General features: G+C 49.1%; 1 protein-coding gene across 5 annotated transcripts; it reads right to left on the bottom strand.

The window, feature by feature from the left end:
* Nucleotides 1-156823: 156823 nt before the first annotated feature.
* UPF2 (UPF2 regulator of nonsense mediated mRNA decay) lies at nucleotides 156824-923043 on the bottom strand. 5 transcript variants are annotated; one of them, XM_069627785.1, is made up of 22 exons: nucleotides 922973-923043; nucleotides 893016-893386; nucleotides 875790-876569; nucleotides 811570-811730; nucleotides 811145-811342; nucleotides 777889-778029; nucleotides 716718-716821; nucleotides 640283-640368; nucleotides 609300-609408; nucleotides 539588-539701; nucleotides 519532-519648; nucleotides 508268-508453; nucleotides 493660-493863; nucleotides 493046-493321; nucleotides 457277-457460; nucleotides 370998-371143; nucleotides 287111-287215; nucleotides 251703-251801; nucleotides 222823-222990; nucleotides 200819-200960; nucleotides 178002-178122; nucleotides 156824-158082 (listed from the first exon to the last, which is right to left on the bottom strand). In XM_069627785.1, the coding sequence occupies exons 2-22, from the start codon at nucleotides 893369-893371 to the stop codon at nucleotides 158073-158075; spliced, it is 3807 nt and encodes a 1268-aa protein (XP_069483886.1). In that variant the 5' UTR covers nucleotides 893372-893386; nucleotides 922973-923043; the 3' UTR covers nucleotides 156824-158072. The 5 variants fall into 5 exon arrangements, with proteins under 5 accessions (XP_069483886.1, XP_069483885.1, XP_069483889.1 ...); XM_069627784.1 differs by having other exon boundaries at nucleotides 922874-923007; XM_069627786.1 differs by having other exon boundaries at nucleotides 157940-158082; nucleotides 222823-222987; nucleotides 922874-923007.
* Nucleotides 923044-1108313: the final 185270 nt, after the last annotated feature.

Consider the following 1108313-nt stretch of genomic DNA (forward strand, 5'->3'; position numbering starts at 1 on the left):
CTGGAGGTGGTTCGCTGGGCCATCCTGCCCTTTCGTAGAGAGGCATGGCTGCGTACAGAAGCACAGTCAAAGGCCCCTACCAGCATCCTGGAGCCACGCCACGAGATGCTGGTGACGACCATGCAGCGTTTATTGGAGAAAGACTTTCAGATCTCGCAGTCCTGTATTACGCGATGCAGGTGAAGACTGTAGAGAAAGTCAGACAGTAGAGAAAGACGGTGTGGTAGTCATCAATGTAGATATTTTTCAGTACACAGTGGGCACAAGCCCTGAACACGAAGATTGCCGACATGGGAGGATTTAAGGGAGATTTTCCTACTGGCTGTGGGCAGTATGACCAAATATGATGGTACTAGAGCACAAAAGTGACTGAACATTTCAGTTTAAGTTTAAACTGCTCTATGTTAACAAGAATTCCCAGCCTGATGACGAGGAATATTCACAGCATGTGAATCCATGAAAGATCCAATGTTAGAGAATCATTGTTAACCAAGACATGTGTTCATTAACATTCTAGAAGTTGTATTTCCTTTTGAACTGTATCAAGTCTTCTTGGATAATGGAAGTGGCAAAAGGGCATCGTGACTGAGAAAACCATTGATGCAATTCTGAGGAAGTGGAAGGTCTTTATTTCAGCAGAAGAACTTTTGTTGTTGTTGTTGGAACAGTGGTTGACAAATCTTTACCTTGATATTGACTTTACAAGAACTGATCTCAGGCGTAACTACCTATGTGGTATGTTTTATATTCTTTTGATGAACATTGAAGAGGAACATACTTTGAGTCCTGGGGAAGGGAGTTCACCCAGGTTGCCAAAGGGTTACCAATATATTATGAGTGTCATTGTTGATGTCAATTGAATTGCCATATATTTTCTTTTGTATTCGATGTTTAGTGTGAGGGCCAGCATTCCTGTGTTAGAATGGTTTGCCCTTAGTTTTGTTAAGTAAGGAAACCCACAGTAGAATAGGGCAAGTGAGCATTGTATTATTTCTTTTCTCATAAAATGACATATTTGGATCAAATATCAAACAGTTGTCTGCCTCTCATTGCTCACCCCTCACAGTGTTCAGGAACGTGTTTACACATATGGTGGTGAGGTCCTAAACTAACTCAATGTTGGGAACAGGTCATTGAAGAAATCAGTAAGATTCCCAAAATACCCAGATATGCCTGTTAAGCGCCCGTCTAAAGGGAATTTCCCCCTTGCAAAGAGATCCAGCGAAGTGATTTCGAAAGGCTTACTCGCGGCCAGTCTAGAGATTGGAAGGAGGTGAAAGACCAAACTGATTCCAACCTTTGGTGATCGGTACTGTAAAATGTGACAAATTCTGATAGATAAAAGCTGGCATATGAGATCAAGTGTAATTGGGACTTCCTTCAAATATCGGGGAGCATTCTCTGACATGTAAAGGAGCACAATAAAGACCCTACTTGCCCCACTTGATTACAGGCAATATACTACCCAATGCAGGGCAATGGCAGAGACCAATCAAAGGAAGAAGTGGTTTCTTTTTCTTCTAGAGACTTATCTAAACGGCACCGTTGGTTCTATTTAGCCAAGACTCCGAAGATTGAGGGATGCCAAATTCAGGGGGAGGGTAGCAGTGTTTTTATTGGGATTAGGAATTCAATTTTGCTTTAAGTAAACTGCATTATTCTGAAGATAATGGTGAAGGAGAAGTCTATATGATTTTGTAGATGTACCTGAGATGCCAAATACCAACGCTTGTTAACTTGCAAAACAATAAAAAACATTTCAAACAACAACAGAAAAGGTATTCACAGAGGCGCAATCAAACAACGTGTGGGAAAATGTGCCATGATAGTTATGGCAAGACCTGCATTTATTTTGAAGCAATAATTGATCTTTAAAAAGTTTAACCAGAGTGAGAAAGGATTTGAGTTGAGTAAATCTTTAGGTGTAAGTTATAGTAGTGGACTTGGAAGCGGAGCCTATTTTCTTCCAACATTTTACTCCATAAATGCCCCTCCCAGCTAACACACACGCCTCCTTCCCCCTAAGAACCTGAAAGCCATTTGATAATAAACCCCAGTTCACCTGAAAGAACAATATGCAAACAGGAGACGTGAATCCTAGAGAAGAATTCACAATTCAATTTCATAAGTGGTTTTATTGTTCAGTGGCGCCTCAAGAATCAGGAACTTAGGAAAATCAGATTTAAATAAATTTACATTTCTTAAAAAGGCAGGAAAGGAATTATGTACTTCCCATACAAGTAATTTATGTGCACCAAATACCATTAACAAACCATTCCTTCCATAAAAAGGATTTGCTCTCGATTTCGTTAAATGTGACATATCTCTTAGTTATAGAGTGTAGATTTATAGTGTCAACATCGTTAATAGTAGGTAATATATATATAATTGTAATTTTATTGTTAATGTGCTACAACTTAACAAGTTTTTCACATTTCGTAAATTGCATAGAATAAATATTCTTATAACATCGTATAAAAAACAGAAGAAACATGTAATAAGATAAATTTGGAAAACAGAAGGAAATTATTAATATAAAATTTTAATATAACTAGAATAGAATAATACAGAGACTTATTGGTTCATGGGCGGAACTCGAGTAATGTTTAGCAAATTAGAACAGCAGGGTGACTATATAGTTATATCCAATAACTTTTCTATTGTCAACCACACATTGTACATTGCAATGTAAAGTTTCAGTCCAGTAGCATTAACCGCCCTTAGCCAGAACTCATTACTGCTGATGTGATCGATTATATGGACAAAGTCCACATAGCATGTTGAATAGGTTTTTAGCATTGCTGTACATCTGGTAAGGACACGTTTGCCAGTTTCAGTCACAGATCTGTCCATGCACAGTCTCAGCTCGTTTGTGAGGGAGAGAAGCGCCATCATGTCTATATATAATTGTATTTCACACATAGCTTGCTTCACTTAGCTTTCTTATGGTCTTTTATTCAAGACTGAAATTCAGTTAATTGCGTTCTTTCGGCCACAGTGGCCTTTGAGTAATTGCGTGCAACAAAAATGTTCCTCCCTTCAAACAGCAACGGAGACATCATTTGGGCGTCAAGGAGAATCTGACGATCGTGCCTCACGAGACCCATTATAAAAGGGTGGAAACTATTCTTAGTGAAAGGAAACCTAGGATGAATTTGAGGTCATCGCTGGAGATCCAGTGGATGGTTGGAAGTTATTCCAAGCAATTTAGGAATCGATTGTCCTATAAGGGCAATCTGGTTGTTCCCCTCAATGTTTTCTGCATGATATGATATGGCATTTATAACATGCCTATACACAAGTGTTTCTAGGCGCAACGAGGCAAGGGGGTGAACAGAGGGAAGATAGAGACAACGATCCTACTAGGCCAGGTGTCATTCAGATTGCGCAAGTGCATGGGAAGGGGGAAGGGGAAAGTGCAGGGGGGGGTAAGGGGAGGCGACAGTGCAGTACATGGGATAAATAGAATAAATAACAATAAGTAAAAGTACGGCCAGCTGGTGGCAAGTGCAAGGGTAAGTGCAGACATCAGGTGTCAAGTGCTGATAGTGGGACTGTAGGGATACAGAAAAACAGTCCCCAAGTGCAGGGTTTGGCACGAAGGCAGTTCAGGTGATCCGACTGGCGGAGGAGGGGACCTGGGCCCGAGATCACAGGGTGGCTGCAGGGGTGTCCCCCGCAGCCCCTGCTCACTATACCACACAGTATAGTGAGCGGGGTGTTGCGGGGGACACCCCAGCAGCCCCTGTTTTTTTTTCTTTTTCGGGTGTGCTGCGTGGGTGTCCCCTGCAACACCCCGCTCACTAAACCACACAGTGCTAGGGTAAGTGCAGACATCAGGCATCAAGTGCTGGTAGTGGGACTGCTGGGATACAGAAAAAACAGTCCCCAAGTGCGGGGTTTGGCACGAAGGCAGTGCAGGTGTGTGACTGGTGAGGGAGTGGACCTGGGCCCGAAATCCGAGGGTGGCCAGGTAACCAGTGCAGTTTCAGTTTCAGCCAGAAAATTCAGCAGGGGAGAGGAGGAGAGAAAGCAGAAGCAAAGAGAAAGGTTTTGAGGTGCTTCTGGAACCAGAGATGATTCTCCTCAAGTTTCAGGGAGGCTGATCCAGAGGGAGGCCCCAGCCAAAGAAAGAGATCTACCCCCAACTTGTTGCTTGGAGAAGCGACTGACCCTGAGGGAGTTGGAGGCGGATGAGCAAAGAGCTTGAGAAGGAAGATATTTAGGAAGAGGCAGTTGAAGGTATTGCGGCCCCAGGCCCCAGAAGGCCTTGTGGACAATGCAGAGGGTTTTGAACTTAATCCTTGCAGCCACTGGGAGCCAGTGCAGAGATTTCAGAGAGATACGATCCCTGGGCTTGAGGCCAAGGACAGGTCTCGCAGTCCTGTTCTGGATAAATTGCAGAGGGCAGAGAGTAGAAGCAGGCGGATTTAGAAAGAGGCTGTTGCAATAGTCCAGCCTAGAGAGAACCAGAGCTCTGGAGACAGTGAGCTTCTGGGGTCAGGAAAGGAAGAGTACCTTTGAGGAGGTGCAGCTGGTAGTGTGACTTCTTAGAGATGTCAGAGATGTGAAGAGAGAAGGAGAGTGTGGAGTCGAAGATGACCCCAAGGTTTTTAGCCTCACAGGTGGGAGCAGGAAAAAGGCCAAGAGAGGCCTGCCAGAGAGTGACCGGAAAGGAGGGAGCAGGTGTGCCGATGAGAAGAATATCAGCATTACTGGCATTGAGGCAGAGATCATTGGCGGCACACCACTCCTGGATAGCAGACAGACAGTCAGAGATGAGAGAAGTAGAAGAAATGGCGGAAGGGAGCCTGAAAATGAGTTGTGTCATCCGCATAGCACTGAAAGTTGGGGCAGAGAGCGGCAATGCAGTGGGCAAGAAGTGGCAGGTATTGGTTGAACAGCCAGGGAGAGAGGTTAGACTCCTGGGGAACACCACAGGTAGAGATAGAGATAGGGATGGAGGAGAGGAAGTACCCGAGTTGAACCTGGGAGGGTCGGTCAGAGAGGAAAGAAGTCAGCCAAGCCAGGGCCTGACCAGTGATACCCAGGTTATCACGGAGACGGTTGAGCAGGATGGCATGGTTAAGCGTGTCAAAGACAGAGGAGAGATCAAGTAAGATGAGGACACAGGGGGTGTTGGAATCAAGGTTGGAGAGCGTGCCAAAGAAGCAGGTGTTAGCTTCCTGCTGCGATGTTCGGGCTGTGAATTGTTCGCCTCTAATAAGAGATGTCTGGTCTGTATCTGCTCAGGGCCCCCAAACTGTCTTCCAATTAGGAGAGTCTACATTCCGCGTCAGAGCCTTCCTGGTAACATTCCATTTCCTTTTGCATGCTACCAACTTCATATTGGACACCTTGGGCCTCATTACGACCTCGGCGGTAGCCATGCTGCTATTGGCGGCATGGCTGCCGCCGAAATCGCATCCGGGCCCGGGTTCCAGTCCTCAGAATGAGGAATTACTGGGCCATTCCGAGTTCGGAAAGGCCCGATAATTCCTCCCTCCAAGGACCCGGACCCGGTCCTTCCCCATTCCTATTTCAGTCCCCATAGGGCTGAATGGGAATGGGAGAGGGAGCAAACAACGGGCCATTACGAGTTGGCCCGTTGTTTTCTCCCTCTTCCCCTCGCGGGACCCGGTAAGCACGCCTGGTTTGACCAGGCGTTGCTTCCTGGGTCCCGCGAGGGGACCTCGTAATGAGGCGGTACGGGGTAAACGGCGCCGGCACCTTTTACGGCGCCGTTTACCCCGTACCGCCAGGGTCGTAATGAGGCCTCTTGTGTGCTTTTTCGCAAAGGGAATAAATGGAAAGTTAATAGATGAGAGTTCAGGGAGAATAATACCAATCATTTGTTGAAAATTGTGCATAAAGTCATTATCAGCCTCCTAAGCAAAAATATTCTCCTGCTGAAAAGGCATTTTTGGAAGAATTTACCCCAGAGAGAGTAAACGCAACAATAAATAGTTGAAAAATAACCAGTGCCATGCGATGGTCAACAGCAGCAAGTATAGCGAGACTTCTTTCAGCACTAACGAATCAAACGGCAAGGAAAAAAGTATCCTTCCGGCAGTGCCCTTCAGAAGATTCAGTGGAACAGTTTGCACCGTAGAAAGTTAAACAGGGATGATAATGGGACAAATTCCCTAGCTGACGGTAAGGGTGCACACAGTCCCTCAAATGCCAGCGAGACAGAATGGGCCTCATTACTAGCCAAACTCGCTAGCGGCACCGCCACCCACGATTGGGCAATAAGCGGCCCATTACGAGTTGAATGGGGCGTAATTGGCCATTCGCGGTGGCGGTATTTCCGGGCTCCCGATCCCCATTCTGCCCCATAGGGCAGAACGGGGGTGGAGAGCATGGTTCTAGCGGCACCGTTCATAACGGCGCCGGTGCAATCACGAGTTCTGCTCGCGGGTGCCGCACAGCTTGCCAGGTCAGACATGGTGGGCTGTCAGGCACCTGCGAGCAGAACTCGTAATTCGGCGGCACGGTATGAATGGTGCCGATACCTTACCGGCACCGTTCATACCGTGACCGCCAACATTAAAATGAGGCCCAATGTTATTTAAAAGGAAGCCTGTACATATGAAATAACGATCTAGCACCGCCATTATAGTTCACTGGGTACCGCTATTATAAGAATACAATGCTGCTACGTTCTTCGAAGAGACCATTGGGGCTTTCATTGTTCTGCTCCGTGTGAGGCTTGTGGTCAGAGGTGAAGAACAAACGGTCCAGTACCTCCGAAGAAAGAGGGCCTCATTACACGGAAGGCGGTGAGCCATGGCGCTATTAGCGCCATGGCTCATGCCGGTAAAATACCGGCACCGCCTTGGCGCAAAGGGGATTTACCGCCCCATTCCAAGGTTGGTGGGGCGGTAAATCCCCCTTCCGCCATTGCCCTTCCCCATTCCCATTCCTGCCCCATAGGGCTCTATGGGAATGGGGAAGGCGCTAATTACGGCACCGCCATTTAGCGGTGCCGTAATTAGCTCCGAGGTCCCTTAGCGGGTTGGTTTTTAACGCCTGCAAAAAGCAGGCGTTAAAGCACCAACCCGCTAAGGGACCTTGTAGTAAGGCGGTAATGGTTAACGGCCACCGTTACCATTAACGGTGGCCGTTAACCATTACCGCCTTCCGTGTAATGAGGCCCAGAGGCTTCATGAAAGACAAAATGGCGGCACTGCACAGGAACACTTTCCATGTCCTGACTATGTATTTCCCATGTCTGTATGAAAAAGACCACACAAGTTATGGATTACAAATGTTGGTTTGTGTAAATGCCTTCAGTTCACCCGTGAACCATATGCGCAGTGAGCAATGCTTGTCCCTGCTCTTGTCTAAAGGTTATAAAACTTCCCAAAGCCTTATTTGGAGTTTAGTAATTGAGAAGGGAGGTACTGAGTCACTGGATTAAGCAGCCGCCATGTCAGCTGTAAGCCACGCCCCCAGCCACGGGGGTGTTGGGTCCTTTTCTTAAGGGGGCCACCTACCCAATTATGGGTAGGTTGCGATTACCTTGAGTGCACAAATGCCAACACCAGATGGAAGACCTTGGTTAAGGACATGTCCAGAATGTCAGTACGGGAGGTTGACAGATTCGTGTAGTCTTGTGGCTAGGTTTGCTGGGTTCGAATCCTGGCCGTGGCTTTATTTATGAAGGGAAGGGGGATTTGGGGGGGAGGGGGCGCGCATTTTTATTTTTGTGCTCATTTAGGACACACAGGGGGGACGTGTCTGCCCCATGAATTAAAGTGGCCAGACGCCATCACCTGCGGGTTCCCTAAACCTGTGCCCTACCAGGCCTTAGACTGGAAGAGAGAAGCCACAGGTGTGGGGTACCTGTGATGAGCCTTGTAGGGTCAATGCCTGGCCCGACCAAGAAGTGAGTCTGGAACATTATACATCCCAAGCACCACGCAACAGTGGTATTTTGTGGAGATCTTAACCCCATCCCATGGACTAAAACAATAACAGGCCTTCTATTGCTGATAGTAAATAAAAGGACTATTGCAGTCAGGTTCCATCTCTGCTTGAGAGACCCCGAATTTCCAGCCCTAGCCAGTTCCTTACTGCAGTGAATGCCCAGTAGATAAACGCGGACGCCATTTTCCCGGCATGCACTTCAGGTGAATATATTGAGGTGCTTATTTCACTTCCCTGCAGCCTCCTTATACATAAAAGGCCTAATTCACAAAAGCGTTTTCTAATGGGAAAACCCCATTGGAAAACGCTCCGTGAATTAGCCCCAAAGCGTCCTGTTTATTAGTGGTGACAGTCCAGATATTTGAAGACACAATTCCCTGCTCCCATTCCAAGTATTGCGGCACGGTAACAACGGTGGCGGTAGTACCGGCACCGTTGCTACCGTACCGCCATAGAACGAGTTGTGCTCGCGGGTGCCGCATTGGCTGGCTGTGCGGCACCCGCGAGCCAACTCATCGGGCTCAAATTGGGCTCAAAAGGGAATGGGGACTGACAGGCACCGGCGCCCGCGAATGGGCAATTATCGGGTCCGCCAAAGTCGGCATGACCCGTTGCCCATTCGCGGGTGCCGGTCCCGAATGTAATTCCGGCGGCAGCCGTGCCGGTGTTACCGGCTCGGCTACTGCCGGAATTGTTTTACATTCTTGTCTGGAGTGTAAAGAGTGACGCTGTGAGTGACCTTGCAGTGTTTAAATCCCAGAACGCTTTGCTAATCTTGATATCCCCACCTATACCAGGCGTACGTACATCCCAGCAATCAGCCAGCATTTGGAGTGAAACATGAATGGAAGCAGTGATGGACAATATTCAGAGCCGGTTGGAACAGCTCAGGCCTGGAATCAGGGGAGGAGTGTTGGTGTTTTCGGCGTGTTTACCTGCAGGGGACATGTGCACCCAGTCTGTAGTGGCAGCTCTGCCCATCGGCTGCCGCCAGGAAAGGGCGTGTGCAGGGCCACGCCGGAGAGAAACCTCCCCGCCGGCCTCGGCCCTTCTCCAGGGCCTCTCAGGAAATGTGAAACTGGAGTTTTTTTCCCGACTTTTCATTAAAATGAAGTGGATGTTGAGCTGTAACTTAACAGAGCGCCCTTGTGCTCGGGTATAAACGCGCGCACTGTGCCCATGGCGCCCCACGCCCAAACTCTGCCCACTAAACACGCGGCTTCCTTTAAACAAGCCAAGAGGATCTGCAGCGTGCACGGGTTCAGAGGGCAGTGCCAGGCCTAGCACACGTGTGTCATGTCAAACACCAAAAGGGTGTCGCTCCGTAGCATGGGCAGCGCTGCCTCAAGTGGAGGCGGCATGCAGGATAACAGCGCTGTACACGCACGGGTGCCACCCTGCTATACCATTCCTCGTCTACTTGCCTGAAAACAGTCAGGAATTCACTCTCCAGACCTTCATTACGGCTCTGGCGGAAGCCGTGCCTGTAACACAGGCACGGCTGCCGCCAAACCCGTGATTTTACCGGCACCCGCGAATTTGCAATTACCGGGTCATGCCGAGGTCGGCGGATCCGGTAATTGCCCATTCGTGGGTGCCGGCAATAAGGGACTCCCCATCGCCACTCGGCCCCATAGGGCTGAATGGGAATGGGGAGCTCGGATGCACCGGCACCGTTCAGAACGGTGCCGCACAGCCCGCCAGTATGGTACCCGCGAGCACAACTCGTAGTATGGCGGTACGGTAGCAACGGTGCCGCTACTACCGGCACCGTTGTTACTGTACCGACATACACTTATAAAGAGGCTGCAAAAGTCAGAGATCCGGTCAGACTGTGCAAGGGGCAGTATTGAGGCTTTCTGGACCACCACTGTCTGTCACTCCTTTGGCTCCACCTAGAAGTGTTCAAGAAACACGAACAGTCAGAGGTCAAGAGTCAGACTTTGGGGTTTTTAGTGCCCCAAACCTTCTCTCTCGGTGCTTGCAGAAGGTCAAGTACCTTTCAATGCGCTGTCGGGAAGGCACTTGCTCGCCACTTTTATTGCCCGCAGCTGTCAGGAGTTGGGGTAGGTCTTGGATAGCCTTGCCCACGACTTTGGCAGTGGGAAGCGCAGTTGGGCGGGTGCGGGTCTTCGATTCTGCCAGTCTTCCCCCAGCATTGGGATCTGAACCCCCCGGATAGACCCCGGCTTTCTCACCTAGGCACCCGCTCCCCATGTTTAAGGTATTCCATGCACTGCCTTTCTTTACCCTCCACTCGAGTTCCCTTTTGTCCTCAATGGAAGATTAAGCTCTTCTGCGGTCCCCCTTCGCCCCTCGTTACTGGCCTTTGCCCACCTGCACTGTCACTCCTCCCTCACTCTTTACCACCTCTTGCCAGCTCCGCCAATGTAGGTTTCACCATCTCCTCCATCCCTTCACCTTCTCCTCCATCCCTTCCTCTGCCTCCTTTGTGGTTATTCCCACCACTTCCTTCTCTTTTACTTCCCCCTATTCTGTCTCCCCTCCTCTGTAATTCACTCACTACTCGGGGGGATAGCTCAGTGGCAACGTGCTCGCCTTGGAAGCAAGACGACACGAAGCAACACAGGTTCGACTCCTGGGTCCGCGCTTAGAAACCTCTATTAAGCGCGATATAAATGACCTATCATATCACATCATAGCTCCTATCTCGATGTCACCCTACATCTCCCCTCCCCCTCCCTTGCTGCTTCGCCATGCATCGTACTGCTCACCCGGCCCCGATACCAAACTCCCTAAGTCTTCTCAATTCTCAGTCATTTTGCAGCTGAACAGGTCACTGCCGCATCTAAATTACTTCGAACAAATAACTAACCTAGGTTGTGCACACATGTGACTGATCAGCAGACACCCCATTGCATGTGAATAAGTAAGGTGCCAGGCAGGGGCACCATTTGCCAATCTGCAGACGCACCTTGAGGCCCTTAACAGAGAACAATTTTCAAAGAGAGCAACTATCGAATGAAGCATTTTCTAAGAATGAGGCTACCTTCACAGCCTCCCTCATGGGGCAGACTGGGGCCAGCTACCCTGCTGCTGCAACAGGTATCTCTCTTCACAACCTCCCTCATGAGGCAGACTGAGGCAAGCTAGCCTGCTGCTCCAACAGGCATCTTTCGTCACAGCCTCCCTCATGAGGCAGACTGGGGCCAGCTACCCCGCTGCTCCAACAGGTATCTTACTTCACAGCCTCCCTCATGAGGCAGACTGGGGGCAGCTACCCCGCTGCTCCAACAGGTATCTTTCTTCACAGCCTCCCTCATGAAGCAGACTGGGGCAAGCTACCCTGCTGCTCCAACAGGTATCTTTCTTCACAGCCACCCTCATGAAGCAGACTGGGGCCAGCTACCCCGCTGCTCCAACAGGTATCTTTCTTCACAGCCTCCCTCATGAAGCAGACTGGGGCCAGCTACCCTGCTTCTCCAACAGGTATCTTTCTTCACAGCCTCCCTCATGAAGCAGAGTGGGGCCAGCTACCCCGCTTCTCCAACAGGTATCTTACTTCACAGCCTCCCTCATGAAGCAGAGTGGGGCCAGCTACCCCGCTTCTCCAACAGGTATCTTACTTCACAGCCTCCCTCATGAAGCAGACTGGGGCCAGCTACCCCGCTTCTCCAACAGGTATCTTTCTTCACAGCCTCCCTCATGAAGCAGACTGGGGCCAGCTAGCCTGCTGCTCCAACAGGTATCTTACTTCACAGCCTCCCTCATGAAGCAGACTGGGGCCAGCTACCCTGCTTCTCCAACAGGTATCTTTCTTCACAGCCTCCCTCATGAAGCAGACTGGGGCCAGCTACCCTGCTTCTCCAACAGGTATCTTTCTTCACAGCCTCCCTCATGAAGCAGAGTGGGGCCAGCCAGCCTGCTGCTCCAACAGGTATCTTACTTCACAGCCTCCCTCATGAGGCAGACTGAGGCCAGCTACCCTGCTGCTCCAACAGGTATCTTTCTTCACAGCCTCCCTCATGGGGCAGACTGGGGCCAGCTACCCTGCTGCTCCAACAGGTATCTTTCTTCACAGCCTCCCTCATGGGGCAGACTGGGGCCAGTTACCCTGCTTCTCCAACAGGTATCTTTCTTCACAGCCTTCCTCATGGGGCAGACTGGGGGCAGCTACCCTGCTTCTCCAACAGGTATCTTTCTTCACAGCCTCCCTCATGAAGCAGAGTGGGGCCAGCTAGCCTGCTGCTCCAACAGGTATCTTTCTTCTTGCTTAATGCATCCATTGCTTGTATGTTTGTGAACAATAAAAACAAGCACTGGCAATGCCAACAGTTTGGGCATTTGTTTAGCCATGGGAAAGGCACTTGCCAGGCATAGCCCTAGTGGTATTAACTACCCATTGTTGGTAGAAGGTGCAAAATGGCGCAAGTACCTGGACATCTAGTAAGAGTGCCTGGCAAAAGCTTAAAACGTATGCACAAGCCAAACATTGTTAAACAGGACTTTATTGGTTTTGTTTTTAACAGGAGTTCAAGGAAGAACACGAAGAGTGCTTAGAAATCAAGTGGCTGAAGGCAGGCTTGGTAAGTAGTTTGTATTACACCAGCAGCAGGTTTACAAGTCCAATTAAGTTATTAACCCTCAGAAGACTGCTACAAACAAACCCTGGCAGGCACTCTGATGGTAAGGCTTGATTAAAGCGAGTTCCAAGAGTTCCCACGAGGAGGTGTTTTGGGAGGGCAGAGGCAGGGATGGGTGGGAATGGCCATAGGGATTAGTCTGGTCATGGGCAGGCAATGGGTGGGCACATACCAACACACACTCTGTCGCTCCTCGTATGGCAATCCTCCCTCTCGGTACTCCAATGCAGGCTTATAAGTGCTTCGGAGATCTGCCTGCAATCTACAGTGACACGTCTGAATCCCCACCAAGATCAATACGAGCATGGTGGTAGTCATACCGTTATTGGCTCCGATTTCCCTTAGCGGGTCCCGTACTTAACACCTGGTAAAACCAGGCGTTAAGGAAGGGACCCGCTAAGGGAACTCGTAGTAGGGCGTAAAGGGATTACTGGCACCAATGTCCTTAACGGTGCCCGGTATCCCTTTGCGCCCTACTCGGAATGAGGCCCTTGTGTACCATTAAATTGGGTAAAAATGCCCATTACCGTGCTTAAAAGCATCTATTGCAGTATTAAAACTATTCACAAAAGAAGGGTGAGTTTAGAAGCGTACATCAAGCCCTCTTCCTGTGGCCAGACTCAAGCTACAATGTTGCTATTGCAGCAAATGTGTGGTGTGTGTGTGGTGTGTTTGAGAAGAGCCTTTCACCTGCAATGTGAAAGCAGAATGATCCGGTACACCCCTTTTTGGCGCGGCCGGTTTGGTGCGACCACTTTGGTACGGCAGCCAGTTCGGCGTGCCCATTTTGGCGCAAAATACGTTTGGACATGGCTGACATTACAGCCAAACCCTCACGCCAAATGGAAATGGATTACTTGGAACACAGCATTCTTCGCACGCACGTTTCCTTCACAAACGGTATATTGTAACATGTACATCCAGCGATTAGATATATCATGTATGTTTTTATCAACATATTGAATGATAGTGGTGAAATAGGTAACTTGTGCACATTGAACTCACAGGAGCAGTTTGGCCTTGTGGTTTTCTCCGCTGCAGTCCTCCAGACCATGGTTTGTGGCTCAGCTATACCTTTAATATTTTACTAATTAGCAAAAGATACCATTATTTTTATTTAAATGGTCAAATAAAATAAAGGTTAAAAAAATAAATAAAAGCTGTATATCAGCCACGAACCGTAGCTTGTAAACTGGGGGCCGAAGAAAGTAACCACAAGGCCAAACTCGCCGCCCTGTGTGAATGTGCACAAGTGACATATTTTACCAACATAATTCGATATCATGCTAAGAACATGCATGTTATATATCATGTTTTTTTTTACTACAGCATCATATTGGGGGAGGGCAATGCGAGTGAAAGCACTATAAATGTGTGCGTCTATGTCTATATGACAAGAAAAAAATGAAAGCTGTCGCTCAGCCGCAAACCACTGCCTGTAAACATCTGAGGTGGAGAACGTAACCGTTAGACCAAACGGGTAGTGCTCCTGTACTGTCCACAAGTCACATATTTCAGCACCATAATGCAATACCGTACATTAAAAAAAAACGAATCCGTTGCGCCAAAAGAGCCCTGCGGCGAAATGTCCCAGCGCCGAATAGGGCACGCCAAAATGTCTCCTGCGCCGAAGCGGCGAATTGCCCCACGCCGAACTGGTGGCGCCAAATCGTCCTGCCCCGGAAAAATCAATTTCAGCCAAGTCACACATGCCACATCGCCACTTTGTAACTATCATTGGGCTTTCATCTCCAGTTCAGAGTCACATTTGCAAGGCATTGTGGGTATACAACTTAGCTCTCAAATGCAACCCCTTTGCTCCAGAAAATTGCCCTTTGCCTTACAGGGCAGTGCTACTTTATACAAAGCTTAATCAACCCAAGTCAGACATTTCTCAAGAATGTAGATAACTGCATATCTGGTTTCCACAATATTAGGGCTCATCAGCCTAGTACAGTCTGTCATTTTTTCGTTGGGGCATTGCCCACATTACAAAAATGAAGCAAACATGAAGTAGGCCACTATGACCTTTGGTCATTGTCCGCGTGTCTATGGACCCTGTTGCGCTGAATAGGCTAAAAACCTGTGGGCGTGGCCAGTGGGCCAGCCTACAGCTGAGCCACTTATCCTCATGACAATTAGATTATGAGATCCCATTGGACATGGCGCTGGCCCTGCTGTACCAGGGGCGCTGGCCCTCCTGTACGATGGGCGTGGGCCCTCCTGTACGATGGGCGCGGGCCCTCCTGTACGATGGGCGCGGGCCCTCCTGTACCATGGCTGTTGGCCTTGCGGTCCCAGGGGCGCTGGCCTTGCTGTACAAGGCTGCTGGCCCTGCTGTACCATGGCCGCGGGCCCTCCTGTACCATTGCCGCTGGCCCTCCTGTACCATGGCCGCTGGCCTTGCTGTACCAGGGGCACTGGCCGTGCTGTTCCATGGTCGCTGGCTCTCCTGTACCATGGCAGCTGGCCCTGCTGTACCAGTGGCGCTGGTCCTGCTGTACCATGGGCACTGGCCCTGCTGTGCTTTAGGCGCTGACCCTGCTGTGCTTTGGGCGCTGACCCTGCTGTACCATGGGCGCTGACCCTGCTGTACCATGGGCGCTGACCCTGCTGTACCAAGGGCGCTGGTCCTCCTGTACCATGGGTGCTGGTCCTCCTGTACCATGGCCGCTGGCCCTCCTGTACCTGGGGCGCTGGCCGTGCTGTTCCATGGCCGCTGGCCAAGCTATTCCATGGCTGCTGGCCCTCCTCTACCATGGGCGCTGACCCTGCTGTACCAAGGGCGCTGACCGTGCTGTACCAAGGGCGCTGGTCCTCCTGTACCATGGCCGCTGTACCTGGGGCGCTGGCCGTGCTGTTCCATGGCTGCTGGCCCTCCTCTACCATGGGCGCTGAACCCTGCTGTGCTTTGGGCGCTGACCCTGCTGTACCAAGGGCGCTGGTCCTCCTGTACCATGGCCGCTGGCCCTGCTGTACCATGGGCGCTGGCTGGACGTTTGCCTGCTTTTACTCTTTTACTACACTTTTAAACTCTCTTTTGTGAATGGTTACAATTGCAAGCAGGGAACGAAACAACGAAACACTTAAACACTAATGTTCGCGGTCCACTGTATGCAATTAACATTTTTGCGAATGTGCGTGGCAAAGTAAAGTTAGCTAATGCATTTAAATCAATCCGTGGCCGCTGTCAGGCACAGCGGCCCCGGCAGGCAGGCCCAGAGTTTGCTGATCCGGAAATAAAAGTGCTGCTGATGATACTATTTGTTTCCAAAAGTTCTATAAATTCATGATTTCAGTTCCTGAAGCAAAACACATAAAAGGGTTTCTACTATCAGTGTCATTACGCTGGGTCAATCTTGACAATCTCATCTTTAAGCCAATTATCAATTTAAGAGTTGCAACTCTAATAATTATAAACATAATACTCAAAGTACCTCTTTTATAGTGCCCATAGCACCTTTATCTTTGGTCTTTGGACACACCCTGTAGGTAGGATGGATTGTGCGTAGCTCGCTGTGTGTGTAGTCAGTTTTACCTCAAGAAGACTCTCACAAGAAGAACTTCTGGAGAAAAAACAGAGTAGAATGTCTGTTCAGTGCATGTTTCTAGAGGGATTATAACTCTTCACTAATGAATGCCATACTGGAAAGCATGAAATGGCTGAGGCACAAGGAACAGAAGGCTATGCAATTACCCACTGATGCTGTTGGCGCACAAAATACGGTTGAGGTGCAATCTATTCAAGTTCCAACTACTCAACTTGATATTCACTTGGTGGAGTCTCAACAGCCTAATGTGTTGACGACGCCACCAAAAAGCTTAACAGAGATCGAACATTCAACCACCAAGACCTATGATTAGGGGCCAAATGAGCCGACCTCGATTCCAAATGGTCAAACTGAGGCCAGGAGAATGCAACCACCATCGACGATACAAAATGATCCCAATATAGTGGAACAGATGTCTAAGGACCCCGCACCGAACAAAGCTGAAAACTGCTCTAAACAAACGACTTTTGGAATCTTCTCTGGCACTGCTAAAACATTAACGGTAATGAAAACAGTTAAAACAGTGTCTAAGCCAAAAGCAGCGACTTTAGCCCCAAGTAAGAATGACAAAAAGGCTACAAAAAAAATATGGGCTCTGTCAAGAGATTTGTCAGAAATCTATCTACACCACAAAAACTAGGCCTGTTTGAACGTAAGCAGGAGAGAAATAAAACAACGACAAAAGAAACAGAAAATGCAGACACACTTGTCCCAAAATGCAGAGACTATGTCTGTGTCGCAAAAACTAAATCCCAATAAGCGGGCTCGCTTAGATTCAGAAGACCACACAAGTGACATACAGGATAACTCACTGGAATTATGCGAATATTCTACATATTCCATTGACTCAGAAGATTCGAAGAACTCGGAAGAATCAGTAAAAATCCAACGAAAAATAGTCAACAAACACGATTCAAATCTGAGTCTAGAACCGATTAATTTGGTTCATCCATCCAAAGTTTCGTTTTCTAGCAAGAAGATCGCCGGTGCCCTGGAAATAGGTCATAGAAGCGCAGCCGTTTTGACAAACAAGTCTCTTGCTCCAATTCCTCTAGCTCCGGGAGATCATTTGTCAAAAAATTCTACAACAAATGTTAATCCAAAAATGACACAAGCTCAATTGAAAAATCTACAGCACACTCAACCTAGAGCCTCACAAAGGCGAATAGAAGATCCAAATCGCTCGACCTGGAGGATCCGGATAGAAAACTTGTTTCCAGACGAGAATGAAGTGAATCTCAATCGAAGAAATGTGATGAGGCTATTGCATAATATACCATCATTACATACAATAACTTCAGATGATATAGGAATTGTGGAATATATATCAGAAGATGCAGCTGACAAGGTGTTTCTACATATAAGATCAACAGCAGTGGAAAAAACACTGTTAGCTGCTAAAGAGGAAATTTTAACATTTGGTTTTGACATTGAACTTGAAAAAGATCAGCCTAAATTACAAAATGATACATGTGTACAGACCATTGAAGTACTCTCACCCTCTGAATTACGTCATTAGTTATTGAGACAACAATTCAATGTAAAATCTCCACGGTCAACTACTGAAATTCGACGTGGAGACAAAAATCCAATAGCTAAATAATGCGATCTTTACAGAGACACTCGCCCATAACTAAAGACATTATATGTAGAACAACCATGTGGGATCATATCTTGGAACACCAGGGGATTTCATCATCTTTTTCAAGATTTCCATTTGTCCTTGGAGAATAACTTTGCCCTCTGTTTACAGGAGACTTGGCTGCGGGAAACTCCAATCAAAGATGGTTATACTGTCCTGCTAAATAAGGCAGGGAAAAATCTCTGAGGTCGTCCCTATTCTGGTCTTATTACTATGGTGAACAACTCTTATGGGTGGACCGTTGAGAACATTTTTAACCCAAAAATTTTAATCCAGGGGACACTCTTATATCTTCCTACTCAGAATATGGATCAAAGGAAACATCTACTTATGATAAATACGTATTGGAACCCCGCAATGATTTCGACATCTGACTTTATAAGAGCAGTCACCTCGATAATTGATCCATGTCTGATATCGTACTCAGATTTTATCATAATAATCTGCGGTGATCTGAGCTTATCCTGGTTTGAGGTACAACAAACAGGTTCATGCGTTAACAATACCTGTAGAGGAGATCTATGGAGACAGGCATTACAAATCAGAAATTGTGAGATGCTAAATGGCTCAATTAAAGGCGATATACCAGCAGGTCCTACATGGCAAAGAGACAAAAGCAAGAAAACGTTGGATTACATTTGGCTGTCTTTATCTGAGTGGTCAAAAATTGACAACTTGAAAATTCATAAGACATCCAGTAGTGATCATTACTTATTGGACCTAACTTGGTCACTCCTACGGGCAGTAAACCCAGAAGTGTACACTTTGCCGGTGGAAGGGAATCAGGCCGGAAACAGACTTAGAATTAATGTAAGCCATATAAGCTTACTGAGACAAAACCTTAAGCTCCACATTTTTGAGAATGAATTATGCCCTTCTTCTGGCACAATACTGTACAAAAAAATCCTCATCGAAGCTCCAGACACAGGTAAAAAAATATACCTATAGTGCTCAAGTCAGTTATGAGAAAAAGAAAATGAACACGAAGATCAGATCTATAAAAAGGACAAGTCAAGATCCTAACATCTCACGTGCGATAAAGGAATGCAAACAGAAATATCGTAATTGGCTCAAATCCTTTAAGATCATAAGAGACCAAGAACGAGGAGAATCTATCTTGTCTCTAATCTTTCAAAACAACTCCAAGGAAATACGGAAAATCTTAAATGGAAATGCAAACCAAGAAGTAAGAACGTCAAATGGGATCTCTATGTCATCCTGGGAAAAACATTTTAAAAGTGTTTTCAATAGAGATCACGATTGTCATGATTCCTGGTCTCAGATTGACACAGACCACTGGGATGTTTGTGAATCTTATGAAACATTGTAAAAATGATTCAACAACTGAAAAATTCCCGTGCTGCAGGTCCTGATGGACGGACTCATTTGATGCTAAAAGAAAAAAAAGAAGCATGGGCAGAATTCATTGTGGAGTTATTTTCCCTCATAGCAAAATCTAAGGAAATTCCAGTTTCCTGGAAGACTGCAGTCATTATCCCAATATTTAAAAAAGGCAACAGGGATGACCCAGCAAATTATCGGCCTATTGCTTTAATGGACATAATAGGCAAGATTTTCGCCACATGTCTTCAACTTAAGATCACTGTTTGGGCCACTAACATCGGCCTGTTTGACCGCCGGCAAACTGGCTTCTCTAAAGAAGTTGGCACGGAAATAAATCTATTAATTGTCAATCTTCTAAAACTTGAAGCATTGAAGTCCCGTAAAAAACTGTTTATGGCCTTCATTGATATGAAACAAGCCTTTGATACTATCAATCGCTCTAAACTTTGTAATAAATGATCAACATGGGCTTGCCCGTCATCTCTACTTCACCCGCTAATCGCCTTACACAATGAAACGTCTATTAGAGTTCGAATTGATAAGAGCGGACATCTAACTAACAAAGTGCAAACAACAAGTGGCGTAAAACAAGGCTTCCCTTTGGCAGCGCTTCTGTTCAAATTATACATATCAGATATCTCTGAAGATTTGAACAATGTGCGCTGTTTTCCACCCAAAGTGAATGGCCAACAAATTAGTTGGGCTCTCTATGCAGATGACATTGTGCTGTTTGATCAAACTGAAATTGGTCTACAAAGGCTTTTGACACAACAAGTATTCTATCTAACAGCCAATGAGCTTGCTATCAATGCCAGCAAATCAAAAATTATAGCTTTTGGATCAAAACACCTCACTAGCAAATCCTTCAAATGGACTGTTGCTGGAGAACCAATAGAATCAGTCTCAGTTGTTCGCTATCTGGGAGTGCAGATTAATAAATCAATCAGAGAATGGGACTGGATATTAGATCTAAAACATTGCATGGCAATGTTCACCATGCAAGGTCAAAGGCTGCACGCTGAGTATGGCAAATTTACACTCTCCCCAATAAGATCTTTTTATATGCAGAAAGTTATCCCAGCGCTAACTCATGGAGCGGAGGCCGGACTGAATATAGACCAAAAAATCTGGTCATCACTTGAAGGCCTTTTTTGGAGAAAGATACTGAACTTACCTCCAGGCACTGCTATCGTGGCAATTAGACATGAATTAGGCCTAGAGCCTCAGTATGGAATCATACAATGGAAATCAATTGCCATGTTAAGAAAAATGTGTCAAAAAAAGGTTGCACCTCCATATGAAATATTCAAATCAACAGATGAACATCCGCACACTGGGATTCTACTGATGTGGGTCAATAAAATCATGAAGATCATTGAAGTGGCCGATGGATATGGTGGTAATGGTAATGGATATACCTCAAGTTGCCAAAAAGAAGCTTAGAAAGTGGAATTGGATAAAGAATACTGAGATCCGTGACTCTTTACCAACCTCTCTTTTTATAGGTGTAACTTGTAACACTTTGGACAAACTACCGAAATATCTGGAAAGATTCCCTTCAAGGTACCATCGCAACAAGTTTTTAAGAATCCGTTTGAACGCTTACAATACAAAAGAAATGATGTGGATGAAACATCATAGAGATTCAACAGATAATCTGTAGATTCTGCATGAAATCGACAGAATCACTAAAACATCTAATAACAGAATGTGTTGAACTTGCATCTGATCGCATGTCCTTTCTTGGTAGATTCTTTTCTCCCGGGATAAACATTGAGGACTGGTGGTTTAATTTACTCTCTGGAAATAGGCCTCTACTAATTTGTGCAGTTATTGATTATATGGAGAAGATCCTAAATTACGATTAATCTCTAACTAAATGAATTGAATGAAGGAAAGTAAAATGTTGACAGAATCTTATATGTAATTAAAGTTTTGTAATAAAACTAATTGTTACAAATAAAAAATAAATAAATAAATACATTTGTATGCCATCATTTATAAAATTGGTTCCTATGAAGAGACAGTTAATATTAATGGAGTGAACTAAATCATCCCTCACACCCTCCTTAGTTAGCAAGCTAGGCAAGGGTAATTCTAACCTTAACAGTGTTCAGAGTAACTCGATAGCTCCGTGGCAAAGAAGGAGCTGGTTTGCTGGTTGGGTAGTGACCTATCCCTCACCCCTCTACGCAAGGTGCGTGTGTGCCCAGAGTCGTCAGGTGTCCGGATCTCGAGGTGCTTCCTCCGGTCCGTGAACTTGCGAATGTAGACTGTGTTAGGTGTTGTTTAAGTACTTTTACGCATGCGTTTCGGCAGCCCAGGCCGCTTCCCAATCGCGCATGCGCATGTGAGGTGTTTATAACAGAACCCACTGCGCATGCGCAGGTGATCAGCGCGACGCCCATGTCCTGATCACATTTCGTTCTGCGTGTGCGCAGAGTGTGCAGCGCGCCACCCTGAGGCTCGCACACTACCGACCTGCGCATGCGTGCGTGCGTGCGTGCTTCTTCCTCGTTCCTGCCAGGCAAACGAGAATGTGTTGCGTGTTTCCATGCTGATGGTGTCTAAGAGGTCCTAATAGTATGTCAATTACTGGACTATTGGGGGCTCCCACTGTTCTTACTGATGTAACCATATGATCATGGACAATTCTACTAACTCTGTGTCTCCCTTCCATATCCCACTACCTGGAGACCGATGTGCCAGATAGCAATGCCTGTTAAGCCTGATTTTTTAGAAATGCCTGTTAATCCTGTTGATCCTGATTTTTGAGATTCAGGGCCACGACGTCTCGTTAATTCTGGGTTATTAATAGGTGTAGGAGATTCTGAGTGCTAAATGGGGATCGTGTCATAGGGCCACAGCTCAGGTGAGTGGGGAGTAGCGCAGATAGTTAGTCTGCTCGGGTCCCCGTCTATCCTATGCTGTAGCCAAGGTGGCACAATTCTCTGTCCCTCCAATTCTGGCTTTTGAAGAGGGTACATTGTTGACTGTATACCTAATGTTTTACATGGCCATGGGGTTTACTAGCACCAATGTGGTATCATGCTCTCATCTGGTAGGGGCTTTTCCCGTCACACTCATTACGACAAAACTTAGTCTTACTTTATGTACATTCCACAATTGTCCCTGCTGACCTGCCGGCTCACACTCTACAGCGATTCCTCCTGTACCTCCAAAACCGGGTCCGGGTTCCCTGAATGGGGAATTACCGGGCCATTCCGAGTTCGGAGGGCCTGGTAATTCCTCCCTCAGGGAACCCGGTCCCAGACCTTCCCCATTCCCATTTGAGCCCCCATATGGACAAGGCCCAATTTTGAAATTTGAAGTTATTTAACGGATAACACATTTCTCACTTTACTAACACACACATATTGAATTAATTCAAAGATTACAAATGTAGGGTTTCTTATGTGTTTTTTTTTCTTTAAGAATTTGAATTAAAATAAGCAAGCACTTCAGTTCGGCTTTGCAAATTGCAATTTAAATTTATGGAGGTGCCCATGTGTTGGGGAAATTCACAGAATATGATATTTTATATTTCTATTTACTATATTATATTTTTCTTTATTTTATTAACAATATTTTTAAATTGCATTACATACACAGATACAAACGTAACAACATAAAAAATTAAATATATTTCTAGTGAAACCAATGTGTTACAGGAGAGTTAAGTTGAAACAGTTCAAGGCAACAAAACCCTTGAAACTGAGCATGTGTTGGAAGCTAAGCCAACGTATCTCTGAGCCGCCCCTATATCACTTATTACATCATCAATGTTCAGTTTAAAAGGAAAAGATGGACGGGCTGAGGAAAGATTCAGCAATCAGCCCTTCCTGTGGAACCACTAGTGGATGCCGATATAAAGTGCGTTGATCTTGTTCCCATTTCTGAATAGTGTTTGAACACTCTTCTTATCTCTTCTCTTTCTTCCTTGGGCATTTCTGGGTCTGTTCTTGAATTGTTCTGTGTTACATTACTCAAGCCCAGGGACCGTATCTCTCCAGGACTGAAATCACTGCACTGGCTCCCAGTGACTGCGAGGATCAAGTTCAAAACCCTCTGCATTGTCCACAAGGCCGTCTGGGGCCTTGGGCCAAAATACCTTCAACTCTCTCTTCCTAAATATCTTCCTTCTCGAGCTCTTCGCTCATCCGCCTCCAACTCCCTCAGGGTCAAGCTGCTTCTCCAAACAACGAGTTGGGGGCAGATCTCTCTCTGCTGCAGGGGCCTCCCTCTGGAACAGCCTTCCTGCCTCCCTGAAACTTGAGGAGAACCATCTCCGGTTCCGGAAGCACCTCAAAACCTTCCTCTTTGCCTCCGCTTTCTCTCCCCTGCTAATACTACTGAAACTGCACTGAATCTGCAACTGGGCCACTCACCGTTCTCGGTCCTTGGCCCAGCCACTCTCCCCTGCACTGCCTCCATGGCAACCCCTGCACTACGAGACTGTGTCTGTATCCCTACAGCCCCCCTTCCCAGCACTTATCTGTGCTTACTTCGCACTTGCCACCAGCTGGCCCTTGTTATTTATCCAGTTTGCTGTATGCTATTAACCATGTACTGCACTTTCCCCTCTCCATTTCCCCCTTGCACTTTTCCCTTTCCCTCTACCTTTGCACTTGCGCGATCTGAATGACACCTGGCCTAGTAGGATCGTTGTCTGTCTCCCCTTGTTTCCCCCCCTGCCTCGTTGCGCCTTGAAACACTTGTGTATAGGCGCGTTACAAATGCCATATCATTTAAGAAGTATGAGTCGTACAGATTACTCAGGACTCTTAAATGACATAAGTAGTCTTTACTGGGTTCTTTCAGAGAGAGGTAAGTACACAGGTGTAAGTAAGGCAAACATAAGACAAGTTCATGGGAGAGAAACATCCACAGGTCCCCCTGTGCCAAGCTTAAGTTCCCAACTGACTTTTCTGGAACACAGCACCTACAACATAAGATTCTAGTCAGCCAACACTCCATACTCAACATTCCAGGCTCAGACACACACACAAGGAAATAACCAGAATAGGCAAAACCCAACATTCCTCTCCTATCTTTCTCAGCGGTCCTACTCTCTAACTTGTGACACTCCTCCTTTTCCTCTTCTCTATGGTATCCCTCAAGGGTCTGTACTTGGTCCTCTCCTTATTTCTCCTTTTCTTCTTTTGGTTCTGCTTTGCACGCCACTTTATCAAATTGTCTTTCTGCTGTTCCAAAACTGGATGTCTTCCCATTTTCTTCACCTCAACCCTTCTAAGACGGAGGTTCTGTTCTTTCCTGCTTCAACTATTCCTTCTCTCCCTTTATCTTCATCTGCGCGTAATTTGGGCATCATTTTTGATCCCTCACTCTATTTTTCACTCCACGTTTCTTCTATTGCTTGTTCCTGTTGTTATGCACTATTCAACACCAGCCGTGATCACCCCTACCTCTCCTTTCATGCTACTAAACTTCTTCTCTTCTCTCTAGTTTTCTCTCACATTGCTTACTGCTCATCTCTCCTGCTCGGTCACCCTGCCTCACATCTTCTTCAACTTCGTTCCGTTTATAACTGCTTGATTTTTTTTTCTATATCCTCTCGCTTTCCTATTGCATCTTCCTTACTCCCCATGTCGTTGCTTCCCTTTGAATCATGTCTCCTTTTTCATTTTCTTTCAATTGTCTTTAATTGTACCATGGACTGGCTCCTCCGCATCTTTCTTCGTTAGTTTCGCTCTATGTTCTGTCTCGCTCTCTCAGATCCCAGAACCTATTTCTTACTGTTCCTAAACACCCTCCCTGACTCTTCCGATTTCCGTTCATTTGCTCTTCTAGCTCCTAAACATTGGAACTCTCTTCCTCTTCACTCCTCTACATCTCTTCGTATTTTTCAATTAAATCTAAAGGCTCATCTTCTATCGTGCCTTTCCACGTAACTTGCTTGCCTTTCCACTCTTCTGTTTTAACTCATGTTCCATCATCATGTAATTGAACCGCTTTTTTATATTTTTTTTGTTCAGTGGTTTTGGCGAAAAGCGCATTATAAATTTAATAAAATTAAATGAAAATAAACAATAAAGGACATATGAGAACACTGTTACCTTGGCTCATACATATGCACGACCACTTGATGAACAAGCAGTTATTTCAGCGTGTCGCTTGGAAGACAGCAATACACTCAGTGGACGGATTCTGTCGGCCTTGCTTGCCGAAGTGCATTCCAAACTGTCAAACATGAATCAACAAACCCGATGGCTGACTGACATTGTGTGCTGAGAATATGTCTTGTGCGTTTTTATGTCTGCTGTGCTCCTTTTGTGGTAATCATGTATCATGCAATCCTGCTGGTCAAAATGGATAAATATGAAGATTGCTGTAACAAGAAGACAGCAGTCCGGATGAAGCCATTACTCTTGTTCACTCTCTGCTCAAGCGCATTCTGTATGAATAAAACTTTGATTATCATGCTAGCTCTGTGCCTTATCTCATTCTTGTTGTTTGTGTCCACAAGCGGGCATTATGAATGGGTAGTTTCGCCCAAAAATGGCACCCCTGGTGGGACCTCATCTCGGATAGGATCCAGTTGGACTGTATGCCACAGTCGGGGAACAAGCATTGGACAGCAGAGGACGTGGAGCACACTGCACGAGGTGGACTGAGGATTCCTGAATCCATGGCTTTCGCCCACCAGCCGATTTCCTCTATACGCTGATCCTCCGCAACCAAGGTCACTGCTTGTCGGACAGAGGTAAGCTGACAGACAACTGAATTGGGTGAGGCCATTCTGGGTACAGTATATTTGTGATGTATTGTGAATAAACATGTAACGCTTTATTATACTTGAGAGCATTGAGTTAAATGACCACACACAGATACACCTTGTGATCACAGGTTGAGACCATGGGTAGTTCATGCACTAAAGTGATGTGTTGTGGGGTGAGATGTTGTAAGGCTCGTACCAGTGTTCTGGAGCAGCGTGTTCCAACTCCCCCGGAAAGTACGCCGGGGTGGGAATTGATTAAAAAAAGGGCCTGGGGTGGTGTTATTCTTGCAAAAATGGCATAACACCACCACCAACCCCGAGTTACAGTTTCCTGTGCATGGATCTTTTGACTTAGAGAAAATAGAATACCTAAGAGAAGTATTAAAGGTTAAAGGGGCATAAGGCAGTTAGACCCTGATTGCACTAGATACAAGTCTATGAAAAGGCTCAAATTAAAAAGAAGAAACCCTAGTCAGAGAGAGAGATTAGGCTCGTTTCTTATGAGCACAAGCAAATAAAGGAGGAATGGAACCAAGGGGAGCAAGAAGATATCATGCGTATAAAAGGAGTTTATGTGGCGAGAACACCCTCTGCCCAGACTACCATAGTGTCCCCTGAAGAGGATTCGGATCCGTTGTTAGAATGCTTAATGGTTAAAAGGCCTCCCTAACCCCCTTATCGGGTACCTGGTGATAAGGCGCTCTCTTCGTCACCTCGTGCCCACACGATTACTGCCCAGTACACGGAAACCTCAGAAAGGGTAGTGTTAGCATGGATCAAAAAAGTGATAGAAGGAATAGAACAAGTCAAAGCATACGTGCCCCAGCAACGAGATATGCTTATATTCACAATAGTGCTAGAACTAACTAGCCACTGTGGCTGTTACATAAAAGGGTGAATGAGGAGGACCAACTGTACCCCCTCCCAAGCGATTTTAAGGACATAGAGCAAGCAATCGGGGAGTGTAAGCTTGATTCAGACTTATGTCCAACAATTGGGTAAAAAATTCCTATTTTGGATCATAAATGCCCCAACTAAATCCATGGTAACTTAAAGGTTTCCCATGAGAAAAGTGTCTGGGTTTAATGCCAATAACCCCCACAGACTAGGTCCACGTACCCTGGAACAGAATGGAGGTACAGTCTTTCACTAAAGATTACCCAGCTATCAGGCAAAACCCTGAGCAGTGATATATCCAGACTAACTGCGTCTTAAAGACAGGTCCGCAAACGCTTGGTGATATAGATTAACTGTTCTCACGTATACTCCCGGCAGACATATGGCGCCAATGCAAAATGCAAGACAGTTTAAATCCTGTCATAAAGTGGGATGAGCAAAACTTGGCAGCGAGCGAAAGGGGGAGGACTGGGGAATAGTTCATAGAAATAATAGCTCTTCAAGCACTTCTGATAACGCGTATACAGCAAGTGGTTCGGTGTAAGCAAATGAATTGGGATAAACTGACCGCTTGCAGGCAGGAAGAAGCGGAGTCAGTTGAAAAATAATTTGCCCGAAAGGAAGAAGCTTTTACCTCGTTTAGTGCGATGGATATGACCACCCCGGAGGGGCAAAATGCATTCTGTTCCCATTTGTTGAAGGGTTGTTACATCCCTTAAAAAAAGACATTCAGACATATGAGTCCACCAGGCCAACTCAAAGCGCTACTCAAATATTGACTGCCTAGGTGCTATGCAAAACGTCATGCTAAAGACAAGGGGGAAAATGAAAAAAAGATGAGTTAAAAACCAGAGCATTAACCACTTAACTGCCATGGGTTTTCCCCCCAGTGCCAAGGCCTTTTTTGGTGATTTTGGTATATCGCCATATAATGCACTCTAACGTTGTCTCTTTCATTAACCCCTTAAGTGCCATGGCACTTGGCAACAGGGAAGTATTCCCAAGGACGAGATACTTCGTACTTTTCCCAAAAGAGGCAGGGGAAACATATGCATGCAGAGGGGGAGAGGCATGTACATAAAACGGGGAGGCAGCACACCACCAGGTGATGGAATGCAAGTGGATATGGGTTGTCACTACTATTGTAAGGCTGAGGACTATTGGATTCAGGAATGTACACTAAGGAGCAGAGGTCGCGGCCGATCATAGTGTCACGGCATGTTTAGGGGAGCATTTATAAAAGCCGGCAGCGACATTCAAACAAATAGTGGGGCACCTGTAAAGAATAACAAGCAGCAGCACAATTATTTTGACCCTAGGCAAGGCCAGCAGTGGTCAACTGGAGATTATTCTGAGTACGATTACAATACAACAGACTACATAGCATAGGGCTGCCCTGGAAAGGTAAAAGGGTGCATAAGTATTCCTGTAGATCCAAAAGGGCCATTTGTAGAAGCAACAGCGGAAGGCAAACAGGTGAAATTCCTCCTTGACACAGGTGCGTCCAATACATTGATGTCCCACAAACAAGTGCCCAGTATTCCCCTCTCCAGCAAAGTAAATACATGAGTGGGATTCTTGAATGATCCGGTCCAAAGTCCAATATCTGATGCTGTACAATTTATTATAGGTCCTCTATCTTGTATGGCTCCGCTCGTTGTCATTGATAAATGCTCTTTAAATCTGTTGAGTATTTGTTGACGCGTTTACATGCAAATATATATTGCTCGCAAGAAGACAGACGTCCGGACGAAGCCGTTGCTCTCGTTTGCTCTCCGCTCAAGCACATTCTGTATGAATAAAACTTTGATTGTCCTACTAGCTCTGTGCCATTATCTCATTCTTGGTGTTTGTGTCCACAAGCAGGCATTACGAATGGGTAGTGTCCCACAACACCCTGCCAAAACTGCATAACTTGTTACATAGAAAATCGCAGGCCCCGAGTCCCTCACAAGATTCTTTCCCTAAAGATGAATCATGGTACGAAAAAATTCAAGAATCAATGTCTAATAAGCTTATTAAAATCAGAGATGGAATAGAGGTAAAAAAGCTTGCTATGACAGAACAAGCTCCATCTACTAACATACCTACTGCTAATCAGAACGCTGACAACCAACCTATCTTTTGTTTCCAGCCTGTAACGGAACAAGAACTATCTAAGGTCATTTCGCAACTAAAAAGCACTAGTTGCAAAGGAGATCCTTGTTCTTCAGTCATAATCAAAGAATGCTCGCCAACTGTTATCCCAGCCTTGACGAAATTTGTTAACTCTTCCTTTGCCACGAATAGCGTGCCAGATAACATTAAGAATGCCTGGATCACCCCCTTACTGAAGAAACCTAATCTCTGCCCTCTGACTGCCTCGAACTATCATCCTATTACCAATACCACCTTCTTACTTAAGATTCTGGATAGAGTGGCTTATAACCAGATCTCCTCCTTCGTGGAGCAAAATCAAATCTACCATGACTTTCAGTCAGGCCTCCGTACAAATCACGGAACCGAGGCAGCCCTCTAGGCCCTCAAGTCCCATCATATTTCGCTCCTTTTTTGCAAATTATGCAGATGACACACAATGTGTTATCCTCCACGTGGACGCCTGTCATCCGAATGAGTTGTTGATTAACTCTATCAAAAAATTCAGGATTGGATGGTGTCTAATGGCCTTGCAATTAATTGTGCTAAAACCGAGCTTCTCTTAGTGGGGTCAGAAAATAAACTTGCGAAGCTGGGTCCCTGCTATAAGAACTTCATCATCGACAATTGCACAATAGAAATTTTGAGTAAAGTAAAAACGTTGGGGATCTATCGGGACAAAAATCTTAGCATGAAGGCTCAGGTTAATAGCTTAGACTCCTCGGCCTCGTATTATATTAAGCTCTTGCGCTGTCTCAGACCATTTGTGTCGGAAAAGAATTCCGAAACCAGGCTATTATCAGTGCTAAGATTGACTACTGTTGTAGTCTCCTGGTAGGTCTACCCTTATCCGATTTCCATCGTCTCCAGGTTATCCAAAATGTTGCCGTTCGAGGGGTTAAACGCCTTGCTAAACGAGATCATGTCTCAGAGGCACGTAGAAGCCTGCATAGGCTCCATGTTCAGGCCAGGGTTTCTTGCAGACTGCTTCTTATCAGACATAAATGTGGGCACGGCACCATGCCGGCCTACCTGAAAGAACTCATTATCCCCAAGCAAAACATCAGAAATCGTAGATATGATGAATCTTATACTCTCCTGGTTCCCCGTTTTAAGCTGAAGAAATCAAGAGATGCTGCATTTGTGTCTGCATCACCCAGTCCTGGAACTCTCTCACTCCCATGTTACGAGCCACAACTTCGATGGAAGTTTTCAAGAAGGGACTAAAAACAGTCCTGTTCTCTTAACCTTTCATTGCCACCTTCTGTTTTTTTCTGAATACTATTTCCTCCTGTTCTATGCCATTATTCTCTCTGTCGTGTCCATAAATGGTTTGTCTCTTTGTTTGTTTCAGCACCCTTAAGCGCTAGGGTACCTGGTGCGCTTTACAAATTAAATAACATAACGACCGGGGGTCTCTGTACACAGGGAGACTTTCCTTGCGAGAGCGCAGCCTGCAGAGAGTGATAAGGCAACTGTCAGGCTAGGGGCTCAGGTTAAAAGGCAGTAGCAGCAGCAGAGCTAAAAGGAGAGTAAAGACACATACATTACATTAATGTATCCATTCAACGGTCGTATGCTTATAAGTAATCCCTCAGACAGTACCTAAATCCTACCTGTTTCGGTGAAGATGAAGATGATTAACCTACTTGGTGAGCTCCTGCCAGGAAGTCCAGAGAGTAAAGGGGTCCCAAAGGAAAGCGCCAAGAAGAACTCCAACAAGGTTTTTGCACCACAAGGATACCTGACATGTACAGCACAAGGGCACAATCTAGGGAGAAGGATGGTAGTCCAGAATCCACAGGAGAAGATCCAAAAAGAGTCTCTGAGCCAAGGACAAAAAAAGCAAAAAGAAAACCCAGAGAATCCAAGTACAATTAAACAAGCTCAGGCACAAAATCTAGAAAACAAAGGCAATCCAGAGCAAAAGAGAAATTCAGAATCCTTAGGGCAGATGAGTGAAGAATCCTAGAGGGACGAGCCAGAGCAGTCCGAGCCAACCAGGAAGAGAGAAAGCAGTCCAAGGAGAAAGGCTGAGTTCAGGGGGAGACGGGTTATCCGTCAAGGGAAATGATGCGCCAGAAGCAGACAAGGGCAGAGCAGAAGCAAAGTCCAGGAAAGCGGTCAAGTCAAGGAAGTCAGGAAACCGGAAAAAAACAATCGTAGAGCAAAACCACAGAAGGCTGCTTGCTGGGCGAAACACAATGGTTAAGGAGCACCACCCGGCAAGTTCCCATTGTTTATGTACAGGCATCTTCCGGGTCGCTCTGCGAACCGAACACGTGACATCACGTGAGTGAAGTCCTGCGATTCCTGGGACATGTAGTTCGTGGCCAACGGCATACCGAGCGTTGCCCTAAACGCCAAGGCAGACGCCACTGTTGGGGTAGTTTGGCACGATGGAAACGAGAGGTTGTGGGGACGAGCGGACCATGACATAGATTTCTTGGTTCCACTGAATGAGAGGTGCCCACGGGCCTCAGTCTTTTGCCACCCCCAGGTACCTATATTGGACTAGACTTTGTGAGAAACCTGACAGTGTTCTTCCACAACTCAACGCAATCTTACTTTCTGTAATTCGGCGGCGAGTCTGCAAACCGCAGCCAGTCTGCTTGTCACTATAATTATCTCTGAGACACGACTCGGATCGAAGAAACAGGGGCTGGAACCGCAGGAGACCCACGTTGGATGCTGCAGAAGCCCGGCAAGGCACAATGAAAATCCCAAAACTTTGCTTATCGATCCAGGAGGGCGCGGGACAATGGCGGAAAGCAAGAGGGGGATTCCTGGGCCAGACACACTTATATAGATGGTCCCCCCATCGGATGCAGGTAAGTGTTACCCTGCATTGCAGTGCCCCCCCCCATATTCCCCGGAAGTCCAACTGAGAGACTGAGGCCCCCACCGAGGCCTGCGAGGCAGCTACTATTATTATTATTTTTTTTTTTTTATGATTTACACATTTCCATAAGTTAATAAAACAAATTCAAGTTGATACGAGGAAACGAAAAAAAAAACAGAAGTCATTCCTAGCTAAAGTCCTTGCCCAGAAATCAAATGATCAGGTCAAATGTCTCCTTTAAAAATGTCAACAAACTAATCGTCGCAGAGGGGTTATCACCTCTCAGGAGGAAGGACCAAATTTCCACTATCTCCAGGGTCTTGCGGCCTTCAATCAGTTCGCTCATATGTTTAGTTCTTAGCTCTGTCAATCCTTGGCAAAGCAACGTCAGATGCTTAAGTAATTCTGTATGATTGGTAGCCAGGCAAAATCTATATCCCTTCTTTGAAGACTTTCCATATGTTTGAAGTAGTTGATTCGTAGGAAATAAATCAAATCAGAGTCGAAGAAACTGGCTTTTATACCAGCCATTAAAGGCCTTGGCGAGTTACTTGGGAAGCGTTCCCTTGAGTTAAGTCACTATTCTTAGAGCATTTATAAGGCAATGAGAATTCCTTTCCTCTTGAGTTCTAATCCAATCCATCCGCCAAAGTTTCGTTTTCAACTTTTGTGGAAAGGTGGTCAGATCTTCTAAGTCCGATTGTACATTTTCAAGAATACCATGACAGCCGCCTGACTACTGTTTCATTACGGTACTAGCCGGTCTACGGTGCTCAAGCTTTAAGATTTTGTATGGCACAGCCGAAGAAGGCATCATGGTTTTCCGATAGAGTAGCAGTGTCTTCCAAATAACTTGCGCTTGTAAAGAAACCAGTCCTGATTCAGATCTAATCAAAGCTGTCGAGGCTGAGTTAGGAAGCCTCAGGATTTTTATCCAGTAGGCACCTTCCAAAGTGGGCCATATTTTTGTGTTAGAGATGGGACTACTTTCAAGTTGTAAAATTACAGTACGGGCAAGATGGAGAACTTTCGGAATTCTTTGCGGATTCTTCTACCTTGACCTGCAAAAAATGTTAATCTGGATTTCAATTACCGCTGTTGAGGTTGGCCATATATGCTGCTGTTCACAAGTGCCCCCAGATAAGTCATGTCAGGGATCTTTCTCAGCCGCTTGTGCCCTATGTACCAGTTGAATCCCAATCCAGGTTTATCCCTCCCTGAGACCAATGTCATAATGCTAGTCTTAGCTAAGTCCATGGATAGGCTGTTTAGTTTCAATTATTGATTGCAGGCCGATAGGGACCTCTGTAAGCCTATTGGAGTTTTGTCTATCATGATGGTGTCGTCTGCATAGAGGTGGCATGGCACTTTCTCAGTTAGGGGGAAATTATCTTACTATTTCTAAAAATGTGCTAACATCCGACAAGAAAAGATTGAATAGAGTAGGTGCAAGAAAGCATCCCTGTTTTAGGCCCCTGAAAGTAGGAATCAGGTTTGTTAAGGGGCCTCCAGTGTTTAATCGGATTTGGATGGTGGAAGATTCATAGAGAGACTTAATGGCAGACAATAGGGGCACCGGGCACTTCCACTCTTCCATTTTCTTCCAGAGGAGTTGACGATCAACACTGTCAAAGACTTTGCTCAGTTCAACGAATGCTAAATATACCTTTGTGCTGCTGTTCTAAGCCTTTCCTTTGAGTAAGTTAAGGAAGAAAAGATTCAGCTCGGTGCCGGTCCCCTTCACAAATCCTGTTTGTCTAGGGTGAGATCTCTTTGTAGATTGGATCCAGGTTTGCAGTTGTTGAAGCAAGAAGGCAGAAAATAGTTTGCCCAATGCATCAAGTAACGCAAACGTAAAATTCAGTCCATGATTCCTTGGGAACAACATTTGCCAGGAAAGTGGATCGAAAGACACCTGCCTCGTTAAGCAGCTGCCACGTAGATCTAACATCTCTTTTAACTGAGCTCGGCATCATCTGTTCTGCTTCAGCTTGTAGTAATGAGGCCTTTTCACATTTCAGTCAGTTCTTATACTTCTGTTTTCTTTTTTTAACCAGAAGAGAATATTGTTCAAACACCAGATGGGATATCATTTTAAGGTCTTTGCGTACTAGATTTTTTTGTTTCTGCACTGCTACATTAAAGACATATCTGTGAGATGGTACAATTGGCAAGGTCTTGTTTGGTAGTGAGGAATTCTTCCAGTAGAGAAAAATAGTTGATGTCGCCCCCTCGGATTAAATGATCCACATACCGTTTGCCAAGGGAGATATCATCTTGATTCTTTAGTCACAATCGATTATACCCCTGGGTTACTTCTAAGTCCATGGCTAGATTTTCTCTTGTAGAGTGGAACTTCCTGTCCCAGGAGAGTTGCAATAGAGCATGGTGAATTATGTTTTGGGTGATCACTACAAATCCTAAAATTTCCAGAATAATTGAGCTGGAAACAAATACGTAGTCCAGTATTCTCGCTTTACCGTTGTTTGACCATGTACATTTCACCGGAACATCTCCTTGGGTTTGGCCATTCAGCATATGCAGGTCTTCATCGTTCATCAGGCCAAGCCACTTCTCTGCTCTCAGTAATCCGGGATATAATCGAGTGGGGCCAGCCAGGCAAGATACGTTGCTTGGTTCAATACATCGACAGTTTAAGTCCCCACCAATAATAATGAAGTGGAGGTTATGACGAAGGGAAAAAGTCATCGATTGTATCCAAGACCTTGTGCAAGAAAGCCTCAGTATTAATTCTCAGCGGATTCCAGTAGATGTTACATATCAGGCCTCGTTGAGTCACCTGACCCGCTTCTTTCTCATTGGTTATTACTACGGTCTGTAGAAATGGGATTGGGTCAGCTACCTCCACAACACTAATCCCAACCCCTAGTTTCACAAAAGTAAGTAGTCCTGCAGAGGGATGTCCTCTCAAGCCTTTTTGGGCTCGATTGAGGTATGCTACATAACCATCAAGGGTCGGAGCATAGTTAGCCAAGTTTCCTGTAGGTAGAAAACGTCAAACGATCCAGAAAGGATCAAGGCATCAGATCGCAAGTGTAGGAAGCCCCTGGTGTTCCATAAAGCAATCAGCAGTTGGGAGTCTCATTGTTAATTATCATTCATCAGCTGGTAGTTACTGAGCCCTGGAACCCTGCCTACGGGGGCCTTACGTTGCTACTGGTTTCTCAGATATAGAACTGCACATTTAAGCTGGTCATTGCGAGTAACCATAATCAACATTTCTCCTCTGTGTGGGTCTATATGATTGGTTAGGTCCTTGTCACAGAGTTTGGGGGTTAAAGTAGCTTGAGATGGGGCCGCACTGGTGGTTATTTTCTCTTTGGCCTCTCTCATAGTCAGAGGGGTGGACTGGATCTGTGCGGAAAGAGCAGGATCAGCCGAGCTGTGAGGTTTGTCCTGATCACCATTAGTGTCATCTGTAAGATCATATCCCATTGCTAGTAAGAGGTGGGCTACTTCTAGGAGTGAGATGTTCACCCCATTTGTTCTTGGATGGCGACAACTTGTCTATTGTGACAACTTTCCACCGGGAACTCTACTATGCAGATATCATCTGAGCGAGGGAAACAAAACAGGGGTGTTTGGTGCATAAATCAGATCACATTGGCATGATTCAGAATAAAACTGTCATCCGTTGACAAGAGTCCATCCATGAGCAATCTGCAGTGGCCCTCTTTTTTTTTGCTGGATCCTCCTGGTTCCGTTGAATATGAGAAGAGTGGTTGTTAATAGAACCCCTACCCCCATTCGCTGCCTCTCTATCCAGCCTTTTTTCGAAGCGTGGAGCCTCCTCAAGGGAGCAAGAGAGCCGGGAGCCTTTGCTTTATTTTTGGAGATCAACCTTTCACGTTTTTCTTCTAGAGTCAGAGTGTTTGTCTCCTTGGGCTTTACGCTCCAGTTCTGGGGGATGGCAATATTGTTGGAGTTGTCCGCCTTCTCTGAATAGTGGAAGTTAATCACAGGGCGAGTACACTTACTCTGGACCTTCTCTGTGTCCCTTCGATAGGGAGGTTTGCGAGGCAGGCATTCAATTTTATCCTCATACTCTTCTTCATCAAGCGAGTAGGTAAAGAAGTTTAGGCAGTCCGTCGCTGAATGATCAAAGGGGGAGGCCGATTCAGGAGCACTGACAGCACAAGGAGCATCCTGCATAACTGTCTGGGAGTCCTTGGCTGTTACTCTCGGCAGAACAGCCTTTTCCCCACTGAGTTCGAAGAAGGTGGACTAGGAAACTGAAGATTTCTCAAAAATGCACGTCTGTTTCTCCCGTTTCGATTGGTTGCCGTTGTAAGGTTTTTAGGTTTCTTAGGTTTAGGGGCAGTTCTTCCTTTGTTTCTCGTTCTGAACGATCCGAAAGGGGATTGGAACTTTTCCAGTCTGACTGTATCTGGACACATAGGCTGCTTTGACGACAGGAAGCCACCCTTCTTAGCATTTCTGGCGGGTCAAACCAACAATGTTATCTCCACTTTTGTTAGATTCTCTCGATGCCGGGAGAACCGGCAAGTTCACAAGAGGTGCATCTTTGGTAATCACGGCAGGAACTTGTTTGACTAGAACGCCTCTGTTAATTTTAGACGGCTGACTTTCTATGCCGTCTGTGTTGTTTAAGGTAGGGTCCACTCTGCTATGAGAGGACGGAGCACCTGCTTTCTTGCTATTCACCAAAGATTACAAGTTGAGTAGCTCCAATACTGAGTTTAACAAGCACTTTTTGTCTGCTCTTATAGGGTCCAGGGCATCTCGCAGTTTCTTCTGAATGACGTTAGAACATTCAGCCCCATGTTCCACTCTAGATTGTAGCGACATGATAAAGGAATCGATAAAGATGATTTTTGAATGAATCATGGCCGGAAGGGTAGTCTGGTCTTTCATGTTCTCATTCAGCGCTTCAGGGCGTTTCATGTAAGGGGCCACCGAGATGCAAATAGCTGACATTATGTAACGTTGTGTGTTGAAAGGCACAGGCGAAGGGCCTTGTCTGACCTCATCCATGACTTGGGAACAATTAATCACGTTGTCCGAGAAATGGGTTTCTGGTTGATTCAGAGCTGATTGCGGAGACCAGGGAAGGCCGGTATCTGATGAGAAGGAAATCAAGGGCCGCAATGATTTGGTGGAGGGATTTTAGAGCTAGGCAGTAAAAGTTGCGGGGACTGTGAATTGAATTCTACTTAAGAACAGACCAGTGACAATTTTCCTTCTCAACCACTTTGTCTAGTTTAACTGACCTTGTTGCTTCCCCAGAGATCTCCATCTCCCTCTTTCGTGTATTCAAAAGAAAGGGAATCTCCTCTCCGTCAGCCATTGATAGGGTCCTAAGTGAACCGTGGTTGGCCGAAGGAGGCTTCTTTACAAAGAGGCAGATTGGGCCTGTAGAGGCAAGGAGGCGTTAGGGTGCAATTCAGAGAGATCCACAATTATTTCAGAGTCAATGCGATCAAAGTGAGCAGTCAAGCTCCTCAGAGCAGTTTGTTGCACACACGGGACCCTTTGATGAATCGATGAGGAACCAGCGGTATCTTGAGAAACCTCTGTTGGAATCAAGGAAGGGGTTCCCTCCTTCTCTGCCTCATCCTCTCTTTGTGGGAGGATGTTCAGGTTTTCTCCCAGCAAGATTTCCACGTTGGTCAATCAGAGGCACTCCCTATCAAGGGGAGAGAAGACCGAGGGAGATCCATCGTGGTTCCTTGAGGATGTAGGTTTGAATTAAGATTTGTGGTAGACTTTTGCGAGGCAGAGCCACAAGGTGTCATAACAGGTGGATAGATGAGGATTGAATGCACTAATGGTGTCTTCTGCCTCGTCAAGGCATAAACCAATCCCTGCACTCCGCCCCACCCTTGGAATCCTGAAGCCATGTCTTTGCATGTTTCATAGTAGGTACCACAATAGGAGCTGGGCTGGATAACTAGGTTGACACAGGGAGTGAATGCTGTGGATGCTTAACTCTACCGTGAGACGAGGAAGGGGCTGGCTCACCTGCGAATTTGCTTGCGGATGAGTCTGGGACATCGGAAAGAATCTCTGGCTATCCGATTTGTCCATCATTGAGGGACTCTGAGGTCTTTCAAAGCACGGTCTTCGGTTCCCAGGGCCTCCCCGGCAACACTGCCAACACTGGTAACACTCTGCGTCACTCCATGACCGGAATGGATATTTGTACTGTCCCTCCTCCAAAGACAACCGAGGTAGCAGAAAGACTCCGTAGGGTCTGTAACAGCAGCAAGCAAAAGAGAGTCTTCAACACTGGTAACTCACCCTAATGGCGCCGCTTCTTTCCTGAATCCATCTCCTCTTTGAACTATCCCCTCGCGATTCTGTTCTTCCTGCTGTGGGCTGTCTTTGAGTTTTGCTTGGTTAGTCTTGCTCCTGATCTATCATCACAGTTTCTGTAGGATCCCTCGCACTGCCCCTGCCTCCTTGTTACCACTCGTGTTCTCGTTCTCCTTGCTGGTAAACAGTAGAACTCATTTCCTTTAGCTATTAGGGGCCTCTCGTCCTTTTCTGCCTTTTGCCTCATTCTAAAAGATCATCTGCTGGTTGTTTGTCTTCCTTTTGATTTTCCACGTGAATTGCATCATTCCTTATATTTTGTAACACTCCTTTGAGTTTAGCGCTTTGGCGAAAGCACTAGCAAAGCCCAGTACATATTGACTGTCAATAGTGTGCCTGCGTTCCTAGCATTGCCAGGCAGGCAGGGTGCGGGTGGGGGCCAATGACGGGTGCCACTGGAAACACTGCTGTGAAAGTTCCGGAACTTAGGTCACTTCAAAGAAAATCCTCAAACCGTTTTGACTCATAGCGCTGAAACAAAAATAAATGGAGCATAGTACCCTGTAGTAAGATATGCTATGATATGATACGGCATTTATAACGCGCCTATACACAAGTCTTTCAAGGCGCGATTCAAGGTGATGCTCTCCGCTTGCATCAGGGGGAGGGGGCTTTAGTGCTTTGCCCAGGTCCACCAGGCCTTTGTTAAGTCCATTGCTTGTCACATTATGTAGCTTTGCTGTAAAGAGGCGCTTCTGTGCTGCCTCTGCTATCGCCAGACCTTTACAATGGCCGGCAATGGACCTCCTTTCATTCGGATCGCCACGCGTTGTTCGGAGAATGGCAGCACTGCCTTGGGCACATATCTGCTGCCTAAGCAGCCTTCCAGGATAGTCTATGTGGGGTCATTTGCATCTCGTGTCTGCCTGCTGAGAAAGGGCGAATGCAAGCTATACTGATATATGCCTGTCAGAATTATCCCTTCAGAGAGAATGGTTGAGGGGTGATCAGAATAACATTTGGGTAAGACAGGAGAGGGAAGTTGCGGAAACTCCCCTTCAGGTACTCCTGTGCATCGACATCCAAACACTAGGATTAGGTAGATAATGGGGGTAGGACTGGAGAGTTGGGACAGGGCAATGGAAAGGGGAGCACTTTCGATGAAGCAATCCCAATTTTGTCCCTTGTTCGAAAATCCAGAATTCCGACTGAGAAGGGAAATAGAGGCATTTCAGAAATGGGAAAGAGTAGGATGTCAGAAAATAAGGGACATGTATGAGGGAGAGTCCCTCAAGACATTTGAGGAATGTTTTCAAGGTTTGACAAAAGAGGATAGATTTAAGTATACTCAACTGCAACACTGGCTTAGCTCCCCAACACTTAAAGAGACAGCAACGAGACAATTAACGCCATTTGAACAGTTTGTTATAACGAACATAGGAACAAAAAGCTTGGTATCAAATATATATAAATATCTGAATGATCAGGAAGAGTGGATACAATGGAATTACATGTGGAAATGGGGGAAAACACTGGGCGCAACCATATCAAGGAACCAGTGGGAATATCTGTGGGGAATAATCCCCAAACTAACGCGTTCTATTCAGCTAAGGGAAATGTGGACGAAGGTACTTCTGCAATGGCATTACACACCAGAGAGGATCATGGCGATGTTCCCCCTAACATCAGATCAGTGCTGGAGGGGGGGGAGGTCAGGTGGTGGGAGACTGGCGACACATATGGAAAACATGCCCTATAATACAACCATTCTGGGTAGAGGTCCAGAAACAGGTGAAAGAAATACACCAGGGAATGGAACATATGGGGGATAAGATATGGATGTGCGCAATGGGAGAACCGGGATCAATAAATCCCGCCAAATCGCAGAAAAGAGGACTAACGACAATGCTGATCGCGGCATGGTTGGCGATCGCACAAAAATGGAAACAACAGACAGCCCCCACGATACCGGACTGTCTACAAAATGTATGGAACTTCGTAGCCCTGGAATGGGTAACACACAACATCCAAGGGGACCGGGGCACATTTAAACAAGAATGGGGCCCTGCGCTGACACATCAGCAGAGCGACTGTATGATCCAATGGTGGCCGCACAAGATTAGAATCTTGGACATATTATATAATCTACCACGACAAGGCAAAGGGGGGAAGAGACTGAACCCACTTCAGAGGGGAAGGGGGGGGGGGGACGGTTGAGAAGTTAAATGAAAAAGTTGAAGAGCAATGATGCTCTGGATAATAAATTAAAATATATATTTTTTGTATATTACCCCTTCAAGGAGCCGCCTTTCATTAATAAGTGCGGGGGCTGGGACAGAAGAAACCAGATTAAAGCAAATCAGACCTATTTTCCTAGCACCCTGACGACTGAAGAATACATTGCTGGAGAGCCTCCAGGACGTCTTCTCACAAAGGAACAGGTCACGGGGCCCAGTGGGTGTAAGCGGGGAACCTTGATTTATGGGTAGACAAAAATCCGGTAGTGGGCTCAAAAATCCTAACTACAAACTCACAATTCTGCGGAGGTCCTTAATTAAGAGGCAGAAAATCAGCATCGGAGATATAATAGCAGGGCTGGAAAACAGCCTCCTCCCCCCTGCACGATAGTCTCTGTGAAAGGTTTTAAATGCAGTGCTTTTAGCAAATGTCTATGCCAGCAGAGTGCACACCTGGGCCTTGCACTTGCGTGGTGTAGCCGCCCCTGTAGACAGGTATTTAGGGCAAAGCCATACACGACAAGGCGGTGCAGCCCTCTACCCGTGTGTGTGGCGAGTGACTGTACTCTCAGGGCACTCGTAGTTCTATTCCTGTCCATCCTAAAGCAATTCAGAAGTATACATTCCATATGCTTCGCTTCCATTAAGCTCTAGCACTGCCTGTCTAGCTCAGTTGGTTAATGCATCTACTGCAGAAAGTCACAGAAAGGTTATGGATGTTCATTTTCAGAGTAATCAATGTATTGATCCGAATCAGCCGTTTCGGGCACTGCGTGCTTTAAAGTGTACAAGGAATCTAGGGGGGGCCCAAGCGAAGAACGAAATAATATTGGGGTGTGGAGCCTGCACATGTAACCCCACTCTTCTGGAAAGAGCGCGCAAGCTGCACCAACGGGGCCTTTTATGCTGAGTTCTGGAAGCTAAGCACTCAACTCACTGAGCTATATGAGCTAAAATAGGCGCAGCATGAGGTCCCAAATTAATTGTACGCATGTACGACATTATTTTGAGGTGGATAAAAAAAGCCGAGTCTGCCCAGTGGCCATGTCCATGTTGCCAGTGTCTGCCCACGGGGAATGTCCATGCTGCCAGTATCTGCCCAGGTGGCATGTCCATGCTGCTAGTGTCTGCCCAGGTGGCATGTCCATGCTGCCAGTGTCTGCCCGGGGGCATGTCCATGCTGCCAGTGTCTGCCCGGGGGCCATGTCCATGCTGCTAATGTCTGCCCAGGTGGCATGTCCATGCTGCCAGTGTCTGCCCAGGGGCCATGTCCATGCTGCTAGAATCTGCCCAAGGGGCATGTCCATGCTAGTGCGTCTGCCCAGGGGCCATGTCCATGCTGCTAATGTGTGCCCAGGGGCCATGTCCATGCTGCTAGTGTCTGCCCAGGGGTCATGTCCATGCAGCTCGTGTCTGCCCAGGGGCCATGTCCATGCTGCCAGTGTCTGCCCAGGGGGCATGTCCATGCTGCCAGTGTCTGCCCAGGGGGCATGTCCATGCTGCCAGTGTCTGCCCAGGGGCCATGTCCATGCTGCTAGTGCCTGCCTTGGGAGCCATGTCCATGCTGCTAGTGCCTGCACTGGGAGCCATGTCCATGCAGCTAGTGCCTGCCCTGGGAGCCGTGTCCATGCAGCTAGTGTCTGCCCAGGGGCCACGTCCATGCTGCTAGTGTCTTCCCAGGGGCCACGTCCATGCTGCTAGTGTCTGCCCAGGGGCCATGTCCATGCTAGTGCGTCTGCCAGGGGTCATGTCCATGCAGCTAGTGTCTGCATAGGGGCCATGTCCATGCTGCTAGGGCCTGCTCAGGGAGCCATGTCCATGCTGCTAGTGTCTGCTCAGGGAGCCATGTCCATGCTGCTAGTGTCTGCCCAGGGGCCATGTCCATGCTGCTAGTGCCGGCTCTGGGAGCCATGTCCATGCTGCTAGTGCCGGCTCTGGGAGCCATGTCCATGCTGCTAGTGTCTGCCCAGGGGCCATGTCCATGCTGCTAGTGTCTGCCCAGGGGCCATGTCCATGCTGCCAGTGTCTGCCCAGGGGCCATGTCCATGCTGGCAGTGTCTGCCCAGGGGCCATGTCCATGCTGCCAGTGTCTGCCCAGGGGCCATGTCCATGCTGCCAGTGTCTGCCCAGGGGCCATGTCCATGCTGCTAGTGTCTGCCCAGGGGCAATGTCCATGCTGCTAGTGCCTGCTCTGGGAGCCATGTCCATGCTGCTAGTGTCTGCCCAGGGGCCATGTCCATGCTGCCAGTGTCTGCCCAGGGGTCATGTCCATGCTGGCAGTGTCTGCCCAGGGGCCATGTCCATGCTGCCAGTGTCTGCCCAGGGGGCATGTCCATGCTGCTAGTGTCTGCCCAGGGGGCATGCCCATGCTGCAAGTGTCTACCCAGGGGCCATGTCCATGCTGCAAGTGTCTGCTCAGGGGGCATGTCCATGCAGCTAGTGCCTGCCCAGGGGCCATGTCCATGCTGCCAGTGTCTGCCCGGGGGCCATGTTCATGCTGCTAGAATCTGCCCAAGGGGCATGTCCATGCTAGTGCGTCTGCCCAGGGGGCATGTCCATGCAGCTCGTGTCTGCCTAGGGGCCATGTCCATGCTGCTAGTGTCTGCCCAGGGGCAATGTCCATGCTGCTAGTGCCTGCCCAGTCCATGCAGCTAGTGTCTGCCCAGGGATCATGTCCATGCTGCTAGTGCCTGCCCTGGGAGCCATGTCCATGCTGCTAGTGTCTGCCCAGGGGCCATGTCCATGCTGCTAGTGTCTGCCCAGGGGCAATGTCCATGCTGCTAGTGCCTGCCCTGGGAGCCATGTCCATGCTGCTAGTGTCTGCCCACGGGGCATGTCCATGCTGCCAGTGTCTGCCCACGGGGCATGTCCATGCTGCCAGTGTCTGCCCACGGGGCATGTCCATGCTGCTAGTGTCTGCCCAGGGGCCATGTCCATGCTGCCAGTGTCTGCCCGGGGGCCATGTCCATGCTGCTAGAATCTGCCCAAGGGGCATGTCCATGCTAGTGCGTCTGCCCAGGGGGCATGTCCATGCAGCTCGTGTCTGCCCAGGGGGGCATGTCCATGCTGCTAGTGTCTGCCCAGGGGCCATGTCCATGCTGCCAGTGTCTGCCCAGGGGGCATGTCCATGCTGCCAGTGTCTGCCCACGGGGCGTGTCCATGCTGCCAGTGTCTGCCCAGGGGGCATGTCCATGCTGCTAGTGTCTGCCCAGGGGCCATGTCCATGCTAGTGCGTCTGCCTAGGGGCCATGTCCATGCTGCTAGTGTCTGCCCAGGGGCCATGTCCATGCTGCTAGTGTCTGCCCAGGGGCCATGTCCATGCTGCCAGTGTCTGCCCATGGGGCATGTCCATGCTGCCAGTGTCTGCCCACGGGGCATGTCCATGCTGCCAGTGTCTGCCCGTGTGGCATGTCCATGCTGCTAGTGTCTGCCCAGGGGCCATGTCCATGCTGCCAGTGTCTGCCCGGGGGCCATGTCCATGCTGCTAATGTCTGCCCAGGGGCCATGTCCATGCTGCTAGAATCTGCCCAAGGGGCATGTCCATGCTAGTGCGTCTGCCCAGGGGGCATGTCCATGCAGCTCGTGTCTGCCTAGGGGCCATGTCCATGCTGCTAGTGTCTGCCCAGGGGACATGTCCATGCTGCCAGTGTCTGCCCAGGGGGCATGTCCATGCTGCCAGTGTCTGCCCAGGGGGCATGTCCATGCTGCCAGTGTCTGCCCAGGGGCCATGTCCATGCTAGTGCGTCTGCCCAGGGGCCATGTCCATGCAGCTCGTGTCTGCCCAGGGGCCATGTCCATGCTGCCAGTGTCTGCCCAGGGGCCATGTCCATGCTGCCAGTGTCTGCCCAGGGGCCATGTCCATGCTGCCAGTGTCTGCCCAGGGGGCATGTCCATGCTGCCAGTGTCTGCCCAGGGGCCATGTCCATGCTGCAAGTGTCTGCCCAGGGGGCATGTCCATGCAGCTAGTGCCTGCCCTGGGAGCTGTGTCCATGCAGCTAGTGTCTGCCCAGGGGCCGTGTCCATGCTGCTAGTGTCTTCCCAGGGGCCACGTCCATGCTGCTAGTGTCTGCCCAGGGGCCATGTCCATGCTAGTGCGTCTGCCAGGGGTCATGTCCATGCAGCTAGTGTCTGCATAGGGGCCATGTCCATGCTGCTAGTGCCTGCTCAGGGAGCCATGTCCATGCTGCTAGTGTCTGCCCAGGGGCCATGTCCATGCTGCTAGTGTCTGCCCAGGGGCAATGTCCATGCTGCTAGTGCCGGCTCTGGGAGCCATGTCCATGCTGCTAGTGTCTGCCCAGGGGCCATGTCCATGCTGCCAGTGTCTGCCCAGGGGCCATGTCCATGCTGCCAGTGTCTGCCCAGGGGCCATGTCCATGCTGGCAGTGTCTGCCCAGGGGCCATGTCCATGCTGCCAGTGTCTGCCCAGGGGCCATGTCCATGCTGCTAGTGTCTGCCCAGGGGCAATGTCCATGCTGCTAGTGCCTGCTCTGGGAGCCATGTCCATGCTGCTAGTGTCTGCCCAGGGGCCATGTCCATGCTGCCAGTGTCTGCCCAGGGGTCATGTCCATGCTGGCAGTGTCTGCCCAGGGGCCATGTCCATGCTGCCAGTGTCTGCCCAGGGGGCATGTCCATGCTGCTAGTGTCTGCCCAGGGGGCATGCCCATGCTGCAAGTGTCTACCCAGGGGCCATGTCCATGCTGCAAGTGTCTGCTCAGGGGGCATGTCCATGCAGCTAGTGCCTGCTTTGGGAGCCATGTCCATGCTTCTAGTGCCTGCTTTGGGAGCCATGTCCATGCTGCTAGTATCTGCCCAGGGGCCATGTCCATGCTGCTAGTGTCTGCCCAGGGGGCATGTCCATGCTGCCAGTGTCTGCCCAGGGGCCATGTCCATGCTTCCAGTGTCTGCCCAGGGGGCATGTCCATGCTGCCAGTGCCTGCTCTGGGAGCCATGTCCATGCTGCTAGTGTCTGCCCAGGGGCCATGTCTAGGCTGCTAGTGTCTGCCCAGGGGCCATGTCCATGCTGCCAGTGTCTGCCCAGTCCATGCAGCTAGTGTCTGCCCAGGGGTCATGTCCATGATAGTGCGTCTGCCAAGGGGTCATGTCCATGCTGCTAGTGTCTGCCCAGTCCATGCAGCTAGTGTCTGCCCAGGGGTCATGTCCATGCTGCTAGTGTCTGCCCAGGGGCCATGTCCATGCTGCCAGTGTCTGCCCAGGGGCCATGTCCATGCTGCCAGTGTCTGCCCAGGGGGCATGTCCATGCTGCCAGTGCCTGCTCTGGGAGCCATGTCCATGCTGCTAGTGTCTGCACAGGGGCCATGTCTAGGCTGCTAGTGTCTGCCCAGGGGCCATGTCCATGCTGCCAGTGTCTGCTCAGTCCATGCAGCTAGTGTCTGCCCAGGGGTCATGTCCATGATAGTGCGTCTGCCAAGGGGTCATGTCCATGCTGCTAGTGTCTGCCCAGTCCATGCAGCTAGTGTCTGCCCAGGGGTCATGTCCATGCTGCTAGTGTCTGCCCAGGGGCCATGTCCATGCAGCTAGTGTCTGCCCAGGGGTCATGTCCATGATAGTGCGTCTGCCCAGGGGTCATGTCCATGCTGCTAGTGTCTGCCCAGGGGCCATGTCCATGCTGCTAGTGTCTGCCCAGGGGCCATGTCTAGGCTGCTAGTGTCTGCCCAGGGGCCATGTCCATGCTGCCAGTGTCTGCCCAGTCCATGCAGCTAGTGTCTGCCCTGGGGTCATGTCCATGATAGTGCGTCTGCCCAGGGGCCATGTCCATGCTGCTAGTGTCTGCCCAGGGGGCATGTCCATGCTGCTAGTGTCTGCCCAGGGGCCATGTCCATGCTGCTAGTGTCTGCCCAGGGGGCATGTCCATGCTGCCAGTGTCTGCCCAGGGGGCCATGTCCATGCTGCTAGTGTCTGCCCTGGAGCCATGTCCATGCTAGTGCGTCTGCCCAGTCTAGTGCCCGCTAAAGGGGCAGAGACACCCCCATCATGCTGGCTTCTGCCCCTATTCCCTGGGTACGCGTTGCAGAGTTTGCCTTGGAAGTCCACGCCTCGGTGCAGGGTGTCAGCCTGTGGTGGTGTGAGGCCGCATCGGAGCCACCGCCCTTCCAGGATTACGTAAAGCAGGCAGCCATGCCAGGTGACGTGCCAGGGTGTGCCTCCTCCTCCCCCTGTCACGTTCTATCCGTGGAGACCTGTGCGTGATCGCTCCGCTCGCGAGCAATGTTAGCAGGGAGGCAGGGGTTCCTCGCTCCCCCCATAAGCAGGGCGAGCGCACGTGCCGTCAGCATGCAGCGCTGGGACCGGCACAAGGACAGTTCTGCGCTGCATCTGCACGGGTGCAAAAGGGGCACGCAGCGAACATGTATAGTTGGAATGCATTTTGCCCATTTCGCAAATAGTGTGCAAAATAGCGCCAATGTAAAGGTTATGTGTAATAACGTGATCCAGGCTCTGCAGCCTGGCACGCACAGCCCTTGGGGTGAGAGGCCGCAGAGCTGGAAGGTCAGGCGGGTGCAGCCACTGAGGCCTGTTTCCATGCTTTGCATTTTGGTGCTCGTAGTTTTGTCTTTTCTCTTAGAAATGCAACATTACTCTTTCGATGGACATTCGATGGTTGCCATCAACTGTAGCCGGCAATGAGGGTACATCAGGAGAAACCTCTGCCAGATCTATGATGTAAATATAGATTAAAGCGCGTTATATTATTATTACTCTGAGGCCTGCGTCTAGAGGCGGTTCTAGGAGGAGGCTTGAAACCCAAGTGCCACTTGGGATGCTTGCCTGATGGTGTCAGGTAGGGGGGGCCCTGGAGGTCACTGGGCCCTCTCATCAGGCAGGCGATGCTGTGTGGTGGGGGAGTATTCTGGCCGCAGGGCTAGCTATGGGCAGGTAGACAGAAGAGAGGTTAGGTGAGGTAGACTTCCTATTCACATTTTATGTTCCATTTCTGGTGGTTACATAGAGTATCGCTGCACTGCATCTTTCTGCTGCTTCCGCGAGTCCTGAGTGTGATGCCGTGAGGGGTGCCTCGGGCCGCCTTACATAACACACGCACGCGCACAGAGAGAGAGATCTGGAGACACGTCTAGTATCTGCAAGGTCCCGGCGGCAACTGCCGTTCAGGACGCCTTTATTTCCACCGCGCATGCGTGAGCCCGAACGAGGCTCATGCATGCGTAACAACGTATTACTTCGTAACATCCCTCCTTTTCTTTAAACAGAAACCAAACAATACATAACATAACTGTGACTCAACGTGAGTCGCCCAACCTTATCTGTTAATGGCTCAGTTGTCCGAGTCCATGACATAGTCTCTGAATCGAGCAGGGGGTTGTCAGTCCTGTCTGCTCGGGTCCTGATGCTCCTCCCGAAGGTCGGCAGTGGTGCCTCCTCGTCAGGTCCATTTTCTCCGGGGTCAGTCGCCTCATGCTGAATTTACTCTGTCCCTGGTCGAATTGTCCCTTCAGGTGGTTCATCTGTTGAACTCGAGTCGATCTTCTTGAAGAACGATTTGTTCCTGGTTACGGTCCCTCGCCCATTGGCCGCTGTAACCATTGAACTTCTTACATGTGTTATACCAAAGGGTTGCGGCTCATAGGTGAGCGACATCTTCCCCTCCGGATGACGGTTCTTGACCAGCACAGTGTCACCCACTGCAATGTCCTTCTCTTGTAGATGCCTCCTCTCACTCTCCTTCTCATTCCTGGCCATTCTTTCCTGTTTGATGCGCACATCAATCACTCCAGGTGCTCTGCCTTCCAATTCTGGGATGAGACCCCTCGGACATCGTCTGAACAATGCTTCTGCTGGGGGAACCCAGTGGATTGGTGCAGGGTCGTCCGGTACACTCGTAGGAACTCGAATAAGTTTTGCCGTAGTTCTCCACCATCATTTGCAGAGATCCGAAACGTCTTGTTTAAAGTCGTCATAAATCTCTCAGCTTCTCCGTTGGCCCGGGGCCAGAGTGGTGTCACCTTTCTGTGCTGGATTCCCTTTTCCTCCATGTATTTTGCAAATGGACTGCCTTGGAATGGTGGTCCATTATCTGAGCAAAGGATCCGCGGAAACCCGTGGGTCGTGAAAATCTTTTCTAGCGCCAGGATGGTGTGGTCACATGCTGTGGACTACACCAGTTCTACTTCCGAGTATCTCGATCCCTGATCTATGACCACTAAAAAGTACATTCCTCTTCCGGTCGATCCAAAATCCGCATGGACCGTCCCCCACGGTTGTTCGCTCCTCTCCATGGTCTTGATTGGGGGTGCTGAAAAAAAGGGGGGTTCAGTAGGTGCACTACCAAGTATTTGAATTGTAAGGTAAACTATCTACATGTGTAGTAATATAGATATTATTTTCAGGTGCTGGGGAGGAAAAGTGATCCTGGCACAGAATCACTATAACGTGTAAGTAGAGAGAGAAACGAGGATCCAAAGGTCGGAGCCCTCCCGTCCCCTGCACTCTTTTCAAAATCCATCAACTGATGGTTCAACAATGTAAAGAAAATTTCAGCTTAATCATTACATTATCTTTAAATTGCATGAATAATGAGAGAAATCACTTATATTTTTTAGTAAGAAAAAACCAAAGAGGTTTTAATTTGTAGTAAAACATAAGTTCACACTTAGATTTTGAACCGAAAGAGAGCCAAGATAGCTGTCAACAAAATGATAAGAAAATGGTGGTCCGTGTATACAATTAAGTAATGGGTGACGCGTTTCGGGAAGAATATCCCTTCTTCTTGAGCCAAGCAGGTTTTAACTGTGGAAAATAAATGAATAGAGAGTATTTCAGTCCTTTCAACTACAATCCCTTTGACTTCACGTACATATAATCATTATTATCTAAGTATGTTAGGTTCTTACATAACATAGATAAATAGATAAACAAAAGACAATCAAACATTTTGGTGTCAAGTCACAAAGATTCTAAAGGCTGCTAATATAGTGTACCCTGCTCGTAGGAGCCGCCACCGCGGTCAATGTGCATCGGGATGCTCAATATACGTCCCAAGAATGGAAAACTCAAATTTAAAGTGTGCTTATAACACACATAGCATCCATATTTCCTAATAGGAATACCTTGAGTCTGAGGTGGATGAAAACTGTGTCATCCCCGAGACAGGTTGAAAGAGATGTGTTCCATATCTTCACACACCAGTATAAATGAAAAGCTCTAATCCTGAGTGCGCAGCTCCTAAAATACAAAAATGAGAAGTATGGCAATGACCCGTGTAGTCAAAGTACCAGTAATGTGATACACAATTAGCAGCTTGTGAGAAAACACTTAATGGGTCTAGAAGCTAATCATGAGATATTACATAAAGTTATAATAAATATGTATTCATACCAAGGTATACGAGGTACATAGACAGAGTCAAAATGTACTTATACTCAAGATGGCTAAAAAATGACAAGAGGTGGCGGCTTACCTCCCAGCTCAGAGGATCTGGAGGTCTGAAACAGGTATATCCTACGTCCTTAACGGATGTCCTGGAGTGCCAGGCACTGTAAGTACAGAGAGAGATTCGGTGTTCTGTGAAGGGGACAAATGGAGAAAATTACGAGTGAGCCGAGTTGCTGCCAAGTGAGCTCTGAAGTTAGCGATGACTCTAGAATAATGCTCCTAACCCATTCGAGAGTGTTTAAAAGCTCCTGCTTACCTATATGATGTGAATTAGACGATCCACATTAGGAAGCAGAGAGGAGCTTGTCACTTCAATGTGTGAGTATCCAATGCCACGCATCTAGTGAACAGAAAAGAGCGTTCCTTCGCTCGCCCGGCGGTGGGTTCACACGTCTCCCTAGCAACCCTCTCCGTGTTCGGCAAGCCTTCTGTGGCTCGTTACACGGTGACTGACATAGTAAATGGACTACTTTAAGTCCTTCAAAGTGAAAAGCCAAGCTAAGTGGTAGATATGTGGGCGCCATCTTAGAGTGTACATGATGCTGATTGTAGGTGCAGCATCTGATTGCCAATGTGAGTCAACAATATCATCAGGCATCGATTAATGTTTAAAAAAAAAGGGAGGCATGAGCCAATTATACTGTTGGGCTGTGGTGAGTAATCAGACTAAACAAGTCGGAATTGGATTATTAAGTGGCACGAACATGAGCAATGCACATCGGGCACAGTGGGGATCCCCACAGCAGGGTAACAACCATATTGTATGTTCACACAAAATACGATAATTGAAAAATGCAGAATAATCATAGGTACACAGTTATAGACAGTGGGCTGGTTAACAAATCCCAGACTGTTGATGACTTAACAATTGTTCCACTGTAAGAATTATTTTGTTACTTAAACTAAGTACCATGAGGGACCTAGTTCTATTTATAGGAGTTAGATTAACCCCCATTGTGGAAAAGGAAAGAAGAATGTGGATGGAGGAAAAGAATATGTCAACTAATAAGGGATCAGATAAAACACCCCAGAGAGAACTCCTCATTCAGACCATGTGGGTTTAGTGTATCAAGTTGGTGTATCCAGAACTTTTCCCTGCGGGAGAGAATAGATTGATAGTTTCCCCCTCTATATGGTTTCTTGACTACCTCCAAAATCTGGAATTTAAACTGGGCTATTGTATGTTGATGTTCAATGAAGTGTCTTGCCAGTGGGGACTTTGTATTCTTGCATCGGATGTTTGATTTGTGTTCAGTAAGTCTTTCTTTCACTGTTCTTGTAGTCTGCCCCACATGTAATTTACCACAAGGGCACTTAATTGCATAAATAGCCCCTGTTGACATGCAGCTAGCGTAATCACTTAGTTTATACTTCTTGCCAGATTGAGGATGTGTTACATTTTCGCCTTTGATTACATTGTTGCAATGGGAACATCCCAAGCACGGGAATGTGCCTTTCTTTCTAGTCTGTAAAAACTGCTGTTTCTCTCTAGGCGGTTTTTCGGCTCTCACCAATTTGTCTCTCAAGTTTTGGCCTCTTTTCAAGGCCATCATTGGAGATTTTGGGAATCATTTTGCAAGACAAGGGTCATTTTGGAGAATTCCCCAGTGTTTTTTGATTGATCTCCCCACTTGAAAACTCTGGCTCGAGTACTTAGTAATGTAGAGTAATGGTGTTTCTTTGTTTTTGATCTTAGGTGTAAGTAGTTGTTCTCTGCTTACACTTGATGATCTCTCCATTGCTTCCTCTAGAATGGATTGTGGATAGCCTCTCTTTGAAAATGTATCCAATAATTTAATGCATTCAACATCCAGTCCCGCTGGATCAGAGACAATCCTTTTCAATCTCAAGATTTGGCTGTAGGGTAGACTACCCAACATGGATTTAGGATGAAAGCTGGAAAAATGTAATAAATTGTTAACATCGGTAGGTTTGTGATAGACATTGGTGGTGATTTGGTGGTTTCTAATCTCCAAGCAAACGTCTAGGAAATGCAGAGATGGTGTTCCTACTTCCATTGTGAACTTAATGGTCTGATGTACTGAGTTCAAAAAGTTGAAAAAGGCAGTCAGATCCTCCATGGTGCCACACCAGATACCAAAGATATCATCGATATATTGTTTCCAAATTAATATCTTGTTCGACCAGTCCGCATTTTCCAATACATATGTATGTTTGAATTTATACATAAAAGGTATTAGCGTACACTGTGGCCATGGCTAACCCCATAGAGGTTCCCGTGATTTGGAGATAGTCATTTCCTTGGAATCTGAAATAGTTATTATTCAGTATCAAACTAAAAAGTTTCATTATCAGTTGGGGGGTCTCCTCGCGTTACTTGTGAGTTCAACAACAGACAATCAACTGTTTGGATGCCTTCCTCATGTGGGATGGATGTGTACAGACTACACACATTCATACTGAACAATATGCAGTCTGAACTCAATGCTCGAATCTCCTGAATGCAGTTTAAAAAGTCTGTAGTATCCTTAAGGTAAGTTGGAATGTCCTGGATGAGAGGTTGGAGTAAGCAGTCAATATATATGGACAATCGATCGAAAATTCTGTCGGTGCCAGCTACAATAGGTCTGAGTGAGGATCACTGTGATTTTTATGGATCTTTGGCAGTCCATAGAATACCGGTGTGATGGGGTGCTGGTTGATTAGGAATTCACTTGTTTTGTTACTTATCCATTCATTGTCCAATGCTTCCTCCACTATTTCTTCAATGAGCGATCTTATTTTCATGATTGGATCCCCATGTAATGTTGTGTATGTATTAGTGTCATCAAGTAACAGCAGGCATTTCTTTGTGTAGTCATCAGTGTCTATAACAACAATTGCACCTCCTTTGTCAGCAGGTTTTATGGTCAAGGCCTCGTCCTTTAACAATGCTTCCACGTGATCTAATTGGCTTTTCTTTACGTTAATGGGTGTAGAGATTTGATAATTTATCCGTTTCAAGTCTGAAATGACATTGTTCTCAAAGAGATTCAAGATTGAATTTTGTATATGTGGATCAAAATTACTCTTTGGACGTATTTCAAGTGTGTCACCCTCCAAATGCCAAATGTCCAAATTGTCTTCTGACTCAAAGAATATTTTGAGTCTAAGTTTTCTTAGTAGCCTATGCAGGCAGATTTTCTCCTCAAATAGGGTGGTGGTGTCTGTCGGAATGAAAGACAGTCCACGGTTCAGCATCTCCAGTTGGCCACTTGTGAGTGTTTTCTTAGAGATGTTCACTACCAGGTTTTCACTCATTTGTTTTGCTTTTTTTGTTTTACCTTTCCATCTCCGCGTTTTTCCCTTGATTTGTCGCGTAGGCCTAAAAAAGCCCCAGAGTCGTCTGGTCTGGGTGAACCTGGAGTCGGTAATGTTGATATGGGTATTGTGGGTAGCAGTGCTCTGTCCGGTAGTGATGTTGGAATCCTTCCTGTTTCAACAACTGCAATATTGGTCCCTTGTTGTGTTGGTTCGCTATGCTACTTGAGCTGCTCTCGTTGCCAGAGTTTGATGAATCTGGATTCCTTGGTTTTGTTCTATTGAGGTTCCGATGGTAATACTCTTGCCAGTTGTATACAATGTCATTCATATAATCAAAGGTATCCCTTTTGAATTTCCTTAATTTTCTTTGTTCAATGTCAGACTTGTACGTGGCTAATTTTTCATTAATGTCTAATAATAATTGTGCTAGTTCTTGCAGAGATCCGAACGTCTTGTTTAAAGTCGTCATAAATCTCTCAGCTTCTCCGTTGGCCCGGGGCCAGAGTGGTGTCACCTTTCTGTGCTGGATTCCACTTTCCTCCATGTATTTTGCAAATTGACTGCCTTGGAATGGTGGTCCATTATCTGAGCATAGGATCCGCGGAAACCCGTGGGTCGTGAAAATCTTTTCTAGCGCCTGGATGGTGTGGTCACATGCTGTGGACTACACTAGTTCTACTTCCGAGTATCTCGACCACTGATCTATGACCACTAAAAAGTACATTCCTCTTCCGGTCGATCCAAAATCCGCCTGGACCGTCCCCCATGGTTGTTCGCTCCTCTCCATGGTCTTGATTTGGGGTGCTCTCTCCGCTGGACTTGCGGCCTGACACGGTACGCATCTCCACACATGTTCATCCACTCTCTCCTCCAGGTTAGGAAACCACACTTTCGGCCTCAGCTGAGCTTTTGTTTTGGCGGACCCTTGGTGTCCTGTGTGTGCCAGATCAAGCACCTGTGACACCAACGACCTCGGGATCAATGTTTGTCGGCCTCGTAGGAGCAGGCCTTTCTCCGATACTGATAGCTCATGTCTCACCTTCCATAATGCTTGCATGTCCCGTTAAGCTCTTGTTTCTCGCCTTGCGTTGTTACCGAGCACCTCCTTCCATTCCCCGTTTCCTATGGCTGCCCTAATGACCTGGAACACTTCATCTTCATTGGACGCTCTGACAATGTCTTGACGAGCCAACCCCACAGGCATGGCCACTTCCACTACGTTGTGAACTATTTCTTGGTACGCTATGACCTCCCCTTGGTCCTGCGCCCGTCCCTGATTAGGATGGCTGGACAGGTAATCTGCAGGGTTGTTGGTGCCTGGCCTATACTGCAGCTTCCCCCCGTACTCTATGAGTGACAGCATCCAGCGTTCAATGCACGGGGGAGGCTTCGAGGATGCTCCGGCCATAATGGGGATGAGGGGTTTGTGATCTGTGATCATTACCACTGGTTTCCCAAGAATGTAGAGGCGGAAGTGCCAACAACCCCATAGTATTGCAAGTGCTTCTCGTTCTATTTGAGAGTACCGTTTCTCCGTCTCAGATAGCGCTTTGCTTGCATAGGCGATGGGGTGCATGTTACCTTGTGAGCTTGTCTGTAGCAGTACAGCACCCAGGCCCACGGGACTGGCATCTACCACAATCTCCGACTCCCTCGATGGATCAAAGTAGACCATGGTGTCCTGATCCGACAGAGCTGATTTAATGTCTTGGAATGCGTTCTGTTCTTTCTTGTCCCACGTCCAGGCCACGTCATTCTTCATTAGTGCGCGGAGAGTGACGCTAGTCCCTGGATAAATCGGCCACAGTAATTTACCATGCTGAGGAAACTGCGTACTTCCGCTGGCGACTCTGGGGCTGTTGCATCGTGAATGTCTCGGACCTTCTCCGGGTCGGGAGAGATTCCCCCTGCATGAAAGACAAATCCTAAGAATTCTATACCGTCTGTAGTGAAAAGAGGAATGCACACTTCCCTGTGGCCAGCCCTTAGTGCAATAAAATCACTCCTAATCACCCTCCCACACAAGTAAGAATCTATGCGAAGCACAGTGAACTCTGTCTGGAAGAAAGCCAATCACACAGAAAATGTGATACTTGCATTTATTACTACAGTGTCTAATGAGAACTAAGCAGCACTTTACAATAATATGGGAATGAAAGTGCAAGCTGAATAATACCAATTATCCGTCACAGATGAATATGCAATTATGGATCTTACGCTCCTAGGAATCGTGGATGGAGATACGATTGAATCACACCCAGGACCCTCGCCACTCAGTGTGCATGGCACCCCTCGGGAGGGGGGGACCGGCCTAGCCCCCAAAGGCCTGCACCAGAGCGGGGATGTGATGCTAGGGGTCTCGGCCCTCTAGTGCACGGCTGGTAGTCCAGGCGCTGTTTCTCTCCGTGCGCGCGTCTCACGTACAGCCCAGGAAGAGTCCCTCCCTTACTGGCCCAGGTAAAGTTCCCTTATTAGGGGCTGCACATCAATTACTATGATGTACCAGCTCTTTGAGAATCTTCTGGGCCCAACCTTTATGTGGCAAAACATGTTTTCGCCTGGAAAGTTACAATTAGAAACAGCCAGTCTTGGCTCCCAGGCTCTGTGTATGTTGTTTTGGGAAGGCCTTACATTCCTGTGTTATCAGTGCACCTGACTCGCAGAGCGAAAAAGAGTAAGGCTGTACCTGGCTCCTAAAGGCTGCGCAGAGCCTCTTGCAAACTAGATGTTTATGTCTTCAAGAAGGGCCTTTGCAGTTAACCCCTTACAAGCATGCCGGCTCACCCAGTTCGAGAGGCCTGGCTGGTTCGGCATTTTCCTCCACGCTTCGAATAAGCTCTAAATACACGCAAGATAGCCCAGTAGGTTAATGCAAGTGCAGGTTACTGCAAGCGCCTAGAGGCTTTTCATGACAATGGTCCTTGAAGAATTTGTATTTACTTCGGTGCAGGGTCAGGCCTAGTTTGCTCAGCCTTTGCAGGGTAAGTTCTAACCTCTTCATGTGCTCAGTTTCAGACAACGCGAAGATGAGAATATCGTCGCTTATGTTGAGGACACCTTTTAAACCAGCCAGCGATCCCCTGATAGTGTTTTGAAATACTTCTGCGGCGGACGATACGCCAAAACTCAGTCTCTTAAATTGATACAACCCTTCGTGGGTGGTGAAGGTTGTGATGTATCTTGATTCCGGGTGTAGTTAAAGTTGGTGGTACCCGGAGCGAAGGTCCAACTTTGAGAATATCTTGGCTCCTTGTAGCTCACTGATAATGTCATTCAACGTTGGGGTAATGTGACATTCCCTTTTTATAGCAGCATTGGGCATCTGCATATCCACACAGATGCGGACTGCACCTGGCTGTTTGGGTTTTGGTGCCACTATAATCGGTGACACCCATGGCGTGGGCCCTTGTACCCTTTCTATGATGTCCATGTCTATCAGTGTCTGTAGATCTTTCTCCACCTGTGCTCTTAAATGGAATGGTATCCTCCTATGTTTGAGAGCGGTGGGCCTTACAGTATCATCAATGTGTAGGTGTATCGGTTCAGCTTTTAGCTTACCTACTCCCTGAAAGAGGCTTTCAAACTTTTCCAGGAGTTGATCTATGTCCGACTGGTACACAGCCAAAGTGAAGGGAATGATATTTAGACCCTCCGACGCAACGCAGCTCAAGAGGGAATGAGAGCTGACATCAGTTACAAAAAAATCGGGCTTTGATCGCATTGGGGCCATGGGTAACTGGTGCGACGAAGACATCTTGTATCGGTAACAGAGTGTTGCCTCCGAACGTGTAAATTCTTGCTTGCGAATTTTCGAGCTCAGGTGGGCCAGGGAGTGCCTTGTAATGTTCTGTGGCCAGGACACACACCGACGCGCCGTGTCGATTAAGACTGGTGTGGGGGTGCCTTTAATGTCCACAACACAAGTAGGCTGCCTCCTCTTTCTGGCCCCTGTGGCTATATTGGAGATTATGAATATCTCCTCGTCATCTTCTTCTTCTTCAGCCAGATAGAGCCTCCGTATGTCTTGTTGCACGGTGGTCACATTCCGTGGTCTACTGAAGTTACCATTACTTGCCCTTGCCGGGCCCCTGTGGGCCGTCACTGGCGCTGCTGCTCTGCACATCCAGGCATTTTGGCCTGGTGTGTTGCACCTGCCAAACACTCTTGACTTCGCTGGGCAGTATTGGTGTGTGCAGCAGATCATATTCGCAGTATTGATATGATGCCGGAGTGCCATGGGTGGGAGATGCGTCTTGTCGCTTTTGGCTCCACCGAGACTTTGATGGGATGGATTTCCCTAGAGCATAAGCCTCTTCACTTTTGCTTGGCTGAACTGCAGCGTCCATATTTGCCCCTCTGCGTTCTGCAAGTTCATACACTCTCCCCAGTGTCAAGAATTTGTGATAACGTCATTCCTGGTTCACGCAGGATCTGCCTCCGCAATTCGCTTGAGTTGCACCCCTGTATCAACTGGTTTCTCACCATCCCTTCTTCATTTTCCCATCTACACGTGCTCGATAGTTGGCGCAATAGCGCACAGAATTGATCCAGTGACTCATCATCATGCTATTTTTCACCACACATTACGAACCTGTCATAGTCCATATTCGACAGCGGTATGAAGTGATTCTGAAGAGCAGTCTTGACTGCGGCATATGTGACAGCTTGAATATTCAAAGACTCATAGATGCGGTGCACATCCATACCTGCTGAGTACAGCAGCGTTGCAACATTTGCATCATCGTCGTCCCCCTCAGTTGCCCTGAAGAACATGTCAAGTTTCATGATCCAGATTAACCATTTGGGTCCTAGCTTGAAGGGAGGACCTGATGTGTCGATTTCTGGCATTGGTGCCAGAGTACCTTGCTGTCTACGTGACATTTGTGTTGGGGCCGCTGGCGCTCTGTCTTGATCACTCATCGTCACAGGTCGCACAGGCACCTCATCCACTTGAATGAGGCCGCAAACCTTCCCAAGACAGACAGCACTTCACCACAGGGCAACATTGTGGGCAGATGTGGGCTCCTTGTCTTGTACACAGTGACCACTGACCTTCCTTGCAGCATGCAGTAGCATGTGGCAGTTGTTCCTGCTTGTCTGTTCCCCCGCCTTGGATGATCAAACTTGGCCACAAAGGCCTGTGTTCACGGCTTCCCAACGTGGGAAACCATGGAAGTTCCAAAAATTGTTTATGTGCATTCACGTGGACAGCGCACGAGCACCCTCGCCTGCTGCTACTGTCGCACGCGAAAATACAAAATGGCAGACCGTTGCCACGTCGGATTCGAGCTGCGTAGTGAGATGGAATGCCATGATTTGCAGGTCTGAGTTACCGCGGCTCGCCCACTCCCACTACGTGCTTCCTCCTCGTCGCCAATGTGATACCGCGAGGGGTGCCTCGGGCCGCCTTACATAACACACGAACAGAGAGAGAGAGATCTGGAGACGCGTCTAGTATCTGCAAGATCCCGGCGGCAACTGCCGTTCGGTACGCCTTTATTTCCACCGCGCATGCGTGAGCCCAAACGAGGCTCGCGCATGCGTAACATATTACTTTGTAACACTGAGGTCAGAGGGGTACAGAATGTGCCCAGGAAAATATGGAACAGCTTCTAAAGCACTGCCACGCCTAGTTCATCCACACGGTCACAATCCACACAAAGCTGCCTGACAAAGGTGTGCAGGAAGCCCAGACAGCACTTCTGCAGATCTCTGATAAGGGCAACCAGTCTGACAGTGCCAAATACGGGACCTTGCCAGGGGAGTGGGTAAGCTTCTCCCCCAGGAGAGACAAAGCAGGTCCAGAACTAACCGATAGCAAAGCAGGCCCCAATCTTTGCATATGCTTACATGTATGTATGTGTTCAAAACCATACCTTGCAAATCAGAGGCCTCTCCCCAAGGGGGAGCCCCCCCTTTGGGACTAGGGAGGTGAGCCCATTATGCTTGACCTAAGGTAAGTAGTATCTCTCTGGAGTGGACTCCCCAGAAAGGAGTACAAGTTACCATCCTGCTCGCTCAGATGATAACCTTTGGGGATTATATAAGAGTTAGGTGGTATGAAAACTCCACACACCCTTTTATCATGGCTGACTCGGCTTCTGGCCCAAACTCTGCCCAGGAAAGGCGGCAAAGGGACGAATGGACCAGCACCCCCCACCTCACCTGGTGGAGTGGTCAGAGAAGAACCAACCAGGAGACAGTCTCTGCATGTCTCGCAGAGTTTAACTGTGTTGAGGAAATCAAAGATGTGTCAGGAGAGAGAGAGAGCGAGAATGCCAATCTCTGTGAGCGGCGCCGCAACGTGCACTGGAAGAGTGTAGCAAGGCAAAGTGGGTGAACGGCCAGAAGAGCCCGTAGAGGAAACGAGAACAAGGACCAAGCACCCCGGAGGACCAAACTCCAAGGCAGCGGAGAAACCGCCTACATGACACCGCAATGAGCGAGCGGGAGAAAGGATTCGCCTTAGGCAGACACGGAGCACGGTTAAAGAGTCGCATTAGCAGCTCTGCAGCAACAGAAAACACAGTCTGGCTCAAGTCCCCTCCCGAGGAGCCCTGCTCTCAGCAACCAGAGTGGCTCTCATGCAGAGGGAGGCCGGCGAGAGAGGAAGAGAAGGAAGAGCCCCCAGAGAGTGGAAATAATCTCAGAGTGTGGTTTGAGAATGAGTAAAACCCCGGAGCAGGGAGAGCCAGAAGAAACTCCAGACTGGGGAGTGAAAACGAGAAAAGCCCCAGAGTGGGTAGTGAGAATGAGGAAAGAATCAGTGTGGGGAAAGCCAGAAAGATTCCGAGTAGAGAATCTGACCTTAAAAAATATCCTCAAGATATTAGTGGAGACTGATGGGCAGACCTGGGACCCAATGATCCCATGGGCCATGTTCACTGTAAAGAAAACTCCTCAGTCATCTCTAGGTTACTACCCCCGTTTGAGTTGTTATACGATACGTAACGTCAGGACATACTAGATGTGATACAGAAAATGTGGGAAGAAAGAGAGGATACTTCTTTGCCCGGCTGCCAAACTAAAATCCCACATGAAAGCAGTGAGAGAGAAGGCACACAACCACCAAAAAGAGCATTTTGACAAAAAGGCAATTGCTAGAACTTTTTCTGTTGTTGACCAGGTTTTAGTGCTACTGCCCAACTCTGAAAATAAGATGGTCTCTAAATGGTATGGAAGCTATAAGATGCTAGAATGCAAGGGTCCCCTTAACTACTTAATTTCACAGCCAGCCAAAGACAAAAAGACTCATAATTATCACATCAACTTGTGGAAACAATGCAAAAACGACCCAGTAAGGCAGAGTACTGTAACCATGGCGCTCCTGGTTGAGGGAGAGAAAACCCATATCAACTCCTGAAATCTTTAGTAGGGAAGAACAGGTTGACTTCCAGGACCTACTGGTCTAGTTCCCTGAGGTCTTTTCAGAGGCTTCATGGAGAATTAGGAATTTCTCTGATTCCATTAAAACACCTCCGGATCAACTAGTCAAGTTGAAACCCTTTCGGATCCCCGAGATAAGAAGGAAAATCATAGCAAAAGAAATGGAGAGAAAATGCTAGAGCTTGGGGTGATCAAACCTTCAGAATGTTACTGGTCTTCCCCTATCGTTCTAGTAGCAAAACCAGATGGCTCATGGAGATTTTGCATAGACTTTTGAAGACTAAATCTCATCTCAGTTTTCAATCGTTATCCTATGGCCAAAATCGATGAATTGATAGAACACCTAGGGAACGCCCCCGGTCATGACAATCTTGGACTTAACAAAAGACTATTGACAAGTTCCCCTGAACTCAGGTGACCGAGAGAAAATAGCGGTTAGCACCGCCAGGGTCTTTATCATTATATTGGTTCTCCCGTTTGGACTACAAGTGACCCCTGCTACATTCCAAAGCTGAGGAATAGAGTTTTAAGACCTTACTCTCCCTTTGCTAGGGCTTACCTGGACGATATAGTGATTCATAGTTCAAGTTGGTAGGAGCAGGGATCGAAATTTCGATTGATTGACCAGGAGAAAATATCAACTCCTGGGTATCAGACATGACCAGTTAGGCAAGAGCTACCGCTTAGGAACCAGGAGCTAGAAGGTATCTAACTTTTCGCAAGATGTAAAGTCTATCTTTATGTCCATTTGATATTATACAATATGCTCTAAATGTCCCTTAAGTGTTCTTTATTCTTCTTTATTTTCAAAAGCTTTATTCAGTTACAAAACCATGAAGGCATCAAAACAATTAAAACATGTAAGACACATTAAAATACCTGCCATACATAAAATTTAGCACTCATACATAAAAATGCACCATTAAAAAGATAATTCATATAAAATGCAATTGCATAACCTCGTAAAATCAAGTTCATTCTGGTTAACCAAGCCCTGTGAAGACATTTTATGTAGTAGACTTCATTCACATCAGTGGTACTTTTACAATAGAGTAGGGCCGCTTCTATGTGCAGAATGTTTTTCAATCTAAAAAGAGGGACTAAACACATCCTAAAGCTCTGATATCCCAGGCAAAGGAGTAAGAAATGTTCTGTTTCCTCGAGTGTGCAGGGAGTTAGTCCATCTCGCAGTGACAGCAGCTACCTTGAGTGTATTAGTCCGGAGCTGAAAATACAGTGCTCTTGCATACCCTGGGGTCACACAATCTAGATAGGGTTTAAAACCCTCTGTTTGCTTCAGCAATAAGTATGGACACCCGTCTTTAGGGCAGCGCATGCCCTTTTCATATTCCTTGTTATTGCATCATTACAGCTTATTTTGCCACTTGTTTTGAGTCTAATGCAAGACCTTCAGGGTTCAACCAGAAGTTTAATCCGCAAATCCTGTGCGGATATGCTTTAACCATGTTAAAGCTCCCGCCCAGGCACATTTCGTAAGTTGATAATAGTTTCCATATATTTTGCCAGTTCAGGAGTAGACCACAGTCTGGGCCAAAATAGTAGGGGATTGACCCCTGCAATTTCACAAAGGGGCTTTAAATAACACTCACAACGTAAATAAGCCATTGAGGCTCCGTAAGCCTTCAAAAGCAAAGACTTCAGGAACTGGTTGTCAACCATCTTAATCCGAGGGAACGTACAGTGACCCCATAACTCAGCCCCATAAAAGGTTGATGACCATCCCTGGGCTTCATACAATTTTAACGCGGGAGAAATAGCACCTCTGTCATGTGTACCAAAGAAGTGACAAATTCTGCCACTATGTTTTTCTAGAATAGTTACAGCCTTTGTGCAATGCGCGGACCATGTTAAGTCTTCTGAGAATCGTACCCCAAGGTAATCGTAAAAACAGACCTGCTCTAATACACAGTCATCGATTACAAGCCGCAAGCTGATATATATATTTTTTTTTTTACAACGCTTGCGGCCAAACACCATTACCTTGATTTTTGATGTGTTAAGCTCCATTGACAGTTCAATACATTTTTTAACAAAGATGTTCAGATTACGTCTTAAACCCATGGGGATTGTTATCGGTTCCAAGTTTCGGGGGGGGGTCAAGACCATATTTTAACAGATGTTCTATTATTGCATTGATACATAAACAGAATAAAAGGGGGCCAGCACGCATTCCTTGATGGACCCTCCTTTCTACTGAGAATATTTCAGTGGTCTCCCCACCCAATCCCCACCTTACAGATGCTCCATTCTTTGAGTACAGTGCTTGTATACTGGATAACACTAACTCAGGGATACCCTTGCTTCTTAGCACTGACCACAGCTTACTTCTTGAAACGCTGTCAAATGCTGTACGTAGATCCACAAATACAACACAGATCTTGTTGCTTTGGAGGGTAATACATACAGGACTACATCCAATCCAAAACATTGGTCCACAGTGCCTATTCCCGCCTGGAAACTAGCCTGTAGTTGTTTCAGGTGATTGCCCTCATAGACCCATTGCTGAAAGCGCGCCAGTAACAACTTTGCATAGACCTTTCCCACTGTGTCAAGCAGAGAGATTGGTCTATAGTTTCCCGGGTCTGTGTTATCACCATTGTTATACAATGGGATTATGATTGCTTCGCGCCAAGACTGAGGGACAACCCCCGTTCTTACAACATAATCAAACACTCGTACAAGCATAGGGGCCCAAATTGTAAACTCATTTTTTAGTAAGTCAATCGAATACTATCCTGCCCATTTCCCAACCCAGATACAGCTTCCTCCACTTCACCAATTGGAAACAACAGTTGGGGGTCATCATAAATCACTCCAGCTACTCGTTGAAGCTCTTCAGATGGTTCTTTTAGTTATTTCTTATATAAATTGCCGAAGTGCCCGAGGCAGTCCCCTGGTGGGATGTGGCTTGCAACAGGGCCCACCGACTTCACTTCGGTTCCACCAACCATCCTCCAGAAATGAAGCTGGTCGCCCTTCCTACTGCAGCACAACAGCTCCTCCCATTCACTTGCATGACACTGTGACTTCGTATTTCTACATTCCCAACGGATCCACGTGTTTTCACCGCCAGAGTTTTAAGCGCCTGCACTTTGAACGCGTCATTTTTGCCTCTGGTATTTTCATTGATTTTTCTTTTTTTTAATGGGGGGGAATACACCTTCCCCTGCCACCCACGACACCCCAAACTCCTACCACAAACACACAAAACATTTGTTTTTCAAAAGAAAAACGTTGCCAAAAACGACACGTTTAAAGTGCTGATGTGTAAAACACTGGTGGTGAAAACACGGCCAACAATTCCCAACACATACACATTTATTATCACACAGCTAGAATGATATGGCAGCACTTCCCATAGGAGCCAAAAGCAGCTCCTGGTAGCGGTTGGTTTTGTAGCTAACCATGCCGTCTTTGCTATATGCAGGAGCTAAATAGCTCCCAGCAATTTCTAACCCTGCAGGAGCATGGGTTAGTACGCCCCCAAAGCGGGAAAGTAGCCTTCTTTGGGCTAGCTGGTTATTACCAGCGATTTATCGTGACCCTTTCCACCCTGGCTGCCTGCGTAACAGTCAAACTTTAAAACTTGCAGCCAAACGAAGTGATGTGACTCGGGGAAAACCAGAATAGCCTGGACGCTCTAAAACAGGTCCTTCATAATGAAGCCATTCTCAAAATGCCAGACTTCAATAAGGGGTTCACATCGCAAACAGACGTCTTCAAGGTGGGGTTTGTTATTACTATGGTATTTATTGAGTGCGGACCGAGCTTCGAGAAGCAACGGAGCACTTTACAGAGATATAAAACAATGCAGATACACAACAAAGTGCTCTACAGAGGTATCTAGCAGTTCAGATGCACAACAAAGTGCTTTACAGAGGTATCTAGCAGTTCAGATGCACAACAAAGTGCTTTACAGAGGTATCTAGCAGTTCAGATGCACAACAAAGTGCTTTACAGAGGTATAAAACAATGCAGATACACAACAAAGTGCTCTACAGAGGTATAAACAATACAGATACACAACAAAGTGCTTTACAGAGGAATAAAACAATACAGATACACAACAAAGTGCTCTACAGAGGTATAAAACAATACAGATACACAACAAAGTGCTCTACAGAGGTATCTAGCAGTTCAGATACACAACAAAGTGCTCTACAGAGGTATAAACAATACAGATACACAACAAAGTGCTCTACAGAGGTATCTAGCAGTTCAGATGCACAACAAAGTGCTTTACAGAGGTATAAAACAATGCAGATACACAACAAAGTGCTCTACAGAGGTATAAACAATACAGATACACAACAAAGTGCTCTACAGAGGTATCTAGCAGTTCAGATACACAACAAAGTGCTCTACAGAGGTATAAAACAATACAGATACACAACAAAGTGCTCTACAGAGGTATCTAGCAGTTCAGATGCACAACAAAGTGCTCTACAGAGGTATAAAACAATACAGATACACAACAAAGTGCTCTACAGAGGTATCTAGCAGTTCAGATGCACAACAAAGTGCTCTACAGAGGTATCTAGCAGTTCAGATGCACAACAAAGTGCTCTACAGAGGTATAAAACAATACAGATACACAACAAAGTGCTCTACAGAGGTATCTAGCAGTTCAGATGCACAACAAAGTGCTCTACAGAGGTATAAACAATGCAGATACACAACAAAGTGCTCTACAGAGGTATCTAGCAGTTCAGATGCACAACAAAGTGCTCTACAGAGGTACATAGCAGTTCAGATGCACAACAAAGTGCTCTACAGAGGTACATAGCAGTTCAGATGCACAACAAAGTGCTCTACAGAGGTACATAGCAGTTCAGATGCACAACAAAGTGCTCTACAGAGGTACATAGCAGTTCAGATGCACAACAAAGTGCTCTACAGAGGTATCTAGCAGTTCAGATGCACAACAAAGTGCTTTACAGAGGTATAAAACAATGCAGATACACAACAAAGTGCTCTACAGAGGTATAAAACAATACAGATACACAACAAAGTGCTCTACAGAGGTATCTAGCAGTTCAGATACACAACAAAGTGCTCTACAGAGGTATAAAACAATACAGATACACAACAAAGTGCTCTACAGAGGTATCTAGCAGTTCAGATGCACAACAAAGTGCTCTACAGAGGTATAAAACAATACAGATACACAACAAAGTGCTCTACAGAGGTATCTAGCAGTTCAGATGCACAACAAAGTGCTCTACAGAGGTATCTAGCAGTTCAGATGCACAACAAAGTGCTCTACAGAGGTATAAACAATGCAGATACACAACAAAGTGCTCTACAGAGGTATCTAGGAGTTCAGATGCACAACAAAGTGCTCTACAGAGGTATCTAGCAGTTCAGATGCACAACAAAGTGCTCTACAGAGGTACATAGCAGTTCAGATGCACAACAAAGTGCTCTACAGAGGTACATAGCAGTTCAGATGCACAACAAAGTGCTCTACAGAGGTACATAGCAGTTCAGATGCACAACAAAGTGCTCTACAGAGGTACATAGCAGTTCAGATGCACAACAAAGTGCTCTACAGAGGTATCTAGCAGTTCAGATGCACAACAAAGTGCTTTACAGAGGTATAAAACAATGCAGATACACAACAAAGTGCTCTACAGAGGTATAAAACAATACAGATACACAACAAAGTGCTCTACAGAGGTATCTAGCAGTTCAGATGCACAACAAAGTGCTCTACAGAGGTATAAACAATGCAGATACACAACAAAGTGCTCTACAGAGGTATCTAGCAGTTCAGATGCACAACAAAGTGCTCTACAGAGGTATCTAGCAGTTCAGATGCACAACAAAGTGCTCTACAGAGGTACATAGCAGTTCAGATGCACAACAAAGTGCTCTACAGAGGTACATAGCAGTTCAGATGCACAACAAAGTGCTCTACAGAGGTATATAGCAGTTCAGATGCACAACAAAGTGCTCTACAGAGGTATCTAGCAGTTCAGATGCACAACAAAGTGCTCTACAGAGGTACATAGCAGTTCAGATGCACAACGGAGTGCTCTACAGAGGTATATAGCAGTTCAGATGCACAACAAAGTGCTCTACAGAGGTATCTAGCAGTTCAGATGCACAACAAAGTGCTCTACAGAGGTACATAGCAGTTCAGATGCACAACGGAGTGCTCTACAGAGGTATATAGCAGTTCAGATGCACAACGGAGTGCTTTTCAGAAATAACAACAGAACAGATGTATAGCGGGGGTAGGATACACAGGGGCATAGGGAAGGGGTACAGCTATACAGGGTGGCAAGGGAGAGAGGGGCAGACAGTGCCTAGTGAGTTAGGTGCCGCAGCACCAACATGATGGCCTAGGTGTTGCAGAAGTTGGGGACTGTCCTATCCCAGTGGCATGAGAATCAAGAACGCCCTATATTTCATACCAACTGGAAAGTATTTCCCTGGGAGCAAAAGTATGGAACTGCAGATTTAGAGGCCCTTGCCATCAAATGGTCCATAACCAGTTTCAGATGCTATCTAACTGGCAGGGAATTCATGCTCACACAGACAATTCTCCTCTCACCTGGATGTACCTACGTAAGAACATGAACACCCAGGTAATGAGATGGTTTCTACACCTCTATCCATTTTATTTTATGGTCAACTAAAGATCAACAGAATGTAGACTATCTGAGCCTCTACCCTATAGATCAGCTGGGGGAGGGTCTAAGTCCAATGGAAAGGGGTATGTGACAATTCCAGGGAGATCGTCACTTCTCCCCAAGGGGGGGAAGCACCTCCGTTCAGATGAGGCAGGTGAGCCTGCTACGCTCAACACCTAGGAGCCAGGGTAAATGGGAGCCCTCTGGAGAGGACCCCCTCTTAGGGTACAAGAATACGCAGAGAGGAGTACAAGCCTCACCCTCGGATGATGACTTTATGGGATATATAGGAGCTAGTTCATATGAAAATTGAGCACCGACTATGCCCAATCACCCCAAAAGACAGCGAAGAGACGAATGGACCAGCATCCTGGAGCGTTCAGAGAAGAACACATTAGAGGATAACCAATCAGCAGACAGTCTATGCAGGGCCCGCATTTTTTACCGCATCTACGAGACTATAGGAGGAGTGGCAGTCGAGAGAGCAAGAACTCCAGTCTTGGTGTGCGGAACCGCAATGCACATGAAGAATGCAGCAACGCGCCAGAGCACCCAGGAGAGGCGGTAAGAACAAGGACCAAGCACCTAGGAGGGCCGAACCGCAAGGCAGCTGGGAAACCTAAACAACCGCGCACCAAGCAAGCGGGAGGAAGGATTCTCCAGAGAGGGACGTGGAGCTCAGTTGAAGAGTCACGTAAGTGGCACCGCATCGCCAGGAAACCCAAGAACGGGAAAAGCCTCAGAGTGGGGAGTGAGAATGACTAAAGCCCCAGAGTGGGGAGTGAGAATGAGTAAAGCCCCAGAGTGGGGAGTGAGAACGAGTAAAGACCCAGAGTGGGGAAAATCTTGAGTGGGCTGATGTGGCCTGCATTGGAAAAGGATCCTGTTCGTGTCAGAGAGCCACCACACGGCTGAGTCCAAGGTAAGTGCTCTGCAGCAGATTTGAAACTTTCCGTGTTAGGGAGTTCTTCCGCAGAAGCTGTATCGAAGCGGGAGCTGGTGACAGTTAGTGGCGCAGCACATTTCTTGCAGACGCATTTGAGCTGTGCTGCTCTGCATCACTGTTCCCCGCCCCCATGTTTGGGAAGATTTGGTGGCTGTAGCGACACACCTGGAGGCTCTGGTGGGCTGTCATGTTGCCGGTGGTCCACCCAGATCTTTGATGGATGTTGTGACCTCTACTGAAAAGACAGAAACTGGGCAACATTTTTATGTAGAGGTATGTGGTGATTCACAGTGGTACTGCCCAAGCACATTCAGGCACTTCCTCGAGGGGACAGGTAGCACTGGCTCTGGCTTCCACCCCGATAGGCCTCCCACCCCAGGCAGAGAGGGCTCCCCCATCCCCTCCTGACAGGGTCAGCTTACTGACTTTTTCACAATGCCTAGAGAACCCTGCCTTGAGCTAGAGTCCCCTTGGTCATCGCACTGTCTTGTACGTACAGCAAAAAAGAAGGACATGCTCTGGTGTTTCTGGAGATACACCCATCATGTAGGGACTTAGACCACCTACTACTAGCCTTTAAAAAAGGAGCCTTGCCTTTGTGAGAATGGTGTGCGTTCTAGGGCACAGAATACTTGCCAGCTACTGATCTGGCGCTTTGAGACTCTGCTTGCCAAGTGCTGTGTTCAGCCACCACCCTTCGTAATGGGGCATAAGATGCCAGTATCTGGCATATAAAAGATATAGCTGCCAATACCTGCCAACACAGACACATTCTATTTGCACAAAAGCAAAACTGATTGGCTTTGGCAATGTTGATCTTCAACGTCGCTGTACGCAGATGTCACACAGAAGGGGGTTGCAAAATCATAGCTTTTAGTATATATCGGACCCATGTGTCAATAGTGAACATTATTTCAAATGTTTAACGTAGTAATACATGGAAACCCCTAAATGGCTTATTATCCTGAGCACAGTATTGTTAGTTTTGTGTGCTCGAGGGCTTGGGATGGGAAACAGTCCATATGGAGAAAACTAGCTGCAGTTTTATGGTGTTTCATGCTTCCAGTAGCAGAGTAGCTGTCAGGTGGCACCCTGTACCAGTCATGGCTCTTGTGAAACTTGTAGGCCTGTGTGTACAATGGGAAATTTACTACAATCCACGGAACTGTTGGATGGCCGCCATGTTGGCTGCAGCATCTGCTGGATGGCCGCCATGTTGGCTGCAGTTGGCACACGTGCAGTGGGGCCTCGGAGTTATTCTGTGTCTGGGATCTGGCTTCTGATACTCAAAAGCATGAAAGAATCAGATGTTCCAGGGTGTGCTGGGGGTTACGCTGCACAACCACTAAGCCCTTAGAGTGGATATTGCCGCATATCAAATATTAACACTTTTGCAATAGGTTCCCTGAGAACCGCAGCGCTTCTGTCCACATAATCAGACCGAAAGCTCCCTCCTGACCTACCAAAGCTGATTAGTGTAATACAAGTATTACTCAGCCCCTGTAATCTCACTCACCCCATTGTTCTGATCCTCGCAGACTCCCTGATATGGGCCGCAAGGAATCCGAGCAAACATTGCCCAACAGCGAGGCCCCTGCTTCGGGGATTTCTGGTGTACTTTGTTCCTGGTTTGAGTTCATGTTTTCCTTTCCAGGCAGAACACGCTGTATCCCAGTGGGTATTGTACAGGGGTATAGACACTATGGCAGGTTATTTGCATATTCTTATGGGACACACGTTTTTGGAGCTCTTGGAGGTAATGGATTCTCCACGAGAAACAAAAAGAGTGAGATTTCTCGTTGCTGGCTCTGAAGTCATTAGCAACTAATCGAATGCGTTTGCTGAGTTTATTACCAACTCTCAACCTCCCTCCTCCAAGTTCGGGGGACACACCCCACCTCCCCGTAGGAACCCTATGTAAAAAAAAGGTTGCAAGTCCTGTCCCTTCCAGGAATAAAGCAGCACCATAATCCTCAATAAGTCTCTCTCCAGATGGGAAGCCATTCTCCTCCAATGTAACTTACTTCCTCCAGTCTCCCACACACTCCCCCCAGCGCTCCTCCCGAAGGATGTCTGGATCACCAACAGACTGCAGACCCCACACGCTTTCACTAAAGTCGATGGCTTTAACCCTTTGGGTGGTGCTCAGGGGTATGAATTACACTGGCGTGGCATAGGCTGGACTAGAAAGGAATTGGGCCAGGTGTCTGTTGTTGGGTGAGATTGAATGGGGTTGGCCTAAGCTTATATCAAGGCCTACCAATAGCTAAGATTTTAAAACTGCCCAAGACATGTGTGAGGTTATCTTCCCGCCCCTTGTGATTCCTGCGGCCATTGTATTGCCAGTGTGTGAATCGAGAGACAGAAGAGCCTTTGATAATTGAGAGGTGCAGTCAGTGTATTTCCTTTGTGAGCAAGTGGTAATTTTGCAATATCTGCCACCAGCGGAAGAACAGTGAGGGTTTGTTTTATCCCCCATGCCTACAAGGCATGCCACTTCCCTTTCATTCTGTTGGCATTTGGAGTGGCCTAACTAGTGCTTTCAAATGTTTTCTTTGGCAGCAGTTTTGAAGCAAGAAATATCTTTTCCTACTTCCAGGTGAATTCAGAATGTTGCTGGCAATCATTTCTAAACTGGGTCTTTGGGTCTGGCTAGAGAGTTAGAAGGGCTCAAGGCGTTAGGATTAGCGGTATCTAAGGGGCTCCACGGTGGTCATTGGTTTTGGGCACTGTGCTCTCCTGTGACTGTCCCCCACCTTATAGCAAGGACTTAGTGCGGTTGATCTAGGGATCTTTGTATACCAACTCTGGGTCCAGCATCTGCTAACTCTGGGCAGCCCCCTGCCTTTGGACCACCCCGCTGTCAGTCCCAAAGGTTATGCAGAGGAATTTGTTACAACTTTCATAGAGGCCTTGGGGGTGGGGGGGTGTTTGTAGATGCACTGAATATAACCTTGCGGCTACACTTCATCTCAGGGTCTAACAATCGGAAAAAAGCCCTAAACAGTATCTGACTAAACGGTCATGGTGGCTGCCAGTCAGGCGTACGCTACGGACCAATAGCACAGGACTTTGGGAAGTACCTGCAGCCAAGCTATCCCATGTTCAAGATGGCTGCTTCTCTGCAGCAGCCCCTCGGTTGTGGAATGTCCTTCCCCCCTGATCTAAGACTATGAGGGGCATTATCAGCCTTTAAGGGTAAGCTCAAGACCCTTCTGTTTGAATAACTTCTGTAAAGAACCCTAATGATTCTCTATCCATTGCAACTCTCTTCTTTTGTTTCATGGTGTCTGTCTTGTCCTCGCGCTTCTATGCCCACCGGCGATGTTCCAGCACGCTACAAATTAAATAAATAAATCAAGAGCATGCAGAAGTCCCCTATTTATTTATCTATTGTGTTATATAATACAACTGTATTTTTAACAGAATAAAAAAATTATCAATTTTCACAAACATTTCACTACATTTTCATTGACATCAGAATTAAAATTTGAGTCTAAATCAGTTCAAATCACATATATACACAGTACACTCATTGCCCTACTAAAAAGATACATCAATTATCCTTAAAAATTCTAAAAGATGTATAGTCAAGGTCAACTCATTACAATTTAAAATTTGCTTCCCTAAATCATCTTTAGTGATGTAAACATTTACTGATAAAATGTGTGACCTCGCATTTTCCATTTTTGGGCACTCAACACAAAAATGCTTCAATGTTTGGATCTGCACATTGCAATTGCGACACAATCTTTGGTCCCGTGCAATCTTCTGTCGTCGCCCCAATATTTCATTTGTTAGTACTAGGTTCAAACGGAACCTTTGAATTTGTGATCTATAGACTCTTGACAGATGTTATCTCAAGTAAGGGGCCGGGGCGTTAAAGCTTTTACAAATACACATAAAATGGTCACCGAAACACTTATGGTCCACCAACATTTCCCTCATCTTGACCCAAGCACTTCGGCACCATTTTAACTTCGCCACTTTCGGTGTAAGACTTGAACTGAGTTAACAGGTGGGTGTAGGATACAATTAAATAGCTGAAGTTTCCCCCAGTCTACCAACACCTGAATGGGGAGCAGACCTAATTTTAAAAAATCCCCAATACTGGTACTGAATGCAGCAGCTGCAAAACAAACGCACCATAGTAAGACCCTATGAAAGGCTAAGGGATACGGATTGGAAGAACTTTAGAGCCAGGGGGCGCTAGTTTTGGGGGCCCACTCAGGTTCTTAAAGCTTTGCCCATGTTTTGCTTTACTGACCTTGTGGCATCTTCCTCCCTGTAGAGGGAAATATGGTCATTCCTCTTCGTGGGCTCTGAGCAGAGCTCAGGAAGTAGGCCCTTAATGCGCCTGGAACAGGTCTGGTCTTGGTGAGGAGCTGCAGAAAACGCCCAATAAGTAAAAACCAAAGATTGTGTGAATCATGGCTGTACCTGAGCACTCGGAGTTAGAAAGCTTCAGACACTGCAATTAGTGGGTTGGGGTCTCCACAGCCAGGATTTGTATATCTTGTGTGAATCAGGAGCCATTCTGCAAACGACTACTGGAGCCTAGAATCCAAAAAAAGAAGCCACAGATGGGTATCGGAAGACTGTTGCTGGACCCACCATTGATCGAGTCAAGCCATCCACCACATGGTGAAGGTCTGCTATTCACAGGACAAGGGAGACCTTTAAAGGGATGGTCTAGTAAAAATTTTTATTTAAAAAATAGATAGGCCACATAAAAAAAAAAATACTAGCATCCTCCGTTTTAAAACTTCCTATGTAAAATGTTGAGCTATTCAAGCTCAAAATTCGAAAAAGCAAGCACAGGGGCGCAGCCATTTTGTGAAATGGAGGCCCTCCTGTGCTGGCTTTTGCTTTTGCGGCACTAATGAAGGAAAAGCCAGCCAGCTGTAGTAAAAAAATTCTACCGCTGGGTGGCTTTCCCTTCATTAGTGCCGGGACTCGGAGGACGCGGACCGGAGACCAGAGCAGGAAAGCTGCAGCTGAATCTCGGTAAGTGCTATTTATTTTTTTTACAAAAAATAAGCACTAGCTGCGGTTTTTTTTCTAAGTTTTCCGGGCTGGAGGAGCCCGGAAAACTTAGAAATAAAACCGCAGCTTTCAAAACGTTGTATTTATGTTTGCGGTCGCTTTTGAAGTGACCGCAAACATAAATACAACGTTATTGTGTTGGAAAACTATGCGGTTTTAAAACCGCAGCGTTTTCCAACACAACCGCGTTGTGTCTGCCTGAATGTGCTTTACCATTTGGGGCACTCGGGCTCCCCACGGGGAGCCCGAGAGCCCCAAATGGGAAATCAGCTGCAGGCAGAAACACTACGCGGCATGTAAACATAACCGCGTGTGTTTCTGCCTGCTGTGGCTTTCACTTTGGGTCTCCGGTGCTGGAGCACCGGAGACCCAAAGTGATAGCCACAGCAGGCAGAAACACACGCGGTTGTGTTGGAAAACGTTTTCCAACACAATAACGTTGTATTTATGTTTGCGGTCGCTTCAAAAGCGACCGCAAACATAAATACAACGTTTTTAAAGCTGCGGTTTTATTTCTACGTTTTCCGGGCTCCTCCAGCCCGGAAAACTTAGAAAAAAAAACGCAGCTAGTGCTTATTTTTTGTAAAAAAAATAAATAGCACTTACCGAGATTCAGCTGCAGCTTTCCTGCTCTGGTCTCCGGTCCGCGTCCTCCGAGTCCCGGCACTAATGAAGGGAAAGCCACCCAGCGGTAGACTTTTTTTACTACAGCTGGCTGGCTTTTCCTTCATTAGTGCCGCAAAAGCCAGCACAGGAGGGCCTCCATTTCACAAAATGACTGCGCCCCTGTGCTTGCTTTTTCGAATTTTGAGCTTGAATAGCTCAAAATTTTACATAGGAAGTTTTAAAACGGAGGATGCTGTTATCCGGGGTTCAAGGGGTTAATGCTCATGAGCCCCCTCCGTTGTAAAGGCGGAGTTTAGAGTGGGCAAGGGAGTTATGGGGCACGTGCGCAGCCAGCGCCAGTTCCTGCTTGGTTGTAGAAGAATAAAGAAGTTCCTCCTATCTCTCCGTGTGTGCGTCCTTCATTGGGCCTAGATCCCTAGGCAACATTTGGCGACGAGGATTTCTCCCGCACACTGGAGTCCTCCTCCTGCAGCAGCCCGCTCGTGGTGGGCAACCCAGCGAACCTCCTCCTCCTGCTCCACCTCCGCTCAACACGGCACTCCGCCGGTTCCGCCTCGCTGGACCTCCTCCACCGAAGCTCCGCGGAAGCGATACCGCCCACGCCTCCGTCCTGTACCCTGCCTGTCGACACCTGGCCGTTGAAGAGGCCTGAATCGGCAAAAGCGGCGGACTCCCTTTGCCGGGCGCCGGGTGCACGTAGGCTCGGCCTAGGCCCGACTACCTCGCCCCACGCGTCGCCTACGCACGTGCGGGCCTCGTCTCCCAGGCGCCATGAGCACCTCCAACCCTGGGTCCAGCCAGGGCTCTCCTCAACTGCCACGGGCGGCGAAGTCGATTCAACTACGTCTGCCCCCGCCGTTCACCATGACTCCTCAAGCCACCAAAGGCCCCAGGTGGACCGACTGGATGGATGATTTTCGTCATTTCGTGAGAGGATCCGGCGACGGGGACTCCCCCAACATGAGAGACATTTTCCTCAACCTGGTAGGGGGGGAAATCAAAACGGTTGTCAAGGCCATTCCGGCCGCAGACCAAGATACATTTCCCAAGTTGATTGGTGCGTTGGACAGACTGCTGATTATTGAGGTCAACCGGGACTATGAAAGATATTTGTTCAACCAGTGCACCCAACTCCCGCAAGAGACTGTCGACGAATTCATCACACGTCTACGAGTGAAAGGGGCGAACTGCCAATTTGATGCGTTCTCGCTAGAGGAAGCCATTCGACTGAGGGTAATCGAAGGGTGCCTCTCCCCCGCACTCAAGAAACAGCTACTCAAAAAACCGCTCACCATGCCCGAGGTCAGCGAACTTGCCCGCATTCACGAGAGAGTGGATGCGCAGGCCTCAGCCACGGGACACTCCAGCAACCCTAAAGCAGATACGGGGGAACTTGTGGCCGCCATACTGCCCCCCCGTCAAGGCGACAGGGGCCCTCAGCCATACAGGCCGCCGACACCCTCTTCGACGTCCACCCCACGTCTACAAAGACAGTGCTACCGCTGCGGGATGTCCTTCCCCCATTCGGGGTCCTGCCCAGCCCTGTCCCAGCGATGCACCAACTGCGGGAGAGAAGGACACTTTCACTCCGTCTGCAGGGAGGGCGTACCTTTTCCGATGCGACCCCAGGCGGCCCCCAGAATGCTTTTCCGGCCGCAGCCCCTGCAGTACAGTCAGCCTAGACCATACCAACAGGGTTTCGGGCAGAGGCGCTACGTTCGAGCGATGGATGAATACCAAGCGGCAGGATACGCCCCACCGTACGATCAGGCTGATCAGCCTAGACACTTCACAGACGAATATGACAACCCTCCTGCAGATTACAGGCCTGAGACCCTCTACCAAGAAGATCAGGCGATGGCCTACTACGCACCGCAGGACCAATACGACCACGACGAGTTTGTGAACCTCATACTCGATAACAAAGAGGCCAGGGAGGCCCCGCAAATCCCGCTCAAGATGGGGAACTGCCAATTTCAATTTATGATTGACTCCGGGGCCACAGTGAACATCATGGGTGAACAAGACTATGATCGTATACCATGCCCACCACAGCTCAATCCGTCCCGTTCCAGAATTTTCCAGTGGGGAGCTGCCACCCCGTTACAGACGGTGGGCCAATTCACCCAATGCCTTCTCCTGAATGGGCGGCAAGTGGATGCGACCATTCACGTGATACGGTCTCTCGCCAGGAGTCGATGCCTCCTCAGCTACCACACGGCGTCGCTTCTGGGGCTGATCGAGATCCACGTGAATGTGGGAGACGTAATCACCGCCGCAGCGGCCTACCCCAGCCTGGGGAACGCTGTAGGATCGATAGCTTCTCATCAGACTCAATCGCTCGTCTCACAAGAAGACATCGTGGGTGCTTTCCCCAAGCTATGCGAGGGGCTAGGAAAGCTCCGGGGACCCCCCATCAGGCTCCACATCGACCCCGACGTACGGCCAGTGCCGCAACATCCCAGAAGGGTTGGTTTCCACCTCCAGGAGACTGTTTCGGAGGCACTCCAGCAACTGCTCCACGACGGCATCATCGAACCGGCGACGGGGCCGACGCCGTGGGTGTCCCCCCTCGTGGTAGTACCCAAGGAAGGGGGAAAGATCCGGTTGTGTGTGGACATGAGGGTGGCCAACACGGCGATTCAACGGGAGAGACACCCGGGACCATGTATCGAGGACATGATTGTGCTGCTGAACAGTGCCCAAATGTTCTCCAAACTGGACCTAAATCAGGGATACCATCAGTTGGAGCTCCACCCTGATTCCCGGCCCATAACCACGTTTGCGACCCACGATGGGCTTTTCAGATACCGGAGACTGAACTTTGGAATCTCATCGGCCGCTGAGATTTTCCAGGAGGCAATACGCCAGATCATCCGACCTATAAAAGGGGCGCTTAATTACAGCGACGACATTCTCGTCGTTGGATCGTCCAAGGAAGCCCATGACAGGGCACTACACGACACTTGCGAAGCCCTTCAGAGAGCCGGCCTCACGCTTAACATCTTGAAGTGCCGGTTCAGTAAAACGAAACTCAAATTCTTTGGACACATCTTTTCCAAGGATGGCATGATGCCTGACCCCGAGAAGGTCGAGACGATCTCCAACCTCGGCGAGCCCCGGCAGGTGGCGGACGTCCGCTCGTTCCTCGGCATGGCAGGATACTGTGCGAGGTACATCCCCCACTACGCCTCCATCACAGACCCGCTGAGGAAACTGCTGCAGAAGGAGTCGTCGTTCGAATGGACACCGGCCTGCCAACAGGCCTTTGCGGACATCAAGCAAGCCCTTGCGGAGGCTCACCGTCTAGCATACTTCAACCCGCTGTGGCACACCGAGGTGGTAGTGGATGCCAGCCCCGTAGGCCTCGGTGCCATCCTGGCCCAGACCAGTGGTGCGGATGTTAACCCCAGACACGTGGTTGCATACGCGAGCCGAGCGCTGTCGACGCCTGAACTAGCCTACTCCCAGGCCGAGAAGGAGAGCTTGGCAGCGGTCTGGGCGTGTGAGCACTTCCACAACTTCATAATCGGCAAAAGGTTCACGCTGGTCACCGACCACCAGGCACTTCTATCACTGTTCGGGAACCCGCACACCAAGATGCCACCGAGGATTGAGAGGTGGGGCATCCGCCTCCAGGAATATGATTATGACATTGTACACCGCCCGGGGGGCGACCTCATTCCCGCAGACTACCTCTCCCGACACCCCGTAGGGGCCCCGCTTGCACGGAAGGGCGACGTCGCGTATGTGCAGTACGTGGCGGCCCAGGCGCTGCCTCCGGCGCTGTCCCTTGAAAGGGTAGCGGCCGCATCGGCAGCAGACCCAACGACAGCCCTGGCGATTAGCCTCACGACGGCCAGCAAGTGGAAAGATCACCACAGAGCCATCCTAGCTCACCCGGGGGTGAACAAACAAGAAATTGAACGGCTAGCCCGTGTACATGGTGAACTTGCGGTGAAGGACAATAATATCCTGCTCAGAGGATGCAGGATCGTCATCCCCGCCACACTCAGGAGCGAGGTGGTCAGCATAGCGCACGAAGGTCACAGAGGAGCCGAGAACACGAAGAAGCAGCTCAGGTGCCACGTGTGGTTCCCCCTCCTGGATGTGGCCGTTGACGAGTGGGTAAGGAACTGCCATGCCTGTCAGTGCACAGCCCCTGCAGAACGTCCACCCCCACTCCAACATACTCAAATACCTGATCACCCATGGGAACGAGTAGCCATGGACTTCTACGGGCCGACTGAAGCGGGTGACTACATTTTACTCTTCATAGATGAGCACTCAAGGTTCCCGAGTGCCAAGGTGGTCAATTCCACGGCGTTCACTCAAGTGGCGGCGACGATAGAAGAGGTCTTCAGTGAGTGGGGGATCCCCAAGTGGGTCAAGTCCGACAACGGACCACCATTCTGTGGACACGAGTTTGGAACACTGGCAGAGCACCTGGGGTTCAGGCACATGAAGATCACACCACGCCACCCCCAGGCAAATGGAATGGCGGAGCGCTTCATGGCGTCGATCAAGAAGACCCTACAGAGGGCACGGCTTGACGCAGTCGATACACACCAAGCGCTATGCCGCCTGTTAAGAGACTACAGGAACACTCCCCATGAGGTCACAAATAAGACGCCTGCCGAGCTCATGTTCCGATATGAGGTGCGAACCCGCATCCCGAGAAGTACGGCGCAGGCAGAGCCGGCCGACCATGATCTACTCCAGAGAGACGCGGCGGCAAAGGAAAATGCAAGGCTCCGTACCGATGCACGGAGAGGAGCGGTGCCGCCGGAGCTCCAGGTAGGAGATGAAGTTCTGGTGCAACAGCCGGTGAATAGAAAGACAGATTCGCGGTTTGCTCCAAGCCCCATGAGGATCGTTGCAGTGAAAGGTACAATGGTGACGGCTGAAGACCAGAATAGGACCATCACCAGAAACTGTCAGCAGTTCAAGCAATATGCAAGAAGAGAAAACACAGAAGGACCTCAGAGGGCACTCTCACCAGAACCATGGAGGCAGAGGGATGATGAGTGGTTTCCCCCGGAAGGAGATCCCGGGGACATGGGCCAGAGTGGGGCGACTGAAGAGGAGCCAGATCTTGGGACTCGAGGTGAGAGGCCGAGACGACTCATAAAGAAGCCGATGAGACTTGTTGAAGAGTGCTGAGTTATTGTTTGGACACAGAGTGTCAAGTTGATGTTTGGACATATTGTCCGGGGGTAGTGTTACCCGGGGTTCAAGGGGTTAATGCTCATGAGCCCCCTCCGTTGTAAAGGCGGAGTTTAGAGTGGGCAAGGGAGTTATGGGGCACGTGCGCAGCCAGCGCCAGTTCCTGCTTGGTTGTAGAAGAATAAAGAAGTTCCTCCTATCTCTCCGTGTGTGCGTCCTTCATTGGGCCTAGATCCCTAGGCAACAGATGCTAGTATATTTTTTTTATGTGGCCTATCTATTTTTTAAATAAAAATTTTTACTAGACCATCCCTTTAATGTTGCCTCTGTCCCTTGAACAGGTGGTCCTTACCAATACTGAATCTTGCACCACAAAGGCCATTCTCCTGAAGTGTGGTGGGTCTGTATATGGAGCATGCCATCCGAAGTGGGGACTGGGAAATCGCACAGAGTCACATGGTGCAGCCTTTAGTTCATGCACCTCTTTCAGAGAGAGCCAGGTTGAGGGAGAAAGCAGACAGAGATTTAAATACCCTCCTTATCCTCCCACACATAAGGTTTGTGTTCTGTGTAGCACTTTTACAAAGTGCAGTAAGGCTGCTTGAAAGCACTGAGGAGTGGGAGGTCATCTTTCCGAGTGCAAGCAGGCGGTGGACTGAGACCTAAAGAACCCTGGAAATAATGCTCAAAGTGGCCCCATATCACACATTTTTAGCAAGTTCTACCCTATTCCTATGCGAACATGTGGAAATAAAATAGGTTACCAAACAAGAGTCCCAGTGTGCAGCGGCCTGCCGGGAAATCTCCAGAGTTCCCTATAGGCCAGTCCACCCCTGAGTGCAAGACAATGTAAGCAACAGAGGGCCCAAAGAACTGCACTGAAGGGCCCCTCAACCATGAATGACCACACGCGGCTAGTCCTATTACAGACATAAGTGGGTGGTCGTGAAGACACTGTCAGCGAAGGGTGGCTCTCCGTGTTCAGATTCCATACTGAGAATTCAGGGAGGATGCTGCTGTCCGAGAAGCAAGCCGTAGACGATTCCTGGGGCGTTGCAAGACTGGCCCCTTTTAATCTGCATATAAACCAACCCGTTGGGGAAACAGCTCAGTTTACACGACAGCTTGTTCTTTCAGTAGCAATGCACATTCTAAAGGCCCAGAGTCCCAGGGTTGTCCTCTGGCTCAGAATCCAGAGAAACGACTTGAAACACAAATGAATATGCTCCAAAATCAGACCCAGAGGCAAGAGAAATCAAATAGTAAATTGGGGAGCTTATACACTTGGAAATCCCTTAAAAGGGACAGGAGGGATTGCATACAAACTCCTGTCGCAACAGAAATGAATTTCCTGCAGGGCTGACTCCCATACCTAGGGCCTTTAACAGCAGCAGGTTAGATTGGGATTTGGGCAGTAGGATAAGCTGGGAAAACCTTCAAAATCCTTCAAAAATTCAGACAGAATTTGGCATCAATTTCCACCAACAATGACCCACCCCTAGAACAAATATTTTCCGACAGTCAGAAGAAGTGTATCCTTGGTGAAATACGTGTACAACCTTCACAGATCCACTAAGGTTGGCTTCTATGACGAATCCAAGGAGTTAGCCCCCTCTCCCCAAAGGGGAGCCACCCCCTTTGAGCACACTAAGCGTAAGTGGCATCCCTCGGGGGTGCCCACCAACCCCCGAGGGGGCAGGAAATCCCCAGAAAGGGGATTTTCTTCCCCCCTAATACCTTTGTTGGTTATGTGGGAGCTGAGGTGCATCAGTATCTAAATCTTCCGGTTAAAACAACGGATTTGGTTTCTGACCCCAAGTATCCACCATCTTCGCTTGAAAGAGTAAGACAGTAGATGGCCCCGCCCCGTGGAGGAGCATCAGATAACAAGCCAATCAGAAGTGGCAAGAGAGAGAGGAAAGCCTGCAGGTTCAAGAGCCGAGCTCCTCTTGGGAGGCGTGGCAAAGGAGCAAGAGTGTACACTAGGTGTGGCATTTGGGAAGACATTTAGCACCACAGAAAGGTTGTAGCGCCCACATAGCAAGGAGCCAGAATAGCTCTGCACAGAGAAGAGGAGGAGAGCAGGAGCCTCAGAAGAGCAGAGAGGCCTGCCCAAAGTGAACTGCCACCAGGGTCCTGCGCAAAGCCAACGGGAAACAAGAACAAGCAGCGTCGGACGAAGAACTCAGTTGGCGAGTTGTGAAAGCGGCTCCGCATCAGATGGATTCACAGACCCTCCCTAGGAGCACCACCCAGAAAACGAAGGTACATGGTGGCTGAGTAGAAGCGGGAGGAGGGCAGAGAAGCCAAGGCAGGGAGAATACTGAGAAACCCCAAGACAGGAAGAAGCCTGAGAAGCCCAAAAGGCAGAGGGAACATAGAGACCCCAAGGTGTCAAGTGCAAGGAAAAGCCCTAGAGTGCGTTATATGATCGAGAGCTCCCGAGTGGGAAAAGAAAAAGAGAACTCCTCCACAGTGGGGAATGAGAGTGAGACAGTGGGTCACAGTCAACACTATGATAGTAAGTCCTTGTCCCAGTATTGGGGGCTACTTTCTTCAATCTTACATTCAAGAGTCTCTTAGCCCTTCCTGAGGTCGTGTGGCTTTCACCCTGCTACGAGTGCTTAGGTTTCCCACCCCATTGTGGGGTCGTCTGGAGTTTACCCTGCCAAGGGCTTTTAGGTTTCTCACCCCGCAGCTGGGTTTTGTGGCTTTCACCCCTTCGCAGGGCCGTCTGGTGTTTAGCCTGGCAGGGATTTTCATGTTTCTCACCCCAGCTTGTAGTTTTGTGGCTTCTGTCCCTTTGTGGGGTTGGCTGGCATTTGCTCCACCAAGGGCTTTCAGGTTTCTCACCCCACTCATTATGGGGCTTTGTGGCTTTCACCCCTTTGTGAGGTGGTCTGGTGTTGGTTCCCTGCTTTCTGGTCAGGCAGTGGTTTACCGTCCCCTCAGTTGAGCCCACCTGGCTCCAGACGTGCCTCTTTCAGGAGTATTCTGCAGGCCTCTCTCCTAATCCACATCTGCTGCAAGCCGGATCTGCTACTGGCAAATCTCCGCCCTCCAGGTAGATGTTCTCTCTTGCGGGTTACTCCGTTGGGCATTCTCTGCATCTCTCCACCACCGATTCCATTGCTTTTATAACTACAGCTGCAAAGAGATAGAATGTTCCATTGATTCTGTATTCCTCGTAGTGGGTGTTGACGGAAGGATCAGAAACTTGGCCAGCTACTTCGAAAGTGTTACAAGGGTTATTATTCATACTGCTCAATTCACATAGCGCCAACTAACACATGGGACCTCTCACAGAAGGAAGGTTGAATACAATTCCATTTTGGGAACTCCTTGTTCACCAAGGGGGAGTCAACTCCAGTGGAATCCCGCTTGCCCTGTCTCCTACGGGGTGTCAAGCTTAGCAGGCTTACCTCCCTTGTCCCAAAGGGGTGGTTCTCCCTTGGCAAGCAGTAACAAATTCCCTGGAATTGTCAAGATGACACTCTGAAGCCTAGTTTTCTGGACCCGCTACTCGAGAGGGAACTACAGTTGACCTACCAACCCGTCAACGCCAATAGGACAGACCCTTTTCATGACATTAAGAGGACCCTCTTGAGTAAGGTAGTTCAGACACAGCCCTTTTTCCAGTGTAAATTGTGAGGCTCCCCAACAAAACCATGATGGAATTAGCTAGAAGGATTCAGAGTGTTATACGCGGTTGTATACTGACCTTTTCACAATTGAAAATCAAAGGAAATCCATTCCACCTATCCAACTCACCCGTTTGTCATGCAGCCAAAAAAGGACATTTTGCCTGCGTTTGTCCCAGAAATCAACAGAAAGAGCCCTTGGAAATAGGGTGCTTTGACACAGAGGGGTAGAGCAAATGGGAGGGGAATGGATTAGAACGCTCAGAGAAACCAGATCATCATCACATGGCCAATGAACTCCTACAAAATGTGGTAGGTCAGAAGGAGGATACAGACCCACGGGTGCCGTATTCAACAAGATGTATTAGAGAATAACTTTCCCTGGCCAAAGGGTTTCCCAACCTAACACAACTAAACTAGGGCGCTTGTCGTCAGTAGTAAAGTAGTAAAGTCTGTAATCAAATGTCTGTCCTGCATCCCAAAACTAACCTAGGCTGACCCTACAACTATAACTACACAACAGAAAGTCCCTTCTCCTGGAATGACTCCCTTCTCCTAGAATGCTTTTCGCACAGTTCTCCTCAATACGGGATCTTCAGATAGTCCTTTGCTATCTCTTGTAACAAGTCCTCCAGTTCTTTCAAGGGTCTCTTCCAGACGCTTGCGTATTGGTTCCTTTGTTCTTAAATGTACAATCCTTCTCTCTTCTTTCAGACAAAGACACATATTCTGATAACTTTCACTCCTTATTCATCTTCTTAGTAAACCAGGCAGGCTGAGCTCTTGTTGGACTCTTACTCTTCTTATGATCTTGACATTCACCGGAGCTAATATGATTAATCAGCATTTACGTCTCACTCTTCTTATGACTTTGCCATTCACTGGGACGAGTCTGAATAGTCCCTGTATGATTCTTACTCTTCTTATGACTTTGGCATTCAGTGGGACGAGTATGATTAGTCACTGTATGATTCTCACTCTTCTTATGACTTTGCCATTCACTGGGACGAGTATGAATAGTCCCTGTATGATTCTTACTGTTCTTATGACTTTGCCATTCACTAGGACGAGTATGATTGGGCCCTGTATGATTCTTACTCTTCTTATGACTGCCATTCACTGGGACGAGTATGATTAGTCACTGTATGATTCTCACTCTTCTTATGACTGCCATTCACTGGGACGAGTATTATTAGTCCAATCTTTATATTCGGGTTTCCAACATTCTTGGATATAACTGTCCCATTTAGCTCTCACACCCCTTTCCCCAGGTCTCCCACTTTCCCCTTAACGTTTGTTGTAGTGGGGGACACATCAATGGGTTGGCATGCTGTGAGGGAATCTTGGAGTAAGACACAGACAACAGATTCAAAGTTCAAAGAAAACACTTTTATCAACTTAAATGTCAGGATAGAAAAAAGGCTATTTTGTCCTATACTATGCTGGGATTTCCCTACCAAACCAAAACTAGGAAAGTCAATGTCCACCAGTTCAAATTAGGAATCTGTCTGTGTCCAAAACCTATACTTGCATCACAACTAATCTTATACAATGTGTAGGGATGTCAGCAACAAACCAGTTTGAATCTGACCGGTCTCTCTTCCTGGTTCTCTTGGCCCGCCCACTTTTATGCCACAATGCTGGGGCTTCTCCGGGTTCTCAGTATAGTCCCTCCTTTGTGTTGGAGTTGTGTTCTTTATAACACCTGTAGGTTTCTTTGTCTCAGTGCCTGACAGACCGGTATCTTATCACTCCTATGCTCTTACTCTTCACAGTACCAGGCTGATATTTTTCTCCTGGTATTACATCACAATAACATAGGTAAGAGGAGTCTGATTATCAACTGATAAAATGGCATTAGGTGTATGAGAATAGTGAAAAGGGGGCCCCTCATTGGGAAAGGGAGTACTTATCAAGAGGGGAGTCTCTCCCTGTGATAATCCGTTTACTACCACCCTTAGGGGAAATGTTGCATAGCAGGCTTACCTCCCTAACCTCACAGGAGGGGGCTCCCACTTGTGGAACATGACTGAATCCCTTGATTCGTCACACACGCCATAGAACAGGTTAAAATCTTTCAGACCTGTGCCAATGCCTTAATCAATTCAGTCTGTAAAGAGACAGCTGTCCGGTCAGACCTGGTCTACGTAACCCCTCGAAATACCACCGACCTTGGAAGTCTGGGGAGATCCAACTCCACTAAAAGTAGAAATAGTCCACAGACTGCCGGAGGAAGTGATCATAGGTACAGACTTCCCCAAATTTCAAGACCTACTTTAGCCCCCTCCCAAAGTAGAAACCCGGGAAGTCTACACCCCCTTATTATCCTGGGAGGAATTCCCAGAAGAACACTTGGCTTCAGACACAACAGAGTAACACCTTGCTTACTTCACCACATGCCGAAGAAACATTTATCATATTTGAGGATTTAATAATTGATATCAAACTAGGGCTTAAGGTGAGGTGGGTTTAAGTGCACATTGCATAACATACCAATGTTTATCTTGGATAGACATGTCAAAGGCATGTAATAGACATACCAAGTTTACTTCATTCCATTTAACCAATTGATGGGGATTTCTTGGTATAGCATACACTAAATCATATTTTTTGGTTGGTGTTAAAGATTGTGTGTGAGATATGATAAGTGTCTCTGTGGTTACATACAATTGATTTCTTGAAGTGCAGTGTTGAAAATGGTAGAAATCATTTTTAGGTTATTATATATATATATATATATATATATATATATATATATATATATATATATATATATATATATATATATATATATATATATATATATATATATATATATATATATAATTTGAATGTTTTAGTTTATCAACAAACTTTCACTCAAAATTCAACTTTCAGATTCGTATATAAAAAGAAAGTAAGCAAAACTAAAATATAAAATATGCAAAAATTACAACAAAAAAAGCAAAGAAAAGAAAAGCCCCCCTTCCTAGCTGTTTTCAATGAGTAACAAGCTATATGACAAATGGAACACCCTAAACAGTTGCTCCAATGTCTATGGCAGCTTCTATTGTCTCTTTTCAATTCCCACTTTTAATTTCTAACATTCATAATTAACAGTTTTTTCCTAGGGGATCAGACTTCTACGTACCTTCTTGACAGACTCTCCCCGCAGCAGTGCAGTCCCAACTGCCGCTCTGCTACTAAGGTGTGGTTTCTGGTGGAGGTGACTGCGGCTCTGCTACTAAGGTGCAGTATTCCATCTGGTTTCTGGTGGAGGTGACTGCGGCTCTGCTGCTAAGGTGCAGTATTCCATCTGGTTTCTGGTGGAGGGGACTGCGGCTCTGCTGCTAAGGTGCAGTATTCCATCTGGTTTCTGGTGGAGGGGACTGCGGCTCTGCTGCTAAGGTGCAGTATTCCATCTGGTTTCTGGTGGAGGGGACTGCGGCTCTGCTGCTAAGGTGCAGTATTCCATCTGGTTTCTGGTGGAGGTGACTGCGGCTCTGCTGCTAAGGTGCAGTATTCCATCTGGTTTCTGGTGGAGGCGACTGCGGCTCTGCTGCTAAGGTGCAGTATTCCATCTGGTTTCTGGTGGAGGCGACTGCGGCTCTGCTGCTAAGGTGCAGTATTCCATCTGGTTTCTGGTGGAGGCGACTGCGGCTCTGCTGCTAAGGTGAAGTATGCCACCTGGTTTCTGGTGGAGGCGACTGCGGCTCTGCTGCTAAGGTGCAGTATTCCATCTGGTTTCTGGTGGAGGCGACTGCGGCTCTGCTGCTAAGGTGCAGTATTCCATCTGGTTTCTGGTGGAGGCGACTGCGGCTCTGCTGCTAAGGTGCAGTATTCCATCTGGTTTCTGGTGGAGGCGACTGCGGCTCTGCTGCTAAGGTGCAGTATTCCATCTGGTTTCTGGTGGAGGCGACTGCGGCTCTGCTGCTAAGGTGCAGTATTCCATCTGGTTTCTGGTGGAGGCGACTGCGGCTCTGCTGCTAAGGTGCAGTATGCCATCTGGTTTCTGGTGGAGGCGACTGCGGCTCTGCTGCTAAGGTGAAGTATGCCATCTGGTTTCTGGTGGAGGCGACTGCGTCTCTGCTACTAAGGTGCAGTATTCCATCTGGTTTCTGGTGGAGGCGACTGCGGCTCTGCTACTAAGGTGCAGTATTCCATCTGGTTTCTGGTGGAGGCGACTGCGGCTCTGCTACTAAGGTGCAGTATTCCATCTGGTTTCTGGTGGAGGCGACTGCGGCTCTGCTACTAAGGTGCAGTATTCCATCTGGTTTCTGGTTGAGGCGACTGCGGCTCTGCTACTAAGGTGCAGTATTCCATCTGGTTTCTGGTGGAGGCGACTGCGGCTCTGCTACTAAGGGGCAGTATTCCATCTGGTTTCTGGTGGAGGCGACTGCGGCTCTGCTACTAAGGTGCAGTATTCCATCTGGTTTCTGGTGGAGGCGACTGCGGCTCTGCTACTAAGGTGCAGTATTCCATCTGGTTTCTGGTGGAGGCGACTGCGGCTCTGCTACTAAGGTGCAGTATTCCATCTGGTTTCTGGTGGAGGCGACTGCGGCTCTGCTACTAAGGGGCAGTATTCCATCTGGTTTCTGGTGGAGGCGACTGCGGCTCTGCTACTAAGGTGCAGTATTCCATCTGGTTTCTGGTGGAGGCGACTGCGGCTCTGCTACTAAGGTGCAGTATTCCATCTGGTTTCTGGTGGAGGCGACTGCGGCTCTGCTACTAAGGTGCAGTATTCCATCTGGTTTCTGGTGGAGGTGACTGCGGCTCTGCTACTAAGGTGCAGTATTCCATCTGGTTTCTGGTGGAGGTGGCATGCAGGAGGAACACCGAGCTGTCGACATCCTGTTCACAGTGGTTTGTTTAGAGGGCTTATGCACCTATTTTTCCTTAACTCCTTGTGTTATTTGCCAGTGGTTGAAGTGGATTCCTGTGCCATGGACTTATTTAAAGGTTTGCCCAGAGGTTACGTAATGGCACATACCATGTACCAAGTCCCACATTTGGATATATAAATGCATCCAAAGTGTAACGGAACCCTCTCCACTCCCCCCGCCCCAAATAAGCAAATATAAGTGGAAGTCAAAAGAGTGGTTTCCCCCAGTTTTGCTTAATGTATGAATGTCACGGGGCGTAGAATAAAGAGCTAAGCTTGCAGGACCTTTTTGTGCACGTTTCTTTTGTTTGACTCTCTATTCTGTCTCAGATAAGTGTTACATTCTTTTGTGTGCCTGCTTAATTCCCACTGCCCAAACGTTTCCAAACACATTCTTCAAAAGTTACTTCACTAACATTTTCTTTTGTTCATTTGTTCCATTCTTGGAATTGTAACCTGAATTTGTACTCTCTGCACCATAACCCTTTTGAGGCCTTGCCCATATGTTCACTGTGTACTTATGTGAAGTGTTATTTTGCGATCTTGCCTCATGATAAAACATTGTTTTAAAATAATGCAAAATGCCAGATAAAGTTTGCAAATACCATACAAATGATCCCTTTGTCCGTGTACCTAACTTCACTTGCAAATCTGCCCAGTTTATGCACATGCTGAAGCAAGTATTTAATGATTACATACTGGTACTGTACATCCTCAGGGCCCCATAGCGATTAGCAGGTCTTGGGGGCCTAAATTAATGCTATACTGATCTCCTTGTCTTTTCTCTTCTCTTTGATATGGTGTATTGTTAAATTAAAGTAATTATTTTATTGTGTTAGGATGTACTTTGAGGGCCTGACGGCCGAATTAAGCTTGTTTCAGTTCACAATACAGCCAGGGGGAATGACCCCCTTCCCCTGGTATTGCTTGGCACAGTTCTTTCTCACTGCTGAGGGTCCCAGACCTTTCTCTGGTGGCCAGTGGTTTCTTCGTTGCCGCTGCACTGAGGAAGATTTCCTCTGATGCTCTCTTTCTCACTGTTGGGCAGGGTTCGAAAATGAGGGGAGCTGGGAGCTATTTAGCTCCTGCTTATGGCATAGTGCAGCCTGGTTAGCTTGACCAAGAGCTACCAGGAGCGACTTTGGCTCCCCAGGCCAACTTATGCCAAACAAGCCCATCCATGCGAATGTAACTGAGTTTGTGACAGTATATAAATAAACATTGGGACACATCTATGCTACACTTAAAACATAATTATTATGGAATTTATTAAGCACAGACCTAGCTTGGAGAAGCTACAGAGCGCTTTATGACAATACAACAATACAGATACACAACACAGTGCTTTACAGATGTATACTACAGATGCATAATGAAGTGCATTTCAGAGGTCAGAACAGATATACAGTGGTGGGTAGGATACAGAGGGGCACATAGGAGGGGTACAGCTGAGTAGGCGAGAAGAGGGGCGGATGGCGCATAGCGAGTTAGTTGGCGCAGGGGGCGACATGAGGGGCTAGGTGTTGTGGAGGAGAGTCTCCTTGGTGGGTTGTGAATTGGAGGAGCGTCGGAGTGAGTTTGAAGGGGAGGAGGTTCGCTAGTCTTGGGGCGTACGAGAAGGCTTGTTTTCTAGTCCTTTCCTTTTTGCAGCAGCAGATTTCAAGTATAACGTGTCCTGGCTTCTGGTGGTGCACTGTCTGCCGGAGATGCCGAGAATCTCTGTGAGGTAGCTGGGTGACTGCCTTATAGATAATACAGCAAGACTTGAGGGTGATTTGTGCGTGCAGTGTGAGCCAGAGAAGGTTGATGAGGAACGGGGTGATGTGGTCGTATTTGCGTAGACCCTGGGTTAGGCATGTGGCCGCGTGTAGGTCACTTCTCAGGGGCAAAAGTGCAGACGACGGGGGCCTTCAAGGAGGACAATGCCCTCATCCAGGTGGGATAGGACCAGTGGATATAAAGCTTTCCGGAATGAGAAAGGGCTGGACTTTCCACAGGAGGGAGAGCTGATACCAGGCTGTCCGGGTTTTCTTAGCTATGTGTGTCTTCAACAAGAGGTGTTTGTCAATGTGGAACCCGAGGGACTTGGCACAAGAGGTGAACTCGGCTGTGAAGCCTTCAAGGTTCATGGTTGATAGCCAGGTCTATAGGTCTGGGTGTTCGGTGTTGGCGAGGAGTAAGAATTCGGTCTTGGAGGGGTTGAGCTTCAAGTAAGTACTAGACAGACTTCCAAGACAGGATCAGCGAGAGGCAGGTTTTGAGCCTGTGGATGTTCCTTGATGGAATCAATTTTGAAGTATAGGTGTGTGTCATTGGCGTATTGGTGGATGTGGATGTTGTGTGTGGCTAGGAGGGCTCCCAGTGGCTCCATGTATAGATTAAAGATCACTGGGGATAGGATGGAACCCTGCAGGTCTCCACAGCAAATGGGGAGCATCAGCGATCTACAGAAGTTCATCTGAACAAACTGCTGGTGGTTGGCGAGCTAGGACTTGAACCAGCGTAGGACAAGGTCACTGATCCCCATGCACTGATATACAGTGTTCGTGAGTGCCTGGTGGTCCACTGTGTCGAAAGTGGCTGAGAGATCGAGTAGAACGGGGCGGCAAGAGTGGCTGTTGTCAAGGATGTTATCCTAAATACATGTCATAAATGGGTTATAATTAATGGACAAAGTGATATGTCTGCATTTTATGTGGAAATAAGATTTGCAGAACGCTAGGTTACTAGCTCCTGGTTCGCCTGCAGTAGCTCCAGGTCACTGGTTAATGCTGTATACCCAGGAGCTGCTTTTTGCTCCCGCTTATCAAATCTTAATTGGATTCCTTTGGATCCTAGACCCTTCTCTGGTGGCCAGTGGTTTCCTCATTACCACTGCGCCAAGGAAGATTCCCTCAGATGCTAGCTTTCGCACGGTTGGGGGTCCCAGACCCTTCTCTCCTTATGCCCATTAACATCCTAGCTAATACTGGGCAAGGGAAAAGCCACCTTAGCCTCTGTGCCAATGCCTGGGTTCCCTCTTGTTCTCTGGTACCTCCCCTTACCTCTTATGGGGCTCTGGTACGTTGGCAGGACTTCCTGGGACCGGGGCACATTTCTCCGGCTCTTTCGGCTTCTCGCCTCTGCACCCATGGCTTTGCAGCGTCTTCCTGGCTTTGAATTCCGATTGCCTCGCCTACAATCGGTGGGCAGAGAACTTCTTTGCCGTCCTCTTGCTGCTCTCCCCTTTCTCCCAGCTGCCGGTCGGCTTTTGAATCTGCCACGCTGGAGAACTCGGACGCCGGCTGCTTTCCCCCACAGGACTGGATACTGCTGTAGCTGCCAACACTGTGCTTCTCGTTACGGCTACATTCGGCTCTGCAGCCCGGCTTGACACATCTGCTAGTCCTTTGTTCCTTTTTGTACATTGTATTCAGTTCCTGCCATGCGGATGGCACAAGTACTTCTTCTTTGGTCCTGACTTAATCCTCATGCCACTTTGGGGCTACCTCGTACCAGTGTTATCACAGTCCATGATTTTTAGGTCTCCTATGTTCTTTTTCTGTCCTAGTACTTTTGCTTTAGGCCCTATTTTACAATAATACATAGGTTTGCTTTCAATGTAGTGGCTCTGGACATTAGGCAGGGCTAAGGAATGTCGGGGAGTGACAACATTCATTGTGCTGCTCCCCAGGTGACCGTCCATATCCCAAGAGGGGGAGTTTTTTAAAAAGGTTTTCTTGTTCGCTTGTTACGCGCTTATACTGTAAATAAATTCTATTTCAAAGCGCCCACAAGGAGGGGACATGGGGATGACAAAAATTAAAATGCATACAAAATATTAAATACATCGTGGGTGGGGAGGTGGACAAACCTACTATGCCTTGTGAGTGTTCAGAATGTGCAAGTGCAGAAGGGAGAGGGGATGGGGGTAGGTGCTGGGGGACTTGTGGGTGTGCAACGGGTGAAGTGCAAGTTATGGTAGGTGCCAGCCTCCAGGATGGAGAGTGTGCCAAGGCACGTGCAGAGGATAGACAGAAGCTGGAGGCATTTCAGTGTGGGGGGTCAGGGCCTGAGGATCCATAAGGGCCGTGGACACGAATCAAGGAACTGAGATTAGCAGAGGAGAGACGGGGGAAGGCGAAGGTAAAGAGGAAAGTCTTGAGGAGCTACCAGAATCTAGTCCTGCTAAAGGGGAAGAGAGAGGGCGAGGCTGTTCCAAAGAGGGAGCCAGCTGAGGAAAGCGATCAACCTCCTGCCCTCTGCTTAGCAAAACACTACACACAGGTGCCAGAGGAGCACAGAGGTCTAGAGGGGGAATATTTAGTAAGAGAAAGTTGAAAATAGTGTGGTCCCCTGGCCCCAGAGAGCCTTGTGAACGATACAGAGGGATTTGAATTTAATCAGTGAAGCAACTGGTAGCCAAAAGAGATGCAGTCTCTGGGCTTGAGGCCAAGGATAGGTCTTGCTGCCCTATTCTGGATTAGCTGGAGGAGTCTCAGGGTCGAAGAAGGTAGATCCAGGAGGAGACTATTGCAATAGTCAAGCCTGAGAGAACCAGAGCTTGGTTGACATTGAGCTTCTGGGGGAAGGTGAGAAAAGTTAGAATTCCTTTGAGGAGGAAGACCTGAAAGTGGGACTTCTTGACAATGTCCTGAGTGTCAAAGAGTAAGGAGAGAGAGGAGTTGAAGATGACTCAAAGGTTTCTGGCTCCAGAAGAAGGAGCAGGGGGAGAGGTGATGGAGGAAGGCCAGAGTGAAGGGAAGAAGTCGAGAGCAGGGGTCCCAATGGGAAGGATCAACGTTTTGCTGGCATTGAGGTAGAGAACATTGGAAGTGCACCAGGCCTGGATGGCAGATAAGCAGTCAGGGAAGATGGAAGGTGCAGGAGGGTCAGCAGGAAGTTTGAAAAAGAAGCATGAGATGAGTGCCAGCTGAGCAAGGTAGATGTTAAAGAGCGAAGGGGAGATGTTGGACCCCTGGGGGACACCACAGGTGGATAAGGAAGTAGGAGATGACAGCTGCTCAGGATGATTTGGGAGGAGCGGTAAGTTAGGAAGGAGGTCAACCAGTCCCGTGCTCGCTCCGAGATACCAAGGGTGTCGTGGAGCCTTTGTATAAGGATGGAGTGGTTGACCGTGTCAAAGGCAGAGGAGAGATCAAGAAGGATGAGCCCAACCGGGGAGTTGGAGCCAAGGGAAGCAAGCAGTTCTTCACGGGTGTTCAGAAGAGCAGTTTCTGTGCCTCTGGATGCTCGAAAACCAGAATGATGGTCGTGGAGACCACCAAAATGTTCAGTGTGAGAGTTGATTTGGGGCAGGGCCAACTTCTCCAGCAGTTTCCCCAGGTTTCCCCAGGAAGGGGGTGATGGAAATAGCACAGTAGTTGGCTTGGCAGATAAGAGTCTGCTGATGGTTTCTTAAGGGGGGGCGCACAAGGGAGTGCTTGAGGGAGGAGGGAAAAGAACCAGTAGCAAAGGAGTGGTTGCAGAGATTAGCGAGTGCAGGGGCATAAGAGCCAATGTTGTCCTTGATGGTTCTGGATGAGCATGGGGAAACCTGTTTAGAAGAGGCTTACTCGAGCGGACAACTCTGGCGATTTCTTCAGGTGTGACAAGGGCAAAGGAATAGAAGGAGGAGGAAGGAGGAGGGTGAGTGGCCAAGAGAGGCAAGGGGGTGAGGGATGGGTTGGAAGGGTGAGTAACAAGGCTGTTCGGGATTGTCCTGAGTTTTGGTGGTAAAGTGAGTGGCCAGTGCATTGCAAAGGGTCTGAGAAGGAATAGGGGAGGAGTTGTCTGTGGAAGGGTTGGCTAGTTCCCTGCAGATTTGGAAAAGTTCAGCCGTGCTATTGGATGCTGCAGGTACCCGTGCTTGAATGTGGGCCCTTTTCTTGGCACGGATAGAGAGTTTGAATTGCCTTTGGAGCAGGCGTAAGGCCAGTTCATCAGTGGGTGAGCCTAAAGTTTGCCACTTCCATTCCGCCGCTCTGCACTTTCATTTCAGGGATGCACGTTCGGAGTCATACAAGGTGTTGCGCTTAGAGGCGGGTTTCAGGCAGATCCGCATGACTGGTGCAAGAATGTCAAGGGTTGGTGATGGGTAGGTGGAAGTTGCTGAGAGCAGTGTCGTGGTAGAGTCTGAGTGGGGGGATAAAAGTGGAAGTGAAGGCAGCAGCCGACACTCGTTTCATCGGGTGTATGTTTGTGAACAAGGTTGGCAGGGCTTTTGGGGGTGCGGTCAGAGGGCAAACAGGACCCAGGTGGGAGGAGAGAAGAGAGTGGTCTGACCAAGAGAGAGGGTTGACCAGAGGAGATGAGGGAGTTTGGAGTGGATGAGCGTGTCCAGAGTGTGTCCAGCAGAGTGGGTTGGACCAGAAGGGAGAATGGAAAGTGATGGAGAGGTGAAGAGGTCAATGCAAAGAGTGGATGCTGTGCCACCAATTGGATGTTAAAGTCACCCAAGAGGAGCAGGTTGGAGGAGGGTGAAAGTAAGGAACAACAGAAATCCGCTTATTCAGAGGAACAGGGGGGTAGCGCCTGGAGGCTGGTAAACGGTAGCAATGGTCAGTGTAGAGGTGGGAGAGATTACTAACTTGCATACTAGGCTCTCAAAGGAAGAGTAGAGCTGGATGGCTAAGAAGAAAGAAGGAACCCACTCAGGGTAGATTAAGGCAACCTCCCCAACCCACCTTCAGTACGGTGAGGTCATGGCTTGGAAATGATCTTGAAGCGGTCAGGGAGGAGGGAGTGAAAGGCAGTGACTGAGCCAGCATTGAACTATGTCTCGGTAAGAGCAAGAATGTCAAGGTCAGTGTCTTCAAAAAGGAGGCAGATGTCAGCAGTGTGTTGGCAGAGCGGGCATTAAGAGTGGCCTGGTGGAGACAGTCTAAGACCTCATGGGGAGTCCGTCCCCAAGTGGTCCTCCTGCATTAAATCACCCCTAGGGGTACTATTGGGTAGCGGCTGCACCTCCCTAGCCTCCTGGCGAGAAGTGATGACATGTTGTGAATCTTCGCATAAACCACTTACACTTCCTGTTTGCACTGGAAGCAAAAGGGATCCACCTGAGGGCTCCCCCAACAGGTGAAAACCTCCTACAGAACTTCCTGACAGAGCTCTCACTTGTCAGAGGCCAAATTCTGTCTGCTCAAAGCATTCACAAAGATGTTTGCCATCCCCACAAGATGAGATGTCGTCTGAGATACGCCGTTCACCAGCGCCCACAACCACAGTCACATTGCTTCTCTGCACAGAGACAAGGACCTCACACGCAGCCCCCCAAGGGCCCGCCATCTCCCCAGTCATATTCAACATCTACGCTCAGCCTCTGACCAAACTGATATTGTCTCACGGCTTCCTCAGTTATTCCTATGCTGACGACACGCAGATCCTGGTTCTTCTGGATCTTTCCAGTCCCGAGTCAGCTGCCAGATTCCATGCCTGCCTGGAGGCCGTGGGAGAGTGGACAAATTCCAACTGGCTCAAGCTGAACAGTGATAAAACGGAGGTTCTGGTGGTGGCCCCTCTCGCTGCTGCCTCTCTTTGGACACCAGCCTTCTGGCCAACCTCTCTGAACCCCTTTCCTCAGCCAGTCTCAATGGTTAAGGGCCTTGGTGTTAAGCTCACTGCATCCGTGTCCATGGGGTCACAAGTCCACTCTGTGTGGCAGCGGGGCTATTTTCAGCTGAGGCGTTTGCGCCAGGTTATCCCCTATATTCCGGAACATCTCTGGGCCTCTCATTTCTGCTCTGGTTACATCCTCTCTGGAATATTGTAATTCCTTGTATCCAGGCCAACCTGCATATATACTTGGTCACCTGCAAACCCTCCAGAATGCTGCTGCGTGGCTTGCGACCTCCACCCCTCGTGGCTGTCACAATTCTCCCCTGCCTTAGCTTTGCTCGGGCCTGCCTTAGCTCAGGCCGGCAGCCTTGCTTTGCTCAGGCCTGCCTTAGCTCAGGCCGGTGGGCTGTTAAAGGCCAGGTCTACCCTCCTGGCAGGGCAGGAAAGCTATATAAAAAGACCGGGTAGAAAAATATCCACAGCCACCATCCCATCGCGGACATATCATGCAAACTTCATTCATTGGCTGCCAGCTGCTAAACATATTCAGTTGAAGATCCTTTGCTTGGTCCATCAAGCCTTCTATGGCCAGGGGCTGGAATACCTCATGGCGAAGTTTTCACCTTACATCCCAAGCCATGCATTGCGGTCAGCTAACACTTGTTGGCTGACTGTTCCATCGGTCAGATACAGCCGCATTGGTGGCCGCTCTTTCTCAGTGGCTGCGACAGTTCTCTCGAATTCTTTACCTCTGTCTCTTAGAGCCACCCCCATTCATTTGGCTTTTCTTAAAGCTTTAAAAAATGTTTGTTTTCTAGGCTATTTCTTCACTGCTCTGTAGGGAACGCCAAGATGTCCTCTGGCCAATGTTGCGGTATACAAAAACCATTCCATCAGAACCAGGACCGTTTGTATCATTACAGAAGCAGGTAAAGTGACCAGGGCCAGCCTGATCGCCCTAAATTCCAGCAAATGTATGTGTTCTCTGCATTCTGATGGAGACAACAGGTTGCTCTCCAACAGTTCTTGCAGGCGAGCACCCTAGCCTTTCAAGGACGCGTTCATGACGAGTGTCAACTTGGAACATGGATGTTGAAACCGAGACCACTTCAACAAGTTGTCTTGAGGGACCACCACTACAGGTCGTGGGATAACTTCCCTGAGACCTCAAGAAGATCTTAGGTGTGTCCTTAAAACTGAGACCACTGAAAACTGAGAAGACACTGAAGTGACCTCAGGCAGAGCCAACTCTTTGGCACCACAAGTATTGTTATGAGTCCTTGGATCTTGTCCCTGCTCTCATGGGACCCCTCCCATGGGGCCAAGGCGGTGCAACCACAGTCTAATAGTCCCCCTGAGGGGGGTGCACCATGGAAGGCTTCCCATCAGTGTGGAAATCCCTTATGAAAAAGGTGATGCAAAGAGAACACAGTATTTAAAACCCCATTATCCACTCCCTTGCCCCCTAACCCTATTCTAGGCAACCCAGTCCGCCCTCCTCTATGTATTATTGTGAGGTAGAAAATACCAATTCCTTACCTTACACTGAGACGAGGGAGAACACAGACTAGCTATATGAACACTGACTGGGAAACTGAGACAGAGATGAGGCATGGAATAATAAGGAATACCGCACAAGTCCAAATAGCGTAGTCTATTCAATTCGGACAATCTGAAGTACAACAGAGTATAACAAAAGAGGAAGGACTGGGAATGGTGCTGAGCCCTGTCTGGAGTAGCTGCGAGAGCAAGCAGAGACCCGAGAGAAGGAAACACGCTGACCAAGATGCCGAAGTGAAGGAAAGCAGAAGCGGTGCGGGTCCAGAGCGGAAGAACCATTCCACAAACTTGGGAGGAGAAGGTCGGGGAAGCCCCACAGCAGACCCCAGGTGCCCAGGAAGACCTGAGACCATCGCGGATTGGGAAAAAAGGTTTGCTTGTTTTATTCACTTATAATGGCCACCAGACCTGGGGCTAAGAGGGCACAGCAGTACAGGATATGTGGGGCTTAGTATACATAGTTCCATAATTACACATAGTACATAGATACCCAATTACACACAATGCTTGTAGGATATACAGGTTGTAGCAATAGTACAGTAAATTATCTACAGGATATTTATACAGGTGATGTGTCATCAGGGTGGTGGGGGAAGGAGGTTACGTAGTTACATAATTGCATATACTGCTAATAAAGTATATAGGTTATACCAGTAGTGCAGTGATTTATATACAGAATATTATACAGGTTACAGCTATGAAATAAGCAAGGTGGAGGAGGCACTGGCTAGTTGATTGATTGCTTCAGGTGATTGATGTAATTGAATCTAAATTTGAGGTAAGATTTCTCTTCACGTATAGTGTGGGGCAGTGAGTTCCATAGTTGGGCTGCCCGGACGGGTAAACTGGCGCCTCCGGACTTGGTCAATTTGAATCTTGGAAAGAAGAGTGTGTTGGCGTTGGAGATTCTTGAGGGTCTGGTGGATCTTCTTTCTACTAGTCTGTCAGTAAGATAGGGAGGGGCCGCATTGTTCAGGGCTTTGTGAGTGAGGGAGTCAACTTTCAGTAAGATTTTCCCTTGGGTTGACAACCAATTGTTATAATGCCTTATCTGAGAAATATGTGATCGTCTGGAAATACCAAGAGCTGCTCTCAAGGCATTATTTTGTAGGGTTTGTAATCTATGTAGTTTATATTTGTTGGACCCAATATATAGTGCATTGCAGTAATGGAGTCTAGATAAAACGAGAGCTCTTGCTAAGATCAAGCAGTTGTCATTAGAGATAAAGTGTTTACCAGCTCTGATAAGCTTACATGTGTAAACTGTGGCTGAGGCCAGTGAGTTCACCTGTTTGTTAAGGGAGAGGTTGGCATCTAGATGAAAACCTAGAGTCTTCACTTCCTTCGCTACCTTGATAGTATTACCATCGATCTCAAAAGCAGAGTAATCCTGGCCTAGTTTGGTGAGATTGGAGTGTGTTCCCAGGATGATTAGTTCTGTTTTATCATCATTCAGGCATCGACCGTGCGTTGCCATCCATGCATGGATATTGAGATACACCCTATTTATGAAGGCCAAATCCTTGTTGTAATCCCCTGAAAATGGGAGGAGTATCGGAGTATCATCTGCATAGTTGGTGTAGGTGATACCAAGACGGTCCAGATCGTCAAAAAGGGGCTTAGTAAATATGTTGTATAGTGTCGTAGATACACAGGAGCCCTGCGGGGACACCGCACAGGATAGGGATTGGGTCCGCTGCATCTGAAGGCGAGAACACTCATAGTCCTTTCACTGAGGAAGGATTCAATCCAGATTATGGCTTCTTTGGAGAAATGCGCCGCGGAGTTAAGGTGGTTACAGAGGACTTTGTGATCTACAAGGTCGAATGCGGCCGAGAGATCCAAGAGTAAAAGGAGGGCTGTTTGACCTTTGTCTCTTAGCTCATCAATTTGAGCTTGTAAATCGATGAGAGCGGTCTCAGTCCCATGCTCTGGGCAGAAGCTACGATGCGCTGGTTGTCCAGGAGGCACAGGGCCCCAATAAGTTGGTGGAGAACTGGGAAGGGTGAGAAAAATCCAGAAAACAGGGCCTGGGACCCTGACAGAGGCGAGAGAACTTTAATATAACCTAAAATGCCCTATGATACTTGGCAGGAGAGCATACCAAGTATTGCAGAAAACAGAAAATACGTCTGAAATGCGAGTCTGGGACTCGCACCCATATGAAGATTAAATCACTGGATATCTTCATAGTCGCATGACATGGCAGGTCAGTGAAGCACGTTGACAGTGGGAAAAGATGGAACCAGGGGAAGGAATGCAGACGATGAAGAGAAATCAGGGGAAGGGTGTCAGTCCCCCAGGTGTTTGGGAATGTTGTGGTAAGACAAGAGAAGGGAGAGGACCTCTTGGCCTTGTGAGAACCAGGCAACCTTTTTGGCACAATGTTGCACATCCTTTGGAAGGTTTTTTTGCACCATTTGAACTTTGTTTTATGAGCTGGAAAGGAACTTTTAAAACCCAGGTGCAGAAGAAGAAAGACATTCTTTTGGGCCAAAGAAGATCACGTTGCACCTTAGTTTAAGTTCGTAGTGTAAGGGCTGGAAATAGGCTTGACACGATGGTGGACTGTTTTCTTTGGACATCCTGACAGAATCCTTAGATTATTCTTTGAGGCAGGGGAAACCCCCTCTTATTATTAGGGATAGTTAGGTTTCCCCCCAACCCTAATGTCATTAATAAACATTTATAGCAATAAACACGCCACCTTTGTGTTGATCTCTTACTTCTACACCCTTACAAAATACAGGAGGGCATCAGACCCAGCAGGCACAGGAAAACAGAAGTGGGACACCTCTACTGAGATTGTAGGACATGGACCATCTTGGATTGTGTCCAAGACCACCCCAATAAATAGGATTAACTGGGAGGATGAAACCTGAGACTTCTTGAAGTTTAGTGAGAAGCCCAAGCCATGCAAAAGGCTGCAAGTGCTGAAGCCTGGTCTCGGGAGAGACTTCGTCCAGATAGGGAAAGACATTAATTCCTTGCTTTCCGAGGCAGACACTACCAGCAGCTTGGTGAAGACCCTGAGTGCCGAAAATAGGCCAAACAGCAAGACTTTGAATTGGTAGTGGCAGTGCTCCACTGAATCTCTGGTACTTTCTTGTGCCTTTTGTGGATGGGCTCATGGAAGTAGGCATCCTGGAGATCTAGAGATACTAGCCAGTCCCTACAGTGACAGGCTTGAAGGATTTATAACGCGCTTAATACCCAGAGGTTTCTAAGCGCGGACCCGGGGATCGAACCTGTGTTGCTCTGCGTCGTCTTGCTTCCAAGGCGAGCACGTTGCCCCGGGCTATCCTCCTGAGACAAGTACAGATTCAAGTGCCACAGATCCAGGATGGGACGTAAGCCCCTGCCTTTCTTTGTTACCAGAAAATAAGTTGCGTACCCGCACGTGCCTTGTTCTGAGCGGGGTCCTGGATCTATGGCCCCTTTCGCTAGAAGCTGACGAATCGCCTCGAGAAGGAGGGGACCGGAGGCAAGCACTTGTTGGCCAGTAGATGGTCTGGAGGACACTGAGCAAAGGGGGACCCATAACCCTGGTAAACGTTCTGTAGGGCACAGGCGTTGTATCTGGGAAATATCAACTCCTGGACGAACCGGGAAATACTCCCTCCACACCCACAGGGGAAGAGTGGTGGAAGTCCGATTCACATCTGCAGCTGCTGAGGGCAAAGCAGAGGCTGACAAGCCTTCTCTAGGAGTACCTCTGCCCCAGGCACTTTTCAGACATCACTGCACCTGCCAGAGAGAGCTTGCGCCCCTGCCCCCTTGTGCTTAGGGTCAAAATGTCATACCCCTCCATGTGAGGGTTGTGGGCAGTTGCTGCTGAACCGCTAGGTCCAGAGACTTTGCAGCCTGAAACCTATGGAGGGATTGATGGATGTTTGTCCCAAACAGACTGTTGCCAGTGAATGGCATGTGCAGGGGTTTTGGTTGGACAGCCAGCGCAAAACCTGAGGACCTTAGCCACAAGTCCCTTTTTAATGTCATACCGGTGGCCATCGTCACAGCTACACATTCTGCAGTATCCAGACATGATTGGATGATCTAACACGAAGCTTCCTTGACATCCTTTACCCTCACTCATGTAACTTCCATGGAGGTGCTCTGCAGCCTCAGGTATTGTGGACCAAAGACCAAAGGAAAATGCAGCCAAAGCATAGGAGGCATTGATGGATCTCAGGTCCCGTCTGCCCGAACCAAAAGCATTCCTTCCCCAGGCAGTCTCTTGCTCTCCCGATCCAGGGGAAAAGACGCCGTCTTCAAACGTGCTGTTGCTGCCTGGACAAGAAGTTCCTCTTGGGAGGCATCAGCAGACAGGAAAAGCTGGTCTGAAGGGCCCACCCTGTGCTTCTACAGTACCAGTCTACAGTAGCAGGGTTCAACATTGCTGGCAGCTTGGAGCTTTTTAGCTCCTACATGTAGCTCAGAAGCTGCAGGAGATACTTTTGGTTCTCCAGGCCAACTTGTGCCTTACATTCATGCATATGTGACATTAATTTGGAGTATCTGAGAATGTTAGTAAAGAAGAATAGGACACATCTAGCACACATTTAAACATAATTGATAAATAATGGGCAAAAAGTTAAAGTGTGCCTATCCGGTGGTGGTTATCACTTCCAATTCTCCAGTGGTGCTGGGCGATACCGGACACCCAAGGGGTGGTTTTAGCTCCTGCTCAGGAAACTTATTTTGGAACCCAGTGTAGGAACGTAGGATGATTTGGACCATGACCAAAACTGGTGCCTCAACTGCCAGATTAAAGGGCAGTAGGGTTTCTCTCTCTGGACCTTCATCCAGAATATCCGTCAGCTCGTAGTGCACCTTGGGTCACCCTCTTCATCATAAACATCCTCCATTCAGGACATAAAAGCACCCATGAAGACAGGGGCATATTCCCAAGGAACCCCTGCTCCAAGAAGAGAGGAGTCGGGGCTGGAAGACTGACGCTGGGAGACGAAGCAGTGCAGCTCAAGAATAAGCCTTGTACTTTTTAGTAGTGGGCTAGGCCAAGACCGTACAGTCCCGGGTTACTTTGAATTCCCTGCCAACTCGTGCGCGGTGGAATCAGATATCATTTGCCTGGGGTTGCTGATGGTACTCTTGTTCGGAGAAGAATTGCCTAGCATTTCGGTTCTGGACTGCCCATGTGGGTGGGACAAAGACATAAGCAAATGGATATTTCTCCTCTGTGGTGGGTGCAGTGAGTGGTCTTTCATCAAATTCCTATCCATCAAATGTTTATCCATCGAAATGTATTAATTGAATTGCTTTTCCATCGAAACAAAGCATATTCATTGAATGAATTTCGATGGATAATTTAAAATGGATAATTAGGGTTAGGGCAAGGGTTAGTTTTAGGGTTAGATTTAGGGTTAGATATAGGGTTAGATTTAGGGTTAGACTAAAAGTTAGATTTAGGGTTAGAGCTAGGGTTTGGTTTAGGGGGGTGTCCTTGAGGGTTGGGGCGGGAACCCCCCCCAAATAAACGGTATCAGGTTGTTGGATTGACCGATTTAAAATAAATGGAAACAATAATTTTTTCAACATTAGTTAATTTTTATTTTAAGTATTTCATATTTGCAACTTTTAAAGATTAACTGTAATTCTTGTAATAAGTGTTGTCATTTCAAGTTTTCTTGCAATCGTTATATTTTTCGTCCACTAGATGGCGATGTTTGTTTACTTTTCATCGAACGTATTCTTATATTCGATGGACAAGTTTCAATCGTTATGTACTTTCAAATGTTAAAGATAGCATTTCGATGGATTTATTTTCGGTGCTATTTTTTCCATGGCTTTCATTTTACTTGGCCTCTACCTCTTTAGGCATAACTGGCAAAATCCACCCCACAACCCCTCAGGGCTTGCTGTCCGTGGTTAATGGATTGCTTATCCCAGCAATTTAGCTGGTGCTTTGGAGGCTTGAAACCTCTGGAAGGACGCGTCAGCCTTAGTGCCTTATAAATTCATGCCATTGAAGGGAACGTCCAAAGGTTTCTCTTGAGTATCTGGAGCAAACCCAGACGTCCTGAGCCACGAGAATCTGCACGTGGGCCATTGTTCTTGGCTCACAGTCGGCCATATCCAGACATGGCTTTAGGATGCGCCAGCTAGTTGCAAGGAGGATAAGCCCGTTTCAGTCCATGCTGATTCGGATTGCTCCAGACTAGTCCCAGATAACGAGGTACCTGGAGTTGCTGGAGATGTCCATCTGCCCCTCCCCAATGCTTTTCACAGAGAATGGAACTACTCTCCCATATGGAGGTGCAGGTCCTCCACTCGAACCTCAACAGCCTGAACCTTTATACTTGGCATCTGGGATTCTGAGGCAGAAGGAGTGAGATTCTCAGGATAATGTCCTGGGAGCGTTCCTTTTGGTTGGGAGGCCTACCAGCAAGTCCATTTAAGAGTGCAGATGATATAAAGCCTCAACTTGTTGGCAGGAGAGGGATCTGGGTAAGTTTACCTGCCCTGTATCCTCTGTACTGGAGTTTGTGCTTTCCTTGGCTCGGACAGGCGGCAGATTGGCAACCCCTCAACAATTTTTAAAGAGCTTATGCAAACATTTCTCCCACCCACCAGTTTGTTCTGAAGTGGGATTTACATTTGGTGTCCCCATTTCCTATGGGTGGCCGTTTGGTCCCCTGCACTCTAATGCTTTAAAGTTGCTCAACCTTAAGGTGATTTTCCTGGTTGCTATCGGTTCTGCTAGATGAATGAGAGCGTGCCAGGTGTTCTCTGGTAAAGCTTTGCATTTTTCTTTTTTGTTTTTAAATAGAAGGGTGACGTTGAGAGTGAGGTTCTCCTTCCCCACAAAGTAGTCTCGGATTTTCATCTTTCTCAAAAGATTCATCTTCTGTTTTTTCTTCCTCTATCTCAACCCGCTAAGGCAGAGGAATGATTCCATCGGCTGGACACAGTGCGTGCTCTGAGCTAGCATGTTTCTTGGATGATCAGCATGTTGTGGGTTATGCTGCTGCCCCTGCTGTGAACAGACCCCATCAGCCCTTGCATTTCTGAATTCTACAATTTGGCTGGACAGGAAGTACCTGTAGGTATCGGAGCTCATTTGACCAGAATGCTTGCTGTCACATCTGCCTTGCATAGAGAAGTCCCTGTTCTGTAACTTTGCCAGGCACCCATGTGTGCCTAGCTGCACATGTTTGCCAATCATTACTGCTTGGATTCCCAATCAGGGCACATCTCTCATTTTGGTGGAGCATTCCTCCCTAACATTTTGGTATAGGTGGGGTCTCCTTGCTCCCCTCCAGATCCACATACTGGTATAAGATTCTATCATAGATGTGGGAGGCAAAAATCCATTCGATGGACATTCCTCCACCACAGATTTCTCATCAGCCTCCAAACCTGCCACGCTTGGCAGTTAGCTTGTGTGCCTTTTGGTTTTGTGGTCGCTCAGCGTAAGAGTGCTGAGGGGGCAATGGGGAACTGAGGTCAGAAGGTGCAGCGCCTCAATATATACTGGCTCATTGACATGCCCGGCAAGTAGAAGCGTTGAGCAAGGGGACCATGCAGTATGTGTTGCGCCCACTGGTAGTGGAAATATTTCCAAAGAGCAGCTGCGCAGGGAGATATAATTGAGGAATCCGTGAGAGGATCATCCATCAGAAAACATTACTGAGAGCTAAGTAATTTGTTCTTTTTGAGCAACTGACCGTATGTCAGGAGATATCAGTTGACATTACTGTGTAATTTAATTTTGCGAATTACCGCGACACAATTAGTGTTCCTATATCAACAGCCTTCCAACCAACAAACAACTTACTAGCCCTGGTTCTAAGACTGAACGAGTCAACGGTTCACCTTATTACCATTCTCATGGAATGTCCATTTCAATCTTAGGAGAGAACCATCCACTTTATTTAAAGCTAGTGTTCAGTTGACGCCTAGTAGAGATTACGTTCTATATAGTGTTTCAATAGATCTCCATTAGCAGCGTCTCAAATTCTCTTGTTTCTTTTCCTTACGTCTCATTCATTTGAGCCCCCAATTTCACCAGCAACAAAACCAATGTAAATCCATTTTCACAATTGTATACAGTGAAAATAAATAATTAGCACAAAAGGCACCAGAGATCTCACTCAAAACAATTGAGGTATATTCTAACAGTGCTAAATAAAATGAAATGAACTATAACAAATGACTTTCAGAAAATGACCAAGCATATTGTTGTCACAAAATCACAATCTTTGTTTCATAAATATAAAGGGCAGTATAGAAAAGTTGATTGTTAATTGCAATTTTATTTTGTAAACTGACTAACTAGATATTTCAAAAAATGGAAAACATTGAGCAAATTAAAATTAAATTGAATATGAAAGTTGAATTGAATTAGAACAGCTATCAGAAGGATCAGGTTCCTCATATTCAGTAAGCACCACAGACGGCAATAAGGACATTTTACTGTTGTCAACATTGACATCCTCATCACGTGGATTATTCCTACAAAACATACACAAAGCGACCACATAGCCACTCTCCAGGATGATAATTATTTTAATTTGGACAAACGCTGCAAACTGAATTGTCCAAAGGCCCAAATAATGGGAGATGAAAGGGCGGCGAATCAGAGGCAGAAAAAAAGGATAACGAAAACGGGAAAAGTCTTAACCCAGGGGATTCAAATAGCCAAATTACATAGACTAAGAGGCACACAGGTCCACAGCTGAGAAAGTACCGCAAGACTGTCTGTTCCCCGTGTTTGAGGGACCACTAGCAAATGTTTCCCAGCACACTTCAAGTTGCAGGAGTTTATAAGATACAAGCAGCCCTTCCCCAATGAAGTCATTTACAATCTAGAGAAGATCTGCAATAGATATACTGGAGCCTTCTGGTGCAACAGGTAAGGATCACATTTCATTTTTCTGAAGGAGTAGGTGTCAGGCTCACCAGGTGAATACTCTCCTTTCCCAACCTCCTCCTCACCTGAGCCTTCTGAAGGGTTGTCCTTGGTTTCTGTGGTGGGTCTTCTCTTAGCTTTCTTGTCTTCGACAGGCGACTGCCTTTTGGATGTTTTCTTTTTCTTATCGCGTAAATAAGGCCTGGCTCCCTCAGAGGCCACCTTGACAGGGAAGGAACACCTGTCCAGGGGAACCCCGAGGAGCCAGACCTCCAGTGGCAGGGAAAAAGCCGAAAAGGCACAAAAAAACCCTGGTAGGATGTATTTCTTCTTTGAGATGGATAGTCAAGACTGTAGATAAATTGGAGTCTTTACTGAGCAACCTCCGGTTATGTAGCAGAGAACGGTATAAGGAAGCTTGGACTTCGATAGGAGTCTGAAGAGGGGAATACTAGGATCTTGGAAGAAAGAAAGGATATATATACAGAAACAGTTCCCACTTACCGGGAGCTCTGGCAGAACCCAGGGAGTGAAGGCACCCAAGTCGAGATCGCGGATGCCTAAAATAAACAGCCCCGCAACCGCAAACAAGATGGGAGTGCCGCGGCGCTGTGAAGTGAAAGGAAAAATAGTGCCGCGGTCAGGGAAAGAAACTAGAAACAATACCGCTGAAACAACACCAAGTAAGTGCGAAATACAGGACAGAAAGAATGTAACGAAGGAAGGCAGAAACTAGAACACAGGCAAGATGTTAGTCGAACATTATAATGCAGCCATGTCCTCAGCCCTGGATCACATAGCCCCGCTCAAACTAAGAAATAGCAAACCTAAAAAACACCTCAATTCTTGGTTCACGCCCCACCTAAAAAATCTTAGGCTGGCCAAAAGAAAACTTGAAACTATTTGGAGACTTTCCCCATCAGTCAAAAATAAACTCAACCTCTCCAAAGCCTCCTCCCAATACAAGAAAGAAATATTATTAGCCAAACAAGAAACCTACAATACTAGAATATCCAACTCAAAATCTAGTGTCAAAGAACTGTTCAGCATTCTGAAAGAATTGGAAACACCCATTGTACCCCAAGAAAACTGCACCAAGGATAAAAAATGGTGCTCTAGCATACAACTTGCTTTAACAAACAAGGTAGCAAACCTACAAACCAAAATTGCCATCAAGAAGGCATCACTAACACCACACATCCCTCAGAGCTCAGCGCCACCGCCACAGCCCAAGTTGGGAGCCCGTTTCTGCTTCTCTAAGGTATCGCCCATAGAGGTAGAAAAGGTCATCCTGGGACTCAAACCGTCTAACTGCAAAGGCGACCAATGCCCAGCACAACTCATCAAGGATGCTGCGAGAGAACTGTCGCCATTTATAACCAAACTAATCAACTCTTCCTTCACCTCAGGTTCAGTACCGATCAACCTAAAAGAGTCCTGGGTACTGCCACTACTAAAGAAGCAAACCCTTGACCCTACCATTCCGACTAACTTCAGGCCCATCACGACTGTGCCCTTTCTCCTAAAAATTTTAGATAAAGTGGCTTACTTGCAAATTCAAAGCTTCCTAGAGTCTAACCACCTACTTGGAATCCGTCAATCAGGATTCCGCCCGCAACATGGGACCGAGACAGCGTTAATAGATCTTAAGGCCCAAATAGACGATTGCAGAGACAATGGCCAAGCGGCCCTACTTCTCCTCCTGGACCTATCAGCGGCATTCGACTTAGTGGACCACACAGTCCTCTGTAGTCACCTCGACTCGGCAGCCCACTTCTCAAAAGAGGCCATAATTTGGATCAAGTCATTCCTGAGTAATCGGACCATGAGAGTCTTCGCTCCATCAGCCTCAGCAGATCCAATCCCTATAACATGCAGTGTTCCACAAGGGTCTTGTGTGTCACCCACCCTCTACAATGTCTTCACGAAGCCTCTCTTTGATGAAATGGATCATCTGGGTATCGCCTACACTAACTACGCAGACGATACCCAGATCCTCCTCCCGCTCTCAGGAGACTACGCCAAGGACCTGGCCCTAGTGAACAGGATCTATAGCATCGTTCAGGCATGGATGGCCACACACGGCCTATGCCTGAACGATGATAAAACTGAGCTTATCATCCTGGGCACCACTACCTATATATCCAAACTCAGCCCCGATTACGACAACTTCATTATTGATGGGAACAACATAAAAGTAGCTCATGAAGTAAAAACCTTAGGATTCTACCTAGACGCCACCATGAACTTTACCAAACAAGTTAACTCTCTAGCTTCTGCCACCGCATATACATGCAAACTTATCAGGGCGAGCAAACAATTCCTCTCCACAGATAGCTGCATTACACTTGCCAGAGCCTTGATACTGTCCAAATTAGACTATTGTAATGGACTTTACATTGGAGCTAATAAACAGACCATCCACAAAATTCAAGTGCTCCAGAACAATGCCTTGAGAGCAGCACTCAAGATTAATAGAAACGAGCATATATCCTCGACAAGAAGAGAATACAAATGGCTCGCCACCATAGACAAAATTCATCTCAAAATCGCTTCCCTCACCCACAAATGTATCAACAACAAAGCTCCACCTTACCTCATGGATAGATTACGCAAAAGGACTTCTTCCAGACCTACCAGAATAGCCAACGCAAACTGCCTCCAAGTCCCGCGTTTCAAACTTGCCACTATAGGAGGAAATAGCTTCCCGGTCAAGGCTGCGCAGTTATGGAACTCCCTCCCGCATGATGTCAGAGAACCTCAGCCTTTCGCAAAATTTAGACAAAACCTCACTAGGCGGCTGAGAGCCAATGACAGCTAACTAGTCCACTTGTCACATTGTACATCACTGTATATAACTATATATTACGTGAACAGGAGCATGCTCCTCGCTCCCCTGTCCTGATCTCTCCTTGCTCCCCTGTCCTTGATCTCTCCCCAACGACAGCTAACTAGTCCACTTGTCACATTGTACATTACTGTATATAACTTTATATTACGCGAACAGGAGCATGCTCCTTGCTCCCCTGTCCTTGATCTCTCCTTGTTCATATCTGCTTGCTGTAATATTGCTGATGTCTATGTCTACACTTCCTGCCTTTTCCTGTACTTGCAATTAGCCGAGCATATCTGTAACCAAGCTCAGCGCATCTCTGCACCTTCATCTGATTTCTATGTACCTGTAACCAAGTTGAGCATATCCTTGTCTGTTTGCGCCCTGATACTCCAGGGTATGGCGCGCTATACAAATAATAAACTAAACTAAACTAAAAAGGGTGAGAAAAGAGGAAATGAAGGGCAGACCGAACGGAGGCAGGGGAACACACTCGGCAGAAAAATGAAGCAAGGATAGCCAAAGGCTAAGCGGGAAACTCTGGGAAGAACTGTGGAAGGACGGTCCGTAGCTCGCAGCGTTGAAGAGTCTGAAGGAATACACAGATACAATGCGCCGGGAAAGGGGCGTGGTTGTGTCTTATAGTCCGGAGACGCCATGTTGGGTGAGGACTAGACCAACAGTATACCAGTATCAGAGACGCCATGAGCTCCACAGCTTCCATGGGCGAATCCTGACAGTATACCCCTTTCTCTTCGGGGGCCCTCCGGGCTTCCCTGGGTGGAGGCGGTGGAAACGTTGAATGAGCCTAGGGGCATGGAGATGACCTCTAGGTTCCCACGTTCTCTCCTCCGGAGAATAACCCTTCCAGTGTACCAGATATTGAAGTCTTCCCTTACGGTAGCGTGAGTCCACCAGATAAGCTACCTCATACTCCTCCTGAACAGGTGGGTGTAAAGGGTTTTTGTTAGACAGCCTTCGTGCATACGGGTCCGTCTGGTATTCTTTGAGCAAAGAGGTATGGAAGACTGGATGCACCCTTTGGAGTCTGTCCGGTAGTTTAAGTCTGTAAGCAACCGGGTTGATCTGTGAGAGAACAGGGAAAGGCCCTATATATCGTGGTGCAAATTTCCCAGCAAGGACCCATTTTGGCAAAAACTTTGTAGACAACCAGACTAAATGGTTGGGCTTCCAGGTCGGACTACTAGTTCTCCTCCGGTCTGCCCACTTCTTGTGCATCTGTCTGCTGGACTCCAGTGCCCTTTTGGGTCTTCTGAACTTCTAGGAGTTCCACCAACAGGCTATCAATAGCAGGAGTCCTGGTGGAAGGCATACCTAACCATGGCAAGGGGTTTGGATGGTACCCGTAAGTACAGAGGAATGGGCTCATTCGGATGGATGTATGAAGAGCATTGTTATAGGCGAATTCCGCCTGAGGGAGAAAGGATACCCATTCTTCTTGCTTATTAGAGCAAAAACATCTAAGGTACTGTTCAAGGGTGGAGTTTAGTCTCTCGGTCTGACCATTGCTCTGCGGATGGTAACCCGATGACAATGCTCCGTCGATGCCTAGCTGTTGGCATAAGGTGGTCCAGAATCTAGAGGTGTATTGGGATCCTCTGTCCGAGACTATAGTCCTAAGCAGGCCATGTAGTCTGACAATGTCCCTTAGGAATACCGCTGCCATCTCTGGAGCCGATGGTAGATGGGTTAAGGCTGAAAAATGCGCCAGTTTGCTCAAGGAATCGATAGTTACCATGATGGTATTCATTCCCTTTGAGAGGGGCAGCTCCACGATAAAGTCTGTGGAGATATGTTCCCAAGCCATTCCTGGTAGCTTTGGCTGTTGTAGCAAGCCAATCGGTCTCCCTGTAGGATTCTTGCTACGGGCACACACCGGACACGAAGAGACGTATCTGTCTACGTCCTTGCGGAGAGTGGGCCACCAAAATTGTCGACATGGGAAGAACTGTGGAAGGACGGTCTGTAGCTCGCAGCGTTGAAGAGTCTGAAGGAATACACAGATACAACGCGCCGGGAAAGGGGCGTGGTTGTGTCTTATAGTCCAGAGACGCCATGTTGGGTGAGGACTAGACCAACAGTATACTAGTATCAGAGACGCCATGTGCTCCACAGTTTCCATGGGCGAATCCTGACAGTAGGCTCTACCAACGAGTGGTTTCAAAAAACTTGGTCGCCATTTTTATTCTAAATATCCGGCAGACTGAGCAATTCTAGGAACCGTAAGGTCACAGTTCAGTAAGACTTACATTGCTTACAGACCGTCCAGCCATATAGAATGTATATAATCTCCCTGCTGTATGTCAATGTATGATTGTGATGTGTCCATGTTTGTTATCTGTATCACCCTGTAACCTCTGTACACCAGCTTTGCTTATTCCTGTAACTGCTGCGCCCGGATACCCCTGGCTCTGGAGCGCATTACAAATGATTAAACAAACAAGGTTGGTTTAAATGACATAAAAAGAGACCATTATAAAGCACATTTGCAAAATCCACTGGAGAATTGATCATGGACCACTCAGCAGTACAAAGCTCTCCTGTCGGGGCTCAAATGCAGAGCCTAGAGCGGTGGCACATTCCGTTAAGACAGGTTTCTTCATACTAAAGTACACATTGAAGAAAGCGATGTTGATGCCAATGGATCCCCGGTCGGGGCTGGAGTGCGGTTAGGACTTTATCTAATGGTTCGGCCCAAGCAGGAGCACCTGGTCTCACAGGCTGCTTCTTCTCTCTTTGGTACAGTATTAGTTTCTACTCAACACAGAGTTTCACAATGCCCCGCACTCAACTCACCCATGACTATGTGAGAGCAGGTGCGATTCCTATTGGAACGCACGGTCGGTCTCAATGTGCAACTCAACTCATTCTAAAATCCTTGGCACCCCTTCCAAATAAACGCAACCACCGCCAAACGTAGATGCTCCTCCCTGTCGGAATTAAGTTATTGTGGAATTGAAACCAGAGACGGCAGGGTTTCAATAGAGGGAGCTGCTGGCACACACCCATGTTATAGGCTAGAGGCGAAGACAAGGGCAAAGGCCATTAAAACCCCTTACAGCTACCCCAGCCCAAGTTGTACCAGCACTCTATCGTCATGACAACCTCTCGGTTCACAGAGCAAGGCAGATATGCCAAACTGTGTCTGGTCAGCATCACCTGAGTAAAGGCAGTCAGAGACTACCTGGAACATTCGAGAGCATTCTGAAGACAGGAAGGAGGCGTTTCAGGTGTTGGCCTGCTCCCAACTAAATGGCCCATGGTGAAGCCAAGGGGGTTATTGAGGGAGAAGAGCCGATAACACAAGTTATATCATGGTCAACATGGATTGTACCCCCAATATAAGGTAAGGAAGAAGGCAAAATGAAATGTAAATCTCAATTTACAAATGAAAATGAAAGCAGAGGATTGTGCCTTGACAGCTGGGGTCTAATTCCATGATGTGGTCTGGAGAAGCAGAAAAACTAAGCAAGGACAGGGCACTGCACGTCACAACTGACATTGAGAAAGAAAGTGGGGTCAGTTGGGTAAATAACCCAAGGAATAGATGCGCAGCCAGTGAACAAAGGAAGGTGAAAGGCCTTCTGCAAATGAAAAGGAGGCATGTTGGCCATGAGGGATAAGCATGCTTTTTATAGGCGCTTAAGGCACACCCCTGACCCATTGATGACAATAGAATAGCCACTGTTCAATTATTGAAATGTAGCATGGAGCACCCATTTGTGGGCAGACTTGGATGGTAACGGCCTACCCGCCCAAGCTTTTGCTAAACAAAACACAGCCAGGGTCTATGCGAGGGTTCAGCAAGTCACAACTAAGCCTACCCCGCGAGCACAAGGCTTAAGGCTATTTACCACAGCCTGAATCACAGGGTAAGGATAATATGTTTTATGCCCCGCAAATCTGTTCCCTTTAAGTAAAGGGCATGGGTGTCTATGTGCCCCTTCATCGGAAAGGAAGCGCACACCAAAGTCACCCAGGATGTCTCCCATGGTTACGTGAGAGGGGAGCTTCATTCCATTGAAGCGTGTGAGCAGGACAACTGGCATTGCAACTTCCTGGCGGAGGGGCAGATATGTTCAGGAGCGGGTAAAGTGGGACAGCGAGAGCAGATTGCAGAGCGGGGCACATGGAGGAGCAGCCCCCAGCTCCACCCGCTCCAAATTAGGTCTTATAACAGGCAGTTTCAGTCAGGCTTGGAGGGAGCGGGTTGATTGACTCCACTGCGTCGGGTACTAGCGGTGGATAAGCAAGATTAAGAGTAGTCAAAGGATTTTGGGAGGGAAGGAATAATCCTCATTAACAGTGCTACAACCCCCCTCAAACCCATATTCTGTTTACAGTGATCCTCCAAAGTTCTAATTAAGCACTAATAAAAACAAATATCATTTTAACCTGCAAGCACGATTTGCACGCCGGATATGATGCTCAGCCAGCAGTGGTCTGAAGGGATAGGCCCAAGTGAAGAGTGGGCCTTTACCAAAGGCTGACAAAGACAGGCCTGGCACATTCTTAAAAATCGCACTAGACCTGCAGGGCGAATTCCTTATTTATTTATTTTTTCATTTGTAAAGCGCCTAAGGCATCAGGGCGCTATTGCGATCCAATTGCATGATACATACGATTCCTCAGGCGGTATATTACCCTCCTGCAGACATGCACAGCAAAACACATCAAAGGCGGTTATTACAACAGATCATTGAAACTTGAATTTGCCCTTTACTGTAAAGTGTGTTTGCAATAAATGGAAAGTATATTTCTAACATTTCCATACTCGCCAGCAAGGTCGAGTATCATGCAAATGGTACTCGCTCTTCCTGATAACTTCTTGCCAATGCTATTGGGCTAGTAGATTTTGTTAGCCCTGAGAGACCACATGAGCCCCTCGACTGACCCGAGCTTATCCGTCACTCTCGGCAGGCAGCTGCTGCTATCGCTATACCAAGTGATGTAGAGTATGTTCTAAAGGGCTATGTGACGATCTGGAGATACATACCGCACCACTCCAGTCATTTATAATTGCTGGTTCATTTAAGTAACCATTGTTTGGCCAAGACACTCTTAAAATGTCTGCAATAACAATGGCAAACGGGCCATTTTTTACTCTGAAATTAGGGTGCAAAAATTAAAGTTGCAATCTACTAGCCAGCCATAAAAAGGCACCCACAGCCTCAACTCTATACATACACACAGCCCACCATTTCTTACTCATCAATGGCCTAATATCACCAGCTACTGACTAGTGGTAGGTGCACATTTTGCACCCTGCTGAAAGCACACACAAAAACACCAGCTGGCTGCTCAAAACTACACCTTCTTCCAAGACAACTACAATGTGTCTCCCAAAAAGGTTAACATCATCTCCTGTATTGTCATGCCTTCGTGACACAACCAAAAACTTTTTTTGTAGGGTGCTATATTTTCCTGAAATCTTATATGAAGCGTGCTTTAACAAACCAGGAGACATTCTTTAGGTGTGGAGGCGCCTTCATATTTTAAAAAATAATGAAAGCATTGTTTGGAGATTCACTTCTTTTCGATAGTGAAACTTTTCCTCCTCTGTAAAACCGACCCTGAAACTGCGCAAAACAATTTGTCAAAATACAATGGCAATTGTGTTGCACCGCATTCCACAATCATGTGGTGCTTTAAAGCAATGCTGCAAAGGATGTTTCTCAGAGCAGAGTTGCAGAGCAGCCGGAAATGCGAGCTCTGCCACTTGGCGGGAAATCAGGAGATCCTACTGAGGCCTCACTGAGGGGACTGAGACCACCCATGATACTGCCAGATGTGCAGCAGCAGCAGCACCACTCCTATGCCTGGGGGAGGGCACTACGCCACGTTTACTCGTCTCTTCTTATGGCGTCACTTCTCACGACTCTGTGACGTCACTACGTGTGCAAATGAAGGGCCCCTGCGCATCTCAAGTCCCCCAGGGGCCCGTAAGTCCCAGGGCCAGTCCTATGCATGGGGGAGGGGGCGGGGGTATCACCATGTAGAGCACTTCATGAACACTAGGAATGCTGTTGAGATGCTGTTATTTATGCTATGTTATGCAGGATTGCCGTGTATTGATGAGGGTTGACTCGTGGCTGGAAACGCGCCGAACATTACCTGCGCTGCACGCAGCAGGGAATTCACACTCCGCTTTCTTCTGAAGCGTCGAATTCTATAAAAGCCCAGAATGACTGTCACGCGCCCCTGAGGTGGGAGTGCGGCGCCACCACGCATGCGCACAAGCGAGCATGCGCAGAGGCGCCACCACGCATGCGCACACGCGAGAACGCGCGGAGGTGCCTCCACGCATGCGCACAAGCGAGCAGGGCACGTGCCGAGGAGCCAGCCTGGCAGCCGCGGAGAGGCGAGCAAGGGAAGAGGGGGGGCTACCCGGACCAGGGGCGCTCCTGCGTGCCAGTGGGCACCGTAGTGCAGGGGCCCCGTAGGCGAGCCCCCTGAGTCACTGCAGGGGCCATCTTAGGGCTTGGACACAAAAGAAGGACTAGCGCCGTCTTCGGCTCCGCGGCGCCATTTTGGGGCCTGTAGCACATGGTGTCCCTCGAGTGATGTACACACACCTCAGGGCGGTGGTCACGCGGGCCCCGGGGAACTAAGAGGGGGGGCGGGAGGGGGGGCAAAGATGATTACAACAGGTGAACAAAGTCATACAATTAAACAGGCATTCATTCTTACAGTTTATAGTTAATATTTTCTATATAGAGTTCGGAGGGATTTTTTCAGTTTGGAAAATGGAACACCCTAAATCAAAGAAAAGAAATTGTGCAGATTTCTTCACTTCGTGAATTGGATATCAAAACAGTTATATCTGGTACACAGGCCCATTTAGGATGTGACCAGTGTTTGGTGGTTGGGGGGTGCACAAAAGGGAGCAGGGAAGCGGACTTATGAATTTCCCGGGGGGTGCCCAAATATAGGAATTGACATCACCAACAGTTATGACCGCATTTGCACATAATCGCCAACTTGGTGCAAGGGGGCCGGGAGGGGTGGAAACATTGGCTAGCATGTACTGAAAAAATGTACACATGGTAGTGTTTATTCAACGGATTCAATCCATTTGCCGAACAAGCAAAGTGCAACTACTGAGATAAAATACACTCCAATACCTTCACATGCAGTGGAAAGCCCTCCTGAGGGGTGTAGGTTCAAGCATGGCCGGAGGACCGCAACGCTCCTTAGACCTCAGCGATTCAGCCCTTAGGTTTTGGCACCTGCAAACAGCATGTGGAACACTGAGCAGAGCCCTCTAGCCTTAGTTCAAAAATGGCCATCTGTGTATCTACCTTCGGAATGGAGTGGGGGAGGGGCAGGTAAACAACCAAACTACTGGGCTCAAACGTCCAACGCCATCACCAGGCGGAACGTACCACAGCTCTTTCTAAATATATTCCGCAAGAGCACTGCAGCAGTTTTTAAAGGTAACCTGAACCATACAGGATATCTGTTGCCACGACACCGTGAACTCATGTATAGAGCAGCATAAACACTGCAAACCTTAAAGGCTTCTTTCTGCAGACCATAAAAGAAATGCAGCTAACGCATTCACTAAAGCAGACGTCCTTAAACGCTTAATTTAAATAAACATTGCAGTCTGGTCACAGCATTGAACTCGGGTCGTCAGCTCCGGAAGCACAGAACATGCCAGTTTGCTACTGTAGCACTCAAAAGAAATAAATACCACACAGAACTATAACTGTATTTGCACAAAGCAGCACCTGTAAAACACAAAAAGAAATATGAATGCACAGCAATGCGGGAACACAAAGTGCAAGCACTTAACTGCTGTGACGAGCAGCAAAGAAGAGGAAGGAGGACTCATGACAAGGACCTCTGTGTGCTGGGGCCATTCTTCCTCCGTTATGGTGACCCCCAGATCTTGGTCCCATTTAGACACGCATGGCAGAATGTTCCCAGGTGTAGAACCGCCCAACAAGCGATACAGTCTCGCCAGTCTATTTTCTACACCCCCCTCTCTCTGTTAGTTCCAATCCTAAGGGCTCTCTAGTGGCCGCCTACCTGACCAGCCTATTCGTGATCCAATGTCTAATCTGGACATATTGGAATCATCCCTGTTCCGTCACCAGAAATGTCACTTAAGTCCTCCAACTGCACCAGAACCCCTGCCTCGTAAAAGTTCATTAAAGTTAACATTGCTTGCGAACCCAATTGGCTCCAAAATTAAGAGATCTGCCTGGTGCAAAGTCCATATTATACCTCAACGGTGTGAATGGGCCCAACACCAAGTTTAGTTGCTTCTCCCACCAGGCTTCTACCCAGTAGGTGAGGGAACCCTTTGTGGTTTCGAGCAATGGGCTCCCCACCCCACTTGCCAATTGCCCGAAGAATCCCAGACACCCTAGAGGAGTCTCTGTGGCACCCTGTTCCAATGTGTTCCAACTCATTTGATGCTCTGTGGAGAACCATTGTAACATAGGGGCTAATTGCGCTGCCAGGAGATAGCATGCAATCTCTGGACCCCCAATACCCCCAACCCCGGAAGCCAGAAAAGAACCCTCCTAGGCACTCAGAGTTTTCTCCAGCCCAGATGAAGCACAGGATCTCCCTCTGTAGATTCTTGATCATCTGGATGGGGATCCGGATTGGAAGAGAGCTCACTGTATACAGAAACCACGGGAGTAGGGTCATATTAATGGCTGATATACGGGCAACCAAGGACAGTTCTTGCATATCCCACCTCTGAAGGTCATTATCAGGGCTTTCCAGAAGCCCAGAATATTTATTTATTTAATGTATTTATTTACATTTGTATAGCGCTCTACAGCCCAAAGGCATTGAGGCGCTTTTTGGCAAGTGTACATAGTAAAACTACTGTTACAGTCTGTATTAGCTTAGGTGCAAGGAAAAAATACATGGTGAAAGGATTACGGTTACAATAGGTGGTTACTTGGTTACAAAGTGGAGGATCAGAGATGCTTGATTACAAGATACACACTACATTTTGGTGCGGAACTGCACTGATGTTAACGGGTCAAACAAATAGCCTAGTTTTAATGGCTTTGCAGAAGGCTAGGTGAGAATCAATTCCCCTAAGGTGCGAAGGTAGGGCGTTCCAGTGAGTGGCAGCCATAGTTGGGAAGCTGGAGCCACCTGCACGGACTCTACGGGAATTGGGCATAGAGATCAGGTCAGTGTAGGGCAGTCTGGACGGCCTGGAAGATGTAGGCATAGATATGTGTTGAGCCAAGTAGGGGGGTGCAAGATCGTGGAGGCATTTGTGCGTGAGGGAGAGGATTTTGAAGATGATTCTCTCCTTAACGGGTAGCCAGTGGACCTGTCTTCTCAGGTCGGAGATGTGCTCCTTTCTAGAGAATCCTGTGGCAGCCCTGAGGGGGTTGTTCTGAACTAGTTGGAGTTTGGCAATATTTTTGTCAGAGGTACCACAGAGGAGAGCGTTGCAGTAATCCAGTCTTGAACCAATCGTAGCCCTAGCAATGGTAAGGCAGTGCTGTGAGGTTAAGAAAGGTCTTGCTGCATTGAGCAGTTTGGAATAGTATGCCGAGGAGGAGGCAATGGCATTGACCTGTTTATTCATAGTGAGATTAGAGTCGAGGTACACTCCCAAGGTCTTGACTGTTTGGGATACTGTGATGGATATATTATCAATAATGAAGTAGCAGTAGTTTTTGTCCATGTTACCCAAGACGGTTGGTGAACCAATGAGTAAGAGCTCGGTTTTCTCACTGTTAAGGCAGAGCCAATTTTCTGCCATCCAGGCTTGGATGGTACAGTAAATGGAGTTAAGGGTGGTCGTGTCTGCCTTATAGTCACCTGTAAGAGGGATGAGCACCTGGGTGTCATCCGCATAATTTGTGTATGAGATGCCTAGAGTATCGAGCAAGTTGAAGAGAGGCCTTGTGAAGAGGTTATATAGAGTAGGCACGATGCAGGAGCCCTGGGGCACCCCACATTTGATGTGACTGGGAGTGGCGCACGCTGAGTCCGAGAAGACTTTCATAGCCCTTTCCTGAAAAAAATAAGTTGATCCATGCACAGGCTTTGGGGGAGAAGTTAGCTGCAATGGAGAGGTGATGGCAAAGCGTGTTGTGGTCAACGAGGTCAAATGCGGCAGATAGATCGAGGAGCAGAAGGAGCGCAGGTTTTCCAGCGTCTCCGATGTCATCCATTTGATTTTTTAGGTCAAGGAGGGCCGTTTCGGTCCCATGTCGTGGTCTGAAGCCAGACTGCCGGTGGCCCAAAAGACGGTGAATTTTTGGACTTGCAGGTAGGCTGCTTTGTCCAGTATTTTCAGCAGGAAGGGGACGGTGGTGATGGGCCTGTAATTCCCCGGTACCGTTGGGTCGAGGGAGGGTTTTTTGAGGAGCGGACGTACCCAAGCTTCCTTGAGGTCCGACGGGACATGTCCAGACTGGAAAGAGGCATTGATGAATGCTGTTAGGAAGGGTGCAAGTGTCTGGCCGCAGTCTTTAATGAGCTGAGCAGGACAAACGTCCCCCTTGCAGTTAGATGGTTTAATGGTTTTTAGGAGAGAGAGGACTTCGGATTCTGTCATATCCTTGAAGTTGAATACTGGGGAGGGGTTTGTTTTAGGTTCCTTGTTGTGGATACTATTCTGATTTGCAATGTGGAGGGTCAAGGCTTTTTGGTGAGCTAGGATCTTAGTTTGCAGGGTGTTTAGTTTGTCAAGCATAGCCGATTGGATGTTGTTGCACCAGTTTTCATCTTTGAGGAGAGTTGGTGGAGGGAGTTTCCAGTTCCCTGAGGATGGTGAACATTTCTTTGGTAACTGATTTTGCATTGGCTATCCTGGTGTTGAAGGAGTTAGCTTCGGCTTGGATAATGCTTGATTTATAGTCTTTGGAAATAGCCTTGAAGGCTAGTTTGGTTGCGTCATTAGGTTTGGATTTCCAAACTGCAAGGGAAGCTCGCTTTTTTGCACGTAGTTGGCAGAGTTCCTGAGTGACCCATGCATTAGTATGCCTGGTTTTCTTGGCTTTCTTGAGAGTGAGGGGCACAATGGTGTCAACAGCAAGGGTGATGACCTGTTTAAAGGCGCTAGCTAAGGTTTCAGGGTCCTTAGAGAAGAGGGCCTGGAGTGCAGGCACATTGAGGAGGGGAGTAAGTTTTTCCGCCGTGAGTTGACGTGAACTTCTCGAGAGAGCTGGAGGGAGCGGGATAGTGGGCTTGGGTGGCCCTTGGGATGTGTCTAGGTCAAATTGAATGTAATGGTGATCTGACCATGGGATGGGTGAGTTCTCTGTAATATGCACAGGACAATTATGTTGGGAGACCCAGTCAAGTGAGCGGCCTTTAGAATGAGTCGGATTACAAATGGTTTGCGAGAACCCTAGGGTAGATAGGGCTTTGTTCATGGTGGCTGCGTGAGCACCATTAGGATCGTTGAGTCCTAAGTTGAGGTCACCTGTTGAGGTCACCTTTTATATAGCCTCATAACCCTCAGGAGTGAACCTGCGGTGTCTGTGAGGAACAGAAGAACATGGTCTGCATATAATGCAACCTTATGCAAATCCCCTTTGATCGAGATCCCCTAGATTTCTACATCTGCCCTTACCCCCGCGCTAGTGGCTCCATGGCCATGGCAAATATCAATGGTGACAGCAGGCATCCCTGCCCGGTACCTTTCCTTACCGGAATCAAGAGCTGCCCCATTGACCTGTAGTCTCAGGGGGAAACTGGAAGTTGGCCAGAACCATACGTATTAAAAAAAATAATAGACCCACATCCAAAATGCTCCAATGTTAGCTATAGGAAATTCCAATGTAAGCTATTGAATGCCCCGGTTGCATCAAAGGCTATCATGGACATCTTTTGTGTTGTTCTGCGTCCCCATATTGCCACATTCACAGCCCTACAGATGTTGTCCTGGGTATGCCCCCCCCATTATGAAGCCTGCCTGATCAGGATGTACAATTTTCGGTAGCACCCCAGCTAATTGTTGAGCCAGTACTTTTGCATAAAGCTTGGCATTTCCATTCAGTAGGGAGATCGCAATAGCTAGCACATTCGGTAGGGTCTTTCCCAGGTTTTAGTATTAAGGTGGTAGTGATGGTCCCATATCTCCCCCCCTCCCCCCGAGACTATACCCCTCTACCCTTTATCAAGTTGAACAATTTTGTCAGGGGGGGGGGCGTCAGTATGCTCCGGAAAGTTATGTAACAAGCGTTCCAAACCCATCTGGCCCCCGGGGCCTTATTCCCAGGGAAGGACAGACCCAATAGCTCTGCCCACCTCTTCCTCCTCCATAAACGGCGCTTCCACAAGATCATCTTGTTATTCAGGGTATTTTTCCCAGGCAGGCTTGCTGTGCTTTGCCTTTTAGGGCACTTAATAGGGCCTGGGCATAAAATGTCTGCATAATTTCCATTTTCTCCATATCTCCCCATACCAGATTCCCTGTGTGACTTTTCAATTGGGTGATGTCATGTCTGGCTGTTTGCTTCCTTAATTATGCTGTGAGAAAGCGGTTAGCTTTGTTCGCTCCCAGATTGTACGTTTCTTTGGCTTTGATTAGGAGTTGTGCTGACCTGTCTGCCAGGTGTGCCTCCAGCCTTGTCCTTATCGAGGCCCACCAAGCTTTCTTTGAACCCCGGGCCTTATGCAGGTCTTCTGCGTCTTGCACCTCCTTTTCCAGCCCCACCCTTAAAAGCTCATTTTCCCTCAGGAAGGGGTGAGCCCTGAGCGATGAATTCCCCCGTTTAGAACTGCACTGCCGGCAGCCCAGACCGTACCCCAGTCCACGTCCACCTCCCCATTGTCGTTTTCCCGAAAATCATTTCTCATAAATGTTTCCAAATATGCTCTCAGGGAGAGGTCCCTCAGCAGCAGGTCATTTAGCCTCCAGGGTTTACAGGCCCTCAAGGGGGTGCCAAGGGCTCCGCACAGAGAATGACTGGAGCATGGATGACAGGTATCTCACCCCAACCTGCAGATCATTGACCTGCGGTATGAAGACATCTGACACTAAGACCATGTCGATTTGTGAGAAACCTCTGCGCAGCAGAATAGTGGGTGTATGTCCTGACTTGGGGATATGATATGATAGTTTATTTATATAGCGCCTATACACAATGAGTTTCAAAGCGCTTCAAGGCAAGGAAGGGAAAATACGACGACATTCTTACAGGCTATGAACAGTAAGGATGTGAAATTAACTATTGTACTCGGCCTGATGACATTTCAGATAGTGCAAGAGCTAAGACAGATAAGGAAGGGAGGGGGAGAGTAGGAAGGAAATCGAAACAGACAGGCGACTACCGTACTAGGCCTGCCGACATTTCTGGTAGAGCCGGGGGGGGGGGGGGGCAACAGTAAGGGGATAGGGGAGCAACAAGTGAGGTTGCTATCATACTAGGTCCAGGGACAATTCTGATAGAGTAAGTGCATAGAAGAAAGTAAGGGATGCAAGATGCAAAGGAAGTCCAGCACGAGAGTTGAGAAAGGGTGATGCAAAATATTGCAGTGTTTCTATGAGATGCAACCCCCTAAGAAAACATGCCAGTGCTTGCCTGTTCCTACCATCAATGGGGGTTGGCGGAAGCGATTTATCCAAGGAGGCATCCATGACACAATTAAACACTCCACCAAACCCCCCCATCTACACCTAGACCAAACACTGCCATGTTAGTTTGCACAACGGAACTGGTCCTGCCTTTCATTTGGCATATACACTGCAATCAAGGTGACCAGCTGGCCCAGTAAGTGCCCCCATCCTCCTGCCCCCCAAGACCAAGTAAGGACCCTCTGGATCTTTATACCGAAACTGCTTGCTAAAGATTGCAACCCCCCCTCTTTTTGGTGCCACTAGATGCAAATGATTCTTTGGGGAACTCTCTCATACAGGCCTCATCTTTGGGGAGCAAATGTGTCTCTTGCAGCCACACCACAGAGGCATGCAACTCCATTAAGCGCCTCAGGAGTGATCGTGTCTTGATCGAGTTAAGGCCCTGAACATTCAGGGAAACCAGTTGCATCTCAGCCGCAACAACCTGCACTCACATGTACCACCCTCCTAACAAACAGAGCAGGCAAAACAACCCCCTGCCTATCCATCCACCCACTTCAAACATTTATAATTCAACATAATGAACATAGTTCCTTTACCGAGCTATACCTCCCCACCCGGGTAAATGCAGGACTATATTATTATTCTTTTTTATTGTGCATTCAGCTTTAAAACAAGTTTAAACCTTACACAAATTCATCATAGAACTTCATAAACATTTAAAATATATTTCCTTAAAATTATACAATCAGATTTTTTTTTAATCATTCATCTAATACCATTTTAACAATACGATCCAAAATGCCAAGAAATTAAACAATGTCTTACTCTATTGATAAGGCATCTTGGACCAACACAAATTCCATATTACCGTTCCCCTATTACACCCATAGAAATTCGTATATTTTCGAAAACAGGTTTGAGGTGGCACCCCGAGGGCATCACAATACACAAAAGTAAATGTTGTAGAGTCTCACTATCCTCTTAACAATATCTACATCTGTGTAAAGACCGGTAGGGGGTGTCTGAACTTCTGCTCTCTATATGGTAGAGGAGAGGCACAGAGGACCCCAGCCAAGATTCTCTATTACGGTAGCAATGGACAAGCAATCAAGGCCTAGCTTCTCAGGAGGTGATGCGGGCTGGTTCTTAAGTACAGTGTAGTCCCCGCACCCCCACAAAGGAATGTCCACACACTGTATTACTGAAAACACAGTCTTTATATAATTAATATTCAAAGGTATGTACACCATCACAATAACGCACTTTGTACTTGGAAGTCAATGATAAATATATACACGTCTAGAGTGGTACCACTAATGTTATCAAATCTCATTAAAGTGCATTAACTGTACGGTTAAAATGTCACACAGATCAATAACGAGTAAACCAGCAATAGAGATAGGCAGGAACGTAAGATGGTTGAAACAATAGGCAGAATACTGGCCACGTTACCTAGACAGTTCTGTGTGGAGATTCCCCCACCTGAGCAACCTGTAAATAAAGATATATAGCACAAGCCCAGTCCATATGTTCAATAGTCTTACTTCTTCCTATTAAGGTTTTACCCCCCCAATGTACCTGGTGGAGTAGAGTTCTCCGACGATGCACCGACCGATCCTTCTTGAGTGCCTCCCTTTCAGGCGGGAGCCACGGATCGTCGAGGTGTCGGGGAACTTGGCGTTCGGTGTCGGGGAATCGACAGCCCTTCTTGAGTGCCCTCCCTTTAAGGCAGGAGTCAAGGGTCGTCGAACGTCCGACGGTGAACAGGGTGAACTATGGCAGGGAAGTGGCAGCTTCGTTCCTAGCGGTGCTCGTCGACGACAGAGCGTTGGCATCCTGCAAGGAAGAGGCGTGCGGGGCACCTCGGTGACAATAGTTCTGGACCGCAAAGAGATGAAGAACTGTGGCCCAGCAAGGGCGTAGAGTCATCGGCGTCTCTGCGGTCTGTAGGTGGCGGGAAACCCACCGGTGGATGCTCCTCGGCGCGTCGACGGTCAGGCCTTCTCAAGCAGGAGACAAGTGGATGCCGATGCAGATGAGAGCGTCCGATGATCAATGAAGTTCTTAGGCAAACGGGAGCACGGCGGCTCCGGTCGTCGACAGCGGTCGTCGACAGTGGCGGACAACAGTCCGGTTGCTTCTCCTTGGAGTTCTGCAGCAGTCCCCGTATCGTATCAGGTCGGCAGCCTGTCGTAGGTCTGTCTACCAGGGAGCGTTGGCAAAGATCAGCTGTGCACGATGGTCCCTCGTAGCTCGGGAAGAGGGCGCCTTACCAGGTCCTCTCTGGGTCAGTCCTTGGGGGCACATCAGCTTTCAGATTGTGAAGTAGAGCAACAGCAATTCTTCTCGTCCAGCAGGGCTTCAAGGTCACGCGTCAGTTAATCCAGTTACTCGTCGTAGTGGACTTCAGCTTCTGAACACGATTCCTAGCAGTGAGAGGTCCCCAGATATACTGTTGATCTCCCATTCATTCCGCTGGGTCGCAACTCAAGCATCCAATCACGACTACGGGCATTCATGCAGGCAGGCAGCCAATCAGGCACACAAGGTATTCAGGCCATTCACTTCTCTCCAGACACTCACAATAAGTTGTGTATTGGGACAAGTACCGAGCCATTCAACACTCCAAGCTGCATTCATACCGGTTTCGGGCAGGGTTGTCTCAGTCATTGTGTCAACCACCAGATACTAGACACCCACAACACAGAATGCATATTCGTCACACATTCTATTCACCCAGGTCCCACCCACAGGAGGTACCCACAACATACATCACCGGGAAGGCTCCAGCTAGTCTGACTGGGCCTTCACAACAACACCATATATGGCACTTCCATCCACCAGCCAGTCAGGGGGAAGGGACAGAGACAGGGCTTCCCAGGACTTTGGGAAAACAAGGTAATGGGTAATAGAAAGCAAGAGGCCACCGGGGCCATCTTGTTTTCCATCAGGAATCAACTGATCCCAATGGCAGGGCCGGGGTATCCCAAAATGGAGGATACTCTGTGCACCTGTCAAATTCAGCATGGAGCTGCCACCAGCCCATACCCTGCTCTGTGGGCCACCCACAGGTGCCCAAAAACATACACTAGGGGCACAGGGTTGTACCCCCACCCATGGGTGCCATAAGGGTATCCCACGGGTCCGTTCACCAAACCAAAAGAAAGAGCTGCACCGCCAGGAGTCCCACATGAACTCCTGCGCGGAAAACATGACAGAACACACGATGAAAAGCAGTAAAGGACAAGGATACGGAGGCCCTGTCCCTCCGATGCATTTCCAGCATCACAATCTGTCAGACAGACAATCCAACTTCTTCCATCTAACACAGTTTACCCTGGTAGGCAACATGTCAAGCCTGAACCTCAATAGTGTATATACAACTTTCGAATTGAGGTATTTACATAGATATTGCGCACATACTCCCAATTTGTTGTGCCCAAGTGTTGTGTTCTGGTATCACTCATAGCCACACACAGAATCACGTGTTCTACATCAGTCTGTGAGCCGCAATCTTTGCTTGTATACTCCCGGAATCTCGTTCAGAAGCTCTTCCTCCAAACCCCACTCTCTCAGTTTTTCCACTGTTTTATTTACAGGAATATTATCCATTTAGACATCTCTTTCATTAAAGTCCGCAAACAGCGTATTTACTGGCGAAGTTCTGAATTTGTAGTGTAAGGAAGGTATGGTATCAAACAGTGAAGACTGATAAGTGATCACAGTTCAAGGGTTTTATTGAATTTCAATGGGTTGGTATAACACCCATCTAAACCTAAATCTAAGGATGGGAGCACGCTATGACCATCAAATAATAATAACACAGTCCTAGAGGAGTCTGTCAAAATAAAAGTGCCTATACTAATAAACCTATTGCCAATCCTTACTTATAAATACAAAATGGTGTGGGATAATGTATGCAAAAGAAAAGTGTTCCAAGAAATGATATGTCAGGATAGTTGAGCAGTTGGCTTCCCTTCCCCAGGTTTTTAGCACAGGGCAAGTTGGCACGTGCAGGCTTTACACAAACTCTGGCGTCTTGGCCACGAGGTAACAGATCAACACATAGGCATCAGGGTCTTCTGCCAAAGTCTCTCTTGCAATGACGGTCTCTTATTGCAGAGGGCTTGATCCAACAAACAAAAACCCCAAGTGCGTTTCCTTTGTAAGGGTTTCAAACTCACAAGTTCAAGACTGGTCTCCCTCCTTTGGGTCCGGACCACAGGTCACACTCCTCCGGGCTCAGATCCCTTTTTCACAATGTTTACAACTTGGTCTCTGCCTCATCCAGGCTGGGCCCATGGATCTCCCCCTCTGGGCTCAGATCCCTTTTTCACACCCAAATCGAAGACTTTAAAATGTGCGAGGGGTTTTGCTTGAACCATCGCAGGACCACTTCAATTCACTGCTAACAATTATATTTCACAACAGTCTCTTCTCAGCATACCGTACATAGATCTTCGATTAAGGACATTCACGGTGTCGGACCAATGTCAATGGTATCCTGTCTTTCTTCTTAAATTCAAACATTCACCAGCAATTTAGCATTACTCGTGTCTTTCGTCACAGGCGTTTAACAATGGTCGCTCCAGTGCTCGTTTTACAATGTTGCCGCTTGCATACTTGAACTCGTGTGCTTCTCCCCGCCTTGATCAGCTACGAGAGAGGGCCTTCAATATCTCAGATTCATAATGCAGGATTCTTCAGCTTTGTTTCCTGGTCTTACACTTTCTGCCTAACGGCTTCCTGCCGAAAAAGTCAACAGCGTTGCCCTTCTCAAAAACCTCTCGTGCCTGACCGTCTTCCCCCTCTCGTTCAGCCGTCGACTCGAAACTGCTGTACCTTTGTGTGCTTTGTCTCGCTCAGAGTGTGCTCTCAAGCTCTGCCTTTTATCCATGTGGGAAGTGTAATGGAAGTCAGGTGTGAGTGATTGCCAATAATTGCCTGACCATAGTATTGGGAAGTGTCAGGTACACGGCTCAGGTGTGAGTGTTTTCTCCCAGAGCGGCTGTCATGATTCCTGCCCCTCATGTCCCCAGCCCTCCAAGATGTCAGGCTGGAGCCAGGCCACAATCACCTACAAGGCCCTCAAGGGCCTCTCTATCCCTCCAAAGACCCACTTGGAGTCAGATTTGACGCTAGTGGAACCAGACTCACTCACTCCCGTAGGATAACATTGGGGATTGGACTTGTAGTGCATTGATGGGGACAAGATGGATGCCCCCACATATTTCGGTTCCCAGAACTGCATGTGCGGTCTAGTCTTTTGGGTGTGGTTCAGCCCAGAGGCACCTGGGATACCCAGAGACTATTTAAGCCACACCCAGGCTGAGAAACATGCTTTGCGTTTTCTGTACCTGCAGCGTGACACTCACCACGTTCGGATCGGTCTCCAGTAGGCCTGCATCTTTCTTCTGAGTTCAGCTCCTGCAAGAACAAGAACACCGTTAGGAACAGCCATACCTTGCGGCGCTTCTGCCCATCAGTCATCGCTCCTTCTGTTCTGCGGGCATCTTCGGCTGAGTCATTCCCATCCCGGCACGCCGCTTCCTAAGGAAAAGGGAAAAGAACAGAAAAAAGGCATTAGTAAGCATTTGCAAACCTTTGCTTATTTTTAAATACTGTACGAGCTTCAAACGCTTACCAGAATCCCAGCCGCTCTGGGGGAACTCTGTCGCCGGAACTTCTCATCCATCTGCAAGAGGGAAAAGACACTCCATGTTAGCGTGGAAACATCTAGAGGCGCCGCATAACGCGCTTACCCACCGCATTTGTTCTTCATAACCGGCATCCACGCTGAAAACGCCGCGGCACCTAAAAGAGACAGAAAACGAACTTGGTTCAATGCAAGTACGAAAGGGGTGCATCGCGCTCTCACTCACCTTCAGCGCTACTCATCTCAGCAGCACGCTGCCATCCCCGGACGCCGGCCATCATCTAAGGAAGGAAAAGAACGAAGTTAGAGAACTGTTCAAAAGACTCATTATACTTACAGCAATGAGCCTGCATCAATCAACGCGCCCCTGCGCTGAAGGCAGGACGGAGAGCACACTATCCAAGAAAACAAGGTGAGCTTTGGATCAAAGGGAAGGGTTGGACCCCGGGGAAGAAGGGGTTCAAGCACACAGACAATAGGGAGTTAAACTCTACCAATCCTGTGTTTCAGGCCCAGTCTCCAGTCGAATAGCCTGCAGGGAAGGGTTCGAGGTCGTAAGAGGTCAGAACAGGCTGAGTGACGTCCCCGTGGATACCAGGTGAACGTTACAGCGGGCTGTCTGTGTAAAAGCGTTTGTACAAGAAAAGACAGGGGGTGCGGAGGGGGGGGGGAAGAGGGGTTTGAGTTTCTAAATATCCCATCGGGTAGGATATGGTAAAGGTGTTACTGGGAAGAGAGGGGTACCGCGTCCCACCATCCGGTGTCCCACTCTGTGAAGGCCCCTCACCCAGGTGATCCTCCCGCACTGGTCCACCCCCAGAAACTGGATCCAAAAGCGATGGCCATGTCCTGGCCACCTGGATGACTGATCTCTGGGGACTAGTAGGTGAGAAACCTTCTGGTTTCTCACAGTAGCACAGGAGGACTCTCCTCCAGAAAATGTGTGCTCCCAATGATAACAGGCAGAGTTCTAATCTAATAACACCAATGGGTATAGCCTGATGTAATCTTAAAACCTTTTTACATACAAAACCTTCAAGGTGATACAAAATCCTCATTTCAACAAACTGTGGTGGATCTCTGCCCCATAAATCAACATAGAAACTATTTTCAATTTGTAAAATTTTAAAAGGGAATGACAGAACATTTTCCATACTTAAAATTGAAGTTTTCCATCTGCGCTACTGCCTTTAAGTCTTTTGCATAAACACCCTCCATTACCCAAGTCTTTACAGGATTGCTAAATATGTCAAACCCAAGATGTTTCATACTGTCAACCTGCATAATTCTTTCTCCATCCAACCATGAGGAATTTTTCCCTATTCTTTTTCCTGCTGTTAAGGTGAACAAATGGGATTTCCGGATATTTATATTCAGATTGTTCTTCATGCAAAATAAATGCAAACTGTCCAACATTCTTTGGAATCCTACCTCAGTGCAATCTGACTAATATCTGCATATGTTAACCAGAAAATGTTTGTTCCTAAAACCTTTGGAGCTATGAATGACGCAGACTTCCGCCGTATATACATTAAACAGAAACGGCGCTAGTATGCAGCCCTGTCGAAATCCACTATGTGGCCGCATATTTGAAGCCAACATTGCCTCTAAATTTAATCTAATTTTAAGTGCAGAATTTTCCAGATGAAAGAGCAATGCCAACAGACCCTTAGGCAGCCCCCAGTCCTCTAATTACATCCACAATTAGTTACATGATCAAAGGCACGGGATAAGTCATTGCCCTGCGGGTCCCTGATGTAGAGCACCATATCTTATCCATAGAGTGAGACAATGAGCTTGTGTTTGCATAGTTGTAGCCCTCTATCCAAGTGATTATCCCTGATCAGTTCCGCCAGGTGTTTTATCGCCAGGGCGAAATGTAGCGGGGACAGAGGGCACCCGTCTCATGCCTCTCTCCAATGGCATTACAGATGTGAACGAGAGGTTCACTCTGATCTTGGCCCTGAGTTGTGTGTATAGCAGAGAGAGCAAAGAGTCCCATTCTCCATAGAATTGTGAACAGGAAGGTCAATTCAATTGAGTGAAATGCTTTTGTCTTTACTGCAGACATTAACCCAAATATACTGTGTAACCCATATGAGGTGGAGCACCCCAGGATGATGCCAGGCTGGTCTGCCTTCACCATACTGTGCAATAATGGTGCCAGTCTAGACGCCAATATCTTGGCGAGAATTGTATTATCTTGGTTTATCAGAGATGTGGGCCTGTATGATGAAGAATCATTCAGTTCTTTGTCCGGCTTAAGCAGGAGCACCTCTGTTGCCTGAGAGTCTCTGGAAGTCTGTCGTCTCTCAACCAATGGTGATACATCTCCAACAGGTGGGGGGGCCAGGCTCCCAGCAAACTGTTTATAAAACTCTGCTGTATACCCGTCGGGGCCTCAAGCCTTCCCAGATGACAGATTTTATCGCTGATATGACCTCCAGCGATGTAGGGCGTCCCAGGGACTCCCTCTCCATGCCTGTACACCGATATAATGCCACCTGATTTAAGTAGTTATCAACCTCCTGTTGCAGACGTGTATTTGGGTAGTATACAGTTGTTTATAGAATGCGCAGAACTTCTTGACTAGATCAGAGTCCCCAAATGTCTCTATACTGTGCTCGGTTTTGACTGATGTGACTCAGCCAGACCAGTCCCCCCTCGCCACTTTGGCTAACCACCTCCCCCCCCCGGGCGCTGTCCCTCCCCATATCGTCTCACAGCCGCCTCTACCTGCAGAAAGTTCACTTCCCCATTTTCTTGTTGGCTACATTTTTAACTGTTCTTTAATCTCAGCCTCTTCGGTGTGGGAGTCCGTGTTTGCAGCTGTTGGATATATGTCTCTAGGTCGGCTATTTGTGGATTTAAATACATTTCCCCGCCCCCCCCCCCGATAACACTTGAAACTCTCACATAGTGTTGCATGGGATTCCACTGTTCCCATGTTAAGCTGAAAAAAGGTATCTATATCTTTGGTTAGGTCTCCTCGGAATACCCCATCCGATAGCACTTTGCTTTTGAACACCTATAGTGGTCTCTTGATCTCTCGGCCAGGGACCTCTACCGTCGGCATTAACGGGGCATGGTCCGATGACATGCATGTCAACACGAACACCTCAGAAACCCTTCGAGCTGCTGCATTAGAGCAAGAAAGTAATCTAACCGGGAGGCTGAATTGTGGATTAATTGAAATGTGTATCCTGGGTGCCTCGCCCTCCAGATGTCTCCCACTTCCCACGTCCAGCACATATCTCTCAGTTTCTTGGTTGCCTTAGGCGATGAGGTGCAGTTCTATCCTGGGTCCATGACGGTATTAAAGTCCCCACCCCAAAGGATCTCCCCATGAGGTGCACTCTAGTTGTTAATCTATAGTAGTTGATCTATCCACCCAAATAAGTCCAACGTGTCCTAGTTTGGCCCATCCCCTCTCCCCTCCCGATCCTGGACTATTGTGTTCAGGCAGAACCCCACAGAGGCACGCAGTAGAATGCATACCCCCCCCCCCCCCGACCCCCGCAAATATGATGAATACGAAGAGAAATACCGATGACAACCCCCAGGATCTCCTAAATGTTGATTCCCCTCCTGAGGTAGGATGAGTCTCCTGGAGAAACGCCACATTGATTTGGTGACACTGTATCTAAAGCAAAACTTTACGGCCCTTGGATGGCCAGTTCAGGCCCCCGACATTCCAGGTCAGATATCCAAGTGACTGAGTCATGCTGCTCCTGTAATGACACTATGCCCCATAACGATATCCAACCCACAGTTCGTGCTGTAGTCCCAGCCCACAATGTACCACCAAGGTTTAACCTCTTTGTCCACCAGGAAACCCCCCAAACCACTGCATAAACCATCCCTGCCCCCATCCCCACCAGCAACCCCAACCTGCCAGCCCATCGCCACCATTTTAACCAACTTGTGCTCCCGCTTGAGGGCTCACCATGGCCCAGTCATCCGGGCTACCTGTAACTGTGCTTGGCCCCCAGCCTGTCTATCACATTCTAGTACCCATGGTTCCATGTCCTGTCCGACCTTTGGTGCACTTGCCAAGGTGTAGTACATCTCAGCTAATCAATCATTCAGCAGCGAGGCACTCTAGGTAAGGTTTCTGGGGTAAAGCTCTTTTCCATCGTGTTCCACCCGAAGTTTGGCCGGAAATAGCATTGCATATTTCAAATTACTTTCCCTGAGCCTTCTCTTAACATCTATATTGGTTTTCCTGAAAGTCTGGACTTTATTCGAGAAGTCTGGAAATGGACAAATCGGGAGTTCTGGTATGACAAGGGGCACTTTTCTCTGGCCCTGCGCAGCACCAGGTATCGGTTCTGGTAGTTCAGAAGTCGGGCAATTAGAGACCGAGCTGGGCCACCCGGTACTGGCTTCTTGCCACTCGGTATGCGGAGTGCTCGCACACTATGAACACTGCAGAGAACCCCTCGCCTCCCAGAACCTCTTTCAACAGGGATTCCACCATTCCCTCTATGTCGCCCAACTCGGGCAACCCTACGATGAGAATGCATTACTTACCGTAAAAGCATTTCTGATGGTTGTATCTGCTTAGATTCACATGCTGTGCATAGGTCCGACATCCAGTGGTCACTGCGGAGTATTGCATTTTGTTTTTTGTAGTCGAAAAGGGGACGTCGACCAGGCGTGTCTGAAACACTATCCCTATAGTGACGTGCTTTGTACCCACAATCCCTCACGCGTCGAGGTCCCTCTGTTTGTATTTTTTCTGCCCTGAGGGAGCCTTCTAGACGTGAGTGAGTACAGAAAGAAAGAGAGATATATAAAGGAAGTCTATGTTCCTTCCATCCGAGCGGGGAGGAAGGGTGGGCGCATGTGAATCTAAGCAGATACAACCATCAGAAATGCTTTTACGGTAAGTAATGCATTCTCTTCTGATGTTTGTTAATCTGCTTAGAATCACATGCTGTGCATAGACTAGCGAGCAGTACCCGGAGTTGGCGGTGGGTTATGAGAAGGAACAGTAGAGAAAAGGTGTCGTAATACTGCCTGTCCCACCTGGGAGTCAGATCTAGAGTGTGTATCTAGACAGTAGTGTTTTGTAAAGGTGTGCACAGAACTCCAGGTAGCCGCTTTGCAGATGGACTCAAGGGGAACATTTGCAATGAATGCTATGGATGCCCCCGTGCCTCGAGTAGAGTGTGCTCTTGGCTTAAAGGGTAGTTCTCTCTTAGCAAGAGTATAGCAGAGAGTGATGCATTGAACAATCCATCTAGAAATAGTGGATTTTGAAACCGCATCTCCTTCTCTTCCTGCTGCCACCGAGACGAAGAACTGATTAGTCTTCCTCAATGGTCTGGTTCTTTCCATGTAGAACATGACCGCCCTGCGTACATCAAGTGTGTGCAGAGTCCTTTCTCCCAAATTGGAAGGATTTTGAAAGAACGTTGGTAGTTCTATAGACTGGTTTACGTGGAATTTAGAAATACATTTCGGAGCAAACCTAGGGTGAGTGCGTAGAACCACTTTATCTTTGTGAACTGTAACAAAGGGGTCTAGAATAGAAAGAGCCTGAAGTTCACTTACTCTCCTGATGGAGGTGATAGCTATTAAAAAAGCAGTCTTAAGAGTAAGATGTTTAAGGGATGCTTTGTGCATGGGTTCGAATGGAGAGCCCATGAGTCTGGTAAGTACCACATTAAGGTCCCATCCGGGAGCAGGGTCAGCTATCGGGGGGTGTATTCTTTTTACTCCCTCCATGAATGCCTTTATAACTGGGATCCTCCACCACGACACTTTGAGTTGGGAGGTGGTGTATGCAGAAAGTGCCGCTAGGTGGACTTTAATGGAGTTAAACACTAGGCCTGAATCCAAGAGATGGGTCAGGTATAGTACCACATGTGTGGGAGAGCAGTCAATAGGGTTGATGCTTTTACTCCTGAACCAGATGACAAATCTCTTCCACTTGCTAGAATAGCAGTGGCGAGTGTTCGGTTTTCTGGCTTCCCTGAGGATGTCCATGCATCTTTGCGGGAGTTGTAGATGTCCGAACTCTATGACCTCAGGAGCCAAGCTGCTAAATTCATGTTCTGGGGGCATGGGTGCAGAGTCCTGCCCTTGTTCTGAGATAGCATGTTGTACGGGCAGGGGAGTTTTACTGGGGGAGATAGAGACATCTCCATCAAGTGAGCGAACCATGGCTGTCGGGCCCACATTGGGGCCACCAGATCATGGTCACTTGTTCCTGGTGCATCTTGTGCACCACCTTGTTGAGAAGGGGAGTCGGGGGAAAAGCGTAAACAAATTTCCCTGACCATTGCATCGATAGACCGTTCCCCTTGGATTGGTTCTGGGGGTACCTGGAGGCGTAACTTAGGCATTGAGAGTTCTCCAGGGTTGCGAACAGGTCTATTTCTGGGAATCCCCATTGTGTGAAGACGTCGAAGACGATGTCTTCGTGCAGACGCCATTCGTACTCTTCGGGCAGGGGGAAATCTCTGCTGAGTCTGTCTGCCAGCAGATTGAGTTCCCCGGGTACATGTAGTGATAGTAGGAACATGTCCTGTTTGAGAGCCCACTTCCATATATTCTGGGCCAGTTTGGACAAGCCTGGAGAGTGGGTGCCCCCCTGCTTGTTGATGTAGTACATGGCTGTAGTGCTGTCCGTAAGGACCATTACTGTCTTGCCTTGTAGGTGAACTTGGAAGGCTTTTAGCGCCTTGAATACCGCTAGTAGCTCCAGTAGATTGATGTGTTTGGATGCTACGTTCGGAGTCCACACTCCGTGAGCAGTCTGATGGGATAGGTGAGCACCCCATCCTGTGAGGGATGCGTCTGTGGTTAGAGTGGCTTCCGCCGCGGGTGTGGCAAAGGGTTTTCCTTTTTCCATGTTCCCCTTTGTCCACCACTGTAGCGAGAGAACCAAGGCCTGCGAGACCACCACTAGATCGTCCCATTGTCCGCTGGCCTGACACCACTGGCTGTTGAGCCACTCTTGCATTGGGCGCATGCGCAGGCGCGCGTGAGGTACCAAATAAATACACGACGCCATCATTCCTAGCAAGCGCATTGCTTTGCGTACCGTCACCTCTCGGCCGGTCACATATTGGGGGATCTGAAACAGTATGTTTTGGACCCTCTCTTTGGAGGGGAAGACGAGGCCGTCCCTTGTTTGAATTAGAGCCCCTAGAAATTGTTTGATTTGACTGGGGTCTAGACTGGACTTCTTTTCGTTGATGGAGAAGCCCAGTTGGAACAAAAGGTCTACCGTCTTTTGGGTATTGGAGAAACATGTTTCGTAGGAGTCCCCTGTTATGAGCCAGTCGTCGAGGTAAGGGTAAACTGGGATGGACAACCTGCGCAGGTGGGCCGCAGCCACTGCCAGTACCTTTGTGAATACCCTTGGTGCTGAAGCTATACCGAAGGGTAGCACCTTGAACTGGTAGTGTTTGCCCTCTATCATGAACCTTAGGTATTTTCTGTGCGCTGGCAACATTGAAATATGAAAGTATGCATCTTTCATGTCCAATGTTGTCATGTAATCTCCCTGTGAAAGCAGCGGGATCACCTCCTGTAAGGTCACCATACGAAACTTTTGGGGTTTGATAAACTTGTTCGCTGGGCGCAGATCTAATACAGGGCGCATGGTTAGATCCTTTTTGGGTACAAGGAAGTACACTGAATAAATACCTTCCGTTACCTGAGATAGAGGCACGACCTCTATGGCTCCTTTTTCCAGCAGTTGTTGTACTTCTTGAAGAAGGATGGCAAGATGTTCCGGCGTCAACCGCCGTCCCCTCGGGGGTCTGTAGGATGGGGAACTGTTGAATTCGATACAGTATCCGTGGGCTACGGTGGAAAGTACCCAACGGTCTGACGTTATCTCCTCCCATGCAGGAAGAAAGGATGTTATCCGGCCCCCGACCGGTGTTGCATGGGAGGGGACGCGAATCTTCGCGTCACTTGGAGTTGTTGGGGGCTTGGGAGCCTCTGGGGGTGGATCCCCGACCTCTCCCTTTGCCCCGGCGTTGGCCTCTTTGGCTGTACTGCCCACTATTGGCTTGGTAATTGGTGGCAGGGTATTGCTGATGGTGACCTTGTTGTTGTTGCCGTTGGCCACGAAAAAAGCGCTTGTTGCCATAGCCGCGTCTGGTAGTGGGCTTAGAGATCTGGTCAAGAGTCTTGATAGTGTCGAACTCTTTTTTGGCCATCTCTAGGGCTTCATCTACCGCTTTTCCGAAGAGGTTGGCGTCCTCGACAGGTTTATTTATTAAAGACGCCTGTGTCTCCGGTTTAAAGCCTGAGTTGCGCAGCCATACATGGCGCTTTAGGAGTATTCCTTGTACCAGGGAACGTCCTGCTGTTTCTGCCGCGTCCAGAGAGTTTTTTACAATGCTCTGGTTCACTTGTGTTCCTTCGCCAATAGTCGACAGTAGGCGTGTACGTAAAGGCTCCGGTGCTTCCTCTGCGTCTTTGCGCAGTTTGTCCCACTGCGCGTCTGCGTAGCTCGCAAGCAAGGAATTGTTGTTGGCAATTCTTGCTGAGAAGGCAGCCGAGGAAGTAACTCTTTTTGCAAGGGCATATAGCCTCTTGCCCTCCTTGTCAGGGGGTGCCTCACTGGTGGAAAGTGGTACCCCTGCCCTCTTTCTAGTATTAGATACAACTAGGGAGTCCGGTATGGAATGTCCCCTAATGTAGAGCGGGTCTGAGGGTGAAGGAGCGAAAAGTTTCTCAATCCGTGGATTGACCCCTCTGATCAATGCGGGAGTGGACAGCGACGGGGTGATCCTCCTTTTAACTGAGGCGAGGAGTGGAATGGTCTGGCTGACCGGGGGTTTTTCTTTAATGACTCTTTCTACAAAGTCTAATTCTGGAGAGAGTTCTCCCGTGTCCAGTTCGAAATGCGCTGCTGCTCTGCGCAACAGTGCATTGAAAGTAGGCTGATCGTCAATTGGAGACGTGTTCCTAACTGGAGAATTATCCGGAGGAGTTAGATTTAGGGCATCAGTGTCGGAACACACTGATGGTGATTGCCAGGGGTGCGAAGGTCCTTCTCCTGGGCTAATCCCGAAGCCTTCTTCTATAATGTCTGTTCTGTCTTCTAGACATTCCTCCTGGTTCTGTCCTTCGTTGTCCATGAAATCATCTTCTTCCTCGAAGTATTGTTCCTCCCCAGTGAGGTCATATACATCTTGGAAGTCTGAGGCTGTGTCCAGCAGGGGATCGACCAGCCTCGGTTTTTTGGCTCTGGGGTCGTCTTGAGGCCCTTCTCTAGTTCTTCTGAGAGTTAGAGGGGCTTGGGTACTCAAACTTTTCCATCCTCTCCATACAGAGGTGGAGTCTCTCCATAGTTTCATGGGGTACCCCAGAGCGGTCTAGCGGGGGAAAACTCGAGTTGTCTACCTCGAAATGGCTCGACCTCTCCCAAAGCGTCGAGGAAAGTGTCCCGTCGCCCTCCTCAAAACCCTCAGGTGTGTCGGGAGACTCCCTGACTGAAGGGGGTAGTCCCTGCTTTCCTTCGGGTGTTTTCGGCGTATCCTTTGATCTATGCGTAACGCTCGACGAAATCTTCGGCGTACGCTTTTGGGCGTCGGCTACAACGATCCTGGCTAAGCTATCGGCGACATTCTTGTCGGCGGAAGCTTGAGTTTTCGACGCTATGGGTATCGAGCGCTGTACGGCGGTCTGCGCCTTCTGTTGATGCGCACCGGCCGATGGTTTGGTGGTGGCGCCCTTGTTTGCCGAAAGCCCAGTCGCAGGTCGCGGCTGCGGTTGCGAGAGGGGCTTCGAACCCGAACGGTCCGAGGAGGCCGCCGGTGGAACCTGCGTCTCCTTGGGCGCCGAAGCTCTCTTCGACTTAGACGAAGAAGAGCCATGGGTTGTGTGCTTATCTTTATGTGAATCTTTGTGTGCGTCAGTGTCGCCGGGGTGTTCATCCCCATAAGCAGGGCGTGAGCCGAGCCCGTCGGGGCCGGGGACAGACGACGAAGCGCGTAAGCGCTCCTTAGAGGGGGTTTCGACTTCCGTGGCGGAGGTCGTGTCATCGCGTTCCTCGTCACTGTCGGTGGTAGCAGCGGCGGGTGAACCTTCGGCCTTCGACATCGCGTAGGCCGCCCACCTTTTAACCCTACGGTCTTTTAGAGTTTTAGGCTTCAGAAGCCGACAAGCCGCGCACCCTTCCTCTTTGTGATCGAGGGGCAAGCAGCGGTTACACCGTGAGTGCTTGTCCTTCCAAGTGAATTTGCCTTTACAAAGTGGGCAAAACCTAAATGGTGTCCTCTCCATAGCAGAGGCAATAAATCGCGATAAACACCCCCAGGGAAAGGAAGGGGAAAGGGAAAGGCATTCTCAGAAAGACCCAGAGATGTCCCACGACCCCACTCTCCCTACTGTATGTGGCCAGCGAGGCCAGGCCACGTGTTCGGCAGCGCCGAAGATTTCCTCCGCTCGACCCTCCGTCGACGATTTTGCTCGGCGGAGAACAGCTACACTGCGTCGAGGGAGTGCTGTATTAATCTTCGTAGAAGAAACGACCAAAGGTCGAGGGTTGCAATGTCTCTCGAGGAGCTCCGCGTGAAGGCGACCAGAAGCTGGGCGGAAAAAAACAATCTGAGGGACCTCGACGCGTGAGGGATTGTGGGTACAACGCACGTCACTATAGGGATAGTGTTTCAGACACGCCTGGTCGACGTCCCCTTTTCGACTACGAAAAACAAAATGCAATACTCCGCAGTGACCACTGGATGTCGGACCTATGCACAGCATGTGATTCTAAGCAGATTAACAAACATCAGAAATGTAGGTTATTCCGGCAAGATCGTGATTCAAGGTCGTCCTGCTCATCGGTCAGGTCTTTGATTGCTCTTTTGATGGTGGCCAGGTCTCTTGTGGCGGCTGTGGTTTCATCTTTGACTGTGGATGTATGGCCCTCCACCTCGTCCAGGCGTTCCCCACGTTTGTCCAGGCAGACTTGCATATGGCCCACTTTGCACGTAAGAGTGTCCATCTTACCATTCAATGATAGGATGCTTGCCTGTACTTGGTCCAAAATGTCCCCTATTGGTCCCCCAGGGTCCAATATGCCAGCGTGCGGCCTCCTGCGCAGGGTTCTCTCGAATTGTTGGTGTTTGAGCCGAGGTTGAGGCTTCAAAGTGCAGCTTCGATTGTTGCTTCCCAGATTTTTGAGACTTGGACATGCTGCTGTTTCATATACACAACCAATTCTGTGGGGTCCACCGGGAAGCGCAGTGGGTGAGTATACCAAGGAGCATGGTGGGGGAGTCTGGCGTTATCAGTATCCTCCATGGTTAGCACTCTTTTCGCTGTTATGAGGGGTCCTAGGTTACTGTGGTCTTCTGCCCCCGTCTCCGGGGTCTGATCGTTTACACTCAGACCTCCCTAATTTGGTTTGGCCCCGATAGGACCCCGACTCTCCCCAAGTTGGGTTGTTGCCTCCTCCTTATTCTATCCGGTGGGGATAGCTGTCCTCCTGGCTGATTGCCTTCCTCCTCTCACCTTCCGATTTTACTCATCCAGTGTTTGCGGTCTCCTCTAAAGGCCCCTCCACCACCAGCTCACCAGGTCTAAGTTATTAGCCGGGTGCCCACTCCGGGAGTGTTATGGTGATTCTCGCTCTCTCTGGGGCGTAGGGACTGCAATGTCAGAGCCCAGTCCTCTCTACCACTCTGATCTTCCTTGCATTGGAGCCATAGCCTTCCCGGCTCTCCAGGTGCGGGCCTTCCGCAGGGTATTTCCACCCTTCCCTCACTCCCCTCAGCGGGACCAGTGACCGCACTGGGCCGGGCTCCTTTCCATTGTTCCTCTGCCTCTCCCCCCCCCTCTACAGTTTGGCTGTGACTGGGGGCAGTCAGGGGGAAGGGGTGCGTGACGGGGGTAGGAGGGTTTAAGCACAGCACCCACCTTCCAGGCACTGCGCCTGGGTCGTCCGCTTCTCTCCGGCTCCCTCACCTCCGCAGGAGTCTGCGTCGTCCTGCTCCATGTGGCTTCTCTTCAGCAGAGCACTTTGGATAGGAGCTCCCGCAGTGTAGCCCCTCGGATTTCAGACACCTGTGAATCACTAAGCCTTTGGTTCACAGCTCGGCCGACATCCCGGCTGGATCCAGTTCTTGCTGACGTACTTCAATGGTGTTCCACTTCGGACTCCGCCACTGTTAACGCTAGCGTTCTTTTCTTACAATGCAAGGCACCCACGTCCTCAAACCTTTCTTGTGGTTCCATTAGGGTATCCTTTATATTCTTTACCAAATTGGGGCCGCGGCAGCTTGATTTAGACAGGATACTGGCCGGATATTAAGTCGCCCTGGAGCCATTTTGACCTGGCTCTCAAGCGCCCCTCCCTGGTTTAGATGACGGAGTTGATCAACTTTGTTGGTACTGCCTAATGGAACTTTGCTGCTGCCTTAGACGACTTCAATTTCTCAAGGCTTTCATCTGCTTTTGTTCCAAACAAATGAGAACCTTCAAACAGCTAATCCAACAGTCTGGATTGCACGTCAGAAGCCAGGAAAAATTGTTTAAGCACTGTGCCAGCAGCCATAGAGTGGCTAATACAATCCACAGTGGCCAGACTAAGGATTGACAAAGATCATCTTTTCCCATCCTGAATAATGCTCATAAAACCATCTTTTTCTTCACCCTCTGGGATGTGATCAGATGCCATGGCAATCACCTCCCACGACGTGTAGGAGAACTTTGCTTGCTAGGGAACAGGTTGCATTGGCTTTCAGCGCCATACTCAGCAGGAAAACCCCTTTTTTCCCCATAGCATTGAGCCTTTTATCCTCCCTGTCCGGAGGAACCGTGGAGACGGTTGCTTGAAAAACAAGGCTTTCTGGACTTGGATGTTTCTAAAGAAACTCCAGATCAATTGATAAAGGTCTGTATTTCTTTGTGAAGTCCTTATGTACTGCAGGAGTGGTATCCGTTATTTTCCAATTCTCCAAGAACCTATTCTTGACCGCTATATGAAAAGGAAGGATTGGGTCCTTAGACGGACCCCTAGCCAAATTACTAGTCAAGTCATCCTGTTCATATTCAACAGATGACCTGTCCCAGCCCAGCTATTTCATTACCTTTGCCATCACTGATCTATAAGAAGCATCAGCGTGTCCTGTGCCTTCAGGAGTGCCAAAATCAACTTCCAGAGAAGTATCGAGACCACTGGTATCCTTTAGGGTGTCCACAAGGTCCTTCATTCTTGACTCCTGGGTTATTAGCTACTCTGGAACACCAGGATTGCCGTTTTCCAAACCAAAACCATAATTAGAGCTTTCCTCCTCCAACAACTCCTCATAAATAGAGGCCATAGATTTTTTTAAAAAGTCCCTCTTGCCTTGCGGTTTGTAGACGGTTCCAAAAAGAACATTGAGGGCCTCTACTCCAACAACTTTGATCCCGAGGAACTCGACTTCGATATCTACGACAGTGTTGAGTGGGTCGGAGGAGGAGGAGGAGGAGCATCCCTTCAAGGCCATGAGTGGCGCATGAGATGCCTTTGAGGACTTTGAATCCTTCAGTCTTCAACGACCTGCTGTTCAGGATCTTGGGTGTGTGGTCAGCGGTTTTTAATCGACTCCCTGTCGGCCTTTAGCACACTGGGGTCAGGAGTCTCCAACGACTTCTTCAATGAGGCTGATGTCACCGACTACTCAAAGACCTCCAACATCTGCAGACAATTTCTACAGCTCTGCCTTACTAGCCCCCTTCCTTGGAAATCTTATCCGTTTCCCTTCGGGCGAGGAATCCGTAGAGCACGATCTGGAGCGATGGCACCTTTTCTTAGATCTCCTCGAAGACAAAAAGAGGAATGACGAGACCTTGAACGCTTAGCGCGCTTGCTGTGCCTCTTGGTCCGGTGTGGAGATCTCTCCCTTGGGCTCTTATCTTCGGCAGAATTATTTGTGGGGATTACTGAAGACTATTTCGGGGAGGGTTTGCGGAAAGCAAGTTTCCCCCTTCCTCTCTTTGAAAGCTTTTCCAGTCATAGACTCGCACGAGCCACAGTCTTCGACGATGTCGCCCGACCCCAGATCCAGAGACATACCCGATGAGGATCGGTTAGCCGAACATCCTGCACATCTCTTGAAACACGTTTTCGGGCTATGGGTCGACATTTTCAGATAAAACTTGCAAACTACGCAGTTCTCGAACAAGCTGAGGCGAAGAACCGTTTCGAGCAGCTGTGTTAAAAACGGAACTGAGGCACTGGGTGCGGTGCGTGCCTTATATACAAGCGTCAACATCATACTCTAGGAGGACGGAGGCCCTCAAAGGACAAGGTCAATGATGCACAGCACCCTCTGCTGAGAAAAGTGTCTGAGCTGCAAGCAGGACATCAGAGTAGATCCAAGATGAGGAATACGTGGGAAGATAATCCATTTGAATCCTATATTGAGGACACCCACATTATTTGACACCTAGCTCCTCCCCTCTGTCCCGCCGACACCACAGATAATCTGCCCTCCCTTACGAACCCCATTCCATCAAGGAGAGGTGCCCCAGTTTATTTTGTCCATTTCCAGCACTGCCGAGAATTACAAACTATCAGGAACAGAAGAGCGGAGTGGAGCAGGAGGAGGTCGGAGGTGAAGGAAGTGGTTAAGAAACATCAGGCGGAAGAGGAAGTTGGAAGTCTTTCACAGGAGGTGGTTGGAGTGAGAGGTTGGCTGGTTAGCCAGCAATAGCAGGAAGGTTCGAGAGGACAGTTCTGGCCCAATGGACAGGGGGGGTAGGGAGGAGATCCGCATCTGAAGGGTTACAGCCCACAGAGGGAGGAGGAACATGCATGTGATGTGGAGAAGGAGCAGTACAGAGGCTGTAAAAAAGGGTAGAGCTCAGGATCCATGGACATCAATGTGAGGGTTCTATGTTCATTCATCGCAGTTTTTTTTTTTCGTGGCACTTTTTGCTGTACAAAAACAAACTTTTTTTTATTTGGCATGGGGAGGGAGGTTCCCCCTATTATTTATTCCCTATACACCACTCCACCCTACCCTACCCCTTAAATGCCCACTCTATCCCCATATGTTTAGATTTTTTTTTTAATCAGCAAAACTTTTTGTCAAAAAATGCAGCGGAAACCAAAAAGGGCGATTAATGAACATTGTACTGATGTGAGACGGCCTGTCCAGAATTCCCAAGGGGACCATGCAAGGCCACCAGTATACCCGGAGGTGATCGAGAAAAGGGCTATGAATGAACATTGTACTGATGAGAGGGCCTGTGCAGAATTCCCAAGGGGACCATGCAAGGCCACCAGTATACCCGGAGATTATCGAGAAAAGGGCGATGAATGAACATTGTACTGATGTGAGACGGCCTGTGCAGAATTCCCAAGGGGACCATGCAAGGCCACCAGTATAGCCGGTGGTGATTGAGAAAAGGGCAAATGATGGAAGACAGCCAAGTCCTAACAAACATACTCCAGAAGGAATTATAGAGTGAATATATTATTGTTTCAAATACCAGTTGATCCGAGAAACTAACTCATGAGAAGAAAAACGTGGTATATGAAAGGAAAACCCAGCTTAATTTGATGTGGTCTGGTCAGGTTTTCATCCTGACAAGACCGAAATAATTCTTTAACAGTACTAATCGGAAGGTCCCCGGGGGCCAAAGAAAGAAATCCAGGGCAGAAGAGGTTGCACAAGCCAAAGGATCTAGACATCTGATGGCACTAAGCAGAGAACATATGCCACCTGCTGGCATAGACTGACTTTGTAGCAGGTCTCCAGGCCAAAAAGCTTTGTAGCCAGTTCTCCATCCAAGCCAGGTAGCTGCTGGTGAGGGTTGGGAGGAGGGGAGGGGTCTTTCTCCAGAGCCCAGAATCACAGTCACACTACTTCCCTGCACACAGGCAGCAACCCCAAACAACTTTTCCTATTGAGGTAATGCATGGCCAGGGTGTGTCCATTACAATATGGACATTTTCCTCTTAAGGATTGGCTGCAGCACCAGATGGTTGATGTGCTCCTTTGTCTCTGTGGGGGACCATAGGCTGCTCACCATTAGATCATCAGGTGGGAGCGCAAGCCTTTCAGAGATGAACAAGTTACTTTCTTACCTGGTAACGTTCTTTCGATGGGATGGTCCGACGACATATTCCATATCTATGACATGTAATCACCATAGCTGTGCTGCTTCGGAAACTTTTTTCGGCATCTGCGTCGATGACGTCGATGCGCCGTCGAGGACCTCCTCCGACGTCATCCGATGTGATTAAGTAGGACGCACGACGCCCGTAGCCTCAGTTGTAGTTTTTTCCCCCAGAACGTGAGACATTAGTCAACTGCCAGTCAGACACAAAGCCTTGCGGAACGTAAGCTGCAATCGCAAAAGAAATTCTGCAGCGGGGAAGGCAGGGCGGGAGCGATATGGAATACGTCGTCGGACCATCCCATCGAAAGAACGTTACCAGGTAAGAAAGTAACTTGTTCTTCGAGGGGATTGGGTCCTCCGACGTATTCCATATCTATGACAGACTCCCAAAGCAGTACCAGAGCAAGGAGGAGGGGAAGAATTTAGAATCAAAATTTAGAATAGCCAATCAATTAGCAGAGCAAAGGACCGCCTTGCCAAAGGCCAGATCCTGTGCTCGGATGGAATCGAGGGAATAGTGATGTACAAATGTATGTACTGAAGCCCAGGTGGCTGCATCACAGATGTTGCGAATAGGAACACCCCTCTGCAGGGCAGTAGATGCAGCCATACCCCTGGTAGAATGGGCCCGCAAGCCAGCCGGTGGGTCCTTACCCGCCAAGCGGCAACACTCTGAGATGGCCAAAATAATCCAGCGAGACAGTCTGTTTCGTCACAGCTTGCCCCAAACGCTTCCAGGCGTAACCAATAAAGAGTTGATCGTCTACTCTGACCCAGGACATGCGTGAAACATAAAAGCTTAAAGCTCTCCTAGGATCAAGCCTATGGAGCCTCTCCTCTTCCTTACCAGGATGCGGAGGAGGATAGAATGCCGGAAGAACAACCTTCTGGGCCAAATGAAATTCCGTCACTACCTTCGGAAGAAAAGAAGGACAAACTCTAAGGACAACCCTGTCCTTGTGAAATACAGTGAAGGGTGGCTGAACTGAAAGTGCCTGTAACTCACTCACTCTGCGAGCGGAAGTAACCGCAACTAAAAACACAGTTTTCAGAGTTAACAGCCTCAAAGGGCAAGAATGTAAAGGCTCAAACGGAGCACCCATAAGAAACTTGGGAACAAGGTTTAAATCCCAACCGGGCACCAGGAAAGGTGACGGAGGGAACACATTAGTGAGCCCCTTCAGAAACTGTGAAATTAAAGGGATTTTAAAGTAAGAACACTCTTCAGACGAGCGCTTAAAGATGGACAGCGCCGCCAGGTAACCTTTAATGGTACCACTTGCAAGCCCCTGTGGGCCAAAGAAAGTAAAAAGGACAGAACCATGGGGATGTCACATGAAAAAGGATCCACATTCTGAACTCTGCACCAGTCGCAGAACTTACGGCAACGGTACATAGACTTTGTTGCTGGCCTTCGGGCCGAAAGCAACACCTCCATCACGTCTTCAGGGCGGTCCCAATCCTTATACCTCAACCTTTCAGAAGCCAAGCGTGAAGGTTGATGGCTCTGACCTCTGGATGGAGAACCTGACCCCCCTCCCGTGAGAGCAGATCGTCTCGGTAGGGAAGACGACGTGGAGGGCAGATGGACAAGTCGAGACGGTCCGGGTACCACGTCCTCCGAGCCCACGCCGGAGCAATGAGGATCATCCGGGAACCGAACTTCCGTAACCTCCGCAGCACTTGCGGGATGACGGGGACTGGAGGAAACGCGTACAGCAGCGGGAATGACCACTCCACCACGAACGCGTCTCCTAAGGCTCCTTTTGGAGGAAATTCCCGCGAGCAAAACCTTTCGCACTTCCGGTTGACACTGGAGGCGAAGAGATCAACTTGAGGGGTCCCCCAAAGGGCGAAGATCTCCAGGAGAATCTCCTGAGCCAACTCCCACTCGTGAGAGATCGCGCTCTGCCTGCTCAGAGCGTCCGCCGTCACGTTTTCGTCTCTGGCCAGATGAACTGCCAAGATCGAAACTTCCTGCTGGATGGCCCAGAACTCGAGCTGCATCGCCTCCCTGCACAGAGGAAGTGACCCTGCCCCCCTCTTTTTGTTGAGGTAGTGCATAGCCACCGTGTTGTCCGTCAGGATCAGGACACTCTTTCCTCGCACAGTCGGCAGAAAAGCCTTCAGGGCGAGCCTGACGGCCCTCAGCTCCAACAGATTGATATGGAGTCTGGACTCTGACGGAGACCAACGACTGCTGACTGTCAGCCCGTTAGCATGAGCTCCCCATCCCGTGAGGGATGCATCCGTCACGATAGTCACCTCCGGCCAGGGAAGCCAAAATGGAGCCCCCTTCATCAAGTTGCCTTCGACGGCCCACCAAAGAAGGTCCCGGGCGACAGAGGGCGGCACCTGAACCGGGTCCGACATCCTGCCAGAGGACTGCGACCATTGCGTCTTGAGTGCCCACTGCAAAGATCTCATCCGCAGGCGAGCCTCTGGCACCAGAAGAATGCAGGATGCCATGAGGCCGAGCAACCTCAAGAACTCGAACGCTGGGAGCGTCTGGGCATGCTGAAACTTGTGCACCATCTGCTGAATGTGAAGAGCCCTCACCTGGGGAGGAAAACACTGCCCCAGGAAAGTGTTGAGCACTGCTCCGATGTACTGGAGCCGCTGTGTTGGCGTCAAATGGGACTTCTTTAAATTGAGGGAGAAGCCCAGCCTGTGAAGGGAGTGGCAGGTGACGGACAGATGATCCAGGACTTGCTCGGGAGAGCTCCCTCGGATCAACCAATCGTCCAGGTAGGGGTAGACGTGAATCCCCCCTTGACTGAGATGCGCTGCCACCACCACCATGAGCTTGGTGAAAAGCCTTGGGGCGGAGGTCAATCCGAACGGCAGGACCCGAAACTGAAAGTGCGAGTCGCCAACCGCAAACCTCAGGTACTTCTTGTGCTTGGGATGGATCGGCACATGGAAGTAAGCATCCTTGAGGTCGAGTGACACCAACCAGTCCTGAAGCTGAAGGGCCTGGAGGACTTGAGAGAGAGTAACCATCTTGAACTTGTGCTTCCTGAGGAGTTTGTTCAAACCGTGCAAGTCCATGATGGGTCTCAATCCCCCGTCTTTCTTCGAAATCAAAAAATAAGGGGAATACCATCCCTTGTTCCTCTCCGCTACAGGCACCAGTTCTATGGCGCCTTTCTCCAGCAGGGCTTGAATTTCCTGCGCAAGGAGCGGATCCGGACTCTGCAAAGAGGTTCCCCGGTGGATTGTCGCGAGGCCTGTGCCAAAAGGGAAGACCGTAGCCGTGGGTTATGATCTCCAGAACCCACACATCTGAAGTAATGGCTTGCCACTCTACAAGATGCTGCGCCAGCCTTCCCCCAACCGGCGAACCATGGGACATGGCCTCATGACTGAGTGGGAGCGGCTGCGGCGTTACCTGAGGGCAAAGAGGCAACTGCCCGAGCGGCCTTGGCACCACGGGTACCCTGTCATCCACCTCTGGTACCCCTGCGTTGGCCTCTTTGACTGCCAGCTCCTCTCGCTTTACCGAAGGACGAGTAATAGCGAAAGGAACCACCCCTCCACTGCTGTCCCCTAGGACGAAAAGGCGGAGGTTGGCGAACTGCAGCGCCCAACAACTTCGCTGCAGCTTTTGAGGTCTGCAACCTCTCAAGGCTCTCGTCAGCCTTGCTGCCAAAAAGGTGTTCACCATCAAAGGGCATGTTGAGGAGCCGGGACTGCACATCAGGAGCAAACCCCGACTTCCGCAACCACGCAAATCTGCGTATCATGGTGCTCGCCGCCATGGACCTACTGACGCATTCAGCTAAGTCCAAACCCGACTGAACGGACTCACACATGGCATCCTTACCATCATGGACAATAGCAAGGAAACCATCCCGTTCGTCCCCTTCGGGAATATGTTCAGCCGCTAACGCAACACAGTTCCACAGAGTGTGTGTGAAACGCGACAAGGCACAAATGGAGTTGGCCGCCTGAAGCGCCATACCACCAGAAGAAAACACTTTCTTCGCCCAGCCAACAAAACGTTTGTCGTCCCTATCAGGAGGGATGGTAGGGTACGACGCCTGCTTCGCCGGGGCCGTGGCCGCCTGCACCACCAAACTCTCCGGAGTGGGGTGCCTGGTCAAGTAGCAGGGGTCGCTACTGGCTGGACGGTATTTTCGCGACAAGGATCTGCCCACCGCCGGGAGACTCTCCAGAGCAGTCCAAGCCGCTGCCACCCTTCTCTGTAAAGCCATATGGAACGGCAGTACCGGGTCAGTTGGGGGACCAACATCAAGGATGTCCGTTAGATCATCCTGCACAAACTCCCCTGGGGGAGCAGACCATCCCAAGTACTCAGAAACCCTAGCCATAAGGCGCCGGTACGAGGAATCGGCATGAGAGCCAGGCTCAGGCCTACAAAACTCCACCTCCGGAGAGGTGTCCAGTCCACTGGCATCATGCAGCGACTGCCTCAAATCGTCAAACTGACTATGGCCCGAGACAATTTCATCTGGAACCTGACTAGGAACCAGGCCATCAGAATCCTCATCCGCCTCTGAAATATATTCCAGGTGGCGAAAAGAAGGCACCCGAGAGTGCTTGCTCTTAACCAGAGCCTTCCTAGGGGGTTCTCCCGTGCCACGGGGTACCTCCGACATGAAAGGCGTCAAGCGAATCGGCGCCGGCGTCGAGAGAACAGGCATCGGTGCCGAGAGGATCGGCGTCGACGTCAGATGCAGCGCCGCCAGCATCGGTGGCGTCGACACAGCCCTCGAAGCCGGAGCCCCGAGCGTGTCCTTCGACGACCTGAGCGTTGACGGCTTCGACAACTTCCTCAGAGCCTCGAGAAAGCCTGTCGACACCCTCGACGCCTCAGACGTCGATGTCTTCCTCGAAGACCTCACAGGTGCACACGGTCTCGAACGCGTCGAGGACCGGGGCCTGGAACGGGTACGTCGAGAACGAGTCTCCTTGTCCGAACGGGACCTCTCCCGTGATTCGTGCCGACCACTCTTGCGAGCGGTGTCTCTCGACCTCTCACGACCGACCCCACTCGGGGGCGCAGACGGCTTAGTACCCTGCGACTCAAGAATTGCCAGCATTTTCTTCCCGAAGGAAGCCCATTCCTCCGGCGTCGCACGGCTGGTGGGGTAAGCGACGTGCCGGGCAGAGTCCTCCGAAGAGGACCTGGAAGACTACCGGTGTCGGCGCTTCCGAGAATGCCTCGAAGAGGCTGAGGAGTGGCGAGACCGACTCCTAGAAGGAGACCCACGAGACTTCCGACGATGACGCGGAGAGTCACCCCTCGAATCATCCGTCGAAAGCCCCGCAGACTTCGACTTCCAGGGCTTGGACACCCGACCTACCGACAACTTCTTCTTACGTTCGCGTAAGGCTTTGGACGTGAGCGACTGGCAGTCGATAGTCATCCGTGTCGTGGGCCTCCCTGAGGCACCAGAGGCAGGCGTCGTGCGAGTCCGTCACCGTCATCTTGGACCCACACTCCCAGCACTTCTTGAAGCCCAGACGCGGGGTCGAAGAGGAAGTAGAAGACATATTCACACGAAGGATTTTCACAAAAACGAACAGGTTCGAAGAACCGAGAAGAACAGAACTCCAAAGAGTCGAGGCGTTAACCGAGATTCACGAAGCAACACGTTCGCGGAAAAAACGGAACTGAGGCTACGGGCGTCGTGCGTCCTACTTATCACATCAGATGACGTCGGAGGAGGTCCTCGACGACGGCGCATCGACATCATCGACGCAGGACGCAGACGCCGAAAAAAGTTTCCGAAGCAGCACAGCTGTGGTGATTACATGTCATAGATATGGAATACGTCGGAGGACCCAATCCCCTCGAAATGTCTATTACGAACAACTACGGCAACGTTTGCCAAAACTGCCTCCGCTTAGCAAGTTGTCTGTGAGAGACCCCCAGAGGAGATCCTCCGATACCTGCAAAGGCTCTGTATTGTTGGCCTGAAATTAACACCACTGACAGAGTAGCAATTAATGGGGTCATCTCATGGAACAATGCCTATGGCACCAGAAAGATGTAGGAGGCAGTGAAATCCAGAAGAAGGGGAAAGGCATGGGTGAGGACCCGGCTTTGGGATTAGAAAAGCTGCAGTATCTGAATGATGTTGGCAAGTGCCTTGTAAGTAAGGCCCTGTCAGAGTGTGTCCATCATACTACACTAATCAACAAGTGCATCTGCGAGCATGTGATCTAGGACTTTTTGAAGGTGATGGAATAGGCCAAGCTTGGCAGGAGATGTAAGCGTGCTACCAGCCCCAGAAAGTGGGCTTGAATGAGCCAGTTCAGGTAGGGAAAGGCCTAAATTCGAGTGGTGGCCACAAGCTGAGTGAAAACCCTAGCGGCTGAAGACCCGTCAAAGGTCAGGACCATAAACCGGTAGTGGACATTGGCAACCACGAACTTCAGGCACTGTCTATGCTTGGGATGCATTGGTCCATGAAAGCAGGTGCACTGAAGTTCCAGGGACTGAAAGATCTGGGCCAAGATGACCATCTCGAAATTATCTTTAAACGGGTACAATTTCAGAAGCTTCAGACAAAAGGATGGGATGTCAACCCGCCCTATCCACAAAATAATTTGAATAGCATGAGCTCTCACTCTAAGGCGGCCACAAGGTGCATCGCAACCTTCAGCAGGAGTGGAGATATCCATCTGAAAAGCACGAGAGAGGGTATAGTATGGAGGAGCTTGTCTGGTTGATGGTGGGGAAAGGGAGGCAAAAGCCCTGTTAAACCCTTAAGGCCCAGGCATCAGAAGTGGTGCTTGGCCACACTGACATATCAGGACCGATTTCTCCATCAATGACTGTTGGGTAAGATTTTCATAAATGTGAATAATCTTCCGGACGTGTCAACCCCAGAACCTTTTGCTTGGACTTGGTAATTATTTGTACTTGTCTCTAGGTGAATGGGCATCATTTCCCCTGTCATCTCGTCTTTTACTCCTTTTATGGGTGACCTTTTTATGTCTCTAGATAGTGGGTATTTGGATTTATAGTGCCCTAAAACTTTTGGGCTTAGGCTGGGTTGCCCCTTTGGGCTTCCCATTGTAATTTCTGTTTACATTTTATATAGGGAGCCAGCACACCCCACTTTATGAGGAGTGCTTTGGAGATTCTCTGTATCCCCTTTTTTACTTACCTGGTAACATTTATGTTACAATTGCAAGATAACAAATGGCTGGTGGCAGTGAAACTAATTTTAGGACTTAGTCATTCTTACTCGCAGAATGTCAAATCAGCCACTGTAATACACAGGAGGGCCACTATTCTGTTGGAATGGTGGGCTCCTTTTTTCACCATTTCTCATTTGCTTGTTTCTTAGGTCTTCTGCCATTCTAGTCGGAAAGCCCTTGGATGACGTTTTGTCTTCAACAGGAATCCTTTGTATTCCCCGCCGAGGCTTCAGAGTGTCTGAGAAGGCGGAAAGGAAAGAGTCTAAGGGCCTCATTACGAGTTTGGAGGCAGCCATGCCCTTAACAAGGGCATGGCTGCCTCCAAACTCAGGTCCGGGTTCCCTGAATGGGGAAATACCGGGCCATTCCGACTTTGGAGGGCCCGGTATTTCCTCCTTCAGGGAACCCGGACCCAGACTTTTCCCATGCCCATTGGAGCCCCCATAGAACTCAATGTGAATGGGGAGGGAGCTAACAACGGGCCCGTTAATAACAGGCCTGTTATTAGCTCCCTTGTCCCCCCTCGCAGGACCCGCAATGGATGTCTGGTCTGACTAGAGGTCCAGAGCGGGTCCCGAGAGTGGACCTTGTAAGAGGGCGGAATGGGATTAACGGCGCTGGCACCATTACCGGCGCTGTTAAACCCATTCCGCCCGCCTCGTAATTAGGCCCTAAATCTCTGCAGCCCTTTGTCTTTCACCTTGCCTGAAAGGAACCGTTCCTACTGGGGTCTGGCTGTCCTGATTGCACAGCCAGCCGCCCCTTTCTGTAAACTGCAGGGAGAGTTTGCAGAAGTGCTGCTCTAGTGCCCAATAAATACTCTGAAGCTGCTGACAATTCGACCACTGGAACCATATCTGAAGAGGAAGATGAAGAAACGACAGCTGTAACCATTTCCAGCAACCCGAGATCCCGTTGTGTAACCAGAGCCTGAAGCAACCCTTCCAATCGAACTGGCGGTCCTGAAACGATAACTCCTACCAAGAGGCTGGTGAGACCCACTAGTCATGAGGAGACCTTCATTTTGACCCATCTCTCACTGCGCTGCAACCTTCCTGGGTAGCCAACAGCCAATACCCAAGGACCTCGAGCCTGAGTGCAGTGCAACGACTTGCAGAGTCCAATTTTGTCTGAAACTTTGGTGGACTTGTTAGGATGATTTATCATTTTCATGCTTCATCCCTCTCCTACTGAGGCCCCCAGCACTTTTTGCCGTCCTTCTGGAACTTTTTCTTTCAATCCTGAATGTGCGGAGCCTTTTTTCTCTCATTCATTCTTGTGGACTCTGTCTTTTGGAACTCTATTCTTTGTATTCTACCAATCCTATGGAGTGTGACTGCTCCATAGCTCTTAAAGGCATCTGTGTTTTTTACAACTGCAGCACACATCTCCTTATGGGCAGGGTTGATGGGGACCCTTAGGGCCCTCCTTTAAGACTACTTCTGTATCCTCAAGTAACTACAGTTCTTAAGGATAGAGAGATACCTAAAACTCTAGTCTGACAGATACCTTGTATCCCCCCTTCTCTCTGCTCCTGTGACTTTTTAGTCACCTAGAAAATCACCTAGTTATGGCTAGTGGCAGTGGACGCGTTCAACCAACTGTTGTGTATTTTTTATACCATCCATAGCCTCGGTAGGGCACAATAGGGGCACCCCAGTACCAACTTGGGTCCTCCCTTTTTTCGCCATTACTAGCGCGGTTGTTCTTTGTTAGCCCTTCTTCTACCATTCTGGGAAGGGGAGTTCAGTGTGTGTTATGCCTTTGGAGGGTACCAGTAGGTAGCCATGCCTAGGCTCCAGAGTGTCTGGGCAGGCAGGAAGTAGGGGAGGAGTCCCCCCCCCCACCCCCTGTCCTTTATCTGCCAGAGTGTATGAATAGGTCCAGCTCCCACAGGGGGTCTGGGCTGTCCTAATTGGACAGCCAAACGATCTTTCTGTAAAATGCTGAGAGAGATTGCAGAGGAGTGTGTGCTGGAACTTTATAAAAGGTGAGGCTTCTGGAGTGAAAAGCAAGTCGACCAATGGAAGCTGAAGTAACCAAAGAAGAAGATGACCAGAGACACCTGCAGACCATTAGCAACACCGTGAAGCGACCACTGCTGTCCAGAACCCGTTTTCTATGCGACAGAGGAGCTCCAAAGAGGACATCTTCCCTTTGGCTGGTGGGAACAACCAGTCTCAAGATGACCTTTGAAAGAAGCCATCTCTCGAGGTCCTAGGAGTTTTCAGAGCTGCAGAACCCCATTACCAGGAGACCTCCTGCCCATTTCGAGTCCATCGTTGTGGAAAGGCCGAATCTGTCCAAATCTTTGCTGAACTCGTAAAGACACTCCAGAGATCCCATTCAACTCACCCAGACACCCTCAACAGTGTGTTGTACTGCCGAAAGCGAAGATTGACCGGGCAATTCATGTGCTTTGTTGGTGCTGCAGAAAAGGCGCCAAAACCGCAGAGTGAACCAAGAAGTTGCTTAAAGTAGTGCCACAGGTCCTCCCTCGAGATTGCTGAGAGACCCTGCTCATTGTCCTGCCTTCAGTCATCAGACCAAGGAATCCGGAGATCGGTTCTAGAGCTGCAACATCGTGGCGCATCCAGCACAAACATTTTCTTCTAACCTAAGGTACTGTGGAGACAAAGGTATTGCTTACCTGATCCCAAGAAGTCACTCCAGAGCGTTGGAGTGCATATAGAGGTGTCGAGGGCAACCCCCTCATACTTCAGACCCAAGCCGCTGCTTGCGTCTCTTTCTCGAGTCCATTGGAAGGTCTCCTTTGTTCGTTGTTAACTTACTGCTTCAATAACTAGATACTGGAAGAAACCCACTGGAACGGTTCATAATTCGCTGTTTGGCAAGCCTTCAAGCCCTCTCCAAACTAGCTTTAGCCAGGGCTGTGTTTTTCGACTTAAAGGACTTACTAGACAAAGAAATGTTCTCTAGAACTCTGAACTAAGCTTATGTTACTCTAACCATTTCCTACCTTTAAGTGACTTTACTATACGTGTTTGCATAGTAAATGCATTACCGTATAAACTGTTGAAAACCGCATGAGCGCGCAATAACCGATAATACGATAACCTTGTCTTTTCCCTTTCTAACGTTGCTACAAATGTAACCGCGAACAAACACAAAAGTGAAAGTGCCCTTTGAAGTGTATTATCAAGTAATACAAGTGTTTTAGTATAAATGTCTGAATTATTTAAGGTGATTCTGGTGAAAATTTAATAAATATATACTTTGTATACAACTATATGTGTAAGTGCTTCTGTGTTGTGCCTGTCTAGCTAAGATTCAGTGTACTTACCTGCAGCTCAAATCTTCCTCTTAAGATAAGTCTGACTGCTCTGCCACTCTACCAAGGTCCCATGAGTAGTACAGACTGATACTAAGAGTTGGGGGATCTACAAACCACTGGGATAGATTACTAAAGTCTTACTGCCTGTAGGACTTTAGGAAAACTCCCCTAACGGGACTCCTAGAAGCCTTCAAATAGGATTTACCCACCTTGACTAGCTGTGTGCTCTTCTTAAAGTGCGTTATTGGGTTTTGCTGTCCCGGATCTGCCTTAGTGCATTTCTAAAACAGTCTTGGAGTTGATACTTGTCTAGAACTGCTTGTAGCGCCTCTTACAAGTGTAACGGGTTCCTTGCCATTCTAAGTGTATAATTGGGTTATGCTTTCTCTGAACTGCTTTAGAGCCCTTCTAAAACAGTCCTAAAGTTCCTACTTACCTAGAACTGTGTCCCACACTTCTGACCGGTAACACTGGTTAAACTATTTCTATAAAAGAAAGGGTATATTAAGTTTATATGCCAATAGGTTATACTTGAAGAGCTGCTGCCTTATTCAATAAGTGCTCTTACTTACCAGACTGAAGTCACTCCGTGTGTGGTCTGAAGAGTACATGGTAAATTACTCGCCTGTTCAATTGTGCTTTCCCTAAATTGATTCTGGGCACTTCTAAAATAGTTTCATTAGGTTCTTACTTGTCCATGAGTAAATTATACTCTCTAGAAATTATACAAGTTAGGTTACTTCCATTTAACGGTTTTCTTAAAATTAACATTGGTGTGTAACTGTAGCCATTCTTGAAAGAAAAAGTTACATAAGTTGCAAGAGATACTTGTAACAGTGTTGGTCTAATTAAGTGAGTCTATAACTGAATAACTCTGTATATTGGGACCTATATGGTCTACTGCCCTTGAACTACTTATTGTATTCTGAAAGTATTGCTAACCTGGTTTTACCCGCCAGGAATAGCTTAATGCCATTCTGAATGTGTTAAAGGCTTGACTCACCTTGACTGTGGATTGTAATCCAAATAAGATTATACTTTGGTTTGTATACCATACGTATTGAGTTGGTTTTTATAATTGAGTTTATATGATAAGTGATAGTACTTGCCTTGCCCAATATTTATCTTAGCCTACTTGTATTTAAATAAACCCTTTATTTTTGCAACACATACTGTTTCAGTCTTTCATTGGACCATAATTATTCTTTTATTTCTTTGTACCAAGCTACAGCCCTCTCTCCCTCCTAAAATAAGCCTGGCTGCTCGGTCTACGCTACCAAATGTTCTTAGGTGGTACAGCCTTATAAGAGTGGAGTTTTGTACTGCCTCAGATACCAGATATGGTTTAATGAAGCTCTTAGTTGGACTTTAGAATAATACTGTCCTAACAATGACAAATTAATACAATCCAAAAAAATGAGTTTTGCAACAAGGTTGGGGCAGGGGACAGTGTAGACAAACACTGCCTTTTTGCGCACCTCTATCTTGACAGGGGAAATGCCTTTGTTGCTGTTTGACAGAGGGCATCTGACCTCTACTCCTCCCTAGTGACTCGGCTGACCTAGACCAAAAAGATTGACCCCAAACGGCATTTCTAGGAATTTTGCCTCCTGCACCTTCTGAGAAGAGTTCCATGATATTTCTTAGCCAGTCATGTATAAATCTGCTCGCAATACGAGTTTGTTGGCCTCGTTGCAGTCTTTACTCAAGTGTGTGAGTTTGACCACCATAGCAGGGCCTAGATTGTCCGCAGCACACACCAGTAGTCTGAACATAATCGGCAAAAACCTTGCATGCAAGGGTGTTCACATTTTGAGACTCCCATTCAGGTGGTAAATGTATGTAACCTATACCCCCAGCCCTGGAGGCCTGACCCACCTGACTTCTAGTAGTAGGATAGTTGAAAAGGAAACCCAGGTCAGATGGGGCTGGGTTGTGCTATATAGCCATGTCCTTCACTAAGGCCGGAACCTAGGCAGGCTTGAGCCACACTGCCATGACAGTTAGCCACTGCAGCACTGAAAGGGAGGAGCTCCTTTGGACGGCCCTGTTCCAAGGAATCAGCGAGGTCATTCTGAACTTTAGGAAGCGACAGTGCAGCTATTCCCAGGCATTATGTCATGGCAATGGTTTTCCATAAGAGTAAAAACACAAAGCTTGTTATGAACTTCAACTTTGGAGAGGTATCTAAACCGCTGACATCCTGCACACAGTGTTGTCCCGGGAAGTCACCTGCCTCTCCTTACCTTGTGACCACCCAAAAAGGGCCAGGTACAGCCTCCTTGTCGAATATCTACCCAAATTTTGACAGAAACTCCGATCTAGATGTCAGGGCAAAACGTAAGCTCTCAAGAGCCACTTCAAAATTACCAACATTTGGGCTATCATGCTCGAAGATGGCGCCTTGTGGATCTGGACCAGAGCATTCCCCTGCTCTAAGGCCTGGAGCTATCTCACATGCATGCAGTGATGGTCTGAACAGGTGTCTCTCCTGGCCTGCCGGTACCTTAACCAGAGTAGGCGATAAGTGTCTGAAATGGACTCCCTGCAGAAGGAGTGGCAATGGGCCTCTTAAAGGATGAAAAATGGGGGTGGTCTGGAAGAAGTCTTACTAGGTGAACAGGATCGCTGGCATTTTCTTGCTTCTTCTCCCTTTTCTCTCCTTTGTGAAGGCCCCCCGCCAGCCCCTTCCCACTTTTAGCCGAAAGACTTCTGCTTTCTAGCAGAAGGTCCCGATGAAGTAATAGCATAAAAAGGGCCTTCAGCATAAGTTCATGGTAGACAATTCAAAAGGGTTAAGATGTTATGGGTCTGTTCACTCTATTTGGGATTTTTTAAATCAAACAGATGGGAGTGCTGGATAACCCAAGGTTGTCCAGCTGACTCAAATGTAGATCACAAGGGTATCTTTTGGGAAAGACACTTGCAATAGATATGTACTCTGTGGAACACTAGAACCTTTAAGTTGTTGCACAACAGTTTTTTCTGATCTTATCCCTAGTTCGCAAATTGAGGTTCAAAAGAAAGACTGGAAGAACAGAATTTACAACACTTTATTGCAGCATTGGCAAAGGTCAGATTTCTGAAGCTGGTGAAGATCGTGCAGCATTTCTGTGTGAAATGTTACATATATGTTTATTTTACATGCAGAAACTGAAAGAATTGGTAAAAAAATTGAATTGCCTGAAAAAAAAAATGGAATCCCATTGCAGCATAAAGTTGTGGTCTTTAAACTAGATTATCTAGATTTACATGAAAGCAAAGAAAACTGTAGCTACACTAATAAATAACAGATTGTCAGAAACAGGTGTCTTAATTTCTACTTGTAAAATGGAAACAAAAATATAAGCTCTAATGTTTATTATGATGTTGACATCAAGGCTATACACCCATGAAGTTCAACAAGACATTCCGATCTGGTTCCTGATCTATTCGGATTAGTCCATGACAAGCTGACTGGCACATTTTGGTTTTCAATGTAACTTGCGCTCATTTACTCCTGGTTTTAGGCTGGTATCAGACTGGTAGAAACACTCACTGTTTATTAATAAATACGCTTTCACATGTTTCTATCTTCTTGGCTCGATAAAACATTTCCTGAACTGTCCCTGCCCCTCCTCACTTTATCCATTTGTCTTTTATACTTGTATAAAAACACACGGATGAAAGGCAAGCCTTCCTATCTTTTGGTGAACTCCCCAAGATATGCGGTTTGGAATGCGCATTCTGGTAGGTTGTAGAATGCGACTACCTCCGCTGCCTGCCGTCTTCTCTGCGCTTTGCATTCACTGCTGCTGTACCTCTGGAGCGAAGGAACATTCCTTTTCTCTTCTGCAATTTCCGACGCTCCATTAAGTTTATCATTTGAAAACTTAAAATGGCTCCCTTTCCAAGTCATTAACACTTTTTCAATAGAAAAGCATCTCCTTTCCATATCAAAAGGTTTACTTTCTTTTTTCAAACTCAAGTGCTTGTCATAAAGTTCACCATCTCGCTGCTTTACTTCCATTCTCAAGAGACGATTAACCCTCAATTTGTTCCTCAAAAATGCTTGCTCGTTTGCATTTTCTGTGTCAAGCTGGAAGCGTCGTCTTTTTCGTTTTGGGCTGAGGCTGGATCTCTTGCAGCCCGGCCCCTTGCTGTCCTCCCATGTCTCTGCTCTCAACTCTTTAGGCTGACTGACATGCTGAGTGAGATATGTCCACTGTCCTCATTCGACTCCTGAAGGATGCCACTATCCACAATGCCAGAGATACAGGGCCGATGAAATGACATGATTTTTGATCAGCGTCTCCTGTGAATAAAAATCAGAGAAACAACCTCTTAAATATCAAGAATGGACATTACTGAGAAACAAGTACAATACTACACCAAGCATATGGATACATAACACCACAGAAACAGGTAAGCACAGTCAATTCCAAATACAAACATGTGGAGAGCAGGTGTGCATGTGTCAGAGAGAGCTGGGGAGTGCAGGGGTGCAAGGTTTGGTGCGGAGGAGCGAATGGGGGACTTTGAGGCAGTAAAAGCTACAGATGAAAAAAAAATCCCACCAGCGTGGGAGAAGTGGCAGGGGGTTGGGGGGGGGGAGTGGGAGCTGTTTCAAGACTGGTTCAGGCGCAAAACCTCTGAATTATGAATAATCCTGCATATTGAAGGCTGCTCCAAAATAGAGCTAAAAAGCAGTCTGTTTTGGGTGTGGTCTTCAAAGGGCAGATTTTAGACATCGATCTGAATCCTCGTTTTCTTTCCCCTCCAGTTGCGACTGAAAGGTCTGCAGCGCGAGGCGTAATCTGAACACCAACATGTTTATATGGAGCTTCCCTGCAGCACTCCAACGTCTAGATGGGCGAGAAGGGCACAATGCCTGTCGTGGACACATCTGGGATGACCTCCTCTGGAGTAATGGGAAAGCCAGGTGCTCGCCCACCACCACTTTCTGCTCCCTCCTCCAGAATTCCAAATCCTCCATTAATGCCACAGTCACCAGCAGCCTGTCCACAAAAGAATCAACCAGCCAACTGGTTCCACTAACACTGAGCTCTCATTGGAGCGGAGCATCCGTGTTCAAATCCTCACCTCAGGGACAAGCAGAATATGGCAGGCCATCAGAACCAGCAGCTTCAAAAAGGTCCAAGGTACCAGCAAGGCCCTGGCCTGAAGTAGTCTATTCTCTGTTAATCACCAAAAACCTCTATAAATTGCAGCCGCATAGAAAGGACCAAATTCAATATTTTGAGTTTCAAGAAGAAACCAAACTCATGCAACAATCCAATGTTCTATTGAAAGAATTATAATTTTTTTTTTTTTTTTTTTTTTAAACAGACTGGATAATATCACTAGCCAATCGTCCAGTAAGGCACCTTCACACCTATAAGACAAAGTGGGATGCCATGACTGCCTCAACTATATGACGTTTCTTGGGGAACAACGTTCGGCCAAAGGGCAACACCCTGAACTGCCAGTGCTGACCTGCAGCCACAATACAGGAATGTCCTATATGCCGGCAGGATTGGCACAGGAAAACACCACCCACACGTCCTGAACAAGAGCACCCTGAATCTAGGACTAAGTCACTATCTTCAATTTGTCCTTTTGAATTTATTTGTTCAGTCCCCAAAGGTCTAGAATGGGCTTTAACGTTCCTGTCTCTCTTTTCAGAACAATAAAATTGCTATCTCTTTTGGATGACAAAAGCCTGGTTAGGTGTTCTTCCCTGGCCACCGCGGTAAAAAACCCTGCGAAAAAACATTACGCGATGAAATGACATGGAACCGCAGGCAGTCCCGACAAACTACGTCTTCAGCAGCCACCTAAATAGAAAATGATCCAGTGTACCACAGAGGAGAAGGGTGAGTGTTAGGCAAGAATTTATGTAGTAAGCCTGTGAGAGACTACACCACCCTTGTCCTCTTGGTATTTGGGAACCCACCTATTGGTATAGGCCTGTACTACACAAGTTGGTAGTGTGACTGAGCAGCCAGGCCCATCTCAAGAGGGGTAAATGTGAGCTGTAGAGCTGTAGCAATGAAATCCACCAATACAAGTAGTCAAGTAACACTTATACTCCAGGTTTTTGTTATAAATAATTATTTAACAATAGTTTTTCAATAAGCATTCTTTAAAAAGGGCAATATATGCAAAAATCAAATACACTTTAAAATATTTTCTCAGAATCAACACAAAGCGACTATATACACTTTCGAGATGCTTCAAACACACGTCCTTCACCCTGAGGTGACTTCAGTAACTAGGACAGTAATGGTATTTATATATCCCTTGTATACTTTGTAAATTCTGAGGTTGGCAGAAATTTAAGAGGAAAGAAAAAGGTCAAACAGGTTCTCAGAGCATGCGAGTATTTTACATCTTCCAATGAAGTCTAGATAAAAACCTTCCCCAGCAACATTAGTTTAAAACCAGTGCATCACCTATGAGGGATAGTAAGAATCAATGTCAAATGGAATAGAAGAGTCTGCAGGAGCCAGGACAGCCAAAGCCCATTGGAGCAAAGTCTATGGAGCTGAGGCACTTCTTAGATAGCAACAGTCTTGCACAAAATTAGAGTTTGTTGAAGGAAAATCCCTGTAGGGTCACAAGCAGTTACACTCGTGAGGGGTAGAGCTGAAATCAACTCTAGCAAAGAAGCTACTGCAAGTCTGACTGAAGAGCAAAGCTACAGACAATGAGGCAAGTAACCGAAGTCCGAACAGTACCTTAGGTTAGAAGAAGAGTAGTCCAGCTGGCTTCTGTCGGGTTGCAGTGATGCAGCTCATGTGTTTCTGGGACTCAGTCGTGGAGACAAAAGGGAGGACGCCTGGAGGACTCCTGCACAGCAATTCGAAGGCCAGCGGCAGCGACGGGCTCTATTCGGATCAGCAGCACTTTTGCGGTTTCATCGCTTGGTAAACAGCACCACCGCGGATATTGGACACCAGTTGGGCTTCCTTCACTCTTTGAGTCCTGCACTCTGGTGAGGGTACTCAAGCTTTGGTCGTCCTGCTTCTGGAGGGTCCTCTGGAGACTCCTGGAGCTTCAGTTTGGATCACAGAAGTTGCACTCGACTATGGATTTCTCAACCCCTGGCACTCGGTTCCTGCAGCAGCAAATAAGTACAGCCAGTTAGGGATGACGGTCCTGTGGAGTTCGTCTCAGGTTTAGTTGGTCCCACTTAACCAAGGGAAGAAGTTGTCCCTTTGATTCTCTCGTCGATTAGAAAAAGGAGTTTCAGCACAGCAGCAGGGCTTCACCGGGCAATTCAAAAGTCCAGGAGGATGCAGCAAGCTTCGTTCAGTTTCTTCGTCAGGTTGTTCTTACCAGTGGTCGTCGCCTGTCTTCAGTCCCAAAACCCTTGCCTTTTAAGCAGGTTTCTCCCATTTGTAGACAGCCTAGCTGTCACTCAAACTGCAGGGTGGCTGTAACGAAAGGACAGCCAGCCAGCCAATCAGGACTGGGTGCATTCAGGCATTCCTAAAGACAAAGGACAGGGGAGTTTCAGGAACCTCCCTCGCTTCCTGCCCTTGCAGACACATTTCAGCATTGAAGCCCCCCAAAGGCAAAATGAACAAAAGGGTTAAACCGGGTTTGGCACGCAGAGTAAAACCCAAGAAAGACCTCACAAGCAAGAAATGGCCAAAAAAGACCACCAAGGCCATTACAGCAGCTGAGGATTCAGTCTGCGGTAAAAACGCACAATGGTAGAAAAATTAAACCACTGCCACCAGCCATTAAAAGTCGTGAGGGTAACATAAAAAATGTTACATGAGAAAGTAGGAAAAGGGGCTAAGTAACCCCTCCAGTACTTCCACATAAGATGGGGTGTACTGGACCTACATAGTAAAAACAGGTAAGTAAGTAAATTTCACTTTACTGCTCTTGGGAACAGTAGTTCACCCAAGAGAAGGTATTTAATCCTTATGAGAAGCACTGAAGGTGCTGTGTGTCACAATGATATATGATATGATATGGCATTTGTAACGCGCCTATACACAAGTGTTTCAAGGCGCGACGAGGCAGGGAGGGGGGAACAAGGGGAAGACAGACAACGATCCTAATAGGCCAGGTGTCATTCAGATTGCGCAAGTGCAGGGGTAGGGGGAAGGGAGAAAGTGCATGGGGAAGGGGAGGGGGCGGAAGTGCAGTACAAGGTAAGTAGAATAAAATAAATAAAGAGGGCCAGCTGGTGGCAAGTGCAAGGTAAGTGCAGACAAGTGCTGGGAAGGGGGGGCTGTAGGGATACAGAGACAGTCCCGCAGTGCAGGGGTTGCCAGGGAGGCAGTGCAAGTGGAGAGTGGCTGGGCCCAGGACCGGGGTCGGTGAGAGTGGCCCAGTTGCAGATTCAGTGCAGTTTCAGCGAAGAATTAGCAGGGGAGAGGGAGAGAGAAAGCAGAAGCAAAGAGGAAGGTTTTGAGGTGCTTCCGGAACCGGAGATGGTTCTCCTCAAGTTTCAGGGAGGCAGGGAGGCTGTTCCAGAGGGAGGCCCCTGCCGCGGAGAGAGATCTACCCCCAGCTCGTAGCTTCGAGAAGCGGCTGACCCTGAGGGAGTTGGAGACGGATGAACGAAGGGCTCGGGAAGGAAGATATTTAGGAAGAGAGAGTTGAAGGTATTTAGGCCCCAGGCCCCAGAAGGCCTTGTGGACAATGCAGAGGGTTTTGAACTTTATCCTCGCAGCCACTGGGAGCCAGTGTAGAGATTTCAGTCCTGGAGAGATACGGTCCCTGGGCTTGAGGCCAAGGACAAGTCTCGCAGTTCCGTTCAGGCAGATTAAGATAGAGGCTGTTACAGTAGTCCAGCTTGGAGAGAACCAGGGCTCGGGAGACAGTGAGCTTCTGGGGGAAGGAGAGGAAGGGAAGAATACCTCTGAGGAGGTGCAGCTGGTAGTGTGACTTCTTAGAGACATCAGATATATGAGGAGAGAAGGAGAGTGTGGAGTCGAAGATAACCCCGAGGTTTTTTTGCCTTGCAGGTAGGAGCAGGAAGAGGGCCAAGAGAGGCCGGCCAGAGAGCTGCAGGGAAGGAGGGGGTGGGTGTGCCGATGAGTAGAATCTCAGTCTTACTGGCATTAAGGCAGAGGTAATTGGCGGCACACCAATCCTGGATAGCAGACAGTCATAGATGAGGGAAGGAGAGGAGGAGGCCGAGGGTAGCCTGAAAATGAGCTGGGTATCGTCCGCATAGCACTGAAAGTTGGGGCAGAGAGCGGCGATGCGGTGGGCAAGGAGTGCCAGATACTGGTTGAACAGCCAGGGGGAAAGATTAGATCCCTGGGGGACACCACAGGTGGAGAAAAAGATGTCAGAGCGGAAGGACCCCAGTTGGACCTGGGAGGGTCGATTGGAGAGGAAAGAGGTCAGCCACGCCAGAGCCTGACCAGTGATGCCCAGGTTATCACGGAGACGGTTTTCCGAATTCCGAGACACAAAGAGCCTGCTTTCCCTTAAGCCCTGGGCCCTTGAGGACAGCCCCATGCAAGCCTCAGTTTTTAGTATGGAACAAGTTACTTACCTGTAACTGTTGTTCTCCAGCATGGGTCTGGCATGGATTCACATGCTCATGAATATTCCCCGTCGTCAGGCTGGGAATCCTCGGTAAAGAAAAAACCAGTATCAGTTTCGTTTCTGATCTGTCTTTCGTAGTAATAACCAATCACTGGTCTCTGCGTCATACTGACCACAGCCAATGACTGCCCTCTACCTAAGCACCGCCTCTGGCAGCCATCTTCAGATTTGGAAGCACGTAAAGTGGCAGTATGACCAAGTGAAGAGCCGCAGAGGGGTAGGCGGGAGGGTTCGCATGTGAATCCATGCCAGACCCATGCTGGAGAACAACAGTTACAGGTAAGTAACTTGTTCCTTCTCCAGCATGGGGTCTGGCATGGATTCACATGCTCATGAATAAAGAATACATAGCAGTACACACATGCACGACCACGGGAGGTAGCAAAGGCTCAACATTAAGCATTACATCAAACTCAACATTAAGCATCTTACCTCCTCACCAGGCTCACCTCAGGCGAACAGGTTGCGCAGCACTGCTTGGCCGACCCTGGACTCCTCCCTGGAATCCCGGTCGACGCAGTAGAATTTCGTGAAGGTGTGCGTCGACCTCCACGTAGCAGCCCTGCATATGTCCAGCAGGGACACACCAGAAAGGAACGCCGTGGTAGCTGCGATCGCTCTGGTGGAATGGGCTCTCGGACGGCCAGGCAGCGGTCGGTTTGCCAACCGATGACAGTACATGATACAGCCGGAGAGCCATCTGGAAATGGAAGCCTTCGAGAGAGCCTTCCCCTGATTGACAGGTCCAAAGTTCACAAAGAGTTGTGACGTCTTCCGAAAACACTTCGTGCGGTCCACATAGAACTTCAGCGCTCTAGCCACATCCAGCGAGTGCAAAGTCCTCTCAGCCGGCGACGAAGGCGACGGGAAGAACACAGGCAACACCAAGGGTTCGTTGAGATGGAAGTCCGACGGTACCTTGGGCATGAAGGAGGGGTGCGTCCTGAGCACTACCCTCGTGTCGTGGAAAGTCAAGTACGGGGCCTTGCAGGAAAGGGCCTGGATCTCTCCCACTCGTCGTGCGGAGGTGATGGCCACAAGAAAAGCTGTTTTCCACGATAGAAACTTCAACGGGGCCGAGTGCAGAGGCTCGAACGGAGGTCCCATGAGCTTGGTTAGCACCACGTTGAGCTCCCACGCCGGGGCCGGAGCCTTCACCGGCGGGAACGATCTGAACAGTCCCTTCATGAACTCTTTCACCAGACGATGAGACCACAAGGACGTCCGCCCCGTGGTTCTGGTGTATCGGGAGATCGCAGCAAGATGAATCTTGATGGACGCGTGTGCCAGACCAGCTTTGGCCAGCGTCAGCAGGTACGGCAGTACTTGGGGAGCCGTAATCCGTAGAGGGTTAATCTTCTGTGCGTGGCACCAGACAGAGAACCTCTTCCATTTGTGTCCGTAGCATTTAAGAGTCGAGGACGCCCTGGCCTTTGCAAGAACCTCTCTGCAATCGGCCGGTATGTCGTATCCTCCAAACTCTAGCGCTGCAGGAGCCAGGCCTGCAAGTTCAGCGACTTCGGGTCGTGGTGGAGGATGGCGCCTCCTTCCCTGGAGAGTAGATCCGCGTCCGCCGGCAGCTTGATCGGCGGGGACGCTGACAAGTCCAGCAAGTCCGGGAACCATATCTGCCTCGGCCACGCAGGTGCGACGAGGATCATCCTGCACCGTGACCACTTGAGCTGGTTGACGAGCCGGATTAGCAGAGGCAAGGGAGGGAACGCGTAGAGGAACAGGCCCTCCCAGGGGAACGAGAAAGCATCGCCCATGCTCCTCGTCTGGGGAAACCTGCTGGCGAACCTCCGGCACTTGGTGTTCGTCGCCGTCGCAAACAGGTCGATCTGGGGTGTGCCCCACCGTCGGAAGAGGCGATCCACCAGATCCTGCCGTAGTTCCCACTCGTGGCACGAGCGCAGCTCCCTGCTGAGTGAGTCGGCGATGGTGTTTTTTTATCCCTGCCAGATGAAACGGCACCAGAAAAATCCCTTGGGCGACGGCCCAATGCCACAGGTCCTGCGCCTCCTTGGACAGCGCTGGGGACCTGGTTCCGCCCTGTTTCCTGATGTAAAACATGGTGGTGGTGTTGTCGGTGAAGATCCTCACCACCTTGCCCTTGAGGGACGGAAGGAAGGACCTGAGGGCCCAAAACACTGCACGGAGCTCCAGGACGTTGATATGCAGGGACTTCTCCGTCGGGAGCCAGAGTCCCCTTGCGTGCAGATTTTCGGTGTGCGCTCCCCACCCTTCCAGGGAGGCATCCGTGGTCACAGTCTCCTGGTGGGCTGGGGTCTGGAAGTCCATGCCCGCCGTCAGATGCGCGCGGGTGCCCCACCACCGTATCGCTCGTCGGAAACTCTCGTCGAGCTTGATCCTTTCCTCGAAGCTGCCCGTCGTCTGGATCCAGCGCGCATCCAGGAATTCTTGCAACGGACGCATCCGGAGCCTGCACATGGGAATGAGGTAGATGCAGGAAGACATCATCCCGAGGAGGGACTTGATGGACCTCACTTTGGCCACGTCGGCCACCAACATCCGTTGCACCTTGCCCAAGATGGTCCTGGTCCTCTCCTCCGACGGGGAGGCCAGAAGGGACACTGTGTCGAGCCTCGCTCCCAGAAACAGTGCGACTTGCGCGGGCACCAGGTGGGATTTGGCGTAGTTCACGGAGAATCCCAGGTCCGTGAGGAGTTGGACGGTCCTTGCCGTGTGGACCACGGCGAGCTCCCTCGTCTTGGCGCGGATGAGCCAGTCGTCCAGGTAGGGGTAGACGTGAATCCCCTCGCGGCGCAGCTGCGCCGCCACCGGTGCGAGGCACTTGGTGAATACCCTGGGTGCCGACCGTAGTCCGAAGGGAAGGGCTTTGAACTGGTAATGACGCCCCTGGACCACGAACCTGAGGAATTTTCGGTGCCCCTTTAGGATGGGAATGTGGAAGTAGGCATCCTCCAAATCCAACGACGATAGGAAGTCTCCTTCCTCCAGCTGACCCAGGACGTGCTGGAGGGTGACCATCCGGAACTTCTGCGCCTTGATGAACTTGTTCAGACGTCGCAGGTCTAGGATGGGGCGCCATCCTCCCGTCTTCTTCTTCACGAGGAAGTATCTCGAGTAGACTCCGGAGCCCCGAAGCCTCTTTGGGACGAGTTCGATGGCGCCCTTTCTGAGCATCGCCTTTACCTCCAGGAGAAGTTGAGGGACGTGAAGTTCTTTCCTGGCCACGGGGGGGACGCGCGGGCACCTTCTTTGAAACTCGAGCGCGTGGCCCCGGGCCAGGGCGTCCAGCACCCAACGGTCGGTGGAGATGGACTCCCACACGCTGACGAAGCCCGCCAGCCGGCCTCCCACCGGGGTGCTTCGACGGGGGCCCGACCCCACGGCGGGTTCAATCCTGCTTGGACGCGGCCTTGCCGCCTTGACCTCCTTGGCGACGACGGCGGGGTCCGCTAGACTTGCCTCGTCCTCTGTAGGCCTCTTGCGACGACGAGCGGGCCGCTTGACGGTAGGAAGCGAAACCGCCGCCGGAACCTTTGGAGGCGCCCTTGCCTCCGCCGCTCCGAAAGGGCGTCCGTCGTTGCTGCAGAACTCCAAGGGCCCGGGCCGTCTCAGTATCCGCCTTGATGGCCTGAAGGGAATCGTCCACTGTCTTCCCAAACAGGTTGTTCCCGTCGAAGGGCATGTCCAGGACTCTGGTCTGGACGTCCTGCCGGAAGTCCGTAGCTTTGAGCCATCCACGACGTCGAAGGCAAACGCCGTTGCCCAGCTGGCGGAACCCAGTGTCGGCGATGTCCGTCGCCACGGTGATGGCGTGGTCCGAGGCCACCTCACCTTCCTGCAGGATCTCCAGGGCCTCCGCCCTCTTGTCGTCCGGCAGAAAATCCAGCAGGGGAGCTATCTTGTACCACAGCTCCCTGTCGTAGCGAGCCACGATAGCCAAGGCGTTGGCCGCTTTAATCGTCGTCGCTGCCGACGAGATGACTCTACGTCCCACAGCATCCAATTTCTTTCCCTCGCCGTCCGGCGGGGAAGTCGATGTGGAGGCCGCACCCCCCCCGCTTTCTTCCTGGCTGCTGCGGAGACGACGGAATCCGGGGTAGTGTAGGGGAGGACTTTTTTTCCCTTAGCAGAAGAGAGCAGGTACTTGACAGCATTTACATTGGGAGGAAGGAGGTTCGAACACTGCAGACTACCACAAGGATATTGCGAGAGCCCAAGCATATTTAACAGGGTACTACATGAAGATCTGGGGAATTTGTCTGTAGAAAGCACAGTGATTCAGTATGTTGATGATTTATTGGTTTGTGCACAGGCGGAGGAAGAGTGCCGACAGGACTCAATAACACTTTTGACTTTATTGGCCAATAAAGGATACAAGGTGGACAAGGGGAAGTTACAGTACTGTCTGACAGAGGTCCTATACTTGGGTCAGCTGATATCGAAGGATGGCAAGCGAATTATACCAGACAGGGCACAGGCGATTAGAACAATTGGAGAGCCCAAAACAGTAAAAGAGATGCAGAAATTTCTGGGTATGTGTAACTATTGCCGAGCATGGATATTGGACTATGCGGCGTACACAAGGCCCTTGTTACAGGCACTGAAAGAAGCACAACAAGAACACAAACACATAGAATGGACAGAGGTGATGAAAACAGCATTTAACTCACTAAAAGAGCTGATATCAAGCGCTCCAGTACTGGCAAACCCAGATTATGGGCGCGAATTCTTCTTATTTTCACACTGCAAAGGAACACTGATGACAGCGGTACTGACACAGAAAACATCTTTAGGGCACAAGCCACTCGCTTACTATAGCGGCACCCTAGACGCAGTAATGCAAGGTCATTTCGCGTGCGAGCAATCCCTAGCTGCAGCCGCGTTCGCAATTGAAAAAAGTGCCACGATAGTGATGGGCTGCCCGGTGACACTGTTTGTGGAACACTCCCTTTTTGCAATATTAGAGCGAACAAAGAGCACATTGACAACACAACGCGCCACAGCATATGAGATAATACTGTCCAGCGCTAACATCCATATAGTAAGATGTAAAACAGTGAACCCAGCCACATTCATCACAGAGGCATGCACCGTAGAGGACATGCAAAACCATAACTGCGCCACGTGCACAGGTGACGAAAGTAAGGATGCAGTGATTTTTGAAAATGCCCTGACCGAGGGTGAGGTGTATTTTGTGGACGGGTCAGCATCAATCGACATGGAGACAGGAGAAAAGCATGTGGGTATGGCAGTGGTACGATTAGAGGAAGATGAATATGAGATACTAGTACAACACCGCCTCCCATCACACTATTCAGCGCAAGCAGCAGAACTAATAGCGCTAATAGAAGCATTGCATGCCGCCAAGGGGTGCGCAGTGACCATATATACAGATTCAGCATACATGACAACAACAGTTCACGGTGGGTTGGCCCGGTGGGGGCGGAGAGGGTTCCGACGAGCAGACGGAACGCCAGTCCAGCATGCAGAATTATTGAAAGAACTGATTGAGGCCCTGCAAGACCCCACGGCAGTGGCCATCGTAAAATGTCAAGCTCATACCACCAATACAGATTTTGTATCTTTGGGGAACGCGGCAGCAGACGCCGCTGCCAAAGCAGCTTCATATCTACAAAAAGGCGAAATAGGAGAATACATGTTGCACCACACAGCAAGCCAAGAGGTCCCCACAGGATACAACATGATGTCCACACAGGAGATAATAGAGCTGCAAGAGGGAGCTAGTGCAGAGGAAAAATTGCTGTGGACTAAGAGAGGATGCAGCAAATCACCGACTGATTTATTGTGGCGACAAGAGAGTTCAGGAAAAGTGGTAATGCCAATTACGCTGTTAGAAATAGCATTTCAACAACTACACTTTCCCGCACACAACACGAAGAAACACATAATGGCAGAGATACAAGAAGATTGGTTTGCACCATGCCTCCAGGAACACATCACAAGGTTAGCGCTAGAATGCACGACATGTCAAATTTACAACTCAGGTATGACCTTGCGTACACTAAGGGGTACGATACCAAAACCAAGTGGCCCATTCAGAGAGCTCCACATTGATTATGTAGACATGGGAGAAAGGTGTAATGGGGCTCGATACATGATTGTGGTTGTATGTCCATTTTCGAGGTGGGTGGAGGCAGGCCCATGTGCCCGCCCTGACGCGAAGGGCGCCGCGAAGTTCCTAGTGCGGGAAGTGTTTCCGCGCTGGGGAATTTGCGACGTTATTCGCTCAGATAACGGGACGCATTTTGTTAATGAATTATTTAAAGAAGTGACTACATTATTGGGAATAAAGCACAAATTATGTTCGATTTATCATCCTCAAAGTAATGGCGTCGTGGAAAAGATAAATGGCCTGTTAAAAAGCAGATTATCAAAACTTTGTTTTTCCCTTAAAAAGACTTGGATGTACTGCCTGCCTTTGGCCTTGTTTGAACTACGGAACCAGCCCAGTAAGGATCACCATTTGTCCCCGCACGAGATCGTCACGGGAAGAAGAATGCATACAGCGCATTCGCCTCTCCGTGAACGTTCTGATGCACACAGAAGCGCAGCTATATTGGGGGAGGAGTTCACAGAATATCTGCGAAAACTGACACGGGCAGCGCGCGTAATTGCAAAGCAACTAGCCCCCCCCTCGACAAGAGAGGAGGGGAACGCGACTGAACCAAACAGGTTGCCTGAAAAACCACTACAGCTAATGCCTGGTGACCTTATATATGTTAGAAGTTTTGTGCGGAGGTGGAACGCACCACGTTTCCATGGCCCCTATGAGGTAGTGTTTTGCACGCCTACAGCAGTAAAGGTTAAGGGCCTGCGATATTGGGTGCATTTGACAGATGTACGTAAAGCTTACAGCACTGCGGAGAGTGAGGTGCAGGATGAGGCACAGGCAACAGCGGACGATGAAGTTGTGCAGAATGAATGATTGGAATTTTGTGTGCTTTATGAGATGAACAGTGAGCACAATTAGCGCGCAACAAATGTCCTGGACTAAAACATGTACATATGTATATGTAAATTTTCTTTTTATTACAATTTTTGAAAGTTTTGCGTGGGGTTCTTTTTTCCCCTCCTGTGCTCTTTAAGATGTTTTTATTATTGTTGTTTTAAAATGTCATGTTTTTTATTATTTATATATATATAGTAAGGTACGAATAATGATGATTGAAAGGCTACCTTGTCTGTCAACACACTCCCTCCCTCACCCAACCCTATATTTGATCACCGAAACGTTACAACGTGGAAATGCTTACATGTTTGTATTTAATGAACTCTTGTGTCTCAAACAGGATTTATCATGGCATCGAATGGGCAGCCTGCAACTAATAGATATGTTAGATTTAGAGAAATGTTAGTGGCTAGATTAACATATTCATTTGAATGTGGTTTATCAATGTGTGCTATCGTGTTCTTTATCTCAATGTTTTGTCTGGTATTACACTGGATTATAGCGTTCATCTCTACCGAGATGAACGAGGGGGGAGGGGGGAACAACACCACCCTTGCCCCTGGAACGAAAACAATTCCGACTGTAGGTATCAAAGAAGGTGATTTCTTGATCTGGGATGGATCACACTTTGTGTGGGGATACTATACTACACCACCCACTGCTGTCCTCTCACAATCGAGAACCAAAAATGTAAATAATGACACAATGTCCCAACCTGGAACATACAACAACCACACGATCCCTCCCGCCCCAATTTCAAACAACGATCTCTTGTTTATTAAGGAGGACGGAAAAGTGATGATGATGACAGAACACAAGACCCTATATGAAGAATTAGAAAAGGGGGGTGGGAGGGAGGAAGGGGGGCCTGGTTCTTCACCTACTATAACGAGAAGGTACAGAAGAAGGGAGAAAAGTAGGCGGAGAAGAGAGACTGGTGGGAAAGGGTATGATGAGTATTATGGACTAGGGTTAGACAAAATGGAAGACCCACGACACCCACACCAAGCAAATAAATGGTATGCAGATATGAGCACAACAGCCAAACAAACAACCAATGAGAGCTGTTATGTCTGCTCACTTATCCCCCATGCATCAGGCACACCTAAAGTATTGTTGCCACGAGAATTGCCCATTGTGGATGCCCAATGTCTCCTTCATCTCACGCTGTGTAGAATAAAGAACACTTTCCAAGCACACGATGTCTCTTTCAGAATGCTACAGAACAATAAAACGTGCTATTCGCAGGCGTCTGGAGTGATCTGTCTTAAAGAACCTTTCTTTGCAATACAAGGGACACTGTTCTCCGAAAACAAATGGAAAGACGAAGAAGTGCTGTGCAAGGCAGAAGCACTGAAAGGTGTCCAACCGGACAAGTTGCGGTGGATGGAAAGAACGTGCTTGCCAATATGGAAAGAACACATCCCTAAATTAACATGGGTAACAGCGATGGAGAAACCCTTCAAGCTACAAAGTGAAATACAAAACGAACTATGTTTCAAGGGAGAAGGAAAAATGGCAATAGGAACGAACAAGAACTGTAACAAAACTCTCACCATCCCAGATATGAAAAAAGGAACAGCAGCACTAATGGACACCTACTGGGTATGCGGAAACAAGGCGTACCTGCACCTTCCCCAATCATGGAGTGGTAGCTGCTCAATGGCCACTTTGCACTCAACACTAATGGTGATTCCAGAAAGCCATATTGACAGAAGTAACATGATGAAAGGAGGCTTGAACCAGAATGCAGCTTCTCCAACTACACAAGCGCACCTTTATGTCCTGTCCTCCGGAGGGAAGGAAGAAGAGCTCTCAAGGAACAAGCGAGCCTCGAACTACATATCACAAGCATCATCTGACTTATTGGCACAGATCCCAGACAAGTATCGCCTGTTCAGCTCCGTGGAAACATTCTTTGCTTCGCTAGTATCAAGTGTCCAAGCAAGAGCAAATGCAAAATGGCTCCAGATCACACGGTGGGAACTAATCCAGCTGGCCAATGACACCGAAGAAGGGTTCAACATAATAAAGGTGGAACTACGAGCTCTGCGATTAATGACCATGCAGAACAGGTATGTTCTAGACCTGTTAACAGCAATCGATGGAGGTGTTTGCCGAAAAATAGGAAGTGCGTGCTGCACGTTCGTACCTTCCGAAGATGCAGAAAATGGGTCCCTGTCCCACGTTATTGAAGCAGTACATAACCTGGGCGAGAAGATGAAAATGGAAGGTGGAGCTGAGGATAGCTCGTGGTTCGACAATATCTTCTCCTGGGTTCCCTCATGGCTTGGAGTGACAATGAAATTCTTGATACCAATAGTGGTGATCATCCTTGTGATGTTCTGCCTGTGCCAGGTGGGCCTCCGATGTTGTGCTAATGCAGTTCCTAACGGTGCAATGATGATGGTGACAATGGGCAACTCCGGTGGTACAATTAAAGCAACACAAGAAGTACATGTGCAGACAGGAGCAGACAACACCCCCAGGTACCAGTTAGTGCCTATGTGCCGTGATAAGTACATAGTAGATAAACTATGGCACACCACTATCAAAGAACCACGAGACGTAGAACTGGAATGGTATGAGGAGGTCTGGGTAGATCTGGAAGAAACTGGCGACTGTATATATTTAACATGTACACCAGATGAGTATGCTAGGAGAGGTGAGAGTTTAAGGGGGGTGTGCAGAGCATGGATGCCTATAAAAGGAACCCCTGCATGGGATGGTGCAGTGTTAGAGGAACAAGAATGTAGAAGATTGGAAGAGCTAAAGAAATTCGTTACTTTAAGTAACGAAAGGGGGGAAATGTAGGGGAGGACTGGCCGCGAGGCCCTCCTCACCTACAGCTTTCTCCCCAGGTGAGGACCATGACTCGGTGGGCACCCCCTCATGCCACCCGGGCCCAGGTGGAGGAGGATTCGCCCGCCGACGACATTGCCCACACGCACCCCGTCTTTGCATTTACCAAAAATTGAGTCAGGCCTAGACGCCATCTTGCCCAGCAAACATGGTGTGAGTTCAGCACACTGTAACGAGGCCCCCACCTTTGGAGGGCCTTTCATGCATCTCTGTCGCCTCAGCAGCCCTGACAGATCCGCTGCGAGCGCGTTCCCATGAGAAAGTCGGAGATGAGCTAAACCCGAGACGCCAACACGGCAACATTATATTAGTAACAATGTGATATTGCACCCCGTATGACCCGGACCGCAAGGCCGGGGTAGCGAGGAAAAAAGCTGAAGCATCACTATCTGAAGAAGGTAGAAAACAATTCAAGTATTGGTATTAATGAACTACCTCTGTTTAAAATGTGAATAAGCCATAAAAATGTAACGTTATATGATATCCCTCCAGGTCTGGACTAATGCTGCTATAACCACGGAGAAAGATGTTGACCAAACGTGTAACCTCTATCTGTAAAAGTGTTTTTTCAATAGTATGTAGAAACTTGAACTCATATATGTTTTCTGAATCACCCAAAGCGGCGAGCATCAATCTCTGTAGGCCATAACCTAGATATCCCTCGTATAACGTCTAATGTACATACAATACGCACACAATGTAGTGAATGTAATGTTAGGTAATGAAAAGGTACTGGAACCGACTGTCTTAAAGAAATGTGTAACGAAATTGAAATATATATGTGTGTCTAAATAACGTCAAAATAAGGCAGAACAGTATAGAACTTCTGCATCCACTGATCAGCAACGCACGAGGAAAATACCTTTGTGGATATGCAAGGCCATTCCCTCTCCCACCCTACCAAGCCTGCCAGATAAAAAAGCTAAGACTTGTGCCGCGCTCCCTCACCTCCCCCAACCAAGCTGGCGTTACTTCAGAGAGTCAGAGGCCCCGGCGCCGCAACCAAGGCCACAGCCCGCCACCTGTGTTATTTACAGCACGGTAATAAACCCACGGATGAACCCACTGATCTACCAGCACCCTCTCATAAATCCCACGAACCCCCCAAGAATCCTGACCCCGTGTAAGGACGACCCCCATCATTGAGACAAGACACAGAGACCCATCTATGTAATAACTTCTAACGCAGCAGACAGACATGTATCATTCGGCCCAGGCCCCAGAGCCCCGTCCCGCGACCTAAAATACCGGTCAATAGGACACAGGTAAATCTCACCCCAACCGACGACCACCAGACCTCTCACAAGGTGCATTCCTCATGTGTTGTGTTTATTTTTATAAGATAAGATGCTGAAGCAATTTATCAATGAACTTAAATGTCATTTTCTGAATAACTGCAGTGTGCATGGCCTAGGGCAAATGAGACAGGAAAGGTATTCGTCATTGTCACAGGCTGCCCCAGCGCATCAACACCGCACGGATGACCTCAAGCCGGCCTGCCAGGCCCAACCCAACCCACGAGGCTGACCAGTGACGTCGTCCCGCCAGGACCAACCCCGCTGCAGCAACACCTATAGTTAGTCGATGCCACCCAATCCCGATTGACCTGTGCCCCCTATAGTGTTTAGGTGCTGATGACGTTTCTTGTATTAGAAATACGCCTGTCTTTGCTATTGTCAGGCAGAGCGCTCTCGTAGGTTGCAGAGTTCTTTGCATGCCTTATCCTTGGATAAAATCCCACTTACGCTCACCCGCACTCTGTCTTGGTCTTATTCCCACTACGGGAGAGTCCCTTATTGTCTCTCATTGCGGGGAGGATCGTGCTGAATTGGGGGCGCTTCCCTTCAGTAGGCTGCGCCCGGAGGCATAGGGGGGCCGTGTCCGGGACCCGGTACTTTTTCTCGTACCGGTCTCTTCTAGCTGGCGTCGTGGAAGGGTTCTTGAGGAGGGAAAGGCCCTCATCCCAAATGTCGTCCAACAGAGGCACTGCGAGGACCGTCTTCCTCTTGGCCTCGCGCCGCTGATAAAGGAAGCCTTCCTTTTTCTTCTCCTCAGGGCAGAGTTGGAAAAGCTCGGAAGCCCTGGAGATCATGGAGTGGAAAGATCCGATCTCGTCGGGCGGAGAAGCCCTGGTGGGAGGCGACGACGGAATATCCTCGTCGTATGCCTCGTCGTCCGTACCCGTCGCTGCCGTGTCAGTCCCCGTATCATCCCCTCGGGTGGACGGGGAGGAGGGCTGGACGGGGCGCGACGGTTGAAAAGGAGGTGGTGGATGGATCCTTCTTTTCTTGGTAGGGGGAACACCAGAAGGTCCTGGTTCTGGATCCCCCGACGGGAGAGGTTCCTCTGTCGGTAACGGTAGCCTCGTCCTTATCTCGGAGCATAAGGACTGTATGGCCAACAAAATGGCCGCCGAGTTGTCTTGCGGCGCTGGCAGAGGGGAATCCGACGGGCGAGCAGGGGCCCCGTCGGTATCCTCGACGATGTCGTCGTCGTCACCTGCGTCGGGGTCCATTCCGACGGGCTGGCCTTCTTCCACGCCTAGGCCGTGGCTTAAGACCTCGATCAGCTCCTCTTCTGAGGTTGAGGCCGAATCTACGACGACGCCCTGCCCCCCCCTTCTTCCCCACGGAGGGTTTCACGGGGGTCCTATCGATGGGCACAAAAGAAGACTCCCTCCGAGGAGGCAGGGAGATTCTGGGCCCTGAGGTCGCCACCACTGGTGCAGCCTCCACAGGCTGAGCCAGGGCCGCCGTGACCGTTTCGATAGAGGGCTTGGTCGGATGGATCAAGGCCTTCACCACCTTAGGTGCGCTCACCGCCTTATCTTTGAGGGAGGGGGCACTGCCACGCTCCTCCTCTGCCTTAGAGCTCGACCGGGGCCTCTCCAGGAGCTTCGCCGGGTGCTCGGCCTTCCTCTTACCCGACCCAGAGCGTTGGCTCGTGGTTGATGGTGCCGGGGAGGGTGCGCCCTGCCTGGCGCCCGTAGAGCCCGACCGTTCGGCGCTCCCGGTGCCAGCGGACTCGCGGTGCTTGGCCTTATGTTGGGCCCCCGTCGCCGGGGCGCCCTCAAAGGTCTTAGAAGACCGCTCGGATTTCTTCTTCTTCTCGCCAGACGGGCTCTTACCCTCCAGCCAGTTGGCGAGACGTTGATGGCGGTCCTTCATGGTCCGTTCCGACATGTTGCCGCAAAACGCACAGTCCTTCTCCACGTGCGTCTTGTCCTCATGAAGGCAGTAAAGGCAGAAAGAGTGTTCGTCCTCCTTAAAGACGTTCTGCAGCTGGCATCCAGGGCAGACCCTGAACAGCTTTCCGGGCGTCGAGCTTCCCTTCTCCTGGGCCATCTCCGAGACCGGGCCTGAGAAGCTTCTGGAGTCCTCCGAAGTGTAGCTCGACGAAATCTTCACCCTTGAGGGGTGCAGACGAATCCAACACGGGTCCCCGTTGATCGGATGTAGGATCGGTGGAGCTTGAGGCTCTTTTGACCGAAAGAATCGAAGTTTTTGTGAAAAAAGCGCGAAAAATAGCACTAACGCTCGAGAGCAATAGCACGAGGATCCCAACACATGAACGTGCGGTAAAAATCTGAAGATGGCTGCCAGAGGCGGTGCTTAGGTAGAGGGCAGTCATTGGCTGTGGTCAGTATGACGCAGAGACCAGTGATTGGTTATTACTACGAAAGACAGATCAGAAACGAAACTGATACTGGTTTTTTCTTTACCGAGGATTCCCAGCCTGACGACGGGGAATATTCATGAGCATGTGAATCCATGCCAGACCCCATGCTGGAGAATATGACACGTCTCCAGAGACTGCATGCAACTGTCACGAGAATACAATGATATTTGCCACTATCCTTGAAATTGGAAACATTCTTGCTCATTTTGACTAAAAGTTTTTGAAAAACCCTAACAAATTTTAAAATGTTTAAAAAATCTAAGCTTGCTTGGCCGTTGTAGCCTCCATACTTTGAGTGCGTTCCCAAGTCCTGCAACCGGTGGCATCACAATAGTTGGGTTTGAGGCATGAGGGGGACACCACTTACATCTTAGGCACCATCATTTGTCATGGAGACTGAATAAAACCTTTGCGGCACAACAGGCATATGTGGCACAGTGCAACCCTTCTTGAAAATCGTTTGAGCTCCCAGCCTAGATATTGCAAAGCGAAGGAATTTGCAGAAGATCTAGTAACCATAAGAAATCTACTTTTCTACTCACTCCCCAACGTTTAAGGAGGCACACGGTTTTCTGGCAGGCATATAAATGAGAAGCCATTGTATACTGTCAAACATGGCATCCTGAAATGTGTATACACCGTTGGAAAAGACTTTACACCCTGTGGCCGTTTCTTACATTTCTTCTGAAATATATGATGTAAAATTGACCAGTTCAAGCATCTTTTAAAAAAGAAAATTTTTCTTGGGTCATCACCATCACTGATCAGTTTTTTGAGGACTTACAAACTACCTGAAAGGGACTCAAATACCTTTGTGACTAGTGGCTGAGATGGAGCAAAAAGAAATTCTCTGATGAATTGCACCCCCAAATGTCCCTCCAGCCTGTTTTAGCAGCACACATTCTATTCCAAGGGTGCACATCTGAGAAAGGTTGTGACGATGCAAACAAAACTACTGTTACAAGCAAGTGACTCTTTAAAGTTCTGAGAAGAAGTGAGAGGTGGAGGTTTAAGGATTTAGTTCTAAGGCGTTGGAAGGAAAAATAGTGCTGGATATAAGAACAAGTCAAGAGTGGACCATTGATGTGCTGTGGGAAATTACTGCACATACACCCCCTTCCAAACAGAGAAATGAAGTAAAGTGTTACCTGCCACCTGTTTTAAAGATTAGATCAGCGTTTGGAGCTCCCTTTGGATGCTGGTAACGAGGTCGCCGCTCACGGTTAGTGTTTGCAGGAGCTGGTCGCTGGGCCAGAGACTGTAACATTTCTGAAATCAATAATAATTACTTTATTTGCTGTATTGCTCATTCCATTTATCCGTTGCTTGGGTGCAATAATGCAGTCCACATTACAGTCCTTTAAGAAAAAACATTTTAAATTTCGAAAACCTTTTTCTTCCCCAAAAATCCAAAACATTCAATGATTTTTATCTTCAAAAACAGCATCTAATAATTGAACACAGGCACTTGGCCACAATTTGAGTGCCCAGTTTATGTTCCAGTCGGCCCCTTTCAGTTCATTATAACCAGTACCACCAGTCTCTGGGTGGTCATCCTGACAAACTCATACCATCCTATTTCAGAGTATACGGCTAGTCTCCCTAAATCCTTGTGATCAGAAGGAAATTGCTTTCTCCTTTGGACGAGTCACTGTCTACCACATATGGGACTCAATATACTTCCAAAATGCACTTGTGCAATGTGTGGAACACCTTTTGCCACAATAGCTACTCCCAAGCATCATAGCCTCCTTTCTCATCAGATGGAAACACACTTCCAACAACAATACATGGCGTTAGGGAGATGTATCCTTTGTATGCTTCATCCCCTCCCCTAGTGAGACCCCCTGCACTTTTTGATGGACTTCTGGACCTTTTTCCCCTTTCTCTCCTGATTGAGGGGAACCTTTATTGCCTCATTCATTCTCATGATCTTTCTGTTTTCCCTTATACCGCTGGGTTTTACTTTCTTCCATATCTCTTAAAAGCATCTGTGTTACACGTTTGCAGCACACAGCACCCTATATGCAGTGTTCTGGGACGGTGACAGCGCTTCCATGATTGCCGCGAAGAAGAAGAATAAGAATGGCGGGAGCCACTCTGGGACTGACAACCCCGGTCCTCCACCGACGCAGAGAGTCGCCCCTCGAGTCGTCGGTGGACACCCCTTTGGACTTGGATTTTCCTGACTTACTGGGCTTAGAACCCCTACCTACCTGGAGCTTCCCCTTCCGCAAGGCCTTGGCAGTCAGCAACTGGCATTTCGAACAGTAGTCTGTGTCGTGCGACTCGCCCAAGCACCAAAAACAAATGCGATGCGGGGCGGTGATCGCATTTTCGACTTGCAGTCCCGGCAGTTCTTGAAGCCAGACCGCGAAGGCGGAGGGGTCGAAGAAAGAGACATCTCAACGATGCACACGATGCGCGCCGAGTTTCACGAAGCAACACGTTTGCGTAAAAAACGGAACTGAGGCTACGGGCACTGTGCATCCTATTTATAACATCCAGTGACGTTGCCCTCGACGGAGGCCTTCGAGGGACATCGACCCGACGTCGACGACGCAGGACGCCCTCTGCTGAAAAAGTTTCCAAAGTGCACAGCTGTGGACATTACATGTCAAAGATGTGGAATGCGTTGGAGGAAACAATTCATTCAAAACAAGCGTATAGGTGTAAGTGTGCACACTGAAGAAAAGGATGCAAGTGTGTGCAGTGAAATGAAAGAAATAAAGGAGAGCAAGAAGGGTTGCAGGAAGCACCTGAAGGAGAAAGGTTTAAAAGGAAGAGCAAGGAATAAAGAGAGGGGTTAGAGGTCAGAGTGGTTGTGCTTGGGAGGAGCAAAGAGGCCAGTGTTCTCGAAAGTCTCTGATACTATCCCATGTAAGAACTATACAGTGAAAAGTACATCCTGAATAGAGAACTTTGTTTGATTTAAAGGCTAAACAGGCCTAAGCTTGGGGAAGGGATTCCCTGAGAGGCCTGACTATAACTGTATTTTCTTTTTTTAATTGAAGGGTCCTGAGCTTGGGGAAGGGAACCCAGAGAAGTTGAAAGAGGAACGGTTATATTTCTTTTGTGGTGTTTGAACTTGGACAAGTTGAAGCTTGGGGAAGGGAACCCCACGGAACCCAAAGACACAAGGTATTTGAGAACATTGCAAGGGCTCTGTGGATAAGGTCTTACAAACAGCCCTTTTTTTATTGAACTTATTTTTGTGACGTTGACCAAACTACACCTGGTGAGAAGACCACCTGAAACCAACCTTTGTTTCCTATTTTCTGTTGAATCACTATCTTTCCTGCGTAGGGATCCTCTGTAGAGGAGAGGCACAGAGGACCCCTGCCAAGATTCTCTATTATTGGTATCGTGGTCGAGCAATCAAGGCCTAGCTTCTCAGGAGGTGATGCAGGCTGGTTCTTAAGTACAGTGTAGTCCCCAAGCACCCACAAAGGAATGTCCGCACACTGGATGGGTTAAAACACAGTCTTTATATAATCAATATTCAAAGTTATGTACAGTATCACGATAACTCACTATGTACTAGGAAAAATCGGCAATGGTAAATATACACAGTTCTAAAGTGGTACCACAAACGTTATCAGATCTCATTAAAGAGCATATGGTCAGAATGTCACACAGATCAAATAAAGGGAACCAACGATAGAAAACGGGAGGAAAGCAGTGGGTTGTAACAATCGGCAGATTACTGGTCCCGCTACCTAGACAGTTCTGTGTGGAGATCCCCGCCCCCAACCTGGGTAACCTGTAAAGCAAAGATGTATCACAAGCCCAGTCCATATTTTGTTCCCCCTAGACTTTCCAATAGTTCTGCAACCCCAAAGTACCTGGCGTTGTAGCGTTCCTCGTCGGGGAATCAACAACCCTTCTTGAGTGCCCTCCCTTTAAGGCAGGAATCACGGGTGGTCGAAGTCTGACGGAGAACAGGTGGAGCTACGACGGTGAAGTGGCCGCGTCGTTCCTAGCGGTGCTCGTTGGCGGGGAAGCGCAAACGTCCTGCGAGGAAGAGGCGTGCGGGGCACCTCGGTGTCGGCAGTTCTGGACCACAAAGAGTTGAACTGTGGCCCAGCAAGGCCGTCGAGTCGTCGGCGTCCCTGTGGTCTTTGGGTGGGGGGAAACCCACCGGTGGATGCTCCTCGGCGCATCGAAGGTCAGGCCTTCTCCAGCAGGATACAGCGGCGACGATGCGGACGAGAGCGTCCTTGGATCAATGAAGTTCTTAGGCAACGGGAGCACGGCGGCTCCAGTCGGCGACGGTGGTCGTCGACAGTGGACAACAGCCCGGGCACTTCTCCTTGGAGTTCCACAGCAATCCCCGTATCCGGTCGGCAGCCTTTCAAAGGTCTGTCTACCAGGGAGTTTATGCAACGATCAGCTGTGCACGATGGTCCCTCACCAGGTCCTCTCTGGGTCAGTCCTTGAAGGCACAGCAGCTTTCAGATTGCAAAGGAGAGCAACAGCAATTCTTCTCGTCCAGCATGGCTTCAAGATCAAGCTTCAGTTACTCCAGTTACTCGTCGTAGTGGACTTGGGCTTCTGAACACGATTCCTAGCAGTGAGAGGTCCCCAGATACACTGTTGATCTCCCATCCAATCCGATGGATCACACACAAGCATCCAATCACGACTAAGGCCATTCATGCAGGCAGGCAGCCAATCAGGCACACGGGGCATTCAGGCTATTCATTTCTCTCCAGACACTCACAACAAGTTATGTGCATTGGGACAAGTACCGAGCCATTCAACACCCCAAGCTGCATTCATACCGGTTTCGGGCAGGGCTGTCTCAACCATTGTGTCAAACACCACATACTAGACAGTCATAACACAGAATGCATATTCGTTGCACACTCCATTCACCCGGGTCCCACCCACAGGCGTACCCACAACATACGGTCGTTGAGAAGGCTCCAGCCAGTCTGGTCAGCACTTCCCCACACTACCATATAAGGAACTTCCACCCGACAGCCAGTCAGGGGGAAGGGACAGAGTCAGGGCTTCTCGGGACTTCGGGAAGATCAAGGTAACAGGCGATGGAAGACAAGAGGCCATGGGGGCCATTTTGTCTCCATCAGGAATCTACCGATTCCAACGACAGGGCCTGGGCATCCCAAAATGGAGGACGCCAGGGCACCCGTCAATTCAGCACGGAGCTGCCACCAGCCCGTACCCTGCTCTGTGGGTCACACACAGGTGCCCAAAAACCTACACTAGGGGCACAGGGTTGCACCCCTACCCATGGGTGTCATAAGGGTATCCCACGGGTCTGTTCACCAAACCAAAAGAGCTGCACCGCCAGGAGTCCCACATGAACTCCTGCGCGTAAAACACGACAGAACACACAATAAAAAGCAATAAAGGACAAGGATAGCAGTAAAGGACAAGGATACGGAGGCCCTGTCCCTCCGATGCATTTCCAGCATCACACAAACATCGACAGCATCTAGAACGATCAGTTAAGGGAACCATCCTTTTAGAGTTCGAGCCAGTTAGGCATTACGCAAACCCAGGAACCTTACTAAATAAAGGTTTTGAAACGAACATCTTTGAGTCTTTGTCTCTTTTGATGCCATGCCTGTCTCACATAAGGTAGAAGGCAAGGCGACCACTGGAACAGAAGATATGATGCTGAAGATTACCAGAGACGCCAGCAGACCCTTCCAGTAACCGTGAAGTGGCCACTGCTGTCCTGACCCCATTTTCTTATCGCCATAGGAGCTCCGAAGAGGATGACTCATTCCCTTTGGCTGGTTGGAACAACTAGCCCAAAGACAAAATGCAGATCGAACCATCCCGCACGGTGCTGTGATCTTCCTGGGCTGAAAACGTGAATATCAGGGGACCTCCGACCCCTTTGCAGTGCAACGTCTGAGTGAACAAATCTTTCCAGAACTTTGGTGAGCTCCAGTTGCACCTCCAGAGGCACGATCCCACTCATCCAAGTCCCCTCACCAGAGTGCAGGACTCCAGAATCAAGGAAGATCGACGGGTGGTAACCGTTCTCTGTTGGAGCTGATAAAAAGACACCAAAAGCGCAAACCACCAATGCCTGAGACCGAAGAACGCCTTGCTGAGGGTCCTTTCTTGCGACTGCTGCTGTGACATCCCAGTCAGAGTCCTTCCTTTCATCACCAGGCAGTTGGTGAGCAGGTGCAAGTGGATCTAGGTCACCGGCCTAAGCAACACCCACCTTCATAGCCCTGCCTCTTCCTTTCTGCTTTTAACTCATAGGTCAAGGGCATCCGAAGCAAAGGGCAGAAAAAGAAGAGGGCAATTCCTGTTTGGGCCTGTTCAGACCAGGAGGACCCAGGACCCAAAACCCTGCTCAGACAACAGGTAAGCATGCACCGACATGTGTTTTCTCCCTCTGTTCCCACAGGCCATCTCCACCATCATCTGGCAACATCAACATCTCTGGTGCTGGGGTGAGGACAGGTGCACTGTGGCACAGTAAGTTGAGCATTTGTAAAAGTTTTACTCTCGAGCTGTAGCGCGCGTATGTGTGCCCGCTCCGCCCTCTCTGTCCCGGTTGCTTCCTTGCTTGTTGGCCCTCCCACTGCGCTCCCATTGGTTGGCGGGCCCTTTAAAAATGGCAACCCAAGGCACTCCCAGATGCGGCAGCCCAGTCGGCCAAGTACCAGAGTCTAAGGACAGCTCCATTGGTGTCTGCCAGTGTCCGCCGTGGTCATAGTCTGCAGCCGTTGACCTGCTGCGACTGATCAGCGAAGTCAAATCTGGGTGTGTTGTATTGTGCTGTGCTCAAAAGAGGTAGCCTTTTCCCCTTCTGGGAAAGTCGAAGCTCAGTGTTTTTGCATTCCGGTAACGCTGGCATTGCTGCTGGTTCCCTCTAGGCTCCCACCTAGATCCGCCCCTCGCAAGGCTTGCCGTTCATTGTTGCGAGTTACTTGTTCCCCTCCTGTGTCTTCCTTTGTTGTGACCCCAGCCCCACTCCTCCTCCTGCCCCTGCGCATTCTGAGTTGTGTGCCACATGGCTGTGCATCTCTTCTCTCATCCCCTTCTCCACCTACCTCCTTCGCACTCCCTATTGTGCTCTCTGTCTCTCCCTTCTTCTCTAACTGCAACTCTATTTCCTACCCAATCCCTCTCATCAAGTCTGGAAGGAAGTTCAAGAGGGACATCCTGGCTTCCAACCAAGGCCTCCCTATCGCCAATACCTACACCAGTGCTTCCTCCAGACACACTCTCAGTGACATCCTCTTTGGTGTCCCCTCTCCATATGGTCTCTATTCTCTCTCCTTTCTCCTCCTCTCCCATTAACAGTGGCACTAGGTGGGAGGTCCTCTTGGTCCCCTTCCGACCCTCCAAAATCATCATTAATGTCTATCTGAACAGTACTGTCTTGGTTCAGGGCCCTCCACCCAATATCCTCATTTTTGATAGGCGTTTCCTGCGTTTTATCAACTTCTTCCCTTCTCCTGCTACTCCTTCCGCCACCTCTCTGGGACACTCATCTTCCTCCTCTGCCCACCCTCGGGCCCTCTACCACCTCTGCAGTGTGTACCTCAAGCCTGTACCCCTCCACAGAAGTGTTTCAAATGTGGCAACCTGCTCCACGTCGCTACTCTCAACTCTTGTTCTGCTGTCAAACATTCCTGACATCTGTCACCTCCTTGAAGATCTCTACCTAGATGCCCTTGCTCTCACTGAGACATGGCTTATGGCCAGTTCGGTCACAAGCTTTGACACTCTCCTCCCTGTGGGCTACAAGATGCTCTCCGAACCCAGAACCAACCGTCTAGGGGGTGGAGTAGCCCTGATCTTTCTGGAGTGGGTCCCGGCCTCTGTCATCCCTACGCAGGCCTACTCCTCCATTGAATGCCTGGTCTGCAGACTCCATCTCTCCTGGCCTCTCCAACTGTGGCCACCATCTACAGGCCACCTCGCCCTCTTCCTCTCTGAATGGGCCGACCTCTCCTCTTCTCTCCTTGCCTCCTCTTCTCAACTTCTCATCAGAGATCTCACAATCCACCTGGATGCTTCTAATCCATCCTCTGGGCTTTTCTGCAACCTCTGCGACACACTCTCTTTCTATTCTGCCCTCTGGCCAGTCACACTCTGCCAGACATACGTTCAATGTTCTCATCACCTTAGGCATCCCCCCTCTCTAACCCTCTCACCACTCCTCTCTTGGTCTGACCACTTTCTACTCTCCTCTCATCTGAAACTCTCTATCCCTCATTCAAAGCGCCCCCAGCACTGCCACCTACTTTTGCGGTCATTCGGCCCATGAAGCTTGTTGTCAGTGGATGCCTTTGCCTCTACTTTCTCTGCTCCTCCTACTCCTGTGGCTGACTCGCACCCTGACAGAGCCCTTTCTAATCTGCATCTTTTTTATGTCGAACACCCTGGACATCCTTGCCCCGGTAATGAGAATGCGGCTGAAGCATACCTCCAAGTGCAACTCTTGGTATGATTCCGACCTCTCTGTCCTAAAACCCAAGTGCAGGGTGGCTGAGAGGAAGTGGAGGGCTTCGGGCGCATCCTCTGAAAAACTGGCCTGCCGCCTGCTCCAAAGGCAATGCAGACTCTGTCCTGTCCAAGAAGAGAGCACACATTCAAGCCTGCGTCTCTGTGGCCTCTAACACCAAAGCCAAACTCTTTAAAATCTGCAAGGAACTGGCCAAATCTGTTGCAGTCTCTACCTCTCCTGTCCCTCCCAGGGCCTCTGTACGGCTCTGGCCTCTCTCTTCTCTGCTAAAACTTAGGACATTCTGTCCTCCATCTCCTCGTACTCTCCCTCTCTCGGCACCCCTTGGGCCATCACCACCTCCTTTCGCCTCTCTCTCTCTCTGACAACACCCGACCAGGTTTCTAGACAAGTCCAATCTATTAAAGTGTCATCCAAACAGGTGCTCCCCCATACTCCTCCAGAACCATCAAGGACCATATTGACAACGTTGCTCCAGCCTTGCCCGAATTCTGTAATCACTGTCACCACTGGAACTTTCCCATCTCCTATTTTGCACTCCCTTGTGCACCCCCTCCTCAAGGAGTCTGCCGAACCTACCTGCCCGGCAAACTATCGCCCAATCTCCATCACGCCTTTCCTGGGCAAACTCTTGGAAAAGCTGGCCATCTCCAAGCTCACTATCCACACTGAATCTGTTGGTTGTCTCTGTTATCAGTCTGGCTTCAGAGGTGCCAGAGGCACGGAAACTACTCTCCTGAACACCCGTGAAGATCTGCTCTCTAACCTTGATTCCAGCATTTCTTCTGTCCTCATCCTTCTTGATCTTTCCTCTGCTTTCGACAAAGTCAACCATGCCATCCTGATCGACACCATGAGAACCTGGGTATCACGGATCAGGCCCTCGAGTGGCGGACCTCCTTCTACTTGGACCGCCTCTCCCAGGTCCAACTTGGTCCCTTTCTCTCTGCCACCTCTCTCTCTACCTGTGGCATTCCCACATGGCTCTATCCTCTCAACTTGGTTTTTCAACCTCTACATGGCCCCTGATCTCTAGTTTCGCCTTTAACTTTCAGTGTTATGCGGATGACACCTAGCTCTCTTTCACGCTCCCCTGAGCCTCATCGTCTCCATTGCTCATTCCGGACTATCCGCGATTCAGGATTGGTCTGCCTCCAACGATTTCCGCCTTAATGCCAGTAAGACAGAGATCCTTCTCATTGGGACCCCCAACCCCTGCTTTCCCTCTATCACTCTGGCAGCCCACATTGGGCTCTCTTCCTTCACCTTCCTGCGAGGCAAAAAACCTTGGTGTCATCTTTGACTCCACTCTCTTTCTCTCCACACATCGCAGACGTCACCAAGTCGTCCCACTACCAGCTAGACCGCCTCAAAAGGATTCTTCCCTTTCTCAATTTCCCCAAGAAGCTCACGGTCTCCAAAGCCCTGGTTCTCTCTAGGCTGGACAACTGGAACAGCCTTTAAGGAAAAAGGGCTGCAAAATGACCAAAGGACTACATTTCCCATGATTCTATGGGATTGAATGACCCAGCGCATGCGCAGGCTCGCGCATGCTATTGCTCTTCCTCTGCCTGTGCTGCCTGTTGGTGATTGTTGGCGTGGCAGGCACGGGCCGGAAGAGAGCAGGTATTCAGCATTGAATGGACCCAGACAGGCGCTGAGGAGAAGCGTGGTCTGGGACTCTATGGACCTGGGCCCATGCGGTGAGGTGGCATGTTCCAGGAAGACTGTCCCTCATTGAGGGAACGGAGCACATCACGGCGGTGTGACCGTCCAAAGCGGGGGAATCATTTCCAGGTGAGGTGCTGGCGAACCCCCCCATGCCTCAGTTAAATGCAAGCGGGGAGTGTGGGAGTGTTTGGAGGGTGTTACCAGCCATTTCCTGATGCAGCTCGCACAGTGCGTTTGTTTTCACATGCGCTACTTACCAGCACGCAGCAAAGAGTTATTACACGTGCGATTGAGTGTCGTGCGATTGAGCGTCGCACGTGTGTACCATGGCAACACTTCTCAGGAACTCAGGATGGGCAAACCGTGGAAAGCAGAATCTTACCATTCTGAACATTGGAACGTTTCTTTGTGTTCAGAATAAACACGAGGGACGCGGAACAAGTTACTTACCTGTAACTGTTGTTCTCCAGCATGGGTCTGGCATGGATTCACATGCTCATGAATATTCCCCGTCAGGCTGGGAATCCTCGGTAAAGAAAAAACCAGTATCAGTTTAGTTTCTGATCTGACTTTCGTAGTAATAACCAATCACTGGTCTCTGCGTCATACTGACCACAGCCAATGACTGCCCTCTACCTAAGCCCCACCTATGGCAGCCATCTTCAGATTTGGAAGCACGTGAAGTGGCAGTATGACCAAGTGAAGAGCCGCAGAGGGGTAGGCGGGAGGGTTCGCATGTGAATCCATGCCAGACCCATGCTGGAGAACAACAGTTACAGGTAAGTAACTTGTTCCTTCTCCAGCATGGGGTCTGGCATGGATTCACATGCTCATGAATAAAGAATACATAGCAGTACACACATGCACAACCACGGGAGGTGGCAAAGGCTCAATATTAAGCATCACATCAAACTCAACATTAAGCATCTTACCTCCTCACCAGGCTCACCTCAGGCGAACAGGTTGCGCAGCACTGCTTGGCCGACCCTGGACTCCTCCCTGGAATCCCGGTCGACGCAGTAGAATTTCGTGAAGGTGTGCGTCGACCTCCACGTAGCAGCCCTGCATATGTCCAGCAGGGGCACACCAGATAGGAACGCCGTGGTAGCTGCGATCGCTCTGGTGGAATGGGCTCTCGGACGGCCAGGCAGCGGTCGGTTTGCCAACCGATGACAGTACATGATACAGCCGGAGAGCCATCTGGAAATGGAAGCCTTCGAGAGAGCCTTCCCCTGATTGACAGGTCCAAAGTTCACAAAGAGTTGTGACGTCTTCCGAAAACACTTCGTGCGGTCCACGTAGAACTTCAGCGCTCTAGCCACATCCAGCGAGTGCAAAGTCCTCTCAGCCGGCGACGAAGGCGACGGGAAGAACACAGGCAACACCAAGGGTTCGTTGAGATGGAAGTCCGACGGTACCTTGGGCATGAAGGAGGGGTGCGTCCTGAGCACTACCCTCGTGTCGTGAAAAGTCAAGTACGGGGCCTTGCAGGAAAGGGCCTGGATCTCTCCCACTCGTCGTGCGGAGGTGATGGCCACAAGAAACGCTGTTTTCCACGACAGAAATTTCAACGGAGCTGAGTGCAGAGGCTCGAACGGAGGTCCCATGAGCTTGGTCAGCACCACGTTGAGCTCCCACGCCGGGGCCGGAGCCTTCACCGGCGGGAACGATCTGAACAGTCCCTTCATGAACTCTTTCACCAGACGATGAGACCACAAGGACGTCCGCCCCGTGGTTCTGGTGTATCGGGAGATCGCAGCAAGATGAATCTTGATGGACGCGTGTGCCAGTCCAGCTTTGGCCAGCGTCAGCAGGTACGGCAGTACTTGGGGGGCCGTAATCCGTAGAGGGTTAATCTTCTGTGCGTGGCACCAGACAGAGAACCTCTTCCATTTGTGTCCGTAGCATTTAAGAGTCGAGGACGCCCTGGCCTTTGCAAGAACCTCTCTGCAGTCGGCCGGTATGTCGTATCCTCCAAACTCTAGCGCTGCAGGAGCCAGGCCTGCAGGTTCAGCGATTTCGGGTCGTGGTGGAGGATGGCGCCTCCTTCTCTGGAGAGTAGATCCGCGTCCACCGGCAGCTTGATTGGCGGGGACGCCGACAAGTCCAGAAGGTCCGGGAACCATATCTGCCTCGGCCACGCAGGTGCGACGAGGATCATCCTGCACCGTGACCTCTTGAGCTGGTTGACGAGCCGGATTAGCAGTGGCAAAGGAGGGAACGCGTAGAGGAACAGGCCCTCCCAGGGGAACGAGAAAGCATCGCCCATGCTCCTTGCCTGGGGAAACCTGCTGGCGAACCTCCGGCACTTGGAGTTCGTCGCCGTCGCGAACAGGTCGATCTGGGGTGTGCCCCACCGTCGGAAGAGGCGATCCACTAGATCCTGCCGTAGCTCCCACTCGTGGCACGAGCGCAGCTCCCTGCTGAGTGAGTCGGCGATGGTATTTTTTATCCCTGCCAGATGAAACGGCACCAGAAATATCCTTTGGGCGATGGCCCAATGCCACAGGTCCTGCGCCTCCTTGGACAGTGCTGGGGGACCTGGTTCCGCCCTGTTTCCTGATGTAAAACATGGTGGTGGTGTTGTCGGTGAAGATCCTCACCACCTTGCCCTTGAGGGACGGAAGGAAGGACCTGAGGGCCCAAAACACTGCACGGAGCTCCAGGACGTTGATATGTAGGGATTTCTCCGTCGGGAGCCAAAGGCCTCTTGCGTGCAGATTTTCGGTGTGCGCTCCCCACCCTTCCAGGGAGGCATCCGTGGTCACTGTCTCCTGGTGGGCTGGGGTCTGGAAGTCCAAGCCCGCCGTCAGATGCACGCGGGTGCCCCACCACCGGATCGCTCGTCGGAAACTCTCGTCGAGTGTGATCCTTTCCTCGAAGCTGCCCGTCGTTTGGATCCAGCGCGCGTCCAGGAACTCCTGCAACGGGCGCATCCGGAGCCTGCACATGGGAATGAGGTAGATGCAGGAAGACATCATTCCGAGGAGGGACTTGATGGACCTCACCTTGGCCGCGTCGGCCACCAACATCCGCTGCACCTTGCCCAGGATGGTCCTGGTCCTCTCCTCCGACGGGGAGGCCAGAAGGGACACTGTGTTGAGCCTCGCTCCCAGAAACAGAGCGTCTTGCGCGGGTACCAGGTGGGATTTGGCGTAGTTCATGGAGAATCCCAGGTCCGTGAGAAGTTGGACCGTCCTTGCCGTGTGAACCACGGCGAGCTCCCTCGTCTTGGCTCGGATGAGCCAGTCGTCCAGGTAGGGGTAGACGTGGACCCCCTCGCGGCGCAGCTGCGCCGCCACCGGTGCGAGGCACTTGGTGAATACTCTGGGTGCCGACCGTAGTCCGAAGGGGAGGGCTTTGAACTGGTAATGACGCCCTTGGACCACAAACCTGAGGAATTTTCGGTGCCCCTTTAGGATGGGAATATGGAAGTAGGCATCCTCCAAATCCAACGACGACAGGAAGTCTCCTTCCTCCAGCTGACCCAGGACGTGCTGGAGGGTGACCATCCGGAACTTCTGCGTCTTGATGAACTTGTTCAGACGTCGCAGGTCCAGGATGGGGCGCCATCCCCCCGTCTTCTTCTTCACGAGGAAGTATCTCGAGTAGACTCCGGAGCCCCGAAGCCTCTTTGGGACGAGTTCGATGGCGCCCTTCCTGAGCATTGCTTTTACCTCCAGGAGAAGTTGAGGGACGTGAAGTTCTTTCCTGGCCACGGGGGGGGACGCGCGGGCACCTTCTCTGGAACTCGAGCGCGTGGCCCCGGGCCAAGGCGTCCAGCACCCAACGGTCGGTGGAGATGGACTCCCACACGCTGACGAAGCTCGCCAGCCGGCCTCCCACCGGGGTGCTTCGGTGGGGGCCCGACCCCACGGCCAGTTCAATCCTGCTTCGACGAGGCTTTGCCGCCTTGACCTCCTTGGCGACGGCGGTGGGGTCCGCCAGACTTGCCTCGTCCTCTGTAGGCCTCCTGAGACGACGAGCGGGCCGCTTGACGGTAGGTGGAGAAACCGCCGCCGGAACCTTTGGAGGCGCCCTTGCCTCCGCTGCTCCGAAAGGGCGTCCGTCGTTGTTGCAGAACTCCCAGGGCCCGGGCCGTCTCAGTGTCCGCTTTAATGGCCTGAAGGGAATCGTCCACTGTTTTGCCAAACAGGTCGTTCCCATCGAAGGGCATGTCCAGGACTCTGGTCTGAACGTCTTTACGGAAGTCCGTAGCCTTGAGCCATCCACGCCGCCTAAGGCAAACGCCGTTGCCCAACTGGCGGAACCCAGTGTCGGCGATGTCCGTCGCAACGGTAATGGCGTGGTAAAGCCACCTCACCTTCCTGCAGGATCTCCAGGGCCTCTGTCCTCTTGTCGTCCGGCAGGAAGTCCAGCAGGGGAGCCAATTTGTACCAGAGCTCCCTGTCGTAGCGGGCCACGATAGCCAAGGCGTTGGCCGCTTTAATCGTCGTCGCTGCCGACGAGATGACTCTGCGTCCCATAGCGTCCAATTTCTTTCCCTCACCGTCCGGTGGGGAAGTCGATGTGGACGCCGCACCCCCCCCCGCTTTCTTCCTGGCAGCCGCGGAGACGACGGAGTCCGGGGTAGGCTGCGCCCGGAGGCACAGGGGGGCCGTGTCCGGGACCCGGTACTTCTTCTCGTACCGGTCTCTTCTAGCTGGCGTCGTGGAAGGGTTCTTGAGGAGGGTGAGGCCCTCATCCCAAATGTCGTCCAATAGAGGCACTGAGAGGACCGTCTTCCTCTTGGCCTCGCGCCGCTGATAAAGGAAACCTTCCTTCTTCTTCTCCTCAGGGCAGAGTTGAAAAAGCTCGGATGCCCTGGTGATCATGGAGTGGAACGATCCAATCTCGTCGGGCGGAGAAGCCCTGGTGGGAGGCGACGACGGTACATCCTCGTCGTATACCTCGTCGTCCGTACCCGTCGCTGCCGTGTCAGTCCCCGTCTCATCCCCTCGGGTGGACGGGGAGGAGGGCTGGACGGGGCGCGACGGCTGAAAAGGAGGTGGAGGGTGGATCCTTCTTTTCTTAGTAGGGGGAACACCAGAAGGTCCCGGTTCTGGGTCCCCCGACGGGAGAGGTTCCTCCGTCGGCAGCGGTAGTCTCGTCCTTATCTCTGAGCATAAGGACTGTATAGCCAACAAAATGGCCGCCGAGTTGTCTTGCGGTGCTGGCAGAGGGGAATCCGACGGGCGATCAGGGGCCCCGTCGGTACCCTCGACGATGTCGTCGTCACCTGCGTCGGGATCCATCCCGACGGGCCGGTCTTCTTCCACGCCGAGGCCGTGGCTTAAGACCTCGACCAGTTCCTCCTCCGAGGTTGAAGCCGAATCTACGACAACGCCCTGCCCCCCCTTTCTCTTCCCCTCGGGGGATTTCACGGGGGTCCTATCTATGGGCACAAAAGAGGACTCCCTCCGAGGTGGCAGGGAGACTCTGAGCCCCGAGGTCGCCACCACTGGTGTAGCCTGCACAGGCTGAGCCAGGGCCGCCGCGACAGTTTCGATAGAGGGCTTGGCCGGATGGATTAAGGCCTTCACCACCTTAGGTGCGCTCACCGCCTTATCCTTGAGGGGGGGGACACCGCCTCGCTCCCCCTCCGATGGGGCCTTCGAGCTCGACCGGGGCCTCTCCAGGAGCTTCGCCGGGTGCTCGGCCTTCCTCTTACCCGACCCAGAGCGTTGGCTCGTGGTTGATGGTGCCGGGGAGGGTGCGCCCTGCCTGGCGCCCGTAGAGCCCGACCGTTCGGCGCTCCCGGTGCCAGCGGACTCGCGGTGCTTGGCCTTATGTTGGACCCCCGTCGCCGGGGCGTCCTCAAAGGTCTTAGAAGACCGCTCAGATTTCTTCTTCTTCTTCTCGCCGGACGGGCTCTTCCCTTCTAGCCAGTTGGCGAGACGTTGATGGCGGTCCTTCATGGTCCGCTCCGACATGTTGCCGCAAAACGCACAGTCCTTCTCCACGTGCATCTTGTCCTCATGTAGGCAGTAGAGACAAAAAGAGTGTTCGTCCTCCTTGAAGACGTTCTGCAGCTGGCATCCAGGGCAGACCCTGAACAGCTTTCCGGGCGTCGAGCTTCCCTTCTCCTGGGCCATGACCGGGCCTGAGAAACTTCTGGAGTCCTCCAAAAGCGTAGCTCGACGAAATCTTCACCCTTGAGGGGCGCAGACGAATCCGACACGGGTCCCCGTTGATCGGATAGAGAGTCGGTGGAGCTTGAGGCTCTTTTGACCGAAAAAACGACGTTTTTGAGAAAAAACGTGAAAAAATAGCACTAACGCTCGAGAGCAATAGCACGAGGATCCCAACACATGAACGTGCGGTAAAAATCTGAAGATGGCTGCCATAGGTGGGGCTTAGGTAGAGGGCAGTCATTGGCTGTGGTCAGTATGACGCAGAGACCAGTGATTGGTTATTACTACGAAAGTCAGATCAGAAACGAAACTGATATTGGTTTTTTCTTTACCGAGGATTCCCAGCTTGACGACGGGGAATATTCATGAGCATGTGAATCCATGCCAGACCCCATGCTGGAGAATTATGTTTGTGGCTGCTTGCTCTTGTCCCATTCCATGTGTTGCTGCACGTTGCTCGCTTAAAAAGCATTCCTATGAAAGTAGCCTCTTCTAGGTGATACGGCAGGAGGTTTTCATTGACCAATGGGGTACTATGCTGTTGCACGATACATGTCTGCTGTTTTTGTGCTTTTGTCATTTCCATGTTGTATGCTACTGCAGTCATCAAGAGACCCTTGATAACCCTTTATGTGCTTATGTTAGTTGCTGGCTTAGGTGTGAGAGACAGGGGTTTGGGGGCAATATCCTAATCAAGAAGTGCGTTTGCCTAGCGTTGGGAGTAGGGTTAGGAGGTTTTTACACTGTTCAAGATCATGTGTGATTTAGCAGGTTTCTTCCCCTATGTTCCCCGTACCCATCCAATTTAAGAACCCTAAACCTCTTTCCGTTGATCCTAACACCCCTACCTATCCATAACCTCTCCCTAACCCTCTTCCCCCATTGGCTGCCTCGAGGTTACCTGTGTATGCTAAAATCAGGAGCCCGTGCCAACCAAGGTCGGAGGGGTCAACTACATTTGACTTCCGTGGCTAGAAAGAAGTTGTGTGATACTCCAGGGGTGTGACGCAGCCTCTTAATCTGCATTCCTCTACTCTCTGCCCTGTACAACTAATCTAGAACAGGACTGCAAGACTTATCCTTGGCCTCAAGCCCAGGGACACCGTATCTCTCCAGCCCTGAAATCTCTCCACTGGCTCCCGGTGGCTGCAAGGACTAAGTTCAAGATCCTGTGCATTGTCCACAAGGCTTTCTGGGGGCGGGGCTGGGGCCTGCACTACATCCAACACTTTCTTCCAAGATGCCTTCCTTCTCGAGCCCTTCGCTCAGCTACCTCAAACTCTGAGGCTCAGAAGCTTTTCCAGGCAGAGAGTGGTAGTGGGGGGAGGTAGTAGATCTCTCTCCTCTACAGGTGCCTCCCTCTGGAATGGCCTCCCAGCTCCTCTCAAACTTGAGCCGAACCACCCGAAGTTGGGGAAACCGCTCAAAACCTTACTCTTCTCCTCTGCTTTCGCTCTCTCCCTCCCCTGCTGACCTACCTGTCTGCTGTACTGACTGGTTGCTTGGCTATCCTCAGTCTTACTGGGTACCAGGCTCTTTCTTGATCAGTTACCCTTGCACTGCCTCCGGGCAGCATGACCTGAAGGACAGTGATTGGTTATAGAGGAGACAAGCAGTTTTCAGTCTAAAGCAAAACTGCTTTCTTTTTTTATGCAGACTCCCAGCCTGACAACAGGGAATATTCATAAGCATCTGAATCCATGCCAGACCCCATGATGGAGAAATGAGTAATCAAATATTCTTTCAAACCTAGCCAAAGACTGTACTCTAAGTGGGGATCATTTTGCCAAGGCACTCAACGCCTAGATGTTGGCACCCAGTGCTGTATTGGGTAGCAGGGGAGTGCAGTTTTCTGGCCATGAGACAATGGGTGTGCAGTGGCAGGATGTTGGAGGCTCTCTACCAGCTATGGAAGGTGCAGTCGGTCAAAGGTCTTTCACCAGTATCAAAGTCACTATGGCATTAGTGAAAATTTCCCATCTTCAGTCCGAATTCCTACCACTGTTCCAGAAAAGGTTCTAGAGAATGGCATCAGAGAGTGGACAAGAGTACATGATTAGTCCTCTGACAACTAAGCTCGGGAACTGCAACATTTTTGCCAAGATGAGGATGAGCAATGGTTATTGGAGGATAAGGAGCTCTAAGAGTGACAACATACTCACTGGTAACATTTGATTTATTTGCATATGGTTAACAAAAGCAACCTTTTCAAAAAAGAAACAAATAAAAAATGAATAGTTACTCACCGTATTGACTAACGCTAACGTACTCTTAGAACATAGTCCCCTTTCCTCCATACTGTATGGGTGTCCCTCGCGAAGGAAGGAGGACAACCTTTTTCACCAGAAAAAAATCTTCCCCCCCTTAAAATTTAGAGGCACGGCCCTTGGAGCATGCGCTCGCCTGACTCCACCCACCGGCGCCATTCAGTCCCCCTTGACGCGTCGACAATGATCAGTATTGCCTAATGACACCACTATTACTACGGGGGAGGATGGTGGGACGTATGAAGGAAAGGGGACTAAGAGTATGTTAGTCACTATGGTGAGTAACTATTAATACTCTTACGTCCCGTCCCCTTTCCTCCATACTGTTTTGGCGATTACAACTTAATGTAGCCCGAGGGTGGAGAGGAGCCCCTCCTTAAGAAAACAGGTTTCTCAAAACCGCATGCCCGAATGCCGCATCTGACCTAGAGACGGCATCCAAACAGTAGTGTTTACAGAAAGCCGGAGGGGTGACCCAGATAGCTGCCCTACTGATGACCTGCCGCGGCACATGCCATTGGAACACGATGGCCGTGGCCTTGGCTCTGATCGTATGGGCATGCAAGTTTGCTGACACTGGTTTGTGCGGCCCCTAAAAGGCCTCCTTAACGGCAGCAACCATCCACCTTGCTATGGAGGCCTTGGATGCCTGATAACCGGTCCTCGAGACACCAAAAGTGACAAACAAGGTGTTCCACTTGCGGAAGTCCTTGGTTCTGTCCAGGTAGTATTTCAGCGCGCGTCTTGACATCCACACTGTGAAAGACCCTGTGAGGCTCGTCGTTGGGGCTGGCGAAGAAAGTGGGTAAGACTATTTCCTCGTTGAGATGGAAGGAGGAGGTCACCTTGGGTAGGAAAGCAGGGCGTGTCTTGTCTCTGAAAAGTGGTGTAGGGTTCAGATGCCACCTGAGCCTGGATCTCGCTGACTCTGCGAGCTGAGGCGAGGCCCACGAGCAGAGCTGTCTTTATGTGACCAGCCTGATGTCCGCAGACGCCATAGGCTCAAAAGATTTGTGCACCAAGGCGCCCAATACTACATTGAGGCAAACTGTTCGCATTTCCAGTTGTCCTGGGAGGCAAATAAAGCCACCTGGAGATGCCCGCCCTGAGGAAGAAATTCTTCAGTACCAGGTCATTCAATTGCCACTCTTAATTGTCCGCCCCCAGTCTGCTGAGCATGTCCGCCTCCAGGTTGGATTCCCCCGGGAGGTGGACAGCCATGAGGTAGATATTTTCCAGAGCCCATTCTCACATTTCCACTGCTAGGTTGCACAACGGAGGGGATCTGGTGCCCCCTTGCTTGTTGACATAGTACATGCTGGTGGAGTTGTCTGTCTGGATAAGAACTGTCTTGCCCTCGAAAAGAGGGAGCAAGGCCTTGATGGCTAACCATATGGCCTTCAATTCTAGCCAATTGATGTGGGACTCCTGCCGAGTCTAGACTCCATGGATGTTGTGGCTGTCCAGCCCTCTAGGGAAGAGTCCGTAGTAACTGTGACCTGAGGGGCGGGCTGTCGGAAGGGCTTGCCATGTCGCAGGTTGAAGTCAGCGGACAACCATTGGAGGTCCGAGAGGAGAAAGGGGGGAATGCAGACTGGCTCCTCTTGGGAGCCCTTCTCCGGATTACATGAGGCTGCAAAGTGCAGCTGTAATCTCTGCATCCCTAGTTGTGTGGGGTACGGCCAAGAGGACCGCTGACAGAAGACCCAGTAGGTGCTGGTACCACCAGGCCGAGGTCACGGGCCTGGAGGGGAAGTGAGCTGTAGCTCTCTTGATGGCCGCAATCTTGTCCTCAGAGGGAAAGACTCTCACGGAACTCGTGCCCCAGATGAGGCCCAAGAAGGTCAGGCTCTGCGTGGGCTGCAGCTGAGACTTCCTGCGATTGATTGTGAACCCCAGGTCGAGGAGTGTGTTTATCAGTGCGGAGGCCGTATGCTGAATTACTTCCGGAGAGGTGGCCCAGACGAGCCTGTCGTCCAGGTATGGGTAGACGTGGTGGCCCCGAGCCCTGAGGAGGGCTGCCACTGCATTCATCAAACTGGTAAATACCCTGGGCACCGAGTTGAGGCCGAAGGGTAGCACCTTGTATTGGAAATGTAAGCCCATGATCCTGAAGCGCAGTAAGGAACAATGTGGCTGCCAAATCGGGACGTGTAGATTAGTGTCCTTCAGATCCAGGGAGCACATCCAGTCTCCCCTGTCCAGCGTTTCCACAATAAAAGCTTGCGTAACCATCTTGAATTTTTGCAGAGGGAGGGAGAGAGATTGAGGGTGGAAAGGTACAACACAAATCTCAGGCCAGCCTGGTTCTTCTGTATGGCGAAAAAACGGGAATAGAAGCCCAAGCCTCACTGGGAGGTTGGGACTTGTTCCACAGCCTGGTTCTCGACGAGCGACTGGATTTCTGCAAGCAGAGTTGCTGTACCAATCTGTGGGAGGCGAGGAGGGAGGAGAGGAAGGTACTGGTAGGCGGTACCCTGTGGAGACTATGGAGAGGATCCAGGGGTCCGAAAAATTGCGCGTGAAAGGCAAGCTTGCCCCCACCGGAGACACGTGGATCCGAATGGGCGTGTCATGCCTTTTTTCCCTTTGAGGCTGTTGCAGAGGAGGGGGATTGGAAAAACCCCTTACCCCCACACCCCTTTTGTTGTTTTCTCCGATGCAGCCTTGGAGAGAACAGTCAGGTTGTCTGGACCTCCATTCTTGGAAGCCTCGGAACCCGCCAAACGGCCACCCTTGTCGGAGCGTTGCTGCGACTGGGTGTAGGGTGGCCTTTGTAAGAATAGATAAAGACTTCGCGGTTTGCGAGCTGTTCTTTTTATCTAATTCCTCATCTGTGGTGGAGTGGAAGAAGCCACTGCCCTCGAAGGTAAGGTCCAATATGCGTTCCTGGACATGGGGATTAAACTTAGTAGCCCGGTGCCAGGCCGTCGGCCTCACGTCTGTGGCAATGCAGATGGCCCGGGCAGAAGAATCAATGTGGGCCACGGTGGACTCCATAATGTCCTGCGCTACCAACCTGGATTATCTTAGTCCCGCGTTGAAGCGTGCTCGGCTCTGTGCCGGAAGTTCTGGGAGGAAGTCTGCAATTTCCCGCCAGAGCCTTTGGTTAGCGGCTGCTAGCATGGCATCTGCGTTGGCCTGCTGCAGGTGCAAGGAGGCAGAGTATAGCTTCTTCCCGTAGGCCTCCCAAGATCTTCTCCTCCTTGCCTAGCAGCGCCGAGGACGACTGAGTCTTGGAAAAGAGCGATGCTGCAGCTATCACAGAAGAGTGCGGTTGAGGATGCGCTGAAAGCAAGAGCGTGTCCCCCTCCAACTGCCCGTACTTGGCGTTGGGGCACTGATTGACAGGCTGGGCAGAGTGCGGCTTGAGCCACCCATTCGTGGCCATGGCAACTATGTCTTTATGCACCGGGATCCCCGTTTTGGTAGGGAGTTTTAGGGTGAGGACACCTGCTAAGACCCCCTCCTCGGGCTGCTCTACCTCGGGCTGAGGAAGGCCCAAATACTCTGCCAAACCTACAAGGCATTCGTGGAAGGCCCTGGCTGAAGATAGCGTGTCGGGGTCCTCCTCCTCGTCCGCGTCTGCCAGGCTCGGAGGGGCGGGGGGGGGGGGTCTGGAGCTGGTGGAGGAGTGGGGGGCGCTGTGGGCTGCGGAGTGGAGACCGGAGCCGGTGGCTGCTGCAGAGGCTGGTGTGGAACCACCTGTACTGTGGGAGGCAGGGAAGCCAGAATCAGAGGAGCCGGCTGGGGCAGCGCCATCTGTGCTGGGGCCAGTGGCACCAGAGCCATCAAAGGAATTACTATGGGTGTCGGTGGGGTGACCTGAGGGAGCATGTACCTGATGGCAACCCGGAGAATGGCCCCCATCTGGGGAGTTCGCATCACTCCTAGGAACCTTTCGAAGAACGAGTCATCGGAGGCTGTAGAGGTGGCACGTGATATTGACGCAGTGGCCAAGGGCAGCTGGCACCGGGGCACGCTCTGCCTAGTGTAAAGGGGAAACCTGCCCTGCGCTGCGCTGCTGATGGATAAACTAAGCCACGCACCTGGTTGACACCAGTCCCAACATGTGACTCTTTCCTCCACCCGCTCTGCAAGAGCGGGTATCGGATGAGCGGCCATCTTGTCTGGCGCTGCAGCCATTTGTCGAGCTGCATGCCACAGGCCGAAGTCGTGGTGGCTGGCTCGCTGGAACCAGCCCCGTCCAAGACGCATGGTGTTGGAACAAAAGGCCTATCCTGCGCTATAGGCTGTGACCTGGAAGGCTTATTGCCCTCGCCAGAGCTGCCAGTAGTGCTGCATGAATTCGCCTCCTTGGAGATGATCAGGTACTAGGGCGTTGCCCTTCGGGAGTAACCCCGGTAGAAGAACCTTGCGGTCCCTCAGCACTGACACCGTAAGGATCCGGAGACTCCTCGGCCGGTAGCTGGACTAGCCTCAGTACATGTGCTGGTACTAGAACCCAACAAGTTCCTCCCGGCTGGGACCTTCCTTGGGAAGGAGTCACCCTTACGGGGTGCGATGGTGAATAGAGGCCTTTCCTTCGGGCTCGAGCGATGTTTGACAAAGTCCTTTAGGTCCTCCGGAGTGGACTTCTGGAAGAGCTCCCTCCACCTAGCTAGCCTGTTCTTCAGTGCCCGTGAAGTCAAGGCGTCACACGCAGAACAACCTTCCCAGCCGTGGTCGGGCCAAGGCAGCGGAGGCAAAGGGCATGGGGGTCGGTTGTAGGGAAGAGCCCCTCGCAGGCTGGACACCTGCTGAAGCCCGCTGAAGTCGACATGCGCCAGGGAGGAGTGTGGCATCGGAGGACCAAGTACCTATTAAAAAGACAAAGATAGAAGAATATCCAGGGAAGAGCATGTGGTATTACATGGCCGAAGCCAAACCCAGGAGCGCTGGTGAATTGTTCCCGTCGACGCAGAAAATGGGGCTGGGGAGTGGTGTCGGTGGGCGGAGTCAGGCGAGCGCATGCTCCCAGGGCCGCGCCTCGCGCACCTCTAAATTTAAAGTGGAAGAAAAGTTTTTTCTGGAGAAAAAGGTTCCGTCTCCTGTCCCTCGCGAGGTTCACCCATACAGTATAGAGGAAAGGGGACGGGACGTAAGAGTAAATGCAATACAGTACAATTCAGTTCAATACAGAACAAATAACACTCAATCAGCTAAAACCCATCTTACCATGTAAGACGATCTAAGACAATATAAACCATGGCAATATTTGGGTTGCATGGACTGGCAGGAGCCTCATTTGTCTGTCATGATCTGGTCCCAGGCACCGTCTAAACCCAAGGAGGCATTGGGGTACAGCCAGCTCCATGGGTAACAGGTGCTGAGCAGAGCCACTCAATATCCCAGGCCCCCCAGGCCCGCAGTGTCAGACCTGCTCTTGGGAGATGTTACGATGTGACAGAGTTGCAGTGGCTTACCCTGATAATCCTCCTGTTCCTGGCGCTCATTGATATCGAGCGTGAGCTTTTTCATTTTCATGCGCTCCTCTTGCTCGGCTTGCTGCTGGCTCCAGTGGTTTGCAGCAAGGTGGGAAGACATTGGCACATTCAGGATCTTAAACTGAGAAGGAAATAGTGCAGCTTTATATTCTGCAAAGTAAACATTAACATCCCACTTGCTGTAAAGTAGAAAGCATTACATTGTTAACTGAGGATTTTGTAAAAATTAGGCATCTTTTCCAAAGTGAGAATCCTCAGTGATGTTTCATGCAACTGAGCCCACATTTTTCATGTAACGATTCCATTGTTTTCAAAAATAGTGAATTTGTAAGGGCATCATGCACCCGCTTCCCTTAGGCACCCATTCATCTGTGTTTATGCATGGTGTTTTATGCGCAAATACCTGCCAAAAAGTGGACACAGTGAGTGAATGCCTGAGGCCAGTTAGGGCCGTTCTCTCTCCTAAATCTCCAAAGAGAAATTGGCAAACAACTGGGCCAATCTTGAATAACACTGTACAATTGTCAGAGGAAACTCTCTAAAAAGTTCTGGTATGCACAAGCAGTTCTGAAATGAACACATGGGCTAGTTCCCTACTTTCAAGGACAGGTCTTCCACACCCCCCACAAACACACACACACTTGACAAAACACAAACAATTCAAAATGCAGTGAAGTTGGTCACAATCTTCAAACAGTTTATAACATTTAAAATACCAAAAATATGAAGATATAGGGGCTTACATCATTCATTCAAAAACCTTATTTTGGTTATTTCTTTTTTTACATAAAAGTACGTAAATTCCAACAGCATCAATAAGTCAATTTTAATAAATAATGTAGGCACATAGACCCCTCCTAATCACCATCTATACAGATTTCCATGTTTCTTCTGAGATTAAGTACAGAATATAAAAATTGCCGGACAGCCCAGCCATGACCGGGAGTCATTAGGGATGTTAAAACATTAATGTGGGGCGACATTGGTTAAAATGAATTTCACGCAACTTCGGAAATAAACATCTTTTCGTTGTGGCTTTATACAAGGGGACAAACATGGTTAAAATGTAGATCTGATTCAGTTTATTACACAAAAAGGACCAAGGTCCAAAGAAATAGAATCATCATACCATTTGACAAATAGTCACTTCCACTAAGTCGACAAGGCAATGAAAAGATGGCCAATCAAAGTCCTGCTAGACACTTTGTACAGAGACCACAAATACATTGTCCAAGGCCATTCCGGACTCAAACCTTTTGGAGATAGCGGTTGATGAGTGGCTAGGTCAGTGCAAACTGGCCTCTGGCTTAGAGCGACAGCTTTGTAGCAGTCGCCAATAGAGTAATGGCAAAACCCCTTATGTAGCTTGGTTGAAGAAGATTCCTACATTATTGTTAAGGTTGCTTCAATGCTTGCTTTCAGTTAGACAATGTCCTTTTGGCATTTTCTAAAACAAGGATTACTTGTTTAGCGAGCCTTGGGTGTTGTGTGTGTTCAGCATCATCCACTCCTGCAGGAATTAAGAGCTGGTACTCGACAATGAAGACTCCAGATCCGTCACAGGAGGCTTAAATGTCTGGAAGGTGCAAATGCTTACGTTACACATTACATTGAGTAACAGAGCAGGAAGCACCTAGATTGTCCCCAGAGGAAAACTTGGCTGGAAAGGATTTTTATCGGCATGTTTTTTGATAGTAGGGGTTACCGATCTGTAGTGACAATTCCGGGGTTAGTGCCTTCTGGATTAGGGAGGGAATGCCGGTCACTAAACCAGAGAAAAGGATGGCCCTTGGCTCATCTTTGTACTATACAAAATAATAAAAAAACCCTGACCTTTCTTCAAGAGTTGGTGTGTTGTGTGGCCATCGGTAACACCCATCACCATATGGAAATAAAGTTACATTCAGGAATTTGTATTTGTACTTCAATAAATTGCACAGACAAGTTCTCAAAAGGCAGTGAAGAAATTATAAATTACTCAGTCCTTGGTCCCCTTTCCTCCATACTGCATGGGCGTCCCTTCCTAGGGACGGGAGGCGGAACCTTTACCAGAAAAGGAACAAGTTACTTACCTGTAACTGTTGTTCTCCAGCATGGGTCTGGCATGGATTCACATGCTCATGAATATTCCCCGTCGTCAGGCTGGGAATCCTCGGTAAAGAAAAAACCAGTATCAGTTTCGTTTCTGATCTGTCTTTCGTAGTAATAACCAATCACTGGTCTCTGCGTCATACTGACCACAGCCAATGACTGCCCTCTACCTAAGCACCGCCTCTGGCAGCCATCTTCAGATTTGGAAGCACGTGAAGTGGCAGTATGACCAAGTGAAGAGCCGCAGAGGGGTAGGCGGGAGGGTTCGCATGTGAATCCATGCCAGACCCATGCTGGAGAACAACAGTTACAGGTAAGTAACTTGTTCCTTCTCCAGCATGGGGTCTGGCATGGATTCACATGCTCATGAATAAAGAATACATAGCAGTACACACATGCACAACCACGGGAGGTGGCAAAGGCTCAACATTAAGCATCACATCAACTCAACATTAAGCATCTTACCTCCTCACCAGGCTCACCTCAGGCGAACAGGTTGCGCAGCACTGCTTGGCCGACCCTGGACTCCTCCCTGGAATCCCGGTCGACGCAGTAGAATTTCGTGAAGGTGTGCGTCGACCTCCACGTAGCAGCCCTGCATATGTCCAGCAGGGGCACACCAGATAGGAACGCCGTGGTAGCTGCGATCGCTCTGGTGGAATGGGCTCTCGGACGGCCAGGCAGCGGTCGGTTTGCCAACCGGTGACAGTACATGATACAGCCGGAGAGCCATCTGGAGATGGAAGCCTTCGAGAGAGCCTTCCCCTGATTGACAGGTCCAAAGTTCACAAAGAGTTGTGACGTCTTCCGAAAACCTTTCGTGCGGTCCACGTAGAACTTCAGCGCTCTAGCTACATCCAGCGAGTGCAAAGTCCTCTCAGCCGGCGACGAAGGCGACGGGAAGAACACAGGTAACACCAAGGGTTCGTTGAGATGAAAGTCCGACGGTACCTTGGGCATGAAGGAGGGGTGCGTCCTGAGCACTACCCTCGTGTCGTGGAAAGTCAAGTACGGGGCCTTGCAGGAAAGGGCCTGGATCTCTCCCACTCGTCGTGCGGAGGTGATGGCCACGAGAAAAGCTGTTTTCCACGATAGAAACTTCAACGGGGCCGAGTGCAGAGGCTCGACCGGAGGTCCCATGAGCTTGGTCAGCACCACGTTGAGCTCCCACGCCGGGGCCGGAGCCTTCACCGGCGGGAACGATCTGAACAGTCCCTTCATGAACTCTTTCACCAGACGATGAGACCACAAGGACGTCCGGCCCGTGGTTCTGGTGTATCGGGAGATCGCAGCAAGATGAATCTTGATGGACGCGTGTGCCAGACCAGCTTTGGCCAGCGTCAGCAGGTACGGCAGCACTTGGGGAGCCGTAATCCGTAGAGGGATAATCTTCTGTGCGTGGCACCAGACAGAGAACCTCTTCCATTTGTGTCCGTAGCATTTAAGAGTCGAGGACGCCCTGGCCTTTGCAAGAACCTCTCTGCAATCGGCCGGTATGTCGTATCCTCCAAACTCTAGCGCTGCAGGAGCCAGGCCTGCAAGTTCAGCGACTTCGGGTCGTGGTGGAGGATGGCGCCTCCTTCCCTGGAGAGTAGATCCGCGTCCGCCGGCAGCTTGATTGGCGGGGACGCCGACAAGTCCAGAAGGTCCGGGAACCATATCTGCCTCGGCCACGCAGGTGCGACGAGGATCATCCTGCACCGTGACCTCTTGAGCTGGTTGACGAGCCGGATTAGCAGAGGCAAGGGAGGGAACGCGTAGAGGAACAGGCCCTCCCAGGGGAACGAGAAAGCATCGCCCATGCTCCTCGTCTGGGGAAACCTGCTGGCGAACCTCCGGCACTTGGTGTTCGTCGCCGTCGCGAACAGGTTGATCTGGGGTGTGCCCCACCGTCGGAAAAGGCGATCCACCAGATCCTGCCGTAGTTCCCACTCGTGGCACGAGCGCAGCTCCCTGCTGAGTGAGTCGGCGATGGTGTTTTTTATCCCTGCCAGATGAAACGGCACCAGAAGAATCCCTTGGGCGACGGCCCAATGCCACAGGTCCTGCGCCTCCTTGGACAGCGCTGGGGACCTGGTTCCGCCCTGTTTCCTGATGTAAAACATGGTGGTGGTGTTGTCGGTGAAGATCCTCACCACCTTGCCCTTGAGGGACGGAAGGAAGGACCTGAGGGCCCAAAACACTGCACGGAGCTCCAGGACGTTGATATGCAGGGACTTCTCCGTCGGGAGCCAGAGTCCCCTTGCGTGCAGATTTTCGGTGTGCGCTCCCCACCCTTCTAGGGAGGCATCCGTGGTCACAGTCACCTGGTGGGCTGGGGTCTGGAAGTCCATGCCCGCCGTCAGATGCGCGCGGGTGCCCCACCACCGTATCGCTCGTCGGACACTCTCGTCGAGCTTGATCCTTTCCTCGAAGCTGCCCGTCGTCTGGATCCAGCGCGCATCCAGGAACTCTTGCAACGGGCGCATCCGGAGCCTGCACATGGGAATGAGGTAGATGCAGGAAGACATCATCCCGAGGAGGGACTTGATGGACCTCACCTTGGCCGCGTCGGCCACCAACATCCGTTGCACCTTGCCCAAGATGGTCCTGGTCCTCTCCTCCGACGGGGAGGCCAGAAGGGACACTGTGTCGAGCCTCGCTCCCAGAAACAGTGCGACTTGCGCGGGCACCAGGTGGGATTTGGCGTAGTTCACGGAGAATCCCAGGTCCGTGAGGAGTTGGACGGTCCTTGCCGTGTGGACCACGGCGAGCTCCCTCGTCTTGGCGCGGATGAGCCAGTCGTCCAGGTAGGGGTAGACGTGAATCCCCTCGCGGCGCAGCTGCGCCGCCACCGGTGCGAGGCACTTGGTGAAAACCCTGGGTGCCGACCGTAGTCCGAAGGGAAGGGCTTTGAACTGGTAATGACGCCCTTGGACCACGAATCTGAGGAATTTTCGGTGCCCCTTTAGGATGGGAATGTGGAAGTAGGCATCCTCCAAATCCAACGACGGTAGGAAGTCTCCTTCCTCCAGCTGACCCAGGACGTGCTGGAGGGTGACCATCCGGAACTTCTGCGCCTTGATGAACTTGTTCAGGCGTCGCAGGTCCAGGATGGGGCGCCATCCTCCCGTCTTCTTCTTCACGAGGAAGTAACGCGAGTAGACTCCGGAGCCCCGAAGCCTCTTTGGGACGAGTTCGATGGCGCCCTTTCTGAGCATCGCCTTTACCTCCAGGAGAAGTTGAGGGACGTGAAGTTCTTTCCTGGCCACGGGGGGGGACGCGCGGGCACCTTCTTTGAAACTCGAGCGCGTGGCCCCGGGCCAGGGCGTCCAGCACCCAACGGTCGGTGGAGATGGACTCCCACACGCTGACGAAGCCCGCCAGCCGGCCTCCCACCGGGGTGCTTCGGTGGGGGCCCGACCCCACGGCCGGTTCAATCCTGCTTGGACGCGGCCTTGCCGCCTTGGCTTCCTTGGCGACGACGGCGGGGTCCGCCAGACTTGCCTCGTCCTCTGTAGGCCTCTTGCGACGACGAGCGGGCCGCTTGACGATAGGAAGCGAAACCGCCGCCGGAACCTTTGGAGGCGCCCTTGCCTCCGCCGCTCCGAAAGGGCGTCCGCCGTTGCTGCAGTACTCCAAGGGCCCGGGCCGTCTCAGTATCCGCCTTGATGGCCTGAAGGGAATCGTCCACTGTCTTCCCAAACAGGTTGTTCCCGTCGAAGGGCATGTCCAGGACCCTGGTCTGGACGTCCTGCCGAAAGTCCGTAGCCTTGAGCCATCCACGACGTCGAAGGCAAACGCCGTTGCCCATCTGGCGGAACCCAGTGTCGGCGATGTCCGTCGCCACGGTGATGGCGTGGTCCGAGGCCACCTCACCTTCCTGCAGGATCTCAAGGGCCTCCGCCCTCTTGTCGTCCGGCAGAAAATCCAGCAGGGGAGCTATCTTGTACCAGAGTTCCCTGTCGTAGCGGGCCACGATAGCCAAGGCGTTGGCCGCTTTAATCGTCGTCGCCGCCGACGAGATGACTCTACGTCCCATGGCATCCAATTTCTTTCCCTCGCCGTCCGGCGGGGAAGTCGACGTGGAGGCCGCACCCCCCCCCCGCTTTCTTCCTGGCTGCCGCGGAGACGACGGAGTCCGGGGTAGGCTGCGCCCGGAGGCATAGGGGGGCCGAGTCCGGGACCCGGTACTTTTTCTCGTACCGGTCTCTTTTCGCTGGCGTCGTGGAAGGGTTCTTGAGGAGGGAAAGGCCCTCATCCCAAATGTCGTCCAACAGAGGCACTGCGAGGACCGTCTTCCTCTTGGCCTCGCGCCGTTGGTAAAGGAAGCCTTCCTTTTTCTTCTCCTCAGGGCAGAGTTGGAAAAGCTCGGATGCCCTGTCGATCATTGAGTGGAACGATCCAATCTCGTCGGGCGGAGAAGCCCTGGTGGGAGGCGACGACGGAAAATCCTCGTCGTATGCCTCGTCGTCCGTACCCGTCGCTGCCGTGTCAGTCCCCGTATCATCCCCTCGGGTGGACGGGGAGGAGGGCTGGACGGGGCGCGACGGTTGAAAAGGAGGCGGTGGATGGATCCTTCTTTTCTTGGTAGGGGGAACACCAGAAGGTCCCGGTTCTGGATCCCCCGACGGGAGAGGTTCCTCCGTCGGTAACGGTAGTCTCGTCCTTATCTCGGAGCATAAGGACTGTATAGCCAACAAAATGGCCGCTGAGTTGTCTTGCGGCGCTGGCAGAGGGGAATCCGACGGGCGAGCAGGGGCCCCGTCGGTATCCTCGACGATGTCGTCGTCGTCACCTGCGTCGGGGCCCATTCCGACGGGCTGGTCTTGTTCCACGCCTAGGCCGTGGCTTAAGACCTCGATCAGCTCCTCTTCTGAGGTTGAGGCCGAATCTACGACGACGCCCTGCCCCCCCTTCTTCTTCCCCACGGAGGGTTTCACGGGGGTCCTATCGATGGGCACGAAAGAAGACTCCCTCCGAGGAGGCAGGGAGATTCTGGGCCCCGAGGCCGCCACCACTGGTGCAGCCTCCACAGGCTGGGCCAGGGCCGCCGCGACCGTTTCGATAGAGGGCTTGGTCGAATGGATCAAGGCCTTCACCACCTTAGGTGCGCTCACCGCCTTATCCTTGAGGGAGGGGGCACTGCCACGCTCCTCCTCTGCCTTAGAGCTCGACCGGGGCCTCTCCAGGAGCTTCGCCGGGTGCTCGGCCTTCCTCTTACCCGACCCAGAGCGTTGGCTCGTGGTTGATGGTGCCGGGGAGGGTGCGCCCTGCCTGGCGCCCGTAGAGCCCGACCGTTCGGCGCTCCCGGTGCCAGCGGACTCGCGGTGCTTGGCCTTATGTTGGGCCCCCGTCGCCGGGGCGCCCTCAAAGGTCTTAGAAGACCGCTCAGATTTCTTCTTCTTCTCGCCAGACGGGCTCTTACCCTCCAGCCAGCTGGCGAGACGTTGATGGCGGTCCTTCATGGTCCGTTCCGACATGTTGCCGCAAAACGCACAGTCCTTCTCCACGTGCGTCTTGTCCCCATGAAGGCAGTAAAGGCAGAAAGAGTGTTCGTCCTCCTTGAAGACGTTCTGCAGCTGGCATCCAGGGCAGGCCCTGAACAGCTTTCCGGGCGTCGAGCTTCCCTTCTCCTGGGCCATCTCCGAGACCGGGCCCGAGAAGCTTCTGGAGTCCTCCGAAGTGTAGCTCGACGAAATCTTCACCCTTGAGGGGGAAAGATGAATCCGACACGGGTCCCCGTTGATCGGATGTAGGATCGGTGGAGCTTGAGGCTCTTTTGACCGAAAGAATCGAAGTTTTTGTGAAAAAGCGCGAAAAAATAGCACTAACGCTCGAGAGCAATAGCACGAGGATCCCAACACATGAACGTGCGGTAAAAATCTGAAGATGGCTGCCAGAGGCGGTGCTTAGGTAGAGGGCAGTCATTGGCTGTGGTCAGTATGACGCAGAGACCAGTGATTGGTTATTACTACGAAAGACAGATCAGAAACGAAACTGATACTGGTTTTTTCTTTACCGAGGATTCCCAGCCTGACGACGGGGAATATTCATGAGCATGTGAATCCATGCCAGACCCCATGCTGGAGAAAAACCTTTGCCTTTAAATTTAGAGGCGCAGCCCTGGGAGCATGCGCTACCCTGACTCCGGCCACCGGCGCCACACCTCAGTCCACATTGATGCGTCGACAATATTTACCATTGCCTAAGGACACCAGTATTAGTGGGGAGGATGGTGGGACGCATGGAACAAGGGGACTAAGAATATGTTAGTCACTACGGAGAGTAACTTATAATTAATCTTACCTCCTATCCCCTTTCCTCCAACCTGCATGGGCGATTACAACTGAATGTAGCCCCAGGGTGGAGATGAGACCCTCCTTAAGCAAATAGGTTCCTAAGAACCGCCTGTCCAAAGGCCGCGTCTGACTTAGAGCCGGCGTCCAAACAATAATGCTTACAGAAAGCTGGGCCGGCGTCCAAACAATAATGCTTACAGAAAGCTGACGGGGTAGCCCGGGTGGTCGCCCTGCTGATGACCTGCCACGGTACCCGCCGTTGGAATGCAATGGCTGTGGCCTTGGCACTGACAGAGTGGGTGTGCATGTTGGCCGACAATGCCCTGTGCTGTCCCTCGTAGGCCTCCTTGATGGCAGAGACCATCCACTGTGCAATAGAGGCCTTGGATGCCCGATACCCGGGCCTTGACTCCCCCAAAGGTAACAAACAGTGCGTCCGACCTGCGGAAGCCCTTGGTCCTGTCCAGATAGCATTTCAGAGCGCATCTGACATATCCAACAGTGCAAGACTCTGTGTGACTCGTCCTAGGGTCGGCCAAAAACATAGGTAAGACTATTTCCTCATTTAAATGGAAAGCAGAGGGTACCTTAGGTAGGAACGTGGGGTGAGTCCGCAGGACCACCTTCTCTCTATGAAAAGTGGTATAGAGTTCTGAGGCGACCAGAGCCTGGATCTCGCTGGTTCTGCAAGCAGAGGTGAGGCCCACTCAAAGCTGTCTTAATAGTGACCAGCCTCCGTGGACGCCATTGGCTCAAAGGGATGTGCGCCAAGGCGCCATGCACTACATTGATGACCCACACGGGGTGTGATTTCTTGAGGGGTGGGCAGAGTCTGGAGAGGCCTGCCAAATGTCTTCTGACTATCGGGTTAGAGGAGGAGACGGTCTCCTCCTCGGAATTTCTCCAAACCCCTATGGCTGCCGAATAGGTGCGGCATGTGTCCACCTGCACACCCGAGTGCACAAGAGCGCAAAGAAGGGGAGCACATCCTCCAGTGTGCACGTAAGGAGGTCGATCTCTTTAGAGTCCGCCCAATGATAGAACCTAGTCCATTTACATTAGTACTGGCTCCTGGTAGCTTTGCTCCTGGCCCCCTGAATGAACTCTAGATTAACCTGCGAGAGACTCAGGTGCCAGAGCAGGACCTGTTCAGGAACCACGCTGCGAGGGCTAACTCCTGTGGAGTGGGTTGGAAGACCCTGCCCCCTTGCTGCACCAGAAAAGGAACTGGCCCCTTCGGAAGGTGAATGGGTGGTCTGTCCGTGAGGCTGAGGAGTTCGGAGAACCACGGTCTCGCCGGCCACCATGGAGCTATCAGGATGATGCTGAGGTGACAAGATCCCTTTATCTTGCAGATCACCCTGCGGACCAGGGGTGTGGGAGGGAAGACATAAGCTGTCAGCCGTCCCCCTGTATCAGGGATGCATTGCCCTGGGACACGGAGCCCTGCCGTTGGCAGGGCGCCAACTGCCGGCACCTCCGCTTGCTGAAAATCTCCAGCAGTACCTGGTCGTTCAATTGCCACTCCTAATTGTCCTATCCAAGTCTGCTGAGCCTGTCCGCCTCCAGGTTGGGACTAGCCCGGGAGGTGGACGGCCGTAAGGTAGATATCGTTCTCCAAGGGAAAGGCTCTGAGCTTGTGTCCCAGAGGAAGCCCAGGAAGGTCAGGTTCTGCATAGGTTGCAGGTGAGACTTCCTGAGGTTGATAGTAAACCCCAAGTCGAAGAGCTTGTTCATAAGTGCGGAGGATGTGTGGTCTACTGCCTCCGGAGATCTCGCCCTGACGAGCCAGTCGTCCAGGTATGTCTAGACGTGTTGGCCCTGGGCCCGGAGAAGGGCTGCCACTGCATTCATGATCCTGGTAAATACCCTGGGGGCTGAGTTGAGGCCAAAGGGTAGCACCTTGTATTGGAAATGGCAGTCCCTGAGCCTGAAGCACCGGAAGGAGCAATGTGGTTGCCAAATTGGGGCATGTAGATAAGCGCCCTTGTGATCCAGGGAGCACATCCAGCCTCCTTTGTCTAGTGTCTCCGCAATGAGTGCTGGCGTAACCATCTTGAACTTTTGAAGAGGGAGGGAGATGTTGAGGGTGGCTAAGTCCAATGTAACACTCAGGCCAGCCTGGTACTTTTTTTCTATTGCGAAAATCCTGCAATAGAAGCCCAATCCTCTCTGGGAGGCTGGGAGTTCTTCCACTGCCTGGCTCTCGATGAATGACTAAATTTCCGCCAACAGATTAGCCGTCCCAATCTGTGGGAGCAGAGGGGAGGAGGGAGGAGAGGGAGGGACCGGTAGGTGGTACCTCGAGGATATTACAGAGAGGATCCAGCTGTCCGAAAAGTTCTGGCATCAAAATGACAAGTGAAAAGCAAGCCTGCCCCCCACCGGAGACATGTGGACCCGAAGGGACGCGTCATGCTTTCTTTCCCTGCAAGGCTGCTGCAGAGGGCGGGGGACTGGAACAAGCCCTTGCCCCCCTTGCCCTTTTGTTGTGTGCACCAGTGCTGACTCAGAGTAGTCAGGCTGCCTCGACCTCCATTCCTGGAAGCCACGGAACCTGCCAAACGCCCACCCCTTGTCGGAGCGTTGATGAAACTGGGTGTACACCTTGGGCGTGGCCTTCGTTGCGATAAATAAAGACTTTGCAGTTTGCGAGCGGTTCTTCCTTTTATCTAATTCCTTGTCTGTGGTAGAGTCAAAGAGGTCACTACCCTCGAATGGAAGGTCCAATATGCGCTGCTGGACCTACCTCAGGGTTCAACTTAGTAGCCCGAAGCCAGGCAGTCCTCATGTCAGTGGCGATGCATATGGCCCGGCCAGAGGTATCGATGTGGGCCACGGTGTTCTCCATGATGTCCTGCGCTACCAGCTTGGCTTCTCCTAGCCCCCCCTTGAAGTGTGCTTGTCTCTGCACTGGAAGTTCTGGATGAAGTGTGCCATTTCCTGCCAAAGCCTCTAGTTAACGGCTGCCAGCATGGCATGCGCGATGGATTGACGCAGGTGCAGTGAGGCGTTGGAGTACAGCTTCTTCCTGACGTCTCCAAGATCTTCTCCTCCTTGCCTAGCAGTGCCAAGGACGAGGTGGCATAGGACAAATGAGGCTTAGATTAGAGTGACGCTTCAGCGATCACCGAAGAGTGCGGTTGAGGGTGGGCTGACAGCAAGAGTGGATCCCCCTCCATCTGTCTATACTTGGCGTTGAGGCGCTGTTGGGGAGAATTCTCATAAATGTGCTCATTCCCTCTACCATAGAGACCCCCAGCAGCTTTGCTGGATTTTGAGTACTTGAATGTTTAACCTGGAGAGCGTGAGACCCTTTTTCCCCACTCGCTCATGTATTTTAATGTGATTTTGAACACTGTTTCTTTTGGTTGTGGAGTCTGACAAACTCCATAGGTATCATCTGTTACATTGTGTCACACAGCACCTTCAATGCAGTGGGCACAGGGAAGTCTTTCAGATTTCCCCAGGGTTAATACATTCTCTTGGATAAACTACTGTTTCCAAGAGCAGTAAAGTGAAATTGACTTTACTTACATTTGTAACTTTCTAGACCAAGCACACACTTATCTTACAATAGGGTGCTGGAGGGGTTACTTAGTATCCCTTTTGTCTAGTTTCTCATGGAACATTTTTATGTTACCCTTTCCTCATGGAATGGCTGGTGGCAGTGGTTTACTTTTAACTACCGTGGTATGCATTTACCGTGGGCTGCGTTCGCAGCTGCAGTAAAGCACCCATGGGTGCAATTTTTGTCAAAATAGGTCAGTGGTCTTTTTTCGCCATTTCTTTGCGGAAAGGTCCTGCTTGAGCTTTACTCTGCGTGCCAAACCAGGTTTGGTCCCTTTGTTCGTTTTGTCTTTGGCGGTATTCACGAGTGAAGCCTGCCTCTGGCTTCAGGGTGTCTGTTGGGGGCAGGTAGCGAGAGAGGTGCCCGAAAACTCTGTGATTAATCTCCTAGGAGACAGGTATGCACTCAAGTGATTGGCCGGCTGGCTGTCCAACAAGGACAGCCACCCTGCTGGGTGACTGACAGCTAGGCTGGAATGAATGGGAGAAACCTGCTTAAAAGGCAAGGCTTTTTGGCTTGGAAGGCAGAGTCGACCACTGGACAAAGGAATCCGAAGAAGAACTTGAAGAGGACGCCTGCTGCAATCGACAGAGAAGCCCCTGCAAGGAAGACTTCTGCCTTTGAGTTGGTGGGACCAATCAACTCCAAAGTAAGCCACCTGGACATCCTCTCTGAGCTGGTTGAATTTCCACTGCAGTCGCTGCTGGAACCGAATAACCAGGGAGAGAAACACTAGATTGTGTGCATTGCTTTTAAGCTGGCCAAGAGCTACAGGAAGATCCTCCGGACTCCCAGGAAGCAGGACTGACCGAGCCTGAGCCAACCCTCAAAAGAGTGCGGGACCCCAGAAGCAAGGAAAGCCCATCTCCACAGCCAAGAACCGCAGTGTTGCTATATGCGGTAGATGCGAGGAGCTGAAACACCGAAGTGCCACTTGTTTGAAGATTGTCGGTTGCGGTCGGTGACCGCCCCATTGCAGTGCAGGAGTTCCCAGAAGTCCTCCCTCTTGTCCCCACGACTGAGGCCCAGGAACACCAGGATCTCCAGAGCTTAACAGGAACCGTAGCCATCTGCTGCATTTTTATTTAACCTAAAAGGTACTGTAAAGTCAGAACTTACCTCTTGTTGTGTACCTTGCTTGTCCTTGTTGAGACTTGTCTTGGTTGCATCTGTGGAGTTGCTGACAGCTTCTTTACCTCACAAGCCTCATCAGCTTGTGGCCCTACTTTGATTTCTTCTATTCTACAAAGACAGTTTAAACTTATTATTATTATTATTATTAATATAAACATTGTGAAAGACTTTCTACTTACCTGCAAGAACTGCTTCAGCTCAGTGTGACTTTTGCTAACTTAACAGTGGCTGGCCTGGCTCCTCTGCGTAGGTGTTGTATCTTCCCTTCCAGGAAGGGCGTAACTGACTTTGCATTAGGGGGGTTAATTTGAAAGTACTTACCTGCTTAAGAATAATTGTGCGAATACTTGCTCTTTTCTGAAACCTCTTTTCTTTGACATATCTATAGAATTTCTAAATGCAACAGTGATATATTAAAGTCCCCAGCACCCTAACTATTGAAGTCACGTGAGGGTGTAGGTAGTGTCTGTGGGCCATCCCCAAAAGGGTACTTACTGATTTAGAAGGAACAAGTTACTTACCTGTAACTGTTGTTCTCCAGCATGGGTCTGGCATGGATTCACATGCTCATGAATATTCCCCGTCGTCAGGCTGGGAATCCTCGGTAAAGAAAAAACCAGTATCAGTTTCGTTTCTGATCTGTCTTTCGTAGTAATAACCAATCACTGGTCTCTGCGTCATACTGACCACAGCCAATGACTGCCCTCTACCTAAGCACCGCCTCTGGCAGCCATCTTCAGATTTGGAAGCACGTAAAGTGGCAGTATGACCAAGTGAAGAGCCGCAGAGGGGTAGGCGGGAGGGTTCGCATGTGAATCCATGCCAGACCCATGCTGGAGAACAACAGTTACAGGTAAGTAACTTGTTCCTTCTCCAGCATGGGGTCTGGCATGGATTCACATGCTCATGAATAAAGAATACATAGCAGTACACACATGCACAACCACGGGAGGTGGCAAAGGCTCAACATTAAGCATTACATTAAACTCAACATTAAGCATCTTACCTCCTCACCAGGCTCACCTCAGGCGAACAGGTTGCGCAGCACTGCTTGGCCGACCCTGGACTCCTCCCTGGAATCCCGGTCGACGCAGTAGAATTTCGTGAAGGTGTGCGTCGACCTCCACGTAGCAGCCCTGCATATGTCCAGCAGGGGCACACCAGAAAGGAACGCCGTGGTAGCTGCGATCGCTCTGGTGGAATGGGCTCTCGGACGGCCAGGCAGCGGTCGGTTTGCCAACCGATGACAGTACATGATACAGCCGGAGAGACATCTGGAAATGGAAGCCTTCGAGAGAGCCTTCCCCTGATTGACAGGTCCAAAGTTCACAAAGAGTTGTGACGTCTTCCGAAAACACTTCGTGCGGTCCACGTAGAACTTCAGCGCTCTAGCCACATCCAGCGAGTGCAAAGTCCTCTCAGCCGGCGACGAAGGCGACGGGAAGAACACAGGCAACACCAAGGGTTCGTTGAGATGGAAGTCCGACGGTACCTTGGGCATGAAGGAGGGGTGCGTCCTGAGCACTACCCTCGTGTCGTGGAAAGTCAAGTACGGGGCCTTGCAGGAAAGGGCCTGGATCTCTCCCACTTGTCGTGCGGAGGTGATGGCCACAAGAAAAGCTGTTTTCCACGATAGATAGGGGCCGAGTGCAGAGGCTCGAACGGAGGTCCCATGAGCTTGGTCAGCACCACGTTGAGCTCCCACGCCGGGGCCGGAGCCTTCACCGGCGGGAACGATCTGAACAGTCCCTTCATGAACTCTTTCACCAGACGATGAGACCACAAGGACGTCCGCCCCGTGGTTCTGGTGTATCGGGAGATCGCAGCAAGATGAATCTTGATGGACGCGTGTGCCAGACCAGCTTTGGCCAGCGTCAGCAGGTACGGCAGTACTTGGGGAGCCGTAATCCGTAGAGGGTTAATCTTCTGTGCGTGGCACCAGACAGAGAACCTCTTCCATTTGTGTCCGTAGCATTTAAGAGTCGAGGACGCCCTGGCCTTTGCAAGAACCTCTCTGCAATCGGCCGGTATGTCGTATCCTCCAAACTCTAGCGCTGCAGGAGCCAGGCCTGCAAGTTCAGCGACTTCGGGTCGTGGTGGAGGATGGCGCCTCCTTCCCTGGAGAGTAGATCCGCGTCCGCCGGCAGCTGGATCGGCGGGGACGCTGACAAGTCCAGCAAGTCCGGGAACCATATCTGCCTCGGCCACGCAGGTGCGACGAGGATCATCCTGCACCGTGACCTCTTGAGCTGGTTGACGAGCCGGATTAGCAGAGGCAAGGGAGGGAACGCGTAGAGGAACAGGCCCTCCCAGGGGAACGAGAAAGCATCGCCCATGCTCCTTGTCTGGGGAAACCTGCTGGCGAACCTCCGGCACTTGGTGTTCGTCGCCGTCGCAAACAGGTCGATCTGGGGTGTGCCCCACCGTCGGAAGAGGCGATCCACCAGATCCTGCCGTAGTTCCCACTCGTGGCACGAGCGCAGCTCCCTGCTGAGTGAGTCGGCGATGGTGTTTTTTATCCCTGCCAGATGAAACGGCACCAGAAAAATCCCTTGGGCGACGGCCCAATGCCACAGGTCCTGCGCCTCCTTGGACAGCGCTGGGGACCTGGTTCCGCCCTGTTTCCTGATGTAAAACATGGTGGTGGTGTTGTCGGTGAAGATCCTCACCACCTTGCCCTTGAGGGACGGAAGGAAGGACCTGAGGGCCCAAAACACTGCACGGAGCTCCAGGACGTTGATATGCAGGGACTTCTCCGTCGGGAGCCAGAGTCCCCTTGCGTGCAGATTTTCGGTGTGCGCTCCCCACCCTTCCAGGGAGGCATCCGTGGTCACAGTCTCCTGGTGGGCTGGGGTCTGGAAGTCCATGCCCGCCGTCAGATGCGCGCGGGTGCCCCACCACCGTATCGCTCGTCGGAAACTCTCGTCGAGCTTGATCCTTTCCTCGAAGCTGCCCGTCGTCTGGATCCAGCGCGCATCCAGGAATTCTTGCAACGGACGCATCCGGAGCCTGCACATGGGAATGAGGTAGATGCAGGAAGACATCATCCCGAGGAGGGACTTGATGGACCTCACTTTGGCCGCGTCGGCCACCAACATCCGTTGCACCTTGCCCAAGATGGTCCTGGTCCTCTCCTCCGACGGGGAGGCCAGAAGGGACACTGTGTCGAGCCTCGCTCCCAGAAACAGTGCGACTTGCGCGGGCACCAGGTGGGATTTGGCGTAGTTCACGGAGAATCCCAGGTAGGGGTAGACGTGAATCCCCTCGCGGCGCAGCTGCGCCGCCACCGGTGCGAGGCACTTGGTGAATACCCTGGGTGCCGACCGTAGTCCGAAGGGAAGGGCTTTGAACTGGTAATGACGCCCCTGGACCACGAACCTGAGGAATTTTCGGTGCCCCTTTAGGATGGGAATGTGGAAGTAGGCATCCTCCAAATCCAACGACGATAGGAAGTCTCCTTCCTCCAGCTGACCCAGGACGTGCTGGAGGGTGACCATCCGGAACTTCTGCGCCTTGATGAACTTGTTCAGACGTCGCAGGTCTAGGATGGGGCGCCATCCTCCCGTCTTCTTCTTCACGAGGAAGTATCTCGAGTAGACTCCGGAGCCCCGAAGCCTCTTTGGGACGAGTTCGATGGCGCCCTTTCTGAGCATCGCCTTTACCTCCAGGAGAAGTTGAGGGACGTGAAGTTCTTTCCTGGCCACGGGGGGGACGCGCGGGCACCTTCTTTGAAACTCGAGCGCGTGGCCCCGGGCCAGGGCGTCCAGCACCCAACGGTCGGTGGAGATGGACTCCCACACGCTGACGAAGCCCGCCAGCCGGCCTCCCACCGGGGTGCTTCGGTGGGGGCCCGACCCCACGGCCGGTTCAATCCTGCTTGGACGCGGCCTTGCCGCCTTGACCTCCTTGGCGACGACGGCGGGGTCCGCTAGACTTGCCTCGTCCTCTGTAGGCCTCTTGCGACGACGAGCGGGCCGCTTGACGGTAGGAAGCGAAACCGCCGCCGGAACCTTTGGAGGCGCCCTTGCCTCCGCCGCTCCAAAAGGGCGTCCGTCGTTGCTGCAGAACTCCAAGGGCCCGGGCCGTCTCAGTATCCGCCTTGATGGCCTGAAGGGAATCGTCCACTGTCTTCCCAAACAGGTTGTTCCCGTCGAAGGGCATGTCCAGGACTCTGGTCTGGACGTCCTGCCGGAAGTCCGTAGCTTTGAGCCATCCACGACGTCGAAGGCAAACGCCGTTGCCCAGCTGGCGGAACTAAGTGTCGGCGATGTCCGTCGCCACGGTGATGGCGTGGTCCGAGGCCACCTCACCTTCCTGCAGGATCTCCAGGGCCTCCGCCCTCTTGTCGTCCGGCAGAAAATCCAGCAGGGGAGCTATCTTGTACCACAGCTCCCTGTCGTAGCGAGCCACGATAGCCAAGGCGTTGGCCGCTTTAATCGTCGTCGCTGCCGACGAGATGACTCTACGTCCCATAGCATCCAATTTCTTTCCCTCGCCGTCCGGCGGGGAAGTCGATGTGGAGGCCGCACCCCCCCCGCTTTCTTCCTGGCTGCCGCGGAGACGACGGAATCCGGGGTAGGCTGCGCCCGGAGGCATAGGGGGGCCGTGTCCGGGACCCGGTACTTTTTCTCGTACCGGTCTCTTCTAGCTGGCGTCGTGGAAGGGTTCTTGAGGAGGGAAAGGCCCTCATCCCAAATGTCGTCCAACAGAGGCACTGCGAGGACCGTCTTCCTCTTGGCCTCGCGCCGCTGATAAAGGAAGCCTTCCTTTTTCTTCTCCTCAGGGCAGAGTTGGAAAAGCTCGGAAGCCCTGGAGATCATGGAGTGGAAAGATCCGATCTCGTCGGGCGGAGAAGCCCTGGCGGGAGGCGACGACGGAATATCCTCGTCGTATGCCTCGTCGTCCGTACCCGTCGCTGCCGTGTCAGTCCCCGTATCATCCCCTCGGGTGGACGGGGAGGAGGGCTGGACGGGGCGCGACGGTTGAAAAGGAGGTGGTGGATGGATCCTTCTTTTCTTGGTAGGGGGAACACCAGAAGGTCCTGGTTCTGGATCCCCCGACGGGAGAGGTTCCTCCGTCGGTAACGGTAGCCTCGTCCTTATCTCGGAGCATAAGGACTGTATGGCCAACAAAATGGCCGCCGAGTTGTCTTGCGGCGCTGGCAGAGGGGAATCCGACGGGCGAGCAGGGGCCCCGTCGGTATCCTCGACGATGTCGTCGTCACCTGCGTCGGGGTCCATTCCGACGGGCTGGCCTTCTTCCACGTCTAGGCCGTGGCTTAAGACCTCGATCAGCTCCTCTTCTGAGGTTGAGGCCGAATCTACGACGACGCCCTGCCCCCCCTTCTTCTTCCCCACGGAGGGTTTCACGGGGGTCCTATCGATGGGCACAAAAGAAGACTCCCTCCGAGGAGGCAGGGAGATTCTGGGCCCTGAGGTCGCCACCACTGGTGCAGCCTCCACAGGCTGAGCCAGGGCCGCCGCGACCGTTTCGATAGAGGGCTTGGTCGGATGGATCAAGGCCTTCACCACCTTAGGTGCGCTCACCGCCTTATCCTTGAGGGAGGGGGCACTGCCACGCTCCTCCTCTGCCTTAGAGCTCGACCGGGGCCTCTCCAGGAGCTTCGCCGGGTGCTCGGCCTTCCTCTTACCCGACCCAGAGCGTTGGCTCGTGGTTGATGGTGCCGGGGAGGGTGCGCCCTGCCTGGCGCCCGTAGAGCCCGACCGTTCGGCGCTCCCGGTGCCAGCGGACTCGCGGTGCTTGGCCTTATGTTGGGCCCCCGTCGCCGGGGCGCCCTCAAAGGTCTTAGAAGACCGCTCGGATTTCTTCTTCTTCTCGCCAGACGGGCTCTTACCCTCCAGCCAGTTGGCGAGACGTTGATGGCGGTCCTTCATGGTCCGTTCCGACATGTTGCCGCAAAACGCACAGTCCTTCTCCACGTGCGTCTTGTCCTCATGAAGGCAGTAAAGGCAGAAAGAGTGTTCGTCCTCCTTAAAGACGTTCTGCAGCTGGCATCCAGGGCAGACCCTGAACAGCTTTCCGGGCGTCGAGCTTCCCTTCTCCTGGGCCATCTCCGAGACCGGGCCTGAGAAGCTTCTGGAGTCCTCCGAAGTGTAGCTCGACGAAATCTTCACCCTTGAGGGGCGCAGACGAATCCGACACGGGTCCCCGTTGATCGGATGTAGGATCGGTGGAGCTTGAGGCTCTTTTGACCGAAAGAATCGAAGTTTTTGTGAAAAAAGCGCGAAAAATAGCACTAACGCTCAAGAGCAATAGCACGAGGATCCCAACACATGAACGTGCGGTAAAAATCTGAAGATGGCTGCCAGAGGCGGTGCTTAGGTAGAGGGCAGTCATTGGCTGTGGTCAGTATGACGCAGAGACCAGTGATTGGTTATTACTACGAAAGACAGATCAGAAACGAAACTGATACTGGTTTTTTCTTTACCGAGGATTCCCAGCCTGACGACGGGGAATATTCATGAGCATGTGAATCCATGCCAGACCCCATGCTGGAGAAATATTAAGAGTGTGTAACTATTATATTGCCCCTTCTGAAGAAGGCTTACTCTAACTGACCGTTAAATTAATAATTTTTTAATCAAGAAACCTTGTGTGTAAGAGTTTATTTGAACACTTGTCACTGTGAATCTCTGTGTAACTCCCCTACAGCTCACATTAACCCCTCTTGAGATAAGCCTGGCTACTCGACCAGACTACCAAGCTGTGTAGTACAGACTTATACCAAAGGTTGGGTTACTATTGCCAGGAGGCCAGGGTTGTTGTAGTGCACCCAAAGGGAACTGCATACAATCTTGCCTAACAGGTGCCGATTGACAGGTTGGGCCGAGTGTGGCTTGAGCCACCTCTTCTTGACCAAAGTACCAACCTCTTTCTGCATCAGGATACCCGTTCTGGTAGGGGGTGTAGGGCAGGGACTTCTGCCAAGAGCCCCTCCTCGGGTTGCCTGACCTCTGGTTGAGGAAGGCCCAAATATTCCACCAAACCTGCAAGCTGTTCGTGGAAGGCTTTTACTGACAGCGTGTCAGGGTCCTCCCCCTCGTCTGTGTCCACAATAGTGTCCGGCTGGTCGGGAGAGGGTGGAGGAGTGCTGTACGCCGTGGGCTGCGGTGTGGAGACCGGAGACTGGTGTGGAACCGCCTGTACTGTGGGAGGCGGGGGAGCCAGACTCGAAGGAGCCGGCAGGGGCAGCAGGGGCTGCACTGGGGCCTCTGGCACCAGAAGCACAGGAGGAATGACTATGGGCACTGGAGGAGTGACCGGAGGGAGCAAGTCCCTGACTGCCTCCCGCAGGAGGGCCCCCTCATCTGAGGGGTTCGCCTTAGCGATAGGAACCTTCCAAGGCTGAAGAGGTGGCAGGTGATATTGACTGAGTGGCTGGAGGCTGCTGGGGCCAGAGCGCACTGTCTCTGTTGCAGGAGGAACCTGCGCTGTGCTGCTGATGGAAAATCTGTAGGCCACATATGTGGTTGACACCAGTCGAAATTCCTTCTCCCGCCTGTTCTGTTCCTAGGAGTGGCATTGGACGAGCGGCCATGTTGTCTGGCGTGGCGGCCATTTTGTCGAGCTGTGTGCCAAAGTCATGGTGCTTGGCTTCCTGGGCCCGGCCTCCTCCAAGACTCTTGGCAGTGGAGCAGGAGACCTACCCCGAACCTCAGGCCAGGAAGGAGCATTTCTCTCGGCAGTGTCACCTGTAGTGCTGCGTGCAGGCAACCCTACGGACCCTAGGGCGGCACAAGGGCGTTGCCCCTCGGGTGTACACCCGATAAAAGAACCTTGCAGTCCCTCAGCACTGCGTCCAGAAGGATCTATTGATCCCTTGGCAGGAAGGCCGGTAGCCGGACTAGCTTTGGTGCGTGCGCTGGTGCGAGAACCAGAGAGGTTCCTCCCGATCAGGTGCTTCCTTGGGAAGGAGTCGCCCTTACGGGGTGCGATGGAAATCAGCGGCCCTCCCTTAGGCCTCGATCTCTGTCTGACAAAGTGCTTTAAGTCCTTTGGAGGCGACCTTTCAAAGAGTCGCCTCCATCTAGCTAGCCTGTTCTTCAGTGCGCGTGGAGTCAGTGCGTCGGACGTAGTACAATCTTCCCGGTCGGGTCCATGGCAGCAGAGGCAAAGAGCGTGGGGTCCGCCGTAGGAAAGAGCCCCTCGCATGCTGGACACCTGCTAAAGCCTGCTGAAGTCGACATGCGCCAGGGAGGAGCATGGCGCCGTAGGACCAAGCACCTGATTGACAAAAAGATAGAAGTATCCGGGGAACAGCCTGTAGCATTACATGGCCGAAGCCAAACCCAGGAGCACTGGTGAAATCAGCACGTTCCTGTCAATGCAAAAAAGGGGACGGAGGTGTGGCGCCGGTGGGTGGAGTGAGGGTAGCGCATGCGCCCATGCTGCACCCCCGCACGCCTCTAAATTTAAAAGCGAAGAAGGTTTTTTACTGGTGAAAAAGGTTCTGACTCCCGTCCCTAGGAAGGGACACCTATGCAGTATGCAGGAAAAGGGACGGGACGCAAGGGACCCTTGGTCAAGCCACTTGTGAAAAGCGCACATTGTGCACTCAAATGCTGTAAAATAGTTGCATTAGTTTAACAACCAATGTTGCTCTTTTTGTTTTTTTTCCATTTTACTGCACCAAATCACGTAACATGACTTAACTGAAATAAACGGTTGACTAACACGGCAGTTAACACAGGATTTCTATCTATCTCGGGAGGTTAGCTCAGCGGCAACGTGCACGCCTTGGAAGCAAGACGGCAGGGAGCACCGTAGGTTCGATCCCCAGGTCCACGCTTAGAATCCTCTGGGTATAAAGCGCGTTATAAAAACCTATCATATCATACCATACAGTAGAATAAAGTACACAGAACAAAGTGCATAAAACCTCTTACCTGCTGCTTGTTGCCTCTTCTAGTTAGCATTACAAACGGCATTGTGTCCGCACACTCTGGGTCTCCTTCTCCACTGCCCAGTGGGGTTCCTTTCTTTAACTGGCTTTTGAGATGCAGAGGAACAGCAACATCCAACTGGTGCACTTTAACAGACTCCCCACTGCGCTGCTAAAGAAAAAGGAAAAACCAAGTAAGTCCATTACCCACTGAAAAATAAATAAAAGGACCAAGATTCAAACTTAAAAAGAAATACATCACTTGCCTAGAACTATTACAGTACCGCAATTGTTTAACTGCACTAAAAGGAAATCTACGGTTTGTTGCAAGGATAAGAGGAAAGTTAAAGGCCTCAATTTACACAAATAATTTTACTATTAAAGTCCCATGATAACATTATTTGGGTATATGAAAGGAAAAAAAATGTTAAAACCCAATTTCATCCTAGCAAAAGATGCCAGGGCAGTATTAAGGTTTCCTTGAGAAGAAGGGGGCAGGGTGATTAAGCCAGCACTGACCGTCTTCAAAGAAAAAGCAAAGCAAGCTTGCATTTATGGCATAGAAATCGGATGCTGGTGGTAAATCGCTGACGCAGAGAGAGAGAATACATTTTGAAAGAAACTTTTAGGACTTCTTTTGTCTGCTCCAAATGTCCCCATTCAATAGTATCTAGGGTGGCTAACCAATAGTTGCAATAAGGCCGGTTTAATACTGCCTTAAACTGCATACTAAACCAGAACTATCAGTTTATAGAAGTGCATTGTCTGACTAACTTAATCAAAGAGTACTACAAGTTCCACGGTTCAGACAGGTCAGGGTTCAAAATGAAGATTCAATTAGTAGGGGGTAAAACAAGCTCCTGGGTGTTCGGCATCTCCCAGTGGGCAGAAACTACCACTGGTGAAGCAGGAGCCAGAACCGGGCACAAGGCAAATCGAACTTCCACATGAGATGCACCCTAACTACTCCCTCAGTTGTTAGGAGAGTTTGTCTAAAGTCCACTTGAGGTAAGACTTCATGCAACTATCCCTTGGCATACAGGTCCCCAACTCTTAGGATAAGTTGTGAGGAACCTGAGGGCGCCCTCACTTCTTTTTCCCCCCACAACATCCTCTGCTCGGGTGGCCAGGCAAAGGCCATCGCTCTTGGATTCTGATCCTGGGGGTGGATATGCGAGGGAGAATTTCCTAGGTGGAGGAGACTTGGGGCGTGGGGGCTGTCCTTGAGTGAGACATGGTATCCCCCGATCCCTTTACAAAAGGAACCTTCAGTCCCAGTAGCCTTTGCAGGTTACGGTCAACCCTTCCCCTTTTCTTCCTTTCAAAATGACCCTCAGAAAATGCCCTCATCATACTGGGAAAAGGAAGAGATCAACTAGGAGGACACCTCCTCATTTAAGCAGAATAAACCCACATCAGCCTCCCCTTGTTAATACAGAGAAATATCCGATCAATACCAAAACGAGAAAGAAACAACTGGGAGTTATGCACACGTCCCTTCATTCACACCACTTCGGTACTGAGACGAGGAAGAGGGTTTTGGAGGAGGCCCATTGTAATAAACAGGCATGTCAAGCTAATCGGCTTAACCAAGGTCAGGCAACTGAAGTGAAGGACTTACACCTGGAACCCATTAACAAGTCACAGGTGTATAAAATGGGTGACTGACAAGCTGTAAGGGAGAGAAGGCTGAGAGAGACGGGCTGGAGAAAGACGTGGCTTGCAGAAGCAGAGCATGCTGGAGAGGAACCCGCTGGAGGGAAGCTGTGCTGAGCACAAGTGCGAGAGAGGCAGAGGGGCCAAAGCGGGCCGTGAGAGGGTTGAGAAGCCGGTGTTGACAGCAGGAGCTGTTGGACACCAACGCCTCCCGATTGCTGCCGACCGCTAAGAGGGCGAGAGGTGCTCTCAGTAGCATCCACTAAGGGAACGCACAGCTACACGCTGCAAGATTCCAGGGCAGCAAGTGCTGCTCAATGGGGTTTGTGTCGGAAAAATGGAGAGCGGAAAAAGCAAAAAAGCCAAACCGAAATGCCCAGAGGAGCGATCGCATACCGCTGAGTGAAAAGAAGGGAATACTCATACCGGGGCACTGTGTGGGCTGGAAACAAACAAACGACAATACCGAACTAACTGAAAACTATTACAATTGCTGTGAAAGTTCAATCCAAGGGGTTTTGAATAATGAACAAGCTGCAAATACTTTTGAGAAATGAAACATTATTGGCTACCAAACTGACTGAAAGACATGAGCATATTTGAATACAGTACGAGATGAAGAGAGAGAGAGAGAGAGACTGAAGAGAACAGAAGCATAACAAAGTACCCCAGGGTGACCGTGATGGGTGGACCGCGTGGTCCGACAACTGTGCCTACACTGAGTCACCCCTGCTTGCAAAGAGGAAAGGAAAGCAAATGTAAAGAAGCTTGTATTGTGCAATGGTTGCTGAAGTGCACAAGAAAAAGACAGAGCAACCCATATAAACTACTGAAAAGCCTGCATGACTAAAGAGTTGAACTCCAACTGTTTGAAAGTCAAGAGAGTTGAACAGATTATAGATTTGGAAGCTGGAAGAGCTGAACTCTTAGGGAAAGGAACCCGGAGACCTTAACTTGAGAAAAGCCTGAATATCCATGGAGGTTTTTGTATTGGTCACGTTTTTTTTCCAGGTTGGCAGGTGCTCTTGGGGACGGGAACCCCAAGTCCTTTTGAACTGTCTGGACCTTTTGGGGAAGGGAACCCAGAGGCCTTTTGGAACTGTTCTGAACTTGGGAAAAGGGAAGCTGAATATAAGCCAGGAGCTGGAAGAAGCTTGGAACTTTGTTCTGAACACCATTTCTTTTGCTACTGACATCCCTGCAAATTGTATATATTTAGTTGTGAGGGTAAGCATAGGATTTGGACACGGACTGTTATTGGATTTAGACATTCTGACTCAGACTTTCCTTAGTTTTGGTTAGGTGGGGAAAACCCACCTTAGCATAGGGCAAGATCGGCCTTACTCCATCCTGACATTTAATGAACATAAAATCTTTTATTTAAAAAAATGGAATTTGTTGCCTGTCTTACTTCATGATGCCTTCACAAAGTCTGTACTACCCAAATGTTCTTGGTAGAGTGGATTAGCAGCCAGCCTTATATGAGGAAGATGTGAGCTCTAGGTAAGTACACTGAGCCCAGTAATTACAATAGTAACTTACACAGTAAATGTTTTATTAAAAATATACATTATTTACACAAGGAAGGTAAATACTTATTTCACTAACCGATACGTATAGGAATTCTTAATAATTTTCAGAAGTGATGCCTTCAATAGTGGTTACTTTACAGATAAAAGGTAATTGTATTTAGTTAGCAAAACACATCAGATAAAGTCTTTAGGAAGGAAAAAGGTTTGTTATACACACAGCAGTAGAGCTTAATGTTCTGGAGGCACTTTTCCTAGCTTCTAATGCTTACAAAGTCCAATCACTCAGGGTCAGTCGCTTCTCCAAGCAACGAGTTACATGTAGATCTCCTCTTTCCTCGGCTGGGGCCTCCCTCTGGAACAGCCTCCCTGCCACTCTGAAACTTGAGAACCATCTCCGGTTCCTGAAGCACCTCAACACCTTCCTCTTTGCTTCTGCCTTCGCTCTTCCTCTACCCTGCTGATCTGTCTGCTTCGTCACTGGGCACCTGGTTACCCCCTGATTTCGGGCCCAGGTCCCTGCACACCCAGCCACACACCGCACTGCACTGCCTCCTGGCTTGCACTTGGGTCTGTATCTGTAACCATAGAGTCCCCCCTAACTGCACTTATTAGACACCCCTTGCCTGCGCCTTATACCTTGCACTTGCCACCCAGCTGGCTGCACTACCACTTGTTTTTATCACTTGCTCAGCACTTTCCACTTCTCCCCTCTCCCCTGCACTTGCGCGATCTCAATGTTAGTGGGCCTAGTAAGATCGTTGTTTTGTCCTCCCTTGTTCCCCCTCCCTTGCCTCGTCGCGCTCTGAAAGAGTGTATGAGCGTGATACAAATAAAATATAGATCATACGAAAATGTCAGTGTAGGAGTGGAACCAACGTCTTATGAAGAAGCAGAATAGCAAAGTTTCAGAGAATACTTTCAGTCTCCAGGATAAGACACTTAGTAATATAACACAAGTTAGGGGCACCCTGAAAAACGGACCCCCTAGGGGACACAAGCAGGCAAGCCTGGGTCAGAGGTATGGTGGACACCCGGACACCTCTTCATGCACTCCAGTCACACTGGAGCGACTCTTCGGTTCAAGGTAAGTTCTACCTTTAGCCCCACAGTACCTTAGGTTGGAAGAAGTAAACGCAGCTAGATTCTCCACTGTGAAGCAGCAACAATACCAGGTCTCCTGATTCCTCAGTCTGGTGACGAAAGGAAGGACTCTGGATGGGATGTCTCAGCAGCAGTCTAGAGACAGGATGGCATAGATTTCTTTTGTCTCCTTGGCCAGTCTGCGGTTTAAGCACCTTTTTATCAGCTCCAACCAAGGACAGTATTTGCTTGGTCGATGATCTTCGATTCTAAAGTCCTGCACTCTGGTGAAGGGACTTCGATAAGTGGCATTGTGCCTCTGGAGGTTCCACTGGAGATCCCCAAAGTTCTGGATGGATTCAGCCTTGCAAAGATGTTGCACTGCAAATGGGTCAGAGGCCTCCTGGTATTCGCAGTCTGCAGCTCTGGAGAGGCCCAATTTGTAGTTTGTCTCAGGGCTGGTTGGTCCCACTAGACAAATGGAAGGAGTCATCCTCGTCGGTGCTCCTCTGTCAATTAGAAAACAGGGTCAGGACAGCAGTGGTCGCTTCAAAGTAACTGGAAGGGTCTGCAGGCATCTCTGGTTGTCTTCAGCTTCGTTTGTTTTTACCGGTGGCTGTCCGATTGGGACAGCCAGTCACCCCAGTGCGAACTGGTTCCATTCAGGCCCTCCGGCAGACAAAGGGCAGGGGAGCGAATAACTCTGCCCCACTTCCTGCCTGCCCAAACACACTGGAGCCTAGGTGGAGACACCCAAGGATTCCTGCTAAAGGTAAAACACAGACAGACCTTCCCCTGCCCAGAATGGTAGAACGGCGGCTAACAAAGAAATGGCGAAAAAAGAAAGGAGCCACCATGTTGGAACATAGGTGACCCCATTTTGCATGACAGAGATTGAATACAGTCTGCGCTAAACAAAATAGCACAATAGTTGGTAGAACATGTCCACTGCCACCAGCCATAACTAGAAGATTGTCTATGTGACTAAAAAGTCACAGGAGCAGAGAGAAGGGCGATACTAGGCATCCCCTTTTCACTTCACTTAAGGTGGTGTGTGCTAATCTCTCATAGGATAAAGTTTTAGGAAGGATACAAAGTATCCCTCTATCCTTAACAGTAGTCAAGTATAATGAAAGAATCTCAAAGGAGAACGCAAAGGGTTCCCAGCAACACTGCACCTAAGGTGCTGTGTGCTGCAAAAGCTAAACACAGATGCCTTTAGAGAGATATGGAGGAAAGCAGATTCCATAGTATAGATAAACCACAGAGAACAGAGTTCCAAAAGTCAGAGCAAATAAGAATGAGGGGGGAAAAAGGCTCCCCTCATTCATGATAGAAAGAAAAAGGTCCAGAAGTCCAGCGGAAAGTGCGGGGGGTCTCACTGAGAGGGGATGAAGCATAAAAATGATAAATCTCCCTAACACTTATGTATGATTTATCATTTTAAATGTGTACTAGATGTGCTGTGAGAAACCCAAGGGTATTCTCACTTCTACTCCCCCTGGGATCATCTGCACAGGTGGTGAGGGAAAGCCCATCGCTTTTGGACCCTGACCCTGGGGGTGGACAAGCGAGGGAGGATCACCTGGGTGGAGGGTCCTTTGGAATTGAGAGTGAAATACCTTCAAGCGAGATATGGTATCCCCCTTAACCTAATGTCAACCAACCTAGCCCTCCCGCAACCTTTATGGATTGTTGTAGATCAACTCCCCTTCTTTCCTCTCTTGCGACACCCAACAGTACTGAGACGAGAAAGACAGCTGAGAGTAATGAATATCACTCACTCTCACCACTTAGGTACTGGGACGAATAAGATGCATTCAAGGTATGAAGGTCAGGCATGTCCTCCTAATCAGAGTCAGACAGAATTGAATGATGGACTGCACCTGCAGCCCATTGAAGGACAACCGGTGTATAAAAGGCAAAGACACGAAGGCGTGAGGGAGAGAGACCTGGGGCACTTGGACAGAGATCAGCATAACACCCAGGAAATCCAGAGGCAGCTGTGGTGGGGCCCGTGAACAAGATGGGAAGCCGACCGACATTCCGAAACCAAGGGATGCCTGCCGTGTGCAGAGCGAAGTCTCCCATTTGAAGTTGGGGCAAAAGGAGCTTCGGCCAGGCACGAACGCCAAGGATGCTGTGTCCGGCCTTGTCAATCAAGCTCCTGCCCCCATGCAAGAAGGGCTCACGGAATCCAGAGGGAAGAAGGAAAGCAGCAAGAATCTGTAGAAGGAAGATGCCTAGAACCGGTGAGTGTTAGGGGAGTTACCAGAGACTGGGGCGCTTCGGGCAGGCTGCGAAGGTAGTAAACAGCGCAGAGGAAGTAGATCCTTCAATTACAAATTAATTAAATGAATGAACAAAAGGCAAGTGGCGCGCTAAGCAGCAAACCTGCTCATATTGAATACCAAACTGGAAGAAAACAGCAAACCTGTTTATATTGAATACCAAACTGAATGAAAGCAGTAAATCTGCTAACATTGAATACCGAACTGAATGAAAATAGCAACTCTCCTAATCTTGAATAACGAATTGAATGAAAGAGCAAATCTGCTAATCTTGAATAACGAACATAATGAAATAGCAAAACTGCTAATCTTGAATAAGGGAGTAGTTTCTTTTTTTAATATATATTTATTTTGATTTTAACAATTACAAATAGATTGTGAATACAAAGAAATGAATATAGTAATAGAGTTAACATTTTCCTCAACAATATTACACTTCAACCATATTTACATAGTATTATGTACAAGACTCATCTAGTTCCCTCAACATTTAGACAAAAGGACGAGACAAAAGACAGAAAAAAAAAATCATTCATCTTGACCATCATTATGCATATCACTACCATATAAATCAATGAAAGATTTCCATAAAGGCCAATAGCTTTCCTCTTTGTCCTGTTTACGAAACATAACCAATTCAAATTCAAATAATACAATCACATCATTTATCCACTCTTCTACCATTGTTTTTTTCCTGGATTTCAACACTTTCAAGATCTGTTTTATTGCGATCACTAAAACCTTATCTATCCAGACCCCATATAAACGAGTCTTCAAGCATCGGCCACTTTTCGCCAACAACAAAACTTTTAACGGTTTTCTTGGGAATGAGATTGACTGTGTAATGTCTAATCTATCCAATACCTCTCGACATATGGACTAACGTCCCCCTACCACCCCCAGCAAATATCTTCAGTTATTAAATTCAAAGCTGACATCAGTACCGGCGTCCAGTATAATCTCCCCAAAACCTTCTGATGTATAAGCCGCAATTTAAGATCCATCTTGCTGCTGTATCCAACCCTCCATACATATTTCCAGGCCTCGTCATCAATTACACAATCCAAGTCTAATTCCCACTTCTCTTTCAATCTTCCCCAAGACTCCATCACTGAAACACCTTCTCTCATCAGTTTCAAATATGTAGACACTTGACGTATCGATAAGCTAAACATGTTCCAACCCGCCGGTTCTTTCTCCAATGGCATAGACAACATATTGAATACCTGAATCAACACGTTTTCTAGTTCCTTAGATCTATTCGCTTCTCTTCCACCTAAATTAAACATTACTTGAAGCTCCTCAAAAGTCAGCAAACGCCCATCCTGCAGTAAATCATCCAGTGGCAATATACCTTTTGAGATCCAGCTCCGCCAGTATAGAAATGTGTTCCCTATTTGCAAAGCCGGATTATACCAAATAGACTATTTAAGATTCATAAAAACATTTTCATTGAAATTAAGTATCCACCATGACATTATGTCTTTAGTCACCTTATGATATGATATATGATATTTTATTTATATCGCGCTCTTACACAGGTGTTTCAGAGCGCGACCAGGCAAAGGGAGGGGAACAGGGGAGAAACAAAAACAACGATCTTACTAGGCCCAGTGACATTGAAAACGCGCAAGTGCATGGGGAAGGGAAAAAGGGGGAAGTGCATGGGGAAGGGAAAAAGGGGGAAAGTACAGAGCATAGGAGAGAAACAAAATAAATAATTAAATAGAGTGTTAGCAGTGGTAGTGCAGCCTGTAAGAGGCAAAGGTGCTAGGTTAGTCAGATAGGGAGTATCTGATAAGTGCAGAAGAGGGGGTGGGTGGGGAACTGTATGGGTACAGACACAGGCCCCAGTGCAAGGGGTAGCCCGGAGGCAGTGCAGGAGGATGGCAGGGTGAGCAGGTACCTGGGCCCGAAGGGCAGAAGGTGGCCAGGTGCAGAGTGCCAAGGGAAAAAGGCAGATCAGCAGGGGAGAAGCGGGGCGAAGGCAGAAGCGAAGAGGAAGGTCTTGAGGAGCTTCCGGAACCACCTTAATAGTTGGCAATTTAGTAGACCCCTTAGGCAATCTCCCCATTGAAAACAAAATTCCCTAACCGAAACGGCAATAAACCTTCCCTTTCTATGGAGAAGGGAGTAGTTTCTTAACTGTAACTCAATTTCTCCAGCATTGGTATCTTTCATGGATTCACATGCTGTGAATATTTCCCCATCGTCAGGCTGGGAAACCTTGGTAACTTTAACTTAGCGTTTTCCTATGGAAAACTTCGACACTTTAGTGTTCCATCGATGTGCTTTTTGGGTGCTTTAGGCCCCACCAATAGGACGTCTGGTATAAATAGCCCCACCCGCCACAGCTTCCCTTCAGATTTTAACCTCCAAAGTAGAGTGAACCCGAACGCAGGTTTGCCTGCAGGGGCGGCAGGCGGGCGCATGTGAATCTGTGAAAGATACCAACGCTGGACAAGAACAAGTTAATTCTTACCGGGTAATGTTCTTTCGAAGGGATGTTCATCTCCAGCTTGCTGGCCTCGGAATTTTTTTTTCAGTGGAGGGCGCTGCACGTCGACGTCCCTCGAACCGATGTCCCTCGACAGTCTCCGTATCGGCGCCGACGACATCATGCGTATAAATAGACTTGCGCAGCGTCCGTTGCTCAGTTCCGTTTTGACGTTTAACAGTTGCTTACATGAATTGGTCATTGACCCTGAAGGAGCGTAAGCTGTAACCACAAGGGAAGTTTTACTGAGGGGATGGATGAGAGGGGCGATAAGGAATACGTCGGAGGAACATCCCATCGAAAGAACGTTACCAGGTAAGAAGTAACTTGTTCTTCGAAGGGATTGTGTCCTCCGACGTATTCCTTATCTTGATAGACTCCCATAGCAGTGGTGTGTAACTGGAGGTGGGAGTAAAATTGCCATGTTTCCCTTCAAGAATGAACAGAGTGTAACAACAGCTTTGCCAAATCTAGTCTCTTGGCTAGAGGAGGAATCCAGGTTGTAAAATTTTGTGAAGGTATGTGCAGACGACCATGTGGCAGCCGCACATATGTCTCGAATCGGTGGCCCTCTTTGGAGGGACGAAGAGGCTGCGATACCCCTGGTTGAATGAGCCCTAAGATTTTGAGGAGGCTCTTTCCCTGCCAGTTTGCAACATTCCAGAATGGCCAAAATAATCCATCTGGAAATGGTCTGTTTTGTTATCGGTAATCCCAATTTGTGCCCTGAGTAACCTATGAACAGTTGGTCTGCTTGCCTAATCCTAGCAAGTCTGCTGATGTAAAAGCTCAAAGCCCGCCTTGGGTCCAGCCTATGTAGCCTTTCTTCCTCTTTCCCCAGATGGAGAGGGGGATAGAATGAAGGTAAGGTAATCTTCTGAGTGATGTGGAATTCAGAAACCACCTTTGGGAGGAAATTAGGCTTCACTTGTAGGACAACTTTGTCTTTATGAAAAATTGTATGAGGGGGTCTACAAGATAGAGCTTGTAATTCGCTCACCCTCCTAGCAGATGTCAATGCCACTAATAAGGCAATTTTAAGGGTGAGAAATCTTAGTGAACAAGAGTGGAGTGGTTCAAAATGAGTATCCATCAGGAAATATCAAACTAAATTTAAGTCCCATAAGGGAACTTGGAATGGTCTTGGAGGATAGACATTGGTTACTCCCTTCAGAAATTGGATTACTAAGGGTAACTTGAAATACGATGGTTCCTCTGCAGTGCGCTTGAAGATCGATAGCGCTGCGAGATAGCCCTTGATAGTGCCAACCTGAAGGCCCGAATTTGCCAAATAGAGTAGAAAAGATAACACCGTTGGTGTACCACATGAAAAGGGATCGATATTCTTTTCTCTACACCAGCTGCAAAATTTGTTCCAATGGCAGCGGTATAAAGTCTTTGTTGCTGGCCTTCTGGCCGAAAGCAACACCTCCATGACGTCATCTGGGAGGTCCCAATCCTTGTATCTCAACCTTTCAGATACCATGCGTGAAGATTGAGGGTTCTGATGTCTGGATGGAGAACCTGACCTCCCTCTGCGAGAGAAGATTCTCCTTGAGTGGAAGACGAATTGGAGGGCAGATGGACATGTCCAGAAGGTCTGGGTACCACGTTCTCCTGGCACAGTCCGGGGAAATTAGGATCATGGCTTTCCGGAACCTTCTCAACCTCCTGATCATTTGAGGAATGACAGGGAGTGGAGGAAACGCGTACAGAAGTGGAAACTCCCGGTCCACTACGAACGCGTCCCCTAGAGCTCCTCTCGGGGAAAATTCCCTTAACTGATCGCACTTCCTGTTGATGCTGGTGGCAAACAGATCCACTTGAGGGGTTCCCCAAAGGGTGAAGATCTGTTGAAGGACTTCCTGAGCTAGTTCCCACTCGTGGGAGACTGTGCTCTGCCTGCTCAGAGCATCCGTCGTCAAGTTTTTCTCTCCGGCAAAGTGAACTGCCGATAGAGAGATTCCTTCTTGGATTGCCCAAAACCAGAGCTGCATCGCCTCTCTGCACAGAGGCAGTGATCCTACGCCTCCTCTTTTGTTGAGGTAGTGCATGGCCACTGTGTTGTCCATCATTATCAGGACATTTTTCCCCTGTACAGATGGCAGAAAAGCCTTCATCGCTAGTCTGATTGCTCTCAGCTCTAACAGGTTGATGTGTAGTCTGGACTCCGATGGAGACCAACGACCGCTGATGGTCAAGTCGTTGGCATGGGCTCCCCACCCCGTGAGTGAGGCATCTGTGACTACTGTTATCTCCGGCCATGGTTGCCAAAACAGTTCTCTTTTCAAAATGTACTCCTGACAGGCCCACCACTGAAGGTCTCGAGCCACCTTGTCCAGAACCTGAAGGAGATCTGTCATTCTCCCTGAGAATTGCGACCACTGAGTTCTTAGTGCCCACTGAAGAGGTCTCATTCTCAGGCGAGCCTCTAGCACAAGGAAGATGCAGGATGCCATGAGGACTAGCAACCTCAAAAAGTTGAAGGCTGGGAGACGTTGGCCATTTTGAAACTTGGTGACCATCTGCAGAATATCTTGAGCCCACACCTCTGGTGGCGAGGCTTTTCCCAGGGAAGTGTCCAGGACTGCTTCAATGAACTGGAGTCTCTGTGATGGTATCTGTCACTCCTTTAAATTTAGGGAGAAGCCCAGTTTGTGAAGGAAGTGGCAGACATAATCTAGCTGGATCTGAGCTTGTTCCGGAGATACAGCTCTGATCAGCCAATCGTCCAGGTAGGGGTAGACGTGAATCCCTTCCCTCCTTAGACTTGCAGCCACTGCCGACATTAGCTTGGTGAAGACCCTCGGGGCAGAGGTCAGCCCAAAAGGCAGAACTCGAAATTGATAATGAGAGCCGCCAATTGCGAACCTCAGGTATTTCCTGTGTTTGAGATGGATTGGCACATGGAAATAAGCATCCTGAAGGTCCAGAGATACCAGCCAGTCCTGGAGCTGGAGGGCCTGAAGGATCTGAGAGAGAGTTACCATCTTGAACTTGTCCTTCCTGAGGAACTTGTTCAATTCTCATAAGTCCAAGATGGGTCTCAGTCCTCCGTCCTTCGGTATTAGGAAGTAGGAGGAGTACCAGCCCTTGCTCCTCTCGGCTACAGGTACCGGTCCTATGGCACCTTTCTCCAGCAGGTCTACAATTTCCTGCAAGAGGAGCGGATCTGGAACTTTCAGAGAGCTGTTCCTCGGTGGATGACTGAGGAATGCGTAGAAAAAGCAGGCAGTAACCTTGGGCAACTGTCTCCAATGCCCAAGCATCTGACGTAATAGCCTGCCATTCCGTCAGATGTTGAGTTAGCCTGCCCCCTACTGGTGTCTTGTGAGGAGAGTCCTCAGTGTGATTTAGAGGCGGCTGATGCAGATGCCGAGGGTAAAGAGGCACCTGCTGCTGCGGCTTTTGTATTTTTACCCCGTCCACCTCGGGTGAATCTTTTTTGACCTCTTTGAACCGACTGTCCTCTGCCTTTTCCGAATGCGGAATAAAAGCGAAAGGACTTACCTCTCCAAGAGGTTCCTGAGGGACGATATGGTGTTTGACGGATTGCAGCTCCCAGGGATTTTGCTGCTGCTTTGGATGGCTAACTTTTCTAGGCTGTCATCCGCCTTCTTACCAAACAAAGAAGAGCCGTCAAAGGGCATATTTAAAAGTCTGGCTTGTACATCTGAAGCAAACCCAGACTTTCGCAACCACGCAAATCTGCGGGTTGTAGTACTTGCCGCCATGGCCCTACTGATACGGTCAGCAGAATCAATGCCAGTTTGAAGGGATTCGCACATTGCGTCTTTATCATCCTTAATGATGTTTAGAAATGCTTCCCTTTCTCCTCCCTCTGGGAGGCAGTCAGCCGCTGATTAAGCACACTCTCAAAGTGTATGGCTGAACCTTGCGAGCGTACAAGTAGCGTTAATAGATTTCAACGACATGCTACATGCAGAAAAGAATTTCTTAGCCATAGAGTCGTATCTTTCGTCATCCCTGTCCTGTGGAACAGTAGGGTACGCCTATCTACTGCCTGATGCAGTTGCTGCTTGAACAACCAGACTCTCTGGAGTTGGATGTTTAGACAAAAATTTAGGGTCAGTAGCAAATACCCTATATTTGGCTGATAACTTCTTGTTAACTGCCGGGATAAGCTCAGGAGTTTCCCCAGTTAGCCAATATTTTTCTTTGTAAAGCAGCGTGAAATGGAACCACAGGATCCTCCTGTGGGCCTTTAACTAAAATGTCAGTAAGGTCATCCTGTCGGAATGCAGGTGAAGGTGTAGACCAACCCATGAATTCTATAATCCTTGCCATTAAAATTCTGTAAGGGGTCTCGGCATGTTCTCCTGGGTCTGGTGTTAGGGAGAATTCTCTGTTTAGGCTGAATTTCCTAACCTAGCGAGTCCCCAGCAGCTTTGCTGGATTTCTGGAGTTTGTTTTTTTCTCCTGCCAAGAGTGAGACTCTTTTTCTCCCACTCTTGGACACGATTTATGGTGTTCCTTTGACTGTTAATGTGTTTTATGAGCTATGGGGTCCTTTACTCCATAGGGTCTCATGTGTTTTTACTATGTGCGTTACACAGCACCCTCCGTGCAGTGACAAAGGGTTGTCATAGTGACACGTCACCATAGATTCCATACCCTGGGACTGACTACTGTCTCCCAGGGCATGTAAAGTCACCATTGGCTTTACTAGTCCCAAATTATTAACAGAAACCATTACAAACCATCATATTGTGGACATACTGGTTGGGGCAATTCGATTGCCCCGGGGTCTGTTAGTCGAGGGGGCACGTCTCTGTCCCCCCCGATTGAGTTTTGGCTGGTGGCAGTGGATACTACTTTTTATATTCGACCACGAATATATCCCTATGGGATTTTCCCATTGTTCGAGGCTACCAACTTTAATTATTTAATTCTCATAGCCTCAAACATACAGCCGGTTTATTGAATTAATATTAATTCGCTGGTTGGTATTTTTTGCCAGGACTCGATTCTAAAATGGCGTTTGTGTTCTCTTCTGTGACTCCAACCCAAGTCGAGCCCTTTGTTCCACCTTTTGGCGGGCTTCTCCACAGAAGCCTCCAAAAGTGGTGCCACTCTGTCTGGGTACCACAGGGGGTGTGGGAGGGGGTTTAGGCACCCTGGACTGAGTTACCTTGGTAACTCAAGTCGCACTCTTGTGTGATTGGCCCAAGTGGTGAGCCGGCCGAATCAACACTTAGCATGTTTGAGTGACAGCTAGGCTGAGTGAATGGGGGTATGCTGCATAAAAGCAGGGCTTTGGGGACTGGAACTTCAGAAGTCGCCACAGGACCTGAGAATCCGACGAGGGAGAAGCTGAGCCGACCTACCACGACGACACCACCGGTGGAGCCCTGCGGAACCGACTCACCACTTCCCGACGACAGAGAAGATCTCCCGACTGGAGAGGCTTCTTCCCCTGACTGGTGGGCACAACCAGTTTACCTTCTTCTCTTCGCACCCCAGACCGGATTGTGGTCGAATTGCCTGTGCCAAGCACCCCGGCAACCGGATAGCCACTTACCACTGGACCGCAAACTAAAGGACCGCTCCTTTTACCTGAGAAACTCTGCGGCTGGTTTCTTCCCTGGCAGTGCAACGGACTCCTGTCTTCCTCCCCGACGAGATCTTCTCTTCCCCCAGACGAAGCACCGACTTGCATCAGCTGCCAGGAACAACTGCCCCCGCTGGAGTATTCTCACCACTTTAAGGTATCTCCCTTTCTAAAGATTGCTACAAGGTAATAATAATCCCTTAACCTTCTGGACTGGGCTGGCCGCCTTGACCCTCCAACTGGTCCCTTTCTTTGGTCCAACTCCTTTTTGAACCGTTACAAGACTTTTGTGCACTGCAACCGTGTGACCTTGGACACATTTAGTTTTGATCCTCTTAAAGCGGATCCGGCCTACTGAATCTAAACTCACAGTGTTACTTTGCCTTCCTCTCTTGTTGTGTTTGTGAAAAAGTGTTGGGATCTGTTTCAATTTATTCTCTGCTTTTCTCTCCCTTTTTAAAACAAATTATTAGAGTGCCATCTAAGTTAAGCGCTCACCGCTGTCTGACAATAAGTGGGGCTTTACTTAAGACTTGTCTAATATTCTTTTAAGGGGGTGTATATCTTTTAGTGACCGTGTTTTTGGATTGCTTACTATTAGTGCCTGTGTGTTTTTCTAGATGTGGTTTTAAATAAATAATTATATCTCTTTTACACCAAGCTCTGGTCAGTGTTTACTTGTTCTATTGTGTTCTTTTGACCTACTGTGAATACTCTGTATACTGCCTAACTCTTCTTGAGGGAAGTCTGACTGCTCAGCCACAGCTACCAAGTGAATCTGTGTGGTACAGACTACTACCAAGTGGGTTTACTGCCAAACACCTGTAGTCCTAAATCTTTTGCAGTGGTCCCAGAGGGAACTGCACAGGTTTCTGCTTAACATCTGGTTTGGCAAATTCTATTTCTGGGGAAGTATCTAACACACTTGCCTCATGTAAGGATTCTTGAAGGTCCTTTAACCTATTTTCCTCAGAGGTAAATTCCTCTGGTTCAGGTGTTGTAGTTCTCTGCAACCCAAAGGGTCTTTCTTGATCCGAATCCTCCCCTTCTTCATAAATTGAAGATAAAGGTCCGAAATAATCAGACCTTGGAAATGGCTTAAATCCCATTTCCAGAGCAGAAGGGGCCAAATTTGTCGTAATTGGTTGAGAAAACGTCGACATCGTCGACGCGGACGTTAAAGGCTTCGGAGACACCGAAAAAGGCGTCGAGGAGATCGGAAGAGGCCTCGAAGAGCTCGAGAGGATTGGAATCCTACTCAAGGTTGTCGATGACATTCTCGAAGTCGTGTTAGAGGCCCTGGGTATGACCACTGGCTGTGAGGTAGTGACGGCCGTGGGTTTGTTCTTTTTCGGCGTCAAAGACGGCGTCAATTCGATCGACCTATGCGTCGATGAGCCCTTCGATAATGGCGTCGATGACGCAGATTTGTGCCTTTGCTCGAGGGTTCGTGACGCTCTAGAGTAGTTTCTTTCGCCGGGTGAAACGACTCGCAGCGTTTCGATTTTTCGGGTCTTTCACCCAGGGTATCAGCCTCAGCTGTCTTCGAGGGGGTCGAGGCAGCTTTCATCGAAGACGCTAAGCATCCTTTTACGGAATTCCTCCCACTCAGCCTGTGAGCTATGTTTTGTGGGGCAGGTGACTCTTTCCGGGGAAACAGAAGACGAGGAAAGGGATCTCCGACGTCTCTTACTCGAATGCTTGGATCTCGAAGAGTGGTGGGAACTGCTTCGAGACCTAGAACGAGAATGTTTCCTGTGTCGGCAAGGAGACGAATGTCTCGACTCTGCCGAGGAAGCTTTCGAAGGAGTTTTAACTGTCTTACCTCTCTCAAGCTTCCCCCCTTACGCTCCTTCAAGGCTTTCGCCATCATGCACATGCAGTCCTCGCACTCCGAACATTGGTGCTCCGATCCCAGGCACCACAAACAGATCCGTCAACAACATTTTCTTTCCACAGTCTCAACATTTTTTGAAGCCGGACCGTGGAGTCGTCGTTTCGGATGAGGAAGCCATCGAGTAAGAGTTGGTATTCGAGGAATAATGAAGAATATATCGGACTAACGAACTGAGCAACCCGATTCCGAGGCCCACGAAGCGTGGAAAAACGGAACTGAGCAACGGACGCTGCGCAAGTCTATTTATACGCATGATGACGTTGGCGCCGATACGGAGGCTGTCGAGGGACATCAAAGCGCAGCGCCCTCTACTGAAAAAAAAATTCCGAGGCCAGCAAGCTGGAGATGATCTATCAAGATAAGGAATATGTCGGTGGACAATCCATTTCGAAATGGAGTTACAGGTAAGAAACTACTCCCTTCTCCAGCATTGAATCTTTCATGGATTCACAAGCTGTGAATAGATTACATAACAGTACAAACAATGTGTGGCCGTGTGTCACAGGCAAACCAACAAATAGCATTTTATCACATACATGAGACAACAAACCCAGCAAGTGATATAGCCAAATAGAAAAAACCCTGAAGCTGCAGGGCCTACTGAAACAGGTGTTGGAGGACCGCACGCCCTGAAGCTGCAGGGCCTACTGAAACAGGTGTTGGAGGACCGCACGCCCCACCTGCACATCTTCCACATGTTGCTGCCCCAGACAGTAATGCCTGGTGAAGTTATGCGGCACCGGCCAGGATGCTGCCTGGCAAATGTCCATCAGCGGTATCCCAGACCACAGCGCCGCAGACGACGCTGTGGACCGCGTAGTATGAGTCTTTGGCGCACCCCTCAAAGGCATACCAGGTTTTGTGTGACAATACGAAATTGTAGAGGAAACCCAGCGGGAAAGTCCTCGTCTGGAAATGGACTACCACTTGTTGGAGGGCCCAAACGCCACAAACGGCTGCTTTGACTTCCTGAAGTCCTGTGTACGATTCAGATAAAACGTTAGTGCCCTCATAACGTCCAGAGAATGTAGGGCCTTTTCCGCTTGCGTGGATGCATTAGCAAAGAACGAGGGTAATGCAATAGAGGCAAGTTTGTGAATTGCTGACTGCACTTTCAGGATAAAGTGCGGGTTAGTAGCCAAGAGAACCTTGTCCTTCACAAACCTTAGATAAGGCGGGTAAATGACCAGTGCCTGCAATTCTGACACTCGCCTGGCCGAGTTAATCACCACTAGAAAAGCCACCTTCCATGAGAGAAACTTCAAGGAAGCCGTCAACATATGTTCAAAAGGAGGTTTCATCAAAGTCGAAAAGACTACATTGAGGGTCCACCCCAGTGCAAACCTCTTCACGGGAGGAAATGTCCGAAATAACCCTTTCAGAAAATGTTTCACCAAGCTATCACTAAACAGAGGAGCAGTATTGCGCTTTCTCGTGAACCTAGAAATCGCCGTCAAATGCACCTTAATGGATGACAACCCCCAGGCTCCCTTCTGCAAGGTGTAACAAGTACGGGAGAACGTGAGCCAGGGAAACGTCCAAAGGCTCAATCGCAGGATGACCCTCATACCAGGTACAGAATCTCACCCATTTATGACCATACAAGATATTTGTGGAAGGAGCCCTTGCTGCCTCCAAGATCCGTCGACACTCCCTGGATATTCCTAGATGACCGAACTCCGAGTGACCAGGAGCCACGCTGCTAGGCTGAGAGACGGCGGAATGTAATGCCACACTGCCATCATCCTGAGACAGGAGATCCGGATACGGTCCCAACCAAACCAGCTCCTCCGCCGCAAGATGAAAGATCTGAAAACCACGTCTGCATGGGCCAGAACGGGGCAACCAGAATCACCCTGCACTGGTACTTCTGAATCCACTGGATGGTCCTCCGAATGAGTGGAAACGCATACGCAAAGAGCCCCGTCAATGGGAACGAAAGCACGTCCCCCCCAATGACTCCGGATGAGCCCCTCTGCTGGCAAACTCCAGACACTGCTGGTTTTCCCTTGTAGCAAACAGATCTACCGGAGGATGTCCCCATCGCCAGAAGATTGTCACCTGCTGCGCCTTCAGCCTCCACTCGTGCAGCTGACTGGCATCCCTGCTGAGCACGTCCGCTTGAACATTCAGCACCCTGGGCAAATGGAACGCGACAATACTGATCCCCTGAGCTAGAGACCAATGCCAAACGTCCTGCGCCTCCTTTGACAGGACTCTGGAATGCGTGCCCCACTTCCTTAAATAGAACATTGTGGTGGTATTGTCTGTTAACACCCTTACCACTGATCCGCGGATGCGCAGAAGAAACTACTTCAGGGCCTAGGGCACCGCCCTCAACTCGAGCACATTGATATGCAACGCAGTCTCCACCTGAGAGCATAGGCCCCGTACCTGGGATCTGTTGAGGTGCACCCCCCACCCTATCTGGGAAGCGTCTGCCAAGATTGTGAACTGGGCTCTCCGGCTCAAGCAAGGGCATGCCCTTCACAAGATTGGTCGTGTACGTCCACCATTGAACAGCGTCCACCAAGCCCTCGCAGACCACTGGCTTGTCCGATCAGAATCCTCGACTTTGCGACCACCTGTCTGCGAGGAACTCCTGCACCGGCTTCATGAACAGGCGGCAATTGGGAAGAAGAGGGATACACAACGCAATGGCCCCAAACAGTGACATGTAACCTCAGACCGAGACCACTGTGCCCCCTTTCCACTCACTTGCCTTGGACTGCAACTTTTCCACTCGCTCGCTGGAAGGTTTTACCAGATTGTCCGGAGTAAGAAACTGCACCCTGAGAGACACCAACTCTGGACGGCGTCAAATATGATTTGTCGAAGTTGACTGCGAATCCCAGCCTTTTCAAATGCTGCATGGTTGCCATGAGAGACTCTCGTGCCCTTTCCTGCGACTAACCCCTCATCCAACCAATCGTCCAAGAAGGAGTATACATGGTGACCCTTTCTCCGGAGGAAGGCCACCACCGGGGCCAGACACTTTGTGAACGTCCTGGGGGAAGACTTCAGGCCAAACGGGAGGACCCGAAACTGATAGTGAACCTCTCCGACAACAAAACGCAGGAACTTTCATGTTTCAGCCTCATAGGGATGTGAAAATAGGCATCCTGCAGATCTAATGATGCCAGGAACTCACCTGGTTGCACCGAGCAGATGACATCTTGAAGGGTGAGCATCTTGAACTTCAGGCATTGCAGATTCTTGTTCAACGCCCGAAGATCTAGAATAGGCCTCCACTTGCTGTTGGGTTTTTTCACAACGAAGTACCGGGAGTAGACCCCCTGGCCCTGTTTTGCAACCGGAACCGGTTCTATCGCCCCTTTTTCTAGCATGAGAACCACCTCCTGACGCAGGATTGGAAGATGCAGCTTTACCACATGCACTGGTGGAATAGGGACCGTAGGACGCCAGAACTTCCAACGAGTGGCCGAGACGCACCGTGTCTAGCACCCAGCGATCTAATGTTATCCGATGCCACTCGTCAACATGGATTGCCACCCTGCCCCCAGCAGATTGTGCATATGGCAGTCATTGTTGAGCTTTTGATTGCCTTCCCTTAGCCGCCGAAGACTGCAAACCTTTCTTTCGTTGAGCTTGAAAGTCCCTGCCCTTCTGGGCTGACTGGACTGATCGCCGATAACCCTGAGACAAGTAGCTGGAGCACCCGTAACTTCGATCTCTGAGAGTCAAACCGGGCATTCCCCGAGGCTCCATGAAAAGCTTGAAAGGAGCGAAAAGAGCAACCACTTTGCAAGGAACCCAAGGATTTAGCTGCCTCTGTATACTCTTTCATTCCATTCAGGGGCTCATCAATTTTCTCGCTGAACAAGTGTTAACCCTCACAGGGCATATCGATAACCTTATATTGGACCTCAGGACGAAAGTCTGTCCACTTCAGCCAGGCCTGCCGTTGGAGCACCACCCCATTATTAATTTGCTTGAAACCTGACTCCGCCAGGTCCACAGCAATATTGATGCCGTGGTTAGAGGCCTCAACCCCCTCTCGAACCAACAGCATTGGCTCCTTTCGGTGTTGCTCCAGAAGATGTTCAAGAATCGGGCCCAGCCGATGCCACATTTCTCAATCATATCTTGCCAGTCGTAGCCCCTACCGTCAAGCCCTTCTTTCCAAAGGCATCCTGTTTCCTGGCCTCACTGTCCGGAGGTATAACACATTTGTGTTGGCTTCTGGCCTGACAGCTGGCAGCCACCGAAACCACAAACTCGGGCGCGGGCTGCGACACCAGACATCTAGGGGTAGACTTAGGAGCCTTAAATTTCTTTTCAAAGCGACCCTTCGCCGCCGGTTCTGAAAACGGGTGGCGCATCTTGCGCAGGCCCTCCTGCCACACGTGGTCGTCAATCGGCACCGAGAAGACTGCTTTTCTTCGCTTTCCCATATGGTCGAAGAGAAAGCAGTCCTTACGTTCCTCTTCAGGCACCATCCCAAACTCCAGACACGCTGCCTGGTGACACTTTCTTCCCTTAAGTGTAATGTCTTGGTGCACTCACCCTAAATAAGCATCTTGTCTTGCCTCTGGCTGAGTGTTTGAGTTGTCGACCCCACTCTACAGGCCTACATTAACTATGAGGTGCACATTTGTATTTTCAAAATACTATGCCCTAGAAGTTTCGGGTCACAGCAAGTGCTTTATGGTTGGCATCTGAGGTATTGTAAGGAACAAGTTACTTACCTGTAACTGTTGTTCTCCAGCATGGGTCTGGCATGGATTCACATGCTCATGAATATTCCCTGTCGTCAGGCTGGGAATCCTCAGTAAAGAAAAAATCAGTTTCAGTTTAGTTTCTGAACTCCTAATAACCAATCACTGGTCTCTGGGTCATACTGCCCCAGCCAATGACTGCCCTCTACCTAAGCCCCTCCTCTGGCAGCCATATTCAGATTTGGTAGCACGTAAAGTGGCAGTAGGACCAAGAGAAGAGCCGCAGAGGAGTAGGAAGGAGGGTTCGCATGTGAATCCATGCCAGACTCATGCTGGAGAACAACAGTTACAGGTAAGTAACTTGATCCTTTTCCAGCATGGGGTCTGGCATGGATTCACATGCTCATGAATACAAGAATACATAGCAGTACACACATGCACAACCACAGGAGCTGGCAAGGGTCAACATTAAGCATTACATCAACTCAACATTAAGCATCTCTTACCTCCTCACCAGGCCCACCTTCAGGCGAACAGGTTGCGCAGCACTGCCTGCCCGACTCTGGACTCCTCCCTGGAATCCTGGTCGACGCAGTAGAATCTCGTGAAGGTGTGCGTCGACCTCACATAGCAGCCCTGCAGATGTCCAGCAAGGGCACACCAGACAAGAACGCCGTGGTAGCAGCGATCGCTCTGGTTGAATGGGCTCTCGGACGGCTGGGCAACGGTCGGTTTGCCAACCGGTGACAGTGCATGATGCAGCCGGAGAGCCATCTGGAAATGGAAGCCTTCGAGAGGGCCTTCCCTTGGTTCACAGGTCCAAAGTTCACAAACAGCTGTGAGGTCTTCCAAAGGGTCTTCATGCGGTCCACGTAGAACTTCAGCGCTCTACCCACATCCAGCGAGTGCAAAGTGTTCTCGGCCGGCGACGAAGGTGACGGAAAGAAAACAGATAACACCAAGGGCTCATTGAGATGGAAGTCCGACGGCAGCTTGGGCAGGAAGGAGGGGTGCGTCCTCAGCACTAGCCTCGTCTCGTGGAACGTCAGGTATGGAGGTTTACAGGAGAGGGCCTAGATCTCTCCCACTCGTCGTGCGGAGGTGATGGCCACAAGAAACGCTGTCTTCCACGATAGGAACTTCAAAGGTGACGAGTGTAGAGGCGCGAATGGTGACCCCATGAGCCTGCTCAGCACCACGTTGAGCTCCCACGCCAGGGCCTGAGCCTTCACCAGCAGGAATGACCGGAACAGTCCTTTCATGAACTCCTTCACCAGGCGATGGGACCACAGAGATGATCGCCCCGGAGTTCTGGTGTAGCGGGAAATGGATCTTAATGGAGGCATGAGCTAGCCCCGCCTTGGCCAGCAACAATAGGTACGGCAGCACTTGAGGGGGCGTAATCCGCAGAGGGTTAATCTTCTGTGCACGGCACCAGACAGAGAACCTCTTCCATTTGCATCCATAGCACTTGAGAGTCGAGGACGCCCTGGTCTTTGCAAGCACCTCCTTGCAATCTGCCGGGATATCGTACCCTCCAAACTCTAGCGCTGCAGGAGCCAGGCCTGCAAGTTCAGCGACTCTGGTTCATGGTGGAGGATGGCGCCCCCTTCTCTGGCGAGAAGATCCGTGTCCGTCGGCAGTTTGACTGGCGGGGACGCTGTCATATCCAGAAGGTCCGGGAACCAGATCTGCCTCGGCCACGCCGGTGCGACTACGATCATCCTGCACCGGACCGTCTGAGTTGATTGATGAGTCGCAGCAGCAACGGCAACGGTGGGAACGCATACAGGAACAGGCCATCCCAGGGGAATGAGAAGGCATCGCGCCCATGCTCCCCGGCTGGGGAAACCTGCTGGCGAACCTCCAGCACTTGGTGTTCATCGCCGTCGCAAATAGGTCGATCTGGGGATTGCTCCACCATTGGAATAGGGGATCCACTTGATCCTGCCGTAGTTCCCACTCGTGCCACGAGCACAGCTCCCTGCTGAGTGAGTCAGCAATGGTGTTCTTTATTCCTGCCAGATGGAAGGGTACCAGAAACATCCCCTGGGTGACGGCCCAGTGCCACAGATCCTGGGCCTCCTTGGATAGGGCTGGGGATCTAGTGCCCCCCTGCTTCCGGATGTAGAACATCGTGGAGATGTTGTCAGTGAAGATCCTTACCACCTTGCCTTTGAGGGACGGAAGGAACGACCTGAGGGCCCAGAACATGGCTCGGAGCTCCATGACATTGATGTGTAGTGACCTCTCCTCCTGGAGCCAAAGGCCTCTTGCGTGGAGATCTCCGGTGTGCGCTCCCCATCCCTCCAGGGAGGCGTCCGTCGCCACCTTCTCCTGATGTGCCGGGGTCTGGAAGTCCATGCCCGCCGCCAGATGTGCGGGTGCTCCACAACCAGATCGATTGGCAGAAGGTCTCGTTGAGCGAGATCCTGTCTTCGAAGTTGCCCGCCGTTTGCATCCAACGGGCGTCGAACTCTTGCAGTGGACGCATCAGCAGCCTGCACAGGCGCACGAGTTAGATGCACGAGGACATCATGCCGAGCAGGGACTTGATGGACCTCACCCTGGCCGCGTCCATGGTCGACAGCCATTGCACCTTGCCCAGGATGGCCTTCGTCCTTTCCTCCGACGGAGAAGCCAATCGCGCCACTGTGTCGAGCCTGGCTCCCAGGAACAGGGCGACTTGCGACGGTACCAATTGGGATTTCGCGAAGTTGATTGAGAATCTCAGATCTGTGAGCAGTTGGACGGTCTTTGCTGTGTGCATGACGGCGAGTTCTCTTTCCTTTGCTCAGATGAGCCAATCGTCCAGGTAGGCGTAGACGAGGATCCCCTGCAGGCGCAGCCGCGCCGCCACTGGTGCCAGTCACTTGGTGAACACCCTGGGCGCCGACTTCAATCCGAAGGGAAGGGCCTAGAACTGATAGTGTCGCCCTTGGACCACGAATCACAGGAACTTTCAATGTCCTTTTAGAATGGGGATGTAAAAGTAGGAATCTTCCAAGTCCAGCGACGATAGGAAGTCGCCTTCCTCCAGCTGTCCCAAGCTTGTGCTGGAGCGTGACCATCTGGAACTTCTGGGACTTGATGTACTTGTTTTTACGAAGGTCCAGGATGGGTCGCCATCCGCTGGTCTTTTTCCTTACAAGGAAGTATCGTGAGTACACTCCGGAGCCCTGGAGCCTCTTTGGGACGAGTTTGATGGCTTTTATTTTTTTTTAGCATCGCTCGTACCTCCATTAGCAGTTGAGGGATGTGGTTTTCCTTCCTGGCCACAGGTGGAATACAGGGACACTTGCTTAGAAATTCCAGAGTGTGCCCACGGGCCAGGGCATCCAGCACCCAACGGCCGGTGGAGATGGACTCCCACACGCTGATGAATCTCACCAGCTGGCCTCCCACTGGGGTGCTCAGATGGGGGCCCGACGCTACGGCCGGCTCAGTCCTGCTTGGCCGCGGACTTGCCGCCTTGGCCTCCTTGACGACGAGATCCTCCTGTCTTGCCGTGTCCTTTGTAGGCCTCCTGCGAAGAGGAGTGGGCCGCCTGGCGGTACGAGGACCCGCTGCCGAATCCTTTGGCGGAACCTTGCTTGCCTCTGGTGTTCCGAAAGGACGGCCGTCGCTGTTGAACACCCAAGGCCCGAGCCGTGTCAGTGTCTGCCTTTATGGCCTGCAGGGAATCGTCCACTTTCTTGCCAAACAGGTTGTTCCGGTCGAAGGGCATGTCCAGAACCCTGGTCTGAACGTCCTGGTGGAAATCGGTCGCCTTGAGCCAGCCACGCCGACGAAGGCAAACGCTGTTGCCCATCTGGCGAAAACCGGTGTCAGCAATGTCTGTGGCCACCGTAATGGCGTGGTCCGAGGCCACTTCGCCTTCCTGTAGGATCTCCAGGGCCTCAGCCCTCTTGTAATCCAGTAGTAAGTCCAGCAGGGGAGCGATCTTAAACCACAGCTCCCTGTCGTAGCGTGCCACAATCGCGAGGGCGTTGGCCACTTTAAACGTCGTCGTCGCAGACGAAATGACCCGCCGTCCCATGCCGTCCAGTTTCTTTCCCTCGCCGTCCGGCTGGGAAGTCGAAGTTGAAGCAGTCGCCCCCACCGCTTTCTTCTTGGCTGCCGCCGAGACGACCGCATCCGGGGACGGCTGAGCCCTAAGGCACATGGGGGCAGAGTCCGGGACCCGGTACTTATTCTCGTACCGGTCTCTCTTAGCAGGAGCCGTGGACGGGTTCTTCAGGAGCGTCAGCCCCTTGTCCCAGATGTCGTCCAGTAATGGAACAGAGAGGACCGTCTTCCTCTTGGCCTCACGCTGTTGATAGAGGAACCCTTCCTTCTGCTCTTCGGGGCAGAGCTGGAAAAGCTTGGATGCCCTGGAGATCATGGCGTGGAAGGAGCCGTTTTCGTCAGGCAGGGAGGTCCGAGGGGGTGGTGAAGGAAGATCCATTCCGTCGTCACCTCCGTCGTCATCCATCCCCCGTCGTATCCCTCGGACCAGGGGAAGGAGATGAAGGCTGTGAAGGCCATGAAGACTGGAAGGGAGGAGGGGTGAATTCTCCTCCGCTCGTTTGGTGGACTTTCCGACGGTCCAGGCTCTGCTGGATCGTCCGTCGGGAGTAAGGGCAACCTTGCCCTTCCTTATCTCCGTACACAAGGCAGGAATCGCCATCAAGATCGCCCCCGAGTGGTCTTGTGGCATAGGCACCGGCTGCGACGGGAGCGACGGTTGGGGGGGCAGACTCCGTCCCCTCCATGGCTCTCGGTTCTTTGTCGGCACCGCCGTCGGTTTCTTAGCCCGCCTCGTCGGGATCCCTCCCGTATGACCGGGCCTCCTCGAACTTCTTGTTCAGGATCTTTGCAACACCTGCCAGCTCCTCTTCAGAGACTGAATCTGTGTCCGTAATGGCCACCGGGCCGCCCCCATCTTTTTGCACCTGGGGTTTCACGAGGGTCTTATCGATAGGCTGAAAAGAGGATTCTGTCCGCGGTGGCAGGGAAGCTCTAGGCCCCGAGGTCGCCTCCACTGGGGTAGCCTCCACAGGCTTTGGCAGGGCTGCCACGACTCCCTCTATTGAGGCCTTAACCGGGTGAATCAGAGCCTTCACGACCTTGGACGCGCCTGAGGCCTTCACCGTGGGGGGGAGGGTCACTGCCTCGCCCCCCCTCGGTTGTCTCCGTCGGGATCGACTGGGACTTCTCCCGAAGCTTACCCGGGTTCTCCGACTTTCTCTTCCCCGAGCCAGAGCGTTGGCTCGTGGTAGATGCGAGGACTCCCAACACTTGAACGTGCGGTAAAAATCTGAAGATGGCTGCGAGAGGAGGGGCTTAGGTAGAGGGCAGTATGACCCAGAGACCAGTGATTGGTTATTAGGAGAAAGACAGTTCAGAAACGAAACAAACTGATTTTATCTTTACCGAGGCTTCCCAGCCCGACGACGGGGAATATTCATGAGCATGTGAATCCATGCCAGATCCCATGCTGGAGAATTACTATCAATACTGTGGGTCTTAATATCTGGTTCCCCTTTCTTCCCACCCCCTATCTCAATATGTAATTTACCTACCGCTAGATCCTGGATCAACACTGAGTAGGAGTACGTGGAGTCTTTCCATCACTCTGCCCAATTTCTATCACTCCTTTCCTGGGGAAATTCATGAAAAAGCTGGCCATCTCCCAGCTTACTCTACACACTGAATCTGTTGGAAGTCTCCATGACCACCAGCCTGGCTTCAGAGCTGCCAGAGGCACGAAAACTGCTCTTCTGAAAACCTGTGAACATCTATTCTCTAATCTCGACTCCAACTCTCCCTCGGGCCTCATCTTCCTTGACCTTTCCTCCACTTTCAATACAGTCAATCACGCCACCCTGATCACTCGACTCTGTTAACCTGGGCATCACGGATCAGGACCTGATGTGGCCGACTTTTTTTTTCCCCTCCTCCCCTCCTCCTCACCCCCCTCCCCCCCCCCCACCAGGGCTCTATATTCTCACCCTGCCTGGCCCTTCAATGCCTATCTGGTGCCAATGGCCCACCTGATCTCCACTTTCTAGTCTAACTTTCAGTGTTATGCGGCTGACACGGAGCTCTCTTTCAGGCTTCCCTCAGCTGCCTTATCACCCTCGCTCATTCCGGATGGTGGATCCGCGATTCAGGATTGGAGTGCCTCCAACAATCTCTGCCTTAATGCCAGTAAAACTGGGATCCTTCTCATTGGGACCCCTGCTCCCGCGTTCCTTCTCTCCCTCTGGCCACCCTCCTTGGGCCCCCTACCCCTGTCTTCCTGTGAGGCAAAAAACCTTGGTGTCGTCGAGACTCCACTTTCTCCTTGCATCACGGACCTTGCCAAGAAGTCCCACTTCCAGCTGCACCTCTTCAGAGGTATTCTAGCTTTTCTCACCTTCCCCCAGAAGCTCACAGTCTACAGAGCCCTGGTTCTCTCCAGGCTCGACTATTGCAACAGCCTCTTTCTCAATCTTACTAACTCTACTCTTTGCCCCCTGCAACTAATCCAAAACAGGACTGCAAGACTTATCCTTGCCCACAAGGCCAGGGACCGCATCTCTCCTGCCCTGAAATCTCTCCACTGGCTCCATCAAGTTCAACATTCAACACTGCCTGCATCATCCACAAAGCCTTCTGGGGCCGGGCCCTCGCTATATCCAACTCCCTCTGCCTAAATATCTTCCTTCTAGAGCCATTCACTCAACTACCTCCATCTCCGAGGGTCAGACTTTTCTCCAGGCATAGAGTGGGGGGGTTCTTCTCAAACTTGAGCGGGACCACCAAAAGTTCCAGAAGTGGCTCAAGACCTTCCTTTTCTCCTTTACCTTCCCTCCCTTGCTAACGTACCGGTCTGCGACACCGACGGGTTGCTTGGTACTCCCAGTCTCTCACTGGGTGCCAAGTTCCTCCATGACCAGTCTTCCTTGCACTGCTTCCGGGTCTTCCACGCACTTAGGAGCTGTAATCTGTAACCCCTTACAGCCCCCCTCCTGCCTCCTTGCACTTACCCAGAGCCACGCTGACGTGGCTGCACTTACTCAGAGCCATGCTGCCCTGATTGTACTTTCCCCTGCAGTTCCCTTTGTTACACTTGCATCATCCCAACTTCACAAGGCCTAGTAGGATCGTTTGTCCCGTCTTCCCTCAATCTCCCCTCCTTTGTGGTGCCTAGAAACAATTGTGTAACCTTTGAGTCTGGCTACTTCCCCTACCTGAAGTTAAGCCTAAGTGCTCAGGCACACTACCTTTGCATAAGAGAAGTGTGGCTTCCCTTTTTGAGTTGGGTGCACAGCCCCACCATAAGGTCAGAAGCATGGTACGATTTCATACAGCAAACAGGCTACCATTCTCTGCAGTGAATATATATTGCTGTAGACTTCACAAGGTACTCGACTGTGGGCTCCATGTTCATTCTTCCACCGCTTATTTTTTCGCTGCATATTTTGCCTAAAAAAAAAAATAATTGAATTTCTTTTTTATTGGGGGCGGGGGGGGGCACAATCCCCCTACTCTATTATTTATCCCTATACATCACCCCACGCTACCCCTATATGCCCACCTCCCCTGACCCCCATATTTTTTTGTTTTTTCACCAAAACATTTTCGGCAAAAAGTGCTGTGAAAAAGAAACTGTAGATTAATTAACATGGTACATTGACTGTGGTAGTCACATACCTGAAGGTTTTCCAACATCATCTTGTCCAAAGCCTGAATAAAATCTTCATCCTCTGCACAAGGCACATGTTTAATCCCTCCGCCTTTTATCATCACTTCCTAGAAAAAAAGTGGACATTTGTTAGAGAATGGTTAACATGGACGTGACCGGCTTCAAGTAGTCGAAGCAGCATTTTACGTGTTAGGGGAGTTTTCCTAAAGTCCTACTGGTAGTAAGATTTGAGTAAGCTATCCCAGTGGATTGGAGATTCCCAACTCCTAGTATCAGTCTGTACTAGCTCGGGAACTTTGTAGAGTGGCAGAGCAGTCAGGCTTATCTTAAGAGGAAGATTTGAGCTGCAGGTAAGTACACTGAATCTTAGCTAGACAGGCATAACCAAAGAAGCACTTACAATTATATAAAAAAGTATATATTTATTATATTTATACCAGAATCACTTTAAATACTTCAGACGTTCACGGCAGAACACTTAGGAATACTTGATAATACACTTAAAAAGGGCACTTTCACTTTTGTGTTTGTTTGCAGGTTACATTTGTAGCAACGTTACAAAGGGGAAATACGATGTTATCGTATTATCAGTTAATGCGCACTCATGCGGTTTTCAACCATTTATATGTTAGTACATTTACTCTGCAAACACATAGTAAAGCCCCTAAAAGGGAGGACAATGGTTAGTGTAACATGAGCTTAGTTCAAGGTTGGAACAAGTTACTTACCTGTAACTGTTGTTCTCCAGCATGGGTCTGGCATGGATTCACATGCTCATTCCCCGTCGTCAGGCTGGGAATCCTCGGTAAAGAAAAAAATCAGTATCAGTTTTGTTTCTGATCTGTCTTTCTCAGTAGTAACCAATCACTGGTCTCTGGGTAATACTGCCACCAGCCAATGACTGCCCTCTCCCTAAGCCCCGCCTCTGGCAGCCATCTTCAGATTTGGTAGCACGTAAAGTGGCAGTATGACCAAGTGAAGAGCCGTAGAGGGGCAGGAGGGAGGGTTCGCATGTGAATCCATGCCAGACCCATGCTGGAGAACAACAGTTACAGGTAAGTAACTTGTTCCTTCTCCAGCATGGGGTCTGGCATGGATTCACATGCTCATGAATATAAGAATACATAGCAGTACACATACACAACCACGGGAGGTGGCAAGGCTCAACATTAAGCATTACATAAAACTCAACATTAAGCATCTCTTACCACCTCACCAGGCTCAACTTGAGCGAACAGGTTGCGCAGCACTGCCTGGCCGACTCTGGACTCCTCCCTGGAATCCCGGTCGACGCAGTAGAATCTCGTGAAGGTGTACGTCGATCTCCACGTAGCAGCCCTGCAGATGTCCAGCAGGGGCACACCAGACAAGAAAGCCGTGGTAGCAGCGATCGCTCTGGTCAAGTGGGCTCTCGGACGGCCGGGCAACGGTCGGTTTGCCAACCGATGACAATGCAAGATGCAGCCGTAGAGCCATCTGGAAATGGAAGCTTTCGAGAGAGCCTTCCCTTGGTTCGCAGGTCCAAAGTTCACAAACAGCTGTGATGTCTTCCGAAAACTCTTTGTTCGGTCCAAGTAGAACTTCACCGCTCTAGCCACATCCAGCGAGTGCAAAGTCCTCTCGGCCGGAGACGAAGGAGACGGGAAGAAAACAGGTAACACCAAGGGCTCGTTGAGGTGGACGTCCGACGGCACCTTGGGCATAAACGAGGGGTGCGTCCTCAGCACCACCCTCGTGTCGTGAAAAGTTAAGTATGGAGGCTTGCAGGATAGGGCCCTGGATCTCTCCCACTCGCCGTGCGGAGGTGATGGCCACAAGAAACAGTCTTCCACGACAGGAATTTCAGCTGCGCCGAATGCAGGGGCTCGAATGGCGCCCCCATGAGCCTGGTCAGCACCACGTTGAGTTCCCACGCCGGGGCAGGGGCCTTCACCGGCAGGAACGATCGGAACAGTCCCTTCATAAATTCCTTCACCAGGCGATGGGACCACAAGGACGCCCGTCCTGGGGTTCTGGTGTATCGGGAGATCGCAGCTAGATGTATCTTGATGGAGGCGTGAGCCAGTCCAGCCTTGGCCAGCAACAGTAGGTACGGCAGCACTTGAGGGGCCGTAATCCGTAGAGGGTTAATCTTCTGTGCACGGCACCAGACAGAGAACCTCTTCCACTTATGTCCGTAGCACGAGAGTTGAGGACGCCCTGGCTTTTGCAAGGACCGCTCTGCAGTCAGCCGGGATAACGTGCCCTCCAAACTCCAGCGCTGCAGGAGCCAGGCCTGCAAGTTCAGAGACTCCGGGTCGTGATGAAGTATGGCGCCTCCTTCTCTGGTGAGAAGATCTGCGTCAGTCGGCAGCTTGACTGGTGGGGACGCTGACAAATCCAGAAGGTCCGGGAACCAGATCTGCCTCGGCGACGCCGGTGCTACCAGGATCATCCTTTACTGGGACCTCTTGAGCTGGTTGACGAGTCGGAGCAGCAACGGCAACGGAGGGAACGCATAAAGGAACAGGCCTTCCCAGGGGAACGAGAAAGCATCGCCCATGCTCCTCGGCTGGGGAAACCTGCTTGCGAACCTCTGGCACTTGGAGTTCGTTGCCGTCGTGAACAGGTCGATCTGGGGTTTTCCCCCCATCGTCTGAAGAGTCGATCCACTTGATCCTGACGTAGTTCCCACTCGTGGCCCCAGCGGAGCTCCCTTCCGAGTGAGTCGGCGATGGTGTTTTTTTATCCCTGCCAGATGAAAGGGCACCAGAAACATCCCTTGGGCGACTGCCCAATGCCACAGATCCAGGGCTTCCTTGGAGAGGGCTGAGGGATCTGGTTCCTCCCTGCTTCCGAATGTAGATCATCGTGGTGGTGTTGTCGGTGAGAAATTCTCACCACCTTGCCCTTGAGGGACGGGAGAAAGGACCCGAGGGCCCAGAACACTGCACAGAGCTCCAGGATGTTGATGTGGAGCTTCTTCTTCTCCGGGAGCCAAAGACCTCTTGCGTGAAGATCTCCGGTGTGTGCTCCCCACCCTAACAGGGAGGCATCCGTCGTCACCGTTATCTGGTGGGATGGGGTCTGAAAGTCTGTGCCCGCCGTCAGATGAGCGCGGGTGCACAACCACCGGATCGCTCGTCTGAAGGTCTTGTCGAGCGGAATCCCGTCCTCGAAGCTGCCCGTCGCTTGGATCCAGCAGGAGTCGAGGAACTCTTGCAGAGGGCACATCCGAAGCCTGCACAGGCGCACAAGATATATGCAGGAGGACATCATCCCGATGAGGGACTTGATGGACCTAACCCTGGCCATGTCCGTGGCCAGCAGGTGCTGCACCTTGCCCAGGATGGCCTTCGTCCTTTCTTCCGACGGTGAGGCCAGGCGCGCCACTGTGTCGAGCTTTGCTCCCAGAAACAGTGCGACTTGCGACGGGATCAGGTGGGATTTGGGAAAGTTGATGGAGAATCCCAGGTCCCAGAGCAGCTGGACGGTCTTTGCTGTGTGATCCACGGCGAGCTCCCTTGTCCCTGCTCAGATGAGCCAGTCGTCCAGGTAGGGGTAGACGTGGATCCCCTGCAGGCGCAGCCGCGCCACCACCGGTGCGAGGCACTTGGTGAACACCCTGGGTGCCGACTTCAATCCAAACGGGGGGGGCCTTGAACTGGTAGTGCCATTCTTGGACCACGAACCTGAGGAACTTTTGGTGACCTTTCAGAATGGGGATGTGGAAATACGCATCCTCCAAATCCAACGACGACAGGAAATCGCCCTCCTCCAGTTGTCCCAGCACGTGCTGGAGGGTGACCATCTGGAATTTCTGTGCCTTGATGTATTTGTTCAGCCGTCGCAGGTCCAGGATGGGGCGCCATCCTCCTGTCTTTTTTACTAGGAAGTACCTTGAGTATACTCCGGAGCCCCGGATCCTCTTCGGGACGAGCTCGATGGCACCTTTTCTGAGTAACGCCCTCACCTCCAAGAGTAGTTGAGGGATGTGATTTTCCTTCCTGACCACGGGTGGAATGCGGGGGCACTTTTTTAGAAATTCGAGGGCGTGCCCCTGGGCCAGGGCGTCCAGCACCCAACGGTCGGTGGAGATGGACTCCCACACACTGACGAACTTCGCCAGCCGGCCTCCCACCGGGGTGCTTCGGTGGGGGCCCGACCCCGCTGTCGGTTCAATCTTGCTTGGCGGATGCCTTGCCGCCTTGGCCTCCCTGGCAACGGCGGCGGGCCCCCCCCCCCCCCGACTTGCCTCGTCCTCTATAGGCTTCCTGCGACGAGGAGCAGGCCGCTTGGCGGTACGTAGAGGAGCCACCGCCGAATCCCTTGGAGGCCCCCTGCTTGCCTCCGGCGCTCCGAAAGGACGGCCTCTGTTGCCGGAGAACGCCTAGGGCCCTAGCAGTCTGTGTCCGCCTTGATGGCTTGGAGGGACAGCACCTTGGCTTGCACATCCTGGTGGAAATCCGTCGCCTTGAACCAACCTCGTTGTCTAAGGCAAACGCCGTTGCCTAGCTGGCAGAAACCGGTGTCGGCAATGTCCGTTGCCACCGTAATGGCGTGGTCCGATGCCACTTTGCCTTCTTGCAAGATCTCCAAGGCCTCGGCCCTCTTGTCATCCGGTAGGAAGTCCAACAGGGGGGCGATCTTGTACCATAACTCCCTGTCGTAGCGGGCCATGATCGCAGGGCGTTGGCCACCTTAATCGTTGTTGCCGCCGACGAGCTAACTCGTCGTCCTATTGCGTCCAGCTTCTTCCCTTCGCCATCCGGCGGGGAAGTTGATGTTGAGACCGATGCGCCCCCCCCCCCGCTTTCTTCTTGGCCGCCGCTGAGAAGACCGAGTCCGGGGTAGGTTGTGCCCCAAGGCACAAAGGGGCCGCGTCGGGGACCCGGTACTTCTTCTCGTACCGATCCTTCTCGGCAGGCGTCGTAGACGGGTTCTTGAGAAGGGTGAGACCCTCGTCCCAGATGTCGTCCAGCAGAGGCACAGCAAGGACTGACTTCCACCCGGCCTCACGGCGTTGGTAAAGGAAACCTTCCTTCTTCTCTTCGGGGCAGAGCTGAAAAAGCTTGGATGCCCTGGCGATCATTGCATGGAAAGATCCGATCTCATCGGACGGGGAGGTGATGGGAGCTCCGTCCGGTCGTCACCGCCGTTGGTACATGTCGTGGCCGTGTCTGTTCCCGTGTCATCCCCTGGGACGGGGGACGTGGGTAAAGGCCGAGCAGGCTGCGAGGGCTGAGAAGGCGGGGCTGGGTGGATCTGTCTTCTCTTGTTCGGGGGGCTTCCCGCCAGGACCGGCTCTGGTTCCTCCATCGGACCAGGAACCGGGTCCTCTGTCGGTGGTAAGGGCAATCGCGTCCTTATCTCTGAACATAATGATTGTATTGCCAACAAATTGGCCGCTGAGTTATCCTGCGGCTCCGGAAGCGACGGCTGACTAGGACCCTCGCCAGTGCCGCCGTCACTCTCATTGTCAACCTCGTTGGGATCCCTCCCGTGGGGACGGGCCTCCTCGACGCCCTAGTCGAGGCCCTCTAGGACTTCTGTCAGCTCCTCCTCGGATGTTGTGTCCGTGTCCACAATGGGCACTGGCGCCCCCCCCCCCTCTTTTTCCGCTGGGGTCTTCACAGGGGTCTTTTCGATGTGTCTGAAAGAGGCTTCCCTCCACAGAGGCAGCGAGACTCCGGGCCCCGAGGTCGCCTCCACTGGTGCAGCCAGGGCCGTTGCGACTCCCTTGATAGAGGCCTTGGCCGGGTGAATCAAGGCATTCACTGCCTTAGGCGCAACTGAGGCCTTCACCTTGGTGGGAGGGTCACCCCCTCGCTCCCCTCGGCCAAATCCTTAGAGATTGACCGGGCCTCTCCCGAGGCTTACCCGGGTTCTCGGATTTCCTCTTCCCCGAACAAGAGCGTTGGCTCGTGGTTGATGGTGCCGGGGAAGGCACGCCCTGCCTGGCAGCCGAAGAGCCCGACCGTTCGGCGCTCCCAGTGCCCGCGGACTCGCGGTGCTTTGCCTTCTGTTGGGCCCCCGTCGCCGAGGCGCCCTCACAGGACTTAGAAGACCGCTCGGACTTCTTCTTCTTCTCACCTGACGGACTCCTTCCTTCCAGCCAGTTGGAGAGACGAAGGTGTTGGTCCCTGATGGTCCATTCCGACATGTTCCTGCAAAACGCACAGTCCTTCTCCACGTGCGTTTTGTCCTCATGAAGGCAGAGACATTTCGAATGCTCGTCCTCCTTGAACACATTCTGTAGCTGGCATCCAGGGCAGACCCTGAACAGCTTTCCGGGCGTCGAGCTTCCTTTCTCCTGGGCCATGTTCGGGTAGGCCGCAGAAACTTCTGGAATCCTCCAAGAAGCGCAACTCAACAAAATCTTCACCCTTGAGTGGCGTAGAAAAATCCGACACAGATCCCCATTAATCGGATGTAGAGACGGTGGAGCTTGAGGCTCTATTTGACCGAAAAATGAGAAATTCTCTTTGAAAAAGCGCGAAAACGCAGCAAAAGCTCGAGAGCTAAACACGAGGACTCCCAACACTTGAGCATGCGGTAAACATCTGAAGATGGCTGCCAGAGGCGGGGCTTAGGGAGAGGGCAGTCATTGGCTGGGGGCAGTATTACCCAGAGACCAGTGATTGGTTACTACTGAGAAAGACAGATCAGAAACGAAACGGATACTGATTTTTTCTTTACAGAGGATTCCCAGCCTAACGACGAGGAATATTCATGAGCATGTGAATCCATGCCAGACCCCATGCTGGAGAACTAGAGACTTTTTCTTCGCCTAGTAAGTCTTTTTAAAGTACAAAAACGCAACCCTAGCTAAATCCAGTTCCTAGAGGGCTTGAAGTCTTGACATTCAGTGAATAGAGTTCCTGTGGATTTCTTCCAGTATCTAGTTATTGAAGCAGTAAGTTAACAACTAACAAGGGAGACCTTAAAACGGACTCGAAAATTGGACACAAACAGTGGCTTGGGTCAGAGGTAAGAAGGGATTGTCCTGGGCACCTCTACATGCAAAGTCAAAAACACAGTAGAAAAATATCCACTGCCACCAAATTATGCTTGACACAAAGTTACAAATGAAAAAGTGAATAAGATACAAATAATTCCAGCAGCACTTCACTTTAAGGTGAAGCATGCAGTTGCAAAAATACAAGGAATTCATAAAAGAAGACATAGGGCCTCATTACAACCTGGCAGCTTCGGATCGCGGTGATTCCGTGACGGCGGTAATAAAGTTTCCGTGTCCGCAAGGTTGCGGAAAGACCGTCCGATTACGTGCTGTCGGTCGCGCGCACCTCATGGACGCGGAAACGTTGTTACCGCCGTCACGGAAAAGGACATAGCGCTGCCACAAGTAACGTGGAAACGGAACCAGAAATACCATGATCGCCAAAAACCAGAAACAGAGAGGCGGCCATCATATAAAGCACAATCCATTGCCATCCAGAGTCTGCACAAGCACAATCCATACTGTGAGAAGGCAAAAGGGACCACCAGTATGTCTGCCAGGATTCCAGCGCAGAGGCAGCGCAAACAGTGCTTCAGTGAGGCGGAGCTAACTGCTCGTGGAGCACATATTGGAGCATGCAGAGATGCTGTTCAGTGCCGATCAACGGCGTGCCACACAGCAGCGGAGGAAGGAAGTGTGGGCAGAAGCAGCATCGCGTGACAGTGAGGAGCGTCAAGGACTGCCACAAGCGGTGGGACGACCTCAGGCTGAGGGATCGTAACCTCATCTCCACACACCGCCAAGGCAGCAGTGGGTCAGGTGGAGGACCCCCTTCCCCACTGAGGCTGCAAGCATGGGAGGAGCGTTGCAGCAGTGTCCTCCACCTTGAGGGCATTCATGGGATCGGGGAGGCTGAGGCAGGAGTGAGCCCACCTGCAGATGCTGGTAAGTGGTCAAACATGAATGCCATAAAAGAATATGATGATGGCATTACAGTGCCAAAGGACCCATTAATAACCCCCCCCATCCCCCCAGGCAGTGCATGACTCGACAAAGGACCCATTAATAACCCCCCACCCCCAGGCAGTGCATGACTGGCCCAAAGGACCCATTAATAACCCCCCCCCCCTCCCCAGGCAGTGCATGACTGGCCCAAACGACCCATCAAGATCCGTATGGCACCCAATATCACAACAATGCATACCCCAAGCAATCAGATGCATGTAACGAACACTATACAATGGCCAACCTGTATGATGCATGTGATGCACCCATCAGCCACCACCACAACACTAATTGCATGTCCTCTGTGTCCCCACAGCCGTATCCAGTGACAGTGACACTGCACAACAGGCCAGGCAATCCGCACCGGCACGTGCCCAAGCCACCGCCCCCACACAAGAGGATGCTGCCAGCAGTTCGGCATCTCAGCCCCCACTACCAACTGCAACAGATGTGCCGGCCACCACCACCGACATCCCCACCATCTCCAAGCTGCCTGAGGCAAGACGGGTGCCACGGGAACCCACCATGCCCACCCAAACCAACACAGAAGGCAGCTGCACTGCAGAGGAGACGGCCTGTAGTGACAACAGTGCCCCGGTAGAGCACTCTGATACTGGGCCAGGCAACCCTCACCCAGCCGGTGGAGAGGCAGCTTGAAGAATCTAGGCTGCAGAGGGAGTGCTATAGCACGTCAGTGCGTCGCCTCTCAAGATCTATTGGACGCTTTACAACCACAATAGTCACCCTGGCACACCATGTGCGGGAGGGTAACGACAACACCTCCAGGCTCATTGAGGCCATGTTGATTGGGCAACAGGCAAATCTTGCACGGATGCCATCCATACCAGATTCTGTGCCATCAAATACCACCACCCCATCAAGCTCCACTACTGCCAGTCCAAGGAGGCGCTCAAGTCGGCTAACGGGGCTCTCGGGCAAGGATGCACAGGCACAGAAGCGCACACGGAAGTGATGATGTGTGTGGGGCACTGCAGGACACACGTGGACTTGAAGGGTGTGAGGGATGGGTATGTTTGGGTGGTGGGGGAGGTTGTTTTGGGTGTTTGAACATTGGGGCCTGGGTGGGGGGTGAGTAAGTTTGGATGTTGGGGGAGGTTGTTTTGGGTGTTTGAACATTGGGGCCTGGGTATGTTTGGGTGGTGGGTGGGCTCGGGTGTACAGCTTCCCTAACCATTTCACCTCCTTTCCTGTTGTGAATTCATCAATATATCATCATTTGAAAGCAAAACATACATGTGTGGACATTTATCATTTCATTTGCAGTACAACAAATCATTTATTGTCATCACCATGTCCATGCATTGCTGTGAATGTGCTGTGTCTCGAAAGTAAATGCGAATCAGCTCATCCCGTGCTCTTTGGCCATCTAGTGGACCCCAAGGGGGAGGTGGTGCCATCCCATCCCCAACCCCATCTCCATCCCCATCTTCTTCATCTGCGTCTGGGGGCATTGGGATGTTCCTGCGCAGGCACAGATTGTGCAGCATGGCACATACGAGCGTGATTTTACCCGTCTTCACTGGGCTGTACAGCAGTGATCCCCCCCCAGATCTGCTCAGACAGCGGAAACGGGCCTTCAGCAGTCCGAATGTCCTCTCAATCATTCCACGTGTGCGGACATGTGCCCTATTGTATGCCTCTTCATGCCTGCTCCTTGGTCTCCGTACAGGTGTCATCATCCATGGCGTGAGTGCATATCCAGCATCACCTACATGGGATGAAGATGGGGGGACATGTCAGTGTTTGTGGTATCATGTCTTAATCTGATGCTGTGCTATCTTGTATCATTGTTCATTCATGCATATGTGCCATGCAGTGGTTTGAAGTGTTCATTGGGCATCACAGTGGATGTCCCCAACTGGATATTGGCCTACACATTTATGTGAATGTGTACTGTGCCCTGCGGGTGACATTGGATTGTGAGTATGTCATAGTGCAGTGATGTGCACACATGGCAGAGTGACTCCACTGTACTGAAGTAGTCAATGCACGACGTCTCATTTACAGGCATCTCGTCCATTGGGAGGGCAGTGTTCCATTTGTGGGTGGGTGTCTGCAGTGGCACAAGGTGTATGGGACAGTGACAGGATGGGCTGTGGCAGGGTGTGTACAGGCACACTGTGGTGACCTGTCATGTCTTCCTTTGTGATGTTTGGTATCCGCTGTCTATTTGGTAGATGGGAAGGGGGGTAATGCATGTACTAGAGCTGCTGCCTGCATGGTTCTGTGTTGTGTTGGGCTGGGTGTGGCCCTTTTGTGGGCTCCCAGTGTGCTGCTGGGGCCGGCTGGGCTGATTTGGTGCACCTGTGCCCTGATTCTGTTCAGCTGGCACTGTTTAACGTCATGTTCGTGGTGGCGGCGGTACCGCCACCTTGATCGCGGTTTTAACGCCATTTTTCTGGCGGTGTTTCCATGTCCGCGCTAATTGTGATGCTTGCGGTGTTTTGTGTTGCTGGTAACGGAGGGGTTTCCGTGCAGGTGGACTTTACGGGACCCTTAACTCCGTGGTGGCGGTTTCAGGAGGTGCCATTTCCGGGGCCGCGGGTCATGATTGGGCGGACGTGGAAACGGTGCCGGTATGGTTTTACCGCCGGCGTTAACTACGGACCGGTGTACTTGTAATGAGGCCCATAGTCTCTCCACAGTATTTATAGTCTTATGGACCGATCAGTTTCCTCATTAAAATGAGCCCAAACCAAGGAACGTAAATCAGAAGGCTTTACTTGCCCCATGTTAGGACAGTTTTTCTGAAGCCCACGGCTTAGTAAAACCGTGCAACTGAGACCGTACAACACTCCACTCTTAGCATAAGGCTGTACCACCTGAGTATTTGGTAGCTTAGACAGAGCAGCCAGTCTTATCTTAGGAGGGAGAGAGGGCTGTAGGAAAGTACAAAGAACGTGTAGTATACCAAGGGTTCAAAAGAAACACAACCAGAAGTATTATAAAAAAATAAAAGGTTTATTATAAAGACAATTAGGCCAAGTTAAGTCTTGCTGGTAAGTACTTTGTCATAGAGTCATAACCACATTATAAAAACACAACACAATGCTTTAAATACACAAACCAAAGCATAGACCCTGTTCAGAAAACAAACAGTATTTCTAGGGAAGTCAGACCTCATCAAACACATTTAGTTTAGGATTAATATTCATTTAGTTTTTATAAAGCGCTTTACAGCAAAGCGATGTACATAAGAACAGAACGGTACATTAAAATGAAGGAAAAGCAGAAAACCCAGCAGAATTCTGTGTTTACATTAAACGTCTTGACCAGTAGAAAGATAAGATCTCAGAAAGACCCAGAAAGTAGGATAGAGAGAAATGGAGCAAAGAGAGTGGAAGAGCATTTCAGGGAAAAGGTGCAAGAAGAGAAAAAGAATGAAAACTAGACTGAGAGCAGGGAGGGCGGGGAACAACAAGAAGGGAATGGGAAGAAGAGCGGAGTGAGCGAGAAGGAGTATACAATGAGATAAGAGGAGAGCTATGGGGGTGCAAGGCCATGGAGAGATTTAAAAACTAAACACAGAAAATGTAATTTTAAACGGTGATGAAACAAAGCCATCCCAGGTCAGCCAGAGAGGACGAAAGAGTGTCCCAAGGAACAAGCAGACTTAGAACCTGGATATAGGCATTGAATACAGATTTCAGAGAAGCCAGACAAAATAAAGCAAGTCCAAAGAGGGTAGAAGAACAGTAGAAGAGCTGCAAAAAGATTAAGGCTGACACCCGGAGTTGAGTGGCCTTAAAAGGCATGAAAGGACAAGCTTTCTGAATATTGGGCAAGTGGAATCGACAGGAAAGGCAGCTAGAGAGATCTAAAGGAGAGATCTGAGTCTAAATAAAGACCCAAATTACTGCCTGTATAAGAAGTTGGTAACTGAGCTGGGGGAAATGATTTGAATGAGGGGAAGGGAGGTGAAATGGTGGTGAAGGAAAGAAAATAACCTCATTTATAGCAGCATTGAGAACCAAGAAGTGGTTCGGCATCCAAGATTTAATACCAAGGAGGCAGGCGCTGAGCTGAAGGTGAAGATCATCGGTTAAGTACAGGAAAGATGCAAAGAGTTGAGTGTTAACAGTGTAGAAATGGTGGGATAGCCCAAAAGAGGAAATTACACCAGCAAGTGAGGAGGTATAGAGAGAAAAGAGGAAATGACCAAAGACAGAGCCTTGAGGAACACCATAGATAAGCGGAAATGTTTTGGAGGAAGCTGGGGCCCAAGAAACTGAGAAAGCCTGCTGGGATAGGTATGACTAACGAAGATCGAATAGAGCCAGAAAAAACAAACGAAGAAAGGGCAGACAATAGAAGCGTGTGTTCAACAGTGTCGAAAACTGCAGAAAGATCCAGAAGAATTAAAAGAGGAGTGTTTAGAGTGACCAGAATGAAAACATGGAGGAATGGAGTTACGAGAGACAAAAGTAGAAACCTGAGAATAAACAATGCGTTCAAGAGTTTTAGAAAGTTAAGGTAATAGCGAAATGGGATGGAAATTAGGAGCAGAGGTTTCTTCAGAATCAGAATGATATTGGCGTGCTCAAATGAGGATGGAAAGATAGAAGTGGATAGACAGGAGTTAAACAGAACTGTAAGGTAAGGAACAAGTAAAGGGTAGACTTTAGAGATACGTGTGTCTGTTGGGGAGGAGGTGGGGTGAGCTCATGCAAGGAGGAGAGCGGTCTCCTTATTAATAATAGGGGTCAACTCAGCAAAAATCTCCCTGTGAAATACTAAAGAAGCGATTGCATGATGGAAGATTCAATCGCAGATCAAAACGAAGAGACCTTAGAGGTGAAATAAAGGGCAAGGTAGAAGCAGAAAGGGTGGAGTTGATCGAGTGAACAAGGGTAGGGGGAGAAAGGAGATGGGAAAAGGTTTGAAAAAGTCATCTAGGATGAGAAGATAGAGTAACCGGTCAGAAAAATAAGTTTGTTTAGCAAAGTGGAGACAGTTGTCGTACAGAGCATGGTAAGAAGCATAGGAACTGTAATTTCATACAATTTTTTGCTTCAACCAACATCTTTCTAGTCACTGGAGAACGTGTCGCATGGCACAGATGTGAGGAGAAAGCCATGGATGAGGGGGGTTTTGTGTGGGATAAAAGGTAGAGGAGGGATAGAGTGAGTCAAGAGACGAAGAGTGAGGAAGAAACAGATGCAGCCTCATCATCTGTCTGAGTGGAAATAGATAGGGTAAGAGTGCAGGTAGAAATAAAGAGTAGTATTGAAGTTGCTTAGATCGCGCTGAGAGTAAGAAGTGCAAGGAGGAGACGTTAGAATGAGAGAAACCGAGAGAAGATGGTGGTCTGACAAATAGACCAGAAGTGAAGATACAGGAGATGTAACAATAGAAGTAGTAAATAGGACACACCTATTCATGGGGAGTAAAACCATCAGGTACGTTTAGATTACTTTACAGTAAGCAAGGGTAGTAGACCCTGTCAGTCATGTAGTGACACTCAGTTAAGGAATCACCTAGTAAACCAACCCTGTTACCAGGACACGTTTCTGAATAGTGGAACACAGATTTAAGGACCAGTGTAAGCCTATAACTACATTCAGGATAACACTCCGTTCTATCGGGTCAGTAAGACCTTAAGGTGCAATATACAATTACAGTTCCTTTTGAGATCAGTGGAACACAGACTATGGTAACCAACAACTAACTTATTTTAGGATGGCACACAGCTATTCAAGGTAAGTAAAGCCTAAGGCAGGCTTATTCTAGACAGGCTAAACACCAGGTTGGGGGAAGCAATACCCAGTTGGTATACTTCTACATGTATAAGCATTACTTTTGGGAAGAGGTACAACCAATTCAAAGGTGAGTATGATAACCTTATATGTACTTTTCAGAATGGCAAAACACATTCAAGGCAAGTAAGAACATGCGTATCTGCTCACTCTCAGAGCAACAGTTACCAACCAACTGTTTTACAAATAATCTTTTAAACACTTGTTCTCTTTTCTAGGCAAAAGGCCCAATCTTTAGAAGTCTTTCCCTATTCTTGGAGCTTGATTATTCTCAGTGGCTAATGTGCCAGTGGGGGGGGGGGGGGGGTTGGTCATTAGGTGTCTGCAAAGGTAAGCATTGCCACGTTTCAGCGCAACTGACTGCAGTTGAACATACTGATTGGCGTTACCTTTACGCTCAATCAAAACCTTCACTAACACAAGACAGAAGAACAAGTTTTAGTGAATTTTGATTGCAAACTTCTATACCATGTATATATATATTGCACTCTACCTACAAAAAAATACATAATGTATTAAACAGATGTACTAGTGCCTTGAAAAAGCCCAAGAAAGGGCGAAACAAACGTGTGTGCCTCCTAGCGGAGTTATGCTGGCAGAAATTGTTATAAATTGACACACTATTGTTATGAATTACGTGCATAAACATACTGACAAGATTGAATTAAAAACAAGTTTTCTGTCGCTAGTGTCCATTCGTAAATTATTGATAAGCTATATTCAACAGAACTATATACTCTTAATGCGCATGGGTTAACATATAAATTCAAACCCCCTTTCCTAAAATGACAGACCGGTTGGTGGATACCAGTCCCTAAGTAGCCATGCAGCCACAAACCACCATATAGCCCCAATTGATCAGAAATCCAGTTAAACCAATAAGAAACCTATAAGGAAAAGGATTAGAGCGCACCGACCGATATTCGCCAACCTCAAAGATAATTTATTCGACAGGCAGTTCAGGAAAGTCACAGAAGTAGCAAAAGTAAAAGTTCCTAAGGAAGACTGGTTAAACAAGTAAGTATTTCAATTTACAGTAGTTCAAAGGATTCAGAGACATCTGTGAACACCCTAGGAGGATTCCAGCAGTGGGCCTAGGTGTACTGGACTAGAGGACTTCCAATCACAAGAAAAACCCCAATGCTATACAGAATTACACAGGCTTAACGTTAGCAAATACCCCAGCCAACAAAGTAACTCAGCACACAAGAGGAGATTGCAGCGGGGGAGACCTAAGTATCTGCAGCCAAAAACCCGGTCCATGGATTACTTTGTCATGAAGCCGGAAGACAGGACTTTGGAAGAAATTTTACAGCAGGGATCAACAGGAAAGGCTCCAGGCAAGAGTTTCATTGTGGCTGGATGCAGCCCAGTGGTTTTGGCACCCTTTTCACGAGCCAGAACAAGACTGAATATCGCTCATTGGATTCTCATCGTTCATCTTGTCCAGCACTCTGGTGAGGGCACTTCAAGGAGTGGAATCACGTCTCTGGTGGTCCAGTAGGATGCCACCAAAGTTTCAGCTCGATTTGGAATTCGGAAGACCGTGCACCGCACACTGACTCGAGGTTCCAGGGAGGAAGTTCCAGGGTACTGGGGTATGTAAGGAAGGCATGGCATCAAAATAAGACATGTTATCCTTTTTTGACGCTGACACACTGCTTTTTACACAAACTAACACTGTAACAAGCAGATATTCAGTATAAAATATATTTTTGTATTTTATTTCATTCAATACATAATAGAAAAATTGATAGCGGGTGATTACAGTGCTTCACCCCGACTTCTTCCGCCCTCCTGGGCCTTGATCAGGTACCGTGACCTGTATTTGTTCTGTTTCTACTTTTGTTTTTTGTTGCTTGAGCCCGCCCATGTTCCTTTCTTCCCGGCCTCCCTTCCTCCCTGTGTCCCTCCTTGCCGCCCGGCTCGCAACCTGCCCACCCCCCTTGATTGCCCCGCCCCCTTCCCCATTCCCGAGGCTAAGGGCCCCCAGGCAAAGGGTGGCTCCTACTTGGTGGCTCCCTGTTAGTGTCTGCAGGGGACGCCAGCAGCCAGTCACCTTCCTTCCCACTTGCTGGTGATCCACTCCCGGCTGTTTTATAGTGTGACTGCACTGCTGAGTACTATAAAATTGCATCGTATGAACTAGGCCTTTTCTCCCCCTTTCAGGAATCTCAAAACTCGTTGTGTTTTTTCTCCTTGTATTGCTATAACATGCACTGTACCAGTATTTAAAATTTAATATTTGTGTTTTGAAAACTAGGCCTTTTCTGCTCCTTACAGAAATCTCAAACCTAGGTATGTCTTACCTGTCTTAACAATGTGCTTTTTGTTAGCTCCTTAATCCCGAGTGTCGTCATCTTGGCCTTGTCAAACTTGCCTGCCTCTCGGTGTCCTGCCTGCCTATTCATCCTCGCCAGTGTCTCCCCCTTTCCCTTTCAACACTCTCCTCTCACGCCCACCGTATGGTGCTCTCTGTCTCTCCTATCTTTCCTAACTGCTTCTCTATTGACTATCCTGCTCTCCTTACTAAATCTGGAAGGAAGAAGTTTAAAAAGGACATTCTGGTCTCCAAACCAGGCCTCCCCATCGCCGACACCTACACCAGTGCCTCCTCCAAGGAAACTTTCACCGACATCCTTTTAGTCGTGCCTTCGCCAGACCTATGGACCCTTCATATGGTCTCTGTGCTCTCTCCTTTCGCCTCTTCTCCCATTAATGGTGGCACCCGTTGGGACGCCCTCCTGGCCTCCTTCTGGCCTCCTTCCTCTCCTCCAAGGTCATCATTAATGTTTACTCTAATGGGACCGTCCTGGTCCAAGGCCCTCAGGCCAACCTGCACCTTTTTGATAGACGCTTCCCGCGCCTCATCAACTTCCTCTCTTCTCCTGTTGTTCTCCCCCCCCTCCCCTTTCCTTGGCTACCTTGCCTTCCCCCTCCCTCTCTGCCCCTCTCGGGCGCTCTCTACACTTCCGCAGGGTGTACCTCTGATCTGTGCCCCTCCCAGGAGGTCCTTCAAGGAGGGAAACCTTCTCCACACTGCCACTCTTAACTCTCGCTCTGCTGTCGAGCATTCCTCTGACATCTGGCGTCTTCTCAAAGAACTTGACTTCGATGTCCTCGGTCTCACTGAGACATGGTTCACGGCCAGCTCTGTCACGAGCTTTGACACGCTCCTACCAGACGGTTACAAGATTCTTTCCGCGCCCAAGCCCAACCGCTCCGGTGGGGGTGTAGCCATCATCTTCCCCGAGTGGATTCCTGCCTCTGTCACTCCTACACAGTTCTACTCCTCTTTTGAATGCCTCGTCTGCAGGCTCTCTCCCCCCTAGCCATTCCCTTACTGTGGCTACCATCTATCGGCCACCTGGTCAGATTTCTTCCTTACTCTGAGTGGGCGGACCTCTCCTCCTGACTCCTTGCCTCAACCACTCAACTCCTCCTTCTTGGAGACTTCAACATCCACCTGGATGCCCCCTGTCCCCCGTCTGGACACTTTTGGACCTCTGCGAATCTTTCTCACTCACCATTCTCCCGTCTGGACACTTTTGGACCTCGGCGAATCTTTCTCACTCACCATTCTCCCCTCTGGCCCGACTCATTCTGCAGGGAACACTCTTGATGCTCTGATCTCCTCAGACCTTCCCCTCTCTGCCCCCCCCTCCACTCCTCTCTCCTGGAGTGATCACTTTCTCCTATCCTCCCACCTCACCCTCCCTACCCCTCAGGCCAAGCCGACTCCATCACTGCCACCCACCGTCTCGGTCATCCGACCCATGAAGCGCATGTCAGTTGAGGCTTTCGCCGCCTTTTCACCCCCTCCTCTCCCTTTGGCTGACTCTCACCCTGACACAGCCCTCTCCACGCTCCACTCTTCTATATCGGATACTCTTGATATCCTTGCCCCTGGCATGAGAATCCGCCTGAAGCCCAAAGCCCAGAGTAATTTCTGGTATGACTCGTACCTCATCTCCCTAAAACGCAAGTGTAGGGTGGCCGAGAGGAAATGGCATGCTTCAAGTTCATCCTCTGACAAACTGGCCTGCCGCCTGCTGCAAAGACAAGAAGAGAGCTCACATCCAAGCCTGCATCTCTGCGGCATCTAACAACTTGGCTGAACTCTTTAAAATATGCAAGGAACTGGTCAATCCTGCCGCAGTCTCTACCTCTCCTGTCCCTTCCCAGGCCCTCTGCATGGCACTGGCTTCTCACTTCATTTGAAAAACAGGACATCCTGTCCTCACTCTCCTCCTATCACCTCCCTCCCCCTATTCCCTGCTCTTCCACTGGCCCTTCTGCAGCCATCCCCCCTCCCTCCTTTTCTCTGCTGACGAGGTTTCTAGACAAGTCTGATCTATGAAAGTCTCGTAGAAACAGGTTCACCCCTGTTCCTCCAAAACTATTAAGGACCACATCGACTCCCTGGCTCCTGCCCCGGCTGACTTCTGCAATCAATCCTTCGACACTGGAGTCTTCCCATCCCCCCCCCTTAAGCACTCCCTTGTGCACCCTCTTCTTAAACCATCTGCCGACTCCTCCTGCCCGGCTAACCATCGCCCAATCTCCATCGCTCCCTTCCTGGGCAAGCTCCTGGAGAAACTGCCCATCCCCCAGCTGAATCTCCACACTGAAGCTCTTGGTTGTCTTCATGACCATCAGTCTGGCTTCAGAGCTGGCAGAAGCATGGAAACTGCTCCCCTGAACATCTGTGAAGACCTGCTCTCCAACCTTGACCAGCACTCTCTGCGTTCTCATCTTGCTTGATCTCTCTTCTGCCTTTGACACCGTCAACCATGCCATCCTGCTCAACCGTCTACATGATAACCTGGGTATCACTGGTCAGGCTCTGGCGTGGCAGACTTCTTTCCTCTCCAATCGACCCTCCCAGGTCCAACTTGGGTCCTTCCTCTCTGACATCTATTTCTCTACCTGTGGTGTCCCCCAGGGATCTAACCTCTCTCCCTGGCTGTTCAATCAGTATCTGGCACTCCTTGCCCACCGCATCGCCGCTCTCTGCCCCAACTTTCAGTGCTGGATGATACCCAGCTCATTTTTTTCAGGATACCCTCCGCCTCCTCCTCTCCTTCCCTCATCTCTGACTGTAGGTCTGCTATACAGGAGTGGTGTACCGTCAATGACCTCTGCCTTAATGCTAGTAAGACTGAGATTCTACTCATCGGCACACTCACTCCCTCCTTCCCTGCAGCTATCTGGCCGGCCTCTCTTGACCCTCTTCCTGCTCCCACCTACAAGGCAAAAAAAACTCAGTCATCTTCGACTCCACTCTCCTCACATTTCTGACGTCTCTAAGAAGTCACACTAACAGCTGCACCTCCTCAGATGTATTCTTCCTTTTCTCTCCTTCCCCCAGAAGCTCACTGTCTCCAGAGCCCTGGTTCTCTCTAGGCTGGACTATTGTAACAGCCTCTATCTCTCCACCCCCTGCAATTTATCCAGAATAGGACTGCAAGACTTGTCCTTGGCCTCAAGCCCAGGGACCATATCTCTCCAGGACTGAAAATCTCTGCACTGGCTCCCAGTGGCTGCGAGGATTAAGTTCAAAACCCTCTGCATTGTCCACAAGGGCTTCTGGGGCGTGGGGCCGAAATACCTTCAACTCTCTTTTCCTAAATATCTTCCTTCTCGAGCTCTTCGCTCATCCGCCTCCAACTCCCTCAGGGTCAGTCGCTTCTCCAAGCAACGAGTTGGCGGTAGATCTCTCTCCGCGGCAGGGGCCCCCCTCTTGAACAGCCTTCCCGCCTCCCTGAAACTTGAGGAGAACCATCTCCGGTTCCGGAAGCACCTCAAAACCTTCCTCTTTGCTTCTGCTTTCTCTCCCCATCTCGTCTGCTGAATTCCTAGGCTGAATCTGCACTGGTTACCTGGCCACTCTCACTGATCTCAGGTCCAGGCCGTGCCAATTGCCCACCGGCACTGCCTCCCTGGCAACACTTGCACCTCAGGACTGTGTCTGTATCCCTACAGTCCCCCTCCCAGCACTTATGTCTGAGCTTAGCATGCACTTGCCACCAGCTGGCCCTTTATTTATCTTATTTATTCTACTATCCCATGTACTGCACTTTCCCCTCTCCCTTGCCCCTCGCACTTCCCCTCCCCCTTCCCATGCACTTGCGTGATCTGAATGACACCTGGCCTAGTAAGATCGTTGTCTGTCTTCCCTTTGTTCCCCCTCCCTTGCCTCGTCGCACCTTGAAACACTTGTGTATAGGGGCGTTATAAATGCCATATCATATAGTTATTTAAAAGACTTTCTTTTTTGATCAAAACCTTATAGCCAGGTACACATACAAACACATCACAAACAATGCATATAAAAAAAACCTTTTAACAGTTGACTTAAACAACAACGCCAACATATAAAATCACATGTGTCTGTTTGTTATATTTACACCAAACCCAACATGTTTCTGTCAAAAGACCATTTAGGTCAGACATTCATCAGGGGAAATTCCTGTTGCGGCTTATATTCTGTATCCGACACTAGGTATCCTGGGAGAGGGTTACTTTTTTTGAGCACTATTAAAAAACAAACACCCACTAAGTCACCTAAACCAATTTTCACCAAACAGTTCATCCACAGATCAATTATTAAGAACAACCTCCATTAATGAAGCGAAGTATGCATGGATAAGCATACCAGCAACCAGTATTACTGCAAAGTACCTGCTATAGTAGCATTATGTGGTTCCATTCAATGGGGAGCACATCTTCCAACAATCCTTCTTAGTAGGAGATTCTAATTTCTACAACATCCCCCCTTGACTAGGTCCGAGATGGGTACACTGTGCAAAACACAAGATACAACCCCGAATATATATATATTTTGCCATATGAGTTCAAACAGATGATTACTCTTCTACACCTTTGTGCTTCATACTACTTTATTTCATACCTCTTTAACCATGACACTGCATGATTCACAATCAGGGCAGCAACTCAGACTTCAAGTCCCGACATCCCTTTTGATACGTCTGCATTCACTTCCTTGCCAACCTACACCAAGGTGACCAAAAACCAATCTTTCAGGGTCATGTTACAAAACATTCATCTCATGCAAACCAAAGTTAACGCTAAATGTAAATTTACAACTTTCGACTTTATACAAATATACAAACACTCACTAGCTAGAATGAGACTCTCACCGACTTACCTCTTAATGGCGACCGACACCACCATCACTCTGCCAAAGTTTCATGATGCCTACCCCCCCGGGGATCCAGACCAGGTCCAGCAACCCCGGAAGCAGGCATCAAGTTATTTTGGGCAAGCCCAAAAACCCCTGCTAGGGGCTGTTTGGGTGCGGTCCTGGCGCCTATGGCGCCAGGCTCATATGGAGAGTCAGTCCTGGCGCCATAGGCGCGAGGCTCAGAGTAGAATTTACCTGATGCAGACCATGCTGCAAGAGCTCCAAGCCAAATGAGGCTTGGGACTATTTTACCTAGGGACTATTTTTTACTCTGGCGGGGCTGGGGAGGAATACTTACCTGGGACTACTTTGGAGGCTATTTATGCTTCGTGTTATTCTGCATCCAGCAGCGTAACGCTCACTGTGCCTGCAAGTATGCATCCAGCCTTCTGCCACGCCCGCCTCGAGTTTGGAGCTCCTAGAAAAACGGAGAAAGAAGGAGAAAAGGTTAGAACAAGAGCAATACCTTTGATCCTTACCTGAATTCCCGATCCATCGCACCTTCGAGCTGGAAGAAAGAAGTTATTTTATGCGCGTCGCCTCGCCTGCTGCAGCGCCGTGCTGAACTCACCGGCCTTCGCAGCATCTTCACATTCCACCGCATCCTCCTGCATGTTCCTGCCGCATACCGGCACCTAAGGAGTAGACAAGAACAGCAAGGTGAGCCAAGTGAATACACAGAGGAATATTAGTAACCCCCCCATAGACTTACCCGATTTTACCACCGGGGGTACTATTCCTCTTCACGGGTCAGCGCAGCTTCCACTGCATCTTTGCCGAACCCTGGCCCGTAAGGGGAAACAAAAGGACAGCAAGGTGAAACAAAGGGACTATCAAGGGGAACCCTCCTCACCACATTAGACTTACCTGATTTTACCACCGGAGGTATTATTCCCCGAGACTTCATACTTTCTCTCAGTGCCTGAATAAGGGAGAAAGCAACAGGTTACATATTGACATTATTTATCGAACTGTGTTGGAAATACAAATCCTTACCAGAATATTACCGGTTGCCACGAGGAACTCTTCGCTAGGGTCAAGCTGCAATCTGCAAGGAATCGGACAAGAGTGAAAGTCAGGCATTTGAACTCTTACGAACTACATACTTTTAGGAGTCAATATTGTTCTGGAACTCACCAATTCCTTCGAGCCAGTGAAGCAACTGGTTATCAACGCGTCCCTGCGCTCAATGCAGGATGGAGAGCTCATCTTTTCAAACCATCAGGCCAAGCAAACGAAGCTAGGTGGGCCAGTCCAGTCCGTCATCTCGGCCCTACGCGTCACATTGGTGGAGACCGCAGCTGTCCAGTTCAGATCGACGGCTCTGTGGGAGCCAGGTGAGCGTAACAGAAAGCACGTCTGTTCTAAAAGCACACAATTTATATTTCCGGTAAAAAACGCAACTCTCCCGCGGCTGCATTAGTCATACAAAGAGGACTGCTTAGGTCAGCAACAACTAACCAGGCACACACACTATCTCAAACATCATGTCCAAGAGTGACAAAGTTGCATTGCGAACACTAACTTAGATAACGCTCACCCATTTCGGAACTCAAAACGAAAATTAAAAAGAAAATCAAGTCCGTCCGACATCCCACTAGATGGTATACAGTACCCTTAAACATCGCTCCTGGTTCGACATCTCTTAAGAGGGCATGGAAATCTCCATCTCGTGCAGGGCGTAAATACTACATGAAAGTCTTTCACTTCAAAGGGCCTGACACGCCAAAACAATAAAATAAAAGTTATTTCTGTTAACCCGTACATCGGGTGATTACCCTTCACCCTTGGATCTCCCTCAGCCGGGCTCCGATCCTTTCTCTCAATCGTCAGACTCCCTCAGTCGGGTTCAGACCAACCACTCACGGTGGACATCCCTCAAAGGGGTTCACACTTGTCATCACAATGCTCACAGGTGTTTTAACACCATGTAGCTTTCACTTCCCTTGGCTTTCTCTGAAGCCCCCAGACAGGCTTTACATAGTTCCATCATCACTATTAGTTTGCAGGCATCCCTCAGTCAGGTTCACATTTGCCCCAGTAACAGTTTATTTTGCTTCGCTTTTCTCCTCTTCTATAATATTCACAAGTCTTAATGTATTTTTAAACAATCACACAATGTTCACATTAGGTCCCCTCTCGTTCGGGCTCGGACCTCTATAATACTTTGCCAACTTTAAACAGACTTCCAAAGGGCGATCTTCTCCCACTGGGTCACTCAGTTAGCCTACGGCAAGCGCAGGCTTTATACCATCACAGTTCGCAAAGCATTCCCCTCAGCTGGGCGAAAAACACCAGTTTTACAATAACGAAATTTCTGCAAGGTGCCAAGGACTTTTGATTGTACTAGGTATTTGACTTGACCCTTGTATGACCACCTTGCCACCTTATACTGGCCTTCCCTATGACCTCTTGGTACTTGTATTTTCTTTTACTCACAATGTTCGACACAGTCTCTTTGGTCAGGAGAGGGGTACCAGTCCGAGACCTTCGACAGAGCCCATATGGCACCGGACCACTGTGACTGTGTTGGGTAAGAATTGGTGCAGTCACACTATGTGAGACTACACAACCCTTGTCTGCTTGGTATTCGGTATAGGTCTGCACTACACAAGTTGGTAATGTGTCTGAGCAGCCAAGCCCATCATCTCAAGAGGGGTAAATGTGAGCTGTAGAGCTTTACAATTGAAATTCGTAAATACAAGTAGCCAAGTAACACTTACACTCAAGGTTTCAGTTATAAATCGTTATTCATTTAACGTCAGTTTTAAATAAGCATTCATTAAAAAGGCAATTCGTTTTAACAATTCAAATACACTTTAAAATTACTTTTCAGAGTCAAATAAAGCCAGTGGATAAGCCTTTCCCAGCAGTACCAGTATACCACAAGCTACCACCAACGAGGAACAAACAGTATCAAAGTCAACGGATTTAGAAGAGTGCGTTTAGGGAGTCAGGACAGACAAAGCCATTTGGACACAGTCTACAGATGTGATGCACTTCTTGGACATAAGTTTTGCACAAAGTTAAAGTTCAGAAAAATCACCTGTGGGGTCACAAGCTGTTGGACTTGTGAGAAGGGAATTGAAATCAACTCAAAAAAGGTAGCCAATGCAATTCCCCAGGGAGAAAAGTGTGGCTAAAGGCAACTAAGTAAGTACCCCCAGCTAAACAGTACCTCTGGTTAGAAGAGTGGTCTAGCTGGATTCCATCTTGCTACAGCGGTGCAGACCCTGGTTCCTGAGCCTCAGTTGTGGGGACAAGAGGGAGGACGCCTGGAGGGCTCCTGTGGCAGTACTCGGGAGGTCGTCTGCAGCTACGGGCTCTTTTTGGTTCAGCTGCGCTTTGGGGTTTCAGTGCTTAGCAAACAGCACTGATGCAGATCTCGGACTTCCTTCACTCCCTCGGTCCTGCACTCTGGTAAGGGGACTCTGGATCTGGAGGTCCTATTTCTGGAGGGTCTGTAGGAGGCTCCTGGAGCTTCTAGCCAGATTTGTTCTGCGGCACACATTGCACTCTACTACAGATACTCGACCCTTGGCATTGGGCTCATGCAGCAACCGAGAGGCACAGCAAGTCGGGATGGTGGTTCAGTGGAGTTCGTCTCGGGGTTAGTTGGTCCCACTAACCAAAGGGGAAAAGTGATTCCATCCAGAGCTTCTTTGTCTGTCAAGGTCCCATACACTGTCAGGGTCCCATACTATTCACGCTTAAGACATTCGCGATTCAGACACTCTTTCTGCCGGGGTGGTTTGTATAGGTAGTAGGTTTGAACTAAAGGGAGTGATTGCTGGTGGAAATGGCTTGAGTCAGAGATTGTGATTTATTCCTTAATGTATTTCTTCAGGGAGCCTTTGTTTGCCCAGGGGAAGATGGAGCCTCAGAACAGGAGCATTGATTGGCTGAGGCAGGAAGTGAGGTAATTTGGAATTCTTGAAGGAGTTCGAAACTGCCTTTCATCCAAGCAACCATCAGAGCAGGTCGCAGCTTTAGTAGTTCCTGAAACCAGAGATTTGAGAAAAGAATCGTAGTATCAGAAGAAGAGAGACCAATAGGCTCAGTACCTCTTAAGCTAGTGGGTCTGGAGTAATTTCTCTAAGAACTGAAGAGTTGAGGAAGTGAAGATAACACTGAGAAGAAGAAAGCCAAGTGATTTCAACCTTTCTATTGCTAGCACTGAAGAAACGTTTAATGAGTATTTAAACTGTCAACTAAAAACAGCAAGTTTAGGTAGCATTGTTAAAGCGCAAGTGTGTACATAGTTCAAAATACTTAGATAAAGAAAACTGTTTGAAGAATCTCGTTAATGTAAACATCAATATTAGCTTGCGGGAATCAGGAGCGTCGCTTACTTCAAAATTAATGTACTAACTGAGTCTTGCAGCACTAGCGTGTAAAAAGTAAACTAACAAGTCTTTTGTTGCACCCCGTCTTACGCAAAGAGTTTCCGTCGGGCCTGAAGAGGAAAGGATCTATTGAGTCGGCGAGCGCACGTGCACAGAGCATCATGGTCCGTGTCAGTTACACAGTCTGTGTGCGTGAACTGCGGTACGCAGCAGTGACGGGAGAGTTTGCCTTCTGAACTATAAACAAGGTAAACAGGACATTTGCCTGCGTGCGAGCGTCGTGAGCAGTGTCACGGTAAGCGCAGTTGCGTTCATCTTCAGCAGCTGTTTATCTGCGAGTGAGAGAACAAATCTAATGAATTATATTAGTCAAAGGAAAGAGCTCCAGTTTACTGTTCAGTGCAGCACATTAGGTTCTGACTAACGCTAGAGGAGTGAGGACGAATGACAAGTAATCAGAAGACAGGGTGTAGTCCTCGGGTGTCTCTTGAAAAGGTCTGAACCAAAGCTGGGAACATTGTATTTATACTAAGTGTAGAAGAAAACAAAGGATCCAAAAAGACAAACTTTTCAGTGTTTTGGAAAAGACAAGAAAATTCCATTTGAAGGCTGGAAGTGACTTAGCTCAAGAACCAAGCAGAAACACTTAAAGGGTATTACACGCCGACATTCCTTCAAATATAAGAGCTAAGCAGCATAGGCAGCAGGTATGGAGTGAGGGTTTGGGAGGTGAGTTAGAGGAAAGTTAGTCACAGGAGATGAGGGAAGTACAAGGTTAAAGTCATGTTTGTGCAATTGCTTCCTAGGTATCATCTGAGCTATCCAGTCCAGAGGTGAGTCTAGACCTGGAAGAAACCTGCTTTTTTCTTTTCTCCACTTCCCCTTGAGTATGCCAGTTCGTTAGTTGTAATTCAAAGACTGTCGGATTGGCAGGCTGGGGGGGGGGGAGGGGGTGGATCTGGGTGGCTATCGTCACTCCTGCAGGAATTCAGAGGCTGGGCCTAACACTGTTGAGGTGAAAAAGGAGGACAGCAGAGCTTTACCAGGCAATTCAAAGGTCCAGGAGGTTGAAGCAAGTTTTGTTTACGGTTTCTTCGTCAGGTGTTTCTCTCAGTGGTTGACTCGGCCTGTAGTCCCAAAACCCTGGCCTGTTAAGCAAGTTTCTCCCATTCATGCACAGCCTAGGCTGTCAAGCACACACAAGGATGGCTGTCCTAAAAGGACAGCCAGCCAATCAGGACTAGTTGCATTCAAGCATTCCTAGAGACAAAGGACAGAGGAGGTTCGGGACCCTCCCTCACATCCTGTCCTTCCAGACACACTGGAGCCAGGGAAGGGCTTCGAGGCTGAAGGCCGCCAAAGGCAAGACAAAAAAAGGGCTCAAATCAGTCAATGCACAAAGAAAAACCCAAGAAAGAGCTCACAAACAGAAAATGGTGAAAAAAGAAGACAGGGGCCATTTTGACAAAATTGTCACCCATAGGTGCTGTATCGTACCGGAGGGTTCAGCCTGCGGTTAAAAAAAAGCACAATGGTAGGGAGAAGTAAACCACTGCCACCAGCCATTTAAAGTAATGAGGGTAACAAAAAATGTTACATGAGAAAGTAGGGTAAGGGGATACTAAGTAACCCCCCGCCCCCAGCACTCCCCATAAAATGGGGTGTGCTGGACCTACAAAGAGAAAAAGGTAAGTCAATTTCACTTTACTCTTCTTGGGAACTGTAGTTCAGCCAAGAAAAGGTATTTAAATCTTAAGAGAACCCTAAAGGATTTCTCAGTGACACTGCACTCAAGGTTCTGTGTGTCACCATCCAAAAAGCAGATGCCTATGGAGTTTGTCAGACTCCAAAAACAGTGAAAAAATGAAATCTAAATCAGGTAAAAACACGAGAGTCTGAAAAAGGTCTCACTCACTGCATGGTTAACATTAAAACGTCTTAAGTCCAGCAAAAGAGCTGGGGGGTCTCTAATGTTGAAGGGAATTAGCACAGAGAACATGTTTCTTACCAAACTGGTAATGTTCTTTCGAATGGATGTTCCTCCAAACTATTCCACATCTTTGACATGTAAAGTCCACAGCTGTGCACTTCGGAAACTTTTTCGGCAGAGGGCGTCCTGCGTCGAGTCGATGTCCCTCAAAGGCCTCTGTCGAGGGCAACGTCACCGGATGTTATAAATAGGACGACCAGCTCCTGTAGCCTCAGTTTAAGTGTTTTTCCCTCAGAACGTGTGGCACCAGTCTCATGCCTGCTTGAATGCACTTAGCCTTGCGGAAACTGAAGCTGCAATCGCATAGGTAATTCTCCAGAGGGGCAGGCTGGGAGGGCGATGTGGAATACATTGGAGGAACATCCAGACAAAAGAACGTTACCAGTTTGGTAAATAACTTGTTCTCCGAATGAATTGTGTCCTCCAACATATTCCACATCTTTGACAGACTCCCAAAGCAGTACCAGTAAATGGAGGAGGTAAAAGAATTTAGAGTACCCAATTAGATTGCAGAATAAAGAACCGCCTTCCCAAAGGCCATATCCTGACCATGGATTGTATCCAGGGAATAATGGTTAACATAGTTATGTATTGAAGCCCATGTAGCGGCATCAAAAATATTTCTAATAGGAGCACCTCGCTGGAGGGCGGTGGAAGTGGCCACGCCCCTAGTGGAATGAGCTTGCAACCCTTCAGAAGTGTCCTTACCAGCCAATCGCTAACAATCCGTAATGGTGAGGATAATGCACCTGGACAAGAGCCCAATCCGTGTCCAGCATATCCTACAAAGAGTTGATCGTCCACTCTGACCCTGGACATCCTAGATATGTAAACGCTCAGAACTCTCCTAGGATCCAACCGATGGAGTTGCTCCTCTTCCTTTCCAGGATGAGGAGGGTAAAAAGATGGAAGAACAACCTTTTGACTCAAATGATATTCAGAAACTATCTTAGGGAGAAAAGAGACATACTCGCAGTACAACCCTGTCCTTGTGAAACACAGTAAAGGTAAAGTGCCTGCAATTCACTCACTCTGCGAGCGGAAGTAACCGGAACCAAGAAAACAGTCTTGAAGGACAGTAATCTCAAAGTACAAGAGTGCAAAGCTTCAAACGGAGCACCCATGAGAAATTTCAAAACCAAATTCAAATCCCAAACCGGCACCTGGAAAGGGCCGGCGGGAACACATTAGTCAGTCGTTTAAGAAACTGAGAAATCAAAGGAATCTTAAAGTAAGAACATTCTTCAGACGAGCGCTTAAAGATAGACAGCGCCGCCAGGTAACCTTTAATGGTACCCACTTGAAGGCCCCTTTGGGCCAAAGAAAGCAAGAAAGAAAACCATAGGAAGGGAGCACTGAAAAGGATCAATATTGTGATTTCTGCACCAGTCAAAGAACTTACGCCAACGGCACAAGGCTTTTGTTGCAGACATCCTGGCCAAAAGCAACACCTCCATCACGTCATCCGGGAGGTCCCAATCCTTATACCTCAACCTTTCAGATACCAAGCATGAAGGTTGAGTCTTGACCTCTGGATGGAGAACCTGAACCCCCCCCCCCCTCGCACGAGAGCCCATCCTCTCGGAAGGGAAAACAGAGTGGAGGGCAGATGGACATTTCTAGAAGGTCTGGGTACCACGATCTTCTGGCCCAATCTGGAGCAATGAGGATCGTGTGGGAACCGAACCTCCGTAACACTTGAGGAATGACGGGGACTGGAGGAAACGCGTACAACAGTGGGAATGACCAATCCACCACGAACACGTCTCTTAAGGCTCCTCTTGGAGGAAATTTCCTTGAGCAGAATCTCTCGCACTTCCGGTTGACACTGGTGGCGAAGAGATCCACTTGCAAAGATCTCCTGAAGGACTTCCCGAACCAACTCCCACTCTTGAGAGATCGTGCTCTGCCTGCTCAGAGCGTCCGCCGCCGCATTTTCGTCTCTGGCCAGATGAACTGCCGAGATCGAAATTTCCTGCTGGATGGCCCAGAACCAGAGCTGCATTGCCTCTACGCACAAAGGGAGTGACCCTACCACCCCCTTTTTTGTTGAGGCAATGCATGGCCACTGTGTTGTCTGTCATGATCAGGACACTCTTCTCAGGTACAGAAGGCAGAAAAACCTTCAGGGATAGCCTGATGACCCTCAGCTCTAACAGACTGATGTGGAGTTTGGACTCTGACAGAGACCAACGACTGCTGACTTTCAAATCGTTGGCATGGGCCCGGGCCCCCCATCCTTTGAGGGAAGCATCCATCAATACAGTCACCACCTGGCACGGTTGCCAAAACGGTTCCCCCCTCATCAGGTTCCCTTCGTTGGCCCACCACAGAAGATCCTGGCAGACCGAGAGTGGAATCTGAACAGGATCTGACATCCTGCCGGAGAACTGCGACCACTGCATCTTGAGGACCCACTGCAGGGACCTCATCCGCAGCCTGGCCTCTGGCACCAGAAAAATGCAGGATGCCATGAGGTTGAGCAACCTTAAGAATTCGAAAGCCGGGAGCCTCTGGGCATGTTGAAACTTGTCCACCATCTGCACAATGTGATGAGCCCTGACCTTGGGAGGCGAACACTTCCCCAAAGACGTGTCTAACACAGCCCCGATGTACTGGAGCTGTTGGGAAGGTGTCAGATGCGACTTCTTGAAATTCAGGGAGAAGCCCAGCCTGTGGAGGGTGGGGCAGGTGACACCGAGATGATCCAACGCTAGCTCGGGAGAGCGCGCCCGGATTAGCCAGTCCAGGTAGGGGTAGACGTGAATCCCCCCCCTCGCCTGAGGTACCGCTGCCACCACCACCATGAGCTTGGTGAAGACACTTGGGGCGGAGGGCAATCCGAACGGCAGGACCCGAAACTGAAAATGCGAGTCACCAGCCGCAAACCTCAGGTACTTTGTGTGCGTGGGATGGATCGGCACATGAAAGAAACCATCCTTGAGGTCCAGAGACACCGACCAATACTGAAGTTGAAGGGCCTGGAGGACTTGAAAAAAGAGTGACCATCTTGAACTTGTTCTTCTGGAGAAGTTTGGTCAATCAACGCAAGTCCATGATGGGTCTCAATCCCAAGTCTTTCTTTGGGATAAAAAAATAACAGGAATAACATCCCTTGTTCCTCTCAGCTACAGGCACTAGTTCTATAGTGCCTTTCTCCAGCAGGGACAAGATTTCCTGCGCAAGGAGCAGATCCGGAAGCTTCAAAGAGAGTTTCCCCAGTGGATTGTCGTGAGGCCGCTGAAGGAAGGGAAGGCAGTAGCCGTGGGCTATGGTATCCAGAACCCATGCATCTGAAGTAATGGCTCGCCATTCTTAGAGATGTTGAGACAGTCCCCAACCGGCGAACCATGGGACATGGCCTCATGACTGTTTGGAAGCGGCTGCGGCAGTGCCTGAAGACAAAGAGGCAGCTGCCCGAGTGGCTTTTGAAACACGATTTCCGCGACCACTACGGGTACTTTTTCGCTGGCCCCTTTGCCCGACGGCCCCTCTCGTTCTACCAAAGGAGGAGTCGTAACGAAAAGAACCTCCCCTCCACTGCTGTTCCCTAGGACGAAAAGGCTGAGGTTGACGCACTGCAGCGCTTACAAATTTCGCCGCAGCTTTTGAGGTCAGCAACCTCTCAAGGCTCTCGTCAGCCTTGCTGCCAAACAGATGTGCACCATCAAAGGGCATGTTCAGAAGACTGGCCCGTGCATCCTGAGCAAACCCTGACTTCCGCAACCACGCAAATCTGCGTATAACGGTGCTCGCAGCCATGGATCGGCTAACACTGTCGGCCGTATCCAAACACGACTGAAGGGATTCGCACATGGCAACCTTTCCCTTTTGCAAGAGAGCAAGGAACCCATCCCCTTCTTCCCCCTCGGGAATATGCTCAGCCTCCAGAGAAACAATTCCACAGTGTGTGTGAAAACCTTGCCAAGGCACACGTGGAGTTTGCCGATTTCAAGGCCATGCTCCCAGCAGAAAATACATTCTGGGCCCAAACTTCGAAGCGTTTGTCGTCCCTATCCGCAGGGATGGTAGGGTACGCCGCCTGCCTCGAGGTGGCCGTAGACACCTAAACCACCAAACTCTCGGGAGTGGGGTGAGTAGATAAATAGCCAGGGTCGCTAATGGAAGGGTAGTATTTCATGGTCAAAGACTTAACAGCCGGAAGAGATTCCGGGCCAGCCAAGCAGCTGCCACCCTTTTCTGCAAGGTAAGATGAAATGGGAAAACGGGGTCAGAGGACGGACCCTGATCTGAAATATTTGTTAGATCATCCTGCACAAAGTCTTCAGGAGGACTGGACCAGCCCAGATACTCTGAGACCCTCACCATGAGCCTCCTATACGAAGACTCTGCATGAACCCCAGACTCAGGCCTACCGAATTCCACTTCCGGAGACCATGGTGGGTCTGCCTCAACTCCAACTGACTGTCTCCAGAAAAAAGTGGAGCCTCATCAAGCTCCTCAAACTCAGACCTTTCGTCCTCTTCATAAATGTCATCCAGAGGGGGCTTAAACCCAGACCGGGTGACAGAAGAGGGCCTGGAGGCCAAATCTGGCCGCACAGACTTCCCAGTAGCTTTCCTTGGAGTATCCATGATATCGAGGTACTCCAAAGGCAAATTTCGAGGAAAAATCCCCAAAGGCTCCGACAGCGCCGAAGGCTTCGACGCCGAGAGCGTCGGCAACCTCGACATTGTGAGCGCCTAAGGCTTCGGCGTCGACACCGGCGCCATGGGCTGGTACGATGGTAAAGCGTCAACATCCGAGTCGAACGGACACGGCGCCGACCTAGTCGACGCTGGCATCGAGCCCTTCATAGGTAGCTGCGGTCTCGCTGGGGACGAGGACCAAGACCTAGAGACACGTCTCTTGCTACTTTTTTTTCGAATCCTTGTCGGTACGGGACCTCGAAGGCTCCCGATGCGAGTCGCAGCGTGGACCCGAGACCGATCCTGGCTGGCTTCGTCAGAAGGCGCGACCAGACCCGTGCCCTTCAATTGAAAAATCGCTAACAGATTCTTTAAACGGCGCCCATTCCTCTGGAGTCGAGGACTTTGTTGGGCACATAACCTTCCTCGAGGCACCATCCTCCGAGGACGACGGGGAAGGCAACCGGTGACTGTGCTTCCTAGAGTGCCGGTACGAGGAAGACGAGTGGCAGGAACCACTGCGGGACCGAGATCCCTGGGACTCCTTCCGACGCGAAGAGTCGCCCCTCGAGTGTTTGGTGGAAACCCCCTTGGATTTGGAAGTACGGGACTCAACAGGCTTAGAGCCTCTACCTACCTGGAGCTTCCCCTTCTGCTCCCACAAGGCCTTGGCAGTCAGCAACTGGCCTTTTGAGCAGTCGTCTGTCTTACGACTCGCCCAGGCACCACAAACAAATGCAGTGCGGGTCGGCGAGCGACATTTTCGAGTCCTGGCAGGTCTTGAAGCCAGACCACGGAGTCGGAGTGGTCGAAGAGAAAGCTATTGTAACGATGAACACACGAGGCACGCCACGTCTCACGAAGTTAACATGTTCGCGGAAAAAACAGAACTGAGGCTACAGGCGCCCTGCGTCCTATTTAGAACATCCGGTGACATCGCCCTCGACAGAGGCCTTCAAGGGACATCGACCCAATGCCATCGACGGAGGACGCCCTCTGCCGAAAAAGTTTCCCCATGTGCACAGCTGTGGACATTACATGTCAAAGATGTGGAATATGTTGGACACGATCCATTCAAAATTAATATTTTCCCTAACACTCTGGTACCGAGTTTGTTCATAAAAGACCTTTTGTATATTTATCTTCTTACTGTTCCTACTGCAAACTTGAGTCTGACACAAGCCGGTTGACTATCAGGTTCTTCCAACTCACCGGCCGTGCTGAAATCGTTGGCGGTTCCTTCTTCCGCTGGAGTCAAGGACGGTACCTCAATGGCAACCACGTCTCCCCGCCCTGGCTATCAGTGCAGGAGGGTGCCATGTACCGCTGACATCTCTCACGCCACCTGCCAGCTGTGATTCCCGATCTTAGGTATTTTTCCTCTGAGGCTTTGTGGGTCTGGGTTGAAAAGGGCATGGGCAACTCCCTCCTCGACGTCCTTTCAGGTCTCGCCACCTTTCTCCTCCGTTTGAACTGCCGTTCAGGAATGGCTGCTTCCTCGTGCATTCGGCCTGGCTAGGAGTGTGCTCTTGTGCTCTGCCTTTTATCCCTATGGGGAAGGGCAAGGGTAGTCAGGTGTGTGTAGTCAGTAATTGCCTGACCCTTGTGTTGGGACATGTCAGGTCAATGGCTCTGGTATTAGTCTGTTGTCGTTCACGCTGGGAGAGTGTTCGAATTGAAAAAGGGGGCTGGAGGGTAGTGTTTCTAAGAATCCTGTTGGGCTGGATGGGGAAAAGGTGTCAAAGAAGAGGATACCGCATCTCAACCTTCAGTTTTCCACTTCCACTCCCTGAGGGCCCCTCCTCCAGGTGATCCTTCCTCACTAGTCCACCCCCAGGAACTGGATACAATAGCGATGGCCGTGTCGTGACCATCTGGATGACAGATCCCCGGGGACTAACAAGTGAAACACCTTCAGGTTTCTTATAGGTATTGCAGCACCGCAAGGTCACAGCACGAAATACGATGGTTCAATCTGCAGGTCTTCTTAAGTCTAGTGGCTCTCACCAGGCTGTGGGTCGGGTTGTCGTTTTCGGAGTCCCAGGTCTCTTGGAAGGAAGAGTAACAGCAGGATGCAGCTACACAGCAGGCTCTCTTGTCGCTGGAAATCATCCCAGTCCAATTTCTTCCTCTTCCTCTTGGGATCAAGGTCCAGTTGTCAACTACCACTTCAGCTTCCAAGATCTAACTTTTATGCAGGAACTCAGCCAATCAAACTGGCGTGCAACATTTAAACCTGGTGGGTTGGCAGTCCTTTTAGGACAGCCAGCCTCCCAGTTGGCACTGGATTCTCACAGTCAGGCTGGAAGACAAAGGGGTGCAGAGTTTTGGACTCCTACCTCGTTCCTGCCTTCACAGACACTCCGGAGCCCGGGTGGGACTTGACCAGGTCTCCCGCTGAAGATATAGTTAATACAAAGGAATTTCCCACCCTGGAGGGCAGGGGAAGGATCCACAAAGGACAAGAAACACTAAGATGGCAAAAAAGAAGACAGGGGCCATTTTGGTAAAATGAGCACCCATGGGTGCATTTACCACAGCTGTGAAAAGGTGCACCACATTTGTAAAAAGGTTCACTGCCACCAGCCATTAAAGGTAAGCTTGTACCTGTATAGATTTGTTACAGTGTTAGTGAGAAAGGGGATACATTGCATCTCCCAGGACTCCACTCAGTGAGGTATAGGAAACAATAGTTCACAAGTCCATCAAAAAGTTCTGGGGTTCTCACAAGTGAGGTAGATTTAGCACTAGAGTTAAAATATTACCCAAAACCCCAAAATGGCAGGTCAGGAGTCAAAACAAAGCAAAAAGAAAAAAAGTATCTCAGAAGTGGATGGGAGGAAAGCCACAAAAAGAAAATCGTTTGTAGCACTGACCAATCCCTGGACTACTGAAGCCTGTGTCCAAGTAGCTGCACCAAACTGATTGGATAGGAAACATGTTCCTAGGTACTCCGAGGAAACAGATTACATAATGTAGCGCTGCTTCTTCTGTATGAACTGCTCACAGGCAAGGCTTACTCCTGTGGGTATCTGATAGAAGACTTGTTAATGGTCTTTTTTTCATAGTCCCAAAAGCTCCTGACTAGACTGACACCAACCCAATGCCCAATGTCCACCTTGCCCAATTTTATTCATCAACAATATATTTTGCATATTATTGCTCGTATAATCTGTTCCTGGACATGCTGTGGACGATTCCACAAATCGATGCAAGTACAGCCCAGAGTTCGAACTTCATGAATGCCTCTTAACCAAGGCGGGTATCCATGGCCACCAAATTGTGACATATGCCATCAGTTCATAGCATGAGAGATCTAGGAGTTCTATGGTTTATAATTATCAAAATGTAAATCTATATATATTGAAATCTTCGTTGTGCAACCTGATTTACAGAAGGAACAGCAGCACAAGTCTTTGTTTTATGTGGTCAACTTGTCTGTTATTATCATCGGTAACAATTTAAAGACTCCTAAAGACAGGCTTATACGTAGGATATGTACCGTATTTTCTTCATCAGTTTCATTTTCTTTGTTGGAATCTGTCAGGTAATCTGTATTTTCCTCCTCCTCCTCTTCTCCATCCTCCTCCTCATTTTCTGAACCATCCTGAAACAAAACAAATGTAAGTACAAACAAATCTGGGATGACATGGCAAGTTTCTGTAAAAAAATAACAAGTACATGTTTCCAGCGCACCTCATTGCATCTGCTTCCGCTGTTAGGGCAGGTTTTGAACAACACTCTGTTGTGGGTTCTACAACTAAATACCTTAACTAGGGGCCAACACCTGGCAAGAAATGGAAGACAAACATCTCGTAAAGGTATGAAATGCCCAAACCACGCCCACAGGAATTGGGAGGGACTGCCAAGGGACCTACACTTGTCTAAACAGGTAGAACCCATATGGAGGCTGTCATGTGGACACACAAAGAGTCCCGGTGGCCAGAACGGCCATTTTGAGCCTACCTCCTGGTTGCCCTGAACAAAGGAAGGCCTAAAATACAAGGTAGCTGAAAGCAGGATTGAAAAAAAAAATGCAATGCAGCCCCAAAGGCTAGTAAAAAGGTAAATTGGGCTAGCAATGCGGTGAAATTGCATGCACCCTTGGTGGAGCCCAAAATGAAGTATAGCTGCCACCAAAATACTACCTACAACTAACGTAGATGAATGAAACCACCCTTTGGCAATAACAGTGTTAGGGGAGTTTTCCTAAAGTCTTACTTCTAGTAAGACTTTATTAAGCTATTGCAGTGGTTTGTAGATCCCCAACTCTTAGTACCAATCTGTACTAGCTCAGGACCTTCGTAGTGTGGCAGAGCAGTCAGGCTTATCTTAAGAAGATGTGAGCTGTAGGTAAGTACTGTGAATCTTAGTTAGACAGGAACAACAAAGAAGCACTTACACTTATATAAAAGATTAATACTTACCCCTGTTAATGTTCTTTCAATTGGATGTTCTTCCCACGTATTCCTCATCTTATGATAATTATCTCTCCATCTTCAGCTGCTTCGGAAATCTTTTTTTCGACAAAGGGCACGGTGTGCAGTGTCGTCAAATCGATGTCCCTCGAGGCCCTCCATTCGACGGTCAACCTCATCATCAGCAGAAGTAGCGCACGCAGCTCCCGTTGGCTTCATTTGTTTTTTCCTTCCTCCTGAAGAGGAATTACTAGGCGTACCCTAGACCGCAGGCTCACAGAAAGCGTAAAGTGTAATAACACGTAAATTGTTCGGCGGCTTAGATTGGGAGGGGTGATAAGGAATACGTGGGAGGAACATCCAATCAAAAGAACATTACCAGGCGTAAGTAAATTGTTCTTCAAATGGATTGTGTCCTCCCACGTATTCCTCATCTTATGATAGACTCCGAAAGCAGTAATCATTTTGAGGTGGGAGTACCAATTAAATTGAGATCTAATCATGGACTGAATGAAGGACCGCTTTGGCAAATTGTCCTCTCTGACTGGAAGTTGAATCCAGGCCGTAATGTCCTACGAAGGGAATGGATAGACTACCAAGTGGCTGCTGAACAAATATCATTGAATGGGACACCCTCTGAAGCGCAGCAGAGGTTGCCGTGCCCCTTGTGGAACGTGCCCTTAAGCCTTCCGGCGGGTCCTTACCCGCTAACCTTTAGCAGTCGCCAATAGCCAGGACGATCCATCTGGATATGGTTTGTTTAGTAACCGCAAGACCCAATTTGAGACCAGTATAGCCAATGAATAATTGGTAATCTTGGCGAAATGAAACCATTTTGGATATATAAAAACAGAGCCCTTTTTGGGTACAATCTATGCAACCTCTCCTTTCCTGGATGAGGAGGCGGATAGAAGAACAAGTTACTTTCTTACCTGGTAAAGTTCTTTCGATGGGATGGTCCGACGACGTATTCCATATCTATGACATGTAATCACCACAGCTGTGCTGCTTCGGAAACTTTTTCGGCGTCTGCGTCCTGCGTCGATGACGTCGATGCGCCGTCGTCGGGGACCTCCTCCGACGTCCGACGTCATCCGATGTGATAAGTAGGACGCACGACGCCCATAGCCTCAGTTATAGTTTTTTCCCCCAGAACGTGTGACATAAGTCAACTGCCAGTCAGACACAAAGCCTTGCGGAACGTAAGCTGCAATCGCAAAAGAAATTCTGCAGCGGGGAAGGCAGGGCGGGAGCGATATGGAATACGTCGTCGGGCCATCCCATCGAAAGAACGTTACCAGGTAAGAAAGTAACTTGTTCTTCGAGGGGATTGGGTCCTCCGACGTATTCCATATCTATGACAGACTCCCAAAGCAGTACCAAAGCAAGGAGGAGGGAAAGAATTTAGAATCAAAATGTAGAATAGCCAATCAAATAGCAGAGCAAAGGACCGCCTTGCCAAAGGCCAGATCCTGTGCTCGGATGGAATCAAGGGAATAGTGACGTACAAATGTATGTACTGAAGCCCAGGTGGCTGCATCACAGATGTTGCGAATAGGAACACCCCTATGCAGGGCAGTAGACGCAGCCATACCCCTGGTAGAATGGGCCCGCAAGCCAGCCGGTGGGTCCTTACCCGCCAAACGGTAGCACTCCGAGATGGCCAAAATAATCCAGCGAGACAAAGTCTGTTTCGTCACAGCTTGCCCCAAACGCTTTCCAGCGTAACCAATAAAGAGTTGATCATCCACTCTGACCCGGGACATGCGTGAAACATAAAAGCTTAAAGCTCTCCTAGGATCAAGCCTATGGAGCCTCTCCTCTTCCTTACCAGGATGCGGAGGAGGATAGAATGCCGGAAGAACAACCTTCTGGGCCAAATGAAATTCCGTCACTACCTTCGGAAGAAAAGAAGGACGAACTCTAAGGACAACCCTGTCCTTGTGAAATACAGTGAAGGGAGGCTTAACTGAAAGTGCCTGTAACTCACTCACTCTGCGAGCGGAAGTAACCGCAACTAAAAACACAGTTTTCAGAGTTAACAGCCTCAAAGGGCAAGAATGTAAAGGCTCAAACGGAGCACCCATAAGAAACTTAAGAACCAGGTTTAAATCCCAACCGGGCACCAGGAAAGGTGACGGAGGGAACACATTAGTGAGCCCTTTCAGGAACTGTGAAATCAAAGGGATTTTAAAGTAAGAACACTCTTCAGACGAGCGCTTAAAGATGGACAGCGCCGCCAGGTAACCCTTAACGGTACCCACTTGCAAGCCCCTGTGGGCCAAAGAAAGCAAAAAGGACAGAACCATGGGGATGTCACATGCAAAAGGATCCACATTCTGAACTCTGCACCAGTCGCAGAACTTACGCCAACGGCAACGGTACAGAGACTTTGTTGCCGGCCTTCGGGCCGAAAGCAACACCTCCATCACGTCCTCAGGGAGGTCCCAATCCTTATACCTCAACCTTTCAGAAGCCAAGCGTGAAGGTTGAGGGACCTGACCTCTGGATGGAGAACCTGACCCCCCCCTCCCCTGAGAGCAGATCGTCTCGGTAGGGAAGACGACGTGGAGGGCAGATAGATAAGTCGAGAAGGTCCGGGTACCACGTCCTCCGAGCCCACGCCGGGGCAATGAGGATCATCCGGAAACCGAACTTCCGTAACCTCCGCAGCACTTTCGGGATGACGGGGACTGGAGGAAACGCGTACAGCAGCGGGAATGACCACTCCACCACGAACGCGTCTCCTAAGGCTCCTTCTGGAGGAAATTCCCGCGAGCAAAACCTATCGCACTTCCGGTTGACACTGGAGGCGAAGAGATCCACTTGAGGGGTCCCCCAAAGGGCGAAGATCTCCAGGAGAATCTCCTGAGCCAACTCCCACTCGTGAGAGATCGCGCTCTGCCTGCTCAGAGCGTCCGCCGTCACGTTTTCGGCTCCGGCCAGATGAACTGCCGAGATCGAAACTTCCTGCTGGATGGCCCAGAACTCGAGCTGCATCGCCTCTCTGCACAGAGGAAGTGACCCAGTGCATGGCCACTGTGTTGTCCGTCAGGATCAGGACATTCTTCCCTCGCACAGACGGCAGAAAAGCCTTCAGGGCTAGCCTGACGGCCCTCAGCTCCAACAGATTGATATGGAGTCTGGACTCCGACGGAGACCAACGACCGCTGACTGTCAGCCCGTTGGCATGAGCTCCCCATCCCGTGAGGGATGCATCCGTCACGATCGTCACCTCCGGCCAGGGAAGCCAAAATGGAGCCCCCCTTCATCAAATTGCCTTCGACGGCCCACCACAGAAGGTCCCGGGCGACCGAGGACGGCACCTGAATCAAGTCCGACATCCTGCCGGAGGACTGCGACCATTGCGTCTTGAGTGCCCACTGCAAAGATCTCATCCGCAGGCGAGCCTCTGGCACCAGAAGAATGCAGGATGCCATGAGGCCGAGCAACCTCAGGAACTCGAACGCTGGGAGCGTCTGGGCATGCTGAAACTTGTGCACCATCTGCTGAATGTGAAGAGCCCTCACCTGGGGAGGAAAACACTGCCCCAGGGAAGTGTCGAGCACTGCTCCGATGTACTGGAGCCGCTGTGTTGGCGTCAAATGGGACTTCTTTAAATTGAGGGAGAAGCCCAGCCTGTGAAGGGAGCGACAGGTGATCGATAGATGATCCAGGACTTGCTCGGGAGAGCTCCCCCTGATCAACCAATCGTCCAGGTAGGGGTAGACGTGAATCCCCCCTTGCCTGAGATGCGCTGCCACCACCACCATGAGCTTGGTGAAAACCCTCGGGGCGGAGGTCAATCCGAACGGCAGGACCCGAAACTGAAAGTGCGAGTCGCCAACCGCGAACCTCAGGTACTTCTTGTGCTTGGGATGGATCGGCACATGGAAGTAAGCATCCTTGAGGTCGAGTGACACCAACCAGTCCTGAAGCTGAAGGGCCTGGAGGACTTGAGAGAGAGTAACCATCTTGAACTTGTCCTTCCTGAGGAGTTTGTTCAAACCGCGCAAGTCCATGATGGGTCTCAATCCCCCGTCTTTCTTCGAAACCAAAAAATAAGGGGAATACCATCCCTTGTTCCTCTCCGCTACAGGCACCAGTTCTATGGCGCCTTTCTCCAGCAGGGCTTGAATTTCCTGCGCAAGGAGCGGATCCGGACTCTGCAAAGAGAGGTTCCCCGGTGGATTGTCGCGAGGCCTGTGCCGAAAAGGAAGACAGTAGCCGTGGGTTATGATCTCCAGAACCCACACATCTGAAGTAATGGCTTGCCACTCTACAAGATGCTGCGCCAGCCTTCCCCCAACCGGCGAACCATGGGACATGGCCTCACGACTGAGCGGGAGCGGCTGCGGCGTTACCTGAGGGCAAAGAGGCAACTGCCCGAGCGGCCTTGGCACCACGGGTACCCTGTCGTCCACCTCTGGTACCCCTGCGTTGGCCTCTTTGACTGCCAGCTCCTCTCGCTTTACTGAAGGATGAGTAATAGCGAAAGGAACCACCCCTCCACTGCTGTCCCCTGGGACGAAAAGGCGGAGGTTGGCGAACTGCAGCGCCCAACGACTTCGCTGCAGCTTTTGAGGTCTGCAACCTCTCAAGGCTCTCGTCAGCCTTGCTGCCAAAAAGGTGTTCACCATCAAAGGGCATGTTGAGGAGCCGGGACTGCACATCAGGCGCAAACCCCGACTTCCGCAACCACGCAAACCTGCGTATCACGGTGCTCGCCGCCATTGACCTACTGACGCATTCAGCTAAGTCCAAACCCGACTGAACAGACTCACACATGGCATCCTTACCATCCTGGACCATAGCAAGGAAACCATCCCGTTCATCCCCTTCGGGAACATGTTCAGCCGCTAACGCAACAGTTCCACAGAGTGTGCGTGAAACGTGACAAGGCACAAATGGAGTTGGCCGCCTGAAGCGCCATACCACCAGAAGAAAACACTTTCTTCGCCCAGCCATCAAAACGTTTGTCGTCCCTATCAGGAGGGATGGTAGGGTACGACGCCTGCTTCGCCGGGGCCGTGGCCGCCTGCACCACCAAACTCTCCGGAGTGGGGTGCCTGGTCAAGTAGCAGGGGTCGCCACTGGCTGGACGGTATTTTCGCGACAAGGATCTGCCCACCGCCGGGAGACTCTCCGGAGCAGTCCAAGCCGCTGCCACCCTTCTCTGTAAAGCCATATGGAACGGCAGAACCGGGTCAGTTGGGGGACCAACATCAAGGATGTCCGTCAGATCATCCTGCACAAACTCCCCTGGGGGAGCAGACCAACCCAAGTACTCAGAAACCCTAGCCATAAGGCGCTGGTACGAGGAATCAGCATGAGAGCCAGGCTCAGGCCTACAAAACTCCACCTCCGGAGAGGTGTCCAGTCCACTGGCATCATGCAGTGACTGTCTCAACTCGTCAAACTGACTATGGCCCGAGACAATGTCATCCGGAACCTGACTAGGAACCAGGCCATCAGAATCCTCATCCGCCTCTGAAATATAATCCAGGTGGCGAAAAGAAGGCCCTCGAGAGTGCTTGCTCTTAACCAGAGCCTTCCTAGGGGGTCCACCCGTGCCCTGGGGTACCTCCGACACGAAAGGCGTCGAGCGAATCGGCGCCAGCGTCGAGAGAACCGGCATCGGCACCGAGAGGATCGGCGTCGACGTCGAGGAAATCGGCGTAGACGTCAGATGCAGCGCCTCCAGAATCAGCGGCGTCGACACAGCCCTCGAGGCCGGAGCCCCGAGCGTGTCCCTCGACGACCTGAGCGTCGACGGCATCGACGACTTCCTCGGAGCCAGAGCCTCGAGAAAACCTGTCGACGCCCTCGACGCCACAGACGTCGAAGCCTTCTTCGAAGACCTCACAGGTGCACACGGTCTCGAACGCGTCGAGGACCGGGACCTGGAACGGGTACGTCGAGAACGAGTCCCCTTGTCCGAACGGGACCTTTCCCGGGACTCGTGCCGACCACTCTTGCGAGCGGTGTCTCTCGACCTCACACGACCGACCCCACTCGGGGGCGCGGACGGCTGAGTACCCTGCGACTCAAGAATCGCCAACATCTTCCCGAAGGAAGCCCATTCTTCCGGCGTCGCACGGCCCGAGGGGTAAGCGACATGCCGGGCAGAGCCCTCCGAAGAGGACCTGGAAGACGACCGATGTCGGCGCTTCCGAGAATGCCTCGAAGAGGCAGAGGAGTGGCGAGACCGACTCCTAGAAGGAGACCCACGAGACTTCCGACGATGACACGGAGAGTCACCCCTCGAATCATCCGTCGAAAGCCCCGCAGACTTCGACTTCCGGGGCTTGGACACCCGACCTACCGACAACTTCTTCTTACGTTCGCGTAAGGCTTTGGACGTGAGCGACTGGCAGTCGATACAGTCATCCGTGTCGTGGGCCTCCCCGAGGCACCAGAGGCAGGCGTCGTGCGAGTCCGTCACCGACATCTTGGACCCACACTCCCCGCACTTCTTGAAACCCGGACGCGGGGTCGAAGACGAAGTAGAAGACATCTTCAGAAGGATTTACACAAACGAACAGTTTCGAAGAACAGAACTCCAAAGAGTCGAGGCGTTCAAACCGAGAAACACGAAGCAACACGTTCGCGGAAAAAACGGAACTGAGGCTATGGGCGTCGTGCGTCCTACTTATCACATCGGATGACGTCGGAGGAGGTCCTCGACGACGGCGCATCGACGTCATCGACGCAGGACGCAGACGCCGAAAAAGTTTCCGAAGCAGCACAGCTGTGGTGATTACATGTCATAGATATGGAATACGTCGGAGGACCCAATCCCCTCGAAATGTGGTAATGTACTTTTTTGTGACAAGTAGCAGTCGGAGACTACCTTCGGTAAATAAGAAGACTTTACCTTGAGAATGACCTCGTCTTTATGGAAAACTGTATGAGGAGGCTTACAGAACAAGGCCTGCAACTTGCTTACCCTCCGGGCTGACGTTATTGCAATAAGCAAAACAGTTTTTAATGTCAAAAGTCTTACTGTGCATGAGTGTACAGGCTCAAAGGAAATGCATGTTACAAACTTGACACTAGATTGAGGTCCCATACAGGGACATTGAATGGGACCGGTGGACATACATTAGTAAGGCCTTTCATAAATTGAACCATCAGAGGGATCTTAAAATATGAATTTTCCTCTGAAGAGTGCTTGAAAATGGAAAGCGTCGCTAGGTAACCCTTAATTGTTCCAATCTGGAGCCCCAAATTTGCAAAATGTAACAAAAAGGAAAGCACCATAGGTGTGTCGCCTAGAAAGGGATCCACATTATCATCCCTGCACCAGTTGCTGAACTTGTTCCAATGGCACAAAAGAACAAGTTACTTAACAACGTTAACGTTATTTCGATTGGATGTTCCTCCCACGTATTCCTCATCTTAGATATCCGTATCGTCAGCGTTGCTGCTTTGGAAAAATAAGAATTCCACACCAGAGGGTGCTGTGCTCATGTCGTGGCATCGACGTCCCTCGAGGGCTGCCGTTGAGTGTCAATGTCATCTGTAGTATAAAAGGTTCGAGCCTCGCACGTTGGCTTCAGTTCTGTTTTTTCGATATCTCCAACTGATGAGTTGACAAGGCGTCCCCTTAGATGGTAAGCTCTCAAGGAACATTGTTGAGTGTAAAATACGTAAACTGTACAGAGGGGTAGGCTGGGAGGGTCTAGGAGGAATACGTGGGAGGAACATCCAATCAAAAGAACGTTACAGTTGGTAAGTAACTTGTTCTTCGAATGGATTGTGTCCTCCCACTGTCACAAGTCTCTCCCCTTCTCACCTGTTTTTCCTGTTTGCTTGCGACCTTCTTTTGTGACTTCTTCTGCACGGTCAGGGATTTATATAAGCCCGTGCGCGGGTCTTCAGATTCCAGAGTGCTTCATTCAGATTGTCCAGGACGGAAGCAGGAAGGAACAATGTCTGCACGTGGAGGCACGGAAGCTGTGACTCGAGCGCGGCTAAAATCCAGGAAAGTTCGGTAAGTTTGAGGGAAGAAAGGAAAGGAGGAGGAATCAACGAACCGGGAATAGGGAATTCAGGAAAATAGCCCAGAGCGAACTCCGGCAGCACACGTTCAGCTACGGCGAGCAGTAGCGTCGAGACGCGCAGAGACTCGCAGAGCCGCGGGGGTGTGTGTTTAGTAGTGCGCCTAGCGTGGAACGTAAAGGCTGGCAAGCTGTGTTTCGTATTAGACGGCCATGTTGGGAGGGTTACTGCATTCAGTGCTCTGTGGGTTAGGGACCACGAGGTCCAAAAGGGACATAGGCGACGGTTCATAACACCCACCTATTCCTCACCTTGGATAGACTGCCAAAGCAGTGAACATTTGGAGGAGGGAGTACTCATTAATTTTACTCATGGACCGTATGTAGAACGGCTTTAGCAAAAAGATCCCCCTGGGATGAGGTGGAATCTAAACAATCGTGTTTTACAAAAGTGTGCATTGACGACCAGGTGGCCGTTGCACAAATATCTTGCACCGGGACACCCCGCTGAAGAGCTGTTGAAGTCGCCATGCCCCTAGTAGAATGATCCCTAAGCCCATCTGGAGGTTCTTTACCTGCCAGCCTGTAACATTCTCCAATTGCTTATCCATCTGGATAAGGACCATTTTGTTACTGCCAGGCCCAATTTGTGGCCGGTGTATCCAATGAAATGTTGGTCACTTTGCCTATATTTTGCCAGTCTAGAAATGTACAAGCCGAGAGCCCTCTTTGGGTCCGGCCTGTGAATTCTTTCTTCCTCCTTACTTGCATGAGGGGGAGGATAGAAGGATGGCAAAGTGATCTTCTGACACAAGTGAAATTCAAACTATTTTCGGTAGAAATTAAGGTTTGACCAAGTATAACTTTGTCTTAATGAAAGATGGTGTGAGGAGGCTTACAAAAGAGGGCCTGTAATTCACTCACCCTGCGGGCTGACATAATAACCACTAGTAGAATCGTCTTCAAAGTGAGAAGCCTTAGCAGACAAGAATGCAAAGACTTGAAAGGAATGCATGTAAAAGGTTTTAGTACTAAATTTAGATCCCAAACAGGGACTTGAAAAGGGACTGGAGGGAACACATTAGTGTGACCCTTTAAGAATTGAACAATCAGTGGAATTTTAAGTAAGATGCCTCTTCTGAGGCGTGCTTAAAAATAGAAAGCGCAGCCAAGTATCCTTTTATTGAACCAATATGGAGGCCTCGATTGGCCAATTATAACAGGAAAGACAGTACCATAGGTGTACCACAAAGAAAAGGATCCACATTCTCATCTTTGCACCAGTTACTGAACTTGTTGCAACGACACCTGAAAGATTTTGTTGCTGGCCTTCTGGTCAAAAGCAAAAACTCCATTATGTCGTCTGGGAGGTCCCAATCCTTATATCTCAACCTCTCAGAAACCTGAAGGCTGAGTGTCTTGACCTCTGGATGGAGAACCCGACCTTCCTCTTGCAAGAGAAGATCCTCTCTTAGTGGAAGACGTATTGGAGGGCAGATGGACATGTCCAGAAGATCCGGGTACCACATCCTCCTGGCCTAGTCAGGGGCAATTAGGATCATGTTTTCCTGAACTTTCTCAACCTCCTGATTATATGAGGAATCACGGGGACTGAAGGGAAATGTGTATAGGAGTGGTAATTCCCAGTCCACTACGAACGCGTCCCCTAGAGCACTTCTTGGAGGAAATTCCCTTGAGCAGTACAGTTCGCACTTCCTGTTGACACTGGTCGCGAACAGATCCACTTGTGTGGTTGCCCAAAGGGTGAAGATCTCTTAAAGGACTTCTTGAGCTAGTTCCCACTCGTGGGACACTGTGCTCTACCTGCTCAGAGCATCCGCTGCTGTGTTGTGCTCTCCGGCTAGGTGAACTGCCAACAGAGATTCCTTCTTGTATTCCCCAGAACCAGAGCTACACTGCCTCTCTGCACAGTGGTAGTGACTCTACGCCCCCTCTCTTGTTGAGGTTGTACATGGCCACTGTATTGTCCGTCATTATCAGAACATTCTTTCCCCGTACAGAGGGCAGAAAGGCCTTCAGCGCCAGTCTGATTGCCCTCAGCTCCAAATGTTGATGTGTAGTTTGGACTCCGATGTAGACCAATGACCGCTGATAGTCAGATCTTTGGTGTGGGCTCCCCACCCCATGAGTGAGACATCCGTCACTACTGTTCTCTCCGGCCATGGTTGCCAAAAAGATTCTCCCTGGAGGATATTGTCCTTGCAAGCCCACCATAGCAGATCTTGAGCCACTCTGGCCGGAACTTGCAAAAGATCTGACATATTCCCCGAAAATTGGGACCATTGATTCCTGAGGGCCCATTGAAAGGATCTCATTCTCAATCTGACCTCTGGCACCAGAAAAATGCAGCATGCCATGAGACCGAGCAACCTCAGAAAATTGAAGGCCGGGAGATGTTGGGCGTTCTGGAACTTTGTTACCATCTGAAGAATGTGGTGAGCTCTTACCTCGGGAGGAGAGGCTTTGCCCGAGGAAGTATCCAGGACGGCTCGGATGAATTGGAGTCTTTGGAATGGTATCATATTTGACTTCTTGTAATTGAGGGAGAAGCCCAGTCTGTGTAAGAAGTGGCAGGTCATGCTCAGATGTTCCTGGGCCTGTTCGGGTGAACGTGCCCTGATTAACCAATCGTCCAGGTAAGGGTAGACGTGAATCCCACCTCTCCTGAGACTCGCTGCCACTACCGCCATCAGCTTGGTGAAAACCCTCGGGTGGCAGTCAACCCGAATGGCAGAACTCGAAACTGATAATGAGAACTGCCAATCGCGAACCTCAGGTACTTTCTGTGCTTGGGATGGATTGGCACATGAAAGTAAGCATCCTGAAGGTCCAATGATGCCAACCAGTCCTGGATCTGGAGAGCCTGAAGGATCTGAGAAAGCATTACCATCTTGAACTTGTTGTTCCTGAGGAACTTGTTCAAGTTTCTTAAGTACAAGATGGGTCTCAATCCTCCGTCCTTTTTGGGAATCAGAAAGGATGGGGAATACCAACCCTTGTTCCTTCCGCTACAGGTACATGTTCGATTGCACCTTTCTCTAGCAGGGTCAAAATATCCTGCACAAGCAGCGGATCCAGAATTTTGAAAGAGTTGTTCCCTGGTGGATGATCCGGAGGCTTTTTTTTTTAAAAAGGAAGGCAATATCCTTAGTTACAGTTTCCAGTGCCCAAGCAACTGAAGTAATGTCTCGCCATTCGTTCAGATGCTGAGTAAGTCTGCCTCCCACCGGGGTCTTGTGGGTCAAGGCCTCAGAGAGGTTTAGAGGCGGCTGAAGGTAAGGCTGCCACTGCTTGGCCTGACTTCGCAACTCTCCCTCGTCCACCACGAGGGAATCTTCTCTGACCGGCATGTCCTCTTCCTCTTCCAAATAAGGAGTAGAATCGAAAGGACTTACCACTCCAGGAAGCTGAGCCTGAATAAGGTTGTTGGGGCTGTCTAATGGCGGCGCTAAGGGATTTAGCCGTCGCCTTCGAGGTCTGCAGCTTTTCCAAACTCTCATCCGCCTTGCTGCCAAACAGCCTCGAGCCGTCAAAGGGCACGTTGAGTAGTCTAGCTTGCATATCTGGTGCAAACCCAGAATTCTGCAACCACGCACATCTGCGTAACACTGTGCTAGCCGGCATGGATCTGCTGATGCAGTCTACAGTATCCAAGCCGGACTGGAGCCATTCACCCAAAGCCTCCTTACCATCTTTGATGATTGCCAGGAAGCCGTCTCCTTCCGGGATGTGGTCAGCCGCTACAGCAACACAGTCCCACGGGGTAAACTTAAATCTACACTATGTTAATGTTAAAGGACATTTGTACCGTGCACTATCACCACCGGAGTGGTCCCCTGTGCAAGTCACATTTGTCGACTTCAATGCCATTCTACCCGCAGTGAAAACTTTTCTCGCTCAGGTATCCACTCTTATCCCGGTCAGGAGGGATGAATGGGTAAGCTGACAGCTTCGCAGATGTAGCAGCCTGAACTACCAAGCTTTCTGGTGTGGGGTGCTTAGTGAGATACTCCGGTTCACTCCTGGATGGTCTGTACTTCCTTGCAAAGTTTTTATTTACTGCAGCCGCAGTTTCTGGAGACCTCCCAATTTGTGGAGACCCTTTCCTACAATGCCATGTGAAAAGGCAAAATTGGATCTTTCCGAGGAGCCTGGCCCAAGATGTCCGTCATGTCATCTTGCTCAGTGGGCCTACTCCATCCTATGAAATTCGATAACCATTCTCATAGGTTTTCTGTGTGTCTCAGCATGCTCAGTAGGGTCTGGTTTGCCAAACTTAACTCTGGCGAGGTATCCAACCCATTGGCTGACTGAAGGCCATCATATTAATCTTTTAGCCTGGACTCAGATATTAGTTTCTCTGGCACATTATGGGTGCCAAACTGTAATCCAAAAGGTGGTGTATTGTCAGAGGGAGGTTACGGCTCATATATGGCTGACAAAGACTTAAAATAGTATTTTTTAGGTAAAGGTTTGTAAACCTTTTCCTGTACCACTACAGGCTTCGACAATGTCGAAGTAGTCGTCAACGATGGCTTCGAAATCGGTGTCAAAGTTTTCAACGTCTTGTGCTTCTTCGACGGAACCCTCAATGGGCTAGGTTCCTTACTCGTTGAAGCCTTGGGGAACTTTCTAGTTGCAAAACCGGCTTCAAGTTAGGTTTCGAAGATTTAGTCTTTGACTTCCCTTTGTTGTCCTTATGCAGAGTGTTAGGGAGAATTCTCATAAATGTGCTAATTCCCTTCACCTTAGAGACCCCCAGCAACTTTGCTGGATTTTGACGACTTTATTTATTTTTACCTGGTGCGAGTGTAAGCCTTTCCCCCCCCCAGTCTCTCATGTACTTTGATGTGTGTTTTACTCTTGTGTTCTTTGATTATGGAGTTTTAGACAACTCCATAGGCATCATCTTTTCATGTGTGTTGCACAGCACCCTCAGTGCAGTGACACAGGGAAGCCTTTTTGGCTGTCCCAAGGTTTAAATACCTTCTCTGGGATGAACTACTGTTTCCCAGAGAATGTAAAGTTAAACTGACTTTACTACTCTTTAAATTCCTAGACCCAGCACACACTCTCTTACAATAAAGTGCTGGAGGTGTCTAGAAACTCATTTAGCAGTCAAATGCTACCCTTTCCTATCGAAATGGATGGTGGCAGTGGTTTTACAAATAACTACCATGATTTTTCCCGACCGCGAACACCGGTAGTGTTAAATTACAGGAGCCATGTTTTTCAAGATGGCGTCTGAGCCTCCTTTGTTTAAACGGGTCCCGGTCTTTCCTCACCATTTCTTTTTGGAAAGGTCCTTCTAGAGTTTGTCTCTGCACGCCAAACCAGGTTTGGTCCCTTTGTTTCTATGCCTTTGGCAAGCTTCAGGACTGAAGACTGCTTCTGACGCCTGAGTGTCTGTGGTGGGCAGGAAGTGAGGGAGGTGCCCGAAACTACCTGTGCTTAGTCTCCTAGCAGACCCAAATGCACTCTGGTGTGATTGGCTGGCTGGCTGACTGACTGTCCAGCAAGGACAGCCACCCTGCTGGGTGAGTGACAGCTAGGCTGGAATGAATGGGAGAAAACTGTTTAAAAGGCGAGTCTCTTGGCTTGGAAGGCAGAGTCGACCACTGGAACGAAAGAACCAAAGACGAGCTGGAAGAGGACGGCTGCTGCAACTACTGGACCGTTGGTTTACCCGGTGGAGCCCTGTTGCAGGTCTGAATCGCCAAGCTCATCTCGACAGAGAAGCCCTTCAAGGACGACTTCTTTCTTTGAGTTGGTGGGCCCAATCAACTCGTAAGCCACCTGGACACCATTCTCGGAGCTGGTTCCATTTTCCTCAGATTGCTCCAGGAAACCAAATAGCGAAGGAGAAGGACACCGGTTTGTGTGCTTGAACACAGCTACCGGAATTGAAGAATTGCCAGCTTTGTGACCAGTCCTCGTGCAGTGCAGGAGTCCCCCGACGTCATCCCTCTTGTATCCACGACTGAGGCTCAGGAATAGCGAGATCTGCAGGAACTGCAGGACCAGAAGTCTTCAGCTGCATCTTTTTCTTCAAAATAAGGTACTGTGAAAACCCGACCGAGAGAACTTACCTCTCACTGTGAAAGTTCGTGAAACTTTGGCAACTTGCAGGCCTAGTCAGTTTGTGACCAGACCTAACTCTTTCTACTGAGAACTACTTCCGAGAACCATGGCAAAGACTTTTCCTTTTATCTACCAGAACTGTTTTTACCTATACAAGACACTAGCCCATTGACTTTGGCCTACCTATTGCATTGGACCAACTCTTCTGGTGAACTCAAACTATTTGCACTGTTTTAAAGTAACCCTACGACTCATTTTATTAACTTATGCCTTTTTGCTCCTACTTCAAATGCTCTGAATGCCATTTTGCTCCTACTTCAAAGTAGTTTAAATGTTTCTGGTTAGTGTGAAGTATTGTACGATATTTTTGTGCGATATTGATTGCCTCCTTTTAGTGAATGTTTTCTAAATGACTGTGTAATAAATGAATAAGTGTTTTACAAAGAAACCTTGAGTGCAAGTGTCTATTTGAATACTTGTAATTGTAGACCTCTGTGTAACCTCATTACAAGCTCACATTCCTCTTGAGATAAGCCTGGCTGCTCAGCTCGCTACCAAAAACTGTGGTACAGACTTATACCAAAGATTGGTTTTGCTTACACCTGTAGTCCTCCTGTGTAGTGGTCCCAAAGGGTATTGCATTCAAACTTTGCCTAACACAGAGCGACTGGGGCATGGCTCTTCTGCTTGTCCTTCGAGAGGGGTAGTCGAGGCCACATTCTCGAAGATTTGCAGCATTTCACTACGAAACGCATCCCATTTTGCAGGGGAATCTGATTTCATACGACACCCGATTACCTGCGTTGAGGAATCACTGGAGGTCGAAGGTGACCTATGACGCCTCTTCTTGGCCTTCTTTGAAAAACGAAGAATGGCACGATTGACTTCTCGATCGAGACAGTTTTGATTTTTTGCGTCGGGAAGAATCCCTCGACTCAGTCTTTTTTTTACCTCTTCGAAGGTGACTTCGAAGCTAACCTCCCCACTGCCAGATTACCTTTACGCTCCCAGAGAGCCTTCTCAGTCATCGCCTGACAGGAGCCACAGTTGTAGATACAGTGCCTGGAACCAAACACCACAGACGTACGCAGCGGGGGTCGGTGATCGACATCTTCGACCCGCAGCCTTGACACTTGTTAAAGCCCCACTTGGGCGTCGATGGAGTCGAAGAAGACATTTTTCAAACGAAAATCACCATTTTCACTGAAGCGCATCGTAATTCTCTTGAAGCGTTAGCTCGAAAAAACAGAACTGAAGGCAACGGGCGCTGTGTGATACTGATGATGTCGACCGTAGGCGAGAGAGAGAGAGAGAGAGAGAGAGAGAGAGAGAGAGAGAGAGAGAGAGAGAGAGAGAGAGAGAGAGAGAGAGAGACACACACATTGGCTCGAAGACACTGCACACAGCGTCCTCTGTCGAAAAAATTCAGAAGCAGCTGATGGAGAGAGAATTATCATAAGATGAGGAATACGGGGGACACAATCCATTCGAAATATATCTATGACATACATTACTTACCGTAACCGTATTTCTGATGATTGTATCTGCTTAGATTCACATGCTGTGCATATAGTCTGACATCCAGTAGTAATCGCAGAGTAATGCATTTTTTTCGAAGATCGAAAGGGACGTTGACATGGAAGTGACTTTAACACTATCCCTAAAGGGACGTGTAGTGTACCCAAAATCCCTCACGCGTCGAGGTGCCACCAGTTATTTTCGGACGTGAGGGAGCCTTACAAGACTGCGTGAGCGAGTACAGAAGAGAGAAGGTGCAAGAAGTCTATGTTCATTCTACTCCAAGAGAGAAGGAAGGGTGGGCTGGGCACATGTGAATCTAAGCAGATACAATCATCAGAAAAACGATTTCGGTGAGTAATGTATCTTCTGTGGATCTGCTTAGAATCACATGCATTGCATAGGCTAGCAAGCAGTATCCAGAGATGGTGGTGGGATGTGTTAAGGAACAGTAGCAAAGAGATGTCTTAGCACTGCTTGTCCCACCTGAGAATCAGACCTAGAGTGTATATCTAGGCAGCCTTGTGTAAAGGTGTGTACAAAACTCCAGGTTGCAGCTTTGCAAATGGAATCTAGAGGAACATTTGCAACGAATGCTATGATAGCCCCTGTGCCCCAAGTCGAATGAGCTCTAGGTGTGAAGGGTAGATCTCTCTTGGAAAGAGTGTAACAGTGTGATGCAGTTAACGATCCACTTGGAAATAGCGGATTTAGAGACAGGGTCCCCTTCTCTACCAGATGCCACTGATACGAAGAACTGGTTTGTCTTTCTTAGTGGCTTTGTCTTGTCCAGATAGTAAATAACTGCTCTCATCACATCTAGTGCGTGGAGGCTCCTTTCTGACACGTTAGTGGGGTTCTGGAAAAAGGTTGGTAGTGCTATGGACTGGTTTACATGGAACTTTGAGATAAATGTGGGCGCAAAGCGTGGGTGTGTGCGCAAAACCAACAGGTCTGTGAATCGTGACAAAGGGGTCCTGAACTCAAAGGGCCTGCAGTTCAGCAACTCTCCTTGTAGAGTTGATCGACACTAGGAAGGTGGTCTTGTAGGCGAGTGCCTTAAGGCTAGCCTTTTGCAATGGTTCAAAGGGAGGTCCCCTTTGTCTGGTAAGAACATCTTTCAGGTCCCATCCGGGAGCTGGGTTGGAGATAGGGGGATGAAGTTAGTTTACCCCCTCCATAAAGGCTTTAATCACAGGAATCTTCCACCACATAACCCTGCTCTGGGACATGGTGTACGCCAAAAGAGAGGCTAAGTGTGCCTTTAGAGAATTAAGAACCAGTCCTAAATCTAACAGGTGAGTTAGGTACAGGACAATATCTTTAGGGGAGCAATCAATAGCATTGATGCCCTTGGTATTACACCAGGTAACAACGCGCTTCCACTTACTGGAGTAGCAACGTCTGGTGGTAGGTTCCCATGCCTCTCCGAGTATGTCCATGCATCTCTGAGGGAGTTGAAGGTTTCCGAACTCTATGACTTCGGGAGCCAGGCTGTTAAGTTGAGTGTTTGGGGGCCTGGATGTAGTGTCCCTCCCTGATCTTGAGACATGTTGCATGTACATGGCAGCCTCCTGGGAGGGGAGACAGATATTGCCACGAGATTTGAGAACCATGGGTTGGCATAGGGGCCACCAGGATCATCGGGACTGGTTCTTGGTGCATCCGTGGCACTATTTTTTTGAGAAGGGGAATCGGGGGCATGGGGAGGGCGACGGGGGTCTGGGCATTGGGCATTTCCCAGCATGGCGAATAAGTTGATCTCGAGGAAGCCCCATTCTGCAAAGCTGTTGAGTAAAATGTCCTCTTGTAGCCGCCTCACATGCTCTACGGGTAGGGAGCAGTCTCTGCTGAGTACGTCTGCCAGAAGATGGATTTCCCCTGGAACATGTTGTGAGAGGAGGAACATCTGTTTTGAGTGCCCACTTCCAGATGTTCTGGGACAGTCTGGCTAGCCCTAGAGAGCGAGTGCCCCTCGTTTGTTCAAGTAGTACATAGCTGTGGTACCGTCCATGAGGACTAGAACTGTCTTCCCCTTGAGGTGTGTCTGGAAAGCCTGCAGGGCCATGAACACTGCTAGCAGAGAGGAAAAGTAAAAGGAGCGGTAGCTATTGCTATTAGAGCTGGACTGATAAATGCCTGCTCAATGGTAGCCCATGCAGTGGAAGTGGGGGAGCTAATATTAGAACATGATCTGGAACTCAGGCTGGTGACGGAGACTTGGTTATAAGAGGGGGCCCATACTATTTTCCATAAATTGGTTCCTGAGAACTACCTTATCCAACACATTGATCGGATGCATAGAGGGGGCGGCACAGCTATAATTTATAAGTCGACACTCTCCCTCTCCCACATGGATGAGTTGGATTGGGGGGGTGCACAGATGGGAGAATTCACCATTTCACTATCTTATTCAAGTTCAATAAAGGTGATTCTAGGATATAGACCACCAGGTCCTATAGGGCACGTTCTAGAATCCCTAGACTTGTACAGGAAGTAAATATAAGGAACTGTTGTGTGTAGGCGACTGGAATTTCTGGTTAGAGAGTACCACTAACCCTGATGTAGGGGCCCTAGCAGAAATACTGGATAACCATGAGATAAAAATACTGACCAAAGCTATATCTCATGACAGATGTTTGCATCTGGTAGCAGCTAGGGGAAAAGCTACCCGCTTTTCAGAAACATTGCCAATATTCTGGTCAGATCATCAAGTCCAGCTGTACGCAGGGGTGCTGACCTGGTGAATATCCCGGGAGCAGAGGTGCAGGCAAAGTGAGCAGATGTTGATACTGCACTCCCCTGTGAAGAGTTCTTTACTAAAGTGATGAATATTCTATAGGATATCTGCACAACCTATGCTCCAGTAACACTTAAGAATGTGAGGAAACAACTGCGTCAGGCCAATAAAGGCTGGAGGCTAACTAAGAACATTAATGATGCAGTGAGCGCTAAGGCTGTATTAAACTCTTATAAGGCAGCTCTTTTTGAGGCAAAAGGGGAGTTTTTGCATAAAGAGATCAAACAGGCAGGGGACCAAGCAAAAGCAGTGTTTGAGGCGGTTTCCAGATTTGGAAGCCCAGCCTGCATTTATACTACAATGACGCCCACACAAGAACAAGCAAATGGGATTAGGGTAAGACTGAGAATGGAGAAGAGGAAGTTATGAGGAATAAGGAAGGCCATTATGTCCAACCGCCCTTCTTCAAGAAATTGGAGGCCATCATCAAGGACTTCCTATGGGGCCCTCACAGGCATAAGTTGTCGCTATCCGTTCTTTCCATGCCACATAAAGAGGGTGGAATAAAGCTACCGGATCTCCAGTTATACTACCTGGCTGCCCAGTTAAGTCACATAACGACATGGCTCTCGGACGAACCTTAGGCTGAGTCGGAGCTACTGAGGCAATCCTCGAACAACGTGATCCCCAAGGAAACCCTATGGCACCCCACACGGCAATCCCCGATCACCTTACAAGTGATTGACCTGGGTAGGAGGATATGGGCCAGGTCCTGCTACATCAGGCGAGTGCAACACCCATACTCTCCGGATAACCCCATCTTAGCAGATACCTGCCGAACGGATGCAGACCTCTCCACAGCAAGGAGGTGGGAAGAAGCCGGCATTTACACATGGGGTGACATGTTCGAGGAAGGGGAATTCAGGGACTTTGAATCTCTTAAGGCCACCGAAGGAATACCCCCGGGCCAGTTCCTCTGGCACCACCGCCTCAAGCAGACTGCCAAGAAACAATGGAACGGCTGGCCGGAGGAACCCTCCCCTGACCCTCTACTTCAAGAAATGCACGACCTCTCGGATGGCTGGAGACCAGTCTCCAGGCTCTATAGCAGACTATGCGATAAACCCAACCCTAAAGGCGAAGCTCTGAGGGCGAGATGGGAAGCGGACCTCGAGACCCCGATTACGGATAAAGAATGGGTGAGAGTGTTGATATTTCCCAAAAAAGTGTCTAGGAATGCTAGATTCGGCCAGATTCAGTTGAACGTCCTGTATAGGACATACATGACCCCCACATAGGGTCGCCTCCTTCAACAAGACATCCTCCCCTGCATGCCCATGGTGTGGGAACGATAAAGCGGACATGATCCACATGTTTTGGACTTGCACTAGGGCGATGACACTATGGTCCAAAGCCAAACAGACTTGCATGGACGCCGGAATGACGAGGTTCGAATGGACTCCCGGCGAGTGCCTTCTGGGAAAGTACCCCAGACCTAGCAAGTTTAAGCATGCTGTCAGGTTAATGGATATCTCATGCATCCTGGCTAAGAGAACAATCGCGATGGCTTGGAAGACGCCGTCGGGCCCCAGGCACGAACGATGGCTCAAAGAACTCGAGAGATGGACGGTAGCCGAAACCAGGGCCTGGCAAGAAGGAATCACGTCAAGCGGCGAAACTGAGAGCGGCTCCTTAGAATCATGGAAGGCCCTCCTCAGAGACATACGCTTCAGCGCCGACTACAAGCCCCCCTGAATTCTCGTAGCATTACACTGACACTAATCCCCTGCTCCTAGCCCGAAAGGACAGCCCCTGTATGCGACCCCTCGAGCTTCCTGAAACTCTGGGTCGCTGGCCTTGACCCATCCATCCACTGAAAAGTTTGCTGCAACATGAAGACTGTTGTTTTGTTTGTTCCTTCCCTCTTCCCTGTTCCCCCCCTTCACCATTCCCTCCCTTGTTTGAATCACTGCTTAATTTCTCGTTGTATTGCACGTTTTTTCTCACCAGAAATCAATAAAATACGTTTAAAAAAAAATGAGGAATATGGAAGGAGAGAGTTTCCATTTTCAACCTGTAGATGATGAAAATATGTATTCACTCCTCTCTCAACTGAGACCACAAATGACCTGTCATGTGCCATGCCAGCATGCACAGCTAAATGGTTGGCAGTGAATTTTACAGCATTTATCACTTCATTTGTGAATAAGTAATTGCAGGAGGGTCAGGTTCCTAAGGCCCTAAAAAAGGCGCGAGTGAAAACTCGGCTAAAATAATCCAATCTGGATCTGAAAACCTTGAAGAATTATCGGCCAGTTGCTAATTTGACCTGGCCAACAAAGATATATTAGAAAAGCTTGTATGCGCACAGTTCCAGGAATTTGTGGACAAAGAGAACTAAGACAAACTGCAATTTGGATTCCGTCCCAATCAAGGGACGGAGTCAGCTCTCTTGGCTGTACATGAGGATCTGCTGGAGGCTGCGGAAAATGGAGGGTCCATGCTTTTATTAACTTTGGAGGCATCAGAACTAGCAGTAAAATGGTTTGGATCCTTCCTAAAGGATAGAATGCAAAGAGTGTTGCTTGAAGGCTGTGTTTCAGAGTGGATATGTTCGGACTGTGGGGTACCTCAAGGTTCATCTCTGTCCCCTTTGATTTTATATTTATATTTTTGCCCAGTGTGTTTGACATATTTCAGAAACACGGCCTACGGTTCCATTCCTATGCCGATGATACACAGGTTTACATTGAGATAAAGAATATGGAGGAAGTATTGGAAAATGTTATTGGAGACAGAGGTTACCTCCGTTGATCCTGGGGGAACAACTTCAATACGTCAACAAGATCAGGAATTTGAGCTGCATTTGGCACATGGTGAAGCCCAGGTGGGGGCTAAAGTCAAGGCAGTTTTCTATGCACTTCGGATGTTGAGAAATGGGATTCCTTTTATCCCTGCGGAAGACCATGCAGTAGTGGTGGGACCCATGACCAACCAACCTGGACTACTGCAATAGTTTGCTGGCAGGAGCTCCAGCTAAACAGATTGCCAGACTGCAAAGAGCTCAAAACGCTGCAGTCAGACTAATTGGACACCGTGGTTATAGGGACCATGTCTCTGCTTTACGAAGATTCCTACACTGGCTTAAGGGAGAGGACAGAATAAAATTCAAAATAGAGTATCTGATCTACAAGTGTTTGAACGGACTTGACCCTGAATATCTGGCAGATAAAATCACCCGATATTGTCCATGTAAACTACTCCGCTCAAGAGATCCCCTCCCAATTCGTGTGCCAAAGTCCAATTTGGTCTCCGGGGAGACAGAAGATTTGGAGTGTTTGGCCTGAAATTATGGAACCAACTCCCAATAGAAATTAGGTCCTGCAACTCTTTAATATGGTTTAGAAAGAGTCTGAAAACTTTCCTATTTAAATAGTGGTTTCCTTGCAGAATACTTATGGAATGTATACTCCTAAAGCCCATCTGTTAGTTGACATCTGCACCCGAATATAGTTTACTCTGTTTGGTGCGCATAAGGAAAAAATCAAGCAGTTCCAACAGGTTGACTAGATTGGACGCTACTGCTGGAGACCACACACCGTGCGCTGTCGAAGGAGGTGAGCCCCCCACCCCGACAGATGCGAGTGGGAGGACAGTGGCTTCTACTGCAGGGGTGGTGAATGATTTCCCCTGCAGAAGGTTTTCCCTTGACCACCACTGCAGAGACTGAACAAGGGCTGCTGAGACAACCGCTAGATCGTCTCACTGGCCTGACAACCATTGGCTTGAGAGCCACTCTTGCATGGGGCGCATGCGCAGACTAACATGAGGAACTAGGAAGACGCAGGAAGCCATCATCTCCATCAGTCGCATGGCTTTGCGAACGGTCACCTGGTGACTGGCTGCACAGTGGGGATCTGGAACAGCATGTTTTGGACCCTCTCGTTGGACGGGAAGACTAGCAAGTCTTCTGTCCGAATTAGAGCCCCAAGGAATGGTCTGACCTGGCTGGGGGTTAGACTGGATTTATTTTCGTTGATCGAGAATACTAGGTTGAAGAGGAGATCTACCGTCTTCTGGGTATTTGTCCGACATGTTCCGTACAAATCCCCTGTTATGAGCCAGTCGTCGAGGTAGGGATAGACTGGGATGGACTGCTCGCGCAGGTGAGCCGGCAGTACCTTTGCGAACACCCTTGGGGCTGAGGCAAAACCGAAGGGGGGAACCTTGAACTGATAGTGGGTGTCCTCTATCAAGAACCTGAGGTACTTTGTGCGCTGGCAACATTGAAATATGAAAGTATGCATCTTTCATGTCTAATGTGGCCATGTCATACCCCTGCTGCAGCAGTGGGATTACATCAAAGTGCTGTCATCCTGAACTTTTGAGGTTTTACATACTAAAACAGGGTGCATAGTGAGATCCTTTTTGGGTACAAGGAAGTAAACTGAATAAATACCCTTGTTTACCTCGAGAAGGGGGACAACTTCGATGGCGCCCTTTTCCAACAGGACCTGAACTACTTCCAGCAGATGCGCATGTGTTCTGACGACAGGAGTATGCTTCTTGGGGGGTGACAAGGTGGTCAGAGAAACTCGATACAATACCTGTGGGCAACAGTCTAGTACCCACTGATCTGAAGTGATTCCCCTCCCAGGCGTGGATAAATGAAGACAGGCGACCACCGAAGCGTGGGAGGGGACCCGTACCGGCGAGTCACTTGAGGTGGAGGCCGGGGAGCCTCTGCGAGTAGAGTTTCTGCCTCTACCATTGCCCCTACGAGAGCCTCTTTGCTGGTACTGAAAGTTGCCAGAGGAGCCCTGACCGCAGGAACAGGGGGAACCCCCCCACAGGCCGTATTGATCTTGGGGCGAGCGGGAGAAGGATTGGCCATGAAAGGACCAGCGGGTGTTAGGGCCGACGCACTGGCGAAAGGATTTAGCCGTAATCTGTCTTTAAAGTGACTTTAAAGTCTCGTGCTCCTTCTGCGCCGTTTCCAAGGCGTCGTCAAGCACCTTTACAAATAGGTTGGATTCCTCCACAGGCTTGTTAATTAAGGAGGCCTGTGTCTCAGGTTTGAAACCAGAGTTCTTTAACCAGGCATGCCTCTTGGGTAGAGTTCCCGAGCAAGGGCGCATGCAGCGGTTTCAGCCGAGTCCAGAGTGTTCTTCAAGATATTCTGGGTCACTTGTCTGCCTTCTGTGACGACCGCCAGCAAACCATCCTGTACTAGGCCCCACTGAACATCACTGTAGCTCGCAAAGAGCCTGGTGCTGTTGGCGATCCTTGTGGAGTAGGCCGCAGAGGTGGTGACCTGCTTACCACGAGCGCAAAGTTCTTCACAGTCCGTGTCCTGAGGGGATTCTGCTGAGGATAGTGGTACCCCTGCCCTTTTGCGAGTGGTCGTTACAACCAAGGAGTCTGGTGTGGCGTGACCCCTTATGTAGAGAGGGTAAGAGGGGGCTGGGCGAAACACTTTTTCCACCCGGGGATTGACTGCCCATGTAAGAGACGGGGACAGTAAAGAAGGGGCCATGCACCTTTTAATAGAAAGTAATAAGGGGATAGCTTGGCTAACCAGTCTCTTTTCTGTGTGGATGTCCGCCACCAAGTCGGAGTCGGAGGCGGGTTCGTGCGTAGCAATTTTGAAATTGTCGGCTGCTCCCTTTAAGAGGGAGTTGAACAACATTTGGTCGTTAACTGGTCGAATCGCTCTGCAGACAAGTAGTAGGGCGATCCAGAGAGATGAGGTATGGGTCAGTGGTATGTGGCGGTGTGTGCCACGAGCCCCGGTCCTCCGCCTGATCCTAGTCTGGGTCTTGATAGTCTGGTTTTTGATCATAAAGGTTAAACCCTTCATAAGAAACCTCCTGGGTCGGGTCATCAGGGTCATCCCCAAAGATGAAATCGTGATAAAGGGTGAGGAAATGCATTTGCAGAGAGAAGAAAGAAACAGGGCCCCACTCTCCATACTATAAAGGCCAGGCCTGAGGGCAGAGGCCACGCGCTCAACAGTAGTCGAGCAGCTGTAGATGTAGTCGTCGGCGGCAGGAACCCCACGATACAGCAGTCAAGAAGGTTGTCGAAGTTGACTAAGCGACCATAGGCCGTGAAAATAGATATAGCAATATAAACACTTATGAGCTCCGCATAAGCGACCAACTAAGTTGGCAGAAAAAAACAATCTGGTGGGACCTCGACGCACGAGGGATTTTGGAAACACTACACGTCACGTTAGGTATAGGGACACAGTCACGCCCATGTCGACCCCCCTTTCGATCTTTGAAAAAAAACAATGTAATACTCAGCGATTACCGCTAGATGTAGGACTATATGCACAGCATGCGATTCTAAGCAGATCACAAGCATCAGAATATATATGACAATGCATTACTTACCGTAAAAGCATTTCTGATGGTTGTATCTGCTTAGATTCACATGCTGTGCATAGGTCCGACATCCAGTGGTCACTGCAGAGTATTGGATTTTGTTTTTCGTAGTCGAAAAGGGGACGTCGACAAGGCGTGTCTGTAACACTATCCCTATAGTGACGTGCGTTGTACCCATAATCCCTCACGCGTCGAGGTCCCTCTGTTTGTATTTTTCTGCCCTGAGGGAGCCTTCTAGACGTGAGTGAGTACAGAAAAGAGAGATATAGAAAAGGATGTCTATGTTCCTTCCATCCGAGCGGGGAGGAAGGGTGGGCGCATGTGAATCTAAGCAGATACAACCATCAGAAATGCTTTTACGGTAAGTAATGCATTGTCTTCTGATGTTTGTTAATCTGCTTAGAATCACATGCTGTGCATAGACTAGCGAGCAGTACCCGGAGTTGGCGGTGGGTTATGAGAAGGAACAGTAGAGAAAAGATGTCGTAATACTGCCTGTCCCACCTGGGAGTCAGATCTCGAGTGTGCATCTAGACAGTAGTGTTTTGTAAAGGTGTGTACAGAACTCCAGGTTGCCGCTTTGCAGATGGACTCAAGGGGAACATTTGCAATGAATGCCATGGATGCCCCAGTGCCTCGAGTAGAGTGTGCTCTTGGCTTGAAGGGTAGTTCTCTCTTAGCAAGAGTGTAACAGAGAGTGATGCATTGTACAATCCATCTAGATATAGTGGATTTTGAAACTGCATCTCCTTCTCTTCCTGCTGCCACCGAGACAAAGAACTGATTAGTCTTTCTCAGTGGACTAGTTCTTTCCATGTAAAACATGACAGCTCTGCGCACATCAAGTGTATGCAGGCTTTTTTCTCCTAGATTTGAAGGATTTTGAAAGAACGTTGGTAGTTCTATAGACTGGTTGACATGAAATTTGGAGATGAATTTCGGTGCGAACCTTGGGTGTGTGCGTAGAACTACTTTATCCTTGTGAACTGTTACAAAGGGGTCTAAAACCGAAAGGGCCTGTAGTTCACTTACTCTCCTAATGGAGGTAATAGCTATTAGGAAAGCAGTCTTAAGAATGAGATCTTTAAGAGTTGCCTTGTGCATGGGTTCAAAGGGTGACCCCATGAGCCTGGTGAGTACCACATTTAGATCCCAGCCGGGAGCTGGGTTTGCTATTGGAGGGTGTATTCTCTTTACCCCTTCCATGAAGGCTTTGATTACTGGGATCTTCCACCACGATACTTTGAGTTGTGAAGTGGTGTAAGCAGAAAGCGCTGCCAGGTGTACTTTAATAGAATTGAATACTAGACCCGAGTCCAGTAAATGGGTCAGGTACAGAATAATTTGTGTGGGAGAGCAGTCAACGGGGTTGATACTCTTCCCTCTACACCAGATGACAAATCTTTTCCATTTGCTAGAATAGCAGTGACAAGTGTTAGGCTTTCTGGCCTCTCTGAGGATGTCCATGCACCTCTGTGGAAGTTGTAAATGTCCAAATTCTATGACCTCAGGAGCCAGGCTGCTAAGTTCATGGTCTGAGGGCATGGGTGCAGTGTCCTGCCCCTGTCTTGTGACAGCATGTTGTACGGGCAGGGCAGTTTCACTGGAGGAGATAGAGACATCTTCAACAAGTGAGCGAACCATGGCTGTCGGGCCCACATAGGGGCCACCAGTATCATGGTAACTTGTTCCTGGTGCATCTTGTGCACTATCTTGTTGAGAAGGGGAGTCGGGGGAAAAGCGTAAACAAATTTCCCTGACCATGGAATCGATAGACCGTTCCCCTTGGACTGGTTCTGGGGGTACCTGGAGGCGTAATCTTGGCATTGAGAGTTTTCCAGAGTTGCAAACAGGTCTATTTCTGGGAAACCCCACTGTGTGAAGACGTCGAAGACGATGTCTTCTTGTAACCGCCATTCGTACTCTAAGGGCAGGGGGAAGTCTCTGCTGAGTTCGTCTGCTAGCAGATTGAGTTCCCCTGGTACATGTTGTGATAGTAGGAACATGTTGTGTTTGAGAGCCCACTTCCAGATGTTCTGGGACAGCTTGGACAGTCCTGGAGAGTGAGTGCCCCCTTGCTTGTTGAGGTAGTACATGGCTGTGGTGCTGTCTGTGAGGACTATCACTGTCTTTCCTTGTAGGTGTTCCTGAAAGGCTTTCAGTGCTTTGAACACCGCTAGTAGTTCCAGCAGGTTTATATGCTTGGATGCTAAGCTCGGAGTCCACGCTCTGTGAGCAGTCTGATGGGATAGGTGAGCCCCCCATCCTGTAAGGGATGCGTCTGTGGTTAGAGTGGCTTCCACTGCGGGTGTGGCAAACGTTTTCCCTAATAACAGGTTGTCTTTTGTCCACCACCGTAGCGAGAGAACCAAGGCCTGCGAGACCACCACTAGATCGTCCCAATGTCCGCTGGCCTGACACCACTGGCTGTTGAGCCACTCTTGCATTGGGCGCATGTGCAGACGCGCGTGAGGTACCAAATAAATACATGACGCCATCATTCCTAGCAAGCGCATTGCTTTGCGTACCGTCACCTCTCGACCTGCCACATAATGGGGGATCTGAAACAGCATGTTTTGGACCCTCTCGTTGGAGGGGAAGACGAGGCCGTCCTTTGTTCGAATTAGAGCCCCTAGGAATTGTTGATTTGGCTGGGGTCTAAGCTGGACTTCTTTTCGTTGATGGAGAAGCCCAGTTGGAACAAAAGGTCTACGGTCTTTTGGGTATTGGAGAAGCATGTTTCGTAAGAATCCCCCGTTATGAGCCAGTCGTCGAGGTAAGGGTATACCGGGATGGATAACCTGCGCAGGTGGGCCGCTGCCACTGCCAGTATCTTCGTGAATACCCTTGGTGCAGATGCTATCCCGAAGGGTAGTACTCTGAACTGGTAGTGTTTGTTCTCTATCTTGAACCCGAGGTATTTTCTGTGCGCTGGCAACATTAAAATATGAAAGTATGCATCTTTCATGTCCAGTGTTGTCATGTAATCCCCCTGTGATAACAGTGGGATTACTTCCTGCAAGGTCACCATACGAAACTTTTGGGGTTTGACAAACTTGTTCGCTGGGCGCAGATCTAATACAGGGCGCATGGTTGGGTCCTTTTTGGGTACAAGGAAGTACACTGAATAAATACCTTCTGTTACCTGAGATAGGGGGACAGCCTCTATAGCTTCTTTTTTCAGTAGCTCTTCTACTTCTTGTAGAAGAATGGTGAGGTGTTCCGGTGTCATGCGTCGGTTCCGTGGGGGTCTGTACTTCGGGGAACCGTTGAATTCGATGCAGTATCCGTGGGCTATGGTGGATAATACCCAGCGGTCTGACGATATTCCCTCCCATGCTGAAAGGAACAATGTTAGCCGGCCCCCGACCGGTGATGCATGGGAGGGGACCCGAATCTTCGGGTCATTTGTTGGTATTGGGCGTGGAACCTTTGGGGCTGGAGCCGCGACCTCTTCCCCTGCCACGGCGTTGGCCTCTTTGACTGAACGGGGTGTTGTTACCCTGGTTAGAGGGCCAGCTGGTAGCAGAGTAAAATTGCTGTTGGTTTTGCTGCTGGCGTTGGCCACGAAAGGAGCGTCTATTGCCATAGCCGCGTCTGTTAGGGGGCCTAGAAATTTGGTCAAGAGTTTTGATGGTATCAAACTCTTTCTTCGCATGTTCTAGGGCCTCATCAACTGCTTTCCCAAACAGATGTGTTTCTTCTATGGGCTTATTTATCAGGGAAGCCTGGGTTTCCGGCTTAAATCCCGAATTGCACAGCCAGACATGGCGTTTGAGAAGTGTTCCCTGAACCAGGGAACGGCCAGCCGTCTCTGCGGCATCTAAGGAGTTCTTTACGATGCCCTGGTTTACAAGAGTTCCCTCTGAGATTGTAGCTAACAGGCGTGAACGCAGGGGTTCTGGTGTGTCCTCTGCTTCGCTGCGCAGCTTGCTCCACTGTGCATCTGCGTAGCTAGCTAGTAGGGAATTGTTATTTGCAATCCTAGTTGAAAAGGCGGCGGACGTCGTGATTCTCTTCCCAAGTGCGTAGAGCTTTTTGCCCTCTTTGTCAGGTGGTGCCTCACTAGTGGATAGTGGTACCCCTGCTCTTTTCCTTGTATTAGTAACTACGAGGGAGTCCGGAATAGAATGGCCTCTGATGTACAACGGGTCAGAGGGCGAAGGGCTGAAGAGCTTTTCTATCCGAGGGTTGACCCCTCTGACTAAGGCAGGATTGGAAAGGGAAGGAGTTATTCTTCTCTTTATAGAAGCCAGGAGCGGAATAGACTAACAGGGGCTTTTTCTTTAATAACTTTCTCTACAAAGTCTATGTCAGGAAGAGTCTCCCCTGTGTCTATTTCAAAATGCGCTGCTGCCTTGCGCAATAGTGCATTAAGTGAAGGTTGGTCATCTATGGGAGAGGTGTTTTCAGTAGGTGAATCCTTGGGAGGAGAAGGGTGAAAGACAGCAGGATCTGAGTGCACTGATGGGGATTGCCAAGGCTGCGAGGTAGCTGAATCTTCTTCGAAAGCTCCTGCACTAGTGTAAGGATCTTCTTCAAACCCCTCTTCCTCATGTTCTTCCTCTCCACCCAAACACTCATCATCCTCCTGGAGGTATTGCTCCTCTTCCGTGAGGTCATATACGTCTGTAGAAGGGGGAAACAGCCTAGGAATTTTGACCCTAGGGTCATCCTGGGGTCATTCTCTTAGTGTTTTGGGTGTGGGTGGGTTTTGGTTTCCCAAAAACCTTTCCATTTTCTCCATACAAGAATGGAGTCTTTCAAGGGTCTCATGGGGGACCCCTGAATAGTCTAGAGGGGGGAAATCAGTGTTTTCACCTTCAAAACGCTTAGAACGCTCCCACAACGAAGAAAGGTTTCCGTCGCCATCAGAAAAGCCCTCCGGTAGGTTCCGAAGTGCCCTTAGATGAAAGGGGCACTTCCTGGCTACTCTTATGCTTTTTCCGCGTTTCTATAGCTTTTTGTGAGGTATTCGACGTTTGTTTCGTCGTCCGCTTACGTGTGTCTTCGGAAACAATTCTCGCCAGGCTCTCGACAACGAGTTTGTCAGTAGAGGACTCTGGTGTCGACGTTGCCTGCGTTACGCGTTGTTCCTCGACGGCCGCTCTATGGAGCGTTACGTCGGATGATTTTGGGGTAGCGCCCGTGTTTGATGAAAGCCCAATCGCTGGTCGCGGCTGCGTTTGCGGGTGGTGCTTGAGACCCTTACGGTCTGAGGTAGACGCCGGAGTGCCCTGCGTCCCCTTCAGCGCTGATGGATCCTTCGTCTTCGACGAAGAAGAGCCGTGGGTTGTGTGCTTAGGCCTATGGGGTCTGTGTGCGTCCTTGTCGCCGGGGTGTTCATCCCCATGAGCAGGGCGTGAGCCGAGCCCGTCGGGGCCGGGGACGGACGTCGAGGAGCGCGAGCGCTCCTTCTGGGGGTTAATGACTTCCGTAACGGACGTCGAGTTATCACCCTCCTCGTCACTTTCTGTAACAGCGGCGGCGGGTGAGGAAACTGACTTCGACATAGCGTAGTCCGCCCACCTCTTAACTTTGCGTTCTTTAAGAGTTCTTGGTTTCAAGAGCTTACAGGCCGCGCAGCTGTCCTCCTTATGATCGAGGGGCAAGCAACGATTACAGAGCTTGTGTTTGTCCTTCCAAGTGTATTTGCCCCTACAGCGTGGGCAAAACTTAAAAGGTGTCCTCTCCATAGCTGAGGCAATAATAACTGGTGATAACAACCCCAAGGGAAAGATAGGGGAGAAAGAAAGACATTCTCAAAGAGAACATAAAAGTTCGAACCCCCACTCTCCCTACTGTATGTTGGCCGGCGAGGCCAGGCCACGTGTTCGGCAGCGCCGAAGGATCTCCTCCGTCTTTCCCCCTCCGTCGAAAACTTACTCGGCGGAGAAACAGCTTCACAGCTAACGTCGAGGGGAGGGATCTTTAACAATATAATAAGTATAATTAAGGACCGAGGTCCGTAGTAAGTATTTGCAATGTCTCTCTAGGAGCTCCGCGTAAGGCGACCAGAAGCTGGGCGGAAAAAAACAATCTGAGGGACCTCGACGCGTGAGGGATTATGGGTACAACGCACGTCACTATAGGGATAGTGTTACAGACACGCCTTGTCGACGTCCCCTTTTCGACTACGAAAAACAAAATGCAATACTCCGCAGTGACCACTAGATGTCGGACCTATGCACAGCATGTGATTCTAAGCAGATTAACAAACATCAGAAATATATATATATGATACATTACTCACCGTAATCATATTTCTGATGCTTGTATCTGCTTAGATTCACATGCTGTGCATAGGCCGACATCTAGTGGAAGCTGCAGAGCATTACAGTTTGTTTTTCGAAACTCGAAAATGGGCGTCGACACAGGGCGTGCCAGTAATACTATCCCTAGTGTGACGTCCACTGTACCCAAGATCCCTCACGCGTCTAGGATCCTCAGATTGTATTTTTTCTGACATGAGGTAGCATGAGGAGTAGCATGAGTACAGATAATCCAAGCAGATAGATAGAAAGGTAAGACTACAAGCAACCATGCGCCTTCTCTCAGAGGGGAGGAAGGGTGGGTCGCATGTGAATCTAAGCAGATACAAGCATCAGAAATACAATTACGGTGAGTAATGTATCCCTTCTGAGGCTTGTGGAATCTGCTTAGATCACATGCTGTGCATAGATTAGCGAGCAGTACCTGAAGAAGGAGGTGGGATGTGAGAAGGTTCATGAGCAAATAAGTGTCTTAGAACCGCTTGTACCACTTGTGTATCTGCCTTGGAATGGGTGTCAATGCAGTAGTGCTGAGTAAAAGTGTGAATAGAGCTCCAAGTAGCTGCTTTGCAAATGGTGTCAAGGGGTACATTTGCAATGAAAGCCAGAGTGGCCCCAATGCCTCTAGTAGAGTGGGCTCTTGGCGTGAAAGGCAGAGTTCTTTCAGAGAGTGAGTAACACAGCTGAATACAGTTAATAATCCACTTCGAGATGGCACCTTTAGAGACGCGATCCCCATCTCTGCCTGTAGCTACGGAGACAAACAGTTGATCTGTTTTTCTTAGCGGTCTGGTTTTATTTACATAGTAGAGGACCGCCCTACGCACATCTAGGGTGTGTAGTTTCACCTCAGCTGAGCTTTGAGGGTCCTGGAAGAAAGCCGGAAGCTCGATGGACTGGTTTACATGGAATTTTGATATAAACTTAGGTGAGAACCTAGGGTGTGTGCGTAAAACCAGTTTGTCTTTATGGACAGCAAAGAAGGGATCCTGCACTGACAGAGCCTGAATTTCACTAACCCTTCTTATAGAAGTAATAGCTACTAAGAAGGTTGTTTTATAAGTCAGGTGTTTGAGACTGCTTTTATGCATGGGCTCGAAAGGGGGTCCCATGAGCTTGGCTAGCACCACATTAAGGTCCCACCCTGGTGGTGGGTTAGAAATAGGAGGGTGAAGTCTCTTTACTCCTTCCATGAAGGCTTTAACTACTGGTACTTTCCACCACAAGACCTTGCTATGGGAAGTGGTGTATGCAGACAGGGCTGCCAGGTGTACTTTAAGTGAGTTAAAAACCAATCCTGCATCTAGCAGGTGGAGCATGTATGTAACAAAAGTGGAAGGAGTGCAATCAACAGGGTTGATTTGTCTATTCTGGCACCAGATAACAAACCTCTTCCACTTGTCAAAGTAACAGTGCCTTGTGTTTGGTTTCCTAGATTCCTTTAGGATGTCCATGCACCTCTGTGGTAAATTGAGATGTCCAAACTCTATGACCTCAGGAGCCATGCTGCCAGGTTCATCGAGTTGGGTTGCTGGTGCACTGTTTGACCTTGGTGCTGGGACAGTAGGTTGTACCAGGCTGGAAGTTTGATGGGCTCGCACACCGCCATCCTGCGTAGGTGTGGGAACCACGGTTGTCTTGCCCACATGGGAGCAACTAGGACGAGCGTCATCGATTCTCTGTTCATCTTGTTCACCACTTTCCTGATGAGAGGAGTTGGTGGAAAAGCGTACGCAAACATCCCTGACCAGTTCGTCCACAGGGCGTTCCCCTGGGAGTCTGGTTGGGGGGGAACCTGGATGCAAATCCTGGGCATTGTCTGTTTTCGCTTGTGGCGAATAAGTCTACAGTGGGGAAACCCCACTGAGAGAAGATATCTTCTACGACCTCTCTGTGTAGAACCCATTCGTGTTCCTCTAGGAGGGAGTCTCTGCTCAGAGCATCCGCTAGGGAATTGAGCTCCCCTGGAACATGTTGTGATGACAGGAAGATGTTCCGCCTGAGTGCCCATATCCAGATTTTCTGGGCAAGCTTGGACAGATTTGGCGAACGAGTCCCTCCTTGCTTTTTCAGGTAGAACATGGCTGTTGTGCTGTCCGTCCGGATTTGCACTGACAGGTTTAGTAGGTGGGGCTCGAACGCTTGAAGCGCTCTGAATACTGCCAGAATCTCTAGCAGGTTGATGTGGTTTTTGGCCACTGAGGGAGACCAGAGACCCTGAGCTGTGTGGTGGAGATGGTGAGCTCCCCACCCCGTCAGACATGCATCGGTAGTGACTACTGCCTGTACTTCGGGATCGTAAAAGGGTTTCCCCTGTGCGAGATTCTCCCTTGTCCACCAGTGAAGGCTTTGTACCAGTGTTGGCGAAACGACCACTAGATCGTCCCACTGACCACTTGCCTGAGACCACTGTTTCGCCAACCATTCCTGCATGGGACGCATGCGCAGGCGCGCGTGGGGGACCAGGTAAATATATGACGCCATCATGCCCAGTAAACGCATTGCTTTGCGTACCGTTATTTGGCGACCGGACTGATAATGCGGAATTTGCAGTAGTATATTCCGAATTCTTTCCTCTGAAGGAAAGGTCAACCCCTCTTGAGTATCTAGGATTGCTCCTAGGAACTGTTAGGAGGTGCTTGGCACCAGGCTTGACTTTTTCTCGTTGATTGAGAAGCCTAACTCGTGGAGGAGGTCGATAGTCCTTTGAATGTTTGTCCTGCAAATTACTGGGGTTTCCCCCGTTATGAGCCAGTCGTCCAGATAAGGGTACACCGGGATTGCCTCCCTGCGTAGGTGTGCAGCCGCCACCGCCAGTACCTTGGTGAATACCCTTGGTGCAGAAGCTATCCCGAAGGGCAGTACCTTGAATTGGTAGTGTCGACTGTCCACCTTGAAGCACAAGTACCTTCTGTGCGCTGGGAACATGGAAATATGAAAATAGGCATCTTTCATATCCAAGGTTGCCATGTAATCCCCCTTTTTTAGGAGGGGGATTACCTCTTGTAGCGTAGTCATACAAAACTTTTGGGGCTTGACATACTTGTTGGCAGGCCGTAAGTCCAATACTGGGCGCATTGTCAAAACTTTCTTTGGCACAAGGAAGTAAGTTGAATAAATACCCTTGTTTACCTGGTGTCCCGGGACGAGTTCTATCGCGTCCTTTTCTAGCAGAATGGCGATCTCCTCGAGGAGAATCTTCTGATGTTCTAAAGAGTGTACTCTTTGTCGTGGAGGATGGTTCCCTTGACGCTGCAGTAGTTCTATACAGTACCCTGTGGATACTGTTGACAGCACCCATCTGTCTGATGTGATCCCTTCCCAAGCCTGGGTGAAGTTGGAAATGCGTCCCCCTACTGGGGTTGCGTGAGAAGGGACCCTGAACTGAGCGTCACTGCTTTGGTGGGGGCGTGCCGCCTCCCTTGCTGGGGCTGCCTCTGCCTTTACCACGACCTCTCCTATTACCCCTGCCGTAACCCTGGGTAGACTGTTGGCTGTTGTTCCACTGTGTACTGTAGGGGAGGATTGGTCCGAAAGACTCCCCTCGCCTGCATCCCCTCCCCCGGTGAGGGCCATGGCTCGTCAGGGGTCCCCTCCTTACCACCAGGGCCCAGGTGGTGGACGGCTCACCTGCCGAAGACATTGACAAAACCGCTGAATTTAGCTAGGCCTCGGAAACCATTTTGTCTAACGAAGATGGTGTGAGCCCGGCGCACCACAGCACGGCCCCCACCTTTGGAGTTTCAATTATCCCTGTGGCCGCAGCTCCCTGGCAGATCCGCTGTGAGCACGTTCCCACGAACAAGACGGACATGAGCTAGTGTAAGATGCCAACACTAACATTTCACCTTCCGCATTGTGTCACTGCTCCCAGCATGACCCGGCCAGCAGAGCCTGGGTGGAAAAAGAACTGTAAAATGGTCCTTTGATAAAAGCAAAAGTTCTCAAACACTAATGACAAAACTACCTGCGATGGAAGCATTCTCTCCACAACCTCTTTGACTAAAAAACCTGTAAAATGTATAGATATGGCAGAATGCGTGCTCATATGGCATTAGGAATGAAGCACCCACATCACTGCAGTTATGTACAAATAGTAAAAAGCGTCCCGGGGGGTTATTTGTTATGCGTATCATTGAAAAGATTACACCCCACGGTCCCGCGCCATAACCGAACTAATGCTGCTAGAGTGCAAAGAAAGACAAATGCAACCATATTGAGGGCTCATGTAAAGGGTGCATGAAAATGCACCATTCATGTGTGTATGTCCAAGCCCCTTATGTGCCACTTCCGACTGTTGAGCGTACGGCAACACTGCCTGGACGGACCCAGTTTCGGAGACTCTCGGTTCAAGACGGGCATGTGAGTATTGAGTGCGAGCGATCATAAAGGGAGTAGAGGAGGAAATTTAGGACAGGGAACGAGGCGGGGTAAAAAGGGGCATGTTGGGTCTACTAAGGACCATCTTAAACTTTCTTTGCTTTTTGTTTGCATATGGCTATTAGGATTAATAGGTGAATAAGAGATAAAAGTGACGGGAACCTAGCTCCGCGAGGGGGTGGAAGGCGGCGCCGCATAGTGCTATCTTGACTAGTACTGGGAATATATGAAGAAGTGGATATTAAAAGATAAAGGTGTCTGGTAAAGGAAGACACAGAATATATTAGTGACTACTATTCTTTTCTTTAGGTTCACGGGAAAAATAAAAGAGGGTTAGTACAAAACCAAAGAGATAAACAAAAGAGAATGAGAGTTTTCCTCTAAAATTGGGGAACAAACACATATATATACATATATCAGAATAAGACGGACAGGGACAGCCGGCTAGGGAGGAAAGGGAGGACAAATTGAACTGTGAATAGAGTGCTACATATGGGTGTGTGAACATCGTATGTGTCAGGACATAATTTGGTATAATAGTTGTGTAAAAGTGGTCAGAAATGTATAGCTATTGAGTGGTCATGGTAAGTGTGACCAGACGAAGTATCACAAAGACAAGAGTAATGTGGTGAAGTGAGTGTGTACCCTTTTGATTTGTGGGGTAACATTGTCGAGATTACTGACGGTTTGCTCTTGTAGGTGCCCCCAAAGAGGATAAGATAGAGGCTGCGCACAGCTGTTCTTATGGTGTGCAGGTGGAGGGAGAAACACAAAGGTCCCCACGATTCAGTAAGACATAAAATACGCGATCTCACATGGTGATACGTTTATATAGAGATATAGAGATACATAAGTACCAGGTGGGCACGAAGTATGGGGGCAGAAACACCCTTATCACATTTGCAAGAACCTACCTGGGTACGCGGAACGGATTAAGAAATATCATGACCAATGGATCACAGTGTTGAAGGGGGAGGGGTTGCCTCAGATATGGCCCGAAGGGGGTTCATTTGACAAGAGTGTCCTAGATATGGTAGCCACATGCATTTGTTTGAAATACAAGGGGAAGCAGTTGCATAATAGGAGAGAAATATTAGACCTTTGGAGGCTGTTTGAAGAGATACCGCCGCCTAAGGCAAGGGAATTAGATCCTGATCTACCATCTACCACTGACAATCCACTAATGATACAAAAAGATGATAAAGTATTGCCAGAAGAAGAGCCACCGATAGAGGTAACTAGGTTGTACCCAATACTAAACAAGCCAGTGCCCGCAGAGGGATACAGTGACCCAACTTATGTGCCCCCACTGACAACTATCACAACCCAAGGGCCAACAGCACCCCCTCCATACAAGAGTCATAGGGAGCGCGCTCAGGTGAGCACACCAAGGGTGGACATAGAAAAATTAACAGACAATCTAGAATCAAGGCTCTCTATAGCCAAAGATGAGCTCTCAAGGATAAAAAGCATATGTGAGCGGACAGCAATCAATGCAGCTAGATCAGAGCAAGCATCCAGAGCGCAGAGCGAGAGTAGAACATTTGAAGAAGGGTGGAAAAAAGGCGAGATACTATTTAGAATACAGGAGGAACCAACACGAATAATTAACTAGAGGAAAGGGAGCGATGCACTGACAACGAAGAGAGGCCCATAGGAGGCAGGGAGGAGCTACTATGTGATATAAGGGATGATTTGGAAGAAAGCGAAAGGCTAAGTATGGCAATGGGAGGGGGAAGCGAAGGGTTGGATGGCGCATGCTCAATGAGAACACTGGATGAGTGGACGGGGCGATTAAGGAACAGGTTGGGAAAAATGGCATCGTTAGGAAAACCTGGAATGAAGGCGAGTACAGATACGACGACGAAGGGAAAGTTGCAGCTCCCGCTAATACATAGGGGAGGAGGGAGGCCGAATTACATACCATGGGCTCAGATGGATAAGGCCAATTTACTAAAGTTATTGCCCCCGCTATCGGGAGGGGCGAGCAAGTGGATATATGCCTTTGAGAAACACACAGCCGCGGTACCTCTAGCGATAGGGGACGTGAAAAGTCTGCTAGTATCAGCAGTTGGGGATCAGGCTGACAGAGTATGGGTCAAAGCTGGCTTCCCGGGAGTAACGTTAAACTGCGACCGCCATGATGGTGCCTCTTTCAACACAGTGCGTGCAAGGGTGTGGGATGCCTTGCGGGAAACGTTTCCAGATACCTCAGATTTGCAGTCAGTAATGCAATGTACAATGAATGACGGGGAAGATGCTATGGATTACATTTTTCGGGTCCAAGAGATGTGGAGAGCAGAAACGGGCACGACCTGGTATCAATCGACATCGTTATTTTACTTCATTATAAAGAGGGGGCTCCCAAAAGAGGTGCAAAAGGCGCTCGACAAAATAGCAGGTATTGAGGCGAAAGATGGCCTGAAATTCAGAGCATAATAGTGCACCACTGAAAGCGAATAAAAGAGAGGGAGAAGGAGGTGGCGCAGAGGAGATTGGCAGACGAAGCGAAACTAGTACAAACAAAGTTGGTGAAGGTCGCAGCAGCAGTAGCCGCGCTCCCACACAGCAGGGAGGGAGATGAGGAAAAGGAGGGGCTGGTAGCAATACAAGGTAGGATGGCAACTAATTGGGCAAGAGCAGGACAGCTGCAGTGGAACGAGCCGGAGCAGGGTGGAGGTCTGCAGTGGCAAGAGTGGGCCCCTCGAGGAGGACGAGGTGGGTACAGGGGCCGAAGAGAAGGTGGACAAGGGTACGGGGGATTGGGAGGAAATGGATGGCAGGGTCCCAGAGGCGCGCAAGGGAGTTGCTGGAACTGCGGGAGGTGGGGACACTACTCTAGGGAGTGCAGAAGCAGACCAAACAGCGGATTTCCAGAGGCAGAACACTATGGCCATCCCCATCCGGGGAGCCCATATGGTCTCCCAATGGGACAACAACAAAGGAACCCAGGGCAAGGGCACCATGAGCAACAGCAGGGACACCAATACAGAACACAGTATCACCCACAAAACAATGACACTATGCACTACACGCCAGGCAACCCTTTCGCGACAACAGCAAACGGAGCCCCAGCACCAGCCCCCTCTAGTGGCGTGTCAGTGGTTTCAGGGAGTGTGTTTAACCAAGGGGGGGCAATGAGACACCCCGCATAGGACAGCCCACAGAGAACACTTGCGTGTCCTGTTCTATCTACCACCTACGATGCAGCAGAGGAACCATTGGTAGGGGCGCAGATAGGAGACAAGCAGTTCATATTCATGGTGGATTCGGGAGCGGAGAAATCATGTATTAGGGAGGGCCGGTTCCCGTTGTCTAACCGGAAGTTAGAGACGCAGGGGTTCTCTGGGGCTGTAATTGAAGTTCCTTACACAGAAGCTTTGGATGTGACAGTAGGGGGTAAAACTGTAAAAACACCCTTACTGTGTTATGAACATTCGCCAATAAATTTACTAGGGAGGGACCTTCTTAGCAAACTCAACATGACAATATCATTCACTGAGAGGGGTATAGTGTGCTCAACACCAGGAATATGCCCATTACGTGTAATGCTGGTAGTACAGGCTCACACAACTGCACCGGAAATACGTGGCTTGCCAGTGGACGAGAGAATGTTTATTGAAGGATTAAAAACGCTGGCCCACATAGTTCCTGAGCTGAAAAGAATGGATTGGAGAATACCGGCGGAGTTCCTCTTCCGCCCAATAGTGCACCCTGACATAGCACCAGGATCAGTGGTATCATTAGACTTGCATGCTGTACAGGTATCTGCAAAAAGGATCTCTGTGATTGGAATGGACATAGACGGATGTGAGTGGCGCACAGTACTGTGTACCAATGCCAATATTGCCCTGCGAGAATTAACTGATGAAGATCTCTTTTCGGATTTAGAAAGCGATGGCGAAATAATGGAAATCACAATGCCCTGTGACATTTTGATTCAGGCTAGAGAGATTCCTGTCCAGTTGATGGCAGTGGTGGGAGCACCACCGTCATTTTTCGATGATGACATGAGACTAGTACCAAACAATTTGTCGACAACAGGCCCCCATGACATAGGGTTGTTGCATGGAGTACAACCAGTGATAAAGCTCAAACAAGGGGCGATTCTACCCCGAGTAAAACAATATCCATTGTCCCGCGAAGCTGAAGAAGGGATAAAAGAGACAATAAATGCACTACTAGCACAAGGGATAATAGTGCCTTCAAACTCCCCATGTAACACATGTATTTACCCGATTAAAAAAGCAAAGGGAGGGGCTTGGAGGATGATCCAGGATTTACGCCCCCTAAATGATGTAATACAGAAAGAGTTCCCTTTGGTCCCGAACCCTGCATCAATATTATGCAGTATCCCAAAAACGGCATCACATTTCACAGTGGTCGATTTGAAAAACGCATTCTTCTCCATCCCCTTGGCAGAAGAAAGCAGATACCTGACAGCATTTACACTAGAGGGAAAGAGATATGAACATTGCAGATTACCACAGGGATACTGTGAGAGCCCAAGCATATTCAACCGTATACTACATGAAGACTTAGGAAACTTATCAGTTGAAAGCACCATCATTCAGTACGTAGACGATTTACTCGTCTGCGCACAGAATGAAGAGACATGCAGAAAAGATTCGATAACACTCCTGACCCTGTTGGCAAATAAGGGGTACAAAGTAGACAAGGAAAAGCTACAATATTGTCTAACAGAAGTCCTATACTTGGGACAGCTAATATCAAAAGACGGAAAAAGAATAATCCCCGACAGGGTAGAAGCAATAAGATCAGTAAGAGAGCCCACAACAGTGAAGGAGATGCTGAAATTCTTGGGAATGTGCAACTATTGTAGAGCATGGATATTAGATTATGCAGCATACACCAGACCCTTACTGCAAGCACTGAAAGAGGCCCAACAAGAGAACAAAAATGGTCAGAAGAAATGAGCGCCTCATTCAAATCGTTAAAAAAGAGTTGATTTCTAGTGCTCCAGTACTCGCCAATCCTGATTATGAACGCAAATTTTACCTGTTCTCACTCTGCAAGGGGACACTCATGACAGCTGTACTGACACAAAAGACGTCCCTAGGACACAATCCATTGGCTTACTATAGTGGCACTTTGGATGCTGTGATGAAAGGACATTTCGCGTGCGAGCAATCACTCGCTGCAGCCGCGTTCGCAATTGAGAAAAGCGCCACAATAGTAATGGGATGCCCTGTCACATTGTTTGTGGAGCATTCATTATTCGCAATACTTGAGAGTTCAAAAAGTACACTGACTACACAGCGAGCAACTGCCTATGAAATAATATTGTCCAGCGCCAATATTAATTAGTATTGTATATTATTTGAATGTTGATGATACTTTCACCTAAAATCGGCAACACACGAGGAAGATACCTTTGTGAGCATATGCAAGGCCATTCCCCCTCCCTCCCAGCGAAGCCTGCCAGACGAGAAAGCAGAGGCCCGTGCCGCGCGGCTCCACCTCCCCCAACTCGGCTGGAGCCGCTTCAAAGTTTTGTAGTTCCCTCTGCAGCACCCAAGGTCACGGCCCGCCACCTGTATTATTTACAACCCAGCAGTAAACCTCAGCCTGGAAACACAAATCAGTGGTGACCCCGAAAGCGTGATTATTATTTTTCTCCCAACATATCCCTACCGTCCCCTTTCTCCGTGCCCCTGGGAATAGTTAGATCCTCTCTGGGAATTTTGGCCGCGTGGGCGACGAAAATTACTATTCCCTCTCTAGTTAGGGGGTTTATTGGTTAACTGGCCAAGGGATTTGGGTGTCTCGTATTCGTCCTTGGCATTCTTCAGTGCGTCTTCGACCGCCTTACCAAACAACAGATCGGCTTCCACCGGTTTGTCCAACAATGATGCCTGGGTTTCTGCCTTAAAACCAGACTGCCGTAACCATGCATGTCTCTTGATAACAGTGCCTTCTGCTATCAATCTGCCTGCGTTGTCCGCGGCGTCAAAGGTTGCTTTCAAAATGCAACCAGACACGGCTCCCCTCTGCGGAAATCAGAGCTAACTGGCCCTTTAAAGGTTCAGGAGCAGAGGCTACGAGTGCCGCAACTTCTTCCCACTGATGGCAGTTGTAGCTGGCCAACAGGGTGGTGGAGTTTGCAATCCTTGCTTGATAGGCGGACGTTGAGGCTACTTTCCTGCCGAAACCATTTAGTTTTTTGCTCTCCTTGTCGGGAGGAGCTTCGGAAGATGACAAGGGTGTTCCAGCCCTCTTACGAGTGTTAGTGACAACTAGGGAGTCTGGCTTCAGATGTCCTCTTATATAGAGAGGGTCAGACTGGGCTGCCCTGAAAAGTTTTTCAACCCTGGGATGGACTGCTCTGGTGAGGTTCGGGTTCACCAGGGACGGGTCTATTCTTCGCTGAATGGACTTAAGGATCGAGATGGTATGGGCAACAGGCCTCCTTTCTCCCACTAACTCCTCTGCAAAGTCCCTCTCCTCCTGGACACCGTGGGTGTCAATATGGAAATGTTCTGCTGCACGTGGGAGAACGTCGTTTAGGAGGGGTTGGTTATCGACAGGGGAGTAGGTAACCGGGGATTCGTTTTCTACCGGGGAATCTACTCTGTAGGTTTCAGGATCGTCCTCTTCCTAGTCCTCATCATCCCCATAGTATCCCGTCCCGGTTTGTTCTTCTACCATGCCAAATTCTTGGTCCTCACCAAAGGAAGCTTCTCCTTGATACAGTGAGTATGGTTGTACCTCGAAGGGGTCTGTAGACCTCATCAGTGTTTCAAACCGGGGCTTCTTACTCGGGGAGATAGGATCATTAGATCCTGAGGGTGCCGCCCCTTGTGGATCATGCGAAAGGAAATGGTCTGGATTTTTATCGTAAAAATCAGCCAAAGACGACATCCTTGACATGACCCTATCTATGTCTTCACTGGACCATTTTTTGGAACTGGGAATGACTCTCAGCAAGTCTCGGGGATTTATCTTGAGTAGATTTGGTTTTAGACATATCAGTAGACCTGGTCTTGTCTGTCTGTTTAGGGGGAGTGGTGTGTTTCACAGGTGTGGAAGAGTGCAAAGGCTGCTTTTTCTTTTGTTTTCCCCCCTCCCCGTGAGTGGAAAAATCTTTTCCCTGTCCTTTTGTGGCTCCGGAGGTTTTCGACGCCTGGCATCGGGGGTAAGGTCCCTGTCCTTCGAGCGTGGGGCCTCGCTGATTTTGACTGCGGGCTCCGACTCCTGGAGCGCGGCCTGGGGGTGGAAGTCGTCTTCGTCCTCCGACGATCGAACTTCTGTTAGCCTAGGGAGCGAGGCACTCTTGGCAAGAGTGGATGATTGCCTGGAGTCATGCGGCGATCTCGATCGAGAGCGCCCAGAGGACACCGAATCGGACCATTCTGTTTGTGCCTCTTTCCGAGCACTCGACGTCGTCGAGTCTCGGTTGGACTTTGTGTGTTTAGTGTGTGTGTGGTGTGTGAAGCGCTTGTGTCGCCGGGGGTCTTCACCATAGCCGCCCTGCCGGACGACCTTCCGAGGTCGGGGACTTGTGCTCGGCTGTCTTTCGTCGCCGTAATGCCCTCGCCGTCCGAAAGTACGGCGTTGCTGCCGTCGCTGAAGGTGCCCTCCGCTGCCATGGCCGCTTGCCTGGCATGGTGGGCCCAACGCTTCGTCGAACGGTCCTTAAGTGTCTTAGGTTTAAACCTACTACACGCTCTGCAGTTCGCTTCGGGGTGGTCCCTCGGCAAGCAGAGATTGCACGTGGGGCAGAATTGAAAAGGGGTACCCTCCATACGCACCTTGAGGCAGCGGGCTGTTAAGTGTAGGAAATGTATAAGGTGTACCTATATACCAAGAGTGCAGAGTATGTACAACCCCCCACTCTCCCTACTTGTAGGGCCGAGGCCAGCGGCCTTCCAAGGCCCGGGCCGAGGCCAGAGGCCTGCCGAGGCCAGAGGCCTTCCGAGGCCCAAATCCGTCGTGCAGCAGCCGACGGTCGATTTCTTCTCCAGCCGGCGTCGAGTGTCGAAGTTCGACGTTGGGATGGGGAAGGATGTAAATAAATTAATATTTTAGGAAAAGTATGGCTAAGGCCAGGGGACTCCGCAAAATGCTTCCGACCAGTATGGCAGAAAAAAACAATCTGAGGATCCTAGACGCGTGAGGGATCTTGGGTACAGTGGACGTCACACTAGGGATAGTATTACTGGCACGCCCTGTGTCGACGCCCATTTTCGAGTTTCGAAAAACAAACTAATACTCCGCAGCTTCCACTAGATGTCGGCCTATACACAGCATGTGATCTAAGCAGATTCCACAAGCCTCAGAAATATATATAATACATTACTCGCCGTAATCGTATTTCTGATGCTTGTATCTGCTTAGATTCACATGCTGTGCATAGGCCAACATCTATTTTTTCTGACATGAGGTAGCATGAGGAGTAGCATGAGTACAGATAATCCAAGCAGATAGATGGATAAGACTACAAGCATCCATGCGCCTTCTCTCAGAGGGGAGGAAGGGTGGGTCGCATGTGAATCTAAGCAGATACAAGCATCAGAAATACGATTACGGTGAGTAATGTATCTCTTCTGTGGCTTGTTGAATCCGCTTCGATCACATGCTGTGCATAGATTAGCGAGCAGTGTTAGAAGGAGGTAGGTTGTGAGAAGGGTCATGAGCAAATAAATGTCTTAAAACCGCTTGTCCCACTCGAGTATATGTCTTGGAATGGGTGTCAATGTAGTAGTGCAGAGTAAAAGTGAATAGAGCTCCAAGCAGCTGCTTTCCAAATGGTGTCAAGGGGTACATTTGCAATGAAAGCCAGAGTGGCCCCAATGCCTCTAGTAGAGTGGGCTCTTGGCGTGAAAGGCAGAGTTTTAACAGCTGGATACAGTTAACAATCCACTTAGAAATGGCACCTTTAGAGACGCGATCTCCCTCTCTGCCTGTAGCTACGGAGACAAACAACTGATCTGTTTTCCTTAGCGGTCTGGTCTTGTTTACATAGTAGAGGACCGCCCTACGCACATCTAGGGTGTGTAGTTTCACTTCAGCCGAGCTTTGTGGGTCTTGGAAGAAAGCCGGAAACTCGATGGACTGGTTCACGAGGAATTTAGAAATAACCTTAGTTGAGAACCTAGGGTGTGTACGTAAAACCAGTTTATCTTTATGAACTGTAAAGAATGGATCCTGCACTGACAGAGCCTGAATTTCACTGACCCTTCTTATAGATGTTATTGCTACTAAGAAGGCCGTCTTATAAATCAGGTGTTTGAGACTGCTTTTATGCATGGGTTCGAATGGGGGGCCCATGAGTTTAGGAAGCACCACGTTAAGGTCCCATCCTGGTGGTGGGTTTGAAATAGGAGGGTGAAGTCTCTTTACTCCTTCCATGAAAGCTTTAACCACTGGTATCTTCCACCACAACACCTTGTTATGGGATGTGGTGTATGCTGACAGCGCTGCCAGGTGTACCTTCAGTGAGTTAAATACCAGTCCTGCATCCAGCAGGTGGAGCATGTATGTGACAATTGTGGAAGGAGTGCAATCAACTGGGTTGACTTGCTTATTCTGGTACCAGATAACAAAACGTTTCCATTTGTCAAAGTAGCAGTGCCTCGTGTTTGGCTTCCTAGATTCCTTTAGGATGTCCATACACCGCTGTGGTAATTTGAGATGTCCGAAATCTATGACCTCAGGAGCCATGCTGCTAGGTTTATTGAGTTGGGTTTGGCCTTGGTGCTGGGACAGTAGGTTGTACCAGCCCGGGAGTTTGATAGGTTCGCACACCGCTAGACTGCGTAGGTGTGGGAACCACGGTTGTCTCGCCCACATGGGAGCAACTAGGACGAGCGTCATACTCTCTCTGTTCATCTTGTTGACCACCTTCCTGATGAGGTGTTGGTGGAAAAGCATACGCAAACATCCCTGACCAGTTCATCCACAGGGCGTTCCCCTGGGAGTCTGGCTGGTGGACCTGGATGCAAATCCTGGGCACTGTTTTTGCTTGTGGCGAATAGGTCTATAGTGGGGAAACCCCACTGAGAGAAGATATCTTCTACGATTTCTCTGTGTAGACACCATTCGTGTTCCTCTGGGAGGGGATCTCTGTTCAAAGCATCCGCCAGAGAATTGAGATCCCCTGGAACATGTTGAGATGACAGGAAGATCTTCCGTCTGAGTGCCCATATCCAAATTTTCTGGGCAAGCTTGGACAGATTTGGCGAACGAGTCCCTCCCTGCTTGTTTAGGTAAAACACAGCTGTAGTGCTGTCCGTCCGGATCTGCACTGACAGATTCAGCAGGTAGGGCTCAAACGCTTGAAGTGCTCTGAATACTGCCAGAAGCTCTAGCAGGTTGATGTGATTCTTGGCCACTGAGTGAGACCAGAGACCCTGAGCTGTGTGGTGGAGGTGGTGAGCTCCCCACCCTGTCAGGCATGCATCAGTTGTGACTACCGCCTGTATCTCGGGATCGTAAAAGGGTTTCCCCGTGGACAGATTTTCTCTCGTCCACCAGTGAAGGCTTTGTACCAGTGTTGGCGAAACGACCACTAGATCGTCCCACTGACAACTTGGCTGAGACCACTGTTTCGCCAACCATTCCTGCATGGGACGCATGCGCAGGCGTGAGCGGGGGACCAGGTAAATACATGACGCCGTCATGCCTAGCAAACGCATTGCTTTGCGTACCGTTCTCTGGCGACCGGCCCAATATTGCGGAATTTGCCATAGTATATTCCGAATTCTTTCCTCTGATGGAAAGGAAAACCCCTCTTGCGTGTCTAGGATAGCTCCTAGGAACTGTATGGAGGTGCTTGGCACCAGACTTGACTCTTCTCGTTTATTGAGAAACCTAATTCGAAGAGGAGGTCGATCGTCCTTTGAATATTTGTTCTGCAAATTACTGGGGTTTCCCCCGTGATGAGCTAGTCGTCCAGGTAAGGGTACACCGGGATTGCCTCCCTGCCTAGGTGTGCCGCTGCCACCGCCAGTACCTTGGTGAATACCCTTGGAGCCGAGGCTATCCCGAAGGGCAGTACCTTGAACTGGTAGTGCCGACTGTCCACCTGGAAGCGCAAGTACTTTCTGTGTGCTGGGAACATGGAAATATAAAAATAGGCATCTTTCATGTCCAATGTTGCCATGTAATCCTCCTTTTATAGGAGGGGATTACCTCTTGGAGAGTAGTCATGCGAAAAGTTTGGGGCTTGACATACTTGTTTGCAGGCCGTAAGTCCACTACTGGGCGCATTGTTAAATTTTTTTTGGCACAAGGAAGTAAGTTGAATAAATACCCTTGTTTACCTGTTGTCCCGGGACGAGTTCTATCGCGTCCTTTGCGAGAAGATTGACGATCTCCTCGAGGAGGATCTTCTGATGGTCCAAAGAATGTATTCTTTGTCGTGGAGGGTGGTTTTGGGGAGGCTCTAACAGTTCTATGCAGTATCCTGCAGACACTGTGGACAACACCCATCTGTCTGATGTGATCCCTTCCCAAGCTTGGGTGAAGTTGGAAATGCGTCCCCCTACTGGGGATGCGCGAGTAGGGACCCTGAACGGAGCGTCACTGTTTTGGTGGAGGCGTGCCGCCGCCTCTACTGGGGCTGCCTCTACCTTTACCACATCCTCTCTTATTACCCCTGCAATAACCCTGGGTAGACTGTCAGCTGTTGTTCCATTGTGTACCCTGCCCCTGGGAATAGTTAGACCCTCTCTGGGAATTTTGTCCACGTGGGCAACGAAAATTGCCATTCCCTCTCTGGTTTGGGGGTTTATTGGTTAGTTGGCCTAGGGATTTGAGTGTCTCATACTCATCCTTGGCATTTTTCAGCACGTCCTCGACCGCCTTTCCAAACAATAGATTCGGCTCCACCGGTTTATCTATCAATGATGCCTGGGTTTCGGCTTTGAACCCAGACTGTACCAACCAAGCATTTTGATAACGGTACCTTCTGCCATCAATCTGCCGGCGTTATCCGCGGCATCAAAGATTGCTTTTAATATGCAACCGGACACGGTTCTTCCTTCCGCTGAAACGCGTGCCAAATGGCTTTTTAAGGGTTCTGGTGTGGAATCTATGAGTGCCTGGACTTCTTCCCACTGGTGGCAGTTGTAACTCGCCAGCAGGGTGGTGGAGTTGGCAATCCTTGCCTGGTAGGCGGAAGTGGAGGCTACTTTCCTGCCTGTCGGGAGGAGCTTCCGACGATGACGAGGATGTTCCCACCCTCTTACGGGTGTTTGTCACTATCAGGGAGATGCCCTCTTATGTACAGTGGGTCTGTTTGGGCTGCCCTGAAAAGCTTCTCAACTCTGTGTTATAGACTGCGTCACGAGGACGTTGCGTACCTGTTCGTTTGGTTGAAGACCTTGATGATGATGCCAGGCTGTCAGGAGTCCTGCGTTGATGTGGTTGATGACGCGAGAAGCCAGCCCAGCTCCCGCCCGAATGGAACCGGGTTGGAGATGAACCAGCTCCTAACGCCACGAGTCTGCTCACCCCTGATTAACGTGGCGTCAGGACAGTGCAAGCACTGACAGGGGGAGTCTTTCCAGATGACGATACTGAGTCCCAAGGAAGACTGGATCCGGAAGATGGAAGTCCCAAGGAAAACTGGATCCGGAAGATGGAAGTCCCAAGGAAAAGTACACTGTGGGAGTTGGTAGGTGGCAGGATCCGGGAAGGAAGGTAGAAGTATGGCTCACAAGGTAGACACAAGGCAGAGGAAGGCTGAATGGGCAGGCAGACAAGGTACAAGAGCAAGGGCCAACTAGGGGACACAGGGGAACCACCCAACTCAGAAAAGGGGAACAGGAACCACCCAACCACAGGACAAGGGAAGGGAGAACAAGGCAACTACGGATGTACCCGAGGGTACCAGGAACGGGGAGGACAAGGATCAGGTAACAGGAAAGGTAGGCACAAGGAACCGGCGAGGAAACACGATCCTAAACAAACCGCGTTGAGACGCAGTGTGAATGGAAGACCGGGCTCCTTAAATAGGACTGCCGACCCCAAGGAGGCTTGGAACGCAAGCCGTGCCGTCTCCCAAGCGTGGGTTGGCTCGGAGAGAGGCGTGGACCGCAAGATCCTCCGAAGCGAGTACTCCGTGCAGCGCGCATGCGCGAAGAGCGCGGAACGGCCGCCCGCGCATGCGCTGACCAACCTGCCCAGGAAACCCGGAAGCGCCCGATGACCAGGACAACCCAGGAACCCCTAAGCGAAAGCGCGGGTACAGCCTCCAGGACGGTGCACGCCGCTTCAAGTAAGTGGACCCCAATGTGGGCGGCGTGACACTATGCCCCCTCCCAGAAAGACCTGGAGCCCCTGGCTTCCAGGGACAATGAAGGAAAAAGTCACGAACCAGACGGGGCGCATGCACATGACAGCGTGGTTCCCAAGTGCGATCACAAGCAGGGTAACCCTTCCAACCAACAAGGAATTGGAGCATGCCCCGACGAATCCGTGAGTCACATATTTCCTGTACCTCAAATTCAGGGACCCCCCGTACTTGAATGGAGGAAGGCCGTGGACTGGAACGTCCAAAGACATCCTTCACAAAGGGTTTCAAAAGGGAGATATGAAACACTGGATGCACTCGCCAAGATTGGGGTAACACCAGTCGAAAAGCAACTGAGGACAAACGTTTAGAAATCTTGAAAGGCCCATAGAATCGGGGTGCCAATTTGGTGGGCAGATTGCGTACTGGCAAGTTCTTAGAAGACAACCAAACCAAATCGCCCACCTGGAGATCCGGCTCTGTAGTCCGATTCCTGTCTGCCTGTTTTTTCATGCGCTTCCGTGTCTCAACCAGGGTACCCCGTGCCAGGTCGTGCTGCTTTTGGATGTCAGAAATCAATCGATCCGCCGAAGGAACAGCACTGGGTAGTACTGGAGTAAAAGGAACCAACTTGGGATGTAGTCCAGTAGAGCAAAAGAAAGGGCCGATACCAGTAGCAGTATGCGTTGCGTTGTTATAGGACACCTCAGCCAAATCAAGATTCTTCGCCCAGTTGGATTGAGTAGCATTGGCATAACAGCGTAGGTACTGCTCAAGAGTTTGGTTAGTTCTCTCCGTCTGTCCATTTGTGTGTGGATGATAACCAGAACTCAAGGCTCTGCGGATACCAAGATGATTGCACAATTGATGCCAAAACGAAGAGAGAAACTGCGAGCCACGATCAGAGATGATCTTTTCCGGTAATCCATGAAGCCGGTAAATGTTGTGTAGAAATGCCAGAGCCATCTGAGAGGAGGTAGGTATCTTAGAAAAAGGTATAAAGTGAGCATACTTCGTGAAACAGTCCACTACTACCATAATGCAAGTATTGCCCTCTGAAGTTGGAAGCTCGACAATAAAGTCAGTGGCGATGGTGTGCCATGGGTAAGGCGGTGTTTCAGTAGGCTGAAGTAATCCCAAAGGTTTTCTCCTTAGCGTCTTAGTTTGAGCGCAAACTGGACAACTCTCCACATACCTTTTGACCTCCGTAGCCCAACCCGGCCACCAGAATTGTCTGGAAACCAGCTCCTGAGTGGCCTTGACGCCACGATGACCACCAACATGTGAATCGTGTAATCCTTGAAGGATGTCTAACCGGAGTGAACATGTCGGTAAGTACAGACGTTTCAAAAAGAACAAAAGACCGTTGTGTTCAGTGATCTGTGGCCGCTTCAGGATGTTGACTCGATCAGGGTCCACCAATGTTTCTTGTACTATTCTCTGCAGATGAGGAGAAATCGTCAAAAGAAAATGCTTAGGAGAAATCAATGGAGTGTTCTGACTGCAATCCTTCTCTTCCTTCTCCAGAGAGCGCGATAAGGCGTCAGCCTTCAGGTTCTGAGAGCTGGGGATGTAAGTAATGTTGAAGTCGTAGTGAGAAAAGAAAAAGGCCCACCTGGCCTGGCGAGCGGTGCGACACTGCAAGGATCGTAAAAATTGCAGGTTACGATGATCAGTGCGGACTTCTACAGAAAAACGACCTCCCAGCAAGTGGTGCCTCCACTCCTCAAACGCAGTCTTAATGGCCAAGAGTTCCTTCTCGATGACAGCGTAGTTCTGTTCACTCGGAGCGAGCTTTCGTGAGAAATAGGCCACCGGGTGTTCTTCGTCAGATACTGGATGCTTCTGTAGGAGAACAGCGCCAACAGCGAAGTTGGAGGCATCAGCCTCAACGATGTAAGGCATCTCGTCGTTGGGATGACGTAAAACTGGAGCTGTACTGAACGCCGTCTTCAAACGGTTGAAGGCTGCTAACGCCTCTGAATCCCAAAGGAACGGAGTCTTAACGCTGGTCAAACGAGTCAACGAGGCCGTGATACGAGAAAACTGAGGAATGAAGCGCCGATAGAAATTGGCGAATCCCAGGAATCTTTGGAGGGACTTCAAACCATGAGGTTGTTTCCAGTCTCGGATTGCTCGTACTTTATCAGAATCCATGTGGATTCCAGCCTCGCTGATTACATACCCCAGAAACTCCATCTTGTTCCGATGAAATGAACATTTTTCAGCTTTGGCGAACAATTGATTCTGTGATAAACGTAGAAGGACCTCTCGTACATGTGAAACGTGTTCCTCTGGATTTTCTGAGAAGACCAGTATATCATCTAAATAAACCCAAACCGAGATGCCAATCAAGTCACTGAAGATGTGATCCATAAACCGCTGGAAGACGGCCGGGGCATTACACAACCCGAAGGGCATTACCCTGTATTCGTAATGCCCAAAAGGAGTCTTAAAGGCCGTCTTCCACTCGTCGCCCTCCTTGATTCTGACTAAATGGTAGGCTCCGCGAAGGTCTAGTTTGGTGAACTCTCTGGCTGACCGTAATGACTCCATGATGTTTTGAATCAAAGGTAACGGGTACCTGTCCTTAAGGGTGATGTCATTCAATTGACGATAATCGATACATGGCCGTAGAGTGCCCTCCTTCTTCTTCACGAAAAACAGCGGGAATCCCGCGGGGGATTTGGAAGGTACGATGTATCCTTTCTTGACACATTCATCCAAGTAGTTCCGAAGTACCAGTCTTTCGGTCTGAGTCAAGGAATAAACCTTCCCATGTGGGATCACCGCACCCGGAATCAGGTCAATGGAGCAATCAAAAGTTCTGTGAGGTGGAAGGGGTATGTCTCCAGGCTCAGAAAACACTGTCCTCAAGTCAGCATACGCATGTGGAATCTGGGACAAGGAGCACAAACCAAGTGGGTTCTTTCCAGTGGTAAGAGAGGTTGAGGTTGGTGACTTCAATGACGTGCTGGAAACACAACATTCCTGAATACAAAGAGTAGAAGTAAACACTAGAATACGAGACTCCCAATTGATCGAGGGATTGTGTCGCTGAAGCCAAGGTAATCCCAACACCACTTGATATGAAGGCGATTTGATGACATCGAGAGCAATTCTTTCCTCATGAGTCTCGATTCGCAATAGCATGCCAACGGTATGCATTCGTATAGGTCCGGAAGATAAAGGTGTACCATCAATGACCTCCACAGGTATCACATTTCTTCTGGTAAGCAATGGTATGCCGTTGTTGATGGCGAATTCCTTATCAATATAATTACCGGCCACCAGGGCGAAGACCCCCACTCAATCCATGGCCAGCTCCTCTGAAGTTGCCCAGTCGAGCGAAGAGGTGGCGGCCGATAACCACTCTCAGATACTTGATGCTATAGCCTCGCTAAAGACGCATATAGACTCCAAGATCGACGAATTCAAAGTCGATATTCAACTGATCCGCCAGGACGCTCGCAACTTAACGGAGAGGGTCGCGACCGTTGAACAGTCGGCAGAGGAAGCCTCCACGGCCATCACAGCCATAAAGTCCGAAGTTGTCCTCCTGAAGAAGAAAGTCACCTTTTTGGAGGAAAAGGCGGAGGAGGCCGAAGGTCGGGCCAGACGGAGCAATATCAGGATCCTGGGGGTCCCGGAGGGGAACGAGGGAGTAAATACCACATCCTTCGTCGAAACCCTTCTGCTACAAGAAATAGGGGCCGGCAAATTGACCCAGGGATTCTCTGTCGAAAGGGCCCACAGATCCCTTCAGAGGCGCCCTCCCCCCGGATCGCACCCCAGACCCATAATCGCTAAGATACTGAACTTTCAGGACAGAGAAACTATCTTACGGCGATCCAGGGAGGGGGGCCCCATCGAGCGAGGAGACTCCAAAATCTCCATTTATCCGGACTACACGCAGAAGGTACAAAGAGAGCGGAACTCATTTGTCCCGATAAAAGCCCGGCTCCGACAACTGAACCTAAAATATAGACTACTTTATCCATCGCGCCTAAGGGTTGTCTACAAGGAGAGAGTGGTATTTCTCGAGAACCCAGATGCGGCCAACATGTGGCTTGAGGATAATAACCTGGCGGATGGCAAGGACAACTCACAGACTGAGACCTAACCCCCCAGCGACCCCCATGTAAGAAACATCGCACGTGAGACCGGAATACAGAAGGTAATCCAACTACAGTTTTTTCATTTGGAAACGGCCTCGTTCGGCTCTGCCGCCAGGCCCTTGCCCCACCCCCAGCGTAGTATTTACCCGGTCTGGGCACCCGCCTGACCCAGCTCGCGCCCGACTCCCGGATGGGCTCCGACGGCTCGAGAGCGCCTGAGCACCGCGACAATGTTGTAGTTGCTGGGCGCACCAGTTTAAGTTTTGTTGTTAGTTTTATTAGTTGTACAGTCTTCATGCCTCTTTTGCCAACGCAGACCGAGATGGGTCTGGGACATGACACCGATGAACGAAATGCAGTGGTATCCCCCCTGCAGCCCACCCGAACAAGACTAAAGTGGAGTCGGACCCCAGAGTCCCACACCAAATCTGAAACTCGAACCGGATGGCGGCACAGCTTACTGTAATGACCTGGAATGTGCGGGGCATGGGCTCATACCTCAGGCGCAATCGTATACAGTCCTACCTCAGGAGGAAGAAAATCTCCATTGCACTCCTTCAAGAGACTCACCTCACGACGGAGGCCATGTCTAAAATTGCAGACCGATGGGCTGGGACTGTTAGAGGGTCCCCCTACTCTAAATACGCCAGAGGGGTGCTAATATGGATAAGCCCGGACGTCCCCTTCCAGATGGAGGGAAGTGAACAAGATAAAGAAGGGAGATTCACAGCGATTTGGGGCACATTGGAACAAACCCCAGTCTGCTTCATCAACTCTTACTTCCCTCATCACGGGATATCGGCGTACCTCGCCACATTGATAACGAAGCTGACTCGGTACCGGGACCGCACCTTCATATGGGGAGGGGACTTCAACTGTGTTGCTGACACGAGTGCAGACAGATCGCTGCCCCCCCCACGCCCGAGCAGCCTCACATCCGGTGCCTTGAGGGAAACTCTGGAGCAACTCAACTTAGTGGACATCTGGAGGGAACACCATCCGACCGACAGGTCCTACTCCCACTACTCAGCTCCACACGGAGTTCACACAAGAATTGACTATCTGTTCATCAATAAGGAACTTACCCCACACATAGCAACCACAGAATACCTGGGGCGGACGATCTCCGACCACTCCCCACTGACCATGTTATGGCAAATGAGAGGCCCCAGACCCCCGATCCCCATGTGGAGGATGCCGACCGCGGCACTTGCGGACCTCGAGTTCAGGGAAACCCTTGCCGAAAAATTGGAAGAATACTTGGAGAACAACATCGGTTCGGTCCCCTCCTGGGGCACATTATGGGAAGCAATGAAGGTGGTGACCAGAGGCGAAATCATATCGAGAGCCGGCGGAACTCGCAGGCAGTTGCGGAGAACCCTGGAAGCACAGGAAGCTGAGATCTCCCGACTGGAGTCCACATGCGACAACTCTATGGAGACAGAGACCAAGCTGAAGGAAGCCCGCACAGAATGTCAGCAGGCATGGGAAAGACTGGAAAAATTTGATTTCGCCACGCACACCGCCAGATCTCATAAAGAATCGGACAAACCGGGAAGACTACTAGCATGGCTCTGCAAACGGGAACACCCCAAACATCTCCCAGTGGAGATACGGGACGCTAATGGGTCATCCCACTCGACTCAGCTAGGGATCAATGAAGCCTTTGCTAAATTCTACACAGAACTGTATACCCACAAGACCCAGATTCCTGCTGCAGACATCATAGACACACTCGAGGAGATAGAACTTCCCCACATTTCGCTCGAGCAGAGAGAGGAGCTGGAAACCGAGATCACTCTTGAGGACGTTCAAGGGGCAATCAGGTCCCTCTCCAACAACAAAGCCCCTGGCAGTGACGGCCTCCCACCTGAGTTCTATAAAGCGTATGAGTCCATCCTTGCCCCAGTTCTCCACGAGGTCTACCAGGAGGCACACACGGATGGGATTCTCCCCAACACCATGAAGGAAACCACAATAGTCCCCATGCTCAAGCCACACAAATCGCCCACCGACTGTGAGTCCTATCGCCCTCTGGCTATGCTAAACTACGATGCCAAGATCCTCACATCCATATTGGCCCGCAAGCTAGCCAGGGTGGTGGGTTCCATCGTTCACGAAGATCAGAACGGATTCGTTCCTGGGCGCAACACCACTGCTAACCTCCGGAGGTTGCAGCATGTAATGGCCGAAACATATGACAGGGACGAGGACCTGGCGGTGTTGTCGCTCGACGCCATCAAGGCCTTCGACTCCATATACTGGGAGTGGATCAGGGAGGTCCTGAGAAGATTTGGCTTTGGAGGGGGCTTCATCAGGTGGGTTGAGGTCCTCTACAATTCCCCGACGGCGAGAGTAAGAACGGGAAGAGTGGTTTCAGCGGCTTGGGATATACAAAGGGGAACAGGGCAGGGCTGCCCGTTATCACCCATGCTGTACATACTGGGCCTGGAACCGATTGCATTATACTTCAGGCAGCAGCTTTTCGATGCTGGCATTAAGGTGGGCAATGCACACCACATAATATCCTTGTATGCAGACGACGTCCTTCTTTACCTAAGCTCCCCCGAAGTTAACGCGCCAACCGCGTTGGAGATACTGGACAACTATGCGAAGTACTCAGGGATCCGCTTTAGTAGGAATAAGTCCTCTGCCTTCCCCTTGGCGGGCTTACGCAACATTCCGGAAAACAATCTCCCAGAGATAGGAATAAGCTGGCAACTGGTCCAGTTCCGTTATTTGGGGATCAACATAAGCCACACCCCGCTACTCATGCATGAACACAACACCGAGGCCGCCATCACGAGTCTCCGAAGTTCTATAAAGTTTTGGTCCAAGCTCCCATTGGCCATGGTGGGCAGGGCAGCGATTGTCAAGATGATCGTACTCCCCCGATTCCTGTATTTCTTCGTAAACATTTGCCATTACATTAGACCGTCCTTCTTCAAGAAGCTGGAGGCCATCATCAGGGACTTCCTTTGGGGCCCACACAGGCATAAACTGTCGCTGTCCGTCCTCTCTCTTCCACACAAAGAAGGCGGAATAAAGTTACCGGATCTCCAGTTGTACTACCTGGCTGCCCAGCTGAGTCACATAACGAGATGGCTCTCGGATGAGCCTTCAGCAGAGACCGAACTGCTGAGGCAACCCTCGGACAATGTGATCCCCAAGGAGATCCTATGGCACCCTACATGGCAACCCCCGGTCCCCTCCATGGTGATTGACCTGGGAAGAAAGATATGGGCCAGGTCCTGCTGCATCAGGCGAATACGACACCCATACTCTCCGGACAATCCCATCCTAGCAGACACCTGTCGAACGGCTGCAGACATCTCTACGGCAAGGAGGTGGGAAGAGGCCGGCATTTACACATGGAGCGACATGTATGAGGAGGGAGAATTCAGGGATTTCGAATCTCTTAAGGCTGCCGATGGAATTCCCCCGGGCCAGTTCCTCTGGTACCATCGCCTCAAACAAACTGCTAAGAAACAATGGACCGGATGGCCGGAGGAGCCCTCCCCTGACCCTCTGCTACAAGAGATGCATGACCTCTCGGACGGCTGGAGACCTGTCTCCAGGCTTTACAGCAGACTATGTGATAAAACCAACCCTAAATGCGAAGATCTGAGGACAAAATGGGAGGCGGACCTTGAGACCCCGATTTCAGATAAAGAATGGGAAAGAGCGCTGATATTTCCCAAAAAAGTATCCAGGAACACCAGGTTTGGCCAGATCCAATTGAACGTTCTTTACAGGACATACATGACCCCACATAGGGTTGCCTCCTTCAATAAGACATCCTCCCCTGCATGCCCCTGGTGCGGGAATGATAAAGCAGATGTGATTCACATGTTCTGGACCTGCACCAAGGCGATGGCACTGTGGTCCAAGGCCAAACAGACCTGCATGGACGCCGGAATGACAAGATACGAATGGACTCCTGGCGAGTGCCTCCTGGGGACCTACCCCAGACCTAGCAAATCCAAGCACGCTGTTAAATTAATGGACATCTCATGTATCCTGGCTAAAAGAACAATAGCGATGGCCTGGAAGACGCCGTCGGGCCCCAGGCAAGAGAGATGGCTCAAAGAACTCGAGAGATGGACAACAGCTGAAACCAGGGCCTGGCAGGAAGGAATCACGAACAGTGGCGAAACCGAAGGTGGCACTTTGGAATCATGGAAGGCCCTCCTCAGAGACATACGCTTCAGCGCTGACTACAAACCCCCCTGAAGTCCCACACCACTGCATTGACACTGCTCGGATGCCGGCATTGGTGGAACCACCCCTGTGTTTGACCCCTCTTGCTTCCTGAAACTTTGGGTCATTGCCCCTAACCCACCCGTCCACTGTAAGTTTGCTACAACATGAAGACTGTTGTTGATTTGTTTGTTCCCCCCCCCTTGTTTCCCCCTCACCGTCTCCTCCCCAGCTCAAACCAATGTTGATTTCTTGTTGTATTGCACGTTTTCTTTTTCTTTTTTCTATCAAAACCAATAAAATACGTTTTTAAAAAAAAATCAATATAATTACCGGAAGCCCCACAATCCAATAATCCATGAACATCAATAGTCTTATCCTGCCACTTCAGACTGATCTTCAAATTCATCAAGACGGCTGGCTGCATAGGCGGAAACGCAGTACTGGCACAAGAAAGGACTTGTAGCAAAGAGGGACCTGTCGTAGCCTTTCCAATAGACGACATGTCTTCTAGTTTCCCCCTTTCTTGATAGGACGCAAAGGACAGGTGCTCAGATAGTGACCGGCAGCACCACAGTATAGACACAATCGTAGTCTTCTTCTGCGCTTCTTCTCCTCTTCTGATAAGGGACCCCTTACTGCACCTAATTGCATCGGTTCAGTAGAGGAATCCGAAGGTACTGGCAATCCAGACGGTAGGGTTGAAGGCCTGGGGAATACCTTCTCAAACCGACGTCTCTCACCCTTTCTCTCGGCCAATCTCTGATCTATCCTTAAAACTTGTTCAATAAGTTTCTGTAGATCTTCGGGTTCAGGAATGTGCAACAACTCGTCCTTGTATTCCTCTCTTAATCCCCGGCGAAACAAGGTCTTCTGTGTTATCTCTGGCCATAGGGAATCAGTCGCCAGTTGACGAAAACGGCTGATATAAGTTATTATATCGGAATTTGCCTGTTGAATATCCATCAATAGATTCTGTGCTGTGGAAGCCAGATTAGGAGACTGGAAAACATCCAAGAACGCTTTTTCAAAGGCCAAGAAATCGCTAAGAATGGGGCTATTAGTAACAACCAGGGGTGTAGCCCAAGCAAGAGCGTTCCCAGATAAATTACCCAAAATGTAGCCGATCTTGGCTTTATCATTGTTGAAATGAGTCGAACGGTAGAGGAAATGTATCCGACAATGATGGCAAAATTCACCCACACGTCTGGGATCTCCATCGAATTTGATGGGTGCGGTGTGAGCCATGGTGTTTTCCGACTGGGGAGATGCCCCTATGTTCTGTGTCACCATTTGACGTAAAGCCACGTTCTCCTGACGGAGTGCCGTCATCTCAGCACGAAGAGCTTGTACTTCAATACGAAGACCTGGATCCTCTTCCATCTCAGAATCTGAAGTATCCGAAGGCAGGCGTCTCAATCTGTTATAGACTGCGTCACGAGGACGTTGCGTACCTGTTCGTTTGGTTGAAGACCTTGATGATGATGCTAGGCTGTCAGGAGTCCTGCGTTGATGTGGTTGATGACGCGAGAAGCCAGCCCAGCTCCCGCCCGAATGGAACCGGGTTGGAGATGAACCAGCTCCTAACGCCACGAGTCTGCTCACCCCTGATTAACGTGGCGTCAGGACAGTGCAAGCACTGACAGGGGGAGTCTTTCCAGATGACGATACTGAGTCCCAAGGAAGACTGGATCCGGAAGATGGAAGTCCCAAGGAAAACTGGATCCGGAAGATGGAAGTCCCAAGGAAAAGTACACTGTGGGAGTTGGTAGGTGGCAGGATCCGGGAAGGAAGGTAGAAGTATGGCTCACAAGGTAGACACAAGGCAGAGGAAGGCTGAATGGGCAGGCAGACAAGGTACAAGAGCAAGGCCAAATGACACAAGGCAGAGAGTGGTAGAATGGACAGGCAGACAAGGTACAAGAGCAAGGGCCAACTAGGGGACACAGGGGAACCACCCAACTCAGAAAAGGGGAACAGGAACCACCCAACCACAGGACAAGGGAAGGGAGAACAAGGCAACTACGGATGTACCCGAGGGTACCAGGAACAGGGAGGACAAGGATCAGGTAACAGGAAAGGTAGGCACAAGGAACCGGCGAGGAAACACGATCCTAAACAAACCGCGTTGAGACGCAGTGTGAATGGAAGACCGGGCTCCTTAAATAGGACTGCCGACCCCAAGGAGGCTTGGAACGCAAGCCGTGCCGTCTCCCAAGCGTGGGTTGGCTCGGAGAGAGGCGTGGACCGCAAGATCCTCCGAAGCGAGTACTCCGTGCAGCGCGCATGCGCGAAGAGCGCGGAACGGCCGCCCGCGCATGCGCTGACCAACCTGCCCAGGAAACCCGGAAGCGCCCGATGACCAGGACAACCCAGGAACCCCTAAGCGAAAGCGCGGGTACAGCCTCCAGGACGGTGCACGCCGCTTCAAGTAAGTGGACCCCAATGTGGGCGGCGTGACACTCTGGGGTTTACAGCCCTAGTGATATAGGGATTAACAAGGGAAGGGTCTATCCTTCTTGGAATTGATTTAAGGATCGGGATGGCCTGGGCAACAGGTCTCCTTTCTCCCACTAACTCCTCGGCAAAGTCCCTCTCTTCCCAAGCACCCTGGGTGTCAATGTGGAAGTGTTCTGCCGCTCTGGATAGCACTTGATTCAAGAGAGGCTGGTTATATCTACTGGGAAATCTAGCCTGTAGGCTCCTCCTCCTCCTCCTCCTCCTCCTCTCCCTCCTCCCTCCCAGTTTGTTCTTCCAACATGCCCAAATCTGGATCCTCACAAAAGGGTGGATCTCCCAGATATTGATAATAGGGCTGTATATTGAAGGGGTCTGAAGTAGGAGCTTCAACCCGGGACTTCTTACTTGGGGGTATAGGATCCCTAGAGCCTGAGGGAGTTGACCCGTCAGGGGTAAAAGAGAGAAAGTGTTCAGGGTTTTTGGCGTAGAAATCTGTCAATGATGACATCCTTGACATGACTGTCATCACTAGACCATTCTCTTGAACTAGGAATGACTCTTTCTTGAAGGCCTTACCCTGTATTAACTTGACTAGACCTACTGGTTTGAACAGGGGTCTTTGGGATAACAGAAGACCGAGACTTGTCCATCTGTTTATGTGGGGTAGAATGTTTTTGAGGTGTGGAAGGAGGCAAAGACTGCTTCCTCTGTTGTTTTTCCCTTTCCCCGTGGGTGGAAGAGTGTTTACCCTGTTTTTTCGCCCCTTCAGAGCCTTTCGACGCCTGGCGCCGAGGTTCGGGGGTAGTGTCCCTATCTCTGGAGTGTGGAGGTTGGGACTCGGGAACAGCCGTTGCGCGGCCTGTTGACGCCGACTCCTGGAGTGCAGTCTGGGGATAGAGGTCGGCTTCGTCTTCTGACGATCGAACCTAGGTTACCTTGGGGAGCGAGGCACTTCTGGCAACAGTGGATGGTTGCCTGGAGTCATGCGGCGATCTAGATCGAGAACGCCCAGAGGACACTGATTCGGACCGTTCTGTATGTGCCTCTTTCCGAGTACTCGGCGTGCGCGTCGAGTCTTGGTTGGACTTCATGTGTTTTGTGGAAGTGCTGTGGGTAGCGCTTGTGTCGCCGGGGGTCTTCCCCATAGCCGCCCTGCCGGACGACCTTCCGAGGTCGGGGACTTGCGCTTGGCTGTCAATTGACACCACGTTGTCCTCGCTGTCCGAAAGCACAGCGTCGCTGCGATCGTTGAAGGCGCCCTCCACCGCCATGGCCTCTTGACGCCTGGCGTGGTGGGCCCAACGCTTGATCGAACGGTCCTTGAGTGTTTTTTCAGTTTGAACCTACTACACGCTCTGCAGTTAGCCTCGGGGTGGTCCCTCGGTAAGCAGAGATTGCACGTGGCGTGCCCGTCAACCCCAGGGTACTTGCGGTTGCACTTGGGGCAGAATTGGAAAGGGGTACCCTCCATACGCACCTTGTGGCAGCGGGCTAATAAGTGTAGGAATATATAAGAATGTACCTATATACCAAAAGAGTGTAGAGTATGTCCACCCCCCACTCTCCCTACTTGCAGGGCCAAGGCCAGAGGCCTTCCTAGGCCCGGGCCGAGGCCAGAGGCCTTCCGAGGCCCAAATCCGTCGTGCAGCTCTCGACGGTCGATTCTTTCTCTGTGCCGGCGTCGAGTGTGGAAGTTCGGTGACTCGACGTTGGGGTGGAGAAATGGGGAAATATAACAATATTTTAGCAAAAGTATGGCTAAGGCCAAGGAACTCCGCAGAATGCTTCCGACCAGTATGGCGGAAAAAAACAATCTGAAGGTCCTAGACGCGTGAGGGATCATGGGTACAGTGGATGTCACACTAGGGATAGTATTACAGGCACGCCCTGTGTCGACGCCCATTTTCGAGTTTCAAAAAAAAAAAAAAACGAATACTCCGCAGCTTCCACTAGATGTCGGCCTATGCACAGCATGTGATCTAAGCAGATTCAACAAGCCTCAGAAATATATATATTCTGATGCTGATATATATATGATCATGACCATACCCAAGATTCTCCCAATTCTAAACACAAAAAATGGACTGAATTTTAAATCTCGATTAACACGGTTGCGATTTTTGAGGGGGCAAAATTCATACTTTTCATCAGGTATATGATATGATAGGTCATTTAGAACGCGCTTAATACCCAGAGGTTTCTAAGCGCGGGCCCGGGTATCTAACCTCTGTTGCTCCATGTCGTTTTGCTTCCAAGGCGAGCATGTTGCCCTTGAGCTATCTTCCCGTATCCTTTGCTTACTTTTATGCACCTCCAACCACCACCTCCTAGGTGATTTCAACATCCAACTGGACTCCCCTGGCTCTGGATGCACTCTCTTAACTGACCTCTGCACCTCTCTTTCCCTCTCCTTTCTCCCTTTTGGGCCAACCCACTCAGCTGGACACACTCTGGACGCCCTCATTCACTCTGACCCCTCTCTCTGTCACCCCCCCTAGTAACCCCTCTCTCCTGGTCAGACCATTCTCTCCTGTCCTCCCACCTGGGTCCCTTAGGCCCTCTGAAAGTCCCCCAAAAGCCCTGCCAACCTCGTTCAATAACACCCACCCAATGAAACTAGTGTCAGCTGCTGCCTTCGCTTCCACCTTCATCCCCCTCCCCCTGACTCTGCTCTCAGCAACCTCCACCTGTCCATCACCAATACTCTTGACATCATTGCTCCAGTCATGAGGCTCTGCCTAAAATCCACCTCCAAGCATAACTCCTAGTACAAATCCGAACTTGCGGCCCTGAAACAAAAGTGCGGAGCGAAGTGGCATACCTCAGGCTCATCCTCTGACAAACTGGCCTGCCGCCTGCTACAAAGGCAATACAGACTCTCCAAACGTGCCAAGAAAAGAGCCCACATACAGGTTTGGGTTTCCCTTGCATCCAACAACACGGCTGAACTCTTAAAGATCGGCAAGGAACTAGCCAACCCTTCAGCAGTCTCCTCTTCCCCTTCTCGTTCCCAGGTCCTCTGCAGCGCACTGGCTACACACTTCACCCGCAAAACCCAGGAAATCCTAAACACACTTGCATCCCACCCCCCCACCCCACAACCCCATGCTTCCTTTGCCCCTCACCCTTCTCCTCCTTCCCTGTCACACCTGAAGAAGTTACCAGTGTTGTCCTCTCCCTGAAGGTCTCTTCTAAACAGGTTTCCCATTGTTCGTACAGGACCATCAAGCATAAGCTCTTTTGCCCCTGCACTCAGATTTCTGCAATCACTATTGTCACTAGATCTTTTCTCTCCTCCCTTAAGCACTTCCTTGTGCGCCCACCCCTGAAAAAGCCTTCAGCAGACCCTACCAGCCCTGCCAACTACTGCCCTATTTCCATCACCCCCTTCCTGGGGAAGCTGCTGGAGAAGCTGGCATTGCCCCAACTCAACTCACATACTGAACTTGTAGGTGGTCTTATCGACCATCAATCTGGATTCCGAGCATCCAGTGGCACCAAAACTGCTCTTCTGAAAAACCGTGCAGAACTGCTTGCATCTCTGGACTCCAACTCTCCTCGTCCTTCTAGATCTTTCCTCAGCATTTGATACAGTCAACCATTCCATCCTCATAAAAGGCTCTGGAATACCCTTGGTATCTTGGAATGGGCACTGGACCGGCTGACGTCCTTTCTAACTGACCGTTCTTCCCCGGCCATCCTGGGCACCTTCTCCTCTCCTACTTCCTTCTCCAACTGTGTTATTCCCCCGGGCTCTAGCCTCTCCCCTTGGCTCGTTTACATCTACCTAGCTCTGCTTACAAGCCTCATCTCCTCCTCCAACTTCCAGTGTTACGCTGATGACACAGCTCCACTTCCAGCTTCCTGCTGATCCTCTTGCACCCTCCATCATCCCCGACTGCCAGTCTGCCATCCAGTCCTGGTGCACCTACAACGATCTCTGCCTCAAAGCCTGTAAAACTGAGTTCCTTCCCATCGGGACCCCTGCTCCCTCCTCCTTCCCTTCACTCTGGCCATACTCCTAGGGCACTCCCCCGGCTCCCAATTATGAAGCCAGAAACCTTGGAGTCATCTTTGACTCCTCTCTCTCCTTCATCCCTCACACTCAGGACATTGAAAAGAAGTCCCACTTTCAGCTCTTCCTTCTCAAAGGTATTCTCCCCTTTTTCACTTTCCCCCAGAGGCTCAATGTTACCCAAGCCCTGGTTCTCCCCAGACTGGACTACTGCAATAGCCTCCTTCTGAATCTACCTTCTTCCACTCTGCAACTCTTCCAGCTAATCCAGAATAGGGCTGCAAGACTTGTCCTTGGCCTTAAGCCCAGGGACCGCATCTCTCCCACTCTTAAAAGTCTTCGCTGACTCCTGGTTGCTGTAAGGATTAAATTAAAATCACTCCGCATTATCCCCAAGGCTGTCTGGGCCCTGGGAACCACACCATCTTCAACCTTATCTTACTAAATATTCTCACTCTAGACCACTACGTTCCTCTACCACCAACTCTGAGTGTAAAGTGTTTTTCTAACCAGAGGGCAGGTGGTTGATCGCTTTCATCAGCTGGCTCCCTCCTATGGAACAGTCTCCCGCTGACTCTGCACCTTGAGCAGGACTTCCTTAAATTCCGGAAGCTCCTCAAGACTTTGCTCTTTACCTCCTCCTTCCCTCCTTTGCTAATCCCACAGTTGCTGCGATTGGTGTGAGAGCCCTTGTGTATCCTCAGGCCCCTGACCTCCCTCACCCAATCAGCCCAGAATCGGTCTATCCTCAGCACTTGCCTTGGCACTCCCTCCGCACTGGAGGTTTTGTACTTACTCCTAAAGTGGCTTATGGCCGTGTAGCACTAGCGCTTCATCTGTGGCTCACCCTTTAGCTCGGACTCCCCAGCACTTAACCCCATACCCTCTTTCTTGTGGCACTTGCACGTTCTGAATACTTACAAGGCATAGTAGGTGTGTCCTTTCTCCCCCCAACTTTTCTTATTAAATACTGTGTTTGTATTTTATTTCAACTGGTTCCCTCCCCTTGCCCGTTGGGCCTAAGAAACAGTATTTTACTTGCTGTACAAGCACCTAACAAGCAAACAAAAATAAATAAATAGCCCATCAAGTGCTGTGGCACAATACTTAGTGGATACCTGCAGGGCGATGTGTCAGGCCAAGAACCATGCCGGCATGGTGTGTCCATTCCATGAGCTTGTAGAGTGGAGTCTGCAGAGAGATTAAGACGCATCAGTCTCTCGTAGGCCCTGTTCGCAATATGCTGGCTTTGCCTGTTGCACTGCTGCCATCTAGTGAAGTCAGTAGACCATTGCATGGGGAAACATGCCAGGCACTCATTGCATTGCCTGCAAAGTATTGGGCAACACGTTACCAGGCGAGATGCAGTTGAAAGCAGGAGCTAATTGGCGCCAAGCGCCCCTGAAATTCGATCCCTGCACATAGACAACCTCCTAGTTATGGCTGTTGCAGTGGACGTGTTCTACCAACTATTGTGCTATGTTTTATCGCAGACTGTATTCACAGTCCTGGTTGTGTACAATAGGGTCACCTAATTACTAACTTGGTGGCTCCTTTCTTTTTTGCCATTTCTAGCGTGGTTGGTTCTTTATTAGCCCTTCTACCATTCTGGGAGAAGGCGTCTGTGTGTGTTTTGCCTTTGGCAGGAATCCTTTGGTGTCCCTGCCTAGGCTCAAGTGTGTCTGAGCACGCAGGAAGTGGGGGAGGAGTTTTTCATTCCCCCGCCCATTGTCTGCCTGAGTGCATGAATGGAACCAGTGCCCACTGGGGAGCTGGATGTCCTGATTGGACAGCCACCCGCCATATTCTGTTAACTCCTGAGAGATTGCAGAGAAGTGTGTGCTGAAACGCAATAAAAGGTGAGGTTCCTGAGGTGGAAGGCAATTCGACCACTGGAAATAGTATGTTACTCACCGTAGTGACTAACGTACTCCTAGTCCATAGTCCCCGTTCCTCAATACTGCATGGGCAATCCTCGCCAGGGACGGGTGACAGAATCTTTTTCACCAGAAACAAATCATCTTCCCTTTTAAAAATGTAGAGGTGTGGGGGCCACGGCCCTGGGAGCATGCGCTCCCCGGACTCCGCCCACTGGCGCCACTCCTCAGTCCCCTTTGACGCGTAGACAATATTAGCATTGCCTAATGACACCAGTTTTATTAAGGGGGAGGCCAATGGGACGTATGGAAAAAAGGGGACTATGGATTGGGAGTATGTCAGTCACTACGGTGAGTAACTTCTAATTACTCCTACGTCTTGTCCCCTTTCCTCCATACTGCATGGGCGATTACAACTGAAGGTAATCAGAGGGTCACCTCTCCAGCCCCAGGGTGGACAGGTGACGCACCTAAGAAACAAGTTCCTTAACACTGCCTTCCCAAATGCCACGTCCGACCTGGAGCTGGCATCCAAACAGTAGTGCTTGCAGAAGGCCGAAGGCGTAGCCGCTCTGCTGATGACCTGCCATGGAGTGTGCCTCTGAAAAGCCACAGAAGTAGCTTTGGCTCCGATAGCGTGGGCATGATTGGAAGCTTGATAGCCTGGCCTTGACCCACCCAAGGTGACAAAGAGCTTCCTATTTGCAGAAGCTTTTAGTCCTGTCCAGGTAAAATTTCGCAGTGAACCTGACATCTAGACAGTGCAGAACCCTCCGAGTATCGTCCATAGGGTGAGCAAAGAAAGTGGGTAACAATATCTCCTCATTCAGGTGGAAAGAGGAGACTACATTTGGTAAGAATGCGGGGTTCTAAGCACCACCTTGTCCTTATGGACAGTAGTATAAGGCTTTGAAGCCACCAGTGCCTGGATTTCACTGACCCTGCGTGCAGATGTAAGTCGCACCAGTAGGGCAATCTTAAAATTGACTAGCTTGATGTCTGCGGATGCCATAGGTTCGAATGGTTTATGAGCCAGGGCACCCAAGACCAGGTTAAGGTTCCACACCGAGTGTGGCTTCTTGATAGGCGGGTAGAGCCTGGTGAGGCCTGCCAGATGTCTTATCCACTGGATGAGAAAATACCCCCTCCTCCGAGTTCCAGTAGGCTCTGATCGCCGTCAAATGGTTGCGACATGTGTCCACCTACACCCCTGAGTGTGCGAGATGTGCAGAGAAGGATAGGACATCGTCTAGAGTGCAGATCAATGGATCAAGCTTCTTTGATGAAGACCAGTGGCAGAACCTAGTCCACTTGCTTTTGTACTGACTCCTGGTAGCATCTCTCCTAGCGCCCTGTATAAATTAATAGTTACTCACTGTACTGACTAACGTACTCTTAGTCCATAGTCCCCTTTCCTCCTTACTGCATGGGGGCGTCCATCGCTAGGGACGGGAGATGGAACCCTTTTCAACAGAAAAACCTTCTTCCCCTTTAAATTTAGAGGCGTGGGAGCATGCGCTCCTCTGACTCCACCCACCGGCACCACCCCTTAGTCCCCATTGATGCATCGACAATATTAACACTGCCTAATGACAACAGTATTATCAGGGGGGAGGATTGTGGTATGTATGATACATGGCATTTATAACATGCGTATACACAAGTGTTTCAAGGCGCAATGAGGCAAGGGAGGGGAACAGAGGGAAGACAGACAACGATCCTACTAGGCCAGGTGACATGGAGATCACGCACATGCAAAGGAAGGGGGAAGGGGAAGGAGCAGGGGGAAAGGGGAGGGGGCAGTGCAGTACAAAGGGTAACAGTAAAAGAGAGACCAAAAATAATAAATGAAAGTGCGGCCAGCTGGTGGCAGTGCACGGGTAAGGAACAAGTTACTTACCTGTAACTGTTGTTCTCCAGCATGGGTCTGGCATGGATTCACATGCTCATGAATATTCCCCGTCGTCAGGCTGGGAATCCTCGGTAAAGAAAAAACCAGTATCAGTTTCGTTTCTGATCTGTCTTTCGTAGTAACAACCAATCACTGGTCTCTGCGTCATACTGACCACAGCCAATGACTGCCCTCTACCTAAGCACCGCCTCTGGCAGCCATCTTCAGATTTGGAAGCACGTGAAGTGGCAGTATGACCAAGTGAAGAGCCGCAGAGGGGTAGGCGGGAGGGTTCGCATGTGAATCCATGCCAGACCCATGCTGGAGAACAACAGTTACAGGTAAGTAACTTGTTCCTTCTCCAGCATGGGGTCTGGCATGGATTCACATGCTCATGAATAAAGAATACATAGCAGTACACACATGCACAACCACGGGAGGTGGCAAAGGCTCAACATTAAGCATTGCATCAAACTCAACATTAAGCATCTTACCTCCTCACCAGGCTCACCTCAGGCGAACAGGTTGCGCAGCACTGCTTGGCCGACCCTGGACTCCTCCCTGGAATCCCGATCGACGCAGTAGAACTTCGTGAAGGTGTGCGTCGACCTCCACGTAGCAGCCCTGCATATGTCCAGCAGGGGCACACCAGAAAGGAACGCCGTGGTAGCTGCGATCGCTCTGGTGGAATGGGCTCTCGGACGGCCGGGCAGCGGTCGGTTTGCCAACCGATGACAGTACATGATACAGCCGGAGAGCCATCTGGAAATGGAAGCCTTCGAGAGAGCCTTCCCCTGATTGACAGGTCCAAAGTTCACAAAGAGTTGTGACGTCTTCCGAAAACACTTTGTGCGGTCCACGTAGAACTTCAGCGCTCTAGCCACATCCAGCGAGTGCAAAGTCCTCTCAGCCGGCGACGAAGGCGACGGGAAGAATACAGGCAACACCAAGGGTTCGTTGAGATGGAAGTCCGACGGTACCTTGGGCATGAAAGGAGGGGTGCGTCCTGAGCACCACCCTCGTGTCGTGAAAAGTCAAGTACGGGGCCTTGCAGGAAAGGGCCTGGATCTCTCCCACCCGTCGTGCGGAGGTGATGGCCACAAGAAACGCTGTCTTCCACAACAGAAACTTCAACGGGGCCGAGTGCAGAGGCTCGAACGGAGGTCCCATGAGCTTGGTCAGCACCACGTTGAGCTCCCACGCCGGGGCCGGAGCCTTCACCGGCGGGAACGATCTGAACAGTCCCTTCATGAACTCTTTCACCAGACGATGAGACCACAAGGACGTCCGTCCCGTGGTCCTGGTGTATCGGGAGATCGCTACCAGAGCTCCCTGTCGTAGCGGGCCACGATAGCCAAGGCGTTGGCCGCTTTAATCGTCGTCGCTGCCGACGAGATGACTCTGCGTCCCATAGCGTCCAATTTCTTTCCCTCACCGTCCGGTGGGGAAGTCGATGTGGAGGCCGCACCCCCCCCCCCCCGCTTTCTTCCTGGCCGCCGCGGAGACGACGGAGTCCGGGGTAGGCTGCGCCCGGAGGCACAGGGGGGCCGTGTCCGGGACCCGGTACTTCTTCTCGTACCGGTCTCTTCTAGCTGGCGTCGTGGAAGGGTTCTTGAGGAGGGTGAGGCCCTCATCCCAAATGTCGTCCAATAGAGGCACTGAGAGGACCGTCTTCCTCTTGGCCTCGCGCCGCTGATAAAGGAAACCTTCCTTCTTCTCCTCAGGGCAGAGTTGAAAAAGCTCGGATGCCCTGGAGATCATGGAGTGGAACGATCCAATCTCGTCGGGCGGAGAAGCCCTGGTGGGAGGCGACGACGGTACATCCTCGTCGTATACCTCGTCGTCCGTACCCGTCGCTGCCGTGTCAGTCCCCGTATCATCCCCTCGGGTGGACGGGGAGGAGGGCTGGAAGGGGCGCGACGGCTGAAAAGGAGGCGGAGGGTGGATCCTTCTTTTCTTGGTAGGGGGAACACCAGAAGGTCCCGGTTCTGGGTCCCCCGACGGGAGAGGTTCCGTCGGCAACGGTAGTCTCGTCCTTATCTCTGAGCATAAGGACTGTATAGCCAACAAAATGGCCGCCAAGTTGTCTCGCGGCGCTGGCAGAGGGGAATCAGACGGGCGATCAGGGACCCCGTCGGTACCCTCGACGATGTCGTCGTCACCTGCGTCGGGATCCATCCCGACGGGTCGGTCTTCTTCCACGCCGAGGCCGTGGCTTAAGACTTCGACCAACTCCTCCTCCGAGGTTGAGGCCGAATCTACGACGACGCCCTGCCCCCCCTTTTTCTTCCCCACGGGGGATTTCACGGGGGTCCTATCGATGGGCACAAAAGATGACTCCCTCCGAGGTGGCAGGGAGACTGAGCCCCGAGGTCGCCACCACTGGTGTAGCCTGCACAGGCTGTGCCAGGGCCGCCGTGACAGTTTCGATAGAGGGCTTGGCCGGATGGATTAAGGCCTTCACCACCTTAGGTGCGCTCACCGCCTTATCCTTGAGGGGGGGGACACCGCCTCGCTCCCCCTCCGATGGGGCCTTCGAGCTCGACCGGGGCCTCTCCAGGAGCTTCGCCGGGTGCTCGGCCTTCCTCTTACCCGACCCAGAGCGTTGGCTCGTGGTTGATGGTGCCGGGGAGGGTGCGCCCTGCCTGGCGACCGTAGAGCCCGACCGTTCGGCGCTCCCGGTGCCAGCGGACTCGCGGTGCTTGGCCTTATGTTGGACCCCCGTCGCCGGGGCGTCCTCAAAGGGCTTAGAAGACCGCTCAGATTTCTTCTTCTTCTTCTCGCCGGACGGGCTCTTCCCTTCTAGCCAGTTGGCGAGACGTTGATGGCGGTCCTTCATGGTCCGCTCCGACATGTTGCCGCAAAACGCACAGTCCTTCTCCACGTGCGTCTTGTCCTCAGGTAGGCAGTAGAGACAAAAGGAGTGTTCGTCCTCCTTGAAGACGTTCTGCAGCTGGCATCCAGGGCAGACCCTGAACAGCTTTCCGGGCGTCGAGCTTCCCTTCTCCTGGGCCATGACCGGGCCTGAGAAACTTCTGGAGTCCTCCAAAAGCGTAGCTCGACGAATCTTCACCCTTGAGGGGCGCAGACGAATCCGACACGGGTCCCCGTTGATCGGATAGTGAGTCGGTGGAGCTTGAGGCTCTTTTGACCGAAAAAACGAAGTTTTTGAGAAAAAACGTGAAAAAATAGCACTAACGCTCGAGAGCAATAGCACGAGGATCCCAACACATGAACGTGCGGTAAAAATCTGAAGATGGCTGCCAGAGGCGGTGCTTAGGTAGAGGGCAGTCATTGGCTGTGGTCAGTATGACGCAGAGACCAGTGATTGGTTGTTACTACGAAAGACAGATCAGAAACGAAACTGATACTGGTTTTTTCTTTACCGAGGATTCCCAGCCTGACGACGGGGAATATTCATGAGCATGTGAATCCATGCCAGACCCCATGCTGGAGAAGTGCAAATATCGGGTATCAAGTGCTTGTAGGGGCTGTAGGGATACAGAAACAGTCCCTGAGTGCAAGAATTGCCAGGGGGGCAGTGCAGGTGTAAAACTGGTGGGGAGGGGAACTGGGTCCGAGATAAGAGGGTAGCCAGGTAAGCAGTTTCAGATTCAGCCAGGAGATCAGCAGGGGAGAGGAGGAGAGAAAGTAGAAGCAAAGACTAATGTCTTGAGGTGCTTCCGGAACCAGAGATGGTTCTCCTCAAGTTTCAGAGAGGCTGTTCCAGAGGGAGGCCCCAGCAGAAGAAAGATCTACCACCAACTCGCTGCTTGGAGATTCGACTAACCATGACCAAAGAGCTCAAGAAGGAAGATATTTAGGAAGAGAGTTGAAGGTATTGAGGCCCTAGGAGTCCTTGTGGACAATGCAGAGGGTTTTGAACTTAATCCTCGCCGCCACGGGGGAGGAAAGGGGAGTATGGACTAAGAATGTGTTACTCACTACTCTTCCCGTCCCCTTTCTTGCATACTGCATGGGCGATTACAACTGAATGTAGCCCCAGGGAGGAGAGGTGACCCTCCCCAAGAAAACAAATTCCTTAGAACGGCCTGTCCGAAAGCCGCGTCTGACTTAGAGCCGGAGTCCAAACAGTAGTGCTTTCAGAAAGCCGACGGGGTGGCCCAGGTGGCGGCTCTGTTGATGACCTGTCAATGGACCCGTCTCAGGAATGCAATGGCCGTGGCCTTGGCTCTGACAGCGTGGGCATGCGTGTTAGAAGGAAGTGGTTTGTGCTGCCCCTCATAAGCCTCCTTCATCGCCAAAACCATTCACCTTGCTATAGAGGCATTGAATGCCCGATACCCGGGCCTTAACCGGTTTGGAAGATGAGAAGACTTCCTCCTCTGAATTTCTGTACGCCCCTATGGCTGGCAAATAGGTGTGGCATGTGTCCACTTGCACCCCTGAGCGAGCGGGTGTGCACAGAAGGAGAGCACATTGTCCAATGCGCATGTAAGGCGTGTCCAGTCAAAGGATCGAAAAAAAAGGATTGAATGCTTTAATATTTATTTATATGTTTTTTGGTTTAGTGTGCATAAAAAAATGTTTTTACAAAGGAAAATGGGAGTTTGGGGGGGGGGGAACCCCCCCAGCCCCCATAAGAAAAAAAAAGCACTTTTGGTGTTGAAAAAAAGGCATTCGATCCTTTTGTTTTCGATGCTTTCACCTATAACCCACGTAAGGGGGGGGGGGTCGATCTCCTTCAAGTCCGCCCAATGACAGACCCTAGTCCATTGACTCTTGTACTGGCTCCTAGTAGCCTTGCTCCTAGCGCACAGAATGATGTCTAGGTTGGCCTGAGAGAGGCTCAGGTGCTTCAGCGTGACCTGTTCAGGAACCACGCTGCAAGGGCTAACTTCTGTGGAGTGGGGTGGATGACGCTGCCCCCCTGCTGTGAAAGGAGATGAGCTGGGCCCAGCGGCAGGCGAATGGGTGGCCTGTCCGAGAGGCTGAGGAGCTCTGAGAACCACAGCTTGCCGGCCACCACGGAGCTATCAGAATGATGCTGAGATGCCATGATTCTCTCATCTTGCTGATCACCCTGTGGACCAGGGGTGTGGGAGGGAAGCAGTCAGGTAGATGTTGTTCTCCAGGGCCCATTCCCACATGTTGACCGCCAGGCTGCACAGCAGAGGGGACCTGGTGCCACCCTGCTTGTTGACCTAATACATGCTGGAGTTGTCCGCCTGGATGAGGACGACCTTGCACCCAATGAGCGGAAGGAAAGCTTTGAGAGCTAGCCATATAGCTTTCAGATCAAGCCAGTTGATACAAGACTCCTGTTCCTGTAGGGATAAGACTCCATGGACACTGGTTTATTTATTTATATAGCACACAATCAGCTCAGGGGCATTGAGGCACTGTTATTTGCAAGAGCTTAGTTATAGAGGTACAGGCGTGGTAGCAGTCGTTGGCACATTATAAATAACTACAAACATAATTCTAATCATTACATCTTATGCAATTGGTCATTAAAGCTTATGCAGTGGGTCATATATAGTATTCATGCTGATACGAGGGACCTTATGTGAAGAGGATGGTTTTCATAGCTTTACGGAAAGCAATGAGGGAGGCCTCACCTCGGATTGTGGGACGTAGGGCATTCCAGCGTGTGGGTGCGAGATATGGGAAGCTGGATCCGCCTGCTCTGGCTTTTTTTTACTAGTGGCACACAGAGCATGTTGGTATAGGGTGATCTGGTTGGTCTTGAAGAGGAGACGGGGTGGATCCTTTGTAATCAGGAGCGGTGAGGTGAATGCACTTGTGGGTCAGTTTCAGAGCTTTGGAGACCATTCTTTCCTTTATTGGGAGCCAGTGGGCTAGTTTTCTGGCCTCCGAGATGTGTTCTCTTTTAGCAAGGCCTTGGGCTGCACGGAGAGCACTATTCTGTATGACTTGTAGCCTCTCCAGGTTTTTATTGGATGTCCCTAGAAAGAGTACATTGCAGTAGTCTAGCCTGGAGCCAGTGATGACTCTGGCTATGTTTGTGCAGTTCTCTTTGGAGAGAAAGGGCCTGACTGCGTTGATTAGTTTAGCATGAGGAGGCTATTGCGTTGACTTGTCTGTCCATGGATAGGTTGGAATCCAAATACACTCCAAGAGTTTTGTCTGAGTCTGAGACAGGTATTTTGATGGTGTCGATGGTGAAGTGACTAAATTGGGAGTCTAGATTTTTTTAGCATGGCGGGGGAGCCTATCAGGAGGAGTTTGGTCTTGTCAGAGTTGAGGCATAGTCCATTGTCTGCCATCCAGGCTTGTTTCGTGTTAAAGAGGTTAAGGGTCAAGGAGTCCGTGTCATAGTTGCCAGTGAGGGTGAGGAGGATCTGGGTATCGTCAGTGTAGTTGGTGTAGGAAATACCCATAGTGTCGAGGAAGAGGGGTCGCGTGAAGATGTTGTAGAGGGCGGGAGATAGGCAAGAGCCTTGGGGCACACCAGAGTATGATGGTGGGTGAGGCAGAGGCTAAGTCAGAGAATACTTGCATGGTTCTGTCTTGTAGGAAGGAGGTGATCCATGCTGTGGCGTCAGGGGAGAACTTGGCAGTGGAGGAGAGGTGATGGCATAGGGCGTCATGATCTACGAGATCGAAAGCTGCGGATAGGTCAAGAAGTAGGAGAAGTGATAGTTTGCCCATGTCTCTGGCATCGTCCATCTGATTTTTCAGGTCTAGTAGGGCGGTTTCAGTCCTGTGTCTGGGGCGGAAACCAGATTGGTGGAGTCCCAGGAGTTTGGTCTCTTCAATGAAGTGCTGAACCTGCAGGTAGGCCACTTTGTCCAGTATTTTGAGGAGGAATGGGACAGTGGTGATGGGTCTATAGTTGTTAGGGGAGGTGGGATCGAGAGTTTTATTTTTAAAGAGAGGGCGGACCCAGGCCTCCTTGAGGGAGGCAGGGACTTTCCCTGTGGCAAAGGAGGCATTGACAAAGGCAGTCAGGAAAGGAGCTAGCGCTTCAGTACAGTCCTTGATGATAGTGGCAGGGCATGCATCACCTTTACAGTTAGAGGGTTTGATATTCCTCATTATGCTGATGTCTTTTTCCTGTATGGATTTGAAGGAGAAAGGTTGGGGGGAGGGAGGGGTCAGAGGCTGGTGGTGGGACAGGGATGTGCGCATTAGGCAGGGCTTGTTTAATAACTAGTATTTTGTTTTGGAGAAGGCTCAATTTGGTTTGCATGGCCGTTTGTATTTCATCGCATCAGGCTTTGTCTTTAGTGAAATTCTGAGGGGCGGGAGTGGGAGTCTCTAGCTCCCTGAAGATGGTGAAGATTTCTTTTGTGCTAGATTGGGCTTCCAAGATTCTGGATTCAAAAGAGTTGGCCTTTGCTTGGGTGATTGCCTTTTTGTATTTGGAAGAGCGGGCTTTAAAGATCATCATATTGTTGTCCAGAGTAGACCCCCAGCCTTCCAGGGAGGAATCCGTGGTGATGGTGAATTGAGGGTCTGCCTGCCGGAAGGGCTTGCCTGTCCACAGGTTGCAGTCCTTGGACCACCAGGTGAGGTCCGGGTGGAGAGAAGGAGGAATGCTGACCAGCTCCGCTTGGGAGCCCCGGTCCAGATTCCATGAGGCTGCGAAGTGCAGCTGTAATCTCATCTTGAGTTTTGTGTGGGGTACTGCCAGTAGGACTGCTGCCATGATACCCAAAAAAATTCTGGTACCACCAGGCCAAGGTCATCTCTCGGCTGATGAAGTGACCTGCGGCCCTCTTGACGGCCATGATCTTATATGAGGCCCAGATAGGTCAGGCTCTGTGTAGGCTGCAGCTGAGACTTCTAAGTAGATAGAAAATCCCAGTTTGTGGAGTGTGATCATAAGGGCGGAGGAAGTGTGGTGAACCGCCTCTGGAGATCTCACCCTGATGGGCCATTCGTCCAGGTACGGGTAGACATGGTGGTCCTGAGGAGGGCCGCCACTGCATTCATCAATCTGGTAAATACCATGGGGCCCGAGGTATTACCACCAAAGCCTCTGGTTAACGGCTGCCAGCATGGCATCTGCGATGGATGGACGAAGGTACAGCGAGGCGTTGGAATAAACCACCTTTCCATCAGCCTACAAGATCTTCTCCTCTTTGCCTAGAAGTGCCGAGGACGACTGAGGCTTGGAATAGAGTGGCGCCGCAGCTATCACCGAGGAGTGCGGTTGAGGGTGTGCCTACAGCAAGAGTCGATCCCCCTCCAATTACCTATACTTGGCGTCGACGAGCCGAATGACAGGCTGGGACGAATAGGGTTTAAGCCATCCTTTTTTGGCCATGGCGACAACGTCCTTCTGCTTCGGGATCCACGCTCTACCCACGGGGCGTAAAGTGAGGACCTCGGCCAGAACCCCTGCCTCCGATTGTTCAACCTCGAGTTTAGGAAGCCCCAAATATTCTGCCAAACCTGCGAGCAGCTCATGGAAGGCTTTAGCCGACGACGGCGTGTCAGGGTCCTCTTCCTCATCAGTGTTCACCAGGGGGTCAGGTTGGTCTGGAGCGGGTGAAGGAGTGCTGGGCGCCGAGGGCTGCACCGTGGAGACCGGAAGAGGTGGCTGCTGCAGACGCAGGTGTGGAACTGCCTGAACTGTGGGAGGCAGGGGAGCCAGAATCGAAGGAGCCGGCAAGGGCAGCAGGGGCTGCACGAGGGGCCTGCAGCCCTGGAGCCATAGGAGGAATGCTGATGGGCGCAGGCAGCGGGAGCATGTCCCTGATCACATCCCGAAGGATGGCCCCCAATTTTTGGAGATCTCATAAGAATGAGGAACTTTTCAACGCAGTAGTGGGCGGCTACTGGGGCTGGTGCGTACGGTCTATCCAGTTGTGCGGTAATCTGCCCTGCGATGCTGATGGATAAGCTGTAGGCCACGTACCTGTTTGACACCAGTCCCACCTCGTAACTCGTTCTCCCACCTGCTCCGCACCAAGGGGCAGTATCAGACGAGCTGCCATTTTGTCTGGCAAGGATCCATCTTGTCGAGCTGCATGCCACGTGCTAAAGTCGTGGTGCTTGGCTCACTGGGCACAGCCTCCTTCAGGACTTTTGGCAGTGGAGCATGAGACCTACCCTGCACCTCAGGTCGGGGCCTGGTAGGCGTAGTGCCCTCGACAGTAGCGCTAGTAGTGCTGCTTGCAGGTGCCGCCTCAGACATCTGGCCGGTACTAGGTCTTAGCCCTTTGGGTGTAGACCCGATAAAAAGCTTGCAGTCCCTCAGCACTGTCCCCGGAAGGATCGAATGATCCCTCGGCCTGGCGGCCGGTAGCTGAAACAGTCTCGGGTGGGGTGCGATGAAAAAAAAAGCAGCCCTACCTTGGGCTTTGACTTGTGCCTGACGAAGTCCTTCAAGTCCTCTGCAAGAGACTTCTTGAAGAGCTCCCTCCACCGAGCCAACCTGTTCTTCATAGCACGCTGTGTAAGCGCGTTGCACATGGAACAACCCTCCCAGCCATGATCGGGGCCAAGGCAGCGGAGGCAAAGAGCATGGGGGTCGGACGTTAGGGAAGAGCCCTTCGCAGGCTGGACACCTGCTGAAGTCCGCTGACATCGACATGCGCCAGGGAGGAGCGTGGCGCCAGAGGACAGAGTACCTGATCGATAAAGAGAAGACAGAAGAAAGTATCTGGGAAGAGCGTGTGGTATTACAAGGCCGAAGCCAAACCCAGTAGGTCTGGTGAAATTGGCCCGTTCATGTCGATGTGGAAAAGGCGACTGGGGAGTGGCACCGGTGGGCAAAGTCAGGGGAGCGCATGCTCCAAGGACCGCGCCCCTGCCCACCTCTAAATTTACTGGGGAAGGTTTTTCTGGTGAAAAAGGTTCCATCTCCCGTCACTAGCGAGGGACGCCCATGAAGTATGGAAGAAAGGGGGTGGGGCGTAGGAGTAGGTGGATCTACCATCAGACAAGGGGTGTACTACCATATTAGTTGTTGTGGAGGTTTTGACTAAAACAGATCATTTTATTCCTATTAAGGGCGCTGCCACAGCTTCTTCACTGGCACAAGCTTTCTTGCAAAATATAGTGAAACTGCATGGTTTACCGAATCAGGTTATTTCTGACAGAGGGACTCAATTTGTTTCCAAATTCTGGCAAGCCTTTTGTAATGAATTGAAGATTGAGATTAACCCAACTACAAGTTATTATCCCGAAGCAAATGGTCAGACAGAGTTAACCAATAATTAGAGAAGTACCTACGCTACTATTTGAAGTCGGGCAAGGGCTGGCTGGAATTATTGTGACTGAGTTTTGTTACAATAGCACGGCTAAGGATTCCATTAATGTGTCAGTTTTATGCAAACCAGGGATTCCACTTACAATTTAAGGGAGCGACTTTGGAGGAGGTTGAAGTTCCCAATGTTGAGTGCAGAATATAGGCTATGGGACAATCTAGTGCAGTGGAGGCTTTACAAAGAAGCAAGTTAAGTTATAAGACATTAGCTGACCGGAGGCGAAGATCAGCACCAGCGTATCAAGTGGGAGAGTTTGTGTGGCTGTCCACTAAAAACATTGCTCTGAAAGGGAAAAAAGGGAAAAAACAAGTTCAGTACACGTTTCAGCAGTCAGTTTGAAATCAAGCAAGTTGTCTCTCCAGTTTCAGTGAAATTGAAGCTACCGGAGGGTCTAAAGGTGCATCCATGTAAACCTCTTGAAACCGTGTAGGGAAGGTACTCAGTTGCAGGAGGTGCCAGGGCCAGTGGTTTCTGAGAGCACTGAGAACGAATATGAGGTGCAAGCTATCTTAGATTTGAGGGTTGTGCGCGTAAGGTTACAGTATTTGGTGGATTGGAAGGGGTATGGGGTCTGGAGGAGATATCTTGGAAAAAAGTTGCGGATGTGCAAGCCCCAAGGTTGGTCAAGCTATTTCATCGTCTCTGGCCTGAGAAACCAGGACCTGCGACAGGGCTTTACGGGGGAGGGGGGGGGGTAGAACAGGGGTACCATCGGGGTACCTCTTAGCATGAAAGCTAGAAGACAGGTCAGGGCTTTCAAGGCATGTGTGAAACACAGGAGGGGTGCAAGAGACTTGGGCATTTGTTGACTTTTAGGTATTTTAAAAGAACCTTTCCTTAACTGGGTACGTAGGCGGCTGGGGTAGTCCCAATCAAAGATGGTGGTGATGAATGTTAGAACTGACTGAGCGGTGCCTTTTTCATTTCTCTTATACCTTGGGTGAACTACTGTTCCCAAGGGATAAAGAGGGATTTCAATTCCCCTTTATCATTTTATATGCGTGACTAGCACACTACACCCTAAGTGGAGTGCTAAGGAGATGCATGGTATCCCCTTTTCTCAATGGCCTGGAATAATTTTTGTTACAAAGGGAAGCTAACTCTAATGGCTGTTGGCAATGGTTATACCTTAATGACTTTTAGTCAATATTACTCACAGGCTATCAAATCAGCTGCAGTAATGCACAGTAGGGTCACCATTCTGCTAGAATTGTGAGCTCCTTTTTCCGGCATATAGAGAATCTCGCCTGGGTTCATGATCGTCTGATTCTGGAAGCTGCTGACAAGTCGACCACTGGAGCTGAACCCGAAGAGCAAGATTACAAAACAACAGCTGTAACTGATTCCGGACACGTGAGAGCCTCCTGTGTAACCAGAGCTTGATTTAAAACTTCCTTCTAAGCGGCTTGGGGGAGGGGGGAACCCAAAGAGGACACCTCCTACCCAGAGTCTGGTGAGACTCGCTAGTCTAACGAAGACCTGCAAAACAAGCCCCCCCTCGGGTTGCTGTGACCTTCCATGGCTGCAAAACGCCAATACCAGGGGACCTCGAGCCTGAGTGCTGCGCAACGTCTTCCCATGTCAGATTCCTGCAAAAACATTGGTGGACTCGTGCTGGACCTCCAGAGACATGATTAGAATCCCTGAAGTCCCCTCACTAGAGTGCTGGGCCGAGAGAGTGAAGAGAATCAGACCGGCAAGCCTTTTTGGTCAACTGCTGCTGCAAGTTCCCATTCAGCATCCATTTCTTTCGTCACCAGACCGAGATTCCAGGGACCGGGTCCTGTGCTGCTGCATCGTGAAGATGACCATCCAGAAGCTCTTCTTAGCTGAGGTACTGTGTTGGCTTGGGTAATACTTCCCTTAAGTCTTGCGCAGTGAGCTTAGAGTACTAAACATTTTCCAAGCACTAGTCTGCCTTGGGGACAAAAAGATGCTACCCATCAAAGGGCATGTCGAGCAATTTTGCTTGAACATTCAGGGAAAACCCTGAGCCCCTCAGATATACCGACTTGCGCAGGACCGTGGAGGTACCAATGGCACAACCCATGCAGTTAGCCTTATCCAACCCTGCTTGGAGAGCTTGGCAGGCCAATTCCTTACCATCGGCCACAATACCCAGGAAACTAGCTTTAACTTTGCACTCTGGGAGGTGGTCCGCTGCTTCAGAGATAGTACTCCGGAGAATGTGAGAAAACTTGGAGAAGGCACAAAAGGTATTTGCTGCCTTAAGGGCCATACTACCGGAGGTGAATATTATTTTTGCCAAGGTGTCGACCTACTACAACTCCCGATGGGAAGGTTCAACATTGACACCCTGGACATAACAGTCGTTGTCTTTACCACTAACCCCTCAGGGTTTGGGTGGGACATCAAGAATGGCAGGTCACTTCCTGCCGGCTTAGGCTTTCTCGCAAGTTCTGTGTCGACTTCAGGTGTCGAGCACAGACGCTGCCACAAGGCTATGATCGGATCGGGTATAGCTACTTCTAATGGTAAAGCCTGCTCTCTTGGAGGCCCTCAGTCGAGAATGTTGGTCAGGTCGTACTGCGACATTGGCTTTGATAGAGCGTCGAGCTCTAAGGCCACAACAACCTTCTCAACTGCCTTGCGGTATTGCAAGTTCGGATGAGCATATGAGTTAAGCTGTTGAAATTCCCTGCACGGTCCGCCATAAAATCAGGCAATGTATCGAAGGCCAGCCCCCATCAGCTGCAAACCAAATGGAATTGGGTTGCCCTCCTCATTGAAGATCGACTACATCAAGTTGAAGAATAAAGAACGTCTGGTGCAAAGCTTCAAACTTGCGGGGCTGCTTGAGAAGCCTCTTGGCCCGAGGGGACAGCAGACTGTTTTAACGCCGGTCGTGCTTGTGGGCATTCAACGCTTTTCTACTTTCTTTGTGCCGGATGGACAGGGTGCAGTTGGAACCAAATAGACCTACGGCAATGAGGCGGAAGTCATACCAGTAGAGGCCCTCTGTAGAGCATTTGAGTCTTAAAAATATTCCCACAACTCACTAGACGCATCCTTCACAGGGTACGACTTACCCTTACCATCCAACGTGTCAGAATCGCACCTGTTTTTTTGTGTGCGACCCTGATGAGGAGTGGTGCATTTCACTGCGAGAGTGTGAACGCTTCAATTTTTTATAGCGACGTCCCTCTCGATTTTCGGGCATCGGAGCCTCGGGATCATGCTCCGATGAGCACGAAAGTGATTCCGCAAGGGTTTAGCCTGCAGTCTGCCGACCAGCAGCTTGCCTGAGCACTCCCTCACTGCTTTTGGGTTCAAAGAAATGCAGGAAACCACACTGCTCCGTGTCATGACCTTCTCAAAGACACTGCACACAGTGTGTAGGTCCAGGAGGGACATCTTGGAGTTGCATTCCTTGCAACATTTGAACCTGGACGCTTTAGGCCCCTAAATACAGACGCAGTTATTCAATGGATCTCATTGTGCTGAAAGAAGTAACTGCAGTGTGGGGCGTAGTGCATCCTTTTATAGTTTCACGTTTTTATTAGATATACTTACAGCCAACTTGGGCTTTGTATAATACATGACAAACAACAATTAAACATTTTCCAAGTTAAAAAGGAAGTCCAAAACACTGCACTGTAAAACATGTCACAAACATCTCAGTAAATTATTCAATACATCTTAATATTTCTACTATCTTCATATAAAATAACAATAAAATATATCAGATTAATATCATTCCCTCTCATAAAAATCATTCATAGGTTAGGGACTTCCATAGTGTCAATAGCATTATTATAGGATATAAAATGCTTATTTTGCAGATACATTAAAACTTTCACATTTCATGGTCAGATGGTGTGATGATTCCATTACCTGATTGCCAGATAATCAGCATTTTCTGGACTCATCGATAATCCTAATCTGTCTCCTTTAGTCTCCAACGCCTCAGACACGTTGAATCTTAGGAGTAGATATGTACCGAACGTGCTTATGCTTGGATAGGCTAAAGTGTACATTGGTGGCTTAATTCTAGTGAGTCGCTCTTCACAATACGCACCACTATGTGCATGTGATGCTATCTTTATCATGTTTTGCTCATATGCAAAGTCATTCAGTCTCCTATTTAGCCACCTTTTCGGGACAAGTATTGTATGTCCAGAGTCACTACCCAGGGTCCATTTCTTGTGTGTTTTATATACGGATACCATGTGACACATTGCCTTCCAACCGCAAGAACGCTTTCACATATGGCACAATTATCGCGTCTATTTGCAGGGTACACACCTTTTCCTAAGACATCACACATTGCCTAAGGTAAGCATACCAGATTCCTTTTACATTGAACTCTAGGTACAAATATTCGACACTCACACATTGGGGAAATCGAAGTAGTTTTCTCAGTAGTTTTGCTTCAAAGGCCACAAGACGCTTTTCATATTTATGGCCCCAGATCTTTACAGCATACAGAAGAGTGGCCCTTTCTTTTATAGGATTCCCAAAGGCACATCTGATCAAGGAATGCAGCGGCTGCATACTAGAGGGGAGTCGACAATATCGAGCGGCACTACACCCCCTGAAGAAAAGATATGAGCAGCTGACGGTGGATAGCCATCTATCAAGATGAGGAATCTGTGGGAGAACGCAATCCATTGAAGGGTGTCTCTACCTCCCACTTCGTGGAATACACATTCTTTGGAGGAGAAGGCTGCCTCAAGCTCCCACTTGGTGGAGTACTGATTTTCAGATGAATCAGCAGCTTGTAGCGGCCCAGGGTGCAGATGCTTGAATTCAAGTGTGAGCTTCAATTGCATTCAGGCAGACTTCCTTTGGAGTTAAACTTCAGACAGCTGTACATAAGAGGACCGTGTTATACAGCTTTATCAACCAGACTTCAAGTGGAGCAAGTGTGTCACATGTGTGCAACAAGCAGGTGATGAGCCTCACTATCAGTTAAATGTTATAAATCTGGGTGAGACAGTACCTAGCGGTTGTGGGATAGCTACATAAGCATCTTTCTATGTGCGCATCTGCCGTTCTGGGAGACATTAGGTGGATATTCGTTAGACAAGTTGATCTAACAAGGATCATTAAAGTCACCAGGCCAAAGCTGAAAGATGATCGGTAATCTGTGAACAGTATCTCTGCAAATTAAGATTTGCCTCAAGATTGAAGAAAAACATTGCCAACTCCAAAATGTTCTGGATCGAAAAGAGCTCTGCAGGCAAAGAGCTAATCTTCATTTCCCTCCAAAATGATTCTGTATCCCCAAAATTAGCATTACAAAGTCAGGAGCAAAACCCCACGTTTTACAAACATTTTAAATGCCATTTATTCTGATGCGCATCCAGGCCAGGTGGCAAGAAAAATAATTTCCCAATCATTTATAAGCCCCAGCAGGAATGGCAACATTGTGGACATTTGCTGAAGCAGCAACCTTGAAACCCATGACTTGGATTTACAATAAAAGCTAAACAGATCATGAAACTTGAAAGAAATTATAAAAAGGAGGGGATAAAAGTTCATCAACCAGTGCAAATGTCCGCTAATAAACATTCATTCACCTCTTCCTCCTGTTCATTCATTTCACTTTCATTGCCAGACTGTTCCTCAGTCTCTGCACCACCTTCTTCATCTTCCTCATCATCATCATCTTCCAGGTTTTCCCCTTCCGACATGGAATGTTTGGAATCTTTATCATTCATAAGACCTAGGAAATAAAAAACACACCCACACTATTAACATGGTGGTTTGGCAGAGGGAGCCAATCCAGCATAAATTTGGCCAGAATAAGAATACCGATTTGCCACAAGACAGTAAACCTAGATTACTTACTCCACATCAGAAAAGCAAGTTCCACGATTTCTGCCATTCCATAGTGGTGCCCTTTACATGGCTGGCCCCTTACATTGGCCTACTCCTACTTTGGCTAGTAGTGTTGTGCTTGTCCCTCCTCCTTCCTGTCTCTTTTCGCAGCAGGGCCCTACCTCCACCCCAGAGTGCTCCCCACCTGCTGTCTTATCTCCCCCATAATGTTGGATCCACTGCCATCCTTTCTGTTTGTTTTTTGGGAAGCCAAACCACGCCCACTCCTGCCCATCCACTCCTGTAGTCGCCATCAACTTTGTCCCCTTGGTGCTCCTCATTTCTCTCGTTAATCCTCCTTAAATTCCTCACTGTGCCATATCCCTGATCCAACCCATATTTTGTATTTCTCTGCCGTTCTTTTGGTAACGACTTAGCATGCCATCTCTTGGAAGAGTGGTTTCTCCCTTCACCCTATAGTCTTTTGCGGACCTCTCCCTGCTGCAAGCCACTTCCTACTCTTGCCCCGCTGAATGCGATCCAGTTCCCAAACTTCCTCTAAGGCTTCAAGGAAGGGGTGCTTTTTAAGCCCCATTTTGGCTATCGGGTGATTTTATCACCAACATTTGGTTTTCGTGAGCAGGCTTGTGACAGTTGTATTTAGTTTTGACTTCACTGAGGGATGCAAGCCAATGTATCCCAATTGGTAAACTAATGTATCTTATTGACAGCCATTAGGCTACTAACCTATACAATGCTCTTTCGTTTTGGGCAATCTCTTGTCTTGGGAAACGACGAAGCAGGCCTAAAATGGCAGTTGTGCACACATGGGATCACTAGAGCCCTACACCATCTACAGGGGCTTGCACTGGTTTAGACCAGTCCCTAGAATCAGTCAAGACATCACACATCCTGTGTGAGGGGAATCTGAGTGTGTGGTGGTTTTTGGGAACAATTTGATTTTTCTGTAGGTGCTGTGGTGTGTGATTGAAGGGCTGGCTTAAGCCAGCCCATGAGTCCCAGGGCATAACTAGGTGAAACCAAAACAATCGAGTTCTTCTGGGATCCAGCAGGTTTACTTGTTACATTTTCAGAGGTATGGCCATTATAGTAGGGTCCTAGGTCTTTCCCTGTGCGCTGTTTTTCTGGCCAGTCCTCATCACCTGTGGTCCGCAGTTTGGATGGGCTTGGATCTCCATGCTGGAACCATCACTAGGCCATTATGCTGCCGCTTTTCAATAATTTGACCCTATTGGTTGTGCTCCGTGGGCTAGGAAGCTGCCTCCATCCACTTTGTTTGGGCCTTTGTAAGGCATCCTCACCATTCACTGTTAGAAAGTTTTCTACTGGTTGGCTGCCTTGTCTTATCCATCGAGGAGCCGGAATCTGCTTGGGCAGGTCTACATCAGTCTTCCGGAAGCAATCATCACACTTTTCACTTCTGGCTGGTGGGTTGCCCTTCCACAAAGTATAATGGTTCACAGGATTATGTCACTTCTCCCCGGGGGGGAGCCCTTCCCTGTGAGGCTAGGGGAGGGTGAGGCCAATACCCAAAAGTCCCCCTAGGGGTGGTGAAAAGCATGACTTCACAGGGAGAGACTCCCCTCATGGGGATAAGGACTCCCGTTCTGTGACGGAACGCCCTTAACCCCTTTTCCCTTGGGACCAAGTCCCTGTCAGAAATCCCTGATTAACACCATCTGTTATGGTAATGTCTCTTCATTTTTTGATCCACAATTAATATGACCCAGATGAAGAAGAGCTAATGTAACCTGCGGAGTAATAACAGGTTGCCTTAGCATAGTACCAAGAAGAGTTGGGCCCAAGGAGGCATATAGATTATCTCAACAACAGTAAAGAAGGACTTTGACTTTAGGCTGGAGATGATTCAGCCACAGAAAAAAAGAGCAAGAAAGGACTGTGAAATCGAGAGCAGTCGGCGTGAAGCCAGCCCAGCACGGGAAGTTCAACTCTTGTAACACAAAGGTGCAAGAACGCAGATTCCCAGTGGAGGGGACATTCAAGAACCGTCAGCAGAGCACTACGGTGGAAACCAAACTCCTTATCAGAGGAAGAGTGGGAAAGAAGCCAGCGGTGGTGCGACGTCAGGGAGGTGGAGCATGTGGTGCTGCAACTGCAACGGAGCTGTGTGGCCCAAGTCTCTGTGGAGCCGCTTAGACGAAGCAGGGAGCTGGGTGAAGGAGATGGGAAGTGCTGAAGTAACACAAGCCAGCCTATCACCACAGGAAGAACCAGTGACGCAGTCCCGACACGCAACAGGTAACGGGAGTAGCAGGAGACCCGGTGTTAGGACAGTTTTCCAGAAGTCCAACTAAGGGCCTAGTAAAACCATACAACAGACAGTACAAAGCCCCACTCTTAGTATAAGGCTGTAACACTGAGTATTTAGTAGCATAGACAGAGCAGCCAGGCTTATTTTAGGAAAGAGAGAGGGCTGTAGCTTGGTACAATTAAATGTTAGCACACTTATGGTCCAAAGAAACCCTGAAATACTGTATTGTAAAAATAAAGGGTTTATTTAAGTACAAGTAGGCCAAGAGGAATCTTGGGGAAATTAGTACTATCACATTAAATATAAACTATACAAACGCAAATGCTTTAAATTACACAAACCAAAGCACAGACCCTGCTCATAAAACTAACAGTATTTCTAGGGAAGTCAGACCATATCAAACAAATTTAGTATAGGACAAACCTATTCATGGGGAGTAAAACCATCAGTTACTTTACTGTAAGTCAAGGGTCTTAGACCCTGTCAAATATGTAGTAACACTCAGTAAAGGAATCACTTAGTAAACCAACCCCGTTACCAGGATACTTTTCTGAAAAGTGGAAATTCATGCACAGGTATCAGTGGAACAAACTAAGGTAAGCAATCACTTTCTATACTAATTTAGGATTGCACAAGGCAGACCAAGGTCAGCTACACCAACAGGGCACTTTTTAAGAATGGCACACAGCTTTTCTAGGCAGGTAAAACCTAAGGGTGTAATATACTATTACAGTTGCTTTTCAGTTCAGTGGAACACAGACCAAGATAAGCAAAACTCTTACACATGGTTGAGGATTGCACAAGGCAGATCAAGGTATGTAAAACCTAAGGCAAACTTATTATAGACAGCCTCAACAGCAGGTTAGGGGAAGCAAGACCCAGTTGGTGAACTTATACATTTATATCCTAAAAGAAATAGTAAAGTGAATCCAACAGTATTTTTGGGAAAAGGTACAGCAAATTCACAGGGGGAGTAAAATAACCTTACATATACTTTTCAGAATGGCAAAAGACATTCAAGGTAACCGAGCCATTTTGTAACTGCTCACTCTCAGAGGGGCAGTTACCAACCAACTTATTCACAAGTAAGTAACTTGTGCACACTGGTTGTACTTTTCAAGGCAGGATCCTTTTCTTATCCAGTCCTTATTCTATTGCACAAGTACTCTCACAGGCAGAAGAGTGACCCGAGTGGTCTAGGTGCCAGCCTCCGGCAGGGCGAGAGGGTTCAGTTGCAGGGAAAGTCAGAGTTCCAGAGGAAGTCTCTTCAGACAAGTTAGTATTTCATTTTAGAGTTAGTTAGGGTCCAAGGACTTCAGAGAAGACACCCTAGAAGGATTCCAGCAACAGGCCTGGGTGAACCTCGATGGGAGGCCTCCCAATCACAGAAAACACCCCAAAAGCTATACAGAAATCACACCGGCTTAAGGTAAGTACATACCCCAGCCAACACAGTACCTCAGCACAGAAGAACAGTTTGCGGCAGGAAGACTTCAGGATCTGCAGCCAAAAACCTGGTCGATGGATTCCTTTGTCATGAAGACAGGACTTTGGAAGGGATTTTGCAGCAGAGATCAACGGGGAAGGCTCCAGGTAAGAGTTTCTTCATGGCTGAATGTGGCTCTGAGGTTTTGGAGCCCTTTTCAGGAGCCAGCAGAAAACAGAATATTGCTGGTCGGATTCTCGTCTCTAATCTGGGTCCAGCACTCTGGTGAGGGGACTTAAAGGACAAAGTGTGTCTCTGGCGAGCAAGAAGGTTGTCACCAAAGTTTCAGCACAATTCGAAAGACCGTGCACCGCACACAGGCTCGAGGTCCCAGGGTATTGCAGCCCGCAAGGTCGCACCACAACATGGGATGGCTCACAAGAACAAGTTACTTCTTACCTTGTAACGTTCTTTCGATGGGATGTTCCTCCGACGTATTCCTTATCTTTGATAACTCGTCTCCAGTTTGCTGGCCTCGGAAATTTTTTCTCTGTAGATGGCGCTGCGCGTCGACGTCTGCCGAGTCGATGTCCCTCGACAGCCACTGTATCGGCGCCGACGTCACCATGCCCATAAATAGCCATGCGCAGCGTCCGTTGATGAGTTCCGTTTTGTAGCATAAGATAGGTCATGCCTGAATTGATTATTGACCTTGAAGGAGAGTAAGCTGCAACCACAAGGGAAGTATTACTGCGGGGATGGATGGAAGGGGCGATAAGGAATACATCGGAGGAACATCCCATCAAAAGAACGTTACAAGGTAAGAAGTAACTTGTTCTTCGAAGGGATTGTGTCCTCCGACGTATTCCTTATCTTTGATAGACTCCCATAGCAGTGGTATGTAATTGGAGGTGGGAGTAATAATGTCATGTATCCCTTTTAGGAATGAACCGAATGTAATACGGCTTTGCCAATTCTGGTCTCTTGACTAGTGGAGGAATCCAGGTTGTAAAATCTTGTGAATGTATGTGCGGACGACCATGTGGCAGCCGCACATATGTCTCGGACCGGTACCCCTCTTTGGAGGGCCGAAGAGGCTGCAATACCCCTGGTTGAATGAGCCCTAAGATTCTGGGGTGGCTCTTTCCCTGCCAGTTTGTAACATTCCAGAATGGCCAAAATAATCCACCTGGAAATGGTCTGTTTTGTTATGGGTAGTCCAAACTTGGGACCCGAGTATCCTATAAACAGTTGGTCTGCTTGCCTAATCCTAGCCAGTCTGCTGATGTAAAAGCTTAGAGCTCGCCTTGGGTCCAGCCTTTGCAGCCTTTCTTCCTCTTTCCCCGGATGGGGAGGATGGTAGAACGAAGGTAAGGTAATTTTCTGAGTGATGTGAAATTCAGAAACCACCTTTGGGAGGAAATTAGGCTTCACCTGTAGGACAACTTTGTCCTTATGGAAAATTGTATGGGGGGGTTTACAAGATAGAGCTTGTAATTCACTCACCCTCCTAGCAGATGTTAGTGCTACTAATAGGACAGTTTTAAGAGTTAGAAATCTCAGCGAACAAGAGTGGAGTGGTTCGAAGGGAGTACCCATTAGGAAATTTAAGACTAAATTTAAGTCCCATAAGGGAACTTGGAATGGTCTTGGAGGATAAACATTAGTTAATCCCTTGAGAAATTGTATTACATGGGGTAGTGTGAAATACGATGGTTCCTCCGCAGTGCGCTTGAAGATTGATAGCGCTGCGAGATAGCCTTTTACAGTGCCAAATTGAAGGCCTGAGTTTGCCAAGTAGAGCAGAAACGATAACACCGTTGGTGCACCACATTCTCTACACCAGCTGCAAAATATGTTCCAACGGCAGCGGTATAAAGACTTTGTTGCTGGCCTTCTGGCCGAAAGCAACACCTCCATGACATCATCAGGGAGGTACCAATCCTTGTACCTCACCCTTTCAGAAGCCAAGCATGAAGGTTGAGGGTTCTGATGTCTGGATGGAGAACCTGACCTCCCTTCTGCGAGTGAAGATTCTCTTTGAGTGGAAGACGGATTGGAGGGCAGATGGACATATCTAGAAGGTCTGGGTACCACGTTCTCCTGGCCCAGTCCGTGGCAATTAGGATCATGGTTTTCCGGAATCTTCTCAACCTCCTGACCATTTGAGGAATAACAGGGACTGGTGGAAATGCGTAAAGGAATGGAAACTCCCAGTCCACTACGAATGCGTCCCCTAGAACTCCTCTCGGGGGAAATTCCCTTGAACAGAACAGATCGCACTTCCTGTTGGTGCTGGTGGCGAACAGATCCACCTGAGGGGTTCCCCAAAGGGCGAAGATCTCTTGAAGGACTTCCTGAGCTAGCGCCCACTCGTGGGAGACTGCTCTGCCTGCTCAGAGCTTCCGCTGTCAAATTCTTCTCTCCGGCTACGTGGACTGCCGATAGAGAGATTCCTTCCTGAATTGCCCAAAACCAGAGCTGCATTGCCTATCTGCACAGTGGCAGTGACCCTACGCCTCCTCTTTTGTTGAGGTAGTGCATGGCCACCGTGTTGTCCGTCATTATCAGGACATTTCTCCCCTGTACTGATGGCAGGAAAGCTTTCAGTGCTAGTCTGATCGCTCTCAGCTCTAATAGGTTGATGTGTAGTCTGGACTCCGATGGAGACCAACGACCGCTGATGGTCAAGTCGTTGGCATGGGCTTCCCACCCCGTGAGTGAGGCATCTGTGACTACCGTTATCTCCGGCCATGGTTGCCAAAACAGTTCTCCTTTCAAGATGTTCTCTGGATAGGCCCACCATTGAAGGTCGTGGGCTACCTTGTCCGGAATCCGGAGGAGATCTGTCATTCTTCCTGAGTATTGTGACCACTGGGTCCTTAATGCCCACTGGAGAGATCTCATTCTCAGGCGAGCCTCTGGCACAAGGAAGATGCAAGATGCCATGAGGCCTAGCAATCTCAAAAAGTCGAAGGCTGGGATATGTTGGCCATTTTGAAACTTGTTGACCATCTGCAGAATATCTTGAGCCCTCACCTCTGGTGGCGAGGCTTTTCCCCAGGGAAGTGTCCAAGACCGCTCCGATGAACTGGAGCCTCTGTGATGGTATCATCTGTGACTTCTTTAAATTGAGGGAGAAGCCCAGTTTGTGAAGGAAGTGGTAGACCTAATCTAGCTGGATCTGAGCTTGTTCCGAAGATACAGCTCTGATCAGCCAATCGTCCAGGTAGGGGTAGACGTGGATCCCTTCCCTCCTTAGACTTGCAGCCACTACCGACATTAGCTTGGTGAAGACCCTCGGGGGGGGGGGGGGGTGTCAGCCCAAATGGCAGAACTCGAAATTGATAATGAGAGCCGCCAATTGCGAACCTCAGGTATTTCCTGTGTTTGCGATGGTTTGGCACATGGAAATAAGCATCCTGGAGGTCCAGAGATACCAGCCAGTCCTGGATCTGGAGGGCCTGAAGGATCTGAGAGAGAGTTACCATCTTGAACTTGTCCTTCCTGAGGAACTTGTTCAATTCTCGTAAGTCCAAGATGGGTCTCAGTCCTCCTTCCTTCTTCGGTATGAGAAAGTAGGGGGGGGGAGTACCAGCCCTTGTTCCTCTCCGCTACAGGAACCGGTTCTATGGCACCTTTCTCTAGCAGGTCTACAATTTCCTGCAAGAGGATCGGATCTGGAACATTTAGAGACCTGTGCCCCGGTGGATGACTCTGAGGGATGCGTAGAAAGGGTAGGCAGTAACCCTGGGCAACTGTCTCCAATGCCCAAGCATCTGACGTAATAGCCTGCCATTCCGTCAGATGGTGAGTTAACCTGCCTCCTACAGGTGTTGTGTGGAAAGACCTCAAAGTGGTTTTGGGGCGGCTAATGCAGATGCCGAGGGTAAAGAGGCACCTGCTGCTGCTGCGGCCTTAGTACCTTTGACCCGTCCACATCGGGTGGATCTCCTTTGGCCTCTTTGAGCCGGCTGTCCTCTGCCTTTCCCGAATGCGGAATAATAGCGAAAAGACTTTCCTCTCCCAGAGGTTCCTGAGGGGCGAAAAGGAGTTTGACGGATTGCAGCTCCTAAAGATTTTGCTGCTGCTTTAGATGTTTGCAACTTTTCCAGACTGTCATCAGCCTTTTTACTGAATAAAGAAGAGCCGTCAAAGGGCATATTCAAAAGTCTGGCCTGTACATCAGGAGCAAAGCCAGATTTTCGAACCACGCATGCCTGCGGATTGTAGTACTTGCCGCCATGGCCCTGCTGATACTGCCAGCGGAATCAATGCCAGTTTGAAGAGATTCGCACATGGCATCTTTGATGATGTTAAGGAAGGCTTCCCTTTCCTCTCCTTCCGGTATGCAGTCATCCGCTGATGAAGCACACTCCCACAGTGTGTGACAACCTGGCGAGCGTACAAGTGGCGTTGATGGACTTCAACGCCATACTACAAGCATAAAATACTTTTTGCCATAGAATCGTACCTTTTGTCATCTCTGTCCTGTGGGACAGTAGGGTAAGCGGATCTGCTGCTTGATGAAGTTGCGGCTTGAACCACCAGGCTCTCTGGAGTCGGGTGTTTTGATAAATATTCAGGGTCAGCCGCAGCTACCCTATACTTGGCTGACAATCTTTTATGGACTGCAGGGATAACCTCAGGAGTTTCCCAATTTGATTAAATCTTCCTTTGTAAGGATGTATGGAAGGGGACCACAGGATCCTCCTGTGGACCTTTGTCTAGTATGTCTGTAAGGTCATCCTGTTGAAAAACAGGTGAAGGCACAGACCAACTCATGAATTCAATAATTCTTGCCATTAGGGTTCTATAGGGGGTTTCGGCATGATCCCCTGGGTTTGGTTTGACAAATTCCACTTCTGGGGAAGCGTCCAGCCCACTTGTCTCATGTAATTATTCCTGTAGGTCTTTCAACCTTCTTTCCTCAGAGGTAAAATCCTCTGAAACAGGTGGTGTGGTCCTCTGCAGCCCAAAGGGTCTTTCTTGGTCAGAATCCTCCCCTTCTTCATAGATTGAAGATAATCTGGGGTACTCTGACCTCAGAAATGGTGTAAAACCCATTTATAAGGCAGAAGGAGCCAAACTCGTCATTATTGGGCGAGAAAACGTCGATGTCGTCAACGCCGATGTGAAAGGCTTCGAAGGCGCAGAGAAAGGTGTTGAGAAAACTGGAAGAGGCCTTGAAGAACTCGAGAGGATCGGGATCCTACTCGAGGATGTCGACGATGTTCTCAGCGTCATGCTGGAGGCTCTGGGTATAACCGTTGGCTGTGAAGTAGCCGTGGTTTTCTCTTATCTGCGTCGATGTCGGCGTCGATTCGATCGACCGATGCGTCGAAGAACCCTTCGACAACGGCGTTGATGGTGCCGATCCATGCGTCGAAGGGATCTTCAACGACGGCGTCGAAGATGGTGCCTTCCTAACCGATGGCCTGTGGCACTCTCGGGTGGACTCTTGCGCCGGGTGCAACGACTCGTGGCGTTTTGATTTTTTGGGTTTTTCACCCAGGGTATCACCCTCAGCTGTCTTCGAGGGGGTCGAGGCCGCTTTCTCGAAGATGCTTAGCATTTTCTTCCTGAATTCCTCCCACTCAGCCTGAGAGCTGTGTTTTGTGGGGCAGGAGACCCTTTCTGGGGAAACAGAAGATGACGAGGAAGGGGGATCTTCGACGTCTCTTCTTTGAGTGTCTAGATCTCGACAAGTGGTGGGAGCTACTTCGAGACCTAGAATGGGAATGCTTTCGACGGCGAGACGACGAATGCCTCGACCGAAGAAACTTTCGAGGATGTTTTGACTGACTTACCTCTCTCGAGCTCCCCTTTGCGCTCCTTCAAGGCTTTCGCCGTCATGGACATGCAGTCCTCACACTCCGAACAATGGTGCTCGACTCCCAAGCACCACAAACAGATCCTGTGAGGATCCGTTATCGACATTTTCTTTCCGCAGTCTCGACATTTTTTGAAGCCGGACCGCGGAGTCGTCGGTTCGGATGAAGAAGCCATCGAAAACGAGTTGGTTTTATCGAGGAAATATAAGAGGTTTATCTGACTGAACTGAGCAACGATATTCCGAGGCCCCACGAAGCGTGGAAAAACGGAACTGAGCAATGGACGCCGCGCGTGGCTATTTATGAGCATGGTGACGTCGGCACCGATACGGTGGCTGTCGAGGGACATCGACTCGGCAGACGTCGACGCGCAGCGCCCTCTACAGAGAAAACATTTCCGAGGCCAGCAAGCTGGAGACAAATTATCAAAGATAAGGAATACGCCGGAGGATACAATCCCTTCGAATTCAGGTTTTGAGTCTAGTGGTTCTCACCAGGCTCTGGGTCGGGGTAATTGTTTGGGAACCCCCACATTCCTGGTCAATTGGAAGGAAGGGTAACAGCAGGTTCCAGTTACACAGCAGGCTCTCTGGTCGCTGGAAATCGCTGAGACCGCAGTTTCCTAATCTTCCTCTTTGGTTTCAACTCCAGTGATCGACTTGTCAGCAGCTTTCAGGTTCAAAGTATTTAACAGCAACTACAGCACAACTTCTGTATTCTCTCCCTGCATTTTACAGCAAGGGGCAGTCTGGCTGTTCAAGCCATTGAGACTCTGCTCCTTTAGGGCAAGGTGAAAGACAAAGGGCTGCAGAGTTGTGGACTCCTCCCTCGCTTCCTGCCTTCTCAGACACTCTGGAGCCTTGGCAGGGAATGCAAAGGATTCCCGCCAAAGACAAAATGCCCACTAAGGTCGTTCCCGTCTAGAATGGCAGGGGAATACCTCAAACTACAAGCAAACAAGAAATGGCATAAAAAGGAGACCAACATTTTAGAAAAATGGTGTCCCTTCTGTGCATTACTGAGGCTGATTTAACAGCCTGCAAGTAATAATGACAAAGTAATAAAGGTAAAACCACTGCCACCAGCCATTCAAGCAAACTTGCAAGTGTAACAAAAATGTATACACTGTATTCCCAAAGCACTCCACATAAGGTGGGGTGTGCTGGCTCAATATATAAAATGTAAAGGGTGAGGAAAATCCCTCTTTACTACTTTGGAACTTTAGTTCACCCAAGCACATGAAAGAGAAAATAACAGGGGAGACCAAAGCGGCAACCCAGCCTAAGCCCCAAAGTTGTAGGAAACTATAACTTACACCAGATACTATGGAGAGACCTAAATAAAAAGAGTAAAAGACTAGGCGAGAGGGGAAAAAGATTACCCTTCACCTAGGGACAAGGAAAAATGGTCACAAAAAGTTATGGATTTTATACAGGTCAGAAAGATTTAGCATACATATAAAAATCTTACCCAAGACCCGGTGGTAGGGGCTTGGGGCAGCTCAAGAGTCAAGAGAATCTCAGTTGTCACATTAGTGGCATTCAGTGGATCAAGAGTCAAGCGAGCCTCAGGAGTAATCTCCCTCATCACAACAATGATATCCAGAGAACCAAGAGTGCATCACGAGTAATCTCCCTCGTCCCAGTAGTGATATTCAAAGATCCAAGAGTCAAGAGAACCCCAGGAGTAATCTCCCTCATCCCAGTAGTGATATCCAAAGATCCAAGAGTCAAGAGCGCCTCAGGAGTAATCGCCCTCGTCCCAGTAGTGATATTCAAAGATCCAAGAGTCAAGAGAACCCCAGGAGTAATCTCCCTCATCCCAGTAGTGATATCCAAAGATCCAAGAGTGCACCAGGAGGAATCTACCTTGTCACAGTGGTAATCCAAGTAAGAGTAAAGAGGATACTAGACAACAAGAGCTGCCTGGAAGTAATCTTCGGAACGTAATAAGACAGGGACGAATTTCAGGAACTGCAAAACAAGCTTTCAGTAACCCTTGGGAAGAAGTGAAGAGATTTTTTAAGACTACTGCAAATGACTATCACAAGACAGCCCTCAAACCTGTGCAAGGTGGGTCAGGAGAAGGGAGTCATTCTTCTGACTATGCTCTCTTTGTGGAATCAAAAACTAGTGCAAAGGATTGTTACAAAAGAAATGAAAAGGGAGTCATTCTCCTGGTATGATTGGATGCTGAACCCTTTTGCAGATCAGCAGTAGGGTTAGAGTAGGTTTATGGACAGAGGACAGGCACTTTTCGTTTGGACAAACATCCAGACGAGGAGCACCCGAGTTGATATTTGTTTAGGTAGCGATAACCCTTTAGAGACGGGGAGAGATAGTTTTATTTAAGAAATAAAGAAAATAACCTATGTTGAAAAATGCTACCCCTTTGTCCAACCCCTTACTCCACCATACCACAGAAGGCAGACTGTTCTTCCTTTTGGTTGTCATTGGTCTAGGGTTGAAGTCCATAACTGACAGGCGCCTGTAATTTACCCTACAAGAGAAGACATTTTTCTCAGAAGGTTTTTCTGCCATTCTTAAACTGTGTTTTTACGGCAACTGTCACTGAGTACGTACTTCTTGGCCCTGGATTTGTGGGTCAATCAATATACTTACCTTTAGGGGTTGCCATGGTCTATAGTTTAAGGTATCTGCACGTCCCATTTGTTAGCAAAGATTTTGTATTTGCTGCTTTTCTCCCGTAGACTTCTATGGTTTTTGCTCTTTTTGCTTTGTTTTGAACAATGTCCTGAATTTTTGGAGGCAAATGTCACCTCCCTGTGACAATTCAATAGGTATCGAAAACCCCTTCTCATGAGGCTAGGGAGGTGAGGCCGCTACCCAATATTCCCCCTAGGGGTGGTTTACTGTGCGAGGACCTCATGGGGAGGGACTACCCTCCTGGGGAGACGATCACCTGGGTAAAAGTCGGCACAACACCCCAAACCCAACCCTCTCAAGCCAGTTTCCACCTTTCCAGCAACCCACCCTTGATAGTACTTATTTTAACATTATACCAGTTATTTCTACGGAGATGAAGAAGATTGCCAACAATACAGATAGTATGTCTAACTCCAGTACTGGCACGCAAACGATCACCCATAGCATGAAGATTACCAGCAATGCCAGTACTGAGACGAGGTGGCCACCAGGAGCCATGAAGAATGAACAGAGAAGATACAGGAACAGTATATACATCAGGAGTCGCCGCCGGAGAAATGCATTAAAGAAAAACAGAAAGAGGACTTTGAGTAAGGGAGCCACAGACCAGCACGAATGACAGTCCAGCCCGGGAAGTTCAAAGGAGACGCAGAGAATGCGGTGGGAAAGCAGAGAGCAGTCCGCTCCCAAAGGCAAGAGGCCGACAACAGTAGTCCTTTGCTCGGTGTTGTGAAGCAGGTCAAGGCCATGACTGGAGCCTGAAAGACGGTGGCGCAACCTCTGGGAGGTAGAGCGAGCGGTTCAAAAATGGCACCTAAACCGTCGGTAACAAGACTAGGAAGAAGGTACGTGGAGCGAGAGTTGCAGAAGGCAGAGATGCCCACACAGGCTGGCGAGAAGACACAAGCAAAAAAAGCAAAAGACCAAGTACACAACTAGGTCACTCAACTGCTCTCCAGAAAACCCAACCGGGTACATTGATAATGCAAATTCATCAAAAGTTTAATGTATTTCCGAAATTATATGTTCACATATAATAACCACGTTAGTCCATTGATTTTTCAAAAAAAGAGAGTTTTTATCAACAAATAGTTGCGTGAAGGCATAGTAATCTGCCTCGTGGTGTGAGGCGTTACCAATACTTCCTTAGCGAGGAAGGAAAAGCCACTTAACATCTCATGTCAGACAAAAACATTTGCCAATGCATTTCGGATTCATATATCCTTCTTCAGGGCAAGTCTGCAAATTGTACATGTGTCATATCATAATATTCCAAAATTAATGTATCGACAATAATTAAATGAATAAAGTAAATAACATACCAATAATTGTTGTGGTGGAAAAGGTCAAAATTGATAGATGCGGATAACAGGAAACAGAAGGAGAAGAAGAAAACAGCAGTGAGAGGGCTGATGCATATAAAATTGGCAAGAAATAAAAATTCGAATAGCATTTACCTGACTGAGTAGTAAAGTGTGGTGGCTTGGTGTGCGAAAACATGTGGACGGCAGTGAGCCGCCCGGGAAAATGTCAGCGCCGTAGCGCAGCCTTCGGAATAGGCTGAAATGTAATGAAAGTACCATAAGCTATGGAAGCAGACAGGTACGTTCAGTATAGATAAATCTTTAAGAAGGCTTACCGTGTGACCAGCGAGCGATAGAACTGTTCCTCTCGCTAGCTCACTTGAAACTGCGATGCACGCATCGGCGCGTTGTCAGGACAACGCCTCTTGAATCTACCACGTGACCGCGTTCCCGAAGGACTCGCGGGTAGGGATAACAGACTGTGTGTGGATCTCCGGAAGGGAGTGCAAAGTCAAAAAATAATTTACATTCTACCAAAAGGTAATCACGGAATAATGGTGACTCAAAATTATCAATAATGAAAAACATGGAAATGGAAGAAATACTGCCAAAGTAAAGAAGAGTAAAGACAAGCAGTAGCCAAAGGTATGAAAGTGAGATGGCAATTAAAATGGTGTCCAACCCAGAGGCGGGCTGCTAAATATGTTAAGCACAGTATACATAATATTAGTAACACATGGTTGTGGAATTACATTCTGAAATTACAATCAACATACAAAATGCAGTGTCGAACAGTGGCGACACCAAAGGGAGTAACACTGATGGTGCAAGCCTCCCCACTGCTATGGTGGCGCAAAACAACGCCACCTTGGGTCCCAGACAATTGTCCAGGAGACGTAGCGGGGAGGACACAAATAGATCAGTCATATGGAAATTCACAGTATATAATAGCTAGAAACATGTCTATAAAGCAATTCGCAGTATATAATAGCTAGAAACATGTCCATAGAATCAAAGAAAAAGTAAAATTATAAAAAACAGTGATAATTGATCTCCTCGTTCATTCCATGGGGAACCAAACTCCCAAGTTTGTCGATCCAAAATGTCTCTCTTCGGTTCAACCGCTGGTTCAAATCTTCGTGAGGATTATTCTTAGTCAGTACCTCCAAGATCACAAATCTGATTTGGGTCAAATTATGACCATTCTCCATCCAGTGGCGGGCTACAGCAGAGTTGGTGTTAGCAGTCCGGATGCATGAGCGATGCTCATTCCACCTCACTTTAGCCATTCTTGTGGATTGTCCCACATAGAATTTTCCACACGGGCATTTGATGCCGTAGATTATATTGGTGCTATCACAAGTACCATAGTTCTTGAGCGGAATCTTTTTCCCTGTTCTGGGATGGTTGATAGAGTCTCCTTTAATTACTGAATTACAATTGGTACAGTGGAGGCAAGGGTATGTCCCAGTGCGTTGGGTTGCAGATTCTTTCAAGGGGGGTCTAGTATATACCAGTTCATCCCTCAAGTTCCTGCTACGTTGATAGGCAAATACCGGTAATTCAGTGAATAAACTTTGTACTCGGACATCATTCTTCAAAATCCCCCAGTGCTTACTAATAGTTTTCTTAATCCTGTTACTCTGAGTTGAAAATTTAGAAACAAATACCGGTGTTTTTAATTCTTTCTTATTTCTGGGATTTTGGGTAGATAACAAAGTTTCTCGTGTCAGGGTACTGACCCTATTTGATGCTATGTCGAGTTCTGTTTGTTTGTAGCCCCGGGCTAGAAATTTCTCTTTCATAATCTGTTGTTGGACTGCACAATCCTCGGGGTCGCTAACAATCTTCTTAACCCTAAGCAGTTGACTGTATGGAAGGTTCTTGAGTAAACTGGGTTGGTGAAAACTTAAGCGATGTAACAAGACCCCAGGAAGAACCAGCCCAGAGTCCCAGAGGTAACAACGGTAACTGGCAGGTGCAGGAGAGAGATAAACCGCACAGGGATAACAGTAAGAAGCATCTTCCTCATGGCAGTACTTGGCAGGGAAGAGAACCAAGTGGGCCTAATGAAAGAAGAATAGAAATCAGGGTATGGGACCCAAACCAAAGGAACCAATATAAGTCATCATCCTTGTGGCAGTACTTGGCAGGAGAGTGAACCAAGCAGGCCTCAGAAAAAAGGCGGAGCGAACAGGGTCTATGACCCAAATAAGGTCAAAGTAAATATTGGAGGGACGAACCCTCCAAACAGCAGTAAAGAAAAGACCACTGATGGGCTAAGGAGATCCAGGAACTGTAGGAAAAGTTACGCAAGAAGACAGGAGAAGGGAGCCATTCCCCCTGGACACACTTGGAACTTTGGTGCAACCAATATCCAGGGGGAAGGGAGTCATTTCTCCTGGCCATATATCTAGAGCTGTGATTAAACCAAGACCAGGGGAAGGAAGCCATTCGCCCTGGTATCGATTGGAGTACTGAAGAGACTCTTCTGATACCAGGAGAAGGGAGTAATTCTCCTGGTGAAAGAACTTTACTTTGATTAAGACTCTTTAGTTGTAGTATAAGGGAAAGTGGTAAGGTTTTGACTTAGGGCAGTGCTTTTCATTTACGGAAGGACGGCAAAGGACAGTCCCTGGGAGTGTTGAGGAAGAGGGGACGAGCTCCCACACCAGCGTTTCGCTTTCCATTTAAACCCCCACACGGTGAAGGTTGGCTAAGGACAGTCCTTGCAGTCCCTGGTAGTGTTGAGGAAGAGGAGGGGCTGAGTTCTCACAACAGCACCAGTGTTTCACTTTCCATTTAACACCCCCCCCCCCCCAAAGCGGCGAAGCCGCGGCAAAAGACGCAAAGAACAGCGCCTGTAGTCCGTGTAGACTGTGACTGGAGTGACCAGACCGTCTCATTTCAGGAAATCAGGAAGGTAATCTTTACCCTGTCATCACTTTCTGCCCTTGGTGTGCTGTCGGCGCCCCATCTTGCCGCTGTTCCCGCAGACCTTCTGGTATTTTGCTCTGCCGGGCCCCATGCTGAGAATTTTACACTCTGCGGCAGTTGTTCCACCAGTCACTAATGCCCGGGCTGCGAGCGTTGCTCTCCCGAGGCTCGCTCTGCATCTATTGATAGTTGCATTCAAACCTTGACTGTCAGAGAATAACGAACTCTCTACCTCGTGTGGTGGTGCTACGCTGAGCCACCAGACAGCTTCTACTTCTATTGATTAAATCCTGGTTCGCAGTGTGCCCTGGGGTCTTTCTGTGGGCTCCATGGGCCCCAGTGGGCTTCTGACTTTGTGGCCTGTGTCAGAAAAAGGGTGTCTGGTCTGGGTGATAGGTGGTAGAAAGTGGAGTGCTCCGGAAGCCCCTGGATACATATTTTTTTGTGCATATTATGACTGTCTGGCTAACGCTACCAGCCAATGTGAGCCTGCGCGAGTCCTGGCGAGCCCCCGTTATAGTGTACTTGTGTTACTAGAGTCGGCAATCGGCTGGCGGCACAGCACAGTAAAGCTCACTGGTTGACAAACTTGACAGTTACGGGCTCACCAACTGTCTAAAGAGCTCTTAGCCCAGAGCTTTGCAGGAGAGGGTGGGGGGTGAAGGGGGGCTGAGGGAGGAGTCGGACTCTGGCAGCTCCGTAAGCTGTTGAGGCGTTCCCTGCCAAAATCAAAGTAAAGTTCTCTCACCAGGAGAATTACTCCCTTTCACCTGGGGAGGGGGGACCAGTAAAAGGGCATATAAATTGCTCAAATCCTTGGATGATTTCAATGTGTTGATAAAGGAAATTAAGGGTCTTCTGAATGATATTGGAGGCCCCGTGATAGGATTATAAAAGACCAAACGCAAAGGAAATCTGCGTTAGCTCCAAATTGTTTATCAGCCATGGAGAATATTGAAATAAGGCCAGAAAGTGTAGCCCCAATATTACAAGCCATAAAGCAAGACCAATCTCATTTGTCCAGACAGCGGGGGAAATTGAAAGATCATAAGGGTGCCTATGAAATAGGTCCCTATGAGAGGCGGGAGGGTGGAGAAACAATGCCAATCCCGATTTTTGTGCAAGGGGAAGGGGGTGCCCAAATAATTGAATTACACACGATTAAGAAGGATCTCTAGCCCCACAGCCCCAAGAGAAACAGGCGGCAACCCTGAACACCAATATGGAAAGGGGGGGGGGGAAATACCGACAACCTGTTAGAAAGTGAAGTGGAGATAGAAGTCATAATCCCCACCTCAAATCGATGCCAGGTTTTGGAGATCAAGCAACCCACGAAAGGGAAGAATAACAGCAGCCCAGGTGTTACTGAAAAAACCCACAAAGGTGTTCAGGATAAGATGCATGGCATGATGACCCAACCGAATACGAGAACAGATGCAAGCACGCAAACAGAGGGATCCTTCCCCATTACCCCTTGGAAACGCTGCAGGTACCTGTTGGACCCCTCCGGGGAAGTCTGCGGCCATGGCGAACATAGGTGCTTTAATCTCGATAAATTCTGCAAGTAACAGTTTAAATTGCTTGCAGCTGATATATCAAAGAAAGGCTGACATCATCCCCCTCCCTTTACTTGCACAAACCTCAAAAATGATACAGCCAAGTAGTCGATAAAACAACCCGCAGCACTACTACTACTCTTAATCATAAGGGAGATTATAGTAACCAGAGGGGGATGTTAGGTGACAAAAGGGGTATGGGCTCTGTTTTCCGAATGGCCCCTTGAATGTGGCCAGTGGCACACCACAAGGATCGAGGCAGGTGAGGGGAGGGACCATGGCCCTGGGTTGGGCAACACACCGCCCCAGAAACGCACACCTCAGGATCACAGAACCCAACACCATTCCAATGTGACTTAAGTTTGGGGTGCGGGAAGTACAGTGATAAGGGTGGGGAACCACTCATTTACCCATCAATGTCACATGGCGCCACCTGATATACCCATCAATTACCCTGCACAACGTGAGGAAAACAGCTGGGTCTGAGGAATCACAAGAAACGCTCATTAAAAAGGTGAACCATACAACGGCCGGCTGTCAGAAGAATTTGTATTACAGCAGGGGACTCGTCAAGGATGTCCACTTACCCGTTGTTGTTTGTGATCTCAATAGAACCCTTGAAACTATGATGGAAACAGCCAGAAGCTCTGGTTGTAAGAAGATGATTTATTGGTGGTGGTGCAAGATCTATCAAACTCAATTGCAGAACTAATGAGGGTTTCGAATGACTTTGGCGCAATTTCGAACTATAAGATCAATTGGCAGAAATCCGAGGTTCTACCATGTACAAATAGTACCAATTGTGATGTGGTGAAAAGTTTTGGATTTCGATGGTGTGCAAATAATTTGAAGTACTTAGGGATTTGGATGACTAAGGATATGAGTGAACTCATGAAAGTCAACACGTGCCAATGCATACAGAAGATGAAGCAGGAAATTGATCGTTGGACTTCGCTTCAGCTCTCTTTAGGGGGCAGGGTTAATGCAATAAAAATGACTTTGGCACCAAACATTACTTACTTTTTAGGTATGGCCCCGCTGCAGGTACGGAAATCAGACTGGTGTACAGACAGATTGTATGTTACAGTCCTTTATTTGGAATGGGAAATCTCCAAGATTTAAACTATGGAAACTGCAGCTCAAAAAAATAGAAAGGCGCCTCAAACATTACAAATTTTGAAAGATACCATCAGGCGTTCACTTTGAGGTACATCATTCAATGTTTTACATCCGAGGATGACTGGGCTCGTGCAGAAGCGGAAAGGGCAGGGCCGTTGCATGCGTGGGCCATTCCTTCGAACACCAATTACAGGAGTACATCTAGCTTGGCTTTGACAGATTTTTTTAGATCACCTTGGACGAAATAGGAGATCGCGGCTGGAGTGGAACCTGGTAAGAGTGCAGATTCTTCAATATGGTTGAATCCCAAAATAAAAGTGGGAAAAAATGTGATATTTTGGAGAGACTGGTTTTTAGCAGGAATTAAGAAAGTTGGAGACTTGTTTAAGGGCCAAAACTGGAAAACATTCAGGGAACTAAAGATGGAATTCAATCTTGCAGATAATTTGTATGGTGACTACAGGAAACTGAGAAAGGCGGTGTGTTTGCCATCTACGGGGGATTCTTAATTGTTATCCAGTATTAAGAATCTCAATGGGAAAGATCATATAGCATCCATGATGTACAATATGTTAAGTGATTTCTCAGAGCCAGACCATGGACTTCTGTTAGCTTGGTCAAATATTTAGAAAGAGGAAATGAGCCCCCAGAGATGGTGAATGTGTGCGCCAACATTAATAAAGTATCTGTGAACACTGGTGATAAGGACCGTCAAGTGAAGATATACTTAACCAATCATTCTGGACTCTGGTCCGCCTTTTTAAGCATCGTCTCCTAGACTCAGATGCTTGCTGGAGGTGTGCTCAAGGACAGGGAACGTTGGAACACATGTCGTTGGACACTATTAAATTGAAGAATTTCTGGAGCGGGATCGTGAAGGTGAATACCACCATAGGTAAGGAACTGGAATATGACTTTGCCACTCATCTTGGGTGAATCCGTTCTCCTGGAAGACTTGAACAAAAGTCTAATCACCTGGATTTTGCAAGGAGCAGCAGTAGCAAAGAAATTAATATTAAAGGCTTGGAAAACATCTGACTTTTTGAATTGGCGCAACTGTTTAGAGGAAATGTACATGGTTTGTAATATTGAACAAGTCAATTATATGGTGCAAAAGAAGGCTTCAGTTTTCAGAAGATTTGGGGGTCATTTTTGGAAGTAAACCCGTGTTAGAGGGAGTTTGTTTTACGGGCTGCAAGACAGATAAGTGCATTTTTCATTACTTAATGTAATTCAGATGTGAAAATCGTTTCTTTGTTAAATTAATTTACAGTATTTATAGTCCTAGTTTTTGGATAGATTGTGGGGGTAGGAGGTGTTTTTACTTAGCTATTGGGGGGGTTAAAGTTTTTGAATTGATGTTTGTAGTGTTATTTGATAATGTATTGTGTATCACAGTTTTGAATTTTTTATTACTTGTTTAAGAAATCAATACATTTGTTCCCAAAAAAAAAAAAAAACAAGGTGAACCATTATTTTAGATCAACGAAAAGCTGCAAAACAGTCATACGAAGTTACATAATGAAGTGCGTTAGGCAATGATCCCCCAATAATGGCGATGACAAGATTGTGGTCTTCCTAAAAACAAATGGCTGGTGAATCGTCTTTTATCCATAGAAGCCAGAACATATCCACCCATGGGTTCAAGAATATCAATTAGGCAATTGGATTGATAGCCAGATGGACAGTGATTGATATACTAACCACCCGTCCATTACCTGTCCACCCACCCGAATGAACTTCACGAATATAAGGAGGATGAATATGCTCCACAGTGGAGCCAGTATGGACCTCGAAGCAGTCCCCGCACAAATGGATCAGGCCATTAAGAGAGAAATTAATTTGATCTCCTGGAACATAGCTGGTCTCAGGAAACAACTGATAGACACCGACTGATGTTGTTTGGGGACATATCCGCTTCCATGTTAGGCTCACCTGAAATCCACAGGGACGCCACCCAGCCGGGTTACTCGGTGGTATGCTTCTCAACTTGTTCTGATGTGGTCTGCGGAGAAGGTTCTGCCTGAAAATACGGGAGGACTGTGTTCAAGACTGACCGACTGGGGTAAGTATCCTCCCTCCACCCCGTATGATTTCAGTCCCTCTGGCGCCCTCTACTCACCTTATAGTAGAATTGGGCGTGCTCTCTCCGTCCTGCCTTCTTTGCAGGGGCGTGTTGTCTTTCATGGGCGAGTGCGGTCCAGTTACTTCACTGACGCCGGCCCGTTTGATATTGTTCAGGTAGGTCCTATTGCTATTCTTTAGTTTTGTTGCTATCCTGCATGCCTTTCTTTGTTTAAAATGTCTTTTTTCTCCCTCAGGTATGCAGAGCTTCAGCGCGGCGAACTGGCTTGGTTGAGCCCCGCTGGTAAATGTTGGCGCATTAAGAGCGCTATGATGCGGTAAGCAAGCGCTATGCGTAGCGCTGCGAAGTCTTCCTGTGTTTTCCTTCCTTGTAGGTCACAGTGTTCTTCAGCGCGAGTGGAATGTCCGGAGTGGTGCCAGCCGAGAGGCGACCAGCCAGGTAAGCCTTTTTGAGCAGTTCGTAATTTGTAAATGTCTCTACTGCTTTCTTTAATGTTGCCTCTATCTTCCTCTTTCAGGTCGTTCTGTCCGGGAGGCGTGCAGATTCGAGGAAGCTGTTCTCAGTAGCTGCAAGTGTTTAAAGATGAAGACTGCAGGTAAGATGCTGCTGCTAATGATGTTCGTTTTGTCTCCTTGCAGGTTCTGCTTCTCCGAGGTTCTCGCGAATAGCTGGACACGGTGAGCGTCACGTTGCAAGCTGCAAAGTAACACGAAGCGTGTTGTCTTGCTCGGTGTGGTTTAAAAAGCCCCAACAAAATAGTCCAGGAAAAGTAGTCCCTAGGCTACCACACCCAAAACAATAGACCGCATAGCTTGGTTCTTGGGAACCAAGCTATGTGGATGCCTCCATGTTGGCTGACAATACAATAAAGTAGTTCCCAAGCACATTGTTTTTTCATGGTGTATGAGCCTGGCGCCGTAGGCGCCAGGACTGGCCCCATGAGGGCTTTTGAAGAGGATGCCAGGCTCTAGAGGCCCGAGTCCTGACTCCAACTGGCCAATGGGTTTGCCAGAGGGGGTTTTGGGTGAAGGTCATGACATTCCAGGAAACCTGGGATCAACCACATTCTAGGGTTATGATGTCTTTGGGTCCTTTTATAGCTGGTACCCAAAAGATAGGCCCTCTGGCAGTCTTGCCCTACGGATTAGCACAGTCTCGATTACCAAATCACCAATATAGAATCTGGTTCTCGTGATGTACAGTATTTGGTATTGAGCTCTTCTGGCATCCCACCAATATCTATCTGTAATGTGTTCAACCAAGCCATCAATAAGGACTCTGCTAAGGCTACTGAATTAATGTTGGACCTATTGGAGTCAAGATTGTTCCAGGACAAACTGGAGCACCAGATAATACTTGTGGGCGAATTAAACCTCCAAACAGAACCCCTCGCAGATCTCAAGGGGGCCTGGGATGACCTGGATGAGTTAGAGCTCACCCGATGGCTCTTGGTCATGCCACTATGCTTTTAGGCCTAGGGCATGTAATGGCTGCTTTAAAGAAGACCAGACGCCAAAACCAACCTTTGATGGCCCTAATGGTACCTCCTACATTGACTATCATATTATCAATGAGATTGTGGGGCAGAATAAAAGTCTTCGAAGTCTTGGGCATGTATGGGAGCGATCATAAAACGGGCTCCCTGAAACTATCTAATATGGGAGGCCACGAGAAAGATTACTAGAGTACCCCAAGCCAGGTTCTTCATATCCAGGGCCAATCCAAACAGTGCATAAAACGGGCAGATCTTGACCTGGATTCTGTAAAACCATATATCTATGATGCCATCATGCCCCAGTCAGAACACCTTTCATTGAGGGCACCTGGGGAGTTGGAGTTTTTTCAATTTATAATAGAATTGCCAGATTATCCAACCCCACATCACCAAACCAAGTAAAAGAATAAGAAAATGTGCAATCAACTCCCATGCATGGTTTGATCAGGGCTGTAAAATAGCGAAATCCGATGAACTGTCAAAAAAGAAAACACCAATGCCCAGACAAAACTGAGCTGAGAGCTCATAGGGCATATTATAAAAAAACTGGTCAAAGTAAAAAAAAAAGAGGCCCATCTACGGGAAGAATGGGACAAAATGCAGGAAGCCTCCCAATATGGAGATTCCGGCACATTTTAGAGGATAGTGAGTGGGAATTCACCAGGGCACCAAATTGGAGTGATCACAGCGATAACCCCCAGTTCCTAGAAAAAAACATTTTCAAGAGCTCTATGGAATGAGAGATTGCCACACAAACAGGTTACCCTCGTCCAATAAACTCAGGATGGTGGGAACATTGGTGGCAGTACCTGACTGATTTGCATATGGCTGGACCCCTTTTGCTATGGCGCAGATGGGCTAAAAAACTGTGGTGTGGAAGGTTGCCTAGAGCAATGCCAGTGGTTCAGATTAATTCAAAACCTTCCACCAATCACTTTTTTGGTTTCAGTTTGTCTCCCTATGTGAGAGGGTACGTCCATACGTGGGTCCCTTGCTCGCTGCGCCATAGGGAAGCAAGCTGCACCTGACTGAGGAGGCCCAACAAGGCCGAAACATGTCTGGGGTTGCTTGTGTTTCCGTGCATAGGGGACCTGGCCTAGAAATTCGGGCAGGGCTGCACCCATTGGTGGCAGTACCTGACTGATTTGCATATGGCTGAAAAACGGTGGTGTGGAAGGTTGCCCAGAGCAATGCCTGTGGCGCAGATGAATTCAAAACCTTCCACCCATCATTTTTTTGCTTTTGGGAACATTATTGAACCAATACAATTAGAGCTATGTGAGATATATAATGCCGTATCTTCCCAGAAGTGGGGGAAGACTCCGGGCCCCGACTTAATGCCCATTGACCTAATCAAAGACAAATTACTGGTATGGGTGCCTATATTGTGGCTCCTTTTCAATACTACCCTCAAATTGAACAGGGTCCCTCCCTCCTGGCAAAAAATTATCCCGATTTACAAGAAGGGATGGAGGGAAGACCCAGCTAACTACAGGCCAATTTCCCTACTTGGAGTGGGAAATTTCTTTGTAAAAGCTATATGTACATTTGCAAACGTGGGTCTCTGAGGGCAAGGTGATTCACCATTTGCAAGCTGGATTTTTGCCAAAGATAGGCACCCTAGAGCGGTTTTTCGTCTCCACCTAATTACCCAGAAATACACGAGTGTTAGGGAGAATAGACAGAAAAGTGCCAATTCACTTCTACCTTAGAGACCCCCAGCACTTTTGCTGGACTTTAGGACTTTTAATTTCTAACCTGGAGAGCGCAAGATCTTTTTTTCCCCACTCTCCTGTATTTTTCTGTGATTTGGACTAGGTTTCTTTTTGACTTTGGATCTGACAAACTCCATAGGCATCATCTTTACATTGTGACACACAGCACCTTCAGTGCAGTGGCACAGGGACATTTCTTAGTTTACCCAAAGGTTTAGATACCTTCTCTTGGTTAAACGACCATTTCCAAGAGCAGTGAAGTGAAATTGACTTTACTTACATTTTTGTAACTTTGTAGATCCAGCACATCCTATCTTACAATATGGTGCTGGAGGGGTTGCTTAGTATCCCCTTTGTCTAGTTTCTCATGTAACATTTTTTTGGTTACCCTTTCTACAATTAATGACTGGCGGCAGTGGTTTACTTTTTCCTACCATTGTGTGTTTCTACCACGGGCTGCAATTGCAGCTGCAGAAAAGCACCCAGTCTTCTTTTTTCGCCATTTCTTGTTGGAAAGGTCCTTCTTGAGATTTACTCAACACTCCAAACCAGTATTGGTCCCTTTGTTCGTTTTGTCTTTGGCGGGATTCACTAGTGAAGTCCGAGTCTGGCAGGGCAGGAAGCAAGGGAGGTGCCCAAAACTCCCTGTGCATAGTCTCCTTGGTTACAGGAATGCACCCAAATGTGATTGGCTGGAGAGCTGTCCTTGGAGGACAGCCACCCTGCCGTGTGATTGACAGCTAGGCTGCAAATGAATGGGAGAAAATGGAGAGGCTTTTTGCTTGGAAGGCAGAGTCGCCCACTGGACTAAGGAATCAGAAGAACTTTAAGGTCGCCCCGGAAGTGATCAGCGTAGGAGTGCTTCAGAGGAGTCTTCGCTCTGAAAGAAGTGATATGATATGATATGATATGGTATTTGTAACGCGCCTATACACAAGTGTTTCAAGGCGCGACGAGGCAGGGAGGGAGGGAAACAAGGGGAAGACAGACAAACGATCCTACTAGGCCAGGTGTCATTCAGATCGTGCAAGTGCAGAGGTAAGGGGAAAAAGGAGAAAGTGCAGGGGGAGGAGGTGGGAAAGTGCAGTACAAGGTAAGTAGCGTAATAAAATAATAAATAATAAATTTATTTACCTGCTAAACTCCCCACTTCAGTGGGGAGTTTAGCAGGTTTAGCAAGGGAGAGGGAGAGAGAAGGCAGAAGCGAAGAGGAAGGTTTTGAGGTGCTTCCGGAACCGGAGATGGTTCTCCTCAAGTTTCAGGGAGGCAGGAAGGCTGTTCCAGAGGGAGGCCCCTGCTGCGGAGAGAGATCTACCCCCAGCTCGTTGCTTCGAGAAGCGGCTGACCATGAGGGAGTTGGAGACGGATGAGCGAAGGGCTCGTGAAGGCAGATATTTAGGAAGAGAGAGTTGAAGGTATTTAGGCCCCAGGCCCCAGAAGGCCTTGTGGACAATGCAGAGGGTTTTGAACTTAATCCTCGCAGCCACTGGGAGCCAGTGAAGAGATTTCAGTCCTGGAGAGATACGGTCCCTGGGCTTGAGGCCAAGGACAAGTCTCGCAGTTCTGTTCTGGATAAGTTGTAGAGGGCGGAGAGTGGAGGCAGGCAGATTAAGATAGAGGCTGTTACAGTAGTCCAGCCTTGAGAGAACCAGGGCTCGGGAGACAGTGAGCTTCTGGGGGAAGGAGAGGAAGGGAAGAATACCTCTGAGGAGAAGAACTCGGATACCGATTCGAACAAGACCCTTTCGGTCAGTGAGAATAGCCCGGGAATAAATGTCTGGGGAACGATAGTACAGGAAGATATTTGACCTCTGCTCCCGAGACAGCCTCACTAAAAGAGAAAGGAGAAAATACAAATAACCGCACAATGGTTCCCTGTGAGGGTAGAAACAATTCCATAAGAGCACATGGGGAAGGAAGCCCAAATCAACAGAAAATGATGCCATGCAAACAGTATCTAAGATAAAGGAACGTTAATTGACAAGGGACCTCTTCTTGAACATGCCGGGAGATGGTTTCTAGGATTTTTCGGTTGAACACCACACAGCTTAAAGAATCTGCCTTTACGATCAAGTCGCTACCCTCCGCATTGATGGTGGAGATTACCTTCTGGGTCAATGGACCAATAAGGGGAATTATACCCCATGGAGCCAGAATAACACTGCAACTCCAACAAGAACGTTACAAAGGAATCTTTCTTAATTGAACTTTAGCTTTGTTTTTTGTAATGAGTTTTATTGTAATTTGTTGCATGTCCAATTAACCCCGCATACAAGCCCCTGAAGAATTTCCCGGTATTTAATATGAGACACCTTGTACGGAAAGAAACATGTCGGGCACTTTTTTATGAGGGCACTTTATGAGTGTGGAATGAAATTTTGAAATTGAATGAAGGTACAATGAATGGAATGAGTTTGAGTGATTTGTGAGGAATGAGGTATGGCCGAGTGCAACCAATAGCACAGCACAAAACACTTTAACGGCTAAGTATTTTTACTAATATACTTACCGCTCTAAGAGGGTCAACACATGCAAAGACAATAACGCACAGGTTTTCCTCAAAAAAACTGTGTGGTAGAAAACCACATAGGTGTTTCAACATTGTGAGTTTTATCTTTTTGTACTTAACTTTTTGTATCTGACAAATAAAATATGTATATTTTTTGATAATTCGATTGTCACGTAAATGTTCTTTGTAACACTATTAGTGAAAATAGCAAGCAAATGGAATCCACCTAGACAAGGTAGCATTGCCAAACCACAAGCTTTGTGTTTCAATTTCCCAAGGGTTAATCCCTTTAGTTTAAGGGTTTGCTTGTGGTTGTTGTCCCTTAATCTCTCTCTGTTTGATCTTGAACTTGGAAGAGACACCTGCTGCAACTCCTGGACCGTTAGTGTGCCCAGTGAAGCCCTGCTGCTGTGCTGAATCTCCAAATTTGTCTCTACTAGAGAAGACCTGCAAAGGACGACTTCTCCCCTTGGGTTGGTGGGACCAATCGACCCCAAGACAAGTTCATCTGGAAATCCTCTCTGAGCTGGCTGTACTTCCACTGCTGCTGCAGGAAATGATTTCCAGAGAGAGAGCAACACCAGAATCGAGTGAGTGTCTAAGTCGGACCCGAGCACCAGGAAGATCCTCTGGACTCCCAGGAAGCAGGACTGACCAAGCCTGAGCCACCTCAACAGAGTGCTATACCCCAGATGAAAGGAAAGTCCATAGTGGTATCTGAGAACCGCAGTGGTGCCATTTGCGAGAGCCGCGAGGAGCTGAAACGGCGAAGTGTGGCTGATCTGAAGTTTGCCCATTGCTGCCGCCGACCTTCAATTCGTAATGCAGGAGTCCCCAGACATCCTCCCTCTTGTTCTCACGACTGAGGCCCAGAAACAACAGGATCTGCAGACATACACAGGACCAGAAGCCAGCTGGAACCAATTTCTTCTAACAAAAGGTACTGTAAAACTAAAGGGACTTACCTCTTGTCGTGTAACCTTCCTAGTTCTCAGTTGAGACTTGTCTTGGTTGCTTTGCAGAGTTTCTTGCAGCTTTACATCTCACAAGCCTATCAGCTTGTGGCCCTACAGTGATTCTATTTTTTCTACAAAGACTTCTAAAACATTGTGCAAGACCTTTACTTACCTGCAAGAAGTACTTCAGCTCACCTAGACTTTTGTTCAATTAACATTGGCTGGCCTGGCTCCCTGAAAGACTTCTTACCTCTGACTTTGTGCTTTACCTTTGCTCCAAGAAAGGATTAATTTACTTTGCATTGCGGGGTTTAAAAGTACTGGCCCGCTTCAGAATATTTGTTAACCTTTGTTTTTATTCCCAAACCCTTTTCTTTGACACCAATCTCAGTATTGCTCTAAATGTACCAGTGATATATTAATGTTCACAGTGTCCTAGTTATTTAAGTCACCTCAGGGTGTAGGGAGTGTGTGTGTGTGTGCCATCCCCAATGGGTATCTACTGATTTACTGAAACAGAGTATTTAGACGTGTATTTGTGGGTTACATATATATTGCTCCCTTCTGCGGGAGAGAATGGAATTGGGAGATCTCTGGCAGAATGCTCAGGCAATTACCCGGGGTGATATACCTAAAAGCAAAAAACATCTCCTGCAGAATGATTGAGTGAGTTAATCAATGACTGAATGTTACTTCAGGTACCCTTTATCTGTCCCATAAACTCTCAATGGGGTTTGAAAAATATCATGACCATTTCAGGCCCCCATTGGCACGCAGTCTCTACCTTAGGTTCAGATTCTCTCAACTGAACCTGGTACACCAAACAAAAAGTGGGTCCACTGATCGAACAGACATATGTCCAGTCTGTGGTCAGGCTAGAGAAACCCTACTCCATTTCCTTTTTTTCTGCCAGGATTACTGAGTAGCAACCTGTACGTTTTTAAAAACAAAATGCAATACGTATGGCATACGACGCATAAGCCTTGCGCACAGGCTTATTAAAACTTGTGATGAAATGAAAGTGGTTTACTGTGTAGGAAGTTATCTAGCACAGGCCTGGAGTGTAAGGGTGAAAAGGATATAAAATGGAAATCTGGCGATATATCATCAAAGTCCCATCTTATTTTGGCAGCATCCTATGAGACTTAACACTTCATGGAGTTTAAGGATTGTACCGAGTATATGGTTTTAGAATAGATTTGTGGGCTTAAATGTTTTATGGAACAAGTTATTTAGCTGTAACTGTTCTCCAGCATGGGTCTGGCATGGATTCACATGCTCATGAATATTCCCCGTCAGGCTGGGAATCCTCGGTAAAGAAGTTTGTTTCATTTCTGAACTGTCTTTCTCCTCTGAGCTCTGGGTCACACTGCCCCCAGCCAACGACTGCCCTCTACCAAAGCCCCTTCTTCTGGCAGCCATCTTCAGATTTGGTAGCACGTAAAGTGGCAGTAGGACCAAGAGAAGAGCCGCAGAGGTGTAGGCGGGAGGGTTCGCATGTGAATCCATGCCAGACCCATGCTGGAGAACAACAGTTACAGGTAAGTAATTTGTTCGTTCTCCAGCATGGGGTCTGGCATTGGTTCACATGCTCATGAACAAATAATACATAGCAGTACACACATGCATAACCATGGGAGGCGGCAAGGCTCAACATTAACATCAAGCATCTCTTACCGCCTCACCAGGCTCACCTTCAAGCGAACAGGTTGCGCAGCACTGCTTGGCCGACCATGGAGACCTCCCTGTCAACGTAGTAGAATCTCGTGAAGGTGTGCCTCGACCTCCACGTAGCCGCCCTGAAGATATCCAGCAGGGGCACACCAGACAGGAGCGCCGTAGTTGCAGCAATCGCTCTGGTCGAATGGGCTCTCGGACGGCCAGGCAATGGTCGGTTTGCCAACCAGTGACAATGGGTGATGCAGCCGGAGAGCCTCCTGGAAATGGAAGCCTTGGAGAGGGCCTTCCCGTGGTTCACAGGGCCAAAGTTCACGAAAAGCTGTGACGTCTTCCGGAAACTCTTCGTGCTGTCCACATAGAACTTCAGCGCTCTATCCATATCTAGCGAGTGCAAAGTCCTCTCAGCCGGTGACAAAGACGTCGGAAAAAATATAGGCAATACCAAGAGCTTGTTTAGATGAAAGTCCAACGGCACATTGGGCATGAAAGAGGGGTGCGTCCGCAGCACTACCCTTCGTCTCGTGGAATGTCAAGTAAGGTGGTTTACAAGAGAGGGCCTGGATCTCTCCCACTCGTCATGCGGAGGTGATGGCACAAGGAAACTGGTTTTCCACAACAGAAACTTCAGTGGCGCCGAAGGCATAGGCTCGAACTGAGGACCCATGAGCCTAGTCAACACCACATTGAGCTCCCACACCGGGGCTGGAGCCTTTACCGGCGGGAACAAACAGAACGGTCCGTTAAAAAACTCCTTAAACAGACGGTGTAACCACAGCGATGACCGTCTCGGAGATCTGGTATAGTGGGAGATAGCCGCCAGATGAACCTTGATGTAGGCATGAGCCAGTCCAGCCTTGGCCAACAACAGCAAATACGGCAGTAACTGCAGAGCGGTGACTCAGAGGATCGATCTTCTGTGCACGGCACCAGACGGCGGACCTCTTCCCTTTATGTCCATAGCATTTAAGAGTAGACGATGCTCTGGCCTAGGCGAGCACTTCCCTGCGGGCCGCTGGAAGATCATAGCCCTGAATGAATTCTGACGCTGCAGGAGACAGGCCTGCAGGTTCAGCGATCCTGGGTCGTGGTGCACAATTGTGCCTCCTTCCTTGGCGAGAAGATCTGCGACCACCGGAAGCTTGACTGGAGGGGCCACTGACATGTCAAGAAGGTCTGGGTACCATATCTATCTCGGCCACGCCGGTGCGACGAGGATCATCCTGCACCGGGACCGCCTGAGTTGATTGACTAATCTAAGAACGGCAAAGGAGGGAACGCATACTGAAACAGGCCCTCTCAGGGGAATGAGAATGTGTCCCCCATGCTCCCCACCAAAGGAAACCTGCCGGCGAACCTCCGGCACTTGGTGTTCTTCGCCGTCGCAAATAGATCGATCTGGGGATTGCCCCATCTGTGGAACAGGCTATCCACTTGGTCCCGACACTCGCATTGGTGAAAAGAAAGTAGCTCCCTGCTGAGGGAGTCGGAGATGGTGTTCTTCACTCCTGCCAGGTGAAATGGGATGAGGAACATCCCCTGGGCGACGGCCCCGTGCCACAGTTCCTGCGCTTCTTTGGAGAGTGCCGGGGACCTGCGCCCCCCTGCTTCCTTATGTAGAACACTGTGGTGGTGTTGTCCAAGACGACCTGCACCACCTTGCCCTTGAGGGCCAGAAACACTGCCTGCAGCTCCAACACATTGACGTGCAACCCCTTCTCCTCCGGCAGCCACAGGCCTGTTGAGTGAAGACTTCCTGTGTGAGCTCCCCATCCTTCCAGGGAGGCATCCGTCGTAACAGTCTCCTGGTAAGGTGGGGTCTGGAAATCCACACCTCCGGACAGAAGTGCGCGAACTCCCCACCACCTTATCGCTCAATGGAAACTTGTCTTGTCCTCGAAGCTTCCAGACACGCGTCGAGGAACTCTTGTAGTGGACGCATCCGCAGCCTGCAAAATCGAATGAGGTATATGCATGCCAAGCAGAGACTTGATGGACCTCAGCCTTGTGATCTTCAGGGCCAATAGCTGTTGTACCTTGCCCAAGACGGCCGCTATCCTCTCCTCCAATGGAGACGCCAGGCACGACACTGTTGAGTGAGAATCCCAGAAACAGCGCATCCTGCGATGGAGTCAAGCAGGACTTTGCATAGTTCACTGAGAACCCCAGATCAGTCAGGAGCCGTATGGTCCTCGCCGTATGGTCGACGGCATTGTCATTTGAGTTTGGAGCCAGTCGTCCAGATAAGGGTACACGTGGATCCCTGGTAGAAGCAGCTGTGCCGGCGCCAGGCACTTGGTGAAAACCCTTGGCGCCAACTTTAATCCGAAGGGAAGGGCCTTGAACTGGTAATGTTGCCCTTGAACCATGAAGCGAAGCAACTTGCGGTGTCCCTTGTGGATGGGGATGAGAAAGTAAGCATCCTCCAAGTCCAGCGACGGCAGGAAATCCCTCTCTTCTAGCTGTCCTAGAATGTGTTGAAGAGTCACCATCCGGAACTTTTGGGACCTGATGTACTTGTTCAGATGACGGAGGTCTAGAATGGGCCTCCATCCGCCGGTCGTCTTTTTGATGAGGAAGTAACGAGAGTACACTCTGGAGCCCCGGAGCCTCTTTGGGACAAGCTCTATCGCGCCCTTTCTTAGCATGGCCCGCACCTCCAGCAGCAGCTGAGGGACGTTTTTCTGCCAGGCCACTGGTGGTATTCAAGGACACTTTAGTTGAAATTCCAGGGTGTCCAAAGGGCGAGAGCATCCAGCACCCAACGGTCGGTGGAGATGGTCTGTCACATGCTGACGAAGTTCGCCAGCCGGCCTCCCACCGGGGTGCACGGGTGGGGGCCCGACACCACGGCCGGTTCAATCCTGTGTTGACGTCGAAGGGCTGCCTTGGGGACCTTGGCGACAGCGAAGTCGTCCTCCAGATTTGGCACGTCCCCTGTAGGTCTCTGGGGCCAAAGAGCGGGAGGGCTGACGGTAGGACGAAGCTCCTCCACCGAATCCTTTGGAAGAAACTTGGGATTTCCCGCCATAACTTCAAAAGGATGGCCATCGTTGCTCAAGCGCGCCCAAGGCACGAGCCGTCTCCATTTCTACCTTGAAGGCTTGAAGAGACTCATCAACGGTCTTCCCGAACAAGTTGTCCCAGTCGAAGGGCATGTCCAACACCTTCGACTGAACATCCTGGTGAAAATTGATGGCCCTCAGCCAGCCCCGTCGACGAAGGCGAACGATGTTGCCTATCTGGCGGAACACTGCATCAGCGATAACCGTGGCCACTGTGATGCCGTGGTCCGATGCCACCTCGACTTCCTGTAGAATCTCCAAAGCTTCCGCCCTCTTGTCGTCGGAAAGGAAGTCCAGGATGGGAGCGATCTTGAACCAAAGCTCCCGGTCGTAATGCGCCACAATGGCGAGAGCGTCGGGAGCCTTGATGGTAGTCGCTACCGACGTGATAACTCTTTGCCCCATTGCATCCAACTTATTCCCCTCACTGTCCGGGGGAGAGGAGGCCGCTGAAGAGGAGGAGCCCGAAGACTTCTTGGCTGCTGCCGAAACCGGAGACTGTTGGGACCGCAAGCACTTAGGCAAAGAGTCAAGCACCCTGTACTTCTCATAACATTCCCTCTTCGCCAGAGCCGTGGAAGGGTTCTTCATGAGGAACAACCCCTCGCTGGTGGTTGTCACTCATGGACATAGGAAACCCTCTTCTTGTTCTCCTCAGGGACAAGCTGCAATAGCTCCGAGGCCCTGGAGATAATGGCGTGAAACGAGCCGATCTCGTCGGGCAGTGAAGATCTAGGCAGTGGAGACAGGAGAGCCCCCAATCCGCCGTCATTGTCCATGCCAGTGCCTGTCGTCGCCATGTCAGGATCTGTCGCGGGGTGGTGGGGGTGATAGTAGAGGGAGGCTAGGGTTGACAAGGAGGCAGAGGGTGAACTTGTGGTTCCCCCGATGGTACCGGCGCCACGGAGGGATCATCAGTGCAAGAAGCATCCTCTTCTGGATCTCCAAGCATAGATTATAGAAGGCAGTGAGAATGTCCACCAAGATATCTCCAGGAGGATGCGGAGGTGGCTGTAGCGACGGAGAAGGCAGTTGCGGCCTAGGTTGGTCCTCCAGGCCCTCCACGCCCTGCTGCTCGTCGGTCTGCTCGTCGTCACCTTCATCATTGCCCTCGTAGGGAACCTCGCCGAAGGGCCTGTTCTCGACGCATCGTTCCTCCTGGCAGGTCTGGAAGTTGGTAAACTCCCCGTCTGAGGAGATATCCGTGCCGTGAAGGGCTACCGTGACTCCCCCCCTTCTCTGTGACCAAGAGGGACGGTTTTAGCGAAATGATTGGCATCTTCTCCAGCGTCTTTTCGATGGGCTGAAACGAGGACGCCCTACTGGCAGGCATGGAAACTCTCGCCTTCGGTGCCGTGCCCTGCGGATCCGCCATGGCAGCCTTCGCGAGGGACACCACCACTCCTTCGATGCAAGGCTGGGCCTCAACAGATGTACCTGGGCCTTCACGGCCTTGGTCGAGCATGCAGCCTTAGGGGGAGGGTCTGAGTGTTAGGCAGAAACCTGTGCAGTTCCCTTTGGGAACACTGCAAAAGATTTAGGACTACATGTGTTAGCAGTAAACCCACTTGGTAGCAGTCGGTACCACCCAGATTTACCTGGTAGCTGTGGCTGAGCAGTCAGACTTCCCTCAAGAAGAGTTAGGCAGTATGCAAAGTATACACAATAGGCACTCAGGCACAATAATACAAGCAAACACTGACCAGAGCTTTGGTATCAAAGTATATAATTATTTATTTAAAAACACACTGTTTGAAACACTCTAGCACTCTTACTGTAAAACACTCTAAACACAGTTACTATTATAATATATACAACCCTTATTCCTTATCAGATAAGTCTTAGTTAACACCACTTATTTCCATACAGAGGTGAGCGCTTAACTATAGATGGCACTCCAATAAGTTTATGAAGAAGGGAGGGAAAAAGACAGAATATGGAAAGGTACACCACTCTAAGATTTAGGAACACTATTAGCAAGGCAGAAGAGCAAAAGTCACTTTTGAGCCAAAGTCCATAGGCTGGGCCCACTCTTAGAGAGAGCAGAGCACAAATGCGCCCAAGATCACACAGTTACACTAGGCTTAGAAAGTCTTGCAGAGAGTTCGAGAAGAGTTTAGAGAGGCTCAGAAAAGTTTAGCCAGGGTGTCCCAGGCTAACCCAGGTTCGAAAGCCGGAGGCTAAATCTACCCCGTACAGTCGGTGGCAAGGGAAGCCAGGCGGGACACGGTACCTTAAGTGGGAAGAATCCTCCAGCGGTGGTAGTTGTTCCTGGCAGCGGGTGCAAGTCTCGTCGTCGTCCAGGGGAAGAGAAGATCTCGACTTGGAGGAAAGATGAAGGTCGTTGCACTGCCAGGGAAGAAACCAGCTGCAGAGTTTTCCGGTTAAAGGTATTACCCTTTATTTCGCGGTCGTGGTAAAACGTGGTATTCCGGTTGCCGGGGTGCTTGGCACAGGTAAGGCGGCCACGAGATGCGTCGGGAAGGCGAAAAGATTGTGAAACTGGTTATCCCCACCAGTCAAAGGAAGAAGACTCTCCGGCGGGAGATCTCCTCTGTCGTTGGGAAAAGTGGTGAGAGGGTCCAGCAGGGCTCCACCGGTGGTGTCGTGGTAGGTCGGCTCAGCTTCTCCCTCGTCGGATTCTTAGGTCCTGTGGCGACTTCTGAAGTTCCAGTCCCCAAAGCCCTGCTTTTATGCAGAAAACCCCCATTCACTCAGCCTGTCACTCAAACATGCCAAGTGGCGAGCCGGCCGGCTCACCACTTGGGCCAATCAGGACGGAGTGCGACTTGAGTTGCCTAGGCAACTCAGTCCAGGGTGCCTAAATCCCCCTCCACCCCTCCTAAGTACCCCAGACAGAGTGGCACCACTTTGAGGGGTTCTGTGGAGAAGCCCGCCAAAAAAGTGGAACAAAGGGCTCGACTTGGGTTGGAGTCACAGAAGAGAACACAAACGCCATTTTAGAACCGAGTTTTGGCAAAAAATACCAACCGGAGAATTAATAATTAAATAAACCGGCGGTATGTTCGAGGCTATCGTAATTAAATAAATAAAGATGGTAGCCTCAAACAATGGGAAAATCCCATAGAGAAATATTCGCGGTTGAATATAAAAAGTAGTATCCACTGCCACCAGCCAAAACTCGATCAGGGGGGACGGAGACGTGCCCCCTCGACTAACAGACCCCAGGGCAATCGAATTGCCCCAGCCAGTATGTCCACAATATGATGGTTTGTACTGGTTCGATTCAGAATTCAAGACTAGTAAAGTCAATGGTGACTTTACATGCCCTGGGAGACAGTAGTCAGCCCCAGGGTATGGAGTCTACTGCACTGAGGGTCCTGTGTAACACATCACAAAAACACATGAAGCCCTATGGAGTAAAAGACCCCATAGCCCATTAAAAACATCTAGAGTCAAAGAAACACACTCCAAATCATGCCCAAGAGTGAAGGTAACAGTCTCACTCTTGGCAGGAGAAAAAAATAAACCCCAAAAATCCAGCAAAGCTTCTGGGGGACTCACTAGGTTAGGAAATTCAGCTTAAACAAACAGAGAATTCTCCCTAACACTGAGCCCCTCTCCCCCTGGCCTTCTCCAGAGGGCCTGTCTGGGTCTACTGCAACAGTTTGCCCAGATGGTCAGACTTCCTCTTCTTCGAAGATCCTGGGCATTGGCACGTGATCGAAGCAGCCGGAGACGCTATACTCGCCCTGACCGCCGAGGAGCCCGTCGCAACAGAACTCCCGGTGACAGTGGACTCACCGTGCTTAACCTTCTGTTGGACACTCGTGGGAGGGGCCCCCTCAAAAGGTCTTAGAAGACTGCTCACCTTTCTTCCGGGGAGGGGAGGGATGCGGGGGCACCGATCGTTCAGCGTGCGGGGCACCATATCCTGACAAGACGCAGTCATCCTCCACATGCGTCGGGTCAGAGTGCAGGCAGTAAAGGCACATGGAATGTCAGTCTTCTGAAAACACATTCCGCAAGCTGCAGCCGAGGCAAATCTTCAAAAGTGGCACAGAGTCCTCATCTGACATGTCTGGTGGGCAGACACGTGGCGTAGGCCTTGAAGGTGGTTCTGGAATCCTCCACGAAGTAAACTCGACGAAATTCGCCCTCCAGGGGCGTGAAGAATCCGAAGAAATGGGTCCTGTTAATCGGAAGGTGGATCAATGGAGCGGAAGGCTCGATTGACCGAAAAAATGGAGTAAAACACTTCGAAAAAGCACAAAACGCAGTAAAAGCTCGAGAGCTAAGCACGAGGACTCCCAACACTTGAACGTGCAGTAAAAATCTGAAGATGGCTGCCAGAGGATGGGCTTAGGTAGAGGCAGTCATTGGCTGGGGGCTCTATGACCCAGAGCTCAGTGATTGTTTGTTAGGAGGAAGACAGTTCAGAAATGAAATAAACTGATTGTTTCTTTATCAAGGATTCACAGCACAACAGGGAATATTCATGAGCATGTGAATCCATGCTAGACCCCATGTTGGAGAAGAACAAGTTACTTCTTACCTGGTAACGTTCTTTCGATGGGATGTTCCTCCGACGTATTCCTTATCTTGATGGATCATCTCCAGCTTGCTGGCCTCTGAATTTTTTTTTCAGTAGGGGGCGCTGCGCATCGATTTCCCTCGAGCCGATGTCCCTCGACAGCGTCTGTTGCTCAGTTGCGTTTTGACGTTAACAGTTGTTTTACATGAATTGGTTAGTGAACCAGAAGGAGCGTAAGCTGTAACCACAAGGGAAGTTTTACTGAGGGGATGGATGGGAGGGGCGATAAGGAATACGTTGGAGGAACATCCCATCGAAAGAACGTTACCAGGTAAGAAGTAACTTGTTCTTCGAAGGGATTGTGTCCTCCGACGTATTCCTTATCTTGATAGACTCCCATAGCAGTGGTGTGTAACTGGAGGTGGGTGTAAAATTGCCATGTTTCCCTTCAAGAGTGAACAGAGTGCAACACAGCTTTGCCAAATCTAGTCTCTTGGCTAGAGGAGGAATCCAGGTTGTAAAATCTTGTGAAGGTATGTGCAGACGACCATGTGGCAGCCACAAATATGTCTCGAATCGGTAACCCTCTTTGGAGGGCCGAAGAGGCTGCGATACCCCTGGTTGAATGAGCCCTAAGATTTTGAGGAGGCTCTTTCCCTGCCAGTTTGTAACATTCCAGAATGGCCAAAATAATCCACCTGGAAATGGTCTGTTTTGTTATGGGTAGTCCCAACTTGTGACCCGAGTATCCTACAAACAGTTGGTCTGCTTGCCTAATCCTAGCAAGTCTGCTGATGTAAAAGCTCAAAGCCCGCCTTGGGTCCAGCCTATGGAGCCTTTCTTCCTCTTTCCCCGGATGGGGAGGGGGAAAAATGAAGGCAAGGTAATCTTCTGAGTGATGTGGAATTCAGAAACCACCTTTGGGAGAAAATTAGGCTTCACTTGTAGGACAACTTTATCTTTATGAAAAATTGTATGAGGGGGTTTACAAGATAGAGCCTGTAATTCGCTCACCCTCCTAGCAGATGTCAATGCCACTAATAAGACAGTTTTAAGGGTGAGAAACCTTAGTGAACAAGAGTGGAGTGGTTCAAAAGGAGTACCCATCAGGAAATTTAAGACTAAATTTATGTCCCATAAGGGAACTTGGAATGGTCTTGGAGGATAGACTTTGGTTAATCGCTTCAGAAATTGTATTACTAAGGGTAACTTGAAATACGATGGTTCCTCTGCAGTGCGCTTGGAGATCGATAGCGCTGCGAGATGGCCCTTGATAGTGCCAACCTGAAGGCCCGAATTTGCCAAATAGAGTAGAAAAGATAACACCGTTGGTGTAACACATAAAAAGGGGTCAAAATTCTTTTCTCTACACCAGCTGCAAAATTTGTTCCAACGGCAGCGGTATAAAGTCTTTGTTGCTGGCCTTCTTGCCGAAAGCAACACCTCCATGACATCATCTGGGAGGTCCCAATCCTTGTATCTCAACCTTTCAGATACCAAGCGTGAAGGTTGAGGGTTCTGATGTCTGGATGGAGAACCTGACCTCCCTTCTGCGAGAGAAGATTCTCCTTGAGTGGGAGACGAATTGGAGGGCAGATGGACATGTCCAGAAGGTCCGGGTACCACGTTCTCCTGGCCCAGTCTGGAGCAATTAGGATCATGGTTTTCTGGAACCTTCTCAACCTCCTGATCATTTGAGGAATGACAGGGACTGGAGGAAACGCGTACAGAAGTGGAAACTCCCAGTCCACTATGAACGCCTCCCCTAGAGCTCCTCTCGGGGGAAATTCCCTTGAGCAAAACTGATTGCACTCCGTGTTGATGCTGGTGGCGAACAGATCCACTTGAGGGGTTCCCCAAAGGGTGAAGATCTGTTGAAGGACTTCCTGAGCTAGTTCCCACTCGTCGGAGACTGTACTCTGCCTGCTCAGAGCGTCCGCCGTCAAGTTTTTCTCTCCGGCTAAGTGAACTGCCGATAGAGAGATTCCTTCTTGGATTGCCCAAAACCAGAGCTGCATCGCCTCTCTGCACAGAGGCAGTGATCCTACGCCTCCTCTTTTGTTGAGGTAGTGCATGGCCACTGTGTTGTCCGTCATTATCAGGACATTTTTCCCCTGTACAGATGGCAGAAAAGCCTTCAGCACTAGTCCGATTGCTCTCAGCTCTAACAGGTTGATATGTAGTCTGGACTGCGATGGAGACCAACGACAGTTGATGGTCAAGTCGTTGGTATGGGTTCCCCACCCCGTGAGTGAGGCATCTGTGACTACTGTCATCTCCGGCCATGGTTGCCAAAACAGTTCTCCTTTCAAGACGTTCTCCTGGCAGGCCCACCACTGAAGGTCACGAGCCACCTTGTCCGGAACCTGAAGGAGGTCTGTCATTCTCCCTGAGAATTGCGACCACTGAGTTCTCAGTGCCCACTGAAGAGATCTCATTCTCAAGCGAGCCTCTGGCACAAGGGAGATGCAGGATGCCATGAGGCCTAACAACCTCAAAAAGTCGAAGACTGGGAGACGTTGGGCATTTTGAAACTTGGTGACCATCTGCAGAATATCTGGAGCCCACACCTCTGGTGGCGAGGCTTTTCCCAGAGAAGTGTCCAGGACCGCTCCAATGAACTGGAGTCTCTGTGATGGTATCATCTGCGACGACTTTAAATTGAGGGAGAAGCCCAGTTTGCGAAGGAAGTGGCAGACATAATCTAGCTGGATCTGAGCTTGTTCTGAAGATACAGCTCTGATCAGCCAATCGTATAGGTAGGGGTAGATGTGAATCCCTTCCCTCCTTAGACTTGCAGCCACTACCGACATTAGCTTGGTGAAGACCCTCGGGGGGGGGGGGGGGGGGTAAGCCCAAATGGTAGAACTCGAAATTGATAATGAGAGCCGCCAATTGCGAACCTCAGGTATTTCCTGTGTTTGAGATGGATTGGCACATGGAAATAAGCATTCTGAAGGTCCAGAGATACCAGCCAGTCCTGGAGCTGGAGGGCCTGAAGGATCTGAGAAAGAGTTACCATCTTGAACTTGTCCTTCCTGAGGAACTTGTTCAATTCTCGTAAGTCCAAGATAGGTCTCTCGTAAGTCCAAGATAGGTCTCAGTCCTCTGTCCTTCGGTATTAGGAAAGGGGGGGGGGGGGGGAGAGTACCAGCCCTTGTTCCTCTCCGCTACCGGTACCGGTTCTATCGCACCTTTCTCCAGCAGGTCTACAATTTCCTCCAAGAGGAGCGGATCTGGAACTTTCCGAGAGCTGTTCCCCGGTGGATGACTGAGGAATGCGTAGAAAAGGCAGGCAGTAACCTTGGGCAACTGTCTCCAATGCCCAAGCATCTGACGTAATAGCCTGCCATTCCGTCAGATGGTGAGTTAGCCTGCCCCCTACTGGTGTCTTGTGAGGAGAGTCCTCAGAGTGATTTAGAGGCGGCTGACGCAGGTGCCGAGGGTAAAGAGGTACCTGCTGCTGCGGCTTTTGTATTTTTAGCCCGTCCACCTCGGGTGAATCTTTTTTGACCTCTTTGAAGCAACTGTCCTCTGCCTTTTCCGAATGTGGAATAAAAGCAAAAGGTCTTACCTCTCCATGAGGTTCCTGAGGGGCGATATGGCGTTTGGCGGATTGCAGCACCCAGGGATTTTGCTGCTGCTTTGGATGTCTAACTTTTCTAGGCTGTCATCCGCCTTCTTACCAAACAAAGAAGAGCCGTCAAAGGGCACATTTAAAAGTCTGGCTTGTACATCTGGAGCAAACCCAGACTTTCGCAACCACACAAATCTGCGGATTGTAGTACTTGCCGCCATGGCCCTACTGATACTGTCAGCAGAATCAATGCCAGTTTGAAGGGAATCTCACATTGCGTCTTTACCATCCTTAATGATGTTTGGAAACGCTTCCCTTTCTTCTCCCTCTGGAAGGCAGTCAACGCCATACTACATGCAGAAAAAAAAAATTTCTTAGCCATAGAGTCGTATCTTTTGTCATCCCTGTCCTGTGGAACAGTAGGGTATGCCGATCTACTGCCTGATGCAGTTGCTGCTTGGACAACCAGACTCTCTGGAGTTGAATGTTTAGACAAAAATTCAGGGTCAGTAGTAGAGAGCCTATATTTGGTTGATAACTTCTCGTTAACCGCCGAGCTAACCTCAGGAGTTTCCCAGTTAGCCAATATTTTTCTTTGTAATGCAGCGTGAAATGGAACCACAGGATCCTCCTGTGGGCCTTTGACTAAGATGTCTGTAAGGTCATCCTGTTGGAATGCAGGTGAAGGTGTAGACCAACCCATGAATTCTATAATTCTTGCCATTAAAATTCTGTAAGGGGTCTCAGCATGTTCCCCTGGGTCTGGTTTGGCAAATTCTATTTCTGGGGAAGTATCTAACCCACTTGCCTCATGTAAGGATTCTCTAAGGTCCGTCAACCTATTTTCCTCAGAGGTAAATACCTCTGGTTCTGGTGTTGCAGATCTCTGCAACCCAAAGTGTCTTTCTTGATCTGAATCCTCCCCTTCTTCATAGATTGAAGACAAAGGTCTGAAATGATCAGACCTTGGAAATGGCTTAAATCCCATTTCCAGAGCAGTAGGGGCTAAATTTGTCATAATCGGTTGGGAAAACGTCGACGTCATAGACACGGACGTTAAAGGCTTCGAAAACACAGAAAAAGGCGTTGAGAAGATTGGAAGTGGCATCGAAGAACTCGAGAGGATCGGGATCCTACTCGAGGTTGTCGATGACCTCGAAGTCATGTTAGAGGCTCTGGGTATGACCACTGGCTGTGAGGTAGTGACGTCCGTGGGTTTGCTCTTTTTCGGCGTCGAACACTGAGTCGATTCGATTGACCTATGCGTCGATGAGCCCTTCGATAATGGCGTCGATGACGCAGATTTATGCATCGAAGGGACCTTCGACGCTGGCGTCGATGGCACAGTGCCTTTTCTCGAGGGTTTGTGACACTCTCGAGTAGTTTTTCGCCAGGTGCAACGACTCGCGGCGTTTAGATTTTTCGGGTCTTTCACCCAGGGTATCACCCTCAGCTGTCTTCGAGGGGGTCGAGGCCGCTTTCTCGAAGACGCTAACCATCCTTTTACAGAATTCCTCCCACTCAGCCTGAGAGCTATGTTTTGTGGGGCAAGTGACTCTTTCCGGAGAAACGGAAGACGAGGAAGGGGATCTTCGACGTCTCTTACTTGAATGCTTGGATCTCGAAGAGTGGTGGGAACTGCTTCGAGACCTAGACTGAGAATGTTTCCTGTGTCGGCGAAGAGACTAATGTCTCGACTCTGCCGAGGAAACTTTCGTAGGAGTTTTAACTGTCTTACCTCTCTCAAGCTTCCCCTTACGCTCCTTCAAGGCTTTTGCAGTCATGGACATGCAGTCCTCGCACTCCGAACATTGGTGCTCCGATCCCAGGCACCACAAACAGATCCTGTGAGGATCTAACGACATTTTCTTTCCACAGTCTCGACATTTTTTGAAGCCGGACCGTGGAGTCGTTGGTTCGGATAAGGAAGCCATCAAGTAAGAGTTGGTTTATTCTCGAGGAATAATGAAGAATATATTCTGACCAATGAACTGAGCAACGCGATTCCGAGGCCCACGAAGCGCGGAAAAACGGAACTGAGCAACTGACGCTGCGCGAGTCTATTTATGCGCATGATGATGTCGGCGCCGATACGGAGGCTGTCGAGGGACATCGGCTCGAGGGACATCGACGCGCAGCGCCATCTACTGAAAAAATAAATCCGAGGCCAGCAAGCTGGAGATGATCTATCAAGATAAGGAATAAATCGGAGGACACAACCCCTTCGAAATGTATTACTCATGTATTGGTTTTAATGAACTACGTTTTGCACATGTTTGATTTTTTAAATATTAATAACAATAATAATAATAATTTCACATTTATATAGCGCTATGAACCCTCATGTATCTGAGCGCTGCTTATTATTACCCACAGTGTGTGGTGCTCATTTATCGACCTCGGAAGGATGAAAGGCTGAGTTTGGCCCTGCCGGGATTCGAACCTGCGTCAGTAGGCTCTGCACGGATGTCAAAGAGAGCGCTCTACTAACTCTGCCACTTGACCATATTCATGCTCCTAGTCTGTTTTCCAACTGCAAATGTCAAATAAGAGCCGTTTGAATTGAAAAATATATGGACATTCTGACAGACCCTTTAATTTTTAGTTTGAGGCAGGGAACCCCCTCAAAAAGTTGGGGATAGCTCGTTTTTTTAATTCAATAAAAGTGTTTGCCAACCACCATGACACCTTTTGCATCCTTACACTCCCTTGCCCCTTTTCCTCAATCTTATGGGAAAACTGATAATTTCCCAAAACTATCAGTACTGAGAGACAAGGTCGCTCTTCACGAATTCTTATGTGGTTACAATTGCACACATCAACCTTACAGTGAAGTGCAGTTTACTTTGTATCCTCAATTTTTATACAACAGCTTTTTGGTTACTTTGACGAGACAAGAAAAGAAAAGATGGTGGCGGCAGTGATATATTTACTGTTTTTAAAAACATTTTACGTGTGCCATTTTGTATTTGCCACATGGTTTTTCTCTTGTTCTTTGACCATATTGTCCTTTGGCCTAGTGCCTGCCTTCTCAGGTCAGGAAATGCCTTATATGGAAATCCCTTTCAGTGGAAAAGATGTGCCTTTCGAGGGCTAAGGCTTGTTTACTGGGTGTGGCTAGAGGAAGAGTCTAGGACGTCTAGTCCCATTCCACATCCCTGGTGCCCGAATGTTGGATGCTGGGCAGATGTGGCCAGTGGCTATCCGTGATTGGATAGTCATTGACTGTCTGTAAGATCCAGTTCCTTGTTAAGATGGATTTCTAGAATCTGGCCTGGTGGACAGATTTTAGAAGGCCACCCTAGTTAGTGAACAGACATCTGAAGAGGGTAGCCAAAACCCAATCAAGGTAAACGTGTAGAGCAGGAGGTTGGATTTACTGCTTTCGGTTCAAGTGAGAGGTGCCGGGAGCTGCAGGTGCAGGGATTCTTCGCACCAGGTCCAGACGCTAGACGCAACCCCTGGCGATGAAGAAATGCAAGATTCACCAATGAAAGCTGTTAGGACTGATTTTCTATACTCTGGCCTGGTGGGCAGATGTATAGAAGGCCAACCTATAGTGTGACTGGGAGCTGTAGCCAAAATAGTTGAAGGTAGCAAGGCAAATTTGTGTAGGCAAAGTCTCAAGAGGTGGTGAGCCTGTAAGGGGTCCACATTGAGCACTGTGAGAAACCTGAAGGTGTCTCACCCGCTAGTCCTTGGGGATCTGTCATCCAGGTGGCCAGGATACGGCCTATGGATCCAGTTCCTGGGGGTGGACAAGCGCGGGAGAGTCACCTGGATGGGGGGGGTCCTTGAGGAGCGGAAGTGGGACACCGACGGGTGAGACACGGTACCCCCCCTTCCCTATAACACTTTTTCCCCATCCTACCACGTAGGCTATTCAGAAGTTCTACCCCCCCCCCTTTCCAACATGAACACTTTCCTACATTGTGACAGACAGCGGACTAACACCCGAGCCGTTTACCCGGCATGTCCCAACACACCCGACGGCCCTTTCCCTTCCCCACAGGGATAAAAAGGCGGAAGCACGAAGGCACTCTTCGAACGAAGCCGAACGCACGAGGAAGCAGTTATTCCAGACCGGCAGTTCAAACGGAGGAGAAAGGCAGAGACCTGGAGGGACAACGAGAAGGGAATGGCCCGGGTCCTTTTCACCTCAAACCCACAAAGCCTTCGAAAGGGAAAACATATGACTGAAGTCCAGCTGGCGTGTGGTGTGATAGGTCTCAACGGCACACAGGGCCCTCTTGCGCTGATAATCAAAGCGGGGAGACACACTTGCCAACGTGGGGTCAGCCTTGACTCCCGAGAAAAGAGACTCCAACAGTTCAGCAAAACTGGTGCGGAGAAGACAGACAGTAAAAATGAACAGGGCATGCAGGCAGCAACCGTGTTGAACAACAAACTTGTGTACTTGAACTTTAAAGAAACCTGAGAAAATACTCAGCAGAGTGGTCAGGTGTCGCCGGGGACGCTCATTCAAAGGACTATGACTGAATCCCTTTTTTGTATTTGTTGAAAGGCCGAAAGCCAAGAGGCCTTAGGAAAGGCTAGTGTGAACTGTCAAAGTAGTCCTACGAAGGTTGAGCAAAAAAACCCTTGTACACTCGAAAGTGACACATTGAGGGAAAACTGTGTGAAGAGTGACAGGGACCCGAACTTTGAAAAAAGGAAAGAAAAGCTAGGGGAAGGGAACCCCGCCTTTCTAATACAATGATCAAATAATGAACTGTGCCAAGAATGGCTATGTGAACTTGACTGAGGGATGCCAAAGGAAAAGCTAAGAGAAGTAAATCCCGCATTGTAAGTGAAAGGACATAGTGAAACAGACGGAGGGAGATCCAAGGGGCGAAGAGCAATCGCCAAGGTGCAAGGACAATGAAGGAACTTTGTTTATTTTTTGGTACAGCCAGCTTTCTAAAGCAAGAGACTTTGCTGGGAAAAGACTTGACACCAGAAGGTCTTGGCAACGTTGAAAGAACTGTAACCTCGTGCTGGCGATGCCCAGGTGTGTGCTGTGCTCAAAGGTCCTGCCTTGTCCCGTGCTAAATAACGTGGGGAAGGGAGACCCCGGCCATACCATCCTGACTTATCATTTGGTGAACACTTCTTTTCTTGAGAACATTATCCAACACGACTTTTGGTAACTTAGTTGTAAGGATTGGCATCAGGTTTTTTAGTATAGGTCCTTTTTATTTTACAAGACACCACTAGGACTGCTTTCTTATTATTTGATTGTCGTAGCTTGCTCCCATCTTAGATTTAGGTTTAGATTGGACGTTTTTCTCACCCATTTTACAGTTTAATAAACACCCTTGAACTGTGATCACTTGTGTCTTTACTGTTGCCAACATGAGTTCCTCACATCCCACAGAGTAAAGCAGTCAAAGGACTTTTATTTTGGGCGAATCCAAATTGTTGTGTTTGTGATTTTAAGCGCATATCAGTTGTCAGCACAGGTCTATACCTCCATCTTAACTGCTAGAGTTAGGGAAGAATAGTTTCTGAAAGTTGGTGTTATCCTGTTTGCGCCATACTGATTATGATGTATACAACTTCAAGGTGAGACCCAAAATAGTGCAATTACTCTGTTTTTATTTATATACACATTCTTAAGGTCTTCAATGTAAACTCTCTACACGTGTTTCACCCTCTTACAGTCAGAGGGCTTATCAGCAGAGTATCTTTTAAAACGTATTTGAATGCTTCAAAACGTTATTATATTATCTTCGGTTAACAGAGATCAAAATGTTTTCCAAAGTGTTGAGGTTTTAGGATTTTTAAGTCCAGAGTGTGTCAGTCACTGGAACTTGAGGTGATATTTTAACCTTCTTCTAATCTGATGAAGGGGACTCAGTTTTTGCTGCACTGGTCGGAGGTGACGATCGTGACGGACGCGTCCCTCACGGGATGGGGAGCTCATGCCAACGAGCTGACAGTCAGCGGTCGTTGGTCTCTGGCGGAGTCCAGACTCCATATCAATCTGTTGGAGCTGAGGGCTGTCAGGCTTGGCCTGAAGGCTTTTCTGCAGACTGTGCGAGGAAAGAATGTCCTGATTCTGACGGACAACACAGTGGCCATGCACTACCTCAACAAAAAGGGGGGGGCAGGGTCACTTCCTCTGTGCAAGGAGGCGATGCAGCTCTGGTTCTGGGCAATCCAGCAGGAAATTTCAATCTCGGCAGTTCATCTGGCCGGAGACGAAAACGAGACGGCAGATGCTCTGAGCAGGCAGAGCGTGATCTCTCACGAGTGGGTGTTGGCTCAGGAGATTCTCCTGGAGATCTTCGCCCTTTGAGCCCCCTTCATCAGATTGTTTTCGACGGGCCACCACAGAAGATCCTGGGCGACCGAGGGCAGCACCTGAACGGGGTCCGACATCCTGCCGGAGGACTGAGACCACTGGAGCTCGAGTGCCCATTGCAAAGATCTCATCCGCAACCTGGCCTCTGGCACCAGAAGAATGCAGGATGCCATGAGGCCGAGCAATCTCAAGAACTTGAACGCAGGGATACCATGGGCATGTTGAAACTTGTGCACCACCTGCTGAATGTGATGAGCCCTCACCTGGTGAGGAAAAAACAGCCCCAGGGACGTGTCCAGAACTGCTCCGATGTACTGGAGCCTCTGAGTTGGCGTCAAGTGGGACTTCTTTAAGTTGAGGGAGAAGCCCAGCTTGTGAAGGGAGTGGCAGGTGACGGACAGATGATCCAGGACTTGCTCGGGAGAGCGTGCCCTGATCAGCCAATCGTCCAGGTAGGGGTAGAAGTGAATCCCCCCCCCCTTTCCTGAGATACGCTGCCACCACCACCATGAGCTTGGTGAAGACCCTCGGGCGGAGGTCAATCCGAACGGCAGGACCCGAAACTGAAAGTGTGAGTCGCCAACCGCGAACCTCAGGTACTTCTTGTGCTTGAGATGGATCGGCACATGAAAATAAGCATCCTTGAGGTCTAGAGACACCAACCAGTCCTGAAGTTGAAGGGCCTGGAGGACTTGAGAAAGAGTAACCATCTTGAACTTGTCCTTCCGAAGGAGCTTGTTCAAACTGCGCAAGTCCATGATGGGTCTCAATCCCCAGTCTTTCTTCGAAATCAAAAAATAAGGGGAATACTATCCCTTGTTCCTCTTTGCTACAGGCACCAGTTCTATGGCGCCTTTCTCCAGCAGGGATTGAATTTCCTGCGCAAGGAGCAGATCCGGACTCTTCAAAGAGATTCCCTGGTGGATTGTCGTGAGGCCTCTGCCGGAAAGGAAGACAGTAGCCGTGGGTTATGATCTCCAGAACCCACACCTGAAGTAATGGCACGCCACTCTACAAGATGCTGCGTCAGCCTTCCCCCAACCGGCGAAGCATGGGCCTCATGGCTGAGCTGAAGCAGCTACGGTAGTGCCTGAGGGCAAAGAGGCAACTGCTTGCGCGGCCTTGGCACCTCTGGCACTCCTACGGTTGCCCCTTTGACTTGTAGCTCTTCTCACTCTACTAAAGGATGAGTAATAACGAAAGGAACCTCCCCTCCATTGCTGTCCCCTAGGACGAAAAGGCAGAGGTTGGCGGACTGCAGCGCCCAACGACTTTGCTGCAGCTTTCGAGGTCTGCAACCTCTGAAGACTCTCGTCAGCCTTGCTGCCAAAAAGATGTTCACCATCAAAGGGCATGTTGAGGAGCCGGCTTTGCACATCCGGAGCAAAACCCGACTTCCGAAACCACGCAAACCTGCGCATTACGTTGCTCGCCGCCATGGACCGGCTGACGCAATCAACCATGTCCAGACCCAACTGAACAGATTCACACATGGCATCCTTTCCATCCTGCACGATAGCAAGGAAACCATCCCGTTCCTCCCCTTCGGGGATATGATAAGCCGCTAAGGTAATGCAGTTCCACAGAGTGTGCGTGAAACGAGACAAGGCACAAACGGAGTTGGCAGCCTGAAGCGCCATACCCCCAGAAGAAAATACCTTCTTCGCCCAGCCATCATAACGTTTGTCGTCCCTATCAGGAGGGATGGTAAGATACGACGCCTGCTTTGCGGGGGCCGTAGCCGCCTGCACCACCAAACTCTCTGGAGTAGGGTGCGTTGTCAGGTAGCAGGGGTCGCCACTGGCTGGCCGATATTTATACAGCAAGGACTTGCTCACTGCCGGGAGACTCTCCGGAGAAGTCCAAGCCGCAGCCACCCTTCTCTGCAAGGCCATATCTAATGGCTGCACCGGATCAGTTGGAGGATATCAGTCAGGTCATCCTGCTGAAAATCCCCAGGGGGGTGGGTAGGGTAGTAGGGGGGGGGCAGACCAACCCAGGTATTCAGTGACCCTCGAATTGAGGCGCCAATATGAAGATTCGGCATGTGTGCCAGGCTCCGGCCTACCAAACTCCACCTCCGGAGAGGTGTCAAGACCACTGGCGTCATGCAGTGTCTGACGTAGGTCCTCAAGTTTGACTGTGACCAGAAACAATATCATCAGGAACCAATGCAGGAACCTCAGAAGGCGCGGCCAAACCAGAGCCCTGCGATTGAAAAATCGCCAACATCTCCTTTCGGAACGAATCCCATTCCTCAGGAGTGGAATGCTTATTGGGACAAGCTACCCACCGACGGACGGAGTCCTCGGAAGAGGACAGGGAAGGCGACCTGCGACGGCACTTCCTGGAGTGCCTCGAAGAGGCAGAGGAATGGCGGGACCGACTACCAGACTGAGAACCCCCCGACTCACGACGACGATGCTTAGAGTTGCCCCTCGAATCTGTTAGGCAGAAACCAGTGCAGTTCCCTCTGGGACCACTGCAAAAGATTTAGGACTACAGGTGTTTGGCAGTAAACCCACTTGGTAGCAGTCTGTACCACACAGATTCACTTGGTAGCTGTGGCTGAGCAGTCAGACTTCCCTCAAGAAGAGTTAGGCAGTATACAGGGTATTCACAATAGGTCAAGAGAACACAATAGAACAAGTAAACACTGACCAGGGCTTGGTGTAAAAGAGATATATTTATTTAAAACCACATCTAGAAAAACACACAGGCACTAATAGTAAGCAATTCAAAAACACGGTCACTAAAAGATATACACTCCCTTAAAAGAATATTAGACAAGTCTTAAGTAAAGCCCCACTTATTTTCAGACAGCGGTGAGCGCTTAACGTAGATGGCACTCTAATAATTTGTTTTAAAAAGGGAGAGAAAAGCAGAGAATAAATTGAAACAGATCGCAACACTTTTTCATGAACACAACAAGAGAGGAAGGCAAAGTAACACCCTGAATTCAGAGTCAGTAGGCCGGATCCGCTTTAAGAGGATCAAAACGAAATGTGTCCAAGGTCACACGGTTGCAGTGCACAAAAGTCTTGTAACGGTTCAAAAAGGAGTTGGACCAAAGAAAGGGACCAGTTAGAGGGTCAAGGCGGCCAGCCCAGTCCAGAAGGTTAAGGGGTTATTATTACCTTGTAGCAATCTTTAGAAAGGGAGGCCTGGCGGACACGGTTGTTGTTCCTGGCAGCGGATGCAAGTCGGTGCTTCGTCCGGGGGAAGAGAGGATCTCGTCGGGAAGGAAGGCAGGAGTCCAGAGTTTCTCAGGTAAAAGGAGTGGTCCTGGTCCAGTGGTAAGTGGCTATCCGGTTGCCGGGGTGCTTGGCACAACCGGTCTGGAGTGCGAAGAAGGAAGGTAAAACTGGTTGTGCCCACCAGTCAGGGGAAGAAGCCTCTCCAGCCGGGAGATCTTCTCTGTCATCGGGAAGTGGTGAGTCGGTTCCGCAGGGCTCCACCGGTGGTGTCGTCGTGGTAGGTCGGCTCAGCTTCTCCCTCGTCGGATTCTCAGGTCCTGTGGCGACTTCTGAAGTTCCAGTCCCCAGACAGAGTGGCACCACTTTTGGAGGCTTCTGTGGAGAAGCCCGCCAAAAAGTGGAACAAAGGAGTCCACTTGGGTTGGGGTCACAGAAGAGAACACAAAAGCCATTTTAGAATCGAGTCCTGGCAAAAAATACCAACCGACGAATTAATATTAAATAAATTAACCGTTGGTATGTTCGAGGCTATGAAAATTAAATAATTAAAGTTGGTAGCCTCCAACAATGGGAAAATCCCATAAGATATATTCGCGGTCGAATATAAAAAAGTAGTATCCACTGCCACCAGCCAAAACTCGATCAGGGCGGACGGAGACGTGCCCCCTCGACTAACAGACCCCGGGGCAATCGAATTGCCCCGACCAGTACGTCCACAATATGATGGTTTGTACTGGTTTCTGTTAATAATTTGGGACTAGTAAAGCCAATGGTGACTTTACATGCCCTGGGAGACAGTAGTTAGTCCCAGGGTATGGAGTCTATGGTGGGGTGTCGCTATGACACCCCTGTGTCACTGCACGGAGGGTGCTGTGTAACACACATAGTAAAAACACATGAGACCCTATGGAGTAAAGGACCCCACAACCCATAAAACACATTAACAGTCAAAGGAACACCATAAATCATGTCCAAGAGTGGGAGAAAAAAAGAGTCTCACTCTTGGCAGTAGAAAAAAACAAACTCCAGAAATCCAGCAAAGCTGCTGGGGGACTCACTAGGTTAGGAAATTCAGCCTAAAGAGAGAATTCTCCCTAACAGAATCGTCCGTCGAAAGACCAGTGGAGCGCGTCTTCCGGGGCTTGGCCACCTTACCGACCGACAGCAGCTTCTTACGGTCCCGCAAGGCCTTCAAAGTGAGCAATTGGCAGTCGACACAGTCGTCCGTATCATGGTCCTCCCCGAGGCACCAGAGGCAAGTGTTGTGCGTATCCGTCAGGGACATCTAGGACCCGCATACCCAACACTTCTTAAACCTATACCACGGGGTGGAAGAAGCCCAAGACATCATATTCGAGAGCAATGAAGCAACAGGTTCAAAGAACCGAAAGAACAGGATTCAGTAGAATCGAGGCGCGCCGAGATCTCCGAAGCGAACACGTTCGCGGAAAAAACGGAACTGAGGCTACGGGCGTTGTGTGTCCTACTTATAACATCCGGTGACGTAGGCTCGACGGAGGCTCTCGAGGACGGCCTATCGACGTCATCGACACAGGACGCAGAAAGATTTTCTGAAGCAGCAGAGCTGTGGTGATTACTGTCAGAGATATGGAATACGTCGGAGGACCCAATCCCCTTGAAACATACATACACCTACTGGTGTAGAGCAAAATACATTTCAAACCCCTGAAAAGAAAGTCAAGGATTAGTATTAGCAATACAAGTCCACAGAGAATCAATCCTAACTTCAGAAGTCCATCCCTAAAATGTATGGGGGCCTTGTGTCCAATAGCTGAGCAAAGTTACACACAGTTTATGAAGCTGGAAAAAATTAAGGTATGGGTGTCTGGGGTCCAGCAAACGGTTCCAAGTGTCAGGGGACGAGTTAAACTAGCTAACAAACGTGTTCCCAACTTTATGAGTGCTTGTATGAACAAGCAATAGCAAAGCTAAAGTGTTAGAAAGGTTTATACACGTTATCAAACTTTTAAAGGGGATTTAGGGGGGCAGGTAAGTATCGCTATAACATATCCCCCGTACTCAAGATTCTTCATGAGACTTGGCAGGTCAGTTGAAAAAAGTCCATGGTTGCGTTTCCCGCAGTCAGCCTCAGCCCCTGATCCCCAGGGATTGCAGGTTCGAGCAGCTCTCCATTCGGTGTCTAATGCTGATGCAAGGACTCTCAGTGGAAGAATGCAGCAAAATGTGATGGTGGGCCATTCGCAGGACGACAGTCACCGATGCACGGCCACGCAAAGGGATTCACTTGCTACGGGCAGACCCCTCCTATCTCAGGTACCCTTGATCCTAAGACCACAAAATTTTGCAAATGTAAGTCTTGTTGCAGAAGCGGAGGATCCCCCAAGTTCCAGGCCTCAACTCGGAACGGCAACGTCTGCCACGCGGTAGCCCCAATTCAGAGCTCGTCAGCCACAGGGTGGTCCTGGGGCACTTCCGAAGGCTCTTCTTTTTAAGAATCATAGCTGATGTGGAGAATGGATGTTCCCGACACTAAGGGTCACAGCTCCTTCACAGGACTGCTGGAGATCTTCCACAGGACAGGGCTCTACCAGGGCAGCAGCAGAAGTTGGTCGTCAAGCCTTCTTCCAGGGTCTCCTCGCAAGTCTTGTAGCTGGACAGGAATCTTTGCTCATTCAGTTTCTTCCAGGATCTCTCTAGAGAGGGTGCAGCAGTCCTCCTCTTATCCAAAAAGCCAGTTAAGGGTAGCAGCCCCCACTAGCTAATGACAGATCTGCCCCACACACACACCCCAGTAGTGGTCCAATCAGGACCACTGGCAGCAAAACTCATCCATTCCACCCAGACACACTGGCACCAGTACGTGGATTGGGAAAAGACAGTTCCAGCCCACTTCCTGGCAGCAAACACAGCCACCCAGTAGCCCGCCAAAAGCCTCTGCTTTCCCGTGCACTTTAAGTCCATATAAGGATTTTCCTGTCCTCACAGGCCAGGAAGAAGGCTAAAAGACAAGATGGCCAAAGGACAAACAAAAGATCTTGTGGCATGGCCATGTTTGACCACTAGCCACAGTTAAACGCAGTAAGGCTAAAACGAAACGCACCAACAAATGTTAAAAAGTCACTGCTCCCACCAGCTTGTCCAGTTATCACACCTAGAGTAACCAAAAATCCTTTGAGTGTTAGTCTAGGGTAAAACAGAAAGTGTACCCCATTGTACAGCATTGTAAGATGCATTGTACAATGATAAAAAGTTACCACAAGTGATAACAAGTTACAGAAAGTAGTAACAAAGTAACTAGACAAGTACTGTTTGCTGCCGCTGCGCCCTTCGTTTTACATCTTTTGGATTATTGCAGCCATCTCCCTTCCTTAGCGGACTTTGCTGCACCGAGCAGGCTTTTGCAAGGAGGAAGTCTTGGCTGGTTACACCAGTGTGCCTGACCTGAAAGGTGACTGTTCCTATCTAGCGCCGCTTTGTGCCAGCATTGTGTTGCCTCAATAGAACTTGTGTGCCTTTCAACCGGCGTGTGTGTAAATCAATACGTTATAGTTGTGCACACGACTGTCAATTCACAATCACAGGCATTTAACTCCGCCTTTCTTTTTGTGTTGAAGGCACTTCCTACTGTGGTGGCCACGCCCTCTGTGACGAGTCACATTGCTCTGCATTCAAATCGTAGCAGTCTGGCGCACCCGCGTCGCGCACCAAGAACCGGACAAGTGCTGTTTGCTGTTTGCGGTGCGTGGCGCGGGGTGCCCTGGAGTGTGTTTAGGGGGTCTCGCAGTATACACTGAGAAGTATTCTAGGTTCTAAGTATTTTAAGTATTGTGTTGATTGCGTGGGTTTGGTTGTGCCCTTACGTGCATCATGGTAAAAAAATTGCGAAATGGGAAGAGATGCCTAAATGGATCACCCTCAATGTTGTCTGAGGGGAATATGTCAGATGAAGAGTCCACTCATGAAACGGTTAACCAAATTAGGAAAAAAGGAAAAGGTATAACCGAGAACCTGAGTGCTAGCTCGCAATTGAAACCTTTAGCGGATACAAATGGGATTGATCCTATACCACCTGGGTTAAAAAAGTCAAAATACTAGAAACTGTAAATGGGGTTGACATTGTGGCCCAAATTCACAGGGAAAGTATAATCTATCCATCAAACCAGATACACAATGTACCCATTACTGATAGCTCAATATTAGGAGCGGTAGGCGACGATTGCAATATCCCAACTATCGATATCTCATTAGTTGCCCCAGTAGTTCTAGCAGAACTCCACAGCAGAACACGTTTATCAAATGGCCCCTCAACACCTGCTGCAGAGTCAAGGGGCATCAGGGAGCAAGTTCATTTTCATGCAGCGATAGCCGAAAATTTGAACCAACTAAAAGAAACGAGGAAAAATGCAAAGGGGTGGGGGGCTAGGGATTTAAAACATTCCGCTAGCTCACCTACACATGAAATCCAATTTAATCCATCTGACACAACTGATCCTCACTCACCGGTCTTGGGCATTGACCCTATACCATCGAAGCAAAGCTCTGAAAAACTGCATCATCCTACCTCATCATTTCCGTTATATCCACTAGAAGACACTCTGGTGGATCTAAATCCCCAGGAATTACAGAATCTTCCAGTCTTGACTAGAATCCTGAACTTGCTGGATAAGGGGCACGAATTTACTCATGGGGCGATCGGTGCTCTGAGTCTAGCAACGTCAGATCAATTCAAGAATATGCAAGATTGAAGGCTTTTTGATGGCTCAAGAAAAATGTCACACGTTTTGGGCTGAGCAACACTTGTGTGAGAAACGTCATCATACTGAAAAGTTAGAAGCAATAGTAACTGGAATAAAAGAGGAAAAGTTGCACAATGTAAAATCTGTAGCTTCTCAAACTGAGAATGTAGAAAAAAATGTTCCTATTGAAACAAATTTAACTAGTGGGGCTAAGACCGTGATATTGAATCAGACTCCACCGTATGAGGAGATAGCCAAATTACAACATGAAGGAATATTGATACTAGAAAAGATAGTGCTAGCCGCAAATCTAATTTCAGAAGAAAGGATGGCTGAAGTACTCAACTCAAATGAAGCCCAAAAGTTATCTCCTTCAGGTACGCTCCTGATAGTCCCTCTGTGCTTATAGATCTGATTGATCTAAATTCGGATCCTAGCGAGAGGGAACAGGAATGTATTGACGACTTGGCTGAGGTAGAAAACGGAAACCAGAGCACATTCTTTATGTCTCGCAAAGCTAAAAAAATGCATGCAAAAGCATTGAAAAGACAAAAAAATGCCTCCCTGCAAAATCCCTTGACGTTAGCAGGGTCCGATAGGGCTGGTAATAATAAAGTAAAAAACAAAAAGTCTATGATAATAGAAAAACAGCAAGTAAAAAAGCAACAAACAAAAAATAACAATAAGTGCGCTTCTAAGGATGACAACAACATAGATGGAACAAGTTACTTACCTGTAACTGTTGTTCTCCAGCATGGGTCTGGCATGGATTCACATGCTCATGAATATTCCCCGTCGTCAGGCTGGGAATCCTCGGTAAAGAAAAAACCAGTATCAGTTTCGTTTCTGATCTGTCTTTCGTAGTAATAACCAATCACTGATCTCTGCGTCATACTGACCACAGCCAATGACTGCCCTCTACCTAAGCCCCGCGAACAGGTTGCGCAGCACTGCTTGGCCGACCCTGGACTCCTCCCTGGAATCCCGGTCGACGCAGTAGAATTTCGTGAAGGTGTGCGTCGACCTCCACGTAGCAGCCCTGCATATGTCCAGCAGGGGCACACCAAATAGGAACGCCGTGGTAGCTGCGATCGCTCTGGTGGAATGGGCTCTCGGACGGCCAGGCAGCGGTCGGTTTGCCAACCGGTGACAGTACATGATACAGCCGGAGAGCCATCTGGAAATGGAAGCCTTCGAGAGAGCCTTCCCCTGATTGACAGGTCCAAATTTCACAAAGAGTTGTGACGTCTTCCGAAAACACTTTGTGCGGTCTACGTAGAACTTCAGCGCTCTAGCCACATCCAGCGAGTGCAAAGTCCTCTCAGCCGGCGACGAAGGCGACGGGAAGAACACAGGCAACACCAAGGGTTCGTTGAGATGGAAGTCCGACGGTACCTTGGGCATGAAGGAGGGGTGCGTCCTGAGCACTACCCTCGTGTCGTGAAAAGTCAAGTACGGGGCCTTGCAGGAAAGGGCCTGGATCTCTCCCACTCGTCGTGCGGAGGTGATGGCCACAAGAAACGCTGTTTTCCACGACAGAGATTTCAACGGAGCCGAGTGCAGAGGCTCGAACGGAGGTCCCATGAGCTTGGTCAGCACCACGTTGAGCTCCCACGCCGGGGCCGGAGCCTTCACCGGCGGGAACGATCTGAACAGTCCCTTCATGAACTCTTTCACCAGACGATGAGACCACAAGGACGTCCGGCCCGTGGTTCTGGTGTATCGGGAGATCGCAGCAAGATGAATCTTGATTGACGCGTGTGCCAGTCCAGCTTTGGCCAGCGTCAGCAGGTACGGCAGTACCTGGGGAGCCGTAATCCGTAGAGGGTTAATCTTCTGTGCGTGGCACCAGACAGAGAACCTCTTCCATTTGTGTCCGTAGCATTTAAGAGTCGAGGACGCCCTGGCCTTTGCAAGAACCTCTCTGCAGTCGGCCGGTATGTCGTATCCTCCAAACTCTAGCGCTGCAGGAGCCAGGCCTGCAAGTTCAGCGATTTCGGGTCGTGGTGGAGGATGGCGCCTCCTTCCCTGGAGAATAGATCCGCGTCCACCGGCAGCTTGATTGGCGGGGACGCTGACAAGTCCAGAAGGTCCGGGAACCATATCTGCCTCGGCCACGCAGGTGCGACGAGGATCATCCTGCACCGTGACCTCTTGAGCTGGTTGACGAGCCGGATTAGCAGTGGCAAAGGAGGGAACGCGTAGAGGAACAGGCCCTCCCAGGGGAACGAGAAAGCATCGCCCATGCTCGTCGCCTGGGGAAACCTGCTGGCGAACCTCCGGCACTTGGAGTTCGTCGCCGTCGCAAACAGGTCGATCTGGGGTGTGCCCCACCATCGGAAGAGGCGATCCACTAGATCCTGCCGTAGTTCCCACTCGTGGCACGAGCGCAGCTCCCTGCTGAGTGAGTCGGCGATGGTGTTTTTTATCCCTGCCAGATGAAACGGCACCAGAAACATCCTTTGGGCGACGGCCCAATGCCACAGGTCCTGCGCCTCCTTGGACAGCGCTGGGGACCTGGTTCCGCCCTGTTTCCTGATGTAAAACATGGTGGTGGTGTTGTCGGTGAAGATCCTCACCACCTTGCCCTTGAGGGACGGAAGGAAGGACCTGATGGCCCAGAACACTGCACGGAGCTCCAGGACGTTGATATGGAGGGACTTCTCCGTCGGGAGCCAAAGGCCTCTCGCGTGCAGTTTTTCGGTGTGCGCTCCCCACCCTTCCATGGAGGCATCCGTGGTCACTGTCTCCTGGTGGTCTGGGGTCTGGAAGTCCATGCCCGCCGTCAGATGCGCGCGGTTGCCCCACCACCGGACCGCTCGGCGGAAACTCTCGTCGAGTGTGATCCTCTCCTCGAAGCCGCCCGTCGTTTGGATCCAGCGCGCGTCCAGGAACTCCTGCAACGGGCGCATCCGGAGCCTGCACATGGGAATGAGGTAGATGCAAGAAGACATCATTCCGAGGAGGGACTTGATGGACCTCACCTTGGCCGCGTCGGAAACCAACATCCGCTGTACCTTGCCCAGGATGGACTTGGTCCTTTCCTCCGACGGGGAGGCCAGAAGGGACACTGTGTCGAGCTTCGCTCGCAGAAACAGTGCGTTTTGCGCGGATACCAGGTGGGACTTGGCGTAGTTCACGGAGAATCCCAGGTCCGTGAGAAGTTGGACGGTCCTTGCCGTTTGCTCCACGGCGAGCTCCCTCGTCTTGGCTCGGATGAGCCAGTCGTCCAGGTAGGGGTAGACGTGGATCCCCTCGCGGCGCAGCTGCGCCGCCACCTGGGTGCCGACCGTAGTCCGAAGGGGAGGGCTTTGAACTGGTAGTGACGCCCTTGGACCACAAACCTGAGGAATTTTCGGTGCCCCTTTAGGATGGGAATATGGAAGTAGGCATCCTCCAAATCCAACGACGACAGGAAGTCTCCTTCCTCCAGCTGCCCCAGGACGTGCTGGAGGGTGACCATCCGGAACTTCTGTGCCTTGATGAACTTGTTCAGACGTCGCAGGTCTAGGATGGGGCGCCATCCTCCAGTCTTCTTCTTCACGAGGAAGTATCTCGAGTAAACTCCGGAGCCCCGAAGCCTCTTTGGGACGAGTTCGATGGCGCCCTTCCTGAGCATCGCCTTTACCTCCAGGAGAAGCTGAGGGACGTGAAGCTCTTTCCTGGCCACGGGGGGGACGCGCGGGCACCTTCTTTGAAACTCGAGCGCGTGGCCCCGGGCTAAGGCGCCCAGCACCCAACGGTCGGTGGAGATGGACTCCCACACGCTGACGAAGCTCGCCAGCCGGCCTCCCACCGGGGTGCTTCGGTGGGGGCCCGACCCCACGGCCGGTTCAATCCTGTTTCGACGAGGCTTTGCCGCCTTGACCTCCTTGGCGACGACGGCGGGGTGCGCCAGACTTGCCTCGTCCTCTGTAGGCCTCCTGAGACGACGAGCGGGCCGCTTGACGGTAGGTGGAGAAACCGCCGCCGGAACCTTTGGAGGTGCCCTTGCCTCCACTGCTCCGAAAGGGCGTCCGTCGTTGCTGCAGAACCCCAAGGGCCCGGGCCGTCTCAGTGTCCGCTTTAATGGCCTGAAGGGAATCGTCCACTGTTTTCCCAAACAGGTTGTTCCCATCGAACGGCATGTCCAGGACTCTGGTCTGTACGTCTTGACGGAAGTCCGTAGCCTTGAGCCATCCACGCCGCCTAAGGCACACGCCGTTGCCCAACTGGCGGAACCCAGTGTCGGCGATGTCCGTCGCAATAGTGATGGCGTGGTCCGACGCCACCTCACCTTCCTGTAGGATCTCCAGGGCATCCGCCCTCTTGTCGTCCGGTAGGAAGTCCAGCAGGGGAGCCAGTTTGTACCATAGCTCCCTGTCGTAGCGGGCCACGATAGCCAAGGCGTTGGCCGCTTTAATTGTCGTCGCTGCAGACGAGATGACCCTGCGTCCCATAGCGTCCAATTTCTTTCCCTCGCCGTCCGGTGGGGAAGTCGATGTGGAGGCCGCACCCCCCCCCCCCGCTTTCTTCCTGGCCGCCGCGGAGACGACGGAGTCCGGGGTAGGCTGCGCCCGGAGGCACAGGGGGGCCGCGTCCGGGACCCGGTACTTCTTCTCGTACCGGTCTCTTCTAGCTGGCGTCGTGGAAGGGTTCTTGAGGAGGGCGAGGCCCTCATCCCAAATGTCGTCCAGTAGAGGCACCGCGAGGACCGTCTTCCTCTTGGCCTCGCGCCGTTGATAAAGGAATCCTTCCTTTTTCTTCTCCTCAGGGCAGAGTTGGAAAAGCTCGGATGCCCTGGCGATCATGGAGTGGAACGATCCAATCTCGTCGGGCGGAGAAGCCCTGGTGGAAGGTGACGACGGTAGATCCTCGTCGTCCGTACCCGTCGCTGCAGTGTCAGTCCCCGTATTATCCCCTCGGGTGGACGGGGAGGAGGGCTGGACGGGGCGCGACGGCTGAAAAGGAGGTGGAGGGTGAATCCTTCTTTTCTTGGGAGGGGGAACACCAGGAGGTCCCGGTTCAGGATCCCCCGACGGGAGAGGTTCCTCCGTCGGCAACGGTAGTCTCGTCCTTATCTCTGAGCATAAGGACTGTATAGCCAACAAAATGGCCGCCGAGTTGTCTTGCGGCGCTGGCAGAGGGGAATCCGACGGGCGATCAAGGGCCCCGTCGGCACCCTCGACGATGTCGTCGTCACCTGCGTCGGGACTCATCCCGACGGGACGGTGTTCTTCCACGCCAAGGCCGTGGCTTAAGACCTCGATCAGCTCTTCCTCCGAGGTTGAGGCCGAATCTACGACGACGCCCTGCCCCCCCTTTTTCTTCCCCGCCGGGGATTTCACGGGGGTCCTATCGATGGGCACAAAAGAGGACTCCCTCCGAGGTGGCAGGGAGACTCTGAGCCCCGAGGTCGCCACCACTGGTGTAGCCTCCACAGGCTGAGCCAGGGCCGCCGCGACAGTATCGATAGAGGGCTTGGCCGGATGGATTAAGGCCTTCACCACCTTAGGTGCGCTCACCGCCTTATCCTTGAGGGGGGGGGACACTGCCTCGCTCCCCCTCCGATGGGGCCTTCGAGCTCGACCGGGGCCTCTCCAGGAGCTTCGCCGGGTGCTCGCCTTTCCTCTTACCCGACCCAGAGCGTTGGCTCGTGGTTGATGGTGCCGGGGAGGGTGCGCCCTGCCTGGCGCACGTATAGCCCGACCGTTCGGCGCTCCCGGTGCCAGCGGACTCGCGGTGCTTGGCCTTGTGTTGGACCCCCGTCGCCGGGGCGTCCTCAAAGGTCTTAGAAGACCGCTCGGATTTCTTCCTCTTCTTCTCGCCTGACGGGCTCTTCCCTTCCAGCCAGTTGGCGAGACGTTGATGGCGGTCCTTCATGGTCTGCTCCGACATATTGCCGCAAAACGCACAGTCCTTCTCCACGTGCGTCTTGTCCTCATGTAAGCAGTAGAGACAAAAGGAGTGTTCGTCCTCCTTAAAGACGTTCTGCAGCTGGCATCCAGGGCAGATCCTGAACAGCTTTCCGGGCGTCGAGCTTCCCTTCTCCTGGGCCATGTCCGGGCCTGGGAAGCTTCTGGAGTCCTCCAAAAGCGTAGCTCGACGAAATCTTCACCCTTGAGGGGCGCAGACGAATCCGACACGGGTCCCCGTTGATCGGATGGAGAGTCGGTGGAGCTTGAGGCTCTTTTGACCGAAAAAACGAAGTTTTTGAGAAAAAAACGTGAAAAAATAGCACTAACGCTCGAGAGCAATAGCACGAGGATCCCAACACATGAACGTGCGGTAAAAATCTGAAGATGGCTGCCAGAGGCGGGGCTTAGGTAGAGGGCAGTCATTGGCTGTGGTCAGTATGACGCAGAGATCAGTGATTGGTTATTACTATGAAAGACAGATCAGAAACGAAACTGATACTGGTTTTTTCTTTACCGAGGATTCCCAGCCTGACGACGGGGAATATTCATGAGCATGTGAATCCATGCCAGACCCCATGCTGGAGAAATAATGCAACTTAATATCGAAAGTCAAGCTGTATTGGGTATAAATGACACTGTGCCGATAAACATTGTTCCCTCAAGCTCAGGCGGGAATACAAATGAAAAGGGCTCAGATGATCCATCAAACAGCTATGATGTAAATATAATCGATGACAATGTGATTTCGTCACCTATTCTCATACAAACGCAGTTACAGCGTTTCTTTGAAAAAAATCGATAAAAAAATTACTTCCTTAGTCCAAAAACCTCAGAATGTAGCAGACATCAGTGCTAATCGTTCTGCTGTGAACACCTTAGTAATTAGCGGTGTGCAGAACCAAATAAGTCAGGATGTGAATGAAGTTGCAAGTTCTCAGGAACAAAACCCTATCTACTCACAAGTTATGCAGGGAGGCCCTGATGCACTTCAGAAATCGCAGTCTACACCTCCCGCTGCATACATTGATGGTGAGTGTGCGGATAAATGGTCTTACTATAATACATTGGGGCCCGAAATGAAACTGGTAATGGGTTGGACGTTGGATCCAACGAAAGTAGATAAACCCAACTTAAATCGAGCATCTTTGATGAAAGTATTCCATCAAATACCAGCTTTGCGTAACCTAGTATCTAACGACATTGATTGGATTCGCTTACGGTATGTATTGAATGGTCGAATGCTATGCAAATACCAAAACACTATCATTGCTGCTCTAATATGGAAACATTCAAAAGATTTTCAATTGCTTGGGTACGAGTTATCCACGTACAACTCATTGGAAAATGCTACACTCTTTGTAGAGTATCAGCCCTCAGCATCACATAACAATCTCATCAAAGATCATGATAACCAGTTTGCAACCCTACATAAGAAAATCAGAATACAATCTGAATCTGTTGCACAAATTGCTACAAGCCCGGCATGTCTGGAACCTCTTATGAAAACTCTAATAGGTGACATGCCAGCCAAAGAAAAACAATAAAACAACAGAGTGGTTATACATTCTTGGAATTGCTGTGGTTTCAACAATCTGGAGCAATGGTTTCAGAATATTTCACATGCACAGCTACCAGCTATAATTATACTGCAGGAAACTATGGCAACCCAAGACATTTATTTGGAAGGATATGTAGCCTTTTGTTCACGTGCGATAAAAGGTATACAGGGCCGTCCATCTGGTGGTCTTGCTATCCTTGTGAGACATTTATACTATACTAAGTTGTTGCAATTCTACTGTTTCAGGCATATTGGTTGTGGAAGTGTCATCGAATGCTCAAGTGCTCTTTCAGTTGATTATTATTGCACTGTATTGGAACCCAGCGACCACAATAATAGATGTGTTTATTGAAAAAGTGAACTCTGTATTTTTACAAGTTGCAATCGATGCTCCAAATGCACAAATCATCATAGGTGGCGACTTTAATTCAAATCTTAATTCCAAAACGGCAAAAGCTGATATAGCGACAAATATCTATGAAATATTGGCATTTGAAAGGGGGCAAATATGGAGGAACTTCTTGAACGAATGGGAATTATATGTTGTACCCTTTGTACAAAGCGAGCATGTATATACGTGGTCTCGTGGCACGAAAAGATCAACTATAGATTATTTGGCAATTTCGGACACTCTAATAGGAGTTACAACAAATTGTAACATCATACAGCCACATCTAGGTGATCACTGCATACTGGAATGTCTTTTAGATTGCAACTTACCGTTGTATGAAACTAAGCCTGCATTGTCTTTATTGGAGACAGATCGGAAAGCTATCTCCATCAGGTGGGATGCTCGCCTATATAGGCAGTTAAATTACCTGGTTAACAGAGACACTGTAAAAATAAATACCGAAACGACGACCAGTTGCGAGGTCATCGCATGGGAAAGAAAGAATGAGGCCATGATACGTGGTCATCTTGATACTTTGGTAAAGGAACGCTCAATAGTCAAACAGCCTGCTTGTAAGAGCAGTTATAACGCAGGAATTGCATTGAGGAAGAAACAAAAAAACCAAGAAATTCGTAAATTGATAAAGGTATCTAATGACACAGTGGGTTATGTAAATCAGAAAAAAAAAAATCACCACAAGTTATAGAAATGATGTTAAACAGTTGAAAATTGGTATATTCATCGAAACCAATCAAAAAATGATTTGGAACTTAATCGGGAAAAACTCGAGGGAAATTTGGGCAACATTGAAAGATCCTCTTTTAAAGGGTAAGCCGGATTTATGCTCGGCAGTAAGTGGGGAAGTCTGGAGCACAATTTATAAGACCAAGTATGCCTTACCACCGAAATTTAAGGAGATACTGACTCTAGACTTGGCTACGTTTCTTCCCTCTAAATGTCCTTGGGAATTGAATGATATTATTTCAACAATAGCGAAGCTAAAGCCCTCTAAAGCTGCTGGACCGGATGGCATCCCACCGTGTGTCATAAAGGATGACCCGATCTTATGGGCAAAAATTATATTAAGGAGGCTAGAATGCGTATTTAAATCAAAGAAGGTGCCCGAGAAGTGGCTAATGGCGATTATAATCCCACTACATAAAAAGGGTCCATTGAATGATCCCAATAATTTTAGACCCAAAGCGTTAATTGATATTTCTGCAAAGATCTTTGCTGCATTAATATTAAAAGATCTAAATGCTTTCATTATAAAACATAAAATTCTTTCACAATTTCAAACCAGGTTTCGTAAAGGCATGGGCACACAGTTGAATGCAACTTTGTTGGCCCACTTACTGAAATCGACTAGGAAGAAAGGACATGGTCCGATCTATATGGCCCTAGTCGACATATCGGGGGCATTTGATTCTGTAATCAGACAATTACTATGGCAAAGGATGAAAGATCTAATTCCAGCTCACCTGATAGCAATGATCATAATGTTACATTCTGATACAAACTACAGGATCAAGATTGACAAGGAAGGATCTTTAACACCTATTCCAACTTATGTAGGTGTAAAGCAAGGCTGTAATCTCGCAGCCACACTGTTTAATTTGTATTTATCTGAGATAGCCACAATTTGGTCTGCGTGTAACGCATTTTCGATCAAATCAGGGGACCTCAATTTGGATTGGTTGGCATTTGCGGATGACTTGATTATGTTTGACCCAACGCCCTTTGGGCTACAAAACAAATTAGAATGTCTTGTAGAATTCTGTGAAAATCGCAATCTCCAATTGAACCCAAAAAAATCCCATATTTTGGTGTTTACAAACAAGCGAAAGATTGTAAGATATGAATGGAAAATAAAGGGACTGTTGATCCCTCGGGCATTGGGTATGATTTATCTGGGGTATAATCTGAATAACTCTGATTCAATCAATAAATGGCAAGTAGAAATTTCAATCAAAGTTATGCCACTAATTGCACAAATGAAACTGATTTACTCAAGAATTTGCAACTTTTCTATGATTCCCTTGATTGATTTTTACAAGCTCAAAGTTGAGGCAATTATTATATATGGGTTAGACTTGTGCTACTTGGAAATTGGTCCCATGCTAAATAGAATCCAAGGGAAAATATGGAAGAAAGTTTTACATTTGCCTATGTCACTCCCAAATTTGCTTATTATACATGAACTAGGACTGACGTCCTTGGCTACTAAATATCTGTGGCGTAAGCTTGCCTCCCATGCAAAAATGTTAGACCCATTGTCAAACTCCCTTTATGAAGATCTTGGAAACATGTTAAAAAAGGGTGTTCCAACATCTGTAGCTGAGGCAGGAAAAAAGTGTGATGAAAAGCTAGCATTATTAGCTATGGAAAGGGAAGATCTAATAAAACGTCCTCAAGTTGTAAAGGTTAAATTAATACAATATGATTGGGCAGTGAACTCAGACAAAATTGGGTCTTATGCCTTATTTAAAGAGTACGCAAGATTTCGACACAAATAGTCACCCATATTGCCATATTTGAGTCTGTGCCCTGGTCACAAGCTTTGCTCTCTTTATATGAGGTTTAAATTCAACCTCTTTCCAACATCAGAGCGTACTGAGAAATGGTCTAATTGTGTATCTTTAGAAGATGAAGGCTGCATATTTTGCAAAAATCGTCAAAATGAAACCCTGAAACATCTTGTTATACATTGTGTCTTCTTTACAAAAGTACGGCAAACTAACCTGTCGAAATATTACAACGAAATATCTTATCAATGTGAAATGCTTTGGATACAATGTATGTGGGGCTACAGAATGCCTTTGATTATAGATTTAGTGCAATTGTTATATGTCATCGAAAAGAACCTAAAGTGTAGGGAATTTCGCTTCGATCGATCGGTTGATGAGCTTTTAAATATATCAGCTGATGAGGTGGCAGTGCACTCATATGCTTGAAAATGTTACAAGTATTTATATACTGATGAGAAATCATCGATTTAAATTTTTTTGTATATGGCATATTTAAATGGAGGAGATGATAATGTGTGGGTATGTATAAGTATAAGGTATGTATAAGTTACGTTTATCATAGTATTTAAACTGTGAATAAGGTTTTGCGTAAAGAACCGTTATGTGAGCTTATCTGGTATTGTGAAACTGGTTTTTATGGTATAATGTTTTAAGAAATAGTAACGTGATAAAGTAAAATTTTAATTGTTGTAAAGATCATTTTTGTATTGAAAAACAACAATAAAAAAATAAATGAATAAAATAAAAAGAAAGTGTACCCCATTGTACAGCATTGTAAGATGCATTGTACAATGATAAAAAGTTACCACAGGTGATAACAAGTTACAGAAAGTAGTAACAAAGTAACTAGACTAATGGAAACAATGTTTCCCAATACTGACAGCCTGAAGGACATGTCAGTTTCCTCATAACAGATAAGCAAAAGCCAGTGTAGTGAAGCTTAACGCTTCACTACATTGTAAAAAGAACGGGTCAGATACAAAAACAAAAAGTTTGGGGGTCCACAGAAATGGAAGGAAAGGTGCAGTAAAGAGGAATCTTTCCCAACACAAGCCTCTTCAGGGCACTTCACAGGCAAGGTGCAGGAGAGTTCCAACGACAGTCTCCACGCACAGGCAATGCAGGTGTCCTTCCAGTCGTGATCATAGAGGCTTCTCTAGTACAGGATCCCCTGATGCTGGCGACTTGCAGCACGCGCTGGCGACTACCAGAGTTCCGGTTGCAAACTCGGAACGAGAGGTTCTGGCGAGGTAGCACATGAGAGAGTTGGTCAGTCAACCGGGTAGTCCAGTGACACTTCAGAAAGCTCTGGACAGCTGGATCCTCAACACGGCATTGAGACTAGTTGGTCCCACAAATCCAAGGGCTGAAGCACCACTCAGGGTCTTCAGAGATCAGGTAGTCCAAAAGGGCTTCACCGGACCAGAAGCAGGCTCTTCAAGAGGATGTTCTTCTAAGAGGGATTCTTTGCTCCAACGCTGATCTGACGAAATGGCTGCAGGAGGAGTCCTATTCAAAATCCAGGCTGGAAGCAAGTACAAGCCCACCAATGGGAAGTATTCAAACAGGCAGTAGTTAGCCAGTCCGGGACAACTACTGGTTTCACTCAGGTCCCACACCTATACTCTCTGGCCCCACAGATGTAGATTACGACCAGCAACAGACCCACGCCCTTCCTGGACCACATACACACAAAGGCATCACTAGCCCCCAAAAGCAGCAGCTTTCCCGGGCAAATGCATGACAAGAGATTTCCTAACCTGGCAAGGCAGGAAGAAGGTGAAACAACAATATGACCAAAAGAAAAAGCAAACATCTTGTGACACTGGCCACGTTCAGTTGCTATATGTGGTACACGCGAATGTGCACACTAAAAAGAATGCAGAAATGTTAAACCAATCTGCTGCCACCAGTTTGTTTTAAGGCACTGTGGTGAATCTAGTGATGCCATCACTCCCTCTCCAGGGAAACCCTCTTTTCATATGGCCAGGGATTGGCAGCTGCACCAGATCCCAAACCTGGGGGGTGGCTGCCTGAGGGAGGGCCAAATGGGGGGAGGTAACCCTAGTGGGATGGAAGGAGACTTACTAGCCAGAACCTGGAAGCCCGGGGAACCCAGACGGGACAAGACGCTCCAGGAAGGATGTGAAAACCAGCCTTGCAGCATGCCGCAGAGAAAAATACCCAAGGGCTGCAGGAGCCTCGGAGAGACACAGCAAGAAGGTGAGATACTCTGAGAAGGATGCAGAAACCAGTCGCACCGGAAACCAACAAGGAGACGTACCCAAGAGCTAGAGAAGCGTCAGAGAGGTGCCCTGCTGTCCTGAAGACACAGACCAGTGACAAAAATACACAGGCAGACGAAAGGGGGCAGGAGGCTTGATAAAGTCCAGAAACAGCTATGTGAGAGGACTGCAGATCCTAAGGCTGAATAAATCAGATAAACAGATGAGAAGTCCCGGCAGGCGAGTATACCAGGCAATGTGTGGCGAGTCTTGGACCAGCACCCAAGTACATGCATTAGAAAGCCCTGGCAGGAGAATGTACCAGGCAAATGTAATTGCGAGTCTGGGACCCGCACCCACTCATAAGAGAACTGTACCAATTGAGAAGAGGGAAAACAAACTCTTTGGAGTATGTGAAATCCAGGGGAAGGCAAGAATACCCCCTGGCCAAGAATCTTGTTTTCAAGGAGCAACGGGATGCCCCTCGAGTGTGTGTGAAATCCAGGGGAAGGGAACCATACCTCCCTGAACTGCAGAACTGTCTATCTTTGAGGGAAAGAACTGTGATTTACTTAAGAAGCTGAGAAACTCTGGGGGAGGGAACCCCCTCCTGAGGATTGTGGAACTTGATCATTTGTTTCTTTTCAAATTTTTTTGGGAACTTTACCTTCGAGCTGTGGAAAGAGTCATAGCTCATCGAGACACTAATTCCCGTTTTCACATTATTATAAGTTGTTAGAATCTAAGGGTCAAGTTAGGATTTCGACACAGGACGAGGAACTCTTGCGGTTTTGGACATCTGACATTGGCATCCTTTAGTTTCGCAGAGGCAGGGAAAACCCCTCAGAATATGGTAGCACAGCAAGTAGAGCGCTCACTTTGGCATCCGTGAAGAACCTGCCGATTCGAATCCCGGCAGAGCCAAACTCAGCCTTTCATCCTTCCAAGGTCGATAAATGAGCATCACACACCGTGGGTAATTGTAACGCTCACCTGGTTCCCACGGAGGCGCGGCGTCGAAGGCGCAGAACTCTGAAGATGGACAGGAAGGGCCCCTCTATTCTGGCTTCCCTGGCTCGTTGGATACCCTCCTGTGCGTGAAAAGGGAGTATTACCAACTGTGGAACAATGCTCAAGCCTCCCACTCCCTTCCAACCCTCCACGATACCTCCTCCACGATTCCCCGTGAAGCCTCACCTTAGGGTTTGGAAGGATGAGCTCTCCATCCTGCTTCTGATGCAGGGGCGCGTTGAAACCCAGTTACTTCACTGGATTGAGGATTGATGGGAGTTCAGGTAAGCTTGACTGTTCAGGTAAGGCGCTGTAAAAGTTCTGTTCAAAAGTTCAAGCTTAATAATAATGTTCGTTGTCTAATTGCAGCAAGCGCTAATGCTTATGTCTTTTTCCCCATAGGGGCCGGGGTCCGGAGATGCCAGGAAGCGGCAGGACCCGAAATGCAGTGGGAATAATCCAACAGGTAAGACTTAAAAGGAAACTGAGCTTTCCTTATTCCTTTTCTCCCTCTCACCTTTGTTCTTGTCTTTTTTCCTCTAGGCGCCGGGGCGTAGCTGAATCCGGAAGATCGCTGCTGAAGATGGAAGCGCCTTGCAAAGGTGAGTAAAATGCAGCGCTGCAGCGATCGAAACGAAATGCCTTTAAAATGATGTCTTCCTTTTAAGGGCCGTTGGAGAAATGACTCCGGGATGCAGATTTAGCAGGTAAGGGCTTTTCTTCTCCTATTCTCTTCCTTTCTCCCCTTGCAGGTGTTCCAGGGTGCTGGCAGGCGTGGCTGAAGTCAGGATGCAGGAGCTGACACGGTGAGCGTCCAGCTGCTAGGTGCAGAACAACGCGAAGCATGTGTGGCTGTTCGGGTGGGGTTTAAATAGCCTTGGAAGAAGTTCCTGGTATGTATCCTTCCACCAATCAGGTATGTATCCTTCCCCGACCACACCCGGGTGGTGAAGTAGTCCTACAGGTTAAGTAGTCCCATTCAGGCCTCAAGAGGGCCTGGATGAAGCAGCAAGGTCTGCATCAGGTAAGTGTGCACCCAAGCACTTAAACACATATCCTCTTCTATGAGCCTGGCGCCTAAGGCGCCAGGACTGGGGTCCGCTATGAGCCTTTGCGCCTAAGGCGCCAGGACTGAGTCCAAAGGGCCCCGACTTGGGCCCGCTGAGACTTCCCTGGGGAAAATGATGTCTGCCTCTGGGGTTGCTGGGCCCGGCCTGGCTCCTTAGAGGTAGGCATCATGACAGTACTCCCCCTCAAGGCCCCTCCCAAGGTCTTTTCCTCCGGGGGTTTTGGTTTGTGCGGGAATCTTCGATGGAATCTTTGAATTAATCGTGGTGCGTGAACATAGTTACTGGGTTCCCAAGATCTTTCCTGAGGTCCATATCCTTTCCAATCAACAAGATAGAAGAGTTTCGACTTAACTATCTTGGAATCTAAAATGTCTTTCACTTCGAATTCTAATTCTCCATCAATTTGGACAGGGCCTGGGGGCTCAGACAGTCTGGTTCCAGGTTGTACTGGTTTTAGAAGAGATGCGTAAAAAACGGGATGAATCCGCATGTTGGATGGTAAATCGAGTTTAAAGGCCACTGGGTTGATAATAGCTTTGATGGGGTAAGGCCCAATGAATCTGGGATTAAAAGTTCGCTGACCCTTGAGGGGTAGATGTTTAGTTGCTAGCCATACCTGATCTCCTACTTGGTAAGGAGGAGTTTTACTTCGGTGCAAATCAGCATTTTCTTTATACTTTTTCTTGGCTTGCTGTAAGTGGGTTGTAGCTTCTTTGAAGGCTTGGGTTATTGTGGAATGTAGATGATTTACTGCAAAAAAAGAGGTGATGGCTGGAAGGTTTAGAATGAATCTTAACCACTGGCATTGCTCTGGGCAACCCTCCAGACCACCGTTCTTCGCCTGCCAAGCCATTACAGAAGGGGAAAAACCATATGCAAATCAGGCTTGGCCCCACCCCAAAAGGGGAAGTCCAGCCCGAACTGCTAGGTCACATCCCTTCTGCACGAGACCACAAGCATCCCCAAACATGTTTCACCCTTTTTGGGGCTCATCAGTGAGGAGTAGCTTGGGTCTCTAGGCCCAGCAGGCACGGGACCCACGTCTGGGCATACCCGTCCCACTCGGGGTGACAAAGCAAAAAAAGAGGTGATGGCTGGAAGGTTTAGAATGAATCTTAACCACTGGCATTGCTCTGGGCAACCCTCCAGACCACCGTTCTTCGCCTGCCAAGCCATTACAGAAGGGGAAAAACCATATGCAAATCAGGCTTGGCCCCACCCCAAAAGGGGAAGTCCAGCCCGAACTGCTAGGTCACATCCCTTCTGCACGAGACCACAAGCATCCCCAAACATGTTTCACCCTTTTTGGGGCTCATCAGTGAGGAGTAGCTTGGGTCTCTAGGCCCAGCAGGCACGGGACCCACGTCTGGGCATACCCGTCCCACTCGGGGTGACAAAGCAAAAAAAGAGGTGATGGCTGGAAGGTTTAGAATGAATCTTAACCACTGGCATTGCTCTGGGCAACCCTCCAGACCACCGTTCTTCGCCTGCCAAGCCATTACAGAAGGGGAAAAACCATATGCAAATCAGGCTTGGCCCCACCCCAAAAGGGGAAGTCCAGCCCGAACTGCTAGGTCACATCCCTTCTGCACGAGACCACAAGCATCCCCAAACATGTTTCACCCTTTTTGGGGCTCATCAGTGAGGAGTAGCTTGGGTCTCTAGGCCCAGCAGGCACGGGACCCACGTCTGGGCATACCCGTCCCACTCGGGGTGACAAAGCAAAAAAAGAGGTGATGGCTGGAAGGTTTAGAATGAATCTTAACCACTGGCATTGCTCTGGGCAACCCTCCAGACCACCGTTCTTCGCCTGCCAAGCCATTACAGAAGGGGAAAAACCATATGCAAATCAGGCTTGGCCCCACCCCAAAAGGGGAAGTCCAGCCCGAACTGCTAGGTCACATCCCTTCTGCACGAGACCACAAGCATCCCCAAACATGTTTCACCCTTTTTGGGGCTCATCAGTGAGGAGTAGCTTGGGTCTCTAGGCCCAGCAGGCACGGGACCCACGTCTGGGCATACCCGTCCCACTCGGGGTGACAAAGCAAAAAAAGAGGTGATGGCTGGAAGGTTTAGAATGAATCTTAACCACTGGCATTGCTCTGGGCAACCCTCCAGACCACCGTTCTTCGCCTGCCAAGCCATTACAGAAGGGGAAAAACCATATGCAAATCAGGCTTGGCCCCACCCCAAAAGGGGAAGTCCAGCCCGAACTGCTAGGTCACATCCCTTCTGCACGAGACCACAAGCATCCCCAAACATGTTTCACCCTTTTTGGGGCTCATCAGTGAGGAGTAGCTTGGGTCTCTAGGCCCAGCAGGCACGGGACCCACGTCTGGGCATACCCGTCCCACTCGGGGTGACAAAGCAAAAAAAGAGGTGATGGCTGGAAGGTTTAGAATGAATCTTAACCACTGGCATTGCTCTGGGCAACCCTCCAGACCACCGTTCTTCGCCTGCCAAGCCATTACAGAAGGGGAAAAAACCATATGCAAATCAGGCTTGGCCCCACCCCAAAAGGGGAAGTCCAGCCCGAACTGCTAGGTCACATCCCTTCTGCACGAGACCACAAGCATCCCCAAACATGTTTCACCCTTTTTGGGGCTCATCAGTGAGGAGTAGCTTGGGTCTCTAGGCCCAGCAGGCACGGGACCCACGTCTGGGCATACCCGTCCCACTCGGGGTGACAAAGCAAAAAAAGAGGTGATGGCTGGAAGGTTTAGAATGAATCTTAACCACTGGCATTGCTCTGGGCAACCCTCCAGACCACCGTTCTTCGCCTGCCAAGCCATTACAGAAGGGGAAAAACCATATGCAAATCAGGCTTGGCCCCACCCCAAAAGGGGAAGTCCAGCCCGAACTGCTAGGTCACATCCCTTCTGCACGAGACCACAAGCATCCCCAAACATGTTTCACCCTTTTTGGGGCTCATCAGTGAGGAGTAGCTTGGGTCTCTAGGCCCAGCAGGCACGGGACCCACGTCTGGGCATACCCGTCCCACTCGGGGTGACAAAGCAAAAAAAGAGGTGATGGCTGGAAGGTTTAGAATGAATCTTAACCACTGGCATTGCTCTGGGCAACCCTCCAGACCACCGTTCTTCGCCTGCCAAGCCATTACAGAAGGGGAAAAACCATATGCAAATCAGGCTTGGCCCCACCCCAAAAGGGGAAGTCCAGCCCGAACTGCTAGGTCACATCCCTTCTGCACGAGACCACAAGCATCCCCAAACATGTTTCACCCTTTTTGGGGCTCATCAGTGAGGAGTAGCTTGGGTCTCTAGGCCCAGCAGGCACGGGACCCACGTCTGGGCATACCCGTCCCACTCGGGGTGACAAAGCAAAAAAAGAGGTGATGGCTGGAAGGTTTAGAATGAATCTTAACCACTGGCATTGCTCTGGGCAACCCTCCAGACCACCGTTCTTCGCCTGCCAAGCCATTACAGAAGGGGAAAAACCATATGCAAATCAGGCTTGGCCCCACCCCAAAAGGGGAAGTCCAGCCCGAACTGCTAGGTCACATCCCTTCTGCACGAGACCACAAGCATCCCCAAACATGTTTCACCCTTTTTGGGGCTCATCAGTGAGGAGTAGCTTGGGTCTCTAGGCCCAGCAGGCACGGGACCCACGTCTGGGCATACCCGTCCCACTCGGGGTGACAAAGCAAAAAAAGAGGTGATGGCTGGAAGGTTTAGAATGAATCTTAACCACTGGCATTGCTCTGGGCAACCCTCCAGACCACCGTTCTTCGCCTGCCAAGCCATTACAGAAGGGGAAAAACCATATGCAAATCAGGCTTGGCCCCACCCCAAAAGGGGAAGTCCAGCCCGAACTGCTAGGTCACATCCCTTCTGCACGAGACCACAAGCATCCCCAAACATGTTTCACCCTTTTTGGGGCTCATCAGTGAGGAGTAGCTTGGGTCTCTAGGCCCAGCAGGCACGGGACCCACGTGTGGGCATACCCGTCCCACTCGGGGTGACAAAGCAAAAAAAGAGGTGATGGCTGGAAGGTTTAGAATGAATCTTAACCACTGGCATTGCTCTGGGCAACCCTCCAGACCACCGTTCTTCGCCTGCCAAGCCATTACAGAACCAAACATGTTTCACCCTTTTTGGGGCTCATCAGTGAGGAGTAGCTTGGGTCTCTAGGCCCAGCAGGCACGGGACCCACGTCTGGGCATACCCGTCCCACTCGGGGTGACAAAGCAAAAAAAGAGGTGATGGCTGGAAGGTTTAGAATGAATCTTGACCACTGGCATTGCTCTGGGCAACCCTCCAGACCACCGTTCTTCGCCTGCCAAGCCATTACAGATTTACTGCAGGCATCTCCAGGGTCAGAGGTGGATCTAGGTCAGAGGTCCGAGGATGGTGACCATACAGGGTATAAAAAGGAGTCTGTCCGGTTCCAGAATGCACTGAATTGTTGTATGCATATTCTGCAATCCAAAGGATGTCCTTCCAATTCAACTCGGATTGGTGTAACATGCACCGCAGATATTGCTCGAGAGTCTGATTGGTTCTCTCGGTTTGTCCGTCGGTCTGGGGGTGGTGGCTGGTGGATAACCGCACGTCTATTTGTGCTAGTTGGCAACATTTCTTCCAAAAGTGGGAGATAAATTGACTTCCACGGTCTGATACTAATATGGAAGGGAAACCATGTAACCGCACTATATTTTCCATAAATTCCTTGGCCAAGGTGGAAGCTGACGGCAATCCTTTTAAAGGGATAAAATGGGCCATTTTGGAGAATAGATCCACTATTACGAGAATCGGGTTGTAACCACCACAAGGAGGCAGGTCAGTTATAAAGTCCATTGACAAGGTGTGCCAAGGTGCTGGTGGAATGTCCAAAGGTTGAAGTAGGCCGGCTGGCCTTTTCTTTTGACTCTTATTTTGGGCACAGATTCCGCAAGACAACACAAATGACTTTATGTCTTTTCTCCAAGAAGGCCACCAGAAGTGGCGTTTGATCTTTTCTTCTGTTTTCGCGATACCGGGGTGTCCTTCCATTAATGATTCATGATGACGGGTAATGACAAGTTCCTGCAATTCTTTACTTGGCAGAAATAACCGCTCTTGGAAGTAGGGTAAATCATCCTTAACGGTGTAGTGAGGACCCTTTTGACTCCATTCCAGTAAGGCAGAAGAGTCAAAAAGCTGTTTTACTTGAGCTTGGATGTCCTCAATGGTTTGCAATGAAGTCAAGCCCAGAATTCTTTGTTCCGGTATGATTGGCACAGGTTCTAAACTCGAATTGGGTTCTTCCATGCCTATCCGGGATAAGGCATCTGCCTTACCATTCTTGCAGCCAGGGCGATAGGTAATTACAAAATCAAATTCCGCAAAGAATAAAGCCCATCGGAGTTGTCGCGAAGATTGAGCTTTGGCCGTCTTTAAATACTGCAAATTTCTGTGGTCCGTAATTACGGTGATGGTGTGTCTTGCACCGAGAAGATAGTGACGCCAAGCCTTGAAAGCTGATTTAATAGCCAGTAGTTCTTTGTCCGTAATTGCGTAATTGAGTTCAGGTGGAGAGAATTTTCTGGACCAAAAGGCTACAGGGTGTAGTTGGTTAGTTTCTGGGTCTCTTTGCGACAGGACAGCTCCCATGGCCGAACTGGATGCATCGGTTTCCACGATGTAAGGGAGATCTGGGCGCGGGTGCTTCAATACAGGTGCAGAGGTGAATTTGGTTTTCAGGTCCTGAAAGGCTTGTTCAGCCTCAAGAGTCCATTCAAAGCGTTTATTTTTCTTTAGGAGAGCTGTGATGGGTTGAACAGTTCGAGAAAATTCCGGGATGAACCTTCGATAGAAATTGGCAAAGCCAAGCATGCTTTGCACTCCCTTCACAGAGCTAGGAGATGGCCATTTGAGAATGGCGTCCACTTTCCGCGAGTCCATTCGGATTCCTTGAGGTGTCAGGATGCATCCGAGAAACTCCACTTCTGTGGTATGAAAAACGCATTTTTCGAGCTTGGCAAATAATTTGTGCTGGCGCAATTTCTCAAGAACTGCCCTAACATGGTTTCTGTGATCATATTCTGAGGAGGAATACACCAGGATGTCGTCAATATAAACGATGACACAAACATCGATAAGTTCCCGAAGAACATCATTCATGAAGTACTGAAAGGCGGCAGGTGCGTTGCACAAACCGAAGGGCATTACTTGATATTCGAAGAGCCCAAATTTGGTGCGGAATGCAGTCTTCCACTCGTCGCCCTGTTTTATACGTACCAGGTGGTAAGCTCCTCGGAGATCTAGCTTGGTGTACACACGAGCATCTTTTACTTGGTCGATAAGCTCAGGTATCAGGGGCAAAGGGTAACGATTCTTAATCGTTATCTGATTTAGGGCGCGGTAGTCAATACAGGCCCTAAGGTCTCCTTCCTTTTTAGGTACGAAGAACAAAGCGGAAGAGACTGGTGACTTTGATGGGCGAATGAAACCATTGGCCAGGTATTGATCCAAATACTGGCGCAAATGCAGGTTCTCAGGTTCAGTAAGAGCATAAATCCTACTACAAGGTAGTTGTGCATTGGGTACCAAGTCGATTTGGCAATCGTAAGATCGATGGGGAGGTAAGGTGTTAGCCTGCTCTTTCTGAAAAACGTCTTGGAATTCTTGGTATTCAGATGGTAGCTGTACAGGGGTGGAAGTTACAGAGGCTAGATCCATAGCTGGATTCCTTGGGTAACAGGTTGGTTCACAATCAGGAAAAGTTATCTTCTTTGCTCACCAGTCTATTCTCGGATTATGTGTTTCTAACCAAGGGATTCCAAGAAGTACTTGAAATTGTGGGGCCTTGATCACATCAAACACGATTGCTTCCCGATGTCCGTCCTGACCCACCAGAGTGATTTCAACTGTGGAATGCGTTACAGGCCCTAAGGCTATTTCGGTTCCATCAACTGTAGTAATTACATCTTGGGTTACTTTCGGGCGGAGAGGAAGCTTAATCCTGGAAGCCAATTCACGGTCTATGTAATTTCCAATAGCTCCACTGTCTATGTATGCTTTTATAGCATGGAACTGCTGAGGCTGTTTTGGGTTCATAAGCACCATTGGCATGACAAAATGCGAGGTCAAAGAGTTTGTTTTCAAGCTCGGCAAGCGGACCCCTACGCTTGTCGGGCTAGGTCGTTTCCCGAACCAGGTGTCAATAACTCGTTATCAGTGGCTCCAACCACCTTCTTGGGTGGTTTAACTGGACAACTTTGAAGGAAGTGACCGGAAGTTCCGCAATACAGACAAAGTTGCATTTGTCGCCTTCTCTCTCGTTCCTTCTGCGTTAATGGTCCTTTAACACTGCCAATTTGCATAGGTTCGGAAACGTCAGTACTCTTGGAGTTAACGTGGGTCTTGATAGGTACTCTGGTTTCATACTTGAGCCGATCTGCTTTTCTATTTTGAAGTCCGTGATCAAGTTGAACCACTAAGTCTATGTAGTCTGCGCAGGCCTGGGGTGGATCTACTATCTGAGCTATAACATCTTTAAGCTCTCCGCGCAGGCCTCGATGAAACAATGTGACCCTTTTATTTTCAGGCCATCCGGTTTCCACAACTAGTCTATTAAAGGTGGCGATATAGGACAAAAGATCCTGATTACCTTGTCGTAAGGATAGCAGTTCGTTGTCAAGGGCCTGTCCCTGCGAGTGTCGAGCGAACAATCTTTCCATGCTGGCCTGGAAGCCCTGGAAATCCCGGAGAATGGGATCATCCTGATTTACCAATGGAATAGACCAATCGGCAGCACAGCCACTGAGGTAAGATAGTACAAAGGCTACTTTGGTCTGGTCGTTGGCGAAGGCCCCGGGCCTGCATAAAAAGTGTAAACAGCATTAGTTCATAAAAACGGCATATTTCTTGGGATCCCCCGCAAAACGTTCCGGCGGGGCCAAAGGCATGTGTCCAGGTAGATTGATTTGTACCGGGTTATTCGAACCCATTGTTGTAGAAATATCTCCGGAAACAGGTAAAGGAGTGTGCTCTGCCTGGCCCTGCAATAACCTTTTGGCCAGATCATCGGTTCTTTCCTTGGATAGGATTAGTTCCCTTCTGAGAGCATTAGTCTCCTGGCGGGCTGAGTGCACTTCTGCCCGTAATTCCCCTAAAAGATGGGCCAGCTGATCTGTCTCGGAAGTCTCCATAGCGCCCAGGTGGGAAATTGTGGTAGGGCTTCGCGTTCTGTAACGCTCACCTGGTTCCCACGGAGGCGCGGCGTCGAAGGCGCAGAACTCTGAAGATGGACAGGAAGGGCCCCTCTATTCTGGCTTCCCTGGCTCGTTGGATACCCTCCTGTGCGTGAAAAGGGAGTATTACCAACTGTGGAACAATGCTCAAGCCTCCCACTCCCTTCCAACCCTCCACGATACCTCCTCCACGATTCCCCGTGAAGCCTCACACCTTAGGGTTTGGAAGGATGAGCTCTCCATCCTGCTTCTGATGCAGGGGCGCGTTGAAACCCAGTTACTTCACTGGATTGAGGATTGATGGGAGTTCAGGTAAGCTTGACTGTTCAGGTAAGGCGCTGTAAAAGTTCTGTTCAAAAGTTCAAGCTTAATAATAATGTTCGTTGTCTAATTGCAGCAAGCGCTAATGCTTATGTCTTTTTCCCCTGAGGGGCCGGGGTTCGGAGTGCCGGAGATATGGCGCCGACCCGAAGTGAAACAGTTCTGGATGAGCGCTCAGGTAATGTCTTCGCATTCGCTCATTCAATGTCTTTGTCTTTTTTCCCCATAGGGGCCGGGGTCCGGAGATGCCAGGAAGCGGCAGGACCCGAAATGCAGTGGGAATAATCCAACAGGTAAGACTTAAAAGGAAACTGAGCTTTCCTTATTCCTTTTCTCCCTCTCACCTTTGTTCTTGTCTTTTTTCCTCTAGGCGCCGGGGCGTAGCTGAATCCGGAAGATCGCTGCTGAAGATGGAAGCGCCTTGCAAAGGTGAGTAAAATGCAGCGCTGCAGCGATCGAAACGAAATGCCTTTAAAATGATGTCTTTCTTTTAAGGGCCGTTGGAGAAATGACTCCGGGATGCAGATTTAGCAGGTAAGGGCTTTTCTTCTCCTATTCTCTTCCTTTCTCCCCTTGCAGGTGTTCCAGGGTGCTGGCAGGCGTGGCTGAAGTCAGGATGCAGGAGCTGACACGGTGAGCGTCCAGCTGCTAGGTGCAGAACAACGCGAAGCATGTGTGGCTGTTCGGGTGGGGTTTAAATAGCCTTGGAAGAAGTTCCTGGTATGTATCCTTCCACCAATCAGGTATGTATCCTTCCCCGACCACACCCGGGTGGTGAAGTAGTCCTACAGGTTAAGTAGTCCCATTCAGGCCTCAAGAGGGCCTGGATGAAGCAGCAAGGTCTGCATCAGGTAAGTGTGCACCCAAGCACTTAAACACATATCCTCTTCTATGAGCCTGGCGCCTAAGGCGCCAGGACTGGGGTCCGCTATGAGCCTGGCGCCTAAGGCGCCAGGACTGAGTCCAAAGGGCCCCGACTTGGGCCCGCTAAGACTTCCCTGGGGAAAATGATGTCTGCCTCTGGGGTTGCTGGGCCCGGCCTGGCTCCTTAGAGGTAGGCATCATGACAGTAATAAGCAGCGCTCAGATGCCTGAGGTTTCGTAGCGCTATATAAATGCAAAATTATTATTTATGTTGTTCAAAGTTTATTGCAATCCACACAATGCCCTTGTGTCGGAGGATTACTCAGATTAATTACAGCACTGTGACAAATAGTTTGTTTTCGTCCCTTATCCCCAAGGGGGAGCCACTCCCTTTGAGGATAGGGAGGTGATCCCGCTAAGCAAGACCCTCCCCTAGGGGTCTGGGCAAATCGGTCCTCAATGGGAGGGACTCCACCATAGGGGACGAAGACTCCCGTTCCGATGAGGATCTTCTTAGATCAAATACCATATCTGCTGATATGGGACTGCCAGCTATGAACATTAATCCGTCATCCTTATATTTGGCTTCAGGTAATGTGGGCACAAACCAGCCATACAAAGGAAAAGGAAATGTCTCTTTAAAAAAGAGACCGATATAACTGGGACAAGTAAATCTTGTGAGGAGAAAGCCTGGTACGCAGGGGATGCCATCAACCACCCCTGCCCCCCAAACACAATTACGCCTTGAAGAGGTGAGGCAGAACCAAGCCACAGAGCTCACGACTTTTGGACAGGCGAAGAACGCCAGAGTGAGATGCCAGAGAGCCAACGAATCCTGCAACTTGAGAACCGGTGCCGAACAGGAACCGAACACCAGGGCAAGGTGGTGGCATGACCAGAGCTGCATCGTGGTGCGTCGATCCTCGAGAGCGGTCGAAGGATCCCTCGAGTCAAGACAAATCTTCGAAGAAGTCAATGATGCCGAAAGACTCATCGGACCCAAAAAAGTCGGAGGCCAAAAGCGTCAAAGCCCTTGACGTCGACGAAACGTTGGGCGCCACTATCGAAGATTACAGAGAAATTATATACACCACTACCAAGAACTTTTTTTTGAAATCACTTTCTTCCATTTATGAGGAAGCAGAACATTCCTCTGATGATTTACGTCCCTTTGGCCTAGAATATGGAACACCTGGGGTCCCTGAACCCTTGATCCGAGGAATCAAGGAAAAATAAATGCATGTGGACTAGATACATCCCCAGAATTAGAATTTGGGAGAGCTGATCCTACTGACGATGCAGAAGGGTCTTATAGACATTTAATGTCCAGGGGGTGGAAAAGACCCAGACCAATATATGAGCAGGATGATCTTACAGATATCCTAGATAAAGGACTCAAGGAGGATCTTATTCTTCCTTTTCATCTGGCTCTACATAGGCGAGTAAATACAAATTGGGAGACGCCAGAATTAATTCTGGCAGTAATTAAAAAACTAACATCCAAATACAGGGTGTGCAGTAGTGACCCCAGTTAAATGACGAAGCATCCCACTCCTGAAAGTTTTGTAGTGCAGGCGGTCACATCCACCTCAAAACAAAATGCATACCAGACTATTCCCCCAGACAGGGATGACAAGCGTTACAATGCTTAGGCCAGGAAGGTCTCTGCGGGGAGTATGGCCCTAAAGTCAGTGAATGCAATGTGCTCTTTGGCCAGGTTCACTTACACTATTTGGGAACATATAGCAATGGCAGCTGAGCATACCCCCGAAGGGGACAAAAGCGACAGATTTTAAAATCTAGTCAAGGATGGGAAGGACGCGATGTGCGAATCCCTCCAGACAGGTCTCGACACTGCTGACAGTATCAGGTCAACGGTGGCTAGTACAGTAATGCACAGATTTGCCTGGTTAAGTAAGTCCAGTTTTGCTCCTGATGTGCAATCCAGACTTCTTAACATGCCTTTTGATGTCACACATTTATTTGGTAGCAAGACTGACGAGAGCGTGGAGAAACTGCAGACCTCCAAAGCAGCAGCCAAATCCCTTGGTGCTGCTATTACACAGCCACAAGATTACCACACCGGTACACCTTGGAGGGTAGGTCCTTCTGCTTTTTCTCCTCAGTTGGAAGGGGGAGAAGACTGTCCAATCAAAGAGGTCAAGAAAGATTCCCCCGTGGTGTACGGGGAAGAGGTACTAAGACCGCCCAGACAGTGGCCATCTTACCATCAGCCACTTCTCCAGCCGCCTCAAAGCCTCTCTGAGGCCTTAGTTCACAAGACCCCAGCGGAAGGCACTCTCACAGCATCTGAAAGAATGGAGAGGCATTTATTCAGATGCATGGGCATTGGAAACAGTTGCCCAGGGTTACGGCCATCCCTTTCTATAAAAGCCTCAGTCATCTACCGGGGAACAGCTTTTTCAAAGTTTCAGATCTGCTCCTTATGCAGGACATCTTGACCCTGCTAGAGAAACGTGCTATAAAACCGGTACCTGTAGCGGAGTGGAACCAGGGTTGGTACTCACTGTACTTACTAATTCCCAAGAAGGATGGAGGATTGAGACCCATTTTGGACTTCAGAGACTTAAATTCCTCAGGAAGGACAAGTTCAAGATAGTTACCCTTTCTCAGATCCTTCAGGCCCTCCAACTTCAGGATTGGTTGGTATCTCTGGACCTTCGGGGTGCTTACTTTCAAGTGCCAATACATCTGAAGCACAGGAAATACCTGAGGTTTGCAATTGGCGGCTCTCATTATCAGTTTTGGGTTCTGCCATTTGGGCTGACCTCCGCCCGAGGGTTTTCACCAAGTTGATGGCGGTGTTGGCAGCGAGTCTCAGGCGAGGGGGATTCACGTCTACCCCTACCTGGATGATTGGCTGATCAGGGCCAGTTCCCTGAAACAGGCCTTGGAACATCTCAGCTACACCGGTCATTCTCTCCACGGACTGGGCTTCTCCCACAACTTCAAGAAGTCCCACATACCACCTCAAAGGCTCCAATTCATTAGAGCAGTCCTCGATGCACCCCTGGGAAACGTTTTGCCACCAGTAGTGAGGGCTCAAGACATTGATGGTCTCCAAATTCCAAATTGCCCAGCGTCTCCCGGCCTTCGACTGAGGTTGCTCAGCTTCAGAGCATCCTGCATTTTTCTGGTGCCAGACGCTCGCCTGAGATTGAGATCTCTCCAGTGGGCTCTCAGGACTCAATGGTCTCAATTCTCAGGCAGGATGTCAGATCTCCTTCAGGTTCCAAGCAGGATCGCAGAGGATCTCCTGTGGTGGGCCTGCGAGGACAACATTCTAAAGGGGGAACCTTTTTGGCAGCCATGGCCTGAGATAAAGGTAGTAACGGATGCCTCACTCATAGGGTGGAGAGCACATACCAACGATCTGACAATCAGCGGTTGTTGGTCTCCATCAGAGTCCAAACTAAATATCAACCTTTTGGAGCAGAGGGCAATCAGACTAGTGCAGAAGGCCTTTCTGCCCTCTCTGCGGGATAGAATGTCCAGATAATGACAGACAACACAGTGGCCATGTACTACCTCAACAAGAAAGGAGGTATAGGGTCACTACCACTGTGCAGAGAGGCAATGCAGCTCTGGTTCTGGGCAATTCAAGAAGGAATCTCGCCATCAGCAGTTCACTTTGCCGGAGTGGAGACTATGGCGGCGGACGGTCTGAGCAAGAAGAGACCAGTCTCCCACGTGTGGGAACTAGCTCAGGAAGTCCTTCAAGAAATTTCCACCCTTTGGGGAAGCCCTCAAGTGGGTCTGTTCGCGACCGGTGTCAACCGTAAATGCGAATTGTACCTCAAGGGAATTTCCCCTAAGAGGAGCTCTAGGGGACGCGTTCATAGTGAACTGGGAGTTTCCACTCCTGTACACGTTTCCTCCCGTCATTCCTTAAGGATCCTTTTACATGTAGTACACATATGATGTTATCATTCTCATTACACCTGGCCAATCTGGGGCTCCAGGTTGGTACCATTAAGGGGTATCTGGCAGCTCTCTCCATTTTTAAGCACCCCTCTAAAGAGGTATCTTACTTCAAGATCCCACTTGTGATTCAAGTCTTAAAAGGACTGAAATAGATTTCCTCTGGCCCCATTTCAAGTCCCAATTTGGGACCGCCACTTGGGGTTGACATTTCTAATGTGTGCTCCTTTGAGCCTATCCATTCCTGTCCTTTAAGGTTATTAACTTTAAAGACCATCCTTTTAGTGGCCATCACATCAACCTGAAGAGGGAGTAAACTTCAAGCCTTCTCCTGCAAGCCTCCTTATACAATCTTCTGTAAGTACAAGGTAACCTACCTTCTTAACCAAGATTGTGTCTGAGTTCCATTTAACTCAGAACATCATTTTACCTTCATTTTATCCTCCTCCTCATCCTGGAAAGGAAGAGGAGAGGTTACACTGGCTTGGTACAAGGCGTGCACTGAGTTTCTACATCTCCAGGATGTCTAAACTAAGACACAATGACCAACTTTTTGTAGGCTACATGGGCCACAAGTTGGGTATGGCAATTTCGAAACAAACTTTATCAAGATGGATCATCTTACGAATATCTGAATGCTACAGATTAGCGGGAAAGGATCCTCCGGAAGGACTTAGAGCTCTTTCGACCAGGGGCATGGCTACCTCCTCTGCATTACAGCCACATGGTTATCCGTACACACTTTAACCAAACACTATAATCTGGACTCTCAAGCCGGGAAGGTTTATTTTGAAAAGCAGCGCTACATTCTGTGCACACAGCTATAAAGGACCTCCTAAATTATCATGAGTCTGAAAATTCAGACTCCCTCCTCCAGGAATACATACACTGCTTTGGGAGTTTTTCATAAAATGAAAAATACGTGGCAGGACACAATCCATTCAAAGAACAAGTTACTTATCCATGGCAACGTTCTTCCGACTGGATGTTCCTCCCACGTATTCTGCATCTCCCCCTCCCAACCTGCGCCGCAGTAGAATTTTCCATGTGATTACAGCCTTTGCTCTTTCAGAAGGAGTAACTGTCGGGAGTATGATATCCTATACATGTTAAAAACAGAACTGAAGCCAACGGTCGCTGCGCACGCAATATACCATCGATGATGTTGACATTGAGATAGAGGCCTCCAAGGCCCATCGAGTCGACAGGCATCGACACACAGGGCCCTCTGCGGGGGAAACAATTCTGAAGCAGCTTTAGCTGGATATAGAAATATCATAAGATGAGGAATACGTGGGAGGAACATCCAATCGAAAGAACATTACCAAGGGTAAGAAACTTGTTCATTCTAAACAGAGACATTGGAGTATCAATAACCACAGGATATAAGATAATGACTCAAAGAGAAAGCTGCTGGAATGACGGCAAGAGAGACGACCAAGAGAATAGACTTTCTTTCGGCCCATTTGGAGTCATTCATGTTAGTGGTAGGGTTGAGTTGGAACAGAGGACAGTTACTTTTGGACTTCCTGGCGACAGACAAGCGCCTTTAGTTAATTTAGATAGGCAGTGTGATCCCTTAAGTAATAGGGAAAAATCAGCCTTTTACTTATAATTTCATTAAAGAAAGGTAACATGTACTTAATGTGGCAGACTCCTCCTTCCGACCCAGTGATACAAAAGTATCCCCATTTCACTGCATTGTAAGATGCTGTGTGCAATGTGAAATACAGAAGAGGGAAACAGTTCCCCAGTACGGATCGTTTGAAGGACTGATCAGTTTCTCCATAACAAGGAACAATAGCCAAGGGAAGTGAAGCTGAAGGCTATACTTCCCTTCAAAAAGTCAGAACAGGTTCAAAAACAGCAAAAAGAGAAGGGGTACATAGAAACTACAGAAGGGGTACCTAGAAACTATGGAGGGAAAGTTGCAAAAGAGAAATCTTTCCTAACGTCTATCCCACCTCCACATCCCCAGAAATCTGCCTTACTGCTCGGTCCACACTTACCTTGACAGATTTTGGCTAGATCCAAGTGTCAATTACCCTGTCCATAAACTAGGCTGGCCTCTCAGTACACTCCCACAGGGCTGGTCCTGCAAATCCATCTCAACTGTTAGTTAGTATGCTGAGGTTAACACAGACTGTGATCCCTAAATTATTTCATAAATGCCTCATAAGAGGAACATGGAGGACTGGAAGGGTTCTGGAAATACCCCATATACCCCTCTGGGTAGCACGTCATGCAAGGGTAGGCCTCCTGGTCCCCAGAGTCCCTCGGATCATCCAAGGTGAGCTCTCTAATGCATCTTCATTCCAGTGGCACTTCTTTATAAGGCTTATTCTTTATCTGACACACCTTCTACCGACTCTTCAGCTATGCTGGGAGGATTTGGACCTTACTAATAAAGCACTAGTTTCTTTGCAGATGCAAGTAATCAAGCAGGAACCGCAGTATGTTGAATCAAGCCCCCATGAATACAAAAACATGGATCTTTGCAAATAGTCCTGGAATTAAGAATTCGGAGGTTAACACAAGGACTGTTATGCAGAGAACATACAATAAAAAATACCAATAGGACTTTCAGTAGCAGAGCACTGAGCCTATGATGCAATAGTTGGAGCAGAAGAGGACTGAATCAGGGCGATTGGCTATTTTATTAGCTGTTTTACCTGTTACTGTATTGCTAACAAGGATTTTCACCAAGACAGCGAAATATTGAAAGTACGCACACCTCTGAAAGCCATGGCCGGAGAACTAGTGTGTTTACAAATGCAGGGAGGGGTGCAACAGGTGATAGTTTGGTGACTGGATAATGGAGGTAGGGATGAGGTGGACAATGGTGGAGCAGAGGAGAGGGATAGTGAAACGCAAGCAATTAAAAGGAGGAGTGGTGGCGGTGATGGGTAGGGAGTTGGCTGGAGGGCAGCAGTGGATGGTTGAGTGGTGCTGTTAATGTAGAAGACAGGAGATTTCAGTTGTCCCTGAGCTCAACACCAGCAACTCAACACTTGTGTTTAATAATGTAAACACAATGTTGCAGCTTTTTTTATTTAAATGCATGCATTTTAGTACAATAACACAAAAATGCAATCATTCCATTATCACCTAGTTTTATCAAGAACTCCTGTTCTAGATCCTGGACCTGCTTGGTTGCATCTTCTAGGGAGTTGCAGAGTTTGATCTTTGGTCGCAGTAGCTCTAGCGTGTCGCTGATCATGTAATCAATATCAATGGGGAACGGGTGATCCTTTGTCCAGATGTCCAGACTTTTCTTCCACCAAACGTATCGCTGGAAAGGAACCAAAGAAGTTAAACTGGCATTAAATGTATCCGCATTAACATTTCTTACCACAAAAGGCATGTAAGCACTCAAATTTATCAACACGTCGTGAATGTAGGTTCATCCACTACACCTGAAGAAAAAGGTGAGATCTCTAGTAACATTAACCTACTGGCACAATTTCACCAGCAAATTGTCAAGCTAAGAGAAAACCTCCACACCTGCCATCCGCAAGTGGGATGCAACATCCGCAATTACTGTGGTGAAGGCTCTTGAAACCAATGTCGTCCCGAACAGCAACAAGATGAACTCCCAGTGTTGCCATGGCACTGCAACGCACAGGAATGTTCTGTGGGCCAGAAGAATGGGGATTTGAAGGTAATCCTGGTGGCCTAATAAGAAACAAGTTACTTACCTGTAATTGTTGTTCTCCAGCATGGGTCTGGCATGGATTCACATGCTCATGAATACTCCCAGTCAGGCCGGGAATCCTCGGTAAAAAAAAAAAAAAACGGTTTCACTTTCATTGTTAAACTGTCTTTTTCCTACAAACCAATTACTGAGCTCTGGGTCATACTGCCACCAGCCAACGACTGCCATCTCTCCAAGCCCTTTCCCTGACAGCCATCTTCAGATTTGGTGGCACGTAAAGTGGCAGTATGACCAAGAAGAGGGGCAGGCGGGAGGGTTTGCATGTGAATCCATGCCAGACCCATGCTGAAGAACAAAAGTTTCAGGTAAGTAACTTGTTCCGTTTCCAGCATGGGGTATGGCATGGATTCACATGCTCGTGAATAATGAATACATAGCAGTACAACATTACACATCCACGCGAGGTGGCAAGGCTCAACAGAAGCAATCAACTGTTACCTCTAGACCGGACTCACCTTCAAGCAAACAGGTTGCTTAGCACTGATTGATCGACTCTGCACTCCTCCCTGGAATCCCTGTCAATGCAGTAGAATCTCGTGAAGGTGTGCGTCGACCTCCACGTAGCAGCCCTGAAAATGTCCAGCAGGGGCACACCAGACAGGAACGCCGTTGTAGCAGCAATAGCTCTGGTAGAATATGCTCTTGGACAGCCAGGCAACGGTCGTTTTGCCAACCAGTGACAATGAGTGATGCATGCGCAGAGCCACCTGGAAATGGAAGCCTTACACAGGGCCTTACCAGGGTTCACAGGACCAAAGTTCACAAAAAGCTGAGAAGTCTTCCGGAAACTCTTCCTGTTGGCCACATAAAAACTTCAGCGCTAGCGCCACATCCAGCAAGTCACGAAGTCTTTTCAGCCGGCAACGAAGGCGTCAGAAAAACACAGGCAACACCAATGGTTCGTTGAGATGAAATTCCGACAGCACCTTCGGCATGAAGGAGGGGTGCGTCCGCAGCACCACCCTCGTCTCATGGAAAGTCAGATGGGGCTGCTAACAGGACAGAGCCTGGATCTCACCCACCCTCCTGGCAGAGGTGATGCTCACAAGGAAAGCAGTCTTCGACAAAAGGAACTTGATAGGCGCTTGATGCATAGGCTCAAAGGGGGCCTCCATGAGCCTAGTCAGCACCACATTGGGTACCCATGCCCGGGCCTTCACCAGCGGGAACGATCGGAACAGTCCATAAATGAACTCCTTCACCAGACGGTGTGACCAAAGAGAAGGCCGTCCCGGCGACCTGGTATAGCGTGAGATAGCCGCCAGATGCACTTTGATGGAGGCGTGCGCCAGGCCTGACTTAGTCAATGACAACAAGTACAGCAGGACTTGGGGGTGGGGGCGGGGTTTGGGGGAGGGGCGTGACATTCAGAGGGTTAATCTTCTAAGACCGGCACCAAGTCGCAAAACTCTTCCATTTGTGCCCGTAGCAATTAAGAGTCGACGACGCACTGGTCCTGGCAAAGAACTCCTTGCAATCTGGCGGCAGCACGTACTCGTCAAAATCTAATGCTGCAGGAGCCAGCCCTTCAGGTCCAGCGATTCTGGGTTGTGGTGCAGGATTGCACCTCCTTTCCTGGCGAGAAGGTCCGCGACCACTGGTAGCTTGAATGGAGGTGCCACCGACATGCTGAAAAGGTCCGGGTACCAGATATGCCTCAGCCACGATGGTGCAACGAGGATCATTCTGCACCAACACCGCCTGAGTTGACGGATGACTCATAGTAGTGGCAACAGAGTAAACGCATACAGGAACAGGCCTTCCCAGGGGAAACAGAATGAGTCCCCGATGCTCCCCGGCTGGGGGAACCTGCTGGCAAACCTCTGGCACTTGGTGTTCATCGATGTCGCCAAGAGATCTATCCGGGGACTGCCCCACCTGTGGAAGAGGCTATCCAGTTGATCCTGCCGAAGCTCCCATTCGTGGCAAGAGCACAGCTCCCTTCTGAGAGACTCAGCAACAGTGTTCTTTACTCCAGCGAGGTGAAAAGGAACATCCCCTGGGGGACGGGCCAGTGCCACAGCTCCTGCACCTCTCTGGAGAGCGCTGGGGGCCTGGCGCCCCCCTGCTTCCTGATGTAAAACATTGTGGTGGTATTGTCCGTGAAGACCCTCACCACCTTGCCCTTGAGGGACGGAAGGATTGACTTGAGGGTCCAAAACACTACCCGCAGCTCCAGGACGTTGATGTGGAGCTCCTTCTCCGGGAGCAACAGACCTCCAGGGAAGAGTGTCGAGATGGTCTCCGGGTAAGGGGGGCCAAGGAAGTCTGTGCCTCTGGCGATATTGGAGCGCACACACCACCACCTTATCGCTTGACAGAACTCCTTGTCGGGCAGAATTCGGTCTTTGAAGCTTCCGGACACCTGGACCCAACAGGCGTCCAGGAATTCCTGAAGTGGTTGCATCCGAAACCTGTAGACCCTTATCAGGTATATGCACGATGACGACATGCCGAGCAGTGACTCGCTGGTCCTCACGGTGGCGATCTTCAGTGCTAACAGCCATTGCACTTTGCCCAAAATGGCCGCTATCCTCTTTCCAGAGGGGGCCGCCAAGCAGGAAACAGTGTTGAGTCTGGCCCCGAGGAACAGCGCGTCCTGCGATGGAGTTAAGCAGGACTTTGCATAGTTCACTGGGAACCCCAGATCAGTCAGCTGCTGGACGGTCCTGTCGATTTGGTCAACAGCGATGTCCCTTGAATTGGCCCGGACAAGCCAGTCCTCGAGGTACGGGTACACAAGTATTCCCTGCAGGCGCAGATGGGCCGCCACTGGAGCCATGCACTTCGTAAAGACTCTGGGCGCTGACTTCAGTCTGAATGGGGAGAGCCTTGAACTGGTAGTGCTTCCCCTGTACGACGAAGCACAGGAACTGGCGATATTTTTCGTGACTGGGATGTGAAAGTAAACGTCCTCTAGATCCAACGACGACAGGAAGTCTCCATTCTCCAGTTGGCCGAGCACATGTTACAACGGGACCAGCCTGAATTCTTTGGGGACTTTATGTACTTGTTGACTCGTAGATCGAGAATGGGCCTCCAGCCCCCGGTCGTCTTTCTTACTAAGAAGTATCCGAAGTAAACTCGGAAGCCCAGGAGTCGCTTCGGAATCCGCTTTATCGTCCCTTTTCTTAACATGGCCCGAACCTCTAGCAGCAGCTGAGGGATATGTTGTTCCTGCCGGGTCACCAGTGGTATCCGCGGACACTCGCTGAAACTCAAGTGTGTCCGTGGGCGAGAGCATCCAGCACCCATCGATTGGTGGAGATGTTTTCCCACACGCTGACGAAGTTCGCCAGCTAGCCTTCCATCGGGGTGCGTGGGTGGAGGCCGGCGTGCCACCTTGGGAGCCTTGACGACGACAGCAGCCACCTCTGAAAGCCTTGGAGCAGCCCCTGTAGGCTTCCTCGGGCGAGGAACGGGAGAGCTGGCGGTAAGAGGACGAACCCTTTGAAGATCTGCCTGACTTCCCTCCTGAGGAACGAAAGGACAGACGGTGCTGTTGCAGCATGCCCAGGCACGGGCCGTCTGTCGGTCTTGATGGCCTAAAGAGATTCATCTACTGCCTTTCCGAAGAGATTGTCTCAGTCGAACGGTATGCCCAGGACCCAAGTCTGAACCTATTGCCTAAAGTTGGTGGCCTTCAGCCAGCCATAGCGACGTAGGGAACATGTTTCCCATCTGGCAATGTCCAGGGCCACAGTGATGGCGTAGTCCAACGCCACCTCGCCCTCCTGGAGAATCTCCATCGCCTAGACCCGTTTATCCTCGGGAGGAAAGCCAGTATCGGGGCCATCTTGTACCATAACTCCCAGTCGTACCTGACCAAGATGGCTAAAGCGTTCGCCACCTTGACTGTCGCTGCCCCCGAGTAGATAACCTTTCTACCCACATCGTCCAACTTCCTCCCCTCGGCATCCGGGGGAACAGAGGCTGAGGCCAACGGGTTGGATGACTTCTTCCGCGCAGCCACTGAGACCACAGAGTCAGGTGATGGCTGTGACCGCAGACACTTGGGTGCCGGATGCGGAACCTGGTATTTCTTCTCTAGCCAGTCTCTTTTTGCCGGGGCTGAGGCAGGGTTCCTCAGCAGCGTTAAACCCTTATGCCAGGTGTCACCCAGGAGGGGCAACGCCAGAATGGTCTTGCTTTTCGCGTCCCGGAGTTGATAAAGGAAGCCCTCCTTCGTCTCCTCCGGTGTGAGTTGGAAGAGTTCCGATGCGTAGGCGATAAGAGTGAAAGGAACCCACTTTGTCTGGGGGAAAAGCCCTTGGAGGCGGAGAGCTGCCGCCGCAGTCGTCGCTGTGTCTGTCCCCGTGTCCCTGGGGGGGGCGGGGAAGGCACTGGCGGCTCGAGAGGAGGCGTGAGGTGCCTCTTCCTTTTCTTCAGCGGTGGAGGCCCCAGTGTCAACAGGGTCGTCGCCGGTGGTGCCGTTGGTGGCGGCATCCTCTTCTGTATCTCTGACACCAGTGTGTGGAGGGTCAAAAGAGTGTCATGCGACAGAACTCTGGGAGGTGCCTGGGGAGTGGGGTCGCTGGGCCCTGCGAATGTGTCTTACCCGCCGCCACCTCTGGTGGCAACCACCTCCTGACGTTCCCATCGTCGTCCCCAGCCTCTTCCAGGATGGTGTGGACAGAACCCTCATCCTTCATGTCGGAAGAAGAAATATCCGTGCCCTGGAGTTCTTCTACCCCATCCCCCCTGCCCTTTTTGGGTCCTGAGGGGTCGGTCTCAGGCTAAGGGACGGCATCCTCTTTTAAGGGGTCTTTTCCACTGGTTTGGTCGAAGCCTCCCTCCTGCCCGCCGTGGGGTTACCCTGGACGGGTAAGCCCTTTTCGCCTTCGAAAAGGCGGCCGCCACCAGCTCAATAGAAGATGACGATTTAGCCTGTATCACCTGGGCCTTCACGGGCAGGTCGGATACCTTATCCTGTTTAGCCTTCTCCAGTTTCTCCTGCAGCTTCCCTGAGGTAGCTGACTTTCTCTTCGACAAAGAACTGGAGTGATGGATGGTGACTGAGGTTGCTGGAGATGGAGCGCTTTCTGGCCATCGCGGGACTAGCTTGCAGCGGCGACCCCGATGGAACCGGACTCTCAGTGCGTGGCCTTGTCTTGGGCCCCCACACCCTCAAAGGACTTAGAAGCCCACTCTGGCTGGCTGTATCCAGTAGAGGCATGCCCCTGTGAACCAAACGAGTCAGGCGCCTTGGCTTTGAGCCACGCTGCCAGTCTGATGTGTCGATCCTTTTGTAGTACGCTTGGTAAAGCCACGAGAGATCTCGCAATCTTCTTCCTTGTGCGACAGATGAAGGCAAAGACACTGGGAATGCTTGTCCTCTATGAAAACATTCCGCAAACGGCAGCAGGTCCAGAGCTTGAAGTGGGAGGCTCTGTCCTTCTCCGACATGGTGTGGTATAGAACAGATGGCCTTCTGGAAACTGCGACGAAACACTCGATTACGCCCTTGAGAGGCGAAGAAAGATGACGAAAAATGGATCCCCGTTATTTGGATGTAAAAGCAATGGAGCACACAGGCTCGATCGAACAAAAATTGTGTTTTCCTAGCAAAAAAGCTCGAAAAACACAGAAAGCTCCAAGTGCAAACCATGAGGACTCCCACACTTGGATGTACGGTAAAAATCTGAAGATGGCTGCCAGAGGAGGGGCTTAGGGAGAGGGCAGTCATTGGCAGAGGGCAGTATGACCCAGAGCTCAGTGATTAGTTTATAGGAGAAAAGGTTTGTAAACAAAAGTGAAACTTTTTTTTACAGGAGGATTCCCAGCCTGACGACAGGGAATATTCATGAGCAATATAGAACCCCATTATTTTTGCTCTGTTTTTATGCTACAGGGAAACTGATCAGTCTTTTAGACAATCACTACTGGGAATTCCCTTTTGAATTCCTGTATTTCTTTTGTGCACACAGCATCATACCATGCAGTGTTATGGGGATACTTTTGCATCACCCTAGCATTTTCACATACGGGAATTGGTCACTTCTCCCCAAAAAGGAGCCCCTCCCTCCCTATGAGGCTAAGGAGGTGAGCCTGCTCTGCAACACCCTCCATAGGTGCCAAGGCAAGTTGGACCTCTCTGGGAGGGACTCCCCCCCCCCCCCCACCCCCCCCCCCCAAGGGGACAAGGACTCAGGTTCCTGTGATGCACTCTCTAAGCCAAGTCACTTGATGGCATACATGGGACTAACATACCAAATACTGAGGCTGAAGAGAAAGGAACGCATACTGAAGAAGAGAAGGCCCCCTGGTAGCTTAACACTAGCAGCAGGTGGAGACACAGGAGAACGCGAAGCTCACAAAATTCAGAGTAGCCTATGACAAGCAAAGCAAACGCTGGAAGACAGGCATGGGCGAGCGATGGAAAGGAGATACAACTGGAGTCAGAGATTCAGTGGTGGTGTGACCACGAGATAGTTGTGGTGGGCATCCTGCCAGTGCAACGAGGTGGACACCACCCTGGGGAAACCACAGCAAACGGTATGGCCCCCCCCTGTGGCGATATCAAGAAGCAGGGAGAGAGAATGATAGTTGTATGGGGTGGACGCCTACGAGAACTAACCCAACACGAGAGGGAGAACAGGAAAAGATCCCAGGCCCGTACCCATATTCTGATCCGCCACAATGCCAAAAGACAAGTTGGTGGAAGCAGTCCTATTTTTTACCATTTTGGTGCGCACATTCGAGTTTACTGCATATGGCTACTAAACTTGGCTAGTGCCCTAAAATTGCAGTGCCATGAGAATTCTCGCTTGTTCTTTGGCCATATTGCTGTTTGGCCTTCTTCCTGCCTTGCAGGTCAGGAAATCCCATATAAAGTGATGCTTAACTGCAAAAGCTGCTGCTAAAGCTAGTGAGCCTTTGTGTGTTTATGTGTGGCCCTGGAAGAGGGCTGGGAGTGTCTAGTCCCACTCCAGATCACTGGTGTCACAAAGTCTCCTACTGGGGCGGATGTGAAACCAGTAGTTGTCCCTGATCGGACAACTACTGAGTGTTTGAATGGTGCAGATCATTACCATTGGAGGGTTTGGACAAGGAGGAGCACTTCTACAGCTATTCTTCAGATCTACGTTGGAGCCAAGAATCCCTCAAAGAAGAGCAGGCAGATGACGACTTGAAAACAACTCCCGAAGGAGACCAGCATCCCCTTCCAGTATCCGGCCAGGTGAATCGCAGCTCCTCTGCCTGATCTCTGAAGACCCTGAGCAGTGCTTCTGCCCTTGTACTCGTGGGGCCAACTAGTCTTGACACCTTTTCGAGGATCCAGCCCTTCAGAGACTTCGGAAGTGTTGCCGGACTGCTGGCTCTCTCGTGGTACCTAGCCAGAAGCGTCGTCATTCCGCATTCAGGTCTGGAACTTTGGTGATTGCCAGCTCATGCCACAAGTTGCCTTCTCCCTGAATTTCAGCTTCCTAAGTTCAATGGAACATGTCCTGGAGCAGCTGCTGTGACTGCGACTAGAAGAATGCCGGTCACCTGAAAACGGTGATCAACACTGGACCTCTCCTTCCTCCATCCCGTGAAATGCCCCAAGGATGCCTCTATTGTTGTATTCTGCATTTCTTTGCCGACAGGGATTGCATCTTGAAGTTGCACCCCACCAGAAGAATCAAGAAACTCACAACTCCTTGGCACCTCTCACTAGAAACAAAGGGCAGAGGTTTGAACCCCTAGCGACCACAGATGATTTGCAATTATATCTGGGAAAATCAGTCGGGTGAGGGAGGGGGGGAGGGTCAGTAAGCATCAGTGTGCTGTGACTAATCCCCGGAAGTTGTCACTTTTCGCCCAGGGGGAGCCCCTTCCCATGAGGCCAGGCCGCTACCCGATAGTCCCCCTGGGGGTGGTACTCAGCGAGGGGATCTCATGGGGAGGAAAGCCCCACATGGGATTAGCGACGACCTAGGATTACATGGTATCCACATAGCCCACCTAACACACCTCCCTACTCACTTCAACCGACATTTTTCCCTTATGTTTCTATATGTTTTTGTCATACCACCAATATAGGAAGTACTGGGCTGAGGAAGGAGTGCAGAAGCATAGAATGCACTTCCAAGAATGGGAATGAACAGTCTAATTGTTACCGAAACTTGATAAGGCAGAACCCATTCAAAACTGAAGCAGGAATCCAGAGAGGCGAGAAAAGCCCTCCCTGGAGGAGCTGCCAACCAGTAGAAAGGCACCCTCCCTGGGGGAACCGTGAGGGTGTGAAACCCTCGGCAGAGAACCAAAGCAGCTACAGGAGAGCTTACCAAGCAGTAGGAGAGGTTCTTAGGTGGTCCGACGTTGAAGGACCATGAGGCGAAGCATAGCTGAAAACGTCCAGGCAAGCCAAACAGAAGGACTGCGCGGTCGCAGCAATGTGCACCTGCTGAGAATCTGCAAATGTTGCAGAGAAACCACAGAACGCATGAAGAGCAGAGAAGCCTGAAACAAAGAGCGGAACACCCAGAGACTGACCAGGCCGAGATGGTAGAGATCCTAAAGGTACAAGGGCTAAAGGGGCTGTTGGAAGGGCCACCAGAGGGCACTGGCAGATGCTGGAGCTATGATACTGGGGCATAAGGGAAAAGCGAAGTCCCCTAGCAAAAGGGAACTGCAGCACCATGGGGAGAGAATCCCACACGTCTGGGAACCACATCCATCATCAAATCACTGCACCCGGCAGGATAGTGAACCAGGACTACTGCACCAAATCCAGAGGAATACACTGGTCTGGGACCTGCGCCCATAAGATTGGGGGCTCATGGGAACTGTGAACTTTTGAAGTGCAAAGCAACCCAGGGGAAGGGAGGTATCCACCCTGATGTTATTGGAACAATGAATTGTGAAAGTCTTAGAAGGACCTTGGGGAAGGGAGTAATTCCGTCCAAGTCTTGTGAACTGTGAAGCCAAGAGACCTCAGGAGAAGGAAACCATACCTCCTGGTGTCTTCCCTGAAAACTGTACACTGTGAAACCAATCAGAACAAGGTGAGCGGAAGAGAGTCACTCCCTGGGCACTGTAAGGACATTGAGAACGAAATACCTGCAGAAGGGAGCCATTCTCCAGGAAGCCAGTAGTGAAGCAAAACTATGGTCACTAAGGAATGCTGTTTGAGTTGGAACATTTTCTTTTGCATTGGAACTGAACCCTTACAGCACCACAAGGTGGACCTTTGTGTCCTAGGAAAGGACCCAAGACCTGGAGAAGGGAGCCATTCCCCCTATGATTGGAATGGTGCCTCATTGTCCAGAAGGGAGTCATAGTTCTGGACAAAGTCCACTAGTCTTTTCTTATTAGTTCCAAGTATGAGGGATAGAAGTAGGCATCTTGACACGGTGGTGGACTCTTTATGTACTTGGGCATTCTGACAGACTCCTTAGTTCCTTATTACAGGCAGGGAAACCCCTCTTGGAGTTCGGCAGAGATGAACAAGCTACTTTCTTATCTGGTATTGTTCTTTCGATGGGATGTTCCTCCGACATATTCCACATCTTTGACATTGATTACCACAGCTGTGCTGCTTTGGAACTTTTTCGGCGTAGGCGTCCTGCGTCGATACGCTCCCTCAAGGACCTCTTCCGACGGTCGACGTTACCGGATGTTATATGTAGGACGCACGACGCCCGTAGCCTCAGTTGTAGTTTTTTCCCCCCAGAATGTGTGACACCAATCTCCCGCCAGTATTACTATAGAAAGCCTTGCGGAAACGGAAGCTGCAATTGCCTAAGAAATTCTGTAGAGGGGCAGGTAGGGAGGGTACGATGTGGAATACGTCAGAGGAACATCCCATCAAATAAACAGGTTACTCACCGTAGTGACCACCTTACTCCTAGACCATAGTCCCCTTTCCTCCATACTTATGGGACATTCCTCCGTCCTGTGGGACGGGACGGGAGCACTTTGTACAAGCATCAAAAATGTTACTAAAAGTTTAGTCTTTCCTCTCTTTGTACGCGGGGTACGGCATGCGGCCATAACCCCACCCATCTTAGCTCCGCTCCGCGCATCACCCATCAGTCCTTTTCTATCGGCAGGTCAGAGACCTTTCAGCAACAGAGGAACCTTATTAGAGGGGACGGCGGGCGGCCGTATGGAGGAAAGGGGACTATGGACTAGGAGTAAGGTGGTCACTACGGTGAGTAACCTGGTTATACTCCTACGTCCCGTCCCCTTTCCTCCATACTTATGGGAGATTCCCAAGCACTCCTTACAAGAACTACGGGTGGATGGAAAAAAACCCTATTGAAAAAGGTTCTTCAGCACAGCCTGGCCAAACTGAGCATCAGATCTGGAGCTCAAATCTAGACAATGTTTACAAAAAGCCAATGGGGAGGCCCAAGTAGCTGCTTTTGTGATGGGTCTCCCAAGGGACATATTTTTGAAAGGCAACTGCGGCTGCCTTGCCCCGCACCAGGTGTGCATGAATACCTTTAGAAGGCTGCAGTCCTTGGACAGTGTAAGACTCTATTATACAGGCATTAGAGGCCTGTTTACCTTGTGGATTACCAAAGGTCACCAACAGTTGAGGAGAGCTCCTAAATTCAGATGTTCTGTCTAGATAGAATTTAAGTGCCCTTCTCACATCCAAACAATGCAGAACCCTTTCCGCTTCTGAAGGAGGGTTCGGAAAGAAGACCGGTAGGGAGATTGACTGATTCAGATGGAAATCAGAGACCACCTTCGGCAGGAAAGAAGGATTTGTCCGTAGGACCAGCTTATCCTTGTGAAAAACCAAGAAGGGATGCTCCACCGACAAAGCTTGGAGTTCACTCACACGCCTTGCTGAAGTAACAGCAACCAAAAAGGACACCTTCCACGAAAGGTGCTTGAGGTCCACCGTGGCCATTGGTTCGAAAGGATTATGGAACAACGCCACAAGGACCACATTCAGATCCCACGCCGGGTGTGGTTTGCGAACCGGGTGATAAAGGCGCGTCAAACCCACAAAATGTCTCCTAATCACTAGATTAGACAGAGTAAGAGCATTGGTCCGTGGATAGGTAGGCGGATACCGCCGAAAGATAAGTTCTGCATGACAGAAAGTGAATGCCCGACTCTGCTAGGTGAGATACGAAAGGTTTCCTGACTGCCTTAATAATGCGCATGTTATCAGCAGACAGATTGAGATGTTCTAAGGACCTGAACTCAGGCACCATGCCACCAAGCTGAACGATTGTGGGGAGGGGTGCCACAGCTGTTGATCCCGCTGGTGAAGCAGATCGGGACTCACTGGTAGCCTGATCGGTGGACACACAGACAGGTGTTGAAGTTCTGAGAACCAGAACCTGGCTGGCCACCACGGGGCTATGTGTAGAAGTCAACAGTTCACTGCGTTCTTCAGCTTGCAAATCGTCCGATGAATCAGAGGCAGAGGCGGGAAAGCAAAGGCCCTCATATGTTGTGCCAAGGAATCTCAAGAGTATCCCCAGAGAGGAGGCTCCCAGACCATTTCTGGAAGCATACAGAGGAAGTTTCTCGTTTGTCGACGTTGCGAGGAGGTCCACTTCCGGAGTGCCCAAACGCAGGAAAATCCATGAGAGGATCTCTGCCTTCAGTTCCCACTCGTAGCCGACAATTGTCCGCCGATGGAGGGCGTCTGCCGTGACGTTCAGCTGGCCCGGGATGTGTACTGCTACCAGCCAGACACCATGCCAAACTGCCCACTCCCAAATCTAGATGGACAGGTCCACAAGAGGGGGAGACTTGGTGCCCCCTTGCTTATTGATGTAATGCATTGACAACAGGTTGTCTGTGCGGATACAGACCACCTTGTTGGCAATGACTGGTCTGAATGCCTTGAGCGCTAAGAAAATCACCAGAAGCTCCAGATGATTTATGTGAAGGAACTTGTCCTGAGGCGACCAAAGATCCGAGACCTGAAGAAGATCCAACGTCGCACCCCACCCCAGAAGGGAGGAGTCCGTCATGACCGTTACCATCGGGGCTGGGTCCTGAAAACGCGCACCCACCAACAGGTTGCTGAGAGATGACCACCACTCCAGGTCCACTCTCATGGAAGCCAGAATCAATATCAACTTGGAGTCCGGATCTACAGCCTGACGCCAAGAACTCCGAAGAGCATCTGAGTCCGCCTCATTTTGAGGCGAGCTAGAGGTAGAGCCAAAACACAAACAAGGCCATGAGGCCCAGAAGCCTCTGGAACCACCAGGCCGACATGCTCTCCGACTGCGCAAACATCTGACAAGTGGCCAACATATCCGCCAGTCTGTTCCCGGTCAGGTAAACTCTGCAGTCGATCGTGTTCCAGCGAAAACCCAGGAAAATCAAGTCCTGAGAGACCGTCATGGAAGATTTCTGCCAGTTCACTGACAGCCCGAGATGGAACAGGAGCTGGAGGAGAGACTGAAGGTTGCACGTGGCTATCAACGGGCAAGGGCTGCGTAAGAGCCAATCGCCCAAATACGGATGGATACACATGGATACCCTGCAGGCGAAGATAGGCCGCTATCACCGACATCTTCGAAAGACATGCAGCGCCAAGCTGAGGCCAAAAGGAGGCACTTTGAACTGGAAGTGCTCCTCTCCCAAAGAAAAACAGATATCTCCTGTGTGGATTCCAGATCAGTATATGCATGTATGTTATGTTATGTTACTTTGCATTTATATAGCGCCTTATGTACCATTGGTATGGTCTGAAGGCACTGGTAGGTTGAACGCCCTCGGGAACCGAAGTTCAAGTCAGTAGAGAGAGTCAAAGGTGCTTGTGAGCACCGGGTATGTGTGCAGCTGGTGTGGCATTCGTGCAATAGCTGCTTCATAGCGGTAGGTGTGGTGGTTGAGAGATCAGGGGTATGTGTTCGTTCTGGCAGGTTTTATCCAGACCGGTTCTGGCTGCCTGAGGAGAACGCCTGGCTGGGGGGTGTGAAACCAGCAGTGATTAGTTAAGAGTGATGTGGAGTATGAGGCAGATGCTGGTATGAGAACAGCTATACTGAATGGTGTCATAGTATCTCTGTGTTCTAGTTGAGTGGTGGTGTAAAGAGGAGAGTAAGCATGGTGATGTTATAAGATGGTTCACATGCTCTTTCAAATGTTACATGCATTCCAAACCATTGATGTATATCGCACACTTCTATGCACTCCGAAACCGTTCCACGCACTCGGATCTGTCCATGCACTCGGATCATTTCCGTGAATTCTAAGTTGTTTTATGCACAAAGTTGTTTTATGCACCCCGTCCACATTTTCGTCTGTACCTTCCACTTACTTCATCCGTTCAATCCACATACGTCCCCATTCCATCCACATACTTCGCCCACTCCATCCGTTCTGCGCACTGGTCCATCCATATACTTCACCCATTCCGTCGGCTCTGCGCACTCTGCCGCTCTGCGCACCCATCATGCTCACGCACCCATCCGCTCTATTCAATCGTTCTTTCCACGCACTCATCTGCTATATGCACTCAGTTCTACAAAGTCATTCACTCATACGCACTCATCAGCTCGACATGCTCATCCGCTCGACATGCTCATCTGCTCAACGCATTCATCCACTCAGCACGCTCATCCGTTCCACGCGCTTCATCCATTCAAACGATGTCATCCACTCCATTCAATGCGTTCGTTCGTCCATCATGCATTATCGATTCAGGCCATGTCACTTGTCATACGCACTGGATCCGTTCCGTGCCCTCTATCTATTTCATGTACTGTTCTCGTCTCATGTACTTGAACCTTCTATTCTGTGCTTTCCATTTATGCCATGCACTCATACAGTCTGAGTCATCCGTCTTTGTACTCAGTCTCTTACTCAGTCTCTTATATTCATCTTTCCATCCTCTTCTCTTTATTCATTTTGCCCGTTTTTGTTAAATTTTGTCCAGTGCACTCATTACATCCATTTCATTAATTTAAACTTCATTACAGTTTCCGTGCAATTTATTATTTTTACCCACTTCACTGCTTTGGTCTATTTTACTCGTTCTATTCGGTTTGTCCTTTTAGTTTACATTAGCGGTTATTAGTTGTCGATTTCGCACATGGATCTTGATGTTGTATTGTTATTTGTCTTATTGTTATTCAGGATATAGTAGTTTGTTGGAATGGTGTCATTGAGCTGCTGTTATTCTGTTTGGGTTAGTTTGCGTATGGATTGGTTTTAGGGGAAGAGCCAAGTTTTCAGCAGTTTGCGGAAGGACATTTAGATCTTCAGTTAGGCGGATGTGGGGTGGGAATGCGTTCCATAGCGTGGGGGCCAAGGTTGAGAATGATGATCCACCTAACCAGACTAAATTTGTTTCAGGTATGATTAGGAGGCCGGCTCAGCTTGATCTTCGAGGACGCGGAGGGTGATAGGGTTTTAGCTTGTCTTGAAGATATTGAGGTCCTGTTTTATGCAATGCTCGATGAGAAATGCATAAGGTTTTGAAAGTCACCCTTTGGGCCAGTGGAAGCCAGTGCAGAGTCTTAAGGGCTGGGGAGATGTAGTCTCTCGGGCCAAGCTCAAGTAGCAGTTTGGCTGCAGCGTTTTGAGCCCTTTGAAGTTTATTCAGTTGACAAGCGTGAACACCGAGGTAGAGGGGGTTTGCGTAGTCCAGTCTTGATATAACAATTGATTGGACCGCGGAGAGTCTGTTGGGAAAGGAGAGATATGGAAAGATGCGCCTAAGAGTTTTAAGATGGTAGTGGCAGGACTGAGACGTTGTTGACTTGGCGCGAGAGTGTTGACACTCTGCTCTATGCTGGAGTGCCTGGATAGAGAGAGAGAGTCGCAGTAGAAACAGGAATCCCAATGATGTTCTGGGTCAAGGCACTCCAAGCAAAGTGTGGGGATCCACCCTAGCGAAGCGACATTCGCAGGAATAACAGGACACAAATCCCAGACGCTCCCGCATAGACAGAGGACTAGGCGACCAAGGAACTGGAGCCAGAAGAAAGGACAACAGGAACAAAAATAAAATTCCCAGTGATACTAGTGCGTCCAGCCCCGACCGCGCAGAGAAAAGGACTGAAGGGCGATGCAGAGCGCAGGAGGGCAGGGATACGGCCATGTGCGGTACCCCGCGTAAAAATAGGACAAACATTTTCTTTTTTTATTCTTTTTGACTAAAGTGCACCGGTCCCACCCCGAAGGGCAGAATGTCCCACAAGTATGGAGGAAAGGGGACGGAACGTAGGAGTATATTTCTTTCAGAAGAGAGGCAGGACAGGGGTCGGGGGGGATCCGAAGGGTCTGCTGCCGGATAGTAGATCTAAGAACTAGTCTCCTGAAATGGGTTGGAAAGAGTCGAAGGCTGGCATTGTGGTCGTTGGGGCAAGGGGATCGGGAGGGGTAGGTGTGGGGGTGAGGGTGGAGAGTTTGGTGTTAAGGGTTGTCACCCCGTCAAGTTCAGTGTTGTATAAATTTAGCGAGAGGGAGTCGCAGAGCATTTGCATGTGGGCGGTTTGGGCAGATGTAGGTTTTACGAATTCCAAGATGAGCTTGTGGAGTTCTTTGCTGCTGCTGCCACAGTTCAGAATTAGTTTATTGCAATAGGTCTTTATGGCCCTCAGATTTCTAATTACGGTGGTGGTGGGCAAACAGATCTGCTGAGATCAGTTTTAGATGCTCGCCATTTGAGCTCAACAGAGTTATTTTGACTTTTGAAAGTCTTCAGGTAGGGCGTGAACCATTTGGGGAACGCTCCTTGCCGCGAGGCTGCAGGGCGTGAGGGAGTGAGGAATTAGTGATTCTTTAAGCCAGGAGTCAAAGGATTTGAAAGGGTCTACACAACAGGTCTGCGTTGCTGGGGCACTGAGTAGCAGGGCTTCGGCTAGGTCAGGGAGTACCTTGACATTGTTCCAGCATTTGTGATCAAAAGTGAGGGCGGGGGGGCGCTGTGGGAGGAGGGGCTGGTGTGTCGATAGAGAAAGGGATGGCAGAGTGGTCTATCCAGATAAGCAGTTTGGGATTGGATATAGAGACGAGGTGATAGGAGCTGAAGATCGCATCAAGGGTGTGACCGCCTGAGTGAGTTGGACCAGTGGTATGTCGGGAGAGGTAGAGTGCCTCAAGACTGTAGATCAGAGGTTGGGTCATGGGGTTGTTGGGCATATCGAACCAGATATTGAAATCTCCCAATAGTGTAAGAGGTGGGTGATTTATCCAAATGGTAGCTATTGAGTCACAGATTGTTGGCAAAATGTAGGTCATAGTAGAAGCAGCGAGTGTTGACGGTAGCAAGAATTTTACTAGAAGGGATTTACAGGTAGCATTGCACGTCTGGGTTTTTCGACGAGTGAGACAGAAATGAGGTGTGTAGAGGATTGCCACTCCGCCACCTCTGGAAGGTCTGTTGTGGGCAATAAGAGTAGCCAGGGGGAAGGCCTCATGCACAACTGGTGCAAAATTGTCAGAGAACCAGGTTTCAGTGATAAAAATTAGGTTGGGATTGGGTCAAAGATGCTGCATCTATTTCTCGCCACAGAGCGGGCATTAAAAAGGATGCATGTGACTTCATGAGGGGAGGTGATTTTTATGATGCTTGTCACAGGGAGAGCTCAGTGGACATTGGTGCCCAGTGAGATGAGGTGGTAGATCAGTCGGGGGAGGAAGGGGCAGATGGGGAGTGGGGGAAGAGTTGAGACAGACTGAGGGGTTAAGGGGGGGGGGGGATCTGGATTCATGTACTCTGCGGATTGGGTGAGTGGGTTAGGTCGATGGGGAGCGGAAAGAGTAGGCGGGCTGTGGTAGGTATGCATCCTGAAGGTTCACCGCGCTGAGCCAATCACCCATCTGCATAGAGGACCTTATCTAGGCAAGCGTGATCATCTTGAATTTCTCTTGGGGAAGGAAAAGATTGAACTGGGAAAGGTCTATAATGGTGTGCAGGCCAGCCTGGTTGGGTTTGGGCACCGTAAACAGTCGGGAGATGAAGCCCTCCCCTCGCTCCTCTAGGGGAACAGGTTCCACCAATCTGAGCTCCAGCAACTTCTGAACCTCGGCTTTGAGGGAGGGTGACGCCGACTGCTGGAAAGGAGGGTTGAAGGGTGTGTTAGGGGTAAGCGGAAGCCCGCCCGAGCGACTGACAAGACCCACCGGTCCTCGGTGATGGTCTGCAACGCCTCCCAATGAGACGCAATGAGTCTTCCCACCGGGGTCTCATGCGAGCGTGGAGAACCCTCATTTGGCAGGCTTTTCGGTGTTGTTACCACCTGAACCTGAGGAGGAGGCTGAGGAAAGGGAGAAAAACCCGAGTCTGTTGCTGCCTCCGGCGGGAATTACCTGAAGGGGTATCCACTCTATGGGATTTCCAATCTAGAAACCCCCTGTAACCAGAGGAGGGCCGGTTTGGCGACAACAGTCTCTGGGTTCTAAATGGAGTTTTAACCAGGACGGACAAGGACTTGGCTGTCTGGGTGCTGTCCTTCGTTTTGGTCAGCTCCACATCGTTGATGAAAGGCTCCTTACCGTCAAATGGCAGGTCCAACACCTTGTCCTGCATCTCCTTTGAGAACTTGGTGGCGTGCAACCAAGCCTGCCTGGAGGCATCAACTCCCAACAAAAGGCCCCGAGCCGAAGTGTCAAAGGGATGAGCCGCGGCCTCCAGCAGATCCTGGGCCAAGACCCTGACATCCTACAATCCTGCCTTAAAGTCCTCCAGCTTCTCGACCAGAATCAACTCCTCGAACTCTGACAGACCTTTCCACATTTTCATATTCGCCCCGCTAACACCAGTTCTGCATTGGCCTGCCGGAGGTGCAGGGCCGAGTTAGCAAAAATCTTCCTCCCAAGGGAGTCAAGGAGCTTGTCCTCTTTCCCCGGGACCTGAGTAGCCTTCATAGAAGGGAATGCTGCAGGCCGGACTGTAAAGTGGCCGCAGCCACCACCATGGAGGAGGGGGCGGACAAGATGCTAGGGCCACCTCTTCCCAAGAATGCAGACTGTAGCGCGCATCAATTTTCTTATTGGCAAAAAGTCCAGAGTGTGGCTTCTCCCAGACTCTACGGAAACAGCTTTGTTAGACCTCAAGACACAAATTGAGGAACTTAAGGATAACGGGAAAACAGCCTTGCTCCTCCTACTGGACTTGTCGGCTGCGTTTGACCAGGTGGACCATGCAGTCTTATGCAACCACCTTGAATCTGCCGCCAACTTCACCGGAAATGCTATAGCCTGGGGTCCAATCCTTCTTAGCAAATCGCACCATGCGAGTCTTTTCCACCACCAACTCAGCCGACCCTATCAAAATAACCTGCAGTGTCCCACAAGGATCCTGTGTCTCCCCCACCATGTACAATATCTTCACCAAGCCTTTGTTTGACAAGTTGGATGCCTGGATGTCATCTACACGAACTATGCAGATGACACCCAGATCCTTGTACCCCTTTCGGGCAACTATGAGATGGACTCAGCCCTGGTGAACAAGATATACACTATCATTCAGGCATGGATGGCTGCACACGGCCTCTGCCTGAATGACAAAAAAACAGAACTACTAATCCTAGGCTTTGAAGTCAACATCCAAAAACTATGTCCAAACTACACATCCTTCAGCATTGATAACAACCCTGTCAAGGTGATGTCTGTGGTTAAAACCTTTGGATTCTATCTGGACTCCTCCCTTACTCTCAAAAAGCAGGTCAACTCCCTCGCCTCCTCCACTACCTACACCTGCAAACTCATCCGTGCAGCTAGACCTTACCTCTCTAGTGCCAGCTGTATTACTTTAGCTAACGCCCTTATCATGTCTATGTTAGATTACTGTAATGCCCTGTACTCTGGAACCAACAAATATATCACCGATAAACTTCAAAGACTACAGAACAAAGCTCTAAGAGCAGTACTAAATATCCCCTACAGAGAGCACATCACTAACTCCAGAAAAGAGGTTAACTGGTTAAAAATAACAGACAGAATCCTACTCAAAACAGCATCCCTCACATCTAAATGCCTAAACAACCTAGCCCCCCGTATCTTATGGAAAAAAATCAACAGGAAAATCTCCACACGACCTACGAGATCTGCTAACACCTCCAAACTAGAAATTCCTAGGTTTAAACACACCACCGCGTGAGGATCCAGCTTTCCTGTCAAAGCTGCTCACTGCTGGAACAAACTACCACTTGAACTCAGAACGGAACAACCGTACCCGAAATTCAGGCATAAGATAATCAACTGGCTGCGTGCCAATGTGTCATGCCCGCGCCGCTGGCACACGCATTGGCAACCATCATGGACTACTTGGTACCCATTTATCCTCCTAATACTCTGAACAACTCCTATTCACGCCTTGGTCTTTAATTTACATTTGCTCGACTTTGGTTCTTTCTTATTTTATTCAACTAACTACATTTACCACAATGCACCTTGCTACAGTCCTCAATTCCTGGCTATTCCCATTCATCGTTATTGGGACCACAATCCCCAGAAGCCCTAGCGGCCAGTGCTGCTTCCACCTGCTCAGGACCAGAGAGGGAGGAGGCAGAGTGTCTTCAGGTGTGCTGCTCCAGGTGCTGTCAATTAGCCTGCCTCAGAACAGGGCAGGGCTGTAGATAAGCAGCTGCCTGCAGGGGCACAGTGTCTTGCATCTTGATATCTCCCTGCTCCTGTTTGCCTTGACCCTTTACTTTGTATGCTGTTCTTGTTGCTGCATTATCCCGTTTTGATCCAGTGCCCTTTCCGGGCTCCCTGCCCTGCAGCCTGCCTCGCTCCGGCTGCCTACAGTCCTTGTCCTCTGGGCTCCCTGCCCTGCAGCCTGCCTCACTCCGGCTGCCTACGGTCCTTGTCCTCTGGGCTCCCTGCCCTGCAGCCTGCCTCACTCCGGCTGCCTACGGTCCTTGTCCTCTGGGCTCCCTGCCCTGCAGCCTGCCTCACTCCAGCTGCCTACAGTCCTTGTCCTCTGGGCTCCCTGCCCTGCAGCCTGCCTCACTCTGGCTGCCTACAGCCCTTGTCCTCTGGGCTCCCTACCTTGCAGCTTGCAACCCTCTGCTGTCTCCAAGCCCTTGTCCTCTGGGCTCCTTCCTTGCAGCCTGCTCCCTCCGCTGCCTACAGCCCGTGTCCTCTGGGCTCCTTCCTTGCAGCCTGCTCCCTCCGCTGCCTACAGCCCTTGTCCTCTGGGCTCCCTGCCTTGCGGCTTGCTACACTCCTTTGCCTTACAGCCTGTTTTACACTTAGCTGCTTACAGCCCTGCTCCTCTGGGCTCCCTACCTTGTGGCCCTATTCTTTTGGGCTCTGTCTGTCACCTATTACTAATCTCTCTCGGTCCTGTTCTTCTGGACTCCCTGCCTTGCAGCCTACTACAGACCTCCGCAGTCCACTACAGTTTGCCTGCACCTAGTCCCACTCTTGACTGCAGACCTGCTTCCTACTTTGCAGCCCTTCTGTTTTCCTGACTGCTGCTCCCTTGTTCTCTTCCTCGAGTCCTCTGTACTCCACCTTAGGTTATCTACTTCAGTCTAACTGCCTGTCCTTCATTTCCTTCTGCTAGATTGCTCCTTGACTTCCTTTTTCGCTGGATATATCTGTTCTTGTCTTCTCATGTGTCTTATGTAATCCCTTTGAAAGAGTTTGCCTGTTGGTTTCCGGCAGGCAACCTCTGCCCCTTCCTTTGTCGCGTTTTCAGTGTTACAGACACCCACTGCTGTTGTTCCCAGCCATGAGCATACAGCGTGGGCCTCCGTTATAGCAATCTCTGCAGAAGGCTGGAGTTTCCTAAGGTTCGTGGAACACTCTTTCCCATTTCAGCATACACCCCAAGAGGGAATCCAGTTTGTTTGTACCTTTGTATCTTTTGCCCCTTTTGGCTCACAGCTACAGTTTCCTACTCTTCTTTCTTGTTGAACGTCCTGCTGTGTGTGCTTATCTGCTACCTTACTTCAGCACAGCCACCCAAAACCTACCTGGGTACCCTGTGCCACTCTCGACTGAGTGCCATTCTTGACACAATGACATAACTTTCACCTAGCCTCCTACCTAGCCACGACCCACCCTTTGCCTGGACACCCCAAGACATGCCCCGCCTCTGGGTACATGCTTGTATATATTCTTGTACATATCTGCTTTTTCCCGCTGTGTTTTATATGCATATGATTGTATATAGTCTCATATATATTTGCGCTCTTTTTGCCACTGTGTTGTACATATTAATGCCAAACACTAACAAGCTTAAGTTTTCATGTAAACTGTTGCGCCCGGCTACCCTTGGGTTTGGCGCGCATTAACAAATAAACAAACCAACGGACCTCGGCCAAAACGTCCTTCTGCAAGAACAGGTCGGTACGTTCCGAACGAGATGAGGTGAATGCCCCCGAAAGCGCCGCCTCCTGCGGAGCAGGTGCCTCGGGCATTGGAACATCCAATAGACACATGACCAGCACCCGGTCGTGGAAAGCTCGAATAGAGCGGGGCTGGTCTTCGCTGTCCTGATCGCCGTGCGCATCATCCGACAGGTCAAGGTCCTGCTGAACTACGTCGGGCACCGCCTTGTCCACCGGAGACAACGGAGGCAAGGGTGGAAGGGTAGCGGGAGGCACCGTAGGCAAGGGCGGCGCAGGCGGAACCACCGGAGGCACGGGTGGAGCCAGAGGCGCAGGCGGGCATATCTCCCTAAAAAGATGCTTGAAATACTCCCTCATGGGGTCGGTACGCATGAGTGTCTGAAACTTGCCAAAAAAGGCGTCCTCCGGAGAAGGCTTTGGAGCTGCCAGAGGATCTCATAAGGAGGATAATTCCAGGGACGCAGTGGGGAAGGTTGCCAAACAGGCCCATCCCCAGAGGTGTCCACATAAATCAAGGTTGCCGAACCACAGGCAGCGAGATGTTGTGCGGCAGGCGCATCCGAGCGTTCCAGTCATAGAATGGACGAAACAGATGCGCACAAGGAACCTTGTGTTCACCCACAGAACCAATCCCCACACCTAAGGCTGATGGCGTAGTTGTAGGGGAAGCAAACCAAAATGGCCACTGTGGTCGAGGCGGGAACGGCTGCCATTTTGCCGTCACCTGAGGGGAACTGCGGCAAATGTGGAAGTGAGGCAGGGGTCCCCCCAAGTGAATATGTGGTCTTCATTTTAGCCTTTACACATGAAACCTCGGCCTAGCAGCACTATGCGGCCTGGAATGTTTCTGCGACATACCAAAAGCCAAGCTAGCCTTCACAGGAAGGACCTCGGCACTGCCGGTAAAGGAGGAACTTTGGTTTGAAAACTCACTCCTTGCCCCCTCAACGGTTCTGGCGTCACCACAAGAGCGGGAACGGTGAGAAAAACCTTTCACTGATAAGGCCTTCTCAGGCCTCTCAGAACTGTTGGTTACCTTAGCCTCTGTACGAGAGACCTAGGACCAGAGTCCGGTAGAAGACTTCACAGCGGGCCTCGAACATACGTTCGGTCTTACCAAGCCCAGCCGAGGCCTCGGGGCGCACCCCGGTACTTTTGAGGGAAGCTGACAAGGAGGCCTCGGAGCGAGCTCCGGTACCGCACGACTCAGTAGAACTAGGTCTACACGCAGCCCCCACAGGAGGGGCCTCGGATTGTACTCCGGTGTCCAGAGGCCCCTTACGGAGACCCTCAGAGAAAAATCTGGTAAACTGTTTAGGCCCAGAAGGCACCTCAGGTCAAGCCCCGGTGACAGAGCGGTCGATGCTCCTCCCGGACCGGGAAGACCCCGGGAAGGATTCTCCTGGCCGGGGTGCTCTAAAAAGTAAAGCACTTACCGGGCGTTTCTTCTTTTCATCAATGAAGGATTGAAAATGCGTAGGAGGAGTGCGCCAAAACACCTTCTCCCACCGCTCTAAACGACATTGAAGGGCCCGGACCAAATGGGAATCGCAATAGAAACACGAGTCCCAACGGTGATCAGGACCCAAGCACTCTAAACAAAGAGGATGGGGATCTGCCCTCACGAGGCGCCGCCGACACGAGGTACAATTTGGAAAGTCTAGCTTAAACGACAGACAGACTACTACGCGATCGCTAGCGAGAGCCAGATAGGAGGAAAAAAGGAAGAAATTCTTCCGCAGATGCAAGTGCGTCCAGTCCCGAACGAGCAGAGAAAAGGACTGATGGGCGATGCGTGGGGCGGAGCTAAGATGGGCGGGGTAACGGTTACATGCCGTACCCCACTTAGAAGGAGAGGAAGGACTAACATTTTTGCAAAATTTTTGATGCTTTTACAAAGTGCTCCGGTCCCGTCCCACAGGACAGAGGAATGTCACATAAGTATGGAGGAAAGGGATGTCCTCCGACGTATTCCACATCTTTGACAGACTACCAAAGCAGTACTAATGTAAGGAAGTGGGAAAAGAACTTAGACATTTTTTAGAATGCCCAATCAAATTGCAGAATAGAGGACTGCCTTACCAAAGGCCAAATCTTGCCCATGGATAGAGTCCAGGGAATAATGTTTTACAAAAGTATGCACAGAGGCCCATGTAGCTGCTTCGCAAATATTGCAAATTGGAACACCCCTCTGTAGTGCCGCGGAGGCAGCCAAACCCCTAGTAGAATGAGCCCGTAAGCCTACTTTCCTGCCAAACGATAACACTCCGAGATCGTCAAAATGATCCATCTAGACAAGGTCTGCTTGGAAACAGCCTGACCTAAATGCCTTCCAGCATAACCAATAAAAAGCTGATCGTCCACTCTGACCCGGGACATCCGTGAGAGATAGAAACTCAAACTTCTCCTAGGGTCCAACCTATGGAGCTTCTCCTCTTCCTTACCAGGATGTGGAGGAGGATAGAATGCTGGAAGAATTACCTTCTGGCTCAGATGGAATTCCGACACAACCTTCGGAAGAAAGGAAGGCCGTACCCCAAAGACAAACCTGTCCTTATGGAAAACAGTGAAGGGTGGTTTGGTGGAAAGCGCCTGCAACTCACTCACTCAGCGTGCTGAAGTAACCGCAACTAAAAATACAAAGGACAACTGTCGCAATGGACAAGAATGTAAGGGCTCAAACGGAGCTCCCATTAGGAACTTTAAAAGCAAATTCAAACCCCATCCCGGCACCTGGAAAGAAGACGACAGTGGAAACGCATGAGTTAGCCCTTTTAGAAACTGAGATATCAAAGGGATTTTAAAATAACATTCCTCAGACGAGCGCTTAAATATGGACAGCGCCGCCAGGTACCCCTTAATGGTACCTACTTGCAGGCCCTTGTGGGCTAAAGAAAGCAAAAAAGAAAACCAAAGGAAAAGAAAATTGGAAAGGATCCACATTCTGTACCCTGCACCAGTCGCAGACCTTCCTCCAACGGCAACGGTACAGGGATTTCGTTGCAGGCCTTCTGGCCGAAAGCAACACCTCCATCACGTCTTCAGGGAGGTCCCAATCCTTATATCTCAGCCTTTCAGATACCAAGCATGAAGGCTGAGAAATTTGACCTCTGGATGGAGAACTCGACCCCCCTCCTGTGAGAGCAGATTGTCTCGTTAGGGAAGACTACGTGGAGGGCAAATGGACATGTCTAGAAGGTCCGGGTACCACGCTCTCCTGGCCCATGCCAGAGCAATGAGGATCATCAGGGAACCGAACCTTCGCAAGTACCTGCGGAATGACGGGGACTGGAGGAAACACGTACAGCAGTGGGAAGGACCACTCCACTACAAACGTGTCCCCTAAGGCTCCTCTTGGAGGAAATTCCCGCAAACGGCATCTCTCGCACTTCCGGTTGACACTGGTGGCAAACAGATCCACTTGTGGGGTTCCCCAAAGGGCGAAGATCTCCAAAAGAACTTCCTGAGCCAGCTCCCACTCGTGAGAGACCGTGCTCTGTGTGCTCAGAGCTCCGCCGCCGCGTTTTTTCGTCTCCGGCCAGATGCACTGCTGAGATGGAAATTTCCTGCTGGATGGCCCAGAACCAGAGCTGCATCGCCTCCCTGCACAGTGGGAGTGACCCTGCCCCCTCCCCTTTTGTTGAAGTAGGGCATGGCCACTGTATTGTCCGTCATAATCAAGACATTCTTCCCCAGCACAGCCAGCAGAAAAGCCTTCAGGGCTAGCCTACAGCTCTAACAAATTAATGTGGAGTCTGGATGACGGAGACCAACGACTGCTGGCTGTCAGCTCGTTTGCATGAGCTCCCCAACCCATGAGGGATGCGTCCGTCACAATCGTCACCTCCGGCCACGGCTCCCAAAACAGACCCCTTAGAACAGATTTCCTTCGACGGCCCACAACAGAAGGTCCCAGGCGACCGAGGGCAGAATCTGAACGGGGTCCAACATCCTGCCGGAGAACTGTGACCAATGCAACTTGAGTGCCCACTGCAGAGATCTCAGCCGCAGCCTGGCCTCTGGCACCAGTAAAAGGCAGCATGCCATGAGGTCGAGCAATCTCAAAAACTCGAACGCCGGGAGACTCTGGGCACGTTGAAATTTGGCCACCATCTGCAGAATGTGGTGAGCCCTCACCTGGGGAGGCCAACACTGCCCCAGGGATGTGTCTAGCACTGCCCCGATGTACTCGAGTCACTGGGTAGGTGTCACATGAGACTTCTTTAAGTTGAGGGAGAAGCCCAGCTTGTGAAGGGAGTGGCAGGTGATGTACTGTCATGATTCCTGCCCCTCATGTCCCCAGCCCTCCAGTATGTCAGGCTGGAGCCAGGCCACGGTCACCTACATGGCCCTCAAGGGCCTCTCCATCCCTCCAAAGACCCACTTGGAGTCAGACTTGGCGCTTGTGGCACCAGACTCACTCACTCCCGTAGGATAACATTGGGGATTGGACTTGTAGTGCATTGATGGGGACAAGATGGATGCCCCCACATATTTCGGTTCCCAGAACTGCATGTGCAGTCTAGTCTTTTTGGGTGTGGTTCAGCCCAGAGACACCTGGGATACCCAGAGACATTTTAAGCCACGCCCAGGCTGAGAAACATGCTTTGCATTTTCTGTACCTGCAGCTTGACACTCACCGTGTTCGGATCGGTCTCCAGTAGGCCTGCATCTTTCTTCTGCGCTCAGCTCCTGCAAGAACACCGTTAGGAGCAGCCTTACCTTCCGGTGCTTCTGCCCATCATTCATCATTCCTTCTGTTCTGCGGGCATCTTCGGCGGTGTCATTCCCATCCCGGCATGCCGTTTCCTAAGGAAAAGGGAAAAGAACAGAAAAAAGGCATTAGTAAGCATTCTGCAAATCTTCGCTTATTTTTAAATACTGTACGAGCTTCAAACGCTTACCAGAATCCCAGCCGCTCTGTGGGAACTCCGTCTCCGGAACTTCTCATCCATCTGCAAGAGGGAAAAGACACTCCAGGTTAGCGTGGACACATCTAGAGGCGCTGCATACCGCGCTTACTCACCGCATTTCTTCTTCATAACCGGCATCCACGCTGAAAATGTCGCGGCACCTAAAAGACACAGAAAAAGAACCCAGTTCAATACAAATACGAAAGGGGTGCATTGCGCTCTCACTCACCTTCAGCGCTACTCAGCTCAGCAGCACACCGCCATCCCCGGACGCCGGCCATCATCTAAGGAAGGAAAGGAACGAAGTTAGAGAACTGTTCAAAAGACTCATTATACTTACCCGTCGGACTCTTGCCAGTGAAGTAACTAGGCAGTAACGAGCCCGCAACAATCAATGTGCCCCTGCGCTGAAAGCAGGACGGAGAGCACACTATCCATGAAAACAAGGTGAGCTGTGGATCAAAGGGAACGGTTGGACACGGGGAAGAGGGGTTCAAGCACACAGAGACAATAGGGAGTTAAACTCTACCAATCCTGTGTTTCAGGCCCAGTCTCCAGTCGAATAGCCTCCAGGGAAGGGTTTGAGGTCATAAGAGGTCAGAACAGGCTGAGTGACGTCCCCGTGGATACCAGGTGAGCGGTACACGTACAGATCCAGGACTTGCTCAGGAGCGTGCACCCTGATCAATCAATCGTCCAGGTAGGGGTAGACGTGAATCCCTGCTTTCCTGAGATACGCTGCCACCACCACCATCAGCTTGGTGAAGACCCTCAGAGCTGAGGTCAATCCGAACGGCAGGACACAAAACTGAAAATGCGAGTCGCCAACCGCGAACCTCGGGTACTTCCTGTGCTTGGGATGAATCGGCACATGAAAGTAAGCATCCTTGAGGTCGAGAGACACCAACCAATCCTGAAGTTGAAGGGCCTGGAGGACTTGAGAAAGAGTAACCATCTTGAACTTGTCCTTCCTGAGGAGCTTGTTCAAACCACGCAAGTCCATGATGGGTCTCAATCCCCAGTCTTTTTTCGGGATCAAAAAATATGGGGAATAACATCCCTTGTTCCTCTCTGCTACAGGCACCAGTTCTATGGCACCTGTCAACAGCAGGGACTTGATTTCCTGAGCAAGGAGCGGATCCATACTCTTCAAAGAGCTTCCCCGGTGGATTGTTGTGAGGCCTCTGCCGGAAAGGAAGACAGTAGCCATGGGCTATGATCTCCAGAACCCACACATCTAAAGTAATGGCACGCCATTCTACAAGATGCTGTGCCAGCCTTCCCCCAACAGGCAAACCATGGGACATGGCCTCATGACTGAGCGGAAGCGGCTGCGGCTGTGCCTGAGGGCAAAGAGGCAACTTCCCGAGCGGTTTTAGCACCAGTAGTAGTTTGTTTTCGACCTCTGGTACTCCTACGTTGGCCCCTTTGACTGGCAGCTCCCCTCGATCTACTAAAAGAAGAGTATTATCGAAAGGAACCTCCCTTCCATTGCTGTCCCCTAGGACTAAAAGGCAGAGGTTGACGGACTGCAGCGCTCAAGGACTTTGCTGCAGCTTTGGAGGTCTGCAACCTCTCAAGGCTCTCGCCAGCCTTGCTGCCAAAAAGATGGACACGATCAAAGGGCATGTTGAGAAGCCGGGACTGTACATCAGGAGCAAACAGACTTCCGCAACCATGCAAACCTGCGCATCACGGTGCTCGCCGCCATGGACTGGCTGGCAGTCTGCCACGTCCAGACCCGACTGAATGGTTTCACACATGGCATCCTTGCCATCCTGAACGAGGGCAAGAAAACCATCCCGTTCCTCCCCTTCGGGAATGTGTTCGGCCGCCAACGACAATTCCACAGAGTGTGCGTGAATCTTGCAAGGGCACAAACGGAGTTGGCTGCCGTTAAAGCTGTACCCCCAGAAGAAAATACATTCTCCGCCCAACCATCAAAGCGTTTGTCGTCCCTATCTGGAGGGATCGTAGGGTACACACCCTGCTTTGCTGGGGCCATAGCCGCCTGCACCACCAAACTCTCTGGAGTGGGGTGCGTAGACAAGTAGCAGGGGTCGCCACTGACTGGTCGGTATTTTTTCGGTAGCTACTTATTCACTGCCGGGAGACTCTCCGGAGCAGTCCAAGCCACCACCCTTCTTTGTAAGGCCATATGAAATGGCAACACCGTGTCAGTGGGTGGACCTTGGTCCAAGATATCTGTCAGGTCACCCTGCAGAAAAGCCACAGGTAGAGCAGACCACCCCAGATACTCCGTCACCCTCGACATGAGGCACCTGTACGAGGAGTCTGCATGTGTACCAGGCTCAGGCCTGCCAAACTCAACCTCCAGGGAGGTATCAAGACCACTGGCGTCATGTAAAGATTGACAAAGGTCTTCCAATTGGCTATGACCAGATATAACAGGTCATCCGGAACCTAAGGAGGCACAATCAGCTTTTCCTCAGACCCTTCCTCTACCTCTGAAATGTACTCCAAGGGTTGGAACAAGTCCACCCTGGGAGGAGGAACAGAGTATGGGTCAAACACAGGCCGCACAAACTTGCTGAGCGCCTTTCTCAGAGCTTCCACTGCTCTCCGGGGCACCTCCGGCAAGTTCTCATCAAAAGGCATCAAGGGTGCCGATGGGAGTGGCGTCGACGTCAACCGAGGCACCAACTACTTCGACAAAGGCGTAGAGGCCGGAGCCCTGAGTGTGTCCTTCGATGGTCTCAGCTCCGATGGCGTTGACAACTTCCTTGGAGCCGGAACCTCGAGCAACGTCGACGGACATGGCTCCAACGGCCTTGACAGCATCGAGGACCGGGACCTGGAACGGTGGCAATCCTCCTTGTCCGATCTGGACCGCAACGGTTCCAGATGATGGAGCCGACCGCCCGAGCTCGAAAGCATGCGAGCGGTGGCTCTAGCGTGTTCCTTGCCGGCTCCACTCGGAGGCGCGGACGGAACGGTGCCCTCCAATTCGAAAATCGCCATCATCTGCTGGTGGAATTCCTCCCATTTGGCCGGCGATGAGTCTTTGTGGGACAAGCCACCCGCCGTCTGGCAGAGTCCTCCGACGAGGATGGGAAAGGCGACCGATGACGGTGCTTCCGTGCATGCCTCGAACAGGCAGAGGAATGGCAGGACCCACTCCTACAACGAGACCCCCTGGACTTACACCGACGCAGAGATTCACCCCTCGAATCATCGGTCGAAAGTCCAGCAGACTTCGACTTATGGGGTTTGGAGACCCTACCTGCCGAAAACTTCTTCCGCTCCCGCAAGGCCTTCGACGTCAAAGACTGGCATTCATCAATGGCGTGTCTCACCGAGGCACCAGAGGCAGACGTTGTGCGGGTCCGTAAGAGACATCTTGGAACCGCAGTCCCGACACTTCTTGAAGCCCGACTTCAGGGTAGCAGAAGACGAAGACATTCAAAATACAATTTCGATAGAAGAACCGATTCAACCAGAGAGAACCGAGGCGCACCGAGATTTCGAAGTGAACAGGTTCGCGGAAAAAACGGAACTGGGGCTACGGGCGTCGTGCGTCCTGCATATAACATCCGGTGACGTCGACCGTCGGAGGTGGTCTTCGAGGAAGAATATCGACGTCATCGACGCAGGACGCCTACGCCGAAAATGGTTTCTAAAGCAGCACAGCTGTGGTAATCAATGTCAAAGATGTGGAATAAGTCAGAGGACACAATCCCCTCGAAAGGTTTCCTCTTTATTTTTGCCTGAATAAAAGTATTTGCCAATCACTATGCCTCCATTGTGTCAAACTCGTACTTCTGCACAGTTACATAGCCTGTGCCCCCCCCCCCCACACCCTCCAGTCCAGGATAACATTGGGAACAAGTCCCTAGGTCTCCAATCGCCATTCCACTCACCTTTGGTCATCGAACCTGGGTCTGGCATCCTGCCCCTGGGTTAGCTTTGGGTCTGGAAGAAAAGAGAAAACTTACCCATCTTCTGGTACATTTGTATATAATGTTTGATTAGTTTGAAACTAATCAGCAACACAAGCCAATTGCATCCTTTTAAAAAAAACTCATACTGGTGAGAAACATTGTGTTGGGGCCTCATTCATCTTAGAGGACATTGAACTTATAATTGGTTCCCATAATTTTCGTGCATGTATAGTACTTACCTGTATTATTTTATTATGTCTATTAAGTGAACTGAATGGTGATTGTATGTATTTAAATTATAGAGTATTGTGTGATATTTCTACCTGCTAGTTCCATTATTCGTTGGGTTCTAAAGCCCTAAAATAAATAACTATTTTTTATAATTGACTGTCTAGATTTATTTATTGTGTGCTATTCTGTGTGGATTCAGGCAGGGCCTCTGACCGCACTCAGACTCTCCCGAGACTAAGCCTTGACTGCTTATCGACGTACCTCTTTTGGGTTTTGTCTAACCCCTTGGAGCTCTGTTCATCAGAACTAGGGTGGTCTCCTTAAATCTGTCCACCAGGCCAGATTCTAGAATTCCATCTCAACAACAACCGATTTCCACAATATATAGTAACCACTGGTAGCAGTCTTCCATTCCTCAACAATGTTCAGAGCCTGCCCACCACTGGCTTTTCATGCGCATTGAGAACACCCTCCCCCCCTCAGTCTTGAACCGGACCTCCTTAAATTCTGGAAGCGCCTCAAGACTCTCCTCTTCAACTTCACCTTCTCCTTCCCCCTCACTAGCTAACACCACACAGCCGCTGAGATTGGTGGCCTGGGACCGTTAGGTAAGAATTGGTGTAGTAACACTGTGTGAGACTACGCAACACTTATCTGCTTGGTATTAGGTAACCCAACTTTTGGTATAGGTCTGTACTACGCAAGTTGGTAGTGTGACAGAGCAGCCAGGCCTATCTGAAGAGGGGTAAATGTGAGCTGTAGCAATGAAATTCACAAATACAAGTATTCAAGTAACACTTACACTTAAGGTTTCAGTTATAGTTATTTATTTATCATTCATTTTTAAATAGGTGTTCTTTAAAAAGAGCAAAATATGTAACAATCAAATATACTTTAAAATACTTTCCCAGAAACAGCACAAGTAAGTGGATAATCTTTGGATATGCTTTTTACACTCTTCCTACACTCGGAAGTGACTTCATTCATAAGAACAGTAATGGCATTTATATATCACTAGTTATACTTTGCAGTTTGAGGCTGCAGAAAGGAAAGGTTGAAGGAAGGAAACGAAGGTTAAGCAGGTCCTCAATATATGGGTTACATTACTCACCGTAATTGTATTTCTGATGCTTGTATCTGCTTAGATTCACATGCTGTGCATAGGCTGACATCTAGTGGAAGCTGTGGAGTATTACAGTTTGTTTTCAAAACTCGAAAATGGGCGTCGACACAGGGTGTGCCAGTAATACTATCCCTAGTGTGACGTCAACTGTACCCATGATCCCTCACGTATCTAGGACCCTCAGATTGAATTTTTCTGACATGAGGTAGCATGAGGAGTAGCATGAGTACAGATTATCCAAGCAGATAGAAAGATAAGACTACAAGCATCAATGCGCCTTCTCTCAGAGGGGAGGAAGGGCGGGTCGTGTTAGAAGGTGTCCCGGCTCCTCGCCTTCAGCCTCCGCACCACCCCACCACTTACCTTTCCGGCATCCACTGGCTTGTGTTCCTCAGCCTGCAATTACTAATGGCAGGTGAAACTGTTTATTGCTTTTACCAAGGATTCCCAGTCTGGTGACAGGGAATATTCATGAGCATGTGAAGCCATGCCAGACCCCATGCTGGAGTCCCATCTGCTGCAAGTACCTAAATAGGAAGACACAGAAAAATACTACCGTGCTTCTGCATTCCTGAGGACATCCCATCGTCTTGCATATTGTTCCAAGGAGAACACTGGTAGCAGTAGTGTGTGCTGGCACAGTCTTTCAGGCGCCATGGAAGTGCGACCTGAACACAAGGCAAGCTGGCCTCCATCCAGGGTGGTGGCAGCATTACAAGATCGTGAGGCTCAGAACCCAGAGGTGAACACCTTCTTCGCCATGGCATCTATCCTCTTGAACTTCCTCTCCGGTGACAAGATTGTGAATGCATTGGACATCCCTTGAAATTAGCCGCATGAACCACTAGTGAATCCACAGTTGGGTGGTCAAAAGGTTAAGACAGGCCGCACCGGCCTGGTTGTTTACTTTCTTAGTATGTTCCTGGACAGGGCTCGGACATAGGTTTCCCTCATCTTTGAAACATTTTCTAAAAGGGAGAGAAGACTGGTCCTTGGTCTCTTTGCTCATGAAATCAGCGAGCTTGGTCTTCTTTCCGCACAGCCTGCCAAGTTCAGTGCCTGATGTGACAAATCCCCAGATGTCGTCACTTCTCCCTGAGGGTGAGCCCCCATCTCAGGAGGCCTGAGGCCAAGAGGTGAGAGCGCTACCTGATAGTCCCCATGGGAGTGGTGCTCAGCAGGAGGATCTCATGGGGAGAGACTCCCCCTCTAGGGATCAAGGAGCACATCTCGGGAGAATGTAGTATTCCAGATCTCCAACAAACTCCTTCACACCCCCTTGTCTCACACCACACACCTCCATGTCACACTCTTCCATGTATGTCGGTGAAGTTGAAGAGGCAGCCATCACTGAGAAGAGAAAGAGTAGGGATGACTTGACTATGACTTCAGTAAGAAGTAGTAAGATGAGGAGGAGGTGCAGAGCCATAACAAATCCCCAGTGGAACCTGAATGAGCGGTCTAGATGTCACCGCCCATTCCAAATAAAGGCCAAGGAAGACTTACCCAGGAGGCACTGCAAGCTCAGAGGACGTTTTGTGTGGAGAAAAGGAAAGGTTGCTGTCCGGGACACGAGGAGAGGAACCGAGGCGTCCCTATCCGGTCCCCCGCACGCAGCCCGACAGGAGAAACCAGAATCCCAACATAAGAAGCCGCCGGGCAGTGCGGCTGTGCCGAGACGCACAGCCTGCCCAGAACAAAATGCTACCGAGCCACCTCAAGTACCGCAGAAGACACAGGAGAGCAAGAGAAGCAAACAAAGATCAGAAATGCCAGCAACTGCCGAATGAGGCACAACAGAGACCCAGAAGGTACATAGGCTGCCAGGGTCAAAGAAGGGGGCAAGAGAAACTTTAAACCAAGGGGTCCGGGACCCATATAACATAAATAATAATGCCTGGCAGGAGAGTAAACCAGGTCTACCAAAAGTGAAATACAAAGAGAGCATGGTCTAGTCATCTTTTTTTGGCAGGACTTGGCAGGGTAGTAAACCAGGTCTGCCAAAAGAAATCACTAAAGGAACTGCGATACGGGGCTAGGACCCACATCAACCAGAGCATATGAGAGACAAAAGAAGGAAGACATTCCCACTGGCATTGTGAACTGGGTTAAAAAGCCGGAGAAAGGCCAGAAGAAGGGAGACCGCCCCCCAGGGGAAGGGAGACACTCCCCCCGCAGCCACTCCTGCCGTCCCATTCCCCCAGGGGAAAGGAGACATTCCCTGTGGCATGCTGAACTGTGAAACTAAAAAAAGTAAGTGTAAGAACAAAGCCAAGAATCCCTAGGCATTGTGAAATCATGAAACATAGTGAAGGGAGAGTCCAGGGGAAGGGAGTCATTCCCCCTGACGTTTGTGTGAGGAAAGACACAGCCCTGACACCTGGAGAAGGGGGAGGGCATTCTCCAGGAACCCAATAATGAAGATGCAACTATAGGCAATGAGGAATGTTGACGTTTGAACCAGAGCTTCACCTTTTAAGTTTGAATTCAGAACTTTACCACTTTTTAGCATTTGAACCTGGAACGCCGTTTTGTGTCTTGGGGAAAGGAGTCATTCCTTCAGGTAAAGACCCCATCAACAACTGGAACTATGATCCGTGGTCCAGAAGAAGGGAGCCATTCTTCTGAACCATGAAGATCCACTACGTCTTTAGTGTAGTTATAAGTGTGAGTGACAGAAGTAGGTTTTTCAATTCCCTTAGCATTTTTAGTTGAGGTAGTGAAACCAGTCTTGGAGTTAGGGAAAGTTAGGTTCTCTCTTTATTTTGATTACTAATACAAATGTATGCTAACAACTCCTTCTGCACCCTTTCACTGGATAAACAGGGCATTAACTGCCGTTCGCATAAGGGCCATGTACGACACAAATTCTGCCTTGGCGCACATGGATCAGAGTGCCTATATTTGGGCAAGGGAGAGGCACTCCTCCAATACAACCTCTTCTTACATCTCCTCTTGAAACAAGTGGAGGAACTTCAGCAGGAGTCCTTCCCTCACAAGTGCTCTGCGAGCTCCAGCTTCAAGAAGCCTCTGCAGCCCTCGGGAGGCACTCTCTTTGTTATTCTACTGGGACATCAGAAGTCTATGTTCCTGGGGTCGCCTGGCCTGGGATATCATGCACCAGCAGACCTTGCACTCTACGCTCATGCATGTGCCAAGGCATCACATGAATAGTCATGAATATCCATAATGGACATCATACACACTTGCTGCAGGCCTGCTCAATTCAACTAAAATAATTCAGATACTCTTCTTCTTTGAGTGTATTCTGAAGGCCCATAACCTGTAGTGTCAGAAAAGGAACTGTTGGGGTGAGGCAGGCAGCACCACTTGCACCCTGAGTACCATTACCTCTGGATGAGTCTTCAAGCAAGGCCCTCGTGCTACAGAGAGTATGGGAGGTGCCACCCAGCACCTTGCATGCACGATTCAAAAGGTATGAAGTCTCAGCCTGCAGGCTGGATATTTCACAGAGAAGGGTTGTGCAGGGGAGATAATATCCATTAGCATTGGTAGAGGCAATAATATCACGTACAAAGAAATCAAAACCTTTGAGTTTTTAATAGCTTAAGAGTACTAGAAGAGATGATAGCATAACTATTGCATGCTCTGCAACTGAATTACCTATTTATGGAATGGGCTCACATGTCTGCATCTTTATTCGTAAATTGTAACTATGGTTTTATTTGCATCAATATTTGTCTACATTTGATTTTAAAATAAATTAACATTTATTTTTAAATGTGGTCCTTCTACAGAGAATCCATACCTGAAAATATACAAGAAAGCAATCTAGTTTCCTTTTGCTGGACCCTCTGTCGAAGTACTGTCCACAGGTATCGAGAATGGTGCAGACCAGCCGGATTCGGAAGAGATGGTCAGGAGGGTCCAGTGAACTAGGGCCTCCATCGGTATTCACACCAAACGAAATAAAAGAATACAGAGTTCTGAATATAACTGCAGACTCTACCATCCTGTAATTGTACAGTTCACCCAAGAACTTGGCACTGCTGACGCGGCGCTGGTTGAACTTTGGCTGGTTAACCTAAAATAAAAAAGTATGTTACTTCAACATGAGAGAATTTAATCTATTTGTCAAAATCTCAAAAATCTACGCACATATACGCCATATAAAATGTCAACTTTGAACACAATAGAAGTTGCTGAACTAGCATGCCCTCAGCAGAACGCAACCACTGCTCCCTGTACTAGTGTTCCCAGACAGGATGTATGCAGTAAAGGCATTAACCACCTTTGGTTTTAAAGCAGGGAAATTTGGCACTCATTTCAGTTACGATTTCTAAGGCGAAACAATTAAGCAAACAGCAAAAAGGGACTAAAATGATAAGGTCATCAACATTTTATAATAAGTGTCCAGTTTACCTCCATTCCCAAGCGGATATCTTCCAACACACCATCCACAACGTGAATTCCCACATCCTCTTGGTACAGCACCAACCCAGCCAAAAGGTTGGCAACACAGTGAATGCTGTTGTATTTCACATTCCAAATGTTGATCATACAACATATGACATAATCCTTTACTTCAGGCTCGTGCCAGGCCAGCTTTCGCATTTGCCGTAAAACCTGCAACAGGAAAACAAATTTTATCAAGTGGACAGACCTTTCAAACAAACAATGAAGGTGCCAAAGGATGTCTTAAAATGCTACACATTTAATTGCATGACCATTGGTCTTCCAAATCCAAGATATCGATCATATAAAAGAAAAGCGAAGGCTGGGGAGACTGAAGCCCTTTTGAACATCAACATATGGTTAGCACAATGTGGAACATTAAGTGGACAACTAATTCTATATTGAAATAAAATGTATAAAAATAGAAAAAAGCAAGAGGTTACGTTCATACTATGCTCATTGTTTATGGGTGGCCTGCAAAGACCACGCTGAACATTCCTATATTTATTCTTCTTCTAATGCCAGTACTTGATGGTTTATCATTTTCTTTGGTGCGATTACAACTGAAGCAGCAGGAAAGAATCGAATTAGATTAAGCTAGAGAAAAGATCACCTTTTAATACAGTGCTTCATGCGAGAATGCTAATACTTCAAAGCACAGTGGAACATGCATTATTACCCAATTTAATGGCACCAAATGAATGGACTTTGGAATGATCGCTTCGTGCAGATTGGCGCTAAGTGCTGTGTTAGGTAGATGAACAAGATACAAACTCCAGTCATGTTCTTTTGGAGGACGACCATATTCCTACAAGAGATTCCTGAACTCTTGAAATAACGCCAGGGGAGAAAAGATTCAGTAACTTCTCCTCAGCCATAACACACTGCATCATTGGGGCTTCAAGGCACTTCAAAGGTTTGTAAACTCAGCCGCATGAGATCAAGACCTCAGTTTCTCCCCATGCCGCGCTGACCGAGGCGTCGGAAGAGCAGAACTGCCACATCAGTTAGCAAACGGAGGTGATGGAGGGGAGGGTCAAGGAAGAATCTGTGGCAACATTATTGTGTCCATAATTGTTAGGACAGATCTTTCTTTTTAAACTTTCCTTCCATTGACTCATTGGAATCCACATCTATTTAAGAAGGCTTGAACCCTGTGCTGACTTTTGGAGGGAAGTGTCACGCACCACAGATCCCTTTGCCCTGTGTCAGGGGTCAGTAATGCGAGGTGGACAACTGCTTGTGTTTTTATCCAAATGAAACATTTTATCAAAAGTAAAAAGTGCAAATTAAACCTCACTAAACCTACTCTATTAGGGTGTTCCCTGCCTGTTCTAAGGTCTAGTGGATAACGCCTAGAACCAACAAAACTAGCCCTCACACTACATCAACACATTCATGATAAAACCAACATAAATCAAAGAACAACAACTAACCAATGATTTGAATGGCCTTCACCTGTCCTGAGTAGATAGTTTCCACAGGATTGCTTAAAGTCACCTTCTCCCAAATGTTCACAAGGAAAATAACGTCTTGAACAGACCTTATCAGTTTCAAAGGAAAATAAAAGTTCACCAAACTAAATCCCACTGGCACAGTTCTTCAGCCTTCTGTTGAAAAGTTCTCATTGCAAGTTTAGACAAGGAAACAGCACCAATGGTAATCTTGGATAGCATTCTTCCAGGATAGGTTTGCCACCGTTTGTTAAACAAAAACAATTTCTGCTTCAACAACTTCTTTGGTATTCTTGACCTCTGCAGTCTCTTTAGTATACTTGTCAGAATGCTTCTTCTCAGAGTGTTGCTAACTTCTTGACAACCCCCTTTTACTGTTACTGGGGAGCAGGCTCCTTAGGGTAAGATGCAGTGACAATATACAACCACAACTTGATGCTTTAAGTCTGTTCTGCTTCCCGACTGCTTGTCTATTAGCTTCAACAGTCTCAGCCTTCCTTTTACAAGCACCCATCTCCCTTCCCCAGCTTCATTCACACCTTAAGGATTCCAGAAGCCACCCTTCCAGCTTGGGATAACAAAGTCACACATATCAGAGACACTGGACCTTTAACTTCAACACTCTCCGAAAGCATGTGAATAGTTCTCAACACGGCTCGTTTTATTATAAGAAGTATTTGCCTACTGGCTCAAGCAGTGCATGCTCTTCTCTACAGGTGAATAACTTCTGTTTTCTTGGAATAGTTGTTCTATACGTTACAAGGATCTCTCTTCAATAGAGAAACAGATTTAGGTACATGCAACCTTTTCAGCTTCAAAGTCTTGAAAGAATTTCTATTTCCCTTTATTATCACAGAGTTAGACTCCGACTCACGTTGGGAATCACAATTATTTGCACGCGAACTTGCTTTGATGGAATATAACTTGTAACAAATCTTAACAGTCAGCTTTCGGTTTGATTCTCTGACCGCTTCACAGCAATGAACACATTTTACTCGCTTCCAATCTTACGCAAGATATCATGGAACTGGCAACAGTTACCAACAAGCTTTTAAAAGTGAACCTGTATACGAAGCTTCGCTCGCCGCCGGCTCCAGAACACTACACTTGTGATTTGCTTCTACTTCCTGACCTCTTTGGGATCTGCTACTCCTTTAGGCACTCTTGGGACCCACATCCCTCAGCAGCAGAGGTGGCTTCGGTTCGGCCTTAACCACAAGGAGACTCCTCGCCTCCTCTGTCCCTTGGCTTGCTTCAGTACACAGGCCTGGGTTACAGCAGGTTCTTTGCGCTGCATTCAGTCTTAGGAGCACCTGGGAAGACTTTCAACCTCGACACGTCTCTCAGTGCAGCCACGACACAGCAGGGTTTGTGAACATTTGATTGTCTCAGGACTTACAGGTGAAATCTGCTTTCCTCTTGTCCTGGCGACCCTTAAGTGAACACACTTAATCATGAACTGCCAGCCTCGTGCTTTTATGCTATCAGCCGTCCGGTTCCTGCTCCAGCTCCATTCTACTTCTCCCTCATTCTGCAGCCTTTTATGCCTCTCAGGTGAGAAAATTAAGTTCAGGTGTAGACCCGCAGTGTTAATTTCCTGACTGTGGCAAAGGTTGTTAGGACTACTTGCCTGCCCTTCACTTCTACATGACTCCTGAGCCCTCTTCGTCTCAGTCTGTGGCATTATGGGACATGTAGTTCCCATTAGGGTTAGATTTAATTCCCTTAGTATTTTTAGAAGAGGGATTGTCAGTAATAACCTTATTAGATGAAGAAGATACAGCTAAGGCAACATATCCATTATTTCTAGTAGTGCACATTTGGTGTTTTGGAGGGCATTTGATTTTAGGTGGTTCCCTTGATGTAATAAATTCAGATGTTATGAACTTAGAATTTACCATCTCTGACAGGAGGGTGAGATGTAAAAATTACAATAAGCCATACCCTCGTCTGGCAGGATGGTAAGGGAATCCCTTTCAGAGGACAAATACCCTATCTCACCCTGGGCCCTGTCTGCACCCATGTGATCCTCCCGCAGTACACCACCCCCAGGATTGGGACCAGGAAGCGTCTACCCTCTCCCAGCTACCTAAGAGGAGAAAGGCAGGCACCTCACGCAGCATACACCCAAAAAGCATCAACAGACCAGCAAAAAAGCATCCACACCCATTCAATTACCCGCTGGCGCCTACACCCAAACTGGCGCCTGAACAGAGCAGCCGGGTGGTCACAGGACGCAGATGCTGCTCTTCTTCCAGGGAGCTGCCATGATTTCTTCCCTGCGCATGTGCGGTTTGGTCAGTGCTCTCTGGTTGCCAGAGCAGACGCACCAGAGCACACCCTGCCTAGGAGGGAGCTGGTCAGTCCATTGGTTGGCCCAAGGACACTGCCAAAGGCTTAGAAGGCACGGATCCTACAGCAGGGGTCAAGACTTGTATTCCCACCAGTCATGGTGGGGGGTCAAAGCACTGACAAGTGTCTACTTTACATAAGGAAGAAGAGCAGGGTTTCACACATGCACGTCACTGGATTTGGTGCCGATGAGCTGCAGGGGTCAACGGGCTGCTTGTCTTCGACTTTGCTCCAGTCACGATATGAAGAATGGCTGCAGAAGTCCTTTTATCCAAGATCTGGACTAGAAGTTTACCCAGGTACACCAATGGCAAGGATCTGCATAATACCAATGGTAAGGATCTGCATAATTTAAACAATCAGTCGCTATCCCGTAATGGATAACCACTGGCCACCACATCTTCCCAGCAAAAGAATTATAGGCACTGGCACAAAACAGTCTCAGGCCCCACATCCGAACTCGCACACAAATCTCACCTTTGCCCGCAAAAGCAGGAGCTTTGCTTAGGAAAAGGGCATTTCATATATATGGCATTTCCTGACCTGAGAAAGAAGGCCAGAGAACAAGCAAAACCTTGTGAGCAGCCACCTTAGTGTGCTAGCCACTTTTAGTAGTCTTTTGCGGAAAATGCACAAGTAGAAAGTATAAAAACACAGTAGAAAAATATCCGCTGCCACCAGCTCATCTTATGCACATTGTAAAAGTAACCAAAACACCATTACAGAAAAGTTTAAGGATACAATGTATCCTAACCACACTTTACTTTAGAGTGATATGAGCATTTTTAACAATAGAAGGAATGCACTAAGAGACAGTGGCCTCATTACGAGTCCCGCAGTAACCATGCCGGAAAAACTGGCAGGCTACCGTCGGACCCATATTACCATTCCGCCTCCGTGATTCCCGTAATCACTGGGGCATTACGACCCCAGTGACACAGGAATTCCTGAGACGGAATTCTGTAAGTCCCCATTCCCATGGAGTCCCAAAGAACTCCATGTGGATGGGGACAATGGAAACACTGGTTCCGTCTATGATGTAGCCGGTATTTCCATTTGCGCCTGCAGGTGGGCGGCTTTACTCCCGCCAGGTCAGACCTGGCAGTAGCGACACCTCCCGCCTGCAGGACTCTGAATCAGCCGGTCTGGAAAGAACGGTGGCAGCGTTTTTACGGCCACTGTTCTTTCTGGACCGGCAGGGTCATAATGAGGCACAGTGTCTCAGTACGGACAGCCTTATGGGCTGATCAGTTTGCCCATAAGAATGAGCAAAAAGACAAGGGAAGCAAAGCAGGCTTTACTTTCCTGCAAAAGGTATGCTCAGGGGTCCAAACAAAGCAAAAAAAGGATGTCCCATAGAAGTCTCTCGGGGATGTTAGGTATATTTTTCTGAAGTCCAACTGCTGTGGGACTTCCCAAGACGTATCTCTTGGTATTAGGGACCCAACTCTTAATATCGGCCTGTACTACTGTGAGAAACCAGAAGTTCTCACCTGCTAGTGCCTTGGGATCTGTCATCCAGGACACAGCCATCGCATTTGGATCCAGTTCCTGGGGGTGGACAAGTGTGGGAGGATCCCCTGGGTGAGGGGTCTTCAGGGAGTGGGACACCAGATGGTGAGATGCGGTATCCCCTTCCCTGAAACACCTTTACCCCATCCTACCAGGTAGGATAATGAGGAACTCAACCCTCACCACTTTCACAACAAACACTTTCTCACTGACAGGCCGCTATGAGAGAAAACAGACTAACACCCGAGCCGTATACCTGAAATGTTCCAATACAATGGTCAGGCAGCGTCAGGCAATTACTGACCACCACGCAGACCTGACTTCCATTACACTTCCCCACATGTATAAAAGGCGGAGCACAAGAGCACAATCCAAGCGAGGCAAAACACACGCGGAAACAGTAGTTCCAAGATGGCAGTTTAACACGAGGAGAAAGACAGCAAACCTGAAGGGGATCACAAGGAGGAAAGTTCCCTTGACCTTTTTTCGACATGGCACTGTTGCTTTGTTTGCTTGTTGTTTACTTTGTTGTTTCATGAAGCCTCGAGAATAGGAAGGAAACCAGGCTGCGGAATCCTACATTGTGTGTCGGAGGTACCCGTGGCCCTCCAACAACAAAGCAGCATCAGTGAAATCAACACAGCTGGTGAGTTGGGGAGACAGATACAAGACCGGTCTGTTGAAGCCAAGGGTGCAAGGGGCAACATTGTATGGCGAGCGCTGGAACGAACATTGTATGAAACGCATGTGATAACCAACGCGAGTACAGTTGAACTGCACATGAGTGATTGAACTTTGAAACCAAGATATACAATAACTTTAACGGAGTGGTCCGGCACCACTTGGTGCTTAATCGAAGGTCTCTGTAAGGTGTGCAGCTGAGAGTTGACCAAAGTGAAATAGTGGCAAAGGATTGTGAACTGAAGGGATCCTGCAACGTCTTCAATGTTGATACAGTAAAGAAAGTTGATGAAAGTAGATAAAGTTGGTCCGAGCACGATGGAGGGAGATCAATTGAAAGCTTTGTGTTAAAGCCACTTCATGTTACAATAGATATATTGGTCTGAGCCCAGCAGAGGGAGACTGACTGAAGATTTTGTGCTAGAATGGATCCGAATCCGGCAGAGGGGGACCCAATGTGAACATTAACTCGCCTGAGAAATGTGTGCATACGAGAATCCTGAAAGGAACTTTGTTTGTTGCATCGGACCCTCTGAAAGAAGAGACTTTGAATGGCAAAGGGACTTTGGCACAGAAGGCCATGATGTTGGAGTTTTGTACTGCACCCTCGTGCTACAGAAGCCAGAGACTGTGCTAACCTCGAGTGTGCCGCCTTGTCCCATGCTGAAAACATGGGGAAGGGAAGCCTACGGCTTGAATATCCTGACATATCATTTCTTGAACACTTTCCTTTTGCATAACATGGTTTCCCACACTATTTGTATTTAGAGGTAAGGATTGGCAATAGGTTTATTAGTATGGCCCCTTTTATTTTGAAAAGACACCACTAGGACGGAGTCAAGATTATTTGATGGTCGTAGCTTGCTCCCATCTGTAGATTTAGGATTAAATAGGCGTTTTTCAAACCCTATTAAAGTTCAATAAACACCCTTGAACTTTGGTCACTTGTGTCTGTCTTACTGTTGATACCATGCCTTCCTTACACTACACAGGTCGGTAGAGTGGCTGAGCAGCCGGGCTTATTTTAGGAGGGAGTTATGTGAGCTGTAGAGCAGTACAATGAAGTCAGTTCACATAGGTATCCAAAAAAACAATTGTTAGGTTTTGCCCGCGATCCGCACAGGACCTCGGTACAATAAAAAGGCAAATCCCTTCTTGTGGGCGTAGCGCGCATTGGCGGATCAAGGACAGGTATCCTAGCAACGCTCTGACGCAATTACACGTGTCATCCCCATGGCCAACCAATCACGGCGCACAGTCTGGCCACACTGGAAGGTCCTTTCCTCTAACCCACATGATCTCTCTCCGGCGTCTTGCAGCATTATAAAAACTCATGGGAGACCAGAAGAGAGGGTTCTCGCAATAGTCAAATTTCAGAATTCAGTCTACATTTTCTCTGTCTGAGAATCAGGTAATTTCAGGGAATCTGGTATTTAGACAAGTAGTATTATGAATTGCCGGCATGTATTTATATGTAAAGTCTTGGTGTGAGGGGCTTGAGATGAGAACGGGCTAAGTTCATTATGGGTATGATTGACCAGGTCTATATAACTAGGCTGCCAAAGGCAGAGGAAAAATGTATGTGTTTCTTATGAGGAAAATAAATGAAGCGCTTATGAAAGGTAAGCAGAGGATGGATAACCGCAATGATTTTTTTCAAGGGGTCACTGTTACAAAAAGACCTACATGGCATGTAGTCATAATTTAAAACTAGAGCAAATGCCTTCCATCTTTCCCTCCAGTCAGCATTTGTTGATTGGGCAAGCTCTTGCTAGCCATAGACCATGCGGACCCGACGAGAATAATTCCAGGAATGCTTAAGGCCACCCTGCCCAAAAGGTCTTTAACGAAAACACACCCACCATTTGCCTGCAGCCCACCAGACTCAGACATTCCAAGGCGATCCGATGTAGGTGTTTTACATTTGATCCCTCTACCATTAGTGGAAAGTCAAACCCAGAAATGGACAGCACCCCACCCCACAAAACCACCATGTAAACTGATCTCATGGCACCTGGGATCCTGCAGTATATCCCCAGTTAGGTACTGCGCAGAGGGTTCTCATAGACCAATCGCCTTTCTTACACCTTTTCAATAACCAAAAGGAGATTATTTTATCCATCGACCAGCTGCGATTGGCCATAGTCAATATATTAAGTGTGTTAAAGTGTTGTATGAACAAAATCACCAATCAGAACCCTTGCAAAGTATAAATAAAAAAGTGGCCTAACAGTTTAGCAGGCTGCAGTGCTGCAAAGAACCAGCATCAGAGGCAGAATGGAAAGAGTGGGAAGTGAACATTCCAAGTTACACAGTCTCAAGCCTTTCAGGTCTTCAAATGGTAAAAGGTTTGTGTGCGCATGTGAGGAGCGGTGGCATCAAGGTTTGTGATCTAGGGAGAGGAATGCCTAATGGTGCGTGCATTAAGTCAGAATATCAAACTATACGACTCCATTCATAAGTAGTGATCCCACAATGCAAAAATAAAGGAATCCAAGCTGGATGGCAAAGTTTAATTCAAATATTTGATACCTTGACTAGTAGCACAAGTAATGAGTAAAATTAATCGTCCAAAAATTGCTTTGACCTCTGAGGGTCCGCAATGCGTGGCAGACATCTTTTGGATTATTGTTCAAAATATGCCATTTTATTCAATTATAAATACTAACAAACGCCTCACTATCCCTACTCTGATGAGGATTTCCCGGTCTATCAAAACTAGAGGGAAACACTAACAGGATGTCTGGGCCTCACACAACATCAAATACACAAAGAAAATATATTTCAATTCAAATAACATCAACATGATAGTCACAGTCTCGTTTGATAACCTCTAAGTAACCTAGGTGAACTCTCCTTCCTCGGGATTCAAAGTAAACTCTGCTTCAATGTTCAACAAAAAGAAAAAAGGAAATCCATGTATATAAATACAGTCTCAATTCAGTTCTTGATGTATTAAATGCCAAAATAAGTTTTGTTAACCAAAGTTCCAAAACACAAAAGCTTCTCCTCTTGGTGATAAGACTTTCCACTTGAACAAAACAGCATCAAGGTTATACCCAGCCATGATGCTATGCCACAACTTCCAGTTGTCCAAGAAGAATTATCACAATGCAAAGGAAATACAACTTCTGTAAATGTTAGTGAAACAGAGCTCTTAATCATAGTAGGTATCCGTCAGGATGACTTCACAGCACTTCTACAACTTCAACTGCTCGAGGATTTACTATGAGGACGTACTCCTTGCACTTGATTTGTGCTAGTGAAGTCTCAAATCTACTAACAATCAAACACCACTGCAGCTTCAGTACTCTGCAACTTAGTACAGTTTTGGATTACGATAAGATTCACTTTCATGTACTTCAACACCTTCAAGTAGGTAAGGCACTCTTCCTCTGAATATCCCTTGTCCAAAGGGGCAGCCTCTTTGCCCATCTGCAATCAGCAACAACCTAGACTTGCCTTTAGGAAACACTTCTCTTTCTCCCATTGCCATTGGCAATGTAGGTTGCATCACCTCCGAAGAATGTTAATCAGTAGCATGTTTGCCTTCCCCAATCTTGCCTTTATCCCTCTGTCTGTTAGCCAGAATAATTACCCAGAAGCTTTAGTGCCACTTTTGGCTTCAGGTAATGCTTGCACACTTGTATCTTCGGCAATGCTGAAGTTCTAATTGGTTCACAGTATTGTTTAAACAGTTGTCTGGCTTTGGAAAAGGCTGGTTTCGGTCTCAATAGTGGGAATACCTGGTTCACTCTTGGCTTGGGGCAATGCTTGATCTCTCCAACTTCAAATAACAAGATTTCAACACTTGACTTCTGTTTGTAAGCAATTGTTGACTGTGTTAATAAAGCTTCAGAGGTCACTCTTTCTCTGAGAATTGTAATTAGTGTAAGGAAGGCATGGTATCAAACAGTGAAGACAGACACAAGGGATCATAGTTCAAGGGTGTTTATTGAACTTCAATGGGTTGATAGAACGCCCATCTAAACCTAAATCTAAGGATGGGTAGTGGAGCCTGTCAAAATAAAGAGCCTATACTAATAAACCAGTTGCAGCAATAATCCAGATGGATATTAATTCCACAGGTATCTAAACCTTGGATTTGGGTCACCAGAATTATTCAGTCACGCTGTACCAGGCACGTTACGCTATCTTCATCCATTCTCTGGGTTAATCTGATTAGAGTGTGAAAAGTGACCTGTAACTAATATGTTAGCAGGTGTCATATTCTGTACTGAATTCTGCATTTATTAATATTTGCAGCCAAGAGGATGGATATTACCAGGGTTACCATGACTCATTTTGACTTATGGAGGCCACTATTCAAGGAAGAATGCATACTTCACAATTTATCTGTACCTAGTGCATATCGGTAGCGCCTTGAGGATGACCCATTGGTCGAAACACGTGTCGACAGTAGATGTTCAGTACTTTAATAATTTTTGCAATGAACATATTGAATAGCAAGTGAATGGACATTTGTTAAGCCTTTGCTTTAATATAGAAGTCTGGAGTCATTGCGCAGACTAAACACATTTTTGGGTTTTATACTATTAAACCTATTGCCAATCCTTACTTCTAAATACAAAATGGAGTGGGATAACAATGTATGCAAAAGAAAAGTATTCAAGAAATATGTCAGGATAGGTGAGCAGTTGGCTTCCCTTCCCCACGTTTTCAGCTCGGAACAAGGTAGCACGTGCTGGCTTCGCACACACTGACTTCTTGGCAACGAGGTAATAGTTCAAATCTCTCTCACAATGACAGACTCTTATGCCAGAGGGCCTGATCTAAAACAAAAAGTTCAGTTCCTTGGTTAGGGTTTCACATTCCCAAGTTCAAGACTGGTCTCCCTCCTTCGAATTCAGACCACAGGTCCCCCTTGCCCAGGCTCAGACCCCTTTTCTATGATGTTCACAATTTGGTCTCGCTCATCTGGGCTCCGACCACAGATCCCCTCTGCCGTGCTCGGATCCCTTTCTCGATATTCGAATCGAAGACTTTCGAATGTGCGATGGGTTTTGCTTAAACAGTCGCAGGGCCATGTTCATTCCTTTACACAATTGTACTTTACATCAAACTTCTACTTTCATTTCTCTTGACAGGCTAAAGTACAGAGACCTTCGATTGAGCACATTCATGGTGCCAAACCACTGTCAATGGTATTGTATCCTTCCATTTAAGTTCAAACATTCACCAGCAATTTAGCTTTACTCGCGTCTTACATCACACTTGTTTAACAATGTTTATTCGTTTTACAATGTTGCCGCTTGAAACCTTTACTTCAACACAGACCGGTCTGGCCTCAGTCCCCACCAACTCACCAGCTGTGTTGTGCTCTGTAGTTTTTGTTATTGGAGCCAAGGACGTTACCAAGGCGTCTGCAAGCCCCTCCCCGTATCGGGCAGGTATGCGGGACGGCCCTCGATATCTCCAAAACAATGCAGGATTCTTCAGCCTGGTTTCCTAGTCTTACACTTTCTGCCTTTAAGGTTTCTTGAAAGTTAACAGCTTCCAGCTGAAAAGGTCAAGGGCACTGCCCTTCTGGCAAACCTCTCGTGCCTTGCTGTCTTTCTCCTCTTGTTCAGCTGCAGACTCGAAACTGCTGTACCTTCGTGTGCTTTGCCTCGCCCAGACTCTGCTCTCGTGCTCCGCCTTTTATCCGTGTGGGAAAGTATAATGGAAGTCAGTTGTGAGTATTTGTCGTTAATTGCCTGACCATGGTATAGTGACAGGTCAGTTACACAGCTTGGGTGCTAGTGTTATCTCCCAGAGCAGGCTGTCCATGTAAAAATAATTCTTGGGAGGATAGTTCAGGAGCAACATGCTCACCCTGGAAACAAGACGACACAAGTTCGATTCCCGGGTCCGCGCTTAGAAACCTCTGGGTATTAAGTGCGTTATAAATAACCTATCATGTCATACCAAAAGTGTTCGTGCAGGAAAGGGGGGATGAGTTTTGAAATATCCTATCAAGTAGGATGGGGAAAAAGTGTTACAGGGAGAGTGATGCTGTGTCTCACCATCCCTTACCCCACTCCCACAACACCCCTCACCCAGGTGATCCTACCACACTGGTCCACCCTTCAGGAAATGGATCCAAAAGCGATGGCTGTGTCCTGGCCACCTGGATGACCGATCCTGCGGATCAGTGGGCGAGACACCTTCTGGTTTCTCATACTAGGCAAATGCAACCACTTCTCCATAGATTTTAGAACTTTTAACGGTTTAGTAATTGCGTTCTGTAGCGTTTGCTCCTTACACGAGCAAAAGAGAAATACCCAATGACACGCAGGTGCTACATTTCAAGTGTCCCATTGTTAAAGACTTCAACTAACAACTTCACCTCGCTTCTACTCTTACACAAGTGATTATTAAGCTGGTTACTGTTGCCGGAAGTGCTTGTGCAAGGAATCAGAATGCCAGGTCTGACTCACCGGCTTCTGTATTCCTTTCTCCTTGTGTTGCACAACTTCTGGCTTCACTTGGAACCCACACCCTTCCTCACTGAAGGCGTCCCCGGTCCAGCCACTCAATTAAGGAGACTCTCTTGCTCCACAACAGCTTCTCGCCTCGGTCTATGACATGTTCCGTACACGGCAATCAGGCTCACATGGGGAAAGAGCCTTCCTGCAGGTCTTCTTCTGCGCAGCCTCTGCATACCATAGTCTGGGGGGACAGGACCCTTATAAGATAAGCAGGTGAAATCTTCTGCATCACAATCCCGACATCCCTTTGGTTCACCCACTTCTGTCTGGATTGCCAACACGGTGCCTCCTTTCTGCTTCTGCTACCACTGCATACACTACAGCCATAGTTCCAGCTCATAACTGCCTGCACCTGAGGGGGCCTTTTAAGCCTCTCCGCTTCCCTCAGGTGTGGGCAATCAGGCTTAATTGCCTGACTACTACTACAGCATGACTCTTTAGTCCTCTTCCCAGTATTTATGGGATTATTGTACTTGTAGTCCCCAACAACAAAGTTAGACTTTCTGACTTGGCTGTTTGGCAAATAGCCATTCAAAGTGTGGGTTCATGGGGGAAATTAAACAGGGGGCAGGGGGGTGAGATCCAGTCCTCCTGGCCTGTTCCCACCCATGTGATCCTACCGCAGTACACCACTCCCAGGGTTGGGATCAGGAAGCGTCTGCCTTTGCCTGGCCACATGAGAAGGGTCCCAGGCCAGGTTCCTGGGAGGAATCATTACTGAGTCATCACAACTCTTAGAGGTGAAATACACCAACTGATATAGGATATGATATGGCATTTGTAACACGCCTATACACAAGTGTTTCAACTGGTGTAATGTATCATGTATGTATATAATAAGATCTACTGATCTTGCATTCAATGTAATGTAAACTAAATTATATGAGTAAAGCAGAGCACTGCACGGGAATCAGATGCTCCATGGATAGCCGCGTCCATACTCTGAGCTTGCTCCATTCTTTAGTGCAGCACACCCATTATAGTTGGGCAAGTTACCGAAATGCAGATCTCTTGCCAGCAATCAGTCAGTGACATATCAAAACATGCAGCACTCTGCACATAAAAACTGAAGATCGATTTACAGTGCTTGTCTAGCGAATATGCATGCAATGGTACTGCAGCGTTTAACATATCCAAGTTCAACAAATAATTTTCCTGCAACTGTAATGGTCTTATTTCGGCCCACCTAAAATGCATGAAGGTAATGTGCAGTTTAACATGTAAATGCATAGCCCGCAAGTGCCATCTGTTGCTCTAGAAATAGTCTTGTCTTTACATGCTGCTGCCTCCACGTTTTACCAAGGCATTCCCATTTTGGTTAGTCTATTACCACACCCAAATGTAGCTATTATGCCAGCAACCAACAATTAACTGACATGACATGCAAATAACTGCAAAATATTTAACGCTACCGGACTAATCTCTACCAACATAATAGTAATTTTTCTGCAATCGTTATGCAGCTCATTACGGAATGTCGTTCTCTTGCAATATAATGCTCTATGATCTGCCAAAATCACAGACAAAGTTCTTAGAGACCATTACAGTGGCAGCATAGCGTCATACAAAGGTTACATGACATACATTGAAACAGACTGGACAGAATCAGTGCCTCAACTTCCTAGCCATTTCCTTGGTTGTTTACATTCCCTATGCCAGGCGTCAGTAACCTGTGGCTCTCCAGATGTTTTGGACCAGCACACCCCTGAATCCCTCATCCTTGGCTATGATGGATAGGGCTGATGGGAGGTGTGCTTCCCTATGCTGTGCTACTTATAACCCCTGTGCAGTCTTTTCCACAGCTCTTAGGGTGTCTTCCTTCTTATATTCACTGCACCATTGGCTCTGTGGCTCTCTCAATCCTAGGTGGGCTGCACTGTTTGTGCTTCTCACACACCCCTATACTGTTGTCTCCCAGACACCGGGCTTAGTCTCAGCTCTGGTGCAGTCTTTCATTCCTCAAACTACACACATCAAAATACAAACAAGAAATATTAAAGTGTGACCTCAATGGCAATCAATTTGACAAAATATGCCATATATTTTCAAACGCTGGCTGTAAGCACTAGACTTTACCAGTGTTACCTTTTCGGTGGTGACCTTTGAAAGATCCTTATACAGAAGCTTTCGAATGTACTCTTGTAAAGGTGGGCGCTTCTTCCTGATCGTTTTCTCTGCAGGAGGAGGATTACAATAATAGTAGGCATTCTCCACCATTGTGATGTAGCGTGCATCTAGGTGCATGGCTTGCTTCTTACGCATCATTTGTTCCTGCAAAATAACAGTTCACAAGGGCTGTGAAAACATTTCATTTGAAACGGTTAAACATTCTACTAGATCAGCTCTGTATAGTATTATGATAGCGCAATGCCCTACCTCCAAAGTGCTGTGTAGTGCTTGACAGAGGAACTTTATTTTTTTAACCGTATTATGTGAAAAATGAAGGTTTTTAGAGAGCACAATTTGGTCGTTGGGGTCTGGTTGAGAGTAATTCACAGCAAATATGCAACAGCAAATATGCAATGTTCAGGAGGGTAGGAAAAGGCGGTCATAGAACCTCAGTATAAAGTTTCTGTACACTACATTGCACATTTCTAAAATCTGAGGTAGATGGTGAATTGTCCCAGACTTGCAGTTTTCGGATTAGTGTGTTAAGGTTAGAACTAAGGCTGGACTAAACTTTGTCTTTTAACAGATATTCACACATAATTTGGCTTTGGCTTCAGCTGAACTGAGTTCTTCCAGTTAAACCATACTACAGCAAAACATATCAGAGGCAAAGATGGAGGATGTATGATGTTTCCCCGAAAGCCCTGTTCCCATAGCACGGTTTTGGCACTATGGGAAACATCCTTCCCTTTGAGCTCCTCTTCCTGGCCTATCCCAATGAGGGGATGGGGGGAGGCGGGAGGACACCTGTGCAACCCCGGGTCTCTCCCATCATCCCTGCAGACTCGGTCGTGTGTTCAGCGGGGAACACTCTAGACGCCTGACCCCGCCGTCCCGTTCCCAACTCTAAAAACAGATTCAAAATATCAATGTGACAAACATTACTTACCCAATAATCATTTTTCTTTTATGGTATCGGTTTATAATTCCAAGCTTTGCATAGGCTGCCATCTAGTGGTTAGTGCAAAGTACATCTAGTTTTTGGTTTCAAATTTGAAAAGGGGCATCTATAGGGGCAATCCTGTGACATTATACCTATTCTACGTGTACATGGACCCATGGTCCTTCAAGCGTTGAAATCTTCAGATTGCTTTTTTGCAGCCATTGGGTTGGGGACAAAACACAGTTTGAGTTAAGGACTTTATCCAAAGCCAAAATCAAAGACAATTGGACTGCAACCTCAAAGAAACCAGGAATTAAACATCTTTCAACATCTAGCAGACAGAGGTTTGGGAGCGGATCCAGAACTGGCATAAGGAGTACAGTGGAGAGAATGGGGTGTGGAATGGTGGGGGGAGGAATATACCACATTTTACCCATAGGCATTATACAATGCCTTATACTCCACTAAAATTCTAACATTGCTCGACTGTTCTCCTCTTTGCACAACGCAAACGCACCCTTTAGTTCCCTTGGAATGTCACGCACTGTGTGTGCAATAAGTCCCTCCCAAAGGACCATACAGAAAGTAGACGCCAGTCAAGCACCCCACTATGGATTTCTCACTAATTCAGAAATGCACGCAAGTAAGGCATACTAGCATGGGAAAGTGTTAATAGATGAATACACATCGGCCTTATGCTTTGTCGAATCCTTATCTAGTGAGAGTCCCAATGACCTAGGAGAGGCGACTCAAGACCGGGAGTCCAGACCAGGTTTGCTGAAAGATTAGTGAGTTAACTATCTCCGTGAAAGAATTAACCAAGTGTCCTTAAGCTATATTCATCTTTGAGTTGCATTGTGCCCTCTTACTTTGAGTGGTGTTTCCCCCTTCTGAATAATAATAAGTGTTGGTACTGTTTTTATCATTGCTTAACTGAATGAGTGTAAAGGCTTCCCAATAGGTTTTACCTACTTTGAATAACATTGTGTTCTTCTTAAAGTGTAACTGGGTTTTGCTCCCCCGGATCTGCTTTATACAGACCTAAAACAGTCTAGTAGTGAATACTTGTTTTACGAGTTGCTTGAAGCCCCTCTTAAAAGTATATGGTTACTTACCTTGAATAGCTGCTGCTCGTCTAAACTTACTGCTTAGATCATTTCCAAAATAGTCACAGGATCAATTACCTACCTTGAAATACACTATCTTTCTTAAAGTGTAATAGAGTGTTGTTTTCCCTGGTTTGCAAAGTGCATTCTAAAATATTTATTGATATGATACATGATATTGTATGTATAGCACGCCCATACACAAGTGTTTCAGGGTGCAACATGGCGTGTTCATACTTATACTTTCTGGAGGGGCATCAAGCTACTCAATGTTATCAGTTTATTTACTAGCTCTGAACTGAGTTCTGAAAAGTAATGCTGAACGAGTATATTTGCAACAGGGTTGGTTTATTATGTGATTTCATAACCGAGTGTCACTGCATGACTGGCAGGGTCACTACCCTTGAATTACTGACTGTATTCTAAAAGTACATCTAACCTGGTTTTACTCCCCAGGAATAGCTGAGTGCATTCTGAATGTGTTGTAGGTTTGACTCGCCATGAACTGCCGATTGCTATTCTTAATAAGGTTATAACTTTGGGTAGTATCCCCCCCCCCCCCCCCCAAGTATTGAGTTGGTTTTTATTATTGTGTTTATATGATATGTGATGGTACTCAGTTCCCCAAGAATTATCTGGACCTACTTGTATTTAAATAAACCCTTTATTTTTACAAAACAACGCGTTTCATTGGACCATATATATGGTACAATTTCTTTGTACCAAGCTACAGCTCACTCTCCCTCCTAAGAAAAGCCTGCTCTGTCCATGCTACCAACATTCTCAAGTGGTACAGTCTTGTACTAAGAGTGGAGCTTATGTACAGTCTCCGATGTATGGTTTTATGAAGCCCTTAGGTAGACTTTAGAAAAACTGCCCTAACAATCCTCAACCACTCCCTAACATCGGGCACCTTCCAGGAAGCCTTAAAAACTTCCTACGTCAAACCCCTCCTAAGAATAAAAAATGACTCGACCCACTCTTACCCCAGAACTATCGGCCCATCTCAAACACCTGCTTCATGGCCCAACTCATGGATCACACTGCATACAAGCAGCTCTGCCTTTTCACTGAAGCAAACCCTCTCCTGGATCCTGCCCAATCTGGCTTCAGACTGCTCTGAGGAATGGAGTCGTCCCTTGTGTGCGTCTGGGACGACCTAAAAAGAACAGGGGATGCAGAAGGCTCCGCTGTACTCTTCCTCCTTGACCTCTCTGCAACCTTCGATACCATCGACCACACCATCCTCCTAGACAGGCTACAGATTAGGAATCAAAGACACTGCCCTCTCTTGGATCTCCTCTTTCATCTCTAATCACTCACAAATCATGCTCCTCCACCAGTTCACCTCCACCTCAAGACTAGTAACTAAAGAGGTCCCACAAGGAGCATCCCCATCTCCCCTCATGAACATCTAAACCCACTCCCAGCAATCATCTGCTCCCACAATCTTACCTGCTACAACTACGCAGACTACACCCAGGTCCTACTTAAAATACCTAAATCACAAGGTTCCAAACACCCAGATGTGTCATGCCTCATATTGACTACTGGATGGTGACCAACCACCTCAACCTCAATCCTGGGAAAACAGAAATCCTAGTCTGTGGGGAAAAAAAGCAATCCTTCTGCAAACTATTCCCTGGCCACAATCCCTAGTTCACCGACCCCTCCGCCCCCTTCGGCCCCCACCGGCAACCTCCACCCCGGTGAAAAACCTTGGGTGCACAATGAACACAGATTTATCCCTCTCCCAACACATCAACACACATCCAGAACCTGTTTGTTCCATCTATGCATTCTGTATGGGAGGATTGGTTCAAGAGGCCCCCCCTCCCCTGCATCCTCTCCCCCTGGTGAAGTCCATGGCTCGCCAGGGGTCCCCCCTGCCAGCAGGGCCCAGGTGGTGGGTGGGCCACTGGCTGAAGACGTTGACCAAACCTGCTGAATTTAGCTAGGCCCTGGAAACCATTTTGTGAAATAAAGATGGTTTGAGCCCTGTGCACCGCAGCGCAGCCCCCACCCTTGGAGAGTTTCAATTATCCCTGTGGCCGCAGCTCCCTGGCAGATCCGCTGAGAGCCCGTTCCCACGAACAGACGGACATGAGCTAGTGTTGGATACCAACACTAACATTTCACCTTCCGCAGTGTATCGCTGTTTCCAGTATAACCCGACCAGCAGGGCCGGGGTGGAAAAGAACTATAAAATGGTCCCCTGACAAAAGCAGAGTCCCCAAATACTAATGAGCAAACCACCTGTGATGAAACTTTTCTCTCCACGACCTCTCCGACTAAAAACCTGTAACCTCCATAAAAATGGCAGAATGTGTGCTTATATGATATTAGGGATGAAGCACCCACATCCCTGTAGCTATGCGCAAACAGTAAAAGTGTCCCGGGGTTTTTTTCATGTTCTGTGTTTTACCAAGAAGCCTGCACCCCAAGGTCCCATCCCATAACTGAACTAATGCTGCTAGAGTGCAAGGGAAGACAAATGCAACCCTATTGGGAGCTCACGTAAGGGGTGCATGAAAATGCACCATATGTATGCCCAAGCTCACCATGTGTCACTGCCGTCAGTCTTATTGGCGGGTTGTTCCTGCGCGCTCCACCAACCTTACTACTACCTCACTTACCGCACATGTATAGACATGTAAAAAAATGTTGTGGTTGTTAAATACTTAGCGTATAAGTAATGTGTTGGAATTGGCCATATGAAAGGTACTAACAATGTCAAAAACGTGAGCTATGAAAAGACTCAATGAGGATTGTATATTATGTGAATGTTTAGGTCTCTTCCACCTAAATCTGCAACGCACGAGGAAAATACCTTTGTGAGCACATGCAAGGCCATTCCCCCTTCCCCCCAGTGAAGCCTGCCAGACGAAAAAGCAGAGGCCTGTGCTGCTCTGCTCCACCCCCCCCAATTCGGCTGGAGCCGCTTCAAACATTCACATTCCCCCCGCAGCACCCAAGGCCACGGCCTGCCACCTGAATTATTTACAACCCAGCAGTAAACCCCGGCCTAAAAACACAGATCCAAAGGCGCCCTTTCTTAGGCTCCACGACCCACCGGCTCACCTTATGTTAATGGCCCCTGTAAAATTAGGACACCCAATATTATGGCAACACTACAGGAACACATCCATAATGACTTCTAACGAGACATGATAACGCGGACCGCCTGTCCCATGCCCTGAGACCCAACCTCGCGACCTATGATACCCGGTCAACAGGATGATGGTAACCATGTATTTATGTATCGCCAAAAGACCCCACTCTAGGTGCATTCCTCCTGTGTTGCATTAACCTGTAGAATAACCTATTGGAAGATTTACCAGGGAAGATAATATTGCAATGTTGAATGACTGCGGTGTGCGTGGCCCTAGGGCGGAAAGCCAGGAAAGACATTCATCACTGACACTGGTCACGGCTGGCACAACAACACTGTCCGGATGAGCCCAGCTGACCTGCCAGGCCCAGCCCAACCCACGAGGGTAACCAGTGACGTCCTCCAGCCATGGCAAACCACATCGCAGCAACACCTATAGTTAGTCGTCATCACCCAATCTCCACTAACTTGTGCCCCCTATAGCATGTAGGTTCTTATGACGCATTCTGTAAATATATACGCCTGTCTTTGCTATTGTCAGACAGAGCGCTCTCTGAGTTTGCAGAGTTCTTTGCATGCCCTATTCTGATTGATAAACTCCCATTTAAGCTCACCCGCACTTGTCCTGGCCTTATTCCCATCCTGGGAGAGTCCATTATTGTCTCTCATTGTGGGGAGGATCGTGCTATCTGGGGGACGCTCGCCTTCAATTCTCAGGCGTATCTTCCCATATCTCGCCTAGCCTCATGGTTTCTCTGCCATCATCTCAATCATCCTCTCCCGCTTAGACTACGCAAACTACCTTTACCTAGGCGCACCAGTGTTTCAGCTAAAGAAACTGGTAAGAATCCAAAACGCTGCAGCCTACCTCCTAGAGAACACATCAGCCCTACACTAAGAGGCCTCCACTGGCTCCCTAATGGTCAATGCACTACCTTTAAAGCCATGTGCATCACTCCCTGGACCATCCACAAAACTGGCTTGGCATTCCTCCAACACAAACTCACTTGCTACCATCCCTCAAGGACACCAACATCTGGCACAGCACCCGTCCTAGTGGACCCAAAAGACAACTTCACCAGACTGGGCGGATTCTCCTTCTCTGTCCAAGGGACGACCATCTGGAACACCCCTCTCATGCACATCCCCAGCACTGCGGGAGTAGACGAACCCACCTGACACCCCAAGAATTGCAAGGAAGGCAACCCTGGGGGAAAGGGGAAGTGGAAAAAAAAAAACTGGTCTCTGCTCGCTGCTCTGACACCCTGCTCTCTGCTGGATGACTCTGACCTGCAAATAAATATACAGATGTTATTGCATCACAATTATATTCTCCTCCTGCCCTTACAAGTGTGAACCTCCCTTAATCTATACATGTACAGCCTTTGCCTCGAGCTGAAAGGGTCTTGGAAAAACCTTGGTGCGGTCTTTTGTTCGTTTTACAGTATTCTTTAACATTTACTGTAATCATTTCTTAGTCTTCTCAACAATTCCTATGTTTGTCTCTGTAAAACTTTTTACATAAAATAAATTATTTTTCTTGCCGTTCAGCTTTACACAACTATTCACAATTGCCTGCCTTAACTTCACTGACAGAGTCCAGGTGCTGCGTTATGCACAGTTCTCCTCCGACCCACGTTGAAAATCTAACACCTCCTCTGCACTAATCTGAAAACTCACCACGCTGCCTCTGATGATGCTGCGCTGATAACCAATGAAATAGCACCACTTGAATGGAAAAAAGAAAAGAAATCACTACACACCAACTGTTGGTTCACTGAAGAACTGCACTCAATGCAATCCCTCAAAAGAGCAGCTTTAAAAAACTGGCAATCTAACGCATTCAGCAGCACCAAAAACGATTTTAATTTAATCTCCAAGCAATACAAAACAGCTATCACTGCTGCCAAAGCCAACACTTTCAACGCACGAATCTCCAATGCCAAATCGCACTCTAAAGAGATCTTCGCCATCTTCAAAGAGCTCATCTCCCCCCCCCCCCCCAATACACCGGATGAAATAACTAAAGATGAAGCCTGGTGTGCCAGCATTCAAAATGCCATGCTACACAAAATTGACCTCCTCCAAAAGAAAATCAAAGACCATTGCAAAGCCCTACCTCAACAGACAGGTTCCAAGCCTTCTAACACACCATCATCCACCTCCAAGCCCACCATACCGGACTTCTCTTTCAGGGACGTCAGTGAGACAGAAGTTGTCAATCTACTAAAAAATCTCAAACCCTCCCCTTGTAAAGGCGATATTTGCCCACCAAAACTCATGAAGGACTGCGCAGACTGCTTTGCGCCGCTCTTTACGGCTTTCATTAACGAGTCTTTTAAAACAGGCATTATCCCTGCTAGCCTCAAAGAGGCCTGGGTCCGGCCCCTCCTAAAAAAACCACCCTCGACCCCCTACAACCGAACAACTACAGACCAATAACCACAGTGCCATTCCTCCTGAAACTACTGGACAAAGCCGCACATTGCCAAATCCAGCACTTTCTGGAAACCCACTCCATCCTTGGGTCGAGGCAATCAAGCTTCCGGAAAGGACACGGCACAGAAACAGCTCTGGTGGATCTGAAGAATCGGATCACCCAAATCATGGACAAGGGCAAGCCAGCTCTCCTGCTCCTCCTAGATCTCTCAGCCGCGTTTGATCTAGTTGACCACAAGACCCTCACCTCACACCTCACTCTCTCTGCTAACTTTTCCAAAGAATCAGCGCGATGGGTCACCTCCTTCCTAGAAGGTAGAGCCATGAAAGTCTTCTCGGACATAGCCATTGCCACTCCCACAACAATCCACTGCGGGGTCCCTCAAGGATCCTGCACTGCGCCCACACTCTACAACCTGTTCACTAAACCCCTTTTTGACAAACTCGACTCATACGGCATTACATACACTAACTACGCGGACAACACAAGTACTCCACTCGATCTATGCCATCATCCAGGCCTGGATGGCTACAAATGGCCTCTGCCTTAACGGAGACAAGACTGAAATCATGATATTAGGTCAACAGAGCACCCTAGACAAACTGGACATACTGTATGCTAATTTCTCCATTGACAACTCCATCATCCCCGTCTCCACAGCGGTAAAGACACTGGGAGTATACATAGACTCCTCTCTATCCATGAACAGACAAGTCAGTGCAATCACCTCCTCTTCTGCGCATACCACTAAACTCAAACGCCATCAAGCCATACCTCTCCAAATTCAACTGCCTCTCCATAGCCAGAGCAACCATTGGAGCCAAACTGGACTATTGCAATGCCCTCGTAGCGGGCACTTCAGCAAAAAACCTAAACAGACTCCAAGTCACACAGAATAATGCTCTCCGGGCCGCCCTTAGCATCCCAAGAAGAGAGAATATCTCTCATGCCAGACTCTCAGCCCAATGGCTCCCGGTCAAAGAACGGATTACACTCAAAATCCTCACCCTCACGCACAAATGCCTCTCCTTCTCCGCCCCGTCCTATCTATCAGAGACCATCTCCAAACCCTCCTCCGCCCGACCCACCAGGACGCAATACACCAATTTACTCTGCATCCCACGCATCAAAAAAGCCAAAGCCGGTGGCCTAACTTTCCCCTACATTGCAGCCAAGACCTGGAACGCTCTTCCTGCAGACAGAGCGGAGAACTCGCTCCCGATTTTTCGTAGGAAACTGAAGACCTCCTTCCTTGCTCAATAATCTGTGACCCCCGCCATGCCATGTAAATACTCTGCATTGCTATTTGTACAAATATCATATTGCCTTTGTAAATAATGTATTCCTTGTTATTATTGTATTATTGCAACTAAGATATGCCTGTAACAAGCGCCACAATGCCCCCGTGCTGACGTGAGCTCTACAAATTTGAATAAATAAACCATCGGCTTCTTCACAGGGAAACCCGACGCGCTGGCAACCGTTTCCTCACAAGCTTCTGAGTGACAAAATGATGCACGTCAGCATTACACACGCGCACGCCGAGGGGTCCTTTACTCTAGGACTTGTCTTCAATGCCTCTCCATCTCCATTACGGCCACGGAGATTCAGAGATGGTGGTTTATCTCTTGCGCAACATTAGTTGAAGTTAGTACACGCGTGCTATTTAGTTTTAACACATGCGCACCAAGTTTTGAGTTGACAGTTTACGCGTCCAAGTAAAGAGATGGAGGTTTATTTCTCTCTGCTTCACCTTCAAGAACACAGTAACAGTTACTTTCTATAACTACCAAACAATTTTATCCTCATCTTTAATATTTACAAATTGTACAATAGTGTCTTATCCATTACTTCTTTCTCTGAAAATAATTCACTTAGCTTTTTCTTGTTGCTGAAGCGGTCAACTTCCTTCCTCTTATACTGCTCACAACTTAACATTAAATAAGGCCTTTGACTTGTTTTTGGATGGATTCTATGGATATCTCTGGAGCTTAAAATGTGATGACCTTTTGCAAGCTTCCAAACTACCTCACAGATGCAGCTCAGCCAATCAATTATAAGGATCACTACCTACACCTTGGGCTGGGATCACTCAAGACGCCTACATTCAAAGTTTTAATGAAAACAAACCTTGGCAATTCTTCCCAAAAAAGCAACAGGTTCAAAAGCAAACATCCTTCCAGCGCCTCACACCTGCCTTGTGCACTAAGCACGCTTTTCTAACTCGCAGACCAAAGGGGAACCTGCCAACATCCGTAATATTAACAATCACCTGGCATTTAAAAAGGCCCTCAAAACCTGGCTCTTCCATTCCCACTCTGGGTCAGTATCGACAGTATAAACACAACAACACCCATTCATGCACCAAAGAATGCAGCTACGGCAAATGCTATTCCGGTCTAGCAGCACACATAGCCGTCCACACTGAAACCCCCGACGTAACTCAACACCTCTGCCATTAGTATACAGCAACAACCTATGAAAAAATGTCGGTCTAGCTGGGCACACATCGAATTACCGGCACAAACGTTCCATCCTAAACCCAACAGCACCTACCCACATGCCTGAACAACAGGCTGCTTACTTGGGCCCAGCCAACCAGCCTAAGTCCTAACCTGGCAAAATGCAAACATGCATCTTTAATTCAACTCTTAGAACCTCACACATGGACTGCGGTCACAGAAGGAATTCCAACCACAAAGCGCATTGAGGCCATACAAATGGGGAAAGGGTGCTATATAAATGAATACAATAGTCTTGTGGGGGATCCTGTTTCTCAAACTGACACCTGGATATCTTCACTGGTGGCTCTTCTGGTCCTCCTCGATATTGTGTGCTGACATATTACACCTGTAGAGAAGAGCTGGGACTTAGGCCTTTTCCCCATACACACAGATTGCCTACTGACTTTGTTCCATTTACGTCTATTGGAACTTTCTACTTGCCTGAACCTGTTACTTTGGGGGTACTTATCAGCCCCTGATATTTTTTCCTGCATCCAGTATGGTTGTAGTGAGGTTTAGGCCAAAAACAGTAATTCTAGTACTTCCATCAGATTTCTATTGTATTTTGAAAGTCATTCTCTCCACTTCTTTAACTGGGAATGGTATTTACACTATTTTCTGCAACACTATTATTCCCTGAAGTGTATAGCCTTGGTCATTTTGATGTTGTCTGGCTGGGTTTTAGAATCGTTTTCCCCTCTGGAACCTTCAGTAGTATGTGTGCACTGATTTTTGCATAATATTATGTACCAGTGGGGAACCATTTTAATATCTCGACTCCTTTTCCCGCCCCTTATCTCTATGTTGTGAGCCTTTCACATGACAAGGGGCTTACAGACTCTAAAGAGACACGTTGGAAAATCCCTACCGAGCAAACACAAGATCGACCTTGACAATGTCAAACATTTTGCACATCCATACAGAGTTTCATATTTTGAAGCTTGTGTCACACATACAGAAAGGAACATTTAAAACGAATTGTAGAGAAGAAAGCTTTTTCATTTTCTTTTCCAAAAAGCTACTGCATGAATAACTCTCAATCACGTTCTTCTTTTATATTAACCAATTATTTCTACATTGTCGAAGTGCAGCAACAATACATTACACCAATGGAAGATGGGATGCTTTATCTTACCAAAAGAACACTGGTACGTAAGTGAGAATCTGGTGACCGGAAAAGGAACCTTCCACAGGTTTCCAGCAAAGTGCACGCCATTTCAATGTGGTGATGAGAGAAATCAGACAGGAGCATCTGAGGAGTATCAGAATGAGAAGTTCTAGATTACACAACATACTGACTGACTGCACTTCAGCACTTGCATTAACCTGAATTTAGACTTATCCACTACTGAGCACACCCCTTCATTGAAGCCATTTCCATGCAACAAGCAATGCAAAGACTAAACACACAGTGGCAAAGGCAACAGTTTGGGCTTTTGTGTAGGCAGGAGATCAGCATTTTCAAGACACTGCAATAATGGGACCACCTAGCAAACACTGGCAACAGTTGGAAAATGCTGTTCGTAACTAGGCATAGCATGGCAGTGCCTCGCAAATGTCTAATGCCTAAGCAGGAGCCAAAACTGTTGTCTTGGCCAATGCTTGCATTTATTATCAACCCACCTCAAGGACCAGATACTATAATGCAAATATTGCTTATAAATCAAGTGGGTGAAGGCACACTTGCTGAAGGCATTTGTATTACACCATGAGCGAGTTTACAACTGCAAATAAGCCATTTCCTCTAATCGGACCACACTGGAATGTCATTGGCATCCAGGTAAAAGCCAATGGCTAGATCCATGTCATCTCAGGAGTGTGTGTTTCAAGTGGCAAAGAGCAAATATAAACTGCCAATAGTCACATGGACAAACCAAATAGAGTGTCCCTCCTCAATTCAATCCTTACTAGTTCATGTGCTGAACTTGCAGCGCCACCCAATAGCCAAAACTAAGCTTAAAAGGCAAAGTATTTAATGAAATGACCGCAAGTAAACAGGCGATTATCTATCTGGTAAAATGGAATCTGTGATATGTTATAACAGCATTAGTGGATTACTGATTGAAGGCATTTTTTTGCAATCATGGTTTTAGTCTAATGCATCTCCCTCTTCCCATTACCTCCCAGTAGATACCATTTCAATTTTTCCATTCATTACATCCTTGGCCAAATCTAGCCCAGCTATTCCTTTCACAATTTGTTAAACATCCAACACTGCGGGAGTGCCATAGGGTAGAAGACAAGATGGCCACAATGTTAATGTTAAAGGATATTTGTACCGCGCACTATCACCACCGGAGTGGTCCCCTGGCGGCTCTGAAAAAGGGAGAAGGGGGGTGGGGGGTTGAGTTAGTGGGAATAAGCTGGAGAAGTGCAATAGAGCAGTGATGTGCTCGTGGCAGCCTCAGCCGGTGGGTCAGTTGGCTGGACGTGGGGTGTTATACGGTCGGTAGTCGTCGTGTGCTGTTGTGCAAATCTATGTGTGGTCTGTTTTGCTGTTGCGTGTAGTGAAGTTTGTGCGGATTGCTGTGTTTTAGTTTTGTGGTTGTGTTTGGTTAGAATTTCAGAGATGTATGTAGAGGGGTGAAATTGTTAGTTAGTGTTAGTTACAATCTAAAACATCCTATAGTAGCACAGAGGCTGAGAAGACTGCCCCCCTGAGAAAGCGAGGGCACAAAGAAGGTGCTTTTTATCTAGTGATTTTGGGAGTGAGCGGTCATGCCAGATCTGCACCACTCAAGCACCTTACGATCTGAGCTCATGCTTATGGTGTCACAGTGCCTGGATTAGTTAGTGATGGGCATGATAGTTGCTGATACTATGTGAGCAGAGGGCACAGTGAGCACCATAAGACAACCTGCTGGCTGTTGGCAAGGACTCTCTATAGAGGTCAGCATGCTGGTAGCTTGAAGCAGATAGCTAGGGAGGTGCTGTAAGGAACGCTAAAGACGGACACAAGTGATCACAGTTCAAGGGGGTGGAAAAGCGCCTAATCTAAATCTAAGTTGGGAGCAAGCGTCGACCATCAAATGAAAAATAAGGCAGTACTTGTGGCTTTGTGTCAAAATAAAAGGGCATATAAGAAAAACCTATTGCCAATTGCTTACAACTAAATTACACAAAGAGTGTGGGATAAGGGTTCAATAAAGAACTAAGTGTCCTCAAAGAATAAATCAGTATGCGATTGCCAGGGGTCTCCCTTCCCCACGTTTTCAGCACAGGAAAAGGTGGGACCTTGGAGCACAGCACACGCTCGAGCTTTCTCAGCACAGCTTATAGTTCCGTTCCAGCTATCAGGCTCTCAATGGATAATACATTTCAATGAAATGTCTCTTACCTTTGAGGGCCTGATGTATTCCACAACAAACAAAAGGTTCCTTTATAAATGGACTTTGAGTGAGGACTTTTCCCCCTTGGATCTCCCTCGACCAGGCTCGGACCCATTTGACAAGGGGGACCATTCACTTTCCCTGGTCTTCCAGTGCTTCTTACTTTTACCACTCTTGTCTTTTTAAATACTTCAGGCTTCGGCCTCAGATTGTCGACTTCCCTCTGCCGGGTTCACTCTCGCCAACTTTTACAGAGAGTTAACTGTAGACACCCCTTGGTCGGGTTCACTTCGCTTAACGCGCTATTCTAGTTGTCGTCTTCCCTCTGCTGGGTTCACTCTCGCCAACTTCCACAGACAGTTCACTATGGGACTTCAGACTACGCCCCCTCGATAGCATCCCTCCGCCGGGTTCACTCTCGCCAACTTTTAACAAACAGTTCATGTATTAGTTTTCACCATGTGGGATTAATTTCGCTTTCTTTCACAATCATCGGTTGGTCAAAGACTTTCGACGGTACAGGGGATTTTACAAGGCCCCGTATGACCACTTTAACCTCCCTTTGCCTCTTCCCAAGACTTTATGGGGATGGTGGTCTCTTATCAGTGGGTAATCGGCCACAGTTTCCTGCGTGAGCACCCACGTGGTGCCGGTCGCCTCTCCTACAGGTTTTCCCCTCTTTTCTCAATAGTTCCTTTCAAAGTTCAAATCAGCGCTTGCTACTTTACATTTAACAATCGACTCTGCAATAGCGGTTTGGGAGAATTCTCAGAAATTTGCTAATTCCCTCCACCTTAGAGACCCCCAGCAACTTTGCTGGATTTTGAGGACTTGATTTTCTAAACCTGGAGAGAGTGAGACCCTTTTCCCCCCCCACTCTCTCAAGTATTTTAATGTGATTTTGAACACTGTTTCTTTTGTTGGTGGAGTCTGGCAAACCCCATAGGCATCTTTTTACATTGTGTCACACAGCACCTTCAGTGCAGTGGCACAGGGAAGTCTTTCGGATCTCCCCAAGGTTTAAATACCTTCTCTTGGTTAAACTACTGTTTCCAAGGGCAGTGAAGTGAAATTGACTTTACTTACATTTCTAACTTTCAAGACCCAGCACACACTAATTTACCATGAGGTGCTGGAGGGGTTACCTAGTATCCCTTTTTGTCTAGCTTCTCAGGTAAAATTTGTATGTTACCCTTTCCTCACAATGGCTGGTGGCAGTGGTTTCGTTTGAACTACTGTGGTGTGTGTGCTTACCGCGGGCTGCGTTTGCAGCTGCAGTAAAGCACCCAAGGGTGCCATTTTTGTCAAAATAGCCCCAGTCTTCTTTTTTCGTCATTTCTTTGTGGAAAGGTCCTTCTTGGGATTTACTCTGTGTGCCAAACCAGGTTTGGTCCCATTGTTCGCTTCGCCTTTGGCGTGATTCAGGATTGAAGCCTGCCTCCGGCTCCAGGTTTGCTGGGGTAGGCAGGAAATGAGGGAGGTGCCCAAAGCTCCCTGTGCTTAGTCTCCTATGAGAATCAAATGCACTCTGTGGTGATCTGGCAAGGACAGCCACCCTGCTGCTTGACTGACAGCTAGGCTGGAATGAATGAGAGAGAACTGAATAAAAGGAGAGTCTTTTGGCTTGGAAGGCAGAGTCGACCACTGGACGAAGGAACCGAAGAAGAACTTTAAGAGGACGCCTGCTGCAACTCCTGGTCCATTGGTTTGCCCAGTGAAGCCCTGCTGCTGTGCAGGAGCTCCAAATTCGTATCGAAAGAGAAGCCCCTGCAAGGACGACTTCTCCCTTTGAGTTGGTGGGACAATCAGCTCCAAAGTAATCCAGCTTGACATCTATCTCAGAGCTGGTTGAATGTCAACAGAGTTGATGCTGGAAACTGTATAGCCAGGGAGAGGAACACCAGATTGTGTGCGTTGCGATTAAGCTGGCCTAGAGCTCCAGGAAGATCCTCCGGACTCCCAGGAAGCAGGACTGACCGAGCCTGAGCCCCCTCAACAGAGTGCGGGACCCCAGAAGCAAGGAAGGTCCATCTCGACAGCCAGGAACCGCAGTGTTGCTATTTGCAGTAGACGCGAGGAGCAGAACACTTAACAGCCACTGGAAGTGAAGTTTGCCGGTTGCGCGTTTTGACCGTCCCAATGCAGTGCAGGAGTCCCCCGACGTCCTCCCTCTTGTCCCCATGATGGAGGCCCAGGAACAGTGAGATCTGCAGAGCTGCACAGGAACAGGAGTCATCTGCTGTATCTGTTCTTCATTTTAAAGGTACTATAGCAAGTCTAAGAGAACTTACCTCTTGCTGAAGAGTTGCTTGCATCTCCTACTACTCAAGCCTAATCAATTTGTGGCCCTACATTTGATTCTTCTTTTCTTCAAAGACTTCTACAACATTGTGCAAAGACTTTTCCATGAACCTACCAGAAGTGCTTCATCCGGTATGCAGTGATATAATCGCAGCAAAAATTACGCCTGTACAAAAAAATTGCGGCCAAAATGCTGTGGTTTGCCCCATTAAAGGTGACCCCATTACACCATTTAAGGGGAGCGGAGGTTGCAGGGGTGTCCCCCCCTCCCCTTAAATGATATAATAATGGGTCCAGGGCTTGTGGGGGTGTCCCCCGCATCCTTTACATGGATTGCGGCGGCAAAACCACTGCCTTTTTGCCGCAATATTGTGTCCACAGCCATTTTTGCCGCGATTTTAACACATGGAACCCTTCATCCTATGTAAGACTTTTGCCCATTGACTTTGGCCTAGCCTATTGTACTGAGTGACTCTTCTTGAGGGGAGAGGGGGGAGGGGGTGAACCAAAAGTATTTGCCTGCAATAATATTTGTGATCTCTTATGTTCTAAATAATCTTTTCCTTTGACTTATTACTATATGATCCTAAATGCAGCAGTGACATATTAATGTCCCCAGCACCCGAACAATTGAAGTCACCTGAGGGTGTAGGTAGTGTCTGTGGGCCATCCCAAAAGGGTATGTACTGATTTAGAGATATTAAGAGTGTGTATTTCATGGAGTGTATTTGAGTGTTACTATTATATTGCTCCCTTCTGAAGAAGGCTTATTCTAACTGACTGATAAATTAATAATTGTTTATTCAAGAAACCTTGAGTGTAAGAGTTTAATTGAATACTTCTAACTGTAAATCTCTGTGTAACTCCACTACAGCTCACATTGGCCCCTCCGAGGTAAGCCTTGCTGCTCAACACGCTACCAAAACTGTATAGTACAAGCATATACCAAAGGTTATGTTAGCTATTCCTGTAGTCCGAGTTGTTTGTAGTGTTCCCAGAGGGTACTGCATACAAACTTTGCCTAACAATCCTGAAGGTCCAATGGCACCAACTATTCCTGGAGTCGAAGGGCCTGAAGAATCTGCGAAAGAGTAACCATCTTGAACTTTTTCTTGCAGAGGAACTTGGTCAAGTATCTCAAGTCCAAGATGGGTTGCAATCCTCCGCCCTTGTTGGGGATTAGAAAATAAGACTAGTACCAACCTTGATTCCACGCTGTCACAGGTACGGAATTGAACGTGCCTTTCTCCAACAGGGTGCGAATCTCCTTTAAGAGGAGCGGATCCAGATCCATCAAGGCTTGGCCTCTTGGAGGACAATCCAGGGGTCTTCTGTGGGGAGCCAATGACTCAAAGTGATTTTGGGTTGTAGCTGATGTAAGGGTGTCCCTAATACCACAATCAATACACCCCTCTAGGGAAATAAGGCAAAAAGGCAAACTTGTAAGGATAACAACTTTAATCTTACAAATTAGGATGGTAGCAAGGGACTCTGCTGCCTGAACGGTCTTCTCCTGTGCCTCTGCCCGTTCCTTTCCTGCCAAAGTGGTTTCAAGCAGGGGTTTATAGAGTCCTGGTTTGCCATGGTGCTATCACTGGAGCTGGATCATGACTTCAGCCAAATCAGTCATCCCTGCATAATAGGGATACTCCAAAGCCTTCTTTCTTCGTTGTCAGCAGTTTTGTCAGAGCATGCTGTTCTACATTTTGCTAGCTACGCAAAAACACTGCAGCTCTGCAGACATTTACAAACTAAGAAAACTAAACCTGGTTTTCCATGTTCAAACTTTTTCCAGTCATTCTATCCATATTCCACTCATCCTGCACACATTTATCTGGGTCCTGTAGTGTCCTCTGCACTTTATATTTATAATTGATCTCATTCTGCCGTACAAAAACATGCACGTCCTATTTTTAATGGGCATGGACTCTTGATGGGTAGTGGACACCTGGTGAGTCAATTCCTGCTGGCCATGGTGACAAACACTGCACACTCAGCCTGCAGTCCATTTTGAATCCCACAGGCCACATTCCTTCTGGGAAGGAGGGGGGAGTGTGACCCAGCTACAGCACTAGCTTAGCTTTTAAAATGCCTGGGATCTGACATTACAAATCTATCCAACTAATAGTTAATTGCGCCTTATATTTAGACAATAACTACCTTCTTCAGTACTTGCCTATGTCCATTTATGCAATTATGTTTACATGAGAAAGCCTTCCCAGTGCCCCTCCTCCAACCTAGTCCATTATCACGCCTTAAAGAGGTCTTGCCTAACTCTAAAGCGCTTGGGCGTTCGGGAGAACCCTGGTTCATTCCCAAACACTGAAGCCGAGGGCAAGAAGCAAAGGCTGAGAGTGGAGTTTTCCTCCTGGTCCTTGTGAGCTCTTCTTTGGCCCCTCTGTGGAAACTGGCCTCTTCCTCTAGGAATCGGGGACTAGAAATGAAAAGGCTGACCACTCCAACAATGGGAAGACCCTTGAGATTGTTGAGGTTGGCTTATAGCTGCTCCCAGAGATTTAGCTGCCGCCTTGGACACCGGTCATTTTTCTAGACTCTCATCGGCCTTGGAACCAAAAAGCTGGGAGCTATCAAATCGCATGTCCAAGCGTCTTGATTGGACGTCAGCTGCGAAACTTGACTTTCTCAACCAAGCAAATCTTCTGGCGACAATACTCTCCGTCATAGCTCTGCTTACCAAGTCTGCAGAGTCTAGTCCAGAGTGGAGAGATTGGCACATGTCATCCTTGCCATTCTGCACCAGGTTAAGAACCTCCCCGCTCTCTAGTCCCCCTCAGGGATATGCTACACAGCCAAAGCCATTACTTCCCACAGAGTGTGCGTGTACTTGATCACAGCACAAGTCGCATTAATGGCCTTCAGGGCCATGCTGCTTGTGGAAAACAGCCTCTTCCCTAAGGCATCAAACCTTTTATCATCTCTGTCCGGGAGGGATAGTAGGGTAGGCTGCAGCCTTAGACATTGACACAGCTGCCTGAATCACTAAGTTGTCAGGAGTGGGGGTGTTTTGATAGAAAACCTGGATATGCTGCAACAGGCCGGTATTTCTTGCCCAGATCCTTGTTAACTACCAGTGTCAAATCCAGTTTTAACCAGTTTTCAAACACTCTGGTCCTCAAAGCAGTGTGGAAGGGTAACAAAGGCTCCCCTGGGGGACCGCTATCCAGAATGTCGAAGGCCTTCTTGTTCCAGCATTGCAACTCGTTTTCCCCAACTTGTATATGGTGTGACTTTACCCATCATTGATCTATACGAGGGGTCTGAATGGCTTGAAATCTTGGGGAAATCTGTCTCAGGTGAGGTGTCTAAGCCACTAGCATCCTTCAGAGTGTTCATAAGATTTTGCAACCTGGACTCCCCGGAGATCAACTCATCAGGTATGGGAGTGCCATACTCCAAGCCAAAAGGTATATCCTCTTCCTCCTCAACAATTGACCTCATGGATTTAAAGACCACCATAGATAGAGGTGTATAAGACTGACAAATCGATAGAAGGCTTCGAACTTTTTGAGGGCGTCGACATCTTTAACGGCAACACTGGCTTCGATGGGCCAGGTACCCACTCCTTTACAGCCGTCAAGGAGGAAGACTTAGACTTGGAGAGACAAAGACTATTTCGACGGATGTCGAGGGGACTTAGCGCTTGGGCTCTTGAGCGTGGGAGTAGTGGTCTCAGAAGACACCCTGTCAGTCTTACCAGATGCGATGGGGTCTGAAGCCTTTTTGGGCTCTTTTGAAGGTGCGATTGGAGCGGCCTTCTGAAAAACGTCCAGCATCTGGAGACAAAATTTCACAGAGTCAGCAGAAGATGCCGACTTGCTTGAAAAGTTTACCAGTCTGTCAGGAGTCTGACAGACAACTGAGAACAATGGCATTGCTTGCCTTTTTGTGTGACGAGGGCGAATGACGAGATCTGGATCTCGAGAGTTTTCTGAGAGCTTTTTCACAGGGGATACCTCAGCGGACTCTGTGGAAAGGGTAGTAGAAGGGGATTTACAAGAGGCCTACCTGCCGTGAGTTTCCCCCTTCCTTTCCTTCAAAACCTTCACTGTCATCGACTGACAGGAACCGCAGTCGTCGACTCTGTGGTCCACACCCAAAGACTAAAGGCAGATCCAACGTGGGTCTGTAATGGACATTTTAGCGCAACAATCGGAGCATCGTTTGAAACCAGCCTTCGGTATAGACATTTTTTTACAAATTATAAACCAACTACTGAAAATACGCAATGAGAAATCGCCAAGGTAATGAACCATGCGAAGAGTGCTGAACATGCGGGAAAATGGAACTGAAGCAACAGGCACCGCGCAAGCTTCTTATACCAGCGTCAACGTCATGGCCAAGGACAGGATTGAAGCTAGCAAGGGCCACCACTCAACAGCGCACTGCGCCCGATACTAGGGAAAAGTTTCAGAAGCTGCAAGCAAACCTACGAATATATCAAAGATGAGGAACACATGAACCCATTCGAAGGTTCATTCCCGCCATTGTCATGTTGAGTCCAGAGTTCCTCTCCTGCAGAAGAGTGAGAACACGGAATAAATGTGTGCGCGTGTTAGGATCAAATTTAATTCTTATTATTTGGACTTTGTAGTTCCCCTAAACCTTTTGCTGGATTCTTTGATTTTATAACTTCTTTTGTAGCCAGAGGGACTTCTGCTGAACTCCCTCTGCAAATTATATTGTTTATTGTGCTACCCTTAGTAGCGCTTTGGGTTACAGGATCAAGGTGCTTTTTAAGCATCCCATTTTGTCACAATGCAATCCCATCACCAAAAAAAGTGTTATGTGGCAGGCAAGAGGCAGTTGTGATTTAGCTATGGCTTCATCAGGGATATAGTCACTTTCACCTTAGTAGTAGCCCAATGAACTAATATGCTAGCCAGTGGGGTGCTAAAGGATTATGTTCTTCTCCTCGTCAGTCTGATTTGGGGCATCCCTTCTCTATGTGGACCAGGAAGCAGGGCCAAAACCGCAGTTTTGCTGACGCAGCCTCCACTCATCTACCACGTTTTCCATTGACTTGAGTGGGCTTGTGCTACTTCTGCCACCAGCTCTTCTTGGCCTGCTGGTTCTCAAACCCTGGGCAGGAACTCCTCTTGGGATTTGGGGATGTCATCTCCGGTGTCCTTGCTGGCTGTGTGACCCCTTTGTTGTATATCTAGAAGGCAAGGAAAGCTTACCTTATTTTCCGGTATAACCACAGAATGCTTATTGGGCGTTTGCCTTTGTTCTATAGGGGAAAGACTTGATAACTGATTAACTGGCACTTACGTGGACAGTAAAACATTTCTTAGATCACTCCTTTCTGGAAACCCTGCTGTAAGGCAAGATTATGTGCAACACCCTTTGGGTGCACTACAGCAACCTTGACCTCCTTGCAATAGGAACCCAACCTTTGGTATACGTCTGTACTACACAGGTTGGTAGTGTGGCTGAGCAGCCAGGCTCATCTCAAGAGGGGTCAATGTGAGCAGTAGGGTTTTCACACAGTGTAAGTATTCTAATAAACTCTTCTACACAAGGTTTCTTGATTACACAATTATTAATTTAACAGTCAGTTGAATAAGCCTTCTTCAGAAGGGAGGAATATAACAGTAACACACAGATACATTCCAAAATACACACTCTTAGTTTCTCTAAACTAGCAAGTACCCACTCGGGATGGCACAGACACTTCCTACACCCTCAGGTGACGTAAATAGCTAGGACAATGTGGACATCAATATATCACTGGTACATATGAGAATGCATTACTTACCGTAAAAGCATTTCTGATGGTTGTATCTGCTTAGATTCACATGCTGTGCATAGGTCCGACATCCAGTGGTCACTGAGGAGTATTGCATTTTGTTTTTCGTAGTCGAAAAGGGGACGTCGACAAGGCGTGTCTGAAACACTATCCCTATAGTGACGTGCGTTGTACCCACAATCCCTCACGCGTCGAGGTCCCTCTGTTTGTATTTTTCTGCCCTGAGGGAGCCTTCTAGACGTGAGTGAGTACAGAAAAGAGAGAGATATATAAAGGAAGTCTATGTTCCTTCCATCCGAGCGGGGAGGAAGGGCGGGCGCATGTGAATCTAAGCAGATACAACCATCAGAAATGCTTTTACGGTAAGTAATGCATTCTCTTCTGATGTTTGTTAATCTGCTTAGAATCACATGCTGTGCATAGACTAGCGAGCAGTACCCGGAGTTGGCGGTGGGTTATGAGAAGGAACAGTAGAGAAAAGATGTCTTAATACTGCCTGTCCCACCTGGGAGTCAGATCTAGAGTGTGTATCTAGACAGTAGTGTTTTGTAAAGGTGTGCACAGAACTCCAGGTAGCCGCTTTGCAGATGGACTCAAGGGGAACATTTGCAATGAATGCTATGGATGCCCCCGTGCCTCGAGTAGAGTGTGCTCTTGGCCTAAAGGGCAGTTCTCTCTTAGCAAGAGTATAGCAGAGAGTGATGCATTGAACAATCCATCTAGAAATAGTGGATTTTGAAACCGCATCTCCTTCTCTTCCTGCTGCCACCGAGACGAAGAACTGATTAGTCTTCCTCAGTGGTCTGGTTCTTTCCATGTAGAACATGACCGCTCTGCGTACATCTAGTGTGTGCAGAGTCCTTTCTCCCAAATTGGAAGGATTTTGAAAGAACGTTGGTAGTTCTATAGATTGGTTTACGTGGAATTTAGAAATAAATTTCGGAGCAAACCTAGGGTGAGTGCGTAGAACCACTTTATCTTTGTGAACTGTAACGAAGGGGTCTAGAATAGAAAGAGCCTGAAGTTCACTTACTCTCCTGATGGAGGTGATAGCTATTAAAAAAGCAGTCTTAAGCGTGAGGTGTTTAAGAGATGCTTTGTGCATGGGTTCGAATGGAGAGCCCATGAGTCTGGTAAGTACCACATTAAGGTCCCATCCGGGAGCTGGGTCAGCTATCGGGGGGTGTATTCTCTTTACTCCCTCCATGAAGGCCTTTATAACAGGGATCCTCCACCACGACACTGAGTTGGGAAGTGGTGTATGCAGAAAGTGCAGCTAGGTGGACTTTAATGGAGTTAAACACTAGACATGAATCCAATAGGTGGGTCAGGTATAGGACCACATGTGTGGGAGAGCAGTCAATAGGGTTGATGCTTTTACTCCTGCACCAGATGACAAATCTTTTCCACTTGCTAGAATAGCAGTGGCGAGTGTTCGGTTTTCTGGCTTCCCTGAGGATGTCCATGCATCTTTGCGGGAGTTGTAGATGTCCGAACTCTATGATCTCAGGAGCCAAGCTGCTAAGTTCATGTTCTGGGGGCATGGATGCAGAGTCCTGCCCTTGTCCTGAGACAGCATGTTGTACGGGCAGGGGAGTTTTACTGGGGGGGATAGAGACATCTCCATCAAGTGAGCGAACCATGGTTGTCGTGCCCACATTGGGGCCACTAGTATCATGGTCACTTGTTCCTGGTGCATCTTGTGCACCACTCTGTTGAGAAGGGGAGTCGGGGGAAAAGCGTAAACAAATTTCCCTGACCATTGCATCGACAGACCGTTCCCCTTGGATTGGTTCTGGGGGTACCTGGAAGCGTAACTTAGGCATTGTGAGTTTTCCAGGGTTGCGAACAGGTCTATTTCTGGGAATCCCCATTGTGTGAAGACGTCGAAGACGATGTCTTCGTGCAGGCGCCATTCGTAGTCTTCGGGCAGGGGGAAATCTCTGCTGAGACTGTCCCCCGGGTACATGTAGTGATAGTAGGAACATGTCCTGTTTGAGAGCCCACTTCCATATATTCTGGGCCAGCTTGGACAGGCCTGGAGAGTGGGTGCCCCCTTGCTTGTTGATGTAGTACATGGCTGTGGTGCTGTCTGTAAGGACCATTACTGTTTTGCCTTGTAGGTGTTCCTGGAAGGCTCTTAGCGCCTTGAACACAGCTAGTAGCTCCAGTAGATTTATGTGTTTGGATGCTACGTTCGGAGTCCACACTCCGTGAGCAGTCTGATGGGATAGGTGCGCCCCCCATCCTGTGAGGGATGCGTCTGTGGTTAGAGTGGCTTCCGCCGCGGGTGTGGCAAAGGGTTTCCCTTTTTCCATGTTTTCCTTTGTCCACCACCGTAGCGAGAGAACCAAGGCTTGCGAGACCACAACTAGATCCTCCCATAGTCCGCTGGCCTGACACCACTGGCTGTTGAGCCACTCTTGCATTGGGCGCATGCGCAGGCGCGCGTGAGGTACCAAATAAATACACGACGCCATCATTCCTAGCAAGCGCATTGCTTTGCGTACCGTCACCTCTCGACCGGTCACATATTGAGGGATTTGAAACAGCATGTTTTGGACCCTCTCTTTGGAGGGGAAGACGAGGCCGTCCTTTGTTTGAATTAGAACCCCTAGGAATTGCTTGATTTGACTGGGGTCTAAACTGGACTTCTTTTCGTTGATGGAGAAGCCCAACTGGAACAAATGGTCTACTGTCTTTTGGGTATTGGAGAAGCATGTTTCGTAAGAATCCCCTGTTATGAGCCAGTCGTCGAGGTAAGGGTAAACTGGGATGGACAACCTGCGCAGGTGGGCCGCTGCCACTGCCAGCACCTTCGTGAATACCCTTGGTGCTGATGCTATGCCGAAGGGTAGCACTTTGAACTGGTAGTGTTTGCCCTCTATCATGAACCTGAGGTATTTTCTGTGCGCTGGCAACATTAAAATATGAAAGTATGCATCTTTCATGTCCAATGTTGTCATGTAATCTCCCTGAGAAAGCATTGGGATTACTTCCTGTAAGGTTACCATACGAAACTTTTGGGGTTTGATAAACTTGTTCGCTGGGCGCAGATCTAATACAGGGCGCATGGTTAGATCCTTTTTGGGTACAAGGAAGTACACTGAATAAATACCTTCCGTTACCTGAGATAGAGGCACGACCTCTATGGCTCCTTTTTCCAGCAGTTGTTGTACTTCTTGGAGAAGGATGGCAAGATGTTCATCCGTGGGCTACGGTGGAAAGTACCCAACGGTCTGACGTTATCTCCTCCCATGCAGGAAGAAAGGATGTTATCCGGCCCTCGACCGGTGTTGCATGGGAGGGGACGCGAATCTTCGCGTCACTTGGAGTTGTTGGGGGCTTGGGAGCCTCTGGGGGTGGATCCCCGACCTCTCCCTTTACCCCGGCGTTGGCCTCTTTGGCTGTACTGCCCACTATTGGTCTGGTAATTGGTGGCAGGGTATTGTTGATGCTGACTTTGTTGTTGTTGTTGGCGTTGGCCACGAAAAAAGCGTTTGTTGCCATAGCCGCGTCTGGCAGTGGGCTTAGAGATTTGGTCAAGAGTCTTGATAGTATCGAACTCTTTTTTAGCCATCTCTAGAGCTTCATCCACCGCTTTTCCGAAGAGGTTAGAGTCTTCCACAGGTTTATTTATTAAAGACGCCTGTGTCTCCGGTTTAAACCCTGAGTTGCGCAGCCATACATGGCGTTTTAGGAGTATTCCCTGCACCAGGGAACGTCCCGCTGTTTCTGCCGCGTCCAGAGAGTTCTTTACAATGCTCTGGTTCACCTGGGTTCCTTCGCCAATAGTTGAAAGTAGGCGTGTACGTAAAGGCTCCGGTGCTTCCTCGGCGTCCTTGCGCAGTTTGGCCCACTGCGCGTCTGCATAGCTAGCAAGCAAAGAATTGTTGTTCGCAATTCTTGCTGAGAAGGCAGCCGAGGAAGTTACTCTTTTTGCAAGGGCATATAGCCTTTTGCCCTCCTTGTCAGGGGGTGCCTCACTGGTGGAAAGTGGTACCCCTGCCCTCTTTCTAGTATTAGATACTACTAGGGAATCCGGAATGGAATGTCCCCTAATGTAGAGCGGGTCTGAGGGAGAAGGAGTGAAAAGTTTTTCAATTCTCGGATTGACCCCTCTGATCAATGCGGGAGTGGCCAGCGAAGGGATGATTCTTCTCTTCACTGAAGCTAGGAGGGGAATGGTTTGGCTGACCGGGGGTTTCTCTTTAATTACTTTTTCCACAAAGTCTAATTCTGGAGAGAGCTCCCCAGTGTCCAGTTCAAAATGTGCTGCTGCTCTGCGCAACAGTGCATTGAAAGTGGGCTGATCGTCAATTGAAGACGTGTTCCTAACCGGTGAATTGTCAGGAGGATTTAGGTTTAGGACATCAGTGTCGGAATATACTGATGGGGATTGCCAGGGGTGCGAAGGTCCTTCTTCAGTGTCTTCTCGGAAGCCTTCTTCTATAATGTCTGGCCTGTCTCCCAGACATTCCTCCTGGTTCTGTCCTTCATCGTCCATGAAAACATCCTCCTCCTCCAAGTATTCTTCCTCTCCAGTGAGGTCGTATACGTTATGGAAGTCTGAGGCTGTGTCCACCTGGGGATCGACTAGCCTCGGATTTTTGGCCCTGGGGTCCTCCTGAGGCCCTTCTCTAGTCCTCTTGGGAGTTTGAGAGGTCTGGGTATTCATAAACCTTTCCATCCTCTACATACAGAGGTGGAGTCTTTCCATGGTTTCATGGGGTACCCCAGAGCGGTCTGGCGGGGGAAAAATAGAGTCATCTAGCTGGAAATGGCTCGACCTCTCCCAAAGCGTCGAGGAAAGTGTCCCGTCGCCCTCCGAAAAACCTTCAGGTGTGCTGGGTGACCCCCCGACTGAAGGGGGTAGTCCCTGCCTTTCTTCGGGCTTTTTCGGCGTGTCTTTCGACTTATGCGTAGCGCTCGACGTGTTCTTCGGCGTACGCTTCTGGGCGTCGGCTACAGCGATCCTCGCCAAGCTTTCGGCGACTCGTTTGTCGGCGGAAGCTTGCGTTTTCGACGCTATGGGTGTCGAATGCTCTACGGCGGTATGCGCCTTCTGTTGATGCGCGCCGGCCGATGGTTTGGGGGCGGCGCTCTTATTTGCCGAAAGCCCAGTCGCTGGTCGCGGCTGCGAGAGGGGCTTCGAACCCGAACGGTCCGAGGAGGCCGCCGGTGGAACCTGCGTCTCCTTGGGCGCCGAAGCTCTTTTCGTCTTAGACGAAGTAGAGCCATTGGTTGTGTGCTTATGTGAGTCTTTGTGTGCGTCAGTGTCGCCGGGGTGTTCATCCCCATAAGCAGGGCGTGAGCCGAGCCCGTCGGGGCCGGGGACAGACGACGAAGCGCGCAAGCGCTCCTTAGAGGGGGTTTCGACTTCCGTAGCGGAGGTCGTGTTATCGCGTTCCTCGTCACTGTCGGTGGTAGCAGCGGCGGGTGAACCTTCGGCCTTCGACATCGCGTAGGCCGCCCACCTTTTAACCCTACGGTCTTTTAGAGTTTTAGGCTTAAGAAGCCGACAAGCCGCGCAACCTTCCTCCTTGTGATCGAGGGGCAAGCAGCGGTTACACCGTGAATGCTTGTCCTTCCAAGTGAATTTGCCTTTGCAAAGCGGGCAAAACCTAAAGGGTGTCCTCTCCATAGCCGAGGCAATAAATCGCGATAAGCACCCCAAGGGAAAGGAAGGGGAAAGGGAAAGGCATTCTCAGAAAAGACCCAGAGATGTCCCACGACCCCACTCTCCCTACTGTATATGGCCTGCGAGGCGAGGCCACGTGTTCGGCAGCGCCGAAGGATTTCTTCCGCTCGACCCTCCGTCGAAGATTTTGCTCGGCGGAGAACAGCTTACAACTGCGTCGAGGGAGGGATTATTAATATTATGTGAAAAAACGACCAAAGGTCGAGGAGTTGCAATGTCTCTCGAGGAGCTCCGCGTGAAGGCGACCAGAAGCTGGGCGGAAAAAAACAATCTGAGGGACCTCGACGCGTGAGGGATTGTGGGTACAACGCACGTCACTATAGGGATAGTGTTTCAGACACGCCTTGTCGACGTCCCCTTTTCGACTACGAAAAACAAAATGCAATACTCTGCAGTGACCACTGGATGTCGGACCTATGCACTGCATGTGATTCTAAGCAGATTAACAAACATCAGAAAGACCAATCCTGAGATGAGTGTCAAAGAAAAGGGTTCAAGAATAAAACAATGGTTACACAAATATTCTGAAGCAAGTAAGTACCTTTTAACCCTCCAATGCAAAGTCAATTAACCCTTCCCTGGAGGAAAGGTAAAGCAAAGAGTCAGATGTAAGAAGTGTCTTTCAGGGAGCCAGGCCAGCCAATGTTAAGTTAGCAAAAGTCTAGGTGAGCTGAAGCACTTGCAGGTAAGTAAAGGTCTTGCACAATGTTTTAGAAGTCTTTGTAGAAAAAGTAGAATCATTCTAGGGCCACAAGCTGTGAGGCTTGTGAGAGGCAAACATGCCAAGGCAACCAAGACAAGTCTCAACTGAGAGCATGTAAGGCTACACAACAAGAGTTAAGTCCTCTTAGTTTTAAAGTACCTTTGGTTAGAAGAAATGGTTCCAGCTGGCTACTGTTCCTGTACAGCTCTGCAGATCCTGTTCTTGGGCCTCAGCCGTGGGGACAAGAGGGAGGACTTCTTGGGACTCCTGCACTGCAATGGGATGGTTCAATTCAGCTGCACTTTGCGGTTTCAGCTCCTTGCCTCTGAGCAAATAGCACTACCGCGGTTCTCGCCTACCACTATGGACTTCCCTTGCATCTGGGGTCCAGCACTCTGAGGTGGCTCAGGCTTGGTCAGTCCTCCTTCCTGGGAGTCCAGAGGATCTTCCTGGAGCTCGGGTCCAACTCAAAAGTGATGCACCCAATCTGGTGTTCCTCTCCCTGGCACTTCGGTGCCAGAAGCAGCAGCAGAAGTACAGCCAGCTCCGAGAGGATGTCCAGACGAGTTCACTTTGGGTTGATTGGTCCCACCAACCCAAGGGGAGAAATCGTCCTTGCAGAGCTTTTCTAGTCTAGGTGAATTCGGAGTTTCAGTACAGCAGCAGGTCTTTACTGGGCACACCAACGGTCCAGGGGTTGCAGCAGGCATCATTTCCAAGTTCTTCTTCGGACTCCTTTGTCCAGTGGACGACTCTGCCTTCCAAGCCAAACAGCCTTGCCTTTTATGCAGGTTTCCCCCATTCATTCCAGCTTAGCTGTCAATCACACAGCAGGGTGGCTGTCCTTGCCTTGGTGCATTCCTGGAACCAAGGGGCTTAAGCACAGGGAGTTTCAGCACCTCCCTCACTTCCTGCCCCTGTCAGACACCCTGGAGCCAGAGGCGGGCTTCACTTGTGAACCCCGCCAAAGACAAAACAAACAAAGGGACCAAACCTGGTTTGGCGCACAGAGTAAATCTTAAGGACCTTTCCAGCAAGAAATGGCAAAACCAAAAAAAACAAAAAAGCCCAGGGCCATTTTGACAAAATGGGTTACCCATGGGTGCCTTACTGCAGCTAGGTAACCCCTCCAGCACCCTATTGTAAGATAGTGTGTGCTGGGTCTAAAAAGTTACAAAATGTAAGCAAAGTCAATTTCACTTCACTGCTCCAAGAGGAGGTATTTAAACCTTTGGGAAATCTTTGCAGGTGCTGTGTGCCACAATGTAAACATGATCACTATGGAGTTTGTCAGACTCCAAAGTCAAAAAGAAACAGATTCCAAATCACACAAAAATACATGAGTGAGAAGAAGCGTCTCACTCTCTCCAGGTTAAAAATTAAAAAGTCCTTAGTTCCAGCAAAAGTGCTGGTGGTCCCTAGGGTAGAAGGGAATTAAAACATTTCTGAGAATTCTACCCAACATCTGCTTTTTGTAGAAGGTGGCAATGTATTTATATTAAATTTCTGAATAATAAATCACTAGAAGTGCAGCTTTGCCATTGAGTAAACTTGTGGCCACAATAATCGGTCTTTTACTGTTACTAAAATATACCAGAGGGGGCGTGAGGAGGGGACCAGACACCACGTTCCATTACACGGAAGTTCAAATACAACACAGCAGGGAACACGCCACGCCATCACTCACAACAACTAGATGGACAATAAAGGAAAGTGGCAATTAAGATTACCTACAGGAATGCCAGTTTAATAGAACAAGACCTGCAACGGCCTAGGATATATAACCTACTAACCCAAGCTCAAATCTCTGCAAACCTAACTCACCCGAAAATCCACACAACCATCTCTCGCCCTGCAAACTGCACGCACTTCACCACACTCCAACAACTAACAAACACAAACCGCACCAACCATACGCAAGGTGAAAACCATACTGAAGCCGCCAACAGCACACCACTTCTCTCATTTTCCTACTCCCTCTTCACCCGACTAACATAACCCGCTCCACCTTCTTGTTTTGCAGATCCGCCTCAGCGCCTGGGGACCAATTCCGTTGGTGACGGTGCACAGTATAAATACCTTTAACATTTAACATATACAGCCAGCCTATCAGGACTGGCCATCCAAACACTCTGGCACAACCACACATTACTGGAATGGGGCACCTGGAGGACCCTAACAAAGTTTAAACTGTATCAAACACAAAGCAGGAAGGACTGTGTGGGTTCAGGAAGAGCCTCAGTCAGCAGATGTGTCTTTTTTGCCATCCTCTATGGTCCGCAGTCAAAAAAGGCCACAGAGTAATATGGCCTTGGTAGCCAAATCTCTAATGGTAGCGATTTTGACACTAAGGCCATTTTACTCTGTGGTCTTTTTTGACTGTGGGCCATGGAGGATAGCAAAAAAGACATCTGCTGACTGAGGCTCTTCATCTATCCATATCTATGGATATAACCATTGGCTTCAAATGCAGTCAAAAGGAATACATCTATGCTGAAGCCATTAAATGGGGGGCTGGGGGAGAATGGGTGTGTAACTTGCAGGCGACAGCGGGTGGTTACAAAAGGTGCGTGTTTACTATAGTAAAAGAAGAATACCCGAGGAAGACCTTTCTACAGGTAAGCCAATCAGTGAGCTTAACAAACTTACAAATAGTTTTGTTTGGCACACAGCATCAATCAGGCTGTGGTCCCTCCAGACTTCTTTATTTACCGCCACTGCTCTAGGCCTCACCTGATAGCAAATGAAGCAAATGCAAAGCACAGCGAAAACACTGCCAGTAGACATGGTCAGGTTTTGCTGGTTTCCACAGAAAAGCGAACTATAGATTTCAGTGGGTTTTTACCAGGTTTTGTCAGTTTAAACCTATACCCAGAAGGCCTATATATGCACACTAGTAGAACAGATTATAATTCTCCCCATCACGGCTCACTCATCGCCTGCAATGACTCTCTGTTGTAGAGAAATAAGCAGCAGTCAGATGCATCATAAACGTGTACTGCTTTATTCTACATAATCAGCAGTACAAACAAACAGATAAGGCAGTTCCCAGCTAGTCCGTTATCCGAATATGTGGTAACTACAACTGACACTACAGAAACTACTGGAGCCTCGCACACTCAACATTGTACCATCTCGCACACTCACCCACTTTCTCCCTCCTGAGCAGAGAATAATAAAATAAGATATAAGGGCTTAAATAACCATGACATCTCAAGCCTGCATCATATTTCAAGCCATGCACCCTACGTATTTCAACAGGTCTGAGCCAGGTGCAGGTGATTAAAAAAAAATCAGTGCTGTGAAAATCACAGTGCCTGGACAGCAGAAAAGATAGAATAATGCATTGAAGTGCGTGTATGCAAACAGAGGCAAACTTCTACTTACTTTCAAACAATGAAGAGTGTCATTTTTAGAAAACATCTTAAACTTGGCAAGCTCTCCAATAAATCTCACAGTCTTGTTCTTCGTTTCAATATTTATCTGATCCTTTTTTCTCACCTAGATCCAAGAAAGTAAAGAGAATTTTATCAGTATATTTGGAAAAATATCTAGTACATTTAAAAGTAACTAAATCCTATGGACTAATATTTCTGGCAGCATCTTACTGCATTTTCTTTTCAGCACGGTTCATGCTCAATGAGACTGATGTGCATTTATGCGGCATCACTTCGACTTTGGGCTGCAATATGCCGTGGTCTTTATTTAGATTCTAGAAATGTTTAGGTGTTGCATGTCAGAAGTGAAATGCTCAAGAGGTGTGTTAGGAAGATTCTTACATGACCCAGTGGGGTGGGCTCTGCATCCATGTAACCTAATGGTAAAACAGAATTCCACCCTAAAGCAAAGATCAGACTCTCTAATTGTAGCTGTAGCAGAGCAGTGAGGTTGTATCAAGGGACGGAAGAAGGCTGGCAGTGACGTACAATTATTCCTAAAGTCACCCCCAAACAATAAACCAAACTAGTGTACTGAAAAATATACACTTAGTAAAATCACACAGATGATCTATAAGGTCAAAATAGGCACTTAGGTTAAACCTAACACCAGGTACAGCTTAGGGAGAAAAACAGTAATGGCCAGTTAACACCCAACCCACTCACATCCCTGAAATATAAGTCTGCTGCCTGGTGATAGACACTCTACATAAAAGGCATAAGATGAGACAAGGAGTAAAGCCTAGATAATAGAAACATGCATTGATTTCATTATCAGGACACAAATGCCCAGCATGTGTCAGTCAAAGGATTCTGCCTACACTCATGTACACAGTCTTATGAATAATGCATATGCACACTATTCCGTTGTATAGCTCCTAGAGGGAGGAAACTGGATTACACAACAAACCCTAGAGGGGTACTACAGGGCTAGTTTCACACAACCCAGACTTACAAGGTCATAACACTTGAAGGAGTGAAAACATTTAACAAGGAATCACTGTAGCTCAAGACGCAGAAGGAATAAGTTACTTACCTGTTACTCCTGTTCTGCAGCATTGGTATCTTTCATGGATTCACATGCTCTTTAATATTTGACGATGGGGACATCGTCAAGCTGGGAATCCTCGGTAATATTAAAGCAGTTTACCATTCATCTTTTAAACTGCTTGCCCCTTTAGTGCCTGTTAGGGCAGGTTTACTAAAGTCCTACTTGGAGGTAAGACTTGAGTAAGCTATCCCAGTGGTTTGTAAATCCCCAACTCTTAGTATCAGTCTGTACTAACTCAGGACCTTAGTAGAGTGGCAGAGCAGTTAGGCTTATCTTAAGAGCAAGATATGAGCTTTAGGTAATGTAGAGGAGCAGGTTGGACACCTTCTACCTGGCCTCCGCTCCCTTAGCACCATCCCATGACAGACGAAGAGCCACAAGTGGGAACCCATGCATGATTCCTTGCACTATTCCTGTACCACGTCAAGTATTTGAGAGACGATATGCACTCAGTCAACCATTTAGGGTGTACCCACAAGCTTACATAATGGAGGAAAGTTACCAAGAAGGATGCTCATTGCCGAGCTGTCGAAATGCAGCCACGAACAGAATGTAAGACGTCAAAAGTCTGACCACAGCAAAAGAATGTCAAAGATAGAAGAACCTATGCTGAAACAATATGAAAATACTTAAGGATGATGATGTAAATGAAAAACTAAGAAACATGCATTCAATGATGCAGTAATCACGAAGAAGAATGAAGTGACACACTGGTCAATAGCTGTAAATACATAAACACAAGGTAGAAAGAACATATAGAAGCTTGCTTATGAGAGAGATATATGGGATACATTACTCACCGTAATCGTATTTCTGATGCTTGTATCTGCTTAGATTCACATGCTGTGCATAGGCCGACATCTAGTGGAAGCTGCGGAGTATTACGGTTTGTTTTTCGAAACTCGAAAATGGGCGTCGACACAGGCGTGCCAGTAATACTATCCCTAGTGTGACGTCCACTGTACCCAAGATCCCTCACGCGTCTAGGATCCTCAGATTGTATTTTTTCTGACATGAGGAAGCATGAGGAGTAGCGTGAGTACAGATAATCCAAGCAGATAGACAGAAAGGTAAGACTACAAGCAATCATGCGCCTTCTCTCGGAGGGGAGTAAGGGTGGGTCGCATGTGAATCTAAGCAGATACAAGCATCAGAAATACGATTACGGTGAGTAATGTATCCCTTCTGAGGCTTGTGGAATCTGCTTAGATCACATGCTGTGCATAGATTAGCGAGCAGTACCAGAAGAAGGAGGTGGGATGTGAGAAGGGTCATGAGCAAACAGGTGTATTAGAACCGCTTGTCCCACTTGTGTATCTGCCTTGGAATGAGTGTCAATGCAGTAATGCTGAGTAAAAGTGTGAATAGAGCTCCAAGTAGCTGCTTTGCAAATGGTGTCGAGGGGAACATTTGCAATGAAAGCCAGAGTGGCCCCAATGCCTCTAGTAGAATGGGCCCTTGGCGTAAAAGGCAGAGTTTTTTCTGAAAGAGAGTAACACAGCTATATACAGTTGATAATCCACTTCGAGATCGCGCCTTTAGAGACGCGATCCCCCTCTCTGCCTGTAGCTACGGAGACAAACAGTTGATCTGTTTTCCTTAGCGGTCTGGTTTTATTTACATAGTAGAGGACCGCCCTACGCACATCAAGGGTGTGTAGTTTCACCTCAGCTGAGCTTTGCGGGTTCTGGAAGAAAGCCGGAAGCTCGATGGACTGGTTTACATGGAACTTAGATATAAATTTAGGTGAGAACCTAGGGTGTGTGCGTAAAACCAGTTTGTCTTTGTGGATAGTAAAGAAAGGATCCTGCACTGACAGAGCCTGAATTTCACTGACCCTTCTTATAGAGGTAATGGCTACTAAGAAGGCCGTTTTATAAGTCAGGTGTTTGAGACTACTTTTATGCATGGGTTCGAAAGGGGGGCCCATGAGCTTAGCTAGCACCACATTGAGGTCCCATCCTGGCGGTGGGTTCGAAATAGGAGGGTGAAGTCTCTTTACTCCTTCCATGAAGGCTTTAACTACTGGTACTTTCCACCACGATACTTTGTTATGGGATGTGGTGTAAGCCGAGAGGGCTGCCAGGTGTACCTTCAGAGAGTTAAAAACCAACCCTGCGTCCAGCAGGTGGAGCATGTATGTTACAACATTGGAAGGAGTGCAATCAACTGGGTTGATTTGTTTATTCTGGCACCAAATAACGAATCTCTTCCACTTGTCAAAGTAGCAGTGCCTTGTGTTTGGCTTCCTGGATTCTTTTAGGATGTCCATACACCTCTGTGGTAAATTGAGATGCCCAAACTCTATGACCTCAGGAGCCATGCTGCCAGGTTCATTGAGTTGGGTTTCTGGTGCACTGTTTGACCTTGTTGCTGGGACAGTAGGTTGTACCAGGCTGGGAGTTTGATGGGCTCGCACACCGCCATCCTGCGTAGGTGTGGAAACCATGGTTGTCTCGCCCACATGGGAGCAACTAGGATGAGCGTCATCGATTCTTTGTTCATCTTGTACACCACCTTCCTGATGAGAGGAGTTGGTGGAAAAGCGTACGCAAACATCCCTGACCAGTTCATCCACAGGGCGTTCCCTTGGGAGTCTGGCTGGGGGAACCTGGATGCAAATCCTGGGCATTGTTTGTTTTCGCTTGTGGCAAATAGGTCTATAGTGGGGAAACCCCACTGAGAGAAGAGATCTTCTACGATATCTCTGTGAAGGACCCATTCGTGTTCTTCTGGGAGGGAGTCTCTGCTTAGGGTATCCGCTAGGGAATTGAGCTCCCCTGGAACATGTTGTGATGACAGGAAGATGTTCCGTCTGAGTGCCCATATCCAGATTTTCTGGGCAAGCTTGGACAGATTTGGCGAACGAGTCCCTCCTTGTTTGTTCAGATAGAACATGGCTGTCATGCTGTCCGTCCGGATTTGCACCGACAAGTTTAGCAGATGGGGCTCGAACGCCCGAAGCGCTCGGAATACTGCCAGAAGCTCTAGCAGGTTGATGTGGTTCTTGGCTTCTGAGTGAGACCAGAGACCCTGAGCTGTGTGGTGGAGATGGTGAGCTCCCCACCCAGTCAGGCATGCATCTGTAGTCACCACTGCCTGTACTTCGGGATCGTAAAAGGGTTTTCCTCTTGCGAGATTCTCTCTTGTCCACCAGTGTAAGCTCTGTACGAGTGTTGGCGAAACGACCACTAGATCGTCCCACTGACCACTTGCCTGAGACCACTGTTTCGCCAACCATTCCTGCATGGGACGCATGCGCAGACGTGCGTGGGGGACCAGGTAAATGCATGACGCCATCATGCCCAGTAACCGCATTGCTTTGCGTACCGTTATTTGTTGACCTGACTGATAATGTGGAATTTGCAGTAGTATATTTCGAATTCTCTCTTCCGAAGGGAAGGTCAACCCTTTCTGAGTATCTAGGACTGCTCCTAGGAACTGTTTTGAGGTGCTTGGCACCAGACTTGACTTCTTCTCGTTGATAGAGAAGCCTAATTCGTGGAGGAGGTCGATAGTCCTCTGAATGTTTGACCTGCAAATTCCTGGGGTTTCCCCCGTTATGAGCCAGTCGTCCAGATAAGGGTACACTGGGATTGCCTCCCTGCGTAGGTGTGCAGCTGCCACCGCCAGTAACTTGGTGAATACCCTTGGTGCTGAGGCTATGCCGAAGGGCAGTACCTTGAATTGGTAGTGGCGACTGTCTACCTTGAAGCGCAAGTATTTTCTGTGCGCTGGGAGCATGGAAATATGAAAATAAGCATCTTTCATATCCAAGGTTGCCATGTAATCCCCCTTTTTTAGGAGGGGGATTACCTCTTGTAGCGTGGTCATACGGAATTTTTGGGGCTTGACATACTTGTTGGCAGGCCGTAAGTCCAATACTGGGCGCATTGCCAAATCTTTCTTTGGCACAAGGAATTAAGTTGAATAGATACCCTTGTTTACCTGGTGTCCTGGGACGAGTTCTATCGCGTCCTTTTCTAGCAGAATGGCGATCTCCTCGAGAAGGATCTTCTGATGTTCTAAGGAGTGTATTCTTTGTCGTGGAGGGTGGTTCTGGGGACGCTGCAGTAATTCTATACAATATCCTGTGGACACTGTTGACAGCACCCATCTGTCTGAGGTGATCCCTTCCCAAGCCTGGGTGAAGTTGGAAATGCGTCCCCCTACTGGGGTTGCGTGAGAAGGGACCCTGAACTGAGCGTCACTGCTTTGGTGGAGGCGTGCCACCTCCCTTGTTGGGGCTGCCTCTGCCTCTTCCACGACCTCTCTTGTTACCCCTGCCGTAACTTTGGGTAGACTGCTGGTTGTTGTTCCATTGTGTACCCTGTCCTTGGGCACAGTTGCCTCTTTGTGAATTTTGGCCGCGTGGGCGACGAAAATTACTGTTCCCCCTCTGGTTAGGGGGTTTGTTGGTAAGCTGGCCAAGGGATTTGAGAGTCTCGTATTCGTCCTTGGCATTCTTAAGTGCGTCTTCGACCGCTTTCCCAAACAATAGATCGGGTTCCACCGGCTTGTCTATTAATGAAGCCTGGGTTTCTGTTTTGAACCCCGACTGCCGTAACCACGCATGTCTCTTGATAACAGTACCTTCCGCTATCAATCTTCCTGCGTTGTCCGCGGCGTCGAAAGTTGCTTTTAATATGCAACCAGACACGGCTCTCCCTTCTGCCGAGATCCGAGCCAACTGGCCCTTTAACGGTTCAGGAGCAGAGGCTATGAGCGCCGCGACCTCTTCCCATTGATGGCAGTTGTAACTTGCCAACAGGGTGGTGGAGTTTGCAATCCTTGCTTGGTAGGCGGACGTTGAGGCTACCTTCCTGCCAAACCCATACAGTTTTTTGCTCTCCTTGTCGGGAGGAGCTTCTGACGACGATAAGGGTGTCCCAGCCCTCTTCCGAGTGTTGGTAACCACTAGGGAGTCTGGTTTAAGATGTCCTCTTATATAAAGAGGGTCAGACTGGGCTGCCCGAAAAAGTTTTTCGACTCTGGGGTTGACGGCTCTGGTGAGGTTAGGATTCACCAGGGATGGATCTATTCTACGTTGGATGGTTTTAAGGATAGGGATGGTCTGAGCGACCGGCCTCCTCTCTCCCACCAACTCTTCTGCGAAGTCCCTTTCCTCCTGTACACCGTGGGTGTCGATGTGAAAATGTTCTGCTGCGCGAGCGAGAACTTCATTAAGGAGGGGCTGGTTATCAACTGGCGAGTCTGTAACTGGGGCTTCGCTCTCTACCGGGGAATCTACTCTGTAAATTTCCTGCTCATCTTCTACCTCCTCCAGGTCCTCATCATCCGCATAGTATTCAGTCCCGGTTTGTTCCTCCATAATGTTAAACTCCTGGTCCCCTTCAGGGAAAGGCTGTCCTTGGTAACTGGGGTGTGGAGTAGAGTATGGAGTAGAGTAAGGCTGCACCTCGAAGGGTTCAGGTCTTTCGAACCGGGCCTTTTTACTTAGGGGGATAGGATCAGAGGAGCCTGAGGGTGTGGCCCCTTGAGGGTCATACGAAAGGAAATGTTCTGGGTTTTTGTCATAAAAATCAGCTAAGGAAGACATCCTTGACATGACCCTGTCTATGTCTTCACTGGACCATTCTTTGGAACAGGGTATGACTTTAGTAGGCAACTTAGAGGACTTATCAAGGGTACCCTTGCTGGATGTTGATGTCCCAGTAGATTTGTGTTTGTCTGTCTGCTTAGGGTGGAAGGATGGTCTTACAGGAGTGGAAGGCTGTGCTTTCCGCTGTTTCCCCCCCTCCCCGTGCGTGGAAAAATGTTTTCCCTGCCCCTTGGAGGCCCCAGAGACTTTCGACGGGTGGCGTCGAGGGTCGGGAGAGGTATCTGTGTGTTTCGAGCGTGGGGCCTCGCTGGTGTTAACTGCGGCCTCGGTCTCCTGGAGCGCGGCCTGGGGGTGGAAGTCGTCTTCGTCTTCCGACGATCGAACTTCCGTTAATCTAGGGAGCAAGGCACTCTTGGCAAGAGTGGATGATTGCCTTGCGTCATGAGGCGATCTCGATCGAGAGCGCCCAGAGGACACCGAGTCGGACCGTTCTATCTGTGCCTCTTTCCGAGAAGTCGACGTCGTCGAGGTTCGGTTGGGCTTAGTGTGTGTAGGGTGTGTAGCGCTTGCGTCGCCGGGGGTCTTCCCCATAGCCGCCCTGCCGGACAACCTTCCGAGGTCGGGGACCTGCGCTCAGCAGTCTTTCGACGCCGTAATGCCCTCGCCGTCCGAAAGTACGGCGTCGCTGCCATCGCTGAAGGCGCCCTCCGCTGCCATGGCCGCCTGCCTGGCGTGGTGGGCCCAACGCTTTGTCGAACGGTCCTTAAGTGTCTTAGGCTTAAACCTACTACACGCTCTGCAGTTCGCTTCGGGGTGGTCCCTCGGCAAGCAGAGATTGCACGTGGCGTGCCTGTCGACCCAAGGGTATTTGCGGTTGCACTTGGGGCAGAATTGGAAAGGGGTACCCTCCATACGCACCTTGAGGCAGCGGGCTGGTAAGTGTTGGAAATATATAAGGTGTACCTATATACCAAGAGTGAAGAGTATGTACCACCCCCCACTCTCCCTACTTGCAGGGCCGAGGCCAGCGGCCTACTAGGCCCGGGCCGAGGCCAGCGGCCTCCCGAGGCCCAGATCCGTCGTGCAGCAGCCGACGGTCGATGTCTTCTCCAGCCGTCGTCGAGTGTCGAGGTTCGACGTTGGGGTGGGGAAGGATGTCAATAAATAATTTTAAACTTCAATAATTAGCAAAAGTAAGACTAAGGCCAGGGGACTCCGCAAGATGCTTCCGACCAGTATGGCGGAAAAAAACAATCTGAGGATCCTAGACGCGTGAGGGATCTTGGGTACAGTGGACGTCACACTAGGGATAGTATTACTGGCACGCCTGTGTCGACGCCCATTTTCGAGTTTCGAAAAACAAACTGTAATACTCCGCAGCTTCCACTAGATGTCGGCCTATGCACAGCATGTGATCTAAGCAGATTCCACAAGCCTCAGAAATATATATATATTCAACATTTAGGACGACCATTAGAAAAAGATGTCAATCAACCCAGCTACCTCAAAATATGAGCCCAGGATGTTAAAGTGAAAAAGATGATGAAGTTGTTTTTCCCTTGCAAAATAGAGTACATTGGTCTCGGACCAAGGATGCTATTTGGAGAGACGAATGCAAAGTACGAAGGTAGTCAAATGAGCAGACCATGTGCGAAGGACATATTTCCCAAGATTAGGAGGAACAAGTACATTTACAGTTGCCCCATATTGGACAATTAAACATGCACAAGGTTTATATGGGATAAAGTCAGCAAGTCCCTAAAGGCCAAGAGGAGCAACTGCACTGCGTATAATTGAATCAAATAATGTTGAATACATTGTCGAAATGGACAAATTTGTTATTTTGTAACACGTGGCGAAGCGCTTGCAAACAAGGGCTATTCATTAGGCTTGAAGCTAAGATAAGGGTGTGTCTACACTCCCTTGAATGTTCGAGATGCAGACTGGCAAGGTCAGTCTTCAAACAGAGTACATTGGCATAAGCCTCACAGATGAGAGCGTGGACTAATTGGGGAAAACAATGGGAGAGCTGATGCATCTCCAACACCTGGGTTTCGTTTCTATGTACGTGCTCCTAGCAAGCCGAATGTCCAAAGTTCGATTTGGGCTGCCAACCAATTAGAAAAGCCTGCCATGCATTTGTACACACAAATTTGAAAGTATTATTCTGCTGCCATTTTCTTTGCATTAATCAGTGTGCTACGTGTGTAGAAGTAGCTCAGGGCGTGTCCTACAGACAAGGGACGGCCGATGGGACACTAACATTCATGCATTCTATATGTAGATATGGTCCTCTAATCCAATCCCACCCCTCGATAGCGTGAAAAACCAGAGGTTGTTTCACAACCTAGTCCCCGGGAATACTGTACTCAGGTTGCCAGGCAAAGGCCATCACTTTTGGATCCAGACCCTGGGGGTGGACAAGCAAGGGAGGATTACCTGGGTAGAGAGCACTGAGGGAGTGGAAAAGAACCAAATGGTGAGACACGGTATCCCCTTTTTCCACAACCCACCTAACCCCCATCGCTGTTTATTTTATGGGAAACTATGACTCCCATAATTCCTTCCCACTTTGTCTTGACAAATGTACTGCACCAAGGAAGATTAGTAATAAAGCCAGAATGATTACCACCCCTGCTTGAATTGGCCCTGTCCCTGTAAGGAGGCCAGGCATAGTCAGGCATGTAGCTCTAATAATGTACAGTACACCTGCCACTTATTAAGGAGTCCCTGTGAAAATAAGAGGTGGCAGGCACAGACACATTGAGCGAGGAGGGTACGAGAAGGAACAGCTCTTCCAAGGCTGATGCGAACCAGGCCATGGGAGTTGGAAGGCCAATGGGCTGATCAACAGTGGAGAGGATCAAGAGCAAGCCAGACAAAATTTCCAAGCTTTCGAGAAGCCATGATTGTTCAAAAAGCAGAGCCGAGTGAGAGGAGGAAAGAAACCTTCAAGGTGCCAGGAAAAGCGTGAAGACTAAGGTAGTGATTGAACTAACAGAAATTGAAAGCCTAAGATTGAACTGTACCAGCAAGCCAAAGTGTGTAAGACTGATAGAACTGTGCCATCACCCATCCTTTGTTTAGTAAGAGAACATCTAGACCCCCATGGGGATGAACCTGGGGAAGGGAGTTGGTATTGAAGCCATTCTGACATTTCTTTTTGAGACACTATTATTTCTTTTTGTATTACATTATCACATTTGTTATCTTGAGAAGGAGGGCAAGGCTACCTTTTCTTCGTGTAGGCTTTTTTATTTTGACCAAACAGACTTTGACCTATTTGTTATTGTTGAATGGTCGAGATTACTCCCATTTAGAGATAGAATTCCTTACTGGCCCTACCATCCCAATCAAACTTGTAAATAAAGGTTTTCGAAACTTGTATCCATTGTGTGTCTACTGCTTGATACTATGCCTTCCTCACAATAGGTTTCTGTAATATGCAATGTATGACGTCATAGATGATGCATCTAGCAATATATAAACTAAGCATAATCAAAAAAACATTGTTATCCGGCATGAATCAATTTGATGAATAATGATGCACCCCTGCTTTCCTTCATTGAGATAAAAGAAGTATTTTACCATTTGCTTCGAGTCTGTCAAGTTATTTGATAAGACATTTTATTGGTTATTCCATCTAGCACAAAGATGGTTTAAAGGTGCTAAAGAACATTTGGTAGCAGTGTGGATGGTTCAGGTCTAATCGACCTAGAGCCCAGACACTGACTGCAGAACGATCTACAGTTCCTGCACAATCAAGGACGATCACTGAGTTTCCTGCAGAGAGCACGTGCAAAGAATCACGTGCTCAACATAGGGTTAACAGGAGCCCCTTTGACCCAAATTCCAGTCCGATCCCCGCAGGTGGCCCGAGGATGAAAGGCGAACTGGTCGATTGAGGGAGAGTCGATGCCGAGGGACTCGAGCTGAGCGACGGATGTAAGTAGACCATTGCAGCTGGTAAAAACAGAGGGGAGGGACTGCAATTGTTTTATGTTATCTATATAAGACATGAGTAACTGGATTGTGTGGATTATAAAAGGAAAAGATAAGATTACATCAAATTCACACGCTCAAGAAGGGCACACGCTATAGTTCCATATTGGAGCATTAAGGACTCCTAAAGGCAGAACCAATTAGAAGAGGGTGTGTCAAACTCCCAGAGGGAGTAATAAAAAGGGAGCAGTTACATTCACGGAGACAGTAAAGGAAGTCACGCAACAGAAATAAATATATATATTGAAAGTGCACATATGTAAACGGTATACTATGTTTGTATAAAGGATAACGTGTTTAAAACTAATGACAAAAAAATACGGAAATAAATTGCACAAATAAAACCCTATTTATTTCCTTACATTTTTTGGACAAAGGATTATGTCAATCTAATAGCTAGAAACATACGAAACCATAAAACAAAAAAAGAAGACAGTTTAAAGATACTAAAAACCAAAGAATGATATAAAAAAAAATTAAAGTATAAACAAAGGAGCAAAAAGAACAGTGTCAATAGACTTTTTCCAAAAAATAATCAAAAAGGTAGAGAAAATATTCTGATGGTCAGCAATACGTGGGATTGATTGTGCCTGCTCAAATATATTAAAACGATATATTTCATAAACTTGGAAGGAAGAGGAAACAAAAGTATTGACAGTCTGAATGGACTTGTCCTCAGGGAAGAGACACCTCTCACACGTTTATGCAGAACATTACCAAGGTATACAGCCAAAATTAGGCAGCATCATTCCAAATGGATTAAGGGCACGACCAATAAGACATTAATGCCCTGGCCTCCAGGAGGTTCGTTGTCAAATACGATATTACAGAATCTGGCGACATATTTGACACATGAACTGTTTAGTGATGACTATTCAGATGATGAGTGAGTATTCTTTATAAGGCTCACTTATTGGATTAAAGTTGAGAACATCGAGGTACCACAGAGAATGGTTTTGGTAAAAACAAAAACACATTTTTCTTTAGAAAGACTTGGAAAAAGTGCCAAGTAGTTAATGGACGACAAGTCCATACAACGTGGGCATACTGAAGGGAGTGAGAGCAGTGAAAATTAAGCTTAAACCAGGAGCTATTTTGCCACGTGCAAAACAGTATCCAATGTCCAGAGAAGTGGATGAAGGGATATTCAAAACTATCTGCCCTAATGAAACAAGGCATTCTAGAACCATCAGATTCTCCATGCAAAACGGCTGTGTACCTAGTCAATAAATCAACAGGGGTGGGAGACGGGGTTTGTGGAGATTCATACAAGACTTCAACCCCTAAATCATAATCGGAGCAGGGTGTCCCTCCAGTTTGGATTAAGCTGCTATATAAATAACACATCATTATCATAATCATCATTTGACTACCTTTTCAGGAGAATAGCTTAACGGCAACGTGCGCGCCTTGGAAGCAAGACGACATGAAGCAACACAGGTTCGATCCCCGGGTCTGCGCTTAGAAACCTCTGGGTGTTTAAGCGGGTTATAAATACGCAACTAAGACAAAAAAATAAAAATTATGCAACTGAAAAAAACAAACAATTCCTGTAACAGCATTTCTGATGATTGTATCTGCTTAGATTCACATGGTGTGCATATAGTCTGACATCTAGTGGTAATCGCGGAGTATTGAGTCTTACTTTTGAGGATCCAAAGGGGACATCGACATGGCCGTGACTAACACTATCCCTAATGTGATGTGTAGTGTACCAAAATTCTCCCACACGCTGAGGTCCCTCCGATTGTGTTTCTGCCGAGAGGGAGCCTTACAGTCACTGTGACTGAGTACAGTAGAGAGAAGGTGTAAGATGTCTATGTTCTTTCTACTTCATGAGGGGAGGAAGGGTGGGCGCATATGAATCCAAGCAGATACAAATCAGAAATGCTATTACGGTGAGTAATGCATGTCTTCTGATGTTAGTTAATCGGCTTAAAATCACAAGCAGTACCCAGAGATGGAGGTGGGATCTGAGAAGGAACGTAGCAAAGAGATGTTTTAGCAACTCTAGAGGACGCGTAAACAAATTTCCCTGCATGTTATCCAGAGACCATACCCCTTGGAGCGGTTCTGCAGGTACCTGGAGGCATAGTCTGGGCATTGTGTGTCCTCTAGAGTTGTGGAGAAGTCGATCTCTGGGAAGCCACAGTTTGTGAAGACGTTGAGAACAATGTCTTTGTGTAATCATCACTCATACTCTACGGGTAGTGGGTAGTCTCGACTGAGTACGTCCGCCAGAAGATTTGAGTTCCCCTGGAACGTGTTGTGACAGGCGGAAGATCTTGTGTTTGAGAGCCCATTTCCATATGTTCTGTGACAGTCTGGATAGCCATGGAGAGTGAGTGCACCCCTGTTTGTTTAGGTAATACATGGCCGTAGTACTGTACTTGTGGATAAGGAGTTTTCCCATGGAGGCGAGTCTGGAATGCCTTCAGGGACTTGAATACTGCTAGCAGTTCCAACAGGTTTAAGTGGTTGGTTGCTACCGCTGGGGACCACACCCCAAGTGCAGTCTGATTAAGGAGGTGGGCCCTCCACCCCGTCAGAGATGAGTCTGTGGTGAGAGTGGCTTCTACTGTTGGGGTTTTAAAGGTCTTTCCTTGCAGGAGGTTTTCCCTTGACCACCACTGCAGAGACTGAACGAGGGCTGCCGAGACAACCACTAGATCGTCCCATTATCCGCTGGTCTGACACCATTAGCTCGAGAGCCAATCTTGCATGGGGCGCATGCGAAAGTGAGCGTGTGGAACTAGGTAGAAGCAGGAGGCCATCATCCCTAACAGTCGCATGGCTTTGCGTACGGTCACCTCGTGACTGGCTACATAGTGAGGGATCTGGAACAGCATGTTTTGAGGGAAAGACGAGGCTGTCCAGAGGCCCTCTTTTGTCCGAATAAGAGCTCCCAGAAATTGTTGGACTTTGCTGGGGTCTAGGCTGGACTTCTCGTTGATCAAGAACCCTCAACTGAAGGACATCTACCGTCTTCTGGGTATTTGATAGGCCTGTTCCGTATGAATCACTTGTTTATCAGCCAGTCGTTGAGGTATGGGTAGACTGGGATGGACTGCCTGAGCAGGTGAGCAGCTACTACCAGAAGTTAGTTTGTTTGTTTATTTTATTTGTATGGCGCTCCAAACCCGGAGGTAGAAGGGCGCTTAAGAATATGGTTACAGTGTGCATACTTCGTACAGGTTTATAATATATACATATATATACAGTGGTTAATAAACAGAACATATGCAGTGTGTACAATATACAATTTTCAGAATAAATACAGTGTCTAAGCCAGTATCCGCACGGGTCTAGAGTTAGTGGTGTTATTCTTTGTTTAGCAGCCATCTGATGACCTGCTTCCTAAAGATCTGGAAGGATTCGACAGTTTTGATGTTAAGCGGTAGGGAGTTCCAGAGTTGGGGGGCCAGCACTGTGAAGCTTACCCCTCCCGCTCTTTTTAGGTGGAACCTGGGCACTAGTAGGCAAAGAGTGTTGGAGGATCTGGTGAGTCTGGTGGCAGGTTTCAGGGTGAGTTTATTAGCTAGATAAGGTGGTGCTAGGTGATTGAGGGCTTTGTACGTGAGGCAGATGATTTTTAGATCAATTTTTTGGCGTATGGAAAGCCATTTGCAGGCTTTCCTAGTGGCAGAGATATGCTCTTGTCTGGGTATGTTGAGGGCTGCGCGTAAGGCGTTATTTTGTATTACCTGCAATTTATTGAGTACGGATTGATTAGCGCCTAGGTACAGGCTGTTACAGTAATCCAGTTTGGATTGTATTAGGGCCCTGGCAAGGGTGAGGCAGCTGTTGGGTGATAGGAAGGGTCTGCTGGCCCTAATGAGCTTGCCGGTATAGGCAACGGCTGAGGCGATCATATTGGTGTGTTTGCTGAAGTTGGAGTTGGCATCTAGATAAAAACCCAGGGTTTTTACGCTTTTGGCTATGGGAATGGGATGACCATCGATGGTGATGTTATTATAGCAAGGGTCAAGTTTAGTTAGAGTGTTGGGGGAGCCGACAATTAGGAGCTCTGTTTTCTCATCATTCAGGCAGAGACCATGGGAGGCCATCCATGCCTGAATGATGGAGAATATTTTGTTGATCCGGGCGGAGTCTTCTTGGTAATTACCGGAGATAGTGAGGAGTATCTGGGTGTCATCTGCGTAGTTTGTGTAGGTGACACCCAGATGATCCAGTTGGTCAAATAGGGGCTTTGTAAATATGTTATACAAAGTGGGGGATACACAGGAACCTTGTGGGACCCCGCATGTGATGGGGGTGGGGTCTGCTGCAGCTGTGGTGGAAAAGACTTGTATGGTTCTGTTAGCCAGGAAGGATTGTATCCATGTGATGGCAGGGGAGGAGAAGTGGGCTGCAGTGGCAAGGTGATTACAGAGGACCTCATGGCTGACCAGGTCAAAGGCCGCTGAGAGGTCGAGGAGGAGTAGGATAGCGGCATTGCCTTTGTCTTTAATTTCATCAATCTGGCTTTTGAGATCAACAAGGGCGGTTTCAGTTCCGTGTTGAGGTCTGAAGCCAGATTGACGTATTCCTAGCAGTTGGTTGGATTCTAGGTAATCCTGAATTTGGATGTAGGCGACTCTGTCCAGGATTTTCAGTAGGAAGGGGACTGTGGTGATGGGCCTGTAGTTTGTGGGTGTGGCCGGGTCGAGGGATTGTTTTTTCAGGAGGGGGAGAACCCATGATTGTTTTAAGTTGCTGGGGATGGAGCTGCTGGTGAAGGATAGGTTGATGAGTTTGGTGATGAAGGGGGAGAGCTCTCTGGCTGCATCTTTTATGATTTGAGGTGGGCAGCTGTCTCCTTTACAGTTAGAGGGTTTCAGGTATGTGATGATTTTTTGAACTTCCGGTATGGTGACTTTTTTGAACGAGAAGCCTGGCTAGTGTAGATAGGTGTGGGTGGGCTAAGGTTGGTGACGTTGTTGAGTTGTTGCAGTTTGTTTTCGATTTTAGTTTGGAGTCCTAAAATTTTATTGATGAGGGCGTTCTGGATGTTGGTGCACCAGGGTTTGTCTTTCAGGCAGGTTTCCGGGGGCGAAACAGGGTTTTCTAGTTCCTTCAGAATTTTGAATAATTCTTTAGTGGAGGATCCTGCCTGAGTGATCCTGGTGTTGTAATTATCTTTACCTTCGTGAACACCCTGGGAGCTGATGCAATGCCGAAAGGAAGAACCTTGAACTGACAGTGCGCAGCATCTATCATGAACCTTAGGTACTTTCTGTGCACTGGCAACATTGAAATATGAAAATATGCATCTTTCATATCCAATGTTGCCATATAATCCCTGTGCACCAGAAGTGGGATTACTTCCTGCAATGTTGTCATTATGAACTTTAGCGGTTTGATACATTTGTTCGCTGGGCTAACACAGGGCGCATGGTGAGATACTTTTTGGGTACAAGGAAGTATACTGAATAAATAACCTCATTTACCTCATGAATGGGGACGACTTCTATGGCGCCCTTTTGCTGAAGTATCTGCACCTCTTCCAGTAGGATTTGCAGGTGTGCTGGTGATAGGCGTCTGCTCCTTGGTGGATGGTATCAAGGCGGCCGGTGGAACTCGATAGAATTACCGTGGATGACTGTCTTGGGCACCCACTGGTCTGATGAGATCCCCCTCCCATGTGTGAATGAATGATGACAACCGACCCCCAAACGGGGAGGCATGGGAGGGGACCCAGACTGGCGAGTCATTTTGGTGCGGAGGCCGGGGAGCCTCTTTGGGTGGAGATTCTGCCTCTACCCTTGCCTCTGCGCTGTCCCTTTGCTGAGATTGGCTGTTGCCAGCTGAACCTTGTCCTGAGCACCATGAGGTACCTCCTGTGCCATATTGCCCATTTGGAGATCGGAAGAAGGACTGACCTCGAAAGGACCAAGAGTATGCACCTCCCCGCTGTTGGAAAGGTTTGGCTGTAATCTGATTAAGGGATTTCAGCGTCTCATTCTTTTTTAGCTGTTTCCAGGGCGTCATCCACAGCTTTACCAAACAAGTCAGATTCTTCCACTGGCTTTTTTTTTTTTATCAAGGAGGCTTGCGTCTCAGCTTCAAACCTGAATTCTTTAGCCATGCGGGTCTCTTAAGGAGCGTTCCCTGTGCCAGAGTGTGTTCCGCTGTTTCAGCAGTGCCTAGTGTTTTCTTAAGGATGTTGTGAGTCACCCGTCTACCCTCCGAGACGACCGCCAGCAGGCGTGATCGAGTGGGTTCAGAGACCTCTTAGAGGCATTCTTGGAGCAGGCCCCACTGCACGTCGCTGTAACTAGCGAGAAGGGTGGCATTATTCACAATCCTGGTAGAAAAGGCTGCAGACGTGGTAATACGCTTGCCCAGGGCATGGAGTCTTTTGCAGTCCTTATCGGGGGAGCATCGGACTTAGACAGTGCCCACCCCTCCCCCCAGCCCTTTTTCTGGTGGTTGAAATAACCAGAGAGTCCGGAATGGCATGACTCCGAATGCGAATGTACATAGAGTCAGATGGAGAGGTGCAAAACAGTTGCTCAACCCAAGGGTTGACAGCCCTTGTAAGGGAAGGAGACAATAAGGAAGGAGCAATGCGTTTCTTTATGGAGTTCAGCAAAGGAATAGCTCAACTTGTGGGAGGTTTTTCTTTAAGAATGTCCTCAACAAAATTAGAGTCCTGAACATACTCCTGAGAGGCGATTTGAAAGTTGTCGGAGGCCCTCTTTAGGGAGGCATTAAATACCATTTGGTCATCTATTGGCGATGACTGCCTCTGCTGAGGTGAGGAAGGCGCGTCCAGGCAAATAATGTCTGGGTCTGGGGTATGAGTGGGTGAGAGCCAAGGCCCTTCATCTGCTGGCTAATCTTGTCCCCAGTCTGAGCAGTGGTCAGTTGTGTACTGACCAAAAGGATTGTCCTCATGACTAAAAGGATCGTCATATGTTTCTTCTGGCTCAGAAAACTCAAATACGCCCTCCTGATGAGTTGGTGTCTGAATTGGAAGGCAGCTTTGGTAGAATGGGGCAGGAGTCGTCCTCCCTAGGTCTCTTGAGAATAATGCATCTTTGAGAAGTCAACTAATTGGGACATTTTATTCATATAATTTAGGGAAAGGCTCTTCAGAAGGGGGAGAATTATCAGTTAAAGCCTTAGAGAGGGTTTGGGGGCCTTCAGAGTACTCCTCTCAATGAGAGGGGTGCTTCTGGGTCTTTCTGCTCCTGAAACAATAGCCGCAAGACTCTTATGTATTTCTGGAGGATGTATGAAGGATTTCAACGTGCCTGTAGATGCCGTTGCGATTGTTGACCAAGTCAAAACCTTAGGATCTGACGCGTTCTTGGACGGCGTGTCGACACTCGTGCTTTTTTGTGGGAATGCCCTTATGAGTAGAATGCCCACCCGCATGCCGAGAAGACTGTTGCTGGGAGGGCACCGGACCGCAAGGTTTGGCAGGCACCATCTAAGTCTTCGGCGGGCCTGTTGGCGTTTGGTGCTGGACGTATTCGTCGCAGAAGCTTTGGGGGTTGTGTGCTTTTCCTTGGGTGGTGCGTGTGTGCCCCTGTAGCCAGGGTGTGAACTCCCCGGCTACGGGGTGGTCTGTCCGTCGGGCCTGGGCACCTGGGAACCAGAGGGTTCCGCCGAAAGGTCTTTGGCCTCCACGTCAGAGCCATAGATGCCCCTCTAGAGTCCTCGTCAGAGGCAACAGCGCCCCCAGGTGGGGGAGGGATTGGGGGGTGACAACTTTCGTCCTGCATTGCATAGGCCGCCCACCGTTTTGTCTGCCTATCTTTTAACGTCTTAGGACGAAAGAGTTTGCAGGTCTTACAGGAACTCTCGTCATGGTCACGAGGTAAACACCTACTGCATTTGCGATGGATGTCTTTCCAGGGGTATTTTCGTTGCCCGACGTACGTTCAAATGGAGTCCTCTCCATAGCAAGGGTAAAAGGCGTCAGCCAGACTAGAAAGGGTAAGAGGGGGAAAAGGAAATGCATTCTCAGAAATAATCAACCCAGGGCCACACTCTCCCTACTGTAAGGGCCTGGCCGGAGGGCCAGGGCCATGCGGTCGACAAACGTTGATCGATGCACTAGTTGCTGAACAGCAGTGGATGTCTTCCGCGTAGGGGTGCACGAAGCAGTCGAAGAGACATAGTCAAGACTAGACAACCATCAGTCGTGGGACAACGAAAGAACGATTTTGCATCATCTCTTGCGAGCTCCGCATGAGGCGACCAACTAGTTGGGAGGAAAAAAACAATCTGAGGGACCTCAACGCGTGAGGGATTTTGGGTACACCACACGTCACGTTAGGGATAATGTTACAGTCACGCCCATGCCGACGTCCCCTTTCGACTCTAGAAAGTAAGTAGCAATATTCTGCGATTATCACTAGATGTCAAACTATATGCACAGCATGTGAATCTGCTGATTAAACATCCGAAACATGATTATTTGAAAACAATGTCTCAAAGTATTTATTTTATTTTTCAACAGATCAAAAAAAGGCGGGGTCAAAAGTGAATATAGAGGACAATTTTCCTATAAGTTTGGAAGACTCATTAAAACCTCCAATATTGTACCCAGGGGACCAGGTGCTAGTAAGAAAATGTGTGTACCTGGAATAACCTTCGTTTTAATGGACCGTATTAAGTGGAGGAAGTATGCCCTACCGCTGTGAAGCTCAAGGGCCGACTGCCTTGGATCCATCTGCATGATATCAAGCCCTAGAAAGGTGAAGTATTGACCTCTCCTGCACCTACCCCCAGTGAAGCAAGTGTCCACAATGAAGCAAAACAAGAGTGGTAAAGAATGACAATGCAATCTATGGCCAAGAACACAGATAAAGAACGCAAAACATTTTTAGATTAGGGTTCTCTTATGAACTGATTAAACAGTAATCCTGGAACACTGCCCTAGATTAAGCCCAAAGAGACAATGGAGATTTGAAAGAAAAAAGAAATTTGTATTTTGATCTTCATCTATGATACCTATTACATTGGTATACACATTCATAGTTATTATTGCGTCTTAGATTTCTGAAACATATCCAGCGTTTACCCAAAGGGGAATCAACATTGTCACATTTTTGGAAAACCCCAACAACAGTTGGATCGTTTGGAGAGTTATAATTGAAACAATACTCACATTTCTTAAATAGAATTGATTAAAATATATTTTTTTTTAAAAAAGGAGGCAACACATTTGTATATTTATACAATGGAGCAGCTTCAACAGTTTAGAGATACATTGCCTTCTAGGAAATCAATAAGCTTTCATGCGATATTAAGTGATATCAATCAGTAGTATGATTTGCGTTTCCATCCTTATCATAATTGCATTCAGAAACAATACAAAGGATGATAGCATAATGAATGACACAGAAACATCTACTGTTGTCTCTGCCAAAGATATAATGTCCAGATTTCATAACAATGCACCTGTTTTGGCATAACAGAGTGGGGAAGATCGTGAAACTATAAACACATATTTAGACGAGGCAGTACATTTAGAAACAAACCTATGGAACCAGCAGATGAAAGCAGTGGTAAGAAGAATATTGGACGAAAACGGTTATGTATGTTCCTAGATAGCCTATGCCTTGGGAACATCCAAAATAAGTATCAATTAAAAAGGCACACTGTTTGCCGCACCTTGCACTTTGCCTTACCAGGGAAGAACAGCACCCATAGTATGGCTGAATAAGAATACATCAGAGAGAAGACTACTATGTACAGGATACAAAATCAAGAGAAAAAGAAAATGCATCAAATTATCAAATATGAACCAACTGGAATGAATGGAGTAGGATTCAAGGGGGAGGAAAACAAGATGCTAAACTGCAAAGGCAAGAGTGAAGAAATATGAATATGTTGGGAGAGAGGACAACTGCAAATAAAGGGGACAGTGATTACTCTGGAAGGATGGGCCGAAGGATTGGTTGTGTGTAAAACACTGGCATTAACCGAACAATGAGAAGCAGTCGTGGTGAATGCTGAAAAGGAATGTAAAGACCAGTGGCCTAAAATTGGAATATTACTGACTTGGGTCGATAAAGGGGGACCAGTACAGATTGCCCCTAAAGAATGCAGAAATAAAGGCAAAATAAAGTAAACAGGGGATTGTCATTACATGACCTGGAGTATGGACGAACACAAACAATGCCGGTCACCTGAGGAGTGTGGGGGGTGACAAAGATATGTATCCCGAATAAAAAGTGATAGAAGACTAGGCAGGAATTGCAGAAGAGGCGTCGAAGAGTTTGGTTGAGAGCTCGACCAAAGGGGGGGAATGTACAGAAGCAGGTGGACACCTTCTCCCTGGTCTCTGCCCCCTTAGCACCGTCCTATTGGAATGACAGATGAAGAGCCACAATTGGGAACTCGTGCATGAATCCTTGCAATATTCCTGTACCACAGAGGATTTGAGAGACGATGTACACTCGGGCAACCATTTAGAGTGTACCCACAAGCTGACATAATGGATGAAAGTTACCAAGAAGCATGCTCACTGAGCGAAAGAAAGTCATAAACAAGATATAAGAACCTATGGTGAAACAATACGAAAATACTTAAGGATGACGATGTAACTGAAGAACTAAGAGAAACATGCATTCAACGACAAACACAAAGAATAATGAAGACACACTGGTCAATAGCTGTAAATACACTGAAACACAGGGTAAAAAGAACATACAGAAGCTTATGAGAAGTATACATTCGATGGACGACAGTTTATGTCAATCAACCCAGCTACCTCAAAATATGAGCCCAGGATCTTAAAGTGAAAAGATGAAGTCGTTTTTTCGCTTGCAAAATAGAAGAGTACATTGCCTTAGGACCACAGATGCTATTTCGAGAGATGAAGGCAAAGTATGAAGTGAGTCTAATGAGCAGACCATGTGCGAAGGACATATTTCCCAAGGTTAGGAGGAACAAGAACATTTACGGTTGCCATGTATGGGACAATTAAACATGCACAAAGTTTATATGGGATAAAGTGAGCAAGTCTCTGAAGGCCAAGAGGAGCAACGGAACCCAGGATAATTGAATCAAAAAGTGTTGAATACACTGTCGAAATTGACAAATTTGTGGTAACACGTGACGAAGAGCTCACAAACAAGGGCTATACATTAGGCTTAAAGCTAAGATAATGGTGTGCCTACACTCCCTTGAATGTTCTGAGACAGTGCAGACTGGCAAGGTCAATCTTCAAACCGAGGACATTGGCATGAGCCATACCGATGAGAGAGGGTGGACTCATTGGGAAAACAAGGGGAGAGCTGATGTATCGCCAAGCACCTGGGTTTCGTTTCTATGTACGTTCTGCTAACGACCCAAACGTACAAGGTTGAAGTTGGGTTGCCAACCAATTAGAAAAGCCTACCATGCACTTTTACATACAATGTTGCAAGTATTATTCTGCAGATATATTCTTTGCTGTCAAAGTAGCCCAGGGCGTGTCCTACAGACAAGGGACCCCAAAGGGAGACTAATATTCATGCATTCTATATGTAGATCTGTTCCCCATATCCAATGTTGGGGAGAATTCTCAGAAAGGGGCCAATTCCCTTCTACCCTAGAAACCACCTGATCGTTTGCTGGACTTCAGGACTTTTAATTTCTAAACTGGAGAGAGAGCCCTTTTTCTCACTCGCTCATGTAATTTTTATTTGATTTGGACTCTGTTTCTTTTAACTTTGGAGTGTGACAAACTCCATAGGCATTATGTTTACATTGTGACACACAGCACCTTCAGTGCAGTGGCACAGGGAAGTGTCAGATTTCCCAAAGGTTTAAGTACCTTCTCTTGGTGAAACTACTGTTTCCAAGAGCAGTGAAGTGACTATCTACATTTTGAAACTTTCTAGACCCAGCACTCACTATCTTAAAATAGGGTGCTGGAGGGGTTACTTAGTATCCCCCCTTTGTCTAGTAACATTTTTATGATACCCTTTCTGCAATTAATGGCTGGCGGTAGTGGTTTACTTTTTACTATCATTGAGTGTTTCTACCGCGGGCTGCGTTTGCAGCTGCAATTAATGCACCCATGGGTGCCCATTCTTATTTTTTTGCCATTTCTTTTTGGAAAGGTTCTTCTTGAGATTTACTCTGCGTGCAAAACCAGGTTTGGTCCTTTGTTCGTTTTGTCTTTGGTGGGATTCACAAGTGAAGCCCGCCTCTGGCTCCAGTATATTTGGCAGGAAGTGAGGAGGTGCTCGAAACTCCCTGTGCTTAATCCCCTTAGTTACAGGAATGCACCCAAAGGTGACTGGCCGGCTGGCTGTCCGGCAAGGACAGCCACGCTGCTGTGTTATTGACAGCTAGTCTGGAATGAATGGGAGAAACCTGCATAAAAGGCAAGGTGTTTTGGCTTGGAAGGCAGAGTCGACCACTGGACGAAGGAATCCAAAGAAACTTGGAAGAGAGGCCTGCTGCAACTCCTGGACCGTTGGTTTGCCCGGTGAAACCCAGCTGCTGTGCTGAAGCTCAGAATTTGCCTTGACCAGAGAAGCCCTGCAAGGTCGACTTCTCCCTTTGAGTTGGTGGGACCAATCAACTCCAAAGCAAGCCTGTCTGGACATCCTCTCGAAGCTGGCTGTACTTCCACTGCTGCTGCTGCTGGAACCGAAGTGCAAGGGAGGGGAACACCAGATTGTGCGTTTTGTTTTTAAGTCGGTTCCGAGCGCTAGGAAGATCCTCCAGCCTTCCCTGATGCAGGGCTGACCAAGCCTGAGCCACCTCAACAGAGTGCTGGACCCCAGAAGCAAGGAAAGTCTGAAGTGGTGTCCGAGAACCGCGGTGTTGCTATCTGCAGTCAGACACGAGTAGTTGAAGCACTAAAGAACCACTACATTGAAGTTTTCCCATTGCTGCCGCTGACCTTCCCATTGCAGAGCAGGAGTCCCCAGACGTCGTCCTTGTACCCACGACTGAGGCTCAGGAACAGGATCTGCAGAGGTGTATAAGAACAGAAGCCAGCTGGACCCATTTCCTCTAACCAGAGGTACTGTAAAGTCTAAGAGAACTTAACTCTTGTTGTGTAGCCTTACATGTTCTCAGTTGAGACCTGTCTTGGTTACCTTGCTGAGATGCTAAAGCTTAGCCCTTCACAAGCCTCCCAGCTTGTGGCCCTTCAAGCGTTCCATTTTCTAAAAACATTTCTAACAACATTGTCCTTTTTACCTACCTGCAAAGAAGATCTTCAGCTCCCCTAGACGTTGTGCAATCAACATTGGCTGTCCTGGCTCCCCGAGAGACTCCCCTTTCCCCCCGGAAAGGGTTAATTTACTCTGCATTGGAAGGTTTTAAAAGTACTTGCCTGGTTGTGAATTATTTGTTAACCTTTGTTTTATTCCTCTATTCTATCTTTTACACCTGAGTATTGCTCTAAATGTACCAGTGATGAATCTATGTCCACAGTGTCCTAGCGATTTAAGTCACCTGAGGGTGTAAGAAGTGTGTGTGCCATCCCCACTCGGTATCGTCTAATTTAGAGAAATTCAGAGTGTGTTTTGAACTGTATTATAAGTATTACATATATTGCTCCCTTTTGACAAAGGCTTATATAACTGACTGTGAAATAAATAAAAAATTGTTTTATCAAGAAACCTCAAGTGTGTTTATTTGAATAACTGCTACTGTGAAACTCTGTCACAACATTCCCCTCTCTTACCTCCTACCCCTCATTTCACACTTCTCTAAAATCCTGCCTCTTCCATTCACCCCCCTAGCATCTTTTGGCTTCCTCTCTCTCCCCTGAATCCTCCTCCTCCTTCATCTCCTAACCCCGCTCGCTCACTTTGGTCTCCCTCCATATGCGCTTAACCTCACCAATAATGTAAATTGTTCTTTGTACTGTTTTCTGGTTTGATTCAATGTCATGTATTGCTTGTTGTAATTGCTTGTTCCTCATGTAAAGCGCTTTGGATTAAAGCGCTATATAAATCTAAATAAATACATATACATTGACCCCTCTTGAGATAAGCCTGGCTGCTCAGCCACACTACCAACCTCTGTAGTTCAGATTTATACCAAAGGTTGGGTCCCTATTGCCAGGAGGTCAAGGTTAGGTAGTGCACCCAAAGGGTACTGCATACAATCTTGCCTAACATCCAATACCACCCCTCGATAGGCTTTTGTAATATGCCACATAGGATGACTGTTATAAAAGATTTCTCCAAGTGCAATTTTCCTTCCATATTATGGACACCCCCCGACAAACTTTTTGCTCATGTTTGGCTGACCAAACCAGTCTTTTTCCCCCCAGTAGCTCACAGAGTTCAGCTGCGCTCCCCTGGGCTTTTGCACATTTGTTATGGGGAAACAAACACGTCCTTTAGACTGTCAGTACTGGGAAACTTTGTTTCCCTTAGTCTTTAACTTTGTTGCCATTTCATGGTAATTTTTGATCTGTGCGCCAAGTAAGGTACTGTACCGCGCACACCGGGGTCTTTCATTTTATGACCATAGAGACACACTAAGGAATTTTTGGTGGTGAGACAAGTAGGCCTAGCAAGAATTGGTGGCAGCAGTTTACTTTACTTCTTTTTATTGTACCATAATACGTTTGTTGCGTTTGTTTCCCTGACGGCCAGTGCCGAAAAAGGAAGTGCCACAAAGTCTTTTGTTCTGTCCTTTGGCCATCTTGTCCCTTAACCTTCCCCAGGTCGAGCTAACACAGGACTTATATGGGCATGCAGCCTCTCGCGAAAAACCGCATCTTTCGCTGGCTACTTTAGGTCACGTGTACTAGTGCCCAGGAAGAGAGTTGGGACTGTCTGGTTCCAAGCCACTCTACTGGTACCAGGATGTCTGGTGTGCCTGAATGACTGAGAACACTGTGGGCCATGATTGGTCCACGCCTTGTCTGCATGCAAGAAAGCAGATCTTCCATTGGCTGTCCAAATCAGAGCATGGTTCGAACTTTGGATAAGAGAAGGGGGCTTTGCATTCATTCCATAACATAACGGGCGTATTTGTAAAGCGGACGTTTACCCCCGAAGGGGCATCTTGGCACCAATAAGGAACAAGTTACTTACCTGTAACTGTTGTTCTCCAGCATGGGTCTGGCATGGATTCACATGCTCATGAATATTCCCCGTCGTCAGGCTGGGAATCCTCGGTAAAGAAAAAACCAGTATCAGTTTCGTTTCTGATCTGTCTTTCGTAGTAATAACCAATCACTGGTCTCTGCGTCATACTGACCACAGCCAATGACTGCCCTCTACCTAAGCACCGCCTCTGGCAGCCATCTTCAGATTTGGAAGCACGTGAAGTGGCAGTATGACCAAGTGAAGAGCCGCAGAGGGGTAGGCGGGAGGGTTCGCATGTGAATCCATGCCAGACCCATGCTGGAGAACAACAGTTACAGGTAAGTAACTTGTTCCTTCTCCAGCATGGGGTCTGGCATGGATTCACATGCTCATGAATAAAGAATACATAGCAGTACACACATGCACAACCACGGGAGGTGGCAAAGGCTCAACATTAAGCATCACATCAACTCAACATTAAGCATCTTACCTCCTCACCAGGCTCACCTCAGGCGAACAGGTTGCGCAGCACTGCTTGGCCGACCCTGGACTCCTCCCTGGAATCCCGGTCGACGCAGTAGAATTTCGTGAAGGTGTGCGTCGACCTCCACGTAGCAGCCCTGCATATGTCCAGCAGGGGCACACCAGATAGGAACGCCGTGGTAGCTGCGATCGCTCTGGTGGAATGGGCTCTCGGACGGCCAGGCAGCGGTCGGTTTGCCAACCGGTGACAGCACATGATACAGCCGGAGAGCCATCTGGAGATGGAAGCCTTCGAGAGAGCCTTCCCCTGATTGACAGGTCCAAAGTTCACAAAGAGTTGTGACGTCTTCCGAAAACCCTTCGTGCGGTCCACGTAGAACTTCAGCGCTCTAGCTACATCCAGCGAGTGCAAAGTCCTCTCAGCCGGCGACGAAGGCGACGGGAAGAACACAGGTAACACCAAGGGTTCGTTGAGATGGAAGTCCGACGGTACCTTGGGCATGAAGGAGGGGTGCGTCCTGAGCACTACCCTCGTGTCGTGGAAAGTCAAGTACGGGGCCTTGCAGGAAAGGGCCTGGATCTCTCCCACTCGTCGTGCGGAGGTGATGGCCACAAGAAAAGCTGTTTTCCACGATAGAAACTTCAACGGGGCCGAGTGCAGAGGCTCGAACGGAGGTCCCATGAGCTTGGTCAGCACCACGTTGAGCTCCCACGCCGGGGCCGGAGCCTTCACCGGCGGGAACGATCTGAACAGTCCCTTCATGAACTCTTTCACCAGACGATGAGACCACAAGGACGTCCGCCCCGTGGTTCTGGTGTATCGGGAGATCGCAGCAAGATGAATCTTGATGGACGCGTGTGCCAGACCAGCTTTGGCCAGCGTCAGCAGGTACGGCAGTACTTGGGGAGCCGTAATCCGTAGAGGGTTAATCTTCTGTGCGCGGCACCAGACAGAGAACCTCTTCCATTTGTGTCCGTAGCATTTAAGAGTCGAGGACGCCCTGGCCTTTGCAAGAACCTCTCTGCAATCGGCCGGTATGTCGTATCCTCCAAACTCTAGCGCTGCAGGAGCCAGGCCTGCAAGTTCAGCGACTTCGGGTCGTGGTGGAGGATGGCGCCTCCTTCCCTGGAGAATAGATCCGCGTCCGCCGGCAGCTTGATCGGCGGGGACGCTGACAAGTCCAGCAAGTCCGGGAACCATATCTGCCTCGGCCACGCAGGTGCGACGAGGATCATCCTGCACCGTGACCTCTTGAGCTGGTTGACGAGCCGGATTAGCAGAGGCAAGGGAGGGAACGCGTAGAGGAACAGGCCCTCCCAGGGGAACGAGAAAGCATCGAACATGCTCCTCGTCTGGGGAAACCTGCTGGCGAACCTCCGGCACTTGGTGTTCGTCGCCGTCGCGAACAGGTCGATCTGGGGTGTGCCCCACCGTCGGAAGAGGCGATCCACCAGATCCTGCCGTAGTTCCCACTCGTGGCACGAGCGCAGCTCCCTGCTGAGTGAGTCGGCGATGGTGTTTTTTATCCCTGCCAGATGAAACGGCACCAGAAAAATCCCTTGGGCGACGGCCCAATGCCACAGGTCCTGCGCCTCCTTGGACAGCGCTGGGGACCTGGTTCCGCCCTGTTTCCTGATGTAAAACATGGTGGTGGTGTTGTCGGTGAAGATCCTCACCACCTTGCCCTTGAGGGACGGAAGGAAGGACCTGTGGGCCCAAAACACTGCACGGAGCTCCAGGACGTTGATATGCAGGGACTTCTCCGTCGGGAGCCAGAGTCCCCTTGCGTGCAGATTTTCGGTGTGCGCTCCCCACCCTTCCAGGGAGGCATCCGTGGTCACAGTCTCCTGGTGGGCTGGGGTCTGGAAGTCCATGCCCGCCGTCAGATGCGCGCGGGTGCCCCACCACCGTATCGCTCGTCGGAAGCTCTCGTCGAGCTTGATCCTTTCCTCGAAGCTGCCCGTCGTCTGGATCCAGCGCGCATCCAGGAATTCTTGCAGCGGGCGCATCCGGAGCCTGCACATGGGAATGAGGTAGATGCAGGAAGACATCATCCCGAGGAGGGACTTGATGGACCTCACTTTGGCCGCGCCGGCCACCAACATCCGTTGCACCTTGCCCAAGATGGTCCTGGTCCTCTCCTCCGACGGGGAGGCCAGAAGGGACACTGTGTCGAGCCTCGCTCCCAGAAACAGTGCGACTTGCGCGGGCACCAGGTGGGATTTGGCGTAGTTCACGGAGAATCCCAGGTCCGTGAGGAGTTGGACGGTCCTTGCCGTGTGGACCACGGCGAGCTCCCTCGTCTTGGCGCGGATGAGCCAGTCGTCCAGGTAGGGGTAGACGTGAATCCCCTCGCGGCGCAGCTGCGCCGCCACCGGTGCGAGGCACTTGGTGAATACCCTGGGTGCCGACCGTAGTCCGAAGGGAAGGGCTTTGAACTGGTAATGACGCCCTTGGACCACGAACCTGAGGAATTTTCGGTGCCCCTTTAGGATGGGAATGTGGAAGTAGGCATCCTCCAAATCCAACGACGATAGGAAGTCTCCTTCCTCCAGCTGACCCAGGACGTGCTGGAGGGTGACCATCCGGAACTTCTGCGCCTTGATGAACTTGTTCAGACGTCGCAGGTCTAGGATGGGGCGCCATCCTCCCGTCTTCTTCTTCACGAGGAAGTATCTCGAGTAGACTCCGGAGCCCCGAAGCCTCTTTGGGACGAGTTCGATGGCGCCCTTCCTGAGCATCGCCTTTACCTCCAGGAGAAGTTGAGGGACGTGAAGTTCTTTCCTGGCCACGGGGGGGACGCGCGGGCACCTTCTTTGAAACTCGAGCGCGTGGCCCCGGGCCAGGGCGTCCAGCACCCAACGGTCGGTGGAGATGGACTCCCACACGCTGACGAAGCCCGCCAGCCGGCCTCCCACCGGGGTGCTTCGGTGGGGGCCCGACCCCACGGCCGGTTCAATCCTGCTTGGACGCGGCCTTGCCGCCTTGACCTCCTTGGCGACGACGGCGGGGTCCGCTAGACTTGCCTCGTCCTCTGTAGGCCTCTTGCGACGACGAGCGGGCCGCTTGACGGTAGGAAGCGAAACCGCCGCCAGAACCTTTGGAGGCGCCCTTGCCTCCGCTGCTCCGAAAGGGCGTCCGTCGTTGCTGCAGAACTCCAAGGGCCCGGGCCGTCTCAGTATCCGCCTTGATGGCCTGAAGGGAATCGTCCACTGTCTTCCCAAACAGATTGTTCCCGTCGAAGGGCATGTCCAGGACTCTGGTCTGGACGTCCTGCCGGAAGTCCGTAGCTTTGAGCCATCCACGACGTCGAAGGCAAACGCCGTTGCCCAGCTGGCGGAACCCAGTGTCGGCGATGTCCGTCGCCACGGTGATGGCGTGGTCCGAGGCCACCTCACCTTCCTGCAGGATCTCCAGGGCCTCCGCCCTCTTGTCGTCCGGCAGAAAATCCAGCAGGGGAGCTATCTTGTACCAGAGCTCCCTGTTAGCCAAGGCGTTGGCCGCTTTAATCGTCGTCGCTGCCGACGAGATGACTCTACGTCCCATAGCATCCAATTTCTTTCCCTCGCCGTCCGGCGGGGAAGTCGATGTGGAGGCCGCACCCCCCCCCCCCCGCTTTCTTCCTGGCTGCCGCGGAGACGACGGAATCCGGGGTAGGCTGCGCCCGGAGGCACAGGGGGGCCGTGTCCGGGACCCGGTACTTTTTCTCGTACCGGTCTCTTCTAGCTGGCGTCGTGGAAGGGTTCTTGAGGAGGGAAAGGCCCTCATCCCAAATGTCGTCCAACAGAGGCACTGAGAGGACCGTCTTCCTCTTGGCCTTGCGCCGCTGATAAAGGAAGCCTTCCTTTTTCTTCTCCTCAGGGCAGAGTTGGAAAAGCTCGGAAGCCCTGGAGATCATGGAGTGGAAAGATCCGATCTCGTCGGGCGGAGAAGCCCTGGCGGGAGGCGACGACGGAAAATCCTCGTCGTATGCCTCGTCGTCCGTACCCGTCGCTGCCGTGTCAGTCCCCGTATCATCCCCTCGGGTGGACGGGGAGGAGGGCTGGACGGGGCGCGACGGTTGAAAAGGAGGTGGTGGATGGATCCTTCTTTTCTTGGTAGGGGGAACACCAGAAGGTCCCGGTTCTGGATCCCCCGACGGGAGAGGTTCCTCCGTCGGTAACGGTAGCCTCGTCCTTATCTCGGAGCATAAGGACTGTATGGCCAACAAAATGGCCGCCGAGTTGTCTTGCGGCGCTGGCAGAGGGGAATCCGACGGGCGAGCAGGGGCCCCGTCGGTATCCTCGACGATGTCGTCGTCGTCACCTGCGTCGGGGTCCATTCCGACGGGCTGGCCTTCTTCCACGCCTAGGCCGTGGCTTAAGACCTCGATCAGCTCCTCTTCTGAGGTTGAGGCCGAATCTACGACGACGCCCTGCCCCCCCTTCTTCTTCCCCACGGAGGGTTTCACGGGGGTCCTATCGATGGGCACAAAAGAAGACTCCCTCCGAGGAGGCAGGGAGATTCTGGGCCCCGAGGTCGCCACCACTGGTGCAGCCTCCACAGGCTGAGCCAGGGCCGCCGCGACCGTTTCGATAGAGGGCTTGGTCGGATGGATCAAGGCCTTCGCCACCCTAGGTGCGCTCACCGCCTTATCCTTGAGGGAGGGGGCACTGCCACGCTCCTCCTCTGCCTTAGAGCTCGACCGGGGCCTTTCCAGGAGCTTCGCCGGGTGCTCGGCCTTCCTCTTACCCGACCCAGAGCGTTGGCTCGTGGTTGATGGTGCCGGGGAGGGTGCGCCCTGCCTGGCGCCCGTAGAGCCCGACCGTTCGGCGCTCCCGGTGCCAGCGGACTCGCGGTGCTTAGCCTTATGTTGGGCCCCCGTCGCCGGGGCGCCCTCAAAGGTCTTAGAAGACCGCTCGGATTTCTTCTTCTTCTCGCCAGACGGGCTCTTACCCTCCAGCCAGTTGGCGAGACGTTGATGGCGGTCCTTCATGGTCCGTTCCGACATGTTGCAGCAAAACGCACAGTCCTTCTCCACGTGCGTCTTGTCCTCATGAAGGCAGTAAAGGCAGAAAGAGTGTTTGTCCTCCTTAAAGACGTTCTGCAGCTGGCATCCAGGGCAGACCCTGAACAGCTTTCCGGGCGTCGAGCTTCCCTTCTCCTGGGCCATCTCCGAGACCGGGCCTGAGAAGCTTCTGGAGTCCTCCGAAGTGTAGCTCGACGAATCTTCACCCTTGAGGGGCGCAGACGAATCCGACACGGGTCCCCGTTGATCGGATGTAGGATCGGTGGAGCTTGAGGCTCTTTTGACCGAAAGAAGTTTTTTGTGAAAAAAGCGCGAAAAAAAGCACTAACGCTCGAGAGCAATAGCACGAGGATCCCAACACATGAATGTGCGGTAAAAATCTGAAGATGGCTGCCAGAGGCGGTGCTTAGGTAGAGGGCAGTCATTGGCTGTGGTCAGTATGACGCAGAGACCAGTGATTGGTTATTACTACGAAAGACAGATCAGAAACGAAACTGATACTGGTTTTTTCTTTACCGAGGATTCCCAGCCTGACGACGGGGAATATTCATGAGCATGTGAATCCATGCCAGACCCCATGCTGGAGAACAGATGTTTATTGATCCAGATCGATTCCAGATCGAACTACCGTGATTCACATCGAAATACGAAAATAGCCAAGTATCTTGTAAGCCGAAGCAGACCTGTGAACACGCCAGAGACGCGCTGGAAGGTTTGGCACCCTGAGCCCACCGGCTCTCCTGTTGGACCTGTGCTTTGACATCAATCTTAGAAGGCCTGCAAGGACACTTCAACCCTTTGGAGTAGTGGGAACAACTACGCTTGGCACTGCCTTATTTCCTGCCAAAAGAGCCTTCTCAGAAGTGTTCATGGGCCATCAACGAACTGACCAGCTCTACCCCAGCATATCGCATAGGAGCACCGACGTCCCAATTTGCGACTCGAAACTTGGGGAGTCGCTAGCTTGTGGTCCTCGGCCCTCCCCGACCAAATGTCATAGGCCTAGCTCCTGTGGGTCACGAATTAGTGCCATGTCGCAAGCCTGTTCTGCCCCTGTGTCACTACGCTGTGGTGACGATTGCTGTGGGAGACTTACCTGCCTGCTCCTCTGAACCCAGAGTCCTGCTGCACCCAACATTTCTTCATTCGCCCTTCGTGAGCGGAGTAAAGGCTACTGTTCCATCACGGACGACTGTCCTGTAGCCCCTGAAAGCCCGAACGACTATCAACAGCAGGGTTTGAACCTACCAGCGACCTCGATTGAACTGGAGAAGTTTGTTCCAAAGTGTCCCAAGGGGTGGCGAGTACTTGCTTAACTTAACAGTGGTCCCTGGCACATCCACTGTACTTTTACGCACAAAGATCCTTAAAAGATCCTCACTTTAGCTAGGACAGCCTGCACTCCTCAACTATTTCTGAACTTTTAAAGTCGCTCTGCCTGCAAGGGCGGACCATCCTCGAATAATAGGACTTGATTCTTCATTACCTCAAGCCCCTTTCTGAACTGCTACAGGCCCCTGAAGAGGTACTGTTTTCGCTCCCGACACCAGACCGCGCTTTATAAATTCACTGCTGTACTTTTGAGTGCAAGGCTCTAAACCTCGTAGGGTTGGACTGCTAAGTTAGGGTTTGGAATCGGACGGACGCTCAATGCAATAATTGTGTTAACCCCCCTTCTGTTACAGGTTGTGGATGGGCTCCTCCCCCCCACCATCTTGCATTAGGCTAAAAGCAATTGTATATATGTTACATAGTGATATGCTTGCGTGGTAATTGTTTCTCCATTACTGTGGTTATTCGTGTTTGATTCCAAGGCCTTTAATAAATGTATATATATTTTTGTTACTGTGTGTGCTCACTGTGGGCTTCCGATCACTCTCACCCATCCTGAGACGTAGTCTTGACCGCCCGCCAAGCTACCTTGATTGGTCTGGCTTGTCCAGAAGGTTCCCCTGTTCAACTAAACTAGGGTGGCCTCCTAAACCTCTGCCCACCAGGTCAGAGTTTAGAAATCCATCTTAACAATGACCTCATAGATGACGCATCTAGAATTATATAAACTAAGGAACAAGTTACTTACCTGTAACTGTTGTTCTCCAGCATGGGTCTGGCATGGATTCACATGCACATGAATATTCCCCGTCGTCAGGCTGGGAATCCTCGGTAAAGAAAAAATCAGTATCAGTTTTGTTTCTGATCTGTCTTTCTCAGTAGTAACCAATCACTGGTCTCTGGGTAATACTGCCCTCTCCCTAAGCCCCGCCTCTGGCAGCCATCTTCGGATTTGGTAGCACGTAAAGTGGCAGTATGACCAAGTGAAGGGCCGCAGAGGGGTAGGCGGGAGGGTTCGCATGTGAATCCATGCCAGACCCATGCTGGAGAACAACAGTTACAGGTAAGTAACTTGTTCCTTCTCCAGCATGGGGTCTGGCATGGATTCACATGCTCATGAATAAGAGAATACACAGCAGTACACACATGCACAACCACGGGAGGTGGCAACAGGCTCAACATTAAGCAATACAACAACTCAACATTAAGCATCTCTTACCTCCTCACCAGGCTCACCTTAAGCGAACAGGTTGCGCAGCACTGCTTGGCCAACCCTCGACTCCTCCCTGGAGTCCCGATCGACGCAGTAGAATCTTGTGAAGGTGTGCGTCGACCTCCACGTCGCAGCCCTGCAGATGGCCAGCAGGGGCACACCAGACAGGAACGCCGTGGTAGCAGCGATCGCTCTGGTCGAATGGGCTCTCGGACGGCCGGGCAGCGGTCGGTTTGCCAACCGGTGACAGTGCATGACGCAGCCGGAGAGCCATCTGGAAATGGAAGTCTCCGAGAGAGCCTTCCCTTGATTCACAGTCCCAAAGTTCACAAACAGCTGTGATGTCTTCCGAAAACTCTTTGTGCGGTCCACGTAGAACTTCAGCGCTCTAGCTACGTCCAGCGAGTGCAGAGTCCTCTCGGCCGGCGTCGAAGGAGACGGGAAGAAAACTGGCAACACCAAGGGCTCATTGAGGTGGAAGTCCGACGGCACCTTGGGCAGGAAGTAGGGGTGCGTCCTCAGCACCACCCTCATGTCATGAAAAGTCAAATATGGAGGCTTGCAAGATAGGGCCTGGATCTCTCCCACTCGTCGTGCGGAGGTGATGGCCACGAGAAACGCTGTCTTCCACGACAGAAACTTCAACGGTGCCGAATGCATAGGCTCAAATGGGGGCCCCCATGAGCCTGGTCAGCACCACGTTGAGCTCCCACGCCGGGGCAGGGGCCTTCACCGGCGGGAATGATCGGAACAATCCTTTCATAAATTCCTTCACCAGTCGATGAGACCACAAGGACGCCCGTCCCGTAGTTCTGGTGTATCGTGAGATGGCGGCCAGATGCATCTTGATGGAAGCGTGAGCTAGTCCAGCCTTGGCCAATGACAGTAGGTACAGCAATACTTGGGTGGCCGTAATCCGCAGAGGGTTAATCTTCTGTGCACGGCACCAGACAGAGAACCTCTTCCATTTATGTCCGTAGCACTTGAGAGTTGAGGACGCCCTGGCCTTTGCAAGAACCTCTCTGCAGTCGGCCGGGATGTCGTACCCTCCAAACTGTAGTGCTGCAGGAGCCAGGCCTGCAAGTTCAGCGACTCTGGGTTGTGGTGAAGAATGGCGCCTCCTTCTCTGGAGAGAAGGTCCGAGTCCGTCGGCAGCTTGACTGGTGTGGACGTTGACAAGTCCAGAAGGTCCGGGAACCAGATCTGTCTCGGCCACGCCGGTGCGACGAGGATCATCCTGCACCGGGACCTCTTGAGCTGGTTGATGAGCCGGAGCAGCAACGGCAGCAGAGGGAACACAAAGAAATAGGCAGTCCCAGGCGAACAAGAAAGCATCGCCCATGCTCCTCGGCTGGGGGAACCTGCTGGCGAACCTCCGGCACTTGGAATTCGTCGCCGTCGCAAAGAGATCAATTTGGGGTTCGCCCCATCGTCGGAAGAGTCGATCCACTTGATCCTGGCGTAGTTCCCACTCGTGGCACGAGCACAGTTCTCTGCTGAGTGAGTCGGCGATCGTGTTTTTTATTCCTGCCAGATGAAGAGGCACCAGAAACATCCCTTGGGCGACGGCCCAATGCCACAGATCCTGGGCTTCCTGGGATAGGGCCGGGGATCTGGTTCCACATCGTGGTGGTGTTGTCGGTGAAGATCCTCACCACCTTGCCCTTGAGGGACGGAAGAAAAGACCTGAGGGCCCAGAACACTGCGCGGAGCTCCAAGATGTTGATGTGGAGTGACTTCTCCTCCGGGAGCCAAAGGCCTCTCGCGTGAAGATCTCCGGAGTGTGCTCCCCAACCTTCCAGGGAGGCGTCCGTCGTCACCGTCACCTGGTGAGCTGGGGTCTGAAAGTCCGTGCCCGCCAACAGATGAGAGCGGGTACCCCACCACCGGATCACCTGACGGAACGTCTCGTTGAGAGGGATCCTGTCCTCGGAGCTGCCCGTCGACTGGACCCATTGGGCATCGAGGAACTCTTGTAAGGGGCGCATCCGAAGCCTGCAAAGGCGCACCAGATAAATGCAGGAGGACATCATCCCGAGGAGGGACTTGATAGATCTTACCCTGGCCATGTCCGTGGCCAGAAGACGCTGCACCTTGCCCAGGATGGTCCTGGTCCTTTCCTCCGACGGCGAGGCCAGCCGCGCCACTGTGTCGAGCTTGGCTCCCAGAAACAGGGCGACTTGCGACGGGACCAGGTGGGATTTTGGAAAGTTGATGGAGAATCCCAGGTCCGTGAGCAGCTGGACGGTCTTCGCCGTGTGCTCCACGGCGAGCTCCCTTGTCCTTGCCCGGATGAGCCAGTCGTCCAGGTAGGGGTAGATGTGGATCCCCTGTAGGCGTACCCTCGCCGCCACCGGTGCGAGGCACTTGGTGAAAACCCTGGGTGCCGACTTCAATCCGAACGGGAATGCCTTGAACTGGTAGTGCCGCCCTTGGACCACGAACCTGAGGAACTTTCGGTGTCTTTTTAGAATGGGGATGTGGATGTGGAAGTACGCATCCTCCAAGTCCAGCGACGACAGGAAATCGCCCTCCTCCAGCTGTCCCAGCACGTGCTGGAGGGTGACCATCCGGAACTTCTGTGCCTTGATGAACTTGTTCAGTCGTCGCAGGTCCAGGATGGGGTGCCATCCTCCTGTCTTTTTTACGAGAAGTACCTTGAGTAGACTCCGGAGCCCCGAAGCCTCTTTGGGACGAGTTCGATGGCACCCTTCTTGAGCATCGCCCTTACTTCCGACAGTAGTTGAGGGACGTGATTTTCCTTCCTGGCCACCGGTGCAACGCGAGGGCACTTCTTCTGAAACTTGAGGGCGTGCCCTTGGGCCAGGGCGTCCAGCACCCAACGGTCAGTGGAGATGGACTCCCACACACTGACGAACCTCGCCAGCTGGCCTCCCACCGGGGTGCTTCGGCGGGGGCCCGAACCCACGGTCGGTTCAATCTTGTTTGGAGGCCACCTTGCCTCCTTGACCTCCCCGTCGACGGGCACCACCTGACTTGCTCCGTCCCCTGTAGGCTTCCTGGGACGAAGATCTTGCTGCTTGGCGGTACGTGGAGGAGCCACTGCCGGATCCCTTGGAGGCACCTTGTCTGCCTCCGGAGCTCCGAAAGGACGGCCGTCGTTGTTGGAGCACTCCCAGAGCCCGGGCAGTCTCCGTGTCTGTCTTGATGGCCTGAAGGGACTCATCAACCGCCTTCCCAAACAGTTTGCTCCCGTCGAAGGGCATGTCCAAAACCTTGGTTTGTACGTTCTGGCGGAAATCCAACGCCTTGAGCAATCCTCGTCGTCTCAGGCAAACGCCGTTGCCCAACTGACGGAAACCGTTGCCACCACGATGGCGTGGTCCGAAGCAATCTCACCTTCCTATAGGATTTCAAGGGCTTCAGCCCTCTTGGCGTCCGGAAGGAAGTCCAACAGAGGGGCGATTTTGAACCACAATTCCCTGTCGTAGCGGGCTACGATAGCCAGGGCGTTAGCCGCCTTGATAGTCGTCGCTGCGGATGAGATGACCCGTCGTCCCATCGTGTCTAGCTTCCTGCCCTCGCCGTCCGGCGGGGAAGTTGATGTCGAGGCCGATGCCCCCCCCAGCTTTCTTTGCCGCCGCAGAGACGACCGAATCCGGGGTAGGTTGCGCCCGAAGGCACAAGGGGGCAGCGTCGGGGACCCGGTACTTCTTCTCGTACCGGTCCCTCTTTGCCGGCGCCGTGGCAGGGTTCTTGAGGAGGGCGAGCCCCTCATCCCAGATGTCAAGAAGTGGTACGGCGAGGACCGTCTTCCTTTTAGTCTTGCGCTGTTGGTAAAGGAACCCTTCCTTCTTCTCTTCTGGGCAGAGCTGGAAGAGCTCGGATGCCCTGGAAATCATGGCATGAAAGGATCCAATCTCGTTGGGCGGGGACGCCCGAGCAGGGGCCGACGGGGGACACGTCCCGTCGTCGCCTCCGTCTTCATCTGTACCTGTCGTAGGCGTGTCCGTGCATGTATCATCCCCGTGGGTAGTAGAACGGGGGAAGGCAGAGCAGGCCGCAGAGTTGGGAGAGGTGGCGTGGGATGCGTCGTCCTCTTATGCGGTGGACTTTCCGAAGGTCCTGGCTCCGGTTCCCCCGTCGGGTCTGGCTCAGGTACCTCCGTCGGGGGGAGGGGCAACCTTGTCCTTATCTCAGAGCATAAGGACTGAATCGCTGACAAAATGGCCGCCCAAGTGTCCTGCGGCGCTGGAAACGTCGGGCGCGAGGGTTCTTGAGGATCCTCGTCGGCGACACCGTCGGGATCCCTCCCGTGGGCTGGGCCTCTTCCATGACTTCGATGAGCTCTTCTTCAGAGGTCGTCTCCGTATCCACGATGGCCACCTGCCCCTCCCCCACCTTTTCCAACGAGGACTTCGTGGGGTCTTCTCAATGGGCCTGAAAGACGACTCCCTCTGCGGTGGCAGGGAGACTCTGGGTCCTGAGGTCGCCTCCACTGGCGTAGCCTCCACAGGCTGAGCCAGGGCCGCTGCGACATCCTCAATCGAGGTCTTAGCAGGGTGAATTAAGGCCATCGTCACTTTCTGTACGCCTGGGACCTTCACCTTGTGGGGAAGGTCTGAGCCTCGCTCCCCCTCTGCCGGAATCTTCGAGATCGACCGGGGCCTCTCCAGAAGCTTCGCCAGGTTCTCGGACTTCCTCTTACCCGAGCCAGAGCGTTGGCTCGTGGTTGATGGCGCCGGGGAGGATGCGCCCTGCCTGGCAGCCAAGGAGCCCGAACGTTCGGCGCTCCCGGTGCCCGCGGTGCTTGGCTTTTTGTTGGGCCCCCGTCGCCGGGGCGCCCTCACAGGACTTAGAAGACTTCTTTTTCTTCTTCTCGCCTGACGGGCTCTTCCCTTCCAGCCAGTTGGCGAGACGGAGGTGGCGATCCTTCATGGTCCGCTCTGACATGTTCCCACAAAACGCACAGTCCTTCTCCGTGTGTGTCTTGTCCTCATGGAGACAGTAGAGGCATAACGAATGCTCGTCCTCCTTGAAAACATTCTGAAGCTGGCATCCAGGGCAGGTCCTGAACAGCTTCCCGGGCGTCGAGCTTCCTTTCTCCTGGAACTTCTGGAATCCTCCAAAAGCGTAACTCGACGAAATCTTCACCCTTGAGGGGCGTAGGAAACTCCGAAACGGATCCCCGTTGATCGGATGTAGAAACGGTGGAGCTTGAGTCTCTATTAAACCGAAAAATTAGAAAAATCTCCTGAAAAAGCGCAAAAACGCAGCAAAAGCTCGAGAGCTACAGCACGAGGACTCCCAACACTTGAACGTGCGGTAAAAATCTGAGGATGGCTGCCAGAGGCGGGGCTTAGGGAGAGGGCAGTCATTGGCTGGGGGCAGTATGACCCAGAGACCAGTGATTGGTTACTACTAAGACAGACAGATCAGAAACAAAACTGATACTTTTTTCTATACTGAGGATTCCCGGCCTGACGACGTGGAATATTCATGAGCATGTGAATCCATGCCAGACCCCATGCTGTAGAAGTATAATCGCAAAGACATTGTGATCCTGCATGAATCAATTTGATGAATGATGATGATCCACCCGGCTTTCCTTCATTGAGATAAAAGCAGTATTTTACCATCTTCTTTGTGTCGGTCCGGTTATTTGGTCTAAGACATTTTATTGATTCCATCTAACACAAAGACACTTCAAGGTGCTAGATCACAGTAAATACACTGAACCCAGTAAGTAAAGCACAACAAAAACCCTTACACATACATGTATATTAAACTATATATTTATTATATTTACACAAGAGTTAGTTAAATACTTCGCACTATAAACCACCAGACAGATATACGGTTCAATACTTTAAAGTGTCAGTTCTTAGCTGGTAGTTGCTGAACGCATACAATTGTTACATGAGTTTGACAGATTAGTAATACAGCGCACCCTCAAAATAATATGTTTTAAGGAAGGCATCAAACAGTAAGACAGACACAAGTGACCACAGTTCAAGGGTGTTTATTGAACTGCAAATGGGTTTTAAAAACACCTATCTAATGCTAAATCTATAGTTGGGAGCAAGATACGACCATCAAATAATTATGTGGTACTCGTAGAGTCTTGTCAAAATAAAAGGGGCCCATACTAATTAACATATTGCCAAGCCTTACCTCTAAAAAGAAAAAGTGTGGGAAACAATGTTATGCGCAAGAAACATGTTCAGGAAATGATCTGAGCCGTTGGCTCCCCTTACCCACGTTTTCAGCGTGGGACATGGCGGCACACTCGAGCTTGGCACACTCTCTGGCTTCTTTAGCACGAGGATGCAGTTCAAAACCTCAGCATCAGGGCCTTCTGTGCCAAAGTCTCTTATTTCAGAGGGCCTGATGCGACGAACATACATTAAAGTTCCTTCCTTCTTAGGATTTCACATGTACACAATTTCTCAGGTGATTCACTATTCACCTCGCGTCCCCCTCCAACGGGCTTAGACCCACTTTGACACAAAGTTCAGGATTTTCACATATCCAATTTCTCGGGTGGTTCATTGTACACCCTGGGATCCCCTCCGCTGTTTCAGACCCACTTTAACAAACCTTCAATTGGTCTCTACGCCGGGCTCAACCCAAATTGATCTACTTTCAAAACCTTCTTTACGTCATCACCATCGAAGACTTGACTGTGCATGGGATTTTGCTAGACCAGTCGCAGGACCACTTCAATTCACAATTCTTTGTAAACATATAACTCTTTCAACTTTCACTCCTCCACTTCTCAGCTGGATACCTTACATAGACATTCGATTGAGCACCCACGCTGTGCCGGACTACTCTGTCAAAAAGGTATTGTATCTTGTATCAGTCTCCCCAACTCACCAGCCGTATTGATTTCAATGACGCTACTGTGTTTTTGGAGCCAAGGACAGTACCATGACGGCTGCTGCTGCTTCTCTCTCTCCCTGAATTATCGACACAGCAGGGCCCTGGGTATCTCTAACACAGAATACAGGATTCTTCAGCCTGGTTTCCTGGACTTACGCTTGCTAATTTCGAGGACTCTGGAAAGTAACGGTTCTTTGTTGGAAAGGTCAAGGGAATTTCCCTCCTTGCGATCTCCTCCTGTTTTGCCGTCTTTCGTCTCTCGTTGAGCTGCCGTCTCAAAACAGCTGTTTCCTCGTGTGCTTTGCCTCACTCAGTGTGCTCATGTGCGCCGCCTTTTATCCGTGTGGGGGAAGCTTAATGGGAGTCAGGTGTGTGTGGTGGTCAGTAATTGCATGACCTCCCCGGACCATTGTATTGGGACACGTCAGGTATACTGCTGTTAGTCTGTCTTCTCCCATAGCGGGCTGTCCATGTGAAAGTGTTTGTGTTGTAATAAAAAGGGGCTATGGAGTATAGTTCCTAGGTATCCTACCTGGTAAGATGGGGTAAAGGTGTTACAGGGAAGGGGAACCGTGTCTCACCATCCAGTGTCCCCACTCTCACTCCCCGAAGAACCCTCACCCAGGTGATCCTCCCGCACTGGTCTGCCCCCAGAAACTGGATCCAAAAGCGATGGCCGTGTCCTGGCCACCTGGATAAAAGATCCCCGGGGACTAGTGGGTGAGACACCTTCTGGTTTCTTACAATGCTAATTGTATTTAGTCTGCATACACAGATAGGATAGTGACTTTTGGGGAGGAAACCTGTTGGTTAGTGTTATCCTAGTAGAGCTTCAGGTTCTAGAGGCAGTTTCGCAGCACAGCAAGTCTTTTAAAGTCAAAACACAAGCTTAGCTAAAAAGCAGTTCGAAGTGAGTTAAAGCCTTGCAAAACAGAAGAAATCAAAAGTTCCTGTGGATACTTTCTAGACTCAAGGAAGGAAGATACAAGGAGGCTTAATTAACATTGGAGATCCTGTGAAAGGACACGCTAAAACAGGACACAAGCAGAGGCTGGAATCGGAGGTAAGAGAGGGCTGCCCTGGACACCTCTACGTACACTCCATTGCTCGAGTGACTTTCTGGAATCAGTAAAACAATACAATATTTCCCCACAGTACCTTTGGTTAGAATAAAAGGTTTGTGCCGATTGCTGCGCATTGGTGCAGCTTTGGACCCGACCTCCGGATTCCTTGGTCGGATGACTGAAGGCAGGACAATGGACGGGTTGTTTCAGCAGCAGTCTCGAGTGAGGGCCTGGGGCACGACTTTCAGCAACTTCTTGGATCGCTCAGAGGTTTTGGTGCCTTTTCTGCAGCACCAACTAAGGACACGATTCGCCCGGTCAATCTGCTTCGCTTCCTGCAGTGCCGCACTCTTATTAGGGGATCTGGGAGAGATGGATCTGGTCTCTGAAGAGTCGCTGAGAGCTCAGCAAAGATTTGGACAGATGAGCCTTTCCACAAGGATGCACTCAAAATGGGCAGCAGGTCTCCTGGTATTGGGTTCTGCAGCTCTGGAAACACAGAGGACCTCGGGAGATGGCTCAAATCAAAGTTAGTCTTGGGACTGGTTGTTCCCACCAGCTAAAGCGAAGGAGTCATCCTCTTCGGAGTTCCTCTGTCGCACAGAAAACAGGGTCAGGACAGCAGTGGTTGCTTCAGTGTTGCAAAGGGTCTGCAGGAGTCTCTGGTCGTCTTCTTCGGTTACTTCAGTTTCCAGTGGTCAACTTGCATTTCACCACAGGAACCTTACCTTTAATTCAATTTCAGCACACACTCCTCTGCAATCTCTCTGCAATTTACAGAAAAGGGCAGGTGGCTGTCCGGACAGCCAGACCCCCAGTCGGAGCTAATTCCATTCAGGCACTCAGGCAGACAAAGGGCAGGGGAGTGAAAAACTCCTCCCCCCACTTCCTGCCTGCCTAGACACACTGGACCCTAGGCGGGGACACCCCAGAGTTGCTGCCAAAGGCAAAAAGCACACCCAGACCTCGCCCTCCCAGAATGATTAGAAGGGCTAGCAAAGAACAACCACAATATAAATGGCGAAAAAAGAAGGGAGCCACCAAGTTAGAATTTAGGTAGCCCAATTGGGCCTAACAGACTGGACAGTATGTGGTAAAAAAAAAATAACAATAGTTGGTAGAACACGTCTACTGCCACTGTCCATAACTAGAAGGTTGTCTATGTAACTAGAAAGTCACATGAGTGGAGAGAAAAGGATACTTGGCACACCACATAAGGTGGGGTGTGCCAATCTTTCTGAATATAAAGTTATAGGAGTCATACAAAGTGGTATCCAGGCATTACTTCGAAAACAGTTTCGAATGCCAAAGTTTCGAAAAAAAATGCATCGAAAAAATGCATTTTTTTGTAGGTACAGGTTTTTTTTCTATAATGGTTTTTTAAGGGGTAAAAAAAACAGGGGTTGTGGGGGGACCCCCATACATTTGTTTAAAAAAATGAATTTTTGCGATGTATGTTTTTCAAAACTTTGCCATTCGAAACTTTTGCATTCGATGCAATCACTAGTAACCATACAAAGTATCTCTCTATCCTTAAGAACAGCAGAAAGTAAGGATAAATAATCTTAAAAGGAGAACCCAAAGGGTTCCCAGCAACACTGTCCATAAGGAGCTGTGTGCTGCAAAAGTAAAAACACAGATACCTTAAGAGATATTTATTTTATTTATTTATTGTTTGCTTGTTAGGCACTTCAACAGCATTTACTTCTTGTATAAGCCACTAACAAGCAGACATATAAATAAAATAGATATGGAGGAAAGTAGAGTCCATAGGAAAGGTAAAACACAGTACAGAGTTCCAAAAGACAGAGCCCATAAGAATGAATTAATGGAAAAAGACTCCACTCATTCAGGATATAAAGAAAAAGGTCCACAGGTCCAGCAACACGTACTGGGGGTCTCACTAGGAGAGGGGATGAAGCATAACATAATAAGTCCCCCTAACACCGTCATCGGCACAAGATTTTCAAACTCCTCTGCCGCGTGTGTTCCTGGAGAACCAGTAGTTGGATAGTCATTGGCATCAGTGTCTGGTTCTGTGAGGGCGACTGGCAGCAAATAAGGAGGACCTGGAAGGAGGAGGAGGAGGAGGAGGAGGAGGAGGAGGAGGAGGAGGAGGAGGAGGAGGAGGAGGAGGAACCACGTCTTCCCTTGCCGGCAATTTATGAGACTATGGTGGAGAAAGCAATGATGGAGCTGGAAGACGTTTTAGGTCTGACACAAATGAATGCACTGTCAACCGTTGAGCTGGGTCTTGAGGAAAGCCTTGCTTCAGTGGAGTAGGAAGCGGCATGTCCGCAACAGGGGGTACAGTATTTGCCCCATCGTCTTCAGAGGACACCATCTCTGGTACATCAAAGCCTGAATCAGCGCCTCGCTGTAGCAAGTGCTCATGGGGGACATGGGTGGTCAGGGTATTGCAGACAGTGCATAGAGAGCCACAGAGCATAGAGAGCCAGTAAAAAGAGTGGCTGAGCACAAATTGGCCTGCGTAGATGAGACAAAGCAGATGCGACATCCCCATCTACAGCAACACCTCATGGGAAAGTTGAGACCAAAGGTCTCTGCACAGGCGCTGTTGACAATATAGACGTGCTTGGCGCTGGTCTAGCCGGCAACGAAGGATCTAGACGTGGACGACGATTTGGTCGACTACGAAGTGGCTGAGGGAACTGAAGCAACCGGCATAATCGTTGTGGACGTTTGGGGGGATCATGGAAGAGGCCGTCGACGGGGTGGAAGAGGATTTCATTGTCGACGATGACCTTGGTTGACTATGTGTCATTGACTATGATGGTGTAGACGGCGGAATCATGGATGAGTGTCTTTTCCGGAGAGTGCTTGCTAGCCGAATCCTCCGACTAAGGTGCTCTTGGAGTCAAATTGGTCAACAAATTGAATTGACCGTAGGAGGTGGTGGTGGTGGACAAGGGGGTAGCCCGAGCGTGTGATCCAAGTCTCATTTTAGCCTTTTTCCCCCCAGGAAGATTCCTTGTGGGACCTCGACTTCTTTCAAGAGGTAGTGTGCTCTATGGGTCTTCTGTGCCTGGCACAGGCATAACTGTAGACAGAGGCAGAGTCAGAGGTCGTGGTGCCTTCAGCCAACCAAGCCACTAACCTGCGGTGATGACCTTTGCAGTTCTTAGCTGAGAAAAAGTGGCAGATGGTACAGTTCACGTGTGGTCCGGGTACAGACAGTAAAGACACTTTTCATGAAGATCCTCAACAACGTTCAAGTTACAAGTCGAGCAGGCCTTGAATAGGCTTTTCTTCCTTCTGTCCATCATCCTGAAGGAATCACATGGAAGATCGTAACTCTGGAGGCAATGGAATGTGAAGAAACTTCACTGTTGTCAGCAAGAAGTGATGCAGCACCAGACAAGGAGATGTTATGGTAGAAAAATAGCAAAAATAGACATGCAAGTCAAAGTCAGAGAACAGAGAATTCTCGAGGACTTCCAAAACCTAATGTGCAGTAAAGAAATCTGAAGATGGCCACTAGAGGAAGAGGAGGAGGAGGAGCTAATGGTTCCTGTCTAATTGGATCTGGTCATTATGACCCAACATGACTAAAGTGGCAAGCAGTTTGAAAGTTTAAAGGTAAAATTGCTTTAATGTTAGCGAGTGCTGCAGAGGTCCTGTTTTAATGCCTGGTATTATATGCAAATGTATCATCCTTAAGGTGCGGAAGGGGCCAGTTTGTGTGGCTCTAATTTCATAGGGCTGTCTCCAGTAGGGGACAGGTTATTTTTTAGTGGTTTGGAGGGGAGGGCTGTGATGGAGGGGCAGGGCGGGCAGGACGGGCAGGACCAATAGAGTTGAGTGGATTCATTGGGACCACTTTTCATTGTTGATGACAGACTGTACTGTTGCTCCAGCGCTTTACTCCGGAGTGCTCTGGTTGCACTTTGAATTCGCCATATTTCACTTGTTATTTTCTTTTTTGATTGCTCGTGGCACATGAAACAACTTTGCGGGCGGGGTCTTCGAATGTTAAGGGATTACATTCCCTGCAGAAACAGTCCATGTTGGGGAGGGAATTTTGGCAGTCTGCTGTGGATATATTATTTGTTCAAGAGACGAAACTTTTAAAAAAAATGAAGAGCTCTCCATAAGAGGTAATGGGGTTGGGGAGGTTATTTGGGAGTCAGGCCCAGAACGGAAAGCTGGTGTGGGGATACTGATCAAGAAGGTGCTTTAATTTCAAGTGTTCCAAAGTAAGATGGGGTCAGAGGGTCGTTTTTTGGGTTTCAGAGGGAAATTAAACATTGTGGAGGTGACGCGTTGTGTTATAAGCGCACAATCAACACAAGATTCCATTCTGTAAAAGATTAGTTTGCCTGGCTGGAGGGATGGAGTACAGGCATTACGATTTGTAGGTGTATGATAGGACACTTTCGTTGAAATTCCAGAGTGTGTCCGTGGGCCAGAGCGTCCAGCACCCACCGGTCGGTAGAGATGGACTTCCACACACTGACATTCGCCAGACGGCCTCCCACCAGGGTACGCGGGTGGGGGCCCAGCGACACAAGGGTTCAATCTTGCTTCGCTGTGGAGGCGCCACCTTGGGGACCTTGACGACGACAGCGACCTCCTCCAGACTTGCTGCGCCCCTGTAGGTATCCTGGGCCGAATAGCGGGACGGTTGACAGTGCAAAGATGAGCTTCCACTGAAGCCCTTAAAGGAACCTTGGGACTTTTCTCCGGAGGTCTGAAAGGACGGCTGTCGCTGTTGCAGGGTGCCCAAGGCACGCGCCGTCTCCGTATCCGCCTTGATGGCCTGGAGGGACTCGTCCACGGTCTTTCCAAACAAATTATCCCTGTCGAAAAGGCATGTCCAATACCCTCTACTATACCTCCTCGTGAACGTTTATGGCCTTCAACCATCCCCGCCGAAGAAGGCAAACGCTGCTGCTCATCTGGCAGAATCCTGTATAGGCAATGTCCATGGCCACTGTGATGGCATGGTCCGATGCCACCTCGCCCTGCTGCAGGATCTCCAAAGCTTCCGCTCTTGTCCTCGGGAAGGAAGCGATCTCCAACCAGAGTTCCCTGTCGTAGCGCGCCACAATGGCGAGGGCATTGGCCGCCTTGATGGTCGTTGCTGCCGATGTGATGACTCGTCCCATGGCGTCCAACTTCTTCCCCTCGCTGTCCGGGGGTGAGTAGGTTGTTGACGCCGCCGAGCAAGAGGATTTCTTCCTTGCCGCCACCGAGACGACGGAATCTGGGGCAGGCTTGGACCTTAAACACTTGAGTGCAGAATCCGGCACCCTGTACTTCTTTTTGTAGCGGTCCCTCTTTGCCGGGGCCGATGACTGGTTCTTTATAAAGGGACAGACGCTCGTTCCAAATGTAGTTCAACAGAGGAATCAACAGGACGGTCTTCCTATTTGCCTTGCGCCGGTGGTACAGGAACCCCTCTTTTCCTCGGGGGTCAACTGAAACAGGTCAGAGGCCCGAGAGATCAGCGGAGACGAGAGGTCTCCTGACCTGCCGTCATCTATGCCAGTAACCGTCCACGTCATCGCTGTGTCCGGGTCTGTATCCTCCCTCGGTGGAGGGGGACACCGGGTGAAAAGGTGGTGGAGGGTGCACTCTCCTCTTCTTGGTAGGGGTGCACCTGATGGCCCTGGTGCCGCGGGATCTTCCGGCACCGCAGGATCCTCTGTCAGCAGAAGGGACATCCTCGTTTGAATCTCCGAACACAAGGTGTGGAGACCCTGCAGAATGTCCACCGAAATGTCCACTGGAGGGGTTGAGGTGGTTGCTGAGGTGGCGGAGGCTGGAGCGACAGTGGTTCTCCAACTCCCGGCCTGCTCCTCCTCGTCTGTCTCGTAGCCACTCTACGTCTCCTTCGTTGGGGTCCCTCCCATAGGCTTTGGCCTCGACAAATTTCTTCTCCAAAATTCTCTGGAGAATAGAAAGCTCCTCCTCTGAGGAGATGTCCGTGCTTTGCAGGACTACCGTGCCCCCCCCCCCCTTCTGTTCGACCAGGGGAGACTTTTGGGGAGATGACAGGCATCACCTTCTCCGGCGTCTTCTCTATGGGCTGGAAAGACTATTTCTCCTGGCAGACAGAGAAACTCTTGTCTTGGGGGTCGTACCCTGCGAACCCGCATCCGCGGCCTTCGCTAGAGATGCCACCACGCCTTCAATGGATGGCTTCACCGGGTAAATCAGGGCTTGCACGACCTTTGTTGTGCTAGGGGCCTTCACCTTGGGGGGGGAGGGTCAGCGCCCCGCTCCTCCTTGGCCTTTTCAGACTGGCCGTCTGGGACTTAGCCAGAAGCTTACCCGGGTGGTCCGACTTGCTCTTCTTCCCCGAACCGGACCATTGGCTCGTGGTTGAAGGTGCCGGGGACGCTGTGCCCGCCTGTCATGACTCTTGCCCCTGTTAGGGCCAGGTCAAAGGCCTTAAATCCTCATCCAAGACTCTCTTGGAGTTAGTCCTGACGCCTTTGGCATCAGGCTCATAACCATCATGAAGACCAACATTAGGATGGGACTATTTAACTTGGGGGTGGTTCAGACAACATGGAGGCACACACATAGCTCAGTTACAAGGAACTGATCTATGCGGTCTAGTCTTTTGGGTGTGGCAGGCCTGGGACTATTTTACCTGGACTACTTTACCTGAGACTATTTAAACCGCACCCAAACAGCAGAACATGCTTTGCGTTATTCTGCTGTGGGCAGCGTAACGCTCACCGTGTCCAGTTCTTTGATGCCAGCTTACCTGAAACTAAGGACCTGCACAGAGAGAAGAACAAGTTACTTACCAACTGGTAACGATCTTACAATTGGATGTTCCTCCAACGTATTCCTCATCTTAGATGTATTCCATCCAGCTTTGCTGCTCTTCGGAAATTTTTTCAGCAGAGGGCGCCGATGTCGTCGAGTCGATGGTCCCTGGAAGGCCTCCGTCATCGGGTGTATAAGTAGCACGCGCGGCGCCCGTTGGCCTCAGTTCTGTTTTTCCCCTCTTTTGTATCTGTGATCTTGTACTGTGTAGATTGTGCCGGCAGACAGGTATCAGCCTTGCAAGATTTGAGATGGCAATAACCCGGAAAAAACCTACAGAGGGGTAGGTTGGGAGGGTGATGAGGAATACGTTGGAGGAACATCCAATCGAAAGAACGTTACCAGTTGGTAAGTAACTTGTTCTTCGAGTGGATTGTGTCCTCCAACGTATTCCTCATCTTAGATAGGCTCCCAAAGCAGTATTTTGCATAGTTCCTCTGGAGGAGGGGTCAGATTTTTTCCCACCAATGCTTTTAGATGGCGGAATAAAGCACTGCTTTTCCAAAAGTCAGTTCCCTAGACTGGGAAGCATCCAGGCTATAGAATTTTGAGAAGGTGTGAAGTGAAGACCAAGTTGCTGCTTCGCAAATGGACCTTATTGGGACACCTCTTTGAAGGGCTGTGGAAGAGGCGATGCCTCTGGTGGAATGAGACCTTAACCCTTCTGGTGGGTCTTTTTGTGCTAGTCTGTAGCATTCTGAAATGCAAAGCACAATCCAGCATGAAATTGTCTGTTTTGTTACTGATTGACCCAGTTTTCTTCCTGTGTAGCCTATAAACAACTGGTTATCCACTCCAAGCCTAGAAAGTTTAGAGATGTAAAAGCTTAAAGCTCTTTTTGGGTCCAGTCTGTGTAATCTTTCTTCCTCCTTAGAAGGATGAGGTGGAGGATAGAATGAGGGTAAAACAATTTTCTGACTTAAATGAAAATCAGATATTACCTTCGGTAAAAATGATGGTTTAACCCTCAATACAACTCTGTCCTTATGGAGCACAGTATAGGGTGGCCCAGAAGACAGTGCCTGCAATTTGCTCACTCTTCTTGCTGATGTTAGAGCAACTAAAAAGGCTGTTTTCCATGTTAATAATCTTAATGGACACGTGTGCATAGGCTTAAAAGGGGCACACAATAAGAATTTTAAGACTAAATTTAGATCCCAAATTGGTACTTGAAATGGGTGAGGAGGAAACACAGTGAGACCTTTTAAAAATGGTGTTATCAAAGGAATTTTTTAAGTAGGAGCATTCTTCCGATGAGTGCTTAAAAATGGAAAGCGCTGCAAGGTAACCTTTTATTGTTCCGATATTCAGACCTCTATGTGCTAGGGTCAGAAGGAAAGATAGCCCTTCCGGAATTGAACATAGAAAAGGATCGACATTCTTTTACCTGCACCAGTTGCAAAACTTTTTCCAACGGCAACGGTACAGAGACTTTGTTGCTGGCCTTCTTGCCGAAAGCAACACCTCCATAACATCATTTGGAAGGTTCCAATCCCTGTATCTCATCCTTTCAGATACCAAGCATGAAGGTTGAGCGTTCTGACCTCTGGGTGGAGAACCTGACCTTCCATTTGAGAGAGAAGGTTCTCTCTCTGAGGAAGACGTACTGGAGGACAGATTGACATGTCTAGCAGGTCCGGGTACCACGCTCTCCTGGCCCAATCCGGAGCAATTAGGATCATGTGGTTCCGAAGCGTCTCAGCCTCCTGATGACATGAGGAATGACGGGAATCGGAGGTAATGCGTACAATAGTGGTAAATTCCACTCCACCACAAACTCGTCCCCGAGGGTTCCTCTCGGGGGAAATTCCCTTGAGCAATACCTTTCGCATTTTCGGTTGGTACTGGTTGCGAATAGGTCTACCTGAGGGGTTCCCAAAAGGGCAAAGATCTCTTGAATGACTTCCTGAGCCAATTCCCATTCGTGGGACACCATGCTCTGCCTGCTCAGAGAGTCTGCCGTCATATTGTCTTCCCCCGGCCATATGAATTGCAGTTAAAGAGATTCCTTCCTGAATCGCCCAATACCAGAGCTGCATTGCCTCTCTGCACAGGGGTAGTGATCCCACGCCGCCTCTTTTGTTTAGGTAGTGCATGGCCACTATGTTGTCCGTCATTATCAGGACATTCTTTCCCCTGACAGATGGCAGGAAGGACTTCAGCGCTAGTCTGATTGCCCTCAGCTCCAAAAGGTTGATATATAGTTTGGACTCCGATGGAGACCAACGACCGTTTATTGTCAAATCGTTGGCATGTGCTCCCCACCCCAAGAGTGAGGCGTCCGTCACTACTGTAATCTCTGGCCATGGTTGCCAAAAAGGTTTTCCCTTTAGGATGTTCTCTGCACAGGTCCACCATAGAAGGTCTTGGCTGACCTTGTTTGGAATCTGAAGAAGATCCGTCATTTGACCCGAGAACTGGGATCACTGAGTCTTTAGGGCCCATTGAAGGGATCTCATCCTCAAGTGTGCCTCCGGCACCAGAAAAATGCAGGATGCCACGAGGCCGAGCAACCTTAAAAAGTCGTAAGCCTGGAGATTTTGGGCATTTTGGAATTTGGAAACCATCTGAAGAATGTCTTAAGCCCTCGTCTTGGGAGGCAAGCTCTTTCTCAAGGATGTGTCTAATACAGCTCATATGTACTGAAGCTGTTGGGAAGGTGTAATTTGAGACTTCTTTAAATTGAGGGAGAAGCTCAGTTTGTGGTGGAAGTGGCAGGTGACTTTCAAATGATCCAGTGCTTGCTCGGCCGAGCGTGCTCTGATCAACCAGTCGTCCAGGTAGGGGTAGACATGAACCCCCCCCCTCTCCTGAGGTGAGCTGCCACCACTACCATTAACTTGGTGAAGACCCTCGGGGCGGAGGTCAACCCGAATGGCAGGACTCGAAACTGATAGTGTGAGTCGCCAACTACGAACCTCCGGTATTTTCTGTGTTTGAGATGAATCGGCACATGAAAATAAGCATCCTGGAGGTCCAATGACACCAACCAGTCCTGGAATTGAAGGGCCTGAAGGATCTGAGAAAGGGTAACCATCTTGAACTTGTCCTTCCTGAGGAACTTGTTCAAGTTTCTTAAGTCCAAGATGGGTCTCAGTCCTGCTTCCTTTTTGGGGATCAAAAAATATGGGGAGTACCAACCCTTGTTCCTCTCCGCTGCAGGTACTGGTTCTATAGCACCTTTCTCCAGCAGGGTTAGAACTTCCTGCTGTAGGAGCGGGTTTGAAAGCTTCAACGGGTGCCTCTCTGGTGGAATGCTTTGAGGTTGCTTTAGAAGAACAAGTTACTTCTTACCTTGTAACGTTCTTTCGACGGGATGTTCCTCCGACGTATTCCTCATCTTAGATATCTCCTTCCAGCTCTGCTAGCCTCGGAACATTTTTTCTCTAGAGGGCGCTGCACGTCGACGTCCTTCGAGTCGATGTCCCTCGACAGCCGCCGTATCGACGTTCGACGTCATCCTGCCTATAAAGGCCGCACGCAGCGTCCTTTGTCTCAGTTCCGTTTTGTAGCCCACAGTATTACTGTCTGGACCAGACTAATCACCCTGAAGGAGCGTAAGCTGCAACCACAAGGGAAGTAGAACTGCGGGGATGGATGGGAGGGTCGATGAGGAATATGTCGGAGGAACATCCCGTCGAAAGAACGTTACAAGGTAAGAAGTAACTTGCTCTTCGAAAGGATTGTGTCCTCCGACGTATTCCTCATCTTAGATAGGCTCCCATAGCAGTATTCTATTATTGGAGGAGGGAGTACTGACTTCACGCTGTCTTCTATTGATGAATAGAATGCAGTACAGCCCTTCCAAACCTAGTCTCTTGACTGGAGGAGGAATCCAGATTGTAAAAACGTGTAAATGTATGGACAGACGACCATGTAGCGGCCGCACATATGTCTTTAACCGGCACGCCTTTTTTGAGGGCTGATGAAGCTGCAATACCTCTGGTCGAATGAGCCCTAAGGTTTTGAGGGGGCTCTTTTCCTGCCAGTTTATAACATTCCAGAATGGCTAGAATGATCCATCTGGAAATGGTCTGCTTAGTTATTGGTAACCCCAGCTTGTGACCTGTGTAACCTACAAACGGCTGGTCTGCCTGTTTTATCCTGGCTAGTCTACTAATGTAAAAACTTAAAGCCCTCCTAGGGTCTAATCTGTGTAACCCCTCTTCCTCTTTCCCCGGGTGAGGAGGAGGATAGAAAGATGTTAGGGTAATCTTCTGAGAGATATGGAATTCAGAAACCACCTTTAGGAGGAAATTAGGCTTCACTTGCAGGACAACTTTGTCTTTGTGAAAGATTGTATGAGGGGGTTTACAAGAAAGAGCTTGTAATTCGCTCACCCGTCTAGCAGATGTAAGTGCTATTAATAAAACAGTTTTAAGGATAAGGAATCTTAGCGAACAAGAATAGAGTGGTTCGAAGGATGTGCCCATCAGGAAAGTTAGTACCAAGTTTAAATCCCATAGGGGAACTTGGAATGGTCTTGGGGGATAAACATTGGTTAACCCCTTTAGAAACTGTATTACCAAGGGTAATTTGAAATAGGATGGTTCTTCCGCAGTACGCTTAAAGATGGATAGCGCTGCGAGATAGCCCTTAATGGTGCCAACTTGAAGGCCTGAATTTGCCAAATATAGTAGGAAGGACAAAACCATTGGTGTACCACATGAAAATGGGTCGATATTCTGTTCTCTACACCAGCTGCAAAATCTGTTCCAACGGCAGCGGTATAAAGACTTTGTTGCTGGCCTCCTTGCCGAAAGCAACACCTCCATAACATCATCAGGGAGGTCCCAATCCTTGTACCTCAGCCGTTCAGAAGCCAAGCGTGAAGGTTGAGGGTTTTGATGTCTGGATGGAGAACCTGACCTCCCTTCTGTGAGAGTAGGTTCTCTCTGAGTGGAAGTCGAATTGGAGGGCAGATGGACAAGTCTAGAAGGTCCGGGTACCACGTTCTCCTGGCCCAATCCGGGGCAATTAGGATCATGGTTCGCCGGAATCTTCTCAACCTCCTGATCATTTGAGGAATGACAGGGACCGGTGGGAACGCGTACAGAAGCGGAAACTCCCAGTCCACTATGAACGCGTCTCCCAGAGCTCCTCTCGGAGGAAATTCCCTTGAGCAGAACAGGTCGCATTTCCTGTTTAGGCTGGTGGCGAACAGATCTACCTGAGGGGTTCCCCAAAGGGCGAAGATCTCTTGAAGGACTTCCTGAGCTAGCTCCCACTCGTGGGAGACTGTTCTGCCTGCTCAGAGCGTCCGCTGTCAAGTTCTTCTCTCCGGCTAGGTGAACTGCCGATAGAGAGATTCCTTCTTGGATTGCCCAAAACCAGAGCTGCATCGCCTCTCTGCACAGGGGTAGTGATCCTACGCCTCCTCTTTTGTTGAGGTAATGCATGGCCACCGTGTTGTCCGTCATTATCAGGACGTTCTTCCCTTGTACAGCTGGCAGGAACGCCTTCAGCGCAAGTCTGATGGCTCTCAGCTCTAACAGGTTGATGTGTAGTCTGGACTCCGATGGAGACCAACGACCGCTGATGGTCAAGTCGTTGGCGTGGGCTCCCCACCCCGTGAGTGAGGCATCCGTGACTACTGTTATCTCCGGCCAGGGTTGCCAAAACTGTTCTCCTTTAAGAATGTTCTCCTGACAGGCCCACCACTGAAGGTCTCGAGCCACCCTGCCGGGAACCTGAAGAAGATCTGTCATTCTCCCTGAGAATTGTGACCACCGAGTCCTCAGTGCCCACTGGAGGGATCTCATTCTCAGGCGAGCCTCTGGCACAAGGAAAATGCAGGATGCCATGAGGCCTAGCAACCTCAAAAAGTCGAAGGCTGGGAGACGTTGGGCATGCTGGAACTTGGTAACCATCTGTAGAATATCTTGAGCCCTCACTTCTGGTGGCGAGGCTTTTCCCAGGGAAGTATCCAGGATCGCTCCTATGAACTGGAGTCTCTGCGATGGTATCATTTGTGACTTCTTTAAATTGAGGGAGAAGCCCAGTCTGTGAAGGAAGTGGCACACATGATTTAGCTGGATCTGACCTTGCTCCGGAGAAACAGCCCTGATCAGCCAATCGTCCAGGTAGGGGTAGATGTGAATCCCTTCCCTCCTTAGACTTGCAGCCACTACAGACATTAACTTGGTGAAGACCCTCGGGCGGAGGTCAGGCCAAATGGCAGCACTCGAAATTGATAGTGAGAGTTGCCAATTGCAAACCTCAGGTATTTCCTGTGTTTGAGATGGATAGGCACATGGAAATAAGCGTCCTGAAGGTCCAGAGATACCAACCAGTCCTGGAACTGAAGGGCCTGGAGGATCTGAGAAAGAGTGACCATCTTGAATTTGTCTTTTCTGAGGAATTTGTTCAATTCTCGCAAGTCCAAGATGGGTCTCAGTCCTCCGTCTTTCTTCGGAATGAGAAAGTAAGGGGAGTACCAGCCCTTGTTCCTCTCCGCTACTGGTACCGGTTCTATGGCACCTTTCTATAGCAGGTCCAAAATTTCCTGCAAGAGGAGCGGATCTGGAGCTTTCTGAGAGCTGATCCCCGGTGGATGACTCTGAGGTATACGTAGGAAAGGCAGGCAGTAACCTTGGGCGACTGTTTCCAATGCCCAAGCATCTGACGTGATAGCCTGCCATACCGTCAGATTTTGAGTCAACCTGCCTCCTACAGGTGTCCTGTGAGGGGAGTCCTCAGAGTGGTTTTGGGGCGGCTGATGCAGATGCCGATGGTAAAGAGGCACCTGCTGTTGCTGCGGCTTTAGAATATCTACCCCGTCCACCTCGGGTAGTTCTTCTTTGACCCCTTTGAGCCGGTCGTCCTCTACCTCTTCCGAATGCGGAGTAGAAGCGAAAGGACTTGCCCCTCGCAGAGGTTCCTGTGGGACGAAAAGGAGTCTGGCGGATTGCAGCTCCTAGGGATTTTGCTGCAGCTTTTGAAGTTTGCAGTTTCTCTAAACTGTCATCCGCCTTTTTCCCGAACAAAGAAGAGCCATCGAATGGCATGTTCAAGAGCCTGGCTTGCACATCTGGGGCAAAACCCGACCTTCTCAACCAAGCGAATCTCCTGGTTGATGTACTTGCCGCCATTGCCGCCATTGCTCTGCTGATACCGTCAGCCGAATCAATGCCCGTCTGGAGGGATTCGCACATAGCGTCTTTACCGTCCTGTATAATATTCAGGAACGCATCCCTTTCTTCTCCCTCCAGGATGCAGTCAGCATCGAGGAAGGTTTGGAGGTCATAGTCCTGCTCGAGGGTTCGAAACGCGCTCGAGAGGTTTCTTTCGCCGGGTACTGCGACTCGCGGCGTTTTTGACCTTCGGGTCTTTCGACCAGAGCATCGCTCTCGGCAGTCTTCGAGGGGGTCGAGGCCGCTTTCTCGAAGACGCTCATCATATTCTTTCGGAATTCCTCCCGTTCAGCCCGGGAACTATGTTTCGTGGGGCAAGGGATTCTTTTTGGCGAAACAGAGGAAGAGGAAGGCGGAGAAGGGGATCTTCGACGTCTCCTCTTCGAGTGCTTCGATCTCGAGGAGTGATGAGACCCACTCCGAGACCTGGAGCGCGAATGGTGACGAGGAGACGAATGTCTCGACTTCGTCGACGAAGAAGAAGCTTTAAAAGTCTTACCTTTCTCCAGCTTCCCCCTACGCTCCTTCAGGGCCTTAGCTGTCATGGACATACAGTCCTCGCATTCCGAACAATGGTGTTCAGCTCCCAAGCACCACAGACAAATTCTGTGAGGATCGGTCAACGACATCTTTTTCCCACAATCTCGACATTTTTTGAAGCCGGATCGAGGAGTTGTCGGTTCCGACGAGGAAGCCATCGAGTACGGATCGAATACCTCGAGGTAAATAGGATTAATCTGACTAAGAACTGAGCAACGGTATTCCGAGGCACCGAGTAAGCGCGGAAAAACGGAACTGAGCAACGGACGCTGCGCGCGGCCTTTATAGGCAGGATGACGTCGAACGTCGATACGGCGGCTGTCGAGGGACATCGACTCGAAGGACGTCGAAGCGCAGCGCCCTCTAGAGAAAAAATGTTCCGAGGCCAGCTGAGCTGGAAGGAGATATCTAAGATGAGGAATACGTCGGAGGACACAATCCCTTCGAAATGGAAGGCAATAGCTCGCCATTCTTGCAGATGCTGCGACAGCCTGCCTCCTACAGGCGTTTTGTGGTGCAAGTCCTCAAAGTGGTTTTGTGGCGGTTGCTGCTGCTGATGGCAGAGGCTGCAGCTGAAGCTGGTTTAGCACATTTTCCTCGTCCACCGTGAGCGGCCTTTCTTTGGCCCCTTTGACTGGCCATTCCTCTCGTCTACCCGTAAGAGGTGTAATAACGATAGGATCGTCCCCTCCATTATTGCCCTTGCGCACGAAAAGGCTGAGGTTGCCTAATAGCAGCTCCTAAAGATTTGTCCGCTGCTTTTGAGGTCTGCAACCTCTCAAGGCTCTCGTCAGCCTGGTTGCCAAAAAGGTGCGACCCGTCAAAAGGCATGTTCAGGAGGCGGTTCTGTACGTCCGGTGCAAAACCCAACTTCCGTAACCATGCAAACCTGCGCATTACCGTGCTAGTGCCCATGGACCTGCTTACACTATCCGCAGTGTCCAATCCAGATTGAAGGGATTCCTGCATGGCCTCCTTTCCATCTCCAACGATGCCTAGGAAACCTTCCCTTTCTTCCCCTTCTGGTATGTGCTCTGCCGCCATTGCAATGCACTCCCACAGAGTGTACGAAAATTTTGCCAAGGCACATGTGGAGTTGGCAGATTTTAATGCCATGCTCCCGGCTGAAAATACCTACCGTGCCCCACCATCCACACGCTTATCGTCCCCTGTCTGGAGGGATAGACGGGCATGCAAGTTTGTTGGAAGCTGTGGCTGCCTGTATGACCAAACTCCTGGGAGTTGGATGTTTTGACAGATAGCGGGACCATGGTCCAATATGTCTTAAATCGTCCCGGACGAATTGGGCTGGTGGTCTAGCCCATCCCAAGTAATCTACCATCTTGGTCATTAATTGACAGTAAGCTGGACTGGCATGCTCTCCTGGATCTGGCCTACCAAAGTCATTCTCAGGGGAGGTGTCAATGCCACTTGCATTGTGTAGTGACTCCACCAAATCCTTCATTCTGCTTTCTTCTGATATCAAGCATTCTGGGGCATTTTGGGTGCCATATTCCAGTCCAAAAGGTACATCTTCATCCTCGGATCTCTCCTGTTCCTCAAAAATTGAGGTCAAGGATTTGAAAAACTCCTTCCCAAGGAGAGGCTTGAAAACCTTCTCTGGGAGAGGAGGTGTAGTACCAGGTTTTGAAGAAGATACCTGTTTTGTAGCTTTCTCCTTTTTTTCTGGCTGCCCTGGCTTGGTTGGAGCTTTTGGCGTCGATAAAGGCGTCGACGACATCGTGGTTGTCGACAGGGTCTGCTTCGAGGGCGTCGAGGCGGCCTTCAACCCCCTTCGAGGTGCGATAGGTCTCGGACAGTGTCGGTGACCTCGAGCGGTCGACTCCACTGTTTTTCACTCGGCGTCCTGGCAGGTTCCCTATCCTTCCTTTTACGATCACCTGGGCTCGAGGGCGCGCGAGTGTCGGAGCAATAACGCTCCCGGCCGGCTTCCGAAGAAGGCGCGGACCGAGGCTTCGCCTTCTCAAACACCTCCATCATTTTGACCCTGAATGCTTCCCACTCGGAAGACGAATGTTTTGTGGGGCATTTCATTTTCGGAGACTCGTCTGACGAGGTGGAGGGAGACCTACGGCATCGTTTATTCGACTTTTTCGACGAAGACGACGAGCGATGAGAATCGCTTCGGGATCTAGATCTATGCCTTTCACGTCAAGGAGATTTTTCCCCATGGGGTCTCGACGCTAGAGGCTTTCTGATCCTTCCGACCTACCTGTAGCTTCCCTCTCCTTTCTCGCAAAGCCTTCCCAGTCATCGCCTGACACTTCGAATAGGCCTCCATGTCGTGGCCTTCCCCGAGACACCACAAACACTTGCGGTGCGGGTCCGTGATCGACATTTTTGAGCCGCACGACTTGCATTTCTTAAAACCCGATCTCGGGGTTGTGGTTGGCATTGATGACGAGGACATAATTACTTCTCGTAATATTATATTTCCTGACAGAACTCGCGGCGCGCCGAATGTCCGAAGCAACGTACTGCGGAAAAATGGAACTGAGGCCAACAGGCGCCGCTCGTGCTACTTATACACCCGATGACGTCGCCCTCGACGGAGGCCTTCGAGGGACCATCGACTCGACTACACCGACGCACGGCGCCCTCTGCTGAAAACATTTCCGAAGAGCAGCAAAGCTGGATGGAAAACATGTAAAATGAGGAATAAGTTTGGCAGACACAATCCACTCGAAAGAACAATACAAAACTTACCTGGAACAGTATCCTGTCTTCAATCCATCGCTGACTTCAGTTCCACTCACCTGAAGGTACGAACTCCATCATCCGGCACCGCATGCATCCGGGAATACCATAACCTGGAAAGAGGAGAAAGAAAGACAGCATTAGTAAGCGCTTACTCACGTTTCCTCCCGAATGAAGAAAGCCACACAATTCTTACCTGGGTAGTCATCTCCTGGTCAGTATCATTGCTGGAACATTACGGCGCTCGGCGAGGAACATCGCAACCTGCAAGGAGAGAAAAGACACGTTAGCAATATAAAAGGCAAAACAGCGACGCGCATTACTCACCGGACAGCATCGCACGCACATCGCGCTTTCGCCTACCGCCCCATGCTCATCTTCAAACTGCATGACAACACCAAAATACCTTTCCATTCCTAAAAGGAAAGAAGCAAGATATTATTTTTCGAACTAAGAGGAACGTAAGAACTGTATATAAAGACTGTAAAGCAGCAAACCTATGGAGTCGCAGTAGGCCTGGATTCCCACAGAGGAGCTTGCACCAGTGAAGTAACTTGGTCGCTGCTCGTCCCCACATCTACGCACCCCTGCCACGAGAAGCAGGACGGAGAATCCACCTTTTACAATATTAAAGGTGAGAAGGCCTAGGGGGAGGAAGGAGTTGAGGCCAAGAGAGGTGGGAAAATAAAGACAATCTGGTATTGAATCCAGTTTTCCTATATTGCAGACCCATCTTTAACCAGAGGCATTACCAAGGGACCGGGAGAGGGTTCAAGAGTGCAAATCATCCAACCAGGGGTGGGTGGTGTCCCCCTGGATACCAGGTGAGCGTAACACCGCCCTGGCCGCCAGGGAGCCCATCGCAACAGCAGTCCTGGTGCCCCCGGGCTCGCAGTGCTTGGCCTTCTGTTGGGCCCCTGTTGCCTGGGCGCCCTCAAAGGTCTTAGAAGACCACTCAGATTTCATCTTGTGGCTGGGGAGGCATGCTGCCGGGACTCACCCGTAGCAGGGGCTTTGGCCTGCAGCCACTCCGTGAGACGCCTGCGCCGATCCTTCATGGTGCGGGGGACGATCTCCTGGCAAAACGCACAGTCATCCTCCACGTGCGACTGGTCGGAATGCAGGCAGTAAAGGCCCACGGAATGCCAGTCGTCCAAGTAGATGTTCCGTAGGCCACATCCTGAACAGAGGAGTTGAGTCTTCCTTCTCCTCTGCCATGTCCACGCAGGGTAGGCCTTGAAGAAGCTTCTGGAATCCTCCAAGAAGAAACTCAATGAAAATTCGCCCTTGAGGGGCTCTGAAGAATCAACAAACGGGTCCCCGTTAATCAGAAGTTGGATCGATGGAGCTTAAGCCTCGATTGACCGGAAAAATAGAGTAGAACTCTAGGAAAAAAAAAAGAAATTTCGCAGAACGCAGTAAAAGCTTGAGAGCTATAGCACAAGGCCTCCCGACACTTGAACGTGCGGTAAAAATCTGAAGATGGCTGCCAGAGTAGAGGCTTAGGTAGAGGGCAGTTATTGGCTGGGGGCAGTATGACCCAGAGACCAGTGATTGGTTATTAGGAGAAAGACAGTTCAGAAATGAAACTGAAAGTGATTTTTTCTTTACTGAGGATTCCCAGCCTGACGATGGGGAATATTCATGAGCATGTGAATCAATGCCAGACCCCATGCTAGAGAACTAACGAAATGGACTTGGTTTATGTGAAGAAGATTGCTTTGAGTCTTACTATTACAAGTGGAAGAGAAAGACCCTTTGTTGAAAAATATTCATGTGTTGGGACTTTTGTCGTCAAGTTGGAGTCACAAAGAACTGGGTTGGAACTTTGTTACAAGCAGGATTTCCTCATTTCCTTTGGAACTGTGGAACAGAATCCTGCTTGATCTGGGGAAGGGAAATTCACCCAGATTATAAGGTGAGACTGGTATCGTCTGGTGAACTTAATTGTTACATTTGTGTTGCTTTAAACTGCCACGCATTACCTTGTTGAGTTACTGTATGTATAAGTGTGAGGAACAGAATCCTTTTGTTGGAGCGTTTCCTTTAGTTTATTTTAGGCAGGGAAATCCCCGGCAGGGTAGGGATAGTGAGGAGTCTAGCCAACCCTTTGAGTTAATAAAATGGCATATTTCCCCATCTCCCCCCCGCCACGGCTCCCTATACGACCAGGTCAACAGCAAGGCCCACGAAGCCCGCGAAGGCTACTGCATGAGACGAGGACTGCACTGGTCAGCACTATACCAGTGCACGTAATAGAGGCGCATACTTCACTTATAATTACTGCCTCCTCCATTCATTACACGCCCCCCCAGGAGGCTTGGGCACGGTCCAACTGAACTGGGAGTGTGGTGGCGGGAGGCGCCTCTCCTTATGACCAACTGAGCCACGCCCCCGTGCACGGTGGACCCCCAGACTTCCTTCTCCCTGCCCCCTGCTGTACAGTGACCACAACTCGAGGGGACACACAACAGAACCACCCCCACGGGGCACCACTACTACTGGGGCGAGTTTTCCCCCGCTCAAGCTGCACCTTCCCCATAGGCCTGGCGGCCTTGGTGGAGGGGCCCATACTCTTTGAGACTACGCTTTGCTATTTTCTGCGCGGCCCGCCCACGGTCACACGGCAGGCACCTTGTGTTACCTCTACACAGCCATCGGGCCCACCCAAGGTCCCTCCCAATTCCACTAAGTGAAATATCCGGACCTGCCGCCATACCTGGTGGATCAACCACGACATGGGAAAAGAAAAGTCCAAAAGGCAGACTCTTCAAAGTAAGATGACCTCTACATGATGGGGGCTCCTCCCCGCCGAGGGACTCAGTCTCCTGAAGAAGCGGCCAGCGAAGAACCCCACGACCCCCCAATCTCCCAGACAGACCTCATGAAAGCGATTGGGGACTCGAGAACGTCATTGGAAATTAAAATAGGAGGCCTATCCACCGAGGTGTCCCTCATACGCCAGGATCTCCGCAACCTGTCGGCTAGGGTAGGTGAGGCAGAGCAGAGGGTGTCTGCCACAGAAGACACTGTCCACCGACTGGAACAACTCACCGCAATCACCCAAAAAGTCACCCAGCTGGAATATCGCGCTGAGGACAGCGAGGGGAGGGCGCGACGTAATGATCTTAGGATCCTTGGGATCCCGGAGAAGGAGGAAGGCCCCAGCGCCTAACTGTTCCTTGAGGATTGGCTCCTCAGTTTTTTGGGGACGAAGACATATCTAAATTCTTCTCCATAGAGAGGGCACAAAGGGTGCCCACCGGCCAGCCTACCCCAGGTGCCCCGCCTAGAACACTAATTGCACGTCTATTGAATTATCGCGATGCGATCCTACAAATGGCAAGGGCCTCCGGCCCGATCACATACAACGGCTACAGGGTCAGGTTCTACCCTGACTACACTAAGTTCAAAAGGCCCGCCAGTCGTTCGACTCAGTCAAGAAGAAACTTCAGTCGCTATCAATCAAATATGCCCTGTTCTTCCAGGCACTGCTCAAAGTCCACTACGAGGGCACCACCCATCTATTCCACAACCCCAAAGATGCATGGGACTGGCTTGAAACACGAGTCCTCACCGACTCCAGAGCACAGCGCACACCGCCTGGCCCACCTACGCAGAAGCCTTGGACTGGGCGGCCCTCGCCCCCTCGATCTCCGTCCAATGCGGATGGTGTCAATACGGAGGACTCGGCCATAAGCCCCACGGATAAGGGATAAGGCCTCTGCAATATGGGGTTTAACCTTCAGTACAGCAACATGGGAACGTTCACCTAGCGGCTGCCACTCCTCACGCGATGCGGGCGCTACCCCAGTCCTCGTCATCCCAAGGAAGTTATAAGTTTAATGTTTGGGCGACAGGTGCTCCCAGTTGGGGGGTGAGGAGGGGGGGGGTGAGGAGTGCAGGGTGGGGGGAGTTTTAGGGGTGTATGTAATCAGATTCACTGGATGGCATGACACCGACGGATGCTCGCAAGAGAATCAAGCACCGTCTGCGGGCGAAGCCAAGGATACCCGAGCTACCCAGCCATCAGCCACACCACCACAGGGCAACCCCCGGACGTCTCCCTCTGGTGTATACCACCTCTGCACACCTCAGAAACACGTGGGACCGCCATTAATCCTTCCAGATGCCCCTTCAAGAGACCCACGCAGTTAAAGCAAACACCAACACGCTATCCTTACTGTCCTGGAATGTTAGCGGCCTTGGCTCCAGCGTAAAACGAAGATTGGTGCTCCAGTATCTCAACCGGTATTCACCCGACAGTCCTCCTAAATGAAACATATCCGATTGGCACGAACACCAACTTTTTCAAAAGATCCAATTACCCGCATACCTACCACGCCGGATTCACAAGAGGCGCCAGGGGTACGATGATACTCGTCCATAAACGAGTCCCTCTACAGGTCAGAAAAGTCAGAACCGACCCTCGGGACCGCTATGTGATGCTGCTTGCTGACATCTGGGGTGAGAAATGGGGCCTCGTCGCAATCTACGCCCCCCCACCATGCTCACGAAGGAGCTGTTGACTGAATTACAGACCTTGCTCCTGGAAGAGGAGGCAGACCTGTGGGTGATAGGAGATTTCAACGAAGTGATGGACGTCACAGTCGATAGATCTAAGAGGAGACCTGGGACCTGCCCTGCGCCAACATTGCTTGCTACGTTCGCCGATGCACAGGGGCTAATGGACACATGGCGCTCACTCCATAGTGATGAGGCTGGCTTCTCCTTTTTCTCTGGCGTGCATAAATCACTCTCACGGATCGATTATGCCTTCATCCCCCGTAACACCAACAGCAGGCTTCTATCTGCTGAATTCCTCGCAAGGGGAATTTCGGACCACTCTCCGCTCCTTCTAACCATGAAGAATGCCTGCCAATGCCCGGACCACAACTGGCGCTTGAACACATACCACTTGCGGCTCCCTGAAATAGCGGAAGAACTTGAAAAAAAGACTGCAGAATACTTCGAAATAAATGACGGTTCGGTGGAATGCCCGATCTCGATCTGGGAGGCATATAAGACAGTCCTCCGAGGTGAAGCTATCTTGGCGGTTTGCGCCCACCGGAAACGACACCCAGAAGATCAGGGAAGCAGAAAAACAAGTCCTGGAATGCCAACGGCAAATCCTAGCACACAACACCCCAGCAACAAAGGAGGCCCTAATTACAGCATAAGAAGCCCTCAGCAACTTGGCCCTGGACAACTCATGAACAGCGATGAAGCAAATAAAACCCTGGCCTGGTTGGAGAAACGTGAGCAAAGCAGAGGACAGGTGCGTGCTATCAGATCTCTGGAGGGAGCATTGCTGACGGAGGACTGACATCGAGGAAGCATTCGCTGCCTACTACAAGAAACTCTACACCCCACCCACCGGAAGCCCTGCGATCGAGCCCTCTTGCTATCTTTACCGGATAAGAGATCCCGAAACTCCCACAACACCAATCAGACCTCCTGAACGCTGAAATCACAGAGCTGGAAATACAAGAGGTGCCCGCACAGCTCCAACCCGGCAAAACTCCGGGCCCCAGCAGCTTCCCCACAGAGACCTGGAAATGCCTCGGTGGCACATTATCGACTCATATGCACCATATGTTCCTGCATAGTGAAGAACCAGGGCCACTCCCCCCGGACCTCAGGATGGCGTGCATAGTGGTCATACATAAAACCGGAAAACCCCCAGAGGAGTGCGCCTCCTACCGCCCTATCTCACTGATCAACAGAGAAGCCAAGGTCCTTGCCAGAACACTTGCTAATAGACTATTGAAGGTGATTGAGACTCTCGTCCATCCGGATCAGTGTGGATTCATGCCCAACAAATCCACCCGCATGAACCTACGCAGAATTCAACTCGCGCTGAGTAGAGCCAAAGAAATACCGGCCCGCTGGCCCTCCTGGCAGTGGATTTTGAGAAGGCATTGGATTACATGGGGTGGGACACTCTGTGGGCAATCATGGCTAGAATGAACCTCGGACAAACGTTCATATCTTGGGTCAAACTCCTCTATGCATCCCCAGAGGCCACGGTGAGGGTGAACGGTAGGTTCTCCAAACCATTCCCTCTGGGCCGAGGCACTAGACAGGGGTGCCCATTGTCCCCACTCCTCTTTCTCCTCGCCATCAAACCGCTCGCAATAGAGCTCAGAGCAAACAAGAATTGGTCCGGATTTGCCTGGCGGGGTGGGGGGGGGGGTGGAGAGGCCCGACTCTCGCTCTACGCGGATGACCACCCTTATATACCTAAGCAACCCGTGCACCTCATGCCCGACTGTCTCCCTTAGCCTTAAAGAGCATCAAAACTTTGCGGGTCTAAAGGTGAATGAGGCCAAAACCATTTACTTCCCGATCCAAGGCAGCGAGTCCGTGATCGCTGAGGCCTGCCCATATCATGTCTGTATTAGGGAATTTAAATATCTGGGCATAGGGATTGACCCGACACTAGACGGGTCCCTCCAACTCAACCTTCAGCCGGTAATAGAACGGTTTAATAGGGATGTCTCCCGCTGGCAATCACTCCCCCTATTGCTAATAGGTAGAGCCGCACTATTCAAAATGATGACCCTATACGTTCTCCAAAACGCCCCGCTCACCATCCCCCGGGAAACTTTTACGCTCATTGACAAGAACATTTGCAGACTACTATGGGGAGGGAAACCGCCCAGAATTTCCCTTAACACGCTCCAGAGATCAGTATGGGAGGGGGGCATAGGTCTACCCTGCATACGTACGTACTACCTTGCGACACAGATCGGGGTGGTAAACAACTGGGTACACGCAGACCCCACACTGCCACATATCCGTATTGAAATCGAGACCATGTCCCCAATAACCCCCTGCAGATCCTGTATGGCACCAACAACCAACTGCCGACGTTACCAAAAATAACACACCGTATCCGCCACGCTTGGCGGGACGCACACAAACTGGTCGGCTGGAAAGGGACACCAACACTATCCCAACCCATATGGCAGAACGCGCACCTTCCGGAGATGGTGAAAATGGGCTCTTTTGAACACTGGGGAGCAAAAGGGATAAATACACTAGCACATGTGATCCAGGGGGGTCACCTCCTAGACTTCGAGACCATGCAAGAGCAATTTGGCTTAGTACCTATGGACCGGTTTCGACACTTGCAGCTGGCCCACGCCATCCATGCTCAATTCCATGACACAAACAACATACCCCCCTGCTCTCCTATTGAGACCAACATCCTCCCGCAGCGTATTCCCGCCAAGGTCACCTCTATCAGGCCCTCAACTCCTTCGGGGCCACACAACTCGATGGGCTTAAAGAAAGTGGGAAAGAGACTTAGGTGACCTGGAACCTGAAGACTGGATAGAGGCACTAATGTCCCCTAGAGAAATCGGGATACAAATCAAGCTCAGACTAATACAACTGAGAATCCTTCACCGCTCTTATTATTCGCGCACTGCCATGGCCAGATGGGGGGATCTGAGGATGGGACATGTATTAGATGCAAAACTGAGCCGGCCACCTTCTACCATATGATCTGGGACTGTCAAGTGCTACAAGTCTTCTGGGGGGATTGTATCAATACGATCTCTACTGTCCTGGCAATTCCTAAAGATCTCAAGAGGGCACTTTTGGGCATCTGGGGAGAAGTGGACTTGACAAAATATGGGAAAATGTTCTTGGTTGTTGCGCTGGGGGCGGACAAGTGACTTATTGCAGCTAACTGGGGCTCTGCAGACCCACTGGGTCTGAACCGCTGGAGCAATGAACTGGACAGATGTGCAGCTTCAGAACACCGGATCTAAAACGCGCGGGGTTGCCCCCGTAAATTTGAAAGGATATGGGGTAAATGGCTCGATGCTCAATGAAATCCAACCCCTCCCATCTCTCCCCCATTTCCCTCCCCCCCGACCCCTCCTTCCTTCCTTTCTCCTCCCTTGACTTGTGGATGTAAGCTATAGCCTGTCCTCCCAACATTTGTCTCGCATCCGTCTCATGGCCCCAGGCCCTGCAGTGCCCTTGCCGCTGTTGATATTTCCTTGTTTCTTTTTCTGATGTATGTCTATGCTTAACATCTGCCTTTTCGTTGTGTTTACATTCAATAAAGTTATTTTTAAAAAAATGCATATTTTAAAAAACCATAACATAATTTTCCGCCTCACATGGCCATCCTTCCTACAAAGTGACCCATAGACTCTCGATTCATGCAACACCCAATTTTCTTGTGTCTTGGAAAAGATAAGAACACCATTGAGGCATCCTCCACTTGAGGCGTGCCTTTGAAGAGAAGGTCCCAACACACTCTCACCGGGCCTTGGCACCCTGAGATCAGGAAAGGCACACTCAAACACATCAGGACACTCAGGTGGAAATAAATTGCAAATGATAGCATATCTCACACTTAGATGGAAATTGTGCATGGTAGCGTGTGCCAAACCTAGATGGAAATTGTGAATGGTAGCATGTGCCACACTTTGATAGAAATGTGATTGTTCGCATGTGCCACACCTAGATCGAACCTTAGACATGAACCTACGCTGCATCTAGTTAGGATCATAAATGTCAGCATGTGCCACACTTTGATGACATTGTGAACAATCGCATGGGCCACACTTGGTTGGAATTGTGAACATTGGCCATAGACACATCTAAATGGGATTGTGAATGGTGGCAGGTGCCACACCTGGATTGAGTCACGCCTAGATAGAAATGTGAATGTTAGCATGTGCCACACGTAGATAGAAATGTGAATGTTAGCTATGCCAATTAACCAATCCACTAACAATTTCACCCTCTGCATACACCTCTCAAAATCTAACCAAACACAACCACAAGCCTATAAACACAACAATCCGCACAAACTTCACTACACTGCAACAACAAAACAAACACCACATAGACCAGCACAACAGTACACAATGGCTACCGACCGGAAAACATCACAAGTCCAGCCAACGGAGTTACAAGGTTGAGACTGCTAACAGCACATTACTGCTCTCTTGCACTTTTGCAGCTCATTCCCACTAACTCACCCACCCCCCCCCCCCACCCCCTTTCCCTTTTTCAGAGCTGCCAGGGGACCACTTTGATGGTGATAGTGCGTGGTACAAATATCCTTTAAAATTAACATTTCTGACCCCTTATACTTACCTCCAGTGATGTGGGTGGGCGATTAACTTTTCCCATTCATTCCGATGGAACAGTAAACTGACACTCGAACACACATTAAAGTGACTCTGGGGTACTCATCTGCCCCTGGATATTTTTCCTGGTTTCCTTGGGGTTCAGTAAGCTCTAGACCACGTTTCACCTTTTCTGTACTGGATTGTGATTTTTAACTATATTTAAAAAGGTACTTGGAACACTGTGCCTCCATCTATTAACTCTCCATGTTCCCACGAACTGTGGCTGAAATGAATACTGACTCTTGGAAGCCGTAGCTCAGGTTTACTATAGGTCAACCCCCTTTGCGGCTTCCATGTATTATTCTGTGTGACTGGCATGCATACCCTTAGAAGACCCTAGGAGATCTAGATTGATGGTTAATTGTGTTTTAGGCCTTAGGGATGTTACCCGATTTTTCCCTTGGATAAAATGCAGTTTTTCTTTTTAGTCCCACATCCTGCCATACATGTTAGGTGTTGTTCATCAGGTCTAGGGTATTCCACATTTCCACATGTACTAGGGCTGGGCCTGTAGGGCCCCAAACGTAGTTATGCAGATTACTGGCTACTTACTGGCTATGTTTTATGGTTTCCTAGTTCACCCCAACCCGTTAGTTTATGTTTGGTGCTCACATTGGACAGAAGGTCCACATATAGACACTGGGGTTGGAGAGTCCTTGTATATGTATTACTGTTTTTATAATACATTTGTATATTTCTAATACTATGTATTAATAAGAAAAACACATCTGAACTGATAGTTTTATATGTGTGCCTTTATTAAAATATACATTTTTCAAGTAATAGTGTAGAGTAATTTATGGAGGTGCATGTGGACGGTTTTGGGTTGAAAGATGGAAGCTGAAATGTTTGAAGGAGAAAAGGCTGAAGTTATTTTTCCGAAAATAACTGTCTTGTGTCCCCTGAACATTTCAAACTTCTCCCTTGCCCCCACCCCCTTAATTAACCTGCGGGCAGCACCCCTCCTTGTGTGCAACCATCACCAACATTCCTCTGCGATGCCGGTTCCCTTCACTTGCGTGTATGGGAACCGGCGCTGCAGGGTCCCAGTTTTCGTTTGTTCTTTTAAAAATATTTTATTGAGTCAGGAGCAGGGGACACCCCCGCAACCACTGCTAACATTACAGTGTAGAAGGGTGCGGGGGGCACCCCCGCAGTCCCCACTGCCCTTCTTTACTGTAATGTGTTATATGGCATATTTGTTTGAATTTTTAGGCTATACGAGATTTCCATATAGGCAACATTTGGACAAATATGCCATACTGTTTTTTCCAGTCTATTTGGATGATTCCTGTGTGGACTACTTATACCTCTGTGTCGACCTACAAACCCCCCTCCCTCCCCACCTGAGACTTATCATGCTACCCACGCTTAAAAGAGCTTTGGCTTCCCTTTCTTGTAAGGTGTTATAGCCTTCCCATTAGGGTTAGCTACTGTGGCACACTCTGAGGGTGCTACAAAAACCAACTTAAAAACAACCAAATAAATCAAATACTATTTTGCTATTCTGTACCAAGGTGTGTACCGTGACGAGGTGACCCTGTGAAACCCTGGTGAAGTTTCACTACAGTTGCAATGGATCTGTTAGCACATCTGTGTTGTAGCTTTTGAATACCTTTCTGGCTGAATAACTGTCCATCAATTAGATCCCTTCAAGTAAAAACAAATGCTTCAAATGTTTAATAATTGATACTATCACTTTCACCACACAGAGTACATCAAATAAACGTACATGGAACCTGAAATCCCCTTTCAGCATAGAACAGAGATCTTCTGCTATATCAGACATGCATGGATGCAAGGTTGCAACCAATCTTGCATAAAATGGCAGCAAATCCAACCTGAAACATAAAGAAGCTTTTGTAAGTAAAAAGTGAACTGTACTTTACAAGACTAGAATGTTTATGCAACATGTAACAGTCACTAAAAACAAGTGTGAATCGCTTGCCAAATGGTATTGTAATGTGCATAGTGCCTTTCACCACTGGTATGGTCTCAAAGCGCTGTAGATTGACCAAAGTGCAAGGTATGGGAAATTCGTCAAGTGTTTTGAGGAAAAAGCTTCCAAAACAGCCTCATAGAAGCAAATAACTTAAACCAGTTCAGTGTCACTATTTCTAAAGTTAACATTAATTTTAGCTAGCGATTACCCAGTAAGAAGGATTTAGTGAGCGGTAAGCAAGTTACTTAATTCTGAGCCTAGCGCTCTGTCATTGAGTACTTAATTAAGTTCAGAAACAATGGATATTTCCAGTAGTTTGTAGGATCTCAGAAAAGCCTGTTCAAAAGCAATTACAATGTTCAAAACCTAGCATATCCATCTAACTTTCTTCCCTAAAGGGACACAAATGATAACCTCCATGAAAGCCACTGGTGACGTTTTAAAAACATCTCCCTCCGCATTCCATTAGAGAAAAAAGATAAAAACAGGGATTCAGATATGTCGTCATGTTTGAGAGCCATGATGCACAAGGCAAGTCTGTTCATTGTTTCATAACAAGCAGAGGAAAGTTCTGCCTTTCATTTCTTGACCTCCTTACGCCAGATCTCTCAGTGGAGGTGGGAGGGCTGGGTCAAGCAGTGTTTCGGAACATTCTTTACCTCAGAGATGGGGGAGGGAGCAGCTTGGCACACCTGAACATCTGCTCTAGCGATAGAATGCAAACAGTCATGATTTGCGAAGGTATGGTGTGGGCTCCAAAACGGCATTCATTGGGATAGCGGTACATACCTAAATTAAATCTTTAAAATCCTGCTAAACCTAAAGGTCGAGTAAGGAACCAGTTACTTACCTTTAACTCCTGTTCTCCAGCATGGGTCTGGCATGGACTCGTGCTCATGAACATTCCGAGTCATCAGGCTGGGAAACCTCAGTAAAAAAGAAAGCAGTTTCGCTTTAACCTGAAAGCGTTTGGTCTCCCCTATAACCAATCACTTTCCTTTGGGTGATATTGACCTCATCCAATGACAGTCGTCTCCCTAAGCTCCACCCCTGGTGGCCATCTCCAGATTTGGTCGAGAAGGTAAAGAGGCAGTATGAACCAAGAAGAGCAACAGAGGGGAAGGAGGGAGGGTTCCCATGTGAATCCATGCCAGACCCATGCTGGAGAACAATAGTTATAGGTAAGTAACTTAAACCTTCTCCAGCATCACTACCGCTGAACAGGTTCTCATGCCTTGTTCTTCCGAGAGAGGGGCGCCTGCTACCTTTGTTGAATTCTTTGAAGGAACTTGGGGTTGGTCACCCTAGGTTACCTGGGGGCAACCAGACGTGGACTCCCGGCTCACTGTGCTTAGAGAGGCTCAGCTTCACCTCACTGATGATGCCCAACAAGGCTGAAACACGTGTATGGGGTTGCTGTTGGTACTCTTGTTCAGAGAGGAGTTGCCATAGCATTTCGGTGCTGGACTGCCCTTGTGGGCGGGACAAAGACTGATATGCAAATGGATATTTCCCATCTGTGAAAGGTACAGTGAGCAAAAAGCAGATGGCTGCAAACTCTCAATGTGGTTAACTACAGCTGAACAGGTTATCATGCCTTGTTCTTCTGAGAGGGGCGCCTGCTACCTTTGTCGAATTCTTCTCCAGCATCAGGTATGTCATGGATTCACATGCTCATGAATAATGATTACATAGCAGCACATATACACAAACATGGGAGGTGGCAAGGCTCAATAGAAGCAATACACTTAGACCTGGAATAGACTCAACTCAAGTAAAGAGGTTGTGTTGCACTGCCTGGCCAACATGGGACTCCTCCCTGGAATCCCTATCAACGCAGTAGAATCCCCTGAAGGTGTGGGTGGACCTACATGTAGCAGTCCTGCAGATGTCAAGCAGGGAAACACCAGAGTGAAATGCCATCGTTGATGTAATGGCTCTGGAGGAATGGGCTCTCGGACGGCCTGGAAGAGGTATGTTGGCCACACAATGAGAGCATGATACAGCCAGAGAACCACCTGGAGATGGAAGCCTTAGGCAAGGTCTTCCTGTTATTCAAAGGTCCAAAATTGATGAATAACTGAGAAGTCTTCCAAAAATCTTTGAGTGCTACATAAAAAGGCACGAGCAACGTCCAGCAAATGCAACGCCCTCAGCAGGCATAAAAGGGTTTGGAAAGAAGCCTGGTAAAACCAAAGGCTCATTGAGATTGAACTCTGAGGGGACCTTTGGCATAAAGATGGTCGTGTCTGCAGCACCACCCTCGTAGCACGGAAGGACAAGTACAGATGCTTGCAGGCGAGGGCCTGGACCCTCCCCGACCCACCTGGCCGAGGAGATGGCCACTAGGAAAGCCATCTTCCATGAAAGAAACTTCAGGAGGGTCCTGATGCATCGGTTCAAAGTGAAGCCCCATGAGCTTAGTCAAAACCACGTTGCGCTCCAAAGCTGGAGCAGGAGCCTTGACTGGAGGAAAAGTCCCGAAGAGTCCTATAAGGAACTCTTTGACAAGCCTGTGTGACCACAGGGGGGATTACCAGGTGCCCAGGTGTACCTTGATAGAAGCATTAGCCAGGCGGGCTTTCGGCCAGCAAAAGCAGGTACGAGAGGAGCTGCAGAGATGTGATTCGCAGAGGCATCATCTTCCGAGTCCTGCACCACACTGTGAAGCATTTCCATTTATTGCCGTAACAGGACAGCGTAGAGGAACTCTGGCTTCGGTCAGGATCTTCTTGCATTCCGGCGGTAGGGAAATAGTGTTCATTTGTTTGTTTAATCATTTATAATGCGCTCCAGACCCTGGGGTATCGGTGCAACAGTTACAGAATATGCAAAGCTTGAATATAGAAGTTTCAGGGTGATACAGGAACAGTCGTGGATACATCACATCATACGGTACGGGAACAATCGTGGATACATCACATCATACGGTAACATAAATCATGGAAATTATATACATTCTATATACAATAGTTAGTTTAGCTGGGTGAGAAGTGGGCAGGGGTGAGCAGAAGTGGAAGGCAAGTCTGTAAACATGTGTGAATCTACTGATCTGTGGATTTAAGCCAATTATTGTAATTAAGTCTGAAGTTCTGTTAAGGTTGGTCTTCTCTGATGAGGTGTGGCAAAGAGTTCCAGAGTTGGGCCGCATTGACGGGGAAACTGCAACCATCGATTTTGGAAAGCTTAAATCTAGGGATGGTGAGGCAGTTGGAATGGGCTTGTCTCGTGGGTCTGGTAGATGTTCTCCTATGGAATCTCGAAGTCAGGTAACTAGGGGCGGCATTGTTGAGTGCTTTATAAGTAAGGGATGCTGTTTTTAATAAGATTTTATTGTGGGTAGGGAGCCAGTTATGGCGCCTTATGGCTGATATGTGAGATCTTCTTGCAGCGCCGAGTGCAGCTCTTAGGGCGTTATTTTGGAGGATTTGTATCCTCTGAATAATTGCTTTGTTGGCGCCAATATATAGGGCGTTGCAATAATCCAGCCTGGAGAGTATGCAGGCTCTGGCTAAGATCATGCAATTATCCTTGGACAAGAATGGTTTGCCTGTCCTGATGAGCTTACAAGTGTAACCAGTGGCGGAAGCCATGGCGTTAACTTGTGTGACGAAGGAGAGTGTCAAATCCAGGTAGATCCCCCAAAGTCTTCACCTCCTTGGCCACCTTGATGAGGTTGCTGTCTATTAAGGAGGATGCATACTCCTGGCCTAGTTTCTTGAAGTTGGATTGTGTGCCCAGGATGATTAGCTCGGTTTTATCATTGTTCAGGCAAAGTCCATGGGTTGCCATCCATGCCTGAATGATGAGATACACTATTCACCAAGGCTGAGTCCTCGATGAGATCCCCGGAAAGTGGGAGGCGAATCTGCGCATCATCTGCATAGTTGGTATAGGTGATACCCAGAAAATCCAGATCGTCAAAGAGAGGCTTGGTGAATATATTGTTAAGAGTAGGGGAGACAGTGCTGCATCGTTCCATTTTCTCTGGAAAGAAGATCAGGAATTGGAGACAGTCGGATGGCTGGAGCAAGTGACAGACGGGAGCAGGTCCAGATACCGGATCTGCTGTGCCCATGCAGGGGCAATGAGGATCACCCTGCAATGGCACAGAGTGTGTTGATCAGAGGTAGCATGACCGGAATTGGAGGGAATGCGTACAGGGAGAGCCTGTCCCACAGAAATGAGAAGGCATCCCCCAGGCTCCTCGGCTGAGGATACCTTCCGACACTCGAGTTAGGCGTCTTCGCGAAGAGGTCGATCTGTGGTTGACCCCACTTGCGGAAGAGCATGGAACTTGTGCCTGATCAAGTTCCCACTCGTGGCAGGCCCACAGCTCCCTGCTGAGCAAGTCTGCAATAATGTTCTTGGTGCCTGCCAGGTGAAAGTGAACATGTCCTGAAGGATGGCCCAGAGCCACAGGGCCTGGGCTTTCTGGCTGAGATTGGGAGAGCACATCCCACCCTGCTTCCGTATGTAGAACATGGTGGTGGTGCTGTCTGAAGATCTGCACCACTTACACCCCCAGCTGAGGTTGGAATGATTTGAGGGCAGAGGACTGCCCGGAGCGCCAGGACGTTGACGTCCTTCTCCGGGAGCCAGAGGACTCTGGCATGTGACTGTCTGGTGTGGGACCCCCCCCCACCTTCCATGGAGGCATCCGTGGCGACTGTGGCATGGAATGGTGGGGTCTGAAAGGGATCTCCTTGCGTGAGATAACTCCCCACCATCGTAGAATTTGTCAGATCTCCAGGGTGAGGGCGATTTTGCCCGCCCAAGCACCCATGACCTGCAGCCACCTTGCGTCCAGAAACTCTTGGAAGAGACTTTCTCTGGCGCCTGCAAAAGGAAACAAGGTGGATGCAGGACGACACCATGCCCAACAGCTACTTGATGGAGCATACTGTTGCGGATTGAGTCAAAGACAGTCGCAGCACCTCCCCCAGGATTGCCGTCAAACACTCCTCTGAGAAGGTAGCCAGGCATGTGACCGTCTTGAGACGTGCGCCCAGGAGAATCAGAGTTCCGCCAGAAGGCACATGGGCTCTGCCATGTGGTGTTGCATGAGCGCGTGAGCGAATGAGCCAAACCATATATGGGTAGAAGTGAACGCCCTTGAGGTGCAGATGCGCTGCCACCGCGACCAAGCACATTGTGAACACCCTTGGCTCCAATTTCTGGCCAAAGGGCAGAGCCTTGAACAGATAATGCGGCTGTGGACCACAATCCACAGGAACTTACAATGTTTTGGGTGAATGGGAACGTGAAAGAAGGCGCCCTCCAGGTTCAAGGTTGCCAGAAAGACCCCTTCTTCCAGCTGGTCGAGCACATGCTGCAAGTGACCATCCTGAACTTCTGGGTCTTCAAGTAATTGTTGAGGTGTGTCTTAAGTCTAGGATTGGCATCCACCCTCCTGACTTTTTCCGTACCAGAAAGTATCCGAAGTGCACTCCAGAGCCGCTGAGGGACAGGCTTGATCACCCCATTCCTTAACATGACCTGAACATCCTGCAACAACTGAGCCATTTGTAGTTCTTGACACGAAAAGAGGCGGAATGCAAGGGCACCTGTGTTGGAATTCCAAGGTGTGCATTGATGCAGAACTGTCAGGTTCCCACTAAATTTATTTGCTAGAAGGATGAGTCGGGTTAGGAAGAACGGTGTTTTGTGCAGGGAAGGTGCAAAAGTCAAAAAGTATATGTTTACAGGAGCACCCCTGTGTACACATGTCCTCGCCAACACTCACCGGATTGTGGTGTCTCTTTCCGGCGGTTCCCTCACTTCAGAGATCGGGAAGCTCACCATCCCGCGCTCTGCTCGCCTGCTGAGGGTCTTCCTTCACAAGCCGGCGACCGGAATAATGCTTTTCGGGAGTGGACAGCGTCCTCTCCCTCTTGGTGTTCTCTCGCAGCTGCTGCGTAGCACAGGTCACGCAGGCTACCAGACTGGCAATACTTGCACGGCACACTGGCTATGGGCTATGTAAGTCTTCTGCACAGTTTGCCGGTGTACTCACCCTTTCGTCCAGTCCCACCATGGCTGCCTCCTAGGGAGCACTGTCCGCTGCTGGATTCTTCCAGGGAGGCCTCCTCGCCGGGTTCAGACCCCTCTCCTCAAAATGTATAGTTCACAGAGAAGACTTCCCTCCGCCGAGCTCGAGCCTCCTCTCAGAATTCAAGGTTTTCAAAATATGTTTTTGGACTTCCAGTCCCAGAACGCGCAGATATCACTTTGCTCCCACTTCACAGCGCCCAAAAAAAAGCATTCCATGACTTGGGAGCTGCAGGAGCCAAAAGGGGATGTTTACATGAGGTCCGGGTCTCATCTCCTGCTCCTCAGAGACCTGGGCTCGCCTGCCTGGCCCAGGGGAGTTCTGCTGTGGGTACCACCAGGCAACCCAAGCTGCCCCTGGATCTGCCTTCTGGAGGTACAGTTCCCTCTCCACACTGCAGTCTCCTCTGAACTCACATGGCCAGTAAGGGGGGAGTAGCTCCTCCTCCAGGTCTCCCAGGGTCTATATGCAGCTCGCTTGGTCTTTTCTCTGGCTTCCCGGCACCTTCCAGCATCCCCAACTGGCTCAAAATGTGCCTTTGTTTTCCACCCTGTTAAAAGGACAGAGTGTCTTCTGGGTCTGAGCGGACAGAGTGTCTTCTGGGTCTGAGCATGTTTCTTGTCAGTAATCTTCATCTTCCCAATCCCTCTCCACCTCGTCGCAGTGTTTGAGTGAAAGGGGGGGGTGCAGTGGGAGTTGCGAAGTCAGTAAATCCTGTATAGTAGGATGGGGAGAGGTCAAAAAGGGAAGGGGATACAGCATCTTGCCATCAGGGTGCCCCTACCCTACTCCGAGTGTTGGGCAAGGTTTGTATGCAGTACCCTCTGGGAACACTACAAACAACTCTGACTACAGGTATAAGAAACCCAACCTTTGGTATAAGCTTGTACTACACAGTTTGGTAGCGTGTTGAGCAGCCAGGCTTATCCCAAGAGGGGTAAATGTGAGCTGTAGTGACGTTACAGAGATTTACAGTTACAAGTATTCAAATAAACTCTTACACTCAAGGTATCTTGGATAAACAATTATTCATTTATTTATCAGTCAGTTCGAAATACAAACACTTAATATCTCTAAATCAGTAGATACCCTTTTGGGATGGCCCACAGACAGAACCTACACCCTGCGGTGACTTCAATTGCTCGGGTGCTGGGGACATCAATATATCACTGCTGCATTTAGGATCATATAGTAATAAGTCAAAGGAAAAGATTATTTAGAACATAAAAGAGAACTCAAATATTCTTAAGCAGGCAAATGATTTTGGATCCCCCCCAAGCAGAGTCACTCAGTACAATAGGCTAGACCAAAGTCAATTGGCAAAAGTCTTATATAGGATGAAGCACTTCTGGTAGGTTCATGGAAAAGTCTTTGCACAATGTTTTAGAAGTCTTGGATGAAAAGAAGAATCAAATGTAGGGCCACAAGCTGATTAGACTTGTGAGTAGTAGAAGATGCAGGCAACTCTACAGCAAGAGGTAAGTTATCTTAGACTTTGTATAGTACCTTTAAAATGAAGAAAAGATGCAGCAGATGACTCCTGTTCCTGTGCAGCTCTGCAGGTCTCGCTGTTCCTGGGCCTCAGTCGTGAGGACAAGAGGGAGGACGTCGGGGGACTCCTGCACTGCACTGGGACGGTCAAAACTTGCAACCGGCAAACTTTACTTTCAGTAGCTGTTCAGTGTTTCAGCTCCTCGCATCTAGCGCAAATAGCAACACTGCGGTTCCTGGCTGTCGAGATGGACTTTCCTTGCTTCTGGGGTCCCGCACTCTGTTGAGGGGGCTCAGGCTCGGTCAGTCCTTCTTCCTGGGAGTTCGGAGGATCTTCCTGAAGCTCTAGGCCAGCTTAAAAGCAACGCACACAATCTGGTGTTCCTCTTCCTGGCTATACGGTTTCCAGCAGCAACTCAGTGTAAATTCAACCAGCTCCGAGATGGATGTCCAGGTGGTTTACTTTGGAGTTGATTGGGCCCACCAACTCAAAAGGGATAAGTCGTCCTTGCAGGGGCTTCTCTGTCGATAAGAATTTGGAGTTTCAGCACAGCAGCAGGGCTTCACCGGGCAAGCCAACGGTCCAGGAGTTGCAGCAGGCGTCCTCTTAAAGTTGTTCTTCGGTTCTTTGTCCAGTGGTCGAATCTGCTTTCCAAGCCAAAAGATTTGCCCTTTATTCAGTTCTCTCCCATTCATTCCATCCTAGCTGTCTGTCACCCAGCAGGGTGGCTGTCCTTGATGGACAGTCAGCCGGCCAATCACCACAGAGTGCATTTGGGTCTCCTAGGAGACTAAGCACAGGGAGTTTCAGGCACCTCCCTCACTTCCTTCCTACCCCAGACACCCTGGAGCCAGAGGCGGGCTTCACTCGTGAATCCTGCCAAAGGCAAAGCGAACAATGGGACCAAACCTGGTTTGGTGCGATCAAATATCAAGAAGGACCTTTCCACAAAGAAATTGCGAAAAAAGAAGACCGGGCCATTTTGACAAATATGGCACCCTTGGGTGCTTTACTGCAGCTGCGAACGCAGCCCACGATAAATGCATAACACGGTATTTAAAACGAAACCACTGCCACCAGCCATTCAGTGAGGAAAGGGTAACAAACATTTTACATGAGAAGGGAAACAGTTTATCCCAGAGAAGGTATTCAGACCTTTGGGAAATCTGAAAGACTTCCCTGTGTCACTGCACTGAAGGTGCAGTGTGCGACACAATTTAAAAAGATGATGCCTATGGAGTTGGTCAAACTCCATAACCAAAAGAAACAGTGTTCCAATCATATTAAAATACATGAGTGGGAAAAGGGGTCTCACTCTCTCCAGGTAAAAAATATCAAGTCCTCAAGTTGCTGGGGGTCTCCAAGGTGGAGGGAATTACCACATTTCTGAGAATTCTCCCCAAAATCGAGGACCCCTCACCCAGGTGGATCCTACCACACTGATCCACCCCCAGGACCTGGATACAATAGTGATGGCTGCGTCCTGGCCACCTGGATGACAAATCACTGGGGACTAGTACATGAGCGACTCTGATTTCTCACAGAACCCCGAGGCCTTTTGGATCTGTTCTGAATTTAGGGGAGGGAAAGCAGAGTATAAGCCAGGAGCTGGAAGTAGCTCAGAACTTTATTTTGAACACTTTCTTTTGCTGCCGACATCCCTACAGATTGTATATATTTAGTTGTGTGGGCAAGTATAGGTTTTAGACACAGACAGACTTGAGGTGAACTTACTGACAGACTTTCCTTAGCTTTATTCAGGTAGGTAAATCCCACCTTAGCATAGGGCAATTTAGGCCTTCATCCATCCTGACATTTGAGGAAAATAAAACCTTTTGTTTAGAAAATTGAATCTGCTGTCTGTGTCTTACTTCATGATGCCTTCACACCAACTGTGAACAGATTACTGCCCGGGAATGCTGGCAGCATGGTCTTCCAATATACACAGTCTGATTAGTCTTAAAATCATAATGTAAAAGCTAGTTGTACCAACTCATTTATTTACATGGTTCATCATGAAAAGGTGTTGGTCTAGGTTCACTCCCAGATTTTTCACAACTACGAACGGTTTGATAGTAGCTTTATATCAAGGTAAACCATGCCATCACCATGCCATCCTGCTCAACCGTCTCCGTGATAACCTGGATATCACCAATCAGGCCCTGGGCTTGGCTTACCCCTTTCCTCTCCGATCAACCATCCCAAGTCCAATTTGGGTCCTTCCTCTCCTCTATCTCCACCTGTGGTGTTCCCCAGGGAACTAACCTCTCTCCCTGGCTGTTCAACCAATACCTGCCACTTCTTGCCCACTGCATTGCCGCTCTCTGCCCCAACTTTCAGTGCTATACGGGTGACACTCCACTCATTTTCAGGCTCCCTTCCGCCACCTCTTCTCTCATCTCTAGCTGTCTGCTATCCAGGAGTGGTGTGCCACCAATGATCTCTGCCTTAATGCCAGTAAGACTGATATTTTCCTCATCGGCACACCTGCTCCCTCCTTTCCTGCCGCTCTCTGGCCCTCTTCCTGCTCCCACCTGTGAGGCTAAAAACCTTGCGGTCATCTTCGACTCCACACTCTCCTTCTCTCCTCACATCTCTGGCGTCTCGAAGAAGTCTCACTACCAGCTGCACCTCCTCAGAGGTATTCTTTCCATTCCTTTCCTGAGAAGCTCACTGTCTCCAGAGCTCTGGTTCTCTCTAGGCTGGACTACTGCAACAGCCTCTTTCCAAATCTGCCTGCTGCGACTCTCCGCCCTCTGTAACTCATCCAGAATAGGACTGCAAGACTTGTTCTCTCCAGGATTGAAATCTCTGCACTGGCTCCCAGTGGCTGCAAGGATTAAGTTCTAAACCCTCTGCATTGTCCACAAGACCTTCTGGGGCATGGGGATTTGATACCTTCAACTCGCTCTTCCTAAATACCTTCCTTCTCGAGCTCTTCGCTCATCCACCTCCAACTCTCTCGGGGTCAGTCACTTCTCCAAGCAACGAGTTGGCGGTAGATCTCCATCTTCGGCCTCCCTCTGGAACAGCCTCCCCGAAACCTGAGGAGAACCACCTCCGGTTCCGGAAGCACCACAAGACCTTCCTCTTTGCTTCTGCTTTCTCACCTCCTCTCCCCTACTGAACTCCTGACTGTAACATGACTGGTCACCTTGCTACCCCCTGATCTCGGGCCCCGGTCCATCCCCCGCCAGTTGCACACCTGCACTGTATCCCGGGCAACACCTGCACTTGGGGGCTGTTTTTGTATCCCTACAGTCCCCTACGAGCTCTTGACAATTGATGTCTGCACTTACCACTAGCTGGCTGCACTTTTACCGATTGTTCTTATTTATTTATTTTACTGTTGATCCTATGTATTGCACTGCCCCTTCCTCGCTTCCCCCCTGCACTTTCCCTTTCCCCCCTCCCCTGCGCTTGCGCGATCTCAATGTCATCTGGCCAAGTAAGATAGTTGTCTTCGTCTTCCCTCTGTTCCCCCTCCCTTGCATCGTCACGCCTTGAAACACGTGTGTATAGGCATGTTATAAATGTATAGGCGTGTTATAAATGCCATATCATATCAATTTCCTGTTGGATGCTTTAGACTTGGTGGATACGCAAGTGTTGAGGCATTCAGTTTTGCAAATATTCAGACTGAGCCAGTTCAGGTCCATCCAGAATACAATACGGTTCAAAGTGTGATTAATTTTACCGTGAATTTGGTCCATATTAAGAGGTTTCATCAGCGTAATTCTGAAATGTCATTCGCTTGGATTCCGTCCAATAGTGGTTTAAGATAAATGTTAAGAAGGAGAGGGATAGACATGCTCCCTGTGAAACTCTGCAGTCAAGTTGACATTTTGGGATTAAGATTAATACGGACACAGGTCGTGCGGTCAGTTGGGTCAGTTAAGTATTAAGAGAACCTCTTCAGACAAGTTTGCAACAGCCTTTAACCGTAATCGCAAAATGGTATTGTCCAAGGAGTGGAATGCTGCTAATAAATCCTAACAGCAAAAGTGAGGATGAACCATGGTCCATAATATGCAAGAGATGATATTGTACATGGAGCAAGACTGTTTCAATGCTCCGGCCGGGTCTGAAACAAGACTGGAAATAGAGTTTTTCTCAAATGTTTTTTGCAGTTGGTTGCAAACAATTTTATCCACAATTTTAAGAAAGATGGGACAGTTTGAAATAGGTCTACAGTTTCCTGCTTCTAACACATCGAAGGATTTCATTTTAAGCAGTGAAGTGATCCAGGAGGAGGAGTTTATTTTTATAGATGTTTTGGAAAAATTCCTTCAGATAGATAACATACAATCATCAGAAATGCTATTATGGTAAGTAATGTATCTGCTTAGATTCACATGCTGTGCATATAATCCGACATCTAGTGGTAACCGCAGAGTATTGCAACTTGTCTTTCGAGGATCGAAAGGGGACGTCGGCATGTTTGTAACACTATTCCTAACATGATGTGTAGTGCACCAAGAAATCCTCACGCGTCGAGGTACGTCCGATTGTATTTTTTCTGCCATGAGGGAGACTTATGACTATCGCGAGCGAGTACAGAAAGAAGTAGTAAGACGTCTATGTTCCTTCCATTCTGGCGGGGAGGAAGGGTGGGCGCATGTGAATCTAAGCAGATACAATCATTAGAAATGCTATTACGGTTAGTAATGTATGTCTTCTGATGCTTGTGAATCTGCTTAGAATCACATGCAGTGCAAAGACTAGCAAGCAGTACCCGGTGTTGGAGGTGGGATGTGAGAAGGAACAGTAGTGAAAAGATGTCTTCGTACTGCTTGTCCCACCTGGGAATCAGATCTAGAATGAGTATCTAGGCAATAGTGTTTTGTAAAGGTGTGTACAGAACTCCAGGTTGCCGCTTTGCAAATGGACTCAAGAGGAACATTTGCAATGAAAGCTATGGAAGCCTCTGTGCCCCGAGTAGAATGTGCTCTAGGCTTAAAGGGCAGTTCTCTCTTGGCAAGAGTGTAGCAGACTATGATGCAGTTGACAATCCATTTAGAGATGGCTGATTTAGAGACAGCGTCCCCTTCTCTACCAGCTGCCACTGAAATGAAAAACTGGTTCGTTTTCCGTAGTGGTTTAGTTGTTTCCAGATGGTATATGACTGCCCTGCACCCATCCAGTGTGTGTAGGCTTCTTTCTGCCACGCTGGTAGGGTTCTGGAAGAAGGTAGGCAGTTCTAAAGACTGGTTCACAAGGAACTTGGAAATTAATTTAGGCGCAAACCTTGGGTGAGTGCGCAGAACTACCTTACCTCTGTGAATTGTGACAAAAGTGTCTAGACTAGAAAGGGCCTGTAGTTCACCAACTCTTTATATAGAAGTGACTGCCGCTAGGAAGGCAGTCTTGTAAGTGAGTGCTTTAATGCTTGCTTTGTGCAAAGGTTCAAAGGGAGACCCCATAAGTCTGGTTAACACCACATTTATGTCCCATCCGGAAGCCGGGTTGGAAATTGGAGGATACATTCTCTTAACCCCTTCCATAAAAGCTTTAATTACTGCGATCTTCCACCATGACACTTTCTGCTGGGATGTAGTGTAGGCTGAAAGTGCAGCTAAGTGAACCTTTAGGGAATTGAATTGAGTCCAGCAGGTGAGTCAGGTAGAACACAATATGTAGAGAACATTCAATGGGATTGATGCCCTTGGCATTACACCATATGACAAACCTTTTCCATTTATTGGAGTAGCAATGTCTGGTGTTAGATTTCCTTGCTTCTTTAAGTATATCCATGCATCTCTGAGTAAGCTGGAGATGCCCAAACTATGATTTCAGGAGCCAGGTTGCTAAATTGAGAGTTTGCGGGTATGGATGGAGAGTTTGCCCCCTGTCCCGAGACATGTTGTAAGGGCAAGGCAGTTTCATCAGAGGAAAAGAGACATTTCCATCAGATGGGAAAACCAGGGCTGGCGTGCCCATAATGGGAGCACCAAAATCATGGTAACTGGTTCCTGGTGCATCTTGGGCACAATCTTGGGGAGTTGGGGAGTTGGGGGGGTGGGAGGGGGGGAGCATAAACAAATCTCCCTGACCATGTTATCCAGCGACTGTTCCCCTTGGATTGGTTTTGAGGGTAACTGGAGGCGTAATCTGGGCATTATGAGTTTTCCAGAGTAGCGAACAAGTCGATCTCTGGGAATCCCCATTATGCGAAAACGGAGACAATGTCTTCGTGTAGTCGCCATTCGTATTCCAAGTGCAGTGGGATGTCTCGGCTGAGCACGTCTGCCAGAAGGTTGGAGTTCCCCTGGAACGTGTTGAGACAATAGAAACATCCTTTGTTTGAGAGCCCACTTCCACATTTTCTGAGATAGTTTGGACATCCCTGGAGAATGAGTGCCCCCTTGCTTTTTCAGGTAGTACATGGCTGTAGTGCTGTCCGTGAGGACCAGTACTATCCTTCCATGTAGGTGCGTCTTAAAGGCCATCAGTGCTTTCAACACCGCTAGCAGCTCCAAGAGCTTTATGTGGTTGGAAGCTACCGGTGGGGGCCAAACCCTGATGCCGTCTGTTGAAGAAGGTGAGCGCCCCCCCCCCGCCCACCCAGTGAGGGATGCGTCCGTCATGAGAGTGGATTCTACTGCAGGGGTGGTGACGATTTTCCCCTTCAAGAGGTTTTCTCTCGACCACCACTGCAACGAGAGAACGAGGCAACCACTAGATCGTCCCATAGTCCGCCGGACTGACACCATTGGCTGTTTATCCACTCTTGCATGGGGCGCAAACACGCGTGAGGAACCAAGTAAATGCAGGACGCCATCATACCCAACAGTCGGATGGCCTTGCGAACCGTCACCTCGCGACTGGCTACATGCTGAGGGATTTGAAACAGCATGTTTTGAACCCTCTCATTGGAGGGGAAGACGAGACCGTCGTCTGTCAGAAAAAGAGCCCCTAGAAACTGCTCAACTTGGCTGGGGTCGAGGCTGAATTTCTTGTTTATGGAGAACCCCAGACCGAATAAAAGGTTGGCTGTCTTGAGTATTTAATAGGCATGTTTCGTAGGAGTCCCCTGTTATGAGCCAGTCGTCGAGGTAAGGATAAACTGGGATGGATTGCCTGCGCAGGTGAGCCGCTGCAAGTACCTTTGTAAATACCCTTGGGGCTGAGGCAATGCCGAAGGGAAGGACTTAGAACTGATAGTGCTTGCCCTCTATCCGGCAACATTGAAATATGAAAGTATGCATCTTTCATGTCCAATGTTGCCATGTAATCCCCTTTATGAGAAGAGGAATTACCTCTTGCAGCGTCACCATATGAAACTTTTGGGGTTTGACCAACTTGTTCGCTGGGTGCAAGTCTAGAACAGGGCGCATGGTTAGATCCTTTTTTGGGTACAAGGAAGTACACTGAATAAATACCCTTGTTTACCTGTAGAACGGGGACAACTTCAATAGCGCTATTTTACTGCAGGATCTTGAGGTTTTTCCGGCGCCTGGATCTTGGAGGTCTGTACCGAGGTGGCCGGCTGAACTCGATACAGTATCCGTGGGTGACTATCTTGAGCACCCACTGGTTTGGTTGATGAATGAATGTATGTATGTATGTATGTATGTATGTATGTATGTATGTATGTATGTATGTATGTATGTATGTATGTATGTATGTATGTTAAGCGTCCCTTGACCGGGGAGGGATAGGAGGAGACCCGGATTCGAGAGTCATTGTTTACCAGCGGCCGGGGAGCCTCTAGGGGTGGTATTACGACCTCTTTCCTTTCCCCGGCGTTGTCGTCTGGGAGGATAAGTACGGGGGAGGGGGGGAGTTAGATCCTTGTCCTGAAGACCAATTGTTCGCTGAGCCATACTTGGTATGTGGGGAATGTTGATAGGATTGCCTGTGAAAGGAGCAGAGAGAACTACCCCCTCTTTGTTAAAAAGGTCTTTGAGTAATACGATTCAAAGATCTGAGAGTCGTGTTCCTTCTTGGCGATCTCTCTCTAGCGCCTTGTCAACTGCCTTTCCAAACAGATTGGAATCTTCCACAGGTTTGTTGATCAATGACGCTTGAGTCTCGGGTTTGAACCCGGAGTTCCTCCACCAAGCATGGCGCTTTAAAAGGGTACTGAACTGGGGGTTCTCCCAGCCCTTTAAGATGTGTTAGCAATACCTTCGAGATGGACGGTGGATGCAGAGTTTACTCAAACATCAATAATAGAACCAACTCAGGTGGTTGGCAAAAGATACTGTTTTAATATCAATTATCTAAAACAGGAAGTACAACTGACAACAGACGTCCCTCATCACGATCTCTCTCGAGACTTCTCAGCGCATTTCATAAAAAATTACATTCCTATAGTAAATAAATCATCATAGGTGACGTTTAACCTACGTATCACTAACGTCATCCTACGTGGCAAACTACAAAAACCTAATGGCGAGTGTGATAGGTTCTGCAAGGATCATCTAGGTATACGATCCATACTCCTCTAGGGAAGTGAAGAAAATGATTTGTTTCTTAACATCAGGTGGGGCAACTAAGCCCTTCCATAAAATATGTCACTATGATTATACGACGTCTAATTGGCTACACAAATATAGGACCCTTGATCATGCGGTCCTCTATCATTGGTTACTTTCTAACCTCCGTCAACACCTTCCCAACCTACATTAGCAGCACATAGGCTGAAGGTCCAGGTGCGGATGAGCTAGTCTTAACCATAGCTTCCCACCAATTAGCATATCCATCCATCATCACCTCAGTGGTCCACTGTCAATTAGGTCTTTGAACTCGGCCTTGAACATGTTCTTTGCTCCGGGGAATTCAGGGGAGTAAAGTCACGCTCTGCCTTCATGCGTATGTGTGCCGTGTGCCATCATGCTCGTCCAACTTCTCCCCACGTGACTAAAGACCAAGAAATTTGAGCTTTTAGTGTATTAAAATGCTATTCTTTAATAGACCTCCGACGTCTTCTTGTTTTTGTCCATGCCTTCTGAACAGAAGCTTCGTTCTTTCCCACGATTTGTATCCAATGTCAGCTCACCCCAATCTGATATGGCCTTGGCTTCTTGGCTAATCCAACCTCGCCTTTCAGTTTTCGCCTGTAATTCACTGGTTTTCTAACTGTGCCACACTTGAAAAATTGACAAAGCAGTCTTCCTTCTTTTGCTCAGCTCTGCTATTGTAACGTAGTGGGAACATCCATCCTTTACTAACTCCAATATATACTCATGCAAATATGTACATGTTGGCACATGCTGGAATCTATTCACTATAAAGCTATCCTTCTTGCGTTTCTTTGCATGTAAATACTTGTGAAATTGCTTGATATATTCATTATTTCTGCAGCATAAGTTTCTTCATCTTGATCCAAAGCCGTTATATATCTCGATACTTTCTTGATGCCTTATAAAATTGCCTGCATTCTCTAGTCTCTGCACCTCTTCTCTACACGTCAACTTTGCTCTGTATGACGGTGATGGTGGCAACGTCACCATTCTTCTTCATCATTCATTCGCTCTGTTTCTTCAGGGATTTCATTCAAATGACCATCATACTGTCTCGTAAGTAAGTAGGGTTTCCTCAATGGGAACCTTGCTTCCCAGATTCTCCTAGGTATCAGTATTTTCACTGGTACCGCACGTCTCACACACTCTGGCATCCAACATATAGGTGCTGTAGGCGAGAGGGTTGAGGTGGGGGTACTTGGCTCCTTCTCTACATAACCTTGTGCCAGGGAACGACCAGCTGTTTCAGCAGTATCCAAGGTAGTCTTGAGGATGTTGTGATTGACTTGTTTGCCCTCCGACACGATTGCTAGTAGGCGGGAGCGCACTGGTGCGGCAACCTCCTGCAGTAGGATCCATTGGATATCCGAATAACTAGCCAAGAGTGTGACATTATTGGCTATGCGCATTGAGTAAGCCGCAGCAGTGGCGATTCTTTTCCCCAAAGCATACAACTTTCTACACTGTTTGTCTAGTGGCGCTTCGCCTGTAGACAAGGGGACACCTGTCCTCTTCCTTGTCATCGTGACCACCAGAGATTCCAGTGTGGCAGGACCCCTAATATACAGGGGATCAGTTGGGGAGGGTCGAAAAAATTTTCTACCCTAGGATTAACAGCTCTGGTTTGAGAGGGTGTCGATAAGGAGAGGGCGATGAGCCTCTTGATGGAATTAGGTAGGGGAATAGCTTGGCTAGCCGGAGGTTTTTATTTTAAAATGTCCTCCACAAAATCCAAGTCTACCACTGCCTCCTGTGTGGCTATATGGAAGTGCTCAGCCGTCTTCCGAAGAAGGGCGTTAAACGCAATTTGGTCGTCCACAGGAGAGGCCCGACACAGAGGAGGAGATGAGGGAGGGTCAAGGCAAATGGCATCTGGGTCGGGGTAGGAGTAAGGGATAGCCAAGGAGGGTTCTCATCAACTTGCTGGTCATCTCCCCAATCCGGGGTGTGATCATGAGGATCGTTGAAGGGATCACCCCCCTGTGCATAAGGGTCAAGAGGAACCTCTTCTGGATCTCATAGGCTGAAGATCTCCTTATTGAGAGGGTCTGAGATCCTCTGGTATTTAGTTATTGTAGCTGCATCATAAGGGATCTCCTCACAAGGCCTTTTTGGAGTGATAATCTTTCTAGCCTGTTTATACAACCCAAAAATGTCTCCCTAGTCCATGTAGATGACCCAGAGGTGTCTAAAGGAGTGGGAAGGGTTCCTCTAGAGGATCCTGCAGCCTAGAACATCGAGATTTTTCACTGAGAGTCTTAGACAAAGACTGGGGACTCTTTCGGGTCTTCTGGCATCTCCTTCGACGTATTCTTGGGCCTATCCCGCACTTCCGGGCGTCCGGATAGGTCTTTCAACGTATCTTTGTGTTTACTAGCCGCCAAGACAATCTTTGCAAGGCTTTTGCTGATGCTCGGCGCAACAGGGAGGTGTTAAGGCTGGGAGGGCAGCTGCGTAGAAACTTTCGGTGCAACCAGAGTTTTTTTTTTCAGCGTCAGCGCGCTCTTCGAAGGAGCGTCGACAGCCTTGAGGGATTTGGTGCTGGCATCCTTACAGAGTGCCCGGAAGCATGCCGCTGGCGCGGTTGCAGGGAAAACTGCCGATCCTACGAATCGGCTGGTGTCGTCGAGGAACCTGATGCACCCATCGGCGCATTGGACCGCTTCGACTGAGAGGCCGCGGAGGTAACAGAGGTTGTGCATTTACTCCCATGTGAAGTGGGTGTGTCCTCGTCGCCGGGATGCATCTTCCCCATAGCAGGAATTGCGTCATGGCTATCAGGGCCGGGGACAGACGTCTTGGAGCGAGTCTGCTCCGTCGTAAGGTCAATGGCATCAGTGTCGGAGCCATTGTCGTCGCTATGGGCCTCATCAAATTTGGCGGCTGAAGAGGCGAGGGAGCTACCCTCTGCCTGCGACATCGCATAGGCCGCCCACCGTTTCACACAATGCTCCTTTATGGTCTTCGGATGTAGGAGCTTACAGGGCAGACAGGACACCTCAACGTGATTGAGAGGGAGACACTTATTGCACCAAGGGTGCTTGAAAGACATTCTTATAAAGAAAGGTAACCCCCAGATCCCACTCTCCCTACTGTGTAGGCCCGGCCACACGGTCGACAGCGTCGACCAGTACACCAGCCGTGAAAGTCTGTTTCTGTCTTCAGTGGCGGTTCAGTAAACTTTGAAGAGGGGACGAATATTATATAAATGACCAAAGGTCGGGATTTTAACAAATTTGCAATTTAGGTGAGAGCTCCACATAAGGCGACCAGCTAGCTGGGTGGAAAAAAACAATGCAAGGGACACTGATGCATGCAGATTTCTGGGTACATTACACATCATGTTAGGGATAGTGTTACAGACTTGCTTTATAAAGTCCAGCCCTGTCTGGGGATGAGAGTTGCGTGACCAGGGCACATGGGCAGCAGAACAAAGTAAGGCAGACGCTGCCAAAGTTGCCAAATTAGAAGGAATCTTCAACGTTGAAAGTAAAATGTTTAATTAAAAGATGCTTCTGTGAGGTTAGGTAGACCCCCTGAAGGATTGGAACCTAAAGGACCGCCTGGGAGAACACAGTTGGGTTGTCCAGCCCAATGTGTCTCAGAAAAATAGGCAGAGTTTGGTTTCACACAGCAAGCACCCAGGTGAGTGCCTAGGGGCAGGACAGTACCTTTTCATGAGCAAATTAGACTGTCACTGACTGGTCCCCAGGTGAGGAGACAGCAGCCCATGTTCGGATTCTTGGCCTAGGGGCTGAAGAAGGAACATCTGTCAGGAGCAGACTGTCAACTTCTTGCAGTGGGATGCCCAGCAGACGATCGTCATGATACTGGCTTGTTGGTACTCGACACAGGCTTGGGTTCAGCGATGGTTGTCACACGGCAGACTTCTCTCGATTTCTCAGTCTCCGACTCGGTTGTGAAGACTTTCAGGAGTGGGAAAGTCACTGCAGGCCCAGCAGAGGATGCCGACAAAGTTCCAGCCGAAACTGGGCTTCAGGAGAACATGCACAGCAAATTGGTCCAGGTATTGGGGAATTGCAGCCCAGGACAGTCCCAGCTATTTGAAACACGGCTAAGAATGCAGGTTGTCTTGAGACTGGTTAGGTCCACCAGTCCAGTCGGGGAAGTCGTCCGGTCTGGATCATCCCTGCCGATCAGAGGAGGAGGAGGAGTTTGGAGCAGCGGTCACTCAGAAGTCACTGGGGGCCGCTGGAGGTGGGAGCACACATTCTTCATCCTCAGATTCTTCATTCCATGTGTCGACTCTCGTTCAAACCCAGCCAATCAGTAATCATGCCACATTCAAACTTGGGCTTTGGGATAGCCAGCCTCCCAGTCAGAACTGGATTCAAGCAGACACACTGGAGGACAAAGACCTGCAGAGTTTCGGTGCACTCCATGCTTTCTATCTTCCTAGACACGCTGGCGCTCCCACGGGCGGCTTCCCAATCGGAGCCCAGCAAAGACAAAAGAGTGAGTGGGACCTCCTTCACCAAGCACGGCAGAAGGCGGCTCAAGAAAGGACAAGTCATCAATAGTTGGTTAAAAAAGAAGACAGACACCATTTTCGTACAATGGTGACCCATGTGTCCCTTACCGCGCTGTGACAGCAATCTAGGTGCAATTTCACTCAAAATTGGTAGAAAATATCCACTGCCACCAGCCCCTCAGAGGAACTTGTCACTCTAACTAGAAAGTTACAGGAGAAGTGGAAAAGGGGATATATTGTGTCCCCTCGGCATTCCTTGTGGGGGGTGCCGAGTACACAAAATAAAATAGATGGGATAGAATGTATCTTTAATCCTTAGAAACAGTAGTGATTACAAGGAAAATAAAAAGGGCAGCTCAACGAGCTCCCAGCAACACTGCACAGAAAGTGCTGCATGCTTCAATAATAAACGGCAGATGCCTTAAAAGATACAACCAAAAGGGTCGAAAAAGGTTCCCAGAGGTCGAGTAAAAGATTAAGTGAGTGGTGAAAAAAGTCCCCACTCACTCTGGAAAACTGACCAAAAAACTGCTGGGGACAAGTGGGGAGAATATTGCACAACAAAAATTAAAGTTACTCACTGTAGTAACTAGAGTACTCCTATAGTCCGTAGTACCTTTTCCGCCATCCTTGTGGGAATCCCCCAACATTGGGACCGTATCGGAACCTTGGCAGCGAACAATTGAGCTTTCCCTTTAAATTTAGTATAATGTGCAGGGACACAGCCTCAGGCTTGGGAACGCCTCTCCGAGGCCCCGCCCTATGGTGCCTCAGTCCCCTTTGAACACATAGGGCGTGTAGATACCTGGCTACTCTTAGTACATATTAGCCCTTGGCATACTAGCGGGGGAAGGCAGGTGGGACTTATGGAGGAAAGGGGACTATGGAGTAGAAGTACTCTAGTCACTACGGTGAGTAACTTTAATGGATCTGCGTGATTTGTTTGCGGCGGAAATGTTTGCATGGGAAATGTACGCACCACAAATGTTCGTAAATTTCCCATACAAACATTTCAATTACAAAACCGTACATAGATACACCCCCACCCACATCACAGCCACAACACACCCCCACCCACAACATACCCCCACCACCCTACTTAACTTTCTTTTGCACTGTGTCCCTTCCGTGATCGGGAACCGGCGCTGCAGGGTCCTTTTCCTTTTTTTTCTTCTTCTGTCGGGTGTGCTGCGGGGGTGTCCAACGCAACCCCTGCTCACTATACTGTACAGTGTAGTGAGCGGGGGACACCCTGCAGCCCCTGGCGTTTCTTTATTTTTATTTACCGATCAACCAAAACACATACCGCAAAAAGTTCGAACATTTGGTGGTATGTGTTTTAGGTCTTTTTGTAAGGTCGGTAAATTCTATTCAGACATTTCGTCCTAACCCACTTTAATTACTCATACATTCCGTCCCCTTTCCTCAATCCTTGTGGGCGATTCCACTGAACACGGGGAGTAGCTATGGTAACTTGCTTCATATTTAGAACGAAGGCAAAAGGTTCTTCAGAACCACCTGAACAAACTCTGCATCGCACATGGAGCTAGTGTCCAGTGAGTAGTGCTTAAAGAGAACAGACGGGATGGCCCAAGTAGCCACCTTGCTGATGACATCCCAAGAAGCATGTCTCTGAAACGCGACGGCCGTGGTATTAGTTACGACCACATGGGCATGAATCACCTCCGGAACAGGTTTGCCCATGGCCTTGTATGCCTCTGAAATAGCCTGAACCATCCAATGGGCAATGGAAGTCTTGAAAGTGACCACAGTTCAAGGGAGTTTATTGAACTTCAAAAAGGGTTTGAAAAAAACCCATCTAATTATAAATCTAAAGATGGGAGCAAGCTACAACAATCAAATAATAATAAGGCAGTCCTAGTGGTGTTGTGTCAAAATAAAAGGGCCTATATTAATAAACCTTTTGCCAAGCCTTACTTCTAAATACAAATAGTGTGGTAAACGATGTCCGTGGTTAGTTGGTCCAACTAACCCAACAGAAGTCCTCTGTTCCAGAGCTTCTCTTGTCGATTAGAAAAAGGAGTTTCAGCACAGCAGCAGGGCTTCACTGGGCAGTTCAAAGGTCCAAGAGGATGCAGCAAGCTTCGTTTACCGTTTCTTCGTCGGGTTGTTCTTCTCAGTCGTCGAATCAGTCTTCAGTCCCAAAACCCTCGCCTTTTAAGTAGGTTTCTCCCATTCATGCACAGCCTAGTTGTCACTCAAGCAGCAGGGTGGCTGTCCTTGCAGGACAGCCAGCCAGCCCATCAGGACTGGGTGCATTCAGGCATTCCTAAAGACAAAGGACATGGGTGTTTCGGGAAGCTCCCTCACTTCCTGCCCTTCCAAACGCACTGGAGCCAGAGGGGGGTTTCAGTACTGAAGCCCGCCAAAAGGCAAAACGAACGAAGGGCTCAAACATGGTTAAAACCTAAGAAAGACCTCACAAACAGAAAATGTCAAAAAAAGAAGCCCTGAACCATTTTGACAAAATGGTCACCCATGGGTGCTATACTGCAGCTGAGGATTCAGCCTGCGGTACAAAAACACAATGGTAGAAACATTAAACCACTGCCACCAGCCATTTAAAGTAGTGAGGGTAACATACAAATGTCTGCATGAGTAAGTAGGAAAAGGGGCTACTAAGTAACCCCCCAGCACTCCACATAAGATAGTGTGTGCTGGACCTACAAAGAGAAAAGGTAAGTAAAGTCAATGTCACTTTACTATTCTTGGGAACAGTAGTTCACACAAGAAAAGGGTATTTAAACCTTTTGAGAAATCTAAAGGATTTCTCTAAGACACTGCACTGAAGGTGCTATGTGTCACCATACAAAAAGTAGATGCCTATGGAATTTTTCAGACTCCAAAAACAAAGAAAACATAATCCAAATCAGATCAAAACACACACACAAGAGTGAGAAAAAGGGCTCACTCACTCCAGGGTTAAAATTAAAAAGTCCTAAAGTCCAGCGAAAGAGCTGGCAGAAGGTTTAAGGGAATTAGCACAGGAATGAGAATTCTCCCTAACAGTCGTGCCCCAAGGCTCAGTGCATGGGGGTACGAGGCCGGGAGCGAGCAGTCGCATGACGCACATCTTGTGAAGCCTCCTGCAGCTAACTTGCGTCGCGGGAGGCGAGGCACGGAAGGGAAGTTAAATGGGATTGAAAACCAAAACGGGGAGCAAGTTGAAAGCTAAAAAAGTCTCTGCGCTGGCGGCCAGGTCTGACACCGTCCGTGCGGAAAAAGGGACTGTGGTGAGGAGCCGGGGAGGGAGGGGGTCAGGGGGGCATTCCCACGCTCGAGGTCGCACCCCACTCTCGAGGCACTATACTAAATTTAAAGGCGAGGCTCAATTTTTCACTGCAAAAGGTTCTGGTAATGTCCCCATGTTGGGGGACGCCCACAAGGATGGAGGAAAGGGTACAGGACGTACAAGTAGAATTTCTACCCAACAATTTTAATGATATTGGATGGACATGGGTCACCAGCACAAGTGGTAGGATTCATGGAGGAAATGACTGCTGCTGCCTGTTCATTTGTAACAGGTTTAAAGGTGAAAGTTGGGATCGGACCCTTATCTAGGCATTTAGTTAAGGAGGGATTAGCTGTGTTTAATGAGGCAAGGCCAAGCTTCAGGGCAAAGACCTTGCCTTGTTCCTAGCAGTCGGCGGGTGCAGCGGGGAGCAAGGGGGCGTAGCAGGCATATCAGGAGGCGGATCCAGCTTTGTTCCTAGCAGTCAGTGGGGAGCAAGGGGGAGTAGCAGGTATATCAGGAGGCTGATCCAGCCTTGTTCCTATCGGGGAGCCAGGAGGAGTAGTGGGCACATCTGGAGGCCGATCCAGCCTTGTTCCTAGCAGTCAGCTAACCCAGTTTTTCATGGTGAATCCACAACACTCAAATACAATTGTCCCAAAATATGTTATTATTGACTTCAGCAACCACACCCACAGACTTTTCACACATTTATTAAAGTTATACGGACATCTTTACAAAGCAGACTTTCAGACAACCTCCCCCTCCCATCAATCCCCTCCCCACACAGAGCTGAAGGAAAAAAATAAGAGCAAAGCCTATTCTGCTGCTACAATGAGACGGTATTACCTACCCCACCTAAAGAAGAGCAAAGCCTATTCTGCTGCTCCAATGAGACGGTATTACCTACCCACCTAAAGAGGAAAAATAAGAGCAAAGCCTATTCTGCTGCTCCAGTTGCAAGTTAACAACGTGTGAGGCAGTGACCACCTGGTAAGAGTGGTGTCACCCACCAATACAAGAAATACAGACCTGAGAAATATCACAGGCTAGTGTGTGCCCAAAGGCAAGTGCAAGGGGAAGGCGGATGCTGTAGGCGACTGGACAGAAGGCCAGGGCCCAAAAGGACTCTTAGGGGTCCAGGCTGCCAATCTCAGCGACTGGGGCGTTTACCACAGGAGCAAAGGAGGAGGAGAAAAAGAAAGTCTTGAGATGCTTGTGGACCTTAAGGAGATCTGGCTCAAGACGAAGAAGCAGGCTGTTCCAGAATAGGGAGCCAGTTGAGGAAAGAGAATGGCTGCCCACTCTCTGCTTAAAGAAGCGGTTCACAAGCAGAGAGTTGGAGCCATAGGATCGGAGGGTACTGGAAGGAGAGTATTTGGTGAGCGCGAGTTGCAGATAGCGTGGTCCCCAGACAGCCTTGATGCAGTAGGATTTAAATTTGATCCTTGCAGCCACCGGGAGCCAGTGGAGAGATTTTAGGGCTGGAGAGATACAGTCCCTGGGCTTGAGCCCAAGGAAAAGTCTTGCAGCCCTATACTGGATTACACAAAAAAGGCCTGGGGGCCACTCTACCGAGAAAGAACACAGCCAAATAACCTGTTCTATGGGTAGGTGCGCACTCAGGTGGGTCTACAACCACGTTTTAGCTCACTGTACTTTTCATAGAGAGGAAATATCCATTGAATATCAGTCTGGTCTCCTCTGTGAAGAGTGCAGCGGGCTAAAACGTGGGTAGACCCTCCCGAGTGGAAGAAATTCCACAGAACAGGGTATTCGACCCATGTTCGCTCTCAGAGTGGCTCCCACACTCCTTTGTAACCTATTCTGCATTAGCTGGAAGGGGCAGAGAGAAGAGGAAGGTAGGTTACGGAAGAGGCTGTTGCAATAGTCCATCCTGGAGAGAACCAGAGCTCGGAAGACAGTTTCTGGGGAAAGGTGAGGAAAGGGAGAATGTCAGTGAGGAGGTGAAGCTGGAAATGGGCCTTGTTCCTTCTTGGCAAGGTCCAAGATGTGAGGAATGAGAGGACTCCAAGGTTTCTGGCTTCAGAGGAAGGAGAGGGGGGAGAGCCCATAGAGGGTGGCCAGAGTGAAGGGAAGAAAGACAGAACAGGAGTCCTGATAGGAAGGCTCTCAGTATTACTAGCATTGAGACAGAGAGTAGAGGTTCATCAAGTAAGGGTAGCGGAACGGCAATCAGGAATGACAGGAAGTAGCAAGAGAGGCAGTAGGGAATTGGAAGAAGAGTTGGGTGTCATCTGCATAACACCAGAAGTGCGGGGAGATGGTGGAGATCAGGTGAGCAAGAGGGGCCAAAGAGCCAAAGCGAGAGGATAGAGCCGTAGGGAACGCCACAAGTGGCGATAGAGGTGGGGGAGGGAAAGGAACCCGGAGCTCGCCCCCTTTAGTGGCACTGGTCAGCATTTATGGTTACCAGTTCAGGGGGGGGGGGTGGGGGGGCTGTCCAGCAAGGAAGATTTGTGTATTGTTTTACTGTAGCACACATCTTCCTATAGTGAAGTGCTGCAAGGTTAGTATATAGTACTTTTACTGATTTTTTACTAACATATTAGTCTTTTTTTTTATATGTCCAGGACGGGCTAGTTATAGCAGATTTGTTGAACCGTTTTTGTCATTGTAGCAGGTGCCGGTTTCTTTTTTTTTTAACCAAATAATGCCATTTTGAGCACCAGATACTAAAAATGAAATGGCCGTGCTATGTCGTTTTCACCCGCTCCTTTGGGCATCTTGTTCACGCTTTTATCTTTGCCTTCTCAGGTTGGGAATAGTCCATATGAGGTAAGAACTTGGATTACTGCACAAAGTGAAAGTATGCGTTTCCTGGCAGGATATGGTGGGGATGAGACGCTGGTCTGTTGTGATTGACTTTCCTTCTTGGTTCCTGCATCATGGTTGCCTGAGGTGTGAATGCAAGGAATGATGTCCTGAATGGAATGCTGTGTGTGAACGCGATTCCATCCAGGGCAGTTGGAAGATGTAGCCTGGGTGGTGGGAGGCAGTGGGTTCCCCTCTATACTTCCCCATCTCCTAAATGTACCTGATGAGACCCGATGATCTATGCTACCTGAATAAAGTAACCTGAAGAATACCTGCGGCTTCCATGAGTATCCTTTATGAGTAACCCCGAGACATGAAACTAACATTGTTCGACTCCACATCCCAGCCAGGGGATGTCTGTAGCTGGGCATTTTGGATAGCCATGGTCACTTTGAATAGTAGTGATCCTTGACTTTGCTGGGCTGGGACCGCCAGAGCCTTAATATGGGATAAGAGGGAACCCTGCAGCCTTACATCTGATCATCGGCTTCAGCCAAGACCCGACAAAGAGAAGCAATGTGCTGAAGGCCCAGGCGACTGCTGCTGAGGATGACGAACATTGCCAGAGCCATGGCCCGTTGATGCCCAGCCTCTTGCAATACTCTATTGAGACCCTTGGACTGCTGGGAACAACCAGACAGGGCCCCGGCAAGAGAAGCCTGCCATCAGAAGTGTCCAGGGGCGAAACTCTAGGCTGCTCAGTTTTGTAAAAGACCTATCCAGTGCAACTCTTCCAAGTAGGAGCTTGGGGCAAGGTGTGGGGACTCTTTCCAGAGTCCACTGGAGGCTCAACAAGGAGACATCCCTGACTATCAGGGTCTGGCAATATCACGACCCCAGCAAGAAATATGCCAGACAACCTCATGTCCTGAATGTTATGACCTAACCAGGCTATGGCCTGAGAAGAAACCATGAATGCCGGACAATGCCATGGCCCCTCTCTACCCCACAGACCCCGAATGCAGAGGCCTTCCTTAACATCAGATAGTAGAACTAGGTGAAAATGCTGAAGCAAATCACTATTCCAGTCTCAAGAGTGTGTTGACTTAACGCCTCTGCAGACAGACTGGCCTTTCCATGTTGCTACTCACATGCGTTCAGGAGTGTGCAAGCAGTGTCTCAAACTGAAGATTGTGCACAGCAAGCCACCACACAGAAGAAAAGGAATTGATAGTTAATAGCAGAAACAATTGCAAAGCAGTGGTGTGGCAACAATGCATAAAAATGAACCATTCTTCTGGTGTTCTACTTAAGACGACCGTATGACACCGGCTCTTCTGTAATTGCCTTTCAGTACATTCACATGCCCGAAGGATCCTCAATATGGAAATGAAACACTGGTTACGTTGCCGTTAGCCAGAATGCACTGCCTGCCAGTGCCGACCTGTGATTATTTCACAGCTTATGGCATGTTCTCAAAATGTCTGCTAGGCTACTGTGCTCGTAAAGGGTTTGAAATTGAGAGGAGCTGGGAGCTATTTAGCTCCAGCTTACAGCCTAGAAGAGGCTGGTTAGCTTGAAACCAACAGTTACCAGGCGCTACATTTGGCTCCGCAGATCAACTGATGTCAAACACACAACTATGTGAATTTAACTCTGCATTTGGGACAATCTATAAATCATTATTAGGACAAATCTATATGACATTTAAAGCATAAGGTGCCATCATAATGGATAAAATTATATGTTTGCATTTTTCCTAACACTATGTATTAGCTCCTCATTTCACACTGTAGCTGCTGGTGACTGCTTACTGCTGGATACTCAGGAGCTGCTTGTAGCTCCTGCTTATCCAATCTGAATTTCTACCCCAGCTGTATTTCAGGTTACTCTACCCCCGTTTGGAATATAGGAGATAAAGGGACTTACTCCCAATGTTATCCTATGGAGGCCAGGGGGGACAGATACACTGCATTACTCACCCGGCTGACTCAGATTTTCCCAGATGACTTTGTGGGTTGTCCGACTGTCGCCAGGGGCTCATTCTTCCGCCGTTGGTTCCGGTGCAAGGTTCCCAGAAAGTGCGGGTTCAAGGATTCAAGATGCAAACTCTGTCGATGAAGAAAGGCAAAAAACACTAATGCAGTCCTCCTCAGGACATTTCAAAGGTTGGAGATAAGAGTTCCAGCGTTGGTCTCTGCACACAGGTGACAGACACCCTTTCCAGCTGCTCCAAGACAGGATCCCTTTTTGCTGGGACGCTGACATTCGGGGAGAAGACACTTGTGGCACAAGCTGGCGACCACCGTTCGACTCTTAACGCGCAACAGCAACACTTCTGGCAAGGTAGCCCACGGGAGAGCTGGGCAGTCCAGGGGCACTTCTGAAGGCTCAGAAGGGCAGGATCCTTGAGAAGGTGTAGAGACTAGCTGGTCCCACTAGTCCAAGGGCTGAAGCGCTGAGGATTTTCGGATATCGGGCAGAGGAGCAGGGATTCACTGGGCTGGCTACTGGAAGGGATGCTGGGCCACTTCAAGCGTCTTCGGATCTTCAGCAGGCTGCTCCGCTTCGAGGGATTCTTGGCTCCAACAATGATCTCAAGAAACGGCTGCAGAGATCCTCTTCTTATCCAAAATTGGAGCTGGGAGCAGGTCCAAGCCCACCAATTGTAAAGATCTGCACCATTCAAACAGCCAGTAGTTGTCCAATCGAGGACAACTATAGGTTCCAGATTAGCCCCACACCTAGACTCTCCGGCACCAAGAATTTCGAGTAGGACACGAAAACACACACACACACTCCTGACCTGGCAAGACAAAGGCCAAACAACAATATGGCCCAAGAAGCAAGCGAAAATCCTGTGGCACAGTCATTTTAGGGTACTAGTCATGTTTAGTAGCCATATGCGGTAAACGAGAATGTGCAAACTAAAAATAATGCATAAATGGTCAAAATTATCTGCTGCCGCCAGCTTGGACACATATAAAAGTAACAAAAAATCCCAAGAGTAAAAAGCTAGGGTGATACAAAAGCATCCCCACTGCACTGTACAGCGCTGTGTGAAATGTTAAAAAAATACAAGAACTCAAAAGGTAAACAAAGTTTCCCAGTATTGATCGCCTTAAGGACTGATCAGTTTCCCCATACCAATGATCAAAAGGCAAGGGAAGTGAGGGCTTTATCTCCCTTCGGAAAGTCAGAACAAGTTCAAAAACAGAGCGAAAAGAATAGGGCTCCATAGAACTTTGGAGGGAAAAGTTGAAAAAAGAGAAATCTTTCCTAACAATGCTTATATCAAAATATTAAAAGCATGAAGGAGACAAATGGGTAGTGTAATGAAATTAACAAGTTAAAAAAGACATAACGATACCTATAAAATAAAAAGTTAAAACTGCGTGTTGTGAGGGTTTGCTCTCAGAGCAATCACTTTGCACCCATTCCATTGGGACAAAGGGCACTGCTACTGGGAGGAGAGGTTCAGTGCACTGTTGTAGGCATATGCATGTCCTTATTTAGTGCACACACATATGCCTTAGTGCTATCCTTCAATAGGATCTGTACCCCACATGTAGGAAAGGAGAGATGCACGATAAATCGACAACACATTTAGAAAACATACTTGAGTTTTAAAAATCCTATCTGTTTCAGGGATTAGAACTAATTAAAGATCTCACACTTACATCCTTTACAGTGCAGAAAGAAAAACAGTAAATCTATTTGATTATAGGCAAAGTGTGGAATTAAGTTTCCTTTGAAAAAAAAAAAAACAGGAAATATTATAGGAATCCTACCATGAGGTGGTATTTGCTCCAGCAACATCTCCCTTTACTACATACCATAAACCATAAGTAAAATAATAGGCCAATTCCATTAACAAGCCACACAGGTCACGGCGCCACAGAGTAGCTAGCACTGAAAGTTCACCTCCAGAATAGAGCCACAAAGCAGTGTATTATGGGTGGTATCCATCAAACAAAAAGCTTGCATTTTCTATGCCACTGCCTTCAAGTGTTGGTTCAATTTTACACATAGGTGTCCGCCAAGGACGAAGAGCTATAAGCCAGGGAGGAATAGTAAGGGACATGTGTGGCTTGTTGACTGAAATGGCCAATCAAACCATAGTAATTCAGAACATTTAACGAGATCCATGAGAAGTGCGCAAAACAAAAAGCCCTTTCAAGAGATTACTGGACATGGGCTGACATTCAAGGCTCACATATTCTTTACACACCCCTTACCTTTGTCTCGGAACTATGAAAAGGGCTCGTACCAACTTCCTACGATTGGCTTTTGTATTCATGTTCATGCAGAAATCCATTGCTGCCTAGAAAAATAAAGTTGCCATTTAAAAAACCCAAGGAAAATAAATTCATACAAAGTCCCACTGAAATCCAAACACAAAAATATAGATTTGGTAAAATACATATAGCATTTCAAAAACAATTACTATTATCACGAATATGCAACATATATATGATCATTTATAATGCAAATATGGTCACTAAGCAGAACACATTTTTGCATTATTTCCTCAAGTGTGGACTCTTCACTGAGAAGTGTAGTTTTTACATTGCAATACATTGCAGCATTCCAGATTGCCACAATTCTACAATTGCCCCGCCGATACATTATCCATCAGGGTTTCTTTATTTGGGAATATTACTTTTCAGTCAAAGTTCAGAAGTAAAAGACCAATTGTATAAAATAGTAAAAGAGCGCAAAAATCTATGCCAAGTCTCGATATACTGCAATAAGGTCTGGCACATACAGAGTTAATCACCACAAGACTGAATTCATAACCCTATGATGCACAAAGCAAGCACAATAACTGAAGTCTAGCAGCATTGAGAAAAGGTGTGGCATGAGCCACAATACCCCAAGCGGAAGTGGCATGTGGCAGGGTAGCCAAACTCCATCAAGTTAACGCAAGATGAGCAGCGAGGCAGACTTCAGGAGCTAAATGAGGTGTGCAAGTACAGTCAAGCATATACAGATACAGTCAAATGATAGAGTTCCACACAGATGTATATAAATATAACCATTAGGCCTTTACACACTAAGCAGATAAAAAAACTATAAAGCATTTATCACACAAAACATGCACATACGCATATGTTCTGCGACAAATCCACGGAGTTCGTACCCTCTGCCCAAGGGGGAGTCACCCACTTTGGGACTAGGGAGGTGGGCTCACTAATAACACCCCCTAGGGTACCTGTCAAGCGCAATCCCACTAGGAGTGACACCCAGTGGCATCCCCGAGGACAGAGATCCCCTGAAAGAGATATCTGTAATCCTCACTATTCTCCTATTGGCTATATGGGACTTGTCTAATGACTTAAAGCTTCCTGCTAGGGTGGTTGGTGTGGTTTCTGACCCTCTGTGCTCATAGCACTCACGTAGAATGAGGGAGCGTTTGCTCGACCCACCCCCTTTCAGAGAGAGAGAAAACAATCTTCATTGGAGACATGGAGCACAGGAGACCGCAGAGCCAGAGAGGACCGCCTCCTGGGAGGTGTGTCAGGAAGCGCACAGAGCATACACCAGGCATGGTGAAGGGAACCACAGCAGAGCGTGCAGAGCTCTGCTGGAGCAAGAAACACCCGGGCCCGACTAATAACGCAGAGCAGCCGCCGCATGAGGTGCAACATCGGTGAAACGCGACGCTGGTACCCAAACCCCAAGCAGAGCCTGAGGGACAACAGGGAAAGCTGCACCCGACATGCAATGCCAGAAGGGAACCAACGAAAAAGCAGTGCCACAATTGCTGAACTGAGTCTCCAGAGAGACTCAGAAAAGAGGTATGCAGTGGCTCCAGGAAATAGGCAGAGTCAAAGTCAAGAAAAACCAAACCCCAGGTCAGGGTACAAAACCTGAAAGCCCAAGGCGGGCAGAGAGAAACCAAACCCAGGGCCGGGGTAAGAAAGCCAAAAGCCTAGGGTGGGCCGAGGGAAAAATCAAACCCCATGGCAGGATGAGAAACCAGAAAGCCAAAGGATGGGTACGAGACCCCAGCGACCCCAAGGAGGGGTGACAGAACACTAACCCCTAGGCAGGGTAAGAGAAACCAGACCTCCAAAGTGGGTTGAAAGGAACTGACACCCAAGGTGGGATTGTAACTCCATTTCTCCAGCTTTGTATCTTTCATGGATTCACATGCTGCGAATATTACCCGTCAGGCTGGGAATCCCCGGTTAATTTAATTTAGGACTTTTCCTATGGAAAAACAAACACCTTGAGCGTCCCATCGACGATGTTGTGGGTGCTTTTGGTCCCCAGCAATAGAACATCGAGTGTATAGCTCTGCCCTAGCAGCTTCTCCTCAGATTTTAACCACTCCAGCTGGAGGACAACCCCCTGTAGAGGATGTTTGCCTGGAGGGCGCATGTGAATCCATGAAAGATACCAAAGCTGGAGGAATTGAGTTACAGGTAAGAAACTACTCCCTCGTCCAGCATTGATCTTTCATGGATTCACAGGCTGTGAATAGATTTTCTAATCTGTGAATAGATTTTATAGCAGTATACATGTGTGGAGGAGAAAAAAAACAGGCAAACATTAGAAACCTTTACATTTTTACACTCATTCCAGAAATGTACATACTTCATTACAAAAACCCCAGAAGCTGCAGGGCTTACCTTACTTGAACAGCAATTGAAGGACTGCTTGTGGAATTTGCACCTCTTCCGCGTGCTGTTGCTGCAGGCAGTAGTGCTTAGTGAATGTGTGAGGCACTGTCCATGTTGTCACCAGGCTGATGTCTTTGATGGGCAGTACCAACCATAGAGCTGCCAAGGACGCTGTGGCACTAGTACAATGTGCCCTGGCTGTAGTCTGCGGTGGCCTGTTGGCCTTTGCGTGGCAGAAGGAAATCGCAGAGGATATCCAACTTGCAATCCCTTGTTTTGTGACTGCGTTCTCTTTGTTCGAAGGCCCAAAAGCGATAAAGAGCTGTCTCGCTGATTTAAAGGTTTTTTGTCCGTTCCAGGTAGTATTTTAACGCCCTTTTTACATCCAGGGAGTGCAATGCTTTCTCCACTGGGGAGGTGGCGTTCTGAAAGATTGTAGGTAGGGTGATAGTTGCATTCTTGTGGAATTCAGATGGCACTTTTGGGATAAAGTGAGGTTTGGTGGAGAGGATTACTTTGTCCTTCGCAAATCAGAGGTATGGAGGGTCCACCATTAAGGCCTGTAGTTCAGAGACTAGTCTGGAGGACGTAATGGCGATCAGGAACACCCCTTTCCAGGTTACAAACTTAATGTGCACCGAAGAGAGAGGTTCAAAAGGAGGTTTCATGAGGCCGGCTAGGACCAGATTTAAGCTCCACACCAGTGGAATTCTTTTCTTCAGTGGAAAAACGTGAAAAAGACCCTTTAGGAAGTCCTTGAGCAGCCTGTCACTGCAAAGAGGGGGTTTTACTTTTTCTGATGAACCTGGGGATTGCTGCCAGGTGTGTGGAGGAGAATGCAAAACCTTCCCAGTTTCAGTAGATGGGGAAGAACCTGTTGTGGTCGTATGGCCAGTGATTGAAGGTTGGACTGCTGCGAACACCATGCGCAGAACCTTTTCCACTTCTGGTTGTAGGAGTTGTTAGTGGAAGGTGTCCTAGCTGACACTAGTATGCGCTGGCATTCCTGTGGGATGCCTCAGTGGCCGAATTCGGCGTGATCAGGGGCCACGCTGTCAGCTTGAGGGAGACTGGATTGTGATGCAGAATTGCACTGTTGTTCTGGGACAGGAGGTTGGCATGGGATGCCAGATGGATTGGGCTGTCCGCCGATAGCTGAAGGAGGTCTGAGAACCAGGTTTGTCTGGGCCAGTACGGTGCCACCAGGATTATCTTGCAATGGAATCTGCGGATCATCTGGATTGTCTTCCTGATCAGCGGGAATGGAGGGAATGCATATGCGAAGATGCCGCTCTATGGGAATAAGAACACATCCCCCTGTGAGCTGGGGAGTGGTAACCTGCTTTTGAATTGTTTGTTGCACCTTGTAGTGTAGATGTCCTGAGGAGGCTGGCCCCACGCTGAGAAGATCTTACTTGGTTGTCATGAAGGTGCCATTCCTGGGACTGCGTAGAGTCCTTGCTGAGGGTGTCTGCCTGTTGGTTGTATATCCCCCGGAGGGTGGAATGCTGGCAAAGCGATGTTGTGAATGGACCTGTGCCAAATGGTTTGAGCTTCCTGAGACGGGGTGTTTGCCCTTGTTCCTCCTTGCTTGCGCAGGTAAAACATTATGGTGGTATAGGCTGTGAGGATCTGCACTTCTTATCAGTGGAAGGAAAGACTCTAGGGCCCAATGGACAGCTTGCAGGGCCAGGACATTTATGTGCAGGGTCGATTCTTCAGGATTCCAGAGGCCTTTGATCTGGTGTTTGCCTAGGTGAGCTCCCTAACCCGCCAAGGAGGCATTGGTCATGGTAGTGAGTTGGTGAGTCGGTTCTACTAGTGGCATCCCTTTCGAGATGTTGAGGACCGGCCACTATTTCAGTGACAGAGTGCAGGAGGGATGATTATATTGTCTCCCAGGAACCTTGTGTCTGGGACCACCTGGTAGCTAGAAATCGCTGTACCAGTCGCATGTGTAGGCTGCAATTGGGTATTAGTGTAATGCAGGACGACATGGTCCCTAGAAGAGCCATGTATTTGCGCACCGTGATGTGTTTGTTTGGGAGGAAAGAGCGTGCCAGGGTTATTCATTTTTGCACTCTGTCGGCTGACGGTCTGACGAGGCCCTATTCTGTGAAAAATTGTGCGCCCAGGAATACCAAACTTTTCGATGGCACTACGCAAGATTTGGCGTAGTTGGTTGCAAATCCCAATTGTTGAGTTTCTGCCTGTCTCAGCGAAGTCGCGGTTTCTTGATGTGTTGGGCCTCAGACCAACCAATCTAGGTATGGGTAGACGTGGTGGCCCTATTTTCTGAGGAAAGCTGCCACTGGTGCTAGGCATTTGGTCAAAGTCCTGGGAGATGATCTGTGGCCGAATGGAAGTACTCAGAACTGGTAATGACTTTCGCTGACCTTGAATCTAAGGTACTGTAGGTTTCTCTGGAGTATTGGGATGTGAAAGTTGGCGTCATTCAGGTCTAAAGCTGCTAGATGTTCGTGGGGCTGTACAGCCTTTATGACGTCTTGTAGTGTGACCATTTTGAACTTTTGTTTCTTGTTTAATTTTCGTAAGTTCAGGATTGGGTGCCACTTCTCGTTCAGCTGCTTTACTACGAAGTATCTTGAGCATACCCCTTTTCCGTTCGATGGTGGAACTCGTTCTATTGCTCCTTTTTTTTACATTTGAATTCTGAAACAAGAAGTGCGTTAACAGTGTGGAGGTGACAGTTACTGGAGGTAAAGGTTTGTGTGTGCGTGTCAACGCTAACAGATGTCCGTGTTGGATGTCATCTAGCACCCATCTGTCCTTTGTAATTGCAGGCAACCTGTCGAAATGAAAAGCCACATTTCCTCCCACTGATGTGCCTTTGAGGCAGTCATTGCTGAGCTCTGTTCTTCCTTGCTCTTTGCGAGGTGGCGATCCACGTTTGCATTGTGCTTGGCGGTAATCCCTGCAGCGTTGGGAGGACTGGTAGTTCTTTCTATATCCCTAGGAATAGTGGCCGGATCTTGCGTAGTTCTTGTTGTCCCTTATGGATGACAACCTGGTTTGACAGGAGGCTACTCGAAAGGGACAAAAAGACAGTCTGCCTGTAAGGCAGTCAATGATCTGGCAGTATCAGAGTCCGCCTTCACTGCCTTAAGGGCATCATCGATTTTGTCACCCAAAAGTTGAAAGGATGACCCCATTATCAATTTCTTTGAATCCCGTCTCTGCGAAATCCACTGCATTGTTGATACTGTGGTTTGAGGCCTCTTCGCCCTCACATACAAAGTGTGATGGCCTCCTTTCGCTGTTGCTCTGGCAAATGCTCTAAAGTGGAAGCCAACCGGTGCCACATTTCGCGGTCATAGCAAGCCACTATCGCCAGGGCGTTGACCGCTTTTACTGTTGCCCAGATGGCTAGAACTTTCTTGCCGAAAGCATCGATTTTTCTGTCCTCATTCTCCAGCGGTGTAGCGCATTTGTGTTGTGCACGCGCTTTGCGACTTACTGCCGCTGACACTACAGACTCTGGAGATGGTTGAGAGGTTACACATTTTGGGGTTGTGTCTGGTGCCTTTAATTTCTTGTCTAGTCTTCCTTTTACTGCAGGTTCAGAGAAACGATGTTTCAGGGTTCGCAACCCCTCTTGCCAAACATGATCTAGGATGGGTATTGGATGGGTATTGCAAATACAGCCTTTCTGCGTTTACCCATGTGATCAAAAAGAAACAGTTCTTTTCCGCTGCAGGAGTTAGCCCAAATTCGTAGCACACCTTTGATACCATGACGTGGAAAGCTCCAATGTCGTCTAGTGGGGAGGGTTGTGCTGGATTACCCTGCGTTTACTGGTTGGGTCATCTGTATCCCACATATCTTGGGGAGGTGAGCTGGAAGAGGTGGTAGAGCTTGTGTCCCTTGGACCTGTGTTCTGATCTGTATCCACTAGCTCCCCTTCTTCTTGCTCGCCTACTAGCAGGCTATCCATTCTTCGAGGTGGAGGCCTTGGTGGAGATTGTGACCTGTGTGCCGAACGTGAACGTTTGCCGTGGTCCCTGGACGAGTGTGCTTGATCTCTTCCTTGCACTGCTTGCTAACCTGGTGTTACCTTGTCTTTCCTGCATTGATGGATCCCCTTAGGCTGAGGAGGAGGGAGCCTAGCATTGAGTTGCCCTAGTAGACTTTGCAGAGTTGAAAGTACTTGTAGGGATAGTAGAGCTGAACTAGTTACTTACCAACTGGTAACGTTCTTTCGACTGTATGTTCCTCCAACGTATTCCACATCTTTGACATGTAATGTCCATAGCTGTGCTACTTCTGAAATTTTTTCGGCAGAGGGGATCCTGCGTCGATAGCGTTGGGTCGATGTCCCTCGAAGGCCACCGTCGAGGGTGGCATCACTGGATGTTATAAATAGCCTCAGTTTATGTTTTTTCCTCCATAAAGTGTAAAGATTGCTTGACTGCACCTAGCCTTGCGGGAATGCAAGCTGCAATAACATAGGAATTTCTTCAGAGGGGTAGGCTGGGAGGGCGATGTGGAATACATTGAGGAACATCCAGTCGAAAGAACGTTACTAGTTGGTAAGTAACTAGTTCTTCGAATGGATTGTGTCCTCCAACATATTTCACATCTTTGACAGCTCCTTTGACAGACTCCCAAAGCAGTATCAGTAAATGGAGGAGGGAAACAAATTTAGAATACCCAACCTATGAAGTCTCTCCTCTTCCTTAACAGGATGAGGGGGAGGATAGAAAGCAGGAAGTACCACTTTCTGGCCGAGATGAAATTCAGACACTAACTTAGTTAGGAAGGACGGATGTACCCTCAATACAACCCTATCCTTGTGGAACAAAGTAAAGGGTGGCTTAGATGAAAGTGCCTGCAATTCACTCACTCTGTGAGCAGATGAAACTGCAACCAAGAAAACCATCTTCAAAGACAACAATCTCAAAGGACAAGAGTGCAGAGGTTCAAACAGAGCACTCTTCAGGAATTTCAAGACCAAATTCAGATCCCAAACTGGCACCAACACATTCGTGAGCCCTTTTAGAAATTGGGAAATCAAAGTAATCTTAAAATAAGAACATTATTCAGACGAGCGCTTGAAAATAGACAGGGCCACCAGGTAACCTTTAAATGGTACCCACTTGAAGACCCCTGTGTGCCAAAGAAACAAAAAAGAAAGAACCATCGGAATGGAACACTGAAAAGGATCTACATTGTTTCCTCTGCACCAGTCGCAAAACGTAAGCCAACGGTACAGGGATTTGGTTGCCGGCCACCTGGCCGAAAGCAACACCTCCAGCACGTCATCCGGTATGTCCCTATCCTTATAGCTCAACCTTTCAGAAGCCAAGCGTGAAGGTTGAGAGTCGAGAGGGAAAGAGAGGGAAAGAGAGGGAAAGAGAGAAAGAGAAAGAGAGAGAAAAAAAGAAAAAGAAAGAGAAAGAAAGAAAAAGAGAAAGAAAAAGAGAGAAAGAGAAAGAGAGAAAGAGAGAAAGAGAAAGAGAAAAAATATCCTCTCTGTGGGTAAGACAGCATGGAGGGCAGATGGACATTTCTAGAAGGTCCGGGTACCACGCTCTCCTGGCCCAATCCAGAGCAATGAGGATCATGTGGGATCTGAACCTGTACAACCTCCTTAGCACCTGAGGGATGACTGGGACCGGAGGAACCGCGTACAGAAGTGGGAATGACCAAACCATGACGAATGCATCCCCCCAGGTTCCTCTCGGAGGAAATTACCTTGAGCAAAATCTTTCACCCTTCCAGTTGACACCGGTCGCCAGCAGATCCCCTTGAGGGGTTCCCCAAAGGGCGAAGATCACCAGAAGGACTTCCTGAGCAAACTCCCACTCGTGGGAGACCATGCTCTGCCTGCCAGAGCGTCCGCCGCTGCATTCCCCTCTCTGGCTAGATTAACTGCCAACAGTGAGATTCCATGCTGTATCGCCCAGAACCAGAGCTGAATCGCCTCTTTGCATAGCGGGAGTGACCCTACCCCCCCCCCCCTTTTTGTTGAGGTAATGCATGCCCACTGTGTTGTCCGTCATGATAAGGACACTCTTCCCCCGCACAGCCTGCAGAAAAGCCTTCAGGGCCTGCCTGAGGCCCTCCGCTCCAACAGGTTGTTGTGGAGTTTGGACTCGGAGACCAACAACCGCTGGCATTCAGATGGTTGGCATGAGCTCCCCATCCTGTGAGGGAAGTCTGTCACCGTCACCTCTGGCCACGGTTGCCAAAAAAGCTCTCCCTTCATCAGATTCCCTTCGCTGGCCCACCACAGAAGATCCTGTGAGACCGTGTGCGGAATCTGAAGTAAATCCGACATCTTGCCTGAAATTGGGACCACTGCTTCCTGAGAGCCCATTGAAGGGATCTCATACTCAGTCTGGCCTCTGGCACCAGAAAAATGCAGGATGCCATGAGGCCTAGCAACCTTAAGAATTCGAAAGAGCCGGAAGACTCTGGGAGCCCTCACCTTGGCTGGCGAACACTTCCAAGGACGTGTCCAACACAGCCCCGATGTACTGGAGCTGTTGGGAAGGTGTCATATGCGACTTCTTGAAATTGAGGGAGAAGCCCAGCTTGTGAAGGGAGTGGCAGGTGAGGTTGAGATGACCTAAAGCTTGTTCGGGAGAACGCGCCCGGACCAACCAATCATCCAGGTCGGGGTAGACGTGAACCCCCCTCGCCTAAGAGACGCTGCCACCACCACCATTAGCTTGATGAAGACCCTCGGGCGGAGGGCAATCCGAATGGCAGGACCCGAAACTGAAAGTGTGAGTTGCCAGCCGCAAACCTCAGGTATTTTCTGTGCTTTGGATGAATCGGCACATGAAAATAAGCATCCTGTAGGTCCAGAGACACCAACCAATCCTGAAGTCGAAGGGCCTTAAGGACCTGAGAAAGAGTGACCATCTTGAAGTTGTCCTTCCTGAGGAACTTGTTCAGCCAACGCAAGTTCAAGATGGGTCTTAGTCCCCAGTCTTTCTTTGGAATCAAAAAATATGGTGAATACCATCCCTTGTTCCTCTCCGCCACAGGCACTAGTTCTATAGTGCCTTTCTCCAAAAGGGTCAAGATTTTCTGCATAAGGAGCGGATCCGGAAGCTTCAAAAGAGATTACCCAATGGATTGTCTTGAGGCCGCTGTAGGAAGGGAAGGCAGAAGCCGTGGGCTATTGTATCCAGAACCCACACATCCAAAGTAATAGCTTGCTTTTCAAGATGCTGAGACAATCTGCCCTCAACCGGCAAACAATGGGGCCTGGCCTCATAGCTGTTTTGGCGTGGCCTCACAGTCTTGGATAAAGCCTTTCGAGGTGGATCCACAGTGCCAGGGGCCTCCCCTGGCAAATTCCGGCCAAATCGCCCCGAAGGCGACGATGGCTTCGGCGTCGACAAAGGCGATGAAGGCTCTGAGGGCTGGATCGAAGGCAAAGTTCTGATCGCCGCACTCGACGGACACGGCGCCGACACCGAGCCCTTTTCAGATTTCTGCGGTTTAGCTGGGGACGAAGACCGAGACCTGGATCTGGCACGTCTCTGGTGATCCACTGGAGCCTTGTCCGAACGGGACCTCGACTGCTCCTGAGGTTTATTGCGCTGAGGACCAAGGCCCGAAGGCGCGCGAGCATCAGACCGAGACAGTTCCATGCCGGCTTCTACCAAAGGCGCGGACGGAACTGTGCCCTGGGATTGAAAAATCACCAGCATTTGCTCCCTGAATGCCTCCCATTCCTCAGGAGTCGAGGATTTAGTAGGACAAGCCACTTTCTTCACCGAGCCATCATCCGACAAGGACGGGGAAGGCGACTGGTGACGCTGCTTCCGGGAGTGCCGAGACCTACTCTGGGACCAAGATCCCCGGGATTCCTTCCGACGAGGAGAGTCACCCCTCGAATAGTCGGTGGAAATACCTGTAGGTTTTTTGGATTTACAAGGTTTAGAAACCCGGCTTGCCTGCAACTTCCCCCTTACGCTCCGGCAAGGCCTTGGCAGTCAACGACTAGCACTTCGAGCAGTCGTCAGTATCATGACTTTCGCCCATACACCACAAGCAGATGTGGTGCAGGTCCGTAATCAACATTTTGGACTTACAGTCCCAGCATGTCTTAAACCCAGACCGCGAAGTCGGAGGGGTCGAAGATGAAGACCTATTCTTCGAAGAAGATAACTAGGTGCGCCGAGTTCTCGAAGCAAACACGTTTGTGGAAAAAACAGAACCGAGGCTACGGGCGCCGTGCGTCCCATTTATAACATCCAGTGACGTAACCCTAGACTGAGGCCTTGGAAGGACATTGACCCGACGCCATCCACGCAGGACACCCTCTGTCGAACAAAATTTCCAAAGCAGCACAGCTGTGGACATTGCATGTCAAAGATGTGGAATACGTTGGAGGACACAATCCATTTGAATGTGGATTTATAAGAGAATATGTTGGCGTCATACCTCGTGTTCCCAATGGTGTAGAGCATGGGTGCACAACATACGGCCCGCGGGCCAGTTGCGGCCTGCCATGCCCTTTTGACCGGCCCGCGAGGCACAAAGACTTTCTTAATGGAGGGCGGCCCGCAGCCGCCCTCCATTAGGAAAGTCTTTGTTGTCTTCCGGCCAGTGAAAACACTGGCCCTCATTGGCTCAGCACACACACGCATCACGTCGCTCCTACGAGCCACGTAATGCGTGTGTGCTGCACCAATGGAGGGCCAGCACTACGGCTGGCGTGGTCCATAAGGCTTGATGCCGGAAGGCATTTCAGCCTTGGTCCACGCCAGTCGTAGTGCGATTCCAGCTTACCTGCCGCTTACCTGCCTGCCTTCCAGCACGCCTCCGGTAAGTGCTCTGTTTGTGTGTCGGGTTTGTTTTGCTTTATGTTTGTGTGTGTATGTTGCGGGGGTGTGTGTCGGATGTGTATGAATGTTTGTATTTGAATGTATTTTGTGTGTATGTTGAGATGTGGGGGTGGGGGGGTGTGTCGGATGTGTGTGTTTGAATGTATTTTGTGTGTATGTTGAGATGCGGGGGTGGGGGGGGTGTCGGATGTGTATGAATGTTTGTGTTTGAATGTATTTTGTGTGTATGTTGAGATGGGGGGTGTGTCGGATGTGTATGAATGTTTGTGTTTGAATGTATTTTGTGTGTATGTTGAGATGCGGGGGTGGGGGGGTGTCGGATGTATTTGAATGTATTGTGTGTGTATGTTGAGATGCGGGGGTGGGGGGGGTGTGTCGGATGTGTATGAATGTTTGTGTTTGAATGTATTTTGTGTGTATGTTGAGATGCGGGGGTGGGGGGATGTCGGATGTGTATGAATGTATTTGAATGTATTTTGTGTGTATGTTGAGATGTGGGGGGGGTGTGAATGTTTGTATTTGAATGTATTTTGTGTGTATGTTGAGATGCGGGGGTGGGGGTGTGTGTCGGATGAATATGAATGTATTTTGTGTGTATGTTGAGATGTGGGGGGGTGTGTGAATGTTTGTATTTGAATGTATTTTGTGTGTATGTTGAGATGTGGGGGGGTGTGAATGTTTGTATTTGAATGTATTTTGTGTGTATGTTGAGATGCGGAGGTGGGGGGGTGTTTTGGATGTGTATGAATGTTTGTGTTTGAATGTATTTTGTGTGTATGTTGAGATGCGGGGGTGGGGGGTGTCGGATGTGTATGAATGTATTTGAATGTATTTTGTGTGTATGTTGAGATGTGGGGGGGTGTGTGAATGTTTGTATTTGAATGTATTTTGTGTGTATGTTGAGATGCGGGGGTGGGGGGGGTGTCGGATGTGTATGAATGTATTTGAATGTATTTTGTGTGTATGTTGAGATGTGGGGGGGTGTGTGAATGTTTGTATTTGAATGTATTTTGTGTGTATGTTGAGATGTGGGGGGGTGTGTGAATGTTTGTATTTGAATGTATTTTATGTGTATGTTGAGATGCGGGGGTGGGGGGTTGTCGGATGTGTATGAATGTTTTGATTTGAATGTTTTTGTGTGCTGAGTTGGGGGGTGGGGGGTTCGGGTCTGTATGGGTGCATGCTTGAGTGTGTGTGTGCTGAGTTGGGGGTGGGGGTTTGGAGTTGGGGGTTCGGGTCTGTATGGGTGCATGTTTGTGTGTGTGCTGAGTTGGGGGTGGGGTGTTCGGGTCTGTATGGGTGCATGTTTGTGTGCTGGGGTGGGGGGGTTCGGGTCTGTATGGCTGCATGTTTGTGTGTGTGCTGGGGTGGGGGGGTTCGGGTCTGTATGGCTGCATGTTTGTGTGTGTGCTGAGTTGGGGGGTTTGGTTGGGGGTGAGGGGGCCATGGGGCATAGTGTTTGGTTGGGGGTGAGGAGGCCATGGGGCATAGTGTTTGGTTGGGGGTGAGGGGGCCATGGGGCATAGTGTTTGGTTGGGGGTGAGGGGGCCATGGGGCATAGTGTTTGGTTGGGGGTGAGGGCCATGGGGCATAGTGTTTGGTTGGGGTGAGGGGGACATGGGGCATAGTGTTTGGTTGGGGGTGAGGGGGCCATGGGGCATAGTGTTTGGTTGGGGGTGAGGGGGCCATGGGGCATAGTGTTTGGTTGGGGGTGAGGGACATGGGGCATAGTGTCTGGTTGGGGGTGAGGGCCATGGGGCATAGTGTTTGGTTGGGGGTGAGGGACATGGGGCATAGTGTTTGGTTGGGGTGAGGGGGCCATGGGGCATAGTGTTTGGTTGGGGTGAGGGGGCCATGGGTCATAGTGTATGGGGCATAGTGTATCGTGGGTCAATAAAATATATATAAGTTAATTAAACAGGCGAGATACAATAACTAAATAGAAATAAATTATAACAATGGAAAATGTGTAGTACAAAATGTAAGTTTGAAATTCAAATAAAAATGGTTACCCCTCAAAAACATTCTTTTTCCATGTGTTTAGTACAAATTGGGGGTTTAAAAAGCCTCCTGCCTCGCCCCGCCTACCGCCACGCCCACATTTACTTTTCGGCCCACTATAGCCCTCATGTAAGGTACTTTCGGCCCTCTGTCAAAATCAGTTGTGAACCCCTGGTGTAGAGGGAAACCCAAGGGGTACTCTCTGTAGTCTTAACAGTGTTCCTTCCCCTCTTGATTGAAGCCGAGTCGAAGATCTATCCTATGCCTGGGGTTGGATCCTGCATTCTTCGGAATTTGAATCCGCGACCCCTGGGCACTCCTCCATAGGAGGTTCAAAGTCAGACGTTACCTCATATTGTAGGATTTCATCAGGCATGATTTCGGTGTAGTTCATGGGTGACAACTAGAGGGAGTTACCTGGGCTCTGTTGCTTCCTTTGTTGGAGTTCTCAGTATTGGTTTACTACCGGATAGCATATTTCCCTCTTGTAGCTGTAGGATATGTTGTTCAGTAGGAACCGTGGTTTGAGCCGTGGTAGAACTCTTTGAAGAGGATGTGTGAAATACTGCTTCACTCCCTGGAGATTTGTGTTTTTTCTTTGTCGACGAGTGATATTCCAATTTCGGAGCAAGTACAGTTGACATTTAGTTGTCTGATGTCTCGTGGCCGACTCTTGTCCAGAGGAGGATCTTTGCCAGTCTCTAGAAGAAGACTGACACGTGGTGTTTCTTCTTCTTCGACAATTTGGTCGTATGCTTCTTCGTCGGAGAGGATGTTCTTGACGACTGGGAGGTCGACTTCTTTGACAAGCGTGACCCCCTTATCTGTCTGTTTTGACGACTGTGTTTTCGTCGACAAGATTTTCGAAACTGTTTAGATGTGGACCGGGAACCTCTGCTGCTAACTAGTTTCTTTTTAGTAGGAGACTGGGGTTGTGAGGCAGTCTTATCCTAGCTCATCGACGATTTAGGTTCACCTGTTTTTTTGTTTTTTCGTAGGACCGAACTGGAACTGTGGCTTTGTTAGGCAAGAATGGAACAAGTTACTTACCTGTAACTGTTGTTCTCCAGCATGGGTCTGGCATGGATTCACATGCTCATGAATATTCCCCGTCGTCAGGCCGGGAATCCTCGGTAAAGAAAAGAAATCAGTATCAGTTTCGTTTCTGATCGGTCTTTCTCAGTAGTAGCCAATCACTGGTCTCTGGGTCATACTGCCCCCAGCTAGTGACTGTCCTCTCCCCAAGCCCCGCCTCTGGCAGCAATCTTCAGATTTGGTAGCACGCAAAGTGGCAGTATGACCAAGTGAAGAGCCGCAGAGGGGTAGGAGGGAGGGTTTGCATGTGAATGCATGCCAGACCCATGCTGGAGAACAACAGTTACAGGTAAGTAACTTGTTCCTTCTCCAGCATGGGGTCTGGCATGGATTCACATGCTCATGAATTTAAGAATACATAGCAGTACACACATGCAAAACCAACGGGAGGTGGAAAAGGTTCAACATTAAGCATTACATCAAAAACTCAACATTAAGCAATTCTTACCTCCTCACCAGGCTCACCTTAGGCGAACAGGTTACGCAGCACCGCTTGGCTGACCCTGGACTCCTCCCTGGAATCCCGGTCGACGCAGTAGAATCTCGTGAAGGTGTGCGTCGACCTCCACGTAGCAGCCCTGCAGATGTCCAGCAGGGGGGGGGGCACACCAGACAAGAACGCCGTGGTAGCAGCGATAGCTCTGGTCGAATGGGCTCTCGGGCGGCCAGGCAACGGTCGGTTTGCCAACCTTTGACAGTGCGTGATGCAGTCGGAGAGCCATCTGGAAACGGAAGCCTTCGAGAGAGCCTTCCCTTAGTTCACAGGTCCAAAGTTCACAAATAGCTGTGATGTCTTCCGAAAACTCTTTGTGCGGTCCACGTAGAACTTCAGCATTCTAGCCACATCCAGCGAGTGCAAAGTCCTCTCGGCCTGTGATGAAGGCGACAGGAAGAAAACAGGTAACACCAAGGGCTCGTTAAGGTGGAAGTCAGACGGCACCTTGGGCATAAAAAAGGGGTGCGTCCTCCGCACCACCCTCGTGTCGTGAAAAGTCAAGTATGGAGGCTTGCAGGATAGGGCCTGGATCTCTCCCACTCGCCGTGCGGAGGTGATGGCCACAAGAATCGCAGTCTTCCACGACAGGATCTTCAACGGTGCCGAATGCAGGGGCTCGAATGGCGCCCCATGAGCCTGGTCAGCACCACGTTGAGTTCCCACGCCGGGGCAGGGGCCTTCACCGGCGGGAACGATCGGAACAGTCCCTTCATAAATTCCTTCACCAGGCAATGGGACCACAAGGACGCCCGTTCTGTGGTTCTGGTGTATCAGGAAATCGCAGCCAGATGTATCTTGATGGAGGCGTGAGCCAGTCCAGCCTTGGCCAGCGACAGTAGGTACGGCAGCACTTGAGGGGCCGTAATCCGTAGAGGGTTAATCTTCTGTGCACGGCACCAGACAGAGAACCTCTTCCACTTATGTCTGTAGCACTTGAGAGTTGAGGACGCCCTGGCCTTTTGCAAGGACCTCTCTGCAATCAGCCGGGATATCGTACCCTCCAAACTCTAGTGCTGCAGGAGCCAGGCCTGCAAGTTCAGCGACTGCGGGTCGTGATGAAGTATGGCGCCTCCTTCTCTGGAGAGAAGATCCGCGTCCGTCGGCAGCTTGACTGGTGGGGACGCTGACAAGTCCAGAAGGTCCGGGAACCAGATCTGCCTCGGCCAAGCCGGTGCGACGAGGATCATCCTGCACCGGGACCTCTTGAGCTGGTTGACGAGTCGGAGCAGCAACAGCAACGAAGGGAACGCATATAGGAACAGGCCGTCCCAGGGGAACGAGAAAGCATCGCCCATGCTCCTCGGCTGGGGAAACCGGCTGGCGAACCTCTGGCACTTGGAGTTCGTTGCCGTCGCGAACAGGTCGATCTGCGGTTTTCCCCATCATCGGAAGAGTCGATCCACTTGATCCTGACGTAGTTCCCACTCGTGGCACAAGCGCAGCTCCCTGCTGAGTGAGTCGGCGATGGTGTTCTTTATCCCTGCCAGATGAAAGGGCACCAGAAACATCCCTTGGGCGACGGCCCAATGCCACAGATGCTGGGCTTCCTTGGAGAGGGCTGGGGATCTGGTTCCTCCCTGCTTCCGGATGTAGAACATCGTGGTGGTGTTGTCAGTGAAGATTCTCACCACCTTGCCCTTGAGGGGCGGGAGAAAGGACCTGAGCGCCCAGAACACTTTACGGAGCTCCAGGATGTTGATGTGGAGCGTCTTCTCCTCCGTGAGCCAAAGGCCTCTCGCGTGAATTTCTCCGGTGTGCGCTCCCCACCCTTCCAGGGAGGCTTCTGTCAAGACCATTATCTGGTGGGATGGGGCCTGAAAGTCTGTGCCCGCCGTCAGATGAGCCCCGGTGCCCCACCACCGGATCTCTCGTCGGAAGGTCTCGTTGAGTGGGATCCTGTCCTCGAAGCTGCCAGTCGCTTGGATCCAGTGGGCGTCGAGGAACTCTTGCAGAGGGCGCATCCGAAGCCTGCACAGGCGCACGAGATATTTGCAAGACGACGACATCCCAAGGAGGGACTTGATGGACCTCACCCTGGCCATGTCCGTGGCCAGCAGACGGTGCACCTTGCCCAGGATGGCCTTCGTCCTTTCCTCCGGCGGCGAGGCCAGACGTGCCACTGTGTCGAGCTTGGTTCCCAAAAACAGTGCGACTTGCGACGGGACCAGGTGGGATTTGGGAAAGTTGATGGAGAATCCCAGGTCCGTGAGCAGCTGGACGGTCTTCGCTGTGTGATCTACGGCGAGCTCCCTTGTCCTTGCTCGGATGAGCCAGTCGTCCAGGTAGGGTAGACGTGGATCCCCTGCAGGCGCAGCTGCGCCACCACCGGTGCGAGGCACTTGGTGAACACCCTGGGTGCCGACTTCAATCCGAACGGGAGTGCCTTGAACTGGTAGTGCCGTCCTTGGACCACGAACCTTCGGAACTTTCGGTGTCCTTTAAGAATGGGGATGTGGAAGTACGCATCCTCCAAATCCAACGAAGACAGGAAATCGCCCTCCTCCAGCTGTCCCAGCAGTTGCTGGAGGGTGACCATCCAGAACTTCTGTGCCTTTATGTACTTGTTCAGTCGTCGCAGGTCCAGGATGGGGCGCCATCCTTCTGTCTTTTTCACGAGGAAGTACCTTGAGTATACTCCGGAGCCCCTTCGGGACAAGCTCGATGGCACCTTTTTTGAGCATCGCCCTTACCTTCAATAGCAGTTGAGGGACGTGATTTTCCTTCCAGGCCACGGGGGGAATGCAGGGGCACTTTTTTTAGAAATTCGAGGGCGTGCCCCTGGGCCAGGGCATCCAGCACCCAACTGTCTGTGGAGATGGACTCCCACACGCTGAAGAACTTCGCCAGCCGGCCTCCTACCGGGGTGCTTCGGTTGGGGCCCGACACCGCTGTCGGTTCAATCTTGCTTGGCGGACGCCTTGCCGCCTTGGCCTCCCTGGCGACGACGGCGGGGCCCACCCGACTTGCCTCGTCCTCTATAGGCCTCCTGCGACGAGGAGCGGGCCGCTTGGCGGTATGTAGAGGAGCCACCGCTGAATCCCTTGAATGCACCCTGCTTGCCTCCGGGGCTCCTAAAGGACGGCCTTCGTTGCTGGAGAACGCCTAGGGCCTTAGCTGTCTCCGTGTCCGCCTTGATGGCTTGTAGGGACTCATCCACCGTTTTCCCAAACAGATTGTTCCCGTCGAACGACATGTCCAAAACCTTGGCTTGTACGTCCTGGCGGAAATCCTTCGCCTTGAGCCAACCTCATCGTCTGAGGCAAACGCTGTTGCCTAGCTGGCGGAAACCGGTGTCGGCAATGTCCGTTGCCACCGTAATGGCATGGTCCAACGCCACTTCGCCTTCTTGCAAGATTTCCAGGGCCTCGGCCCTCTTGTCATCTGGTAGGAAGTCCAACAGGGGGGCGATCTTGTACCATAACTCCCTGTCGTAGCGGGCCACGATCGCGAGGGCGTTGGCCGCCTTAATCGTTGTTGCCGCCGACGAGATAACTCGTCGTCCCATTGCGTCCAGCTTCTTTCCTTCCCCGTGGGCGGGCAAGTTGACGTTGAGGCCGAATACCCCCCCCCCCCCCCCCCGCTTTCTTCTTGGCCGCCGCTGAGACAACCAAGTCAGGGGTCAGTTGTGCCCTAAGGCACAAATGGGCCGCGTCGGGGACCCGGTACTTCTTCTCGTAACAATCCCTCTTGTCAGGCGTCGTAGACGGGTTCTTGAGAAGGGTGAGACCCTCGTCCCAGATGTCATCCAGCAGAGGCACGGCGAGGACTGTCTTCCTCTTGGCCTCGCGCCGTTGGTAAAGGAAACCTTCCTTCTCTTCGGGGCAGAGCTGAAAAAGCTTGGATGCCCTGGCGATCATTGCATGGAAAGATCCGATCTCGTCGGGCGGAGAGGCCCAGGCTGGCAATGGGAGCTCCGTCCCATCATCACCGCCGTCGTCGTCGGTACCCGTCGTGGCCGTGTCCGTTCTCGTGTCATCCCCAGGGACGGGGGACGTGGGTAAAGGCTGAGCAGGCCGCGAGGGCTGAAAAAGTGGGGCTGGATGGATCCGTCTTCTCTTGTTCGGGGGCTTCCCGCCGGGCCTGGGTCCGTCTCTGGCTCCTCCGTCGAGCCTGGTTCCGGATCCTCCGTCGGTGGTAAGGGCAATCTCGTCCTCATCTCCTAACATAAGGATTGTGTTGCCAACAAAATGGCCGCCGAGTTATCCTGCGGCTCGCCGGTGCCGCCGTCACTCTAGTCGTCACCTTCGTCAGGATCCCTCCCGTGGGGGCGGGCCTCTTCGACGCCCTCGTCGAGGCCCTCTAAGACTTCTACCAGCTCCTCCTCGGATGCTGTGTCTCTGTCCACAATGGCCACCCGCACCCTCTTTTTCCGCCGGGGTCTTCACGGGGGTCTTTGATGGGTCTGAAAGAGGCTTCCCTCCGCGGAGGCAGGGAGACTCTGGGCCCAGAGGTCGCCTCCACTGGTGTAGCCTCCACAGGCTGTGCCAGGGCCGCCGCGACTTCCTCGATAGAGGCCTTGGCCGGGTGAATCAAGGCCTTCACCGCCTTGGGCGTGCTTGAGGCGGTCACCTTAGGGGGAGGGTCACCGCCTCGCTCCCCCTCGGCTGAATCCTTCGGGATCGACCGGGGCCTCTCCAGAAGCTTATCCGGGTTCTCGGATTTCCTCTTCGCCGAACCAGAGCGTTGGCTCGTGCTTGATGGTGCCGGGGAAGGCACACCCTGCCTGGCAGCCGAAGAGCCTGACCGTTCGGTGCTCCCGGTGCCCGCGGACTCGCAGTGCTTTGCCTTCTGTTGGGCCCCCGTCGCCGGGGCGCCCTCACAGGACTTAAGAAGACCGCTCTGACTTCTTCTCACCCGACGGGCTCTTACCTTCCAGCCAGTTGGAGAGACGAAGGTGTCGGTCCCTGATGGTCCGTTCCGACATGTTTCTGCAAAACGCACAGTCGTTCTCCACGTGCGTTTTGTCCTCATGAAGGCATTAGGCCGCAGAAACTTCGGGAATCCTCCAAGAAGCGTAACTCGACGAAACCTTCACCCTTGAGGGACGTAGAAAATCCGACACGGATCCCCGTTAATCAGATGTAGAGACGGTGGAGCTTGAGGCTCTATTTGACCGAAAAATGAGAAATTCTCTTTGAAAAAGCGCGAAAACGCAGCAAAAGCTCGAGAGCTAAACACGAGGACTCCCAACACTTGAGCGTGCAGTAAAAATATGAAGATGGCTGCCAGAGGTGGGGCTTGGGGAGAGGGCAGTCATTGGCTGGGGGAAGTATGACCCAGAGACCAGTGATTAGTTACTACTGAGAAAGACCGATCAGAAACTAAACTAATACTAATTTTTTCTTTACCGAGGATTCCCGGCCGGACGACGGGGAATATTCATGAGCATGTGAATCCATGCCAGACCCCATGCTGGAGAAGTATGCAGTACCCTGTGGGAGACTGCACTAGCCTTGTCCTCTTGGCAATAGTTAACCCAACCTTTGGTCTAAGCATGTACTACACAAGTTGGTAGAATGACCGAGCAACCAAGCTTATCTCAAGAGGGGTCAATGTGAGCTGTGGGGTTGCAACTTAGACTTTCACAGTGACAAGTATCCAAATAACACTTACACTCAAGGTTTCTTGATTAAACAATGATTTATTAATTTAACAGTCACTTTGAATAAGCCTTCTTTAGAAGGGAGCAAATACGTAACACAAATATACACACTCTCAGTTTCAATAAATCAGTAGATACCCTTTGGGGATGGCACCAGACACTTCCTACACCCTCAGGTGACTTCAATAGTAAGAACACTGTGGACATTGATATATCGGATTGGGTCAAAATGACTGAATCCAAATAACCTACACCACCAAATTTCCGGAAATAGATACTACTAGGACATTTTGTAGTATCCATTGGTGGTGTAGATAATTCCATTTTATTTTTTTAGTCGGAACAGCTGCGGGGTATCCATTAGCAACACCCCGCTCACTATACCATACAGTATAGAGTGAGCAGGGTACACCCCCGCAGCTGTCAGACAAAAATAAATAATAAAGGCTGCAGAGGTGTCTCCCGCAACCTCCACCCCCGCTCATTATCCATTACAGTATAGTGAGCAGGGGTTGTGGGGGGACACCCCTGCAGCTGACCCAAAAAAATAAATAATAAAAAGGTCCCTGCGTCACCGGTTCCCAATCACGGAAGTGCAAGGGACTGGCGTCGCAAGGACCAGTGAGACGGAAGGAACGGTAAGAAGGGGGGTTTTAGGGGGTTAGGGTTTCTATGGATTTGGGGTTGTTTTACCTTGTATGACCGAATGGGAAATGTACGAACAATTTTGCATTGCATTTCTCATTTGGTCATTTCCGTTGCAAACTTTTCAGTTGCGGTAAAACAACCCCAAATCGATATATCACTGGTAAGTTTAGAGCAATACTGAGTTTGAAGTCAAAAGGAAAAGGGATGAAACAATGGTTAAAATGTTTCTCCAACAAGTAAGCACTTTTAAACCCCCCCCCCTCTCAATGCAATATAGATTAACCCTATCCCAGCTATACAAGTAAAGAATGTGTGACATTTTGGTGGGACTGATCGCAACACAAAGTCAGAGGTTAGAAGAGTCTTCATGGAGCCAGGATAGCCAATGTCACTTGGGGGCTGGAGTTCTTCTTGAAGGTAAGTAAAAAGTCTTGCAAAATGTTTGAGAGATTTTGTTGAAAAAGAATGCACTGTTGGGCCACAATCTGGGAGGCTTCTGATGGCCAAAGCTGCAAGCAACTCTGCAATAGGTAGCAAATGCAGGTCTCAACTGATCGCTAGCAATGCTACGCAACAAGATGTAAATACCCCTTAGTTCACAGTACCTTAAGGTCTGAAAAAATTGGTTCCAGCTTGCTTCTGTTCCTGTTGTAGTATGGCAGATCCCGTTGTTCCTGGGCCTCAGTCGTGGGGACATATGGGAGGATGTCTGGGGACTCCTGCACTACGATTCGAAGGTCGGCGGCAGCAATGGGGAAAGTTCAGATCAGCGGCACATCGCGGTTTCAGCTTCTCGTGAATAGCACCAGTTCTCAGATACGTTGTGGGCTTTTCCTTGCTTCTGGGGTCCAGCACTCTATTGAGGTGGCTCAGGCTTGGTTAGTCCTGCTTCGAGGGAGTCTGGAGCTGGGGTCCGACTTAATAACGATGCACTCGATTCTGGTGTTCCTCCCCCTGGCACTTGTTTCCTGCAGCAGCAATGGAAGTACAGCCATCTTCAAGAGGATTTCCAGAGGAGTTAGTCTTGGGGTTGATGGTCCCACCAACCCAGGGGAGAAGTCGTCCTTTGCAGGGCTTCTCAAGTCGATGTGAATTCGGAGCTTCAGCAATGCAGCAGAGCATCACCGGGCAAACCAACGGTCCAGGAGTTGCAGCAGGCGTCTCTTCCAGTTCTTCTTCGGCTCCTTCGTCATGTGGTCAACTGCATTCCCAACAAACGACTTTTATGCAGGTTGCTCCCATTCATTTGCAGCCTAGTTGTCATTCACACCGCAGGATGGCTGTCCTCCAAGGGCCGGCCAATCACCTTTGGGTGCATTCCTGTAACCAAGAAGACTAAGCACAGGGAGTTTTGGGAACCTCCCTCGTTTCCTGCTCTGCCAGACACGCTGGAGCCAGAGGCGGGCATCACCAGTGAAGCCCACAAAGACAAAACGAACAAAGGGACCAAACCTGGCACGCAGAGTAAACCACAAGAAATGGTGAAAAAAGAAGACCGGGGCCATTTTGACAAAATGGGCACCCATGGCGACATTACTGCAGCTGCAATTGCAGCTCACGGTAGAAACACTCAATGGTAGAAAAAAGTAAACCACTGCCACCAGCCATTAATTTTAGAAAGGGCAACATAAAAATGTTACATGAGAAACTAGACAAAGGGGATACACTAAGTAACCCCTCCAGCACCCTATTGTAAGATAGTGTGTACTGGGTCTAGAAAGTTACAAATGTAAGTAAAGTCAATTTCACTTCACTGCTCTTGGAAACAGTAGTTTAACCAAGAGAAGGTATTTAAACCTTTGGGAAATCTGAAACACTTCCCTGTGCCACTGCACTGAAGGTGCTGTGTGTCACAATGTAAAAAGATGAGGCACGTCTAAACACAATATTCAGCTGCCGAAAATATGCGAGAGTCTCGCTGCTATTTCAGCAGTGGAACAGCCCAAGAGCACCCCCCTCTCATCTGGCCGGCCTCCCTCGACTCTCTTCCTACTCCCACTTGTGAGGCTAAGAACCTTGGTCATCTTCGACTCCACACTCTTTTCTCCTCACATCTCGGACGGCTCTAAGAAGTTGAACTACTAACTGCACCTCCTCAGAGGTATTCTTCCTTTCCTCTCCTCTCCTTCCCCAGAAGCTCACTGTCTCTAGAGCTCTATTCCTCTCTAGGCTGGACTACTGCAACAGCGTCTTTCTAAATATGCCTGCTTCTACTCTCCACCCTCTGCAACTCATCCAGAATAGGACTGTGAGACTCGTCCTTGGCCTCAATTCCAGGGATCGTATCTCTCCAGCACTGACATCTCTGCATTGGCTCCCAGTGGCTGCAAGGATTAAGTTAAAGACCCTCTGCATTGTCCACAAGGCCTTCTGGGGCCTGGGTCCACAATACCTCCAACTCTCTCTTCGCAAATACCTTCCTACTCGAGCTCTTCGCTCCTCCAACTCCCTCAGGGTCAGTCGCTTCTCCAAGCAACGAGTTGGTGGTAGATCTTCGGCTGGGGCCTCCCTCTGGAACAGCCTCTCTGAAACTGAGGAGAACCATATCCAGTTCTGCCTTCTCCTTCCTCTCCCCTGCTGATTTCCTGTCTGATACTGTACTGGTCACCCGGCTACCTTCTGATTCCGGGCCCAGAACACTGCCCGCCCAGCTGCACACCCGCACTGCCTCTCGGCAACCCTTCCACTTGGGTCTCTATCTGCAACCCTACAGTCTCCCTACCTGCAATTTTGGACACCTGCTGTCTGCACTTACCCTTGCACCTGCTGGCCGCACTTCTTATTGTTTTTATCCCATGTGCAGCACTGCCCCCTCCCCTTTCCCCTGGCACTGCCCTCTCCCCTTTCCCTGCACAAACTACATGTCACTTGGCCTAGTAAAATCGTTGTCTGTCCTCCCTCTGCTCCCCCTTCCTTGCCTCGTAGGCATTGAAACACGTGTGTATATGCGCGTTACAAATGCCATATCATATCTGAAGGCCCTCTGCCCCTCTCGAGGGCTTTATCAGGAAAATCTCCCCCTTCTGAGCAGCCTTTCCCCTCGTCCAGACCCCTCCCCCTGCTTCATCCCTGTGGACTAGACAGAGGTTGAGAAATATATGGATAAGATGTTCCAATTCATAGACTGCTCAGAGAAATAAATTACCCCCAAGCAACCAAGGGAGGAGGAGGACTCCAGTCCCATTCCACCAAAGCTGCAGAAGCCACACAAACCCATCAGGAGGAAGTTATTGAGTATTCAGAACCAGAGGAAATAGGAGGACAATCCTTTTGGTTTGAACCCAACTGACCATTGCCAAGACTGGATCAAGATCAGCCAGCAGATCAAGGGCCTTGGCTCTCACCCACTCATACCCCAGACATGAGACATGATCTGTCTGGACCCACTTTCTTCCCCTCAACAGAGGCAGTCATCGCCAATAGATGACCATATGGTATTTAATGCCATCCTAAAAAGCCTCAGATCACTTTCAAATTGCTACGCTGGAGACTGTCCAGGACTCTGACTTCATTTAGGACATTCTCAAAGAAAAGCCTCCCATTATTCGGGCTATTCATCTGCTCAACGCCACAAAGAAACACCTTGCTCCTTCTTTATGGTCTCCTTCCCTCTCAAGGGCTGTCAACCCTGGAGTTGATAAACTGTTTCGCCCCTCTATTCTGAATCCATGTATATTCAAGGTCATGCCACACCGGACTCTCTGGTTTTTAGAACCACCAGAAAGAGGCCAGGGGTGCCACTGTCTACAGCAGAGGCTCCCTCGGATAAGGACATCAAAAATCTCTATGCCCTTGGCAGACATATTACCACATCTGCAGCCTATTCAACCAGAATTGTGAATAATACGACCCTTCTCGCTAGTTACAGTGATGTGCAATGGGGCCTGCTCCAAGAAGGCCTCCAAGAGGTCCCTGAACCCATCGCGATCACACCTGCTGGCGGACATCTGAGGGTAGACAGGTGACCCATAATATTCTCAAGAACAGACAAGATGCTGAAAGTGCGGGACACACTCAGGCACAAGAAACTCTACTCAAGAGACACGCCTGGCTAAAGAATTCAGGTTTCAAACCGGAGACTCGGGCCTCCCTGATAAATAAGCCCATAGAAGATTCAAACTGGTTTGGTAAGGCTGTAGATGACACCTTGGAAACGGCTAAAGAACAGGAGATGCTGAAATCGCTCAATCAGATTACAGTCAAGCCTTTCCAACAGCGGGGAGGTTAAAACTCTTGTCGTTCCTTTCGAGGTCAGTCCTTCTCCCGATCTCCCCACAGGCAATATGGCGCTGGAAATACCCCATGGTCCTTCGGACAAGGTTCAGCTGGCAACAGCCAATATCAGCAAAGAGGACAGCGCAGAGGCAAGGGTAGAGGCAGAAACTCGACTCCAAGAGGCTCCCCGGCCTCCGCATCAATATGACTCGCCAGTCTGGGTACCCTCCCAAGGAAGTAATCCCACTGCTGGTGCATGGCTGTCACAACCCGCGCTCGCTCGCGGGCGCCACTTACTTGTCCTGGGGTCCCTGGTCCACGGCCGCAGCGGTCTCCTCCTTCATGGAGACTTTACCCGCGGTGGCGTCTCTCCTCACGCCGACCCGCGGTTCGGATGGGCGCCGTGGACGCCGCCATCTTGCGAGGATCTGCGCATGCGCGGATCGTCAGTGTTTCGTCGTCCCGCGCATGCGCAGTGTCGGAACATGCGTTCCAAGCCTCGCTTTCACCCTGAGCCATAAAAGGGCACCGCATACACAGGGACGACGCGTCTCAACGCGGTTGTTACTGTGTATGCGCTGCTGGAGTCCTGGTACTTGTTGTCCAGTTCCCCAGTTTCCTGTTCTATCCTTTTCTGCCCAATCCTGCCTCATTTCCTTATTCTGGTCTTGCTTCCTGGTCCTCCTACTCCTTCTGCTCCTTCATTCTGATACCTTGTCCTTCCCTGGTTTATGGTAGAGTAGGTTATCTCCGGGTTCCTAGTTATAGTGGGGTAATCCCTGTCAGCTCTGCCTCCCTTTGCCTGCCTTGTGTCCTGCCGGTACCTGTGCCTTGCTACCTGCTGGGAGTTCCCGAGTCCTATCCTGTTTTCATCGGTGATTTCATCAAGCCTTCTCAGCCAGTGGAAACACTGTCCCGACGTCACGCAAATTCTGAGAAGTGCCACCCGTGGCGTTGGGAGTTGGTTCAGTGCCGTCCTGTGTTTACTCACCAGGAGGGGATTGGGCTAATTTCTCGCGTTACCCATTCATCGGCCATCATACATCGACATACTGGCAACCTCAACTCCACGGTCTACAGGAAACAGAGGTAACTCACGATCTCGTGAAGATTCGTTTAACAGATTGAGACGCCTATCCCTCAGTCCTGACATGGACGACATGCAGGAACTACGCGAAGAAATGCGTGCCATGCGCCTGGAAATGACCACTCTTCGCCAGGAAAACAACACTCTCAGACAAGCATTGGATCGGTGTTTGGCTAATTCCGCACAACCTGTCACACCGCCTGAGAACTCCATGGCTTACACCACTCCGATGAAGTATGATGGTGATCCACGTCGAGTGGCCGAGTTTTGTACTCACTGTCGGATCCATTTCCAATTCAGGTCTACACATTTTTCTCAAGACAAAGCTAAGATCGGGTATATCCTTGGAAATCTAACTGGCAATGCACTCGCCTGGGCCGCACCTTTGGTCTCTACCAACAGTCCTCTGTTGGCCGATTTCGCTGCCTTCGAGAAAGCCTTTTTGGATGTCTTTAAACCGCCCAATTTGGCAGCCATGGCCCAGAATCAATTAATGGAGATCAAGCAAGGGTCAGGTGACATAATCCACTACATCAGTCGGTTTCGACAACTAGCAACTGATTCACAATGGCCCGAAGTCACTCAAAAAACCTTGTTTCGTCGGGGACTACGAGAGGAGTACAAAGACGAATTGCTGCACATTCCGGAGCCAGAAACGCTGCCAGCTTTAGTGGAACAAGTCTTACGCATTGACCACAGGTTAACCGAACGACGGAGTGAACGCCGCAGATCTGACAGGTATCAACCAGTTCTTTCAGCACAGAACCCTGGATCGGCTGTTTCTATCGATGTAGCTCCAGAACCCATGCAGTTGGGTGCCGTCAGAGGTCCGTTATCCGAGACTGAAAAGAAAAGAAGACGACAGAAGAACTTGTGCATGTATTGCGGTGGTTCTGGCCACTTTCTAGGTACCTGTCCATTACGTCCTCTGAAGAAACAGGAAAACTAACAGGCCCGTTGTTTCAGGCGAAGGCAGCAGCGGGCCGCCCTTCTGAATCAGTCCTTCCCCCCATGAACTCAGTACCCTTGTTGATCCTGAAAGTTGGTGTTGCTTGGCTTGGAAAGTGTGTGAAGACCTGGGCCCTTTTGGACTGCGGTGCATCTGGCAACTACATCGATGCCTCGTTCGTAATTACCAATGGAATCCGTTTACACAACAAGGAACGACCAACGGTGGTCGAGGTAATCGATGGCTCTACTTTGGCTTCTGGTCCGGTTTGTCAACACTCCGATTCCTTGTGGCTCTCTGTGGAAGGGCATCTCGAACGTATCTCATTGGACGTCATCAAGTCTCCTGCATTTCCGGTGGTGTTGGGTTTACCATGGCTGTTGTATCACAATCCCCAGGTTGACTGGACCGCTCGCTCCTTGGTGTTCTCTTCGACACGTTGTCCTAGTGACTGTGTAATTCACGAAACCTTTCCTGCAATTTTGGAGTCCCTCAATCCTGCTGATGTATCCGCTCGTTTATGTGCCACTCAATCGGTTCCTCATGAATATGCCGGATATCACAAGGCGTTCTCTAAGCCTGAGGACATACCACTACCACCCCATCGGCACTTTGATTGTTCCATTGACGTCCTGCCTGGTGCGATCATTCCCCACGGCAAGATCTATTCGTTGACTCACTTCGAGAAGGGCATACTACAGGAGTATATCACGGATTGCCTCAACAAGGGCTATATAGTGCCGTCCAAATCCTCTGCAGGATTCCCGTTGTTCTTCGTCAAGAAGAAAGAGGGCACTTTGCGTCCTTGTATCGACTACCGTCAACTCAACGAGATTACGAGGAAGGACAGGTACCCGTTACCACTCATCCGGGACATCATCGAATCCCTGAAATCAGCACAGATCTTCACCAAGCTGGATCTAAGAGGGGCCTATCACTTGGTGCGAATCAAGAAGGGAGATGAGTGGAAGACGGCCTTCAAAACACCTATTGGTCACTTCGAATACAGGGTGATGCCGTTTGGCCTCTGCAACGCCCCGGCAGTTTTCCAACGGTTCATGGACGATGTCTTTTCTGACCTTATCGGAACATCTGTCTGGGTTTACCTTGACGATATTCTGGTGTTTTCTGACACTCATACTGCACACGTGACGCATGTACAGGAAGTCCTCCGTAGATTGATACACAACGGTCTGTATGCCAAAATCTAGAAGTGTCAATTTCATAGGGAGAGCATGGAGTTTCTGGGTTACGTGATCAGCAACACAGGAGTACAGATGGATCCCGCAAAACTGCAAGCTATTCAAGAATGGAAATCGCCACATGGCGTGAAGTCACTTCAAAGGTTCTTGGGCTTTGCCAACTTTTATCGGCGTTTCATTCCACGCTTCTCTCAACTGGCCAACAGTCTAACCCACCTGACCAGTACCAAGATGCCGTTTCTTTGGGACATGCAGGCCGAGGAGGCATTCCAGGAATTAAAAAGATCATTCATGTCGGCTCCTGTTCTTAGACATCCAGATGATGTAAAACCGTTTGTGGTTGAAACAGACGCCTCGGACTACGCAATTGGGGCGGTCCTACTACAGCAAGATATAGTCACGGGGATAGAACATCCGGTGGCGTATTACTCGAGGAAGTTGTCAGTGAGTGAGAGGAACTACGCAGTGATAGAAAAAGAATTGCTGGCGATAAAGGCTGCCTTCGAGGAATGGCGACATCACTTGCTGGGTGGAAGGTACCCGGTAGTGGTTCGCACGGATCATCGTAATCTACAGTTCTTGCGCTCTTTACAATGCCGAACCTCCCGTCATGCTCGTTGGGCCTTCTTTTCACAGTTCGATTTCACCGTCACGTACATTCCTTGTTCCCAGAACACTAAGGCTGATGCCTTGTCTCGGTCTCTGGAAAACAACGTTGAAAGTGTCAAGGAACCGGAACCTTTGATAGCGTCCAAACATTTCCTATCGATGGTGACTCTCCAGCTCCAACAGTTGACTGAGGCCACACGAACGGATCCCTCAAGAACACAGATACTACAACGTGCTGACGTCAGGGAACGTGATGGCTTATTATTCTTCAAGGAACGTCTGTACGTTCCCACATTGGAACTCCAGAAGATCGTTTTACAGAATTGTCATGATTCCGTCGTTTGCGGTCACCGTGGAGTCCGTACAACACAAGAACTGGTTGCACGACAGTACTGGTGGCCTGGATGGGCTACGATGGTAAAGCAATACGTGGACTCTTGCCCGGTATGTGCCCAGACCAAGATTCCTCGCAAGAGACCCTTTGGTCTTCTAAAACCCACGCCAACGCCTCCATACCCTTGGCATACCATCGCCACGGATTTCATCGTTGACCTGCCCCTGTCTGGTGGCTTCACGTGTATAATGGTGGTGGTGGATTGTTTCACCAAAACAGCTCATTTCTTGCCCTTTCCTAAACTGCCCACTGCATCCCAGATGGCACGATGTTTCCTACACGAGGTGTATCGCCTTCATGGTCTTCCGGAGAAGATATTGTCTGACCGAGGCTCTCAATACATCTCTTCCTTTTGGGGTCAACTGTGTCGGCATTTGGACATCCAGCGAGCCCTGAGTTCCGGCTATCATCCGCAGACTAATGGACAGACGGAACGTACCAATCAGACCCTGGAGCAATACCTACGTTGTTATGCCAATGCCACCCAAGACAACTGGTCGGAGTGGTTGGACACCGCGGAAGCAGCTTACAACAACGCTGTTCATTCCGCTACAGGACTCAGCCCTTTCTATTGTTCTACCGGTCTTCATCCTCGACTGCTGCCTAGTCATCCAACATCTTCCAGCGCCGTTCCATCTGCAGATGCCCTGGTGTCCCTGATTCGCGATCAACATCGTCTGGCGGCCGGTACCTTGGCAGCGGCACAGGCACATATGAAGGAGCAGGCCGACAGGAGACGGAGCCCAGAACCTGTTCTTCATGTTGGGGACATGGTTTGGCTGTCCTCCAAGAATCTACCAGTACGCAACTTGCCTGTGAAACTAGCCCCCCGCTTTTTTGGTCCCTTTCGCATCACGGACTGTATTTCACCTGTTGCTTTTCGTTTATCTTTGCCCCGCTCTTGGAGGATCCATCCTGTCTTTCATGTTTCCCTTTTGAAGCCCTACGTGCCCGATGTTATGGGTCGTACCTGTTCCCGTCCTGCCCCGGTCTTGGTTCGGGGGGTCCCTGAATTCGAGGTACATGAGATATGTGATTCACGGATTTGGCGAGGTGCTCTACAGCTTCTGGTCAGCTGGAAGGGTTATCCTGCTTGTGACCGTACTTGGGAGCCGCGCTCCTTCGTGCATGCACCGCGCCTGGTTCGGGACTTCTATCTCCGCTACCCTTGGAAACCCGGTGCTCCGGGGTTGTCCGGGAGGGGGTATGGTGTCACACCGCGCGCTCGCTCGCGGGCGCCACTTACTTGTCCTGGGGTCCCTGGTCCACGGCCGCAGCGGTCTCCTCCTTCATGGAGACTTTACCCGCGGTGGCGTCTCTTCTCACGCCGACCCGCGGTTCGGATGGGCGCCGTGGACGCCGCCATCTTGCGAGGATCTGCGCATGCGCGGATCGTCAGTGTTTCGTCGTCCCGCGCATGCGCAGTGTCGGAACATGCGTTCCAAGCCTCGCTTTCACCCTGAGCCATAAAAGGGCACCGCATACACAGGGACGACGCGTCTCAACGCGGTTGTTACTGTGTATGCGCTGCTGGAGTCCTGGTACTTGTTGTCCAGTTCCCCAGTTTCCTGTTCTATCCTTTCCTGCCCAATCCTGCCTCATTTCCTTATTCTGGTCTTGCTTCCCGGTCCTCCTACTCCTTCTGCTCCTTCATTCTGATACCTTGTCCTTCCCTGGTTTATGGTAGAGTAGGTTATCTCCGGGTTCCTAGTTATAGTGGGGTAATCCCTGTCAGCTCTGCCTCCCTTTGCCTGCCTTGTGTCCTGCCGGTACCTGTGCCTTGCTACCTGCTGGGAGTTCCTGAGTTCTATCCTGTTTTCATCGGTGATTTCATCAAGCCTTTTCAGCCAGTGGAAACACTGTCCCGACGTCACGCAAATTCTGAGAAGTGCCACCCGTGGCGTTGGGAGTTGGTTCAGTGCCGTCGTGTGTTTACTCACCAGGAGGGGATTGGGCTAATTTCTCGCGTTACCCATTCATCGGCCATCATACATCGACATACTGGCAACCTCAACTCCACGGTCTACAGGAAACAGAGGTAACTCACGATCTCGTGAAGATTCGTTTAACAAGGGGATTACATGCAACATTGGATATTGTATTTGGTTATTTGTATAGCGCTTTTCCCTCACTTGTGTGGCCTCAATGTGCTTTTTTTCCTTGGTTGGAACACCCTTGGTGACCATAGTCGATGTGGTTGGAAATTCTAGGGAGTTTGGCTTAGGAGATGCATGTGCGCATGTTGCCGTTTTAAGACCTGGGTCGCTGGCAAGGCTCGACTAAGCAGCCCAGGAGAGGTCAGACACATGGGTGGGTGCTGTTGAGGGTTAGAGATAGATTGCTATTGTTGAGAGTGTCTATGTGAGGCCAGCTATACCTGGCTTCTTTCGGGTGGTCGTTGTATGCTAGCGGCAGAGGTGTTGAGGTATGTCGGCCGTTTCAGTCTGGCTGGCTATGTGTGAAGCTAGACCGGATGTGCTTAGCCATATTCTATCATGCATGGATGCTTGGCCATGCCCGCGGCCTGTATCCACGCTAGTGGTGCGAGATTGCTGCCTTGCACCACTTCTAGACAGGACTAGGAATGTTAGCCAGTGCAACACCTAGACAGGATTGTGAACATAGCTTGCGTCACATATAGACAAGATTGTGAACATTAGCTTGTGTCACATCTACACAGGATTGTGAATATTAGCTTGCGTCACATCTAGACCGGATTGTGAATGTAAGCCATTGCCACATTTAGATAGAATTGCGAAGATTAGCTCACGTGGCATCTAGACAGGATTTTAAATGCTGCCTTGCGCCACTTCTAGACAGGATTGTGAATATTAGCAAGTGCCACAATTAGATATAATTGTGAATGTTAGCCAGTGCCCAATTTAGTTATAATTTACAAATATTGGCCATTGCCACATTTAGATATAACTGAATATTAGCCTGCGTCACATCTAGACAGAATTTTGAACGTTAGCCATTTCCACATCTATGCGGAATGGCGAGTATTAGCCATTACCACATTTAGATAGAATTGAGAACATTAGCTCGCATCACATCTAGACTGGATTGTAAATGTTGGCTTGCGTCGCTTCTTGACAGGATTGTGAATGCTAACCAGTGCCACATTTAGATATAATTGTGAATACTAGCCTGCGCCACATCTAGACAGGATTGCGATGTCAGCGAGTGCCACATTAAGATATAATTGATAATAAAATAGCCTGCGTCACATCTGGACAAGATTGTGAACGTCAGCCAGTGCTGCATGACTTGCGGATATCGGCAATTACCACATTTAGATAGAATTGCGAATGTTGGCTCGGGTCACATCTGAACGGGATTGTAAATGTTGGCTTGCGTCACTTCTGGACAGGTTTGTGAATGTTGGCAATTGCCACATTTGGACAGATTTGTGAATATTAGGCTGTGTCACATCTAGACAAGATTCTGTATGTTGGCCCTTGCCACATTCAGATAGAATTGTGAATATTGGCTCACATCACTTCTTGACAGGATTGTAAATATTGGCTTGCGTCGCTTCTAGACAGTATAGTAAATGCTAGCAAGGGCTGGATCTAGACAGAAATGGGAGGATATTCACACACCACATCTAGATAGAACTTGGAAATTAGCATGCATCAGACCTACATAGCGAAGCCAATACCCAACCCAATAACAATCTCACCCCTCTGCATACACCTCTCAAACTCTAACCAAACAAAATCACAACCCTAAAGCACAGCAAAGCGCACATACTTCACTACACTGCACCAACAAAACAAATCACACATAGCTTCGCACAACAGACCACGACAGCTACCGACCGAAAAGCACACCTAAGCTCAGCGAACGGTGCCAACCGAACTGAAGCTGCCAATAGCACATCGCTGCTCTCTTGCACTTTTCCCGCTCTGTCCCACTAACTCATCACCCCTATCACCTCCCCCCACCGCCTTTCCTTTTTCAGATCCGCCAGAGCGCCGGGGGACCACGCCGGTGGTTATAGTGCGCGGTACAAATATCCTTTAACATTAACATGCCTATGTAGTTTGTCAGACTCCAAAACCAAAAGAAACCCAGAGTTCAAATCAAAGAAAAATACATGAGTGGGATAAAGGGAATGAACACATTTCTGAGAATTCTTCCCAACAGGCTTGATGGCGAACCCCTATCAGTGGGGGTGGTTGCTTTCCCACTCCTTGACGAGCCCGGCTTCGATGCCGGATATGCCCCTTCAATTAGCCAAGAAATCTGTCGAGGCTTCCAGTCTGAGGGTTTTCTGAGAGAAGGAACAAGTTACTTACCTGTAACTGTTGTTCTCCAGCATGGGTCTGGCATGGATTCACATGCTCATGAATATTCCCCGTCGTCAGGCTGGGAATCCTCGGTAAAGAAAAAACCAGTATCAGTTTCGTTTCTGATCTGTCTTTCGTAGTAATAACCAATCACTGGTCTCTGCGTCATACTGACCACAGCCAATGACTGCCCTCTACCTAAGCACCGCCTCTGGCAGCCATCTTCAGATTTGGAAGCACGTAAAGTGGCAGTATGACCAAGTGAAGAGCCGCAGAGGGGTAGGCGGGAGGGTTCGCATGTGAATCCATGCCAGACCCATGCTGGAGAACAACAGTTACAGGTAAGTAACTTGTTCCTTCTCCAGCATGGGGTCTGGCATGGATTCACATGCTCATGAATAAAGAATACATAGAAGTACACACATGCACAACCACGGGAGGTGGCAAAGGCTCAACATTAAGCATTACATCAAACTCAACATTAAGCATCTTACCTCCTCACCAGGCTCACCTCAGGCGAACAGGTTGCGCAGCACTGCTTGGCCGACCCTGGACTCCTCCCTGGAATCCCGGTCGACGCAGTAGAATTTCGTGAAGGTGTGCGTCGACCTCCACGTAGCAGCCCTGCATATGTCCAGCAGGGGCACACCAGAAAGGAACGCCGTGGTAGCTGCGATCGCTCTGGTGGAATGGGCTCTCGGACGGCCAGGCAGCGGTCGGTTTGCCAACCGATGACAGTACATGATACAGCCGGAGAGCCATCTGGAAATGGAAGCCTTCGAGAGAGCCTTCCCCTGATTGACAGCTCCAAAGTTCACAAAGAGTTGTGACGTCTTCCGAAAACACTTCGTGCGGTCCACGTAGAACTTCAGCGGTCTAGCCACATCCAGCGAGTGCAAAGTCCTCTCAGCCGGCGACGAAGGCGACGGGAAGAACACAGGCAACACCAAGGGTTCGTTGAGATGGAAGTCCGACGGTACCTTGGGCATGAAGGAGGGGTGCGTCCTGAGCACTACCCTCGTGTCGTGGAAAGTCAAGTACGGGGCCTTGCAGGAAAGGGCCTGGATCTCTCCCACTCGTCGTGCGGAGGTGATGGCCACAAGAAAAGCTGTTTTCCACGATAGAAACTTCAACGGGGCCGAGTGCAGAGGCTCGAACGGAGGTCCCATGAGCTTGGTCAGCACCACGTTGAGCTCCCACGCCGAGGCCGGAGCCTTCACCGGCGGGAACGATCTGAACAGTCCCTTCATGAACTCTTTCACCAGACGATGAGACCACAAGGACGTCCGCCCCGTGGTTCTGGTGTATCGAGAGATCGCAGCAAGATGAATCTTGATGGACGCGTGTGCCAGACCAGCTTTGGCCAGCGTCAGCAGGTACGGCAGTACTTGGGGAGCCGTAATCCGTAGAGGGTTAATCTTCTGTGCGTGGCACCAGACAGAGAACCTCTTCCATTTGTGTCCGTAGCATTTAAGAGTCGAGGACGCCCTGGCCTTTGCAAGAACCTCTCTGCAATCGGCCGGTATGTCGTATCCTCCAAACTCTAGCGCTGCAGGAGCCAGGCCTGCAAGTTCAGCGACTTCGGGTCGTGGTGGAGGATGGCGCCTCCTTCCCTGGAGAGTAGATCCGCGTCCGCCGGCAGCTTGATCGGCGGGGACGCTGACAAGTCCAGCAAGTCCGGGAACCATATCTGCCTCGGCCACGCAGGTGCGACGAGGATCATCCTGCACCGTGACCTCTTGAGCTGGTTGACGAGCCGGATTAGCAGAGGCAAGGGAGGGAACGCGTAGAGGAACAGGCCCTCCCAGGGGAACGAGAAAGCATCGCCCATGCTCCTCGTCTGGGGAAACCTGCTGGCGAACCTCCGGCACTTGGTGTTCGTCGCCGTCGCAAACAGGTCGATCTGGGGTGTGCCCCACCGTCGGAAGAGGCGATCCACCAGATCCTGCCGTAGTTCCCACTCGTGGCACGAGCGCAGCTCCCTGCTGAGTGAGTCGGCGATGGTGTTTTTTATCCCTGCCAGATGAAACGGCACCAGAAAAATCCCTTGGGCGACGGCCCAATGCCACAGGTCCTGCGCCTCCTTGGACAGCGCTGGGGACTTGGTTCCGCCCTGTTTCCTGATGTAAAACATGGTGGTGGTGTTGTCGGTGAAGATCCTCACCACCTTGCCCTTGAGGGACGGAAGGAAGGACCTGAGGGCCCAAAACACTGCACGGAGCTCCAGGACGTTGATATGCAGGGACTTCTCCGTCGGGAGCCAGAGTCCCCTTGCGTGCAGATTTTCGGTGTGCGCTCCCCACCCTTCCAGGGAGGCATCCGTGGTCACAGTCTCCTGCTGGGCTGGGGTCTGGAAGTCCATGCCCGCCGTCAGATGCGCGCGGGTGCCCCACCACCGTATCGCTCGTCGGAAACTCTCGTCGAGCTTGATCCTTTCCTCGAAGCTGCCCGTCGTCTGGATCCAGCGCGCATCCAGGAATTCTTGCAACGGGCGCATCCGGAGCCTGCACATGGGAATGAGGTAGATGCAGGAAGACATCATCCCGAGGAGGGACTTGATGGACCTCACTTTGGCCGCGTCGGCCACCAACATCCGTTGCACCTTGCCCAAGATGGTCCTGGTCCTCTCCTCCGACGGGGAGGCCAGAAGGGACACTGTGTCGAGCCTCGCTCCCAGAAACAGTGCGACTTGCGCGGGCACCAGGTGGGATTTGGCGTAATTCACGGAGAATCCCAGGTCCGTGAGGAGTTGGACGGTCCTTGCCGTGTGGACCACGGCGAGCTCCCTCGTCTTGGCGCGGATGAGCCAGTCGTCCAGGTAGGGGAAGACGTGAATCCCCTCGCGGCGCAGCTGCGCCGCCACCGGTGCGAGGCACTTGGTGAATACCCTGGGTGCCGACCGTAGTCCGAAGGGAAGGGCTTTGAACTGGTAATGACGCCCCTGGACCACGAACCTGAGGAATTTTCGGTGCCCTTTTAGGATGGGAATGTGGAAGTAGGCATCCTCCAAATCCAACGACGATAGGAAGTCTCCTTCCTCCAGCTGCCCCAGGACGTGCTGGAGGGTGACCATCCGGAACTTCTGCGCCTTGATGAACTTGTTCAGACGTCGCAGGTCTAGGATGGGGCGCCATCCTCCCGTCTTCTTCTTCACGAGGAAGTATCTCGAGTAGACTCCGGAGCCCCGAAGCCTCTTTGGGACGAGTTCGATGGCGCCCTTTCTGAGCATCGCCTTTACCTCCAGGAGAAGTTGAGGGACGTGAAGTTCTTTCCTGGCCACGGGGGGGACGCGCGGGCACCTTCTTTGAAACTCGAGCGCGTGGCCCCGGGCCAGGGCGTCCAGCACCCAACGGTCGGTGGAGATGGACTCCCACACGCTGACGAAGCCCGCCAGCCGGCCTCCCACCGGGGTGCTTCGGTGGGGGCCCGACCCCACGGCCGGTTCAATCCTGCTTGGACGCGGCCTTGCCGCCTCGACCTCCTTGGCGACGACGGCGGGGTCCGCTAGACTTGCCTCGTCCTCTGTAGGCCTCTTGCGACGACGAGCGGGCCGCTTGACGGTAGGAAGCGAAACCGCCGCCGGAACCTTTGGAGGCGCCCTTGCCTCCGCCGCTCCGAAAGGGCGTCCGTCGTTGCTGCAGAACTCCCAGGGCCCGGGCCGTCTCAGTATCCGCCTTGATGGCCTGAAGGGAATCGTCCACTGTCTTCCCAAACAGGTTGTTCCCGTCGAAGGGCATGTCCAGGACTCTGGTCTGGACGTCCTGCCGGAAGTCCGTAGCTTTGAGCCATCCACGACGTCGAAGGCAAACGCCGTTGCCCAGCTGGCGGAACCCAGTGTCGGCGATGTCCGTCGCCACGGTGATGGCGTGGTCCGAGGCCACCTCACCTTCCTGCAGGATCTCCAGGGCCTCCGCCCTCTTGTCGTCCGGCAGAAAATCCAGCAGGGGAGCTATCTTGTACCACAGCTCCCTGTCGTAGCGAGCCACGATAGCCAAGGCGTTGGCCGCTTTAATCGTCGTCGCTGCCGACGAGATGACTCTACGTCCCATAGCATCCAATTTCTTTCCCTCGCCGTCCGGCGGGGAAGTCGATGTGGAGGCCGCACCCCCCCCCGCTTTCTTCCTGGCTGCCGCGGAGACGACGGAATCCGGGGTAGGCTGCGCCCGGAAGCATAGGGGGGCCGTGTCCGGGACCCAGTACTTTTTCTCGTACCGGTCTCTTCTAGCTGGCGTCGTGGAAGGGTTCTTGAGGAGGGAAAGGCCCTCATCCCAAATGTCGTCCAACAGAGGCACTGCGAGGACCGTCTTCCTCTTGGCCTCGCGCCGCTGATAAAGGAAGCCTTCCTTTTTCTTCTCCTCAGGGCAGAGTTGGAAAAGCTCGGAAGCCCTGGAGATCATGGAGTGGAAAGATCCGATCTCGTCGGGCGGAGAAGCCCTGGTGGGAGGCGACGACGGAATATCCTCGTCGTATGCCTCGTCGTCCGTACCCGTCGCTGCCGTGTCAGTCCCCGTATCATCCCCTCGGGTGGACGGGGAGGAGGGCTGGACGGGGCGCGACGGTTGAAAAGGAGGTGGTGGATGGATCCTTCTTTTCTTGGTAGGGGGAACACCAGAAGGTCCCGGTTCTGGATCCCCCGACGGGAGAGGTTCCTCCGTCGGTAACGGTAGCCTCGTCCTTATCTCGGAGCATAAGGACTGTATGGCCAACAAAATGGCCGCCGAGTTGTCTTGCGGCGCTGGCAGAGGGGAATCCGACGGGCGAGCAGGGGCCCCGTCGGTATCCTCGACGATGTCGTCGTCGTCACCTGCGTCGGGGTCCATTCCGACGGGCTGGCCTTCTTCCACGCCTAGGCCGTGGCTTAAGACCTCGATCAGCTCCTCTTCTGAGGTTGAGGCCGAATCTACGACGACGCCCTGCCCCCCCTTCTTCCCCACGGAGGGTTTCACGGGGGTCCTATCGATGGGCACAAAAGAAGACTCCCTCCGAGGAGGCAGGGAGATTCTGGGCCCTGAGGTCGCCACCACTGGTGCAGCCTCCACAGGCTGAGCCAGGGCCGCCGCGACCGTTTCGATAGAGGGCTTGGTCGGATGGATCAAGGCCTTCACCACCTTAGGTGCGCTCACCGCCTTATCCTTGAGGGAGGGGGCACTGCCACGCTCCTCCTCTGCCTTAGAGCTCGACCGGGGCCTCTCCAGGAGCTTCGCCGGGTGCTCGGCCTTCCTCTTACCCGACCCAGAGCGTTGGCTCGTGGTTGATGGTGCCGGGGAGGGTGCGCCCTGCCTGGCGCCCGTAGAGCCCGACCGTTCGGCGCTCCCGGTGCCAGCGGACTCGCGGTGCTTGGCCTTATGCTGGGCCCCCGTCGCCGGGGCGCCCTCAAAGGTCTTAGAAGACCGCTCGGATTTCTTCTTCTTCTCGCCAGACGGGCTCTTACCCTCCAGCCAGTTGGCGAGACGTTGATGGCGGTCCTTCATGGTCCGTTCCGACATGTTGCCGCAAAACGCACAGTCCTTCTCCACGTGCGTCTTGTCCTCATGAAGGCAGTAAAGGCAGAAAGAGTGTTCGTCCTCCTTAAAGACGTTCTGCAGCTGGCATCCAGGGCAGACCCTGAACAGCTTTCCGGGCGTCGAGCTTCCCTTCTCCTGGGCCATCTCCGAGACCGGGCCTGAGAAGCTTCTGGAGTCCTCCGAAGTGTAGCTCGACGAAATCTTCACCCTTGAGGGGCGCAGACGAATCCGACACGGGTCCCCGTTGATCGGATGTAGGATCGGTGGAGCTTGAGGCTCTTTTGACCGAAAGAATCGAAGTTTTTGTGAAAAAAGCGCGAAAAATAGCACTAACGCTCGAGAGCAATAGCACGAGGATCCCAACACATGAACGTGCGGTAAAAATCTGAAGATGGCTGCCAGAGGCGGTGCTTAGGTAGAGGGCAGTCATTGGCTGTGGTCAGTATGACGCAGAGACCAGTGATTGGTTATTACTACGAAAGACAGATCAGAAACGAAACTGATACTGGTTTTTTCTTTACCGAGGATTCCCAGCCTGACGACGGGGAATATTCATGAGCATGTGAATCCATGCCAGACCCCATGCTGGAGAAACCCCAACAGATTTCCCATTCTTCAGAGGAATGTTAGGGTATAAGCAGTATTTGCAGTCTACGTGCTGGTCACCTTCATAGACTTTTTTAGGCCAAATATTTTTTAGGTCCAACAGTCTCCATGTTCGTAGCCGACACCGGAGAAGAGTCGTCAGTTGCTCCGGTTTGAATGTGGAAAAATTTCTTTTTTGCGTGGAAAGAATTTCTTCTTGAAGAGAAGAACTCTAGGAATCCCACCAGCTAGAAAGACGGTTGAAATCTGCGGGGAAGCTGCTGGGGCGGAGCTGAACATTCAACGTCTTATTGGTTGGGATCAAAAGCACCCACAACAACGTTGATGGGACAAACAAGGTGTCAATGTTTTTCCATAGGAAAAGTATTAAATCCAAGTAACCAGGGATTCGCAGCGTGACTACAGGGAATCCCATTATGGATTCACAGCATGTGAATCCATGAAATATCCAAGGCCAAGTGTACTTCACCCCCATCCACCACCTAAGTCTGTCCGTTTCTTTTATAGTGGTAGTGTAAGAACGTAGGTGAGCATAAGGTTTTGAACAGAGAGCGTTTTTGTGTTTTAGAAACATCGTGACAAAAACCCTTTTATACTTTGTTATAAAGTAGGACCAAAATTTAGGGACAGAATATGTTTCTTTCTTTGATCTCTAATGAAATAAGGTTTGAACTTAATGCCACCTTGTCAGTCTGCTGATTCGGATCTACAATAGTATACAATTGGTTCTCTCCGTTAGGGAGATTTATCACTTTTATGCTTAATCTCCTCTCCTAGTGAGACCCCCAGCACTTGTTTCTGGACTTCTGGCCCTTTTTTCTTTCTCTCCCGAATTAGGGGAGTCTTTTTCCCCCTTATTCATCCTCATTTGCTCTGACTTTCGACTGCTGTTCTTTCGGTTTTAGCTTGTTTTAGGGAGTCTTGCCTTCCTCCATCCCTCCTTAAGGCATCTGGACCTTTTTCTTCCTATCCTGAATGAGTGGAGCCTTTTCCCACTCAATTCATATTTGCTCTGGCTTTTGGAACTCTGTTCTCCGTTTTACCTTTACTCTGGAGTCTACTTGCCTCCATAGCTCTTTTAAGGCATCTGTGTTTAAACTTTTGCAGCACACAGGTCCTTATGGGATGTTTGGCTGGGAACATTTTGGGTTCTCCTTTGAGATTCTCTCTTTATCCTTGCTAACTACTGTTCTTAAGGAAAGAGGAATACTTTGTATCCTTCCTAAAACTTTAACTTATGAGAGATTAGCACTCCACATAAGGTGGTGTGTGCTAAGGGGATACCCTGGATCATCCTCCTCTCTGCTCCTGTGACTTTCTGGTCACAGTGACAACCCTAGAGTTATGGCTGGTGGCAGTGGAGGTGTTCTCCCAAATGTGCTAATTTCTACCACAGGCTGTATTAACAGCCTCGGTTATGCACAAAAGGGTCACCTATGTCCTAACCTGGTGGTTGCCCTTTGTCATCTCTTCTACCATTCTGGGAGGGTGAGGTCTGTGTGTTTTGCCTTTGGCGGGAACCCATTGCATAGCACGCCTAGGCTCCGGTGTGTCTGCGAAGGCAGAATGCAGGGGAGGAGTTTGACACTCCCCTATCCTTTGTCTGCCGATGTGCCCAAATGGAGCTAGTTCCAACTAGTGGCTGGCTGTCACGATTGGACAGCCACCCACCCCTTTCTGTAAGTGCACGGAGAGTTTGCAGAGGAATGAATAGGAAAACTTAAAAGGCTGGTTTCCTGATGCAGAAGGCAAGTCGACCACTGGAACAGAAGATCCGAAGCAGACGACGACCAGAGATGCCTGCAAGCACTTCCATTAAACGCGAACCAAACACTGCTTCTCTGACCCAATTTTCTTATTGACAAAGAGGATGACTCCTTCCCCCCTGGCTGGTGGGACCAACCAGCCCCAAGACGAACTGCAGATCGAGTCATCACCTGAGGTGCTGTGACCTTCCAGGGCTGCAAACCGCAAATACCAGGGGACCTCTGACCCATTTGCAGTGCAATTTATTTGCGTGAAGGAATCCTCCCAGAACTTTAGTGAGCTCTAGTTGGACCTCCAGAGGCATGCTCCCACTCAAACTCCCTTCACTTGAGTGCAGGACTGCAGAATCGAGGACGATCGACCGGGCGGTAGCCGTTCACTGTTGGAGCTGATAAAAATGACTTGGGAGGCGGAATAAATCCTTGCCGAGGGGCCTTTCTCACGACTTCTGCTGTGACATCCCATTCCGAGTCTTTCCTTTCATCACCAGACTGAAGATCAGGAGACCGGGTCCGTCAATGCTGCACAGGAAAGAATCCAGCTGTATTTCCTTCAACTACCCTAAAGGTACTGTGGGCTCAAGTTAGAACTTACCTCAAGCGTAACAGTCGCTCCAGTGCATTAAAAGGTGTTTGGATGTCCACCCTCACCTCTGGCCCAGGCTTAACAGCTTGTGCTCTTTTAGGAAGTCCTTTGCAGGGTCCTTATAACATGGTGTTATCCTGTCCCGTGAATGCTCTTTGCTTACAGTGTGCAAAGGGGTAATATGATCAATTCTTTAGGGGTCTGAGATACATTTAGGTGTCCGTGGGACAGATAACAGAGCTTATTTAGATATGGTTTCCCCATGGTAGGTGGTGGAGTGGACAGGTTTTGGGGGAGGAACGGATAAGGAGGTTTTGAAGATATGTAGGAGTACGGCTTGGGTAGGCCACTGATCTTTTTTTAATGATATTCAGTAACTGGCTGTACTGCGATGTATGATACTGCAAAACGTCAATATAGCTGAGTTTTTTAAAAAAAGGTGAGGTTCCTGAGGGAAAGGGCAAGTCGACCACTAGAAACTGAAGTCACTGAAGAAGACACAACCAGAGACGCCTGCAGACCCATTGCATCACTGAAGCGGGCACTGCTGTCCTGACCCTGCTTTCCAGTCGACAGAGGAGCTCCAAAGAGGACAGCTCCTTCCCTTTGGCTGGTGGACCAACCAGCCCTGAGACGAACTACAATCTGAGCCATCTCCCGAGGCGCTGTGCCTTTCCAGAGCTGCAGACCGCAAATACCAGAAGAACTCTGACCCAATTGCAGTGCATTGTTTTTGAGAGTCTGAATCCATTCAAGTCTTTGCGGAGATCCAGATGAACCTCCACAATCTGGACTCGTCCAGGTCCCTGCAGCAGAATGCCGCTCTCCAGTAATCGAGGAAGATTGACCGGGCTAATACCATCCTTTGTTGCTGCTGAGAAAAAGGCACTAAAACTACAGACTAACCAGAGAAGGTGAGGACCACTCTCGAGACTGCTGCTGAGACCTTCCTGTCAGACTGTCCTCTCGTCACCAGACCCAGGTAGCCACAGACCGGGTCCGTCACTGCTACACAGAGGAGAATCCAGCCACAAACATTTCTTGTAACCTAAGGTACTGTGGGGTGAAAAGGTCTTACCTTAAATCAAAAGTTGCTGCAGAGTATTGAGAGTGCACAAAGGGGTTTCCAGGGCGTCCACTCTTACCTCTGACCCAAGCTGCCGGCTTGTGTCCCTTTTGAGAGTCCTTTAACAGGATCTTCTATGGTGTGTTAACTCTTCTAGTATCTTATACTAGAGACTGAAAGTATCCTCAGGAACTTTTGCTGTTCTGCTGCTTCATAAGTGTCATGATGTCCCAACGAGTTCCCTGATTAAACCCATGTTTCCGTAGGTTATTATTGCTCTGTCATTTGAGAGAAGGTATTGCTCCCATTCAGATCCATATAGTAAGTCATGGGAAATTGGGATTCCAAAATGGCCGCCTAGTGGTGTCAACCAGGAACTAATCTGTAGGTCTAGTCTTTTGCGACCTCTGTTACAAGTACTCAGTTTCTGAGGAGACTCGCGCTTCGCGTTGCTGACTGCCTTGCAGTACGGACACTCACCGCGGTCTCCGTAGAATTCCAGTCAGCATTTCCCTGCCCTTCAAATTTTCAGTCAGAATTCTTTCGTCCTGTCCAATAGTCTCCTTCCCTGCTCACAGTCAGTAGTTTTCTTTATTATTTGTTGTCCCCTAGTTACCGTGTCCTCAGTTCCAGTCCGAAGTTTTCCTGTCAGTTTCGTGAGGATTACACCTTACACACACGCAAGTACCAGTTTCTAGGTTTCCCGTGGGTTACCAGTGTTTAGTTGTTCTTTGTTGCGAGTGTTTTAGCAACGGATTAGTTACTGTGCATTTTTGTCAATGCTATACGCAGTTGTTCCGTGTGCCAATGTTTTGAAACTCATTTGCTGTGCCAGGTTGTTGTCTCACTGCCCGAAAATTTGGCCAAGCTGTGTAGCTAGCTCAACATTCATTTTGCAAGAAAGGGTTCCATCTCATTCCGCGTTACACTCTGCTGGTAGTGGTTTAGTAGTTCCCTATAGGACAGCGCTACACCACTTGTACGGAACAGAGTGTCATCTAAAATTCCACTTTTGCCCTCCAGTTTGATTGTACTAAGGCCTCTTACAGCTACACTCATATGACCAAATAGGCATTATCTTCTCCTTGTCACTAGTCGCCTTTATTCCATTATATAAGAATACATTTGGCATCTAGACCACTCCGTTTCTTCAGGACATGCGCCCCTGTATGAATGCAGGATGGAGGGCTCACTAAAAAAGAACCTTAGGTGAGTTTTCCTGATGTTGGTTATTATTCTATTTTCAGTACTGGAGAGTTTTCTCAGAATAGGGTAGGAACATTATTAAGGAGGGTTGTTATCTTGTCATCCTTTCTACAGGGATTGTGATTTACTGAAGTTCCAGGGAGTTCTTCTGGCGTTCCCGCAGATTGGCAGGTGAGCGTTACAATAAGACTGAGCCCTCTCCAAACTGACTTTAACAGAGTTAAGGATTCGACTTTAAAAACATTAGTTTGCTAAGAAACCAATGCTAGAACGTTAAGCTCTGCTACTGTATGACTAACCGTGACCACAAAAGTGATGGGTGGAATGTTTCGAATGAATCTGAACCACTGGCAATTGCTCTGGGCAACCTTACACACCACCGTTTTTTAGCCCGTCTACGCCATTGCAAAAGGGGTCCAGCCATTTGCAAATCAGTCAGCTGCCGCCACCAATGGTAGCAGCCCAGCCCGTGACTGTATGACTAACCAACCCCTTTCCTTCCTAAAAGACTTAATCTTATGTGGTTTTGCTAAATAAATACAACTACGTATATCTTTGTCTTTGCACGAGTGCACAGTCATACCGATAACAGTAGAACTGTCATCAGTGTCAAACTAACATTTGTACAGCAAGCTACAACCAACTAAGCAGTGGCCTTTGAAAAGTGCTTATAAGTATTCCAATGTATGTTGATTAAGTGATCCAAGTATTTTAAGACGTTCCTTGTGTAAATATAATAAACATATTTTTATATAAAACTTTATTGGTGTGTTTCTCTGGACTACTGTACTAAATGGGTTCAGTGTACTTACCTACAGCTCCCAACTTCCTCTTAAGAGAAGCCTGACTGCTCTGCCACTCTACCACGGTTCCATGAGTAGTACAGACTGATACTAAGAGTTGGGGTCCTGGATACCAAAAGGATAGTTTTATGAAGTCTTACCTCTAGTGGAAAAAAAACACACGCACACACCCCACACACAAAAACAGGTAAAAGAAGCAGAAGAGAGTCTAGGTGAGTCTAGGTGTGCTGCTGGCGGGAGAGTGCTGTGCATCTCCGTGCATATCAAGAACCTGAAAGGCTGAGACCAGTTTGGAGGAGCCATCCAGCTTGAAAGCCCAGGAGAGAGAAGCTGCCACGCGGAGAGGACACGCTGGAGAACACCAGGAGCCGACGATGGACTCCTTGGTGTTCGCAGGTGTTAGAAAGCAGCGTCTTACTCACTGCAGCCTGGAACAAAGCACACAAGCCCAACGAAAGGCGCGAGAGACGGGAAAGCAAAGTGGAAGCTGTCGCAAGAAGGAAAGAAGCGAAAGACAGTCACTGCTTGGCCGCGGGAGAAACCAGGAATGCCAACAAGAACCTGTGAGTCCACCCAAAGACAGCAGGGACACCTGGACGTATCGGTGGCCATGCCGAATGAGAGTAATTGTAAATAAAGAAACCGAGATGGAGAGAGCGAGAGAGCTTATTTTCAAAAGGGGAACTGAACTGCGAGTGAAAACATTACAAGTATGTGAATGTATACAGTGCAAGTATATGGGAAACCCGGACAAAATACATTATCAAAGTAAATGTGCAAGTCTGTCAGAGGGCAGAGAGCCATATCAACAGAAGCCCTAGCAGGATTTGGCAGTCTGAGCTGCAATTTACACATAAATCAGACAAAAAATCAGTTTACTTGCAGCTTAAACTTCTAAAAAAAAAAAAAAAACTACCTTTATTGGCTGACAAAGATCGACCTATGGTAGTGGGAATCTAAATGCTTGGCTGGATTACTGCAATGCCCTGTTGATGGGCATTCCGAAGTATCAGCTTCAAAGATTACAGGTTGCCCAGAACATGGCAGTATGAATGATCTTTGGATTCACCAGGAAAACACCTATTTCTCCCTTTCGAAGAAACCGCCACTGGCTTCCGGTAAGGGAGAGGATACTGTTTAAGACCTTGTGTATGATCTTTGAAAGTGTTCATGATTTATCTATGGTTATTTATCCTCCAGGATTACTGTCTGCCCTTCAAACCGTACCTTGCACTCTACTGGCCAAGGTTTTTAAAACGTTCCCTTCGAGAACTTCAACTTGGGGAGACGAGACGTTTTGCCATTGCTGGCCCCCTGTGCTCGGAATGCCCTGCCACAAAATTGCGGGAAACTCACTGAAAATATTCCGGAAACAATTAAAAACATACCGCTTACCTCTTCTCGTAAATCTTTTTTACGATTGCATATACTTAACCTCTATACGGTGAGCCCGGATGCAGTTTCCGCTGGGTTCCCTAGCTCTCTTGGGATATGGCGTTATAATTATACAAGTCGAATCAAATCAGGAGAGTATATTAGGCAATTGCAAGTGTGTGAATACAAGAAGCTCTAGCAGGAGAGTATACCAGGCAGTTACAAGAAATATCAGAACTAGAAAAATGATTGTGTTAACCAGGAGAGAAGGATCAAAACCCTGGCAGGAGAGTATACCAGGTATCCTTAAAGAGACACGTAGAAAACCATATAGTAGTGTATGTCAGTCTTGTTGCTGGTCAAGAAAGGTGCAAGGAACTGTTTCTTGTGAAAATATCGGAGGGTAAAGAGAATCCAGGGGAAGGCATTCACCATCTTGTGTTGGAGTTAATCATTCTTCCTTTAACACTTTTCTAAACCACCCAAGGATAAATACAATTACCATCTTTACCTTAGAATTTAGCTTATAGTATGAGGGTCAGAATAGAACTTTGGACATGGGACAGTTTTGTATCTGTAGTGTGTGGTTTAGGTAGGGAAATTCCTCTTAGAGCAGGGTAGAGCGGCATTTTCCCCAATCCCTTTATAGTCTAACCAAATTCATGTCTCGCTTGTATCAGAGTTTCATTCCTGACTCCGCACACGGTACACTCTCATCCCACCACACTAGAAGTGGCCCTGTGGCTGCGATGCATTGCAATAACTACACCAAGCAAAGAGGCAAAAGAGGGGACATTGCACCCATATAATCCCATGGCAGGAGGGTGGCATGAAAACAGTTAAGTACACTTCTGCACCTTACTACCATTTTCAGCCGTGGCCACTGGTCATGGCTGAAGGGTAGTGAGCCCTTTTCAGAAACCGATGACGCAACAGGTCTAGTGTCCTCGGCTAAAGGCCGTAGACACTGGCCACGGCTGAAGGCCATGGCTAGTGGGCTCCATGGAAACATATTGGTGAAACATTCAAAATGGACACAGCCAAAGGCTGTTGCCACTGGCCATAGCCAAAGGCCATGGCTAGTGGGCCTTGAAGGACCAAGCGCAGGGACCATGGCCAAATGTCGTGGCTGGTGGCTTTGAATACACTTTAGTTAAGGCAACCAGATTTAACAACAAAAATGTTGAAATTCAGCCGATGTGGGAAGTGATTATCCTAACTCGGTGTAGCGCCTGTTGCAAAGCCAATGAGCACATACATAACAGATTGGATTCACAATGACATACAAAACTAGAGGTTGGCAAGCTAGCTCAGTGGGTTAAGCACTCCCTGCTGTTATCTGTGCGTGATCTGCAAGTTGCAGGTTCGAATCCCAGCAAGGCCAACTCAGTCTTTCATCCTTCCGAAGACGATAAATGAGTACCAACTCCATTTGTGTGATATTGTATGTATAGTGTTCAATGTAAAGCACTTCAGCGTAAGCTCTATATAAATAAACCATCATTCTATCCTAAGGGGGATGCCAAGTTAAGATGATCATCACTTCCCGTATCCGCAAAATTTCAAGGGTTCCGTGTGTGCTACATTTGATCGCCTTAACTAAAGTTTAAAGTTATATATAAAAGAATATATGTGAACTAAAGGACTCTGGCCTGCTTGCCTGCAGAGAGGACTCTGGCCTGCTTACCTGCAGAGAGGACTCTGGCCCGATTCCCTGCGAGTCCATGGATTGCGAGACAAACATGGCAGGGGTGATGGAATGCGGCAGGGGCCAGCGGAGAGGGCTGCCGGTCTGCGACCCTGGGATGGCTGCGCCAGCATGGATGAAGACAATGGGTCACAGAAAACAGATGTTTGTGTGGAGGGGATCCCAGGGGCCATGGTCAACCCTTGTGAGTGGTCGGGCGTCGCGGTTCAGGTCCACCATGACTAACAACCCCGGCCCAGAAGCGAGGGAGCATAGCTGCAGGGAAAAGATGGCAGACTCTTCGAGGACAATGGGTCCTCTCGGAGGAAGAAGGGAGAGGAGACTCCACCCAAACGGGAAACGAGAGCACTGAAGAGATGGCATGGATCACATGTCCTGGGAGAATAGAACAAAAAAAATGGCATTAGAAGAAGGAAGTAAACACAGAGATTGGTTCAAAGGGAGGCACATATAAATACAGCTCAGAGGAGTAACAGAATGTTCTTATTCCCTTTCACACCCGATAGGAACTGGACTCCATTGGAGAAGGCACCTCACTGGCAGATTAAGGCACAGAAGAGAAAGAGAAGGAGAGAGCGACTGGTCCTTACCAGTCTGGGCAACCACTACAGAGATGGGGAGGGACTGGTCATTGCCATTGGAGGACCACTACACAGAAAGAAGATAGGGCTGAAGTAACCCTATAGGTACGTGGTGTTTGGAGTTATTTAAAATACATTACAATCACCACCCGAGTCCTGTCGACAATACGCAACACCTACAATACAGTCCAAAGCTCTTTTTTACACCCAGATTATCTTTAGCGCTGTCAAAGATGAATGCAACTCCCACAATGTAATATGCATCTATGATCCTACACTCTCCATGGACATTTACTTTTATACTCCATATTGTGGCGGCCCGGAAGAAGAAATCGGAGTCATATTGGACATTCAGAGTTACTTTATTTAAACAATAGGAAACATGCCTTCCTTTCCCTATTGCTACCGGAATTCTGCCAACCAAACTAAGGGTGCTTATCTGTAGTCAAAAGTCCAAAGAAAAATTTCCTCAGTCCAAAACATAGCTCTAACTGACTACCACTAGAAGTAATAACTAAATATGGCCAAATTATATATCAATCACAAGTTAGGAGAAACTATTGATTCAGACTAATCACCTCTTTCAAGAGTTTCTGTAGATCGTGATTCAAGTTCATAGGTCGATCGTTCCAGAGTGTGCAAGACCTATCTATGTCTTTCTTGCTATCCTTTTGGATGTAGTCTTGTATATGTATTCCTCTTATTATTAGTCCTTTGGATTCTTTAAACTTGATTCTCTCTCCGTTGGGATCGTTAAACCCTTAATGATGGTGTGGCACCACCAGTCCTGGGGCCTCTCTAATGGGCTCCCATTTCTCACTTTGATTTCGAAAGATTACTTGCACTTAACAGAGCGATTATTCAAGTCTCTTAACAATGGCCTCCATGTTTTCTCCCCAATTATACTTGGTAACTTTCTTGTGGTTTCCTTAAATACACATGTGTGCTTTCTCACAGCTTCACATTCAATATTGCAATGATTTTCACATATGTCTTGTAGCCCCGGTTGCCGCCTCCTTCCTCGCTCTACCCTGGTACTTCATTCCATGGAGTTAGGTTTAGGGGACCCGCATCAGGATTGAGCGCCTTCCTCGTGGCTCTGCCTCTGTTTTATCTGTCTCAGTCGGTCTGCCTGCTCGGCATCGCACTGCCGGAGGGAGGTTTCGTTCCTCCAGTTGATAAGGGTTTCAGTGTTGTTGGTCAGGTTCCGGCCCCAGCACAGACTTCCCTTGGTCACGCCACCACAAAAGATGGTCTCCTGGACTCCGTACGGAGAGCAAGTTTGTCTGCACTCTCTGCTGGTGTTCTCGTCCTCACTAACAACTGCAGGCTCCACACTGCTCTACCCCTCCAAGGGCAGCTATGTCACATGGTTTCCCCTGTGTATGGTTCGCTCTCCTCTTTCTCCATCAAATCGTCCCTGTTACATACGCACTCACGTTCAAAGGGCTGTCCGTTTGTCTTCGGGTATTGTATTAATTCTAATACCACCAGGTAAGGCAATCCCATACAGGCAGATAATGTTGCTGATGTTCCTTGTGGGAATGAGAGTCCTTGTCCCCTGGGGAGGAGGGTTGGGGGATGGAGTCACTCCCAGTGAGGTCTGTTAGGGAGAATTCTCATTTTAGTGCTTCATTCCGCCAACCTTAGAGACCCCCAGCTCTTTTGCTGGACTTTAGGACTTTTTAATTTTAACCCTGGAGCAAGTGAGCCCTTTTTCTCACTCTCGTGTGTGTTTTGATCTGATTTGGATTATGCGTTTCCTTTTTTTTTGGAGTCTGAAACTCCATAGGCATCTACCTTTTGTATGGTGACACCCTCAGTGCAGTGTCACAGGGAAATACTTTAGATTTCTCATTAGGATTAAAGACCTTTTCTTGGGTGAACTACTATTCCCAAGAATATTAAAGTGAAATCGGCTTTACTTACCTTTTCTCTTTGTAGGTCCAGCACACACTATCTTATGTGGTGTGCTGCGGGGTTACTTAGTAGCCCCTTTTCCGACCTACTTGTTTAACATTTATTATGTTACCCTCACTACTTTAAATGGCTTGTGGCAGTGGTTTAATTTTCCCACCATTGTGCTTTTCTACCACAGGCTGAATCCTCAGCTGCAGTATAGCACCCATGGGAGACCATTTTGTCAAAACGGCTGCGGTCTTCTTTTTTCGCCATTTTCTGTCTGTGAGGTCTTTCTTGGGTTTTACTATGTGGGCCAAGCCAGGTTTGAGCCCTTTGTTCGTTTTGCCTTTGGCGGGCTTCAGTACTGAAACCCCGCCTCTGGCTCCAGTGTGTCTGGAAGGGCAGGAAGTGAGGGAGGTGCCCGAAACTGCCCTGTCCGTCTCTAGGGAAACCTGAATGCACCCAGTCCTGATTGGCTGGCTGGCCTTGCAGGACAGCCACCCTGCTGTTTTAGTGACAGCTAAGCTGCGTACAAATGCGAGCAACCTGCTTAAAAGGCGAGGGTTTTGGAACTAGAGGCAGTCGTCAACTGGGAAGAACACCCAGGCGAAGAAGCCATGAACGAAGCTTGCTGCATCCGCCTGGACCATTGAACTGCCCAGTGAAGCCCTGCTGCTGTGCTGAAACTCCTTTTTCTGACAAACAAGAGAAGCTCCGGAAGGGGCGACTTCTTCCCTTGGGTTAGTGGAACCAACTAGCCCCAAGACGAACTCCACTGGACCACTTTCCCCGACTAGCTGTAACCGAGTGCCAGGGGTCGAGAAATCTATAGTTGAGTGCAACGTCTGTGATCTGGCCAGAAGCTCCAGGAGTCTCCCCAGGACCCTCCAGAAGCAGGGCAACCAGAGCTCCAGTCCCCTCACCAGAATGCAGGACTCGAGGAGTGAAGGAAGCCCAACCAGTATCCAAGATCCATGGTGGTGCTGTTTACCGAGGGCTGAAACCGCGAAGTGCCGCTGATCCGAAAAGAGCCTGTAGCTGCCACCGACCTCTGAATTGCTGCCGCAGGAGTCCCGAGACGTCCTCCCTCTTTGTCCCCACGACTGAGGACCAGGAACACAATCTGCATCGCTGCAACCAGACAGAAGCCAGCTGGATCCCCTTCTAACCAAAAGCACTGTTCTGACTTGGGGTACTTACCTCAGTGTCTGTAGCTTGCTCTTCTCAGTTGAGACTTGCAGCAGCTGCTTTGCTAGAGTTGATTTATTTCAGCTCTACCCTTCACAAGTTTAACAGCTTGTAACCCTACAGTGATTGTTCTTCAACACACTCTCTAACTTTGTGCAAGACTTTTACCATCTAAGATGTGCCTCAGCTCCATAGACTTTGCTCCAATTGACTTTGGCTGTCCTAGCTCCCTGGAGACTCTTGTCCATTTGACTTTACTTACTGCCCCTCATAGGTGATACATTGGTTTTAAACTAATATTTCTGGGAAAGATTTGTATCTAGACTTCATTTATATGATATTTTATTTATATCGGGCCCATACACAAGTATTTCAGGGCACGACAAGGCAAGGGAGTGGTACAAGGGAGGACAAAACAACAATCTTACTAGACCCAGTGACATTGAGAATGGGCAGGTGCAGGGTAGAGGGAAAGGGGAAAGTGCAAGGGGCAGGGGAGGAGTGGAATGTGATGAACATGTGATCAAAAACAACAAGTAGTACGGCCAGCAGGTGGCAAGTGCACAAATTAAGTGCAGACAACGGGTGTCTGATAAGTGCAGGTACAGGGACTGTAGGGTTGCAGATACAGACCCAAGTGCAAGGAACGCCAGGAGGCAGTGCAGGTGTGCAGCTGGGTGGACAGGGCTCTAAGCCCGAATTCAGAGGTTAGCTAGGAGCCCACTGCAAAAACAGACATCAGCAAGGGAGAGGACGAGGGAAGGCAGAAGCAAAGAGGAAGGTCTTGAGGTGCTTCCGGAACCGCAGATGGTTCTCCTCGAGTTTCAGGGAGGCTGTTCCAGAGGGAGGCCCCAGCCAAAGAAATTGTTACGCTCACCTGGCTCCCACAGGGGCGTCGATCGGACCCGGACAGCTGCGACCTCCTCCTACATGAAGCGTAGTGCAGAGATGACAGACTGGACTGGACCGCCTAATCTCGTCTGCTTGACCCGTAGAAATATTCTCCTGCAAGTGGAGAAAGGGATTCAGCCACCCGTGGATTTTAGTAATAGCACCCCACTGTTCTCCCCACTAATCACCACCGATATTCACTTTCTGTAAGCTCACCTTATGTTTGTAAATGATGAGCTCTCCATCCTGCGTGGAATGCAGGGGCGCGTAGATACCAGTTACTTCACTGGTTTGAGGGCGTTGGAAGAGTTCCTGATGAATATTGACTCCGAGGTTCCAGGCGAGAACCCATAAGTATAAAGTTCAAAGAGTTCAATATGTCCGATGTTCACTCTTGTACATTCCTTTCTTGTGTTGCAGCTGGGTCCAAGGGAAGATTGTCTTGTGGCAGCTGATGGTGTTGAGGTAAGAGTCTGTATTGCCCAACACTGTCCGGCAAAAGATGTGTTTGTTTAAATTGCTGGTTTCTCTCTCCTTACAGGTGCGGCGTAAGAAGTTGCGGTTTGTTACAGAATAAATGCCTCCGGTTGTTAATCAGCTAAGTCTATGGTGGAGAGGTTGTATTTGTTGGCTCTCTCGGCTCACCTTATGTTTCTTTTGTCCCCTAGATGGTGGAATTCGGCGGAGAAAATGGAGGCTGTGCCGGATCGAAAAATGCTGTGAGGACTGGCGAGTATGGCGCGGCGCTGCAGCCGACGATGCGACGCGTGTAGAATAATGTCCTTTTCAAGTTCGAAGACGTGATGGATCCGGAATTCAGGTAAGGATTGAAATAATATCTGTTTTCTAACCTTTCCTTCTTCTTTCTTCTATTGCTAGGAGCTCTGGATGGATTCGAGACGGGCGTGGCTGAAGACTGGATGCTGACTGCAGGCACGGTGAGCGCATGTGCTGCTGTTCGGGCGTGGTTTAAATAGCCTCAAAAGTAGTTCCAGGTAAGAAGTCCCTAGAACCACACCCGAGTAAAAGAATAGTCCCTGTAGAAAAAAATAGTCCCATCCAGGCCTCACGTTGGCTTGGATGCATTTGCAGCATGGTCTGCAGGAGGCAAGTAAAGTCTATGAGCCTGGCGTCTATGGCGCCAGGACTGAACCCAGACAGCCCACAGCCGGGGCTGCTGGGGTTTTATTAAATACCTGGATGCCTGCTCCCGGGACTGATGGGCTTGATCCGGATGCCCGGGGGTAGGCATCATGACAGAAATATCTACCAACAACTTGTCGCTTGGAGAAGCGGCTGACCCTGAGGGAGTTGGAGGCGGATGAGCGAAGAGCTCGAGAAGGAAGATATTTAGGAAGAGGCAGTTGAAGGTATTGAGGCCCCAGAAGGCCTTGTGGACAATGCAGAGGGTCTTGAACTTAATCCTCGCAGCCACTGGGAGCCAAATAAGCGATTTCAGGGCTGGAGAGATACGATCCTTGGGCTTGAGGCCAAGGACAAGTCCCAAAGTCCTGTTCTCGATGAGTTGCAGAGGGTGGAGAGTAGTGGCGGGCAGACTTAGAAAGAGGCTGTTGCAGTAGTCCAGCCTGGAAGAACCAGAGCTCTAGAGACAGTGAGCTTCTGGGGGAAGGAGAGGAAAGGAAGAATACCCCTAAGGAGGTGTAGTTGGTAGTTTGACTTCTTAGAGACGTCCTAGATGTGTGGAGAAAAAGAAAGCGTGGAGTCGTAGAGGACCCTGAGCTTCTTAGCCTCACAGGTGGGAGCAGCAAGAGGGCCATGGGAGGACGGCCAGAGAGTGACAGGAAAGGAAGGTGCAGGAGCGCCGATGAGCAGGATCTCCGATTTACTGGCATTAAGGCAGAGGTCATTGGCGGCACACCACTCCTGGATTGCAGACATATAGTCAGAGATGAGAGAGGGAGAAGAGGTGGCAGAGGGGAGCCTGCAAACGAGCGGAGTGTCATCCACCTAGCACTGAAAGTTGGAGTAAAGAGCAGCAATGTGGTAGGCGAGGGGTGACAGGTATTGGTTGAAAAGCCAGGGACAGAGGTTAGACCTCTGGGAACACCACAAGCAGAGAGTTAGATAGAGAAAAGGAAGGACCGAAGTTGGACCTGGGAGGTTCGGTTTGAGAGGAAAGAGGTCAGCCATGCCAGAGCCCGACAAGTGATACCCATGTTATCACAGAGGCGGTTGAGCAGGATGGCATGGTTGACCATGTCAAAGGCAGAGGAGAGATCTAGTAGCACAAGGACAGAGGGGAGATTAGAATCAAGGTTGGAGAGCAGGTCTTTACGGATGTTCAAGAGCAGTTTACGTGCTTCTGGCTGCTCTGAACCCAGAGCATCATGGATGCATCCGACAGAATCAGGGTGGAGGTTAAGCTGGGAGATGGCCAGCTTTTCCAGTATTTTGCCAAGAAAAGGAGGGATAGAGATCGGACGATAGGTAGCCGGGCAGGAGGGGTCAGCTGTGGGTTTCGTGAGAAGAGGGTGCACAAGAGAGTGCTTCAGAGGGGAGGGGATGGCTCTAGTTGTGATGGAGTGATTGCAGAAGTCAGCCAGGGCAGGAGCGAGGGTGTCAATATGGTCCTTGATGGTTTTGGATGAACAGGAAAGAACCTGTTTTGACAAGACCTTCACAGATCGGGCTTGTCTAGAAATCTCGCCTGGGGAGATCAGAAGAAAGCAAGAGAAAGAGGGAAGAGAGGTAGCTGAAGGGGGGCCGGAGGTGGCAGAGAGAGAAGCAGGAAGAAGAGGAGAGGACGAGAGGGTGCACAGGATGTCCTGGGATTTTTTAGATGAAATAAGAAGCCAGCACTGTGCAGAGGGCCTGGGAGGGGACAGGAGAAGTAGAGACTGCAGCAGGATTGGCCAGCTCCTTGCAGATTTTAAGAGTTCGGACAAGTTGTTTGATGCCGCAGAGACGCAGGCTTGGATGTGGGCTCTCTTCTTAGTGCGGACAGAGCCGGTATTGTGTTACTCACGACACCAAAATCAGCTCAGGGTGTTGTAGCGAATTAAGGCTTTCCGGATCACCACTTCAGCCTTGATCCCGACAAGACCCACAGATCCAGGCCTCCTCAACTTGAGGTAACTCTTCTCTATGATACACCCCTCTGCTGTTCTAGCAAAGGCAGGCAGAGGTGTTAATCGCATAAAAGAGCGGGGAACACGAGCACAGCCAAACCAATGCTTCAAAGAAACCACACAGATATTATTAGCCAGTATAAGAATTGTAGTACCAAAACACCCCAGACACAAGAGTAGCTATACCTGGTGATTGATTGATGGGGCGTGTGGAATCAGAACCTATCAGAGAATAACAATTATAAAGACCCAGAAACAGTTAACCTAATATCTGAGAATGTGATAGAGTAAGGAGAGACAGAATCTTACCCTCAGAAGTATTTGAATTGGTCCAGGAAAGGAGGACAAACGACTTGGATAAAATAACAAAAAGGGAAAATTAGTAAAGCGGACTAACCCGGGCGGCACGAGGGGCGCACTAGAGACGGGTTGGTGCACTGGGCAGCACAGTGTTCAGAAGTGCACTTGTGGTATTCTGTTGACAATGAATAAAAGTCCAGGTGCAGTGAATAGAATGTACCAGATACACAATGTAGTGTGCTGAGAAGCGAAGGCTCTGAAAACGCGTGGACAGTCTTACACAGTGGCTCTTGAATCAAGGACTCACACCCTAATTTGCTAGTAACGCGATACAGGCGAAACCAGCATGCAGCAAAAATGGTAAAGGACAGACAAGCTTACGTTGTCAGGAATAGATGCAGTACCGGAAGCAAATCGTGATTAACAACAAGGACTCAAACAGAAGCAGAATCGGAAGGCAAGGAAGTTGGGGTCGAGGTCAGCAGCGAGGATATCAACAGGGGCAGAATCAGGCAGCGAAGCAGTCCAATACACAGTCCAAGGTCGGCAACAGGGAGTTCAGGTAAGGGTAGAGCAGAGCAAGAAAAGTTATGAGCGTCACAACAGGCAAGGGTTAAGCAGAGAGGAATCCGGAAACAAGAATCAGAAGTCAGGTATATTGAACACACAGTAGTAAGTAACGCCACAATTAGAAGCACCGAGCAAAACGCCAACTCCAGTTTTGAACAGTTTGGAGGCGTGGCTTCTGTGGACACGTGACAGATTGGAACGGGCTGCTGAGTCCCATGACACAAGGCTTCGTCTGTGCAGATAATCTCCATGGCAACTTCCACCGCTGCCAGATGGAGAACCGGGCGTGTTGCTCATGTAGCAGAACGTTTTGGCGCAATGACACCCTGTGATTCGGCGAGGAATACGAACCACGCTGTGATGTAACATTGCCGTTGGAGCAGGCAGCAGGCTAGTTTGTCAGAGGATATACGAGATGACCGCCATTTCCTCTCAGCAACCCTACACTTGCGTTTAAGGTTGACGAGGTCAGAGTCGTACCAAGAATTGCATTTGGCTTTGGGCTTCAAGCAGTCCCCATGACAGGGGCAAGAACATCGAGAGTATCAGAGATAAAGTGGAGCTTGGAAAGGGCAGTGTCAAGATGATAGTCAGCCAGAGGTGGAGAAGGGGGGAGAGAAAGTGGCAGCAAAATCCTCAAACGACATGTGATTCATGGGCCGAATGACCAAGAAGGTAGATGGCAGTGCTAGAGCTGGCTTGGCCTGCGGGGTATAGCGGGAGAGATGGAAGAAAAGGAGAAAGTGATCGCTCCAGAAGAGAGGAGTGGTGAGAGCGTTAGAGAGGGGAGGTCAGAGGAGATGAGAACATCCAGAGTGTGCCCTGCAGAGTGAGTCGGGCCAGAGGGAAGAATAGAAAGAGGGAGGGTCGGAGAAGTAATGGATGAGTCCAGAGGAGGGACAGGAAGCATCCAGGTGGATGTTGAGGTATCCAAGGAGGAGGAGTTGAATGGTCAAGGCCAGCGGGGTGGGGAGGGAGGAGAAGGAGGAGATGTCCGCCCACTTGGAGAGGAAGGAGAGGATCTGACCGGGTGGCCGGTAGATAGTAGCCACTGAGAGAGTGGCCAGGAGAGAGGGATAGACTACAGACCAGGCATTCAAAGGAGGTGTAGGCCTGCAAAGGAATGATAGAGGCAGGAATGAACTCAGGGAAGATCAAGGCTACACCGCCACTGGTGCGGTTGGCTCTGGGCGCGCAGAGGATCTTGTAGCCATCAGGGAGGAGTGTGTCAAAGCTCGGGACAGAGCTGGCTGTGAACCATGTCTCGGTAAAACCAAGGACATCAAGATAAGAGTGTGTCCAGGAGACGGCAGGAGTGTTTGACAGCCGAGAGAGTGGCGAGCTGGAGAAGGTTGCCGATCTTGAAAGACTTCCGGGGAGGGGTACACATCAGAGGTACAACCTGCGGAGGTGTAGGAGAAGCCCGCGTGGGGCAGAAGAGGAAGGAGGAGAGGGCAGGGTAGCCAAGGAGGAGGAAGAGGGTGGCAGAGGGTGGGGGCAAGGAAGCTGAAGTAGGGAGAGAAGCGATATCGGTAGCTGAAAGGAAATTACTAAGGAATGGGAAACATCTGTCAAAGAGGAGGAGGTTGGCCTGAGGGCCTTGGACTAAGACAGTGCTATTCAGGTAAACATTAAAGATGACCTTAGAGGAGTGGAAGGAGGCAGGAGAGTCTCCACCTGGTGCCACCAGTAATGGGAGAGGAAGAATAAGGCGAGAGCACAGAGACCATATGATCAACGACAAAGTGGATGTCCGTCAAGGTCTGTCTGGAGGAAGCACTGATGCAAGTATCAGGGATAGGGAGGCCTGGGTTGGAGACCAGGATATCCTTTTTGAACGTCTTCCTACCAGACTTAGTGAGATGGGAAGGGTAGTCAATAGAGAAAAAGCTGGAAAAGATAGACAGAGAACAAGAGCTGAGGTGGGGGAGGAGAGAGAGAGGGGGGTGGGTGGGTGGTCAATGAGGGAAGAAAGAGGGGGCGGGAGGTGGAGACACATGGAGCAGGGTGCAAGCAACAGAGACAAAAGTGCAAGGGTGGGAAAGCACAGCAGGTAAAACATATTGGTCACTGGGCACAGCACACATCTAAAGCAGAACAAACGCAATGCAGAACGAAAGAGGGAGCAAAGTCAGAGGAGTGGGAGGTGTTGCGACTAACCCACATGGAAGTGAAAAGTCACTCAGTTCTGCAAGCATCGTCATGTGCAGGTTCAGGTCTCTTTACAGGACACACTGAAGGGGGGGGGGGGACCACCCCAGGCGGCCCAGAAAGCGGGCAGGGAGCAGACAGGGGCATTAGGAGTGGGCCTTTGGTGGGGGCTAGCGTTCGACTGGCGGCTACCCAGATTGGCTAGATTGAGGGGAGAGACAGCCAATCGGCAGGGCCCTCTAGTGAGAACACGAAGCACTCGAGTGCTCTTGTGAAGGTCACCCATCTTGGATGGTCGAAAGGTCCCAGTGAAATACAATGGGCCTCCGGTGAAAAGATGCAGGCACTCTGGTATAGAAGAAACACAGCTGCTGCCAAACATAGGAAAACACCACAAGAGAGTAGATCAGTGCGATGAGAGCATAGTACAGCATTTCAAAGCCCAAGTAGGCTTAACGGAGGGTGAAGTTGCTGATCTGAAGACACGCGGGATCACCACGTTGGAGATTCAATCAGCGCTGCTGCAGACCTGATGTAGTCAAGTCGCGGGGGAAGTGAGGGACAGGACATCACCGACAGGGCCTGGAGTGGGCCTTTGTTGGGGGCCGAGATGCGCATAATCCTTGATTACCTATCACTTAAGCAAACATAATCCTTGATTACCTATCACTTAAGCAAACAATCCTTGATTACCTATCACTTAAGCAAACATAATCCTTGATTACCTATCACTTAAGCAAACATAATCCTTGATTACCTATCACTTAAGCAAACAATCCTTGATTACCTATCACTTGCACTAAAAAAATATTTTATTTTTTTTAAAAAACAGAACCACTTCAGAAATTCTTCTGCGGGCTCCCGATATCCTACTAGAAGGGCGAGAGTGGGTGGGACTTCAGGCGGGTGGAGGCTGCAAACAGGGACTGGGCTGCACAGTCCCCTGCCTTATAAATACCCCTGAAGCCCAGCCGAAAGTGGCTGGGCACGGGGACGCCCCTTCCTCCAAAGGAGGAGGCACGGTGGGAGTGCCCCCAAAGGGGGAAGCCAGAAGGGCGGCTTGCCATGCAGGTTGTCCCTATAGCACCCCCTGCAGGGGCTGGACTCCCTTTGGAAGATTTAAAGTGTTCACATGCTCTGAGAACCGGTTTAACCTTTTACCTTCCCCTACCCTTTCCTTTCCTTTCTACAAACCTCAGAATTTACAAAGCGTACTAGTGATCTATAAATGCAATTACTGTCCTAGTTAGTGAAGTTACCTCAGGGTGTAGGAAGTGTACAAGAAGCATCTCTAAAGAGTATCTACTAATCTTTGTATTAATTCTGAACAAGTATTTTGAAATGTATTTGATTGCTACATATATTTCCCCTTTTAAAGAATGCTCATTTAAAAACTACTGTTAAATAAATAAGTATATATTACATAGGCCTTGAGTGTAAGTGTTACTTGGCTACTTGTATTGGTGGATTGCTACAGCTCTACAGCACACATTTACCCCTCTTGAGATAAGCCTGGGTGCTCAGTCACGCTACCAACTTGTGTAGTACATACCTATACCAATAGGTGGGTTACCCAATACCAAGAGGACAATGGTTGTGTAGTCTCCCACAGGGTTACTACATCAATTCTTGCCTAACAAGTTCCCACTTCTAAGGACGGTCTAGCGGAGCAGGCTCACCTCCCTAGCCTCAAAGGGGATTGCTCCTCCTGGGTAAATGGTGTGAATACTCTTGATTCATCACAATATTTACAGCAATACATCAAACTGTATAATGCATCTATGATCCTACACTCTACATGAACATGGGCTTCTCCAATACACCCCTACAGTATCCTGCATCCATGATCCTACACTCTACATGAACATGGGCTTCTCGAATACCCATCTACAGCCACCAGTATCCTGCATCCATGATCCTACACTCTACTTGAACATGGGCTTCTCGAATACCCATCTACAGCCACCAGTATCCTGCATCCATGATCCTACACTCTACATGAACATGGGCTTCTCGAATACCCATCTACAGCCACCAGTATCCTGCATCCATGATCCTACACTACATGAACATGGGCTTCTCGAATACCCATCTACAGCCACCAGTATCATGCATCCATGATCCTACACTCTACATGAACAGAATCCATGATCCTACACTCCACGTGAACGTGGACTTCTCAAATCCCCATCTACAACAACCTAAGAATCTGCCTTCCAGGAGAATTGTTTAAGAAAAAACCAGGATTACGATTAGGCATACTTATGAAAATGTATTCTTGTTAATTGCAGAGGCCAAAACTGTAATCAGCTGGTTCAGGATTGTCGCGTTGCAAGCCACCCCGCTGAGTCTATCTTCCTGCACATTAGCCTCATAACTGGTGGCAGATTCCCACGACCCAAATACGGTTTTCATTCCACAAATGACTCATTCAGTGACACTCAAACATCAGCACTCTTCCACCCAACACAGAAGTTAAAGATGATTTTACAGTACTAGTAACTTCTGCAAAAATAATGTATTACCTGAAATTAAATGTAGTTTATCAGACAAACCAGCAGAGAGCTTTGAGGTGAGGTCATAACAATGGCCACTACAGCCTTTAAAATTGTCACATTAGATAATATATAAAGGGTAAATGGCTAAAGAACGGCTCAGACCAGGAGCAAAGATTCTGAGAATGTGGGCGTTTTTTGAAAGTTAGCCAGCGGTACTGCATTTGCTACCTATTGGAGGGTTGCAGGTAGAACTCTCTAACATGCTTCAATAAAGCTCATTATTTTGCTTATTTTGAGCATTTGTTTGCAAGTCTGGAAACCTCACAAGGGACGAAGATTCCACTGTGGTAGCTGGCTACACGTTTGAAGGGGTGTGGGTAAGTGACACTACCCCATGTTCGGTGCGAGAACTTGGAGCCCCTGGATTTCCAAAGACTCACAAGATGGCTACGGTACGATTCGAGATAGTGGCAAACGATTACCCAAAGTCCATTTGCTGCAAATTCAAAAGATGGAAATATGCCATGTTCGACTCCTACAAGACCATTCCATTGTAAGGAAGACCTAGAGTGCAGGCAAGAAAGCCTCATGGGAGAAGTGGGGAATGAGAAGGTGAACTCTTACCATTTGAAAGGCCCTTTTATGTGTTTAAGCACTAGTATGCCTGAAAAACTGCAGTTCCCAGGAAGGAAAACTCAAACTGGATTCCGGACAGATTAAATATAAAACAAGAACAGAAGATGCGACATGAGAAACAAACACTCAGGAGGTTAATGAGACTACAGTTTCCGAATTCAGGAATCCACCCCACGTGCAAACATCAGTGCAATTACCAGAAGGCACGGGGGGGGCGCAGAAAGATGAACTGGAAGATTGCAAGGCCAAGAAGGCCCAAGAAGCAGGAACACTAGATCTACAGGTAGAGTACAGCATACCACCAGGATCTCGTGCAGAGACTGGCACCATTTTGGTTCAACATTACCTAACATGGCCGTTATCCCTTTTGAGCCCTCTGCTAGCCTATGAATAAAAGGACTAGTTTCCAAGTCTTCCAATGGGAGTATAAAGGCAGAAAGACGAATGAGAGCAAGGAGGCTCCAGCAGCCCAGGAGACAATCAGAGGACAACGACTCACCATGTTTGAGAAAGACCAATCAGGAAAGGGGAAGCACCACGAAGGGACCATAAAGAGAGTGAAATCAGAGGATAGCAAGCATCTCAGAAAGGTGTGTGTGGTCCCCATTGCAGTGTGCCAGAAGGAAAGGAAAAGGTGCCAGCCCCCTTGATACCGGGAAGGGGGAACCTTTGCTTGGTTGCACCTGCCCAAAGTAGGATCTGTGGTAGCAGATGCCAGCATGCTCTGACTGCATGAAGGAGGCCTGAGAAGGGGAGAGAAGCCTAGTCTACAGCTTATGTCCGAGGGCTCCTGCATGGACCCGAGACAGAGCCAAGGCCAGGCCCAAGTGACACTTTGAGGTGAGGAAGGTGATAGTACTCCCCTCCGACGCTAGTAGGACCGTTATAAATACTGGTTTCCCAAGGCCTATGAACGTTGCCGGATGTAAATCAATCCTGAAACCTAAGCCGTATGAGAAAGGACTACTAACCGAAGGAGTGGGAAGAGTCTGGTGTGGAGGCTTTAATCCAAGATTTAGGGGGACCGGTTGCAAATCCAGAGAGAACCAAGGAACAAGCCTATTTTTGAATTAAAATACGGATGATTTTGAGAATATGATTCAAGTAATTTATAACGTGCCTGTACACAAGTGTTTCTATGTGCGACAAGACAAGGAAGGGGAGACAAAGGGAGGATACAACAAGCGATCTTACTAGGCCTTGTGCCATTCAGATTGTGCAAGTGCAGGGGAAAGGGCAGGAGAAGTGGCAGGGGGAAGGAGGGGGATAGTGCAATAGGTTCACCGGGGTGGCCTGTTCCAAGTAAGTGCAGGATGCAGGGGACAGCAGGTTTGCAGATACAGTCCCTAGTGCGCGGTAGTCCCGGAGGCTGTGCGTGGGGCTACTGGTCGTGAAGGAGCCTGGTCCCCAAAAGGTTCAGAGGGAGGGCAGGTAACCAGTTAGTGCAGCAGACAAGATCAGCAGGGGAAGAGAGAAAGCAGAAGCGAAATGAAATGTCTTAAGTTGCTTCTGGAACCTGAGGTGTTCTGATAAAAAGAGGCAGGGAGGTTGTTCTAGAGGGAGGCACCAGCCGAGGAGAGAGATCTACCCACCGACTCTCAGCCTGGAGAAGAGTCTGACCCTCAGAGTTGGAGGTGGATGAGCGGAAGGCTCGAGAAGGAAAGTGCTTAGAAAGAGAGCGAGTTGGATCTAGTGTGGTCCCTGGCCCCAGAAGGCCTTGTGGACAATGCAGAGGGTCTTGAACTTGATCCTTGCAGCCAGCGTGAGCCAGTGGAGAGATTTCAGCGCTGGAGAGATACGATCCCTGGGCTTGAGGCCAAGGACAAGTCTTGCAATCCTGTTCTGGATTAGTTGCAGAGGGTAAAGACTAGAGTCAGGCAGATTTAGAAAGAGGTTGTTGCAGGTCCAGCCTAGAGAGAACCAGGGCTCTTGTGACAATATGCTTCTGGGGGAAAGTGAGAAAAGGAAGAATACCTCTGAGGAGGTGCAGCTGGTAGTGGGACTTCTGGTGACATCCGTGATGTGAGGAGAGAAGGAGAGGGTGGAGTCGAAGATGACACCAATGTTTTTTGCCTCGCAGGAAGGCGCAGGTAGAGGGCCCAAGGAGGGAAGCCAGAGTGAAAGAGGGAAAGTGGGAGCAGGGGTCCCAATGAGAAGGATCTCAGTCTTGCTGGCGATCAGGCAAATTGTTAAAGGCACACCATTCTTGATTCACGGATGGACAATCAGGAATATATGAGAGAGGAGAGGAGGCATAGGAAAGCCTGAAGGAGAGCCGACTGTCATCTGCATAACACTGAAAGTTAGGAGAGAATTAGAGATGAGTTGGGCCAGAGGTGCCAAGTAAATGTTGAAGAGCCAGGGTGCGAGGTTAGAGCCCTGGGGAACACCACATACAGAGAGAGGTGGTGGAGAGAAGAACAAGTTTCTTACCCCTGGTAACGTTCTTTCGACTGGGTGTTCCTCCCACGTATTCCTCATCTTTGAGGAAAGCAGTGTTTGTTTTGATGGATGGAGTGAGAAATTTCTCAATGGTTTTCATGAACCGAATGGAGGACCACTTTTCAAGAGCTTCCATCGTGACTGAGGGAAGAATCAAGGCAGTAATGCTTTGTGAACGTGTGTATAGTAGACCACGTAGCTGTCTCACAAATTGTTTTGCTAGGAACATCTCTTTGCAGACACGTAGAAGTAGTCATGCCCCTGGTGGATTGGGCCCTCAAGCCTTCTGGAGGATCCTTGCCCACCAGCCTGTGGCATTCTGAAATTGTCAGAATTATCCATCTGGATAAGGTCTGCTTTGTCCCAGCCTGACCCAGTTTGTCGTCTATATAGCCTATAAAAAGCTGATCATCTCTACAAAGTTTAGATAATCTAAATATGTAGCGGCTTAGAGTTTTACATGGATCCAATCCATGTAACCTCTCCTCTTTGCCAGGATGAGGTGGAGGATAGAAAGTAGTCCATACAATTTTCTGTCCTACATGAAAATCCAAAATGATCTTAGGCAAAAATAAAGGCTTAACCCTCAAGACGACCTTATCCTTGTGGAAATTGGAAAGGGTGGTTTAGATGAAAGTGCCTGCAATTCACTCACTCTACAGGCTGAAGTTACTGCTACCAACAAAATGGTTTTAAATGTTAGCAACCTTAATGGACATGCATGTAGAGGTTCAAATGGTGCACACAAGAAATATTAACACCAGATTAAGGTCCCAAACTGGAACCTGGAAAGGAGATGGGGTGAACACATTGGTGAGTCCCTTCAGAAATTGTGCTACCAGTGGTATCTTAAAATATGAAGATTCCTCAGACGAGTGCTTAAAGATGAATAGCGCCACCAAATAGCCATCAATTTTTCCAGCCTGGAGCCCCAGATTGACTAGGTATAATAGAACATTAACACCTCTTGTGCTCTGCATAGGAAAGGGTGTATATTCTTGTCCTTGTACCAGCTGGCAGATGGACAGGTCCAAAAGGTCCGGGTACCACGTCCTCTTGGCCCAATCCGGGTCAATGAGGATCATGGGTTTCCTGAACTTTCTCAACCTCCAGATCACGTGAGGAATGATGGGCACTGGAGGAAACGCGTACAGCAGTGGAAACTCCCAGTCCACGACAAACATGTCACCCAGAGCTCCTCTTGGGGGAAATTACCTGGAGCAGCACAGTTCTCACTTCTGGTTGACATTGATCGTGAACAGATCCACTTCAGGGATTCCCCAAATGGTCAAGGATCTCTTTAAGGACTTCCTGAGCTAGTTCCCACTAGTGGGAGACTGTGCTCTGCCTGCTCAGAGCACCCACCACTGTGTTCCCCTCTCCGGCAAGGTGAACTGCCGATAGGGAGATTCCCTCTTGAATTGCCCAGTACCAGAACTGCATTGCCTCTCTGCACAGTGGTAGTGGCCCTACACCGCCTCTCGTTGAGGTAGTACATGGCCACTATGTTTTCTGTCATTATCAGGACATTCTTCCCCATACAGAGGGCAGAAAAGCCATCAGCACAAGTCTGATTGCCCACAGCTCCAAAAGATTGATGTGAAGTTTGGACTCCGATGGAGACCAACAACCACCGATTGTCAGATTGTTGGCGTGGGCTCCCCACCCTGTGAGTGAGGCGTCCGTCCCTACTGTTATCTCCGCCCATGGTTGCCAAAAAGGTTCTCCTTTCAGAATGTTGTCCTCGCAGGCCCAAAGGAGATCCTGAGCGACCCTGCTTGGAACCTGAAGTAGGTCTGACATGTTGCCTGGGAATTGAGACCATTGTGTTCTGTGAGCCCATTGAAGGGATCTCATCCTCAGGCGAGCCTCCGGCACCAGAAAAATGCAGGATGCCATGAGGCCTGTTTTGAGGCCGAGCAACCTTAAAAAGTCGAAGGCTGGAAGACGCTGGCCACTCTGAAACTTGGAGACCATCTGCAGGATGTCTTGAGTCCTCACCTCGGGTGGCAAACTCTTACCAAAGGATGCATTCAGCACGGCCTGATGAATTGGAGTTTTTCAGATTTTGTCATATTGGACTTCTTGTAACTGAGGGAGAAGCCCAGTCTGTGAAAAGAGTGGCAGGTGACTGAGATGATCCATTACTTTTTCGGGAGAACGCACACTGATCATCCCACCGTCCAGGTAGAGTTAGACGTGAATCCCCACCCCCCCTTCCGAGACACACTGCCACCACCGCTATCAGCTTGGTGAAAACCCTTGGGGCGGAGGTCAACCCGAAAGGCAGAACTCGAAACTGATCATGCGAACCGCCAACGGCGAACCTCAGGTACTTTCTGTGCTTGAGATGGACTCGCACATGAAAGTAAGCATCCTGAAGGTCCAATGACAACATCCTATCCTGGAGAAAGAGGGCCTGAAGGAGCTGAGAAAGTGTAACCATCTCGAACTTGTCCTTCCTGAGGAACCTGTTCAAGTATCTCAAGTCCAAGATGAGTCTACGCCCTCCATCCTTCTTGGGTATTAGGAAATATGTAAAGTACCATCCTTTGTTCCTCTCTGCTACAGGCACTGTTTCTATAGCGCCTTTCTCTGGAAGGGCCAAAATTTCCTCCACAAGGAGCAGATCTGGAACCCTCAAAGAACGGTTCCCCAGTGGATGGTTCTGAGGTCTCTATATGAAAGGAAAGCAGTAACCGTGGGCTTTTGTTTCCAGTGCCCAAGCATCGGAAGTAATGTCTCGCCATTCTTCCAGATGCTGAGACAGTCTGCCTTCCACTGGGGTTTTGCGACTCAAGACCTCAGAGAGGTTTAGAGGTAGCTGAAGCAGTGGCGGTTGGTAAGGATGCCCCTGCTCAAATGGGCTTTGCACCTCTCCCTCGTCCACCACGAGGGAATCTTCTTTGGCCTCCAACCAGCCATTCCGCTCGCTCTTCCAACTGAGGAGTATTCGTGAAAAGATCTACACCTCCAAGGCGGTCCACTGGGGCTAAAGGGCTGAGGCTGCCTAACAGCAGTACCTAAAGATTTGGCGGTCGGCTTCGAGGTCTGCAGCTTCTCAAGGCTTTCGTCAGCCTTGGTGCCAAAAAGGTGAGACACGTCAAAAGGCATGTTAAGGAGTCTGGATTGCACATCAGGTGCAAATCCAGACTTCCTCAACCATGCAAATCTGCGTATTACGGTGCTTGTTGCCATGGCTCTGCTGATGCGGGCTGCAGTATCTAGACCCAACTGAAGAGACTTGCACATGGCTTTGTTGCTGTCTCGAACAATAGCCAATAAAAAGTCTCTTTCCTCCCCCTCAGGAATATGCTCAGCCGCCATGGAAATACAGTCCTATAGAGTGAATGAAAACTTTGCTAAGGCACATGTGGAGCTGACCGACTAAAGAGCCATGCCCCCGCAAAAAATACTTCCCTTGCCCATGCATCTACTCTGTCATCCCTTTCCGGTGGGATGGTTGTGTAAGCTGCCTGCACCACAAGACTTTCAGGGGTGGGGTGTTTTGACAATTAGTTGGGCTCACTACTAGATGAGCGGTATTTTCTTGTCAAGTTTTTGTTTACTGCCGGACTTGACTCCGGCGTCCCCCAATTGGCAGACACCCGTTTTTAAAAAACATTTTTAAGTGCAATATGGAAAGGTAAAATGGGATCCATTCGCTGACCCTTATCAAGGATGTCTGTTACATCATCCTTCTCGAAGGGAGGGGAGGTCTACTCCATCCCAAGTAATCTACAACCAAAGACATGACCTGTCTATATGATGCATCTGCATGTTCACCAGATTCAGGTTTACCAAATTCTAGCTCTGGTGAAGTGTCCACTCCACTGGCTGTTTGCAAGTAGTCAAAGATCTTTTAGCCTGGACTCCTCGGATATAAAGTATCAGGGACATTTGGTGTACCAAATTGTAGCAAAAATGGTGCATCGTTATCCGATGACTCATTTTCCTCAAAAATCGAGGTTAGTGATTTGAAATAATCCTTCCTTTGTAAAGGAGTATAAGTCTTACCTGGGATGGGCATCGAAGGCTTCACACATTTTGAACTCGACGCTCGAGGAGTCGTTAATATTTTTACTGAAGTCGTTTTCGACTTCAACGTCACCAAAGGCTTTGATGCTGCCGAAGGTGCCATTGGTGTCGAAGGTGCCGGATGCGTCGATGACCTTGATCTTTAGTTATGCCGAAAAGAAAATCCGAAGCAGCTGAAGCTTGATATCGAATACATGAAAGATCAGGAACACGTGGGAGCACACCATCCATTCGAAAGGACCCCAGTTGAACATGGGAGGGTCGATCGGAGGGGAAGGAATTCAACCAGGCTAGGGCCTGATCTGTGGTGCCCAGGTTGTCACGGAGAGGATGGATCAGGATGGCATGGTTGACTGCCGAAAGCAGAGACAAGAACAAGGAGGATGAGGATGGAATGAAGGCTAAAGTCGATATTTGAGTGCAGATCTTCACAGGAGTTCAGGAGAGCAGTTTCCGTGCTTCTGGCTGCTCTAAACTCAGTCTGATGGTCATGGTGACAACCAACAGATTTGGTATGGAGAGTAAGCTGGGAGGTGGCCAGCTTTTCCAGGAGTTTGTCCAGGAAAGGAGTGATAGAGATCAGGCGGTAGTTTGCTGGAGAGGAAGGATTGGCAGAAGGCTTCAACAGGAAGGGGTGCAGAAGGGAGTGTTTTAGGGGGGAGGAGAAAGTTTCTGTGACAAAAGAGTGATTGCAGAAATTGGCCAAGGCTGGAGAGAGGGTGTTGATGTTGTCCTGGAGGAGCACAGAAGCACCTGCTTGGACAATACGTTCATAGATTGAACTTTCCTAGAACCATTGTCAGCGGTGAACATGGGGAAAGAGAGGGAAAGAGGGAAAGAGGGAAAGAGGGAAAGAGGGAAAGAGGGAAAGAGGGAAAGAGGAACAGGAGTGAGAGGACAGGATGTCTTGAGTTTTAGTGGTGAAGTGAGACGCCAGTGCCAGCTCCTTGCAGATTTTTAAGAGTTTAGCAGTGTTGTACGAGTCCGCACGCAGAGACGCAGGCTTGGATGTAGGCTCTCTTCTTGGACAAATAGGTTTTGCTCTTGCCTATCCTACTTATGTTATTAGCTTAGGGAGGTCAGGAGAGCAGCAGACCAGGGATAGGCTTGAAGACTTTCTTTTGGACACACAGTTTGAACATTTCCTTTGCAGCATTGGATATGCCAGGACGGACAAGGACGTATAAAGGTTAAGTGTTATTTTGCGATCATATACTTAGAGAATCGGAACCGGAGAACTACTTATTTTGTTTGGCCAGTCGGACACTGTTGTATAGAGAAGAACAAGTTACTTTCTTACCTGGTAACGTTCTTGCGATGGGATGGTCCGACGACGTATTCCATATCTACGACATGTAATCACCACAGCTGTGCTGCTTCGGAAACTTTTTTCCTGGCGTCTGCGTCAATGACGTAGATGACGTCGATGCGCCGTCGTCGAGGACCTCCTCCGACGTCATCCGATGTGATAAGTAGGACGCACGACGCCCGTAGCCTCAGTTGTAGTTTTTTCCCCCAGAACGTGTGACATAAGTCAACTGCCAGTCAGACACAAAGCCTTGCGGAACGTAAGCTGCAATCGCAAAAGAAATTCTGCAGCGGGGAAGGCAGGGCGGGAGCGATATGGAATACATCGTCGGACCATCCCATCGAAAGAACGTTACCAGGTAAGAAAGTAACTTGTTCTTCGAGGGGATTGGGTCCTCCGACATATTCCATATCTATGACAGACTCCCAAAGCAGTACCAGAGCAAGGAGGAGGGAAAGAATTTAGAATCAAAATTTAGAATAGCCAATCAAATAGCAGAGCAAAGGACCGCCTTGCCAAAGGCCAGATCCTGCCCTCGGATGGAATCGAGAGAATAGTGACGTACAAATGTATGTACTGAAGCCCAGGTGGCTGCATCACAGATGTTGCGAATGGGACCACCCCTCTGCAGGGCACTAGATGCAGCCACACCCCTGGTAGAATGGGCCCGCAAGCCAGCCGGTGGGTCCCTACTCGCCAAGCGGTAACACTCCGAGATGGCTAAAATAATCCAGCGAGACAAAGTCTGTTTCGTCACAGCTTGCCCCAAACGCTTTCCAGCGTAACCAATAAAGAGTTTATCGTCCACTCTGACCCGGGACATGCATGAAACATAAAAGCTTAAAGCTCTCCTAGGATCAAGCCTACGGAGCCTCTTCTCTTTCTTTCCAGGATGCGGAGGAGGATAGAATGCCGGAAGAACAACCTTCTGGGCCAAATGAAAATCCGTCACTACCTTCGGAAGAAAAGAAGGACGAACTCTAAGGACAACCCTGTCCTTGTGAAATACAGTGAAGGGTGGCTGAACTGAAAGTGCCTGTAACTCACTCACTCTGCGAGCGGAAGTAACCGCAACTAAAAACACAGTTTTCAGAGTTAACAGCCTCAAAGGGCAAGAATGTAAAGGCTCAAACGGAGCACCCATAAGAAACTTAAGAACAAGGTTTAAATCCCAACCGGGCACCAGGAAAGGTGACGGAGGGAACACATTAGTGAGCCCTTTCAGAAACTGTGAAATTAAAGGGATTTCAAAGTAAGAACACTCTTCAGACGAGCGCTTAAAGATGGGCAGCGCCGCCAGGTAACCTTTAATGGTACCACTTGCAAGCCCCTGTGGGCCAAAGAAAGTAAAAAGGACAGAACCATGGGGATGTCACATGCAAAAGGATCCACATTCTGAACCCTGCACCAGTCGCAAAACTTACGCCAACGGCAACGGTACAGAGACTTTGTTGCTGGCCTTCGGGCCGAAAGCAACACCTCCATCACGTCTTCAGGGAGGTCCCAATCCTTATACCTCAACCTTTCAGAAGCCAAGCGTGAAGGTTGAGGGATCTGACCTCTGAATGGAGAACCTGACCCCCCTCCCGTGAGAGCAGATCGTCTCGGTAGGGAAGACGACGTGGAGGGCAGATGGACAAGTCGAGAAGGTCCGGGTACCACGTCCTCCGAGCCCACGCCAGAGCAATGAGGATCATCCGGGAACCGAACTTCCGTAACCTCCGCAGCACTTGCGGGATGACGGGGACTGGAGGAAACGCGTACAGCAGAGGGAATGACCACTCCACCACGAACGCGTCTCCTAAAGCTCCTTTTGGAGGAAATTCCCGCGCGCAAAACTTTTCGCACTTCCGGTTGACACTGGAGGCGAAGAGATCCACTTGAGGGGTCCCCCAAAGGGCGAAGATCTCCAGGAGAATCTCCTGAGCCAACTCCCACTCGTGAGAGATCGCGCTCTGCCTGCTAGGAGCGTCCGCCGTCACGTTTTCGTCTCCGGCCAGATGAACTGCCGAGATCGAAACTTCCTGCTGGATGGCCCAGAACTCGAGCTGCATTGCCTCCCTGCACAGAGGAAGTGACCCTGCCCCCCCCTTTTTGTTGAGGTAGTGCATGGCCACTGTGTTGTCCGTCAGGATCAGGACATTCTTTCCTCGCACAGTCGGCAGAAAAGCCTTCAGGGCTAGCCTGACGGCCCTCAGCTCCAACAGATTGATATGGAGTCTGGACTCCGACGGAGACCAACGACCGCTGACTGTCAGCCCGTTGGCATGAGCACCCCATCCCGTGAGGGATGCATCCATCACGATCGTCACCTCCGGCCAGGGAAGCCAAAAGGGAGCCCCCTTCATCAAGTTGCCTTCGACGGCCCACCACAGAAGGTCCCGGGCGACCGAGGGCGGCACCAGAACCGAGTCCGACAACCTGCCGGAGGACTGCGACCATTGCGTCTTGAGTGCCCACGGCAAAGATCTCATCCGCAGGCGAGCCTCTGGCACCAGAAGAATGCAGGATGCCATGAGGCCAAGCAACCTCAAGAACTCGAACGCTGGGAGCGTCTGGGCATGCTGAAACTTGTGCACCATCTGCTGAATGTGAAGAGCCCTCACCTGGGGAGGAAAACACTGCCCCAGGGAAGTGTCGAGCACTGCTCCGATGTACTGGAGCCGCTGTGTTGGCGTCAAATGGGACTTCTTTAAATTGAGGGAGAAGCCCAGCCTGGGAAGGGAGTGGCAGGTGACGGACAGATGATCCAGGACTTGCTCGGGAGAGCTCCCCCTGATCAACCAATCGTCCAGGTAGGGGTAGACGTGAATCCCCCCTTGCTTGAGATGCGCTGCCACCACCACCATGAGCTTGGTGAAAACCCTTGGGGCGGAGGTCAATCCGAACGGCAGGACCCGAAACTGAAAGTGCGAGTCGCCAACCGCGAACCTCAGGTACTTCTTGTGCTTGGGATGGATCGGCACATGGAAGTAAGCATCCTTGAGGTCGAGAGACACCAACCAGTCCTGAAGCTGAAGGGCCTGGAGGACTTGAGAGAGAGTAACCATCTTGAACTTGTCCTTCCTGAGGAGTTTGTTCAAACCGCGCAAGTCCATGATGGGTCTCAATCCCCCGTCTTTCTTCGAAATCAAAAAATAAGGGGAATACCATCCTTTGTTCCTCTCCGCTACAGGCACCAGTTCTATGGCGCCTTTCTCCAGCAGGGCTTGAATTTCCTGCGCAAGGAGCGGATCCAGACTCTGCAAAGAGAGGTTCCCCGGTGGATTGTCGCGAGGCCTGTGCCGAAAAGGAAGACAGTAGCCGTGGGGTATGATCTCCAGAACCCACACATCTGAAGTAATGGCTTGCCACTCTACAAGATGCTGCGCCAGCCTTCCCCCAACCGGCGAACCATGGGACATGGCCTCACGACTGAGCGGGAGCGGCTGCGGCGTTACCTGAGGGCAAAGAGGCAACTGCCCGAGCGGCCTTGGCACCACGGGTACCCTGTCGTCCACCTCTGGTACCCCTGCGTAGGCCCCTTTGACTGCCAGCTCCTCTCGCTTTACTGAAGGACGAATAATAGCGAAAGGAACCACCCCTCCACTGCTGTCCCCTAGGACGAAAAGGCGGAGGTTGGCGAACTGCAGCGCCCAACGACTTTGCTGCAGCCTTTGAGGTCTGCAACCTCTCAAGGCTCTCGTCAGCCTTGCTGCCAAAAAGGTGTTCACCGTCAAAGGGCATGTTGAGGAGCCAGAACTGCACATCAGGAGCAAACCCCGACTTCCGCAACCACGCAAACCTGCGTATCACGGTGCTCGCCGCCATGGACCTACTGACGCATTCAGCTAAGTCCAAACCCGACTGAACGGACTCACACATGGCATCCTTACCATCCTGGACCATAGCAAGGAAACCATCCCGTTCGTCCCCTTCGGGAATATGTTCAGCCGCTAACGCAACACAGTTCCACAGAGTGTGCGTGAAACGAGACAAGGCACAAATGGAGTTGGCCGCCTGAAGCGCCATACCACCAGAAGAAAACACTTTCTTCGCCCAGCCATCAAAACGTTTGTCGTCCCTATCAGGAGGGATGGTAGGGTACGACGCCTGCTTTGCCGGGGCCGTGGCCGCCTGCACCACCAAACTCTCCGGAGTGGGGTGCCTGGTCAAGTAGCAGGGGTCGCTACTGGCTGGACGGTATTTTCGCGACAAGGATCTGCCCATCGCCGGGAGACTCTCCGGAGCAGTCCAAGCCGCCGCCACCCTTCTCTGTAAAGCCATATGGAACGGCAGTACCGGGTCAGTTGGGGGACCAACATCAAGGATGTCCGTCAGATCATCCTGCACAAACTCCCCTGGGGGAGCAGACCATCCCAAGTACTCAGAAACCCTAGCCATAAGGCGCCGGTACGAGGAATCGGCATGAGAGCCAGGCTCAGGCCTACAAAACTCCACCTCCGGAGAGGTGTCCAGTTCACTGGCATCATGCAGTGACTGCCTCAAATCGTCAAACTGACTATGGCCCGAGACAATCTCATCTGGAACCTGACTAGGAACCAGGCCATCAGAATCCTCATCCGCCTCTGATATATACTCCAGGTGGCAAAAAGAAGGCACCCGAGAGTGCTTGCTCTTAACCAGAGCCTTCCTAGGGGGTCCTCCCGTGCCACGGGGTACCTCCGACACGAAAGGCGTCGATGGCGTCGAGCGAATCGGCGCCGGCGCCGAGAGGATCGGCGTCGACTTCGAGGAAATCGGCGTCGAGGAAATCGGCGTCGACGTCAGATGCAGCGCCTCCAGCATCGGCGGCATCGACACAGCCCTCGAAGCCGGAGCCCCGAGCGTGTCTTTCGACGACCTGAGCGTCGACGGCTTCGACGACTTCCTCGGAGCCGGAGCCTCGAGAAAGCCTGTCGACGCCCTCGACGCCTCAGACGTCGATGTCTTCCTCGAAGACCTCACAGGTGCACACAGTCTCGAACGCGTCGAGGACCGGGACCTGGAACGGGCACGTCGAGAACGAGTCTCCTTGTCCTAACGGGACCTCTCCCGTGACTTGTGCCGACCACTCTTGCGAGCGGTGTCTCTCGACCTCTCACGGCCGACCCCACTCGGGGGCGCGGACGGCTTAGTACCCTGCGACTCAAGAATCGCCAGCATTTTCCTCCCGAAGGAAGCCCATTCCTCCGGTGGGGTAAGCGACGTGCCGGGCAGAGTCCTCCGAAGAGGACCTGGAAGACGACCGGTGTCGGCGCTTCCGAGAATGCCTCGAAGAGGCTGAGGAGTGGCGAGGCCGACTCCTAGAAGGAGACCCACGAGACTTCCGACGATGACGCGGAGAGTCACCCCTCGAATCATCCGTCGAAAGCCCCGCAGACTTCGACTTCCGGGGCTTGGACACCCGACCTACCGACAACTTCTTCTTACATTCGCGTAAGGCTTTGGACGCGAGCGACTGGCAGTCGATACAGTCTTCCGTGTCGTGGGCCTCCCCGAGGCACCAGAGGCAGGCGTCGTGCGAGTCCGTCACCGACATCTTGGACCCACACTCCCCGCACTTCTTGAAGCCCGGACGCGGGGTCGAAGACAAAGTAGAAGACATCTTCACACGAAGGATTTTCACAAAACGAACAGGCTCGAAGAACCGAGAAGAACAGAACTCCAAAGAGTCGAGGCGTTTAACCGAGAAACACGAAGCAACACGTTTGCGGAAAAAACGGAACTGAGGCTACGGGCGTCGTGCGTCCTACTTATCACATCGGATGACGTTGGACGTCGGAGGAGGTCCTCGACGACGGCGCATCGACGTCATCGACGCAGGAAAAAAGTTTCCGAAGCAGCACAGCTGTGGTGATTACATGTCATAGATATGGAATACGTCGGAGGACCCAATCCCCTCGAAATCTCTTTTTAGGATTAGACTTTTCCCTTGTCTTTTAGTAATTTGTGTAACCCCAGTTTGACAATAAAATAAAGTGGTGTTAAACTTGAGATTGCTTCAAGTTCTTCCCGACAGGGATTAGATGGAGAGTTCGGGAGCACTACACATTGGCAGTGTTGGAGCCATGGAGATCTCCGTCAGAAGGAAGCCCAAGGGGGAATTGCACTGTTCTGACTATGGATTAGTATGCAAATGGGTAATTTTGAAAAATAGAACATTTTCGTCCTTGGCATTCAGTGATGGAAAAATACCCAGGACTATGGCTTATCATGCTACGCATACCATGTTTTAAAGTGATCTGGCATGGAATATACAAAAGATTTGTTTCCGAGTCCACTGTACATTAAGAGTAACCTGTGATAAGAATCTAGATTGCATGTGGAAAGGCCTTCTCAAGCGATCCTCTGGGAGAGGAAGTAACATTTTATGCAATTCAATTATTTTCGTGTTCAGGAGCAATGGGAAGAAAACATATCACTTCACCTTATCAATGAGGTCTCTATTGACACAGTTTGGCAGCTGTTGAATAAAGGAATCGACTATTAGCTTCAAATGTGACCCAGTGCTGGCTTCTTCATCTTCTTGCTCTAGTTCAAAAACAAGATAATACAACTATTACAAGGATGATGTATACACCAAGAAAAGCATATGCAGAGTCATCAATAAAATAAATATATAGGCTAGGTACTGCCAGTATAATATTCCATCCAGCCCCACAGAAAAGCAGCGTAGCAGCCATACGCAACAATATTTATAAACAAATTAGAAATGTGAATTATTCTTTTACTGCCCAAAAAACTATATTTTACTCCACTTCAAAAAATAGTGAGTAAAATAATCTTGACTTCGAGAAAGAAGGCGAATGATACTTGCATGCGACACCCATAATGAATTCACGAGATGTCCATACTCTCTGCCTTTATCACTTCTTCCTACTCTTCCTCCCTTACGGACTGCTTTTCCTCCGATCTCCAGATGTCTCCTCTCCCCTTCCTCTTCCTTCTTACCCTCCATCAAATCCTCAGCTGCAACCTCCTTACGTTTATACTGTGCACCGCTGCCATTGGCATGGTCTACAGGCGCTCCTCATAGTGCTTTACCCCTCCCCTTCTTTCTCTTCTGTTTGTACTCTTTCCCCCCACCCCGTCTCCCTGCTCTGTCCGATATTTGAAAATCTCCCCTGTTTTTTCTCCCCCACCTTCTGTTATTCCGGTGGCTTTTGACCATACTGCTCCACCCTTATTAAATCCATTAATTCTGCCGCCACCTCCTCGCTCTGTCGCGCTTTCCATCTTTCCCATCCACTCTTTGCACTTTGTGCCACACATCCTAAATCTTTCCCCCACTTCATTCTTGCAATCCCTGCCCTCCTCCTCCCACTGCTTCGCCACTGTTAAGGCAGTTTTTGTACAACTCTGTTGAGGAATCCACAGCCACTGACCTGAATAGGGGGGGCTAATACACTTGACAAGAAAGGGAAGCCAATCCCTCTCCTCATAACGTCCCTTCCTTTCTGTCCCCGGCGGGGGTGTGTGGCAGCCACTCAGCCAATGAGGCTCGGAACAGGGTAACCCCAGCTATGAGCCGCCAGACGGCTGGAGGTTGCCATCTTCCCCCGCCGGGGATCGAGGCAAGTGATGTTTCTCCCCCTCACCCCACACAATCCAAAGAATTCCCTTTCCACCACCCTCCCATCCCCACTTAACTTCTTTTTGTCCTTTTCGGGAGCGGACGTGCTGGGAACACTGTCCCCAGCGCGTCCGTTCCCGATCCGCAAAATGCCATCATGGAAAGGAAGAATGGACTACACATAGTCCCTTCTCTTCTTTACATGGTGGCCGTTTTGTTAGTTTACCTTTTGACATTCATTTTCACAGGCCGCCATGGAAAGGGAAAACGGACTAAGTTTTCATTTCCCCAGCGTCCTTTTTTAAAAATTTTCTTTTTCTGTTCCGAAACGTTCCGGCGTTTCAGACCCGGAAAAAAAAAAACATGCTTAGTACTCCGGTCTTACGGGCCGGGTTTCTAGCAATAGGCCCTGAGCAGGAGGTGGGCATTACCACTTCAGGTAATGCCCCGGAGTCTTCGTTAAGGTAACTATGGGCCCTGAGCAAGAAGGATCAACTTTCGGGCAGGGGTAACAGGCAGAAACAAGGTACAACTAGTTTGAATATCTCAAGAAAAGACAATACAATGACATACTAAAAAAATATATACTTTAAATAGGTTATACATACCGATATCTATCAGGCCAAGTAAGTTATCACATATATCACAGTATAAAATACACACCATATTATAAATCAGTAAGTGTCATTTCATCGCCCAAATGCCTCTATGTGGGCCCACTGTCTCAGACACCCAACATAAAATAACAGGGGGTCAAGGGAACGATACAATCTAAAAAAAGCAGTGTAAGGGGTCAGAAATGAGAGGCGGACACAAAGTGTTAGCGTTTTCAACGTCGGACATCTATTAAAAGAAAAGGGCTGCATAAAGGCCTCTGTCTTTATCCTAAAGAGTTTCCCTGCCTAGGAAACTAAAACTAAAGATCAGTCTGTGTCTTGTCGTCAACATTATGTAAACTGTCCTTGTGTCCAAAATATATCTGACCCTCACACTAGAAATAAAACAATTAAGAAGTGTAAGGAAAATGTCTCTGATCAGTGTTTAACCAAAAAGTGTTCAAATGTAAAGCAAATGGACAAATCCAACAAAAATGGTTTCTTCCAAAAGATGTCCTTGGATCCAGAGGGTAGTTCCCTTCCCCTAAATTATTTCAGGCAGGATGGCGAAAGTGTCTTTTCCCAAACAATGTTTCCTTAAGCAGGGCAAGCAGGTCTCTTCGATACAACAAGTTCTCAAGGCTGGCATGGTCTCTTTCACACAACTGCTTCAAGGATGGCTTCCTGGTATACTCCCCTGCCAGGAATTCTTCAGATTCCCTGGTATACTCTCTATTCACAATGTTCCATTTCCCAGTATAAAAATGATAGCACAGTTGTACTCCTGCACATCATTGACTTCAGATATTAGAGTTTTCCCATATGGACCTCTCACATATGAAGACTTGTTCAAGTTAACTAGTATTCATTTGCTTATGGCAATGCTTGCTCCAACTTTCCCCCATATGAAATTCTCATGTATGGAGACTCATGCAAATTTTATCTTTCTAATTTACTTGGTCAATATTCAGAATGCACTTTTAATTGCTCATGTGCCTGTCCGAACACCCCGGGGGTTCCCATCATCACTGAGCCAACTCACCAATGTCTCATATCGCTTCCGACCCGTGGCACGTTGCTGCGGCGATGTCTCAATTCGGGTATGGTATCTCCCAGTTGGCAGACCCGCTTTCAGCTCTTCTGCCGGCCTTGCATTCACTTGCCAATAAAGTGGCTGCTGTTCGGCTCGTCTGCGTCCTTGACAGCCTCTCTGCTGCTGCCGATCTCTTTTGTGTCGCTTCCCTGGAGCCTGCCATGCTCCCCTAGGTCTCCCGCCACTCCAGTAAGAAATGCTGACAAGCGTCTGCTTGAAAGCACCTGCCGGCTTAAGCATGGTCCGCTCTGGTGCGTCTGCCTTCACCTGCGGTTAAAATTCCTGCTTCGCCCAAGCTGCTTCTCTGCTCTTCGCTTTTTGATTGCAAGTGAAAACCATCTTTAAATGTCCCACGCAGCTGATCTATGTTGCAACTAGTCTGCGTCTTTAGTTTAGGGTTTCTTTAAATCCATAGTGACGTCTTCCTCGTCTCAGTACTTGAGGCATTATGGAAGTAGAGTCTATAGGATTAATAAGGTCTACCAAGGTGTTTTTATTTGGGATTTTTACCTAGTACAAAATCAGAGATATGAGATGTGAAGTATGTGTTACATACACATGAGGTGTGAATGGCCATTTGCTCATAATGGCAGGATGCCATCAAAAGTTTAGGTGTTATAGTGCTGTCTTCAAAAGAGGGTTTGAGGGGGAAATACTGTCTCTTCCAAAGGAGTCATCACCTCTTTCTGGCCGTCGTCCCTTCCCACGGTTCCATGTGATAATTCCGCCGCAAAAATATCGCAATACAATTTGCTATATTTTTGCGGCGAAATTTACAATGGACCCTGCAGGGGACACCCCCGCAACCCCCCCCTCCCACATAATATCCCCAATAAAAATATCGCCTATGGCGAACCAAACAGCCATATGATATTTTTGTTCGGGATATTAATACCCGATACCCTTCCCACATGATCCTCCCTCATACCACCACCCCCGGGGGCAGTATCAGGAAGCGGCTCCCGTCCCCTGGTCAAGTGGGAAGGAGTTCACCACTGGGTATTCATAGATGACTCCGCAGGATTCCTCACAGCAAGTAAACTCTCCTTTTGGGCTTACACACTTAAGCACAGACTGTGTCCTATCGACACAACCAGGTGTCGGCACTCAACACATATTGGCAAAGGGTAGGCAAAAAAGGGAACTAAACATTTTACCCTACCAATAAATTGTCTTAAAGGACAGGCAACAATAACACTCCACATTTACTAAGCTCTTCTAGGCCATAGTGTTAAAATAATACAAATACACACAATTAATATCATGCTCTAGGGTAAATAATGTTCTACGCACAGCGCAAGGCCTCAATTCACTACTGCAAAGACTGGAGGGGGTATCTGTACTTCAGCCCTCCATATGGTCAGGTAAAGGCACAGAACACTCCAGCAAGGCTCTCAATTTGGTATAATGTGACAAGCAGCCAGGCTTAAGCTTTCAGGAGGGGATACAGGCAGGTTCTTAAGTACAGTGTTTCCCAAAATCCCCAACAAAGGAATGCTCACACACTGTTGGGTGACAACACAGCTTCTTTAGATAAAAGATGGCTACCTCTACCAAATCTACATATAAATAAAAACACTTTGTACATGGAATACTTATTCAAACAATGGTAAATATATACACTCTGTGGTACCACACACTACTTAATTTCAGTAGGAACTGCACTAACCACAGACAGTTTTAAATGGCAGGTGAATTCTTAAATAAGGTACAACCAGCATAGAATAGGAAAGAAAGGCAGGTTAGCTATGAACAGCGGCAGAATGTTTTCTTTAGACTAGATAAGTAATTCGGAGTAAGAGTCCCCCCGCCCCCACCGGGGCAACCTGTAAAGGAAAAGTTAGGGAGTAACTTATGTTGTCTTTTACAGTCCAGTACAATATTCTTCAATAACTTTGTTTTCTTCTTAAAGGTTCTACCACCCCAAAGTACCTGAGAGGCAACAAGAGAACCGCCCTTCTGTCCTCATTCTCCTCAATCTTTCCTCTGCTTTTGATATGGTCAACCATGCCATCCTGCTCAACCGGCTCCGTGATAACATGGGTATCACTGATCAGGACCCTGGCCTGGCTGACCTCCTTTCTCACTGATCGACCCTCCCATGTCCAACTGGGGTCCTTCCTCTCCATTGCGCTCTCTCTACCTGTACTCTTCCCCAGGGGTATAATCTTTCTCCCTGGCTGTTCAACTAATACCTGTCACCTCTTGCCCACCGCAGAGCCACCCTCTGTTCCAACTTCCAGTGCTATGCTGATGACTCGTTCAGGTTCCCCTCAGCCGCCTCTACTACTCCTCCTCTCATTCCAGACTGTCTTTCTGCAGTTCAGGAGTGGTGTGCCGCCAATGATCTCTGCCTTAATGTCAGTAAAACTGAGATCCTCCTCATCGGAGCACCAGCTCCCTCCTTACCTCTCAATCTCTGGCTGCCCACAATGGGGACCTCTTTATTCTCCTACCTCGGAGGCCATCTTCGACTCCACACTTTCCTGCTCTACTCACATCCCTGACGTCTCCAAGAAGTCAAACTACCAGCTGCACCTCCTCAGATGTTTTCTTCGGTTCCTCACTTTCCCCCAGAAGCTCACTGTCTCCAGAGCTCTGGTTCCCTAGGCTGGACTACTGCAACAGCCTCTTTCTAAATCTTCTTGCCTCTACTCTGTCCTCTACAACTCATCCAGAACAGGAATGCAAGACTTGTCCTTGGCCTCAAGCCCATGGATCGCATCTCTCCAGCTCTAAAATCCCTTCACTGGCTCCCAGTGGCGGCAAGGATCAAGTTAAAGACCCTTTAAATTGTCCACAAGGCTTTCTGGGGCCTGGGCGCACACTACCTACAACTCTCTCTTCCTAAATATCTGCCAACTCTCTGAGGGTCAGTCAGTTTTCCAAGCAAAGAGTTGGGGGCAGATCTCCTTCGGATTGGGGCCTCTTGCCTGGAACAGCCGCCATGCTTCTCTGAAACATGAGTAGAACCATCTCCAGTACCCGGAAGCAACTCAAGACCTTTCTCTTTGCTTCTGCCTTCTCTCTTCCTCTCCCTTGCTTATCACCTGCCTGTTCCATACACTGGTCACCCTATGAATTCGGGCTCCGGTCCCTGCCTGTCCAGCTGCAATCCTGCACTACGTCTTGGCTCCCCTGCACTTGTGGTCTGTGTCTGTAACCCTATAGTCCACTCGCTTGCACTTATTTGTCACCCGCTGGCTGCACTCTTGTTTTCTCCTTTGTCCCGCACTTCTCCATACTCTCCCTGCCCTCATCACTTCTCCCCTTCCCCAAAGCCTAGTAAGATGCTGCTTTGTCCCCTTTGTTTCCCCCTGCTTGTCTTGTCGCGCCTAGAAACTTGTGTACAGGCGCTTTATAAATGCCATATCATAACAGGATCCAAGACGAATCTGGGACCCTTGGACGACTCCTGAGGCTATGAGAGGCTCTTCCTCATCACAGTACCTTTGGTGCCTTGGCAGTTGAAGTGGCTGAGTTTCTCGGCTTTACTCGACGATTCCCTCCGAGGATGGACCGACTTTGGAATGAGCCGCCACTGGGATGCGGAGTCCAAGAATAAAAAGGAACCAGAATCTTTCTGAAGTTCAGCAGTTTGGCTCTTCACAGTGCTCTCCTTTGGTCAATGATTTCTCCGACTGTAAAAGTCCTGTGCACCATATTCCAAGTAGAAGTGGTTACATGACAGCACTTGATGAGCTGGAGTAGCACACACAAACCCATTCACATAGTGCAGCATACACAGACGCAACTTCAGTCATTCCATGTGCAGCCAACTGTCAGCTGCCAGAGGACAGCCCAATCAACCGCACAGGGTGCATGTGCGGGTCAGATGATGCATGGCATGAAAGATGATGGATGTATACCTATCAGCCAATCACATTGCATGTCCCGGTTGCACACAAGTAGGATCACTGTGCACAGTGTATTGATGCTTTGTCCTTGCACGTCCATTGAAGGGACCTAGGCCTCATGTGCTCATTTCATCCCATAAAGGTGACTCAGGATACCCGCAGCTCACCTGGCTGATGACCCCTGTGCGGAATCCCCAAACACTGTCAGAGCAAGCACAACAACGCCCAGAGTAGGACACGCATATGTATAGAACGTACATTTGTACCATTGAAGGCAAGATTCAGGTACCTGGACCGTACTGGAGGGGCACAAATGGATGCACCCCGAAAAGGTTGGCAAGGTTGTCCTCACTTGTGCTGTGCAACATCTGCTGGCGAAGGAATGTGCCATTATCCCCTGATGCAGATGGGAAACTCCACAGGGGATGAGAGTGGTGATCACGTGGCCGGGGCTCCTGCACACATGGATGGGTTGAGGGAGGGGAGGTTGGCCAGACAGGCATGGATCGACAATTTCTTTTAACATGGTGAATGGGCACATACCACGGCCAGCACTTTTAAAATGAATAAACGTGTACACAATCATGAATTCCCTTGCATTATGTCATGTGTGAACGTGTTTTAATAATTGTGGAACTAACCCCACCATCTCCCCAGCACGGACATACACCCCTTCCCCCCCACCACCAACTCCCAAGCACCAACACCCCTCCACCCACCAACTCCCCAGCACACATACCCCCTTACCCCCAAACACACATACCCCCTTTCCCCCACCAACTCCCCAGCACCCATATCCCCCTCCACCCACAAAGTGGGTCCATGAGCCCAATTGTTCACCTAACAAGTACGTGGACGCTTCCCACGTGCACCAATATCAGGTGAGCGGCATTGCGAATGACGCAGTGACCCCCCCCACCAGGTCACCCTTGTGGATGGCACTGATGCAGCCAACTGCAGCTGCTAGCAGAGAGGATTGTTCGACACACGCATCTGTTATGCATGTGCAGATTGCCCCTCGCACAATTCGTGCACTCGCTGGCCAAACTCCGAGGGCCGCAGTGCATGCCTCCACAACCTTACGAGTGCGTGCATTGTCACATGCCATGGACTTGGCCGCCCCCACGCCCCCCTAATGGCACTGTTGAGGGCCTTTAACTGGCGGTTGTGTGCGCTGGCCATGCCCTTGATCCTCATCTGGCGTGCCTCGATCACATCCAGACCTGCCATGACGGCGCTGGAGGGGCTGCTGTGCCGGGCAGGGCTCTGCAGTGTTGTGGGGCTGTGGTCCCTGGAGGTGCTGGGCTATCTGGTGGGGCTGCCGTGGATCGAGTGGCTACCAGCAGATAACCCATATGAAATGAAATGATGGGTTATTTATAACGCGCTTAATACCCAGAGGTTTCTAAAGGCGGACCTTGGGATTGAACCTGTGTTGCTCGTGTCGTCTTGCTTCCAAGGCGAGCATGTTGCTGCTGAGCTATCCTCCCAAGGTTCGAGGGGGTATCTTCAACAGGCACTGGTGTGCGTGCACAGCGGCATGCACAGACCTGTGGACTGTGGATGTGCGTCTCCACATGGTCAGGGGTCCCTTTGGGAGTGACCATTTGCTGCACAGGACTGTGTGTGTTTGTGTCAGGACAGATACAGCCTGCTGCTCTTCACCGGATGGCGCTCCCTCCTCTGGGGTGGTTGCACTCGTGGCCACTTCTAGATCCTGGTAACACCTGGTGGCTTGGGACGGACTTGGTGAAGCTGAGGTGGTGAGGCCCTGGTGGATTGGGTGCCCCAACGTGGTGAGCCCCTGGTGGATTGGGTGCACCGAGGTGGTGAGGCACTGCTGCGGTGGGGTGGGTCCGCCGCCTTGGCGTGTCCTGCCGGGCCCTTCATGGGGTGGTGGTCCTGGTGGATGCGCGACTGGCCACATGTTGGGGTGGGCTTGCTTCCTCATCCATCCACGTTGGCCTTGGATGATGCCTGCAGGGAACATAGGGTATGGTAGGAGGACGGAGCCAATCAAAATATTTTTAATGCTTTTCAGTACTTACGGGAGGTGTACAGGGCAGTTTCACTCGTGCTTGGGCCTGGTTTTTTAGATTTTGCAATAGGTTGGCATTAGTGGGGCATGGTACGTGATGGGGGAAACAGTTTGGAATTCTTGGCCTAGCCATTTCAGGCATATGATGCACATGCCCAATTGGCAATGGGGCGATGCTGTGCCCCCGACAGGGATGTGTGTAGCATGGTGCTTGCATGTGTCCACTGTCTGCCCTGCCCACGACTCTAGCTCACAGGAGTCGCCTAGGTGCACTGGAACATGGGTGCTGTCTTGGGTGCCTGTGGTCGCTCCCACGCACTGCGCCCACTCAGTGCCCGGCTATCGGGTATTTACACTGGGGATGGAGTGGTAGTCTCGTCGCACTGCAATTTGCAAGGGGTGTGACTCACTTCCAGCCTCCTGGGTGCTGGTTCCTGCCTCCGCTCCTCACAATCCCTCGATGGAGGCCACGTCACATGAGGGTGGTGCACTGCTCTTTCCATGGTGCCAGCTCCAGTGGTGGTGGACCTCCCCCGGTCGCCATGCTCTCATTCCTGTGCTGTGCCAGGGGGACCATATAGTTCATCCTGGTGGGAAATGACCTTTTCCAACTGTATTGAGAGTTCACTGTACGAGAAACTGGGCTTACGCAGCCTATCCAGGACAGACTTGTCACTCACACGCTGCTGCGACATTTTCCGGTATTTGTTGGAGTGGATGGCTTACAGGGGTTCCGATTTTAGGTGGATTGTGATTTCCAAAATGGCCACCGCTTTGTTTCCTGTGCCGGCAGTGACTCATTTTCCGCCGCGCTAATAGCGCGCGCTATTACCACACGCTATTAGCGCCAACACAATGTTCGCTGGGTATTCAGATTTCCAGCCACTATTACTGCTGAACGGTATTAGCGTTGACGCCCGGGACGTGTACGTGTGCCCTCCGACTTGTGATGGGGCGGTGTTTGCGCCACAACTCACAGAGTTCACACTAATACCGGTCAGCTGTATATGCGCCCGGATACCGTCCAACTCGTGATGAGGACCAATGTTTTTGTAAACATCTATTCATTGTAGACATCCCTCTGCCGGGTTCACACTTGTCGCCACAATGTTCACTGGTATATCACAGTTTACCCACAATGTGTAGGCATCCCTCCGTCGGGTTCACGTTTGCCAATTTCACAGTTCACTCAGTTTTATCCAATGTGTCAAAGACTTTTGAGTGTATGAGGGGTTTTGCTCGACCCTCGTAGGAACACTGACACCCCCCATGCTAGCCTCTCCTGAGGCCTCTTGGTTCTCGTAGATTAAAAAAAAACACCACAACCCAAAAGGGGCTCCAGTCAGAGTCCTTCGAATGAGCGCCCCTGCAGCGCCTGACCTCTCTGCTTCTGGACCTTTTACTAGTGTAAGTTCAAACACACAAGTTTTGTTCAACAGAGTTGCCGCCCGCAACCTTGGGCCCAGCACAGGTCGGTTTACTATCAGTCACCGTCTGTGCTGAACTGTTGGAGTGTTTTGTCTCGGGTGTCAAGGACGTCACCACGGCAGCAAGCACTACTCTGCGCTTTGGCTATCAGCGCAGGAGGACCCTGTGTGCCGTTGACACCTTTCACACCACACGCCAGCTGGGCTCCCTGGTTTTAGCATTTTGAGGCTTTGCGGGTCTGAGATGAAAAGGGCAAGGACAATTCCCTCCTCGTTGTCCCTCCAGGTATCACTGCCTTTCTCCTTTCCTTCGTTTGAACTGCTGGTCCGGAATGCCTGCTTCCAGGTGCATTCGGCCTTGCTCGTAGAGTGCTCTGTCTTTTATCCCTGTAGGGAAGGGAAAGGGCTGTCAGGTGTGTGTAGTTCTTTTTAGTTGCCTGACCGTTGTGTTGGGCCAGGCCAGGTAAACGGCCCTGGTGTTGGTCCGTTGTCTGTTACGGTGTAGGAAAGTGTTCGTGTTGGAAAAGGAGGAGAGGGTGGGTAGAACCGAGTATCCTACGGAGTAGGACGGGGAAAAGGTTTCATAAGAAAGGGGGTACCGTGTCTCACCCTTCAGTGTCCCACCTCCACTCCCTGAGGACCCCTCATCCAGGTGATCCTCCTGCACTGGTGCACCCCCATGAACTGGATACAATAGAGATGGCCGTGTCCTGGCCACCTGAATGAGAGATCCCCGGGGACTAGCAAGTGGGACACAAGTCAGTTTTCCCACAATGGAGAGATGCTGGCGTTGCGACAGGGAAGCAGGGAGATTGTGGCCTATATCACTCAGTTCAGGGCTCTGGTTCTAGGGAGTGGTTGGCCTGAGGTGAAAAGGGCCTCACATTTTTATAGGGAGTTTGGTGCAGAGCTGAATGACGCCCTGGCAGCTATTGTTGAGTGACCAACCTCTAGTGAGGATTTAATTTCCCTGGTAATGCGACTTAATGTCATATTAGCAGAAAGAAGGTCTGAGAAAAGAAGATGTTTTCCTGAGAGTAGGGCTTGGAGTAGGAGTGAACAAACTACTTTGCTAGCGAGTCCTGTAAGAGAAAGTCAGGCTATGCTGCCACTTATCAAGGAGGAGAAAGACATGAGACGCAAGGAGAATCTTTGTTTATATTGTGGGGATAGTACTTTTTTTTTTTGTTTATTTGTTTTGGCGCAAAAGCCTTTAGAAAAAAAGTGTCAGATAAAACATTTTACAAAGAGGAAATAAAAAATAAAAAGAAGAGAAAAAAATTTAAAAAAAGGAGCAACAATATTTTCCCTGCTTTTTATCAACCCTGCCAAGTTTTTCTGGGCAAACATTTCATTAAATTCTGTTATTTTCCATATATTTTCTATGTGCGCGTTGTTTAAATGCATTTTTCTTATTTCGTTTATATATTAGATAACTATTTCACATTTGGTTAGCACCTGGATAGCTGCTAGCGTCAACGCATCATTAGTGCCCGAAGTGATTCTGTCCCACAGGAAGTCTGATATTATATCTTCCTCTCTGCGCACAAATTTTCAGAAAAGTCTTGATCGATATGTCCATGAACCTTCACAGTCCATTAATAGATGCCTTAAAGTTTGCTTGGCAGGGTTTATGCAGATTGAACACAGATTTTTTGCCATATTCCCTTGGTTTTGATTTTCTAAGAACGTCCCGCAGTGAACGTGGTTTAGTCTCATTCTGAGGAAATTTGAACGCAGCTCTGTTGGGGAATTTCCTTAGGTAACTTGAAGGGAGCCCCAGTTCTTTTTCCCCCCCTCAAAAAGGAACATCGGATTGGATCTGCTCTTACTTTTTCTATCGTTGCGATCCAATCCAAAAGTTCTAATTTTATTTTTATTTTGAGAGGGTTCAGGACCAGAGTTTCCTCATTCAGATCTATACTCGTGAGGGCCTTTGTTACCCTTTCCCCTAATGCAATAAGAAGAGATGATTTGCCCTGAAGCCTCTGATGTTTTAGATCTTCAGAGAGTGTAGAATCTTTGCTCGTTAAGATTTCTCGAAAGAGAAATAAGTTTCCATTCTGCCATGCACTTCAACGACTTGAGGCCCAGCTCAAATCTTAAGCTTTTTGTGGAAGCACAACTCGGAAGGCCCAAAACTCTTTTCCATAATCGACCCTCAAAGCTTTCCCAATTTACAGACCAGAGCCCTGGTTTGGCTTCCAGGCCATAAAGTAACACAAGAACCACTTTTGTGAGGTAGTACTTCACTAATGGAACGATTGAAAATTTACAAAATTTGTAGTTTAGTTTGATCATTTGTGATATAGCTTGCGTTACTTCGGCCGTTATCTGATTCTACCTTAAATTGAGCTGAATGGGCATGAATGTTATATCCCAGGTATTTTATAGTTTCTACAACTCTTATGCTTTCACCCCCCAAATTCCAGTTTTTGTATTTGGTTTTTGACAGAGGATGCTTGAAGATCAGGATGTTTGACTTTGCAGGGTTAATTGTTAGTTTGTTTATTCTAACATACACATTCCATTTCTCAAGTAATGATGTTGTAGTCCGATCGGGGTTCTGTCAAGAAGTACTATGTCGTCTGCATACGCCAGCCAACAGATCGTCCTACCATTTATGGTTGGACTGGCCATTGCAGCTGACTCTAAGAAGAGTCCCATATCTGACAAAAAGACTGAAAAAGAGAGGCGCTCCTAAGCACCCTTGTCTGACCCCCCTGTTTACCTCGATTAGTTTCGAAAGAAACCCCAATGCATCCAGCCGGACTCTTAAGTTCATTTCCCTGTGCAGTTCCACTAAGATGGATAATAGTGTTTCCGGCATTCCCCACTTTCGTAGTTTCTCCCAAAGAAGAACTCGTTCCACTTGATCAAACGCCTTTGAAAGGTCAATCCAGGCTCCATACAAGGGTTGCATTTTTTCCACCCGCTTTTCGTTCATTCAGTATGTTTACGATCAGGCCGTTAATAGATGTCGAATGGCCTCTCCGAAATCCTGTTTGAAAGCGTGATAGAATATCAGAATCTTCTACCCATTTCGAAATGTGACTTAGTAGTTTCATAAATATTTTGCTTTCAATATCCAGCAACGCTATTGGTCTATAATTCGCCGCTGAACGGCGATCCCCATTTTTAAAGAACGGTATTACCAGAGCCGTTTTCCACGATGGTGGGAATGTCCGTTTGTTGAGGATTTCCTCGAAGAGAGCGGATAGTAGTTTTGTCCATAGTGCCGGTTCACTCTTAAGCGCCTGATAGGTCAAACCATTCAGTCCCGAGGCTTTTGATGTAGAGGAGTTAATTATGATTTCATATATTTCCTCTTCATTAAACTTGAGTTGCCAAGGGGTGCCTGGTTTAATCATAAGGTTGCAGGTACAATTGCTCTTGTAGGTCTATGTCAGATATTTAACCCACCCATCTTCAGACACTAGATTACACAGGGAGTTTCCTACTTGCCCCTCAAATTGGCTATATAGCTTCCCATACAATTTTGGCTTTTTTTTCTTCTTTTAATATGTTAAGTACATATTCCCCGTCTGTTTGCATCCAAATTTCCTTCTGTGAGGTAGACCATGATTTGTAATTTATTTTTTATTTTTATTTTTTTATTTTTAGTTGCTCAGCCGGATATCCTGCTTTCTTAATGTCTTGGAGGGCTTTCCTGTACTCTCTTTCTCCTTTGCGTTGGTTCATCAAAGGCATGGAGATGTTTTTGTTTGACTCTCCCCGCCAAATCTACAGGAGCTTGGGTTGCCCAAAGAAGGTTAGTAAACCTGTATGGGTCACATTGCTTTTTCCAAATGTGTTCCGGGATCTCCTTTAGACGTGTGTTAAGTTTGGCTCTCCCATCTTTGTATTTCACAACTCTGATTTTCCCTTTTTTCCCTTCCAAGTTCTGAGTTTCTCCAATTTTGTTCCTAGAATACCTTGGAAGGAGAGCTCAAGCCTGCTGTGATCACTACCACCTCCTTGTTTTAGAATAAGGACGGAAGGTCAAGAGTGCAGATCTTTTGAAGCAAAAATTAAACCCAAAGCGGAGGATGATTTCCCTCTATGCCATGTTATATATGGTCCTTGATCTCCCTCTTGTATACTGTTGACCATTTGAAGATCCCATTGTTCGATAAAGTCCTGCCACATTCTTCCCCTACTTGTTTTCTTGGTGTTCAGATGACATGCCTCTCCTTTTTGTGGATATAGGCAATTCGAGTTAAAATCTCCTGCCACTATGATGTTACTGGAGGCTGAGTTCACTTTTACTGTTTCCAATAGTAAGCCCAGATCTTAAGTGTCAAGTTTTGAGTTAGCAGTATTCCAGTATATGTTTATGAAAATCCAAGTTGACGGTTTTTCTTGTAAGCTTATTTCTGCTCTACATGCATGTATATCTAGGGGATTTTTCCAAATTTCTACTACGTTTTTGAGGGTTTGATTAAGTGCTGTAAGCAAACCTCCTGATGGTCGACCTAATGATTTTTGTAAAGCTGGTAAACAAAAAACTGTACCCTTCGATATTTAAAGGGTTCACCAGCCAAGTTTCTTGTAGTAACACGACATCTCCGTGGTTAAATAAATGTGCCCATGTTTCTTTTGCTCTTATAGAGCTGGAGCCTCACGTGTTCCAGCTAAAAACATTTAGGTTGCTTCTTCTAAAGTTGCTGCGTCCCTATTCCTAACTTCTGCAATACTTGCGTAAGTATTTCTGGGAGAAGTGTGAGGGTGCTTTCTTTTGTGTTTGAATCTTTCTCTATGCTTCCTTTTTTCATCAGAAGTGGTTCAATTGAAATTTCCTTTCCCTTGCTTTTTGGGGATGAGATGCTCTGATGATTGATGGTAATGCTCCTTTCTGTGTCATTACATGAAACCTCCAGCCTGTAGGATTCCAACTCTATGGATTCTTGTAGTATAACATTTTTTGCATTCGCAGAGGATATTATTTCTACCATGAAAGGATCATTGGACATTGGGAATTTGACGCTCTCTATATCTTCAGATTTAAAGCAGTGAAGATTTCCCACTTTTTTTGTTATGCTCAATATTACTGCACGACTCAATGATTTATGGTGCTTTAGGTTCGAACGTAGTCTTAGCCAAACTCTTTGAGTAGTGCTATTTTTTGGATAGTTTTTTTGCTGATGTTCCATGGGTTTAGGCGGTGTCTGCATTGCAGATTGGGCATCATCTTGGAGTCCTGGACTATTTAGTTTTATTGATTTCCCTTCTCCATTTTGAATTTTACATTCATTTACTGCCAGTGTTTTTTTTCCCCCAACGAGGTTATGGTGGAGTTTACGCTTAAGAGCGATGTATTAGAATCCCTCCCAATCTTATGTTTCTCAAATTCGAAGATCGGAGCAATTTTTATATTATCACATTGAGCTGTGACAATGGTGTTTGCATTCTTTTTCTTCTTTTCCGATTGAAGATCTTTTTTTAAAAAGATCGGGGCCCATTTTAGTGCTTTTATTGTATGATCCATTTGAGGGGCACCATCTAATTCGTTCCTGGCCTGTGGTTCCCTATTTTAGATTGACTTTTCAAAGCGCTTTCTGCCGTTGTTATTTTTGGACTATTACTCCCTCAATCTCCTTCTCGGTTTGTGGTCCAATACTTGCTTTTATAATTAAAGCAGTTTCTTCTGTTTTGTTGCTATTACCTGCTTTGTTTTTTTCAGGATTTTTCTTCGTTGACTTCTGATTTCTCTTTTCTTGGACAGTATTGTTTTTTTCTGTGAGATTGTTTGGATCTTTGAAAGTACTTGCTATGCTGTCCTGTTTCTCACTACTGCCAGAAGTCTTAGAGTTTATCTGAGAGTGTTTTTTTTATCATGTTTTTATATTTTTTTTGTCTTTCCGCTCTTTCCTTCGGTTTTTCTTTATTTTAGGCTGTACTGATTTTGAGCTCTCTCTTCGTGTGAGACGTTTCCTCATTTTCCTCCTGCCTCTTGAGGTCTGGTCGCAGGGATGTTGCCAGTCTGCGTTTTTCTCCATTTGGTTCCCTTTTCCATTTTCTGGTTGTAGTTTTTGAGTATCCTCTTCGAATTCCATTTCTTCTTCTACTATATTAGCAAGCCTTCAGGATTCTTCCAGTATCGAGTCTGTAAGTGGTGTATCGTCTAAGGAGTATTCTTGAATTTTTTCTACGGTTTTCTCTGCTCGATTTGTATTCAGGTTTGCTTTCAATACAGATAGAACATCTTCCAGTAGTTTGTTGTTTTGTTTTTCAATCTCTTTTTCCTTCAGTGCTTGCTGAATGGAGGATATATCCAGCCCTTGCTGCAGTTTAGATCCTGGAGCGGGAGGTTCAGGTTTGTATTAGTTGCAGACACCAGAGCTACCAAAGATGAGTCACAGAGTGCTATTTCTTTGGCCATCTCCAAGGGTGTTCCATTTTGTGCTTGTACCTCCATTTTTAACATTTCAAAAACTGAGACCAGTGAGTTGAGAACAAAATTTAAAGCTTTCAAAGTATCTATGTTTGATCTGTTTTTATTTCATCATCTTCAGGATGAGTTTGATCTCTTTGTTCATTTAAAGTCTGTTCTGTACACTTAGGTGATTGTGTGTTTTGCAACGTTGATGCAGCCACCTTGTCCCCATAGTTTGGTGTAATGGTTTCTTTCCCCAAAGTTACTGGTGGTATGAGAATTTCCGTGCTAGAGGATGGTGTTTGGGGTTGCCTCTGGTTTTCCCAGAGGATAAGTGATTCTCCTTCTACATCACTGACTTTTGTGTCTTTTTCTCCCAAAGTGATTTTCTATTTTCTGTTGAATTCTTTTCGTTGTTGTGGTATACTCTAAACCCTGCTTCCAGTTGTTTATTATTGCAGCGCTCGAGTTCTTCTTCTTGGGACTGCCCACCAAATTAACTGGTAGATCTTCTGCATGTATTTGTGCTTGGACTTGCTGAGGAGTGTTTAGGTTTGGAATCGCCTGAATGGGTGGTACCGTGGCGATATCTTCATTACTTCCACTTCGATATGACCCATCCCCTTTTCCCCCCATGTCTTTTGTACTGCGGAGTTTCATTGCTGTTTTTAGATCGTGAGCACTATTCCAAGCACTATTATTTTTCCTTCTTTTTTCCCTCTTTTCTTTCTTTCTTCTCCCTTTTCGTCCTTAGCAGTTTTGACAATCCGTCTTTATACCCTGCGTTAATCTACAGTCTGTTTTTTGGGCATTAACTAAAACTTCTGCGCCGCTAGCCCGCCACAACAGATTACTACAGTCTACTCCAAGCGTACGGGATCAAAGGAGTTTCACTCCAGCAGTCTCCCGCTCGTACAAGGTGTTTGTTGGAGTATTGACAAGCAAGCGGCGTGCAGTGTACACAAAGAACAGTTCTTACGGTTCCTTTGATAGACGGCCCACTCACGTTTAGATACTTTTACAGTGTTGTCACTTTGGTTATGTTGATACTGTGCCCCAGTCACAACAGAGTAAACCATTCCCTTCAGTGAGAATACCCTTTCCACACAGCAATCTTTTTTTGTTATTTTGTTTTTGTGGGTTTACCGTCTCATCTTACCACACTGCTGCTGTTTCTCTGGTCCGTTTCTCTTCCAGATCCAGCGCCCAGCAAGGGAATAGTTTCTTACCTGTAACTCTATTTCTCCAGCATTGGTATCTTTCATGGATTCACATGCTTAGAATATTTCCCGTCAGGCTGGGAATCCTCGGTAAGTTATATATAGACATTTTCCATAGGAAAAAATTCCAACACTTTTGGGTCCTATCTACGTCGTTTTGGGCTGCGCACGCCGGCGCCACTAGGACGTAGAGGTATATATAGCCTCGCCCCCGCGGCTCCCTCAGATTTCAGCCCCCAAAGTAGTATGGGGGGATCTCTGGTTTGCATGCTCAGGGGAGGCAGGCGGGCGCATGTGAATCCATGAAAGATACCAATGCTGGAGAAATGGAGTTACAGGTAAGAAACTATTCCCGTCTCCAGCATTGGATCTTTCATGGGCTCACATGCTTAGAATAGATTGTATAGCAGTATCCCCCAACATTGGAGGCGTGTATGCAAACCAACATCACAATAATCACAATGCCCATTTGCCATGGCAACCTATTACATTATAGTATGTTAACCGTGACAGACAACACTTTAAAGCATAGTTGCCGAAGGGTGTAACCCCCACTTGGGGCTTACCTTATTGGAACAGGTGACGTAGTACTGCATGCCCCATCTGTGTATCTTCAGCATGTTGCTGTGCGAGACAGTAATGTCGGGTAAACGTGTGTGGTACCGACCAGGAAGCCGCCTGGCATATATCCCCCAGCGGAATTCCGGACCACAACGCCGCAGACGACGATGTAGATCTCGTCGAATGGGCCCTTGGACGCCTTTCTAGCGGTTTTCCGGCCTTGGAATGACAATAAGAAATGGCCGAAGACACCCATCTGGATAGTCCTTGTTTGGAAATCGCCTTAGCCGCAGGACCATAAGCTACGAAGAGTTGTCTAGTGTCTCTGAAGCTTTGAGTGTGATGGAGATAAAATTTTAAAGCTCTTTTCACGTCCAATGTATGGAGTGTCCCCTGAAGACGGTGTTGGAAAGAATGTAGGCAACACTGAAGAAGTGTGTTTATGGAACATGGAAGGCACTTTAGGTATGAAATGCGGGTTAGTGGCCAGCACAACTTTATTACTGAAAAACCTCAAATACGGAGGGTCAATCACCTAAGCTTGTATTTCTGACAGACGTCGGGCTGAAGTAATGGCCACCAGGAAAGCCAATTTCCAAGACAAAAATGTTAATGACGTCGACGACATTGGTTCAAAAGGGTGTTTCATCAGGGCTGCCAGAACCAGGTTCAGACTCCAAATCGGAGGAAACTTCTTCGTGGGAGGAAAGGTTCGAAACAACCCTTTAAGGAAGTGTTTAACCAGGCGGTCACTGAACAATGGAGTTGAATGTCTCTTCCGAGTAAATCTCGAGATGGCAGCCAGATGCACCTTTACGGATGCAACAGATAAACCGTTTTTAGCCAGGAGCAACAAGTATGGTAGGAGTTGTTCCGTTGTGATCGCCAGCGGGACCAGACCTGGTTGACCTGCGCACCATATGCAGAACCTTTTCCATTTGTATGCGTATGAAGTGTTCGTGGAAGGTGCCCTTGCAGCTTGCAAAATGCGACAATCCGCTGGAATCGCTAACGTGCCAAACTTGGAGAAATCAGGAGCCAGGCCGTCAGACTGAGGCTGTCCGGGTGTGATGCTAAACGACCCCTTTCTCCTGAGACAGAAGGTTGGGGATCTTCTGGAACCTCATTGGTTCTGCCGCTGAAAGGTGAAGTAGATCGGAGAACCACACTTGTCTGGCCCAATACGGGGCCACCAGGATCAACCAATATGGATATCTGTGGATCCATTGCAGAGTCCGACGGATGAGATGAAATGGGGGGGGGGGGGGGCATACAGAAACTTGCCCGTCCACGGGAAGGAGAACGCGTCCCCTAGCGAGTCTTGTTGTGGCCACCTGCTCGCGTATTGTGAGCATTTCTTGTGGTCTCTCGTCGCAAAGAGATCGAGGGCCGGATGACCCCATTTCGCGAAGACACAGTGCAGTTGTTGGTCGTTCAGTTGCCATTCGTGTAGACGATTCATCTCCCTGCTGAGAGCGTCTGCTTGCACATTTTTTACTCCTGGTAAGTGGAACGCCAACAGATGTATGTCGTGTTGGAGGGCCCAATGCCAGATCTCCTGGGCTTCCGTCGACAGGATCCTGGAGCGAGTTCCTCCCTGCTTTCGTAGATAAAAAACATTGTTGTCGTGTTGTCTGTCATGATTCTCACCACTGAGCCCTTTATCTGTGATAGAAAGGATTTCAGGGCCCAACGCACCGCCCTCAACTCTAGCAGATTGATGTGAAGGGAGGATTCTTCCGATGACCAATGATCCTGAACCTGTAGGGAGTCCAGATGAGCTCCCCACCCAGTTAGAGAAGCATCCGTCACCACTGTCCTCTGGAACGCAGGTTTCAGTAGGGGCATTCCCTTTGTTAGATGTATGGAGATTCTCCACCATTGAAGAGCCTGCACGAGCTGGCCGTTGATGGTCAACTTGCCCGACCAGCGTCCTTGACTCTGTTCCCATCGATCCGCCAAGAATTCCTGAAGAGGTCTCATGAAGAGGCGACAATTGTCGATCAAGGGTATGCAGGACGACATGGTCCCCAGCAGGGACATGTACCTTCGCACTGACACTCTGGTGTCGACCTTCCATTCCGATGCCTTTAGTTGCAGTCTGTGAATCCTTTCGAGGGATGGCTTCACCAGCTCCGACTGTGTGTGGAACTCTGCCCCCCAAAAAGACCAAGGTCCTTGATGGCCTTCATGAGGACTTGTCGAAGTTCACTGCGAAGCCCAAACGTTGTAGGAGGGACCGGGTGGCATCTAGGCTTTCTTGTGCCTTTTCCGGAGACAGTCTCCTCACTAGCCTATCGTCCAAATAAGGGTACACATGGTGACCTTCCTTTCTTAACCAGGCTGCTATTGGAGCCAGACATTTGGTGAACGTCCTGGGGGACGATTTTAGTCCGAACGGGAGGACCTTGAACTGATAGTGGGTTTGTCCGACGACGAACCGCAGAAATCTTTTGTGTCGTCGACGCATCGGGATATGGAAGTATGCGTCCTGCAGGTCTAGCGACGACAAATAATCTCCGGGTTGTATCGATCGGATCACCTCCTGGAGCGTAAGCATTTTGAATTTTAAATTCTTGAGCAGTTTGTTGAGCGCTCGTAGATCCAGAATGGGACGCCATTTTCCATTTGGTTTCTTGACGACAAAGTACTGGGAGTACACTCCCTGTCCTTTTTCTGCCACCGGGACCAGTTCTATAGCCCTTTTCTGCAGCATAAGTGCCACCTCCTGCAGTAGTATTTGAAGGTGGGGCTGGGCCGAGAACACCGGTGGAATGTGTGGTGGCTGTCCTTGAACTGTAGAGTGGCCCAGATGAATAATGTCCAAAACCCATTGGTCTGTTATGCGCGCCCACTCGTCGACGTGACGAGACACTCTGCTCCCCAGGACGTCCTGAAACATGTAATTGTTGGTTCTTGGCTTGTTTATATCTTTCGTCGACGAAGGGTAGGCACCCCGCCGTCTGAAGGTTTGGTAATCTCTGCCTCTTCGAGAAGACTGGGCTGCACGCCTGTAGCCTTGGGACGAGTAGGAGGGTCTGCTGAAACCTCGGTCTCTAGATGACCCAAACCGGGAGTTACCAGAAGCCCCTCTGAAAGGACAAAAGGAACGAAAATTCCTACCACTCTGGAGGGCTCCGAGTGACCGCGCGGTGTCCGTATCCTCTTTCATGCCCTTCAAGGCCTCATCAACTTTTTCACCGAACAGTTGTTCCCCTTCACACGGCATATCCAAGACTTTATATTGCACCTCCGGTCTGAACGTAGTGCACTTGAGCCAGGCTTGTCTACGTAGAACTCCATTATTGATTTGCTTAAATCCAGACTCGGCTAGGTCGACAGCAATGTTTATAGCATGGTTGGAGGCCTCTTCTCCTTCCCGTACTAGCAACATGGCGGACTTTCTATGTTCTTCGGGCAAATGTTCCAAGATAGGGGCCAGCCGGTGCCACATTTCCCTGTCATACCTAGACATAATCGCCAAGGAGTTGGCTGCTTTAGCTGTAGTCGTGCCGACCAACAGCACCTTCTTGCCAAAAGGGTCCTGCCTCCTGGCCTCATTGTCTGGCGGGGTCATGCATTTATGTTGAGACCTGGCCTTTCTAGCCGCCGCCGCAGATACCACCGACTCTGGCGAAGGTTGAGACGTCAAGCACTTGGAGGTCGATTCCGGAGCCTTGAATTTCTTCTCCAAACGACCTTTCCCTGCCGGTTCCGAGAACGGACGACGCATGGTCTTCAGGCCCTCTTGCCAGACATGGTCTAAAATAGGGATGGCGAAAATGGATTTCCTTCTCTTGCCCATATGATCAAAAAGAAAAAACAATCCTTTTTCTCCTCTTCAGGGACTAGGCCAAACTCAGCACACGCCTTACTCATCATGGCATGGAATGCCCCACGTCGTCAGGCGGTGATGGCTGCGCCGGGCTTCTCGGAGCTTCCATTTCTGCTTCAGAGTCCCAAGTTGGGTCCCTTGAGGGGGATAGTGAGATGTCTGAACCCGACCCTTCACGGTCTGAATCAGAGTCCGGTAGTTCTCCTTCTTGTGGGCGAGGGTGATCTTCCGCCGCTTGGTAAGGGGCAGTAATCCTGGTCGTCGAGCGAGGAGCCGGGCCCGGCTCGTCGACGAGTGGCGTAGACTGTAGCAGTGCCGGGGCACTTGGCTGAGGTATTTTGTGTGTCCAAACGCTGTAATAGCTTCTGTAGCGTATTTAGCACCTCCAAGGACAGAACCGCCTGGGGGTTCAGTAATGACGAGGTCGTAGGGATGGTACCCCCACCCAAGAGCGTCACCGCGCTGGTCGCTTGCAACCCCAGATCGGTGGGGTGCGCGACCGGGCCACGTTCCTCGTCAGCCGACGAGATGGAGAAAGTCGCCTCTGGTTGCAGCAGGGCCTCAGGCGGAACGGGATCGAAAACCTCCGGTTGCCCTCCCATAGACTGAACCACCGTCGACGACGATATGTTTACTACAGCCGCCGTCTGAAACGTGGGAGTAGCCGCCGATGACGCAGCGTCGACGAGCGGGCCGTCGACAAAGCAAGTGGCGCAGGGCCTTGAGGTGTTCCCGCCGCTTTCGGGGCCGACTTGCTGGCCGAGGCCTCTCGACTCAAGGTAGACTTATGACGGTCTCCTGAGGAGGGTTTAGATGGTTCTTTTCTCTCCTTTTTAGATGAGGAGGAAGAAGACAGCGCCTTGTGTGAAGAGGGGGCCTTCGAATGTTTCTCCGAATGCTTCTCCGAGGGGCGTTTTTCAGCAGAACGTGCCTACTTCGTCGGGGGTTCTGACTTCTCGAGGCCGTGGAGCCCACCTCCGATGCCGGGTACGCACCCGCCCCGTCATTGAGCCAATCGACAAGGCGTCTTGTTCGATCTTTGAGGCTTTTCTGGGAGAAGCCCTGACCGATTTCACATGTGTCCGCTGTGTGGTGAGGATGAAGGCAGTAAATGCAGTCCATATGACCATCCCCTTCGTACACCTTCTTAAGACCGCATGTAGCACACGGACGAAAAAACGCCTTTCCAGACATTTTTTCGAGAAGAAAAAACAGTTGCAGAAGTAGAAAGTACAACCTAACCAAATAGATACGCGAGGTAATCCCACTACTTTGGAAGACGGTTAAAATCTGAGGGAGCCGCGGGGGCGGGGCTATATATACCTCTACGTCCTAGTGGCACCGGCGTGCGCGGCCCAAAACAACGTAGATAGGACACAAAAGTGTCGGATTTTTTTCCTATGGAAAAGGTCTATATATAACTTACCGAGGATTCCCAGCCTGACGACGGGGAATATTCTAAGCATGTGAATCCATGAAAGATCCAATGCTGGAGAAAGCAGCAGTGAACAGTGTTTGCAGTCCAGTCTCGCCCTTGATTGTCTCAGGCTTAACGCCGCAATGGCGAACACTTCCTTCTTTTGCTCTCCGCTTCCTGTGGGCGGAGCCTCCCGGAGCCTTGCGGTTCAAAGCACTTAAAGGACCAGTGCTTACTCTCTCACGGCGATGCTCTCGGTGACGATGCTCTGCTCACTCGAACTCTGTGTAGCAACAAATGTAGAAACACTGTAAAAACGCTGCAAACCTGGCACGCAGCACAGTGAACAGTGTTTGCAGTCGAATCTCGCCCTTGACTGTCTCAGGCTTAGTACTTACTTTGTGGGCAGATGTCCACGTGCCCAAAAAAGATTCCTGCCATTTTTCTGGAAGAGGTCAACTGGTGGCGAACACTATTCATTCTGCAGTGCCGCATATAACACTCAATGTATCCTTATTTTGGGAAAGTAAGCTTAGGTGTGGAGGTCTGTGTGTTATAGACTCAGATGCAAGGGGGAACTTTATGGATCGGACACTAGCTAGTAGGTAGGGGTACTAATGGTTAACAAGGGAGTTCCTGAACAGGTGAGAGCCGTGGATGGCACACAACTTACTTCAGGGCCAATAACTCATACAGCCAGTCAGTTGGGATTGAAGATTGCTGAAGGGCATAGTGAGGAGATAGTCTTTGAGCTTATTGATGCACCACAATTGCAAATCATTCTAGGAAAGCCGTGGCTTACTCTGCACAATCCTATGATAGATTGGGGAAAAAGAAACCTAGAATTTAAGTCAGAGCTATTTAGAGAGCAATGTGCAGTGAAGGTACAGGAATGGACAAAACAAGAAGCTGGGGGGGCGTGGCCTGGAGCGCGGACTATGCAGTCGCCTCCTTGATGGCCTCCGTGGGAAGCCCGCTGCATCTCAGCTTGTTAAGGTTCCCAGGCAGCGTTTTCGGACCCAACTCGGTGAGGGGATGTGAGAAGGTCCGGAGCCCCGCCGCTGGGCTGCTGGGACCCAGATTCGCCGAGACAAAGATGATCGGGCCGCCTGCATCTCGCGGCCCCTCCGCCGCGTAATCCAAGATGGCGGACGGGACCCGGCGACGACAGCCGAGACGCGGCCTCGCCATCGGAGCTCCTCCTATGGACCCCTGAGCACTCCGGCGACCCAGCTGATATCCCGGGCGGCAGGAGACGAGGTAGGAGCTTCGGGCCCCGGGCCCCCTCTGCTTTCGCCCCTGTCCCGGACGCCCCCAGGAGGAGAAGACCTTGCAGCCGCCCCAAACACACCGGGGGCGCGCCACACCACGCAGCCGCGGTCCCCCCGGCTCTCGCCCTCCGCTACGCCCCGCCGCCTCCACCTTGAAAGAGGGGGCTGAGGCCAGAGAGTTCTCGAGGGCGAGCCTCGGACCAACTCTCCCTCCATCTGTGGGGGGACTGCGACACTTCGCCTCCAGACTCTGCACCCCTGCAGGAACAGATCTCCTGGCTCATGGTCCCGGTCAGCGGCGCCACGTCCTACTGCCCTCCTAACGGTGAAATAAACCCTCTACTGCCACCACTACCACCAGGAATCCGGCAGGCACCCGTGGCGATCTGGACCCGCGCCCTCCTCTCTGAGAGCCCAGCCTGAACTGGTGTGCTCCGGCACCTGAGCTGCTCCCGCTCGTCCCCCTGTTTGCTTCCTGGGGCGCCCCGGCCCACGCTCGCCATCCCCCCCGCCCAACTTGGTACCAGTGAGACCGGGACGACACTTCAATTCTCCTCCCCTTCGCACTGGAAGCCCCTGCGTGCAACCAAGACATCGGAACACTCATTCTAGCCCCCTGAGTGACTCAGGCTACCCTCGAGCCATCGCCACTATTGCGCATGAACTGCCTGTGGCCCTTGACCCACGCTTGCCAGGCCACACCATGTCTAGGCAACCGAAATCCACCAAGTCCTCAGACATAGCAACAATGCTAATGTCGTCCGACAAAGCAAAGAAACTGGACACTCTTCCCCCCGCCTCACGAGAATCCCTGGACAACAAGGGACCGTTAGCGACTAAGGAGGACATCCGTGATTTCATGGCTGACATTAAAACCGAATTTCGATCATGTATGTCGGAGCTTACCGCCAAGTTGGAGAATACCGATAAAAGGGTCTTGGAGATGGAACAGAGAGTGGGAGAGATTGAGGATCGAGCCCAGGACCACGCCTCCTCCCTGACTGAGATCCAGCGCTCCGTGGGGCTTTTGCAGGACAAATGCGAAATCCTGGAGTATAAGCAGGAAAACTTGGAGAACAGAGCCCGGCGCAACAACCTCCGCATCCGAGGGGTTCCTATGTCAGTCCCTGACCAAGAGCTTGCCGGATACGTGGGCCTCTTCTTTCAATCTCTCCTCCCAGATATGGAGGATTCACTGCTGCTACTGGATCGCACACAGACTAAACCCCCGCCGTGGAGTTGAGTCAGACGGCCCACCTGATGTGATCACCAGGGTGCATTTCTTTACAACAAAGGAAGCCATATCAGCAATAAGTCGCTCTGTGAACGAAATCACCTTCCAAGGGATCCCTCTTCAGATTTACCAAGACCTATCTCCGCTGACCCTCCAGAAAAGGCGAGCCCTTCGCCCACTAACCACCTTCCTTCAAGCCCAAAAGATTCGCTACAAATGGCTCTTTCCCACAGCCTTGCAATTCTCCTATAAGGGTACTATACGCAGGATCAATCATCTAGACGACGCTGGAAGTATATTGCAGCCGGTCCCCGCTAACTCCTCGCCCTCACAGGCCACCGAAGCGGCAACTGACTCGGACCTCATAGCCTCCCCTAGGTCCAAACAAAATACATGGTCGAGGGTTCCGAGATTTAGGAGGAGAAGATAACCTGGAACGACCTCGCAAGGGACCCTTCCGACCCCTATGACCCAGCTTAGCGATCCTGGCGCTGCGGAGCCAACCGCCACTCTTGAAAACACGGATGGATTTCATCCCCGATGCAGCGGGCCCCCCCCACGGCCCATGCCCAGCTTCAAGGTACATTCCACCTATGAGTCCTTGGAGCAAATCACTCACATTTTCAGCCATGTTGGCTATTCTTTGTTTCACGGCCCCGTTGGCCAGGGGAGGGCCCAACCCCATAATGGGTCCCCCATCCCCAGTTAAATCTTGGACTTCCCGTTGGCGGTCCGAGCAAAAACCCCAGAAGCAGGATAACAGATGGTCACATCTCCCACGACATAATGGCTGATTCCTCAGTAGCTCCCCCCCTCCCACAAGCTTCATCAGCGACCCCAGGTCCCGCTCCGGAACAGCAAACCTGGAAGTTTGTCTCTCTAAACGTCAAGGGCCTGAACTCGCCGGCTAAACGCAAATCAATTCTACAAAAACTCCAGAATGAGGCCACCGCCGTGGCCATGCTACAGGAAACTCACCTGCTACCGGCAGACTTCAGCCGCCTACACTCTCGCGACTTTCCAAAGCAACTCTTTGCATCCGGCAACTCCAAGCGAGGTGGCACTGCAATCCTGTTCCGGAGGGGGCTGAATCCCCAGATACTGGACACCATAAGCTGCCCGGAAGGACGCTACATAGCAGTGAAATGCCTGCTAGCGGGACAGCTGTTCTCCCTGGTCTCCGTATACGTGCCGAACCTGGGCCAAGCACCCTTCTATGATTCGCTAACCACAACTCTTTCTCCCTTTCTGGAGGGCCAGATAGTGATCGGTGGGGACTTTAATGGGGTCCCGGACCCCGTAAAAGACAAATCGCACCCTCCCTCCGCCGGAGACTTCACCACGGCCTTAGCCCTCCTGCGTTTGTTCAGGACTCTAGGGGTGGTGGACTCATGGAGAGTGCTCCACCCATCTGAAAAAGACTTCCCCTTCTACTCTAATGTTCACCGGACATTCTCCAGGATAGATCTTCTAATATCCCCGCAAATCTTCGCCTTCACTGAAGAGGTGACCATAGGCTCCAGAATCCTATCCGATCACGCCCCGGTCACCTTGGAAATCCGAGTTCAGGGTCCTCCTGATCCCCAGCGACGCAGATGGACACTATACGACCCCATCCTTAATGAGATGCCACTCAGAGACGCTATCGCAACCACGATCGACAACTTCTTTAAGGAAAACCCTAGCGGAGATACCTCCCTAGCTAACACCTGGGATGCAATGAAGGCAGTGGTGCGGGGAGAACTGATTGCCAAAGGGGCAGCCTATCATAGACATAAACAACAAATTCGTCAGGGCCTTGAAGAAGAACTGGAGAGGGCAGAAAAGATCCATAAGGAGAAGGGCTGGACCCCTAAAACGCAGCGAGCTCTCCGAATAGCAAAAAAGAAAATTGAAGCCCACTATGCTGAACATACCGCCCATCAAATGACGAAAGCCAAACAGTTCTATTATGCCAAAAATAATAAAGCAAACAAGCTACTGGTGGCTAAACTTGCTAAGATAAGAAGAAACAACACAATCGTGGGCCTACGGGACCAGCAGGGCAAGACGCAATACTCAGATCACGACAAGCTTCAAATTGCATCGGCCCACCTGACCCAGGTAATGGCCGCCCCGCCTCGGAAGGTCGAAGAACAGAGGGAATACCTGCAAAGCGCGGCGCTCCCCCGACTGGAGAACGCAGCCCGGGACCGGCGAGGAAGTCGATGAGGCGATAAAATCCCTCAAGTCTCGAGCCCCTGGCCCGGATGGCTACACGACGAAATTTTATAAAGTTTTCAAACCCCAACTCCTCCCACCCCTGGTACAGCTGTTTAATTCATTCAGAACCACGGGCACTATAACCCCGTCAATGCAAGAATCAATCACCGTCTTGCTGCCCAAACCTGGCGGCGACCCAAAGAATCCTGCGTCCTACAGACCGATTGCTCTGCTCAATATAGATGCCAACATATACTCCAAAATTCTAGCAACCCGCCTGTCCCGGATCCTACCAGAGATAATCGACGCCGACCAGAGTGGCTTCATCACACACCGCTCTACCGCTGATAACATTCGCAGAGCTTTGAACCTGGTGGAACTTGCCTCCCGAGACTCCCGAGAGCTGGTGCTTCTGGCCCTGGACGCAGTTAAGGCCTTTGACAAAGTGGACTGGAACTTCATGAGGCTTACTCTCGAGGCCTTTGGCTTTGGTCCAGAGTTCTGCGCCATGACTTTGGCTAACTATTCTGCACCCAAAACCTTTCTCAGAATCAATGGCATCCTTTCTCCCCCTATTGGCCTGACCTGTGGAACCAGACAGGGCTGCCCGCTATCGCCACTGCTTTTTGCATTAATCATGGAACCATTCGCCCAACGGATCAGGCGAAACCCGGAAATCAAGGGCTTCCAATCGAACACAACACACCATAAACTGGCCCTATATGCAGACGACGTCTTACTAACCATCACAGAACCTCGCACTTCCTTCCCTCAGGCCCTAGCTGAGATAGAGAGCTATGGAAGGGTCACCGGCTTTGCCATCAACTTCCGGAAATCAGCTGCCATGGGGGTGGCCCTTTCCCGAGAGGTTCGGGAGGCTCTGGCCCCGCTATGCCCGATACAATGGACAATTAAGAGCATCAGTTATCTGGGGGTCCAGATCCCAGCTGAACCGGGGGAAGTCTACCGGGCAAACTTTCCCCCACTGTTCACGGACCTTGTGGCGGACTTAAAACGGTGGACGGCGCAAGAAATCTCACTGATGGGTCGTATCACGGCCTGTAAAATGAACTTGCTACCAAGGTTCCTATATACTTGCTCTTCGCTCCCAGTACCGATCCCGGCACCGGCCCTTCAAAATCTACAAAAGGAAATGTCACGGTTCATTTGGAAAGGGAGGAAGCCCAGAATCCCTAGGACCACGATGCTGGGCAATGCTAGACTGGGTGGCCTCTGAGTTCCAGACCTACAAAAATATCAAATGGCGGCCCAACTCGCCTGTATCCGAACATGGCAGATACTTACCAACCGGCCGAGATGGGTGGACCTTGAACAGGCGCAACTGCCGCTCCCGCTACGTTTTCTCCCACATATCAATCCCTCCGAGCGCCGCCAGTGGCAGAACCTCCTGAGGTCCACCAAACACACTGTGGCTACCTGGGATAAAGCGCTGAAACAAAAGAAAATCCCAGTGGGACTCAGCCCCTCCTCACCGGTGTTCCTGAACCCGGCCTTTACACCTGGCTGGGCCACCCGGAACTTCAGATCCTGGATAGGGGGAGGCCTGGAGACCCTGGGGCAACTTTTCGAAGGGGGACAGCCCTGCACCTTTAGGCGATGTAAAGAACTCTTCCAACTTCAGGAGCAGGACAGATTCACGTACATTCAGCTGCGCGACTGGTGCTCCCATCCACAGACCCGCCAAGCTGCCACCCGCCCCCCCACGGCCATTGAACTGACTCTAAATGATCTCCCAACTAGGGGGAGCATCTCCACCCTATACAAACGCCTCCAAATTGACTTCCTAATCTCTAAAACCCGGTATATGGCCCAATGGGAGGCAGACCTGGGCCGCCCAGTCGAAGACCAGCTGTGGGTTGACATTTGGTCGCGGGCTCATACTTCTTCATCTTGCATTACGAACTGAGAAGGCGCCTATAAAATCCTCCTTCGATGGTATTATTCTCCCCTAAGACTACACCATATGAACCCCACACTCAACCCGAACTGTTGGAGGCAATGCGGCCAAGTAGGGACTTTCTTTCATATGTGGTGGTCCTGCCCGAGGGCCCAGGCCTTTTGGAAACAATGCCTAGCAACAATCACAGACATCACTCAGGTGCGACTTCCCCTGGAGCCCGAGCCCATTCTCCTGGGAGCCCCAGTCCCCGGAATCTACCCCAGATCTGGCCCTATGGCCAAACTGCTATCCCAATGCCTATTGGCGGGCAGAAACGTAATAGCTCGCACTTGGAAAACAGCAGAAGGACCATTAATGCCTTTTTGGTGGGTAAAAATCTGGGACATCTTAATCGCAGAGAAGGTGTCGGCTGCCGGGGCAGGCCGCCTACATCGCTTCGAAAACATTTGGGGCCCAATCCTAGACTTTGATCGGAATTATCCAGCCCTGACATACAAGCCCCAACTAGCCAGGAGGACTTTACGGGACGATAACTCCCAGCGGCGACAGGAAGAAGAAGAATGTTAAGACACGGGGGAAGGGAGGGCAGAGCAATCTACTGTGCCTCCTTTATGCCATTTATCGTGAATGATCATTTTGTATTGCCTGATCCTGCCTGTTAAAAAAATAAAAAATTTTTTTAAAAAAAAACAAGAAGCTGGAGGAGGTTTAGGGGTTGTGTTTGGCCGGTGGTGCAGTAACGGAGCCTATTGAAGGAGCAATAGCAGGAGTTCTGCCAGAATGTTATCAGGGATTTAAAGATGTATTAGGTGAACAGGAAGCGAGCAAACTTCCTCTGCATTGCCCATACGACAGCAAAATAGAATTGGAAGATGGGGCACAGATTCCTTGCAGCAGAATATATGCTTTGACCGAAAAGGAACATGAGCATCTGAAAGAATACCTTGAAGAGAATTTAGCAAAAGATTTTATCCAACACTCTGTCTCCAGAAGTATCTCCTTCATTCTTCGTGCGCAAGAAGGGCAAACCTTTGAGGACATGCATCGATTTACGAGCTCTAAATAAGTCACAATCAGAAATCGCTATCAGCTAGCATTGATATCGGTGATGCTGGGTAGGATTCAGGGAGCCAAAATATTTACGATGCTGGTAGAAGGGCATACCATCCGGGAGGATAAGAGGGAGACGAGTGGAAGACTGCGTTTAGGACCCGCTTCACATTATTTGATCATCAAGTAATGCCATTTGGCCTTTGTAATTCTCCGGCAGCATTTCAATTTTTCATCAACGAGGTGCTCCGTGAATTCCGAGATTTTTTTTTTAGTGGTCTACATGGATTATATTCTGATTTTTTCAAGGGAGCTTGGTCAGCATGAAGAACCTGTCCGAAAGTTGTTAATCATGTAGAGGAAAAACCATCTGATTGCTAAGCTTGAAAAAAAAAACCTGTTCCACACAACCCAAGTACAATTCTTGTGTTTTGTCCTTTCTACTGAAGGTCTAGAGATGTATTCAATAGAGATGAAGGCTGTGAAGGAGTGGCCGCAAGCCTCAAATGTGAAGGACATACAAAGTTTCATTGGATTTGGCCATTTTTATCGCCGTTTCATTTGTGGCTTTTCACAAGTAATGGCTCCCATTACCAGGCTGCTAAAGAAAGGGGTGCAATGCAAGTGGAGTGAAGATGCTGAGGAAGCTTTCAGATATTTGAAGGAGGAATTAATCACAGGACCCATCTTACTCCATCTGGACGTAGACCAGCATTTTTTTGTGAAGGCAGATGCCTCAGATAGAGCCATGGGTGCAGTTCCGTCTCAACGTCATCGGGAGTCGCGGCAACTTCCCCATGGGTGTTTTTCTTTCTTACGTTTTCTTCGGCAGAAAAGAATTACACCTTTTTCGGACATGGAACTTTTAGCAATCAAGGCAACATTCGCTGAATGGAGACACCACCTCTTGGGAGACCAACATTGTGCGACGGTGCTTATGGACCACAGGAATTTAACTTTTCTTCGCTCTGCTAAGACTTGGATGCCTAGACAGCTGCGTTTGTAATTTGTTGCTGAATATGACTTTGTAATCATGTTTAAACCCGGACGACAGAATGGGAAGGCTGATGCCTTGTCTAGTTGTTTTCCCGGAAGTTTAAAAGGTGACTCTTACTCCGATGCCGTTGTTAGACGAAAGAAATGTTGTTAAAGAGGTGCAGAAGGTTAAAGACTTTCGCAAGCGAATTCTACAACAGATGTCGACTGTGCAGCTTTTGGAATGGGAAGCAAAGGGTCTGGTACAATTGATCCAAGGATGTCTGCCCTATGTTGATGCAAGATTGTACTTGCTGTCTGAGGATTTTTACGTGAGGAAGCTCTGAAGGCTTGCCATGATTCGGCATTAGCTGGACATCCTGGATTTGAGAAGGCTCTTGAACTGCTTCGAAGAGAGTTTTGGTGGAAAGTAAAGCGAGAAGACACAGAAAATGACGTCAATACCTTTGAATTATCGAGTGAAGTTGGATCATCAGAAACCAGCCAATTAGCTTGTTCCTCTGCCTTTTCCACCTCGTCTTTGGCACACGGTTTCCGTGACCTATATTGTGGATCTGCCTCCTGAGAAGGGCAGTTCAACCATCTTGCTAGTAGTGGATGTTTTCTCCGAGGCCGACCATTATATTTCTGTTAAGGGGGCCGCTACCCCTACATCTTTAGTGCAAGCTTTTTTGCAGAAAGTTGTAAAACTCCATTGGTTGCCAAGTCAGGTGAATTCGGATCGGGGAACTCAATTTGTCTCCAAGTTCTGGCAATCTTTCGGCAAAGAATTGAAAATTGATGTTAATTTGACTACCAGTTATCATATAGAGGCTAAATGGTTAGACCGCGAGGGCAAATCAGGAGTTAGAAAAGTGCAGTGCTCTCTAGGTTCAGATCAAGATTGGCTGGAGTGGTTATGGTTAGCTGAATTCTGTTACAATATTACGGCAACTTATTCCACTTCCATGTCACCATTTTTTGTGGATCAGGGATTTCAACCGAAGTTTCTGAGAGGGGTGGTTTTGAAAGAGGTAGAAGAAGTTCCAGATGTAGAGAGCAAGCTTCGAGCTATGGGTCAAAATCTTGAGAAGGTAGTACAAGCCTTAAGGAAAAGTAAATTAAGTTACAAAATATTTGGTGACTGGAAGACGTAGAGTAGCTCCTGAATACCGAGTTGGCAATCAGGTTGTGTTGACTACAAAGAAGATCGCATTAAAAGGAAAGAACAAGTTTAGCCCTCGCGACATAGGACCATTTGAGATTGAACAAGTCTACACACTTGTTTCAGTTAGGCTGAAGTTGCCGCAAGGTTAAAAGGTGCACACCACTTTTCACGTTAACCTGTTAAAGCCTGTACAAAAGACAAGATTACGGGGGGCAGGGGGTGCACCAGGTCCATTGTTTTCTGATGTTAATGAATATGAAGTATGAGCCATATTGGATTCAAAGGTAGTTTGTGGAAGACTGCAGCATCTGTTAGATTGTAAGGGGTATGGCCCGGAGGAAAGATCTTGGGAGGGAGTCAAAAATGTACACGCCCCCAGGTTGGTTAGACGGTAAGACCTGAGAAACCAGGCCCTGGGACAGGGCTTTACAGGGGGGGGGGGGGGGGGGGGGGGGGGAGGGAGGAAGGGGTACTGTCAAGGTTCTCCACCATTAACATAAAACTGAGAGTCAGGGTGTCTAGGAGAGTCAGGCTTTCTAAGGCTGTGGCTGGAAGTAAGGGGTGAGTTATTCATTAAGTCTGTGGATAGCAGGGTGGTGCATCTTACAGTACACAGTACTTATTTCCTTAACTCTCTTTGCAGGAACCTATTGTTACTCCAAGGCAGGATGGAGACTCTGATAATCAGCACTAATGGCCTTGGGTAATTGTGAGGTAGCTTGGAATCTTACCCGAGATTCTAAACTGCCATTCATTCAACTGGGTCCAAGATGCTCCAAAAAAATGAATCAAAGAAAGCAACAAAACCTTTTAGGCAGGGCTCCAGATAAGGAGAGTACCAGGCCTTTTTACGCATGAAAATCTTGTAAATACGCCACCTTTATTATTTTCCTGTGTACATAAACACACAGGTTTAGAGCAGAGGGCAGTGCAAAGGTCAGGTTACTTGACAGAAACCAGAAGGCTTCTTGCGATTTTTATCTACATGGATGTAATTGCAAGCCGCCTCTGAAACAGAATGTATTTCTCTGAAGCCTTTCAAAAAAATAAATTGCACACTGATAAAGGAATTGTTTCTTTTCATTCAGCTTCAGAAGCACTGTGCATGTTTTCCTAGAATTTTAGGATTGTATAATTAATGATGGAAAACTTGCAATTGAGATTTTTTTAATTTATTTATTTTTTTAACAAGTTATGCTTTTTTTCCAGTGAAAGCAAACCAGTATTGCACAATTGTATTTTTCAGCGTTGCGGTGCTGTGTGCAAAATCATGCAGAGGCAGATCATTTTTACACTTCTAATTTAATTTACAGTCTAATTATAAAAACAGTGTGTACAATGATGACTATGCAAGGTCTAGTTTGCATCCATTCAACCTTGCAGTCAATGGGGTACATTACTATAAATGGTCAGTGGCAGCAGAGTCTTTGCTCAAGGGTGAGTAATTGTCATTACACCAATCACAGGTGTTCTAACCTCTCAAATCTTCAAGACTACAAATAAAACATCCAAAACCTGACTCTCAAGAAAGTGCAAGCGCTGTTCAAAAACAAACAAATGAAATGAAATAGAAACTCAGTAAAACCGGTCCCTGTGATAATCCAGATAGGTATTTAACTTTATGTAGCGCTTCATAAATGGTTTGTCATACATCTAGGTACTCAGATCATTATACCTCAGTCGACACTCAGTTAACCAACCTCTGAAGGATGTTATCCAATAAGAGAGCTCAGCTGGTTGAGCACTCGTTGCTGCAATCTCTGCGTGATCTGTGGGTTGCGGGCTCGAATCCCGGCAAGTCCAACTCAGCTTTTCATCCTTTCGAGGTCGATAAAGAAGTAGCGACTTTGGGTTGGTGGTAATTGTGATAAATATGTTCCATGTACAGTGCTTTGCCAAAAGAGCTATATAAATAACCATTTGACCACTAGATTACATATAGAATTTAGCATGGAGTCCTTGCCTCTCTGCACTGTTTTATCATAACATTAGCATACCATTAGGTAGTAATAGCTCTAAGAAATGAGGACTTTCATTAAACATCAAAAGACAATTCTGCTATCGAATCTCAAAACACACAATGCAAATTCATGTATGATTTACTAAATAATTGGCTAGGTTTTTGTGATTTCAACTTTTAAATATATACAGGAGAGATCAAATGGCCAGAAATAATGAAAGGTGTATTCTGTCACAATGCAGAAAGCTGCCGCATAGTAGTGATTTCCATACAGTTTTTTCACATGTCGGCTGGATGTCGCATACATTTTACTCTCTTGCAAAGGAGAAAAGTCATTTTTACTCTCTTAAAATCACATTTACTCTCAAAGTTTAAAAATAGAGAGTAAAATACTCCCACATCAATCTTACCTGGAGCACTGCTTTTAGGCCATTTCTACTTTGAGCAGTTTCTTAGAAAACTTCAATCCACAACCAGAGAAGTCTTCAGCAACTATAGAGCTCAGTGAATTATTTCCAGTGAAAGAAATTTTAATATGAGAAATTGATGTTCTTTTATATTTAAGAAGTCTGTTAAGTTATCTGCTGTAAAAAAGCAGTGTGCGTTGGAGCGATGAATCACTTTTCCATAATTGGCGCACATGAACTTTACATTGTGTGGGGTGAACTTGAATGAAGCATGTTTTGATTGCATGGGTTTTTAATTGGACATAGGCGTGCAGGCGAGGCGCTCGGAAAATAATGTATCCGCGCGTGCAGGTCAGCAGAAAAACTAACTTACACGCATGTAAGATCGCCATTGGCCGCACTGGAGGTTCAGCGCGAGCAAGAGTTTCGGTCGTATGACGCAAGTAAAACAAAAGGACCCAGTTACGTGCATGTGCGTAATACTCGTAATCTCTCGTAGGCTTTTTTTTCGGAGAGAAAAGTCGTTCAGCTTCAAGCACTGAGTTTCAGGGAACGAACTGCAAGGATTCCAGGCAACGCATTATGAACTCAGTTTGCGCGTCGTAAAGAGGGAAGTTATCTTCATTTTCTCTGAATGTGCAGAGCAAGGTCACGTTATTGAAAGAAAGCTAAAGAATAAATAGTAAACATGTTCTGTTTACATTGGACTATTTAGTCAATGGCATTGGCAAAAGATCCACACAGCTCACGTCAGAGCTGTAAATAGTTCCATATGAAATACAATACAAGAGATCTGAACTGAAAAATTGTCTACAGTGAGATGCAGATTGTGTACAGCGAGATGAAAAGGTATACAATTATGGAAAAGTTATTTGGGGGGAAGATTAACAGTTTACTTTTAAAATAAAGTTAATGCAACTCCTTCAATCTCAACATGAGCCCGTCTATCAGCAGGAAGGCTTAGGCAATAGGTACAGGCGGGTTTGAACGAAGATTAATTCAGTGGTTCGGGGAGTGATGCGAAGTACAAGTTACTCACCCCCTGGTGCCGTTCTTTTGACTGGATGTTCCTCCCACGTAGTGCTTATCTTCCAATATCCAGATGCTTAGGATTTATTTTTTTGTCAGCAGAGGGTGCTGCCCGTCAGTGTCTGTCAACTCGATGTCCCTCGGAGGCCTCAGTCCCGATGTCGACGTCACCAAAGTCAAATATAGCGCGCACAGGGGCGTGGCTACGAGGGCCATGTAGGGGGACGCGATCTGGAGGAGCTCCCGAGATCCTGAAATGATCCTAGCGAAATAGTGCATAACAACGTGCCTATGACTGCTGAAAACACACATGCCGGTGTGTGAACGGTCTGACTGCGCTTGGTGAACTTTTGGAAGTCGTGGGAGGAACGGTGGCAGAGTTTTGTGCGAAAAAGATAAGGAGCGCCGAAGACGAAACAAAATGGCCGATCAACGACCGGAACAAAGGAAGGAGCAGGCCGCACGGTGGTCGGGCGATAGAAGCGTACTGTGTGCGCATTTGTAACTTCTGCAGAACGCAGGTCCTCTGGGTCATGTCTAATAGAACAGTGAGACCGAAGGCGAAGCAGCCCACCTTGGACGACTTCACCAAGACATCCCCTGGTCCGGAAAATTCCAAGAGTAAGGATAAGTCACCTACAGGCGGCATGCCTGCGACGGGTACTAACCAAGAGGTCCTGGCTGCGATTGCGGGCTTGAAGGCGACCTGGGAAGCTAAGCTTGAACTGGCCGTAACTGAGCTGAAAACGGCATTGGACCTTAAGGACGGTGAGGTGCAGGACTCCGGCAGGACGTCAGGTCCTTGGCGGAGCGCACTGAGACCCTCGAGAAAGAGGTGAACCCGAACACCGCGGATTGTGCCTCCCATAAGGCCGAATTGCATGCCCTGGTGTAGAGAGTGGGCAACTTGGAGAACAGGGCGGAGGAGGCAGAAGGACGCGCCCGAAGGAACAACATTCGCATCGTGGGCCTGCCAGAAGGATCGGAGGGCCACGATCCTACGGAGTTCATTGAATCTATGCTGTTGCAGGAGATATCCGGAGGAGCCTTATCTCAAGGATTCGCAGTGGAACGTGCGCAGAGAGCTCTAACAAAGAGGCTGCCGCCGGGAAACCCGCCTAGGCCAGTAATTGGCAAAATCCTTAATTACCAGGACCGGGAGAGGATACTAGAACACTTCCGCAAGGGAGGAACGATTACACGAGGAGCAGCAAACATAACGGCCTACCCGGACTATACCCTGACTGTGCAGCGTAGCCGCATTAACTTTGGTACGGTAAAGCGGAGGTTGAGAGAGGCGGGCCATAAATACATGTTGCTGTATCCGGCGAAATTTAAAGTTTTTCATAAACACAAAACTTTGTTTTTTGAGACTCCGGAGGACGCCATGGGATGGCTTGACACACAGGGATGTCCCCAGTGGTCTCCCTCTCACTGTGCTTAGAGAGGCATCAGCTTCACCTCACTGATGATCCCCAACAAGGGTGAAACACGTGTATGGGGTTGCTGGTGGTACTCTCGTTCAGATTGGAGTTGCCATTGTATTTCGGTGCTGGACTGCCCCTGGGCAGGACAAAGACTGATATGCAAATGGATATTTCCCATCTGTGAAAGGCACAGTGAGTAAAAGCAGTGGCTGCGAACTCTCAAGTGGTTAATAACCACTGAACAGGTTATCATGTCTGTTCTTGCGAGAGAGGGGCGCCCGCTACCTTTGTAAAACTATTTTTTAAGGAACCTGGGATTGGTAACCCTAGGTCTCCTGGGGGCAACCAGACGTGGTCTCCCTCTCACTGTGCTTAGAGAGGCATCAGCTTCACCTCACTGATGATCCCCAACAAGGGTGAAACACGTGTATGGGGTTGCTGGTGGTACTCTCGTTCAGATTGGAGTTGCCATTGTATTTCGGTGCTGGACTGCCCCTGGGCAGGACAAAGACTGATATGCAAATGGATATTTCCCATCTGTGAAAGGCACAGTGAGTAAAAGCAGTGGCTGCGAACTCTCAAGTAGTTAATAACCACTGAACAGGTTATCATGTCTGTTCTTGCGAGAGAGGGGCGCCCGCTACCTTTGTAAAACTATGTCCCCAGGAGCCTGACGTTTGGACGGGAAGAGGAGATGGAGGAGATAAGTAGTGCACGAGGAGGGTGCTACAAGATGGCGCGGAATAGATCTCTGGGACTTGATAGTCATTTGCGCGGCCTTAGGCAGAGAAGGTCAGACTGTTGCACAATATATTATGAGCACTGTGACTATTGCTGTATTTAGGGGAGCCTTGCAGAGCGGATCTCTTTACCCCACTTAGTAACTTTAGTTAAGTGGCCATTAGGGCGACTTCACCCTACTGAGCTCTGGGCATTGTTTGGTGCTTGCAGGGCTAGATGTGGGGGTGCCGGAGTTCCGAGGATGGAGCTGGGCAGCAGTTGGGGTGTGTGGTGTTGGGGAAGGGATGGGTAGAGGGTGGGGAGGGAAGCGGGGAGTTTGGGGTGTGTATAGTTATGGGGAGTTCGAGTTTGTACAAGAAGCTACAAGAAATAGCCAGAGGGCTATCTCTCTATCGCGTGGGCAGGTGGGATTTGCTGCACGGAAGGGGGGAGGATACTTATGAGCTATGGGGATCTTAAGATCGTAACGTGGAATGTCAGGGGACTCAATAGTTACCTAAAGAGGAAGAAGGTCATGATGTATTTGAAAAGACAGAAGATTGATATTGCACTGTTGTAGGAGACGCATCTGACTCGGCAGAAGTTGGAACTGGTGGGGAAGAAGTGGAGAGGTACTGTAGTGGGCTCTCCGTATTCTGTCTACGCTAGGGGAAAGTTGGTCTGGGTGGCACTGCACGTTCCGCTCCAACTTACACAAGAGGTGGTGGATACGGAGGGGAGGATGGTCATACTGAAGGCACTGGTGGAGAATAGGGAGGTGTGCATTGTAAATACGTATGCCCCCAATCAAAATACGGCGGCATATTTTAGGACTCTGTACCAACCTGGGTGTGGGTGGTTATTTTGGGAGGGGATTTTAATTGCGTGCTGAACCCCAGGGTAGACAGATCTGATGATAAGATTGATAGGCCCACCCCAGCGGCCAGGGCATTGCAGACACTGCTCAACGACTTCGGGCTGGCAGATGGAGGCTGAAACATCCTAACGAGGAACAATACTCGCATTACTCAGCCCCGCAACAACTGCATACGAGACTTGATTATTTTTTTGCCACGCCAGATGTGGTGATAGAGATCACCCAAATAGACTACAAAGCGAGGGTCCTGTCGGACCACTGGTCCTGGGTTGGCAGTACTGCCGCCCAGAGCGCGGATACCGACGTGGCGCCTCCGGGCTGAGGCGCTCAAGGATCCGTTTTTTATTTCGAGGAGAACGCTGGCAGTGTGGATTCGGCAGGCACGCTCTGGGAAGCCTTTAAGGTGGTATTGCGGGGTGATGCCATTGCTAAATCAAAGGGCCTGCAGGGTGGGGTCCTAATGGAGTTAGGGGAAGCCGAGGATGAACTGGAACGGGAACTCAATAGGGAAGGGGGGGGATGCGGAACTAGTACTCAAACTACAGCAGCGGTGTGCGGAACTTTGGGAAAGGCTCTGCAACCTTAACTATAAGAAGTATGTTGAGAGACAGCATGCAGGTGGGGATAAAACGGGCCGTCTCTTGGCATGGTTATACAAGAGCGAAACCCCTAGGCCCCCGATTAGGACGATAACCAGAGAGGATGGAAAGGTAGCGGACACCCAAGAAGGAGTCAATGAGGCATTCTTAGACTATTACAGGGCACTATATGAGGACAGAGGAGGGGGGCAACCGAGAGGAGATAAGAGAAACTTTGAGATATGGGATTACCTAAGATTAGTGCCGAAGAAAGGGAGGGGCTGGATGCACTGATTACTTTAGAGGAATTGGATGAGGTGGTGAAGCAGCTGCCCACCAGTAAGACCCCGGGTGCGGACGGACTCCCTAGCAAATTTTACAAAGCATATAGAGAGGAGGTACTCCCCCCCCCCCCATGCTAGAAATGCTCAATTAATCGTTTGAGGTGGGCGGCATCGCTTAGAGAAGCGATAATAATACCGCTCCCTAAGCCCAACAAAACAGGGCATAGCTGCGGCTCCTACAGGCCCTTGTCAATGTTGAACCAGGACGGCAAGATATTGACGGCGGTCCTGGCCAATAGGTTGCGTAGAGTTATTAGTAAATTGATACATTCGGGCCAGACAGGTTATGTCCCCAACAGAAATATAACCCACAACCAAAGGCGACTCCACCGGGTGATTGAAGGGGGGAGCAAGAGCGAGGGTGAAATGGTGGTTGTGTCCCTAGATGCAGTCAAAGCTTTCAACTCAGTGAGGTGGCCGTGGTTGCTGGAGGCCCTGAGGGAATACGGGATGGGGCCGGGCTATGTTAGGTGGGCGAAGTTGCTGTACAGTGAGCCGCTGGCTAGGGTACGTACAGGAGCGGTGATATCCGAGAGGTGGCAACTTAGCAGAGGCACCAGACAAGGGTGCCCCTGGTCCCCGATGTTATATATTCTGGCCCTGGAGCCCCTGGCAGTGTACCTTCGACAACAATATGACATGATAGACATTGAGGTAGGGGGAGAGAAACACCCAATATCCCTGTATGCTGACGATTTGCTATTTTATCCGAAATATCTGGAGGAAAATCTTCAATATATTCTGGAGGTAATGGAAAGGTATGCAGAACTGTCTGGCATAGCGGTGAACCCCCAAAAATCGAGCATGTTCCCATTGGGTAGCTACAAAGGAACCCCTCCGGAGCGGTTGCCAGTGTTGTCAATACCATGGGCGGTTGGCTCCTTCCGCTACCTCGGAATAGATGTGTATCTCACGGTAGAGGAGGAACATTTGCATAACACTGAGGTGGCTGTGGGAAAAATCCATATAAATATGAGGTTTTGGGAGAGGTTGCCGTTGGCGATGATGGCATGGGGGCGATGCTCAAAATGGTGGTCCTACCTAGGCTCTTACATTTTTTTCAGCAATATTCCGTACATGATACCCAAGATGTTTTTTGCCAAGCTGAATAGTATGTGCAGAGACTTCCTATGGCATGGCACTCGGAATAGAGTGGCGCTATGGAAGTTGCAGAATTTCTATGAAAAAGGGGGTATTAAGCTGCCTAATTTTGAGGCCTATTATGTAGCAGGCCAGTTGCAATATGTGGTCAAGTGACTCTCTGAAGAGGTAACTCCCGAATTTAGGCTGTTTGGACGGGACTGCACTCCGTTTTACCTGAAGGAAATTATTTGGTTGCCTAGGTCTGAAATGAAGGAGCGCCCAGGTATGATGTTGCTTGGGTGGAAGATGTGGCGTAGAGTATGTCGAATGATGGAGGACTCGTACCCGTGTTCCCCGCAGGTGCCGTTGGTGGCTTTGGCAGGGGAAGACAAACAACTAAGGATGATAATCAGGACCTATTGGGAGTCGGTCAGGCTGGTTACATTGGGGGATGTCCGGCAAGAGGGGGCCATTAAGGATTTTGAAGGACTAGGGGAAAAGGCAGGCTTGCATAGGGGCCAGTATGTCACGTACCTAAGGCTGGTGCAGAATATTCATAAAATCTGGCATGAGACTGTATTGGCGGAGGAGCCAGACGCCACTATAGGGACAATATATGACACATCATAAGGAGGGCATGAGATCTCTAGACTGTATGAGATGGTGATGACCCGGGTAGGGAAGGAATTGACGCATTTGAGGCTGGATTGGGAAACAGAGGTGAGAGCACAGATGGAAGATGGGATGTGGGAGCGTGCTATGGGATACCACAAGAAGGTGTCCAGAAATGCCAGATTACAACAAATACAGTTGTACATAACGCACAGAGCTTACATAACCCCGATGAGAATATCGAAGTATGTAAATGCGGGACGACAAGCGTGCCCAAAATGCGATAAGGAAGATGCCGATATGACACACATGTTTTGGTCTTGCCCAGTGATTGAGAGTTTCTGGGGAGAAGTGGCGCAAAAACTAGCGGACAAAGGGGTCACGCTCACTATAGATACGGCCTGGGCCTGCCTGTTGGGAGGGTTTCCCAGACCAAGGAAACTTAAACATGTTGGGAAATTGAAGGACTTGGCATATGTGCTCGCGAAATGAAGGATTGCCATGGGCTGGAAGCAGTGCCATAAGCCACGGGTGGTCGTAGGGTGGCGGGATTTGCAAAAATGGGCGGAGGCTGAAACGGTGGTATGGCAGGAGGCATGTAGCAAGTGTGGGGAAGAAGAAGCGAGTACCCTGCTAGCATGGAGAGTATTAATAGCAGGACTGTTTGGAACAATAACGGATTCTGCAGTCTCAGAAGAAGGTGATACCCTGCCACACGCAGCAGATACGGAATGAGAAGGACATACAAGCTCTTGAGAGGGGGAGGGATTGGGGGAGCAGTGGTCTTGACTAATTGATGTTCATGTGTTTTGTTGCAAATAACGCTGCCAGTTTGGTTTGTATTGTTTGTTTTAAAAATAATAAAAACCGTTTTAAAAACAAAAAAAAAAAAAAAAAAAACACACTGAGGTGCCCCGCACACCTAATCCTCGCAGGACGTCGCCGACGAGCACCGCCTGGATCGACGCCGTGGTCTCGGCACCATCAAACATTTTATCGACACTGTCTATGCCAAGTTCACCTTCTTCGACGCCTCTTGACGATCCGTGGCTCCTGCTTTAAAGGAAGTCACTCAAGAAGGATCCATCGACGCCTCATTGAAGAACTCTGCTCTATCAGGTACACTGGGGGGTAGAAACCTTATAGAAGAAAATAAGACTTATAGAATAATATATGGACTGGGCTTGTGATATATCTTTAATTTACAGGTTGCCCAGGTTGGCGGGGGGGGGGGGGGGATCTCTACACAGAATTGTGCCTAGTTGGTAGGGGTCAATATTCTGCCCATTGTTCCAACCAACTGCTTACCTCCTATATCTATTGTTGGTTACTTTTATTCCTTGATCTGTGAGACATTTGACCAGAGTATAGTTGATGCACTTTAATGAGATCTGATAATAATTGTGGTAGCACTTTGGAACTGTATACATTTGCCATTGTGGATTTTCTGAGCACAAAGTGAGTTATTGTGATAGTGTACATAACCTTGAATATTAATTATATAAAGACTGTTTTAACTAAAAAAAAAAAATGTTAAAAAAAAATATAGCGCGCGCAGAATCCGTTGGCTTCAGTTCGTTTTTTTAATGAATGTACGATCTATCCCATACCTGACAGTTACTCCTCCTGAGAGAGCGCAGGCTGCAATAGCAAAGGAAATTCTACTGCAGGGTAGGTTGGGAGGGTCGATAATACGTGGGAGGAACATCCAGTCGAAAGAAAGTTACCAGGGGTAAGTAACTTGCTCTTCGAATGGATTGTGTCCTCCCAAGTATTCCTTATCTTACGATAGACTCCCAAAGCAGTTCTAGTATTCAAGGAGAAGGGAGTAAGAATTTTTCATGACAATTTAGCAGTTCTCATGGATCAGTGTGCACAGAATGCAAGAGTGCCTTACCAAATAAGCCTTGCCGGCTTGAAGAAGAATCCAAACTATGTCTGGTGAAAGTATGTACGGACGACCATGTGGCAGCTGCAGCACACGTTTCTTTAACTAGTACTCCCCTCTGTAATGCAGAGGAAGTCGCCATGCCCCTGGTCGAATGAGCCCGAAAGGCCTTCTGGAGGATCTTTTCCCTCCAGTCTGTAGCATTAATATATTGCTAGTATTATCCATCTGGATAACATCTGTTTAGTGATTGCCATACCAAATCACTAAATTGTGTGTATGCTTCCTACCTGTACCTCACTACCTTTGTAACTAAGCTTCCAAGTACTATTTGTACCTTTCTATGCCTGTAACTAAGCTTTAAGTATTCTTGTGGTGCTGTGCGCCCAGTTACCCAAGCATTTGGTGCGCCCTACAAATCAATAAACAAACACAAAAACGTGTGGCCCGAGTAGCCCACAAACAGTTGGTCATCTTGCCTTAGTTTTGCCATTCTGGTGATATAGAAACCTAGTGCACGTTTAGGATCAAGCCTATGTAGCCTCTACTCTTTCTTGCCAGGGTGCGGAGGAGGCTAAAATGATGATAATGTTACTTTCTGAGTCAGATGGAATTCAGATACAATATTGGGTAAAAAGGTGGATTTTACCTTAAGGACAACCTTGTCATTATTGAAAATAGTGTATGGAGGTTTGCAGGATAAAGCCTGAAGTAAACTCGTCCGTCAGGCAGATGTAATAGCTACTAAGAAGATGGTTTTTAAGGTTAGCAGCCTCAAAGGACAGGTGTGTATAAGGTTGAAAGGAGCACATATCATACATTTCAACACCAAGTTGAGATCCCAAGACAGGACTTGAAAAAGGATCGGAGGGAAAACATTTGTCAATACTTTTAGCAATTGTATTATTAGAGGAATTTTGAAGCAAGATACCTCCTCCCAAGTGAGCTTAAATATAGAAAGTGCTGCAAGATATCCTTTATAGTACCAATCTGGAGACCCAGATTAACTAGGTGTAACAAAAAGGATAACACCATAGGTGTATTACATGTAAATGGATCAACATTCTTACCTTTACACCAGCTGCAGAATTTGTTCTGAACTTATGGCCCTTTTTTTAGGTAGCGTATTATGCAGGTGGATGGGAAACAGAATAACTCTATACACCAATAATCAGACCAATTCGGGAAGAAGGCAAAAGTCTTTTTGCAGTTTTAATATCAATTGTCTAAAACAAGGAGTTACAACGGGACATCAGACGTCGCTCTATCAAAGCATTTCATAAAAAACATACTTTTATAACAGAAACTCGTCACAGGTGACGAAATACTAAGTGGCGAATAAGAAAAAACTACGGTGGGTTGTGACTGGCTCAAAAGGAACATCGAAGTATACTTTCTATAAGGGGTCTGCTTGTGTTTGGGTCTCTACAGTCGGGTGGACAACTCATGCGCACCCCTAGTGCAAGTCATCTTCAAATGTTATTAAAAACACTATGTTATTGGCTCTCAAACTATAAGGCTCTTCGTTATATGGCCCTTTTGTTTGGCACGCTTGTGCCCCTCTAGAACTTGAGATTCACTAACAGCGTGTAAGCTCATACCTCAGGTGTCGGGAGGTGGACTTAACTGTACCTCCCCACACAATTAGCCTAATATTCATTACTCGGGTCTTCTGCCATGAAGCATGCCTTTGAACTTGGCCTTGCAATGTATTCTCGTCTCTGGGAAAATAAGTGAGTACGGGCGCACACTTACCACAGTTCTGGTCTGCATGCCCAACTTCTATTTCCATCCTTGGCTCGCGTGACAGGAGACCGCAATTCAGCTCATTTTGCAGCAATTCATTGTCTCCCAGGCTTTTGATACTATCAATAGGAAGAGGCTGTGGCTTAAACAAAAAAATCAGGGTCTACTGGACGGCCTCCTTAATATCCTTATACATCTTCACGAAGACTCTGCTATCAGAGTTACTCACAAATTCTGGTCTTCTATCGAAAATTAAAACAGAGAGGGGGGGTTTGTCAGGGGTGTCTTCCGGCTCCTTTTATGTTTATATTATTCATGGCAGACCTGTCCAATTGGTTGCTGGAGAAAGGATTAGGGGCGCCTAGGTTTTGGGGGAGGTAAAATAGCGTGGCTTGCCTATGCAGACAACAGTCGTTATGGATCACGCTCAAGTCGGGCTGCAGGGGCTAAGGACAGCATTATCTGAATACGCTAGTCTTAATGACCTGAGCATGAATCCAGCTAAGTCTTAGATTGTAATCTTTAAACATCCCCTTAAAATAACTAAACACTATGCATGGCAACTGAATAATACTGTGGTACCAATAGGCAAAGAGGTTACCTATTTGGGCTGTCAGATTCCATCCTACCCATCCATGTCCCATCTCTTAACAATAGAACCCAAACAAAGAAAATTGGGAGCACAAATGAAAAAAGTTTACAATAAATACTGCAAATTCTCCCTAATTCCACTGATAAAATTCTATGGGGGTGAAGGTTCTTCCTTCTATTAGTTATGGGTTTGAGTGTTATCCACAGTCCTTTGAACTCAACTGGGAAGAAATAGAGTCTGAGCTGTGGAAAAGGGTATTACTATTGCCAAACTGCCTACCAATGTCAAGTCTTAGATATGAGCTAGGGCTTGCTTCCTTGATGTCTTTAATGGAATGGAAATGGTTAAGTCTATACGGACTCATTTTGTGCCCTCAAAAAGCTACTATGTATGTGGAAGCAGCAGATCAGCTGGAAAAGAGAAAACATATTTCTAAATACACTAAGCTCGGTCTGTAAAAACATATTGGTAGCAGCAGATAATACCATAGATCTTCTAATGCATAATCCTCTAATAGTAAAGCATCTAACCCGAATATTTTGGATTAGAACTCTCTAAAATGAGAGGCCAAATTATCGGCTTCCTGAACGAAAATTGATAAGCCTATTCTATTTGTGCCGGCTTATCTTAAAAAATCCTCAAATCAAAGAATAATATCATATTTCTTAAGATTTAGACTTAATTCTAAAGTGAGAAGCAGATTTAAGCATATTAGAGACCCAACAGTTTATCCATGTAACATCTGTGATAAATGTGAAGATGGTGTTAAGCAAACTACGAGCCACTTGTTGTCAGAATGTGTGGGGACGTGGAGATTGAGACAGAAAAGATTTCAAGGATTTGTGCACAATCTGCAATTACTCAATTACACTGTTCTGGCAAAGACTCGTGCAAGGTCAAGAAACCTTTCTTACTTATGAAGTAATCTGTTTTCTAACAGATATGAACTTACTATCTGAGAATGGTTAAGGGAATGCTTTTGTGCACTTTCAAGCTCATAACAATTCTTTCTGTTTTTTGCTGATCTGTTCCGTTTATATATGAAAGCCTAATTTTAAATTGGTTTTGTTCTTTTTGCCACTTGGTTTGTGATAATGTTTTTAAGTATGTATTCTTTTGTATGTGTAAAAAGTCTGATTTTGTCTAATATCACAATAAAAAAAAAGTTACAGAAAATTGTCTTGAATCAATAACCTTGGCACTCATGGTGTTCTTTCTTTGCACCTTAACAAGGGATGATTAAGCGTCCCACGTTCACTGTTCTTCAAGGATAGATAACCAGTTCTTGGCTGCTCCAGTCTTGACACCAGGGCAGACAGCCCTTCTCGATCCTACCATGCTCCCAGCTGCTTTTCTGCTGTGACACAGCCCTGAGCCCTTCATGGGTTTAAACTTACTCAAGTTGTGACATCAATGTACAGCTTCTATATAATGGCGGCTTTGCCTGCAGTCTATTGACTACGTATAACCAGCTTCTAAGAAAACCTGATCTACTTGCGTTGCTGCCTCTGTACAATTATTGAACAGCTTTCACTCGTGCAATCTTCATCTCGCATACAAAAGTTTACTCGATTCTTTATCAGTTTCTAGAAGGTCCATACATTCTCTTCTTCAGCCAGTCTTTTCAGTACGTCACACTTGTCTCTTGCGACATCACCAACTCCTCTCTCTTATTTTCATATTTGTTTGGGGATACCCCCCAAGAAATGATCATCTCTTGAGGGATGCATCAAGCATGGTTTTCTAACCATACATGGCACAATTTCAGGCCGCCAGCATACAGGTAACGGGGGACGGGACTTCCTGTAGAGGCATTTGGCTGCTCCTCTACCGTTCCAATGGCAGCGGTACAAAGACTTAGTTGCTGGCCTTCTGGTCGAAAGAAAAATCTCCATTACTTCATCCGGGAGGTCCCAATCCTTGCAGCTCACCCTCTCAGTAACCATGCGTGAAGGCTTAGTGGCTTGACCTCTGGATGGAGAGCCCGACCTTCCTCTTGAGAGAGAAGATCCCCTATTTGTGGGAGACGTATTGGAGGGCAGATGGAAATGTCCAGAAGGTCCGGGACCATGTCCTCCTGGCCTAATCCGGAGCAATTAGAATCATGGATTTCCCAAACTTTCTCAACCTCCTGATCACGCGAGGAATGACAGGGATTGGAGGAAACACGCACAATCACGTGAGGAATTACAGGGATTGGAGGAAACGCACACAGGAGTGGAAATTCCCAGTCCACCATGAACAAGTCTCCTATAGCTCCTCTTGGGGGAAATTCCCTGCAGCAATACAGTTTGCACTTCCGGTTGACTCTGGTCATGAACAAATTCACTTGAGGGGTTCCCTAAAAGGAAAGGACTTCCTGAGCTAGTTCCCACTCGTGAGAGACTGCTCTGCCTGCTCAGAGCGTCAGCCGCCGTATTTTCCACTCCGCCTAGGTGAACTGCCGATAGGGAGATCCCTTCTCAGATTGCCCAGTACCAGCGCTGCATTGCCTCTTTGCACAGTGGTATTGACCCTACACCTCTTTTGTTGAGGTAGTTCATAGCCACTGTGTTGTCCATCATTATCAGGACGTTCTTTCCCTGTACAAGGGCAGAAAGGCCTTCAGTGCTAGTCTGAATGCCCTCAGCTCCAAAAGATTGATGTGTAGTTTGGACTCCGATGGAGACCAACGATCGCCGATTGTCTGATCGTTGGCATGGGCTCCCCACCCAGTGAGTGAGGCGTCTGTCACTAATGTTATCTCCCGACATGGCTTCCAAAAAGGTTCTCTTTTCAGAATGTTCTCCTGGCAGGCCCACCACCAAAGGTCCTGTGAGACTGCTCGGAATCTGTAGGTGGTCTGACATCCTTCCTGAGAATTGGGACCACTGTGTTCTGAGTGCCCATTGGAGAGATCTCATTCTCAGGCGAGCCTCTGGCACCAGAAAAATGCAGGATGCCATGAGGCCGAGCAACCTCAAAGTCGAAGGCTGGGAGATGCTGGGCACTCTGGAATTTGGTGACCATCTCCAGAAAGTCTTGAGCCCTCGCCTCTGGTGGCAAGGCTTTTCGCAGGGATGCATCCATGACTGCTTTAATTAATTGGAGCCTTTGTCATGGTATCATGTGAGACTTCTTAAAGTTGCAGGAGAAGTTCAGTCTGTGAAGGGAGTGACAGGTGGAACCAAGATGTTGCAGGGCCTGTTCGGGGGAACTGGCCCTGATCAGACAATTCGGGTAGGGGTAGACATGAATTCCCCCCTCTCCGGAGGCTCGCTGCCACCACCGCCATCAACTTGGTGAAAAGCCTCGGGCGGAGGTCAGCCCAAAAGGCAGAATCTGAAATTGATAATGAGAACCGCCAACAGCGAGCCTCGGGTACGGACTGTGCTTGTGATGGATTGGCACATGAAAGTAAGCATCCTGAAGGTCCAATGATACCATCCAGTCCTGAAGCTGGAGGGCCTGAAGGATCTGAGAAAGTGTCACCATCTTCAACTTGTCCTTCCGGAGGAACTTGTTCAAGTGTCTTAAGTCCATGACAGGTGTCGGTCCGCCGTCCTTCTTGGGGATTAGGAAGTAAGGGGAGTACTGGTTCTATAGCACATTTCTCTAGCAGGGTTAAGATGTCCTGCATAAGGAGCGGATCTGGAAAGAGCAGATCCACGGTGGATGATCCCGAGACCTTTTAAGAAAGGGCAGCTAGTAACCCTGGGCTACCATTTCCAGTGCCCATGCATCTGAAGTAATACCCCCGCCATTCTTTCAGATGTGGTGAGAGTCTGCCTCCCACCGAGGTCTTGTGGGGTAAAGCCTCAGAGGTTTTGAGGCAACTGATGCAGCGGTTGAGGGTAAAGCAGCCCCTGTCTGGGCAGTCTTAGCACCTCTTCCCCGTCCACATGGGGGAATCTTTTCTGACCACATTGATTTGACAGTCCTCTCCATCTTCCAACTAAGGAATAATAGTGAACTGACACGTCCCTCCAAAGCTATATCAGTGGGGTGAGTAGGTGGCTGTCCGGTTTCTGCGCCAGGGGATTTAGCTGCAGCTTTGGTGGTCTGCAGCTTCTCCAGACTCTTGTAAGCCTTGCTGCCAAATAATAGAATGCCGCCAAAGGACATGTTAAGAAGTCTGCACTGTAAATCTGGTGCATAAACAGACTTTCTCAACCAGGCAAATCTGCGCGTTACAGTGCTAGCAGCCATTGCTCTGCTGATGCTGTCCGCAGAGTCGAGACCAGTGCGGAGGGCATCTTTCCCATCCTTGACAATGTTTAAAAAGCTGTCTTGGTTCTTCCCCTTCGGGGATATGTTCAGCCGCCATTGCTATATAATCCCATAATGTGAAAGTGAACACGTGGCATTTGCCGATTTAAGGGCCATACTCCCCGCATAGAAAAGCTTTCAAGCCCAAGCGACATAAGGTTTGTCATCTCTGTCCACGAGGGTAGTTGGGTATGCCTGTTGCCTGGATGTAGCAGTGGCAGCCTGAACTACCAAGCTTTCAGGAGTTTGAGGTTTTGTTAGATACTACGGGTCACTACTTGACGCACAGTATTTGCTGGTTAGTGTTTTGTTCAATGCTGGAAGTAACTCGGGGATCTCCCAGTTGGCATTAACTCTCATTTGCAGAGCAACATGGAATGTTAGTATAGGGTCCTCCTAGGGTCCCTCGTCTAAAATATCAGTTAGGTCATCAAATAGTGGTGCAGGCCTACTCCATCCCCGGTATTCTATCACTCTAGATATCAGTTGTTGATAAGATCCATCGGCATGGTCCAAGGGATCTGGCCTGCCAAACCCCATTTCTGGGGATGTGTCCAATACACTTGCAGATGGAGGGGTGACATGTAGGTCCCTTAATCTGAAGTCCTCAGAAATTAAGGCCTCTGGAACATTTTGTGTCCCATACTGCAATCCAAATGGGCGAGATTAATCTGAAGATGGCTCATTATCCTCATAAATTGAGGAAAGGGATTAGAAAAAATCCTTCCTTGGCAGTTGAGTGTATATTTTCTCGATATTCTTTGAGGATTTGGGGATTTGCGTCGACAAAGGGGTCGAAGGCTTCGACAGTTGTGGCATTGAAGGTTTCTTCTAACTCGACATGGAGTCTTTCAGCCCCAATGGTGTCTATTACAATGGAGCCTTTTCCTTCGAGGGAGCTCCGAGGGAGCTCGAGGAGTTTTCTCCTAGACACCCTGGCCTGAGCGAGCACAGGTTTTGTCCCTTGCCTTCTTTTTGTCGAGCTTGTCAACACTAGCATGGCTCTCATCTTTCTTCGAGGGGGTCGAAGCCACTTCTCAAATACTTTGAGCATCTTTAGTCCGAACTTCTCCCACTCGGTCGGTGAGGCCAATTTGGTCAGGCATGACACCCGTTTCAGGGAGGAACTCGACGCAGTTGGCAACCTGTGGCGTTTTTCTTCGACCGTTGTGAGCAAGATGACCAGTGGTGTGAGCCACAGCACAATCGGGACCTTTTAGCTTTCTTCCGAGAAGGAGAATCATCTCTCGACTTGTCATAGGATCGCCTTTTCAACAGGGTTGTTCAAGAAGATTTATGGGACCTACGTGCAGCCAGCGTGACTTTACGCTCTTTCAGGGCCTTTGCTGTGATCGATAGGCAAGACCCACACTTCGAAGTTGAATGAGAGGATCCCAGGCACAATACACACCCGATGGGGGGGTCCGTGAGGGACACTTTTGCCCCACAGTCGTGGCACTTCTTGAAGCCCAATCTCGGAGTAGATGATGCCGACGACAATGCCATTTCACTAAAATTAAAGGTTTTAGTCAAGGAACCGAAGCGCGGCGATAATCCAGAGCGTTGGCTCTCACTGAAAAACGGAACTGAAGCCAAGGGTCGCTGCACGCGCTATATACCACTGATGACGTTGACACCGAGATGGAGGCCCTCGAGTCGACAGGCATCAACGTGCAGCGACCACTGCTGGAAAAAAAAAATTCTGAAGCAGCTAAAGCTAGATATGGAAATATCAGAGGAATACGTGGGAGGCCACAATCCATTCAAAAGATTTTTTTTAATCTTAACTTGGGTCAATACAGAGAAAACTTGAATTCCATTTTCAAGACTTCCAACTATGATGGAGGTTTAAACAGTTTCCATACATTTCCCTCTGATATGTTCATGGTATAATTAGTGGATTGTAAAGCATGCTCCAGGCCATAAAGTATGATAATACAAATAATGTATAATGCGGCTATACACAAATGTTTCTAGGCGCGACAAGACAAGGCGGGGGAAACAGGAGGACCAACAACGATCTTACTAGGACTTGTGTCATTCAGGTCGCGCAAGTGCGGGGGGGAGAAGTGCCAAGGGGTGGTGGAGGTGACAGGAATTGCAGGTGACTTGAGTGCTGCCAGAGGATAGTGCTTAAGTTAAAGAGTAGGGACTGTAGGGCTACAAATACAGACCCTTAAGTGCTGAGGGAGCTCTGAGGCAGTGCAAGGGCAACTAGACATGCAGGAGCCTGGGCCAGAGTTCAGGGGTGGCCAGGTGACCAGTGTGCGTAGCTATCAGGGACATTAGCAAGGGAGAGGAAGAGAGAAAGCGGAAGCGAAAAGGAAGGTCTTGAGTTGATTCCGGAACTGGAGGTAGTTCTGCTCAAGTTTAAGAGAGGCAGGGAGGCTGTTCCAGAGGAGGGACCAGCCGAGGAAAAATCTGCCCCCCATTCTCTGCTTGGAAAAGCCTCAGAGAATTGGAGGTGGATGAGCGGAGAGCTCGGGAAGTAAGAAGTTTAGGAAGGGAAAGTTGGAGGTAGTGTGGTCCCAGGCCCCAGAAAGCCTTGTGGACGATACAAAGGGTCTTGAATTTGATCCTTGCAGCTACAGGAAGCCAGTGCAGAGATTTCAGAGCTGAAAGATACAATGCATGGGCTCGAGGCAAAGGACAAGTCTTGCTGTCCTGTTCTGGATGAGTTGTAAAGGTCCAAGAGTTGAAACAGGCATATTTAGAAAGAGGCTGTTGCAATAGTCCAGAGAGGACCAGGGTTCTAGAGACAGCGAGCTTCTGGGGGAAAGTAAGAAAAGGCAGAATTCCTCAGAGGAGGTGCAGCTGAAAGTGTGACTTCTTAGAGATGTCGGAGATGTGAGGAGAGAAGGAGAGGGTAGAGTCGAAGATGACATCAAGGTTCTTAGCCTCACAGGAAGGAGCAGGAAGAGGGACCAGGGTGGGCATGCCAGAGAGAGGAAAGGAGGGAGCAGGTGTTCCGATGTGGAGGAATGTGGTCTTACTGGCATAAAGGCAGATATCATTGGCAGCACACCATTCCTAAATTGCACCCAGACAGTCTGGTATGAGAGAAGCAGCAGAGGTGGCTGAGGGAAGCCTGAAGGAGAGCTGGGTGTATGCATTCAGTATTGGTAGGAGCGAAAGAGAGTGAGTTTAAGGGATGAACAATGTTTAACGCTAATCACGCAGGAAGTGTTTATTTTAAAAATGTGTTTGAAATTGCATGCATTACATACAGTAGATCAGATTTACAAATTCAGTAACTTCCTCCAATTTGTAAGTCCATATGAAATGATCTTAGGTGTTAGTAGCAGTAAATCGTATAATTTAAATGTTCTCTGTTAATCATAAGATATGTGCAAATACACTCAGTATGTCATTACTAGATGGTAGCTATTTAACGTTTTATCCAAAAGAAGGCGTCATCAGTATACAAAGGCAAACCAATCCTAGTCATGCCCACATTGGGGGGTTAGCAATTTGCCATTTTAGTGCCTCTGAGAGGTATGCCATGTACAAATTAAAAAGGCTGGGTGCAAGGATACAACCTTGCTTCAGTCCTCATCTATCCTCCATTTCTTTACTCAAGACACCTTCATTATTTAATCTTATTCTCATAGTGGTGTTGGTATCTAACTGAAGGAACAAGTTACTTACCTGTAACTGTTGTTCTCCAGCATGGGTCTGGCATGGATTCACATGCTCATGAATATTCCCCGTTGTCAGGCTGGGAATCCTCGGTAAAGAAAAAACCAGTATCAGTTTCGTTTCTGATCTGTCTTTCGTAGTAACAACCAATCACTGGTCTCTGCGTCATACTGACCACAGCCAATGACTGCCCTCTACCTAAGCACCGCCTCTGGCAGCCATCTTCAGATTTGGAAGCACGTGAAGTGGCAGTATGACCAAGTGAAGAGCCGCAGAGGGGTAGGCGGGAGGGTTCGCATGTGAATCCATGCCAGACCCATGCTGGAGAACAACAGTTACAGGTAAGTAACTTGTTCCTTCTCCAGCATGGGGTCTGGCATGGATTCACATGCTCATGAATAAAGAATACATAGCAGTACACACATGCACAACCACGGGAGGTGGCAAAGGCTCAACATTAAGCATTGCATCAAACTCAACATTAAGCATCTTACCTCCTCACCAGGCTCACCTCAGGCGAACAGGTTGCGCAGCACTGCTTGGCCGACCCTGGACTCCTCCCTGGAATCCCGATCGACGCAGTAGAACTTCGTGAAGGTGTGCGTCGACCTCCACGTAGCAGCCCTGCATATGTCCAGCAGGGGCACACCAGAAAGGAACGCCGTGGTAGCTGCGATCGCTCTGGTGGAATGGGCTCTCAGACGGCCGGGCAGCGGTCGGTTTGCTAACCGATGACAGTACATGATACAGCCGGAGAGCCATCTGGAAATGGAAGCCTTCGAGAGAGCCTTCCCCTGATTGACAGGTCCAAAGTTCACAAAGAGTTGTGACGTCTTCCGAAAACACTTTGTGCGGTCCACGTAGAACTTCAGCGCTCTAGCCACATCCAGCGAGTGCAAAGTCCTCTCAGCCGGCGACGAAGGCGACGGGAAGAATACAGGCAACACCAAGGGTTCGTTGAGATGGAAGTCCGACGGTACCTTGGGCATGAAGGAGGGGTGCGTCCTGAGCACCACCCTCGTGTCGTGAAAAGTCAAGTACGGGGCCTTGCAGGAAAGGGCCTGGATCTCTCCCACCCGTCGTGCGGAGGTGATGGCCACAGGAAACGCTGTCTTCCACGACAGAAACTTCAACGGGGCCGAGTGCAGAGGCTCGAACGGAGGTCCCATGAGCTTGGGTCAGCACCACGTTGAGCTCCCACGCCGGGGCCGGAGCCTTCACCGGCGGGAACGATCTGAACAGTCCCTTCATGAACTCTAAGACGATGAGACCACAAGGACGTCCGTCCCGTGGTCCTGGTGTATCGGGAGATCGGAGCCAGATGAATCTTGATGGACGCGTGTGCCAGTCCAGCTTTGGCCAGCGTCAGCAGGTACGGCAGAACTTGGGGAGCCGTAATCCGTAGAGGGTTAATCTTCTGTGCGTGGCACCAGACAGAGAACCTCTTCCATTTGTGTCCGTAGCATTTAAGAGTCGAGGACGCCCTGGCCTTTGCAAGAACCTCTCTGCAGTCGGCCGGTATGTCGTATCCTCCAAACTCTAGCGCTGCAGGAGCCAGGCCTGCAAGTTCAGCGATTTCGGGTCGTGGTGGAGGATGGCACCTCCTTCCCTGGAGAGCAGATCCGCGTCCACCGGCAGCTTGATTGGCGGGGACGCTGACAAGTCCAGAAGGTCCGGGAACCATATCTGCCTCGGCCACGCAGGTGCGACGAGGATCATCCTGCACCGTGACCTCTTGAGCTGGTTGACGAGCCGGATTAGCAGTGGCAAAGGAGGGAACGCGTAGAGGAACAGGCCCTCCCAGGGGAACGAGAAAGCATCGCCCATGCTCCTCGCCTGGGGAAACCTGCTGGCGAACCTCCGGCACTTGGAGTTCGTCGCCGTCGCGAACAGGTCGATCTGGGGTGTGCCCCACCGTCGGAAGAGGCGATCCACTAGATCCTGCCGTAGTTCCCACTCGTGGCACGAGCGCAGCTCCCTGCTGAGTGAGTCGGCGATGGTGTTTTTTATCCCTGCCAGATGAAACGGCACCAGAAACATCCCTTGGGCAACTGCCCAATGCCACAGGTCCTGCGCCTCCTTGGACAGTGCTGGGGACCTGGTTCCGCCCTGTTTTCTGATGTAAAACATGGTGGTGGTGTTGTCGGTGAAGTTCCTCACCACCTTGCCCTTGAGGGACGGAAGGAAGGACCTGAGGGCCCAAAACACTGCACGGAGCTCCAGGACGTTGATATGTAAGGATTTCTCCGTCGGGAGCCAAAGGCCCCTTGCGTGTAGATTTTCGGTGTGCGCTCCCCACCCTTCCAGGGAGGCATCCGTGGTCACTGTCTCCTGGTGGGCTGGTGTCTGGAAGTCCATGCCCGCCGTCAGATGCGCGCGGGTGTCCCACCACCGGATCGCTCGTCGGAAACTCTCGTCGAGAGTGATCCTTTCCTTGAAGCTGCCCGTCGTTTGGATCCAGCGCGCGTCCAGGAACTCCTGCAACGGGCGCATCCGGAGCCTGCACATGGGAATGAGGTAGATGCAGGAAGACATTCCGAGGAGGGACTTGATGGACCTCACCTTGGCCGCGTCGGCCACCAACATCCGTTGCACCTTGCCCAGGATGGTCCTGGTCCTCTCCTCCGAAGGGGAGGCCAGAAGGATGGGAATATGGAAGTAGGCATCCTCCAAATCCAACGACGACAGGAAGTCTCCTTCCTCCAGCTGACCCAGGACGTGCTGGAGGGTGACCATCCGGAACTTTTGCGCCTTGATGAACTTGTTCAGACGTCGCAGGTCCAGGATGGGGCGCCATCCCCCCGTCTTCTTCTTCACGAGGAAGTATCTCGAGTACACTCCGGAGCCCCGAAGCCTCTTTGGGACGAGTTCGATGGCGCCCTTCCTGAGCATCGCCTTTACCTCCAGGAGAAGTTGAGGGACGTGAAGTTCTTTCCTGGCCACGGGGGGGACGCGTGGACACCTTCTTTGAAACTCGAGCGCGTGGCCCCGGGCCAAGGCGTCCAGCACCCAACGGTCGGTGGAGATGGACTCCCACACGCTGACGAAGCTCGCCAGCCGGCCTCCCACCGGGGTGCTTCGGTGGGGGCCCGACCCCACGGTCGGTTCAATCCTGCTTGGACGAGGCTTTGCCGCCTTGACCTCCTTGGCGACGACGGCGGCGGAGTCCGCCAGACTTGCCTCGTCCTCTGTAGGCCTCCTGAGACGACGAGCGGGCCGCTTGACGGTAGGTGGAGAAACCGCCGCCGGAACCTTTGGAGGCGCCCTTGCCTCCGCTGCTCCGAAAGGGCGTCCGTCGTTGCTGCAGAACTCCCAGGGCCCGGGCCGTCTCAGTGTCCGCTTTAATGGCCTGAAGGGAATCGTCCACTGTTTTGCCAAACAGGTTGTTCCCATCGAAGGGCATGTCCAGGACTCTGGTCTGAACGTCTTGACGGAAGTCCGTAGCCTTGAGCCATCCACGCCGCCTAAGGCAAACGCCGTTGCCCAACTGGCGGAACCCAGTGTCGGCGATGTCCGTCGCAACGGTAATGGCGTGGTCCGACGCCACCTCACCTTCCTGCAGGATCTCCAGGGCCTCTGTCCTCTTGTCGTCCGGCAGGAAGTCCAGCAGGGGAGCCAGTTTGTACCAGAGCTCCCTGTCGTAGCGGGCCACGATAGCCAAGGCGTTGGCCGCTTTAATCGTCGTCGCTGCCGACGAGATGACTCTGCGTCCCATAGCGTCCGATTTCTTTCCCTCACCGTCCGGTGGGGAAGTCGATGTGGAGGCCGCACCCCCCCCCCCGCTTTCTTCCTGGCCGCCGCGGAGATGACGGAGTCCGGGGTAGGCTGCGCCCGGAGGCACAGGGGGGCCGTGTCCGGGACCCGGTACTTCTTCTCGTACCGGTCTCTTCTAGCTGGCGTCGTGGAAGGGTTCTTGAGGAGGGTGAGGCCCTCATCCCAAATGTCGTCCAATAGAGGCACTGAGAGGACCGTCTTCCTCTTGGCCTCGCGACGCTGATAAAGGAAACCTTCCTTCTTCTTCTCCTCAGGGCAGAGTTGAAAAAGCTCGGATGCCCTGGAGATCATGGAGTGGAACGATCCAATCTCGTCGGGCGGAGAAGCCCTGGTGGGAGGCGACGACGGTACATCCTCGTCGTATACCTCGTCGTCCGTACCCGTCGCTGCCGTGTCAGTCCCCGTATCATCCCCTCGGGTGGACGGGGAGGAGGGCTGGAAGGGGCGCGACGGCTGAAAAGGAGGCGGAGGGTGGATCCTTCTTTTCTTGGTAGGGGGAACACCAGAAGGTCCCGGTTCTGGGTCCCCCGACGGGAGAGGTTCCGTCGGCAACGGTAGTCTCGTCCTTATCTCTGAGCATAAGGACTGTATAGCCAACAAAATGGCCGCCGAGTTGTCTCGCGGCGCTGGCAGAGGGGAATCCGACGGGCGATCAGGGACCCCGTCGGTACCCTCGACGATGTCGTCGTCACCTGCGTCGGGATCCATCCCGACGGGTCGGTCTTCTTCCACGCCGAGGCCGTGGCTTAAGACTTCGACCAACTCCTCCTCCGAGGTTGAGGCCGAATCTACGACGACGCCCTGCCCCCCCTTTTTCTTCCCCACGGGGGATTTCACGGGGGTCCTATCGATGGGCACAAAAGATGACTCCCTCCGAGGTGGCAGGGAGACTCTGAGCCCCGAGGTCGCCACCACTGGTGTAGCCTGCACAGGCTGAGCCAGGGCCGCCGCGACAGTTTCGATAGAGGGCTTGGCCGGATGGATTAAGGCCTTCACCACCTTAGGTGCGCTCACCGCCTTATCCTTGAGGGGGGGACACCGCCTCGCTCCCCCTCCGATGGGGCCTTCGAGCTCGACCGGGGCCTCTCCAGGAGATTCGCCGGGTGCTCGGCCTTCCTCTTACCCGACCCAGAGCGTTGGCTCGTGGTTGATGGTGCCGGGGAGGGTGCGCCCTGCCTGGCGACCGTAGAGCCCGACCGTTCGGCGCTCCCGGTGCCAGCGGACTCGCGGTGCTTGGCCTTATGTTGGACCCCCGTCGCCGGGGCGTCCTCAAAGGGCTTAGAAGACCGCTCAGATTTCTTCTTCTTCTCGCCGGACGGGCTCTTCCCTTCTAGCCAGTTGGCGAGACGTTGATGGCGGTCCTTCATGGTCCGCTCCGACATGTTGCCGCAAAACGCACAGTCCTTCTCCACGTGCGTCTTGTCCTCACTCATGTAGGCAGTAGAGACAAAAGGAGTGTTCGTCCTCCTTGAAGACGTTCTGCAGCTGGCATCCAGGGCAGACCCTGAACAGCTTTTCGGGCGTCGAGCTTCCCTTCTCCTGGGCCATGACCGGGCCTGAGAAACTTCTGGAGTCCTCCAAAAGCGTAGCTCGACGAATCTTCACCCTTGAGGGGCGCAGACGAATCCGACACGGGTCCCCGTTGATCGGATAGTGAGTCGGTGGAGCTTGAGGCTCTTTTGACCGAAAAAACGAAGTTTTTGAGAAAAAACGTGAAAAAATAGCACTAACGCTCGAGAGCAATAGCACGAGGATCCCAACACATGAACGTGCGGTAAAAATCTGAAGATGGCTGCCAGAGGCGGTGCTTAGGTAGAGGGCAGTCATTGGCTGTGGTCAGTATGACGCAGAGACCAGTGATTGGTTGTTACTACGAAAGACAGATCAGAAACGAAACTGATACTGGTTTTTTCTTTACCGAGGATTCCCAGCCTGACGACGGGGAATATTCATGAGCATGTGAATCCATGCCAGACCCCATGCTGGAGAAATACAATGCTCAGCAAAACACTGTCCACCCCACCAAGTAAACAAATGTATTCCATTATCTTCCTCTGTCCACTTTACCAAATGCTAATGTTAAATCAACAAATGCAAAGTTAGTAAAGTTTTTGTTTTTGAGGGCTTTTAATCTCAAGTATTCAGTAAAAACACGTGTACTAAAGCTTTTCCTGATCTCAGGTTGTAGTCTTGAAAATATTCTCTTGCTTTTAAGCCATTTATACATTTGATTTAAGATTCAAAGAGCATACTTATCACGGAGGGCAATTAGCCGATAACTCTTAGGATGACCCTTCCTTATTCTCAAATGATGGCGTCAAAAGAGCAGACCATAATACAGGATCAGCCTTAACAATATTAAGACAACCTGCCTGGTCTTGGCCCATGATTTATTTAAATGTCTTTATTGCTGCTGCAATGTAATCTATAGCAAATGTTCTGCTCAACAAAGCAACTTTATTATGTTTGTTTAAATATGCATCATTTGAGATTATAACTGCTTGCTGTATGGGGTTCCCAAGTAGTTTCAGATAAAGGGTTGAGAGAGACTTTATTACCCTTCATTTTTCTGATGTATTAACATTACAAAATGTCTTTTCATTATTTGTTAAGATCATTAACAGTCCCACATTTTTTGACGTTTAAGATTTTTGTTATAATGAATAAGACAATTCTTATATTGTTGCATCATTGTTTTTCAGTATATTCTCAAGTCCTGTACTAAAATTCTCAATTTAAACACTTCTAACAGATGGTGGAAATTACTGGTAGACTTTCCATCCCGCTTATGACTGAAACTTGCACTGTAAAAGGTTGCTCTTTTTAAAGTCAAAGCTGCCCCTATTTAGCATATATTTACCTTGCTCATCAAGAAGCTTTTTAGTTAGGTCTTCAGCTTCATCAACTCCTTCCAATTCCAGGGTATCATCGTTAATATCCAACGTTTCAAGCTCCAACTCCAGCTCCTCTGTTGCAACTTCCTTGTCGTTATCTTTTAAATCTATTTCAACACACAAAGATGATATTTCTATTAATGGAAGCAGAGAAATAATCTAAAAATATATTCCAAATGTAAAAACTCATTGCCTTTAGATACATCTCTGATGCATCATACCTCATGGGGGACACATGGCCAGGAGTATTCAAATAGGTCGATCTTTTTCCAGCACAAAGGAGACATTTGCAAAGTGATTAAACATGTTATCATTGCACACACGGCTGGTGATTGGAAAAACGGCATCAGCATAAAAGTGCCTTTTGAAAGAAGACGGATGCATGGCAAGTCAGGGAAGAGGGATTCTGTGAAACTGGCATGATTTGTGTCTCTTAAAGGTGGGAAGAGTATGATACCCAAGAGTACAAGAGATTGCTTTTATTAAAGATCAGTATCAACCTGATGACCACAGTGGGTTGAAGGGGCTAAAGTCAAGCGAGGCCAGGGAGGGATTTGATTCACTCAAAAGTATGCATTACCAAGAGAGATGTTTGGCAGCAGACAATTTATTTCGGGCTGGGATTTGACCAGGGTTTGACAAAAAGGAGTGAAATGCTGCAGCAGTACACTTGTATTAGTAAGCAGGTGCATCTAGGCGATGGGGAGAGCATGCAACAGGTGTCTGCAAAGGTACGTCATTATTCACTACCAGTACCTTTGCTACCCGGCGTTCCCAAAGGTTATTAAGAATAATTAGCGACCAGTTATTTGTCTGCAAGTGCATTTCCAAGTAGTTGTATCATTTCATGCATCACATGTATGTTTGAAGATTCCCAGATGCTAGAATTCAAACAATGTCCTTCACTCTCACATGAATGCAAACACTGGACAGAATGAGGTAGCAGTTAAATCTGTAGAGGCTAGACAAGAGGAACGGTCCGGTGGAGTGTTATGTACAGAGCAAGACGTTGGAGCAACATGACAGTGACTCAGCCACTGATCTCAAGGGAGGAAACCGCTTCAAAAACATACTCTAGAAAGCATTCTTAAGCAGAATGCTGAATAGGAGGTCCTGGAGAACCCACAGAGGGGCAACCAACTGCGGAAGTCACAGATCGATCAAGGAACACTTCAACCTCGCAGAGAAGATTCAATGGTTTTTTGGATTTCTTTGGTAGGATGGTAAGCCAGTCTCTCACCCTTGTCTAGATATAGCATTTCTAACCCTAACACAGGTACCCCTAGTCCCCAGGTTAGCATCTAGAGACTACTAACCCCTACTGTCTAGTTCGTAGATTACCATCAATGAGAACCTAAGGGCAGTTGACAATACATATTTATTTATAACGTTTTTGTAACGCGCAGACCCAGGGATAGCACAGCGTTTGGTACAGTAGTCAGGCATGAAGGTACAGTGGATACAATACTTACTTGTGTTATGACGAAGGAGATGCTATAACTAGAGCTTAACGAGCACACTGGGCATTTTTGTGTGATACAGTTGTAAAATAAACGGTGGGCAAAAGTCAAAGTGGTAAAGTCTACACAAGCGTCGATGGGTAGCCAGTGAGATTTGCATCAGATTGCTGAAATTTGGTCTGGCCGTTTTAGGCCCAGGGTGCCCGCAGTGCTTTGTTTTTGCAACACTTGTAGTTTGGTCAGATTGGGTGCTGAGGTGCCCATCAGTAGAACGTTGCAGTAGCTCAGCATGGTAAGAATAAGTGCACGTGCAAGAGTGAGGCAATTGCTTGGAGAAAGGAATTGCCTACTCAGGGAGAGGAGTCTGGTTGAGTATGCTGTGGCCGACGCTAGGAAATTAGGGTGTCAAAGTCTTAACCTGTTTCAGGACTAGGATGGGTGTGCCATCAATGGAAACTGTGTCAAATGCTGCATTCAGGTTTTTGAGTCAATACGGGAAGCCCACAATGAGAAGCTCAGTTTTTTCATCATTTAAGCATAGGTTATCGGTGGTGTGAGAAACCCGAGGCGTTTCTCCCAGACTATTCCCGGGGATCCTTTGTTCAGTTAGCCAGGGAGGGTCACCGCTATTGGATCCCAACCCTGGGGGCGGACGAGCGAGGGAGGATCACGTGGGAAGGGTGCCTTGGGCACTATGGAAGACACGCCATCGGGAGAGACATGGTATTCCTCCCATCCCGATACACCCTTACCCGAAATCCCCTCAGTTGTCATGGGATAATGTCAACAGAGTCCCATCATACCCCAGTACCTTTCTGTAAGGAAAAGGTGAAACCATAAGGGAAAACAAAGGCCATCCATAATTTCCCCTCTTTCCTCGAAACCCACTTTTCAACAAGCCCACATTCAAACCCCTTTTCCTGACAAAAATATACAACATCTTGATCCCTTTTTTGTAGACCACCACAATTCCCATAGCCCCATTCCCCAATTGAAATTACCCAAAGACTGGGAGGAAGAAGAGGCAGATGGGAGTCATGGGACAGAGAAAGACCCTTGTATGAACATTGAGGAAAGAGAACCCAAGGCGAGGAGCGAGACAAAGCCCACGAAGGAGCAGCTTACTGCAGGCAGCAGCTAAATCAAGGGAGAAAGACGCTGAATCGAGTAAAGCGAACAAGAAGGAAATTGCCTTCAAACTTTCCGAAGGGTGATCGCTGTGCTTTTGAAACCTTGAGAACAGCAGGTGTAAGGCCTGGAAGTGAAGCCAGAGAATCCTGCATTGTGTGGCCGTGATACCCGGGGTCCTCCTGCACGGCCAGTCGGGTCGAGGTGGAACAGCTGCCCCTGTGGTACCGTCCCCGACTCCAAGATAAAAGCTGCGAGTTCCAAACAGCCGTTGAGTTGGAAGAAACTGTGCGAGACCGGTCTATGTTTGAACAGAGGTTGCGAGCAGCGACAATGTATCCTAAAGAAAACAAGTATGGAAGCGTTTGATGAAAGACGCACGCAAAAGGAATTGAAAGCTGATAATTGTGTTTGCACATTAAACCCCAGTAAAGAGAACATTAAACCCCAGTAAAGATACAAGATTGCAGAGTGGGCTGGCATCGCGGTTGTGCCCTGTCGAAGGTCTCAGAATTAGTGTATCTCACGAAGGGGAATTTGAGTTGAAATAATTAAGAGAAACAGTGAATCCAAGTGGTCCTGCGACGGTCCAAGACAAATCTTTGCACAATCGAAAGTCTGATTCAAGTAAACTGTTAATATAAATGGAACGAAAAGGTCCGAGCCCGGCTGACAGAGACCTAATGTGACTTGAGTTTAATGAGAGTCCGAACCCAACCAAGGACGACCTTTTTTGGAAAGGGGGTCTGCACCCGGCTGAGGGAGGCCCCAAAGCTACAGAGTGTTTGATTGAGTGAAATCCTGAGAAGAAAGGTACTTTAATGTTTGTTGCATCAGGCCCTGTGAAAGAAGAGACTTTGAAAGGCGAAGAGACTTGGTCACGGTGTCAAAAAGGAAATTATATTGTGCCTCCTATTGCAATAACAATAAGTATATTGGCCTACGCCAAGCTGCCCAAAAGTCGCTTGCAAAAGAGTCCGTGTTGCAAGGTCCTGACCTTAAAATCAATGTAAGCCACCATTTTTCGGATTTGCTTTGTAAAAGTCACCCTGTGAGTTAAGATGGTGGACGATGTCATTCCAAAATACAACATGGCCATCTTGACCTCTGTACATAGCTAATATGTAACTTGCCTGCAGGCCACTTGTTGAGATGGTGAACTGAGACCTTGTCCTTCGTCGACTTGTGTGTAAGGGATTACTCGTGTAAAGAAACTAAGCCACGAGTATACTATAAAAACAATGTATTCAAATACTTAACATAACACTTGTTTAACCGGATTGTATTAACGTTTAAGAAGACTAGCATGGAAAATCCCAGATCACACAGTTATTGCATAGGCTTGTTGATACATGTATTAAAGGCAAACCAGTTATATGCGGTTCGCGACTTGGCACAAACCCTAGATCAGTAATGTATTAAGTGGAATATTAACCCAAAGCGGGGCTGGACATCGTGCCCACAAAGTGTATAAAAAGCGAATGCATTCTAATGTACAGCGTCTCTCACTGAACACATTGAACCGCTCTGGAGTTCGTTGTGTTGTGCTGAGGGCCGATAGCTATCTGATTTTGCTCTGTTTTTGTAACTGGATTCAGTATAAAATAAAGTACTTTGTATGTTCCTTTGTAACCCGTGTTCGGTATATTTCCTTTTGGGGTACTCCGCCTCGATATTTTGATTTTGTTTTCACAACGGAAGGCCCTGATGCTAATGTTGGAACTGCAATCTTGTGCTACAGAAGCCAGAGACTGCTAAGCTCTAGTGTGTCGCCTTGTCCCGTGCTGAAAACGTCAGAAAAATAGGCCAACGGCCTCAATATCCCGACTTCTCATTTCTTGGATACTTCTTTTACATAACACAGCTTCCCACACAATAGAGGTAAGGATTGGCAATAGGTTTTTTAGTATAGGCCCTTTTATTTTGAAAAGACACCACTAGGACTTGACCATGTGATTATTTGATGGTCGTAGATTGCTCCCATCTTTAGACTTAGGGTTAGATAGGCGTTTTTCAAACCCTTTTTGAAGTCCAATAAACACCCTTGACTGTAATCACTTGTGTCTGTCGTCTTACTGTTGGTACCATGGTTTCCTTACAGTGGCCATCCAATTTTGGATGGTGCTATACACTGTGGATAGTGGCAGTGTCCCAGGAGTGGCCACCAATGACAAGTATGAGTATTTGATCATCATCTGCAAAGTTGGCTGTTAAGCAAAATTGTGTGCAGTATCCTTTGGAAGACTACAGCAACCATGACCTCCTGGCAATAGGAACCCAACCTTTGGTATAAGTCTGTACTACACAGGTTGGTAGTGTGGCTGAGCAGCCAGGCTCATCTCAAGAGGGGTCAATGTGAGCAGTAGTGAGGTTACACAGATTCACAATGACAATTATTCAAATAATCTCTTCACTCGAAGTTTCTTGATTAAATATTTTATTTAACAGTTATAGAAGCCTTCAAAATACACTTCAAAAACACTCTGTTTCTCTAAATCAGATGATACCCATTGGGGATGGCACACAGACACTGAGGTGACTTAAATAGCAAGGACACTGTGGACATTGATTTATCACTGGTACATTTAGAGCAATACAGAGTTTGGTGCAAAGGTTTAGATAGGGGAATAAAACACAGGTTACCAAATACTTCATAAAACTGGTAATTACTTTTTGAACCTTCCAATGCAAAGTAAATTAACCCTTTCCTGTGGGAAAGGTGAAGACACAAAGTCAGAGGTAAGAAGAGTCTCTCGGGGAGCCAGGACAGCCAAGGTTAGTTGAGCAAAGTCTAGGGGAGCTTAAGATTTTCTTTGCAGGTAAGTAAAAGTCTTGCACAATGTTTTTAGAAAAGTTTGTAGAAATAAGATCACTTGAAGAGCCACAAACTGGGAGGCTTGTGAGGGGCAAAGATGAAAGCAACGCTTCATGGTTAACCAAGACAAGTCTCAACTGAGAACAAGTAAGGCTACACCACAAGAGGTAATTTCTCTTAGACTTTACAGTACCTTTGGTTAGAAGAAATGGTTCCAGCTGGATTCTGTTCCTGTACAGCTCTGCAGATCCTTGTGTTCCTGTGCCTCAGTCGTGGGGACAAGAGAGGACATCTGGGGACTCCTGCAATGGGAAGGTCAGCAGCAGCAATGGGCAAACTTCAATTCAGCAGCACTTTGCGGTTTCAGCTCCACGCGTCTGACAACAAATAGCAACACTGCAGTTCTCGGATACCACTTCAGACTGTCCTCGCATCTGGGTTTCAGTACTCTGTTGAGGTGGCTCAGGCTTGGTCAGTCCTGCTTTAGGAAGAGGATTTTCCTGGCACTCGGGTCCGACTTAAAAACGATCCACTTGATTTGGTGTTCCTCTCCCTGGCACTTCGATCCCAGCAGCAGTGGAAGTACAGCCAGCTCTGTGAGGATGTCCAATCGATTACACTTTGAAGTTGATTGGTCCCACCAACTCAAGGGGAGAAGTCGTCCTTGCAGAGCTTCTCTAGTCGTAACAAATTAGGAGTTTCAGCACAGCTGCAGGGCTTCAGCGGTCCAGGAGTTGCAGCAGGCGTCTCTTCCAAGTTCTTCTTCGGAGTCCTTCGTCCAGTGGTCGACTGTCTTCCAAGCCAAAAGCCTCGCCTTTTAGGCAGGTTTCTCCCATTCATTCCAGCATAGCTGTCAATCACACAGCAGGGTGGCTGTCCTTGCCGGACAGACAGACGGCCAATCGCCTTTGGGTGCATTCCTGTAACCAAGGGGATTAAGCACTGGGCGTTTCGGGCACCTACCTCACTTCCTGCCCCTACCAGACACACTGGAGCCAGAGGCGAGCTGCATTTGTGAATCCCGCTAAAGACAAAACAAACAAAAAGGGACCAAACCTAGTTTGGCATACAGAGTAAATCTCAAGAAGGACCTTTCCGACAAAAAATGCTGAGAAAAGAAGAATGGGGCCATTTTGACAGAATGAGCACCCATGGGTATCTTACTGCAGCTGCAATTGTATCTCGCGGTAAAAACCCACAATGGTAGCAATAAGTAAATAACTGCCACCAGCCATTAATTTTAGAAAGGGTAACATAAAATGTTACATAAGAAACTATACAAAGGGGATACTAAGTAACCCCTCCAGCACCATATCGTAAGATAGTGTGTGCTGGGTCTAGAAAGTTACAAAATGTAAGAAAAGTCATTTCACTTCACTGCTCTTGGAAACAGCAGTTTTACCAAGAGAAGGTATTTAAATCTAAGTGACTTCCCTGTGCCACTGCACTGAAGGTGCAGCGTATCACAATGTAAAGATGATGCCTATGGAGTTTGTGAGACTCCAAAGTCAAAAGAGTATTAATCACAAAAAACATATGTGGGTGGGAAAAAGCTCTTGCTCTCTCCAGTGCTAGAGGTCTCTAAGGTATGATATTATAGGTTATTTATAATACCCAGAGGTTTCTAAGCGCAGACCCGGGGATCGAACCTGTGTTGCTCCATGTCTTGATTACAAGGCGAGCACGTTGCCCCCGAGCTATCCTCCCAAGACAAAGGTAGAGAGGAATTCTCCCCAAAATTGGTGTAGATGATCCCCAGTGAATCAAGGAGATCGAATAAGGGTTTAGTATATGTATTGTACAGTGGGGGTGAAAGGCAGGAGCCTTGAGGGACCCCTAGTGGAGCAGAGATGGGCTTCGCCGCTGCATCACCAATGAGTACTCTAGTGGTGTAACCACTGAGGAATTATTTGATCCAAGAGGTGGCTTCCGGTGTTATATGATGTTAATTGTATTTATAAAGAGCACGCACGCCAAAGCATCTTGGCGCCAAGACCGATACAGGGAGTTTAAAAAACTAGGACAAAAAAAAAAAGGAAAGAGCTATTAAAACAGATGCGTTATTAGCAGCCGACGAAAGGTCAGGTGATTTTTAGGATCCTGAAGAGATACAGGCAGAGAATTCCATAATTTAGCAGCTGCCACAGTAAAGGAGCGCCACTCTCCCCCCCAACCCGCTCGAACTGGTAGCAGGGGATCGGAAGACGAGAGTTTTTAAAGCATAATTCGCAAGAAGGCACTTAAGGACAGAACTTTTCCTGTAGATATTCAGCGCCAGATCCATAGAAAGCCCAGTGAAATATAACCAGCGATTTGAAACAGACCTGCTGAAGGACAGAGAGCCAATGCAAAGACCGGAGAGCATGAGAGATAGGAGCACCATACTGCGTACCAGTACAGATACGAGCCGCATAGTTCTGGACGAGCTGCAAGCGATGAAGATACAACGGTTGAGCCAGAAGAACAAGTTACTTACCTTATCTGGTAAAGTTCTTTCGATGGGATGTTCCTCCGACGTATTCCACATCTATGCTGCTTCAGAACATTTCAGCAGAGGGCGTCCTGCGTCTATGACGTCGATCCGTTGTCCCTCGAGTGCCTCCGTCGAGCGTCGGCGTCACCGGATGTTCTATATAGGACGCACGGCACCCGTAGCCTCAGTTGTAGATTTTTCCCAGAATGTGTGGCACCAATCACCTGCCAGTATGACTGCAGAAAACCTTGCGGAAAGGTAAGCTGCAATCGCATTAGAAATTCTGAAGAGGGGCAGGCTGGGAGGGTTCAATGTGGAATACGTCAGAGGAACATCCCATTGAAAGAACGTTACCAGATAAGGAAAGTAACTTGTTCTTCGAGGGGATTGTGTCTCTGACGTATTCCACATCTATGACAGATTCCCAACATATGGAAGTGGGAAAAGAATTTACAATTTATAATTTTAGAATGCCCAATCAAATTGCTGAATAAAGGACTGCCTTACCAAAGGCCAAATCCTGCCATGGATGGAGTACAAGGAATAGTGTCTCACAAAAGTATGGACAGAGGCCCATGTGGCTGCTTCCCAAATATTGCAAATAGGAACACCTCTGTAGAGCAGTGGAGGCAGCCACAACCCTAGTGGAGTGAGCCTGTAAGCCTATTGAGGGTCCTTTCCCGCCAAACGGCAACACTCAGATCGCCAAAATGATCCATCTAGACAAGGTCTGCTTGGAAACAGCATGACCCAAGCGCCTTCCAGCATAACCAACAAATAGCTGATCATCCACTCTGACCCGGGACATCCGTGAGAGATAGAAACTCAAAGCTCTTCTAGGATCCAACCTATGGAGCCTCTCCTCTTCCTTACCAGGATGTGGAGGAGGATGAAACGCCGGAAGAATCACCTTCTGGCTCAAATGGAATTCCGACACAACCTTTAGAAGAAAAGAAGGCCGCACCCGCAGGACAACCCTGTCCTTATGGAACACGGTAAAGGGTGGCTTGGTGGAAAGTGCCTGCAACTCACTCACTCTGCGTGCGGAGGTAACCGCAACTAAAAATACAGTTTTAAAGGACAACAGTCGCAACGGACAAGAATGTAAGGGCTCAAACAGAGTTCCCATTAGGAACTTTAAAACCAAATTCAAATCCCATCCCGGCACCTGAAAAGACGACAGTGGAAACACATTAGTTAGCCCTTTTAGAAACTGAGAAATCAAAGGAATCTTAAAATAAGAACATTCTTCAGACGAGCGCTTAAATATGAACAGCGCCGCCAAGTAACCCTTAATGGTACCCACTTGCAGGCCCTTGTGGGCTAAAGAAAGCAAAAAAGAAAAAAAACAAAGAAATAGAACATTGGAAAGGATCCACATTCTGTACCCTGCACCAGTCACCAGTCACAGAACTTTCTCCAACGGCAACGGTACAGGGATTTCGTTGCGGGCCTTCTGGCCGAAAGCAACACCTCCATCATGTCTTCGGGGAGGTCCCAATCCTTATACCTCAACCTTTCAGATACCAAGCATGAAGGCTGAGAGACTTGACCTCTGGATGGAGAACCCGAGCCCCCACTCCCATGAGAGCAGATCGTCTCGGTAGGGAAGACAGCGTGGAGGGCAGATGGACATGTCTAGAAGGTCCAGGTACTACGCTCTCCTGGCCCATGCCAGAGCAATGAGGATCATCCGGGAACCGAACCTCTAATCTCTGCAACACTTGCGGAATGACGGTGACTGGGGGAAACGCGTACAGCAGTGGAAGAACTACTCCACTACGAACGCATCCCCCAAGGCTCCTCTTGGAGGAAATTCCCGCGAGCAGAATCTCTCGCACTTCCGGTTGACACTGGTGGCGAAGAGATCCACTTGTGGGGTTCCCCAAAGGGCAAAGATCTCCAACAGAACTTCCTGAGCCAGCTCCCACTCGTGAGAGACCGTGCTCTGCCTGCTCAGAGCGTCCACCGCCGCGATTTCTTCTCCGGCCAGATGAACTGCTTAGATCGAAATTTCCTGCTGGATGACCCATAACCAGAGCTGCATCGCCTCCCTGCACAACGGGAGTGACCCTGTCCCACCTTTTCTGTTGAGGTAGTGCATGGCCACTCTATTGTCCGTCATAATCAGGACATTCTTCCCCCGCACAGACAGCAGAAAAGCCTTCATGGCTGGCCTGACGGCCCTCAGCTCTAACAAATTGATGTGGAGTCTGGAGTCCGATAGAGACCAACGACCGCTGGCTGTCAACTCGTTGGCATGAGCTCCCCAACCTGTGAGGGACGCGTCCATCACGATAGTCACCTCCGGCCATGGTTGCCAAAATGGAGCACCCTTCATCAGATTGCTTTCAACGGCCCACCACAGAAGATCCTGGGCGACCGAGGGCAGAATCTAAACGGGATCCGACATCCTGCCAGAGAACTGCGACCACTGCATCTTGTGAGCCCACTGCAGAGATCTCATCCGCAGCCTGGCCTCTGGCACCAGGAAAATGCAGGATGCTATGAGGCCGAGCAACCTCAAGAACTCGAACGCCGGGAGACTCTGGACACTTTGAAACTTGTCCACCATCTGCAGAATGTGATGAGCCCTCACCTGGGGAGGCGAACACTGCCCCAGGGATGTGTCGAGCACTGCTTCGATGTATTGGAGCCTCTAGGTAGGTGTCAAATGGTATTTCTTTAAATTGAGGGAGAAGCTCAGCTTGTGAAGGGAGTGGCAGGTGATGGACAGATGATCTAGGGCTTGCAAGGGAGAGCGCGCCCTGATCAACCAATCGTCCAGGTAGGGGTAGACTTGAATCCCCCCTTTCCTGAGATACGCTACCACCACCATCAGCTTGGTGAAGACCCTCGGGCGGAGGTCAATCCGAACAGCAGGACCCGAAACTGAAAATGCAAGTCGCCAACCGCGAATCTCAGGTACTTCCTGTGCTTGGGATAAATCGGCACATGAAAGTGTAACGCTCACCTGATTCCCGTAGAGGCGCCGGTCTTGACTGGGCGTATACCGTATCTTCAAAGGTGATGTGTAACACACTGCTGGCTCTTTGGGCTGGACCTCTGTGCACTGTATGTCTGACGAAGGGTAAGATGTCTTAGGTAAGTGAACGCCGTGCTCTCCATCTGCCTCGGGGCAGGGTGCTGTAACCAGTTGCTTCACTGGATAAGGGGAGCAGGCCTCTTGACTTCAGAGGACTGCTGTCCGTCGTTTACTGCACGAACGGTAAGTTTCGAGTAATTCTAATGTCTTTAAAGTCTTTAGTAATGATGTCTCTTGTTTTGCAGGGTTCCGGCGATGGTGGATGACGGCTGAAGTGAGTTGAAGATGGAGCCCGTGTGATGAATAGAAGCGCCTGGAAGCACATAAGTAAGCGCTTGTTGCCTGCTTCACGATGCGCTCTAACTGTCTTTTTATTTTGCAGGTACAAGTTCGGAGCGGCTGCAGGGTGCCGGAATACCCACTGGGTTATATGTGGAAAGGAGTAATGGCATGTGAGTATTAAAGTTCCCCAATGTCTTTAAACGCACCTTGTTTTGTCTTTCAGATGCGGGATGCAGCGCCGAAGGCCTCCGGAGCGCACGAAGAGTAGGTAAGCCTTTGTCTTTCAGATGTCGGAATGCAGCGCGAGGCGTTGGTGACAGCCGATGGACCAGGTAAGTGAAGAGCTGTCACTGAAGACCGTAATGCTAACCTGTTCTTTCTTGTCTTTATAGGTGTTGCTGAAGACTGGATTCAGGATGGTAAGCCTTTTTCCTTAGGCCCAGGATCAGATGCAGAAGACACGATGAGCGTTCTGCTGCAGAGGATGCAGAATAACGCAAAGCAAGATTCATCCATCGGGTGTGGTTTAAATAGCCTCCTGTAGTGCTTAAGTGTCTCCTTCCACAGCCACGCCTAGGTAAGAAAAGAGTTCCTGCTTTCCAGAAGAGTTCCAGTGTTCTGAACCTAGGGAGTGGCTCCTGCCCCACCCAACAGGAAAAGTAGTTCCAAACAGAAGAGGATCAGAGGCTCAACTGGCAGGCAAGTAAGCAGCATGGTCTGCTGCAGGTAAGTCCACCCAAGCATTATGAGCCCGGCGCTTCCAGCGCTGGGACTGTGCATATTTATGAGCCTGGTGCCACTGGCGCCAGGACTGGGTCCAATAGGTCCCAATTGGGACTGGTTGGCACTCGGAACCTGGGTTATGGATCTGCTTCCAAGGGAGTTGGGAAAACCCTGACCTTTTGGAAGCAGAGATCATGACAGTACCCCCCTCAAGGCCCCTCCCAAACCGGGCTTCTCCGGGGGTTTTGGCTTGTCAGGAAATGTTCGGTGAAATCTTTTGATTAGGCGAGGAGCGTGGACATATTCAGCAGGTTCCCAGGATCTCTCTTGGGGGCCGTAGTCTTTTCAGTCAATTAGGTAAAATAGTTTAGATTTGGAGATCTTGGAGTCCAGAATGCTTTTGACTTCAAACTCGAGTTCTCCATCAACTAGGATAGGTTTTGGAGATTTAGTTAGTCGGGTTTGAGGTTGCACGGGTTTTAATAGAGAGACGTGGAAGACCGGATGTATCTTCATGTGCGGGGGCAAGTCCAACTTGACCGCTACTGGGTTTACTATGGTAGTGATGGAATAGGGACCAAGGTATCTTGGGTTGAATGTGCGTGGCCCTTTTAGAGGTAGATATTTGGTGGATAACCAGACTTGATCCCCTACTTGATATTGAGGGGCTTCCTTCCGATGTTGATCTGCTCCTTTCTTGTATTGTTCTTTAGCCCTTTGAAGGTGAGAAACAGCTTCCTTAAAGGCTTGGGTGATTGTAGAATGCAGGTATTCTACTGCTGGTGTTTCAAGATCTTGGAGAGGATCCAACTCCGAGGTTCGAGGGTGACTGCCGTACAAAAGAAAAAACGGGGTTTTCCCAGTTCCCGAATGGACAGAGTTATTGTAGGCATATTCGGCTATCCAAAGGATGTCTTTCCAGGTTTTTTCAGTTTGTTGCAGCATGCAGCGTAAATACTGTTCCAGAGTTTGATTGGTCCTCTCGGTTTGTCCGTCGGTCTGAGGGTGGTGACTGGTCGATAGTCTCACATCAATTTGAGCCGACCGACAGCAACTTCGCCAAAAATGAGAAATAAATTGACTACCTCGATCCGAAATTAGAACCGAAGGAAAACCGTGCAGTCGGACGATGTTTTCGAGAAACTCTCGGGCCAGAGTTGCTGCTGTTGGCAAGCCTTTGAGCGGAATGAAATGCGCCATCTTGGAGAATAAGTCCACGATTACTAGAATCGTATTGTATCTGGAGCATGGAGGTAGATCGGTGATGAAGTCCATAGAAAGCGTATGCCAAGGGCGAGGTGGGATGTCAATAGGGCGTAAGAGGCCTGCTGGTCTTTCCTTTTGACTCTTGTTTTGGGCGCATACTCCACAGGACATTATAAAGTCTCTGATATCTTTTTTCCAAGACGGCCACCAGAAGTAGCGCTTGATCTTTTCTGAGGTTTTGGCTATACCGGGATGTCCTTCCATTAAAGAATCGTGATAACAAGAGATTACTTTTTTCTGTAAATCTGTGCTGGGTAGGTATAATCGTTCTTGGAAATACAATAAGTTGTCCTTTACTGCAAAGTCCTTTCCCTGCAGATGCCAATTCTGTATGTCTGCTGGAGTTACAAGTTGCCTGGCTTTATCCTTAACTTCCTCTATGGATTGTGTGGCGATTACACCCAGAATTCTTTGTTCGGGAATGATTGGTACAGGTTTAGGGTTGATCAAGTGTTCTTCCACTCCCATCCGAGAAAGGGCATCAGCTTTACCGTTTTTTTGTACCAGGTCGATAGGTAATTATGAAGTCAAACTCGGCAAAGAATAATGCCCAACGGAGTTGTCTAGAGGATTGGGCTTTTGCGGTTTTCAAATATTGCAGGTTTCGGTGATCCGTAATCACAGTCACGGTGTGTCGGGCCCCCAGCAGATAATGCCGCCAAGCCTTAAAGGCAGACTTGATAGCCAGAAGTTCCTTGTCAGTAATCGTGTAATTGATTTCAGGAGGCGAGAATTTGCAGGACCAAAATGCCACGGGATGCAACTGATTGGTTATCGGGTCCTTTTGTGATAGAACTGCCCCCATGGCAAGGCTTGAAGCATCAGTTTCCACGATGTAGGGGAGTTCGGGGCGAGGGTGTTTTAAGACTGGTGCAGAGATAAATTTAGTCTTCAAATCCTGGAAAGCTTGTTCCGCCTCGATAGACCATTCAAAACATTTGTTTTTCTTTAACAAGGCAGTGATGGGCTGGACTATTCGAGAGAATTCGGGGATAAACCTGCGGTAAAAGTTAGCGAAGCCTAACATGCTTTGCACACCTTTTACGGAGGATGGTGATGGCCATTTGAGAACTGCATCGACCTTCTTTGAATCCATACGCACTCCGCCAGGTGATAATATGAATCCCAAGAATTCAACTTCAGTCACGTTGAAAACACATTTTTCCAACTTAGCGAAAAGTTTGTGTTGACGCAATCTTTCGAGGACCATTTTCACGTGTTTCCGATGTTCAGATTCCGATGAAGAATAAACGAGGATGTCGTCAATGTAAACAACAACACACACATCTATGAGCTCTCTGAGGACATCGTTCATAAAATATTGAAAGGCGGCCGGGGCATTGCAAAGTCCGAAGGGCATGACCTGATATTCAAATAGCCCATACTTGGTGCGGAAGGCCGTCTTCCATTCATCGCCCTCTTTTACTCGTACCAAGTGGTAAGCTCCTCTAAGATCCAGCTTTGTATATATGCATGCTTTTCTGACTTGGTCCAGGAGTTCAGGGATCAAAGGTAACGGATATCTATTCTTAACGGTGATCTGGTTCAGGGAGCGATAATCTATACAAGTTCTAAGGTCTCCTTCCTTTTTTGGAACGAAGAACAAAGCTGAAGAAGCAGGGGACTTGGAAGGACGAATAAACCCATTTGCCAGGTATTGATCCAGGTATTGTCGAAGGTGAAGGTTCTCAGGCTCGGTGAGGGCATAAATTCTACTACAAGGAGGAGTAGATCCAGGTATCAGGTCTATCTGGCAGTCATAAGACCTATGAGGAGGTAGAGAGTTAGCCTGATCCTTCCGGAAAACATCTTGGTATTCTAGGTATTCGGGAGGTAACTCGGGAGTCTCTGAAGAAATTGCTACCAGTGCAACACCAGGTGGAGGGTGACAAGTAGAGACATTCTGGAAACTGGACCGTTCTTGCTCGCCAATCGATCAGAGGATTGTGTTTCTCTAACCAAGGTATTCCTAGAATAATCTGAAACTGAGGGGCCTTGATCACATCGAACACGATCTTCCCATGGTGTCCATCTTGACTTACTAGCGTCACTTCTCGAGTGGTATGCGTTACTGGCCCGGAGGCTATCTCCGTACCGTCCACCGTAGTAATGACGTCCTTTACAGCCTTGGGACAAAGTTAGATTCATCCTCAAAACCATTTCATGATCCACATAATTGCCGATGGCACCGCTGTCGACGTAAGCTTCAATTGCATGTAATCGATCCGGATTATCAGGGCTAATGAGGACCATAGGTATCACGAAATGCGAGGTCACGGAACTGGTTTTCAAGCTCGGCAAGAGGACCTCTATTCTTGTCGGGCGAGGTCGTTTCCCTGCTCAGAGTTTGTAACTTTGGTAACTGCGGCTCCTACTGCCTTCTTGGCAGGTTTCACCGGACAGTCTCGAAGAAAGTGCCCTGAGTTTCCGCAATAGAGGCATAATTGCAACTGTTTTCTCCTTTCCCGCTCCTTTTGTGTTAGAGGACCTTTCAGACCCCCTATTTGCATGGGTTCCCCGGAGTCTACTCCTTTGGAAGGAGTTGGCGGTTTGGAAAATACTCGAGCATCAAACTTGGAACGATCGGCCGTCCTGTTCTGCAGTCTGTGATCTATTTGAACGACTAAGTCTATATAGTCCGAACAATCTTGTGGGGGATTCACTACTTGGGCTAACACATCTTTGAGCTCTCCACGTAGACCTCTATAAAACAGCGTAATCCTTTTGTCGTCAGGCCATTGAGTTTCCACTATCAGTCTGTTGAAAGACGCAATATAAGCTAAAAGGTCTTGATTACCTTGTCGCAACGAAAGAAGCTCATTGTCCAAGGCTTGCCCCTGTGAATGTCTTGCGAACAGTTTTTCCATACTGAGCTGAAAAGCTTGAAAATCATGGAGGACCGGATCATCTTGATTTACTAAAGGGATCGACCAGTCTGCCGCATTGCCACTAAGGTACGAAAGCACGAAAGCTACTTTAGCTTGATCAGTTGGAAAGGCTGCTGGCCGGCATAAGAAATGCAACCGGCACTGATTGATAAATTGTTATGGACTTGGTCGTGCAGAGTATAAATACCTCCGTCCCCAAGTACCACACAGACAACACCAGAAATACTGCCTGTGCGGTCTTTGAGGCCACAGGTGGAAGTCCGTCGAGCCGATTTGGGAACAGCCGGAAGAACCCCTTGAACGCTGTAAGGCAAAAGGTTAGGCAGTTATGCACAGAACAGGAAGGACAACTAAAGCCACAGGTAAGTTGGTGCTGCTTACCTATCTGTACAAGAGGTGGCCCAGAGATGTGAGAAAAGGCTGAACCCCGGAGCAGGAGTTGCTGGAGGCTAGGAATATGGGTAGGTAAACACCTAGAGTGGAGGCCGGAGGCCAGGTTACCAAGCAGACAGACGTGATCCGTAGAGTGTCCAGAGACGAAGCCGAAGTCAAGTAAACAAGAGGACCAAAGTTCGAACAGGAGGGTGAGGCAGAAGCAGTCCGTGGAGCAAAGCGTAGATCGGCAACTGAAGATCCAAAAGTTCGGTTAGTAAAAGGGTAATGCGAGGCAATCCGTGATACAAAGCGTGGTCGAGAAAAAAGAAAACAATCCGTAAGTTTCAACAAGCGTAGAAGTAGCGTCACGTGATCCGGGAGGAAAACAGCTGTGAAGCAACGCTCCTTGTTTCCGGGAGTCTTTTATATCATTTCAGGGGTCACGTGATACGTGACGCGCGGGTCTCCGTGGGCAACGCTTTGCGTTGTAGCGAGATGTCAATCTCCAGTTCAGCTGCCAAGAACGGGAGGGGCGATAAACGCCGGGTCTGCCATGCAGTGATCTAACAGGATGGTTGAGGGTCAATGGGTTACGTGGACCCAGGTAAGTGTATGGGGTAGTGGGAGACGTAACATAAATACTGCAAACCTCTTTGGGTCACCAGAAAATCGTTCGGGCGGAGCCAGAGGTACATTCCCAGGTAGGTTGATCTGCACTGGATTCATAGAGGATGTAGAAGGAAGATTTCCCCCAGATGCGGGTAACGGGGTCTGTCCGGCTTGTGGCTGTAGCAATTGTCTAGCGAGATCATCTGTTCGCTCCTTGGAAATAATCAGTTCCCTTCTTAGAGCGTTCGTTTCCTGACGGGCTGCATGCACTTCTGCCCTTGGTTCCCCAAGTAACTGGGCTAGTTGGTCGGTATCCGAGGTTTCCATAGCGCCTGGACGGGAGTTTTGTGGTAGGCTTTGCGTTCTGTAACGCTCACCTGATTCCCGTAGAGGCGCCGGTCTTGACTGGGCGTATACCGTATCTTCAAAGGTGATGTGTAACACACGGCTGGCTCTTTGGGCTGGACCTCAGTGCACTGTATCTCTGACGAAGGGTAAGATGTCTTAGGTAAGTGAACGCCGTGCTCTCCATCTGCCTCGGGGCAGGGTGCTGTAACCAGTTGCTTCACTGGATAAGGGGAGCAGGCCTCTTGACTTCAGAGGACTGCTGTCCGTCGTTTACTGCACGAACGGTAAGTTTCGAGTAATTCTAATGTCTTTAAAGTCTTTAGTAATGAGGTCTCTTGTTTTGCAGGGTTCCGGCGATGGTGGATGACGGCTGAAGTGAGTTGAAGATGGAGCCCGTGTGATGAATAGAAGCGCCTGGAAGCACGTAAGTAAGCGCTTGTTGCCTGCTTCACGATGCGCTCTAACGGTCTTTTTATTTTGCAGGTACAAGTTCGGAGCGGCTGCAGGGTGCCGGAATACCCACTGGGTTATATGTGGAAAGGAGTAATGGCACGTGAGTATTAAAGTTCCCCAATGTCTTTAAACGCACCTTGTTTTGTCTTTCAGATGCGGGATGCAGCGCCGAAGGCCTCCGGAGCGTGCGAAGAGTTGGTAAGCTTTTGTCTTTCAGATGCCGGAATGCAGTGTGAAGACCTCCGGAGCGCACGAAGAGTAGGTAAGCCTTTGTCTTTCAGATGTCGGAATGCAGCGCAAGGCGTTGGTGACAGCCGATGGACCAGGTAAGTGAAGAGCTGTCACTGAAGACCGTAATGCTAACCTGTTCTTTCTTGTCTTTATAGGTGTTGCTGAAGACTGGATTCAGGATGGTAAGCCTTTTTCCTTAGGCCCAGGATCAGATGCAGAAGACACGATGAGCGTTCTGCTGCAGAGGATGCAGAATAACGCAAAGCAAGATTCATCCATCGGGTGTGGTTTAAATAGCCTCCTGTAGTGCTTAGGTGTCTCCTTCCACAGCCACGCCTAGGTAAGAAAAGAGTTCCTGCTTTCCAGAAGAGTTCCAGTGTTCTGAACCTAGGGAGTGGCTCCTGCCCCACCCAACAGGAAAAGTAGTTCCAAACAGAAGAGGATCAGAGGCTCAACTGGCAGGCAAGTAAGCAGCATGGTCTGCTGCAGGTAAGTCCACCCAAGCATTATGAGCCTGGCGCTTCCAGCGCTGGGACTGGGCATATTTATGAGCCTGGTGCCACTGGCGCCAGGACTGGGTCCAAAAGGTCCCAATTGGGACTGGTTGGCACTCGGAACCTGGGTTATGGATCTGCTTCCAAGGGAGTTGGGAAAACCCTGACCTTTTGGAAGCAGAGATCATGACAGAAAGTAAGCATCCTTGAGGTCGAGAGACACCAAGCAATCCTGAAGTTGAAGGGCCTGGAGGACTTGAGAAAGAGTTACCATCTTGAACTTGTCCTTTTTGAGGAGCATGTTCAACCAACGCAAGTCCATGATGGGTCTCAATCCCCAGTCTTTTTTCGGGATCAAAAAATAAGGGGAATACCATCCCTTGTTCCTCTCCGCTACAGGAACCATTTCTATGGCGCCTTTCTCCAGCAGGGATAGGATTTCCTGCGCAAGGAGTGGATCCGGACGCTTCAAAGAGAGCTTCCCCGGTGGATTGTCGCGAGGCCTCTGCCGGAAGGGAAGACAGTAGCCGTGGGCTATGATCTCCAGAACCCACACATCTGAAGTAATGGCTCGCCATTCTCCAAGATGCTGCGCAAGTCTTCCCCCAACCGGCGAACCATGGGACATGGCCTCATGACTGAGCGGACGCGGCAGTGCCTGAGGGCAAAGAGGCAACTGCCCAAGTGGCTTTCGCACCTCGAGTACCTTGCTTTCCACCTCTGGTACTCCTACGGTGTCCCCTTTGACTGGCAGCTCCTCTCGAGCTACCAAAGGAAGAGTAGTACCGAAAAGGAACCTCCCCTACATTGCTGTCCCCTAGGACGAAAAGGTGGAGGTTGACGCACTGCAGCGCTCAAATACTTTGCTGCAGCTTTGGAGGTCTGCAACCTCTCAAGCGCCTCGTCAGCCTTGATGCCAAACAGAAGAACGCCATCAAAGGGCATGTTCAGAAGCCAGGATTGCACATCAGGCGCAAACCCAGACTTCTGCAACCACGCAAACCTACGTATCATGGTGCTCGCAGCCATGGACCAGCTGACACAGACTGCTGTGTCCAAACCAGACTGAACGGATTCGCACATGGCATCCTTGCTGTATTGCACGAGTGCTAGAAAACTGCATCTTTGCCGTCTTGCAGGAGGGCTAGAAAACCATCCCGTTCCTCCCCTCCGGGAATATGCTCAGCAGCCAAAGATGCACAGTTCCACAGAGTGCGAGTGAATCTCGCCAAGGCACAAGTGGAGTTGGCCGCCATCAACCCAGATAAAAATACCTTCTTCGCACAACCATCAAAGCGCTTACCGTCCCCATCAGGAGGGATGCTAGGGTACGCAGGCTGCTTCGCGGGGACCGTAGCCACCTGCAGCACCAAACTCTCCGGAGTAGGGTGCATCGATAAGTAGCAGGGGTCACTACTGGCTGGGCGGTATTTTTTCGGAAGCTACTTATTAACTGCCGGGAGACTCTCCGCAGCAGTCCAAGCCGCCGCTACCCTCCTTTGCAAAGCCATATGCAACGGCACCAATAGGTGAGTGGGTGGTCTTTGGTCCAGGATGTCCGTCAGATCATCCTGATCAAAATCAACAGGTGGAGCAGACCACCCCCAAGTATTCAGTCACCCTTGACATGAGACGCCTATAGGAGGATTCGGCATGCGTCCCAGGCTCAGGCCTGCAATACTCCATCTCCAGAGAGATGTCAAGACCGCTGGAGTCATGCAAGGACTGACGGAGTTCCTCCATCTGTGCCCGACAAAAGGTAATCAGGGACATGAGGAGGCACAACCATCTCATCATCAGACCCCTCCTCCACCTCCGGAATATACTCCAAAGGTTGGAACAAATCCAATCCAAGAGGAGGAACAGAGTAGGGCTCAAAAACAGGTCTCAAAGACTTAATGAGAGCCTTCCTCGGAGCTTCAACAGCCCTGCGGGGCACCTCTGGAAAATTCTCCACAAACGGCGTCGAACGAGGCGCCGACAACTTCATTGATGGCAGAGCCCCGAGAGCGTCCCTCGACGGACACGGCACCGATGGCCTTGACACCTTCCTCGAAGACTTCACAGGTTCCGACGGTCTCAATGGCGTCTAGGACCGGGACCTGGATCTGGCACAGCTATGGCGATCTCCCTCTTCCGAGCAGGACCTCAATGGCTCCCGATGATCGCGCCGACCGCCGAGCCCAGAGGTGTGCGAGTGGTGGAACAAGCCCGTTCCCTGCCGGCTTCTTACGAAGGCGGAACTGTGCCTTGCAATTCGAAAATCACCATCATCTGCTAGCGGAATGCATCCCATTCGGCTTGCGACAGACTTGGTGGGACAAGTCAACCGTCTGGCGGAGTCCTCCGACGAGGACGCCGACCGGTGGCGGCGCTTCTTAGAGTGCCTCGAAGAGGCAGAGGAATGGCGGGAACCACTCCGAGACCTGGATTTTCGCCGACGCAGAGTCACCCCTTGAGTCATCGGTCGAAAGCCCTGCGGACTTCAATTTATGGGGCTTAGACACCCTACCTACCTTTAATTTCTTCTTACGTTCCCGCAAGGCCTTGGACATCAGGGACTGGCAATCAAAGCAGTCGTCAGTGGCGTGGCTTTCGCCGAGGCACCAGAGGCAGATGTCGTGCAGGTCTGTGATGGACATCTTTGACCCGCAGTCCTGGCATTTTTTAAAACCTGACTTTGGGTAGTAGAAGAAGAAGAAGAAATTGCTATCGAAGAAAAAAAAAATCGAGGGCGACGAGATTCCGAAGCAAACACGTGTGCGTAAAAAATGGAACCGAGGCTACGGGCGCCGTGTGTCCTATATATAACATCTGCTGATGCTGACGATCGACAGAGGCCCTCGAGGGACAACGGATCAACCTATCGACGCAATACGCCCTCTGCCAAAATTTTCCGAAGTAGCACAGCTGTGGTCATTACCTGTCATAGATGTGTAATACGTCAGGACACAATCCCCTCGAAAAAGAGTTACAGTAATCCAGCCGACATAAAACTAAAGCGGCTGTAACCATGGGCCTAAGCCGGCTAGGGAGAAATGGCAAGACCTTCCAAAGGACTCGAAGTTGGAAGAAACCAGCCATGCAGAGGTCCCCACTTGAGCGTCCATAGAGAGAGAGGCTGAAAAGATCACTCCCAAGTTTTTTTACCTCAAGCACCGGAGAAGGGCAGAGGCCAAGTTCAATAGGCAGAAGAACAAGTTGAAACAGAGGAGGGAGCGACCGAGTAAGGACTGTGTGGGGTGGGTACACCACCAGGCCCTCCCACTTGTCCCTATTTAGCTTCAGCCAGTTGTCGCCAATCCATATCCTCACAGACAACAGGCACCCCCCTAAGCGGAGATACTAGGGCCGGTTGGGTGGAATCCAACCGGAAGATGATTTGCCCATCATCAGCATAGGAGTAGCACCTAAAACCGTGAAAGCAGATGAGCAAGACAAGAGGCTGGATGTAGATGTTAGAGAGCCGGGGACAAGGCGGATCCCTGTGGGACACCATACAACAGCACAGAGGCGGCTGAGAAAAAAGAAGCAAGCGTCAAGGTTTGGGTATGGTAGGCCAGAAAAGAGGCAAACCAAGACAAAACCTGACACGACAGACCAGCCGCTGCCAGATAACGATGTTGATGGTCCACTGCATCGAACGCAGCTGATAAATCTAACAAAATTAGAGTTATCACTCGCCACCGTCAGCCAGTCGACAAAGATCATCATGTACTGAAACCAAAGTGTGAAGTGAAAGTGTTGGCCGAGATGTTGGCAGAGGATATTGTGGTCCACTAGATCAAACGCAGCCAAGAGATGCAGTAGGAGGAGGATGGATAGTATCCATTTGGATTTTAAAGTCAAGCAGGACTGTTTCCATGCTATGTTTTGGGCGGAAACCGGACTGTCTTTTTAAAGAGTAGATGATTTTGCTTAAGGAACGGTTGGACTTGTGCGTATGCAAGGCGGACAAGTATTTTTAGCAGGAATGGTACTTTGGTAATAGAGCAGTAATTAGTGGGGATGGAAGGATCAAGTGTGGGCTTTTTTAGGAGTGGGGTAATCCAAGCTTCCTTGATACAGCGGGAACATTGCAAGTCTGAAAGGAGGTGTTGGCAAATTCGGTTATGATGGGTGGTAAGGTGGGGGCACAGAGCTTTACTAAGTGAGTGGGAAGGAGTCACTTTTGAAATTTGAGTGTTTTAGCGAAAGAATGGCAGCTAGAACCTGCCTTGTGAAACTTGGCAGAACACAAAAAGAGGGGGGGGAGAAGATGACTGGACCTCGCTGGGATGGTTAGGTGCATTGTGCGTGGGGGCTTTGGTTGCAAGAAGGGCTTTTTAGCACAGAGAGTCTCGATTGTGTGTGATAAAGCATCTTAAGGTTGGTACACCAGGGTTTATCCGAGCGAGTGTCAACATTAGTGAAGATGGGGGTTTCAAGCTCTCAAAGGATGGAAAATAATTATTTTGTGCTGGAACCAACATTGTAAGAATTGGCTGGCTTCAAGAGTGACTACTGCTTTCTTATATTTATGGGCGGCAGTGGCAAAGGCTGTGCAGTTATTTGGAACAAGTGTTTTTTGCAGAGATATTAGAGGGCCCTTTGGTATCTAAGTAAAATGGCTAGTTCTTCTGAAAACCAGATGTTGGGTTTGTAGGGTTTGGGTGTTTTAGTTTCGATTGGTCTGTGTTAAAGGTGCTAATTCAGCACTAAACAGGGGGAACGCACCTGCTGAAACAATAAACCTGTGGGGAATCAACTGAAAAGACAAGCTTGAGTTACTTTCTAAAAAATAACTTAAAAAGGCAACATAGTAAAGGTGAAAATATTCAAATAAAAAACATACATGTGCTTTCAACTAAGAGTAAGCAGTTCCATGTGGTGTTTTTCTGTGTTTTACACGTGGACAGACTAGAATCGCATCTCTGTTCATAGTAGCCACAAACCCAAGAGAAACTTCCTGTGGCAAGACCGTTATCTGCCATTATTGTTCTTTGAAATTATATGGTCATAAAACCCGACCAGTTTTGTACGAGAAACTTTACAAGACAGAGCGATTCCCCATCCGTAGAAGCACAAGGTCAGGGTTGAAAAAAAAAAAACACAGCACAAGTTCAAAGTTCCATCGGAATGCATGGTAAAAGAGCTAAAGGGCCATACCCGCTTTAGTGGAGGAATGTGAGCTTGACCCCAAAAGTGCGGAATCTGCAGTGATCAACTCCAGGAAAGGCCAGGCGAGATCCCAATATGCAGGAAGATGGAAAAACAGCCTCCGAGGAAGAAGCAGCACAGACCTCCATGGGTATTGTAGTGAAGACTTTCCTCCACGGAATCTATTCCCCCCAGACCACAGGGACAGGTCAGGGGGACCAGGACCCAAAAAGTACTCGCATTGGTAACTTTGGTGAAAATGACTCGGACAGTCCAAAACAACCGAATGAGTAAACGGCCCTTACCACAGATAGAGTTTTGAGGATTCGGCTCGCAAGGAATCCCACCCTGAGCCAGTGCCGATCCAAGGAACCAAAAAAAAAGAAACAAAAAGAATCTTCGCAAGACATCGACCCACAAACCTGTATTGAAGAATTCATCAAGGACTACTCCAGGAAGACAGAGCCTCTGGGAGCATGTTCCCGGGTTCCTAACAAAAAATGAAGCCGCACAGAAGCAAACTTTACCAGGACAACAGCTGGAGGCAATCTCGAAGGTCCAAAGCTGAACGGCGTAGTAGTGAAGTCTAATGACCCCTGAGGGCACCAGCAGCGATCCACAACAAACGTAGATTATCCTGGCAGGAATCAGCGGTAATCGGACCAGAAATCAGAGTGAAGGACTCGACTCAGCTGATGTGAGGTGTCAGCAAAAGTCTTCATGAAGCCTGAACTGGACCGTGCAATGGCAAAAACCCAAACTGGGATATGCCCAAGCCACGGCATATAGCAAGTTTTGTCAAGTGCAGGCTGTAAAAATGGCAAAAACTGTGGGAATTGGCAGGAAAACTCCTTTAACAGGCGGCAGACCTACCACCTCCAATTTGCAGGAACAAAGCAGCAAGAGAGAAGCAGGGGCAGGACGCCTACATACCCTTGCACAAAAGGGCTGGCCAAAGGCCAGCCTCCCAATCACTAAAGAGGGATAGAAGCAAAGGGTAAGATGACCAACCATTCCGGTTAGTGACTGGAACTGCCACTTAGCCAAAGCCAGCTCCACAGGAAGTGAGAGGGACAATCCAGGGACCCATACTGGCATAATCCCGTTATGACCATTATGGAGGCTGCCATTGTGGGCTCACAAAGAACTCTTGCGGTCAGCAATGTTAAGGCTACCTCAGTCACCCAGAACAAATGAAGCCTGGAGACACAAAATGGCAGAGAGCACAACAATATAAATAAACAAAGAAAACCACTAGTACTCACAGTAGCTACCAAAAAGTTAGATTGGGCTACCACTTTGGAAAAATGGCATGCACCCCAGGTGAATCCAAAAACAGTACGGAGTGGCGGAGAGTGGCAGTCCTGCAGTCTCCTCCCTAACACCCAGTCTTTCCTTGTGCTCTACTGCTGGGGGTGTGTTTCCTGTTACACCCTACAGCATAAAACACCTACTACACCGCGGAGCGGCGCGGAGTGGCGGAGAGTGGCAGTCCTGCAGTCTCCTCTCTAACACCCAGTCTTTCCTTGTGCTCTACTGCTGGGGGTGTGTTTCCTGTTACACCCTACAGCATAAAACACCTACTACACCGCGGAGCGGCGCGGAGTGGCGGAGAGTGGCAGTCCTGCAGTCATGTCAGGCAGGACGGGCCCAGACTCCAGCTCACCATCCACGCTACAATCACAGGACATTGAAGATTCGACAAACCGACTTCTAAGAAGCAGTGCAAAATTGTTACATAAAAACATCCTTGCAATTCACCCAGTTAACTCTCATCATCCCCCTGCAACTCAGGGAGCAACATTAGACGACTACTTACCACCCCAGAGCTGCAGACTCAAAACATCAGCGCACCTGGGCAAAGGAAATATGATCTTGGGAAAAAGTTCTGGCAAAAAACCAACAGAGACGCCCCTAGGCGTTCGAACCTTCAACCAACTTCGAGTCCTCAATGAAGCGGACTCACCTGAGGAATCCGCCACGAACCTCGACCCGGACTCCGAGGACGCGGAACCTCCATCGCCCACGCTGCCCGCGGCCTCTACTCCAACTCCGCGAACCGGCGCGACACTGCCGGGAGCTCCGCGGCGGCCCGGAGGGGCGGTCGCGTCGAGTCCCCCAGCTGTGCTGCCCGGTCTGCCGCGGAAGACCACGTCGGCCCGACAGGCTGCAGTCGGCGGCCGGCAGTTCCCGGAAGAGGGGCCCGCTTCGGAGGAAGGGTGCCGAATGTCGTCCGAGGGGCGGACCTCGGCAGTGGAGGTGGCTCCACGGCCTCCCAACGCGCAGGGAGCGTCGGCGTGCCTGCAGAGCCAGGCGAGACTAGACGGCGCCGCCGCGAAAGGCGGCGTATCCTCTCTCCTACGGGGGGCGTCGGGGGCTCTGGCCCCGGTTCTCGACCCCTCAGGGGGGAGCCGGTTCGAGGCACAAAAGCCACAGCGCCCGAGCGGCCCAGGAGCTGAGGACGCTCCCCAGGCGCCGCCGAGTGGAGGCGAGATCACAACAGCGCCACCTGCTGACGAAGCTCTGACAGCTTCATTAACTCACAATGCAGACACCCTCAACCCCACATCAGCCTACCCTAATGCTGATAAAAACGAGGGGATCTCCCTAGATCCACCATCACCAAGCGAAACAGGGGCCTCACCCCCAGACAATAAAAAAAAGAGACCTCGGCGTCAGGACGTCTCCAACAAAAAAAACAGCAATCAAGACCTACCTTCTAAACAAGGAAAATCCTTGAACTCGGCCAAACCCGCATTAAAACAAGTGACCGCCTCCAAAACATCACGGGCACCATCAAAAGCCCCAAGAAAGGGCCTTAAAAAACCACAACGCCCCTTGAAGCTCCTATCAGACTTCTTTTATAAACATTCCAAAGCCATTCAAGAGAAATGCAAAGAACTGACCGACGCGGAAATCCTCGAGGCCGCAGACGCAATCACTCCCCCCCGTAAATATCGCAGGCTGATACAAGCAAATAGAAAAATACCCTACCCACTCACAAAAGAAGACAACAGATCAGCATCTGCCTGGCCACCGCCGAAAATGCACTTTTCAGGCCAAGTCACCCCAATAATTCCGCAAATAACGTCGGAAAATGAGGGGGGGACAAACGCTACAATTGCAACCTCACCAACCGTATTCATCGACAAACCAGTTGTGCCTATAGCCAGCAACACAATGGCCTCAACTTCAGTCCTTACTCAACCACTTTTGCATAGTCAAAACTGCACCAACCAAGAAACTCTGACCCAATCGCAACCTCTAAATCCAGAGTCCCAGGGAGAGGACGGGACTACACTCCCGGTGCATAGTCGGACGTTTTTGGAACCAACAGACCCCCCCACGACGTGCACCACTGAACCAACCTCACAAGACTCGGCCCTTGACAAGGCTCCGAGACCTCGACAAACCGACAACAACATCAACAAAGTACAATTGACAGAGAGCTTACCATCGTCGTTAGGCGAGGTGTTCAAACCCATGCAACAGATTCAGGAAAGGGACACCGAAAGCAATCACCCTGTCAGAGCAAAAAACAGACTTCAGTTTGAGAAAACTTTAGACTCCTTTTATACAAATCTGGACAGTTACAACTACCAAAGAAGACACTCTCTTGACCTTCCCTCCAGAAGAACTTCAGCTGCTACAACGCCAGCTACACGACCACCATCGCCCCTTAGAAGCAGACCGTCTCCACATAGGCTCACACCCTCGAACGACCCCCAGGCAAAAAAACTTGACACCTGTACCCTGATGTCAGCTCTGTCGATAGCCTTGAATCCATTTGTCAAACTGTATGAAACAATCGGAGACACGATGAAAGACCATACGGCGATTCAATCGTCAATGCTCCACAAATTAACTTTCTTGGAAGGCTATATCCTGGCCCTAGAAGCAAAGACCCAGTCAACAGAGAAAAAACAAACTCAAGAAATTCTCCAACCTTCGCTTCAAAAACAGACCCAACCTATGTGCCCCATTTTACAAGAGACGACACCAAAAACTTCCAAAGGTACGCAAACCCACTTACTTATCGATCTAACGGTACCCCCAACTATCACGATAGCGCATACCAAGTCATCAAAAGGAGGGAAAGAAGCAAACCCTAAAAGAACTGGAACAGTGACCTTCGAACCAATCTTCCAACAACGGGCCCTAGATAACTTAGACGCCTTAACTACCCAAAAAGGCCCAACAATCCAGTTAAAAGAAAAAGGAATAGTCTACGCACCCGGGAAAGCAAACAAAGCCAAACATGAAACAGAAAATCCCCGCTCAAGAACAGCCGAAACACCTCCAACTGAAGAGGATTTGATGAATACCACTCAACACTTTTCAGACCAATCCTCAACTCCAACCCAAGAGGAGCAAGGATCAACAGACCTTCTTAGAAGATCCCTTATCCCACAAGAAAACCTTGACAAAGAACAGAAATCTACTGAACCACCAGTCCTCACCCATAAAGAACGAAATCAGCGGTCGACTCTGACTAACTCTAATCTAAAAGACCGCACACCGGGCAAGTTGGCAACCGTACCAAATTCAGACCGCTACAAATCAGAAAGAGTCAAGCACGAAGCAAAACCTCATCGTCAACTATCAAGACCAACTCAAAGACCGTGTAATAGCCCCCCACCATGCAGACTTAAAGTTGAGACACAGAGTTCACAAATCAGACCGCATGCCAAGGAACCCACGAGGAGAACTTACAAATCGAATTCGGCTAAATTCCACCCAAAACCCCAAACACGATGGATATGGAAACTCGAGCAGATTCCGGGCAATACTGACAAAGTCACATTAAACAGAAGGGCAGTTATGGACTTGTTCAGCTACATTCCGACACTCAGTCTAGTAAAATCAGCCGATCTCCAGATTGTGGACCCTAGCCACAAGGGCCACAAAGCTATCTCACACTTATACATAGCATCACAAACAATAAACAATGCTTTTAAGTCAGCCCTCGAAGATCTTTCAATCATGGGCTACGACCTTACGAAATCATCAAGAGAAATAAACTCGCGCGACTACCAAGAACGCAAGCATTCCCAAGATCACAAAAGAGAAACTGAGCAGCACCGATTACCACGACAATTCCGTTCTTTGTCTGGGAATAAATCTCCTAACACCACCCGGAGGGCCCAAAAACCTCCCACGAGAAAAACTAACCAAAAACATGACTATACTAGACTCGCTAAAGCCTCGGAAAGCTTAACTCCACAGCTCAAGAAAACCGAATACCCCAAGACATCTAAAGGAATAAAACATTCGATGGAACACCAAAAGCTACAAAGAACAGTTCAAAACGAGTCATACCAGACAGCTGCAACTCCATCACAAACCTCGTCTTCTCATTCTTTTTGGTCGTGGCTGCCGAAAGCCCTCAAACAAAACTTACAAAAATAGCCATCCAAGAGAAGGAACTTCAGCAACTTCTCTGACTATCAAAACCCAAAAGTCCAAGACAAAATAAACATGTGCTCGTGGAACACTCGAGGTTTTCTTCACCTTACATCTCCAGGATCTACTAACATATCAGACTATGACATCATCTGTCTTCAGGAGACATGGCTGCTCCAACCCCCCGTCCTCGACGGCTACGAGATCCACACAGTGGAGGCCAAGAAGGGCCTATTAGGCCGCCCAACAGCGGGTTTGCTTATTGCAATCCGCTGCGGTCGGGGCCTAACAGACTCACAAAAAATAAAAGAAAACCACTTTATGATGATGGTCAAACTAAACTGGACTACTAGGGACGAAAAAACAAACAAACCAACAACGAAGAAATTAATAATTGTCACCATCTATTGGAATCCTGCAACTGTCGACTGCGCGAAGTTCATTAAAACAATAGAACATGACTTGGACTGGGCGCAAGTACTTCACCATCCAGACTACGTCGTCCTAGCTGGTGACCTAAACATCCCGAGCCAGCATTGCGAAAAGACAATAGAGTCCAAATCGAAAAAGCGTCTAATTGACCAGAGATCTACCAAATGGCATAATCTCATGAAATCCAGATCTTTTGATAACCTGGACCAAGTTTTCGCTGACCCAAATAGACTACCTACATGGGAAGGAGCGAAATCTAACTCTACAATTGATCACATTCTGGTATCACGTCCTTTGTTACTACACATCGTCTCCTTTAAAGTGATCAAAACAAAGGAAAGTGACCACAACCTCCTCGAGACCACTTGGTCTACTAATCCGCCGAAAAACCACTCAATGACCGCAGATCTCGACCTCAATGCTCAAGGTACAAGACTGAGGATCACGGAAAAGGACATAACAACTATCACACAGCTCTACAACGACCGCACTAAACTGATGGCGGTGGACTACACACCCCTGCTGACCGTTTGTAGAGTTCCGCAAAGGAATAAAAAGTCAACTGCAGTCGACCAAAAACATAAGTACGACAACCTGGTCGCCGAAAAAAAAAGAGAGTTAAGGAAAATAAAAAGACTAGCACGAAAACTCGCCTTCCCATTGGCTATGTCCACTATCAAAGAAGCCGTCTCGAAATATAAGTCATGGCTAAAGGGTCACCGGCACAAGCTTTACCAACAAGACGCAGAAGACATCCTGAAAGCCATAACAGGAAACCACGCTAGAGACTTTTGGTCCCTCCTACACTCAACAACGCCAGGCGCGCGACCATGTCAGTTGAACGGAATTGGCAAATCGGCCTGGGAAGCGCATTTTGGCACTCTCTTTAAAAGTACCTCGACCACAGTCCTCAAGAAGATAAACAGTGACACCTCTTGGATTTGCCTAGACAACATTGAAGACATCATAACGTCAATCAAAAAATTAAAACCATCACGTGCTCCTGGCCCAGATGGCATCACGAATTTCGATTTGAAAGCACATCCGGAAACCTGGGCGCCCTTGCTGAGTCAAATTTTCAGACGTTGTTCCACTACAAAATCTATCCCTCCAACGTGGAAACGTGCCAATGTGGTACCTATCTTTAAGAAGGGTAACAGGCTAGATCCTACCAGCTACCGGCCGATCGCTCTCCTCGACCCAATAGGAAAACTGTTTGGGTCCCTTCTGTTAAAACACTTTACAACATGGGCGAACGAAGCACCCTGTCACGACAACCTTCAAACCGGCTTTAAAAAAAACCTGGGCACAAACGCAAACATATTAATACTAAGTACCTTGAAAAGCAAAATCATGGAGGGACGCCCACGCTTATACATCGCCTTCGTTGACTTAACACAGGCTTTTGATAAGGTCGACCGAGAAAGACTATGGAAGAAACTGGTTCAATGGAAATGCCCCCCAGACATACTCAACCCCATCAAAGCCCTTCACGCCAACACCTCCATGCGGGTACGCCTGAACCAACAAGGCCTGTTAACAGAAGAGATAACAACAGCCAGAGGGGTTAAACAGGGCTGCCCCCTGGCTCCAGCTCTGTTCTGGTCCTACTTAGGCGATTTCCAAGATACAGAAAAAAAGATCCGAGCTTTTCCCCCTAAACTCGGAGGTGAACAGATCAGTCGTCTCCTATATGCTGACGACTTAATCCTCTTGGACAATACCCCAATAGGCCTACAATGCCAACTCACAAATCTACAACAATATATGAGGGTAAACAACCTGGAAATCAACCAAGCAAAAACCAAAATGATGGTTATAGAGAAATCTGCAAAAAAGAAACCTACTCTTCCTCTAAAACTAGGCCCAACAACTGTCGAGAAAGTTCTGAGTTTCAAATATCTAGGGGTCACCCTAGACAGCTCACAAAGAGATAACGCGATGAAAGAGTCACTATATGGAAAAACCAAAAAACTAGCTGCACAAGGAAAAGCTATCGATATCAAATTTGGACGATTCTCAATCATCCCAGCACGAGACTTCTACAAAAAGAAAGTCATACCATCCTTGACATATGGCGCAGACGCAATGCCGAGCCTCCCCCAAGACCTGTGGCAAAATCTGGAAGCAACCTTTTGGAGAACAGTCTTAGGCCTCCCAAAATCCACGCCAATAACACTGATCAGACGCGAACTTACCCTCTCATCATTAAAATCAACTATTGACTGTAACAGTGTTTTGCTCTATCGGAAGTGCATCCAGAAAGACGCCTTATACGCCTACAAGTTGATAAGCAAAGAACTTCGCCTTGGAACTTGCCAAATGCTTACTCGCTGGGAAACCAAAATTCTATTCATCTTAGACTAAGTTGCCTGCAGCACGGAGGACCTTATCTGCAACCCAGTCAGAGTCACCAAAAAAATCAAGGAACTGGACTGGATTACCACTATCGACGCAGCTACCCGATACAAACTCACAAACCATCTTCCAGCCTTCTCCAAGAAACTTGACTTCGTCCAACCATACCTGAAATTATTTCCAAACAGGCTTGTGAGAAACTTTTACCTAAGAATCCGACTTAACCTTTTGGAAACAAATGAAATTTTGGCGATTAGACACCTATCGTCTACTTTGTAAATCCTCCGCGGCAAAGGAAACTATACGTCATCTCCTTCTGACTTGCCCTACAACGACGGATATCCGCCGTACCTACCTGAAAGACATCTTCACAAATTTCACCTTGCAAGATGAAGAATCGTGCTGGAATAAACTGATAGATGGTGACAAACAGTCTTGGCAACTGGCAACAACAAACATTATGTCCCACATCTTCAACGTGCTCCTCCCGCTGCAGGCTCTACGATAAGCTCCATCTACAGGATCACCAACTACGCAGGACTTTTCTCTTTTCCGCTTTTAGACACTTCTGACGCCTTTGGAATCTCAAAGTGCAATCATCTTGAAATCTTTGTTAAAAATCTTTTAGATTATAAAAACAAAAAAAAAAAAAACAAAAAAAAAAAAAAAAAACAGTACAGTTGCCACCAACCTACTGCCTTAAACCTGTGTAGAGTTAAAATCACCAGAGGGCAACTATGGGGAGCCCGAATGGCACCCCCACATTTGGCACCTGCTGGGCGACCCGATACCATGTACCTTAAGTATGGTAATAAGGACAAGTAATTGAAGGGTAACTTTTGCCACCAAACAGAAGTAAACAATCCAAAAAGAAAACGGGAACAAAAGTTAATGGGGCCCAAGAATCCCCCAAAAGGAATTCTGACTTAATGCCATGGATCAACCCACACTCAAAATGAGCATAAGCCACATCAACCAAAGCACATTGTTATTGTTTCTCTTTCTTCAATTTCAATAACCATTTTAAACAAAACTATTTACTAGCCTTCACATTTTTCCTGCTTTGAAACTTCTGGCATCAGACTGCCACTGCAAGCAAACATTACCATTTCAAATTCCGATATTGCAAGAACCTTGTGAAATTTCAAACGGTATATGATCCTCACAGGACTTACAGCTGACAAGTAAAATAGGAACATGAAAATGAATCTGTGGTATGGCAGCCTCCAACTGGCTCCAAATGGGACTGTTGTATAACTTGATACACAATTCTTAAGTAATTAAAAAACACAAACTCACCCCTCAAGTCCTCTTTGTTAGAGTCCCTGCATTGAGAAGATTTTTCATTATCTTTAAACAAGATAGCAGGAACAAACGCCTTCAGATCAACCATGTTTTCATAAAAATTGCGAGCATCTTCATCTTCCCAGATGCCTCCTTCCAAGTCACACTCGCCAGGCTTGCCAGGAGTGAATATATCGATGCCAGGTCCGTGATCTGGAAGTGCAAAGTATTTCAGATCATCACATTAATTTCAAAAAAACTAAGTTTAAGGTGATGTCCACATAATGAAGGATAATGTGAATTTAATATGTCTCCTCGCCTCAAACCTCAACATTGACAATCCCATCTTTTGAAGACTTCACCCTTTTATAGGTAGGGACATTAACTTTTTTTAAATGTATTTTTCCACTAAAATAAACACACAACCTGTAATTTTTTACCTTCTGGTGCTGGTTTGTCCTGGGGAAGTTCAGGCATATTTTCATCCAAAAGATCAGCAAGAGACTGCGAATTTGTTAACATCTTCTGATAGGACGTGGCAAATTCCTCGAATTGCTTGTGTCGATCTTCACTAAGTTCACCTTTTGAGTGCAAGATCCGCCTAGAAAGAGATTTTGAAAATATTGAATTCTAAAGAGCAGCCTAAATGTTTCCTTCAGCTTTACTTAGCAAATATTTAGTACAAGATGTTTAAAAAAATGTTTTAAAAAATTTAAAATTTAAAAAAAAAGATTCTAGAGATTCTATGTAGAGCATATCACAACACTAGGAATTAGATTCTATGTCCATTACAGTTCTTGATACCCCCTAGAACTCCAACACATGGTTCAACACCCTGCCCAGTTAAGAAAAGCTCTGCCCTATGGAGACCGTTTTGATAGCTATGGTAACCGCCCCCAGCCCCTGTGATGAATCGAGGTAATTTGATCCTTCTCCCTGGAGGGGACTGGTGGGTGCGCCCCTGGAGACAAGAATTGGAGTAGTAACCCTGTGGGAGACTAGACCACCCTTGTCCTCTTGGTATTAGGTAAGCCACCTATTGGTATAGATCTGTACTACACAAGTTGGTAGTGTCACTGAGCAGCCAGACATCTCAAGAGGGGTAAATGTGAGCTGTAGCAATGAAATCCACCAATACAAGTATCCAAGGAACACTTGCACTCAAGGTGTTCTAGTAAAATAATTATTTAACGGTCAGTTTTAAATAAGCATTCTTTAAAAAGGGCAATGTGCAACAATGAAAATACACTTCAAAATACGTTCTTAGAATCAAGACCAGTAGATACTCTTTAGAGATGCTTAATACAGACTTCCTACACCCTGAGGTGACTTCACCAACTAGGACAGTAATGGCATTTAATGGCATTTATATATCACTTTTGTACTTGGTAAAATTCTGAGATAGGTAAAAAGGAAAGGTTAAGGGAAGGAAAAAGGTTAAACAGGTTCTCAGAGCATGTGAGCACTTTTAAATCCCCCAATGAAATCTTGATAAAACCTTTCCCAGTAATATTAGTTAACAACCAAAGTATCACCCATGAGGGACAGTTAGAAACAAAGTCAATGGACTAGAAGAGCCTGCAGGGATACAGGACAGCCAAAGCCAATTGGAGCAAAGTCTATGGAGCTGAGGCACTTCTTAGATAGCAAAAACTATCGCACAAAGTTAGAGTTTGTTGTAGAAAATCACTGTTGGGCCACAAGCTGTTATACTTGTGAAAGTTAGAGCTGAGATCAACTCTAGAAGTAGCTACTGCAAATCTCAAAAGAGACAAGCAAGCTACAGACAAACAGGTCAGCACCCCTTAGTCAGCACAGTACCTTGGGTTAGAAGAAGAGGATCCTGCTGGCTTCTGTCTTGGTTGCAGTGTTGTAGTTCCTGTAATGCTCACCTGGTATCCACGGAGACGTCACTCAGCCTGTTCTGACCTCTTACGACCTCGAACCCTTCCCTGGAGGCTATTCGACTGGAGACTGGGCCTTGTTTTCTTGGATAGTGTAGTCTACATCCTGCTTTCAGCGCAGGGGCGTATTGATTGATGCGGGCTCGTTGCTGCCTAGTTACTTCACTGGCAAGAGTCCAACAGGTAAGTATAATGAGTCTTTTGAACAGGTCTCTAACTTCGTTCCTTTCCTTCCTTAGATGATGGCCGGCGTCCGGGGATGGCGGCGTGCTGCTGAGATGAGTAGCGCTGAAGGTGAGTGAGTGCGATGTGCCCCTTTCGTATATTGAACTGAGTTCTTTTTCTGTGTCTTTTAGGTGCCGCAACGTTTTCAGCGTGGATGCCGGTTATGAAGAACAAATGCGGTGAGTAAGCGCGGTATGCGGCGCCTCTAGATGTTTCCACGCTAACCTGGAGTGTCTTTTCCCTCTTGCAGATGGATGAGAAGTTCCAGAGACAGTTCCCCCAGAGCGGCTGGGATTCAGGTAAGCGTCTGAAGCTCGTACAGTATTTAAAAATAAGCGAAGATTTGCAGAATGCTTACTAATGCCTTTTTTCCTGTTCTTTTCCACCATACCCCTTCCAGTCTACTAAGTAGTATAATTTGGATCTGACGTACTTTGAATCTAGGATGTCCTTGACTTCGTATTCTGGCTCCCCGGCGACTGCTACTGGCTGCGGTGGCGTTGCTACCCGGGTCCCAGGTTGAACAGGTTTAAGGAGAGACACGTGGAACACAGGATGAATCTGCATGTTTGACGGCAAAGCTAGTCTGACCGCCACAGGATTTATCACGGAGGTGACAGTGAATGGACCCAGGTATCTTGGACGGAAAGTTTGGGTTCCTTTAATGGACACGTGTTTAGACGGCCAGCCAAACTTTGTCTCCCACTTGGTAGTTGGGGGCCTTTGCTCGGTGTTGATCAGCAAACTTCTTTTGGCGATTCTTAGCTTGAAGTAGGTGTTCAGCTTCCCTTTTAAAGGTTTGAGAAGTGGTCGTGTGCAAGGTTTTGACTGCTGGCATTTCCAGGGTTGTAGGAACGTCCAACTCAGAAGTACTTGGGTGCCTGCCATACAAGGGTGTCTGCCCAGTGCTGGTGTGTAGGGAATTATTATCAGCATATTCAGCTATCCATAATAGGTCGAACCAGCTTCCTTCAGCTTGGTGTAACATGCAACACAGATACTGCTCGAGCGTCTGATTTGTCCTCTCAGTTTGACCATCCGTTTGGGGATGGTGACTGGTGGATAGCCGGATGTCGATCTGGGCCATAGAGCAGCATTTTCTCCAGAAGTTAGATACAAATTGAGTACCTCGGTCTGAGAGCAAAACTGAAAGAAACCCATGGAGCCGTACGATGCCTTCAAGAAATACCTTTGCCAGAGTGGAAGCTTTTGTGAGCCCCTTAAGAGGAATGAAATGTGCCATTTTTGAAAATAGACCACAAGAATAGTGTTAAACCCTTGACTGGGTGTTAAGTCAGTAATAAAAATCGAGGAACAACGTGTGCCAGGGTGCTGGTGGGATTTCCAATGGTTGTAATAGCCCAGCCGGTTTCTGTTTGGATTACTTGTTTTGAGCACACACTCCACAAGATAGGATGAATTGGATAATGTCTTTACGCCACGTGGGCCACCAATAATTTCATTCTACCTTGGCTAGGGTTTTAGTGATTCCGGGGTGGCCCTTGATCAAGGAATCATGATAACCGGACATGACTTGTTCTCGTAGTTCTTGGTTTGGTAAGAATAAACGATTCCTGAAGTAGGGCAACTGATCTTTTATCATGTAATGTTCTCCTTGTGCACTCCACGCTTGTAATTGCTCCGGACTCATCAGGTTTTGGATTTCTTCATGTAATTCCTAGGCGCTCGTCACTCGGGATGATTGCTATTGGGTCAGGGGTCTGATACCCTTGCTCTTCCACTCCCATACGGGAAAGGGCATCGGCCTTCCCGTATTTCACCCCTGGTCGAAATGTAATCATGTAGTCATATTCAGCAAAAAAAAAAAAAGAGCCCAACACAGTTGTCGTGAGGATTGGGCCTTGGCCTTTTTTAGGTACTGGAGGTTCCGGTGGTCAGTTATTACAGTGATTGTGTGTCTGGCGTCCAAGAGGTAGTGCTGCCATGGCTTAAAGTCGGACTTATTGGCCAGGAGTTCTTTGTCTATGATAGTGTAATTGAGTTCAGGGGGTGTGAATTTACGCGACCAGAAGGCAACAGGGTGTAACTGTCCCGATTCGGGGTCCTTTTGTGAGAGGACGGCTCCCATAGCCATGCTTGAAGCGTCCGTTTCCACCAGGTATGGGAGATCAGCACGAGGGTGGCGTAAGATTGGGGCAGATGTGAATCTTGCTTTGAGTTCCTGGAAAGCCTCCTCGGCTTCGGTTGTCCACTGGAACTTTTTGTTGCTTTTCCTTAGTAATGACGTGATGGGATGCACGATTTGCGAAAATCCTGGGATAAACCGGCGGTAGAAGTTTGCAAAACCCAGCATACTTTGAACCCCCTTGAATGAATTTGGGTATGGCCAGTTCAGGAGAGCATCTACTTTGTGTACATCCATTCGGATTCCATTCGGGCTGAGAATAAAGCCCAGGAATTCCACCTCCGAGACGTGGAATGAGCACTTTGAGCTTGGCGTACAGCTGGTGTTGACAGAGTTTCTCCAATACGGATCGGACGTGTTTAACGTGGTCTGCTTTGATGCGGAATATACTAGGACATGGGTGCACAACATACGGCCCGCGGGCCAGTTGCGGCCCGCCATGCTCTTTTGTCCGGCCCGCGAGGCACAAAGACTTTCCTAATGGAGGGCGGCCCGCGGCCGCCCTCCATTAGGAAAGTCTTTGTTGTCTTCCGGGCAGGACAAAACACTGGCCCTCATTGGCTCAGCACACACACGCACCACGTCGCTCCTACGAGCCACGTAATGCGTGTGTGCTGCACCAATGGAGGGCCAGCACTACGGCTGGCGTGGTCCATAAGGCTTGATGCCGGAAGGCATTTCAGCCTTGGACCACGCCAGCCATAGTACGATTCCAGCTTACCTGCCGCTTACCTGCCTGCCTTCCAGCACGTCTCCGGTAAGTGCTCTGTTTGTGTTTGTGTGTCGGGTCTGTTTTGCTTTATGTTTGTGTGTGTATGTTGCGAGGGGGGGGTCGGATGTGTGTCGGATGTTTGGATCTGAATGTATTTTGTGTGTATGTTAGATGTGGGGGGTGTTGGATGTGTGTCGGATGTGTATGAATGTTTGGATTTGAATGTATTTTGTGTGTATGTTGAGATGGTGGGGTGGTGTCGGATGTGTGTCGGATGTGTATGAATGTTTGGATTGTAATATTTTTTGTGTGTATGTTGAGATGCGGGGGTGGGGGGGTGTCAGATGTGTATGAATGTTTGGATTTTAATGTTTTTTGTGTGTATGTTGAGATGCGGGGGTGGGGGAGTTGTCGGATGTGTATGAATGTTTTGATTTGAATGATTTTTGTGTGCTGAGTTGGGGGGTGGGGGGGCTCGGGTCTGTATGGGTGCATGTTTGTGTGTGTGCTGAGTTGGGGGTGGGGGGTTCGGGTCTGTGTGTGTGCTGATTTGGGGTGGGGGGGGCGGGTCTGTATGGGTGCATGTTTGTGTGTGTGCTGAGTTGGGGGGTGGGGGTTTGGGTCTGTATGTTTGCATGTTTGAGAGTGTGCTGAGTTGGGGGGTGGGGGTTCGGGTCTGGTTGGGTGCTTGTGTGTGCTGATTTGGGGGATGGGGGTTGGAGTTGGGGGGGTGGGGGGTTCGGGTCCGTATGGGTGCATGTTTGTGTGTGTGCTGAGTTGGGGGTGGTGGTTTGGGTCTATGTTTGCATGTTTGAGAGTGTGCTGAGTTGGGGGGTGGGGGTTCGGGTCTGGTTGGGTGCTTGTGTGTGTGTGTGTGTGTGTGTGTGCTGATTTGGGGGGTGGAGGTTTGGAGTTGGGGGGTGGTGGTTTGGAGTTGGGGGGGTGGGGGTTCGGGTCTGTATGGGTGCATGTTTGTGTGTGTGCTGAGTTGGGGGTGGGGGTTCGGGTCTGTATGGGGCATAGTGTTTGGTTGGGGGTAACGGGGCCCTGGGGCATAGTGTTTGGTTGGGGGTAAGGGGGGCCTGGGGCATAGTGTTTGCTTGGGGGTGAGGGGCCCTGGGGCATAGTGTTTGCTTGGGGGTGAGGGGGCCATGGGGCATAATGTTTGGTTGGGGGTGAGGGGGCCATGGGGCATAGTGTTTGGTTGGGGGTGAGGAGGCCATGGGGCATAGTGTTTGGTTGGGGGTGAGGGGGCCATGGGGCATAGTGTTTGGTAGGGGGTGAGGGAGATGGGGCATAGTGTTTGGTAGGGGGCCATGGGGCATAGTGTTTGGTTGGGGGTGAGGGGGCCATGGGGCATAGTGTTTGGTTGGGGGTAAGGGGGCCCTGGGGCATAGTGTTTGGTTGGGGGTGAGGGGGCATAGTGTTTGGTTGGGGGTGAGGGGGCCATGGGGCATAGTGTTTGGTTGGGGGTAAGGGGGCCCTGGGGCATAGTGTTTGGTTGGGTGTGAGGGAGATGGGGCATAGTGTTTGGTAGGGGGCCATGGGGCATAGTGTTTGGTTGGGGGTAAGTGGGCCATGGGGCATAGTGTTTGCTTGGGGGTGAGGGGGCCATGGGGCATAGTGTTTGCTTGGGGGTGAGGGGGCCATGGGGCATAGTGTTTGCTTGGTGGGTGAGGGGGCCAAGGGGCATAGTGTTTGGTTGGAGGTGAGGGGGCCAAGGGGCATAGGGTTTGGTTGGGGGTGAGGGACATGGGGCATAGTGTTTGGTTGGGGGTGAGTGTGCCATGGGGCATAATGTTTGGTTGGATGTGAGGGGGCCATGGGGCATAGTGTTTGGTTGGGGGTGAGGGACATGGGGCATAGTGTTGCACTCCAAGAGTGAACCCAATAATAAAGCTAAAACAGGCACAGTTAGGAGATGTTCATCTTTGGCTTTTTGAGGAAGCCTGACTCAATAAAGGCCATACTCCTCTTGGGCAACCCAAATAGCAAACTGTAGCAGGCCAAAATAACGGCATGTCCAATCTAGGGTCAATAAAATATATATAAGTTAACTAAACATGCGAGATACAATAACCAAATAGAAATAAATTATAACAATGGAAAATGTGTAGTACAAAATGTAAGTTTGAAATGCAAATAAAAATCGTTACCCCTCAAAAACATTCTTTTTCCATGTGTTTAGTACAAATTGGGGGTTTAAAAAGCCTCCTGCCACGCCACGCCTACCGCCCCGCCCACATTTACTTTTCGGCCCACTATAGCCCTCATGTAAGGTACTTTCGGCCCTCTGTCAAAATCAGTTGTGCACCCCTGTAGTAGGATATCGTCGCTGTACACTAGAGCACAGACATCAATCAATTCCCATAGGACATCGTTCATGAAGTATTGAAATGCAGCAGGCGCGTTGCAAAGGCCAAATATTCGTACAAGCCGTATTTGGTGCGAAAAGCGGTTTTCCATTCGTCCCCCTGTTTTACGCGAACAAGCTGATATTCCTCCCTCCCGTCTAGTTTTGTGTAGATTTGGGCATCTTTGACTTTATCAAGCAATTCATGGATCAGTGGCAGGGGGTAGCGTTTTTTTTTACGGTAATCTGGTTAAGTGCACGATAGTCGATGCATGTTCTCAAGTCCCCCTCCTTTTTCGGTACGAAGAATAGAGGACTGGCTGCTGGAGACTTCGAGGGACGGATGACCCATTGGCCAGTTATTGGTCAAGATAGGCCTTCAGGTGCTCGTTTTCTGGTTCCGTGAGTGCGTAAATTCGCCCACAAGTGATTTATGCGCCGGGTATCAGGTCAATTTGGCAATCGTATGGTCTATGCGGTGGCAGGGTATTAGCCTGTCCTTTCTGAAAGACATCTTGAAAGTCCTGGTATTCACTTGGTAGGGTGCCGATTGCCACAGTCGCAAGCATGGAGGTTCTGGCGTCTATTGGTCGTTTCTCTTGGCGATAACATGTGTGGGTGCAAGTCTCGGGAAAGGCCAATTCTTTTGCTCGCCAATCAATTCGGGGATTGTGAGCTACCAACCATGGCATTCCCAAAATCAACCGGAACTGTGGTGCCTTAATGAGGTCGAAAACGATAGATTCTTGGTGTCCATCCTGGCACAGAAGGGTTAAAGCTGCAGTGCATTGGGATACTGGACCAGAAGCTATTTCCGTGACGTCAACAGTGGTAACGGTGTCGGTGGTTGATTTAAGGCGTAACGGAACCCCCATCTTTGCTGCAAGATCCTGGTCGAGGCAATTCCCAATGGCTCCACTGTCTATGTACACTCTTACTACGTGCATCCGAGATGGTTGTTGGTGATTGATCAAGACCACAGAAAAATGGGAGGTCTGTAGTTCACTTTCTTCGCTCGACAAGTGGACCCCTACACTTGCCAGGCTGGGGATTTTTCTGATTCCTTGATGGTATCTTACTTGTCCGTGGCCCCTACCGTCCTCCTCGGTGGCTTCACAGGGCACTCTTTAAGGAAATGACCTGACCTTCCACAGACATAACTGCTGCTGTCTCCTTTTATCCCTTTAGTCAAGGGGGATCTGACCCCCCCCCCCTGATTTGTATTGGTTCTCCTGAACCCCGTTGTTCGGGCAGTATTGTCCTTTGAACGCACATACATAGGGCGGTCTGGTTCGATCTGCTCTTCGGTCCTGCAACCTATGATCCAGTTGAACAACAAGGTCAATGAATTCTGAGCAGTCTTTCGGGGGTTCACTACTTGTGCGAGAACATCCTTGAGCTCCCCCCGCAATCCCGATGAAATAACGTGGTCCTCTTCTCCACTGGCCATTCTGCTTGAACTACGAGCCTATTGAACGTGGCTATGTATGTTAATAGGTCTTGATTCCCTTGGCATAGGGACAGAAGTTTGTTGTCTAATGCCTGCCCATGAGTACGACGGGCGAACAGCTTTTCCATCTCCTGCTGAAATCCCCTGAAGTCATGCAGCAAAGGATCGTCTTGGGCCACAAAGGGTACAGACCATTCCGCGGCGCTACCACTCAGGTAGGATAGCAGAAAAGCGACCTGTGATTGGTCATTCGGAAAGGCCTCTGGCCTACAAAGGAAGTGCAGGCGGCACTGGTTCATGAACGTTGCAAACCCCTTGGAATCCCCCGTAAATCGTTCGGGCGGGGCCAAGGGAACTGCCCCAGGAGGGGTTATCTGAACGGGATTGGCTGATGGCGCTGGCATCGAGGGCACGCTTCCCGGCAATAGTGCATGCCCTGCTTGTGACTGGAGAAGTTGCCGGCTTAAATCATCAGTGCATTCTTTGGCTTCTATCAGCTCTCTCCTCAGGGTGTTGGTCTCCTGCCTGGCTGCATGTACTTCGGAACGTAGCTGCCCCAACATGTGGGGTAACTGGTCGGTTTCTGACGTTTCCATGACGCCCAGGTGGATTTTGATGTGAGGCTTTGTGTTCTGCAACGCTCGCCTGGTATCCACGGGGACGTCACTCAGCCTGTTCTGACCTCTTACGACCTTGAACCCTTCCCTGGAGGCTATTCGACTGGAGACTGGGCCTTGTTTTCTTGGATAGTGTGCTCTACATCCTGCTTTCAGCGCAGGGGCGCGTTGATTGATGCAGGCTCGTTGCTGCCTAGTTACTTCACTGGCAAGAGTCCGACAGGTAAGGATAATGAGTCTTTTGGACAGGTCTCTAACTTCGTTCCTTTCCTTCCTTAGATGATGGCCGGCGTCCGGGGATGGCGGCGTGCTGCTGAGTTGAGTAGCGCTGAAGGCGAGTGAGCGCGATGCGCGATGCACCCCTTTCGTATTTGTATTGAACCGAGTTCTTTTTCTGTGTCTTTTAGGTGCTGCGACGTTTTCAGCGTGGATGCTAGTTATGAAGAACAAATGCGGTAAGTAAGCGTGGTATGCGGCGCTTCTAGATGTTTCCACGCTAACCTGGAGTGTCTTTTCCCTCTTGCAGATGGATGAGAAGTTCCGGAGACAGAGTTCCCCCAGAGCGGCTGGGATTATGGTAAGCGTTTGAAGCTCGTACAGTATTTAAAAATGAGCGAATATTTGCAGAATGCTTACTAATGCCTTTTTTCCTGTTCTTTTCCCTTTTCCTTAGGAAGCAGCATATCGGGATGGGAATGACACCGCCGAAGATGCCCGCAGAACAGAAGGAGGGATGAATGATGGGCAGAAGCGGCAAAATGTAAGGCTGTTCATAACGGTGTTCTTGTTCTTGCAGGAGCTGAGCGCAGAAGAAAGATGCAGGTCTACTGGAGACCGATCCGAACACGGCGAGTGTCACGCTGCAGGTGCAGAAAACACAAAGCATGTTTCTCAGCCTGGGTGTGGCTTAAATAGTCTCTGGGTATCCCAGGTGTCTCTGGGCTGAACCACACCCAAAAGACTAGACTGCACATGCAGTTCTGGGAACCGAAATATGTGGGGGCATCCATCTTGTCCCCATCAATGCACTACAAGTCCAATCCCCAATGTTATCCTATGGGAGTGAGTCTGGTGCCACAAGCGCCAAGTCTGACTCCAAGTGGGTCTTTGGAGGGATGGAGAGGCCCTTGAGGGCCATGTAGGTGATCGTGGCCTGGCTCCAGCCTGACATCTTGGAGGGCTGGGGACATGAGGACCAAGAATCATGACAGTTCTTGGGCCTCAGTCGTGGGGACAAAAAGGGAGGACGTCTGGAGGACTCCTGCACAGCAGCTCGGAGGTCGGCGGCAGCTACGGGCTCTTTTCAATGCAGCAGTACTTTGTGGTTTCAGCACGCGGTAAGCAGCACCACCGCGGATCTTGGACACCGGTTGGGCTTCCTTCACTCCTTGAGTCCAGCCCTCTGGTGAGGTGACTCGAGCTTGGGTTGTCCTGCTTTGGGAGCATCCTCAGGAGACTCCTGGAGCTTTTGGTCAGCTTATAGATGTTGCACTGGACTACGGATTTCTCAACCCCTGGCACTCGGTTGCAGCAGCAGCAAAGAAGTACAGCCAGTTGGGGAAGGACTTCCAGCAGAGTTTGTCTCTGGGTCAGTTGGTCCCACTAACCCAAGGGAAGAAGTCTTCCTTTCCGGAGCTTCTCTTGTCAATTTGGAAAAGGAGTTTCAGCACAGCAGCAGGGCTTCACTGGGCAGTTCAATGGTCCAGGAGGATGCAGCAAGCTTCTCATCACGATTCCTTCATCGGGTGTTTCATCCAGTGGTCGACTTCCTTCAGTCCACAAAGCCTCGCCTTTTAAGAAGGTGTCTCCCATTCATGCACAGCCTAGCTGTCGGTCACAGCAGGGTGGCTGTCAAGACTGAGTGCATTCAGGTAACCAAGGAGACTAAGGACAGGGGAGTTTTGGGCACTTCCCTCACTTCCTGTCCTGCCAGACACACTGGAGCCAGAGGCGGTTTTTAGTACTGAAGCCCGCCAAAGGCAAAACGACCTAAGGGCTTAAACCTGGTTTGGCACGCAGAGTCAAAACCAAAAAAGACCTCACAAGCAAGAAATGATGAAAAAAGACGACCGGGGCCATTTTGACAATAGTCACCCATGGGTGCTATACTGCATCTGAGGATTCAGCCTGTGGTAGAAAAGCAGAATGGTAGGAAAATGAAACCACTGCCACCAGCCATTTAAAGTAGTGAGGTTTACATAAAAAAATGTTACATGAGTAAGTAGAAAAAGGGGCTACTAATTAACCCCCCTAGCACTCCACATACGATGGGGTGTGCTGGATCTACAGAGAGAAAAGGTAAGTAGTTCTCACAAGAAAAGATATTTAAACCTTCGGAGAAATCTAAAGGATTTCTCTGTGACACTGCACTGAAGGTGCTGTGTGTCACCATGTAAAAAGTAGATGCCTCTAGAGTTTGTCAGATCAAAAAACAAAGGAAACCGATAATCCAAATCAGATCAAAATACATAAGTGAAAAAAGGGCTCCCTCACTACAGGATAACATTTGAAAAGTCCTAAAGTCCTGCAAAAGAGCTGGGGGTCTCTAAGGTTCAAGGGAATTAGCAAAGAAATGTAAATTCTACCTAACAGCCCCCTTTAAGGTTAGAAAGGTGAGCCAGCTTCGCAATACCCAGCCCCAGCGATCTGGGCAAGTGGGACCTCATTGGGAGAAAATCCCTCTTATGGAACAAGGACTCCTGTTCCCGTGAGGGTCTCTCTGTGGCATACAGGGGACTATCAGATGTGAAGGACAGCACAACACTCGGACTTTGCTGAAGACAAACTGAAAACACTGTTGCCAACATGAAAGAAGATCTGTCTCTTTAAAAGGAGACCTTCATTTAACTGAGATCAAGAGACTAGGGGCCGAGCACACACACAGATGAGGCTAAGCAGAGAGATGTGTACGACAACTGGGGAAGCCTCCTTGACGGCATCAAACCTGAGAGACGGAGCCAAGGAGAGCCGCAGAACCTGCTAGTTTCAGATTTGATCCAAGAGAGAGCAAAATGCTGGAAACCCAGCGTTGGTACATAGAGAGAAGCAGAGGAGAAGGGGGCCTATGTGCCAGTGGTGGCGTGACCACAGCAACTTTGTGGTGGGCAGGGTGTCCGTCCAAATACCCCAAAACCACTACACTGAAAAATCAGCAAACCACCCGCTTAACCCCAGTGGTACATGTCCGTGCAGAGGGAGGAGCGAGATGCCAGAGAAAAGCAGAAAACAAAGAACTAGAACAACCAAAAAGAACCAGAGCGTTCCCCCCGCAGATTCCAAGGTAACCGGGAGAACAGACCAGAGAGGCTGGCGGGGAAACACTATGTAACGAGAGAAACTCGTACCAGTGAAATTGGCAAGACAGTAAAGTTGATGAAACGGAACGATAATGTGAGAAAAAGAAAAACAATAAGAGTGGGAAATAGAGCATTACGAGTGGGCCACAAATTCCCTAGGAAAAAGGGGTCAAATACTCCAATGAGAGAAAGAGAACTCTATGAAGTGACAAGTGAAGGCTATGTGGGAATAGATATACAAGACAACCCCATTCAGGAGAGGGGGCACAATAACTTCCAAGAAAGCATATCCAGTCTACGAAAATATATGTTACAGGTACATCAGTGTGGAACAAAGGATAAGAGAGTTAAAAGGGATACCTGGAAGTAAATCCCTAAAGGGGACTGAAAGCCCAAAGAACTTGTAAAAGAGTTACACAAACATGTACAGAAAGGGTTAAGAGACTATTTAAAATTAGCCTACTAATAAGAAGTTTGAAGCAAAGGAGAAAACATTGCAAGAAAAGACATCAGGAGAAGGGAGCCATTCGCCTGAACTTATTTTGTTAGCATAGTTGGAGGGTCAGGTAGAATTCGTTTTTTTGGACAGCAGCTTTTTCCATTTTGACGACTTGCTGACGATGGACAGACAAACTTATTTATATAGGCTGGAAAGACCCACATGGCAACAGGGAAGGTTAGGCCTTTCTTATTATTTAAAATATACCAAGTGAAATTGTCATCCAGTGCCTGCATCCTCCGCCTGACCCGCCACACTCCTCTTCCACCGGAAGTACCTCCTGCCGCTCCAAAAGGTATACTTTCCCCTCCAAAAGTATGCCAACTGCCCTCCAAACATTACAAATACCCCCTAAGTTTTTAAATCCTGCGGCAATCCATGCATCAAGTATATATGAGAACCAAAATGGGGGACGACAAGGAGAATGGAAATCCAAGTCACTTCCCTTGAATCTAGCGCAGAGTTGGTGTTAGGTTTCAGATGAAGTGACCCACTAACCTGAACTCTCAGTAGCCATATGGCTAATAACCTTATAGGAATTGGGAAGGAACACAGATCCCCACAAAGGGGATTACAGGAGCTCGGAATTCCTCACTTTCCCCAAAGGCCTTTTAGGATTGGAGGGCGTTGGACATTGGTATAAGTAGACAGGGATCACTGTTGATAGTAGATGAAACTGGAGGGTGACGCAAGTCTGAATTATTCCTGCTATGGTCTTGTATGTCCATATAGTTACCTGTGAATAGGAAAGCCCCTGTGAATGGGAAAGCCAATCAATGCAAGTACGTCTGCTGTTCAACAAAAGAGGCTTTTCATTCAAACTAAAAACTGGCAGTCCACCGATACTGCTGTGCAATAGTCCAATCCAAAATGTAAGAAAAAGAACAAAAGAAACATGCTAAGTAGTCCGGATCCACCAAAGGTTTGCAAGATAAGAAACCACGGCTCGTTTCTGTTATTTATCCTGAAGGGAAATTACTATGCCGTCTGATGGACGCTTGTTTCCCCACTGGCTGTCCTGGAATGGGATGTCAGGTGGCCACCTTGAAATGTGTGGCGGCGGGCTTAGTATAGTGATCGCATCCGCTGAGGAGGGATCCTGACATGGGCACTTGTAATGTTGCAGCTCATGCAAAATGCTGTTGAGTCCAAAGGGGCTGCCACGGGCTCGCACCGGTTTTTCAGATAAGCGTTTCCTAATAGTAGGTCCCCTCGTAAGGCACCTCTCATCATACACAGGGCCAAGATACCCTCCCCCCACCAGGTTTCTCAAGGAAAAAACAATGACATTAATGTATCAAGGCAGGCGCAAACACATTTTTGGCCGAGATCCAAGACCCGTCTTCAGGACCACAGCCCGCCCAGTCGATCAGATATTGAATTATTATTACTCACCGACGAGAGTCTAGAATCTTCTTTAGCTCAAACTCGTCCTGCATTTAGTATTTTTAGTATTTTATTTATTTATATAGCGCACCAGGCCCAAGGGCAACCGGGCGCATCATTTCATTACAGACATAATAGCAGGTAAAGGCATAATATATACAGACCAATACATAAACATGTGACTTAAATATACGGATATATACAAGTGATGCAGTGAATATACAGGTGTGGGAAAGGCAAGTTAAGGCATTGAGCAGTAGACACACTGCAGACATACTGCAGGGGGTTGGAGGCAGTGCCGAGAACCATAAGTCTTTGAAATAGTGAGTGGTTTCAGGAAGGAACCATGAAAGACAGGATGCATCCAATAATGGTCTGGGAATGTCAGTTTCATTGCTACAGGATTGAGAACTTTGCTTATAGGAAAAAGGTCTGATATATGTATGTTTCCATTTGTTTGCACATGAAGGAATGTGGATATGCTTCGTGGATAACCATACTTGATCATGTTGATATGAGGGAGGCGCACTTCTTTTGATATCAGCATATTTTTGGCCCATTTCTTGGGCACGTTTTAGAGATTTGGAGGCCGTTAGGCATCCACCATGTAACTGTCGCAGACGTTCTGCTGCTGCTGGAATGGCAGCAACGCGAGGAGTGGAGATAGGAATAGAGATGGGATGGAACCCATATGGAAAGGGGTCTCTGAAATAGTATGATGGGAATCATTGTAGGAGAATTCTGCTAAAGGTAACATTGTGATTCCATCCTCATTTCTTTGTGTGGCATAACAACGTAGGTATTGCCCAATGACTTCTGTTCGCCCATCACTCTGGGAGTGATATGCTGATGAATATCTTAATTCGATTCCTAACAGTCTACTCATCACTTTCCAGAAGCAAGATACAAACTGTTACCCAGTCACTGAGGATGGATTCTGAAAGTCTATGCAGACGAAAGATATAAGATACAAAAAGATGAGCGACACTACAAGCAGTGGGCTTTTGTGGTACCAAAATAAAACGTGCTAATTTCATGAATAAATCGATAATAGTTAGTATAGTGGTCATGTCTTGCACTGGAGGGAGATGTATGGAAAGCATGGTACCAAGACAGACACGTGATCACAGTTCAAGGGCGTTTACTGAACTTCAATGGGTTGATTGAACACCTATCTAAACCTAAGGATGGGAGCAAGCTACGACCACCAAATAACAACAACGCAGTCCTAGTGGAGTCTGTCAAAGTAAAAGGGCCTATACTAATAAACCTATTGCCAATCCTTACTTCCAAATACAAAATGGTGTGGGACAATAGTGTATACAAAAAGAAAGTGTTCAAGAAATATTATGTCAGGATAGTTGAGCAGTTGGCTTCCCTTCCCCACGTTTTCAGCTCAGGGCAAGGCGGCACGTTCGAGCTTTGCACACACTCTGGCTTCTCTGCCACAAGGATACAGTTCAAAACACAGGTATCAGGGCCTTTTGCCAAAGCATCCTATGTCTGCAGAGGGCCTGTCGTTACAAACACCAAAGTTCCTTTGTTGTCAGGGTTTTCACATGTACAAGTTCTCGTTTCCAATATTCATCATGGGTCTCCCTCCTTCAGGCTTGCATACTTTTTACCACAATGTTAACAACTGGTTTCCCTCGTTCGGGCTCTGATCCCTTTAGCACAATATTCACATTTGGTCTCCCTCCTTCAGGCTCGGACCATGCAATCTCCCATTCTAGGTTTTCCTCTTGATATCAAAAATCAAAGACTTTCGAATGGGCTGTTTTGCTTAACCGTCACAGGACCACTTCGATTCACTTCACACAATGTTTTTGCCTTCCTTTCTGGCACTTCTTGGCTGGATATCTTTACAAAGATCTTTGATTGAGCAACCACGCAGCGCCGATCACTCAGTCACTTGTATCGTATCTTTCCTTCTCAAAGGTCAAACATTCATTAGCAATTTAGCTTTACTCGCATCTTTCATCACACTCATTTAACAATGTTCGTTCCTGCTGGACTTCAACACAGACCGGTCCTGCATCGGCCTCCGCAACTCACCGGCTATGTTGATCTCTCTGGCGCTACATCGTTCTTGGAGCCAAGGACGGTACCACAGCGGCTGCTGCTCCTCCCGACTTGGTCAGCTACGGGGGAGGGCCTTTGGTATCTACGACACACAATGCAGGATTCCGCTTTCTGATCTGCATAGTTCTTGAAAGTAATGGTTTCTTGCCGGAAAGGTCAGGGCTATTTCGCTCCTTGCAAGCCCTTCTTGGTTGCCGTCTTTCTCCCCTCGTTCAGCTGCCTTCTCGAAACTGCTGTTCCTTTGTGTGCTTAGCCTCGCTCATTGTGCGCTCTCGTGCTACACCTTTTATCCGTGTAGGGAAGTTTAATGGAAGTAAGGTGTGAGTGATCACCAGTAATTGCCTGACCTTGCCCGACCACAGCAATAGGAAAGGTCAGGTACAATACTCGGGTATGAGTGTTTTCTCTCAGAGCAGGCTGTCCGTGAGAAAGTGCCCGTGAAGGGAAACAGGGACAGGGGGGTGCAGTTTCTAAATAACTGATCGGGTAGGATGGGGTAAAGGTGTTACAGGAAAGGGGGATACTGCATCTCGGCATCAGGTGTCCCAGTCCCACTTCACGAAGACACCTCACCCATGTGATCCTCCAGCACTGGTCCATCCCCAGGAACTGGATCCAAAAGTGATGGCTGTGTCCTGGCCACCTGGACGACAGATCCCCAGGGACTAGCAGGTGAGACACCTTCTGGTTCCTCACAGAGATCCATAATGAAATCCATCGAGCTTCCTTTCCAAGGACCTGAAGCAATGGGTACATGGTGTAATATTGGCATCGTTTTATGACGGGGCACCTTGGATCGAGCACAAGTGCCACATCCTTGAACATAGTCCACCAAGTCCTTCCGCCAGCCTTCCCACCAGGCATATCGTTCAATCTTCTCTTGGGTCTTTTTTATACCAAAATGTCCAGCCCCTAGCAATATCATGGCACCGTTGTAACAGGATGGCTTGAGAAGCATGTGAAGGTAACCATATTTTGTTTGCTCTGAATAATAGCCTGTGATGTTCATGGTGTAAGGGGTTGTCTCTTAAGAAAGACCGCTTCAAATCCTCTGTATACATGTTTTTAAGAGCCGTTTCATACTATTGTACATCAAGGACATTGGTGGCTATGATCTGAGATGGGGCATGAAGGGTATTCCTTGCTTAGTATGAGACATCAGGGATTCTGAGTGTGATAAGACATCTGCCTTTGTATTGGAGGAACCAGGTTTGTATGTCACTTAGAAATTAAAACAATAAAAGAAATGTATCCAGCGGTTCCGTGTCTGATTGATGGCTTGGAAGGTTGTCAGGAACTCCAGGTTTACGTGTTCTGTGATCACTAAAACTGGGAAATTGCGCTCCTTCCAGATAATGTTGCCAAGTGATGAAGACTTCTTTGATTGCTAGAAGTTGGTTGACAACGATACTGTAATGTTGTTGAGCTTTTGTGAATTCTATGGCAAGACAGGAGGCTCATATTATGCATTACAATCTTTACTGAGATCCACAGCAGCAAAGAAAGAAAACTTTGTAAACGAAATTTTCAACAAACAAGAAATTATAACAATGCAATGGGAACATCCCAGTTCAACATGGAGGGCAGGTCATGCCCTGTAGGTAGCCAATAGGGAGCGAGCCCATCCCATATAGGTCCATTCCTTTAATAACTCCCCCTCTTTCTTTGCTGCTGACCCACAGCTAAGTCACACCTGCAGTTTTCCTTAGCTACATTGTGGCATTGTCTGTAGGAATTGCTTGTATTGCTTAGTTGTGCTTTATTTACTAAGTTTGCCTTATTACGGCGTTTTTGTTCGAAGCGTGTGCTTTTTTCTTTGACTTTCCTTCAGGTTATATTTTTCTTGACACACGAGCGTGGCGTTTCGTTGGTGCCCGCTCCGTGGCTTGGGCGCGTAGGCCTGAAGGGCGTGCGTTCCCTCCCACAAGCTGTGTCGGTCCTTTGGGACACATTGTTTCGAACGCTCTCCGCGTTCTGAGGCAGGCGCGCCCCTGTTCAGGGCCGCGCCGCCGGCTGTGTTGTTTTCAAGCGCGGCGGCCTGAGTCAGTCAGCGTGTATTCTGACAGGCTGCGCGCGCGTTCGTCCTCGTTCTTAGCACACGCTGTGGTGTGCCGAAGGTCGGCAGTTCGAGCCTGCTGTCTTCCTAGGTTTTTTCTGTGGATGAATATTGAATATATAATTTGGAATAATTTATGTATGTAAATGTGTTGCCTTTAATATTTTTTTCCCTCACGCTGCTCGCGTGCTTTTACTGCTAGTTAGCAGTTCCTGCCTGGGTGAGGCATAAGGGACCCTCTCCCCTGATATTTATACCGGAAGGTATTGTGGGTTAAGCCTGCTAGGCTTCATTGGTTGTCAGCTTGCCCGGCTGTCGTTGATATATTATATATATATATATATATATATATATATTCCGAGTGGAATACTGCCTAGTGCTGTCATGGATAAGGGGGTGCTCCCCTCCTCTGCTGATGCCAGCACTCAAGTACGTACTGCCAAGAAAAGTGAAAGGGCTGGAGAGATTATGGGTGATCAATCCTGTCATGCCCAGCCTTCGGTGACTCAGGCTATCCAGTCCTCTTTGGACACTGCTTTAGTTGGTTTAAATAACACCTTGGCGTCTGCCTTTGACAGATTAATATCCCGCATTGCGGATTTCCACCCCTCTCAAGAGGTTTCCCCTTCTGTTGCACCCCTGGCCCCTAAAAAGTGTACGGCCAAAACTAAACATATCCAGGGACAATTCAGTCCCCCCCTGGCCATTTCTCCCATATCTTCCCCAAACAGAGCTTTAAAGAGAGGGTGGGAAGAGTCTCATCAACCTTTCACTTCCACACCCGGCCCTGCGCATGCACATTTTGCACCAGAGGAGTACCCTATTGCGGTGTCATCCTCGGAGAGCTCTGTTGATTCGGATTCGCCCCCTAAGAGGAGGAAAAAGAAAGTGACTTCTGCGCGCCCTCAGAAATCACCCCTGCTTGATGGTAGTGGTGTGCCTTTCTTTGACCCTGCCCTAATTCAACACCCCAGGTCGGCCGAGTGGCAGCCTTCAGAGGAGGTTTCCTCTTTCCTCAGGTTCTGGGTAAGGCTCCCTATGCCCAAAGAGGATCGTAATAAGTTGCGGTCTGAGTGTCCCAGACCTATGCTTGCAGACAAGGTGGCTTTGGCGCCAGAAATTGACCAGTCTATGGCGGCTTTTCTGTCCCAGAAAGGGAAGGACCCCAAGAAGGGGGTCGATAAAGCGTGGCGTAGTTGCCAAGACAGACTGTTGGACATCCTGGGTCCAGTCACGCAAATTTTTGAAATGGCAGAAGAGGCGGCGACCTCTAATACCCCGGTTGATGTTGACGCTTTAAGGGGTTGGATCCAACGTACGGTATGCCTGCTCGGCAACGCCAATGCCTCCATATGTAGGGAGAGGAGAAAATCTTTATTGATGAGGTTGGATTCCAAGTTGGCAGACATGGCCGAAAGAGAAGGGGGCCCTTCGGCTCAGGGTAATTTATTTGGTGATTCTTTCCTGAAAGACTTGTCGGCTTATGTTCACACCTTTACAGCGTTGGACAAAGCGCAGGTTAATATTAAAAAGGTTTTTGCCCCAAAGGTTTTTAACAAGGCTGGACGAGGTAGGGCCCGCTCCTCCGGCCGTTTTGCCCAGGGCTCCTCCCGTCCCCGCCAGTTCGCGCCCCGTGGCGCACAACATACCTCCTCTGCTCGGGGAGCGCATACCCACTTCTACCCTCAACAGTACTCGTATGGCAGAGGACGTGCCGGCAGAGGAGCCGGAAGAGCAAGAGGGCATACAGGTACTTTCTCAGGTGCTAAAAGTTTTTTCCCTCAAAAGTCTAGGGGGCAGACTGGCCAGGTTCCTCCAGCAGTGGGAAGCCCTCACTTCAGATCTTTGGGTACTCCAAACGGTTCAGGGTTATCGAATAGAATTCTATGCCCCACCTTGTCAGTTGTCTTTTCCCCCTCCTCTAGTGTTCGACGGCGTCAAACAATCCCTCATAGATTTGGAAGTAAGGGATCTCATCTCCAAGGGGGCGGTGGTCCCGGCTTCTTACAAGGCCTCTCAGTTTCTAAGTTCCATTTTTCTGGTCCCGAAACCAGACCAGGGGTTTCGCCCAGTTATCAACCTGAAAGCCCTCAACTCTTTTGTGGTGTATCACCACTTCAAAATGGAGGGAATTCATTTGCTCAGGGATACCCTTCTCCCTGCAGATTGGATGGTCAAATTGGACCTCAAAGACGCTTACCTGGTTGTTCCCATTTTTCCCCCGCATCAGGAGTTTCTCCAGTTTCAGTGGGGGGGGCGGGTGTGGCAGTTTGCATCCCTTCCCTTTGGCCTGTCCTCAGCCCCATGGTGCTTCACCAAGCTAATGAGGCCGGTGATGGCCCTTCTCAGATCCAGGGGGATTCGGATCATAATTTATCTGGACGACATGTTGCTCCTAGCCCAGGATTATCAAACTCTGTGTTCTCAACTGAACTTCACGGTGACCCTCTTGCAGAATTTAGGTTTTGTGATAAATGTAAAAAAATCCATATTGAAGCCTACGCAATGCATCCAATTTCTGGGCTTCAATATAGATTCAAAGCTTTGCATCCTTCTTCTCCCAGACACCAAACTGTCCAAGATAAAGAAGGAAATTCGGCTGCTCCTCAAGCGAGGGAAGTTCTCCCTCAGGCAGTTAGCCAGAGTGGTGGGAATGCTGTCAGCATCCATTCAGGCTATCTTCCCTGCTCCCTTACACTACCGGGCTCCACAACGCTTAAAAACCAGGCATTTGAGCAAATGTCTCTCTTACTCCCAAATGGTGGTATTGACGCCGGAAGCCAGGTTGGAACTCCTGTGGTGGCTCAGGCACATGGAGGCCTGGAATGGCAAGGCAATTTTTGGCCCATCTCCGGATGTCGTTCTGGAGTCAGATGCGAGCAGATCAGGCTGGGGAGCCAGATTAGGTCAGGTTTCCACAGGTGGGAAATGGTCGGAGTCAGAGAAACACCTACATATCAACTGCCTAGAGTTGTTCGCGGGGTCCTTTGCGGTTCGGAGTCTCCTCAAGGATCGGGGGAATTGTTGTGTTCTCCTCCGCATGGACAACATCTCTGCGGTGAGGTACATCAATCATCTGGGGGGTACCAGGTCCAAAGTCTTGGCGGATTTGGCAAGAGAGTTTTGGCATTTTTGCCTCGACAGGGATATTACATTGAAGGCGGAATACCTCCCGGGAGTGAACAACGAAGTGGCAGACTGGAACTCCAGGCACCTGCAAGACAGGAGCGATTGGATGTTGAGCAGGTCTCTCTTCTCCCGCTTAGTGTCCCTCTGGGGTCCCCTGACCATAGACTTGTTTGCCTCGAGACTGAATTGTCAAGTTCCCACGTTTTACAGCTGGAGACCAGATCCGTTAGCTCTGGGCACCGACGCTTTCCTCCAGGATTGGTCGGGTCAACTGGGGTATGCCTTTCCTCCCTTTGCCATGATAGCGCGGGTTCTGGTCCAAGCACGCACACAAGAGGCGTCTCTGGTTCTAATAACCCCCTTTTGGCCCTCTCAGGTTTGGTTTCCGGCTCTGCTGGAGTTAGCGGTAGATATTCCCCGTCTCCTCCCTTTCGATCCCCTATTGCTGGTGGATCCGGAGGGTCACCCTCACGAGTTGGTCCTGCGGGGACACCTTACCCTTATGGCTTGGAAGATTTCAGCTCTTCCTGGTGCTTCAGAGGACTTTCGCAGGACTCTATGGCGGTCATCAAGGACTCCTGGGCACCCTCTACTAAGGTGGGGTATTCCTCAGCATGGAACAAGTGGGTTAGCTGGTGTGTGGCTAGGCACCTCAATCCCGTTTCAGCCCCTCCTGTAGAGGTGGTTAATTTTTTAGTTGAGTTGTATAAGGAAGGGAAAGCCTACAGGACTGTTAATGGTTTTCGTTCAGCTATTTCAGCAGGACACCTTTTGGTGAAAGGGGAACCGGTGGGTAGACATTTCCTGGTGCGAAGAGCCCTCAAATCTATCCGTATTAAGGTTCCACCGCAACCGAAATATTCGGTTCTTTGGGATGTTAATCTGGTTTTGCAGCTCTTTAAGTCCTGGCCTCCAAATGAAGATTTGTCCCTGCGGCAGTTATTTGCCAAACTTGCTATGTTGCTATGTCTAATATCTATTAAAAGAGTCTCTGATATCAGAGCTTTGGATGTGGATAATAAGATGTTCACCCCTCAGGGGGTTACTTTCTTTGTCTCACGGAGAACTAAATGCATGACTTCCTCGATTTCCTATCCTGCTTTTCCTGAAGATTGTAAATTATGTGTGGTTAATTGTCTGAAATGTTTTGAGCTAAAAACTGAAGGTTTTAGACCTCCCAATACCTCTCAGCTGCTGATTTCCTTCCGAAAACCCCATAAGCCGGTCTCCCCTTCTACCATAGCCAGATGGATCAAATGGGTAATGCGAGAGGCAGGGGTGGACACTTCCTCCTTTGGTCCCCACTCAGTCCGTGGCGCTATGGCCTCTAAAGCAGCCTTTCTGGGGGGTAGCTTGGAAGAGATTTTGAAAGCAGCTGACTGGTCAAGGGAGTCAACTTTTAAGACATTTTACCATAAACGTATTGCTCATGTGGCGGTGAATGTAATGCAAGGGCTTTGAACTTGCATAATATGAGCCTCCTGTCTTGCCATAGAATACCTAATCCCCCACACTAACGTGGGATGGGGGTTTAGATTCTATAAAAGACAAGGAGGCGAGTATTATCCCACCCACCCACCCTTACTGGTGTTGGTTGTTGTTTCAGCTTTCGATTGATGGCTTCGACGCAGGAAAAGGAATGAGTCTCCGTTCCAACTTGATTACGGTTCTGCCCAGAATCTCCAGAGGAGTTTGGTCTTCGTTGTACGTGGAGAAGCGGTTCGGTGATCGTGTGCAGAGGATCAGCTTCAGAAAGAGGGGGAGTTATTAAAGGAATGGACCTATATGGGATGGGCTCGCTCCCTATTGGCTACCTACAGGGCATGACCTGCCCTCCATGTTGAACTGGGATGTTCCCATTGCATTGTTATAATTTCTTGTTTGTTGAAAATTTCGTTTACAAAGTTTTCTTTCTTTGCTGCTGTGGATCTCAGTAAAGATTGTAATGCATAATACTCGCCTCCTTGTCTTTTATAGAATCTAAACCCCCATCCCACGTTAGTGTGGGGGATTAGGTATTGTACGCGACTGGATGGTTAATTCCTGTAAGTGGATCTTTCTGAGTCAGCACCGCTCCTACTGCATAGTTGGAAGCATCGGTTTCTACTGCATAGGGTTGAGCAGGGTCAGGTAGTTGTAGTACGGGAGCTTTAGTAAATGCGACTCGTAAGGCCTCAAAGGCATATTGGGTTTGATCATTCTACTGAAAATGCTTTTCCTTTTTCAGGAGGGCTTTGTCAGTGACATCAGGGGCCAGGTGGGTAAGTTTGGGCAAAGTACTAGAGTTGGTGGGGCTGGCTGTTCTTTAAAGCAAAGGGAAAAGGTTGTCAGTTTTCCTTAATCTCTTTTCTCAGAGTTCTTCTGAGTTCAGTGCTCAAAATGAAGGCTTGGTCTTGAACCCAGGCCAAGATGGAGGTTCATTGCAGCTGGTTTCTAATTCGGAATGTTAAGTGCAGATTGTCTTTGCTGCCCATTCTCAGCTGCCTTTCATCATTTGCCCTTAGAACGTGTAGTCAAGTCTCTGTTAGCTCCCTTACTGCCTAACAATTTGAACTTTTCTAGTCTGAAGCAGCAAGCAGAAGAAGGGGTGATCTTCAGTCAACAAAATCTGCTGAGAGCGCAGAATTTTGATAAGCTTTATGCAGAATGAACGTGGTCAAATCTAGAAATGTGTTTTGGGTTTAATTAGCTGCGCAGCTGGTAATGTGGGACAGTTAGAGAAAAATGAAACAATCTTTTTAAACTTGCAAAGTGAAAGGAAAAAACGCTTTTATTGGTTTGGAATTGTAAGCGTCAAAAAGTGACGGAACTATTTCTGTAAATCCGTTTGAAAAGCTCCTTTAAGATTTGCGCTCATTTAATGAGCGCGCACAAGTGACGGTGTGCGGGTCACTGTGCAGTTTCTACAGCGGAGGAGCGTCAGCGTCGGCAACGGCGTGCGCTGCTTCAACAATAGCAGCTGAGGAAGTCCCTTCAAACGTTGCGAAGTAGAAACGTGCCGCCATCAGCTTGACGATCAACATTGCGCATGCGCGCACAACGCGAGGCACTCCGCTTCATGGGAATCGTAGTTCAATTAAGTAGTTTGATGAGCTTTAGGTATTTAAGTTATAAGTAATGAAAATTGAAGTCAGTGAAGCCATTTGCATACAACATTCAACTTGTGTTATGTTGTGTTAAAGTGAAAGTAAGAAGTTATATTCCGACTTCAACTAAGGTTTTGGTAAAAGGCTGGTTATGTAAAGAGGTTATAGGGCAATTGGAGAATTTCCGATACATTAACTACTGAGAAGAACATTTTAGAGAGAAATAAATTAAGACAGTACAGAAAAGATACTGTGAGCAATTTGAACTGCATGTGCTGAACCAATTTGAGATAACCTTTCCGCCAGGCTTTTTGCGGAGGAATCACAGGTACATAGAGTTTAAAGCTCGTTAATTTTTAATGAACAAAGAAATGCAATGATGTATTAACCCCTTTAACTCCAGGATGCAAGTAAAGAAGCAAGACAAGCTCCTGTGTCGTTTGTTTTATCCCATTTACCCCTCTAGCTGAACTGATCGCCACTTTAATTTAGTAGGTGGGGCACAGAGCAGCTGGTGAGGGACTGTGGGGTCCAGCAGCTCCTACGGAAGGTTAGAAGAGAACAGGACAGGCTGTTAATGGAAGCAGGAGTTGTGAATAAGTTGGAATAAACCTGTACAAGTTGGAGAATTCCAAGAATCTCTGGAGTTCTTTTGTCGAGTAGGAAGTTAGGACATTAGCCTCTACAGGGTCGAATACATCAGCAAATTCTTGATACTCCGAGGGCAGGTGTGGAATTACAATGCTTGCCACAGTAGTGCGGGAGGCATACCCCATACAGGGTTGTTGACAAATTATAGGACATCTATCCCCTCCGAATGTAAGTATTCTGTTTCTCCAGTCGATACCCGGATTGTAGTACATGAACCATGGAATTCCCAAAATGATTTGGAAATTCGGGGCTGCTATGGCATCCAGAGTAATACATTCATGGTGTCTTTGAGAGCAAGTCATGGATAAGGATATAGTTGGGTGGGTAATGGGTCCTGAAATTAGATCTGATCCCATCCACAGAAATAATAGGTTTGCTACGCTGTTTACGAACCAAGGGTATCTTACAGGTTTAGGCAAAGTCGAGATCTATGAAATTTCCAGTGGCTCCACTGTCGATCATGGCTAAGAATTTTCCTCCTTGGTATTTATGCCCATGTAGTTCCACTTGTATAACAAAGTGTGGTCCTGCGGAAGGGTAAATGGACCTTGTTGACAACTGGGAGTGGAAGTTCTGACTCGTTATCGTCTCCCTTCAGATAAACAAGTCTCTTCCTTTCCCCCCTTCTGATGACTGTTTTCTGGGACATTTCCATACTGAATGGCCGGGATTTCCACAATAAAAGCAAAGTTTTCCCTTTCTTCTCCCTTCTCTTTCAGCTGGAGTAACAAGTCCCATAACGCTTCCCAACTGCATAGGTTCGCCTTCTCAATTAGGTGAGGACACCTCTCCATCGGTCTTGTATGGGCTACACCTCCATTCTGCATGTCTTCTCTCACCCTTCCACTCACCCCACCGTTGATTAAATTGTACCACCACTGCCACAATCTTTAGAATTCGTGGGTGGGTTAACGACGGAGGGTGTCTTTGATCTCATCACAGAGTCCTCTGTGAAACAGGGTTAATTGTACTTCATCTTGTCAAGCAGTCTGGGAAAGCCAGGTCCCTAAACTGAGTGATATACGTGAAAAGGCCTTTAGTACCTGGACTAAGATCGATAAAAATTTCTTATCGACTGGGCAGCATAGTACCTTCCAAATATGGACTGGAAGGCTTCATGAAAGTTATCATAGTTAGACTGTATAGGACCATTGGTATCGATAATGGGGGTCACCCAAACCAGGGCGGTCTTTTCAAGGTTTATCAGCAGTGAAGGAGTTCTTAGCTTGATCAGTGGCATAGATTTGAGGTTGGTTCATGACATGTATACAGCATTGAGTTAAAAAGGATTTAAACCCTTTAGGCTCTCCCCCGTATCATGTAGGCATTGGAGCTGCAGGTTTGTTAGGCCCTACGCCGGGAGGAGATAATGTAGCAGGAGTGAGTATAGGCAGACTATCACTGGTGGTGGCGTTACTACCTGAAGGGCTGGCACTTATAGAGGAACCCCAAGGACTACTAATTACCGGGATCTTACCTCTACCTGAAATGTTTGTATGGAGCTAGAGAGTTCCTTTAGTATGGTTTCTATGGTTCAGGAGAGTATAGTTTGGTCTTGCAATCTGTTAGGTTTCAGATCAAGTGAACCACTAACCTGAACTCTCAGGAACCATGTGGCTAATTAACCTTATAGGAATTTGGAAGGAACACTGAGCGCCACCAAAAGGGTTAGAGGAGCTCGGAATTCTTCACCTTCCCCAAAGGCCTTTCAGGATTGGAAGGAGGAGATTGGTAGAAGCAGACAGGGATCATTGATAGATGAAACTGGAGGGTGACAAATAAGCAATGGCTATTATAAGTCTTAATTATTCCTGCTATTGTTTCGTATGTCCATATAGTTACATGTGAATGGAAAAGCCAATCAATGAAAGTACGTCTCCTGTTCTCTACAAGAGGCTTTTCATTCAAACTAAAAACCGACAGTCCATCGATAATGCTGTGCAATAGTCCAATCCAAAATTGAAGAAAAAGAACAAAAGAAACAGAAACCGGGGGCGTGGCCAAGCAGCCATGGAGTAGGCTGCACTATCCGTGAGCTCCGTGATACGACGCGGTGATCCGAAGGAAAAACGCACGCTTTAGCAGAACATTTTAACCTCAGACCACATGGATAGGCGTGGGAACGGTTCAGGCACAGTCTGAGTGCATCGGTGGACTGCTGAAGATACTGTAGCAGAAGATGCGCTACTTTGTATCGGGAGCCGGCGCATGGCGGCGGCAGTGAACAAAGGAATGCTCGGCGAGCAAGTGCCACGGCCCGCAATGATATGGATGGGCAACCCGACGGCGGCTTGAGGACAGCAACTTGCGGTGCCCTGAAGTGAGCAGAGTCGCGCGGGGCCCGTGACGGATGCCCAGCACTCGAGTCCCGGCGAAAGTGAAAGACCTCGCCCGGGACGAGCAGAGGTGCCGACGGTAGCTTTCTTCCCCCTGCAGTGAGGACCGGGAGGCATGGGAGAGAACGGGCACGCGACATTGTAGCGGCGGAGAATGACCGGTCCCGCACTACGAGTCTGACATCTGAGTGAGCATGTGAATGCCTGGTGTGCACGGCATAACGGGCTGCCGGAAAGCACAGGATACTTTGTGCTTTTGAAAGTTGGTAGTAGGCAGGAAATTTCTGCAGGCTGAGGAACAATTGACAGTAGCAGCTTCCCTGCACGACTAAACTGCTCAGTGAAACACGGGCCGGTAGGCTGCACCACTGGGACACTGCTGGTGTGGAGCGCCACGGGAAACATGGGGGTTTAAATGAGCACATGCGGCGCATGGAAGAGCCTACCACGGTGAACTGAGGTAATGCAGTAGGCCCCAAAAGGGTCTAGGGCCTGCAGTGTGAGGACATAGGCACTTGTGCAGCCTGGCATCCCGGCACCAGGTGCGAAACTACTGTTGTAGGGGATGCTGTAAGTGTTCGCCGGCCCCGGAAGATAAGCCATTGCAACAGTGACAGTGGTGTCCAGAGAAAAGACACGGGAGAATTGAGCCAAAGCTGGGCATAACAGCTGTGAATGGTGTGCGGTCTCTTGGACGCAGTGGCACGTCGGATACGTGCGAGGACACCGCCCACTCGGAACTTGGAGCTCAGCATACACAGGCGAGCGCCAGGGCTCCTCTGGGACGGCTGCCTATACCGGGGGAGGTGCACTGGGGGCGAGCTTACATAGGAAAGCAAGATTGCGCACCGGAGGCCAGTCAACCCGGGTGCATAACGAAAGCTGCAAGATGTAGGGGCGAGGGGCTGTGGGTAAAACCAAGATTAAGCAATCCACGATGGAAGCATTCGCCAAAACACAGCAATCTCCGGCGGTCACAGCATCTAAAGAAGCGGAGGCACCAGGGGAGAGCGCTGCAGCTACTGACAAACATCAGATACTAGCGGGACTCATGGGGGACAGCGATGTCGGACCTGCGCACTTCCCTGGAGGCCAAAATAGACGCAGTGGGCATAGAGGTTACCTTGCTGAGGCAAGACGTCAGGGGGCTGGCGGAGAGAACAAGCAGCTTGGAGAGTGCCGTGAAAATCAACACGGACACTAGCACTAGAAACGTACAAGAGATCCACGTGCTCAAACAACAGGTAGCCAATCTGGAGACTCGGGCGGAGGAGGCTGAAGGGAGAGCGAGGAGGAACAACATTTGTGTGGTGGGCCTGCCGGAAGGAGAGGAAGGACGGGACCCGACGGACTACATCGAGAATCTACTCTTACAAGAAATAGGGGCTGCAGAACTCTCGCAGGGGTTTGCGGTGGAACGTGCGCACAGAGCCCTCATGAGGAAGCCACAACCGGGGGCTCCCCCCCGGCCTATAATAGCGAAAATACTGAATTATAAGGATCGCGAGAAGATTTTGGAATACTTCCGCAAAGGAGGAACCATTGAGAGGGCGTTGTGCGCCATCACGGCATATCCAGACTACACAATGCTGGTCCAAAGGCAGCGATTCAGCTATGTGGCGATCAAAAGAAGGCTGCGTGCTGCGGGGATCAAATATATGCTGCTATATCCCGCGAAACTGAAAGTGATACATAAGAGCAAGATGTTTTTTTTCCACACGCCCGAAGAAGCGACGACCTGGCTAGACCTGCAGGGTTGTCCGGAGCAGGAGGCGGATCAAGTGCAAGAGTAACACGATAAGTGGCTGGGGACATTACATGTAGCGTGACAGGATGTGCAATGGGTATCCAGTAGAACTGTGGGGGATGGCTATGGCTAAGGGGTAGTACTGGGTACGGGTGGCACTGGAAGCAGATCCCATGGACTTGGGCGCACGCAAGGACTTGAATATAGTAAAGTGCATATATATGTGGTAATTGTACAGTTAAGTGTGTAGAGTTTATAGCAATCAGGAGCGACAGGATGTGGGCATCCTATCCCCCCATATTAGTCCTAGTAGGCTAGCCAGTAGGGCGGCCTCACCCCGCGGAGCATCGAGTACAGGCGGCAGCCAGAAAAGTGCTAGATGCGGGGGAGCCTGAGATCCAGGGATGGAGCTGGGCAACAGTTGGGGAAGGGGGAGTGGGGGTTAGGTGGGAGAATGGGGGGAGGGAGGTGTGGGGAGTTGGGTGTGGTTGGGTGGGATAAGGGGAAGGAAGGGGTGTGTGTAGTTAAGGGAAGTTTGAATTGGGATACGAGCCTAAATAGACGAGACCGGGTACGAGTAGTGGATTGCGCGGGTGGGATGGGGGCGGAAATCATAACAAGCCATGGGGGACCTTAAAATAATTACGTGGAATGTTAGGGGTCTAAACAGTTATTTGAAGAGAAATAAGGTCATGCTATACTTGCGAAGACAAAAGATAGATATTGCGCTATTGCAAGAGACCCATTTGACGAAAGAGAGACTGGGAATGATTAAGAGGAAATGGAAAGGAGTGGTGGTGGGTTCAACATACTCAGTTTATGCTAGAGGGGTCCTTATCTGGGTGGCCCGCATGTCCCCTTTCATGTGTTACAGGAAACTGCTGAAGCGGACGGGAGAATGGTCATACCCAGGGGCATGGTAGAGAACAGAGAGATAAGTGTAATTAATACATATGCTCCCAATCAGAATACGGCAATGTATTTCAGAACCCTGAGTGTTCACCTTGGTATGTGCATGGGAAGTGCGGTACTCGGGGGGGGGGGGGGGGGGGGGGCTTTAACTGTGTATTAGAGCCAATGGTGGATTGATCAGATCAGAAATGGGAAAAACCTGCCCCGGCGGCACGGGTGTTACAAGCGCTGCTCAATGATTTTGACTTGACTGATGTATGGAAAATGAAGCACCCCCAAGAACGACAGTATTCTCACTATTTTCGGCCCCGCAACAGCTGTCCACTTGACTAGATTATGTCTTTGCTACGTCAGGCCTAATAACGGAGATGGTGCGGGTGGAATATAAAGCAAGAGTCTTGTCGGACCACTCGCCCTTGGTTGTTAGCTGGCAATATCGCCCTCCAAGGGCAAGGATCCCGACGTGGCGGCTCCGAGCGGAGGCGCTCAAAGATCCTGTGTTTAAAGAAGAGGTAAGGGAGGAGATGACAATGCATTACTTACGTAAAAGCATTTCTGATGGTTGTATCTGCTTAGATTCACATGCTGTGCATAGGTCCGACATCCAGTGGTCACTGCGGAGTATTGCATTTTGTTTTTCGTAGTCGAAAAGGGGACGTCGACAAGGCGTGTCTGTAACACTATCCCTATAGTGACGTGCGTTGTACCCACAATCCCTCACGCGTCGAGGTCCCTCAGATTGTTTTTTTCCGGCCAGTTTATGGTCGCCTTACGCGGAGCTCCTAGAGAGACATTGCAAAACAATTACTACGGACCTCGGTCCTTAATATATACTTATTGTAAAGATCCCTCCCCTCGACGTTAGCTGTGAAGCTGTTTCTCCGCCGTGCAAGTTTTCGACGGAGAGGAAGAGACGGAGGAGATCCCTCGGCGCTGCCGAACACGTGGCCAGGCCTCGCCGGCCAACATACAGTAGGGAGAGTGGGGGTTTGAACTTTTATCTTCTCGTCGAGAATGTCTTTCTTTCTCCCCTATCTTTCCCTTGGGGTTATCACCAGTTTTTATTGCCTCAGCTATGGAGAGGACACCTTTTAAGTTTTGCCCACGCTGTAGGGGCAAATTCACTTGGAAGGACAAACACAAGCTCTGTAATCGTTGCTTTCCCCTCGATCATAAAGAGGACAGCTGCGCGGCCTGTAATTACTTTGAAGAGAACACGGGCAGTGTAGATTCGGCATGCACGTTATGGGAGGCCTTTAAAGTAGTGTTGAGAGGCGTGGCCATAGCAAAGTCCCAAAGCCTGCAGGGCGGTGTCCTGGCTGATTTACAAGAGGCTGAGAGGGATTTGGAGAAAGCGCAAAAGGAGGATGGTGATACTGGTTCGAATGCGTAGCGGGTACTTCAACTTCAGCAGACGTGTGGAGAGTATTGGGATAGGTTGTGTAAACTGAATTATAAGAAATACATAGAGCGGCAGCACGCGGGTGGGGACAAAACAGGATGGCTCCTGGCATGGCTATATAAGAGCGAAACCCCCAGACCCACCATCAGGGCAATAACGAGGGAGGACGGAAGTGTAGCGGTTTCCCAGGAGGGAGTCAATCAGGAATTTGCCATGTATTACGGAGAACTGTATGGGGATGTTGAGGAGGATATTCAAGAGAGAATAAAGGAAACGCTTGAAGATATAGGTCTGCCCAGGATAAGTGCTGAAGAGAGGGAAGAGCTGGATGCACCAATCACTTTGGAGGAGCTAGAAGCGGTGGTGAGACAATTGCCAACTAGTAAAACCCCAGGGGCGGATGGGTTTCAGAGCGAGTTTTCTAAAGCATACATGGCGGAGGTGCTCCCTCCGATGCTGAATATGCTAAATGAAGCGTTTGAGGTGGGACAGCTGCCAGAGTCGCAAAGGGAAGCAGTCATAATTCCGCTCCCTAAACCGAATAAGCCTGGGAACAGCTGTGGCTCCTATAGACCGCCATCAATGCTGAATCAAGACAGCAAGATATTAACGGCTGTTTTGGCGGGTAGACTGCCAAGAGTCATAGACAAACTCATACACCCGGATCAGACGGGTTTTGTTCCCAACAGGAACATAACTCACAATCACAGGCGACTACATCGAGTCGTTGAATGGGCGGGGGATAAGGAGGGTGACATGGCGGTAGTGTTCCTGGATGCGGTAAAGGCCTTTGATTCTGTCAAGTGGCCATGGCTACTGTCGGCTTTGACGGAATATGGGATGGGGCCCGGATATGTAAGATGGGCAAAGATGTTATATAGTGAGCCGCTCGCCAGAGTTAAGACGGGAGCAGTTATTTCAGAGAGATGGAGGTTAGGCAGAGGTACCAGACAGGGATGCCCATGGTCCCCTATGTTATACATATTGGCATTGGAGCCTTTGGCCATATACCTTAGACAGCAGTACGACACCATAGGCATCGTAGTGGGTGGGGAGCGACACTTGATCTCTTTATATGCAGACGATATGTTGTTGTATCTGAAGTATCCAGAGGAGAATCTCCAGCATATCTTGGAGGTTATGGATCGGTATGCGGGGTTGTCTGGGATAGCTGTGAATCCTCAGAAGTCTGTAATTTTCCCGTTGGGTAACTATAGGGGACTCCACGTAGACCAGCTGCCGGTGTTGCAAGTTCCTTGGACTGTTGCTACCTTTCGGTACCTTGGGATAGATGTGTATCATACGGTTGAACAAGAACATAAACACAACACGGAGATAGCTGTGGGGAAAATTGAGAAAAGTATGCAATTTTGGGGGAAGCTGCCGCTAGCCATGATGGGGCGTAGCGCAATGCTTAAGATGGTGGTTTTGCCTAGGCTCCTGCATTTTTTTGGAAACATTCCACACCTCATACCTGGGAAGTTTTTTGCCAAGCTTAATAGTATATGCAGGGACTTTTTGTGGCAAGGAACCAGGTGCAGGATGGCATTGTGGAAATTGCATAACATTTATGAAAAAGGGGGGGATACGGCTCCCCAACTTTGAGGCCTACTATATAACGAGCCAACTGCAGTACGTGGCTAAATGGCTCTCGGATGAAAGTACCCCCGAATTCAGATTGTTTAGTGCAGACTGTGCCCCATTTTACTTAAAGGAAATGATCTGGTTATCTGAAACAGACATGAAGGGGCGCCCCAAAATGAGGTTGCTTGGGTGGAGGATCTGGCGCCGCGCATGCAGGATGATGGAAATCCCGGCTCCGTGCTCCCCGCAGATACCGCTGGTGGCGCTGGCGAAAAGAGATGAGCAACTGCGGAGGAGGATTAGAACCCACTGGGAATCAGCGGGGTTGGCAACGGTGGGAGATGTTTGGCGGGAGGGAGCCATCATAAATTGGGAGAAGTTGGGCGAGGAAACAGGTCTACACGTAGGTCAATATATTACATATCATAGATTAGTGTGGGAAATTAAGAGGGCTTGGCCCGAAACTATACTTGAAGCAGAGCCGGATGGTATCGTGGACACTATATATGATATAACAGAGGGAGGGCACGAGATTTCAAGATTGTATGATATGCTGATGCTAAAGATTGGTAAAGAACCAGTACAACTTCGATTAGATTGGGAAACTGAGGTGGGGGCCCCGATGGAAGATGGGATGTGGGAGAGGGCTTTGTGGTATCATCAGAAGGTGTCGAGAAATGCTAGGTTGAAACAAATGCAATTATATATTGCGCATAGGGCGTACATGACGCCCCTGAGGATATCAAGGTTTAAAAATGCAGGCAGACAAGCATGTCCCAAGTGCAATGAAGAACAGGCAGACATGACACACATGTTTTGGTCCTGCCCTGTGGTTGGGCGCTTCTGGAGCGAGATAGCGGCGAAACTGGCGGATAAAGGAGTTACACTGGTGGTAGAGTCAGCATGGGCCTGCCTATTGGGGGGGTTCCCTAGATCGCAAAAACTGAAGCACGTTAACAAACTGAAGGACTTGGCATACGTGCTGGCTAAGAGGAGGATTGCCATGGGGTGGAAGGTTTGTCATAAACCGCAGGTGGAGATATGGTGGAAGGAATTGCAAAAGTGGGCGGAAGCAGAGACTATGGTATGGCAGGAGTCCAGTATGATGGGAGGGGGAGAAGAGGTGGGAACCCTGTTGGCTTGGAAATCATTGATATCGGAATTGTTTGGAACAATGCCAGATTTGGCGGATTCCAATGGAGAACGTACCACACCGCGCAGCGCAAACACAGAGTAAACAGACTTGATGGGCTCGTAGGGGGGGGGTGGGTTTGGGGATCGGAGATCAAATTGCATACTGTACACATTCAAAACTGTATTAAGGTATTTTGTATTGTATATTTGGTCTGTATTGTTTGTTGGTTGAAATATAATAAAAATGTTTAAAAAAAAAAAAAGAAACAGAAACCCAATTACCTATTGTAGGGAATTGAGATTTTTTTTATCCTGGAAAAAGTCCATAGAGGAGCAAATGTGCTCTGTAGTCCTGATCCGCCAAAGGGTTGCAAGGCAAGACACCACAGCTCGTTTGTTATTTATCCTGAAGGGAAATGGCATATGCCGTCTCAGACTGATGCTTGTTTCCCCAGTGGCCATCTTGAAAAGGGGTTGGGGGGTTTGGTATGGGGATCAGAGTTCGTCCAGTAGGGATCCTGACAGACACTTGTAATGTTGCAGTTCATGCAAGATGCCGTTTAGTCCAACGGGGCAGCCACTTGCAGCCTGGCAGTAACAGGCCGGTGCAGGCTTGCACTGGTTTATCAGACAAGCGTTTTCTAACAGTTAGTCCAGGTCTATTTTCCAGCAGAAAAGCCTTACACAATTTAAACATATGGGAACTGGAAAAGAGGTCAAGTGGGTATCAGTTACCTTGCTCATGACGTACATTTCTAATATGCTGCCTAGCAACATGCTCTGGACCCAAGAGTACATCAATTGTTTAAAATGCAACTAAATGCATCGGTTTCAGGTGCGATTTGCATTGTAAAACCCCATACAAAATCCCCAAAACTCTGACTGTCTGTGTCTGCAGCTGAACAGAAAATAAATGTACTTCGTTGCCGTTCATCACTGGGTCTGGATTTATTTGCAGCTTCCCAATCGTTGAAGACCTCACATAAGTCATGTCTAGCTGAGATGGCTACACGTCTTGGAGGTTTTGAGAGGAAGGGGAGCGCTTATGTGTGCGTTTGAGTTTAATTATTTCATGGGGAGTTGCAAACTGTGCAGTGTGGTTAGGTTGGATTGTGGTTCCAAGTGACTCGATTTCAAAAGGTTTAGAGGTGCGATTGTGCAACACATTGAAGTTTTTGGAGGTAGTAGGAAGCTTTGGCACTGCGTATGGCCATCTTGTATTTGGATCATCAGTCTGAGAGGTTGCCTGGTGAGGGAGCAAGGGTTCATTTTTGAGGCTTTTTCTAGGAGACAGATTTCCTGTTTGATGGCGAGGAAAGAGCCTTTGAACCATGGCTTGTGAATTTCCTGAGGAGGCTCTTTGGAAGAGTGCTTGGGTGATGGTGGTGTAATTGTTGAGGAGTATGTTGGGGTTGGTAAAAGTGGTATAAGAGCTGTGTTTGGGATGCATTTGATTGACAAGGCTGTATCTGGGCAATTCGTCCCTTCTCCCCAAGGGGGAGTCACCACCTTTGAGGCTAGGGAGGTGAGCCCACTCATTCAGATCTCCCTACGGGTCTGGTCAGGTGCGACCTCCCTGGGAGGGACTCCCCTCTTGGGGACAAGGACTCTCATTCCTATAAGGAACTCCCTGTCCAGAACTCATCCGTCTACATGAGAATCAGAAAGAAAGACTGTTGAAATAGTGACTTTTTTTTATTAGCATTTGGTTTTACAATTAAAAATTGTAAGCTTTTACCATAAAATTCAGCAAAAAACAGAAATAAGATACAATACTATGATGCCATATTTAGCCATTTTACACTTTAACTTAGAAGCAAGACTAAGTTTATTCAATGTTGTTGTAATGTCATTGTGAACGACCAAAACATGAAGTGTCGTTCTCTTGAATCCAGGTTTTTAGCAAGGTCAAATTTATCATTTAAAACAAACAATCTAGGGCACAATGATTCATGGCTTTACTTGTATTCTTGAGAACGCTTCCTTCAGATAATCTAAAAGAGCGAGTGTCAAAGATTCTTTTCCCTTGTAGCAACAAGGATCACCATTCCTCAATTGATCTCGTGTATTTGCACAGCCATCGAATTCTTTCTTGTATTAGTTCTCGACAATGCATAGTAAAATGGAATAGTGTCTCTCTCTCGCTTTTGCAAAGTCGACATGTGTAATCTCTCTCTGTTGTAGCTTTTCTTGCTTCCAATAGTTCCTTTGTAGGCATCAAGTTCATATAAAATCCATTCTGTGTTGGTAACATTGGAATCTTTTCAGATACTGACACGGATCCCCTCTTGCTCGGTGTGCAAGATCTTTCTGACCGTAAAGTTTTAAACTTCGAACCTTCTCTCTAGTTGAGAGCCAATCCTGGTCAAATATGTTTCTTTTCGCTTTGTCGGGGCATGTCATCAGCAATTCCGCTGCCACGCTGGCTTCTTCCTTCCAAGATGTTTAGACATGTTCTCCAATTTTTAAGCACTTTGTTCGAGTTCTGACAAAGCATTATTCAAAGCTTTAAACCCTCCATCCAAGTTGCCTAATAGGCATTTTCGAAAGAAGGCCACTGACTTCCATTGCACAGATGCATGGAGTGAGGTTAGCCCCATCTCTTCTCGTATTAGTGCGATGGGAGTGGCTGTTGGAAGTATCAGCACCTGTCTCCAAAACAATCCTAATTTTGGCCACATCTCTTTAGAAATGAGTGTTGTAGATTCTGACCCATAAGTAATTACCGCAACGACTCATTTTGTAAAAGTCAAATTATAGGTTGCAATGTGAATTTGCAATATTTTTTTAATAAGTATTTTACTTTGTGAGGCCAGATTTCTCATTTTCGATTTTAGCCTCAGTACTTGGGGTGCTTCCATTATGCTGCTGTTAATGCATACTCCCAAGTATATCAGGCTCGTCACTTCCGGGATTTTCTCTCCTTTTAAATGCCATGATTATTTCATATGCAGTTTTTCCCGTCCAATGTCAAGATTTTTGATTTTGATGCATTGGCAGTCATGCCATTTTCATCCAGATATTTTGAAGTTGCATCCAGTTGTCTTTGTAATCCGATTATTGTCTGGTCTAGCAGTATTAGTTTGTCTGCATATGGCAGATGCCCAACTACTTCCCCTGCAAGTCTCGGAGGGAACATTCTGATATTGTCAAGAGAGTTTGGAATATCTGAAATAAACTGATTAAACATCTTCAGCGCCAATGTGCATCCTTGTTTGAGGCCTATTGTTCTAATTGGGCTTGTGAAAAGGCCGTTTTCTTCAAGTTTTACCTTTATGCTGGTGTTTGTATGCCATACCATCAGACTTCTCTCAAATCATTGGAACAGTTCCAGATCTTCAATTTTTCCCCACAATTTTGTTCTTTCAATAAAGTCAAATGCTTTGGCTAGGTCGATTGATGCCAGATAGACCCTACTCCCAGACTTGGCTTTTGTAAAGGCTTTAAATGATTGATTATAAAAAGATTTAAAGCTGCACCTACGCCCTTCTTGAGACCGGCATGCAATTTGTTAAAATGACCGGTGCTCTTGCTCTAGGTATTGAGTTCTCCAAGAACTAAGGCTCCAAAATCTTCCCCATCACGTCAAAAACAGCAACAGGTCTATAATTCGCTGGTTCCTACCCATCACCTTTCTTGAAAACGGGAACAATTATTGATGACGTCCATGTTGGAGGAATCATTTTTGTTTTTTTATTTCATTAAATAGGTCGAACATAACGTTGGTCCCTTCATCCGGGTCCTCTAAGTCTATCATTAGTCAGGCCATTAGGCCCTGCTGCCCTTGAATTTCTAGCAGCTAAATTAAGTGCTTTGATGTCATCTCTTTTTATTGAAAAGGACTACGCTGTGTCAGATAATAGTTGGACCTTTCACCTGGTCCGATTTGAACAGGGTTTGAAAATGTTCTCTCCAGTGTTCAGCTGACAATCTGTTAGAAACTAAGAAGCTTTGAGGCGCATTTAGGGCATTTATTATTCTCCATATGTCCCTAGTATTTTTCATGCTGGTCTATCTTAGCATCTCCTCAGTGTTACGCTGGTAAAGGAGCCATTTGTGGTTTTTTATACTGTTTGAGTTTTTTAATTATCAGCAGTCCCTTTGATTCTTATTTTGCCAGGAGCAACTCGGCCATAAGTATCATCTTTTTTCTCAGTATCCCTATTTCAAACACATTTTAGGTTCCCTTGTTCGTAACAATGAATGTCTCAAGGTTTGAATCTGCTATAGTTTCCTTTGGACCGGGGCAGATTTGGATTCTGTTACGACCTTGCTCAGCATAAAGATCGAGGTTATCCTCCGTCAAGCTCCAGAGTGGCCAATTACCGATAGAAACCGTTAAGATATCATGATCACTTCTGTCTGATTCCTTTATCTTCAAATCTGTTAGATTTGCATACAGTTTATCAGAAGCAAACAGATAATCAAGGGTTTGTCGTTCTTTCCCTCTTCTCCAAGTAACCTTTGGAGGGTATCCCTCTGTATTGATCCATTACCCATATTGATGTTTCTCTCTTCCATTTCCTCTCTCCATAGAAGGCCTCTCAAAACCTGTGGGGTTGAGTTTATGCAACGATTTGTAATAAATGGTACCATTGGTGTCGAAGCAATGAATATTCAAATCGCCACATATAAGAATCTGTAAATCAGCTCTTTGCTCAACAGCATCGTCCATGGTCTTTGATACAATGTTCAAACTCTAATTTATACTGGAACTCTGCAGTAAAAACAGAGTAAGAGGGACCCAATTAGGTTCAGATTTTCAGTCTTAATTTCAAACAGAAGGGCTTGGATCAAGGGAGATGGACAGTATTCTTTAGTTACCTTGAATCTGATTTTTTTTTATATCCGTTAATAACCCCACAGTCGGGCGTCCACTTATCCCCTTCACTATGACATACGTCATATCACTCCAATAATGGCCTTTCCCTCAACTAGGTCTCCTGGAGGCATATTATACCAACATTTTCAAAGTGTAGTTCACATGGACAGAACAGGTGGGAAAAGCTGTGCGTGTTCCAGGAAGCCAATAATATTTTCATGCTCTTTTTGTAGGCACTGCCCCGCTTCTTCATTTATTACTGGCTATGAACCTGAGACTTTGTTCGCCAGAGCACCGGCCAGCCATGTCCAGTTTTCCTCAATAGCCGTCTTTTCCTCTTGTACCCTCCTTCCTGATGAGACGTTGAAACTTCTGTTTTTCGCTGTTACTTGCAAGAAACTCATCGTAAACTTCTTCCCTTCTTTCATAAATATCCCGACAGACTGACACCTTGAGTTTGGTATCTATCGCTACTTTGTTGCCAGTAATGCCCCATGTTTCTCTTCTGTTGGTTCATTACTGTCATAGCAGATAGTCTAAAACCCATAGTGAGCAGTTTTTCAGCTGCTTTCAAGATCTGTTTTTTCTTTTCCTTGGAAGCGACAGATTACTTTCTCTATTCTTTAATCCTCTGGAAATTCAAAGATCTGTAGTTTAGATATTCTTTAATGAGGGAATGCAGTGCAACAATCGCAAACTGTTAGCGCGATTCAGCACCAAATCGTCTTTTATCCTAAGCACTCTCTCTAATAAGGCGAAAAGTACTAGTATATTTGTTTTAGTCCAGACGGTCGTTTGTCCATCAAGACAAAAAGTTCGGAAAGGGACAAACGCATTTTCTTTTCGGTTTGATTTGGAGTGGATCATCATTCTTTTTTCATCCAGCGTTAAGAGTGCACTTTGTTATTTTCAAGGGTACAAATTTGGGAGGGAGTATCTCCTCGTCCATGTCAGATCCCATGAGCTCATGGTTTCTTTTATCTGTGAATCTTTTCAAGTTGCTTTCCTGATGAGTTGATTTCAGCCCCTTCAGTGATTTAAATGTCTCAGTTTTTGCGACCATAGGTGACTCATCTGGTTTATCAGCTTGGCTTTTATCCCGATTTCTCTTGGAGAGTGCAATTTGTTCCTCAGAGTTTCTACCCAACCTTCTCCTTTCAGCAATCACAAATTGTCTATGTGAGGTTATCTCATTATCCGTTTCCTCCTCTTCGGATGAGGGGCCCTTATGTTGATCGCTTCCCCCCCCCCCCACATGTGACTCGATTCCATTTTCCGAGTCCGAATTGGAATCTTCCTCTTCTGAAGTTGTATAGGTCGATAAATCCATGAGCATTTGCCTTTTTTCTTACTCTGTCTTTTCCTTTTGTCCATCTATTTTATTGACGGAGGTATTCCGCTTTGCGTTACTCTTCTTGTCCTCGTTAATCATTAGAACTGGCACAGGAGAGTCTCTTTCCTCATTTTGTGACGTACTAACTATATTCGCTTGGCCTGAGCTTTTACTAAAGTGTAGACCTGTTTGATTGCTCTTGATCCTAGTCAGTTATCTCTACTTGAGTTATTTTCTGCTGTTTTTCCATTCAGCAGGGCTGCTTTTAACAGTTCTCTTTTAGTATTTGGCGATTTTAGTTTTTGATCCGCAACCTTCAATTTAGTGAAGGTGCCATACTTTTGTTTACTCAGAGGGCCATTATCCAGATCATTATCATCCTCCATTATGGGTGCAATTTTCCTAGCTAGCATGACACAAGAAGGCTGGCATCTTGACCGACCGAGAAACCAAAATCGGGAGGGACTGGAAAGCGACCAGTCACCAGGTGGCGTGACCAAGTCGGAAGCCGTGGTGGGCCTGGGCCCTTCAACAGACACGGAGACCAGAGCGCAAAAGTCGGATCCCCGATCTCTGCCTAAGAAGTGCAACCACTGCTGAGCCAGGCAGAGTAAGGGAAGCTACTGCTCCCGGGGACATAATGCCATTGAGAGGGGCGAAGTGGAGTATCAGAAGCTGTAATGGTTACGTGAGCCCGGAAAAACCCAAATAAGCAGATGCCCTGCCAAAGAAGTGCAACAACTGTCGAGTTGGGCAAAGTAAGGGAAGCAAGCGCTCCTGAAGAGGTAACGCAGCCAAGATGGGCGAATATTAACAATAGAAGCCACAAGTGTTATAGGAGCCTGGAGAACCCAAACAGGAAGACGGACAGCCGAGGCTCTGATAGAGCAAGCCTATCAGAGGGCCAGAGGGCTTTGGGGATCCGTGAGAAACACATTAACATTCAAAGCTGTGAGAGCCACAAATGTTACGGGAGCCAGAAAAAACAAAAGGGCAAACACCCCACCAAGGCCCTGCTCAAGCAAGCCTGTCGAGGCCAAAGGACTTTGGGGAGTCCTAGCAACAGGCAAAACTGGGAGGAAAGAGAACCTGTAGGGTTCCAAAATTTAAAAGCAAGACAAGGATACGGTTGAGCACCAAGTGACAAATGGTAGTTATATTAGAAAAACGTTGTTGTTCCTAAGAAAAGGCAAGGGTAGGGAATATAGCTAAAACCTGAAATTTGGCATACAGAACCTGCAGAGATCCTGAGGACTGTGATACGAACCATAGATTAACTTTTTCGAAAGATCGAAATTTGAGAAACTTTTAGAACTTTCTTGGAAGCGAGATCCAAGTGTTTGGGCCAGACAAAAGCCAAGAACAGAGGCTTATTGCTCCGGGCTCTTCCTTTTTGCCCCCCCACCCCCCCAACTGTCTAACCCCACAACCCCTCCCACCCACCTTAAGTGGTTGGGCCAGTTAGATAAACAAGTTACTTAGCAACTGTAACGTTCTTTCGACTGGATGTTCCTCCCACATATTCCTCATTTTATGATAATCATATCTCGCCAGCTTCATGCTTCGGAAAAAAAAAAAGATCTCGGCAGAGGGCGCTGTGCACGAGGTCGTGGCGTTGATGTTCCTCGACGGGCTCCGTACCGTGTCGACGTCACCATCAGTATAAGTAGCTCGTGCAGCGCCCATTGGCTTCAGTTCTGTTTTTTCGAGGAAATAGTCGAGGAACATCCAGGCGTGCCTTATGACTGAAAAACTCTTCGGGAGAGAAGTGTAACTAACGTAAACTGTACTGCGGGGTAGGATGGGAGTGGCGATGAGAAATACATGGGAGGAACATCCAGTCGAAAAAGTTACAGTTGGTAAGTAACTTGTTCTTCGAATGGATTGTGTCCTCCCACGTATTCCTCATCTTATGACAGACTCCCATAGCAGTGGTCATTTTGGAGGTGGGAGTACTAATTATTTTTCCCATGGACGGAATGGAGTACCACCTTAGCAAATGAAGAAGCAGCATCCAAGCAGTAATCCTTGATGAAGGTAAGCATTGATGCGCATGTTGCAGCTGAACTAATATCCGCTGCAGGGACTCCCCTCTTCAGAGCCGCAGAAGTAGCCATAACTAGTGGAATGGGCTCGAAGACCATCCGGCGGGTCCTTTTCCAGCCAATCTGTAGCACTCAATTAGAATGATTAAAATGATCAAGCGGGATATGGTCTGTTTTGTCAGCGCTAATCCCAATTTATGGCCAGTATAACCTACAAAAAGTTGGTCGTCCCGACGTAATTTTGACGTTCTTGAAATATAAAAACAGAGCCCGTTTTGGGTCCAGTCTATGAAACCTCTCCTCTTCTTTGCCCAAATGAGGAGGAGGTTAGAAAGTTGGTAGTATGATTTTGTGTGACAAGTGAAAGTCAGAAACTACTTTTGGTAAGAAAAGAAGGTTTAACCTAAGTCCTTGTGAAAAGTAGTTTACAGAGGTTTGCATGAGAGAGCCTGCAACTCACTAACCCTGCGGGCTGATGTTAAGGCCACAAGAAGGACAGGTTTTAATGTTAGAAGCCTCAAAGGACAGGAATGCAGAGCCTCAAAAGGTATACAAATTAGAAACTTAAGTACAAGATTTAAATCCCAAGTCGGGACATGAAAAGGGACTGGAGGGTACACATTAGTGAGCCCTTTCAGGAATTGAACGATTAATGGAATTTTAAAGTAGGAAACCTCTTCCGAGGAGCGCTTGAAAATGGACATCGCAGCCAGATATCCTTTAATTGTTTCCGATCTGGAGCCCAAGATTGGCTATATGCAATAGGAAAGAAAGCACTGTTGGGGTGCCACGTTGAAAAGGGTCCAGATCCTTATCCCTGCACCAGATACTGAATTTAATCCAACGACACCGCTACAGGGATTTAGTTGCTGGCCTTCTGGCCTAAAGCAACATTTCCATTATATCATCTGGAAGATCCCAATCCTTGCATCTCAACCTCTCAGAAACCATGCGTGAAGGTTGATTGTCTTGAACTCAGGATGGAGAACCCGACCGTCCTCTTGCGAGAGAAGATCCTCTCTGAGGAAGACGTATTGGAGGGCAGATGGACATGTCCAGAAGGTCCGGGTAGCACGTCCTCCTGGCCCAATCCGGGGCAATTAGGATCATGATTCTTCTGAACTTTCTCAACCTCCCGATTACGTGAGGAATCACGGGGACTGGCGGAAACTCCCAGTCCACCGCATCTCCTAGAGCTCCTCTCGGAGGAAATTCCCTTGAGCAGTACTGTTCGCACTTCCGATTGACCCTGGTAGCGAACAGATCCACTTCAGGGGTTCCTTAAAGGGTGAAGATCTCTCGAAGGACTTCCTGAGCTAGTTACCACTCGTGTGACACTGTTCTGCCTGCTCAGAGCATCTGCCGCCGTGTTCTGCTCTCCGGCTAGGTGAACTGTCGATAGAGAGATTCCTTCTCGTATTGCGCAGAACCAGAGCTGCATTGCCTCTCTGCACCGTGGTAGTGACCCTACGCCTCCTCTTGTTGAGGTAGTACATGGCCACCGCGTTGGCCGTCATTATCAAGACATTCTTTCCCTGTACAGAGGGCAGGAAGGCCTTCAGCGCGGGTCTGATTGCCCTCAGCTCTAACAGGTCGATGTGTAGTTTGGACCCCGATGGAGACCAACGACCGTTTATAGTCAGATCGTTGGTATGGGCTCCCCCACCCCGTGAGTGAGGCGTCCGCCACTGCAGTCATCTCCAGCCATGGTTGCCAAAAAGCTTCTCCCTTGAGAATGTTGTCGTTGCAAGCCCACCAAAGAAGGTCTTGAGCAACTGTGCTTGGAACTTGCAGAAGATCCGACATATTCCTCGAGAATTGGGACCACTGAGTCCTGAGAGCCCATTGAAGGGATCTCATCCTCAATGGGGCCTCTGGCAATAGAAAGATGCAGGATGCCATGAGACCGAGCAACCTCAGAAAATCGAATACTGGAAGATGTTGGGCATTTTGGAACTTTGTTACCACCTGCAGAATGTGGAGAGCTCTCCCCTCAGGAGGCGAGGCTTTGCCCGAGGAAGTATCCAGGACTGCTCCGATAAAGTGGAGCTTTTGGGATGGTATCGTGTGGGACTTCTTGAAAATGAGGGAGAAGCCCAGTCTGTGAAGGGAGTGACCGGTGATTGACAGATGTTCCTGAGCTTGTTCGGGAGAACACGCTCTGATCATCCAATCGTCCAGGTAGTGGTAGACGTGAATCCCCCCCCCCCTCCTGAAACTCGCTGCCACAACCACCATCAGTTTGGTGAAAACCCTCGGGTTGGAGGTCAGCCCGAATGGTAGAACTCAAAACTGATAGTGAGAATCACCAACTGCAAACCTCAGGTACTTTCTGTGCTTGAGATGGATTGGCACATGAAAGTAAGCATCCTGAAGGTCCAATGATACCAACCATTCTTGGATCTGGAGAGCCTGAAGGATCTGAGAAAGGGTTACCATCTTGAGTTTGTCCTTCCTGAGGAACTTGTTCAAGTTTCTTAAATCCAAGATGTTTCTTAAATCCAAGAGGGGTCTCAATCCTCCGTCGGGATGAGAAGATAAGGGGAGTACCAACCCTTGTTCCTCTCCGCTACAGGTACATGTTCTATTGCACCTTTCTCTAGCAGGGTTAAAATTTCCTGCACAAGGAGTAGATCTGGAATTTTGACAGAGTTGGTTCCCGGTGCATGGTCCCAAGGACTTTTTAGGAAGGGAAGGCAGTAACCTTGAGCTACTGTCTCCAGTGCCCAAGCATCTGAAGTAATGCCCCGCCATTCTTTCAGATGCTGTGAGATTCTGCCTCCCACCGGGGTCTTGTTTGATAAGGCCTTAGAGTGACGCGGGAGCGGGAGCGGCAGAGGACAACAATGCCATTCCTGAGGCTGGTTTCACACCTTTTCCTCGTCCACCACGAGGAACATTTCTTTTACCTCTTTGAATGGCCTGTCCTCTTCCTCTACCAAAAAAGGAGTAGTATCGAAAAGAATGACCTCTCCAGGAAGATGAGCCCAAATAAGGTTTCTGAGGCTGTCGCATAGAGGCGCTAAGAGATTTAGCCGCCGCTTTTGAGGTCTGCAGTTTTTCTAAGCTTTCATCAGCTTTACTGCCAAACAAACTTAAGCCATCAAAAGGCATGTCGAGTAGCCTGGCCTGCACATCAGGTGCAAACCCTGACTTCCTCAACCACGCAAATCTGCGTAGCACTGTGCTTGCAGCCATGGATCTGCTGATGCTATCAGCAGTACCCAGTCCAGACTGGAGACATTCCCCCATTGCCTCCTTGCCATCTTTTATAATATTCAGGAAGCCTTCCCTTTCCTCACCTTCCGTAATATGATCAGCTGCCCCCGTGATGCAGTCCCACAGGGTATGGGTAAACCTGGCCAGGGTAGATTTGCTGATTTGAGAGCCAGGCTACCCGAGGTAAAGACCTTACGGCCTAAGCATCCACATTCTTATCCTCTCTATCCGTGGGGATACATGGATAGGCTGTTTGTCTTGATGAAGTTGCTGCGCGAATAACCAGACTTTCAGGCGTGGGATACCCCTTTAAGTAATCAGGGTCACTACTAGAAACTCTATTTCTTGGGAAAATTACTGTTAACTGCAGAAGCAGTCTCAGGAGCCTCCCAGTTTTTTTCCACTGTCCTCTGAAGTGCCCTATGGAAGGGGAGAACTGGGTCCTTCTGGGGGCCCTGGCCCAGGATAACAGTCCTATCATCCTGATCAAATGTGGGCGAGGATCTACCCCAGCCCATGTATTCAACAACCCTATTCATCAAACTCCTGTACCCTGAATCTGCATGTTCTGCAGGGTCAGGGTTTGTAAATTCTAGCTCTGGTGACGTATCAATGCCACTAGTAGAGTGAAGGGTGTCACATAGGTCTCATTTTCGATTCTGGATGGATTAATTCCTCTGGCACCTCTCTGGTACCAAACTGTACTCCAAAAGGAGAAACTTCTTCTGAGGCACTTTCCTCTTCAAAGATAGAAGACAGACTTAAAGTCTGATTTAGGTAAAGGAGTAATTCTGTGTCTGAATTTGCCTCGAAGGAGTCTTCGACGGTATCGATGACGTCTTCGACGTAGGTGTCAAACACTACTTCGCCGACGGCTTCGGCATTGAAGCCCGAAGTCGTCGAGGGCTTCAACGACTTATGTTTCTTCGTCAGTGTCGGGGAATCACTATTCTCAAAGAACTTTCAACGATTTGACGTCGGGTCGAGATTTTCGAGGCTCACCCTTACTACTGGATCTTTCCACAGTAGTTTCTGACTCTCCTGCGACGTCCAACGGAGCGACCGGGGTCTGGCTCTTTTGGAGGTTTCTTTGAGGGGGTAGTGGCCGCATTCTCAAAGATCTTCATCATCTTCCTTCTAAATTCATCCCATTTACTTGGGTAATCCGACTTAGTCGGGCATCTTACCAATTCGGTAGACCTATCAGAGGAAGAGGAGGGAGATCTGTGTCTCCTCTTCATCTTCTTTGAAGAAGAAGAATGCCTCGATCTACTACGTGATTGAGACCTCTTGGAATGTTTACGCTGATCTGAATCCTTCGATTCGCCTGACTTTCTATGTTTTTTTGACGAGGCCTTGGCAGATTCCCGCCCCACCGCCAGTTTACCTTTTCTCTCACAAAGAGCCTTCTCTGTCATCGACTGACAGGATCAACAGTCGCCGGTTCGATGGTCTGAACCCAGGCACCAAAGACAAACGCGGTGGGGGTCTGTATTCGACATTTTCAATCCACAGTCGATGCATTTTTTTTAACCCCGTCTTGTGAGTAGAGCAATCAGAAAAACAGAATTGAAGCCAACAGGCGTGGCATGAGCTACTTATACTGATGGTGACGTCAACACGGTACAGAACCCGTCGAGGGACATCAACGCCACAACCTCGTGCACAGCGCCCTCTGCCGAGAATTTTTTTTCCGAAGCAGCAATGCTGGCGAGATACGATTATCATAAGATGAAGAATATGTGGGAGGACACAATCCATTCCGGATTTGGATTGAAGACTATCTCTTTTAGTTTAGGTTTGTTAGGAAGGGAACGTCCCTCATAGCAAAAGGATTGGATAGGCATTTTTCTTATTTGAACAAAAAACCCTTAAGAACTCACTACTTCTGGTTTGTCACATTCTCACTGTGTACAACACTTTAAAAGCCTAGAGAAATCTATGCATGTGGGCCATTTCCCACAAATAAGGCGGGCTATTGTGCCCTTTTCCTGTGGGTTTCTCTACATCTGTAGAGAAAATAAACAGAATTTGCTGCAATCACCACATGGATTGGATTTGCTTCCTTTTTAGGCACTACCCTCCTCCTACTTTACCAACTCCTCATCTGTTGGAGTGTAAAACTAGGACATCTTTGTTGAACTAAAGGCCTGGCATTAATGCCAATCAGCTTGCCGTGACCTGCCACAATATGATCACTGAAGGCTGCATAAGATCCTGTGCCACCAGCCCGGCCCATGCCAGCCCAGCTGTGAAGTAATACTTTTGGTCCCAAAGAAGTGTTGGGATGTAATGAGTCTATCCCCCCACCTCTCAGGCACTTTAAAGTGAGTTGAATGCCATACGAAGCCGTGTAGTGTGCTGGGGGGGAAAGGACTGTGCTAAGAAACTCGGCACAAATAAAATGTAGCAGGAACGATAGATGCATAGATCCAGTGCGCACATAGAAAGGAATGCCATTTTGTAATTATGGTAGATGCATTGTCTTGCATGGCCACGCGGCATAACTTTAGCTCAATGGAAGAACTCGACTAGGCCCAGATCATTAGGACGGGACGAGCCTGCACGGCGAATTCACACAGAAGCTTTCCCTTGTCCCTTCACTTTTGCATCACTGGGAGGAATGCGCCCTGCAAGGCCCCGAGACAACACCAGGCTCCTCTCAGTGCCCATTCATCACAGCCAAACTATCAGCAGACCTCTACCCCCCACACGGCCTACGCAGAGCTAAGGCCCACACCACTGACACGAGCCACAAACCCCTTTATTCTATGATGTGTGACCCCAGCCCTACCATAAAACCAACAGCCATAAAAGATCCGACTGTTCCACCTCTCCACAGAAATACATCCTTTGTACTGCTAGGTACAGGGAGAGATACATTTTAAATCAAAACGAGGGAGGAGCCCATGGGTGCGAAGGATGCAATATCAACAAAGCACAGAATGTGTGGGTCAATGTGACTTTCTTCCTCCCTTTCCCCTGGCACCAGTCCCAGAGTCTCCCAGGTGCATGCCACAGTGATGTAGTAGGCTTAGTGTATAGTAGCAGTTCTGATATTGTAACCTACGAGGAACCGGATCTTCACTCCTTGAAGAGAAGAGCCCAGCTGACCCATGTGAGACCCGACAGATTGCAGAAATGTGAACCAATCGCAGCCTGGCATCCCCCATGGAGCAGGCCCATGTATATGGTCTTGCCAATCAGTGATGCTCGTTTTTACTGTATATTGATGACGCTGCAGTGCCTTTAAAGCTTCTGCTCGTACTAAGTTAGACCAGAACGTACTCGAGCAGCAGAGTTCTTTGCTGATGCCTTTGTATTCTGTACAATTAAACCTAGTTATCCTTGCAAGCAATCTCTTGGCCTTTTTCCCTAGAGAGTTGCATTCTTTCTGGCGTGAGCGTAAACAGGGACTTGCCTTCAATTGGTGACCCTGGCGACATGATCAAAACGCCCCCGTACATGCAGAGGAATCCAGGCAGCCTCTAGGGAAGGGCTGTGACCACCTACAGCGACCAGCCCTAAAATGCGTACCCCCGAGTGGTCCTGTGGGAAACATCTTTGCAGAATCCTGCCTGCTCTTTGGAGCGGGGTACGACCTCAAGGAGATGTGCAGGCCGGTGTTGGAACCCCGTGAACCGAGGAGTTTGGGTGAACACATGCACGTGAGTATGGCCTGCAAGGGATAAAGTAAGGGCCGATGTATGGAGCAGTGTGAACAGTGTGAGCACGCTGTGATTGAAATTGAGAGTGTGTGGCATATTTGTGGAGTGTGTTGATTGATTGTTTTTTATAAATTTAAGGATATTGAGGAAAAGGAAAACAGAAGTGAGGGACCCTCCCTGAGTGAGGGGGGCGGGGGGGGGGCGCCACATGCATTGTTTAAACAGTGCAGGAATAAATGTTAAATATAGGAGCTCCGCCTAATTGGAGAGCTCGGGAATAGTAGTGGTTGTTTTAACTTGTTATTTTAGTTTTGGTTTTATTGGGCGTATGTTATGGTGTAAGGAGGCTGCCCCGAAGGGGCATGTGCGTGTTGAGTGTGGACGCGTGAGGGGAGTGTGAGGTGTGGGTGCAGTTATAAAGCTCTTATTGGGAATAGAGGGGTGGGGGTATTGGACAGACTATTTTATATTGGGATTTTAGTTGATGAGTGAGTTACATTGACAAAATTGAACTGTATAGGTTTTAAACTAGTATTGTATAAAAACAGAGGCGTAGCAGCATAGGCGTAGCCCCACTGCCAGACACGGGAGACGCGAATATGGGGGCAGAAACTCCCCTAGATCATATATGCAAGGCCCTGCCCCTGTATTGTGCAAATAAGTATCACAACCAGTGGGTGACGGACTAGAGGAGGGGGATTTCCCCACTCCTGGCCAGATCAGGGCTCTTTTGACAGTAGCGTGTTGGAACATATGTCTACCTTCTTGACAGCAATATATAAGGGGAGACCATTGCAGAATAGAAGGGAAGTACTGAACTTCTGGCAAATTTTTGAAGCTACAGAGGATCCAAAAAGGGGAAGGGGCGACATGACGGTAGTAAAGATACAGGCGCAGGTGAAAATAGGAAGAACACGGGGGGGGGGGGGGAATATATCCGCTAGCAACTCGCCCAGTGGAAGGGTACACAAATCCAACATATGTTTCAGCGGGCACGATGGCAGCAGCCACAACCACCCTCCCCCTTATGTCTTACACTGGGGTGAGTGCAAGAGATCTCGAAATAGCAATGGCATCGACAAGGACAGAGTTAGCCAGACTAAGGGCTGAATGTGATGTAACAAAGGCAGATACACCCGTGCCACCTTCAAGGGCACCGGTGAAACCAGTGAGGGCCGAGTGGAAGTCAGGAGATTTCCTATTCAGACTAGATGGTACACCCATAAGAACTGTTCACATAATTATTTATATTTATATTGCGGCCAAACAGCCCAGGGGCATTGAGGCGCTGTTACTTGTAAGAGCTTAGTTACAGAGGTACAGGAATGGTAGCAGTCGTTTGTCTATAGTATTTACAATGTACCATTACATTTTATGCAATTGGTCATTACATTACAGCTTATGCAATGGGTCATAAGAGTGTGACGGAGAGACAGACAGCTTAGGATACGAAAATGTAGGGTCACAAAGAGATGAAGCAGACTGGAGTGAATTTGATGATACCGAGGACGATGGGAAGGGGACGTAGAGCAAGTACCCCAGCACACACCAAGGTTAAAAAGTTTATGGATGGTAGATTGAGGGAGAGATTTGGCAGGATAGCATTACCAAAAAAAAGGGAAGTGTGACTAAATGCGGAAAAGGCAAGATGAAAATGAAAATGCCACTGATACACAGTGGCCACTGATACACAAGGGAGCTGGGAGGGCTCGATATGTACCCTAGGCACAGATGGACAAGAACAACATCCTTAAGGCACTCCCACCACTCACGACAAGGGCTCGATATGTACCGTAGGCACAGATGGACAAGAACAACATCCTTAAGGCACTCCCACCACTCACGACAAGGGCTCGATATGTACCCTAGGCACAGATGGACAAGAAAAACATCCTTAAGGCACTCCCACCACTCACGACAGAGGCGGGGAATGGATCTACGCTTTTGAAAAGAATGTAGCAGGGGTGCCCTTAGCAATAGGAGATATTAAAAGCCTGGTAGTGGCCGCAGTTGGGGATCAAGCTGAAAATGTGTGGGTTAAACAGGGGTACACCCAGGAATAACATTGAGCAATGATGCCCATGATGGAGCCTCCTTCAACAAGGTTGGGGCCAAGGTGTCGGATGCATTGCGGTGGGCATTCCCAGAAACTCCAGATTTAAAATCCATTATGCAGTGTACTATGGGGGAAGACGAAGATGCTGCTCAGTTTATTCTCAGGGTCCAAGAGATGTGGAGGGCAGAAAAAGACAACGCCTGGGATCAATCATCGCGCTTTTCTATTTTATAGTGAAACAGGGCCTACCCAAAGAAGTGCATAAGGCGCTCGACAAAATAGCAGGGATAGAAGCAAAAGTATGGCCCAAAATTCAAAGCATTATAGTTCACCATTGTAGAATGATAAGAGTGTGAGAAGGTAATGGTTCAGAGGCAACAGGCTGAGGAAGCAACACCGGTCCAAAATAAGCTAGTGAAAGTAGCTGTGGTGGCTACAGGGAAAGCAACGGCACAGGAGGGAGGGTACGCCTGAACACAGCAAAGGCCAGAATAGCTGCAGTGGGGGCTGAAGGAGGACAAGGACAGTGGGGTGGCAGCCAGTAATTTTCGGGACCACACTGGCAAGGAGGACAGCAACGAGGGCAAGGTGGGTTCCGAGGGTCAAGGGGAGGTGGATTTGGGGGACCGGGACCACGAGGAGGGGGAACAGGGCACTGCTGGACATGTGGGAGGTGGGGGCACTTCTCCAGAGAATGTCGGAGTAGACAGGGTGTGGGATACAACTACAATCAGCAAAATGATGGTCCTCCACCTCAAGGGAATCCCCAGAGGCCGCCGCTCAGAATGACCTCAATACCCTGAGATTCATCAAACTTACACACAGCTACCCCCGCAGATTTCCATCCCCTGCCACCAACCCGCAAACACTTCAGCATTATTAACCCTGCACTAACATGCAGCAAGTAGACAACAGGAATGCCTTTGACAGCACACCCAATGGCACCCTAGACCAGTTTCAAGACACTGCCCTAGTAGGGTGAAACCCTTTCTGATTTCCTGGGACAGACACATATCCTGACTAGGACAGCCCACAGAGAGCAATTGCGTATCCAGTCCTGTCAATGACCCCAAATCCAGAAGAGGAACCGTTGGTGGGGGCAGAGATTAGGAACAAACAATTCATCTTTATGGTGCACTCAGGAGCCGAGAAGTCATGCATCAGTGAAGGTGACTTCCCGCCATATCGACACGCAGGGATTCTTTATGGCTGTTTGAACGGTTCCATACACAAAAGATTGATGTAAAAGTAGGAGGGAAAGTTGTACGGGCCCCCCCTCCTGTACTCTTCAAATGTTGAAGTTCAACACACAAGTTCCAATCCAACAAAAAGGTTTCCAAAGAACAATGTTCACAGTTCAGCTTTCTTCCCCAGATACCTTGTATCAAGTTTCACCAACTCAAAAGAATACTTGGGTTCCAAGAGGACTACTCTCTCCCCTCGGTGCGTTTACTTCTCTTGGGGCATCGCCTCCCTTCCCCAAGCTTTCTCCCCGCCTTTTACACGTTGCAAATCCCAAAAGTATGTCTTCTTCCTAAGGACTTTCTTTGTCTCTATGCAATTTCATAATAGTTAATTAATTTAAGGGTATGGCCTTCCTTGAAGTTCTTTGCTCTAGGTATTGTGAAGGCAATGTGAAGCAAGACATGGACATCAGATTCAATTTCTGAACAAAAGGATTTGTATTTTATGTCAGGATGAATTAAGGTCAGTTTATAGTGATATTACCGAATTACATCATGTCGAAAGTCATAATGTCGAAAAAAAAAGTAGACTTTTTTTTCAAATGTTTTTTATTTTTTTCCAACCCCCCCTTTTTTCTAATTTTTTTTTTGTTTTACCCCCTTTTTTTTTAGTTGCGGAACCCAAAAAAAAACTATAAATAAAAAAATAAAACTGGAAAAAAAAATTTACATTTGTTTTCGACATTATGACTTTCGACAATGTTTTTGACTTTTTCACTGCACACCATTAAGGTCTATATTGCCCCACACCAGTGGTCTTCAAACTTTTTTGGCCTGTCCCCCCCCCCCTGTGCAAAATTTGGGCAGGCCGGGCCCTCCAAAAATGCCAAATTGACAGTATGTACAAATGGCTATGAACTATTGCGCGCCATCACTGCACCTTACTCCCAGTGTAGTCCCCGGGCTCCTCCACCTGCTCCCATCACAGTCGCTGGGCTCCCTCATTCCACTCCTACCCAGTCCCTGGGCGCTCTCCACCCTGCTCCCACCACTATCCCATGGCTCCTGCCCATCCTGTCCCCACCGCAGTCCCTGGACTCCCCCGACTCCGATCCCAACACAGTCCGAGGGCCAGTGGAGGCTGGTGAATTTTTTAAGTGGAGGGGCTTAAATATATATGCTGAGCATAGCAGGGGGGACCCTGAACCAGTCAAGGCGATTCAGGGGGTTTCTCCCCCCCCGCAAATGAATTCTTTTTAAAATAATGGGTTAAAATGCTGCATTGTAAAGCATAATTTACAAAAAAATGGGTAAATAGCCAAACAGTTTGCAATTGGGGTTGGGGGGAGAAGGGGGCAGGCATGGGCTTTTTTTACTGGACATCTATGATTGATGTCCAGTAAAAAACCAATACCATCCCTGTCCCCTGGGCTCCACAGCGCCTCAGAAAGAGCTGATTTTGGCAGGTGGGTAGGGGGATTGTGCAACAAAGTCATTTAGGTATTTTTAAAATGCCTGTTGTACAACCCTCCCTCCCCCTCTATCACCACTTGCCAAAATCAGCTCAACGGACCAAAACAAAATAACGCATACACATTCATACAGCAATCACTCGAGAATTCAAACGAGCATCCATCACGATACACTCACAAATAACACAAGCATACATGCATCTATTACACATGTTTAAATAAAAAATAAATGAACATTAACGTACCTTCTACAGAGACCTGCGTGTGGGAGCTAAAACGCACTGCTCGAGGTTGCTCTGTCTTTATGTGAGAGGAGCTCCCCCTCGCAAGGACATGCAGTGCCCCTGCCAGCATTTCCAATGAGCTATACAAGGCTCGCAAAGCAAAATGCCCCCAGCCTTGCATGGCTCAGTGAGCATGTGCAGCTGGGGAACTGAACTGTCAAAGGGAAACAGTGTTTACCTTTGACAGTTCAGCCAGCCCAGGAGCACACCCTCAGCTGTGGTAGTGCTTATTGTTTCACTGGGCCTGCGACTTAGCGCCTCCATAATAGGTGAGTGGACCACTGGGTGGGTGCCCAACCGCCATTATGGTTGAGCCACCAGGCTCAGACTGGCCTATAGGGCAATGCCTGTACCAAAAACGCAAAATGCTAGTGTGGTCCAGTGAAAATGGGCCACCTTTTTGGCCAATGTGGGCCAGTTTGATTCACTATGCAGTTATTAATTCTGACCATTGTTGCTGAATAAATATTCTTTAAATATCACAATTTGCTTACATTTTTACACAAAGCACCCCCTTGGGTACTATTCAAACAGTCTGTGACTAAAGGAATGAATATCCATTTACAACTGCAAGCCACTTTTTCATTGGTGCCCGAGACTGTTCGAAGCTTCAGCCTGATCATGTGAGCCACCCCTTCCGGTTTCCTTCAATCTAAATTTTATTTATTAACATTTCATGCTGGGCGCTCTCAGGCCCCCAAGGGATGCGGCTATACCAATGCCTTACACTAAGGTGCAATGGCCCTACCTAAAGAAACTAAGGATCGCCTGTGTCAGTGAGTTCAACTTAAAAACGTCTGTGTCCAAAACCTATACTTGCCCTCACACTTAGAAACATACAATGTGTAGGGATAGCAGCACCAAAAGAAACTGTTCAAAATAAAGTTCTGAGCTTCTTACAGCTTGCCCAAGTTCAATATAGTTCCACCAAGAAAACAGGACTCTGGGTTCCCTTCCCCAACTGTAACACGATTCCAGAAAGGACTCCATTTCCTTCCGCACAGTTACAGAATATCTCAGGGTTCCCCTTCCCCAAGATCAACACAGTTCCAAGTGGTTCCAGTCTCTTGTTTTTCCAGCACTATTGTCAAATTCCACTGGTACTCCTTTCAACTTGTACCAAACAAGAGTGTTCTTTTCCACTTCAGCAACTATCACACAGCCTTTGTCTTCAGGCTTTTCTCGGCTCTTCCTAGGTTGGGGCTACTCGGTCCAGGCGCAGTTGTGGGACCACACGGTCCACCCGTTACAGGTCATGCAACCAATAACCCTAGGCACTTTGTGATACTCTTTAGGCCTTGGCCTTCTTGATTAACACTGGTTTTCCACCAAACACCAGTGTTGGCACTCAACATCTGTTGTGGTTTCTTTTCCTCTCTGGCAATTTAGGGCTTCATCATAATTTGTGTATTGGCAGTCTTTTGGCTTTGCCACAACTTGCTTGATGGTGCATGTCTTCTTACACCCCCTTGCATTCACTTTGCCCTTTCCAAGTTCCACAACTTGCCTTTTACACGTGCCTCTCATTCAGTTCATAACATCTTTCACTTTGTTCCTAATTGAGTGCAAAGCATTTCAACTCTTTGTAACATAGCACATATTTGTTTTCCATCTGTGCCACACTTTTACATGCTTTTCATACTTTGTCTGTATTTCGGTATTCAATAAGGGCTGTGGTATGTTCCTGAATACTTGGCACCTTCTTCATGCTTCATTCTTATTTCAAAAATCACCTGGTAATTTATTCACAGTTCCTTCCCTCTCCCTTGGGTTCCAAACCCATGTTCTGCTCCTTTCACCTGCGCGGCAACATAAAGCTTGCATACGCCCCAGAGCACTCCTGTACGAGTATTCTCTCTCTCTTACTCACCAGAGCCGCTCTTCTTGATCAGGCGGCTTCATAATGCTCTTCATTCACCTCTCTGATCCCGGATAGGCATCGGGAGCTGTAGCGACCAGCGCTCGCTACCGAAGAACCGTCCGACAACGCCCTGCGGCAGTCAGGAGTTACCAATGTTCCCCAGCTCCAAATGGGAACAAGTAATACTGGCAAATGTTAGGGTTTAGTCTTCTCACGGCCCGCTCGGGTCACGGCACCACCTTCCTCCACTGGGAACACACAGCATCATCTCTGCCCAGCCCGATCCTCGCCGCACATCTGCCACCTTCTCTGCAGGCAGGTTCTCCGTGAACTGGTGCTTGGGCCTGCCTTTAAACACCAGTAGCCTTCAAGTAGGTTGCAGGTGTGAGTAGTTGGCCTGACCCTCCCTGCAGCAATTAACAGGACATGCCTGACCCTTTCCAGGCATCTTCCCCGTCTCAGTATAGGTGAAACTGACTAGGAGTGTGCATTAGTCCTAGCCGCCTCTTCCTCATCCCAGTTTTAAAGGATCCCGAATGGGATACAGTTGGAGTATGTGTCAGTGGGGAAGAGCGCTAACCACGTATTTTAGTAGGGGATGGGAAAGATGTATTTTGACAACTTCTTGAATCAAATGAGCGGAATGACGGTCTAATTTGCCCATAAAACGAGGTCATTATTCCCCCCCCCCCCCCCCCCAGTCTCTGTATGGATGATTTATCTAAGGGTTACTTTGTAAGGGAGGAGGCTTGGCAGCATCCTATGAAAGCTTCAGGGACTGATTGTTGTGGAATAGAAACTGAGAATACCGCGTCTGACCTGTAGGCATCCTCTCCCCAATCCCCAAGGACCCTCTGCCCAGGTGATTCTTTCCTCCCATCTCCAACCCCATGCTCAGGATCCAAAAGCAATGGCCTTTCCCATGACACCTGAGAAGAGGATCCAAGGGGAGTAGGTGTGAGGATACCTTCAGGTTTCTCAAAGTATTTGATTTTCACCTTGGATACTCTCCCCTCAGGCCTTTTTACACAAATGCCTAACTTCCACATTAGCTAGTGCACTTTCCTACCAGAACTCCCCTGGTATACTTTCCCGCCAGGAGTTAACCATACAATTCACTCTTTCTTTCAGTTTGGGGTTTACTAACCCATGGATAACTTGCTTTGTCAATAGTCTCACTTCTTTAATAAGTGCAGTTTCCCTCACACTGTGTTCTCAGAAAGTGATTTACTTCATTTGGCCACCCGCTAACTCACTTATTCCTTTTAGGTTCACTGGCTGCTTCGGTTGCTTCCGGGGAGCAAATATACTTGCTGGCAACCCAGTAACCCTTTTTTCCTTCCCAGGGATTACTGGTTGTCTCCTGCGTTTCTCCACTCTCCCCTGCTTCGGTGTACTGGCTTTGCGTGAGCCCTGACCAACGCTGCACTCTCGTTGGGTCAGCTTTCTGCTATGAATCAGCAATGATTCCCCAGAAAACCTGGCCTTGGACCCTTCTCACGTGGCCAGGGAAAGGCAGACGCTCTCTGATCCCTACCCTGGAGGTGGTGTTCTGCAGGAGGATCACAAGAGGGCTTTGGGGGAGAGCAGGTCAGAGGGAATGGGAAGCCCCCTTGTTCATTTTCCCGAGACCCCACCCTTCTAATGGCTTATTGCAAAACAGAAGAAATTAAAAACACAAAATTTTGCCTTAGGGACTTTGAAGACCCATAATGCCTGAAGTACTGGGACGAAGAAGAGGGCTAAAGAGGGACAAAACTGCAAAGTGCAGCTTGTTAATTGCAACGACCCACACCTGAAGGATACTGGGAGGACTATAAGGCCCCCACAGGTGCAGGCCATTAGAGAGCAGTGGGAGCAGAGTGAGCAGTGTAAGCAGCAGAAGCAGAAACTGGAGGAGAGAGAGAAGACGCCGGGACAACTGTTAAACTGAAGACAGTAGCTGGTCCTGAGAGAGCCTGTGCCTGCAGAAGCCTTAAGTGCAGAGGTTGCACAGAGGGAAGCTTGCCCTCTGAAGACCTATTCTGCAGAGGCTGCACAGCGGGAAGCGAAAGCGAGGAAAGCTTTCCTCCCCAAGAGGCCATCTCTGATGGCTAGCGAGCACCAAAGATCCTACGGAGCAAAGGAAGCTCCATTTCCAAGTGGCGCGGGCGAAGGCAGACCTGGAGTAGCAGTTTGCCAGGTTGCAACGAGCCACTGAAGCAGAACACCTGCAAGCAGCGAAGGGCTCGGACGCGCACCCCATACCCGGTGAGTTCACCAAATAGTGATCCCCGGAGCGCTCAGAGAATGTTCACGTGCTCATGGCAGGCATTCACCAAGTAGAAAACACTTGCTTATGAGCAGAAGTGATATTAAGAGTGTTTTTGAATGCCGAACTATCAGAAAACAGCGAAAGCTGCATTAAAAAAAAAAAAAAAAATTAACTTTAAGCCTGTGAGTTTGAGGCAAATTCAGCAACCTGATGGGGCAATACATATATACAACCATTGCACAAGCCAGTAGACACTAAAAATAAGGCAACTGAAATACGACAGACATTGCCAAAGGCAGAAGGGAACTAATGACAGGTCCATAGGTTGTGAAGCTTGTTGCCCATATTGTGAGAAACATATAGCAAAAACTGGTATAAACCCACATTGCCAAGGAAGCAGCAGAATAAAACCCTATTCTTGTCAGTATTTGGTTACTTATACAGCAGAGAAGAGCGGCAAGCAGGCTGACCTTCAGGAAAAAGTTATTCATAAGGAGAGGAGCATAATTTGCAGAGCAGTGTTAAAGAACACCAAATCGTTAGATGTTGCAAAATAATGATCACAAAGCTGATGTAAAGCCAATATAAGCCGATCTTAACAGAGGCACTTACTATTTCTGAAAATCTGTTTGGGCAGGGGAGTATACCTGGAAGGCAAACCTTTGTAATAGTAGGCCTGGCCTGGGAGTAAACCAGGGGTGTTGGGAGGAAGTAGGCCTGGCATGGAAGTAAACCAGGTAGCAGTTGACAAAGTGCTATAAAGTGGGCCCTGACAAAGCAAATTTATGTTGATTGTGTTGCTGAAGAGAGAACTGTTTAAACCTGCTGTAGAGGAGTTATATTTCTTCATAAATTTTCAGCTTGGCAAATCATCCTGACAAATTCTTGTTGCTATTGATGAACTCGGAAAATATTCTTTGTGATGAGGATAATTCGGAATCTTACTTTTACTCAAGGAAGAGAAAAAACCTTCTATTTCTTTGTTGAATCACCGGAGTGTCGTAACTTCCTATTATCAAGTTAGAGTTACAAAGAACTGTGTTGGACCTTTGTTACAAACAAGGATTTCCTGGAACGGTGGAGCAGAATCCTGCTTGAATCTGGGGAAGGAGAGTTCACCCAGATTAAAAAGGAGAGACGGTTGCCAAATTAAAAATTCAATTGTTATATTATTTTGTTGCCTTTGAACTGCCATACATAACCATATTGATTTATTGAATGTATAAGTGTGAAAGACCGATATCCTTTGTTAGAGTGTTTCCTTTAATTTATTTCAGGCAGGGAAATCCTCATCAGGATAGGGATAGTTAGGCGTTCATCCAACCTTTTAATTTAATAAAAATTGCATCTTTTGAATAATCTTCACAAAGTTGTCTGCCTCACATTTCTGACCAGTGCGTGGTTCCCGCTGCTTGCTCTCTGTCAGCAAAGGACGAACCGCACCCTGGTTTCTCAGTTCCCTTCTCAGATTCACGTCCAGGTCACCTGCCACGATGTGCTTCCCTTCAGCATGGTGCTCAGCTGTACCACTGGTTGCAAGGTAGTCCCGAGTCTACAGCACTCCTCTCTCCTAATCATCAGCTGCAACTAGGCCGTTTTGGAACTTCCTGGGCTTGCTTACTCATTTGCCGTCGGTCACCCAGTCTTCATGATCCTCATTACTCCGTTCTTTCTTGTGTCAGTCATTATGGAGTTGTTTTCTGAATGACTTGAAGGACATGGATATGGAGTCTCCTGGAAAGTCATCCTCACTACTCCCTGCCTCTTCCTCATCCTACTTAACATACTCCGTGCAATGGGAGTTTGGGGATTAAACACAATCTATCTTTTAGGAGGTGGGGGATGAATGTAACAGTAGGCCTTTAAGGCATGTGGGATTGACAACCATCCCTGTAAGGGAATGAGGAGCATGTGGTTTTCTCCAACAATGATATCTTGTCTCCCCGAGTGTCACCTACCCCAGCTGGTCATCCCTCATACAGTCGCCCCCAGGATCAGGTAGCGGCTGCCGTCCCCTGGCCACATAGGCAGAGGTCATCTCAGGGAAAGGAGCGACGATATCGGCAAATTCATCACACACCCTAACACTAGTATGTATAATCACAGAGATCCACTTTTCCTTATGATCACCAGCCCCCCCTGCTCTCACCTCCCACTTCCCTTTTTGACCCCCTTCTTCATCCGCCCCCTCATTGTGCGACAACTCCAAGAGATCCACAACTCCCCTTTCTAACTTTGCTCTTTAATCCTCCAACCTTACATGGCACTGCATTCATTGACAAGTATGCTTACCCTTCTTCCTCCTCTTTACTCTTAAACCGCTGGATGTGGCATATTGCAACCAAGTACCCCCTCACCATCCTGTTCCATTTAGACACCATATACCAGCATTGACCGCCACCCCCCCCTCCCCCCAATCCCTCCCAGTAGTTCGCCCCTGGTCGCTCAGGCTCACCTCTTTGGCAACGGGCTGTCCCTCTTCATCTGTTCCATCCTGGCCCCCATCACATGCCAACGAAGGTGGGAGAGTTGCATACATGTGGTTCCTGTGATTGAGGGTGGGGCCTGTAAACAGTCTGAGGTTTCTTATATTTGTTTGTTTGGCTATCTAGCAGCGAGACAATGGTGCCCTAAACAGCTATTGAGACAATTATTCAGATCTTGGGCACAAAAAGGAAATCGTAATGCTGAATCTTCCAAGCATGCAACCCCTTAATTAAATGCGTTATGGTTTATTCCCACACGCACATACTGACATGACCAGCTAAATTACTGAGTCAGTGCAAAATCATCCTCCCGAAGACCATGAACACGTCTAGGTGCAGATGGTTAGCCAACTTGACATAAGCCCTTGAAAGGCAACATTGTTATCCTGGGGTAAGCGGGCTGACAGGACAGAATTTGCTCTCTCCTTAGAGGAAGGTGATTTAATCCCAGAAGGCCTCATCGTCCTCTTTCCTGGTTACTTTGATGATTCCTCAGAGTACTTGGTGGTCTACAGGAACAAAGAAGCTTCCTCCATCAGGCCCACTTTTTCAGACCTCACAACTCACATGTCATAGAAAATTCTGTCCATCCAGCTAGAAGGCACAAAGTGAGGCTCCTAGCCACTAGACCTTTTTGAAGCAGAGACAAATCTCTTGTCCTTTTATGAGAAAACCTTCTCTCAGGTAGCAACAATCTATAGCAGGAGTCACAATAACAGGACGTGGCAAAGTGTTAGTGTATTTCTACTGATATTCGTCCTTCACATTAGTCATTTTAGCAAATAAGGTTTTTAGCCTTTCCAATCGAGGGTCGGCAGTATTCCAAACTTTAAAATAGACTGTCATCTTGTACAAAGGCTGCAGTCCAACCACCATGCGTGCCCCACACGTGTCCCTGCTGTTGGTCCCATTCCCCACTTCTTTATGACTGAGATCCACTTCTAGTCAGGAGCTGAAAGCTTGTGTTCATCTGAGGAATTCATTATTGTATTTTTTTTTTTTCAAATGCCAAGTTTTCTATTTTTTTTTGTATTTGTCCACTGATGTGATTGTTTGGCAACTGTTCATGGTTAACTGCGAAGGGACTTTGGCTTTACAAAACGTTATGTTGTTTGGATAGAGAGATTCAGTATGTGACAATGAGACAGTCAGGCGGTGTTGAAAAGAAAAGGTGGTCTTTATTCAGACTTAACACTGTTGAAATAAAGGTAACCAAATAAACATTTCTTTCCAGGAATAGTTCTGCTTCTTTATTGAGCAAAGGTTTCTCCTGGTTCCTTGCAGGGCACGATGTATGGACCTCTGGTAAGTCTTTTCCTCCTAGTCTTCATACGCCCAGGTGTTTCCCGTAACTCCTGCCTCCACGTCTGGTCGGTTCTGCAATGAGAGCGAGAATGAACGCCCCCTTCTCAACAAAACTGAGCGTTTATATAGGCAGCTTTCAACTGGCCAATCAAGTTCCACTTCCTTCCCCAGTCTACAAAAACCCTCCCAGGCTCTGCCCCCTTTTTCCTGAGAACATGGCGTCTTGTGTCCTTCCTCTGGTCCACCTGTTTCTACTCCCCTGGATGCTTCCCAACTGCCCAGGTAAGTGTAGTGGGGTGAGGGGCTGGTTTTGACTCTGGTGGTCGTGGGGAACGCGGGCCTGGTTATGAGTCTGTTCGTTGCACTCTGTCGACACGGTGACTGTGTTGCTGCGCAGCTGTTCGCCCTTTGGATTCCCGCGGCCGGGTTTGATGTAACAATACTGTTGTCCGGCCATGGAATTTTGGCTGCGCCGCTGAGCGGTGGTTTCTCCCTCCTCCCTCATTGCTGGTCCAGATCTGTCCTACGGGACCCTGCTGGCCGCAGCCTACCAGCCGTATTGTCACTCGGGCCAGGACCGTTGTAGCAGCAGGTCCGATCGAACATCCACGTAACTGCTGTCGTGCAGTGAAGCGGCGGTTTGGTTTCCTTATAGTCGTCCCGTGGCTCCCACCCTTCTCCCATTAGGGTTGCTTCGGTTAGTTCCTTTTCACTGGGTACAGCCGGCACCGGTTTCTCCATAGGTTGGCCCCACCACTCTCCCATTAGTGTTGCTTCGGGAAGTTCCTTTTCACTGGGTACAGCGGGCACCGAGTTCTCCCCTTCCAACCCCCTGGGTGTTTGCCGTTCCTGGACCCTCTGAGTTGTCACACAACACCAATAAGTGAACCTACAGAACGACAGCATTTGCAGCAACGATGGAGACAAGAAAGCGCTATCCTTTGTCCTCCAGGATATATGCATTATATACATGCCTCTTGTCAAAAGTTTCAGAAAAGTAATAGATTTAAAGAGATTTCGATGGAAAGTCAACTGTACCAGAGACAAACAATTTTCTGCAGCTCTCAGGAAATATGTTCAACCAGATAAAAGTCAGTGATTAAAAACAAAACAATTGCCTGGACAACCTCTATGCACAACTAACTAATCCTGTGAGAGGTGCATTGGTGAAGGGACTTATACGGACAATAATGAAGAGGCTTTTAGCAAAAGGCTGGTTAAACATTTTGTTTTTAAAAGAGCACTTTATTGGTATTGATAGATTCAATGATGCAAGAACGGTTAGAATACCACAATAACATACGTTTATGCAAGCTTCAGCTAGTGCCACTCTGGGCACAACGCTATTGTTATTACTTGTGATGATGGACAAGTGCGAATTCAAAAACATACTATTGTACAGTGAAAAATGTGTTGGAGGAATTTTTACCTCAAGGCTGTGGCAATAGCAAATACAACAACTACCCATTAACGGATCAAAATATAAATTTGCTTTTAGGCAATTGGAAGATGAAATAAAATCAGCAAGGTTTACATAAAAATTCTGTTACATCAATGGGTCTAACATGAGCACAAGACCACAAAAGCTGCAGAGCCTTGCAATCTGAATATATGTTTGCTCCCAAAGAGGTCCCAATTCTCACACGAGACCAGACCTGAGAACGCTTGTTCAGTGACTTGTAGGCAACAAAGTGAAGGTCTTTCGCATTAGTTTCCTTCAAGTGCACCAACAAAAAGGCTTTTGACTTCTTGCTCTTCATTTAGTGTAGGGACAAATATTGTAGTCTACACCCTCATCACCCACCTCCAAATCGAAATCCTACAGACAAAATTACTTCAGAGAATAGATTATATACATTTCCAACTCACTCATGTCAATCTTTGGTGATGTAGCCCCTATGAGCATTAATAGAACAATTTAGTGAGACATTCCCAACTACATAAGCACCAACAGCAAATGTTACCTGTTTTGCCTCTCGATATTCTGCAGCTCTCGGTGGTCCCTTTTCAGATGTTTGGTCAATGATGTAAAGTACTCCTTCAGAAGGTTTTGGAAAGGCTGCTGTTTCTCAGGACTTATTATTTCACTGGGAGGAAAGTTAAGGTCATATTTGTCTGCAGCATTCTTCACTCTCCTGGGCAGCAAGCCAGCAATGTCATCGCCACAGTGACGACAAAAACTTATAACCACTGATACGTGTGCATGTGATTCCCTGTCGGCATTAATAATGTTTTTCAGCTGCTCATAAATTACGGACAGGCCTTCTTTGTCGGTAAAAATGGCCACTATAGTCAGCTCAGCAATGAACCGTAAATCTGTCCTCAATTTGGTAATGTTAGGCATCTTCTCCTCTTTTCTGGCTTCAAAATGTTTCTTCCAAACCTGAAGAAGTGATGGAGAAAAATCTACATAGCGCTGGTGAAAGAGGGAACACAAGTGCACAGCACAGTTCACATCAGAAATTTTCAACTTTGCTTCAACAATAGAAGCGACTGCTTCAGCAATGTACTTGCTTAAATTAAGGCCATTGAAATCATGCGACAAGGAATCCCTCTGTTGCTCAGTGATTGTCTTCAGTTTCTTGACAAAAGCAGTGTTCTTCTTCAGACTGGAGTCCAGCCTGCTGAAGAAGCTTTCTTCTGGGCGGTTGTCCGGTGCACTCTGGTTTTTACTGCGGAGTTCCTTTCTAGCCTGGTGTCGCTCCCATGCTTCTTGATGAAGCTGATGCGCTTCATCCTTCTCCCTAGAAAGAAATAGCAGAGCTCATCATAATAGATCCATTTGAAGCGGCAAGCTCTTTAAATCCTAGCCTTTTTGCCATCCTTTCAAAAGGATAGGATATAAAAACCCTAACCATGAAAATGAACAGAGGTTTTAATGGCTGTGCGCTATCTAAAACAAATAAAATCACATTACACTAGGTGAGAGCATGTAAAGAACACTGCTAAAAACACATGTTTACGTGAAAACGTTTGCCATCTATAGGGCCTCTTATGGCTAAAATCAGAAACTACATTTAAAGTGAGCATCAAGTTGATCTGCAAAGAGTCCTGATACAGTGGCAGTGCTGCTTCTTATCCCTCAATTTCCTGACGAGTCTAGTTTTTACATGGCAATTACACCTTCTACCTGGTCTCACTCCTCTCCTCACTTCAGCCCTCCACACCCACTCTTAAAAGAGCTGCTGCTTCAACAGGACCCTGCCATGTAACAAATATCTTTTCACATAAGAGTACTCGAGGAATTTCAACTCAAAATCTGTGCATTAGAGCGGGATGCCACGGATATGCATCCATGTCCAGTCACTTCACAGTAATGAAAGCCATGGCAATATGCAGCTTCTTCCATCTGCTTCTTCCATATTTCCTTACAAGATTAAGTTGGGGTCCGGGTCAATGTTCTAACCCACCATTCAAGTTGCAAGGCTAGCTAGGCTAAACAAAGCACTTGGGGGACGCCCCCCCAATTCTCCACATACACACACATCGCACCATTTCCTACCTGCCAAGATGCAATCATCACTAGGCAGCCCCCGAGTCATTTATAATCTATACTGTAAATTTGTACATATACTGTATTTCCTGTATAACTTGCATATTCTCTCCTAATGCACTGTCTGTACTGTACACTTTACTGTTCTGTTTTTATGCCTGTAACTAAGTGACGCGCCCGGATGCCCTGGGGCCTGGTGCGCTATATAAATAAAATAAATACAAATACAAATACTAGGCATGGAAAAATCAAATGTGGGTATTCAGGTCTGACCACCTTGCTATCTTCTTCACACTCGCTCTACCACACAAGATCAACCCTGCATGCCACACATCCCCCTCGTCCCTCAGCCAGACAACCAAGTTACATACGCAGCCTTTACACCACTCGTATCCCTCTCCTCCTCCCCACACACACATTCCTCCATTCTACTCAAATACAAGACCATCGTCATCACACGGGCACTTAATACAGCACTCCTCAAATCACAAAAAAACCACAACTACCACCATAAACTGTGGTTCAACAGTTCCCTCTTAACAAGAATGAAGCCAGATGCTTAGAATAAGCTTGGCTAAATAACCCATGTCCTGCAACCTGGACACCCCTCAGACACTGCCGCAACAAATACAAAACAGCTATATGCAATACCGAAGTCAACCACTACCTCCAAGAACACCAATCCGCCTACCAATCATACACAAACTATTCAACATTGTCAAAACCCTCTGTAAAACCACCATCCACACCCTAGTTCACTGCAATTTGCAACTCCCTCATGGACAACTTCAACTCAAATACACATCAGGTAATAAGCCCTCCTCTCTGCTCTTCTGCTCCCAAACATTCCAATACATGGGAAACCCCCCACTGCATGGACATCGTAGCTTCCAAAACAAAACCTGCCTGCTTCAGGGATGACACATGCCCACCTCGAGCTGCATCTAATTGCAAGACCACCCTTGCTCCACACCGGTTCAATATCAACTCCCGTCCCTTAGATTGCACTATCCTTGCTACACTAAAAACTAGGCGAATCTCCCACTCCTCAAAAACCATCTCTCAACCCCACACTCCCTATACATCACCAGAATCATGTAATGCATCGTCACTACCCAAACACAACACATCACCACAAACTACTGCCTCAACCCTTTCATGTGTGGCTTTTGACCTGAACACAGCACTGAGGCCGCTACACTTAAAATCCTCCACAACACAGACAAATGACACTACACTAGTCATTCTTGACCTCTATGCAGCCTTTGACACCACTGACTACACCAGTCTACTCAACATCCTGGCCCAGAGGATGAAACTGGCACCTTCCTCGACAGGTTCACCTCCTTCCTTACCGACAGGACACAGTCTCCATGCCAACTTGGCGCCTCCCATCCCCACTCCTCTTCAACCTATATGTTGAAAGCCTTGGAAAGAACCTTATCAACCACAACGTGCATTTCCACCAATATGCAGATGAGACAAACTTCCAAATGTCACCCTCTTCACAACACCACACTCTCAAAAGCAGTCTATTCATCTCCAACTGGATGGCTACCCAATAACTTCCTCCAAGTCAACCCTTCCAAAACGGAATACATTCTCAACTGTCCCAACCCAGCCAAAAACTCCACTCCCCCGGAAGTTGCTACGGTAAACCCACACAAATCCCTCACTACACCTGTCAAATCTCTTGGCTTTACCATGGATCCAAACCATTTCTTCTTACACCACATAGCCGCTATCACCAAAACATGCAATTTACAACTACATCTTCTGCGCAAGATCAGACACATTCGGCCCACTGACTACTTCTGCACCACAGTCCAAGCGCTGGCTCTGTCCAAGCTGGAGTACGCAATGCTCGCTTCACTGGACTCCCCAACAGCACACTTGGCCCGCTGCAAGTTACACAAAACTCAGCAGCCCAACTCATCCTCCACCATGAAACATTCAAACATCAGCAGTGGGGAAACAAGAGGGTGCCCTTCGGAAGAAGGTTATTTAGAGGGCGAGAAGCATAATTTGCAGAGCAGCTTTAAAGAGCACAAAGGTGACTCATTTCCCTGAAAGGTTGATAAGAGTGTGATGCTACTAACCAAGAGAATTGTGAAGTTGCTGCAAAGTTGTTCAAGTTAAACGTTACCACTGAAGGACAGCAATTTTGAAGAGCTGTTCGGGCAGGGGAGTATACCCTGATGGCGAACCTTTGAATTAGTAGGCCTGGCAAGGGAATAGACCAGATAGTAGTTGACAAAGTGCTGAACTGTGGTCCTCCTATATAATGTTATATCATTAAAGGTGCCGAAGGAAGCAATGTATAATCCTGCTGTGGAAGAGACACATTTCTTTAAAGCATTCAGTTGTGGAAAAACAAGTCCTCCAGACAAAACTCAAGTCGTCTGTCTCACATTTCTGACCCCTCACACTCACCAGGAAGGTTATAGGGAGTTCCTGGATGGTACAGGAGTCCCTGTCCCCAAGAGTGGAGTCTCTGCCTGTGAGGCCCCACTGACCGAAACCCTTAGGGGGATTACTGTGTAGCAGGCTCACCTTCCTAGCCACACAGGGTAGGGTTCCCCTCTGGGGAGAAGTGACGAGATCCTGTGAATCGCCACACTACCAACAATCCAGAGTAAATCAACATTTTTCCCTGGGAGTTTAGCTGTTGCTCCAGTCAATTACTTTCTCTACTTCCTGTATGGCGGATTCTCATCAGTGAGCCGCCGCTGTAGCTTGGAGATGACATCCCTGTAGAACGTAGATTGTAATATACAATATGTTTGTATCAAGTTAGGACTACTCTGGAGTTTCAATGCATCCCCACTCAACTGGGCATTCATGGCACATCTCAACAGCAAAGATTTGTAATGCTCCCTTTTTTTCTAAGAACAATACACCCCTGAAGCTCTGCAAAGAGCAACATATTTTACTACGGGAACTCCCCATTGTGGAAAAAGGAATCAGAAAAGTTACTGACATGTTCAAAGGTTTTACTTAAATGAAAATGCTCAACTGGCCCCATCGCTATGCAAGAAGTGGCCCTACTACTTTTGAGAACACCTAACTAATGGAAAAAGGGAGGCTACCACAACAACTATATAACGATATGCTAGCTATCCCAGACAGTTACCAAATACTTCGAAGAGCTAGACCCAATGCCAGAGGAGGTGGCCTTGCTATCATATCTAAAAATAATCTCGCCTTCAGACTCGCCACCCCACTATTATACCCCGCATGTGAGGTGCTCACAGCCAAATTACCCTTATCCAGCAACAGGACACTAACCATTCACTTGGTATACAGACCCCCTGGCCCATTGGGAATCTTTGAGTAGGACCTATCCAGCCTGCTGACTAACATGAAAGATTCCTCTCAGATCCTACTGATGAGACTTCAACCTGGGCTTCAATGATGAGGAAAACAAACATGCCCCATCAGTCGCAGCCATACTAGCGGATCTTGGCCTCCCACAAAAAGTTCTCACCCCCACCCATATCAAAAGGGAGGATCCTCGATTGGGTGGCTGAGCTCAATTGAAAAATCTCCATCACCAACATAGCCCCACAATCCTGGACCGACCACCAGCTCATCAGCTTCTCCACCCTTGATCTTTATAATTCTAAAACCATTGCCATGGCACCCCCGCTCCCATCCCGAAGTAAAAAGGATATTACAGCAGAACAACTTCTACCTCACCTCCTCCCATCTATCAACGCCCTTGTCAGTAATGCTGACCCCAACACCCTAGTGGAAGTCTTCAACAACACTATGACAAAGGCCCTTGACACCATTGCACCTGTTAAACTCTGCAAAAGTAAGCAGGAATCTCACCTCAATGCTTGGTTCACACCACACCTTAAAAACTAAGGCTACAAAAACAAAAGCCCCAAGCAACATGGCGACACTCTCCCACAGTTGAGAATAAAGTAAAGCTAACTAACCTTGCCAAAGTGTATAAAAAAGAAATAATCCTTACAACAACAAAAAAACCTGTTCAATGACAGAATATCAAAGGCTAGTTCCAATACTAAGGAATTATTTACTATTCTCCGGGAAATGGAAGCCCCTATCCCCCCACAGACAATGTCCCTAAAGACAAGCAATGGTGCACGGATATCCAAAATGCCTTGTCAAACAAAATAGTATCCCTACAAACTAAAATAGCCTATAAAAAAAATCCTTATTACTTCAAACTGATCCACAACCTGCCCCTCCTCCTACAGCGGATAGACCTACCATTCCCTTCAGAGTCACCAAAATCTCTATCTTAGAGACCGAGAAAATAATACTCTCCCTGAAGCCTTCTAATTGTCAGGGCGACAACTGGCCAGCACAAATTATAAAGGATGCAGCTAGAGACCTAGCCCCTTTCATATCCAAGCTCATTAACGCTTCCTGCAAAACGAACATGGTGCCCAATAACCTTAAAGAATCTTGGATTTTCCCACTATTGAAGCAATCCTTAGGCCCTGCCATCCCGACTAACTATAGACCAATCACCACAGTCCACTTCCTCCTTAAAATAATTGATAGAGTATCTTACCTTCAAATCCAAGACTACCTTGAAGTTAACCACCTATTAGGATCCCGCCTGTCTGGCTTTCGACCCCAACACGGCACAGAAATGGCATTATTAGACCTCAAGACTATGTTTGATGAGCTGAAGGACAATGGGAAAAAAACAGCAATGCTACTCCTCCTTGACTTATCGGCAGCCTTCGACCTGGTGGATCATGCAGTCTTGTGCAGACACCTTGAGTCAGCTGCCAATTTCTCAAGTGATGCTATAACTTGGGTCCAATCCTTTCTGGCAAACCGCACAATGTGAGTCTTCTCTCCATCAGCCTCCGCAGACCCCATCCAAATCCCTTGCGGTGTACCACAGGGATCCTGTGTCTCACCCACCATGTATAATATCTTTACCAAGCTCCTCTTCGACAATTTGGACAGACTGGGTGTCACCTACACAAACTATGCAGACGACACTCAGATCCTCATACCCATTTCGGGCAACTTTGACGAGGATACGGCCTTGGTAAACAAAATATACCTCCTCATTCAGGCATGGATGGCATCCCACGGCCTCTGCCTGAAAGACGTAGAACTGAGATCCTGATCCTGGGCACAGTCTCCAACATAAACAAACTTGGCACTAGTTACGCCTCCTTCAAGATGGACGGCAATACGATTAAGGTGATGCCTGTAGTAAAAACACTCGGTTTTTACTTGACTCCACTTTAACACTCAAAAAACAGGTCAACTCCCTTGCATCCTCGACGGCCTATGCTTGTAAACTTATTAGAGTCTGTCATCCCTTTCTCTCAGAATCTAGTTGCCTTACACTTGCTAATGCATTAATAATTTCCAAATTGGACTATTGTAATGCACTATACTCAGGGGCCAACAAATACATATTAGATAAAATTCAAAGACTACAAAACAACGCCCTCAGAGCAGCACTAAATATCCCTAATTTCAGAAGAAATGTCCACTGGCTAAAAATAAAAGTAAGGATTCTCCTTAAAATTGTATCACTCACTTGGAAGTGTCTGAATAACATAGCACGGCCTTGCCTCACCACGTCTAACCAGATCAGCCAATGCCCACCTCCTTGAGATCCCGAGATTCAAACGAACCAAATCAAAGCGGCCACATCCCGGAATCCTCTTACCCTAGACCTAAGAACTGAACAACCTTACCGGAAATTCAGACACAACATGCTCTACTGGCCATGATCAAATGACCACTAACACCTGATCATCTCTGACCTATCCCTCGATCACCGTTTACCACAAACCTAACACCCATACTTAAACCCTACTGACAAGATCATTGTACCCAATGCATGTACTGCAACCAAATTATGAAGTCCCTGTATTATGTGTCCGCAATTTGTACCTTTTGTTCCTTGGTCCTATTAGCACAGCTGCATCTCCAACACGCACATCGTGGCCAGTGTGTCAATAACTGTACCGAATCTCCCTTAGCACTGCTGCACCTCTGTAAACATGCATGCAATAACTAAGTTGCCCGTCTTCACTGTATTATGTCTATTTGTTGTAACTAAGCTTGAAGCCTACTTATCTCTGCTGCGCCCAGCTACCTAAGGGTTTGGAGTGCATTATCAAATAAATAAACAAACAAACCTCGGTATGGGATTCTGCCTGGCCCAACTTTTAGTAGACTTGCTCACAGCCTCAAGGTTCTTTAGAGTGCAATGGTATAGTTTTCACAGTCTTCAGATAGTCTCTTTGTAGAAATTATGATGATCTTCTGTATGGGTTCCCCTCACCCCCTTCATAAAGAAACATCTGTTTCTTCGGATACTTTTCTCAGATTATATTTTCAAATGTCCAAATCTCTTTAGGCAAGTGTGAAGTACCATAAGTAAGGTTCATACACAAGGATGGCATGTTTTTAGGTATTATTTTATTGATCACAAAGGTTTGAGGAAAGGGCCTCTCTATCCCTAAAACTAAGAGGGATTTCCCTGCCTCAAAAGAACTAGTGGAAAGAGTCAGGATGTCCAAATGTATGAAGTCTGTCCTAGTCAAATCCCGAAAACCGATCTGTCCCTCACATTAAAACTAACAAAATGGTGCAAGGGTGATCTGACTAAAGAAAATAATGTTAATCAAAGCAACATATATGTTCTCAGCCAGTCTGGCTTCCAAAGGATTCAAAACAAAATTCAATAAAATAGTGTTTCAATTGCTCTTTTCCCCTAGAAAAGGGTTAAGTGTCTTTCCAGTCTCTCCGCATACAAAACACAGGATACTCCAAAAGCATAATACGTTCCTCTGTCCCAGGGTTTGAGACCCCTTTGGTTCCAACCTTTATTTGGGTGTGAATCCCAGACTCACAATACTTGAAGGGTCTTGGTATACTCTCCTGCCAAGATCCAGGTGTCCATGGACAGGACTCCAGCCCTGGTTATTCCTCATTAGGGTCTCGGACCCTTTCATACTCGGTCTTTGGGTAAGGGTCCCAAACTTGCAATGGAACCTTGGGCTCATTTCGTTTACTCTCCTGGCAAACGTAGTGTTCCCCATTTCCAATCTTGTTTACACATGGAGTGGCCAACTCTCTTATACTTTCTACTTTATATGGGTGCGGTTCCCAGACTCGCAATACTTGTCGGTAGTAGCCTGGTTCACTCTTCTGCCAAACTACTTTTTCGCTGGTCAAGTATTAATTTGTCATGCATTTATTAATGATTGGGGGCTTTTCCCTGTTGCTTTTCTGTATTTCTTTTAAGGTATCAGTCCACAATCCTTTCTCACCTTCATTCAATCCCTTCTGTGTTTCACCAAGATTCGCCAGTCCTCCTCTTAATCCCCCCCACCAGCCTGCATACCTTTGTTTTCGGTTCATGTCTTTTGGGCGGCAGAATCCGTCTCGAGGCTCCGGTAGCCCTTGGTGTTGCTCTCTGTTCGTTTGTTAGTCTGCAGTCTCCCTGCAACTGTCTCATAGATACTCTCGTCTCAGCATTGCTCGGGACACGGCAAGACTATCTTGCGTCTACACCATAAGTGGGCTTCAGAGTAGCCAGCTCTCCTTCCCAGGCAAGCAGCATCTTCTTGGTTTCGGTCTCGCGTCTCCTAGCACTGCTCTCCGGCTGACAGCGATTACCGCTAGCCGGAGGGATTCTCCTCTGGCTCTCGCTCAGCTTTTCTACATTTAAACTCCCTCATTGGGAAAGGGATTTCTTCTGACCGAATCCGATTTGTTGAATAACTAGACTGCTCACTTCGGTGTACCAGAGTGATCTTCATCCTCGCAGTCCTCTTCCTTTCAGCACATGGTTTCAGAAGTAAGAAGTCAATTTCAATATTGTTTAGCTTTTTAACTCTGCATGAATTAATTAGTTGGATTGTTGTCACAGTAAAAAAAAGTCTTATCAGCAGATAGGAGGGAAAATGTAATCCTGGACTTTCAGCAGGATTACATTGCGTCTCCTAAAGATGAACGTCTCTAGTCCCACAAGGGACTTCCCTTCCCAGGTGATCCTCCCTCTGTGCCCTGCCCCCAGGGGGAATTATTGTACTGTGGATACACCGCCCTGGCCCCAGGGAAAGGTCTCACCTATAGGAGAAGAAACAGCATCTTCAGATTCGTCACACAAGACAACTCTCAGTCTCCAGTTTAGCAACTTCGAGGTTTTGGGATTTCCTAAAGTCCTGTGGTTCTCTCGTGGATGTCTATTTCACAATCTCAATATTCACAAGCCACATGGGCAATTCCAGCCTTGACACACAATGTTCATATCTCTTACTATCTTTTAATAGGGCTGTGTGCCCATTAGTTTCTCTCACATCCTCGTACTTGTGGTGGCTTTAACAGCCTGGACATAGTTTTGTATCCTTTCCCCCACCCCCCTTCTTTTATAGGGATGCGTGCCTGTGAGCTTCCCTTTCATGCTCGTACTTTTGGCAGCTGTACCAGGCATGACAGTGTTTGTAACCGATTTCCCTTTGCTCTTGTGGAGTCGTGTGCCTGTTACAGTATCTCAACTTCTCATACTCTTGGCGGCTATTTCAGCTCTGACATACAACGTACGTAACTTTTTCCCCACTGTTTTCCATATTTGTGCCAGTTATATGATTGTGTATAGGCACTATACAAATAATCAATGTGTTTCAAAGCGCTTCAAGGAGGAAGGGAGCATGGGAAAATACAGTTACATTCTTACAGGTCCTTGAAACAAATCAGAATGTGAGAAAGAAACTATCATATCATACCAGATAGTACAAGTGCAGGGAACAAAGGAGACAAGACCAGCAGCAACATTACTAGGCCTGACGGCAATTGCTGCAGAGCAAGAATGACAGGTGGAGGGGGATGGAGGGCGGTGTGAGGGAGGGGAAGAGGAGAGGAACAAAACAAGTGACTATCTTAAAGGGTCTGCGACTCAATAGATATAGTGCTGGGGAGGGAGAGGGAGGAAAGGACAAGGAAAAGGAGGGGGGACAGACAAGCTATTATCAGAGGTCAAAGGACATTGATAATAGTAAGTGCTTTGGTAGTAGAAAAGCAAAAGGGGCACAGGGAGGGGGAAGATGGCTGCAGAAGGCAAGCAACTACAATTACTATGACTGACAGCAATTGGGGTAGTGCCAGTGTTAGCAGAAGGAGGGAAAGGAGGGGAAAGGGGTGGGGGGCGTGAGAGGAGGGAGGGGGGAAGAAAGAAGGGGTGAGGGTTCAGGATGAGAAAGCAAGAAGTGGGAAGAGAGGGGGCAAGAGTCACGGTACAGAAGGCTGGGGTAAAAGGGAGGGGAACTAGGAGGCAATCAATATGATATTTATAACGCGTTATATTTATAAAGTGTTTCAAGGCGCGGCGAGGCAAGGGAGGGGAAACAGAGGGAAGTGACAGCAATCCTACTAGGCCAGGGCCAGCTGACATTGAGATTGTGCAAGTGCAGGGGAGGGGGGGGGGGAGTGCAGGGAGAAAGGGCAGTACAGCACAGAGAATGACAGTGAAATAAATATATAAAATAAATAGAAGTGCAGCCAGCGGGTGGCAAGTGAAGGGTAAGTGCAGACATCAGGTGTCAAGTGCTAGTAGGGGCTGTAGGGATACAGAAACAGTCACCGAGTGCAAGGGTTGCCAGGGGGGCAGTGCAGGTGTGCAACTGGCAGGTGGGACCTGGGCCCAAGATCAGAGGGTAGCCAGGTAGACCAGTGCAGTTTCAGATTCAGCCAGAAGATCAGCAGGGGAGAGCAGGAGAGAAAGCAGAAGCAAAGGAGGAGGGTCTTGAGGTGCTTCCGGAACCAGAGATTATTTTCCTTAAGTTTCAGAGAGGCAGGGAGGCTGTTCCAGAGGGAGGCCCCCGCAAAAGAAAGATCTACCACCAACTCACTGCTCGGAGAAGCGACTAACCCTGAGGGAGTTGGAAGCAGATGAACGAAGAGCTTGAGAAGGAAGATATTTAGGAAGAGAGAGTTGAAGGTATTGAGGTCCCAGGCCCCAGAAGGCCTTGCGAACGATGCAGAGGGTTTTGAACTTAATCCTCTATGCCACTGGGAGCCAGTGCAGGGATTTCAGTACTGGAGAGAGGCAATCCCTGGGCTTGAGGCCAAGAACAAATCTCGCAGTCCCGTTTTCGATGAGTTGCAGAGGGCGGAGAGTAGAGACAGGCAGATTTAGAAAGAGGCTGTTGCAGTTGTCCAACTTGGAGAGAACCAGAGCTCTGGAGACAGTGAGCTTCTGGGGGAAGGCGAGGAAAGGAAGAATACCTCTGAGGAGGTGCAGCTGGTAGTGTTACTTCTTAGAGACGTCAGATGTGAGGAGAGAAGGAAAGTGTGGAGTCAATGATGACCCTGAGGTTTTTAGCCTCACAAGTGGGAGCAGGAAGAAGCCAAGAGAGTGACAGGAAAGGAGGGAGCTGGTGTGCCAATGAGGTTTCATTACTCTGTGGAACCAATCATTCCAGGATTTACTGGTGTCCTGAAATCAACAGCGGCTGTGTTGCGGACGGTGCTGCATCCAGTAAAGGTGGAGCTAGGCGATCCGGGCTACTTTCCACTCTCTGATCTCGCCATCTGTTGCTGAGCCCCAGGCCCAGCACTGTTCCCAAGTGAGATGACAGTTGTGTCTTCCTGTCATGTGTCATTCCCTAACCGGAGCCTTTTGATCAGTCAAGGCACACATCGTCCAGCCTCCAGCTAGCGAGTCTCTCAACACTCACACCACCGCTGGCTCTGCAGCTTGACATGGCTCTGCCCCTCCAGGACATAGCTGCTACAGAGGCTCGCCTCTGCGTAGCAGTTCTACTCCCTCAGTGGAAGTCTCTCCTCCATTCACAGTCTGCACTCTTTATACATACATGTCATTGTAACAAGAATTGTGTCAGTCTTCCATGACCATGGTATTCAGGCAACATTCGGCAAAACCTGAAGCGAACAGAGACAAAGAAGGATGTTTGTGGAATGTAGTCTTTACAGGAAAAAGTCGTTTCAACATCCATAAGCAGACAAGGTGGTTTAGACTGGGAGTTCCATCATGGAATGAAGGTCCTTTCCCCCACGAGGGGAGTTACTCCAGTGAGGTCCCGCTTGCAGAGACCCCTTGGGAGGGTCTTGCTTAGCGGGCTCACCTCCCTAGCCTCAAAGTGGGCATCTCCACTTTGGGGAAAAGGGACGAATTGCCCAGATTCGTCACACCATTTACGACCAGTTCACAAACTCCTTGAACATTGCCAACCTAGGATTTACAACCCATTTCCAATTCGGAAACACTACTTTTGGTACCCGATATAAGTGCAGGGGATGCCTCTTCCAGCCAGCACCTGCCTGGGCAATATCCACCTCATAAACCTCTGGCCAGCCATAGTGACAGGTTGTTGCTCTCTTTAAATACCCACTTGTTTGCAAACACCAACTGGAAGTCGAGTAATTATTCCCAAATTTGAAAGGCTTAATCCGTCGCGCGTGCCATGCTTTGCGCAGCAATCCGCTTAAGTGCGAAAGGGTGGCGCATCTACCAGCGCTGGAGTTTTTCCAGAGGGGCGCCCAGGGCTGGGAAACGACCACGAGCAACACTACAGCAGGTGCCATGTTACTTGGCCGCGGCAGAGGCCTGCCCCCCCCCAACCTCTTCTACGGGCGTGCACAACAGGATAGGTGTTTTCAGGTCACCATGGCAGTACTTCCCTGCAGCTGCACGCCAGAAGCAAATAAAAACAAGATCCCATTCATTCAGATGCTTCTTAACCCTCTGAAAGCAGCTACCTTTATGTTCCTGCATTCTGCCCTCGTTACCTGTCCTGCCTTGTCCTTGCCTTGCTCATTTGACTAATTTCAGTCCCTTGCACCCCTGCACTGGAACTCCCTCCCTCTCACAATCCGCTCCACCACGACCTTCCCCTCATTCCGCACTTCCCTTAAATCCCTCCTCCTCCATTCTCCTCCTTGAAACCTCCCCTCTGCCCCCTCTGCTTCCCCTCATTCTTCCCCTTGATTTTCTCTCTCCCCTCTCCTACCCTCCTCTCTCTCCCTTCAATTCCCTCTTCCAACTCTTCACCACCCCTCCCCTACCCACCTTATCCCACTCCCCTATTCCCCCTCCCCTTCAGTTAGTTGCTCTTTTCACCGTTTTATCGAATGATTCATGATGTCATTTTGCTTCCTCTGTTACATTGTTGATGTTATGTATTATGTTGTTCCACAGTACATCGCCTTGGTGTAAAGCGCTCTATAAATCAATCAATCAAATCATTGCTTTCTGTTCCTTGTTTCGTTCTGGTTGTATGTCCCAGAATGGTACCTTTTCTCCTGGGGATTCCTTGCCCGTGTTTCCTTGTTCCCAGCCAATGCACCATTCCTTCCTTATTAGTCATTCTGTGCCTTATTTGCCTGCCACCTGCCTGGTTATCAGTTTTTTTTAATCACCTGGTATCTACCTGCCCTCGAGTAGCTATTGTGACGTTCTGCAGATACTTATATCAGCTGGCTAGCTCCCCTGTGAGTGTTCTTCACTGTCCCTGTAGAAGGCAGATCAGGGGAAGCTATACCGTGGTACAGGGAGGTTTTCCAGAGGGACTTTAGTGGTCACTTCTCAGGGGGTCCTTTGGTCACCTCCTAGCATTACCAGTACAACAGCAGAGCCCAGAGAAGTGCAGAGAGAAGCAAACAGAACAACAGGTATGGAAGCAGTCGCACTTTCCAGGATGACTTCTATGATGTCCCTAAAACCACACTAGAAGCCCAATCAAACCAAAGCAGAGTTCGCACTGCACCCTCAATTTTAAAGAATTCTATTACTGGTGTCGCGTATGGTCTAATTTGAAGAAAATAAAAGAATTGCAAGAATGCAGTCACTTTATAAATTGCCAGCTATACCACCTGACAATAGCAATTGAGCCAAATGCCCTTGGTCTGACACTTGTGGCAAATTTAAATCCCTGTCTTACCTGGTTTTCGAAAGCTGCATACCTAAATCACAAATGGTAAGGTCACACCACCCTGAGCATATACCATCATCCACAAGGCTGTCTGGGCCCGGGGACCTCGCCATCTTCAACTTTATCTCACTAAATACTCTCTCTCCAGACCTCTACGTTTGTCTGGCACCAACTCTGTGTGTAAAGTGCATTGCTAAACAGAGGGCAGGAGGTTGATCGCTTTCCTCAGCTGGCACCCTACTATGGTACAGCCTCCACCTACCTCTGCACCTTGAGCAGAACTTCCTTAAATTCCAGAAACTCTTCAAGACTTTCCTCTTTACCTCTTCCTTCCCATGTTCTCTCCTGTGCTGATCTCACAGTTTCTGTGATTGGTGTCCTGGGCCCTTTGCATCCTCAGGGGCACCTGACCTCCCACACCCAATCGACAAGTTTCTGTCTACTCTCAGCACTTGCCTTGGGACTCCCATTGCCTTGGAGGCTTGCAGGTACACCCAACAAGGCTCTAGGCCATGTAGCACTTACCACACCATACACTTCATCTGTTGCTCACTCAGGAGCACGGACACTCCAGCACCTACCCCCTCTGCCCTCTTCCTTGCTGCACTTTCACATTCGGAATACACACAAGGCATAATAAGTTTGTCCTTTTTCCCCCCCCCTTTCCCCTCCTCTGTTGTTATTCAATAAGTATCACTCCCTTGTTCCCTTCCCTTCCCTTTGCCCTGTGGGCGCTTTGAAACAATATGTCCTTGAGGTATAAGCGCCTAACAAGCGAACAATAAATAAATTCCATTCTTATTAATGACACTTACAATATAATCAAGGACTGAATGTCAGTCAACTCATTGGCACTGAACAAAGAAAAGACAGGTTAAGTTCTACTGACAGATACAGCCATTTCACCATATCTGGATGGATTCCAGTGAGTCAATTTGTTATCCTGGATTTGTGCATTGACAATGAAGCGACATGCAAGCCATGTCAAGATGTCCTGTGCCTACATTAACAAGTTGCTTAGACAGATAAGTCTGTACCTCTCCTCTGAACAATCTTTCTTCCCTGGCTACAGCACTAGTTAACTCTCGGCTCGACTATTCTAATAGTCCCCTTGCAGGTACATCGAAAGTCTTCAATGGGGCTGTAAGGGCTGTTTGCAATTTTGGCCCACAAGACCACGTCTCGGATTCAAGGAGAGAGGTGCATTAGCTTCCAGCTAGCCAACGCATCTCACATAAAATGCTCACCCTAACATACAAACTGACAAGGCTCCTAGGTACCTTAAGAACCGGTTGTGTAAGGCAAAAACTGGGTGCATTCTCTGCTCTAGTAGGGCCATCACTTTTGAACCAAGACACGATTTGAAGAATTTTGATGGCACCCGTTTTCAAGTATTGGCCCCAAATGTATGGCGTTCTCTTCCCCCGGATCCAGGGAACTTTCCAAGTCTCTCTGGTTTTAAGAGCACCTAAAAACAAACCTTTAATTGTAATGATTATTTCTTTCTCTCGGCCCATTTAACCCATGGCTTGGACCTTCTTTATCGCTCTGACCCAGTATTGTCTTCATGCGCAATGAGGACTTCAGGCGTGTTGCGCAATACAAAATGTAAATAATAATGTGACTCCTTGGGGCGGAACTCTGCAGCACTCCTCTGCCATGGGACTCTCCTGTGGCAATCTTGCAGCCCTTTGCCTCAATTGGATGCTCACGGGCCTGTCCTGAAGTGGTTGAATGGGAATACTTTGCTGCTGATGTCCTGTCATCCACAACAGTGAAGGTGGCCTTCAGTCAGTCTGCTGTCTTCATATGAGTCGATGGAACCATTCTTCTGTGCCCAGAGGCCTGTGTGCAGCTCTTGGACCTGGAAATGGAGCAGCACCCGGCAGAAAACCAAGCAGTCAAACTCAACGCAGCACCCTTCAGCCCAGGTCTGAAACTTCAGCACTCTGCAGCCTTTTCCACGTCCTTGGGACCTTTGCCTGCAGCAACAGATGTTAGGCTCAATGTTGGGGACTCATTTTGCAGGAGTTCTTCTTGGATGCTGCCACTGCAACCCTCTACCTGGGACCTGGTGAGCCACATGCATCTTTCTTTCTCCAGGGATGTAGTCATCAAACCTGGGTTCAGAAGCCCTCAGGTGGGATCCTACCCTAGGATGACAGCTACATTTGTATGATAACCCGAAGATGCCAATTGGCAAAACCTTCTCAAACTTCCCAAAAGTATCCATATAGTTTGAGTACATGTAAAATATTGCTGATGTTAGAATGTTGTTTAGGATGCGTAGAAACCATTTAATACCATCTACATTGGTTTTATATTTTTAAAAGTGCATAATCGAAAATGCGTTATTCTAGGATGCTTTACTGTAACCAAAGAGCATATGCTCAGTATATACTGTGATCTTTTAATCTGTGGTGGAGGGCTTACCCTGTTGTTCTTCCTAGGAGTGAAGTCCGACTGCTTAGACACATCTAACTCGGGGTGTGTCTGGAGTAAATTGGTGGAAATCCTGGCCATACGCTACAAGCTGCTGTTCCTCGCCAAAGGACACTTGAAAAATGTCCCCAACAGGCTTCAAGATGCAGAAGATGAAGCAAATGGACACATTAGCATCTTGAAGTGCTGGTGCAAGCGAAAGGGAAGCGATGATTGGTCTAGCTTTTTTGAGAATGATTGTGCTCAGAGAATCTATTTTCATCTTTCTTTTTCTGACCTAACAATGTACGGTTTAGGATTTGTCTGTTCTGTATTAAAAAAACATAAAAAACACACAAAAGACTTACTTCATCTGAGCAGCTGCCTCTTCCTGTTGTCTTTTTTCCTCCTCTTCTTGAATTTGCCGCTCTTCTTCCTCAATTTTCATTTTGTCTTCCTCCTCCTTTCTTTTTTGATCTTCGTCTGCCTTCACTTTTTCATCCTCTTTTCGCTTCCGGTCCTTATCATCTTTCTTCCGCTTATCTTCCTCAAGTTTCTTTTTTTTGTCATCTATCACCTTCAGGCTCTCACGCTTGGTGTTCAGCTTCAAATCATCTTTGGGTTTCTCTCTACTGCTCGTTAATCTTCTTTCAGTGCAGTCTTTTTCTTTAATGGTCGACAATTCCTTGTCCTCCATGCTTGTCTTCTTGTACTCAGCTGGCATAATGTTGCCAAAAGCCTAAAATAAAGGGGATATTGCATTATCATATTACAAAGACATTAAGTAGGCATTACATACCCTTGAATACTTTTATAAAAATAAATGTACAATATAACCTCTCTGTAGTAAAATCCCAAACCAATATCTGTTACAAGCCCCTGAAAAACAAGCCCCCTGATTCTGTCAATTTGCCTCTGGGTGGGTTACATGTTAATCTTATGAGCTGGACATGGGAAAGCAAAGAAACATACTAAAAGCAAAACCAGGTCCCAGAGAGGTTTAGCCACTGTGATGAGGCCATGATGGCACAAATTAGTTGGAATCTTTAAGCAAGATGAGATCAAGGCAGGGAAGGAAGACCGTGACAGGGTGAAAGTGAGCCATGGAGAGACACAGCGCGCAGGCACCCAAGACAGAAAGACATTGTGCGAGCCACACACAGCACAACAGACAGAGCATGCGACTGACAGGAAGGAAAGGGGTGCAAGGTTTGCAGGAGGTTGTTTAAAGATGACATACATTTCACAGCCAGGCTGTCCAAATAGTATTATCGCATGCACAGCAGACAAGCTCTATAATCTCTTTGTGGAAACCCTAAAATACTTTAAGATGTAAAAAGTAGGTGGGAGGGTATTAAGATAGGTGTAGTAGTGAAGGGGGAAGGGCCCCCGCCAATTAAAAAAAATAATATATATCAAAGCAACATTTTGAAGTAATCACTTTGAAGTAAATTACTTCAAAGTATTTTTACGGCAAAATGACATGGAACGGTAGTGATTACCTGGAACTACAAAACATGGTCAAACACACATCCTGCGCATCCAATCTTAGTGAGGGTCCATCTTTGCTGTCACTACTACATGAGTCAAGTAGGTCACCACAAGTATAGAAAAATCAAATATCAAAAAGTCTTTGCTTAAACTATTCCTTGCGAGGCTCTCACGAGCACGGAAATGTGCAAGAGATGGAGTACACATGTGAGGCAAAGAAAGCCCGTAAGAGGGTGCGATTGATCAGGAGTGCAAGCAGCACACCCTCCCTCTCGGTGGGTGGTCATAATTTTGAAAAATAAATGTCGACAGACAAAAATGTCGAAAAAAAAATGTCGACTTTTGTTTTTTTTAATTATATATTTATTTTAGGGGTTCGGGAGTTAAAAAAAGGGAAAAATTAAAAAAAAATTAAAAAAGGGGGGTTGGGGGGAACCCCCCCCATTTAAAAAAAAAAATGCATTGAAAAAAAAAGTCGACTTTTTTTTTCGATATTTTTTTTCGAAATTTTGACGTTCGACATTTTTGTTGTCGAAATTATGACTATAAACCCCTCCTCTCTAAGGCCAGGTTCTTTCTACCATACATTTCTAAAATCTAGAGATCTCTACATAACTTTTTCAAAGAGTAACATGAAGCACTGGTTAGTAATGTCAGAGAGGGCACAAGAATCACTCCAAATCTCAGTTTTTAACTGAAATATCAACAGGCCCATAGAGCCGTCCCTCTCGCCACGCATCTCATCCCTGAACAAGGTTAGTACATACTAACTATTGACCTCTACTGTTGATTGTGAGGACATAACAGCAGGATGCCATTACTACCTAAGGGACTTCCTAACTGTCCCTATGCATGTTGTTTGCATTCTATCGGGATCAGCGGATTGTGCCTTACAGGAACCCTACTGGATTCAGTCTTTCTACCATGCTCACTCTCCTTTCCGTCTCCTGTCCTTTCTTCTATTGTCCCCCTTCAACTCCTCCCATCTCTCCTGCTGCCACGCGCCTATCCCTGCAATATCTTTATAGACTTCTTGGCATCGCCTCCACCCTTTGATGACACTATCTACTCTCCGCTCCAACTACTCCCTCCTCCATACTACTACTTCTCAGATATCCTTTTACTCAGTGCCCCACACATTCCTTACACTAAGGGGGTCATTATGGGTGTCCCTGGAAACTGACCTACCGTTACGTGGGCATGATAGCCTGGTATTCCAGGTGCCGGCCACATCAGTCATTCCCCATTCCATGGAGTCCCATAGGACTCAGTTGAGAGGGTGAGGGGGGATAGCTGGTATTTCCAGCAGCGGTAATACCGGCTGTTTTTTGCTTGTGGGGGTCTGATTTACCTCCAGCTCTTGGCTGGAGGTCAAGTCAGTCAACCCCCACCGGCAAACTTGGGAGAATGCCGGTCCGGATAAGTGCCGGTATACAGAAATACTGGCATTTTATTCCAGACCGGCATTCTCCTAATCGGAGCCTAACTCTTCTAAAGACACTTGCCACACGAACATGCACACTCACAATGCATTTACTCACTAGCCAACACCTCATCTCCTCCAGAAATCACCTCCTCATGCCAGCAGAAAAGAGGAAGATGCAGCGGTCTCTTGGTCATCCACTATCTCCTCCAATCTTCACCCAAATAATCCACACTCGCTGCTTCCTGTGGTCTCTTCATATACCCATCCCACTCTCTGGGTTGGCTCTTTGTCCCTGGCCAATATGGCCCTCTGTTCCCCACCCTGGGTGTAGGCAGCATGGATTCCAAACAGTGGGCTGTTAAGATGAATTTCTGAACTCTGACCTGGCGGGAAGAGGGTCAGAAGGCCAGCCTAGTTTCTTGGAACAGGGTAAACCTTCTGGACAAGCCAGTTCAATCAAGGTAGCATTAGCGGCGGTCAAGGCTAGGTCTCAGGAGGGGTGAGGGTGACTGAAAGCCCACAATGAGCACACACAGTAAAGACACTACAAATCACTCCGTCAGGGGTATATATCAAAAATACATATACATGTATTCAAGGCCTTTGAAAGCAAACAAAAAACAAATATAAACAGCAATACTCAAACCAACACAACACTTATAGAAAATATATACAGTTACCAAGTGGCCTAAAGGAATAGTGCACAGAATGGGTCCACAACCTATGAAGAAAGCGAGCAGAGAGTGGAAACAGTGCAAATAGACTCTAGGCGGTTCTTCAATCAATCAATCCCTAACTAAGAGGCAGTCCAGACCCTATGAAGAGTGGAGCCTGGCGCTCAAAAGTGCTTTCGCATGCATGTGCACGTGATTGCGCAGTAGAGGGAAAACAGGGTCTATTGCAGGGACTGTAGCAACTCAGGAAGATGGGTGAGGCGATGAAGAATAGGTCCCCACTATTCAAGGAGGGTCTCCCCATGAGGGCAGAATAGGTTCCAGGAATTGGGAATAGGATGCTAGCCCAGGCTACCTGTGGAAAGGAAAGTGGCCCACAGGGGACACTTGTGTGTAAAAATGGATGGATGCGCTGGGGGCCGCCGGTAAGTGTTGCATGTACCCATCAACCCCCAGCGCATTCCGGACCAAACTTCGGTAGTCGAGTCCACTTCGGCTGCAGGTTCAAATGCGCAGATTGTGCGGCTCTGCGGCTTTCAGAGGCTGCGTTACAGCAATGATTCCATGACAGGTCAGCAGCGATTTCTCCGCTCCTGATGAAGGAATTCAGCCAGTTTCACTGCAGCAGGATTCAGGGCACAGAAGGGCACAGCAGCAAGGCACCTGCATAGTTCCTCACCATGGCTGGGCAACACAGTGCCCGCGTGCACTCGGGTTCAGGCGTACTCTCCCAATTCCAGACCTGGGGCGCCTAGGTGTACGAGTGCCTTGGACCCAGTGTTTACGATCTACCAAGTTTCAAGTGTCAACTCAAAACGGCGGCGGTTTCAAAGCAAAGGTCCTAGGCAAGCTGGTCAGTTCGCTGGTTGGCCCAGGAACACTTCCGAAGAGGCTTGTTTGCAAGAAAAGATGAAGGTGCCATGAAAAGATGTTCACAGTATTCAAATGGGTTGAAACACCTTTGCAGGCCTAGTTCCATCAGATGCAGAGGGGTCCTGCGGGACGACAGCGGGCTCAGGGTGCCAAACCTTCCAGCGGGTCACCAGCCGTTCCTCAACTCCGCTTCTTAGTTTCAGTACACTTGGATCCTATCCTAGGTTCAGTGAGAACTCGAGATCAACCTGGTATGGGTGTTTGGAGCCTTCTCTTATCCAGAATCACCTTCGCGCCAAAACGAAGAGGACCCAATGGGAGATCTGCTCACACACAGCCATGCCAGACGTGGACCAATCACGTACCACGGTGGTCCCAGTCATTACCAGCACACCAAACTCTCTTGCACCCAGGATGTGTATTGGAACTAGACAGTCCAACCCACATCCTGGAGACACATACACAAGGCATGCAGAAGCCCGTGAAAGCTTGGCGTTCGCTGGAGAATGCATGACCAAATAAGGACTGACCCAGTGTCTGCTCGACCTGGGGAAGGGAAAGGGACAAGATAGTCAAAGGACAGGACAAAGAACCTTGTGGCATGGCCATTTTGGAGCCAGGCCAACTTCCTGTGCCAACCGCGGTAAATGCGGTTTGCATGGCAAGAAAGGGTCAAAAATATGCGAAAGTAAAAGCTGCCATTAGCCCTGTCCAAGGCACATTTGCACTTCTACCAAAACATCCTTTGAGGGAGCCTAGGGCCTTTGGAAACGAAAGGTAGACCCAAGCGCACTGTACTGTAATGTACACTTGCAACATGTTGCAAAGAAATTGCAATATTGGAAAGACTAAGGGAAACAAGGTCTCCCAGTACTGACCGTCTCGAAGAGCAGGTCAGTTTCCCTATAAAGTGAGCGAAAGCCCATCTGTGTGCAGCAGAAGGCTGTGCTCCACTGGCAAAAGTCAGGCTAGGCTTGCTAGATAACAGCAAAACGTTGGGGGTGGGGGGGTTACCAACTGGAGGGAAAAATACACATGGGAAACTTGCCCAACATGGTTTCCGCTATCCGCTGGACGGGCGCGGGACAAATGAAGCCCAGCAGGGGGCCTCCAGTTTTTGTACCCCAAAGAAACATCTCTTTGTTGGGGGTTTTGTATCTCCTCTATTAGTCCCTGGTGGCCGAGAGTTTTAGCAGCAGTTGTGTGAGCGAGTAACAACTGTACAGCAGCACTGCATGGTTGTGCCAGTGGCCGCAAACTGGTAGTACTGCAGTTCTCCCCTCCGATAGTCTCTCTGTGCCGCCGGATTATGCAATTTCAGGGCCCTAAATACTGGTGGTCTGCTTTGAATTGGGAAACAAGAAAACACTAGCAATCCTTTTGTCTAAGATGTATCATTTGAGACAAAGGGGACTGCTCACACACCTGCTGGCAAAGAAGGGGACATACACAATTAGAGCCCCCTCAACTGCCACCGTCCACCGCATGGGTAGAACTCGACTGGCTCTGGATTTCTCCCTGCTAGGACTCCCACCCTATCTGAAAATGTTTCCCATCCCCTCTTGACAAGGCCAGAACACTGGCCTTGTCACAAACTTCCACTCATTCTCAAAACTCCTCTTCTCTATTATTCTTCCTCCTCTCCCGGTCAGCTAACTGGGGAGATGGGGGAAGCAGGAGAGAATATCGACATTGTTTGTTTTCTGCCCGCCTGGCCTTCATCTGTGAATGAGAATGGCTGTAATGCCGGGGACAACCTCAGGACGCAAGGATTTCTGGTTTTATTCATGGCCATCTTGACTAGCAGAACGTCATCGGTCACCAGTTAACATTTTTTGCTGTTAAGAACACTGTAGGCTATAAAACGACCCAATTTATGGCTAAAGCTTCCAATTCAATGATGGTGTAGTTCATTTCGCTGAGGTGTACATTACTGACTTATCTACCCCATTTTCTACCTGCAACAATACTGCGCCAAGAGCAACCATAGAGGTGTCTGCCTGAAGAATTAATTATATAGAGAAGTCTGGCATAATTAGAATGATGCTTTTGTACAAGGCTCTAGAGTTGATTTCAGGCAGGTTGTGCATTAGGAGCATGACGACTGTGAGAAGTTAGGCATGAAACCGCAATAATAGCCGTCTAAGCCAGAAACGCACACATGTCCTTCTTCATGATGGGTCTGGGAACTAGCTGGACTATGTCGATTGTGTCTCTCTGGGTAGTACCTGCGCATTACCCACCAGAACCCCAAGTATTTGACAGAGGTCTGGGCTAGAGGGCGTTTGGTCAGGTTGACTGCCAAATGGGCATTTCCTCAGCTGATTGCAGATGACTGAGATGCTGCAGATGTTCCCCTCCACATCAAACTGTAGCCCACAATATCACCAAGGCAGGCTCCAGCAAATGCGTGGCAGAGAACCAGGATGGGGTCCATCCATCTTTGGAAGGCGTCATGTAGTCCAAAAGACAGGACTTAACTGAAACGTGCCCTGCAGTAAAGAGAATGCGGTTTTGGATGTGGCCTCTTCATTCAAAGGCACCAGACAGTAAACCTTTGTCAGATTCAAGGTAGAAATCAATTTGGCTGGACATGGTCTCTCCACTAACTTGTGTATCGTCGGAATAGGGTAGGTGTCAAATTTGGAGCCTTCGTTTAGACCTTGAAAGTCAATACAGAAGTGCCATTTGTTGTTGGGCTTTGGGACGGGCCCAATTGGAGGCAATCATTTGCTATACAACTTATCAATGACCCGTGGATTGAACCTCTGCTCGAGTTCCTCACAAAATATTTGTGTACAAGCTTCAGGTAATTTATATGGTTTTTAGACATATTCCCCTTGAAGGAGGGGTGTGTATCTTGTGAACCATTCCCTGTACCCATCAAGGTTTGGAGGTTAACAGGTCAGCGTAACCCTCAATCCACTGGGCTAACTCTTGATGTTCTGTTGTGGTAAGCCCTGCCAGTATGGTTATTCTCCATACCTTGATTGTTAAGGGGTGTTTTGGCATTGGTGGCATACAGCAAGAGCAATTGAAGGTTGCCCTTCTACCACCAGCTCTCAAGCTTGTTTTTAGGATATAGTTGGGAGAGCTTGACCCAGTCAGCTTGCTTATTTTGTATGTTAGCAGGGAGAAAACAAGTTTATGGTATATGGCCCATGGCATCTGACTAGCAGTTTGTTTTGTATGGTAGGCAACACGACCATTCTGTGGTCCCCTCTTGGAACGTGTCCAGCTTGGCATCTCAGTTCTATGCTCTTGTTGGCTCTGTGCTTCTTACAGATGGAGCCTCACAGGTTCCAAAGGGTTCCCAATCATGGGATAGTTACTGGTTTGATGATTTTTGAGTCCCTCCCATTCGCGCCTCAAAATTACTAGTACATCTCTGGGATTCCATCCGTAAACCTGCTTGAAGGGGGAGAACCTCGTTGAGGATTGTGGAATTTTTCATACTGCCAGCAGAGCCCAAGGAATGCCCATCTTCAGAAAGCAGCTCTCCGATGATGTGCTCCAAGGATTTGTTAAATAGCTCCACTAGGCCATTGGTCTGGGGATGCTAGGCATACGTTGCAAAGATTTCAGACCTTCAGTAAATTGCTGGGAGACAGGAGCTATTTAGCTCCCGTTGCTTCCCCAAGAGTGCCCAAGAATGCCTGGTTAGCTTAAGTCAACAGTTACCAGCAGCTACCCTTGACTCTTCTGGCCAACTGGTACCTTACAAACATGCATATGTGACATTAATTGAGTGTTTGAGAAGGCAAATAAACAAGAACTAGGACACATTTATATTTAATAGATCATACATAACGGGCAAACATGTAAGTGTCCATCTCAAGTGAAAGTTAGATTTGCAGTGTGCTGCATACTCACTCCCTGTGTCCCCTGAGCTAGCTCCTCCCATTTGGCAATACCCAACACACAGGTGCTGGTTTTAACGCCTGCTTATAGAATCTTAATTTCAAACCATTATTGTTTTCATTCGCTCATCTTCAACATGAAGCGGCTCCGTTGGCCTGTAAGAATCTCTTGGAGAAAGCCCACTCTCGTGAAGAAAGAAATGAGAACTTTAAGTATCGCCTCTGTGGGGTTACTTCTCATTGGGAAGGGCTCCAGGGATTTGGTTGCATAGTCGACGATCAACAAGATGTATCGGTTGTCGGATTTGGTTGGTTCTGGTGGCCAGACAACATCCATGCTGATCCGGTGGAAGAGCACCTCTATGATAGTTAACGTTTGTAATGATGCTCGAGTTACATCGTCAGGAGACATCTTCAGAACTGCTTGGTCTCAGCATATACCTATGGCCAGTAAAACTGGCCCAGCAGAGACTTCCGAGTCTTCTATAGCTCAAGAGGCCCTGCAATCAGACTGGAATGGGCTGGTTCCAACAGGGCCTTCCAGAACCCAAGAGGAGATGGCATTTGCCATCACCAGTTGGAGAGTCAACACCATCTTCTCTTGGGTTCACGTTGACTCGATACAGGAGTCCCATCTTCTCTAAGAAATGTGCGTCTTCAGCGTTCGGCTGTCGATCTCCAACACTAGGTTCTTGCAAGCTTGCTACAGGAGCAGGTCCATCTTCGGAGCCTCTGCAAATTCAATGAAAGCAAGTCCTAGGAGGTTTCAGTTGCGAGTTTCAGCTGCTAATGTTGCCCGCCATTTTACCAGACCCTGCTCCAGCTCGGTTTGTGGTTTCCACTGTTTTTACTTCCTATACATCTAGGCCCATTATCTTCTCTCAGATGAACTGTGCGATGGGTTGGCCTGGTTTCAAAACAAAGGGCGTATTCCCAAAGTTCAATAAGATTACTTTAACCTCTCCTCAGTAATCTTGGTCAAATCAGATCACTCCTGCTCCAACCTCCAGTGTATATTTAGGGATAACCCCGATTTTTGAGCAACTACCACAACTTTCCTCTGGTATTTCCATTTACAACCCAGTAAGAGAAATGACTTGGCATTGGGATGCCATAGCTATTTCTTCATGCCCATGTAGGTCACACACTGGTGGGAAGCTGTCCACACTCATTAATCTCAGAATTCTTAGCATTTTAGATGGCAATGAGTGACCGCTGTATCGGAGTCCAGAGAATCCCAAGATGAAACCATGTCACAAGAGGGTTTTTATTGAACTATTAATGGGCCCAAAGGCAGTCCATCGCTCTCATCTTGCAACGCACCGCCTAACTCAGGCATCCCTGACCCAGGTTAGGATGCAATTTACATTGACCCACTGCTGTATAATCTCTACCTTACACAGTGTGTGAGGACAAAGTCGGGGTGCCTTTTCCAACTAAACCGATTCTGGAACTTCCTATCTGCACCCTACTCTATTCAATTCACCATGTTCTATTTGGACCTGGGAATTGTGCCATGCAGACAACCTGTTGGATTCCGTCATACCACGCTCACCCTCTCGTTTCCCTCTTGTCCTTTCTCCTGTCCTCCTTCAACTCCTCCCACCTCCCTCCTCTCCTGCTTCCATGCATCTGTCCCTCCAATGTCTCAAGCCTTCTTTCCCTCATACCCACCCTTTGATGACACTACCAAGTCTCTTGTTAGGGAGAATTCTCTGTTAATGCTAATTTTCCAAACCTAGTGAGTCCCCCAGCAGCTTTGCTGGATTTTTGGGGTTTATTTTTTTCTCCTGCTAAGAGTGAGACTCTTTTACTCCCACTTAGACATGATTTGAGGTGTTCCTTTGACTTTTAATGTGTTTTATGGGGTCTTTTACTCCATAGGGCTTCATGTGTTTTTGGTACGTGTGTTATACAACATCCTCAGTGCAGTAACACAGGGGTGTCATAGTGACCCCCAAACATAGACTCCATACCCTGGGACTGACTACTGTCTCCCAGGGCATGTAAAGTCACTATTGACTTTACTAGTCTTAAATTGTGAACAGAACCAGTACAAACCATCATATTGTGGAAGTACTGGTAGGGGTAATTAGATTGCCCCTGGGACTGTTTTTCGAGGGTGCACTGTGCAGTCCCCCCTCATCAGGTTTCTGGCTGGTGGCAGTGGTTACCACGCAAAATATTCCACCAGAATATTTCCTATGGGATTTTCCCATTCATTTTAAACGCACCACATTTTTGGTGCAATGTTAAAGATACAGCCGGGTTATTTATTTAATATTTATTCCCCAGTTGGGTCTTTTTGCCAGGACTCGGTTTTAAAATGGCGTTTGTGTTCGCCTCTGTAACTCCAACCCAAGTCGAGCCCTTTGTTCCACTTTTGGCGGGCTTCTGCACAGAAGCCTCCAAAAGTGATGCCACTCTGTCTGGGTCTACATGATGTGTGGGAGGGGGGTTTAGGCACCCTGGACTGAGTTGCCTTGGCAACTCAAGTCGCACTCTTGTGTCATTGGCCCAGTTGTGAGCCGCCCAGCTCACCACTTAGCATGTTTGAGTGACAGCTAGGACTGATGAATGGGGGTTTTCTGCATAAAAGCAGGGCTTTGGGGACTGGAGCTTGAGAAGTCGCCACAGGACCAAAGAATCCGAAGAGGGAGAAGCTGAGCCGACCTGCAACGACACCACCGATGGAGCCCTGCTGAACCGCCTCACCACTTCCCGACGACAGAGAAGATCTTCATCCCGGAGAGTCTTCTTCCTTTGAACTGGTGAGGATAACCAGTTGGCCCTCTTTCACCTTCCTGGATCGTCTCATAGTCGAATCGCCCGTGCCAAGCACCCCAGCGGCCGGATAGCCACGCTTCACCACTACCGCGAATAAAAGGGTAGTACCTTTTAACCCGGTAAACTCCGCGGCTGGTTTCTTCCCTGGCAGTGCAACGACCTCCAGCTTTCCTCCACGTCAAGATCCTCTCCTCCCCTGGACGAAGCACCGACTTGCACCCGCTGCCAGGAACAACTGCCCCCGCTGGAGCTTTCTCACCATTTCAGGTACTGTGTTCCGCCTGGTCTCCCTTGCAACAGACTGTTCAAGGTGTCCCGTAAATCCTTGACTCTCTATCCTGGGGTGACCTGGGACCTGCTAACTAACTTTTTCCGAACTGATCCAACTCCTTTTGAACTATCTGCAAAGACTTTTAAAGTACAATTCAACTGTGTGATCTAGGACACATTCCGCCTTGCTCTCTCCAAGAGTGGGCCTGGCCTATGAACTTTCTCGCCCTACAGTAGACTCTGCCTTTCTTGCCTTGCTGTGGTTCTTTTAAAAGTGTTGGTATTCTGCGCTTTCTAATTCTGCTTTTTCCCTCCCTTTTTAACTAACTTATTGGAGTGCCATCTTAGGTTAAGCGCTCACCTCTGTCTGCAAATAAGTGGTGTTTTAACTAAGACTTGTTCAATAAGTAATCAGCGATGTATATAGATTGATAGTGACTGTGTTTACTTGCTTGCCATATTAGTGTTAGTGTATTTTTACAAGTGTGTTTTTAAATAAATAATTATATACTTTTATACCAAAGCTCTGGTCAGTGTTTGCTTGTGCTACTGTATTTTGGTACCTAATGTGTATACTCTATATACTGCCTAACTCTTCTTGAGAGAAGTCTGACTGCTCAGACACAGCTACCAGGTAAATCTGTGTGGTACAGACTGCTACCAATTGGGTTTACTGCCAACACCTGTAGTCTTAAGCCTTTTGCAGTGGTCCCTAAGGGAACTGCACAGGTTTCTGCCTAACATCTCTGCTCTTACCACTCCCACACAACTACTAGTCAGACACCCTCCTTTCACTCAGTACCATAAACTTTATAATCACTCCTTACACTAACTCTTCTAACTAGACTTGCCTGATTAACAGGCACACTCACATAGCAATACGACTTTCACTCATTAGCCAATACCTCACCTGCTCCCAAAATTGTCTCAATACTTTCTCACTCTAAAAGTGTATATCGTTTCATTGGAAATGTTGGTTTTCCTTACCCTGGTCTCTTGATCTTCAACCTCTTCCTCTGACCTCACCCAAATAGCCCACACATTCACTGGTCCCACCCCATTTTTGTGTTGGCTCTATGAGCCTGGACAATCTGGCACAGTATTCCCCATCCTGGGTGTGTTGTAAGCAACAACGATTCCAAATAGTGGGCTAGGCCCAGCCTACTTCCTCCAACATAAAAAACAGTGGCTGCCCAGGAGGGGAAATGCAGGAGTCTGCGTCCCTCCTTATCTGGTGGCCCAAAGGCAAGTGTCTCTGTTTGGGGTGTCAAGTCGCTCGTTGGGGTGGTCTCGCTACAACCATATGGCAGCTCTGTCTGTTTTCGTTGGTGGGCGTGTACTGGTGGCAATGCAGTTCTCCCCTCTGGGCTGTTTCTGCCACAAGCAGATTATGTAATCTCAAGGTGGATCCTCGTGGTCTGCTGGCAGCTGACATACAGCACTGGTTCACTGCTCTCATTCGGATGATTCTTGCTTGTTAATCTTGCGACTTCTCTAGGAGGAACAAGAACAAACTGGAAAGCATTTTGTCTAGCAGGTATGGTAGGTCTAGCAGCTTGAGACAAAGATGACTCGTCACAGAAATGCTGGTACGAAAAGGGGTTTCGGCGAGGTAAGGATTGGGGCCCTCTCAACTGCCACCATCCACCTCAGGGGTAGGACTGGCTCTGCATTTCTCCCTGGTAGGCCCTTTAACCCCATCTGAGAGGCGCTCTCGACAAAAACAGGGTAATTGCTTCTAGTTGTTGGGACAGAGGCACACCTTCCTCCCTCTACTGCGAGAGACCAGAAAGGGTCTCCCTGACCCGTCCCCGGGGAGCGGTCATCCAGGTGGCCAGGAAACAACTATCGATATTGGATCCAGTTCCTGGGTGTGGACCAGTGAGGGAGGATCACCTGAATTAGGGGGGGGAGGGTCCTCAGGGAGTGGAACACGGATGGGTGAGATGCAATATCCCCCTTCTTATACCTTTTCACCCCATCCTACCCCGTAGGATACTCAAACACTCTACCCCACCCCCTTTTCCGACACAAACACTTTCACCCATCACGAAAGACGACGGACAAACACCAAAGCCATTTACCTGACATGTCCCAACAACAGGGTCAGGCAATTGACCAGAATCACGCACACCCAACGGCTCTTTCCCTTCCCCACAGGGATAAAAGGTGGAGCACGAGAGCACAATAAGAGCAAGGCAGACCGCACGACGAGAGAGCTGACTCAGCACAGCAGTTCAAGGGGAGGAGAAAGACGGTGTGAACCGAGAGTGTGACAAGAAAAGAAGCGACCTTGCCCTTACCAAGTCAGCCCGTGAAACCTCCATAGAAGGAAACGCAAGACCGCAGAGAATAGCGAGCGTGTGATGCAGCAGATGTCACGGTATACAAGGCCCTCCTCTGCTCATAACCAACCCGAGGAGAGACGCTTGCCATCGTGGTACCGGCCTTCGACTCCTGAGAAAAGAAAATCGGAGCAGTTCATCACAGCCGGTGAGTCAAGGGGAGAAACGATAAGAAAGCGAACTGTGTTTCAACAAAATTAGCAAAAAACAGTTAATTGGAGAAAGTACAGAGAACTTATTTTGATTCGAGAAGGAAAAGCCAACTACAGGGCAGTCAGGCACCACACAGGTGCCGACTTGAGAAACTCTGGGCGAATACCGTATGGTTGAAAATACGGGTACCAGAAGGCCTTGGGAACAGCGCAAGAGGCTTGGGTCGAAGTGGTCATATGGGGGTCTAGCAAAATCCTCTGTACAGTCGAAAGTCTTTCATCGGCAACGGAAGGTGAAGCTAAGGGAAGTGAATCCCGCATTTTGTGAATTGCAAAAGTTGGCAAGAGTGAACCCGATAGAGGGATACCGATGAACAGGGGACAATGTCTAAAGTACCAATATACAGAAGTGTGAACCCAGCAGAGGGAAGTCCACAGTGAACCGTTTACAAAGACATTAAGATTTGACACAGAAGAGATTGCATTGAAAGTCGCAGTGAACCCGGCGAAGGGAGACTACATTCGAGAGGGATCTGAGGCCGGAAGAGGGGGACCCAGGGGTGAAAAGGCATCACCCTACGTACAAGCATAGAGGAACTTTTGTTTATTATTTTTGGAACACATCAGATCCTTGGAGGCAAGAGACTTTGTAGAAAAGAGACTTAACCACTGAAGGCCCCGATTGTTGAAAGCGGAACTGTTAGCTCATGCTGGGAAAGCTCAAGCGTGTGCTGTGCTCCCTTGTCCCGTGTTCAAAACGTGGGGAAGGGAGACCACAATAACCGCATCCTGACTTATTTGTGAACACCTTTCTTTCCCGTGAACTTTATACCACACTCATTGTTTGTATTTAGTGCAGTAGGTTTTTCTTAGTATAGGCCCTTTTATTTGACAAGACGGCACTGGGACTGCCTTATTTGATGGTTGTAGCTTACTCCCATCTTAGACTTTTTAGATTAGGCATTTTTCCAAGCCGCATATACAGTTTAATGAACAACCTTGAACTGTGATCACTTGTGTCCGTCTGTCTTTACTGTTGGCACCAGGAGTTGCTTACACTACCTGGCAGAGCTGATACCACACTGCTCTCTGCTGATTGATCGGTCAATAACTACAGCAAAAGAAGTAGATATCTGAATCTACAAAGATAGGTCTTATGAACATGCCACACAAGGTAGGAGGTGTTTCAAACAGGTCATTACAAGCCAGATTTTAGTGTGCATTTCCATACTATATGTATGAACGCAATCCATAATAGCAGAGGAAAAAGTTACAGAATCCCAGCCAAGAGTAACATTGAGACCACCCGAATGACAGAGTTGCAGGAAGCTAGGACTGTAGCCAGGCGACATTCACCAGTATCAAAGGGTGAGTAAAAAAAGAAAAAAAAAGGGAACACCTTTTACAATTTCACTCAACTGCAGTAGGTAAAAATAAAGTCTACCGATTCCAAATGCACATCTTGGGTTTGAAAACTGCTTTCAAGTACAACTGTGGCTAGCAGTACTGTGGGGATAAGGAAAACAAGATAGCTGTTCAACATAAACCAGAGTCCACAAAATTGCACATTTGCCAAAACATTTATTTATTACTCGCCCAGACCCAATGGTATCACGGCAAATTGCAAGCATATTATCACATTGTTTATACAATGTTGAGGTTATAGTCATATAAAACATTTGTTATACGATGTTACAAAACAGTCAGGCAGTGCGATCACAGATAGATTCTATCACTAAATGCAGGCCTAGTAGTGCCCACTGGACATACATATGGGCAATACATATGGACATACATATGGGTTAGTATTTATTGAATAGCCAAGTTTTCAGTGCTTTTTTGAATCCTGGTAAGGTGTCCTCATTTTTAATGCCGATTGGTAATGTATTCCAACAGGGCTAGAACTTTGAAACTACTTCCTCCTGCTCTACTGTATTTATAATGTGGTACTTCCAAGAGAGCCAGTTTATTGGATCCAAGTGTCCTGCAGGAGATTTATTTCTTGATGGTGTTGTTGAGGTAGCTAGGTGCTTTGTTTGTGATGCATGTGAACAACACTAAGTGTCTTGAATATGATTCTAGCTTCAATTGGCAGCCAGTGGTTTTCTCTCCTGATGTTGGATATGTGTTCGGATTTCTTTATGCCTAGTGCCGCTCTAAGGGCTTTGTTCTGTAGTAATTGGATCTTATGTTAGTTTTGGATGTTCCTAGAAAAAGGATGTTGCAATAGTCCAGTTTCGTTAAGATAAGTGCTCTAGCCAAAGTAATACAGTTTGTGGGAGTAAGAAATTTGCGGCTGAGAGCAATAGGTTTGGCTGTGTATGCTGTAGAGGAGGAAAGGGCTGATATTTGTTTATGCATAGTGAGGTTGGCATCAATATATACCCCCAGATTTTTTACCTGTTTTGAGTACTGGGATCTGTGTGCCGTCAATGTTGATATGAGCATAATCTGAGTGGAGGGTGCTTATTCTTTTTGAGAGCCCACGATGAGAACCTCCGTTTTCTCGTCATTAAGGCAAAGGCTGTTAAGGGCCATCCAGTTTTGAATTATGGCGTATACTTTATTGATGGTATAGGTGTCTTGGGTGTAGTCACCTGTAATGGGGATAAGGATCTGGGTGTCATCTGCAAAATTTGTATAGATGACACCAATGTCATCAAGGGCTGAGAATAGGAGTTTGGTATATGCATTGTAGAGGGTAGGGGAGAGGCAGGATCCCTGGGGAACTCCTATGGGAACTGCTATTGGGTCAGCTGCATAGTTTCCTATGGCAACTCTGGATGTTCGGTCTGTTAAAAAGGATTTGATCCAGAGTGTGGCTGTCACGCACTCCACTCCCTCTGGGGGTCCCATTCTTCATCCCCGTGCCCCGAACACCCCTCGCCCTCTTGCCCGGTTCCGGGACTCACAGGTTGTCTCTTCGCCCCAGTTGCCACGGCGCCGACTGCCACAAAGCTTGGGTCGGCATGCTCTTTGCACGTGGAGACGTCTACCTCCCTGGCGTCTTCCGTGGCGGCTGCTAGACCCACTTCTTCCGCGTCACATGACCGCCGCCTTCCGCTCACGTGTTTCTGGACTACACTCGCGTGATGCGCTCGCGGGTCATGTGACTGGGAGGAATTAGCAGCGCCAGTATTTAAACTGGCTCTGTTGCGGGGATTCGGTGCTTCACAGCTGTTTCTTCGGATTCCTGTACGGCGCTACATCCCTTTTGTTTCACACCTTTTGGATCTTGACCTCGGATTTGTTTCACGGACTGGCAACGGATAACCCTTGGCTTTGGTACTTGCTTTTGGATCATTATTATGACCACGGACTGCTTCACCGACTCTTACTACGTTCCGCCCTTCTTGTGCGGATTCTGGCATCAAGTGGGGCTGGCATTTGCAACCTTGCTGGGATAATTACATTCTGGAAGAACAGCCTTGCTGGGTCTCGGAACCTTCCCATAGGTTAAAACCGCCACTCAACAGACACCTTTTTGGTAAGACCGTTCCACTTACTTGTTGATTGGTTGTTGATACTGTTTTGGCTTGACACTTAACCGGTGTTTCCTTTACAGTGGTTCGGGGTTCCACGAGTACCGCAGTTCCGGAAAGAACATCTCCCACCTGTGGCCTCAAAGGCGGCACAGAGAGTGACTTTGATTCTCTCTGTGCGGCACTTGTGGACAGAGGACTCTTCGGCTACACGACAGTCAAGACATAACAATGGCGTTGTTTGAGAAGTTTAAATTTTTTTTGAGTGTGTCGCATAATTTGTCATGGTCCACCAGGTCGAATGCTGCTAATAGGTCCAACAACAGTAGGGTAGCTAGTTTGCCTGTGTCTCTGATAGTGTCCAATTGGATTTTTAGGTCTAAGAGGGCCGTCTCAGTACTGTGGTTGGGCCTAAAGCCAGATTGTCTAGCTCCTAGTAGATTGTTTTGTTCAAGGTGGGTTTGTATTTGGTTGCAAGCTATTTTGTCAATGATTTTAAGTAGGAAGGGGACAGTCGTTATGGGCCGGTAATTTGTGGGGGCTAGTGGATCTAATGTGGGCTTTTTTTGTAGTGGGCTCACCCACGCCGCTTTAATGCGGACTGGGACCAGATTGGAATTGAAAGAGGCATTTACAAAGTTAGTGATTATAGGTGTGAGGGTGGGGGTGCAAAGCTTGACTAGGTGTGCTGGGAAGTTGTCTCCTTTACAATTAGATGCTTTGAGTTTGGATATAGTACTGTGTACTACATCATGGGAGACGGGTGAAGTTGAAGGGAGGAGTAATATCTCCTATGTGCTTAGTGTTTTGGTTGGACATGGGAGATTTATCAGATAGAAGATTTCTTTTGGCGATAATTTTGTTTTGGAGTAGTTTAATTTTGTTGGCGAGGGCATCTTGAATTGTGGTGCACCATACTTTACTTGGTTGCACTGGGTTAATGATAGGAATAGGATTCTCCAGCTCCTCGAGTATGGTGTGGTGCACCCGTTTTTTTTTGTTTTTTTTTTTAAGAGATTCTTACATTTAAGAGGACGGTCATTGGGCTCTGAAAAAAGCCAAACCAGATACAGTTGTGGTCCTTAACAAAACATACTTTGCTAGTGCTTTTTGCCATTATTCTGCATCACTGTACTTTGCCTATTTCTCCAATCCTTGCCAGCTCAGCAACATGGGTCATTAACTTGGATTTATAAATGATTCAGTTTTCATTTGGAAAGAGATGGTATTCTATTATTGTACATGCCAACACCAGACTCCCTGGGCCACGCCCTTTATCCTATTGACCTCTCACCTGGTCTTCCAAAACCTATTTTTAATGTTTGCCCTACCCCTACTTGGCATTTCTTTCAACCCCCCTGCGTCAACAAGCACCTACCTTTTCCCCCCTGCACACTTTCCTGCATGCTTCTTAAGAACACTGTCCCCCTGTCATCTCTTTCCACTGCTCATCTTTACTTTCTTTTTCCTTTCAGATCCCAATCATGTGGCCTCACTCCCAGAGAATGTGGACCTAGCTGTCCTTTCCTCCCCGGGCCTTTTCCTCTTTCATTGGTCTAACAATCTTAGGCCCGCAAGACTCTCCAACCAGCAACAGGGCTACATACTCCACTGCCAAACCCGACCCACAAGTCAAGGGACATCACCACCATTCTGCATACAGCTTCAGAGTTTGCTTTTTATTTTATGGCAACCCCATACAGAGGCAAGACACTCTCTACCCTCTGCACTCAGTCCTCCATAATTATCTTGTTTCCTCTTTCTAGTTTATGATACATGTAAATGGCGGAACGGGGAATAGAGGCACAGTCTATATATGACCCCCAAAGAACTTCACCCAGATAAATGACCAGTTCTTGCCTAGATGTTTTTAAGTGTGTGCAGCATTTTTAACCATGTCACACTGCATGAGCCATCTGTGGGAATGCAAGGGACTCTGAGGGCAGACACAGAGGTAGTAGATGCTTACTCAAGTAATTCCCCCTTTCCATTGCAAGCCTCTGACATGGGCATGGGCCGGTTCCCCAAATTAACACATACCTTACCAAATTGAAAATATTGAGCATTGCAATCAGGGTGGGGTAGAAGGGTTCAGCACAGAGAGCAGGGGCAGCGAGTCAGGAACAAGGCAATGGGTGTTTTTGAGCTGTTGCCTGGCCCACAGAGCGTGACACAGACCTACAATTATGGAATAGTAGAAAGGGAATACCAACACCTGGAAAACACAGAGGAAAGCACTAACACCTGAGCAGGGTGACGTCAACCCAAAGCCAAACCTATCCCAAGGTGAGGGGAGTAGGCGAGTGGTGAATGACCAGAGACATTAGTAGGTTAGGTCTATGAAGCACTATACGAGTCCACAGTTAACGGCAGGCAGTTGACATCCTCTAGACAGGAGGCCTGGAAGGAAAGCAGAGAAGGCACTATGAGGAAGTGAAAAAACTGCATGTTTGCTAAGGGTTCCAACTTAAACAGGTGGCTAAGGCTCAGACCAAAGGAGAAGAAAGCACTATAAGCCTACAGAGGGCTATACATAGACATTTGTGGGAGCCATAGACCAGAAAGATGAACAGAGGCCGGGTCGGAGACAACTGTAATGCAGAGGGGTGGGGGCCCCCCCTCCCCAAGAGCGGCTGAAGCAATCGAAGCCGAACCAAAGTCGGGACCTGGAAGCAGCCCTCAACCGTTGAGAGAAGCTCTGTTCTCCAATTCACAAGAAACACCTTGCCTGTAACTAACCAGCTAAATGAACACTCACATAGAAGTGAGAGCGAGTACACGTTGTTTGTTGATATGAATTGTATCCCACGCGTGTGAAGTTAAAATGCTTGTGTAGAAGAAAAGCCTTTTAATTTACATTGTTGTACTAAAACCATTACCAGAGTGTTGGCGTGTCTCCTATTAAGAGGGAGAACATTAACGATAATCCCTCGAGAGGTATCCGCTGACTTTCCCAAATGGTTACAAGAAAAATCAAAGAAAGGTTGCTTGTAGTAATTGTGATTTCTGATTGACGTTGAAGTAGAACTCTATACAAATCACAGGGAAGGCCAAACTTTAAGTTGAAATTCACCATTAAAGAGTGGTCGTGCGCACCTAATTTTGTTTCTCTAAAGAGAATTGACTTGTGTAACATTCAGAACAAATATTTTGTAGTTGTACATGTTGTTGAAGTCACAAGAAGCACAAGTATTACCCAATCCATTATACTGATCCTTTCTAAGGGGAAACTAGCCCTCTGAAGACGTGAGCACCGATGTTTTGAAGTTGTTGAAGCTGTTATAAATCCATTGTCCTCAAATACAAGGGTGACAAGGTTATCCAATGCTGGAAGTGTGGCAACATAGTGTTGGGGTAACCACTGGAAACAAGAAAGTGTGCACACAGCTGGGGAAGGGAGATGGGTGCTTGTTAAAAGAACTGATCAACAATCTGTGAAGACGAGACTGTTGAAGCTGAGAGAGAAGCAGATTAAAGTGTTAGCTGTAAGATAGACAGAAGAGGAAAAGAGGCAAACTGGCTACCCTTTCTTATGGCATAGGAAAGAAGAGTGGAATGAGGATATGTTTGTCACACAATTCTTCAGCCAATTAGTTATGTTTTCATATTCATAAAGTCGCCATGCCGTTACAAAAATACACACAATTTAAAATTAATCACACTATACATAGATATCAAGTTTCAATGTGTAAAGTGCAAGAGTGCAATGTACCTCATCACAATCCGACCCTGGGTATATACTTCAGGACACATATAGATCTGGATTAAATCAACAAGATGAGTGGAGCCCTATGGGGTTATTGTAGTTCATCAGGGTTATTATTCTGTGTTCATGGCTAGAGTTTTTGTGTTACATTGGCATAGCCCAGGCACTGTTCTATTGCTCGTGATATGTGCCGTTTATTCATGTTTACTTCCTTTCTGTGATGACTATGGGACGTGCCCATGAGGTATTTAAGCCCTAACATTCGGACATTGATTTTCTACAACTTTGCCCTGCTGCAGTGTTATACGGGACACTTGGACGGGATATGCTCCCATGTTTTGGCAAGTGGGGGGATAGTGATTGGGTATTGCAACGCATTTGTTTGCATGGGTATGTATGGCGTAGTCTGTTTTCGACCACAAGTACGACAGTAAGCTCACGTGATGGCTATTCGCTGGATGAATGTTTGGATCATGCCTGGCGAAAAGGGCTGTGTTGATGTTATTTAGAAAGGGGGTTGCCTATGGCAATCAACGGGCTGGGCAGACAAGAGGCCACAATGACCCGGATGCTTTTTCTTGGTTTACTCCCACTAGCGCAGAATAAAATGGAGTCTTTCTGGCGAGGTGTTCTCATTTAGTTTCCATAGTGGCATGCAGGGAACCGACACCGGCCCGCGTGCACAGAGGACACATGACCGGTAAAAACACCTCCCGTTCCTTTAGTTGTCTGAATTCAAATAATTTAGCACATGGCTTTGTATGCGGAAATGATCAGGCTGGGCGAGTCACTCTAGGAGCAATATGGCCAGTCAGAATTCGGAATTGAGGGATATGACCTATGATTGTACCCCCCTTTTTTTTTTTTTACCAAAGATTTGGGTTCTGTCTTTTCTCTTTCTCGTTTTTCTCTAGTGACTTATGACCACCTTTGGCCCATTGCCTGGAGGGCATATTTTTCCACGGCATCATGGCATTCAGAACTAGAACCCGGTTCCATGATGAATTGGAGATACTGTGAGTGTATATGTGGTCTTTTTTTATTTTTATTTTTCAAGACGCAGTAGATGTTGATATCGGGCAGTTTAGACAACACTATTGATGGGTTGCTTTCTGTCTGTTTTCAGGGTCTGGTTGATAATTGTACAAGAACTAAGTTGACCCACACACTTTTCATGAAAAATTCCATAAGCGCATTTGAACCATTTATCACATTGGCTGACATGTTCTAAGAAGAGAATAGATGATGATTAAATCATATGTGTTTTTCTTTATTTTTGTTTAGAAATGGACACAGCTGTCCAGATGAAAACATTTGTTGAAACTTGGAGGGAAAATAAGTAGACCCTCTGGAAGAGCGCAATTCATGTTTGGAAGACAGTGGTGTAGCTGTCTCACCTAATAGACTATTGGTCGTCTCCATATTCTGATGTTTTTACATTGATGAGGACACCTACAACTAGGGTTGCTTTTCTCAAGATTCACTAATGTTGTGGATTTATGTATACTAGAGTTGCACAAAGTGTACTCTACACCACATCCTGAGGGTCGGATTGCGATGAGGTATATTGCACTTTTGCACTTTACACATTGCATATGACGACACTGGATATCTATGTATAGTGCAGTGAATTTTAAATAATTAAATAGTGTGTTTTTTGTAGCATCTATGTAACAAAATTAGCCAGCGATGGCAGCTTTAACTAATTCAATAAAGAATTGTTGTGTCACAAATATATCCTCATTCAACCTTTTGTGTAGCACTGTGATTTAGCCCTTGGGATGAGACATCAGGGGCTGTCCTACCCTTTTCTGATCTACATAGGAAAGAAGAGTGCCTCGTCTACCTGTAGAAGTCTGGTACAAGTTGCGTGATAAATTCATAAAGTTTCCAGTTGCAGGAGAATCAAAACTGTGGTGGTCTATAATACTGTCAGAACACTTTATATTGAATGTAGTTGAAGTAGTAGTAGACTGAAGCAAGGAGTCTGCTTGACAGAACCATTTGCAGAAGGGAGAGGTCAAGGAAAAAGCAACCCCCTTAGAAGAAGCATCCCAGACCCGTATATGCTTTATAATGGTTTCACTGTGCTGAGGAAGTCCACCTCTGATGCCCTCTGCAGTTTTGATGAGGTCACAGACCCTCCTTGTCCCCACTCTAGCCCTTCCAACCCTCACAGTGTGCATTAGCAACCTTCCTTGACTCCCATTGTCCTTACCGGCCCGCTCATAACTCACATTACCTTCTGGGATTCTTGCACACAGCAGTGGTTCTTCCTGGACTGGGGTCGGTCGTCTGTGTGCTCTCCACAGTCGTCTGCTTCCTGCAGTTGCTGGTTTTTGGTTTGGCGCCTTGTGGTAGTGGTACAATTCGAGGATAGCACGGTCCACATCCCCCTGGAGGTTGTACTACTGCCTCTTTGCAGGTTTGTAGGACCATCATCAGGTCCTTGAGAGCCACCTTCTGCTTCCCGCTGGTGGTTTCTGCTCTTCAGTCATTGCCACTTCTCTGCTCCCATGCCTGACCACATCCTTCCCTGCTGCTGCTACGGGGCTGGCTGGAAAATTTGCTAAGTACTTCTTTGGTTTTCAATCTCTGCCAATGTTCATTTCCTTTGTGAAAGGCTAGAAGGCCGTTCCCAGTTCCACTGATCCACCATCATGCTGTTGCCAGTTCCACTGATCCACCGTCATGCCTAGACGCATCCTCCTTTTGTCAGTACTGAGATTAAGGTATTCTTCATGTTATTTATCATCATCATCATCTTCTTCCCAGTAGTTTCAAAAGGATCTTTCTCAGAGGTATTACTACAGCATGCTCAATATGAGGTTTCGGGGTGGTGACTACTTGGGCTGTGACTATAGTGCTTGCATCCCACGAGGTCCTCCCACATTATACTACCCCAGGGGACTATTGGGTAGCTGCCTCGCCTCATGAGAAGGGAGTTCCCAGGGGAAAAGTGACAACACCTAGCGATTCGTCATTTTTAGCTGAAATGATCTGTTCTACTCTCACATTTCAGGTAATGGATTTTGAAGGCTTTTTTTAACCCCATCATAACATTGATGAGGTTTGTTAGGATAAACAGGATCATTACAAACATGTTAACAGTGATAAGGGACCATTCAAAGCATAAGTGGGGTACGGTTTCTCCCATTAGCAGATAGCCTTACCCGGTAAAGGGGGCAATCCAGATATGTGACAGAGTTGCCAACAGTATAAGCCACCAGAACAAAGAGGTGCATGCAACCAAGTGCTGGCAGAGATAGCAAGCTCACAACCTTTACTAGTGTACCACAGTTGTTCTCAGAGCCTCCAATCTATTCTCTTCAGGAAGTTAGTGTGCTACGGAAAGAGCCATCATTAAAAGGTCACGTACAGGAAGGGGTGGGACTTGCTTCTCATCGTAATTAACTGCAACCCAGTCACCTAGCATTTTGCATGGGGAACAGCAGGACTCGGTCAGTGAACTGTGCAAATCCTAGTACAAACAGATTAGGCGAGTGAAGAACAAGGGTAGGAAATATGTAACTGGATGTACATATTTTAAAAATAAAATGTCCACATAGATCACCCAGGCTAGCCATCTAGCAGGCATTTATGTAGTAAGGCATGCTAAATCTCTCAACCTTACCAATGACACGGACATACACTGCTTAAACAAAACCACTGGCTGGACACAACACAAGATAAAGCCATTCTGTGCATAACATGCAGTTTATGCAGGAGCTACCCAAGAAAAGTATCAGAAAGGGCAACGAAGCAATGCCATGAGCAATAAGCATCACAACAAGGAAACCGAATGATGTTTTCCAAACAAGGAGAAGAATCTGTGAAAGGACCGGCCTGGTGTCTGGGATAGCAGATGGGTGTCCCTGGCCTCCAACTGGTGGATACAAAATGGGGTAAAAACTGCCAAGTTACTAGCTGCTAGCCAGACAAAAGTCTGGCAACCTGGGATTAATGCCAGTTCTCCACACGCGCACAGCAGAGTGCTTGCCTACGGAACTGAAAGATACTGTGCAATATGGGTTCAGCCTCCAGAAGTCAATAAATTGAGTAGCATGAGTGGGCAGTAATGGTAGAACTAAATATTAAAGGAGGAAGTCTGTATGAAGTGCTATAAAAAAAAAAGATAATTACTATTAGATCTTACTCCCCCAGATTGAAGCAGGGCACACAAATTCAAGTTGCAAGCTACTAGACAGCCATACAAAAGTCACTTATCTCAATTCTAGACATACACACAGCACATCCATGTCTTTCTCACCACGAGTCAAATATCACTAACCAATGTGCGCCCAGATTGAAGTATCACTCACCAATGGCTAGCACATATTTTCTGGCACGGATACAATGTAGGGCGTATATTATTTGTTTCATTTGTATATCGCACATACAAACCGGAGGCATTGCAGGTACAAGTCAAGAAGACATGCTTGGTTATAAAGTCATGATTTTGTAAAGTAAAAACAGAGTAGCATTGGTGCAGTTAGGACTGTAGCCTAGTTACATTAATCGCATGCCATTATCATACAGGTTGATCATAATGTGTGGTGTTGTAATTGAGTTAACTGACAAGTAGGCACAGTGGGCAGGGGGGGTTGTGGGTTAGGGGAAGAGCTGAGTGTTGAGAGCTTTATGAAAGATACAGTATGATTTCTCAGCCCTCAAGGCAGGGGGTGGGGTAATTCCGGAGTTTTGCAACAAGGTAGGGGAAGCTAGAACCTCAGGCTTTGCATCTCATGTAGGGTATGATATAATGTAGAGTTGTAGTTCTATCAAGCAAGGGAGGGACTGGCCAGGCAGCCATCAGGCTAAAGGTCAGAGGCAAAGGGAAAGTCACTACTGAGCAGCTCCACTCCGTGTTTGCCAGTGTTCGCCCAACGCAGACAGCCTACAGGGAATGATAAGTGTGGTGTGGGGGCAGGAAGTACAGCTATTACTGTACTCCAGGAAAACCCCACCACTATTACTACCCAATATCATATACCTAAATGCATTTAGCCTAATTGTGTTAGGTAGAATTATCTTGCATTTAGCCCGCTGTATTTTGCATGGAGCCTAATTGTGCAAAGTAGCCATATTCTTGCACAGCTAACCCATTTTCTCCGCCTCACACACCACACCTTCATAACTTAGCGGAAGGCACAGGCTCATTACACACACATGCACTCACATATAACAAACACTACTGCACAACTCCTCTGCCATTAGAATGAAGCTACCTTTAATGACACAAATTTGAGTTGTAGCTTCTCACATGATTATCTCCTAAACACAACGCACCCCTGATTAGTTCATAGTATACCTCTGCTGCACCCATCCACACACCATTCAGACATGAGTGACTCGTCAACGCTCAGATAATTGTAATGACCGAAATAAACACGGGCATAATAGCACCACCCAAATTCTCCCAAACGTGGACTCTGGTCCCTTCGAGGCTCGGAAACACTTGTATGAGCGCGACACAAATAAAATATATCATAACCAACAGCACACTGAGCCGATAATTATGGTGAAAGGCACTATACAGATGACAAAATTGATTTTAAAAATGAATGAATTGCACCGAGGTAGGCTTACTGAAATGAGCAATGGAAGGAGTTCATGTACTTTCCATGACTAAAGACTGCTTGTAAATGTCTTCATATTCGTTATTGGTGCCATATCCCTCTTAAATCGGGCATTTACTAGGAATTAGCTCTTTCACAGAAAACTATCAGCACATACCTAGCAAATTGGAAAAGGCACTGTGAGGCAGGCATGGTATCAAAAGAGAGAGACTCAAAAATAACAGTTTGAGAACCTTTATTATCACTCTTTGCGGGGTTGCTGTAATGCCTATCTGACCCTAACTCTAAGGGGGTTGTTCCCTTAACTAATGTTTCTACGGGACGTCGGTGTCCGTAGGTCCAAAACTAAAGTGTGTCTGTGTCCAAACCTATGCTTGCCCTCACTCATGAGCCAAATGTGATAGGGGTCTTCTTAAAAGAAAAACGGTGATTCAAAAGGAAATGTAAACCACTGCTGGTTTCAGGTAGTCTTACCAATAGGTGTAGTTCTGCCAGTTCAAAATAGCTCAACTGAGTTGCCCTTGAAACCTTCCACATAGGGTTCTTGCAGCAAGTCAATAGAGTCCACAATGTCTCTTGGGTTCCCTTCCCCAGGCTTCGGTCCTTTCAGTTCCTCCCCCAAAAAAAAACATATCCTGCTGTTAGGGGGTTCCCTTCCCCAGGACTAGGGTCCTCTGGTCTCAAACAAAGTTCCTCTTGTCTTGATGTACCTTTCGCTGTACAGTTCTTTAATGGGGGTAGCATCAGAGGCTTTGAGAAAGCGGGTTATTTGCTCCTCCCAGGCATGAGCACTCTGACCTCTAACCCCTCTCCTTCTCTGGCACCTTTTCCTCTTCTGTGCCTCCTTCACTCTGTCCGTTTCCACGTGCACCTTCTTTTACTGTCATGCACACGTGCACCTTCTTTTACTGTCATGCACACGTGCACCTTCTTTTACTGTCATGCACACGTGAACCTTCTTTTACTGTCATGCACCTTCTTTTACTGTCATGCACACGTGCACCTTCTTTTACTGTCATGCACACGTGCACCTTCTTTCCACCTTTGTGTGCCTCTTCACACTCCTTACTTTTCATTGTGCTCACTTGTACCTTCCTTTGCCCTTCAACGTGCCTCTTGCACTTTCTGCGTTTCTTTCAGCTTGACTGTTTTCCTTCTGACTGTCTCTGCCATCTCTCGGTTTTATGTCGCTTGCACCCCTCTCCTTACTTTCGGGTCTCCCTCCCACCCACTCTTAGCCGTTTCTGCGCCGCCAGCACATTTTTTGGTCTTTTATTACTTCCATGTCTCTAGTGCACCTTTTTGGAGATTCCGCTTAGCATTCTTTCACTGCTTTCCAGCTTTCTCTTGCTTTGCTTTTTTTCACCACTTGCTTCTTGCGTCCTGCTTTTGCCCACCGGGCTCTTGTTTCAACAACGCTCCTGCTCCCGCTTCAGCCACCCGCACACTGCTGAGTTTCTCTATCTCATGAAACTCAACAACAGTAGTACAGCGCCGGCAAGCAGGTGAAATGGGTTTGGGTCGAGGTCAGGGTCTCACACCAGCACTTCAGCCACTGTTGGGACCGCCCAACGTCCCAAGGGAAAGACTATTTCCCTGAACACCGCCAGCAGGATACAGGCTGCCTCGCTCTGGCTCCCTGGAGACACTGCTCCCTAGCCACACTGCAGCCCCTCATGAACACTGGACCAGCGTCACAGCACGCGTTCTCCTCTGGATCTTCCAGCCATTGCTTCCTGCAGCTTGCTGCTCCTTGGCTCCTCTGTTCCATGCAGGTGAGAGTCATTTGGAGTCAGTTGTGCGCAGTTGGAGTAAAGTGTCTGACTATTAGTGGGACAATTCAAAAGGTTTTATTTATATGGGTAATCCTCAATGCTCCTGATCGGCTTTTCTTCATCCCAGTACTTATTGGAAATGGGAAGGAGGAGATGGGGTGTGATTGGAAATACCCCATTAAAGCTGAGGGAGAGTACGTTGGTGTATAATTGGAAAATGGGGAATACCATGTACCCTCCCTTGGATATTTGCCCCCCAATCCCCCATGATCCTCCAGTCTGGTGATTCTCCCCCAGGGTCGGGATTCAAAAGCGATGGCCCTTCCCTGGTCACCTAAATGGAAAATCCCAGGGATGTAGGTGGGAGAATACTGTCAGGTTTCTCACAGCATTAAACATTATAAAGTACCAGCCATGCCTATGTATTATGGGTTTTGTTGCCGGCACTGCAATGTACAAAATGCTTCCTTATACTGTGTGGGAAATAAATAAGAACATACGGTTCTGGACACTATCTCCCATGGTGTGCCCATAGGTAAAGACCAGTTCCCCCCCCCCCCCCATTTTAGTAAAATTATGGATGCTCGACGGCCTTATTATATTGGCTTTGCCAAGACTTGTTCCTTTTCAGCTGACTTGTCAAGCATGCGCAGAAGCGAGGTCTGGAAAGGGAATGTTCAGCAGGACCAAATAAACGGGTCATTTTGGGTCATTACAAGGCCCTGCTCAGAGAGAGAGGATGTTGTCATGACGAGAGGGGTGCCTAACAGAATGGAAATCAAATGATGAAGTAAGCAGAATTGGAATTTCAGGATGAACTAATGGTGAAATAATGTATGGTCATGGTGGCAGGACGGATATTGAAGCCTGAAGGTCTAGTGTCGTTTTCTAGAATGATCAGGTAACCAGTGATCTAAAAAGGTGATGATCTGGGGGGTGGGTTAGTTTGTAGTGGTCAGGTCGTTGGACGCCGTTTACCTTGTCTTGCAAGACAACGATCAAGCTGTTTCTGTGAGTCATCACTCGAAATCGATGGGCAAGCCTGGGGTCGCTAACAATCTGGCGTCCATTTGTATTTACACAAGAGAATGAAACATGAAATAGTGTAATTCCAGCAGTGTGTTTCAGGTAAACACATATCTGGAGATGGCAACGTTGAAACGTGATGTATTTACAAGCTGAAGTAGGATGACAGAGTGTTGAAGGGTTCCCCATCGCAGGGGTGGATTACTGGCCTCCCCAGCTGAAGAATGGCCATGCCCCCACCGCATGTCAGGGACACAGCGCCCAGACGGCTCGCGTGTGGGATGCAGCGCTAGGCAGGCCTTCCCCCCTCGGGTGACATGTGGGGACACAGCGCCCAGACGGCTCGCGTGTGGGATGCAGCGCTAGGCAGGCCTTCCCCCCTCGGGTGACATGTGGGGCACAGCGCCCAGACGGCTCGCGTGTGGGATGCAGCGCTAGGCAGGCCTTCCCCCCTCGGGTGACATGTGGGGCACAGCGCCCAGACGGCTCGCGTGTGGGATGCAGCGCTAGGCAGCCCTCCCCCCTCGGGTGACATGTGGGGCACAGCGCCCAGACGGCTCGCGTGTGGGATGCAGCGCTAGGCAGCCCTCCCCCCCCTCGGGTGACACCTGTGGCAGCAGCCCCCAGGACAGGCCCCGGGGAATGCAGGCTTGAGCCCGAGGAAGCAGCCTCCCCAGCAAGGGCAGGGCAGCGTGTGGCTGGCCCCCGGGACCCACCTGGCCAGGGCTCTGCACTCCCCCAGCCCTCGGCTCGCAGCGCAGGCAGGCCGCCCGTACTCACCGCCGAAGAGGCCCGCGGCCGCCGGGGCACTCATGGGCTCCGCAGGAGGGAGGCGGGGGCAGGCTCCGGGGCTCGCGGGGGGGGGCGGGGAACGTTTACCTTTGAATTCCTGTAAACATTCAGCTCCTGCCCGCACGACCCCCGCGCTGTCTACACCCGAGGACCCCGCCGGAGAGGGGCGCCCGCGGCAGCGCCTGACTGGAACACGCACGCGAAGCCCGCCGGGGAGGGCTTCCCGCGGCCAGCATGAGCCTGTTCGCCGGAGCGGGGGCCCCGTCGGGGAAGAGGGCGCCTGGCAGGGGAAGCGGCCCTGCTCTGGGAGTACCCGGTGCAGCTCAGGCAGGACGAGGGCAGCCCGTGCGGGGTCCTGATCCGTGGGACTCAGCGGGCGAGACCACGCCTCCATACTCGGGGGGACGCGGAAGGAGGGAGCAGCAGCTGAGAAAGCGCCCAGGCCCGCGGGAGACCCCCGCAGCCCCGCCGTGCAGGGCTCTCGAAGCGCCGCGCAATAGCACGGCCCCATGGACAGCGCCTCCCGAGCGCCGGCATACAGCGGCTCGGACCCTCCCACCCCTGCACAGAGAATGGTACAGTCCAGATCACGTCGCCGCCAGAGTGACGCAGCAGCGATACGGATACAGGTTGCCAGGGGAGAGCCGTGCGTGTGACAGGTAGCCGTGACGTCACGCACAGAGGAGCGCTTGACAGGACGGCCTGGGCGGGGCCTTCAGGAGGTGCAGGTGGCAGAGGGCGGGGCCTCCAGGAAGCGCAGCCGGCAGTGGGCGTGGACTGATGACGCAACACCAAACACATCGCTGCTGCTGCAGCTGCTGTTAATGTTAAAGGACATTTGTACCGCGCACTATCACCACCGGAGTGGTCCCCTGGCGCTCTGAAAGAGGGGGGAGAGGTGGGTTAGTGGGTGGAGGCTGGAAAAGTGCAGGATTGCAGTGATGTGCTGTTGGCAGCCTCAGCCCAGTGGTTCCGTCCGCTGGGCCTGGGGTGTATGCGGCCGGTAGTCGTCGTGTGCTGATGTGCGAGTCTATGTGTGTTTTTGTTTTGTTGTTGCAGTGTAGTGAAGTTCATGCTGTTTGTTGTGCTGGAGGTTTGTGGTTGTGTTTGGTTTGGAGTTTGAGAGGTGTATGCAGAGAAGGAAATTGTTAGTTGTATTGGCTAATTGGTATCTCTACCCTGGATTGACCAATTGGATTCGTGTAATCATACACGACTGGGTGCTTGCGCACCTTGTGCCTCAGAAGGTACGTGGCCGTTTGCATTCGAGGCCCCTTGAGCATTTAGCTGTCCCCTCCGTCAGCTCCCTCAGTAACTTTGCATGCTCCTCACCACCACCCACATGACCAGCGCACCTGCTAGTGTTCATACTTCAGATTGTGTGGTGATTGGTGGTATCTCGTCCGTTCCGCAGCCCCGTGGTACCTAGTTGTAGCTGTACGGGCGGTGGGGGATGGTAGGGATTGGCTGGGGTTGTTGCCTCCGTCTCCCTGGGTCTTGCAGGTGGACCCCTGTGTTCAGCGTCAGCCCTACTAGTGCTCAGAGTACTTCTGTCGGTTCTAGGGGCTTGTAAATGTCCTTTCCTGTTGAGTCATTTGTCTTACTGTTGTTGCATCAGCCCCAATCAGACTGCCAACCCCTGCAACCTGAGCCACCACAATGCACACCAGTACTATGCTAATGCCTGACCCTTATAAGCTGCAGGTAGCAGAGGGCGTGGACAGCCCCAAGCAGAATGCCAACCCGTGCACCCTGAGCCACCACAATGCACACCAGTACTATGCTAATGCCTGACCCTTATGAGGTGTAGTTAGCAGAGGGCGTGGACAGCCCCAAGCAGACTGCCAACCTGTGCACCCTGAGCCACGACAATGCACATCAGTACTATGCTAATGCCTGACCCTTATAAGGTGCAGGTAGCAGAGGGCGTGGACAGCCCCAAGCAGACTGCCAACCCGTGCACCCTGAGCCACGACAATGCACATCAGTACTATGCTAATGCCCTTATAAGGTGCAGGTAGCAGAGGGTGTGGAATGATGATGCAGCAGCAACACATCGCTGCTGCTGCTGCATCAGCCCCCAAGCAGACTGTCAACCCCTGCAACCTGAGCCACCACAATGCACATCTGTTACAGACTTGATGGTCGTGCAGAGTATGAACAACCCCTCCGTCCTCAAGTACCAGACAGACAACACCAGAAATACTGTCTGTATGGTCTTTCAGTCCGTCTAGCCCGGGTTGAGGGACAGCCGGAAGAACCCCTGGAGCGCTGAAAAGCAAGTTGTAATGCAGTTATAATCAGGGCAGGACAATGAAGTAGAAAGGGTATAATAATACGGTTTACCTGTGAGCGTGAAGTAGACCCAGACAGGAACAGGACCCCAAACCGAAAAGCCAAAGCAGGAGGCAGGGATAGGTGAACACCTAGCGTGGGACCAAAGATTCAGAGTGAGACGTGGTCCGTAGAATGAGAGCGTAGGCAATCCGTGAAACAAAGCAGTGTCAGGCAACAGGTGATCCGAAGTCCGTAGCAGTTTATGGGAGCAGGCACAAGACAATCCGTGAAACAAAGCGTGGTCAGGCAACAGGTGATCCGAAGTCCGTAGCAGTTTATGGGAGCAAGCACAAGACAATCCGTGAAACAAAGCGTGGTCAGGTAACTGGTGATCCGAAGTCCGTAGCAATTTATGGGAGCAGGCAAAGACAATCCGTGAAACAAAGCGTGGTCGAAAGCAGTTCCAGTAATCCTTTAAACCATAGAACGAGCGACACGTAACCCTGATGAGACAGCTGTGAAGCAACGCTTTCTGTTTCCGGGCATCCTTTATCCAACCGGCAGAAGTCACGTGATGCGTGTGGAACAGAAGCGTTGCGTCGTTGCTAGGAGACGGAATCACGGGATCCGTGGCGCGCAGTGACGAGCGGTTCTCCGCAAACGGCGCAAGCCGATGCGATGTGGAGACAACCTCCAGTTCAGTTGCCACAGACGTGAAGGGCGGTAAACGCCGGTCCTAACATGCTGTGACCTGCTGTGACGGAAGTGAGGGGTACGTGTGCCAGTTTGTGTATGTCGGGTAACAGGACGGATGGAAGTTGTGTGCGGGGAGGGGCGTGACCTAGCAGGGAGAACACTAGATTGTGTGGTCGGCGTGACAACATCAGTGCTATGCCAATGCCTGACCCTTATAAGGTGCAGGTAGCAGAGGGTGTGGACATCCCCCAAGCAGACTGCCAACCGTGCACCCTCAGCCATCACAATGCGCATCAGGACTAGTAATGCCTGACCCTTATACGGTGCAGGTAGCAGAGGGCGTGGACAGCCCCAAGCAGACAGCCAACCTGAGCCACCACGATGCACACCAGTACTATGCTAATGCCTGACCCTTATAAACTGCAGGTAGCAGAGGGAGTGGACAGCCCCAAGCAGACTGCCAACCTGTGCACCCTGGGCCAACACAATGCACATCAGTACTATGCTAATGCCTGACCCTTATAAGGTGCAGGTAGCTGAGGGCGTGGACTGATGATACAGCAGCAACACATCACTGCTGCTGCATCAGCCCTGTTATGTTCTTTGCCAAATCTTAATCATATATCATGCAGTAGTGCAGATTAATTACATCGGTTTAAATAAAATGCAGTGGCGCAGTATGGTGTGTCTTATATTCTTTATCGTCAGTGCCAAACTGACTCCCGAGGCGGTAGCCCTGCCTCCTGCATGACACGTGGGTGCAGCCCACAGAACATGTGAACAATAGAAATGGGACTTGGCTCCCTGACAACAAACACTAGTTAACAACAAAAGGGGACACAAAATCTTCCCCCCACTTAAACAATTACTTGGGAGTGTCAGTTCATCTCTTCTATCCACCTGGTGGATTTGCGTATAGTTCTTTTTGAAGGGCTTCGTGCCGGGGCCAGGCTGGCAGAGGTGTCACTGTCGCTATCATCTGCGTCACAATCTTCTCCTCTATGCTCAGAGTCTGTCTGATGACTCGTAGGTTGTAGTCGGGCCAGGTTCTCAAGTTCTTGATTTCCTTCAAGGGTTTTGAAAAATGAGGAGTTCCTCGTGATGGTTCCCTGCGGGCTGGCTGCTGTTATCATGGACCCACTTATGTGATTTACTGTCATGGGTTCAGGTTTAAATGCCGGGGTGTCTGACCTACTTGAAAAAGGCTCGGTTTGGCTTGTCTCCTTTGGTCGGAATATTCTTTCATTTTCTTCTTGCTCGCCTTGTCTTTGGCCCTGGCATCTTCGATGATGGACACAGTCAGAGTGACACTAGGGTTGTGGGGAAGTCTTGTCCGTACGACCCGGCCAAACATTAGGGTAGATGGGCATTCGCCTGTGGAGCTGTGAGGCGTATTTCGGTATTCCCTGAGTAGCGTGCAGATGGCTTGCATAAACGACCCATTGGTGATGGAGCAGACTTGAAGGGTTCGTTTAAGGTTGCTCATGAATTTCTCGGCCATGCTGTTGGCTTGTGACCACAGTGGCGTGATCTTTCTGTGCTGAAAACCTAGGTGTTCTGCGAACATTGCAAAGTCATGACCACTGAAGGGGGGCCCATTTCCGACTTCACCGTCAATGGGATCCCGTAGTCTGCGAATGTCTTGTCCAGTGCCGGTATCACTGCCTTAGCACTAGTGGAGTGGATGAGGTGTACTTCTGTGAAGCGGGACATTTCGTCTACGATTACTAGTGCATATTTTCCATTTGCCAGTGGTCCGAACATGTCAACCGCCACTTCGTCCCATACTTGTAAAGGCATTTCTGAGGGTCTTAATGGCACTGGGAACGTGCGTGGAGCGACGGCTTGACATGTGATGCATTTGTTTAGAAGCGTTTCTACTTTCTCGTCCATTTTAGGAAACCAGACTTTGTCCTGAGTTGTCTCTTTGTTGATACCACTCCTCGGTGTCCAGAGTGAGCGATGGCTAATATCTGATCTTGTAGGCTGGATGGAATGACAAGCCTGTTTCCTTTTAACAGTAGTTCCTCCGGGGATGTGGATAGGTTATCTTGTATGAGCTTGAATGTGTGCAGTTGTTGTTCTTCCTTGTCGGATAGGTTGTGCTTGTCATGGCGTCTCCTGTGCCATATTCCTGATTTTAAACACTCTTGGACGGAGAGAGTCTGTCACTCTTCGTTGCTTCCAGCAGTTGAGCTGCAGTGATGGATTTCGGGAGTGCGTTGTCTATGAGGTAACCGATGTACTGATTTGCCTTTGCTGACTGACGTTCTTCTTGAGCCGGTAGTGGATACCTGGACAGGATATCCGCAGGGTTATTGTCCTTTCTTGGTCGGTTGATGATGTTGAATGAGTATTCTTGTAGCCTCAACCCCCATCTGGCTATTCGAGGTGGCATCTTGGCAGTAGGTTTCCCGTAGATGGTGGTGAGTGCCTGGTGGTCTGTGATGATGGTGAAGGGGTGGCCGTATAAGAAGAGATGATAGTGTTAACACAGCCATACCACAGCTAGGCTTTCTTTTTCAGGCTGGGAGTAGGCGCATTATGCAGGCGATATGTTACGCTCACCTGGTATCCACGGGGACGCCTTTACGCCCTGGTTGCTGGATTCACCCTGGACCCTTCCTGGTTTCCGGATGATGCCTTCTTTGGAGGTCGGGCCTGAAAACACAGGAGGACTGGATTTAGGAACAGATTTCGTTTCCTCCCACCTACCCCTTGGACTCGATCTGATGGCCCACTCCTCACCTGGTTGTGATGTCTGGCGTGCTCTCCGTCCTGCCTTCTGTGCAGGGGCGCATAGTTTTCTGCAGGCTTGAGCGACCGAGTTAACTTCACTGGTGCCAACCCATTCAAGTGTCTTTTAAGAGGTAAGTCTGGTTATAGCAGTCTTAAAATGTCCTTGCTTTCCTTTTTTGCGATTAAAGTCTTTCCTTGTTTATTCCCCCTTAGGTGCACAGAGATTCGGTGGATGCGCAGCTTGGATCGGGCTCCTACCAGGATGATGGACGCAGGAGCATATGACCGATGGTAGGTTAAGCGCGAAGTGCGGCGCGGTAATGTCTTTTTTTGCTAACCTGTATTCTTTATTCCTTTTCAGGTCGCAATGGTCTTTCTGGGCGTGTGAAGATTTCCAGAGCGGCGCCAGCCAAGAAATGGCCAGCCAGGTGAGGTTCTTCTTGATTACAGCTGTAAGTGTCGTGAGGAACCTGTTTAACGTTGTCCTTCTTTCTCTCTCCTTCCAGGTGTTTCGTTCAGGAGAAGACGGACAATCGACGGATGGAAAGGTGCAGGTAAGCAGAGCCTGCTAATGATGTTCTTTTGTCTCCTCTGCAGGTCCGCTGTTCAAGGATCGCCGGTTCCTGATCTCTGGACACGATGAGCATCACGCTGCTGGCTGCAGAATAACGCGAAGCACGTTCTGTAACTTGGGTGTGGTTTATATAGCTCCCCCTAGTAAAGTAGTCCAGGTAAAGTAGTCCGGGCTACCACACCCAAAACACTGAACCGCACAGTTTGGTCCTAGAAACTAAGCTGTGTGGGTGCCTCCATGTTGGCTGCTGGCCTCCAATGAAAAAGTAGTCCCTTCAAGACAGTGTTCCACCCTGAACATGAGCCTGGCGCCAGAGGCGCCAGGACTGACTCCAGCAGAGTCCATGAGGATAGTGCAAGGCCATTGGGGCCCCAAGTGAACCTTGAGCCTTAATCCTACCTGGCATGTGACCATGCCAGTGCGGTTTTGGGTCAAGGGTCATGACACGATAGGCACCGACTCGCATATCCCACTATGCGTCTTGGTGTGTTTGGCGGCGCTCCTGGTCTTGATTGTGCCAGAATTGGCCCTAGTCCCACAGGACTGGCGTCTACTGTGAATTCTGTGTCATAATCGGGGTCATAGTAGGCCATGCATGAGGCAGATGCAATGCGTTGCTTGATTTCTTGGAATGCATCTTCACATTCACTTGTCCAGTGATAGTCTGGATTTTTTCCTGTGTGAAGTCTTAGGGGAGTGCTTATCGATGCAAAATCCTGGATGTATCTTGTACAATAACTGCCCATCCCTAGAAATAAGCGTACTGCTGACGTGGATGCAGGGTTGAGCGCATCTACCAGTGCTTGCACCTTCGCAGGGTCTGGTTGCAGACCTTTGATCGAGAATATGTGTCCAAAGGATTGTAGCGTGGTTTTACTGATTTCACACTTATCTGGGTTGAGTGTTAGGTGTGCATTCTCCAGTGCCATGCATACTCGTCTAAGTGTGTCGTTGTGTGTCTCTTGAGAGGTGCCACATATTAGGATATCATCGCTATAATTTAAACAGTTAGGGATGTGTTTGATTACTTCATGGATCTCATTTTGGAAAATTTCTGCAGTGGATGATACTCCGAAACTCAGTCTTTTGTATCTTAATAAGCCCAGATGTCTAGAAAATTTGGTGATGTACCAGGATGACGGATTTAACTCAAGCTGATGATAGCCTTTGTTCAAGTCTAGCTTCAAGAAGACTGTGGCACCGTGTAAAAGGTGCATCATCTCGGTCATTCATGGTGAGAGATGCCATTCTCTTTCAATGGCCACGTTCGGGGCACGCATGTCTACGCAGATGCGTATGCTTGATTTGTTGTCCTTTTTGGATACCGTTACAATCGGTGATACCCATGGCGTTGGCCCTTATGCTGGCTCGATAACGTCTTGTTGTAGCAGTGATAGTATTTCATCCTCGACATGTCACTGGATATTGAGCGGGACGCCACAATAATGTTGAGCTGTCGGCGGTATCTGTTGAGTTGATGTGTCATTTAATTTGTCTGTCCTTTAGCCTGCCCAGACCTTTGAAAAGTGTTGGGAACATCTTTTGTATCATATCGTTTGAACTGGTGGTGTAAGCAGACATAATGTGAATTAGACCCATTTGTATGGCTGTCTTGAAACTTAGTATGCTTCCACCCGGGACATCTCCCTTGATAACGTACATTTGTACCTTTTGACGCTGCTCCTTATATTGACATGTGGCAGTGAACATGCCTTTACAGTTGAGTGGTTTATTGGAGCCATATGGGTATATTGGTATGTCAGCTTGTTTCAGCTCTTTCTTCACAGTGAGGGATTTGTATACCTCATTGTTGATCACATTGACCGTAGCACCAGTGTCAGTTAGGAATTCTAAGTTTTGTCCATTTAATTGAAGCAGTAATGTTGGGCTGTATTCGACTGATGTGTTGTTGCCAATGGCATGAACATAGGCCCTTTTCCGATCACCACTGGACAACGAATGAGAGGCCCGTCTCCCTTGCGGTGATTCATCTAGATATCTCATTCTTTGTCTCGGTTTTCTGCGCTGGGAATCATGCCTGCTCTTGTGATGGCTGGAGCTGTCCCTTCTTTTTTCCCATCTCCGGGTTGAGGGTGCATGGTCACGTGATGAACTATGTGAGCAACGCCTGCTAGGCACGGCAAATTGACTCGTGCGCGGGCGTTCCCGCCCTGAATTTCAGCCATCTTGACTCCAGGATTCTTTGCTAGAGTCATTGCTTTGGAAGAATTTGATATTTTTGCAGACAGACGGAAAGTGGTTTCCCCCCCCCACATTTGTCACAGTGATGACGTATAGCTGGACACGGCCCTAAATGAGGAAATCTGAAACCGCATCTGTTGCATTTCTTTTGCTCTGTCGTGTCACTCGGGGTGCGAATGGGGCCCACGGTTTCCGCATTGGCTGTCTGTGTTATCGTGATGTTGCCAAGGGACTCAGCCTGTAATGCTAATGCTGAGTCGGCTCTTGCCAGTTGGAGGATTTCTTCCAATGTTCTGCTTTTCTGTAATAGTTTTTTGCGAAAATCAGGCGACCCACACCCTGCAATGGCCTGGGATTTGAGTGCTTCATCAGTAGAATATCTGTCAAAGTCACAATATTTGGCTCTTTTCCTCAATCTCATTATATAATTGTCCATGCTTTCATTCTTTTCTTGTGTGGTAGTGTGGAAAATATGTCTTTCATAGTCAATGTTTCTTAAAGGCGCGAAATACGTGTTTAATGAGTCAATTATGCCCTGAAATTAGTCTGTATTGGTATCCGGCATTTCAAATACAATGTCACGTACTGTGGGTCCCAGTGAGTGTAGCAGGATGCCACGTAGGTGGCGTTCTTCTCTCACCCCCGAGGCATCAATATATACCTGGAGTCCCTTCAACCACCTGGCCCACCTGGGTGCCAGGCTGCTGGTGTCTGACATTTCAAAATGTGGCATTGCTTGGAGTTGTAGGGATTCTGAGTTCCCTTCTTCTCTGGTGCTGGCATGTCTGGGTGTGGAACTGGCCTGGAGGCTTTGGAGCCCACTGTCAGAATTGCCCTCTGACATGATGGTGTCACTAGTGCAGCACTGGTGCTGTTTATGAATAAAATTTCCCACGTGCTAACACTTCAGTGGTGCTTGATGTGGCATGTGTTGCACATTCAAAGAGTTAATACGAGAAATATGAATTGCTTGCCTGTCACTGGTGAGCGCTATTTGTTTCCTGTAGCGTTTGTGTAGTTTTGTTAGTTTCCTCTGTGACGGTGCTGGAGATGAGAGGCCCGCCGTGAAATGAGCATGTGGCGTGATGTGGAAACGCCCCTGCAATGTTGTTTTCCTCCGTGGTGGCACCGCTGGCGTAGATGACTCCGCCGGTTGCAAAAATGAGGCTGTGGGGAGGTCGTGGAAGTGAGCACTGCCTTGGGTAGGTGCATCGGCGTGGATGCGGCCCTCGCAATCCGCCTGGGGCACGGACTTACGCGTGCGGCAGGGAGCGTCAGCTGCTCCCTAGATGATCCTCATCGCCATTGTTATGTTCTTTGACAGATCTTAATCATATATCACGCAGTAGTACAGATTAATTACGTCGGTTTAAATAATACGCAGAGGCACGGTATGGTGGGTCTTATTTTCTTTATTGTCCGCGCCAAACTGGCTCCTGAGGCGGTAGCCCCACCTCCTGCATACTACGTGGGCGCAGCCCACAGAAAATGTGAACAATAGAAATGGGACTTGGCTCCCTGACAACAGACACTAGTTATCCAACAAAAGGGGACACAACAAGCCCCCAAGCAGACTGCCAACCCGTGCACCCTGAGCCACCACAATGCACATCAGTATTATGCTAATGCCGGACCCTTATAAGGTGCAGGTAGCAGAGGGCGTGGACTGATGATGCAGCAGCAACACATCGCTGCTGTTGCTGCATCAGCCCCCAAGCAGACTGCCAACCTGTGCACCCCGAGCCACCACAATGCACATCAGTACTATGCTAATGCCGGACCCTTATAAGGTGCAGGTAGCAGAGGGTGTGGACAGCCCCCAAGAAGACTGCCAACCCGTGCAACCTGAGCCACCACAATGCACATCAGTACTATGCTAATGCCTGACACTTATAAGGTGCAGGTAGCAGAGGGTGTGGACTGATGATGCAGCAGCCCCCAAGCACACTGCCCACCCGTGCAACCTGAGCCACCACAATACACATCAGTACTATGCTAATGCATGACCCTTTTAAGGTGCAGGTATTAGAGGGCGTGGGATGATGCAGCACCAAACACACCGCTGCTGCATCAGCCCCCAAGCAGACTGCCAACCTGTGCAACCTGAGTCACCAAAATGCACATCAGTACTATGCTAATGCCTGACCCTTATAAGCTGCAGGTAGCAGAGGGCATGGACTGATGATGCAGCAGCAACACATCGCAGCTGCTGCATCAGCCCCCAAGCAGACTGCCAAACCGTGCAACCTGAGCCGCCACAATGCACATCAGTACTATGCCAATGCCTGACCCTTTATCAGGAGAGCAGCACCTATCAGGGCTGCTGTGACAGAAGCTTCTGACAACTGCAACCTTACTCTGTTGGAGCATGTGATTGTTGATTGTAATGATGAGGCAGGAAGGCAGGGATGAAGAAACAAAAAGTCCTTTATTCAGGCAAAAAAAAATAAAGAATTATCAAGAAGCTTAATTCAGTCTTCTTTGGTAAGGATGAGATGTGGAATTCGTCCTTTTAGTCTTCATAGGCCCAGAGCGTCTCTGGCGTTGCTCTCTCTCCCGCAGATCGGCTGTTCTGAAATAGCGTGGGAGAAACACACACAATCCTTTGTCAGATTCACTCTTATATAGGGAAAACCCAGCAATCAACCAATCAGAAGCAACCTTGTTGCTAACTCTACAAATATCCCCTGAAGCCCCGCCCCCTTTCTCTCTGACTGAGGGTTTCCACTCCGCTCTCTCCCACGTTCGCTCTGGCTGGACCCGACTGCTACTGTGGAGGACCTCAGGTGAGTGTGCTAGGTAACGTGCCCGGGGAGCGGGTATCAATGTGGTCTCCTGGTTGGGGTTGTCTTGATATGGGCAAAATCTTCCTCGGGGCCAGCCCTTTGAGAGCAAAAATACCCAATTCAGCCCAAAATACAGGTTCTATTGTGCTGAGCAGTGATCTCATGCTAGTGACAAATGACACTTTCAAAGTTTTAGCATATTTATTCTAAGCAGTGAATTTCATATACATTTGGGATTCAAGTTAGAGAATATTACAAAGCATAAACCTTAGAGCAATGCAAAATATAGTGAAGCATGGAACTTAGATAAACATAGAGAAATATAGAGAAATATAGAGAAACACAGTCTTACGTCCCTTTAATCAGCACTGGGAGACCTTGGCTTTTCATAAGCTAGCTGTAAAAACAAGCCCCGCTCAGAAAAACAATGCTGGAGGACACCGTCAGAGCCAATTCCGGGCACTTGACCGTGCATGAATCAAGTCCACAGGACGATCTCCCACCGAGTCATGTGTGCATGGATATTTTATAATCTCGTGCTGTCAGTCACCATGACGCACAGTTCCAGAACTTTCCCTGTGCAACTGGCTCATGGAAAAAACCCAACTCTCTCTGAGAGACTCCCTGCTCGCTCCTACCCCTCCCTGGTTCCCATCTGCGAAGGCTGAGGAATGTCTTATCAGTACCTTCCCAGAGAAAAGGAAGATTAGCTTGGAGCCAGGGCTACCGTTAGTGAGGCTGAATATTCTAAGGGAAGCAGGGATGTATTAACCCCATCTGCAAGCTCTAAAAGGCATGCACTCATAGCTTAGTGTTTATAGCGCTTAAGACTGGCTATCTAAGCGCTATATAGGTGCCATGATGTTCCAAACACTCCAAAAATACCTATTAGCTACAGAGCTAGGGGCCCTCTCCCTGCCTGTCTATCAACAATGCATAATGTGACCTATTTCATACTAGGCCTGCATATTCCTTGTAGCTCACTACTGCATAATGGAAGTGCTACAACAGACTACTGTCAGCATTTTTAGCACATACTTTGAATACACTATTGGCTTTCAGCGGCTAATGCTGTCATCTAAAGCCCTGATTGGCAAGGTTGCAATTTCGTGTATCACTACATTCCACCCCTATTCAACGTTTGTGCGACAAATGCTGACTAATACCTATCAATATAGTATTTAGTGCAGTGATAAAGACCTTGGGGCTTTGCAAGAGGTTTAAGCAAACTATCTTCTAGCGGTTAGTTAGCGTGGCATGCAAGGTATAACACTACCTAAACAAAAATGTACACAAAGTGAACAGTGACATATACCCTTGCCAAAACCTGGCCTACACAAAAATACCTACACAAAGTGAACATGGACATTTACTCTAGCCAAAACCTGGCCTACACAAAAAATACCTAAATCAATTTTGTATAACTGATTGTCAGTTAAAAAGCAGCATGCAGTTAAAATTTCAAGGCAATCCAGTGTAGTCTAATCTACAATGCACTATTGCATTTATGTATGGTTACCAATTCAAAAACCTGGCAGCCTTTCACTCTAAGGGCCTACCTCCCCCTGATCCCAGGGCATTCAAGCGTAACTGTGGGCTGTGTGACTAGACACTTCCCCCAGGTAGGTGGAACCCAACCAGAAACCATCTAATTTCGTGAACAAGGTGAACCCATGGGCACCAGGTTATCTAAATAAAAACAATTCTACTAATTTATATCAAAGCATGGCATGTGTTATTCATGCAATCAAAAGCAAGCAATTCAATCCATATGTATGCTGGTAACTGTAGCTCTGCGTGCCAGTGTGTGGAGGATGGTAGCCCCCACCCAGTAAAAAGCCAACACCTGCTGATCAAACAATGTTTGCCATACAATGCATCGTGTGTATTTAGCAGTCTTGTTGACCTGCCCTATGGCAGACAAAAATGTCTTCATACCTAAAATTCTGCCATCTTCAGTGGTTGTCAATACTTGTAGCAGTGTTGGGCGTATCAATGGGCCCCACCAGGCCAGAAGTGCTATAGCAGAGTTGGCATCAGAACCCATAGTGGCTAGCATATTGTGCACAGTTTCTATGTCACAAGCATATAAAGCTCCTGCAATTAATGAATCTAGCTCCCTAGCTACGCGCACTCTAGTGATGGGCCATAGAAATGGACTCCATTTGTAGCAGCTTGGTAGTACTAAGGAAACATTGCCTCATGGTAAATCTATGTCTAAGTGTATCACTGTAATTATGGAGGTGTGCATTACCAGTCTACAATTTACATGTTGCCTTACTACTGGAAAATCTAACAGGTTCACAGTGTCTACCTATTGTGACTTGGAGAATACCCTTCTTCAAGTGGGATATCTACCATATACAATAATAACTTTAGCCACAAACACCATACTACTATCCGGCAGTGGCTGTTTCATCACACCATGGTAAAATGCATTAGTCAAGTTATAGTCCATAAAATCTTGGCGAGAACACTCGCTGCAGTTCTTGGTCAGAAAAACATCACATTAGACAAATTAAACAAATCGTATCCATTCAGTGACAAAAGATGCCTGACAATGTGCCAGGCCAGCACGCTAGCAATTCCATGTGGATACTCATTTGTAGCGCTTTTCCAAAGAATTATTCCAAATGTCTACAATCAAAAGGTGACTCTTTGCATTAGTGTGCTGGAGACAGCTGTCCCCACAAAAACATGAAACTGGTTGGTTTAACAAAAACCGTGTCACACTCTGTGTCATAAAATCAAACATCAAGTCAGTCATGGTTTCATTTACCTGCCTTAAGCTGGCTGTAAAAGTATCCAGTGTTTCAAAGATTACCATTTCAAATTATAGCTCACACACTTGGCAGCATTACTTCAATTAAGAATCTTAACCTACGCACAGGTGACTTTGATGTGCGCACTCATCTTATCTCAAAATAAATTACGCTCCTGCTTGCATAATTCTGCTGCCCCAACAATTCATAAATCATTCTCCTGCCTACGTGTAACGTAGAAGTTTTTTTTTTTTTTTTTTTTCCAAAGCAAAAAGCAAAACATCTCTGGTTAAAGCAATTCAGTTGGAAGAGTAAAACCATTTCGTTTTTTCAGATTCATCTCAACAGTGCATTTAAAAACCATTTTTCAATGTGTTAGCATTCAATTGCTGTGTCACACAGCTATTTGTGGTGCCTGATGTTACAGTCCACAACTCATTGTCCATAGTCCTTTAAACAAGAAAGGGCAAACCATGTCATTTAAGTTATTTCCAGCAACTGAATCATTTGAATGTGTAGCATCAAATATTTGATAATTAGCCAAGTCTGCACCGTGCCAGTTCAGCAGAAGTTATTACTCTGTTGGACACCTTTCGCAGGTTGCAGCATTGAGTGCGGTGCAGGGCACGTTTAAAGTTGAAATAGCATGTCGCAGTGGCTCGCTTTCTCTGAGAATGCGTCTGTTTCCTTGATCAGTGTCACCCGGCATTTGCACACGTCTACCCCCCAATCTATTTCTTGGTTATTTGCCTAGGCAAAATACAAACAGAAATGTTAGGATTTCATCAAAAGTTCAATATCAGCGTTATCCACCCATTCCCATAATACCACCCCCATCTTCAAAAAGTCTCATCAGGTAACTACACACTTTGTCATTGCTACTGCAATTATTTATCACCCTTCTGCATGTTTCTGGGGGCTTATTTACACTCAACCATACGGGGTGTAACTGCCTAATCACAAACTCATTTGTGCAATGCGATCATAGTTGGTCAATGGTACCTCAGACTGATCTGTGCTTTTACAAAGCCATATAATAAGTACCCAGGTCGCACAATGCTTTTCTTTTTTCACCAAAGCGATCACCAATGCCAGGCGCCAACTTGCTTCCAGTGTCCCATGATCTTGATTTAGTTTGCCCTGCTGGCATCACTCCATTTTTCAAAGGTAAAGTCCTTCAGTCCAATACCGCTTGCAGTTGTACAAGCAGCAGCTTTGTTTATTCTTCTCCATACAGGCAGTGTCTTTCAAGCCTCTGGTTTTTTCACTTGTCATTTTTTCAAAGGGGGTTTGCTGTTTCTTGGACTACCCCTTTGAGTGCAACAGTCTAAGTCAGTTTCTTTTGTTGCTTCAACAAATCATTCATTCTTGCACTAAGCCATGAGGCTTCTGGATCATGGCTAATGTGCAGTGTTCATGTTATACTTCAAAGCCCCGCTCTGCATGTTGTCTCTTGCAAAACGGCTAAGCACTTTTGTCAGTTCTGCTTCCATCTGGAATGCCATAATGTCTTTGTCAGTTACTCCATCCCTGGCAATGTAGCTTGCAGTTTGCCAGATGTGTATTTTCTCTTCTCAAAGCGCCTAGAGGTTTCTTCTCCAGTGCACAGCGCTTTACTTCAGTTCACATCACATGGAGCATTGGAATGCAGCTTGCACAGCAATAGCGTTTCACTTCACATCACATCACATCACATTGGAATGCGGTTTGCACAGTAATGTCTGTTGGAATGGGCAGCTGTCTTTTCTTGGCCCATTCACAGATGCATAGGTTAATGTTCAGATGTGATGTGCCCGTCTGCCATCCTGCATGCCTTTGTTCCCTACCACAGTGTCACTGGGCAAATTCTTTACTTCTGAACAGCTCTCTGTCTTTGCACCTCCTTCCTCAGGAATGCAGGCATTGTTTATCTTTCGTGTGCACCTGGCAGCGCCATGAGCACGCAGCTTATCTCTTTTTGCTCTATAACTCTTACACTGTGGCGGCTTCAATGGAAAGGCACTCGTTTCAGACAGTTCATCCTGATTAACTCTTTCTTGAAGTGCAGTATTCTGCTTTTGTTTGCCTTCCTTTCGCGCACCTCGCCCAAAACAGCTTCAAGGCACAAGCTCTGCACACACAGCAAGACTCTTATTTTCAAAAGAGGCACTTTTCTTGTCATCAGATTCTACTCCATGTAATTTTGCAAAATATCAAAGCGTCTTTTTTGCCTGTTTTAACCTGATTAATGTCCCATTTAAAAGCATACGTTTTTTTTTCTTTTCCTTGTAGTTTTGGCTTCATGAGCTGCTTCCAAAGTAATGTGCGATCTTTCAAGAGAACTCACAACCCACTAAATCTTTGTGCTATCTTATCACACACAGATGTTTTATTCTGTTGTACCATTGCCAAAATATAACCACTTATTTGAGTGCATTTAAAAAATAAAAATGCCAATGTTTAGTGCAGCTCCCTGCACGTTTTCCTGCAAGAGCAACCCACACTCTATATTGCTTGTGGGCTGTTTAATGTGTCAACAACATTTTTTCACAGTCAACAGGTCACTATTTCCAAACCATGCATCACTTATGAGGCAACAGCACAAATCCATGGCATAGCATGCGAACAGTTAAAAAATACTCCAGGGGCAATTTAGAAAAATATAAATTGTTTTTTCCCCAAACCATTGCAAACTGATTCTTCAAATTCAAATCAATACACAAAAATCGAAAATCCAAATAACATTCACTCACTTTCTTTTTAAGTGAGTCTCTCACCCATTAAAAGCATGGCACAGCTTAAAATGCAATATAACCATTTTAGTGTGTTTCCTTTAAAACAGAATTCGCCACCACCAGCACATGGAATTTTACAGTTGCCAAAAGAAAAACACAAACCCTTTAGGCTCTCAGCACAGATATTACTCTTTCTCCTAAGCATGGCTTATTCCCCTCATTATTCAGGAATGCCAACCCTTCAAAAGCATACATCAAAAAAGCGAACCTTCGCCTCCGAACATTACAGCCCCCACTCGCTAGCACACTGGGGCTGAGTCAATGGTTAAATCACTATTCACAATTTGCATGTCAAATCCTTGCAATTATTTTTCCCTGCCCTCATGACAGAATAGAGATGAGAACTCCGTCTCACTATGCATTCCAAATTACAACTTTAAACTGGGGAAACCGCATGATAAAATTCTTTTCTAATTGAGCATACATCTTTCTTGACCATTCATCGGAGTGCTTTAAACAAAGCCATTTCCCGCTTGTTTATCGCCTTGTACTCCCTGGCTCCATCCCAAGCAATAAGTCAGTCACGACTGATTTACTGAAGGGAGTCTTAACCACACAAGCTATCGGCCACGGCAAGCCGACACAACATTGCTGCCTTTTGAAGTCTCAGAGCTGCAGTGAGACCACCAAGGAAATGCGACAGCCTGCTCCCCACTCTACACTGTGTTCTCTCACACAATTTGTCATGTCACAGCACGGCACTGCTCTTCACAAATCCCACAAAGCTGCCACCAAATGTCTTGATATGGGCAAAATCTTCCTCGGGGCCAGCCCTTTGAGAGCAAAAATACCCAATTCAGCCCAAAATACAGGTTCTATTGTGCTGAGCAGTGATCTCATGCTAGTGACAAATGACACTTTCAAAGTTTTAGCATATTTATTCTAAGCAGTGAATTTCATATACATTTGGGATTCAAGTTAGAGAATATTACAAAGCATAAACCTTAGAGCAATGCAAAATATAGTGAAGCATGGAACTTAGATAAACATAGAGAAACATAGAGAAATATAGAGAAACACAGTCTTACGTCCCTTTAATCAGCACTGGGAGACCTTGGCTTTTCATAAGCTAGCTGTAAAAACAAGCCCCGCTCAGAAAAACAATGCTGGAGGACACCGTCAGAGCCAATTCCGGGCACTTGACCGTGCATGAATCAAGTCCACAGGACGATCTCCCACCGAGTCATGTGTGCATGGATATTTTATAATCTCGTGCTGTCAGTCACCATGACGCACAGTTCCAGAACTTTCCCTGTGCAACTGGCTCATGGAAAAAACCCAACTCTCTCTGAGAGGCTCCCTGCTCGCTCCTACCCCTCCCTGGTTCCCATCTGCGAAGGCTGAGGAATGTCTTATCAGTACCTTCCCAGAGAAAAGGAAGATTAGCTTGGAGCCAGGGCTACCGTTAGTGAGGCTGAATATTCTAAGGGAAGCAGGGATGTATTAACCCCATCTGCAAGCTCTAAAAGGCATGCACTCATAGCTTAGTGTTTATAGCGCTTAAGACTGGCTATCTAAGCGCTATATAGGTGCCATGATGTTCCAAACACTCCAAAAATACCTATTAGCTACAGAGCTAGGGGCCCTCTCCCTGCCTGTCTATCAACAATGCATAATGTGACCTATTTCATACTAGGCCTGCATATTCCTTGTAGCTCACTACTGCATAATGGAAGTGCTACAACAGACTACTGTCAGCATTTTTAGCACATACTTTGAATACACTATTGGCTTTCAGCGGCTAATGCTGTCATCTAAAGCCCTGATTGGCAAGGTTGCAATTTCGTGTATCACTACAGGGGTCTATGCTGTCTGTCCACCCCCAAGTCCGTGTAGCTGTACTGTTTGTTTCGGGTTCCTCGTTGTTTACACCTGACCCGTTGTCCAAGCGGGCTCCGCGGTCGCTTTCCGCACCGCGGATATTGTTCTCTTCCCGCTCGTAACCCGGCTCGCCGGGTTCTGACATGCGGGTTACTTCCGAGTCGCGGACGCCGTTCCTTCCTGTCTCGAGGTTGGGTTTGCCTGTTCGGCGGTGCCGCACAAACCACTCGCGCCCCCTCTCGGTTGCCGGCTCGCAGTCACATGTAGTCAACCCGCGTCCGCTCGCCGGTACTGGCTCGCAGTCATTGTTGGACGTTAAGGTTCCTTCACGTTCACAAACCCTCCCCGAAGAATCGAGCCGTTCGGGACGATCAACACTTCTGGATAAGTAGTCTGGTACATGTTGGAATGCAGCAGGTTTATGAATGGTCTTAAAACAGAACGCTTGTAGTGTTAGGAACCATCATAAAACAAGTTGATTTGAGTCCTTTTGAACTGCCAGCCATTGTAAGGGTGCGTGGTCCGTAAAGACAGTAAATGTACGCCCCAGTAGATAATAGCTCAAGGTCTCCACGGCCCACTTGATGGCAAGACACTCCTTCTCAATTGCAGATTATGTCTCCTCATGTTTTAGGAGTTTTCTGCTTATGAAGGCAATAGGGTATAAGTCCTCTTCAGCGCCTTGGGAAAGTATTGCCCCAAGTCCGGACCCAGATGCATAAGTTTGTAAAAAGAACTCCTTTATAAAGTCGGGACATCTGAGTACCGGTAGCACAGAAATGGCTTGTTTCAACTCCTTAAAAGCTTGAAGAGCCTTGGGATCGGAGTGAAAGTCCTTTTTATAGGATGTTTTCAAGGCTTCTGTCAAGGGCGAGGCTATTGACGAAAACATGGGAATAAATCTCTGGTAGTAACCTACGAACCCTAGAAATGCACGTATCTGTTTGCGGTTGTTTGGTACAGGAAGTTTCAGAATGGCATCGACTTTATCTAGCTGTGGTCTGATTTTACCGCCTCCTACTAAGTATCCTAAATATCTGGTATGTCGGGCCCCTATAGTTGTTTTCTTTGGATTGATTTTCAAGCCTGCCACATCAAGGTCTTTTATTACTTTCTGTAGGTGTATAAGATGATCTTTCCAACAAGTACTATATACGACAATATCATCCAAGTATACTGAACAGTAAGCAACATGTGGTGCTAATATCTGATTCATAAGCGATTGGAACGTAGCTGGCGCTCCGTGCCGTCCAAATGGTAAGACTGTGAACTGGTACAACCCTGATGGTGTCGAGAAGGCGGTTTTGATTTTGTCTTCCTTTCTTAAAGGGATCTGCCAGTAACCCTTGGTAAGGTCTATTGTAGTCAGATAATGTGCAGCCCCTAGATTTTCTAATAACTCGTCTACACGGGGCATAGGATAGGCCTGGTATGTTGATATGCCGTTCAGTTTTCTGTAGTCCATACAAAACCGAGTGGACCCATCCGGTTTTGGAACGAGAATGATCTGGGACAACCAATGACTAGTTGATCGTTCAATGATTCCCATCTTCAACATATCGTCCACTTCTCTTTGAACCGCTTCTCTTTTGCTTTCGGGTAATCTATAAGGCCGTACCCTCACGTATTGGTTTGGAAGCGTCTCTATCCGATGTTCTATCAGATGGGTTTTCCCAGGTTCATATGAAAATACATCTCCTAACGGCGTAAGTACCTTCAGTAGTTCTTTCCTTTCCTCTTGGGATAACTCAGCCCCCCATTGTACTGACTGAAGAGCCGGTTGGGTAGACCCATTACAGGCCTGTAACATATTCATGGTTTTGGTGTCCACAGGACTGTCCAGGGTTTCTTTCCATTCTTTTAACAGGTTTATGTGGTAGTTCTTTGATTTATCCTTTCTATCTGGCTGTTCGATTAAGTAGTTAACTGGGCCCAAGACATCTAATACTTTATAGGGTCCTCTCCATTGGGCTAACATTTTGTTGTGGGAGGTAGGCAACAACACCAATACCTTGTCCCCCTTTTTGAAAGACCGTACTCTGGAGTTGCGGTTATAGTATTTCTCCTGGGCCTGCTGTGCTCTACCCAAATTAGATTGTGCCATGTCCCTTAATTTGGATAGGTTTTCTCGTAATTCTAAGACATAATCGGTAAGTGGTGTCTCCTCTTCCTGGTCTTCCCACTCACTTTTTGCTATGTCTAGCACCGTTCTCGGTTTGTGTCCAAATAACAGTTTGAACGGAGAAAACCCAGTGGAGTACTGAGGAGTGTTGCGTAGTACCATGAGTACCCAAGGTAGGACCCTATCCCAGTTTGCTCCTGAGGGTTCGGTGATCTTCTTTAACATATGCTTAATGGTTTTGTTATATCTCTCTACGAGACCATCTGTTTGCAGATGGTACACCGATGTTCGGAGTTGCCGTATCTTCAGTTGTTTACATACGGCCTGCATGATCCCAGCGATGAAGTTTCTTCCCTGGTCCATGATGATTTCTGCCGGTAACCCAACCCGGGCAAAGAAAGGTACCAAAACATTGCACACGTTAGCTGCACTGACGCCTCTCATCGGGAAGGCTTTGGGGTACCTCGTGGCATAGTCTACAATGACTAGGATGAACTTGTGGCCATGACCGTTAGGTTCCAAAGGTCCCACGATATCGATCCCAATCCTGTAGAAAGGTTCCTTTATCAATGGCATAGGTTGTAACGGGGCTTTAGAAGGCATCCAGGGATTGGTCTTCTGGCATATTGAACATTCATCACAATATCTTCCAACGTCTCTGTAGACTCCTGGCCAATAAAACCTTTTAAGCACTTTTTCCAGGGTTTTCTCTCTGGCCAGGTGTCCTCCTGTAGTGTCGTCATGGGCTAGTTTTATTACCGTTTTCCGGTAACCCGAGGGTACTAGCAATTGTTCAAGATCATTGTCTAGTTGTCCCTTAGATACACGATACAGTAGACCTTTAGTGCACTTGAACCAAGGATAGGTTGTTCCCTTCTCTGGATAGGGCACGGACTGCTCCCAGGCTACCTTCAACATAGGGTCTGTTCTTAACTCACTACGGTATGTAGGACTTTTGACTTCTGGCATCCAATCAATGCACCCAGTATATCTGGTTCCTTCAACCCACTCCTTTTTCCCTCGTCTGACTTCACTCCTGCTTTCTTGTGCCTGGAGGTGGAAGTATCCCTGATGTCTACCTGTGAGAATGGAGCATTTCGTAACCATTCAGCTTCTGTAAAACATTCTTGGAAAGAAGGAAGGTCAGTCCCTATTAACACCGGGGTGGGTAAGTGGGGCATGATGGCAACTTTCATCTTATTTTCGACCCCCTTTACCTCTATGATAAGCTCCTTCGACGGGTAGGTCTTAGTGTCCCCGTGTACACATTTAATTGGGATAGGTGACATAGTCCCTCCCCCTGACCCACTTACTTCCGGTCTGACTGCTGTCTGCTCACTTCCGCTGTCAAGGAGGGCTTGTCTACTTGTACCGTTCACTCTCACATCTAGGAAGTATGGATCCCGGCTTCGGCGAAACTCCTTCCTTTGTAGGAACCCGATTTCCATAGGTTCAGCCGGCTTGGCTTTCCTGGGACAAAACCGTGCGATATGTCCCCATTCACCACAATCGAAACACTGGGGTTGTCGATTTACGTTGGGCCAGGGTACTGTTTTTGGTTCTCCTCTAACGGTTTTTAGCTCTCCGGTTCCTGTCCCCTTCAGCAGTGTAGCTCTGGGTAGCTCCGGCGGTCCTCCCCTGCTGGTGCTTGCCTTCTGAAAAGTTGAAGCGATATCTATAGCTTCTGGTAGTGTAGGCCGATGGTGTTGCCTTACCCACCGTTGCATGGGAGGTGGGAGGGCCTCAGTAAACTGTTCCAGCTTTATTTTGTCCACCACCTCTTGCACACTGCTACTGGCGGGTTTCAACCATTTGTCTGTGATGTCATGGACGCGGTAATACATTTGTCTGGGGGATTCCCCTGGCTTAAGCTTGGTCTCCCGTAATTTGATCCGATATGCTTCATCGTCCATTCCCATCCTTTCTAGTATTGTCCTTTTTATCTCTGCATAAGTTGTTTCTCCGGGTGGGTTGGCTGCCTCGTAGGCCCCTTGCTTGGTTCCCGTTAGTAATGGGGCTATGAAATAGCCCCACTTTTCCACTGGCCACTGGGCATTTCTGGCAACCCGTTCAAAATTAGTAAAGAAATAGCATGGGTCCTCGCCTGGTTGGAATTTTTGTAGGACTGCTGGTGGGGCCGTAGGATTCCCTCTAGCAGCCACCGCTTCCGTCATTTTCTTCAAGGCATCTTGGTTGGCGGCTTGTAACTGAAATGCCTGCTGCAACGCCTGGCGGTCAGTCTGGGCTTGGTGAGACTGTACTTGAATCGCCTGCTGCAGTTGTTGTTTTCCTTCTGCCAGCGCTTTTATGATTGCCTCCATTGCGTTGCCTTATCCCACCGCTGCCACCAAATTTGTAATGATGAGGCAGGAAGGCAGGGATGAAGAAACAAAAAGTCCTTTATTCAGGCAAAAAAAAATAAAGAATTATCAAGAAGCTTAATTCAGTCTTCTTTGGTAAGGATGAGATGTGGAATTCATCCTTTTAGTCTTCATAGGCCCAGAGCGTCTCTGGCGTTGCTCTCTCTCCCGCAGGTCGGCTGTTCTGAAATAGCGTGGGAGAAATACACACAATCCTTTGTCAGTTTCACTCTTATATAGGGAAAAACCACCAATCAACCAATTAGAAGCAACCTTGTTGCTAACTCTACAAATATCCCCTGAAGCCCCGCCCCCTTTCTCTCTGACTGAGGGTTTCCACTCCGCTCTCTCCCACGTTCGCTCTGGCTGGACCCGACTGCTACTGTGGAGGACCTCAGGTGAGTGTGCTAGGTAACATGCCCGGGGAGCGGGTATCAATGTTGTCTCCTGGTTGGGGTCTATGCTGTCTGTCCACCCCCAAGTTCGTGTAGCTGTACTGTTTGTTTCGGGTTCCTCGTTGTTTACACCTGACCCGTTGTCCAAGCGGGTTCCGCGGTCGCTTTCCGCACCACGGATATTGTTCTCTTCCCGCTCGTAACCCGGCTCGCCGGGTTCTGACATGCGGGTTACTTCTGAGTCGCGGACGCTGTTCCTTCCTATCTCGAGGTTGGGTTTGCCTGTTCGGCGGTGCTGCACAAACCACTCGCGACCCTGCTTGGTTGCTGGCTCGCAGTCACATGTAGTCAACCCGCGTCCTGCTCGCGGGTACTGGCTCGCAGTCATTGTTGGACGTTAAGGTTCCTTCACGTTCACATTGATATCATGGAAGATCAATTCTATTGAAGCGGTATGGGCATGGCCAGAGTGAATTATACCCTAGGATGGCAGTACTGGTGCTGGGCAAAACATTTACTTATTTATTTAGGCATTTGTAGAGCGCACTGAACCCGGGGGCATCTGGGCACTGGATTACCTGAGGGCAGTGGTTACACTTGGTTACAACAAGGTTGCAGACATAGGTAGTACATTGGTTAAAGGCAATGGTTATAATCATAAGTGATGCGTACATGTTATCTAGAAATACGTTTCTGAGCAGGGTGGAGGTCGCAGTGCCAAGAGTTGTTGGGTTGGGCAGGTTCAGTTAAATTTGGGGGTCTTGTTAAAAGAGGCAGGTTTTGAGGCCTTTGCGGAAGGACCGAACGGATTAGTCGTATCTTAGAACTAGAGGGAGGGCATTCCAAAGTTTGTCCGTGATCACAGGGAAGCTGTTTCCCCCTGCTTTCTGGTGCCTGTATCTGGGAATGTCAAGTAAGTGCGAGTAGTGTGAGAAACCTGAAGGTGTCTCACTCACTAGTCCCGGGGATCTGTCATCAAGGTAGCCAGGACACGGCCAACGCTATTGGATCCAGTTCCTGGCGGTGGACCAGTGCGGGAGGATCACCTGGAGGACGGGTCTTCGGGAAGTGGGACACTGAAGGTTGAGATGCGGTATCCACTTCCGTGTGACACCTTTTCCCCATCCTGCCTATTAGGATACTTAGAAACTCTCCCCTCCCCCCTTTTCCAACACAAACACTTTCTCACAGCGTGAACGACAATGGACTAATACCCGAGCCGTTTACCTGACATGTTCCAACACAAGGGTCAGGCATAGTCAGGCAATTACCGACAACTACACATACCTGACTACCCTTTTTATTCCCCATAGGGATAAAAGGCAGAGCACAAGAGCACACTCCGAGCATGACTGACCACACGAGGAAGCAGCCATTCCATGATGGCAGTTCAAATGGAGTAGAAAGGCGGCGACACCTGAAAGGATGTCAAGGAGGGAGTTGCCCTTGCCCTTTTCAACCCAGACCCGCACAGCTTCCGATGAAAGAAACATAAGACCGGGAATCACAGTGGGCAAATGGTGTGACAGATGGCAGCGGTACATGGCACCCTCACGCACTGATAGCCAGGGTGGGTAGACGTGGTTGCCATCATGGTAGCGTCCTTAACTCCAGTGGCAAAGGAACCACCAACGAGTTCAGCACAGCCGGTGATTTGGATGAACCTGATAGTCGACCGGACTGGGTTAGGCTCAAGGTTGCAGCGGCAACATTAAGAAGATAAATGGCCATTGAGTCCAGCTCTAAAATTCCATAACCAAAAGTGTCAACCTGTAGAAATAAGCAAATCCTGTAGATCTTACATCAAACTAGAACTTGTTAAGTGTTTGCAACTTTAAGTAACAGATGTTATGCCTGATATGATTACAACAAACTAGAGCCTGTTAAGAGTCTGCAGCTATATGTAACATATGTCATGCCTGATATGAATACAAGGGGTGATGTGCTTTGCCTGCATAAAATGAATCATATGTCTGTAACCAATTTCTTAAGCTCAAGCGCCTAGATACCTCTGGGTTATGTGCGCTCTATAAATGTATAAATAAATAAATAAATAGATAAATAAATAAACAAGAGGTCTTTTGTGAACAAACTTGGTACCTGAGATAGAGTGGTCCGGCGCCACGTGGGCCCTCAGTCGAAGGTCTCTGGCTGGTACCCCTCTCCTGAACAAAGAGACTTTGTGAACATTGTGAGTAAAGAAACTTCAAGTACCAAAAGGCCATAAGGCTGGTACAAGGTGTTAAGGTGGTCATACAAGGGTCAAGACAAATCCCTTGTACACTCCAAACTCCTTGACACATTGGAAAAGTTTTGAGAACGTGAAACAGTTGTTTGCACCCGGCTGAGGGGAACGCTGTTTGAACTGTGATATTGTGAAACCCGCACTAGCCGTAGACTAACAAGGTGACATAGCGAGACGCGATTGCCCGTCGGAAATCTCTGTTTAAGATTGGCAAGTACTTTGGAAGGTCTGAGTCCAGATGAGGGGGACCTCATTAACTGAAGGGGTTGTTTAAAAAGACATTCAGACTTTTGAATATTACAAATAAGGAGATTCTGATTGACAGGCAATAGTAAACCCGACTGAGGGACATCAAGAGTGATGCTGTGAAGAAGCTAAGTGAGCAACATTGTGATGACAAGTATGAACCCTACTGAGGGATGTCCACAGTGAGTGGTTGGTCTGAGCCTGACTGATGGAGGCTGATGACTGAGTGAAGGATCGGAGCCCGGTGGAGGGGGATCCAAGGGTGAAGGGTAATCACCCGACATAAAGGTTAACAGAAGGAACTTTTGTTTTGTTGTTTTGGTGTATAAGGCCCTCTGAAGCAAGAGACTTTGCATGAGAAGAGACTTGGGCACAGAAAGCCCTGATATTGAGTAAAGGAACTGTAAGCTTATGCCAGATAAGCCCAGGAGGGTGCTGTGCCTGAGAGTCTTGCCATGTCCCATGCTAGAAATGTGGGCAATGGAGACCACCGGCCATAACATCCTGATTTATAATTTTGTGAACACTTCTTTCTTTTCTCATGAACATTATCCCACACTATTTTGTAACATAGCGGTAAGGATTGGCAATAGGTTTCTTAGTATAGGCCCTATTATTTGACTAGACTCCACTTGGGCAGTATTATTATTATTTGATGGTTGTAGCTTGTGTCATGCACCCAGGTGCCTGGACACTATGGCATAGGTGGAAGACGGGATGCCGCCATTGAAGCTTCCCACCACGCTCCACGCGTTCCTCTACGCGCGGTCTAGTTGTTAGGTGTCAGCGCTCCCGGAGGTTTATCTCCACTTCCGTATCTGCAGCTGACACGTTGCAACTGCAGTTCCTCTGCTCCTGCTACCGCGACGTAAAGTGCTTTTTCTCTTTTTCGTTCACTCTCGTGGACTTTTCTTCCTTTCCTTCTGCCTCTCTGAAGCCGCCTTTATGCCTGCTTCTGCTCTCCCTTCTCCGCTCTGCGTCCACACTGAGGTCTTTGCTTCCCTCCCCTCTTCCGCTTCCGCTGTTCCGCAGGGGGGCCACGTTACCATAGTCTGTTGACAGACGGTAAGGGTGGCTTCCTCTCGAGGCAGACCATTGGCCATAAAAAAAGGCGAGATTTCAGTTCTTGGAGGAGAACCCTAAAGGAAATTTACAGTACAGACTCTTCGGACACAGGTGAGGAGAAAGAGGTTGGAGAATCAGGGGAAGAAAGACCATTGGATGACAGCTTGCTCCCATCTTAGATTTAGGTTTAGATTAGGCGTTTATCTCACCCATTTTTACAGTTTAATAAACACCATTGAACTGTGATCACTTGTGTCTGTCTTACTTTGATGCCATGCCTTTCTTACAATAGGCAGCCTGGGTAGGTCTGGAGGATTGGGCCTTGGACATTTTTCTGGACAGGTAGGTAGGGGCAGTGTTTGAGATACATTTGTGGGTCAAAGCTAGCGTTTTGAACATGATGCGTTCTTGGACAGCGAGCCAGTGGATTTTCAGTCTGACTGTGCAGATGTGGTCTTTTTTAGAGATGTTTAAAGCTGCTCTTACAGCGTTATTCGAAAGGAGTGGACGTTTTCTATATTGCAGGCATTGGTGCCTGCATAGAGGGAGTTGCAGTAGTCAATCCTGGATAGTATGAGGGCTCTAGCGAATGTGATGCAACTGTCAGTGGATAGGAATGGCCTGCAGGCATTGATCACTTTTGCAGTGTATGCTGCTGCTGATGCAATGGCGTTTACTTGTCTAGTTAGCGATAACGTGGAGTCTAGGTATACTCCCAAGGTCTTTACCTCTTTGGCAATGGTGATTATAATCCCGTTGATGGAGAAGTATTTGTATGAGTATGTTTAGCCAAGATTGTCTGCCAATAAGGAGTAGTGCAGTTTTCTCATCGTTTAGGCATAGTCTGTTTTGTGCCATCCAGGCCTGGATGGTTTGGTACAATTTGTTTAGCGCAATCGAGTCAGTGTCATAGTTGCCAGAGATGGGTAGGAGCATTTGGGTGTCATCCACGTAGTTAGTTTAGGCGACACCTTGGACATCGAGGAGGTTTGGTGAAGATATTATAGAGGGTCGATGAGACACATGATCCTTGAGGCACTCCACAGGGGACTGGTGCAGGGGGGGCTGCTGCTGAGATGCAGAACACTCTAATTGTACGGTTGGATAGGAAGGACTCTATCCAGGCTATGGCTTTGGCTATGGCTATGGCTTTGGCTGAGAAATGGGCAGCTGAGGAGAGGTGTTGGCAGAGAATTTTGTGATTGACCAAGTCAAAGGCTGCAGAGAGGTCAAGTAGGAGGAGCATGGCCATGTTGCCACTGTCTTTGATTTCATCCATTTGGATTTTTAAGTCCAGGAGGGCAGATTCCGTACCGTGACCGGGCGGCGGAAGCCTGATTGGTGGAGGCCGAGGAGATTGTGGGTTTCCAGATAGTTTTGAAATTGCAGATAGGTTGCTCTGTCAAGTATTTTGAGGAGGAAAGGTACGGTCGTGAAGGGGCGGTAGTTGGTGGGAATGTTGGCATGTAGCATAGGCTACTTGAGGAGGGGGGGTACCCAGGCTTCTTTTAGATTCTTTGGGATGTTGCCAGTTGAGAAGGAGTTATTGATTAGTGCCGTGATAAAAGGAGCAAGCTCTTCGGCGCAGTCCTTTATGACGATAGCCGTACAAAAGTCTACTTTGCATTTTGATGGTTTCAGTCCTTTAATAATCTTGGTAGTTTCAGTGGTTGTGACCGGGGTGAGTTCTAACCTGGGAGTGGAGAAAGGAATGGGGGGTTGCTGATTCAGGGGCTGGTCAGTTGTCGGGAGTTTTTTTGTTTGCAGTGATTTTAGTATGGAGTAGGGAAATGTTATCAAGGAGAGCGTTTTGGATATTCTTGCACCAGCTGAGATCTTTTGTGGAATTATCAGTTGGGGGAGGTGGTGTTTCAAGCTCACGTAAAATGGCGAAGAGCTCTCTTGTGCCCAAAATGTTATGGGAAAAGAAACTGGCACATATCGTTCTGAGAAAAGTGCAGTTGCCAGTACATCGGCACGCAGAGGAATGAGGATATTGTCTTGACTTGACTCGTCGTGAAGAATATATGGGCCTCTGTCCCCAAGTTCCACACAGAGAGAAAGAAAAACGACTCCCTGTGCGAGCCTTGAGGCCACAGGTGGTTGTTGTTGTTTCGCAGGACCAGACGCCGCCGAGGACCCCAGAGCTGTGGAATGAATTTAGGTATTAGTAGAAACAATCACAGGACTGTCAACAATATAACTGTTATTGAAACAGGGCCTACCCAAGGGTGATTTTCTAACTGCCAGGAACTCTGAGGCTATGGTGCAGGGAAGCGTCAGTAATCCTTCAAAGCCAGGTGCCAGAAAACTCAGCGCTGGCTACCACCTGATGATTCTTGGATGTATTCTTAACACTGTGGTACTGTAGCAGTTCGAGGAACTCTGGAGAACGTAGAACACTTACAAAGCAGAGAAGGGTAATCCAATCAATCCGTGAAACGTTAGCTAAAGTCTGTAAATCCGAGCAGAAACCAAACGCCAAATCCAAGGAGCAAGAAAAACCAGTCCGTAATCCGTAGGCTTGAGATCTGTAACCAAATGAATCCAACGTGAATCAAAAACACCAAACAGTGCCGTGAAACAGCTGTGAAGCGGCGAGTGATTCAAAGAGCGCCGCTTTTATACCTGCCTACTCCTCATCACGTGAGCGGAGCTCAGGGCACGTGACCGAGAATTCGGCCTGGAACCGGGAAGTAGTTGCCGTCGACTGCTCCTGTTCCAGCCCTCTCATAATCTCCATGGCAGTTGCCAGCGGAAACGAGGGAACAAATAATATCGCCCTCTGACAGAGCCTGGAAGTTGGTGACGCTTCCCTCGCACCACAGGTAGCGTGATCATGTGAAGGGCTGACTGTGACTTGGAGAGTCTCGCTGTGTTATGTGTCAGGGAGTTCCTGAGGATATGAGTGTTCTGTAAGGCGGTGTGCCTGGTGTGCCTGACCTTCCTACTGCGCATGACAGATATGGCCACACAGGAATATTAACAGACATCAACGGATTTATTGACCAAACCAATGCAACGCTGCATGTCCCTGGGGTCAGGTGACCTCACGCAACACTACACCTCCCCCCAAAATAACATTGTCCTACCCCATTTCTTCGATCCATCATCTTGGCTTTCGGATGGCGTGGCAATGTCTGTTCGCAGCTTAGGGTTGTCCATCTTCCTCTCCTCCTTTGGGAGATGCTTGTCCCTCTGTGTCCAATTCCTATTCATCACCAGAGTATCCAGATACTTCTCTCATGCGCATTTTGTCTTTGCTTCCGAAATGTTCAAACTGGGGTGTGGCGTGATATGGCTTCCTGAAGAATTAGCTGTTTCTCGTCACTGTCCAACCTGCTCTCTCAGCGGTCACCATGAATCACTTCATGTCTGTGATGGTCAGTGGCAGGGGGTCAAATGGCAGCGTATCCTTGTGGGTCAGAGTTTGCCGCACCAGGACATAATCGCCAACTCTTAAATTCGCTTGCCGAGCTCGGTTTTTGTGATCAGCGTATTCCTTCATTTTGTTTTTAGCCTTGTCATGCCTGCTCCTCACTTCCTGCTCCTGTGGCGCTCCTCTCCTCCTGCTGGGTCTCCTGGGGTAGCCATGAGCACACGGGTCGACCAAACATTAGTTCTGCTGGGCATACACCCATGGAGTCATGGGGTGTGTTCCAGTAGTCCCTCCGGAGCTGGTACAGTGATTGTTTGATGGGCATGTGGGTGATGTTTGCTATTCTGATGGCCCTCTTGAGATTAGCCATGAATCGTTCCACAGCCCCGTTCACCTGGGGCCACAGTGGTGTAACCTTCCTGTGGTGAAATCCCATGTAGGTGGAAAACTTATGGAAGTCTTTTCCGTTGAACGGGTGTCCATTGTCAGACTCAAGGACCCTGTATGCAGAGAATATCCAATCTAGGACGGGGATCACGGTTGCAGCAGCTGTGGATGGCACTATCTGTTTCCAGGAATATTGAATGCTCATCAAGTACTACTAGTTTATATTCACCAGATCTCATTGGACCATAAAAGTCAATCACAATCTCTTCCCACTCTCCCTCTGGGAGCCGTGTCATGTGCAACGGTTCTGGGAACAATGGGGGCTGCAGACTAAGGCATATATGACATGACTTCAGTGTTGTTTGGAACATTTTGTCCATGCCGGGGAACCACACTTTCTTCCGGAGCATACGTTTAGTAGACACAATGCCCCTGTGGTTTTCATGTGCGATGTCGATGTAAAGACTGTTCTCTGTACTCCTGCCCTGTATATGGCAGAGTAGAACTAGAGAGCACCCTAGACAAGATTCTCTGTATGGTAGAATGGACGAGCAACCAAGGCTTAAGCTCTCAGGAGGTGATGCAGGCTGGTTCTTAAGTACAGTGTAGTCCCCAAGCCCCCCACAAAGGAATATCCACACACTATGTTAGGTGATAACACAGTTCTTTATATACAAAATAAGGTTCAAGATATATATATACAATTAATAACACAATTTGTACTCTGGAAATTCTAATATGGCAACTATATACAATGCCTATGCGGTACTACACTTAACTTTTGACTACTTTAAAATGCACCAACCTCTGACCGTTCTAATGACATACAAATCAAACAGTAATGTGGATCAGCATAGGACATAGGAAGGAAGACAAGTTAGTTTAACCAATGGCAGAATACTTTGTCCAACTACCCAGGCACGGTCATGTGTGAGGACCCCCCCCCACCTGGGCAACCTGTAATAAAGAGTATTAACAACCCCAGTCCATTAATGTTAAAATAGTCATGTTTTCTGGTCAAAATGTTCAACTACCCCAATGTACCTGAGTTAGAAGAGCTTCTTTGATGGCTCATCGACGGATCCCTTGTGAGTGGACTCCATTTAAAGCAGGAGCCACGAGTTGTTGAGATTCCTACGAAGAGATGTGAACACTGTCGTCGAGACAGCAGCTTTGGCCTTTGTGGTGCTCGTCGATGATCGATCTTGGACGTCCTGCGAAGATGAGGGGTGTGGTGCACCTCGATGTAAAGAGTTGTTGCCGCAAAGAAGATTAGGTAAAGAACGTAGGCCCAGCAAGGGCAACGACGTTGGGGTCGACGATCAGGACTTGACCACGGCTGGCTTTCAGATCTTTGCTCGTCGGCATCTTTGTGGACTTCAGGTGGCGGGAAACCCACCGGCGGATTCTCCTCAGCCGTTGACCTAGACTTTCTCTGGCAGGACAAAGCGGTGAACTGTGATGGCAAGGGAGCCCTTCGTTTAAATGTTCTTAGGCAAAGGTGAGCATTGCAGCTCCTGTCGTCGAGCAGCGCGGCGTGAAGCTGTCCCCACTTCTGGGCAGCATGACTCGACGGGCTTCCAGCAGTCACGGCATTCCTCCGAACTCCGGTCAACGACGATGGGCTTCGATGGCCGCGATGCCCGGGTGCTTTGCTTCAAGTTCTCGGCGGACCGTGTCTCAGGTCGATAGCCTTTCGGGGACTTACTTCCAGAGTGCCTCAAAGAAGATCAGCTTCTGCACGATGTTCCCTCGTAGCTCGGGGAGAGGTCTCCTAGCCAGGTCCTCTCTTGGATCAGTCCTTGACAGACTCGACAGCTTTCAGATTTCATCAAAGGAAAGCAGCAGCAATTATTCTTCTTCTAGCTCGGCTTCAAAGATAAGCAGCTTCAAGTTTCAACTTCAGCTTCTGAACAATTTGGTAAGGGAGGGGTCCACAGATATACAGATCTGTCCGTCATTCACACTGCTGAGCCAAGCTCAGTTAGCCAATCGGTCAGAAGGGCATTCATGCAGGCAGGCAGCCAATCAAGCCTGCAGTGCATTCAGACCATTCACTTCCACCCAGACACCCATAACAAGGAACGTGGATTGGGGCAAGCACCCAGCCTTTCAGCACACCAAACTGCAGGGCTGTCTCATTCATTGTGTCACATACACAGATACTACGGACCCCCCCTATCTGCATGGGTTCACTCTGTGTCTCAACTATCGGGGAGGACCGAGCAACAGCAAAGCCTGACTCCGATTTCCATTCATCCCGTCGGGCATCGACCTGTAGTGCTAGGTCGACCAGTTCATGGTATTGAACAGACAATGAAGGGACTTTGGCTAGTGCATCGTTCATGGCATCTCTCAGCCCTTTGTAGAAAACAACGGCTTCCTTATGTTCGGCCAGGCAGTTTCTACTGCCAGTTGGTTATAACAGGTAATATATTCTATTAGAGAAGTCTTGCCTGTGTTAGGTTAAGTAGTTCCAGGTCCCGAGACTGTGGCTTATGTCTTATATCAAAAACCTTGGTCATCTCTGCAACCAAGAGATCAAAATAATGCACTGCAGGACTGTTGCCCTCTAACAAAGGATTGGCCCAGGTGGCAGCTATACCACCCAAATGAGACAACGTGAAGGCCGCCTTGGTGGTGGAATCGGGGTCTCCCTGTAATTTTTCAGGTGAAGCCAAAGGAAACGGGGTAGGGACAATGACCTGTGTTGTGATGTTAGGGGCAACCTGGGGGGTACTGGGTTGGGGCGTGGGATCCCCAAACTCAAGGTCTGCGGGCAAGGCATGGCATTCGCTCTGGATAGTTTTCAGGCGTTGATGGATTGCTGCTGTGGCGGTTGCCATATCAGATCGTAGGGCAGTAATGGCTTGTACTAGAGCAGCCACCGGGTCCCCGGCGGAGGCATCCATACTGCAGGCGATAAAGGCTTCTCAGTCTGTCAAGATCTGTCAAGACTTGAGAGTCACGAAGAGAATGAGTACCTCCGTCCCTAAGCAACCAACAGCGAGGTTTAATGTGCTCGCTGTTCGAGGATTAGGGCCACAGGTGCAGGAACAGGAACAACAGGTCCTCCGGATGGCTGCTGAAATGGAATGAATGGTTAGTTGAATGCAGTACAGATTGAGTGCAAAAGATCAGTTGTAACAAAAGAGGGGTCACCTACCAGGATATGGTAAGTAGTGTATTCTACTAGGAGGCAACCTGGAGTGTGGCAGACTGTTCAAGGATAGGTACCTGTTCCCTTAGTGGGGCAAGCAGCAAGGAATGATAAAGTACCAGGAGGCAGAAGGGGATGCTGACTTCTCCCATTGGAAGCACCTGAAGAGTTAACCAAACATAGCGTGGAAAGCTTGGTTCGTAACTGAAAGCAGAGTCTGAATTCCAATGCGTCTGATGCAAAAGGGGAGTCCAGAGGCAGTCCGTGGAGCGGTCCCAAGTTGAAAACTGAGGTTTGTAGGCGAGGTAGATGAGGTAATCAAGGGTCAGGCAAAAGGGAGTCTGAGAAACGTAGTCTGAAGCTTAAATACACAGTAAACAGGATCGAAGAACACAAACGCCAAACGCCGAAATGAATAGCTCAGAAGCGCTGAACAGCGGGATCACAGCTGATAAAAGGCTTTGCGACGGGACCCGTGTCAAGTGATCCGGATGCGTGCGTCACGTGCCGGGTGCCGTCGTTTGTTGACAGGGAAGCGTGGAACACTGGAGGGTGTGAAAATGGGCGTGGCAAAGTCTGAGACGCTGCTTCCTGTCTGTTCCTTCTCTTTTCCTTGCATCGTATCTTCATGGAAACGCCTCTGCTTATCCGTGTATACATGCGCCATGGAAGTTTCCATTTAGTATACAAGCGATAGCTTCATCTCCAGTATCTCCTATGTATACCCCAAGCTGGAGGAACAGGTCCCTGATGTATGTGCTGTTTGACAGAACGTGTAAACATGGGTGAGCCGTGAGGCCTGATGAGAGACTCTGAATGCCCCTGTGGATGAGGGTACATGACAGGACCTGAGACTCCATACTCACATCAAATATCTCCAAATTGCAAACATTCCCCTCCCCCAAGATGCAGTTTTGTTAAACAACACAGTTCAAATTTTAATTTCCTAAATTCAGTTACTTCTGCTCAATGTTCCTTTCTGTGGTTTAATTTGAAAGTTCCATTGTAAATCAAACTTCAGTATCTTTGTTTTGCTTGTTCTTTGAAGTTATATTAATTTCAGAACTCAGCATCTAGTGGTTTACTTGTTTTGGATTAAAAATGTCTAATTTCTGTTTGTTCATAAAGTTTGGATTCAGTTCGGTATTCAATAATAATGGGTTTTGCTCGTAGCTCATTTTCACTTTATCTGTCATTTAAAGTTTGTTTGTTTCACTTTAAATGCATTACCCAGTGTTCGGAGACCTTTGAAAACCTGTTTCCTCTCACACACGACCACTCTGATACAAAGTATTCCTGACAATTCAGTGATTAACAATGATAAAGATCGGAGACTTTTGAAAATGTGCTTGTTTGAGACACGCAACCACTCAAAGTATTCCTGAATAGTAAAGTTCATAAGTTTGCACACCAGGTTTTGCATTTATCTGAAAATCACCAGTCACTTTAACAGTTCTTGCTGCAACGCGGGTCACACAGCCTTCTGCTTTTGAGGTCAGGGTTCCACCTCCTGCCCCTCAGGCACTCCTGTGTTAGCCTCTCAACACAGGGGAACAAGCATCTCGAGCATAAGGGAAAAGGACAGCCTTCTCACACAGCTCCCTTCACCTCGTTCTGTCTGCTCCCAAGAGCTACAGCTACCACACCACGCCTCCATGGACCGCCTCTCTCTGCAGTACCTAGTGGCTCGGCGTCCTGCTCCAATAAAGTTCTCTGCTGCTTGCACCAGCCTCCTTGCTGCTGCTCCTGGCGCTCTCTACCCTACTGGGATGGTCTCCTTTTATACACCTGCAGTCCCTTGACAGGTTGCAGGTGTGAATGTGTAATTAGCTCTGCCTGACCACAATCAAATGGACATGCCTGACCCTTACAGCTCTTAGCAGGCATCTTCCTTGTCCCGGTACCAGAATGGTAAAAGAGCATAGTCTTAATTGCTCTTAGTTGCCTCTTGTTTGTCCCAGTACTGTCAATTGTCATATGTGGGGATCCAAGGGGAGCTGACTTTCAATAACTTATTGAAGTTTAAGGGAAGGGCTGGGTTGGTCGTTAATAGAAAAAGGGGGATACCATGTCTTGCACAAGGGCATCCCACTCTCAGTCCCCAAGGACCCTCCACCTAGGTAATCTTCCCCCGCTTCTCAGCACCCAGAGTCGGGGTCCATAGGCGATGGCCTTTCCCTGGCCACCTGCACAGAGGATCTAAGGGGCCTAGGAGTGAGAATACCCTCAGGTTCCTCACAGGTCCCAAATATTGATATGTTCCTGCTCGTGGTACAACTAGCTCCTATCCTGGAATGGGCGGTTCAGGCTAGCGAGAAGGTGCGGTGTGACCTGGAGCATGTTGCTACATCTATACCGCTGAGGGCCTTGCTATTCCTGAGCTCCTCGGCTAGAGTTGCAGGGGGGCTCCACTGCAGGCAACCAAATATGCACTGAGGCATTGAAATCAAGCGCTAAAACGGGTGGTGGTGGCTCCAAGACTAGGCCCATACTCACCAGTGCATCACAATTCAGGTTTTAGCCCAGGCTGGCCAGGTTTTGGGAGGTGTGAGGGGTCAGTACTGTGAGGCAGACAACTGCTTGTAGATTTCTCAAAATATGCTATTTTATTAAAGAAATGATATAAAGAAAATACCTTGCTTGCCCTACTCTACAGTGGAATTCTCTGCCTACACTAACATCCTTGTCTACACTAACAGCTAATGGAACATTCTGTAGCATGGAATCACTGGCCCTCACACTAAACAACAAAACACATACAGAAAATATATAACAACACAATATATTAAACACAATGTTTGAATGGCCTTCTCCTGTCCTGGGTAAGGTCCCTTCTCCATGATTCAAAGTACACACAAAATATTCAACAAAGGAAAAAGAAAGGTGTTGAACCATCTCTTGATAGTTCCAAGTCAATGGAAAACGTTCATCAAGCATATCTTTGCTTCTGGATGAAAGATCCCTTTCCAAATTCCAGAAGACAATAGCACCAATGGTAATCCTGGTTATGATATTCTCTTCTTCCAGTTTGCCACAGTTCAAAGAAGGTATAATATCCCCCGCTGTCAACAACACACAGTTCTTAATCAACAGTTAGGACTTTGTTATTTACAACTTTATTTTGTTATATTTGTCAGGATGTTTTCCTTATACTGCGACTTCTACTTCAATAACCATGCTTCTACTGTTGGTACCATGAGAACAGTCACCTTTGTCCCACAGTGCAATACTGTGTCATAGCAATCCAATGTTACATCTGTACTACTACAGTAGCTCAGTATTTTCAATTGTTAGGCAGATTTTTGACAAGACTCTTCAACCTCTTCAGGTAGGCAAAGCACTCTTTCTTTAATGACTTTCTCAAAGGAGCAGCCTCTTTGCCTCTACTGTCTGTCTGCCACAATAACAACCTGGTTCTACTCACAAGACTCACTTCTCCTTGGCTTCAGTAGTCTTTGGTACCACAGTTTGTGCCTACTTCAGAATGTACTTCACAAGCAATTATTTCCCCTACCCCTGCTCTACTCACACCTTTCTGTTAGTTAGCAGCCGCACGTAATTACCCAAAAGTGTTGGTGCCACTCTCTCAGCTTCAGGTAATTGTCTTTTAAGCCACTTGAGATTTAACAACTTCACAGTGCAGTCAAATGCCTCTTTAACTTTTGGAAAGCTTGATTTCACTTTAAAAAGGGGTTTCCTCTTGATATGATATGATATGGCATTTGTAACGCGCCTATACACAAGTGTTTCAAGGCGCGACGAGGCAGGGAGGGGGGAACAAGGGGAAGACAGACAACGATCCTACTAGGCCAGGTGTCATTCAGATCGCGCAAGTGCAGGGGTAGGGGGAAGGGAAGAAATGCAAGGGGGAGGGGAGGGGGGAAGTGCAGTACAAAGTAAGTAGAATAAAAATAAATAAATAGTGCCAGCTGGTGGCAAGTGCAAGGTAAGTGCAGACAAGAGCTGGGAAGGGGGGGCTGTAGGGATACAGAGACAGTCCCGCAGTGCAGGGGTTGCCAGGGAGGCAGTGCAAGTGGAGAGTGGCTGGGCCCAGGACCGGGGTCGGTGAGAGTGGCCCAGTTGCAGATTCAGTGCAGTTTCAGTGAAGAATTTAGCAGGAGAGAGGGAGAGAGAAAGCAGAAGCAAAGAGGAAAGTTTTGAGGTGCTTCCGGAACCGGAGATGGTTCTCCTCAAGTTTCAGGGAGGCAAGAAGGCTGTTCCAGAGGGAGGCCCCTGCCGCGGAGAGAGATCTACCCCCAGCCCGTTGCTTCGAGAAGCGGCTGACCCTGAGGGAGTTGGAGACGGATGAGCGAAGGTCTCGGGACGGAAGATATTTAGGAAGAGAGAGTTGAAGGTATTTAGGCCCCAGGCCCCAGAAGGCCTTGTGGACAATGCAGAGGGTTTTGAACTTAATCCTCGCAGCCACTGGGAGCCAGTGTAGAGATTTCAGTCCTGGAGAGATACGGTCCCTGGGCTTGAGGCCAAGGACAAGTCTCGCAGTTCTGTTCTGGATGAGTTGCAGAGGGCGGAGAGTGGAGGCAGGCAGATTGAGATAGAGGCTGTTACAGTAGTCCAGCTTCGAGAGAACCAGGGCTCGGGAGACAGTGAGCTTCTGGGGGAAGGAGAGGAAGGGAAGAATACCTCTGAGGAGGTGCAGCTGGTAGTGTGACTTCTTAGAGACGTCAGATATATGAGGAGAGAAGGAGAGTGTGGAGTCGAAGATGACCCCGAGGTTTTTTGCCTTGCAGGTAGGAGCAGGAAGGGGGCCAAGGGAGGCTGGCCAGAGAGCTGCAGGGAAGGAGGGAGTGGGTGTGCCGATGAGTAGAATCTCAGTCTTACTGGCATTAAGGCAGAGGTCATTGGCGGCACACCAATCCTGGATAGCAGACAAACAGTCAGAGATGAGGGAAGGAGAGGAGGAGGCCGAGGGTAGCCTGAAAATGAGCTGGGTATCATCCGCATAGCACTGGAAGTTGGGGTAGAGAGCGGCGATGCCGTGGGCGAGGAGTGCCAGATACTGGTTAAACAGCCAGGGAGAGAGATTAGATCCCTGGGGGACACCACAGGTGGAGAAAAAGATGTCAGAGAGGAAGGACCCCAGTTGGACCTGGGAGGGTCGATTGGAAAGGAAAGAGGTCAGCCACGCCAGAGCCTGACCAGTGATACCCAGGTTATCACGGAGACGGTTGAGCAGGATGGCATGGTTGACAGTGTCAAAGGCAGAAGAGAGATCAAGCAGAATGAGAACACACAGAGTGTTGGAGTCGAGGTTCAAGAGCAGGTCCTCACGGATGTTCAGGAGAGCAGTTTCCGTGCTTCTGGCAGCTCTGAAGCCAGATTGATGGTCATGAAGACTACCAACAGATTCAGCATGGAGGTTAAGCTGGGAGATGGCCAGTTTCTCCAGGAGCTTGCCCAGGAAGGGAGTGATGGAGATTGGGCGATAGTTAGCCGGGCAGGAGGGGTCTGAAGAGGGTTTCTTGAGAAGAGGGTGCACAAGGGAGTGCTTGAGGGGGGATGGGAAGACTCCAGAGGCGAAGGAGTGGTTGCAAAAGTCAGCCAGGGCAGGAGCCAGGGAGTCGATGTGGTCCTTGATAGTTTTGGAGGAACAGGGGTGAACCTGTTTAGACGAGACTTTCATAGATCGGACTTGTCTGGAAACCTCGTCAGCAGAAAAAAGGGGAAAGGCAGAGAAGGAGGGAGGAGGGGTGGCTGCAGCAGGGCCAGAGGAAGAGCCGAGAAGAGAGGGAGGGAGGTGATAGGAGGAGAGTGAGGACAGGATGTCCTGAGTTTTAGAGATGAAGTGAGAGGCCAGTGCAGTGCAGAGGGCCTGGGAGGGGACAGGAGAGGTAGAGACTGCAGCAGGGTTGGCCAGCTCCTTGCAGATTTTAAAGAGTTCGGCCGAATTGTTAGATGACGCAGAGATGCGGGCTTGGATAAGGGCTCTCTTCTTGGTGAGAACGGAGAGCCGGTATTGCCTTTGGAGCAGGCGGCAGGCCAGTTTGTCAGAGGATGAACATGAAGCACGCCATTTCCTCTCTGCCACCCTGCACTTGCGTTTTAGGGTGACGAGATCTGAGTCATACCAGGAGTTACATTTGGCTTTGGGCTTCAGGCGGATTCTCATGACTGGGGCAAGGATATCAAGAGTATCAGATATAGCAGAGTGGAGCATGGAGAGGGCTGTGTCAGGGTGGGAGTCAGCCGAAGGTGTAGGGGGCGAGGAGGTGGCAGCGAAAGCCTCAACTGACACGCGCTTCATGGGTCGGATGACCGAGAAGGTGGGTGGCAGTGACGAGGGTGGCTTTGTCTGTGGGGTAGGGAGGGTGAGGTGGGAGGATAGGAGAAAGTGATCACTCCAGGAGAGAGGAGTGGAGAGAGGGACGGAGAGGGGAAGGTCAGAAGAGATCAGAGCATCAAGAGTGTGCCCTGCAGAGTGAGTAGGCCCAGACGGGAGAATAGAGAGTGAGAGAGAGAGTCGCAGAGGTCACGGAAGAGTCCAGGGGGGGGAAGGAGGCATCCAGGTGGATGTTGAAGTCACCAAGAAAGAGGAGTTGAGTGGTTGAGGACAGGAGTGAGGAGGAGAGGTCAGCCCACTCAGAGAGGAAGGAGGAAATTTGACCAGGTGGGCGATAGATAGTAGCCACGGTAAGGGAATTTCTAGGAGAGAGAGAGAGTCGGCAGACAAGACATTCAAAAGAGGAGTAGGTCTGCGTAGGAGTGACAGTGGCAGGAATCCACTCAGGGAAGATAAGGGCAACACCACCCCCTGAAAGGTTGGGCCTGGGCATGGAGAGGATCTTGTAACCGTCAGGTAGGAGTGTGTCAAAGCTGGTGGCAGAGCTGGCTGTGAACCATGTCTCAGTGAGACCGAGGACATCCAGGTCCAGTTCCTCAAGAAGGCGACAGATATCAGAGGAATGCTTGATGGCAGAGCGAGAGTTAAGAGTGGCAATGTGGAGAAGGTTGCTATCCTTGAAGAACTTCCGGGGAGGGGTACAGATCAGAGGTACGCCCTGCGGAGGTGTAGAAGAAGGAGGTGAAGAAGAAGCACGAGAGGGGGCAGGGAGGGAGGGTAGAGGCAAGGTAGCCGAGGACAGAGGAGGGGGGACAGCAGGAGAGGAAAGGAAGTTGATGAGGCGTGGGAAGCGTCTATCAAAGAGGTGAAGGTTGGCCTGAGGGCCTTGGACCAAGACGGTCCCATTAGCGTAGACATTAATGATGGCCTTAGAGGAGCGGAAAGGGGCCAAGAGGACATCCCAACGGGTGCCACCATTAATGGGAGAAGAGGAGAAAGGAGAGAGCACAGAGACCATATGAAGGGTCCATAGGTCAGGCGAAGGCATGAAAAAGAGGATGTCAGTGAGAGTTTCCTTCGAGCAGGCACTAGTGTAGGTGTCAGCGATAGGGAGGCCTGGGTTGGAGACCAGAATGTCATTTTTAAACTTTTTCTTACCAGATTTAGTGAGGAGAGGAGGATAGTCAATAGAGAAGCAGTTAGAGAAGATAGGCGAGATAGAGAGCACCATGGAGTAGGAGGGAGTGGGGGGAAGACAGACGATACGAGAGCACGCAGACAGGAAGTGAGCAGCAAGCACAAGTTTACCACATTTTACTTGGCTTTGGTAATGCTTGTTCTTCTCTTCAGTTGTTTAAACTCTTTATTTTGTACAAATAGAAAGAATGTCACTTCTGGGTACAATATACAATTCAGTCTTTTAAGAGAAAACACAATTAGACACACAAGACCTCTCTTTAAAGTAGATTTCAAGGTTTAAAGATGAAGAGAGAATTGTATTCCTGTGTAACGGCAAAGGATAACGTTCTGACTTCCTTTGGGAATCACAATTAGGCACACACAACCTCCCTTTGATGTAGTTTTCAGACTTTATACCTCGTAACTCGGGTATTGTCAAGATTAGGTATTCTGTAATGGTTGAAAGAGGGTTCCCTCTTCTTAATTAGAGACACACAACCACTCTGTTATACAGCAACAGTCTTTAAGTAGTTCAACAATGGATTTCAATGACTTTGGCGCTCACGTTAGTTTTATATCTTTCGCTCTATACCCGAGTGCTACATTTTCATTGTGAACAGTAGTTTGAATATAACGAACAGCTTCTGCTTGTATAAAGTCATACGCAACGCAATAAGAAGTTGGAAAAAGTTACCGGTTAGGCTTGCGCAAAGTGTAAGAACGCTGTGCTTCACTCACTGGCTTCTCAGACACTTGCTTTTTGGGTTGCACTGCTTTCCCAACTTCCACTACCAGTTCTACTGCTTCTGGCTGGGGACCCAAACCGTTCTCCTGCAAGGGTGTCACCGGGTCAGCCACTGGAATTGGGAGTTCCTTTTCCTGCCGAGACCCTCAGCTTGCTTCTTTCTTCTGGCATTAGTCTCCTGCACTTTCATAGCTCTGCAATCACGGCAATCACAGTAATAAGGCTTGCATGGGGAAAACGTAGTCTACTGCACGTCTTCCGCTGTGCAGCCTCTGCATTTAAGATTTTGGGAGAACAGGACACTCTCTGAACTTCCAGGTGAAATCTGCTGTCACCACATTCTGGTGTCCCTCTTGTGCTCCCACTTCTTTGTGATTTGCCAACCTTGTGCTTCTTTACTTCTACTACTCCAGCCTATTCCAGCTCTCCTTCCAGCTCCTTCTACTACTCCTTTCCTGAGGGGGCCTTTTATGCCTCCCAGATTTAGTAATGGACTTCAGGTGGGGACTATTAGCCTCAACTACCTGACTACTACAATGGCCATTAGGCTTAATTAATGAATGCTACATCTGCATGCCTCTGCAGCCCTCTTCCTTGTCCCAGTAGCTTTTGGATTGTGGGGCTTGTAGTCCTGTTCAATAAAGTTAGGTTTAGTTACTTCTATATTATTTGCAAAGGTAGATTTAATTCCCTTAAAGCTTTTAATAGAGGGGCTGTGAGAATCGGTTATTACAGGGGAAGATGGTTTAATAAAGACATTGCCATACTCCATTACATTGTACCCTTGGGATTGAGGAAGGTGTTGGGCTTGGCATACCAAAAAGGATCTTTCTTTTGGTATAGCTTGCTCTGATTTTATAACCTTAGGGTTCACAACCCTAGATCTAATATGAGGTTTAAAGACATTAAAATGACAATAAGCCATGACCTCTTTAGGCACATTGGGAAGAATCTTCCTATCAGAGGAAAAATACAGTGGGCTTCATTACGAGTCCAGCGGTAGCCGTGCCGAAAAAAACGGCAGGCTGCCGCTGGACCCAAAATACCATTCCGCCTCCATGATTGCCGGAATCACCAGGGCATTACAACCCCAGTGACCCGGTAATTCCGAAGGCAGAATTCCATAAATCCCCATTCCCATGGAGTCCGGCCATGGGGATGGGGACAATGGAAACACTGGTTCTGTCTATGATGGAGCTGGTGTTTCCATTTCCGCCTGCAGGCGGGGGGCGTTACTCCCGCCAGGTCAGACTTGGCGGGAGTGACACCTTCCGCCTGCAGAACTCGAATCAGCCGGTCCGGAAACAACAGTGGCGGCAGATTTACCACCACCGTTGTTTCCGGACCGGCAGGGTCATAATGAAGCCCAGTGCCTCTTGTGTAGGAAAGGCATGGTATTGTACTGGAGGAGTTGAGATAAAGATAAGGAATCAACAACTGAATGCAGTGGGGGGCAGCCCCCCCCACTTAAAACAAAGCTGAGAGATTTGTATGGACTAATTTGGTGTTGTAATTATGTGAAAATGGTATTCCTAATGTTAGTATATACTAGTAGTCTGGTTATAAGGTCGAAAATGTCTTTATCATGATGTGGTAAGGTGGCAAGGCACAGAATGGATAATAAGGTTTTCTGTACACAGACAGAAAAGAGCTCTGACAAATGCCTTTTACTGGAAATGCATGTAACTAAAAATGTGGCTAAAATGAGTGAAATGAATTAATGGTTCAGAGCGTGTATTGTGAGGTAATTCTGAAGTTGAACCATTCAAGGCTACCATGCTGTCAGAAATTAGACAAATGTGCTGAATCCAGACAATTAATTGGGCCTTGTCTGGAAATGTATCTAAAGGTTCCAGCTGCATTAACCATACTTGGGCAGGGCACCGGGAAAAAGTAAGAATGTGCACCAGATTGTATTTAATTTTTGAAGGTTTAGTTCAATGAAAAAATAATTGCCCAGTGAGCGAATGCTTAAACAAATAGTTTGCCTAGACATAGGTTGAGAGAGTGGGGGCTAGATTCTCCCTCTGACTAGCTATAAAAGGGAGCTCCAGTTTGAGCTGGGGGTGGTGGAGTACGTGTACTTGACCACAATGCTGTTTTGTGCTCTGTGTCAGCCTTAGCTTAGCATGAAATAAAACTTGATGAGCTTCGCTGTCTTCTTGTTGAACCATTGAGTGGTCCTTATTGATTGGTGTTGGAGTAAAGAATCCTGCACCCCTTGCCCCTCAAGGTGCAGCTATCTTGTCTTAAGGTACTCGAGGGCGAGCTCTGATCCCAGTATCACAAGTATAACACTGACACAATGGATACCATTTGTAAAACCTTTATTGAAAAGGTTGGGGTTGGAGAAATTCCTATTCTGCTCTATAGCTAATTAAGATGGAAGTAGTCTCAACCATCAAACGATAAACAAAACAGTCCTAGTGGTGTCCGTCACATCAAAATGGCATATGCTAACAAAAACCTAATGCCTCCTGTAAAGAACTCATGGTGGCAACAGTAAAGACAGACACAAGTGATCACAGTTCAAGGGTGTTTATTAAACTGTAAATGCAGGGTGGAAAAACACCTAATCTAAACCTAAATCTAAGATGGGAGCATGCTTCGACCATTAAATGAAAATAAGGCAGTCCTTGTGGCTTTGTGTCAAAATAAAAGGGCCTATACTGAGAAAAACCTATTGGCAATCCTTACTCTAAATACAAAAAGAAGTGTGGAATATTGTTCTCAATAAAGAAAGAAGTGTTCACAAAAAATAAGTCTGGATGTGATTGCGTGGGGGCTCCCTTCGCCACGTTTTGAGCACGGGACAAGGCGGATCTCCTGAGCACGGCATACACTCGAACTTTCCCAGCAGTTACACCATCCACTGGTCACCTTATGGACACGAACACACGTGCAGTCACTAAGCCCTCCATCTCAGGTCCTGATCTGCCTTCCCCTTCTGACCTCATGTCCTCACTCCCTCAAGCAGCACGGCAGCAGCGCACACAAGGGCATCTAACGCGCTATGGTCATATTCACCCATTGCAACGTTGGCAGTTGCCCTGGTGTCTTGGAGACAGTCGACGGAGATGCCAGCTTTTTCCTTTGCTTCGTCCCGCCCTCAGGAAGACCCGGCAGCGTTTGAAAACTTGGGTCATGTGACAAGGAAACGTGCTACATCATCGGTCACGTGATGGGTCATGTGACACTCCTAGGCCCCTTTAAAACCGGAGAGGGAACGCTCAGTCAGTGCTTCACAGCTGACCCAATCAGGCACTGTTCGGCGTCTTCCTGTCTCCACATCTTGAACCTGGACTACGGACTGTTCTTCTTGGATTCCTCTGTCAAGCCCTTGGATACAGTTTTGCTCTGCTGTTTTCAGGACCTTTGAACTGTATTTTTGGATTCCTTTGGATTACCCCCTGGTTACGACGAACTTGGCTGGCTTTTGACCTTGGAACTCTTAACAGACTGATTTCGGATTTCCTCTTCTGTTACCTGCTGGAGTACCCTTTCCATACAGGTCTTGCAGTGCCTATTTCTACAACAATCTACGCCTATCCACTGCTGCTTGCTACACTCTGCAGCCCCACGGAACACCTCCATTCTCATCTTTGTTCTTCATGTCCCCAGACCCTTGGTAAGCCCCTTGATACTTGTTACCTCGTTATTCAGTATATTGTTTGCCATTGTACTGACCCATTGCTTGCTTTACAGCGGTCGAGGGGTCACCGGTGTTCCTGGTTCCTGGCGTTCTTCGGCACTCAAAAAACCTGTGGCCTCAAGGATTGCTCAGGAAGTTATTTGTATCTTTCTGAGCGGAACTTGTGGACAGAGGCCCCATAATCTTCACGACCATCAAGTCATAACACCAGCACAAGCCGACGGTTCTGTTCTAACTATCAGGTTCTTTGATGGTTAAGTCTCTTTTCAATAAAAGTCTCTTGCCGTCGAAGTCCTGATGTATTCAACAAACAAAACAAAAATGTTCCTTTCCACATATACAGTGGGTGATGGCTTCACCTCTGGGCCCCCCTCTTCCAGGCGCAGACCCCTCAGAAATCATATTCCACAAAACAAATAAATAATTTGTTTCTCACTGGATTTTGGGTGGTGACTTTTCACCCCTGATCTCCCTTGGCCGGGCTCAGACCCAACTGACAAGGGGGACAATTCACTTCCCCTGGTCTTCCAATACTTCTTGCATGCATAAAGCATAATGGGCCTCATTACACGTTAGGCGGTAAGGGTTTACCAGTACCGGTAAGGGCACCGATACCAGTAAACCCTTACCGCCTTACTACGAGTTCCCTTTGTGGGACCCGACCTTAACGGCTGGTTTTACCAGCCGTTAAAGTAGGGTGCCGCAAAGGGACCTTGGAGCTAATTACGGTACCGCAATTTGCGGTACCGTAATTAGCTCCTTCCCCATTCCCATTATGCTCTATGGGGGCAAAAATGGGAATGGGGAAGTGCCTTGGTGAATGGGGAATGACCGCCCCCGCTCACCTTGGAGTAGGGCGGTAATTCCGCCATCCACCAAGGCGGACACGGTAAAATACCGGCGGCAACCATGGCGCTAATAGCGCCATGGTCACCGCCTACCGTGTAATGAGGCCCAATGTCTTTTAAACAGTTCCTCGGGCTTCGCCCCTATTGTCGGCTTCCCTCTGCCAGGTTCACTCTCGCCAACTTTTACAGACAGTTCACTGTGGACACCCATTGGTCGGTTCACTTCGTTCAACACACTATTCTGGTTGTTGGCTTCCCTCTGCCAGGTTCACTCTCGCCAACTTCTACAGACAGTTCACTGTATTTCAGGACTTTGGACTTCTCCTCTTTTTGTTAGCATTCCTCTGCCGGGTTCACTCTTGCCAATCTTTACAAAACACAGTTTATACGCTAGTTTCACCAAGCGGGACTCATGTTCCTTTCCTTCCCCATCATCTGTCGGTCAAAGACTTTCGACGGTAGAGAGGATTTTACAAGACCCCTTTATGACCACTTTGACCTTGTCTCGCCTTTTCCCAAGGCCTTCTGGTTATGGTAGTCTCTACCATCGGGTAATCGGCCAGAGTTTCCTGCATGAGCACCCACGTGGTGACAGCCTCCTCTGTTGCTTGTTTTCCCCCTCCTTTCTCAATAGTTTCTTTAAACCTTTCAAAGTTCAAAGTAGCAGCTTGCTACTTTTTGTTCAACACAGTTTGGTTTCTTATCGACTCTCCCCTCGACTCACCGGCTGTGATGAACCGCTTGGCTTTCTTCTACTTTGAGTCAAGGTTGGTACCTCCGAGACAAGCGTCTCTCCCCGGCTTGGTAATCAGCGGAGGAGGATCTTTTGTACCGTTGACATCTGCTGCAACACACGCCGGCTATTCTCAGTCTTATGTTTCCATCTGCAGAGGTTTCACAGGCCTTTGTCGAGAAGGGCAAGGTCGCTTCTTTCCTTGTCACTCCCTCGGTATGCTCCATCTTTCGCCTCCTTTTGAACTGCCATGCTGAGTTAGCTCTCCCGTCGTGCAGTCTGCCTTGCTCGTCCTGTGCTGTCACGTCTCCCGCACCGAGTGCAGCTCCTACAGGTGCTCTTTCTCCGCCCTCGGCCTCCGTCCCTCCCACTACCCCACACACGCACCCTGGCTCACGCAATCCCTTGCCCTTCGCCCATCCTGTTGGATCGCAGCATGGCAGACCCAGCGTTTATCGCCCCTCCCGTTCTTGGCAGCTGAACTGGAGGATTTCATCTCGCCATAACGCCAAGCGTTGCCCACGGAGACCCACGCGTCACGGATCACGTGATTTTCCACCACGCAGCAACGCTTCAGTGTCACGTATCACGTGACTCCTGACATTGTATAAAAGGCTTCCGGAAACAAGGAGCGTTGCTTCACAGCTGTTTTCCTCCTGGATCGCGTGACGCTGAGTTCTACGTTTTTTGACCTACTGATTGTTTTCCTCGACCACGCTTTGTTTCACGGATTGCTTTGCCTTACCCTTCTACATACCGAACTTTGGACCTCCTGTTGCCGAACTACGCTTTACTCCACGGACTGCTTTTGTCTCATCCTGCTACTGTTCGAACTTGGGACTTCCTGTTGCCGAACTACGCTTTACTCCACGGACTGGTTTTGTCTCATCCTGCTACTGTTCGAACTTGGGACTTCCTGTTGCCGAACTGCGCTTTGTCCCACGGATTGCTCTGCCTCACGCTCCTACTGTTCGAACTTTGGTCCTGTTGTTGCCTGACTACGGTATCGTCCCTGGATACTCTACGGATCACGTCTTTCTGTTTTGGAACCTGGCCTCAGGCCCCCACGCTAAGTGTTTACCTGTCCATACTCCTGACCTCATACAGCTCCTGCCCTGGGGTCCAGTCCTTCCTCGCATCCCTGGGCAACCTTTTGTACACATAGGTAAGCAGTGCCAAGTTACCTGTGTTCTTCTGTTATTCTTCCTGTTCTGTGCATAACTTCATAATCCTTTGCTTTACAGCGTTCAAGGGGTTCTTCTGGCTGTTCCTGAATCAGGCCCGACGGACTACCACCTGTGACCTCAAAGACCGCACAGGCAGTATTTCTGGTGTTGTCTGTGTGGTACTTGGGGACGAAGGTATTTATACTCTGCACGACCATCAAGTCCATAACAGACTGTGAAGCCATTGGCCGTTCAGAGTATGAATCCCTCCGCCGGGGACCCAGTGACCGCTCTAATGCAGGCCGTAGCGGCCCTTAGGACCGACATGGCCGCAGCCACGACTGCCATTCACCATCACCTAGACGCCTTGCAGAGCACACGTTATCCGCTACCTGCAGACACCGAGTTCGAGGACCCTGCCCCACCAGTCCAGCCTGCCCCGGCCCCAGCCCCCGCACCCACTCCTGTGTTGCTTCCAACCTCTTTCCCTCTTGCTGCCCCAGAACGCTACCAGGGTGACCCACGGAAATACCGCACCTTCATAAACCAATGCAAACTCCACTTCTTGTGCAGACCCCAAGCCTTCCCCGATTCTGTCACAAAGGCCGCTTTTCTTTTGTCTCATCTTTCTGGAGTAGCAGCTACCTGGGCAAACCCGTTGCTAGAAAATGACCACCCTGCTTTATATGACTTCGAGCTTCTCATAACGGAGATGGCTAAAGTGTTTGACACCCGCTACAAGGCCCAGTCAAGGGACCTGGAATTACTAGATCTCTCACAGGGAAAGCAAACACTTATTGAGTACATCACCCGGTATAATCAGCTCGCCGCTGAAACTTCCTGGCCAGAGGAAAAAAAGGCGATCGTGTTCTACCGAGGTTTATGCAACACCATGAAGGACGCTCTGTCAGTGGTTCCTGCCCTTCCCTCTGTATTTACGGATCTGGTAGACCTTGCACTACAGGTGGACGCCCGGAGGTCCGAACGGAAGACAGAAACCACGTTTGCCGGCCAGTCAACCCCGGTCCCTTCTCCCGCCGGTTCCAAACCCATGCAAATAGGCGGGATTCGAAGCCCGATAACACAGTCCGAACGGGAACGTCGGAGAACCGACAACGCCTGTTTTTACTGCGGGCTAAATGGACACTACGTAAGGGAATGCCCCGACGACCAAAGAACAAGGCGTCGGGTTTTCAGAAGGCTCGCCCATGATACAGGGGGCACCGGCGAGCCTGTCCATGACCCCCACTGAACCCGCCTTCGGTACTATCAGACCGGTTGTGGTTCATGCCCTTCTGAAACCTACCCAGGAGATCGTCCATGCTGTTCAGATCGTGATCGACTCCGGGGCCACGGGTTGTTTTATAGACATCGCATTAGCCCATCGTCTCAATCTGCCTCTGATTAAAAAGGAACACCCGGAACCAGTGCAAGCAGTCGATGGCACATCCTTGGCCTCTGGTCCGATTAAACACCAAACTGCACCTCTGGAAGTAGTGATACAGAGCACTCATAAGGAGAACCTGTCATTTGACCTCATCACCACGCCACAGTTCGGTGTTATTTTGGGTTTCCCCTGGTTACGGCACCACAACCCTTTGATTAATTGGGGAACGGGACAAGTAACGTTCGAGTCGGAGGAATGCCAGCACTTCTGCCTAACAGAACCAGAATCACTCTCCTCTCCCGCCAGGATTCTCGGTGCTTTGGCTTCCTCCAGTATCAGGGACATAGTTCCCGACACCACGTCACCACACACCGTGGGAGCTGTTATGGCAGGCATTCCCGTGGACTACCACGACTATCATATGGTTTTTGACAAAGTCACAGCGGAAGGTCTACCTCCACACAGACCCTACGACTGTCCTATTGATCTTCTCCCGGATGCTCCCATACCAAGGGGTAGGATCTACTCGTTATCACAGTCTGAGGAACGGGCCTTGAAAGAATACATCCAGCAAGCCTTGCGTTTGGGTCATATCCGCCCTTCCTGTTCTCCAGCTGCCAGTCCTATATTTTTCGTCCCAAAAAAGGAAGGCGATCTGCGCCCATGTGTAGACTATAGACGGTTAAATGCTATCACCGTAAAGAACAGGTACCCCATTCCGCTCATCTCCACGCTACTGGACAGGTTTACAAAGGCGTCCCTATTTACGAAGTAAGACCTGAGAGGGGCATACAACCTAATCCGCATGCGGCGTGGAGACGGATGGAAAACAGCATTTTGCTCCCGACAGGGATTATTTGAATACACCGTGATGCCCTTCGGGCTCTGTAATGCCCCTGCAACGTTCCAGCGTTTCATCAACGACGTATTCTCTGACATCCTGGATATGTACGTGGTGGTCTATTTGGACGACATATTGATCTATTCGTCCTCCTTGAAAGAACATATTGCTCATGTCAGAGAGGTCCTCTCCCGCCTCAAGAAGAACGCCCTCTTCGCCAAGCCCGAGAAATGCTTGTTTCATACGAGGTAGGTGGAATTCCTGGGTTTTCACATCACCCCTGGAGGGTTATCCATGAATCAGTCGAAGGTCCGTGCTGTCACGGAATGGCCAGTCCCTGTCAACCTCAAACAACTCCAGTCTTTTCTCGACTTTGCTAACTTTTACCAGCGTTTCATTGCCGGTTTTTCTTCCATTGTATCTCCTCTGACTGCGCTGACCAGCCCTCTTTTCCCTTTCGCCTGGTCCTCTGTACACCAGGAGGCTTTCGAAGCGCTTAAATCCAGGTTTGTTTCTGCCCCTGTGTTGCAGCACCCTGACCCGGACCTCCCGTTTGTAATAGAGGCAGACGCTTCCTCGTTCGCTCTGGGTGCCATACTGTCCCAGCCATGTCCAGCCACGGGTAGTTTGCATCCGGTAGCATATCACTCACGGAAGTTCACCGTAGCCGAGTCACACTATACAGTGACCGAGAAAGAGCTGTTGGCCATCAAGGACGCCCTCCAATCATGGCGACACCACCTCATGGGGGCGAAACACCAGACAGTAGTATACACGGACCACAAGAACCTACAGGATCTGGCCTCTCTTAAATGCGTGAATAGCAGACAAGTGCGTTGCCACTTGTTCTTCGCTGCCTTTGATTTTGTGGTTAAGCACAGGCCAGGTCTTGTTCATGGTAAGGCGGATGCCCTATCCCGCTCTCCTGGGGGGGAACCACTGTCTTCGTTTCCTGACACATTGTTGGGGGAAGGGTCATGTTATTTGTTTGTGTACACCATCCCCGCCACTGCTTACCGCCATTAGACAATGGGTCTCCCAACACCCACATGCACTCACGGAATGGGATATTGTACTTCGGGAGGGGTTGCCGTTTGTCCAGGGCAAGTTGTTCCTTCCCACGTGCGATGTGCGCAACCAAGCGCTTGCCTGGTCTCACGATGCTGCCATAAACGGTCATCCAGGGCAGCAACGCACCCTGGATCTGCTACACCGGTGGTGTTGGTGGCCGTCCATGAGAAGGGATATAGAGAACTACGTAAACACCTGTTCGATATGCGCCCAATGCAAGTCACGTAGAGGACGCCCCCTGGGCCTACTCCAGCCACTGCCCATTCCCCCCCGACCGTGGCATACTATCTCCATGGATCTTGTCACGGACCTGCCACGCAGACAAGGTTATGACACCATCTGGGTTATCGTGGACTCCTACACTAAGATGGCCCGCTTCATTCCCTGTACCGGCATACCCTCGGCCCCAACATTGGCCCGCCTATTTTTCAAGACGGTCTTTTGTCTCTTTGGTCTTCCGCAGGTCATCATATCAGATCGCGGGTCACAGTTTACTTCCTGTTTCTGGCGTGCCCTTACCAAGCTCCTGGGTATTGATGCTCGCTTCTCCTCTGCCTATCACCCAGAAAGCGATGGGCAGACCGAGAGAGTGAATCAAGCCATGGAACAGTATCTGCGGTGCTTGACCCTTCAATACCAAGACTCCTGGTCCAATCTGCTCCACCTCGCTGAATTAGCATATAACAACTCACGACACTTAGCTACTGGTTTCTCCCCTTTCTATTCTATGTATGGTCAACATCCACGCACCCTCCCGCTCCCTGATCTCTCCTCCGCCACCCCTGCTGCCAACGCCTGCGTTCGCGACCTGGCGGATGTCCATGCTCAGACCCTTATCCATTTCCGTGAGGCCCAAACGTTGATGAAGACGAAGGCTGACCGGAGGCGGTCAGTGGCCCCTGCATATCGCGTGGGTGACCGGGTGTGGCTGTCGACCCGGCACTTGCGTATCCCTGGGTGTCGCAAACTGCTGCCCCGTTTCGTGGGTCCCTACAAGATCGCTAAGGTCTTGAACCCTGTGGCCTTCCGCCTTGCTGTTCCTCCTGCTTGGCGGATCCACCCGGTATTTCATACCTCTCTCCTCAAGCCTTGCCTTGCTCCTGCCCGTGTCAGTGCTCCACCCACCCCTGTCTCGGTGTCCTCTCCGGATGTCTTCGAGGTTAGTGCTATCCTGGGTTCCCGTTTTCACAGGGGTCGCCTTCAGTATCTCGTGGACTGGGTGGGTTACGGTCCCGAGGACAACTCTTGGGTTCCCTCCCATGATATCCATGCCCCGCTTCTTGTTGCCCCTTTTCATAGGGACTGCCCTACCTGCCCACGGGGTCGTGGGCCTTTGAGGGGGGACTCTGTCACGTCTCCCGCACCGAGTGCAGCTCCTACAGGTGCTCTTTCTCCGCCCTCGGCCTCCGTCCCTCCCACTACCCCACACACGCACCCTGGCTCACGCAATCCCTTGCCCTTCGCCCATCCTGTTGGATCGCAGCATGGCAGACCCGGCGTTTATCGCCCCTCCCGTTCTTGGCAGCTGAACTGGAGGATTTCATCTCGCCATAACGCCAAGCGTTGCCCACGGAGACCCGCGCGTCACGGATCACGTGATTTTCCACCACGCAGCAACGCTTCCGTGTCACGTATCACGTGACTCCTGACATTGTATAAAAGGCTTCCGGAAACAAGGAGCGTTGCTTCACAGCTGTTTTCCTCCTGGATCACGTGACGCTGAGTTCTACGTTTTTTGACCTACTGATTGTTTTCCTCGACCACGCTTTGTTTCACGGATTGCTTTGCCTTACCCTTCTACATACCGAACTTTGGACCTCCTGTTGCCGAACTACGCTTTACTCCACGGACTGCTTTTGTCTCATCCTGCTACTGTTCGAACTTGGGACTTCCTGTTGCGGAACTACGCTTTACTCCACGGACTGCTTTTGTCTCATCCTGCTACTGTTCGAACTTGGGACTTCCTGTTGCCGAACTGCGCTTTGTCCCACGGATTGCTCTGCCTCACCCTCCTACTGTTCGAACTTTGGTCCTCTTGTTGCCTGACTACGGTATCGTCCCTGGATACTCTACGGATCACGTCTTTCTGTTTTGGAACCTGGCCTCAGGCCCCCACGCTAGGTGTTTACCTGTCCATACTCCTGACCTCATACAGCTCCTGCCCTGGGGTCCAGTCCTTCCTCGCATCCGCATCCCTGGGCAACCTTTTGTACACATAGGTAAGCAGTGCCAAGTTACCTGTGTTCTTCTGTTATTCTTCCTGTTCTGTGCATAACTTCATAATCCTTTGCTTTACAGCGTTCAAGGGGTTCTTCTGGCTGTTCCTGAATCAGGCCCGACGGACTACCACCTGTGGCCTCAAAGACCGCACAGGCAGTATTTCTGGTGTTGTCTGTGTGGTACTTGGGGACGGAGGTATTTATACTCTGCACGACCATCAAGTCCATAACATGTGCTCTCGTGCTCTACCTTTTCTCCCTGTGTGGAAGGGAAAAGGCTGTCAGGTGTGCGTGATACTAGTCAATTGCCTGACTTTGCCTGACCATTGTATTGGGACATGTCAGGTAAACGGCTCTGGTGCTACTCTGTTGTCTTTCATGTTGTATGAAAGTGTTTGTGTGGGAAAGGGGAGGGCAGTGTTTTGGAATATCCTACGTGGTAGGATGGGGAAAAGGTGTTGAAAGAAGGGGCATACCACATCTCACTGTTGTGTTTTACCAAGCACAACCTAAAGCAACTCACCGGATTTGTATCTCACCCTACTTCACTTCACTTCACTCTAGGCAGACACAGGATAATGGAACCCAGACAGCTGGTCTAGGTCTCCTCACCAGGAGAAAGTTCTTCCTATGAATGCACCCCTCTTTTAGGTATGTATACTAAAAGATGGGTTAATTAATTGGAAGAGCAGGGCAGAAGCACCACGAACAGCGCCAGCTCTAAGAACAGAAAGGAACAGCAAGCAGCAATTAGCGGGATGATTATGAAACATAGAATAAGGTGTGCTCAGTAGAAAGAGCGTGGCTAACCTCTTTACCCGAGAGGTGACCCTCCTACTCGGGGTGCTATCTGTCTATGTTCACAGTAAGTGGAGGTAGGCCAAGAAGTCTCCTGGGAGGTCTGGAATAACGAGAGTAACAGAACAGTGAATCAGCTACTAGTGAAGAAAGCAGGGACAAAATGGATTTGATGGAAGAATCAGAATCTTACAGTGGTAGACCTGGAGGGGAAATAAGGGCCCAGGTGTTCCAGCCCAGCAAATGTACGTGGAAGGAATAGGGAGTGTTAGTGGGACCTGATTCCCAAGGCACGAGTATGCCTAAATGACTGGGAACGTGCACATATATCAGGTAAGCATCTCTAGTCCGTGCACTGACTCTGTACGGAGCCGTGAAGCAGTCTGTTAAACAAAAAGAAGTTCAGTAGGTTGCGGGCAGCAAGGTATCCAAACAGTAAGAAAAGGCAGTCCAGGTACGGTGCAGTAGGTCAGCATTAGTCGGGCGGCAAGGTTTCCATAACAGCAAGAAGAGGCAATCCAGGTACGGTGCAGTAGGTCGGCGTTAGTCGGGCAGCGAGGTTCCAAAACAGCAAGAAGTCCAGAAGGGTAGCCGAGTCGGTGACTGGTTTTAATAGCAAAGGATAATCTGTAAGGCAAGTCAAGGCAGCAAAACCCAGTCAATAAACAAGGGATCAAGGAATGAAAGGAAACAAGGAACTGAAGCAGGAACATAACTTCAATCAGAGGCAATAACTTCAGCTTCCGGACGAGTGCAGCATGAAATCCGAAAGGGAGGCAGTGTAAGCTGCGTCCTGTCGTCACATAAGAGTGTGCGCAGCTGTTCCCCTGGCAACCACAGAAACAGAGTAGTGAGATATGGTATACAGTGGCCTCCAACGTTGCCATGGCAATTTCCAACATCGGAGGACAGCCGCTGTGTTAGAAAGGGAAAAGCGGCTCAATAAAGAACCGCGATGCAGCGTTTTAGGCTGATTTTGCTGCAAAGGCAGTGAAAACCTAATATTATCCTCCCCCAAAGGCGCCCCCACACCCTGGGATGCATGAAAACAAGCCAGGGGTAAGGGAGCATTGATATGACCCACCGGTTCCCAGGTCCTGTCTTCTGGACCATACCCCTTCCAATCGATAAGGTAAAAATGCACTCCCATGCATGTTTTCATATCAAGGATGGCATTAACCTTGTATTCTTCTGACCCATGGACATTCACAGGAGGGGGACGAGAAGGCAAGCGCATATTGGGAAGGCAGGGTTTGATCAGGGACCCATGGAATACTGGGTGAACTTTCCACTACGAGGGCAAGTCAATACGAACCGATTGATGAATGGGTTGATAACCTCAGTGATCTTATAGGGGCCCACAAACCGAGGCGACATCACTTTTCGACACCCGGAACCTTCAGGTTCTTAGTGGAAAGCCAGACTAGCATTTCAGTCTGATACTCAGGGGCAGGTGACAGGTGGGCGTCAGTAAAAGCTTTGGCACGATCCCTAGCCTCAATCAAGTGTTGTTTAATATCTTTATGGAGTCTGTTCAGATCCCGGATGCAGGAGCGGGCAGCCGGGTTGTCCATTGATAGGGCAGGATCAAATGGAAGGGCCAGAGGATGCTGTCCATAGAGGGCAAAGAAGGACGATGAAGCAGTGTAGGTATGTACGGAATTGTTGTAAGCAAATTCTGTAGAACTTAATACTGATAGCCATGATCCTTGATGTTGGACAATCAGACAGCGGAGGTACTGCTTGAGGGTGGGGTTCAGCCTCTCAGTTTGGCCGTCAGTTTGGGGATGGTAAGCACTTGAGTAGCGTTCGTCAATACCAAAAGAGTATGTGAGGACCTTCCAGAAGTGCAAGGGGAATTGTGATCCTCTGTCAGTCACCAGTATTGCTGGGAGCCCAACGAAGGGAAAAAATGCCTCAAAAACAGATCAGCCAGGACAGGGGCAGACAGAAGATCACAGCAAGGAATGAAGAGGGCCATTTTTGTGAAAAATTCCACAACTACCCATATGGTATCATATTCCTGCATTGAGGGTAGTTCGACAATAAAGTCCATTGACACCATGTGCCATGGCCGTTGGGTACTGGAAGTGGTTGTAGTAACCCAAGCGGCTTACCCGAGGATGACTTGCATTGTGCACATACAGCACAGGTAGAGACATAATTCCCCACATCTCTGTGCATTGAGGGCCACCAGCACCACTGACGCAAGAGGTCCAAAGTCTTCTTCCTACCCGAGTGGGCAGCGAGTGCTGAATCATGACACCATTACATCGTGGTCTGTCTGGCTGCATCATTGGGCATGTAAATCCTACCCTGAATGTAAGGTAGAGCGTGCACAACGTCAATGTTTTATTCAGACAATTCAGGCGTTTTCACTGCTACCCTTTTCCGAATAGAGTCCCTAAGTGAAGGATGTGGCGAGCAAGCACACACTACCTGATTGGGTAGTAGAAGGGAGCAGTCTTCCTTAGTTGTGATTGGGTTCTGTCCGGGCGGGACGGAGCGTTAGCATTGGAATGTAGGCATGCCGGACAATACGTGATCGTAAAGTCGAACATGGAAAAGAAAGCATGCCAGCTGGCGTGTCTACCTGTTGAGCATTTGATTGATCTGAGAGCTGGAAGATTGCAGTGGTCAGTGAACACTTGAACTGGGTGGCTAGCACCCATTAGATGATGTCTCCATTCAGTGAAGGCATCCCGTACTGCAAGTAGCTCCCGTTCTGTGATAGTGTAATTCTGCTTGCAGGGTGTCAGTTTCCTGGAATAGAATCCTATTGGGTGTAAGATACCAGTGTCTGGACACTCATGTAACACAATGGCACCAACAGCGATACCTGAAGCATCAGCTTCGACAAGAAAAGGCAGATAAGGGTTAGGATGTTGCAACACCGGGGCAGATGTGAATGCCGCCTTCAAAGTATCGAATGCGCTCTGGGCATCGGGATTCCAGGAAAAGGAAGTCTTGTTGCTGGTGTCGTGATCTAGTGGAGGCAGCAAAGGTGCACCCCTACTAAAAGACTGTTCACTTCCAGAAAGTACAGCCATCGAAATGTAGACGGTAGGCAGTAAAACCTTCGTCCCAAGAGCGCGGCCTGCAGGAAAGAAAACACCTGACAGGCCAGAGGCTTGTGTGAAAAGTCAGGAGCAGCAACAGAGCTAAGGGAAAAAGACCAAGGTCACGAGTTCAATGTACATCCAATGAATAGCGAATCCCCTCCGCACCTCCCTCAGCAACCCCACCCTTACCTGCTGTGATTAGTGGTAAAGCGAAGACCTACTTGACCTCAGGAGTGGTGCTGTGAATGAGTGAGAAACGTCCAAGATGATCCAAGGAGTGTAAGTCCCAACCACCTAACCCGAAAGGCACGAGGGCGCATCTAATGATTTAGTGACAAGGGCAATGACCGCTTCATGGACATAGTGCAAATCGACAAAATTCCCAGTAGCACCTGAATCGAGAACCGCCACAGTTTTCCAGGGCTTACCCAAAGGAAACGAAAACGAAACCGTAATCGTGAATGGAGTCACAGAACCTGAATGTGGGGAGTGCAAAGGAAGAGTACTCGACAAACTGACTCCGTCTATTGCCGAGCTGTTTTTTTAGGGCAGGACTGCAGGAAATGCTCAGCTGACCCACAATACATACAAACGTTGTTCTTCCTCCGATTTTCCCTTTCTGTAGGATTCAGTCGAGCACCAGTCGACCACATACTGCCCCAATTTGCATGGGTTCTGTATCTCCTTGTACAGGTGGTTCCAACCGTGTGGGGACCAGAGGGACAGGTCGTTTTTCACCTTTCCGTTCTGCTTTCCAGGGCGTCAATCTGGAGCACGAGATCCAACAACTCTGAGAAAGCCGTTGGAACCACAGGAAACTGTGGCTAGGGTGTCCTTTAGGGAGTCGGAAAGCCCCATATAGAATATGGCTGATTTATTGTCTTCAGGCTAGCCTGTTTCCGCAAACAATTGATTAAATCGCGCCAGGTGCGTCAGCAACGGAGTATCGCCGTTCTGGATATTTAGCAGTTCCAAATCCGTGGCCTGCATCTTGTAGCACGCGTCAAAGACACGACTCATGGCCCTGATCAATGAAACGCAGTCATAGAGCATATAGCTGTTGTTCTCCAAGAGGGGATTTGCCTATGCAGTGCCCGTAACCCCGAGATATGACAATACAAAAGCAGCCTTTGTAGTGTAGTCGGGGAAAGATGCTGGACGACACAGAAAGTGGAGTTTACATTGATTGATGAATGTCCGAAAATGCTTAGGATCCCCAATGAGTAGACATAAGGACAGGGACAGGGTCCTGCCGAGGCAAAGGATACACCGATGCAGAGGCGACCGTAGGGGCTGATGCCCCAGGTCCAGGTGCTTGGTGAGACAGCTCCTACAAAGCATCAATATGCCAATGCGTGGCGTCATGAGCTGCCATCATGTCTGCACTTAGTTCGGACACCAGCAGCACAAGTGTGACCATCGTGTCAGAGGTGGCCATGTTAAGGCTTCTGATTCTGTTGTGTCTTACCAAGCACAAACTACAGCAATTCACCGGATTCGTATCTCACCCGACTCCTCTTCACTCTAGGCAGACACAGGATAATGAAACCCAGACCGCTGTTCTAGGATGGAACACAGACCGCTGGTCTAGGTCTCCTATCAATGCACCCCTCTGTTTGGTATATATATTAAAAGATGGGTTAATTAATCGGAAGAGCAGGCCAGAAGCATCACAAACAACGCCAGCTGTGAGAACAGAAAGGAACAGCAATTATCGGGATGAGCATGCAACATAGAATAAGGCATGCTCAGTAGAAAGAGCGTGGCTAACCTCTTTCCTGGGGCGTGACTCTCCTACTCAGGGTGCTATCTGTCTATGTTCGCAGTAAGTGGAGGTAGGCCAAGAAGTCTCCTGGGAGGTCTGGAATAGCGAGAGTAACGGAACAGTGAATCAGCTACTAGTGAAGAAAGCAGGGACAAAATGGATTTGATGGAAGAATAGGAATCTTGTCAGTGAATGCGTACATATGGGGAAATAAGGGTCCAGGTGTTCCAGCCCAGGAAACATACATGGAAGGAACAGGGAATGTTAGTGGGACCTGATTCCCGAAGGCACGAGGACGCCTAAACGACCGGGTAGGTGCACATATATCAGGTAAGCGTCTCTAGTCCGTGCACTGACTCTAACGGAGTCGTGAAGCAGTCCAGTAAACAAAAAGAAGTATGGTAGGTTGTGGGCAGCAAGGTATCCAAACAGTATGAAAAGGCAGTCCAGGTACGGTGCAGTAGGTCAGCGTGTACAGCGAGGGGGGGTGACCTCTGACTGGCCCTTAGAATCAGAGCTCGCCCACGAGTACTTTAAGACGAGATAGCTGCACCTTGAGGTGGATGGGGTGCGGGATTCTCTTACTCCAACACCAATCAATAAGGACAACTCAATGGTTTGGCAAACGGGCGTCCATTTAATGACAAGTACAAAAAACGGGGAAACATGGAGATCAACAATGATGCGATGGCCCGTCTCGCTTCAACTCCCAACAATCTTCATTCAAACAGCAATAGTTATAGTCAAAATTTGTCATCATTGACGTGTAACACTCAAAAGTTTGTCATGCAATTCTATTGGTTGGAAAAGGTAACTTAAGTATAGGTGCTATATCTGTATATGGTAATGGAGTGTGAGGATTGGATAACTCTTATCGGGTGGGCGTCTACGCCCTTCCCTCTACATTACTCATGCAAACGTCCCTAAAAGTACGACGTCTAATTGGTTCTACTATCTATAGGATCTTAGATTATTTGGCCCACTGTGATTGGGCTGCCTACAACCCTAAGCATAAATCTCCACTTTAATTGCAGAATGGTCACCCAGATGCAGTATGCCCCAAGATTCACCCTGCCTCCCTGCCATCAATCAGTACTTTAGGGTTATGTGTCAATTAGTTGGCTGAGGTTGGCCTTGAAACTGTAGCTTCTTGTCAGGAAAAGTTATGGTATCTCCTGCTTTGGGTGACATCAGACGTTGGTACCTCTTCGCGCTTGGCTGGTCACATGTTAGCACACCTTGAATCAGCTTTGTTTTCCTTCTATTTGTGCATTTAATTCTCTTTTTCAGCTGCCACCTGCCTGGGCCCCTTATCTCGACCTTCACGGGGCAGGCTGCTCTGCTCTTAAGTTTCGATTCTCCGAAGTTACTGTCCGCCTCCCTCTCTTGGTTTGACCTCGAAATCCCAGGCACGGCCTGCTCCTTGCTGAGTTTCAATTCCTCTGTCTCTCTTCTTGTTTTAGCTGGAATAAGAATCCTGGCCTGTTTGACCCTTAGTAACCTGGGTTAATTCTGCTTTTGTATAAAGTTGACTCGCACTTATATAATGTGCTTCATTGAGGTAGATATATAGTTGGCGCTTGCCGCTCTATTCTTCTACTAAGCATAGCAAGCTGCACTGTTTTCTTAGCTTCTTGCGTTACAAGCCTATGTACAGGTGTTAGCTGGTTGAATACTTTCATCCTGCTTTACAGTTACGTTTCTTTATATTTCAACATGGTCTCTTCTTCTATGTCTGTGATATCCTTATCCATGGTGTTTCGTCTTTGTGTGTCATCTTTTGGTTGTCGTTCTTCATCTGTACGTCTGTCCGGGCCCTTGTGACGTCACCATTCATCTTCCATTAAGGCCTTTTGAGTTTCTTCTGGGACAGTGTTTAAACAATCTTCATTTCTTGTCATTTGCTGGTATGGTTGTCTCAATGGATACCTTACTGCCCATGGTTGTCTGGTTATTGGCGCTTCAATAGGTATGGCTCTTCTGATTGGCACTGGATAGAGCCCTAGTGCAGCTCTCGGCTGGTTTATTTGCTCATCGTACGTCACATATCTCGGTGTGAATGTTCCTGGTACTTCAAAATGGGCGACTGGAGTGCAGGACATATTTGGGACCTCCTCTACACTCCCCCCTCTCGTCGGTATATTGACCACTTCCACTTCCTCTTAGGATTTGTCTTACTTGGTTCTTCTGTATCCATTTGTTAGGCTCACCTGGTCTCCACAGGGGCGCTGAACGGAGCTGGACGGTCCGGAGAGTGGTTCCTTGCATTCCCCTCCCCTTTAAAAGGTTAAACCAAATGTTACCCAACCATAAAGACTAGGGCAACTCCCGCCTCCCGTAACCTCTTCTTGCACCCCTCTGCTATGTCTCACCTTTATGCTATGAATGGTGGACTCTCCATCCTGCGGCTGTGTGCAGGGGTGTATAGTAGTTCAAGGATCTAGTTACTTCACTGATCCTGCAGAGTTCCAGACAACTGTGACTCAATGGGTAAGTCTTTATTTCCAAGTATGGATTGCTTAAGAGTTCAAGTTGCCAAAAGTTCACTACTGTGCCTCTTCCTTACAGGTTTCCCCTCGGTGCTTAATATGGAGCGGGGTCCCTTCCGGAAATGGCAGCTGGCTTCCAAGGTAGGTGTCAGAATCAAACTCCAGATCTCCCTCTTCTTCTTCTAACTCCAACCCTCCGTCCACCTCCTCACCTGTGGCGATGGATCCCCTGGGCGGTTCCAATCTTTTCTTCCACCAAGCAGTTTTTTTTGATGGAGGATAGGGCCTACCCCGGGAGGAAGCCACCCTGACCTGCTACAACAAGGTCTAGAAGTGGCTTCTCTGCCGGAGCAAGCTATATGGGGGAAAAAGCCTGATGGCATAAAAAACCCCCGGCGAAGTTGTGCCGAGTGGATCCCAGAAGATATGGAAGGCAGAAGTATAGTGAAACTCCAGAATCGTAAGTCCGACGAGAATGGACGGGAAAGAAATCTTCACGGAGAAAAGGGGCGGAGCCCAGGACAGAAAAACGGGAACCGAAGAGAGACAAGGTAAGACAACGAGAACAAACAATGGGAGGTACGGGAAAACAGATGCACCGGCTAGGAGAGCCGTCAACAGCGCTACAAACAGAAAGATGGGAGAGAGAGAACAGAGAAAACTAGCGTCTCACCCGGAGCCTGACGCGAGAGGGTTGCAACGCGTAGGCTTCCGGGTGTGACGGAAGGAAATAGGCGTACCGAAGCAAGCGCTGCGGAACAACTAGACCGCTAAACATAGTGCGTGGTATAACGTGAAGGGGTGACTAATGGCGGCCCAGTCTCCACCGCGACCATATCCCCCAACATTGGCGGCGCATGACAGTATGCCCCCTTCTAGACCTGGACCACCCAGGCTTGCCAGGGTGGAATCGATGGAATCTCTGGGTAAGGAGGGGGGCATGAACAAAAGACCTCGGTTCCCAGGAATCCTCCGAACGAGGATATCCCTTCCAAGCCACCAGATATTCCAGTCTTCCCTTGCTAAATCTGGAATCTCTGATGTGGGAGACCTCATATTCATTGGGAATCGGCTCGGGATCCGAAGGAAGGTGTAGGTTTCTCTTTCTGGGGGTATTGGGATCAGCCGAGCGTAAGAGAGAGGAATGGAAGACAGGATGAATGCGTCGCATATCTTTGGGAAGACTGAGCCTGAAGGCTACAGGGTTTATCCTCTGTGTGATTTTAAACGGCCCCATGTAACGGGGGGACAATTTTGTAGGATGCAACCAACGAGGTAGGTATCTTGTGGATAGCCATACGTGATCCCCTTCCTTCCATAGGGGACACGGCTGGCGATGTTGGTCGGCTTGTGCCTTATACCTTTCCCTTGCTGAGGACAAACTAATCAGGGCGCTCTTATGGGCAGATGAGATATCGGCTAATGTAGACTCAATAGAGGGTATGTTGGTCGGGGAACTGAGTAAGGGGAGAATTCCTCGGGGATGGAGCCCATAGGTACAAAAAAAAGGACTGAGGTTAGTAGCCGAATGCACAGAATTGTTATAGGCAAATTCGGCGGTGGGCAGAAGGGATACCCAGTTGTCCTGGTGGCGATTTATATAGCATCTTAGATACTGTTCTATGGTGGCGTTTAGTCGCTCGGTTTGGCCATTGGTCTGGGGATGAAATCCCGAGGAAAGAGCTCTGTTAACCTTTATGCGATGGCACAAGGCTGTCCAAAACCGAGAAGTGAACTGACTCCCCCTATCAGAAATGATCTTATCAGGGAGTCCATGTAATCGGAATATGTCCTTAAGAAACACCTCGGCCAATTCCGGTGCAGTGGGAACACCAGCTAAAGGGGAAAAATGGGCCAACTTTGAGAAAGAGTCAACAGTAACCATGAGACAGGTATACCCCTGAGATACGGGTAATTCCACAATAAAGTCCATCGAGATAAGAGACCAAGGACGTGATGGTGTTTCCGGTTGTTCTAGCAGCCCCAATGGTCTACATACCGAAACCTTGCTTTGCGCACAGACCGGACAGGCCTTACAGTACATCTTGACATCCTTATACATAGAGGGCCAAAAGAACGTACGAGAAACTAGCTCCAAGGTGCCCTTTTGTCCTCGGTGTCCGACCGTGACATGGTCGTGACACCATCCCATAACCTTCATGCGCAACGCTTGTGTGGGAATGAACAATTTCTGTTTGTACCAAAGGAGCCCCCCTGACCTTGTTATCTCTTGTCTCTTTTTTGGAGGTAAGATGACTTCCATACTCTCTGTGGTTGCTGTTTTTACCTCCTCAAGGAATGTCGATATGACACCCACAATCTTATTACGGGGAATAAGTACTTCTGCCGGAGAAGTGGCACCCATCCCTGGGGAATTACGCCGAGAAAGGGCGTCGGCGAGACCGTTCTGGGAGCCTGGGATGTAGGTTATGACAAAGTCATATTGACTGAAGAAGTGCGCCCATCGTGCTTGTCTGGAATTTATGCATTCCATCCCTCTAAGGACCTTCAAGTTTTTATGGTCAGTACGCAGAGTGAAGGGTGATGCGCTACCCTGCAGCAGGTGTCTCCACTCCTCACAGGCCGTCTTAAGTGCTAAGAGTTCCTTCTCTATAACCGAATAGTTCTTTTGACTCACCGACAAGGTCTTTGAGAGATAGGCCACTGGGTGCTCAATTCCCTGGTGTTCTTGTAATAACACAGCTCCCAAAGCTTCAGCGGAGGCATCGGCCTCGACTACAAACGGTAGAGTTTGATCCGGTTGGCGAAGGACTGGAGCAGAGCAAAACAATTTCTTCAATAGCTCAAAAGCGTTGTCGGCCTGGTCAGTCCAAGCAAATGGGCCAGCTTCCTTCTTGAGTAAAGCCGTAATAGGCAATACCGTTTGAGAGAAATGACCGATAAATTTTCTGTAGAAGTTCGTCAAACCTAGGAATCGTTGGACATCTTTCAGTGAGGTAGGTGTGGGCCATTTCAGTATGGCAGATACCTTACCGGGATCCATAGAGACACCATCCTTAGATAGTATAAAACCCAGATAGGAGATTGTGCTGGTCTTGAAAATACACTTCTCTGGTTTAACCAGGAGGGAGTTGGCCTGAAGGCGATCTAATATGCTTCGTAGGTGTTGGTCGTGTTCTTGTGGGGATCGAGAAAATATCAGGATGTCATCCAAGTATACTACTGTAAAGATAAAGAGGACTTCAGAGAACAGGCGATCCATAAAGCGCTGAAAAACAGCCGGGGCATTCACTAAGCCAAAAGGCATAACTCGATACTCATAGAGACCAAAAGGTGTACGGAATGCCGTTTTCCATTCATCACCCTCGCGTATCCGGAGAAGATGATATGCACTTCTTAGATCCAGTTTAGAAAAGATGGTGGCCCCCTGTACTGCCTCCAGTATGTCTGCGATGAGTGGCATAGGGTATCTGTCCCTTATTGTGACCTTATTGAGGCCCCGGTAATCAATGCAAGGCCTCAATTCTGTAGAATCGCGCTTGGGGATAAAAAATAATGGGGCCCCTGCGGGAGATCTGGAAGGCCGGATCAATCCGTTAGTCAGGTGGGAGTCCAAGTATCTCCGTAGAGCTACCTTCTCGGTGAGAGATAGCGGAAACATCCGTCCGAAGGGGACTAATGCGTCTTGTGTGAGTTCTATGGCACAGTCCTCTGGACGATGTGGGGGCAGCTCTAATATCGTCTTGTCAACAAAGACTTCGTGAAATTCCTCCAATTCAGTTGGAATGCAACAGACCTCGCACTTAGTGGTGGATTCAGGCGCGAGGACCTTCACTACTTCCTGTGACCGGTGTGGTATACAGAGTTCCTTACAGAATCCTGATTCAAAGGTAATAGTATTCCTGAACCAATCAATCGAGGGGTTGTGCCTTCTCAGCCATGGGATACCCAGTATGACTGGAAAGTGGGCTGCTCGAATAAGATCAAATGTCATTTGTTCTGTATGATGTTGGATCACCACAGTGAGTGGTTCTGTTGTATGAGTGATGGGACCAGAGGAAAGCGGGGTCCCATCAACGCCTTCTACCTTCTGAGCGTCCTCACGCCGAATCAAAGGAATACCTTGTTGATCAGCCCAAATGGTGTCCATAAAGACTCCAGCAGCACCACAGTCAATGAGGGCTAGTGTAGTTAACTTCTTGGTGGAGATTTGTATCTGTAAGGACACTACCATCAAACGGGAGTCCATGGTAACTCCTTGGGGGTTAACCGCCAAGGTTACATAGGGGCGAGAAGACATACCTCGGAAACCTGCCCCCTTTAGTTCCGAGGTCTGTCGTTTCCCGGTGTACGGGGAGGAACCGCTGGGCATTTTCGTAGTAGATGCGTATCCGATCCACAATACAAACAGAGACCAGTGTCTCGCCTTCTTCTACGTTCTTCAGGTGTTAACGGGGCTCTTGCGGCGCCTATCTGCATGGGTTCTTCTTTGCTTGAAGCTAAGGGTAACAGATGAGAAGGGGTTCCTGAAGAGGGTGAGTTGACTGGGATGCGCAACTTTCGTCTTTCGGTCCGCCGTTCGCTGAGACGGAATTCTATCTGGAGGGCTATGGACATCATATCCGATAGAGAGGTGGGAAGTGCCAAACGAGCCAGCTCGTCCTTTAATTCTTCTCTTAAGCCACGACGAAATATCGTAAATTGCACATGTTCTGGCCATCCGGCCTCAATCGCTAGGCGTTTGAAGGACGAAATATAGGTCCTGAGATCGCTGGTGCCCTGCTGAACGTCTAGCAGTTCTTCAGCCGCTATGTGAGTTATCTCGGCCTGTTCGAAGGTCTGTTTAAACAAGGTAACAAAGGCACCATAGTCCTGGAGTATCGGATTGTTATTGGTTACTAGTGGGGAAGCCCAGGCCAGGGCGTTTCCTATTAAATTTGATATAACAAACCCCACCTTGGTATGAGCGCTGGCGAAGGTATGAGGACGAAAGGCAAAGTAAATGGCACAAGATTCGAGAAATTCCTTGAGACGTCTTGGCGATCCATCGTATTTACCCGAGGACAAAGACATGGGAGGGAGATCGGTCTCCCTAGATTCTCGAGCCGTGATCATTTGTCTTAATGCTGCATTTTCAGCCTTGACGTTCTGTAATTCAACATTCATTCCTTGTACAGCTTGAATCAGCTCTTGCAGCTGTTCAGGGGTAGCCATAGTTTCTTTCGGGCGTTGCAATCTGTCAGAATCAAACTCCAGATCTCCCTCTTCTTCTTCTAACTCCAACCCTCCGTCCACCTCCTCACCTGTGGCGATGGATCCCCTGGGCGGTTCCAATCTTTTCTTCCACCAAGCAGTTTTTTTTGATGGAGGATAGGGCCTACCCCGGGAGGAAGCCACCCTGACCTGCTACAACAAGGTCTAGAAGTGGCTTCTCTGCCGGAGCAAGCTATATGGGGGAAAAAGCCTGATGGCATAAAAAACCCCCGGCGAAGTTGTGCCGAGTGGATCCCAGAAGATATGGAAGGCAGAAGTATAGTGAAACTCCAGAATCGTAAGTCCGACGAGAATGGACGGGAAAGAAATCTTCACGGAGAAAAGGGGCGGAGCCCAGGACAGAAAAACGGGAACCGAAGAGAGACAAGGTAAGACAACGAGAACAAACAATGGGAGGTACGGGAAAACAGATGCACCGGCTAGGAGAGCCGTCAACAGCGCTACAAACAGAAAGATGGGAGAGAGAGAACAGAGAAAACTAGCGTCTCACCCAGAGCCTGACGCGAGAGGGTTGCAACGCGTAGGCTTCCGGGTGTGACGGAAGGAAATAGGCGTACCGAAGCAAGCGCTGCGGAACAACTAGACCGCTAAACATAGTGCGTGGTATAACGTGAAGGGGTGACTAATGGCGGCCCAGTCTCCACCGCGACCATATCCCCCAACATTGGCGGCGCATGACAGTAGGTCTAGCGGTAGCGTTATGCAAAAACCTTTCCACATTGTATTGGTTCTCTGCGCACCTAACCTGTTGTTCTTGTATTCTGCAGGTGCGGTATAACCAAGGCGGAGAGTTTGTGGTGATGTCTTGTGGGACCGCGAGGAAGGGCTGCCTTCAGGTGAGTAGCGGCGCTGCGCAAGATTTTAAAGTCTGAATAAGGCCTTTCCCCCACTGCGCGGCTAACCTGATGTCTTCTTTAGTTTTCTACAGATGCGGCAGCTCCGGAGCAGCGATCGGATGATGGAACGGTGATCAAGTGATGGTGCTTCTATGGATCGCTGGAATGAGCAGCCTTCTGGTAAGTATTAGTGTTGCGCTGCTAACCTTGTGTCTTTTCCTTTGCAGCTCTGCAGAAGCGGTGACTCCAGAGCGACCGAGATGGAGCATCAGGTAAGAGTCTTGTTCCGTTCTCTTCTCTCTCTTTCTTCCTTGCAGGTAACTCGAGGGGACGGGATGGGCATGGCTGAAGACAGGCCTGGAGTTTGCAGACAAAGTGAGCTTTACACTGCAGGAGTGCAGAATAACGTGAAGCGTGTTCTGTCTGAAGGCGTGATTTATATAGCCTTCAAGAAGTAGTTCCAGGTAAAGTAGTCCCTCCAACCACACCCTAGCAAATAGTCCCTTGGTAAAGTAGTCCCTTCAGCCTGCCTCAGACTGGTCTGCACGTGGTTCTCTCCCTTTGAAACCTGCCTTACTTGAGATGGCAGCATGAGCCTGGCGCCAACGGCCCCAGGACCAAGTCCAGGAATCCCTTAGGGAATCCTTTGGAACCTTGAAGGTCCCCATGGGTGCCAATACCGTGGGCTGATTGGCCTGTTCCTGGTGTCTGGAGGCAGGTACATTGACAGCACTCCCCCTAAAACCGCTCCCAAGGTGGTTTGTCCCGCTGGTCTGGGTTTGGTCGGGTGGTTTCGATGAAAACAGTTTACTAGACGTGGTGCATGAACAAAGTCACTTGGCTCCCAGGACCTTTCTTGAGGACCATAGCCTTTCCAATCAACCAGATAGAAAAGTTTTGATTTGACCCACTTTGAGTCTAGAATGTCTTTCACCTCGAATTCTGGTTCACCATCTACCAAAATGGGTCTTGGTGGTTTTGTTATCCGAGTTCCTGGTTGCACTGGTTTCAAAAGGGAAACGTGGAATACGGGGTGGACTTGCATGTTTGGAGGTAGCTCCAGTTTCACTGCCACAGGGTTGATGATGGCCTTGATGGTGCATGGTCTTAAATACCTGGGATTAAATGTGTGGGTTCCTTTTAGTGGTATATGTCTTGAGGCTAACCAAACCTCATCTCCAATCTGGCATTTTGGAGCTTCACTCCTATGTTGGTCTGCAGATTTCTTGTATCTTTCTTTAGCTTGTTTTAAATGTTCTGTTGCCCTCTTGAAGGCTTGAGTAATGGTTGTGTGTAGACTGCTCACGGCAGGCATTTCTAGATGTTGAGGTGGGTCGAGTTCTGAGGTTCGTGGGTGTATTCCATATATTGTATAGAATGGAGTTTGTCCCGTGCTGGAATGCAAAGAGTTATTGTAGGCATACTCGGTTATCCATAAGATATCCTTCCAATTGCCTTCAGTTTGATGCAACATGCATCTTAGGTATTGCTCCAAAGTTTGGTTGGTTCTCTCGGTTTGACCATCCGTTTGAGGATGGTGGCTGGTCGAAAGTCTTACATCAATTTGGGCCAACTGACAACATTTTCTCCAAAACTGTGAGATGAACTGACTGCCCCGATCTGAGACTAAGATGGAGGGGAATCCATGTATTCGGACAATTTGTTCTAGGAATTCCTTTGCCAATATTGAAGAGGAGGGTAAACCCTTTAACGGATTGAAATGGGCCATTTTAGAAAATAAGTCTACCACCACTAATGTGGTGTTGAAGCCATTACAGGGAGGTAAATCTGTGATAAAGTCAAGTGATAATGTATGCCAGGGTGTAGGTGGAATATCTAGAGGCTGAAGTAGACCTGATGGTTTCTTTTTTTGGGCCTTGTTCTGAGCACAAATGCTGCATGGAAGCACAAATTGTTTAATGTCCTTACGCCAAGTAGGCCACCAAAAATGTCTCTTGATCTTGGCTTCAGTCTTTGCAATTCCCGTGTGACCTTCCACCAACAACTCATGGTAGTTTGAGATGACCTGTTTTTGAAGTTCTTTACTAGGTAAATAGAGACGTCCTTGGAAATAAGGTAAATGATTAGCAACCGAATGATATTTGCTTTTGGTTGACCACTCTTGTAAGGCCTTGGAATCGAGGAGATACCAAATTTCCTTGTGGATGTCGTCCAGGGTCAGTGTGGTAGTTATTCCAAGGATTCTCCCCCCTGGAATGATGGGTACAGGATCCGGATTTGAGTATGCTTCTTCCATTCCTATGCGGGACAGTGCATCAGCCTTGCCGTTTCGGCAACCAGGTCGGTAAGTAATCACAAAATCGTATTCGGCAAGAAATAATGCCCATCGGAGCTGACGAGAGGACTAAGCCTTGGCCGACTTTATGTATTGTAAATTTCAGTGATCTGTAATCACTGTAATGGTGTGTCTGGCTCCTAGGAGATAATGTCGCCAAGTTTTGAATGCTGCCTTGATGGCCAGAAGCTCTTTGTCGATTACAGCATAGTTCAGCTCTGGTGCTGTGAATTTTCATGACCAAAAGGCCACCGGATGAAGTTGACCCGTCTCGGGGTCCTTCTGAGAAAGAACCGCCCTCATCGCTAAACTGGAAGCATCAGTTTCTACCACATACGGGAGATCTGGGCGAGGATGTTTCAGGACTGGAGCTGAGGTGAATTTTCTTTTTAAGTCTTGGAAGGCCTTTTCTGCTTCATCCGACCACTGAAAGTGTTTGTTCTTTCGTAATAAGGATGTGATGGGATGCACCAAATGCGAAAAGCCTGAGATGAATCTGTGATAGAAGTTTGCAAATCCAAGTATGCTCTGAACTCCTTTGATTGAAGTTGGAGAGGGCCATTTTAGGATAGCATCCACCTTCCTCGAATCCATACGAACACCACATGGAGTTAGGACGAAACCAAGAAACTCGACCTCTGTAACGTGTAAGAAGCACTTTTCCAACTTAGCATACAGCTTATGTTGTCGAAGTTTTTCAAGTACTGCGCAGACGTGTTTCACATGATCCTGTTCGGAAGCTGAGTACACCAGGATATCGTCAATATAGAAGACGACACAAACGTCGATTCGCTCTCGAAGGACATCGTTCATAAAATATTGAAACGCTGCCAGGGTGTTACAAAGCCCAAAGGGCATCACTTGATATTCGAAGAGCCTATACTTAGTGCGGGAGGCGGTTTTCCATTCGTCCCCCTGTTTAACTCGTACGAGATGGTATGCCCCTCTGAGATCCAACTTAGTGTAAATTCGGGCTTCTTTTACTTGGTCCAGCAGTTCCGGGATTAGAGGCAGGGGGTACTGTTTTTTTACTGTCACCTGGTTTAACGCGCGGTAGTCGATACAAGTCCTTAGGTCTTCTTCCTTCTTAGGGACGAAGCATAAGGGCGAGAACGCCGGAGATTTGGATAGACGAATGAAGCCGTTAGCCAGGTACTGATCTAAGTATTGTTTTAGATGAAGATTTTCAGGTTCCGTGAGGGCGTAGATTCTACTGCATGGGATCTGAGCTCCAGATATTAGGTCGATCTGGCAATCATATGGTCTATGGTGTGGTAAGGTATTGGCTTGGTCCTTCTGAAAAACATCCTGAAAGTCCTGGTATACCTGGGGTAGCTGATTTGCTGGACTTGTGACTGTTGCAATTGACTTGCTCTGGGATTCTTCTGGATAGCAGGTATGAGCACAGTCTGAGAAGGTCAACCTCATATCACGCCAGTCTATTCAAGGATTATGCTTTTCTAACCACGGCATACCCAGTATTACTTGAAATTGGGGGGCCTTGATTAAGTCAAACACAATGGTCTCTCGATGCCCGTCTTGGCACAACAGCGTGATCTCCCTCGTCGAGTGCGTTACAGGACCAGAAGAGATCTCCGTTCCGTCGACGGTGGTGACCAAATCAGTTGTTGCCTTTTGGCAAAGAGATAGACACATCTTTGTAGCCAATTCTTGATCCATATAGTTACCTATGGCTCCACTGTCAATGTAAGCTCTGACTGTGTGCATACGAGACAGGTGCTGGTGACTAATGAGGATTATTGGTAAGGCTAGATGTGAGGTCTGGGAGTCCTTCTTCTCGCTCGAAAAGCAGACCACTACGCTTGCCGGGCAGAGTAGTTTTCCGGCTCAGGTTCAGTGCTGACCTTGTCGGCAACCCCGACTGCCTTTTTGGGTGGTTTCACTGGACAGTCTCGGAGGAAATGGCCTGCCGTGCCGCAATATAGGCACAATTGTTGTTGTCTTCTCTTATCCCTTTCGGATTTAGATAGTGCCCCCTGTACACCTCCAATTTACATGGGTTCAGAAGTGTCTGTAGTCTTGGCGGTGTTATCCTTCGGACGCACAAACAATCGATAATAAAACCTACCTCGGTCTGCCTTCCGGTTCTGCAGTCTATGATCTAGTTGTACCACTAAGTCAATGTATTCCGCACAATCCTGGGGTGGGTTGACCACTTGAGCCAAGACACCTTTCAATTCGCCTCTCAGCCCACGATGAAATAACGTGGTCCTTTTGTCTTCAGGCCAACCGGTTTCCACCACTAATCTGTTAAAGGTTGCAATATAAGTTAACAGATCCCTTGATGAAGAGACAGCAGTTCGTTATCCAAAGCTTGTCCTTGGGAGTGCTGGGCAAACAGCTTCTCCATATTTTGCTGAAACCCCTGGAAGTCTCAAAGAAAGGGGTCGTCCTGATTAACGAGTGGTATGGACCAATCTGCAGCACTGCCACTGAGGTATGAAAGAACAAAGGCCACCTTTGCTTGATTGTTCGGAAAGGCCTCTGGCCTGCATAGGAAGTGTAGGCGGCACTGGTTCATAAAAACTGCAAACCTTTTAGGATCTACCGCAAAGCGTTCAGGTGGAGCCAAAGGTATGGATCCTGGAAGGACCATTTGCACTGGATTACTTTACTGAGTTGGGACTGATGCCCCCATTGTTGGCAACGGTGTGTGGCCAGCCTGGGCTTGGAGTAGTTGCCGGGCTAAATCATCGGTGCGCTCGTTTGCCACAATCAGTTCAATTCTTAGAGCGTTAGTCTCTTTCTGAGCCGAATGCACCTCTGATCTGAGTTCCCCCAAAAGCTGGGCTAACTGGTTGGTTTCCGAGGTTTCCATTCGCCCAGGTAGAGGTTTTTGGTAGGCTTCGCGTTCTGTTACGCTCACCTGGTCTCCACAGGGCGCCGAACGGAGCTGGACAGTCCGGAGAGTGGATCCTTGCGTTCCCCTCTGATTCCCCTTTTCGTCACAAAAGCAGGTTGCCTAAAAGGTTAAACCAAATGTTACCCAACCATAAAGACGAGGGCAACTCCCGCCTCCCGTGACCTCTTCTTGCACCCCTCTGCTATGTCTCACCTTTATGATATGAATGGCGGACTCTCCATCCTGCGGCTGTGTGCAGGGGTGCGTAGTAGTTCAAGGATCTAGTTACTTCACTGATCCTGCAGAGTTCCAGACAACTGTGACTCAATGGTGGTATGCCTTTATTTCCAAGTATGGATTGCTTAAGAGTTCAAGTTGCCATAAGACCACTCCTGTGCCTCTTCCTTACAGGTTTCCCCTTGGTGCTTAATATGGAGCAGGGTCCCTTGCGGAAATGGTAGCTGGCTTCCAAGGTAGGTCTAGCGGTAGCGTTATGCAATAACCTTTCCACACTGTATTGGCTCTCTGCGCACCTAACCTGTTGTTCTTGTATTCTGCAGGTGCAGTATAACCAAGGCGGAGAGTGCGTGGTGATGTCTTGCAGGACTGCGAGGAAGGGCTGCCTTCAGGTGAGTAGCGGTGCTGCGCAAGATTTTAAAGTCTGAATGAGGCCTTTCCCCCACTGCGCGGCTAACCTGATGTCTTCTTTAGTTTTCTACAGATGCGGCAGCTCCGGAGCAGCGATCGGATGATGGAACGGTGATCGAGTGATGGTGCTTCTATGGATCGCTTGAATGAGCAGCCTTCTGGTAAGTATTAGTGTTGTGCTGCTAACCTGGTGTCTTTTCCTTTGCAGCTCTGCAGAAGCAGTGACTCCAGAGCGACCGAGATGGAGCATCAGGTAAGAGTCTTGTTCGTTCTCTTCTCTCTCTTTCTTCCTTGCAGGTAACTCGAGAGGACGGGATGGGCGTGGCTGAAGACAGGCCTGGAGTTTGCAGACACAGTGAGCGTTACGCTGCAGGAGTGCAGAATAACGCGAGGCATGTTCTGTACTGAAGGCGTGGTTTATATAGCCTTCAAGAAGTAGTTCCTGGTAAAGTAGTCCCTCCAACCACACCCTAGCAAATAGTCCCTTGGTAAAGTAGTCCCTTCAGCCTGCCTCAGACTGGTCTGCACATGGTTCTCTCCCTTTAAAACCTGCCTTACTTGAGATGGCAGCATGAGCCTGGCGCCAGCAGCGCCAGGACCGAGTCCAGGAATCCCTTAGGGAATCCTTTGGGACCTCGAAGGTCCCCATGGGTGCCAATACCCTGGGCTTGTTGGTCTGTTCCTGGTGTCTCGAGGCAGGTACCGTGACACCATTTCTTCCTCGTCTTCTGGGTTTGCACATGATGGTTTATGGAATGTGTCTTCAGCGTCCATATTTTTATCACTCCTTTCAGGTTTCCTGCTGTTTTCACATGTTCGCCTTTATTCCATGTCATTAGCTGACATTGTCCAATCGGGCTGCAATAGATCAATTTTCCTTCATAATTTCTGCATTTCCTCAGATACAGAAACGTTGTCCCTTCTAGTGCGTACTTGCTGGCCTTCACAAAGTCTTTTATTTTTTCGTCAGTTAGGTCTCTGGGCTTCCTTCCTGCCTCGACATCCATCATGATCTTCATCCCTATGGCTTTCTTTGCAGTTTTCTGGCATTGCGAGATTATTATCTTGATAACACAAAATCCTAATAGTATCATCAATAGCAGGGCTCCCAGAAACTTGAATATGTCTGCCATCCATTGTGGGACCCACGAGAATAGTGATCCAAACCAGCTGTCATCATCAACTTCGTCAGTTTCATCGATCATCTGGTTCTGTCGGTTTGTCAGCATACCTATGGCTCCTGTTTAAGTTCCATTTTCCTCATCGTGAGAAGGTATACATGTGCAACATGATTCTCCGATTTTTGCACAAACACTGCCATCCATCGCTGTGATCATGTCAAGTACATATCTGTTCTGGAGAGTCATCAGTCGTATTGCTCTTAACTCTTCCTTGAATGCACCGAATCCTTTTATTGTCGAGTTGATGGTTTGCAGCAACTCCCATCTGGTTATTTGTAACCTTTAGTATTTGCTCCAACTTGGAATCTTGGCATGAGGATTATCGCAAACACTGATGAGGTGAGACTGAACAGCCTGTGTTCATATGGGATTGCATGAAATGCTTCTTCTGATTTGGCAGAGAAGTAATTCTCTCTCTTGCGCTAGTTTCCTTAGATGAAAAATGTGAAGCAATAGATAGCAAACTAGCCATCCATTCGTTGTTACTGTATGATTTAAGTAAAAGAAATAATTTAAAAACGAGTGACAGCAGCACAAATACTGAAACAAGAATGAAATTAGAATTAGATAAGTTCCAACATAAAAATGACCAATACGAAAACACAGAAAGCAGCTCAATTAGTAATAACCTGGAATATAATATTACAGAAAAGTCTAGTAAAGAGCTAGATATAGATGTAAATGGAAAATGTAACTCCAAAAGAAAGATGAAGCAGCAAAAGAATAACAAGAAAAAGAAAGTTAATCAAGCGGCAATGTATACGATGAATAAAAGTAACAAACTATCAAAAAATGGGTGCATAGTAGACAGCGCTAAATTGACTGAATTGAAAAAAATTAGCTATACAGAAACAGAAAAGAGTTTGCAAGTGAAAAATAAAGAATCCAAAAGTATATCCATGTATAAAGAACCCAACTATGTTGGTATACATGAGGTAGATATACATAAACCATTGAGCAAAAAAGGAAATGAAATCATAAATCAAGTTAAGCTGCCAGACACTGATATAAGAGACTTTATGATACCAACTAAGAAACCAACGAAGACACAAGTTAAAAAGAATAAAAAAAGAGCGAACTATGCGGATGAAATATTAGAAGATGTACGAACGCTGTATGAAGGTGCAATTAATGAGGAAGAAATTAAAGCACTAAAAGACACTACAGGTAAACAAGAAATAACAAAATATCCTAATAAGGGAGAAAATGTAGATAATATCTTATTGAATGAGAAAGATACGACTAAGGCAATACAAATAGAGAAAATAGATTCAAATAAGATGATAGTGCTAAACCGAAATCAAATATTACATATATGTGCATCAATTGTTCCCTTAAGGATGATTGTTTCAGAAGACATTAAAATTGTCGATCAAGTAGTAAGTGCTACTAAAATCATAACTAACTTATGGTGTAAAGATGATATAATACATGATTACATATTTAGTCACAGACGTCATTTTGAATCTATAGGATATATATGTAAAGAAATAATGATGCCGAAAGTTAAATATGAAAACAATATAGAGAAAAAACCAGTATGAAAGAACAATGTAAAATTAAAGATCAATTAAAAACTCAGGAAAAAAATGAAAGTGTTAAACCAGCAAAACCTGCTGATCAAGAGATTGATGGCGGATACTGGCAGTGGCTCCCGACAGCTTTTAAAGCACACTTTGAAAAAAGTTCCTGATGCTTCTGACATAATAATGTCTTGGAACACCCGAGGTAACTCGCACTACAATAGTGAAGATGGTCTGCTAGAGAATATAAAATCTTTCACAATTATAGCCTTACAAGAGACATGGTTGACTTCTGACTGCGAAATAGATGGCCGGAACAACTACACTTGCGCCGCCACGCAAGGGGCGCGCGGCAGACCCAAAGGCGGGCTTTTAATTTCTATTAAGCAACCCTGGGAAGGTGTCAGACATCCCGAATCCACCAAGATGATACTAGCTGTAACGGTATCTTGTAAGATACTAGACACAGATACCTTCGTCTTAATAAACATATATAATCCCCCTGAGGCCAAATATAGAAAAGAAAATATTGCCACACTTTCTAAAATTCTCACAGAAGTAGGCAATAACATACCACTGATAATAGTAGGTGATCTAAATGTAAGATTAAAGTACAAAACTGAGGTATACATAGAGGAAATGGTGTCAGAATCCATAATCCAGAACTCCGATAAAAAAACTAAAGATTGGATAAAGCTGTTAAATAAATTTGAATTAATAGTATTGAATGGTAATACACCAGGAGATTGGGAGATGAATGTGACACGGATAATGGGATCATGTATGAACACCATAGATTACATGATAGTAAATAAAAGAGCTAGGACAATGGTCAAAGACATGGCTGTTGGATACAGAGAAGAAAGTGACCATCTTCCTCTGTATCTTTTACTTGCCAGCAGAACTCCCTCGAATGTAAAATATCAGAATAATGGGCAGATCCGAGCAAATATAGCAGGGAATAGAATACGATGGAACCCTAAAAATATCGAGAAGGGTAATAATACAGCTGAACCCCTGTTAGATTTGTTTGTTGAAATGGTCAGAGCAAATGAACTGCACAAGAATAGCAACAATAATCTATTGGATATGTTTAATCACTTAACAGAACAGGTCAGAGTAGCCATAAGCGATAAACGTAGATATAAGTCCACCAATGAAAGATGGAATTTAGGAAAGAAGAAGAAACATGATAAAGCAATCCAACAAAAAAAGAAAACCTTACGGAAAGATATACGGGACTGTATTAAAGAGAAAGATGAACAAGCAACGAGTAAAATACGACACCTTAAGATAACATATAGAAGATGGCTGAAATTCCATCTCAAAGCAAAAAAAGAAGAGATGTGGCGTTTGCTAGCCGATGCATCTAATCTTAAGAACAGTAAAATGATGTGGGACATCATTAATGAGAAAAAAGATACGTGTATACCGATTAATTGTGTTTCTGAAAAGAAGTGGATCACCCATGTTACTAATACTATTGGTAGACTAGCAGAAGATGAAACTGACTATAAACCAGTAAAAACTGAATGGAAAGGTAATTATACAGTCGACTCACTAAATAAAATAATCAGCAAACTTCCTAAGTCCAGAGTTGCTGGCCCAGACAACACCTGTAATGCCCTATTACAGAAATCCCCTGCAAAATGGGCTAAGGTATTATATATTGTCTTTAAATGGATAGGAGTACATGGGAAGATCCCAAATTCATGGAAGAAAAGTATAATACTGACGGTACACAAAAAAGGAGACCGCAAAGAACCCAGTAATTATAGGATGCTAGCGATGCTGGATATTCCAGGAAAAATCTTCGGTAAAGTCTTGTTAGAAGAGCTAAATAAGTGGATAACCAACTGTAGAATTCTGCCTGAACACCAATCTGGCTTTAGATGTGGGTCATCCACAGCCCACAACATAACCATTTTGGTTAATGCAGTAGAATATTCCTGGCTAAACCGAGGACTGCCTGTATATGCTGCATACATAGATTTCTCTGCAGCATTCGATACAATAGCACGTAGCAAATTGTGGGCTAAATTAGAGCAATGGAAGATACCAAGTGGCCTTCTTTACATGATCCAACTACTGTACAAAGATACCTCGGTCAGGATACGACTGGATGCGGAAGGTCAACTCTCAGAAAACATCCAGACTCGACGAGGGGTAAAACAGGGATGTACTTTAGCAGCCACCCTATTTAATCTTTACCTCGCCGATTTTCTGCTAAATGTGAATTCCATTAACATGAATGACATTAAGTTAGGCAAACTGATGCTAAGTTGGTTGGGATATGCTGATGACCTCATTTTACTAGATCATACACCTAAGGGACTACAGGCAAAACTTAACGAACTTGAAAAGTATGCAAACATTAACAATCTTGTTGTAAATATTAGCAAGTCTAAAATTATGAAGTTCGAAACGCAGGTAGCTAAGAAGAAGAGATTTACTGGAGGGTGGAAACTAAACCAACAATGGATCGAAATAGTACATGAATATAAATATTTAGGAGTTATCATAGACGACAAGTTAACATGGAAGGCACATTGGATAGAGACAAAAAGAAAGTGTATGATAGCAGCTGTGGCACTGAGTAGGTTCATAGGTAATTTAGGCACCTACTCTGTTGCAACAGTTGTAAAATTATATTCAGCTAAAATTGTCTCAAGTTTAATATATGGGGCAGAAATCTGGAGCAGCAAATTAGGGGACAATATTGACAAATTTGAAGCTAAGATGTTAAGAATTCTGCTGCGAATGCCAAATGTAGTACCATATGAATACATGATGCTAGAATGTGATTTATTAAGTATAAGAAGTAAAGTACAACTGTCCTCTGCCGTACTATATGCGAAGCTTACACGACTCAACAATGATACCTTTATAGTGCGATTGATGGAACAATATAAGGGACTTGATTGTAAAACAGATTTCAAAACAATAGACAGATGGAGATTAAACTACCTCCAAATGATCAAAAATGAGACTTATACCTGGCTGCTATACTCTGTAGCCCAGATAAAAAATAAATTGAAAAAATTAATTTGGGAATTAGATAGAGAACAAAAAATAGTAAATCTGGCCACTAAAATGAATACTGGAATTTATATAGAATATATACAAAAGAGGACACTGAAACCCAAATACCAGATGTCCTACCCTAATTGCTCCACCATTCGATGGTATCTGTTGTTCAAATTTAATGTATGTGAGGTTTTAGAAATATTAGGAGCACGAGTGGGAATTCCTCGCGGACAAAGACTGTGTCGTCTTTGTGGCACCGATGCGATCGAATCGGCATACCACATTATATGTGAGTGTGAAAGTGTGCAAACTATACGCACCCAATATCTGCTGAAATATGACAACTCAATGAATATGTGTAATATGCATAGTGTATGGGAGAAGCTTGTGGAAGGTAATGATGTAAATTTAATCTTTTATTTAATGAAATTCTATGTGTTGTTTTTAGCAATTTTAAAAGATTTATCCCTAGATATTTTATACTATTAAGTGTGTAATGAAGTTGTTATATATATTTTTAACAAGAGACTGCCAGAGATGTGTACATTCTAAGTTAGCAACTTTGATGTGACGATTTAAGTAAAAATATGTAAAACTGTATTGTTATATACATATTATCAAATAAATAAATAAATAAATTCTCTCTCTTCATTCGGGATACCAGCTCCACAGATCTCCTTTTCCTCAGGTGAGCATCTGACTTTGGGAAACTGTCAATATTCAGGTCACTTTTCGGGATCACTAATGCTGGAACATGGACATTCACTATTGTGCATATGCCTCCCCCAGTTCTTTGGTAGTCTGATGTATGCTTTGGTTCCACACACCCAATAATGATCCATAATTACTGCAGTTCTGTGAGTCATTCCTGGAGCTTCAAAAATTCATCCACAATTCTGATTCTCTCCCATTTTTCTTGTGTCATTGTTCCTGAAGCACAATTTCGGGCTTTCCAGTGGCACTATCTGCAGGGGTCCTCCTCTGTCTTCGACCCATGTCAGTAATCTTGTGAGTATCGGCCATAGAGGTTTGCACAACCTCTGCGAGTTTTCTATTGCTTCCTTGAAGGCTCCAAGGACCATTCATGCTCGGCAGATCACCACTCCTTCTTCCTATCCGTTGGGGGAAAGCACTGTTCCCCAAATCTGCATTTGGCCTCTGTTCTTCCAAATTTGAGCCTCTTCTGGGGTTTTCCCTTGGACGTTCAGTCTCCAGTTTATTTCCCATCTTATTCCTGCTCCTTTAACTTCAGGTTTTTCGTACCTGATCACGTGATTCCTAGTATGAGCTCTATTTCTTGTCTTAATGTCCTGAACATAATCTGTTTCAGTTGCCCATATCAATGAGGCATCCCTCCCCATGAACTGGCCACTGGTGTTGCACATTGCTATATGTGACAGACAATGTGCTGTCGGGACATCAGTTTCTACAGCCACGAAGATCTTGGATTTCCCCGTGCTATACGGTAGAAGTGCACAAACGAAGCATTCTCCTTCTGAAGTTCGCCTTCCAACTTCTTTCATGTGCTGGTACCAAATGTTGTTCCCTAGATGTGCTGTGCTGTCCAGGTAGTCGTTCAGTTCATTGTTATCTTCATGTAGGCTTCTCTTGATTCTCAGTGTCTTCCTGTAGTTTGCTATAACTACATCCCTAAATGCATCTGTATGGCTTTTTCTTGCTGGAAGACTCTCAGGTATTCTGGTCCACGGTGCAGGTCTCTTTATCTGCATCAATGGGGTAGATTGAGGTTTTGCAGTTCTCTCCTTCTCTTCTTGCATCCTTTCCTGACATCTATAAGTGCCTTTATCAACCACCAGTCTGTCGCTGGCCCAGTGTATGGCTGTATCGTGGGCTGGTACTTGTCCCTCATGTTGGTCTATGCGTGCTGGATAGTAGAGCCTCTGTTGTTCTGTTCTTCGGTTCCTCTTGTAGTTCTCTATTCTGGCTATGTTTGGTAGTAGAAGATCTACTAACATTTGTGTCCTTGCAGAGAGTCCTTCTGCGTCCGCTTCTGTTTTCCACAGGGCATCTGACAGCACTGCTTCTGTTGACTCTCCACTTACTTTGTCTAGTTTTTTCTCACTATCTCCTGTAAAAGCTTTTTCGGTAGGCAGTTTTGTCTTCTCTGTTGCTTTCGTTTGAGGTTCTATGGTCATTGACACTAGGCCTGGTTTGTGTGCATTCAGTGTGTGTGTGCGTGTAGGTGTCAGTGCTTTGTCTTCATGCCGTTCGTGCCGACCCTGTCTCTGGCTTTCTTGCTCATTCATTACCTCAAGTGTGTATGTATCACTGCTAATTACATTCATTTTCATTTCATTTACCTAACCATCAAATTTTCTCGGGACTGGAATGACTATATAAGGTCTGGGTGTTTTTGTGGGTTATATGCGTACATCATCAGGTGGGTGCACTGAAATTGGAATGCTTCGTGCACCAATAAAGAATGCAGTTTTGATCGTAAATGACAGCAAAATAATGATAAACACAATGCATAGATATATTGTATTGGTAGTTCGATAAGTAAGACGACAGCATTTTCTTCCAGAGAAGCGAGGGTGCCCCTCTGCTTGTGGGAGGACCAGGTGACTGTTCTGGGCCCCCATCTCGATCATTCGCCAAGCGTCAATGTTATTGTTTTACCCCCAATCAATATTGTGCCTTGAACAGTTTGTGTCATAAAGTGTCAAGTGCTTCACAAGTGTCCCCCCACTTGCGGAAGGTAATTGTCTCTTGATGCGGGATGCAGTTCCCTTGCTAGACTATGGAAAGAATAGATTAGACTAACACTTTGGTGAGTCACTTTTACTGTGCATTACTGTGCATGTTCAAAGTGTGTGAGCTCTCGGTTCACTCCTTTAATCTGGTTTAATCCTGCAGCTGTGTTGGACACAAGGCAGTATGAAGAAATAGAGAAAAATGACAACAAATATAACAATTAGGGCTCTTGACTTTGCTCCCTCGATGTGTCCCTCGGCAGAACGTTTTTTCAGAATCTCCCCAGATAGTCTCTTTGATGATTGGAAAGTTCCACTTGGTGTCATGAACCATCGGACGCGCCCCTTCTGGGCCTCCTGGTCCCTGATACGTCGGGGCTTACGCTCTGTTCTACTACCAACATGGCCACAAGCACAGAACGCTGCCTACCAGCCTTCACGTCTAATGCAGCACGTTCTATAAAGTGGCCACACCCCTGCAGCCCCGCGCGTCTCAACACTACTGTTAGCTGTGGCTAGACGTGCGCTCCGTAGTTCGCCTTTACGAAACCCTGTTGTTTCCTGGTTCCCGGACCTTCTGCTTTCCTACTATTCTCACTCCTTCTTATTCACCCTTCTCCCAGATTCCGTGCACCCGCCTCCGAGTGCTCCTTTCCCTTTTCCTGGGCTTCCTGGAGTTTCCTAGCGATCCCGGACTTGAAGCTGAACGAACACTGGAAGCCGAAGACGGCCGAGCGGGCTTGTACTAGACCCGAACCATACAAAGAAAAACTTCTCCTAAGGACTCCATCAAGCAGCGAAAACAGGTGAGAAAAAGGGAAACCTGTGACAGATTGAGACGCCAGCTGACCAAAGTCGATACAGACATGGAGGCGGCCATTCAAGATCTTATGCACGACATGCAAGAACTAACGACTGAAGTACAAAACCTAAAGGCAGAGAATGCCGCGTTAAAACAATTAGTCTTATCCCGCGACTCTGCCACGAAGGAGAGCATACTATTGGGCGGCATTGTAGACAAATACGATGGGTCAGCAAAAGACCTTCGTGGATTCCTTGATTCCTGTTTGGTCCACTTTACTTTTAAGCCATATTATTTCTCTACTCCCAGGGCTAAGGTGGGCTTTATTATTTCGCACCTTTCCGGGAATGCATTAACCTGGGCCACCCCATTAGTTAATGCCGGAGATGCCCTCCTGGATGATTATGATGGATTCATTCAAGCTCTCAAGACCATGTTTGACCACCCAGAACAGGTCTATAGTGCTCAGGAACGTCTACTTGATTTCCAGCAGGGCTCTCAGGACATGCTTACGTATGTAACACGATTCAAGAAATTGGCTAAAGAAGCGTACTGGTCCTCTGAAGCTTGCTTCACTCTCTTTTGAAGAGGGCTAAACGAAGACATCAAGGATGAACTAGCCAGGGTGGCACGTCTAAGTTCATACCAGGCCCTTATGGATCTCGCTCTACAGATTGATTTTCGCATCCAGGAAAGGAAGGCAGAGAAAAAGAAGACCAAGTTGCCCTTCCAGAAGAACCCCATAGAGACTTCCTCGAAATCCGAAAGTGGTTCTGTTCCTACTAACAAAACCGAACCCATGCAACTAGGGGCCTTCCGTGGACCCATATCCCCCCAAGAAAGGTTACGAAGGATTCATACCTGCTTATGCATGTATTGCGCCTCGGACAAACATTTAGTGAGAGAGTGTCCTATAGCCCCTCCACGGCGTTGGGGAAACCCCAGCTCCCGATCCTAGATGGAGCACAGTTTCGGGAGAGAGATGTTGGCTCCACATCCATACCATCCTTGAAACTCTCCTGGACAAAACAATCTGGTAATTTTACAGGCCTTTCTATCGCCATCCAAGAAGGAAATCTACCCCATTCTGGCATTAGTGGACTGTGGGGCCATGGGAATATTCATAGATCAAGAATGGGTCTTAAAACACCATATTCCTTACGAATCCCAGAATATCATGCAACCTGTAGAAGCAATTGATGGGAGACCTCTTACCTCAGGACATATAACCCTTCAGACCAAGGAAATTGAGCTTGCAATAAACCACCATAGAGAGAAGATAAAGTTTGATATCATAAAGTCCGGCCATTACCCAATGGTTTTGGGAATGCCTGGCGCTACAAAAACACAATCCATACCTCAATTGGGCAGCAGGTTCCTTGTTCCTGGGCTCGGAACATTGCATGTCTCATTGCCTACTCCTGGATCCCGCTCCGACACCATTGGAAGGACTTTAAACAAACCTTCAAGCTCCACTCACGGTCTCAAACATCATCCGGGTTCCTAAAATCTATCAGGAATACTCTGATGTGTTCTCTTCTGCTATTGTTCAAGCCTTACCTCCTCATAGACCAGAAGACTGTGCTATCGAAACTGAACCTTCAGCTGTGATTCCCTTTGGAAGGATGTTCATTTTATCCGAACCTGAGAAAAAGGCCCTCCGTGAGTACCTAGATACTAACCTTGAAAATGGCACCATACGACCATCCAAATCCCCAGCCGGAGCTTCACTGTTTTTTGTTCCAAAGAAAGACACCAATGAGCTCAGACCTTGTCTTGATTATCGAGGTCTAAATCAGTGCACCCTTAAGGATCGCCATCCATTGCCCTTGATCTCAGATATCCTGGAGGCAGTAAGAGGAGCTGTAATATTCAGCAAGTTGGATCTCAGAGGTGCCTACCATCTGATCTGTATTAGAGAGGTGACGAATGGAAGACAGCCTTTAGAACACCCTTTGGTCATTATGAATACTTGGTCATGCCCTTTGGACTTGCTAATGCCCTGGCGGTCTTCCAACGCTTCATGGATCGAGTGTTTTCGGATATGCTATTTCTCTTCGTCATCGTGCATCTGGACGACATCTTAATATTCTCTAAGGACCCTCTCAAGCATGAAGAACATGTTAAGACAGTGTTACAACGGCTACGTGAACACAAGCTCCTGGCAAAACCCGAGAAGTGCCTTTTTCATGTCTCTACTGTTCACTATCCAGGATTTGTCCTTAGCCCAGAAGGTATTGGAATGGATCAATCCAAAATAAAAGCCGTACTATCCTGGCCAAGTCCGACCACCGTGAAACAGATTCAGTCTTTCCTGGGCTTAGCTAATTTCTATAGGAAATTCATACCTTCCTTCTCCGAAATAGTCTGACCGATTATTGCCTTGTTGAAGAAAGATGCTCCCTTTCATTGGACAACAGCTCAGGAGGAAGCCTTCCACCGGTTGAAAACAGAGTTTACACAAGCACCATCCTGGCTCAACCTGATATCAACCGACCCTTCCTAGTAGAAACAGATGCCTCTAACTATGCCATTGGAGCAGTTCTGAAACAGGAATTCGACGACAGACTGGAACATCCTATTGCTTATCTTTCACGGATGTTAACTCCCAGTGAAACCCATTACTCTGTATTAGAAAAGGACCTGCTAGCCATCCGTCAAGACTGCACTGAGTGGTGTCATTTACTTCTGGGAGCAAAATATCCTGTCCAGGCGATTACAGGCTTTTCACCCTTCAACCTGTCCGCCGGCCATGAAAACAAAATTAACAAAATGTCAATATTACACACTTCACCAATCTGAAACCTTCTTCTTAGGTGGCCGTTTCTATCCAATGGAAGGTCTTGAGCCTTGGTCCGGGTACGGTGTCAATCAGTGAACTTTCCGCTTACTACTAGTAAGCCCACTCGTAATCTTGGCTGGTCTCACTCCACTCGGGTGTGGCGTCTCTTGCCTCGCGCTGCTCCTGAAAAATAAGACGCCTCCTGAGTCTCTTGGAGTTGCATTTAATCCTTCTCCGGCCCCTCCCCTGTAATCAGCCCCATGTGTTCTCAGCAACGGTTTTAACACACCTGATTCAGATTCCCCACCTCCTCCCTGCTCCGTCCACTGTGGGCTAACTCTGTACTTTGTTTGTGTTTGGGCGGTTTTAACGTAAGGAAACCTGGTTCTCCCTTTCCTTTTTCTCCTTTCTTTACCCATCGGTGTGCCTCCCCCCTGATGCAGTATTTCGTGGGGCATTTTGGGATCTGTAGTTTGTCTCTTTTCATTGATGGCCAGCACTTGACGAGACTCTTCCTCAACTCCCTCCTTTCTCCCAGTGTCCAGGGCGGCTGCCACTGCTTCCACCTCACATACTCCCCCCAAGGACCCATGCCGTTCGGGCAGGTCCATGGCACGTGACAAGTAATCAGCCACCATCTGATATTTTCCTGGTTTATGTATAGTCACGAACTGGTAAGGCTGTAGCGTCAAAAACCATCTCAGAACTCTATGGTTTGAGTCTTTTTGTGTAGCCAACCATTTTAGTGGTGCATGATCGGTAAAAATGGTAAACCGTCTACCCAGTAGGTAATATCGAAGAGACTCAACAGCCCATTTTATGGCCAGGCATTCCTTTTCCAGCGTTGAATACGGAATCTCGTGTGGAAGTAACTTCCTACTGATGAAGGCTATTGGGTAAAGGTTTTGCTCAGTCCCCTGGGACAGCACTGCTCCTAAACCACATCCCGAGGCATCCGCCTGCAAATAGAATTCTTTTGAAAAGTCAGGACAATGGAGAACAGGTTTTGTGGAAATCATCCGGATCAGCTTCTGGAATGCTTGCACTGCCTCCGGGGTGATCTGTAGGGGACAGTTGGTTTTCAGTGCATCTGTAAGCGGTGCAGCTATGGTAGAGAAGTGTGGTAAGAATCTCCTATAATACCCCACAAACCCCAAGAAGGCCCGAATTTCTTTCCTAGTTTCGGGAGGCCTGAGTTTCTGTAGGGCTTGAATCTTGACCAAAAGGGGGGTTATCACCCCTCCACCCACTGCATACCCCAAGTATTTGGTTGTGTGTGCTGCCAGTTTAGTCTTTTTTGAGTTAATGTGCAGACCAGCTTCTTTTAATGATTGTATTACTTGGGTCAAATGTGCCAGGTGTTCGTTCCTCGTATGACTGAAGATCACTATGTCATCCAAGTAAGCCGCAGCATATTCTTCGTGTGGTCTCAAGATTTTATCCATTAATGCCTGGAATGTGGCCGGTGCCCCATGCAAACCAAAGGGTAGGACAGTGAACTGAAATAAGCCTTGAGGTGTCGAAAAGGCCGTTTTCTCCTGATCTGATTGTTTGAGGGGTATCTGCCAATACCCTTTGGTTAAATCCAGGGTGCTCAGGAATGAGGCTGAACCCAGTTTTTCTATCAGTTCATCATTTCTGGGCATCGGGTAGGCTTCATAGTGGGATATTGCATTCAACTGCCGAAAGTCCATACAAAACCTAGTAGTACCATCAGGTTTGGTACTAGGACCACTGGTGAGCACCATGCGCTTTTAGATGGCACAATGGTCCCCAATTCGAGCATGTTATCTATTTCTTTGGCCATTTCCCCACGTTTTGACTCCGGAATTTGATAAGGCCTGAGCCTTACAATTTTCCCTTCTTCCGTGGGTATAGAGTGGGTAGCCGTATGTGTTCTTCCTGGTATTCCTGAAAAAATCCCAGCCATCTGCTTCAAGGTATCCAATAATTCGTTCTTTTGGGATTCACTCAACTGTTCCCCCATTTCCACATCTTGAAGACTGCTATGGCTATTAGGGACCATTTGCTCTGAGACTGACATGTCTGAAAGGGTTGAACATAATATGTCAGTTGTTCCTTCTTTCCATAGCTTGAGCAAGTTAATGTGATAATTCTGAAATTTATTTTTCCGTTCGGGTTGTTCCACCTCATAGTTAACAGGTCCCAATATTTTTGTTATCTGATACGGGCCCTTCCACTGAGCCAACATTTTGTTCGTGTGTGTAGGCAGCAAAACCAATACCTTATCCCCTACCTTCAAAGTTCGAGGTCGGCTCCCTTGATCATAATACTTCTCTTGTCGGTCTTGGGCCCTCCCCAGATTTTCTTGAGCAAAGTCTCTCAGTTTGCCTACATGTTCTTTTAGGTCATTAACATATTCGGTGAGTGAGGTTTCCCCCTGTTGTTCCCAGGTGTCTTTTAGTAAGCCCAGTGTGGACTTAGGCTGTCTTCCGAATAACAATTCAAAAGGGGAGTATCCGGTTGAGGATTGCGGGGTATCCCTTAGTATCATCAACACCCAAGGTAGAACCCGATCCCATCCCAACCCTGTGGGGCTGGTGGCTCTTCTTATCATCTGTTTAATAGTTTTGTTATATCGTTCCACCAACCCATCCGTTTGGGGATGGTACACTGAGGTTTTCAAGTGTTGAATTCCTAAGGTCTTACACACCTCCTTCATAACTACTGACATGAAGTTACTCCCCTGGTCTGTCACTATCTCCTGTGGAATTCCCACTTGAGCAAAGAACGGCATAAGCACATCGCATACCTGTCTTGCTGAGATTCCCCTTAAAGGGAAAGCTTCGGGATAGCGATTTGCATAGTCCACAATCACTAAGAGAAACCGGAACCCTCTACTGGTGGGCTCCAATGGCCCTACAATATCCATTCCTATTCTCTGGAAGGGTTCCCTAATCAGGGGCATTCTTTGTAGGGGTGCTCTAGCTTGTATATGATGACTAGTTTTTTGACATATGGCACACTCTTGACAATATCTGGCTATTTCCGCATATACTCCAGGCCAGTAGAAATTCTGCAACACCCTTTTCACCGTCATGTTTTCCGCTAAGTACCCCCCTGTTGTGTGGTCATGGGCCAGTTGGATCAGAGTTTTCCGGTATGACTAGGGAACCAGCAATTGCTCCCTCTCCTGATTATCGGAACCTCTGGTCACCCTATATATTAGCCCTTGGTTTTCCTTGAAGTATGGAGTAGTAACTGGGGTCCCACTCATTGATTGGGCTTGTTCCCTGGCCCTTTTTAAGGTTTCATCCAGTCCGGTTTCGGTTCGGAACGAGGGAAGATGGTCTCCGACTCCCCAGTCTATGAGGGCAATTTCCATCCCTTTTCCCCTGTTTTCTTCCATATTTTTTCTCTGGCTTTTTGTGAGTTTCCCCCTTCTTATTGGTACCCCGATCTCTGTTTTGGCAAATGGAGCTTCCTTTAGCCATTTGTCGAATTCTGGAATATCTGTCCCTATTAGTACCGGGGCTGGTATGGCCGGAATAATGGCTACTTTAACTGGTATCTGTTGTCCCTGTAGCCCCAACACAACGTCTTTCGTAGGATACCTTTTTACGTCCCCATGCACACATTTAATGTCAATGGTTCTCACCTTTCCTGGATCTTGCTCACTCACATGCGGTTGTATGGCCGTCTGTCTGCTACCGCTGTCCATCATTGCTTGTTGGGGACGTCCATCCACCGTTACCTCTATCACATAGGGCAGTTTCTTCCGATATCCTGGAGCTTGTAGTGTTCCAATGTCCATTGGTTCTGCCTTGGTTTTTCTGGCACAGAACCGGGCTATATGGCCCCATTCCCCACATTCGAAGCATTGGGGTGTCTGTCCCTTTAGGACACTGGTTCCGTTGTTGGGCTTAGGGTCTGGCCTATTCCTGAGTTCTTGGATTGCTCCCCTGTAATTGCTGCGCATAATAGGAGTTTCACTGGGGGGCCTCACTGGTGGTGTTGTGAATGTGCGTGGTGTTCCGGCTTTTTGATAAGCGGTGGCCACATCTATGGCTTCTGACAGAGTAAGGTGGTGATGTTGCCTTACCCACCTTTGTATGGGACTAGGCAGGGCGTCAATGAATTGTTCCATCATTACCTTTTCCTTAATCTGTCCAATCGTGGCTGTGTTGGGTTGTAGCCATTTTTCCGCTAAATCTTGTACGCGGTAGAACAGTTGCCTGGGGCTCTCTCCGGGTTTCAGTTTGGTTTCACGAAACTGGAGCCTATAGGACTCTTCATCCATCCCCAGCCTTTCCAGCACTGATTTCTTGATATCCACATATGGGGTGTCCCCTGTGGGATTGGCAGCCTGATAGGCTCCCTGCATTACTCCCGTAAGCAGGGGCGCCAAAAAGAAAGCCCATCGGTCCTTTGGCCATTGTGCTGCTTGGGCTATTCTTTCAAAGTTTACAAAGAAATAACTAGGGTCATCCCCTGCCTGGTATTTTTGAAGTACGGTAGGGGGAATAGCTGGATGTGCCCGTTGGTTAGCCATTGATTCACCCAGAATCCTCAATGCTTCTCTTCCCTGTTCTTGAACTGCTGTTTGCACTTGTAGAGCCTGTTATAGGGCCTGCCGGTCCGCCTGGGCTTGATGTCCTTGTACTTGCACCAACTGCTGTAGTTGCTGTTGGCCTTCAGCCAATGCTTTTAACACGGCTTCCATGCTGCTGGTGATTTTTGCGTTCCTCTGCAATCCCACCGCTGCCACCACTGTTAAGTAGTCAGCTGGAGACAAACGAACTTTTCTTTCACAGTGGTTTATTGCACAACAACTTTTGGTCACAGATCAATAAATTTAGCCAACTGATGACGGTTCTTTTCAACTCATAGGCACAGGCGTTCTGTTTTACTTTACTTGCAACGGCCTCTGCTGGCCTTAATTAGTTCCAAGATAACAGCCAGGCGATTACAGGCTTTTCACCCTTCAACCTGTCCGCCGGCCATGAAAACGAAATTAACAAAATGTCAATATTACACACTTCACCACTCTGAAACCTTCTTCTTAGGCGGCCATTTCTATCCAATGGAAGGTCTTGAGCCTTGGTCCGGGTACGGTGTCAATCTGGGAACTTTCCGCTTACTACTAGTAAGCCCACTCGTAATCTTGGCTGGTCTCACTCCACTCGGGTGCGGCGTCTCTCGCCTCGCGCTGCTCCTGAAAAATAAGACGCCTCCTGAGTCTCTTGGAGTTGCATTTAATCCTTCTCCGGCCCCTCCCCCGTAATCAGCCCCATGTGTTCTCAGCAACGGTTTTAACACACCTGATTCAGATTCCCCACCTCCTCCCTGCTCCGTCCACTGTGGGCTAACCCTGTACTTTGTTTGTGTTCGGGCGGTTTTAACGTAAGGAAACCTGGTTCTCCCTTTCCTTTTTCTCCTTTCTTTACCCATCGGTGTGCCTCCCCCCTGATGCAGTATTTCGTGGGGCATTTTGGGATCTGTAGTTTGTCTCTTTTCATTGATGGCCAGCACTTTTCCTCAACTCCCTCCTTTCTCCCAGTGTCCAGGGCGGCTGCCACTGCTTTCACCTCACATACCCACAACCTTTTCTTCCTGAAGAGGAGGCCTTCTGCCTTCACTAAACCTCTTGGTTCAGTTTGCGTAGCTGTAGCCTCTCTGACCTGCTGTAAAAATGTCAAGGCTGTGGCAATAATGCGGTTCCTAGGGAACAGCCTTTCTGGGGTACAGGAAGAGGCACTGGAAGCATGGGTCTTCCTGGAAAGAGCGTCGGCCGACGTGTTCTGACTCCCTGGTACATAAATGATAGTGAAATCGTACTGAGAAAAGAAATGTGCCAATCGCGCTTGTCTGGAGTTGATGCATTCCATGGATTGTAAGACCTGTAAATTCTTGTGATCCGTCCTGATTACAAAGGGATGGCCTCCCCCTTGTAGTAGATGTCTCCAGGCCTCGCATGCTTTTTTCATGGCCAAGAGTTCTCTTTCAATAACCGAGTAGTTTTTTTGGCTCGGTGTAAGGGTCTTTGACAAATATGCCACTGGATGTTCTTCATTGTCATGTTCTTGAAGCAAAACCGCTCCTATGGCGGCTGCTGAGGCATCTGTTTCAAGGATGAATCGTTTCCCTTGATCTGGCTGTCGTAGTATGGGTGCAGTACAAAAGCTTTCCTTCAATCATTGGAAGCTTTCTTCTGCTTGTGCGTTCCAAATGAACGGCATGGATGTCTTCTTTAAAAGGTTTGTTATGGGCAGGGTGATCGCGGAAAAACCAGGGATGAAACGTCTGTAGAAATTTGCCATGCCCAGAAATCTTTGTACCTCTTTAACAGAAGAGGGAGCAGGCCATTTGAGAATGGTGTCTACCTTTCTTTCGTCCATCTGAACTCCTTGAGGCGAGAGAACAAACCCCAAATATGGTACTGTTGTGGCTCCAAAAACACACTTTTCTTTCTTGACCAGCAGCTGATGTTGTTTGAGTCGCTTTAACACCTCCTTCAAATGGATCAGGTGTTCTGGCATGCTTTTGCAGAAAACCAGAATGTTGTCTAGGTATACGACCACTGAAACGAAAAGAAGGTCTGAAAAAATTCAGTCTATAAACCTTTGAAACACCGCAGGAGCGTTCACCAGCCCAAGGGGCAATACATGGTACTCGTATAGCCCAAAGGGCGTTCAGAAAGCCGTTTTCCACTTATCCCCGGAGCGTATCCTGAGCAGATGGTAGGCGTTGCGCAGATCCAGCTTGGTAAAAACCGAGGCACCCTGGACTGCCTCTAAGATGTCAGGGATGAGTGGCATGGGGTATCTATCCTTTTCTGTTACTTTATTCAGTCCTCGGTAATCAATACAAGGCCGAAGGTCTCTGGAGTCTCATTTTGGTATGAAATACAATGGTGCGCCAGCAGGGGATTTAGAGGGTCTAATGAGGCCATTGTATAGGTTATCATCGAGATACTTCCGAAGCGCTTCCTTCTCCGTCTTAGAGTGCGCGAACATCCTCCCAAAGGGCACCAGAGCGTTAGGCACCAGGTCTATAGCACAATCCTCTGGTCTGTGGGGAGGCAAATCTGATGGAGTGCTGTCGGCAAAGACCGGAGTGTACTCTTCTAACACCTGGGCGAGGGTATGTATACTGGCAGTGGTGAGGAGAGGACTGGGAACAGTCTTTAGCTGCTGATACTGTGGGCCTCATTACGATCCTGGCGGTAAGCGAAAAACGATGGCGGTAAATGATTACCGGCATCGTTTTCCGCTAGGTCCGATCATGACCCGTGACCGTTAACTACGATGCCATTAGCGGCATCGTAGTTAACGCTGCCGCTAACTGCACCAAGGACGTGTGCACGCGACCCGCCACGCCGTAAATAACGGTATGGCGCAAAGCTACGCGAATGACGACCCAAGCGGACATGCACCTAACGCCATCACCCAGCCCGTTAAGTACCTTACCGCCATGGTGCTAATTACGCCATCGCGAACCAACCGTAAAGGGCCTTGTGCAGTGAATCCAGCTGCCACAGGTGCACAGAATCAGCACAGGTGGAGGCAATACAGACTCAGGAAGTTCAAAAAGAGCACACCCAACCCCTTCCCACACCCAGTCACACTCCACAATGATTCCAATAGGACTAGCAATGTTGGGGCTGGAGGACCTGATAGCAATGCAAGTGCTACAACTTCAACTACAACAACAACAACAACAGCAACAACAACAGGCTGCACAGAGGAGACACAGGAGGAGAAGGAGGGCAAGGCAGGGCCAGCAAGCCCCACCAGCACAGCCAGTGGCACCACGGTGGCAGCCCACAATCCCACGCATCAGAGCCAGTCCATTCAAACTCACCGCTGAGCAGATCCACACCCTGTACTGTTTGGAACGGGACACCATCACCGCCATCGTAGACATGATACACAACGACATTGTTAGCATGATAGAAACACCAACCGCCATCCCACCCCTACTGAAGGTAGTGTCTGTACTCCACTTCCTGGCCACAGGCACCTACCAGCACACAGTGGGTCACTTGCATGGCATTTCACAACCATTATTCTCACGTACACTGATCCAAGTGCTTGATGCCCTCCTCAAGCAGACAGACGACTTCATCTCATTACCACGGTCTGCCCAGGAGATTGCAAACACCAAGGTGGGTTTCCATGCACTAGCCGGCATACCTGGTTGCATTGGTGCCATCGACTGCACCCATGTAGAATTGGTGGTGCCACATGCCATGGAGGTACCGTACCGCAACCGTAAACTATTTCACTCAATCAACGTGCAAATGGTCTGTGACTCCAACATGATCATCACACATTGCTGTGCCTGATTCCCCGGAGCAACCCATGATTCAATGGTCCTTCGGAACTCCACAATACCATGCTACATGGAGCGACATGCAGGGCCAAGATCCTGGCTACTCGGTGAGTCACATGTCATGACCATGGAAAAGTGAAGTGGGTAGGTGAACGACGTACCAATGCATACTCCGGGGGGGGGAATGATGCATACTCCACCTGGCTGAAAGGGGGGGGGAATAATGCATACTCCACCTGGCTGAAAGGGGGGGGGGAATGATGCATACTCCACCTGGCTGAAAGGGGGGGGGATGATACATACTCCACCTGGCTGTGAGTAGTAGAGACAACAGAGCCAGATCATACCCTAAAGCAGCACAAACTTTAGCTGACACCACTAAACCTAATGGCCGATGTATGCTGCCCCACCACGTGAATGAAGGTGTGCCCCAACCATGACACAACCATCTGCAAGTGCATTGTACCAATTCACACCACATTGACCTCAACGAAATGCACCTACATGCACGTCACCAGACACCATCCAGTGAAAGGCCTGTCCCCCATAACTGTGCACGAATGAGGCACATGACGGACAGAAACATCAACACGCCATCACACAGACAGCAAGGCCCACAAAATGTCCCTATCAACATCAGCATTGCTCACTGGGGTCATGATGAGGCTGACAGCAATGTTGCAATGATGTGAGCGTTGACATCACAGGACACGTGCCAGGCCACCAAAACAAACAGCATGAACAAACACAGTGGATGGGCACTCACAAGGCACTTGACCCCCCTGCATACATTGGTTGATGGCATGCACAACATTCCATAAGAGCCATGAGCATATACTGGTCGCATAGTGTGAATCAATTAGTGCATTTACAAGAGGTCAGAAGTAACAGTTGGATGCAAGCCATGGTGGCACGTCATGTTCTGAAATAGACGTCATGACTGACACATACATTCTCGCCCACATACAGGTGATGCAGGCTATCCCCTGAAGAGGTGGCTCCTTACACCAGTCCAGAACCCACAGAACCAGCACGAGGAGGACTACAACCGTGCACATACACGTACCCATGTGGTGAGTGAGCAGGCATTTGGCCTACTGAAGGCACGGTTTCGCTGCCTCAGCAGGTCTGGTGGGGCACTCCTGTACCGCCATGAGAAGGTGGCAAAGATCGTCATGGCATGTGTCATGCTACACAATATGTGTGTCAGACGCAATGTGGCCCTGCCCCCTGATGCTGAACTGCAACCACCTGACGATGAGGATGAGGAGGGTGTGGATGGGGCAGCACCTCATGGAGGCCGCGATGCACAGGAGGGGCGTGAAATGCGTCAAAATATCATTGACCAATGCTTCTAGCACACACGGCTGGTGTGTGTAACATGGAGACGGCACTTGGGGCACTGTGTGTGTCTGGGACATGCACACTGTGGACTGTACACCAATAAAGCACACATACAAAATGAGCAATGTCCACACATTTGATTTGTGCAAAAGAAAAAAGTGTATTATGAATGTGAATAGGTTTGACACACCCAATCCCCCCTCCCCCCTGAACTCCCCAACACACCCAATCTCCCCTCCCCCTCCCCCCTGAACTCCCCAACACACCCAATCCCCCCTCCCCCCTGAACTCCCCAACACACCCAATGCCCCCTCCCCCTGAACTCCCCAACACACCCAATACCCCCTCCCCCCTGAACTCCCTGCAAAGGTGTGACGGTGCCCGTGATGAAGTGAGTAATGTTCCATTTGTCCACTGGGTGGCCACTATTTGCAGCCCCCTCTCCTGGCCCCTGGGGCCCCCCTGCCTGTATTCCACAGGTTCCTGGCTGACCTGCGGACAGGGCTGGTTGCGGCAGAACTTGCAGCAGAGGAGGTACTGGGCTGCTCGGTATGCTGCGTGTCCCTTATTGTCTGTACAAGCTCACCGAGCACATTCCGCACCGCGGCTAGTTCCGCACATATGTCTTTGCTTGCGGATTGGATGGCTGCCTTGACAGTCTCAGCACATCTTTCCATGTGTGCACTGGCACCTCCACAATCAGCCACATGCTGCGTGAGTAGTGAGGACAGTTGTTGTTGCCTCGTAATTATTTGGTCCAGCGACTGTTGGAAATCTGGGGCATTTGATGTTGCAATTGCCGGGGTAATTGGGCTACTCCCCTCCTCCCTTCCTCCCACTGGGCTGGGAGTGGCTGGCCATGACTCTTCAGGGGATAGCCCCTGTGTGGCGTCTCTGTGCGGGCTACTTGGGGACAGGTGGGGGGAATGAAGGTGGGCAGTGGAGGGACCTTCTGTGTCATCCTCCTCATTCCCCACATCGCTGTCAGAGCAGGCTGCGATGGCAGCAGTCTCCCCAATTGTACTACTCCCCGCAGACACATTCCCCTCAGTGGGCAGCAGTTGTTGTGTGTCTCCTGTGGGTGGTGCCATGCTGCTTGCCTCGGGGATCATTGCTGCCCTGGGCTGTTTTGCGACAGGCAATTTTGGCTGATGTGGTTGGTCTTTGGGTCCAGCAGAGGTAGAGGGTTGGTGGGCTCTTGCCTCTGTCCTGGCCTTCTTGGCAGGTGTGGTGCCACTCTCGTCCCTGCCGGTGTCCGATTGGGAGCCTGTGGTGGAGCAGAGGAGGGAAAGTGTTATTGATGGGTCAGCGGACATTGAGCAGGCATTGTGATGACTGCCATGAATTTGATGGATAGATGGTGCACTTTGTAGGCTGTGACATACAGGTTGTGTCCCTTTTGGGTGGGTTGAACATGCAGGAATGTGCGTGCCTGCTGTGGAGTGTGCATGCTGCATGTGTGCAGGGTGTAGGTCTTCTGCTGATGTGTTGCGTTAACCCTTTAGGGCAACATTGTGATACACATGTAAGTGGAATTCAGGGGGTTTCGCATGGCTAAATTAGAGGCACCTACCTGTGTCTCCTGATGTCGGGGCTCCTCTCTCCATTCCACCGACCCCCTCGATGCTCTCCATGCCGATCGTCGAGGCACATATCTCCTCCCATGGCTGCATCTTAATTGGGGAGTCTGCTCCTCTGCCAGTTGCCATGGCCATGTTGCGGTTGGCCGACAGTATGCTCCTTACTCGGAGCCGGAGGTCATCCCACCTTTTGCGGCACTGTTTTGAGGTGCGTGCGGTGGTTCCTACAGCGCTGACCCGTTGTGCTACGAGTTCCCATATGGCCTTTTTGCGGGCTATGGCTGGTCTTGTCATTTCTGCAGAGAAGACGATGTCTGCCTTTTCCTGTAGCGTTTCAGCCAACATTGTTAGTTCCTCCCTACTGAAGCGGTCCTGCCGCTGACGATCGCAGGCTTTCTTGACAACTTTTGGCATTGTGGGGATGCGTGGATGTGGCTGTAGCTTTCTGCAATGTCTCGGGGTCAGATGTGCAGTGGTAGTGGAGGATTGCAATGGATTGTGTTTTTAAAGATGGCCGCCGTGCTCTTTCCCGTTCCGCCGCAATGACGCTACTTCCGGTTCCGCTTACCGGTCGGTCACCGCTAATTACGGTGACCGCTAATTACGGTCAGTGCTAAGATCGGTGGCCGGGATGGCGGTAGTGCACCTTATGCGGCATGCGATGCCGGTAGGTGCCGTTTTGGGGGCATTTACGCCATGGCGCTGTTTACATTACCGCCATGGCGCAATGCTCGTGCCCGATGGGTCGTAATGTGCCGCATTTTACGGCTTCGATTCAGCACGGAAACGTTAATTACGCCATGGCGGTAATGTACGTTACTTACTGCCAGGGTCGTAATGAGGCCCTGTGTCTTGTGAAAGCATTCTGTATGACAATGGATTGAATCGAATTTCAAGGAGTTAGTCTTCCAATTTATGCTCGGGTTGTGTTGACGCAGCCATGTGATCCCTAGAATGAGAGGGAAGTGTGCTGCTCTGATTATGTCAAAGGTAATAACCTCTGAATGCTCATAAATGCTGAGGGATAGGGGCTCTGTGGTCTGGAGAATGGGCCCTGAGCTCAAAGGCCTGCCATCCACCCCTTCTACATTTTGTCCATGACTGCGATCGATGCGTTTGGCTCTGACCTTGTCCACCCATAAGGTGTCTGCAAAATTACCAGCGGCACCACAATCCAGTAATGCTAAGGTCTCTACTGGAGAATCATTAATCATAACCTTCACGGTCAACACCATTTGACGGGAGTCTTCGGGTGCGTTGGATGAGTCAATCACCATGGACACATAGGGACTACAAGATGGCCCTCGATTGCCCGTCCCTTCTAGGGTCGAGGGTTTTCGTTTTCTGCTGGTCTAGTAGGTAATTCGGTGCAATTTCTTACTGTGTGTCTGTCGGAACCACAATATGCGCATACACCTTGTTCTCTCCTTCTTTTTCGTTCTTCAGGAGTTAGTGATCTTCGGGTTGAACCTATCTGCATGGGTTCGTCCGTGCGTTTGGTGGCAGGTGGGTGTAACGCTTACCTCAGAAACTCTGCGGGAGCACTTCTCTGGAATTCTGTTTGGGCGCTATTCTCAGGGTGCGTAGTTAATCTATGCAGTCTGGTTATCTACAAACAAGAACATTCAATAATCCTTAGTCTACTAGTCTAATGCGCCCGTTCAATAATTATCTCTCATACCCATCAGGAGGCGTTACCTGTAGTTTGTGTTTTGGGAGCTCTCCATCCTGCTTCTACGCAAGGGCGCTAGTTCTGAAGAAGGGAAATGGAATGCGATTTTCTGAGGGAAGGAAGGATGGCGGGAGAGTGTGACTAGTAAATAATGGGGATGCGAGGAATTGGGCACAATTGAGAAGCTGTTCCTCTATATTGACGTGAATGAACACCTAGTCACATCTAATCCAACTATGAGAAGCAACTCAATCTGCATGTGAGCTATTGGACAGAAAATTGGTTAACTGCAGAGACTAGTAATATTTCTTTGTCACTTTAACATGTGGTGCATACTAGCTTGTGAAGAACACTTTCCACAACCAACAAAATAGTAATCTAGCTGACAGGAAGCAACTGTAACTTTTCCCCAGAATGGACAACTAATAATCTTGTCACCAACTCGGAGCCCTACCTAGCATGTGTGGAAGGGCGGACTGACAGGAGAACAGCTTATTACTGTAGTTACAACATGAACACTCAGCTGACTGAAAAGACACGCTAAAAACAAATGCGCTACAAAAGCCTATACTTGCGGTAACTGTCGCTTGACGAAAACAACACAGCTTCGAACTGCTGAAGGAGATTTGCGAATGTTCCGCTGACAGGAATGAGCGCGGTAATGTATGAGGTAACTGTGAAGGCACTTACTAAAATCTAACGCCAGGGAAATACTATGGAAGTGACAGAATGTACTCTAAACTACAGAGGGAAAACCATGGAACTATGACAGGAGATGATATGAAATGGCTGAGGTAAACTGTGACGAAAACGGAGCCGCGGTAAGCGTACACTGCGAAGCAGACGACGCGAAGCGCGGAGCAGGTGAGAGAAGGGACTTATATATGCAGTGAGTGTGAAGCACTAGACCGTGACGGTCACTTTCCATAGAACCCCATAAGCCGCCATCTTAGGTGATGAGGAAGTGTCTTTCCCCCATAGCCCAAACATGGTTCTTTCCGTGTTACAGACCAAGCATGATAAGCCATGGTCCACGAATTCTTAGAGGCTAATCTAGGGGCATGACCCAGGCTCATGACAGTATTCCCCCCCAAAACCCCTCCTAAGTCAGCATTCCCCTTGGTGGGCTTGCACGGGTTATTTCTATGAAAGGCTCTCAACAATCTAGGCGCATGTATATTCTCTTGGGGTTCCCATGTTCTATCCTGAGGACCATACCCCTTCCAGTCCACCAAATAGAGCAATTTCTTGCGCACCACCTTGGAATCCAGAATAGCCTTGACTTCATACTCTGGCTGATCAGTCTCAACTTCCACTGGGGGTGGAACTTCAGGAATTCTGGTATTTGGGCTGACTGGCTTCAACAGGGAAACATGAAACACTGGATGGATTTTCAAATTTTTTGGAAGAGTCAACTTCAAGGCCACAGGATTAATCATTTTTTCGATTGGAAATGGTCCCAGAAATCTTGGAAGGAATTTTCGTGACCCCTTCAATGTTAAGTTTTTGGTAGACAGCCACACTAAATCTCCAACCTTGTAATCGGGAGGGCTTTTTCTTTTGAGATCAGCAAATTTCTTCTGGGCCTCTTTGGCAGCTAACAAATGCTCTCGTGCCTTGACCAATGCGGTGGCAATTTTTTCATGCAGGGTTTTCACAGCTGGCATTTCTAAGGATTCAGGAGGATCATAGACAGACGTCCGAGGGTGCCGGCCATATAAGGTAAAAAATGAACTTAAACCGGTAGAGGCGTGCACAGAGTTGTTGTAAGCGTATTCAGCTACCCACAAGACATTATACCAGGTGTCTTCAGACTGATGCAACATACATCGGAGGTATTGTTCCAAGGTTTGATTAGTTCTCTCGGTTTGACCGTCCGTTTGGGGATGATGACTGGTGGACAAGCGAATCTCCACCTTGGCCAGTTCGCAGCATTTTTTCCAGAATTTAGAAACAAACTGGCTTCCTCGATCAGACACTATTATTGATGGAAAACCATGGAGTTTTACTACATTCTCCAAGAAGGTTTTAGACAGAGCCGATGCTGTAGGTAACCCTTTCAAGGCTACAAAATGCGCCATTTTTGAAAAAAGGTCTACCACCACCAAAATGGTATCAAATCCCTCGCACATGGGTAGATCTGTGATAAAGTCCATAGAGAGAGTATGCCAGGGAGCAGGTGGCACACTCAGCGGTTGAAGAAGACCAGCAGGTTTACTCTTTTGATTCTTGTTTTGAGCACAAATTCCGCAAGTGTTCAAGAATTGAACTACATCTTTTCGCCATGTGGGCCACCAATACGATCTTTTCACTTTCTCCAGGGTTTTGGCAATTCCAGGATGACCCTCCAGCAGGGCTCCATGATAGTTGGAAATTACTTGAACTCGCAACCTGTGCGTGGGCAAATACAGGCGATTCCGATAGAATGGCAAACCATCCAGAACACTAAAATTTTCACCCTTTGCCTCCCATTTCTGCAGTTCGTCAGTGTTCATGCTGATTTTGATTTCCTCTCTCAGTTTCTCCCAAGACGAATCTGTAGCACCCACAACTCCAAGCACTTTTTCCCCAGGAATTATTTCCACAGGAGTGGGAGGCACATAAGCTTCTTCACCTTTTCCAATACGAGATAGGGCATCCGCCTTTCCATTTCGTACCCCCGGCCTAAATGTGATGACGAAGTCGTATTCGGCAAAGAAGAGGGCCCAACGTAGTTGACGGGAGGATTGTGCCTTAGCCGAACGGAGGTACTGCAGGTTGCGGTGGTCCGTAAAAATGGTAACGGTGTGTCTTGCCCCAAGGAGGTGATGTCTCCATTCCTTAAGGGCACACTTGATGGCCAACAATTCCTTATCCGTAATTGTATAATTGAGCTCTGTAGAGGAGAATTTTTTAGACCAAAAGGCCACAGGAAGCAATTCATGGGAGTCCGGATTTCGCTGTGATAACACTGCTCCCATGGCCACATTTGAAGCATCTGTTTCCACCACAAACGGACGGTCCGGCCGGGGATGCTGGAGGACAGGGGCTGCGGTAAATCTTTCTTTTAATTTCTTAAAAGCCTCATCTGCCTCTGTAGTCCAATTAAATTTTGTGTTCTTCTTGAGCAAAGATGTGATGGGATGAACCAATTGTGAGAAATCGGACACAAACCGTCGATAAAAATTTGCAAACCCTAGAAAACTTTGAATTCCCTTAACTGACGTGGGTGCAGGCCAGGTGAGAATTGCATCAACTTTTCGGTTGTCCATCTTGACTCCTAGCGCCGACAATTTGAACCCCAAGAACTCAACTTCTGGAACGTGGAAGTGACATTTTTCCAGTTTAACATATAGAGCGTTTTCCTTGAGTCGTTGGAGAACAGCAGTTACATGCTTGACATGTTCAAGAGGTTCATCAGAAAAAATTAGAATGTCGTCCACATAGACCACCACAAAAATATCCAACATATCTCTGAAAATGTCATTCATAAAGGATTGAAAAGCTGCTGGAGCGTTGCACAGCCCAAAAGGCATCACCATGTATTCAAAAAGCCCGTATCTGGTTCGAAATGCAGTTTTCCACTCATCTCCCTCCTTTATGTGAATTAGATGATATGCCCCTCGGAGGTCTAGCTTGGTGAAGATCTGCGCCTTTTTTACTTGGTCCAACAATGTAGAAATGAGTGGAAGAGGGTAGCGATTCTTTACAGTGATTTGATTTAGAGCTCGGTAGTCTATACACGTTCTCAATTCTCCTTCTTTTTTGGGGACAAAAAATAGGGGCGATGCTGCCGGGGACTTAGATGGTCTGATGAATCCATTAGCCAGATATTGATCCAAATAGGTTTTTAAATGGACATTTTCCTTTTCTGTCAAAGCATAAATTCGACTGCACGGAAGCTGAGATCCAGGAATTAAATCAATTTGACAGTCGTAAGGTCTGTGAGGGGGCAATACTTCGGCTTGTTTTTCTTCTTGGAATACATCTTGAAATTTCCGGTATTCATGGGGCAAGGAGCCTATAAGACCTAAGGTAACATCTGCGGATCCCTCCTGTGGCATCATCTTCACTGAACCTTCCATGGAATGGCAAGAGTTTTGGCAGTCAAGAGCAAAGGTCAAGGTTCGTGTTTGCCAATTGATCAATGGGTTATGCTTTTCTAACCACGGCATTCCCAAGATAATTTGGAACTGGGGAGCTCGAATCAGGTCAAAAGAGATCCTCTCTCTGTGTTCCTCCTGGCAGAGCATAGATAGATTGTTAATGCATTGTGTAACCGGCCCTGACACTAAGGGAGTGCCGTCGACCCCGGATACATTTTCTGCCTTTAACTTATCCGTTAAGGGAAATCCCAATTTGCTAGCCAGGTGAAGATCCATATAATTGCCCACAGCTCCACAGTCAATGTATGCAGTCAACTCATGTCTGATTGTAGGAAACTCAGGACTGAATAGGATGATTGCAAACACAAAGTGGGAGGTCATTGCAACCTTATTCACGCTCGACAAGCTGACCTCTAAACTTGCCGGGCACTGGAGTTTTCCGAATTCTGGTCCTTCTGATCTTCTCCCACACCTCCCAAAGGTTTTCGTGCCGGTTTCACTGGGCAGTCCTTTAAAAAGTGACCCGCCTTACCACAATATAGACATAGCTTCTGTTGACGTCTTCTCTCTCTCTCCGTCTGGGAAATTGGGCCTCGAATTCCCCCCAACTGCATGGGTTCGGAGTGAGTTTCTGGGCCAGATCTTGCAATTGATTCTCTAGGGCGAATCACATACGCTCGACTGTCTAGGCGAGCGCGATCAGTTCTACGATCTTGTAGCCTGTGGTCTAACTGAATAGTCAGATCAATGAAGTCATTGACATCCTCCGGAGGGTTCACCACTTGTGCCAAAACGTCCTTTAATTCACTGCGCAGACCTCGGTAAAATAAGGTCGTTCTTTTTTCTGTAGGCCAATTGGTTTCTGCCACTAACCTATTAAATGTGGCCACATAGGCCAGCAATTCTTGATTGCCTTGCTTCAATGACAACAACTCACCATCCAATGCATGCCCTTGAGTGTGTCGAGCAAAAAGTCTTTCCAACTCTTTCTGAAATTCCTGGAAGTTTTGCAACACTGGATCATCCCTATTCACCAGGGGTATGGACCAGTCGGCCGCATAGCCGCCCAAATAAGATAAAACGAAGGCCACCTTTGATTGGTCTGTGGGGAACACGGCCGGTCTGCACAAAAAATGTAGTCTGCATTGATTTAAGAACACAGCAAATTTCTTTGGATCTCCGGTGAAGCGCTCAGGAGGAGCCAACGGAACATTTCCAGGAATGACCACTTGGACTGGAGCCTGGGGCACCGTAGATGCAGAAGCCTGGGAATTATTTAATGGTAGCGGTACCTGCCCTGCTTGAGTCTGTAATAGCTGACGAGCCAATTCTTCTGTTCGATCCTTATTCACCACCAGCTCTCTTCTCAGGGCATTGGTTTCTGACCGAGCTGCGTGGACTTCAGCTCGTAATTCCCCCAGAAGTTGAGTTAACTGATCCATTTCTGTATTTTCCATGAATGCTCAGGCAGAGCATAATTTCAGCACGGCTTCGCGTTCTGTAACGCTTACCTCAGAAACTCTGCGGGAGCACTTCTCTGGAATTCTGTTTGGGCGCTATTCTCAGGGTGCGTAGTTAATCTATGCAGTCTGGTTATCTACAAACAAGAACATTCAATAATCCTTAGTCTACTAGTCTAATGCGCCCGTTCAATAATTATCTCTCATACCCATCAGGAGGCGTTACCTGTAGTTTGTGTTTTGGGAGCTCTCCATCCTGCTTCTACGCAGGGGCGCTAGTTCTGAAGAAGGGAAATGGAATGCGATTTTCTGAGGGAAGGAAGGATGGCGGGAGAGTGTGACTAGTAAATAATGGGGATGCAAGGAATTGGGCACAATTGAGAAGCTGTTCCTCTATATTGACGTGAATGAACACCTAGTCACATCTAATCCAACTATGAGAAGCAACTCAATCTGCATGTGAGCTATTGGACAGAAAATTGGTTAACTGCAGAGACTAGTAATATTTCTTTGTCACTTTAACATGTGGTGCATACTGGCTTGTGAAGAACACTTTCCACAACCAACAAAATAGTAATCTAGCTGACAGGAAGCAACTGTAACTTTTCCCCAGAATGGACAACTAATAATCTTGTCACCAACTCGGAGCCCTACCTAGCATGTGTGGAAGGGCGGACTGACAGGAGAACAGCTTATTACTGTAGTTACAACATGAACACTCAGCTGACTGAAAAGACACGCTAAAAACAAATGCGCTACAAAAGCCTATACTTGCGGTAACTGTCGCTTGACGAAAACAACACAGCTTCGAACTGCTGAAGGAGATTTGCGAATGTTCCGCTGACAGGAATGAGTGCGGTAATGTATGAGATAACTGTGAAGGCACTTACTAAAATCTAACGCCAGGGAAATACTATGGAAGTGACAGAATGTACTCTAAACTACAGAGGGAAAACAATGGAACTATGACAGGAGATGATATGAAATGGCTGAGGTAAACTGTGACGAAAACGGAGCCGCGGTAAGCGTACACTGCGAAGCAGACGACGCGAAGCGCGGAGCAGGTAAGAGAAGGGACTTATATATGCAGTGAGTGTGAAGCACTAGACCGTGACGGTCACTTTCCATAGAACCCCATAAGCCGCCATCTTAGGTGATGAGGAAGTGTCTTTCCCCCATAGCCCAAACATGGTTCTTTCTGTGTTACAGACCAAGCATGATAAGCCATGGTCCACGAATTCTTAGAGGCTAATCTAGGGGCATGACCCAGGCTCATGACAGTGGGAGAGGAGAGGGAGGTCCGGTGTATGAAGATCGTAACTTCCGTCTCTCATTTCGCCTTTCTTGCATTCTGGCTTCCATTTGTAGAGCAGCAGTCATCAGTTCAGGTAGCGTGGCAGGACGTGGAAAATGTGCCAGCTCATCTTTCAGTTCTTCCTTAAGGCCACAGCGGAAGAGAATATATTGGGATTGGTCAGACCAAGCAGTTTCCATAGCCAGTCTTTTAAACGATGAAATGTAAGACCTTACATCCGCCTGACCTTTGCGTGCGTCTAACAATTCCTCCCCGGCTGCCAACGAGAGTTCTGGGCTCTCAAAAGTACACTTTAACAGTTCCAAAAATGCCCTGAAATCCTGCAGTACTGGGTCATCACCAGTAACTAGCGGTGTGGCCCAAGCAAGGGCATTGCCTGTCATGTTGGATATCAGGAATCCTGTCTTAGCATGATCTGAAGCATAAGTGCGGGTTCTAAAAGCAAAATAAACCCTGCATGCATCAAGAAATTCTTTTAGTTTCTTTGGAGAACCGCCATATTTGCCCGAGGATAAAGCCATTGGTGGCAAGTCAGTGGACTGGGGTTCTCGTGCCGCTACCATCTGCTTTAGTAGATTATTCTCCGCCTTCATGTTTTGCATCTCTAATGAGAGGCTTTGTACTGCGGCAACCAACTCTTGTACTTGCTCTGGAGTGGCCATCGTAGGTGGGTGGCACTGCAAACTGTCAACTTCCTTCTCCTGTTGCGGTTGAGTGTCCCTGTTTCCCTCCTCCACCTCCTCACCTGAGTAATCCGTGTCCTCCTCCACTGGGCTCAAAGATCTGTGGGTTCTTTAGTCCTTTTCTTTATTGTTGGGTAGCGTGGGTATCATACGGGAGGAAGCCACAGTGAAGGCTTCTTGGGAGCACTTCCCTGGGGCCCCCTTCCCGGAAGCGACCAATACGGGGAAAAGTCAAATGTGGCAAAAAAAAACTCTGAAGCGGTGTACAGCAGAACTGTTTGAAGGTACTCGATACAAACGGCAGAGTAAGAAACATCCAGCAATGGGACCTCGAATGGCCAGATCCCAACCGGTACCGGCAGGGATAGTGGAGCAGAGCGCTGAAGGCACTTCCGCTGGAAGAACCAAAAACGATAGACGGAAGCACTGAGGAGGAGAGAAAAGAAAACCGGGAAAGAGAGCGAGGCGGAGGCGCCACAGGGTACCGTAGACCTGTGCGTGAAACTGCGCACGGGAAGGCAGCACAATAACAGGGAGAGCAGAGGAAGAGAGAAAGTGAAATATTAAGGTAAGAAAAGAGGCCGGAAGAGTCCGGGAAATAACACTGCATAGTGCAACAAAGGCAGCGAAAGCAAAACAAAGCTGACCGAAAGGTTGCAACGCGCAGATGTCAACAAGGGGTGTGCCTAAATAGTTCTACGTGCAACGTGTGAAAAAGAACTAGACCGCTGCGTGCATGTAGATGAATGCATCGTGGGAATCAGGAAGTACGGTGGAGACTCAACCGGGGCCACAGACGCCAGTATCCAATGCATCCCATGACACATGGCCTTTAAACACAGAACGCTGTCTACCAGCTTTTACGTCAGACGTAGAACGTTCTATAAAGAGGCCACACCCGCGCGGCCCCGCGCGTCTCAACGCTACTGATTGCTGTGGCTAGACGTGTGCGCCGTAGTTCGCCTTCGCTGAACTCTGTTGCTTCCTGGTTCCCGGACCCTCGCCTTCTCCTCCTATCTTCCCTTCCTCCTTATCCTGTATCCCGGAATCTGTGTACTTGCCTCAGAGTACTCCTCCTTCGTTCCTGGACTTCCTGGAGTTTCCTATTGGCCCTGGATGAAGAACGCTGAACGAATGCTGGAACCCGAAGACGTGCGTACAGGGTTGTACAAAACCCGAACCGTACGCAAGAAGACTCCTTCCAAGAAATCCAGCAAGCATCAAACACAGGTGAGAAAGGGGGAAACCTGTGACAGATTGAGACGCCACCTAACTGAAGTCAACACGGACATGGAGGCGGCTGTTCAAGATCTTATGCGCGGCATGCAAGAACTAACGACCGAAGTACAAAATCTAAAGGCAGAGAATGCCGCATTAAAACAATTAGTCTTGTCTCGTGACTCCGCTACGAAAGAAAGCGTACTATTGGGCGGCATTGTTGACAAATACGATGGCTCTGCAAAAGACCTTAGTGGATTCCTTGACTCCTGTTTAGTCCACTTTACTCTCAAGCCCTATTATTTCTCTACTTCCAGGGCTAAGGTGGGCTTTATTATTTCGCACCTCTCTGGGAATGCATTAACGTGGGCCACACCTTTAGTTAATGCCGGAGATGCCCTCCTGGATGACTATGACGGATTCATTCAGGCTCTTAAGACCATGTTTGACTGCCCAGAACAGGTCTATAGTGCTCAGGAACGTTTCCTCAATTTCCAACAAGGCTCTCAGGACATGCTTACGTATGTAACTCGCTTTAAACAATTGGCTAAAGAAGCAGACTGGTCCTCAGAAGCCTGCTTCACTCTTTTTCGAAGAGGGCTAAATGAAGACATCAAGGATGAACTAGCTAGAGTGGCTCCACCAAGTTCATTCCAAGCCCTTATGGATCTCGCTCTGCAGATCGACTTCCGCATTCAGGAAAGGAAGGCAGAGAAAAGGAAGACCAAGATGCCCATCCAGAAAATCCCTGTAGAGCCCTCCTCGAAGCTTGATTCTATTCCTGCCCCTAGTAACGAACCTGAACCCATGCAACTAGGGGCTTTTCGTGGACCCATATCTCCCCAAGAAAGGATGCGAAGGATCCATACGGGCTTATGTATGTATTGTGCCTCGGACAAACATTTAGTGAGATGTCCTTAGCCCCTCCACGGCGTTCGGGAAACGCTAGCTCCCGATCCTAGATGGAGCACAGTTTCGGGAGAGAGATGTTTGCTCCACATCTATTCCATCCTTGAACTCTCCTGGACAAAACAATCTGGTAATATTACAGGCCTTTCTATCACCATCCAAGAAGGAAACCTACCCCATTTTGGCATTGATGGATTGTGGAGCCATGGGGATATTCATAGATCAAGACTGGGTCTTTAAACACCACATTCCATATGAAACCCGGGATATCATGCAACCAGTAGAAGCAATCGATGGAAGACCCCTTTCTTCAGGACCCATAACCCTTCAAACCAAGGAAATTGAGCTTGCAATAAACCACCATCGAGAGAAGATAAAGTTTGACATCATAAAGTCCGCCCATTACCCAATGGTTTTGGGTATGCCCTGGCTATAAAAACACAACCCATACATCAATTGGGCAGCAGGTTCCTTGTTCCTGGGTTCCGAACATTGCATGTCTCATTGCTTACTCCTGGATTCCACCCCGACACCTTCGGAAGGAACCTCAGCAGACAATCAAGGCCCGCTCACAGTCTCAAATATCATCCAGGTTCCTAAAGTCTATCAGGAATATGCCAATGTGTTCTCTTCTGCCATAGTTCGAACTTTACCTCCTCATAAACCCAAAACTGTGCTATTGATACTGAATCTTCAGCTGTGATTCCCTTTGGAAGGATGTTCATCTTATCCGAACCTGAGAAAAGGGCCCTACGTGAATACTTAGATACTAACCTTGAAAATGGCACCATACGACCATCCAAATCTCCAGCCGGAGCCTCACTGTTTTTTGTTCCAAAAAAGGATACCAATGAGCTCAGACCTTAGCTTGATTATTGTGGCTTAAATCAGTGCACCCTGAAAGATCGCTATCCATTTCCCTTGATCTCAGACATCCTGGAAGCAGTAAGAGGAGCCGTAATCTTCACTACATCTGATCCGTATTAGAGATGGAGACGAATGGAAGACAGCCTTTAGAACACCCTTTGGTCACTTTGAGTACTTGGTCATGCCCTTCGGACTTGCAAATGCCCCAGTGGTCTTCCAACGCTTCATGGATCGGGTGTTGTCAGATATGTTGTTCCTCTTCATCATAGTGTATCTTGACGATATCTTAATATTCTCTAAGGACCATCTTAAGCATGAGGAGCATGTTAAGGCAGTGTTACAACGGCTAGGTGAACACAAGCTCCTGGCTAAACCCGAGAAGTGTCTTTACCATGTCTCTACTGTTCACTATCTAGGATTTGTCCTTAGCCCAGAAGGTATTGGAATGGATCACTCCAAGGTAAAAGCCATACTATCCTGGCCTGTTCCGACTACCGTGAAACAAATCCAAGCCTTCCTGGGGCTTGCTAACTTTTACCGGAAATTCATACCTTCCTTTTCCGAGATAGTGCAACCGATCATTGCCTTGTTGAAAAAAGATACTCCCTTTCTTTGGACAACAGCCCAAGAGGAGGCATTCCAACGGTTGAAGACAGAGTTTACACAAGCACCCATCCTGGCTCAACCTGACATCAATCGACCTTTCCTAGTGGAAATAGACGCCTCTAACTATGCGATTGCAGCAGTTCTAAAACAGGAGTTCGATTTCAGCCTGGAACATCCTATTGCGTATCTTTCACGGACACTGACTCCCAGTGAAACCCATTATTCTGTTTTGGAAAAGGAACTGTTAGCCATCTGTCAAGCCTTCACAGAGTGGCGTCATCTACTTCTAGGAGCAAAACATCCTGTCCAGGTCTGCACGGACCATCGGAATCTTCAAGTATTACAGGCCTTGGAATGTAGGAATAGCCGTCAAGCCCGTTGGGCCTTCTTCTTTGCCCAATACCAGTTCCAGATTCATCATGTTCCTGGAACACAGAATATAATTGCTGATGCCTTATCTCGACGTCCTGACTACGAACCCCCTGAAGACCGGACATTTCCTAAGATGTTTCCCCATACGAAATTTGTAGCTCAAGCAAGCAGCCTCCTGGAAGAAGTTTGCATGCAAACCCAGTCCTCTGAGCTCTGGAGAGATATCTCAAAGAAGAATCAATGGAATCTGAGAACCAAGGACGGATATTTGTTCAAGGATAATGCTCTAGTGATTCCCATACAAAGACTACAACAAAGGATAATAAACCTCTGTCACGATACCCTTCACTCCGGACATTGTGGCATTACCAATACTCTCTGTCTAATACAAAGGCAATTTTGGTGGCCTAGAATGAAAACTGACGTACAACTGTTCGTACAAGCCTGTTCTGTCTGTAGTCAAAACAAACATGATAACCAGAGACCGGCGGGTCTCCTACTGCAGCCTACACTACCAACAAGACCTTAGGAATTCATCGCTACAGACTTCATTGTGGAATTGCCACTTTTCAGGGGATACACGACTATCATGGTCACTATTGACTTGTTCACTCATATGGCTCATTTCACCCCCCTGTATAAACTGCCATCCACGTCAGAACTTGCTGGAATCTTCCTGGAACACATTTTCCGACTTCATGGACTCCCTTCCAAGATCATATCAGACAGCGGACCTCAATACATTTCTCAGTTTTGGAAACACCTTTGCCGGATACTAGGAGTTCAACGTGCCCTCTCCTCAGGCTATCATCCCGAAACCAACAGAGCTACTGAACGTGCGAATCAGACCTTCGAACAATATCGTCGTTGTTTCACTACCAAGGTCCAGGACGATTGGTCCCTTTTAATACCTGTGGCTGAATTCGCCTATAATAATTCGGATCACTCGGCTATTAAAACCAGCCCTTTTTTTCTGTAGCCAGGGATTCCACCCTTCGGTTCTACCTTCTGTCCTCCCACACCCTACACAAGTTCCTATAGTCGATTCCTGGATTGAAACACTCATCAATGTATAAAGAGAAGCCAAAGAACAATTAGAAAGGGCCAGGACTCAGACCAAGCATTATGCGGATTCAAAGAGAAGACCATGGCCCTCCTACGCACTAGGAGATAACGTATGGATATCCTCGAAACTGCTACCCCGACATCTACGGCCAAATAAACAAGCATTCCGGTATTATAGGCCTTTTCCTATAAAAGAAATCATTAACCCAGTGGCCTTTCGGCTCAAATTACCAGACTCCTGGAAGAAAATCCACCCAATTTTTCATACGTCTCTAATGAAACCATACATCCAGACCTCTCAGTCTGACCTCAGGCCTACTCCTGTACTTGTCAATGACCAACTGGAATATGAAGTCTCCAGAATATGTGACTCCAGATATAAACGTGGTCAGCTCCAGTACTTGGTGGAATGGAAAGGGTATCCTCCCAGTGAACGCACTTGGGAACCCATCTCAAACTTAAATACCCCCAGGTTACTCAGAAGGTCCCATCTCATACACCCGGGCAAACCCGGCGGGATGGGTTTTCGGAGGAGGCATACTGTCATGAACGATCGGACACGCCCCTTCTGGGCCTCCTGGTCCCTGACACGTCGGGGCTTACGCTCTGTTCTACTACCAACATGGCCGCAAGCACAGAACGCTGCCTATCAGCCTTCACATCCAATGCAGCACGTTCTATAAAGTGGCCACACCCCTGCGGCCGCGCGCGTCTCAATGCTACTGTTAGCTGTGGCTAGACGTGCGCTCCGTAGTTCGCCTTTACGAAACCCTGTTCTTTCCTGGTTCCCGGACCTTCTGCTTTCCTACTATTCTCACTCCTTCTTATTCAGCCTTCTCCTGTATTCCGTGCACCCGCCTCCGAGTGCTCCTTTCCCTTTTCCTGGACTTCCTGGAGTTTCCTAGCAATCCCGGACTTGAAGCTGAACGAACAATGGAAGCCGAAGACGGCCGAGTGGACTTGTACAAGACCCGAACCATACGAAGGAAAACTCCTCCTAAGGACTCCATCAAGCAGCGAAAACAGGTGAGAAAAAGGGAAACCTGTGACACTTGGAGGATTATTCTATGCAGGAGCATTCCCAATTGTGCGACATATGCTGGAACCCGGTTCTTTCCTTGACGTGAACAATGTTTGCACTGTCCGGTCACGTGGAGTACAACCAATATGCTAATTTTGTTTAACAGATTGCTCAAATGTTCAGTGTTTGCTGGATCTCGAAGAAAGGTCAGCGTGTCTGTGGTTCTTCCGACAATAGATGGGCACTCTTCGATTATGCGAAAGAAAAGTGTATTGATGAGTTCATCTAGTATCACCTGTGGTGGAAGCATTTGTGTCCTTATCACTGTACTCCGGGGGTACGATGAAGGCTTCCGCAATGACAGTAAGCAGGTGTCTGATTACCTTTTCGTTCTCAGGATCTTGTAGAAAGTCTGTGACACTGGTGACCCTCCCTATCAGTGACAGATATGATACTAATACTAAGTGGAAGTATGTAACCACGTCCTTTGTGATGTCTCTGCTGGGGGACACCATAAGTGCTGCCAAACAAAGTCTTGGTACTGGATGGATCAGGAGACTGTATCTGCTTTCAATGTAAAAGTCCTTGATCAAAGTTTGTTATAGTCTTTTCCTCAACAAGGCTTAAGTGTGACTTGGTTCAAAGGTTTGTGTCAACAAAACATGCTGTGGCTTATATGCGCAATTATCCTCTTTACCCTGCAACTAGGATGCACAGAGTGTCAGTTTTTTATGTCCTTACCCCTTTTTTCTTTTGCTTAGGGGTATGTCCAAGTTAAGCCACAATTTGCAAAAGGGTTCTTTGTCTTGCTTTACTGCTCATGCATCCTTCTTCCTCGTCATGGATCTCGTCTGCACGTGCTGTGGTTCTTCCCCGTTGTCTGTATTTTCTTTGCGGTGGAGTGCAGGCAGGGGGTTTTCTCCGATATAGGGCTTAATATCATTTAGAAAAATCCATGCTCTCCTGCCCTTTAACTTCACAGCTGACGGAGTGCAGTCCTCCACGATGAAAGGACCATTGAATCTTGGCTCGTCCCACCTTTTCCTCATGTGGTTCCTCACCAGCACACTATCTCCAGGGAACACGAGTGGAACACGTAGACCTTGAACTGATTCTGTTGCAGTGTTCCCTCCGGTGTTCTGTGCTGCGCTGCACCCTTTTCGTCGTCGTTGCAGCTGGTCTAAAATTACAGTAAGGCTAGATGTCATGCAGTTCAAGTACTTTTGCATTTCGGATCCTAGGACTTCTCGGGTTGACTGGGCATCACATCTAGCTCTGTCTCAGGTAGTTAGGGGGGTCCTCATTCTCCTTCCAGTGACTATCTCATGTGGCGTAAAATGAAGGTTGGAGCCTGGTTGGTTCCGAAGAGCATACAATGCCAATGGAAGGCAGTGCAACCATCCCCTCCTTAGAGTAAGCTTCAACTTGGCTATCCTTTCCTTTAACAAGCCGTTGAGCCTCTCACAATCCCATTACCTTCTGGATGATACGCCGACGATAACTTATGCTTTATACCAAGCAACAAGCTGATCTGCTCAAAGACTGCATTTACAAAATGAGCCCCATTATCTGTTCTCATTACTTCACACACCCCCCACTTAGGGAACACTTCCCTCACTAGGAATTTGGCCACACAGGTAGAATTTGGGTGTGTACATGGACCTGCTTCTATCCATCTAGAGAATGGACACACTACGACAATTAAGTATCTGTACCCGTTGCATACTTGAATCATGTCGATGTAATCGACATGCAGATGCTGAAAAGGCCCATTTGGCCGGGGGATGACTCCTCTCATTACTTTTAATGTGTGCCCAGTGGTGAATTGCTGGCAGATTATGCAGTTCACTATAAAGAATGCAACATGCTCAGCTACATTCGGTATAAACGTCTTCCACGAACGTTGCTGGTAGATTCTCTTTTGTCAGGTGCATCGGGTAATGCAATTGCTCCAATGCTATTTTTAGTAGGGCTACAGGCATCACTGGTTTACCAGTGCTGTCTTGCCACCACAAGCCGTCAGAGGGGTTCAAAGAACACCCTTGACGTTTCAACAGGTTTTTCTCCTCCTGCGGTGCCTCCCCTTGGAGCTCCATTAGTTGCGTTTGCCCAAGGTCACTATAGGCTTCTGGTGTGGTTCGTACTACCATCATCCTTTCATGGGTGCACGCCACTTCCACTTGCATAATCATCTCACTTTTGGATGCCATACGCTTGGCTTCCGTGTGTGCTGAGTGATTTCCGCGTGACACAAAATCTGTCCCTTTCGTGTGGGCCGGCACATTTTACGACCGCTATGTCCACTGGGAGCTGTAGTGCCTTAATCAGCCTGTCCAATAAGGCTGCGTGCTGCACTGGCATACTGTCCGCTCTGAGGTAGCCCCTCCTCTTCCAGCGTGATAAGCCTGCGTGCACTGTTGACGTCACATAGGCGCAGTCACTGCACACCGTTACTTCCTGGTCTGCGTGATTCTCAATGGCGAGTATCAGCACCAATAATTCTGCAGCCTGTGCTGAATAATTAGATGGTATTTGTGCACTGTACTCGAAATTCTCCATTTGCTGTGTGTTTCACCCCAGCAACGCCTGTCTATCTTTGTCCATCAACTTGATCGATTCTCGAAGACCCGTCAATAAAGAAGATTTCTCCTCCTGCCAAGGCATTTTCTTTTACCCTGGGGATTTCATCATAGAATTCTTCATAAATCGCACAGTCATGTATCGGCTCTCCATCAGTGACTGGCTCTGCTATGAACGAAGCTGGGTTCACTATTTTACATCAGATTATTTTGATCGATGGATTTGATATGACCACTTCATAAGCAGAAGCTCTCTGAGATGTCAGTGTGCCTTTTGGTTTCTCTAATATGGCAAATAATGAGTGCTCAATGTATAACGTCATGGAACATCCCATTACAATGGTTGCCGCCTTCTCTATGGCGAATGCTGCGGCAGCTAAACTTTGTTCACATGGGAATTGACCTTTCATTACTGGGTCCAGGTTACCACTGTAATATGCCAGGGGCTTGTACCCCAATGAGGTTCTTTGAGCAAGCACTGCCGTCATGATGCTGCCATTTGTGTGCGAAAACAGGTAGAATTCCTCTGCATAGCTAAGAATTCTGAGAACTGGAGCCGTACAAATCGCTCTCTTGAGTTCAGCAAACCCCTTTTCCATCACCCCAGACCATTCAATCTTTTCCTTTGTCACCTGGGCCTTCTTTAGGGCCTGGAGTAAAGGTTTGGTATACGAGCTGTAATCGAAAACCCATGCCCTAACATAGTTGCACAGGCCTAGAAAGCTCTGTATTTGCTTTATCGTGTGTGGCTTAGCTGTGTTCAATATTGCTTCAGCCCTTTCTGGGGTCACCTTCTTCCCTTCATGAGAGATCAGTTGGCCTATGTACAGCACTTCCTGTTGACAGTATTGTAGCTTTTCCTTGTCAACCTTATATCCTTTCCCAGCAAGTATAGTAAGTAGCTGAACAGAATCGTGCCTGCATTGCTCTTCTGTGGTACTGCAGATTAGAATGTCATCCACATACTGCAAGACGACACTTCTAATGCAATATTGCTTAGGTCCATCTGTAGGACTCTATTGAAAATGGATGGGGACTCAAGGTAGCCCTGTGGCAGCCTCATGCTTTTCATATGCATTTGTCTGAACGTGAATGACGTCAGATCTTGTGAGTCACGATGCAACAGGATTGAGAAAAAAGTATTTTTCAAGTCACTCACAGTGAAATATTTTGCCTCAACAGGTATATTACATAGGATTGTAGATGGATTAGGGACTAAAGGGAACTCGGCTTCAACAACAGCGTTTAATGCTTGTAAATCCTGTATTAAACGCCAAGACCCTCCCTTTTGTTTTTTTGACAGGATAAACTGCCGTATTACATGGTGACGTCACTAAGATGCCCTGGTCCATCATGGCAGAAATCGTCTTAAAAATCCCTTCGTCTGCCTCTCAGGACATGAGATATTGTCAGACTGTCGGCAAATTTGCTCCTGGCTTTAGTTTAATTTTCACTTCTCCCACCCCCTTCAAGGGGCCTACGTCATAGGGTACTTTAGCTATATCCTCATCAAAATATTCCAGACGCTTCAGCGCAAACATCATTCTCTGAGGCACTTCTCTTCTGATCATTTTTACCCAAAAGATGAGACTCACTTCCACCCTTGTCTCTTCTGAGTCTGGTTGTTCTTCAAACAGATCGTCATCGGTGACGTCAGTCACTCACCCTTCTTCAATGGCAATAATCGCGCACCATTGTCTGCCTTCATCATCATATCCGTCGACCAATGCTACTTTCCCTCGCACTGCTGCAGCATGAATCATCAAGGGAAATACTTGTCCCTCTTCTTCATGCATAGGTATTCTTGGTCTGAATAAAAACTCATCAGGGGTTCTCATTGTTCTGTCTGCGAGGCCTGGCAATCCTGCCATAAGCACCTGCATGCCATATGCGAAAACTTCTGGTTCCAGCGCATTAGCTCTCACGGTTATGTGTCCTGAGTATGCTCTAATTATTTGGCATACATTTGAATAATGCATTCCTGGAGTAGAGCATACAATGCCCTCCTCCATGAACGAAATCGTCATGTTCAATTTTGTCATTAAATCTCGACCCAAAATGTTTACAGGGGTCTGGCGTGAATATAATAAAGGTACATTCATGTCGCACTCTCCTATGGAGACTGGGAGTGCGTCCGTAAAGGGAACTTGACTGTGAGCTCCTGTGAAACTCTGAGTATCTATGGCCTCGCCGGACAAGGAAAATTTGCCTTTACGTATCCACGAGCGTGTTGCACCCGTGTCCACTAGGAAGGAATATTCTTTACCCCCTATAACGACATTCACCCTAGGTTCCGTATGAGGGTCTGGTGTCACTGGATAGAGCACATCAGAGTTCCCAGTGAGCTGTCCTAGTGTATATATAAGTTTGGCCCACTGTGCACTTGCAGATTTTCCCGATTCCCAGTGTTGCTTCCCCTTCCAGGGTTCTGGGTCTGTGGCAGTTGTGGTAGTGCCTGTTGGGTTTGTCCTTGTGGAAAATTCCCTATATTCTGTGGTTGCACCCCTTGCTGCACTCCTTGCGCTTGCTGCTGCACCTTACGATTCTGTGCAATGCCCTGTTATGGTAATGCAGGTGGTATTCGCCACACCTGCTCCCATTCCTTGGCTATTCTGCCACGTGCCTTGACTTCTGCATGTGCATGCCAAATGCCCTGTCATTCCACACAGCCAACACACTGGTAGTGGTCGGATTATTTGTCCATTTGACATATACGAATTACCATTTTGCACGGTTTGAAGGCCTCCTTCATTACTTTGGAAACCTCCCTGATTGCTCTGCCATCCTCTTCCTCTAAAACCTCTTCCCCTCGGGTAAAATCCTACGTTACCCTGGTTGTTCTGTTGTGGGTTAGCCACCTGCTGCATGTTTTGTTCAGCTGTGTTAGTTAGCATGGCTCCTTCAAGAGCATACTTCAATAATTTCTTTTGCACTAGCTTCGCTTCCTCACCCTTTCAAGTCGCCCCTCCTTTTTTCGATTCTTTTCTTGTAACAATCTACAGTAATGTGCGATAGTTAACCGTATTTCAGCCCAAGGTTTAGCCTCAACTCCTACCAATTTCTTGAGCCGTTTCTGCACTGGTTCTGGCAACCCTTGGCACAATATGTGGTAAAACACAGGTATTGATTTCATCCACGATTCATGCGTTTCGAGCACCCACGCGTCTTGAAAATTCTGGATATAAATTAATGGATCTTCTAACTTCTTCATTTTTCGAGTCATTATAGCTCCCATATCAGAAGTGTCTTGGTAAAGCACCCGTAGCGCTTTCCATACTGCTGCTCTGCAATTGTTAAATGTCACTCCGTCGTGCGCAGTGTTAATTGTGGTTACACCAGGGTAGCCTGCCTATGCCCACACATCGTCTGCTCTCTCACCAAGTATGGCGATCAGGAGATCTTTAATGTCCCCTATAGCTAGTGTGTTTCCTCCTGTCATTTTTTCTAACTCATGTATCCATTTCCCGGCTCCTGATGTCAGCATTGGAAGCTTGTTCTTCAGGTTTTCTCGATCCATGTGTGGCCATGGAATATATTGTGGTCTTGCTCCCCCCTTTTCTAATAGCAGAAATTGGAGTGCGCAGCCTTCTTTCTCTTCTCTCATAGCTCTCCTGTCTATCGCAGGGGTAGTATTCCCACATCGCCGTCTACCTGGCAATGTCCTCAATCTGTCTACATAGGGCGGTGACAATACCCCCCTCTGACATGGGGTGTTCCTTCATGCCGGTCAGACGGTGCGGCTGACTCTGATGCCCTTGGTGCAGACTCCCTAGCATCTGACCATCGTACCCCTCTGTCCCTTGGGAGTCGTCTTTCGCGCTGTCTCCCTTCTTCATTTGCCTCATGCTCCTCCTCTTCGGAGACGGACATTGGTTGTTCCCAATTCACGCAACTCCTTGTGTCATGATCGTTTCTACTGATTTCTAATCTACCCAGGGACAGTTTCCTACTCCCACTACTTTGGGTGACATCCTACTTGTCATATAGCTGAGTGCTCTCCAGGCGCTCGTCCTCCCCCTCCTTTTGGGGTAATTGTTCTAGCCCCATTTCATCATATATTTTATCAATCGTTCCCCCGATGCTTCTGGTGTCGAAGTCATCGTCAACATTTGCCCTAACCGTACCTGGTACTGAGTCGTACGCAGGAAAGAATTCTTCAATGTCTTCCCAGTCTACCAACGGATCAGGTTTTTTAACCTTCCTCTCCAAATATTCAAGATCGTGTGCCCTCTGTCTACGCTTACGTTCAATATCATCATCAAATTCTTTGCGTTTGTTCGCCTCTTCTCTGACTCTATCTTCTTCCCTTCTCTTTTCATTTCTACGCTAATCTCCCTTTCGTATCTCCTCATCTCTTTGTCTCCTTATCCTTTTTTCACGTACCCTTTGCTCTTATTCCAACCTTTGCTGTTTCTGTCTGTCGTGGTGATAGGCTGCTCTCTGTTTGCGATCGAGCTGTTTTTCTTGCTCTTCGCGATATAGCTGTTCTCGCCTCAGCCTATCTTTCCTTCTTATCCTTTTGTCCCTTAACTCCTTCTCTTTCTCCTTTCTCTGTGCCTCATCTAACCTCTCCTTAGGTCTCACGTGATCACTTCCTTTCCCATCCAATTTCAATAAGATTTGTCCTCCCATCCATTCATCTTTTGCAAATGCTATCTCATCAGTTCTGTCTTCACTTCCTTTCCACTTCTTTCCCTCACTCTCCTTATCGAGAGATGCACTTGTCTGTGCCTGATCTTTTCTTTCATCATCACGTCTCCCCTTGTCCCTCGGCACTATGGAGGTGGGATTCTTGTCCTTATCCTTCCCTTGATTTTCGTCACTACTGTAAGTAGGGGACTCATATGCGGGGTTGCTCTACCCTGTGGCTGCTTTAAGCTCCCTTAATGGGTAGAGTCCATCAGGCTTACTCTCTTCGGGTTCTGTTTCAGGCGGGGCAGGTGGCGCGGTAGGCATTGCACCCCCCTACGTGCATACATTTAATATCCAGTCTGCACGTGGCTCTTCCTACTTTGACTGTTCGAACATTTTTCAGAGTTCTAGAACAGCAAGGCGTTTCTCTAGCTTCTTGCCTGTATATGTGGCGTGCAAGTATGTCATCATATGTTGTAAGACGGCTTTAGATAAAGACCCATTTTGTGGCCACGGCATAAACATCTTGTGGGCGGTACCCTTAACCCACTCTATGCTATATTTCTTAAGCTTGGGTGCGTGTTTCGGCAGTTGCTTACATGAGTGTGCTAATGGATTAATGTCTTCCATGCTTAAATCTGTTTCTGTTCCTCTTATACAATGCTTTTCAATGCTTTCATGCAACTTTAACACTTCCAACAATATGAGCGAGCACCAAACACCGCAAAGCTTCAATCCAATTTTTTCCGCCAAAATCTTTTATATCACCAATTTACTCAAAAACATTAATTCGTGTGTGATTCCATCTCAACTATCGAATCGTGCAAATCTTAATCAGGTCTCACACAAAACACACAAAAAGAATTCTTTCACATGTGACGGCACAACAGAACATGTAAGACAGACACTTAACAGACTGTCATGCCTGCGCCATGGGTGCATACATTGGCGATCAATATGGACTAATGGTTATTCATTTATCTACAGAAAACTCTTGGATCAACCGCTATTCACTTCTTGGACCTTATTTCCCATTTGCATACACTTAACACAATGCACTTCGTTATAACTATCTATTCCTGGCTATTCCTATTTGTCATCATCAGAACTACAATCCCCAGAAGCCCTAGGGATCAGCTCTGCTTCCACCAGCTCAGAAACAGAGAGGGAGGAGGCAGATTGTATGCAGGTGTGCTGATCCAGGTGCAGCCAATTAGCCTGCCTCTGTGCTGGGCAGGGCGGTATAAAAGCTGCTGCCTGCAGGGGCTCAGTCTCTTGCATTAAGTGTCCTTCCAGCACCTTTTTCCTTCGAGCTATGGATCTTGTATGCGGTTCCTCCTTACTCCTGTTTTGGATCCATTGCCCTGCTGGGCTCCTGCCTTGCAGCCGATCATGCTCTGCTGCTTTCCAGCCTCCGCCTTTGCCCTTCTGGGCTCCTGCCTTGCAGCCGATCACGCTCTGCTGTTTTCCAGCCTCCGCCTTTGCCATTCTGGGCTTCTGCCTTGCAGCTGATCACGCTCCGCTGCTACCTTCCGCCTGTGCCTTCCAGGCACTGCAATGCAGCCGATCATGCTCCGCTGCTACCTTCCACCTGTGTCTTCCAGGCTCTGCATTGCAGCCAATCATGCTCCGCTGCTACCTTCCGCCTGTGTCTTCCAGGCTCTTGCCTTGCAGCCGATCACGCTCCGCTGCCTTCAACCTACAGCCTTCGTCCGCTGGACTTCCAGCCTAACAGCCCTTGTACTCGGGGCTTCCTACCTTGCAGCTGATCACGCTCCGCTGCTTGCTACCTACAGCCTTTGTCCGCTGGGTTTTCAGTCTAGCAGTCTTCTACAGTACTCTGCAGCCTTCTACAGTCAGCGGCCCTGCTCCTCTGGGCTTACTCTTTGCTGCCCGGTCCTTCTGGCTCCTTGCCGCGCAGCCTGCTTCTCTCCGCTGCCCTAAGCCCTTTCCCTCTGGGCTCCCTTCCTTAGAGCCCGGCTCCTTTGGGCTTGCTCATTGCTTTCCTGCTCCTCTGTGCTCTCAACCTTGTACCCTACCGTCCTCTGCTATCCACAACAGTTTACCAACATTATTTACTGTGGGGATGGGCCTCGGCCCCCGCAGGGGGTGATGGGAGTACCTGGGATTGGGGGCACCAGGAGCCGAGGTGGCGGACCGGCCCCTACTCTCGCGGCGGTCACCAACGCCGGTAGTGGAGGAGCCTGAGCCGATGCTCGGGGACGTGGCGTGTCACCGCCGCACTCACCTGCCGGAAGGCGGCCCGTTGCTCGGGGACGCGGTGCGTCCTGCCGCACTCGCCTGATGGAAGACCCGGACCCAAGGACAGGAGGGGAGCGCAGACCCTCCATGACAAGGAGGGGGGGCGACCAGCCCTTCAGCGTGCCACGGATCGCGGCTGGAAGACGCCCGGAGCCAGGGCCCGCCCATACCCGACGCGACCACGTTTTTGGTCACGTGATCGCCTCAGCAGTTCCCCGCGGCATGGATGGGATCACGGAGGCACGGCAGCCTTTATGGGAGGCGGGTCAACACGGCAGCAGCCAATAGGATGTCGGCTGGTCAGGGCTGATGGCGATTGGTGGGGGCTTGATTCTGAGGTAGTCCATAAAAGCCCGCCAAAAGAAACTGACAAGGTTCTCTCATTTTACAGGGAAGAGAAGAGGAGGAGGAACAAAGACCAGAGTGGTGGGCCTATCCAGACACCACGGTATAGAATAAGCTTGAGGACTGCCTCACCGTACTCTGAAGGGGTCAAACACTGGTGAAGTAAACCAGAGGACAATATACTTTGTTTAGTTAAGGACCCTTATCCATTTGGAATAAATATAATTTCAGCATCTGCCTGTCTCCTGAAGGTTATTTCCCACACTGGCGACGAAGGTGGGATCGACAACGACATGGAGGCACTGATCAAGACCCTATCGGAGGGGCAGCAACTGCAGCAATTGGTACAACTGCAAACCCAACAAGCGGCCGCGGATAGGCAAGCTTTTCAGCAAGCCATCCAGTTACAGGGCTCCCTACAAACCACAGCCCAGGACAAACAACACAAGACCATCACCCGCCTCACGGATGTGGTGGCCAACGCAAGAAACCAACCACTGGTGCCATCTGCTCTGCTCCAGAAATACAAGGAGGGGGAAGACCCTGCCTTCTTTTTCACCAGTTTCGAGAGAATCACCAGGAATGCGCAATGGCCTCCCGACCGTTGGGAACAGTACGTCGCCCCCCTACTTTCTGGGGTGATGCAGGGTGCCTACCAGGCGGTGAACCCCAACGGCAGTACACCTTACAGGGAAATTAAGGCCACGGTCCTGGATCATCTAGGCTTAGACGAAGAAGCATACCGGATACAGCTGAGAGAGACCAGACTCAGGGTGGGGGAAAGCCCGCGCCAGTTATATTACCGGATAAAGGACTTGGTCGAGAAATGGCTACTTCCTCCGACCCCAGCGAATCAACCCATTCTCGACAAAATAATCCTGGAGCAGTTCATCGAAGCCCTACCAGGACAGATGCAGAGGTGGGTCAGACAGCACCACCGACCCACCTTGACTGAGGCGGTGGATATTGCCTCGGCATACCAGAAGGCGGGTCACCATAAGATGCAGCCAACTGCGGTAACAGCCCGGATAGCGATCCCGATGTCCGATCCCCTTGTGTTTAGGGGCGGCAGAACCCTGACCACGAGATGGAGACACGCTGACGACATCCCCAGAAAGTCTGAAGACAAGAAGACAGGAGTCGAGGAGAAACATCCATTGGCAGCGCCAGGTTACAAGCAACCACAATGCTACGAGTGTAACGAATGGGGGCATATTGCCAGGTTTTGCCCCAGAAGGAGAACAGCCGAACCAATGGACATCGGATACCTGAATCCTGGATCGGAGGACAGCATCCCGGGGCCCTACGTGGTGGACATTAGGGTGGATGGCAGAACATCGCGCGCTCTACTTGACAGCGGCAGCCGACAGATCGCCATTGCACCAACCGTGAGTAACACATCATACTTGTCTAATATAACAGTGCCTATTAGATGTATTCACGGGGATGTAAAGTGTTATCCAATGAAGGATGTGGTGGTAGAACTAAACAACACAACCACTCCCTTGAGGGCTGCCGTCCTGCCATGTCTGCCTGCCCCGGTGGTGATAGGAACTGACCTACCCGGGTTTGAACAGGCTTTGAAGGCCCTGGAGAATAGGAAGAACCCTCCACCTGAGCCCAATACCCCAGGGACGGAATCCGCTTCCCAGGGCCCCTTGCAGGGACGGAAAAGGCGAACCCGGATGGAATGGTGTCAGGCTAGCTACATGACCAGACCCATCAACTGGAGTTTGGAGGAGAATGAAGACACCATTAGGGGGGAAACCCTAACCGACCCGACTCTACGGGTGGCACGAGAAAGGGCAATGCAAGAAGGGGAACCAGATCTAGCCAGGGGACCGGGGTTCCTACTACGCCGGGGTCTGCTGTATCGCAGATATAAGGGCGAAGACGGGGTCGCCAAGGAGCAGTTGGTGCTGCTGCAAAAACATCGTGCCATAGCTCACAACCATCCCTGTGGCGGCCATATGGCTTCCCTCAAGACCCAGCAAAACCTATTGAAGCGGTTCTACTGGCCGGGCATTTACGGGGAAGTGTCCCAGTTCTGTAAAACCTGCCCTACATGCCAGTTGACCAGCGGTGTCCTACCAGCGAAGGCGCCGCTGCAGAAAATGCCTCTCATAGCGTTTCCTTTCCAGAGGATCGGCATGGATATCGTCGGTCCTTTGGAACCCGCTAGCAGGGGGTACAAATATCTGTTAGTGATCGTCGACTACGCCACCCGATACCCGTAGGCATTTCCATTAAAAGGGACATCGGCCAGGGTTCTGTGCGACCAACTTATCCCGTTTTTTGCACGGGTGGGGCTGCCTTCGGAAGTAGTCACGGACCAAGGCACGAATTTCATGTCTGTCCTCTTAAAACAGGTATGCGAACGACTCCAGATCAAACAACTGAGGACCTCCGTATACCATCCCCAGACAGATGGGCTGGTCGAGCGGTATAACCAGACCATCAAGAAAATGCTGAGGAGAGTGACGGGACCGGACGCAAAGAATTGGGATCGGGTGTTGCCTCTGGTGTTGATGGTGTTAAGGGACACACCCCAATCGTCCACTGGTTTCTCCCCCTTCGAACTTCTATTCGGAAGACAACCCAGGACAATACTGGATCTGGTGAAGGAGGAATGGGAAGCCAGCGAGGAGATGTCACTCACTGAGTACACCGAGGAGCTAAAAACCCATCTGATGGCACTGCGCGCCTTGGCCGAAGCCAACCTCGACCAGGCTCAATCGTCCCAAGAGAAGAACTACAATAAGGGAAGCCGGATGAGGACTTTCAAGCCCGGGGACAGAGTACTGGTACTCTTGCCTACCTCTGCACACAAGTTATTGGCCAGATGGCGAGGTCCATACGAGATCACCGACGTACTCAGCCCAGTGACATATCGGGTGCATCAACCCGATAGGACCACCAACGACAAGGTATACCACATCAACTTGTTGAAGGAGTGGAACGAACCGAGTATGAGTGCGTTCGCAGAACCCGAGGAACAAGGTTCAGAGGAAACCGTGAACACCGTTCCTGATACCCTCGGAGCCATCAATTGGGGCGACGTCATCTCTCCGGAAATGAAATCAGATGTCATGGACAAGTTATCTCCCTACGCCGATGCCTTTTCTACGCTACCCGGTCGCACCAGTATGTTAGAACACGGGATCAACACAGAGCCTGGACAGACTATAAGGCTTAGGCCCTATCGGATCCCCGAAGCCAGACGACGGATCATCACTGCCGAAGTAGACGAAATGCTGCGGATGGACATCATAGAGCCATCCAACAGCGTATGGTCATCCCCCATAGTGCTGGTTCCCAAGCCGGACGGATCCGTACGCTTCTGTATGGACTACAGACAACTCAACTCTATTTCTCAGTACGAAGCGTATCCGATGCCGCGCATGGACGAGTTCTTTGAAGGCCTCGGAGCGGCCCTCTTTCTAAGCACTTTAGGTCTAACCAAGGGATATTGGCAGATTCCCTTGCGTTCCTAGGACAAGGAGAAAACCGCCTTTTCCACGCCGAGGGGACTGTATCATTACAAAGTCCTACCCTTTGGACTACATGGCGCCCCTGCCACGTTCCAAAGGCTAATGGATATCGTCCTACGACCACACGACGGATATGTGGCCGCTTATTTGGACGACATTGTGGTTTACAGCAAATCCTGGGAAGCCCATCTGAGTCATCTGGAAGCGGTAGTGACTGATCTGCACAAGGCGGGTTTACATATAAACCCCAAAAAGAGCACGATCGGAACGCGCGAAACCAAGTATTTGGGACATATAGTAGGTGGGGGTGTCCTGAAACCGCAACTATCCAAGACTCAGGCAATACATGACATTCCGACTCCCACCAACAGGAAGCAGCTCCGGGCGTTCTTGGGGCTCGTTGGGTATTACAGAAGGTTCATACCTGACTTTTCTTCTGTGGCCGCCCCCTTGACCGATGCTTTGAGGCTCAATGGTGCTCCAAACCTGACCAACAACAAGGACACCCTGGCCGCCATCGAACACCTGAAACTTAGGATTTCATCAAACCCTGTTCTTCGTTGCCCAGACTTCCAACAACACTTCTATCTGCAAACGGACGCCTCGAACCAGGGTTTGGGGGCTGTGCTCTCACAAGACCGGGGGCGTGATCTGCGTCCTGTATGCTTCATCAGCCGGAAACTGCTGCCACATGAGGCTGCATATTCCACCATAGAGAAGGAATGTTTGGCCATCAAGTGGGCAGTCTACTCCCTCAGATACTACCTGTTGGGTCGCTGGTTCACCTTGTACACGGACCATGCTCCCTTGCAATGGCTTGCGCGGCATAAGGACACTAATCAGAGAGTGCTCCGCTGGTTTCTGTCTCTCCAACCTTTTGACTTCCTCACGCTTCACAAACCGGCCCGGTTCCAGCTGGTGGCTGATTACCTATCTAGGTGCGCTTCCCGGCCCGATCGGCCTTGGGTTGGGTATGTGTGGGGATGCGCCTGGGCACCCGCAGGGGGTGATGGGCGCATCTGGGATTGGGGGCACCAGGAGCCGAGGCAGCGGACCGGCCCCTACTCTCGCGGCGGTCACCAACGCCAGTAGTGGAGGAGCCCGAGCCGATGCTCGGGGACGTGGCTTGTCATCGCCACACTCACCTGCCGGAAGGCGGCCCGTTGCTCGGGGACGCGGCGCGTCGCTGTAGCACTCGCCTGATGGAAGACCCGGACCCAAGGACAGGAGGGGAGCGCAGACCCTCCATGACAAGGTGGGGGGGCGACCAGCCCTTAAGCGTGCCGCGGATCGTGGCTGGAAGACGCCCGGAGTCAAGGCCCGCCCATACCCAACGCAACCACGTTTTTGGTCACGTGATCGCCTCAGCAGTTCCCCGCGCCATGGATGGGATCACGCAGGCACGGCAGCCTTTATGGGAGGCGGGTCAACACGGCAGCAGCCAATAGGATGTCGGCTGGTCAGGGCTGATGGCGATTGGTGGGGGCTTGATTCTGAGGTAGTCCATAAAAGCCCACCAAAAGAAACTGACAAGGTTCTCTCATTTTACAGGGAAGAGGAGGAGGAACGAAGACCACAGTGGTGGGCATATCCAGACACCACGGTATAGAATAAGCTTGAGGACTGCCTCACCGTACTCTGAAGGGGTCAAACACTGGTGAAGTAAACCAGAGGACAATATACTTTGTTTTGTTAAGGACCCTTATCCATTTGGAATAAATATAATTTCAGCATCTGCCTGTCTCCTGAAGGTTATTTCCCACATTTACTTTCAGTTATTGCAGTCCCCCTGTTTCCTGACTGCTGCTCCCTTGCTTTCTTCCTTGTTTTCAACCCTCTGTTCTTTATCCCTGTCCAATTCTGTTATACGGCTTTCCCTTAATTTCCTTCTGCTAGTTTGCTATTCGACTTTCCTTTGTTAGTGTCTTCTCTTGTACTGTTTGTAGACCCCTTTGTTCAGAGCTTGTCTGTTGGTTTCCGTCAGGCAACCTCTGCCCCATCCCATGTCTCGTTTCTACATTACAGACACCCATAGCTGTTGTTCCAAGCCATGAGCAAACAGCGTGGGCCTCTGTTATAGCAAACTGTGCAGAAGGCTAGAATTTTTCCTAAGGTTCATGGAATACTCTTTTCCTATATCTGCATACACCCCAAGAGGGAATCCATTTTTATTTCCTTGCTACACTTGCCTACTCTTCGTTCTCTTTACTTTCAGCTGTGTGTGTACTTATCTGTCCACCTTACTTCGATACAACCACCCAAACCCTTCCTGGGTGTCCTGTGCCACTCTTAACAGAGTGCCATCCGTGACACAGACTAGACAGACACCAGCTGGACAAAAATATCTCTGCCTCTAATTATCACCCCTACATGAAACGAACCCCGTTCACGACATCTTTAAACGTGGTGGTAGCCTAGTCATTCCCTATTATGTGGGACTCTGAGTTTACGTTTCTTCTGACCGCTATATTAAAGCGCAGGAATAAGGCGAATCCTCTGACTTCTCATGTGTCTGCCCTGGTACCCTCGCTCTTCTCAGGTGTCCGCCCTGGTATTCTATCTCTTCTCAGGTGTCCGCCCTGGTATTCTTCATTTATTCAATTATTCTTGAGTCATTATACTGTAACGCTCACCTGATTCTCGCAGAGGCGCCGGTCTTGACTGGGCGACTACCGTATCTTCAAAGGTGATGTGTAGCACCCGGTTGGCTCTTTGGGCTGGACCTCTGCGCACTGTATGCCTGACGTGTAGAGTAAGATGTCTGCAGATAGAAAATATGGGGTTAATGAACTGGGGTTATTGGGGTGTCCCTATCTCTTTCCTCTTCTCCTCTCCTGTAGACCCCCAAAGGTTAACGCTCTCACCTTAGGTAAGTGAATGCCGAGCTCTCCATCTGCCTCGGGGCAGGGTGCTGTAACCAGTTTCTTCACTGGATAGGTAGCGCAGGCCTCTTGACTTCAGAGGACTGCTGTCCGTCGTTTACTGCACGAACGGTAAGTTTCGAGTCATTCAAATGTCTTTAAAGTCTTTAGTAATGATGTCTCTTGTTTTGCAGGGTTCCGGTGATGGCGGATGACGGGCTGAAGTGAGTTGAAGATGGAGCCCGTGTGATGAATAGAAGCACGTAAGTAAGCGCTTGTTGCCTGCTTCACTATGCGCTCTAACTGTCTTTTTATTTTGCAGGTACGAGTTCGGAGCGGCTGCAGGGTGCCGGAATACCCACTGGATTAGATGTGGAAAGGAGTAATGGCACGTGAGTATTAAAGTTCCCCAATGTCTTTAAACGCACCTTGTTTTGTCTTTCAGATGCGGGATGCAGCGCCGAAGGCCTCCGGAGCGTGCAAAGAGTTGGTAAACCTTTGTCTTTCAGATGCCGGAATGCAGTGTGAAGACCTCCGGAGCGCACGAAGAGTAGGTAAGCCTTTGCCTTTCAGATGCCGGAATGCTAACCTGTTCTTTCTTGTCTTTATAGGTGTTGCTGAAGACTGGATTCAGGATGGTAAGCCTTTGCCTTTCAGATGCCGGAATGCTAACCTGTTCTTTCTTGTCTTTATAGGTGTTGCTGAAGACTGGATTCAGGATGGTAAGCCTTTTTCCTTAGGCCCAGGACCGGATGCAGAAGACACGATGAGCGTTCTGCTGCAGAGGTTGCAGAATAACGCAAAGCAAGATTCATCCACCGGGTGTGGTTTAAATAGCCTCCTGTAGTGCTTAGGGGTCTCCTTCCACAGCCACGCCTAAGTAAGAAAAGAGTTCCTGGTAAGAAAAGAGTTCCTGCCTTCCAGAAGAGTTCCAGTGTTCTGAATCTAGGGAGTGGCTCCAGCCCCACCCAACAGGAAAAGTAGTTCCAAACAGAAGAGGATCAGAGGCTCAACTGGCAGGCAAGTAAGCAGCATGGTCTGCTGAAGGTAAGTCCACCCAAGCATTATGAGCCCGGCTCTTCCAGCGCTGGGACTGGGCATATTTATGAGCCTGGTGCCACTGGCGCCAGGACTGGGTCCAAAAGGTCCCAATTGGGACTGGTTGGCACTCGGAACCTGGGTTATGGATCTGCTTCCAAGGGAGTTGGGAAAACCCTGACCTTTTGGAAGCAGAGATCATGACAGTACCCCCCCTCAAGGCCCCTCCCAAACCGGGCTTCTCCGGGGGTTTTGGCTTGTCAGGAAATGTTCGGTGAAATCTTTTGATTAGGCGAGGAGCGTGGACATATTCAGCAGGTTCCCAGGATCTCTCTTGGGGGCCGTAGCCTTTCCAGTCAATTAGGTAGAATAGTTTAGATTTGGAGATCTTGGAGTCCAGAATGCTTTTGACTTCAAACTCGAGTTCTCCATCCACTAGGATAGGTTTTGGAGATTTGGTTAGTCGGGTTTGAGGTTGCACGGGTTTTAATAGAGAGACGTGGAAGACCGGATGTATCTTCATGTGCGGGGGCAAGTCCAACTTGACCGCTACTGGGTTTACTATGGTAGTGATGGAATAGGGACCAAGGTATCTTGGGTTGAATGTGCGTGGCCCTTTTAGAGATAGATATTTGGTGGATAACCAGACTTGATCCCCTACTTGATAGTGAGGGGCTTCCTTCCGATGTTGATCTGCTCCTTTCTTGTATTGTTCTTTAGCCCTTTGAAGGTGAGAAACAGCTTCCTTAAAGGCTTGGGTGATTGTAGAATGCAGGTAGTCTACTGCTGGTGTTTCAAGATCTTGGAGGGGATCCAACTCCGAGGTTCGAGGGTGACTGCCGTACAAAAGAAAAAACGGGGTTTTCCCAGTTCCCGAATGGACAGAGTTATTGTAGGCATACTCGGCTATCCAAAGGATATCTTTCCAAGTTTTTTCAGTTTGTTGCAGCATGCAGCGTAAATACTGTTCCAGAGTTTGATTGGTCCTCTCGGTTTGTCCGTCGGTCTGAGGGTGGTGACTGGTCGATAGTCTCACATCAATTTGAGCCGACCGACAGCAACTTCGCCAAAAATGAGAAATAAATTGACTACCTCGATCCGAAATTAGAACCGAAGGAAAACCGTGCAGTCGGACGATGTTTTCGAGAAATTCTCGGGCCAGAGTTGCTGCTGTTGGCAAGCCTTTGAGCGGAATGAAATGCGCCATCTTGGAGAATAAGTCCACGATTACTAGAATCGTATTGTATCCGGAGCATGGAGGTAGATCGGTGATGAAGTCCATAGAAAGCGTATGCCAAGGGCGAGGCGGGATGTCAATAGGGCGTAAGAGGCCTGCTGGTCTTTCCTTTTGACTCTTGTTTTGGGCGCATACTCCACAGGACATTATAAAGTCTCTGATATCTTTTTTCCAAGACGGCCACCAGAAGTAGCGCTTGATCTTTTCTGAGGTCTTGGCTATACCGGGATGACCTTCCATTAAAGAGTCGTGATAACAAGAGATTACTTTTTTCTGTAAATCTGTGCTGGGTAGGTATAATCGTTCTTGGAATTACAATAAGTTGTCCTTTACTGCAAAGTCCTTTCCCTGCAGATGCCAATTCTGTATGTCTGCTGGAGTTACAAGTTGCCTGGCTTTATCCTTAACTTCCTCTATGGATTCTGTGGCGATTACACCCAGAATTCTTTGTTCGGGAATGATTGGTACAGGTTTAGGGTTGACCAAGTGTTCTTCCACTCCCATCCGAGAAAGGGCATCGGCTTTACCGTTCTTGGTACCAGGTCGATAAGTAATTATGAAGTCAAACTCGGCAAAGAATAATGCCCAACGGAGTTGTCTAGAGGATTGGGCTTTTGCGGTCTTCAAATATTGCAGGTTTCGGTGATCCGTAATCACAGTAACGGTGTGTTGGGCCCCCCAGCAATGCCGCCAAGCCTTAAAGGCAGACTTGATAGCCAGAAGTTCCTTGTCAGTAATCGTGTAATTGATTTCAGGAGGCGAGAATTTGCGGGATCAAAATACCACGGGATGCAACTGATTGGTTACCGGGTCCTTTTGTGATAGAACTGCCCCCATGGCAAGGCTTGAAGCATCAGTTTCCACGATGTAGGGGAGTTCGGGGCGAGGGTGTTTTAAGATTGGTGCAGAGATAAATTTAGTCTTCAAATCCTGGAAAGCTTGTTCCGCCTCGGTAGACCATTCAAAACGTTTGTTTTTCTTTAACAAGACAGTGATGGGCTGGACTATTCGAGAGAATTCGGGGATAAACCTGCGGTAAAAGTTAGCGAAGCCTAACATGCTTTGCACACCTTTTACGGAGGATGGTGATGGCCATTTGAGAACTGCATCGACCTTCTTTGAATCCATACGCACTCCGCCAGGTGATAATATGAATCCCAAGAATTCAACTTCAGTCACGTTGAAAACACATTTTTCCAACTTAGCGAAAAGTTTGTGTTGACGCAATCTTTCGAGGACCATTTTCACGTGTTTCCGATGTTCAGATTCCGATGAAGAATAAACGAGGATGTCGTCAATGTAAACAACAACACATACATCTATGAGCTCTCTGAGGACATCGTTCATAAAATATTGAAAGGCGGCCGGGGCATTGCAAAGTCCGAAGGGCATGACCTGATATTCAAATAGCCCATACTTGGTGCGGAAGGCCGTCTTCCATTCATCGCCCTCTTTTACTCGTACCAAGTGGTAAGCTCCTCTAAGATCCAGCTTTGTATATATGCATGCTTTTCTGACTTGGTCCAGGAGTTCAGGGATCAAAGGTAACGGATATCTATTCTTAACGGTGATCTGGTTCAGGGAGCGATAATCGATACAAGTTCTAAGGTCTCCTTCCTTTTTTGGAACGAAGAACAAAGCTGAAGAAGCAGGGGACTTGGAAGGACGAATAAACCCATTTGCCAGGTATTGATCCAGGTATTGTCGAAGGTGAAGGTTCTCAGGCTCGGTGAGGGCATAAATTCTACTACAAGGAGGAGTAGATCCAGGTATCAGGTCTATCTGGCAGTCATAAGACCTATGAGGAGGTAGAGAGTTAGCCTGATCCTTCCGGAAAACATCTTGGTATTCTAGATATTCGGGAGGTAACTGGGGAGTCTCTGAAGAAATTGCGGCCAGTGCAACACCAGGTGGAGGGTGACAAGTAGAGACACATTCTGGAAACTGGACCGTTCTTGCTCGCCAATCGATCAGAGGATTGTGTTTCTCTAACCAAGGTATTCCTAGAATAATCTGAAACTGAGGGGCCTTGATCACATCGAACACGATCTTCTCATGGTGTCCATCTTGACTTACTAGGGTCACCTCTTGAGTGGTATGCGTTACTGGCCCGGAGGCTATCTCCGTACCATCCACCGTAGTAATGACGTCCTTTACAGCCTTGGGACAAAGAGTTAGATTCATCCTCAAAACCATTTCATGATCCACATAATTGCAGATGGCACCGCTGTCGACGTAAGCTTCAATTGCATGTAATCGATCCGGATTATCAGGGCTAATGAGGACCATAGGTATCACGAAATGCGAGGTCACGGAACTGGTTTTCACGCTCGGCAAGAGGACCTCTATTCTTGTCGGGCGAGGTCGTTTCCCTGCTCAGAGTTTGTAACTTTGGTAACTGCAGCTCCTACTGCCTTCTTGGCAGGTTTCACCGGACAGTCTCGAAGAAAGTGCCCTGAGTTTCCGCAATATAGGCATAATTGCAACTGTTTCCTCCTTTCCCGCTCCCTTTGTGTTAGAGGACCTTTCAGACCCCCTATTTGCATTGGTTCCCCGGAGTCTACTCCTTTGGAAGGAGTTGGCGGTTTGGAAAATACTCGAGCATCAAACTTGGAACGATCGGCCTTCCTGTTCTGCAGCCTGTGATCTATTTGAACGACCAAGTCTATATAATCCGAACAGTCTTGTGGGGGATTCACTACTTGGGCTAAAACGTCTTTGAGCTCTCCACGTAGACCTCTATAAAACAGTGTAATCCTTTTGTCCTCAGGCCATTGAGTTTCCACTATTAGTCTATTGAAAGATGCAATATAAGCCAAAAGGTCTTGATTACCCTGTCGCAACGAAAGAAGCTCATTGTCCAAGGCCTGCCCCTGTGAATGTCTTGCGAACAGTTTTTCCATACTAAGCTGAAAGGCTTGAAAATCATGGAGAACCGGATCATCTTGATTAACTAGAGGGATCGACCAGTCTGCCGCATTGCCACTAAGGTACGAAAGTACAAAAGCTACTTTTGCTTGATCAGTTGGAAAGGCTGCTGGCCGGCATAAGAAGTGCAACCGGCACTGATTGATAAATACTGCAAACCTCTTTGGGTCACCAGAAAATCGTTCAGGCGGAGCCAGAGGTACATTCCCAGGTAGGTTGATCTGCACTGGATTCATAGAGGATGTTGAAGGAAGATTTGCCCCTGATGCGGGTAACGGGGTCTGTCCGGCTTGTGACTGTAGCACTTGTCTAGCAAGATTGTCTGTTCTCTCCTTGGAAATAATTAGTTCCCTTCTTAGAGCATTCGTTTCCTGACGAGCTGCATGCACTTCTGCCCTTAGTTCCCCAAGTAACCGGGCTAGGGGGTCAGTATCCGAGGTTTCCATAGCGCCTGGGCGAGAGTTTTGCGGTAGGCTTTGCGTTCTATAACGCTCACCTGATTCTCGCAGAGGCGCCGGTCTTGACTGGGCGACTACCGTATCTTCAAAGGTGATGTGTAGCACCCGGTTGGCTCTTTGGGCTGGACCTCTGCGCACTGTATGCCTGACGTGTAGAGTAAGATGTCTGCAGATAGAAAATATGGGGTTAATGAACTGGGGTTATTGGGTGTCCCTATCTCTTTCCTCTTCTCCTCTCCTGTAGACCCCCAAAGGTTAACGCTCTCACCTTAGGTAAGTGAATGCCGAGCTCTCCATCTGCCTCGGGGCAGGGTGCTGTAACCAGTTTCTTCACTGGATAGGTAGCGCAGGCCTCTTGACTTCAGAGGACTGCTGTCCATCGTTTACTGCACGAACGGTAAGTTTCGAGTCATTCAAATGTCTTTAAAGTCTTTAGTAATGATGTCTCTTGTTTTGCAGGGTTCCGGCGATGGCGGATGACGGGCTGAAGTGAGTTGAAGATGGAGCCCGTGTGATGAATAGAAGCACGTAAGTAAGCGCTTGTTGCCTGCTTCACTATGCGCTCTAACTGTCTTTTTATTTTGCAGGTACGAGTTCGGAGCGGCTGCAGGGTGCCGGAATACCCACTGGATTAGATGTGGAAAGGAGTAATGGCACGTGAGTATTAAAGTTCCCCAATGTCTTTAAACGCACCTTGTTTTGTCTTTCAGATGCGGGATGCAGCGCCGAAGGCCTCCGGAGCGTGCGAAGAGTTGGTAAACCTTTGTCTTTCAGATGCCGGAATGCAGTGTGAAGACCTCCGGAGCGCACGAAGAGTAGGTAAGCCTTTGCCTTTCAGATGCCGGAATGCTAACCTGTTCTTTCTTGTCTTTATAGGTGTTGCTGAAGACTGGATTCAGGATGGTAAGCCTTTGCCTTTCAGATGCCGGAATGCTAACCTGTTCTTTCTTGTCTTTATAGGTGTTGCTGAAGACTGGATTCAGGATGGTAAGCCTTTTTCCTTAGGCCCAGGACCGGATGCAGAAGACACGATGAGCGTTCTGCTGCAGAGGTTGCAGAATAACGCAAAGCAAGATTCATCCACCGGGTGTGGTTTAAATAGCCTCCTGTAGTGCTTAGGTGTCTCCTTCCACAGCCACGCCTAAGTAAGAAAAGAGTTCCTGGTAAGAAAAGAGTTCCTGCCTTCCAGAAGAGTTCCAGTGTTCTGAATCTAGGGAGTGGCTCCAGCCCCACCCAACAGGAAAAGTAGTTCCAAACAGAAGAGGATCAGAGGCTCAACTGGCAGGCAAGTAAGCAGCATGGTCTGCTGAAGGTAAGTCCACCCAAGCATTATGAGCCCGGCGCTTCCAGCGCTGGGACTGGGCATATTTATGAGCCTGGTGCCACTGGCACCAGGACTGGGTCCAAAAGGTCCCAATTGGGACTGGTTGGCACTCGGAACCTGGGTTATGGATCTGCTTCCAAGGGAGTTGGGAAAACCCTGACCTTTTGGAAGCAGAGATCATGACATATACCCTTATATATATATATATATACAGTCTTCTCTACTTCTGACTACTTTGTTTTTTCCACCTCACTCTGTTACCTTTTCCCTTACTTGTTCTAACGCCTATGAAATTTGCCAAAGCACTCAATTTTTATTTCACTCACCGTTCGCATCGTTCCTCTCTGGACCCTCGGGATCACTGCCTCCGTTACTGCCTCCTTCAGACTTTCGCCTGATCCGCTGCCCGTAGGAATGGGAAGGGTTATGGTTTATTAAAACGGGTCCCTTCAGGCCCCACTGCAGTTTTGGATCAATTACACTACCATTGTCCACGGGAAGCTTCACAGTCTACTCAGCCGAATGCCGAAGGACTCGTGATATTGCCGAAGACCTAGAGTTACTTCGTGTCGACGGTCAATAGGTGTCTTATTTTAATCAATAATCAATAATCAATGGTTTCTAACCATCCTCTGCTACCACGTGTACAGCTAGGGGGAGTGACCTCTGACTGGCCCATAGAATCAGAGCTCGCCCACAAGTACTTTAAGACGAGATAGCTGCACCTTGAGGTGGATGTGGTGCGGGATTCTCTTACTCTAACACCAATCAATAAGGACAACTCAATGGTTTGGCAAAGGGGAGTCAGTTTAATGACAAGTACAAAAAACAGGGAAACATGGAGCTCAACAATGATGCGATGGCCCGTCTCGCTTCAACTCCCAACAATCTTCATTCAAACAGCAATAGTAATAGTCAAAATTCGTCATCATTGATGTGTAACACTCAAAAGTTTGTCATGCAATTCTATTGGTTGGAAAAGGTAACTTAAGTATAGGTGCTATATCTGTATATGGTAATGGAGTATGAGGGTTGGATAACTCTTATCGGGTGGGCGTCTACGCCCTTCCCTCTACATTACTCATGCAAACATCACTAAAAGTACGACGTCTCATTGGTTCTACTATCTATAGGACCTTAGATTATTTGGCCCACTGTGATTGGGCTGGCTACAACCCTAAGCATAAATCCCCACTTTAATTAGCAGCATGCAGAATGGTCACCCAGATGCAGTATGCCCCAAGATTCACCCTGCCTCCATTCGATCAATCAGTACTTTAGGGCTATGTGTCAATTAGTTGGCTGAGGTTGGCCTCGAAACGGTAGCTTCTTGTCAGGAAAAGTTATGGCATCTCCTGCTTTGGGTGACATCAGACGTTGGTACCTCTTCGCGCTTGGCTGGTCACGTGTTAGCACACGGTGAATCAGCTTTGTTTTCCTTCTATTTGTGCATTTAATTCTCTTTTTCGGCCGCCACCTACCTGGGCCCCCTTATCTCGACTTTCACGGGGCAGGCTGCTCTGCTCTTAAGTTTCGATTCTCCGGAGTTACTGTCCGCCTCCCTCTCTTGGTTTGACCTTGATTTCCAGGCACAGCCTGCTCCTTGCTGAGTTTCGATTCCACCGTCTCTCTTCTTGTTTTAGCTGGAATAAGAATCCTGGCCTGTTTGACCCTTAGTAACCTGGGTTAATTCTGCTTTTGTATAAAGTAGACTCGCACTTATATAATGTGCTTCGTTGAATTAGATATATACAGGGTAATACATAGAATTTCGCACAAAAGTGGCGCACGCGGCTGGTGCACAGTGTCCCCATGCGATACACTGCGCCAGCCGCGTGCGATAAAATCCTTTTCATCGCACAGCGTATTCATGGATTTTAGCCTCAAAAACCAGCCGTGGCGCAGAGTGGCGCAGCGACCCTGCAGCAACGCCAGTTACGCCCCCAAGAACGCCCTCGGGCAAGGAAAAGCCTTCAAAATTCCCAAATCATCGCAAAGGGCTGCGCTAACCCTGGACTAGTTCACAGGGCTACCAAACAGCAAACGCCAAGCAGGGAACGTGTATTTCAGTGGTTCGCGGGAAGTTTCACACGCGATTGTCCTGGGTATGTGTACATCAGGGGTGCGCGGGAAGTAACACACGCGATTCCATCAGGGCACGTGTATTCCAGGGGTGCGCGGGAAGTATCACACGCAAAAACAGCAGGGTATGTGCATTTCAGGGGTGCGCGGGAAGTATCACACGCGATTCCATCAGGGTACGTGTATTCCAGGGGTGCGCGGGAAGTATCACACGCAAAAGCAGCAGGGTACATGTATTTCAGGGGTGCGCGGGAAGTATCACACGCAATTCCATCAGGGTACATGTATTTCAGTGGTGCGCGGGAAGTATCACACGCGATTCCATCAGGGCATATGTATTTCAGGGGTGCGCGGGAAGTATCACAAGCGATTCCATCAGGGCACGTGTATTTCAGGGGTGCGCGGGAAGTATCACACGCGATTCCATCAGGGTACGTGTATTCCAGGGGTGCGCGGGAAGTTTCACACGCAAAAGCAGCAGGGTACGTGTATTTCAGGGGTGCGCGGGAAGTATCACACGCGATTCCATCAGGGTACGTGTATTTCAGTGGTGCGCGGGAAGTATCACACGCGATTCCATCAGGGCATGTGTATTTCAGAGGTGCGCGGGAAGTATCACACGCGATTCCATCAGGGCACGTGTATTTCAGGGGTGCGCGGGGAGCACTACACGTGAATTGCCCGTGTAGGTCCTCCCAGGTGTGCCCTCTACACCCTCCACGGCCCCTGCAGGCGGCCCACACCACAGGGGACTACCCTGCACATGTTCCGCAGGCAGCCCATCCACCATGCCCCCCAGCCAACCCACATGTCACCTTGCACTACTGCCCACCAACGCATGTCCCCCTGCACCCCCAGCACTTTGGTGCACCCTCCACCAGTCCCCCACTCATGTCCCCCTGCACCCCCGCCCCCCTGCATCCAGGGGCACCCTCCACCAGGCCCCCACTCATGTCCCCCTGAACACCCACCCCCCAGCACTGTGGGGCACCCTCCACCAGGCCCCCACTCATGTCCCCCTGCACCCCCACCCCCCTGCATCCAGGGGCACTCCCCACCAGGCCCCCCACTCATGTCTCCCAGCACCCCCACCCCCCTGCATCCAGGGGCACCCTCCACCAGGCCCCCACTCATGTCCCCCTGCACACCTACCCCCCTGCATCCAGGGGCACACTCCACCAGGCCCCCACTCATGTCTCCCAGCACCCCCACCCCCCTGCATCCAGGGGTACCCTCCACCAGGCCTCCCACTCGTGTATCCCAGCACCCCCACCCCCCCTGCATCCAGGGGCACCCTTCACCAGGCCCCCACTCATCTCTCCCTGCACCCCCACCCCCCAGCACTGTGGGGCACCCTCCACCAGGCCCCCACTCATGTCTCCCAGCACCCCCACCCCCCAGCACTTTGGTGCACCCTCCACCAGGCCCCCACTCATGTCCCCCTGCACACCTACCCCCCTGGATCCAGGGGCACCCTCCACCAGGCCCCCACTCGTGTCCCCCTGCACCCCCACCCCCCAGCACTGTGGGGCACCCTCCACCAGGCCCCCACTCATGTCCCCCTGCACCCCCACATCCAGGGGCACCCTTCACCAGGCCCCCACTCATGTCCCCCTGCACCCCCAGCCCCCAACAGTCAGGGGCACCCTCCACCAGGCCCCCACTCATGTGTCATGCACCAACCCTGGAAGCTTGTCCATCGCTGGAGGTACTACTAACATGGATGCCAGAAGCAAGTCTAACGGTCTAGTCTATTCCAAGATGGCCGCCCACTTCTAGAACCTGCTGATCAGACTAGCGCTCGGCGCGTTGTATCTAATTGCTACCAGCGCTGCCAGTCCCTTTCAGTGACTCACTTTCTCTATACAGCTTAGTTCCTAGCCTTTTTTCTGTGCCTTTCACTCGTGGTGTTTTCAGGTCTTCAGGTAAGGTGATCGGGATCTATCCAAGCTGTCTTAGCTTTCACTACGCGTTTACTTCGTTACACGCGTATTCCTTATCAGTGTTTACTTTTGCTTTTCGCCCTGCCCCGCCGTGTACAACCACTATCGCGGTTGGGGTAATTCTGTATCTTTTCTGATCTATTCCCTATCTGTGTTTCCTCTATTCCTTCCCTCTACCACTCCGTATAATTCGGCTTGTTACACTCTATGCCGGTTTATTCACGGAGGCCAGTGATACCAAAGAGACCTGCGGTATCCCCGCACGCAGAGTCCAGCAACCCGCTCCTTATTCCATACCGGAGTGTTCCATAGTGTCACTAGTGGGGCTCACCTGTGATTCGGTGTCTGATTCGCAGGAAGATATTTCAGCTTCAGCAGGTTGCGTAGTCCGGTCCGGAGTCTTTTTTTTAGAGAAGAGATATGGTCTGTTCCGGGAACTCGCCACAGTGGTTGTGTAAGTAGGCAGACAACAACCAAGGCGGAGGATTCCCTGCACAGCCTGTTGAGGGGAAAAAGCCAGTGGCAGAAAAAAACCCTGAATTATTTGAATGTGCACAGGGCTGAATGGAAGTCCAAAGATCTTTCAGTTCCGGGAAGAATACAGTCACTGAAGAGCGCTAAAGTAAGCGCCACGAGGAAATAAGGACAAGAGGGTCCGCAACAGGTCCAGCTTCAGAATCCGACAGAAGAAGGCCGGAAAACCAATTCCTTTAATCCATCCAACAAAGGACAGGCTGCAGGTAGGGTGTAAGGGAAAAAATGGGGAAGGACCAAAAGAAACTAAAAACAGAAGCAGTGAAACTAGAGGAGGTAGAGAGAAGACGTGATGCAGCAAAGGCAAGAAATAAATAGAAACAGGGAAGTGGACCTTATGTATAGAAAGAAGGGAAATGCAGAATCCAAATGAACTCACCCAAACGTTTACGAGGAGGAAAAGAAAGTAGAATCAAAAGATACTCGGAGAGGAATGCCTCAGACCGAAGTGAAAACCCGAGGCTAACAGGAGAAGGAGCTGCGAAAATGGCAGTGTGAAAGTAAAAGATGCCCCAGAGGAAAAGCAGTCCGAAAAAGCAGAGAAAAGGAGGCGGAGTTACCAGATTGCGAAAAAAAAGAGCGCAGGCAGAGAAACGGAGGCATAAACAGAAAGAAAAGATGCCGAGAGTAGCACAGCTAGAGGCGGAATAGATAAGGATCAGGAACAAGGACGCTACAGATGAGAGAAATCCAGTCGGAGAGGAAAATACACAGAGGGCACGGGAACCAAAGGCACCAGTGTAGCGCAGAACAGGAAACAGTTGCAACGCAAGGAGGGGGCGTGGCTAACCTCAATATGAAGTGCACAGAACGTAACAGCTAGAACGCTGCACAGGACGCTGTGAAGGGTGTATTAATGGCGCTTCCACCGTGACCAACACTTCCATCGTCCTGTCCTCATGACACATAGCTGAAATTGGCGAACCAACGTTCCCGCTTCAGCAAGTCTTCGACAAGACCTAGGATCTTCTTATCTCTACGATCTTGATTCCATCGGGGTTTTTTGCCTATACGGCTTTTTCCCCATTTAAGGCGTGCTCCTCTGGTAACCTCCGGTTCTGCATTAGATTCAGACCACGGAGGCGGCCGAGGGAGCGCGGCCCTATTTACGACACAAAAAGGAGAAGAAGAAGCCAGAGAAGATCAAGAAGAGAAGCTCAGTCAGGTTGGAGGAAGAACCTGACCAAACAGGTGAGGAGGAGACCCCGCTTGACATCATGTCCCCCTGCACACCCACCCCCCTGCATCCAGGGGCACCCTCCACCAGGCCCCCACTCATGTCCCCCTGCACCCCCACCCCCCAGCACTGTGGGGCACCCTCCACCAGGCCCCCACTCATGTCCCACTCATGTCCCCCTGCACCCCCACCCCCCAGCACTGTGGGGCACCCTCCACCAGGCCCCCACTCATGTCCCACTCATGTCCCCCTGCACCCTCATCCCCCTGCATCCAGGGGCACCCTCCACCAGGCCCCCACTCATGTCCCCCTGCACCCCCACCCCCCAACACTGTGGGGCACCCTCCACCAGGCCCCCACTCATGACCCCCTGCACCCCCACACCCCAGCACTGTGGGGCACCTGCCAGCAGGCCCCCACTCATGTCCCCCTGCACCCCCCACCCCCCAACAGTCAGGGGCACCCTCCACCAGGCCCCCACTCATCTCCCCCTGCACCCAGGTCCTGACAATCCTCAATCATGGCTGTTATGGCCAGCCTCCCCAGCCAAAAGGCCCAACCAAGTATCCCATCCACCCACATAGAAAAGGCAATTACATGATACACCCCCAATCTAAAGTATGTAAATGAACACATGTCCGTCACACACACAATGGTTGCAAGTGAATGTGAAAACCCATATCATGACATGCATGAAACCAATGAGACGATACCACACATCAAAGTATGAATCCAAAAAATGTATTTAAAAAAACATGAATGGGAATAAAATGAAAAAAACAACAGTGGGAATGAAAAAATGAAACCTGCATGTCCCTTTTGAAATCAAAAACAAGAAATCAGAATCCAAATGAATGTAGTCCAAAATCAAAGTAAAAAAAAAGTAATTCAAGGGAAAAACCATAAACAAAACCATTGCTCCATGGTGAAACTAAAAATAATCAGGAAAAGATAAATCCAATGTTGAACTATGTACAAATGAACAATCCAGGGTCCATGAGCCCAACTAACTAAATGAAACCTACCAAAAACTAATACCTAAGAAAAAAACTATATACAAAAATGTGGTGCATAGTCCAAGCGCAACCAAAAGAAAAAAATGACAAAGGAAACCTAACACTAACTAACTAACTATATACAATGGCGGCGGGCAAGTCCAGCGGCTCACTCCGTGGTGTCCCGGGCCAGGGCATCATCGAACTCCTGGTCGATATCCCGGAGGCGGTCCACTTCCATGGCCCCGAGGGTCCGCAAGGACGGCGACATGCTCTCCTCCAAATCCCTGCGGATTGCCTCGAGGCACTCGGCCCGCCTCAGGGCCCTCCGCATGGAGTTCTCCGCCCTGACCATTGTGAGCCGCGCCTCTTCCGCCCGCCGCCGCTCCGCACCTATCTGCTAGCCCCAACGCTGCCACACGGAAGACACTCCCATTCCAGGGTCCTCCTGCCCTCCGGCCAATGCCTGCCCCTCTGATGTAGATGTCCCCGAGCCATGATGCCTCCCACGTCGAGCCTGCCGCTGCCTCCGATGCAACTGCCTCTGCCAGCACGACGGCATCCAGGCTGATGGAATCCACCGACGCCGTCGTGCACGTGCCCTGCCCGATGATGCCGTCACATCCTCCATCTGCTGGTGTCCAGTTGCTGGTGTGTCCACCCCTGCTGGACCTCCGACTCCCGACTGTGGCAGGGCTGGGATCCCCACTGAGCTGGCTGCGTTGGTCAGGGCAGGTCCACAGGGGGCCCTGGTGGCATCTGGGCCGGAAGACGGCATGGAGAACGACTGGCGCATAGTCTCCACAGAGGAGGAGAGGGCCGCCAGAGTGGCCGACACATGTACAAAACCCCTGACCATGGCCACTCCCAACTGGGCCACTTTGCTCTTCGTGATGACGTGCGTGCTCCACCCGTGAAGCACGCACGTCATCACGAATGACACCCGTGCGCAACGCGACACCAATCAGGACCTTCTCCATACGGCCAGGGGTCCCCTCGTCCGCAGGTGGAGGGGAGTCAGATGACATGGACATCCCCCTACTTGCGGACGGGCCTGGGATGGGGCATCCCTGCTGGTGCAGTCACAGTGTCAGGGACAGTAATATGCACAGGCCCCTCCACGGCGACCTGTGCTGCCTCCTGCCCCTGGACTGCACCACTTGCACCAGCAGGGATGCCCCCACCAGGCCCCATGTGCGGCTCAGTAGCGGCCTCCTTCTCCTCTGTGGAAACCACCAACCTGGATGGCTCCACACCGTCTTCCGCCGTTGCAAGCCCCTGTGGGGGCTCACCCAACCCTTCCGCTGCAGCTGTGGGGGCATCCCCGCCGCTTTGCTCCACAGCGCCATCTCCGCCCTCTTCTTCACTTGCCGCTGTGTAGAAGGAGACATAGAACACAAGCATCAGGGTACTGTACAATGGTCCCCTAGACAGGAAGCAATAGCAGATGAGTGGCACTGTCAAAGATCACTTCTATCATGTCCCTCCACAACACATGGGTCAGTGCAGGCAAGACACATGCAGTAACAGGCATGGCGCATGCTATGGACATTAGCATACATGTCCAAGGGACTCTTGAAACATACAATGTTGTTTTGGAACTCACATGCATCATGGGTCATGCCTATCACATGCACACACTTCACCGTAGTTTCATCCATCTGGCCTCGTACACCCCAGACACAGTGGATACAAGGGTAACTAGGCTGCATCATTGAATCTGAACATTGTCACAGACATGTGTCATGCATCCATGGCATTCACAAGTCACAGACACGCAGGTCAGACACACAGACATGGACACCATACATGTACATGGCATCAGCACCCATGTCCAGGAACACAGACTGTCTTGCTCTCCTGTGTCCATTCCGCAAAGGGCTCCCCATGTTGCATTTAAACACATGCACCAACCATGTGGTACACACATTACTGGCCTCACATGCATGACCATGATGTCCCTGCACACATACATGCGTACATGGCCTATGTCACACATACAGTCAAGTATCAGACAACCAGCACACTGCAACATGCCCTGTCTCACACAGCAATGCTTGGCCACTTACCGCTCAACTCCAGACGGGTCTGCCTCTCAAGAATCTGGGCGTGGAGCGCTGGGCGTACGCGTTCCAGGACCCTCAGCTGGATGGTACTCATGCGGCCCCGGCCCTCCTCCACGAGGTGCCGGGCCTTCAAGAGGGTCCTGGACCTCAAGTCCTCCCAGCGCTTCTTGACTTGCTTGATGTTGCGGGTTGCCACCCCCTCCGCGTTGATGACAACCACAAAGTCGTCCCAGATCCTGTCACGTCCTCCCTTGTTGGCACGTGATGATCCGAAGAGGGCATCATACTGCCCCAGGACTTGCTCCACCAGGACACCAACTTTGGTGGCAGTGAAGCTGGTGCCCCTCTGCCTCTCTGGCCGGGGGTTGCCAGTGGTGCCAGATGTTGCAGTGCCCGACATGGCAACCCCAGAGGCAGGAGTGGGTGGGCAACTGGATCCTGGGGCTGGGCTGTGGAGCGATGGTATACCAGTCGGGAGTCTTCTGTTCCAGCAGGGGTGGACACAGCAACTGGACCCCTGCAGATGGCAGATGTGCAGGCACAAAATGGCAGGGCACAGTGGCAGCAGGCAGGCAGGCAGCAGCAGATGGCCCGTGGGAGGCTGCTCGGGGCTCTGGGGGGCAGTAATTCAGCCTTTTGGGCAGGAGCGTGGTCTTCTGTGTGTTTTCACGTGGCCAGCTTGATACGAAGTGATTTGGCACGTGAAAAAATTGCACGTCAGTGTGTAATTCGAGGAAAGGCACTTAGCGCGTAAGCGCGTCAGCACGCATACTCGATTTCATTGGACCAAAGGCCCCTAGCGCATAAGCGCGTCTGTGACGTATGGCGCACGGGCGTTGCCCTGGCAGGGCTTGCAGACCCCACGTGGATTTCCCCCAATCGCGTGTGAAACTTCCCGCACACCCCTGAAATACAAGTACCCAGGCCAATCGCGTGTACGCTCACTTCCCTCCGATTACACGCGATGACACTCGGACGTGCAGTTTTACCACGTGTGCTCTGTCATCACGGGTTATGAGGGAAACACCTGCGCGCGTCACGTCACAGACGCGCTTACGCGCTATGGGCCTTTGGTCCAATAAAATCGCATATGCGTGCTGACGTGCATACGCGCTAAGGGCCTTTCCTCGAATTACACGCTGACGTGCAGGATTTTCACGTGCCAAATCACTCCGTATCAAGCTGGCCACGCATAAGCACACGGAAGACCACGCTCCTGCCCAGAAGGCTGAATTACTGCCCCCCAGAGCCCCGAGCACGCTCCCACCTGCCATCTGCTGCTGCCTGCTGCCCACGTGCCCTGCCATTTGCTCCCTGCACATCAGCCTAGGGTGCTGTTGCTGTGACCACTCCTGCTGGAACCGAAGACTCCCGACTGGGATTCCATCGCTCCACAGCCCAGCCCCAGGACCCAGTTGCCCACCCACTCCTGCCTCTGGGGTTGTCATGTCGGGGACTGCAACATCTGGCACCACTGACAACCCCCGGCCAGAGAGGCAGAGGGGCACCAGCTTCACTGCCACCGAAGTTGGTGTCCTGGTGGAGCAAGTCCTGGGGCAGTATGATGCCCTCTTTGGTAGTTCCCGCGCCGACAAGGAAGGACGGACTCGGATCTGGACGGACATTGTGATTGCCATCAATGCGGAAGGGGTGGCAGTCCGACCATTCCATCATGTCAAGAAGCGCTGGGAGGACTTCAGGTCCAGGACCCTCAACAAGGCTCGGCGCCTCTTGAAGGCAGCGGATGCTAAGGGGCGCCGGGGCCACTTGTCGGAAGATCAGATGAGGGTCCTGGAACGCATATCCCCAGCGCTCCACGTCCAGGTCCTTGAGAGGCAGACCCGTCTGGAGTCGAGCGGTAAGTGTACATGCATCATGATTGTAAGCTGTGTGTGTGGTGATGTGCCAGTAGTGTGCAGGTTGCACATGTGTTTTTATGGGGCCAAGTATGGGTGGTGGTGTACAGGGCCATGAGGCTAACACATGCAAGGGCTCTCATGTGTGAGACATGGATGGTGCTTGTGTGTGTAGGCTTGCATGCCAAATGCAGTTGTGTGGGCACACATGTTTGGATGAATGTGTATGTAAGTAGGCATGTTTGTGATGTCACACATGGATGTTGTTTTCGGCTGCATGTATCAGCACTGTGTACATGTGCATGTGTGTGTATTTGACAAGGGTGCAACAGTGATGCAACATGGATGCATGTGACAGCGGGATGTGGAAGCCTGATTGGCAGATGTGACATGGATGCCGATCTGAACACTGCGACAGTTGGCAGAGGTGTACACATGCATGCAAGTGTGGTGGTGTGTGTGCATGTGTAGTGCACTCCCTGTGTTGCATGTGATGTCTGGCTCACCTTTGCCTGCTCATGCTGTTGTATGTGTATGGATGGTGCTGGCAGTTGCAATATGGCTGTGGTATGGCTCATGTGTGCAAGTTGAAAAGACATGTGTGTTGGCGATTGTGATGCCATGTCTGAGGTTTGCCAATGCCACTCATGTACAACTGTCATGTGTGTATGTGTCCATTGTACGGTGCCCTGATGCCTGTGTTTTATTTCTCCCTGTCTGCAGCGTCAACTGATGAAGAGGGCGGAGAAGGTGCTGTGGAGCACAGCGGCGGGGATCGCACCGCCAGCCGGAGACGCAAGGCCCGGCTCCCCCCCCCAGGTTGTGATCTCGTCGGGGAGTGAGGAGTCCGGTGCCGCGTCCCAGGTCACAGCTGCCGGGGGGAGGTCCAAGAGGCGGAGGTCGGAGTTGGACTCCTCGGCAGCAGAAGGGGCAGCTGGGACCCCACAGGGCCCAACGGGGGAAGATGGCACAGAGTCATCCAGGTTGGTGGGGGGTTTGGTGGAGGAGGAGGCCGTGCAAGCAACAGAGACGGGGTCTGGAGGTGGGGATTCCACTGGTGCTAGTGGTGCAGTGCAGGACCAGGGACAGGAGGCAGCACAGGTTGCCGCGGAGGTGCCTCTGTGCAATCCTGTCCCTGATCCTGTCACTGCATCATCTTGCACCAGCAGGGATGCCTACGTCCAGACCCGTTTTCAGGCAGGGGATGAGCTCACGACAACTGGCCTTCCTCTGCCTGCGGACGTGGCTATCCGGGTCCGGGGTAAGCCTGTCCTGACTGGTGTGGCGTTGCGTCAACGGGCCATGCGAGGTGACCTGCAGTCTTTTCATGAGGAGACTGCACGTCATCTCGAATGGCTCGTTGACCGCGTCGGCCTACTGGGACAGGTCACCCAAGCCGGACTCCTCCGTTTGATGGGGCTTGCTCCGACCCCTCCTCAACTGAACTCCCTATGCGCCAGTCGTCCTCCGTGCCATCTTCCCACCCATTAGTCACCTGGGTGCCCTGTGGAGCTGCCTCTGACGGTGCGGCCAGGCTGGTGGAGGAGGCATCCCTGCCATAGTCGGAGTCGGACGTCCAGCAGGGGTGGCCACATCAACAACTGCACCCCAGCCGGTGAAGGATGTGCAGGCAGCAGGAGCCAGGGCATGGGCAGAGGCACAGCAGCAGCAGCAACGAGGTGGGAGCCATGATGGCTCGGGGCCTTCAACATCGGAGGGGCAGGCATCGGCCGGAGGACAGGAGGACCCAGGACGGGAAGTGTCTTCCGTGTGGCAGCGGTTGGGCCACGCCATAGATGCAGAGTGGCAGCGGGCGGAAGAGGCACGGCTCACGATGGTCAGGGCGGAGAACTCCATGCGGAGGGCCCTGAGGCAGGCCGAGTGCCTCGAGGCAATCCGCAGGGAGTTGGAGGTGAACATGTGGACGGCCCTGCGGACCCTCGGGGCCATGGTGGAGGACCGCCTCCGGGACATTGAGCAGGAGTTCGATGATGCCCTGGCCAGGAACATCCCGAAGTGAGCCGTCGGACTACCCCTCTGCCCTTGTAAATAGTTCTGTAGTTAGTGTTAGGTTTCCTTTGGTTTTGCATTTTTTTTGGACCTTTTGGACAATGGGCCACATTTTTGTATATAGTTCTTTTTATTAGGTAGTGTTATTAGATAGGTTTCATTTCTTCAGTTGGGATCATGGATCCTGGATTGTTTCTGTATACAGTAGACTGTTGGATTTTCTAAATGTTTTTATGATTTACCCATGGAGCAATGGTTTTCTATTTTATTTTTCCATTGGATTTTCTTTTGTGAACTGTGACTTTGGACACCTTTCCTTTGGATTATGATTTGTGGTTTTACATTATTTCACGGACATGCTGCTTTTTTTTTGTCAATTCCCATTTTCGTTTGTTTATTTTTGATTCAATTTATGTTGCTTTTAATACATATTTTTTCTTCAAACTTCAATGTCTAGTATCATCTCATTGGTTTCATGCATATCATGATATGGGTTTTGACATTCACTGACACCCATTGTGTGTATGCGAGGGACATGTGTTCATTTACAAACTTGCCATTGGGGTTGTGTCATGTAATTGCCATTTCTAAGTGGGTGGATGCAATACTCGGGTGGGTGTTTGGCATTTGGAGGCTGCCCATAGGGGCCAGGGATCTAGATTGTGATGTCATGTTGGCTGGGAGACATGAGTGGGGGCCTGGTGGAGGGTGCCCCACAGTGTTGGGGGTGGGGGTTCTGGGGGACATGAGTTGGACATGAGTGGGGGCCTGCTGGCAGGTGCCCCACAGTGCTGGGGGATGGGGGTGCAGGGGGACATGAGTGGGACATGAGTGGGGGCCTGCTGGCAGGTGCCCCACAGTGCTGGTGGGTGGGGGTGCAGGGGGACATGAGTGGGACATGAGTGGGGGCCTGGTGTAGGGTGCCCCACAGTGCTGGGGGGTGGGGGTGCAGGGGGACATGAGTGGGGGCCTGGTGGAGGATGCACCAAAGTGCTGGGTGGTGGGTGTGCAGGGGGACATGAGTGGGGGCCTGGAGGAGGGTGCCCCTGGATGCAGGGGGTGGGGGTGCTGGGAGACATGAGTGGGGGCCTGGTGGAGGGTGCCCTGCACTGCTGGGTAGTGGAGGTGCAGGGGACATGAGTGGGACATGAGTGGGGGTCTGCTGGCAGGTGCCCCACAGTGCTGGGGGGTGGGGGTGCTGGGAGACATGAGTGGGGGCCTGGTGGAGGGTGTCCCTGGATGCAGGGGGGTGGGGGTGCTGGGAGACATGAGTGGGGGCCTGGTGGAGGGTGCCCCTGGATGCTGGGGGGTGGGGGTGCAGGGGGACATGAGTGGGGGCCTGGTGGAGGGTGCCCCACAGTGCTGGGAGGTGGGGGTGCTGGGAGACATGAGTGGGGGCCTGGTGGAGGGTACCCCACAGTGCTGGGGGGTGGGTGTGCAGGGGGACATGAGTGGGGGCCTGGTGGAGGGTGCCCCACAGTGCTGGGGGGTGGGTGTGCAGGCGGACATGAATGGGGGCCTGGTGGAGGGTGCCCCACAGTGCCGGGGGGTGGGGGAGCTGGGGAACATGAGTGGGGGCCTGGTGAAGGGTGCCCCACAGTGCTGGGGGGTGGGGGTGCTGGGGGACATGAGTTGGACATGAGTGGGGGCCTGCTGGCAGGTGCCCCACAATGCTGGGGGGTGGGGGTGCAGGGGGACATGAGTGGGGGCCTGCTGGCAGGTGCCCCACAGTGCTGGGGGGTGGGGGTGCAGGGGGACATGAGTGGGACATGAGTGGGGGCCTGGTGGAGGGTGCCCCACAGTGCTGGGGGGTTGGGGTGCAGGGGGACATGAGTGGGGTCCTGGTGGAGGGTGCACCAAAGTGCTGGGTGGTGGGGGTGCAGGGGGACATGAGTGGGACATGAGTGGGGGCCTGCTGGCAGGTGCCCCACAGTGCTGGGGGGTGGTGGTGCTGGGAGACATGAGTGGGGGCCTGGTGGAGGGTGCCCCTGGATGCAGGGGGGTGGGGGTGCTGGGAGACATGAGTGGGGGCCTGGAGGAGGGTGCCCCTGGATGCTGGTGGGTGGGGGTGCAGGAGGACATGAGTGGGGGCCTGGTGGAGGGTGCCCCACAGTGCTGGGGGGTGGGGGTGCTGGGAGACATGAGTGGGGGCCTGGTGGAGGGTGCCCCACAGTGCTGGGGGGTGGGTGTGCAGGTGGACATGAGTGGGGGCCTGGTGGAGGGTGCCCCACAGTGCTGGGGGGTGGGGGTGCTGGGGGACATGAGTTGGACATGAGTGGGGGCCTGCTGGCAGGTGCCCCACAGTGCTGGCGGGTGGGGGTGCAGGGGGACATGAGTGGGGGCCTGCTGCCAGGTGCCCCACAGTGCTGGGGGGTGGGGGTGCAGGGGGACATGAGTGGGGTCCTGGTGGAGGGTGCACCAAAGTGCTGGGTGGTGGGGGTGCAGGGGGACATGAGTGGGACATGAGTGGGGGCCTGCTGGCAGGTGCCCCACAGTGCTGGGGGGTGGGGGTGCTGGGAGACATGAGTGGGGGCCTGGTGGAGGGTGCCCCTGGATGCAGGGGGGTGGGAGTGCTGGGAGACGTGAGTGGGCCTGGTGGAGGGTGCCCCTGGATGCTGGGGGGTGGGGGTGCAGGGGGACATGAGTGGGGGCCTGGTGGAGGGTGCCCCACAGTGCTGGGGGGTGGGGGTGCTTGGAGACATGAGTGGGGGCCTGGTGGAGGGTGCCCCACAGTGCTGGGGGGTGGGTGTGCAGGGGGACATGAGTGGGGGCCTGGTGGAGGGTGCACCAAAGTGCTGGGTGTGCAGGGGGACATGAGTGGGGGCCTGGAGGAGGGTGCCCCTGGATGCAGGGGGGTGGGGGTGCTGGGAGACATGAGTGGGGGCCTGGTGGAGGGTGCCCTGCACTGCTGGGTGGTGGAGGTGCAGGGGACATGAGTGGGAGATGAGTGGGGGTCTGCTGGCAGGTGCACCACAGTGCTGGGGGGTGGGGGTGCTGGGAGACATGAGTGGGGGCCTGGTGGAGGGTGCCCCTGGATGCTGGGGGGTGGGGGTGCAGGGGGACATGAGTGTGGGCCTGGTGGAGGGTGCCCCACAGTGCTGGGGGGTGGGGGTGCTGGGAGACATGAGTGGGGGCCTGGTGGAGGGTACCCCACAGTGCTGGGGGGTGGGTGTGCAGGGGGACATGAGTGGGGGCCTGGTGGAGGGTGCCCCACAGTGCTGGGGGGTGGGTGTGCAGGCGGACATGAGTGGGGGCCTGGTGGAGGGTGCCCCACAGTGCTGGGGGGTGGGGTGCTGGGGGACATGAGTGGGGGCCTGGTGGAGGGTGCCCCCACAGTGCTGGGGGGTGGGGGTGCAGGGGGACATGAGTGGGGGCCTGCTGGCAGGTGCCCCACAGTGCTGGGGGGTGGGGTGCAGGGGGACATGAGTGGGACATGAGTGGGGGCCTGGTGGAGGGTGCACCAAAGTGCTGGGTGGTGGGGGTGCAGGGGGACATGAGTGGGACATGAGTGGGGGCCTGCTGGCAGGTGCCCCACAGTGCTGGGGGGTGGGGGTGCTGGGAGACATGAGTGGGGGCCTGGTGGAGGGTGCCCCTGGATGCTGGGGGGTGGGGGTGCAGGGGGACATGAGTGGGGGCCTGGTGGAGGGTGCCCCACAGTGCTGGGGGGTGGGTGTGCAGGGGGACATGAGTGGGGGCCTGGTGGAGGGTGCCCCACAGTGCTGGGGAGTGGGTGTGCAGGTGGACATGAGTGGGGGCCTGGTGGAGGGTGCCCCACAGTGCTGGGGGGTGGGGGTGCTGGGGGACATGAGTTGGACATGAGTGGGGGCCTGCTGGCAGGTGCCCCACAGTGCTGGAGGGTGGGGGTGCAGGGGGACATGAGTGGGGGCCTGCTGGCAGGTGCCCCACAGTGCTGGGGGTGCAGGGGGACATGAGTGGGACATGAGTGGGGGCCTGGTGGAGGGTGCCCCACAGTGCTGGGGGGTGGGGGTGCAGGGGGACATGAGTGGGGGCCTGCTGGCAGGTGCCCCACAGTGCTGGAGGGTGGGGGTGCAGGGGGACATGAGTGGGGGCCTGCTGGCAGGTGCCCCACAGTGCTGGGGGGTGGGGGTGCTGGGAGACATGAGTGGGGGCATGGTGGAGGGTGCCCCTGGATGCTGGGGGGTGGGGGTGCAGGGGGACATGAGTGGGGGCCTGGTGGAGGGTGCCCCACAGTGCTGGGGGGTGGGGGTGCTGGGAGACATGAGTGGGGGCCTGGTGGAGGGTGCCCCACAGTGCTGGGGGGTGGGTGTGCAGGGGGACATGAGTGGGGGCCTGGTGGAGGGTGCCCCACAGTGCTGGGGGGGTGGGTGTGCAGGTGGACATGAGTGGGGGCCTGGTGGAGGGTGCTCCACAGTGCTGGGGGGTGGGGGTGCTGGGGGACATGAGTTGGACATGAGTGGGGGCCTGCTGGCAGGTGCCCCACACTGCTGGGGGGTGGGGGTGCAGGGGGACATGACTGGGGGCCTGCTGGCAGGTGCCCCACAGTGTTGGGCGGTAGGGGTGCAGGGGGACATGAGTGGGACATGAGTGGGGGCCTGGTGGAGGGTGCCCCACAGTGCTGGGGGGTGGGGGCGCAGGGGGACATGAGTGGGGTCCTGGTGGAGGGTGCCCTGCACTGCTGGGTGGTGCGGGTGCAGGGGGACATGAGTGGGACATGAGTGGGGGCCTGGTGGAGGGTGCCCTGCACTCCTGGGTGGTGGGGGTGTAGGGGGACATGAGTGGGACATGAGTGGGGGCCTGCTGGCAGGTGCCCCACAGTGCTGGGGGGTGGGGGTGCAGGGGGACATGAGTGGGGGCCTGGTGGAGGGTGCCCCACAGTGCTGGGGGGTGGGGGTGCAGGGGGACATGAGTGGGGGCCTGGTGGAGGGTGCACCAAAGTGCTGGGTGGTGGGTGTGCAGGGGGACATGAGTGGGGGCCTGGAGGAGGGTGCCCCTGGATGCAGGGGGGTGGGGGTGCTGGGAGACATGAGTGGGGGCCTGGTGGAGGGTGCCCTGCACTGCTGGGTGGTGGAGGTGCAGGGGACATGAGTGGGACATGAGTGGGGGTCTGCTGGCAGGTGCCCCACAGTGCTGGGCGGTAGGGGTGCAGGGGGACATGAGTGGGACATGAGTGGGGGCCTGGTGGAGGGTGCCCCACAGTGCTGGGGGGTGGGGGCACAGGGGGACATGAGTGGGGTCCTGGTGGAGGGTGCCCTGCACTGCTGGGTGGTGCGGGTGCAGGGGGACATGAGTGGGACATGAGTGGGGGCCTGGTGGAGGGTGCCCTGCACTGCTGGGTGGTCGGGGTGCAGGGGGACATGAGTGGGGGCCTGCTGGCAGGTGCCCCACAGTGCTGGGGGGTGGGGGTGCAGGGGGACATGAGTGGGGGCCTGGTGGAGGGTGCCCCACAGTGCTGGGGGGTGGGGGTGCAGGGGGACATGAGTGGGGGCCTGGTGGAGGGTGCACCAAAGTGCTGGGTGTGCAGGGGGACATGAGTGGGGGCCTGGAGGAGGGTGCCCCTGGATGCAGGGGGGTGGGGGTGCTGGGAGACATGAGTGGGGGCCTGGTGGAGGGTGCCCTGCACTGCTGGGTGGTGGAGGTGCAGGGGACATGAGTGGGACATGAGTGGGGGTCTGCTGGCAGGTGCCCCACAGTGCTGGGGGGTGGGGGTGCTGGGAGACATGAGTGGAGGCCTGGTGGAGGGTGTCCCTGGATGCAGGGGGGTGGGGGTGCTGGGAGACATGAGTGGGGGCCTGGTGGAGGGTGCCCCTGGATGCTGGGGGGTGGGGGTGCAGGGGGACATGAGTGGGGGCCTGGTGGAGGGTGCCCCACAGTGCTGGGGGGTGGGGGTGCTGGGAGACATGAGTGGGGGCCTGGTGGAGGGTGCCCCACAGTGCTGGGGGGTGGGTGTGCAGGCGGACATGAGTGGGGGCCTGGTGGAGGGTGCCCCACAGTGCTGGGGGGTGGGGGTGCTGGGGGACATGGGTGGGGGCCTGGTGGAGGGTGCCCCACAGTGCTGGGGGTTGGGGGTGCAGGGGGACATGAGTGGGACATGAGTGGGGGCCTGGTGGAGGGTGCCCCACAGTGCTGGGGGGTGGGGGTGCTGGGGGACATCAGTGGGGGCCTGCTGGCAGGTGCCCCACAGTGCTGGGGGGTGGGGGTGCAGGGGCACATGAGTGGGACATGAGTGGGGGCCTGGTGGAGGGTGCCCCACAGTGCTGGGGGGTGGGGGTGCAGGGGGACATGAGTGGGGTCCTGATGGAGTGTGCACCAAAGTGCTGGGTGGTGGGGGTGCAGGGGGACATGAGTGGGACATGAGTGGGGGCCTGCTGGCAGGTGCCCCACAGTGCTGGTGGGTGGGGGTGCTGGGAGCCATGAGTGGGGGCCTGGTGGAGGGTGCCCCTGGATGCAGGGGGGTGGGGGTGCTGGGAGACATGAGTGGGGGCCTGGTGGAGGGTGCCCCTGGATGCTGGGGGGTGGGGGTGCAGGGGGACATGAGTGGGGGCCTGGTGGAGGGTGCCCCACAGTGCTGGGGGGTGGGGGTGCTAGGAGACATGAGTGGGGGCCTGGTGGAGGGTGCCCCACAGTGCTGGGGGGTGGGTGTGCAGGGGGACATGAGTGGGGGCCTGGTGGAGGGTGCCCCACAGTGCTGGGGGGTGGGTGTGCAGGTGGACATGAGTGGGGGCCTGGTGGAGGGTGCCCCGCAGTGCTGGGGGGTGGGGGTGCTGGGGGACATGAGTTGGACATGAGTGGGGGCCTGCTGGCAGGTGCCCCACAGTGCTGGAGGGTGGGGGTGCAGGAGGACATGAGTGGGGGCCTGCTGGCAGGTGCCCCACAGTGCTGGGGGGTGGGGGTGCAGGGGGACATGAGTGGGACATGAGTGGGGGCCTGGTGGACGGTGCCCCACAGTGCTGGGGGGTGGGGGTGCAGGGGGACATGAGTGGTGTCCTGGTGGAGGGTGCACCAAAGTGCTGGGTGGTGGGGGTGCAGAGGGACATGAGTGGGACATGAGTGGGGGCCTGCTGGCAGGTGCCCCACAGTGCTGGGGGGTGGGGGTGCTGGGAGACATGAGTGGGGGCCTGGTGGAGGGTGCCCCTGGATGCAGGGGGTGGGGGTGCTGGGAGACATGAGTGGGGGCCTGGTGGAGGGTGCCCCTGGATGCTGGGGGGTGGGGGTGCAGGGGGACATGAGTGGGGGCCTGGTGGAGGGTGCCCCACAGTGCTGGGGGGTGGGGGTGCTGGGAGACATGAGTGGGGGCCTGGTGGAGGGTGCCCCACAGTGCTGGGGGGTGGGTGTGCAGGGGGACATGAGTGGGGGCCTGGTGGAGGGTGCCCCACAGTGCTGGGGGGTGGGTGTGCAGGTGGACATGAGTGGGGGCCTGGTGGAGGGTGCTCCACAGTGCTGGGGAGTGGGGGTGCTGAGGGACATGAGTTGGACATGAGTGGGGGCCTGCTGGCAGGTGCCCCACAGTGCTGGGGGGTGGGGGTGCAGGGGGACATGAGTGGGGGCCTGCTGGCAGGTGCCCCACAGTGCTGGGCGGTAGGGGTGCAGGGGGACGAGTGGGACATGAGTGGGGGCCTGGTGGAGGGTGCCCCACAGTGCTGGGGGGTGGGGGCGCAGGGGGACATGAGTGGGGTCCTGGTGGAGGGTGCCCTGCACTGCTGGGTGGTGGGGGTGCAGGGGGACATGAGTGGGACATGAGTGGGGGCCTGGTGGAGGGTGCCCTGCACTGCTGGGTGGTGGGGGTGCAGGGGGACATGAGTGGGACATGAGTGGGGGCCTGCTGGCAGGTGCCCCACAGTGCTGGGGGGTGGGGGTGCTGGGAGATATGAGTGGGGGCCTGGTGGAGGGTGCCCCTGGATGTAGGGGGGTGGGGGTGCTGGGAGACATGAGTGGGGGCCTGGTGGAGGGTGCCCCTGGATGCAGGGGGGTGGGGGTGCTGGGAGACATGAGTGGGGGCCTGGTGGAGGGTGCCCTGCACTGCTGGGTGGTGGGGGTGCAGGGGGACATGAGTGGGACATGAGTGGGGGCCTGGTGGAGGGTGCCCCACAGTGCTGGGGGGTGGGGGTGCAGGGGGACATGAGTGGTGTCCTGGTGGAGGGTGCACCAAAGTGCTGGGTGGTGGGGGTGCAGAGGGACATGAGTGGGGCATAAGTGGGGGCCTGCTGGCAGGTGCCCCATAGTGCTGGGGGGTGGGGGTGCAGGGAGACATGAGTGGGGGCCTGGTGGAGGGTGCCCCTGGATGCATGAGCAGGGGTGCAGGGTAGTCCCCTGTGGTGTGGGCTGCCTGCAGGGGCAGTGGAGGGTGTAGAGGGAACACCTGGCAGGACCCACACGGCCAAATCACGTGTAGCACTCCCCGGCAACACCAAAATATACGTACCCTGCTGAAATCGCGTGTGAAACTTCCCGCGCACCTCGGAATACACGTACCCTGCTGAAATCGCGTGTGGAACTTCCCGAGCACCCCGAAGTACACGTACCCAGGCCAATCGCGTGTGGAACTTCCAGCGCATCCCGAAACACACGTACCCAGGCCAATCGCATGTGGAACTTCCCGCGCATCCCGAAACACACATACCCAGGCCAATCGCGTGTGGATCTTCCCGCGCACACCGAAGTACACGTACCCAGGCCAATCGCGTGTGGAACTTCCCGCGCATCCCGAAACACACGTACCCAGGCCAATCGCGTGTGGAACTTCCCGCGCACCCCGAAGTACACGTACCCAGGCCAATTGCGTGTGGAACTTCCCGCGCACCCCGAAGTACACGTACCCAGGCCAATCGCGTGTGGAACTTCCCGCGCATCCCGAAACACACATACTCAGGCCAATCGCATGTGGAACTTCCCGCGCACCCCAAAACACACGTACCCATGCCAATCGCGTGTGGAACTTCCCACGCACCCAGAAACACACGCACACGCTATTTTTAACACAGCGGGTGTCCGTGTTTGTCGGTACCCATTTGCACCTCATTTGTCCTAGAGGGCCACTGTATGGACCATTCATCATAGCTGTATATGGGTGCTTTTTGTTAGCGCACATTTTGGCGCACATTTATTTCAGGCGCAGGGACGCTACCGCCTGCTTTCTTGTGGCGTACTTGTTTGGTCCTGTGCGCGTCTTTCACTGTGCGCTGGTTTGCCCTATTCAATTCCATGAATACGGGTTGTAGGCGAGCGTGTGGGCGTTCCGCGCACTTGCCTCCTGTACTTCCCCCGTGACGCCCATATTTTCACGCGTTGTTCCCCATTCCGAGTGTTACGCCCCGTGTTCCGCCTACTTTTGTGATGTGTGCCGCGCTATGTGCGATTTCGCAGTGGCCGTGGCGCACGCCATTGGATGACCTGTGCGCCGGCGTGCGCCGCGCACTTTTTCAGCGCACATCCAATGTTTTTCTCGCGCACGGACTTCCATGAATCGATGTGCACTGGTTTGCCTGCGATTTTTGCAGTTGCATTGCGATTTTCGCACTTTTACTGCGAATCGCACGTTTTGGCACCTCTGCGCGGGAATTTTCGGCGCACATTAATTCCATGAATCGACGAGATAGTTGGCGCTTGCCGCTCTATTCTTCTACTAAGCATAGCAAGCCACACTGTTTTCTTAGCTTCTTGCGTTATAAGCCTATGTACAGGCGTTAGCTGGTTGAATACTTTCATCCTGCTTTACAGTTACGTTTCTTTATGTTTCAAAATCGTCTCTTGTTCTTTGTCTGTGATATCCTTATCCATGGTGTTTCGTCTTTGTGTGTAATCTTTTGGTTGTCGTTCTTCATCTGTACATCTGTCCGTGCCCTTGTGACGTCACCATTCGTCTTCCATTAAGGCCTTTTGAGTTTCTTCTGGGACAGTGTTTAAACAATCTTCATTTCTTGTCATTTGCTGCTATGGTTGCCTCAATGGATACCTTACTGCCCATGGTTGTCTGGTTATTGGCGCTTCAATAGGTATTGCTCTTCTGATTGGAACTGGACAGAGCCCTAGTGCGGCTCTCTGCTGGTTTATTTGCTCATTGTACGTCACATATCTCGGTGTGAATGTTCCTGCTACTTCAAAATGGGCGACTGGAGTGCAGGCCATATTTGGGACCTCCTCTACAGGCATTAGTCGGGCTGCGAGGTTTCCATAACAGTTACGGCTGGACTGACACTTTTGGGGTGGGACCAAGCCTGATTTGCATAGCCTCTTTACCTTTTCTAATGACTTCGGGGGGCAAAGAACGATGGTCTGGAGGGTTGCCCAGAGCAAAGCCAGAGGTTAAGATTCATTCTAAACCTTCAGGCCAACACCTCTTTTGTTTTGCTGAAGTCACTAAACAAATACAGCCCCATTAGATATGCCATTCTTGAATCATTTGGTTGCATGCCTGGACAAGCGTACAGGGCAAAGGGGCAGTGCCTGAAGTACAGTCCCAAAAATGTTAATGTAGGCCCGTTTTTTGGTCAAAGTGGACCAGTTCAATACATTATTTCACTGTGCAGCCAATAGTTATGACCATTGTTACTGAACAAATATTCTATAAAATGCACAATTTGCAACACATTTCACCCAAAAAACTCCCCCTTAGTGCCAGGAATCGCGGGTGCCCACATAGGCATGCAATTAAGAGGACGGCTCCTTCCACCAGGCCCCTACTGCTGCTCCATCATTGCAACCTTGTTTGCCTGTTTATTCCCTGCAAAATCGGGCACAAGCTCTTTCGCGCTACCTGTTACCATGGAGACGTTTTCGGCATCTCAATACGCGTCACTTACTGGGGCGGAGTACGTTTGGCCGTTCACATCACGTCAGTACCAGGAGATGCTCAGCTGACCATAAAGCCCGCCTCTGCTCTGTTACTGGTGCTTCTGATTGAAGTTTGGACTTCCGCATTCCAGCTCGACCTTGCATTCTATTTCCAGTGTATTTCTTCGTGTTTGCCTGGTTCCCTTGTTCTTGCCTAGCCCTGGTATCTGTTTGCTCTCCTTGGTTTCTCTTTGTGTTTTCTGCCTTCGTCCAATCCCCTTGTCTAAACCTGCTGTGCTTTTCTTCTTGGAGTCTCCGTTTGGATTTTCAAGCTATCTGCACTTGCGACTGCCTTCCCGTTGCCGACCCGGACTGTCACACGGACCTCCTCTGCCTTGCGCCCTGCTACCATATTAGCCCGCACGTTGCCGACACGCAAAGCCTCAAGGATTGCTATTTTTCAACGTTCCACGTTGTTTTCAGCCCGCAAGTTGCCGATACGGAAAGCCCTAAGGACTGTCACTGCTCAACGTTCACACTTTATTCCAGCCTGCATGTTGCCGACACAGATTGTATTATGGATTGCCTTTCAACTTCCACTTAGCACTACCCTGCCTAATACATTTTACTAACTGGCCATCTTCATGCTGCAGTGTATTATAGGGGCACAAGGAACTAGAGACGCTTGCTGTGTGTGTGCCCTACATCAAGTATGACCCCGTTTGGTTGTGGTCACATTTTATCCCTCTCAAGATAGGCGATACACACTGATAATTGAGCTAACATGTACCATTCACCGACCTGCACTCTTTACCAAACGAAACGCACAACCCACATAATTTCAACCAAAAATATTTCTATTGAATAAATCAATGTATTTTATGGCATGACAGGAGGCTTCATATTATGCATTTCAATCTTTACTCTGAAACCACAGCAGCAAAGAAAAAACTTTTACAAACAAAAAAGTTTCAATAACAGAACTAAATAGAGTTCAATGTCAATGCAAGGGGAGCTCCCCAATCCATCATGGAGGACATGTCATGCCCTCTAGGGAACCAATGAGCAGGGACCCTCCTCTATATATGTCCTTTACTCTAAACCCAACTCCTCTTTCTTTGCTGCTGACCCACAGCTAAGTCATACCTTCAGTTTTACTTAGCCTGTATATTGTGCACTGTTATATTGTATAATTTGATGATATTTCAGTGTGCTGGAAACAGCGTTCGCTTGGGAACGTGTTTCCTTTTATGTATTGCTGCGTTCTTTGAACAAACTTTATTTTCCTCAGGCGAGCGTGGCGTTTGTTTATTCAGGCCTGCTTCCCCTGTGAGAAAATGTATTGCTCGCGTTGCCTGAGGGCGTCGCAATTTCCTTTCAAGTTTATTTAGGGTGGTTGGAACGCTTTAAGCGTTGTTTTCAGACTCGCGACCCTGTCCGGGCCGCCGGCGTTCGCCTTTGTTGTCTTCGCGCGCTCGGCCGTGTCATAAAGATTTGTTTCTGACTGGCCGCGCGCGAGTGTTGTTAGAGAGCCACTCTCTCTGGTACACGCAGTAGGTGTGTTGCCTTGTATCAGGAAGGTTGGCGGTTCGAGCTAGTCCTCCACCTTATTACATTGGAAGAAAATATAATTACAATTATATTATTACAATTTTTATATTCATTTAAAAATGTATTGGTATATTTTCTTTTCCTCACACGCTGCTCGCGTGATTTGTCTGCTAGATTACAGGCACTGCCTGTTTATTGCCTAAGTGGCCTTTCCCTGCTGTGTTTTTCACCCTGCTAGGGTGAAGGGTTTTGAGCCTGCTCGGCTCTAAGTTTGGTACAGCAGCTGAGCCTGCTGATTGTTAATATAGTGGAAATTATATTTTAAAAAATATTGGGGGAAGCTGGAGATGGAAACGGAGGTCCATTAATTTATGCGTGGAGCAGCGCTCTGGTGTCTGCGGGTTTGAAGAAATTTAGAATGCTGAATTGTTATTTATTGGAAATAAGAGTTTTTTATTTTCAAGGAAGCCTTTTTTTGTAAAAGTGCTTGTTTCCAGGAATGGACCAGGAAAATTGGCAGTCTCCATCTACTCCAGTCCCCATGCGCAGCCTGGCAGCAGTTTTGCTTAGGGGCCGCGCAGGTGGGGAGAAGTGCCATGTTTCATACATCTCCCCCTTAAGAATACTTAAGAATATTTAAGAATATATATAAGAATATATAATAAAAATAAATTATAAAAATATTTTATAAAACACAGTGGCCCTCATTACGACCCTTGCGGAAAGTGACTGACCGGAGCGCCACAGCGTAAATAGCGTTTCCGCCATTGCACGAAGGAGCAAAGTGCGGCCCATTCCGACCCATCGGGCACGAGCACCACGCCACGGCGGAAGTGCAAAGTCCGCGATGGCGGAAATGACCCCAAAACGGCCCACACCGCCGCCGTACGGCGCCCTAGGTGCAATACCGCCACCCCTCTTAGCGGTCACCGCAGTGTGCGCCTACCGGAAAGTACGGTGACCGGAAATATACGGAAACGGAAGTTAAAACATGGGCCCGGAACGGGAAACATCCCGGCGTACACCTATAAAACCACTAAAACCACACAACCACTAAAATCACTACCCTGAAACACACCCCAACCCGTCACCCACCCTAGCGAAACCAAGACAAATGGGAAAAGTAGCGAAGAAAGCGTGCGACCGCAAGCGGCAGGTCCACTTCTCCCGTGAGGAACTCACCGTGCTAACAGAGACCCTCCAGGAGAATGCTGCCGTCGTCTTCTCCACGCAAATGACCAGAACGGCACTCGCAAACAAGAAGACCATATGGGCTCTGGTGGCACAGCGGGTAAGTGCGGTGGGGACCGCACCCCGCACCCCACAGCAATGCCGCAAGCGATGGGACGACCTGCGGATACGCGTCCGCAGCATACTCTCTGCCAACCGCAACATTGCCACAGCCAGCGGGGGAAGTCCTGAATCAGCCATCAAGTTGACCCCCTGGGAAGAAATCTGTGCCTCCACCATCGGAATGGAGAGCATAGAGGGAGTCGGAGGGATGGAGAAAGGAGTGCAGACATCCGAAGATTCAGGTAGGTGGGCCAGATAAAACAATGCCAAATCCACACAGTCCATCCATGTGAAGTACCATGCGTCCACATAGTGCAACAGAAACACATGTCCAGGAGAACGTCCACACACATCGGCCTGATAGCGCACGTTAAAACCCACAATAAATACATAAATAATTAAAAACCCCTAATACACGCACTACACGTGCAGCAGGCACACCCAAACTGCAGGCTGCCAAACAACTGCACCCTCACTCCACACACAAATCAAAGCACCTCCAAGGACCCGACCCAAATCACCCTCAGGTACCACCCCAATGCATGTGATACAATGCCATTCCAATTCCCACAGACCCATCAATAACCCTCGCCCTCCTTTACTCCACCACAGGGTCCGATCCAAACGACGAGCTACAGGACACCCCTACCAGCACACCTGCAAAGAGGGCCAAGACCAACGGCCAGAGACCCTCCACCTCAGCTGCACGCATCAAGGCACGGCAGCAGCACAAATCAGGTTGCAGCACAGAGGAGGGAACATCAACAGGCACCCCAGCAGCCAGCATGCCCACAACACCACCACCACAGGTCCCCCCAATGGATGCCACAGAAGGCACTGCCTCTGGTGGCAGCAGCACCATAGGTGACACCCCATTGATGGCAGCATGCTCGGACACAGAAAACGGGGATGTCGAAGTCAGATCCATCCATGACCTGTCCCAATCCCCCTGTCTGTCCCATCCCGTACAACATGAGGATACCACGCAGGGGCACCCACAAGACGACGACTGGCCATCCCCCACAAGCCCTGTGGCAAGGCAACATGAGGACAACAGCTCCTCTGTGACACCCCCGCAAATGGCCATGGCCCAGCAGAGGCAACAGTCCCTCGACCAGGTAATCGTACAACAGCAGCAACTGGCCACACTCCTCAAGGACCATGCCGATGAATGTGGGGGCACTAAGGCAGACATAGAAACATCAACTGAGACACTTAGGGCAGAAATGGAGAGAGGTACAGAGACGCTAAGGGCACAAATGGAGAGTAGCACCGAGAGCCTGAGAGTCCAAATGGAGAGTAGCACCGAGAGCCTGAGAGTCCAAATGGAGAGTAGCACCGAGAGCCTGAGAGTCCAAATGGAGAGAAGCACCGAGAGCCTGAGGGGGGAACTGCATGCGACGTCCAAAGACGTATGTGCCGAACTTGCCGCAGTGCGCCGTGTGCTCACTGAGCTCTCGCAAACCCTTAGGGACATGCATGGACGTGAGCAGGCAGACACATCATCCGTTGCAAGTTCCGTCCAGGGCAGCCCCCAACGTAGATCTGGAAGGAACCTGCGCTCCACAGGCAGGGGTGCCCCTGATACCCGCAGAGGGGGCTTGCAATAGCGACAGCCCACTGACAATGAGCATCTTTGGACACTGGTGTTCGGGGGGGAGGTAGGAGGGTGGAGGGGGTGTGTTGGGCTCACTTGGGTGGCGGGTCGATAGGGTGTTCAACATGACATCACATATGCCATAAAAAGTGCACGATCAACCAATGAGATGTGTGGACATTGATCTTTGTGTACTAGGCCATCATAGGCGTACAGTCCATATTGTGCATGTCCCAGACACACACAGTGCCACGAGTCCCGTGTCCATGTATCAGCCACCAGGCGTGAGTGCTAGAAGCATACATCAATGAGATGCTGACGAATGTCACGGGCCTCCGGTGCCTCGCAGACTCCATGAGGTGCTGCCACATCCCCACCCTCATCATGACCATCATCAGGTGCTTGCAGTTCTGCGTCAGGGGGCATGGGCACATTTCTACGTACGCACATGTTGTGGAGCATGACACATGCCATGACCATCTTTGCAACCTTCTCATGGCGGTACAGGAGTGCCCCGCCAGACCTGCTGAGGCAGCGGAAACGAGTCTTCAGTAGGCCGAATGCCTGTTCAATGACTACACGGGTACGTGAGTGGGCATGGTTGTAGTCCTCCTCATGCTGGTCCCGTGGGTTCCGGACTGGTGTGAGGAGCCATCTCTTCAGTGGATATCCAGCATCACCTGTATGTGGACGAGAAACGTATGATGTGGAATGCCATTGCTACGTACGCACACCCCCGCCCCTTCCTGCAAGGTCATTGCCAAATCACATACCCCACATAATCATGCATGTAATGAGACTCACCGAGTAGCCAGGATCTGTTCCCTGCGTGTCGCTCCATGTAGCGTGGTATTGTAGAGTTCCTCAAGACCATAGAAGAATCATGGGTTGATCCAGGGAATCGGGCACAACAATGTGTAATGATCCTGTTGGAGTCACACACCATCTGTACATTCAGGGAATGAAATTGTTTTCGGTTGCGGTACTGGGCCTCCATGGCATGTGGGACGACCAATTCCACATGGGTGCAGTCGATGGCACCAATGCAACCCGGTATGCCGGCAAGTGCATGGAATCCCACTTTTGTGTTGGTAATTTCCTGCTCCGAGCGTGGTAGAGAGATGTAGTCGTCTGCGTGCTGCAGGAGGGCATCGAGCACTTGAAATAGTGTCCGTGAGAACAGTGGCTGAGAAATGCCATGCAACTGTCCGACTGTGTGCTGGTAGGTGCCTGTGGCCAGGAAGTGGAGTACAGACACCACCTTCAGTAGGGGTGGGATGGCGGTTGGGCTATCTATCATGCTGACAAGGTCAGCCTGTGTCATGTCCACAATGGCGGCTATGGTGTCCCGGTCCAAACGGTAGAGGGTGTGGATCTGCTCAGCAGTGAGGTCGAACGGATGTGCTCGGAGGCGTGGGATTGCGGGCTGCCTGCGTGGTGGTAGTGGCTGTGCTGGTGGCCCTTGCTGGCCCTGCCTTGGCCTCCTCCTCCTCCTGCGTCTCCTCCGTGCGGCCGGTTGTAGTTGGTGTTCGTCTTCTTCTTGGAGTTGGAGTAGTTGCAGTGCTATCAGGTCCCCCAGGGCCAACATCGCGAGTCCTGCCGGTAGCATTTCGGTGTGGTTGTGGGAGGAGACTGGCTGTGCAATTTATGTGTTTTCAGGCTGTATGGCCTCCACCTGTGGTGATTCATTCCACCTGTGCAAACTGCTCTCCCCTTTGGCCGAGCACGTCCCGCGCACAACGCTGCAAATCGGGGAATGGCATCTTGCTATTGCAATCATGTATTTGTACCCGATGGCCGTGTAACATTGGTTGACATGTTCATTCTGCTGTGGTCCCATTGTTGCACATACTATCTGTGCAGTCGCGAACAGACTTGTGAAGGGTCAGTGGAACGTAGTACTCGAGTAACGGTGGGCCCTCATGCATCACTGTACCGAGTTGCAACGACGGGCGGGGCGTCCCATTTGTGGGTGAAGGCAGTTGCCATTTTCACACACAGCCGCACTCGATGGAATAATTAGTGATTTCAAACGGCCACAGATGCCTTTTCGGCGTGATGTTGCAAATGAGGAATTCGAAGGGCGGCGCTTTCGGTTTCCAGCTAGCGGCGAGGAGATGCCCACAGGTCTGACTGCAAATATAACGTTCTATTGTTCAATGTCCTTGAGACAGGGCCCATGGCGAGGAAGCAATGATTGATATGAATAGTTTGGGATGCGCAATTGCTACGTGGGCGATGAGGCCGGACGTTCCCAAATACATGTTACTTCACTACACTGGAATTACGGGCTGGGGCACTGTGGATTTTGCAGGCTGCATAACGCACAGACTCAATGGATGTTTCTAATGTTATGTGAGTAATTATTCAGGCGTTTTGATCCCGGGATGAGGGAATGATGAATGGATGCATGGGCAGGTGATTTGATACAGAGTTTGCCATGTACAGGGCTTCTTGGGATCTATCCGCCTCCCCTACGCTATGTGATGCAGGGCTGCCATAGTGGGACCATCGTCTATCTGGCCTTGTTGAGCCCTCCCTGTCTCGACGCGCCCTCAGACACTTGTGTCCATGCACGTTAACATTCCCATCTGATGGATTCTGTTTTGACAGACGCATGCACAGGTACACTCGTTTGTGATGGTGTTTGCACCTCGATATAGATGGTTATGAGTCGCAAGTGGTTTTGGGGTGGTGATGATCCTTTGGAGTGGGCGAGCATGCATATGGCTGTGGATTTCGTGTGATCATTGAAGTGAGTTGTTGGAATGTGGTTCTGATGGCCATTCTGTTCTTTTTCTTTTCTTTTGGTTGACAGGTATCTCCTCCCCTTTTGCCACTGCCATCTGTATGCCACTCCTGCAGATGGCTTTTACTCCCGACACCTGCTGCTTCGTGTTAATCAGTGGAGCAGCATTACGATCTTATGGGACGATCGCCAATGGCCCACATGCCCTTACGCAGTACTGGTGGCTCGGAGCAACATTTCGGCCTTTCAGCTGGACTAGTGCCTCCCCATTGGGACGGCCCTGCGGTTCTGTGCGCTTCCATTATGCCTTTTCGTACGTGAATGTGGCTCTGTGTACCATGAGGGAACAGGGCGACACACAAGTAGTGGCTGGTCATTTCTTGCGGATGCAGCCCACAATGGTGCTTAGTGTTTTGGAGTTCATGGCCTGATGGCTGTATGGGCTTGGTGACTTTGATGTGCATTAAATTTCTATTCTGATTTGGCCCGTGTAGCGTTTTTCTTTGCAAGTGATGTGGCATATGCCTATTTGGGGGGCGATGTATTGTGAGGAGATCTGCATTGGGTTCCAGCTTCGGAGTTTAGTTGCGTGGTACTGTACTGGGCGCGTTTGCCTACTAAGCCCGTGAGGTCAGGGATGGGGGCTGCCAATATGACAGTTTGAATGTTGTCATGCTCAGGGGCGGGGGATTGGGTTTTGTGTAACAGATGCCGGTCAGCCAGGTGGACTGGTGGAATGATGTGATTCTCGGAATATTGCTGGTCACAGGTGCCTGTGTTTGCGTGCGTTTCTTGGTGGGGGACTGTGGTCATGTCCATTGGGATGGCTTCTGTATTCGTGCCATCTGTGCCCTGCAGCTCCCATTGGCCCCTCTTGTGTTTCTTTTGTTCGTTGCCATGCATGGGTGACTTGTACATTTCACTGGTTGCATTGTGACTTCATTGCACCTACGGGGAGTTGTACTTTGTGGGCAGGGAGCGGTGTACAGGCACTCAGTGGGGCCGTTTACGGTTGATTCGCGATGCCGTACTTCTCACCATGGCGGAATGGTACATTACGCCATGCCTGATGGCGTTAGGTACATGTCCGCTAGGGTCGGAATTGGCGTACCCTTGCGCCATGGTGGTGTTTGCGGTTTCGCATGGCGCGCGCGCGCGCGTGTTTGGTGCAGTTAGCGTTGGCGTTCACTACGGTGTCGCTAATGGCTTCGTACTTTGCGGTGACGGGTCATAGTCGCACCGAGCGCTATTCGATGGCGGTATTGCATTTCCGCCATCGTTTTCCGATTTCCGCAAGGGTCGTAATGAGGGCCAGTGTCTCTTTCACTATCTTTGGCAATACAGGTTTGTTGCGGCGGAAATTTTTGCACAGACATTTTAAGGGCCACTGCCTGCTCGGTTTCAGGCATCACCTGAGTTGGAATGCGAGGTTTTCCCTCGTGCGCTGCTGGTTTCCACACCTTGCTAGGGTGAGCAGCTTGAGGCGCGCTTGCTCAGCGCATTACTCTGTTACAGCAATGGTTTTGCTGTGTGTGGAGCATTAAGGCTTTCCGGTTGAAAAATTACTTTGTATTGGGTTATTTATTTATTGCTAATTTTGTCCTTCAAAGAAAATGGTTGTAAGACCTGTTGGGGGCCTTGGCTTTCCTAGCCAGCCATCTCAGAGGGCGTGCTTGTCTTGGACGCAAGACGACACGGAGTAGCACAGGTTTCCCTGGGTCCGCGCTTAGAGACCTCTGGTTTTAAGTGTGTGATAAGTAACCAATCATTTCCTCGGGTAAAGTGTGAAAGCAAAGTCTGACGTCAATCCTACACTGGCCTAATATTTCATCCCATTATGAAAACATTTCTGTTAGTTACCCTCTTTTCCATTAGGTAGGTTCAGGACAACTCAGTCCGTTTACTAGATTTTCTCCTCCCCTAAAAGGGGTCATGTATGCAGGTTAGGAGGTGTGCCCACAGTTCTGGTCTTTTCCTCATAGCCTGTTTACTTGTTATATCTCCGCTACTGAAGGGTCCTTGTTTCTGCAACAGATAATTTGGAGGACCCTACTTGCCTTCATAAAGGTGCTAAAGCGCTTAGCCTTCTTTCCCTCATCAAAGGGACTGTCCTGGGAGGCAGTGCCATCCTCTTGTTTTGTGATCTAACCCTCTCGTCATTGATCGGACAGTCCTAGGTATCCCTCTTTGCCCTAGGGGAAAAAGGGAAGGACACTACGAAGGAAGAGTGGTAGCTGTCAATGTAGGTCATATATAACCCAGTTTGCTCAGCTGACTAAAGAGGGAAGCAACCTCTATTTCCCTATTTGAGGCACAAGTACTGTCCTGCTTGATTGAGATTTGTTTGCCTGCTCGGCAACCACAACGCCTCTGCTGTTACGGGGCGGCATAAATACCCCTCATGTGAGAAGGGATGGCTCAAGGGCAACGCATTTCTCTGAGAGGTAAATCAATACAATCCAGGTTCGGATTATAATTCTAGCCCTTGAAAATGTGCGGATCATGAAGGGCTGGAGTATAAGAGCGATTGCCTGCCCGGCATCAATAAACGCCTTCATGGCAACAGGATGACGTAAGCCCTTTCCTGTGCGACTTCATCCCAAATGGTTATTGGACAGGTGGCTTTTATTAAAATCTTTGCCCCTGAGGAGAATAGAGCCCGCTCCTTTTGTGTTTTTTCCTAAGTCTACCTATCCTGGAAAAGGCGCATCAGGAGGTGCGCACAGTGCTCCTCTGCTCGAGGGACTGGAGCTTGGTGTTTTCTGGTCCTTTGGAGGGATTGTGCCGACAGGAGTCCTGCTAGTCCTAGGATACCTCCTGTTATGCCTCAGGTGTGCACCAAGGGGGAGTTCAGTGACCTCATATTTGGAAGGGGCTGTGTTACCAGCCTCCCTCACGGTTGTTCAATCGTGAAGGCGATAACTGTGCTCCCACTAATTGGGAGGGGGCATATGGAGTACTTCCAAGAATTAGCTTGCAAGTATTAACATCTATTTGTGGACCTTTAAAAATGGGAGAGTTATTATGCTCATTGTTTCCGGTCTCCTGGCGGAGGGTATGGTCATGTTAGACCTCGAAGTTGAGTGCTGCGGGTTCCTGTTTTTCCTCCTTATCAGGCGTTTCCTCTTCATTTCCACTGATGGGTTCACTCTTATCAATGCCCCTCCTTTTCGGTTTGGCCTTTCCCATCAGCCCCCCGATGCGTTACCAAGTTAATGAAGAGGGTGTTAACTCACCTCAGTTCCAAGGGGTTCTGGATAATATATTTTTTTCTTGGATACAGTTAGAGGTGTCCCTTCCGCGAGAATCTATCGTTCTCGCATTTAGATCAGCCTTTTGGAATTGTTAGCACCTGCTGACGCAGGATCGAATCCCGGCAGGGCCAAACTTAGTCTTTCATCCTTTCGAGGTCCATAAAGGAGCTCCACACACGTGTGTAATAACAAGCAGTGATCAGATATCTGAGGGTGGTAGCGCTATATATAAAAGCTAAATTATTAGCCCTCTCTTTGCCACTATCTTGTACGATTGGAGTTCCGATTGAGTGTTCTCTTTCCCCTTGTAAGAGTGTGGGTGCCAGTGCACGGTCTTCGGTCTGTTCCTCCGGGATTGCTCAGTTCTTTTTGGGTGCGTTTTTCCTCCTTTGCCAGGTTGGTAAGGGTTGTGAAGCTGGTGTTGGCCTTCTCGGGGAGAGGGGATGGTTCCCATCCCTGTAGGGTTTTTCAGTGCATTTTTTTCTAGCATCATCCCTCTCCGCCCGTGGCCTATCTCTGCCCGACAGTTTCTCTTATGAATGTGTCATGAATCGCCGGGTGCGCCCCTTTTGGGCTTCATGGTCCCTGTCACAACGGGCTTGTACACATTAATACTTCCAATATGGCCGTCCAGCGTATTCCCTTCTCGCTCCATGCGTTGGACGTAGCCTTTCTCTATTTCTAGACCACGCCTTCCGCGGCTCTGCGCATCTCAATGTTATTGCGAAGTAGCGACCTGACGAGTGCTCCGCAGCTCGTGGTTCTTCTCTTTTTCCACACCCGCTTTCCCTTCCTTGACCTCCCCCTTCTTCTTACCTCCTGGATTCGGGTTCTAGCGAACTTGCATTGCCTCCTGGAAAACTGAACGCATTCTGGATTCGGTAGGGACACGGGCCGCCTTCTTCAAAACCCGCTCCATCCGTAAGAAGGCATCAACCAAGGACGCCCATAAAGAACAGACTCATGTGAGAAGGAGGGAACTCCTTGACAGTTTGAGACGCCACCCGATCGAAAACGATATCGACATGGAGGCTGCTGTGCAGGACCTGATGCGTTGTATGCAGGAACTATCAACCGAGGTACAGAATCTGAAAGCGGAGTACGCCGCTCTCAAACAATTGGTCCTATCCCGGGATTCGGCTACAAAAGAAAGTGTTATACTGGGCGGCATCGTGGATAAATATGACGGCTCAGCAAAAATCCTTTGTGCATTCCTGGATTTGTGCTTGGTTCACTTTACCTTCAAGCCTTACTACTTTGCGACCCCCAGGGCCAAGGTGGGTTTTATAATCTCTCACCTTTCCGGGAATGCCTTGACTTGGGCCACTCCCCTCGTTAACTCTAGTGATGCCCTCTTGGACGATTATGATGGATTTATACGGGCCCTTAAAGACATGTTTGACCGCCCTGAGCAGGTCTACAGCGCACAAGAACGCTTGTTAGATTTTCAGCAAGGGGCCCAGGATATGCTCACGTATGTGACCCGATTTAAACAACTGGCAAAGGAAGCTGACCTGTCCACTGAGGCGAGTTTTACCCAGTTCAGGAGAGGATTGAAAGAAGAAATTAAGGATGAGCTGGCCAGAGTGGCACGACCAAGCTCGTTCCAGGCACTAATGGATCTTGCCATTCAGATTGACTTCCGTATCCAGGAAAGGAAGTCAGAAAAGAAAGAATCCAGGGGAACTCCTTCCAAGGTATCATTTGAGGGTACCCCCAGACCGGACATCAACCCAAGCCCAGTCACAGAATCCGAGCCCATGCAGATTGGGGCCTTTCGTGGACCCATATCTCCACAAGAGAGAAGGAGGAGAATTCATACGGGCTTGTGCATGTACTGTGCCTCAGATAAGCATTTGGTTAGGAAATTTCCTTTAGCACCCCCTCGGCGTTCGGGAAACGCCAGCTCCCGATCCTAGATGGAGCAGAGCTTCGGGAGAGAGATGTTTGCTCCACATCCATTCCATCCTTGAACTCTCCTGGACAAAACAATTTAGTAGTACTACAGGCCTTTTTATCACCATCCAAGAATATGAACTATTCCATTTTGGCCCTGGTAGATTGCGGAGCTATGGGAATATTCATCGATCATGAGTGGGTTGCTAAACTTCGGATTCCCTACGAAACACGAAGCACCATGCAACCTGTGGAAGCTATCGACGGAAGACCTCTCACATCAGGGCCCATAAGCCTGCAGACCAAGGAAATCCAGCTTTCAATAAATCACCATCAGGAGCTGATCAGGTTTGACATTATTAAGTCAGCTCATTACCCCTTGGTATTGGGCATGCCCTGGCTACAGAAACACAACCCATATATCAATTGGTCTGCGGGTTCTCTATTCCTAGGCGCGGAGTTTTGCATGTCTCACTGTCTATCCCTAGAACCTCCATTAACACACCCAAAGGAACCAACAAAGGAACAACAGACACCACTAATGGTATCCAATGTCATGCAAGTTCCTGAGGCCTACCAAGCATATGCTGATGTGTTTTCGACCGCCATTGTCCAGGCCTTACCCCCACACAGACCTGAAGACTGCGCAATAGATACGGAATCCTCTGTAGTGATTCCCTTCGGCAGGATGTTCATTCTTTACGAACCCGAGAAGAAGGCCCTAAGAGAATACCTGGATACCAACCTTGAAAATGGCACCATAAAACCTTTGAAATCTCCTGCTGGTGCTTCTCTATTCTTTGTTCCCAAGAAGGATACCAAGGAACTCAGACCCTGCCTTGATTATCGTGGGCTAAATCAATGCACCCTCACACCCTCAAGGACCGGGACCCATTACCCCTGATTTCGGATGTCCTGGAAGCCGTGAGAGGCGCAGTAATATTCACCAAGTTGGATCTCAGGGACGCCTATCATTTGATCCGTGTCAGGGAAGGGGACGAATGGAAAACCGCCTTCAGAACACCCTTTGGCCATTATGAGTATCTAGTCATGCCCTTCGGACTGGCTAACGCCGCGGCAATTTTCCAACGCTTTATGGACAGGGTGTTTTCTGACATGCTGTTTCTCTTTGTTATTGTATATCTGGATGACATACTGATCTTCTCCAAGGACCCTATACAACATGAAGAGCACGTGAAGGCAGTGTTGCAGAGACTCCGAGATCATAAACTCCTGGTCAAACCTGAAAAATGCTTGTTTCATGTAACCTCCGTTCATTACCTAGGGTTTATTCTTGGCCTAGAAGGAATTGGCATGGATCCTTCAAAGGTAAAAGCCATATTGACCTGGCCTGCTCCTACTTCCGTGAAACAAGTTCAATCTTTCCTGGGACTTGCCAATTTCTACCGGAAATTCATATTTAATTTCTCCGAGATAGTACAACTGATTGTTGCTCTCCTGAAGAAAGACACTCCTTTCCTCTGGTCAACACCACAAGATATGGCGTTCCAGCGTTTAAAGGCAGAGTTTACACAAGCTCCTATCTTGGCTCAACCCAATACTAGCCGTCCCTTTCTGGTAGAAACGGACGCCTCAAATTACGCCATTGGCGCAGTCCTGAAACAAAAATTAGGAGATAAACTGGAACACCCAATTGCTTACCTCTCACGAACCCGGACTCCTAGCGAAACACATTATTCAGTCCTGGAAAAAGAATTGTTAGCCATTCGCCAAGCCTTCAGTGAGTGGCGACATCTACTTCTGGGAGCTAAACATCCAGTTCAGGTCCGTACGGACCACCGGAACCTCTAGATTCTACAGTCTTTGGAGTGTAGGAACAGTCGTCAGGCGGGTTGGGCATATTTCTTCGCCCAGTACCAGTTCCATATCACTCATGTTCCAAGATCACAAAACCTGATTGCTGACGCCTTATCTCGACGACTTGACTACGAGCCCACTGAAGACAAGGCATATCCTCAGATGTTTTCCCTCATGATCTTTGTGGCCCAGGCAATCAAACTCCTTAAAGAAATCCAAGCCCAAACCCAATCCTCTGATCTGTAGAAGGACACATCCAAAAGAAATCAATGGAATATAAAGGTCCGGGAAGGTTATTTGTTCAATGACAATGTATTGGTCATCCCTACAAAAAAACTACAACAGAGAATAATGAATCTCTGTCATGATACCCTACACTCCGGACATCGTGGTGTCACCAATACCCTCCGTCTGATACAAAGGCAATTCTGGTGGCCTAGGATGAGACCCGACGTACGACAGCCCATTCAATCCTGTGTTGTCTGTAGCCAAAATAAACACGATAACAAGAAACCAGCGGGCCTTCTACTACAACCTACACTGCCAACAGGGCCTTGGGAGATTATCGCTACGGACTTCATTGTGGAACTGCCACCTTCCCGTGGGTACACCACCATCATGGTTACCACAGGCTTGTTCACTCATATGGCTCATTTTACGCCGCTGCGTAAATTACCATCCTCTTCTGAACTAGCAGGAATCTTCCTGGAACACATATTCCGTTTGCATGGACTCCCTTCCAAGATCATATCGGATCCCGGACCTCAATACATCTCACAATTCTGGAAACATCTCTGTCAATGCTTAGGGATCCAACGTGCCCTTTCATCAGTTTACCACCCTCAAACCAACGGAATCACAGAACGTGTCAATCAAACCCTGGAACAGTACCTTTGATGCTTCGCCACCAAGATCCAGGATGACTGGTCGCTCCTGATACCCGTGGCTGAATTTGCCTACAACAATTCTGAACATTCGGCACTTATGATCAGCCCCTTTTGTTGCAGTCAAGGATTTCATCCATCGGTCCTGCCTTCTGTTCTTCCTCAATCTACACCAGTACCTACAGTTGACTCCTGGATCGAAAACCTTGTCAACATACATAAGGAAGCCAAGGAATTCTTGGAGAAGGCCAGGAAACAGACCAAGAAATATGCAGATTCCAGAAGAAGACCTGGCCCTTCTTATGCAGTCGGTGATCAGATCTGGTTATCCTCAAAATTACTACCCCGACATCTACGACCTAGTAAACTGGCCCCTCCGTACTATGGTCCATTTTCCATTAAAGAAATTATAAATCCTGTTTCTTATCGGATCAAATTGTCAGAATCCTGGAAGAAGATACACCCAGTCTTTCACACATCTTTACTGAAACCCTACTATCCATCCTCCCGAAAATCCTCCAGACCTCCTCCTATACTGGTCGATGACCAATTGGAATATGAGGTATCTCGGATTTGTGATTCCAGGTATAGAAGGGGCCAGCTTCAATACCTGGTTGAATGGAAAGGATATCCTCCTAGCGAAAGAACCTGGGAGCCTGTCTCAAACATCAAGGCCCCACGGCTGCTCAGAAGGTTCCACCTCATCCACCCGGGCAAACCAGGAGGGAAGGGTCTTCGGAGGAGGCATGCTGTCATGAATCGCCGGGTGCGCCCCTTTTGGGCTTCATGGTCCCTGTCACAACGGGCTTGTACACATTAATACTTCCAATATGGTCGTCCAGCGTATTCCCTTCTCGCTCCATGCGTTGGATGTAGCCTTTCTTTATTTCTAGACCACGCCTTCCGCGGCTCCGCATGTCTCAATGCTATTGCGAAGTAGCGACCTGACGTGTGCTCCGTAGCTCGCGGTTCTTCTCTTTTTCCACACCCGCTTTCCCTTCCTTGACCTCCCCCTTCTTCTTACCTCCTGGATTCGAGTTCTAGCGAACTTGCATTGCCTCCTGGATTCAGCCTCCTGGAAAACTGAACGCATTCTGGATTCGGCAGAGACACGGGCCGCCTTCTTCAAAACCCACTCCATCCGTAAGAAGGCATCAACCAAGGACGCCGGTAAAGAACGGACTCAGGTGAGAAGGAGGGAACTCCTTGACAGAATGGTTCTTTCAAGGGTTCCTCTCTGTTATTCATTAGAATCTATATTTTCATCTCTTACTGGGGCTTCCGAGGGTTTTGCAGTGCTCTATCTGTGTCATCTTGGACTTTGGGATAGCCTTTAATAAGTCGGTTTCTTTTAGCTGGCAACTGTTCGGTGAGTAGGTATGTGACTCAAATGTTTTGCTTCGGTTTCTCCCTTAGCAGAAATAGGGGTTTCTGGTGGAACTGTTACAAAGGGTAACATTACATGTAGATGATTGCATTTAACGGCCATTATCTCAGTGAGACTGTCATGCCCGCGCCGATGGCACACGCATTGGCAACCATCATGGACTACTTGGTACTCATTTATCCTCCTAATACTCTTTGAACAACTCCTATTCACGCCTTGGTCTTTAATTTCCATTTGCTCGACTTTGGTTCTTTCTTATTTTATTCAACTAACTACATTTACCACAATGCACCTTGCTACAGTCCTCAATTCCTGGCTATTCTCATTCATTGTTATTGGGACCACAATCCCCAGAAGCCCTAGCGGCCAGTGCTGCTTCCACCTGCTCAGGACCAGAGAGGGAGGAGGCAGATTGTCTTCAGGTGTGTTGCTCCAGGTGCTGTCAATTAGCCTGCCTCAGAACAGGGCAGGGCTGTATATAAGCAGCTGCCTGCAGGAGCACAGTGTCTTGCATCTTGAGTTCTCCCCGCTCCTGTTTGCCTTGACCCTTCATTTTGTATGCTGTTCCTGTATTATCCTGTTTTGATCCAGTGCCCTTTCCGGGCTCCCTGCCTTGCAGCCGATCACGCTCCGCTGCCTTCTACCTACAGCCCTTGTCCTCTGGGCTTCCTGCCTTGCAGCCTATTACAGTCCTCTGCAGCCCTCTACAGTCAGCGGCCCTGCTCCTCTGGGCTCACTCCTTGCTGCCCTGCTCCTCTGGGCTCCTTGCCTTGCAGCCTGCCTGTCACTGCCGCCGGCGACTGGCGTTTGTGGCGAAGGTGGAAACAAGGACGCCATTAAAATGTTCCATTACGTTCCTCCTCACCTACCAGACTCGGTCTAGTTGTTTTCAAGATGGCGGCCGCCGTTTGTATATCTCACTCGGCTGCCGGCGGCTCGGCGCGTTGCAACTGTGTTCATTCCTTACCCTGTTGCTTGCGCTAGTATTCCATCTGATAGTCTGCCTTGCTATCACGCCTTCCCTACTCTTCCTGTTTCTTCTCCTCCTCCCGGTCCCTATGGGCCCCCCCCTTCTTTGGATCCTGTGTGCCTTCTCCTGTGTTTTGTTCCCGTGCTGATTTTCTGCTGAGATTTCTTCGCTCTAGGATTCTCTGTCTCCCGGATATTCCGTTCACTCTTGTCTTCCACCCCGAGGGGTACCCACCTGTAATCCGCCCTATTCATTTCCCTTGATTTACGGAATCACGCCGACCTTACTATTTCCTGGATTTTCGGCGAAGGACCATTCAACCTACTACAGTGCCGACGACTTCCACAACCTTCATCGACTATATATGATCTAGGGGTTTTTTGCCGTTCCAGTGGCTTTTTCCCCTCTGGCTGTCGCGGAGGGGAGTCACCGTGGGTTTTCTCTGTCTGGGAGTCACGGTGGCTTCTTTCCGAGGTAGACCATATCTTCCAAAAAAGAAGAAGCCGTACATTGGACTTACCCGCCGGAAGAAACTGGACTATTCAGGTGAGGAGGAAGAGATTGGGGAGGGTTATCAATCGAGTGAAGACGAAGATATAGCTGATCACCTAGCAAGTCCCGTAGCCCATAGAGCCAGTCCTGATAGTTTGCAACGCCCGAAAGAAGACATGGCTACGCCACAACAACTGCAAGAGCTGGTGACAGCTGTCCAAACCCTCAACGTAGAAGTCCAAACACTAAAAGCTGACAACGTGGCGCTCCAACAAAGAGTAGCTGCAAGAGAACAACAGACAACTGATTTACCCCCACTACCCCTGGTGTCAGGTAAATTCGACGGTTCGGAAAGAAAGGTTAAGGAATTCCTGGAAGCCTGTAATATTCATTTCACCTTCCGCAGAAATGCCTTTTCCACAGATCATTCCAAGGTGGGTTTCATGATCACGCACATGACGGGAAACGCCTTGGCATGGGCTACTCCATTGGTATCCCTATCAGACCCAGTGTTGCAGGACTATGCGGCCTTTAAGGATCTACTGCGACACACCTTTTTGCGAACCGAAAGCTCACACGTGGCTAGCGAAGACTTGCTGGATGTGCGTCAAGGGAGTACCGACTTACTATCCTATATCTCCACTTTCAAGAAACTCGCTGCAGAGGCAGGTTGGCAAGAGCAGGCCCAGTATGCCATATTCCGCCGGGGCTTGCGAGAAGATCTCAAGGATGAGCTTGCCCGGATCCCGCGCCCAGAAACCTTTTTAGATCTTCAAACTGCAGTTCTAAGAATAGATTTCCGCCTGACGGAACGAAGAAACGAAAGGAAAAAGGTTCGAGGTCCACATTCTTTCTTGGATATACCCCCCGCCTCCTCCTCACATGGATCGCGTCCCGCCAGAGATGAACCCATGCAGGTCGGAAGCACCAGATCTCCATTGACTGCCGAAGAAAAGAAGAGGAGACGTGAAGGGAACCTTTGTTTATATTGTGGAGCCGCCAACCATCTGTTGAGAGACTGTCCCGATGTGCCCCCAAGGAGATCGGGAAACGACCGCCCTCGATAATCAGTGGAACAGACTATCGAGGGGCTACACCTTGTTCCTACACTACACTTTCTGTGGCCTCATCTCAGATGAGTGAAGATGTGCGTCTCATGGTGATTGCCATAAAACTCCGCTTCCGGAAGAGAGAGGTAGAGACGCAGGCTCTACTGGATTGTGGGGCGGCTGGAAACTTCCTTGACACCTTTTGGGCTGATAAGGTGGGTCTGCTAAGGATTGAAAAAAAGGAGGACCAAAAGGTTGAAGGAGTGGACGGTACACCCCTATGTTCAGGACTCATTACTCACACCACCGAGGAGATTCAGGTGTCCATTCACCAGCATTCTGAAATCATAAAGTTCGACATTATACGGGCGGCCCACTTCCCTGTCATCTTAGGAATTGGGTGGCTCAGGAAACACAACCCAACGGTGGATTGGTCTAAGAATCTACTAAGTTTCCATTCCGCTTTTTGCCTACGAGAATGTCTTCCAGAACCAACATTCGCAACTGTTAAGACCATGTCTGCTGTTGAAAGCAGTTCCATCCATTGCATACCGGAAGGTCTTTCAGAATACAATGAAGTCTTTCAGGAGCAGACCCCCATTAAACTTCCTCCACATCGCCCAGAGGATTGTGGTATCGACCTAGTGCCACAAGCATTGGTCCCCTTTGGGAAGATGTATTCCCTCTCTGTATCGGAGAAGGCCGTACTCCGATGTTACCTTGATGATAATTTAGCAAATGGACTCATAAGACCTTCCAAATCCCCCGCTGGGGCCTCTCTGTTTTTCATACCCAAACGGGACACCAAGGAGCTGCGGCCCTGTATCGACTATAGGGGGTTAAACAGAGTGACCATAAAAGATCGATACCCTATGCCTATCATATCAGAGATTCTAGAGGCTGTCCAAGGTTCTGTTGTGTTTACTAAACTTGATCTACGGAATGCGTATCATCTACTCCGCATAAGAACAGGAGATGAGTGGAAGATGGCGTTTCGCACTCCCTATGGGTTGTTTGAGTACCAAGTCATGCCGTTTGGCCTAGTCAATGCACCATCCATTTTCCAGAGATTCATGGACCGATTGTTTTCCGACCTTCTGAACCTTAACACAGTGGTTTACCTGGATGACATTTTAGTCTTTTCACGGAGCCAGGAGGAACATACTCGACATGTAAAGGAAGTTCTGCACAGACTACAACATCACAGTCTTCTGGTAAAACCTGAGAAATGTGCATTTGCTCAATCCTCATTGTCTTACTTGGGATTCATCCTATCCGACAAAGGGGTTACTATGGACCCAAGGAAGGTAGATGCCATCTTGTCATGGCCGTCGCCTTCTTCAGTTAAGGATATTCAACATTTTCTGGGGCTGGCGAATTTCTATAGGAAGTTCATTCCGAGTTTTTCCTTACTCACTCTTCCTATTACATCCCTTCTCAAGAAATCCACAGGTCCGTTCATCTGGTCAAATGAGGCTGAAGAAAGCTTCCTCAGCTTAAAACACAAGTTCTGTTCAGCTCCTATCTTGAAACAACCAGATCAATCACTACCCTTTATTCTGGAAACTGACGCTTCTGCAGCAGCCGTAGGTGCTGTTCTTCTTCAGAGAGTCAAGGACTTAGAACATCCGGTGGCTTACTTCTCAAAGACTTTAAATCCTAGCCAACGCAACTACTCAGTCATAGAGAAGGAATTACTTGCTATGAAGTTGGCTTGTGTGGAATGGAGGCATTTGCTCCAAGGGAGCCTACACCCGTTCCAGATACGAACAGACCATAAAAATCTGCAAATACTCAAGCAGCAAGAGTGTTATAACACCCGTCAGGCCAGATGGGCTCATTTTTTCGCCCAGTTTGATTTTGTCATCACATTCATCCCTGGCTCTCAAAATCTAGTTGCCGATGCTCTCTCCCGCAGAGACGATGTTATCTTCCCGTACAGAAAGGAGTTTATGTTTCCTCGTACCCGGATCGTATCTACTGTGTCTAACTTCTTGGAAGAAGTACGAGGAGCCTGCCTCCAAGAACCTACTCTCAATATGGGAAATCAACCAGTCACCACTAAGGACGGGTTGCACTTTATCCGTGGAAGACTGTTTATTCCTTCCAATAATCTCAGAACACGAGTCACTCAGTGGTGCCACGATTCCAAGACTGCAGGTCATCGAGGAGTACGAGGAACTCTGGAACTTCTCCAAAGAGCTTTCATCTGGCCCAACATGAAGGCCGACACTCAAGCCCATGTCCAATCCTGTTTGGTGTGTCTACAAAGCAAATATACCACCTCGAAACCTATGGGGCTGCTACAACAGGAACCGGTTCCACCTGGTCCCTGGAAATGCATTTCTACGGATTTTATTGTGGAGTTACCGGTTTCCCGAGGCTGTACCTGCATTATGGTAACCATAGACGCCTTCTCGAAACTTGCACATTTCTCTCCATTGACAAAGATCCCGTCCGCCTCGATCATGGCTGACGTATTCCTCAAGGACATATTTAGGTTACATGGGCTTCCTCAAAAGATAATTTCAGACAGGGGGAGCCAGTATACCTCCAGATTCTGGTCAGCATTGTGCAATTCATTGGGCGTTGAGAGAGCTCTTTCGTCGGGGTTTCACCCCCAAACAAATGGACAAACCGAGAGGTTAAACGGTACCTTAGAGCAATACTTAAGGTGTTTCATCAATAAACAGCAGGACAATTGGGTGGACCTGCTTCCCACAGCAGAGTTTGCATATAATAACGCTGTCCACACGGCTACAGGAATTAGCCCATTCTTTTGTACCTACGGATACAACCCGCAGTCCATAGTTCCGAGTTTCTGGGAGGAAACTAACATTCCTTCTTTGGAGAACACCCTTGTGCAGATCAAGGAGGCCCACGACACAGCCCGTCAGAGCCTTTCTAAGGCTAGCAGTCGTTACAAAGAGCAAACCAACAAACACCGGAGTCAAGTTCCTGCCTGGGACAAGGGTTCAAAGGTCATGCTGTCCACCAAGTTCCTTCCTCGATGGGTTCGGCCTTCTAAGCTGTCACCCCGCTACATCGGACCCTTCGAGATAACTTCTAAGATAAATCCTGTGGCCTTCCGCCTAAAGTTGCCAGAGGGACTCAGACGGATTCATCCCGTGTTTCACTCATCTCTCTTACGTCCCTTTGTGCCAGATACTCGGAAACAAGCATCCCACAAGCTGTGGACTTTGCCAGTTCCAGCTTCTGATGAATATGAAGTATCTCAGATACGGGACTCCCGTTATCATCGGGGACGTCTTGAGTATCTCGTTCATTGGAAAGGGTATCCCTCCTCAGAAGACACCTGGGAACCGCAGTTCCATATTCACTCTCCTCAACTGTTACACAAGTTCCACCGACTACATCCAGAAAGGCCGGGAGGGAGAAGCCTTCGGAGGGGGCATACTGTCGCTGCCGCCGGCGACTGGCGTTTGTGGCGAAGGTGGAAACAAGGACGCCATTAAAATGTTCCATTACGTTCCTCCTCACCTACCAGACTCGGTCTAGTTGTTTTCAAGATGGCCGCCGCCGTTTGTATATCTCACTCGGCTGCCGGCGGCTCGGCGCGTTGCAACTGTGTTCATTCCTTACCCTGTTGCTTGCGCTAGTATTCCATCTGATAGTCTGCCTTGCTATCACGCCTTCCCTACTCTTCCTGTTTCTTCTCCTCCTCCCGGTCCCTATGGGCCCCCCCCCTTCTTTGGATCCTGTGTGCCTTCTCCTGTGTTTTGTTCCCGTGCTGATTTTCTGCTGATATTTCTTCGCTCTAGGATTCTCTGTCTCCCGGATATTCCGTTCACTCTTGTCTTCCACCCCGAGGGGTACCCACCTGTAATCCGCCCTATTCATTTCCCTTGATTTACGGAATCACGCCGACCTTACTATTTCCTGGATTTTCGGCGAAGGACCATTCAACCTACTACAGTGCCGACGACTTCCACAACCTTCATCGACTATATATGATCTAGGGGTTTTTTGCCGTTCCAGTGGCTTTTTCCCCTCTGGCTGTCGCGGAGGGGAGTCACCGTGGGTTTTCTCTGTCTGGGAGTCACGGTGGCTTCTTTCCGAGGTAGACCATATCTTCTAAAAAAGAAGAAGCCGTACATTGGACTTACCCGCCGGAAGAAACTGGACTATTCAGGTGAGGAGGAAGAGATTGGGGAGGGTTATCAATCGAGTGAAGACGAAGATATAGCTGATCACCTAGCAAGTCCCGTAGCCCATAGAGCCAGTCCTGATACTGCCTCACTCCAGCTGCCTACAGTCCTTGTCCTCTGGGCTCCCTGCCCTGCAGCCTGCCTCACTCCGGCTGCCTAAAGTCATTGTCCTCTGGGCTCCCTGCCCTGCAGCCTGCCTCACTCCGGCTGCCTACAGTCCTTGTCCTCTGGGCTCCCTGCCCTGCAGCCTGCCTCACTCTGGCTGCCTACGGTCCTTGTCCTCTGCGCTCCCTGCCCTGCAGCCTGCCTCACTCTGGCTGCCTACGGTCCTTGTCCTCTGGGCTCCCTGCCCTGCAGCCCGCCTCACTCCGGCTGCCTACAGCCCTTGTCCTCTGGGCTCCTTACCTTGCAGCTTGCAACCCTCTGCTGTCTCCAAGCCCTTGTCCTCTGGGCTCCCTACCTTGCAGCCTGCACCTCTTCGCTGCCTACAGCCCTTGCCCTCTGGACTCCTTCCTTGCAGCCTGCTCCCTCCGCTGCCTACAGCCCGTGTCCTATGGGCTCCTTCCTTGCAGCCTGTCTCCCTCCGCTGCCTACAGCCCTTGTCCTCTGGGCTCCCTGCCTTGCGGCTTGCTACACTCCTCTGCCTTACAGCATGTTTTACACTTAGCTGCCTACAGCCCTGCTCCTCTGGGCTCCCCACCTCGCGGCCCTATTCTTTTGGGCTCTCTGTCTGTCGCCTACTACTAATCTCTCTCTGTCCAGTTCTTCTGGACTCCCTGCCTTGCAGCCTACTACAGTCCTCCGCAGTCCACTACAGTTTGCCTGCACCTAGTCCCACTCTTGACTGCAGACCTGCTTCCTACTTTGCAGCCCTTCTGTTTTCCTGACTGCTGCTCCCTTGTTCTCTTCCTTGAGTCCTCTGTACTCCACCTTAGGTTATCTACTTCAGTCTAACTGCCTTTCCTTCATTTCCTTCTGCTAGATTGCTCATTGACTTCCTTTTCACTGGATATATCTGTTCTTGTCTTCTCATGTGTCTTATGTAATCCCTTTGTACAGAGCTTGCCTGTTGGTTTCCGGCAGGCAACCTCTCCCCTTCACTTGTCGCGTTTTCAGTGTTACAGACACCCACTGCTGTTGTTCCCAGCCATGAGCATACAGCGTGGGCCTCTGTTATAGCAATCTGTGCAGAAGGCTGGAGTTTCCTAAGGTTCGTGGAACACTCTTTCCCATTTCAGCATACACCCCAAGAGGGAATCCAGTTTGTTTGTACCTTTGTATCTTTTGCCCCTTTTGGCTCACAGCTACAGTTTCCTACTCTTCTTTCTTGTTGAACTTCCTGCTGTGTGTGCTTATCTGCTACCTTACTTCAGCACAGCCACCCAAAACCTACCTGGGTACCCTATGCCACTCTTGACAGAGTGCCATTCCTGACAGAGACATGGTCGCTTGGGGTGAAAACAGTGGTTTGGCAGTTCTTGGTGCGCAGGACCTTCAGGTCCATTGGCTTTGGGGTTCCACCTTAACTAGGTGTTTTTGTTATGGGCAATGATAACATTGTATTGGATTAACGCATATTTGTCTTTCCAAGGAAGGATTGTCTGTGCTACAACTGTTTTGCAAAGTTATCCATGTGGGTTTCTTTCCTGTTAAGGTGCGTCTCCTGTATCAGTCCTTCAGATATACACAGTTGAATGTTTCTCCCAGAGGGCGGGGAAATTGCTTTTTTATTGCCAGAGGGGGTAACCGTTGGGTCTCCTCCATCTATTATCCAGGTTTCCAGGACATTTTGTAATGAATGACTTATTAAGTGTTTTAAAATGCTTAAGTTGGACTTAACCCCTAACACCTCTAAGCTGCTATTCCTGTGGGAACACTATTGCAGGGTCTCCTGTCCTTGGGCCCTTATGGATTAAGTAGGGTTGCAGAGAGAGGGAGTCAATTGCTCCTTTGGTTCTTCAGTTGAAGATGCTATAGTGTTTAGGACATTCTCCTGTGGGGAAGGAATTATCTAAGCAGCTGATTGGTCATGGGATAATAATTGGAATATTTTATTATCACAAGCGTATTGCTCAGGTTGGGATTGGGATGCAAGGGCTTTGAATTTGCATAATATAACGCCTCCTGTCATGCCATAGAATTGAAAATCCCCCTCGCTAACGCGATAGGGGGTTTAGATTCTATTAAAGACAGGAGGCGAGTATTATCCCACCCACCCTCCCTTTGTTTTTATGTTTCTTATTCCACCCACCCACCCTGTTCTATTTCATATTGTTTCAGCTTTGTGTTGAGAAGTTCTATCCAGGAGAGCTTTGCTATAGCTTCAGGATGCGAAGAGGTTGAGCTCCCTTCAGTTTCGCTGGATCCTTTCTCCACGCTACGCAGTTGAATTGTTTCATGGGCGTCTGGTGCAAGACAGCTGCAGAAAGAGGAATTGGGTTTAGAGTAAAGGACATATATAGAGCAGGGTCCCTGCTCATTGGTTCCCTACAGTGCATGACATGTCCTCCATGATGGATTGGGGAGCTCCCCTCGCATTGACATTGAACTCTATTTAGTTCTGTTATTGAAACTTTTTTGTTTGTAAAAGTTTTTTCTTTGCTGCTGTGGTTTCAGAGTAAAGATTGAAATGCATAATACTCGCCTCCTGTCTTTAATAGAATCTAAACCCCATGTCACGTTAGTGAGGGGGATTTTCCATTCTTTGCCATGTAAACTTTGTTTTGGAACATCGCCTTTGTCGCTTGAGCATCCCATGATATGCTTTATACATTTTCTGTATATTAGCTGGAAAAATCTAACCATTACCTCATTGTCTGTTTAGTATTCTGCTGTCCTCTCATCCTATCTGTTTTTACTCTGAAGGTAGATGTAACCCAAGTCGACCCATTCGTCACTGCTATGTATATCCTCTTATGTATTTATGCCTTTGTAACATTTATGCCTTTGTCTGTAACATGTTAAGTTTTCCAGCGCCCAGTTACCTCAGGGTTAGGTGCGCGATACAAATAATATACAAATACAAAATACTGCGCGCCTGGCGGCGAGTATTTGCGGTCCAGAGCCCAGAAGGTTACATGGATTTTCAATCTGCTACTACTAAATATCTG

The sequence above is a fragment of the Ambystoma mexicanum genome, chromosome 12 (genome assembly GCF_040938575.1).
Source record: "Ambystoma mexicanum isolate Mex_15411 chromosome 12, UKY_AmexF1_1, whole genome shotgun sequence".
Classification (NCBI taxonomy): Eukaryota; Metazoa; Chordata; class Amphibia; order Caudata; family Ambystomatidae; genus Ambystoma; species Ambystoma mexicanum.

Coding starts and splice junctions, on each gene's coding strand:
- UPF2 (XM_069627785.1), bottom strand. CDS start 893,371: ATGCCAGCTGAGTACAAGAAGACAAGCATGGAGGACAAGGAATTGTCG. Junction 539,702..609,299: donor AAGGGGATTTCAGGTTCCAT/GTACGTTTATTT, acceptor TCTTGGATCTAG/GTGAGAAAAAAGGATCAGAT. Junction 178,123..200,818: donor GGAACAGGAGGATTATCAGG/GTAAGCCACTGC, acceptor TATTGATTTCAG/AAATGTTACAGTCTCTGGCC.